Consider the following 984583-nt stretch of genomic DNA (forward strand, 5'->3'; position numbering starts at 1 on the left):
CTGCTGAAATTATCGATTATAAAAATACCTAATGAGAAATGAACAAATTTATTTGGTCGAATATGTTAGGGATTTTTTTACATTTGTATAAATATATAGATGTGGATGCGGTAAGGGTATAAGTGAAGGTTGGGGGAAGTGGGCGGTGTGTGTGGAGGGGTCTACCCCGCATTATTAAAAATTCGATCAAAACAAATTCAGTCATTTCTCATTAGGTATTTTGTTTTCGATAATTTCATGGTAATCCGTGGAAATCCTGTGTAATTGTTAGTTACCCCATGGATGATAATTAGGTTGCATGGTAGGTATGCCATCAAAATACAGAATATTACCTCAGCTTTAGTTGTATATATTTGCTAGTATCAGAAATCTATTTTTCAAACACTGACAGCTAATGACTCATTCTATTTTGGCCTTCCCTTTCCATATCCACTGTCCATTTGTGTGATGAACAGTGTTCCAGGCACTTTGAAGCATCGTGCTACACTCTAGTTTCTTCTACAATTAGTAGTAACATTGCTCAAACAGTGCATCAGTGAATCAGGGCGGTGACCAACAACACAGATTCAATACCAAACAATGTCTCTATTCAAGGCACTGGGTGTGCCATGTCTTCAAAAGGGAGGCGCATGAGAACTATAGAAGACAGTCCTGTGCTTATCGTGTGATAAGTCTATTCATGACTTTGTGTGCTGAGGAACGCTGTCATTTATTTACATGCAGAAGCAGTTTGACGTTTTAGCTAGATGAGTGTCAATTTCATAAACACCTCATCTGGAAGAACTGTGTACATTGTATTGTTTTAATCACTTTAATAAATGATGAACTTAGTTAACCAGAAATGATACCGAGTTCCCAATGTTCAGAATAAATGTGTGCGCTTTTCTAGGCACTTTTTTTGTTAGCCATGGCGTGTTTTCAAGTGAGAGGTCTATTTACCCTTTCTTAAAGTAATCGCCATAAAACGTATAATGTGTCTGTTTAGGGGTGTCTTATCCCCACTTCTGATGAGGCACAGCACCAGTGTACACCCACATCACTGAGAAAGCATTGAGACCTGTGAAACTTAAAAATAATTGAATATCTGTCTTAGCATTGCATTACCATTCACATAGTCAAGCTGGAAAGGCATTTTTTGATGTGCACCATCAGGGTATGTGTGACAAGGTACTTGCCACTGTGGGATATTTTGACCCGTTCCAATGTGCCTCACTGCATCACTCTACAAAGGGGGGAAGAAACAGCCAAAAATGGAGGCTCTGACTCCAGTGCACGCAAAAATCTGCAAAACTGCGTTTGGGTCACAACCACAAAAGGTTGCACACCCTGCCACACACCGTCAAGGGGGGGTGAAAACAGAATTCTCACTACAGGAGCATGCCAGTGGGTTTTGTTACATTCAACATGGAGCAAGGCAGCAGAACCTTGTGCTGAAAACCAAAAATGCCTTAAAATGTAGCTTTGCAACCTTCAAAGTGCTGTTTTGGCACTAGATCCATTCATTTCCAGTGAATCCTTGAGAGAAAAAGGGTTACAGATCCTCCAGTGTGGCTCAGAGGAGCCGGGCCTCATTGATTGGCAGCAGCTAAGAAATGTATCTCATGAAAAACCAGTCCAACAACATTCGTTTTCAATTCCACAGGAAAAATGCTCTAACTTTGCAACATGTAACAATTTCAGCTGTGCAGACAGAAACTTTAAACAAAGGCTGGATACATGTATCCAGACTGCAAACAAATCCCAGCACTCAAGGGAAGAACTGGTGCTGAATAAAATGTGTGTGCTGCAGAGGATTTAAAAGACTCCGTTGGATGTGCTTTTTCAGGAATGAAGTGCAAAAATGGCCTGTTTAAAAGCATGTTTTTGTTGAAAAGCCTAATTCTGTAAGAAATGCCAAAGGATTGCTAATGTCAAAATCCACATTTAAACTGTGTTTATTTTATATGTTTTAATGAAAGATGTAGGTAACTTAAATTTAAAACCCACTCCTAAGATAATTAACTAGTTAATTCTGATCTGACAGCCTCAGCCTGGGAAAGGGTGTCACCTCACTGTTTGCAGGAAAGGACTAATTGCTGGTGGAATGTTTTCACATACTCATAACAAAGAACTCATCAGACTTTTGTCTGGGCCCCAGTCAAAGACAATGGCAGGCTTGAACACTCATCCCTACAGGGGAGGGGCAGGATGTTCCATTCTCAAAGAAGAGGACCGCCACCCTGATCAAAGGAATATGACAGCTGTTGCCAGTTGAAAGAAAAGTAAAAAAAAACTTCTAAGGACTTTTGGTGGTTAAATGCCTATTTGTGATTAAGCTTTAAAGACCATTAACTTTGTCACAAGAAGGAGGATAAATCTAAAAGTTAGTAGTTGTAAATCTAATTGTACGCTCTTTCTTTGAAGACGTGATTGAACCCTGTACTGCATAAGGCACAAAAGTTATGCAAAAACATTATTCGTGCAGAGACTATTAATGCTGCAAATCTAATTTTGCAAACGCGTGTTCGAGGGGTGATGGCATGTATGTGAACCGAATTAGGAATTGTTAGGCCAAACCTTTGATTAAAATTGACAGAATTCCATAGAAAGACAACGCCAGGTCCTACCGACTTGGGAGTTAGACGTAAATGTAACCTATACAATATGTAATGTATGTGTCCGATTTTATTAGAGGGCATAAGTATATAAATGTGTATTTGTGGGAAAGTTAAAATTTAGTCCAAATAACTGTGGGAGTTTCCCAAGTAACATCATAAGATATGACAGCCTTTCTGTCTTCCAACCAGAAAAAAGCAAGTGCCTTTGACCAATCAGAGCCTTGTAGGTGTGGGTTGTAAGTCTGCCCCTGCCATAACTGAGTGATGTCACTTGGCAGGATAAATAAGGGAACCTCACAACACAAAGACACACACTGATTCCTGACTCCAACCTGATTTCTGCATAATGCTCTGTTCCTGACTTCTTCATCTTGCTACTGACTACAGATTTCTTTGCAAAACCAAGGCTTCAGCATTTGCTGAACTCTTTTCAGCTAGGTCCAAATCCTGAACCATCCCAAACTTCAGGGAAGCAATTTTGATCCAGTCTGGCTTGCTAGCATCAAGGCTTGCCTGCTGAAACTCGCCATCCACTGATCTACAGTGTCCAGCAAACAGAAGGGCCAATCCCATCCAATCCAGTCCAGTCTGAGGTACCAGAACCGCCCAGCTGATCCAATTCCGCCCCAGAATCTGACAGTTCAATCTTAAATTACAGTGGACTGTAAGTATCAATAGGAATCATAGTAACCCATCGTATATTTGCTTAGTCCTATCCAAATCTATAACCTATCCTCTCTTTAACTTAAGAACTTGTAATATTGTCACACCAGTCTTGAACATAGCATTTGAGTCCTTGTGCTAGTGATAATTTCTTTAAAATCCTTTTTGTCTTGTGAAATCCCAAACCCTTAAAATCATCCCATGGGTAATCCGACTGAGTCCTCCAAGGCGGACACGGAGGTGCTGGGGTTGGTTTCTGCGGACCACTCTGGGGCTTACTGTGTTTCAAACTGGTAACCAGCCCGAAAACCCTAGTTTAGAGCATAATTGTCATTGTAAAAACTGATTTCTGTTTTCATTTTCGCACCTTTATTTTCAAAAACACCTCTCATTCAAACGTGCATAACTTCCTCAATAGCTAGAGACTTAATTTCAACTCTGACTTAAACCTGAGACCTGTAGCTACATCCACAACCAAAAACCACATCCAGAAACAGTGTCTTTGACCCGTTTTTATGAAAAATCGCATAGTGAAAATTAGGCTGGAATTTACAATTTTGCAAAAGTTTTACACGTGTGTTTTCCCATTCAAAGTATTTCCAAACTTCCATTCTGATCCAAAGTATTTCATGTTGTTCATATTATAGTTTATGGTTGTTGGGACCTTTTTAGTGTTGTTCTCTTAGAGATTTCTGTCAATTTGACGATTTTTGCACACTTTTCATTGTTTTCTAAGCCATTTTCAAATGTCATTGTAAAAAATGTAAACTTTCCAAACGCTTTTCTCTCTTGTTTGGGGAGGGAAGATTGCATTCAAACACAATAAACTGTTCTTTATTCCAGAATACCTGCTGATTACTTACATCTGTGTAGAATTGTTCATTTGTGAATTAAGAACTTTGCCGGGGGAAATCTTAAGTGCTATCTTTTCACAAGCCAAAACTGTTTTTTTCTGTGTTTTACATTCTGTGTTGCTAAAAAGTGATTTCACTGCATTACCTATTTTCTGATTTGTATTGTCACCGCATTGGTGATTGCTGCCCCATATATATTAAAACATATGTTTGATTTGAATTTTAAATAAATAAATAATACCTCTACCAACCAGCCTGATTCCTGGTCCATTGTGACCTGGAGGTATTATGAGAAGGGGTGTGATATGAGTGGTATATCACTCAGAATATTGAACCCATAGACACAATAAATAAGTATTTCATTTGCGCACTACATACTAAGCTGAGACCAGGTTGTATTGCCTGGTTGAAATTCTTAACAGATTTGGGGGCTTGTGCCATGATTTTGGGTTCGAGTTACCACCCGTGACAGTCTAACACAGGAGCCTGCAGGGTACAGACACCTTGTTTGGCTGGCGTACTGTGCTACACTGTACAAGCACCTCTCAAAATAAATTCTCCAAAATCAGGCATGTTTGTAAAAGTAAATTCACCCTAAAATAATTCATAAAGAAATTGATAGTTCCAAAATGGCGATCCCAGTAGAAATCAATATGCCTAGGGAACACCTCATGCACAAACTGTTTGTCAGGGGTGAGTGGCCAGAACAGAATGAACAGATCTGGCTGCAGGAAATCCAAGAACAGGTCCATGGCAGGACAAGGGCCCATTACACCAAGCTTTTAGTGAACTGTACATGGCCCCAAAAGAGAAAAAGGAGCAGAGTAAAATTGCCAAAATAGTGGCCTACCTGTACCTCCACATAGGAGTAATGCAGGAAAAGCATGCAGAAAACATAGTTTTGGCAAAGAACCAAGTGGGAACACTAGAAAGAAACTGATCAGGACTCTTCAGAGCAAGGGCTACAAAAGAGCCAAGAATCCAAAACAGAGGCTAAGCAGTATCTGACGAAACTAAAAGACCTTCTAGCTCTCCTACAGAAAGAGAAGACAGAGCAAGATACCCAATTACAGACCCTGCAAGAGGAGTCTCAGGAAAGGGTTGACTCTTTACAACAGAGTCAGCAGAAGCTGACGCAACAATTAACTTTTAATAGTCTGCGCAGAACAGATGGTCATGTTACAAGACCAGATAGAAAAATTAAAAGAGGAAAACAATTAATTATTTAAGACATCCACTCTCAAGAGGAATTTGATGAGAAACACTAGAAATCTAGTGCATTTGAAAAATAAAGGGACGACCTGGCTGAACATAGGGGCACTCTATGTCTGGAGAGGGACGCCTTAGGCCAGGAAGTAAGCCAATTAAAAACCAAGCTAGAGGAAAGAAAGATGGCCCTTCAGGAGCTCAAGGAGGTAAACACAGAATATGAGAAGCTACTAGAGCACACCAGGCGGATGGGGGATGCTCTGGAAAAGAACAACCAGACCAATGCTGCTAAAACTCAGGAGGTGAGTCTCCTGCAGCAGAAGTTGGCCCAATATTTTCAGACCAGGCAGGAAGAACAGAGACACAATGAGGCTCTTTGTGAAAATAATGATAGGCTCCACCAACAGATAGCAATGCAAGAGCAAATCATTGATACCAGCAACGCCCCGATAGAAGAACAAAAGGCTCAGATCTTTGCATATCATCAGGGAATAGGGGCTGAAAGAGAGAATGTAGAGAGGGACAGAGAAACCCCTAAGCATTACATCAGGACCCCTGTACTCAGGGACTCTAACCCCTTCAATGTAATGAACTCTGCCACCTTCATGTCCACTGACTCGTATGAACCAGGGGCCATGGGGATGGTAGATTTCAACAAAATGGGTAAGATGGGACTGACAGACCAGCGCCTCCCAGAAATGGATGGACGGGCATCACAGTACAGATCCCCAAATGTTAGGGCTAACCTCTCTGATCAGGAAAACCCCTGTGAGGGGAGAGTCAGGGAATTGGATCCTCAATAATACCACCTACCAAAATATCAGTTTGTAAAATTTGGTGGGGAACGCCAGGAAATAAAGCCCACAAAGAGTATCCTAAAACCTCTTCCCAGGTAGGGCAGTGGAAGGGGGGGTACGCCGCCAATCCTGTGAGCAGGGGACAGTCAGAAGACTCTTCTGAGCACCACAGGAATAGGGAAACTAGACCCCCACATTCTGCAAGCCCTTCTCAAGCTTGCAGAATCAGGGAGGGCCTAGAGGATCAGATGGCCACCTCCAGGAGTAGTGCCTCTGAGTCAGAGGATGAGTGGACGTGGGTGCCTAAGACCAAAAAGGCCAACAATATCAAGAAGGCTATACAAAAAGATCCCCTGAAGCAGGTCAAGGCCATTAGGAGTGATATAACTCCCTATCACAAAAATGCTAAGTATTCAGTCTGGGAACATCTTGAATTATACGAACAGATGATGGATACTTTTCATCTGAAAGATAGTCAGAGTTGCATCCAATATGTAAAATGGACATTCTCCCCTGAGTACTCCAGCTTCTTTGCGGTCTGGAGGAACAGAACCACTCAAGATGGACCACCTACAGGGCAGCCATCTTAAAACACTTCTCTGTCCATAGAATTCCCCAAGAGGCCCGCAAAGCGGCCTACAATCTGCAGTGTGGGGAACATCAGGCCCCACAAGAATTTGTGCAGGGACTTAAACGTGCCTTTGCGCAGACCACCAGGAGGGTGCGCCCAGATAGTAAGGAGTTCATTAACACCTTTTCCATGCAATCACCAAATACATCATGACTCAGCTGGTGAGCGACTTTCATGAGAAAAGATCACTGGACTGGGTCATAGAACAGGCGACCCATATTTATGAGGTGCAGAAACCTGTAGATAGTAAAAACACCAGTAAAAACCCCAAACCAGCCAACAACCCTGCTGCTGCTAAGGTAGCAGAGGTGAAGGTTGCCTCCATTTTAGATCTGGAGATGGGGGGGCCTAAAAATATACTGGTACAGAATCCTTCCAGCCAAAGAATCAGAAGGCCCTCGGGCCAATCCCAAGCAGGTAGTCAGGGAGGTAATCCCACAAATGGGACCCCCAACTCCCTGGATTATATTAGCCCCCGATAGAAGGGCAACAAACCCATTCTAGGGTATGTGTGGACTCCCCCAGCCCAAGGGGGGGATCCAACCAGGTAGGTACCAAACCAGGAAATTTGCCTCCTTACTTTCCCCAGGAGGGCAGTAATCCCCCAAATGCCGGGTTGAGCTTATTTCCCCAGTACCCGCAAAACTTCAACCCACAAAACGACCCTCCTTTCTTTCCCCACTTTCCTGAGCCCAGTCAGACCAATCCGAGAGAGGGGAGCCAAGGGTGGAGGGGTAGCCAACAATATCCTAACCCAGGGTATTATGGGAGAAGGGACAGCTACCCTTCCCGTGATTCACCTAGGATGGACCAGAGACCTCCGTATCAGCCAGAGCGGATGTCCCTACTGGAGCGCAAGGTCCAGAACTTGTCCCAGGATCTGGGTCGTATGTTGAGGGCTCAGCAGAACCCTCAGATGAACATGCCCACTCAGAACTCCACAAACCAAGGGTCTGGTACTCCAGAGCAATGACGGTAAGAGAACCCCGACAACTCACCAGTTCCAAAGGAGGAGGCACAGGGAGAAGGGGGGTGTAAATCCTTAGAGGAAGCTTCCTTCCCCCCTTGTGAAAAGCCCCTGGAAACCCAGGAACCGGAAACCAACATTGCCTGCCCCCAAAAGTCTGCAACCTAAGGAGGGTAGGAGAAATAAAGGACCTAAAATAAAATGTTTTGTGGGGAAGGTCAGTGTCCTCCAATTTGAAGGAGAGAGGTCCTCAGAGGACTCTGGGAAAAAGATCTTCTCCTTCAGGGATGGGGGAACTCCTCCCAAAGAAAAGTAGGTCCCGGGAGATTCTCATAAAGACTGGGTAAATGTGGGGACTGAATTAGAATCTGCCATCCTTGAAGCCCGGAATGATAAGCCAGGAAACCACCTTGCCCAAAGATATTCTGGGGACTGCCTCCAAAAGGGGGGGAGGGGAGCAGCCCAGAATCAGAACCAAGGGAGCCCAAAACTCCCCCAATATCCAACTGCCATATTTATCTTACAGATCCCCAAGCTCCCACACAGAATCCTGCCCAAACTACCCCTGTGCCAGAGTCAAGAATCAAGAAACTAACCCACCAACTGGCCCAAAATGCCATTATCTTTGCCCCCTTGAGGAGAAGGAGGGAAGATTTTATGCCCCGGTCCAAGTACAAGCCCAATGTACATTTTTGGCACTGGTGGCCACTGGATTCCAATCCACTCTTCTGTCAAAGATAGCCTTTGATCAGCTGAATTCAGGAAGGGGGGAGAGATACCAAATCTCTCTCCCCCCTCTTCCTGGACAACTTCAGAACTTCGATGGGACAGAAATTCCTGTCGAGGGGACTGCGAATTTAGAAATTAGAATTGGGCGACACAAGGTAAAACACCCGATCATAGTTGTGACTCTGGAGGGCACACCATGTTTACTGGGGAATGACATCCTGCACAGATTGTCCCCCCTAATAGACTGTGTAAACAAGGTCCTCTGGACCCAGACTTACCGACCAATAAAATTAAAACATAGTGTCAACCATGTTAGTTTAAATGGCACATGCCACATGGTTGAACAAAAACAGGATCACATTGAGTTCCATTTTCAAAACAACAAAATCCCTGAAGTGACAGTAATTTCAGTAGGACAACAAACCGGTGATGGGAATTCCTCTCTATTTCTGAAAATCAACCTTCCTTCTAGTTTCAAGTGAAATTCCACCCTGGAAGGAAATACTCTGAAATTCTATACTAATTCACAAACAGAAAATCCCACTTCCATAGTCCACAATGATAAAAAACAGCTCAAAGCTTAGCTGACATTCAGAAAATTAGAACAGTTATACATCGCTATTCAGTTAAATGAGGGGAAGGAATCTGTTCTCGCCCGAGTGTGCGTGAACAACGGTAAGAGCTTCATCGGCGAAGCCATGTTCCGAAAACTCACAAAAGATCCAGCCATTCCCACATTTAAATTGATAGACAAATGGGAAATGGATCTGGAAACTTCCAATTCCAAACATCTCCTGCATAGCAGGTGAATGCTCAAAATTTCTATAGGCAACAAAAGCATAATACATAACGGTTGGGTTGTGCGAGATGTCCCTGCTGCATTTTATTTAGGCAGTGATATTCTCAATCGCTTTGCCATTAGTTTGGACCTGATAAACTTCAAAGCCTGGTCCCGATTAGGGGGTAATCCTATGGGCTTTGATGATTCATAAAAAGCATTTCGGGCAGCCCATTTGCTGTCGTATGCAGTTGAAGTTCACATTGGAGAGGAAGTCACCATCCCAGGACAGACACGACTAGCCCCACTTAAAGTAAAAATTAAAAGAGGACAGAAACTGCAAAATCCTGATGCATATTTTCACCTCAACGACCAACTCCAACAGCAAGGGTTGGGGTTAAACCCAACACCATTAGTCAATATAGAACACAACACCATTCCAATAGTGGTAGATAACAGCGACCTTAGGAGTATCACTCTGGGCGCAGGCACCATTATTGGAATGGCGGTTGATGACCGACACATTTCCATAGATTTAGGTAATAGACTGATAGGAACAATCCCCATTGACTGTTTTGACAGTAATAGCGACAATGACACAACACCAGACAGGATCTTCACCCGGCATGGGGGAATTTCCTGGTGTACTCTTCCTGACCTTATGGTAAGGAAGAGGTGACCTGTGACTTCAGGAGGAATGAGGTGATCTTCCAGGTCCACAAGGACTGCCTTCCCTGCCTGTAACCCTCTGTCCAGGTCAATACTTTAGCCAGGGACTTCTCCACCCAGATGGAGGAGGCCGTTGAGATAGCCAAACCAGAAGTCTTTCAAGGCTTCAGGCAAATGGTTGAAGGGGGAGTCAACATAGCTGATGCCTGTGAGAGACTGGAGCAAAAGCAAAAGTTGAAACAAGTTTTCTTCAATTTTCAGGATCTCTTTGCGGTGGACTCATATGACTGTGGTCGCACCGAAATCCATACAACAATAATTCCCACAGACCCTGGTATGATTCCAGTGTTTGTGAAGCAATATTACTTGCCTCTCGCATCCATGGAGTCCCTCACAGAAATAATTAAAAACCTTGAGTCCCGTGGGATAATTCGTCCAGTCCACAGCACCTTTAACAATCCGGTGCTGGGGATTTTAAAACCGAACGGCCAGTGGAGACTCTGTGCTGACCTAAGAGAGCTAAACAAACGGGTCCACATGTCCTGATGGCCTCTTCCCTACATTGATCAAGGGCTGGCCAAGATCCAGGGGTCAAAGGTATATACTGCCATTGACCTGACCACTGGGTACTGGACCATACCAATACAAGCTGGCCTTTACCTTTGGGGGCAGCAGTACACATGGACCCAGACTCCCTTCGGATACATCAACTCCGGTAATTCATTTAATATCCTCTTACACAAGGCCATGCCGGACTTGGGTGAAAGGGTACCCTGGCCTATGTAGATGATGATCTGATCAAAAGCTCAACTGTCGAGGAACACATAGCAGAAATCCGTTATGTTCTGACACAGGAGATCGATCCGCTTGGATGGCTCTGGTTTTGGCCAGCTGTATCAGCTAGGTCATTTCCAGTTTTGTCTGGTCCCTCTACTTTGGAATGATCCTTGATCTTTTTCCAGTAGATGGTCATCCCACTAGAGGTGACCAGATCATCAATAGTTGCCAGAGCAAAACTATCTTTCCAAAAGGCACAGTGGTGCAGGAACAGTGTCAATTTCTTGGGGCTAGCGGGTCGTACCGCTGTCCTCTAGTGGTGGAGTTGAGAGGTACAATAAAACCATTGTGAGCATATTTAAAAAGTTTGTGGCAGACTCTGGGCCAAGTTGGGATATTCGATTACCCCTTGTCCTGATGGCCATCAGATCTACCCCTTCTTCTGCAACTAAAATTTCTCCATTTCAGCTGATGACTGGACAAAGGATGGTGCTACCCCAGCATCTGCTATATAGAACCCGAGAGCAGACATTGATAAATGCCTCCACAACTCATGAGTATGTTGAGAATCTGAGAAAACACCTTCAACGTCATTTTGCGTATGCTCAGTGGAATCTACAAAGATCTGCAGACAGTATGAAGACCCAGTATGACCTTAAGACAACCAAAAAGGAATTTCAAGTAGGAGACAGGGTCTGCTTGTACAATTTCCAAAGGAACCAAGCCAAGGAGCGCACATTTTTGCCCAGCTGGCGGGGACCTTTTGAAATTATGGACAAAATCTCACCAGTCGCCTACAGAATCCACATCCTCAAGGGCGATTTTGTCTCGTGAAATCCCAAACACTTAAAATCATACCACGGGTAATCCGACTGAGTCCTCCAAGGCGGACACAGAGGTGCTGGGGTTGGTTTCCCTGGAACACTCTGGGGCTTACTGTGTTTCAAACTGGGAACCAGACTGAATACCCTAGTTTAGAGCAGAATTGTCATTATAAAAACTGATTTCTGTTTTCATTTTTGCGCCTTTATTTTCAAAAACACCTCTTATTCAAATGTGCATAACCTTTATAGCTAGAGACTTAATTTCATCTCTGACTTAAACCTATGACCTGTAGCTACATCCATAACCAGAAACCACATCCAGAAACAGTGTCTTTGACCCGCTTTTTATTAAAAATCGCATAGTGAAACGCTTTTTATTAAAAATCGCATAGTGAAAATTAGCCAGGAATTCGCAATTTTGCAAATGTTTTATACATGTGTTTTCCCATTCAAAGTATTTCCAAACTTCCATTCTGATCCAAAGTCTTTCATGTTGTTCATATTATAGCTTATGTTTGTTAGGACCTTTTTAGTGTTGCTCTCATAGAGAATACTGTTAATTAGAGGATTTTGCGCACTTTTCATGTTTTCTAAGCCATTTTCAAATGTCATTTTAAAAAGTGTAAACTTTCCAAATAATTTTCTCTCTTGTTTGGGGACGGAAGATTGCATTCAAACCCTATACGCTGTTCTTTATTCCTGAATACCTGCTGATTACTTACATCTGTGTAGAATTGTTCATTTGTGAATTAAGAACTTTGCAGGGGGAAATCTTAACTTAAGCGCCATCTTTTCACAAGCCAAAAATGTTCTTTTCTGTGTTTTACATTCTGTGTTGCTAAAAAGTGATTTCACTGCATTACCTATTTTCTGATTTGTATTTTCATCACAGGTGATTGCTGCCCCATTTATATTAAAACATATGTTTGATTTGAATTTTAAATAAATAACTAAATAATACCTTTACCAACCAGCCTGGTTCCTGTTCCTTTGTGACCTGGGGGTATTATGAGAAGGGATGTGATATGAGTGGTATATAACTCAGAAGATTGAACCTATAAACACAATAAATATGTATTTCATTTGCGCACTACATACTAGGCTGAGACCAGGGTATATTGCCTGATTGAAACCCTTAACACCACATAGTTTTTTGTCATTGGGCCTCATTATAAGCTTGCCAGTCTGGTAGCAACATTGCCCGTAAGCTGCCGGGACCGTTGTAGAGGAGGTCCCAAATAAAGCCTGCACTCCCATCGCCCATTTTGAAGTACAAATAAAATTGACATCAAAATATGTAATGTATGATGAACAAATAAATCAGCAGAGAGCCGCAGTAGAGCTCCGCCCAGTACCCATCAGAAGAGCAACACCTAGTGAAGTACCAATAAACAGACAACCATGGACAGTAAGGTATCCATTGAGAAAACCCTACCAACAAATGAGACGAAATGAAGATTGCCTAAGTACGGTCCCGGAAGAAACCAAAAAGGTCTTAATGGAAGACGAATGGTGACGTCATGAGAGCCCAGACGGGCTCACAGATAGAACAAATGACGAACCAAGAATGACACAAGAAGACGAAACGCCATGAGAAAAGAGATCGTGAGCTTAAAGCGATAGAAAGCTATCAAAATGTAAGAGAGTTAAGCTGTAAGCTAAATGACTACAGTCAATCAGTTTACGCCTGTTCATATGCTTGAAACCGCAAGAAAGGTAAGAAAACAGTATGGCTTGCTATGCTAAGTAGAAGAATAGCACGGCAAGTGCCATTGTATATAATCTACCTCAAAACGAAGCACAGTATTATAAGTGCAATTCCACTTTACGCCAAAAAGCAGAATCAACTCTGGTTACTAGAGGCCAAACAAGACAAGATTCATATTCTAGCAAAATGAGAAGAGATGGCTGAATTGAAACTCAGCAGATGAAACTCATGCCAAGAGAGCCAAGGTCATACCAATAGAGGGAATGAACAGTAGCTACATCTAAATGAAACCTAAGAACAGAATATCCTGTCTCTGAAAGGTCAAGATAAGGAAGGTAGGCAGGTGGCAAGCCGAATAAGAATTAAATGCACAGATCGAGAGAAACTAGGCAAATCCACAGTGTCTGCATCACGTGACCATCCGAGCGAGGAGAAGCACAAGTTCACACCTACGCGTGGCATCCACCCAGGAGAAGATAGCAGAACTTTCCCAAGCAGAAAATGCAGTTTTGGGGCCAACCATAGTAACATAATTGACACATGGTTGTTGAAGTGATGATTGATTGAAACCTAAATTGGAGAAACGGTAAGGGAATGGGAAAGGGTAGCTGAGGGGGCCACCCTGCACCTGGCTGACCATTCTGCGTGCTGCTAAGCAAAGTGGAAATGTATGCATGGGGTTGGTGCCAACCCAATCACAATCGACCTAATAATCTAGGGTCCCATAGTTAGTAGAACCAATGGGTCTTCTTCGTACTTTTGGTGACGTCCACAGTAGTCATTTTGAAGGAAGGGCTTAGACGCCCACCTGACAGTGTTTTACCCAATCCCTCACTCCGTTACCATATACACATATAGAACCTATATTAAAGTTACCTTTTCCTAACCAATAGAAATGCTTATTAACTTTTGAGTGTTACACGTCACTTATGATGAATTTTCTGTATAAATGATGTGTTTTTATGAAGTTCATTGGAGTTGAAGCGAGAAGCACGATCGCATCACTGCTGATATCCATAACTCCCCGTTTTTTATACTTGTCATTAAACTGACTCCCTTTGCCAAACCATTAACTTGTCCTTATTGATTGGTGTTGGAGTAATACATCTGCACCCCATCCATCTCAAGGTGCAGCTATCTCGTCCTAAAGTACTCTCGGAGCAAACCTCGTCTGGTCGAGGGTCTCCTGAGTACACTTGGTCGCAGAGGATTGTTATCTATTATTGATTTGAATAAGACCCCTATTGACCGTCGACATAAAGTAACTCTAGGTATTCGGCAATATCACAAGTCCTTTGCCATTCGGCCGAGTAGACCGTGAAGCTCCCCATGGACAATGGTAGCGCAAACAGACTGCAGTCAGGGCCTGAAGGAACCCATGTTTCCCACACATCCCTTCCCATTCCTACGGGCAGCTGAGCGGTCGAAAAGTCGAAGAAGGCGGTAACAAAGGCGGTGATCCCGAGGGTTCAGAGAAGAACCATGTGAACGGTGAGTGAAAAAGACTAATGTTCTGGCAAAAGTGCATGCTTTCCAACAAGTAACGGGAAAAGGTAATGGAGGGAGGCGGGAAAAAACTAAATAAAGTTAGAAGTAGAGAAAACTGTACATATATAAGGGGATAATGACTAGAAAATAATAAAAGTAAGCGAAAGGTTACTGGGACAGACACCCGAGAAGAGAGAGGATACAGGGGAAAACACCCGAGAAGTGAGAGGATTCACCTTATACCTACGCTTTTAATACAAGCGGCTAGAAGAAACGTGTACCCAGAGTCCACATAATGGGGAACAAATAGACTACCACAATGTTTAAAGACGTCGTGAAAGGGGTACGTTTACACTCCATAAAGGGGTAATGATTAGAGGCAGAGATATCTGTGTCCAGCTGGTGTCTGTCTAGTCTGTCAAGTGTCTCTGTTACATGTTTTTGTTGTGACGTCATATGAGAAAAAAAAGAGAAATGTTCTTAGAGAAAACAGAATTTTGTGCGATTGGATAGCTGAGGTAAAACCACATATGAATTGATGTTTTTTAATTAAATTAGAAGGTATAAAATTGTGTGAAAATTTGGATTGGAGCTTGCGGTTGTTTGGTGCTCGCTCATATTGTTAGAAGTTGTTTAAGCCACACGGAAATGTTGACAAGTGTTATATAAGAAGAAAGGGAACAGATTTAAGCATGGAAGACATGACTCGATTGGCACACTTATGCAAGTAGTTGCCAAAACACGCACCCAAGAGTGTGCAGGAAAAACATTGCAAGAAACCTCTGGGTCTGATTCAGATCTTTTCCCATGGAGGAGCAACACTTTTTCGTAAAAGCGCCATATTCTGTCAAAGTATGAATGTGGAGGCCTGGCATCAAAGCCTCGCCTTTTTCAAGTGCCTGATTTTACGGCACAACACCAACCCTAACAGCCATCATTTATGCAGGGCAGGCACTGCGAGGGGATTCTCCTGGCAAAGACATGGTTTGGGATGTAAAAAGGAAAGGAGCTCAAATGTGAGGTGTCGTTACCATCTACTTCACGCGTTTTTCTGTTATACCCAATGCATTTTACAAAGGGCAACACCGCTTTTCTGATTTACTAATGGCTCGAATCGTAAATCAGAAATCAGAAAAGGGTCGATTTTTTGGTAATCCTTTCAGTTGCACTGATGTACACGGCGCCCCCCACAGCGATAGATTTAAGCATCTTTTGCTGCTGGAAAGCCCAACAGCTCCCCTGCAATTCTTCCACTAACCTCAGAATGTTCACGACGCGGGAAGCAGAAGGGGAGAGTGCCAGCGTTCCACACTTCTTTTCAGCCGAGCTCAGAATTGAGACCTCTGTCACAGGGTGAGGGGGGGGACCAGCACCCCACGCCTGCTGTTTTTCTCCCTGATCGCCTTTTCTTCATATATAACGACATGTATTGTTGGCACCAACTTTGTTAAATAAGAAATCTGTTGCTGGTTGGTACTTGGCACTACCAAACACACTGCCTCGACAAATGCGTTTCTGTTGTTAAAAAAAGAGAAATAAAAGCCCGTCCTGCTGATTAAGACACCCTTTGCTTTGTTCTGTTTCTAACCTTGAATTCATCAGCTGTGTTATTTACCGGCCACATCAGAGGTGAAGAATTATTATAACAGATCACGTAAATGCATCGCTCATCTTCAAGGTATCAGCAAAGTCAAGCACAAGCGAAAAACATGAGTCACTTTTTTATGAACCGCTGTGACAACATGTTTTGTTTACTGGTATACTGAGCGCTAGTGGAGAAACAGCTATGTCTGTCATTGTAGATAATCGCCACCTACAGACAAATGAAGACAGCAGAACACCAGCTGTTTGCTGAGGCAAGGATTCAGATCACCAATAGAACAGATTTCAAGAATAAATACATTGAAGGAAAAACGGGCCTGACAGAGGAGAATATCCTCACAGAGTCCCGCCAAGAAATGTAGCGGTCACTGGGGTCGTTACTATGGCGTACAGCAAGGACGCCATATTCTTCTCGGAAGGGTTACATCACACAATCCCCTGCCGTGTTCCCACTTCATCAAAATGATGTGCAAATTAGAAAAGAGTCAGTGCAAAACTGAACAGCGCTTTCCTTATTTTGCACATGCCTTAGAATGGGGTCCAGAGTCTGTTTAACTCCTCCCTTATATATCTAATCCAACCAATGTGATGGCTAACATTACTCTTTAAAAGGTCCTATAAAACTCCATGAGTGAGTTCTCAAGGTCCCGATGTAGAGATCTGGAGGGGAGAATGCCGGCTTGCTACGCTGATTTTAACCCAAGCTTGGAATCGGGCCTTCTGTGGGGATTCCACCATTTTGAGCACCAAAATGAAAGTGTTTTCATGTTCATATAATCAGAGATCTAAGGGATATCTTAGTCGCAGTGAATAGCATATGTTGTAGGCAACTTCGGAACCCATATCACTCTTCTTAAAAATGCATTTCCTGCAGTTACTGCTGTAATGGGAGGGCGGGAAATCCAAGTCCTTAAGCAGACCAGGTAGGCTGGGAAATCCGGGACCCAATAAACTGAAGAGTCAAAGTACATGTCAAAGCCCTGTTTTATTTATCAGTTATATACAACAGGGACAGCATAAGTAACAATCCGCAGAGCTCTCCACTCTTTCAATGCAGGTAACAGATCATAAATGCCAACCGCGTCATCATCAGCATGGTATGTTAATGTTAATGTTAAAGGACATTTGTACCGCGCCCTATCACCACCGGAGTGGTCCCCTGGCGCTCGTATGACAAATTAAGTTACAAAAACCTATGAGAGAAGGGGATTGGTTATGGGAATATTCTACATCTACGATATATAGGAGTTCGTGTTCTCATTGGTTATGCTGCATCTAATGGCCCCACCTCGAAATTGATAATGTTGACTACATGTCATTTCATTACCTCAGGATTAGCTGGTGTGTTAATCATGAGATGTCCCGAATTGAAAATAGGGATTGGTTGGCATGGACTTCACCAACCTTGATTATTTGGTGGACCATCAACACATGAGTAACTGTACTGGTAGGGGTAGAGACATCGAGAGGCTGATTTGCCAATTCAAACTTAGCATCTCTAATTCTCTAGGCCTTGAGCCAGGGGCTCTAGCTTTCAACTTAACCTTTTCTGGTAGCGTAGTTCCGAGAACCTTTAAGGAGTTTCTGGCAAGTGCATTCTTGTATCTCTCCTTAATGAACAGACACTGTCTTCAACCCTAGGTCACGTAGGGCAACACCACATTTTGACTCATTGTGCTTGCCTTTTACTGGGATTTCCATCTATTTGGATGTGGGTGTCTTTACCTTTTGTGTTGTCTAGAGACTTGGTCGAGCTACTTTCCTCTAATATTGTTTCCTAATGAATGAGCATCTGGTCTTCGATTAGTTGTTTTTACTGAACTTAATCTAAGAGAAAGGTTTTGAACCTTGGGCATTATTTTCTGTTCTCCTCAGTGTCGGCCCAATAGTCCTCTTACTAATGTAACCATGGCATGGGTTGAGCAGCTAGCTTCTGCATTGCTCGACCCAGTGATTTTAGCTAATTCAGTCTGTTCTACTTACAGGCTCCACGTCTGCCCTAGTACCTTCCATTCACTTGACAGTAGCCTTGCCGTCCATTTTCTTTTTTCGTGGCCACTCATCCTTGTTGGCATTTTAAGCAGGCTTTTATGTGTATTTCTTGTGCGTCTTGCGTTTCACCGTAACGAGTATATATGTTTTCTAAACTATTGGGCGTAAGTATGTTCTTCATATCTAAGTGCAGTTTGACCTATTGTTTGCGTCGCTGCATGGTGGATGTATATCTGCTTTGTGTCTAATGCATCTACGTGTGTCAGCTCCAACATTGATGTCATTTGCTGTGACCAGGTTCTGTTCTTCTTGATTCTGCACATTCACCTCCTCTCCGATTACATCAGGATAAGGCCGGTATGGTTGTCTGAGCGAATACCGCTTTTTACTTCCATGATACAGCGGTGGGAAGGGGAATGGTTCCATGAATGATGCTCTCCCATCGTTCCTTTGATATGGAGGTAGGGGAGGAGGTGCTTTTGCAGAAGACATATTCATCTGTCTCTTGACACTACTAATTACTATTCATGGTTGCGGGCAATACGCACTGCACTGTTGGCATAAAAACAGCACAGGGAATGTCCATCCAGCAATAAACAAACCCCCCCCCCTAGGATTGCTCAAGGGAGCCTCAAGAACTGCCGGGGTGCAGACAGACCTCTCCTACGCACCTCTATCTGATGTAAATGATGTTGCTAATTCCCCTGCTGGGACACATTTTATGGACACTTGGAGATTACTTTGCATGTCCTTTAGGATATGAAGCTAAGAGTATGGAAGACCCTTCTCAGATAAACATGACCAAAGGAGCTCTCTGCTGACGCAACCAGAAGCGGTAAATAGACCCATAAACATAAGAAAGGTTGGAGCATTAAAGCCCCCCAGAACTGATCAGTCAACAGGCAGAGATTGGTAGCCTGCAAGGCCTTCACAAAAACCAAAGTGAAATGAAAGTATGGGAGAGTGCATCTTGGATCACTTCTAGGCATCTGCTCAGTTTTAGCATACCGACACGGTTTTGAGGCTGCCTCGAGAGCAATATGGCACAATAGCATGATGGAATGCCCCAACCGAGGTTTTAAAGATAGGAACTAGGGTGGAACATGTCCTGCTACCGGGGATGGACTGGAAACCAAAAGTGGCACTGGATCATTTTTCCAGAGACATATTCGCAGGAATGTAGCAAGTGAGGCCAACCACTGTAAGGAGGGTTTGGAACACATGGTTCCAAATGGCGCATTGTAAAGCCCCATTCTCTGTTGATAGGGATTAAAAAGTACTATAACAAAAATCTAACATATGACATCTATTTGTTAAGACTGATGACAAACAAACTGGAAGATAGATAATGCATTCTTTTCTACAAAGGGCTGTGGGGGAAGGGTAGCGAGGGATTTAATGGAGACTTATTGACTTGAAGCGAGGGTACGAGGAGCAGAAAAGCACACAGCATCAACCTTAAGTTGCTGATGTAGCTCTTTTCAAAAGCCAGAGGACATTCAAAATATCACAGGGGAGTTGGAGTCACATCCTAATTATCGCATAACAATGTGCCCAGATGATCCTTTTTAATGTGAGTGGAGATCAGATTGTAAGTGTCTGCTAGTCCTGGTCCAAACCTCAGAAATGACCTCAAAGTTTTCTCCCTTGTGTAAGTAATCAATTCACAGTCACTCACAGTTCTTGGGCGTTTAAGGGTCCCCTGCACTTAATTCTTGTCTTGCCGTCAGTAGACACTAGTTCCCTGCATCTGATCCTCCGTCCATTCCTTGTTCAATGGAGCTCATGTGTGTGAGCAAGCTAGAGCTGAACAGGGGTAGAAGCAGAGGCAGGCTAGTGTTTGTCAAACCCCAGCACTTCCGCCAAGAGGCTGGTGACCTGAGGTTGTATAGAGACTTTAGTACAGCTTTCTAACAAACTCACTGCCTCAGGATCTGAGATGTATTCCCTATAGATCTGTTCTTATCTTCCTCGACAACTGTCTGCAAAGAACCTGTTTCTCTCCTGCATCGCCTGTCCTCTCCTCTCTAACCTTAAGTCTCTCCTATTTCTCCACAATGCTTTGCTATGGGGTTGTGCCTCTATCCCTTCTAGGCTCATCCTCACCAGGCTTCAGGTTGTCTCCTCTGGATGCTCCACTTTCTTCGATATCAATCTTCCTATATATTCACATTCCACCTCCTTTACAGTCTCTTCTCAACTTGACTCCTGAATACATTCTCCAGATTTGATGTTTCTCCCAACCTCCTCCTTGTTCTCCTCTGTTTCTTCCGCTTTGGTGTTCTCTCTATCTCTCTTTCTAACAAATCTCTCATTGAACCTCCTCTTTCTTTATCTCCACCTCTCCTTTCCTCCTTCCCTTCCAACTTCCTCTGTGATGTTCCTCCCAACTTCCTGTGCACTCCCTCCAATGTTCTCTTTCTGCTTACCCTCCTCCTCTCTATGCCTGCAGCCACTTCAGCTTCTTGCTTGCCAACTCATTCTACCCACATCTATCCCATACTGCTTATTCCACTTCAAGCCCTTGACCCTCCCATGGTACTGTTTTGCGCAGGAGTAGGGACTCCTGCATGTTGTTATTGTGGATGTGATGGAATTTTAGCAACAGTTCTTGCATATTCAATTCACCTAATAGTAATGAGCCTCTTCCTTGTTGCGCAGCGACGTGGACCCAGCCGATTTCTGGCTTGGATGCAATCTTGGATCTCATCCAACACCAAGCAGACCATTCTTACACTCTATCTCTCTCTCGCTGACAGCCGCAATGTTTACTCTGCACCAAATGCTGCTGCTACTCCACCACTGTATCAGCTCCCTTAAGACTTGTAGATGTTTTCCTCAAACTAGGCTGCAACAAATAGGATCAATAATGTAAAGCAGGGGTCTGCAACCTGTGACTCATCCGCTGTTTTAACTACATCTCCAATGATTCTTCACCATTGACTAGCCTGATGGCTGTTGTAGGTCAAAAGATCTGAAGGTGTACAGATTGCAGACCACTGGGGTAAAGGAACATTAGTGCATTGGCATGTTCTAAGCTCATGAGCAACCCTTGAAGGGCCAGGGGGATTAAAGGTCTGCTGCCGGTGACAACACTCTGCCTTAGTCTCAGAGTAAGGTGGGATGGTCTGGAGGCACCCTAGTTTTCCTCCTCCGAGCGCAGCACTACACCTCTGGTGGAGGCATCCATTCCCTATGACACTGCTCTGCTATCTCTAGGCAAAGGCAGGGGTCTTTGCCAGAGAACTTAGACAAAATAAACCAGCAGTGTGCAAATAATTCAAATTGTTAATGCTAGTAAAAGTGTTGGACCATAACATCATGTTCCATGCAAGAATTGCAAGACCCATTTTGTCTGAAAGCTCTTCATAATGTAAATCATGAAATCCTGACCCATAAAACAGGACTCTGTTCATGATGGTTTAGACCACATTGGAGCCACGTGGTTTTATTTGGTGGGTGAATGAGAGCGCTGCATTGACCATAGTCCGATAAGACAGCGACTTGACTTGTGCGCTGCACGTGTCACAGTGTATATGATTATGGACTAGGGTTTGTGTACTTATTTAGCCTCTTGGCTCTTACAGGCAAGAGCTTGGTGTGGCGTTCTGCATGACTGCTTTGTTAGTCATCATCAAGGCAATTACAAGATGTTAGTTTACTTGGCAATGTATTATTTGAGTAGACATTCAGCAGGAATGTGGGTAGGTTGGGCCTTTATACTCAGGACCAATTTGTGTCCTCTTTTACAGACTCCTCCTACGTACCGTGATGTCTAGCCAGTGTGGACAGATACCTATGCAGCCATATATTGACATTCAGGTCCATGGGGGATAAAAGCACTCCAGATGCATTTGTCAGAGTAGGTGTGTTTTTGTTTATCACTTATTGTTAAATTTTTCTGTTCTTTTTTCTTAGTAGAATTTTTAGATTATGGTTAATTGTGCATTCTTATTTTGACACATAATATGCCAAGAATTCAGTCACCTCCAACCAACCTTTTTATGCCCTGACGAAGGCTGGGCCAACAACATAATTTGGGCCATTCACAGCCGAAACCTGAGTAGTTGTTTAGAAATAAGTTTGAGGATGTTCTTGAATACTACTGATGGGATAGATGTGCATTGGGTTGCATACACTTACTTACAAATCAATTCCGGCACATATAAATAAAATAGATAGGTGCCAGAGTTGACACTCAAGTGTTACTTTCTATTTCCCCCTTTTTTCATACAAATTGACAGTGTCTTGTGACAATTGTTTTGTTGGTGTGTTCACCCGAGATGGTGTGTTTGCATTGGAGTTGTGCACTTGTGGTGTGGCGTGGCGTCTTTATCACATCTATGTACTGCACATTTGAAATGTTAGTACAATTTTGTAAACTGTAGCAGAGTGCCCATGAGGAAGCCTCTGCCCCAGAGGCACACCTGTGAAATCTCCACATTTCACTGCAGACCAGTCCGGTGCGGCCAGCTGTTGGTGACCAACAACGATTTGCAAACTGTGTCGCAAACACATGCTAGAAACGGTGCTGCAGATGGAATGTCACATTCATGTAGGTCCTTAGGACAAATATCTGTGCCTGGGTTTTTATAATTGACTCTCCGTCTAAGGTCTACACTAGTTTTTTTAAATTCTAAGATGAGTTCATTCGCTCCAGCTGACCATTGGGTCTACTGAACCTTGCTCCCTCCTGTGAGTTTATCCTCTGCGGTGCCTCCATTTACATGAAGACACAAGGAATGTTTAACCCAGTCACACTGTGGGATATTTGGATGTGCCCCACTACCTGCCGCTACCAGCCTCCACATTGTAGAGTGATCCCCGCCCTGGTAGCCTGATATAAATCTTGCCATGCCTTCTGCCTTTGTGATTGTTTAGCACCATGTGGGATGTTCTTACATCATGATCTCTTCTATGTGATGTTGCACCCTGGTGCCACAATGCCAGATAATAATGTCGACAATCATTCTGATTTGGTCTGTCTACAGTGTTTCATCAAATCATGGGTTTACAAATTATATGTCAGACCGATAAGACTTCAGGCCATTTGGTCTATCCTTACCACTAGCCTGACTTGATTCATTGCTGTTTCGTATCCTTCCACAATAGAACAAAGGTCGATGAAAGTTAAGGTACGTTCAACCTCTTCTTGTAGCGCGGTCTAAATGCCTGACTGCTAATGGTTACCATCCCCAGATTCACCCGACTAATACTATTCACTGGACTATTTCAAACTTCCCGCAGGTATTTTACAGAATGAGAGCTGTAGTTTCTTTAAGTGCACTGGATTACCGCCATGTCGACTATATACTGAGTCGGAGACCGACTGGCCCAAGGAAGTAGTCAATGGAAGCACTCCTTCTTGTGCCTCCTTTTAAATTTATCTTGCCTGGGGAGTCAGGTGGCACTCTCCCATCTAATGACCATAGCCCCACTTCATATAAGTATGCAAATAAGAAGTGCCGGACCGATCTTTCCTCTCATCCCATATATCCACCAGGGTATCTCATAGGCCAGATCCACACCTTGTTCAAAGGGATCTAGATCATTCTACGATCCCATTTTGATAGTGATATCACCTCCAATAATTGTTTCCTCCTTATTTTCAATTTCCAAACATAGGCCCAGGCAACACTGGAAGACATTCAGAGATTATGTGCAGCCAGGTGGAAAAGGCAATGGGCATCATTACAAGTTTGCCGTTCTGGAAACAACGGTGCCGGTAAACCTACTGGCACCGTTGTTTCCAGACCGGCAAACTACGGGTCTGCCTGCCAGAGCCACTGTGCATGGCAAGTCTGACCCTGCCGGGCACAGTGACCACGGTAAGCAGACCGTAACAGAAGCACCCCGGTTCTACGGGAATGGGGAATTACAAATTACTGATGCCTGACTTCCCGGACCACCAGGGTTGTAATATCCCGGTGTTACTGGGAAGTCAGGCGCCAGTAATTTTTTTTTGGGTCTGGCGGCAACCAGCAGGGTTACCGCCAGACCCATATTAGGCCCATAGTTATTATTAGAAAAACATATGATGCTTTCTGGAGAGGTTGTTTTACATTAAATGAGGTCCAGGATAGCAGCCACTCTGCTGCCTTCCTTTAGCTGAACCTTGAGCACTAGAGGTTTAGCAACAGCAGTCCCCTTGGGTTAAGCAACTGGTCAGCCCAGGTCTCCTGCAACATTATAATATCTTGGGTGTTAAGGAGAGCTAGAAGGTCCTCACCGGTCATGTGGGCTGTGCAGCTGGAAATATTCCAGGAGACCATTTTTTATATTCGCCTCCAGGGAAGGGCACTCTGCCAATCGGGTGGCTGGAACAGCGGGGGAGTATACACTATGTAACCACCCGCTGCTTCCAGCCACCAAAGGCCTTTCCGATGTGGGGGTGATTGCCATAATCATATCTGCTCTCCCACTATCAGAAAGATGTTTAACAATACTTGCATCTGTCCTTTCAGTGCCAGACAAACAATTAACAATGAAGGTCTCCTCAAAGAAATGTAGTCACTCATTTTTGATTCAACATGCCTGAAATCTGATATTTGGTAGAGCTCTCAACCCTGTCCCTGCCTGATTAACATTTCTCCCCACAGTTCTCCTTGCTGGTGTCTAGAGTCAGGGTGGGATCAGAGATCTATGAGGCTCTGAAAACAACTCATGTGGGTGACAGAAATTACCAAAGGCAAGGACGCCATATCAGACGCCTCATCATGACTTGGGCGGTAACGCCGGCAGTATTACCGCTGGCGGTATTAGCCCTACCGCCGAACTCTCCGGCGCTAATAGCGCCGGATCACGAGTTCGGCGGTAATGTCAATCCGCATTCCCCATTGAGCCCATTCGGGAATGCCCCAATCCCCATTGGGCTCAATGGGGAAATTTTGCGATTTCCCGCCGGCGGTAATAGCGCAAATTTTTGGCGGATTTCCCCCCCAGCTCAGAGCTGGGGAGAAATCTGCCGAAGTCCTGCTTTGGCGGACCCTTAAATCCAGCGGTAACACCGCTACCACCGGATTTAAGGGTTACCGCCAAAGTCGTGATGAGGCCCTGAGGTCTAATAGAGCTGCACCTCAGAATCTGCTGGACCAGTCTCCGATCTCTAAAAGATAACACAATACAATCCCGTTGGTGTGACTTGCGTCGATTTCCCACCTACTCAACTCTTCCGAGTCATCAGCAGTTCATCACTGCGCCTTTTCACTGGCAATACATCATTAGTAGTCCAGTGCAAGCTGAGAGTCTAGCCGTGCTACCTTCTCAGTTAGATCAAATAGCGACTTCTCCAGAACCCGCAGCTTAATACCTGGCAGATTTACGCCAGCCGGCGGGTATGCCTCAGGTGAATGTTCCATACCCACCCTTTGATTTAACATATAGGCAGATTTATTTCATATTTTAGTGCTGGGGTACGTTTTGTGGACTTTGCATGTTTACCCCCACCCCCTCTTTTATTTTCACAGTGGGCTCTCCCATAACCAGGTGGTAAAACCATATTCATTTCGTCACCATCTATTTGATTTGAGTCAGCCAATAACATCTTGCTGTGATGTGCTAACTGCTGCACTGTTGACAGGTCACAGAGGAGTGCACACGTTCCCCAAAATATCGAGTAACCAATGATGTGCCAATGAGGTTTGGACCTCTGCAGCCCGTGATTCCAAGGCTACGGTGGCCTTTTGCAGGTAAAAGTCCAGCGTGGACGCTTGAAGTTCCAGATCTCGTCCATCGCAACCATGACGGGAAAGCTTTCGCTGGTGGTTTACACAGACCAAAATAATGAAAAAACATTGGTAGGTCGGTGGCTTTATAGTGATTGCATCGAAATGCCAAAGCATCGAATTCCTTAGCATCTAAAAAAAGCAACGAAAAAAAAGCATTGAATGCATTTTATTTCTTTTTTTTAATGGGGGGGTCCCCCCAACCCATGTTTTTTTACCCCTTAAAACCCATTATACTTAAAATAAAACCTTTACCTTTGAAAAAAATGCATTCGATGCATTTTTTCCAATGCATTTTTTTCGATGCTTTTGGCATTCTTTGTATTCAATGCAATGACTGGATACCGGTCGGTGCAAATGTGGTCTGGGCAGAAGCTTCCTCTTTGGACATGTTGGTGAAACCGTAGCCTCACTTCTGCTGACTATATGCAATAACAGTAGCCTCACGCTTGCTGACTATATGCAATAACAGTATAACAGTAGCCTCACTTCTGCTGACTATATGCAATAACAGTAGCCTCACGCTTGCTGACTATATGCAATAACAGTAGCCTCACGCTTGTTGGCTATATGCAATAACAGTAGCCTCACGCTTGTTGGCTATATGCAATAACCATAGCCTCACTTCTGCTGACTATTTGCAATAACATGGGACGTTATCTATACAACTTGATGTTATTCAACAGAAGAAAAGAAAACACCACACACGTGAAAAAACCTCAAGTCAGCTATTTAAGACAGTATGGCCTTCCTCTAATTATGTAGAGCCTTACACTAGTTCCACGGACAAGTTTCGTGAACTACAGCTCTTTTCATCGCTCACTTCTCAATAACCTCTTCCTAAAATGCTACGTTCCCGGCACTTAAAGCGTCTTTCAATACCACCAGGCACTCCCTTTCTTAAAATACCACTTGCGCTTTGCTTGCGCCAACCTTTGCTGTGAAACACTTTCCAGCCTCCATTTCTGAAAGTGATATGCCTGCTGCGCTTAAATGAAGTGTGTTGCCCTTGGCAGCTTCCAATCTTCCAACCTTCATCTTCAGGGCTCGACTGGGCACCAAAGGAGGCCGTGGAAATAATGTTCAAAGTGGCCCCATATATACACATCTTCAGCAGGCCCCACCCTTCTCCTATGAGAACATTTGGAAATAAAATAGATTAACACACAAAAGAGGCTCAGAGTGCAGAGGCCTAGCCGGAAATCTCCAGAGTTCCCTATTGGCCAGTCCACCCCCCCACGTTCATCTTCCTAAGGTGCTACTTGCCCTACAAGTAAACGCCTGTTCAAAATCCACAGAGGGAAAAATAATATTAAATAATAAACCAACCCAGAAGATGAATTCTGAACTAGGAAATATTAAGATTTACAATCCAAGGTCTAAATCAAGTCAAAAGTCAAATCCTCAATTTAAAATCTAATAAAAGTCCATTAAATGAAAACCCGGCGCAGAGCTTTACTCCAACTGTTTGCCAGTACAGTGTTAAAAAGACAAAATGATGACTGACGGACATATGTCTGTTTTTAAGCCTGCAGATTGTGGTCTGCTTCAATTGGTGTTGAGGCCCCAAGGCCTAGCGCTCACCCCACCACCTCCTCCTGATGTAGTCAGGAAAATAGGCCCAGCTGTTGCACTCCAACTCTCTGGTTTGAAAGAAAGAAAATGCAACACGTTCTGGTCCTTTAGCCAAACGGAGTGTTGGCCGGCCTCTGCAGTGTCTGAACAAATGTCAGTATTAGCCGGAGAACAGTGTCCCAAATGCTAACCTTCCAGGCGTAGATAGGGCTCCAAGGACTAGGGTGGCTCGCTCCTCGGTCACCTCTCCCACTTCATAATCAGGAGAAAACAGAGAACCCACGCTGTCCTAAACTGTTACATGGTTCAATATGACCCTGTATCAGTTCGGGAACAATATAGCACTCCTGAAGAAGGATGGGTAATTATAGCAGGGTGCAAAATGTGAGCTTCACCTCAAACTGACTGCTCACGGGACAGTCTTGAAGTTCTCCTCACAGTGCTTTGTGCTCAAACAGCTTTTAAACTGTGGGATCTCTTCATCCTGCACAACGCAGCTTTGCTAAATTTCTAAAGGTAGGGTGCAGCTACCAGCTGCCCAGAGACTGCCCTCTGTGTGCCCTGTTGTGTTGTGTGGGTGCGTCTCTTTAAGGCACACAGAGCGAGGAACATCACGGACTGATGTGGTACCAAAACCATACGCCAGGAAAAAACTAGGGGGCTCCTCTTTCTCCCACCTAGCCACAAAAACCTGGAACAACCTCCCAAAAGAAATAAGAAAGACCATCTAAAATTTAGAAAACTCTTCATCACCTCGCAAGCAAACTGAAACGACTTAAACAATCAAACAGGAAACACAACACAAAGAATAGACTGACAGAATATATGATGGCACAGACAACACCTAGGACTGACTAAGGGAAACTCTTAGAAGCTCCTAGAAGAACAAGAAAGACCATGCTAGGTGGAACAGAACGCGAGTGACAACCCCATGAAGACAGAATAATAACAAACAAGCCTAACACTACCAACAACCTTGCCAACTCAGAAAAGGTGCAGGATACGGATGTACGGACATAGGTCGCAAGTAAACCGATCCAAATGGAGAAGGTTGCAGTAATGACAAACTGGGATAAAAGGGGTGGCCAAACACAAAGATGGAAACACAAAGAGTAGCTGACCTAGCATAATGACAGAGAGATGAAACCTAATCACCGAAAGAAAGACAACCTTTGCTAAATCACGAAGGAGACAGAATAGGAGTGTGCATTTCTCCTTACAACATGGCTACTTACCATCCCCAAAAACTACTAAACACCTCACCACTCCTCACACACCTCTCACACTCTGACCAAACACAACCACACCTCTTAAAACTGCAGCATCCCGCAGGCACTTCACCACAATGGAACACCAGACACACCACACAGACCTACACACAACAGCACACGACGGACTCAGAACCGAATACCACTCCAATATGCTCGGCCAACTGTGTTAACCGAACTGAAGCTGCCAACAGTACTTCTCAGCTCCTTTGCTCTTCTCCAGACTTTGTTCTACTAACAGGCCTAACCTAACCCCCTTTGTTTCAGATCCGCCAGAGCGCCAGGGGACCACTCCGGTGGTGATAGTGCACGGTACAAATATCCTTTAACATTAACAACGTGAATAAAGAGGGCCCCGCTCAGGCACGCAGAAGCAGCACGAGGGGGTTGGAACCTGATGTACCCCTAAACTGTCTCTGTGTCCTTTGGTGAGGTCTTATCTCTGTGATATCCTCACACCTAGCATCCCGTCCAGGGGATCTGCTAGTGAGGCAGGTGAACTCATAACACTGGCAATGAGGTGTGGAAGTGCACCATTCTGCAAGGGACGCTGCTCACCTTCCTAGACCACCGTGCAGCATTAATCATCAGCCGAGAAGCCGGCTCGGCACAGGTGCATTTTCCAAGGGTGCACGGCCTGATTCTCCACTGCCGAGTGGATCCACAGATTAAAAAAATAAATATATATGAAGAGGGAAACATTTAGACTACACCCGCAGTCCGGTGTGGCTGGGCGAATGAGGAACATTCCTGACTACAATCCTGTGGCAGGTGCACCTGCTAATACTGCATTTAAGGACCTGTGAAGTGGTCTGCAGTGTTCTTCTAAGGAGTTTCTTCTGCTGCGTGCTGCTGAGACATACGTCATGGCTGATGATCCAGGTTTTCCCCAGTGGCCAGCGTTGTTACCCAAACAGAATGGATCGTTGGCACCCCTTGTGGAGTTTGACATCATGGGACCACCAGCAAGCCAAGGCCCACGATGGGCGTTGAAGGTTGAGCACCTGCAAATGTACTTTGACTCTACCAGTGAAATTAACGACAGCGCGATTAGGTCTACTTTATTGTACTCTGCAGGGCCTGCAGTGCACAAAATATTTAAGACACTGCGTTCAGTCGACAATACCTATGCGGTGGCCACCGCAGCGTTGACTGAGTACTTTAGCCCAATGGTTAATGTGGACCATGAGAGGTTTTTGCTGAGAGACACCAAGCAAAAGGAAGATGAGCGTTCGAATGCCTTCCATGCTACACTTTGACTATTGGCCTTTACGTGTGTCCTCTTCAATGAAGTAGATGAAATCCGGGTCCAGGTCATTCAATGTTGCTTCTCGGTGAAGTTAAGGAAACAGACACTGCATCAGCCCGTGATGAGCTTGACAAGAATAACTTGGGAAACGTGTGACATTAACAATACTCCGGTAAGATTCTTCCAGCAGAAGGGCACAAACAAGCAGGAGAAACCAGCTGATGAGGCAAGTACATGACAACAGTGTGGATATTCACTGCCCCATAATGGTGAGTACTCTTGCAAAGGACATGTTTGTGGAAGATGCGGTTGTGTCAGCCATTTTGCAAAGGAATGCAGGGCCCAGCTCCCGCTTTTGGTAGCCCAGAGTGAGAGCAAACAATGCCAACAGTTCCCAGAGAGATGCCAGAAGGTTACTCAAGTTGATGCGTTGTCTCCTGAGGTTGAGCCCAAAGGTGTGGATGATGAAGAAGGGGGAAGTCTTTTACATTTCAAGCTTGCTTGGTGCGGCCAGGCAACAGCAACGCCAACCGAAGTTCGTCATATGGATTCAGGACCCTCACACTCCAGTGCTGATTGATACTGAAGCATATTCATGGTGCCAAAGCACTGACAAATGTATCAGAAATGCAGAGTTTTCTGGCCATAGCCCCATGCTGTGGTAGTTTCATCAAAGGAGGATAGCTCAGTGGCAACGTGATCGCCTTAGAAGCAAGACGACATGGAGTGACACAGGTTCGATCCCCGGGTCCGCTTCTAAGCGCATTATAAATAACCTATCATTTCATATGTCAGATCATAAAGATTTTGCTAGCCTGTCGGAACCTTTGAGGACCTTGACCAAGAAAGACACTCCGTGACCATGGACACCGTTAGAAGAATTGGCATTTGAAGTGATCAAATCACCTCTCACGTCAGAGTTAGCACTAGCATTTTTTTATCCTAGTTGGAGATTAGGATTGGCTGTAGATGGAGGTCCGTTTGAGTCTGGGTACAGTCCTCCTACAAGTTGACATGAAAGAATCAGTACACTACACCCTGTGGCCTATGCCAGCAGTACGCTATCGCCCACAGAACAGAGGTATTCACAAATAGAATGCAAGACCCTGTGCTGTGGGGCTGTCGCCATTACCCTCGGTTCATTTATGGCAAGCCCATCACTGTTATTACGTACCATAAACCGTTGATTCCAAGTGTGCCAGGATCATCCCTGCGGCCACCAATGAGAATTGAGAAATGGCTATTGGAGCTACAAGACTATAATGTCACTGTGTTATATCGGCCGGAAGGAGGCAATCCGGCAGAATATTTATCAAGGCACCCGATTTCTCCTGAGAAAGAGGTTATGAGTGGCGAAATTGAAATGGAGCATTACCAGTGTTTGGTGACAGAAAGCGCACTCCCGAAATAGATCCATGTCTGAAGACGAGATTGCTTTGGCGTCAAGGGATGCGAAGTGTTTCCAGATAATTGGCTGGGCCCTTGTGAGTAGAGACTGGAAGCAAGCTCTTCACTATATGGAAAAGAGAACACAGGATGCTAGGACCACTCAGGAGAAACTCTGGCAGGTGAAGCATGAACTGACATTCACGCCAACGAGTTTGTTGTCAAGGGACTGCAGGATAATGATACCCGCCATTGTGATGGCAAGTGTTGTGGAACTTGTGCATCATATCCACCAAGGTGGTATGAAAAAAAAGGTGTGACTTTGACAGAAAGTGTGGTTCCCGATGCTGTAGGACAAAGTGGACAACTACGTAAAATACAATTTGTTGTGTCAAGCAGCTTCCCTCAAAATAGGGGCTCCGCCAAACCATCAATGCCAAGAGGGTGTTGCCCATGGGAAGTTATAAACATATATTGTAGCTCAACCAACGCTCAGACACATTTTTTGGTGGCAATTTATCAATGGTCGCGATATATGAAAGTGGAATTTGTGTACTTGACTGCGGCTGTAGATGTTATACCTACGTTGCAACCCACGTACACCCCAATGTGCTGTGTTCTGGCAATGGCCCACCAATTCAGCATTAATCTTTTGAAATGTTTCTGGTCGACTAAGGATCATCCCTAGGAAAATCACAATGATGTGGCCAAGAGCAAATCGGGATGCCGAATGCTTTATGCAAACTTTGAATGAAATGTTCAGGATAGCCCATGGTCAAGGAACCAGTCAGGCTAGAGCTATATGCCATTTTCTCTTGGAATATCGTACAACATATCCATCCACAGGAGTGGCCCCTGCAGAAGCTTTGTTTGGCAGGTGCCCATGGGGGTTCTTAACCGAGGACGAGTCTTGTGTGGATGTGCAGGTCCAGGCTGAAAGGGAAGGCAACCAGCATCGACTCGTTGATCCAGACTTGGAAATCAGTGATGCTGTGTGGGTTAGAACACCGAAATCATGTGGAAAATGGAATCTTCCCTAAGAGCCCCTCTCCTTCAGAGCAGTGAACAAGAAAGGTTCTATGCTCATGGTGTCTGATGGGTGTGACACAGTAACAAGAGATGTCGTGATTCACCTGGTCAGGAAGAGAGCGCTGAAGGTACATTGCTCGACAGTGATGATGGTTCAGACGTTGGCTGAGGTGTTCAGCAACAAGGGAATTAGTCCGAGAGTGGTGGTCCTCACTAGGAACCCTCACAGAACAGGGTGACCGGCCAGCATGGGCTTTCGTCAAGTTTGGTTTGGGAGGATAGTTTAGGGGCAACGTGCTCGCCTTGGAAGCAAGACGACACATAGCAACACAGGTTTGATCCCCGGGTCCGCGCTTCGAAACCTCTGGGTATTAAGCGCGTTATAAATAACCAATCAGATCATATCATATCAAACTGATGCGACACGTTGGTACTCTGACAGACAAATAAGATGACGGCCAGCATGTCGAGATGATTACATCATGGAGTAATGTGCTCATGTGTGACCTAGCATTTTGGCTGGCTGGGGGGGGGGCGGGGGCACATGTGAGGAACACATTGCGTTAGTTTGATACATTGTAATATGTGTTTAGCTGTTTGTGGGTTTGTGTTTGTTGGTTATGATAAAGGAGGGATGTTGTGTTGCGAGGGTGTGTCCCTTTAAGACACACGGAGCAAGGAATTGCACAGGCTGACCTGAATAAAGAGGGTCACGCTCAGGCGCACAGAAGCAGCACGAGCTGGGAACCTGAGTCACCCCTAAACTGTCTCCATCTTCTTTGTTTTGGTCTTTTCGGTGTGCCATCTGCACACCTAGCAGCCCGCCCTGGGGATTTGCTAGTGAGGCCGGTTGCCGCCTGACATGCCAAGTGCTTATGGGCACATATTTGATGCAGATTAACAGGGAGTACACAACAGACTCAGACAACAGGCACGAACACCACACACATACCAATAGCATAGAATAGGTTTGCGCATTGGGATGAAATACAATGGAGCCCGTTCGCCCTAGGTTACCACTTCCAACAGGTGGCATCTACAAAAGTTTGATTAAAGTCCAAACGCTCAGTCTAGCTTAATTATTTTCCAAGCACATAGCGCAGCACTCTACACCTTTACACCTTAACTCCCACCTGACCACTGCTTCACACCAATCTTTTAAAACGCAAGGTGGCGAACATCAATGCTGTAATGCAAGAGTGTGCTGCGAAGACGATGTAGTGCCAGTGTGCTTACACCATTGCTCCAGCACGCGTGCCTTTCGTAATAACTTGATGGAGGGAGGCAGGGTGTATAACTTAGTTGGCTGATGACACTTCAAGGTTACTGAAAAATGTAAACGTTGCTTGACAATGTTTTGCTGAACTGCTAAGTCGTCCCCAAAATCTCTTCTTGTCTTTCTCTCTGACTCCGTATGTCCCGTAACTTGAAGAATTCTCACTCCCTAGAGTGAGAATACGCATTGATATCACATGTTATTTATAAATATTCCCAGAGGTTTCTAAGCGCGGACCGGGAAACGAACCTGGGTTGTTCCGTGTCGTCTTGTTTCCGAGGCGAGCACGTTGCCGCTGAGCTATCCTCCCGAGACCTAAACTGTCCTCCGTGTAGAACCGTAGATTGTTTTGTAATGTGCACTCGTCTGAATGTAAGTTATGCTACGTTATGTTGATCTATACCGCGCACCGCTCACAACCACGGGCGGCCTCCAGGTGCTATCAGTGTTAAAAAAAATCAAACGGGAACTGTGCGACCAGGTGTTAAAGGAAGCAGTGTAATGGTGTCGTAGTGTACCAGTCAGCATGGCAATTAATGGTGTAATGCTTGATAACAAAAATCAAAGAGATTATTGCTGCGTGAATAAACTGAAGCAGGGCTGGTGCGTACTCATTTAGCCGAGCTGAGAGCAATGCGGCCGCATGACCTACCAACCACATACTTGTGACATTTTGTCTGCAGGATTTAATTGCTGCTTATCATTTGACCCAAGGCGGGGGGCGTGGGCATGTCCCCTGCCTCTTTTGGGACGGTGGCGTTCCTGACATGAAGCTGATAATTAGAGAAACTCGCACGTGCACGACAGTAAGTGGTTTCTTTAACCGGTAATGACAGATATGCCCCTTTAAAGTGTCCGCGCAATGGTTATAATTTTCCAGGACGTCTCCGCCCAACTTTGGGCGTTGTTAGAAACCATTTCTCAGTGAGAATGAAGTAAAGTATATGAGAACTCTCCCTGAGGGGATATATTAGACGACATTGTGAACGTTCACTATTAGTAGACAAAGCTGCCCTGGTTGGTGTTTCATGCACCATTGGAGAGTTCACTTCTGGTGTAGCTTGGCGTGCAGTGTCAGTTGCCAATTACCCGCCCCAGCATATGAAATAGATATATTTTTTAATATTTCAAAACTAAAAAGCAGTGTCAGATTGGTACACAAAATGGATGCCGGCTGGGGTGCTGCCAGGTCTGGAAAAGATCTGGGGTTATGCTAAATCAGAACTATCCTCACTCGGGGCTAGCTGGCCTTTTGGTTGTACTACCTGAGCTTCTATCCAGGGCTACAACCAAAAGACCCGGGGCTATAGCTCCCAGTCCCCCCCCCAACCCACTAAGCGTCCCACATAGCAACGCCTCTGGATGCCAGCAGCTATACAAGCCTGTCCCAAAATCACAAATAAGGATCTGATACTTTTCTGCAAATTGTTTGGGAGGTGTACATATGGGTGCATTTTTTGTAAAATATGTGGCAAATAGTACCTTTTAGGTCAAAAGCCTTGGTCGAAACCACCAGCTGTACAGTGGACTGCGCCACCATACAGGCCCAAGAAACAGGCACTTACTATCCCGTTCTGCCAGTTCCTTGTGGAATGCAGTATTGCCTTATAAGTCATTTTATTTTATTTATTTTTCATTTTATAGGTGCCTATACTACAAAATGGTGTTTCCGTGCCCCGCAAGGCAAGTGGGGGGGGGAGCAAGGGAGTAAATGACAGTGGCAAACACAAATAACAATCATGGTCCTACTAGGCCTTTTGTGCAAGTGCAAAGAAGGGAAGTGCAGGGATGGAAGGGGTGCTGGGTGGGGAGGCAGGGGCCAGGGTAAGGGAAGTGCTAGTGGGGGTGCAGGAGGGAAGTGCTACGGGGTGCCATGGCAGGAGGCTGCTGGCTAAGTTCTAGGGCAGAGGAGTCCCAGGGTAGGAAACAGTATTACCAGAGAACCAGCAGTTTCTTCGACTGAACCTCTATGGGATAGACCATAAGCTACCATATTCTCAGAACCAGGAATACATGTGATCATGAAATCAAATTGTTTGAAGAAGCACGACCATCCTGCTTGTCTCGCAGTGACACTCCATTTGTTGTAGGACCCAAAGGTTCTTCTGACAAAAGGACGTGCAGCCCCCTGTAACAGGTGCCTCCATTCCATGCAGGCTTGCTTCATTGCCATGTGTTCCTTCTTGATAAACGAGTAGTTTAACTCATTCTGATTGAAAGTCTTAGAGAGGTAGGAGATCAGATGTTCCTGCCCATCATACTCTTTCTTCTGTACTGCTCCCAGAACCCCGTCAGAGGAATCAGTCTCCACAATAAAGGGAAGGCTTTGACCTGGTTGCTTGAGGATGGGGGCCGAAAAAAACAGGCTCTTGAGATGACAAATGGCTATTTCTGCAGCCGGACCCCAGATGAATGGAGTATTTTTCTTAAGGAGTTCTGAAGGACTGTCATTGAGAAATCTGGCATACATCTTCGGTAGAAATTTGCCTGCCCCAAAAACGTTGAATGTCCTTTACTGAAGAAGGCGAAGGCCATTGCAGCACTGCTGAGAATTTGCCTTGGTCCATTGCTATGCCCTTATCTGACCAGATGTATCCTAAGTATGGACTGGAGATCTCCAAGAAAGAAATAGTTCTGGTTTGACCAGCAACGGGTTCCTCTTTAACCAATCTAGTACCTCTGACAAGTGCTCTTGATGGAGCTCTCTGGAGCGTGAAAAAAACAGGATGTCATCGAAGTAGACAATGACAGGTCTGAATAAAAGATCAGAAAACAGATGGCCCATGAACCGTTGAAACACTGTGGGTGCGTTGACCAGGCCAAAATGCATAACCTGATATATTCGTAATGGCTATAAGGGGTCCTGAAGGCCATCTTCCATTTGTCACCTGTGCGAATGCGCAACAGATGGTGCGCCCCTCGTAGATCTAGTTTGGAGAATATGATTGCACCATGCAGGGCTTCTAGGATGTCCCTAATGAGTGGCATAGGGTACCTGTCTCTCACAGTCACTTTATTAGGACCTCTATAGTCTATGCATGGCCAGAGTTCCTCAGAGTCCTTTTTTGGAATACAAAATAACGAAGCATCGGCTGGTGATTTGGAGGGTCGGATTAGTCTGTTCTGAATGTTTTCCTCCAAGTATTCTTTCAAGGCCTTCTTTCAGGGACCCTCAGGGAGAACATGTGACCAAAGGGCACCAGGGCATCCGGTGCCAGTTCGATGGCGCAATCCTCAGGACGGTGAGGGAGTAGCTTTTTGGGGATCTTGTCTAAAAAAATAGAAAGACACACAGGGACTGAGGTATGAGTTATGGGTCCAGAACTAAGATGTTTGCTATCCACCCCTTCGTCCGCTTGATTTTTGGTGCACACCTGTAGGGGGCTGTGTTATTTCTTAGCCCAGACCACGACCATAAAGTTACCAGCTGCTCTGGTATCTATTAAGGCTAGAGCTTCAATAGACGTTCCTGCTACCTGCAGGAGTAAATGGACGACCAATAAACGAGTATCAGGCTGAGCCAAGCTCGTGTAGGTAGAAAACAAGGGACCTTGCTGGCTTCCCCAAGCGGAGGTCTGCTCCAAGGCTGGGGTCACTAGATTACCGATCTCCTCTGTGGCACTTCCGGGCACTCTCACTGCAGATGACTTCCTGAACCCCAGTACATGCAGAGACCAAGGTCTCTCCTTAATCACCTTTCTGCTGATGACAATGGTCCCCGATCAGAGCCAATCTGCATAAGTTCCTCTTTTGAGATTTCGCTTGGAACCCAAGGGCCTAGACCCAGATGTGAGAATCCCTGGGTCTTGCTTTGTTGCTTCCTTTGCTCAGATCTTGTTTGTAGACAGTAGTCTATTTGGAGAACCATTGATATCAGTTCAGATAATGAGGATGGGCATGCTGTGCGCACTAGTTGGTCCTTCAAATCGTCCTATAAATCCCTTCTGAATATGGAAAATTGGGCCTCTTCAGGCCACCTGGCTTCCGCAGCAGTAAGTATAAAGTTGATGACATATGTTATAAGGTCGGAGGAGCCTTGACGAATTGCCAGGAGTGTTTCACAGGCCGTGTATCTCACCTCAGGCCTCTCCTAAGCCTGTTTCAGGGGCGTAACAAATGCATTGAAGTCTTGCAGGACTGGATTGGCCACAGTGACTAACGGGGTGGCCCAAGCAAGGCATTGCCCACCTTATTAGTTACCATAAAGCCCACTTGCGCCTGATCCATACCATACATGGAAGGACATAACGTAAAGTGTACACTGCAGGCGCCAATACATTCCTTGATCTTCTTTAGAGAACCATCAAACTTCCCTGAGGCAAGCCCCATAGGCGGAAGGTCAGTGGGGCGTTCCTCTCTAGCAGTTTAGTTCTTGCTCCCGATTCACGCGATGACATCCAGCAAACCTTTACTTTTGTTTTCACGTGTCATTTCATGAGTCGGGAAACCGGCAACATATTGCATACATTTTTCCCTCATTCAACCAGCCTTGTGGATCATGATGTTGGTTTCTTTAGGAGTACTCTCCCAGTAACTTGCCTTGATTAGTTACAACCTGAAGATCACATACACAGTATTGTGGCTGCAGTATTGTGGGATCTCGTTTCTCAGCGAACGGACCCTTCAAATCAGATAATAAATATATCTAAAGGGAGATAAAAGGAGGGGGGATTCTTCACGTCCTTTTCTAAAATGATTACCTTTGTTTCCCCTTCTCTACAGTTCTTCTGCATTGATGAGCTGCTCACCTACCTCCACGGCAATCGTAAGAAAATCCCTTCAGCACTCAGGCGAGGATTGCAAGGGGGATTTCGGTTGTTTCAAATCATAACCCCTTTCGGTTCCTATCTTCGGTGTACTCACTACATAGTTCCCGAAGGCCAGGGTTGTATGAATCGTGACAGAATACAAGACACTTATACCTTCCTGAACCATGGAGGCCTTGATGAGGGAATTACCTGAGTCCCTGTTTAAGTTACAAACAGAGGTAACCACCTCATGCCAGGAGAACGCTGTTCTCTTCCAAACCATCACGGTGCAATAGAATAAGGTAGACTCCATGATAAGTAAGAGTCCCCTGACCAGCAGGCCCTGGGGTATTACAACTCAAACTAGTGGCCAAACGACATCAAGGACCTCCTCCAGACCGGTGTTGAACCTGGCTACTCTTCCAGTCCCAGGAGCTGGTACAGGCCCTAAGATTCCCACGCCCCCTATGCCCAGCAAGTACAGGGGAGATCCCAAAGACTTTAAAGCCTTTTCTACGCAGTGTAAAATACACATCCTTAATCGTCTGGATTTATATGCCTCAGACCAGGTCAAAATCTCCTTCATAATGCTTCATTTGTAAAAGACTGCACTATCATGGGCGACTCCATATGTGGATACCAATGACCCTATCCTATATAGGTATGATGACTTTTGCAAGGCCTTTCCAACCATGTTTAGCAGGCAGTATGTCGCCCAATCAATCAGAAACAAATGTATAGAACTACTACAAGGAAACAAAGACTTGTTGTGGTACCTTACACAGTTCGAAATCTGGTGTCTCAAACCACCTGGCCTGAAGATGTGCAACTGACCTCCTTCCAAAGGGGACTAAGAGACGACCTCAAAGATGCCCTCAGCCAAATCGTCACGCCACCTGTCACCTTAATGGAATGCATCACCTTAATGGTAAAGTTAGACCAACGATGGCAAGACCGCAAGGGTGAATGCAGACGTTCTCAATGGAGACGGACACCACTCCCATTAGACTGTAAGGTTCCTCCTCCAGAGGAGGAGGGTGAGCCCATGCAACTCGGAAGTACCCGAGGCCCTGTCACACCGGAAGAAAGGGAAAGAAGGAGGAGAGGCAATCTATGCTTCTATTGTGGCAGCCATGACCATTCAGTAAGGACCTGCCAAAGAGACCTATTCCTAGAGTGGAAAACGGATGTGCTCGTCCATGAGAGGAGAGAAATCGACCAGCAATCAAGCGGTGTCCCCTACAATGAAAACCCCCATTGATCCACTGAATCCACCACAACATTTCATCATCCTAGTCACTCTAAAAGACACTACCAGAGATTGGGTAGATGTATGGTCCGTGGTTGATAGCGGAGCCACAGGCAACTTTATTGATGCCACTTTCACTCAAGAACTGAATATTCCCTTAGTCAAGAAAAAACAGAGTGAACCCATCATATCTGTGCATGGCTCGGATTTAACTTCTGGACCCATCACGCAACAAACCTTTCTGTTGACCATGATTTGTTCCATAGAACATCAGGAACACATCCAATTCGATGTCACAGCTGCTCTCCATTTCCAAGTGATCCTGGGAATTCCATGGCTTACTCTTAATAGCCCCCGGATCGACTGAGAGACATTGAAAATTGACATTCACAGGTTCAAGGTGTTCCCCAACCTGCTGTGTTCCCGAGCTCAATGACAGTATGCCCTCAACAACACCACCCTGTGGTACCTCCGTGCAACCCCCAGAAGTCCCTCACGGATATCATGAATATGTGGATGTTTTTGGCCCCACCGAGGCCAACAAACTACCACTACACTGACAATATGATTGCCAGATTAAGTTGGTACCTGGAGCCCAGATACCATATGGAAGGACCTACATTCTTACCGAAAAAGAGAATGTTATCTTACAACAGTACATCATGGAAAACGTTGAGAAAGGGTTCATCAGGAATTCCACTTCTCCTGCAGGGACACCCATCTTTTTTTATACCTAAAAAAGACGAGACCGATCTTAGGCCCTGCATAGACTACAGACAATTGAACAAATTCACCATATAGAACAGGTATCCTTTACCTCTCATTCAAATCCTTTTAGACCAAGCACGACACAGCACTATATAGACCAAACTGGATTTAAAGGGAGCTTTCAACCTGGTCAGGATATTGGCAGGGTACTAATGGAAACCTGTCTTCAGAACCAGATATGTACACTACGAATACCTTGTCATGCCCTTTGGGTTATGTAATGCACCTGCCGCCTTCCAACGCCTTTTGAACAACCTCTTCAGAGACATCCTCGACATCCACGTAGTCATCCATCTTGACGACATTTTGTTTTTTTCCCCTTCTAAAGAAAAACACATTACCCATGTGAGAGAAGTCCTATCAAGGATCAGGAAACATCATCTCTATGCCAAGGCGTCTAAATGTGAATTTCAGCAACAAAATGTTGCGTCCTTGGGTTATGTTTTGTCACCTGGGCGTATTGAGATGGACCCAAGGAAGATCGATGGCATCTTAGATTGGCCTGTTCCTACCTCTCTCAAGAGTCTTCAGAGGTTTCTTGGTTTTGCCCATTTCTACAGGCGGTCCACCCACATTATTCCTGGATTCTGGTACCATTGACTGCATTACTACGTAACGGAACGCTTTTGACTGGAATCAACAGACTCAAGATGCCTTTGATTGTCTAAAACTGAAATTCACCACCACCCCCGTACTGAGGATCCCCAACCCAGAACCTCTGTTTGTAGTAGAAGCTGATGCGTCTGATTATGCTGTGGGGGCGGCACTGTCCCAAGCCAACCCACATTCCAAACTTAAACACCCTCTAGCTTTCAATTCTAGGAAACTCAACAATGCAGAACAAAATTACAGCACCTTTGATAAAGAACTATTGGCAATCAAAGAAACCTTTACCAACTGGAGACACTATCTCGAGGGGGCAGTACATCCTATCCACGTCATCATAGATCATACAAATCTCGAGTTTTTAAACACAGCCCATTCCATCAACCAACGGCAGAACAGGTGGATCCATTTCTTTTCACGGTTCAACTTGAAGGTTACATATACCCCAGGTGCTCAGAACACCAAGCCAAATGCATTATCCCGACAAGATTCTGTGCACCTGGAAAAGACTGCATGGCTCCCATTCATTGCCCCATCGCAAATCCTCTCTACTCTTCAATCTACATTGGGAGAGTACGAACAACACCGTGGTCTTGCCTATAGGGCCCTTATGAAAAGATTATTCCTAGAGGAGGATCCTAAGCATCACAAGAGGCAAGGGCTTCTGTTCCACGATGAAAGACTATGGTTGTCCACAAAAACTATTCAAGCCCATTTTCTTCAATGTTGTCACGATGACCCCAGTGCAGGTAACTTCGGCATCCTAAAGACCAGAAAGAAGGTGGAGAGGTATGCTTGGTGGAAGGATTGAGCTCACGATGTTAGAGACTATATGCAAGGATGTGGTGTTTGTTATCGGTCAGAAATCGATCACCAGCAGAACACGGGTTTACTACAAGCGCTACACATACCACAGGGTCCATGGAAAGACTGTTCGATGGACTTCATCACTGATCTCTCCATGGTACAAGGACAAACCAGGATTCTGACTATTGTGGACCGATTCACTAAAATGACCTATTTCCTGCCACTGCCAAGACCACCATCGGCTTGTGCTTTGGCCCAGCTCTTTATCCAACACGTATTCCGACCACATGGCCTGCTTAACCCCATAATTACGGATAGAGGAACCCAATGTGTGTCTTGATTTTGGAGAGAAACCAGTCAGCCTTTGGGAATCGAACTACGTTTTTCTTACGCATACCACCCCCAGAGTGATGGCCAGACCTGGAACCAGGTGATAGGTCAATACTTATGCTGTTATGCCACTATGCAAATTGACAATTGGGTAGCTCTGTTACCACTAACAATGTTCGCATATAATGATTCACATCATGCCTCATTAGCTGACACTCCATTTCACCTAACGTATGGTTATCATCCATCTTCATTTTCTATGAAAGCGAAGGAGTCCACTCCAGTACACGCGCCACAAGAACACCTTCAAGCCCTGCGGCAAGGATTCCAAAAATCCTACATACAAATGAAACATGCACAAGATACAATCAAGACATGTGCTGATAAAAAGAGAAAGGAGGCACCTCCTTATAAAGAGGACGATCAAGTATGGTTAGCCACGGATAACCTTAACCTTTCCAAATGTCCACAGAAGTTCAAACCCCAGTTTGTAGGATCTTTTAAGTTCTTCAAGGTTATCAATCCTGTCGAAATGAGACTTCAACTACCTGCAAGTTATCGTATACATCCCGTGTTTCATGTCTCCTTACTCAAACCGGCTATGCATTCTCTCCGATATGGCAATCGACATCTACCTCAATCCCAGCAGTGGGTTCACAGGATGAATATGAAGTCAGGAAAATCATGGACTCTTGTACTTGGAGGAACACCATACAGTATCTGATTGATTGGGTAGGGTACGGTCCTGAGGAGAGAACATGGGTCTCGGCCAAGAATGTTTATTCACCCTGTTTGGTTAGAAGGTTTCACTTGCTCAATCCAGGCAAACCTAGGTTGAAAACATTCCCCCAGTTCCCAGTTGGAGGAGGGCCTAGGAAGGAATATACTGTAATGTTTAGGCAACCTCCCATAAGAACACGTCCTGCTGCCAGCCACCTGTTGACAGGACAGCTGTGGCAGCCCTTATGGACCGATAGATACAGGCCCTGATAGCTTCCCATACAGAGGGACACCACTTACTAATGGCGACCTAAGTATTTATGGATCGTTTAGTGCCACAACCGGAAATGAAATATTTCTTCCTACAGCATTCAGAGGAGCGGTCTTGTATTCGCGTTAGCAACAGAGGACTGTTCCTTTGTTCCAGGACCCGATCATCCTCGGAAAACGCGAGGTACTTCCAGATCACTCAGAGTTCCACCACGATTATGTAATTAGTTTAGTTCTTGCCCTCGATTCACGCACTAACATCCACCAAACTTTCACTTTTTTTTTCACGGTTCATTTCATGAGTTGGGAAACCAGCAACATTTTTCATAAATCTTTCCCGCATTCAACCGGCCTTGTGGATCATGACATTAGTTTCTTTAGGAGTGCTAGCCCAGCAACTTCCCTTGATTAGTTGCAACCTGAAGATCACTTACACAGCATTGCGGCTGCAGTACTGTTGGATCTCGTTTCTCAGCAAACTGACCCCTCAAACCAGGTAATTAATACATCTAAAGGGAAATAAAAGGACGGGGGATTCTTCACGTCCATTTCTAAAACGATTACCTTTGTTTCCCCTTCTCTCCAGTTCTTCTGCATTGATGAGCCGCTCACCTACCTCCACTGCACTCCTAAGAAAATCCCTTCAGCAATGAGGTGGGAATTGCAAGGAGGATTTTGGTTGTTTCAAATCATAACCCCTTTTCCTTCCTGGCTTCGGTGTGCTCACTATATGGTTCCTGAAGGCAAGGTTTGCATGAATCTTGACAGATCCCTTCTTCCTTGTGGATCTCCGGTCTGTGAAGAGATATGGCCGATCTCTGGAGGAAGCCACTATGCCTGCAGTGTTAGCAGCCCAGGCAATAGACTTCAGCCCAAAATGACCAAAAGAAGGGAAAAAGCCTGAACAGCTAAAAAAACCTTCTATCAGCGGCAAGTACAGGTAAGTAGAGGAAGATCTGCGGTTCGGACGGTGCAGACAGCCACACAAGAGAAATCAACAACAGCTCCAGCGCCTATGGACCACAGTGATAGGTAGAGTGGTAATGAGTACAGAAGTAACTTCCTCCATGTAACAGAGGAAAATCCTGGTATGGTAGTGTGCAATGGAAAGAGTGCAACCCCAACTGATAGCAACAAGGAGACCCAGACCTCCCACAGCGATCTGAAATGAGGGAAGCAGAAATACACTCAGCAGAGAGTGGAGAGTAGGAGGAGGGAAAGCCAAGGCGATCGGAGCAGGGGTGTTCAGGTAGCGAGGGATGGAAGGGAGAGAGAGGAAATGGGCATGAGAGGCAAACAGGAGAAATAGAACAAAGAGCACTCAACAGAGTACACACGTTTTACCCACAGAGCTAAGTAATGGGTTGCAACGCGTGGTGCGAAACGCTGAGCAGTGTAATAAAGGAAGAAGCGGTCCGCCACGTTGAAAAAGACTAGACTGCAAAAGACTCTCTGTGTAAAATGTGGAGGGAATTCAATGGCGTTGCATGCACCACCTCTTCCACAATCACCAATGGGGGGCGCACAGTGACACCAATGGGCCCCTTACATTTTGTCTTCTGTTTTATTTTTTACTCGTCCGATCTGTTTACAAGCATATGTGCCCACTCCAATCAAATGTGTGTTTGGAGGGCGTGGCCTGGTGCTCATGGCGTGAGAAGCAGGGACGCCGAGCTCCGGCTGAGTTTCCGTGACCTGATCCTGTAACGGCGCCCACAGAGCACTTTGAACTTGAAATAATTTGTAAGAACGAGGAGGCAACATTACCCGTGCTTATCGGGACAGCCCCTGGAAAAAGCGCACAAGCAGAATGGGTGAAATTCAAATCGGGACCCGACCCCCTCTCCCGCAACGCGAAACACAAGGTGGCAGCCGCCATTCATCCCAGCAACCTGTAATGCAGTGTGAGTCATCTGAGCGGGCACACCAACCCGCTGGGGGAGCGAAATAAGCAGAGAGGCGACAGGCACCCAGCACATCGCACCAAAATCCTGCCCCAACTCCAGCAAGAAGCGTGAGCCGCCGACGCGGCCCAAGCTGTATGCGGGAAGTACTCCCGGAACCAGGCGGGGGAATCTCTGGAAGGGCTGCCGGAGCACAAGGCGATCCGGGACCGCTGCAACAAGGAGAGCAGCAAGCGAAACCTGCCCGACAGAGCTCCGTGCCAGCTCGCGGAGGGGGAGCGGATCGAGTTGAGGACTCCCCCTCCCCCCGTTGTCCCCAGGACACCGCCGAAGAGCGGAGAGACCCGGCGCGAGGATCGAGGCCCTCGCAACACCCCAGAAACGACAAGGTGAGCCAGGGAGGTGGGGAGCAACCAGAGAGTTGTGGTGCCACCAAACACCAACGGTGGCCCACGCAACCCTAGGGCACTCGAGCAGACGCCCAGCGGCTCCTCAGTAGGGCTAAGCACCGGAGCGCACAGCGAGACCATCACCCGAGGTGCTCTGCATATAGAACTGGCACCACCACCCACTCTACAAAACAACACTGGAGGGCCTAGCCTAGGCACCACTGCTCTGCAAGGCACTCAACTCAACACACCCACTCTCCAAGAGCCCCCCAGACCAGGGGCATTAACAGTGATACCCACGCCACACACCTGAGAGGTGAACCACAGATCCACCCAGACATTGATGCAAGCAAAAGCCATTCACAGACACCAAGAGTGAGCCACAGATCTCACCGAGACTAAATAGCACGACAGGACCCTAAGGCACCCCACCCGGCCCACCCAAAGCAAAGTGCAATACTGCAATGTTCTCATCCAGGAATAAAGGGAAGTCTTCCACAATGGACACTTATATCACTACCAAGCCGCAACCTGTCACGCACACCTCAACCCCTGACACTGAAAACCATCAGAAAATTTAAGGGGATGGAAAAAACAAACAGGTACTAGAGGCCATAGCTGCACTAAAGTCATTTATAGATACAAAAATAGAAGAAGTAAAATCTGACATGCAATTTATGCGCCAGGACGCCAGAAACCTTGCCGAGAGAGTTACCACAGCTGAAACGGCCCTGCAAGAAACAGCTGAGGGCACCGCAGACCTAAAGGCCCGGATGGCAGAACTGGAAAAAGTGATCACGCTAGAGACCAGATCCGAAGAGGCTGAAGGGCGCGCAAGACGCAGTAACATACGAATACTCGGAGTGCCTGAAGGCACAGAGGGACCTAACCCGACATCTTACATTGAAACCCTGCTACAACAGGAAATAGGAGGGGGCCAACTAACACAGGGCTTCGCTGTGGAAAGGGCACACCGATCTCTACAAAAGAAACCATCGCCGGGCTCCTATGCATGCCCAATAATCGCAAAAATCCTAAACTTTCAGGACAGAGAAACCATACTAAAATTCTCCAGGGAAGGGGGGGGTGATAGAACGGGACAACTCCAAGATCGCCATCTACCCCGACTACACGCCCTCGGTACAAAGGGCACGGAACTCATTTGTCCCAATCAGAGCCAGGCTCAGACAACTAAATTTAAAATATATGCTGCTATATCCGTCCAGGCTGAAAGTGATCTATAAAGGCCAAGCAATATTCCTGGAAACCTTAGCCGCTGCCAACATGTGGATGGAGCACAACAATCTTACAGAAGGAGGAGAGTCACACCCACGAGAAGCCCGGAGCTGAAGCAATGAACCGACAGGAAACTGCATTCGCACACCAACTCTCAACCACAAACTCAAACAAAAACACTAAATGATAAAGACACCAAGCAACTAAATAGATACAGCGTAAAGGTTACGCAACTCGCCCGGCCTCCTCACCCGAGCACACAGCTGTTGCCAGCACGACCACGCTCGCGCTCAAACCCGAGATGGGAACAGAAGGCGCAAGGGCGCGACAGAAACGCAGTCGCTGTGCACACCAGTTACAGTTATGTTTGTTATTATGTTTGTAAAAAAACCCTCGACCAGAGCACAGTGAAAGATACAACGAAAGTGAACAGTGTTGGACACAGAACCAACCAAAGAAGAAGGTGGAATAGAAAGAAAAAACAGGAAAAGGAGAAGACAACTAATCCGACACCCCGACTGGGCCCGGGACATGAAGACCCCCAGAACCAATGAAGGCAGCACAATTTAGGGTGATGACATGGAACGTGAGAGGAATGGGAACATACCTAAGAAGGAACAGATTCCAGTCCTTCTTATGGCGGAAGAAGATCTTGATAGCACTGCTCCAAGAGAAACACCTAACGGCGGAAACAACAGCAAAACTAGCAGAATACTGGGGAGGCCAAGGCGGAGGTGCGCACTACTCTAAATACGCACATGGAGTATACACATGGGTTAACCCAGAAACACCATTCCAACTAATGGGAATGGAAACTGACAAAGAAGGCAGATAGCTGATCGATCATGTGGGGCCTAATAGAACATGTCAAAAATATACATCACTCCTATTTCCCCCACCACGGCATACCCTCGCACCTCAAACAGCTATGCTCCAAAATGACCCACCACAGAGACGAAACCTTCATATGGGCGGGGACTTCAATTGCGTCAAAAACGGAACCATCAACAGGTCCGTACCACCACAACAACTAACAAACACGGCCACCCAGGCACTGACCACCACGATAGAACACCTTGACCTAACAGATGTATGGAGGGAACTACACCCCTCCGAACAATGTTATTCTTACTACTCGGCTCCCCACGGCCTACACAATAGAATAGATTACTTATTCATTGATAGAGAACAACTAATACATGCAGAATCCGCCGATTACTTGGGCAGATCGATCTCTGACCACTCCCCTTTACTCATGCAATGGAAGATTAGGGGTCCTCGCCCCCCGATCCCGATGTGGAGAATGCCCACCGAAGCTCTTTCTGATCAAGCATTCAACGAAAACCTTGGCGAAAAACTCAAAGAATACATAAGCTTAAATAAAGGAACAGTGGTCAGGTGGAGCACAGTATGGGAACCTCTGAAAGTGGTAACACGAGGAGAAATTATAGCGGATACCGGCGGAGTCTGGAAACAACTAAGAAAAGAACTAGAGGGAATGGAAAGCGAGATAAAGCTGCTGGAAGACAATCTTACGAGCACCAATGGGAATGAGGAAAAACTCAAAGAGATTAGGAACAACTGCCGTACGGCCTGGGAGAGACTGGCCAAGTTTGATTATGCAACACGCACCGCCAGAGCACACAAAGAAGCTGACAAACCAGGTAGACTGTTGGCATGGCTGTGCAAAAAAGAGCATCCGAAACATCTACCGACCGAAATCAGGGGCAAAGATGGAACAATACACCCAACACAATCAGAGATCAACAAAGTTTTCACAGAGTTCTACTCCGAGCTATACTCCCACAACAAGGTACCAAGAGAAGATATCAGGACCACCTTGGAAGAGATAGGGCTCCCTACATTAACTGAGGAGCAGAGAGAAGCGCTAAAAGAGGAGATCACATCAGAAGACATAACTGAAGCATTCAGATCCCTTGCCACAAGCAAAACCCCCGGGAGCGACGGCCTCCCGCCAGAATTCTACAACGCCTACGAGCATATCCTAACCCCAGTATTGCATGAAGTATACCGGGAAGCGTTCGAAACAGGAACACTTGCCGGGAGTATGAGAGAAACACTTATTATCCCAATGCTCAAACCAAACAATTCTGCGAGCGCCTGCGACTCATACCGCCCCCTGGCATTGCTAAATTACAACAGCAAAATCATAACCACCATACTGGCCAAGAAACTGGCCAGGGTGGTGGGATCTCTAGTCCATCAGGACCAAAACGGATTTGTGCCAGGCAGAAACACCACAGCCAACCTGCAAAGACTCCAACATGTCATTTCACAAACAATGGGTAGCAATGATGAAATGGCTGTGCTAACCCTAGACGCCATCAAGGCATTCAATTTCATATACTGGGAATGGCTAATTGAGACCCTGAGGGGATTCGGATTCGGCAAAAGATTTGTGAGGTGGGTCAAAGTACTATACAATACCCCTATGCCCAGAGTGAAGACCGGAAAATTGATATCGAAGGCCTGGGTAATACAGAGGGGTACTAGACAAGGATGCCCGCTATCGCCAATACTGTACATACTAGGACTGGAGCCAATAGCCAAATTCTTCAGGAAGCAGCTTTTCGACGCAGGGATAAAAGTGGGAGCGGACTACAACATAATCTCACTATACGCCGATGACGTGCTATTATACCTAAGAGACCCCCACCTAAATGCGCCGACAGCGCTCAACATACTAAACAATTTTGTACGATACTCTGGGATTCAATTTAGCAAACAGAAATCCTGTGCATTCCCACTAGCAGGGCTCAGAGGAGTTAACAAAGCAGACCTGCCCGCGGTGGGAGTCAAGTGGCAGCCAGAAATGTTTCGATACCTGGGGGTCAATATCAAACACACACCGGAGCTGACGCACGAATGCAACACAGAAACAGTGATGAAAGGGCTACGCAACTCCATGAAATTCTGGTCTAAACTACCGCTATCTATGATGGCAGAGCCTCCATCACGAAGATGATAATACTACCAGATTCTTATATTATTTCATAAACGTATGCTACTATATTAAACTACCCTTCTTCAAAAAACTGGAAACCCTCCTGAAAGAATTCCTATGGAGCACGACCCGCCATAAATTACCCCTACACATACTAACACTAACGTATAAAGAAGGAGGGATACAACTACCTGATCTCCAAAAATACTATCTGACGGCCCAGCTCAGCCATGTCACGAAGTGGATCTCAGACGACTCATCAACCGAAACTTGGCTTCTGCAACACCAGATAACCCCAACGTTCCCCAAGGAAGCCTTGTGGAGCCCCTTGACAGACCCACTAAACACCCCCTTGCTAGTGAGACTCGGCAAACAAGTGTGGGGCAGGACTAGCTCGTCGCTCAAATTACAACACCCATATTCTCCAGAAACCCCTACAATGGTGGATGTATGCACACACCTCAGTGACCTAAAGGCAATGGGACACTGGGAGAAGGTAGGACTGTACACCTGGGGGGACATGTTCAGCAACGGAATCTATAGAGACTTCGAATCCCTCCAAGCACAAGAAGGACTGGCAAAGGGCCAATTCCTATGGTACCAGAAAGTCAAACAGATTGCAAAAAAGAAATGGAGTACATGGCCCGAGGAACCACCGCCGAACCCCCTACTGCAAGTACTGCACGACCTAAACGATGTCTGGAAACCCATATTCAGAATATACAATCAAATAAGGGACAGACCCAACCCCCGCAGCACATCACTGAAAGAAAGATGGGAGAAAGACCTGGGCACCATCATGACCGAAAATGAATGGGAGAGAGCGCTGATATACCCGAAAGAAGTGTCAAGGAATGCCAGATTCAGGCTCAAACAGATGAATATCCTCTACCGGACCTATATGACCCCACACAGAGTAGCCAGCTTCAACAAACAAGCCCGATCACACTGCCCCTGGTGCAGCAAGGAAGGTGCAGATATGATCCACATTTACTGGACCTGTCATAGATGGCAAGGCTTTTGGGCCAAAGTAGAGCAGACATGCGCAGAGGCTGGCATAAGAAGATTTACATGGACCCCTAGCAAATGCCTTTTAGGGACATTCCCCAGACCAAGCAAATACAAACACGCCATAAAACTAATGGACATTGCGTGCATCCTTGCGAAGAGAGCGATAGCGATGGCATGGAAATCGCCCAAAGGGCCAAGATATGAGGCCTGGATCAAAGAGATGGAAAGATGGACAGAGGCAGAAACCAGAACCTGGTGCGCAGGAGCAACCAGAACTGAAGGAGACTTGAATGACACCCTTGAATCTTGGAAAGCCCTCATAAGAGACATAAACTTATCTGCAGACCACAAACCCCCATGAGCCCATCAGCAAGGCAAAACGCAACCGCACCGTGAGCAGTGCTAGACATTCTAAGTGCCCATCCCCAAGAACTCCCAAACTATGCAACTCAACACCACCTTAGTGAGTAGCGGCAAAAGAAGAATAAGGAACCAACACCAACACAAAGCAGCTAGAGGACAGTTGCCGTTAATTGTTGTTTATTGTTTAAGTACCGTTAACCAAGAACAGTATATCGCATCACAGCTAGGTATGATTATGACACAAATGATTCTGTAAAACTGTTTAAAAACACCAATAAAATACTTTAAAAAAAGAAATCAAACGTATGTTTTAGCTATAGGCCATTGCATAGTGACAGCACTTGCTTATAGTAAGAATATCATTCAAAAAACATTCAAATGTTCCTTGGTTAAGATGCAACATTACGTTTTGCACAAATGTTCATATTATTATTACTAGCATTTTTATTATTTTACTTATCCTGTAAAAACTGTGTCCATTTTAGGTCGTAACAGTTCGCATGAAAAAGCTTTAACAGAGATTTTGGTACTTAGCTGCTAGGGCTGCTCCCCTTTACAGGTTAAGTATCCAAACCTCCACACTGCCAATGCCACTGTCACAAAGCACGTATACATAATCTTACATAGAGTACGACGTGTCCATATGTGCTCGACGCCATCTTGATTTTACCATTGTGTATATTCTTTACAAGACAGTAGACAGTATATAATAAGACATAATTATAATTGCTGGCATGGGTATGGCTAGTTTGTGTCTAGTGCCACACTGCGGAGAGAGTGGAGATGTGCAGTAGTTTGAGTTTAGGAGTATTGGTGATGGGATGAAAAGAAATAACTATGTAGGAGGCAGATCGCCTAGACAAAGGGTATTGCATCATGGCAAAAGGTACATTGCGTGTCAGCTGAGGTTACACAGGTTGCTGACAAGTCCTATATGTGCAGTGGCACAGCTAATCTATCTGCATAGCGCTCATTTAAGGAGCAACCTTGGCATGGGTGAACAGCCCACAGGAATAGATTAAGCAACACCGTGCACGTTTGAGCAGCACGCATTCCTGCTGAGTCATCACCCTGGCATATGTGTGCAGCAAATAGGCATAGGTGGTGTTGAATGTGCACTGACTCGTGTGTAGAGCATCATAATCACAGCAGGCATGCAATCAGGAGGCAATGTATCAATGACTCAATAGATCACAGAAATAATGCGGGTACATCTGAATATGTCTTTATTCAGGCGTGAACTGAACTCACGGTGGTAGCCCCGCCTTCTTACTCACGTGGGTCACAGCCCACTTATTAACTGTAATAAACTGAGGACTGTTCCTCTTGGTAAACAACAACAATAAAGGTAGGACATTACATCTCCCCCTCACTAAACACAACCATGTCAATGTTAATTGAGTTCTTCGATTCACCGGGTGGGCCTTCTGATGACCCTCTTGGAAGGGCTGCATGCTGGTGGGGACAGTCTCGAGAGTGCTCCGCCGCTGTCGCTGTCGCTGTCATCAGCGTCTCTCTCTTCTTCGCAGTATTCCGAGTCTATGTCTGAAGAATCATCCATCAGTGTCCTTGTGACGTTGGCGCTGGTGTCAGTACCTGTAAATGTCCTGACGAAAGATGAATTTCTGGTAATGGTGCCTTGGGGACTCGCTGACGTTATCATGGAGCCCTGAATGTGAGTTACGGTCATTGGATCCGGTTTGAAAGCAGGTGTGTTCTTCATGACTTGATTTTGTCTTACCAGGACTTGGTCCCCTATCTGGATTGAGCTTGGCCAGCATATGCTTTCATCCTGGCTTTGCTCTCTCGATCTTTGTTTCTGGCGTCCTCAACATGTTTGGCGTCCATCCTGGATTGTGGATAGTGTGGGAGCCTTGTTCTTATAACGCGTCCAAACATTAGCATTGATGGGCATTCACCTGTCGAGCTGTGGGGCGTGTTTCAATATTCCCGTAATAAATTGCAAATGGCTTGCATGAAAGAGCCGTTTGTGATGGAGCATATTTGCAGGGTGCGTTTGAAATTTCACATGAATCGTTCCACCATTCCATTTGCTTGTGGCCATAATGGTGTACACTTGTGGTGCTGGAAACCTAGATGTTCAGCGAACATGGCAAAGTCGTGCCCACTGAAAGGAGGCCCATTGTCCGACTTGACTCTGGAGGGGTTGCCATAGTTGGCAAATGTCTTATCTAAGGCTGGTATGACGGCCTGAGCGCTGGTTGAGTGTATCAGGTGTACCTCAGGAAACCGTGACATCTTGTCAATGATCACTAGTGCATATTTTCCATTGGCTAGAGGCCCAAAAATTTCAACAGCTACTTCGTGCCACACTTGGAGCGGCATTTCAGATGATCGGATGGGCTCTGGGAATGTGCGCGGAGCCACTGTTTGGCATGATAGGCATTTCCTCAGCAGTTGTTCCACTCGTTTATCTATGGATGGGAACCACACCTTGGTCCTTAGTTGCCGTTTGGTTGATGCAATGCCTCTGTGCCCTGCATGTGTGATGTCTAGCACTTGGTCTTGCAGTGCTGTGAGAATGACAAGTCTGTTTTCCTTCAGTAGCAGACCCTCAGGCGATGTGGACAGGGTGTCGCGGACAAGCTTGAATGTGAGAAAGTGTTGTTCCCCCTCAGCAGACATGGATGGCATTCCTCTCCACTTGCACTGCCACTGATTTGTGTGTAAGCACGTTTGTACCGCCTGAAGTAATTTGTCTTTTCTTGTCTCTTCTAGCAGTTAAGCTGTAGTTATGGATTTGGGTAGTGCGCTGCTGACCAAGTAACGTAGGTATTGGTTTGCTTTGTGTGATTGCCGCTCATCACAAGCTGGAAGTGGGTATCTCAAAAGAAAATCAGCCGGATTGTTTTCCTTGCCTGGATGGTGAATTATTTTGAATGAGTACTCTTGTAGCCTCAGACCCCATCTGGCAATTGGTGGTGGCATCTTTGCTGTTGGCTTGCCGTAAATTGTCGTAAGAGCCTGGTGGTCCGTGACTATGGTGAACGGGCACTCGTACAGAAATAAGTGGTAATGTTCACATGCCCAAACTACTGCCAGGCTTTCCTTTTCGGGTTGAGAGTAGGTGCATTCCGTGGCTGACAGACTGCGGCTTGCGTATGCCACAATTTGTTTTGGGGAGTCTGGGGATGCTCTGCACTTGGATTGCGCTAGGATCGCTCCTAATCCCACGGGGCTAGCGTCTACCATGAGTTCCGTGTCAAGGTCTGGGTCGTAGTATGCCGTGCATGAGGTGGTTGCGATCCGTTTTTAGATTTCTTGGAAGGCTTCTTCACATGCGGGTGACAATTGGAATTCCTGATGCTTCTCTGTGAGGAGTTGCAGTGGTGTGCTCATGGACGCAAAATCTTGAATATATCTTGTGCAGTAGCCCAAGGAAAGAACGTACTGCGGAGACTGACGTGGGTGTTTGCGTTTCTACCAGCGCTTGAACCTTTTCCGGATCAAGTTGCAGTCCTTCTTTCGAGAAAATTACCCGAAAAATTTGAGAGTGGATTTGCTAATCTCACATTTGTCGGGGTTGAGTGTGAGGTGGCCGTTTTCCAACGCCATGCATACTCTTCGCAGGGTATCATCGTGGCTGTCTTGTGTGGTGCCAAATATTAAGATGTCGTCGGAATAGTTTAGGCAGTTGGGGATGTGTTTTATCACCTGGTGTATTTCTTTCTGAAATATTTCTGCTGCCGAAGATACCCCGAAACTGAGCCTCTTATATCTGAATAAGCCAAGATGCGTTGAGAAGGTGGCGATGTACCTTGATGCGTGGTGTAATTCCAGCTGGTGGTATCCTTTGTACAGGTCTAATTTTGAGGACACTTTGGATCCGTGAAGTAGATGCATCATATCAGTCATTCTTGGGGCGAAGTGTCGTTCTCGTTCTGTAGCCACGTTTGGAACCCTCATATCAACGCATATGCGAATGCTATCTTTGTTATCCTTCTTGGGTACTGGTACAATGGGAGATACCCATGGAGTTGGACCCAACGCTAGTTCTATGATATCTTGCTGTAGTAGTGACTGTATTTCATCTTCCATATGTTTTTGTATGTTGAGGGGTATGCCTCGGTAATGTTGTGCCGTTGGAGGTATTTGTGGATTGATATGTAGTTTGACTTGTTTGTCCTTTAGTTTCCCTAGACCTGTGAAAAGAGCGGGGAACTTTTGCTGAATCATGTCTTTCGGGCTAGTGGTATACAGTGACATTATTTGATACGTTATTTGAATAAGTCCCATCTGAATTGCAGACTTGAAACTTAGGATGCTGCCACCGGGCACTTCCCCTTTAATGACGTAAATCCTGATCTTCTGACTCTTGTCCTTGTATTGACAATGCGCTGTAAACATACCTTGGCAGTGCAGTGGCTTATTCGAGCTGTATGGGTATATCAATGTGTCCGCTTCTTTCAATGTCTTCTTGTAGTTGAGTAGTTTCTATGTTTCGTCATTTATGACATAGACGGTTGCTCCCGTGTCAATTAGGAATTCTTTGTTCTGTCCATTTATTTGTAGCAGTAGGGTGGGGCTATATTCCACTGCTATGCTGTTTCCGATGGAATGCACGTATCCCCTTTTCCTGTCCCCGCTTGATGAGGATGAGTGTGACTCACGTTTCCTGCGCGGCGAGTCATCTAAGTATCTAATCTTTTGCCTGGAGTGATTCGTGCCTAGAGCTGGTGTGACTCGAGTAATCTCTTCTCTCTTCCCGCTTTCTCTCTTCATGCGGTTGGTCACGTGGAGCACTTTGTGACTGGTACCTGGAGGCCGTGGGTGAGTGTCTCACGCGGGATCTTGAGTTTTCCCACCTTGGGTTGCGGACTTGTCTCCATGTGTCTCTGTTGGGTTCTGTCAGTTGGAAGAAATTAATGTTTCTGCACACTGACTGAAAGTGATTCTCTCCTCCGTATTTGTCACAGTTGTGGCCAATAGCAGGGCACGGCCCTACATGTGGAAATCTGAAACCACATCTGTAGCATTTTTTTTTGATCCGCAGGAGGAGGGTCTCTGGTTGTTCTGATGGGGCATACTGATGCTGTGGAGGCTGACTATGTAATTTTGATGTTGCCTAGGGATTCCGCTGTAATGTGAGAGCAGAGTCAGCTCGTGCAAGTTGTAATATTTCCTCTAATGTCTTGCTTTTCTGAAGTAGCTTCTTCCTGAACTCGTGTGATGCACAGCCGGCTATGGTTTGAGATTTTAGTGCTTCGTCTGTTGAATATCTGTCAAAGTCACAATATTTCGCTCTTTTTCTTAGCCTCATTACAAAATTATCCATGCTTTCACCACTTTCTTGTGTAGATGTGTGGAAGATGTTTTGTTCATAGTCGACATTTCGCAGCGGTGCAAAATAAGCATTTAGTGCATCAATAATGCCTTTGAAAGTGTCTGTGTTGGATTCAGGCATTTCAAACACGATGTCACGCACAACTGGGCCCAAAGAATGTAGCAGAATACCTCTTAGTCGACACTCCTCCCTCACACCTGATGCATCTATGTAGATGTGTAGTTCCTTGAGCCATCTAGCCCACCTGGGGGCGAGGCTGCTGGTGTCAGCCATGTCGAATGGCAGCGAGGCTTGTAGTTGTAGAGACTCAGAGCCACTGTCTTCTTTGTGTGTGGCTTGGCGAGATGTGGAGCTGGAGGGAGGGCTCATGATTCCACTGTCCGGGATGTCCTCAGACATGATTGGACTCTTCCTGCTGGTAGTAGTGCTTTACAGGTTGTCTGGAGGCTTCGTAAGTATTCGCACTGCACGCTTTATTTGAGCGTGTTATATGGCTGTAGATGATGGCAGAGCTTGATAATGTCACTGTGCTTTGGCCACACGCACGCGTATGAAAAGAATGCTTCACCGCGTGTGATACGCGACGCGTGTAGCACATGTGTAGGCAGTTGAATGTTCCGAGAGGCCTGCTGCGGTCTCACGTTGAGAAAATCCTTACTTGCGGTCAGGATTGCTTCCGCGTGTGTTCTTCGTAGCTCCGGTGCTTTGATCGGGGAGTTCTATTTGCTTCTGCTGCGTCAAAGAAGCTGACTTCGTTATTGCTTAGGCGCCCACCGCTTTACGCTGACCTTGTCGCCATTGTTGAATGTGCACTGACTCGTGTGTAGAGCATCCTAATTACAGCAGGTATGCAATCAGGAGACAATGTATCAATGACTCAAATCCTGGAGATAATGCGGGTACGTCTGAATATGTCTTAATTCAGGCGCGAACTGAACTCACGGCGGTAGCCCCGCCTTCTTACTCACGTGGGTCACAGCCCACTTATTAACTGTAATAAACAGAGGACTGTTCCTCTTGGTAAACAACAACAATAAAGGTAGGACATTACAGGTGGCGCTGCAGAGGCATATTATGTGGCGCCCTGCCTATTTAGGTGGCATTTCAGGTAGCATGCAGATCGTATCGGCAGCGCGCTGGAAAGTTTAATCAGCATATGCCGGCAGCACTTTAGCAGACTCAATGGCAGCATCTGAACTGGCAAGTATACTCGTGAGCCCTCCTAGCAAAGTTTTGAAACTGCCATTCTTTGCCCAGGAAATTGAATTCTGGCACGTTTTTGGGTAGGTGCATAGTGCATCAGAAAAGCACCGTTTTTCGTGACACAAATGTTTATATGCTTTTCGTTCATTTTTTCTACCACGATTTCGCAAACATAATTTTCTTAAAACAGCCCTCATGAACGTTGCTGCGGGTGAAGAGGTGTACTCTGGGGGGCTCCTGCAGGCCTTGAGGCGCAGAAGTGGTTCATGTGCTTTTTGCTTCAGAGCTGCCACTGCAACACATCACTGCTGCCATGTGTTAGGGAAAACGTGTTTACAAAATGAAGACTTGGCCCTATCTTTGAGGAAACGGTCCTGTTGTGGTGAAAACCTCCATATTCGACCCCAAAAGAGTTAAGTGCTGTTGTCACACAGGAAATCAGCAATTGAAACGATTTTGAAGCCTTTGTGTAAATTTCTATAAATCGCTTTGCATCAAAAAATGTTAGCTGCTCGTGTGAAATCTAGCGTTTTGCAAGAAGCCTTGAATTTTCTGTCTGATTTAAATACGGCGCCACTTGTGGTCCAGCAGTCTGCAAGACTCTGCTGGCCCCCCACGACTCACGTATGCCACACGCACACGCTTTGTGGGCATTTCTAAATTGCACAGTCCTTTAGAATTCGGAGGAGTGCATTTCACAATTAACTAGGCTGGGCACAGTGCTGTTGGTCCTTTCACCTTATGACTGTTAACTGTCACCCCGTGGCCCAACAGATAAACCACATTGGAATGACTGGGCAATTCTGCACGTGCCCAGCCAATCACGCAGTCGCTTTCCACAAGAATTACACTTACAACGCACCGTCAATGGTTTTCAAACGACACAAGTATCAACATTAAAAAAAAAACACTTTACTGAAAATAAAGTAATAAAGCACACGGGAAAATGTATAATCCAAGAGAACAGCGAACAAGTATTTCACCAATATGTAAAACAGAATCTCATTCTCAAAGTGAGGAGCCTTAAACGCTTAGAGTGGGGTTCCAGGGAAAGGTTGAGGAGCCGGCTAAATACTCTCTCTCAAACACTCTGCGCCTGATTCTCAAGGTTTTGCACCAGAGGAAAGAAGAGGTACTGAGGAGCACCTAAAAGGTGCACCTTCTTCAAAGACTAATACTGGAGCACACCTGGAGAGGCTGGGAGCATCTCTGAGAGGCTCATTCGCAAACGCAGAAGGCATCTCTTGATTGGCTCCAGCTGTAGGCTATGCGCCTCACGTATACGGTAGCGGGTGCAGCTCTGGCATCCATTGCAACTCTTTGAGAATCAGGCCTATTTAGTTAGGCTCAGCACGGGTCAGTGGAGGTCAGCTATCCAGAGTAATAGATTGAAATGCAGAACACTATTTCGCCCCCAATCACACACCTTGGTCCCGATTCATGGAATGCTTTGCACGGTTCAAAGTGACTTTGCACTGCTGAAAAGTGACTTTGCACTGCCAACACAAAACCTGATTCATGGAACTGTGCAAGTGTATTTTTGCAGTGCAAAGTCAGTGCAAAGTCACTTTATACAGCAAAAAATGACTTTGCACAGTTCCATGAATCAGCGTGTGTGTTGGCAGTGCAAAGTGACTTTGCACTGTGCAAAAAATTCCATGAATCGGGCTCCTAAAGTGTGAAGTGCAGCACAATATAAAGTCCTATTACTTTGAGTATTGCCTCTTGACAAATGTTTATTATATCCAGTTACATGGATCCTAAATTGCAACACACAGCATTTAGGATATAAAATAATATCTTCTCTATGACCCTAAATCTAAATGGATAAAATACAATTCACGGAAATGTGACACGATTTCTGGTTCAGTTGATTCATTGCTGAGGGTCCGTACTTGATGTGGAGAAGTTCCGTTTGGCTCCGTAATCTCGTCTGGAGCCTTCTGTGGGCCGGGCCTGCAGCCGCGTCATTTCGTGACTTGAGCTGCCAGCGTCTCCTGTCATAGGCTCAGGCTCCACGGCGTAGGAAGCACGCCTCATGCAGGTAACAAAATGTTCAAACACTACGGGTTATATATGTAAATAAACCTCGGCCACCAATGTTTTTCTGATTTTAGAACTATACCAAGCCTTTTCAAGGATTTAATTGCCCAAACCTCCCCCTTTGAAAGGTTTGCCTACTTACTGACTGCTTTTGCAGGAGGAACTAGCTCAATTATCTTTCTCTCAAGCTGCTTCATAAAATGTAAGAAAATTAATATTGCTGCTTCGCTCGTGGATTATTAAACGGATATGCTTATGGATGACTGTCACCCTCTTGTGAACTCCAATTCTAAGTAAATAAAAATGCAAATCTCATACCCGCATTCATTTACAGTTTTATGCATTATGGCTTCCAAGAAAGGTCAGACTAAAGAAACATCCTCGCCATCACCTTCTACCTTCAAAAGGCAGAAGAGTGATTCTCCCACACCCAAAGAAGACGTTGTGGATCCCGTCATGCAAACTATTCTGTTGGAAATAAGAGCTCTGTAGCCATTCATTGAGGATGCCAATGCTGAATTGCAGCAGCTTGATAATAAATGGTCCATATTTGAATCTCGGGTGAATGAGGTGGAAAGGCGTGTTAGTGATGCTGAAGACATTACGAAAAGAGTAATTACTCTGGAAACAACTATCACATCCCTACAAAAACAGGCTGAGAATCTTGAAAACAGAAATAGGAGAAATAATATTCATATTGTCAGCCTTCCGGAAGGAATAGAAAAAGATAATCCTATTCCATTATTGTGCACCTTTTTACCTCAGATACTTGGCTTAGCAGCATCAGTTCATCTCAATATCCAAAGAGGACATCGGGTTGGTCCAGTTAATTCAGTCCGAACCCTACAGGCCTACTAAGAACTCTTATACCAGCTCTCTTGGATTACACCCGGTGTCTAGTCAAATGGTCGACAGACAAATGGTCGACAGACAAATGGTCGACACAATTTGGTCGACAGGACAAATGATCGAATTTTCTTTTTAGTTATATATATTTTTTTAGGCTTTCGTTTAGGGAAAAAAGGGGTTTTTAGCAAAAAAAGGGGGTTGATGCGACCCCCCAAAAAAAAAAAAATGTGAAAGAAAAAATAAAAAAAAATTCGACCATTTGACCTGTGGACCTTTTGGTGTTGACCATTTGTCCTGTCGACCATTTAGATTCGACCAGTTGACCTACAACCATTACACCCACATCCATCACTCTTATAATGGAGAAAGTTAAACAAATCAAGCAGCTGTCATGGGAAGGCAAGAAAATATTTATTTCACAAGATGTCTCCAATGCGACTGCAGCACGAAGAAAGGAGCTCCTCACCTTCTGACCAGCCCTTAGACAGTTAAACGCCATATACGGAATTATCCCTCCAGCTATTCTTAAAGTCACCCTTAATGGGCATACCTCTACTTTCCAGAATCCAACAGACTTGACACTATATCAAATCTCACAAAAGGGATGATATGGACACTTCAAGACCCCCTACATTAATGATTTCACAACATCTATTAGGCTAAATATTGAACTCTCTCTGATAAACTCCTGCCGGAGTGGGGATGGGCACGCCTCATTTCAACTGGCCACATCTCATATTTCTAAGATGGACTGACGTGGCTGTTTCCTGTTAGCCACTGTTTGTCCCCCCTTCCTCCTTATGTTTTGCTCCATTTACATCTGTTATGCAGGTTTCTATTTATTTATTTATTTATCCTACCGGAGGACTGCTCAACTGTTCCATCAAATGTTCCTTAGCAAGTTTCACCTTATAGGCAAGTGCCTTTTCTTTCAGATGCTCTGTGCATTTTATGCTCACCTCATCCTAACCCATGCCAGTTAACATTACCTCTTGGAAATTTAAAGGATTACATAATCCTATCAAGAGACAAAAAGTGCTTTCTCACCTTAACAGAACAAAACCATCAATCACCTGTCTACAAGAATCACATCTCTCAAATGAGGAAGCAGCTAAATTTAAATGCCATTGGGTGGGTCAGATCTTTTCCAGTGCAGCAAACATCGAACAAAATGGTGTTATTACACTTATCAATAAGGCTTTTAAATGCAAAGTTTTAGCTAAGGAATCTGACGATTTAGGTAGATGGGTACAAATCAAGATCTCAGTGGAGTATGAGGAGTATACTGTTCTGAATGTATATGGCTCTACATCTGCAGACCCTTCCTTTTGGCAGCAACTCAGAAATCATACATTTCAATGCAATCCCAATAATCTGATAGTCTGCAGAGACTGTAATCAGATTGTGGACCCTTTCCCTGATAGGAAATCCAATGTTTTCTTCAAAAACACCATCTCTCATACACAATTTACTAATTTTATATCAGAGTTAGGTCTTAGCGACACAATGGTGTATCACTCACCCTACTGATTCCGAATTTACCCTTTTCACTCCTCTTCACAACTCTTTCTCACGACTAGACTACATTTTCATTTCCAAATCTATGGTTAATCTCCTTCTTACTGCCCAAATAGAATCCATAACAATCTCAGATCACGCCCCTGTATACATTCAGCTTGCTTCCCCATATAATTCCCATAACTCTAATAGATGGAGATTGAACGCTAATCTCTTGAGCGACTAATCATTTGCACCCTTTTTCACACAGCAGCACAACAATTTTTTCTTAGAGAAAAATATCAGGACACATCCATTACTAACAATTGGGACTGCTATAAAGCTGTTCTCAGAGGCCAAATCATATCCTTTGTTGCTACTAAAATTAATAAAAAGAAAAAACTAAAACAAGAATCTGATACCATACTCAGACAGCTCAAGTCCCTTGAAACTCAATATGCACGTACTCATTCCGCTTCCATTCTCAAAGATATTCTAAAGTTAAGATTCCAATATAATAAAATTATCACGCAATACTCATGTGCCAACTTGCTGAAATATAAAGCAAAGATTTATCAATTCTCGAATAAATTTAATAAATCCCTAGCATCATATCTTAAACTCAAGGTAAGGTTGTAGTTATTAAAGACCATAGAGGGAATAGGAAATCCTCAGGCAAAGAGATCATTCAGGTTTTCTCCCAATTTTACCCCAATCTATACACCTCTGAGGCCCCATCAAATAATACTCACATTCGAGATTCTTTTCATAATATCCCCACGCTACATATCCCCAAGCGGATCTCCAATCACTTAATGCCCCAATATCCTCTTCCGCAATACACCTAGCCATTAAAAACCTTAAAAGAGACAAAGTCCCTGGCTCGGATGGTTTCTCTGTGGACTTGTTCTCCTATTTTTGTACTCTATAAGTTCCTAAACTCAATGAACTCTATACCCATTTCATTACGGAAAGCATGGCGCATGGATCTTTCCTATAGGCCGGGTTCATCATCTTCCCTAAACCCAATATAGACCCGGAACTTCCCCAAAGCTATCGTCCAATTTCCCTTATTAATACAGATTGTAAAATATTCACCAAGATCTTAGCCAATAGACTTCTCCCCTTCTTACCCAGCTTACTTAAGCATGACCAGGTGGGATATGTGAAGGGCAGGTTATCTTCTTCCAACATTAGACTGTTCCTGGATGTCCTCGATATAATATATAACTCTAAAGATCCAAACGCAGCTGTAGCTCTTGACGCAGAAAAAGCCTTTGATACAGTGGAATGGGATTATATGTTTGAAGCTCTTAAGTGTCATGGATTTGGCACCCCATTTCTCTCTATTACTTACGTCTGCTACTCCAGACCTAAGACTGAGGTCTTTGTGAATGGACAAATGTCTTCCTACTGCCCCTTAACTAGAGGGATGCGTCTGGGATGCCCCCTTTCCCCAATTCTAGAACCCTTCTTAGAAGCAATAAGACAAAATGATAATATTCTAGGAATTCAATGTGGACATATACATATCAAAACCACAGCATATGCTGATGATGTGCTCTTATTTCTAAACAAATCCAGAACAAAGTGCTCAGTTTTTACTTGCTATCATTTCAAGGTTTTCCCTAGCATCGGGCTACAAGTGAAACATTGATAAGTCTGAAGTTCTCCCCCTCAATGTATATTGAACAATACATCATACCCTTACCTTAGGTATCTAATGGTGTCTCAAAGGCTTTAAATATTTTGGTATTCATATATCGGCATCCAGGAAAAATATCTGAAAGCAAAATTCTGAGATCCTACTAGCAAGAATCAATGAACTAGTATCCTCTTCACCTATCCTGGTGGGGACGCCCGGAATCTGTTAACATGATGATTTCCCTCATTATTCTCTATCTCCTTTATATGTTACCAATCACCCTTTCCTCCTCCTTTTTAAATCCATTGATTCTTGCCTATCTAAATTCTTATGTGGAGGATAAAAAGACATAGAATATCTCTTAGTAAATTAAAATAAATCCTGCATTCATGGCGGTGTAGGTTTCCCTGATTTCAAAAAATATAACAAGGCTTTTGTTCTTAGGCAAACGCAGCTATGGTTCACCCACGAAGAACCAAGTTTTACACCGAACTGGGTACTCTTGGAAAGTACTATGGTTTCCCCCATAACCCTTGCAGATTTGTATCCCATCAAAAGTAAAAACTAATTTATTAAATTCTCCTGTATTCGTCAATTTGCACATTTTGTTAGATTATATTTGTTCCACTCTATTGCAAAACCCTCCTTTTTCAACTCTCCTTTCACTTGGCTTAATCCCTTATTTAAAATCCAAGGGAAGTCTATCTGTTAGAAACCATGACTCTCCAGAGGTTCACAATTTCACAATCAATTCTTTCTACAAGGCGTTCCAATTACTTGTAATGAATTTGCCACTGAGTTCCATATGCCTATCTCTTTTATGAAACAGTATCTGAATATTGTCTTTGCAACTGTGGAAAACAATGAGATTTTATTGTATGATTCCAATATCCCCAATGCGCAAAGACTACTACATTTGCTTAGCTCTGACTTTACTGCTTCTATGTATTTATAAAACAATAGCTCTAACATCTACTACCCTGACTGTTGATCACCTTCACAGTGACTGGCAGCAAGACTGTCTACTACCTGACAATCAACTACGCTGGTCCCCACAATGGAAATATATCTCTATAATGACCACTTCGGCCAGCTTAATCCAAGCTCTCTTCTTTTTTCACCATATAGCATTTATTACTCCCGTTTTACTTTTCAAATGTAAAATAGTGCTCAATGATAATTGTTGGAGTTGCTTACACTCGCAGGGCTCTTTCAAACACATGGTTATAGATTGTCAGCATGTCAACGTCCTTTTGGAATTCTGTATGGAACTCTATCAAATGTATTTTTAAACTTCGTCAAGATTTTTGTTTTGAATTCCTTATCTTTGGTAGTTCTTTTATACATGATACTACTAATAAGTGTACCTGTTATTTGTTTGATCTTTTTTATGATGATTGCAATCCAAACTGCAACCGCCAATTGTAAATATTTAACCGCATTCATTATAATTTATGGTCAAATTCTATTTGGATAGAAAGTTGCAACGTTTCCTCTCCAGATGTACTAAACATCAGTTGAAATGGCATTCCTTTCTATGTTTCCTAGCTAATGTGAACTCCCATTAATATTTTCTGATCATAACTATTTTATGAACGATTCTGCATCTCCCATACACCCTTTCCCCCTCCTGTACATGTCCTGTCCCTTTTGTTTGTCTTGTCTTGCATGTTTTTCTGTTTTCCCCTTTATTCGAAAGTTCCAATCGCCTTCATACATTGCTAGTTTACATATACTAACTTCATACTTACACGATGTTTGTACTGTTTATGCATTTTTCTTACACTAATTTTTTACCTTAAAACATTTGTTGTATTAATGATATGCCTTGTATATCTGGATCTTCAAATAAAACCTTTAAACAAAAAAAAAGTTTCTAAATAAGTACCAAGGACCTATTAATACACAGCATATATAATGTGAACAGTAAACAACAAAAGAGCTGAGCGGTACTCGTTGCGCCATCTTTGCATTGCACTAGATAATGCTCATATCTAGCCAGGTCACCGTGCAAAATAGTAAATAGATTAAATATACAATAGTAATAAAACATCTGGTTAAGGTGCCAGCTGCCCAGGTTTCCTTGGTGAGGCATTATCTTGCATTCTAGGCCCGATTTAAAGGGAAGGTGGGATTGCACTCTGCTCTTGGAAGGGAAGCGATTGTTTTGGAGAGATCAAAAGGGCTCCTTGACCGTTTTAACACAGATTTGACATCTGAGTTCTGGTGCGAGCTACAGGGCGAGCAGAGGATGATGGGAATTCTGTGGCCTGTGCTACCGCAGCACGTGCCTTGTCCTTCCCGATTTACATGCTGTGATTCTTACAGGAAATTGAACTCTTCAATGCCTTTGACTCCCAAAACAGATATCAAAGAAAGACTATATAACACCTGCCTGGACCAGTCTTAGTATGTGTGGGCAGAATTACTCCTCATTATTGACATGTGTGATTATGCCACTGGTTTCTGCTGGCAAATAAATATTTTAAATTTTTTAAATGTTTTTATTTACTTGATTTAATCAAATTAATGATTTTTACAAGAGGAAGAATACGTAAAATAGAAGAACTGCAACTCTTACATTTGTAAGAAAAAAAAATCGTAGCTCGCGTTCTAATGTGGAGCTGAGTCTGTGTGCTGATTTAGGGAACCAAGAATCTGTTTCAAAGTCTGTGCTGTGGCTATAGTCTAGGCAGTCCTTTCACCGCTCATTAATCTTCCCCACAAAAGCTCTTCAACTTGGATATAGGAAGCCGACAGGTGTGGCAACAGATACTTTTCCCCGATTGACTTTGTTCCCGGGCAGTTGAGTAGCAAATGCCGAATTGTTTCCACCTCCTCGTCGTTGTGGCAGAAATGGCATTTGTTTGAGTTACTTTGTCCTCTGACTGCCAAGATCTCGTGGGTTTCGATGTGGTTTAAACGGGCCCTCATGAAGAAATTCCTTACTGGTTTGCTAGGGAATTTAGCCAAGTAGTTCGGGACGGAGTTTAGTTTGCTCGGCTGTACGGGAAGGTGTCTGGTTGATTTGAACTCAGCTGCACGATCCAGAGTCTTTATCCAGTCGAGTTCTTCCATTTTTTTTTTTTTTTTTAAACTTTCTTTATTTGACTTGACAACACACCAGAGAACAAAAGGCGCCACATGGCACCAGCAATAATTCCAAAAACCAGCAACATACATAATAAGCATCACATCCTGAGTCAACTGCAGCATACAGAGGGTGGGGCAGTAGATAGGTCACTGGCAGCTGTATCAGGGGGGGACAGCATTTACGGGGACTCCTCAGGGGAGGACAAGACAGCGTTCGAAGGTGAGGCCCTGGGGGACATATAGTCTCGAAACTTCCGCCAGATGTCTCTTGGCCTTGAATGTGAGTGTTGCATTGCGTTTCAGGACTCCTCAGTATCATGAGCCCATGTAATTGACCTGAGCCACTGTGTGTAGGTAGGCGCTCTGGGGCGGAGCCAACACAACAATATGCAGCTGACTGCCAACAGCATGCAAAGACCTGCTAGTTTCTTAGAGTTGTGGGCCAGCTGAGGGAGGTCATGGAAAAGGCAGTGCAGCAGGGTGGGGGCAATAGTGTGTTCCAGTATGTCCTAGAGTGTGGAGCAGATGTCCGACCAGAATTGGGTCAAGCGGGGGCAGTACCATAACATATGGTTGTAGGAAGCTTGATCCGTGCCACAGCTGGGGCAACTGGGAGGAACGCTGCAGAACATGCGATGTAGCCTCATTGGAGTATGATGGTATCTGTGTAGCACCTTGAATTGTATTCATTTAAATTTAGTATTATAGGATACATCGTGGGTGCGGGAACACATTTGGGACCATCTCTCGTCAGTGAGCTCGACTCCGAGATCCTCCTCCCACACGTGCCTCAGCTTTGTAAAGGTGGGGGCTGCCCTATTCTGCAATAAAGAGTAAAGTCTTGACACCTTTCCCTTGAAGGAGAGGAAGGAACAGAGCTCCGCCACTATGGGCTTGTTGGGGGGGCAAGGTGGGGAAATCAGGGAATTTGGATTTGAGATTCTTCCGGAGTGAAGAGTATTGTAGCCACACTCAGCGCTGGCGTTTGAGGGATAGAGAGAGATCAGGCCACTCAATAAAGTTCCCCTGTTCCTAGGCCTCACAAAGTGTCAGGAAGCCAGCATCCGCCCAGCGAGATACCACTGATTGTGGAATATGTGGGACATCAGGGAAGAAGTTCCATAATGGCAAGTCCCCGTGGAATGGGTGAAGTGTGCCAATCACTGTCCAGAGTTTAGTCAATGCTAAGGATGTGCTAGGTACAGGGTCTGCGGAATCAGAGTCAGGGGTGTTGGTTTGAGGATCAGGGAGCCAATCACATGGTCACAGACCGTTAGTTTCTCCAGCCGAACGTGTGGTGGGGGATCAACGGTATTAAACCAATATGAGGCTACCACCCAGTATCTGGTGAAATCTGGAGCGTTGAACCCACCCAATTCCTTGGGGGCGGTCAATGTGGACAGTTTAAGGCGGACTGCCCCCGAATGCCACAGGAAGATGTTGCTTACATGGCGTAGTGTTTTAAAGAAAGCATCCCCAGGCCACACAGGCAGACTGGTGAATCGGTAAAGGAGTTGAGGCAATACCACCATTTTAAGTATTGCAATTCTGCCTGCCAGTGATATGGGGAGTTCGGACCAGCTGGAGGCCTTTGTAGCGAGGTTAGTTAGGTAAGTCTGGTAATTGTCCTCGCGTAGCTTTGCCGTGTGACGGGAGACTACCACCCCCAGGTAGGTGATGCTGGAAGGAGACCAGTTGAATCCACATAAGTCTGATGGGGGATGTGTGGAGTCCGGGGGTGGGAATAAGGCAGACTTGGAAAAGTTTATTTTTAAGCCAGATATGTCCCCAAAATGGGCCACATCCGCTAGTATAGGTGCAAGGTTGGTGTCGAGGGACCGAATGTACAGAAGGGCGTCATCTGCATAGAGGGAGACTACATCGGATTGGCCGACTCTGCGTAATCCTCTATGTGAATGTGATTGGCGAACCATGCCAGCAAAGGGTTTTTTTTTTAAAATGTATTTTATTTAATTTTTTTAACAAACAAAACAGAAAAAGAAAAACATACACAAAGCCAATGTCTCAGCACAAATAAACGTCTGTAAAACAAATCAATTCACACTACAAACCCCCAACTACCCCCCCACCCCCCTCAAACTAGACCCGGCTCGCTCGTTTCCTTATTAGGAGCATTATCAGGTTGTGCACTCATCCTCTGAGTCTTCCGATTCACTGTTGCCCAGGTAAGGGCTTGCCATAGAGGCCACCATTTGTCGCCAGGCCAGCAAGGGCCCCACTTCCTGCTCACCACCCCTAGTGACTGCTTCGAACCACGCTACGGATTCCGCCTCCGCCCATTTTAGCCAGGACATAAGCTAAGTCCTTCATCTTACTTATATGCTTTAGGTCCCTGGGCCTGGGGAACGTCCCAAGCATGCATGCCCAAGCTGATCCCACGTCCAACTCCACTCCCCCTCCAGCCAATTTCGTTTTCACCTCATCCCAGAATCTGTGCACCTCCGGACAAGCCCAAAACATATGCAGCAGCCCCGCCTCCACTTCCCTGCATCTAGGGCATGTCTGAGTAACCGACCCTCCAAACATTGCAATCTTCCGGGGAGTCAGATAAGCCCTATGCGTGACATACCGTTGGAGCTGCTGGAGTCTAGCGTTCCGGGTCACCTTTTTGTGGTACCTCTGGGCTCTCTCCCATTGCTTATCTGTCAGGGGCCCACCCACCTCTTCCTCCCAATCCTGTCTTAACTGGAGTAACTCCTTCCCAGCTCTCCCACTCAGCAGCTCGTATATCCTCGATATTTCGCGCCCGCCCTCTGAAACATCATACATAGTTTCCAGGGAAACGTCAGGGTCATCAGCTAGCACCGTCTCGGGCCTTCTCTCTTTAGACCGTTTCACAAGCCTAACGTGGGTTATATATTGGCCCCTATGCACACCTGCCTCATCTTGTAACCTCTGAAAGTCCAGTGCCTCCCCTTCCTGCCATATGTCTCCGAGGGTAGCTAGGCCCACCGGTTCCCAGTATTTGCGGACCGACTCAAATAATTGAGAGTCGCTCCTGCACAGCGCCGCCAGTGGGGCCTGCTGTGAGAACCGTTCCGGATCCCCCATCATTCTCCATGTTCTGTGCCAAACCTCCCAGCCCAGCCGCAATAACCGCCTCCAACCCGCCAATCTGTCCTTTCGCAGCCACACCACTTCCCCCAAAAAGTATGGAGCTGGGTCCATCCGCAGAAGCCTAGCTTCCGCCGAGTCTTCAGCTGACAGCCACCTGGCTACGTACAATAGTTGCCCCGCCAGATAATAAAGCTTGAAGTTTGGCAGGCCTATACCTCCCTTGTCACACGGGTTCTGGAGTTTCCACAGTGCCACCCTGTTTCTGGAGTTGCCCCACACAAAGCCCCTGCACACACTATGGAGTCTCGCGAAGAGGCTCCTGGGAACCAGAAACGGGACATTCACGAAGAAATGCAAGAGTCTGGGCAGGACCACCATCTTGAGCAAGGCCGCCCTCCCCATAATACCCTGGGGCAGTCTAGACCAAAACACCATGCTGTTCCTGACCCCCTCTATGGCCTTCTCTGTGTTATGTTTATGCTCCTCCTCCATCTTGTGATAAATATTCACACCCAGGTACCTGAACGTCTCTACTCGCCAAGGTATTGGCAAGATGGGCAGTCTCTGCAGCGGGACGTCTTTGTACCGACCCAGGGGGAACATACTAGACTTAGCAGGATTTACAGATATGCCCGAGAGGGTGGAGTAACGGTCCATCACCACCAGCACATGCTGCAAGTTCTCCTCCGGGTAGCATAGATAGAGGAGCATGTCATCCGCATACAGTGACACTAGGTGTCTCCCACTCGCCGTACTAATGCCCACCTCTCCATATTGCTGCCGCAGGCATATCGCCAGTGGTTCCAGTGCCAGTATGTATAGCATGGGTGACCAAGGGCATCCCTGCCTGGTCCCCCTGCTGAGTTGCCAGATGTCTGAGACTATGAGTCCTGTCTTGACCCTTGCCATTGGGGTGCTATACAACAACTGGACCCACCTGATGGAGCCAGGTCCCATACTGTATCCACTCAGGGTCGCTTTCAGCCAGGGCCACCGTACCGAGTCAAAGGCCTTGACCGCATCTAACGACACGATGGCCAGCTCACCCGTGTCCCCCTCAGTTTGGTCAATAATGTGGTGCAGCCTCCTATGGTTATCCGTGATATTCCTACCTGGGACATAGTCTGTCTGATCTGGATGTATCAGTTTACTGATCACCTTCTTGAGCCTATTCGCCAGCACAGCCGTAAGTATCTTGCTGTCCTGATTAAGCATGGACAAAGGTCTGTAGGACCCACACTCTACGGCCGGCTTGCCTTGTTTCAGGAGCGGGATGATCACAGCCTCACGAAGGGACAACGGGAGCTCTCCCGTCTCATAAGTCTCGTTATACATGGCGAGCAGTGGCTGGAGCAGCTCCTGCTTATAAGTCTTATAAAACTCACTAGGCAGCCCATCCGACCCGGGCGCCCTACACGTGGGCAGGTTCTGAATCACCATCTCCAGCTCTTCCGAGGTGACTGGGGAGTCTAGCTCCGCGCGTTCCAGGTCATTCAAAGTGGGTAGCTCTATGTCCTCTAATGTGTCCCAAATGTCTTGAGACACATCTTCCCCTGTGTCCTCATACAAATGTCTATGAAACTTGAGGAACTCCCCGTTCACTCCCTCCTGGGTATTGTAAATACGACCTCCCTCACCCTTAATCTCGCTGATCACTACCCGAGGGGTCTCGCTCTTATACAGCCAGGCTAGCAATCTGCCCGGTTTGTCACCCCCTGCGTGTAACCTCGCCGTGTATTTCTTGTAGTTCAGTCTACAAAGTCTATCCCAGAGTGCACCGCAGGTTGACTGCAGGTCCTTAATCCTTGCCCTGTTATCCCGGCCTGTGACCTCCTGTTTCACCAGGCTTTCTAGCTCCCTTTCCGTTTCCTGCAGCTCCCTTACAATACCGCCCTGGAGCCCCTTAGACTTGGAAATGGCTACACCCCGCACTACCACCTTAAACGCCTCCCATAGCGTTCCCACAGAGCGTACACTGCCTGTGTTTATTTCAAAGTATTCTTCGATGGCATCGCTCAAGTCCTCTCGGAACCCCTCATCCTGTAATGCCTCGGTCCTGAGTCTCCATGTCGGGATCCGTGATCGTGGGGGCTGGTGCAGCCATTCCACCACCAGAGGTGAGTGGACGGACAGTACCCTGGCCCTGTATTCCGCCCCCACTATTTCCGTCGCTATCTAAGCCGCCACAAACACATAATCCAACCTGGTGTGCAGGTCCTGTGGCGCCGCATAGTGCTAATACTGCCTATCCGTCGGATGCAGCCTTCTCCACGCATCCACAAGGCCCAGGTCTTCCAGTAATGTCCCCAGCGCTTTAGCCGCCGGCGCCATTTTCCCGGTCTTGTCTACTGACCTGTCCAGCTCGGGGTTCAGGGTACAATTAAAGTCACCTCCCCATACTACCGTACCACCAGCCAGGGGGCTAAGTTTGCCATAAAGGGACCTAAAATAGGCCGCAGTATCGTGGTTAGGGGCGTACAAATTGACAATGTGCATCTCCGTGTTCTCCAGGAGCCCCGTCACGACCACCATTCTGCCATCCGGATCTATCATTGTGCCAAGCACCTGAAACGGTACATGCGGTGCCACCCAGGTGATAACCCCTCTAGTGTACGCTGAGTACGTGGCCCCCACCACACTCCCCCTCCATTTTCGCCTGACCACCTCTAGCCTCTCTTTGGTAAAATGAGTCTCCTGCAACAGAGCTACGTCTACGCGCATCCTCTTTAGATACAGCATCACTTTGTTACGTTTCAGGTAACTATTTAGGCCCCGTACATTCCAGGTCACCATCCGGAGATTACCCGATGCCATCTGCTTGTTCTGTTCTCAGCCCACCACACCCTTCAATGCTCCCCTCAATGATTCGTTTCCCGACTCTCCCCCTACCCTCTATCAACAATTCCTCCCTTCCCAAACCCCAACTTCACACCACAGCACACACCCTCCCCCCTCCCTCCACCCTGCACTATCCCAACAAGTGACAAGCTCCATCCTGGATCTCAGGCCCGCCCGCGTCTGGTCCTGTCTCGTATCCGAAGACTAGGACCCCACGGGGTGTCACCGATCTAACGGTGACCTAACTAAGTATACAACTATTGGGGTCGAGAGGTGCCTCTCGGTAGCTCCATAACATCTGTTTTAAGAGAGAAATGCCCAGCGGATCCAGCCAGCCGGCGCAACAATTCACTCCCCACAACACTTTACATGACTAAATTCCAGCCCCAATGTCTCAGCTATGTCACCCTGGGTGCCACAGCAGTACGCTACTTATCTTCCGCCGCCTCATTCTGGGCATCCAATTCCTGGGGCCGGCCCTGCATGTCCAGCCAGGCCATCGCTTCGGCTGGTGTATCTAAGAAAAGGGTTCTGTTCCTGTAAAACAACTTCAGCTTGGATGGATAAAGCAACATGTAGTGGTGGCCTGCTTCCCTTAGCCTTCTTTTCACCGATCCAAAGAGCAGCGTGTAGTCCGGGTACGCTGTGATCCTTTCGGGCCCCCTGTCGATCGTTCCTCTTTTACGGAAAAATTCAAGAATCTTCTCCCGATCCCGGTAATTCAGAATTTTTGCGATCATCGGCCGCGGGGGGGCTCCGGGGGCCGGTCTCCTTGTCAGGGTCCTATGCGCCCGTTCCACCGCGAACCCCTGGGACAGCACCCCGCCAGTTATCTCCTGTAGCAACAAAGTCTCCACGTATTCTGTGGGGTTTGGCCCCTCCATCCCTTCTGGTAGGCCCACTATGCGGATGTTGTTGCGCCTGGCGCGTCCCTCGGCCTGCTCAGCCCTGTCCTCCAGATTGCCCACCCGTTGCACAAGGGCATGGAGCTCCTTAGCTTGCGCGGCAGATGCCTCCGTGGTCGGGGCCAACTCCTTCTCCAAGGCCCCCGTGCACTCCGCGATCGTCCACACATCCTGTCTCAGCAGGTTCACCTCCTCCTAGACCGCTCCGATCTTGACGTCCAGGCCCACCTGCAGCTCTTTCATGGCCAGGCCCAGCTTTGTTTCCCAGGCCACTTTTAAGTCGGCGATCGCCGCCAGCACCTCCTGGATCGTTCCTGGTGTGTCTGCCGCTGCCACAGGGGTCTCCTTATTCTTGCCCCCCTCCGCGCTTGAGGGCGATTTAGCATAGGCCTCCATCGTGGGTTGTTTGTTCCTGGGCCTAACAATCTTGGAAGACATCGTGCGCTAGTGTATTGGCAGAAGCCAACTGGGTGACCCCACCCACAGCCGTCCGCATATTATATCGATGTATTCCGGTGTGGCCTTCTTGCTCAATTCCCTGGCAGAATGGGCTGTGTCCTCCCACGTATCTTGCACCCACTGTGTCGCGCCACTAGTTTTTTAATAGTTCTTCCGTTGGCCGTTGGTCATATGCACTCGGAGACCGGGGCCATCCAGTCCGCAGACCAGTCCAGAAATGACAGCCTTGCAGTCCACAGCTGAGGAGTCAGCCTGATGTTATGGCTGAGGGACCGCAGTCGCCCCAACTTTAAAAATGACCTAACCCCATGTGTGTGCTGTCCGGATCCCCTTTGAAGCCTGCACACTGCCGTCGCCTCTACAATGTTTGTTATAGCATGGATATCGCACTTCCCATCTGGGGGCTGCCGCCCAGCATCAGTATCAGCTATCCGAGAAGCTGACGTGCCTCATTCCAGCACCGGATCTATTACTGTTGCTCTTGTGTCCTACGGCTCTAACGCAGTAGAGCCACCACATAAAATATGTTCCCTCGCAGAGCCCCATCCGGTGGCTTTCCCGTTTAGGCTCACTTCCAGCGCTACCATCACGCGCCCTGCATTAGCGCTCGGTCGCGGCCGCCAAGTGTGGTCCTCCGCCGCCTCTCATACGATCCCGCCAGTGAACGCAGCCTGGTTCGGGATCACACTTCCGTGGCTTCGAGGATACGAATCACAGTATCCTTTGTCATATCAGGGGCTGAGTGCCTATCTGAGTATCCTCCCCTAATAAGTCCAACGCGTGTGATCGGGTGCCGCTGCCTTCGCTCACGACTGTCCCCGCGGCTCAGGTAGGCTCCCGCTCACAAGCCGGCTCCCCGCACTGCAATGTCTTTTGCAGTTCGGGCGTTCGTGCTATTCCAGGGAGCTCGATATAATCCGCGGCCGATTCCGTTTCAGGTCCGCAGCGGCCATCTCTCCATCTCGCGGCCAACTAGGTCCTTTGTCTTGGCCCTCGGTGGCCATCTTGCATCCGCCTTCCTTCCAGCTCGCGAAACTTCATTTCGTAAGTGACTTCGTCTCGGCTCATCTCTTGGGTCCTCAAAATTCAGCGGGCACGGCCGCCCCGTTCATGAGCCTGCATGAGGAGTTTTGGCAATCGCTGGCGTCGATTAACGCTCTCTTTACCAGGATCATTGTAGGATCACGGGAGCACCGTTAGAACACGTCCTCCTACATGGCCCTCTTGGCCACGCCCCCCGCCAGCAAAGGGTTCCATGGCTATAGCGAATATGAGTGGGGAGAAGGGGCATCCCTGTCGTGTGCCTCTGGATATCTGGAAGGGAGTGGAGCACCTGTCCTCAGTACGAACTCTGGCCGATGGGGCGGTGTAAAGCAGCTTTACCCAGGTTCGGAAGTTAGGGCTGAACTTGCATTTCTCGAGAACTCGCCATAGGTATTTCCACGAGACTGAGTCAAATACCTTCTGCATATCCAGGGTGGCTGCAACCACCTGTGTGGTCGGGCTGATTCTGCTGATCACATTGAAGAGCCTTCTCAAGTTCAAGAGTGTAGACCTACCCGGGACAAATCCCGCCTGGTCGGGATGGATGATGTGGGGCATGTATGGGGCTAAGCGGTTGGCCAGCAGTTTAGCGTATATTTTAATATCGCTGTTAATCAACGAGAGTGGTCGGTATGAGCCGTACTGAGCAGGGGGCTTACCCGGTTTGAGAAGCACTGTTATCAGCGCCTCGCGAAGAGATGGGGGAAGTATACCCCTATCGCACAATTCCTCCCATAGGGCCAATAGGTGTGGAACCAGGAGGGACTTATATCATTTATAAATATCCATGGGGAGCCCATCCGAGCCAGGGGCCTTCCCTGATGCCAGCGACTCAATGGCCTCGATAATTCCTCGAAGGTGAAAGGCCTCTCCAGGAAGATGCTGGCGTCAGCGGACAGGGCTGACAGGGGAAGATTCTCTAAGTATGAATCAATTTCCGGAACCTGGGGACCATCGGCTTCAGAGTACAGGGAGGTGTAGAACAACCGAAACTGAGAATTGATATCCTGGGGGGAAGTGGCAAGCGAGCCGTAAGGCCTCATTATTGCTGGGATATTGGGAGCTCCAAATTCACGGTGGAGCAGTCTGGCTAGCATTCGACCGGGACGCTCTCCTTCCCCGTATTTCCTTACCGACTGAGGGGAGTCCAGGAATGTAACCTCTCGCTGGGCGAGGTCGCGGAACCTGTCCAGCTCTGAACCCAGTGCCGCCAGAGTGGTTGGGGAGTGGTCTTGAGCATATTGGGACTCGAGGATAGCTAGGGCCGATTCGCTAGTGGCAATGTCAGCACGGATTCCCTTCAGGATGCCGCAACCTTTGGAGATGGCGACCCCTCTCGCGTACGCTTTAAAGGATTCCCAGAGGACAGCATGCGTTGATACAGAGTTTGTGTTGATCTCAAAGAATTCCTCAATGGAGGATTCGAGTTTAGTTGCGAAGACCTGGTCGAGAAGCGAATAAGGGCTTTACCTCCACTGCCTAGTTTTGTCGGCATCCAGACCCCAGTTTAGAGAAATGAGCACCGGTGAGTGGTATGATAGCGTTCTAGGAAGGATAGCCAGGTGAGGAAGGCATCTGACCAGCGTGTCTGTTATAAGCCATCTGTCTATCCTGGAATGAGAATCGTGGACCGAGGAATAAAAGGAGAATGTGCGCAAATCAGGGTTCATTAGGCGCCATACATCTACAAGTGCCAGACGGGGAAGGTTTGTAAGGATAGTATAGGCTGCTTTGGATAGTTGGCAAGGCCTGGAGCCCGATCTATCTAGGGTAATATCCAGTATCGTATTAAAATTGCCTCCCCATAATATCGGGAGCAGGGGGTAACTTTCAAGGAGAGAGGCTAGGTGTAGGTAGAAGTCGGGATCGTCGATATTGGGGCCATATACATTAAGGATGGCTACCTCGTGGTGCTGCAGTTTTCCAATGATCAATACATATCTGCCCAGAGGGTCTATATGCGAGTGGTGACACGTGAATTTCAGGCTCTTGTGTATTAAAGTAAGAGTACCACGGCTTTGCGTAGAATAGTTGGTATAGTACCTCTGGGGCCCCCATTGCTTAGCAAACCGTTTACATTGCTCCGAGCGAGCATGGGTTTCTTGTAGGCATAGGATTTTAACCCCATGGCGTTCAGCGTGTAACTGTATCTGCTGCATCTTTCTGTGATAGCCCAACCCCCGGATGTTCCAGCTCATGAAGGTCAGGTCAGTATTAGCCATTCTCGTGAGGGTACTGATTGTATTCCTGCAAAGGGGGCACCGGCAACAAGGAGCTAGTCGATCTGGTAGCATGTGGCCCCCCATCCATGTGTTCAAGATGTACTGCTATGGCGCATGCGGCGCCTCCGGTGGCTGTCAAGACTTTTTTTAACCATAATGTCCCCTCTCCCCCCCCAACATCCCTCCCCCAATCAGAGGGACGAAACCCAAACCAAACCATGTCAACCAAAAACTTCTAGGCATCAATGCCTGGGGGTCTGTTTGCTAGCCGGGCAATGGCGCACCGGACTGGGGAGAGCGTGAGGAGATTATGCAATACGATAGTATTAACCAGAGTGTTCGAGGTAGGCACAAGGTGTAGTGGGGCCATGGCCAGAGGGGAGGAGGGCAAGTGAGGTCAGTGGAATGCAGCCATGGGCCCCTTAATGTTGTCCTCGGGTACACCGACGATGCAGAGGATATTCCGTCTAGAGCGAGATTCGAGGTTGTCATTTTTCTTCTCCACTGCCAGGACCCGACTGGAGAGAGTGGTCACCGCAGCGCGTAGGGAACCCAGGTCATCCTCAGCAGTGCCAACCCTTGTTTCGATCTCGGCAACCTGGCTGCCTTTATAGATGAAATGGTGCTGTTCATATCATCTAATTTAGTATGCAGCGTGGTGAAGCCTTCGCGCATGTACTCCAGCATTTTCTGTGAGTCATCAGGGGCCAAAGATGTCGAGACGGTAGGCGATTCCTCTGGGGGCTCAGTCGGCGGTCTGGAGGGTGTCTTGGCGAACATGTTTAGTGAGCTTTGCTTCTTTCCAGCTCCATCTCCCTTGGTCATGATGGCGAGTAGGGTATGATCCCCCAGCCCTTAGAAGGAAACAGCTGTCAGGTATATCAAGTTCCATGTTGGTGAGTGCCTGGGAGAGGTTGACAAGGGATGATGATGGGTAATTCTGGATGCAGCGCAAGGGTGATCTCTTCCGGTCAAGCGAGGTCTGCAGGGTGCCCCACGCAGCCACAGGGGGGCTTTGCTATGATGAAGCCACAGGACCGTAGCTGCACTATAATGGTGTAGTAGGATATGGCTCATAACAATAGTAGCAGGGGCAATAAGAGTCAGCCTAAAACGGCGCAGGGTATGATCCACTCAGTCACTGTGTACAGTCACAAGCGGGGTAATCCTGGTGGAAAGGGAGGGCTCCACTCTAGACAAAAGCGTGTGACTCAGTGAGATAGTGGAGTGCAACCGGCGGATTGCGGAGTTAGCCCAGCAGGACTGAACAGGCGCAATGAGGCAGTGGGATCCCATAAGATTTAGTTCTACAGATTATTGTAAGTAGTTCCATGGCCGGTGAGATCCCACAATTAAGTCCAGACCTAGCACTACACAGATGTGAGGGCGATGTGGCCAAATGTCCGTAACACAGGAGTGGAGGCGTGCAGTAGAGGTGTTTAACAGGTGCGCCTCTCAGCACAGGTTCGAAATCCCCAGCAGGGGCACGGGTGAATAGGGTGCCAGTAGGAGGAAGCAATGGTGGCGCGTGCTACAGGCACGATCGAGGCAGCGGCCCAAGGAGTCCTAGCCACCCGCCCATGCAGCCCAGATCAGGCCGAGGGACCGTAGTCACAACAGGAGAGGAGGAGGGTGGGCCGTGAAAGGCCTACGCGGCAGCCGGGGATGAGGACTAGGGACTGCAGGAGGCGGTCACACACAACCCCCCGTACCCCCTACCTTGCAGCAGGCTTGATCCAGTGTACCTGCGGAGGGGCAGCAGGGGGGAGGCAGACGATGTGCGGGTGGGTGGTCAGCCGCGGTAGGCAGGCCAGCGGCGCAGGGAATCCGGGAGCCCAAGTGTCACTGAAGCTGTCAGAGGACACAGCTGCAGCAGATGTGGCGGGACCAACAGCCCGAAGCAGCCCGCCGAGGACGGCAAGAGGAGCAAGGGGCCAACCCTGTCGGTCAGCCTGGCGAGCTCGGGGGACTTGGCGCCCCTCCCCCACAGTGACCCGCGGCGCAGCGCCCCCAGGTGGTTGGGAGAGCCGCAGCCTCCGGAGCCGATGGCGGGGAGTCTAGGCAGCAGCAGTCCCAGCAGAGAGTGGATGTACAGCTCAGCACCGAGGGCACGTTTATTCACAAACATTCACAGGGATGCGGCGGAGAGGGTCATGAAGAGGCGCCGTCAATCTCAGAAGGATTCAGTGGAGTTGAAGGCATGAACGCGAAGCTTCTTTGCTCTCCCCGTCCGGAGCACAACACCTAGGCGGCCATCTTGCTTCGGCGCAACAGCGCCCCTTTCCATTTTCTTTTTTATTCTCGTCGGGTTTTGAATTAGCTCAGCCTCAGATGAATACATTTCGTTTAGCTTTGATTTACAGGTTGTTTCCCATGTTTTCAGAATGCTGCATCGCGTACCTAGTGTTTCTTCTCTGATTATGTCTAAGGTGTTAGGATGGTTGGGGAGCAAGGTTTTCCTGTAAAGCATCATACTGTTGCATTCGATTGTCGCTTCCAACAGGAGCAGCCCTAACTCTCTTATAATTAGCAGCATAGAGGTGGATTTTGGAAGGCCCAGAACAGAACGCCAGAACTAACATTCCAGTCTGGGCCATAGCTTCACAGGTGTTTGCGGTAGAGCCTCTGCAGCATAAGTTAGAGATGGAACCACTTTTTCTCGGTAGAATCTTATTATAGGCACCAGAGAAAAACGGCCGTATTTGTTGTCCAGAGCTCGAGCTTGGGCGGCTAATTTCCTGACTTTTTCCAAAAGAGTTTGTTGCAGCGCTGCATTTGTTTTAGAGCAATCAAGTGTCACTCCCAGATATTCGAAGTGTTGGACTTTTTCAAGGGCGACCCCTTCGAGAAACCAACTCAGACCTTCTTTTGGTTGTTTAGATTTTTCCAGAACTAGAATCTTTGTTTTCGCCACATTAATTTGCAAATCATTGCCATGTATGTAGGCTGCCGGATTGTCAAGTTGGCGTTGAAGGCCAATAGGGGTGTGGTCCATCAAGATCATATCATCAGCGTACAACAGGCGCGTTGTTTTCTTTGAGCCCATAGAAGGAGGAAAGGATCGGATGGTAGAGTCCTTGAAGTCGCCCATATAAGCTATGAAGAGGGCCGGAGCTAGTGGACAGCCCTGCTTGGCCCCTCTTCCAGCCGGGATTTCCTAAATAAATATTTTGTTATTGATTTGATCATTTAGCCAGTTCTTTCTATTGATTATCGATATAATGATTTATATAGAGTGAAGCAATTTGAATCTACTGACACACGCTGACAACTACTGTTCAGACACAAACTGCACTCCAGGGTGCGTTGTGTCTGCCCACAAAGTCTGCATGCACTTTCTGCCAACTGCAGCCTTTTGCATGGTTCAACCCTTGAGCCCATCACTGCATGCTTATTTTTGAACTATAGATGGACATCTTCCTCAATGGTGGGGAGCACTTCTTTTTTTTCAAATAAGAAATACGATAGCATATCAATTATGTTCAATACATATTTTGCTTTAAAAGCAAGGGAATGTGTCTGTCTGAAGTTGATGCCAGGGCTGCCCTCAAGATGAGCTTAGTGTACGCAGTGTTTGCGTCATACTGAAGATATATCCAAAGGACGACCACTGGGCCTTTCTTGGCTAGATCTCCAAACTTTTCAAGCTCCAGTTTAAGATACGGAAGCTCTGTGGCTGACAATCAAGGGAGCGTAAATGTAATGTCATTGTAATGTAATTGGTTATTTATAGCGCGCTCTATACCCAGAGGTTTCTAAGCGCAGACCCGGGGAGCGAACCTGTGCTGCTCAGCGTAGTCTTGAGTTTAAGGTGAGCGCGTTGCCACTACCGGCAGTTTTCAAGGCATTTCACTTTAGTCTGTGTGATTATCATGGGCCAATATTACAGAAATCTTTCACTGGTGAAAGTGCAAGTTTGCACTGCATTAACACTTGGGCATAAATTGCCCTGGGCAAAAAACATATCTTTCAATGCATTTTTGCATCAGAACAATTTTGTCTTAGTGCTAATACCAATCCCTACTAGAAATGCATGGAAGGAATATGTTTTTTGCACAAAGACCATTTTTTATTAGCATAATACAGTCACAAACACATTACTTTTTATACATACAAGAATAAAAGACAAATGAAAAAATACATTTCTATTTTTTAATTTTTTATTATACTTGGTTTAACTTTGTTACCAGTTTTTACAAGTGTTGCATCGTTGATCAAAAGTTTGATGTGGCGTGCAGTAGAATTGAATTCGTCGAGTGAGTGAATGATTCTTTGCCCAAGTGGAGGCCTAACATTTGTTGTCCAGGTTCAAACTTTCCAAGAAGTTTGCTACGGCGATTACTGATTTGGCGGTTGTACCATTCATCAAAAAACTCCACCAGTAATCTTCGTTTTGCTGCCTCAATTCGTTGAATAAGTGTCCCATAAATGTTCTTCTCTCCGACCAAACCCTGGCACTGGGTGAGCAGGTGTCTTATATTTTCTGTTGTTTTATCTCTGTCACAAAACCTGCATTGATCTTAATCAAGATTCCCCTGATTTTCTGGATTTCGTTGGTTTTCAGCAAGTTTAGCCGAGCTTTTAAGAAAGTCGAACAAAGTCTCTTGTTTGGGAATTTGTAATGTAATGTATACTTCTATAGCGCCGAAAGCCTGCAGGCATCAGGGCGCTGAACACAGAAACACATAGATTGTTAATGGGACCTAACTATTTCCACTAAAAGGATCCATTATTAAGGACTAAGGCTACTTAAAAAGATGGGTTTTCAGGAGTTTTCGGAATTGAAAATGATTCTCTTGTGTTCTCAAAACTACAGGGAGGGAGTTCCACATCTGAGCTGCCTGCACTACAAAGGATCTACCCAAGGCTGATTTGAGCTTATATTTGTGTTTGACTAATACGTTTTTTCCTGCTGAGCGCAGCTGTCTCTTTGGTGTATAGAGTGCAATGCTTTTCTTCAGGTAGTTGGGAGCTTTCCCGAAGAGGCATTTGTGCACAAGGGTAAGGGATTTAAACTTGATCCTATCTTCGGCTCTGAGCCAGTGGAGCGATTTTCTCGCCGTATTAACATGGTCTCTTCTTGTCAGTTGTTTTACAATTCTTACGGCATCATTCTGAATGACTTGGCATATGTGCAGATCTTTGGCGTTTCCACCATTCAGAAGGGCATTGCCGTAATCTAATCTGGATAGCACAACAGCTCTGGCAATAGTTTCCATGTTATTATCACTTAGAAAGGGTCTGATAGCTCTCATGAGCCGCAGATAGTAGGCTGTATTCTTACGTAAGAAATTAACCTGCGATTCTGAACTGACAGAGGAGTTCATCATCAGACCCAGTGTCTTAACCTGGTTGGATACTGTTATGATGGCCTCCTTGATCTGGAATGTTTTATATTCCCCGCTTAGATTATCTAGGAGATGGCTGGATCCAAACAACATAAATTCTGTCTTAGAATCGTTGAGACACATCCAATTGGATTGCATCCATTCATCTATTTTGCTGTATATTAAGCCAATCTTGAGATATGTCATGGGTTGGTTGATCTTCCGGACGTTCAATGGTAGATTTTTAGTCAGTTTGATTTTCTCTGCCTTGTCCAGCATCTGGCACCAGTCCCATTCTTTTAGTATTTTTGCCATCTTAGTTGAGTTATAGTCCAGTTCTCTTTCAGAGATACCGATTTCTTCCAATAGGCAGATGTTGTTGGTCTTCCATTCGCGCAGCATAGCATTGGAGCCTTTGTTAATTTCCTCCTGCATAAGTTCAAATAGTGTTTGGTTTGACGATTGAAGTTTTCTGAAGAGCAGCAAACCGTTTAATTTCACCGTGCCTTTGAATGAGGTAAGGCTAAACTCCTTTCTCACTACTGAGATTTCAGTAGAGGGAGGTAGAACCAAGAGTTTCCTCCAGTAAAAGCCTTCGAGTTTGTCCTGGGATTTGAGTGGGATCATCGGCATAGATTTGGCACTGTAGGTTATTGCAGGCACAACTTTTGCTTTGTAGAAGTTTATTGAAGCTTGGAGAGAAAAGCGTCCACATTTTTTGTCCATTCTCATTGCTTGAGCCGAGAGGGTCTAGATTTTGGTAAATAGGAAGTCCTTCATTGGAAGTTCTTGTCGATGCCAATTGAAGATCACTCCTAGGTATCTGAAACTCTTTACTGTTTCCAGGGCACATCCTTCTAGGAATAGAGAGTTTGTAGATTTTCTTTTAGCTGTTTTCTCGAGGATCATCACTTTTGTTTTCATCGGTGTTGATCTCCAGATCGTTTGTTCGGAGGTATTTTTGTAGGCTGACCAGTTTACTCTGTAGGCCAACTCCTGTTTGATCTATGAGGATGATATCGTCTGAGTAGACCCGTGTGTATATTTTTTCTTTTCCGACTGATGGAGGAAAGGTGCAGATGTCTGTTTCCATTTCACTGATGTCACCGATGTAGGCATTATATAGTGCCGCTGCCAGGGGACAGCTTTGCTTTACTCCTCTGAAAGTGAGGATTTTTTCAGACAGTAGCCCGCTTCCACTCAGGCGCACCCTCATTGATGTGTCTGTATGTGATTCCCTGATCGGGTTCAGTATCATGTCAGGATAGACCTCTCCCCGGCCATAAAGGCAAGAGCGATTTTAGGCGCTCCTTCCAGGACTTTTGCTTTTAAGATACTCAGGATAAAGATGTTAGCCGCTGTGCCCATGTTTTTTGTAAAGCCTGTTTGGAAAGGGTTGTGACCCTCTGAGGTGACTACCCATGCTTTGAACTTGTCCAGGAGAAAGGACCCAAACATTTTCCCAATTGTGTCTAATAAGGCGATGGTGCGATCGTTGGTCGGATTGCCCCTGTCTCAATTTTTGTGAATGGGTACCACTTTGGCGGTTTTCCAGGACAAGGGAATTGATCGAGAGATGGCGCAGTTTTTGAAGATTTCACCAATCAAGATGGCCCAATCTTTAGTGTTTGATTTTAGATCTATATTTGAAATCCCGTCCGGGCCATGTGCTCGCAATGTTTTCAATTTGGCGATCTTGTCACATATTGCCTTGATGTTTTGTTCAACATCCCATGTTTTGAGTTTCTTCGGTGGGACGATGGACGGGACCTTTGGAAGTTCAAACATCTTCGTGAAATGCGCGATCCATCTTTTTCGGGCACGTGGTTTGATATTGGCTCTTGCGTTTCTCTTCCCTTTGTGTTGATCAGCGGCCAAAAGGCTCTCTCTTATTTCCCACTTAATGTTGATAGCATTTTTTCAGAATCTTGTTGGTATAGGTTAATTTGGTGGGATTTTAGCCAGCGTTTGTAATGATATTTTTCTTGTCTTGCTGCTTCTATGTTTAGCACTGTTGTTTTTTTTTGCTTTTCTTGTTGCCATCATCACTTCTCTTCTTTTCAGTTTTAGTAGTTGGTCATTTGCATGGCTGTGGACTGTGTGAGGTTTATTACCTGTCCTTTTCATGTACGGGAGTAACAGAGGCCAGTAATCTGGAATCAGCACACTCTGTGGTCCCTTGTCTATTAGGCTGACCTGTTGGTATAGTCTTGTAATTTCTTTTATTGCCGTTGAATTTAGCCTCAGTCTGGTTCCTCCCTTATTGACTTCTAAGTTGTAATTCATTTTTTCTTTGCTGGGTGGAGTTAGAGGTGTTTCCAAATCCTATTCTATTTGTAAAAGATTATGGTCGCTGTATTGAGTTCTCACCACTTCAAATGTCGTTATCCTTGGCAGTAGGTCCCTTGAGACAGAAACATGGTCTAAATTTGCTTTGCGATTTTCAAATTCCCAAGTTGGTGGATTGTTTTGGGCTTTTGATATTGCACTATGTAAATTGTGTAGGTCTCTAGCATCCATGCTTTGAGACCACTGTTCGCCTCTTTAATCTGAATATGTGGGAGGCTTTTGGTCTTTACAGTTGAATGTTGCGTTCAGGTCGCCGCATATGATTGTGTAGTTGAACTTGGACTCATGGGAGGCGTCATCTAGTACTTTTTCAATCTTGGTTATAAAGGCGGTGTCCGCTACTTTTTTTGGGTTCCAATAAAGGTTGAGTAGCAGATACCGTTTGTTTCTCCTTTCTTTTATTCCAAGAGAGTTTCCTCTGTGAAGGATCACAATTGCCAAAATAAAAGGCTCTTTAACCAGGATTTTTTCAGTCTCCAAGTTTCTTCCTGTTCTGACTGCGCACTGCAAACCAGCCAGTGGACGACCCATTGGTCCTTTAATTGCTGACGTAAAAGCGATCTCGCAGCTGTCAATTGCAGGTTGTTGCCACACCAAGGTCTCCTGGAGGCACAGGATGACCAACTCTCCCAAGTTTATATCCGAAGGCCTCATAAAATGTGAGAAGCTGCCAGTGTTCCATGAACCCATGATTATCTTGGCTGGTGTTGTACTGAGATGGGTCTTTATTTTGGTCCTCTGCGTTGGTTTTGGCTCTTTTTGTGGCTAGGATCTTTGCCTAAGGGCCAGTACTTTTGGTAACCACTCCCATTGCTTTAGGTCCTTTTTTACAAGGTTTTGTCTTAGTTTGCTGTCGAATTCTCTATGTCTGCTTTTGGGTCTGTTTTGATCTATAGTAATCTCCCAGTTTTTCTTCGCCCCCACAGGGACCCTCTCCTTTTCCAGGGATAGTTCTCTACTTCGTTTTTCTTCAATTTAGGACTCTTCTTTGTGCTGAGGACTGGCCTCTCACATCTGGGGGTGGGATTATGCCCCTGTATCTCTTGATCCTGTTTGGTTTTCCTTGTTCTTGTCTTTTCTCTTGAGTTAGAGCGACAGCCCCTTTGGACTGGGTTTGGTCGGTAGTCAGTACTTCTCTTTGGTTCCAAGTTCGATGATTTTCCAAATGTCTCCCTCAAACCTTGACGCTTGACACGTTTCTCTTTTCCTTTTTCGTACGTTGAGTCAGTCTGGGTGACGAGAATAGATCTACCAAGTGTTCTGTCCGAATTCTTTCTCTCCTCGCGCCCACGATGCTCCACTTCCGTTAGGTCGAGGGCTATGGCTTTTAGCTTGTATCTTGCTTCTCTTAGTGTTTTCCTAGCCAATTGTGATGTTACATGCAGATATACTTTGTCCATTGCTTTTTCATCTGCAAACTCCATTATATCGATGTTATCCGAACCTACTGATCTCAGAGAATCTATTTGATGGAAGAGTGCCAATATTGATCTTCAGTTTAGAATCTTGCCACCTTCTGGTCCCCTCACTCGTGTTAGTAGAAATGTACAAGTTTTTGTAGTTCTCTCTGTTCTCGTCAGTCAAGCTCTTTTCTCCTGCCTTTCACCATATGCCTTGACATTTTAGAGGGTTGTCTTTGGTCTTGAGATCTTCTTGTGGGGTGTAATTTCGTGTGTACTCGAGATTTCCATTTTGTGGGCCCTCTCCTCTCTCTACTAATTGAGCCCTGCTCCTTTGACAAAGGTCTCTTTTTGCCCACATGATGTCTAGATGGTCGCTCTCTGGAATGCCTCCTTACAGGTCTGTTTTTGTAATCCGTCTTTTCTTTTTGGATAGTTCGAGTTATTCCCCTTTTTTCCATTGTTTTGACCATTTTTTTCTCCAATGTGAGGAAGATTGGTGATTGTGGGTGAAGGATGATGATCTTTTTTTCAGGTTCACCTAGGGTTGGGCTAAGCAGGGTCTCTGTTGTTTTACGTTTCCCATTTCCCTTTGATGTAATGTCCAGGTCTGTGTCCACTGCCGAGTCTTGCGTTATGTTAAGTGCCATATCCATTAGTTCCGATTCCGTTAATGATTTGTCTTGCTGCGGAATCTCGCGTATAGAGGAGTCGCTTCTCAGTGTTTTTTTTTTGGGTATTCCTTTTTGACAAGTTCTATCTTCAAACACCTGTGCCATTTGTCTCGATGTGACGTCTTTCTTTCCTTTTTCCCTTTCCCCTGGTTTTTGTAAGGCCCCAAGGGAGGTTCCGTTTTGTTTCGCTTGTGGGGTGACCTCTGTCAAGTGGTCTCTTGTTATTTGTAGAAATCCTTTCGTCCCTTGGAATGTGTCGTTCGTTTTGTCTCTTATTCCTTTGGTTCGGTTCCCTTGTTGGTATGTCTCTTCTAAGGTTAGCTGATGCAATCTGGCTCTGTCTACCGAGTCCTGCTGTGGAACCTTGTTTCTTTTCATGTGTTTTCTTCCCCTGGTTGCTAGGGCCCAGATCCTTGGGTTGTGTGGCTGAATTTTGTTTTCCTAATACTGAGTGACTCGTACTTAATGTTTCGGACCGAAGATTGTTGTTTTGCACCAAGAAATGATATGTTTGTAGCTTTGCTTGTTCTGTTTGAGTTGATGACTGTTCCTGGGCAGTCTTTTGAGTGGGTCCTGTTAGGGTATTTTCTTCCACTGTAATTGGTTTATTTTGCTCTCTCAAAGTGATATAATCTTCCAAGAAGGATAGTCTGGTTTGCGCAAGGCCGCAATGTTCAGTAGGTCCTTTGATGTATTGTTTAGTGCCTCATATAATTTTGTAAAGGGGGCCAGTGCTATCGTCAGAGTTGACATTATAGAAAAGAAATAAAAAAATGTGTTGGGAGTTTGATTGTCTGCACCCCTCCCTGTTTCACTAGATCTAGTCTGTTGCCATGGTGTATATGGAGTGTGTGGTAATGTTTGTGTTTCCTATGATTCCATTCTGGCACTGTGGTTCACTTTCGGTTTTGAGGTTGGGTCAGGTTTTGGGGTTGGCCCATAGATCGGGGTTTCCAAAGGCCCCTCTATTGCTGATTCTGCCTCTGTGGCTTGTTTTCCTTTGTCTGAGTGTGGTTTAGATCGTCCACTTTTGCTAATGCCCTCAAATTGGCCTCCCCTTTGGTTGTCAAGCCGAGTGTTCCTAATGGGTCATGATATTGCCCTGTTGTTGCAGGGCCTGTGATTTGTGAAAAATGTCAGTTCTTTTCTTGTTTGGAGTGAGATAGTTGTGGAGAATTCAAGAGTTTAGAATACTCAGATGTTTTGTTTGATGGGTGTTTTCCAAAGTGCCATCTTATTTCTGTGTCGATGGTTAACTTGGGCACTTTATTTATTTATTTTAATTTATAAAGCGCCCAGCGGCCCGTAGCCATCGTGGAGCTCTTACAGCTTATTCACTTAGTACAGGTACATTACATAGCAGTTGTAGAGATTTTGGAAAACAATTATAATAATCTTTACATAGGCAGGTTAGGCATTGTAGGGACAGTTAGTTGAATAGATTCGTTTTTAGCACCTTTCTGAAGACTGTGAGAGATTTTTCATGGCATAGGTTGGGCGGGAGTGCGTTCCAAGCTTTGGGGGCTAGTACGCCAAAGCTCGTACCACCCGCTTTGGCTCTATTGAAAACTGGAACTGATAATAGCTGGGAGTATTGGTCCCGCCTTGGTCTGTGGGCTGCAGTAAGGTGTATTCTTTCAGACAGGTAGGCAGGGGCTGTCTGGGCAATGTATTTGTGAATGATCGGAAGGGCTTTAAATGTTATGCGTTCTTTGATGGGTAGCCAGTGGGCATCTTTTCTTGCCTGTGAGATGTGTTCTCTCCTAGGTATGCTGAGGGCCACTCTGAGGGCGTTGTTTTGTGCCGTTTGCAGTTTGTTCATGTTTTTGGTGGAGGTGCCTAAGAGCAGGATGTTGCAGTAGTCAAGTTTTGCGCCAATGGTGGCTCTGGCGATGTTGAGGCAGTTGGTTGGTGATAGGTGTGGTTTTACTGCGTTTATGATTTTTGTAGTGAGTGCCGCTGAGGCTGAGATGGCGCTGACTTGCCTGTCCATTGATAGGGTGGTGTCAAGGTATACCCCAAGAGTTTTCACTGCAGTGGAAGCTCTGATAACCGTATTCTCAATGTTGAAGGAATTATACTTGTCATTCAGTATTGTTAGGGACTCTTTGGGGCCTATCAATAAGATTTCGGGTTTTTCCCCGTTTATGCAGAGACCATTGGCTGCCATCCAGGCCTGGATGCGTGCATAAGTCTTTTGGATTGATTGATTGATTGTTTATTTATTTATATAGCGCCTATACACAATGTGTTTCAAAGCTCTTCAAGGAGGGAAGGAACATAGGAAAAATACAGTTACATTCAATAAAAGTCCTTGAAACAATACAGAATGTGAAAAATAACTATCGTAATAGGCCTGGCGACATTTCAGATAGTGCAAGTGCATAGAACAAGTAAGGCAAAGAGGGAGTGGAAAAGAAGGAGAACAAAACAAGCAGTAACATTACTATGCCTGACGACAATTGATGTAGTGCAAGAGGTAAACAAGAGGAGGGGTAGGAGGGAGGCACGGGGGGAATAAGAGAGGGGAGAAAGGGAATAACAAGACACGCTACTGTGCAAATTTGTCAGCGACAAATTAATAGAGCTGGTGAGGGGGGAGGAAGGAGAAGACAAGGAGGGGAGGAGGGGAGACAGACAAGCTGCTATCAAAAGTCACGGGAACAAATGATAAGAGTAAGTGCTAAGTTGTGGGGAGTAAGAGAAGAGCAAGAAAGATAGAGGGGCGAGGTGTAGGAAGGTCATGAAAGAAAGAGAGATTAGTGTAGGGGGTAAGGAGCAGAGAGGCAGTTTAGGGTGGTAAGGGGGGCACACAGACACTCACGGGGGTAAGAGGGCACACAGACACTCACGGGGGGGTAAGGGGGCACACAGACACTCACGGGGGGAAGGGGGCACAGACACTCACAGGGGGGTAAGCGGCACACAGACACTCACAGGGGGGTAAGGGGGCACACAGACACTCACGGGGGGTAAGGGGCCACACAGACACTCACGGGGGTAAGGGGGCACACAAACACTCACGGGGGGTAAGGGGGCCCACAGACACTCACGGGGGGTAAGAGGGCACACAGACACTCACAGGGGGAAGGGGGCACACAGACACTCACAGGGGGGTAAGGAGGCACACAGATCTCATGGGGGAAGGGGGCACATAAACACTCACGGGGGGGTAAGGGGGCACACAGACACTCACGGGGGGAAGGCGGCACAGACACTCACAGGGGGTAAGGGGCACACAGACAATCACAGGGGGGTAAGGGGGCACACAGACACTCATGGGGGGTAAGGGGGCACACAGACACTCATGGGGGGCGGCGATCCGGTGTACCGCGGTGGACAGCGGTAGACAGGGCCTTTGTTGTGGGCCTTAGGTGGTGTGGCCGGCTACCGCATCCCGGCTGCAAGCATTGGCTGAAGGGGCCATGGCAGCCAATGGGAGGGGGGCAGGGGCTGGACCACATCAGGACAACAAATGCATCGAGAACATGAAAACACAACGGCCATCTTAGAAGGCCACCAAGCAAGGAGGCAGCATACGGCAAGAATAGAATGTTGATGAACCCAAGTGGGTTCTACACAAAGCATGTCATGCTGGCCACGTGGGACCAAACGAAAGTCAAGCACCATCAGAAAGTGCAATTTTAAAAGCATTTTTAAAATCACTCGTCGTGATTCAAGTGAAGTCAGCAGAAGACAATCCTTACCCCCAGCAATGCGCGGTTTGGTGGGGAATCCAGTGCGTTGATGTCCGGTGCTGGGGGGCAGAGTGAAGGGGGCTCCATCAGGGTTCAGAGAGGCAGAGGGAAGAAGAAAAAGAGTGTGTTAAGGTCTTCTTCATAGTTCCCAGTAAGGGGCAGAAGAATTTGTGTGTCGTCGGCATAGTTGGTAAAGGCTATGCCGAATTCTTCTAGGTCGCTGAACAGTGGGAGGGTGAAGAGATTGTATAGAGTGGGGGAGGTACAGGATCCTGGTGGAAGGGGTGGCTGAAGCATGATCGGAGAAGACCCTCATCGCTCGGCCTTCCAGGAAGGAGGTTATCCAGGCGGTGGCTTCATGGGAGAAGTGGGCGGTGTCCTTGAGATGTTTGCACAGGATCTTATTGTCAACAAAATCAATGGCTGCAGAGAGATCCAAGAGTAAGAGGAGTGAGGATTTACCTTTGTCCATGGCTTCAAGTAATTGATTCTTGAGGTCCAAGAGGGCTGATTCTGTGCCATGGCGAGGGCGAAAACCGGATTGTCTTTTTCCTAGGATATTGTGGGTTTCTAGGTAAGACTGAATCTGTAGGTATGCAGCCTTATCCAGGATTTTCAACAGGAAGGGCACTGTAGTAATTGAACGGTAGTTGGTGGGGGAGTCTGGGTCAAGGGTGGGTTTCTTTAGTAGTGGGCGCACCCATGCTTCCTTAAGGGTGAGTGGGACGGTACTGTTGGTGAAGGAGGCATTGATAAAGGTGGTGATGAATGGGGCTAAGGCTGTGGCGCAGTCTTTGACGATGTTGGCTGGGCATGTGTCCCCTTTACATAGCAACGGTTTGATGCGCTTCAAGATTAGTAGGACTTCTGGGATGGTTACTTCCCTGAATGAAAATGGTGTGGGTTTGTTAGTGCCCTGTTGACAGTCTGTAGCTGGTGGGGTGGGGAATGGCTTATGGGTGGGTAGAGTAACTTTGGGCAGGTTGTCAGATTGCGTCCTAATTTTGTTCTGGAGTGTTTTAATTTTGTTTAGCATGGCGTGTTGGATATTGTTACACCAGGTTTAGTTTTTCTCAGTGGGTTGTACGGCGGTGAGGGGGATGGTCAGCTCGTTATAGATTGCGAATAATTCTTTAGATTGGGAATTTGATTCCTCAATTCTCGAGTTGTACGTGTCTGCTTTGGCTTTGGAGATGGCATGCTTGTAGCGTCTGGCGGCTGTGTGGTAAGAGTCACTGGTAGTGCTGGAAGGGTTATTCTGCCAGGAGGTTAGAGCTACTCTTTGGCGGTTCAGGCGTCAAGGAGTTCTTGAGTGAACCATGAGTTAGCATGGAGAGTGTGCTTGGCTTTTTTCTTTTCCAATGGAGCGATGGTGTCTAGTAGCTCTTTGAGCGTGGTGTTATAGATTTTGACCAGTTCTGTGGGATCACTGGAAGTAGGGTGGACGAGCGCAGAGTTTTCAATGAGGGGGAGGATTCTTTCTGTGGTGAGTGATTTCTTGGATCTGGCCAGTGTGGCTGGTGTGGGTGGGTTTGGCTTTACTGTTGGCTTAGATGGTATGAAGAAGTGTAATAGGTGGTGGTCTGTCCATGGGAGAGGGGTGTTGGAGCTGAGGTCGACGGCACAATTGTGGTCCGCGATCCAATCAAGTGTGCGACCTTTGGTGTGGGTCGGGTTGTTGATTAGTTGAGTGAAGCCTAGCTCTAGGAGAGCTTTAGCGAGGGCTTTGCCTTTCTTGTCTTTGGGGTCTTGGAAGCCTAAATTAAGGTCACCTGAGAGAATATCTCTTGTATTTGTTTTTAGGTTGTCTCCTATGATGTGGGTGATTTTGGGTTGGAAGTCGTCGGTTGGTCCTGGTGGACGATAATCAATGTGGAGTGTTATGGTATCATTTGGCGGGGGTGATATTTTTACTGAAAGCAGGTCAAAGTTGTCTGTCTCAGTGGTTTTTTGTTGCCTGGCGTTAATAGATTCCCTGAGGATTAGTGCTACCCCTCCACCTTTGCTGGAGGTTTTGTCTTGGCGCAAGATGAGGTATCCTGGTGGTAGGGTTTGGCAGATGGCCGGACCAGAGCCCTCGTGTACCCAGGTCTCGTTGATGGCTAGGATGTCTAGATTTAAGTCGGTAATGAGGTCGTGGATCTCTGTGGCATGTGCTGGTAGGGAACATGCTTTTGGTGTGGATTGGTTTTCTATGTTGATGGGTTACATGGTTTCTGGTATTTCTAATGTCCCTTCCCGTAGCTCTATGTCTGTTATCTCATTGTTGTTTGTTCCCGTCTTTTTTGGACGTTTATAAAAAAAGTTTTCCAGAGCCCCTTTCATAGACCCATGATTTTGTGGCATATGTTTTTTTTTTGTTCCATTTCGTGGCGCTTCGCTGGCCCACCACTGAGGTGGGGTGAGACCGACTTCTTTCCCTACATTGAGAAAAGGGTCTGTTGGAAGCCCCTCGTTTTTCAATAGCTGTGGATCTTTTGAAAGGCGTTTAAGTATTTTTTGTGCCCGCCCTCCTTTTCGGGTGTACTTCCTTGTGCCTTTTTGATGGTCTGCCATTTGTTTTGTTTTTATCAGAGAAACTTATCTCTTTCAGACCCCTATGTTTTGTGTTTTCCCGTTGGTCCGAGTCTGTGTCTGTGTTAGAATCATCTGTTTCGTATGAGATGTCCTGGGCCCATGTCTGCAAGGCTAAGACCTGAGGGGTAGCTGGAAGAGTTTTCAGGTCCGCCCTTGCTATTACTGGGTGGACCTCTATGGCAATTTATATGGGATCTCTTTTAACTGCTCCAGGACATGGTGTTTCTAGTGCCCGGGGGTTTTGCCAATAGGTCCAAAGTCCGATTGTTTTCGGTTTCTGGGGTGACCGGATGTCCCTTGTCTAGTCTTTCAGGTGGTGTCTCTTTAGTGTTGGAGTCACGCTCTAAGTTGAATACGGGCGGGATTCCTTCTCCGTTGTCATCTGCCCCCCCCCCCGACGTGCATGGGAGCTCCTCCCTCCCTCCATTCGCTGCTGCCTCGGACTCCAGCGAACGGCCATAGAAAACCTTCCCCTTCGCTGGACTCTGCAGGTCAGTGAGAACCCCGCCTCCACGGGAAGCAGGCCCCCCGTGCACCCCCTCTCACCCTGGGGGCCAGCACCACTGCCTCCTGCGCTGGACTCCCTGGCAGAGCACAGCCCGGAGAGAAAACGTCAGAGTCGACACCCTCCCTCTCCTCGAGAGGGGCCTGCCCCGGATCCACAGCACAGATAAACGTCCCGAGCCCTGCAACTCTCCCGCCCATGCTCCTCCTTGCGAGGGAACCGCTCCCGTGGGTCGCCTGCCGGGCAGACCCCCACATCCAGCGGCACAGGCGACACCATACAACCCGGCACCTCGGTAAGTGTCCTGTTTTCAGGGCTGCTTCTTTCCTCTTGGTGGGGGACATTTTGTAATGTTTTAGGCTGTTTCTCCCCAGATCCTAGTATTGTTGTTATATTCCTTATGTTGGGCTCCTGTGCTTGAGATGCACGTCTGTCTGCTCCAGTAGGTGGAGATTGGGATAGGGGATAAAATATCTCTGACGCATTCAGTGCATCTATGGGCCTCATTATGACCTAGGCGGTAAGGGGTTAACGGCACCGTAAAAGGTGTCGGCGCCGTTAAACCCTTACCGCCTAGTTACGAGGTCCCTTTGTGGGTCCCAACCTTTTACCAGCCGTTAAGGAAGGAACCCGCAAAGGGACTTTCGGGGTAATTACGGTACCGCAATTTGGGGTACCGTAATTACCGCCTTCCCTATTCCCATTGAGCTCTATGGGGGCAAAAATGGGAATGGGGAAGGGCCAATGGTGAATGGGGAATTACCACCCCGCCAACCTTGGAATGGGGCGGTAATTCCACCATTCACCATGGCGGAGTTGGTAAAATACCAGCGTCAACCATGGCGCTAGTAGCGCCATGGTTAATGCCAGGGTCGTAATGAGGCCCAATGTGTTTATCCAGAATCTTTCTGTTTTTTCAGTGTTTAGGGGACTACGGCGTTCTAAACCACTATCTTCACTGCGGGTACGCTGGCTACGGAGCCCGTGTCCCTCGTCCTCTTGGCAGTTTGTTGACATAGTGGTTAGTTTCCCCGGATGTTGGCAGCTTGCTTTTGTAAACCGCCTCAGGCAGCAGTCCCCTCAGGAGGTCGCTCCTTGGCAGAAGCTTTGATCAGTGACTTATATTTATTCCTATGTGGCTGCTTCTGTTGGCGCACCCGGATAAAGGGGTAACGGCCCGCAATCTCCGGTCGCCAAGATGTCTTGTGTTTTTGCTGTTTATAGGGTACTTGTTCTCTCAACACTTTCATTTGATGGAGTGTGTCATCAAATGGAACAAGAATCCGGCATCAAAGCAGCAAACAGCCAAACAGCAAATGCAGATAGCGCCCTTCGCTGGCGCGGGCTTAAATGCTATTTACAAAACCTTCATAGAGATTAATAGAAAACAGAAAGAAAAGGAAAGACATTAAACATTAGTCACAATGTGGGAGGAATAGAAAAACAATTATGCAGGGTACAGGGTACAAGGTACAAGGTCAAATTTCTAAATATTCCAATAAAAGCTTAATATCATACCAAAACCTTGTAACATAATGAATTAGACATTTCATTTTCTTCCATATAGTGTCGCCAAAGATAATCACTGCTGCTTAAACAAATTTCTTGCCTGCCATAGGCTCTCAAATATTTTCTGCGCATCTAGTTCAGCTCCTCACATTATGTCAAAACATATCTAATACTTTCCAAATACTGTGTATTACAAAGACAGCATTTCCTATTTACTTTACTGGTTTTAGCGCAAGCCGCAGTTATCAGCCGAGAATGAATAACATTCATCTGAATTTGCATCTAATCACGCTGGATTTTGTTATTAGGAAACTCGGCCAGATATTTAGGTGATTGGATCCATCTCTGAATATAAGGGAAATAATCCCTACAGTGATAACAGGTGTTGGGTTTTAATTTTGTGTCAGACTTTGCCCATGCGACTTTGGTTCCTGTCAGATGTGACCCTTGAGTCGCGTCTCCAGAGCAAAACAGAAGAAAACCTGCTCCGCTATTTTAAAGTTAAATGTGTGTACTCTTGAGAGATGCGCCAAAACAGATTATTTCTTTGCCCATTTATGGTTTTAATTTTGTGTTTCAGCCCTTCTCGGTTAACACGTGTTTCGGCTTCTGCGCCTTTCTCCAAACCGGGCTATATTTCTAACTTTCCGATCCAAATGCTATTGACATTATTCAAAAATGTTTATAGATACAAATGACAGAAAGTAGGGGTTGGTGGTGGGTAGGATTGGTTAGGGAAGGGAAAAAGAAAGAAAAAGAAAAAAAAGAGAAAATATATATCATAATACCATATTAATCACATAGCATGTGTTCTCGCAAACTCATTTCAATTATCAATTCTCATATTGTTAATTACTTATTCAGTTTGCAAAAGTACAATAAGAGAAACCTCTCAGTGACGGCATTCCTATATATGTGTAAAGAGCCATTGCATGGTTGGAAAGTACTTCCAATTCTCTTACCTTCCATACATTTCTGTGTCTGATTGGCTCGTTTGAGTAGACACAATGTAACCTCTGCCTTATTAAGATATCAAGATGTTTGAGCACCTATTTGCTGGCCATCATTTTTTAAACTTTTATCCAGACATTGTGCAGATACTATCAGCCACTTCCCATGATCCCAAGACGCATCTGTAGGTCCTGAAGGTTTATTGGGGAAACCTTTTTATGGAATATATGTATGCCTCTGAAACACTTGTGTACGAGCGCGATATAAATAAAATATCATATCATTTCATGCTACCAGGGAAAAGAAGTGGTTCATTTTAATATTGTGTACACATTATGGGCCCGATTCATGGAATTTCTTGCACGCTTCAAAGTGAATTTGCACTGCTGAAAAGGGACTTTGCACTGCCGACACAAACCCTGATCCATGGAACTGTGCAAAGTGTATTCTTGCAATGCAAAGTCAGTGCAAAGTCAGCACAAAGCCATTGTTGCAGTACAGAATGGCTTTGTATTGAATTTGCACGGCAAAAATACACTTTACACAGTTCCATGAGTCAGGGTTTGTGTCAGCAGTGCAAAGTCACTTTTCAGCAGTGCAAAGTCACTTTGAACCGTGCACAAAATAATCCATGACTCAGGCCCTATGTATGTTGTATTCATTTTCTACATAGGGCTGCCTGCTTTAAGCATGCTTCTGGGTGCTGTGAGGTTGGCACCGTGGAAGGAGACACAGACAACAGATACAATATGTAACACAGTGCTTTAATAACGTAAAGGTCAGGATGGTGTCAGGCCTAACTTCTCCTATGCTAAGGTGGGATTTCTCTATCTAAAGAATTTAAGGATAGTCTGTGTCAGTAAATTCAACTGAAAAGTCTGTCTGTGTCCGAACCCTATGCTTGACCTCACAACTACGACAAAACAATGTGTTGGGATGCCAACCAAAAACTACACAGTGTTCCAAAAGTAATGTTCTGAGCTTTTTCCAGCTCTGGTTTATTCTTCAGCTTCTTTTCCCCAAATGTCAACAAGTTCACCACAATGTTCAAGTCACCTTCTTTCTTTTCTCCAAATGTCAACAAGTTCACCACAATGTTCAAGTCACCTTCTTTCTTTTCTTCAAATGTCAACAAGTTCGCCACAGTGTTCAAGTCACCTTCTTTCTTTTCTCCAAATGTCAACAAGTTCGCCACAGTGTTCAAGTCACCTTCTTTCTTTTCTCCAAATGTCAACAAGTTCACCACAGTGTTCAAGTCACATTCTTTCTTTTCTCCAAATGTCAACAAGTTCACCACAATGTTCAAGTCACCTTCTTTCTTTTCTCCAAATGTCAACATGTTCACCACAATGTTCAAGTCACCTTCTTTCTTTTCTTCAAATGTCAACAAGTTCGCCACAGTGTTCAAGTCACCTTCTTTCTTTTCTCCAAATGTCAACAAGTTCGCCACAGTGTTCAAGTCACCTTCTTTCTTTTCTCCAAATGTCAACAAGTTCACCACAGTGTTCAAGTCACATTCTTTCTTTTCTCCAAATGTCAACAAGTTCACCACAATGTTCAAGTCACCTTCTTTCTTTTCTCCAAATGTCAACAAGTTCACCACAATGTTCAAGTCACCTTCTTTCTTTTCTTCAAATGTCAACAAGTTCGCCACAGTGTTCAAGTCACCTTCTTTCTTTTCTCCAAATGTCAACAAGTTCGCCACAGTGTTCAAGTCACCTTCTTTCTTTTCTCCAAATGTCAACAAGTTCACCACAGTGTTCAAGTCACATTCTTTCTTTTCTCCAAATGTCAACAAGTTCACCACAATGTTCAAGTCACCTTCTTTCTTTTCTCCAAATGTCAACAAGTTCACCACAGTGTTCAAGTCACATTCTTTCTTTTCTCCAAATGTCAACAAGTTCACCACAATGTTCAAGTCACCTTCTTTCTTTTCTCCAAATGTCAACATGTTCACCACAATGTTCAAGTCACCTTCTTTCTTTTCTCCAAATGTCAACAAGTTCACCACAATGTTCAAGTCAACTTCTTTTCTCCAAATGTCAACATGTTCACCACAATGTTCAAGTCACCTTCTTTCTTTTCTCCAATTGTCAACAAGTTCACCACAATGCTCAAGTCACCTTCTTTGTTTTCTCCAAATGTCAACATGTTCACCACAATGTTCAAGTTACCTTTTTCTTTTCTCCAAATGTCAACAAGTTCACCACAATGTTCAAGTTACCTTCTTTCTTTTCTCCAAATGTTCAAGTTACCTTCTTTTGGATTCAAAGTAATATAGTTCCACACCTTTGTAAATGTCAGAATGCCTTTCTCCACGTTCAACATAGTTCCAAGGCAGCAAATCTCAGGGTTCCCTTCCCCAAGTTTAATATCAAAAAGATGTCACAAAAAGAAGTATCTTGAAGCTGTGTTTACAATTCTTCACAGCTCAGGGTTCCCTTCCCCAAGTCTTATATGCATCAATAGTAGTTTTCCTTTTAACACCATAGTAGGTTTCCTTGTTAGCATAAAGGGGATCTCTGGTCTTGTTGCAGTTGTTAGACCACACGGTCCAGCCATTACAGGTCACGCAACCAGGAATCTTACGTTTTCTTTGAGTGATGCAATATTCAATAAACAAGTCGTTTCTTAAGTGCAACTCCAAAACAAACAGTTCTTCAGACTTGACTTTAATTCTGCAGTCAGATCCCTTCATTCGCTTTAGTTTTCCATTTCCTTTCAGTACATGATTACACATTAGCAGGTTCACTACTTGCATTCAGTTGGTTTATACAATATTAGCAGACTTGCTATTTTTATTTATTTTGGTATTCAATATTAGCAGTTTTGCTGCTTCATTCAATTCGGTATTCAATATTAGCAGTTTTGTTATTACATTTTATTCTGTTTATTCAATGTTAGTAGTTTTGTTATTTCATTCAATTCGGTATTCAATATTAGCAGTTTTTCTTAATTCAATTCGATATACAATATTAGCAGTTTTGTTATTTCATTCAGTCCGGTATTCAATATTAGCAGTTTTGCTGCTTCATTCAATTCGTATTCAATATGTCCTAAATATTGAACATTACATGTGTAACTGAATATGCCCACTTTGGTGGATTATTCATGCTGCTAAAAATTGGTCATAAGGAATTGTTTTTTATACGCAAGCCAACCTGTTACATTTTACACCCAATTTGTATCTTTATTTGCTTGCAGTTGTGTCTTAGCAACACCTATGAAGCAGATACTATACAAAATATATCTTTCTCTCTTGGAGTTTCCTGAAAAACATGAGACCCCTCAAGAGAAATGAAGCTTTAATATAGTATCTCCTGGAAGAAAGTCCCAGTATTGGGATTGATGATTCATGTCTATCACCAGAGTGCATATCGCACACGTCCGTAGTATTATCCAGGTGGAAACACTAAACGGGGGCACTTTATTATGATATTGAATGAAAGTGATGCTGTATGTCCATCACCAGAGAGCATATCACACAAATCACAAGTATTAGCAGGGTGGAACGCCTAAATGGGGGCACTTTATTATGATAATCGATGAAAGTATTGCTGTATGCCCAGAACCAGAAAGCATGTCACACAACTCACTAGTATTAGCATGGTGGAAAGGCTACACAGAGGCACTTTATCAATGGCGTTGCCTGGGGTGGAGGGGCCTAAGGGGGATATGGCCCCGGGTCTCTTGGTTGTAGCCCCAGATAAAATCTAAGGGGGTATGACCAAAAGGCCTGCTAGCCCCTGGTCCCGACAGTCCCAACATCAGTGTAGCCAGGATTTTTTCCAGACGTAGCAATACCCCTGCACTTTATTATGATATTGGATGAAAGAGATGCTGTATGCCCATCACCAGAAAGTATATCACACAAGTCACTAGTATTAGCAGGGTGGAAAGGATAAACAGATACACTTTATTATTCTGTTGGATGACCCGGGTCTATTTAGTAGTTCCTTAAATTAAATATTTATGAAATGGCTGTACCATATTTCGACCGTTGAACAATGGATATGCCTTTCAACAAACTGCGACACTTGTTATTGGCACAAGACAAGTAAAGACATTGGGCCTCATCCATGCCGGATTCCGAATGGTGAATGGCGGATTTACCGCCCCATTCCAAGGTTGGCGGGGCGGTAAATCCCCATTCACCATGGCCCCTTCCCCATTCCCATTTTTGGCCCACACGGCTCAATGGGAATGGGGAAGGCGCTAATTACGGCACCGTAAATTATGGTGCCGTTATTAGCACCAAGGTCCCTTAGCGGGTTGGACTTTAACGCCTGCAAAAAAACGGCGTTAAAGTGTGAATCGGGCGTTAAGGGTTTAACGGCGCCGCAGCCTTTTACGGCGCCGTTAAACCCTTAACGCCAGGGTTGTAATGAGGCCCATTTTGTTTTTTGATGTTATGGACCCGGCTGGGTACTTCGAAGCCCTAAGGACATCTGGACGTCCTGTCCTTAGCTGTAACTGGATGTGCCATCTCTACGGGCCATTCAGATGTACATTTCTGCCAATAAATCTCCTCATATGTTATTAAGAACTTCATGTGTACTCATTTATGTGACCTTAAAAGCATGAAAGGCTGCTTTATGCATGTGGAACATGTAACTGACTCTGTGCCAGGCCTACAGGCACTTTACACATACATGTCTGCCATCTACTAACCTTAGTGTAATATTAAACGCAATCATGGTACTCATTTTACCAATATCAGCACACATGTATGTGGCAGGGCCCAAGACCGAAAAAGTTTCAGGTATGAAGGAAATCTCACAAGTACCTGCTAATTATGCATAATGATGGCAATGCAAAGAAAATTAAAATTGCAATAGTGCACCATCTACCATGAAAGTATGAAGAGAGGTTAAGCAGTGCTAAACGAGACGACTTACATATTGAACCCTGTAACCTTTGCAATCCTCATAAGTAGTCCATCAATTCCACCTGCCCGTCTGAGGGAGGGCCAACTTGCTGAAACTCAGGCCTGGTGGCACTCTGACAAGTGATGCAGAGATGTGCTAACAGACAGTGGCAATGCTTCACATGGCCTTGGTGTCATGTGTGCATTGCATTTGCAGGCGACACACAGGATCTGCTACTCATCCCTGAAGCAGGGACTCTATACTATGTTATGTTGACTTGTACCGCACACCGCTACCCCCCAGGGGCAGTCTCCAGGCGCTCTATACGTGTGCATTGCCTTTCCAGGTGACACACAGGCTCTGCTGCTATTCATCCCTGAAGCAGGGTCTGGATGCTATGCTATGTTATGTTGATTTATACAGCACACCACTACCACGCAGGGGCAGTCTCCAGGCGCTCTATACGTGTGCATTGCCTTTCCAGGTGACACACAGCCTCTGCTGCTATTCATCCCTGAAGCAGGGTCTGGATGCTATGCTATGTTATGTTGATTTATACAGCACACCACTACCACGCAGGGGCAGTCTCCAGGCGCTCTATACGTGTGCATTGCCTTTCCAGGTGACACACAGGCTCTGCTGCTATTCATCCCTGAAGCAGGGTCTGGATGCTATGCTATGTTATGTTGATTTATACAGCACACCACTACCACGCAGGGGCAGTCTCCAGGCGCTCTATACGTGTGCAATGCCTTTCCAGGTGACACACAGGCTCTGCTGCTATTCATCCCTGAAGCAGGGTCTGGATGCTATGCTATGTTATGTTGATTTATACAGCACACCACTACCACGCAGGGGTAGTCTCCAGGCGCTCTATACGTGTGCATTGCCTTTCCAGGTGACACACAGGCTCTGCTGCTATTCATCCCTGAAGCAGGGTCTGGATGCTATCTGGATGCTATGCTATGTTATGTTGATTTATACAGCACACCACTACCACGCAGGGGCAGTCTCCAGGCGCTCTATACGTGTGCATTGCCTTTCCAGGTGACACACAGGCTCTGCTGCTATTCATCCCTGAAGCAGGGTCTGTATGCTATGCTATGTTATGTTGACTTATACCGCGCCCTGCTACCACCCATGGGCAGTGTCCAGGCGCTCTCTGTGCGTGCATATAGGGCACACAGTCTCCCTGGAGCAGGGTCTGCAGTACTTCCTTTGCTGACCTGCAATGGGGGTTTGGGAAGCAGACGGGCCTTTTCCCTCAGAGATGGCTGGGATGGTGAATACAATCCATGCAGCTTTCTTGCGTTCTGACAGAGGCATCTCTCTTTAAAGAAAGCTTTTGCAGGTGTGTAGTGACGGTTGCTGATTGTACTGACGCAGCAGGCAAAGAGACTCTGGATTCCAGGACAGAGTTCAACGTTCATGCTACTTTTTCTGACATAAACATGATTATCCCCAAAGAAAGATTAACTCGGCTTTACAACTAAACAGTCTATTATTTTGGCTTACGTTAACAGGGCTTGCCTAGCAGAGTGCCCTTGTCAGCGAAAAGGGGGGTTATTAGCTTAACTTGGTGAGAACACTCTCTAATCCCAAATGCTTGGTGGGCAGCCAATATTTTTGCTGAGCTCTATATTCCGCACCAATCAAATCAGAAATGGTAAATAATAAAATAATTGGGGAAAAGTCCTACAAGATGCTAGTAGGCTCCCATCCAAGCTGCAGGTTTAGGCAGTATCAGCCTAATTCTCAAGGCCAATGATGTTCCGGCAAAATATTTTCAATAGCAAATAAATATATAACGTGGACATGAGAAAAGTGTGAACTTTTCACCGGCCCACTCATCTCACAATAATAATTTAGGGCCAACTGTGGGAGGGCAAATTGCACGTGGTGTGCGCAGAGTTAACCCAAGGGGCACATCAGGAAAGACAAGTAAAAGGGTGGCAACTGTGATGAAGTCACATTAAGTGTCCCAGATGGGGGTGACCAGGAGACTCTGGGGCAGAGGGAAGCCACCCACTGCACAAATCCGCAGATTCTATCTCCAACCTTGTTTTTTGGCGCGGTGTCCCAGCACCTAAGGCCTCCACGAGTAATAAGTGTTGTGGACAACTTCCTCCTTTTTCATCTAATGCAAAAAAGTTCATAGTGCGCCCTGCAAGCAATTCCTGGACCACACAGCCATACTCAGGGACACAAACACATTGTTCAGTTCTCACCACGGAACAAGCGGGCAGCTCGTGAACCATGCCAAGTCTTCAGCTGACATCATGTTACCTAGGGGAACCCAGACGTGGAGCCCTTGCTCACTGTGCTCAGAGAGGCACAGCTCCACCTCACTGATGAGGCCCAACAAGGCTGAAACACGTGTATGGGGTTGCTGTTAGTACTCTTGTTCAAAGAAGGTTTGCCTGGCATTTTGGTGCTGGACTGCATTGTGGGCAGGACAAAGACCGATATGCAAATGGATAGTCGTCCTTTTTGAAGAGTACTGTGAGCTAAAAGCGATGGCTGCGGACTCTCACAGTGGGTCAAAATCACAGATCAGGTTATCATGCCATGTTCTTTCGTGAGAGGGGCGCCTGCTACCTTTTTGACATTTTTATAAGGAACTTGGGGTTGGTCACCCTAAGGTACCTGGGGGAACTCAGATGTGGACCCCTTGCTCACTGTGCTCAGAGAGGCACAGCTCCACCTCACTGATGAGGCCCAACCAGGCTGAAACACGTGTATGGGGTTGCTGTTGGTACTCTTGTTCAAAGGAGGTTTGCCTGGCATTTTGGTGCTGGACTGCCCTTGTGGGCGGGACAAAAACTGATATGCAAATGGTTATTCCTCCTTTGTGAAAAGTATAGTGAGCAAAAAGCGATGGCTGAGGACTCTGAGAGTGGTAATAAACCACTGAACAGGTTATCATGCCTTGTTCTTTCTAGAGAGGGGCTCCTGCTACCTTTTTTGTACTTCAGCTGACACCAACTCTGAGAATCATGAACCCTCATTTCATATGCAACTGAACCGAAGCTCCTCACTGTCACAAAACAGCTCTGGCGTGCACCGGGAGCTCCACCTGACTCGAACATGGCACACCAGGGTTTGAAACCACAGTGCATGCTTGGAGTGGCAATTCCTCAATTATAGAATTCATGGAGAAGAGAAACATTCAACACATAAGGGCCTTAACAAAAGAACAGAATACACATAAAGACTCCCAATTAGTCCTGGGGAGCTCAGACAATCAGAATATTGACCAGACAGTCCCTTGCATTGTTAAGCACTACAAGGAGGCAGAAGGGGATTGGTTTCGAGGGAGTTGGGAGGGCAGGTGCATGGGAAGAGAGCAACATGGAAAAAGCGAGTGAGTGAGCGAGAGAGACAGAGCGAGAGAGAGAGGAGGAAGGCTTCTGTTTCCTGGGGTTTATAACTCACAAGCCAGCAAGGACCAAGCTAAAGAGAGTTGGAGCAAAAAGCTACTTAGAGCTGCGTCCTAGTTCACTGGTGACAGTAACTTCAGTCTGACAATGACCTTGAGAAGGCAGGAGACGGGGGGCGGGGGGATTCCGGCTGGTAAAAGTCACTGTAAGACCCTTGGCTGGAGGGCAATGAAACTCCTTCTGGTCAGAGTAGCCTGTCAGGCAAGTGGAAAGGACATTCTTGTGGGCAGACGTGTCCTTCATTCCAGAGCCAAGGAAGGTTACCAGAGGTATTAGGGGCGGGCGTGGAACCAAAATGGAGAGCCAAGAAACAAAACAAAAATGCAGGTTGCTCTACCCTAGGACTCTGAACGAGCAAAGGACTGTGCTGTGAGCTAAATGGGCAAACTGTGGACATTAAGCACCACCGGTCTGGATTGAACATTAAAGATTAAGGACCCTGGATTTGGACATAGGATCTTTCTTCGAGTCAGTAATTAGGTAGCATATTGTTAAACCTTCATCCTGATGTTGCTATCCTAGGCTTTCATTTTGAGTCTAGCAGAATCCGTGTGACAACCCCATCCTGCACAGTATAAGAAACTGTAGCCACGGCATGGACAAGAAAGCTATACTAAAGGTGGGACCTGGGCCTAGGATGTCCCGACAGGAACTGAGAAGCCCGAGAACCTAAACACCTCTATGGTTACTATAGGGAGCTGGGTATAGCATTCCCTTATGTTTTGGGAAAGCTATCTGTGTAAGCATTCCCCAGCTGTTGTATAATAACGGTGTTGGCCTTTGACAATCATTTGCATCAATTATTTGATATCACGAATTCCTCGAATTATAAACAGATGCAAAGCTGTACATTTTTGTTGAACATGGTTCCAGCGTCTCTCACTACATTGAAAACATGTCATACAAGAGGATCATGCTTAATAACTGCCATGGGTTCCCCCCCCCATGTGCCAAGGCCTTTTTTGGGTGTTTTTGGTATTTCGCCATTCAATGCCTTGTAACGTTTTCTGTTTCATTAACCCCTTAAGAGCCAAGGACGCGGTAACTCGTCCTTGGCAACAGGGAGGTAATCCCAAGGACGAGATACCTCGCCCTTGGCACTTAAAGGAAGAATACTATAATAGTATGATGAGTTTCATATAGTGTTTAATGTCGGATTCCACACGCCCTTAATTGCTGCAATACTTTCTGTTCTCCCAGCCTACTTTTCTGGTACTGAATGTACCGAGCTCACTGTTACTGTATGTACAGCGTTCTTTTTTTTTATCAACTCCCTTTATTTTGGTTGTACACATGAATCCATAATACAGAAATAAACGTTTCATTGCCACAGGCAAAACATAGTTTCCGAGAAGGCTCACAACAGCTTTACTCAACGATAAGCCATACCCCACAGTCCCTCCTCCCTCCAGCGCTCCCCTTTCCCGCCTGCTCCCCAAACGAACTCATGAGCTTTGCAAAAACAGTTTCGCCTGATTAGGTTTATACGTCAGTGCCGGGAACACCAGGTCATAATCCAGGAAGGGAGCCCAAATATCCATAAATTGATGTAAGCGACCTTCCTTGGCTGTCGTGATTTTCTCACCCAGCAGAATATCCCAGACTTTGACCCACCAAAGGGGTAATGACGGGCCCTCCGGGGCTTTCCAGCATCGAGCTATAGTAATCTGAGCCGCCGGCAAGAGCTGTGAGATCAGTTTAGCACCCCTCCCAGCTTTCGGATAGATCTCTGCTACTGGTGTGCCCAAAAGCATAACCTCAGGATTCATTGGGAGTCTAGTGTGGGTAACAGCTTCTATTATTGAAACAACTTTTTTCCAAAAGGTGTTGTACATTGTTCTTAAAGGTACCAAAAAAATGTTCATTGTAGAAGAGCTTGGAAATTAAATGTAAGTGTCCACATTCAGTACTGCTAATGGTAATGCTTATTTGTAAAGCGCCTATAAACAAGGCAAGTTTTTCAAAGCACTCAAGGAGGGTAGGAACATTGGGAAAAAACAATAGTCATTCAGAGTCCTTGAAAATCTGAAACGATAACAGTCTGCACAGGCAGAGTAAATTCATATGAAAACAATTAACAGTTGAGACAACAGCAAATAGGTCTGACGACGATTCTGCACTTTTCCAAGTGCAATTACAGAGTGAAGACAGGGGGGGAACAGACAGACGATCTTCAGGCAGGTGCATTCGGATCGCACAAGTGCACAGATGGTTACAGGGGAGGCCGAGCGGTAGGGGAGGAGTCACTAATAGTCACTGGGACCCCTTCATCCTATATAGTCCATGTGGTACCTATGCTCCCAAGTTCAGATTTCTGTCAAAACTCTGAGATCAAGTGTAGTGCCCAGTGGGTAGATTTGGACGCCACACTTCAATGTACGTTTAGAAAGTTATTACTACATAAGTCAGAAAAGCCTTCATCCTGAAAGATAGTGGCCTCTGGCACTCCCATACCCAGCAAAAGCCCTGAATTCCTACACCCCTACCTTGGTTACTGCATGGCACAACCAATGCCAAGGGCCATGCTGCCTTAAATGCCGAGTTACTTCCCATGTGAGTGATGTTGCTCCCACCCCAGAGGTCGGGCATCACCTACGTCATACATCTTCTACCTTAGGTTTTAATTCCTCAAAAACCTACGACTGAAGGATTCCCTATGACCCTTAACTGATGTCGTAAGGTGTCATTTCCCAGACATGACCGGGAGTCGCAGGGACAAAGGGAAATCTTCTTTATTAGTTACAGCACCGGATAGTGAAGTCCAAAGGAGCCCATGGGACACCCACTGGCACACCTTTTCTCTCTCAGCCAGCTTCTCTCCAACTGTCCTGCATAGAACACTCAGCAGCCAGCCCTCGTGCGCATTCCACGCTCAGAACCCGCATGACATTGCCACGCATGGATACAAGACCAAGCAGGAAGGAAGCACATTGCAACACCCCTCCCAGCTTATGACAACTCATTGAAAAGAGAAACACACAAGCCAGAGGTATAGCCGCATAAACGATATTCATTCCAGGAACTTACGGAGGATAGCTCAGGGGCAAAGTGCTCGCTAAGACGACACAGAGCAACACAGGTTCGAACCCCGGGTCCACGCTTAGAAACCTCTGGGTATTGAGCGTGTTATATATAACCTATCATATCAAATCAAACTCACAAACTTCTACATGAACCAAACAGGGCTTCATATTACTTCACTTCACCGTTGACAGCTGACTTGTTTCATAGTACTGAGCGTCACAGCACCTGGAGACTATACCCTGCACACGCCCATGAAACAGACAAAAGGGTGACAACAGTCAATCAAAATAAACAGGATACCCTAACCAAGCCAACTAAACTGCACCTAAACAACCTAACACCACACCTACTGCCAGGCAGCCACCCTTCAGACAGCAAGCACCTCACATACACTGGGAGCCAAACAAAGTAATCACTGACCCAGGATCTCATACTACACATCCGCAGCGGGGCTGCCATGACATACATCAGAAGCATACAACCAGCCTCACAGATCCACTATGTGAGCACACAATGCCCTATGTGACCCAATCACCCGAGGCACTCGATCAGCTGCAAAATCTTCACAAATGGTGCCTAACAGCTCATGCAGGCAAACCCAATGGTGTCCAACACTGCACTCACACAAAACTAATGGTGGGCAACACTAAACTGACATGAGAGAGCAGCACATAATGAGTGCACATGCCCCAAGTACTAGCGACACAATAACATGGCAAGCAACAACCCCCATGACATTGATGCTCCAGCCGCCACTCCTCCGGCTCAAGGTTTTCTAGGTCACAGACCCAGGTTCACAGAGGTCAGTAACCTGGTTCCCATTACACAAAATGCTACATCACGTGCAACTCCTCCTGTTATACTGTAAATGAAATTGCATAGGCCGAACATATGAATAGTATGTTGGCCCCTAGACAGGAATACATTGTTTTCCTCTCATTGAGCCCTTGAAGCTGTGCAAGAGACGCACCTAATCCGTAGCCCAGGTGCCGGTTTGTCTTGCAAGCGATGCCGTAAAAGGCAGTTAAATGTGAATTATATGCAACTAACGGTGCTCCTTCACGGAGCATGGTTTTTTCTCTGCCTCAGAACTGTCCGACCTTTAGCACATGAGCCGCAGCGAACAGATAACGTTAGTTGGAATGTCTCCCTGCTAAGAACATAATATCCTTCCCTCCGCCAGTGCCCCGTGTTCCCCATAACAGAAAACTGTCTCTGCAGCCTCTGCTAGAAAAACTAATGTTTAGACTAAATGGAGACTTGTCATAACTGTCAATTACCAAACCCTAGCTTGTTCGTCATGTATAATGGCCGAATGATATTGTATAGGATGATGTATTATGTATATATATATGACTGCTTTTCTGCTGCTCGCTCTCTCTCATCTCACAGTGTCTGAGAACACACGTCGTGAGGCTTTGAGACCCGGTCAGCTGACTGAAATACTTTCTGAATAAACCAGACTTATTTAGAATTCGAACCTCACGACTGGCTTGTCATTTATTATATGGTTTTTGTGCCTTATTCCATATATGGTCTAACAAAGATGGTGCCCGAATAGGGACCTTCCCTGTGATGCTCCATCCCATACTTTGAAGGCAGTGATGAGTCGAGGATGAGGATGTTGGACCGGGATCAGAAGGTGTTCGGGGCGCCCCTGCAGAAGTGATTAGAGACTCCTTCACAGATCTGTACACAGCCGATCCCTGATCGGCGAGCAGCGGCCAGAGAGCATCGAGGTGAGGGTCCTGGAAGCGAGGCAAATTGTGCCAGACACGTGGTTGTGATAATTCTTGGTTGCGCCTGTATACGGGCGAATTGCGTCCTGAGAGACGAATTGATTGATCAGGTGAGTCGTGCCCCGATTCTTAAACGTCCTGATATTGGTTGAGTGTTGCACTTGCAAGTATAAACGCACAGGGTAAGAAGAGGTAAGAGTTAACCATACCTGGGAAATTGTCTTCCTGTCTAGTGAGATTTTTTCACTGTGGCAGACAATCTTTGGAAACTGGCCAGGCCATGCCACCCGAGAGGTCGCCGGAACATGATATGTACATTAAATACGGAATAGTGGCAATATTGTTTAATGCGGTTTGGCCTAGGCAGACCAGACGTGTATCAGACCTTCAGTGTCCGAATAATGGGAGCTTTGAACTAACGCAAATAGAACATTTAGAATCAGTTTTGCTATGAAAAAAGGGCAGACCTGCAGCGTTCGATGTTGTAAGGGACTGGAGGAAGGAAGCAAATCAACGCTTGAAAAGTAGAGAGAAACATGCGCGTAGACATCAATCATCCGTAGAGAAAGAGCTAGCGCATGATCAGCAGAAGCAGACAGAAGCCATTAGAAATATGGATAGGGCCTTCCAATTAGACATACAGAAATTATATCCTTCCCAAGATTTGCATACATCAGACGAACTGATAAATAAGATACTAAATGAGTGAAGAAATGATCATCCAAGTATTGACCCATTTGCTCCGCCTCCCTATGTATCTCCTCCTGTTGCTGTTCCCGGGATTCCATCTGCACCTGTAGTAGCCGTCCCATCTGCACCCATGACATCATTCCCTCCACCTCCTTTAGAGCATGAGCTGAACGCTTCAACTGGCAGCTCTGCATCAATGGGGCCTGAAAGAGGAAGTATTAGACTGACTCGTAGTACGATTAGCAAGGAACGGAAAGACGAACTGAAACGGTGGGCCGAGACGTATATTGATGATGGCGATGAGGTGGCTGTGCAAAGTTTGATATCCAATCATAGAGGCCCTGCTGAACAGCAAGTATTGCTAGAATGTATGGGAGATTATCTTGTGAAAATATGGAGTGATTTGACTAATACAGTGGTACCGCAAGAATTGTGTGATTTGATTGTCCTTTCCAATTTCCGAGATAATGCAGCAAAAATATGAGAACATGTAGGGCGAATATTTGTGTTTAAGCGAGAACTTGATCGATTGCCTAAAGAGATAATGAGTATGCGTGAACCGCATTCGTCATATGTCCAGAAACTATTTCTTCCGCCGTTGAAACCTGTTAGTGAAGAGATGCGAATTTGTACGCGAGATGTGCTTAGATGGATTAGGGATGCCACCGTTTCCCCGATAGAAGTGCATGATACGTTTAGTCAATACTCACCAGAAATGCAGAGGAAGGTGTTACAGGTCATGGTTGAGTATTTACAAGATGAATGCATGAAGAAGAAGATTTGTTGTTCTGCTGATTTGATGACGATTTATAAAAGAGCATTTTCGCCTGACACCGGAACGGCTGCTTTTTCTCTTGATTTGGCTTTGTTGCTTAATAAATGAACAGAAGTAGAATCCCTTACTTTGCAATTACCTATGAGGTAGGTACCCCCCACGTTTGTCCCAAAAGTAGAGGTTGCTGCTGATGGAGCAATTCCAGTTCGAACGATAGAAGCCCATTATATTGCACAATTTGTACATGTCCCTTTTTCTAGACAAGAAGTGAATACTATAAAGCAGACAGTCCCTGACATTAGGAAAAGTCCTGCAGGCTTCTATAAGGAAATTGAATCTGTTTTGAATTCATCTGTTTTTACACTGAGTAACTTTGATTTATGAATGATGTGTCGATGTTAGGCGATACATGGGAGAACTTGATTAGAATTGATAGTGAGAGAAAGGCTGGGGAGAGACCTCTGCAAGTTATTTTAACTTTGCCTGCCCGAATAGTAGAGAAATTGAAAACTTTAGTACCTGAGAAAAGAATAGTTTGGGATAAATTGACTGCTTGTTTACAAGGCAAATTGGAGGGAGCGACAGATTTATTTAACCGGTTTGAGGATGTATTCGCAGATTTTAGTGGTCAAGATCTAAGTACCGAACACGGGAAGAGATTATTTGTTGATAAGTTTGTGCGAGGATTGTTACCAGAAATTCAGACCTCAATAATGACATCTGAAAGTGCATGGCAAGCAAGATCACAAAGTGAAGTATTACATATGGCCCAATATAATGGCCAAACATAATGAAAACCGAGTAAGTTCAGAAAAGGATAAAGGAATAAGGAAGAAAGGAGATTTGAAAACCAGAGTGTTACCAGAGTGTTACTACAGCAGGTAGCTAAAAATACTATAGGTGATGGAAATGGACTGCCTAGAGTCCAATTTGCATTATAATCGAACATGCAAGGAGGTCCAATAGGTATAAATCAATGTTCCTATTGCAGACAAGAAGGCCATTGGCGAGCACAGTGCCCGCATTTACAGAATAGAAATGGGACTATTTCGAGAAGACTGTTTAGAGGTCGTCCAGGAATAGCCAGCCAGCACAGAAATCAGATACAGCCACAATTACAGGATAATCAAGTTAATCAGAATCAACAACAGAACGCCATGAATGGTGGAAATGTTTTTCCCTTCAATGTATATTACTCTGGAGACTTTTCATCTGATGATGTACTGTTCCCCTAGGACAGCCCGAAACAGGGTTTGGAACCAGTGCCTATTCCCGTTGACCAGAAAGGGCCCTATGTAGAAATGAAGGTTGGAAATAGGGAGCACATTTTTCTAGTGGACACAGGTGCCCAAAAATGTTCAATCGACCATCAGCGGGTTCCAAATATACCACTGTCCGGGCATAGAAATGTATCAGTAGGGTTCTCAGGTATGCCAGTAATTAGTCCAGTTTCGCAACCAGTACCAATCCCACTGGGTCCATTTACTGAATCTTGTCCATTCCTTTTAATGACACATTTTGGCAAAAATTTGTTGAGATTAAATCTATTGAAGAAATTAAATGTGGTAATTTATTGTTCTCCTGATGGAGTGTATTTGACAATTTCGCCACAACAAACTCCCGTATCGCAATTTGTATCTCTGCCATTACCGACTGAATTGAGTGTCGTGCCGACTTGTATATGGGCAGTGAACGATAATGATGTAGGATGTTTGAAAGTAGAACCAGTAAAAATTATTTTGAAGGAAGGAATTACATTACCACGTATTCCGCAATACAAAATTTCGAGTGAAGCAGAAAGAGCGTTGAAGTGAATTGTGTCAGATTTAATTACTAGAAATGTTGTTGAAGAGATTTCTGGTAGTGTTTGCCACACTCCGATTCTTCTGGTTTACAAGAAAGGTGGAAATGAAATCCCTTACCGTTTTATAATTGATTTATGTGCAGTGAACAAAGTAGTAGATCCGCAATTCCCATTAGTCCCTGATGTGAGTACGATTTTAACTATGATTCCAGGTTCTGCATCACATTTCAGCGTAATTGATTTGAAAAATGTGTTCTTTAGTATTCCCGTTCATCCAGACAGAAGATATTTGTTTGCATTTACATTAGGAGGGCGCTCATTCACATTCACACGTATTCCACAAGGCTGCACTGAGGGTCCAAGTATTTACAGTAGGACATTGAAGGAACAGCTAGATGTACTTGAATTACAAGCAGGATGTGTATTATTGCAATATATTTGAGATGACCTGCTCATAGCAGCGGATACAGAGGAAATATGCAAAGAAAATACTGTCACTTTATTGACCCATTTAGCTGCCCACGGTCACAAGGCATCATTGAAGAAATTTCAGTATTGTCGACAGGAGGTGGCCTATTTGGGTTACCTCCTATCGAAGGAGGGAAGAAGGTTGACACCAGAATGGATAGAAAGCATCTCTGATATGCCTATTCCAAACACGCAAAAGGAAGTCAGTGCTTTAATTGGCATGGCTTCATATTGTAGGCAGTGGATTGCTAATTATTCTATGATTGTGAAACCCATAGTGGCATTGACAAAGAAGGATGTTACCTTACCGTTGCCATGGAACATGGAGTGTCAAAAAGCTTTTGACCTGCTCAAAGCTGCGTTATGCTCAGCTCCAGTTTTGGGCACGCCAAATTATAAGAAGTGTTTTATGTTGTTTGTACATGAGAATGATGGATGTGCTTTGGCTGTTTTGACTCAGGAACACGGGGATAGAAATAGACCATGCGGTTATTTTTCTTCCACGTTGGATCCTGTTTGATGTGCTTTGCCACATTGCTTGCGAGCTGTTGCTACTCCTGCCGCGTCAGTAAAACAAACCGAGGGGATGGTTTTAGGTCACTCTTTAACCATGATGGTACCCCATTCAGTAGACGTTCTTCTAAAAAAAACACAGACACAACATTTCACCTCCGCATGATTAACTAGGTATGAATCACCCTATTTGCACTGCATATTCAAATTAAGAGATGTTGTGCTTTAAATCTGGCTGACTTATTGCCTCCTCCCAGTGAAAAAGGGAGGGAGAAACGAGTATCTCATGATTGCTTAATTATAAATGAGCAAGAGACAACAGGAAGAATTGATTTAACAGATACACCCTTGAAAGAGCCAGATGGGGAACTGTTTTGTGATGGGTCCTGTTTTAAATTACCAGATGGCACATCCGCTGCTGCTTATGCCATTATCACACTGAAAACCATTGTAGAGAGCAAACGAATGCCATATAATTCAGCACAAGCTACGGAAATAATAACGTTAACAAGACCATGTGAAATTTCTGAAAACCTCAGTGTGAACATCTACAGTGACAGCCAGTATGCTTTTGAGGTGGTCCACAGTTTTGGCTGATTATGGGCGGAAAGAGGCTTTCTGACGTCACATGGAACTAAGATTCAACATGGCACTTTGATAGTGAGACTGTTGTCAGCACTTACGCTTCCCAAGCGGTTAGCAATAATGAAATGCAACACACATAAAAAGATAACGTGTAACATAGGAATGGGAAACGCATTTGCAGATCGAATCGCGAAACAAACTGCCACTGATTTGCACACAAAAATGTATGTTGAGACAACAGAAAGGGTGTCCTGCATGATGGAGGATGGAATTGAGACAGTTAAAGAGGTACAAGCCACTCTGGAAGAAATAAAACAATGGTCCAAGGGTCCAGCAGAATTAGATCCCGAGGGTTGTTGGGTAAACAAAGAAAATAATCGATGGATGTTGCCGAATTCATGTGTCATGGCAATGGTCACAGTGGCCCATAGTCCAACATATATATGCGCGAAAAAGATGTCTCAGCACCTTGATTCTATATGGAAATATTAAGAAAACTGCTGAGAGATTGATTCAGAATTGCATGACTTGCTTACAGCATAACATCGGAAAAGGAACAGTGACACCAGTAGGAAGTTTTGGTCCTCCGTCTTTGCCATTTGAGGTCATCCATTTCGACTTCATAGAAATGGAAAGATGCCACAACTATAAATATGTCCTTGTAGTGGTCTGTGCATTTAGTAAATGGGTGGAGGCCTATCCCCTGAAAGATTGTACAGCTACGTCAACAGCGAAATCCATGTTAAAAGAATATTTTCCCCGGTCCGGGCTGCCCCGAGTGATATGGTCAGACAATGGCCTGCATTTTATAGCAGCTGTGATATTACAGATTTGTGCATGCCTCCGAATCGATAAACGATTCCATTCAGCCAGACACCCGATGAGTGCCGGTTTGGTAGAACACCAAAACAGTATTTTGAAAAATAAATTGGCCAAGATATGTGCCGAAAGCAATTTGAAATGGCCCGATGCATTACCGCTGGCTTTGTTGTGTTTGCCCACGTTTGGTTATGGGGGGACCAGCAAATGTCTGGAATGTGCCACGCCCGAGAAAGCTGAAGGATGTTGAATACCCATTACTCACTGACTATTGTAGACAGTTGACTCAAAACTTGCGTTTGATTCAGCAGCAGGTGCAGGAGGCCCTCCCTGTCAGATATACAGGCCTAGGACATTGTCTGCAACCTGGAGAGTGGGCCCTCGTGAAAAACTTTGACAGAAAATATTCGCTTGCACCACGCTGGAAGGGACCATACCAGGTGCTACTGGCCACGCAGACTGCAGTCCGAGTGAATGGTCGAAAGTATTGGATCCACACAACGCACATGAAAAGAATCCTGTTTCCTTTGCCACATGAGAAAGAGACCGATGATCCTGAAATACAGAGAAAACCAGCCCTGACCGATCACAAAGACATTGCCGTACCTGGAGCCTTAAGGTACGATCTGCATCCACGAAATCAGAAGTAATCTGCAGCCTTTGTTTCTAGCTCACGGACAGAACTGGAAACGGAGGCATAGGGAAAGGGAGTGTGTATGAGCTGTATCAGATGAGAGCACTGACACGTGGTTTCCCCGTGCTATCTTTGAAAGGTACCGACACTATGAAAAATTGATATTGATACTTGCTCCTGCCTTTTGTGGAGCCGTTGAGTTAAACACCAGCTTGCTGCCATCTTAAGCAGGCTGAACTTTGAACTTTGCTGAACTACACGTGTGTTGCCGTGGAGAACTTTTTCGACTAACGAAGAGAAACTTTCCTTGAAATAAATTTGATAGATCATGCCTATATTCCCACCTATATTTGCACCTGCTGCCGCCTGTGCTGATGCTGCCATTGATAGAACAATAGACATTGACATTGAGCCCGCTCCAAGAAAGACTTGGTCTGCAAAGACTAGCCTGCTCCTGATCCTTATGTTTATTTGCATTATATCTGCGTTAATTCTGATGTTTTGGTACTTAGAAACTATGCATCCCATGAAAATGATATTACCCACTGTTAATGCTCCAACTATGAATACCCCAGCTCATGTGCTTTCTTACACTCTTCCGCCACGGAACGTGAAACACAGAAAAGGGTATGATAATAATACTCTATTGTTGATTATGAATATGTCCCATGCTATCTTGAACAAATCCAATTGCTGGGTGTGCTCACATTTACCCTAGCATGGAGAAAGCGGAATGGGTTGGTACATACATCCTCTACCCCTTAGTACTGACTGTTATGCATCATTAAGAGCATTGTTTTTGGACGATGGTACGATAGTGTAACTGGAAAATTTGATGGAACAAATATAAATGAATTTGAAAGATTGGTATTAACGCCATTGGGTTGTTCCGTGTTTACAAATAGAGATAGAACAAACACTGCATCGCCTTGTCCCATTGATAGACTCTCTAGGCCTTACTGGTCCCTAATGACTTTCAAAATGTCTCCATTTGGAAACAAAGATGCCATGCCTCCCTCCTATACTATTAATCGTAGTCCACATTCTGTTCCATTTTGCTTACGGAAAAAGGGTTCCCACTCGGTGGGAACATTCACTAGATGCATGAATACTGCAATACTTGGACACGAAGAGAAACCATTATATATAGGAGGTTCTGTCTATTTTGTATGTGCAAATCAAGCTTATCCATGGTTACCTAGAAACTGGGAAGGTACCTGTTATTTAGGGATACTATTACCTGGAGTATTCCTCGCCAAAACTTCTGAAATAGCAAAAATATCCAGATATCGGCCACGACGAGATGATACTGCTGAGGAAATTTTTTGAGACATAGCAAAATCATTTATACCTTTTTGGGGACAAGCAATAAACTCATGTAATATCAGAAAACTGTCCAGGGTGATAGAAAAAATAATTAATGGAAACACTGACATACTTTACAATATGACACTGGAACAAAAAGCAATCAGGTTAGTTGCACTTCAGAATAGAATGGTTCTTGACATTATTTTGGCGGACCGTGGAGGTGAATGCAAATTAGTGGGATCAGCGTGCTGTGTATTTGTAAGTGACTCATCCCCTACAATATTTGAAGCAATTAAGAAACTACATGTCCTTAGTTCCGAAATTCATGTTCCTACAGGTGGCTGGAATCTAAATGTCAGTTCATGGTTCTGGGAACTGTTACGATCCCTGGGAAGGAAACTAATTGCAATTCTTGTTATGATATTCAGTATCCTCATGACTTGCTGTTGCTGCATACAAAGTTTGCCAGCCATTTTCTCCACAATTACAAGTGAACGTGTACAGACAATTAGTACAAAGATGATGAAGCCCACTTCCGATACGATAAATGGTGGTCTCAGACAAGAATATGAGATAAGCAAAGAGTTTATGTCAATCAATTTTTCTGATGATGATGTTGATAGCGACATGGGTAGTTTGGAAAGTGACACTTGGTCTGATGAGGGCGCAATGTTTGGATGATGATGACATTGGCTTGTGGCCAAAAGGAGGGTTTTTTATACTGTAAATGAAATCGCATAGGCTGAACTTATGTATAGTATGTTGGCCAGAAGCAAATCGCATCATGTGACAAACACTGCAAATCGTGCAATATGAATGTGGCCATTGGGAGTACATTTTGTAAATGCCGGCCATTTTTGTTTTTTTGTAACGCTTTGCAAGTATATTCTATGTTTCAGGTCCACACACGGTGCGAGGCCACAACTTGAACTCTGAAATGCTAACGTAGACAGAAATACATTGTTTTCCTCTCATTGAGGCCTTGAAGCTGTGCAAGAGCCGCGGCTAATCAGTAGCCCAGGTGCTGGTTTCTCTTGCAAGCGGCGTTGTAAAAGGCAGTTAAATGTGAATTATATGCAACTAACGGTGCTCCTTCACGCAGGATGGTATTTTCTCTGCCTCAGAACTGTCTGACCTTTAGCTCATAAGCCGCAGTGAACTGATAACATTAGTTGGAATGTCTCCCTGCTAAGAACATGATATCCTTCCCTTCGCCAGTGCCCTGTGTTCCCCATAACAGAAAACTGTCTCTGCAGCCTCTGCTAGAAATACTAATGTTTCGACTAAATGAAGACTTGTCATAACTGTCAATTACCGAACCCTAGCTTGTTCGTCATGGATAAGGGCAGGCCGAATGATATTGTGTAGGAAGATGTATTATGTATATATGTGAATGCTTTGCTGCTGCTCACTCATCTCACGGTGTCTGGGAACACACATCGTGAGGCATTGAGACCCGGTCGGCCGACTGAGATACTTTTTGAATAAACCAGACTTGTTTGGAATTCGAACCTCACGACTGGCTTGTTATTTAGTATATGGTTATTGTGCCTTATTCCATATATGGTCTAACACTCTGTCGGGGTGGTTACCCCGGGGTCGGCTGAGCTGTCCGCGGACCTCCAGGCTGGGAGGCCCCAACTCCTCCCGTGTTTCCCAAAAATGAGTATGAGACACACACAAGAAGCAAGGCGGCTCTGCTGTTTATTAAAACAACGGCAGGGATGGGTCTAGGATCGTACGCGTCCGTCCAGACTCTCAAAATTCGTGGGGCTCGCAGGCCCTTTTTGCCACAGTATGACGCGCTACTTGCGTCACCTGGGAAAATTAGCGAAAAAACCTATTGCCACTCCGGATTGGTTCCTCGAGTGGTAGGGTTAGTATAGTATACATATACACAGCAATATTAGTGGTTAAGGATGAGTCAGGTGGTATACTGGGTTGTCCCTTCTATTAGATACTTGAAAATTGTTACAAGAAGACCCCTAATGATTGGCTAATGTTAGTGGCGTCAGTGATGAGTGCCCCCATGTTCTGATTGGTCCTCCCGCGAGCCCCCTAGTCTGGGACCATCGTCGTTCCCAGCTCCCGGTGTACCTGTCACTAGCAACAATGTGTAACTATGTGTTTGTGCAGACAATGTGCGGGTTTACTCATAGGCCTGAGAGCAGGCCATTCCCATCGCTGTAGGTGTCCATCTAGTCATTTCACTGTTGCAACCTGTGTCCCAGACGTGGGATCCAGGCGACTTCTTCCTCGTGGGTCTGGCACCTTGTCAGGTCGGCTTGGTCACGTGTGGAGAGACCGTAGGTGGGGCTGAATTCTGCACATTTAAAGTTGTATTTTGCTTCTGTGTGCTTGGCTTTGCTTACAGGTGTGACCTTGGCGCCGGCTGGTAGCATACGAGTTGCAACATCGCCCCCCTGGCTGTGAGCTCTTGCTGGGCTCGTTCTGCGTGATCAGCACTTGTACTCTTGCTCATACAGTGTTCATGGCGGTTCTTGCTTGCGGCCTACTTGGTCCTGGTTCATGGGTGGGGATGTGTAATGCACGGCACCTGTGTTGCGGCTTGACATGGCTTCATAGGCAATATTACGTCTTCTTTATATTCTCATCACGATGCGAGGGGTGGGAGAAGCGTCAGCAAGCATATACGCGAGTGCTTTATGCGCCTTGCGTTTCTGTATTCTAAAAAACCTATGTGAAAAATAATAAAGATGCGCGTCAGTGGGTGTATCCGTCACCTACGTCATAGCACTGAATATATTCTACGTGTAGGTTGGTACGTGAGTGACCAGTGTGCATGGTGGCACGTGTGTTCTTGGCAGTTGGCTAGGTCGTTATGGCATCTCTAACGATGTGGGTGCTTGTTGTTAAGGTCTTAGACAAGTTCATCCATGCCGCAGGTGTCGGCTTGAATAGGACAGGCTGGTGGGCATATCCTTATGTTCTTGAACCAGGGTATTTTGTCATCTGGTAGATAAACAAATTCATCTTGTGGTGGGTGTCTGTGCCGCGATCCTCTAGGCCATGGTCGCGAGGAGATTGGGGGGAGCTTTTTCTCCCATTCTCCCATTTCAGTCCCTCCTCTGGTCGACTTGTCGACCACAAACATATCCTTCTCTTTATCTCCTCTTACTCTCCATATTTTAGTTACTCCTCCCCGGTGTCCATAGTGGTTGACATGGTCTTCAAATGACCAGTACATATAAACACAGCTCCCTCCCGGTTTGCAGTATACCCATCTTCCAATATAGCTCCTCGGGTTTCTTGGGTTCTCAAGCTTTACAGATGGTGGGTCTAAGTGATTGGTGATGATTTGTTTGCGCAGTTTCTCTCTTTCCTTTATTATCACGTCGGTGTGCTGGTCATCATCAGTTGGCATCAAGGGGTGCATGCCAACCATTTCGATCATTTCGTCTGTAGTGCGTGCCTTCCTGGCCTTCCAGAACCTTATTACAATCAATACAGCTGCAGCTAGCATTATGCATCCAACTATTACCTTCAGCCCGTCTGACAGCCATGATGGCATCCATGACCATAATAATGAAAAACAGCTATTATCCTTCTTTACTCCTTTACTTTCTTCCATCATTTTGGAGTCCATCTGGGCCAGTTGTGATACTGCTTCAGTAAGTGTACCATTATCTGCATCGTTAGCAGGAATAAATGTGCAGCATGATTGTCCTATTTTTGCACAAACTCCTCCTTCCATTGCTGTGAGAAGATCCAGTACATATCTGTTCTGCAGTGCTACCATTCTTACCGCTCGCAGCTCCTCTTTTATGGCATTGGATATGTTTACTGTTGAATTAATCGTCATCATTAGTTCCCATCGGGTGATCTGGAGCCATTTGGCGTTTACATAAGCTTGTAGTCCTGGGTGTATTATTGAGGAGAAGAACATTGCAGCCCTGCTGAATAATCTATGTTCTGGTGGAATAGAAGTGAGTGCTGTTTCCGACCTTCCCCACAGGAAGTTTCCTGTCAGGGGTTCTCCTTGTCTCTTTATCCTTGTTAGGACGTCATTGTTGTTGTTGTTCTCTCACTCCTGTGATTATACAGATCTCCTCTTCCTCTTGTTTCCTTCATCCATTTTGGGGAAATTGGCCATGTTCACATGTTTTTGGGGCACCACTAGTGATGGTACGTTGATGTGTACCATTGTGCATATACCATTCCACAACAGAGGCAAGGTGTGGTATGCCTTATCTCCGCAGGCCCAATAGTGATCCATTATTACTGCCATTCCAGCACCCCCCTCTGGTAGTTCTAACACGCTTCCACAGTTGGTGTTATATCCCACCTCCACATCTCCTCTGTGTTGGTAGCATAACTTGGGCGTGGTCAGCGGTAGTATGCTTATTGGGTCTTCATCCTTCTCCATCCATGTCAGCATGGGTACGTATTTGCCCCATGTCGTCCAACATCTGTCGTTGTGTTCCTGTATGGTGGTAATATTTTCTCTTGTTATCATGTTGCTACAGACCACTCCTTTTTCCCATTCATTGTTCATGTATACCTTCCCTGTTATTGTTATCAGTGGCCTTTCCCAACATCCTTGTATACCAGGAGCTTCAGTGGCGTACCAATCACATGGTAGGTATTGTAGTGTTATCTTCTTTGTTTCTCCCTTTTCAGGGCCACTCGTCATGTATCTGAATGCTTCAGCGTGTAAGCTGCTCTTATGGTAACTCAAATATGACTTGAGGAAATTGTTTTCGTATGGGTATGTGTCTCTTGTTTCCCACTGCATTCTCATCACCGTTCCTTGAAGTCGTCCTCTCGTTTGAAATAGTGCCAGATATACTATACATCGTGCCGTCTTTTCCTGTATTTCTGTGGCGACGAATGTCCGTGAAGCGCTCATGGCGTATGGGATCAATGAGCACACATAACAGCTATCTTCTGTTGTCTGCTTACCAATTTGGGTCATGTGCTGGTACCACATGTTGTTTGAGACGTGTGCTGAATCTGTTATGTAATTATCAATACCTTTTGTTATCAGTGTATGTGTTGCGTTTAACTCTACTTCCCTTATCCTTAGGGTTGCCAGTACCACCTGAAGTCATACCTGTTGCATCCGTGGGAGGGGGCATGTTAGTTTTTGGTGCAGCCATAATATTGATAGCATAACTTTTCTGCCATACAGAGGCAGCCAGCAGACCAGTGATGACCAATACTCCTATCATTTTTATTACAAGAGCTAGTCTCACCGGCATTTTGCTCTTACCTTGCTGCAGTCTGGCAGCGTATTCTTGCGACGTTAAAGGTGCCCGCCTGAAAATCCTCAATACGCTTGTTATTATTGTTAGTCGTTGTTATTAAGCACTGCCTATCAAGTAATCGTTCAGTGCCCAGGCGAAGAGCTGTTCCCACGCTAATCTTAGTGATCTATCTCTTAGAGCCGGTAAGTGCTTTTGAAGATGGGGAAATTATTGTTCTATGGCCAAAACAAATGCGGTGTAATATACGCGTACCCTTCTTCTTTTTAGGTACTTTGGTCTTCTTATATGATATACAAATTGGTGTGATAGGGCTTCAGGGGTGTTATCATCCATGGGCAGCATCTACTCCTGGGCAGAGCACACTGTTAGTTACTTATTTTCTAAACAATACAATTATACACGGTATCTGCATGTGCGAGAGAAAAAATAGAGAAAACATACAAGTGTTTTATATGTGTGTGCAATACCCAAGTTTGTTATACAACGTCCTTCAATCGGGGGTGACCTTAGAAGGGAGGGGTCTGGGGCTCAATTGGGCAGAAGTTTGTTTACTTTGTGATCTCGTGACCATGGGATGGGCTGTGGGCAAGCGTCCAATGTCTACGGCAGTAGTTGCTTCTGGGGAATCTGGGGGGTGATCAAGTGTAGTGACACTATTTTCATCAGCTGTGGTCGATGTCTCCTTCTCTGTAGCCGATGCTGTTGGTGCTGTTGTTCTTCCAATGGCCCTGTCGTTAACGCTAGGGCGGGTCTGGAGTTTGTAGATCTTTACGTCGTGTAGGTGATTCCAGGCACGCTTATCCTGCAATTTCACCGCTCTGGTAGCTACCTCTTCTACCAAATGAGGACCAGTAAAGCGTGGGCCGTTCCACTTTCTATTAAAGTTGCGGAGTAGCACATGGTCACCTTTAGCAATAGTGCATAGTCCTTCCTTTCCCAGTTCCTTGTTGGTGTCTTCTTGTTGTGAACTCTTTGACCCACCCTGCGTGCGATCGAGCTGTTGAGATACAAACGCTACACTAATAATCAAAGAACACACATATTGATACATTTCGTCACCAAGAACAGTTGCAGTGTTTTCATGGTCCGTGAATGCTCTTGGTGTAGGCGTTAGAGGAAGGCGCATTTGACGTCCTGTCACCACCTCGTGGGGAGTTAGGTGGTGATTAGACCCTGGCCTATTCCTTAGCTCAAATAGAGCCAGCGGAAGACAGTACCAGCTCTTCTTGGTTGTCTGCTGAATTTTTGCGATTTCTTCTTTCAATAGGCCATTCAGGCGTTCACATAAACCGTTGGCCTGCGGGTGGTATGCACATGCAAATTTATGTTTAATACCCAGCAAGGACGTGATGTGCTGAAACATTTCATTAGCAAAGTGTGGGCCGTTATCTGACCGCAGCACTTTGCACACAACCCACCTGGGGAAGACCTCTCTCACTAAAAATTTAGCTGCTCTGAACGCATCCGCGTGTGAGCAGGGTCCGGCCTCGATCCACCTGGAGGATGGACATACCACTACAATCATATACCTATGTCCTTGACATACATTGATCATATCAACGTAGTCAATATGAATGTGTAGCAAGGGTCCCTCTGACCGGGGTATAATACCTTTTATCATTTGCAGCGTGTGACCGGGCGTAAATTGTTGGCATGTGAGGCAATTCCTGATGAAATTGGTGACATGAGAATTTAACTCGGGGCAGAACCAATCTTCCCTAATTCGTGCTGCAATTATTTCCTTTCCTGTATGTGCTGGATGATGGAGCTGGGCCAGGGCGGTGTTCAACAGTGCCAATGGCATGACCACCTTTCCGGTGTTATTTTTACGCCACAGTGCGTCATTTGGGGACATCGTACATCCTCTTTTTACCCATAGTTCCTTTTCTGTCATTGGTGCGGCTGCCTGTAATTCCATTATCTGTGTTGCGGGGAGATGAGTGTACCCTTCTTTCATCATCATCTGTTTTGCCATTCCCCTCCCTCTCCCTCTCTCTGACTCTGGGGGGTTCCATATTTCACCAAAGTATGCTGCATGCTTGGCATGTGCATCTGCTGTTTCATTCCCTTTCGAGATATGGTAGTGTGTGCCGGTCTTTTAACCAAAGCTATCTCTTGGGGATCATTAATTACTTCAATTAATTCTGCTAACAAAAGAGCATGTTGCACTGGGGTGCCATCAGCTCTCCTAAACCCTCTTCTCTGCCATTTTATCAGTCCCGAGTGGACGGTTGACGTGACATATGGGCTATCAGAATATATAGTAACTCTTTTGTCAACGCTTTCCTTCAACGCCAAGATCAGTGCAACCAATTCCGCTGCTTGAGCCGAATAATGCTGTGGTAATCGCATGCATTTCACCGGGACATACATCAAATCTTCTGTCATTTTTACAACTGCTGCCCCAGTTCTCCTTATCCGATCACTTTGGTCTATTGTTGATGGCCCATCAATGTACAAAATCTCTCCACCCTTAAGTGCATCCTCTTCAACTTTTCGAGTGCATGAGTACGTTTCGATAGTCTGTGTACAATCGTGAGCATAATAACCTTCCTCAATAACTTCCGCTATAAATCTGGCTGGGTTAACTGTACTGCAGCTGGCAATTGACAATTTGGGTCTAGACAAGATGATCTCATAACCTGACGCCCTCTGTGTGGTTAGTGTGGACTTAGGCTTATTCAATATTGCAAATAGCGCATGCTCCACAAATAGTGTGGTCGGCACCCCATTGTAATCAATGATGATATCTTCACCGCAAATGCAGCTGCGGCGAGACTCTGTTCGCAAGGGAAATGTCCTAGCATGACAGGGTCCAAGTGACCGCTGTAGAACGCTATTGGCTTGTGCCCCATGCTCGTTTTCTGAGTCAATACTGCTTTCATTACTGCTGAGTCGCAATGCGAGAAGATGAAGAACTTTCGTTCATAATCTGGGTTGGCTAGTACCGGAGCTGTGGATATGGCGTGTTTCAACTCGTCAAATGCCTCCTTCATTTCCCTTGTCCATCCCAATGTTTTGTCCCCTTTGTGTGCTTCTCTCAATACCTCAAGTAGGGGTCCTATGTATGAGCTGTAGTCAAAAACCCATGCTCTACAGTAGTTATATAATCCCAGGAACTGCTGCAGTTCCCTCACCGTTTGTGGTTGTTGCGTGTTGGATATAGCTTGTGCTCTTTGTGGTGCAATCTTTCTTCCGTGCTGAGATATTAGTTGACCAATGTATAGTACCTGTTCCTGACAGTACTGTAACTTTTCTTTGTCTACCTTGTACCCCTTCTCCCCCTTTTCAGCCAACACTGTCAGCATTTTCATTGAGTCCTCCCTGCACCTTTTATCAGTTGTGCTGCAAATTATTATATCGTCAACATATTGCAGCACCGTACTTTCTAATTCAATGTTTCCCAAGTCCATCTCTATTACTCTGTTGAAAATTGAGGGTGACTCACAGTACCCTTGTGGTAACCTGGTGTGTTTCCATTTTGTGTTTCTGTATGTGAAGCTTGTCAAGTCTTGTGAATCTGGGTGCAGAGGTATTGAGAAAAAGGCATTTTTGAGGTCAATCACGGTGAACCGTGAGACTTCTGCCGGAATTTCACATAATATTGTGGCTGGGTTTGCTGCTATGGGGTATTCTGCCTCTACAATGTTATTCAAGGGTCTGAGGTCCTGGATAAAATGCCAAGACCCTCCTTTAGCTTTGCGCACTGGGTACACGGCCGTGTTACATGGTGATTCTGATAGTACCAATATGTCATTATTTATCAGGGCCGTTATGGTTTCGTATATGCCCTCATCTACCTCTTTTGATAGTGGGTATTGTTTCACTCTAGGTAGTATTGCCCCCTTTTTCAGCTTTATTCTTACTCCTCCGATACTCTTTATGCAGCCCACGTCATAGGGACTGGTGGTCCACAGTGATGCTGGAACCTTAGCCATATCTTCCTCGTAGAATGGAACTGGGGTGGATGCGGGTGCCTCGAGTGCCATTGCCATTTTCTGTGCCACTTGCTTATACGTCACTCTTAGCCATATATCTACACTCATCATAAATACCATCGCTCCTTCTTCCCTGTCTTCTGAAAAGAGCTCTTCATCGGACACCTGGGTGAGCCTGCATCCCTCAGCCAGGGCTATCACTGCCCTCCATGCTCTCCCTTCCCTGTCTTGGGCATGTACTGCGATGTAATCAGCAGTTGCTATAATACTCTCGATGCTCACCGAAATCACCTTCCCTTCTGGTTCACTGGCTGGTGTCTCAGGCCTGAACAAATATGTTGCTGGCCTCCTCCAGATCTTTCCTTCTATTCCTCGCATCCAGGCAAATGCCATGTCTGTTCCGTACTGGAACAGTTCGCCATCCACCGGCTCAGCTCGAGCTACTGTCTGGCCACAGTACGCCTGCAGTATTTGTCGTGCAGTATGCATGTTTATTCCTGGTGTGGAACAAATGATGCCATTCTCCGTGAATGAGATTGTCACATTTAACCTGCTCATTATGTCTCTCCCAAGTATGTTCACTGGCGACTCCCTTGAGTACAGGAGCGGGACAGATTTGTCATAATCTCCAATAGATAAGGAGATGTTATCAGTGGAGGGAACCAACCCCCTAGCCCCAGAAAATCCTTGGGTGTTCATGGCCTCACCTGACATTTTGAATCTATCCTCCCTTATGCAAGACCTGGTTGCCCCAGTGTCAACAAGGAATGATCATTTTTTGTCACCTATCGTTACCTCAATGCGTGGTTCCTCCGCACTATTAGGTGTTATTGACAGGATGGGACACACCAAGGACGTCTGTGGGCTGTCCTATTGTGGGTATAATGACTGACCGCTTCCTGTGTAAGGGTTGTGTACCAGGATAGTCACCCTTCCCAACTGTGTTTGTTGTAGCTGTGTATCGGTGGGGGTTAACTTATGGTCTTGTTTTTGAGTGAGCTGTTGCACTGGTTGTACTTGGTGTTGTTGTGTTATTGCCACCTGCTGCTGCGGTGGTGAGTATGTCTGCGACTGTTGTTGTGTTGCTAATTGCTGCTGTGTGCTGCTCCGTTGTAGTCCTTGTGGTTGTTAGTAACCCTGCTGCTCTCTCATAGGCCCTTGTTGTCCTTGTTCCACCCATGCTGGTGGGGAGGGCCTCATTCTACACGTACGCGACATATATCCTAACATCCCACAAACCCAACATACAGGTGGTTCCCTGGTCTGCCATGGGAAATTTCCTGCATTATCTTGGTACCCTGGTTGCCCATTTGGGTAGAAACTCCGAAATCCTCCCCCTTGCTGTTGTGCAGGTTGGCCATATCCCCTCCCCCTCATCATTCCTCCCCTTCCCTTGATGTTGTTATAATATCCATTTCCTGGTACCATATACCCTCCTCCTATGTTAGCCGTGTATGGTGGGGGTGGTGGCATCTGTTGTGTTATAAGTCGTGGTGATTGTGGTAGTGGTGCTATTTGTAGTTGTGAGGGATCCTGTGCGGCCACTACTTGCGTGGGGTTTGGTGTCACTGTTGTTGGTGTAGTTATAAGTGCTCCTTCCATGGTGTACTTAGTCAGTTTTTTCTGCACTAATTTAGCCTCTTCCGCTTTTCTATCTTCTTCTTTTTGTTTCATCTTTTCTTGCCACATCCTACAATGGTGTACTATTGTTAATTGTATTTCCGGCCAGGCCTTGGCTTCCATCCCCACTATCTTCTTCAATTGTTTTTGTACTGTCTCCGGAAGCCCTTGTATTAGTATGTGGTAAAATATTGCCGGTGTCTTGTCCCATTGCTCTCTAGTTTCCATGCGCCACTTCTCCTTGATCTCCTGGATATAATCAACAGGATCTTCGTTCTCACGCATCTTGCGTCATGTAATTGCTCCTATATCTGAGGTGTCTGGGTATTGTACCCTCAGCGCTTGCCATAATGCATGCCTGCAATTCGCAAATGGCGCCCCGTCATGTGATGTGTTCGTTATTGTAACCCCGGTGAATCCCGCCCTCTTCCAGATGTCATCTGCCGCATCCCCGAATATTGATATTAATAGGCCCTTCACGTCTCCTACTGCTAGTTTCTGTCCTGCAGTGTGCTTTTCCATCTCGTATATCCATTTTCCCGCTCCTCCACTTAGTGATGGGAGCCTGCACTTTATATTTTCCTTATCGGCATGCTTCCAAGGGACGTATTGTGGTCTACCCCCCCTCTCCAATAGCGGCATTAGATTGTGCCCCTTCTGTCCCCCCAGTTGTCACGGTGTGGAGTCCGTATACCCCTTCTCTTCTTCTGTGTCAACTAGATCATCGGTCATGTCCATATTACCGCTGCTTGTTGTAGCTTCCCCTTCATTTCTCCCCCTTCTCTTATTATTTTCTTTATTTAATGCAGGTGTGTGTGTCCGTTCTTCCTGCCTATGTCCCAGGAGATCTCTAAGCCTGCAAGCGTATGGGGTGTGTTCAGGAGCGGGTGTGGGTGGACATGTTGGGCGGAATGATACGGGTGTGACTGCACGCGTTTGCCCTCCCGCCACTTCTCGTTCTTTCTCCTCACTTCCCCCCACTTCTTCCTTCTTTCTGCATGCCCATGGTGATTCCCGGTTGATGCGTGTGATGTACAATTTGTCTAAGCTTTCCCTACCGCCTCCTCTTCCTTCTCCCCCCATTCCCTCTTCTTCTTCGCTGCAGAATTCATCCAGGAGCGACAACCCCCAATCTGTCCTTTTCCCCCTAATCGTCACTGTTTTTAAGTCTATTAAATCCGTTCCTTCCTGTTCTCCTTTACCAATTGCTCCCCTTTTCGCTGATGTCGTGGCTACTTCTGCATCCCGACGTACATATGTTCTTACCCCACTCCCCCCTTTCCTCTCTCTTCTTTCCTCTTCCCTCTTCTCCATTATTTCACCACCTATTTCCTCTCTTTTCGTTTTCAATTCCTCCATCACCTCATTACTCACCTTCTCTAATATCCTTTCTTCCTCACTCCTCCTTTCCCATCTCTCTCTCCCTTTCCAATATGCTTTCAATTACTTTATCTTCCTCGTATTTCCTGGTGCTCTCGGAGAGTATTTTCTTCTTCCATAGTTCCATTTCCTTTTCTTTCTCTTCTTCCTCTCTTTTCCTGTCACGCTGTGCTGCTCGAGATACCCTTTCTGCTATTGCCTTCATTCTCTCAGCTTCCCTCTTCCGTTCTTCAGTTCGTTCCCTCATTTTCTCTAACTCATCCTTACTTTCCTTCCTTTCCCGCCTTCTCCCTCGTTCCTCTTTCTCGAGCTGTTTGATCAGTGCATTTTGCTCATTCCTTAATTCTGCCAATCGTTCCTCCAACATCTCCTCCTCATCTCGTGACAGCTCCCCTTCTCTCGTTTTATCTTCCTCCCCTCTTATTTCAGTGCTACCCTCATCGTCCTTGTTAATTCTCCGTACTATCTCCTTTTCTTCTCCCGTTAGTGTCCCTCACAATTTTAACAGCACCTGCGCTGCTACCCACTCGTCGTGTCCTATGTTTGGGATGGGTTCTTCACTGTTCTTCCCTTCCTTTGCGTGCACCTTCGTACAAGTTGGGCCTACCGTACTTGTCACCTCCTCCCCCCCTGTGTAGCTACCTGTGGCTGTATATTGTGGTGGGCTGTACGCGGGGTTCGAATATCCCTCAGCTGCCGTTAGTTGTTGCCTTACTGCTTCTCGGAGTTCCGTCACAGGATATAACCCTCCTTCTTCCTTCTTCACTACTTTTGCTAGGGGCATGTCGTCGGTCCTTTCCTTCTTTCCTTCTATTTTATTTGCAATGCCAAGCTTTTCGTCCCCCTCTCGGTCTCTTCCCGCGCACTGTGCGCTACCAACCTCCTGTTCCCCGTTTCCCTCTTCCTCCTTAATTGTCTTCCCCTCCTTCGTTTCCTCCACAGTGAAAACCCTGGTTGGTCCTGGTCGGGACCCCTGGAACATCCTCCATAAGTTAAACACCTCCACGTGATGCGCCAACTTCTTCCCCTTGTAAGTGTTATGTATGTGTGTCAGTAGTGAGTGTTGGATGTACGGGTCAAAACTGCCGTTAGGCGGCCAAGGTGTCGTCATTTTGTTGTCTGTCCCTTGTGTCCATTCTATGCTGTATTTGATCCGTTTTTCCCTATGGGGAGATAGTGTTTTACACATATGCTGGAGTGGGGTAGTCAGGGTATTCCCCCACCCTCCCGATTCTAACCCGTATGACAAGGTTACACTGTGTATTTAGCTTCCTTCAGTATAGTTGTTGTTACCTGTCCCCGTAGTTTGGGACTTGCGAACGTCCGCTAAAAGAAAACAGCCAAATATAACAATTGCAAATATACTGTCTTTTCCTGTGTTTGTTTTTCTTCCTTAATACTGTTACAGCCCCCTGCGGGCACGGTGCACGAAGCCCCCTGCGGCTGCGTGTCCTGTGTGACGTGCTTATACAGCCATCCCACTTTTCTCCTCCCCTCCTCCTTCAACCTCACTCGGCGTGGCCGGCGTTCTCCGTGCGCGGTCACTTCCCCCTCTCCACCTGTCCCATATTTTGGGGTGGCCGGCGACCTCCATGCGCACCCCCTGCCCTCTATTCACTTCCCTACCACCCTTCAACAATGCTGTGTGGTCAAGGTATCCTATGAAAGCCCTACGGGTGACGTCACCGACCTCTTCCAACAACTACCGGTAAGATCTTTTACACTTCAAGAGAGCGCGCAATAAGTTTTAACTGTTTGTCCCCATTATCCCCACAGCTGTCCTCTTGTTACACCGCGAACAAGGTAACCAACAATACACTCGTATAATCGGACTGCGCACGCTGTGTCGCCTCGCGTGTGATACGCCCCTCACCGGGAGGGCTTAACCAGCCAATTTTCTTCCGTACTAGGCAACAATTTAGCTACCACCTACAGGAAAACGTCATCTATTTATCGAGCTTCATTGCTCGATCAATAGGGATACTCATCTACTCATTGATCGACACCCGCAAATTCGTAGGAAAGCCACACACACACACACACCCCTTTACAGGTGGCCGCGACCTAGGCCAATCAGTGTCTACGAACAACCGTACGTGGTGCTTTCTTCCTCCACCCACCCTTTTCTGTCACGTTGTAGCGGACGGCTCTCGCGCCTGTCCCGCTACCACTCACTTCACCATCAACACTAATTGATCAAATTTTCGCCGCCGCCCTTAGTAACACCTCCCGCCGCCCTTATTACAACTCCTCCCCCCTCCCTCACTTTCTCACATTGCTTGTTGGGTGTAACATACTCACCAAGTTCTCTTGATGCGGGGCCTCTCGACTGCGTGCACCCCTCCAAGCGGCTCGCCACCTCCCCTCGTCTGGACCACGTCTGGACACTCACCAACCGCGGGCGGGATACTTCTCAACCGGCTCCCGAGGGCCAATATCCGGATTGCGCTGTCCGGTCTTCTCGCAGTTACGCGATGGTCCTGTAGTCCTCAAAAAGGGGGGCAGCAGCAGAGGGGGCCGCGCCGCCGGGCCTCCTCGCAACGAGAGGCCCTGGAAAAATAAAAAATGAAAAAGTAGAACGTAAACAGATCTCAGCAGTGCCTCCAACTTGTCGTCGGGGTGGTTATCCTGGGGTCGGCTGAGCCGTCCGCGGACCTCCGGGCTGGGAGGCCCCAACTCCTCCCGTGTTTCCCAAAAATGAGTATGAGACACACACTAGAAGCAAGGCGGCTCTACTGTTTATTAAAACAACGGCAGGGATGGGTCTAGGATCGTACGCGTCCGTCCAGACTCTCAAAATTCGTGGGGCTCGCAGGCCCTTTTTGCCACAGTATGACGCGCTACTTGCGTCACCTGGGAAAGTTAGCGAAAAAACCTATTGCCACTCCGGATTGGTTCCTCGAGTGGTAGGGTTAGTATAGTATACATATACACAGCAATATTAGTGGTTAAGGATGAATCAGGTGGTATACTTGGGTTGTCCCTTCTATTAGATACTTGAAAATTGTTACACCAAGACCCCTAATGATTGGCTAATGTTAGTGGTGTCAGTGATGAGTGCCCCCATGTTCTGATTGGTCCTCCCGTGAGCCCCCCAGTCTGGGACCATCGTCGTTCCCAGCTCGCGGTGTACCTGTCACTAGCAACAATGTGTAACTATGTGTTTGTGCAGACAATGTGCGGGTTTACTCATAGGCCTGAGAGCAGGCCATTCCCATCGCTGTAGGTGTCCATCTAGTCATTTCACTGTTGCAACCTGTGTCCCAGACGTGGGATCCAGGCGACTTCTTCCTCGTGGGTCTGGCACCTTGTCAGGTCGGCTTGGTCACGTGTGGAGAGACCGTAGCTGGGGCGGAATTCTGCACATTTAAAGTTGTATTTTGCTTCTATGTGCTTGGCTTTGCTTACAGGTGTGACCTAGGCGCCGGTTGGTAGCATACGAGTTGCAACATCGCACCCCTGGCTGTGAGCTCTTGCTGGGCTCGTTCTGCGTGATCAGCACTTGTACTCTTGCTCATACAGTGTTCATGGCGGTTTTTGCTTGCGGCCTACTTGGGCCTGGTTCAGGGGTGGGGATGTGACATGGCTTCATAGGCAGTATTACGTCTTCTTTATATTCTCATCACGATGCGAGGGGTGGGAGAAGCGTCAGCAAGCGTATACGCGAGTGCTTTATGCGCCTTGCGTTTCTGCATTACTAAAAAACCTATGTGAAAAATAATAAAGATGCGCGTCAGTGGGTGTATCCGTCACCTACGTCATAGCACTGAATATATTCTTCGTGTAGGTTGGTGCGTGAGTGACCAGTGTGCATGGTGGCACGTGTGTTCTTGGCAGTTGGCTAGGTCGTTATGGCATCTCTAACGATGTGGGTGCTTGTTGTTAAGGTCTTAGTCGAGTTCATCCATGCCGCAGGTGTCGGCTTGAGTAGGACAGGCTGGTGGGCATATCCTTATGTTCTTGAACAAGGGTATTTTGTCATCTGGTAGATAGACGAATTCATCTCGTGGTGGGTGTCTGGGCCGCGATCCTCTAGGCCATGGTCACGAGGAGATTGGGGGAGCATTTTCTCCCATTCTCCCACTTCAACTCCCACCAATCAAATGGTAATAAGTAGGCAATTACTGACAAAGGTAACTATGTGGATATAAACATTAACTCACAAGGTCCATAGTCCAAGCCTAACGTTTGCTCTATAGACTGTCCCTGTGGGAGGAAAAGCAGGTCAATAAATATTCTTATGCCTGAAAACTGACAATCTCTCAGCTACTTAACGCCTTGACTGCAATTGCCTCGAACAGATCCACTACAAGCATACACCGGCACACTGTACTAATTAATATCACCGGACTGCAAACTACTGTGCCGTTCCACATTTTTGGAACCTTGCCTTCAAGAAACTGCAATCATGCCGCTTATGTCATTAAATTGCCTCTCTGAAAAAAAAAACAGAACCCATGACCGTTAAGGATGGTTCCCTCATAGAGGCACAACCCATTCCCGTTATCTTCCTGAACCAAAGGGCATTAATATGTCCCACTCCAGAGTCATAGTTCACTTTAGTGAGGACTTTCATGCACAGACATCACAACAGTCCCTTGTTTCCTGAACCCACATCCATCCCACGCACACGAGGAACCTCTGTTGTAATGAAAGGTTGGACCGATGTTGCCACTGTGGCTACACACCGCACACAAAATGGCACACAACTGACTGCTTTTAAGCAAGCCTGTAGGGTTTCTGTCTCCCTAATAGCACGTGGCGAATGGCGCTTTACTAAACTGCCTCTCCAGACACAAATGGGTGACGTGCCACGTTCCCCTTCATTACGCACAGAATGCATAAGGCGTGCAGCCCTCTGTCCGGCCTACCAGATGACATCAATATAGTAGCAGCAATAGGGAAGGCGAGTGGAGCTCCAAGAAAAATCAGCCAGTCTGATCCTGGCCCACAGCAGATGCCTGTAAAGCAAGCACTCTGAAGCCGTTCGCACAAGCAGTAGACATAATTAAAAACATTACCTCAAGGGCATTTTTCTCTCCTGGGAAGGCCCATGTTCTGTAGTACCAACCCGTATTAGGCATGACTGTAGGTCACTCAGGTAATCTAGTGGCAGCGTCAACGTGAACTGTAGTCAAGTGGTGGCAACAGAAAGAGGGCCCAGTGGGTGGGAAGGAACAATTCCACCCATGGGGTCATTGTTGCGAGGATGGGACAGGAGAACGGGATGGCGTGTGATGCCGGTCCTCACTGATTGGATGGTGGGACAATGTAGCACGTCATCCAGATGAAAAACTCCTTTCTGAGGGGAATCGGAAAGGGGAAAGACGCATTGGCGGCATGGGCAGCCGCTCCGTTGGCACAGGAGTTCGCGGCCACCATTACGGTAATGCAGGCAGCAGAGCAGAGGTGGGTGGGTGGGAGTATAGAGGTAGACGAGGCTGGGTTTGGGGAAAAACAAAAGGCAAGTGAGGGAGATGTCCCAGAAGAGCCACCTAATGTGGGGGAGAGTGTAAGAGGGAGGTCAAACAGGAGAGCTGCATCAGCAGGTGTAGCTGCAGCACTGTGGGCTTGTAGCAGGCCAAAGAGACAAAAGAAGTGTGGGGATGAGAGAAAGAAGGTGGGGCAGGAGATGGGGAAGGCGCAGGTGAGCACACACTAACATGTTCCAAGAAAGAGGTGCACTCAAAAAGGGTGGTGAGGTGAAAGAAGTTGGGGAAAAAAAGGAGTTCCATAATAAAGAAGGGAAACATGAGTAAAATAAGTAAAAGTATATTGTCACAAGTTGATGAAAGTGAGGTTGAGAACGAGGGAAATGAGAGTGTTGAGGAGAAGAGGTTTGGATTTGGAGGCCAGAGGGGAGATAATGAAGTGAAGGTAAAAGAAGGGGTACAAGGGAAGTGTGAAGGTGCACAAGAGGTAGACAAGATGGAGAAAGAAAAGAAAGGGGTGGCAAACGAGCGGGAGGTATAGCCCAGGGTGCGGACCGGCCTCAGGAGAGGAGGACAGCAGAAGGTGAAGAGGGAATGAGAGTGCAGCAGTTGCCGCCATGGACAAAATAATTGCTGAATGGCCTGGAAGAGGTTGTTGGATGAAGGGGACATGCAAGCAACTAGGCAGGTAGAAGCCAGAGAGGAGAATAAAGGTGAAAGAGAGTTTGAGAGAAAGGAGGTGTGCTACAGCTTTACAGAAATAAAGGATAAAAGGGAGCAAAGTAAAATGACTGAGGTGGAAGGAATATGGGGTCACCAAAGATACCAGAAAAAAGGATGGCGGGGACGGATGTGAACATTGGGCAAGGTCAGAAGAGGGAAGGGTTTGGTCACCAATCGAAAGAATGGAGCAACAGGTGGAAAGCAGAGAGTGGTGGGGTTAGAGAATGGAGAGGAGTGCAAAAGGACACAAGAGAGAAGCGCAACAAGCAGAGGGAGTGGCACAGAACAAAGAGATAATAGACAGATGGAAGGGCCATCTGCACACAGGCTGCAGTTTTGGGAGAATCCCAGAGCGACAGGTATGAAGAGAAGTCAAGAGAAAATAATGGGCAATAAAAGTGAAGAGAAAGAGGTGAATCACACATGGTGATGGTGTGGAAAGGGAGTGGGGGAGAGGAGTAGGGAGAAGGACAAGAGTGAACAGGAAAGACAGGAGAGGTGGTGGAGTTCGTGGGATGCTCTTTTAGAGGAAAAGCGCAAGAAAATTGGTTGTGATGCAGAGAAAAGAGAGAAGAAACAGGAGAATAATGAAAGAGGGCCTGACAGTGAAAGTCTAATAGGTAAAGAAGGGAGGTTAGTCGACAATAGAGGAAGTATAGAAAAAAGAAAGATGAAAGCAAGGATGAGCAGTGTCAAGGGGCAGCAGGCAAATGAATAGTAAGAAAGAAAGAAGTGAATGAAGCAATAAGACTCGGGAGGATACGTGCTTAGAAACCTCATATATCATAACAGAGGAGAAGGAAGGGGCAGATGCAGACAAGAAAAATTAAAAGCAAAGATTGCCCTATATGGGGGTATCATAGCCTCTTGGGTCGCAACTCACATTGGCTACAAAAGAACACATTTGGAGGGGAGACTTTGTTGAGATATTTAAGTTGTTACACAGAGAAGTAAGATGTATGGAAGGGTCAAAGGAAGAAGAATGGGAATTAGCCAGGAGACCTGGAGTACCAACGAACATTGAGAATTGGACATGTGCTTTCCCCATATGCGAGCGCATACTGTGAAAAGTTCCCTGAGCAGAGCGTGGAGCTATTAAAATACATGGATGTGGCTATGAAGGTGCAGATACATTTTGGAGTGTTTGCTTGGTTAAAATATGATTAGGAGTTCAGGTGACAGATGGCAGAAGATGAAGGTGAAGATTGGGGAAAAATTGATGCAGAGCTATTACTGCAGTGGATGGCTCCCATGAGGCCAGTGGCGGGCCCACACACAGCATACAGTTTTAGTGGCAGACAAGTTAAAGAAAGAAGTGAGTGAAGGAAGAATGGCTGGCCCATTTGAATATAGTCCATTGACAAATTTGATTGTGTAGCCTATGGGCATTGGGCCTAAAAAAGAAAAAGGTGAGTTTTGGATGATTTATCACCTGTCATGGCAAGAGGGGGAGTCTATTAATGATTACATCAACCCGTTAGACTTCACAGTGACTTATGCTAGCGTTGATGATGCAACTGCACTAATTAAGACATGTGGGGTTATGGCTCAAATGGCAAAATGTGAGGTGAAGTCAGTGTTCAGACTGTTGCCAGTACACCCCGAGGATTTTCATCTATTAGGTATTGAGTTTGAAGGTGGCATATATGTGGACAAAGCATTGCCCATGGGATGCACAGCAGTGTGTGCACTATTTGAGTGTTACAGCACTTTTATAGACTGAGTATTTACAAAACAATCTGCATCAAAGAATTTGGTGCATTACCTGGACGACTTTTTGATGGTGGGAAAGAATGCAGCGGGATGTGAACGGTTACTAAGGAATTTCAAAGATTCACAGAGGAACAGAGCTTTCCACTGGCATTAGAAAAAAACTGAAGGTCCAGCATCAGTTCTGGCGTTTCTGGGCATTGAATTGAATGCAAAAGAAGAATGGAACCTAGACTACCTTTGGAGAAGATTGGAAAATTGAGAGACAAATTGTACGAGGTGGCGTCAAAAGAAAAGTATGAGGCGAGGACAATCCAACAGTTTTTGGGACAGCTGAATTTTGCTTGCAGGGTGGTAGTGCCGGGAAGGGCATTTTGTAGGCAGATGGAGTTGGCAATTGCAGGTGCAAATAGAATGCATCATAGGATTAGGGTAACCACTCGGATGAGACAGGACGTAGAGGTGTGGAGGTGTTTTTTTTAATGGGATACAATGGAATATCTATGTGGCTAGATGACTGGATGAGATATTAGAATGTGGAGATATTTTCTGACGTGACTGGGGCAAAGGGTTTTGGAGTGTACTGGGAAGGGAAGTGGTGTGTGCCAGTATCGCCGGCAGAATGGGCAGAAGAGAAGCATAGTATTGCGTTGTTGGCGTCTTTTCCAGAGATAGTGGCTTTGGAACTGTGGGGGAGATTCTTGAAAAACAAAAAAGTAGTGTTCAAGGTGGATAATGACAGTATTGTGTCAGTGATCAATAGGCAGTCTACCAAAGGTGTGTCGACACTGAAGTTACTGCGAAGGTTGGTGCTGATGTGTTTGAAACAGAATGTAATTTTCAGGGCAATACATATTGCAGTGGTTGAGATTCCATGGGCTGGCACCAGCGGCAGACAAATGGCCGACAAAGATGCCCCCAGAACTGTGGAACTTAGAGATCAAGAAGTGATGGAAATGGTGGAAGGGTCTTTGGCTGCATGGACTAGAGCATCATACAGGCTCGCTTGGGAAGAGTTTGAGGGAAGTGGTGCTAAGGAGAGACGAGGTTTGGGACACAAGGTGGACATAGAACAGAGAGATGATGTGATGGATTTCATAATGATGCTTATTAAGAAAGGACGGTCACCAGTGACTATCGCCGCTAAATTGGCAGGCATGGCATTTTATGGGAAGGGTTTTTGGGGTTATGAACCCTCAGCAGGTGAATTGGGGAACAGGATATTAGAAGAGTGGGCCAGGAAGAGGGGAGGGCAGAAAGATTATCGCAGGCCTGTGTCGGTGGGCTTGCTCAGTGGGTTTGCTCAGGAGACTGTTGGTAGCATTAGAGGTGGTGTGTTCCTTTTTTTGGGAAGTGTATTTGTTTAAAACTATGTATGAGGGTTTGTTTTTTGGAGCATTTAGAGTGTCAGAGTTGGTGGGCGGGATAGGTTGGGAGGGCTTGAGGGTGGACGAAGTGACATGGACAGAAGAAGGAGTGCAATTATGGATAAGACAGAGCACGACAGACATGAAAAAAGGGGTGGCGGTGGAACTGGGAAGGTCTGAAAGAAGGGAAATATGCCCAGTGGGGAAGATGAAGTTATTTGGAGAAAAAAGAGCCCAGCGGAGTGGGGTGTGTTTTATTGTACATGACAATGGGGTAAAAGGAGGACAGGTGTTAGCAGTGGTGAGAAAAGGTTTAAAAAGAGTGAGGGTTGACTCAAAGGAGTTTGGTACAAACATCTTCCACAATGGAGCTGCATCAGAAGGGGTTGTTTGGACATGGGGGAAAAAGAGGTCAAATTGTTGGTGAGGTGGAAGTAGCGCAAGTTTAGATTGTATGTAAGGGATGTAAAGAATATGAAGTGGAATAGGAAGTGGAATATGGTGGATGGTGACGGTGATCCCCTTTTGCCGTGTGTCTAGTGCCAATGATGCCAAAGGAAGTGTGGATTTGTGGACACTATATTGTTAAATGTTCCGGGAAACAAGCAGAGACAAAGACTTATGGAAAACAGCTGGGAAGAGCCTACAATGAGGTGGATTTCGTATGGTCCGGGGTGGGGGGCATGAGATGGGGACAATTGATGCTGATGTTGTTTGAATTAAGGGATAGAAGACGGGTGGCAGATTTGTTGATCATTCATTTGGGGGAATATGATAATACAATGCACCAGGCTAGAAATAATAAAAATGGTGAAAAAAGAACTGGGCTATCTTCGGTAGTTAAGTATCTTTCCTACAAAAAGTCTCTTGCCCCTGAGGATCTGATGGGTTCAAAATAATAAAACAAAAAGTTCCTTACTGTATGTACGGTGGGCGATGCCTTTTCACCCTCTTCGGGCTCAGATGCCTCTCAATTAGTAGCTTCCCTCTGTCGGGTTCACTATCAGCTTTTATTCACAGGATTCCATTTAATTTGTTACATTGGTTAATGGTTTTTACAACTCGTCCCCCTCTTCTGGGCTCAAACACCTCTCGAATGTCAGCCTCCCTCTGTCGGGTTCACTATGGCTTTTATTCACAAGATTTCACCTGCTGCATTCACGAGTCATTGGGTGATGGCTTTTCACCCTTGGATCCCCCTCTTCCGGGCTCAGACCCTTCTCAAATATTATTTCAAAGATTTTGCCTGTGGTATTCACAAGTCTTAATGTCTTTTTAAACAATCCACTGTGGACATCCCTCCATCGGATTCACTCTTGTCAACACAATGTTCATTGGGGCATCATGCTTTGCTCCGTTCTGTGGGCATCCCTCCGTTAGGTTCACTCTTGCCAAACACAAAGTTCCTTCTCCTTTTCTCAATATGAGGGATTTGTCACCCTTAGTTTCCCAATGACATGCCGGTCAAATACTTTCGACTGTACAGGGCTTTTTGCTAGACCCCTGTATGAACACTTTGACCTTTTCCTTGCAGCTCTCCTACGGCCTTCTGGTATTGGTAGTTTCAACAATAGGGAAATCACCCAGAGTCTATCAAGTGGGCACCCACGTGGTGTCGGACCCCTATGCAGCTGGTTTATCCCTTAATTTGCAATTCGCAACTTTTGTTCAACACAGTTTGGTTTCTTATTGGTCTTCTCTTAGACTCACCGGCTGTGATGAAACATTTGGCTTTTCTTGTCTCTGGAGTCAAGGACAGTACTACGGTAGCAAACGTCTCTCCCTGCCCTGATAATCAGTGTAGGAGGGCCCTGTGTACCATTAACATCTGCTACAACACAAGCTGGCTATTATTCACGGTATTATGTTTCCTTTCACTGAGGCTTCGTGGGTCTGGGTCGAAAAGGGCAAGGTCGCTTCTCTCCTTGTTGCTCCTTCGGTTCTTGCCACTTTTCTCCTCCCACCTTGGGATAGCTGTCTCATTGTGTGGTTTGCCTTGCTTGTATTGTGCTCTTGTGCTCCACCTTTTATACGTGTGGGGAAGTGAAAGGGCTGTCAGATGTGTGTGGTTCTGGTCAATTGCCTGACTTTGCCTGACCCTTGTGTTGGGACTTGTCAGGTAAACGGCTCCAGTGTTAGCCGTTCTCTCTCATAGTGTAAGAAAGCGTTTATGTCGGAAAAGGGGGGGAGGGTGTAGAGTGAGTATCCTACCTCATAGGATGGGGAAGAGGTGCTATAAGAAGGGGGATACCGCATCTCACCCATCATTGTCCCACCTCCACTTCCCGACGACCCCTCATCGAGGTGATCCTCCCGCATTGGTCCACCTCCAGGAAATGGATCCAGTAGCGATGGCCGTGTGTGTCGTGCCCACCGGGATGACAGATCCCCGGGGACTAGTAATAAGTGAGACACCTTCAGGTTTTACATAGTTCCCTCTTCGACGGTGTTGTAAGGTGTCCTTTTCTAGCGATGACCCTGAGCTGCAGGTGCAAAAGGAAATCTTCTTTATTAGAGCGCAGGATAGTTTAGCCCAAAAGTACACAGGACACAAGGCTCAGGTAATGTAGGGAAGAAATCCACTAGCACACCATCTCCCTCTCTCAGCCAGTCTCTCTCCAACTGTCATACATTGAACACTCAACTGTTAGCACTCGCACCACATTGCACACTCAGAAGATTCATAAGATCACCATGCATGCATGGAAGGCAGGCAGGAGGAAATCACATTACAACAAGTGGCTACTCTAGGGTATGTTACCCATACTGCTCCTGGAAAGACCTGTCTTATACCCCCACTACTTTTCAATAACTGACCAATGAATATTTGCACAACCACACCTACACCCATCTGTCCTTCAAGGGAATGCAAAATGCTGCAGAGCCTGAGTCACATCAGATTTTTGGGGTGCTGGTTGGGGAATTGGCTTCCTTATGGGAGTCGCCCACTCTATGTTACATGCCCCCCTACATTTGAGATTGACCCGCTTATATATGCAGTCTCTGTGGTCCACATTTGTTTTAGGCAGACTCATATTAATTTTAGTTTACATTCTTAATTCAGTTTAATTGTGTGGTTAACTGTTGCGGATGCGGACCAGTTCCAATTGAACTTCGACTTTATTTTTGTACCTGAACATGATTTGTTTCCATCTGCCTGTCAACGTTTGACCTGTGCTGGACAGGAACCAGTGTTGGCACCAGGAGTTTCCCTCTACCCGTCTGTGCTAAAAGCCTGTCTATATAGAGGGGAAATAGCAATGGAGCCACAACACACCGCGTCTTACTCCAGTAGTCACTGAGAAGAAGGGCGTGCATCGCCCATTGCTCCCTGTTCTTGCACACGCACTTGTGCATTGGTGGCCCTTCATCATGATATCATATGTTATGATATGATATGGCATTTATAACACGCCTATACCCAAGTGTGTCAAGGTGCGATAATATCATAACATGCCAAAGCTCTTCTACACAATACATTCCTTTCAAGACCTGTCAAAGTTTGGTCCTGTGTACCTTATTGAAGGCAGTGCTAAGGTTGATAAATGCTTAATAATTTCTTCCTTCTTAATGTACAGAGAATTGGAAATTAGTAAATTTAGCCAACTGTGTTTTGGACAAAATGTTATTTCCAGAGACCTGTTGATCTAATTTTATCAATGTTGCTCTTCCAAAGATTTTATAATGATAGTCTGGTAGGGATGTAGGTATATAGGCTGCTGTGCGTTGCTTAGATCCTTTTTTTAAATGGCACATAAGATGGCATGCTTCCAAGACTCTGGAAAACTCCCTTTCTGTAACATGAGGTTAACGATGTTAGTGAGTACCGGGACACATACACTCTAAACTTCGAAAGAGACTTGCCGGAATTCCATCTAGTTGTCACAACTTGGGGCAGATGGCGGGTTTGGAACCGATGGAAATGTTGTCCGCCATTGAAGTTTCCATCACGTTCCTTGCAGCGTCGTGTGCAGCTCTAGAGTTCCCGTTGCTACGCGTCCGACGCCGGTTGTTTTCTTCCCCCACTTCCGGCTATCGGACGCGTTGCAATGTCCCTTGGTTTTCGGCCGCTGCTGTTGCCTGCGCTTCCTGCCCTAGCTTGTGCTCACTCCTGCCCGTCTTCCTACCCTTCCTTGTTGTTCCCTTCTCTCTCTGTTTTTTCTCCCATCCTCCTTGCTGCCCTCGCTCCCGTTTCTCCCGTTCCCTCCGTTCCTTCCGTCTTCCGTTTCATTTCTCTGGTTCCTTCTTTGTTATTCTTTCCTTCCCGTGTCTTGTCCGTTTTGCCCATTGTATCTTGTTCCCGTCTTCCTGTGTACCGACTCCTGGCCTGCCTTTGGATTTGCTCGGCCTTACCCATTGTTTTCATACCTCATCTCGTGTGTACCAGACCTCTGCCTGTCCCCGGATTGCTACTTCCTGACTCTTCTGTACTACGTTCTGTTCTTGTGCCTTGCTCTGCAGCCGTCTTCATTTTGGCGGGATATACTCACATTGGGCAGCCTTTCTACAATCTCATTGCCCTGTGTCAGTTTTTATCTACCAGACTTCTCACGTGGATACACTTCAGAGTCAACCCGAACCCAGCAATAACATTGAATTCCATTGAGACTCCATTGGCCGCCCCTATCTATATAAAAAAAAGTAGAGACCCAGACCCAAAGGAAAGAAGAAGCCGGCACTCAGGTGGAAAAGTAGAGGTGAGGAGGAGGGGGAGTTGGGAGAGATGGAGTCCTCAGTAGAAGAGGAGGATATTTCTGACCAGCTTGACACTAGTCCTGGACAGCAGTTCAATGCGTGTTTCCATAAAGCTCTATAAGGATTTTTAGGTTGATATCCACTTTCTCTATTAGGCCAAACTTTAGCATCACTTGGCTTCACGTGGGTGCATCCAAAATAATCAAATTACTTTTCTGGTATAACTTTGAAAAGTGAAGCATCCATGCTGAATCTTTCTCATTTGATTCAGGAATGTGTTGATTATGTGAATGGCCCGTGGTATAACAGTTCCCAAAAGCTTCAAGTGTTACTTTCGATGGATACGTCCACTAATTCTTCCGAAGCTTTTGCCTCCAATTCTGCCTTCCTTCTGGATATAGCATGTTTGTAGTCCGTGCAAGCATGTATCATATGCAATCTTGCAGTGGAATTTTTTTTTTTTTTAGCCAGGACAATAAAGTGCTCTTTGCTGTTTTGCAATCGTCATCAAACCAGCTTGTAACATTGTTTGTGATTTTACTAAAGCACAACTTACAAAATAGAGATGAGATCCGTTCCATTAATAGGTAGTAATTTGACAGAGCGACGCAAAAGTCTTTTTTCAGGAATAACAAACTATCAAGAAACCTGATATTCGAATTCAGAATATTTCCAAGAATAAAAAGTTTACTTCTTGGGTCCCCTCTTAACATTCTTCTAGATGAGGATTACGAAGCCTTCTTTAGCGGGATCTGTATCAGATCTTTGCTCACTCTCAGCTGCACTTTAATGCTCAGCATGATGGGAGGGTGGTCACTAATCTTGTCCTCTACTACACAATAATCTTCTATTGTGTGACAGTTCACCAAGGAAATACAAAAACAATCAATTGAAGAACATCCCTGGTTGCCTTTAAATGGCTGGGTATATTATGTGCAGAATGTCCATTAACACTATGGGGTCCACATTCCATTAGCCATGAGTAACATTTGCAACCCTGTGCAGATGATCGTTTAGCCAACATTTCCAGTGACGGAATGTTATGCACCATATCTTCATTATCATCAAAGAGAGCCAGGCTGGGACAATTTCCAATTTTTAGATTGAACCACCACAAACCCTTACACCCCGAATCAGCCATGGTTTATGCCCATCTGTATCTGTCTGAATGAGATCATACATTCTAGCTTTAAAATAAGTTAAAGTGCTTCTGCCTTAAGTCAGTTTGGGGCAATTATAGAAACTAATTAGATGAAAATGTTTTTAAGGACTGATCATTACTAAAAAGATCAGTACAAATTGCGAGCCACTATGAGCGCGCCTTATAATCATATTTAGAGAGCATTTAATAAGAGTTACTAAGCCTCCTGGGGGACTTCCGCGCTGTGGCATCAAGGCCTTAATCAGTAACGAAATGTAGCCATCCAGATGCATATCGCCCACAGCTCAAGCTTCCTCCAATTCATGTTTCTAAAATCGAGCACCACCCATCAGAGCGTCTGGAGACCATACTAATGGCAACGGTGCGTGGTACGCGACAACTTAATATAGCATAGCATAAAGCAAGTCCAAGAAGGGTACTCCTTGGGCGATGGTATATCTCTGAAGTAAGAGTGATAAATTAACCCACTGACATTGCAGTTAAATGACATGTATTTAGTCAATTTGTTAACTCAAAAATGCAAAGGATTCTGAAAAACAGCTCACTTTTATTTAGCCCACACCAAGCCGTGGTGTGTCCAATCAATCCCCTCACGATTTCCAATAAGCCCTCATTCCTTGATTACGGAATACCCCATGCATTGGCTCTGACCTGCCTCAGTTCAAATCCCTCCTTCCCCTTCTCTAGCTTCTTTTGGAATTATCAAATTTCTAGATATCCTCCTTAAAGCTGGCTCTCCAGGAACCATGCTACCAAATGCACTATTTAATATAGCCTATTTAAGCAATATAACCCGAGCAGGGGGGCATTACCGATTTCGATGCCTGAGTGAAGTGAGAGCTTTAAGGTTAGCCCCGGGGCATTACCTAACAGGTAATGCCCCCCTGCGAGGGTTATATTGCTATTAGTACCCCGGCATGTTGTACCGGGGTACTAAAAGTGTTTTTTTCTCAAGTTGAGAAACGGGTTGGGTGCTGTATTTCAACTGGAGAGAAAACGACAAAACAAGATGGCCCCCATATATTGGGCAGAAGGGAACTACATGTAGTCCCTTTTCGCTGTCCATGGTGGCCATTTCCTGGAAGAAAATGCACCAGGAACACCACGTGTTCCCGGCGCAGGCGAGGGATGGAGGAACGCAAGGTAAGTGGGGAGGGGGTGGCGGTGGGTTGGGGGATGGTAATTAGGGTGGGGGAAGGAGGAGATGGAAGTGTGGGGGTGCACTTACCTGATTTTCGGTGAGGGAGGAGGGTGGCCTCCAGTTCCGACGAGGCTCGGAGCGGGGCTTTTACCTTGTGGTAAAGCCCCTGTTCTGAGCCTCCAGATGGGCTATGAGGCTGGCTCCCCTCGCTGGGCACTTCTTTATCATTGAAAATGCTTACATTTGATCACCCTCACGCAAAATATTTGCTCTTCAACAAGTGGGCAGTCATACTGCCCTAACTTAGTACCTGCCAGCTGTAAAAGAGGAGCTTCTGGCCAGTGTTCCGATAGGAATTAATAGTGCAAGCGCGATAATGGCTTGGGAAATCTATCACCTATCTCAAGCCCAGCAAGCAAACAGCATACGCTTCGGCACCCATCTTAGAAGAGTACACCCACATGAAAAATCAATAAGGTAGTTCCAATCTGCTACTCCAAGTACCAGTAGCAGGAACCTCATCCACCTGAATCCCAACACATTGTCAAGTGGGGGCTGATGAACTGGAACATCTCTAGAACTCTGGCACCCGCAGCAGTGAAACTACTTCAAAAGGCTGCCACAACACAGCATGCATAACAAAATGCAACAATCACCCTGGATTACACCCCTGACCTCTTTTCCCTCAGCCAAACTCTTCTTGGCTGTCTCAAAGTGCGGGCTCCTTTTATGTGACAATAGCATCTAACCCGATGACCCCACAAACTCATATATTCAAGGTATGGTCCAAGATATGGAGGAGGTCACTGCTTCAATGTTCTGTTCTCATAGATCTCCACCCACCTCTTCTCTAATCACCAGCACTTATTATAGACTCAATAGTTTCTCATCAAAGAATGAGTGTCAATTCCAAACAAGGCCATAACAATGCCTGCAAATGCCACTCCAAAGGCTACAATCCCGAATAACAGCCACATAAACACCCTCCTTCCAACAAGTCCCAGCCATCCATTGATTTCTGTATTGTGTTTTATCGAACTCCCTAGCACTGCAAAGAGATTCATGACCCTTGCCCTTAACCAGATGCCCCACTTAAAAAACGGCCATGCCAAATTGGCGAAGAACACTGACCAGTGGGTTACAGATGATCTTCGGTTAGGTACATGTGGTGGAGCACTGGAAAGATGTTTTAAACATCTTATCAAACTGTGGACAGAAGGACCTGCCTCATCTACCAACTGTGGCTGTAAAATAATCCTCCTTCAGTGAAACCTCTACTTCCTGTCCTGCAATTCTGAAGCTGATATTGTCTCTAAAGCTCCTGCCCATAATGCACTGGTCCAGAGGCCCAAAAACCATCCTTCAAGCTGCCCTTACAAAAATGTCATGATCATCAAAAGATCTTCTTCTATGATATAATCGACTAAATATGGGCAGGCTCGAAATGGCCCATGGGGCAAGGGGGCAGTGGTCGGTGGGACAGACTAACATGCTAGGATGGGTACATGCGTATGCCAGTCTTTCTTCCCAAGTAGCTAATTTGATGAGTTACTGCACTGTGCAGCAGCTAGCTTTGAGCAACGATACACACCAACCATGCTTTAAAATGTGCTATTTGAGACACATTGTTCCGAAAGCCTTCCCATGGACAGTACTCAAACAGTCTGTCATGCAAAGTAACAAAGTGTCGTTTTTGACTGTGGGACACTTTATTATTGGTACCCGGGCTAATATTATGTCCCAGTACAATTGGGTTGTCACACCTACCTCATCATTTGAAATCTGAGGGGAGCACTCATGCCTCTCAAAGCATTTGGAACGCTCCTTGGTTTCTATGCTACCACCTCCTGCAAAGTGCATCATGATCCTATAATGCTGTCCAGGGCCTTGCTTAACAGTTACATTCTTTGTTGTATTATCTATACTGGCGTAACTTGTGCAGGCTACAAACTATCCAAAACATGCCCTCCGGGCTGCCCTAGGCTTATTCAAGAACAATCATGTTTCCGAAGCCAAAAAAGACACCCACTGACTTCCGATCCACGAGTATATCAAATTCAAGACCCTCTACATCGCACGCAGGTGCACCACCAACACTGCCCCTTGTTTGGCTAACCTCTCACGCTGTGTGGAAAAACACACCCACCTCGCACAGTAAGATCCACGAACTGCCACTTCCTCAGAGGGCCTAACTTCACCAGGAGGATCAAGCTGTCCTGGCGTCGTTGCTAAGCTTTAGAACAACCTCCCCAACGCCCCGAGAAAGGAACCTTTCTACTGGACCGTTAGAAAACATCTAAAAACTTGGCTCTTCGCCTAAAGCTCCCTGAGATAACACACCAAGACACTTCAATACCTGCCCCCCTCACCTTCCCCTCCACCGTACTTTTCCTGTATATACTTTCACCTAATGTAACTAGCGCCTAGATTCCTAAGGGTTCAGTGCGCTGCAACAAATGCAAAAATAAATAAACAAGTACCTTGGACTGCTTCAGAATATGGGAGTTACCGGAGGACCACTGGCAGGTCTTAGAATGACACACTTACACCCAGGAATGAATGCAATTCGTTTGCCTTTACGTCAATGTGTCACATCCTGCTCAAAGCCCCGAGTGACCCCACCTGTCTATGTTAGAATAGTTATGGTTCATGGGTCCACCTACCAATCTCAGAAAGTCTCAACCTCTCCATCATCCGCTGCTCAGACCTCCGAATATCACTCTTTTCCTAGCTCTGGTTCTCCTTACTTTCAACTATTCCAACAGCAGGTCAATGCATTTACACCTAAGACTTAAGCTAAAATAACCCAAAATTGCATAGACCTATCTCAACTTTGCATTGAACGATTAGATCACACCACATCAAACCACTGTGTTTGTTGCCAATGAAGGAACAGGTGGCATTCCAAGTCAATTGCCTATTACAGAAAGCTCTGCATGGGCAAACACCTTGCTCTCTCACCAACATGGTCAGATAGATTTGATAGCCAATGGTGTGAGAAATTACTGCTGATGAAGCGAAATTTGCGACAGTCATCTCCAAATATGCTTCACCAGTGAACACGTTTTGTCTCCTAATTTGCCAATTTTGCAGTCATTGTGTTTTCCTGCGGTTTTGCACAAAATTTCAGATCTTTGTAAATGGCCCCGTATTTTTTTTTTTAATCAGACTTTTCAACGTTCTCAGCAAAGTGCATTTAGGCCACTTCAGGCTGTACACAGTTCTCATAGGTCTCCTCGACTGGGCTTTGGTGTTCTTCTTCGTGGTGCTGAGTTGCAGAGTCACTTGTGAGTGAATGCTAGTGTTTTGAAAGTGATCCGGTCTCTTGTGTGTAGCCAGTGGGCGTTTCTTCTTGCCTCCGAGATGTGAGCTTGCCTAGGGATGTTAATGGCAGCGCGCAAGGCACTGTCCTGTATGACTTGCATTTTCTGTATGTCGCATATGAAATATGAATGCTGCATATGAAATGCAGTTTGTCATATGATGGGGAGAAAATAAGGACAGGCTTTCAGTCAAACAACTTTCCTTTCCATTCCAATCTCTACAGTATCCAACAATCCATACATGCCAACCCTCCCGATTTAGGCGGGAGACTCCCGACTTTTCGTGAAACAATATTGCTATTTTTCACGGTCTCCCACCTAAAATACTCCTAGCCCCAATGCATCTCTATGGGAAAATGTGCCACTCCCGATTTCTCTGATTAAATCTCCCTCCCAGGTGAGTCGGAATGTTGGCATGTCTGCAACAATCACAGAGGGTGATCTCCGCTGGCAAAACCCCAAACAGCCTCGGTTTGCAGCTAAACCACCCCTTATCGCAGGTGTCAGCTTCTCCACAATTATTTTCTCTTCATGAGCTGAGGGAGTGCTGGCAATGCTCGGAATGCCTCCCACTCCCCTCGGGGTCTGCGCCCAACTCTGGTTAATTAGGATTACGCCAGCCCCTGGACGCACTGGTTTTACATCATACGCTAACTCCTTCAGATTGTTTGCAGTACCACGCTTCCTCATATTGCGCAACTCCTATCTCGTACATTTCTCCACCTAAAGGGTGCACCAAATGACTATGTCCAATGACTTCATAATGAAAGCTCAAAGGACAGAAAATAAACACTTCTCTTCAGTAAAGTTCGGAGGCGTCCTCAGGGAGGTGCGCACTCTCTCGCATAAGTCCCACTTTGTAATAAAATGTACTGTCCCGTCAAGAACTGGCAGCATTCACTTCGCTCTTCTCGTGTTAATTGCAGAAAAGTATTAAAAACGTGCTGAGTTCAACCTCTTAAATCAGGCACTGAGAAATACTTCAATGATTTATGTTACGGGTGGGTCTAGTTCATTTGGTGAGAGAGCGTCATGACGAAGTCATGACGCCTCTCTAATAAAAGGGGCTCTGCTGGCACACACACGGCAGTGCAGCAGAGCCCCAGGAAGCAGCAACTTGTGTCTGTGTGATTATTGGGGGAACTGACAACCGCGTGACCGCGGCTCATCTGGCGGCCTTGCCTGGGTGCCCCCAGTGCAGGAGCCACCATTGCTGGGTTGCCCCCCCCCCCGCCTGGGAGTCCATACCCTGGTGATCTTAGTGCTGCTGGGTGGTCCCGGCCTCTAACACACTGCGAGGACGCACTGTTCCTTTGCGGTGTTGGGTGCTCCCGATATGGTCCGTGGCCCGCCCCGGAGACCGGAGGCGGGCCACCAACAATTTCCTACGTTAAAAAAATACACAGGCAGCACTGATGGAGTTAAATCGTAAACAGAAATACTATCATGCGGGTATGCGTCAGCGGCGCTCAGGCCCTACTCTGTCTACGCCTCTCGACGATGCGTATTTATTTTGTTTTTGTATAGCAATCTTTCTGCCTCTCAGTCCTTTCAGAGTGCTCCTCAGTGAGAGAAATGAAGCACAGTTTGCCGAAGTCACCAGTAAGGAAAAGGTGCGCAAAAAGCAGGAAGGCCAGATAGCGGCTGTCCTTCATGGATTCTGCTTCCGGGTGGAACATGTGCGAGTTGAGTCCTACATGAAACTTTGTAAAAGCATCTTCAAGGCACAGGCGCAGGCAAGTCAGTTCCACAGAAGCGCCTTTGGTTTTTGCTTCCTTTCTAGACAGAGTTATTGTGTATTACTGGATGGCTATCATTCGTTCGGGTGAGTCAGTGGTCGAAGTGTACGGAAAGAAGTAGTCAAACTATGTTCCCTACTGGCCTGCACCCGCTCCCCACAAGCCTTATCGACACACCCTCTCCCACACACAATACCTAATCCCCCACACTAGCGTGAGATGGGGGTTTAGATTCTATTAAATACAAGGAGGCGAATATTATGCAATAGCTTTCTTTACTCTGACATACACAGCAGCAAAGAAATAAAACATTTTTTATAAGACTTCTGAAAATTTTATGTAACACAACTTCAACAAAACACATTTATAAATGTCCCATTCCAAAATGGCGGACAGGTCATGCCCCCCTGGTAGCCAATGGCATGCAGCCCATTCCATAAATGTCCCTTTCTTCATTAACAAATTCTCTTTCTGATGCTGTCCTTTAAGATATTTTACTGCAGCAATCCTTCACACAATTCCCAGAACGAAGAATCCATGCACCAGGCGAACTTGAACCTTCTCAATAGAACCAGAGCCGATCTCCTTAAAGCAGGACCTCTCACCCGAAATCTGAAACAACCAGAACACAATTAGGGCGGATGGGTGCGATAAGGTATTCTATGGCAAGACAGGAGGCTCCTATTATGCAAGTTCAAAGCCCTTGAAGAACATTAACCGCTACGTGAGCAATGTGTTTATGATAAAACGTTTTGAAAGTTGACTCTCTTGACCAATCAGCTGCTTTAAGGCCCGAAAAGGCGGCCTTAGAGGCCATAGCACCCCTGACAGAATGGGGACCAAAAGAGGAAGTGTCAACACCCGCCTCCCGCATAACCCACTTAATCCCTCTGGCTAAAGTGGAAGGGGATACCGTATTATGGGGTTTTGTATAGGAAATCAACAGATGAGAGGTATTAGGAGGTCGCAGATTTTTAGTTTTAAACTCAGAACATTTTAAACATGCTATAACACACAATTTATTGTTTTCAGGGAAGGCAGGATAAGAAATCGAGGAAGTAATACACTTTGTTCTTCTTGAAATAAAAAAGGTAACTCCCTGCGGGGTAAACATTTTGTTATCCACATCTAAAGCTCTGATATCGGACACTCTTTTAATAGACACCAGGCACAGCAGCATTGCTAACTTGGAAAAAAGTTGTTGCAAAGACAGATCTTCGTTAGGGGGCCAGGCTCCAAAGAGATCTAATACTAAATTAACATCCCAAAGAACTGAATATTTAGGCTTTGGAGGGATTTTAATACGAATAGACTTGAGAGCTCTACGTACCAAGAAGTGTCTACCCACTGGTTCCCCTTTAAACAACAGATGACCTGCAGAGATAGCAGACCTGAAGCCATTAATGGTCCTGTAAGCGTTACCTTCCTTAAATAAACCTACTAAGAAATTAACTACTTCTACAGGAGGGGCAGAAATGGGATTGAGGTGCCTAACCACACACCAGCTAGACCAGCGGTTCCACGCTGAAGAGTATCCCACCTTGGTAGAGGGGGCCCAAGAGTCTCTGATGACTGACATAGAGTCCTGCGAAAGGCCTCGGAAGCACCAAGAAGCGCTGAAATCTTCCACGCCATAAGGGAGAGGTGCCCCTGAAGGACCAACTCTTGAGGAAAACCCCCCGGGTTCGTTAGTAACTGAGGATGACACGGAAGAAGACGGGGAATGTCTACTGAGAGCTCTAGGAGAGCCGGAAACCATATCTGGGAAGGCCAAAAGGGGGTTAGAATCACTAACATGACCTCCTGCCTGCGTACTTGTACCAATACTCTGGCTATCATTGCAAAGGGAGGGAAGGCATACAGCCTCTGACCTGACCAATCCTGAAGAAAAGCATCGGTAGCTAGAGCGCCAGGATCTGGTCTCCAACTGTAGAACCTGGGCACCTGACAGTTTAGCCTCGAGGCAAACAGATCTACTGTAAACAGACCCCAAAGGTTTTCTATCTTTGCAAAGAGGTCTCTGTGTAACATCCAGTCGCTCTTGTCTTGGAGGTGTCTGGAGTTCCAATCCACTACCTCGTTGCTGATGCCCGGAAGGTACTCTTCCCTCAACACAATATTGCGGTCCAGACAGAAATGCCAAAACTGCTTCGCCAGATCCGCTAGGACCATGGACCTGGTTCCTCCCAGACGATTGACATATCTCACTGCTGAGACATTGTCCATGCGTGGGAGCACACACCAATTCCCCTGATCTTTGAGGAAACTGCGGACTGCAAAAGAACCCGCTAACAATTCCAGGCAATTGATATGGAGTTTCCTCTCTTCCTCTGACCATTTTCCCCCCGTGGAGACCTGACCTAGCCTGGCTCCCCAACCTGCTCTGCTGGCATCGGACTCCAGAACTACATCCGGGGAGGGACCAAAAATTGCTTTCCCATTCCAGGCCTCCATGTGTTTGAGCCACCAAAGGAGTTCCAACCTGACCTCCGGGGACAACTCCACCATCTGAGAGTAAGAGAGACATCTGCGCAGATGTCGAGCCTTCAGACGCTGCAGCACCCTGTAATGAAGAGGGGCTGGGAAAATTGCTTGGATGGACGCAGACAACATCCCCACTATCCTGGCTAATAACCTGAAAGAGATTTTGTCCCTCTTGAGGATACCCCGGATCTCCTTCTTTATCTTGGACAGCCTGCTGTCTGGGAGGAGAAGGATGCAATCTTTTGAATCTATATCGAAGCCTAGAAACTGGATACATTGCGTAGGCTGCACTATGGATTTTTTGGCATTCATCACAAACCCCAGGCTCTGAAGAAGAGTTACCGAAAACTCCAGATGAGAGAGCAAAACCTGAGAGTTCTGGGCCAACAGGAGCATGTTGTCCAGATAAATAATGATCCTTATCCCTTTGGATCTGAGAAGAGCCATCACAGGCCTCATCAACTTGGTGAAGCACCATGGGGCCGAGGACAGGCCGAACGGGAGGGATGCAAATTGCCAAATCCGACCCCCCCACTGAAACTGGAGGAACTCCTGGTGTGGAGGGAACACGGGAACCACTAAATAAGCGTCCTTGAGCTCCAGCTTGACCATCTGATCCGCCGGAAGGAGGGTGTCCCTGAGAAGATGAATTCCTTCCATCTTGAAGTGGTGGTAAACCACAAAGGAATTGAGGGCTTTTAGATTTATCACTGGGCGGAACCCTTGCTCCGGTTTTGGGACTAGAAATATGGTCCTCAGAAATTGGGATGCCCTGTAAGAGGCTGGTACCACTGCTCCTTTGGAGATGAGGTCCTTGACCTCCACATTTATCAGTGACTCCTTTACTCTGTCCAGAACCAAAGGGGCGGGTATTGACAACTGGCAAGGAGGGGAATAAAACTGTATGTGATAACCTTGGACTGTCTGCAACACCCAGGGGTCCGATGTGAGGGATTTCCACTGTGGGAGAAACTTGGCCAGCCTGCTTCCTATACCTTTGGGGGAAAAAATATTTAACACTCGAGAAAATACCTGATGCTCCTCTGGACCTCCTGGTACCTCTGCCACCACGTCCTCTCCAACCCGAATTCTGTTGCGGGAAGAATTGGGTATATGCACCTTGAGCAGAGGATGAATTCTGGGTGCCTCTTGAGGCAAACTGACGGGGGCAGGAATGGCCCTGGGAAAAGCGGCCGGAAGAGCGGGCTCTACCTCGTCCGGCCCTGGGGAAAACCTTCTGGGTGAAAACATTCTTTATATTGGCCTGGGCCTTATCCAAGGCCGTAAACGTATGGACATACGCAGACAGATCTTTGAGGAAACTCTCACCAAACAAATTTCCCTGAGCGGAAGAGCCCGCTTCCCTCTCTGACATATCCGCCAGCTTGGAGTCCAGCCTCATTAGCAAAGACTTGCGCCTCTCCTTTGACATAGCCGCATTGGCATTGCCGAGCAGGCAGACAGTTCTCTGATTCCAACCCCTTAACATATTTACATCGACAGGGGAATTGGAGGCCGCCGCCTCCTCAGCCATTTCAGAAATCTGAGTCACAGGACCCACAACATCTAAGAGCTTGTCCTGACAGCTGCGCCAAGCCTTGTCCACCCCCTTCCTGGGGTATTTGCCTTTCTGAGTCAAGAACACTGCCATGGGCTGATCAATATCAAGAGTACATGCTACCTTGTCCTGCAGGACTGGCCTAGGACATTCCGATCTTAACTTGCTCCTGTCCCCTTTAGGCAGCGGGCGCCTGACCCAATACTCTAGGAACGAGGCAATCTCTGGAGAGGGTTGCCACTCTGTTGATCTGGGATGCAAAATGAGGGCCGGATCAAAAAAGGGAACTCCATTAATGTCCAATGCAGGACCTTCCTGTGTGGGAACGGGAGCAACTTTCCTCTTACGCCTCTTAGGGGGTGAATCAGAGTCCTCAGAAGAGTCCGAGGAAGAAACAGGTATAGGGGATATCTGTGCAGGAAGCTGCGCATAAGAAGGCCAAGGGGTTGAGGAAAGGGGCTGAAACTCATCCCGCTGGCGCTTTTGGGCTCTACTAGGGGAAGACTCAGGGGAAGTGACTGGGCGAGGACTGAGTTGTCCTGAAATATGCTTCACTTTTCTAGTACACTTTTTCGGGGCTTGGGGCTCTACAGAGGGGCCAGCACCTTGAGGAGGGTGAAAATCCGCTATGCAGTGAATTAGCCTGTCAAATGCTGAAGCCAGTGTATTATTAAGGCCAGACAAGGCTGAATCAATGGATGACTGGATAGCCTGCTCCACTGTAGGCTGTAGATTCGTCTGCCCCCCCCCCCATTAACTGTTTTCTTGGAAGGGCGCACCTGTGTACTGGCATCCGTTAAAGTAGGTGCAACATTATTACTTCCCATGCCAGACTTATCCATCATTGGTCACCACAGAAGCGTACAAAACTTCCAACCAAGGCAGCCAAGCAGGCTGTGTGCCAAAAGCACCCAAATTAGCCGAGCAGGCTTAAACAATTAAAGCGTACACCCCATCTGGGTGAGAAACTGGTGACAGCCGAGCAGGCTAAATACACCCGAGCAGGGTGAAAGGAGTGGGTACAGCCGGGCAGGCTGAGCACAAAAGGAGCATAAAATGAAATAAAGGGAAACAGAATAAAATGAAACTTAAACCACTCCTTTTAGGTGCAATGAAAAATAGTGGGATGCTCCTGCACCTTCACACAACCAAGGCACAAACAGGCAGACCTAGCCTGGGGGCCTCCAATGATACGCGAGCAGCGTATATAAACAAACACACGCTTCGTGTGAAAGAAATGCCAGAAACTGCAAATGCCGTGACCCGTGTCAGGAAGAAGCAACGCCTCTGTAAATAAACAGCAAGCGTCACTGGCCCTGCTGCAAGAAAGAGCGCGAATGCTCTGGAAGGCACACACACGCACCGCTGCCTGGTTCCTGGAGGCAAGCGGCGAACAAATTGCAACAAATAGAACGGCGCAAACGCCCTGTTCAAAGGAAAGGAAAAAATGAATAATTCAATTAGCAGGCGCCCTCTCCACATGGAGCGTCACAATGTAACACTCCTGACCTGAGGACAGCGCTTGAACGAACGCAATTTATAAAGAAAGAGAAATGAAATGACAATTTCTACCAATGAAACAAAACTACTCAATATGAAACGAAGTAACACCAATTAACACTCTAAAGTCTATATAATGCACAATAAGGCACGAGCTAGAGAGAGTAATTTAGCTGTGTCAGTCAGCAGCAAAGAAAGAGGATTTGTTATTGGAGAAAGGGACATTTATGGACTGGGCTGCATGCCCATTGGCTACCAGGGGGGCATGACCTGTCCGCCATTTTGGAATGGGACATTTATAAATGTGTTTTGTTGAAGTTGTGTTACAAAAAAAGTTCAGAAGCTTTATAACATTTTTTTATTTCTTTGCTGCTGTGTATGTCAGAGTAAAGAAAGCTAATGCTTAATAGGAGCCTCCTGTCTTGCCATAGAATACATTCCCTTAAACACATGTGCCTGCTCTTTAAGGGAACGTTCAGTGCAGTGCACTGAATGTGCAAGTTTCAACTTCTTCCTACACTTTTATTTGAAAACAAAACCATGAAGGAACGGTTTCATTTAAAAATAAAAGCATAGGAACAGTAAATCTTAATTTAAAAAAGTACAGGAGCACTGCTCCCGCCCACTTCGACCACTGGCGTACACTAACCGTCTGCCCACGCCAAAATTTAGACTTCACTGAAAGGGGGGCGGGGGTTTCTAGCTTCCCTGTCATGGCCTCTAAACTTTAGAATGCCCTGCCGTGCGCCCTGAGAGTGGACAAATCCTACTGGGCCTTCCGCACACGCCTGAAAACTTGGCTCTTCACGGAGTGCAGCATCTGAGCCGCTCTCACATTTTTTAAAATTTGAATGGACACAACATTGTCCATGTAACCTGAACTTGAACTGTAACAACCTGTGCGTAACCTTAACTTGAGCTGTAACAGTGCCTTGATGCCTTCGGGCTTAGTGCGCTATATAAATGAAAAAATAAATAAATACATACATATTTCTTTATTGTACTGGCATATAGTTCAGCTGGGCAACACTGACAATTGCTTTTTCAAAAGCCAAACAGCTAGTTTATTACATCACAAAAATAATATTTTCTACATTAAACTATTTTCTGACTGTATGGATAGTTTTGTGCTCCTGGCAGATCTGCTATGAAGAACATATTTTTTACACGTACCATTTATTTTATAGTTTTTAAAGTGTAGGGATGAGCGTACAGCATCCAAGCGTGGCCAAAAGATTCAGACTAAGGACACTCTATTTGCGCACTAAAACGAGAAGGTGTGCGGCAGCAGGGGTGCAAGGAGCTGGCCATATGACAGGTTTGCATATGAAAATATGGAGCAGGCAACAAATTCATCTTTAAGGTAGTTATAGAGGCTTAGGTAGGCCCATGTACAGACCACGGGTGATATTGTGTAGCGGTAGTGAAATTATAGTTATAGTAAGAAGTGATAATATGTGACAACAATGGTGCAGACACAGGGCCAGAGTGAGGGAAATACTGAAGCAGCGCCATATTGGATGTGAAGCCTAGTTTTTTGTATTCCACGTTGTAAGTGCAGCAGAGGAGTGTTTTTATTGTCTGGTTGTCTGGAGGTCTTGCCTTACAATAGTGGCTTCCCCTAGATTCTCAGTTCAGAATTTCACCCTTTTTTGAGTTTTCAGGTCAGGCAGAAGTCATCAAAAACTATTTTCTGGGAAAAAAAGATCTGGCATGCCTGAAGCAGTCACACTATGCCAGTAGAAGGTGGACCAGTTTGCATTGGTTGTTCAATGTATTACACTACAGGAAGGAGTCTGTGCAAGGAGCTGGTAAGTCGGAAGGAGGACGCCAAACCTTCTCCTCGCCAAAGACTGGTCTCCTTCTCATTCGTTCTGTGGATGAGTCTGCTCTTCAGCATTCATCCCATCCCTTCCACAAGTGTATACCATACTACCCAATAAGATTCAGGCAGCGTGGGCTTATGGATGGTGATTGGAGGGCTGTGGAGGCTACTGCTTTTTCTTTGGTTCACCTTCTTCCTCTCTCAGCCTGGTACATCATAGACCATGTAGTCTTGGAGATATGTCTTTTGAGTGAGGCAAAACAATTATGGGATAAGTAAGCATGTTTTTTAGGGTCTGTGTCGGTGGCAAGCAGATGTGGGATAATTCTGGGACTTTTGTTCAGTACTGGAAAGTCAAGGTCATTTCTCCCAAGAAGCCTCTAACAATAATCTGTTATATCTGCATGAGCAGTATATAAAAAAAGATATCACTGACAATACACTGTTCTTGTCTACTGCAAGACCTGGAACCAACATATTCTCTTTCATCACTAAAATTACCACAATGCACTGTGCTGCTTTATTGGAAGTCTCCACTTTTAAACCATCCTGAAACAGTGATGCCGGGTAGCGTGACGAGAGAAACTGCCTCCTTCTGAATGTGCTGTTCTGGTCCACATTAAGTCCTGGAACGAAAAATGCTCCCACTCCACATGCCCTTTGTGTACCGTTCCAGCAATACTCTTCCCTTGGGAATCAGCAACAGAACATTTTGCATGGAGCATTAGGGCCATTTGGAGGGGAATTGGGAGATGTTTTCAGGATACCTCAGGAAGATTTGCAGAGGCCATCAGTGGGGATTAGATGAGAGTAGTAGGAACACTGGAATGGAATATCCGAGCGAGAGTGTAGTAACAGCCAAGATCATTTTAAAGTATCTAATTAAAGAGTGAAATGTACAGGTCACATTAGATACGGATATAGATCTGGAGCAGGTAATGTTGTGGAGGGTCCTCTGTAGCTAGTTAGACGGAGTGCATTCCCAATTCAGCAAATGATTTTTGGTTATAGAGTAAAATCCATAATACATAGACACACAGTTTAGACATTAAAATATGCCATTTGTTAATATAGTGTTACATCTCAATTCAAATAAAAACCCAGATATGTTATAAAACTGGTAACATTACATCAAAATATGGTTCAATATTCAGCCCATTATAAATGTACAGGCATGCGCATGTTAGGCTGGTTTCTCTGCAGTGCTCAACTAACAACCTTATTGATCATTTTTCTTAAGCACTTTTATTATAACTGTCAGTGTATTTTCCCCAAAGGAAGCAGGAATTTTCCAAATGTATAGCAGAATGTGCAAGTCTAAGGCTGAATAAACTTCAACCAGGGAACAGATTTTGTCCTAGATAGGGATAGAAAAATCATTTAGGGCAATTTTATCGACTATAAGCCTACAGGAGCTTCAATCTTTGCCAATTATAAATTTAGTTTAGTTTATTTTGCATAAAGTGCTATACGCCCATAAGCGTCAAAGCGTTACATACAACAACAACTTACAGACAGTATGAATAAAACAAAACAGGTTATAAATTAAGAAAAAAACAAAAAAACATCAAAACAAGAATCCCTGAGTAATCGTAAATACATTGGGCAGGCCGTAAGACACAGCTCATCAACAGCAGGTACTAAATTCAGGACAACTTTGGACAAGTACCAACAGGAAAATCCATAACCAGTTTCAAATCCGAGGAAACTCTCACCAGGTCGTTGCAAATGGACAGAAAGGAAATCAAATTGCTTTTGCCACAATGAACCAAAATACAGTTCCGGTCCCTTCTGGGCAGCTGATAGAAATGTACAATTTTGAGATTCTTTTAATGACACCTTCACTCACAGTTGAAGATGAAGTTGGACGCCGTGGGATGCTCTGAGGCCAAGCCCCGTTTTTATTATTAATACTGTAGACACTGTGTTTATGCTAGAAAAATGAAAACTTACTGTAATATGCCCAGAGAGGGGGTGTACCTGCGTGCAAGATTTGGTGCAAAACCAATATTGCAAAACCTACCAAAATCGTGAATAAGTTGTCATTTCTGAACCCAAGCTCTTAGAAAGAGCAGGGTTAAACAGAAACCTGTCTTAATTAATATGTGATATGTACATGTATTCTCAACAACTTGTGTATCTGGGAAGCAGGTTTGATTATGAAAAATTGATTTTCTTGAGAAACCAAAGGGGAGTGTTCTTTCCTTCAGCCATAAAGATGATACCTGATGACTCATTCTGACTCAATACTCCCTTCTCCAGTCAGAGGACAGTAAATCCTTTAACCTATCAAATCCTTAGTGGGTTGGGCATAGAAAGCCAGCCGCCACACCCCCTTTGGAAACACATAAAAAGAACCACTGAGACCCAGATAGGGACACTCATTTTTCCACTACTCATCGATTCCTGTGCAGCACGCTGCCCGACCATATCCAGGACCAGTGCCAGAGACCGTCCGGTGGCCACAGTGCAGTACCAGGCCCATTCCAGTCCAAAACTAGGAGTGAGTATCCAGCCAAGAACTGTACAGAACCAATCTCTTAGTTAAAATAATCTTATTTAAACCATTTCAACCTGAACGGAACTGCATTTAGAATCGTGTGTCCATTCTGTGATTTCAAATCTGTAAAAGCGCCATTTGTCATTCTGAAAATCTACCTCCACAAAAACGTCTGTATCTTTTGAACCGCACGTCCTAGAAACAAAATTTCACCACATGTTAAAAATAGCTGTCTTTTGCTTTCCACTGCTGAAATTCGTTTTCAACCTGATAATCACTCATGAGTCATTGCTAGGGTTGACCTGTACCAATCTAAAGTAACTATCACCTACCCTGAATCTCCTTCAGCGAATTAAAATCATTTTCAGCATATTTTTCACTTCATTGCAATCACATTTAAAAGTATTTTGCCTGTTTAAAATCATACCGGCTTTCTCTAAGCTTGCTGGGGGAACTGGAACTGAACTGCATTTGATTGTATTCTGGAAACCCGTGTGCCCTCCTTGCCATCTCGCCATATTGCATAGGGGGGAGTGAGTAGTCACAGGGGAAAAAGTAATTATATTATCTTCTGATTGAATTCATATCAAGTTTATTTCTCTGTTGCATTCTTTCCCATCTTGCATTTCCTTGAAACCATACAAAGCATTCTCTGCTACCTTATTCTTTCTACACCAACTCCTAAGTGATTAAAGAATTGTGCTATTGTAATATTATCCATTGTTGATCACTATTATATTCCTAAGTGTGCTATCAAATATTAATGTATTCATAAAAGTGTGATATATATATTGTTTTATTCCTCCAATAAATCTTTTAATTTGCAAAACAAACTTACTTCTTGGCTCAGTGAGGTCAGGGGGATTCAAAGAGAGGGGCGTTATATAAGGGTTTATCATCCAGAATTTGACATAAAGATATATTAATTAGGGCTTCCATTAGGCATCCCAGACTAGGCACTGACTTAGTTGGATTGCTAGATTGAAGTCACTTACAGAGCGGGGGCTCGTCCGGGATGTCTAGATTAGTTCGACCACTTGTTCAATTAATACAGTGTGCTAACTGACAGGATACATAAATCCTGTTGGATCACCACGCTGTGTTACGCTCTAAAAGCACTCCTCAAAACGGAACACTCTCAGGAAACGGTCTGTTTTGCAAAATATAAAACAACAAAATTCTGTAAGTCAGGAAGGAAAGCAATTTCCAGAATGACGACACTAGTAGACATGAAGATAGCCAGAGAGCACCTCTTACATAAGCTTTTTGTGAGAGGCGAATGGACGGAGCAGGACCAGAATGTGTGGTTGCAGGCAATCACACAACAGGTCACTGCAACTGAGTTAGATATCTGGAGAGATCAGGGTCCCTTACATGTGGCCCTGAGTGAGCTATACATGGCCCCTAAGGCCAAGGATGAGCACAACAAGATTGTCAGGATAGCGGCATATTTATATTTATATATGGAAGCCATACAGGACAAATGTGCTGAAGGCCAAGATCTGTCAAGTAGGCAGCTGATGGCATTATCGAAGGCCCAATCTGACCTGGACTCTTCTGAGCAGAGGCTGCACAGGAGCCAGGAGTCAGAAAATGATAGTAGACAGTATATCATTAAAATAAAAGAGGACATGGGTATCCTGCAACAGGAAAGGGCAGACCAGGATACCAGAATTCTGGCCTTGCAGAAGGAGCATCAAGAAGGTTTGGACTCCCGACTGCAGAGCCAGAAAAAGCTGGAGCAACAGATAGATTTCAACAGGGCATGCACAAATCAGGTAGCCACCCTGCAAAGCCAATTGGATAGAGAAAAAGAGGAGAGCAATACATTGATTTTGAAAGACTTGGATACCCAGGCAGAGTTTGATGAAGAGCGCCAGAAAGCTGGTGCCCTTCAAAGGCAGAGGGACGACCTGGCGGCACAGATGCAGGCTCTTACTCAGGAAAGGGATACCTTAGGCCCGGAAGTCTGCCACTTAAAAAGGAAAATGGAAGAAAATCACCTGGCCCTCCAGGGACTGGGTGACCGTCAAAAAAAGCATCAGAAATTGTTAGAGCACACCAGGAGGGTGGAAGATGCTCTGGCAAGAAAGGAGCAGGCCAGTAGGGATGGGACTCAGGAGGTAACCCTCCTGCAGCAAAGACTGGCCCAGTACTCCAAGACTAACCAGGAAGCACAGAGAGAGAATGAGGCTCTCTGCCAGCACAATGATAGGCTCCAGCAACAGGTAGCCATGCAGGAGAGACTGATAGAGTCTAGTAAGGCCTTGATTGAGGAACTAAAAGCACAGGCTCTTGCAGGGCAATAGGGAGCAGGGGCTGATAGAGATGAGGTTCGCTGGGAAAGGGAAACACCTGAGCATAACCTCAGGAGCCCTAGTACCAGAGGCCTCCATCTCTCCCAGTCCCTGAACTCTGCCACCCCAATGTCCCCTGGTGCACATGAGCCCAGGGCCACAGGGATGGCAGATTACTATCCAGTTATGAGCATGGGACTCATGAACCAGTGCCTCCCAGGAATGGATGGGCGGGCATCCGGGTATGGGCACCCAGGTACAGTGCAATTTAATCGGGAACCCAAGAGAGTAGGCCCTCTAAGGGCATTCTGAAAACCTCTGCCCAGTTAGGTCAGTGGGGGGGGGGTTACCCATCTAATCCTGGCAGCAAGGAGGAATCTGAAGACTCCTCTGAACGTCACAGGACACAGGGGACCAGGTCCCCACATTCTGCCAGCCATTCCCAGGCTCGCAGAATCCGTAAAAACCTGGAAGATCAGACAGGCACCTCTGGGAGCAGAGCTTCTGAGTCAGAGGATGAATGGACCAGGGTTACCCGAACCAAGAAGGCCAATAAGGCAAAAAGGGCCTTGCTTAAGGACCCCTTAAAACAAATTAAGGCAATAAGGAGTGTCATCGCCCCTTATCACAAGAATGGCAAGTATTCTGTTTGGGAACACCTGGAGCTCTTTGAGCAAATGATGGAGACTTTCCATTTGAAAGACAGCAGTAGCTGCATTCAGTATGTAAAATGGACATTCTCCCCAGAATACTCCAGTTTCTTTGCGGGGCTGGAGGACCAGAATCATTCAAGATGGTCCACATATAAGGCGGCCATCTTGAAACACTTTTCTGTTCACCGAAATCCCCAAGAGGCTCGCAAGGCAGCCTACAATTTGCAATATGGGGAGGATCAGGCCACACAAGAATTTGTGCAGGAGTTGAAGCGTGCTTTTGCGCAGACTACCAAAAGGTTGCGCACGGATACCAAAGAATTTGTTAATACGTTTTTCCATGCCTTACCCAAATACATCATGACACAGCTAGTGAGAGATGATTTTCATGAGAAAAGGTCACTGGACTGGGTCATTGAACAGGCCACCTGAATCTATGAGGTGCAGAAGCCCATAGAAAATAAAAGTAATGCTCAGAAAAACCCCAAACCGACCAGCACCGCTGCTGCTGCTGCTAAGGTGGCAGAGGTAAAGGTTACCCCCATTTTGGATTTGGAGATGGGGGGCCTAAAAACTTGCCTGCACAGAATAATTCCAAGCCCAGAAGGCCCTCGGGCCAGTCACAGACAGGGAGCCAAGGAGGTAGTCCCACAAATGGGGTACCTCACTCCACTGACTATGTAAATCCCAGCTACAAGGGAAACCGATCCATCCTGGGTTATGTGTGGACTCCTCCAGCCCAAGGGAGGGATCCAGCCAAGCACCTAACCCAGGGAACTTCCCTCCTAACTTCCCCCAGGAGGGCAGAAATTCACCAAACCCTGGGCAGAACATTTTCCCCAGGTATCCACCCAATTTCCAACCCCAAAATCATCCATCCTTCTTTCCCCACTTCCCTGAGCCCAGACCACCTAATCCGGGAGAGGGGTTGGCCAAGGGTGGAGGGGTACCCAAATCTTCACAACCTGGGGTATTACCAGAGAAGGGATAGCTACCTTTCCCGGGATCAGCCCAGGGGAGAAAACAGAACCCCGTATCAGCCTGAGCGGGTTTCACAGTTAGAGCGCCAGGTCCAAAATATGGCACAGGATCTGGGTCGCATGCTGAGGGCTCAGCAGAACCCCCAGATGAGCATGCCGGTGCAGAATGCCCCAAACTCTGGACCTGGTGCTCCAGAACAATGACGGGGGCAGCACCCCAATAACCCACCGGTTCCCAGGGAGGAGGCACAAGGGGAAAGGGGGTGTAAAGCCTCGGAGGAAGCTTCCTTCCCCACTTGTGAACAGCCCCTCGAAACTCAGGAACCGGAAACAAAATCTCCTACCCCTGAAAGTCTGCCACCCAAGGAGCAGAGAAGAAGTAGGAGAAACAAAGGACCCAAACAGACCCACTTTGAGGAGGAGGTACAGATCTTCCAATTTGAGGGAGAGGGATCCTCAGAGGATCCTGGGAAAGGGATCTTCTCCGTCAGAGATGGGGGAACTCCTCCCAAAGAAAAATGGGTCCCAAGGGATTCACATACAGACTGGGTAGATGTGGGGACTGAGCTAGTGCCGCCCATCATCTCATCCCAGAACCAACAGCATCAAAATCCCCTGGTTCAAACCCATTCTGGTGACTGCCTCCAAAAAGGGGGGGGGGGGCGGCCCAGAACCGGAACCAGGGGAACCCAAAACTTCTCCCATTTCTAGTTGCCAACTTTTTCTTTCAGATTCCCAAGACTCTCCACAGAATTCTGCCCAAATCTCTTCTCTTTGCATGTCTAAAACCAAAAAATTGGGCCACCAGTTGTCCAAAAATGTGCCTTATCTGTGCCCCCTTGAGGAGAAGGAGGGAAGAAACTATGCCCCGGTACAAGTACAGGGGCAGGGTACAATTTTGGCACTGGTGGACAATGGATCCCAAGCTACCCTTCTGTCCAAAAAGGCCTTTGATGAACTGAATTCAGGGAGGGGGAGAATTACCAAATTCCTCTCACCTCTCTTCCCGGACAACTTCAGAACTTTGATGGGAAGGAAATTCCCGTCGAGGGGACTGCAGACTAGGACATTAAAATTGGGCGACACAAGGTGAAACACACGGTCATAGTAGTGACTCCAGAGGGCACCCCTTGTTTACTAGGGAATGACCTCCTGAGAAGGTTGTCACCCCTAATATATTGCGTAAACAAGGTCCTCTGGACCCAGACTAGCCGACCAATAAAATTAAAACAGAGTGTCAACCATGTTAGTTTAAACGGCACATGCCACATGGTTGAACAAAAATCTGACCAAGTAGAATTTCACTTCCAGAACACCCAAATTATAGACGTGACAGTAATAGCAGTAGGACAACAGACTGGTGATGGGGGGTTCTCTCTATTTCTGAAAATCAACCTTCCTTCCAGTTTAAGGTGGTATTCCACACTGGAAGGAAACACTCTGAAATTCTTTACCAATCCGCAATCAGACATTCCCACTCCTATAGTCCAGAGAGATGTGAAATCAGCTCAGAGCCTGGCTGATGTTCAGCAAATTGGAGAGAAGTTGTTCATCCCTGTTCAGTGAAATGATGGGAAAGACTCTGTTCTCACCCAAGTGTGTGTGAACAACTGTAAGAGCTTCATCAGCGAAGCCATGTTCTGCAAACTCCCAAAAGATCCAGCCATTCCCACATTCAAACTGATAGACAAATGGGAAATGGATCTGGAAGCACCCAATTCCAAACATCTCCTGCGAAGCAGGTGTATGCTCAAAATCTCCATTGGCAACAAGAGCATAGTCCATAATTGTTGGGTCGTGCGAGACGTCACTGCCGCCTTTTACTTAGGCGGTGACATTCTCAATCGCTTTGCCATTAGTTTGGACCTAATAAACTTCAAAGCTTGGTCCTGATTAGCAGATAATCCAATGGGCTTTGAGGACCAAGGAAAAGCATTTAGCTCAGCTCAACTGCTGCCTTATGCAGTTGAAATTCAAATTGGAGAGGAAGTCACCACCCCAGAAAGGACCCGACAATTCTCCCTGGAAGTGAAAGTTAAAAGGACAAAAATTGAAAAACCCTGATGCTTATATTCATCTAAATGCTCCTCTCCAACAGCAAGGGTTGGGGGTAAACCCAACACCATTAGTCAATATAGAACATGACACCATTCCAATAGAGGTGGATAACAGCGACTTAAAGAGTATCACTCTAGCCGCAGGCACCATTATTGGAATGGCGGTTGATGACCGACATTTTTCCATTGATTTAGGAAATTAACTGTTAGGACCAATCCCCAAGGACTGTTTTGACAGTGACAATGATGACCATACAACACCAGACAGGATCTTTAGCCGGCATGGGGGGAACTTCCTGGTGTAAACTTCCTGCCCTTATGGTAAGGAAGATGTGACTTGTGACTTCAGAGGGGATGAGGTGATTTTCCAGGTCCATGAGGGCTGCCTTTCCCACCTGAAGCCAACAGTCCAAATCAGCACTCTGACCAGAGACTTCTCCCCCCAGCTGGAGGAGGCCGCTGAGATGGCGAAACCAGAAGTCTTTCCAGACTTCAGGCAGATGGTTGAAGAGAGAGTCAACCTAGCTGATGCCTGTGTGACTCTGGAGCAGAAGCAAAAGTTGAAACAAGTTTTCTTGGATTTTCAAGATCTCTTTGCAGTGGACTCATATGACTGTGGTCGCACCGACATCCACACAACATTTCCCACTGACCCTGGCATGACTCCAGTGTTTGTGAAGCAATATTGCTTCCTCTCGCATCCATGGAGTCCCTTACTGAAATAATTAAGAACCTTGAGTCCCGGGGATAATCCGTCAAGTACACAGCACCTTCAATAATCAGGTGCTGGGAATATTGAAGCCAAACGGCCAGTGGAGACTCTGCACCGACCTTAGGGAGCTCAACAAACGGGTCCATACTTCTCGATGGCCTCTTCACTACATTGACCAAGGGCTGGCCCAGATCCAGGAATCACAGGTATTCACTGCAATAGACCTGACCAATGGATACTGGACTGTGCCTGTCAGTAGGGAGGACCAATACAAACTGGCTTTTACCTTTAGGGGCCAGCAGTACACATGAACCCGGACTCCCTTCGGATACCTCAACTCCGGCAATGAATTCAACATTTTCCTACACAAGGCCATGCCCGACCTGGGTGCGAGGGGTAACCTGGCTTAAGTAGATGATGTCCTCATCAAATGTTCATCTGTGGAGGAACACATAGCGGAGATCCGTTATGTTCTGACACAGTTGAGGGCTGCCGGAGCAAAACTTTCCTTTCAGAAGGCACAGTGGTGTAGAACCTGTGTTAATTTCTTGGGGCATGAGATTACTCCTCAGGGTCTCTGTCCCCAGGAACAGAAAGTGGAAGCACTTCAGAAACTGAAACACCCCACAACTCTGCAGGAACTAAGGAGCCTCCTTGGACTGACTAATTACAGCAGAAAGTTCATTGAGGGCTACGCAGAGATCACTAGACCCCTGATTCATCTTTTGAGAGGGGGGGTCAAGTGGGAATGGGGTCCAGAACAAGCCGAGGCAGTAAGACAACTCAAAAGAAGCCTCTCACAAGCGCCCTGCCTAGCTTACCCTGTCAGAAACAAGGAGTTTTTCTTGGAGACAGGGTTCTCTATTACATGCCTGACTGCAGTATTATATCAAAAGCATGACACGGTCAATAAAGTAATCTCATATGTGAGTAAAACTTTATCCTCTGTGGAGGAAAAATTCAACTATTGTGAGAAGGCACTCCTGGCTAAGGTGTGGGCATTGAAGAATTATCACCCGTTTATCCAGGGGGAACACATCATAGAGGAGACTCCACAACAGCCTCTGTAATATCTCCAAAGTGACAGAATCCAGGCCGGAAATGTGAGTAATTCCCAAATTACTTCCTGGATTCTGTCAATGCAAGGCTTTCCTGTGGAGGTCAGATATGGCCAAAACAAGAAGAGTCCACTCGCGCAAGGTCTGGCTGACTTGCATGATTGTGCCAGAGAAAACTGTCTCGCGGACGAAATTCTAAAAACCAAGGACAACATGGAGGCATACCTTAATTCCCCACACAAAGTCTTTGAAGAAGATAAGTGTGAGAGAATGCCCACTGTCTATGTGGATGGATGCTCTTACCATGTTGACAACAACGGGGAAAAAGAACTTGTGGCTGGCGTAGGGAATGCGTGGGTGAATGAGTCCCAGAACCCTCCGCTGGGTACAAGATTGGTCCCCGAAGTAGTCACGTAGCAGAGTTGATGGCTGTGCATCAAGCCATCCTCACTGCTGTCCAACATCAACTCCACGAACTGGTCAAAATCACAGATTCGGATTATGTACGGAACAGGTTCGTGGAGCACCTGGTTAACTGGAAAAGCAGAGTCATGCTATGTGCTAATAACAAGCCCTAGAAACATGGGAAGTTAATCCAAAATATTGATGATCTGATCACCTCGAATGGGATGACCATCTACGGGAAAAAGATCAAGGGTCATTCCAAAGTAGAGGGACCAGACAAAACTGGAAATGACTTAGCTGATCAGCTGGCCAAAACCGGGGCCATCCAAGAGGATCTAATAGAAATTGAGTCCCTGTTGAGGGAAATCCAGGTCACTGCTATCACTAGGTCCCAGACAAATGCTCACAATGATCATTCAACTGCACAATGGAGTGAGGAGACCCCAGATGCTGATTTGATTACAGCTCAGAAGGGGGATCCAATAATTGGTAAGTTTTACCAACACACTGAGGACCCTGAGAACTTTCCCCTGACGGATACCAATTACATTGGGAAAGAGGACCTCAGAGTGTTGATGAAATGTCCAAAAATGTTCCGAATCCAAGACGGTTTGTTGGTAAGGAAATCCCAAGATGGTCATAATCAGTGGGTGGTTCCTACCTCATTCCGAAGCCTGATGTTAAGTCACGGCCATGATGCGGCCACAGCTTGTCATAGGGGGTTTCAGGCAACACTTGAAATCTTAAGAGAGGTTGCATACTTGCCACACATGGGGCGGGACCTTGACCAATACTTGAAGGGGTCGCTTGTGTGTGCACAATTTCAGCCAACATCCCTCACACACCGTGCGCCTCTCCGAAAGAGGGGGATGACACTGCCATGGTCAGATTTACAAGTCGACTTTATAGGGCCCGTGATTCGCTCCTCTGGGGGGAATAAGTACATGTTGACTGTGACATGCTTATTTACTAAATAAGTGGAATGTCTCCCGGCCCCAAGCTGCAAGGCAGAAACAGCAGCTGCCCTGATGATCAACCACATCTTTTTGCGTTTTTCACTACCCCCAAAGGATTGAGTCAGACAGACGTAGCCATTTCACCAGCGAAATAATGACAAAGATGTGGGAGATACTGGGGGTTAAAAGGAAGCTACACATTGCTTACCGGCCAGCCTCTTCGGGTGCAGCAGAACGTTACAACAAAACCATTGTGAGCATCTTAAAAAAGTTTGTGGCAGATTCTGGGCCAAGTTGGGATATCCGATTACCTCTTGTCCTAATGGCCATCAGATCTACCCCTTCATCTGCAACTAAAATGTCACCATTTGAGTTGATGACTGGATGCAGGATGGTGCTTCCCCAGCATCTGTTATACAGGACCCAAGAGCAGACATTGATCAATGCCTCCACAACTCATGAGTATGTTGAGAATGTAAGGAAACACCTTCATCATGCTTTTGCCTATGCTCAGCAAAATCTAGAAAGATCAGCCGATAGCATGAAGACCCACTATGACCTGAAGACCACCAGAAAGGAATACAATGTATGAGACTGGGTTTATCTGTACAATTTCCAAAGGAACCAGGCCAAACAGCAGAAGTTTCTGCCTACCTGGAAGGGACCTTTTGAAATTGTAGACAAGATCTCACCAGTTGCCTACAAGATCTGCATCCCCAAAGGCAGTTTGGCAGAGGGGGAAGACAAGTGGGTCCATATTAATCAGCTAAAGTGTTGCCATCCCAGGCACACTATGCAGCAACTGGAGCAGTCCTCGGGAACCTCATAGGGGGCTGCTCCAGAACAATAAAAATTCCATCCCTAAAATATCCCACACATAGTCCATAAAATATTATGATAAGAATGCAAATGTCTCCTGATTTATAAAATGCATATGTTCACCCCACTACATTAATAGTGGTGGGGAAATGTCTACGAATATGTTTCTGCCGCTTTGCTTTGTCATCCTAGGAGAGATAAACCATGTAGACTGACCAAGGAGAACGACCCGGGGACCGGGACCAAAGATCCGAGGGCCATCAGGACCGGCGAGGAGAACCGATCGATCCACCCTGATGGAGTAAAAGATGCTGAACTTTGCCATCTGCGGAATCAGAAGAAGATGAGGACATCCCAGTCTTGCGACGTTCCATCAATGAAAGAACAGAATGGCCATCGCAAGGGGGGGCCTGTGGGAAGTTTCAACCCACGCATCCAAGCCCTGCAACATCACTGTGCAATACTGGCAGCGGAAACATCATAATGGCCGCCGGAAAGCATGCTGCTCGCCAGAAATCATCCCAAAATGCGCAGTAAAAATCTGAAAGATAGGTTGCCATCTTCTTTTGCCTCTGTCAGTGTTAATACAGGAGACCATTGCCAGACCCCATCCTTCGGTTGCACACAGAGCAAAATCAGTGCAAAGGAATATAGAGCTGTTCAAAATCCGTTTTATTTGATGTGAAAAATTGCTAAAATCATGGCTCACCAAAACCACTAAAAAGGTCCCACTTCCTTGTTGGGGGGTCAACATCATTCTCCCACAAGAATCTACATGAATCTGAGGTCCACAGAAGTGTATCTATATTTGAACAAAGTATATTTTGAGGATTGCTTACTGGTAAGACAGCTGTCAAAAATAGGTGCATTACCGGTGCTCGCCACTGACCGGCGCTGGTGATCTAAATTCTGACAGGAGACCTGTATTTCAGAAGTTAAACAGTAACCTGAGTTAGCTGAGACTTCAAAAGGCTTGCTGTCCCCGGGAATCCTTCACACCTGGGGACTCCACACCAGAAGGCAGGATATCACATGGTCCTGTTGATTAAGAGGGAGGAGATTTTCCCTGCAGCCTGGAGGAAGGAACAATGGGGGCTTTGGGATGAATAGAATATGCTGATTTGAGGTGCAACTGTCCACACTGCTCTAGGAAAAACAAGACATGTGACCTCTGAGTCAAGCCAAGCTTCTAGGGGCGGGGACAAACCAATGGGTGTACTGAAGTGAAGGCAAATATATGTTTTATAAGAATACTAATAACTAATTGTAACCAGCTGATAGAAATGTACAATTTTGAGATTCTTAAAATGACACCTTCGCTCACAGTTGAAGACGAAGTTGGACGCCGTGGGATGTTCTGAGGCCAAGCCCTGCATTTATTACTATTGTAGACACTGTGTTTATGCTAGAAAAATGAAAACTTACTGTAATATGCCCAGAGAGGGGGTGTACCTCCGTGCAAGATTTGGTGCAAAACCAATATTGCGAAACCTACCAAAATCGCAAATAAGTTGTCATTTCTGAACCCAATCTCTTAGAAAGAGCAGGGTTAAACAGTGACCTGTCTTAATTAATATGTGATATGTACATGTATTCTCAACAACTTGTGTATCTGGGAAGCAGGTTTGATTATGAAAAATTGATTTTCTTGAGAAACCAAAGGGGAGTGTTTTTTTCCTTCAGCCATAAAGATGATACCTGATGACTCATTCTGACTCAATACTCCCTTCTCCATTCAGAGGACAGTAAATCCTTTAACGTATCAAATCCTTAGTGGGTTGGGCATAGAAAGCCAGTCTCCACACCCCGTTTGGAAACACATAAAAAGAACCACTGAGACCCAGATAGGGACACTCATTTTTCCAATACTCATCGATTCCTGCACAGCACGCTGCCCGACCATATCCAGACAAAGACTCCAGACTCCTGACACTCCTGATTCCAGACAGACTCCAGAACCAAACTCTAGAACCTAAAATCTAGAACCTTGGAGAAAAGAGGCTTAATCCACAAGCGGAATCCTTCTCAGCAGGCCTCAGAATCCAGCAACCTAACCAAACTATTCAACAGCCTTGCCGTGCTGTTCGCTTCTGGCCCAGAACCCCGTGCCAGAACCGAGATCCAGAGAGAGCAGTGCTGTATCCAGACAGACCCAGACCATACCACTGTGCAGTGCCGATAGCAGACCCGAGGCTACGCTGTGAGCAGAACCAGTGCCAGAGACCGTCCAGTGGCGAGAGTGCAGTCCCAGGCCCATTCCAGTCCAAAACTAGGAGTGAGTATCCAGCCAAGAACTGTACAGAACCAATCTCTTAGTTAAAATAATCTTATTTAAACCATTTCAACCTGAACGGACCTGCATTTAGAATCGTGTGTCCATTCAGTGATTTCAAATCTCTAAAAGTGCCATTTGTCATTCTGAAAATCTACCTCCACAAAAATGTCCGTATCTTTTGAACCGCACGTCCTAGAAGCGAGATTTAACTGTCATTTTCCGTAATCGCGATACGCACTCGGAAAAAGTGCCGCGAATTGAAAACTAGCTCAATTTCACCACATGTTAAAAATAGCTGTCTTTTGCTTTCCACTGCTGTAATTCGTTTTCAACCTGATAATCACTCATGAGTCATTGCTAGGTTATAAAAGTATATATCACCTACCCCGAATCTCCTTCAGTGAATTAAAATCATTTTCAACATATTTTTCACTTCATTGCAATCACACTTAAAAGTATTTTGCCTGTTTAAAATCATACCGGTTTTCTCTAAGCTTGCTGGGGGGAACTGGAACTGAACTGCATTTGATTGTATTCTGGAAACCTGTGTGCCCTCTTTTCCATCTCTCCATATTGCATAGGGGGGGTGAGTAGTCACAGGGGAAAAAGTGATTATATTATCTTCTGTTTGAATTCATATCAAGTTTATTTCTCTGTTGCATTCTTTCCCATCTTGCATTTCCTTGAAACCATACAAAGCATTCTCTGCTACCTTATTCTTTCTACACCAACTACTAAGTGATTAAAGAATTGTGCTATTGTAATATTATCCATTGTTGATCACTATTATATTCCTAAGTGTGCTATCAAATATTAATTTATTCATAAAAGTGTGATATATATATTGTTTTATTCCTCCAATAAATCTTTTAATTTGCAAAACAAACTCACTTCTTGGCTCAGTGAGGTCAGGGGGATTCAAAGAGAGGGGCGTTATATAAGGGTTTATCATCCAGATTCAAAGAATTTGACATAAAGATATATTAATAAGGGCTTCCATTGGGCATCCCAGACTAGGCACTGATTTAGTTGGATTGCTGGATTGAAGTCACTTACACACCAACAAACCACGATTCACTGTCTTTCAGAGTGGCAAGTTGGAACACTCGAGGGCATTCCCATCTGAAATAATCCATCAAAAGCTTCCCACATCAATTTGATGTAATTGCTCTCCAAGAGACCTGGTATACTGAAGCTCCAATATGGGATAGCTACGATGTGACATTAATACCCGCTAGATCCGGCTTGAAAGGTCGCCCATCATCAGGTTTATTGGTGGCTATAAAGTTAAGCCAGTGCCTATCTATTGAAGCATGGGATCAGGTCGATTCATATATCCAACTGGTAAAAATTAAATGTTCACACCACACAATTTCACTTGTCAATATATATCGTAACCCTTTGGGATTGACAGACTCAGCCTTTTACACAGGATTGATAAGACTTTTGGACCTAATTGCAATTACAGCGGAGATCACTGATACTCTCATAGTTGGAGATCTAAATTTAGATTGCATAAATATAACCCTAAAGAGGAAGGCAAAGGAGGTGTCAACCTGGGTGAACCTAATGAGGAACAGACATTTTTGTATGTTGAACGGAACAGTGGAGGGAGATATTCCATCACAGCATACTTGGCACTGAGAAATCTGTAAAAGCACAATTGATTATATATATGTTGACCAAAAGCCGTTTCACAAAACTTGCGCTTTTGAAGTATTACTGCAAATACAAAGTGATCATCATTTGTTGGCCTTACACATACAATGGCCAGGGATCAAACCATTATGCACATGGATGTCCCAACAGGTATCTGTTAACACCGCTAAAACAAGATTGAAGTGGACACAAGCCAAATTGGTAGAATTTTCGAGACAAGTCAACCGGCACAGTAACTCCCCCACTCTGATTCAGTATACAGATTTTCTTGAACCATTAAAAAACACCTTTATACCTTTGCAGGGTCGCAAACATCATATTCATGCATTTGACGCAGAAATTAAACATCGAAAGGCGGCATACCACAAGGAGAGAACATTGATAATAGCTTCCAATGCTAGTAACATCTCTCAGGCCTTAATATCGGCCAAATGTAAGTACTTTAACTGGATACGAGGCCGACGGTCCTTGAGTTATCAAAAAAATAGTGAGTACATGTTGTCGGCAATAGCCACAAAAAACTCTGCAGAAATCTGGGGGCTCTTAACCCAACAAGCCGATTGGAAACAAGCTAACGTGCAGGCAAGTGCATACAGGAACAACATTGGGTAGATCACTACACAGCTTTATATGAAGATCGGGCATTCAATCCAGGTCACTATATAAATAAAACTACATTGAAATGGCTAATAGAGTGCTCTGCATTTACCATTGAAGTTATGATCAACAAATTGAGCTCGTCTAGAGCAGTGGGTCCTGATGGACTCCATAATGCCCTGTTCACAGAAGATCCTCAATATTGGGCAAAAACCCTCACAAAAATATGTAATCAAATCATGGTAAGACGTAGATTACCGGATACATGGAAAACTTCCATCATAGTTCCCAAATATAAAAAAGGGGACCAAACCATACCGAAAAATTATCACCCAATCGCGCTATTGGATGCACCTGGCAAACTATTCGCAAAATTGGTTTTGCGTGAGTTTAATGTGTGGACAAGGTCAGTTAGATTGAGAGACCCACAACAGACAGGGTTTGTAGCGGGATTAGGTACAAATGTCAATCTCCTCTCACTTAATGCTATAAAATCACATTGTCACACAATCAAACAATCACTTTTTCTTGCTTTTGTAGATTTACACGCAGAATTCGATTCAATCTCCCGTGTGCTACTCATGGCTAAATTACAGAGAGATGGTTGTCCATCTGTATTACAGGACATTATTCACGCTTTCCATTCGGACACTTCCATCCGCATCTGTCTTACCTTGGAAGGACTTCTATCGGTCCCAATTAAGACCGCACAGGGCCTTAAACAACTATGTTTATTAGCCTCAGTAATTTTCAACTACTTTATATATGATTTACAACATATCCTTTCACACATATTATCTGATTCTCCAATGTTAAACCGCAAACCCATCACAAATTTAAAATATGCAGATGACATTGTACTCATCTCCAAAACCCCCGTAGGATTGCAAAATTTGCTTGGGAAATTCCAGTCATATTTAGAGCTGAACCAGCTAATAATTAATACAAAAAAAAAACAAATAGTGAAATACTCAGCATATAAAAACAATCACGATAGATACCTGTGGTCTATCAATCAGACCCAACTTGTGACAGTTAGTGAATACACCTACCTTGGAATTATCATTGAGGGTGGGTCTAATCCAAAGAGGCAGATAGAGAGCATAGAAGAGAAACTAAAGACGGCAATATCCCAGCAAAACTATATTATTTCTCAATGGCAAGTTTACAATCAAACCTGCAATCTTGTATTGGAAGCTCAAAGGTTTTGGCGAGCAGTTGTACATTTGCCGCAATGTGTGCCGGGTTTGTGGCTATGATACGAATTGGGTATAAATTCTCTTCATGCTCTCTACCTGTGGCATCTTTGTGCACTTTTTCGGAAATGTCTCGTAGGATTTGAATGAACTAATATGCTGCATGTGATTGCGATGTATATGTTCTCCTCATGCACCAAATTTGCCATGTTGTGGATAGATAAAATCTATGCAATTCTGGCAGATGCTGATATACTGATTGACATGCTAATTAGAAATCCAGACAAGGCCAAAACATTAATCTATAGATTTGATTGGATAGCTACGAGAACACAATGTTTAAAATACCATCAACAGTGCAGATATAGGTTTTGGCTGAAACATCTTAAAATAACTGAATCTTATCTGCTAAAATCACCATCTGTGATTTAAGCCTTCTTAAGAGTTCGATTTGACTTATGGGCAACTAGGCAAGTACAAGCACAAAGGAAGCTAATACCTAATTCCTTGAGTTTCTGTAGATTTTGTGGAAATCAGAATGCAATAGAATCGATTGAACATCTTCTATGCCAGTGTCCAAAGTTAAATAATGTCAGGAAAACTCATTTTGGAAATGTTGTGTCATTGTTTGAAAAAAGTTGATCAGGATCTTCGTTGGTTGTTTCTTTTATGCTCAGGAAAAAATAGGGTACAGTGGGCGAGCATAAACATTTTGCAATCTTTGAATTTAGACAATTGCAGCACCACTGCTTAGAAAATTAAAATATGAGTGCTAATGGTAAATATAGACTGAAAGCTGTTGCTCAGTATAAAGGCGTGTCCTTTTAATCTTGTGAATATATGACTTTTTCTTTTTTTTGTTGTGTGTTGTTGTTGGTTTTCTTATAATTTGTTTGTTTATGGTCTGTTGTTGTGGTATTGTTTATGTTTTACATTATGACTTTGGAAACTGAACCATGAATATTAATTTTTTTAAAACATGTTTAAAAGAAATTGTATATGAATTAATTGTATCTTCTACATTGTCATTGTATTATATTGAAAAGCTGTTTAATTACAGCTAATACAATACAATACAATACAATAAAAAAAAATTGTCTGTGGTCCATGACATATTTCTTCAGGGACTCATCAGCAATTGGAGGCATAAAGGTTTTGCATAATTTCTGGGGAGACACTGTTTTAAAAGATCAATATTGTGCTGGGCTGATATTAAAGTGGGTTGAGAGGCCTCTCCTTTATTCCCCAAAGTTGACGAGGGAGGTTGTACTTGCTTCCCGTCCAACACAGGTAATGCAGACCCCACAGTCTTCACATTATGTGAACCCTCTCCCTGTTCCATGCCAATTATATCAGCAAACCATTAACAATCTCCAGATCTGTGTTTCTTTGGCTAGCAATATCTATCATATTTGTATTCTTTCCATCCACAGGAGAAGGATTTAGCCCCAAGGGACCAGTAAGAGTTTGCGATATCCCGTCTCTCTTATCTTTCTTATCTCCAATCAGGTCAGGCTGGCAAGCTTTACCTACCTTCCTCGGCTGAAATTGAACTGCCAGTTTGTCCATCACATTTGACCAATAGCAAAAGTCTGTTAAGTTCTTACATAGATGTATTTCTTCAATTAATCTATCCCTAATAGGCAAGCATTGTGTTAGACTACTCAAGTCGAAATGCCCAGATTGCTGAGCTTTAATCTCTGATGACTCTGACCCGGTCAAATTTGTTGTGGTAACTGGATTGTTAGGTGGTTCATTGGTGTATATCATGGATAACCCAGTCATGTCATACGCCGGAACAGAATCTTCATGAGTAATCTCCCCAGGTAGGTCAGTCTCTTATTCTATAGCAACAAAGCAGTTTCAATTTTTTGGACACCCAGCCCCAACCTTACAGGAATGTTCAGGGATCTAGGAGGTAATGCTAGAAAGGTGTTAAGTAAAGAATTTGTTTTGCATTCTAGAATATCCAGGCTCCTAATCCTGCAGAGTTTGGCGCCCTACAAGGCTGCAGAGTCAGCTTGCTCTTTATTAACCTTCATTAGCACCCTGCAGGGGGGCACCAGCCAATAAGGAAGCTGAGAATGTGGGCTGTATGGTACAAGTCTGCGCTCCGAGCGGCCTGGGTAGCCGGCACCCCCTTCGTATCCCCGCTCCCCTTCCCACTTCATCTCTTAGCACCCACTTAGATTCCTACGCGGGTGCTTAGAGTGTTTTAAAGGTAAGTTTCTTTTTTTATTTTAAATATACACCATTAGCACCTGTGTAGACAAAACAGCAATATAACCCTCAGTGGCAGGCCCACACTGTAGGGAATGGCCCGCCACCCTCGTTAAGGGACCCTCGCTGCGCTTGTGCCCTTAACTTGAGAGGCGGACCATTACCTACAGGGTGGGCCCACCGCCTCGGGGCATATTGCCTCATTATCGGGCGTATAAGCCTAATATAGACGTCCCCCTCATCAGGAAACAATGCTATGTACCACACCTCCTCTTCTTAATAAAATCAAGGCAATTCTTAAAGCTTGTGGAGTGTTTTTTTCACCCATGGCATGCCATACTTTTGTTGACATTCATTTCCAATCCTCTTTTACAGCACAAAGCCTCAAACAGGAGCACATTATTTTGTAATCCAGTTGGTATATTTCAAATCAAGGCTACATTGTTGGCAAAGAACAAGGATAGGATAGGAGCACCTTTTTCAGAATTTGCAATCTCTGTGGCCGTAACATTAATATACATGGAAAACAGAAATGGGACCAAGATTCAGCCTTGCCCTATGTTTATCTTCACAGGGTTTCCTTGTTTCACTCAAAAACTCCAAAAGAGCAACCCGTTTGGGGATTTCATGGGTGGGCAATATATTTATATGCAACTAGGGAAACCCTTCTAAACAAAATGAATTGTGTAGTGTTTTGAGATCTATCACACAAAAATGTGTTATATTTACAATTAATTTTTTTTTAATCAATATAGAAAATTATTCAGGAATTATTCCTTGTGATGAAACAACCATAAAAGATCATGTAGTGACACATAGTGATAAAGAAAATTATACCAACACCACCCATGTATATTGTGACTGTGGTAACATGACGCTTATTTAAAAACACTTAAAACACGATTCTTATGACTATTGCTTCTAAGGAATCGAGATAGCCCAACTAGTTTCAACTCATGTAAGTGAGAGCCTTCTTCGGGGGTGCATAGTACTGGAAATGAGAAACAAGAATATGTCGCTTCGCCTGTAAGTAAAGTCGACTGTTCAACAACTTCACAATGCTGTGCCCTGAAAGTAATTACATTCACAAAATTACCCCTGAAATTGATTCAAATCACTGTACAATTTCTAAAGAGTTAATTAATAACAAAGAAGTGTTACTGTTTAACTTTCATTTTTCCATAAATGGAAGGTACCCATGTCGATATCTGCAAAGGGCAGCATACAAGCCCAATAAGTGAAATCAGTTTAACTGCAATAGGAACGAATGAATTATTTGTAAAGCACCATCTACTTACTGAGACTGGGAGACACGAAATTTGCATATTTCCTTCTGTGGAATCTATTATTGACCTGGATGAATAAGTTGTTCATCAAGGTAACATATCACTAGCTCGAGGAAGGAGGAAAGGGGCAGAATGAATACCTTGTAGTTACAAAACCTATGGGAGAATTGCTAACCAATAGTGTAAATGTAGAGGATTGCATACCTAATGAAGCCATTTCGGCCCTGAAATCTTTCGATGGACAGGGTTTTTTTCCCCAGAGAAATGGTCCTCTGCCTTATAATTGACGTGGTTGAAATCGTTAAGGATTCTAATTGAGCGTAACACTCCAGCCCAGGACTCTTGCCACTGGCCTAGGTTGCAGCGCACAATTAAAACAATTTTACTTTATTTCCTTAGAATTCAAATTGAGATGGCACCCAACCCACCTCACACCCCTTTCACAATGGACCATGAACCAGGCCGGTGGGTGGTAATACAATATTTATTTATTTTAAATGTAAAAAAAACACACAAATTTAATATTGGGCAGCAATCACCAATGGGGTGATAATACAATGTAAATTGATGAAATACACTTAGTTTGACCTTCTAATATAACAAACACAAAGCACAAATGAATGAGAGCAATATTACTTTTCGGGTAGATTGCACCCTAGTTAAGATTTCCCCCTGCAATACTCCCTCAAACCCCTATTAACTGAATTTTGGGTAGGTAGCAAGGAATAGCAAGGAGCCAGGTATACTAGGCAGCAAACAGAAGTGAAATCCGACCTTCCCCCATGAAAGATTTAAAACCCGTGCAATTGCACAAAATAGCACTCGGAACGGCTAAATGTTTAATTTACATGTGCGGTTGAATGAATGAGGTAAATATGAGTTATAACAGTATCAGGGATGTAAGAACACTAGCAAACTACAAGCAATGTATTAACAATGGGCATACAATTCAGAAAATCAACTTGAAAGTGAGAAACACAGTGCAGCCAAATCACACGCGTAGAAATTGCTTTTGCTAATTTACATGGGTTTAAATGTCAAAATGATTTGAAAAACGGATTGAATAGACCAAATCGGAATGCGGTTTTTATGCTGAGTGACAGATGCACATCACAGGGATAGTATGAAAGTGAAAGAGTGACTCTAAATTAATGACAGGATGAGATTCTCAATGGGAAAGGAAATTGAGTTTTAAAAATAACAGCAGATGACAGAGAAAATCGGTTTGGAAAGGAAAGGACAAGTTTCACTTAAACTAGATTTTAGTGGCTAGAAAAGAGAAACTCCACCCGTGAATAGAAACATTATGCTACAGTTCTAACCCCTTCACGCTGTGTGCCTCTTTTAGGGAGAATTAATTTATTTAATCAAAATCGTACTAAGGACTTACACAAGGACAGAAAGGAGTGGAAGAATGTCATTAACACTTGGAAATCAATGAACAGGATACACAGAGGATTCTGAACATTTTAAGGATTTCTTCTGAGGCAGCTAGGGGATTTCTATGGGATTTGACCTAATAAAAGGTAACAGAGCAAAGGATGCAGTTTGTGGTTGTTGGGGAAGGGAAATACTCACAACAAGCACTAGAATAGGGTATTTTGGAAAGCGGACCGAGTTTTTGGACAGCGAGGCAATGGTCACTGGTCACAGCAGCGTGCTCTCCTAGAAGAACACAGCTGGGCAAAGGTCTGGTCATGGCACAGCGGCACCTCAGCTAGATAGAGCGGGTAGTAGGGCAAGCAGGTAGTACTGGATAATCCCAATGAGGATTCAGCTAACTTTCCCCTTTCTCCCTGAGTTATTGGGATTTTTAGTGGGATCAATGGTCCTGCCTGAAAAGGGTCAGCTATGCTCTGGCCTGGCAGTGGAATCTGGAATCTTGCAGGATGAATATGGAATGTCTGGATACGCAGGAACTGGAAAATTCAGAAGAGAGTGTCCTTTGTCTCTGTGAGCTTCTACATATATAAGGTGGGTGACATCACAGGATTTACTATGGGGGCAGACCTTTGGCTTGACATGCCTCTAACAAATGGATTGGTTAGGATTTACTGTTATCGCCTTCCTGTCAGCCGGTTGGACTTCAGGGACATGACATCCGTTTTATGGGGTGAGCTTACAATGCCCATGGCCCTCCCACAGTTCTTTTAGCCAAAATCAGTTATGACATAAATTGCACATTTCTTACAGTTATGGCCCTTTTGAAAATCACATAGGCAGATTCCAGATTTTATACTGAACCTGTCATTCCAATTCCCACATTTGTAAGATATTGTTTCACCGTTCTAATACTGGGCCTCATTACGAGTCCGGCGGTAACCAGGCGGTTTTAACGCCTCGGCTACTGCCGGACTCGTATTACCATTCCGCCTCTGTGACTCCTGGAAATACCAGGGCATTACGACCCTGGTGTCCCGGGAATTCCGGAGGCGGAATTTGGTAAATCCCCATTCCCATAGGACTCAATGGGAATGGGGAAGTGGAAACACCGGCACCATCTCGTGATGGTGCTGGTGTTTCCACGTCCGCCTGCATGCGGGCGGTGTTAAACATCACCTCCCGCCTGCAGGACTCGGGATCGGGCGGCCCGGAATTAACAGTAGCGGCGGGTTTACCGCCACTGTTAATTCCGGACCGCCCAACCTGTAATGAGGCCCACTGTTTTGCCATTTTTAGTGGGAACTGCTTCACCTAAAATTCTACAATTTTAGATATGTGTACCTATTATCACAAAGCATGTTTACAATAAATTTAAAAGTTGCACCATGTATACTTTTCCCATGATTTCAATTTTTCTGCCGTTTATGTCCCCCCACATGCTACGGAAAGCTACAATGGGCTCATTCCGAGTAGGAAGGTAAGGGATACCGGGCACCGGTAAGGAGACCGGTGCCGGTAATCCCTTACCACCCTACTACAACGTCCCTTAGCGGGTCCCTCCTTTAACGCCTGGTCTGACCAGGCATTATGGACGGGATCCATTAAGGGACTTCAGAGCTAATAACGGTACCACAATTTGCAGTACCGTTATTAGCGCCTTCCCCATTCCCATTGAGCCCTATTGGGGCTCAATGGGAATGGGGAATGGTTTTTTCAATGGGGACTTACCGGTCCTGCAAAGGTCGGACTACACCGGTAAGTTCCCATTGAACCATAACGGTGCCGGTACCGTTATTGGAGGCTGTCATGGCGCAAATAGCGCCATGACTATCTCCAATCTCGGAATGAGGCCCAATGTCTTGTTTTAATGCCACCAAAAGTACATTTAAACTGTTAAACCGTTGTATTACTGAGTTTTTCCAGTTGCAGAAATAAAAGTCTTAAAGTTTATTAATTCAGAACAGTCTTTTGCTCCAAATGGGCCAGCATTGTCTTCCAAATAAGGGCATACTTCCCAACCCCCAGATAAATGCCAGGCTTTAGCCAACCTGAATCCAATGTTGCTCTGGAGTTGCCTTTGAAGATCCCCAGTTTGAGTTGAGGGAAGGTGCTGCTAAAAAGTCACACCTATTTGTCCCAGAAATCCATTGTACCAGGCTGGAACACTGCCACAAAGTCTGATGAGGGTGCAAGATCCACCACCCTTGCCTATTCATATGCCCCAGGGGCTGATCCACTTGAAGAAAGGCAGAATCTGTTCACAGGAAGCAAAGTTCTTTGAAGCCAAGCCAGGAAAAAACCTGTTCTGTTGCTTCAGAACATTTATTTATTTCCTGAACCAGAAAGCAAAACTGTTGGAATTAAATATCCTACCTATGTTTTAAAACAAACGCCCCTCACCTGCCTATGCAAGGACAGGGCCTTATTTCAACAACTTACTTCAGACATTTCCTTGTTTGTAAAAAAGCACCATTGTACATGTGGTTAATTTTCCTTTGCTGTCACTCCACAGTGCGGTTTTCTCTTACATCTAGGTTCTAAACATTATTTGTAGCCCTAGTCAATTTCTCATACACAGAAATCTGTTCAAGGCAAGGGTCCCCTGAAACTGACATAAGCACAGAGAGATATGGCTTCTTGTGAAGAGTTTAACTGTGATATTGTGTTGCAAAAAGTCAAGCGTTTTTCCATACGGTTTTTGGAGTGAAGTTCTTTGTTATTTCACAGATCTTGCCTGACACAGCCTGTCATTCAGTGAGAAATGCCCCATTTTATTGGAGCACAACCTGAATATAGAGGGACCAAGTTGGGTCTCACTGGATCAGAACTGTGTACTGTTGAACAGATGAAAAAGAGCATCAGGGCACAGTCATTTTGAAAGGCAGAATATGTTCTTTCTCAGTGAAAAAGTTTTGAGCTGGCAGCATAGCAGTGCTGCCTTTGAATTCTTTTCTTTTGTGCAATTGAAGAAAATACTGGCAGCAATTCTCGGGGTGTTCTGTGTTTCATCTTGCCCCATGTGTGGCTGGTAAGACAGCGCAGCCATAGTTTTAGAGACTGCAAAGCGCAGTTTTAATGCAAGGCCTTAGTGCTCAACAGAGCCAGCGCAGCCATTCTGCTGGGGACTGCTGAGATGTGGTTTGGTGATGCAGGGGAGTTCTGCTGGGCGGATAAATGTACCCCACAAAATGCAAGTATTTATGTAAATAGAGTGTAAAATGGCACATAGGCCATCCAAACTCGTGAACGTCTAATGGTAGCCAAAATATGAATCCGGATGGGTGCCAAGCTTACCTCTCAGTGGAAGGCTAAAAGGTTCAGCCATTGTTTCACACACATTATCAAATATGACTATAACAGAGCTGTTACGATAGATACAGTGAATTACCTCAATCAAATTTTAAGGGGCACCAAGTGATTAAAGGCTCAACTAAAAATAACCACGGGGATGGCATCAAAAGCCATTTGTAAATCAATTCAAATAAAATATTACAGCTGCTTCCTCTATAGAGTAACTTTTTGGATTGAGTGACAAGGACGTAATGGGGGCCTTACCAAGGAGGCATGGGTGCCCCCCTGAACGTGGGGTGGGAGGCCTACTAGAGGGCTCCAATTCCTGCCCCAACAAACTGTGCCAGCCTGTTTATGTGCAGTACCCCTAGGTCTCACACCATTCCTCCTAAGCAAGATGCTTGCCAATCTCTTTCTAATTTGTCTATAGTCAAAGCATATGATTTGCACAATGGCAAGTAGTAGCAGACAGAGAGCACAACTCTCCACGACCATACACAGTCTGTATTATGACACCAGAGACTTGGACCCGTCTCAATGAAAATGCTGATAAAGACAAGGTATGGGAAAGACCTATTGTGAATGTTGAAGAAACCCATTGTTCGGGAGGGTTGCCAGTGATAGGGTCGAAAACAAAAGGATCGAATGCCTTTTGATCGAAAGTCAAAGGATCGAAAAAAAAGGGTGGAATTATTATTATTATTTTTTTTTTTTAATGGGGGGGTTCTGCCCCCCAGTCCCTGTTTTGTTTATTAAAATCATTTTTTTACCAACCCAAACTAAAAAAATATATATAAATAAAGAAAAATTCGACCCTTTTTTTTCGATCCTTTTGCATTCGAGCAAAAGGTCATTCGATCCTTTTTTTCGATCGTTTGACTGGACACCGTTCGGGAGAAATTATTTGCAAGCTGAGGCAACTCAGTGTCGAGGAGGGACCTATTGTGAATGCTAAGAAGCTCAAAGTCTGGGGGAGACCTCCTGTAAAAGCTGAAGAGATAGAAGGTGGTGGAGAACTATTGTGGATGCTGAAAAACCCAAGGACTAGGGGAGACCAAGTTGTAATTCTGAAGAAAGCCATGATCTGGGAAATAACTTTTGCAGGAGTTCAAGACTATTGTGAGTCCTATTTATAATGCTGTGAAATCCAAGGTCTGGGACAAATCTAGTATCAATGCTGAAGAAAACCATGTCCTGGGAGAAGCCTATTTGTAAATGTTGTTGACAACCAAGGTCGGAGAGAGTCCTGCTGTATACATGGCATGCTGTGAGGAGCACTGTACATAATGAGGAAACCAGAGACTGAGGAAGAGCCTAAAAGAAGGACTTTGATACAAGGAGCTGATGAACCTGACATCAGGGAGAGGTCTTTGGGGAGCTAGTGAATGCAGGGGATTTAGGAGATTCTGTACTTCCCATTGCATGTATTATTACCATAGCTCGAGCTACACACATCCCCGGAGTGTAACACACTACCCCTTGATCTGTGAATGATATAGTTACATTTAGTTTACTGAGCAAATCCCTACCCAACAAGTTAACAGGGGAACTCTCTGAATATAACAAGGGGCTCGTACTACCTTGCCTTCCACTTTAATATCCAGCTCCTCAGTGTATGGAAACGTGGAAATAGCTTGACAAGTCGCCTGCTGTTTTAGCTGTGGAGAACACTGGGGATTGCATCCAAGGATTCTGTAGACTTTCCTGTGCTTTCTTGATACGTGGATTGGAAGCCCACCCCCTTCCCAGGAGGACTACTTATTGAGCGACTGTGCGCTTTTCCGCAAAGACGCTTGACAAGTCGCCTGCTGTTTGGCTGTGTAGAACACTGGGGATTGCATCCAAGGATTCTATAGATTTTCCTGTGCTTGCCTGGTACGGCTTACTCATGCAACAGAGACAGCAAAATAATAGGCTGTATACTTTGTAATGGAGTCATATAGTGGCTAATCCAGCAGCGGTAGCATCATATTTTGTTATCCTTCCTTTTAAGTATGTGGATTAGAAGCCCCGCCCCCTTCCCAGGAGGACTACTGATTGAGCAATTGTGTGCTTTTGCACGCGCGCTTTTCGCAAAGTCGCTTGACAAGTCCCCTGCTGTTTGGCTGTTCGGTGGTCGGGGAAGGGGGAGTAAAGCGAATCTCTAATGTTGTGGTGTTAAGAGATCTTGCCAGTCTTGGTTATCGTAATACTCAACACAGAGCAGAGGCGCAGAAGCGCGGAAGGAAGTTTTATGAGTTGTTTGCATCTGTGGTACGTCACACGTGACACAGTTATTTTCTGCCTCCTTCGTTTCTGCACTGACGCCTCGATGCCTCTATGCTTGTACAGCGATTAGGAGTTTGTTATCATAGGTAAGTGTGTATGTTCAGCAAGTGTACCCAATACTAATTGTCTCATCCGTTCATGGTTGTTAGTATTCTTGTGTCGTGTCCGCGATACTGCTCAGGATATATGAGATGCTGTAATGAGTAGCATGGGCTGACAGTTACTCTGAGTTTGATACCGCATTGTTTGAGTATGGGAGTGTGTTCTTGCTCTGACTTCGGTCCGGTGCGCTGTGCTTAGCAGCAGTGACAAAGTCATACTAATACTAGCTGCTAATTGAAATTGCATTATGGGGTGCATGGGAATACATAAACGAGATTGCTCACAGAGCTGAAGCATGGGAGACCCACAAGATGACTTAAGCCCACATAAGGTACTACGCGGTAGACGTGTATGCCTGCCAAAGATTATCACAAACTCCAAGGTATACCTTTTAAACAACTCACTGAGTATTTTCCCAAAAAAAAGTACTCTCGAACAACCCTTTAGAAAATATGGCTGCAAGGTAATTGGTTGTCAATTTGACAAACAAACTAGGCTGTTTAAGTTCTAAATTAATAGATGATGTTATGTTTGGTGTAACAACGCTCTGGCAAAATGTGCAGAATGTGCAGAATAAGCATATAGATGTAAAGTCAAGTAAATTTAGCAGTGACACTATGAATACTGTCATTGATAGCAGTCCAGGTATGGCATTGAGTACACATCCTTCTCTAGATACGGGTAGCGCAATTGTAACAATAGATGGTGTTAACAGTGAGAAGTTATTACTTCCAGAAGAAGGAAGTAAAGAGAGTGTACAGGCTATGGTACACAATGATGTATTGAGTTTGACCCAGCCTGCTATGGGTAATCTTGACCTGTCTAGTGGTGATCTAGCTGAACCAGATATAGAATATTTAGGTAATATTATGGAATTGTTATCTACTGAGGTTTCATCTACTCCAGGATTGCTAATGAAAATGTCCCCATTAATGGGTAGGCTCTCCACATATGAAGTCCTTAATTTTTTTCCAGTATGTAAGCCCATACAAATTGATGTTTAGTGTGGCAAGGGGTCTGAGATGGTAGCCTCTGGTCCTGTGTGTAACTTTGGTAATAATGATGGAGCCGTGATAAAGGCCATCTCTGATCCTAGTGAAAGTATGAATATAAGTGTTAATGACATCAGTATGACTTCTGACAACATGTTCTATGCTTTTGAGAACCTACTCACAGAACAAATAGCTAAATGTGAGCGATTGGAACAAAAAATGGATATTAAAACTGTATTGTTACATAAGAATCTTAATCCTGCTGTTAAATTAGTCTGTAATCGTACTACGTAGTACATGAGATCTGTAGATCCAGCTATAATCGGTACAGATAGAGACACACACATAGTTCCCATGAAAGCTTGTGCAACAAATAAGTCTGACACACAGAAAGTAGAGAAACAGAGGAATTCACCTTTAGCAAAATGTAAATCTACACCTGTCAAGCAAGCATTCATTTATAGCAACAAAATTAAGCTACCTAAACATGTGCGGAATGTGACAAAGGAGGTAAATCTGCCAGTGATCATTGAAGACGCTTGTCACACAGATGTGGCCCGGTCTTCATTAGATTCCGAGTCAGATACTACTAGGCCTAATTGTTCAATTGCTGTAGACCTGGTGGTGCACCATGCCACAGCATCTCTGCCAATGGCAGATGGTGCCCAGGTGCTGTCTAACGTACCGAGTCGGAGCACTGGTCAGCTGGATGGGCTTGAGGTCCACTCTAAAACACAAAGCACTTTGGCTGATTTATGGTTCATCAATACAAATCCCACTGAAAAAATAAGTCTAGAAAACAATATTGACGTCTGTGTCAACGGCTTACAAAATGTAAGCTACAAAAGCTTTACAAATGTATCAAGTTTGCCACGAGGCCAATCAGCCACCGTTAAACAGAGCTGCTGTATTGTGCATCCTGCAGTTAATAGTGCCTCTTAGAACTATCATCTCATGAGATATAAAGATAGTCGATAAAGTGGAACTGTTTGCATAGTACATTACAAATGTTTGGTTCTTCTCTGAAACCACATTAAATTATGTCATGAAGTATGAAGTTGCTCTACTAAGATTAGGCTACTTATGCAAAGTGGTGTTGATACCGACAACGAAATTGCGTTCTTTACAGACGCACCGTACATGTCAACAGATTCCCAACACAAAGGCTATGTTAGAGGCTACTGTTGCGTCTGGGTGTGATATTATCATCTCTAGTGTACAGAGTCGTGGTGCTAAAGTTAATCCGGCGACTGGGAATGTGATTCCATTAGTAAATGAGAGTAGCGATCAGGGGGTTGATATTCAAGAGATATCCAATAATGGGTACTGGCATTGGCTCCCTTTAGCTTTCAAACCCCACCTTAGGGCTGGGCATCGATAATGCAGATTTGTTATATTCATGGAATACCAGGGGTCCTTCCCATTTATTTGATGATGAGGGATTGGTTTCTGTGTTGGATAATTTATTATTTGTGGCGCTCCAGGAAACATGGTGCTCTAACATAGCCCAATTTGATGGACACAGTACCATACAGCAAGTTGCAATAAAGGAGGGTCTAAAAGGTAGACCCAAGGGAGGGCTAATCACCTCGGTTAGAGATCCCATTGGGTGGCAACCATGCTTCGGGAGTCCACATCCAATGTATTGGCCGCCATGCTCTCTTTTCAAAAGATAGTGATATTATTGCAAATGTGTCCATTACAAAGGAAAATATGAGAGTGGTAGGAAACATCCTTCATTTGTATGGACAAAAATATCCAGTATGGATTGCTGGTGATTTTAATGCAAAACTTGATGTAGTATCATTTGATGATCAGCATTCTAATATGCATATGTCCTCGCCAGTAAACGTTTGTTGAACTAATAAACAAGGTAAACTATGGACCAAAATTCTGACATCGCATAGATTTACCAAGTTTAATGGTAGTACTGTGAGTGACTCTAAAATGGCGTTCACAACAGTTGAAGGGCGCTCAGCTTCCACTCTGGAATATGTATTTGCGAATGCCAAAGGCCTCTTATATATAGTAGACATGGGCATTGTAAACAGAGGCGAGAGTGATCACTGACCTTTATGTACTCTCTTAGCTCTGCCAAAAATGAGTAAAATCCTTCCCATCTATGATCGGAATGGTCAGTTATATATAAATGAGGGACACAATCACATTCAGTGGCACAAGAAAAATCTTGATATGGCAAATACAGTGGTAAAAATAAAATCATACCCAAGTTTATAGCGGAAGGCTTGCTTGCTAATAATATCACTGGTCATCTTATAATCCCAAGGTTTTGTGATATGGTGGCCATTATCAGCACCCATGTACAAGAGCGGTGGATTTATAAATCTAGCCTTGAAAGATTGAATATAGTTATGCACAGTAGACTTAATAAAGATAAGTCCATTAGTCATGCAAAAAAGATCTTGCGCAGTGAGATTGCGGTGGCTACTTCTTATATCCAAGTGGGGCTTGCCTATTAGCTTGCCTCAGCCAATGTAAAAACTATTAAGAATGGCTATAGACATTGGCTCCGGCAACATAAGTTTAGCCGTGAAATTAAGCAATGTCAACAAATAGCCCACCTCGCTCTTTCACGGAACTCAACTAGAATATGGGAAGTGATCGGCAATACAAAAAAAAGAGATCTCTCTATTAACTGTATCTCAGAAGAACCATGGTCTGCACATATTACATCTACCTTTATCGTAAGGAATGTGATAGTGAGGCATTTCTAATACCTATGAATAGCTGGACTTGTAAAGCAACAGTTCTGGATATTATAGATATTATCGTACATCTTAATTACTCCCGTGCTGCGGGGCCTGATGGAGTGTGTAACAACCTATTAAAACTAGCCCCAGAATTATGAGCAACAGCCCTCCATATGCTGTTTATTGAAATTGGTGTCAGAGGTATCATACCTAAGACATGGAGTGAGAGTCATATTCTCACAGTCTATAAAAAGGGAGCGTGGGATAATCCTGGTAATTTTAGAATGTTAGCCATGCGTGACGTTCCTTCAAAGATATTTGCACGAGTCCTGCTAGCCGAATTGAATGATTGGATAACTGCCAATGGGATCTTACCACCGAATCAAATTGGGTTTAGGCAGAGATCTAGCACTACGCACAGTCTTATTGTATTGACTTCTGCCATTGACTATGCATGGAAAAGGAGAGAGACGAATGTGTATTGTGCATTGATAGATTTCTCAGCCACATTCAACTCGGTCCTTAGGAATCACTTATGGCAGAAGTTAAGTACATGGAATATTCCTCTGGGTCTGTTAAGAATGCTGATGCTCATGTACACAGACACTTTTGTCCGCATTAGATTAGATGCTAAGGGGAAATTGTCGGCTGTGATACCACCAAGTTGTGGAGTTAAGCAGGGTTGCACAGTGGCAGCAACCCTGTTTAACTTATACTTGGCAGATATGCAGCAGGCTTTCTTGATTCCAGCAGCCTGCCCTGTCAAGGTGGGCACTGCACTTGTGGGGTGGTTGGCCTACGCCAATGATTTGTTACTGCTAGCCTATACCACTACTGGCTTACAGAAGATGCTGGATGCATTGGCTGCTTACTCTGTTATAAATGGGCTCACCATAAATATTGGTAAAAGCAAAGTTATGAGTTTTCCGGTCAATAAATCTAAAAAATAAATGGTATGGCAAATGAATAATGAGACTCTTAAACAGGTCAACTGCTACAAATATCTAGGTGTTATAGTGGATGATAAGTTAAAATAGGACAATCGATAAAAGAAAGATGCCTAGTTTCAGCCAATGCAATCAGTACATTTATTGGCAGGAATGTTGGCTACTCTGTTTATACGGTAATAAGGTTATACACCACAAATATTCGAGCAATGCTTCTTTATGCGATTGAAATCTGGGGACATAGATATTTAGAGTGCTTACAGAAGATTGAAGCCTTCTTAGTGTGTAAGCTTCGAATTTCTTTATTTGGAATTTGAAATGAAATTCATTGACTCCGAATATATTAGTAGAACTGTTATGTGCTACGACAATCTAATGAGATTGGATAATGCAACAATTGTACTCACATATGTGAGGGCTTTTGTCGGAACAGATGGGTACGCTGGGCAAGATTAAATTCTTGCATGATAAATGGGCTGTTGGTTTTGCTCAATCCACAGAGTGCAATGTTCATTGCCAGTTTAAGGTTTGGCTTAATAAGAGGGTGGTAATAACCAGTTATGAACGTCACATTATTGAGTTGGCCACGAAAACACACACTTGTCCTTACTGTCAATATAGGATGGCACGTGAATCCAGCCCTAAATATATTATGGCCTACCTTAGCCCCAAAACATTCACATTTGATCTTTTGATGACATTTTATAATTGTGAAGCATTGGAAATAAAGGGGGCGTGGATGGGACTGAGCAGAACTATGCAAATGTTTCATCTGTGTGGTTGTGAGGTCATCAAGTCCTTAGAACATTTGATGGTATGTTGTGACACCCTATTAGATATGCGATTGAAGTTTTAAAAATCTTATGGCAACTCGTTAAATATAAATTATCTCCCCAAATGTATGAAAGGAGATGACTGTAACCTCAACTATTTTATGGTTTTATTTTATCTACGAATTGTTGACATCCTCAACTGTTTTTAGCTTTTAGTAACCTTTATATGAGATAATGATGTGATAATATCATGTTTTAATGGTTTAAAATCTGTTGTATTGGGATGTTGTCTGTAATGTTTCTATGTTGTATATACACAGCCGATTGGCTATAAGTATATTAATAAAACTTGAAACTTGAAATAGCTCCAGAGAATCCCTGCCTGTCAAGACTTTTACCTGATAATGGAAAGTTCCCTTCCATAATGCATGATTTAGTTGCACCTGAATCTACCATGAATATAAATTGCTTGTTTCCTATTTCCGCATCCCCAAAGGGCTTCTCTTTAGGGTCTGCGGTTGTCAATAGGATTGGACACGCAAGTGCTCTCTGTGGGCTGTCTTAATCAGAATATGTATTTGTCCCGGGGAATGAAAAAGGGCCGCTCCTGCCATTGTAACTCCTTGGAACGGGCTGCCCATTCCCCCTGCCATCCTGTTAAACTGTGTTCCCTCACCCGGCTGCGGTTGTTGCCCACATTGCCCTTGCCTGTCAGCCCCATAAGGGAACTGATTTGGACCCCCTTGCCCAAATTTGCGGATGTCCCATTCCTTTAGGCCCGTGGAATCCCTGCCTAGGAGGTAATGGCCCATAATTAAATCCCATCCCAGGCCCGTTCCTGCATTCCCTTGCAAAATGCCCCCATCTCCAGCAATATCAGCACTGTGATGTTCCCAATCCTCCTCCCTGGGGCCCTATCCCCCCAAAGCCTCCTGCTATTGCTCCCGGAAATCCTCCTCTTCCCCTTGGTGCTCCTTCATACTGTCACTGTGGGTTGGGGTACTGCCCCCCCACCGCATTGTCCCTGTCCTTCTTCAGACCATAGTGCCGCAATTGTGGCATTCAGAATCTGTTGAGTATCTCCTTTCCTTTCCCCCTGAGCCAGTGCCATCACTGGTGCATTGATGACAACCTTATTTAGTTTCTTTTCACTAGTTTTGCCTCGTCCATTTGCCACTTCTGGGCAGTCTTCCTGTCCCGCTCCTTGATTATCTTACAATGTTGGACTATTATACCCACCCTTTGGCTTCAACTCCCACAATTGTGTCTAATGCTTTCTGGACCTCTTTTGGTAATCCCCTATTTACGATAAAATAGAAACATGGTACTGAGTGGTCCCGTTGCCCTCTGGTCTCAACTCTCCACATTTCATGTAGCTTACGAATAAACCTAACTTGGTCCTTATCATCACCCATTGTGCACTGCATTAAAGAATGTAAGTCAGAGGTATCTGGGTACATCTTTCATAGGGCATCCCAGACCCTTTCCCTTACTTCATTAAAAACTGCTCCATCATGTTCGTTATTTGCAAGAATTATCCCAGGGTACTCATCCCTTACCCATATGTCCCCAGCCTGGTTTCCAACTATGGCAACCAGTAAACTCTTAAGGTCTCTTAGTGCTACGGCTACCCCTGCTGTTTGTTTTTCAAATGCAGAGATCCATTTACCTGCTCCAGCTGTAATTTGGGGGCAAGCTTTAATCAAGTTATGTTTGTCCATTTGAGGCCATGGCACATACTGCGTTATCCCTACTCCTTTATGTATGAGGCATCTGCATGCATATTTTGTTTTCAACCTCTTTTTTTTAGTATTTTTCTGATCTTGTACTACCACCTGCCTCTTCATTATTTCTGCCACCTTGATCTTCCCATTCATTTTCCCTTGCTGGTTCGACTTCTTGTCCCAGGACCGTCCCCATCATCATTTTTAACACAAACATTTCTTATTGCCACAGGATTGAATCTAACCCAAAAATCTCCTGACTTCTAAACCCTTATTTTATGCACCAGTACCCTTATTTCTGGTGGTACTTCTCCAGGTTCTTGTAACCTAACCAACCTTTCCTGCAACGCTCTTAACTCATTGTTTATATCTGCTTGTGAACCCCCTGTGTACACTGATGCTACGGGCGTGTCAGCGCTTGTATTTGGGTTATATGGAGGTGGAGGTGCAAAAGCTCTTGAGCTCCCCCTCCTAGTTGATGATCCTGATATTCCTGTTGTCGACACTTTATCTACCACCGGAGGCTTATAGACTGGATTTGTATACCCTACTGCAGGTTTAGCCATTATGGGGTATATCCCCTTACAATGGATCTCTTTTTCATCTTCCTGTTCTTCCATATCCAGTGCATGCTGTTCTGCATTTTGCTTGCTTTGCAAGAATACTCTGTAGCTCATGCTTTCCTCCTATGCAAAAACACACTGCAGCTCTGCAGACTTTTACAAACCTTGAGGTCTAGCCCAAAGGAAAAACATTTTTATGTGTACAAACATTTTCCAGTCATTCTCTCCATATTCCACTCATCCTGCTTATGTTTTATCTGGGCCTTGTACTCTCGTTCACACTTTATTTTTATAATGTGTCCCATTCTGCATTTTGTCGCACAGAACATGCATTTCCGATTTTTAACCTGCATGGACCATTGATGAACAGTAGACAGCTGGTGAGTCAGTTTGTGTTGCCAGTGCTGGACATAGTGACGAACACCGCATAAGCACCTGCAGTCAATTTTTAGATCCCACAGGCTGCATTCCTTCTGGACAGGAGCTCAAATCCTCTATAACACTTAAGATGTTACAATGCCTAGGATCTGACCTTACAAATCTATCCAGCTAATAGTTAATTGTGCCTTATATTTAAACAATATCTACCTTCTTCAGTGCTTTCCTATGTCTGTGTATGTGATTATGTTTGCATGAGAGAGCCTTCCCAGTGTCCCCCCTCGCCCCTACTCCATTATAGTGCCTTAAAGAGGTCTTGCCTAACTCTAAAGTGCTTGGGAGTTAGGGAGGTCCTTGGTTCCTTTCCAACAACAACTACAGTCACGATGAGGGAAAAACACCGCCAGGAAGTCCCGGTGGTTCCCAGGATAGTTATACCCCCTATTGTTTTATGAATAATGATGATCTGGAGATTGTTCAGGACCTGTTGGTGGATCATGAGAGCGGGGAGCTCTGCGATGACTTGCTAAACTCACTGTTGACAGCAAGCCGGCTCTTACTGTCACAGCTATGGGGGATGCTGTTGGAGATTGTGTTCAAAACATTAAGGAACATGTGCCCGTAACAATTGCTAATCTGGGAAGGTCGAGCTGGAATGGCGATGAAGCGATGATGTGATCATGGTAAAACCAGCCATGCGGGATGCAGGGTCTGGCGACATTGGATATAAATCTATGGTTCCGCAGGCGGATGCGGGAATGACGCAGAGCGGATCACACCATATTGCTGCGGCAGAGAAAACGGGGGGCCAAACACCCCGGGTATCGGACAACTTGCTATCCATTACGTATGTTCGAAAGTGGCCATGTGTATTTTATAAGGCATAAGAAGTAGCCGTAGTTAAATCTATGCATATTTGTTTTGTTTAAACCCTTTAACCAATAAAGTGAATGGCAGTGAGAAGAACAAGGCTATAGCAGAAACAATCAAAATGATTGTGTTTGCTGTTCAAGCCAAATTAAAAATGTGGGGGATAATGAAAATATTTTGTGTAAAACCTATTTTTCACTAACGGAAATCGATAGCATTAAAGGTGACACGGCCACAACAGCGGTGACCTGGATCGATATTATGGCCATCGATGATATTACGGCCTTTGTTGTGAAAACATGTTTAAAACAACACTTTCACAGATGGTGCTTTGGGCACAAAATTGATGATCCTCAACAGGATGCTCACGACTGTTTGGAAAAAGCTTACACGGATAATTCGATACGTAAAATATGTCACATGCTTGTAGAAATTATACAGTTGACACAGGCGTTAACACATTTAAGGGTCGCCAAAGGGTCTGAATGATGCGTTTCTAAAACACTGTGGGTTATATAAACGGCAAATAACCCCCTTTTGAAAATGAAGACATTTAGATGGAGGTGTCCGCTGTGTGTTAGAAGCATTATCGAGAAAACCGTTTGAAAGTGGGGGGACAAAGTATATCAAAAACAGTATGGTAGAGCAATCTGCATGGAGCCTGGTAAACTGACCTATGAGGGCTGAGCCTATGTATATATTTATGCTTATTTACAGGAAATAAAAAATGAACACCTGCTGAAAAGTGAACAATTTAATGCGAAACCAGCATTTGAATGTGTACAGCGATTATCGCTGGATTTACTTAAAGTGTGTCTGGCTACTACATGTCCAAGGCTGATGTATTATCTGGAAGCACCAACAACGATATACAGAAGGAAATGTAACAATCTTTTATGCATCACAAACATATGCATCAATATCATTCACCCACTAATGTATAACTACTGGCGAAAGCATCACAAAGGAGACCAAGCAAAATTAAGATCACCGGTGGAACACACATTGCGAGTAATTTTAGCCAACCTGCAACAGAGCTTTCGATGCGTGAAAGGACAATGGCTGTTTGACAGAGAACGTTATGAATTTTTCTCCACCGTCTCTCTTTTGTGTATGTATGCCTATCGACACAGTGAAAGACAGGCTGATTATGAGGTAATTGATGATATATCGAAATTTGTATCGGAGAGGTTTGTTGTACAACATTTGATAACTCATGTTATTTGATATGCAGAAAACCACAATAAAATGGTCATTCTAAATGCGAATAAGAATCCGTTGTTTTATAAAACATGACTATGTCTTTATGTTGAATATCTACGGGGGTCATACATGCCATAAAATGGGTAGAAATATACAACGAGATAAAAGGCTTCAAGAGTTTACAACATTGGGCCTCATTATGAGTCAGCCGGTCCAGCAACAACAGTGGCGGTAAACCCGCCGCCGTTGTTTCCGGACCGGCTGATTCCGAGTTCTGCAGGCGGGTGGTGTCACTCCCGCCAGGTCTGACCTGCCATAGACGGAACCAGTTTTTTCCATTGTTCCCATCCCGATAGAGTCCAATGGGAATCCATGGAAATGGGGATTTACGGAATTCCACCTCCGGAATTACCGGGTCACCGGGGTTGTAATGCCCTGGTTATTCCGGCAAACACAGAGGCGGTAATTCTTTCCAGGTCTGGCAGCAACCTGGCTCGGTTACCGCTGGACTTGGAATGAGGCCCAATGTCTGCGAAAATAAAAAAGTCAACATTTGAAAACAACAGAATGCTATATTGTGAATAAAAACAGATCTGTTAAAAGTTGACGCATAATAAAGAGTCAGACCATTTTATGATTTGCAAAAACATTTTAAAAGATATACATAATACAGAAAGGAAAAATACAAGTGTAAACATATTTTATTTATAAAAAGGTATACGTAATACAGAAAAGAGGAATACAAGTGTGAAAACAATTTAAGACAAATAAAAATAAACATGAAGATACAGATACCAGAAATCCCAGATACTCATTTGTGATTTGTAAAATATTTTATTTATAAAAAGATGTTCTTAATATAGAAAGAAAAAAAGCAGGTGTAAAAACAATATAAGGCAAAGAAAAAATAAACATGCAGATTCAAATGCCCCAAAGCCCAGACACTCGGCTCTGAATTGAAACAGGGTCGCTGTGAAATAGCGAGGGCGTGTTAGCGGTTATTATCAAAAAATTTAATAGCCATAGGGATATTGATATTGATATTTTATTTCTATCGTGCTCATACACAAGTGTTTCCGAGCGTGACAAGGCAAGGGAAGGGGAACAGAGGAGAAACAAAAACAACGATCTTACTAGGCCCAGTGACATTGAGAACGCGCAAGTGCATGGTAGAGGGGGAGAGGGAGAAGTGCATGGAAGGGGGAACAAAAGGAGAGTGCAGAGCAAGGAGGAAAAAAAACATAAATAATAAAAAAATTAATAAATAAAAAGGCAACAAACAGAGGGAGTGCAGCCAGCAAGTGGCAGTGCTGGGCTTAAGTCAGCAGGCTGGGTAGGTTTGATAAGTGTAGGAAGAACAAAACAAAGGGGTGGGGGCTGTATGGGGACAGATACAGACCATAGTACAATGAGTGGCCCGGAGGCAGTGCGTGCAGCTGGCAAGAGGAGCAGGTACCTGGGCCCGGAGGAAAGAGGGTGGCCAGGTGCATGGTGCCGAGGGAGATGTGTCAACCCATCTGCCACCAGGGTTCTTTTATTAAACACAACACTTAATGGGACTCATTACACGGATGGCGAGAACCATGGCGCTATTAGCGCCTTGGTTTATGCCGGTAAAATACCGGCACCGCCTTGGCGGAAAGGGGAATTACCGCCCCATTCCAAGGTTGGTGGGGCGGTAATTCCCCCTTCCACCATTGCCCTTCCCCATTCCCATTTTTGCCCCATAGGGCTCTATGGGAATGGGGAAGGCACTAATTATGGTACCGCAAATTGCGGTACCGTAATTAGCTCCCTGGGTCCCTTTGCGGGTTGGTTTTTAACGCCTGCAAAAAGCAGGCGTTAAATTCCCCAACCCGCAAAGGGACCTCGTAGTAAGGTGGTAAGGATTTACCGGCACCGGTAAAATACCGGTACCGGTAAAATACCGGTACCGGTAAACCCTTACCGCCATCCATCCATGTAATGAGGCCCAATGTCTTTTGTAGAGTGATGGTGCTAATTTCCCACTGTTTTTATCACGCACTTTACCCGGATGTGTAGCCACGATAGACTGTGGGTCGATACACGCAGTGCCATGTATAAAAAACTGCACCAGATCTTTTAAACTGTCAAAATGTATTTTGGCTGTGTTGTTAACATTTAATGTTATACCTTTTACTTTCATGTTGACAGTTCCTAGAGATGTGCGATAGGTGTATGTTTTAGGCCCGCAGATATGAACTCCACAATACATTCATCAGGAGTTGGCTCAGAAGTTAGATCCCCTAGATAATTGCTGGTGGATGGGTTGACATCCCCTGGGCGGCTGACAGAAATAATGCCGTCAGTGTCATGATACAGAACACGTTCTTGTAACTGCTCCATTACAGCAAACAGTTTTAAGTGGGCATGAGTGGTTGTGAATGCTGCTATGAATATGTGGTGTTGTCTGAAGTTGTTGGATATTCTGTGGCGTAGAACCAGCACAGACAGGCAGTTTCATCATCTATGAACATGCAGCTGCTCATGTCGTAAGAATGATCAAATAGATAGTCGTGAAGCATAGATAGGCTCTGTAATGATGGCTGTATTGGACAAATTAACTCTTTGTACAAACTTACCCCACAATGAATTAAGGCATAATTTTGCTAACAACCGCCGAGCACGGATGTCCTCAATGCACTCCATAAGTAAGCGTATGCCCTGGTGTTTAAAATAATCATCGATGTAGGCCTGTTTAACAGCATCGTCCACACACTCGGCCGGACAACCAGAGTCCTCCTGTTTCTGTTGTAGGAACATGGAAACATATTCACAGAAGAGTTCGAGGGTGACTGTTTTAAAATGCCATATTTTGTGTATGCGCCTTAGGCGATATCCCTATTTCAGAGCCGCCTGTAACTCGATTGTACACCAAGTGCAGGTCAGGCATCTCTCCGCATCCGTGTGTCCGTGTGTTGCCTTTATAACATCTTTATGGTCCCTTTCTTCTCCTTTTTAGAGCAGGAAGGGGTCATGTTCTCGAACTATGCTGACGACACCCGGTGTGTTAACCAAGGAAATACACTTTTCTTCCCGCCTCCCCACGCACGACTACTACAAACATCCCCCCATCTTGCTACACCCAGTCCGGAGAGTCTGCAATACCAAGAGAGTGTCTACAAGGTGTCTGTGGGGTTATTCAACCGCCCTGAAGAAGGCAGCTTCCGCGTCCTTCCAATTTTTGATACACGATGGACGTCAAGGCCGCCGAAACGTCATTTTGCAAGCAAGGGGGACTTTGCTGAGAGAAACAATACAGATTGTAACACCTCTATGAGCGGGAGTTCCGCTCACACTACCCCCTGCGACGTTTAAGTACTAACCATATTTTTCTGTTTCTTGTCTTAAAAATATACAAAAAAACTTTTTCACTTTATCACACTATGTTTAAGGTGCACAGACTCTTTTTTTCTTTTATTTCGAAAACATTATGGTGAAATTTGTTTTACTATCATTGTTCTATGTTCATAAAAGCCTGTAAATATGTGTTTCAAATATAAGCTATTTAATCACACAAACCCCTAGTGAGTATATGGTATTTTTTCCTTCTGGACTTAACTTCTTTCTGGGCCAAATATCTCACTCATGATATATTCCATTAGTAAAAACCAGGAAGGCTCCTTGATTTTACAAATTGAGTCTAGCTTTATTCAACGACACACAATCATGATGAAGCCTTCCCAGTAGCAGTACCATTTCCTGTGTATCAGTGTATTTTGTACCCTAGTCTGCTACTCCTCACCACGGGTACACCGAACATTTTCTGGACACCCGGTGTGTTGTCACTCTTTCGGGATCTTAGTTGCTGGATGGACAGGAACTTAACAGAGTTTTTCCTCTTATTGAGAAACTGATTATTTTTAACAACCTTGCCTTGAATAAAGGGACGACTGAATTGATGATTGTGGGCAATTTAGTCTCAATAGCTAAGCTGGATCCAGCTTATAGATGTTTTAGGTTGTGGGAGAATAACATCACACCCTATCTAAAATAAAAATCCTGTGGGTGATCCTTGACCAGACTCTTTCCATGAGATCTCATGTAGCCAGCATGGTCTCCACCTCTGTTTACTATGTTAAACTGTTATCACACCTCAGACCCCTCATTACACAGGCTAACTGGAAACTATTGCTAGCGCCATAATTGGAGCAAAGATCGACTACTGCAGTAGTCTCTCGGTTGGTCTTTGTATTCAGGACGTTAACAGATTCCAGATTGTACAAAACGGAGCAGTCAGAGTTGTGGTAGGTTTGTCCCGCCACAATCATGTTTCAGAGGCCATGTTTTCAGAGGCCATGCTTTCCCTGCATTGGCTCCCTGTAGCGGCACGTGGCAAGTTCAAGTTATTGGTTATAACCTTTAAATGCAGGCTTGGTCTCATGCTTTCCTATCTGCAGATTCATATCATTGGGAAAGTCAATGGAAGGGCACTTAGGTCCTGTGGCCAGCACTACCTGTTCCTCCCTCGTAGTAGAACAAAGAAAGCTGAGAATGGAGCGTTCTCTAAAGCCGCACCCAAACTTTGCAACCAGCTACCTATAGTCTAAGAAGTGACTGCTCCCTGACGGCATTTAAGAAAGACTTAAAAACGCTGCTATTTTCTTAAATTCATGCCTCGATTTTTACAATTCCTAGCCACAGCTATGTAGGTTCCCAGTGACTCCATTATGTTTGTTTTATGTTCGGTTTGTTACCTTGTCTGCGCCCCAATGCCTCCGGGTCCAAGGCGCGCACTATAAATAACTTAAAGTAAAGTAAAGAGGGGCTGTTTTGTCTCGATACATGTGCGGCAGAGTGGAAACATTAGTTTACCGTCGCACCTATAGGGCAACATGGGTATGTAGAGACCTCTGGGTGGATAGACCTTGCTGCTGATTAGACCAACATATTGGTCTGTGTTGAAAAATTGTTACAGATGATCTCTGGGTGTCGCACCAGGTAGGGTTTGTCATTATTTGCCGATGGATACAGACTGGTAAAATCCAGGTAGCGTATCTGCTTCATCTCTGAGTCACTATGGTGTAACTGTAAAGCATTTTTATGACCCCGTATAGCGCATCTCAGGGGTTCAGGGGCTTGGCTAGATTCATTTCTTTAAGAAAACGTCACACATTGGGATTGTTTTGCACCATGGCGCACCACTCGTGTTCCCAGATGGTGACGACACCCAGACCAGCTAGAAAAGTTTGTTTCAGCAGAGAGCGTCAACAAAACTGTTCATAAGTAGTCCCTGTTAAAGTGTTGAAGCCACCAGCGGGGTAGTAGTCAGGTCAGCCATGATAAAAGCAGCTATTAAACTCATAGGCTGTTTCCACCCCTTGAATCACTGCATAACCGTCTAACCAGTATTGTCTGTAGCGATTTTCACCACCACTGGTTAGGGCATGTTGTATAGAGATGTTCTCTGTTTTTGAGGTGTACAAGAGCTACTGAATAGCCGGTGTGGAATAACGTTTTTTTCAACCGTGGTATGAATCATGGGGCAGTAGCGCAATTGTTTTAGGTTTTAGATAGAGTTCTCTGTAGATCTGCATACAACAACTAGCAAGATGATACTTAGAAAAGGGCTGATGTATGGCGCATGTATATAGGTGTTTAATGAGGCGTCATTTGAATGATGCTGTCCCTAAACAAATTACACACCTTTCTTAAAATGTTCACATCTTCTTAACAGTAGGCCCCTAACTACTGGCGGAAGTCAAACACGCCTTGTTCATTCACCTTGTACCAAGCCATAAACTGCTCTTTTTCACCGGACATGAACCCGATATTGATCCAGTGGTGTGAATGGGTCGATGTAGTCTTGGTCATTGGCTGTGTTAAAAAGATGGGGAAAGAAACTCTTTGAACTGGGAAAACTAAAAGCTTTTGGAAGCTTGCTGAGTTTCATGGGCAAAAAGTTCAAGGAGTCAATAAAGCGTATCTGTTGAGCTACCACAAAGATCAGCAGAAGCTTGGCACCCTGGGTGATAAGTTTCACTTAAATTTTTTCCTGAACCAATTGTCTCAACATAAAGTAACCATCGTAAGATTTGGAGTTATGGGCTTGAAAGGTGTAATCCTTGAATGTACTTGTTATAAAAGTGCTCACAAAGGCAGCCACACAGGTGTCCTTTGTAAACTCCCAATAGCTGTCCCCTGTTAAATGTCTGGCATAGATATAGTTTAGATGATGAGTTGTATTTTCCTGGCAGGCCTCCATGTCATATAATATGTAGCTCTCTGTTTTATTCTGAGGTCTCCCTGCCATCATTAAGCACAGGTGTTCAGCCGTATTGGCAATGGTAGCTTTGCACACGCTACAACGCAGTCCTGTACAGCTGTGACTCTCTGGAAGAAATGTTTGGCATTCTGGACAATCTACGTGCAGCTCGCACATGACAGCCTCTAATGCTGCCTTCTGAACGTGTGTGTCTAGAAAGCCCCGACACCTCGCAAACGTGTGACACTGAGGGCATTTTGTATGTTCTTCCTTATTTGTTTGGCATTCTTCTCTCAGACACAACCGACAGTGGTATTGGCAACTGTGTCTGTGTTTGTTACTGGAAATGTGGTGACAATGCTGACAGAGATATTTAGCCCCCAAAAACCATTTTAGATTCATTACACCGAAGAAATGGTTGTCGTGGTGTAAAACATAAAAAATGTTTTTGGGGTGTTTTAACCATTAGCGGAAAATACTGCCACATGCTGTTGTTGAAATAAAATAGAATATCTTGATTGGTCTATTAAAATATTCCTCAAAGAGATTCAGTTGTATAAAACCTATCGGCATGTCCGTCGGGAGTCTCAACTTTGTGTGCACTCGCAAAGCTTTTACACGTATATCAGCATCTGTTATGCTGCGTGGTTCGTTTAAATCTATAAGACTAGACGCCAGGCAGAGACTTAAGGGCCTGTGATCAGAATCTAATAACCACCAGGCTTTAGATTGTATGATGTGGCTGTGCAGAACCTGGCGCAAAGGCTTATAAGCACCAACAGAGCGTGGTCTGACAACTAGCGCCACGAGTTTCAGCGGGGCAAAGCACAAAATCTGTCTTACTCTGGAGAAGTCTCTGTAAATTCTCCAAAAACTGAAAAACGCAAAAAGTATCACAATGTGATCACCTTGTAAACAAGGTTCTCTTTAAACCCTGTGCCTCCATTCTTATTTGAACGAAATCACTGGGGCTGACAATTTCCAATATTTGATGAACTGGCGTTTCCCCCGCCTCCGTTATTAACGTTATTTCGTGTCCTAGGGATCGCAAGTTGTTCAGGTTTACGAAACGAAATTCCTCATAATACTTCATGGCCACAAATATTTTATAACTTCTTTGATAAGCCTGCACCCTTTCCAAATACACCGGTGGATCAGGTGTCTGGGGCGGCGACAGCAGCAGTGTGGTAGTTTGGTCACGCCAGGCTATAACCAATTGGGCCTTTTTCAAGATTTTAAATAGTCAAAATCTTTGCCCTCGAGATCTGGCCCATTTTAAGTTTTGGTTTCTGTTTTTAGGGCTCTGTTGTAATTTTAATCAATCTCTCAGAGAAGATGTTTGTGGGGGTTTGTTCATGAGTGTTTTTTAGTTTTTTAATAGGGGGGCACTAGTTGCTAGTCATAACTTTTGGGGTGCGCTTGACACGTTTGATATTTGTGATGTTTCAGGAGCGAGTGCTGGCAAAGACGCATATGTACTAGGTCCCACAAATGCTTGTGGAAACCAGCTAGATAGGCAGTTAGTGCATTGTGCGTAAGTCCATGGGACTTGTATAACGCTGTAGAGGGGTGCAATTTTGTAAGTGTTTCACAAGCTGCATCGCTAGACCATTCCCTGACTAATCCGGTGTGTAGAACAAGCGGGCCATCATCTGGCGTAATACTGATCTGTAGCCCGGTGGATGCTCCACACGACGGTGCCGTCAAGACCTTAGTCTCACCAGCCAGGTGTTTTACTAGCATCAAAACAGTCGCCTTTGCATTTTCAAAAGCGCTCCGAATCATAGACTGCACAACCTGCTTCTTTTTATAGTGGGGTTTTAAATGTTTGACAATGTTCAGTAATTTTTTATAATTCTTTTTAGAATGGGCTTTTTTTTTGCTTTTTTGAATAACTGCTACACACTCACACAGCGCCGGAGAAGTATTATAGGGGTTGACAAACCTTGAAAATGTCATGGTCCTACAACCATCCCCCATGCCCTGATCAACCACATCATGAGTATCTGTATTACTATCCAGAATTAGAATGGGCTCGTCGCTTGATGATTCAACAGGTGTATTGGTGTTAGTGTATGATGTTGATGAACGCGCTGTGGGAGTAGCGAGCTGTGTTTGAACACTCTACACCGGAACATTTGAAATATTAACAACATCCGCATTGTAGGCCCCTGTAACGCTCACCTGGTATCCATGGGGATGTCACTCAGCCTGTTCTGACCTCTTACGACCTTAAACCTTTTCCTGGAGGCTATTCGACTGGAGACTGGGCCTTGTTTTCTTGGATAGTGTGCTCTCCGTCCTGCTTTCAGCACAGGGGCGCATTGATTGATGCAGGCTTGTTGCTGCCTAGTTACGTCACTGGCAAGAGTCTGACAGGTAAGTATAATGAGTCTTTTGAACAGTTCTCTAACTTCGTTCCTTTCAAATGCGGTGGGTAAGCGCAGTATGCAGCGCCTCTAGATGTTTCCATGCTAACCTGGAGTGTCTTTTCCCTTTTGCAGATGGATGAGAAGCTCCGGAGACAGTGTTCCCCCAGAGCGGCGGGGATTCAGGTAAGCGTTTGAAGCTCGTACAGTATTTATGAATAAGCGAAGATTTGCAGAATGCTTACTAATGCCTTTTTTCTGTTCTTTTCCCTTTTCCTTAGGAAGCGGCCTGCCAGCATGGGAATGACACCGCCGAAGATGCCCGCAGAACAGAAGGCGCGATGAATGATGGGCAGAAGCGCCGCAAGGTAAGGCTTTTCCTAACAGTGTTCTTGTTCTTGCAGGAGCTGAGCGCAGAAGAAAGATGCAGGCCTACTGGGGACCAATCCGACCACGGTGAGTGTCACGCTGCAGGTGCAGAAAACGCAAAGCATGTTTCTCAGCCTGGGTGTGGCTTAAATAGTCTCTGGTTATCCTAGGTGTCTCTGGGCTGAACCACACCCAAAAGACTAGACCGCACATGCAGTCCTGGGAACCGAAATATGTGGGGGCATCCATCTTGTCCCCATCAATGCACTACAAGTCCAATCCCCAATGTTATCCTATGGGAGTGAGAGAGTCTGGTGCCACAAGCGCCAAGTCTGACTCCAAGTGGGTCTTTGGAAGGATGGAGAGGCCCTTGAGGGCCATGTAGGTGATCGTGGCCTGGCTCCAGCCTGACATCTTGGAGGGCTGGGGACATGAGGGGCAGGAATCATGACAGCCCCTTCACAATTGCATACACCACCCACGTGATCATCATCCAAATTATGAACATCGCCCCCATCATTATTCACACATCCCTCCTGAAGACCGAGATAAGTTCCATTTCCCACCCTGTGCACAATCCCCGCGTGAGCGTCAGCAAGAATATTAAAAACACCCATGCCCTGAACATCATCAGCGACACTACTGGAAATATTAACATTGTGCATTACCCCTCCTTGAACATCAACAGAAATACTATAAGGGCCAACACTGCATTTGCTTCCATCCCAGTAGACACAGGCATCTTGACTATCAAGGGGAGGTCTTTTAATACCCCCAATATTCTGGCTCATAGCCACGTTGGTATGTATAACTGCTTCATCAACCGTATTAACAATACCCGTATCCGCTAGAAGCTCCTCCAGAGATATAGGGTCATTAGTAAACTTTGGATTCCTCTGCATATCGAATATTTGCGCTTCCAATTCAGATATCTTGGCATCCAAAATAGTGACTGTAGCACCATCAGGCATATATGCGATATTGCTCGTACTCACCAACAGCACTATGTTTTTATGTATAAACCTTAGAACCACTATCACCTCATCGGGGAAAGCACCGAAACTGAAACCTTGTTGGGGCCTACAGCTCCATTAGATTGGGCATCTACATTTTGAACGCCGGCCATGCTGGTTGCATTATTTACCACTTTAACAAGATCTACATTCTGCAGTGCATAGTTTGATACATTTGTCTTGTCTGTGGCCATCATAATCATATTGCACGTGTCAACCCCCAGCAGTGCAGATCTGTTTAAATACCCCATCCGCTTGGCATTATTTTTCTTTAGTTGCTCTTTACCCCAGCCCCCTTTGGTTGTCTCACCCTATCCAGATCATTCTCAACATTATGCTTTGCATTTTGCAGCTTAAAACATGCATAATTTACACCATCAACCCCATGAACCCGTTTCACACTGGTACTGTCTTGTGTTTGTACACTTTTAAAGGAGGCTTGTAGCCCGAAGCCGGCGCCCAATCTGTCTGAAAATGTGTGAATGCCCATTGGCGCACTGCCACCCACCTGTTTGAATATTTAAATGGCTGGTAATATCCATCAGGGCCCTTGAGCTCCCCAGCGCTGATGGAATAACTCTATAATCAGAGTTTAGAACCAGAGCATTCCCTATTTTACTAGAGGGGCGCAGCCATGTTAAACACGAGCTTGAGCCAGTAGAACCCTTTGGGATAGCGGACGTGACTGGACCCCTGGTTGGAGAATCTTGTCTCTGTCCATTTCAAGTTCTTCATTCGTACGGTTCAGTGCTGAAAAAGCACAATAGTTATAAACAACTGTCAGGGCCTTGGAGACTTTACGCTCAAGAGCCCGAAAAGACACTCCATTGGGCGTAGCAAACACACCAGACACAGGCGGTCCCGGTGTTGAATTTTCAAAAGAGCTCTGCGATATCTGCTCTACAGACACTCCATCGGGCGTAGCAAACACGCCAGACACAAACGGCCCTGGTGTCGAATTTACAAAAGAACTCTGCAGTATCTGTCCCCAGCATGCCAAAGGGCGCAGCAAACATGTCAGACCCAGGCGGGCCTCATGTTGAATTTACTAAAGAACTCTGCAGTGCCTGCCCCCCAGAAACGCCAAAGGGCGTAGCAAACACGCCAGACCCCAGCGGGCCCAGTGTTGAATTTACAAAAGAACTCTGCAGCATTGGCCCCCCAGATCCATTGGGCTTTACAGCAGTAACAGCATTGTTGGACCCAATCAATGGGTCGTTGAAACATTCCAAATGAGTTGATCATGGCAGCAGAGACCCAGTCCCAGCGCCCTCAAAGCCCCATTAGAAACAGGTTGCATCATTCCATTCACCTCAGGACATTCAAGATTTGTTGAACCATCTGGCAAAAGCACCATACCCGCTCCATCCTGCCAACCATGATTTGCCGAATCACTCGCTCTACAATTCCCATCCAGAGATTGTGACACCTGTGCCATCCGGGTGTTGTAGGCCATTTCTATAAAAATTGCAAAAGACAGAATCAGTGTCTTATAAGATCCTGAATCTCAGTGGCTTTATAAATGTCAACCGCTTGTGTGATCTGTGAAACATTTACAAACCGGGCATTCTTTATAAAAGGCACCGTCATATTGTAAAATCATGACACACAGTTGAGAAAACAACACAATAGCGACTATGTAACCATCAAGCACATTGCAGACATTGTGGCGACTGTACCTAATGGTCCAAATGGCTGCACTGTCCCTACTGGTCCAGGTGGCTGCACTGTCCCTACTGGTCCAAATGGCTGTACTATCCCTGATGGTCAACTGTGCTCTCCAGCAAATTTGAAAGAGCACCCATGTTTAAAATAAATATTTAACACACATTTGTGTTGAACACACACACAGACACACACAAACACACACTTTGCTGGAATTGGTGTTTGTACATGTTCAAGGAAGTATGTGCTTAAAACGCCAAGCTATCTTCTGAACCATCAATGCGCCTAAGTTTATCAAAATGTTTTTTTAACTTTGGCTAATGCAAATGTTCAATACAGCCCTGCAGAAATGTGCGTCGGGATAGTTTGATCAGCGCGTGATTGACAACAACAGCCGTGAGATAGGGTTAGAGCTGAAGTGGCGAGCAGTAAATATCCAGCTGTGTGCTATTTAAGTTTGGTGAACAATGCAAACCGACCTCTTTAACACAGTCTTCTCTGTAGTTTAAACACCCCATAACAGAAATTGCTAATTCTCCCATATGGTGTGCTTTAAAATACTGTGTCGCTTAACTGAAATAGAGCACTAAACTACCATGCAGATATTTAAACATTCTCACACCGGTCGCTTAAAACAAAACATAAGGTATTTGGTTAGTGGTTGGTAATTAACAAACGTGCAATGTGTGCCATTTCACAATGCCTCGTGTAGCTAGCCCCAAGGCTTTCACACACGCACACACACACACACACACACACACACACACACAATACATCCACTGGGGGACGCTTCATAAGCAAACTTTCTCAAACTGTCCTACAACAAAAATAAAATGCATATTGCAAAAATACAGGCTGGCAGTTAATATGTAGAATAAGCATGTTTTGTATTAAAATATCTGTTCTGCACCATTTAATGAAAATACATAGTGCTATATTCTAGAACAAACTTTAAATAAACTGACTTATATATTGTCCTGCCCATAGAAAAATGCCTCTATTTTGCTTATCCTGCATATTAAATAGCTGGTAAAAACACTTGGCTTATCCTGCATATTAAATAGCTGAACTAAAAATACTTGCAGCGACACAAATGCATATCTGCGCCTTGAGCAGCTTCATAGCGCTAGAAATACTCTTCTCTAACTTTAAATTTTTTATGCTTTTAAAACATAGCCCGCCTGGTCAGAAAAACAGTTATTTAGTTACAGGCCTTTGCATAAAGACTATGCACATTTTGTTTTGAAATGTATGTTTGCCCCATTTTTAACTAGAATCAACTCACTTTTTAAAAGTAGAATGCCTCTTTCGTCATTGGACTTAAATGTCCTGGGGTCTTTAGTTCCAGCTGTGGCTTGCAATTGTCCCGAAATCCGCAGGCCCCAATGTTCTGGCAGGCTTCCAAAGCATGGGTTTTAAAGACATTCAGTTAATTCCCCCCCCTTTGAGAACAGTCCGCATCCTGCCTATGACAATATTCCACGTGCAGGCTGCTAGGCCCTTTAAAAGGCCCATTAGATAATTTACTATGAATGGCCTGAATGGCTGCCGATTAGACACACCACCGGCATGATAGCTTGCTCTTGATTACAATAGCCTCGATGGCCCTGTGACTTTATGAATGGGACCATGCAAATACAATCTAGTCACACTGGGAACATAGTGGCACGTCATTACAATAGCCTCTGGGTTTCATTGCAAGGTTGAATCATTCTGATGTGGCTTCATATAATTTGTAATAAACAGAGAAACTGAAATAGTTGACTCAGAGCTCTGGGCCTCGTGTGTGTGTCGTTATCTGTGAATTCTCTGCCCTGGTGACTTATGCAGCTTCATAAAGCCATGCTGTGGCTGTGTTGCTGGAACACTGCTTTCTGCACAACAGGGAGAATGGTAGAATCCAATATCACAGCATATTGCATGGGTTTGCCTGTGATTTTTTTTTGTAGCTCTGGAATTAGATCTTTACATTTCATTTTGTTATATATTATAAAACTATATATTCACAGTCCCTGTAACTCAGTTGTTTTTTTTTTATAAAAAAAACTTTGCACAGCTTTTGGTATAATATGTTCATAATGCTTGCATGTCAGGACATGCCTGGGCATGCCCTCTGATCTAATTTTTGATATCACATTTTTGAATTTTGATATAAAAAATGTCCTTTTGATATAAAAGAATTAAACATTTTTCTATAAAAAGTCCAATTTTTATATCACATTTTTTATTTTGATATAAAAAAAGTTTGATATAACATTTTTGTATAACATTTTTTTAAATGTAATATAAAAAATGTGATCACAAAATGTTATCAAAACAAAAAATGTGATATAAAAACATTAATTGCAATATAAAAATATTCAATATTTTAATATAATAAATGTTGATATCAAAAAAATTATGATATAAAAAATGACAGATATCTTTTTAACATCAATTTTCTATATACAAAAATGATCTTGTTGATATAAAAAAAGTTGATATCAAACACAATGATATTAAAAAATATCTGATATAATTTATAAACATTTTGATATAAAAAAAATATTGATATCAAAGTCCATATCAAAAAGAAATCAAACCCATATGAAAAGAGGGTGGGGATAAGGACAACCAGGGGGCACTCCCACCTGTCAAAAATGTTACATTGGAAAAAAGGACCCCCCCTTAACTACTCAGGGCTTTAATTGGACACTGTCCTCCTAGGATCAAGGTTCAGCAAAACAACAAAAGTCCTCCAAGAAGGGGTATTCACTAGCTCCTGTGACAGGCTCCTGTTGTTTGCATAGCAGTGACTCAGCCTCCAGCTTGCAGCAGGGGTCCACTCAGCACATTTACAGGAGAGAAAAACAATGCCTGTGCTGATTTGCATGTTTTACTGATGACTCACATTCAGTTGGAATCGCTTTGCATAGAAGTAGCTTTCAAAGTCCATTCCTTTTCATTGTCCATGCTGGCTATTTAAGTTGTAAACATGTTTTTAAATTATTATTTCTCAGAGCAGCTCTGGCTTTTCCTTAAAGTAGAGGCAAAAATATGTCTTTTTTCCTTGTCTTTGAGAATTCCCTGCTGCAGTCTCTTCAATACCGATTATTTAATTGTACACATTTGCACAGGTACAACACGAATGAACCGGAACGACTGGAGGAACCGAGGACGGCACGGTGGAAGAGTTTCAGCCCAAAAGGGCCTGTTATCATAGCAACAGAAATAGAATTGGTGATCTAACAAACCGGAAGAAATACTCTAAGCAACTGCAGAACCTCAACAACATATCAGTCTATATATGTGGTGGTGTCCGGACATTTGGTCGAAAAAAAAGGTTGACAGGACAAATGGTCGACACCATTTGGTCGAAAACCAAATGGTCGAATTTTTTTTGTTATTTATATATATCTTTTTTAGGTTTTCGTTTAGGGAAAAAAAGGGGTTTTTAGAAAAAAAAGAGGGTTGGGGGGAACCCCCACCAAAGAAAAAAGTAAAAATACCAACAAAAAAAAATTCGACCATTTGGTTTTCGACCAAATGGTGTCGACCATTTGTCCTGTCGACCTTTTTTTTCGACCAAATGTCTGGACACCACCACATATATAGACTGATATGTTTTTGAGGTTCTGCAGTTGCTTATATGGTACCTGAGACCCACTGAAGTTTTCCCTCTCGCAAAGCAAGAAAAAAGAAAAAATGAAATAATCCTATGTATATACCTGCAAGCATTTACAACAAATTTGTGTGTCATAAACATGAGATATTTGCACTAAAATATGAATCGTAATACAAAACTGACACACAATACAAAGTAAAGAATGTGCCTTGACAAAGCCCAAGAAAGGGCAAAACAGTAGCACGTGCAAAGAAATGTTGGCACAAAGGTTTTTTGTAAAAAAACAACACATTTCGCATTGGCATGAATGCTTTATATAAGAAATAACGCATCTCTCACTAAAAAAAGTCACCACTAATGTCACAAAGGAATACACTAAGTGAAATAACTTGTGTCATATTGATGAATGTGGAACAAAACGGAACAAACATTAAATGAAATAACTTGTGTTGATGATAAGAATTAAGAATATATTAAATAAAGTGTATACACTGTATGAAAAACGCTAACAAGTGTGTACCTCACAATTATTATATAATTTGGGAACCTGTGGGGCCACCTGAACTTCAAGAGCAAAGGCTCACATAGGAAAAAAAGAACATCACTGTGCACACCACCTCCCTCATGCTGATCCCACCTGCCAAGCTCTTTTGACCCTCTTACTCTTTTTCTGACTCGATACATCTTTTAGAAGATGTGGAACTAGGAGAATAATCCCAGTTTCCCCAAATCACCAAAAATGTGCCATCTTGTTCACATCATCTTAACTCTCAGTGGCTCGTTCCACTGATTTGGCAAAATTGAACTCGAAATGGATGACACTATAAACTCTGTAGCTAGCCATCTGTTCTCCTGTTTTACACAGATGCTCGCCCCTTTCCTCCCTATGTCACACTTTTTTTCCTTTCAACCCCACCCAGCATTGTCTGATTCACCCGTGACAGTGGCAAAATCATTACCTGGCAAAATTCGTTAACATAGGCCCACTATGCCAGTGACATGTGCAGTATAAAGGACTCCTAACATAAAATAAGGACTAGTAGACTCATTACGAGTTGGGTGGTAACTGTAAATCTGGCAGCATTTGCCAAATACTACCAGGTTTACCATCCGCCCAATTCAGCTTTGGGTGAAGTACCTCTAGTGCTAATCTCAGGAAATAACTCTGGTGGCATTTAAAGGCTGACCTTGATTTTATTTATTCGGTATTTATAATGCGCCTATACAACAACTGGCGTTTCAAGGCGCAACAAGACAAAAGACGGTGGGTCCGGGACAGGTATTGAAGAATAACAAAAACGGTCATACTAGGCCTTGTGTCATTCTGAACGTGCAAGTGTAGTAACAAGGAGTTCAGGGGAGTGGGGATGGGGGAGAAGTGCCGGTCAGAACAGAGTGCGCTAATGCTAAGGAGGGAAAGGAACTGCAGGTCGGAGTGGAGCGCACCAAAGTGAGGGCGGTGGGGCGGAGGAAGGGAGTGGGGTGGCCCTGGGCTAGGCGAGTGCTAAGGAGCGGCCAGGTGGACGAGAGGCTGGGGAATGCAAAGAGTGCAGGGGAATGAAGGTTAACATGCTAACGGGGCACTTTAGGTTAAGTCTGCCTATTTTTTGCTCTCTCCAAGAGGTGGAGAAAAACATTGCAAAATGCTGTAAAAATATTTTTGAAGTCTTTCAAGTATATAGAAAGGAAGCGTTAGATACAGTGGAACAACTTTTACATCAAAGCACTGGAGGGGTGTAAGAAATGGGCATCACCGATGACCCACCGCCCCCCTCATCGCCTTTCCCATATAATGCCGGAATAGAAATAGGTCAGGAATTACCCTTGTGTGGATTTAAAAAGATGAACAGTAATGGTATGAATGACTACATCACATGATCCCTTTTCTCTATTATTATGATGGTCGAAAGTGATGTGAAAAAACACATGAAAAGAGCGTTGCAAGTTTACCAATGGAGGGTGGTTAAATAGTCTGGCTATTGCAGAACTATCACCTCCACCAGGGGCAAAGTTGGAATTGGGAGGCGTTTCAGGAAGACCACGGGAGCAGGTGTGATTTTCCCCCGCAGAATTTCACACAGAAAATCCACCAAACCAACTACGTAATGAGGGCCCAAGTGTTTTATAAACATCTGAAGAAACATGTCCATTCCGTTGCCTGTTTCCTTCTAGGCGTGCTTACGCAGAGCAGGGAGTGCAATCAGACGCTGGGTTATACTGCTGCAAGTCGTAAGCTCTGAACAATGCTACTGCAGCTCATACCATAAAGCTTAACAATAATATAATAAATAGGTGTCCCTTAGCAGGGCCCCAGTCATTTTTGGGCCACACCCCTTTCATGACGCTTTTGGGACTGCCACCTTTTCCATCACACTAATGGCGGGCGAACGCGCTGACCTCCGAACGGCACATGGCGGGTGCTGCCCTTAGTGGAAGCACCCACCCAGCCTCCACAAGGGGGAATTGTACCAAGGACTAGGATATGGCCCCACCTCCACAGGTGGGGGAGGAGGGGGTGGAAGCACATCACGGCGAGGGCGACGGAGGGAGGGGAAGCAGGACCAGGAGAGGGCGGCTATATAAGGCCTCGGACCTCTCTGGGTGCCCTCTTGGTCCTGTTCCCCCTCCCAGCCTAGTGGAAATCCCACCAACCCATCCCACTGCAGATTCATGGTCATTTTATTGTCTTGAAATTAGTGTTGTTTTCTCTTCCAGCGTGCCCAGCGGATGTTACATGGTGATCCCGAGAATAAGCACGGACAGACCGCAAAGGGGATTGCGCAGAAGTATTGGCACGCAGGAGTACTAGACTCAAGGGAGGCCCTGGGAAAAGGGGGAGGATTAGTGGGCTTGGAAGTCCTTCCAACTCCAAATGCTGGGGGTGGGAGGAAGGGAAGGGCGAATTGAAACTGGGGGGCAAGTGAGAGGAAGTTGTGGGGAAACGAGAAGAAAGTGGTTACAGGAAGGTTTGGGTAGAGGAAGAATTTGGAGAATGGATAAGGAGGGGGTAAGGAATGAGTTGGGTAAGGGAAGAAGTGGGGGAAGGGGAAGTATCTGGGGGAATGTGAAGAGTGGGGGACGGAAAGACATCTGGGCGGGTAAAGGTTTCCACGTCTTGGAGGAATTAGGCAGTTGGGGTGAAAACTTGCTGGGGGGTGATGGTAAAGAATCGCGGGGATAGATAGAACTGAATATAGAAGCAAGGGGTGGCAGAAATGGAAGAAAACAAAAGGGGGCGGAAGTACTGGGAGAGGAAGATGAGACTCGGGAAGGACGGGGGCTAGACAAAGGGAAGGAGCCTGGGTGGGGTGGGAAGAAAGAAAGGATTTGGATTTAGAACGAAAGTATGAACAATGAAGAAGGGTAGAATGGGGAAGATAGAAACTAAGAATTAGAATATTAGACAGGATAAATGAATAGGAAATGGAATTGAAGAAAAGCTCATGAAAACTAAGCAAGAGAATTAGAATGTTAGAACAAGTGAATAAGAAATAGAATGGAAGAAAAGTACATGAATTGAAAATGAAATAAAGAAATAAAGAAAAAAGAAAATTTAAAAAGTAAACAAAGAAATGGCCATGGGTGCAGAGGGAATGGTTATGGAGGGACGGGCCTACCCTGCAGGGTCCTCTGGACACTGACGGAGGGGAGGAGGTGCTTAAGAAGCCACTCCCAGCGTAAAATATTCCTGAGGTGTGGTGGAGAAATGGATCACCTGTAAGATAACTCCTGGCTTGATGCAATAAAGATTGCTAGCATTTGTGACTTCCACCTTTGAAAACTGGTTCTGCCTCTTTATTTCGGGGAATCCTCAGGGGGTCTTGGCAGGAGGTGGAAGCTGAATGTGCTGAGGAACGTTACAAGCAGGGGAGGTGTAGCTGTGGGATGCCCCCGCTAATGCACTGACTCTACCATTATAAGACCTGTTTGGGAGGGTAAAAGACTAGAGGGGCCGCTTTCCCTTCCCTGCTGAGACCACTGGCGTAACGGGATGCCCCGCAAGCACATGTCCTCGGAGGGGACCCCACTTGGAGAAAAAAAATGCGAAAAAATATTTTTTCAATTTTTTTTTCTTTTATATTTCTTTTTGAATTCACTCTGCATTCATAAAGAAATAACTTCTGTAACAGAAATATTTTTTTTATGAAGGCAGAGTGTCTACAAAAAGAAATTTTCTTTTTGAAGTCAGAGGGCTCCCTCACCCCATGACATCGAAGACCCCAGGCTGGAGGCTTCCATGTCATGGGGTGGGGGAGCCCTATGACTTCAAAAAGAAATAGTTAATTTTTGAAGTCATTCTGCCTTCATAAAGAAATTATTTTCGTTATGGTTCGGTCCGTAACAGAAATAATTTCTTTATGAAGGCAGTGACTTCAAAAAGAAACAATTTATTTTTGAAGTAATATGGCTCCCCTCTACCCCATGACCTGTGTGTGTGTATTTTGAAAGGGGGTACATTTAAATGTGTAGGTGGCTGCCTGTGTGAGTGTATGGTGAAAGGGTGCACACAAATGTATGGGTGACTGGGTGTGCATGAGTGCGTGCACAGTGAAAGGGTGCATACTTAGGGCGGCTGCCTGAGTGTGCCTGCATGGTGAAAGGGTAAACATTTAAATGTATAGGTGGCTGCCTGTGTGAGTGTATGGTGAAAGGGTGCATATTTAAATGTATGGGTGGGTGCCTGGGTGTGTGTGCCTCTATGGTGAAAGGGGGCACACTTAAATGTACAAGTGGCTGCTTGGGTGTGCTTGTATGGTGAAAGGGTGCACACTACGTGTGCCTGTATGGTGAAAGAGTGCACACTTAAATGTATGGATGGCTCGGTGTGCGTGTGTGTATATGGTGAATGGTGTGGGTGCCTGTGTTCAGGGGCGCAACAAAATCTACATTTCGAGGGGGCTGATCCTTCAAATGTTGGGAGAGGCATTATCTTCACTGGCGGTGGGGGAGGGACACACTTATTTGTGTGGGGACATCTAGCTTCTTTACACATTTTAATGAGACTATTCTAGAGCAACTTCAATGTTACATGCATTTAACTCTCTCCTTTAAGTCTGAAAGCACCCACTTATGGACTGCTGTGAGAATGAGCGGTCTCCTGTTCCCTCTCTACCCTTCCAATCACTCCCCTGGCATGCAAGTACTAAACCCACATCACAATTTAAATTGCCTAAAAAATGTGGTGTTTGAATGCAAGTACTAACAGTGAAATGCTTTACGTTATTAATTGCTGGACCCTTGTTAACAGCGAAACCCAGGAGGCATTTAACATCTGTGAGCTGCTCTGTCCGGCAGCTGCTCTGAAGGTCAGCCAGGTTGAATCAACATAGCCCAAAATTTCAGGGGGCGGGGAGTATTGAAGCCCAGTTAACTCAATGGTGTTACGCCACTACTTGCTTTTAATGCTTTGATTACTTATTGGTAATCACCATTACTCCTAGCCCTATTCTTCCTCTTCCCTGTACTTGTGCATGAGGCAGTACTTGAGTATGAGGCACTCTGCCTCATACACAAGTAGTGGGATGAGGTAGAGGTGCATGGAGGAAATGCCTGACTCTGCTACCCGTAATCTTCATTGCTCATAGTCCCACTCTTCCTCGTCCCAGTACTTACCTACGAGGCAAGGAGCCTAATATGTAAGCTATGGGACAAGGAAGAGGGACGTGGAGGTAATTCTGGGCCAAGGGGTTGATTTTGGGGGTTGGGGTAGGGGGTGTGAGGGTGAGGGGATGTGTGGGGGCGGGATTGTGCAATAAATCATAATGGTTGTCTATGTGTAGGCTAAGCAGGCATGATATGTGGTATTAGTGGCTAGAGTCATTTTGGTGCAGTCAGTCTAGTCATTCCTCAGTTTAATATGACTTTTTTTTACTGCACATTTCTGATAAAGCAGTCCTGCTAAGTGTAATTACCTGGCTAGATTGGCATTTGGGTACAGTCAGTCTAGCTGTTGCTTACTGCGGCATTGTATATTTTTCTGGGCATCTGTCATAAAATGATATGATATAAGTCATTTATAACATGCCTGTAAACAAGTGTTTCGAGGCGCAACAGACAAGGGAGGAAGGACAGAAGGAGGACAAGACAAACAATCTTACTAAGCCTTGTGTCATTCAGATCGTCCAAGTGCGAGAACGCGAAATGCAAGGGGACAGGGAGGGGAAGAAGCGCAATTAAGAGGGGAGGGGAAAACAGGGCAGCAGTGCTCTGAGTAAGTGCAGCCAGGGCAGCGCGGGTCTGGGTAGTGCAAGGAGAACAAGGAACTGTAGGGTTACAGTTACAGCCCCTAAGTGCGTGCTAGCCCCGGAGGCAGTGAAAGGGTGACTGATAAAGAAAGAGCCTGGACTCAGTGAGACTCTGTGGGTAGCCAAGCAAGCAGTCGGTACAGCAGACAGGTTGGTCAGGTAGGTCAGCAGGGGAGAGAGAGAAAGAGAGAGAGAAAGCAGAGGAGAAGAGGAACGTTTTGAGCTGCTTCCGAAACTTCAGGTGGTCCACTCAAGTTTGAGAGGGCCAGGGAGGCCATTCCAGAGGGAGGCACCTACAGATGAGAGATCTACCCCCAATCTCTGCCTGGAGAAGCGTCTAACCCTTACAGAGTTGGAGGTAGCTGGGGGAAAGGCTCGAGATGGAAGGTATTTTGGAAGAAAGTGTTAGATGTAGTGTGGGGCCCGACCCCAGAAAGCCTTGTGGACAATGCAAAGAGTCTTGAACTTGATGCTTGCAGCCACCGGAAGCCAGTGGAGAGATTTCAGGGCTGGAGAGATATGATCCTTGGGCTTGAGGACAAGGATGAGTCTTGCAGTCCTTTTCTGGATTAGTTGCAGAGGACGGACAGTAGAGGAAGGCAGATTGAGAAAAAGGTTGTTGCAGTAGTCCAGCCTAGAGAGAAACAGGATTCTGGAGACAGTGAGCTTCTGGGGGAAAATGAGAAAGGGAAGAGTCCCTTTGAGGAGCCGCTGGTAGTGGGACTTCTTGTCCAAGATGTGATAAGAGAAAGAGAGAGCGGAGTTGAAGATGACACCAAGGTTGTTTGCCTTGCAGGAAGGCAAAGGAAGAGGGCCCAAGGTGGGTGGACAGAGTGAGAGAGGGAAAGCACAGGCAGGGGTCCCAGTGAGAAGGCTCTCTGTCTTACTGGCATTAAGGCAGAGATTGTTGGAGGCGCACTAATCATGAATCGCGGATAGACAGTCAGGAATGAGCGAGGGAGGAGAGGAGCCTGAAGGAAAGCTGAGTGTTATACGCATAACACTGAAAGTTAGAGGAGTAGAGGTTGAAAAACCAGGGTGATAGGATAGTGCCCTGTGGAATGCCACAGGTAGAGAGAGAGGTCGCAGAGAGAAAGGGACCTAGTTGGACCTGGGAGGGGCAGTCCAAGAGGAAGGAGGTCAGCCACTCCAGGGCCTGATCCGTGATGCCCAGGTTCTCATGTAGTCGATTAATAAGGACAGTGGTCGAAGTGAGCGGGAGCGGTCGTGAGCGGTGCTGCTCTACTTTTTTTAATTAAGTTTTACCGTTCCTATACTTTTATTTGAAAAAGAAACCGTTCTGGAATGGTTTCGTTTTAAAATAAAAGTGTAGGAGGAAGTTGAAACTTGCACTTTCAGTGCAATAGGCTGAACGTTCCCTTAAACAGCAGGTGCATGTGTTTGGGGGTTTGTATTGTGTGTGGGAGGGGGCGTGGTGATGGGGTTTGTGGGGAGTTGGTGCGGCCAGCAGGGAACATAGCTCCACTACTTCTTTTCGTACACTTCGACCACTGAATAAGGATGGCGTGGATGACTGTGTCGAAAGTAGAGGAATGATCAAGGAGGATAAGGACAGAAGGAATGCTGGAATCAGTGTTAGAGAGCAGATCTTCACGGGTGTTCAGGAGAGCCGTTCCTGTGCCTCTGCAGCTGTTAAACCAGACTGGTGGTCATGGAGACAATCAACAAATTCATTGTGGAGAGTAAGCTGGGAGACGGCCAGCTTTTCCAAGAGTTTGTCCAGGAAAGGGCTGATAGAAATTGGGTGATAGTTTGCCGGGCAGGTAGAATCGGCAGATGGATTCTTGAGGAGTGGGTGCACAAGGGAGTGCTTAAGGGGAGAGGGGAACGTTCCAGTGGCGAAAGAGTGATTACAGAAATTGGACAAGGCTGGAGCGAGGGTGTCAATATGGTCCTTGATGGTTCTGGAGGAGCACGGGAGCACCTGTTTGGACGACACTTTCATAGATCAGTCTTGTCTAGAAACCTTGTCAGGTGTTGTCAGAGAGAAAGAGGAGAAAGAAGGAGGAGAGGGTAGCGATGGCCAAATGGGGGCCGAGAGAGGAAGAGGGAGAGGAAGAGGAGATAGAGGACAGGGTGTCCTGAGTTTTAGCCAGAGCCATACAGAGGGTCTGGGAGGGAACAGGAGAGATAGAGACAGCAAAAGGATTGACCAGTTCTTTGCAGATTTTAAAGAGTTGATTGTTAGAGGCGGCAGAGAACCGGGCTTGAATGTTTGCTCTCTTCTTGATGAGTGTTATTGCTTCGACTGGCATTTTGGTGCAACCAGTCTAGGTTTATCTACATGTGGCCTGGCATTCTTTACTGTAATGTTATATTACGTGTCTACACTGGTCTACATTGTGCAGCCAGTGGGGCATGTTTTTAATGTGGCATGGCATTTTTAATAGCAACGCATTAATGTTCCTGTGCAATGTTGGTGACTTGCTTGTATTGGATTGGTGTTACCCTACAAAACAATTGCAAACACTCTTGCTTTTTTGCCAATTTATCTCAGCAAGTGTGCTGTATATTGCATCAAAACCATATTGGGCCAGCACACTACGAGTCTGCTGTGCCCGGCAGGTCTAAACCTGCCGGGCACAGCAGCCATGGTAAGCAGAGTGCCCTTAACACTTAACACACACAATCAAAAGCTACACGCGCAGCACACAAACTTCTTTACTGTAAACATGGAGAGCAGCTGCATTGGTCAGTGCTTGCTTCGTTGTGTAATCTGCCCCCTTCAGCCTTTGCATAATAGGGGAGGCATCGTTGGGAGTGACTGACACCGCAGTAGGTGTCTATGCGTAACGCTGGTAAAAACATTTCGCGGCTTCTTTTTGTAATCTTCAGCGTGATGTCGGTGGGGGCGAGTGTTGTGGGCCGGGCAGGGAAGTGGCTGATCCTGCCAGCGTCCCGTAGGCGGAACGGTGATGGCAGGCAAAGGTCAACTCTATCCACATTGTAGATGAGGTCAGTGCGATAGAAAGTGGTTCACAGCCCTGAGACTCCCCGAGGGCGGCAGTGCTGTATGTAAAGTGGAAAAAAGCTTGTCTGACGATGTGAAGGATGGCACGAGGGCGTGTCGCGGCGAGGAGTGAATGACACCCCAGGGTGAACGTACTTGTGTAACACGGTGATGCTTCCGTTGTGCTGTCAGACTGACGCCGTTTTGCCCCAAGGCTTCCTGGCTCACAGGAATGTTAGCTGCTTGCTGTTCACAGGTTAGCGGCGTGGGTGTGCGAAGTGAGGCGAGACTGGCACCTTCGCCGCTGCCTCCTGCCCGAGACACAACACTGCCCCCTGGCCCGGCCGCTGCTCCCACGCCACCATGAGAGACTATGACCAGGCGACCTCCTTCCTCGGGAAGTGGGGGCCCTTCCAGCGCACCATCTTTTTCCTGCTCAGCGCCAGCACCATCCCCAACGGCTTCAACGGCATGTCCGTCATGTTCCTGTCAGCCACGCCGGAGCACCGCTGCCTGGTGCCCGCCGATGCCAACCTGAGCGCCGCCTGGAGGAACGCCAGCCTGCCGATGGAGAAGCAGGCGGACGGGACCTGGGCAGAGAGCAGGTGCCGCCGCTACCGGCTGGCGCTGCTCAGCAACTTCTCCGCCCTCAAGCTGTCCCCGGGGGTGGACGTGGACCTGGGGAAACTGCCGCAGGAGCCCTGCCTGGACGGCTGGAGCTACGACACCGACGTCTACCACTCGACCACAGCCACTGAGGTGAGGGGGGTGCGGGTGGGAGGCGACTGCAGCCCCGCTGCGCCCAAAGTCTGTCGCAAACGGGAAGAGCACACGCACACACACACACATACCCCGCGAGAGCCAGACTAGGAATTAAAGAAATAAACACACACAACTATTCATTTGCTCCAATCCACACATCAGCATTTCACTAATGCGAGTGACGTTATACTATTAAAATGAGAAAGTGCTGTTCATAAACGCTAACCCACCCGAGTCTGTGGGAATACACGCTTATACAGCTAATGGGCAGTATCGTAGCCGGTGCCCCCTCATCGCGCCTATCCGAAGAAATGTGAAGGGCAAATGCAAGATAACTGGGCGCCAGGGATGGCGCTCTCTGGTTGGCAGCCAGACGAGGGGGGCAGCGCCGTAAACTAACGTGGCGCGACCCTGGTGTCAAGGATGCACCATTCTGAGTCTGGGTACCTTAGTTGGACAGTCCTGGATACCAGACACGGCGGGACAATCCTGGGTGATCATACGGTGGCTAAGGCCGGACAGGGCTGGTGCCAGTGTGGAGGAAGTCCTTAATGCCAGGGCTGGGCGAAAACCTCTCGCTTTAGTGGCACCATCGTCTGTGCACGTGTGGACAAGTCCTGTGCCCTAGGGTAATCCGCGGTGCTAGTGTGGCAAATGACTGCGCCCCATTGATTCATCAAACCTGTTTGTCATTTTGAGATCATCTTCCCTACTAACGCTCGCTAGTCTCGGGGTATATTGTGTGACCATCCTGCTGCCACTGTGGGGCACTTCTGCATACCAGCTTGGGACAGTCTTTGTTGCCCAGGCAGAACAGTTCACAGTTTCAGCCGGGGACACTCTGGGATCTCGGTGTGGCAACGAGGGATGATTCTGGTTGCCAATGTCAGGCAGTCCTCATTTCTGGTGTGTTGTGTAACAATCCAGCGTCCCAGTGCAGGAGAGTCCCAGGTCCCAGTGTTGCAGCAGCCGCAGCTTCCCATTGTCGATCTGGTGTGTCAATGCTGGCCAATCAATCCTTCGTGCTGATGTGGGACACACCTGGCCGCCAGTGTGGGACCATCGCAGGTGATAATGTGGGATAACCCTGGTGCCTATGTGGGATACATCTCTTTTCTAATGTATTTATTTATTTATTTATTGTTTGCTTGTTATGCGCTTATACAGGGAATACATTCTGTTTCAAAGCACCCACAGGGCAGGAGCGAGGGAACATGGGATAGCAGCAGTGCTGTAAGTGGGCCGGGACCAGCCAGGGCTGGGCCTTGGCAGTCTCTAAAAAGTGGGACTGAGCAAGGGACCTTCCAGCCCCCCCCGCATTCCCCCCGGTCCCACCACAACATTTGCTGGACACATTATACCAAGTTTGCCAGAAAGGCCAGCCAGCCACAGCTTTGCTGTGGCTGGCTGACACTTCAGTCAGTCACTGTAAATTCCTGTGGTGGCCCCTCGTGCGAAGGCTCACCAGAGGAAGTTACTGTCCCTTTGTTTCCCCAGGTCGCCGAGGCGTCTTTGACCCTCTGCGAACCTGGGGGGACTGTGCTGATTTCTGTGTTTATAAAAGATGGCTTGAAAAGTACACAATTCAAACCATCTTTTATAAAGCTTTGCAGACAGACAAAGACGCCTCCGGCTTTGTCCGTTGGCAAAGCTTTATAAAAGATGACTTCAATTGTGTACTTTTCAAGCCATTCTTTTATAAACACAGAAATGTTTAAAAAAGATGGCTTGAAGAGTACGGAAACCATAAGGTACGCACACAAATCTATACCTGTTATATATTTGTGTGCGTACCTTACTATGGTTTGTGTACTTTTCAGCCATCTTTTATAAACATAGAAATATATTACATATTTCTGTGTTTATAAAAGTTGGCTTGCATAGTACACAAACCATAGTAAGGTGCGCATACAAATATATAAATGCTTACATGCATTTATATATTTGCGTACCTTCCTATGGTTTGTGTGCTTTTTTAGGCCATGCCCACCCCACAAGCCACACCCCCAAAGAGCCCCCCCCTAATTTATTACCCCACTTAAATCCCTGGATAGCCGTACCATTAAATACAAGAAATACAGAAGGGGAAGGGACAGCCGAACCTACTATGCCTTGTGAGTATTCAGAATGCGCAAGTGCAGGAAGGAAGAGGGCACTGGGGTAGGTGCCGTGCTCTAAGGGTGAGCCGCAGATGAAGTGCAAGAAATAGTAAGTGCTATGTGGCAGGAAATTCGTTGGATGGAAAGTGCTTTTCTCCAGTGCGGAGGGTGTGCCAAGGCAAGTGCTGAGGAAGACAGATGCTGGGGAGATTGGGTGTGAAAGGTCACAGGCCCAGAGGATGCATAATGGTCCATGACACCAATCTCAGCAACTGTGGAATTAGCAGAACAAGGAGGAAGGGAAGGAGGAGGAAAAGAGGAGAGTCTATAGGAACTTCAGAAGGTCCTGCTCAAGACACAGAGCGAGGTGGAGGCTGTTCCAGAGGAGGGATCCAGCTGCGGAGTTCAAGCGGCCTCCTGCTCTCTGTTTAGCGAAACGCTTTACAGACAGAGAGTTGGTGCCAGAGGAGCATAGAGGTCTAGAAGGAGAGTATTTGGCAAGAGAGAGTTGCAGATAGTGTGGTCCCGGGCCCCAGACAACCTTGTGGATGATGCAGTGGGACAATCCTAGGTACCAAGGCAGAACACATATTTGTGCCAATGTGTGCCAATCCTGGGGACCAGTGATCCTAGGTGGGACAATTATGGGTGGCAAAATCAAGCAATTTTGCTTGTTATTGTGGGGCAAAATTGATGGGGGAACTACGGGACAACTCAGTGTGCAATACATGAGACTCCTTGGTTCAGTATGGGACACTCCGGAGTTCTAATGTGGGGCAATCTTGGGAGCAGGATGAGGCAGTTCTAGGGCAGTGCCAGTGGAAAATATTTCCTCTATTCAATGGAAGAAATTGGTATGTACCAGCCACGTCCATCCTGCGTGGTAAACCCTTCATTAGCAATCACGGGCACTCTGAGCACAGGGAGCTTTTGACTCTGAAAGGACCACTCATGTTCTTAGGGAAGCCAGGGCTGGGAGGCAACCATTTGAAAGCACTTCCTCATTCATGTTACACGCCTCTGACGATTAGAGACTTGCTTTGAGGACAATGGATGATGTTCTTGGGTATCAAGGCGTGGCGTTCTTGGGGCCGTAGAAGGTTTTTGCCGTGTGTCAGGGAGAGCCTTGGGCATCGATGGGGGAATCTTGAGGCGGTGCTTATGACATTTTTGCTACTTCCACTGGCCATGTTGTGTACCAGCAATGGACTTTCTTAACACCAGCAATGACAGTATGTTTGCCCCCTTGAGGAACGCGACCCAATTCCCTTCCGCAGGTGAATGGACTTGGCACAGTTATCCTTATTTAAGACACGCCTGGATAGTGCACTTAACAATGACACTTAACACACTTCATGTTAGGTTTCCAAATTAAGTCAACATCTTGTAAAAAAAATGTCTGGGCAATTAGGAATCTTTGCATATTAAAATACCAAACATGTAATGTGAAGCGGCCCTGTGTAGTGCACTTCTGTCGTTCTTGCAGTCTCACGGCGTATGCTCTGCAGAAAAGGGGGCTGGTGGGGTTGTAGGGTAGAGGGAGAGACATGAGGCTTGGGGGGGAACCCCAAAAAAAAAAAAAAAAAAAAATTTGACCCTTTGCTTTTCGGACCTTTTGATTCGACCCTTTGGTCCTTCGATCCTATGCATTCGAATCTTTGACCTAGAACCCTTGTAAAAAAATGTCTGGACAATTAGGAATCTTTGCATATTAAAATACCAAACATGTAATGTGAAGTCGCCCTGTGTAGTGCACTTCTGTCGTTCTTGCTGTCTCACGGTGCATGTTCTGCAGAAAAGGGGGTTGGGGGTAGTAGGGTAGAGGGAGAGGCATGAGTGAAGCCAGTAGTGTGGGGTTCTAGGTCAAAGTTTCGAATGCATAGCATCGAATGACCAAAGGGTCGAATCAAAAGGACCGAAAACCAAAGGGTCGAATTTAAATTTTTTATTTTAAAATGTTTTTTTGGGGGGGTCCCGTCCCCAAGCCCCCTTTTTTGTGGTAAAAACCACCTTTTTTTCCAAAACGGAAACCCCAAAAAAAGAATAAAAAAAAAAAAAATTCGACCCTTTTGTTTTAGGTCAAATTGAGTCGACCCTTTGGCATTCGATCCTTTTGTATTCGGTACTTTAACTGGACACCGTGGTGTGGCACAGTGGAGACCGGAAGTAACTGAGTCCTGCTTCGAGTGACTATGATTCTTCATGGATTGTGGCAGTCACACTTGGGTGTATGTTATATCTGTAGCTAAGAGGCCAAGACCTAGTGGCATCCAGCACTGGCACCCCAGGAGAGCCACTGCTCTGCTGTAAGAAGGTGGCTATGATGGGGCTGAAGATGTTGCCGTGCTGCCAGCCGGGCACTGAGACCGGCATGGCTCTGCCGTTGGGTACTTTGGTGCAAGAGGAGCTAGCAGGAGTAAGTCTCCTGTGTGTGCCTATGTGTGTTTGTGTGTGGGCATCCGTGTATGCAGTGTAAAGGTGCAATTAGATTGAAAGGCGAGTTGGTTAGCTCTGAGGGGTAGTTTAGGGGGGCCTCCATGAGGAGTCCTCTTCTTTGAGATTATGGGTATGGAAAACTGGTTGCCTTCCCATATGTCGGGGTGAAAGCTGAGGTTCGGTACCATTGTTATCCATCAGGATTGGGGGCACTGGCTATTCTAGCTTTTATTTTATAAAGATTGCAAGGTGGTGCTGATATCTCATCTCTGATGAGAAGAATTTGGAGACGTTGACCCGACTGAGTCCGATTTTGAGGATGCTCCTGATTTCAAGTTTTTGTGCAGGCGTGTTTGCACATGTCAGTTGTCCAGGTTCATGATGGCTTTATGTTGTAAGAGTCTGGAACGTCCGGATGTAGTGTGGGAATGGGAGTGTGGGCTTCCAAAGGAGATGGTTGAGGGTGATAGAGAGCAGTTCTGATGTTTGGGAAGAAAGCAGAGCGGTGTGCGCAGGGTTAATGGGAGAATACGTACTTATTCAATAAAAAAGACAGAAGAACTTACGTTTTTGTGGTCCCCATCTTTCATCAGTCTTTGGGAGTTGCGCTTCAATGCTAATTTACGAGGCAAATATTCCTGTATCTGGCCGATCCACAACTTGTGTCTGCAGGTGTTTCACTAATCCTGTCAGGCACGGACAGTGTAAGTAGGCTTACATCAACTTACCTCTATAACTTGGGAAGCATTGACTATGATTTCAAAACGTAGGGCCCGATTTACATAAAAAGCGCAAAGACCCCACAAAGTACTCTGCACGTAAAATAACTTTGCGCGCCACCGTACACGAAATTCACTTTGCGGGTTCAGCATATTTATGGATTCCAAAGCGCAAACTACCCCAATGTGCAAAGAAAACCGAGCTGCACGAGGAACATCCACAGCACTCCCCCATGCAAAGCAGATCCAGCCACATATACCAACCATTGCACAGTCCGCATCCCCGCCATCATGCACCCTATCAACACTGCAGGCGGTCCCCTCACAATCAAGGCAGCCAGCATCCCTAAATCCCTGACTGTACCTTACCTTTGCGTGTTGGGTCCTATGCAATTGGGACTTTGCGCCTTCTATCATGATCATGTGGCGGTGAGATCGCAAGCTTTGTGTGCATCTTTCACCAAAGTGACATTGCATGGTCAGATCCATGAATACACGTTTATTTGCGCAATGCTAGGTATGCAATTCTTTTGCATAGCCCATCCCTCGGCACACCAACGTAAGTCGTTGTACTTCCTTATTCTGCGTGGGGGAATGGGGAATATGCATGTTACCCCCCTATCTATTTCCTTGCGTAGGCTCGACCCACACTTTGCATGGAGTCTCTCGCAAAGCGCTCGACTGAACGCGAAAACGTGACAGGCCTGCGCAAAGTCCCTGCAAGGTCTGGGAAGAGCATACAAAGTCAGATCCATGAATCCACAAAAGTCTTTCCCTTCCACCAGACACTGAATCACAGGGGTCACATGACCAGCTTGATCTCAGGCCAGGCTCCTTCCCTGGCAGACTTATTTAAGCAATAGGCCCCAAGCAGGGGGGCATTATTACTTCAGGTAATTCCCCAGGGCCCATAGTTACAGGGCCAAGCGAAGCAAGGGCCTTACCAAAGGCCCCGGGGCATTACCTGAAGTGATAACGCCCCCTTGCTCGTGGTTTATTGCTAATAGCACCCCGGCCCGTAATACGGGGGTACTAAAATGCTTAGAACGTTTCAAAACAGAAAAAAACAGACAATAAATGGCAAAAGAATTACTGCCGGGGATGAGAAAACAAAGTCTGTTTTCCCTTTCTATGGCGGCCATTGAAAATAAGTGTCGCGCTGGGGACAGAAGTGTTCCCAGAGCATCTGCTCCTCAAAATGGACAGAAAAGAAGGTAAGTGGGGTTGGGAGGGTGGGAAGAGAATTCTGTGGAAGGGGCGATGGGGCAACAACACTTACCCCGATCCCCGGCAGGGGAAGATTGCAGCCTCCAGCCGCGTGGTGGCTCTGAGCATGGGATTACCCTGTTCTGAGCCTTCTCACTGGCTGAGTGGCTGCCACACCACCTGCGGAGGACAGAAGGGAAGGAGCGTTGTGGAGGTGAGGGATTTCCGGTCGGGCAACGCCCACACCGGAGCTAATCAAATGCGTGTTTAGAAAACACGTGACCCTGCGTCGGGTTCTAATCTGAAATAAGGAATAAGCAGCCTTTGTTAAAAGTCTGCACCATGATACAAAGTGCCTTCAACTCAATACACCTGTCAAGAGTCTGTTATTGAAGGGGCATAACCTGAAGTCACAGTGGTCATGTGACCCCTGCAATTCAAGAAGAGGGCCAATTAGTTTTGAAAGCAAGGATACTAGAAAAAAGCGTTGATTTAAAAAAGACGATTGGTTGTTGCTTACTTTTGACTCACAAAGTCATTTATTTGCAAGCTTTCGTAAAATTCAGATGCCTTCTTCCGGCAGAGATAAAATGAAGCTTTAGGAAAAAGAGGACAGTTTAAGTATTCACCTCTGGAATTTTGTGTCTGTGTTTTATGATTTGTGATTCCTTCACAGGGAGGCATGAGAAAGAAACACTGCTAGGCCTCCATAGGAAGGAACAAATGAAGGTGTGGGGCAGTGTCAGTCATGGCGGTTTCATGTGTTAATATCCCGAAAAAAATATCGTGATACAAAAATATCGCCATATTTTTGCTGCGATATTGACCCATGGACCCTGCAGGGGACACACCCGCAACACCTGCATTATTTAAAAATGTGCAGGGGGACACCCTCGCAACCCCCGCTCCCACGAAATATCCTCCCCAAAAATATCGCCTATGGCGAGACAAACGGTCCTATGTATGATGATATTTTTGGTGGGGATATTTTGCAGGGATACCGTCATGGTACAAACCTATTGAAGGCTGATGGGTTTTAGGCAGAGCCAGTTGTGTGGCCATCGCGACTGATCCTATTGAATGCCTTGCCCATTTATGTTTAAGCTAGGGATAGGAAACACTGTTGGTCACATATTGTCAGCCTCTGAAACCTTGTCCCGCTAAATGGGCTGGCAACCGGAAAGCATGTTGTGCCCTGATAGCAATTTGTCATTCGTTCTTTCTGCTGTTTTATTGAGTCCACATTCCAAATCTATGCCAGGCGTGTAAGCTTCCGTCCCCCACCTATCTTCACCCTAATGGGGTAGCAAGAAGGAAAGTTCCCCATAGGCCCCTCGGTGGCAACAAGTGGATTCTATTGGCCTCGTTAATTATCATCCAGAAGGGTTCTTCACCGCTGTAATCCTTTCACTTGGACGGACACAGTGACGGAAGCAGCTCGGCTTTCCTTTGTAAATATGTATCTCTATATGTACCCAAGAAATGTGCCCAGTTGCCTCAGGGCTAGGCGCACTATATAAATTAAATACAATACAATACAATAGATGTTGTCACCATAAAATGGCACCAAAAGCTCCTGCGCTCAAATATATCCTTGCATACGTTAACTGTCTTTTTTGTCAGCCAATGCGACCCACTTTTGAAGTTGCCTCCGTTGGCAACAGCCTGCTGCATACTTCCACTTGGCCACTTCGGACAGTTGCAGCATAATCAGCTGCCTCAGGCCCAGACATCAATGCTCTAGTGGTTAAGCGGAAATTGCGTCATCGCCCTTTCTGCTTCCGGTACTAACTGGCTTCCCACTTGAAACAAGACAAAGCATAGACAATTACATTCTTACACCTTGCCAGGAATTTTGTCGCACAGCAGGTGCTTAGTTCAAAGCAATATAATACTGGTGACCTTTACAGGCGCAAGATGTGCAGACACAGACCTGTAGACAGGGCGTGTCAGGGGGGAGACCCAACCTCATCGCCCCAGGGCCTCAGCTGCCATTCTGGCCTCAGCTGGAATCCGAGTTGCTTCTGACAGGCCAGGAGGGTGCTTAGTGACTTGTGTGTTGCACATAAAACATGCTAATGCTAATATTTATTGTAGAACTTCAAAGCTTATGCATAGAAATAAGCAACATGCCTGTGTTAAAAATGATAACATGCATTCAATATTACAAGCCAGGCTCTTCTAGTGGTATCTAATTGACGAAAGAAGTGCATCACATTAGTCAGGATCTCAAATTGTCCCATGCCATGTGTGAAATAATCAACCAGGTTTGGCTTGTAGACTCACGTGATGTAGTATCTAGGTACATGTATGTAGACATGTATTATTTAACAGGAATGCAAAATGGCATGCACTAACTTCATGGATTTACAGGACATGATTTGAAAACTGTTTTAGCATATTTGTAAAAAAATAAGTGAGTTGCCCGTTTTCTCTTACGGAACCAAGCCTTGCATTAACCCCTTTAAAAATTCAAGAACTAACTACCCTGACAAGATCTTCCTCTTTGTATACCCTTTGTTGCAGCATGTCAGGGCTCTACGTGCAGATTTGAGATTCTAGGAGCCTGTTGCCTGTGTGGGTCCGTAGTACTGAATCTTAAAACCGGCACCACCGGAGTTCAACATAAGGAAGCAGTGCCCGTCCAAAATGAACCGTAGAGTCAAACTTCTGTGAGATTCCTTTCTTAGAGATATCCCACCTCTCCTTCTTCCCCCAGCCCTTGGTCTCCAGGAGCCACACAGAAAGGGTCTGTTGTGTGGCCTGTTGCTAAAAGGCACTGCGCTATTGAGATATTTGTTGATATGTCACTCTTTTCCCTGAGTGGTAATCCCCGATCTAACATTCCCTGGTATACACTCCCACCCCACAATTTCCTGAAGAGAAACATTTTGTGTTTATAATTAAAACTCACATTTTTTACATTAATGAAAAACAAAGGTGGTTCCCTTAATGTAATATAACCTCAATACGACACATGAAAACTGATAGCTTGTTGACACAATTAGAGTTGGTCCGTCTTTCACACCTCTAAGAAACCATGCACACATGCAGTCACACAATAGAGCGATGATATTTCTGGTGCTAATTTTAATAGGAGAATATACATTTTAAGCAAAACCTCAGTCCATAATTACATCGCTGCTTAACAGTCGTTATATTCAAATTCTTCAATCAGTTAACACATCACAATAGTTTCCTTATGATCAATAACTAATTTCCCCCAACATTATTTTATCTAGTATCAAAAACAAGTTTTGGTACCAGAGAGAGGTTGAATAAGTATTGGTGCTATTATCATCTAATAGAAATAAACCCCCTATGTAAATATGGTGCTTAGAGTTACTAAATTTAGCATGCATTTGAAATGCACTTTATGATGAGTTTCAACTAATTCTGCTATTATCATCTAATAGAAAATAAACCCCCTATGTAAATATGGTGCTTAGAGTTACTAAATTTAGCATGCATTTGAAATGCACTTTATGATGAGTTTCAACTAATTCTGCAGGTTTAGATTAGTGAAGCAGTGCTATTAATTTAGAAGGCACAGAATATTGGTTCTCCCACCCAACACAGGGAAATTGTTTTATGATTTACTAAAACAGGGATGGATACTTCTCCCACTTCACTTTGCAGATAGTGTCCCTCAGTTGCGAAGTCCTTCCCATACTGTGCAATTGCAAGGGAGAGCAGAACATGTAATTTACATCTGCATAATTATCTATGGCAATGGAAGTGACACAACTGAACTCCCTTCATCTCCCAATGTCTTTTTATAAGTACCAATGGTTTCCACAGGTCAAAGGTTACAAAGAAATTCTCTGTCAGGTTATGGAACGTGGCCATTTCAATCACATCCTAAATTGGTGACTACTTAAACAAGAGTTTGGGAGCCTCTATACTGAGAAAGAACATGGGTCGAATATCCTTTTAAATGGAATATCTTCCACTCAGGAGGGTCTACAACCAGGTTTTAGCTCACTGCAACCTTCACAGAGGAGAATAACCATTTGCATATCAACCTAGTCCCACCCACAAGGGCAGACCAGCACCAAAATGCTATGCAATTCTCCTTTGAACATGAGAACCACCAGAAATTCCATACACAGGTTTCAGCCATGTTGGGCCTCCTCAGGTAGGTGAAGCTGAGTCTAGCTAAAGCAGAATGAGCAAGGGATCTATGTCTGGATTGCCCTGGGTTATGTAGGGTGAAACCCCAAGTTTGACTAACAAAACAACAGTGTGGTAGCCCCTCTAACTGAGAACAAACATGGGTCAAATACCCTGTTCTATGGAGTGGCTTCAACTCAGGAGGGTCTTCAACCATGTTTTAGCTTACTGCACCCATCAAAGATGTGAAATATATATTTCCATATGAGTGTGGTCCCCCACACAAGGCCAGTCCAGCACCGAAATACTAGGCAGTGACTACACCTGCAAAAACACTCCGGGTCAATTTGATTGGATTTAAGTTGCAAAGAACGTTGCTTTATCTGAACAGATATTCTATCGGTTTTACACTGAGCACACAGCGCTGAAAAATGCCTTTGATTTCCTATTACAAATCTCTTTTGACTTTAAATATAGTGAGAACGCAGTGTTGTATTACACTCTAAGATATCAAGATGTACTATTTGGAAAGAGTTATGCGTAGTGAAAACCACCTTTCCAGTACCCTTCCACTCCAGGGACTTAGAAGGGGAATGATTATAGGAGACTTATCTAATCACATTGGTAGAGTTTGAATGCTCCCTTTTAAATAATTTCAAGACCAAAAGCCTGCAGATACCCTCAAATGTTCCCTGGGAATTCCCAGTCATCTGGCCTATCCTGGTCCATTCTTCCCCTTTTCAGAAAAGCAGGTCGGACTCTGGTTAATCTGCTTCAGGTTTCCTCATGGACAAGGCCCTTCAAACTCCATATATATTAGCCAAGATCAGCACTCATCCATTGGGACAGACGTTATCTTCCCATGCAACCTTTGATTCCTCTTCCCTGCATGCTTCGTTTTTTAATCATGGGTCATATTCCCACACTTTGCCATTATAATATCAAACATTTTGATTGATCAAATATTTCCATTGGGTTTCTCTATAGTCAGGCTACCAGAGAATGCACTGCCAAATCTTCATAGGTAAATCATATTTTCAATACAAGTGACAAAGGTGGCTGTTGCCTACTGTCCTACTTTTGAATTCAAATATTTTTCTATTCCATATCTTCTTGTAAAAACATGGCACATTAATGAAATATGGATTTCTGTGATCCTCCAGGCCAGTTTGTATGATATTTCATGAAGTTATTAATATTCATAATTCTATTAAATTAAAACAAATGTAGACAATTCAGATTTTGACTTATTTGTTAAAGGAGAATGTCACAGCCGTAACACCCTTTCCACTTTTTTCTAGGTCACATGGTTGTGGTTTTATGGGTAAAATATTCTTTTATTGCACCAAATAATGATAAATTGAATAACACCCATATTTGAACTGTGAACCTGCTGCCTCGTGTTTAGCATAATGGGTCATGCAAGCAGCTCGTGGTAATGCCTTCAGTCAATGATTGACTTGGCCGTGATGGACTTTATCGCCTAACTTGATGTGAAGAGGTGACTCTTCTAAGTGCATTGAACCATGTTTGAAACCTGCAAGCCCATAGCATGTGACTTCAATTTATATGTTATCTTCTGAGAGGACAGTTTTTGAGATGAAACTGGAATGCAATTAAATGTATTTTTAAGGATTTTACTTAAACCAGGCCAATGTGGGTGTGGGGGCATCTAATTAACTTTGAGGTCTGATCCACATGGTCCTTTGTTCTGTTAACCTTAATGTGTTTTCTTAATAAATATATACAAATCTATCCACTTCAACTGGCCACAGCAAATCTCTTGGCACACTTAAACGTCCATCCATTTTATCATGTATATATGGCTAAAACAGAAGAAATTAACTTGTCAGAGATTGCACTGGTGAGCTAACCAGCTTTGCCAAAGCCCACATTAGAAAAACATTGATTTATTTTACATTTAAACAGTAATGTACCACCTTTATTAGCATTTCACATGCACACCTCATTATCTGATCATGACAGGCTCTTACATACATTTATAAAAATATATCCTTGAAAGAATAAATTAAGATTTCAGTTGCTGTTGGGAAACAAAATACACTGCTTACATTGAAACATTTTTGACAACTTGGGCCTTCTTTCATTTTCGGATATACAGTTATATGATTTATAGGGAATGCGGTGATTATTGATGCTTCGTCCTTTACTGATGTTTCTTGTTTGTAGATTCTTATGATATACATTGTTTCAGTGCAATATGGACAACATTATTTATGAATGTAGAGAGTTTAACTTTTGAACCGTGGCTTACTGCATTTCTTGTTGTCAATATAAAGTTGGTTAAAACCCACTCCCTGTGCCAGTTCAGATGAATATTTCTGGTGTGTGGAGAAACTCTGTGCCATTTTTTGGATGCTATCTTTCATGGGACAAATTAACCACCTTCATACCATAGTTGCAACCTTATCGTGGATGATAAAAAGTATTCATTGATTAAGTGATGCATTATTCTGGAACATCTTCACTTCAAATTGAGGCATTCTCCACGTTTCTTAGTTTTTCCCAGAGTGTTTTTTTTCCAATCCATAAAATGGATGTAGCTCTTTATGCTGTTGGATGGGCTGATAATAAATGCACCATCTATCATTGCACTTTCTGTACTCATTTGCTGAATTTCCTCTTGGTAGTCCCAAAGTCCATCCTTAGGGGGGAAAAGTTCCTCCTACAAAATCATTTAATTGACCCACAGCACCATTCTACAGCTCTTTGTAGAGCATGAAGATGCTTGGTCTAAAGCTTTCTTTAGGTCTACCAATTTTCCGCTCATCTGATAATTCACCTTCCTCCACTGAACCTGGTAGGAGAAGAAACATGTTAAATACACCATTTGCACTATCATGTCTCTGAGCTCACTGACCACATGGTTGGCTTAGTTTACACCAGCAATTTGGATAGGGCTCAGGGATGCCTAGATCTGGAAGCAAATCATTCAGAAAAATCCCATAAATCCACTGGGCCCATTGCTTTCAGCAACTAGGGCCTTGTCCTAGCAAAGTAGGTAGTGGGGGGATGCACCATCGGCAACATGGGGAGATGCCTCGAGACCACTGGTAACACAAGAAATGGAGAAAGCAATACAAGGAGGGAAGCAGACAGCATTGGCAATACAGGGAGGTGAGCAGGTACTGACAGCTGCATGGGGCAGCAATGGCCCCACGGCTGGTAACTCAAGGAGAGGAATAGACACCGGTGCTGGTAACAAAGGGATGAGTGCAGGCACCCATGTTTCTAACACAGATGTGGGGGTGGGTATCATTGCTGCTAACACATAGAGGTGAGTAGACTCTACAGGGACCACTGGTGGAGTGTTGTGCCCATCCAGACACAGCCAACACCCCCACTTTCCCTTTACTGTCCACCTTGTCTGCTCTGTAGGAATTCCTTCATTATTTCCTTCAACCCCTCCTCTGCCCTTTCTTTTTTACACTCTTTCTTTTTTACACTTCTTTTGCCTAAACCCACTTTTCCCTTTGCTTTCCTGCACCTGTCCAACAGAAACCTAGCAGACGGGCCTTGATGCACTGTCTTCCATACATTGGCTAACTAAGCCTGGTCAGTCCCCGGAACACCCCACTTTTGTCTATTCAAACTTACCTGAAGTCATGATCTGTATCCTTACCTGACTCCTCTTCTCTTACCCACAACCCCCAATACCCCCGAGCCTGACCCTTACACATCTCCCTAGTATGTGCCCACCCCGCTGTTTTGCTGGGTTCACACCCAATCCCGTATAGCTGTCTGCCTGCTGTTCCCCTCCTCAATATCTTTGACCTGCAGAGGTTGGAAGCTGCTCTTATCTCCCTTCCCTGTAACCTTCTTGCCCATGCACTTGTTGGCATCTGAAGGTGGGCACCCATACACATGTCCTCATAGAAAAGCAAAAGTAAAGATAACACACCCCATCCGGGAATGAAACCAAGAGATAAGTTGCAAGGATAACAAACTTTATATAAAATAAAGTATGCAAGCAAAGAACTCTGCTGCCCGAGAGCACTCTGCCAAAAGTTACACGGGCAGCACATTATAAGAAACAATTTCGTCATGAATGATGTCATTACATACAGTACAAAATCACAGTGCGGATTGTTGGGGCTGTATGGCACAACCTGCTCTATAGGGGAGTACAGGCTGCAATTGGCTGTTGCTTCCCAGTCGATCAGATGGCACGTGGGTCAGCTGGGCTCATCTCCGCAGTGAAGGTCAAGACAAATGTGACACATGGCTAACTATCTAAGCTAAACAACACGAACTGATAATATGTGACTAATGGTGAACATAAAAATCCTTTCATGAATGGGGCTACTTAGAGAGAATGGACTGATATATTGGCATTCCGACCTCTACATTCAGGGCTTCATTGATACCGGGGTCCCGCTCTCAGGTGTCTCCCCTTGGGGGTTTGATCTACTATTTACGTTACCTGGTGCTTCATGCTACGAACAGACATGTGTTGCTTTGGGAAGAATATACTGTTGCACAGGATTAAGTCTATGGTGGGTGTTCTGGAATGGTCAATTCAAGGGGGTCAGACATGTATCAACATGAAAGAGAGTGGAGGGTCGGGACTGGTGGGCCCTAGCCTGGCGGGGTGGGGTTTGAGAGGGCATGGGCAGTTTAGTGGAGATGGATGGGCACTTGGGGTGGGGCCTGCTTCGATCTCACGCTCTGCAGAGAGCACATGTTGTGGAAGTGATACTAAACAATTGCAACAGTAAATGGCTGGACTTCTGTGAGAACAAGGCTTGCACTGAGCTGCCAGGGGGTGGCACAGTCTTGGGCTCTCTGTGCGAGGTGCTGGGGATGAGGAGAGCTTAGTTTACAAAGGGATGATTTTTGGGCCTAATATGAAGATGGCGTCTGCTCTAATACAAAATGGTGTCTGTTGTCGGGGCACTGAGCTGCATTATTCGTATATGTCTCTATGTTCTATCCTAAGGGGATGTGCCATGGAGGTGGGTGTCTTCCCCCCTTGGCCTGCACGCCCCTATTTATTGCAGGAAAGGCTAAGGGGGTGGCATAGGACCATCTCCTTCCCAATGTTCCCCCCTTTTGCTACTCCTAAAGTAACAAATACCCTCCTCCAGTATTTCTACATTCATCAGCCCGTTTCACTGCTTCGTACCTTGCTTCGTCCCTTTTTATGGGCATCCATGCTCTACACACACTTCTTAGGGCCTCATTACACGGTAGGCGGTAACCATGGCGCTATTAGCGCCATGGTTGCCGCCGGTACCGTACCGGGTCCACCTTGGTGGATGGCGGAATTACCGCCCTACTCCAAGGTGAGCGAGGCTGGTAATTCCCCATTCACCAAGGCTCTTCCCCATTCCCATTTTGCCCCCATAGGGCATAATGGGAATGGGGAAGGAGCTAATTACGGTACCGCTAATTGCGGTACCGTAATTAGCTCCGAGGTCCCTTTGCGGGTTCGTTTTTTAACGCCTGCCTAAAGCAGGCGTTAAAGTGCCAACCCGCAAAGGGACCTCGTAGTAAGGCGGTAAGGGTTAACGGTCACCGGTAGCATTACCGATGACCGTTAACCCTTACCGCCTACCGTGTAATGAGACCCTTAGACTCTCCCCACGTCATGCATATTTATTCTTCAGGAATAAATGTCATGTAAATACATCCCCCATCCCTATCCAGTTCAACCCACACCTCCCTGTAATTCTCATGATCTTGGGGCTGTTTGATAGTGGTATGATGATCATTGTCTATCTCATCCCCAGTTTGGTATATGGCCACCATATGATATTTAGGCTCATCACTTTCACCAGTTTGTACTTGTGCTTCTCTAGTATCATGAGGCACACTGTTATTGCTTTTTCTATTACCAACAGTCACCATGATCATCGCACTACTCAGAACCGCTTTTGTGCAGGATCTGAGGATAAACTTGCACACACAGAAGGTCAGCAGGAAGAACAAAATGATGTGTATCAGCATCTTCATGATTGTACCAAGCCATGAGTGTTCCCAAATGAATGCCATACTGAACCAGTCATTTTCTTGCACTCCTCCTTCCTTTGTCCTTTTTACACCAGGTTCATGCACTGCTGCAATCACATGTGATAATGGTATCAGCTTCTGAAGAAGGTTTGAATGTGCAACATGACACTCTGATTTTCTTGCAAACACCACCTTCCATTGCAGTGAGGAGGTCTAACACATAACGTTTCTGCATCGTCATGATTCGAAGTGCTCTTAGTTCCACTTTGATGACGCTAAACCCCTCCTCGTGTCGTTTGCCAGCTGGATCAGCCCCCACCGCACGATCTGCAACCATTTGGCATTTGCTCTTGTTTGAAAGCTGGGCACAAGTGATGCGAAACATTTCTCTGCTGAATTGAAAAGTTTGTATTCATCAGGGATCTGTTCAAGGTTGTCAGAGGACTCTTGCGACAGGTAGTTAGAGGCACGCTTTCGCCGGAACAGATGATCCCATTGCTCATCTTCAGGGAATATGCGAAAGATGGGGGTTGCGCTTCTGTTGGCCGAGGTGCCCCTTGCCATCCTGGAGGCACCGCTCACCCCTTTATGTGTTGTTTAGGTATCACCAGCAGCACAGAGTGCAGTGTTGCAAGCGTACAATAGCCCCTCCATGATGGTGGGAGGTGCAAGTATGCCTGTTTGCCGCACACCCAGTAATAGTCCATTAATACAGCAGTGCCTTACCGAAGGTCAGGGATGATGAGCGTTCTGTTGCAACCTGTGTTAGAACCCATAGACACATTTTCTTCCCTATAGAAACAAAGTTTGTAATTCTCTTCTTGCTGAACCTTAATCTGTTCTTCGAGGGTTGTGACCCATGTCAGCTTGGTGATATGCTCTGTCCATATTTGTGGAGATGTCTTTTTCATCCATTCCAGTCTTTGGTCTGACAAGGCACGCATTCCCTCAGCTTTGCACATGTAGGTTGAGTCCTGCCTTTTGTTTTCCACGTAGCTTGTGTCCTCGATTGCCAGGATTGGTTCCTTGAAGCATTTTGCACCTTTCCATCCCTCCTTGCAAATCTTCTCATTGGCGGGAGCAGCTTCATTTTTACTGTGTGTGCCTGAAAGATGAAAGGAGCTCTTTATCCTACATAGTGCAAGGTGGATGGGACATTGGGCCACTACTAAGGGGGCTTCTTGCAGCACTAAAACCTTTGGTGGTCCCAGAAGCATGCAGTATTAAAGAACAAACGTAGCAACTGCAATTGGTCATTCGTTTTCCAGTTGCACTCATATCAGAATACCAATTGTTAGACTGCCCAGAATGATGAAGGTCTTCTACTTTATCTAGTCTTAAACCATGGTAGGCATCATATCTGTGTTGACGTGCCTGTCATTTCTTCCTTCTATTATACAAGAGAGATTGTTGTTTCCCTGTCAACCTTCTACACAGTCTATCAGTGGTGCATAGTCATCCTTGTATGTTTGCGGGTTGCTGACTGTACATTGGAAAAATACCAGCATCTACATTTACATTAGTATTTGTGGTCTCTTGTCGGTATACCATAGTGGGGGAGGAGGGACTTAATATCATATTGGACACTGGGGTGTGGAACAGATCATATATATCACTAAGTGTTGAGGTAGATATAATGTTAGGTTGTGAGGTAGCTTGTGAAACTGTAAACATTGTGGGGGTTGGCTGCATGACATTTAATGCAATCATTGTGCTTTATGTTCCGTTGTCCATAAATAATACAATGTCTGGGCTCACTTTGGTCACATTCTTATGCAAACCTGTTAAGTTCAAAGACATATTGCTGCCTCCCTTCCATACCACCCCCTTCTTCAATATGGGTCCCCAGATAAAAGGCACTCCCCAGTAAATCCCTAAAACAAAGATAGTTATTGTGAAGAAAATGGCAACAAAATGCATCACACTTTGATAACTGTAGGCGCGAATAGCACTTATTTTATTCCTACTGCTATCTGACTCAATATTAACGTTAAGTGACATCAACACCAACATCGTTGCACCTACAGAAAAAGGATAAAATGGGGTGGGCATTAATAAGGTTTTACACAGGACGAGGCATAGAGAAGAAAAAGGGCCAAGGGCAGTGCGAGAGAGAGAGGGGGAGAGAGAGAGAGAGAGAGATAGAGAAAGAGAAAGAGAAAGAACAAGAGATAGAGGGCACACTTCATTATGTACAAAATGACTTATATTTCGCAATTCATATTACTGTTCATATTTACATAATTTTCTGGTATTTCTTATCCCCAGTATACCTCTCAAGGTACTGCAGTGTTTGTTTCATTGCTATTCAGTGTTTCTGTTTTTCTGACGTCTGAGAGGTGGATCCAGTACCTTAATCCATTTACTTTTACAGCCAGGGGGGTACAATAGATCACCTAATAGGGTCCATGGAATCTCGGTGAGTTCCATTTTCACACCAAGCTCTGTACATGCACAAGCTCTCCAGGCATTAGTGGTTGTGCTGGGGTGTCTGATGGTGCGGTGGTTCCAAATTGTTTGGAAATGCATCTCACTGCATGTGTGAGAAGTGTTAACTATTCTTTAAATTCCTCTCCTAGTATCGTTGCCATTCTGTGTGCATCAGATACTCTTCTCATTGGTGACAATGGCGTTTGCATGCGTTGACCAGTTACTATCTCGTTGGGGGACAGGTGGTGGTCATTGCCAGACTAGGTGCAGAGCTGGAAGAGTGCCAAGGGCAGGCAATATAGCCAGTTCTTTTTTAGGGAGTGACATCGTTTTGATAACCTACTCTTAAGAAGGCCGTTGATTTTCTCTACAACTCTGATCACCTGTGAGTTGTAAATCGAGCACATTTTGTGTTTTATTCCTAGCAGTGATGTCACTTCTTTGAACAGATCGTTGACAAAGTGAGTTCCGTTGTCAGATCGTATGACATCACATATCCCCCATCGGGGGAATACATCTCTGATCAGGAACTTAGCTGAACACTTCGCTTCCAGATGGGCACAGGGCCCTGCTTCCACCCATCTTGAAAAGGGACACACCACCACAATCAAATATCTTGCCCTGTTACATCTCTCTCCCATGTCTGCATAATCAATGTGCAGCTCACGGAAGGGACCTACAGGGTGGAGCAATGTTCCCCTTAGTGTTCTGAGAGTCATCCCTAAACTAAAGACTTGGCATGTCGTGCACTCGATCACCATTTTGTTAAGGTGCTCCTGGGAGTTTGGGATAAACCAATCTTCCTGGAGATCGGCTGCTATGTGCTGTTTTGAAGTATGTGCTGGGAAGTGCAATTGTTTGAATGCCACATACAATAGTTCTACTGGCATAACAACTTTCCCTGTTGTGTCCTGTCTCCACAGTAGATCAGTGGGCGACTGTGTCCACTCTCGTTTTGCCCATAATTCTTGTTCTTCCTTGGGCTCCCTTCTGTAACTCTATGATTTATGCAATAGTGTGCAATAGTTATGGGGAGATATGCTGCTATTTTGGCTACCGTGTCTGCGGCTGCATTTCCCAGAGATATTTCGTCATCATTATGTGTATGTGCTTAGCATTTCACTATGGCTACTACAGAGGGTTCTGCAAGTGGTACAATACATTTTTTCAGTAACTCTGCATGTTGTACCACAGGCCCATCAGCTCTCCTGAATTCCCTCCTTCTCCATCTGGATAGTCCAGCATGTGGTCACGGATGCTGAATCTGAATATATTGTCACTGTATGTCCTTTTGCTGCATGGACAGCCTCAATCAATGCCACGAGCTCTGCGGCTTAGACGGAATAATGCATGGGCAATGCATGGGCAAGCTTTTCTTAACCAGCTTTTCTTAACCAGTACCTCATATTCCCCATCTTCCAGTTTCACTACTGCTGCTCCAACATGTTTTTCACCCGTTTCTTGGCAAATGGATGCTGACCCACAAAGAACACTTCCCCTTCCTCTAGTGCATTTTCCCTTGCTTTCAGAATATCATCTCCTTCTCCCTCATAGGTGGCGCAATCATGCTCTTGCATGTCTTGCACAGTGCTTGGCTCTGTGAGGAATGTGGATGGGTTTACTGATTTGCAACGTACCACATGAATATTGGGACTCGAAAGGACGATCTCATAGACTGATGCCCTTTGTGTGGTGAGGGTGGATTTTTATCTTTCAAGTATGGCGAACAGGGAGTGTTCGACATACAGGGTGACAGAGCACCCTGTGGCAATTGCTGAGCTTTTTTCAATGGCAAAGGCAGCAGCTGCGAGAGCCTGTTCGCAAGCGAAGTGACCCTGTATCACTGAATCGAGTGTACCACTCTAATATGCCAGGGGGTTGTGACCCATAGATGTTTTTTGTGTTAACACAGCGATCAGGGTCTCATTTGAGTGCGAGAACAAATAAAATTCCTGCGTTTAATCAGGTGTGGCTAGAACTGGGGCTATGCAGATCAATTCTTTTAAACTGTCGAATGCTGTTTGCATCTCTACTGTCCAAATTATATGTGCCTTGTCTTTCTGTGCTTCTTTTAGACCCTGCATGAGGGGCCTTGTGTAGGTGGCATAGTCTAGTATCCATGCTCTGCAGTAGTTGCAAATTCCAAGGAACTTCTGCATGTCCTTTACAGTGCGTGGTTTGGCTGAGGTGCGTACTGTTGCCTTCCTGTTGGGTATTATTCTTTTGCCATTTTTTAAAATCAATTAGGTAGGTACAGAACCTCAGTCAGACAGTATTGAATTTTTTTCTTGTCTACCTTATACCCTTTTTGGGTGAGTAACTGGAGAAGGGCAATAGAATCTCTTCAATACCTTTCTTCGCTTTCACTGCAGACTGGAAGGTCATCTAGGTACTGAATTATTGTGCTCGGGACTTCAATATTGCTGAGATCATTGTGCAATATCCTGTTGAATATAACAGACTTTTGCAGTACCCCTGGGGCAGTCAACGGTATTCATACCTCCTCCCACCCAGTGTAAATTCTGTGAGATACTGTGAGCTTGGATCGGGGGGCACTGAGAAGAAGGCGTTCTTTAAATGAACTGCATTGAAATGAATGGCCTGTTTTGGAATGCTACACAAAATGGACACGGGATTCGGGACTAGAGGGAATTCTTATTTGGACAATATCATTAAGTGGGCAAAGGTCTTGTATCATACGCCATGACCCCCTGTCACTTTTCTAATTGGGTACACAGCCGTATTGCATGGTGAATTTGAGGGGACAATTATTCCTTGCTGAAGGAGCGCACTCAGTGTCTCCTGAATCCCTTCTTCTGCTTCTCTGGACAGTGGGTATTGCTTGACCCTGGTTAGTATTGCTCCTGGCTTTACAGTACTTTTTTACAGGGGTCACTTCCCTCAATAGACCCCCATCATGCGGGGTTGTGGGCCACAGGTGACGGGGCACTTGTTGCATATCTGTGTCATAGAAAGAAGGTGGTGTGCTGACGACAGCCATGATGGGGCTTGGTACCTTTCTCTACCATACATCACTTCACAGGGGATATTCATTTCTAAAATAATTTCACCATCATTGTTGTCGTCGGTGAACAATTCTTCATCAGTTAGCTCATGGAATGGTATGTTTGGGTTAATGCACACCATTCGCATCCATGCATATCCATCCATATTGCCACTATTCTCTTTTCAGATAAGTCTAAAGACAATATTGTGCCAGCAAACATCTCGGTGGAAGCTATAGGGCAGAACACAAAATCAGAGGGCACTCTCCATTCTTTCCTGGTGAGCTCGGGCACTGCTCTAACCAAGACCTTAATCCCGTACATGAACATGTCGGGATTTACTGGTACTCCCCTCACCTTCAGTTCATTGGCCATGGTATGTGGCCTGGTTCGGAGTAAACAATCCCTCGGTCGGTAAATTATATGGTCATATTTAGATTGCTCAGTAAGTCTTGTCCCAGTAAATTGACAGGGGAACTTTCATAGAGTAGGGGTGCTCGCACTGTTTATCACCCTATATTGACATTTAGATCTTCTGTATAAGGAACCATGACTACAGCCTGAGAGAACCCTTGCATTTTGAGTGTTTGGCCAGATAACGGAAAATCACCTTCACATATGCATGATTTCTCCACCCCGAGGCCACCATAAAGATTAACTGTTTGTTCCCCATCTCTATCCTCACAAGTGATTCCTCTTCTGGATGCACAGTAGTTGATAGGACTGGACACATCAGTGCTCTCTGTGGGATGTCCTAGTCAGCTTGAGTGTATGTCCCCGGGCAAGAGAAGATATTTTCACTGAGCACACCCTTGGTAGGGTGCCAGTGCTCCATTCAGGATGGTGGCGAAAGGGTTGTTGTGCCGTTGGGCCATCTGGTTGGGGCGGTTCTGCTGTGATTGCATTGTATGTGGGGGATAGCGGAGTGTATTGCAAACAGGTGGTGGACGGGATTTCTGCGCATATTGCAGGGGTTGCTCATAAGCCCCTTGTGGGAGTCTGTGTGGGCTCTCCGGATGAGGGTGTCCGAACTGAGGTTCATTGTAGTAAGGCTAGTTGTATTGATAGTTCCCTCCCTGCCTGCTGTGGCATTCCTGTGAAAAGTGACCCCACCTCCTGCACGACCAGCATTACCCTGGATTCCTTCCTCTCACCCATTGTCCCCTATGCCCCTCTCCACTCTGTCCCCGAAACCCACCTCGTCTTCCAGCAGGTCTTCCTTGCCACTGGGGTCCCATGTATTGTTGCTCTCCTGCCCGTTGTCTTTCCATACTGTGGCCATCCTTGCCTGTGTAGCCACCGAGACACCCGCTTCTTCTTCCAGCTGTTCTGAGGGCTGCGCTGCTGTTACTGCTGTGACCTTCACTAGCTTTGTCTGTACTAGTTTCGCTTCTTCAGCTAATCTCCTCTGAATTGTTTCTTTTTCCCTTTCTTTGATCCTCCTACAGTGGTGCAGTGTAAGGCTCTGAATCTCAGGCCAGCCTTTGGCTTCTATCCCCACTATCTTGTTAAGGGCCTTCTGTACTTCCTTTGGGAGCCCTCGCTTAATGATGAAATAAAATAGGGATGTAGCCTGTCCCACGCGGTTCCTGTCTCCGCGCGGCACATCTCTTGGACCCGGAGAATGAACTGCGCAGCATCTTCCTCATCCCACATAGTGCACTGCATTATGGAATATAAGTCTGGTGTATGGGGGAAGGTTCTCCGCAGGACATCCCACACTTGTGCTCAGACATTATTAAATGACTCCCCATCATGAGTGTTGTTACTTATAGTCACACCTGGGAAACCTGCTTTCACCCACACCAAGTCTGCTTGATCGCCTACTGCAGACACCAAGAGGCTTATAATATCTCCTATAGCAAGGGGCACACCTGCAGTGTTCTTCTCAAAAGCATAGATCCATTTTCCCCACCCGCTGTGAGTGGGGGAGGAACTTGAGGAGGTTGTTTTTATCCATCTGTGCCCAGGATACACAGTGGGGTCGTCCTGCTCCCTTATGGATAAGGGGTGTCTGTAAATTTTGATTTCATGCCCCCTTTACCCCTGTCTCTTTCCTTTTTGCTAGAGCCATCCTTCCTGGTCTGTTTCGGAACCTCCTCTCCCATGTCTCTCCCACTCTAGGAGTGGTCCACTGCACCTGCAGTATTCCTCCCACGACACCTTCCTCCGATTCGTCGAAATCACTCTAATACTCCTCGTCTCTCACGGAGACCACAGTGTCCTATCTTAAATTAGCAGTTTCCCCTTCCTATTCTACTCGTACTGCCCGTATGGGCGCACTGTCTATCCTAAAAAGGAAGTCTCCTGATTTCCATTCATCTTCTGGTATGGGAGGGGTGCCCCTTGGAGGCTGGGGCCCTTCCCCTGGCCCTCATACTGCTTCACACACAGCTGGTAATCGAGACAATTCTGTTCAGGTTGAGGTTAATGCCACCTTAAGATTTTGGGTACTTACTCCAGTGTGGGTGAGGGTGGTGGTCGATGGGTCATAAGGTGGGTGGTGGGGTTGTGCTGGGTGTATTTGGCACACTTCCCCGGGATACATATGTTGGATTTGTATACCCATCTGCTGGCCTTGTGAGTAATGGATACATTTTCTTGGGTTCCTTCTCCTCCTTCTCCTTCTCTCCCTCGTCTCCCTTCATTACTGCTGGTGCTTCTGACCCTTTCTCCCTTTTATTCGTGGCAGGAGTTTCTTCGAACATTCTCCACAAATCTAACATCTCCCTTCTGTTTTGAAGCTGCTTCCCTTTGTACTTTGCTGTCAGATACGTGGATAGGTGCTCAAATGTTCCCTTATCAAAATACACATCCTCCGTCCAAGCATGCGACAATCCCTCCCCCTTCATTTCTGCACCCATTGACCATGATACTTCATAATTGGTTCACTATAGAGAGGGAGATGCTTTTAAATATGGGATAGTGGAGTGTCCATCCCCATGACCAAGGACATTTTGCCTTGTGTGTATGGTTCTCCCAATACTTGTAGGGCCCTTTCTTCCCCTTACCCCTTCTGCTATACATGAGCCCTTCTTTTTAGAACAATCAATAACGTTTTGTATTATCTATCCTTAACAACACAATACACTTGCACAATTACATACAAAGAAAATGGAACCGTTTAAAAACCAACAAAAACAGACCAGGAACAAAGAACAAAAAACATATCCCCCATTTCCCTTTTTTACAGCAATATTCACTTTCTCACTTATTCATCATTCACATCACGTCTGCTCCTCCTGGGCCTTCCTCCACATATATAATAACAAGTTAAAACAATAACCACTACTTATTCCAGAGCTCTTTAATTATATAGGGCTTCTACTTTTATCTCCATATTTATTATCTGCACTGGTCGGGACAGTGCATCGTGGTGCCACTTTCCACCCACTTTCGGAGCTAGGTTCCTGTATCTGCTCCTTATTTTCTCCTTATCCCTCTACTGAAAAACTAATGGTCAGAAAAAAGAAAAAAGTGCTTTACTTCAACTAATCACACAATTCATTCACATTCAACCCTTGTGTGTTCCATTCAATCACTCTGCTCTCTATTCCCCAACTCCATTATTTGCCTCTCCTTGCAATGTATATTCACGTGCCCATGTTCTTCCAAGAGCCTCCGTTTCATTGTCTATCCACAACGACTAGGCCTCTCCCTCGGGCCGCACTCGGCTGAGGAGTGTAGCAGGGTATTCGCAAAGCCAGAACCCACAAGATCCTCTTTCTTCTGTGTATGCATTTTTGGGGACTGGTCAGCCGTAGGTGGGCGCGACATGGCCAGCGAAGCCCTGGATCTTGCCGCAGGTATGGGGTACTCGAGGAAATCATGTTAAGGGGTCACCAAATGAAGGTGGGCACCCATACATGTGTCCTCATAGAAATGCAAAAGTTAAGATAACACACCCCGTCTGGGAATGAGACCAAGAGATATGTTGGGAGGATAACAAACTTTATATAAAATAAAGTATGCAAGCAAAGAACTCTGCTGCCCAGAGCGCTCTGCCAAAAGTTACACAGGCAGCACATTATAAGAAACAATTTTGTCATGAATGATGTCGTTACATAGAGTACAAAATCACAGTGCGGATTGGTGGGTCCGTATGGCACAGCCTGCTCTACAGGGGAGGCCAGGCTGCAATTGGCTGTTGCTTCCCAGTCGATCAGGTGGCATGTGGGTCAGCTGAGCTCATCTCCATGGTGAAGGTCAGGACACATGTGACACATGGCTAACTATCTAAGCTAAACAACAGGAATTGATAAATATGTGACTAATGGTGAACATCACAATCCTTGCATGAATGGGGGTACTTAGAGAGAATGCACTAATATTTTGGCATTCTGACCTCTACATTCAGGGCTTCATTGATACTGGGGTCCCGCTCCCAGGTGTCTCCCCCTGGGGGTTTGATCTACTATTTACGTTCCCTGGTGCCTCATGATATGAACAGATGTGTGTTGCTCTGGGGAGAATATATTGCTGCACAGGATTAAGTCTATGGTGGGTGTTCTGGAATGGTCAGCGCAAGGGGGTCAGACGTGGATCAACATGAAAGTGAGTGGAGTGTCAGGCCTGGTGGGACCTGGCCTGGCAGGGTGGGGGTTGAGAGGGGATAGGCAGTTTAGTGGAGATGGAATGACACTTGGGCTGGGGCCTGCTTCAATCTCACGCTCTTTAGAGAGCACATTCTGTGGAAGTGATACTAAACAATTGCAACAGTAAATGGCTGGACTTCTGTGAGAACAAGTCTCGCGCAGAGCTGGCAGAGGATGGCGAGGTCTTGGGCTCTCTGTGCGAGGTGCTGGGGATGGGGAGAGCTGAGTTTACAGAGGGATGATTTTTGGGCCTAATATGAAGATGGCTTCTGCTCTAATACAAAATGGTGTCTGTTGTCGGGGACGTGAGCTGCATTATTCGTATACGTTTCTATGTTATATCATAAGGGGACGTGCCATAGGGGTGGGTGGCTCTCCCCCCTTGACTTACACGTGCCTTATTTACTGCGGGAATGGCTAGCTGGTGGGATAGGACCATCTTCTTCCCAACATATCCCAATACTTTGTTTCCTCTTTCTATCACTGCAGAGCTCTTCTCCACTTGATGGGGTCAACTCCTTGAGTTCCCTCTGTCTTAAACTATGGTGATCCCCTTGAGGAGCCTGTCTCATCTACTCCAACTACAGTCTCCCTTTTCCTCTACCATCTCCTGTTCCTCACTAGCGTCTCTCAGTTCTGCTACTCTACTTTCCAAATGTGCAGCAGTTTCCCTAGCTTGAGGTATTTAACCAATGTTTCTGCATTATTGTTAACATGTGCTGTGATTTTTAAACAAATGTTTCTTGCAATCTTACATAACTACAATAAAATCGATCCATATAAAATGTGGGATGTATTAACCCACTCATCCAAGCCCTGCAACATCACCGTGCATTGCTGGCAGCGGAAACATCAGAATGGCCACTGGAAAGCATGCTGCTCGCTCAAAATCACCAGAAAATGCGCAGTGAAAACATGAAAAATACGCGTCCATCCACTTTTGTCTATATTAGTGAGCACAGGAGATCAATGCCTAAAACCACCATTGGGCTACCCACAAAGCAGCCTGAAACCACTTGGAAATAGCAAAAGAAACAGAGCTAGCTTCCAAAAAAATATTTTCTTGATTGTCAAAAATTGCTAAAATCATGGCTCACAAAATCACCTAAAAGATCCAACCTCTTTTTTGGGTGTTCCACATTTCTCTGCTGCAAGAATCCACATCAATACAGTGTCAGCAAGAATCATATGCTATCAAGCAAAATCCTATTTTAAAGATACTGATGAAAAGACAGCTGTCAAAAATGGGTGCAATACTGGTACTCACCACTACCAGAAGCCGGCGTTTTAAACCATTTCTTTGTAAAAGTTGAACAGGCAACCCCAAACTATGCCAAAGAAAGACTTGCTGAGGGGTGGAGACAATGTACAACTATATTCTGAAATGACTTGAAGGAAGCAATTGTTTAATGTATATATTAAAAATGTGGGTTATATTGCAAGAAGAGACAATTTGTAAAAAGTGTTCCCACACTGGGATCAAACAGATTCCACACCTTTTCCCTGGACAAAAGAAGCTTCCTTCTGTCCTTGGCCAAGAGATTGGCAGACTGGTGTGAACAGGAACTAGCCAAGGCACCCTGGCATGTTGCTCTCATTCAAGACAATGGATTATTTGGGATGAATAGAATATGCTGATTTGGGTGTGAGTGGTCAACAACTGCTCTGGGAGAGACAGGACATGTGACCTCTGAGGCAGCCAAGCTTCTGGGGGCGGAGACAAACCGTTGTGTGTATTGAATTGAAAGCAAATATATGTTTTATAAAATTGCGTATAACAAATTTTACCAAGCTGACAAAAATATGAAACTTTGGGATTCTTAAAATGACAAATTCACGCACAGTTCAAGACTAAGCTTGATGCTGTGTGATGTTCTGAGATCAAACCCCAGAATTATTAATATCACAGCTGCAGTGTTGTTGCTATGAACCTAAGAACTTACAGTAATATGCCCAGAGAGGAGCTGCATGCATGTATCAAATTTGGTGCAGAACCAATATTGGGAAACACACCAAAAGCGCAAATAAGTTGTCATTTCGGAACTAAAGCTCATAGGAACATGGGGCTTGAACAGAAACATGTCTTAATTAATCTGTAATGTGTATATGTATTATGAACAAGTTGTGCACCTTGGAAATATGTTTGTTATGAAAAATTGATTTTCTAAGTAAAAGCAAAGGGGAGTTTCTTCCCTAAAGGGTAAATGGTAGCATCATGATGACACCTCATGACACGCTGATCCTTTCTCCAGTCAAAAGACAGAGAATCCTCTAACCAATCAAATCCTTAGGGGGTTGGGCATAGAGAATCAGCCTACCCACCCCCTTTGGAAACACATAAATAGGAACTGCTGAGACCCTGATAAGACACTCATTTTTTCCACTACTCACCGATTCCTGCGAAGCACACTGCCAGACCAGATCCAGACAATATCCAGATAGAGACTCCAGATCTAGATCCAGAGACCAGAACCTAGAATCCAGACTCTAGAACCAAGTTCTAGAACCCTGAAGCAAAGGCCTAATTCACAAGCTGAATCCTTCTCAGCAGGCCTTCAGAATCTTTTGCAACCTGATTCTAACCCCTAAACTTCCATGGGGCCTAACCAAACCATTCAACAGCCAGGCCATGCTGTTTGCTTCTAGCTAAGAACCCTGTGCTAGAACCCAGATCCAGACCCAGAGAGAGCAGTGCTGTATCCAGACCCATCAGATCCAGTTCAAGAGACCCAGACTGCCGTGCAGTGCTGAACGCAGAACCCTGAGGGCCTGAGACCTGTCCGGTGGCGAGAGTGAAGCCAAGCCCCTTGACCAGATCTTTGACGAGGCCCATTCCATTCCAAAGCTAGGAGTATCTAGTCTAGAACTGTCCATAACCAATCTCTTAGTTTAAAGTAATCCTCTTCCATCCATTTCAACTTGTTCAGAACTGCATTATAGAATCTTGTGTCCATCCTGTTGATTTTGAATCTGTAAAGTGCAATCTGTCATTTGTAATCTTGACTTTATTTCTGCACAATCTACCTTCACAAAAACATCCGTAACTTTTGAACCGCACGTCCTAGAAGCGGAATTTAACTGTCATTTTAAAGCTAAGATCCTAAGATTTCCAACAAACCCAAAACGACATTCCAGTTGTTCCGTAATCGCGATTTACGCACGCAGAAAAATTGCAGCGAATTGCAATTTAGCTCCATTTCACCACTTGTAAAAATAGCTGTTTCTTGTTTGCAACTGCTGAATTTCGTTTCCAATTTGATAATCATTCATGAATCATTGCTAGTGTTGACCTGAACCAATCTAAAGTAACTATCACTCATCCTGAATCTCTTTTAGTAAATTAAAATCAATTTAGCAGATTTTCCCATCCATTGCAATCTCTTTCTAAAGCATTTTTGCCTGCTTTAAAATCATACATGTTTTCTCTAAGCTTGCTGGGGGGAACTGGAATTGAACTGCATTCTTGATTGTAATCCTGAAACCTGTGTGCCCTCATTTCCATCTCTTCATATTGCATAGGGGGGGAGTGAGTAGTCACAGGGGAAAAAGTGATCACATTATCTTTTGATTGAAATCATATCAAGTTATTTCTGTGTTGCATCCTTTCCCATCATTGCATTTCCTTGAATCATATAAGGTATTCTCTGCTACAGTATCCTTCATATTCATACTCCTACGTGATTAAAGAGATTGTCAATTTTGTAATATTCCCCTTGTTGATTACCGTCCATATTCATAAGTGTGCTATTCAAAATTATTTTATTCATAAAAGTGTGATCTATATATTGTTTAATTCTTCAAATAAATCTTTTAATTTGCAAAACAAACCTACTTCTTGGCTCAGTGAGGTCAGGGGGATTCAAAGAGAGGGGCGTTATACAAGGGTTCATCATCCAGATTTAAAGAACCTTGACATAACAATATATAAAAAAAGGGCTTCCATTGGGCATCCCATTCTAATCATTGACTTAGTTGGATTGCTGGATTGAAGTCACTTACAAAAAGAAAGCATTCAGTATTATATTTAAACAGATCCAAGACGCAAGCAAATTTCATAGCACATGGTTAATATGTTGTGTTTAAATAATTTGCAATTGGATTCCAAGATGGCGCTCGTCATGAAGGGACGTGTGTGATCGTCTCTCCGCTCCGGGCCTTCAAACGTAGCATAGTAATGATGCGGAACAGATGATCCCACGTCAAACAACACAGCAGCGGGACACTCTGAAGGGGCTGCCCCCACAGGTTCCCCCCGGAACGACTGTGTTGCATGCGCGGTGTTCCGGTGCTGGGAGGAGCTTCCCTGTGACTGACGAGCGGGGCTGTGTCTGGGCCGGGCCGGGGGAAATCTTGGCGGCGCTTGGCGGTGGAGCTGGCCTTGGTGAGCGCAGCTGGCACAACTAGTGACCGCAGTCCCAGGAACAGCCGCCGGGGAGAACAAGAGCAGTGACCCAATCGGTGGTGTACGCCGGTACTGAGGAGTGGACGGCGGGAGAGACCGGAGTGAATGCCTTGGGCCTTCCTCGGCAGCGACCGTGATCGGGGTGCTGCGGTCTTTCCAAAGTGGGGTTGACGGAGTGAAGGAGAGACCCGTGGGACGCGGCGGCCCCTCCTCGGGTGGCGAGCGGAGCCGGGCTGGTCATCAGTGAGGAGGAGCCTGCCTTTTGCCAGTGAGGAGCGGGGACCCGGAGTCCGGGCGGGAGGCTCCGAGAGGCTGGGGGCTGTGTCCCGGTCCTGGCGCATCAGTGAGCAAAGAAGAGACGGGCGGCGGTGGGTGGCCCCCCCTCCTCCCCGGGTGCAAAGGACTCATACATTGCACATTGGAGGGGGGGTCCCCCCCACCGCAGCACATACGGTGTGGGCCCAGGCACACAACAGGCAAAAATAAAAGGGGGAGAACCAGCAGAAGTCTTCTCGCAGGTCCTCTTTTGTGGGGGAGTTTGTGACCAACGAGGGCCTACAGCTGCATCCACAGAGAAATTAGGAAAGATCACAAACTCCACCATCATTTTACAAGTGCTCGTACGCTCTCCCAACGATTATAATAAGCAGGAAAATTGGGCTCTGGGAGCCAGGCCCGCACTGCTCTCACCTTGGCCCTCGCCGGAGACTGGGTCCCCCCCGCAAATGCTCCTGGGGCTCCGCAAGTAGCACTCTCTCCAGAGGGGACAGGAACGGGCCCTCCAGGACACATCATAATCCAGTAAAGTTCATAAATGTCCAAGACGCGGGCGGGGTCCTCCATGCAGCCCTCATCGCCGAAAAGCCAAGGGAAGAATTTGAAGCAGCTCTGTGTGGCGTAGCTTGAACCCACATCTAAATCGGAGGATTACCCCCCACTGGGTCTTATTTTGACCAGAGGGAGAACGGAGGACTCAACAATGAATAAAGCGGACATGCAGGCGTTTTTCAAGGATCTGCAATTGCAACTTTTAACCTGACCTGTCCAAGAGCAATTTTCACTCCTGAGGGCCGAGATGGTGCAATCCATCCAGGAAATCAGGCAGGATGTGACCAAACTGTGGGATAGGATGGATACCCTGGAAAGGAAACTCCAACAAATACACCCACAAATCAGAAGAGACACTGGACAGGATTGCCCAGACCACCATGTACCTTGAGCAGCAATGTGAAGATCTCGAAAACAGATCGTTCATCTGCTTCTCACTGGGAGTGAGGTCCTGTTTCCACCCTCCTGGCCATCTGTTGTTTCTCCTGCACATGTGGAGTTTGTGCCTGGCAGCTGACCATTCCATTAGGTAGGTGCACTTTCTGTGCATTACTGCACCTCCTGGGGAATTATTCAACCTGAAAAATCGAAATTTGAAAAAAAAGAAGAAAAAGAAAAATAGAGGAAATTTGCATAATATTGTTGGAAAGGACTGTTTTATTTGCCATTTTCATCGTGCAGCCATTTTTTGAGCTTTTTAATACCTGTAGCTGCATTTCTATTTTGAAAGCACTAGTTTTTTCCTACTATTGCTGCTTATTTGACTGTTTTTGGCCCTTCCAAGATGGCCGCCGTAGTTTTCTTTGTTGTGTAGGCAGGCTGTGCTGAATCACCTCTCCCTATGCTGCACTCCCATTGGTTGCTGAGTGTTTTCTTCCATCCAATCAGGGACCGGCAGGCTTCAACCGGCCCTCTCAGCAAAGGCCCACTTCCCTGGCCCCTGTCTGCTCCCTGTCTGCTTCTGGAACGCTAATTGGGGTCCTCCCTGCACCTTAATCACAGTGATGCTGCCCCCTCACTCCTCTAAGAAATCCGGACTGCCTTGACTTTGCCGCATCCAGAACTATGGGTTAGTTCCCTCCTTATGGACTCACTTCTACTGCCTTTGACTATCACTGTTCTTTCTGCATGTTGCTCCCATGTTGTCATCCTGCTGAGCAGTGCTTCCTAAAACCCTTTGCTAACATCCGATTCCAAGATTGAAAAAGTCAAATCTTGCTGTTTTTGCTTTGTACTAAAAAGTCAAATCTTGCTGCCCATTGCGAAATTCTCTGTATTTTGCTTGTATACTGTTTCTTCTCTGTAACTTGCCAGCCCAGTGACCTCACCACTCTCTTTTGTCTCACACCTACCTGCCTTAGCCCCCCCAGTATCTCCATCCTCTCCTTACTTCCACCCCAATGGTGCTTTCTGTTTCTCCTATCTTCTCCAACTGCTTCTCCATTGACTATCCTTCCCTTCTCACTAAGTCTGGTAGGAAGAAGTTCAAAAGGGATATCTTGGCCTCTAATCTTGGTCTTCCTATCGCCGACACCTACTCCAATGCTTCCGCCAGACAGACCCTTACCAACATCCTCTTTGTTGTTCCTTCGCCAGATCTATGGACTCCTCATATGGCCTCTGTGCTCTGCCCTATCTCCTCCACTCCCATTAATGGTGGCACTCGCTGGGAAGTTCTCATGGCTTCCTTCGACTCCTCTAAAGTCATAATTAATGTCTACCTAAATGGCACTGTCATGGTCCAAGGCCCTCAGGCCAATCTCCTCCTCTTTGATAGGCGCTTCCCTCGCCTCATCAATTTCCTTTCCTCTCCTGCTGTCCCCTCCTCTCCCCCTTGGCTACCTTGCCCTCGCTCTCCTCCTCCTCCTCTGCCCCTTCGAGGGATCTTTCTCCTCCATAGGGCGTACCTCTGATCTGTACCCCTCCCCGGAAGGTCTTTAAGGCTGGCAAACTTCTTCATATTGCCACTCTCAACTCTCGCTTCTGCTGTCAAACACTCCTGTGACATCTGCCACCTCCTTGAAGAACTAGACCTTGATGTCCTTGGTCTTACTGAGACATGGTTCACGGCCAGCTCAGTCACGAGCTTTGACACTCTCCTCCCTGATGGCTACAAGATCCTCTCAGCACCCAGATCCTCCCGGTCCGGTGGGGGGGGTAGCCCTGATCTTTCCTGAGTGGATTCCTGCCTCTATCATTCCCACTCAGACCTACTTCTCTTTCGAATGCCTTGTCTGTAGGCTTTCTCTCTGGCTTACCCATTCTCTTACTGTGGTTACCATCTACTGGCCTCCTGGTCAAATCACCTCATTTCTCTCTGAGTGGGCAGACCTCTCCTCCTCCCTCCTGGCCTCTACTACACAACTCCTCCTCCTCGGTGACCTAAATATACATTTAGACTCTCCTTTCTCCTCCTCTGTACTCTTCCGTGACCTCTGCGACTCCCTCTCCCTGTCCATCCTCCCCTCTGGCCCGACTCACTCTGCAGGGCACACACTCGATGTCTTGATCTCCTCTGACCTCCCCCTCTCCATCCCTCTGACCACTCCTCTCCTGGAGCGATCACTCCCTCCTCTCATCTCATCTCTCCCTCTCTTCCTCCCCAAGCCAAGCTTACCCCAACACTGCCACCTACCTTCTCGGACATCCGGCCCATGAAGCGTGTGTCAGTTGAGGCTTTTGCCGCCACTTTCTCTCCCCCCCCCTCCACCTTTGGCTGTCTCTCATCCTGATACAGACCTGTCTCTGCTCTACTCTTCAATTTCTGATACACTTGATGCTCTTGCCCCTATCATGAGGATCCGTTTGAAGTCCAAAGCCTCTGCCTCTGCCACCTCCTTGAAGAACTAGACCTTGATGTCCTTGGTCTTACTGAGACATGGTTCACGGCCAGCTCAGTCACGAGCTTTGACACTCTCCTCCCTGATGGCTACAAGATCCTCTCAGCACCCAGATCCTCCCGGTCCGGTGGGGGGGGGTAGCCCTGATCTTTCCTGAGTGGATTCCTGCCTCTATCATTCCCACTCAGACCTACTTCTCTTTCGAATGCCTTGTCTGTAGGCTTTCTCTCTGGCTTACCCATTCTCTTACTGTGGTTACCATCTACTGGCCTCCTGGTCAAATCACCTCATTTCTCTCTGAGTGGGCAGACCTCTCCTCCTCCCTCCTGGCCTCTACTACACAACTCCTCCTCCTCGGTGACCTAAATATACATTTAGACTCTCCTTTCTCCTCCTCTGTACTCTTCCGTGACCTCTGCGACTCCCTCTCCCTGTCCATCCTCCCCTCTGGCCCGACTCACTCTGCAGGGCACACACTCGATGTCTTGATCTCCTCTGACCTCCCCCTCTCCATCCCTCTGACCACTCCTCTCCTGGAGCGATCACTCCCTCCTCTCATCTCATCTCTCCCTCTCTTCCTCCCCAAGCCAAGCTTACCCCAACACTGCCACCTACCTTCTCGGACATCCGGCCCATGAAGCGTGTGTCAGTTGAGGCTTTTGCCGCCACTTTCTCTCCCCCCCCCTCCACCTTTGGCTGTCTCTCATCCTGATACAGACCTGTCTCTGCTCTACTCTTCAATTTCTGATACACTTGATGCTCTTGCCCCTATCATGAGGATCCGTTTGAAGTCCAAAGCCAAGTGCAATTCCTGGCATGACTCTGACCTAGCTACACTTAAACATAAGTGTAGGGCAGCTGAGAGGAAATGGAGGACTTCCTGTTCATCCTCTGACAAACTGGCCTGTCGCCTGCTACAAAGGCAATACCGACTCTCTGTCCTCACCAAGAAGAGAGTCCACATTCAAGCTCGTGTCTCTGCGGCATCTAACAACTCGGCCGAACTCTTCAAAATCTGCAAGGAGCTGGCCAACCCTGCTGCAGTCTCTACCCCTCCTGTTGCCTCCCAGGCTCTTTGCAATGCCCTTGCCTCTCACTTCATTTCAAAAACCCAGGACATCCTGTCCACCCTCTCCACCCACACTCCTCCTCTTCCCTCTCCATCTGTGCTTGCTTACCCTCCTTTAGCCACCCTCCCACCATCCTTCTCGTCCTTTCCTCTTTTCACCCCCGACGAGGTTGCTAGACAAGTCCGATCTATGAAAGCCTCTTCAAAACAGGTTCATCCCTGTTCCTCTAAAACCATCAAGGACCCCATTGACACCCTCGCTCCGGCCCTTGCTGATTTTTGCAACCACTCCTTTGCCTCTGGATCCTTCCCCTCCCCTCTGAAGCACTCCTTTGTGCATCCTCTTCTCAAGAAACCCACAGCTGATCCTTCTTGTCCAGCTAACTATCGCCCAATTTCCATTACTCCCTTTCTTGGCAAACTCCAGGAAAAGTTGGCCATCTCTCAGCATAACCTTCATTCCAATTCTGTTGGCTGTCTCCATGACCACCAGTCTGGCTTCAGAGCTGCCAGAAGCACAGAAACTGTTCATGCTGCCCTCTGCCACCTCCTCTCCCTCTCTCATCTCTGATTGTCTAACTGCCATTCAAGATTGGTGTGCCGCCAATGATCTTTGTCTGAATGCCAGCAAGACGGAGATCCTCCTTATCCACACACCTTCACCATCCTTTCCCCTCACTCTCTGGCCGGCCTCCCTTGGCCCTCCTCCTACCCCCACCTGCGAGGCTAAGAACCTCAGGGTCATCTTTGACTCCAACCTTTCCTTCTCCACCCACATCTTTGAAGTCTCTAAAAAGTCAAATTTCCGACTGCACCTCCTCAGAGGTACTCTGCCTTTCCTCTCCTTCCCCCAGAAGCTCATGGTATCTCAAGCTCTGGTTCTCTCTAGCTTGGACTATTGTAACAGCCTCTTTCTAAATCTACCTGCCTCTTCTCTCCGCCCTCTGCAACTAATCCAGAACAGGACTGCGAGACTTGTCCTTGGCCTCAAGCCCTGGGATCGTATCTCTCCAGCTCTGAAATCTCTCCACTGGCTCCCAGTGGATGCAAGGATTAAATTCAAAACTCTCTGCATTGTCCACAAGGCTTTCTGGGGCCTGGGTCCAAAATACCTTCAGCTATCCCTCCGCAAATACCTCCCCTCTCGAGCTCTTCACTCCTCTACCTCAAATTCACTCAGGGTCAGTCGTTTTTCTAAGAAACGAGCTGGGGGTAGATCTCTGTCTTCGGCTGGGGCCTCCCTCTGGAACAACCTCCCTGCCACTCTAAAACTTGAGGAGAACCATCTCCGGTTCCGGAAGCACCTCAAGACCTTCCTCTTTTCTTCCGCCTTCGCTCCCCCTCTCCCCTGCTGATCTGTTCTCTCTTAGCACCGTGCACCTGGCCACCCTCTGTCTTTTGGGCCCAGGTACCTGCTCATCCTGCCACCCTCCCGCACTGCCTCCGTGCCACCCGTTGCACTGGGGTTTGTATCTGTACCCATACAGCCCCCCCTTTTTCTTCCTGCACTTATCAGACCTACCCTGTCTGCTGCCTTAAACCTAGCACTTGCAAATTGCTGGCTGCATTACCACTGTTTGTTGCCTTTATTATTTATTTATTGTTATTTATCTGTTTCTCCTCTGCTTCGCACTTTCCACCTCTCCCCCCTTCCATGAACTTTTCCCCTCCCCCCTCTCCCATGCACTTGCGCGTTCTCAATGTCACTGGGCCTAAAAAGATCGCTGTTTTGTTCTCCCCTGTTCCCCTCCCTTGCCTTGTCGCGCTCTGAAACACTTTTGTACGAGCGCGATAGAAATAAAATGTCAATCAATCAATCAATCGAGGAGGTCCAATGTCAGAATCAAAAACCTACCCGAAACAGTAGGGGACCCTGATCTGAGAAATACTGTCACGCCGCTGTTTGCGGAGATCCTAGCTGAAGAAGGTGACCCAGTGATAGGATCGAACGCATACACAGAGTGGGTCCTTCAAGAGGGGCGGAGCCGGGCAGCAGACCTAGGGATGTTCGTGCGGCCATTGCATCCTACACCCAGAGAGAGCAGGTACTGAGAAAGGCCAGGCACACCCCCCAGATAAGAGTAAACAGCGAGAAGGTGCAATTATATCAGGACTTGGCCCAGTCCACGTTGCTCAAGAGGCGGCTGATGGGCCCGGTGGTCCGCCACTTGATCGTAGCCCAAGTCAAATACCGATGGACCTTTCCCTTCGGTCTCCTATTTACATGGGAGGGAACCCAGCACAGGATCACGACAAGTGAAGAAGAAGAACGGCTATTGGGCATATCCAGTGGGGCGGAGGGAACACGTCCAGATCCACGGGGGAGACTCTTGGGGCCGAAACAACACGAGGGATGGGAGACGATCCGCAGGAAGGGGAGTGGAAGGAAGAATAATCAAGCTCAGGGGCAAACCAAGAACTCATTAACTTCTGAATGAACTAAGTCCTGCTGCCTTAACTTCAAAGTGAGAAGAGGTTTGTGGCTGATGCGCCCGACAGAATCGTAGCAGGCCAGGAGAGGAACAAGGGACATCTTGATGGAATCGCTAGTGGGGTTTAGGACTCCCCACGATATGTTTGTGAGGGAAAGCATGAGCCGGGAGCTCGGGACACATCGTCTCAGGGCATCTAGCAACCCGGCCCTTACCTCTGGGGTTCTGTTGGGGGGGGAGGGAAAAAGAGGGGGTTTCAAAGTTGAGGGTCTCGAGGCGAATCCTGGGTAGGACACTATTTACGATGGACAAAAGAGGCGACCATAGCAAATCCAATTAATGACCCTGCAATGAACAGGACACATAAGGTACCGGTGATAGTGCTATCACAGAACGTGCGGGGTATGAATACCCCCGTGAAAAGATCTAAGCTGGACAGGCTTGGAAGCACAAGGCAAACATTTTACTCTACCAGGAAACGCATATAAAGAGCAGCGACAAATCCCACATTAAGATAAAGGGGGCGAAGCGAGTCTTTCAATCAAACGCAGATGGGAAGAGAGCTGGAGTCATGGTGGCCATAAAGGACACCTTAAAAGCCCAAATCCACGACCACAGATCTGATGGAGAGGGGAGGTATATTTTTCTGAACATCACGGTTGAGGGGAGAAGGATCACTCTGGCGTCGATCTACACCCCCAACGTAGGGCAGGAGGCATTCCTCAAGGATACGAAGGGAGTGCTTGAACAATTTGCGACAGAGGAAACCATTATGGGAGGGGACCTGAACCTGGCCTGGGATCCCTCGCTAGACAGGTCGTCCAGAGACAACGTAAGCTCGAAAGCCCCCTCGGAATCTCTAAAGAGACCATTCAACTCACTTTCCCTGACCGATGCCTGGCGAGCATGGCTTCACCCACTACTCCCATGTTCACCATTCTTGGTCGAGGATAGACTACATTTGGGTCTCTACGCCTTTGTTGGGTACAATCAGCGATGTGGAGACGGGCCCCATTGTCCTCTCCAATCATGCCCCAATAACCTTACACCTGGCACTCAATATTAGGGAACCAAGGATGTGGTCCTGGTGCTTCCCCTCGGAGCTCCTCCAGGATCCCGTGTTGGCAGAAGAAATCCAAGATAAGATAGATACGTATTTCATTGAAAATGACACGGGGGAGTTCTCTCAAGATGTGGTGTGGGATTTCTTTAAAGCTGTCTTGAGAGGCGAATTAATTGCAATGAAAGCTAAGAGAGAGAGAGACAATTGGGGCAATGGGAGAGAGATTTGGAAGCCCGACTGCTAGAAGCTCAGACGGAAGCAGTGGCGAATCCTAGTAGGGCTAAAAGGCGGGCCATGCAACATATTCAAGGACAGTTGGAGCTCCTGCATACCCGCAAGGTGGGTTATGCACTCATGAAAGCGAAGCAAAGATTCTATTTCCATGCCAACAGTGCGGGCACCCGCTTAGGGAGGTGACCAGGGAGAGATCCATCCTGGCACTGGTGGACCCCTCTGGGGCCCGGAAAACGACCAACGACGAAATGGGGGACATAATGAGATCCTACTATCAAGATCTGTACACAACCTGTGCCCCTTCCGAGGAGGATCAAGAAATATACCTTCAGGGGGTGTCCCTTCTGTGTTTGTCGGAGGAAGTAAGGGATGTATTGGGCCGAGATATATCCCTAGAGGAGGTGCTCCGAGCTATAAATCAACTCCCTAAGAACAAAGCTCCCGGCCCGGATGGGGTCACTAGCGACTTTTATAAGAAATTTCGCCATGCCCCAGCCCGAGACTCACAACCCTCTTCAACACCTTCAAAGCAAGGGGCAATATTACGGCATCTATGTATGAGGCTAGGCTGGTCCTCTTTCTGAAGCCGGGAAAGGACTCCACCCTCCCAGGCTCATACAGGCCAATAGCTCTTATTAATCTGGATGCAAAACTCTATACGAAAATTCTAGCGAACAGGCTCTCGGAACACATGACCTCCTTGATTGATGCGGACCAGTTGGGCTTTGTTCCTACAAGGCAAGCAGCGGACAATACCGGGAGAGTATGTCATATAATAGAAAAGGCAGAACGCACTGACATGGAGGCTATACTAGTCGCCTTGGACGCGGAAAAAGCGTTCGACCGGGTCGAGTGGTCGCAGCTCTTTCGGACAATGTCATATATCGGTTTTGGGGACTCCTATATGGAAATGCTGAAAGCAAATTACAGAAGCCTATCCCTGAGAGTCGCCGTTAACGGCTTCCTGTCTGAGATGGTTGCCCAGGCGAGAGGCACAAAACAGGGGTGCCCATTGTCCCCCCTCCTGTATGCTCTATTTCTAGAGCCTCTCTTAGCAAAGATTTGTCAGCAGCGCGCAATTAAGTGGGTGCAGATGGGCGGGCTGGAGCACAAAACAATGGCCTTCGCCGATGACATGTTATTGTCACTGACGGATCCAACCAGATCTCTACCCACATTGATGAGCGAACTGGTGACATTTGGAGCTATCTCAGGTCTCAAAATCAACAAAGCGAAATCTGAGATATTGATTCTCTCTGCCGACCCCAAGACCATTTCCAAACTGGCCCGTGAGCAAGGGGTTCAGACAGCAAGAGGCAAGATCACATACCTCGGAGTCCAGCTCACCCCCAAGACGAGTCAATTGTTTGCTGCAAACTACCCGGACTTACTTACCTACCTCCAAAAGTTGCTGACGAGATGGATGCCCCTGTCCACCTCGTGGTGGGGACGCATGGCTGCAGTGAAGATGATGATCCTCCCAAAAGTTCTAAACTGTTTTCAGGGTCTTCCAATCAGGATTCCCAAGTCCTTCTTTCGCGCGCTGAATAAAATGACATCTGAATACATATGGCAGTGCAGAAGACCGAGGGTGGCAATGACCACACTGACAGCATCGGTTCGAGAGGGAGGCCTGGCCTTTCCCCACTTTAAGCGATATTATGAAGCGGCAAGGTTGCGAGTTCTTAAAGAGTGGGTGGCAGATTGCCCTCAGACTAAATGGGCGATGCAGGACATAGCGGTGGCCGGGGGCCCACTCTCGAATCTCTTGTGGTCCCACAAGAAATACAGGCATGGGAACACTCGAATAAGCAAGATCCTTTGCCCCCCTCAAAGCATGGGACACAGCGGTAAGGAGAGGGAATTTGACGACACACCCCTCTCCGTACACCACTGTTTCATAATCCCGATTTCCCACCGGGAATGGACCCAAAGGCTTTTACATCGTGGAAGCAAGTGGGCTGCATTAGAATGGGGAACATGTACAAAGGTGGGAATATCAGGACGTTTGAAGAATGTACACAAGAATTGGGAGTGGCGAGAACTGAGAAATACAGCTGTGTTCAATTGTATCACTGGCTGTCTTCTACGACCAATGAAGCAGCAGCAACAAGAGACCTTACGCAATTTGAGACTTTTCTGATAACAGATCCAGGAACGCATGGGCTGATCTCCAGTCTCTACACTCACTTGAATTTGCAAGGGGGAAAAAGTAAGTTGGCTGTACATGAAGAGGTGGGAGGCGACTCTGGTGGTGGAAATCCCGCGCCCTCACTGGGAGAGAACCTGGCGCAATTTGGTCACCCTGACAAGCTCCATTCACCTAAGAGAAATGTGGCAAAAAGTACTGCTCCAATGGCACATTACCCCTAAGAGGCTAAAGGACATTTTTCCGACCACGGATGGACTCTGTTGGCGGGGTTGCCATCTAGTAGGGGACTGGAAGCACATCTGGAAAACATGCCCGAGTATCATTCCCTTCTGGAATGAGGTCAAGGCGCAAGTGGGGAAAATGGTCCAAGGGGCAGAAGGCCTAGGAGATAGCATATGGCTAGCCGGTATATGGGACCCCGCACAGAAAACGCACTCTAAGCGCCAACAGAAGGTGATAATGGTACTGGTGGTGGCGGCTTGGTTAGTTATAGCTCAAGGTTGGAAGCAGCAGATGCCACCGACCCAACTTCAATGGTTAAGAAAGGTGTGGCTCTTTATATCTACGGAGTGGGTAGCATGTAAATTGCAGGACACCACCGAGAACTTTCATACGAACTGGGCTCCAATTTTACAATATCTCCAGAGTGACTATATGCTGCCCTCATAATATTTGTATACTTAATTTGTTTTGAAGTCGTAAATTAGTGTCCTTGTCGTGAGAAAGGTTGGGAAATCAGGTTATCTCGAGACTAAGGGAAGGAGGGGGTGGGGGGAAGGTAAGAGGGGGGATGTTGGCATTAGTTGATTCTTGTTGGTATTAAAATTCAATAAAAAGATTTAATATAAAAATAATTTGCAATTATGCTAGCTGTTCACTTTGATAAAAATTGAAACCTTTACTTGTGTCCAAAATTGAATGACAGCAAAAGTCTAGGATAGTATTTACCATTCACCATTCACAGCCAGACGTATGAGGAATTAGAAGAACTTATCTGATGGATACATCTCTTAAAAGATGTCTAACTCCTACACGGTACAAGTAAAGATGCTTCAGAGTTTCACATGTCTTGTTGCCTCTACATAACCTCCAGGTCTGACATTCCTGTGATGGGCACAATCTTGGCCTAACTAATTCCAGAATTTCCAGCTGATTTAGGTGGGACAGCAAACAAATCTGCCTTTAAGTCCTATCAGGGGAACTTCTCATATACAGGTCATAAAGAAAGGGGGGACATTGAACTATTATCTTGCCAAATCCTTCGAGTCTAAATAATGTGTTATTAGAACAGCTGAATAATAAAGCTTTTAACTTGATTTCTGTCCGAATTTACTCCTTAGCGATTGACCAATCAATTCCTTTGCAGATTTTTTGAGTGAACTGTACGTTCAAGTACACTATGTTGGCTATTTCAGAATCACTGCCTGATACCTCCCATTCGCTAAACACCTCCAAAGAAGTGATTTTGTTAGAACTTTCTTTGTTGAGGTAGATCCCAAACCTTCTCAACTTTAACACGGTAGAGCGAGATACAAGGTCCAGCTCAATCGAACATACTGCATGGGAGTACTTGATGACAGTTCGAAAACTGGTATCCAAAGATTTCCTTCTAACTAGGTTAGCCAAATGTCAGAAAATCTGGTCTCTGTGCATACAAAAGGGATGGTACCACGTTTTGTTTATAGGCATTAACCATTGATCCAGGGAATAACCACCATTTCGATGATCAAGGTACCTCAGGGCTCACGTTATTAATAGGGATTTTTTGTTGATGCCTTTGATAAAGGTGGTTAGTGGAAGGCACCTGCTTTAGATTAATTCCCAGGTAGCAAAAGTTGTCAATTAGTTCCAAGGGTCTTTACCTAGTTTCCATTTGCAAGACGTTTGTTTCCTTATTTGAGAAAACCACATTATTTTACATTTATCTGTAAAGAGTGAACCCGTGTATTGTCATTTACTAGCTTCTCTGGCGGCCTATTGTACTGAGGTCCAAAAGGGTTATATCATCTGCATAAGCCACACAAGAAAATGCTAACTACCAGTTTGGAGGGAGTGTCATACTTGTTACATGTACCACTTCACCCAATGTAGAGAACACATAACAAAGGTGCAAGCAGGCAGCCCTTTTTTAATCCTAGATAGGTGCTGATGCGATTAGTGCAGGTGTCAAGAAGGAGGGACAAAAGTGCCCCAATGGGGGTATGGACTTTCCTTCCAACTGCACCGTTGGGTGTTTATAATGACAAACTACCAGTGGAATTTGATAACAAAAAAAGGTGGCTGTTTCACCACCTGATGTAAATTCCAGCTGCATAGGAGGGAAGCAGAACAAAACAGGAGTCAACACAATGTCCTGACACACCTTCCCAGTCCTGTCTCCGTACCTGGTGTTGATGGGATATGATACCTGCTAGATGTATAAAGCAGACCCAAGACCTAAAGAGGCCGAAAGAACAAGGGCAACAGCAGGCAGGGTCCAAAGCTCTAATATAGAGCAACAGGAATAACAACCCAAAGATACAATTGAAGCTAAATCCAAGGAAAGTCCAAAACAATTCAAACACCTTCAACAAAGGTAATCCATGAAATCCAAAGGAATCCTAAAAGGCAATCCACATACAGTTCCAGTGTCAGCAAAGTAAAATCTAGCAAGTCAAAAGCACCAAATCTAGAGGGATTGAAAAGGAAATCCATATAGAGATCCAGAATAAGCAAAGGAAAATCCAGCAAGTCCAAAGGGAATACACAAGCAGTCCAAGACAACAGTTCGGAAAGGAAAACAAACCAATGGATCAGAGGAAGCAGGAGCAGAAGAAGTAGAGCAGCAAGTCAGCATACAGAACAGCTGAGAAGCGTTGTCTGTGTTGCATCTACCAGGTCCCAGCTGATAACGGGCTGGTCAGGCGATGATATCACAGCTTCCAGGGATTGTGTGGACTGTACTTTCACTGATGCCACCCAGCTCCCAATTTCTATGTGAGCCGTCAGTCGCATTGTCTCCTTGCGGAATCATGCCAGAGGGCCCACACAGACCCTGACAGAAGGTTTTGTGTGCATATACCATACTTTTACAGAGATCTCAAAATAGAGTAGAATGAAAAGTTTGAGCAGGCCCTAGTTAATCCCCCAATTGGAAAGTTTCCTCTTTACAAGATGACTGTCTAAACGTGGTCAAAATCCACAGTAAAGCCAAATGGTGCCTCTATAGCCAACAAAGAAAGCAAAAGATCATTATGGGAAGTTGACATAGAACACCTGAAACACAACTCTTTCTGGGGGAAGCACAGCTATACCAAAGGAAGAAGCCCAAGACCTTAACTTCCCCCAAAGAAGCATGGAAAATATTGTACTAGACAGGGTCGGGTTGGGGCATAAGGTTTTGTCGGACACTAATAAAAAAGTGGCCCACAGTTGCAAATGGCAATGTATTTCTTTTATTACACACTGTTTGAGTAGTACTCAAGGTGGAGGTTTTTGATGAAATGTGATGTAAATTGTGCATTTTAATGAATATTTATTCAGTAACACTGATCAAAACTACTAATTGCATGGAGAAGTAACTTATTAAATTGGCCCACTTTGACCAAAAAACAGGTCCATACTAGCATTTTGCATTTTTGTTTCAGGCATTGGCATATTTCCCTATAGGCCAGTCCGAGCCTGATACTAGAACGTTCCAACAAAGCAATCATGCTGTAGTTCCATGGGTCCTTGTGTTACTCCTTAACAAACCCAAAAACGATTCTGTCCAGTTAGGGGACATGCACTAGTTCAAGGTATGTTAAGAAACAAATGATATAACAGATTCAACCAGAGGTTATAGGCCCTTTTAAAGATGACTTTACCTATACCCTCTGTGGCCTGAAATTATTTCACTCTGTTACTTTTCGAATGTTGCCACAGGAAATCGACCTGTCGAGGTCAGTAGCAAGTATTTAACAAAGTGCACCTTGTTAATGCTTTACTCTACCCAGGTAGGCAAACATTTATAGAAAACAATTGAGTAAGGTCATATGGGGAGCCTGACCAGTCGACAAATAAAATAAATTCAATCCTGAAAAACAATTCCAAAAGCAAATTAAGAATGTATGCTACTACATTTCTTATTTAATATAAAAGTAGAAAGTGTTACATATACATCTGTGGGGACATAGGATACTCAACATGAAACATAAATACAATACATGGCATGATACATCAGTAGCATGGCCCAAAAATACATTTTGGGTATAGGTTTCCAACAATTACACACCCCATGTCCCCTATTAGGGGTAAAGAATCAAAATATTGGGAATGTAATTGGGGTATATAAACAAACAAGTGTGTAGAAGCTATACAATAGTGGAGTGTTTACAACACAAGTAATCTGGGTCAACACAAAGGTGTTTCGGCCTAAAAGCTATCTTTGGGTAGCTGTAGGTTGAACGGCCTTCATCAGGACGAGAAACGTGGTGCACGCAGGAGTGTCCTATGTATATCTGTCAAAGAAATGGACAGAAAAACATAATCAGGAAAGTGTGTGGAAAGGCTCCATAAAAAAAGGGTATTTATCACTCATTACGGTTCTTACCAAAATCAAGAGTCCAGTGTCATAGCTACTAGTGGTCCTCATCTTCAGTGAGGGCAGAAAAGGGCACAGGACATCTCATATAAGTCGGGTCTGTGGATAATGACCATGTATTAAAAACACACTAGTGGCAAAAAAAATGTTGTGTAGTACCTACAGAGTTTTGTGAAAACGGGTCAATGAAGCTTACCCGTCTGTGGTAAGAGCAGTTATCAAGGACTGTCAATGTATCCAGAGAGCTCGGGCCCAGGGAGCTAGTCCCCTAATGCGTGTTGGTTCATCTGCACTGCTGTGCGGAGAAGAGACAGATATAAATCTCTTGACCATATTTGGCTAGAGAGCAGCAATATAAATGCTTAACACAGAATCAGATAATGTTTTGAGCAAAACTATGTCTGAGACATGGCAAACGGCTGAACAATGGGGTGCGAGTTGGAACACAACACAATGTGTCAAAAAATATTTCTCTGTGGCGAGTTGGAGGCAATCACTCGGCGGTGTGCCTAAAAAGTGCGAGAATAACATATACTTGTGTGATGTCACAATATATTGGCTGAGTTGCGCACAAATACCAGTGACAGCCAAAAGTGCAATGTGTAAACTATTTGCTGAGTTAGATGCAAGAAACACGGTTGTGTATCTTTCTCGCGGCTCATGTGCGTGGTGGTGCACGCATGAGAAGATCTAATTTCATAGAACAGTGCTAGCTTGAAATACAATCAAAACAAATGACCGAATGTGAACATAACTTAGGGATGCATATGAGGCAGCGCGTTGCCGTGCGGGAGCCTAGTAGAATGCGGTCCGCTTGGAAAGAAAGCGTGTCGTTGTCATGGCTATGACTAATAAAGGAGCCAGCCGCCATTTTGGTTTGTATACATGGCAGGCAGTAAAATTGAGGTTGGAAAAATGCTGTAACTCACGCATGTGAGTAGTGGGGCACCCCAAATGTTAATGGTAGCATGCCACATGACAGAATATAATTGTAGTGGCAACCCACCGTGAGCATGATAGTATAGCCGGCAGGGCGGATGCCCACAAAAAGGGGGCAAGAGTGATAAAGGAGCCCAAGAGTGGCCAAATGTATGTCCAGGAGAGACCCCCAGCAGTGTCTGGGTGTGAGGGGCTCACGTGGATACATGATGCACAGGTGTATCATGTGTGATCTCAATGACTAATGGTTTACGTTATTGACAGGTGATTTTCGTTAATGACAAATGTTAGAAGTCAGATAAACCTGTAACAAGCATGATAAAAGTTCTACAGACAGCTAAGGCGATACTCCTGGGACCTCGTAGGAGTTGTGTGTACACATGATGGTAATGTGAAAGCATTGATCAAAACAATGACATTAGAGCAACTGTACATCTTTGAGGGAAAAAAAAACAGAATACTCATATGTCTCATATTTGTGGATAGTGGTGCTTTACATTTACACTCAGTACAATTGTTGGCACAGATGCCAGTTCAGTCTATGTCGGGTAAAGCCAAAGGATAATTGAGATGTAGGGGCCCCTCTGTTGGGACAAATTAATGGTACGTTCAAAGAAGTGTCTCCCCCCATCAGCAAGGGCTAGGGGGAAGGATAAGAGAAGTGAACCCACACATCGTGGGGATGTGTTAAATCACAAAAAATGTTTCCGTTCCACGGTGATATTGAGCCCGTCAGTAACCGTGTTGAGTCTGTGCACCCACTTTTGTTCGAGTTGTGTTAACGCTTTGTTGGAATCTCCTCCTCTTCTTGTGGGGGAACGTTTTTGTAGGACAAACCATTTGAGGTCCATGTTGGTGTGGTTGGCCTGGATGTAGTGTTCGACCAGCGATTTCTCTGGCACTTTGTTTTTAATGCACGATCTGTGCTCCGAAATGTGTGTCTTAATAGCTCTCATAGTCTTGCCCACATATAGTAGGCCACAAGGGCACTCGATGATATATTTCACCTGTTTGGTATTCCACTTTGTATGGTCTTTAAGGGTCCAAGTGATGTTCTTCTTCTTAAAGACTTTTTTGGTGTCAGATTATTGACACGCTAGACATTGTCCACATCGGAAATGGTCTTGCACTGACGTAAGGTCCCATAATGTTGGCTGCTTTTTTGCTGGTTCAATAAAGGTGTGAACAAGAGATTCGTTGAGGTTAAGGTTCTTCTTGAAGGCAAAAAGCGGTGGATTATTCAACGTCCCATTGTTTTTTATGAGGTGCCAGTGTTGTTTAATAGTTTTTCTCACAAGGTTGCTCAGTGGACTGTGGGTGGTGACACATACTATTCGGTCTAAGTCTTTCTTGGTTTTCTTGGTCAGGCAAATAGTCAGATCGGTGTTGCCCGCCCGTTTCTTGGTGTGTCTTATTGCTTTCTTAGGGTATCCTCTATGTATGAGACGTTGTTGTAAGTCGGAGACATGTTTGTTGTAGGTTTCAATGTCCATGCAGTTTCTCCGTACCCGTAAAAACTGGCCATAATGTAGGTTGTGTTTGAGGCCTTCCGGGTGGTAGCTGTTGAAATGTAGAAGTGTGTTGTGGTCAGTTGGTTTTCAAAACAGCTCTGTTTTAAGAATGTTGCCAGATTTGTAAATGTGAAGGTCCAGAATATCACTGCAGTGAAAATCCCATTGCATAGTGAAACGTCTATGGGTGTTCCACTGATTAAGCCATTGCAGAAAGGCAAAAAGTTCTTGTTGGTTGCCATTCCATATCATTAGGACGTCGTCAATATAGCGTTTCCACATAATGATGTTGTTCTTATAAGGATTGAGTGGCACCGTGATGTAATCAGTTTCGTATTGTGCCATATAGAGATTTTCTATATCGGGGCCGAAAGTCGCCCCCATGCTGACCCCTTTGATTTGTTTATGTAGTTGGTCGCGAAAGATGAAAACGTTTTCGGACATAGCGAGTCTGACACATTCTAGTATGAAGCAGGTGGGGGTTGTGACAGTGCCTGTTCTTTTATCAAGGACTGTTTTCAATGCCTCTAGACCCTCGGCCTGCGGTATAGAGGTATACAAGGCCTCCACATGCATAGTGACTAGGATGAAGTCTTGTGTCATGATGTCTTCATCCAACAAGAGAATGGTGCCTGTGCTGTCTTTCAGAAATGAGGGCATCTCATTGACGAAAGGTTTTAGAAAAAAAATCTGTATATAAGGACAAAGGTTCTAGTAATGAGTCACAGGCCGATACTATTGGTCGACCGGGAGGTTTCTCAGCATTCTTATGCACCTTAGGCAGAATGTAAAAAGCTGGTGTACGTGGATGTGACTTGCTGAGGAAGAAATACTCATCCTCACAGATCCAGGAGTTGTCACGGGCATGCCGTTTCAAACTTCTGATCTCCTCTTGTAGATGTTGTGTGGGATCTCGAAGTAAAGGTAAGTACGCGTTGGCGTCACTCAAAAGGCGTAAACATTCTTCATTATAATCTTCTGTCTCCTGGATGACAATCCCCCCACCTTTGTCAGCCGGTTTGATCGTGATCGGTAGGTTGTTCTTCAAGGTAGTAAGAGCTGTCCTTTCTTCCGAACTGAGATTATCGGGATAGAAGTTCTTGTTTCTCAAACCCGTACTGATGGTCTTGGTGACAATTTTTTCAAAGGTCTCGAATGCACATGGGATGGTATGTGCTGGTGGTGTAAAGCTAGATTTAATCTTGAGGCCTGTGGTGTTCTCATCGGGTTCTTTGTTGTTCGTCGCCGGTCGCGGATGTTCAGGGAGATACATTTTGAAAAAATAGTTCAATTGGATATTTCGAAAAAAACCTTATAAGTTCTAGCTCTGTTTCAAAGGGATTGGCCTTGGCGGCTGGTACAAAAGACAGCCCTTTCTCAAGGAGATTTTAATTCTGGTTCGGTTATATGAGGTGGCATAGGTTGAAGATTGGAATCCGGCCCTCTAGCCTTGGTTGGTGTACCATTGTCTGGTACGCATCTGCGGTCCATGCAGGAAGGTTCTTCTCCTGGGGCAGCCCAGTTGTCCTCCTCTTTGAGGTCAGTATCAAGCCTGTATCAAGCCTGAAAATTCTTTAGGTGTTCCAGAAGCAGGCCCATAAATGCACTGGTTTTATAACTCTCCAAACTTTTCATGAGATTGGATTGAGCTGTAATGAGTTTGACGTAAATTCTGTATTTACTGTGGTGAACCAGACGAAAGAAGCAGATGAGTTACGGACATCTTCAAGGGTTTTAATTCAAATAAAAAAAATAAAATCATAGCTATCCCTATCGCTATGATGGAAGTTCCCTACCTTACAAAACTAAAATTAAGGGTGCACCCCAAAGTTGAAAATTCCTTGGCCCGAATCCTAAACAACTAACTAGCCCTACCAGTTTAGAAAACCAAACAAAATGGAGGCCAGGGCAAGACCTCTGCCTGGGACTTATGTTTGGCCCAACACTTGGATTCTGTCTCCAAGCAAGTTTCTAAAGTTTAACAAATTCTGTATACCGTTTCCTCAGGAAACACATTTGTAAAAGTTCAACAAAGTTCTTGCAAAGTTCCTCAAAGTTTTGGCAAAGTTCAACAATTCCTTATCATACAGTTCTCAAGCCTTCCTGTAGGTTCTGGGTGCTGACTTTTCATAGATTCTGTAGGGTTTCCTTTTTCTCAGGAAAAACAAGTTTTTTTTTTAAGCAACTACACCGTTTCCCCCTTGGTGATTGACGGTATCCTTCTCTTGCTTTTACATGTTCGAACCCTCCAGGTTCGCTCTCCTCCTAATTCTGCACGTTACATTTCAGGTTTCTTGGACTGCCCAACGTTCTCTGGCCCTCTGTCAGGCTTGCTTTAACAGTGCCTTGGTACAGCGTTTGCCTTTTCAGGTTTTCCGAGCCTCTGCAACCTTTGTGGCTTCTCCAGCCTGGACTGTCACTGTCTTTCAGTAACAATGGTTACGGCACCTTTTCCAGATTGGCATACTCTGACCATGCCGGTAGGGGCAGTAAACTACCGACAAGCTTGACCTGCCGGTAGTTCAAGCCCCTACCGGCAGATAAATCACAGAAGCACCGGCACAATTTCTAACTGCCGGTGCATTAGTGTTCTCATTCTTATGGAGTCCTATGGGACTCCACTGGAATGGGAACTTACCGTTCCGTTGCCGCCCATAATATCCTGGTATCGGGTGGCAGAAATGGTAAGCTGAGGTTGCCGGTAGGCCGCCGGTAGTACCACCGATTGCGTACTGGTAACCTTATAATGAGGGACTATACCTTTCAGAAGACTGCGTAGAAACAATAATGACAACTCTGTGAAATCCCACAGCTTGCTGTTAATGCAATAGATCTAGCCGCAAGAGTTGTGAGCAGGGTGTGTTTTGGGCAGGCAGGGGTGAGTGGGAAGGGTCATAGGTATTAGCATTTCATTGGGTGCTCAATTGGCGGGTAGAAAATCCAACCAATGCCATAGGTGGTGTCTCCCTCCTCACATCTAACTCCTACCTCTACTCTCATGCCAATATCTTTGGGTGGTTCCATGTGTTAATATCCCTGCAAAAATACTGCCATACAAGAATGGCACCGTTTTTTTTGCGGCGATATTAACCCATGGAACTTGCGGGGAACACCACTGCAATCCCCATATTTTTAAGAAGCGAGCGGGGGCCAACCCCGCAAACCCCAGCTCCCGTTTACCACATAAATTATCCCTGCCAATAATATAGCATACGGTCGTTCCCAACGACTATATATACGGCGATATTCTTGGTGGGGATAATATTACCTGATACCCTTTGGGTTTATAGTAGGTCGTAAGGCATCACCTAATAGCCATAACTAAAAGATACTTTAGCCCAGGGTATGAAACCAAGTGTGTCATCAAAAACAACAGCGGGGCCGGCATGTATACTATATGATATGATATGATATGATAGTTTATTTATATAGTGCCAATACACAATGTGTTTCAAAGCACTTCAAAGCAAGGGAGGGAACAAGGGAAAATACAATGACATTCTTACAGGCCATGAACAGTAAGGATGTGAAATTAACTATCCTACACGGCTTGACGACATTTCAGATAGTGCAAGAGCTAAGACATAGATAAGGAAGGGAGGGGAGAGTGGGAAGGAGATGGAAACAGACAGGCCTGCGACATTTCTGGTAGAGCTGGAGAAAAACAAAAGGTAAGGGAAAGGGGTGCAGAAAGGGAAGGGAGGAACAAAACAAGCGACTATCGTACTAGGCCTGACGACATTTCAGATAGCGCTGGAGGGGTGAGGAGGAGGAGGAAAAGTAAGGGGAGGGGGGAGGAGACAGACTTGGTTGCTATCATACTGGGTCCAGGGTCAATTCCGGTAGGGTAAGTGCATAGAAGAAAGTAAGAGGAGGAGAGGAGGAGATAGGAAAAGGGAGAAAGGGAGAGGAGGAGAGAACAGAGAGTAAGCAGTCAAAAAGAGTGGAGAAGCAAGAAGGGGAAACCGAATACAATAGCAGAAGTCAGTAGTAAAACATAATGTTGCAAGCCAGGATACAAGATGAAGATGGGAACAGCATTATTCAGGGCTATCATGAGTACAAGATGCAAAGGAATTCCAGCATGAGAGTTGAGAAAGGGTGACACACCGTGAATCAATGAAGTCCATAAAAATCAAATCCAGCATTAGCCACAAGATGTTGATGGTGAAACCAAAATGTGTTAGGACAGACTCCTGCAGAAGTAGGCTGGAGGTGGGGGAGTGGAAGGGGGAAGGGTAGAACAATCAAGTAAAACGGGCAACACCTGTGTGCGAGAAGGGTGGGGGTCACAAGAGAACATCACAGGGAGATCAATGGGGGTGGGGAGGGCCTGTGGGGACGGAGGGGGTAAACACATGTTGGTGCATGCTTACCTGCTGTTTGAGCAGGGTGTCGGGCCCTGGGTCCTCCCGGTCCAAACAGATCCAAACAGGAATTGCCCTTTTCTTCATCTGCCCTTAGATTCGGACACCCACGGGAGAGACACCCTTGATCTAAGAGTTAAGAGCAGGAAGGAAGAGGCTGGGCTAAGAAAGTGGGTGGTGCTTAGGCCAGGTGACCTAGATCCACTTGCACCTGCTCCTCATCTGCAAAGGAAAAGAGGCTGGAGGGCTCCTCAAGTAGGGAAAAAGAGCAGCAACCAGGAAGGCACCAGGTGGGCGGGGCTTGCTAAGTGGGGAAAAAGAGTAGCAAACTGGAAGGCGCCAGGTGGGCGGGGCTTAGGCCATGTGACCTATATCCACTTGCACCTGCTCCCCATCTGCAAAGGAAAAGAGGCTGGAGGGCTCCTCAAGTAGGGAAAAAGAGCAGCAACCAGGAAGGCACCAGGTGGGCGGGGCTTGCTAAGTGGGGGAAAAAGAGTAGCAAACTGGAAGGCGCCAGGTGGACGGGGCTTAGGCCATGTGACCTAGATCCACTTGCACCTGCTCCCCATCTGCAAAGGAAAAGAGGCTGGAGGGCTCCTTAAGTAGGGAAAAAGAGAGGAAAATAATAAGGCACCAGGTGGGTGGGGCTTGCTAAGTGTGGAAAAAGAGGGGTAAGCTGGAAGGCGCCAGGTGGGCGGGGCTTGCTAAGTGGGGAAAAAGAGGGGTAAGCTGGAAGGTGCCAGGTGGGTGGGGCTTAGGCCAGGTGACCTAGATCCACTTACACCTGCTCCACATCTGCAAAGGAAAAGAGGCTGGAGGTCTCCTTCAGTAGGGAAAAAGAGCGGCAACCAGGAAGGCACCAGGTATATGACATGTTCATGTTCAAATTAGTTTTGGAACACAGTTGCCAGATGCAGTCTCACGGTGCAGTACGGGAGGTTTGCACTGCGTCATCCATCCTTTCAATCTCTTAAGTAACAGTGAATCATACAGTGTAGCTTCAACCATTTTGAAAGTCAGAGCTTTATTACACTGTTCCCCTATGAAAGGATTATGCATTTAAAATAGCATGAAATCCATGGCCGCACAAGACCCATCTCAAGTTGCAACCATTGTTAATTGCCTTTCATATTTAAACATATTGAGAAGGATGTCCCAATCCTATTAAAACAATTCACTGAAACAATTATCTTGCCGTACATTTAAATCACTCACGTAATTATGTGTATGTTTCAGATCATGCTCTCAAAGTTCCCATGAAGAGAACTAACAAACATTAACACAGCCAACATATCTAGTTTTCTTTTATGCCAGTTGGAGCCTCATAGGGCCACCTGCAGCTATTATGTGGCCATAAACATCCTTCTAGACCCAGCTACAGCATTATATACAAGGGCAAAACCTGATATTGACCATACTTTCATGTCAGGGAAACCTCATTGATACATTTACAGTATTGCCTTAAATATCTAGGCACAACACTATATACTCCGGTACAAAGCCACATGGGCTCGTAAAGCTTAACATGTCCAGGTACTGCCATCATATGCCAAGTGCAGTCTTCCATTCACAGATACAGTCATCATGTTGGTCACCACCTTATATGCAGCGGTTAATACATCATATGCTAAGCATTAAATTATGTACCCAGATTCCCAGATGTCCTATGTCAGGTGGGGCCTCACATATACAGGTACCATGGTTGTATGGTGAGCACAAACCTATATGCCCATTTTGAACCGCCATATGCATGGGGAAGTGTCACATGCTTGAATTCACTATCTATGGCAACAGTACCCATTAATACATACTTTCTGTCACTGTATTCTGTGGCGGGTCGGAAGAAGCAATCAGACTTTTTGAGGACATTTCTAAATTACTTTTATTTAAATGATTAGAGAACGGCCTAGCTTTCCCTATTCTGAAGGGTTTCCCTATCTATCTAAATGAACTAAAGCTGCTCGTCTGTCGTCAGGCAGTCCCAAAGAAAGAAATGTACTCTGTCCAAATGTAGTTATACCCCGACCCTACCACTAAGAAACTAAACCTAAGCAACCCCAGGAGATTGGCTAGAATCTCCTAATGTACCAGTCTTTTCAAACAGCCCCTTTGTATCAATGTATTTATTCTTGTTTCTTTTTTTTTAGCAGGATCTTCAGTAATAGTCTCTTCTTATCTCTTGCATCAGCTCTTGTGATTTCTCTACATCATTCTTGGGTTTGCTGTTCTCGTTAGGGAAGTAGTTATGCCAACCTTCCTTGTGATACTTCACTTGTTGGTTGCAGGTTTTAGATCTCTAACAGTCAATAGACTGGCTCTCTCAGCTTGGCTGGGGATTCTGCCCACTATATATTTCTCCACTTTTGGAATCTCTTTGTCGCCACTTTCTGTACTTGACAAATGTGTCTGTCTTTCTTTCTTAAAATACTTTATTTCACAGTTTCTTATCTTTGCAGCTTGTTCCTCATATAGTATTTTCCCTTTATTATTAGGTTCTGGTTTAGACCCTTCATAGACTTCCCAGTCAGGGTTATTCACTTCCTCCTCCTCAGCTTTATACTGTTCCAATTACATAGATTTACATTCAGTAACTCCTTGTGAATACCGGTGATCTCCAGCCTCTCCAATTCTCCCTGTTACCTCTCTGCAGGCTGGGGAACGTTAAAGTCTCTTGCGTGTGCTTGGGTGCCCTTCTCCGGTACTGGGTTTCTCTTTCTTCTCTTCCTTGTCCCTCGTACTCAGCTGTCCCTCTGCTGTGTTTGGAACACGTGGTTGGGAAGCCTGCTTGCGGTCCCAATAACTCTCGCGTTCTTCATGCTTTTTCGGTGTCCCCATTCTCGGCTTCCCTTATGCCGTCTGTGGGCTTTACCGCTTTGAGCCTGCTCACACTTCCCGTTGCCTTCTCAGATGTTCTCGGTGTGTTTGGTTGGGTGTCCTGCCCACCACAGTAGAGACATGGTCTCGCCACAAACTGCAGCAGGACTCTGCTTTCCTGCTGTACAATGGTTCTCACATTGTCCGATACGTTGGGCCTCAAGCATCTGATTCTGGCGTTCTGCTGCTCTTGAAAGTTGCAGGCTCAGCAACTGTTCTCTGTTCCGCCTCTTTCAGGCATGTTCACGAGTGTGGGCTTTCCCGGCGTAGGATACTCTCTGCCTCTACACCTTCCTACACTCGTCCCAGTTAAGTATCATGTTCTCTTAAAGAGATATTCTAATTTTCTTCTTCATGCTAGTCAGTTCCAGCATTACCTTCACCCAAACAAGTATCTGGTACAGTAGTCTTTGTAGCAATTAGTCGGATGTATGCTACTAGGTTGTCTGGCTTGGGGAGTTCCTCACATGCACGGGAGCCCTTGTCCCTTAAGGTGGAGTCTCTCACAGAGAGGTCCCACTTGCTCTGACCTCTAGAGAAGGTCTTGCGGGCTCACCTCCCTAGCCTTAAAGGGGGGGTTCCCCCTTGGGTAGAAGGGAATGCCTTTGATTCATCACAACGTTCAGGCACAACCTCATTTGCTAGAAAGGCTCATGGCCAAAGTAAAGCCATCATAAGCCATGTAGTGGTGGGTTAAATATCTGTCCCACTACCTCATAAGCAGATGGCAGAACGGGTATGTAACCTGCCATCTGCTTCCACGGTGCAGAACCCTGGACGGCCAAGGAAGGAATCTGTCCATTTAAAAAAGCAGGGAGGCGGCAGAAATATTCCAGACAATCACAAGACCCGAATGTGGATGCCCTGCTTTTTTGATAATCAGGCGCCTAGAACTCCCCATGCATCGGATACGCTGGAATGCCCATCTTGGCTCCTACCTACCGGCAAAAAAACTGAATGAAGTCTTAGACTTTTTCTGAACAGACAGTAAAAATTCTGTACGTTTCCACTTCCACCTACCATCCTGCTCAACAGCAATGTCTGGTAGAGCCAGAATATGACATCTCCAGCCTCGTTAGCTGCACACATTCTCACATGTATATGCCGAGCTGCAGCCCCACAGGCCAATACTTTGCCGTCATTGGCCGGATGTGGACACACATGCCCAGTTGCTCCCATTACTTACCAAGAAAAAGCCATCATGTGCTCGCTGATGTTATGTTACTTGAGATCTGTTGAGCAAGCCTTTGCTATTTACACACCCTTGTGTCAGAGCACCTATATTTATCATATGCCCGTGTATATTCTCAAATGGGCACGCATAGTCCAATATGGCAGGTGCAGATCCATATGCCCAACTAGCATTGTCATATGTCCAGATGCAGCATCACATGCCCTTGTCCAGCCTAACATGACCCTTGTAGGCCTGCTAAAGCCATCATATGGCCAGATACAAGCATGGAATGGCAATCAACAGGCACACATGGCCATCTACTGGAGAGATGTAGGAGGGAAAGCCTGATATTCCCAGCAATCGTCTCACATGCTCAGTCCTACAGACAAGTGTACCAGCCACTTACACTCCCTGAACATAGACACAATACTCTCAATATAAAAAGAATTGAGCAATAACACTCCCAACAAAAAAGTCGTAGGATGCCGCCCCTGCATACTCCCAGAGATCTCCACAGATATTTTCAGAACAGTAGTACCAGCAGAGCGGTGTCACAGGGAGCAGACTTAATATCACTGCCTGGTCTGGAGAGGAACTTTAAGGCAAAAATGCACCTTTTCATTTGAATGACTTATCAGGTGCAAAGAAGTGATGGGTTACATAAAGGAGCCCGCTTTGGGGAGTCACCTGGAAAATGCTTAACTGTGGGAGGGGGTTTCTTCTTTACTCCCACACAAATTATTTGACTCCCAACTTTAAAAAACAGAGAGCAAAATGCTGCTGTTTCAAAATCTTGCCTGGCGTCCTGTATCCAACCATGGCAGCCATCACAGGCGAAGATATGCCCAGTACATGTGCACATGCTCAGAAATTCCAATGCTTTGTAGAGCAATCAAATGGCAGGTACACCCATCTTGGTTTATGTTCCACTGAATAACCCCGGGATAGTTGTATTTGGTCAAATACTATACCATGTGGCAGGTGTGGATCCCAGGTACAGTCTCACATGGCCAGGTATACCATCAGACCTGTACTGCATCTATGAAATACACTGTATGAACTGGTATTTGTCATTTTTTGAAACGCGGGTCAGTGTTCTTATCCAGGAACTCAGTATTCTCTTTTCATGGTTTAGAAGAGGTTTCCTTTGCCTCCACTGGCCCCCCACCACTCCTGATCCACCTCCTTGCAAAGTCTATAGTTTTCACAATAGTTTTCTTGTAGAGCTTTGCTGAGGGCGTTACTGGATGGACTAACAGAAGAACAGACATGCAGTCCTACGGCCTGAGCCTTAAGGTAATGACAACGGTGGTAGTTCTTATCTAAACAAATGGGTCTTTGTTTTCTTTTTGAACTCATAAGGAGTTGTTACTCTTCTCAGATCCAGTGGAATCGAATTCCAGCCCTTCGGGGCTGCTATGAAAAAAGCCCCTGTACTGTCTGAGCTGAGCTTGCTCCTGGGCAGCACAAGGGGTTTTGTGTTATTCGATCTGAGCAAATTTTGTGCCGGTTTCCAAGCTATCTTGTCCCCAAGATAAGAAGGATTAAGACTGTTTAAACATTTAAACGTGATTACCAGAAGTCTAACCTCTATTCTCGCTTCTATTGGCAACCAGTGAAGCTTTTGTCTTGCTTTAGAGATGTGGTCGAATTTTTCAAGTCCAAACACTGCTCTCACTGCACTATTTTGAATCGTTTGGAGCCTCTCACAATCACCTTTCGGGATCCCCAATAAGACTACTACAGTCAATTTTGGAACCTACTATAGCTCTTAGCACCGTCTCACAATTTTTGGTTGTGAGAAAGGGGCGAATCTGAGCTAGCAGTCTAATATAATAAGTTGCCAATGACAATAAAAAGTTGACTTGAGCTTGCGTATCTAGATTTTGGGCAAGATATATTCCCAGTGTTTTTACTTTCTTTTTAGTAGCAATTTTGCAACCTGCTATCTGGAAATGCTGGAATTCATATCCTAAATTATTGACTCTGGTATTGGTGCCCATTACCGTGAGTTCAGTGTTTTCACTATTGAGTGACAGATCATTTTCAATCATCCAATCCTCAATCATATAGTAGACCTCATTCATGGATCGGGTATCGTCTTCATGCTGACCAGATGAGGGCATTACACGCTAAACTTCTGGAACTGGCAATGGAAAGGACAAAAGCGAGCTCGGACGTCGGTCTCTCGCCTACATAACCTCGAGACTGCGGTCCATACTAACTATACTGTCAACGAGATTTACTGTGAGTGGAATTTGCTCTTGTAAAAATCTATTTTTGATTATATACAAGTAATAAAAATAAAAATAAAAATAAATTACACATTGTGGGGGTCATTACGAGGTTGGAGGTAGCCATGGCGCTATTAGTGCTATGGCTACCCCCTTACCACATACCGGCTCCAGGTTCCCTGAATGGGGAATTACCTGGCCATTCCAACCTTGGAGGACCCGGTATTTCCCCATTCAGGAAACCCATCCCCATTCCCATTCAAGCCCCCATAGGGCTCAATGGGAAGGGGAAGCATGCTAATAACGGGCCTGTTGTTAGCATGCTGGTCCTTTAGCGGCTCCCACTAAGGGCGCCTGGTAAAACCAGCCGCCCTTAGCGGGACCCGCTAAAGGACCTCGTAATGCAGCGTTAAGGCGTTAACGGCACCACCACCTTTACTGGCACCGTTAACCCCTTACCTCCAACCTCGTAATGACCCCCTGTGTGTCATCAGCATAATTCGTGAAACATATGCCTTTTTCCTCAAGCAACTGGAACAATGCGACAGTGAATATATTTTATAGGGATGGTGACAAGCATGCCGTCTGGGGTACACCCTATTGCAATTCCCTTGGGTTTGCTTCTCCCATATCACTACAAACCCTAATAGACCTATTTTCTAAAAAGGATATAACCCAGGCTACTGCAGTGACACTGACGTTTGCCGCACTCTTAAGTCTTTTAATGAGTAGAGAATGGCCAACCAGGTCAAAAGCAGCAGACATATCCAATTACAAGAGGATATCCTTTCACCTTTGTCTTTTGACTCGCATTGCAGATGAATAGTTGACCACTATTGCAGTGTTGGCTAAAGTTGGCTTTCATTAGGCCTGTGCCTTGTTAGTACTAGAGAGTCTTTGGTTAGCTTATGTCAGACCAGAATTGGGATTCCCGTTAGTTCCCAGCATTTCATGTGTTCAAGCCTCGTTACTCTAGGACATCAGGCTACCTGTCCCACCTAGCCTCAGTTCTTTTAGTCTGAGTGTTTCTCTGACTTGGCCTGCGCTTTTGTTTTTGGTGTTTCAAGTGTTGAAGCCGCCTTACTTTAGGACATCAGGCTATGTGTCCCAACATGCATGAGTTTTCTTACTCTTAGCATTTCTTGGATTTCTCCTGGACCTTTGCTTCCAGCATTTCAAAGGTTCAGTGCCTTTAGGCCATAGGACCAGTTGTCTCTTCATGCATCATCCTCTAACTCACAGCATTTTCTATTTTATGTAAGTGACATCCCTTTTCTGTACAGTACCATTGTACAGTGTCTCTGTCCCCATAGCTTCTTTTGATCTCCTTTTGGCTTGAGGTTCTGTCACACTGTTGTTCCTTTGCTTCCTCTGGGTTTCCTCATAGGTCCTTTTTGGCAGCAGCTTGAGATTTGTTCCTCGTCCATGGTCCTGCGTCATCCTCCCCTTTGGCGAACTTCGCACCCATTGCTAGCTCTTCTCAACCTTGGATAGACTTATGGTGGCAGTCTGTCCTGAAGCTTACTTTCTTAACTGGCTAGGTACCTCCGCTCTCCCTTTTGAAGGCCTTCATCAGTGGTTGTACTTCAGCCAGCGGTCTCCGTCTCGGTGTTTCAAGATGGAGTCGGCAGCGCTCAGTCTGGGTCCTCCGGCCCTGCTGCAGCACTCCATGTAAATGCACATCTTCCTCCCAGCATGCCTTTGGTTTCACCATGCAATGCTCTTCCTGTTTCTCATTCATTTTCTCTTTTTCAAACCTCTGTGACCTTGTGGCTCGAATCAAATGATTATCCACACAGACAGGAGACATCTCCTGCTGCCGCCACCACTTCCAGAAAAGGGAATTCATCACAACAAGTGATGCACACTGGGGCACCCCAAAGAACTACGAGACCTTACCAGTTGCAGATGAGCCCTTTACAATGCCAGATAACGTTGTCTTGTTCAAGGTTCAGCCATCATCGTTTGCCCAGGTACACTTTCTGATGCCCGAGTGCACTCTCGCGTGTCTAAATAGATGCCCTGATGCATCTATCTAATACCCACGCATATGGTCCCCCTACCACCACACACCTTCTCTCTCCCCTTTACCCCACCAAGCCTGAGACCTTCAGAAGGGCAAAGGCCCTCCCAGGGATAGTTCACTCTTGCTTCCTCTTCAGGACTCTGTGCCCCCGATTTCTCTCACTGAAAGATGGAAGCAGTGAAGGGGTCCGCAAACGTATGAGGTTTGGGATAAGGATGTGTCATGCCACCAACAGCAACCACTCATCCAGGAGCCTTCAGCCCCTTGCTAGGGAAGAGTCTGTGCAGATTCGGTTGCAGTGGTCTAGGGTTGGGTGGTCAGGGGTAGCGAGTGGGGGAATTAATACAATATAAAATGCACAAGAGAAAGAGACCCCCAGAAAGCTCAGAAATTTTAGCAAACGGTCAAAGTGTTTCTTTCTTGCCATGCTGGCTGTGAGAATAACATTGGGTAGTCAACACAAAATAGTTTTGCTTTTTAGTTTTGGCACAAAGGTAGTGATCACCTGACCAGGTAATGAGGTTTCATGTAAAGTGTGGAGGGAGAATTACATTGGCAGTTTATGATGTCAGTGTTCTGATTAATCATCTCTTTCTCCTCACTACTATTCTGTTAATTTCATAGAAGCACTTGTTTGGCCAGATTCTAAATATTTACAATTGTGCAACCAGCAAACAGCATTGCCACTTGCTGCTTAAATGAGCAGTGCTATCATGGCACGACCGAACCTGTGCATACATTGTTCTCAGATACACGACGCATTTGCATTAACCCTCTGATCTAGATTGCAGATGTTTACGTTGACCCGTTTTTTGAAAGCATGGGGAACCACTAGAAAAGACCAGTGTGGGAGGCGTGAGGCTCGCTGTGGGGAAGAGTGGGGCCATCGATTTAAACACCGCCTGGTTGATGAGCCTGCTGCAGAGCTCTGCGTGCAAACCCGTAGGTTTCCTGCGTGTCTCCCAGAGTGGGGCACTGATCCTTTACATTTCCCCCAAATTAGACAAGGAGCTCTCGGGTCCGCGGGTAATTATGGTTTACTTGCAAACCTTCTTCAGCTCTTCCACACTCCAGGGGTCTGCTACGCAGGATGGAGGAGTTTGGGACTGTTGTGAGGCCTTCCTTTGCACGTGGTGCACCTAAATCACACTGCTTTGGTACATCATGAACAATTATAACCAAGTCGGTATTAATGTATTTTGTGGAACCATTCTTTTAGCAATCCGAACTCTTGGGATGCTCCATGCCGCATTTTTTTGGGCAAATCCGGTGGTTTTCCAGTTGCATTATGCATAATTGCCAACATGACCCATTGCAATCTCTAGTTGCTTGTCCAGTCCTATTTATTTCTTTGCATTTCCGAATTTATTGTTCTACTTTTCCCATTATAAAATGCGGACTACAGGAATGCAAACAAAAACCAGGACTGGATAAGCACCTATTGGAATGGGTCATGTTGGCAACTATGATTATGGGGTACTTTTTGTAACTTCTTCTTTATACATTCATGACGGCACGGAGTAGAAGGCTTGCGAAACTGAAACCTACTTACTGCTCAGATATCAACTTGTGTAATGGAAAAGTACTGCAGTTGACAAATCTTGAAAATTTACAATGCACATTTACACATCAGGACATGTTAACACAAAATATTTACTCATTAAAATGTACTCTTATAGGTTTCCCCTTTCTTGTATATAATAATTTAACATTTATTTCCACACCTATACACATCATTTTTGCATACTTTTATAAACGTTTGTACGTACACTTTTTCAGTCCACAGCAAAATAAAATGTCGATATTCCTATTATTTAGGCCTCATTACATAAGCGCCAAACTCTTTTACCGTTACTGCCACTTGGCCCCTTGGACTTCCCACTGTTGGGACACACTCCCAGGTATGCTAGAGCGATGCTGGAAGTCCGCGGACTTGGGGGGCCCAACTCCCTCCCCCAGAATACACAGACGACTCGGTCAATGGAAAGTTCAAACTGCGGTTTATTACAGACAAAATCAACAGTGATCGATACAAGAATACAGGTGGATTCCAGTGCGTCTTCTGCTTCTCCTGCCTCGCAGGTCAGTTTTTATGTAAAATTGCGTCACAACTCTGTAATTCTTTGGGCCGCTCCCCAAAAACCTATCGCTGTGTGGGATTGGCCATCAGGAGTATAACAACCTACCTGGGTACCTATGTGTGTTATTCTACTGGTTCTCACATGTCAGGTGGCTGGCCTGTTCCATCCCCAATTTACTAACTAATACATTGTTGCAGAGTAATGGACTTACCATTGGTTCTTGCCCATTGCTACCCACCCGTAGGGTACTAAACTGTGATTGGCTAGAGCTGACATCCACAGGCCTGGGAACTGAAATAGTTCTCAGCTTACTGTGCACCTTTTCAAGGTGATGTGAATGATTATGTGTCTGTATTGTAACTTGTGTGCACCACCTTTGTCTATGAGACCATGTCCCGCTCGTCGCAACACCTGTTGCAGCCTGCATCTGGCTGCCTGGGATCTGCTGCCCTTTCTCACCGCCAATCACTGTCCATTGTCTGCTTCAGCTGCATCACATGTCTAGAGACCACAAAATCGAGCTCTGTAGCTCCCAATTATGAGGATTTAATACATTTCTCTGAAGCTAGTCTCTTTGTCATCTGGGGATTGGAATGTCTTCGTATCTCTCGACCTTGGCTGCGGGCTCTGTCTCATGTGTCTTGCTCCCAGTCCAGCCTGAATCGTCTCAGCTCATCTCCTGCTCAATGATTTGAGGGCTGCTGTAATGTTACTTAATCTTATAGTGCGGTTTCTACATTGTCCATTTTATACTACATTCTCTATGAGTTATATATATGTGGTTCGATCAGGTTCCATACAAACTCCTGTATATCCATGAGATTATTGGCTTTAAGCATCAGCAAGCTCGCTCAGGATTGCTTGTGCCTTATGGTTTCTGCGTTACTGCATTTGGCTAATGACAAAATAATAAATGCAATGACAGTATGTATATATATCTGTCCTCTAACTATAGACTGTACACTCATGTTCTTCAAGTATTCAAGTGTGTGTTTGTGTCACCCAGTGCGGATTGCACGTGTGCTTCATGTCTAATGCTGCTATGTCGTGGTGTCTCCAATGACGTCAGCAACATGGCTTCTCTGCGCTTAGTCCAAGCTATCCATATAGGTGTCTCTAACCATAGTATTCATCTCTTCACTCACGCATGGATAGATTTGTAATGTACTTCGTCTGTATGGCTGGCTGAGAGGGTCCCTCTCAGTGTATTTGTCGATCATTGGTAATTTGGGATTCATCTGAAATAGAATGGGTGGTTGCAGTATTTTCTGGCCTTCCGTCTCATCATGAACTTGATGGGAGGGTGGGTGGTCCCAGGATCCTGACTCCCACTTCACCACGTCACCGCTATTCTGGTGATTCGGCCGTGCGGTAAGGTGGTGGGAAAGGCATTACTGCCACTTTACTAAAATCTTTACATGCACCGCGTAAATCACAACAAGGCCCTTCATTTTTTCTTTCCATGTAAAAATACCATCAACAGTCTCTAACATGGGTACTAAATAACACTTGCCCAGTGCTTTCAGCATGATTCCTCCTTTCCGCACTCATGCCCCAGTGGCCATGGACATCTCCCTTGAACATGGAGCAGCAGCCCAAACTGTTGGATTTGCCGATGTTTACTATATTCTGCAGGTATACGTTTCTTTTCCTGCGTTTTATAGATAGTGTCTATTTTTCCAGTGAAATATACACCCCACAGTGATTTCCAACCTGTGAATTTGTCAGTTCTCGGATTTCAGTTTTTTCATGTGCACCTAATAACCAAGAACAGAATGTGGCAGAGTCATTATTTTCCACTTTTTGTGTTTCACATTTGCCCCAAATGAGAAAACCCGACCCATTCAAGTTCATGTGAGGAAGCAGGAAGTGTCCTAGAAGGGGAATACGATACCAGTTTCACCTTGAAAAGAATGGGCAGCATCCTACCCTGCCCTAGAAACCGGAAAGAGTACTTTGAAAGAAATCCTTTCAAATACAGGGAGCTTGTGCAATGAACAAAGAAAGGGGAAACTTAAACTTGATAAAATCTGCAGACATCAGTAAGGTGGCAGTCAATAAATTGGAGGTATTTAATTAAAACGAGTATGAGATCAAGGTAAAGAAAGTTGCCTCCGTACAGGCGGCAAGAGATAGCAGCATTAGCCAATAAGGAGTGAGGTTTGGCAGAGGGAAAAGGGAGGATGTGCATGAGAAACCGGAGATGATAAAGCAAGGGCCTGCTAATGGGACAAGACTAAGCTCCTCCAGCAGCGGACTAAGCTCCTCCAGCAGCGGAATAAGCATGGCTAGTTTCATAGCATATGCAACCATGCTTGATAGGGGAGAAGCCACAAGAAGATCGGTCTTGAAACACATGTCTCTTCTCTTTTCTACGTCTTAGACTGCTATCTGTGCATGTGTTGGCCCGATGAATATTGAGAACTTGTATGGAGTGATTCACAAAGAGTACCACTATCGTGCATGTTACCCCAAAATCTCTTCATGGCATTTGCCTGGAAGGATTCACAAAGGTCTCAAGTACATCTAGGTGTTACAGTACTTTTCCTCGATGTTTGTAATATCTGCGACAATACGAGATCCCTTTTCTCAGTGAGAATCCCCCAGGAAATATATTTCGTGTTCCCCACGGCTGATAAACCTATTGAGAAGCTAACGGCACCTTTCACTTGATCCCATTGAGCAAGGTTCGGCTAGGCGCATGGCGACATATGATGCTGTGCTTATGATTATGTACGCTTGTGTGGACTTTGCGGTCACGTTGTTTTTACTGTAGCTTAGGTGTTTGGGCCCTCGTCTCTGAAAAGGGATCAACCTGGTAGGTAAATACGATTAATGGCCTCTACTGTAGATTTTATGTATTTCAGTGGCCTAAGGCAGTGGGAGCCGTGTTCCTCTGATTTTTTAAATTAAGTTTTACTGTTCGTATAAAACGTTCTGGAATGGTTTCGTTTTAAAATAAAAGTGTAGGAAGGAGTTGAAAGAAGCTGAACACAGGAACAAAATAACAACCTCAACAACTGTCTCACAGACATCTACAACTGGATGACAACGAACAACCTCAAAATGAACCCATCAAAAATGGAAATAATGCTCTCACCCGCAGGACTCAATGTAGGGAAACCACAACTGGACTGGCCGGTTGGCATAGGAAGACAACCAGAAACTACCATTGTAGTAAACAACTTAGGAATACTGATGGCCAACAGACTATCACTGGAACCGCAAGTCAATGCAATCGCCAAAAAATGCTTCTTCCTCCTACGACTACTCAGAGGATTACTCAACTAGCTCTCCTTCTCCAACAGAACCCTCACATTTCTATCATTGATACTCACAAGAATTGACTACGCAAACAACCTCTACTTAGGAATGCCAGAAAGACTCACCAAGAAACTCCAAAGGGTGCAAAATACAGCAGCCAGTATCCTACTAGGACTAAGCAGAGGAGACCACATCACACCAGCACTAAAAAGCCTAGACTGGTAAAAAAAGGTGCATCAAATTCAAAGCACTCTGCATCGCCCACAAAGCCTTGCACAAACAAGGAGCGTAATTCCTCCAAGACAAGATTAGCAGGTATCACCCAGCAAGGGAACTAAGATCCAGCAATGACCTACAAGATACAAAATAAAAAGGATATTCGGCGGAAGAGCGCTCTCACTTCTAATCGCTAACACCTGGAACAACACACCCAAAATAATTAGAATCATAAAACACAATATCACCTTCAGGAAACTGCTCACAATGACAACCAGCCCAGCACAAATAATTAAAGATGCAGCTAGAGACTTAGTACCTTTTATCTCTAATCTCTTCAACGCTTCCTTCAATACGTGAATTGTCCCCAACAACCGCAAAGAATCTTGGGTGTTACCACTCCTTAAGAAACAAACACTAGATCCGGCCATCCCCACTAATTACAGACCTATTACAACGATCACATTTCACCTCAAAATCATCGACAGAGTAGCCTAGCCTCCAGATCCAAAGCTACCTTGAGGCCAATCTCCTACTAGGATCGTGCCAATCTGGCTTCAGACCACAACACAGGACTGAAACGGCCTTGATTGATCTAAAGACACAAATCAACGAGTTGAAGGACAAAGGTAAAACAGCTATGCTACTCCCACTCAACCTCTCGGCAGCTTTTGACCCGGTGGATCATGCAGTGTTATGTGAACACCTAGCGTCAGCAGCACATTTCTCGAGTGATGCCATAGTCTGGGTACAATCCTTCCTAGCTAACTGGACGATGAGAGTGTTCTCCCCTTCAGCCTCAGCAGACCCAATCAAAATCACCTGTGGTGTGCTACAAGGTTCTTGCGTCTCACCAACAATGTATAATATCTTTACCAAGCCACTCTTTGATAAACTTGACAGGCTGGGCATCACATACACTAACTATGCTGATGACACCCAGATCCTCATACCCTTATCGGGCAACTTTGTTGAAGACACAGCTCTGGTAAACAAGATAAACCTCCTCATTCAGGCATGGATGGCCTCACATGGCCTCTGCCTGAATGACAATAAAACTGAGATTCTGATTCTGGGCTCTGACCACAATCTAAAGAAACTTAGCCCCAATTACGCAGCATTTAATATCGATGACAACGATATTAAAGTAGTAACTGAGGTAAAAACTGTTGGTTTTTACCTTGACTCTACACTAACTTTAAAAACACAAGTTAGTTCCATAGCCTCATCTACAGCTTATACCTGTAGACTGATTAGGGCCTGCAGACCATTTCTATCTGAAGCCAGCTGCATCACACTTGTCAATGCATTAATAATGTCTAAATTAGACTATTGTAATGCCCTCTACGTAGGTGGCAACAGATAAATCCTAAACACAATACAAATACTACAAAATAACGCCCTGAGAGCAGCCTTGAATATACCCCACAGAGAGCACATATCCAATTTTAGAACTAGCTAAAAATTTGTGATAGGATACTCCTTAAAACGGTATCCCTCGCCTTCAAATGCCTGAACAACGCCACACCTCTCTATCTCTCTGCCAAACTGACCAGAAGAATCTCTTCTCACCAAACGAGATCATCTAACCATCTCTGCCTCGAAATTCTTAGATTTAGACTTTCCAAAGCTGGCGGAGGCAGCTTCCCTGTCAAAACAGCTCTCGCCTGGAACGCACTCCCCACTGCCCTCAAAGTGGAACAGCCATATGCCAGATTTAGACGCAATTTACTGAATTGGCTTCGTGCTAAAGACATCTAGTAATCTCCCCGCACCCAGGTCAACTAGTAAATTGCTTGCCCACTACTCCCTGGCATTCTTGACCCTAGGACACTCAGCCCAACTCCATGTGTTCTTCATTCCCTCTATTTCTGCACTCTACCAGTACCACTCCACCTGCATCATGCACACTTACTGTATGTTCTGTAATTGCCTCATGCTCCATACCTACCTGTTACATGGTAACTTGCTTGAAATACCTTTATGTGACTCCATGTATATGACACTCCTGATATCATGTGTGCACCGTACCCGTACCATTCTACCTGCAGCTTGCAATCCTACTATATGTACTGTAATTGCATTATACTCTGTATTCACCTTTTCTATGTTGTAACTAAGCTTCAAATATTCTTGTAACTACTGCACCTAGCTACCTAAGGGTTTGGCGTGCATTATCAAATAAACAAACAAACAAACAAACCTAGAAGCGACACCGGCAACAACACCACCACAAACAACTAGAAAGGAGACAAGATAGGCCAAGTGACCATAAACAAGAACCTGGCTAGATACCATCAAGTGGCACCCAAAGAGCTACCCAGAAAGAGGCCACAACAAACTGGCCGACCTTACTAACCCTTCCCTTCCTGCTCCTCCGACATAACTGACGCCTCTACATGAGATACTGGACTAGCCACACTACATTTAAAACAAATATAGAACCTTTACTACGCCCACACCTAGACTGCAACACCCTGCATAGCCCATAACGGTTAAGAATGCAACTACACGCCAGAATATCCTACTACCTTACAAATAGGCCCACCTGTCACTCTGGATCCCTTATGGACACTATTCAATCCAGTGCATGAGTCCTGTCACTAATTACCACACACCAAACAACACTCGCAGACTGGTTCCTCCTGCTTCTAAATTTATCCTCTCGCCCTTCTCCCCACTTAACACTCCCCCTCCCCGTCTCTTGCAGAGCCACGCGAGCACCTGGAGACTGCCCATGGGTGGTAGCACTGCGCAGTGCAAAGCAACATAACATTTTGTTGATTTTGTTTTGCTATCTGCAAACGTCCATGGATTGTTGGCTGACAAAACCGACCTAGATACTGGTTGATTGAAATTTGTGCTATTAGTAATATTTTATATGCAATAAGTGTATATAATGCCCCACTATTAATCACCAGGTCTGTTCTCAACCCCGGCATCCATAGAGGCAGCAGGCCGGTGGCCAACGATCCATGACATGATATGATTGGTCATTTATAAGGCACTAATTACCCAGAGATTCCTAACCGCAGACCTGGGGATCGAACCTGGGTTGCTCCGCATCGTCTTGCTTCCAAGGCGAGCACGTTGCCCCTGAGCTATCCTCCCGAGACTGGTCAGTTTCTCTTTTATCTCAGGGCTTGGTTACCCTGCGGGATGTCTTTCACGTACCCTATTCTAATACTGACTGAGGCGCCCACTCACATGCATCCCTATGGAATCCGTCTGCAGCACTCAGTACTGCATTCATGTACGGGGATGCAAAGGCAAAATGACCTTGATTAATTAGGCGCCAAGCTGATGGCTATTTTTGTATAGCAACTTTATGAGAACAGATTCATTCTGTGGGGGCAGTTAGCCCGCATGCTGCACACTAACCATGCCCATGATGCACTCTGCTAGGCCCAAGTCCAGTGTACACTGGTTGTATTGTGCTCCAGGCCAGGTGCATATTTTGAATAAAGGCATGTTGGCCTCTTTGATTGTAGAACTTCAAAATGTTGTGTATTGTACACTAACATCACTTGAATATGACCCTCGGCTGTGCAAAGTGTGGCCCCCACTTCTGTGATCAGGTATATGCTGGATTGTGGTATACTATTACTGATGGTGATGTATGTTAAGGGGCACATGGTGACAAAGTACATTATTATATCTCTTCAAAGTTCTCCACTGATATTGTATCAGTTGAAGACGCCCACCTGCCATTCTACCTGTTTAAGTCTTTTTTTTAGTTACAGTATAGTGCAGTATAGCGTACCCCATACTGAAGATATGGGTTGTCACTTTATCAGTATTGCAAAATTATCCTGCTGCTGGGGGCGTGCACCCCTTAATGTTACTTGTGCAGATTCCAATGGGAGACACGTGAGTCCTGCTGAATTTAGAATCCCCAACACCAAATCCTCCCACCAGCCAGGCTCCTTGTGATAAGCAGCTACCCACACCTGCAAACGTCACTAGACGGCCCATTTTGCAGACAGAACAATGCAGAACAGTAGCTCAGTGGTTTTTGTTTTTACATATAGTGGTTTTAGAGCTAATGAGTATTCAGCAGGGGGGTTGGCTGGCTGCACTTACTGTATCTTTCCAGGTGTAGTCATTCGGCCACTGTGAACAGCAGCTGTACATTCATTTAGCATACAACTTCCCATCTACCCTCAACATGGATGATGCTGGCTGGGGGTAATGGGAGTTGTGGGAGCGGTTTGCTCATCCTTTCGACTAAAACTGCCACCAGCCCCAGTGAGCATGATCAAATCGGAGGGACCATGTTCATGGATGTTGCCAAACCCTCTGGAGAGCTGCAGGGTCCAGGTTCTTGAACAATGTTCTTGGTGGGGAGGCAGTGTTTTGTGCCATCGCCTTATGGAGATCATTTTGTCCACAGGTTGCCTAGTGTACTGCAATGTTTAGCAGTGTTAAATCTCATGATCCATTTCAATTACCTGAAGGGAATGCTTACACAATGAGGAGAGGAAAATCCACATACACACACACACACACACACACACTCACTCTCTCTCTCTCTCTCTCTCTCTCTCTCTCTCTCTCTGTGAGAGGTGCTGCTGTGTGTGATGGAGGGCATGGTGGGGGATAAGCATGACGTCACAGCATCCTCAAGAATTAATGTATCTTGTCCTGGCAGTACTGGTTGTGATCCCCTGTGAATCTTGATATAATTGTGGTCCTCTGACTAAGATGCTGAGATGACCTGTTATCCTACCCATGAAAGCGGACTTATTTTCAACCAAGACGACGACCAACAGAGAGACCATCAAGAAGAAGGAGGGAGAGGCGGCTTGTGGAGGAAACGCATGGAGCAGTTGAGGAATCAGATTAGGATTGAAAGTGGTTCTACATTGTGAGTGTGCTTGTTTGTGTGGTGACTGGTTAGTGAAATTACAGTAAGGAGTGGTTCTGCAGTGGGTGGTATTGGGTGAAAGGAAGGTGTTTGAGTAGTTGGAGGGAGAAATAGTGGAGGTGGTAGTGGTAGAAGAAGTAGTGGAGGGAGTAGTGTGGAGGAGTGGAGTATGACTGGTGGGTAGGGAGTAGAAGTAGTGGGTAGCAACATAAAGTCCGGAAGCTAGAACTAGACTGTGTGAGACTATGAAGGGACAGGAGAGAGGTGAGAGAGGAATGGTGGGAGTAGAGGAGACAGAGTGAACCCGAGGACGGGTCCTTTAAGACACAGTAACAGTATCCGAGATGGATGGGGATGCAGATCTTACTCATACATCAATAATCAGACCGGCTCAGGAAGTTGGCAAAATCAAGGCTGTTTGAATGATAACAAGCATTCAAAACAGGGAGTACAACCAACATCAACACATGTCGCACAGCACGATCTCAATGCATTTCATAAAAAACAACATTTATATATGTCATAAGTGATGCCATACTACGTGGCAAATAAGAAAACCTACTAGGGGTTGTGGTTGGTCTACAGGGAACATCTACATACACTTTCTATGGGATACAGGGACGTGATTGGATCTATAAGATCAGGTGGACAGTTAAGCCCACACCAAGTGCAAGTCATCTTCCGTGTCAGACTAATAATACACAACTTACTATTGGCTTCTCAAAGTATAGGGCTCCTTAATACGTGGCCCTCTACAATTGGTTGGCACGTTTGTACCCTTCTGGAATATTCCACTCGCTAGCAACGCAAAAGCTGGTACCCATCGGCTGGGGGTTGGCCTGGTCATACCTCCTCACCCAATTAGCCCAACATTCATTATCACTCCTGCAATCTGCCATTAAATTAGTGTCTTTGAACTAGGCCTTGCAGAGGCTCACTGTGCCTGAGTATAAAAAGGAGTGAAGGCATGGCCTTATCTTCTGGTCTAGCTCGCCCCAAAGTCCATTTCCATCTGACCATGTGACTGGAGACCATGTTTTTGAGCTCTTTGTTGCATATAATACTATTAAATGAAGAAATATTGGCACTGTCATGGCCACTGATCAAGAGCCATTATCTTCATGCCCTGCAGGGGTCCCAATGGGCCCAGTCCTGGCGCCTTTGACGCCAAGCTAATTTAAAAGTGTGCTCTGCACACAGTGTGCCTAAGGCACGTGCATCCAGGTCGGGCATGGCCCTCCAAAGACATTGGAGGCATGTGGAGAAGTCGGAGGGAATGGTAAGGTGGGGCCACAAGGCGGGGCCTAAAGGGAGTGGCTGGGGCCAGGCTGCATAAGCCAACCCCAGTCGCGTTAGTCTGCTGGATGCAGCGTAACACTTACCGCCATCTACAGTTCCTTACCTGTTTCCAGTTCATCACATTTATCTTCAGTCTCTGGAACTCCATCCTACAACTACCGCGCGCATTTTACCTGAGACCAGCCACTCCATCGCTCGAAGCACTGCTACCCTATCCAACTCTGCAGTTACCGCACGCATCTTACCTGAGCCCAGCCACGTCATCGCTTGAAGCACCGCTACCCGATCCAACTCTGCAGTTACCGCGCACATCCTACCTGGGTCCAGCCACGCCATCGCTCAAAGCACTGCTACCCAACTCCAACTCTGCAGTTACCGCGCTCATTTTACCTGTCTCCGTTGATCCAACTCTTGCAGCTCCTTGCATCCTTACCTGTTCCGAACGCCCGACAACACAGGAGTCAAATTCTGGCTCAACATCCTCGCGGATCCTTCCATCTGGCAGCCGACAGGTGTTCGGAAGATCGCTCGCCATCAAGCACCGTCTGGTTGAACCTGCAAGGGAGACAGAAAGCATAAGGTTAGCAACTGCATAAACTTTTAAATCCTTGGCCATGCAACTCAGAAACTTGCGCTTCACCCGGAAACCCAATTTAACTACTAGTGGGATCTTCTGGATCCTCTTTGGCATCGTTTAGAACCCTGTTACATCACTGCAACTCTGCGGGCCATATTCATACCTAAGGGGAAAGAAAGGACATTACAACATTACAGACAATAATCACTGGGGAAAAATCAACACAAAGATTACAGACAATAATCATGGTTACAAAAACTTACCTCCAAGGCAGGATTGGTCGCAGCCGGTCTGGGCCACCACGCATAAGGACCAGTGACGCAACTTGGTCTGTCCACTGCACCCATGCTGAGAGAAAGCAGGACGGAGAGCTCATCATTACAAAACAACAGATGAGGTCATATGGAAAAACGCATGCTCATATCATTCTAGCACGAAGGGTCCCAGGAGGAGCGCACTTCCACCGCAGCATTCTCATTGCCTCTTACCTTCTCCCAGGGGTATAACCAGCAACTCGAGCGGTCTACACTATCGCAGTCGAGGGAAGAGCTTGAACCTGAGGAGTCCAGTCCAGGGAGGGCTCCAACCGTGCCCCAACGCCCCCCGCAGAGACCAGGTGAGCGTAACAGGCACCTCCATTAGTTTTCCATTACACCTGAAACAGGAGCCCGGCTTGGTTCTCATGTTCATGTATCTTCTCGAGTACATGGCTAGGCTCTCGGTGGCCCCATTTCTTGACACTGGGCCAAACAAGCCTTTCTCGAATCTTCCTTCGCAGTCAGCTATCCTTATTCTGCTGCCCCACACATCCAGCCCTTTCATTCACCGTCCCATATTTGCTAAAATGCATCATGGAACATCCATATTCTATACATTTCTATATATATATACATTGGCACATCACCTGCATTCTATTTGCTATGTAGCGAGCCTTATGAATACTTTGTTTACTTGCATTACTGCATCTGTACATTTGTAAAATTGTTTGCATTTTCTTCAGTGCTTCTCCTCACGTGCAATCTTCATTTCGCTTCCCAAAATGTGACTTCATTCACTACTTCGTCAACAGGTTCTATACAGTCTATATTCTTTCTTCATTGGCATCTCTTCTGGGTGCGTCACTTCTGCTTTATGTGATGTCACCAGTCCTCTGTTTCATTATCACACTTCTTCTGGAATTTTTTTCAGAAGACCGTCATTTCTCCGCCGATACATGTAGGGTGTTCTCAATGGATACCTTGTTTCAAGGACTATAAGGAATTAGGCACCATTATTGGCTTTGCGCATGTCGCAATTTTTGGTTTCGCCAACATATAGGCAGATTAGGGGCATAACTTTCGGTAGAGGCATTTGGCTCCTCCTCTACACTTCCCCCTCTAGGCGATTCATTGACCACTCTCCCATTGGTCTTCACATGCAGACATCTACGTCTGAAAAAATGCTTCTTTGGAGTCCTTATCTTTATTACTGCCTTGAGGCATCCTGCTGATTTCACAGGTTCATCAACACTCCAGGTCATTAGACTGCATTGTTCATTTGGACTGCAGTAGATCAATCTTCCCACATACTTCTTGTGGTTTCTCGGATACAGGAATTTCGTTCCCTCAGGTGCATGAATACTGGCCTTAACATAGTCTCTGATTTCTTCATCTGTCACCTCTTTGGGTCCAAACCCAGACTCGACATCAGTCATGATCTTCATTCCTGTTTTCTTCTTTGCAGTCTTCTTGCATTGTGCAATTATTATTGGCCAGTCAGATAGCACAGCGAGTAGAGCGCTCGCTTTGACATCCGTGCAGAGCCTTCCAACGCAGGTTTGAATCCTGGCAGGGCCAAACTCAGCCAGTTGATAAATGAGCACCACACACCATGGGTAATAATAAGCAGTGCTCAGATACCTGAGGGTTTGTAGTGCTATATAAATGCTAAATTATTATTATTATTATTATTATTATTATTATTATTATTATTATTATTATTATCCTGACCACACAGAATCCAAACATGATCATCACTAACAGGGCTCCAAGGAACTTGAAGATATTCGCCATCCATTGTGGAACCCATGAGAAGATTTACGCAAACCAGCTGTCATCAGCAATGTCTTCCATTTCATCTTGCATCTTGACGTGCAAGTTTGTCAACCTTGTTATGGCCTCTGTCAAGGTGCCATTCCCTTCATCATGAGAAGGTATGAATGTGCAACATGATTCTCCAATTTTGGCACAAACACCTCCATCCATAGCTGTAATCATGCCCAGGACTTAACTGTTTTGAAGAGTCATCAGTCGTATGGCTCTCAACTCTTCCTTGATAACATTGAATCCCTTTATAGTAGTGTTAATCTTCTGCACAAGCTCCCATCTGGTTATCTGTAGCCACTTGGCATTTGCCATCGTTTGGAACCCTGGCATAAAGATTGTAGCAAGCACTGCTGAAGTCTGAGCAAACAACCTGTGTTCATACGGAATAGAGGTGAAAGCTTCTATAAATTTATCTGTGAAATAGTTCTCCCTCTTTGTTTGATCGTGGAGTCCAATAGATCTCTTCTTTCTCAGGTGAGCATCTGCTTTTGGCAACTCACCAATGTTCAGATCACTCTTTAGAATTACTAAAGCAGTAACATGAGCAATCACCATAGAAGGCAGTCCTCCCCAATCTCTAGGCAGCTTCATGTAAGCTCGGGATCTGCAGGCCCAGTGTTGGTCCATTAGCACTACTGTCCCATATTTCATTACTGGTACATCGAAGATCCGCCCACACTGCTGGTTTTCTCCAACTTTTCATGTGCCATTGTTTCTAAAGCACAGTTCTGCACTAGCCAGAGGCACTATCTGCAACGGGCCTACTTTGTCTTCGATTCATGTAAGCAACTTTGCAAGCCTCGCCCGAGAGGTTTGCATCCCTTTTCCACACGATCTATAAATGGTTTGTGATGTCCAGTGATTGCCACAGCTCTGCATATGTCTATGCCTTCTTCCCAGCCATCTGGAGAAAGTACTGTTACCCAGATACATCTGGCCTCTTTCTTTGCATCTTCGTATTTCTTCATCAGTCTTTCCTTGGCAATTCAGCATTCTATTTATTTGCCATCGGATTCCTGCTCCCTTCTTGTCAGGCTGTTCGTATCTTATCACATGATCGCTGGTCTGTGCTCTTGCTCTTGTCTTTAAATCTTGAACGTAATCATCTTCTTCCGGAGCTCTCCATTCAGTTACCCATACCAAAGATGCTGTTCGACCCTGGAATTGACCCCTGGTATGGCATAGTGCAAGGTGAGTCAAGCAATGAACTGTCTTGGCATCTATTTCTATAGCTATGAATATCTTGGTCTTCCCCATAGCTCAAGGCAGGAGAGCACAAACATAGCAATCATCCTCAGAAGTTCTCTTTCCTACCTCCTTCATGTGTTGATACCACATGTTGTTCCCCAAATGTGCTGCACGGTCTAGATAATCATTTAACTCATAATCATCTTCCCTTGCACTTCTCTTGGGTCTCTTTCTTTCCAAAATAATATGTGCAAAATGCTCATGTAGTACATCAGACATCATCCTTCCTACAGGGGGAATCATAGGAACACTTGTCAGAGAAATGGGTTACAACACATGTGTCCCTGGTGCCGGAACAATCACATATGGCCTTGTCCTCCTCACAACTTCTAACTCTGCATAGGTCACTGGGGTGGGGAAAATCAAAGGGACTGTCTTCCTGGAACCAACAAGGTAAGCAGAGTGAATTAGCAGAAACAGAAAAACAATGACAGATGCTGTGTACACATAAATTATGCACCAATAAATAAAACTCCACCATTGGTGTCTTTCCACATGTCGTTGAGCATGCTCACTTTCTGGAACTGCATTGTGCTCAATAGACCACATTGTACCTGTGTACTGCTTTTAAGGAAGGAAAACCCCTTTTTAATCAGGCAGCCTCGTTAAAGGCTCAGGTAGCTGCCGAATTTGCTCAATTATCTCCATAACTTTCTGACTAATTGCAGGACGATTTATAGGGTCTTGCAGAAACACATAAGTATTAGTGTCACGCCAAACAAGATAAGGATGGACTCGAATTATATGAGTAAAAATCATACTAAGTAGCCTGTGAGTATTATCATCAGATCGGACCATGTGTCTGACCAAAGAGAAACTCAGTGAGACACGAATCATGGAAATGCTCCCTTCTCCAATCGTCAAAAATAAAATCAAGACCTGGCATTTTTCATCCCATCAGCACTTTCTAAAGTCCAATTTTAACAAATTCCTGTGGCTTGAGAGCAGTTACTTTCTCACTCCTGCTAAGATATCTATAAAGAGGGTCTGGGAAAAGCCACAGTCCAAATGCACACTTGCATTTATTTAATCAGCAGTCTTAGCGTCCTTCTTCCTCGTCATCGATCGAGTCTGGATGTGCTGAACTGCTTCTTCTTGACCTGCTTCCGAATCAGGAGGGGGTTTTCCGGTCTCACCAGCATACTGTTTCACGCCGTTCAAGCGCATCCAGGCACACCTTTCTTGAACTTTTACTGCGGAGTAATATTCTCCAAAATAAACGGTCCACTAAATCGGGGCTCATGCCACTTCCTAGTGAAGTTGCGAATTAAAACACCAATGAATATTCTGGGTACAGGTAGTTCTTTTTATCTGGTTGCTGAATGGTCTTCATCTGTGTCCTGACACCGACATCCCTTTTGCTTGAGTTGATCTGAAATGACAGAGATAATAGTGGTCATACATGTTAAATACGCACGTAGCTCATTTCCTAACAATTCTGCAGTTGTCTGGGCATCCCTTCTACTCCTCGTTGGAAGTGACAGGGGCGTTCCCATTCGCCTTCCTTTGACTAGCTCATGGGGTGTGAGGTGGTGGTCCAACCCGGGCTGATTGCTTAATGCATATAATGCAAGGAGCAGGCAGTACAACCCCCCCTTCTTCAGTGCCAATTTAAGTTTTGCGATTCTTTCTTTGAGAAGACCGTTGAGTCTTTCCCATATCCTGTTTGCTTGCTGGTGAAAGCAGAAGAAAACTTGTGTTTAATACTAAGCAATAGACTGATCTGTTCAAATACTTCCTTAATAAAATGTGGCCCATTGTCAGATCTCAGTACCTCACATACTCCCCATCTGGGAAAGACTTCTCAGACTAAAAACTTTGCAGTACAAGTGGCATCAGGGTGCGTACATAGACCAGCTTCAACCCATCTCATAAAGGGGCACACCGCCACTATCATATACCTATATTCCACTACATACTTGCAGCGTGTCAACATAGTTCATATGTAAATGTTGAAAAGGATCATTCATCGAGGAATCACTCCTCTAATTGTTTGCAATGTGTGCCCTGCAGTAAACCTTTGACATAGGATGCAATTTACTACATAAAAAGTAAAGTGTTCTAACAGGTTTGGTACAAACCAATCCTCAGCAATAGCTGTTGCGAGGCTTTCCCTAGTTACATGCATAGGGGAGTGTAGCTGTTCTAACGCTACCCTTAATAAGGCTACAGGCATCACAGTTTTACCAGTGCTGTCCTATTGCCACAATGCTTCAGAGGGGGGTAAAGGCACCCCCTCTGTGTCCATAGCTCCTTTTCTTCCTGAGGAGCACTACCTTGAACTTCCATCAATTGCGTTCTAGACAAACGATTAAATCCTTCATTAACAATCATAAATGTGACCATTGTTTCCTTTACATTAGGAGTATCTAAACTTGAAATATCACGTGAATATGCAACCCTTTGGCCTCTTCGTCTGCACTTTGTTCCGGCATGATATAAAATCAATTCTCTTAGTGTGTGCTGCGTATTTAACTATTGCGATGGCTACTGGGAGTTGTAGTGCCTTAATAAGCATGTCCAATAATGCAGTGCCGTCCACTCTGATGTAGCCCCTCCTTTTCCAACGTGCTAGCCCTGCATGTACAGTTGACGTCACATAGGCGGAGTCACCATACACAGGCACTTCCTGCCCTGCATGGTTCTTGAGCGCAACAATAAGCGCCACCAAATCTGCAGCCTGTGCCGAAAAGTGAGATAGTAGTCTTGCACTTGCTACCACTTCAGATTCTTTATTAGCTCTGTGTCTTACCACAGCTGAACCTGAATCACTTTCCCCATCAGTTTGATAACATTTTTGACAACCCGTCAATAAAGAGAACTTCCCCTCCTGCTAGAGCATTCTCCTTTACCCTTGGGATCTCGTCATACAACTCCTCGTAATTAGAGCAATCATGCACTTGCTCGTCCTCTAACACAGATTTGGCTACATACGTGGCATGGTTCACTATTTTACACCTGACTATTTTGATTGCTGGATTCGATATAACTACCTCATATGCAGAAGCCTTCTGAGATGTCAGTGTACCCTTAGGTTTATCCAAAATGGCAAACAAAGCAGGCTCAACAAATAAAGTCGTAGAATACCCCATCACGATACCTGCAGACATCTTAATAGTGAACGCGGCTGCTGCCAGTGATTGTTCGCAAGAGAATTGTCCTCTCATAACTGGATCTAGAATCCCACCATAATATGCTGGAGGTTTATACCCAAGTGTGGTCCCATGTATAAGCACTGCTGTCATAGCTGTTCCATTAGTGTGTGAAAAAAGGAGAACTCCTCAGAATAATTGGGAATTCCTAAAACTGGAGCAGTACAAATTGCTTTCTTCAACTCCTCAAACCCTTCCTCCATTTCCTCAGTCTATTCTATTTTCTCATTGTTCACTTGGGCTTTTTTTAAACCCTGCAAAAGGGGTATTGTATATGAACTATAGTCAAATACCCATGCTCTAACTTAGTTACACATTCCCAGAAATTGCTTTATTTGCTTTAGTGTGTGCTGTTTTGGCGTTTTCATAATCGCCTCAGCTCTCTCAGGTGTGACCTTCTTTCCTTCTTTCCCTCATGTGAGATGAACTGGCCTATGTACAACACCTCCTCCTGACAATATTGCAATTTCTCCTTCTCTACCTTATATCCCTTGTCTGCTAAGAAAGTCATTAGACAAATCGAGTCTTGTCTGCACTCATCTTCTGTCGTGCTACAAACTAAAATATTATCTACGTACTGCAGCACTACACTTGGCAAATCAATATTGCTTAGGTCTATCCGCAGTACCCTATTAAAGATCGATGGAGATTCACACTTGGGGCAAAACGAGTGCTTTTCAACTTAGTCTGACAAAACGTAAAAGACGTGAGGTCTTCCGAGTCCTTATGCAAAGGGATTGAGGAAAATGCATTTTTCAAGTCAATCACTGTGAAATACTGTGCCTCTGTGGGGATACTACATAGAATCATTGCAGGATTCAGAACTAAAGGAAACTCTGCCTCCACAATCTGGTTAATTGGTCTCATGTCCTGAATTAAACGCCATGACACCACTTTTGATTTTTTCACAGGGTACACAGCAGTATTACAAAGTGACTCTGACGTCACCAAGATGCCCTGTTCCATCATAGCTGATAGAGTCTTAAAAATACCCTCATCTGCCTCTCGAGACATTGGGTACTGCCTTGCTCGCTGTAACATTTCTCCTGGTTTCAGCTTAATCTTAACTTCTCCCACCCCCCTCAATAGGCCTATGTCATAAGGGAATGTAGTCCATAAAGAGGTTGGCACTTTTTCCATGTCTTCATCAAACAATGCAGGACGCTGACGCACTATCACCATTCGCTGTGGGATTTCCTTTCTCACTATTCTGGTCCAATATGTAATACTCATCTGGAATATTAATTCATCGTCTGATGGATCATCCTTAAAGATATCTTCGTCTTAGACGTCAGTCAATCTATACCCTTCCCGAATGGCAATTACCGTTCTCCATGCCCTGCCCTCATCATCAAATCCTTTGAGCATGGCCAATTCCCCTTGCATTATGGCTGCCTGCAACTGTAAGGGAAAAATCTGTCCCCCCCTCTTCGTCTACAGGTATCTGTGGCCTGAACAAAAATGAATCAGGTATCCTCATAATCTTTCCCACCAAGCCGAGTAGCCAAGTCAACAAAATGCGTACCCCAAAAAGAAAGACTTCTGGCTCTAATGGCATTCCTCGCAGGGCTATCTACCCTGTAAACGCCATGATAAATTTGCCCACATTTAAATAATGTATCCCTGTAGTGGAACAAACTATGCCTTCATCAGTAAAAGAAATCATCATGTTTTAGCTTCGTCATTAAGTCTTGGTCCAGAATATTAACTGGTGTCTGTCATGAATACAACAACGGTACAGACATATCACTCTCTCCTATGGAGACTGGCAATTCATTAGTAAAAGGAAATCTACTTGTAGCTCCAGAGAAGCCTTCCGCATTCATGGCATTTCCTGATAACTAAAATGTTCCCTCTCGTATACATGAGCGGGTTGGCCCAGTGTCTACTAAAAAAGAAAAGGATTTGCCCCCTATGGTAACATCAATCCTTGGTTCCTCTTGAGGATTCAGTGTCACTGATAGCACTGAACACATCAAGTCACCCTGTAAGATGTCCTATTGTGGGTACTTGCTTATTCCCGTGCCTGTAAATGGACTTCCTCCCATGCCAGTGACACTAGGAGCCAATAACTGTCCCGTGTTTGCACTCTGCTGTATCTGCATGGGTGCGTGCTGTGACCGCCCTTGCGGCGGATTCAATGTTGCTTGCTGTGGTTGCAAAGCCTGTTGCATTTGCAGCACTTGTGCTTGATACACTGTCTGATCTTGGGCAAACCTGTCCCTATTTTGGGGGCTAGGTGCTGGAGGATAAGCTCTCCTCCCTCTTGAGAATTGCCCATTTTGTACATACCCTTGGCTCCCACATGTTCGCGCAATGTGCCTTATCATACTGCATGTCCATCATACAGGAGGGAGTCTTCTCATTTGCCCTTCTTGCATATTTTGATTGTCATTCTGCATATTTTGAAACCGTCTTGGTTATTTTGAAAGCCACCCTGATTATTCTGGAAAATATCTCTTCATCTGAAACCTGTTTCTCTGCCTCTCGGCACAAACCCATTCTCTCCTTGATCCGAATACCGTTGATTATTCGCCTGTGACATATCCACTGCTTGCTGCGTTCCCAGCCCTTCTCTGCTTGTCAGTACCGCTCCTTCAATGGCGCACTTTGATAATTTCCTCTGGACTAACTTGGCCTCCTCAAGCTTCCTAGCATCCTCTTTCTTCTTATTTTTCTCTTGCAGCAATCGGCAATGATGCATGATAGTCAACTGTATCTCTGCCCATGGCTTTGCTTACATTCCCACTAGTTTCTTTAGCTGTCTCTGGCAATTAGAAGGAGCTGAAACGGTTGGCGGAGGAGGCCATATTTTTTTTCATTTTCTTTCATTTTTTTCTCAGGAGATCTGTTGCATGAGCAGTGCAAATCTCCCATGGAAAAATAATGAAAGCCATTTTCACCTCGGATGAGCCCCGGGGTGCGAGTGGCTTTCATGCCTGCTCAAGAGGATGGACAATCCTGAGCTGAGGCCCTTGTTTCACTCGGGCTGGTGGGCCATTACCGACCATGTCTGCTCTCCTGAGGGGCATTAAAGCCACATTCATCAATGTTCCCAATGCTTTGCACAATGGTTAGTGCCCTTTTTACACTATAATTCTTTGCCAACAATCGCTATAATAGTGCCAGTGCACCTCACAAGCTGGTCCCTGACCAAGGAAGATGTGAGACCCTCAAGTTCACAGATTTAGCAGGACCCCACAGTGCAGCCACATAACCTGTTACCGCTCACCTGCTGCCCCCACATGACTGAAAAAGTCATATTTCTTTCCCACACTACATTGGTGTTATAGTTAGAGCGCAAATGTAGTTTGAACATGTTTACACTGTTTTCATAGATACTGTGGCTCATTTTCGAGTTTCCCGTAATTACGCCGTGGGAACCCTCTACCTTTACACTTTTGTGTAAACAGGTCCCCATCTCTTTGCGTAATTTTCCTCATTTGCAAGTCTGAGTGCAAAAGGGGAGTGTAAAATGGACGGGTACGCGCATGTATGCCACTCTTTTGCACTCCGACATGCAAATGGAGTAAATGTCGCCTACCCTGCACTCATGGCAGGCGGCTTTTACAATGGATTACAATGGGATCTGCCTGCTTTTTGCTGGTGTACAAAGCAAGTGGATTCCACAGGAATCCACAGCATTTGAGCCAGCATGAAAATGCATGCTGGTGCAAATGCTGGAGTATTTGTATTTTGGAGAGGAAGGGGACGTCTGAATCGTAACTTACGTTCCACTCTTCCTCTCCGTCATACAAAATGAATGAAAATGGGGAGTAATATAAATGAAATGTGTAAAAGCCGTCTGCAGTGCTTTTATGCATTCCATTTACAGTCTCCCCCAAAGCAAAATTAGCTCTGATGTGTTTCCCCAGGGACGTCATTTAGGGGTCGCCAGGGGCCACAACTGCGACCCCTGAGGTCTCCCTTGCTATCCTTGTGGTCTCCTTTGCAACCCCTTTTTATGGAAGCTCCTACGCTGTGACCATCGCCATGTGGCTCTGTTTGTGCCATTGTTGGCTTTCTTTTCAGGCCTCTTAAAAAACTGGGTGCTCCACAAGTGTAACACTATGAGCAGTGACCCTAAATAACAAAGAATAGGAGTAACAAATAATTTGTCTTTCTGGAATTCTGTACAATAATTGCTAGACTCATTAAAGTTTTATTTCAGGCACACTCCAGGGGGGGTCACTGATTTAGTCTGTTATTAAACACCTCAAATTCACAATGCAGACAACAACTTTAAAAAGGCTTTAGAGTATAATACGCATCCATTTCGGACTATGTATTTTGCTTTTCATAAGTTGCAGTTATAGCATGATTTTTCTGCCGTTATCACTGTTACGATCATCACAAGACGTTCCATCTCGGTGTCCTCGGTCACTTGACAGAATCCTTGTGGCTAAAAGCTTGTAAAAAGTGTAGAAATGTTTGACCATAGCACATAAAGTGGCCCTTCATTTCATTGTGCTACAATTAATGCTTTGTTATAAATTGTCTCTTTCCTATCTCCATGGCATGCTTTTCAGGATGTTTGTTTACATGTATGAGGTAGTGAGTGCCCAGAGTATGGAATGCCGTGTGAGTGCACTGCTCTCCCTATTTTGTCAACCTCTGAAGCGTGAAAAGTAGATCCACGCAGCCTTGACATGTGGCCAACTTTGCACCAGACCGGCAGATGAACTGGCCTGCTGTTAAATTTCAGTTACCAGTTTAATGGTATCCACAACAGAGTGTAATTTGCTTTCTGACTTTGAGAACATTCACACATGCAATTGCTCATTTTACTATGATCGGTAAGATAGCTCAGTGGATTGAGCGCTCACTGCAGTGATGTTTGTGTGATCTGCATGTTACAGGTTCGAATCTGAGCAAGGCCAATTCAGCCGTTCATCCTTTTGTGGTAGATAAATGAATACCAACACAGGTTGGGTGCTATTGTATGTATATTTGTTCTATATAAAGCGTTGAAGCATAAGTGCAATATAATAACACATCATTATCATTTGGCCCTGTAGGTCTACTTGCATTCACAGTAATTTGGTAATATGGGCAAATACAGACTGATATTATTGATACATACGGTGATCCATTCTTGTATGAAATGTATATCACATTACAGTGATATAGTAACCATATGTTTTGTAGTGTACTTAGGAACAATGCTATATGATGCCACTTCCTGTTTTATCAAGGGGTGAAAGGTCATGTTTGATTGCTTCCCGTGATGTCACTTTGGGGTGGGGTCACATGACATCACTTCCTTTGATGTCATCAGAGGGCAAGGGTCGTGTGATGTCACTTCCGCTACCCCTGGCATTTTAATGAAATGACGTCTCTGTGTTTCCCCTTCCACACCCTCTTCTGCCAAAACTGGTAAGTTTCAAACATTGCCCTTCTCTCTATCCGTAGGGCATGTGGCAGTACAACTCGTTACCAATAAGGAGAGAACTACCCCCTCCACCATTGCCACAAAAACATGTCCATGTTTATCTTAGGCTGGCCTACCTCACGTGGGACGGGTTAAGGTGGAACTATACTAACTCTAGCCTTGAACAGGCTCGAACTGTGTTATAGTGTGTAATAGGGCAATGCCCGAACCAAAAACGCTAAATACTAGTGTGTGCCAGTTTTTTGAGTCAAAGTGGGACACTTTTTTTGGCCATGCGGTCCAGTTTGATAAATTACTTCACCATGCAGCTAGCATTTTTGAGCAGTGTTACCGAATATATATTCTCTAAATTGCGAAATTTGCATCACATTTTATCGAAAACCACCCCCTGGGGTACTACTCAAATAGTCTGTCACAAAAGGAATGAATTGCCATTTGCAGCTCTTGGCTACTTTTTCATTGGTGCCCGAGGCAATTTTATGCCTCAGTGCGATCCTGGCCATGGGGCAGGATAATACATGCTAGAAGCACAGATTCCAAAACCAGACAGCTGCAGTGTAAAAATAACAACACGTGTGCACTTATTCCATGGCCTCCTACAATGTGTGTCTAGTGTTATAAACACCATCACTCTTTCCTTACACTCTAAATTAAGGTCAGTGATTATTTACTGCAACGCAGTTCATTCAGTCACACCCTCATATCACAGGCATGCGTATTCCAGAGGTGTGGATGCCCTGGCACTACAGTGGACAGGTCACGTGATTCCTAGCTCCTTCTGAGTGGTCCCTGCTGAGGCTGGAAGACTTTGCTTGCTCCTCATTCGCTGCTGCTCAACCAAGCCCGTCTTTGCGCTTTTGTCTTCCACACCGCATCTTTGAGTGGGCAACGTTACCACTGCTATGCATGGAGCGTTATTCGTGCCAGCACAACTGTGCAGCTCACACAGTTGTCAAGGCCACTACTCTACTTGCAGAGTGAGGGTCAAGACACAATGCACACTCACCGTTCATTCCTGTCCCTCTGTTCACCACGCGGCCAGAGTGAGACCCAAAAAAGGCCCTGGAAATAATATTCGGAGTGGCCCTATATTACACATGTTGAGCAAGCCCAACCTCTTTTCCATTGAACATTTGGAAAGAAAGGCACATGATGCACAGGCCTACTGGGAAATCCCTGTAGGCGAGTCCTACCCCTGCACGCAGCCTGGGCCCATCGTGCAGCTTGCACTTGCGTTTGCATTTAATTAGGCTAATTCCTCGTTATAGGGCGCGCCTCTCTTTTCCGTGCTCACACCTCATGGCTTCAGACCTGCCACAATGGGCTTGTGGTCATTACCACAAAAGCCGGGTCTCGGTGTAGCTTGGGCTGTATGCACGATCAATTGGACTAAGCCCCCACTGTACCGCTCATGTCTAGATGTGCTCAGACATGTCTCAATAGAACAGGCTCCTTGCTGTAGCTCTCCCACCTGCTCCCCGAGGCATGCCTTCCCGCCTGTAACTTCTAGTGCTCTGCATGGGCACCTTTTTGAGGTGTGGCACATGGGTACCTTAGATAACTCGGCGTGCCCCTGTGCCCTATGCGGTTGCATGAACCCTTGGACACAATTAATTTTGGGCGGCCGAGGTTATTTTTGGAGTTCCTAAGTCTGCGTGACAAAGCAGAATTCACTGTTTTTCTGTAGGGTATTAAAGTCTGTCTCCATGCAATTCTGGCAGGCATTAAGGTGTTCTGGGGAGGGGCGCTGAACAGCACATTTCCCCCAGCATAGTGTTATAGTATTTCCCCTTCTCTCCAGTGTACCGCGGTACTTTTCCATGCCAGTGATCGACATTAAGGAGAGGTTTATTCAGCATAGCTTTCCACATCTGCCAGCAGAAGTGCTGCATTCTATCTGCCTCTTCAGATGAATGACGAGCCATTTACGATGGAACATGGCGCAATGAGGATTCCACATTCACACCCGGGGAAGGGCCATTTGCCTATTAGATACATTCTCTGCCTGCTGTTCCAGTTATTTGATATGGATAATGCAATCATCCTTTCAAATATACAAAATAGAAATACAAATACATGATAAAATATACAACAACTTAACAATTTAAAACAAATGAGTTATGATCACAGATAAATTCGATGCATATATAAATCATTACTTGAAAAGAAAAATAGACGGAAATTCATCACTAGCATAATTAAATCTTCCGTTTTGATCTAGTTTCTGTTCATAAATAACTGATGCTTGATATTTTCATTGGAGAAATCAATAATAAAAATGTGATGTAAACCAAGATATATGGAAGAGTAAATACAAAGTGTAGTGCTAGTTTGCAAACTACAGATACAGTTTATGGGGGCTCATCTTCAGAAACAAGTCTGGGGAAAATTGCATCGAGATAGTGAACTATGGCTACCCTCAATCCCAAATCGGGATTATTGGTTATATTGGACCATATATTATCCATTGACATATGATTATATCTGGTCAATTGACATTTTTTTGAAGTGGGTTATCCTTTGATTGACTAGCATTGGACAATGCAAGATACAATGTTCTAAGGTTTCTCTTTGAGTCCTAATTTGGCAAAAGCGACAATAATTCAGATCTTTTGAAATCAGGTTTCGTCTCGCTAGGATCTCAGAGGTAGGCCAAAGATTTTAACGAAACCTAAGAAATTGCCAAAAACTTGATTGTCAAAATTCTTGTATTTAAGGCATTGCCTATGATTTTCTATCTAATCGAAGAGGAAAAGTTTTTGCTTTGCTCGAACAGGGTTAGATAGAATTAAGTCCAGCAATAAGGATACATCAGAAAACGTGTCCATAACTATCTTGCACCATGCCTTGGAGAAAGTGTGGTCTTGGGCCAGAAGATGAGGGCCAGGAGACTCAACAAACCTCAGGCAGAGATGCCCAAGATAGATTTTCGAAATAGAGCACACATCTTCCATTTGATTTCAGATTGTAAAGATGGAATTTCCAATTCATATCGTAACAATGGAAGAGGCGTGCTTTTAGGCAGATATAATTATTGTTTCCAGAATCTGGCTTCCAAGATGGACCACCAGTTGGATTTTTTGGGAAGCATAGTTTCAAAGCCATAGCTTATGATTGGGATCAACTTTTGTTGATAAAATAATAAGACATGCTTTAAAGTGAATTTGCCGTATTTCTTTTGTAGAACTTTAGCTTGCGAAATTAATGAGCAAAGTTTGGACTGAATATCATCGTCCAGTGCCTGCGATGAAGATGAAGCCTGGATAATGATGCGCAAATATTTGTAGTGTTGGACTTCTGATAACATTACATTTTGTAAAGACCAACTGTACATTTTTGCTCTCATTGTTTCATGCGGTTTACATATCATGGTTTGAGTTTTTTGAGTGTTGACTATGAGGTTATTGACAGATACATAAGCATCCAAGCTATTCAGTAGATTTTGCAAGCCAGTAGGTGTCTGGGAAATAAGGATTAAATCATCCGCATAGAGAAGATGACTTATGGACTGTGAACCAAGTTCAACTGTGGCCCGCAGAATGATCCCCAAATCAAACAGAAAGAAGTTGAAAATAGAACATGCCAAAATGCAGCCTTGTTTAAGGCCTCGAGCTGTCTTGATGTAAGATGAAGGTTTCCCTGCAGAAGTGCGTCTAATTTGGATAGTAGTGTGAGTGTGTAATAACATAATTAGAGACCGAAGTGAGGAGGGACAATTGTGTTTGATTAATTTGCAATGTAGAATGGAACGGTCGATGGAATCGAAAGCAGATTTGAAATCAATGTAAGCCAAGTATATTATTTGATTCTTCGCCGCATATTTGGATTTCAAGGCATTTAAGGTCATAAGATTGGGACAAGTCCCAAGACTCGCAACAAATCCAGTCTGAAACGGGTCTCTTAGGTTATTTGTGGAGGTCCATAAATTAAAGTCTTGTACGATGATCCTAGCAAATATTTTACCTGGTGCATCCAATAAATCTATTGGTCTGTAACTGGCCGGCGAAGAGCGATCACCCTTTTTGTAAATCAGGACTATGATAGAGTGAGTCCAGGTGGAGAGCAAACACTGCGTGAGATTAATGACCGTGAAGATTTTGTGTAATATGACAACCCAGAGATCAGGATGTTTTTTAAACATTCGATTGGAAAGACCATTCGGGCCACATGCACCAGAATTACCAATTTTATGAATATAATATTTGATATCATCCATGTCAAAAGAAAGGTGAAAAGAGTTATGTGTGTGAGGAATCAAACTATAAGAGTGTTTAGGGCAGGCATAAAGATTCTGAAAGTGTTCAAGCCACTTTAGCTCAGTAACGCAATTAGTTTGGGAGATGGATTGAGGATAACGCGTGGCCCTGTTTAATAGAGCCCACAAACCTGCGGTGCTTTTAGATTGAAAAGACCGCAGCAATGCTTCACCGTCTAGCTGAAACATTTTAACTCAAATAGCCTTAAGGGAATTTATGTGTTTTGTTTTGATTGACTTCTAAATAGAGGCTCTAAGAGCCACCGTAGCGTACAGGGCTTGTCTTTTTAGCACCCGTGTATGAGCTTTCAATTTTTGAGTTTCTAAGTTGAATGCGTGGAGTCTTGGGCTGCGAGTGTACGAGACAACACTAAGTCTTGATGTTTTGGGGAATTGAAAATACTGCATTACATGAGGATAATGCATAATTTGATCCGAATGTAAATTTTCCAAGGCTCCATTCAGCTCACACAGGGTTTGAGGGGACCATCATAGGCGATTTCCTCCATTATTCAAGATTACATTTTCATGAAAAGATTTTGCAATAGTAGTGATACCAGGACCGTGACTCGTCCACTCAGCAATTAATTGATCGTGGTCACTGTTGTGATTAGCAATGATGTGAAAGTCATCCATAGTCAAGAACAATTGCGCATTTACAAAAATATAATCAATGGTGGACGAACTGGAACCTCTCTTCCATGTAGTCTTCTGAGGTGTATCTGATGGAAATGCTCCATTGAGCATCACTAGATCATGAATGATGGCAAAGGGCAGCCATTTGGTTAACTTAGGTTTAGTGACGGATTGAGGAATAAGGCAATTACAATTTAGATCACCTGCAATTGTAATATTAGAGACCGATTTGTCAAGGGCGACCAGATTGAGTGCATCTGTTAATGCCTTAAGAAATCCACCATCAGATATACCAGCCGAATTCCAATACACATTTACCAAGGCATAACCAACGTCATAGATGTGTAATTTGACCATTTGAACATAGTTGTTTGGACATCTCCATTCTTGAGCAACCATTCCAGCTCCCATCTCAATAGCTATCAGTAAGCCAGAGGTGGGTATGCCAGAACTGCCTCGCTGTGCTGGATTGAGGAATACATCATAATTGTCCCATATGGGGACTGTGGTCATCCAAGTTTCCTGAAGTATAGGTATATTCTAAGATAGAAGCAAGTTATGGTCGTTGTTAATCTAATGTGAAAATCCTCTGGTATTCTAGCTAATCAGGGAGATGGAAAGAGCATCTGTTTTGCTTACTAGCTAGTTCGATTGTATGGATGGGTGAAAATGGCAACCTGATGGCAAAAGAGTTTGAGGAGACTGATAACTCCTAGGTGCTTCACCACTATTGATTGGCAAGTTCTCTTTTTGGTTAAATGCTGCTTTGTTTAGGGTGTCAATTGCAAGTACAAAACCTAAAGTGGAAAGTTCCATTCTGGCTGTCCATATGAGATTTTGTACAACTCTGGAGTTCATCCATATTCTGATGGAGTTGGCATTTTGCTTGCTTGGAAATTCTATGAGAGTGATATCGGTTGTGCCAATATCCTCAAGAGATCAAATTTCGGAAAATATGGCCAACAGGGAACCTCTGTTCAAATTGTATTGAATGAAGGGTTTAGGTTTGCATGATAATAGTAACGAAAAATTGGCTGGGGGTTTGGAATTTGGTTTCCTGAATACAGAGTTTGACTGCACGAAAGGTTCATTGGAGGGTCTCAGTGGCGGATTGATGGTTTGAATTTTGGAGGAAATAACGTATTGGAGCAATTCCACCATTTCTGGGGTGATTTGAGCGAGTATTGCAAATGGGTCATTTGCGAGAGCCCGAGGAATATTATCTGGGAGAATTTGGGGTGCAACATTTTGTGGTCTTAAGTAGTGCGAGTCACTGGGCCTAGATTTAGGCAATTCATTGTGCCTTGTAGTTGGCACATTGAGAGAGGATACACACTTCGGATCATTGGTGCTGAGAATTTTTTGGGTAAGACGATTCATGTAAGCATCCACCGCCTTCCTGATCTCTTGTCGGTGTAAATCATCAACATTAATTGTGGAAATTGTTGCAATTTGTGAATTGGGGACCTGCACTGGAAGAATCCCAGGGCAAGGCTCTTGCTGACCTCGTGACTAGATTGTACTATGTAAGCCTCCACCAATTGATCCGGAGGTGCATATGGCGCGTGAGCATTGGGGGTGGGCAGTAGCTTATTGCTCAGTTTGGACTGCTTTAGTTGGAGATATTTCTTGGACACTGAACGGGCAGCATCAATTACTCTTGTTTTTGTCGCAGTCAAATTCTTATGAATAATTTCGATTTAGCATTATTGATTGTTTTATTGCCAGTGATGTTTTTAGGTAATTTGGGTTGGAACGAGCGGCCAGGGATCTTCTTATTTTGAGAAAAGATGGTATAAATCTCTTTATTAGTAGGGCATGTTAAAGTTGAAGTAGGACACATTTGAGTTGAAGGAGAGGTCAAACATGGGACACACTGTGACAGAGTCACCGCAGGTTTAACCATGAGAGCACCTGAAGGAGCTGTCCGATTCTTCCGACGTTTCCCGGGCAATTTATCAGGGGCCTTGTTAGGTTGAGTATGTACTGCTGGTGGACCACTGAGCTCACTCGGAGTTACACGAGAGACGATATTAAGGCCCGTGGTAGGACACACAAATTCCACCTTGTCATCTACAGGACGTATGGTTTTATCAAATAATGGTAAACCATAACTTCTATTTTCTCGGACAGTAGTTTGAGTGGCTTGGCTGACGCAAGGAGGACTGGAGCAATGGCCCCCACATATAACTTCAAGCTGGTGGGGGCAAGGATCAGATTGGGACTGGGATCATTTATGATTTGCTTGTTTACGAGCTCTGCCTACCATGTTAACATTTTTTCCAATAATGCTGTCTGCGAGCTTAATCTTGCATCTAGAGTGTCATCTAATTTGATTAAGGTAGTTAGATACAATTTTAAGGCATTAAAGGCAATTTGCGTTAACACCGAGTTTTTCTTATTTGATTAAACCTGGTTAACCGCAGAAGTGAGTGTCTGTTTATGTATATGGCACTCAGAGACTGGAGCTTGAGTATGACTGTTAACCGTGGATGCAATTGAAATGGCCTCCACACTTCTTCTTCCACACCTTCTTCACGAGGAGGTACACGATTAACTGATGTAGCACGTTCAGCCTGTAGGGCTTCAAGAGAATGAACTGTAGATTCTTTGCAGAATGTGCGAATATCCGATAAACCCGGGTTCTTGATGGATAAATTTACCCCTCTTTTGCTTCACAGGGCTTTAGGGGTGGAGGTGGCACTCAAGACGCTCCCTTTTATATTTCTTGAGGCAACCCCCCCCTAACGTCTGGTTGCAGGCCCTTGGGCATTCCAGTTTTCAACGTTGGAAACATTTCAGTATAAGAAAAGTAAACACAATTAAAAAAGTTCAAATGAGAACTAACCTAAAGACTCATCCGCCGCAAGCCGCAACGCCGCGGCGAAGCGGCAAAGCGGGACTTGTGGGGACTTGCTGGGTGGCCAGGTTAAATAGCTCTGCCTTCAATTGAAGCAACGCCTAAACAATAAAGGAAATTAAGAGGTTTAAAGAGTTCTTTTAGCACAAAGTGCTGAAGATAAGTCAATATGAGTGCTGCAAAGTTCACCTTCTGGAAGTTGATGTCCTTGGCAAAGCGAAAGTTCAATGAAAGCACCTCCAACACAGCCAAACACAGGAACTGGTTCAGAGTCTTGCAGCAAAGCGGGACTTGTGGGGACTTGCTGGGTGCACGCGCGCGGTGCGCGCGCTGGCCAGGTTAAATAGCTGCGCCTCCAAGTGAAGCAATAACCTTCTGGAAGTTGATGTCCTTGGCAAAGCGAAAGTTCAATGAAAGCGCGTCCAACACAGTCAGACACTGGAACTGGTTCAGAGTCTTGCTGTAAAGCGGGACTTGTGGGGACTTGCTGGGTGCGTGCCATTTATTTCTTTTTTATGTGGGAGGCCACAGGTAGCCACTCTCTGTGGCCTCTCCACCTCGCTCCTAACCCCCAAAACCATCGAACCCCCTTCCCTCCCACCTATTCCCATCCCAACTAACCAGCAGGATTGGAGTTTTGAGCTCTGCTCCCTGCTCGCCTTCCCATCCAGGTCGCTGTCATAGACATAGAAAAGAGACATAGGGCCTCATTACACGGATGGCGGTAAGGGTTTACCGGTACCAGTATTTTACCGGTACCAGTAAATCCTTACCGCCTTACTACGAGGTCCCTTTGCGGGTTGGGGAATTTAACGCCTGCTTTTTGCAGGCGTTTAAAACCAACCCGCAAAGGGACCAGTGGAGCTAATTACGGTACCGCAAATTGCGGTACAGTAATTACCACCTTCCCCATTCCCATAGAGCCCTATGGAGCAAAAATGGGAATGGGGAAGGGCAATGGTGGAAGGGGGAATTACCGCCCCGCCAACCTTGGAATAGGGTGGTAATTCCCCTTTCCACCAAGGCGGTGCCGGTATTTTACCGGCATGAACCATGGCGCTAATAGCGCCATGGTTCACCGCCATCCTTGTAATGAGGCCCATAGTCCCTTTAACTATGGTGGCGGCCATCTTTTCTCATATTTTTTCCCTGGAGAGATTGGCTGCGCAAGCAGTCAATCTCCCAGGCTGAAAAAAAAAGAAACTGCACCGTGGATGAACCCCGGGGTGCGAATGGCTTTCACCCCCACAGAGCCTCCTATGGCTCAGACTGGTGGCCTGTTAACTACCATGTCCGCCCCCCATCTAGGGGGTAAAAGCCACATTCCTCAGCTCATGACTAGACCACATCATATCAGTTGGTACTCCTTGAGTGCAATCATGTTTAAGTGATATCAGAACAGAAGCCAACCGGTGCAATGCAGGAGCCTCCGAGGGTAGAGATACAAAAACATATTTGCCATGATTTAGACCACTGGTCACTTGCCCATAGGTCCCTGGAATTGTTTGGGTTCCCCAACCTCCTACCCTCTGCTTAAATTATGATAACCGGTTAGTGGCATATATTTCCAACATCGAATGGTAGCAAGCGATATGCTACCTGCCCTCCTCAAAGCAGCTCGGTGGACAACATCCTGCTAGAGTGACATATGAAATTCTGACCTGCTGTATCTTCTAACATCCAAGCAATGTCTCGGCCTGCCATGAACAACAAGACTGTTCCGGACCCCTGACATTACTCTGACATTGCTCTCATTCTGAGGCTCGTACTGGGTGGTAATTGCCTGCGTCGTCGCAAGGGCCTTTAACATGTGGCACGGGCCATAACCTCTGGGTACAGCCCAAAGAAGGGGTTCAGATTACTACTAACATCCATGGGCTCCAAGGGCCGATAAAATGTAAACAATTGCAAGAAAAGTCAGACCACTGAAGAAAAATAGATGACCACCATGGACATTAAAGCATAGGCTTGAACGGCGCCTCCCTTTCATTTCCATGGTATGGGCAAGGAAGGGTCAGCGTTCAGACGGGAGACTGGACATGGACCACGTAGCCTGCTGTGATGAAGACACTTTGAGACTGCTAGGGGATGGGAATAAGGGCAGACTCTGTGCCCAAGATGTCCACCGGCTGACTCCAAAGTTAGTATATGGGGGGATCCTTCAAAGCCTCTGCACATCAATAGCCTTCTGACCTGCTCCCATCACCAAACACCCAAAGCCCCTAATATTAAGAAGCCTAGTCACTCATATACTTGTGGGATAAGAATGGTCCGCAAGCCAGGACAAGAGGCCCAGCAAAAAAGCTTACCGCGCAGGAACAGTAGAGTGTGCAGACCATGGGCCTCATTACAAGGAAGGCGGTAATGGTTAACGGCCACCGTAAATGGTAACGGTGACCGTTAACCATTACCTCCTTACTACGAGGTCCCTTAGCGGGTTGGTGCTTTAACGCCTGCTTTTTGCAGGCATTAAAAACCAACCCGCTAAGGGACCTTGGTGCTAATTACGCCACCGCAAAATTGCGGTGCCGTAATTAGCTCCTTCCCCATTGCCATTGAGCCCTATGGGGCAAAAATGGGAATGGGGAAGGGCAATGGTGGAAGGGGGAATTACCGCCCCGCCAACCTTGGAATCGGGCGGTAATTCCCCTTTCCACCAAGGCGGTGCCGGTAATTTACCGACATGGTCCAGGGTGCTAATAGCACCCTGGATTACCGCCTTCCGTGTAATGAGGCCCCATGAGTGAGATTACAAACGGTTTATAGTGAGTATTTCAATTCGCATTTTTTCGAATGCCAATATGTCGAAAAAATGCTGCCGAAAAAAAATATTTCGAATGTCTTTTTTTGTTATTTTTTTTTCGAAATGGGGGGGTTCCCCTTAAGCCCCCTTTTTTTTAAACTCTTTTCTTTTTACTTAGGAAACCCAAAAAACCATGTAAATTAATAAATAATAATTTCGAAAAAAAAAACATTCGGCAAAATGTTTTTGACATTGGTAATTCGAAAACATTTTTTCGACATAATGACCGGATACCATTGCAAACATTATAGTCAACGTACACATTCAGACACTCACCCTGCGGCAGCAGCTGATCAGGGAAACCTGGTGCTGAACGCAATGGTGTTGTGACATAGTTAGACGGCCTCCATTGCAGGGCTACTTGATTCCAAAATGACGGCCTCCCTTTTTATCAGCTTGTCTCTAGAAACAGCAGGTCCACAGCAGACAATTAATATAACTCACAACTCTTCTGCTTGCCAGGAAAGGTCGTCCCCAAGAAACCACGCCCTCAATTGCCTCAGGGTCTCAGTTGACCCCAATGAAGGCTTTAATGCTCAGGTTGATCCCTGGGAGGGAGGGCTTAGGCCAAACTGAGGGACCTTGAATTGAGGTCATCATAGAGAGAAGTGCAGAGAGAGTGAGGAAGGAGCAAGGAGTAAGGCAAGAGACAGAATGGAGATGGAGCAGGGAGTCAGCAATACCAAGGAGGAGAAAAGGTAGGGAGAGGTTGAGGATGGAGGAAGCCCCGAGGGAATCGGGTCCCATTAGGGGAGGCCACCATGCATCTCTATCATCAGGAGAAGATACTTTCCCACAGCAAAATGGGGGCTGCTCTCACAGAAACTGATTAATGTGGAAGAGTGGCGATAAGAGAGGAAGACGGCAGAGGAACCGTTGACCTTTGCAAACCACTCATGTCTGGGGGATGACACAAAGGGACTGCAGCCTCAAACTCCGTATAGGAGAGCGATGGGGACGCAATCATTTATCAACTGGACAAAGAGCTGCTAAGTGGAAGAGGGGCAACGTTTGCCACAACACACTAGCACACTACAGGTGTACTAGACCCTTGACACACAAACTGTGCGTGTCTTTGTGTGACCCACTTAGGACGATGCTGCCCTGCATATGAACAGTTGTATATTACAGAAACAGGATTTAGGACTACTTTCCCACCTAGACTCGAGCCTGAAAACTCCCCTCGCGTTTGCCCCCCAACACTGGTTTGTGTTTTCCCTGAACCACTGCACGTCGTTATTGATCCATATCCCTGTTTGATTAGAACGCCTGCCACCCACCCCCTGCCCCCTGGTTAGCTCTTAGTGGCCTTACTCCGACCTCTCTGCTTGAAACGAACACATCAGAGTTGCACGCAAACCATGTGACTTCGCCTCTTCCACCAATCCCTTGGCACGTGATACCACGTCCACGAGAAGCTGATTGACTGGTGCTAATTTCCCACGTGCTCACTAATAAATTAGTCAATTTATTTTAGCAGTTTATTTCATTGATCGGATCACATCAATCTTGTGGCCTTTGCTATCTATCTCTACTGGGAGTCAGGCTCCCAGCTGGCCATGTGCCGCCACATTGCTAAGAACACATTGGAAAAGGCTCAGCCAGGAATTCCCCTGGGCTGTGCTTCAGTCTGGCCCTCACATGGGTTTATATGAATGCTATGCAGTCACTTTACAATAGCATCTCTGCCCGAATAGTTACAACAGGAGCTAAATCGTCCAGTATTGGGAGAGAGCATTGGGAGAGAGAGAGCCAGGGCTTCCTGAAACATTCACCTTTATTTATTTTTGGTATTATATATTGAGCCCGTGCTACACCGTATGCTCTTATCTGTTAAAATTGGGCCATTTCCTGTGCTCTCCCCACCCCCAGTCTCAATCCTTCGTTCACTGTCTATGAAATTCATCATGTTATCCATGTATACAATCGCCAAATTACATATCCATTTTCATTCGGCTTACCAGAGAGTTCAGTCTTCTTTCCACTGAATGTGCAAAAAAGTTGCTTGCTATGACCTGGGATATTGATAACTATACTGGTCAGATGGTGGAGACTGCAATTTATCTGGATATTCAAATCTAACGGGGTCTGTACAAATCCAGCATTGAGCTCTTTAGTCACTCGATTGCTCCCAGCCTCAAGATGTGCACGATGTGCTGTTTCTATATTTGGACCCACCACTCTTCTCAAAATGAAACTGTTTTCTAAATTTCTATATGTCTTTCAAGGCATCCAATGAAACAGCTCCTTGAAATGAATGGAATTCTTGGCCTGATGACCCGGAACTCTGGCTGACACCATTGAAGACCCAAATGCCAGAATTGATCGCCCTCCGGCAAGTGGTCTGGCGCCGCCTGATCTGCTCTACAAAGGGGCCACAGCATTCAATTGGCTTAACAGTCTCTTCCTTCCTCCCGCCTGTTGCACAATAAAATCCCAATGAACACAGTTTATACGAGGGAAAAATCCAGATTTAATGATATAAGATACGATTTTTTTAAGGCTTTACGTTTTAAGTCTTTATATAACTATTTTCTAAACTGAAGAGATGTGCGGAAATCCTTTATGATACCATGCCATCATATCTTTCCACTAATTTGCCATAATGAGGGGTTACCTGATATTTCTTGTTTAGCCAACATTCTACACTGACATTATGGTACATTGTACATGTGTTGACAGCATTTGCATATGCGTATTAGCTCCAAGTCAAATACATTTGCATTGTATGTACACAGGTGCTCATTTCATTTGGATCCCCTCTGAGATTGCACTGTGGTATGCTCTTTTAGTCCATTCCAAGAAGAGATTATTCTTCTAAGTGCCAGGTTTTGTAAGTGTCATACATTTTTATTTGCTTCCCCTGATATCTTGGAAGATGGGCAGTTACTCATATTAACCTTCCTAGATGTGTTTACTAAAGGACAGGGAAGTACCCCTGTATGTATTATCCCTTTCTTTTTGAATTGTCTGAAACGCAAGACCAAGCCCAGTCTGGATCAAGTTTATAGAATTGTACCTGTACTTTCACTGGAATCAAATAGATCCTGTCCTTTATCGTTAATAGATCACAACATCTCTCCTTAGGTTCCTTCCGGGCAACATCAGAAGAAGTTTCCTGTTGAGTCCCTAAGTTTCTGTTTCCGCCTCTGATTTTCAACATTAACGCCGGCCCTCTTTTGAACTTTATTCAGAAATTCAACAATGCCAGTCAATCCGACCTTATTGACATGCAATGTATCATCTGATTAAAAGACTCCCTGACAGGTTAAGCTAGCTGTGTCCATTCCTGGAGGATATCCAGTCTTGGGTGAGGAAGAACTGGTTCCAGCTTTACCAGAGGAAAACTAGGATCCTCCTCCACTGCCCTCTGGCTGGGGCTAACCACTTCCCCCATTCACTTGTCTTTCTCGCTCGTGCCAACAACAGCCTTATCACAATTAACTACATGCATATCCCCAGAGTTCAGATGGAGTTAAAATGGTTTCTGAGCCTCTGGATTTTCCATATCAAGAAAATGTGTGATGTACAGATATAAATGCTTGTATATTCTTCCTCAGCTCCCCATGAAAGATCATACCGCCCTTTAGGAACCCTTATGAATTCTCATGTTTACTTGTGTAGCTCCTTTATATAGTGCTCTGCTTCTACCAAGTACCACCAAGTGCCACATGATCCAGAATACAGCTGTTAGATTGACTACTGGCATCAAGAAAATAAGACCAGGTCACTGACACCTGGGGACCTATCGACTGGCTACAGGTGAAGGACAGAACTCTCTTCAGGACACTGTGTTTAGGTGCACAAATGTCTCTGGGCCTTGCTGCACTAGATCTTAGGCCCCTGATTAACATTTAGCATCCTTTTAAAGTGCTTCAATCAGTTCACTTGGGACTCCAAGTTGATACTAAGATTCGCTGCACCATCACGGCTGGATGACATTTTTCCATCAGAGGCTATAAGCATGGAAATCTTGTTCCTGTTTCTTTAGAATTCAGTAAGGCTTCCCAACAACACCAAATGGTGATCCAGTTTGCCATGAGTGCTTAATAGATGATGCCATCTAACTATACATCCATCCATGTTTGCTCCATGTGCTAAGCAACTTACGCTCCGTTTAGAAATCTTTGAGAGACTGACTGCTATGGCTGAGTTTCCCATCTATTTTTCTCGTGCTAATTTTATTTTTGGTATTTGATTAAGCTTTGTCCATCCTTTCCTTGTTAAATTGATTTCCGTTGCAAAAATTCCTATCACTTAAAATGCGAAAGAAAGATTCCCACCCACAGATCATATTAGTCAAGTTTAAAAATAATAGTATATTGTAAAATGATTATTTTGGCACGTGGAAGGAAATATAACTTTTAAAGAGATAGAACACTTTGAACTGTCCTGATGTCTCATCTTTAAATGTTCAAGAATCGATTTGTTGTTTCCTATTTATGAGTTTTCAATGCCTTGCATTTGTCTCCATTATTTTTATTTATATCCGTGTAGCTTGACAGAGAATTAAAACAAGGTGTCCTACTTCCCAAATCAATTTCTTGACATTGGCCAGTAAACAGTACAGGTGTCTATACTTTAGTCTGCCAAGAAAATGTTTGTGTCTATTATTCATTTCCAGATTCTCAGCTAAAAACGGCATGTGGTTTGGCTATATTTCTACTACAGTTGAGAAGTCTTCAGATTAGAGGGTCTCTGACATGTCATCAAGGATTCAGCAGAGCGCATCTGGAGAGGCAATGGGGAGGAATCCGAAGACGAGGGACAGCTTTAACCTCCTCCTAATATCCCTGCATCAGGAGTATGGGAGATTTAATCAGAGTTTTTAAAGGGCTTCAGGTAGGAAATCTTGCTTATGAGCCCTTTATACTGATAAGGGTTCTCTATAGCTACCAGAAGTCCTCCATATTGGTACTTTAGGATACACCACCCATGAGCTAGTAATGGATGTGTTTCCTATCATTATGATGTTTGTTAATATATTAGATCTATCCAATCCAATGAGATTATTAAAGGTATCTGGAATGGATGATGTTCCTGGTGACTTATATGAAGCTAATTTACATTTATGTCCCTTGTATTCCTAAGGTCTAATATCATGTAGCTTCCCAAGTTCCTAGGCATTTGTCATTAATTGCACCAATCCGACTTGCTACAGGCTGATATGGCCTAGTGACATACCATTAAAGTTTCTGGGTACATTTCTATATACTAAATATTTTGATTGCGTGCTTGGAATAAGATCTTATCTGACTATCATTTAGGCTTTCACCCAAAACTGGGCACCACAGAGCCATGCCCCAAATCTATAATTGTCATGAATGGCCGGGTTTGACCTTTCTGGACTTCATGGTCCTTGATGCACCGCGGCATTAACTCTGCAACCCATCCAAAATGGCCGCCGACACAGAACTGCAGCGGTCTAGCCTTTGCGTGCACTCGCCAGCTTCCTAGAAAACCAGCATGCACCGTGGCTCTGTGCGTCTCAACTCTACCACTACGAGTTACTAGACGTGTTCGAGTTTGCTCTTTGTTTAGCGTGCATTCTACCTACCTTCACTCCTGGAACCCCCCTCCCCTTCTATTCCTTACCTTTCGTTATCTGCCTTCCTGGATTAATTGACATTGTTCCTGGATATTCGAACGCTACCGGCTTAGCAGCCGGCTTCCACGCTGGAACCCGAGGACTCGCGTTCCAGCTTATACAAGTCACGGTCGGTGAAAAAGAAAGAAGCCACATCCCGGAAGAACACCAACAAGGATAAAAAGGTGAGAAAGAAGGGAGCTTCTGACAGATTGAGACGCCCGGAACCTGATACGGAAACTGATATGGAAGCGGCAGTCCAAGATCTCATGAGACGTATGCAAGAATGAATTACCGAGGTTCAAAATCTTAAAGCCGAAAATGCAGCCTTAAAACAGCTGGTCCTATCCCGGGATTCCGCAGTCAAGGAAAGTGTTCTGCTTGGCGGAGTTGTGGATAAGTATGATGGATCTTCTAGGTCCCTACGTTCCTTCCTTGATTCATGCTTAGTGCACTTCACTTTCAAACCCTGCTATTTTTCTACACCACGAGCAAAGGTTGGATTCATGATATCCCACTTAACGCGTAATGCATTAACCTGGGCTACTCCCTTGGTTAATTCTGGAGATCAGCTTTTGGATGACTACGAAGGATTTTTGGATGCCCTAAAAGCCATGTTCGATCGACCTGAGCTCGTCTACAGCGCACAAGAAAGACTTCTTGAATTTACACAAGGGAGTCAGGACATGCTCTCTTACGTCACTCGCTTCAAGCAGCTAGCCAAAGAAGCAGATTGGTCACAAGAAGCCAGTTTCACTCTCTTCAGAAGAGGTTTAAACAATGAAGTTAAGGATGAACTAGCCAGAGTGGCTCATCCAAGAACCTCCAGGCCCTTATGGATCTTTCCTTGCAGATAGATTTCCGGATCCAGGAGAGAAAGGCTGAGAAAAGAAAGGCGAAAACCTCCCCAAAGACAGCTACTGAATACTTAACTACAAAAGAGACCGTTGCTCCACGAACCCCTGATCCGGAACCCATGCAACAAGGTGCCTTTAGGGGGCCAATTTCTCCACAAGAAAGGCTCAGCAGAATCGATACTGGTCTCTGCATGTACTGTGCCTCTGACAAACATTTGGTTAGAGAATGTCCTATAGCACCACCCCGGCGTTCGGGAAACGCCAGCTCCCGATCCTAAATGGAGCTCAGCTTCGGGAGAGAGATGCCTGCTCCGCATCCATTCCTTCCTTGAATACTCCTGGACAGAACACCTTAGTACTTCTACAAACTGTACTGACAACTACAGAGAATGAATCCTTTCCCATCCTGGCTCTCGTGGACTGCAGTGCCATGGGGATCTTAATTGATCATGAATGGGCCACCGCTCATGGGATTCCGAGAGAGCTCAAAGAAGTGATACAACCCGTGGAGGGAATCGACGGAAGACCTTTGTCTTCAGGTCCTATTACTCACCAAACAAGGGAACTACAATTGTCAATAAACAACCACCAGGAAAGAATACGGTTTGAAATCATAAAGGCGGCCCACTATCCCATGGTACTAGGCATGCCCTGGTTACAGAAGCACAACCCTTACATCAATTGGACAGCAGGTTCCTTGTTCCTTGGCTCTGAGTTTTGTATGTCACACTGTTTATGTCAGGACACATCCCAGATCCCTCTAGTAAACTCTCAGAACCATGAACCATCCTCCTTGAGCATGTCGAACATTATCCAAGTACCAGAAACTTACCAGGTATTTTCTGATGTGTTTTCAACAGACGTTGTTCAAGCTCTTCCGCCCCACAGACCTGAGTATTGTGCCATTGAAACGGACTCATCCGCTGTGATTCCATTCGGGAGAATGTTAATAGTATCCGAGCCTGAAAAGAAGGCCCTATGTGAGTACTTGGATACCAATTTAGCAAATGGAACCATCCGGACTTCAAAGTCTCTCACAGGCGCGTCCTTGTTTTTTGTTCCAAAGAAAAACATAAGGGAGTTACGACCTTGTTTGGATTACCGTGGTCTTAATCAATGACCGTTATCCATTACCACTCATTTCAGATATTCTGGAGGCCGTTCGAGGAGCTGTTATATTCACCAAACTCGACCTTAGGGGTGCTTACCATCTCATTAGAATTAAGGAGGGTGATGAATAGAAGACGGCCTTTAGAACTCCCCTCTGCCACTTCGAGTATTTGGTCATGCCCTTCGGTCTGGCCAACGCTCCTGCGGTATTCCAACGATTCATGGACAGAGTGTTCTCGGATATGTTGTTCCTTTTTGTTATTGTATACCTGGATGACATATTGATTTATTCTAAAGACCCTCAGATTCATGAAGAGCATGTTAAGGCAGTTCTACAATGATTACAAGATAACAAACTCCTGGCCAAACCTGAAAAATCTTTATTCCATACTCAAACCGTTCACTACCTGGGTTTTGTGCTCAGTCCTAAAGGAATTGGAATGGACCCTGGCAAGATAGATTCCATACTCTCCTGGCCGGCGCCTACCACTGTGAAGCAAATACAATCCTTCTTGGGACTTGCAAACTTTTACAGAAAATTAATTCCTACATTTTCTGCAATTGTACAACCCATCGTGCCTCTTTTAAAGAAGGATACACCATTTGTTTGGTCTACAGACAAGAGAAGGCCTTCCAACATCTAAAAAGAAAGTTCACTGAAGGTCCTGTCCTAGCCCAACCCGACATAGATCTAATCTTCCTGGTGGAAACCGATGCTTCTGGGGCAGTCCTAAAACAAGAATTTGAGGACAAGATGGAACATCCAATTGCCTATCTATCCCGTACTTTGACCCCAGGTGAATGTCATTACTCGGTCCTGGAGAAAGAGCTTTTGGCCATCTGACAAGCATTCACTGATTGGTGTAATTTACTCCTGTAATTTTATCCAGTGCAAGTACGAACAGATCATCGGAACTTACAAGTATTACAATCCCTGGATTGCAGAAACAGTCGTCAGGCCCGTTGGGCCTTATTTTTTGCACAGTACCAGTTTCAGATCAACCACCTTCCCGAATCAATAACATTGTTGCTGACGCCTTGTCCAGACGCCCTGACTACGAATCTGTGGAGGTCAGGACATTTCCCAAGATGTTTCCAAAAACTGTGTTTGTGGCACAAGCTAATTGCCTCCTGGAAGACATCCATGCCCATACTCCTTCCTCAGATCTCTGGAAGGAATACACCCAGAATAATCATTGGAACTTGAATACTAAGGATGGTTATCTCTTCAAGGATCAACGACTGGTCATCCCTACACAAGGACTGAGAAATAAAGTCATGAATCTCTGTCATGATACCTTTCATTCAGGACATCAAGGCATCACTACTACCCGTCAGCTCATACAGAGACAATTTTGGTGGCCAAGAATGATCACTGATATAAAGGCCTACATTCAATCCTGTGCTTTGTGCAATCAAAACAAACACGACAATAGAAAACCTGCCGGTCTTCTGCATCAACTTACATTACCAACACGTCCTTGGGAGTTCATCGCTACAGATTTTATTTTGAAATTACCACCATCCCGGGGATATACAACCATAATGGTTACAATTGACTTGTTTACCCATACAGCTCATTTCACACCACTGTTCAAATTGCTCTCTTCACTTGAACTTGCCGGGATATTTATTGAACACATTTTCAGACTTAATGGATTACCATCCAAGATCATCTCCGACAGAGGTCCCCAGTACATATCCCAGTTGTGGAAACACCTCTGTTAAGTACTAGGTATTCAGCGAGCATTGTCTTCAGGATATCATCCTCAAACCAACGGGATCACAGAAAGAACCAACCAGACTTTAGAGCAATAACTCTGCTGTTTTGCTAGCAAGGTCCAGGATGATTTGTCACTATTGATTCCGGTAGCTGAATTCGCTTACAACAATTCAGATAATTCGGCCATCAAGACAAGTCTTTTTTTCTGCAGTCAAGGATTCCATCCTTCGGTTTTAGCATCAATTTTGCCACATCCTACCCCGGTACCTGCAGTTGATTCCTGGATTGAAAAATTGGTGAACGGCCACAAGGATTCTAAAGAACACTTGGAAAAGGCCAGGATAACTGTTAAACGATATGCAGACACTAAGCGAAGACCTAGCCCTTCTTATTCAATAGGGGATGAAGTCTGGCTATCCTCCAGACTCCTTCCTCAACATCTATGGCCTAACAAACTGGCTCCCAAGTATTACGGACCCTTCACCATCAAAGAAATCATTAACCCAGTGGCATATCGACTTCAGCTTCTAGACTCCTGGAAACGAATTCATCCGGTCTTTCACACCTCCTTATTGAAGACATATGTACAGTCCAATCAGACAGTTCCTAGAACTAATCCTGTGCTCATCAACGATCAGGTCAAATTTGAGGTCTCCAGGATATGCGATTCCAGGTATAGACAAAGCCAACTACAATACATGGTGGAGTGGAAAGGCTACCCCCATAGTGAGCGTACATGGGAACCAGTTTCTAACATGAATGCTCCTCGTCTACTACAAAGGTTTCATCGAATACACCCAGGCAAACCAGGTGGGTCCGGGCTCAGGAGGAGGCATGCTGTCATGAATGGCCAGGTTCGACCTTTCTGGACTTCATGATCCTTGATGCACCGCGGCATTAACTCTGCAACCCATCCAAAATGGCCACCAACACAGAACTGCAGCGGTCTAGCCTTTGCGTGCACTCGCCAGCTTTCTAGAAAACCGGCACACCCCCGCGGCTCCGCGCGTCCCAACTCTACCCCTACGAGTTAATAGACATGTTCGATTTCGCTCTCTGTTTATCGTGCATTCTACATTCCTTCGCTCCTAGAACCCCCTCCCCGCCCCCCTTCTCTTCCTTACCTTTCGTTATCTGCCTTCCTGGATTAATTGACATTGTTCCTGGATATTCAAATGCTACCGGCTTGGCAGCCGGCTTCCACGCTGGAACCCAAGGACTCGCGTTCCAGCTTATACAAGTCACGGTCGGTGAAAAAGAAAGAAGCCACATCCCAGAGGTACGCCAACAAGGATAAAAAGGTGAGAAAGAAGTGAGCTTCTGACAATAATTACTGAAAGAGAAATACTTTATGTAGGAAAGAACCTACATTCTATGGATCGCTCTGCAGTACTTGATAAGACTAATTGTGCGTTGCTATGGAATGTTCTAATTGATTTGAGTATGGATACTGATTGATTAAGTAGTCTCTTTTGTGTGAAATGGTGAGAGAAAAGAAGAATTCGAAATCTCAATGGGAGCCTAACAAGGATGTGTCATTCTGCCACAATAGTTTAATTTATACCATAAAAAATGCAGACTCTAATTTCTTTTTTGTTACTTCTGCTGTACCTTTGTCTCAGAGCAGACTAATTGCGCACTTATCATATGCAAATGATGTAGTCTTAATTGTATACACAGTCTATGCCCTCCAACAGCTATTGTATGACCTTTTGGCCAGATGCATGTGAATATTTCTGAATCAAAAATGTTGCTGTTTCAGCATGGTCTCTTGGGCAGACAACAACTTGAAATTGTCTCCAGCTTTAGTATCTAAGGGTACATTTCTCTAATCCTAGCACATGGTGTTGGCACAATTATTAAGTTAAACTCATGCATGGGCATACTACGCTTTGCGTCTTCATTTGGTGGTGGTGGTGTTATTAAGGTATGTGAAGCAAATCAAATATGGAATTGCATGGTCCACGTCTGGAGCAGGGGCTCTAACACCAAATTGGAATGTGGATCATGTAGAAAAAACGTTCCTTAACTCACTGCTAGGAGGGAATTCAGTTGAATTGCAATGAATACCATAATTGTTAAAATTACAATCTGCCCCGGTTGTCTTGTGATCCTCAATTTGGTTTAATCCAAATGCAACATTAGATCCAACATTTCTTAACGATTTATGTGTATCGGATCGCGTGGATGCCTGTAAGCGGTTAAACTGTGTTAAATTGACTCGTCCGAAAGTGGGAGTGCCTGAGGTGTTTGCAAACTATACTTCAGTCACAGCACAATACAAACATATTTTAATGAAGGCTTATAATCAGATGATTGATTTTATTTTGTCTCTAGGCAAGCAGGTGGCACCAACTGGAAAAGCATCTCAGCCACTTAGGAATTCAAAGGCGATAGTGATCAATGTCTCTTCTGTACAACTCTCTAGCCCGGAAATATATTGCCCAATTGCACGCAGCAATTACCACTTGCACCTTATGTCGGAGGATTGACTGATGATAAAGAATAAAATGTAAATAAGATGGTATATCAATTGAAATGAATATGCACTCTATCTTTGTTTGCCCCATTGAACCCCGGAAAAAAGCACTGTATCCGTTTGCTGAAACAGAGAGATTTTAAGCATTGGCAAGTTGTATACTTTCATTTTTGATAAGCAAAATATCTTAAGACGCGTTGGACTTTAGAGGATTTTATTATTGCTGCTTTATGCATTCGCAAGAAACAGATTAAGGAAGTATGGTAATGGGGTAATCTTTAGGTAATTACAATCGTGTTAATGTTTTTAATTGCAGGGCTTATTTTGTGTACCTATGAATTTGTTTCATAGATTTTTATATAGCTCATATTTAGCTCCTTCTGATTATGTGTGCATTGTATTTTTTTTTTGTTCTTATGCAGGTTTATGAGATTGTTCCCAAAATAAGCCATTATTTATATTTAGTTATTTATTTTTCAATTTATAAAGTGCCTAAGCCTGAGAGCATCATGACGCTGTTATATATACCAGTTACACGCAGTGAGTAAGGAAAGCGGTTCATGCACTTAAGGTGGACAAGCAGCAGTGGTGGGCAAAGCACCAGGTTTTCAGGGCTCTTTGGAAGGTCCAATACGATTCCTCGGCTCTTACGGCAGATGGGAGGGAGTTCCAGTGGTTGGTGGCTACTGTTGTGAAGCTTGAGCCACCTCCTCTGGCTTGTTTGAATTTAGGTTGGACAAGACAGTGTGCATAGGCTGGTCTGGAAGGTCCGGTGCGATTGGCTTTCGAGATAATATTTATATAAAAAAATTTAATTAAAAATTAAGTTGTCCACTATATCATGCATAGTAAACTCTCTAGTTTCGTCCATAAAATACTAAGACATTACTAAGACCATACTCATGACCTGATCATCCATTGGAACTTTGTAAAGATCTTGACTGAAAAGAATATTGACCAAAAATAAAGTTGGAGCATTGTTGGCCCTATTAGCAATTTGTGACTGTTTACTATCAAATCACTGCTTGATGCCTAATAAATGAGAATGCCATACTCATACAGTTTCAATTAACTTTGTAAAACCTTGCTTCTGATTGGTGAAATAGTCGTAATCAATGGTAACTTCTCAATGTTTTTATAACTAGGTCATACCTCTGTGGTGAGAGTAGACTTCACTGCCTAGTTCCTCTTTCAATGCTTACTTGGTTGGAAGATGAGCCATTCATTTACTCAGCATGGCATTGCAGATGTCAAATCAATGGTGATGCCATGTCTAATGTCATTTTAGAAGTCATGAGCTGCAGATTGTGGTGGAGAGTTAATATTGCATAGCTAACCTTGAATGGAGAATTGTTGATGTTTTTAGGGTTTGTGACTGAACCCTAATGCAGGTTTTTCATGAGATTTGTGAGTGTTCATATTAGAGTATGTTTATGTTTCTATTTTTGCTACGACGAGGACCCTAACATCACTTAACTCTTAAGTTCGCCCTCAGAAAACATACTGTACTTCTTTCTGTCAGACTGTTAATAAGCAGGCTAGTCTGAGCACTCCTGCTGGACGGACGTGGACTCCGTTGCAAGTGGTTGCCCCCCTTCTATGATGGCATAGGCAACACAAACATTTATGAAAATGTGGTCTTGGTATACTTATAGTGGTTTCAGAGTGCTAGCATAAACACTTTCGTCATATTTGGGAACAGATTCACCACAGAATGCTGGAAGCCGGCACTGAGGGGCAACATCTTTGGTCAATTCTGTGACCAGCATGCTCTGCACACAAGTCTCCTGATTCTCTCTCTTTTTTAATAAGCTCTTTATTTGTGTTTCCCAGACAAAATGCAAAGAAAATCAACAATGAATATGAGCCTTGAAATGAGGGAGAGGAGAGAAGTGAGGGAAGAGGAGCGGGGAAATAACAAAATACCTGTGTACGATAAGAGATGCAACGGCAAGAGAATTGAATCCAAGGGCGGGCGTTGAAATGATGTGAAGGATCACATGCGAATCAGTGCAAACAGATCAGGAAGCATGGAGTGCAGCCACTCAGCAAGCGGCCCTGAGCGCGAGGGGGTCACTCATTGTAAAGAGACAGAAAGCTTCCGCAGACCTCACTTGATTCTGAATCCCTGTCTTTTAGCCTGTAGGAGAGTCATTGACTAGTGTCTAGTTCACACATGTCCACCAGCCATCTGTCCACTTGCAGGTTACCTTTGCACTTCCATGACCTCAAGAAACATCTTATCCCCAGCATTATGCCTGTCACAAGGCACTTGTGGTGTTTGGTTAAGAAGGCCATTGGAGAGAGGTCGCTCAAGACAATTGTTCAAGATATCAGTTTTATATTGGTTTCCAGAGTCATGATGATTCTTGACTTGATGTGGTTCCACACAAGAGTCAAGGCGCTGGCAAGATAGGAACAAGTGGGAGAGAGAAGCTTTGGGTGCACTGCATCTCCAGCAGTGGTCGTTCGGAAGGAGATTCGGGGCGTGCATTTTTACTGAAAACCAGTATGTCCTGTAGGGCATGTGTTGCTGGGTATGGACACGCTGCAGGTTTGGGCTCCTTTTCAAGCTCTTGGCCAGTCCTGCAGCTATTTTGTGTGCAGGATTGCTTCTGCTAGCTCCTTTTCCAAAGTGTACACTGTACAAGCAGGATCACCAGAGATCTCTGCAGCATGCAATATATGGCAGAGGAGGTGGGAGGCGTGTCCATTAGAGACCTGAGCTGGAGTTTCAGCATAGATTCAGAGTCTGAATTCAGGTTTAGGTCTTCCAGGATGGTTGCTGGGTTTTGTTAGGACTGGTTTTCCAGAAGCTTGTAGACCAAACACTTTGTGCAGATCTGTAAAGGATTTGATATTGTCCTATTTTTTGTTATCCGATGTGTAAACCACATTTTTGTCTTCAACGTCAAATGAGCTTCAGCATTTTTTTCTTCTAGCGGGTGTGTAGGACAGTGCGCCATTTTGATTTTGTTCAGCACTATGCATGTTTCCTTCAGCCTTCAAGTCCTTTGATTCTCAAATGGGACCCGAGTGTGAGAGGACCAAGCTGCGAGCACAATGGTCCCTCAGCTTGCCCCTCAGTGGATATGCAAATGTCAACACTAGAATATGGATGGACCCCTGGATTCCACTTTGGTGGATGTCACAGGCCATCAGTCCCCCCATATAGGTTCTCGGTGCACTGGAAGGTCCATCTCTGGCAATGTCTGTTTTACATCTCCAGGTGTGGAAATTTAAAACAGAAAATAGAGACAACCTTCATGTGCATGGGAATTTCTACGTTGGGCTGTGGAATGCAGCCTGGGGGAAGTATAGACTCCTCCCTACACTGTGCTTTCCCCCGCACCAAGCAGGCCGGGCACATGGGAAAATGCATCAGAGCTTTGATGAGTTGGAGCCAACACGTTTTGCCTGTGGGCTATATCTACATGCAGGAAGACATTTTTACTGGCAGTTTTGTGAATAAGGCCCCACGCAAAGTCTGTTTTTTTTTCTCCCTAATTGCGAGCAAGCTTGTCATACACAGGTGAGACACATTTTTGCACATCGAGGCCTCTATGTTCTTAGACCTCCTGCAAACTGAAAGTGAGCACTTCTTAGTGGAGAAATTGTATATTTTGAGATGCAAAACAGCACTCTGGTGCTCCAGGTGAAGCAAATGTGAGAACATGGCCCGTATCCAGAAAAGACCGTAGATGACTGGGAAGAACACCCTGCCTCACCTGTACTCCTGCGGGGTCCCCAGCAGGTATATGTCTTTAGAACGAAACCTTTTATGAAGAATGCACTTATATCAAAACTTTTATAACAAAAAATATAACACATTTATTTATTCATTTTTTTTTGGTGGGGTTCCCCCACAATCCCCCATTTCCCAACCCTAAAAAGCCACCCCATCGTTTCCCCACAAGATTTAACCCTTTACCCAACCCTTAATTGCATTCTTCATAAAGTGTTTCGTTATAAAATATTTGATATATGTTCATTCTTCGTAACATTTTCGATATTAAGACTGCCTACCGTTCCCAGCATGCTCGGCGCGTTAGCCACTTGACAAGAACCAGCAGCAGCCCTTCTGATGTATTGTGACACTGGGTATAAAGCACAATGACTCCAAAGCGTTGAGCGAGGCCAGTATTGACTCTAACTGGGAACACAAGGTCAATGGCGCGGGCTTTCAGATGGAGGCGTGTATAGCAATGTTGACAACTGTGGCCGTTACATCAGTCCTTGGGAGGCAAGGGGACCGGCGTTGAGATAAGTGCGCCGACCTTAACCATGCATATACTCGTGCCTGTGTTTATAAAAGGGCTATCGCTGTCACCATAGAGATATTATGTATGTGGGGTGAGGGGGGGGGGATCTACTGCAAGGCTGCAGTCTGGAATAGTATTATTATCTATCACTGCATTTTTTTTATTGCAAAATTGTGGTGTGGGACGGAAAGAGAACTTCTCCCTTAATTTTTGATGTTTTTCTTTTTTTTAACTGAGGACATATTGTGCTAGTTACGGTTGTTCTAGTTGGCTGTTTATGGAGCTGTTCGCAAACCCCCCAAAGACTCCATTGGCTGGCATGCGGGAGGAAGAGGGGTGGGGGAGGGCGGCTACGCTTTGCTTTTGTGAATTGGCCCCTTATTTCCCAACGCTTGGAACGAGTTGAGTATTTTATTTACACGCACAACATCCAGTTTGTTGGCAGTTGCCCGCTTGACGAGAGCGCTCGTGAGGGCTGTTTGCTATGTATCATTGAGTCCCTCCCTTGGGCTCACTAAGATCGCGAAATGGAACGGAAACACGTTTCGCTGTCCGTGTTAAGCAAGGACAAGGTGCAATAGTATTGGCAGCCAGGAAGTAAATACTGGCGTTGGGCTGCTAAGCGTCTTTGAGCACCTGACAGGGCTTTGGCCTTTAACCATGTGCAGGGCCGGCCAGTGCATACGGTTGGTGGATGGTAGGCCCGCCCATCAGGCACAGGCCGTCACTCATACTGTCATGCCGCGTACAGCACTTAGAGTGACCAGACGTCGAGGTTTTGCCGGGACTGTCCCGGTTTGGTCCCTGTTTTTGGTAGTCGGTGTGTATAGCTGGCTGGCTTTAATGCACAATCTGACACAGAAGAAACGCAGCATTTTACAACTTAAGATAGTGCTAGTGTGTGATAAATTAATTATAATGTGTGTTTATTTGAACAGTAACAGTTAAACCCCCTTTTCCTCCAACCTCTATTGAAGTGGTAGTGACAGTTGACAGCCACTTTCAAGAAGTAGTCCTACTTTTATGTCAGTTGCCCCGTCCCGTTTTTTACTTAAATCTGGTCACCCTACTATTGTGTGCTCTGCATGTCAGCATGATGACCTGGTGCCTGGAGGGGCCTGGGCCCTCATTTGGGGGCACTGTCCTAAAATGAGGCTTGCAGAGCCCCTGTTCTTGCAGGTGGACATCTGATGGAAGTGCATTAAGGGCATCCCTTTAGATGCTCCTTCCATGCATTCCTATTGGGCGTCTGGAAGGAGGGACTGGGGATGGAGGGTCTCTAAGTCAACTTCCCTCCCTTCTTCCTGCTGCTACGCGGACCCAAGATGAGGTGCAGAGCTCAGGGACTAATCTTCCAGGTAAGGTAAATTACCATATACTAAAACGGTTCTTGTGCATGCGCGTGTGTGTATGTGCGTTTGTGTGTGTGCAGAGCCGGCCTTGGGGGTGGGGCGATCCGGGCGACCGCCCAGGGCGCCATTAGCCCCCGACACGCCAGCTCGGGGGAGTCTTTCAAGGGCTCCCCCGAGCTGGCGTTGTGGGAGAAGGCGCGGCAGGTGGCCTTTTACTGTAAAATGTCCCCGCGATGGCGGGTGCATTTAAATGCGCTCATCCACCACGCGCACTTTTCATAAGAAAAGGAGCCATTAGCCCCCCCACCACGCCAGCTCGGGGGAGTCTTTCAAGAGCTCCCCCGAGCTGGCATAGTGGCAGAAGGCGTGGCAGGCGCCTCATTGCCATTGAATGAACCCACGGCGTCAGGCTCATTCAATGACAATGGGGTGCTTACGCGCCCTATTTAACCTCCTCGCCGAGGGCCCCGAGTTGCCCACCCTGGCCCCGCCCCCTGTTAACCAGGGGTGCGCGGTGAGCTAGGGGGGGCGCTATTTCACCCAGGGCGATGCTGCCCTTAGGGCCGGCCTTGTGTGTGTGTGTGTGTACGAGTGTGCAAGCATGGAATCATGAAATGTGTGTGTGCAGGGATGGGGGTGAAGTGCCTCGTGTAGATGCCAGAGGGTAAAGTGCATGCAAGGGTGGATGCAATTTTTATGGTGCCATATATATGCTTTCTTTCAGTGCAATACTGGCATTATTGTGAAAACGAAGCCCAAACCAGTGTGACCTCACAAAGGCAATCACTGGAATCACTAGGCACCTTTTACACAAGTGCGTTCCTTCAGTGCCAACTACTGGAGTTAATGGTCAAAAACCTCACAAGTTTGCTCTTACATAAATGGCATTATGTGGCACAGTCAACACAAGTGTGTTCCTACAATGGCTAAAGTGGCAATATTGGGCACATCCAAAATGTGTGTGTTCTTACAATAGCATAGCAAATATTGTTATTTATTATTATTTATTTTATATGTAGTGCGACATGGCTATGGGCTTTAGGGCACGCAATTAACAGAAAAAAGACAAACTAGGCAGGAAGGGAGAATCGGTGGGTCGGAGGGGGGATGCTGTGGAACCCAATACTCCCCACCCTGGTTTGAGGTTGAAAAGGTCGTTTTTCACAGCTCTCTTAAATTCTGTCAGGGATTGGGGGCTCTCAGCGCTGAAGGAAGCACATTCCATTCTTTAGGTGCCAGCACCTCAAAACTGCTTCCTCCAATAATGGCATAATATGATATGATAGGTTATTTATAACGCACTTAATACGCAGAGGTTTCTAAGCGGGGACAGGGATCGAACCTGTGGTGCTCCATGTCATCTTGCTTGTTTGCACTGAGCTATCCTCCTGAGGCTTCATTGGGCAAAGCCAGCACACGTGTGTTGTTAGAGTGACAATGCTGGCCCTATTGGACACAGTCATCATTAATGTGTTCTTACAGTGGCAGTAGTGGGCATAATGGCACAGCATGGCCATGTCTTTCTACAGTGCCAGTATTAGCGTTGTTGTCCATAGCCAACACAAGTGTGTACTTACAGTGGTAATACTGTCAGTGTTGGACGCAGCCACTGTGAGTGTGTTTTTAGAGTGGCATTGATGGCCTATATTTTGTATTTTGGGCACTGGCACCCTGAAAATGCACTGGAAAAGTATCCTACTATTTGGTCTCTTGGCATCTATTTTTATGAGTTACCCTACCCATTTGTGCCAAACAGGCTTTTCCCCAGGAAGACACCATCACCTTGATCTCTAATGGCAATCTCCCAAACTAATTGAATCCTCTCCAAAATATCCTATCACCTTACACTACACACACCCCTACCGCAGACCTATCAGTTACCACATCAACATTTAAAGAGCTATGACTGAGTTCTCCTCTTTAGCCCTATCTCATCCCCTTTAAATTAGTGGCTAGTGCAGGTCCAAAGCACTTTAATCTATCAGAACTTGAGCTCTGGCCTTCGTACATTTTCCCAAGTGCCTCTGCCAAACCCTTAGAAGACACTCCGGATTCAGGTACTTCCGACCTTCACCAATCAACACCAAAGGTTTTGCACCTGCCTCTCCTTATATCCCACCAACATCCTCACTCCCGCTTTTCGTGTACATTGAGGTAAACAGAGTGGCAAAATAGCACTATATAACATCACTTTACATTGCAAAACCAAATGTAAATTCTATGACAAGACTGGAGGAGAGCATTATGCTTCAACTTCATTTCTTTACTACGATTCAGCAGTTCAACAAACTCATATATAAAACTTCGAAAAGTGTTCAACAGAACTTTTCCTTTTTCAAAACTACAAAACCCAAGAGTCTCTGTAGTCCATGCCTCTCATCCAGTCACAACCCACTTCCTGTGCATGGTCTCCTCCTCTTCTTTTACTGCTCTTCAAGCAGATAAGCACCATTTCTTCCCTCTCCGTATGTCAGTTGTGGGAATTGACTGGAATTGAGTGGAAGAGTATGATGTATTAGACACTAATTATGAGCACGTAGGGCACGGTGAACGTGTGTGTGCAGAAGATTATTTTGAGGGAATTATAGCCTTAGGCACAGTATAATACGCACGCACGCATATACAGTCACCATTTTATGTTGACGACGGCAGCCCCCACCCTTGAGTAGGTGGGGCGGCTTCTTGCGAGGAACGGTGTGCGTCGCTCCAGTGCTCCAACCCCCACCCTCGGGGGGAGCGTCAGAGCGCGGCGAGCCCCGCGCTGTACAGCAGACATCGCTGATAAAGCGACGATTCTTGGAGGGGGAACATGCACTACACCGAACGCTCGCAGAGAGCGGAATAAAAAAAAAAAAGATAAGTTATCATAGCGATCGCGAGCGTGAGTCACAGCAGCAAGTACGTGAGCAGCAGGTCACAGGGGAAGCTCCATAGCTACCCCATGCTGCTAGTGAGCAGAAGACTAGCGCAAGAGAAGCGAGGACACTCGCAGTAGCCTGAAAGCAGTGATACATCCAATTGGTGCAGCCAAAAAAAAAAAAATAAGTATAATAATAAATAATCAATCACGAGGGAGCAGTGGGCGTGCTAAGACACCTGATCCATGTATTTGGGCACACAGCACAGAAGAAAGATGTCAGAGTTTGAGTGGAGCGAGGAGGAGCAGCATCAAGATCTCGCAGCCAGCTTCAAACAAGTGCTGGGAAGCTCCCTTATTGATGCAGTGGCGGAAGGGGTCAGACCCCTGCAGGAGAGACTGGAGACATTAGAAGCTATGCACTCACAGCACAGTAATAGCACCAAGGACTTGAAGCGCACGCCCACAGAACCCTTGAAAGAGGGGCATAAGGGGAGTAAAATAGCACTCAAGAGGAAAGCCTCTGACGACCCCCAGGGCTCTTTGGACGGGGCAGAAGAAAAGGCCCCAGAGGTAGCCGACGCTTTCGCGAAGCTGAAAGAGGCTTACCTCCAGCGTCAGGCGGTGCCAGACCTCTTAACCCCCTCTCCAGGGGAAGATAACACAGGAGAGGACACCGGCTCGGAAGAAGAGCAGGCAGAAGATCAGGCCTCACAGGAAGAAGAAGTCACTGAAGACGACTGGGCAAGGCCCTGTAGGGGTAAAAGAGCGCGAAAGGAGAAACACCTCCTAGAAGCTCAGGAGGATATGTTTGACACGGATAGCATCAGCACCTGGAATCCGAGGTCCACTGAGTGGCAACCATCCCCACGAGTAGCACAATATATGACAGTAAGAATGCGCAAAGCATTAGATAAGGAGGTGAGACAGCGCCTACGAGCGGAGTGCCCGTGACCAGATCTTCCGGGAAAGGTAGCAGAGACTCCCCAGCTAGATCCAAAGATGCTGACCTTCGGGTATTGAGAGGTCTTGGAGAAGCTGCCAGGAGAAGGTGTTGGACTTGGCAAGGCCTCTCACCAAGATTATGGACCTCGCAGAGAGGGTAAAAGATACCGGGGAGGAAGTAGACCCTGAAGCTCTCGCCGGCTGGGCGCAGAGAGCAGTCTGCCTCCTCGGGAATGCGAATTGTGCCATCGCTTCGGAAAGGATAAGGGGCCTACTGCTGAAAATAGACTCGAAACTCAGCGATCTAGCATCGTATGAAGCAGAAGAAGGAGCCCAGGGACTCCTCTTCGGGGAGACCTTTGGGAAGGTGATGGGCCGGTTCGTCGGAACATACACTTCATGGGAAAAGGTACAGGCATCTATCCGTAAAAAATATTCCCGAGCAGAGTTTTTGGCCGGACCGGCCGCTTCAGGGTCGCGCAGCCGGTCACAGTAAAGGAGGAAGACGACCCCAGAATCCCAGGGCACAATACTGGGAGAATAAGAGTCGACACGTTTTTCCCATCCAGAGGGAGATTCCCGAGAGGCCGCAGGTCCAGAGGAACAGGACGAGGTCAAGGATTTACACCAGGTGAGAGCAATTCAGTATCCCCCCAAAGGGGGAAGGACGCGCATGTTTTTAGAGAATTGGTGCACGCTTTCAAGCGATTCCTGGATATTGCAAACCGTCAGAGGTTTGCAGCTAGATTTCATAGAGACCCACGCCAGCGCAGAGATTAGATTTCCTAGGGTTTGTTCTAGACACCAGGAAAGCGACACTAGAGCTTCCAGCTCGGAAAATAAAGGATATCAAGAGAGAGATCAGAGCATGCTTAGAAAAGCAGCAAGTATCACTCAGAGCCTTGGCAAGAATAGTGGGGTTATTAGCTGCATCTATTCAATCCATATTCCCAGCCCCCCTGCACTACCGAGCACTACAGAGGTTGAAGATAAAGCACCTTCAACAAGGACTGAGGTATCACCAGCAGGTGCCTCTAGATCAAGAGTCCATTACGGAACTAGAGTGGTGGTTAAAGAATATGGATGCTTGGAATGTGCGAGCCATATTCGGAGACAGACTGCATCTGATAATCGAATCAGACGCTAGCCGGAGGGGCTGGGGGGGCCAGATGTGGAAGTCTACAGACTGGAGGCCAGTGGAGTGAAGAGGAGCTTTGCCTTCACATAAACTGCCTGGAGCTCCTAGCAGGGTCATTCGCGATCAAGGCATTCACAAGAGGAAGAGTGAAATAATGTGTCCTGCTGAAAATGGACAACATATCAGCAGTGCGATCCATAAACCACCTAGGTGGGACGAAGTCCAAGATGCTGGTGGAGCTAGAAAAGGACTTTTGGCACTTCTGCTTACGGTCGGAGACATCAGTGACAGCAGAGTACCTGCCAGGTACACTGAACGTAGTGGCAGATTGGAATTCTCGGTATCTGACAGACTCCAGCGACTGGAGACTGGATCCAGCAGTGTTTCAGAGGCTGAACACGAGATGGGGACCAATACACATGGACCTCTTCGCTTCCCGGCTCAATGCTCAAACGAGTCACTACTTCAGCTGGAGGCTGGACCTGGGAGCGTTAGGGACCGATGCCTTCCTGCAAGAGTGGGCAGGAGGTCCTCACTACGTGTTTCCTCCCTTCGTGATGTTGAGCAGAGTTCTAGCGAAATGTCGGAGGGAGAAGGTGGAGCTGGTCTTAGTAGTGCCTTTGTGGTAATCACAGGTGTGGTTTCCAACGCTGATGGAACTACTGATAGACATACCCAGAGTCCTCCCCGAAAGAGAGCAACTGCTCACGGACCCAGCTGGGTCGTATCATCCTTTGAGAGTGAGAGGGACACTCCCGCTAGCCGTGTGCAGGATATCAGGAGACGTTGGGCACTGGCAGGAATTTCGGCGCAGGCGGCAGAGCTCATCTCTGAATCCTGGGCTCTATCCACTAGGAGGAGCTATTATGCAGCTTGGGCAAAGTGGATAAGCTGGTGTAAGGGGAGAAGTGTTCATCCCGTTTCAGCACCTGTAGTGGAAATACTGAATTTCTTAGCGAATTTATTACAGAACGGAAGAGCTTTCCGTATGATAGGAGTTTACAGATCAGCAATTTCAGCAGGACATTTGCCAATAGAGGGCGTCCCGGCAGGAGAACATCCTGCAGTAGTGAAGCTCATCAGAGGTGCGAGATTCAGAGTTCCACCAGAGTCCAGGTATAGTACGATGTGGGATGTGTCAGCAGTATTGCGTTTGTTAGCAGATTGGCCAACAGATTCAACCTTTCCCTGAAGCAATTATAAGGTAAGCTAACAATGCTATTATGCCTAATTTCATGCAAATGAGTATCAGACATTAAAGCCCTGGAGATTAACAGACGGTCCTTCGGACCGAAGGGGTGACCTTCTCGATAGTCAGGAGAACCAAGACAGGGACTACTACGGTCCATTACCCCTATTTCCCGAGTAATACTAAATGGTGCGTTTCAAGATGCATTAAAGAGTACGAAAGTAGGACGGCGGAAAGTAGGGCAGTAAGTACCACACAGCTGCTAATAGCGCGCAGGAAGCCCTTTCACGCAGTTACTTCAGCTACCATTGCGAGATGGGTCAAACAGATTATGCAAGCGGCAGGTGTGAATGTGAGCATGTATGGAGCTCATTCAGTGAGAGGAGCAATGGCTTCGAGAGCCGTGATGGCAGGGGTACCATTAAGTGAGATCATGCTAGCAGCAGATTGGTTGAATGATCGTACGTTTAAAGAGTTTTATCTTAAACCAACAGAGAGTCTAGCAGGAACGGTGTTGGGGAAGCTTTGAACAAGCATAATGCTCGCCTCCAGTCTTGTCATAGAATGAAGATTACCCCTGCTATCTGCGCAGGGAGTATCAATTATATTAAAGACTAGGAGGCGAGCATTAAATTCCGACCTGAGTATTGTACTGTCTAAAATTGTATTGCATTATGTTAGCAAGTTCGCTACACAGGCACCACCCTAAAGTCTCCTATTGTATGTTTCATAGGGGAAGATCAGAAGAATAGCTGAAGGCAGAGTATGCAGAGTGCTTCAGGAGACCGGAGGTTCACTGGCAGTTGACTTATCCAGGTCAAGAGCCACTTTTCACCGTTAGCGAGGATCAGTTATGGAAGATGATAAACTGTCAGAGCGAGTAAAAGCAGAGGAGGAGCCCATGCACAGGAAGTGGGTTGTGACTGGATGAGAGGCATGGACTACAGAGACTCTTGGGTTTTGTAGTTTTGAAAAAGGAAAAGATCTGTTGAACACTTTTCGAAGTTTTATATATGAGTTTGTTGAACTGCTGAAGAGTAGTAAATAAATGAAGTTGAAGCATAATGCTCGCCTCCTAGTCTTTAATAGAATTAATACTCCCTGCGCAGATAGCAGGGGTAATCTTCATTGTGTGGCTTTTTATCCAATTTTGCACTACAAGTATGCTATAAATTGCACCATTTTGATCTATTATGGAGATTAAAAAATCAGAAGAGCCCCCCCAAATACTCTGTGCTGTTTGGGCCACATTGTAAGGTGCTGATGAGAACATAATTCTGCCCTTCCACAAAGACCTCTCTACAGGTATTAACTGCAGTGTTGTCACTTATTTGCTGCTGTATTTTTCGAATCAAGCGGGTCTCTTATGCAAAGTGTGAGAATTTTTGAATGATGCATTCTCTAATTATTTCCAGTACTATGTATGGAAAAGCAGAACAAATGGAAAGCATGGCGCACTGCAATATTTATAAATACCCCCACCTCCTCACACCTTGCTCCCTGCCTGCAGGGTATTCAATGCAGAAGTGAAACACATTAATAAGATGCTGAGGATGTTTCCTGCTTATTTTATTATTATTTATTTATTTTTTAAAGTTTGAAAGAGAACAGACTAGGCGCTGAAAGCCAGCGCAGCACGTCACAAAAAAAATGTTTCATCAAAATAGTCAGAATGCTAGTGTATAGTATAGCGCCCATCGCATTTCCGCTTCTCTTTGGGATGTGGAATTGAAACCGATGGATCAAGCAACAAAACAATGTGCAAAATAGAGCTGCCAGACTCATCTTGGGTGCGATAAACTGAGGTTACATCTCTCCAGCCTGGAAATCTCACCAATGATTGTGGGTTCAGCAATGGACAGCCCGAAAAATCTCTTTCACCCGGCGTAGCCGACTTATGAATTTCCCGGGGGGTGCCCGAATACAGGAAGTGACATCACTGGCAGTTATATGACCGCATTTGCATGTAGTCGCCAACTTGGCGTGGGGGGTACACACATGTAGAAGTACACCCAACCCAAAATGATTTTTTTAAATGGAGCACAGCAAGAGGGGTGCACAGATGTAAAGTACACCCAAACCAAAACAATTTTAAAAATGGAGGCAAAGCAAGAGGGGTGCACAGATGTAGAAGTACACCCAAACCAAAATGAAAACATGGAGGCACAGATGCAAAGCAAGATGGGTGCACAGATGCACCCCTCTTGCTTTGCATCTGTGCCTCCATTTTTAAAATCGTTTTGGGTGTACCTCTACATCTGTGCACCCCTCTTGCCCAGGAGGCCTCTAGACTGCATTGCTGTTGCTAACGTGGAGCATGGGGTCTGAGGCGATGGCTACTTACAGAGACAAATGTATCAAAAGCCCACTGCCTCACCATACCAAAAGGGGAACCAACCACCCAATCCTAGTTCCAGCTGCTCAAACATTTCCCCACCTGGACCTACAAAAACATGACAAACGCAGTTCCTCATGGCACAACGAAGTATGCCACCACCACACACTATGGAAGTCATGAAACCATAGACCTATTCCAAGAAGGATCAGGTCTGTAATCTCGGCTTTCACACTTAGCCCATAGTGTGTGTGATCCTGTGCACATTCTGTTTGTGTGCCTTGCTACTCTTATTGGCAAACGCAGGAGTGCCCTAAAAACGTAAGCAGGGTGCCTGCTACCTTTTTTGTATTTTTGGAAGGAATTTGGGGTTGGTCACCCTTAGTTACCTGGGGCAACCAGACGTGAACTCCCTGCTCACTGTGCTCAGAGAGGCACAGCTCCACCTCAAGGCTAAAACACGTGTTTGGGGTTGCTGTTGGCACTCTTGTTCAGAGGGGAATTGCCATAGCATTTCGGTGCTGGACTGCCCATGTTAGCGGGACAAAGACTGATATGCAAATGGATATTTCCCATCTGTGAAAGGTACAGTGAGCAAAAAGCAGATGGCTGCGAACTCTCAAAGTGGTTAAAAACCACTGAACAGGTTATCATGGCGTGTTCTTTCGAGAGAGGGGCGCCTGCTACCTTTTTTGTAAAACAAAATGGGGGTATAGATTGCTTTCTGCCCGCGTTTCAAAGCATCTGTTTCTGACTTTTTCTTTCCACTGCTTTCTGCCCTATTTCACCCACACTCGCCTGCTGAGCAGTCAATTGCTTTATGACTCTAGGAGTCTAGGGTACGATTTCCCTGTCTGAGTCGCTTACAATCTTGGGAGTGGGGGCAGGGGAAAAATCCATAACTCCCCTCCCCACTTCCTCGGTCAAAACGTCTCCCGAAGAAAATAGAATTTGTTCAAAGCACACTATCAGTGCGGCAGAGAACATCTATGCCGGAAAAGCAAACACATTGAAAGAATGCATAAGTACCATTATATGAAGGCTAGGTACATCGTCAACGGTGGTCGGGGGCTGTGGGGTGTGGTGGTCAGGAGAAGAAAAAGTAGTGAGGAATAAGGAAAAAAGCAGGCCACTGTGTAAAAAGAAAAAATAAATTGACCTGCTGCTTTCCAACGAACACGCTGCTCTCTGCTTCAGCTGGCTGGCATAGTGTCTGGTGTGACTGCTGCTCCTGCCTTAAACAGGGGCGAACCAGAAGCAAAACACAGAAACTTGTGGTGGCCCCTAAGCCCTCCCCTCTGTGGACCATACACCAATATAAGGCCTAGCGGGGAGGGCTTAATTGGAAATGTTTGCGCTTTTACCCGGGCCACGTAGAGAGAGACTCAGTATGTATGGAACCAAAAACAAAGGGCCATCCATACTGCATCTCTTCTTTCCGGCCCGGGGGGGGCTCAGCACTGACTTCATTATGCCAGCAGGTGCCCGGGCCTCGGAGCACCCACGTACTCGGTGCCCCTGCTTTCACCCACGAACTTTAATGGAAACAATATCTTAGGATATTGTTGTAGAGAGGATAAGGACAGTCCTCCTTAAACGGAGGACGGCCTTAAAGGAGGGAAAGGAAGGACTGGGCACGGGGTTTGAGGGAGGAAGAGGTGGGGCTACTAGAGGCCGGGACAGAAGCATGTTGAAGGCTAATAAAAAACGTTGCACCTTCAATTGGTACAGAGTCCTTTGTTGGGTATTCGGCCCAAGTGCCCCACACAGTGCTACTCTGGCTACACATATTCCAGGGTCCCGCTACAGGCCAAAACAACTGCTGGTGAAGGGAAACGTCTCTAATGCATGTCGAACGGAGGAACTTCATCCATGATGAGAGTCGTTGCATCTGCAGTCCGCCGCATTCAGTGACTATTGTAGAGCAGCAGGTGTCCCTGCCACATATAATGCAGTCCATCACAAGGAAGACAGAAGCAGCCTGCTGCACACACAGAAGGGCTATCCGCCCCATTGAATACTGGCAAACGGCAGTCCACCGCAACTGAGAAAGAAGGGCAATCCACCCCAAGAGGAAGGGACATCCGCCCCATTGAATATTGGCAAACGGCAGTCAGCCGCAATTGGAGAGGAAAGGAAATCCGCCCCATTGAATAGTGGAAAGCGGCAATCCGCCCCAAGAGGAAGGGACATCCGCCCCATTGAATATTGGCAAATGGCAGTCAGCCGCAATTGAAGAGGAAAGGAAATCCGCCCCATTGAATAGTGGAAAGCGGCAGTCCGCCGCATGGGGAAGGGACATCCGCCCCACTGAATATTGGCAAACGGCAGTCTGTCGCAAGTGAAGAGGAAGGGCAATCCGCCCCAGTGAACAAGGGAAAAGGCTGTCCGCCAAAATAATAGGTGCAGGGCAGTTCGCTCCCCTGAACACAGGAAGGAAGTAGCCCACAACGAAGGGGGGAAGGCCAATCCACCTGCTGCACAGCAAAAGGAGCCCAACAGATGCCAGGCAGACAAGAATGAGGAGATCAGTACTCCACCACTCCACATCGCGTACCGCTCCACTATCTACTGACCCGCCGCACCCCTTCTCCAACGCGGCTTCGTCACGCACAGACCTCAACTGATACCCATTATCACCCATGGATCGAGGCCCCACTCTGGGCCACGCGAAGACTGGGCCAACTCCCGCCATCCAAGGACAGTAGGACAGGGGCAGTACAAAAAAACTGAGGGACGGGCCACCCACCCTCCAAGGTAAGAAAGGGGGAATATCCAAAGGGCACCCAAGAAAAACTGCAGGAAGAGAGTGCAGGGTGTGTTGGAAAGGAAAGAGGGAATAGCAAAGGCAGTAAGAAGGCGTGCTCCCGCATGGAAAAAGGGGGGATAGTAAAGTGACCATGTAGGACGGAAGACACCTCCACCACCCAACAGGTGACAACATGATGGCCTGCCAGGAGAAGAATGGCACACCATACGTTGTGACTGCAGAGGAGAAAGAATGACAGGGCACAGAAAATTCCCTGAGGGGACGAAAGTCACGCAACAAACAGAGACGTTCACAGAAAGCAGACAGAAGGAGAGATATAGAGAAAATGCAAAGAGGGCACAGATGGCAAGGTGAGAGGGCAGGACAAGATAATAAAAGCAGGAGTGCTGATTGGACAAAGGACGTGGCAGACTACAAAGGCCAAAAAGAGAGCAATACAATGAAAATAGAGGATGAAGTAAGAACAGCGGAAGAAGGGCATGAAATGGGAATCACGCAAGTTGGCCAAATGGAGGAGGTAAAGACGGTCTTCACCTCCTCCATTTGGCCCACTTGCGTGATATTCAGTTGTTTTTGGTCCTCTGGACCATCTTGGTTGTGTGAAGCAACATGGGCATTATGTTGGGTAGTTTTCCTTTGCCTAGCACAAATATGAAGCATTCTCCTGATCCTTGATGATCATTTTCTTTCATTTATGTTCCCCTGATTGCTATTCCTGGTGCTAATTACTGTAAGGCCGCATTTGGCATGCCATACCGGATTTGTTTCACACAATGCTGGCCCTTAACACCCTGATCTTTATTCCTGGTGCTTATTACTGTATGTCTATGAGCCGACATTCCACTTTCACAATATCCATTCCAATGTACAATCCATTCCAATGTACAAAGCACCTTTCGTTTTTGACTCATGGTTGGGACTTTGCTGTATTCTAATTTCATAACAAAATGGGAGAGGGGCTTCAATCGGGTGTTGACAAATCCTACCCTTGGTACTTGAGTGTGGGCCAATTCATCAGATAAGGCCTTAGCCCTGGGCTATAACACACGGATCTGCCTCGTGAAATACAAACAAAAGCGTTGCTATTTTGCATTCCAAGCTGGCACCTATCAAGGGCTTTTACATATCAGATTATCAGATGCTGAATTCATAGCAGGCTTCACAAGCCCCAGGAAATCCCCCCCCCCCCCCTCTGTTTCTTTGAAGCCTTAGCTTTTATTACTGTGCTGGGGCAGACACAAGTGTGTAATGGAGAGTGAGTGCTAATGGGCAAGTCCCAGTTTACTGGGAAGGGGTCGTTAGCATTCCAAAGCCCCTCTTTCTGTGTATACTGCACAGTAAATGTCTGTACCACAGAAACCTGATTCATCTAGCTAGAGGCCTTTGAGCGAATGGCGCTATAAAATAAATATATAGATAGAAAGACAGTCTGTCATGTGTCTAATTTGTTGACCTGAAAACAGTGTGTGGTAATAATGTATGCTCACCTTAGTCACAAGATGCTTGCATGAAACAATTCTTTGATGTGAAGTCAAATAGGGCAATACACCGATGTCTGCCTGCCTTGTGTAGGTAAGACATTGGCAAGCATCAGTGTTTTGAATTGTTTTAGGGACTCCTTGATTTCGGGAATAAGAGGGGCGTAAAATGAATGTTGAAAACAAGGAAAGGCGCAGTTTAAAGAAAATGTAGACGAGCATGGGTACAACTTTAGACTGCGAGGGCCAGCACCGGGACAAAATGGCATGAAGAAAACAAAAACTGAATGCTAAGAATATGCTTTCCATGGCTGCCTATTCTTTGAATGGCTGCTTGGGAGATGGAGAACACATGCTGTTTCTTTTCAGCTGCAGATGTAATCCCATGATGTACAGCAGAAAACTGAATGTGCTATGGCAGGATGTTGCATAGTGTTTTTCAAGTAGTAAGTAGTAGGGCTTACAGGGAGCAAACGTCTCATATCAGGATGTTAGGGGCTCACTAGCTGTTAAGGTCACATCCCTTTGCATGCTGATACTTCGAGTCTCTCATTTTTAAAAGGAAAATACCACTGTATTTTCATGGCAGGAATTCAAAATAATGCAAGCTGAGGTCTAGAATTCACACACCATCACTTGCAGGCTCTGTATTGGGGAGCGATGTTAGGAGAGCAAAGCGGGCAGTGTTTTTTATTTTTTTATTTACTAGGTTTATTGCAACTTACAATTTCCTCTCCATTAGCTACGGTCCATGCAGATTATTGCTGGGTGATAAAAATATGTTACACTTTAATTTAGCAGCAAATGTACGGATGGGGGTGGCCAGAAGGCAACCTGACCATGCAAGCCACACCTAATAGCCCAAACTAAAAAAAAGGGACACTGATGTAAAATATCCACAGCTCATTGCCGAGGAATTTCCTAGCCAATTTGGTGCCCAGAGGACTGTTAGAATATTCTGCCCCTCTTCTACCACGCGTGGCGCTCCCAAAGAGCACCCCATATCTTGCAGCCCCTCCCCCATCTCAAGGAAAGAAGCTGGTTTTGGTACCTTATAATTCAAGTACTTTGCAGTAGTCACCCGACTGGCAAAGCAAATTACACTGAAGTATTATAAACCAGGATTGTTTTTGACTATTTCATCTAAATGTTCATAGGATGGATTCAGGGGTTCTCCTCGGTGCTGCAGCTGTGAAAGCATGTGCTGCTGCTGTGTAATAATTCTTTTAAATACTTTCACCTCCTCTAGTGTCCTGTAACATAGGACAACATATGTACAGAGGACATCTATTCTACTAATCACCTTAATCTTCGTTAGCAACTGGATTCAATTTAAACATTGGCCCTCATTACGACTCCGGCGTTAACCAATGGCGCTAACAGCGCCATTGGTTAATGCCGGTAACTTACCGATTCCACCAATGGTAAATGGGGAATTACCACCCCATTCCAAGGTTGGCAGGGCGGTAATTCCCCATTTACCATTGGCCCTTCCCCATTCCCATTTTTGCCCCATAGGGCTCAATGGGACTAGGGAAGGTGGTAATTACGGTACCGCAAATTGCAATTGTAAATTGTAATTACCTTGAAAGTCCCTTTGTGGGTCCCAACTTTAACGGCTGGCCAGACCAGCAGTTAAGGTCGGGAGCCGCAAAGGGACCTCGTAATCAGGCGTTAAGGGTTTAACGACGCCAACACCCTTTACGGTGCTGTTAACCCCTTAACACCAGGGTCGTAATGACCCCCATTGTATTTATAAAAACACTCATTGTACCAAGCCAAAATGTTCATCAACCTGTCCACAGCGTAATAGTACTAATACTTTGCCATACTCTCATCTTAGTACTAAATAAACATGTACAACAATTGGGAGTTTTTCCAAGGAGTAGAACGACCATTAGAGAGTCCACTGTTCACTTACAAGAGAAGTAGTAATTTTGGAGGAATGATTATGTGAATGATATAAGACTAAAACCAAGAGCAAAATGTACCATAACTGATCAGCGAAGGATGGAATCTACGAAAGGGAAAATGCCATGTGGAGAGGGTTCAATGTGTAATCCGGCTCAACGAAGCAAAGGAGTGGACATCGGTTTACCTCAACCACGGATACAAGCTCTCTTTGCCAACTGCAATATGAGTATGGCGATATATGCAACATCATGCCCAGGTGACCTAGTCTATATCGGCAAAACAGAGAGAAAAGTAAAAGTCCAGTTGATTGAATATAAAAGCTGCATTAAGAATACAATTATGACATCTGCTTTAATACAGCATTTTTAACATAAGAGCCATCAGCATGACTCCTTTAGATGCACGATTCTACAACAAGAATAAAGATCCAGAAGGATTACCAACTAAGCAAACATGTCTTACAAGAGCAGAAGAGGTCATGTCTCCCACTTCTGGCCATGTGAAAGGGCTCAGGGAAAGTGCAGAATGGCATCACATCATGTGAGCTAGATAACTAACAGCAGGGGCCCCAATATAGGTAGAGTAGATACTAACCAGTCCATGAACCAAAACCAACTACACCACTAACAATGTAGGCAAGAACTGTAACATAGAGGGGTTTAAGCAAAGGGAAACAAAATGATAGAAATAATGTATAAACATTATCAATTACAAATCCCAGAATCAAAATAAACAAGAGGTGAGTAGCTTATGTGGGAATAGTGCTACAATTTGGAAATGCAATGATGCCAATGTGTTTTGTCAAGATTCAGTGACATCTTTACGCAAGTGCAGTATAAAAGGAACACAATTGTGGTCACGTTCATTCCATACTCGCGGAACGTGTTTCAGAAAGAATCAGATATGGAATCCTCGCAAAAGGAGCTACGGTCTTATTTAAGTAAAATATTTAGCAAAAAGGAATCTCCTGCGAAATATTTTTGGTGAAATAGAATGGCAAGGAAAAAAGGAAAACATGTAAAATGTATTACACTCTGCAAAAGAAAAACATGTTTTATTTTTATTTCCCTTTTCACGCAGAGAGGAAATTCTTCAAGCAAGTGAAAGATTGGATGTAAAATAACTGGGAACACACACTTTAGTTAGTTCCCATCAGTACATATGATAATTCATCCATAAAGAACTCAGTTTTTTGGTTTTAAGAATTTGAATATCCTCTCATTCGAATCCTACGGGAAGGTTTTCGCTTTGAAAAATCATGTTTTTTGGGAGCCCAAATAATTAAAAGCCCTAATGGTAATCACAAATATATGACCAATAACGAGCATACAAGAACATAAGAAGGGCCTCACCAATACATACGTAGAAGGATAATAATTTCCCTCAAAGCATGTGATATAGGTCGGTAGAGACGAAAGCGAATATCAAAACATATTCAATAAATATGGCCACTTTCTGTTAGTGTGTGGCAGTCCGCCAGAGTTTTACCAGGGGTCTCCATATAGCCTTACAGTTAATGTTCTCTGTGATTATAAGGTACAGTCCTTCTGTTAATATGAACAATTCTTAGGAGCACAGGAACCTCAGGGGCAACATGTTCGCCTTGGAAGCAAGATCTCACAGAGCAACACAGGTTTGATCCCCGGGTCCATGCTTAGTGATCTCTGGGTAATAAGCACGTTATAAATAACCAATTTCAATTTCAAGAAGGTAGAATTAAATATTCAGTACAATGTAGCTAATAGAGGTAAACTAATGTGTTATCTAATGTAAATTTATAATATTGTTTTTTAGAAAAAGGAGGATTCTTCTGTGATAGAATTTATGTCTATGTGTGAAGATTTCTTACGAGAGGCTGTAATTGATCATGAAATTGAATATTTCAACAGGAAATTGAAAGATTGGGATAAAATTACAACATGGGTTTTAATACAAAAATAAAAATTATATAAAGAGTATAGCCAAGGCGCTTCACAAGTGATTCCTAAGTGACTGTTGGCTGTTGTGGGCTGTTGTGCTGCCGGCTCCTATGGTCTTTGGTCTTCGCTCCAGCGACTGCGACCGTGACTGTGTGACGTTCTATTGGATTTTATGAGTGACTGGCACCTCCTGCACTTCCTGCACCCGTCTACTTTCCCAGCGTGCCTACAACTACCTCGTGAACGCGCTTCAGCGCGCGCTTCACAAGTGATTCCTAAGTGACTTTTGGCTGTTGTGGGCTGTTGTGCTGCCGGCTCCTATGGTCTTTGGTCTTCGCTCCAGCGACTGCGACCGTGACCGTGTGATGTTCTATTGGATCTTATGGTATGCCCCACCTCCACCCGCCTGTGATGAACTTTTGTCAATGCTTCTAATGAACTTTTGAACTTTTTACACCGCTTACGGCTAATTAAATTGCATTTTGCTTCTAGAGTGACTGGCACCTCCTGCACTTCCTGCACCCGCCTACTTTCCCAGCGTGCCTACAACTACCTCGTGAACGCGCTTCAGCGCGCACTTCACAAGTGATTCCTAAGTGACTGTTGGCTGTTCGCTGGGCAGCGTGCAGTGTGTAGTGTTACCCCCTATCTTGTAGTAGGACCTTTTTACCCAAAATAAACAACCATAAAATTCAGACTCTTATGTATGCGGACGATTTGGTGTTAATTTCCAAAACCCCATCTGGCCTGCAAAAACTACTTGATGGTTTCAACAGCTACATAGTGGCTAACGAACTGCGGGTTAACACTGCTAAAACCCAAATTGTCATCTATAGACCACATAACACGGCTAGATCCACGTCACGCTTGTCTATTGCCCAATTAAAATTGGCTACAGTATCGAGTTATGTTTATGTGGGTATGATCTTTGATGGTAGTGCCTCAGTTGTTGCTCATTTGGATGTTATAAAGTCCAAACTTGATTCGGCCATCTCCCAGACTAAAATCATAATGCCCCGTTTTGGTGCTTTTACGATGAAACCGGCAGTACTCTATTGGAAACAAAAACCGACTCCATGTATTTTATATGGGCTTGAGTCACAATCACCCTGGCAGGCAGGAGTTTTAGATAGGTTAGAAGGGAAATTTTGGAAAACAATTCTTCAACTCCCACAATGTATCCCAATAGCTTGGGTGCGTTATGAACTAGGCCTAACTTCACTGAATGCACAATACCAGTGGAGAATTTGTGCCGTTCTTCGGCAATGTCTGTTGCCTAATCGGGAATACAACGTCTTGCAACTCCTGTCGAATTACATCTTTCACACTGCACATCATTTTGTTAAGCAGTGGTTACGTGCCATTTATTACATCTTAGTAGAAGCACATGCATCCCTTAATATGCTTTTGACAAATCCCGATAAAGTAAAACAGCTAATTTATTGTAATGATTGGATCAAGAATCGATCCAAATGTCTCCAATACAAATCTGCAACACCTGAAAAATTTAGGCATAAAAGGTTGTGATACATAGAACCATATCTTCTGAAATTCCCTTGTAAAAAAATACGATCAGGTATTCTGAGAATGCGCCTGAATTTATGGCATACTCGCAAACTACTGGCTCAATGTAAGACTGGCGAGGGGGTTGTAACTTTCTGCAGATACTGCCTAGACACTAAGGCCACAGAAACCCTGGAACACATTTTATCGCTGTGCCCAGCCTTGGTCCAGGAGCGCCTGAAATATTTTTCTAGTCATTGTAGTTACCTGGGGAACTTAGACTCAGTACAAAGGTGGTCCACTCTATTGTGCACGACAAAAGTCTCCTTACAAATTGCAATTGTAAATTTTCTCTATGCAGTGAAATTGACTTGTTGATGAATTGTGTGATTACTTATTTCCTGGCCCTTTTCATTTTTGTTTGTATTTTGTCAATTGCTAATTTGTTTGATGTTTTATATTAATTGAGTAATTCTATCCTCTTTTAAGGATTACTAAATGTGTAAAATTCATCTTATATTTATGAAAAGTGTGTTAAATTTTATCCATCATTAATTGCATATAAAGTTTTATATTGAAAAGTTGATTTATTTCAACAATATCAATTAAAAAAAATATATATAGCCAAGTCTCTATCGGCCTGTGTAATCCCTTACCCTATCTGCTCAAGTCCCCCTCAAAGAGGCTCAGTCCGGTTTTCCTAGAATTTAGAGTCAATTGTCTACTGACCTTGTAGGTTCTAGGCCTTAGGGTTGGCCTTCCACCAGAAAAAAACCATATGTAGACTGTTTAACCTTCAGGAATAGGAAACTCTTCTGCACTTGATTCTGAGCTGTACAGCTTTGAGTAATTTGTGCATTAAATTCTTTGGTAGACTTGTACACTCAACAAGTTATACTTTTAATCAGAGCGTATAGACTCAGATGAAGCTAGGGGATATGATGTCACTATCAATTGCTTTAATGCATTTTTTAAATATCGTTTTCCCACAGTTAGGTGACATACAGTCACTTGTGTGTAAACTTTTAAGTCTAGGGGAATAAAAGGTAATGATTAAGTAACATTCATAGGTCAGTCCAACCATGTCTATACGATGAAATTCTGTGTTAATTCAGTTTTTTATTTATATTTAATTATACTTTCTTGTCAGGGGCTGTTAACGTTATGTATTGTGTGGATATCTTACTTTATGTGTTTTTATCATGTTGATTGTTGAGAAATAAATGTTTATGAACGCTTTAATCTGTAATCAAACCACAATAAAAAATAAAAAAAGAATAATAATCCATCCATAGACGTGTTCTGGAGACGACTGAGACAAGATCTCTTAAGAAGCCAGTTTTATCCAAGATCACATTGCCCGCATTTCTACATGGCGATGGCCCTTGAGTAGCAAGAAAAGACTGAAACATGGCAAATCAGGTCAAGGACTGATGAATAGCAAAGGAGTCAAGATACAGGCACAGTATTAGATCTAAACCTGCAGTCTAAGAGAAGACTAGTAGTGGTGGCAGTGAAGGAATTTCGTTGATTGTTTGCTTTGTTTACCTATATATGAATTGGAGAGAGTGTCCATATATTAGTGCTACGAGGTTGTATATAGATTTATGTAAATTGTAGCTTGGTACTTGGAAGGTTGTTTTTTAAAGCACAATGTTTAAATTGAATCCTGTTGGGAACACAGTTTGAGGTTATTAGTAGACTTGTTGCCATTTCTGGACATGGTTTTATATTCTTAAGGACAATAGTGCAGGTGATCATTTGGTGTACATAGCTTAGTAGATTTTGGACAATCGACCACTCCCTTTAATTGGGTCTCTCCCAGAAGCTACACTATTTTCTCAACCCGTTCACTTTCAATTAATAGTCTAGCAAGCAGATAACCCTACCTTGGCTACTTTGGAGCCTAGGAATGGCTTTATCAATTTTCATTTTCTGAAGATCCTCTGACCTTTGGCAACAGTAATTGGAATGTTTAGCAAGCTCTTCTTGGCAATCCACAGAGTTGTAAGCAAGAATTTATTTGTACGGTGACTATGCTGCAGCACTTCAGGGGGTTCGAGAGGGGGACTGTTCATCAGCCAACTCGAAAATTATCTACAGCTGGTCAGATAGAGCAATCGCTTGCCCCTGATATCAGTCCTAGTTCCTTTCCACCAGAGCTGGAGCTCTGGTTGCATCATCCTGGGCTGCAGGAGCAGCATCCACATCACTTTCACCCTCCTGGGTGTTAAGGTAAGCTTTGGGATAATACTACCAGCACGCTTAACATTATTGGCGGATGCGCTGCAACCATGTTCTTACTTCTGCTAAATTCGTCTTTTTGCAATCACAACAACAAGAAAATTGCCAGAACCACGAAAAGTAACATTTGCGCACTTTCTCAGAATCCACTACCATTCACCATTAAGAACCATGAGGTTTGTCTCCTCTAACATGGCCGCCTTCTAAATTTAACCAGCAGCACCCTGAACCCCTGTGGCCAGACGCAACCGTATTGGCTGTTTTTGCATTCACCTGAGCCAACCATATCTCACCAGCAGGCGAGCACCGGTCCCGAGCCTGTCGGAGCCGATAGGAACGATAGAACGTATTGGACTTCTTCACCCTCCATGTCTTGCCTAAGCGTGAGTAATGTAATACGAGTGCAATAAGTACCTCTCCTCTGCCCCACTCTTTTATGACTTCTCCCATAATCCTCTAGGTCCAAGCCTATTCACATGTTCTCCCCATTAGTGTGTAAGCACTGCTGTAGTCCACTTCTGTGCTACACGCCCTACCTGCCTTTTTATGCTTGCATGCAGAACCCTTGTGCGTGCGCTGCCTCGGCAAATTTATTAATTGACTTTCTAAACCTCTATATGCTGCACCACGGTGCGCTGCCTCGGCAGCCTCATTAATGGTCTCTTTGAACGGCTGACTGATTCATTGAGCGATGCCTCGGTATCTTCACTAGTTGACCCTCGGACCTATTAATATGTTGACCCAGTGTGCGCCGCCTCGGCACCTTTCACTATTACTTTGTACTGCTTAATTATCATTCTGCACTGTTAAATACTATGACCCAGTGTGCGCCACCTCGGCACCTTCATTATTTGACTTCTTGAGCCACTAACATGATGTTCCTTGTGCGCCACCTCTGCACTTTCATCAAGTGACTTTTTGTGTTGTGCTGTATTGCCCATAGGATGATCCACTGTGTGCCACCTTGACATCATTGTTAATTTAGGCTGCACTGCCCTTGAGCCTTCTCACTGTGCGCTGTACCGTTGTAGATTTACTTTGATCGCCATACTTCACTTAGTCAATGCTCACTAGTGTTGCATTGTACCGTAGCCATATACCATTGCAATCGCGTACTTTGCTGTACTCAATTACTGTACTATTCTCTGCTCCACGCATAGCTGCATTTCTGAGACACATTGCTTATGTCAATTATACCCACCCACAGACAGCCCTCTCTAGACCACCCCATAGACCAAGCAACTATGTCATTACAAAAGATCAGCCACATACAATGTAGAAATACCAAAAAATGAAAGCACAGTCCCAAGTGTATTGTTATGCATACTTCACCTACTACTGCAGGACAAACACCAAATACAGACAAATGACAGAATCATAGTACCCGCATCCCACTAGCAATACTTGATGCCGCCACTACCGTACACAAACAGCACCAACAACCTACTATGCCCCAAAGGGGCATTCATCCAACTAGGAATAGGCCTAGCACACCTTCTGTGCCCCAGACATTACCCCATATCATGCCCCACTCCATTTCTGCCGATCACACCAGCGTTCCCATTAACTCCAACTACCACCCCTACCACCCAAACCTCAAAGCCCCCTCTAGGACCAGCCCGCCTTCACAGACTATCCTCTAAAACATACACCAACATCCCTCATAATAGACCTATACAAGGACCTTTAAGAAGATCAAGGCTATCCTCCCACACCTCTAGTAACTGCGCCCTCCCACACATACCTAATGAATTGCCTAACCTCAAAGGACCCCTCAGCTACACTATCAATGACAGCAGCCCGCTGACCCTCTCGAAAACTACAATCAGCCAGAGAAAAACACAAAGCGCACCCCGTCCCACTCACACTGCACAAATAACCAAACCTCGAAATCCTGCACCTACCTCTGAACCACTAAAAAGGGCATTAGTCAACGCTAGATCCCTAGGCGCACACACCACTGAAATACATGATCTGATACTTGAACATGAGCTAGACCTATTAGTAATAACTGAAACATGGCTACACCCAGCATCAGGACCACTACTTACCTTAGCCATACCTCCAAATTACACAATATTTAGAGCGGATCGTCAAGAGGCCACCGGAGGCGGTGTTGCCATCATCTCTAAAACCTCTCTCCAGTTCAGAGAATGTAAAACCGAATCCCTACCAGGATACGAACTACTAGCACTCGAACTAGCCATAGACCCCAAAACGACCATCACCTTCTTAGCAATATACAGAGCCCCCAGCTCTTCCAATAACCCAGAGATAGACTTGCCCTTATTCATCTCACCTCTTCTTAAACCTAACACCAAATTTATCATCCTAGGGGATATTAACCTAGGGTTCAAAGACACCTCTGACTGCAAAGCCACAGCATTTCATAATGCCTTTCTAGAAATGCATTTTAAACAAAATGTTAATGCACCAACCCACTCCAAAGGGCGAACCCTGGATTGGATTCAAACACTGAACTTAATAGTCCCCCTTGAAGAAATTATAGAATTGCCCTGGACTGATCACTTTCTGATCCGATTTAGTATCATCACCAAGAGGGACCCCTCCCCAGTGGCCATCCGTGCACCTCCAACCATGATGAGAAATACGAGGATGCTCACCACTGAAAATGTAATTCCTGTGCTCCATAAATTAATCAACAAACAACCTCCAGCAGGTCCTAACCCTGACGAAATCTCACTACACTATCACTCCTGTTTACAGGCAGCCATTGACGAAATAGCCCCCCTGAGATCTAAAAGACCCAAACAGAAACGCAGTAATTTATCGTTCAACGACAAACTCATTGAACTTAGAAAGAAAAAAAGATCATTAGAACACCTCTTCCGAAAAAACCCTACCAACAACTCCAAAAAAGAATATCAAGTAATTGCTAAACCATACAAGCAAGAAGTATACATACAAAAAGCAAATTCTCTTAATGAGCGCATCACCAATGCTACCTCCAATAGTAAAGAGCTCTTCACCGTTATCAAAGAACTGGAAACATCTGTTATCCCACCTAGTACAGCCATAATAAATAAAGCCTGGTGTACCACCATCCAAGATGCACTTGCCACCAAAATAAATACCTTACAAAATAAAATCATAACACAAAGAAAATCGTTAGGAATCACCCCAGAGACAGAATTGACCTCACCACAACACCCGTTGCAGACGACTAACCTACAGGAATTCCATTTCACCTCAGTGACTATTGACCAAGTACAAAAAACGATAGCCTCGCTTAAACCCTCTAACTGTAAAGGAGATGACTTCCCTGCCAAATTAGTTAAGGAGTGTGCCCCCACCCTAGCTCCAACCATTACAAATTTTGTTAATGCCTCTTTTGCCGCTAATTCTATTCCATCCAATATCAAAGAAGCCTGGGTCACCCCTCTCCTCAAGAAACCCTCACTAGATCCCATAATCCCCAACAACTATAGACTCATCACCACAGTACCCTTCCTTCTCAAAATTATAGACAAAATTGCTTATACCCAAGTACAATCACACCTTGAAAATAATCATATGTTAGGAGAAAGACAATCAGGCTTCCGCCCTGGACATAGCACCGAGACAGCATTGCTGGATCTAAAAAACCAGATGGACGCAGTGAGGGACTCAGGTAAATTATGCATACTGCTACCACTTGATCTCTCTGCTGCATTTGATTTAGTTGATCACAGCAAACTGTGCCTAACACTAGCTAACAACTTCAATTCTCCAAAGAAGCAACCGCTTGGATTAAATTGTTCCTATCAGACTGCACCTCTAAGGTAGCCATAGGAGACATCTCAGCTGACCCTATCCCAGTGCCGCTGGGAGTCTGAAAATTATGATTGTAGGTGCTCCAACTAAACTAGCCAAACTTCACCCTCAATACACATCCATAGTCATTGACTGCACCCACATCCCTATCTCTAGTCAAATAAAAACACTAGGCGTTTAATTGGATTCTAGTCTCACTATGAATAAACACATCAGTGCCCTATCTTCATGTACTGCATACACTGCCAAACTCATAGCACTGAGTAGACCTTTCCTCTCACAACAAAACTGCATTACTCTCGCCAAAGCCCTTATACTTACTAAGACTGATTACTGCAACACACTACTACTAGGCACCTCCAAGGAAAACCTAAATAAATTGCAACTACTGCAGAACAAAGCACTAAGAGCAGCTATAGACATAAAAAAGAATGAACACATATCTCAACACAGAAGAGAGGCACATTGGCTACCTAGCCAGGATTCTCCACAAAACCCTCACATTCTCTCACAAATGTGTCAGGTAACGCACCCAATTATCTTAACAAAAGCATCAGCTGGAAAATCAATACAAGAATACTTAGATCCAACAATAACACTCTCCTGCATATCCCAAGATTTAAGAACTCAAGAACAGGTAACTCCAGCTTCCTAATAGCAGCACCCAGAATCTGGAACTCCCTTCCTAACGACATTAGTAATGAGCCTTCCCTTATCAAATTCAAGAAACTACTCAAAACCTGAATATTTAACAAATGCTAAATTGCTACAGATACCCAGTTCCTCATCAGCCCACCAATGCCTAACTCCCAACTCTCTTGCAGTCATCCCAGTGATGGCTACACCACTTACACCCCACAAACTATCCACTGGAACTAAGATCAATACCCAAGGAATAAGCTTGCATCCTGAACTTGCACATTGTAAGTGAGTTATTTGATTGCATGCTTCTTTTGTTTATATCACCTTGACATTTTCGTCACTGTACTGTATCTGTAACTAAACTATGATCATGTACAACTACTATGCAACGTCAACCACTAAGATTGTTTACCCACTATGTCTGTATATTTACGCCGTGACATCTTAGGGTTTGGCGTATAACAAATGCAATAAATAACCAGATAAGAAGACTGAAAATCAAATAGTAAACGCAGTGAGTAAAGTGCGTGGGTGAAATTCTTCGAGAATTTGTTTAAGGCACAACCATATCAAATACCGAGGGCCGAAAATCCAGTTAAAATGCCTTGGATCGATATTTCGTCAACTGATGACATAAAGAATGTCATAATGAAACTAAAGAAATCCAGAGCATCGGGTCCAGACGGATTATCCAATATTGACTTAAAACAGAATCCGGAGATTTGGGCTGCCTTTATCAGTATCATCTTTGAACAGTGTAGACAGACAAGAACCCTCCCGGCGGCATGGGTAAGTGCGGTGGTGGTGCTGATTTTCAAACGTGGGAACCGAGAAGAACCGAGTAATTATAGACCCATTGCCCTACTCGACATAATAGGCAAAATCTTCGCAACGCTCCTTCTGACCCACTTTCGAAACTGGGCCAGATCATCACCGGCTAATGACCCCTTTCAAATGGGTTTCCTAAAGAAGGGAAGTACAACAGTCAATATCTTTATTCTCAACTTGATAAAAGCTAAGGTCAAGCAAGGGGCGCCAACTGTATACATGGCATTTGTGGATCTGTCACAGGCCTTTGACAGAGTGGATAGGCGGATCCTCTGGAACAAACTGAAAAAATGGAACTGCCCGGGGGAACTGCTAGACCCTGTGATGGCTCTATATACTAACACCAAGCTAAGAGTTTGTTTAAACAATCAAGGCCTTTTGTCACAAGAGATACCGGTGGATGAAGGAGTCAAGCAAGGCTGTCTCTGGCCCCGGCTTTGTTCATTGCTTTTTTGGGGGACCTCAAAGAGTCGGAAGAAGCAGTAAGAGCCTTTCCACCAAAGCTGGGTAAGGATAATATATCACGTTTAATGTATGCAGATGACTTAATATTACTAGACCAAACCCAAATCAGCCTAAACGCCAACTTGCCAACTTGGCGCAATACATGGATTGGAACAACCTACAAATAAATAAATCGAAAACGAAAATACTGATTTTTGGGAAACGTGCCAAGAAGATCCAGGCGGGCTTCAATTGGGCGTTGGACAAAGTAGAAATCGAAGTGGTCCAAAGTTTCAAATACTTAGGAGTCCACATCGACCACTCGATAAAGGTGGTAACAATGCAGGGGATCTTATGGGAAAAAGCAAAAAACCTTGCGGCCCAAATGAAAACCGTAGACCGAAAATATGGCAAATACTCCTTAGTCCCAACGATAGAGTTCTATAAAGGGAAGGTGGTGCCAACCTTGACCTATGGAATGGGAGCTACTCTGAGTATGCCAAAGGACATCTGGCGGAAACTAGAGAGCCATATCTGGAAAATGGTCCTTTGGACTGCCCAACGCTACCTCAATGGTACTTATCAGAAGAGACTTGGGTCTACTTTCCCGAGAAGCGACAGTGGGGTTAAACGCTATGCAACTCTGGAGGAACACCCTTATACAGGACAGCTTGCCTATCTATAAGATACTTGCTGACGAAATGACAAACCGTCACTTAGATATCTTAAATAAATGGATAGATAACCTGAGAGAAAAGCTTACTGATATTGCGTGCACTGAAGAGGATCTTAAAAACAACCCAACGAGAGTGAAATCAAAATTGGAAGCTCAGGATTGGATAGAAACTTTGAGAAAAGCCCAGATGAATAAACAGACTAAAGATCTCCCACCAAATTTCAACAAATTAAAGGAACCAATGGGATACTGTAACAGATTTCCAAATAAGCAACTCGAAAACTGTTCATGAGGGCGCGCTTCAACCTCCTTCCGACACGTGAAATCCAAGCTATCAGAAGACAAACTAATGAAAAGGCTTGTCGACTCTGCAACCAACCAGACGAGCTAGAATCGATAAAACATCTTCTGTTATTCTGTCCAGACCTAAGAAAATCAAGAGCCACATACCTGACTAGCCTGTGTACAGATCTTTCGGGAACATTAGAAGATGCAGACATAACGTGGTGGAAAAGGCTGATGTCAGGGGAGAAAACAAAATGGACTATAGCAACTGTAAAAATCTTGGAAAGTGCATTTGAATTAATTTCCTCAATAACCTCGATGATGACCAACCACGAGGTCCCCTATGTGGAGCAAGGACTTTAACTGGGAAGATTGGGCGGCCAGGGAGTAATCTGTTTCAACGGTCTGACTGTTGTATTTTTCAACTCATTGTGTGGCTCTTGGAAGATGACCAGCATCACTTTTGTAAACATTTCTAAGGCAATTACACACAAATAAATAAATTTAAAAAATGCAATAAATCAATAAAATAAATAAATAAATCTGTGTGGAGCATGCTGTGGAAGGTTCAAACCCCGCCAAGGTTAACTCAGCCTTTCATCTTTCCGAGGTCAATGAATTGAATAGCTGTGGGATAACAATCGGGGTCATTACAAGCTTGCCGGTCCAGGAACCGGTAAGCTTGCTGGTACCGTAGTTCCTGGACCGGCAAACTACGAGTTCTGCTCGTGGGTGCCAGTGCGGCTGCCAGGTCTGACCTGGTGGCTGTACTGGCACTCATGAGCAGAGCATGTCAGATGCACCGGCACCAGTGCCAGTGCAACCGGCTTCCCCATTCCCATTGAGCCCTATGAAGAATATTTTCCGGCACCCAGGAATGTTCAAATACCGGGTCTGGATAAACATTTCCCTAGGAGTTCAACAATTAGTAAGAACGTTGTATTATTTGGTGTTATAATTTGTTTAAAGAACCATGAAATGTCAAACTATTTTTGGACAGTAACACAGCAAATGACTTTCTTCTTTCAAGCACAGCCGCCAATGGCTGGCCTCTGTATTTGATCTAGAAACACCAGAAAGAGGGTAAAGAAGAGTGGCGTACCCTCGGGCGAGACATGGTATCCCCTTTCCCTGATTATGACCAATTTAAACATTCCCCAACCTTTGAGACATTTCAAGACCTCTTCCTTCATTTCCCCACATTTAACATTTGAAAGTATTGGGGCAAGGAAGAGGAGACAAAGAGTGATGAACACTACCCCCTAATTTTACCACTTAGGTACTGAGACGAGGAAGATGCCTACAAAGTATGGTGAGGGTCAGGAATTTCCTCTTAATCAGGGTCAGGCAAGTCTAATTATACATCCAAACCTGCAGCCTGTCAAGGGGTTGCAGATGTCTAAAAGGAGACCATTGAAGGGAGAAAGAGAGCAACAGGCAGGCCTTTGCAGGAGAGACCAGGGGACCCTTTCCGTGTGTAGGTAGCCATGGTGGGACCTGAAGTGTAACCAGGATGCCAGCAGATATTTCTGAGGTGTGAGAGCCGCTGTGGTGAAGTCGGAGCCGCTGAAACTGTTAGCAAACAAATGAGAGAGAGGACGCTGTCCGGGTCCACCCAGAGGCAACAAAGTTGCTGCCTCCCGTAGAAGTGAACAGTGCATGCGAGCGGGGCTTACAACGAATGAAGCTCCGTATGAAAGCTTCAAAGTGAAACGAGATACATATTACGTACAGAACTGAATGGACGTTCTCCAATAGCATTAACCTCTATGTATCGAATTGAATGGATGTGAAAACCAACGTTAACATCATATATTTTGAATAGTGGACTAAATAGAAGTTTTAAACCGCTTTACCCCACGCATACTGAACGCTGAATTGAATGAAATCTTACAACAGTGATAAATCAAGCAGGTTGAATACCGAATTGACTGAAAATACAAAAGTTAAACTCATTGATTTTTAATGAACTTTCTAAGCAAAGCCAAGAATCAATAAAGGCTAAAAGGAAAATACCCATATGAAAGCCACTTATGAGGAAAGAAATAAGTGTGAAGGAGTGCAGCCAAAGATGGGCAGGAACAAGAATCACCACCAAGTGAAATTTGTGACTAAATGCAGTGGGGCAAGGCCAAAGACTGGCAAAAGGTGTGTGGCAGAGCCAAGAGGCCAACAAGGTGAACCTAAGGGAGCGTGCCCTTTTCACACCGGGGCAAGAGCAAAGGAATGTGTGGGGATGGAGAGCCAAGGGACCCTGGTTGCTCGACCTGTGAATGGTGTAACATGTGGTTTGAGAACTGTGCTTAGACCAGTGAACCCTACATTGTGTAAAATAAAGACACTGCAACGTTTACTAAGAAGGAGCAATGCAAGGGAGCAGGTGACATAATCCAGAAGGCGGGTCAGATTGACCCAGAGTTAAGTTGAACTTGTGACTCATCCATTGGTTGCTACATTGAGGTCTTGGGGAAGGGAACACTGAGGCTTGATGAACTATAACTACCTTCTTGAGAACAGGGCCTCAAGACCCCTTTTGTTTGAACTGTGTTACCTTGTACATGGGGACGGAAGCTGAAGATAAGCTGGAAGCTGGAAGAAGCTCAGAACTTTATGCTGATCATCATTTCTTTGATTATTGACATCCCTACACAATGTTTAGTTTTAGTTGTGAAGGCAAGTATAGGTTTTGGACACAGACAGACTTTTAAGTTGAACTCTTTGACTCAGACTGCACTTAGTTGTGGTTCAGGTAGGGAAATCCCACCTTAGTATAGGGCAAGGTAGACCTTCTACCATCCTGACATTTAAGTTAATAAATATTGTTTGTTTGACCAGAAGTATGTTGTCTGTGTCTTGCTTCATGATGCCTTCACATATTAATTTCAGACCGAGTTAGTTTACAGGCGATCTGGCCATTAACAGCTATGATAATATAATTCCAAAATGAAGCTGGTTAACCACACCAAAATTGTGTCGACTGCTGCCCTGACTCTGTGCCTGTTCTGTGTTCTGCTGGGTTGCTGTCTGGTGCTGAACAAAGAGCATGCCCTGCTTATCCCAAGAGGTAGCAGGCTAGGCGGACTACTGCCCTGCGTCTGGAACCTAAGTGCAGCATTGCAGGTTGGCGCAGTGACGGTCTAGAAAGGGACTGGGATGCCAATCCAAAGTCAATTAGAGGGTCTCTCATATTTTGGGTTCTGCTGCCCTTTTATGCTCCATGACTGTGCCCGCCAAGTCCCCAGGAATCGGCAGGCTGATTAGAGCACCATCTGCTGCTGGGCCACCAAATCTCCTGCACCAGTATATCTACTTGTGTGGCCTGCTCTAGAAGCAAGCCTGTTCCTTGTACTCTACTCGGGCCCTGATGGAGACAGTCCGCATTTGTGAACCACTCAGGGTTACATGACGAAATTAGCAGGTTTGCAGCAATCCCTAACTTTGCATACTCTGCATAGAAAGCCCTGCAATCATTCCGAACCAGCTAAGGTAGTTTGCTGCAGGGCTATAATTATATTATATATGCATTCAGATTTCCTGCGACTTGCGCACAGTTGAATTTCTATGTGTGAATTACATGAGTGTGATTGATGAATGGCACTCTATTTTTGTCCTCTTTCTAGCAGATGAGCTTCGCTATATTTTTGACAGATTATTTATAACGTTTGTTTTTTTTTAAAATAAAGTATTTTATTATTTTCATAGTATTACAACAATCACAAAAATCAAAAACAAATCAACATAAGGACTATCATGGTCAGTCTCAATCAACAAAGGCAGTACACATATCAGCTGTGGTCAAGAGTCTTCCCTAGTACATATATCGGCGTGTAGTACATAATACCCATTGCACGCTCCCCAGCATGCAGGAGGGAGTCTTAGATGGCTTCTTCTTCCCACCTATCCCAAATTTTCGAGGCTTTGTTGGGACAACCCCTTGCCAAATAGATCCTATGCTCCATCATGGTGCACACGTCCATATCCAGTTTCCATTGATCCATTGTCGGGGGGTCAGGGGCTCCCCATTTCTGCGCTATATTACGCTTGATCAGCCCTGCTGCCGTGTGTAAGAGCAATCTCTCCCACTTGTTAGCTTTGATTTCATTAGGTATTCCCAGGAGTAGGGCTTTTGGGTCCAGTGGTATGGTCCGGCCCAGGACCCTGGAGAGCTCCCCACAGCATGCATTCCAAAAGGCTTGTATCCGGGGACATGCCCACAAGATGTGAAAGAAGGTTCCCTCCTCCTCCCCGCAGCGGAGACAGTTTGGGTTTGGGGCCCTTTTCCAGCCGTATAGTCGCGTCCTAGGGTAGTATACCCGGTGCAGTATCTTCAACTGCAATTTCACGAGGGTGCATGAGGACTTGTATCCAGTCCTCCGGATCTATCTCTCCCACATCCGCTTCCCATTTCGCCTTGAGCTCATTCAGTTCGGGGGTAGCAAAGGAGGATATGGCGTTATATAAGATGGAAGTGCATTTGGTGGGGATATACGCTGGTAGGATGTTACGCTCTATGGGGGTGTAGTCCGGTAGCCTTGTGTCAGCTGTTAAGTGGGTTCTTAAAGAGTGGGCTAGTTGTATGTAGTGATACCATTCCGTATTTGGGATCTGGAAGTGTGACTGTAGATCTTCAAATGAGGCCAGTTTCCCATTTGTGAGCATATCCCCCACTCGCGTGACCCCTGCTTTCATCCAGTTGGGCCATGGCTCTAGTTCACGGGACGCAGCTAGATTATTATTTTGCCAGAGAGGTTGTGCGATGGTAACTTTATTATCCCACCCAACGAACCGGTGTGCCTGTCTCCAGACCATAGTGAGGTGCGTTGTAGTTGTGGGTGGGGTTCTCGGGAGGGGTTGATAAAGGATGGCGAGCGGGTCTGCATTCTGTATAGCGGCCATCTCAGCGCGTATGTGAGGTAGGTCCCGATTCCCGTGAAGCAGATCGTTAACCACAGCCAATTGTGATGCCCAATAGTAGGTTTGGAGATGGGGGACTCCCACTCCCCCCTCCCAGATCGATCTCTGAAGGGTGGTTAACGCTATTCGTGGTTGACCTCCCCCCCATATAAGGTCCCTAAGAAGTGTCTCTGCTGGGTGAAACTCTGAGTCTAGAATTCTGTGTGGGGCATTTTGAAGGACATAGAGGTATCTGGGAAGGGTCATCATTTTAAAGAGTGCCGCTCTACCCATAAGGGTCAGGGGGAGAAGTTTCCAGTTTTGGACATCGATAATGAACCGGTCTGTGATCGGTCGGAGATTGTGTTCTACATAGCTTGTCAGGTCCCCGGATATCCAGATTCCCAGGTATCGAAAGCCTTGTCGTTCAACTCGGTACGGGCACTCCTGGGGGATGGCCTGCTCTCCACCCTTCACAGGGAAGAAAACTGATTTATCCCAATTGATTCTGAGTCCGCAAAATTTACCAAAGCGGATGAGCAGCTGTGTTACGATGGGACAGGATCGAGGCGGGTCTCCCAGGTATATAAGGAGGTCGTCTGCGTAAAGAGATGTACGGTCCTCATAGCCCTCTGGCCAACTAAACCCCGTCCAGGCTGTGTTTTGGCGAAGCCAAATAGCGAGTGGTTCGATTGCAAGGGCAAACAAAAGGGGGGAGAGCGGGCATCCTTGCCGCGTACCTCGGCCCAAGGGGAAGGATCGAGAGGACCATCCATTTACCTTTACCTCCGCTTGGATGTTAGTATAGAGTAATTGTACCCATCCTATAAAGACTTCCCCGAATCCCATACGGCGCATAATCTCCCAAAGGCTATCCCATCGAATTGAATCGAACGCTTTTTCAAAATCGATTGCCAGCAGGGCCAAAGGTCCGATTATGATCGGAGATCTCTCCATTGCCAAATGGAGACGGCGTAGATTCATCCGGGTCGATTTGTGGGGCAGAAATCCGCATTGGTCCGGGTGAATCAGGGTGGATGTAACCAGTTGTAAACGGTTCGCCAGGAGTTTTGCGAGGACCTTGGCCTCTCCATTAATCAATGATATAGGTCTGTAGGAAGCACATTTGTGTGGAGGTTTGTCAGGTTTGGGTATGACCACGATGGTCGCTTTACATAGGTCTGGTGGGAGGGTCCCTTGTTCCCGGGCGGCAAGAAACATTCTGTGCAGGGGGGCCGCCATTTTGTCTGCTCCTAGCTTTTGCCAGGTTTCAACGGGGAATCCGTTCGGGCCCGGTGTTTTCCACGACTGGAGCTGAGATAGTGCCTCTGACATCTCGGCCTCTGATACGGCGGAGTCCAGATGCTCCCTCTGCTGCACGGAGAGCGTCGGCAACGATAGCTCGGTCTGCGTAGAACATCGAGAAGGCCTCAGCAATCTCAGCGTCAGAGTGATAGCTGTCGCCCTGTGGTGTGACTATTTCCCGGACATGGCGTTGTCCTTTGTCTCTCTTCTGCAGCCAGGCGAGCATTTTGCCCGCTTTGTCCCCTAGTTCGTATATTCTCGCTTTAGCCTGCCAGTGGGCTTGCTTAGCGTCATCCATCGCTCTGTTCCGAAGACGCTCTTGGGCGCGTTGGAGGGAACGATGGGTGTCAGGCGTGGGGTCGGAAACATGTTTAGCCTCCCTGTCGCTCACTTCCTTCTCAGCCTCTAGTATCTTTTGGAGCCGGGTGTTCCTTTTATGTGTCGTCCAGGAGAGGATTTCGCCCCTAAGCACTGCTTTGTATGCCTCCCATACTATCACGGGGTTATCTACCGATCCTTCATTAATTTCGAAGTATTCGGCGGATATTTCCTTTAGGCGATCTATCAGCTCCGGGAACCCCAGGTAGTAGCTATTAAGTCTCCACGTTCTGGGGGGGAGGGCGCCCTGCATACATATTTCCATCGAAAGTGGTGAATGGTCCGAGATGCCCCGAGGGAGCAGTTCTGCGGACATTGCCCTATAGAGGTCAGTGTGCGATAGAAGAAAATAATCCAGTCTGGACATAGAACCGTGGGCAGCAGAGTGGAATGAATATTCCCTAGCATCGGGGTGTAGCTCCCTCCATACATCCCGGAACCCAAGGGCAGATGTAAAGTTGGCTAATTTGGTAGGGGTATCTGGGTTACGATTTCGGAGGTGGGAGCGGTCAGTGTTGTTATTCATGGTGTCATTGAAATCCCCCACTAGAATGTATATGTCAGGGTGATGTTTACCTATAAGGGTGGTGAGGTCATCCAGTAATTCCTGTGCCAGACCCGGTGGAGAATAGATCGAGACAATTGCCACCTTTTGACCCCAGATGGCTCCCAGGATGAACACGTATCGGCCCCTGGGATCTTGTTCTACGGTATGCTAAATAAATGGTATACGTTTGTGTATCAGAATAAGGGTGCCCCTGGAGCCCATTGTGTATCCCGCATGAAAGGCAAGGCGATAGTTAGTTCTTTGGAAGAAGGCACAGTTTACCCCAGCCAAGTGGGTTTCCGTAAGGAGGGCCACATCAGGGGAATGTCTATTTAGGAATTGCATGATAAGGCGCCGTTTAATTCCTGACCCCATCCCATTCACATTCCAAGTAAGGAGTTTCAAGGACTTAGTGTGCTGCATGAGGGATATGTGAGTTTGCGTAGAGGATATTTACTACGTATGATGGGGATATTCGGGGTATAGAGATTCATAAGAGATGGCGGTGTATCCTTCGCCTGTACTAAGGAAGCAGGGTTGCCTCGTGGAACAGTGCGAGACGCCCCTAACAGAGGACAGTGAGTAGTTCCGCCCATGAGCAAGTGGCAGTCCTGAAGTAACCAACAAACAATTTTAAAACTTTCCCAACACACCCCCACCCCATACTCCACCCCAACACGAAGTACCTGTTGCCCAAACATGCTGATCCTTCAACTTAAGGTGTCAGCTCAAAAACCAGACCCTTAGATAGGGTCGAAACCAGCAAGAAAAAGAGAGGAGGGGGTGGGGGGGAAAGAGGTCTAACCAGGGGAGAGTTCAGACATTTCCCCAGAGTTCCCACCTTGCGCCCATCGTCGACTTCTTCCATGGTGGGTAGATTGCGCGTCGGTATCTGAGGCGCGGTCGGTACACCCTTGTGTGTCCCAGCAGTGTTCTAAGGTCCTCGTAGGGGACTATAGTTAGCTCATTCCTCTTCTTGTTGTGCCGGTGGTTCCGGGATCTCCTGTCCTCCCCGTTCTGGGTGTCTCCTCGGGGAGGCCCGCCTCGGCCCGGGTCGGGGTCGTCCTCTCGGTCTCCTTGGTCTTGCTGTCCAATCTCCCTCTATGTGAGCCTCTGCCCACTTCCAGGCGTCTTGTGGGTCGGTGAAGTGGACAGTAGTGCCTTTATGATAGATCTTAAGTTGGGCCGGGAAGAGCAGGCCGTATTTCACGTTCATCTGAGCAAGTTGTTTCTTGAGTGGTTCAAAGGATTGTCGTGCCCTCTGCACTTCTCGGGTATAGTCCGGGAAGAAGGCGATTCGGGAGCCGTTATGGGTGATCGTCCCCTGCGAGTGTGACAATTGCAGAAGGGCATCCCTGTCGCGGTAGTTGAGCAAGCGAGCGATGATAGTCCGGGGCGGAGCGCCCGGGAGCGGTTTGCCCGAAGGTATTCAATGAGCCCTCTCCACCGAAAAGAATTTTGAGAAGGATTGGGGTTCGAAGATGTCCACGAGCCACTGCTGCAGGAACAATTCCGTGCATTGTCCCTCTTCCCCCTCCGGCAGGCCCAGGATGCGAACGTTGTTGCGGCGGGACCTTCCCTCTCCATCATCCACTCTCGCCTCCAAGGCTTTCAGGCGGTTTAAGGCTTGGGACAGCTGACGGTTGATCCCGCCGATGCTGTCCTCCGCTTCGGAGATGCAGTGTTCCACGACTCCTGTTCTGGAAGTCAGCTTCTGCAGATCGTGGCGTAGGAAGGAGACATCCGCCGCCATGCTGTCTATTTTGGTCTCCATGGAGGAGCGAGAGTTGGCGATGGCCGCCATTACGTCCCGTAAGGAGAGGGATTCATCTCCCATGGGGGAGTTTGGTCGTGTTGCAGGGTCCGCCGGGGCCGGGGTGGTAGCGACGGCAAACTGGTCCATGCTGCTCAGTGCACATGGTTTCTTCTGCCTGTCCTTCCCCATGTTCTCGGGAGTAGTGGGGTGTCTGCTACGACGGGGCTGGATGAACGCCGTTGGAGTGGTCGTACCCCCCCGGTATCTGGGATGGTGGCCGTGCAGCGAGTCAAGCGAGGGGGTATGAGTTCCAAAAGCCTCCTCCACCAGGGCCTGGGGTTTATGTGACGAGAGTACTTTAAGGCCCAGCGCCCTTTAGTGGGCCTCCACAATACGCATGGACCTCCGGCGCTTCTAGCTGTTCACCCAAGCGGGTGGCGGTCCCCCCTTCGCTGGTACGGTACAGTCCTCAGCGGGCAGGGCTCGGTCACTTACTTCTAACGCGGCTGCAGTCGCGGCGTGGTGTCCCAAAGCGGATATGGGTCAGGAGGCAGGAGCCGCACACCTCCGGGACCTCAGGAGGGCCGTCATTTTCCCCCGCACTTCTCTCGCGAATCGGATCCGTTCGGGCGTCTTCCGGGTGTCAGCGGGGCTCAGCCGGTGAATAATCTCAGGTTCGGCGGTGGAGGAAGCGAGGTCCCGGGCGTCCGCCTCACGTTCTGTCCCGTGCCCCGCCGTGTCAGGTCGTCTCGGGCCTCTCGATCAGGCGGAGGAAGTCCGTCCTCAGACACCGGTGGCCATCTTGGTCGCGTAGCTCTGCTGCCGGGCCTCGGCAAAATGTGGATTTATCTCCGTCGTCTGGGCAGGCAGGTGCCACCACCACCGTCAATCCGAGCCTGCAGCTTTATGGGCTCGGTCGCAGTGTTTATTTCGCACGAAATCCCCAGGAATCAGGATGAAAATGCAGGATTATTTTGGCGCTTGCGGGAGCTCACTCGGCTCACGTCCGCATCGTCCGCGCGCTGGCCACGCCCCCTATAACGTTTGTTTTTAAGTATCTTGCTTCACTTAGGAATGTATTCCACTGTACATGCTTGGTTAATAAACACACATTGTGGTACTGGACAGCATGTCCTTTCTTTGCAATACATTTGATGTCTTGGGAGAGGGTCCCAGTGAATAGACTGAGAGCAAATTTAACCATGGGCTCTCTGCTAACCTTAACCCAGGTCATGTCTTCATTTATTTGGATGCCGGCCCCAAGGACCATCATGGTTTACATTTTGATGATCTCTGAGGTACATACTCTGTCCTTTTGAGCGATAGGAAAAGTGGCAGAGATCTGCAAAACGGTAAAGCGCACCCCGTCCCAAAAGAGGAATGTGCCGCAATCTGTGGCAGATCATCTCCCACATCCACGCAGTGCTTGGTCCTCATGAAACAGGAATCTACCAGTTCAACAAGGTGCAGCATGCAGGCGTCTCGTCCACTTGCTTAGGGCAAATTCTCTGGGCACGAGTCAAAGTGTTAGCAGGGATGTAGTAGTGTCCTGTTCAGTTCATTTGTCTGAAAGCAGACTTTGGGGGATCATCCCAATGTCATAAGGATTTTCCCTGTAATTTTAACCAAGTCTGAATTCCTTCTTTTTTTTGTTTAATAATTTGTATTAAGTATTACGGTTTAAGCATACAAATGAGTTCAATAAGAGCAGTTCATCATAAGAGGAGATGTCCAATGCAATCAACCAAAAGTAACAGTGAACGACATCATGGTAAAGACTTATATTAGCATTGACAACCAGAAAACATCAAAAACATGAACAATGTATATGGTTCAGCATCAGGAAAAGAAACGATCAGCAAAGAAGTTGTGAATATGATGCAGGCATGTCTGCAATAAGTAGTAAGATATTCATACATGTCGTGATTGAAAATTTGAACTACAACAACCTGTAAGGAAATTTAAAATGGACAAACAGGGGAAGACAAAAGACAAGAGACTAACACGATACAATTTGGAAAAACGGGAAGGGTGGATGGATATGTTTAAAATTAACCCAGAACAGACTGGTGTGCAAACCACCAAATAATGCATAATTGCCGGAGATAGATTGAAATACATAAAAGATAATACTAATTCATGAGCCATGAGCAGACACGTGAAATGCCAGATAATCATTGACATAAGCCTATTTGGCATCAAATTTGAAATAGTATTAAGGGGCGCAGCTGTATATTGTTCAAGCTTTGGGACCTGATACACATTCTTCAGCCAACCTATAATAGAAAGGTTATGAAATTGTTTCCAGTTAGCAGTAATTCACTTAATAGAAATGGCAATGCATAAATCATACATTATACATGTATCATCAGACAAATGCATGCACAAAGCAATACTGCCCAATATAACATTGGCCAAAGAGAGTGTAAGGTTGACTTTAAAGATAGTTTTCAAAAAAGACCCAATGTAATGCCCGAATTTTTGATTAAATGGACAGTCGAAAAAAATATGCTTGAAGGACCCTAACTTGTTCCTACAGGACCAACAGTTTCCATCAGAACCATGGCGCCAGTTTTATATAATTTGTGTGGAGTGATAAATGCTCTATGTAGGAAGAAGAAAACATTTTGTGTAATGTTAGCGGAGGTGGATATATGTTTCACCTTAGCCCATATCAGAGACCATGGGCCTCATAACAACTCTGGCGGTCGCCGTGCCGTTAAAAACGGCACGGCTGCCGCCAGAGTTGCATTTTTTTCCAAAACCCGTGAATGGGCAAGAACCGGGTCATGCCGAGCTCGGCGGACCCGGTAATTGCCCATTTGCGAGTGCCGGAATCAAGGGCCTCCCGATCTCCATTCTGCCCCATAGGGCTAAATGGGGATGGGGACGTCAGATGCACCGGCACATTCAGAGTTGTGCCGTTACATCTGATGTGCTCTGCTCGCAGGTGCCTTTACACACTGCCAGAAAAACCTGGCGGGTGAGACGGCACCAGTTAGCAGAGATCCTAGTATGGCGGTCCGGGAACTACGGTATTGGCATGTTTACCGGTACTGTAGTTCCTGGACCGCCATGATTGTAATGAGGACCCATGTCTGGTCATCAAACACCATGTCACAGTCATCCTCTCACTGGTACTGAATAGCCCATTTTACAATGGGAATGTTATGAACAGCGAGGGTTTTATGCATAATGGCAGTTTTGACCTCGGATGGTATGATTAACATAAGTAGTCTGGCAGGATCGGCGACCAGTTAATTTTTCATGCAATTATCCATTTTGTTGAGACAAGCATTGACCACATTGTTATACAAATTGTACTCAGATAAGGGAAGAGAGAGTACCTGTTTGAGATCGGAAAAGGAATTAAAGCTAGAGTCTTGAAATATGTGATGAATAAACCTAATACCTTTATTTATCCATAGTTTCCGATATAACATTTTATGATTATGAGTGATAGATTTGTTATGCCATAAGTACCACAAGAACCTTTAGGAAGGGGCAGCAGTGGCTGGAAATAAAAAAACTCTAAGCGCATACGTGGAGGCTTTAATAGTACTTGACAATTTAGAAACAAAAGGACTAAATATATTTATACCAGATCACACAAATTAACAGGGCAGGCCAATTGTTTTTCTAGGGAAAACCAAGTAGGAAGTCCTAGCCATCAGACGAAGCAAACCATGTATGTGATTGTTTGAGTAGAAAAGCATTGTGATAGCACCTAAAGTCAGGGAAGCGGACACCCCAGCATCATATGAGGGCTTAAGCTTAGCAATTGCAATTCTTTTGTTTTTACCTTTACCCCAGCAAAAATGATTTAGGATACGATCCACTGAGGTAAAAGACGTGGCAGGAAGAGGGATCGGCAGTAGTTGCAGGTAATACAATACGATAGGGGAGAGCATCATCTTAATAGTCTCTAATTGGCCCCACTAAGATAGATACAAAGGGTTCCAAACTGAAGACAGCTCAGAAAGTCCATCAAGGGCGGCTTTCGTATAAAGTTTAATAGTGCTATTAACAGAACAGTTAAAATGTAGGCCTAAATATTTAAAAGAGTTATCACACCACTTTAATCCTAATGCATCAATATCATATTTAATGCCGAAAGAGTTACGAGGAAAAACCTCCGACTTATCCATATTAAGTTCATACCCCAATACCAAAGCGAAGCCATCTAACATGGATAATATGTTAGGTAGATGTTGCTTAGGATATTTAAGAAAAATAAGGATATCATCTGCATACTCAGCAATTTTAGTTTCATGTTCACCACACGGAATGCCCCGGATGGCAATGTCTTTTCGAAAAGAGTCTAATGGAGGTTCAAGGTACAGTATGTATAAAATAGGGGGTAGGGGGCACCCTTGCCTTGTCCCTCTTTTGAGGGAGAACAAGTCGGGGGATTGGCCATTAATAAAAATGAAGGATTTGGGATCATAATAGAGAAGTTTGACTAAGGAAACAAAACCTTCACTACATCCATGCCATTGGAAGGCCTGAAAAAGAGAATCCCAATTGAATGCCTTCTTGATTGTTCTGGATCCCAGGGACTCTCCGCTCAGTGAAGCTGGTCTTAGTCGGTCTGGAGCAGCCATTGGGAATGTGGAGTAAGTGCCTGCGGAACGGGGAGATAGGGCTTGGAGGACGTGAGTGGAATAGTGTTGGAGAATTGCCCTAAGTGAAATGATTGAGGAGGGACCCTGCCAGATGATGTCGGGTATAATTTTCCACCTTATAAAATTCAGAAAATAATGTTGCCCGTTGTACCCAGAGATAATGGGGCTCATTATGAGTCTGGCCGTTGCCAGGACGGTAAAACCGGCAGGCTGCCGCCTGACCTGTAGTGATTTACCAGTACCGGACTTTCTGGATTAACCGGGGCTTTAAAGCCATAGTGGTCCAGTAAATCTGGCAATTTTGTCAATCCCCATTCCTGTGGACAATCCACGGGAATGGGGAGGACGGAAGCACCCGGACTGTGCGCAACAGTGCTGGTGCTTCTGTGAAAGTCTGCGGGAGGGTGCCGTCCCGCCTGCAGAAATAATATATTGCTGGTCCAGAAACAACGGTGCCAGTAAGCTTACCGGCACCGTTGTTTCCAGAACGGCAAACCTGTAATGAAGCCCATTGTCATTGTCAGAGACACTGAATTAGTTAGCAGTGTTTTCGTTTTTGAATTATAATACATGCCGCCTGCGTGAGATACCATGCAACACATGGCAGAGCGGCGCAGAAACATGCCAGTCTTACTGTGCCCCTGCATAGTGTGATGGTATGAGGATTTATGGCATGCTCTGTTAGTCTTGAATTAGACTTCCCTCTTACATGTAGTAGGAGGTATTCAGGGCATCACTTGTGATGGATTTCAGCAAACAACACCATACAATTACTTTCCCCTGCATTTTTCCCTCTTTCGGTGTAATCACTGGGGGGTTAAGTAGGACCTATTCCCTGAACCTCTAACTAGAGTGACCAGATTTTCACAATAAAAAAACTGGTGCAGGCACAAACATAATAGAAGGACTGCCACGGCAGACCCTCTAGCCCCACTCCTTCCCTCCATGCACACGTAATATTTCCAGGACTGAACTGCTATCTTGCATATAAATTGTGCGGCTTTTGTTTTTAATGTAAGCATGTCATTAACAAAGGAGCATTTGTTCTGATTCAATATTACAAGCTTTCCTATATATTCAGTTGTGTCCCCAGTCTTTGGGTTACAATCAGGTTATGCATCTGGTGGGCACTCGAAAGGTTGGGGATTCAAGCTCACCCTGGGATTTCAGACAGACACAATGTAAAATGCATTAAAGATTCCGATGTTTGCTTGGTTTATCATTTTTGCCCACTATAAATATTCAATCATTTCGTGCTGGAACTGTTAATGGTCACCTTCCTTTTATCCAAAAGCTAGGACAGGTACCTTTCTTCTCCCCAAAACTGGGACTGAGTATTTTAATTAAAAACATTTGCGGCTGGAGGACAGAGGGCCTAATTCTGCGAATGTCCCGGCAAAACGGACAATTTGTTGTAACTTGAGTGTCGTGTAGATATGTGAGACCTCCGTCCCCAAGTGCCGCACAGGGAGAATGACAGAATCACTCCCTATGCAACCTTTGAGGCCACAGATGGAGGAGAATCTGGAACCGCGAAGTACTGGAAGCCCCACGGAAGCTGTGAAGGAAAACAGCGTTAAGTACCAAGCAAGCAGGGTAATGAACAGATAACCAAAAAACAGGAAGGATCTTACCAGGAATTGACAGAAGTAGGGATTCCGGGGCTCAAGTGGGCAAAAGTCCCGAATAAGAGACACTTACTGGTAGTCACACCAGACCCCACCTGGGGAAGACTTGTAGGCCGGACTGAACCAGATTGTAGGCAAGGAAGGGGGTGAGTCGTAGTTCATACAATGTTCCAGATTCTGTGAAGAGGGGTAATCCACAAGAAGTCTGTGACAACAATCCAGGGTCTAGAGCCAAGGGTAGCAGTCCAAGCTGACGGAACAAAGCGGGATCCAAAGAGAAGTCCGTGACAACGATCCGAGGTCAAGAGCCAAGTGTATCAGTCCAAGCCGGTAAAGCACAGATATAACGTAATCCACAAAGAGTTCCGAGAAGAGTTAGCCGGGTCCAAGATCAATCGTGAAACAAGGTAAGAATCGCAGGCCAGATGGGGTCTCTGAGAAAATAGCTGTGAAGCGCGGTACTGAAGCACTCCACTACTTAAGTACCGTTTGCTTCCTGATCACGTGATCGAGAGTTTGGGTCACGTGATCGCGAGTTCAGGTCACGTGATCGCAAGTTCAGGTCATGTGATCGGATAGACCCAGCAGCACGATTCAAGGAAGCGATCTTGATCTTCTGATGGCCTAATCTCCACGGCAACTGCCAATGGAGGAACGGTCGCAGTCGTGACTGTGGAGTGGTAGCATGAAGCTGCTGCTGTAGCTGTGTGCGAGTCGGGCTGGACCGCCAACGTGAGCCCCGGAAGGTAAGTGGGGTGTGTATTCGGGCTGAGGGGGACCTGGGATCACTTGTGGGTCGGACGGAGGGCATGACAGAGCCCCCCCGCAAAGGCCCACGACCACGTGGGCAGGAAGGATGCTCCTGATGGAACCGAGCAACCAACCGGGGGGCCTGGACATCCGAAGCCGAGACCCAAGACCTCTCCTCCGGACCGTAACCCAACCAGTCTACCAGGTACTGCAACTTGCCCCTAAGGAGGCGGGAACCCAGAATACCGGAAACCTCAAAGACATCAGGGGCATCCAGGGACACAGGGGCAACTGGGGAACGGAGGCGGGAGGAGGCAGGACAAGGTTTGAGGAGAGATGTGTGGAAGACAGGGTGAATCCGCCAAGAAGACGGGAGCACAAGGCGGTAGGCCACTGGACTGATGACTCGGAGAAACCACATAAGGGCCCACAAAACGAGGCAGAAGTTTTCGACAACACGCCAAACGGAGATGTCGGGTGGACAGCCAGACCCGGGAACCCACCGCATATAACGGGGCAGAACTATGTTTCGAGTCAGCGAAAGCTTTCATGGATGACTGGGCCTCCTGGAGGTGAACCACAGTCTGGGCATGGATAGAGGACATATGTCTAACACAGGCAGCTGCGGCTGGGTTGACAGAAGAAGAAGAGTCAGGAACGGGGAGAACACGGGGGTGTTGGCCATGCAAAGCGAAAAAAGGGGAATAACCGGTGGAGGAATGTACAGCATTATTGTAGGCGAATTCAGCAAAGTGAATGACCTGCAACCAGGTTGCTTGTTGTTGCAGCGTCAAACAACGCAGGTATTGTTCCATGGATTGGTTGGTTCTCTCAGTTTGACCGTCGGTCTCAGGATGGTAAGCCGAGGAAAACCGTACATCAATACCAAGCAACCTGGTCAAGGCACGCCAGAACCGGGACGTAAACTGAGACCCCCTATCAGAAATTAGCACAGAAGGCAGACCAAAGAGACAGAAGACAGATTCAAAGAACAGCTTAGCCAACATAGGGGCAGATGGAATACCCCGGCAGGGGATGAAACGGGCCATTTTGGTGAAAGTATCAACCACCACCCAGATTGTGTCGTAACCCTGGACCCTAGGTAAATCAGTTACAAAATCCATGGTCAATGTGTGCCAGGGCTTGGGTGGTATAGGTAGTGGTTGCAAGAGGCCAAGCGGGCGACCCCTGCGGTGTTTACCTTAAGCACATACTGCGCATGTGTTTACATAGCAGACAACGTCACGTTTCATGGGTGGCCACCAACACCAGCGTTTCAGTAGGTCCAGGGTACGGGCCTGGCCTGGGTGGCCGTTGAAGGGGGCGACATGAGACCATTCCAAAGCCAGATTTCTGGTTTCAGTGGTAGGTAGAACTAGACGATTCTGTACATATGGTAGCTCGTCACAGTACACTGGGTCCCATTCGGATAGCTGCTCGGGATGTTGCTGGACCCAAGTACGGATTGCGTCCAGCAATGCCAAAGGAGGTGTACAAGTGCATACAACGTTCTCATGAGACAAGAGAGTGTCGGGAAAGATAGGTAGCCAAACCCCCCCCCGGGGGAACGAGACAGCACATCGGCTTTACTGTGCGTCAGACCAGAACGGTGTTTAATTTGAAAGTCGAAGGCTGCAAAAAACAAGTGCCACCTGACCTGCCTGCTGTTCACACATTTCAGGGAGGCCAAGTCCTGTAGATTCCGGTGATCTGTAAACACAGTGATCCTGTGTTTGGCCCCCAACAGATGGTGTCGCCAAGTGCGAAAGGCATCCATCACCGCCAGAAGCTCCTTCTGAGTAATAGTATAGTGGGCTTCTGCAGAATTTAATTTGCGGGAATGGAAGGCCACAGGGTGTAGGTGTCCAGTAGCGGAGCAGACTTGTGACAAAACTGCCCCTAACTCAAAAGAGGAGGCATCCGCCTCAACAATGAAAGGTAGGTCAGGATCAGGATGCTGGAGGACAGGGGCGGTTGTGAAGGCGTTTTTTAAATCCTCAAAAGCTTGCTGATGTACCTCCAGCCATTTGAAAGGGACATGTGGACTGGTGAGGGAGGTGAGAGGTGATGCTATGGAGGAGAAGCCAGAGATAAAACGCAGGTAGAAGTTGGTGAAACCAAGAAATGACTGTAATGCCTTCAGGGTCTGCGGGGTCGGCCATTCTAGGATCGCTCGAACCTTGGAATAATTCATCGCCAAGCCACCAGGTGTGATGTTGAACCCCAGGAACTCGATATTGGTCACATGAAATTGGCATTTCTCGGGTTTCGCATAGAGCGAGTGTTTTTGTATCCGGGACAATACTTCTCGAACATGCGGCACATGTTCTTCTAGGGTATGGGAAAAGATGAGGATATCGTCAAGATATACAACCACGTATATGTCCAATATGTCACAGAACACATCATTCATGAAGTGCTGGAAGGTGGCTGGGGCGTTGCATAGTTTGAAAGGCATGACCATATACTCATAAAGGCCGTATCGTGTACAGAATGCGGTCTTCCATTCGTCCCCCTTTCGAATGCGGACAAGGTTGTAGGCACCTCTCAAATCCAACTTGGAGTAGATAGAGGCGTGGGTCAATCGGTCCAATAGCGGAGTGATAAGAGGTATTGGGTACCGATTCTTAATGGTAATGGCATTGAGATGGCGGTAGTCCACACACGGACGTAGATCGCCTTCTTTTTTAGGCACGAAAAAGATCGGGCTGGCAGCTGAAGACGTGGAAGGGCGTATGTGACCCAGGTGCAAAGACTTTTCTATGTACTTTTTGAGGGCTTGGTCTTCGGACTGTGACAGGGAATAGATACGACCCGAGGGTATGGAAGCCCCAGGAGTCAGATCAATCGGGCAATCATAGGGACGGTGTGGGGGTAGGGTTTCAGAAGAGCCTTGATCGAACACCGGAGCATAGTCCTGGTACTCCGCAGGGATGTTTGCGGTGACTGAACCCACTACATGCGGATCAGAAGGAGCACTGTTTTCTGTGATACTGAGTCGGGCAATAGCGCCCAACGCTGATGCGGGCGTGTTCTCCTCTCCATTCATGGGGAGACAAAAATTCTGGCACAGTTCGGATTCAAAATGCACGTGACCCGAACCCCAATCAATGTGCGGATTGTGATCCCGCAACCATGGCATTCCTAATATAACACCGAACTGGGGCATGGCTATCAAGTCGAAGTGTATGGTTTCATTGTGGACGGACTGGATCGTCAGTATGAGTGGTGCTGTTTGTTGTCTGATGGGTCCAGACGCGAGTTCTGTCCCATCAACTGCTTGTACTAGTTTGGGTCGATTCTTGTTTACCAAGGGCAGGTTTAAGGCTCGGGCTAAGGTAATATCAATGTAGTTCCCGGAGGCCCCTGAATCAAGAGTGATCACTACGGGATGGATGGTGCCAGGGGTGGGCTGCAAAGTGGCTTGTACTGGGATGGGTCTAATTCTGACGAACATTGGGACTGGATCCGGGGAGGAACATGAGGAGCTCGACCCTCCGCCCGTGTCTAGGGTCGAGCTGTGTGAAAAACCTGGTTCTTGGGTTTCGGTCTCCAGGGACATTCTTTCACGAAATGGCCATCCAACCCGCAGTAGAAACAGGCATTCTCTGCTCTTCTACGTTCCCTTTCCCTAGATGTGATGGTGCTCCTGATACCTCCAATCTGCATAGGCTCCCCGGTGGTGTCTGAGGTGGACGAAGAGATGGCAGGGCCTGTGGAATGGGGAAACCCAGCCTCAGCTCTCCGTTCAGAACGCCGTGCGTCTACTTGAAGGGTCAGATCCACAAGAGCTGGGAATTGGATGGGCAGGGACGGAACCACAGCTAAAGCATCCTTCATAGGATTACTTAACCCTCTGTAGAAGACCACTGCCTTCTTACTTTCTAGCCATGATGTTTCGGCCGCTAGTTGGTTAAATCGAGTGATGTAATCAATGAGGGACCCCCTACGCTGGGTAAGCTCTAGTAGTTCTAGATCATGAGACTGCGCTTTGTACCTGGTGTCAAATACTCGTGACATCTCCGATACCAGTTGGTCGAAATCATAGAGAGCGGGGTGGTCATTTTCTAATAGGGGGTTTGCCCATGCCGCAGCTGTACCCGCTAGGTGTGATAGAGTGAAGGCCGCCTTAGTGGTGGGATCAGGGAAAGCAAGAGGCCGGCATAGAAAGTGTAGTTTGCATTGGTTAAGGAAAGTCCTGAACTTTCTGGGGTCTCCATGGAACCTTTCTGGGGCTGCCAAGGGAAAAGGAGATGGCAGAACGACGGGAACGGAAGTAGAGGCAGTAGGAGCCGGGGTTGCAGGAGGAGGTGGCACAGGTACTGGAGCAGCGTCCCCAAGCTCTGGGTCTGCGGGCAAGGGATGTTGGGCACTCTACAATAAATCAAGGCGTTGAAGGATTGCTGTGTTGGCAGGGACCATGTCGGCCCGTAATACCGTGATTGCTTGGATTATAGCAGCCATGGGGTCCTCCGCGGTACCCTCCATACCTGACACGACAAGGCTTCACAGACTGTTGTAACTTGAGTGTTGTGTAGATATGTGAGACCTCTGTCCCCAAGTGCCGCACAGGGAGAATGACAGAATCACTCCCTATGCAACCTTTGAGGCCACAGGTGGAGAAGAATCCGGAACCGCGAAGTACTGGAAGCCCCACGGAAGCTGTGAAGGAAAACAGAGTTAAGTACCAAGCAAGCAGGGTAATGCACAGATAACCAAAAAACAGGAAGGATCTTACCAGGAATTGACAGAAGTAGGGATTCCGGGGCTCAAGTGGGCAAAGGTCCTGAATAGGAGACACTTACTGGTAGTCACACCAGACCCCACCTGGGGAAGACCTGTAGGCCGGACTGAACCAGATTGTAGGCAAGGAAGGTGGTGAGTCGTAGTTCATACAATGGTTCAGATTCTGTGAAGAGGGGTAATCCACAAGAAGTCCGTGACAACAATCCAGGGTCTCGAGCCCAGGGTAGCAGTCCAAGCTGACGGAACAAAGCGGGATCCAAAGAGAAGTCCGTGACAACGATCTGAGGTCAAGAGCCAAGTGTATCAGTCCAAGCCGGTAAAGCACAGATATAACGTAATCCACAAAGAGTTCCGAGAAGAGTTAGCCGGGTCCAAGATCAATCGTGAAACAAGGTAAGAATCGCAGGCCAGACGGGGTCTCCGAGAAAACAGCTGTGAAGCGCGGTACTGAAGCACTCCACTACTTAAGTACCGTTTGCTTCCTGATCACGTGATCGTGAGTTTGGGTCACGTGATCGCGAGTTCAGGTCACGTGATCGCGAGTTCAGGTCACGTGATCGGATAGACCCAGCAGCACGATGCAAGGAAGCGATCTTGATCTTCTGATGGCCTAATCTTCACGGCAACTGCCAATGGAGGAACAGTCGCAGTTGTGACTGTGGAGTGGTAGCGTGAAGCTGCTGCTGTAGCTGTGTGCGAGCCGGCCTGGACCGCCAACGTGAGCCCCGGAAGGTAAGTGGGGTGTGTATTCGGGCTGAGGGGGACCTGGGATCACTGGTGGGTCGGACGGAGGGCATGACACAATTCCCATCAACTTGAACCACAGCTGCTCTGGCACAGCAGTGAAGCAAGTGGTTCTCCTACCCTTCCGTTGCTTTGGGGGTTGCCGGGAAGGTAGTGACAGTCTTCCATTTGGTGCTTTAAAAATACCGACAGGTAGATAGATATTCTTTCATTTGTTTTTTCTTCGTTCCAAAGTGTCCTTCTGTAGGAGAGAAAGTCTTCATTTTCGGAAGGATAATAGGCACATTGGTAGGTTTGTTGCTTCCTTGTCCAACTTAGACATGTGTTGTGCCCAGCACCTTTGAATTGGGTACTTTCTGTTTTCCTCTTTATTGCTTCAAAAATATCTCTCTCACTCCCTGTTACCCTTTACACCCTCTAATGCTGAGAGTCATGTTTTCTTTTTTTTGTTTTTTTTTTTTTGTTTTATTGGTTAATCATAGGTAAACCTTTAACAAACCTCACATAACCTCAAATTAGAGTCCGAGAATCAAGAATCCAAAGTTCCTCTACTAAAGTATTATTTGAGTTCCAATCGGTTTAGTTATCCCTCCAATGGAAGCCTTTTACCGTAACAGATGCACCCAGTAGTCTTTAGGGCTCCTATCTCTCCTCCATTTCCGTTTCTTCCTGGTCCAGATTTAGGGATTCGACAAACTTTAGTGCGTCAATAGTACGACCCACCTTATCCGCTGTTAGAAGGCGTTCCCAGTATTCTTCTTCTGTTTCCATCGTGATGTTGTTTATATAGTTGCCCAAAAACGCCAATCGCTTTGGTATCAGAACCGGGCATGTTAGCATCACGTGTCGCACTGATTCAAGTTGGTCCTTCATTTTGCAGAACCTGCAGATTGCTGATGCTTTTCCAATGAGCCTTCTTCTCAGCTTAACCTCTCGGGAATGCCAGATATTTAATCTACATCGTAATAGCAGATCTCTATAATGTTTAGATGGAAATTTCTGAAGATATGGTGGGAGAATATTTAATGCTTTGGGTTCCCAGACGATGTTGTGAGCCCAGTTTCCTGCCAATTTAGTGACCTGGGTTTCCTCCCAGTCTTTTTCCCGCAGGATTCTTTTGGCCTTGTCAGGATTGCACTTTAGAATTTCCAGTGAGATACCTAGATGTTCTAAGGTATCCTCACATCTCTTCTTCCATTCTTGAAAAATTATATCTTCATTGGGCATACCAGGTCTTGCTAAAACATTAAATGGCTGTGCCGGTTTGTCCAAAATACACTTCCGAAATAATGAAAGAGATTTCCACACCGTGATTGAAACCATAGATTGAAGTCTAAGTTCCGATCTTATCAGAACTAAGGGCAGTGAATTCGGAAGATGTAAGATCCTTCGCCAAAAGTAGGCCTCGCACAGATTCCAGCTTTCCCATCCCAAAGACAAAAGTGCCTCTGCTCCATATGTTAACACTGCAACCACCTTTTGCTTATAAAATGTGATAATTGGCTGCAGCGAAAATTTTCCATATCTATAATGCAGTAGGATTCCTTGATTAGTTAGCGCTGCGAGTTTCTCTCGAATAAGGGTGTATTGTGCTTGTTCATTGCAATTTTTATTTATCCTAATACCCAGGTAGATGGAAGTATCCACTTCTTCAAGTTTCTCTTGATCCAGCATCCATATATGTCGTTTCCCTGCAGGTTTTTTTCCACGACTCGATTTCATGCACAGTATATTGATTTCTTTACATTGATTTGCATGTCATTTTCTTTCAGGTATTTGTTAAAAGCTTCAATTCTCCGTTGCAGACCAATAGGGGTCTGATCTGCAAATACCGCATCATCTGCGTATAACATCCACGGGACTTCCATACCGTTCACTTTTGGAGGGAACGCACGGATCCTTTCTTGGGATGTCTTCATATCCGCCATATAGAGAACAAATAGAAAGGGAGCCAGAGCACATCCTTGTTTGATTCCCCGAGTGGTATAGATTTTTCTAGATAGCCCTCCATTAGTAGTAATTTGGACCTGGATTGAGGTATTGGTATACAGCGCTTGGATTGCTGCCAACAGGGCGTTCGGGCATCCCCAGTTTCTCAATTTCGACCATAGTCGCTCTCTGTTGATACTGTCAAATGCCTGTTGAAGATCAATGAAAGCCAGATAAGTTGTTACATTGTCTTTCAAAGCCTTAGCTTTCAAAAGATTTAACAAGAACAGGTTTAGAGATGTCCCCACCCCGCTTATAAAGGCGGTTTGTCTTTCATCTAGGATGTTGATTCTTATGGCCCATTTTTTTAAGTTCATTAGTAGGATGGCCGCAAAGAGTTTCCCAATAGAGTCTAACAAGGCTATTGGCCTATAATTTTTGGGGTTAGATCGATCCCCCTTTTTGAAGATGGGAACTATATACGCCTCCGTCCATGTTGTTGGAATTTGCCTTTTTTTTGCTATTTTTTTGAAAAGGGCATAGATCAAATCAGTCCAGTCTCCGCAGTTCTCTTTTAGCTTTTTATTGGAAATGCCATCCGGACCAGTCGCCCTGGAACTGCTGAGCTTTTTAATAAGCATCCGTATATCTTCTTTGTCGAACTCAAAATCCCATGCTGAACTCGTATTTCTTTTTTCTGGAGGTGTACCCATGGTTTTCCCCTTAAACAATTCATTATAGTGCCGATACCAGTCCTCCTCTGAGACTTGATTTACACCAATTGCCGACTGATTTAGATCTCTATTATTAATTAAGTCCCAGGTACTTCTTGAGTTGTTGGTAGATAGTGCCGCCAGCATTTTTTCCGCGTCTCTTTGAGTTCTTAAGAAGCGAGTCGAGCGCAGCCAGTTTTTATAGGTTTGCCGGCATTTCCGCAGGAGAATCTCTTTCACCGGGGAATTTTCTTTTTTAATACGTTTAAGTTCTGCTCTATATTGCTTCCTTTTAGTGACCACAGAATCATCGTACGCATGCTTTCTTTCAATTTTATTCACTTTTGCTGGATCATACTTAACTACAAAAGCTTCCAGGAGCCATTTATATTCTACTGTCTCATCGCCTTTGTTACCCGCTTCTTTAAAGTCTTTTACCAGCTTCGGTATAACTTGATTTTTAAGTCTCAGTCGGTTTCTTCCCCAGGATACTTCTGTTTCCTTCCATTTTTCCATCGATGGTGGTAATGTAGTATTCCATGCTAGTTCAGTTCTCAAGAGGCTGTGGTCGCTATTTGCTTGTTTGATTATTGTAAATGTTTTGATCCAGGGTAGCGTGTTGTTTCCGACAAAGCAGTAATCTAAACAGGCCCCTGTTTTACCGCTATGCCATGTATTCGCACCCATTAGGTCACCTTGCGTCTGACTATTTAACATCCTCATATCACGAGTACACATTTCCTTTGTCCATAGACTTTCTTTACCTCGTAGATTTTCTATATCTCTTATTTTACCATTCTTGTCAAGGAGTTTGATATTCAGATCCCCGTTTAGTAAAATTAGCCGTTCTTTGTCTTCAATCATAGATTTATCTATTGCATTCATGATGGTTTTTAGATAATTTTTCTGGTTCGACATATTTTCACTCCAATAGGTATTGATTAGAGTCATCGTCGTCATTTTTTTTTTTTGTTGATTATTTGTCATGTTCTCAAAATTCTCCTTAGTGTCTTCTTTAAGGTTGATTGTTAATATCTGCACATAGGGATTTGGGATCACATGTTCCAAAACTTGTAGTGACGAGTCCAATTTCTTTAATACCATGAGGCCTGCATAAGGTCTACCTCTAGGGCCTTTCTTAGCCGGATTAAAGTAGACTTCATAGCCTTCACACATGGGTGCTTCACGCAGCCACGACTCCTGGATCGAAATTAGGTCGTAGGCAGCCAGGAAATCACTTTCCTTAGAGAATAAGTGTCCTCACTCTATTGCTTCTTCTTAGTGGTGCTCGTGTTCTTTGGTTCAGGCCGCTCATTCGCTTTCAGGTCTTTGTTGTTCAATGTAGAATTACCCTTCTTTGGGTTATCCGAGTTGTCCACCGTAAATATCAGATTTTTCAAATTCTCATCTGAGAACTTCATCGAGGTGGCATTTGCTTTCTGAGATTTAGTATCACTCTTTATTTCCACCTCCTTCACTTTGTCACTTAGTTTTCTGGGCCTTTTCCCCAATTCCTCCATATCTCGTCCTTTATTATTATAGTCCTTCACCATATATTTTTTATTATTACCGTCCTCCCTCTCCACTTCCCTGGGTCTCCCTTTGCCCCTTGTTGTTTCTTTTGGGTTCTTCAGTTGACTACTGCAATCTACGTCCTCCAGTCGATAGCCCTTTAGTTTAAGGCAATCTTCAGCCTTTAAGAATTTTTGTTTTACTTCCTTTGAAACGAGATGTAATATTACTTGATCCATCCTTCCTTCTTTTGGGAACTCCACAATTCTTATATCGTCAGCTGAAATCGCTCTGAGCGCTGGAGTTTGTTTGCATAGAGACATCACGTAGCATCTATTCAAGAGGACCTTCCTTGGCCCCTTCGATGTAGTTCCCAGTTTCACAAGGTGGTCTTTGGTGGAGGGTGTTTGCTTATCAGTTAATAACTTTCTACTGGTCTTACTGCCCATACGATCTTTTTCTCTACTGTGACTTCTTTGTTTTAGACTATGCTTCCTTGGTTCAAAGTGGACCGTTTTTCCCTTATGAGCCAACTCTCTCCTTTTTTCTTCTAGTGTTTTAAACCTCGAATATTCTATTTCCATGTCATAATCATTCCAAGGCGAAATCGTACTTTTTTCTGCTTCTTCCCTAGGTTTACTAGATCGATCCTTTTTCTCAGTCTGCTTGTCCTTCAAGTGGCAATTCAGCTCATCCCTATCCCAGTTGTCAATTGTTTTCCATTCTGACGGCGTGATGTTTCCCCACCCCTCTTCATCGCTGTTATTTGAGAGAAGTTCGATTAAATCACTCAATACGGCTGATTGTTCCAAGTCCTCCATTTTTTCATCTACTGATCCCACAGATGTTTTAGACGCAGTTTCCCCCTCGGCTTCTATGCAATCCAAGACACCCATCACGAGTTCTCTTCTTGGCTTCTTGGTACACTGTGGGTTTTCCCTTCTCGGTGGTGTTCTTAGATTCCTCAGGAATGCTCTTGATCCATTCACCTTTCGTTTCAGTATTTCGTTTTTGTTTTTTTCCCCTTTTCTTTAAATTTATTTGCAGGCAAGGTTTCAGGTTGGTGTTCCTTGGATTTATTACCCGTACCTGCAAAGATAGCAACGCTCAATTGCTCTTTTATGGGTGGATTGTCTTGTTTTTGGCCCTCCTTACTGCTCGGGGAGATAAGAATTACATCTCCACATCGCTGATCTGGTTCGATGGGCTTAGTGACTTTTCCTTGTTTCAATTTCATTGGCCCGTTACCTCGGTTAGGCTGTTCTACAACTTGCAGGTCCAATTTACTTTGTTTATGCTGGGATCTCATCCATTTACAGTCTTCTAATACTGCTTCCATAAGGAGTGATTTATCACTAGCGTCCCTTCTGGCCAAGTCACCCAGACGATTTTGCCAAGTCTGAGTTTGTTCTGCTTCTTTATCTACTCTTGAGTTTAAATTCTGTAGAGAGAGACCCGTTTGCCGATTTGCTTCCTTAATTTGCAGAATCGTCGTGGTTACCTCTTGGACTGAATCTTTAATGACTTCATATAGTTTCAGAAAAGGAGCCAGCGAAATATTCAATGAGGTCATCACCACTTTTTGAATATGTTCACTGTCCTTCGCTCTCTCGATTGCACAGGCCTCACTGATAAGTTGTATTATTTGATCTTTTTGAAGGAAAGTTGGCGGTGTCATTATCTCATCCATTATCGAGGTCTGTGTCATTTCCGATGCCCTATTGTGATCGTTGGCCATTGATTGTCCCTTAGGGTCTTGATGTCTCTTATCTGAAATGGATTTGGTTTTCTCGAAGTTGGTCTCTTTCAGTTGATTGATGGGTGACTGGGAGTTCAAAGTAGTCTTCACGTCATCCATCATACAGGGTCCCCCTTTGGTTTGATCCCTGTCCAGAGCGGCCATCCTCTCATTTATTAGGGAAAAGCTTCTCCTTTTTTCCCTTTCGATTTTCCCCGTCAGTATCATGATATCATGCTTGATTTTATTTGCCAGGCTTAAGTTAGTCAATTTTATAGGTGATTGCATCAAGTTTCTGCTAGTCCCTGGAGTACCTGGGGGGGTCATCCCTTCCGTTTCCATTGGACCTTGCTTATCTAGGCAATTCTGTGGAGGGTAGTTCTCATTACAAACGGGCACTTCAAATGATGACTTTTCCAAGTGCCCGTATGTACAACCCCTCTCGGTGACTTCTTTTCGTTTTGAGTCTTGGTGGGCTACCTGGTTTCCATCTTGTATTTTCTGAATACTTTTGACCTTAGTTAAGGGAGCACAGTTATCTTCTCTATAAGGTTGAAAAATGTCAAAAGTTTCTAAATTTGACCCTCTTGGGTTCAATAGTGATATTTCCCCCTCCTTGACAGTTATAGGATCGACGATGGCTTTTTCCCATTGGACCATTTCATGGTCTTCCCAGTGACCTCCAAAGTCCTCTAACACTTGAGGATCCTTGCTCATGTAATTGGGTGTTTCCCTCTCCACCTCCAGATTATTTACTGATTCTCTTGGTAATTTAGGGGAAGTACTTATACATGGCTTTTCCCCAACCTCTTGTGAGCCTTCCATACTTACCTCAAGTTCAATGCCTGTTTGATTAGATCTTTGTATCGGGTCTTCACCTAGTTCGTCCGAAGAGGGGGTCTCTTCACTAGGAGGTCCCGGTAACGTCTCTCTCACCTCTAGGTTACTTTCAGGAACCTGTCCTTCGATTATTTCTTCAAGTCCCATATTGTCTAGGTTATCCCAAGTCTCCCCTGGTCGATCTTCCAGTGGGAGATGGGGCTCAGCTGGGTTCATAGTATAATCATTAGGAGGAGTGCTCCTCTCACAATGGTGGTTTCCATCTGGCTTCCCACTAAGGTGCGAACATCCCTTTACCTGATCTAATGATCTTTTGAGTGTTGTTGGTTAAGCATGACCTCCGAATTTCTGGGTTGTTGGCTCACCAAGTGAAGGAACCGTACAGGCCATTGGTTGAGTCGGCGTATTTGGTACTAATAAGAGAGTGTCTAATTTTGATCTCATAGGGGGGCTAATACTCCCCATGTCTGTAATATCCCCCACAGAACCGCTTTTTCGCTTTTTACAGAAAGGTAAGCGAGTCTGTTTCCTCATTTGCGATTTTTGGGGATAATCATTACTCTCAGTCACCCCTGGGAGTGACGCCAGTCTTTGCCTTACCTGCAGCCTTGTTCTCAACCCCGTATCCGGCTTATTTGGAGCTGCAAGGAATGATTTCATCTCAGCAACTATTTTGAGTGGGGATCAGGTGTAGGGGTATGCGCAGTTACCACGCCACCAAACAGCCACACAACAGCCGGCGCCCTCTACTCCTATCGGGCTCAACGCCGCGAGGGTGCGCTGTCTCTGCTTTTGTGGCAGAGGATGTCACGTGAGCGGTCACATGAGCCACAAAGCTCCGCCTCCTCCAGGAAGCGAATACTTGTCTGTGGCTGCCTGTGGGTGCGCGAGTGATGGCGACTCCCAGCGCTTACTCCAGGCACAGGCACAGCGTCCTACAGCTCCCAATGGTCGGGAAATGCTCGATTGAAAGGTTCGTTTTTCCAAAATGAAAAATGCGCCGCTCGGCAGCGCTGTCTCTGCTTTTGTGGCAGAGGATGTCACGTGAGCGGTCACGTGAGCCACAAAGCTCCGCCTCCTCCAGGAAGCGAATACTTGTCTGTGGCTGCCTGTGGGTGCGCGAGTGATGGCGACTCCCAGCGCTTACTCCAGGCATAGGCACAGCGTCCTACAGCTCCCAATGGTCGGGAAATGCTCGATTGAAAGGTTCGTTTTTCCAAAATGAAAAATGCGCCGCTCGGCAGCGCTGTCTCTGCTTTTGTGGCAGAGGATGTCACGTGAGCGGTCACGTGAGCCACAAAGCTCCGCCTTCTCCAGGAAGCGAATACTTGTCTGTGGCTGCCTGTGGGTGCGCGAGTGATGGCGACTCCCAGCGCTTACTCCAGGCACAGGCACAGCGTCCTACAGCTCCCAATGGTCGGGAAATGCTCGATTGAAAGGTTCGTTTTTCCATTGTTGTTGGATGATGGAAGGCCTAGGACATAAGATGTATGTAGGCTCATACAACTGTGAGCCCCAATTTGAGAAGGATGCAGAGATGGGTTGGCCCAACTGGGATTTGAACCTGTGAACCATAGGCTACCTAGAGGTTTATCCGTTTATTTCGATGTTTTATAATGCAGTACAAGTGGCCATCATCAGCTTGAGGATGCTAATCAGTTCCTCAGATTGTGGACGTTCTGGGTCTAACCAAATGTGAAGCATGGTTCCAAATCCTGTTCTCTTCAATGGCATTCCAAGGGATTTGTGATTAATCGAGTGCAGTCATCACTGATTCCCAACATAGGATCTCCTCCTGTTCGGACAGGGGATGGCAGCTGCTACCTGATCCTGGCCCGGGAGAGAGGTTTGGGGGGTTCGGTATTATGAGGGAGGATTATATGGGAGAAGATGGCACTCAGGGAGAGGTGGTGACCCCATCCGGAGAAATGCGGTATTCTTCTCTTCATAATGAGGAAGACCCTATGATTCCTAAGGGCGTGCTGTCACCTTACAAGTCCCTCCCATTGTGGGACTCAAAGAACCCTTTTTGCAAACCACTCTGGGCAGAATAACATTCAGACGTCGTCAGGTACACATCACTCACATTAAACATCCTTTGTCTCTGATGTTTTTATCCCAAGTAAGGGTCTCAAACAAAATACCATTGCAGATTGTGCTCACTTAACATCTTCTGTCTATAATGTTTGTGATTCAAGCAAAGATCGAAGCAACTCAGCTTTAAAAGCTCTAAAATTCACGTGGACTCCAACTCCCACAAAGTCTCAAGCACTGAGACGAGGAAGAGGAGAAAAAAGTTAGTGTGGATTGAAGAAAATCCAAAATTAACCTGTTGTCAGAATGAAAAGCAGCTGGACTGGACATTTAAACCTGGGTAATACCTTTCTTTGACAGGTGGAGACGAGAGATGCATTGCCGGACGCAGAACTGGAGGCAGACGCTAGTGCATGGTAATGGACCATGCTAAGAGAGTCCGGCTCTTACAAGCAACCGCTTGTGAGCCTGACTTACCAGAGAAGCAGGAAACCGAAAGATGCACAGCAGGTGCTGTGAAAGGACCACTGTAACACCGTCAATGGCAGCAGGTCTACTGGAAATGCGGTCTCCTGGAAAAGCAGTAGTTCTGCCGGCCGGAGAATGCAAAGCCAGAAAAGGAAACGAGCCAGGGTTTGCCGAACAGGGGAAGCACCTCTGCAACAGTGTATCATGGGTCAGAGGCTCCAGCAAACACCAGTGAGTCTGCCCATAGGAGCTGGGGACCGCAGGGCATACCGACAGATATATGCACACTTAAAACCTTGTTTTGAGTACCGACCAAGTAACTTTAAAAGACAAGATTTATGTAAGTCCTCATATAAGAGAAGTCAATATGGGGGAAAGTTGTAGTAAATATTATCACCAGCAAATAAAAAGTAATGAAGAAGTTGAAAGGCAAAATATGTACAAGTCTCCATATAAGAAATGTCAATTTTGGGAAAATTGGAACAAGCATTACCACAAGCAAATAACTAAGTGAAGACATTCACAGACAGGACTTGTACACGTCTCCATATATGAGATGTCACTATGGGGAAAATTGGAACAGGTAGTATCTAAAGTCAAGGCAGTATAAACAGTGAAGAAGTACAACTGTGTTACACAGAGAGAGAACTTTTTATAAAAAAGTCCTGGTGAAAGAAGTACCTCAGGCAGTGATCCTTTGGGTGAAAGATAACTGGCACGGGAGTACACCAGGGGATCTGCAAATCCCAGAAGGGGATTCCTCTCAGGGGAGTATACCAAGTAACCATATACAAAGGAAAAGACATTGTTGAAAGATACCTGGCAGAGGTGCATACGAGGGGATCAGTATTATAAGAAGCTATTGTGGAAAAGAGACACTGTGGTCATCCTTTAAAAAGCTATTGTGGAAAAGAGACACTTTTGATATTCTTCCAAAAGACAATTTTAGCATTCTGAAAAAACGTGTTGTATGAAAGAACTCTTAAGAAAGCATTGTTTGAAAATAACCCTTTACTATTCGACCTTCAACAATCCCGGGGAAGGGAAGGGAATCACATCCTGGATTCAAGGACTGTTTGTTGAATTTTTCATATTTGATTTGTGCACACCTTTTGCTAAATCAGAATTAGAGACATCTACTTTACACCTTTAATTGTTTATTTTAGTGTGAGGGTCAGGTATGTTTTGGACACAAGGACAGTTCGCATCACTTTGACGAGACATAGACTGATCTTTAGTTTTAGCTTCCTACGAAGGGAAACTCGCTTTAGGATAGGGACAGAGAGCCCTTTATCCAACCCCTTTTATTTTAATAAATAGGGCTAATGTTCGAGACATTACAACTTTGTGTCCGCCTCTCATTTCGTTCCCCTGGCAGTTTTCTATCCTTGTCCCTGCAGCGTTTCACATTGCACCCTGATCTTTTGTATGGGGATTGTGACCTATCCCATTCAATCTAGACACACACTCTCAGGAAGGCACATAAACCCCTGAGCTATTTCACTAGGATGTAACCCAGCAGGTTACACGCAGCCCTCTGCAGCCGGATTCTTTACTCCATTATGTATACAAGCCAGTGCCCTGCAGGCGACACACATCTCTGCAGTATGCACTCAGCTCACTACACTATTTTACCACATTATTTCAGGTATTGTTTTTGCAACTTAAGATGCCTTCTGTGCTTTGCAGTGGGCTGGAACCCATGGCCAATAAGAGGAGATGGAAAGAGGTTTCATAATAGTTTTGAAATTAGTTGCCTCATTGAAGTTAATTAAAGGTATCATTTTTGCCCAACTGAACAGTACTCCTTTTACCAACTTCAGACGCATGAAAGGCTGAGTGCCTGCCAGCAGACATCAGGTCTGTGAGCTACAGTTTGCCCAGATTTCTGGAACAGGTGCATTTACCCCTTAAGGTGTCTGACCGGAAAGACATGCATTAACTTGCAGCTATAATGTGTTGGGACAAAAGTATTTTAAAACACTCCTCTCCACCCTCTCGCCCCAGAGTGGCCATCAACATCACCGTTCCATGATTGTGCACCTTCTTGAAAATAGAATCCAATGTGTGCTGATGGAATCATCCAGTTCCCTTCACTGGTGTCTTATGACATCCAGTCAATGCAGTCGGGGCAACCCAATCACACGCAGCTGAAAATGCAACAAACATCCTACTAACTGGGCAATACAATCATACACATACACAGAAAGGAACATATGGGAGGGAACTCCAAAAACAAAAACTGGTAGGACCTGAACTAAAAACATTACATTTATTGTTCAACAAAAGTTAAAAATGCAACACATATTGCCAAATATTGTCCCAAAACCCCAATATAGAGGAAATTGTTGTTGCAACAAAAGATTAAGTCTGTACTATGTGCATCAATTAGCATATGTGTGAATTATCTTAAATTTATGAGCTCACAAATTGTGTATAGATGTTTAGGGCGCCTAGAAACACTAGTGTACAGGCGCGTTATAAATGCCATATCATATCTCTCATTATTTGCCATGTTTTGACATTTTTTATTTTGTTGAATTATGATGCGAAGATGTGTTGCATTTTTTTACTTTTATTGAATAATAAATGTAATGTTTTTAGTTTAGGTCAAGTGTCTCATAGCATACCCCAGGGAGCCTTACTTCCCCACATAATGCTTATGTTTAACCTTTACATGGACCCGACGAGGGTCCTTCTCGCTAAGAAAATACATCCTCATCAATCAATACGGAGATGATGCCCACTAATATCTGAAAGTGTCACCCTCCCAAGACATCCACACTCGAAGATCCTGCCTGAACCTAATCCATCTCCTGAGTTCCATCTCCATCCAGAGCTTGATTCCAATAACACCTAGTCCATCCAACAGAACAGAGACTCTTCCCAGACACCAAGCCAACCCTGGCACAACAGCTGACTCTAGGGGGATTCTCTCCCTCCCTCCTTTTCCCATTGCACACAGCTGTTAGGCTTCCATATTGAGTCCAAGCCCTCCAAGGAACAAGGAAGTTGCCTGGCTGATCTCTGGGCTCAGAGGTTGACTTGTGTCACCGCAAAACTCAAGAGTCTCCATTGGCCTGTATCAAATAAAAATACTTTGTATCCTAAACCAAGCCTCAGAAATTAAAAAAAAAAGAAAACAGACTTACACTGCCATTGGACAAATGCACACCAGTAGAAGCTCCACCTCCCCATGTCATGTATATCAAGCCAGTAAACAAACAGAACAGCCTGGAGGCGTTCATTCTCCACATACACTCCCATATTATAGAATTCGCACTGCATCTGAGACACTCCCCACCCTCTTACCCTTCACAAGACAATTCAAAACCTAACTCTTCAAATAATTTCTTCCATCAGAAAAAGGAAATATCTCCCTATTGACCACCCCTGCCCTCTACATCTAACCCGACACTACCCCTCTCTTTCTATGCCACTGTTTAGCTGTACCTCTCTGTTGTGCACTGTAGCTTGCTGCCTGTAAACATTCTATGTATTGCATTTTGCCTGATTTGCACTGTAGTTTGTTTCTCTGTGGAGTTCTCCATGGCCCTGCACTTTATGGCGTGTGCTCTCTTAATAGCCTAATCAAAAGGCAAATGAGAGAAATTAGTAGGATCGCACTGGACCTTACAGGTGGGGATAAAGCTGCCCTGTCAGAGCTCTCAGTACTGCGATGGTGAACAGTGAGAAGTCAGGATAGAGGTGCATTGTGAGAGCTTTAACTGAAGAGCAATGTAGTAAAGGGTCACGATCAGGAGCATGTTTGGCTTACAGGATTCCCTGTGTAATTCGGGACACAAGCATACCCCTTTAGCACTTGAACGTGTAAAAATGGCATTAAGAATGTTTACTTCGAGATTGTTGAAGTATCTTGCGCATGGCAGATGTTCTATGAGCAGGGGAGTTGCTAGGCCTGGAAAAGACCCGGGGGCTAAGCTGATGTCGGAACTGTTGGGACTGGGGGCTAGCTAGCCTTTTGGCTGTAGCTCCTGAGATTCTATCCGGGGCTACAACCAAAAGATCAGGGGCTATAGCCCCCTTAGCCCCCCCCTAGCAACGCCCCTGTCTATGAGATGTCGGCTGTGCTGCACATTGTCAGTGCTGCCTTGTTCCCTGTCCCAGGAGCACCTGCTGCATGAGCACTGCCTGCTGGGCCGCAGTGCCTCCAGCGGGCGCTCAAAGATAAAGGGCCAACTCGCTGCCCGGGATGCAGTAAAGCCCTCTCATTTCCAAGCACTGTGGGCCATCATCCCTTGGAATTATAGCATAGATAGCCCACGCATGCCCCCCCCCCCATGATGATGACAATGTACTGGCGGCAACAAACCATTTTACCGTATTACCCGTCCAACTCCTCTTCCCAATTTCCCATCCACCTCTACACCATAAACCAGGCGGCGCAGCTGTGGGAGTATATAGGTGAAGGCGCAGCTTTATTTGGATCCTCGGGTTCTGTGCTGGGCCAGTGTCCTAACTTGCCCCCCATAACCCTCTGTCAGAAATAGACTGTTCCTTGCGGGGGTGGGGTGAGGGGGTCCCACATCTATTCCTACCCAACCATTCCTCTTTACACATTTACTTCACATGACACCATTTTTTTTTTATTATTTGGATTTATTTAGAATTTTAAAGGCAAGGAGAAAGGCATTACAAAGCAATGTTCAAGATCCAGCAAAGTGATTTGCAAACAATTGAAACTTTCCGCCCCAAAAACTATGTTTCAACTATTCAAATAAGTTTCTCCCTACCACCCCCACCCTTCCCGGAACACTCTCTCCTCACTCCTTCACTGATGTACTTGTTTGAAAATGACTCGATCGATGCACAATGCAATTTCTTTAGCAATCGTACTAAGATTGGGTGCCTCTGTGTGGCATCCTCAGGGCTTTGATGTAGGTCTTTTCCAACATATTAGTTCAGTATACTCTCAGCAGGGGAGTAGATGTAACTATCCGTTCCCATTCCACATTCTAGCAATTAGTCTCCGGCATGTATTTAGATACAAAGTCTTCCCAAAGTGTGTCACATTGTGCAGATTTTGCATGCAGGGTTGAGGTATTTTTTCCATAACACAAATGTTCAATGCTACATTAATCCATTCTTGGTGTACTTTCAGATTTCCACTTAATTACTAGGGTGGCACGGGCTGCTAACAAGAGGTGAGCTGCTAGACCCTTAATTCTATTTCGTTCATCATCACACCGTTCAAACCCAAAGAGGATAAGAAATGGAGTCGCAGTCCTCTGAATTCCATCGAGATCCTTGATCCACCCCAGGATAAACCCTGATCCGGGGGCAGCTCCACCACATGTGCCAGTAGTCAGAAATTCCACATTTACTCCAGCACAGCGGGCTCAGCGACTGAAATATTCTGGAGAGCCTGAGGGGGTCATACTGCCACCTGTGTAACAGTTTGATCACATGAATTTTGTATTGGCTAGTTATAGAAACCTGGGGGGCAGCCCTGCACATCCTTCCCCACATGGCCGGATCAACTACTTCACCGAGATCTTTCTCCCATCTACCCTTCAGGGACAACGTGGAGCCCATCCCAGCTTCAATCAGTTCCCTATACATGGCGTATATTAATCCTTTCATTTCTGTTCAGGAATTCAACAGTTTCTCAAAAGGGGTAAGTTCTCTACCCTTGATCTGCAAAAACTGGAAGACAGACAGGGGCCCAAACCCAGGTCCTTGCCCAATTCTGAGATTGTGATGAAGGAGCCATTCTTCCACTACAGGCCAGCTTCAAACCAGGGCTGGAATTTCGCCAAATTGGGAATGCTTTCTCTGATGCCGGGGGTCCATCGATGACTCAGGGGGGACGGACATGAAGTAATTTTACGCATGTCACTTCCCTCCATCCATATTTCCCAGATGGTCCCCAGTATCGGGTGGTCCCTCAGTATCCATAGCAATTTTTCTCTTGGTACCCATAACTTCTGTCTCAGAAGCTTTAACTTACAGGCTATCAGTCCGTGTTCCAGGAGACAAAGCTCTTCCCTTTTCCTTTTCGCCTCCAAGATCTTATCTCCTCTCCCACTCTCCTCCCTCCTAGCCGCCTCATCTAAAAGACGAATCTCATTCTTGAGTTTATTCTCAACCAGATTCCTCTCTTTTCTTACTCAAGCCCTCTCTAATCAGGATTCCGCACCAAATCGCCTTCCCCGCTTCCCAACAGTTCATTTGGAAATCTCCCCAGTGTTGTTTATCTTGAAATATTCAGTAATTTAATTTTCCATCTCTGTTTTAAAGATAAGATCTTTCCAGAGAGTTTCATTACATCGCCATCAGCCACCCTTCGTAGGTAAGTTTTCCCAGTTAATGTCGGTCGTGACCATATCATGATCTGACCAGGCGACCGGAACGATATCTGATCTTATTGCGGTGTTATATAATTCTTCCGATAAATATACATAATCGTTTCTAATGAACGTATTATGGGGGGCAGAGTAAACAAGGGTACCCTTGTTCATCAGGATGGAGCTTCCGCCATATGTTGCGTAATCTGTATATATTGAACACGTTCGCAACTTCAGTGCGGCCTCCCTTAGCTGGTTCTCTCTTGTCAGTATTACCCGATTTCCTGTCCACGATGGGATCTGCCCATAAATTAAGGTCACCTCCGAGGAGGACATGACTGGTGGCCTCTAGCATGATTTTGGGGACTGTCTTAGCCAGGAACCTAGATTGTCCTGAGTTGGGGGAGTAGCCCGTGGCAAATGTAATGTTCACTTTTCCTATAGAGCCTGCTATCAGCAAAGCACGACCCTCTACGTCTGCCCATGTCTTGGTGGTCGTGAAGCCCAGCCCTTTTCTAATAAGTATTCCCACTCCCCCTTTTCTTAGAGGCCCAGAGCGCCAAAATTCAGACCCTGTTCATACTCCTAAGAGTCTCTGTTCTTCCCCTCTGGCGTATTTCGTTTCTTTGAAGAGGAGGATATCTAGTTTCACCCTGCAGAATTCTCGGTATACTAAGGCTCTCTTGGCTGGGGAATTAAGACCTTTGACATTCAACATTCCAACCCTAAGGAGGCCTCCCATCTGTTGGTCTGTATTAACCGCCATTTGTGATCACGAGCATCAAATGATCTCTTAGTAGAGATTGGTAAACCAGTGTACTTTTAATCAACCATACATGCACCAATTTGTGTCTCGATGAGGATTGGGTCCAGACCCACCCCCTTCCCTTTCCCCCTTCCCTCGTCCCTCCACCCACCTCCATCCTCCATTCCCAGTTGATGGCGTCCGACCAAGATCAAAACGCTGATCTGGTATCGGACCACCAGTGGAGTCCGTTACCTGACGGTCCCTTCTCACAAAACATTCTCAATAACGTTTGAGCCCCCATTCCACTTCCCCTCCCCACTTCCCAGATCAAAACATAAATTCTTTGAAGAAATTTGAAAACTCATCTCTCACATAAGTTCACCCACAGTAACGCACTTATCTTTCCTCAGCAAGGAGAGTCCGAGCATACAGAGTCCTCCCCGTGTCCGGACAGGGCGGGGTCCGGATCACAAGTGACCCATCAAACAGTCCGCAGTCGCACTGCACACTTGTCATGACCCTCGCCCAAAATCCCCTCTGGCAAACCCATTGGCCAGGTGGAATCAGGACTCGGGCCTCTAGAGCCTGGCATCCTCTTCAAAAGCCCTCATGGGGCCAGTCCATAGAGGCAACATTAAAGAAAGCAGTAGAGACATTTACAAATTACGAACGGCTCAAAAGGCCTACCTTGCCGGTCGCCTCTCGGCTGGAACCACTCCGGACATTCCACTTGCGCTGAAGAACACCGCGACCTACAAGGAAGGAAAACACAGGTTAGCAAAGGCAAGACTTCGCAGCGCAGCGCATAGCACTTACTTACCGCATCATAGCGCTCTTAATGCGCCATCATTTACCAGCGGAGCTCAACCAAGCCAGTTCGCCGCGCTGAAGCTCCGCATACCTAAGGGAGAAAAAAGAGACCTTTTAAACAAAGAAAGGCATGCAGGATAGCAACAAAACTAAAGAACAGCAATAAGACCTACCTGAACAATATCAAACGGCTGTCGTCAGTGAAGTAACTGGACCACACTCGCCCATGAAAGACAACGCGCCCCTGCAAAGAAGGCAGGACGGAGAGCACACCTAATTCTACCACAAGGTGAGGAGAGGGCGCCAGAGGGACTGAAACCAAACGGGGGTGGAGGGAGGATACTTACCCCAGTCGGTCAGTCTTGAACACAGTCCCCCTGTATTTTCTGGCAGAACCTTCCCCGCAGACCACATCAGGGCAAAGCTGAGAAGCATACCAGCGAGTAACCCAGCTGGGTGGCGTCCCTGTGGAGACAAGGTGAGTGTAACAACACTCCTGGTATCTCCATCATGGGATGTTTCTACTTCACAGCAGTGCAAGCAGAGGGGAGAGTCTCATCCTTGCAGGACCCTCCACCAGGTTATATCCCCAGAAGATCAAATTCACAAGCGTCATGGGTGACCTGATGACAAGCGGTGGCAAACTTTAGGAGATCTATTCAGGCATCCAACAGATTCAATTATCTCCTTCAGGTGTAACATTGCCTCTTCTGAATTTCCTCGATCCCTTGACCCTTCTCCTCTTTGGCCCTTGAAGTTGCCATTGTCTTCCACTGCGTCCTGCTTCCTCTTGGTCTCCACTATCATCACATGTCTCCAAAGGTTCTGAGATACAGATGCGGATCTCTTTTTCGGATCCCAGCGCACTTTCTTGCTGTCATGTTCGAAAGAGAGGGAGAAAGGGTGACCCCATCTATATTGAATCCTGCGTTCCTTGAGCCATTTCGTAAGGGAACCGCAAATTCGCCACAAGGTCAGAGTCAGGGAAGATAGGTCTTGAAAGATAGTGATACGTGCTCCTCCGAGGGTAACTGATCCACTAACCTTGGCCTTTTCCATGATTCTGGCCTTATCTTGGTACGTATGGAAATGGGCAACAACCGATATCGGTCCACCTGTTGGGCGGCCGGCCCTGTGTATCCTCTCCGTTTTTGGTTCATCTATCTCCTCATTTGCGACCAATACCTTAATTATGTCATGGATCGTCTTCCTGAGGTCTCCTTCTGTTTCACCTTTCTGTTCCGTGATGCCGAAGAAGCACAAATTATTCCACCTCTTGCGATTTTCCAAATTGTCAATTTTGAGACTAAACTCTTCCTCCCTCTGCTCTATTTCAGCTATTCGAAGATCCATCTGCGTTTCAATGGTGTCTATGGAGGCTTGGTTATTCTCAACACCTTCAAGTCCCTTCTCGATCTTATCCATTCGCTGTGTGATCTTATCAATCTTTCCACCTAAATTGGCCCCCATGTTCTTTATTTCGCTCAGGAGAGCAGCAATGTCCCCTTTGGTGGCTGCTGATTTTGTCCCGGAGGCCTCCATGATCGGGGTACCAGTGCTCTCAACAACATGAGGGAATGGAGAGTAGGCAAATTTGGCTAGCTTGAATTTAGTGTCCATATACACAGAGGTGGCTCTTCCCCACCCTCTTATTTAGACTGCTCAGTGGTGAAGAGGGGGACAAGGAGGTTTCAATACAGCTTATCGGTCCAAGGAGGGCACACGCCCAGTTTCTGGGGGCCCAACACTTAAGGAGAGAGGAGGGTCCGTTCTCTCCACGTGTGGATTCCCGATGTGGACGCAGTGGGGTCTTTGATGTGGTCACAGTGTCGAAGGGTGCAAGTGCCTGCCAAGTACTAGTTTCATGCGGTGTCTGTGGAGGTCTACTCAGTCTGCCCTTGGCACGGATCACTCCGTGGCGATTCCTGTGCTGGGAGAGGGTGAGCTCTCCGGGGGTCTGATTCTCTAATTACTATTCTTTATCCGGGCTTCTGTTTGCCCATAATGGCTGGAAGGGCAGATCTTTTGTTTAGCATTTGGAAGTCCAAAAGATCTGCATCAGGTGGTTCCAGAATGGATCCTGGGGTGTATTTCACTATATGTTGTTCTTTCGTTTCACCACTCGTTTCATCCGGTTCGCTCAGTTTCTTACTGTTCGATCCCGGAATGTAAACTCTATTCAATACAGGGTAGGCAATCTCATGTTCGAGGGTCCTGCGCTTCATAGGGAGTCTTTTCGTGGGGAGCACACTTCGTTTGACTCCTCAATTGACCCAAAGCCAGGTAGCTGTTAGGACACACCCTGGTGTGGCTCCAGAGAAGGTCCAGGCTTGTTGTCTTGGGCCTCTTTCATCTGCCAAGTGTTCAGATGCCCTTCAGAATGATTCCAGAAGTAGGGAATTAATCAAATTACGTGTGATGAGTGCGGGGAGCAGCTACTGATTGATTCACCCTCTGCTGAGCCATGAGCACCTGCAGCATGTGTGATAGTCTAGTGCAGGTCTCCTAATGGTTCTGTTGGGCTCCGCTGCGGGCCACAAGTGTGTCAGGGAGCTCAACCTCTTGCTGCGGATGTTTATGGTGAGGAGTCTGCATTTACAGGATAAATCACTTCAGATCTTTTCGTTGGCTCGTGTTGCCTGTATATTTTTTCGGGCTTCAAGTGCTGGGATCACTTCATTTGCCTCTTGAATGCGTTGTGCCCAAACTCGTAACCAGCACTGTAACGTATGGAGGAAGTTGTAGTTGTGCCACAATGCGGTTTGGGTCTATTTAAAAAAATATTTTGTTTCATTAACATGAATTACATACAACTAATTACAATAAAATATACCACAAAATGTATTAACAGTCTGACAATTCCTTTCCTTATGCACTTTGGCCTGTGTACATGGGCTTTGACACTAGTTTGCAACTAAAAAGGGTGAGCCAATAAAGCCACTGGTGTAGCGGGGCCCACACACAGCCTCCCACCCCCTGGTGCAGGGGACTCCACCAGTAAATGTCCTGGGAGGGGGACCCTCGAAAAAAGAAAATAAATAAATAAAACAAACAAAAAATATAAATGTTTCTTTTTGAAGTCACTCTGCCTTCATAAAGAAATTATTTCTGTTACAGCATAACCGAAACAATGTCTTTATGAAGGCCGAGTGACTTCAAAAAGAAACTATTTCTTTATGAAGTCCGAGGTCTGGACTCACCTCCATGTCATGGGGTGGGGTGAGCCTTATAACTTAAAAAAGAAATAGTTTCTTTTTAAAGTCACTCTGCCTTCATATAGAAATGATTTCCGTTACGGTTCAGTCCTCTAATGGAAATAATTTCTTTATGAAGTCAGAGGGACTTCAAAAAGAAACCATTTATTTCTGAAGTAATAGGGCTCTCCTCGACCCCATGACATGGAGGCCTCAAGATCCTCTGCAGATGATGTGAACAAGCGTTCCTAGCTGCTGCAGGGAGCAGAAGGCCTTAGTCCCTGGACCAATGGATTAAAGGTAAGAAAATATATTTTCTTTAAATGTGTGTGCATGCATGTGAGGGTATGTTTGTGTATATATGTATATAATCTAACGTGCATGAATGAGTGCATGATGTATGGGTGGCTGCCTGGGTGTGCCTGTGAGTGTATGGTGAAAGGGTCCACACTTAAATGTATGGGTGGCTGGGTGTGCGTATGTGCCTGCATGGTGAAAGGGTGCCCAGATGTATGGGTGCCTGCCTGGGTGTGTGTGCCTGCATGGTGAAAGGGTGCACACTGAAATGTATGGGTGCCTGCCTGGGTGTGCCTGTATGGTTATAGGGACTTAAATGTATGGGGTCTGCGTGTGTGTGAATGGTGTGTGTGCTTGTGTTTAGGGGTGCACCAAAACCTACATTTCAGGGTAGGGGGCAAACCCTTCAAATGTTGGGTGAGGCGCTAGCTTCACAGGTAGTGGGCACATGTTTTTGTGTTGGGACAGTTAACTCCTTTACACGTTCTAATGAGGGTATTCTAGTGCAGCTTCAATGTTATTAGCAGTTTAAGTCTCCTGGCCCTTCTCTACCCTTCGAATCACTCCCCTGGTATGCAAGTACTAAACCCACATCACAATTTCAATCGCTTAAAAAATGCAGGTACTAACAGTGTAATGCTTTACGTTAGTAATTGACGGGCATTTGTTAACAGCGAAACCCAGGTGCTGTTTAACATCTGGTCCTGTTCTGTCCGGCACCTGCTCTGTAGGTCAACCAGGACGAGTCAACATAGCCAAAAATGTCATGGGGGGGCTGAAACCCAGTCTGCTCAATTGTGTTGCACCACTGCTCGTGTTTAATGCCTTGATTACTTATTGGTAATCTTCATTACTCCTAGTGCTATTCTTCCTTGTCCAATACACGAGTATGGAGGTAATGCCCTCATGTCCCGCTACCTCTAATTTTGGGCGTTGGGTTAGGGGGTGGGAGCTAGAGGGGATGTGTGGGGTTAGGGGCAGGGATTGTGCGATAAATCCTAATGGTCATCCATGTCCAGGCTAAGCAGGCATGATATGAGGTATTAGTGGCTAGATAGGCATTTTGATGCAGCCAGTCTAGTAATTTCTTAGTTTGGCTTGACTTTTTTTTTTATTGGGCATCTCTGATAAAGCAGTCCTCCTAAGTGTTATGACCTGAGTAGACTGGCAGTTGAGCGCTGCCAGTCTAGCCGTTATCTACTGTGGCATTGTATATTTATCTGGGCATCTGTGATAAAAATAACCACGATAAGTGCTTCAACTGGCATTTTGGTGCAACCAGTTTAGGTATGTTTAAATATGGCCTGGCATGCTTTACTGCAATATGTTATTGCATGTCTAGACTGGTCTACATTGTGTAGCCAGTTGGACATGTTCATTGTGACATGGCATTTTTGACAGCAAAGCATTACATTCATTAAAGCATTAATGCTCCTGGGCACTGTTGGTGACTTGCATGTATTGGATTTTTGGATTGTTTTTACGCTACAAAACAATTGCAAACGCTCTGGCTTTTTAGCCAATTTTTCTCAGAAAGTGTGCTGTATAATGCATTAAACCACATATTTATATATTTCTCTTAGTGCAGTGTGCGACGTACCCCTTCAGCAGCACATTTGTGCGTTTTGCACAAGCGTAGTAATCTAGGCCGGCCCAGAGTGTGGTGCGACCCATGATTTCTTTTCGAGCTGGAGGTGTGGGGGACCCCCTCAGTATAGCTCGAAGGGGGTTGGGGGGCCCAAATGTTGTGCTATGCCCCTGGATAAAGCGTCATGACCCAAGTGCTCATCAGCGGTGAGATAAAGAGTGCCACGGTCGGCAGGTTGCCAGCAGAGCGTCAGGACCCCAACGAACACATCTCTTTCTCTGTCGCTGGATCTTTGCGTCAGGCCTAGATGAGGGGAGGAGTTTCTGGGTGGCAAGGAATGGGTGGAGAATAAAAAGGGTTGTCCCATGCGCCACTAGGATGGCCAACTGTCCCGCTTTTCGTGGGATTGTCCTGCAATTAGGGACTCTGTCCCGCCGTTTGCAGAGTGGCTGTGCGGGACGCAGGTTGTCCCGACTTTCGTCAGGACAACCTGCATCCATCACAGCCACTCTGCGAATTGAAGTGGGCATTTAAACAGGACGGCGCTGACGCCGAAAAATACTATCAAAGAGTTGGCCACCCTATGTGCCACATTATGAATTTGGCTATAATTTTCTATTATTTCCGCAGAATTACAGCTGAATTCCATTACCGTTTCCTTCACTCAGTCCAATGTAATTAACTGTGGCTGGCGAGAGGTGGTAAAGGGGTGCTGCAGCCACAAAAGTGCTGCCACTTTATTACTGCACCACCGAACATTTAATGAGGCCCATGTCCTGCGTATTATTTTCCCTAATGAAAAACTCGTTGTAACTGATCTGGGATGCGGCTGCTATGTGGAGCGGAATTTGGATTGCACCCCTCCTCGCTCGTGAGGGGAGTGGCCCTCTGCCTCAGTGCTGGAGCAATGCCGAGGACGTGATGTGCTGTGCCAGGAAGGTAGGCGAGCCTGCGTGCGTGGCCTGTGTGTACATCTCCCCATTCTATTTCACAACGCTGGTTTTTGCGTTACTGCTATTTAATGGGTCGTTATTTTTTTATTTGCAGTTGTTATACCCAAAGCAAAGTCGGAGCTCAGTGATCTCTTCACGGCTGTCCTTCTGTGAGAGACTGGCACGATTAGCAATTTAAGGAGCATTGTAGAGTGTTGTTTGTTCTCCACTAAATCCTGTCCTGCCAGGCGTTGGCTTGCAGGATGCAACCGTTAGAATGGGTGTTGGTGAGTATTTGCTGACCATGAGTCTGGATTCCTGGAGGCCCGCGCGGCTTCCAACAGCAACGCATTGGCCGATGGCTTTGTTTTGTTTACTACGGTTTCTGTTTGAAACCAGGCGCCATTTTTCTCGTCTGCGACTCCTCCTTGGACTCGAATCTGCCCTTCACCTCTAAATGCCAGCGCTCTGTTGGCAGTCATCAGCAGTTGGCTGCTATTAACAGACCACCCCACCCTCCGAGGCGAGCATGTTTCTCGGAGCTGCTTTTTAAATGTTAAAGGTATTTCGTGAATCAGTAGGTTTCTTGTCTGTGCTGCGCGAACCCAGTCACTGGCACGTCTCTTGTTCTCTCTCACACACCCTGCTGTTTCTGGACCGTATTCTAGTCTAAAGTATTTGACCGAATTTCGCAGCGTCATTAGAAAGATTCCATAAAGCTATGCTAATAAAATATGTAGAATTACCAGACCAGCATAACACAAAATGTGGGGGCGCACTGTTGGGTCCGGTGCGGGCAGGGGTGGACTGGGAACCAAAAGAGGCCCTGGAAATAATGTTCAAAGTGGCCCCATATTACACATTTTCTGCAAGCCCAACCCTTTTCCTATTTGAAAATTTGGAAATAGCACAAAAAAGTGGCCCAGGGTGCCGAAGCCTACCAGGAAATCTCCAGAGTTCCCTATAGGCCAGTCCACCCCTGGGTGTGGGACCCCCTCAAAGCTCCAGGAAGAAGCACAGGCCATGCCAGATTCCCAGGCATACCACTCTAGGTGAAAGATAGCAGTAAGTGTTTTAATCAAATCTTACAATTTTGATATAGTGTAGAAAAAAAGTGGGGCAGCGCCTGTCACCTGGCACCCAAACGTACCAGCCGACACTGTGCACAGCCAGTAACGTTACTATGTGCGTGTCAGTGGTGTGGGCAGCAGTTGGTGCCAGGGCGCGTGCAGCTCCTCAGAGGGTATATAGCATTACATCAGTCAGTGTCAGTGGTGGCAGGTGAGCATTTTTTGAATGGGGCATTTACATCCCCCCACAAAGTGGAGTGAACCACCAAGAGTAGTGAGGGAGCGCTAACTAATGTAAGAGGCTAGGGAGTGGTTCTTCCCGGGAACATTTTTAAACTAATGTGTTGAAAAGGAGAATTTTACATCTCAATTTTTTAGCAAAACTGGGTAACATGCCACACAATTTACAATTCGTTCTCTGTGGTAGCACATGAAAAAATCCACTAGATGTCGTGTCACCAAAGGTACAAAGGAGAATTTTACAACATTTTAATAATTATTGTACCCACTGCATATGCTAGCATTTTCATTGTATGCTACTGTCAAGCAGCTTCGTCACCATAAATGGCAACATTGATGATGTAAATCACTGTTATGATGCGCCCAAAATGTATCCGAGTATAGTCAATGTCAATCACTGTCATAAAGCATCAGCCAATTGTCACTGCAAATCACTTTCACAACGCTGCAGCCACAATCTATGCGAGTATGCTAACTGTGAACACTTTCATGATGCTGCATTTACAATCTGTGACGGTAACAGTCATTGCCAATCACCTTCATGAAGCTGCAGCCACAATGTGTGCTTTAATGAAGTTGTGCCAACAATCGAAACAGAAAGGCCATGTAGCACTTTTGGAATACTGTACACAAACAAAATAGGCCATCACTGTCAGTAGAAATATGAGGTAGCCCTCTCTCCCCTCCAAACACATTTATGTGCCTAGGGATGGCAGCAGCGCCTTAGAGGTCTCTGAGCGGCTGCCCCCATGTAGGCAGTCTTATCACAAAACAAAATAGTTATTTATTTCAGGATAATAAACTAGCACTTTGCAACGCATATGTTACAGGCTGACTTTGCTGGTGCCCTCAGGCCGTCACGTTCCTCGGGTCTCTTGCAGTATCCAGTAGCATTCTTATCGCCACCTTGCCTTTTTTACTGAGGCTTTCACCACCTTAGCAACTTGCTGACAAAGAGCCTAATAGCTTCTGAGTAGACCATTGCTGTTTTATCAACCACTGGCTACAAATCCTGTGATAATCTGCAGCCCCCTACCTGCATTCCTTTATAAATCCATTATGATCTGTGCACCACACGGAGGCGTCCGACTGGTTTTCCCAGCTGTAGGCATGGGGGCCCACAGACATTATTTTGAAAAATGGGCCCCACAAACTCTGACACTTTTTCAGCCAGGCCTGCATGCGTACATGCAGATCTTGCGCGCGTGCATGCACACACACACACACTCTCTCTCTCTCTCTCTCTCTCTCTCTCTCTCTCTCTCTCTCACTCTCGCTCTCTCTCTCTCTCTGCAAAACAGTAAAACATGCATGTGTATGAACAACTTTGTTTTACTTACCTTTATGTTCATACATGTCCAGGCATTTGATAACCCTGAACTCTCACCATTATTGGGCAATTTGAGCTTGCTTCATTTCTGTAATGCAGCACGTCCAATATGTCATAACAACATAACAATAGGCCCAAATACACATGTAATCACACACAAGTGAAACTGTCAGGATGTCGTTTTTGTCATAGCAGGGCCCCCGTATCCCTCGCTGTGTGGGTGGCCAATGTCAGGGGGCCCCCTCAACGCAGAGACCCACACCCCACGGGCTGTGCAGGGGCCCCTGCTATGTAAGTGACCCCGGTCCTGTGCACCATTGACACTATTCCACTTAAGCGCATGGTTCTAGGTACAGTCATCACTTTGCATTGGCCCTGCAGTGCAAAGGCAGGAATCATTGGCTGGGCTATGTGAGTGACTCTCTCTCTCTCTCTCTCTCTCTCTCTCTCTCTCTCTCACTCTCGCTCTCTCTCTCTCTCTGCAAAACAGTAAAACATGCATGTGTATGAACAACTTTGTTTTACTTACCTTTATGTTCATACATGTCCAGGCATTTGATAACCCTGAACTCTCACCATTATTGGGCAATTTGAGCTTGCTTCATTTCTGTAATGCAGCACGTCCAATATGTCATAACAACATAACAATAGGCCCAAATACACATGTAATCACACACAAGTGAAACTGTCAGGATGTCGTTTTTGTCATAGCAGGGCCCCCGTATCCCTCGCTGTGTGGGTGGCCAATGTCAGGGGGCCCCCTCAACGCAGAGACCCACACCCCACGGGCTGTGCAGGGGCCCCTGCTATGTAAGTGACCCCGGTCCTGTGCACCATTGACACTATTCCACTTAAGCGCATGGTTCTAGGTACAGTCATCACTTTGCATTGGCCCTGCAGTGCAAAGGCAGGAATCATTGGCTGGGCTATGTGAGTGACTCACCCACTTGCACACCCAGAAGTTTGGAGTCATTGACTGAGATAAATGACTCACTCACTCCTTCATTCACAGAGTATGGGATCTAGTGGACCTAATTCTAGAGGCACCACCAGGGGGGTGGGGCAAGACCACCCTTATAAATACGCTGCCCCCACACCACCACCGGCCCGGCTGACGGTTATGTGTTGGTTTTGTTGCGCCACCCAAGATTTCCAGTGATCTCATCAGGCCACTCCTATGAAAAATGTCTGGGGGCACCACTGCCTAATTCACAAATCATTTGTATAACATTTTATAACTTGCATGAATAAGTCGCACCTTATTTATAAAAGGAATCAGAATGTACTTTACAAAGAGGTGCTCATTCGTATCACCCACCCGCCCACCCTCCCTCATGTGCACAATCGTGCAAGCCAGGATGAGGGAGGGGATGGCTCCAGGCAGTACTTAAATGCGCCTTCAGTATTCACAAACAGGGCCTCCAACAGCATAGAAAATGCCCGCATTTCCCAGCCACTGTCTGGAGCAGGTGCAGGGCCACGCCCAATCGCCTGCAGTGACTGAAGCTGCAGGCCAGAGGAGAATCCTGTAGGGAGCTTGGGAGTAGCAAGGGGGCCACCAGGGGAGGAAGGCAGATGGGTAGGAGGAGATTACCCTGAGAAAGAGGAAGGGAATAAAGCACCTGCTCCTTAGCTACAGAGCAGATTACATAAATGGGGGAGCTATAGAAACACAAAGAATTCAGGGGTACTCACAACCGAAGAAGTGAGAGCTGTCTCAGGCAAGTGGCTTCTCACAAGGATTGAAGGGCAGTATAACCCATTCATTGTGGCAGCTCTTCTGTAGTTACTCCCACAGTAGTAGAACTTCAAATGGGTCCAGTTCCAGGGAGGAGAGAAACTCATTTAAAACTCATTTAAAAAAATAAAATTTGCCCCAATAAAAGAGCAAGAGCTTTCAGACCGCTCTGCTATCTTTGTGCGTCTGTTTGGGGGGTTCCGTGTGAAAATGTCGTCTGACAAAAATGTCGCCAAAAAATGGCTGTGATTTGCAGGGACATTATCACATTGAACATGCGGGCGACACCCGCGCAAACCCTGCTCCCCTTGACCCCATATATATGGTCACCATATATAAAGTCCCACAGACTTTTCCCAGTGACCATATGTTTGGTGACCATATACATGGGGATAATATTAACAGATACCTATAACACACCCCACTCTCTCTCTCTCTCTCTCTCTCTCTCTACTCTGCCCTCTTCTCTGTACCACATGCCCCATCACTTTACCCAACTCCCCACTCTCTCTCTCTACTCTCTCACACTCTCTATACCACACTCTGCCTTTCTCTACCACACTCTCCATCTTTCTACCACACTCACACAAACTTCTGCAGCTCTCCTTTCACTCTAGCACAATCCCATCCTCTCTCTACCACACCCTCTTACAATACTCTACCTTCCCTCTCTACTGCACTCAACCTCACTACCACACTCCTCCCTCTATCACAGTAGACCTCTCTACCATATTCCACCCACCCTCTCTACCATGCTCCACATTCTTTCATACTCCAACCTTTTTCTACCAGACCCCCCTTTCTCTACCTTCTTACGACCCACTCTCTTCCACACTCTACTCTTTTTACTACACTCCACCTCTCTCTGTAGTACTTTCCTGCTCACTCTAACACACTTCACTCTTTCACTATTACATTCCACCCTCTCTTTCTACCACACTCAAGCCTCTCTCTACCATGCACCCTCTCTCTACTACTGAACCCTCTCTTTCTCTCCAAACCTCCCCCTCTGAGTCTACTACCTATCTGTTACTAACATCATGTCCTCTCTACCCCACTCTTCCTTTCGATCCCCTTTCGATCCAACTCTGCACCACTCTTACCTAGCACACTCTCCCTGTCTTCAACTCAATACCTCTCTGTCATGTTCCACTCTATCTGACACTCTCCATCCTCTCTCTCTCTTAGACACTCCACCCTCTCTCTCTCTCTCTACCATGCTCCACCCTTTCTATACAACACACCTCTCTCTCGACCACAATTGTCCCCTCTACCAAACTTCACCTTCTCACTGTACCACACACCACCTTCTCTACCATTATCCCCTCCCTCTATCAGCCTCCCACCTCCCTTTACCACCCTCCCTTCTCTCTCTCTACCACCCCCCTCTCTCTACCACCCGCCCCATCTACACCATATGCCCTTTCTACCACACCCCACCCACTCTCTGTCTACCACACTCTCTCTCTCATTGCACACTACCCACTCTCTCTCCACCTGCTGTCTCTACACCACACTGCTCTCTCTCTCTAAAACAATCCACCCTCTCTGTCCACCACACTCTACCCTCTCTCTATACCACACCGGCCTAAATCTCTACCTCTTCCCCTTGCTACCACACCACCCCCTCTCTCTACCATACTTTCCCTTCTTACCCCACTACTCTCCACCCTCTCTCCCTAACATACTCCACTATCTTTACCCTACTTTCCTCCCTTTACCACACAGTCCCTCTTCATATACCACACTCCCCTCTCCCTCCACCATACTCACCCTTTCCCTATACCACTAACCCTTTCTCTCTACCGCACCTCCTTTCTCTCTACCACACTCTTCGTCTGCCTCTACCTTACTCTACCTCTGTCGCACTCCCCTTTACCTGTACCACATGCTCCTCCCTCTCCCACACTATCCACCTCCTACCATGCTCCCATTATCTGTCACACTAATGTAGAAGAGAGTGAATGCATGTTCCGGAAAAGCACATTTATTGCATGCAAACGGCTTGGGGGGTGGGGGGATTAGTCAGCTTCATAAAGCTGAAAACTAACGACTCCACCCAGTGTTAAAAAAGTTACAGCTTTTATGCACAAAATCAAATAATGTACATTATTACACCTAACATTTATGTCATCCCACCATTCCCACTGGCTAAATCCTATAAAAAGAACCTAAACATCTCCTATATTCTCTAACCCCATTGGATACAGTCATGTCATCCTGAAAATATAACCTTGATCAAATCTCATCAAAGAGAGGGAGGAGTGACGATAGGGGGATTCCTTTGATTGCACAATAGCTACCTCATCACCCCAGGCAAGCTGGCATCTCAAACCTCTCCCTCAGCATTCATTTGCAACACCTCATGCGACTTCCATCTTAAATCATATGGCCTCCCTAGCACGTATCCTGCTTATATTCCTGGGAACCCAAATGGAATCATAGAACACTGGTCAAGCTCTGCCCTCGAGCATCCATTTCATTTATTTGCTGACTAAGCCCAATCCAACCCTCGCAATCCCAACCGGACTGGCTGGCCACTCAATAACAACACTTTGTGTTCCCAGGAAGTTTGTCACTCGCATCTACACATCCATCTAACTATAAAAACAAACCTAATTGCGGTTCCTTACATTCCCGCCTCCAGGAACCATTTGGCCTGCTATCAGCATCTTCCCAATGTGTTCTGCTTCCTTCCCCTTTCCTGAACTCAGTCCTCCAAACACTCGCCGAGGGAAGGAAACTCAACCCCTGCAAACTAGAAACTCTGCGCCTAAGGCCCTAACTGTATTAAGGTCATTATATTTTTCATATGTCAGGCCACCAACTCTTCTCCTGAAATGTAATTTCCACGTCTGTCCATGCTTGATGTAGCATTTCTGAGCCATAGGCCTAAACCATGATAACAATTGTCAGGTCCTATTAAGTAAATGCGAGTACTGCTACAGAAGAGTTGATATACATCACAGTAGTATTATTGTGTGAGAGTCAGGAAAGAGAGCCAAATTACTTAGAACTAGAACACTGCAGTCCTTCTGCATAAACAAAGCAGTTTGGTTCTGCCCAGGCCTTTCAGGGCCAGGTGCCAGTGTTGTAGTAAACAGAAAACAAACAGATAACGGCTCCGCAGGAAAACTACAAATCCCTGTCGAATTATAGTTTTTGTCCGCTGACACTTTTATTGGAAAAATGCCTAGTGCTGAATAACAAAAGACATCCTTGACTAATATTTACACAAGAAAGCTGCTGTCCACTGAACACATTTCATGGAACGATTCCTAGTAGCGAATGATGCTTGTGCCCTTGATATTTTTGTTTGGAATATTTTTCAGTGCTGGATGAATTTTGGTAATTGTTGGAGTGGAATAGGAAAGGCCCAAAAAAGGTATAAATAGAGAAAGCTCAGCACCTGCACAAGCTGTTTGGGGCGGCGGAGTAGGAAGACCAGAAGACAGATGGCTGGAAGCAGAGGAACAGCCGCAAGGCATTCAGATGGGAGGGGTTATCTCCCTCCTAATTCTTTTTCTGGATGCTTGAAGCCCCAAGCTGGATTCTGGCTATTTTATTATGCTTAGCAGAACTTGAATTCATTTTGAGCTGCTTGGGGAAAGATAATTTCTTCACTCCCTGGCACCTCCCAAGCCACTTCAGCTCACCCCCTAAGAGCAGACACCTTATTCTGGATTGCCCATCTGCTGGCACCAGTAAGTCTGATGGATATTTAATTATATTTGAAGCATTTTTGATGAAAAGCTCATGGTGCATTAATAGGTGGCTTTTGGTATTTTTTCCAGTTTTTCAATTCTTTCAATTTGTTCAATGTTTCAATTTTTCCCTGAACTGTGGATTTTTCCAAGCATCCAATCCTATCCAGCCCTCATCTCTCTACCCTCTACAGTTAGTGAGTATGAGGTGTTTTGTTTTCCCCTTCATTTGATATCCCATTGAAAAAGGTATTTAGATATTGATTGAAGCAAATGCTTCCGTGAGATTGCCTACCATGATTTGGCGAGGCAGGTGCTAGATTGCCAAGCATGATTTGTGAGGTTGCCTATCACAACCTTGTGAGTCAGGTAGATGGTTTCTAAGGTGACTCTGATTTCTTGGAGAAGGTTGGTCAGTCTTAGTCTTGATTTGAGGTAGAGGCAATGACAATGGTTCAGGTTTAACAGTAATTGTTTTTTGCATTTTTAAGTGTATTGTGTATACTGATGATAATAATGGCACATTTTCTTTATTGCACATTTGTCATAACTAAAATATTTATTTTTTACATGAGAGTGCATTCAAAGTCTAGAGTCAAGAACAGGACCCCGACCATTGTTGACCCTTACCAATCTGACAAGTAGCTCCTGCATCAAAGAACACTCAGGTGGCGGCTGACACCTTAAAGGTGGGGAGGAAACGAATGATCACAACCTTTCCCAAGGCTCCAGTGGAAATCACAGGAGGGCCATCAATATATATCGGCACCAGCAGAACCAATCTAATCAGAAACAAACACCCACGTACAGTACCTGGAGAGATCAGAGTCCAAACAGAGACACCACAGTCCAATCCAAATTCCGGTTTCCAGAAGCCAAATCCTTCACACAAAAGCATCTCGTAGCCGGAGCATAGTGAGGGGATAAAGAGAGCCCTCTGTCTAATTTCAGCCTGCTCAGATCCTGCGTATCAGCAATGACGTCCCACCTTTTTATCTTTCCTTTTAGTGTCTCTTCTGATACTAGTTCAGTTAAACCAAGCTGTTACATGAAAAACCCACATTTGTTCTTAAATTTGAGTAAAAAGGATTCTGCTCCTTTAACATCATACTGTACAGATGGACGTCAATGTGCGGTTTAACTGCTCTGGACATTTTGAAGAATAAGAAGAGCATCTGCTTCATCATTTGTGCCCACCAGGAGACCAGGCCCAATTCTAATTTGAATGACACTCACCGGCACTGATCGTGGTAGATGTTTTTGCTCTATAGAACTCAATCATCGGGAGTAGGGAGAATGCCCAAAACTCATGTTTGCCTTTAGTAATGATACACAAGCTCCCACCTTCCTTTCCATTTTAAGTTCTTCATTTCTTTAGGAGTCATAGTTGTATGGGTTTCTCGAAGGTATCCTGACACTAGCAAGTATATATAGTACCTGTATCAGAATAAAAAAAATGAACTGGGTATGTTTAGCAAACAACCTGCTTTCTTGAGCTAATTTCGGTACCCACAGTACATTTCTTTGTGTCTCAGATCTGGAGATGAGCTTCCAGTGATGGCTACTGGGTCGAGCTGTGGCATGTATTGCAGAGCTGATATGACCAATTCTACACCTACAAGCTCTCAAACCGAAGCGTCTTAAATTCCTCCTTGAAAACAAATGTGTGTGATATTAATTTTAAAATTATTTTTTTACTAGAATATACATATAAGATCTCCATAGCTATGTAATCATTTCCATTTGGTTCCCATAGTTTTAATTGAAAAGGAACATGAAATGATGAATTCCTTCAAATAAAATAACTAGCTACACATGTTGTAACTGCATTCCTTACGCATGTTAGTGTTGTCTGTTGTTATCTGTTGAAAGATTTTCTATTATTTTGTTGGCAGGAGTCTTTTAAGCTCTGCTGTATGAATTATGGGCAGGGTTGTGACACTTGTAGGCTGTTTGACAATAGTCAGTGAGGTTTCTAGGAATAGTTTTCTCAGACCTTCATCTGCCTTGAGGATTGGTTGTAGGTTCCTTGCAATCTTGCACTAAATACTAAGGTTAGAATTGGAGCAAAATAACAGGTCATCCTTGACCTGTTTTTTTCTTGTATCGTTGCTCTAGCATTTGTGAATGGGGTACATGTACATGTCAGTAGCAAGTCTAGTGGACAGTTCTGTGAGGTACCTAATGCTCGTCACTTTAAGGTCATTTAAAAACGTCATTTCTGCATGCAAAAATAGCTGTCAGCAAGGCAATGAGTTAATTGTAACTACTAAACTGTTCGTTATCTAAACCTTTTGCACTTTGTGGTGGCTTAAAACGGCAATTGCTGCCCACAGAAGCATTTGTCTTAAAGGTAATGGGGTGCAAACCTTAATATACCGTGTCTATAGTGTTATGTGTATATTCTGCTGCAGTGTTTGTTTTTCTTGTGTATGTCAATTTCTCAGCGTCGAATTATTCGTTCATGTACTTTTCTGTACTGTATTTATTTAATAATATATTGATATGGTTTTATATGCATTGAACCAGATGATAACAACTAAGGTTAATTGCAGCTATTGAGCAGCTCTTGGTATCATTCATTCTTAATCACTTCATTTCTAAGGAATGCAATAGCCCTAAATTACTTAACTTGTTTATTTTGTTCTTTTATGTGGAAAAAGTAAAGAAACTCAGTAATACTACTGGAATGATTGATAGGAAAGTATAATATATAGAAGTTGTAATCTTAAATCTATTTAAATGGGAGAACATGCCTGGCTATAAAACGTCACGTTTTACTTTGTTTGTAGTTATGTAGGTATACTAGTAGCTCTAGTCATCCACAGTACTCTGGTTCTAGCTGCAATATAAGAATGTCTGCCTTATGATGTTTGATGACTTATTCCCTTTACTGCATCATAGCATATCTGGTGGAAACATATTTTTGGTGTGGTCATGGTTTGCTCTTTTAGAGTTTTCAATCCTTTATGCAAACGTTATTGTCCAAAAGCAAATTTGTGTGCACGAGTTTACAGTTTTTATATATTTTATTGGGTATTTATAACACGCTTAATACCTGAGTTCAGTTTTTAAGTGCAGATCCGGGATTCGAACCTCTGTTGCTCACATAGCTCTTGCTTCGAAGAGCAGCACCTTATCTCTGTGCTATCCTCCGTTCATAACATAACATAGAGTGGTGTTTGGAGATAAATGATTAAACATGTTTGTAAATGTGTAATGTCCTGGACACTGGCAGTCATTAGAAGCTTGTTGTGACTGGGTGTACAGTATTTGCATTGCTATTGTGCAAACCGTAGTGCCAACTTTTCTCCGATTGCTGTTCCTATTTTCTCATGGTAAATTTCCAAATTAAAATATGTGGATTAATACGCATAATTGAATGAGTTGGGGGGTATGTCTTTGTGGGTTTGTGACGCCTTTCTGGGATTTCCATAGTGAAAGATACTCTATCTGTGTGAGGGATATTTGCGCAGACATTGTCTGGGGTTGTAAAGTATTTTTTGACATGGCTAGAGATTGTTTTCAATTGGAACACTGGGGCCCAATATTGCATGGCTTGCAGAGTTTGCTTATTAATCCATTCTGGAGAACGTATAACGGGGGCGCCTTCGGTACCATGTAAACAAATCCTCGAGTTTCCATTGTTTGGTGCTGGTGGTGTTTTATGTATTCACTGGTTAGGTATTCCTCTAGTTGGGTACAGTAATTGATCTATTTTTATTGTGTGCCTTGTTAGGGGCTACAGTCATCAATTAGATAGCACTTACAACAATACATGTATTCAAGGCATACCTCGCCTTGGGAGGATAGCTCAGGGGCAATGTGCTCGCCTTGGAACCAAGACGACACGAAGCAGCACAGGTTCGATCCCTGGGTCTGTACTTAGAAACCTCTGGGTATTAAGCGTGTTATAAATATCATATCATACCTTGTAGGGTAGAATGAAATGAAATAGTTAGCAAGTGTGAAAAACGTAGCCCTGCTGAGACCGGAGTTTGGGGGCACAAGGGGACTGGGCTGTAAAGGTTGGTTTAAAGAGGGATACTAGACAGGCTGAATGAGGGGATGTACTTTATGGGTTATGAAAAAGGGTCTCCCTGATTTATTTTCTGAACTGTATGAGGAGGAGAGCTCCCACCAATGTAAAATAAAGGTGGCTATTTATTATACATAGCAGAGCTCCTATTTTGTTCCGAAGTATCCAGTAACAACACAGTTATCGGGTATATAGTTGCTAGTTGGTGGCTTGGCTGAAGGAGGTAAGTCAAATATCCTGCAACTTCAGGAGACATTAATAATAATGTTTCTTGGATTAGCAGAATATCATAAGTCTTCAAAAAAAGACACAATACGAGACATACAGTTTAGCTGCCAACCCAACATAATTCCCTAATAGTATATGCAATACCTTACCAATCTTAATAAGATCAAGATCTGGTAGTACACCCTGACTAAACGAGGTATTCATCATAGATCCTGATTTTCCAGTAAAGCATGCACTTACAGTAATTGTTGTCAATTGACTTATTCTAAGGATGTCAATGTTCAGAAGTATGCACACCTTTGGATGGTTTCAGGGAACCTGGAAGAACCGAATGTGCCCATTGATTTTCATTGAGATGAGTAGTGTGATGAATCAGCAATGAATCCCCCTATAAACCTGGCCTGGGACCTTTCTTACACGCCAGGGAAGGGCAGACGCTACCAGATCCCGACCCTGGGGGTGGTGTTCTGTGAGAGGATCACATGGGGGCGGTTACAGGTCAGGAAGACTGGGAAACACTGTTGTTTAACCCTCCCTTCAATCCAACACTTATAATCGCTTATTGCCAAGTAGAAGAAATAAGAAAACCAAATTTTGCTGTTACGAAGTTCTGGGACGAGGAAAAATGCCGAAGAGCAGTGTTGCAGTGATAGCCTATTAAGCTTAATCATCCACACCAGAGGGAGGCAGATAGGTTTTGAAAGCCCCCCTCAGGTGATGGGGGTGTGGCTGGAGCGATTGCAGCTGCCTGTCCTGAAAGGGTCTTGTTTCCCCAAACTCTGAAGTGCAGAGGTTGCGCAGCGAAAGGCGTGAAGGCAGACAGCTTTTCCATAATGTGAACATAATTGCAGATATTACGCAGCAGAAGGCGTGCTGAAGTCCATGGCTGAGAAGAATTTTGCAGCCAAGTGCCCTGAAAGCAAGAGGAGCTCTGTGACTGCATGGTGGGGTCAGAGGCACCTTCAGGGAGGAAGGGTGTATGCCCAAAAGAAGCCTGAAGCAGTCCAAGTCCTGTGTGATGCGAGGGGAACAAGACAGATCCCGGTGAGTGTTACCGAGCATCCTGAGCCCTTGCACGAACAATGGCAGGCAACGGTATCCAGTAGAGTCAATCGCATATGAGCGAAAGCTGTTTGAATGCGGCCGTTGATTACTGGGAACTGTGCGAAAGTACTGGAAAAAAGGTCTGACTTTACCAAAAGTCAGAAAAATGCATATCACCAAAGGTTCGAACACCAAAAGTTCGAACCGTTGGTGGCATACATTTTAGGCAAGTAAAAAAAAAAAGACTTAGGGGGCTCCGGAGGTGTCCCCCGCAACACCCCGCTCACCATACTATACAGTATAGTGAGCGGGGGTTTGGAGGGACACCCCCACTGCACACCCGACAAAGAAAAAAATACAGGGTCTGTGGGGTGTCCCCCACAACACCCTGCTCACCATACTGTGTGGTATAGTGAGCAGCGTGTTGCAGGGGACACCCCCGCAGCACACCTGAGAAAAAAACAAAATTTTAAGAAAACGGGGGCTGCGGTGGATCCCGCAACCCCCGCTCACTATATTTTATAGTGAGCGGGGGTTGCGGGGGAAACCCCTGCAGCAGCCCGTTAAAAAAAAGAAAAAAAGAAAAGGCCCCTTCGGCGCTGATTCCCGATCAGGGATGTGAAAGGGAACTGGCACCGCAGGCACACAGCATGAAGAAAAGGTAAGTAGGGCTTGGTTATGTTAGGGGGTGTGGACGGGGGTGTTTTGAGAACTTTACAACAAAGTTAAGTGAATGAACATTATAAATTTTGAGTTAAGAGAACAAACATTGTCTAGACCAAGAGGGCACCAATATTTGTACAAGCTAAAGAGTGAATCAAACCTTTTCCAAAGTCCAAGAGTGATGCAAGCATTGTCTGATGCCAAAAGAGACTGACAACAAGGTTGATGATTAAATGACTCTGGTTGGCAACACACAAAGAGGCAAGGGCAAGGTTGGGGAAGGGAAACGTGCTGCTTGTGATTGTGCTATGAAAGTTGATAAAATCACATTGCCAAAACCAGAAGGATAAAGGTACAACTATATCCTAAAGGCATTTTGGTTGTTATTGTTGCAGACAGATAAGTGTTGCAAAAAGGCTGCCCTTCTGAAAAGGTGAATGTTCAGAAGAAGAGTACCTTGCTTACATGAAATTGTTGAGGTGCACATAGATACATCTTGTCTTCTCTCGACAATTGTTCACAGTCACTAAAATACAAACTGTTGAAGCTCTGGTAATAGGTTGTCATTGTGGATTTAAAACTTTTGAAAAACAATTGAATGTGAACACTATGAGACGTGCAAGAGGCCTCGCATGGTGAAGTCTTGCAGAGGTTCACCTGCAAAGAGAGTTGTTCAGGTGGAAGTAGAAGTGCTGTGAAGTCATCCTGAGAAAGATACAAACTGTGATTCCTAATATTCTAGATAAATACTTACTAAGTGTTAACCAGAAGCTGTGTTTTATTAACCTCACCAACAGTTGTCTATTTTGAGACCAAATAAGGAACTGTGTTTCTTCTTTGACATTTATGAATTGTGACAAAGCATCTCGGCCTGAAATAACATTGATGCTGTTTGATGAAGTGTGAAGTCATTATTCAAGGAAGAAGAAGAACATTTCTGTTGGTTGAACTTTGGTTGACTGAATTTTCTTTTGACACATTGAAGGAGCTAAGAACTGAATTGAACTTTATTGCAAACCCGAATTTCATTGTTTCTTTTCTGTTGAACATTGGAACTGAATCTGGCTTCAAACCTTGGGAGTGGGCCTCGCCCAGGTTACCAAGAGAGACTGTGAATATATTATAAATATAACTGTTGAGGCCTTTGTGAATTGCCATATATTTCTTTGTATATTGGATGTTTACGTGTGAGGTACAAGTATCCTGTGTTAGAGCCTTTTCCTTAAGTTTTGTTAGGCAGAAAATTCCTCATCAGGGTAGGGATAGTGAGGCGTTTGATGAAACTTATGATTTAATAAAATGGCATATTTTGAAAAATAATCTAACAGTTGTCTGCCTTGCATTTCTGACCCCTCACAGTGGTCTCAAAAAATGTGGTCCTTACAATGGGGTAGGCTGGGAAAAGTAAGGGGACACAAGGTGCTTAAAAGTCTGCAGTTAAATTATTTAATAGAATACCATCTTAAGTATAGATATCAATGCTTGATGCCTTAAGTAGGGAGTAGTGACAATTTCTGTCCTGTGCATGCTGAAATCAGCCATGTGAACAGCTGTTAAGCCTCCACAAAAGGTCTGCGGTGATATGGGGCACTCTGCCGGACGTTACCATCACCACATCAGTCTAGCTCCTTCCTTCAACTGTAATCCAACCCAAAATTCAAACAAAAGACATTTACAAAAAGGTAGCGTAAGCAGTAGTGTCTGTTTAAATAAAGATACGCCATTTGATAGGCAAAAGTATAATGTGGTAAGCAAGTGTTAATGGCATTTCTGTGACCCAAAACCAACCCGACATTAGTAAAGAAATTGATAACACACCCGAAATTGCTTGTGGAAAAGGAACTAAAAATTGGCATTGTTCCTGAACCTTTGCACTTGGATTTGTGGAGGGAGTACATGGAGCTGTCTCTATTGTTTCACAGCCTGTAGCATATCCCCTCCACCACTAAGCTGTGAGGAGTCAAAGCTTGCAAGGTACAATATGCATAGCTCTTCACAGAAACCGAGCTTTGGCACACAAAGTGACATGCACATTGTAATATGCTAAGCAAGTGGTAAGGTTGTTGCTGTGACTCAAACTCAACCCCAAATTCAAAGGAAAGAAATTATTAAAAAGGTGTTCCAAGCAGTATCCCACACATCAATAAAGAAGCACATTTTTTTTGTATTCTGTAGTACTTTAAAAAAAGATACTACTTTCTGTAAGGGCGTTACAATTGCTGTTGGATGTCAAGGGTCTCAGAACCTGCACCCTCAGACAAAAGGAAGGACTACCTTCAGATTTTAAGAGAGTGCACATAACCCTCTGCTACCAAGCCATGAGGCTAATTGCTGCCGTAAACGTACATAAGTGTTTACCGCATATTGCAAATGTTTTTGCACTACTGTGCTTAATAAAAGGTAAACAAAATCAAAAAAATAAAAAAAAAATTAGAAAAGACATTGGCGGAGATGAAATTCAAACCTTACTTCCGTTGCTGCTCTCTGATCCGGAGGTGAAATTCCAAGCCAATTCGCAAGCAGCACCACAACCTCGAAGACAATAGAAGTGTATATAAGCTTCAGCACAGAAGAACATGTCATCATACAACATTTGCTTGCCTTAGGTGAACCCTTGTGCATGGGCAGCGTGCTCACTGTAGTGCCACATCGTGGTAATAGTGGAGCGGCACCATTAGTTTCTCTGGAGGCCTATCAGTGATGAAAAGAAAGGAAAGGAATTAACCAATGTTCACTCGCCAACACGAAAGGACGCGCATCAGGGCACAGGAAACATTGTATTTTGGCCAATATAATATATGTTGATAACAAGTACTGTAGGTGATCTGGTCTATAATTGGCTTGATATGTTTAGAATTTGATTATTTGCTGGCATTTCGAACCTATAGCATTTATTATTTGATATCCGCTCAAAGGTCAAACGTCTGCAAGGTACTGTTTATCATCCGACCCTTGGAAGCCTCTCTTCCTAGGTATTGTATTTAGATTGTGCACCTCCCGACACCTGGCTCTGAAGAACATGGCATATGCTTTGTTGAGCACTGACGTGCTTCTCATGTGTACCAGCCTTTTCCATGAAAATGCTAATTCTGTTGAATAGATTTCAAATGATAGGGTGAAATGTTGCATTAAGCAACTATTTATTTTGCAAAAAACTGGATAAAGGTGATATAGTTTGCAATCAGTTCTGTAGGATAACTTATGAAAATAATCAAGTGGATGCCAAGCCACCAATAGTCCACAGGAGCATCTTAATGATGTGTCTTCACACAATATGAGCCAGAATTGCCACTGCAAAACTCAATGTGCCATCTCCAGGTCAACTATATGTGCCAGCATTGCAGATAAAACAGAATTCATGGTGCATTTGCCTGCAATATATATCAGCACTGGCACTCTCAAACACTTTCATGATCCCTTTGCTAATAATATAGGGCAGCACTGCTACTAAAATACAGTTCATGATGCCTCTGCCCACAATGTATGCCAGCAACACTGTATTCACGTGGTCCTGATGGCTTTGCCCACACTATCTATGTCAATATTACCACTTCAAAACACTGTCTTGCTGCTCGTGGCCAAAACCTGCCAGCATGCCAATGTAAGAATGCGTTCATACTTACTGTGCCCCAAATATGCCAGTGTTACCACTGTAAAATATGTTCATTCTGCCTGTGCCCACTATTTGCCAGCATTGCCATTTTAACACACTATGCACTTTCACTTGTCTTTTATTTAATTCTCTATTAGAAGTAATAAGACCCTTTTAATGAATCCGTCCATGTTGTGCAGTTCATAGAGGCGCTGTAGAGATTAGTGAAGGGACTGTTCCGTGTCAACTTCTTTTACCACGACTTTCTCCTTCTGAGAAGCAATTAGGAGTTTAATCTTCTCACCCTCCATTAAATCATAATTCCTTCGTAAATCTTCTGGAATGTTTTGCTTGGTCACATTGACATTGACTCTCACCCTGGCACCTGTTGAGCAGAGGCAGAAGATCGCCAGACCACATTATGCAGCCAGTGTTAAACATAAGCCAGCATTGCCCTGTAACCCAATGACTTGCAGCCACTACCCAAAATATGCCAGGGTTTCAACTGAAAAGCACATTGCAGTGCCCATGGCAGACTCCCCTCCCCCACACCAGAAACAAACAGAGGCACACAACACGCCCACAGTTAATTTTAACACATATCTTTTTTAATATTATGTTATGTTATGTTGTGTTAAAGCGTATTATAACGTACACTGTCACCACCTGCATGGTCCCTTGGCGCTCTGGCGGATCTGTAAAGTAAGAGGGTAACAGGGGTAAGTTAGTAGGACTGTGATGTGATGTTGGCAACTTCAGTTCGTACACACCGATCACTGAGCTGATCGCTGAGCGTAGTGCCTGGCCCCTCACTCCAGATGAACTTTTCCCTTCCTGTGTCTCACCTCCACACTTCCTGTAGAAGGTCATGACGAGAGCATCTAATTAAACATCCTTATAGCCTCATTGTCTATTATGCCCCCTCTACTAACTGCTGGGGTAGAGTTCCTGCAGGTATCCATCTAGGACTGCACCCAAAATGCAGGCGTGCAGGACCTCTGTCCCTGCAGGCACAAGTGATTATTCTGTTATGCACTCATGACGTGGCACGCTCTGCATGACCGAGTAAGCGGCGGTCTGTGCGTAATGGGAGACGCTTCGCCGCAGCACCCCTCATGCTCAGGCTGCCACTGATCAAGAACACAACGTTAAACAGCTGACAAAAAAGTGCTTGATAATTCAGTACCTTCCAACCGCCCCAGGCCTGCATGTGTGATCCACAGGGTTTGCTCCTTCACAGATCAGATTGCATGGGTGCCACACCCATACCGCTTTAACAATGGCCGGCTAGTTTTGAAAGGGCATTAATGTCATTTTGTGTAAGCACTTTTTCTACAATATTATAATGCCCTATTTTTCTTGTACGAAGCTGTCTATAATGAAAAGAGTAATTCCCTCCATACTGACTGTTGCACTTTAGGATTTTTGTTTGGAAAAGGCGAATAAAAAAAAGAAAAGAAAAAAAGGGACCTGCTGTTTTGAATCTGAGATCATTCGTGGTTCATGTTTGTCGCCTTTGTCTAGAATTTCGTTTTTTAAACTATGTGAAAAACATTACTCTCATTACAACAGCTGGTTACTGATGGGAACATAAATATATCACGGCTTTGTTTAGTGTCAGCTGTCATTTCTAAGCTCTTATTAATTCATGGATTTGAAGAAAATCTAGAACCTAGGCAATCTGCAAGAATGGGCGCTCATCATGGTTTGGATTGAGTTGTCCCAAGTGCTGGCCCCTCATCAGTTTGTGGGTGCGTGTGTGTGTGGTGTGACACATTGGATTCTGCCGTGCAGAAGTACAAGGATGGGTAGAGGCTAAAATGCCCACTCAGCCCACACACTCTACAGAACAAGAGCCATCACAAACACAGGTAAAACAGGCACAGTCAAGAGATATACCTCCTTCGCCTTTTGGTGCGACGTGGGCTGATGTAAGGCTATGCTCTTAAGAGGGTTGTGAATGTGATTCTGTAGTGACCTACACAGCAATCCATAAAAGCACAGAATAAAGGGAATGTCCAATCGAGGTTCTATACAAATAGATACACTTTAATAAAACACACCATCTGCAAAATGCAAGTAAATAAAAAAAGAACACACAGCACCCACCCATGAGGAAAGAACAGAGAATAAGCAAAGATAGCACAATGCAGCCCTCTGAGTAATGAATAAGGGACATAAGGCAACTCAAAACCACAATGTTCTTGTAAAAGCAGTGGTCGAAGTGTACGAAAAGAAGTAGTGGAACTATGTTCCCTACTGGCCTGCACTGCTCGCCACAAACCCTATCATCACGCCCCCTCCCACACACAATACAAACCCCCAAACACATGTGCCTGCTCTTCAAGCAAACATCCTCTGCAGTGCACTGAAAGTGCAAGTTTCAACTTCTTCCTACACTTTTATTTTAAAACGAAACCGTTCCGGAACGGTTTCTTTTTAAAATAAAAGTATAGGAACGGTAAAACGTAATTAAAAGAAGTAGAGGAGCACCGCTCCCAACCGCTCTCGCCCACTTCGACCACTGTGTAAAAGGATGCCTTTTTTGAAGGTAAGAAGGGATTTAGTGACTTAACCAGTCTCTAGGGTCCAAAACTGGACCAAGGGGGCAGTTAAGAGTCAGTAGTACCTTTTTATGGTTCTTGTTGGTTTGACAGCGTGGAATGAGCCTTCTTTTTTGACGTTTTTATTCGTTTTCCTTGTAACACAAAAACAGTTCAGTTTAAAATATATACTTGCAAAACCTATCCTTTGGCTGTCACACCCAGCCACCCCCTTTGGTATACCCAATGTCTCTCTAGGTTCCCACATCTTCATCCATCCCTTCATATTCATAACTGAAAACCAACCTTTGGAGGTATAATCCTATGGACTCATGTATTCTGCCTGGCCTGTCTCAATCCATGTCTTACCATTTACCCCATATTTTAAGAGTGTTTGGCTGTTCCAACAGTTTGAATTAGGTTCAACTGTATCGGCTGCACTGTTCCAGATGGGAATCAGGCATTGAGCCGGGGTTGCGCTGAAGTTTGCTGAGGTTCAAAGAAATGTGGATCATTAGGGCCATGAGCTTCGGTTTGTAAGTGAAGTGGCTGCTGACTGGATGTGCAGTCGAATGGCTTGTGTGTGGTATGAAGATTGAGGTTCAAAGGTTCCTCAAGGGTCGGGTCGACTGCTGATGAAGCTCTGCAGTGAAGATGCTGGCTGTTTGAAGAGGTGATTCAAAGATGGCAGGTGCAATGCGGAGCTCCAGGTTAGAGTTGGGGCAACAATGTTCTCAGCGGCGCAGTGTGACAGTGAACTGGTTCGGAGGTGCAGTCCATCGTATTGGGAGAAGCAGTCAGGTTGTTCTAGACTGGGAGTGGTGTTGAGTTGGGTTCGAACAGGGTCTCGCTGCATTTAAAAAAGGATGCTAGAGAAGGGTGAATTGCGAAGGGCCACCAGGGTCAGTTAGACAGTTCAACTGCAAAGATGGTGGAGGCTGGATACACGGTTTCACTGTATTGGTTCGGCCGAGCGCATGTGGAGCTGCGGGTCATAAGGGCAAATAAGGTCAGTTTCTTGGTCGGTTTGATGGCAATGAGCTAAAGAGTGGATTTGCAGTTTGGTTCCAGTGGCACGATGGAGGGTTTGATGATCAGGGTTCGACTCGTAATGGCAATCTACAGCAAAGCTGTTGGCAGTTAGGTGGTACAAAGGCAGCAGGTATAATGGTGAGCCGGTAGTTCAAGCCGAGGCAACAACGTGGTCGGCTAGAGTGTTGCAGTGGCAAATAGGTCCGAACATGCGGGATGGCGATAGGAGGAGGTTGAGGGCGAACATCAGCTCTGAGGTTTCAAAGGTGCTGAACAAGCTCGGATCATGGCCCAAATTGGTTTCATGGAAAAAACACAGGTTGACTGGCTGTCTCGGTCTTAGGGTTGCTGTGAGTCCCAATCCAGGGGCTCAAAGATATGTTTTGTCCCTTGTTCACATTCTTCCAAGCACTAGAGAGGCTGGTCCACAAGTGCAGGAGTCCTATAAGGTGGTGAGGTCCTGAGTACTGTTGTGGTTGGCACAGAGACATGTCCTGTCGTAGAAGCAGGTCATCTCCAATGGTCCCTGGGGATGGTTAGGATTGAACATAAGGATGTCATTGCCTTATAATGCTGCTATAACAGCTTAGCAATGCCAAGATGGCGAATGCCGGACACCGTATTTAGGAACGGAAGGAGGATGCAGGCAAGTTAAGTGTAAGTAAAGGCTCTTCATTGTGAGGTTAGCTACATTCCCACAGTAAAATTATAAACGCGTGTAGCTATAAGGGAAAACGGTCCTAAATGTGTTCAGCGATATAGGTGTTTTAAATAAGGACACACAAAGTTGTATATAGTTAGAACTACTTTGAGAGGCACTCACACATAGTATGTTCTCCATTGCATTACAGAAATGAACAGGGGTGGACTGGGCACCAAAAGAAGCCATGGAAATATCCTGACAAGCAAGGACTGTAGATTTGCTTGGTTCTGGCTCAATTTCTAAGGCTTGAATTTATTGACACACGTTCTTTAATTTCAGGCAATAGCCACATGTATTTTCTTTCCATTTCATGGCATTATTTGGGCCTATACACACTGATATTAACGCTACATATGGTCATTTATTCTTGTATAAAATGTATATCATATTACAGTGATATTGTAACCATAATGTTCTTAGTGTACAGAGGAACAATGCTATATTATGTCACTTCCTGTTTTGTCAAGAGCTGAAAGGTTGTGTGCCATCACTTCCCATGTTGTCACTTGGGACGGGGTCAAATGGCATCACTTCCTGTGATGTCATCGGAGGTCAAGGGTCGTGTTATGTCACTTTGTGTGACGTCACTTTGTGTGATGTCACTTCCACTACCCCTTGCATTTTGGTGAAATGATGTCCCTGCTCTCCCTCTCTTTGTTCTAAATGAGTTGTTTCTTCACTTTTCAGAGACGTGTGGAGGAGCTTGACTTTTAGGCCGCCATCTTGCCTGCACCCCCTGGTGGTCTCCACTCCGTTTTAATATTGCTGTTCATTACCCAAATTAACCCATATGGTATGGGATGGGCTGCACCTATTGTTTATCTGCAGATGGCTGCATGATTTATTGGAATTCCCATTCCCTACATTTCCTTCATGTGCTTTTCACCACCTGTGATGAAGTGACCCTGTGGTCATTGTCACATGGACCTGGTATCATATTCCCAAGTCCTAAAAGCACACTATAACTCTGATGGTAATATTCCCAGGCCCTGTCCCGTTTCCTAATTTTGGAAATTAAACATTCGCCAGCCTGAATTCCCCTCAGTGTCACATGGAAAACCTTTACCAGATCCAACTATGGTTGCAGGTGGATGGAGACCATGAACCCTAGTCATGAGAGACATCACAGAACAGCTTTCAAACCCAGGTTATTTGGAACTAGTTGACAAACAAATCTGTGAAAAACGACATCTCTCTAAACTCTTTTTATTCAAAAGCAAAACATAGACCATGTAAATGCAGTTATAGTGTTGGAGGCTGGAAGACGATGGGGAACACCAAAGTTCCCCATGCGAGTGCTTTTTCAATCATCAAGGAGGGTGTCAATGGACAACCCATGTCCCCCTCTCAGCTAATACCCAGGAGGGCAGAAGAGAGAACGGGCCTCACCCAAGCAGCAACGGGATCCGCAGAGAGAGCTCCCCTTCTTCCCACAGTGAGGAGGAACTCATGGTGGCAACAGTAAAGACAGACACAAGTGATCACATTTTAATGGTGTTTATTAAACTGAATATGCAGGTTGGAAAAACGCCTAATCTAAACCTAAAGCTAAAATGGGAGCAAGCTACGACCATCAAATGAAAAATAAGGCAGTCCTGGTGGCGTTTTATCAAATAAAAAGGGCCTAAATTAAAAATCCTATTGCCAGTCCTTACACTAAATACAAAAAGAACAGTGTGGGATAAGGTTCACAAGAAAGAAAGAAGTGTTCACAAATGATAAGTCAGGATGTGTAGCCGGGGTCTCCCTTCCCCAAGTTTTGAGCACGGAACAAGGTGGGACTAGCACAGCACACTCTCGAGCTTTCCCAGAACGAGACAACAGTTTCTTTCTCAGCTATCAGGACCGTCGATGGTCAAGTCTCTTTTTTCTTAAAAGTCACTTGCCTTCAAGGACCTGATGCAAACAAATAAACAAACAAAAGAAGTTCCGTTCCAAATGTACATTGGGTGATGGCGTCACCCCTGGGATCATTCTTCTGGGCGCAGACCCCTCAAACAGTTCTTATCAATATCAGGATCTTCGGAGGCTGTCTCTCCAGCTAGCGAGGATCTGATAGGTTCAAACAACAAACAAAAAGTTATTTCGAATTGCACTTGGGGTGATGATTCTTCATTCCTGGGTCCCCCTCTTCCTGGCGCAAACACCTCTCGAATATCATCCTCCCTCCCGTCGGGTTCACTGTGGCTTTTGCAAAGATAGGTTTCTCCTTGGCATTCACAAATCTTAATGTCTTTTTAAACAGTTCTCCCTGGACATCCCTCTGCCAGGATCACTTTTGTCAACACATTGTTTCTTGGGACTTTCACAATTCATTTCTCTTGCTGTGGGATTCACTTGCCTTGCATTTCTCAATAGTTTTTCGGTCAAAGACTTTTGACTTTACAGGGATTTTGCTCGACCCCTGTATGACCACTTTGACCTTTCTTCGTGGCTCTCCTACAGCCTTCTGGCATCAGTGGTCTTCCTGAAAAAGTTTATAGTTCTTTAAACTTTCCTCGATGTGCCACTTTGCGACTTTCATTCAACACAGTTTGGTTTCTTTATCGGTTCTCCCCTCGACTCACTGGCTATGATGAACCGCTTGGCTTTCCTCGTATTGGGAGTCAAGGCTGGTACCATGGTAGCGGGCGTCTCCCTCTGTCCAGTTTTTCAGCCTAGGCACGCTCCGTGCACCGATGGTTTCTGCTGCAACACACTTGGGCTATTGTTCACGGTCGAAAGGTTTCTTCTGTGGAGGTTTCACAGGCCTGGCTTGGAAAGGGCACGGTCGCTTCTCTCCTTGTCGCCCCTTCAGTTTGCGCTGTCTTTCTCCTCCTCTTGAACTGCTGTGCTGAGTTAGTTCTCTTGTCGTGCAGTGTGGCTTGCTTGTCTTGTGCTCCACCTTTTATCCCTGTGGGGAAAGGAAAGGGTCGTCAGGTGTGTGAGGTTCAGGTCAATTGCCTGACTTTGCCTGATGCTTGGGTTGCGACATGTCGGGCAAAATGCTTTTGTGTTAGTCCGTTGTCTTTTGTATCGGGAGAAAGTGTTTGTGTCGGCAAAGGGGAGAGGTAGAGTATTATGTGTGGTAGGATGGGGAAAAGGTGTTATGTGGAATTATAGCTTTTGTCCTCGGGGCGGGGGTAGGTGATTTCGGAAGGGAAAGATTGCTAGGGGTTGTGGAACAAACTAAAATGACCAGAGTTTTTATCGTGACCTGAACTGGGGAGATTGTGGGAATCGTAGTGTGATGTCAATGCGGTATACTGGGCTTTCTGGAGAGAACAATCAGAGGGACTTAAACAAAAATGACCGGGAGTATTCAGGGAGGTAACAGAAAAACAAGGATTCTGGGAGTTGTGCTTTTTGAGTGTAACGGGATGGTTGGATTTTAATAAGGTAGCTTTTTTGGTTGAAAGGGAGGTGGATGTGGAATAACCCCCAAAAAATCAGGGACTTCGCCCCTGGTAGAATACTGCATCTCACCTGGGGCACTTCCCCGAGCATAACCCACGCTCCCCCAACCAGGTGATCTTCTCTTGCTCGTCTGCTCCTAGGGTTGGGGTCTGAGATTGTTGGCCCTTCCCAGGCCACGTGAATAAGGACTTCCCGAGGTCTGCTTGGGAGAATACCCTCAGGTTGGAAGGGGCAGAGCTCATTTCACTCCAGCACCTGCAGGCATGATGGGGAAAGACACTTCTGAGGCCCCTACCCTTATTGGAACATATGAGATAAACATTTTTCAACATGCAGGTGAAGTTCTTTTGCAGTTTACCCACCCCTCCAGTGGAAAGCATAGCACACCCAGTGACCTGTTGTGTAAAAGAGACACCCAAAGTGAACTCCTGGAAAGCCTTCCAGCAGCAAAACCCTCTGCATCATCCACAAGGCCTTCTGAGGTCAGAGGCCTCAATACCCTCAACTCTCTCTTCCTAAATATCTTCCTTCTCGACCTCTTCGCTCATCCACCTCCAACTCCTTCAGGGTCAGTCGGTTCTCCAAGCAACGAGTTGGTAGTAGATCACTTTCTTCGGCCGGGGCCTCCCTCTGGAACAGCCTTCCTAGCCCCCTGAAACTTGAGGAGAACCATCTCCGGTTCCGGAACCACCTAAAAACCTTTCTCTTTGCTTCTGCTTTTTCTCCTCCTCTCCCCTGCTGATTTCCTGGCTTATACTGAAACTGGACTGGTTTACCTGGCCACCCTCTGATCGCGGGCCCAGGTCCCCCCCTCTGCCATCCGCACACCCGCACTGCCCTCCTGGATACCCCCGCACTTGTGGACTGTTCTCTGTATCCCTACAGTCCTACCACGAGCACTTGACACCTGATGCCTGAACTTACCCTTCTCCCTTGAACATGCCACCTGCTGGCCGTACTTATTTTGTTATTTATTCTATTATCCCTTGTATTGCACTGTCCCCTTACCCGTCCCCACTGCACTTTCCCCTTCCCCCTTCCCATGCACTTGCACGATCTGAATGACACTTGGCCTAGTAGGATCGTTGTCTGTCTTCCCTCTGTTCCCCCTCTCTTGCCTTGTCGTGCCTTGAGTATATACAGAAGAGGAACTCCCACACGTTCAGGAACTTAATGGAGCAGAGAACTATCTGAAAACACAAGAGTGTTCCTGAACGGACTTAGTTAAAAAAATGATTTATGAGGCTATCAGTAGTTAGGCAACTGGTAGCTTGAACAGCAGTTTATAACAGATTGTCAATAGGTATCTCACCAGTCACAGTAACCATAAGGGAATGAAATAGGTACACTAATATGAAAAAATAAACTTTCTTTCGTTTTATTGTTTATGGCAAAAGGTATGCCAATTTGATAAGTACATAATACAACAGAGAACATACATGAACAACACAATTTGTAAAAACAAAAAGCATTGATTTACCAATTACATCAATGAAAATAGGATCATGGAAATGGAATCATACAAAAATTAGCAAAAGTAGGGGTACAGCCCCACATTAGGTTATGCATATGCAAACAGCATATGTATATTGCCGAAAAAAAGATTAAATGGTGGCAAGGAAAATGGACCAAGGTAAAAAAGAAAAAACTAACCCTGGCTAGCCCTTACTTGTCTAAGGGGTAAAGTTAATCAAAATGACACAGATCATGTATCAAGCAATGAGAGCTGTGTATAGGGCCTGATTTCGGCTAAAAAAACATCGTCATAATATTGATGTCGACAGGAACACTCTTGTGTTTTCAGATTGTCGTGCCTTGAAACACCTGTGTATAGGTGTGTTATAAATGCCTCATCATATCATATCATATCATATCATATCATATCATATCATATCATATCATATCAGAGAGTGAGATAGAACAGCAGCTACTATCCACCCAGCAGAGCAATCATTCTTGACTGACATTCAAGATGGGAGCTTCCCGATTGGAAGAACTCCCAAGAACTACGTAGCATTCCAAGGACTGATCACATTGACCACATGACCCCCTCAACCCAATTATGATAACATCTTTCACCTCAAACTTTATATTGTTGGCAGCTCCTAGCATAATAGTGGGAGGGAGTCCTGGAGTTGCAGAGTGGGAGTTTGGAGGTGAAGAGGGGGCATCGTAGGAAGAGGGATCAGAAGGAGTAATAGCAGGATGAAGAAGGGGGGAGGAGGTGATGAAGAAGGAAGTAGAAAGGAGGGATATCAGAATTTTGGAGGAGGTAAAGGAGAAAAGGGTGGTGGTAATGAGGGAGAACAGTAAAGGAGCAGAGGATGGTGAAAGGTGTGGTGTGGCAAGCTGGTGTGGAAAAACAAATAAGTGGAGAGAAGAGGATGGTAAGATCAGTAAAGAGGAGGTTGGTCGAGATACTTGGAAAATTGATGTGGAAGGGTTACTGATATATCCTGCCTCCTGCAGGATCTGCCCTGGGCCAGTAATACACAAGTGGAAAGTGGAAAAAGAAACATGCTTTATTTACTTCTTAAGTTCCATAGTATAGGTAGTAGGTAGGAGAGATAGTCATAAGCCTCCACCCTGGTTCCCTGCCCAGCTCCCAGTCCCCAACCGTCCTTCTTGGAATTCCTAGGTGCCCCAACACTCTAAGCTCCACTAGCATGCCAACAAAGCCCTTGCACTCACACAGACATCACTCATAACATATAGGATAGCACACATCTCCCCCCCCTTAAACAACCACAAGAAAACGTAACACCCCTACAATCATGCTAGGACTACAAACATAAACTACTAAATCTCCTTCTACCCTGGCCTGCCACACCGGGGTCTCGGTGCCGCCACCACCAAGCACAAACCTTGCCTCAATGGACAACAAAACCAAAACTACAAACCAAAACCCTCCTAATCTAAAACACCTTCTGCCAGGCCTGATACTCCTGGCCTCAGGTCTGCCACACCTGCACACTAACCGTGCCTCCAAATGAGACAAAACACACCTTCCACAAGAGTGTAGCCCCGATATTGTAAACATACACAATGGCCTAAACATTTGTCCTAAACATGCCAACCAAAATTCCACACCCAAACATTAACCCAACAACCATGCCTCATCCCTTCTCCCCTAAAGAAAACATGAAAAAGAACAGAAAAATCTAGAAAAGTGACATACAAAACAAAGATCACAAAAATCACAACACGCAACCACAAAATAAAGAGGTGTGGCGCGAAAACATGCATAGCAAAAGGCTATGTCAAAATGTCAAAGGAACAAAACACTACCAGATGAAAAAACAGTAGTGTAGTGTAAATTCCAAAATTTGCAAAAAACCCAATTTGGACATACCGCAAGATGGAAAAATAAGTGGTGTGACCTGAAAACTCTGAAAAAAATTGTAATAATTACAACTGAACATAAGTCCAGTAACCCATGCCAGTGTATGGACGCTACCTGATCCAAATATTCACTACAACTCCACAAAATAACCACTGGCCTACCACCTGTGTACCCTCGACAACTATTCAAAACCAAAATTAACTGGCGTGCAAAAAAAAAGAAATATCATGTACGTCCTCCCAATTGAATGCACCGCCTGGCACGACACAGAAGCTTAAGTAATTGTCATGCAGTAACCTTCAAATCAGACAAAACTACAACTTTGAGAATCTCTATTCCCTTATTCATACGCACCACTACGTTGAAAAATCATCACAACCTCAAAACGGGCCCCATGCCCTAAGGCCAACATTACTGTCCAACCTCCTTAAAAAAAAACGTGGGGTTCCTCCTGAAGGTTTTATCTACACTGGTAAACACACCTGGCCAGTATGTATGAACCTAAACCCCATTGCAAGCATTCAAATTTCATTTTGCGCAATTACTCCACTTCAAAAACATACACTCCCACACAACTTCACACACGTAACTCCAAACATGCACACATCTACTACACATACACAACTACCACGCAATTGCACTCCAAATGCAGAACCTGCTGTTTCTTGTACGCACACTTGCGTCACATACTCCCACATCACACTACATTTTGCTAACATGTGTAATCCTCAATACGCTGTCCACAACATACAAACATTAAACTGAAAAAGTAAGATCTCCATTTTCTGAATTAAAATTCAGCCACCAGCCATGGTAATGATCAGTCACCATGCAGGGGCGTCCCTGAAATCACCAAAAACCTCCCGAGTGATTTCCATATTAAAAAATATAACCCATTTTCCCATTCACTTCATTGAAGAAATGTCTACAGCATTTCAAAACAAAAACATAGTGGACATCTTCCCTTCTAAAACTCCATTGACATCTCCAAACGTCATCAAAATAAACATCATGTAAGAATACATTTTTAAATTTCTTCATTTGTTAACCCCATAAAAATACATGCTCTTAGCAATTTAAATTCACGTTACCGTGCACGTTTCTTCTGTCACACGATTTTGGAACATTATCCATGCACCCATAGAACAACAAATCATGCACAGATCACAATGAACTCTTATGCTTCAAAACGTTTTGGCGAGACGTGTATAAAAAAACACATTACATTTCATAATGCCCTCTTAACTTTCAGCGTGTTAGCAAAACATTTATAAACACATTTGATTCCCATATTGCCCCAGCTTCATCTGGCTGCCGCTTCTCAGAATGTTGCAGTTACGCCTTTAATTAAAACTGTGTAATTCCGTTTACATTAAAGCCCCACAAAATAACCAGAATTCCTTAAACACTGCACTCCTTTATGTAAACGTACTCAAATCAAAGGACCTTGATTGCCCATTGCTCGCAGATCACAGAAAGGTCTTCTGCCACTCTTCTGCCACAGCAAGCAGTCACAACAACTTTCCGTTCCTAACGACCGGAACATAAATCACTTGAGAAATTCACAGTATCTCATATCTTCGTGTTCCATAAAAATAAAATCTGTTGCTGTCAACGCCGTTATCATGTTCTTTAAAACGAAATCTGTTGCCGCCTCCAAACCCAAAAGAAAATGTTATGGCCTCGGCATTCGCTGCATATAGTTCCGCCTAATTGAGGTCTGCAATTATCTTCGGACTCCCTTTAGCACGTAACGCTTCTACGCACATCCGATTGACGTGCTAGGGGCCCCTTTTCTAAACCCATCTCTCAACACGGAGAAAGACAATAATGGTGTCGGGCCTTTATGCTGCGTCCCAGCCTTTCCGTTGGCCTGAAACGCAGGGCCTATGCAGCACGGGCCCTCGCCAACGGCCCCTGCGACCCACACCATGGCCCCAAATAGTCGCAGACTGCAGGGTCCATGATCCTTCACTTCATTTTAGCGCAACAGCGCTTGAACATGACAGCTAAATTCTGGTGGCATCTTTACTTTGCCACACAACCTCCATCCAGCAAAGACTCAATTTCTTCTCTAGTCCATGGGTGGGCCTCCATGGTGATCTCCAATGTTTGTAGCTGCAACCATCTCCCTGCTTAGCTTCTATAGCTTCACACCATCTCCCTGCTTGGCTTCAGTAGCTTCACTCCATTACCAGCACACCAGGAAAAATTATTTTCTATGCTGATTTTACTTCTCTGTCACTTCGCCTTCTCTCCTACACTCAATCTACTTCGGGTTCAGATATCCTCGTCGCCAAAGTTCCCTGCCCAGCTCCCAGTCCCCAACCGTCCTTCTTGGAATTCCTAGGTGCCCCAACACTCTAAGCTCCAATAGCATTCCAACAAAGCCCTTGCACTCACACAGACATCACTCATAACATATAAGATACCACAGTTACCTTCAACCTTCTATGGAACTCACATCAATTAAGAAAATAAATAAAGTGTTCAGGAGGTGGTTGGAAGAGGTATCTGAGGAGAGACAGCACAGTGTATTAACAAGGGGGTTGGATGGATTCTTGGAGAGGAGGAATGTATTCCAGAGATGGTTGGAGGAGAAGGTACATCAGGCTCGAAGTGGACCATGGAGGTGTAAGTCCTACAGGTGCACACTAAGCCTAAAATGGGGGACTCCTGGCTAGTTGAAGGAAAAAGAGCATGGTATACCTTGGAGGAGGGGTCAGTGAAGGATGGGCCTCAAGAGAAGAGAGAAGAGGTGTAAGGCAAAGAAGAGAGAGTAGAGGAACACACACAACATAAGCCTGAGGCATGTGAGTTGCAGTGGGAGGGAAGCAAATGGGAAGTGTGAAGGTGTTAGAAAGGAAAACGAGATCAAAAGTAGAGAACTGGAGGTGCAGGAAAGGTCTTTTTAGGCATGAGACCATTACACTTGATGAGGTGGGAGGTAGGAAAGGACAGGATGCTTGGAACTATAGTGAGGACCTCAATAAAGAGAGGTGAAGAAGGCACCCCGACCTAGCCGGTACAGAAGCTCACATGGCCGAGCCTCTTGGTGGAAGGTTGGGCACCCATTTCCACATGGCTCAGTCATAACTGTCCCCCCATACACAGGCACACAAAGGGCACAAGACCAAGAGGTTGAGGTCTCCCAGCAGGTAAGAAGCAAAAGCACAATAAAGGAATCTACAGGTTCAGGAACAAAAAGGAAAGTGTGGGAACCCCTGAATAACCCCTAAAACGGCAAGAGACTGTTAACAAAGATAATCCATTAAATTGATTCGTGGATTGAGGGGTACAACCCCCAGAAATGTGTTGTTGCACCCAGACTTCTTTTTAGCCTAGATATGCTTGTTTGGGACCCAGATACTTTTTGATGCACTCAGAGCCTTTTATTATCACGCAGGGCATTTTGTTTGGAAACCAGAGACTTATTTTTTAACCCAGCAACCTTTTCTTTGGAATCCAGAGACTTTTTGATGGCAACCACACTGGCGTAACAGGGGCCCCGCTCCCACTGCGCTGTGGGGGCCCCCGCCACCACATGTCCTGGGAGGGGGCCCCCTTAGACTAAAAGTCACTCTGCCTTCATAAAGACATTATTTCTAAATAATGTCTTTATGAAGGCAGAGTGACTACAAAAATAAACTGTTTCTTTTTGAAGTCCGAGGGCTCCCTCTACCCCATGACATGGAAGCCTCTAGGCTGGAGTCCTCCATGTCATTGGGTGGGGAGCTCTAGGACTTCAAAAAGAAATAGTTTATTTTTGATGTCACTCTGACTTCATAAAGAAATTATTTCCATTATGGTTCGGTCCTTAACGGAAATCATTTCTTTATGAAGTCGGAGTGACATCAAAAAGAAACCATTTCTTTTTTAAGTAATAGGGCACTCCTCAACCCCATGATGCGTGCGTGTGTGAGTGTATTGTGAAAGGGTGCACACTTAATTGTATAGGTGGCTGCCTCTGTGAGTGTACGGTAAAAGGGTGCACATTATTTATGGGTGGCTGGGTGTGAATGTCGGATGTATGGTGAAAGGGTGCACACTTAAATGTAAAAGGGCCTATACATAAAAAAAACGATTGCCAATCCTTACCTCTAAATACAAACAATGTGCGGGAACAATGTTATGAAAAGAAAGAAGTGTTCAAAATGATATATCAGGTTGGTCAGGCCGTTGGCCCCCCTCCCTCACGTTTTCAGCATGGGACAAGGCCGTTCACTTGAGCGTAGCACCGTTTCTGGTTTTTTTAGCAGGAGGATACAGTTCCAGTTATTCACATCGGGGCCGTTGGTGCACAAGTTTCCTTGCTTTTCAAAGTCTCTTCGCTCAGAGGGCCTGATGCAGTCAACTAAACAACAAGTTCTTCTCCTTTGTTTTGTACGAGTATTCACTTTGGGTGATTCATTAGTCAATCCGGATCCCCCTCAGCCGGGCCCAGATCCCTTTTCCACAATATTCGTCACCTTAGATCCCCCTCATCAGGGCTCAGATGCCGTTGACAAAATGTTTGTAGTATTTTCTTTTCTCGGGCGACTCACGGTTCACCTCGAATGCCCCTCAGCTGGGCTCAGATCCCTTTTCTACAAATAGTCTCTGTCAGCCGGGCTTGGACCAATTTCAATTTACTTCATAGATCGAAGACTTTCAAATGTGCACAGGGTTTGGTTTGACCCACTGCAGGACCACCCCGATTTCACAATTCCTCTTGTTTTAACCTTTGTCACCTATTTGCTGGGTACCTAACAGAGACCTTTGAATGATCAACCGCGTGGTGCCGGACCACTCCATCTATGATATCATTCTTTAGTTTCAAAATTCCATCACTGATCTGTTATTCTGATTATATTTGTGACGCTCACCAAATACACTTCATGCACTGTTCTCTTCAATATTCTTCATGCAATGTTGCTTCTTGCAACATTGGTTTCCATACCAGTTTGGTATCAGTCTCTCCAACTCGCTGGCTGTGCTGACTTCACTGCTGCTGCTGTTGTTGTAGGAGCCAAGGACAGTACCATAGTGGCAATCACTTCTCCCTGCCTTGACTGCTGACGCGGGAGTGTCCTGGGTACCTCCGACACACAATGCAGGATTCTTTAGCTGTAATTCCAGTTCTTACGTTTCCGATTCTCGAAGGCTCATGAAAGATACTGGCCAAGGGCACTTCCCTCCTTGCAATCCTCTTCGGTCTTGCCGTCTTCTGCCTTGTATTAAACTGCCATCTTGGAAGTGATGCTTCCTCATGTATTTTGCCTTGTTCAGAGTGTGCTTTCGTGCTCCGCCTTTTATCTGTGTGGTGAAGTGTGATGGAAGTCAGGTGTGTGCAATGATCAGTAATTGCCTGACCCTGCCTGACCATTGTAGTTGGGACACGGCAGGTATACAGCTCGGGTGTTAGTCCGTATTCTTTCACAGTGAGCTGTCCATGGGAAAGTGTTTGTGTTGGAAAAGGGGCAGCGGGTTGAATTCCTAAGTATACTACCAGGTATGATGGGGTGAAGGTGTTACAGGGAAGGGGATACCGCATTTCGCCATACAGTGTCCCACTTCCACTCCCCAAAGACCCCTCATCCAGGTGATCCTCTCGCACTGGTCTACCCCAAGGAACTGGATCCAAAAGCAATAGCCGTGTCCTGGCCACCTGGTACTAGCGGGTGAGACACCTTCACGTTTCACACAACACTTAAATGTATAGTTGGCCTGGCTGCTTGGGTGTGTGCCGGTATGGTGAAAGTGTGTATACTTTCATGTATGGGTGGCTGGGTGTGCATGTTTGTGTATGGTGAATTGTGTGTGTGCTTGTGTTCAGGGGCGGAACAAAACCTACATTTCGAAGGGGTGCTAACCCTTCAAATGTTGGGAGAGGTGCTAACTTCACGGGTGGTGGGGGAGGGGCAAACTTATTTGTGTGGGGCACCTAACTTCTTTATGTATTCTATTGAGACTATTCTAGTGCAGCTTCAATGTTACAAGCAGTTAACTCTCTCCTTTAAGTCTGAAAGCACCCACGTATGGACTGTTGTGGGAATAAGCAGTCTCCTGTCCCGTCTCTACCCTTCCAATCACTTCCCTGGCATGCAAGTACTAAACCTACATCAAGATTTCAATTGCCTAAAGAATTATGCATTTGAATGCAGGTACTAACAGTGAAATGCTTTACGTTAGTATTTGCTGCGCCTTTGTTAACAGCGAAAACCAAGGTGCGGTTTAACATCTGTGTTCAGTTCTGTCCGGCAACATCTTTGGAGGTCAGCCAGGTCGAATCAACATAGCCCAGAATTTCAATGGGGGATAGTGGGGGAGGGCTGAAGCCATTTTAGCTCAATGGTGTTGCACCACTACTTGTGCTTAATCTCTTTGTTACTTATTGGTAATCTTCATTACTCATAGCCCTATTTTTATTCGTCCCAGTACTTGTGTATGCGGCACTTTGACTCATGCACATGTACTGGGATGAGGTAGAGGGACATGGAGGTAATACCTGACTTAGTTATCTGCAATCTTCATTACTCCTAGTCCACTCTTCATCATCCCAGTACTTACCTATGAGGCAAGGAGCCTTATACATAAGCACTGGGACAAGGAAAAGGGATTTGGAGGTAATTTTGGCCCGAGAAGCTGATTTTGGGGGTTGGGGCAGGGAGTGAGAGGGGATGCTTGTGTGGGGGGGAGTGGGTGGACTGTGCGATAAATCATAATGGTCATCCATGTCCAGGCTAAGTTTGCATGATATGTGATATTAGGTGCTAGAGAGGCATTTTGATGCAGCCAGTCTAGTCATTTCTTAGTTTGGCTTGACTTTCTTTAACTGGGCATCTCTGATAAAGCAGTCCTGCTAAATGTAATTACCTGGCTAGACTGGCATTTGGGTACTGCCAGTCTAGCTGTTTCTTACTGCAGCATTGTATATTTTTCCGGGCATCTGTAATAAAATAACCATGATAAGTGTTATTGCTTTGACTGGCATTTTGATGCAACCAGTCAAGGTATGTCTAAATGTGGCCTGGCATGCTTTACTGTAATATGTTATTATGTGTCTAGACTGGTCTACAATGTGCATCCAGTTGGACATGTTTTCATTGTGGCATGGCATTTTTAATAGCAAAGCATTATATTAATTAAAGCATTAATGTTCCTTTGTACTGTTGGTGACTTGCATGTATTGGATTTTTGGATTGGTGTTAACCTACAAAACAATTGAAAACGCTCTGGCCTTTAAGCCAATTCTTCTCAGAAAGTGTGCCATATAATTCATTAAAACACATATTTATATCTTTCACCTAGTGCAGTCTGCAGCGTACCCCTACAGCAGCACGTTTGTGCGTTTTTGAGCAAGCGTGATAATCTAGGCCGACCCGAGTGTGGCACGACCTGTGATTTGTTGCCGGGTTATTTATTTATTATTTATTCAGATTTGTATAGTGCACATCAGCTCGGGAGCATCGTGGCGCTTGTTACATTGGGAGGTGACAACTTAGTTACAAGGTGGCAGTATAAAGAGGTCACAACTTAGTTACATCGATAGCAGAAGAACAGATTAGTTACATATTTAGTTACATATTTGGCAAGAGCAGGCACATAAAGTACTCATTGAGGAACAGACAGTTGGGGGGGCCCTCAGCATGGCTCGCAAGGGGGCCCCCAAATTTTGTGTTACGCCACTGGGCAACCAAGATACTCTTTGAACCCAGGAAGAAGCCATTGTGTAAAATGTTGGAGAAACACTCTGAAGCCCTCCTACAATCCCGAATCTGAAAATAAAGTACCTGAAACAAATAAATTGTGTGAAATGTAGTGTACGTTATACTCCGTATTGGCACTCCCAGGTGGAGTTTTTTCCCCACTCTCGTCCCCAATAAAGGTCTGCTCTGTGGGGGAGAGGATGCATAATGTTATCTCTGTTTTTATGTGACTATCGAAACCCCATTTTAGGTTCTGATGTGGTAGACTTTACTGTCTCTCTGTGGCTTCCCAGCAAAGGATGTCCCTGGCAAAGTTCCCTAATGGAGCCGGACATCCCATAAAATGTCATATCACATTCGCAAGTGCCACAAAATCAGCACTCTAAAGGCATCCACCCAGAGGGGAAGAGCATATATCCACTAGGTATCCAAAGGCATCCATGTTGTATTTCCAGGGAGTTCAGGCAAATTAAAAAATATCACCCCTGGAAATGCACAAAAATAAGCCCTTCGAAATTGCCAAAAACATATCCCAATTTTTCCCTTGAAAAGGAAAAAAAAAAGCCCTTGAATCCTGGACTGGGAGTCCTCTGCAAGCTGCAATTCTGTGCCTTCTCCAAATCCATTCAAGGCTTCTTTGTGGTACATGGAATCTTGCCAGCTCTCATCAGGGCAGACTGGCCTATAGGGAACTCTGGAGATTTCCCGGTAGGCCTCTGCACTCTGGGCCTCTTTTGTGTGGTAACCTATTTCATTTCCAAATTTCCCCATAAGAAAAGGGTTGGGCTAGATGAAAATGTGCAATATGGGGCCACTTTGAACATTATTTCCAGGGCCTCTTTTGGTTCCCAGGTAATGTGGACCCATATAGAGCTTGTCCGTGATGAACGCATGAGAAAAAACTCCTTTCTGGCATTACCTGTGCGTCTGAAAAAACGTGTTTGAACAATCTACTCAATGACAATATTGTGTGGCTACCTCCCAAGATTTATTTAGAAAGAAAGCGTGCCTCCTATGCCATGGATTAATTTCTGAGATCTCAGACAAAGCTCTGCGAATCATTTGCCAAGGACACATGTCTGGGATCTCGTCCAAGGCTCGTTCAAGGCTTCCGTGTGAATCTTTCACTTATAACAAATTTGCTGGAGCCTCGCTATATCTCAACCTTGTGTGTCAATGTGTATAATCATGTACTTTGCAATGTTATATCTTTTGCAGGAAATAAAATCCGAAAATAATATTGTAGCGTAGTTGTATCATGCAAAAATGCTTGTTATATATTTTTTTTAATATGAACGTGTTGCTCATTAAATATAAAACATGGCACAAATGACTGTTTGTAATTAGTGAAATTCAGCTTATTATGAAACAGAAGATCATTGTCCTAAATGCAGAAAGGTTGCCACTTGTTAAATAGTAGTTCTCGCTTTAACCCTTTACTCTGTTTGAAGCTCTGCTCATTTGTAGCAAGCAATACATGTAACATGTTTTTGCTATTTCAACATGAGTGCACTTTGGCTTTGTTCGAGGGGTCAAGCCCAGAAAAACATGGGCTCATGACATAAGCAGTTGTTAACAATAAGGTTTAACCAAGGCATCCCATCTGGAAAGCATATGTTGTCATTTTCTCAACATACAAGAATATGGGGGTAGAACAATTAAGGCATCCACAGTAAGAACAATCCCAAGAGTACCACACCAACACAAATGGCAAAGGACCAGCTGATAAAAAAATACAAAAATACTTTATTCAATAAATATTTAAAAAAATCAAAGAATGATATTGAACCTTATAACGTACATACATAAATACACACAGAGATTCACACACTAAGTAGTGTGTGAAAAGGGGCACAGGATGAAGTGAAAACAGTCAAAATAAAGTGCAAAATGTGACTCTTGATCTTACAAAGTAAGGGCAGGTTAATTCTTTGTAAAACCTGAAAAATGTCTTTAAACACAGTCTGTAATTCAAGAACAGATCTCGTGGAGTGATTATGACTCCAGTTGGTGCTGTTCAGGTTTCACATATGCCTTGGCACGTAGCAAAGGCTGAGATTCGACATGTTTCAGTTCTTTAATGCATAAATGGTGAACATTCCTCAGGAGCTAACAAGTTAAGTCAATAATTGTGCTGAAGACCTCTAATTTGAAACCCCTAAAGTGCTCTGGAACAATGCAGCTTTTGTCTCTCAACGACCCTTGGTGTTCTTCACACTGTAGAATGCCAAAAAACAAAAATATAGCATTAGTGCAATAGGACTAGAAATGAATCTTCTCCCCTTATTCAACCAGAGGATGATCACAAATTAAGCAGACAAAGGTGTAGTTCACAATAGAAGATCACAGGACAAACCTTGAGAAAAAATCTCACAATTCATGATGATCAGTAAAAAATCACAAACATGTGTTTTAGAATTACCCATTTCTCCTTATTAGTGTACTTCCAGACCCTAACAGTTCAAATTCCCAATTAAAATCCAACTGTAAAGTCAATTACCAGGAATGAGGGACACTCACTGGATATTGTCGTTAAATATCACCAGTGCAGGGATAAACTCTATTTTCTGGAACAACCTGCACACACATGGTCTTGCTGATGATCTAAAGAAAAGTTCATAAAAAACTGTAAATAGGCTTGAATACGCCTGGGAGGAAAACCACCTCTCCCACATCACCACATAAAGAAAGTAAGCCAGACTTAGCTCACGTGTAAGTACACTGTTTGAAAAAGGTAGTAAACTGTAAGCCAAAGATGGCAATGGTGTACCACTCAGTGCAGCAATCTCTGGACACACATATGTGTGTGCCAAGAATTAAGACTGATTACTCTGAGGTGCTGCAGATTATAAAAAGGTTGCGACATGCAAAACAGGGAGAAGCTTATCCCCATAGTGAAACGGTATCAATGGAAACGATCAAGCGTGGTTGCTAAGCAACCGAAGGCACCGCATAGTGGGCAGCATAGTAGATCCACTGATGGAGAGAAAAAAATAATAATATCCCTGCATCGGTGTATATGAAAAATGTACCCAGGCACTCAGTCACATCTACTCGAGTGACTCGCCCGAGCGTCAGTACACTCATCGCTGGAATTCAGAAAATGAAGCACCTAACATTGATCTCACAGGGCCATTTTCTCACCAGAGCATTATCAATCAAACAATGTTTGTTTATTTCGGATAGAAAACATTTATCCATAAACAGCACATATAATTACATAATATAATATAGGTTAAAAAGGAAGATACAAAATACATCAGAAAACATCACAATATTTGGAATATTCATAATGAACATTTCCAGGTTAATCAATAATTATTCTAGAAATTACATCTTCAAATATTAATATATGGGATCAAAGTAGGTTAGGTATAGATAATAAACACAGTAGGCTGGGCGACATTGCATAAAGTAGGCATTTTCAAGAATAGGTTTTTATGTTCTATCCTGCATATCGGAGTAGACGGACAAAACAGGATAACACGAAGTTGGTCCACATCATGGATCAGACAGAATGGGCAATACTTCTCAGTGGGTCTAGAGTATACCCTTGCCGTGATTGCTCTCAAGTTAAGGCCATTAAAGCAAGCCCTACTTATCTAGAATTCTGCTCCTTCGCATGCAATGGACTCTGACTGGGTGTCCGGTCAATTGGTCGACAACATTTGGTCGACGGGACAACTGGTCGACACCATTTGGTCGAATGCCAAATGGTCGAATTTTTTTATTTTTATTTATATATGTGTTTTGTGGGTTTTCGTGTGGGGAAAAAAAAAAAAAAGAAAAAAAGGGAGGGGGGCCAAAAAAGGGCTAAAAAAAAAAAAACAAAAAAAATTCGACCATTTGGCATTTGACCAAATGGTGTCGACCAGTTGTCCCGTTGACCAAATGTTTTCGACCAATTGACTGGTAACCCTCTGCCTGCAGGACCGAGTCTTTAGTAATAATAATCAAACGTGGAATGAGCGTATTCTCCTCAATAGCTTCTCTGGCAGCGCCGGTGGACACCAATGTGTTCTTTCACATTGACAAGAGAGTTCAGGACCTTTGCCTTCTGGCGCATTCTGACTCTGGTGAGCACTCACTATTGTAGAGTACCCACTATGTGCTCGTTGGAATATATCACTTGGGGTCTGTGGTTGCGCTGCAGTAAAGGTGGTGTAATGCAGTCCAGCGATAGTTGTTTAATTGCGCCTCCCTGTGATCTAAGCTGTCGACCAACGGAGGAAGTGCTGTTTTCGGGTTAATGTAAGGACAATTTCTTGGAGGGTTCTTAATAATTCACATGCACTGGTGATCCATCAGGTACTTTCCAAAGGCCAAAGTCCACCTTCCTGGAGCCAATATTAAGTTATGGTGAATACGAATTATTTTGTTCCGCTTACATTTTGAGCGTGTGGCTGAAGTAGGTTTGCAGAACCCAAGTCAACCCAATTTTTATACCCTTTCTGAAAGCATACGTTGCCATTTTCTCTCCACAGCAGTATCTAGACTCAATTGTCTGTTCCTGCCGCACTTCTTCATATAGATAATCAAATAGCTTCTCTGGAACTGCAAATGGATACACCAGTTCAAGCCCTCTGTCTTCTGGCACTTCTAGACACTGGTGATTGCATAGCATTGTCCGGCGCCTGCTTTGGGCGCTCCCTCAGATCTGTGGCTCTACTGCATTGAGGGTGGCACCTTAAGACACAGTACAAGTGGCATACATCACTGCGAGATTTGGTCGGTGGATGGTTCTTTGATTGGGTTCTTCACAATTGGCCTGCTCAGGGGTCCCAGGATGCGGCCCAAGGGAGAATGCGCCCTGTGTGATTTAATCTGAGGATCATTTTTGGACAGGTTCTCTCGGTGGTTCATCTTCCCCGGTGGTCTTTCGTTCAGTTTCAGAAATCCAAGGTCCTTGACTTTGGGTGCCATCGAAGAGTTAACATTAAGTTATGTTGAGATTAACTTGCAGAATCCAAGTCCTTAAATGGTTGTTCTACAGAAAGCAGTGTTTAGCAATAATTTCCCAACATGGCAAACCATTCTAAAAACATACATGGCAATTTTCTCACCATAGCATTATCAAGAATTCTACGATTTTTCAATTGCAATGCAAGGACACGTTTTATGTGCAATTAACTCTTTCTGCAGCAATTATAAATATAGATTCTCATGTGTAGAATTAATATAGCAGTCACCTACGCTTTGTGGGCGGGGGGTATCTGTCCAGTTATGGTTCATCAGCCCCAGCCAAGACCGACCCAAGCGAAGCAATGGCCACTGCGACAGTACAGGGCCATTACCAGCCAGGTACGCACCTCCGACAAGGCGGTGACAGCTATTTGCACACCTGGGTGCCATCTGCTGTACAAATAGATTTTTACTGACTGGAGATGGGCTCCCTTCACATTGCACAATTGCACAAGCCCAATCTCCAGTTAAACAAAAAACAAGATGGCCACCGCCATACCTTTTCTATTGCTATTGTGGCAGCCCGACGGAAGGAGCAGTGGGCCCGGGAGCCCAAGGTAAGTGAGTTAGGGATATGAGTCGGGTGGTGAGAGGATTTAGAGAGGTACAATGGGGTATGATGTGGATGGGGCTTTGGGGTAGAGGGTGAGGCTGGGGTTCAGTGCGGGAGGGTTGGCAGATGGGCTGGGGTTAGAAAAAACAAGTATTGGCAAATTTCAACAGTTTTAGCTTTTGTGTAGGCATGGGAAAGCCATTTGCCAGGCACTGCCGTCATCATATTAACTGCTCATTGATGGTAGCAGCTGCAAAATGGTACAAGTAACTGCATATGTAATTGCAGTGCCTTTACTTGTACAAAACCCATAACTGTTGGCTTTGACAATTATTTATCTGACAGGACTTCAGTGAATGACATGCATCGTACTTATAAATTGAGTGGCAGAAGGCAGACCTGGATAAGACATATTTATTGCACCAGTCACATCTTTACAGCTCCAATTAAATCATTAACTTTCAAAAGACTGCTTTGAAAAAAAACCCACTGGCAGCCACTTTGAGCTCAAAGTTTAATCACAAAGCTTGATAAACCTATATCAAATAGATCCCACAAAGATATGTTTTGATGGGAGGGGCAGGAAGTGAGTGGGAATGGCCACAAGGATCAACATGTCCATGGGTAGTCAATGGGTGATGTGACGAATCTGAGGATGTCGTCCCTTCTTCCCTAGGGGGAGACCTCTTCCATGGGGACACGGCAGAACGTCCACAGTACAATATTCTCCATGGGGGTGGTGCACCGAGGGAGGATCACATAGGGAGCGAAGCCCCTATGGGGTTGGGGCAACTATTCCCAGGGAGCGCAGTATTCCCCCACTTTAATACATCCAACCCCTTCTCAAATACCAAGTCCTCCCTCCCACCCCCTATAGGCTGAGCAAATGCATTCTGTTGCAAGGTTAGTCATCTTAAAATACTTGACAATGATGAAATACAAGAGAATACTAAGTGTCTTGCATCTGCCTTGAAAACGAGTAATGTGAAGAAGAAGATAATTGAGAGTTTGAGGAACAATAAGAAGAAGCAGAGTGAGCAGTCTAGCTTTTCTCGAGATGTCATTCGCTCAAAATAATTCAGCTGGCTGATGTGGGAGCTCAAAAGGAGCATAGCTGTGACACAGTGTGAACGATCCTCCGAGTAGGAACTGCGGGACTCCTGCATCTGGTGGGCTGGAGGAAGCCAAAGGGGAATATGCCGTGAAGCGAGCAGAAGGACAACCCGAACGTGGTGCAGACTGGAAGGACCGTTCGGGTTGCTATCGTCACGCACCTCTGGGCTCCACAGGCTCTGGGCAGCCACTTGCAAAGCAGCATGCACACCCAGGTGGAGAGAGGCCCCTGCAGAACTGCTGCAGACCCTGCCATTCATCAGGAACCTGCCAGAGCCTCGAAGAACAATGGAGACGATGCTGGTGAAATGTTGGTATCTGTCGAGAGATGGTGAACTGGTGCGCAGATTTACTAGAAGCTGTTGGAGGTCTGGCGGAGCTAGAGAGTGACTAGAAATGAAGGAGACAGAGGGCTTGGGACCCTGAAGGGACATTGCGAGTCTGGGTCCCGCACCCACAAGAATCATATATTATGAAATGGTTGGTGACCCTGGGAAACCCCAAGAGAAGAGAATCATATGTTTGGCAGGATAGTGATCTGAACGAATATAAAAACTAGTCGCGAGACTGCACCCATATAAGAAACTGAGAGCAGCTATGGTAAGAGGATCAGGTGTTTTGGCAAGAGAGTGAACCAAACACCTAAAATACCACAAGAATAAGTAAAGCAGAAGAGCCATATGTTTGGCAGGAGGGTGAACCAAACATATATTATAACAAACTGCGAGTCTGGGACCCGCACCCGTGTGGAATACAAGTGCCTAAAAAACAGAGAACAAGATGGTCAGAAACACACGTGAAAGAGAGACAGTCCCCGAGAAGGCACTGGCTTGACAAGAAAGTGCACCAAGCTATATTACGAGTCTGGGACTCTCACCCCTGTGAGAGGTTGAAAAGGTCAAAGACCCTGGAGTTGAGAAACTGGAATCTTACATCCTAAAGGGCTCAAGCTCCAGATAGGAGGGAAACTGAGAAGAACTCTAAGGGAAAGGAGGTCGACTCTAGCCTGGAAATCGTACACTTTTGAACATTGTTTATTTCTACACTTTTTATTAACAGAGCTTTTATGTTGATTGGAAAACACAAAGAACACGTGTTAATTTAGGAAATGGCTATCCTTGCACAGTTATTATAGATCATTAGTGTGGTACAGAAGAATGTTTTTGGACACGACATTGACAGACTCTTTATTTTCGGACTTCCGGGAAAATTTCACTAGTATCCTTTGAGGTAGGGAACCCCCTCTTTGGTTTAGGGACAGAGAGGCAGTTTTCCAACCTTTTCTTATTTAATAAAAGTTTATATCCAGAAACATACCACCATTGTGTCCTAGCCTTACTTCTGCACCCTAACAGTGGGTAAATAACGAAACAACCTCTACACGTTTTGTATCCCTCCTCATATGTCATTTCTCTCTAGCTGTACTCTAATGCAATTGTTTTGGCAAAAGCTCCACCAAACAGCCAAAACAAAAGAATGACAGCACCCAGGGAAGTGCCTCAGGTGACTGGTCAAACGTCAGTGGTACACCGTCAGTTCTTGCCCGCTTTTCCAGCCACCTAATTGGCTTTTTCCGGTTGCAAAATTAGCTTCTTGCCAGTAGCTTCTCTGACGTTGCCGGTAGGAAACAAAAATGCCCTTTCATATTGACAAAACAGTTTCGGCATTCTGTCTTCAATGTATACTGACCCACAGCTGTTTTGAGCACTGCGTAAAAATGTCACTCACACTCATTCATTTCCGCATTATATTTTAACGTATTTTCGAACTATGCCTTTGAAGGATTACATAATCTTTCTCAGTTCAGCAATTCATTTTGTTGGGAATCTTTAACAGTTGCATTCTGCTTTTTGTGCATTTCCGGCTTATTCTCTACATCAGCGCCAGTCTGTGGACCTGCAACATGAAACATCGGCAACATATTATGCCCTGCATCCAGTGATCGAAGTGAGCGGGAACGGTCGGGAGCCGTGTTCCACTACTTTTATTTTCTTCGGTTTACCATTTCTCTACTTTTTACGACCATGTTCACCATTCTGTAGAGAGGATTTTTCCATTTGTGTCCCTGTGCAATTGCAAAGTTGTAATAGGAGCCTTAGTTACTAGTCACGTAGACTATTGCAGTGCCCCGCCACAATGCCTTGTCACATGTTGCACCATGTCTCCACTAACCCTCTCCCCTGCCCAGACAACAGTTCCACTACTTATTTCGGTACACGTCTACCACTGCCTGCCTCCTGCTCTCTGCTCACATTTGTTAACAAAATATTGACGTCTCTGCATGGCATGAAGCATTTTGCTCCAACTCCTCTTGACACTTAGAGCAGCAGAATGCACGTGCCATGGCAAATGTTGTTGCAGTGTGGTTCCAGCAAAGGCACTGCAGAACTCTTGCTTCTGCATGCCGTCCTGCGGTGATTGATCCACCACAAATCTGTGCATTCAGAGGAGCCATTTTATCTAGTTGTGGTGTGTTCCTGCGGCTCATGCCGCGGCATTGTTTACACTCATGTAAACCCATTTGATGTATAAGTAACATCTCATGGCACAGCGACAATTGAGTCCTTCTGAAAGTCTGAAACGTATGCATAAAATCGTTCTCTTTGTTTTAAGAATGTATTCCCCTGAAACCGCTTCATCAATGTGTTTAGCATATCCAGCACTTGTTATGCTGTGCGCCCCCTTTCAATGTTATGCTGAACAAGTGGTGATTCCACATCTTTCATGATTTACCACAGAATACCGCCAAATGGAAATACCATTACCGTCACTTGGTCTGGCAGAATTACCGCTGGATTACAAGGGGTGGTAGGGCGGTGTGAGTCCCCATTTATGGGGATTTCGACGGAATTACCACTGGCTGTAATTCCACTGATTGGGGCATTTTTTGGCGGTAATGTGGCAGAATTACCTCCAGCATTTTTATGGAGGTTTTTCTTCCACCTTACCTCCAGACCCATAGTTTGGTGGTGCGGTAATGCAGTGGTAATGCCATGGTAACTTCATTACCATTGTTTTTGGCAACAGCGCCAAACTCATAATGAGGCCCATAGACTTTTCAATAAGTCAGAAGTGGCTTTTGCTAAAAAACGGATATGCACTGACCAGTTCTCATTTGTTTGGATGAGTGCTTGGAATAAGAAAGCTCTTTTTTGAGTCCTAGATTTTATGATGCCCTCAAACATTGCTGATTCTTTGTAACCTCTTTTTGTGACTGTTTCCATAATTTGTTCAGAGTGTTCCTCAAATATGTGTTCACATGTTACTATTTGCTCCTGGCATAGAGCTTGCGAGTATGGTAGTGACCCCATATCGAAATATACCTTTCGGATACTGATATATTGATGACATTTGCATGATAAGTCTATAACAAGGGGGGTCCCAGATACCCAGTCCAGGCAACCCAGGGTAGCTTAAGCATACATACAAAAAATGGCCAATGACTGACGACTAGATCCTAAATAAATTTAAATATTATTAAGGTATGGAGGGGGTAGCTGATTATCACAAAATATATCTATCCTTTATTGTTCATTTATCTAAATAGGCCAGGACATGTTTGTTTGTTTGTTTGTTTATTTATTTGGTAATGCGCACAGAACCCTTAGGTAGCTGGGCGCAACAGGACAAGAAAACTTAAAGCTTAGTAACAGCAAATGCAATGGGTACAAACATATCGAGATATAAATTGCTACCACTTACAGGTTACAGTGAGGGAGTGGTGCTGTAGGTCACATATTACATAATACAGTCAAGTAGTACAGTGGGTAACAGGTACAGTGAGTGTGGTAGCATATCATGTGGCACATATCAAAGTCTACAGTGTCTTGCAAACACAATCTCCTGAAAGGCAAAGGTTTATTCAGGGGGGGCTGGCAAAAATCTCCTTCTTGACCTCCCATGCCGCAGCGCCCTGTGCTGGCCCCTGCTACCCCACTGCCCCCGGCTGCTGGTATCCCATAGAAATAATTTCCATTTCCAGCACTGCTTATCAGATATTCAAGCTCAAGTGGTTTTAATCTCCTGCATACCTCGGAGTTACATCTGAAAACGACTATCGCCAGAGCATCCATTTCTCAGTGTCATAAACTGCTCCTGTGAAATATTGTGGATTTGGTGGACAGGATCTATACTGCTCGGTGGGAACTATTTTGAGAAGCCACGGCACAGACAGCAGTGAATGGATGGAAGCCTGGAGGCACCAGAGAGGATTGTGCCCTTCCCCTCAGAAGGCATTGAGCCTATCACTATAACAGACCACCTGACTTTATTATACCCAGGAGATCCTGATGACGAAGGTGAGCTAGTCTAGGTATAATATTGTTGGTGAAAAAATGTAAAGCTTATGTTTATTACATGTCGCAATTTAGGTAAATTCCTAGAGCAGGTCCTGGCTGGTTTTCAAAGGTTTGTGTCCAGGAGATTGACTCAGATAGTATGTTGATAACCTTTGGGAGGACAGAGCAAAAAAGATTGACTATGGTTAGCCCCCATTTAAAAAGTGTTGTTGCTTCACAAATTGAGATTGTCCTTAAGAGGAAATGCACTCAGGGGCTGATTCTTAAAGAGCGTACTGACAGCCACGCTAACTCACTGTTGACGTACTCCTGCAGAGAGACTACTTGTTTCATCAAGACGTTACCAGGACTAATTATGCTTTATGCTTAACTTACTCCTGGAAAAAGAGGAGTACATCAGGAATCAGGAATCAGGAATACCGGTAACGTATCTTCTTTGTGAATTATATAGTCTCCCTCTTTAAATTATAAATCAACCAGTTAATCTTCAGTGTTTTTGTTATAGTTATAGGAAGTAATGACAGTCTATGACTTGATCAGCCATATTTTCTTTGTCTATGGTCTTAACGTGGTCTTTACTGAAAGTTGTTTTACAAAGGTAGCGGGCGCCCCTCTCTCGCAAGAACAGACATGATAACCTGTTCAGTGGTTATTAACCACTTGAGAGTTCGCAGCCACTGCTTTTATTCACTGTGCCTTTCACAGATGGGAAATATCCATTTGCATATCAGTCTTTGTCCTGCCCTGGGGCAGTCCAGCACCGAAATAAAATGGCAATTCCAATCTGAACGAGAGTACCACCAGCAACCCCATACACATGTTTCACCCTTGTTGGGGATCATCAGTGAGGTGAAGCTGATGCCTCTCTAAGCACAGTGAGAGGGAGACCACGTCTGGTTGCCCCCAGGAGACCTAGGGTTACCAATCCCAGGTTCCTTAAAAAATAGTTTTACAAAGGTAGCGGGCGCCCCTCTCTCGCAAGAACAGACATGATAACCTGTTCAGTGGTTATTAACCACTTGAGAGTTCGCAGCCACTGCTTTTACTCACTGTGCCTTTCACAGATGGGAAATATCCATTTGCATATCAGTCTTTGTCCTGCCATGGGGCAGTCCAGCACCGAAATACAATGGCAATTCCAATCTGAACGAGAGTACCACCAGCAACCCCATACACATGTTTCACCCTTGTTGGGGATCATCAGTGAGGTGAAGCTGATGCCTCTCTAAGCACAGTAAAACTATTTGTTAAGGAACCTGGGATTGGTAACCCTAGGTCTCCTGGGGGCAACCAGACGTGGTCTCCCTCTCACTGTGCTTAGAGAGGCATCAGCTTCTCCTCACTGATGATCCCCAACAAGGGTGAAACACGTGTATGGGGTTGCTGGTGGTACTCTCGTTCAGATTGGAATTGCCATTGTATTTCGGTGCTGGACTGCCCCTGGGCAGGACAAAGACTGATATGCAAATGGATATTTCCCATCTGTGAAAGGCACAGTGAGTAAAAGCAGTGGCTGCGAACTCTCAAGTGGTTAATAACCACTGAACAGGTTATCATGTCTGTTCTTGCGAGAGAGGGGCGCCCGCTACCTTTGTAAAACTATTTGTTAAGGAACCTGGGATTGGTAACCCTAGGTCTCCTGGGGGCAACCAGACGTGGTCTCCCTCTCACTGTGCTTAGAAAGGCATCAGCTTCACCTCACTGATGATCCCCAACAAGGGTGAAACACGTGTATGGGGTTGCTGGTGGTACTCTCGTTCAGATTGGAATTGCCATTGTATTTCGGTGCTGGACTGCCCCTGGGCAGGACAAAGACTGATATGCAAATGGAATTTCCCATCTGTGAAAGGCACAGTGAGTAAAAGCAGTGGCTGCGAACTCTCAAGTGGTTTATAACCACTGAACAGGTTATCATGTCTGTTCTTGCGAGAGAGGGGCGCCCGCTACCTTTGTAAAACTATTTGTTAAAGAACCTGGGATTGGTAACCCAAGGTCTCCTGGGGGCAACCAGACGTGGTCTCCCTCTCACTGTGCTTAGAGAGGCATCAGCTTCACCTCACTGATGATCCCCAACAAGGGTGAAACACGTGTATGGGGTTGCTGGTGGTACTCTCGTTCAGATTGGAATTGCCATTGTATTTCGGTGCTGGACTGCCCCTGGGCAGGACAAAGACTGATATGCAAATGGATATTTCCCATCTGTGAAAGGCACAGTGAGTAAAAGCAGTGGCTGCGAACTCTCAAGTGGTTAATAACCACTGAACAGGTTATCATGTCTGTTCTTGCGAGAGAGGGGCGCCCGCTACCTTTGTAAAACTATTTGTTAAGGAACCTGGGATTGGTAACCCTAGGTCTCCTGGGGGCAACCAGACGTGGTCTCCCTCTCACTGTGCTTAGAGAGGCATCAGCTTCACCTCACTGATGATCCCCAACAAGGGTGAAACACGTGTATGGGGTTGCTGGTGTACTCTCGTTCAGATTGGAATTGCCATTGTATTTCGGTGCTGGACTGCCCCTGGGCAGGACAAAGACTGATATGCAAATGGATATTTCCCATCTGTGAAAGGCACAGTGAGTAAAAGCAGTGGCTGCGAACTCTCAAGTGGTTAATAACCACTGAAAAGGTTATCATGTCTGTTCTTGCGAGAGAGGGGCGCCCGCTACCTTTGTAAAACTATTTGTTAAGGAACCTGGGATTGGTAACCCTAGGTCTCCTGGGGGCAACCAGACGTGGTCTCCCTCTCACTGTGCTTAGAGAGGCATCAGCTTCACCTCACTGATGATCCCCAACAAGGGTGAAACACGTGTATGGGGTTGCTGGTGGTACTCTCGTTCAGATTGGAATTGCCATTGTATTTCGGTGCTGGACTGCCCCTGGGCAGGACAAAGACTGATATGCAAATGGATATTTCCCATCTGTGAAAGGCACAGTGAGTAAAAGCAGTGGCTGCGAACTCTCAAGTGGTTAATAACCACTGAACAGGTTATCATGTCTGTTCTTGCGAGAGAGGGGCGCCCGCTACCTTTGTAAAACTATTTGTTAAGGAACCTGGGATTGGTAACCCTAGGTCTCCTGGGGGCAACCAGACGTGGTCTCCCTCTCACTGTGCTTAGAGAGGCATCAGCTTCACCTCACTGATGATCCCCAACAAGGGTGAAACACGTGTATGGGGTTGCTGGTGGTACTCTCGTTCAGATTGGAATTGCCATTGTATTTCGGTGCTGGACTGCTCCTGGGCAGGACAAAGACTGATATGCAAATGGATATTTCCCATCTGTGAAAGGCACAGTGAGTAAAAGCAGTGGCTGCGAACTCTCAAGTGGTTAATAACCACTGAACAGGTTATCATGTCTGTTCTTGCGAGAGAGGGGCGCCCGCTACCTTTGTAAAACTATTTGTTAAGGAACCTGGGATTGGTAACCCTAGGTCTCCTGGGGGCAACCAGACGTGGTCTCCCTCTCACTGTGCTTAGAGAGGCATCAGCTTCACCTCACTGATGATCCCCAACAAGGGTGAAACACGTGTATGGGGTTGCTGGTGGTACTCTCGTTCAGATTGGAATTGCCATTGTATTTCGGTGCTGGACTGCCCCTGGGCAGGACAAAGACTGATATGCAAATGGATATTTCCCATCTGTGAAAGGCACAGTGAGTAAAAGCAGTGGCTGCGAACTCTCAAGTGGTTAATAACCACTGAACAGGTTATCATGTCTGTTCTTGCGAGAGAGGGGCGCCCGCTACCTTTGTAAAACTATTTGTTAAGGAACCTGGGATTGGTAACCCTAGGTCTCCTGGGGGCAACCAGACGTGGTCTCCCTCTCACTGTGCTTAGAGAGGCATCAGCTTCACCTCACTGATGATCCCCAACAAGGGTGAAACACGTGTATGGGGTTGCTGGTGGTACTCTCGTTCAGATTGGAATTGCCATTGTATTTCGGTGCTGGACTGCCCCTGGGCAGGACAAAGACTGATATGCAAATGGATATTTCCCATCTGTGAAAGGCACAGTGAGTAAAAGCAGTGGCTGCGAACTCTCAAGTGGTTAATAACCACTGAACAGGTTATCATGTCTGTTCTTGCGAGAGAGGGGCGCCCGCTACCTTTGTAAAACTATTTGTTAAGGAACCTGGGATTGGTAACCCTAGGTCTCCTGGGGGCAACCAGACGTGGTCTCCCTCTCACTGTGCTTAGAGAGGCATCAGCTTCACCTCACTGATGATCCCCAACAAGGGTGAAACACGTGTATGGGGTTGCTGGTGGTACTCTCATTCAGATTGGAATTGCCATTGTATTTCGGTGCTGGACTGCCCCTGGGCAGGACAAAGACTGATATGCAAATGGATATTTCCCATCTGTGAAAGGCACAGTGAGTAAAAGCAGTGGCTGCGAACTCTCAAGTGGTTAATAACCACTGAACAGGTTATCATGTCTGTTCTTGCGAGAGAGGGGCGCCCGCTACCTTTGTAAAACTATTTACTGAAAGTTGGACAATTTTCTATCAATAGGTGGAAAGAATTAAAGGATTATAAAATGATAATCATGGAATTAACAATTTCTTGTTACAGTTTTGAAGTGTAGTTAAAATATGCATATATGCATTTTACGTTTAGTGGTTTTTATTGACTTAATTTCTGTATTGTTAAACAAGCAATCACTCCCATCTTAATCGGGGGCGTACATGGCCGAAGAAGGGGAGATAGCTATTTACAACCCCCAGGGTTTGCCCTGGTTGCAAATAGTGGAATTTATTCTTTCTGGAGATAGGCTGCGTGCTTATTGCGTGACTTCAATCTCCCGAGGAAAAATAAAAGATGGCCTCTGCCAGAGGAAAAGGGGTTTAGTCCTTTTTCTATTTCTTTGGCGACCACGGTTGGGAAGGGTACTGGGACCGGCGCACAGAGCTCTGGTCCAGCAGGTAAGTGGGGAGAGAGGGAGGGGGTGGGGAAGGTGTATCATTTGTTTTGGAGATGGGGTGCAGGGGGTGAGAAGGAAACAGGGAGAGGCTCCCTAACGCCTCCCCACTGGTGGCTGGAAAGAGCCAGCGGTACATATTGTATTCTCACCCGCTTTTCCAGCCATCTGATTGGCTGAGAGACTTTTCTGGGTGTGAATACTCATTTGGATGGCAAAAACATAATAACAAGAAAATCGGCTCACAGACTCTTATGCAGAATGTGTGATTTGCAGTGAAATAAACTATCTTTTGGGGATAATGCCTCCAGTAAATCTTTAATCCATCATCTAATTAGTTTTGTTAAAAAATAATCATATCATCTCCACTAAGTAATCTATGTTCTTTAAAGGGGACGAAATGCTGGATGCAGGCACTGGAACGACTGGAACGGTAAGAGAGCACTTGTCCTGTATTGCTCCAGCTCGTCGTGATTCAGTTCCACTTGAAAGCTTACAGGTCCCAGAGATATACCACCTGAAAGAACAAATGGGAAACAAGCTCTGGCTCAGAAGTCTGATCTGCAGCATTGTTGTGCATTGTTTTATTCGATGACCATTTGAGCTACAGTAGAGTTTATAACAACCAGTGTACCTGTTTGGCAAGACTAAAACAGTGTTTTCCTCTTTTAACTATTTTTATTGTCTGTTTTTAAAAATGTCCGTTTATTTTTTAGCTGTATTGATGAAAAGTGGCTGTATGATATAGTTAACCTTTGATATAAAAAATAATTGATTGAAACATTCCTTAAGTTACTTTTCTTCACGTACTGTGATTCTAAAAACAGAGCAATTAATAGATGAGGCATAGCACTACCCAAAGGCTTGGGAGATTTTGTTTTTATTGAAGATTCTAGCGCTAAAGGCTCTATACAGAGTTTGGCTATAGAGCTTGTCTTGGTCATACTAACTCTTCCCCAACCCCAACTTTCCTCAGTATCTACCCTGATGGAATATTCATCAGAAATTTGCAGCATTCTACCCATATCCCATGTTCTAAACATAGTTGAATTCAAATTGGCATTAGTTCCTTAAAAAAAAGTTTTTTAAAACTCACAAAGACATGACAGTCTGCGGCCTTTCCTCTTTTTGTCCCTTTATTGCCATCCTTCTTTCTGCCTCTTTAATTCACCTGCCCACTTTCCCCTTACCCACTAATGTCAACGTTGAGGGACACAGATTTATTTTAACCACATAAAGCGTTTTGTTAATGATGTATTTAAATATCTGTATGTAGTTCTTTATTTCCTAAACTCTAAAAAGGCCAACTGTTTACTACTGTCATCAGCCATACCCCATGTAGTGTTCCAATCTTATCCATATCCATCTTTGTGAAATATTTTGGAATTTATGTATCCTTGTTTGCTAGTATGTATCTGTAGTAAGGTGAGGAAACGTAGATAAGAGTTGTATAGTTCATTTAAAAGAATTGGAATAATAAGACCCCAATTGTCACAGTGCTGAGGCAAAGCACGAAATGACAGTCACCGCATACGTCATAGCCCCGGTGGGCGAGGTGTGACTCCAGCGGAGGTTCCATCTTGCGCCCCGAATGAGAATCTTACAATATCTTTGCGCATATATATTGTATGCTAGTATATTTCATGTGCTAGTATATATCTTGAGCCACAACCCTTCCTCTTCTCTGTTGTGCTTCATCTTTTCAATAAATACACTCTATAGAGTTTACTGAAACGTGTGTTTCTCTATTGGAATCATGATTTCCTCTTCATATCATGCGTAGCTCTTTCACAAAACATTTAGTTCTTCTGACCTTCGTTTAACCTTAAACTCTTAATTGTCTCTCTCAATTTAGGTAAAGAATGACTGAGATGTTCTCTGAAGAATGTTGTACGGTATCTCAATTAACCCTTTGATCCACCCCTTCATTATTTGTCTCCTTAATTAATTTTAATGTTTTTCTTATGTACTCATGAAATACCCCTTTCATTAATTAAGTATAGTTAAGTGTACTTAAACACATTTTGGGAGTATTTCTTTTTTTACTTCAAGCTTTTTCTGCTCAGATTTACTAAACAACTCTGTTAGCCGTTTTGTGTCACACTGTTTCAGCTTCTCCCAGTAAATAAATGAGGGTCTATGTGATCTGGTCGAATTTTGTTGGCACCCATTGGCTTGTGCTGACTCACAGGCCTGTACTTACTGTATTAAGCAGGTGGTCGCTACCCTAGCACTTACCCCCTTCCATTCTCCCTCTTTCTTTCTCTGCACTTGCACGTTCTAAATGCTCGCAAGGCCCAGTAGGACTGCATCCTTCCTGTCCATCATTTTTATTTCTACCTGCCTGTTGTTGCCATGTTCCCTCCCCCTTGCCCTGTGGGTGCTTTGAAACACAATTTATTGTTGTAGAAGCGCCTTACAAATGCACAATAAATAAATAAATAAATAACTGATTTTATCTCATTTTAATTTCTTTTTCTGACTTTCCTGCAAATATATGCTGGGGAGGCCCCTTCGCAGGCTAGCATACTTCCCCCAACATTACTTATTCACCTAAACCCACCCAAACATATATTTGCGGCAAAAATATTTTTTTTAAATCTAATGTGACCAATTCTTCTACGGCAAAACCTCCCTATCCTTGTAATCGATATTTAGTTCTTTGATAGGTAAACATTGGGTTAATAAAACAGCCACCAGGGTTGTTTAAACCTATCGTTCAGGTCTGCAGCATTCGGGAATTATATCACCGAAACTCACAATCCAGATTTTGCATGATCAACGTTAAGGGGTTGCCTGAGTTAACTCTTTTCCTTTCAGAATTTGAGAGTCCTTGACGGTCTCTTGCAAAAGCACATCAGTATTATCCCCAAGCAGCAGCTTGGTTTTTATATCTTTGCTCTCTCCTCTATTTTCGGTCTTGATTTTAAGCCAGCCTGATTAAGGAAGGTGCTTTCATGGCCCTAGTCACCGGGCCTATTGATTGAATCCTAGTTTAGGGACAGTCGCTGATGGTGAGGGATGGTCCAGGCTTTTATTTTCAAGTGTTAGGAACGCCCAGGAGTGCATTTGTATTTGTTTATTTTATTTTTTGATCTAAGGGTTAAGGAATGCTCTCTCTTGAGGTTGGGGTTTGGCCAGCCACGGATGAAACCATGATCTAATCCAACATGGGAGCCTTTATTTGATGACCAGAGAAGATGACATTTTGTGAACGTTAGAATTAAAAAGAATGAATCTTTTCTTTTGGTTTTAAATTTTTTTATTTTGCAAATTCTTCACATTTAAAATGCTTGCAGGAATCAGATGGGTAAGGAACACAAAGATGAGGGGCTTTTTAAATATTTGTGTGATACACAGGAAAGTGTGTGCCATCTTATTCACACAGGGAACCTCTTCCTTTATCAGGGATTGAGGGCTATGCACTAGTGTATATGATATATATTGAAGTAACATGCTCCTCTCGTATCAAAGCCTCAACTGGGAAATGCAAGCACATCTCTGCCAAATTCCAAAACCTTTTCAGGCTACCAATCTCAGTGCGGATACATTTTAAATCCGCCTCTATTATGTTCAGTGTTATATCCTCTGAAGCACTGTCTTGCGTAGCTGGAAAGCTAGAAGTTTCCAGCAGGATCTATCGCAATTCCAAAATCCAGAACATCAAGACTGGATAATTGCAAATGCCAGAAAGAGGCAGAGTGAGGAGACCCAGACACAGGCCTTCACCTGTTACGCATTGAGAGACGCTGTTGTTGGGATGGATGCCTGGTATACCAGAGGTCGTCTGGGGGTCCGTCCGACACCCAAGGGCCCAACACCCTTCCCCAGAATAAACTAAGGACTCAGCCAACAGCAATTTAGAACTGCTGTTTATTACCAAAAAAACCAACAGGGATCATATAAGACAATCAAGCTTATCCAGTATATCTGAACTTTATAATGTGTGCTCACCAGTTTTGTCGTGACTTTGCGTCATCACCTGGGCCCTTCCCCAAAAACGTACCGGTGCTGAGAGTGGTATTCCTTATAGAAGTACCCTATAGAGATTATTCTCCTGGTCCTTGTATGTCAGGTGGTTGGCCTGTACTATCCCAAGAAACTATTATTTTGTTGCAGAGTGGTGGGCTTACCATTGGTTCTTGCCCCTTGCCATCCATCCCTAATTTCTATGTGTTGATTGGTTAGAGCTGATCAACCCAGGTCTGGGACTCAATTCCATTCTCAGCTCACTGCGCAACTCTTCAAGGTAATCTGAAATGATTATGTCTCTATATTCTATCTGGTAGTGTACCACCTTTGCCTATGAGAGTGCGTATCCATATTGCAACATTTGTTTCACTCTGCGTCTGGTTTGCTGGAACCGGCTCTCCTTTCCCACCGTGGGTAAATGCCCATTGTCTGGCTCGGCATTTATGAGGATTTATTCAATTTTCCTGCAGCTGGTCCCTTTGTCGTCTAGAGTTTGGAATGTGACCATGTATCTCTGACCTTGGCTGTGAGCCTGCTTTGAGCTCCGTGCAGCCTGATCCTGCTCCTCTTGTTTCGTGTTCTGTGGCTTGAGGCCTCCTGTAATTGTCCTTTAGACTTATAATATGATTTCTAGATGCTCATGTTCTACTAGGTAACCTACACTTTATTCACACGTGGTCCTGAAAAGCTCCATATTTACTCCTGGAGTTCCATGGGGTTATTTTGCCATAAGCATCTGCAAGCTTGCTCTGGATCTCTTGTTGGCTTGCGTTTCTGCATTACTGCATTTGGCTAGTGAGAAAATGTATGAAGCTTTTCCAGTATGTGTATGTATCCATCCTCTAGCTATAGAACTGTGTAAGCATGATCTTTGTGTATGCGAATGTGTGTTTGTGTAAGGCGGTGCATGGCTGAAAGTGTACTTCATGAATAACGCTGCTATGTCCTGGTGTCACTAATGAAGTCGGCATTGTGGCTTCTTGTTGCTTAATCGAGACTGTCCATTAGGGTATTCCCATCCACAATCTCTGTTGTGTCCCCTGTAGCTGTAAAGATATGCACTGGATTAGGTCTGAATGGCTGACGGAGGGCGTACCTTTCTATGTATGTGTCAGCCAGTGGTGCACTTGGTGCTCATCCAAAATATGATGGGTGACTTTGAGCATTTCTGTCACCCCTGTCCTTTAATTTTCAATGGGGTGAGGAGGCACAGTGCTGGGACCCTGTCTTCACCATGTAACAACTTCTCAACGGACATCTGTTCCACTCCAAACTATTACTGATCGGAAAAGAGTGGAAAACCTTGCTGTTCAGGGAGCTCCTCTCAGAGTAGCAAGGACCCTGCTGCACCTGAACCTGTGCAGGTCTCCCAGCCATACAAGGAGGGTGTCGCAGTGTGTTGGTGCTCTTGCAAGCCCTGTATTGACCTTTGTATAACCCACCCAAGCTTCCTAGCAGGATTGGTGCTAAATACATGTTATCCACACACACACATGTGGCCAGATGACTGAGCTCAGACATATGTTCACCCACATTGCTAACCACACTGCTAAAAGTTATCATTTCTACCAATATAGTTTTTGCAAACCTGAACTAATTTTCATGCAAATTGGTAATCGGAGAACATCCTTCAGTGAGCCAGTGGTTTCCCAATGTGAGACAGTGGTTGGCCAATTTGGCTGAGTTGACTTGGTTGGGTTTCTATGTTAAGCGAATGCTGGTAACTGCTTAGGAGCCCTGTCTGGTCTCAGTTGTTCCACTCCTGCGTCTGGGGCTCCATTCATCATCTCTTGGATGGCCATTGTCTCATCTTGTACTTGTTAGAATGTGTTATCGCTAGTATCTGCCTCCGTTTCACTTCCTACACTGAAGGTCACTGGACACTGCGTGGTGTTTTGTGCCTCAAGCAGTTTATATGTGACCCGACATGTTTTCTTCATTACCTGGCCAGGATGTGTTTTAAAGCTGCTTGTCCGAAAGCAGTACAATCTCCACATGTCATGAAAATACTCAAAAAGGATTGATGTTTCCACCTCACCCTCTGACACAGAGGTTGACCCTGACACTCTCTCCTTTTGACTAGTTCTTTTTGGTAGCTCTCTTACACCTCCAGTTGATCCCCTATGCCACACTCCGCTGCCAGCTCTCTTGCAGCTCTGCACTGGCTTTCTGCTTCTTCTCGGCTCTGTTTTCACGGTCTCTTTTTTTGTTTTAAAATGTGTTCATGTACGCTCATTCCTACAGTGTGTACCTCCTCTTTTTATCATCACCCCCCTCTCTCTATTTTTTTCGTGTTCATCTTTCAACTGCTCCATGACACCCTCACACTCTAATTCTCTGCTGGCCCCCACACTTTGGAATACCCTTCAACCTTCCCCATACTCTGCTTTACCTCTTGGCACCCTCCACTCCTTGACTAAGGCTTGTTTACTTTCTTCTTCTCACTCTTAATTACTCCCATTGGGCCTGTTGTATTTGTAGCAGTTCTGTTAATTCTATGTACGGTGCTCAAATTAAATAAATAAATAAAGGGACCATCCATTTTCAAAAATGTGGTAGTTAGGAAGCGACCCTTTCACCCCTGACTCAAACACACAAACAAAGTGTTTATTTAAGGAAGGGATGCAAACGAAATGGATGCTCTGTTACATCAGATGGTTTGTATAATTTTCAGGGAGCAGCCATTATATAGTGGGTGGTACTAAACGTGAAATGGGGTTCGGGTTGGGTCGCAGGCCTGCGCTTTCAGTGCTAATACACTCTGTTGCTTTCCAAGGCTGTCGTCCTCTGTGATTATTTGTCTCATCTTCGACTCATTTTAAAACGTATTCATTTCAAGGGTTCCCTCTTATTGCTGCTTTTTGGTTTTGGGTGTGAAACCGAAGAGCTGTTTATGCTTTTGGGGGGATGGGTGGGAGGGCGCTTTAATGCATGCTGTGATATTTACTCTGGTTGTGTGGCATTTGGACTGCCCATTTATGCCACCATTCACATCTAGCTGCACATGAGCATGCTGGCAGTCCTAGCATTTCCTTTAACTGTTTTTTCAATGCCCCTGAAGACTCACGTGTCTTTTTGCAATAGTTTTTTTTTTGTCCAAAAGATGAGTTGTGGTTTTATTTGGGACTTTATTCACATTGACTATGTTTGTGTTTCCTCTGCAGTTATCAGGAGAATGGTTCTTAGTATCATTGGCACCAGGGGAGGGGCCAGCAACCAATCCGATCTCAGGCTCTGGTCGAAGGCTTGATGATCGAACAGTATGACCTTGCATTCCGAGCAAGCTGGTGGCTGAATGTGGCCTAGCACTGCTCTTTTCCCACCACCTGCTGCCCACTTCCTGACATTGCCCCCATTATTAAACAAGCATTGGCAAAACAAACAGTTTGGGCTTTTATGTAAGCATGGGGAAAGCATTTAGAACGTTGTTATATCATGACACTGTCTACACAAATAACAAAACTATTGGCTTTACCAATGCTTGGGATTAACCGGAATTCATTACATGTAACCGTGCAAGGACACACATATTGATTGTGACTCAAGTGCCTGAAGGGACACTTGGTTGAAATTTATTATTACAGTTTCAAATATGCGTTTATTTTACAAATGACAGATTAGAAATAACATAGACTTCCCCTTAAAAGCACAGCACTAGTTCAAGGAGATCCTGGGGGACGGATGTTTAAGAAGTAAAGGGGCAGGTAGTAGTTGAGAATTGTCATAGAGGCTATCAGGGTCATGTATGGTCAATGGCTGGGTAAATATCCAAGCAATACCCACAGCATGTGTGTCCCCCCTCACCTCCCATCTCTTTCCTAGCCTCACTTCCCATTCCCATATCTGCGGCTTATAGGAAGTCCTTTATCTCGCTTTGTGCTTCTTTCTAAATGTGTGACTCCAGAGCTCTCAAGAATGCGTGAGAGGTCTACCCAGTCCCTTGTTTTTTCAATTTGGATGCTTGTTTTTTTCTTTCCTGTTTTAAATTTAGAAAAACTACAAGTCCCAGAATCCCAAGCAAAACAGGGCTGGGTGGCCTTCTCACACAGGACCACTGGAAATTTGACAGCTCTGTGATTTCTGCCTCCATGCCACATCACAAGCGTCAAACATTTGAGCTCAGACTGCACTGTTATCAGTGAGCTCAAACATACTTCAAGAAAGCTTTTTGTTTTTTCCTCCAACTGCAATCAATTAATAATGTGTTAAATTGTGATTTGCCCCTAGCCTCTCCCTAGTCTATTTGTGAATAAGACATTTTGATATTTCATGGGACACAGCTTATTTAATGAAAAACAATATGATGGGCACTTAATAAATGGCTAGATTTAAAGAATACATTCAGTTGATAAATTGCAATGATGGCGTGCAATGGGCACTGCCAGTATAAAGCTACACTTGAGCATCCACAAATCAAAACATGTTCTTGAAACCATAAAACATGTCAGGATCAGCACATTTCAATATGGCAATCTTCCTTATGTCCTGTTTCCTTTTAGAGATTACACATCAGACTACTTAGCTGCCAAACTTGGCGGATTTACACTTAATGAGGACAAAGGATAAAGAACCAATGTGTAAGTAATTTTGATATCTGTATATATTAACAACTGGAAAAGGGCATACTTGGGGCAACATACTAAGTACAATATTGGTCTTGTTCCCCTTTTTTTCTTCTTTTTTTATAGTGAAAAAGCGCCTATAATTACATATCCCTCCTGATGAACCATGTGGAATTAAACATGGGGAAACACGTGTAGAGGGTGTACTATTTCTGAAAATAAAGAAATAAGAGGATGTGAGGGTATACTATTTCTGAAAATAGAGGGTGTACTATTTCTGAAAATAAAGAAATAAGAGGATGTGAGGGTATACTATTTCTGAAAATAAAGAAATAAGAGGATGTACCATTTCTACAAGCAAATTGATGTGAAAGAAAACGAATTATCATGTTCCTAACGGATGATTAATCACAAAATTAAATACCCATTAAAAATTGGATTACTTTGAAAAAGTCTCGATTTTTGAAAAACTACAATTTGGAGCGCATAGTGGAATTTGTGGAGAATGTTTGTTATGTGTTTTGGGAATGGATTAGCAGTTACTGGGCAGAAACACCCATAATGGTTAGCATGGCCATGGGCAGTCAATGGGTGGGTAAATATTCAAACACCTACAAGCTGTGTGCCCCTCATTTGCCGTCATCCTCCTAGTAATAGTTTCGGTGTACTAAAACTTTGACTAAAACTAACAGTTGTTAGTATTAGTCAAAACTAAAAATATTCAAAACTCCCTTAACCTAGCCTCCACTGCAGCTTCTTTTTCTTAATTGCCCCATGTTCTCCTGATATCTGCTTCTTTTGGGGCCTCCCTGGGATGGAAGGGGGGTTCCTCATGGAGCTTTGAGCAGCAGCTGCATGCCAGCCATCTTGTTTGTAGTTTCTGATTTTAAGGGAAAACGTGAGCCAAGGGCTACCAGCAGCCCCTATTTTCCTATGGCTTGTAGAAATCCGGATGCTACCCCAGGAGCGTAAGACCGATAAAGAACTTGGCAGTGGACCATCCTCAGTAATGGCACTCTGTTCAGGTGGGCTATTACTCTGAGCAGGTGGTCTGTTACCAACTTCTATACTTGCAACTTGATTATTCAGTTCAGCTGGGTTTAGTTTAGTTTCTTTATTTATACCACACGCCGAACCCTAAGGTAACGGGCCGCCAGAGACTTAGGGTGCTTGCAGTGCCTTGCAGTCTGTCATCATCTTCCATAATTCATGATCTTTTCTTCGGTCTCTTTGAAGGTTATTTTCTTTGTCGTCAACTTCATTTTTTTAATCGACTGTATTTGGAAGGTTCCAATACTTAACAAGTCTTGCAACGTTCGGCACACCCTCCGCCCATAATGACAAACAGAAGGCAGTCCCATCATCCTCCCCTGCTTGCAGAAGCACTTCACTTGTGTATATGGCTATACAAATAAACAATTACAATTACAATGCCCCAGGTCCTCTACAATGGCAGCAGAGATGTCAGTTCATAGAGGATCTCATGCCTCGTCCACGGCTTGGATTATTTCCTGCAGTGCATTACAGGGCCTGCGGTTAAGTTCCACAACTCATAGAAAGAGCACTTTTTGGGCGGCTTATAACTTCACTCACCCCGGACGAATCCTAACCAAGCATTGCAAAAAAAGTATATGGCCCCCTCTGAATTTTGACCAGTTTGGTGCGTTTCAGCAAGGGGGGAGGGGGCAAAGTTGTTGGGGAGGTCCCACATTGTTTTTTCATTAGGCGCAATGGAAAACATTTTTTGCTCACGTCTACAGCCCAAACCGCTGGATGGGTTTTCACACAATTAGCTGAAGGAGTGACGGCTTGGTCGTGAAAGTGTGCTTTTGTAAATTTGGGGTACATCCATCAAGTAGTTTTCTTTTTTAAACGGCCAAAAAGTAGGTAAAATAAAATTAGTGATATCTGGGTTCGGTCCTCGGACTCACTTCCGTGTTCGGTCGGCAGACTGGCCTCCAATTGGTCAAGAGGGCAACGTGAGGTCTGCATACATTGGGCGTGCCCGCTAATATGGATGATGAAACGCATGAAATGCATCTGGTTTTTGGAAACGACTGCCATGTTGGATACGCAGACATCTGCCGGTGTCCGCAGTAAAAACCTAATAAAACACTACATTGCACTTATCAAACTCATCCAACAATCTCTGGGGTGGTGGGGGGCGTTATGAGGATGGTATGGGAAATGGCAGTAAAAAAGAAGGCAAAAAACAGGTGTTTTTCATTCTCAAAGTCCGCGAACAGTCCAGATTTTCAGGAACAGTCCTCTGATATTTCGAGAACACTTCAGATGTTTGGGGACATCTAGGCCTATTTCTGCATTACTGGGTTGGTGAAAAGCAGTTTTTGGATGGCTTATAACTTTGGCGCTACTCAATGAAACTGCATGAAATGTTTGTATTTTAGTCTAGACCTGATTCTGAATTTTTTTGGAAAGTGTGGAGCTGTTTTGTCAAGAGGGAACAAAACTAGAGGGGGGGTTAGCAAAATATTGTAAAGGGTTATACACATGTTACCATTTGACGAATCTGCACAAACGTTTGCACAATGATTTGCTTGTGGTAATATGGTCATAGGGTTCTCTCTTCGCCTTCTGCAGGCTGCCATGCAAAGGGAAGAGAGGATCTGTATGGAACCCCGCCTTCTCTTTCCATGGTGGCCATTTTGGAAAAAGATTCCTTTTTTTTAGCACCCTGGGTTCCCGCTGGGTGCTAAAAGCTTTCATCACCCATTGAAGGGGCTGGAATGGGGGATAATGGTCTGGAGCCCTCGTTATCCGCCCTTGCTTCACTTGGGCCGATAACTTGGGTTGCCGGGCTGTTAACCCCCGTTCCAGTGACTGGAAGGGGGGATGAACGCAACATTATTCCCATTAGTGTTTAGTCTATGTACTTTACTGAGAAATGTAAAGTAGATGGAGTCTATAAGATTTTTTTTTTAGTTCTATTTTTTAACTGTGAAAGGTGGTTCCTAAAGGAACCTTTCTTTTGTTGTTTTTTTATGGTTTTATTTGCAGGAGAGGTTAGAACGTAAGGTGGGGAGGGAAATGAGGGAAGAGGCACCAAACACTAATATGGAGGGGCAGGTGGTCAGGGGAAGATGTTGCTCATGTGTTACTTCTAAGGTGGGGGGCAGTTTTTCTCATACTCCTTGATTACAGCTTCAAAAGCACCCTGCAGAGTGATGTGTTGCAGTATATGCAGAGGACTGTTGTCTTCGAAAGATATGGATCAACAGCCTCTTTTATTGCTTACAAGGTAACTGGCGGGATTTTGTGTCCCACAGAAGTCGGCTGTGTGGTTACAGTATTGGTTGAGGAAGATAGGTGGAGGAAGACAGCCTACTACTTGCTAAGAAAGGAACAACCTTTGTGAGAGCATTGCGTTGGTTGGATTTGGTGTGGCGGCGCATGGAGGTGGTCCTGTAGCAGTACTGTCGAGGTAGTCTGCGACTGAGTGCAACAGTGCATTTCACTTTGGCAGCTTTAGCCTTTGGTGCATTCACAACAGTGGTAAAGAACTGTCACACCCATGATTCTCTCATGGTGCTAGAGGTAGGCACTTCCTCTACCTCATCTTCTAGGTCCTCTTCATTGCCTTTAGAAGTACTGGGCTTTTTTTGTTGTGTAGATCCTCCAGCTGGTGGTGCTGGTGGCTCTTGGGGAGGAGGGATGGCAACAGCTGATGCCATTTTTAAGATAAATAGCAGTTTTTCTAGAATTCTTCCAACTATGTGCTTTGTACTAGATTGTTAATTAATAATGAGTAAGAAGAGGTGTAGGAGGTGTGCAAGGGTACATTTTGAGCTTGAAAGTTCCTATATCAGTAGAAAATGCATTTCTGAACTGTCCTCGAAGCACGGACACGATTGCGAGGTGCGGATGCGTTCGCGGACACATCATGCCGCGAGCAAGCACATGGTCACGTGTCACTGTCCGGAAGGTCCGCAATGATGTCAGACACTCGCGGACATCGACGGACGCAAAAACAATGGATAAAGTTGCAAAAATTGTACAGAAGTGTTAAAAATTATGCTACAGGTTGGGAAATGGCAGAGTTTACAACAATACATTCTTTAATAGATTAAGTAGTTCATGATAGGTCTCCCGATCATCCCTCATATCTTGTTACCAACATTATAAAGACAACCCGTTGTAGGGACTTTTCATCAAAATGTATTTCACATGTGATGTCATGAGTGTTGTCATGAATGACATTTGTGATGTCATCTTTGATGTCCTGGGTGTTACTCCTAGCAGTGCACGGTGGTAGCACGAGTTTTGGATGCTTGGCTTACCATAACTGGCACATTTCTGAGGTTTTTCGTTTTTACTTGTAACCATAATGTCCCTTTAACAAAGTTTTTTCATTGAGTTCACAATATATTTATTTTCAGTTCCTGGAGTATTTTATTTTGATAACATCCTTTTCCTAAAGCTTGTCATGTACGCACGCTGTCACTTCTGCTATTTACTCAATTGCATATTGCCTGTATGTGTACCTTTGACCTCTCAGGCGCTCTGATGATTGCGTTGTGTCGCCACTGTGGAGGCGGTGTCTCGTTCCAAACAGGTCTTAACAGCAGGAGCCCAGCTGGTCTTATTCTCACTTTCAAGACTCATTGCTCTGCGTTCTTTTGTAGATCTGCTTTTTCGGGGGGGGAGGGGAGGGGTTATAATCAGTGCTTTATGTGGGCCGGGGCCTGCCAGGGGCGGGTCCCGGCAGTCTCCAAAAAGTGAGACTGAGCGGGGGCCCTGCCGCATTCCCACCGGTCCCACAAAGCCACGGGGGGTTATCCCGCCACGGACACAGCCGTGAATGGAGATAAGCCCGCCAGCCACCACCATGATTGAGTCAGGCAACAGCTGTGACTGAAAGAAGTGCCAGCCAGTCATAGCGTCGCGCAAACTGTTTGAACAATGCTGTGGCTGGCTGACACTTCTGCCAGTCACAGCTGCCTGCAGCAGAAAGTGCACAACTTTTGAAAACTGTAACTTCCTCTGGTGACCCCTCGCAAGGGTCACCAGAGGAAGTTACAGACAGTCCCAGGCCAGCCCTGATAAAAGGGTGCACGGCGTGCATCATTTTTAAATTGCTTACCTTAGTTCCGCACCAGACCCCAAGCCCCTGTTGCGACCGACAACCGCCATCTGACAAGATTGCACCCGACGAAACGGAGAAGCGACAAATCCACGTTAAATGACTGCTGCCAATGGCTTTGCTGTTGCTTGTTTTACTTTCAACTAGTCGAGGCAAACTTCTCACTTCAGCGTGTCCACCTCGACCAGCTGAAACTGCAACAGACACATCTGTTTTTCTCGCTTTCTTTATTTCTTTCATCTTTGTTCCCTTTACTTTCTGCTCTGTTCTCTCGCTTCTTTATTTCTTTCATCTTTTTTCCCCATTTGCAAAACTTGCTTTCATGCATGTGGCTGTATGCCAAGCTAATGCAAACTCTTCATTTGCCTAACTCACAAGAGGGGCCCAAATGTGTGTATGTATGGTGCCTTTATTCGGAAGCCTTTGTGCCCGCCGCCCTTATAGCACAGTACCCTGTGGCTGTTTCATCTGCTTGCATTTGTCTCACATTTTAACGTGCAGTTTCGCAACTCGGTGCACAATCTGGTCATTTTTATCACTAATATTCCCAAAACGTTGTTCGTTTTGTGTTTGTGAATCGGCGTGCACCTAAAATAAAGCATGAAATGGAAGCCATTTCACGCTTTATTTTAAGGGCAGTGTCGCCTCACTACTTGCCATATATGCTCCCCAAAGTACTTTTTTCGGCAGTTTTTTTAATGAAAAGTCAAGCACTGCAATAAGGAAATGCATGCCACTTAATTCTTTATGGACAAGCATATTTTCTATTCACAGTCGGTAATGACACCACCAGCTGTTTTCTCTGAGGCATGGTTTCTGACCTTTTAGGATGTTGGGAAAAACGAGGTCTACGAGTACCTTGAGCCCCTCAAAGATAATTTTTATTCTTATCCTAACGAAATAAATGTGTTTTTATCAAGCTCTCCGTTCTCAGCTCACTGCGCAACTCTTCAAGGTAATGTGAAATGATTATGTGTCTATATTGTATCTGGTAGTGCACCACCTTTGCCTATGAGAGTGTGTATCCACATTGAAACATTTGTTTCACTCTGCGTCTGGTTTGCTGGAACCGGCTCTCCTTTCCCACCGTGGGTGAATGCTCATTGTCTGGCTCGGCATTTATGAGGATTTATTCAATTTTCCTGCAGCTGGTCCCTTTGTCGTCTAGAGTTTGGAATGTGACCATGTATCTCTGACCTTGGCTGTGAGCCTGCTTTGAGCTCTGTGCAGCCTGATCCTGCTCCTCTTGTCTCGTGTTCTGTGGCTTGAGGCCTCCTGTAATTGTCCTTTAGACATATAATATGATTTCCAGATGCTCATGTTCTACTAGGTAACCTACACTTTATTCACACGTGGTCCTGAAAGGCTCCATATGTACTCCTGGAGTTCGATGGGGTTATTTTGCCATAAGCATCTGCAAGCTTGCTCTGGATCTCTTGTTGGCTTGCGTTTCTGCATTAGTGCATTTGGCTAGTGAGAAAATGTATAAAGCTTTTATAGTATGTGTATGTATCCATCCTCTAGCTATAGAACTGTGTAAGCATGATCTTTGTGTATGCGAATGTGTGTTTGTGTAAGGCGGTGCATGGCTGAAAGTGTACTTCATGAATAACGCTGCTATGTCCTGGTGTCACTAATGAAGTCGGCATTGTGGCTTCTTGTTGCTTAATCGAGACTGTCCATTAGGGTATTCCCATCCACAATCTCTGTTGTGTCCCCTGTAGCTGTAAAGATATGCAATGGATTAGGTCTGAATAGCTGACTGAGGGCGTACCTTTCTATGTATATGTCAGACAGTGGTGCACTTGTTGCTCATCCAAAATATGATGGGTGACTTTGAGCATTTCTGTCACCCCTGTCCTTTCATTTTCAATGGGGTGAGGAGGCACAGTGCTGGGACCCTGTCTTCACCATGTAACAACTTCTCAACGGACATCTGTTCCACTCCAAACTATTACTGATCGGAAAAGAGTGGAAAACCTTTCTGTTCAGGGAGCTCCTCTCAGAGTAGCAAGGACCCTGCTGCACCTGAACCTGTGCAGGTCTCCCAGCCATACGAGGAGGGTGCCGCAGTGGGTTGGTGCTCTTGCAAGCCCCGTATTGACCTTTGTATAAGCCACCCAAGCTTCCTAGCAGGGTTGGCGCTAAATACATGTTATCCACACACACACATGGCCAGATGACTGAACTCAGACATATGTTCACCCACGTTGCTAACCACACTGCTAAAAGTTACCATTTCTACCAATATAGTTTTTGCAAACCTGAACTAATTTTCATGCGAATTGGTAATCGGAGAACATCCTTCAGTGAGCCAGTGGTATCCCAATGTGAGACAGTGGTTGGCCAGTTTATATGTGACCCGACATGTTTTCTTCATTACCTGGCCAGTATGTGTTTTAAAGCTGCTTGTCCGAAGGCAGTACCATCTCCACATGTCATGAAAATACTCAAAAAGGATTGATGTTTCCACCTCACCCTCTGACACAGAGGTTGACCCTGACACTCTCTACTTTTGACTAGTTATTTTTGCTAGCTCTCTCACACCTCCAGTTGATCCCCTGTGCCACACCCCACTGCCAGCTCTCTTGCAGCTCTGCACTGGCTTTCTGCTTCTTCTCGGCTCTGTTTTCACGGTCTCTTTTTTGTTTTAAAATGTGTTCATGGTACGCTCATTCATACAGTGTGTACCTCCTCTTTTTATCATCACCCCCCTCTCTCTATTTTTCTCGTGTTCATCTTTCAACTGCTCCATGACACCCTCACACTCTAATTCTCTGCTGGCCCCCACGCTTTGCCTCTTGGCACCCTCCACTCCTTGACTAAGGCTTGTTTACTTACTTCTCTTAATTACTGACTCCCATTGGGCCTGCTGTATTTGTAGCAGTTCTGTTAATTCTATGTACGGTGCTTAAATTAAATAAATAAATAAAGGGACCATCCATTTTAAAAAATGTGGTAGTTAGGAAGCGACCCTCTCACCCCTGATTCAAACACACAAACAAAGTGTTTATTTAAGGAAGGGATGCAAACGAAATGGATGCTCTGTTACATCAGATGGTTTGTATCATTTTCAGGGAGCAGCCATTATATAGCGGGTGGTACTAAACGTGAAATGGGGTTCGGGTTGGGTCGCAGGCCTGCGCTTTCAGTGCTAATACACTCTGTTGCTTTCCAAGGCTGTCGTCCTCTGTGATTATTTGTCTCACCTTCGACTCATTTTAAAACGTATTCATTTCAAGGGTTCCCTCTTATTGCTGCTTTTTGGTTTTGGGTGTGAAACCGAAGAGCTGTTTATGCTTTTGGGGGGATGGGTGGGAGGGCGGTTTAATGCATGCTGTGATATTTACTCTGGTTGTGTGGCATTTGGACTGCCCATTTATGCCACCATTCTCATCTAGCGGCACATGAATATGCTGGCAGTCCTAGCATTTCCTTTAACTGTTTTTTTCAATGCCCCTGAAGACTCACGTGTCTTTTTGCAATAGTTTTTTTCTCTCCAAAAGATGAGTTGGTTTTATTTGGGACTTTATTCACATTGACTATGTGTGTGTTTCCTCTGCAGATATCAGGAGAATGGTTCTTAGTATCATTGGCACCAGGGGAGGGGCCAGCAACCAATCCGATCTCAGGCTGTGGTCGAAGGCTTGATGATCGAACAGTATGACCTTGCATTCCGAGCAAGCTGGTGGCTGAATGTGGCCTAGCACTGCTCTTTTCCCACCACCTGCTGCCCACTTCCTGACATTGCCCCCATTATTAAACAAGCATTGGCAAAACAAACAGTTTGGGCTTTTATGTAAGCATGGGGAAAGCATTTAGAAAGTTGTTATATCATGACACTGTCTATACAAATAACAAAACTATTCGCTTCACCAATGCTTGGGATTAACCGGAATTCATTACATGGAACCGTGCAAGGACACATATATTGATTGTGACTCAAGTGCCTGAAGGGACACTTGGACACTTGGTTGAAATATTATTATTATAGTTTCAAATATGCGTTTATTTTACAAATGACAGATTAGAAATAACATAGACTTCCCCAAAAAAGCACAGCACTAGTTCAAGGAGATCCTGGGGGACGGATGTTTAAGAAGTGAAGGGGCAGGTAGTAGTTGAGAATTGTCATAGAGGCTATCAGGGTCATGGATGGTCAATGGCTGGGTAAATATCCAAGCAATACCCGCAGCATGTGTGTCCCCCCTCACCTCCCATCTCTTTCGTAGCCTCACTTCCCATTCCCATATCTGCGGCTTATAGGAAGTCCTTTATCTCGCTTTGTGCTTCTTTCTAAATGTGTGACTCCAGAGCTCTCAAGAATGCGTGAGAGGTCTACCCAGTCCTTTGTTTTTTTCAATTTGGATGCTTGTTTTTTCTTTCCTGTTTTAAATTTAGAAAAACTACGAGTCCCAGAATCCCAAGCAAAACAGGGCTGGGTGGCCTTCTCACACAGGACCCCTGGACATTTGACAGCTCTGTGATTTCTGCCTCCATGCCACATCACAAGCGTCAGACATTTGAGCTCAGACTGCACTGTTATCAGTGAGCTCAAACATACTTCAAGAAAGCTTTTTGTTTTTTCCTCCAACTGCAATCAATTATTAATGTGTTAAATTGTGATTTGCCCCTAGCCTCTCTCTAGTCTATTTGTGAATAAGACATTTTGATATTTCATGGGACACAGCTTATTTAATGAAAAACAATATGATGGGCACTTAATAAATGGTTAGATTTAAAGAATACATTCAGTTGATAAAATGCAATGATGGCGTGCAATGGGCACTGCCAGTATAAAGCTACACATGAGCATCCACAAATCAAAACATGTTCTTGAAACCATAAAACATGTCAGGATCAGCACATTTTAATATGGCAATCTTCCTTATGTAATAGTGAAATTAAATCACATGACTTTACAGCCATCATACTGGCCCATGTCAGAGTGAGCACAGTGAGAAAATCAGATAAAACTGTGGGCTTTTCAATGCTTGATTTTAACATGACTTCACTGCAGGCAAAGTTTGATTTTACTGCTTGATAAAGATAACTCAAAGAGATCCCAGGAGGAGTGTTTTGGGAATGGATTGGCATTTACTGGGCAGAAACACCCAATGATTAGCATGGCCATGGGCAGTCAATGGGTGGGTAAATATTCAAACACCTACAAGCTGTGTGCCCCTCATTTGCCGTCACCCTCCTAGTAGTAGTTTCGGTGTACGGGTGGTTTTGACTAAAACTAACAGTTGTTAGTATTAGTCAAAACTAAAAATATGCAAAACTCCCTTAACCTAACCTCCACTGCAGCTTCTTTTTCTTACTTGCCCCATATTCTCTTGATATCTGCTTCTTTTGGGGCCTCCCTGGGATGGAAGAGGGGTTCCTCATGGAGCTTTGACCAGCAGCTGCATGCCAGCCATCTTGTTTGTAGTTTCTGATTTTAAGGGAAAACGTGAGCCAAGGGCTACCAGCAGCCCATATTTTCCTATGGCTTCTAGAAATCCGGATGCTACCCCAGGAGCTTAAGACCGATAAAGAACTTGGCAGTGGACCATCCTCGGCAATGGCACTCTGTTCAGGTGGGCTATTACTCTGAGCAGGTGGTCTGTTACCAACTTCTATACTTGCAACTTGATTATTCAGTTCAGCTGGGTTTAGTTTAATTTCTTTATTTATACCACACGCCGAACCCTAAGGTAACGGGCCGCCAGAGACTTAGGGTGCTTGCAGTGCCTTGCTGTCTGTCATCATCTTCCATAATTCATGATCTTTTTCGGTCTCTTTGAAGGTTGTTTTCTTTGTCGTCAACTTCTTTTTTTAATCGACTGTATTTGGAAGGTTCCAAAACTTAACAAGTCTTGCAACGTTCGGCACACCCTCCGCCCATAATGACAAACAGAATGCAGTCCCATCATCCTCACCTGCTTGCAGAAGCACTTCACTTGTGTATATGGCTATACAAATAAACAATTACAATTACAGTGCCCCAGGTCCTTTACAATGGCAGCAGAGATGTCAGTACATAGAGGATCTCATGCCTCGTTCACGGCTTGGATTATTTCCTGCAGTGCATTACAGGGCCTGCGGTTAAGTTGCACAACTCATAGGAAGAGCACTTTTTAGGCGGCTTATAACTTCACTCACCCCGGACGAATCCTAACCAAACATTGCAAAAAAAGTATATGGCCCCCTCTGAATTTTGACCAGTTTGGTGTGTTTCAGCCAGGGGGGGGGGCAAAGTTGTTGGGGGGGTCCCACATTGTTTTTTCATTAGGCGCAATGGAAAACATTTTTTGCTTACGTCTACAGCCCAAAACCGCTGGATGGGTTTTCACACAATTAGCTGAAGGAGTGACGGCTTGGTCGTGAAAGTGTGCTTTTGTAAATTTGGTGTACATCCCTCAAGTAGTTTTCTTTTTTAAACGGCCAAAAAGTAGTTAAAATAAAATTAGTGATATCTGGGTTCGGTCCGCGGACTCACTTCCGTGTTCGGTCGGCAGACTGGCCTCCAATTGGTCAAGAGGGAAACGTGAGGTCTGCATACATTGGGCGTTCCTGCTAATATGGATGATGAAACGCATGAAATGCATCTGATTTTTGGAAACGCCTGCCATGTTGGATACGCAGACATCTGCCGGTGTCCGCAGTAAAAACCTAATAAAACACTACATTGCACTTGTCAAACTCATCCAACAATCTCTGGGGCGGTGGGGGGGTTATGAGGATGGTATGGGAAATGGCAGTAAAAAAGAAGCCAAAAAACAGGTGTTTTTCATTCTCAAAGTCCGCGAACAGTCCAGATTTTCGGGAACAGTCCTCTGATATTCGCGAACACTTCAGATGTTTGGGGACATCTAGGCCTATTTCTGCACTACTGGGTTAGTGAAAAGCAGTTTTTGTATGGCTTATAACTTTGGCGCCACTCAATGAAACTGCATGAAATGTTTGTATTTTAGTCTAGACCTGATTCTGAATTTATTTGGAAAGTGTGGAGCTGTTTTGTCAAGAGGGAACAAAACTAGAGCGGGGGTTACCAAAATATTGTAAAGGGTTATACATGTGTTACCATTTGACGAATCTGCACTAAGGTTTGCACAATGATTTGCTTGTGGTAATATGGTCATAGGGTTCTCTCTTCGCCTTCTGCAGGCTGCCATGCAAAGGGAAGAGTGGATCTGTATGGAACCCCGCCTTCTCTTTCCATGGTGGCCATTTTGGAAAAGGATTCCTTTTTTTTAGCACCCTGGGTTCCCGCTGGGTTCTAAAAGCTTTCATCACCCATTGCAGGGGCTGGAATGGGGGATAATGGTCTGGAGCCCTCGTTATCCGCCCTTGCTTCACTTGGACCGATAACTTGGGTTGCCGGGCTGTTACCCCCCGTTCCAGTGACTGGAACGGGGGATGAACGCAACATTATTCCCATTAGTATTTAGTCTATGTACTTTACTGAGAAATGTAAAGTAGATTGAGTCTATAAGATTTTTTTTTAGTTCTATTTTTTAACTGTGAAAGGTGGTTCCTAAAGGAACCTTTCTTTTTTTGTTTTTTTATGGTTTTATTTGCAGGAGAGGTTAGAACGTAAGGTGGGGAGGGAAATGAGGGAAGAGGCACCAAACACTAATATGGAGGGGCAGGTGGTCAGGGGAAGATGTTGCTCATGTGTTACTTCTAAGGTGGGGGGCAGTTTTTCTCATACTCCTTGATTACAGCTTCAAAAGCACCCTGCAGAGTGATGTGTTGCAGTATATGCAGAGGACTGTTGTCTTCGAAAGATATGGATCAACAGCCTCTTTTATTGCTTACAAGGTAACTGGCAGGATTTTGTGTCCCACAGAAGTCGGGTGTGTGGTTACAGTATTGGTTGAGGAAGATAGGTGGAGGAAGACAGCCTACTACTTGCTAAGAAAGAAACAACCTTTGTGAGAGCATTGCGTTGGTTGGATTTGGTGTGGCGGCGCATGGAGGTGGTCCTGTAGGAGTACTGTCGAGGTAGTCTGCGACTGAGTGCAACAGTGCATTTCACTTTGGCAGCTTTAGCCTTTGGTGCATTCACAACAGTGGTAAAGAACTGTCACACCCATGATTCTCTCTTGGTGCTAGAGGTAGGCACTTCCTCTACCTCATCTTCTAGGTCCTCTTCATTGCCTTTAGAAATACTTGGCTTTTTCTGTTGTGTAGATCCTCCAGCTGGTGGTGCTGGTGGCTCTTGGGGAGGAGGGATGGCAACAGCTGATGCCATTTTTAAGATAAATAGCAGTTTTTATAAAATTCTTCCAACTATGTGCTTCGTACTAGATTGTTAATTAATAATGAGTAAGAAGAGGTGTAGAAGGTGTGCAAGGGTACATTTTGAGCTTGAAAGTTCCTATATCAGTAGAAAATGCAGTTCTGAACTGTCCTCGAAGCACGGACACCATTGCGAGGTGCGGATGCGTTCGCGGACACATCATGCCGCGAGCGAGCACATGGTCACGTGTCACTGTCTGGAAGGTCCGCAATGATGTCAGACACTCACGGACGTCGACTGACGCAAAAACAATGGAAAAAGTTGCAAAAATTGTACAGAAGTGTTAAAAATTATGCTACAGGTTGGGAAATGGCAGAGTTTACAACAATACATTCTTTAATAGATTAAGTAGTTCATGATAGGTCTCCCGATCATCCCTCATATCTTGTTACCAACATTATAAAGACAACCCGTTGTAGGGACTTTTCATCAAAATGTATTTCACATGTGATGTCATGAGTGTTGTCATGAATGACATTTGTGATGTTATCTTTGATGTCCTGGGTGTTACTCCTAGCAGTGCACGGTGGTAGCACGAGTTTTGGTTGCTTGGTTTACCATAACTGGCACATTTCTGAGGTTTTTCGTTTTTACTTGTAACCATAATGTCCCTTTAAGAAAGTTTTTTCATTGAGTTCTCAATATATTTATTTTCAGTTCCTGGAGTCTTTTATTTTGATAACATCCTTTTCCTAAAGCTTGCCATGTACGCACGCTGTCACTTCCTCTATTTACTCAATTGCGTATTGCCTGTCTGTGTACCTTTGACCTCTCTGGCGCTCTGATGATTGCGTTGTGTCGCCACTGTGGAGGCGGTGTCTAGTTCCAAACAGGTTTTACCAGCAGGAGCCCAGTTGGTCTTATTCTCACTTTCAAGACTCATTGCTCTGCGTTCTTTTGTAGATCTGCTTTTTCGGGGGGAGAGGGGAGGGGTTATAATCAGTGCTTTATGTGGGCTGGGGCCTGCCAGGGGCGGGTCCCGGCAGTCTCCAAAAAGTGAGACTGAGCAGGGGCCCTGCCGCATTCCCACCGGTCCCACAAAGCCACTGGGGGTTATCCCGCCACGGACACAGCCGTGATGGGAGATAAGCCCGCCAGACGCCACCATGATTGAGTCAGGCAACAGCTGTGACTGAAAGAAGTGCCAGCCAGTCATAGCATCGCGCAAACTGTTTGAACAATGCTGTGGCTGGCTGACACTTCTGCCAGTCACAGCCGCCTGCAGCAGAAAGTGCACAACTTTTGAAAACTGTAACTTCCTCTGGTGACCCCTCGCAAGGGTCACCAGAGGAAGTTACAGACAGTCCCAGGCCAGCCCTGATAAAAGGGTGCACGGCGTGCATCATTTTTAAATTGCTTACCTTAGTTCCACACCAGACTCCAAGCCCCTGTTGCGACCGACGACTGCCATCTGACAAGATTGCACCCGACGAAACGGAGAAGCGACAAATCCACGTTAAATGACTGCTGCCAATGGCTTTGCTGTTGCTTGTTTTACTTTCAACTAGTCGAGGCAAACTTCTCACTTCAGTATGTCCGCCTCGACCAGATGAAACTGCAACAGACACATCTGTTTTTCTCGCTTTCTTTATTTATTTCATCTTTGTTTCCTTTACTTTCTGCTCTGTTCTCTCGCTTTTTTATTTCTTTCATCTTTTTTCCTCATTTGCAAAACTTGCTTTCATGCATGTGGCAGTATGCCAAGCTAATGCAAACTCTTCGTTTGCCTAACTCACAAGAGGTGCCCAAATGTGTGTATGTATGGTGCCTTTATTCGGAAGCCTTTGTGCCCGCCGCCCTTATAGCACAGTACCCTGTGGCTGTTTCATCTGCTTGCATTTGTCTCACATTTTAAAGTGCAGTTTCACAACTCGGTGCACAATCTGGTCATTTTTATCACTAATATTCCCAAAACGTTGTTCGTTTTGTGTTTGTGAATCGGGGTGCACCTAAAATAAAGCATGAAATGGAAGCCATTTCACGCTTTATTTTAAGGGCACCGTCGCCTCACTACTTGCCATATATGCTCCCCAAAGTACTTTTTTCGGCAGTTTTTTTAATGAAAAGTCAAACACTGCAATAAAGAAATGCATGCCACTTATTTTTTTATGGACAAGCATATTTACTATTCACAGTCGGTAATGGCACCACCAGCTGTTTTCTCTGAGGCATGGTTTCTGACCTGTTAGGATGTTGGGAAAAACGAGGTCTACGAGTACCTTGAGCCCCTCAAAGATCATTTTTATTCTTATCCTAAAGAAATAAATGTGTTTTTATCAAACTCTCTCAATTGTATGAAAAAGGTACTCGGCCCACCGCGCTACCTCTAACAAATCCATCGATTCTCTCTGAGAACACTTCTCTGTCATGCACCGTTTTCATGCCCTTGGGTGCTAAGCTCCTAGGAGGATTTTCCGCTCTGCGGTTCTTGGTGGTAATGTTCTCTAGTGCCGAAGCTCATTAGTGAGTTTCGCCCTTAACGCAGCCACCATCTGTGACTCACTGTAGGCAATTCACCCATATAATCATTCAAAGCTTTTTTATCGAGCTCTCTCAAACGCATGCAGCAGGTATTATAACAAGCCAATCGATTGTCTCAGAGAACGCGTTGATTTGTTGTACATTAAGGCATGTAGCAAGCAGTCTGTGTTACTATATGTACTTAGTAATGTAGGCCAGACCCTTTTTACATGTTCCTTTTTAGGCCACGCCCATCAATTCTTAAGCCATGCCCGTCATGCAAGCCACACCCCCAAATGAGCCCCCCATCAATTTCTTACCCCACTTAAAGCACTGGTTTTAATCTAGGCGTCCTAGACTGCCTTTACTACTTTGAGTCTCTGTCAATTAAACAAGAGATACGATGTGCAAGTGCAGGTAGAGAGGTAGCATAAATAGACATTTCTGCATGCGCTTTGCCGACATATATATCGGTAATCCTAAGGGACCAGCTACAAATGTGCCGCTCAATTCAGGAGAGTGAGATGTTGCCTCTAATTGGATGGGACCACGGTTAAAAAGTCACTAGGCCGAGTTGACTCAGACAAGGACTCCTGTGCTCTGCGATGAAGAGTTTTAGGTTTTTCTTTGACTCTATTCTCAGAGTAGGTGAATTTGTAGTTCTTTCTCTTGACTTCTTTAGAGAGGAACAATCTGTGACCTGATTGGCGGTTTTTTGTTTCCTCGCTCCTGTATGCCAGGGGACAGAGTAATAGCCTACCGGTTTCAGTGGTGAATCGTTAGTGTCCCACTTTCATCATGGCTGTTTTTTGACTAGCACTCACTAGTGTGCTGTCTATCAGTTTTTCTACAGTATCCTTAGACTGTTAACAGGAAGCCCCATCTGGACAATGAGAGGGGAGTGGGACAGGGGATTGGTGGGAAGAGACAGAGTGGTATCTATGTTAGAAATGATATTATATCAACTCCATGGAATGCCACTGGTGCTCTACTATCATCATAATCTTACCGCTGTAGATGGATTTCCCCATGCAGTGCTCTTATTCCTAAGGAAGACTCAACATTCTTTTCCTGGTCCCTGTTAAGCATAACACTTATAAAGAAAAGCTGCATTCCATAGAAACGGAATAAAATTGGTCTAATTTTCACTTGGAACGCAACTAGCACTTGGCAACAAACCCCCCCCCCCCAAAAAGCCAAATGATTTGGTGCATAGAAAGTAATTACTAAGTAAAATCATCTGAATCACAGTGTGTTACCACCTCCTTTGGTTCCATACGTGGATACTTGCCTCTAATTGGATACCAAACGATCTTGTTTGGAGAAGGTTTATAAATGGAGCAAGTGGAATGGGACAGACCGAGCCACACGTGTACCTGCCCACTACCCTATGCCAGGCCCAGCTTTACTTGTACCTTCATGGATTAGTCTCAAGATTCGCAACCCAAATCCTACATGGAAACCAAAGCGAGTGAGCAGACACGATGAAAAGATCCAGCAGAGAAATCAGGTGTGGTATATTAGGACATTTTACCTGAATTTCAGTCTAGACCGATGTGTAGTGGTGAAGTGCTTAGAGAAGGCAATGTATCCAAGAATTCCAGGATTGGCTTATGTAAATCCTGGGAGCAAAGGATTTTGGCAATGCCTGATATTTTGCACCTACTTTCCAGAGCTCTTCGGACTTCCCTGATCTTATTGATATTAACAATATAATGAAAAAAGAATCATATATTAATTATATAGCAATGCATCAAAAAATACAAAAAACACACAGTGCAGAAAACACGCATTACATATTAATACCATTTTTCACACCAACAGTATGGGCGCTTTCCTTCAAAAAATAGGTTGTGGCCACTAGTTCCACCTACCACTAAAGATTCTATTTGTTACATAACACTCAAGTCTGAATGACAAATGTCAAAAAATACAATTGATTCCACACACCACTATAGGCCCTGTTTGTCTCGACATTAACCTGGTCTCATGCGATATATTAGCAACTTTTTAATGGTATTGTTAATATTAATTACATCAAATTTTTATAGTAATATGCAGAGAGATTGATGGCCTGATCTCTAAATGTTTCACCGCTGGCGGTGGAGGGGGCGCGGGGGGGGGTTTCCTCTTGTCCTTGGGGTTTGATAATGGCTGACCATTTCCTTTTATTACCAGACGGTGCGTTTTCCAGGAAGCCCTTGTTCGCCTTTTGAAAGCAAGCAATTTAATGCATCTTTAATGAGGGTTTCATCTAAAAAATGTAATTATTACGCAGATACGCAATGAACAACAACGGTGCTCATTGACATGTTTGAATTGGACCAGCAAATGATGTTCTCTTGTACCTGTTGATTTAGTAGGCTTGCGTAGCTGGCTTCTCAGGGATTTACACAGTAGATAGTGTGCCGCTTAGAATGGACAGAAGCAGATGGAAAAGAGCGCTTGTTTGCAACAACACTGCTTTCTCGCATACTAGCCTACGACTTTCATTTAACAAAGCGATAACATATTGATAGTAAGAGGCATCTGTATTCCCAGGCCCGGCCTTGGCGGCAGCAGCGCCCTGGGCTAATTGGCACCCCCCTGCTGCCCTTGGTCAACAGGGGGAGGGGCGAAGAGGCGGGGGGGGGGCAGGAGCCCTACATTTCTTTTCTACCTCCCTGCTCCGGCGTCTTTCAGGGCGTCAATCACTGGAATAGGACGCTCATGCATATGCATGAGCGTCCTATTCCAATGAAAACCGCACCGCTCTCTCGTCGGAGCGCTGAGGTCATCCGTGGGCGCATTTAATAACAAACGGGCGCCTGCTGCCCCTTCTCCCACTACGCCAGCTCGGGGGAGTCCTTGAAAGACTCCCCCGAGCTGGCGTGGCGTGCCATGGGGCTAATGGCGCACAGGGGGGCATGGTGCCCCGGGCGGTCGCCCGGCCCGCCCTGCCCTAAGGCCGGCCCTGTGTACTCCCAACATTTTGTGATACATTTCCATTAAAGGATTGTGCGTTTTAAAATGGACGCTTGTTTTCTGGCCTCTATGACTCTGGTGGGATGTAAGCTTTCCCAAGGAGGGTGGATGCCTGGGTACCAGGCTCTGCATGCTCCACTTCAGCTGGGGGGATGATCAGGGCTGCTAAGAGGTGAGCTTGCAAATCTTTTGTCCACATTGCTGTCGTTCACAAGCACTTTGGTGTACATCGTCGTTTGATTGTGATTTACAGGGAGTCCCATTGTAACTACTGTAATTGCAAATCGTTGTTACCTTGGCCTTTGGCCACTTCTTGGCTCATACATCGCTTTACTTTTCTGGTAACCATGTATTACTAACAGTACCTGCGGCATAACAAAGCACAGGCCTGGTGGCAGAAGTCCCACATTGGAAACCCTCAAATATTAATTGATTTGTGGCAGCACTACTCATAGATGCCAAATGAGTCTGCCCCAACAATACATCATTAGTAAATGCTTGTGGCAGACGTATTGCTGTCCAGTGGCCACATGTCACACGTAATACCGTATGCCATTCCCGGATTCTTACTCGACAGCAGTTGCATTCTCTGAGTTTCCCTCTTCCTACTAGGAGTATGAGCCTACAAGTGCCAACCTGTAAAGTGCCGTTGACAAGCATTGAAGGTGTCAAACATGGCACAGTGCCACTTGGCTGCTATGAAGATAACACAAAATTGAAGACGGCAACTTAAAATGATTTTCACAGCTTTGTGAAGTTTCTGTTGGCCATAGGGGAAGAGACAAAGCCCAACAGACAGAGTACCACCCATCCCATAAGATGGCAAAGAGAACAACATACTGTGTCAAAAATGAACAGTAAATCAACCGAAATATAACAAGTTAGAGACCGGAAATCATCAATCAATAAGGAGGTGTTACGGATGTACTTGCCATGAGGTGTGAACGCATATATTGTTCTAGTGCGCAACTCTGAAACACAATCTACTTGTAAGTGCTCTTACGTTTATACGGGTTATAGATAGTGTGACTTGCCTACTGTTATGGGGCTCGGCGAGACCACTCGAGCCAGCCCCATCGGTGCTGGAGGGGAAGCCCCTCTGTCGGTTGCCGGGATCACCCGTTCCCATCATGGTGCAGGGCGGACCCTGATGGGCCCGTGCGGACACAGGCCTGAGGTGTGTTGCTCCCATGGATGCATGGAGCATCCGGTTGTTATAACGGCCTGTGCAGATCCGGGCCACCATGGTGGCATGAGGGTCCCATGGCAACAAGGCCTGCAGGGCCGTGATCACACGGTGCAGGCCTGCAGACACAGAATGAGAGACGGACGCAGTAAATCCATTCTTGGAGTCTGCATCTGTTCTAAAGCACATGCGTGCAGGGGGCTCCTTTTATTAACCTCCAGTCATGACACTGTCATGACACATCTTAAAGGAGCCAGAGGCCACACATACGTACCCACAATTGGCAAGTAGTCAACCAAAGGAGTGGCCCATGGACGTCATTTAGGGGTCGCCAGAGGTCGCAGGTGCGACCCCCTGAGGTCTCCCTTGCTACCCCTAAAACAAGAAGAAAACATAATATTTTTTTTTATTATTTTTCAGATTGAGGCTCATGGGCTGTGGTCTTGGTTTCTGGAGTGGCTGGTTTTCTGGTAGCTATAGCCGGTAAAATAGCTCAGTGGGTTGAGCGCTAGGTGCTGCAATGTGTGTGTGATCTGCAGGTTGCAGGTTAAACTCCCAGCAAGATGAACTCAGCCTTTCATCCTGCTGACGTTGGTAAATGAGTACCAACACAGGTTGGGTGATAATGTATGTATATTTGTTCTATATGAAGCGCTTAAGCGTAAGTGCTCTATAATAACACATCATTATCGTCTGGCCTTGGACGTCTGCTTGCATTCACAGTGATTTGCTAATATAGGCCTATACGCACTGATATTAGCGATCCATATGGTGATCCATTCTTGTGTGAAAATGTATTGCTCTCCTCCAAAAGTGCACGGAACAACCATAAATCATCAATGCAATTATAGAGCAAATACTTTGAACGTAGACAGACACAATAACTCACAGCCACGCACACTTAGAAGATAATCAGCTCTTATACGGCTATTTATTCAAATCTTAGAAGTACATAGAAATAACTCACAAAAATAATGTGGACATAGATCACAGAAGAAGTAAAGAATTCAAAAGGAAATACATCACCGTGAGCGTAACAGGATTCCTCATCTCGTCCAGAAGCGGCTGGAAGACCCCGGGAACAGCCAGGCCGAGAGCACCACAGCTCACAGGAGGGCCAGATGTAAGCATCCTTCTCTCTGGCTGAAGTCTCACCTGACCACCTCCGGGCTTCCGCATATATACACACTCCACAAAGGGGAGTCAATTCTCGAACCTTCTGGAAATTGCACTTGCGCAGTTGAGGAACAGCCGTCGGTTGCCAGCTGGGTCAATCGAGAGCTCCCCCCAAGAAGCAAAGGGCCGCCCTTCTCTAAAAACATGCTCCAAGGAGAACAGTAGCAAACCATAACAAAGTTAGCTTTCCCTGCAGAAATGTCCTTGACCGCATACCAGGTTTGGAAAGCATGTTTTTCTCGACACCGTGAATCTAACACTCAGCAAAATGTGTGCAGCTTTTCACTGCGGCATGAAGTAAATATCCATCATGGCTCCGAGCGCTCCCAGAATGCATTGCTCACCAGCGCCATTTTAGATCAAGCATAACAGAAATGTATATCACTTTACAGTGATATTGTAACCATATTATTCGTAGTGTACTTAGAAACAATGCTATGTGATGCCACTTCTTGTTTTGTCGAGGGGTCAGGGGTTGTTTTCCATTGCTTCCTGTGATGTCACTTCGGGGTGGAGTCAAATGACATCACTTCCTGTGATGTCATCGGAGGTCAAGGGTCGTGTGATGTCACTTCCGCTGCCCCTGGCATTTTGGTGAAATGACGTCCCTGCCCTACGGAACACGGTGCCCAAAGCAGTGATTCAGCAACAACCGTGAAGGGGTTTGTGACAGTGCCCACAATTGACCATCCGATTTGTGCACGCTTTTCTTTTTTAAACGTCACCCGTATAGGGACTCCAACCTAAGTGCTGTCGATATGAAGCCAGTGCAACTTCCTACTGAGCTATCTCACAAGTGCCAATGGTTACACTGCAGGCTCCTGGCGCTAGAAACGTGCTGTACGGCCGAAGGCTCCCCTATAGAATAAATGCAATTTAACCACCTTTCAATTGCAAGGTAATATGCGAAACGGAGACTCCAGAAATAACTGTCCACTATCTGTAAAGTTAGTAAACATTCCTCAGCTGACGTTTTTCACTTCCTCCCTTCTAAACAATCCACTATTACAACGTGAGCCACTAACAAACGTCATGCTTTCCAGCATTACTACCAAACATGTGCCCTGAATAGTACCAAATATTGCCACGTATGAATATCCTAATGTACCAAGCAAATTTTTTGGCATGCCAGTTGGGATACTATCAACCAAGCGCTTACATACACTCAGCCTTCAAACATAAAGAAGCCACCTGATAAAAACCCGGACCCGCATTCCTGCTACAGTTACTAGGTGGGTTCTGTCCTTATCTGGTGAAAAAACGACTACCCTTCTGAAAGCGAACACCCCGCGCCCCTACGGGCCATATAGCCAAATGTCCCTGTGGCTCAAATATTGTCAGAAGTTATGAATCCTTGCTTGTCAAACGAACAAACTGGCACCCAAAGCGTAAGCGGGAATGCCGCAAAACCATGTTGCCACATATTTAAATATACCAGCCGCCCGGCGCCAAGGCAATCTTGGAGAGTGCAGATGGGCAACATACGTACAGACCGGCCACGCTCACGCCCCTCAGAGTTTATCCCGGACACTCTGAGCTTTTACACTCTTCTCCGGGTCTCCGGGGAAGAACGTGGAATCTCCGGGTTTCGCGCAATCCAAGGAAATCCACACATGCCTCGATGTAATTGACTACAAACACACCGTCCGTGGTCAATCACATCAAGATGTCGGCGAAAACTAAGGATCTGCGACAGATCTGAAGGCCGGAGCCGAGTTAGCAGCATCTCCTGCACTGATGTGAAGAAAAAGTCACACCTGCGCAAAGACTGCATTTTTCTTTTTTATGCCTGTTCGCCTGTCTCTCGATCGTTTTTTTTTAAATTATTTTTTTTAAAGTGGTCGCGTCAGGTGGACAGAGTCTTGGGGAAGAGGGTGGGGCATCGGTGACGTCATTCCCTCGGTTTTGCTTTTGAGAATGTAGTCAGGTATGCACCCTTGCCGCCCGGCTACAAAGGCAATCCTAGTGAATGCACATGAAGGGAGCAGCGGATAACCCACTTTCCTTCTTTGAAAACCCAACCACCTGCAAAAGTACCGGGCCCAACATGGTGCCCCATTCCTGTATCTCGCCTTAACATCCTCGTTGCACTCGGCGGCCCCTCCAACGGAAAAAGAGGTTCCTGCAGAGGCGGGGCCACCTAGTCCTCTTCCGACTGCGGACCCCCACTCCACTTTTCCGGGCCTTTCTTCTTTTCGCGGGCTTCCGCCCTTTGTTTTGCTTAGCCTCCTAGTCCGCGGCACAGGTTAAGCTTGCGACTGCTCCAGGTGCTCCGCCCAGGGGCGTTGCTAGGGGGGGGGCTAAGAGGGCTATAGCCCCTGATCTTTTGTTTGTAGCCCCGGATAGAATCTCAGGAGCTACAGCCAAAAGACTAGCTAGCCACCAGACCCAACAGCTCTAACATCAGCGTAGCCCCGTGTCTTTTCCAAAGCTAGCAACTCCCCTGGCTCCGCCTACCACGTCATCACCGCCGTTAAGCATGCCACTGGAGAGAGAATCCCATTTACTGGAACTAGGAAAGTAATGTGTACACCCCCAGCTATTGAGCATTCCTGCCATGCACTTAAACAAGTAAGCAACGCAGATAAGACTTGCCCTCCTTCCTACATTTGAATGTCCTGAAGACCCTATACTTCTAACAATATTTATCCAAACACATATCTCTTCACTCCACCCTACTTCTCCATCCTCAGAGCTCCACCTACCTACTATGGCTACCTCTGTTACCCTTGCACGCTTCCTGCAACCGCCTGTGCGCATCCCCTATGCAAAGTGCTCCATTGCTTACCAGCAAGCCATACCGCCATACATTGTCTCCCTGGCAACTGATGCTAGCTATCATGGTAGCATTGCATGCAACCCACTGCTAACACAGTGCGTCAGAAGCACTGACCAAAGGCTGGTAGCAGATGAGGGACTCATCTATTTTGACTGACGGAGCAAAAGCATTGGACCAAGCACATCACACTAGACATTGTTGTAGAGTTTCACTGCACCCTCACCTGCATTAAAGACGACATCAAGTGCCTCCTGTTCTTAGAGAACGGAGTCAGTGGATAAAGACCGTCACCTACCTTCACCACTAAAGAAGGAGTGGAGGTCCAAGGAGCCCTACTTCAACCACCAACCCCCCTCCCCTTTGCCTCATGCCAAATAAGTCGTGTTCTTCCAGTGCCCACAGATCCCCATTTGCGGGATGATATATCACCAAGCCTGCTTTAAAGGCAGGTGTGTCCAAGTGGAGGAATGAAAGTCCCACACTAGAGCTGGCTTTCAGCCTCCCAACAGTTGATATCCGGCCTGGTAGATCTGGGATTATTTTACTCATTGAGCTCGACAGGGGTCCATTTCCTGATGTGAAACCCCAAGGACCTAGCTTCAGTATGTGTGGTTATGCCTACACCACATTCCTCCAAGTCCACCCCCAGAACCCCTCAACACCCATTTTCTAAATGTAACCCTTGTCCAGTGCTGAAATCTATAATGTATTTCAGCACTGGACAGCTCCCTCTAACTTGTGATGTTTATTGTTTATTGGGGGGAATCCCCCCAAAACCCTTCCAACCCCGGGTACCCCCAAACCCCTTCCAACCACCAGGGTGCCCTCCAAATCACCCTCAACCCCCATTTAACCCTTTCCTCAACCGATTGAATTTCCAACTGAAACATCCATACATCTATTTTAAAGGTATGTTTGAGTTGGAAATCCATCGAAATTCATTCAATGAATATGCTTTTTGATGGAAAAGCATTTCAATGAATGCATTTCGATGGATAATGATTTGATGGAAATTGTTTTCGATGGAAAGACTGTATACCAGGTGAAATTGTCTCCCCTTCTAAAATCCATAGAGCACGCACTAAAGCTGTGAATAACTATTATAGAAGTATGTGAATAACATGGACATAACGAGATCTTGTTCTGGCACATATACATGGGAGTTCCAGAGCCAGAATGAGCCATGACCAGTTCCGGTCACCTGATTGTACTGCCTCTAAACTGCACTGCGTCCACATTCCTGGCCCCTGCCCGTTGGAAAAGCTCTGAAAGTTTGAATGTTGTAAACACCACTGATCCGGAGGCTGGCAGAATGTTTAAATGGCTTCAACCCTGTGATTGGGTATGGGGATGCCAAGCGTAACCCTTAATCCCATACATATGGAGGGTTTGCTCCAGTTATTGTCATGTCAGTAAGTGGAGGAGGACCAGAAGACCAGGTGCAAAATCCTATTGGAAAAATATGCAAAGGCCTTCCATGACCCAGTACTTTTATCAATCTGATTTCTTATACTCCAGAGTGAGACTAGGACTTTGAGGTCTGCCTGGTTGAATTTGCCAATGGTGTTCTCTCCTTTTCTCTAGAACACTACCAATGAAGTGATTGTATTTCAGACAAGCCAGCAACTGAGCTGAAAGACCCAGTGACCTGTGGCAGCAAGCCAATATCAGGGCCGAACTGGCACGGACACCAAGACACAGTCCTCACCTTGCCTGCACTGAAAGCCAATTTTATGAACCAGTCCCCCTCTCAATGCTGCCCTCGCCCCACTAGGCGGTCCACGTACCTGCCATTCAACCCTGGGAGCCATTGTACTTCTTATGGCACTAATGTCCCAGAAGCCTGTGTCCTTTTTCCAACCAGATGTTCTCTAATGCTCCTCTGCTCCCATGAACCTCACTACAGGGGCACCTCTGGCCATCCTGGCGGGCTACTTCAGTCGACTCCAAATCAGCAGAACACAAAGGAATCTGCCCACGATACAAGTCTGATGTCATCGTAGCAGGCAGAGCTGAAAAAGTGCTACTGTCACAGTCGCTAACCCTCAAGAATCAAAATTCGGTCATATACAGGACAACGACAGGCGAAATATCCTGACAGTATGGTGATACCTCCACTGTTTGCTCCTTTTGGCCTCAAATGGTCTTGCACCCCCAGGGTTCTAACGTGTATCCACAGTTCTTCGTGGGTGTTAAGAATAGGATCACGAGGGACATACCCTTTCAGAGCCATACATTAGTTCAAAAGCACAACAGTATACCCTGCCATGGGCTGACATGTTTAAGGGGTTCAGCACCAGGTCCATTTCAACACCATCCAACAAGGCTTCTTCAACCAAGGAGTCCAGGTTCGCTCACCAACGCAGCCAAGCATAGAACTGTCAAGGGACTTGGGGACTAAACCTGCAGCTGGATCTGTCACCCCTTAGGACTAGTGATTTGGGGATTCAGTGAAGGGGCGCTGATCTCAGCCACCAATGGGAGTGCCCAGTGTGAGTTTGGGCACGTGGGCAAAGGGTACTCCTGGACCGTGCTGGCAAACATTCTTCTCAGATGTACTGGGGCCTTGAAAGGGTCCATGGAAGGGAAGTCATCCCTGTGAAGTGTTGGTGCTAACTCTTGCTCCTGTTGCTGCAGCCTACAGAACTTGCCTCCACACGAACATCTGGCGGAGGGAGTCTGAAAGAAGTCCCACATCCTCGGATCAGCAGCTGCTCCCAATTACTAGCCTTGACAATTTAGATTGACAATTTACATTGGGTTCCGCAAAATGCACAGAGCGCAATAATGAGAGAGCAGCGTGGCATAGGAAGGTGAGCCCGCTGCCTCTCCTTGCTCTACTAGCGGAGCAGCAGTTCGCTCTTCTGTCAGCAAACACACCCTGTGTGTGGGGGGGGGCTTCATGTCGGTGTTGCAGACCTTTTCGGGGTGATAAAGGTGTGTGGTAAGTGATAATGTGCTGTGTATGTTGTGTACTTTTGTTTGTACCTATGCGTGCATGCAAGTGGTGTTGTATGTGTGCGCATTTGGGTATGTGTCCGCATGTAAAGGTATGAATGCTTGTTTATAGGTATGTGTGCATGCATGCTTGCTGTATGAATGCGTGGATGAATGAGACAGTGAATGTTGTGTGTGTGAATGATTGAATGCCTGGGTGAAGGAGTGTGTATATGTTTTGTGACTGTATGAATGCCCGGGTGAAGGAGTGAGCATATGTTGTGTGAATGTATGAATGCCTGGGTGAAGGAGTGAGTATATGTTGTGTGAATGTATGAATGCCTGGGTGAAGGAGTGAGTATATGTTGTGTGCATGAGAGTAGCTGTTGTGTGAAAGTGAATTTCCGGGCGAATGTGAGAGTAGTTGTTGCGTGAATGTATGAATGTGCGGGTGAATGTGAGTGTATATGTTGTATGAATGGGCGGGTGAATGGGAGAGTGTATGTTGTGTGAATGCATGAATGCCTTGGTGAATGAGAGAGTGCATGTTATGTGAATGAGAGTGTGTGTGTGCCTGGCCTCTATAGAGTGTATTGGGGAGCAGGCCTCTTATTGGGGGGTGAGGGAGTTTGCTACTGGTGGCATTGGCAATTATACTCGACATCACAGTCAAAGGGTGCAACAAATATGAATGCTATGACATAGCCAGACTGGCATATTTGGGTGTAGTCTAGCTATACTTTCTTATGGTGGCATGTTTTTTTTTTAATTGTGCCTCAAGGCTACCACAAATATGAGGAGTGCTACTAGTGGCTTGACTAGCTTTCATTGGTGCATGCAGTTTGGATATACTTTCTTACTGTAAGATAGCATTTTCATTGGCAAAAGTCAACAGGTGTAACACGAGTAAGTTCTGATATTGTAATAATGGAATCTATTGGTGCAGTCTGCATCGATATGTATGGGCACAGCCAGCATTAAAAAGTTGTTTATACTTGCATACATTGTAAAGGCATCATGAAAATGTTTTGCAAAAAGCTCCTGTGCTTTGTTGGTGACTTTCATGGTTTTGTTTTTTTATGTGCTCCATACAAAACTGATTGGGCTTCATTATGACCCTGGCGGTATGGAGTGAACGGCACCGTAAAAGGTGCCGGCGCCGTTCACTCTGTACCACCGCATTACGAGGTCCCCTCGCGAGACCCAGGAAGCAACGCCTGGGAAAACCAGGCGTGCTTACCGGGTCCCGGGAGGGGAAGGCGGAGCAAACAACGGGCCATCTCGTAATGGCCCGTTGTTTGCTCCCTCTCCCATTCCCATTCAGCCCTATGGGGGCTGAAATGGGAATGGGGAAGGACGGTGTCCGGGTCCTTGGAGGGAGAAATTACCGGGCCTTCCGAACTCGGAATGGCCCGGTAAATCCTCATTCTGAGGACCCGGATGCGATTTCGGCGGCAGCCATGCCGCCAATAGCGGCATGGTTACCACCGAATTCGTAATGAGGGCCATTGTGAGCTTATTGTCTTTTTTTACCAATTTTCACAATAATTGTGCTAGAAAATGTACCCTTTTAACCCATTATTTTTAAAGTGTGGGTTCAGTCTCCCGCGTTATGATCAGTCGCTCCTACATATTGAAGGCAAACAGTGATGCCCCTAAAAATTAAAAAATTCACCTGCTGCCACTGATGATATTACCGCCTCTCCAGTTCCTTTGACTAACCTCAGTTTCTCTCAGTCCCCTCATCTCCTCCCTGGAATTTTAAAACATACCTTTTTTTGTCTTCTTCCCCAATCCTTTTCCTCTGTCACTCTTTGTTCACTGCACAGCAATAAGGACGCTCATTTTCCAGCATGACCATCATAAAGCATTTCTTTATTGTTTATTAGTACCCGGCCGGGGGGAGGGGGGGGGTGTAACAGCCTCCCAACCAATGAGGAGGCTCGGAACAGGGGCATTACCAGATGGTAATCCCGTGGCCCTGAACCTCCTCAGGGCTAGAGGCCACCATCTTCTCACGCCAGGGAACAAGGTAGGTGGTCCCCTCCACGACCCCCCATTCACAGATTTGCCTTCCCTCCCCCACCCACTTAGCTTCTTTTTGGATCCTTTTTGGGAGCAGATGCGCTGGGAACACTTCTGTCCACACTGTGTCCGCTCCCGACTGCATCATGCTGCCATGGAAAGGAAGAACTAACTACGTGTAGTCCGTTTCTTCTTTCCAGGGCGTGCATTTTGTAGTTTACTTTTTAAACTATTTTCAAAGGCTGCCATGGAAAGACAGACTTTGTTTCCCCTTCCTTGGTGGCCATTTTCTTTCTTTTTTCAGTTGCTTAACGCCAGAGCAATAAGCCCCTCGAAGGCGGGGCATTTACGGTAATGGCCCCCCCTGCATAGGGCTTATTGCTTAATTCTATACTTTCAACAGTAATATTCAGTCATTGGAATGTGTGAGAAATCTGAGGGTATCCTCACATCTACTCCCCATGGATCCTCTTTTCAGGTGGCCAGGGAAAGGCCATCATTTTTGCATCCTGACCCTGGGGTTGGAGATGAGAGGGAGGGTCACCTGGGTGGAGGATCCTTACGGATTTGGGAGAGGATATCCACAGGCGAAACATGGTATCCAGCCTTTTCTTGTGAGAAAAGGCTATTGTAAACCATCTCCGCTCATTTGTCCAGATTCAGACCATTGTAGTACTGGGATGAGGAAGAGGCAACTAAGAGTAGAGAATTCTAACAGGTAATTTCACCACTCTGATACTAAGTCGAGGAAGAGGCCTGAGGACTGCTGTAAGGGCCAGGCATCTCCCAATAACTATGGTCAGGCAAGTGAAACTTAGTGTTCACATCTGCAACCTATTAAATAGTTGCAGGTGTATAAAAAGAGTGAGAAGCAGCAGAAAGGAGAGCCAGTTGGGCTGCAGAGCACGGCCATCCGAGGTCGAGCAGGAAGATTATGGGTCTGTGAAAAGGACACGGCAGCAGAGAAGCCAGAGACGCAGAGGCAATTGCGGGCCACAAGAGGGTCTGGTGTTGTGTGAAGCCCATTGCTTTGTGTTCCCCGCTGGGAGTGGGGCACACAGAGATGCCGCCCACCGTTGCAGGAAGAACTGATGGGGGTGGGTGCTGCAGAAGAACAAGTTAGGACATACATTTAGCCCCATGAAGTGGCTATGGAAGATTCTGATTATTAGAGATACTGAGAACCAGAGGTCTGGGCACATGGAGCATGCAAAGGTGGTGTCATAGGTAGGGCATGAAGCGGTTGGGGGGGATGCAGGGTATCCAAAAAGAAAGATTGCAGCCGAACTGAGGGACCAACTTCCACCAGGGTTATTGCAAGGCGGCAACTAGCTATACAGTTTCCAGAAGGGCCCCCAAATAGCATTAAATGTGGCAATGCTCCCCTGTGCCTGTGTTCTTCTAAAGTCGAGCGAGTAAGAAGATCAGTGACCCAGTCCTCGGTGCTCAAGCTTAGCCTTGACTTCCGATTTGGTATCATCATCGGCTTTGCCATCATTGCACTCCTGAAGATCCAGACTTTCATCGGTTGGGGCAGATTCCGCAGGGGTTTTGCCATCTCAAAGTACAATGAAAGATGTATGGTTCATTGGCATGTTAATCTCCAGGACAAGGTTGATTCTTGTTATGACATTCCCCCTTACGTTTTGGGGCAAAACCAATTCAGATGGCTGATTTTTCCTCTGACGTTGTTGCTCTTCCATCAATCTTCATTGGGGTTTAAATTCCTGCTGCACCTCTGGACAGGCGACCAGTACACCCAGTTCAACAATTGGATTGGCCACCCCTGGTGCTCCAGTCAAGCAAGGTGAGATGGATATTGCTACAGCACAGCTTCCATGCCTCCCCCTACAGACAATTTCCAGTTCATGGGTCCTTGTTTGATTCAGGTCTCGAGCCCAGGTACACAGGCTCCAAAACTTGTGTACTTTTTCGAAGCTTGGTTGGAGCATTCCCTCGTCCAGCTAATGCAATGCAAGCTTCCTGATGGGGAAGTGGGAATGAGTCCTCTATCAGGGACCTTTCAAAAGCTCCTCGTGGCAATACCAGAGAAGAGGCAGTCTGTTAGGCTGCACTCAAGGCAAAGGAGTTTGTAGAGCGTCCACTTCTCACCATACAGCACATCATCAATGTAACAGACTACAGCAATTCAAACTGGCCCTGAAAATCTACTTCCTGTTGATCCTAACTGATGGGTTGTACCACAGTGAGGCTTCCTGGTAGATGTAGAGGTGGGCATACAAAATCTTCAGCAGTGAGACCCAACTGTCTCTCACAAATTCTGGCACTGGGTTTTTTTCTTCCATGAGCCTTGTGGTCTTAGATACCTAAAGTAAATCTCCAAACAGTCCTAGTAGGCTGTCTCTCCTAAATGCCTACTTACATTTGGGGTCCCTGCCCGAGAAACTCAAATCCTACTTTATAGCTCTGCTAAAGAATACGCGTCTTGACCCAGCCAAACCTCAACATCCACAGGCCAATCAATGATCACCAGTTTCTTCTAATCCAAACGTAAGAGGGCAGTATACATGGAGTCACTGGAGTTCAGAGAATGCACCAGAGGAAGTCCAGACAGGATTTTGCCAACTCCGTGGTGCTGTATCAGAACTCTCGGATTCTCGGGATGAACCGAACAACTACTCAGACATTGAAGGAGCAGCACCACTACACTGCTGTCGAAACAGAAAGCCAAACAACTCTAGCTATTCCATGAGCATGGATGGGGGTTCAAGTTCAAGTAGGATCTCCTCTTTCTTCCCTTGTTTATTTATTTTATTCATTAGTAGTTTTGCAGAGCGCCGCACATCCCCGTAAGTTCACTGGAGGTTGTAGTGTGATATAGAGGATCCGACAGAATGCAGGGATGGCTCCCTATCATGTATTCTCCATCACTCTGCTGTGTGAGACAGAGTCTAGTCAAAGGCCATGGTTGAATAGCTCAATTTTGTAGAGCTTTCTGAGGTGCATCAGGTTGCGTTCAGCTCTTAGGTTGGGAATTAGGGCGTGCCACAGTTTGGGTTCTTGCGCCGCCAGAGAGTGGCCTCCCTGTTTAAGTGACTTTAATAAAAGCTAGTTGATAATGTGATAATGGGCCTCATTACGAGTTTGGAGGTAGCAATGCCGTTTTTAGCAGCATGGCTACCCCCAAACTCGGGTCCGGGACCTGCAAAAGAGGACTTACTGCGCCATTCCACCTTGGAGGGTCCGGTAATTCCCTTTCGTGGGACCCGGACCCGGTACGTCCCCATTCCCATTTGAGCCCAATAGGGCTCAATGGGAATGGGGAGCATGCTAACAACGGGCCCGTTAATGACGGGCCCGTTGTTAGCATCCTGGACTGCTAGTGGGTCCCGCTCTGCACGTCTGGTCTGGCCAGGCGTCCAGAGCGAGACCCGCTGCAGGACTCGTAATGTGGCGGCCCGGAATGTACGGTGCCGGTCCCTTACTGGCACCGTTCATTCCGTGGCCCCCACATTCGTAATGAGGCCCAATGTGTTGAGAAGAGGTTTCTGACTGGTGTGTAGTGGCTAGCCACTTTCTGAGAATAACCCATTCCTTTTCTCCAGTAAGCCTTGTGCATGGTGCATAGTGCCCTGAATATAATCCTTGAGTCCACTGGGAGCCAGCAGAGTACTTTCAGGGTAGGTTGTACGTAGTCTCATTTCCTGACGTTAAGCAACAATTTGTGAACTGGCTTTTGTCACTTTGGGGCATGGTTCTGATTTTATTTGCGATCCTCCAAATAGGCTGCCAATAGTCTATTTGTTCAATGACTAGGGTTCTCGCCAAAGGCATTGCTAGGGGGGGCTATAGTCCCTGGTCTTTTGGTTGTAGCCCCGGATAGAATCTCAGGAGCAACAGCCAAAAGGCTAGCTAGCCCCCAGTCCCAACAGTTCCGACATTAGCATAGCCCCAGGTCTTTTCCAGACCTAGCAACACCCCTGGTTCTCGCCCTTTCCATGTCACATTCCGTTTGTATAAACTGACGGATTATTCTGAGGGAATACGCAAAGATTGAGAATACCACTGCTAACGATGGCACCAGCCCCCGATAAACTAAATCCAAAAAGAAGACAATTGTCGAAGTGTATGAAACGAAGTAGTGGAACTATGTTCCCTGGTGGCCTGCCACAGCTCACCCCAAACCCTATCGCCACGCCTCTCCCACGCACAATACAAACCCCCAAATAAATGCGCCTGCTGTTTAAGGGAACGTTCAGGGCAGTGCACTGAAGTGCAAGTTTCAACTTCTTCCTACACTTTTATTTTAAAACGAAACCATTCTGGAACATTTTCTTTTTCAAATAAAAGTATAGGAACAGTAAAGAACTGGTTGGTTTGAGATGTCTCCCCACGCCCCCTTTTTTTCTTTTTTTTTTTCTTCTTCTTTACTTCCCTCTTTTTGTAAGATATGTTCATTACATCGTACATGCTTTGTTGGGGAGAGTTTTATTCATTCATGTTGTTTTATACTTTGTTGGGTTTCTGGTATATCTGTCTAAGTTATTGCTTTCTAGTTGTTCTTGTTTATTGTATATTTTTGAATAAATTGGTTAAGAAAAAAAAGTATAGGAACAGTCAAATTTAATTAAAAACAATAGAGGAGCACCGCTCCCAACTGCTCCCGCCCACTTCGACTGTGGAAAGCAGATGAATGCTTTGATACTTCGGTCAGCAGAACTGTGGTGCAGGTTGCCATCCTGTTACCTACACCTGGCAAACAGGCATTCCAGAAGAGTAAAGCCCATTCATCAGGCACATTCACACATGTTACACAGCTGAGCACCCTTGAACATGTTGGTACACAGGGGGTCAAAAGGGGAGCAGGGTGGACCTTTAAGGTGGGAGTTAGGAGTACCGACAGTGAGCTTGGGATAAGTGTGTGGCAGTGCTGCCTGGAGAACAGAGATGGGAAAAGACAAAGACGCAGGAGGAGTGCGAGAAGGAAAAAACATTGGTGGAGGAAAGAGAGAAGATAGTGGAGTGAGAGTCCAGAGTGTAACCGAGTGAACGGAATGCAGAGGTCAAGGAGGGAGAGAAAGGAGAGTGAAAGAGGGATAATGAAGACCAGACGGAAGAGAGAGAAAGAGCAATAAAGAGATAGAATAGAAAATATATGACTTTGAGTGAGGAACGATGACTGTGAAAGGAGGATGGGAGGAAGAACATAGACATGAAAGGTGGATGGGGGAACTATCTACAAGGTGTTAGAGAAAGTGATTTCACTATAAAGCCAGAGAGCAGGCCAAGAGTCAAGGGGCCTCATTAGGACCCTGGCGGTAGCCGTGCCCTTATTAAGGGCACGGCTGCTGCCGGTAATGAATTTTGACCGGGTCCATGGAATGGGCAATTACTGGGTCATGCCGACCTTGGTAGACCCAGTAATTGCCCATTCCATGGAACCGGTCAAAATTAATCCCCATTCCCATTGAATCCCCATTCCCAACGGGCCCGTTGTTAGCATGCTTGTCCCCTCGCGGGACTCTCAAAGGACGTCTGGTAAAACCAGACGTCCATAGCGGGTCCCTCTGGGGGACCTCGTAATAGGGCGGTACAGGGTTAACGGCACCGGCGCCGTTAACCCCTTACCGCCCTCCTCGTAATGAGGCCCATGGTGTTGTAGAAAGTAATGTTGTGATGGAGGAGTGAAGTAGGAGATGAACAAGGCAGCCAAGACAGCCTAAAAAAGGTTGAAATCCAGGCTACAGTATTTGTTATTGAGTCGGACATCTGACCCCCGTGCATATGATCTAGGTCACCAAGAGTGGTGGTGCAAAGTATATTGGAAAGCATATTGGAGGTCCACAAGAACCATCAAGACATCTTGTCACATGCAATGAAAGGCAATAAAGAAGTGGAGGGCACTCAAACCCCCAGAGACTGTAAGTTACTGTTTTGCCACCAAGAGGTAGGTGTTCTTTAGGGAGAGAGAGGTGAGGACATAGGTCTATGGTCCTAAGGAAACTCGACCAAAGACTTGACTTGTGTTTCCTTCCATAATCTCTTCCTGTGACCTCAGTTATATCTCAACTCTTATTTTCGTTTTATTCTAAAAGGTTACATTGGCTATGGGTTGTCTGATGATCACTCAACCATGGCACCACTCAGTTCTTTAGTTTGATCAGCAACGTAGAATGGCCTTTCAGGAGGGTGTGGCTTGGTGCTGAGGCTGATGGCCGCTGGAACTTACACTTCCTCTACGCGATATTACTTCACATATGCCTGCGGCGTCCCATTATCTTTATACAAAATGTTATTCATACTGTGTGGCTGCACTTTTCCTTGGGTGTCAAGTGATACCACTTTTTACGATATTGCCAGCCTATACGCTCGCATAAGAGCTCCCGAGCTCCGCTGTGGCGGCCGTCTACGCGGAGAGCCGACACAGCTGGGGAGAGACTCGGTAAGCCTCGTTGGGAAACGCCGGGAGCCCACAGAGTTAGCCCTCCCCTCCCTGCCATCTACTGGTCAGAAAAAAATATGCTGAAAATTAAGAGGAAAGGAAAGTTTATCACTGCCTGCAACAACTGCTTTATGTTGCAGTGAGAATGTGTTTATTAATCCTTATCTCATCGCTTGGTTGTGGCTGCTCGTCATTTCCCCAGCTTGGTACAGCTGTAAACTTGACTGGAATATCACTTTCACAATCACTCATAATATCCTATATTTTCTGGGATTTCACAACAGTCAGTTCTGGTATATATCATGGCATCAGGAAAAGGCGGACAGAGGCTAGCACAGGCTAACAAAAACTCAGAGTCAGCCTCATACCCAGCCACACTGAAAAGCCCAAGAGTGACTCCCATCCTCCATCTAGTTAGCCTGACCACAGCATGGAACTAGTATTACAGGAGATAAGGGGGGTCATTCCGAGTTGGGCGGTAAGTATAGGGGAACAGCGGCATGGCGTTAAGAGCGTTTCCGTGCTGGCACTAGACCGTAAAAATCGGCCTATTCTGACTTCGCGAGCACGCGCTTACCGCCATGCCGGTAATGAACATTAGCGCCATGCCGCAAAAGTGCCCCCAAAGCCCTTACCGCCAACAAATGCACCGTACATAACACTACCGCCATGGAGTAATCAGCAGTGACCGTAAATAGCGGTCCCTGCTATTTACAGCCACCGGTAAAGAACGCAACCGGAAAAAACGTCACCGCACAGGAACGGAAAGGAGCACGGCGGCCATCTTTAAAATCACAATCCATTGCCATCCTCTCCAAACAGGACCCAGAGGCATATACCGAAGCGAGAAATTGGCATTCGAGACCAGCATCATGTCTAAAGCACTAAAAAAGGGGGCCGCACGCTTAAGAAAGGAGCGCTTTACCCAGGATGAGCTCCAGATACTGGTGGACACCCTGCACAAACATGCACACACTGTATTCAGCAGTGATATGCGTAGGCCCACCGTCGTCAGGATGAAAGAGATCTGGGCCTTTGTAGCACAGAGGGTGAGCGCCGTAGGAAAAACCCCCCGCACCACCAAGGATTGCCGGAAACGGTGGGATGACCTCCGTCTCCGGGTGCGGGCCATCCTCTCGGCAAACCGAAGTCAGGCCCTGGAGACAGGAGGAGGGCCAGGTTCCCCCATCAAAATGATGCCGTGGGAGGAAACTTGCGCGACCATGATGGGCACAGATGCCATAGAAGGGGTTGGCGAAATGGAGTGCGGTGCAGCGTCATCCGCTGATGGAGGTGAGTGTCATGATTCAAGACAGAACATGCATTCCTAATGTAAGTCACTGCCAAGGGCTGGGCAAGGTGTCATGTCATGGTTGGGCAAACCCCCCCACCCCCAATGAAATCATGCCGTAACAAGTGGGATCCAGTCTGATGTCAGGTGCAAGGCTGTAACCCATATGGCCCATACCACACAAAGAGGCCGAATCTGTGAGGCACATGGGGCAGTAATTGTAAACACTGTGAATGTGAGTCATCACAGTACGCCGCCAACATGAGTGACCCAGACATCTGCATGCATTTAGCATCCAAGCCCAGATCACTGTCCCACTCACCACCCAAATGTCCACAAAACGCTCCAATCCCATTGTGATACCATAGGCATGTACAAATGCTGACACCCAAATCAATGCTCATGCCGTCTCTCTCTTCCCCCCCCACAGGCAGCGGGCATGACAGCGAGGGCCAGGTAAGCACCCGGGCCAGTACCTCCAGGGGCAGAGGCAGGGGCCAACGTATACCTGCAAGCAGGAGAAAACCACAAGCAACACCACCTGCTCCTGCAACCCCCATGGAGGGTGCACAACCCCCACCTGCACCCCTACCCATGCCTGCAGTGCCGCTGGACACGTGCCCCACGCTGCACTCAGAGGAGTCCAGTGTGGCTGGGGAGCATGAAGCCATGTGCCTCCTCGATGTTCCAGACAGCCCACCATCAATTCCCGGAGCCAACGCGGAGGATACCAATGACATTGCCCATACCCCTGACATACCATCATACAGCCAGGTGGCACACAGCGACTCCGGGGAGAGTGACACCCCAGGGCTCACAGGGCAAGGATTACAACCTGCCTGTCCTGAATCCACTTCCCCTGCAGACACTCCGGAAAGGCATGCAGGCCCAATACCAAGCCTGCCAAGCACATTGGCCACATCGGCCACGGATGTATTGCCCTCCCAGCACCTCACAGGCCTCATTGAGGAGTTCATCAGGGACAATCGTGATTCTAGGTTGGAGTGGCACAATGGCCTTCATGCTCTGGGCGAGGTGATCACGGCGAACACAAACCGGCTCTGCGAGGTGCTGGGCCGGATCGCAGATGCCCTGGAGGCAGCACACCCCACACCACAGCCCGAGCGGGTGGACCCACCCTCCCAAAGCTCATCCACGCAGACCAGCCCGGTCCGACGCTCACTGCGTACATTGTGCCGCCATGACATGGATCCCCCTGGCTCAGGAAGTGCACGTTGACCATGCTGGCACACACATGTTGCCTATGTTGTACCAATGGGACTATTGTGGGGTTGTTATGGGGGGAGATGGAGGGGGGTGAGGGTGTGTGTGGGAGTTGGGGGGGAGGGGGAGGGGGATGAGGGTGTGTGTGGGAGTTGGGGGGGAGGGGGGTGAGGGTGTGTGTGGGCGTTGGGGGAAGTGGGAGTGGAGTGAAGGTGGAGGTTTTCTTGTACACATTTAAACATTATTACTCAATACACTGGTTGATCATCCCTAAGAAACAGAGTGGACACTGATCATTGTGCATGTTTCCTTTAATGTCTCACAGTGCATGGTGTACATGTATCCCCACACCGAGTGCCCAATGTCCTGTCATCCTCACACCCTCAGCTGACTTGTGAGTTAGAAATATTGTCCGATCAATGATTGCCGCACGGAACGTCCCTCCTGCGCATCGGCACCGTGATGCTGTCCTGCCATTCCTTCCTCCTCCCCTCATCATCATCTGGTGGTAGCAGTTCCACGTCAGGGGCAGTGGCATGTTCCGACGGATGCACATGTTGTGCAGCATTACACATGCCATGGTGATCTTGGACACCTTCTCGTGGCTGTAGATGAGTGCCCCACCCGACCGGCTGATGCAACGAAATCGTGCCTTCAACAGGCCGAAGGTCTGCTCTATCATCACCCGTGTGGGATCTATTGTAGTCCTCCTCGTGCCTGTTCTGTGGGTTGCGGACCGGGGTCATGAGCCACGGCTTCAAAGGGTAGCCAGCATCACCTGCATGAGAGTGGAATGAAGGTAAGTGTTTGTACATTCATGGTGCAGAACTGTACTAGTATTACATGGCAGCAGGTGATTACTGGCCATGCACACATGTCCCAGGATACAGTCACCCCATTACTGGCCCGGGTATGTGTCCTGTGCAATGGAATGATGGAGGGGGTAGCTTCTTCCTGATGGGTCATGGTGTGCACTCACGTCTTGTTGCATGTGCGTCGTATATGCATGCAGCAGTGTTGGACTGCATTCATTGATCTCATGCGCGAGATTTGGTGACAGGGGGGTGTTGGCTGTAGTTGGTAGCATACTCGTCATTCTGCACTGATCCCTACCATGGTGACTTGCAGCAATCCTATGGGGGTGCAGGACCAGTGACACGCTGTGGGATCCCTGTTAGACTCACTTCTATGCCCTCCCAGGGATGACTGTCCTGTGTGTTGTGATGCAGGAGTCAGCGACATGGTGCTATTGCACTGCATGGTGCAGGATGCCCTTACGGTGTGTAAGGGCCGCCGATGAGTGGTGCATGTGTTGTGGTATTTGGCCAGGTTTCCTGTTAGTCATGTAGTGTTAGGTGTCGCATCGGATTCAGCACTGTGTGGTTAGGTGGTCATGTGCCGTGTCACTTGTCTTAGGGCACAGTGTTCTGTGAGGTGCACATCGTGCACTGGTGTGAACATTCCCACACAGGTGGAGTATGCATCTCACCCCCCCTTTCCCACACAAGTAGAGTATGCAGACAACATACTCACAGCCCCAATGCACTGCCATGGCCAATTCAGGTTACTCACCAAGTAGCCGTCACGTCGTCCAGCATGTCGCTCCATGTAGCGTGGTAGTGTTGAGTTCCGCAGGACCAAGGATTCATGAGTTGATCCGGGGTATCGGGCATTGCAATGTGTGATGGCTTTACTGGCATTACACACCATCTGGACGTTGATGGAGTGATATTGCTTGCGGTTGCGATATGGCACCTCCGTGGCATGCAGGACCACCAATTCAATGTGGGTGCAGTCGAGGGCACCTATGCAATTTGGCATGCCTGCCAGTGCACGGAAGGCAACTTTGGTATCATATATCTCCTGGGGAGTCCGTGGTAGGGATATGTAGTCCCTTGTGTGGTTGAGGAGGGCATCCAGCACTTGGTTGAGTATCCGGGAAAATATGGGCTGTGAAATTCCATGCATGTGCCCCACTGTATGCTGGTAGGTGCCTGTGGCAAGCAAGTGGAGCACAGACACTACCTTCATTAGAGGGGGGATGGCAGTGCAGATTTCTATGCGGCTCACTATGTCATCATGTATCAGGTCCACTATGGTGGTAATGGTGTCCCGGTCAAGCCGGTACAGGGTGTGGATCTGCTCTGGTGTGAGGTTGAAGGGGGTGGCTCTGATGCGGGGATTGGGGGCTGCCGGCGTGGTAATGGTGGCTGCACCGGTAGGGCATGCTGGGCCTGTCTCACCCTCCTTCTCCTCCTGTGTATCCTCTGTGGTGGGGGCTGTGGTTGTTGTTGTTGCTGTTGTTGTAGTTGCTGCCTTGCAAGCAGGGCCTCCAGCTCCAGGAATGCTGGTGTGTGGGTGTGCTCCTTTTGTGCTGTGACAGACTCCATTGCCTCCAACTGTGCTGATTGAGTGCACCTGTGCCCCTTTGAAACACTGCTCATGGTTCTTAACACCTTCTCGGCGATGCCGGTATTTATTCCATGGTGGTAAGGTACTTTGCGGCCTTGTGGAGGCCGTTTTTTCCATGTCCGCTTTACTTTGGATCAGCTCCGGTTTACGCAATGGCGCTATTTTCGGTATAGAGTGTCGGGCGCGCGCCACTAAACTGCTATTTACGGCCTCGTAATTTATGGCGCCGTAAATAACGGTCTGGTGGGTCAGAATGGGCCGTAAAGGGAAACGATGCCGGCAATCCTTTACCAGCATCGTTTTTCCTTTACCGCCCAACTCGGAATGACCCCCAAGGTCTTTAAAGCCTTTCATTGAGACTACCAATCTAAAATTTCAACAACTCACCGACAGATGGGGCGCATTTGAAAATAGAATGGAGTATGTGGAAAAAAGAGTGAGCGCCATGGAAGATCTCTCTCCTAGAGTACTGTCTCTCGAAAGCAATGTTAAAGAGCTCCAGAAGAACAATAAAGAACTTGAAAATTGAGGAAGAAGGAATAATCTCTGTATCTCAGGTCTGCCTGAAGGATGTGAAGGAAAGACGCCATCTTGTCCCTGCAGAAAATGTTTTCGGCTCTTCTCCATATTCCACCGGACATTGTCCTCAATATCCAAAGAGCGCACAGAATTGGGCCCCTAACATCTGCTCATTCACATCATCCCAAGACACATGCTCTTATTTTCTTATTATTGGAATAAATGCAGCTGCAGTTCATAATCTCCAAAGCAAAAGAACAAAACACTCTCACCTGGCAAGGCAACAAGATATACATCTCGCAGAACGTTCCTCGAAAAACTGCACAGCGGCGGAAAGAGTTCCTCTCTTATTGTCCTGCCCTTAAGCAACTCAACATTAGATATGGTCTTTTTCATCCCTGTTCCTTCAGAATCACACATAATGGAAGAACCTCTGTCTTCGACGACCCTGTGGATCTCAAATCCTTTATAATATCTCTCAAATCTGACAGCATGAATACCTCTTCAACGCTTGTGCCTTCTACCTCCGGCACCTGATTCTCCATTCAGGCTATCTTACCTCACTATCGTATTGTTCCCGTTTTGCGCCGCGGGCATTGACTCCATATTAGGTTATTACTGACATAGTTTGCGGGTGTGGTTGTGACGGTTTGGGTGTCCTTCATCCTGTAGGACTCATTAAGAAGTCTGGCCAGGTGTCACCTAGCTCTGTTTATTTTTCTGTATTAACCTGACACTTATCTCATCATCTATTTGTTGGTACTTCTCACTCTTTCCATCTCTCTCCACATCTCCTATTCTATTGCAATGTTATATAAATATCAGGTTTGTTTGTCTCCCCTTCTCCCTTATGTATCCTCCTCATGTGTCAAGCTGATTCTTAATTGGCACTCTATACATGCCATGACATTAATATGCATATTTTTCCTTTATCACTTTATGATGGGTATCTCTTCTTTTCAATTGTTATATCCTGCTCTGTCACCTGCATCCAGGAAACCCACTTGTCCATGAATGAATCAATGAAACTGAAATCCTTCTGGGTTCAAGATGTAAATGCCAGCCCTGCTCCAGCAAAGAAAAATGATGTTGCAATACTCATTAATAAGAACCTTCCATACAAGATTGTGAATCAAAATACTGCTAGTGATGGTAGGTGGGTGTGGGTCAAGTTCCAGATTGGGGCTAATGTCATATCTATTATGAATATATATGGTCCCACTCCACCGGACCACAGTTTTGGGACTCTGTGAAACAAATCATCTTACAATCAGATCACACTAAGTTAGTAGTATGTGGTAACTTTAATAATGTTCTTGAACCTTTCATGGACCTGAGACCCAGACGTATCTTCCGAGGCTCCAAATAACGTGACTCATTTATTTGCTGTATCTCCGAGACTAGTTTGGTAGACAGTTGGAGACTTTCAACCCCTCAGACTTTGATTTCACATTTCATTCACTACCCCATTACTCTTTCTCACGGCTAGACTATATTTTTGTTACAAATTCACTGCCACACACAGTTGTTGACTCTCGCACTGCCAACATTATCATCTCGGATCATGCACCTGTTATAACCACCTTTGATTTTCTTAATATCCACAAACACTCCAGCAGATGGCACTTTAATAACATACTGTTACAGGATGAGCAATTCATTGAGTCATTTACCAGTTTTTTTCTGCAGCAGTTCTCTCTTCACAATAAAGATGATGACACAGTTAACAACTGGGATACATTCAAAGCAGCATTGAAAGCACATTTCATTCAGTACATTAGTGGAAAGAAGGAAGAACATAAAAAGGAATTAGAGTAATTATTTCTTGAACTCTCTAAAGCTGAGAAAATATACTACCAATCCCCCTCTCAGTCAAAACATTGTTATCTTTTATCAGTATGTATGCAAATCAATAAAAAACTTACAGAACAAGCATCTAATACCATCTTAAAATTCAAATCCAAGATATATCAGACGTCTAATAAAGCAGGGAAAGCTCTTGCTTCCTATTTCAAATCACGCAAAGAGAAAGCCTTCATATTGCATATTAAAAATAACACTGGCACTAACGTTACTAATTCCGATGAGATTCTAGCCCTTTTTTCTAACCTCCACTCCCCAGACACTACTATCACCCCGGACAACCTGCACTCTTTCTTTCAAAACATTAAGAGAGACTCATATCCCCCAGTAGATCTTAGTAGCCTAGAATGCCGACTCTCCACCCATGACATTATTCGGGCAATCAAAGACCTCATGACAGGTAAGACACCTGTCCAGATGGCATATCCCCTTGAGTTCTGTCACTGTATTTCCAACATTTTATCCCCCAAACTCAAATCACTCTTCACCTACTTCGCTAACAAGAACTCTTCCTCTTGGTCATTTACATAAGCCACTTTAATTCTCTTTCCTAAAGCGCTAAAAGACTCTGACCTCCCTAAAAACTACAGGCCCATTTCCCTAATAAACCTTGAATGCAAGATATTTGCAAGAATACTTGCTAATAGAATTGAATATTTCCTCTGCAAATTAATCAAACAGGTCAGGTTGGCTATGTAAAAGGGAGAAACATCTCTTAAAACGCAAGACTCCTACTTGATGCCATCCATCTCATCGTGAAATATAAAGCAGACAAACAAGGTTATGCCACCATTGTGCTTAACGATGAAAAAGCTTTTGATCAGGTTAGCTGGGAATTCTTGTTTCAATCTTTACGATGGCATGGTTGTGGGGTGGGTTTTATCTCACTGGTCAAACTTCTATATTCCAATACCAAATCCTCTATTTTTATTAATGGTAATCATCTTCCTACCTCCCCCTCAGAAGAGGCACAATACATTGCTTCCCATTATCACCCGTGTTATATGTTTTATCTCTCAAACCCTTATGACAATGTATTAGAAGTGATACTCAGATTCCGGGTGTAACTTCTGGTAAACAAGAATTAAAAATGGCGGCATATGCTGATGATATTCTAATCCTTTAAAAAAAAATCTAAAGTTCATATTCCATGTTTACCATCAGTTTTAAATGATTTCTCTTTAGCTTCTGGATATAAATTAAATACAGGCCTATCAGAGATCTTATCTCTTAACTCATTCTGCCTCAAGCATGAAATTGATATATTCGACTTCAAGTGGTGTGACAATTCACTCTAACATCTTGGTCTTCTCTACACCTCTTCCACCACAAACACTATAAAACTAAACTCTTCACCTCTCCTCCATAGACTCAAAGAACTCACCTCTCTTTGGTCTCCCTTGTATCTTTCCTGGTGGGGGCGTCTTGAAACTATGAAGATGATGCTTTCCCCCATTATTCTCTATTACCTACAAATGCTTCCATTTCCACTCCCTATATTTTTCTTTTCTTCTATCAACTCTATCCTACTCAACTTTTTATGGGGTATTGGTAAAAATAAGAGAATCACTGTTAGCAAACTCAAAGCCTCCTTCGAGAATGGTGGAGTCAGGTTTCCAGATTTTAAACGTTACCATAACACATTCCTCGTTAAAAAATCACGCATCTGGCTATCTCTTCTGAAACCAATGACCTCCCTTCCTGGTTCGTTCTTGAAAGTGTATTAACTGCCCCTATCAAAACCCAAGATTTGGTCTATGTGTTCGGATCTTTCTCTTCTAAGCTTACCAACCCGATCAAAGCTGCTGTTTCTGCCCTCCGGACTTTTCTCTTCCAATCTACTTGCTCGTTGACTCTTAAGTTATTGCCATCTTTATGGAACAACAAACATATTACATTTAATGGCAAGTCATTTTACAGGAGGTCCTGGATCAGTACGGGTGATTAGATGCATTCATCACATTTATCACACTACAGGCTGGAAATCCTTTCAAGATCTCAAAAGAAAATACTTCTTAGCCTCATCAGACTTTAGTTCTTACAACAAATTAGTCAATACTTGCCTTAATAGCTTTGATAATTTCACTCAAAATTAGCTTATTCCCAACTCCACAAGAATCCTGTTCATGACCTATACTCCCAATGTCGTAGCGGCCAAATTTTATAAAATATTAGGTGCCAAAGATTCTTCTGCTGATAGATGGACTATCCAAATTCAATGGGAAGCAAATTGTGGGGATCACTCTGGAAAAGGGACAAAACTATCTTTACTGCGGCCAACATATTGCAACATCTATTTTCCTTTCTCCACAAGGCCTTTATAACCCCAATGCGCCTTTTGAAAACTAAATTTGGCACAGATGGACGCTGTTGGACTTGTGGTGATATATGTGGATCCTATAATCATATGTTCGTTCAATGCCCCTTTGTTCATTCATTCTGGCGTGATGTGTGGTCTCTGCTGAACATCATTTTCAAAGTCAATCTCCCCCTAACATTCACAAACATACTCCTTGGCAGTATATCCCTTGTAAGGGAAGATACACATTGCTCCTACGGTCTATATGACTTATTTATTGCAATTGCCATTAAACTCATCACAGCCAATTGGAAAGATTGCAAAAACCTGTCAGTCAAAGGTTGGTGGAACAATGTATGTCTCATTCACAGATTGGAACACTGCATGTCAATATGTCTTAATGTAAGACTCAAACATGATGTTAAATGGTCTTTTTCTTACTGAATATCTCTCCTTTCACAACATGTCAACTCATGGTTCATGAATTTCCAATGTTTTAATGCTTTTAGAAAAAAGTAATAATCACATGTTTACTCCTATTATACATACCCAATTTTTAATATTGTAAATGCTCCCCCTTCCCTCTCTCCTTCTGTACTCTGTTTGTCTTTTTATGTCTACCCCCAGTTAGTTCAACCATAACCACCATAGGCTGATTAGATCATCAAACTCGTTAACCATTATACCCTTACTACATTGTTATAAAACTCCCATTGTTGTGCTGTACCATCTATTTATCAACATTATGCATTTTTCCAAGTTTTTGAGTTCATGAAAAATTACTCATACACTGATCTAATCAATTGTCTTACTGTAATCACTATCAAATGCGTAATAAATAATGATTAAACAAAAGAAAAGAATGGCATTTCATTGTGTGTGCTGCAGAGTGGTCGAGGTCAACTTCTGGTCTGCATTCAGGGGTATGAGCGGCTCCTCTCAAATATTGGCAAGAATGGTCTTGATTCCTCTGTCTGGTATGAAGCCAGATTGTCAGTCTTCAAGGATTTTGTGTTGTTCTATGTACTCTTAAAGTTGTCTGGTAATCACTTTCTCCAAGAATTTGCTGAACATAGGACAGGTTAGGTACCAGTCGTTATTTCTCAGGATTCTGAGGATCTGCCTCGAATTCCTCAGAATTAGAGTGACAATGACATGGCTCCTGATATTCGGAATAATCACTTTAGGAGCAACTCATTCAACAGTTATTTTTTAACATCTTGAGCTACTAAGTGGAGGAATTGGTTCATCTGGACTGCTGGACAGGGATCCTTTGGCCAAGATGACGCTTAAGTTTAATGAGCCAGTCAGAGACTCTACTTCACCACTAGACGTTTGAGTTCAAGTGCCCTCTCTTCCTTCTTTTGCCTACACACGCCAACCTGACCCATTTGGAGTGCCCTATAGTTCAGCCCTCACTCTTCTTTTCAACCTTGGCATTATCTCTCTGCACTACTTGGTTCAATCCTTTGGAACTGCATGCTACAGCTATGTGAATAACACACACAGTATCCCCAAACATGCCCCGCTCTCTGGATTCCTACTCTAGAAATCTTGGCAAACACATAAGTGAAGTTAACAGATAGATGAAACACAACTACCTGACACTTAACTACAAGGAAGAAAGAGAATGTGATCAATGCGGTGCAGGGCTGCAAGTGTGCTTCATGACTAACGCTGCTATGTCATGGTGTCACTAATGACGTCAGCATCGTGGCTTTTTGGTGCTTAATCGAGGCTGTCCATTACGGTATTTTCATCCATAATCTCTGTTAAATCCCCAGTTCCTGAAAGGATATGTATTGGTTTAGGTCTGAATGACTGACTGAGGGGGTACCTTTCTGTGTACGTGTCAGCCAGTGGTGCACTTGGGGCTTGTCCGAAAAAGGATTAGTAGCTTTCAGCGTTTCTGGCCCGTCGGCCTGTCATGTTCGAAGAGGGGCATTCCTGGGACCCTTTCTTCAGAGTAGTACCCAAGGGGGAGGTTTTCGATAAATGCGATACAAATTGTGTATTTTAAAGAATATGTATTCAGTAACGCTGGTCAAAACTACTAGCTGCATACATATTGAAGTGTTCCTTGCACCTTACGTTGAGGATTCCACCCCCCCCCCGCCCCCCGGATTCATGTGACTGGATTGCAGCATGCCATTTCCATCCGGCACCCAACAACTTTTGTATACATTATCACACAATATATGCAGCACCACAGATTCCTTCTCTTGCCTTCTCTCAACACCCTACATATTACACGTAAGACACATTACAATCAAGCACCCATCTATTTGCAAACCTAAACTCTAACCAACAGCCTCTGGATAAGCTAACAGTGATACTAGACAACAACAATGACAGATATATGCTATAAAATTGCCTAATAAATGTAACATTAATAATTTGAGATTTGTACCTATTCAAATTTTAGGCAGGCCTCATCTTTCTAAAATAGCCTTCTGTAGAGGTCAGAAAAGGCTACTAAAGAGCTGTGTCTGGAAATGTGACCGCCTTTTTAATGTTGGCAGCCCTCACCATTCTGAATGCAACATCCCGGGACTACAGCACAGGGCTATCTGTGTCCCACTGTGGTGTCTCTGCTGAACCTGCAACATGTCACACTCAGTGTAGCTGATTGCATGGGCGGATCGCAACACTTCAGCACAACTATAAACCACTTCTACTGCACTGCGCCTTTGCCTTTTCAGATTTCCTAATTAGACAACAAGTGAAGCTGCTCCATTTGGACTGGTGGGCCTAAAAATCAGTCAATATTGATTAATATGTCATATAGATATATATGCTTACATGCATTTATATATCTGTTTGCATACCTTACTACAGATTGTGTGCTTTTTTAGGCCACACCCATCCCACAAGCCATGCCCCCAAATGAGCACCCCCCCTCGATTTCTTACCCCACTTATAGCCCTGCATACACATGTAGGCGCAGTGAGAGCATTTGCAGTGATGGGAAACAGCCTGTCCTTGAAAATGCGACTGTCCAATGTGGAACTCTGTTGCCGGCAGGGGCGTCAAACTCAATTGAGCGGGGCCGGTTTGTGGATTTGTAAAGCAGTTACTGCAGTGAAGTGAGCCAGTTTGTAACCACTCAAGGAAGGTCCCTCCTGCGATTCCTTTAAATGAGTCAAAATAGTGTCATCCAGCGTTCCCATTTCAAGAGAAATTGTACACAAAGCGATTAGATTTAAATCCAATTCAATAGGGGAGCTCGTGACACATTGCAATACTCCAGAGACTGGCTACCAACACTACACACCGACATCCACCTGGAACCAAAACCCTATCACAGAAGAAAACTCGGAGGATCCTCTTTCTCTCACCAGGCACTGAAAACCTGGAATGACCTACCTAAGAATATACGGAACACAACAAACCACCTAGCATTCAGGAAACTCCTCAAATCATGGCTCTTCACAGCGTAACCACAACAGCGACGCACTAGAATGCCCACTCATTAAAACAACAACGAAAATAACACCAACCTTGGCCACTCTCAAATGGACAAACACTGAACCCAAAGAACCGACCCCAGGACAGACCATAAGATATCATGGGAAATAGCCACAAAAGGAGGCCTCCAGAGACTGATCACATACTCAGACCCAGGCGAAAGCCCTAAATGACTCACCCACTCCCTCCGGACGTACCATATCCAAACCGGCAGGCGCATTTAGATAGAAAGTTTGAGAGGAGTCTGCCACACCAGCCCAGCACCCAAGGAGGAGAATAGCCACCCAACCCACATTAATCAATCCATTGGCATTAGAACACCTACAGAGCTGGCTAGAATAGAACGGCGTGGAGCAATCATAACACTTACAAAGTGCGTTAGAACAGCACAGGGAGCGCCCCACACAAACCAAAACCCTGCCAGGTGTAGCCCATTTGCCCACCCGGATGAAATTGGGAGGATTGGCGAGTGCCGCACTCGGACAGATTTCTGAACCTCTGTTAACCTTCATACAACCGACTAACAAAAAACTCAGCATTTCTGCAGACTTATCTCACTCAAAATCTCACACAACCATCTCTTGCACAACAACCCGCACGCACTTCACAACACCGCAACAACACATAAGCAACACCAACAGCACACGAGGACTGACATCGATCCATTACTCGCACCGAAGCTCAGCACCCGGTGTATACCGAGTTGAAGCTGCCAACAGAACACCACTCCTCTCACTATCCTACTCCCACTTCACCTACTAACCCATCCCACCGTCTCATTTGCAGATCCGCCAGAGCGCCCGGGGACCAACTCCGTTGGTGATGGTGCGCGGTACAAATACCTTTAACATTTAACATTTACACAGAAGCATGTCCCTGCTGCAAATCATGGGTGAACCCATCGGGGAAATTGTGTACCCCCATCGAAATAACAGAGGCCTGGTAGACCCGTCTATGTGTATGCTATATGATCACTGAAGCAGGGCCTGATATAGTCGCCCCTACCACACTGGGGTAAACGGCAGTAGACATGAAAATACTAAATGGTTTGGAATCGCTCTAGCTCAAACTGCAGCTTTCCTTTCACACTTTGAGTTTCTCCATGCACTATACCCTTTCCAATCACTTTTCTGAAGTAAGGCTGTAAATGGAAATTTCCCCATCAACACTTTATTCTACGCACGAATGAGCCTGAGCCAGTAGTAAAGTGCCAGGCTATTATGCAAGTCTATGCAAAAAAGGACGAGCATACTCGTCCTTGGCACTTAAGGGGTTAATAATCATTGTAGATTCCTCTTTGTTGGATATATTAAACAAACCTTAGGTGTGGCATCCTTAAAATGACCGAGTACAGAAAAGTGTGATCGTTTATGGGACGTGTCACCAAGCTCTGAATAATTGCCTTCTCTCTTAGTAAATTGTGCCAAACTCTCACCGGCTAGCTGCAGAAACAGATACTATTTGGCTTTTGCTTAAAAGAAAGTATCTGTTGACGTCAAGGCGACTGCTGATTCCTATGCACCTCTTTGGTTGGTTCCAGTGTCGCTGGTCACTTCCTTCTTCACCCTGCTTTATTAGCCCATCCTTTTAGATTGATTTGCTTTGAGTCCAGTGGTGCTCCCAGTCAGTCTGCAGAGAATGGGCTTCTGGGGAGAGCGTCATTCTCTCCATCTGTGGAAACTGAAGCCAGTGCAGCACAGGGGCCTTGCCCTTGCTCTCCCCTGTGAGACCACACTGCTCAGCAAGGTGAACTGTCCACCTAGAGGGATGCAGAATGGGCTTTAAGGGGCCTATTGAAGCCCACTGGCCTTTTATTTCAAATGCCTAGGTTTAAGAGATGGAACTGTACAAATAAAATAGAAACTCTCATGCAAAGCATGAGCTTTCCCGTTTTACGCGGGATAATGCGGCCGAAAGCCTGATAAGCCCCCTGCCAGTATTGCACATTCCCAGGCTGCTGGCCTGTGAAAATGGCGGCCAGACCCATGTAAATGAGCACAGTGGCCAGGTGCAATTGTAAGTGCATTCCTTGATAAACCAAAGATGCAATTGCAACTGTGTCAGTGCCACCACCAATGCAACTTCTTTCTGTGTTCTACAGTGTGATAAACAATCAACATAACACACGAGACAGAAATATAGCTCAACAAGTAAACACAAATGTTTGGGTTAAGAGGAAGCCTATGCGCCCTGGGGTTTGACTAATAACTCGGGCTTACTCCTCATGCCCAAGGCAAAACTGACACAGCTGAAAAACGGATGCTTTCATTTCTCATCACCGCGCCTATGGAACATTCTCCCACCTAACCTCAGACTGTTTTCTAGCCTGTCAAGTTTGAAAAGAAACATAAAAACATTTCTCTTTGAATAAAGACTCATTCCCTGCTCTCTTGCCACTCTGGCTTGCCTGCATTTCTTTTATTCCGTTTCGCATGTCCAGTCTCAGTGCTTTTATGCCACCAGGCTTTTGTTCCAGCACTATAGAAATATATTAAACTAATTAATTCAATAAATAGGGGAGCTGTACAAAAAGTACCAGGTTAGATGCCTCAAGGCTCTCCCCAGGATTCCCTGTTTATGGGATGGTTTTCCTAAGGAATAAAAACTAGTACTAAGCAGTCAAGATATACAGATATACAACTAACAGAAACATATGTAAAAAAGCAACCAATTGCATGAAACTGTTTTGTAAATCAGGCTTTCCATACTAACAGTACATTGTAGATTGTTAGGGAGAATTCTCAAGAATGGCTAATTTCCTTAACTACTGAGTCCCTCAGCAGCTTTGCTGGATTTCTAGGATTTATTTTTTATTTCTTTCACCTGATAAGAGTGTGAGACTTTTTTCCAACTCTTACATGTGTTTTGCTGTGTGTGTTTAACATTTCTGTGTTCATAGACTGTGGAGCTTCACCTACTCCGTAGGCATCATCTTTTTACTGTCTGTTACACAGCACCTTTAGTGCAGTGAGACAAGGTTGTCTTTTTCAGACTTCCCATATTCTGGGACTGACTACTGTCTCTCAGAACATGTAAAGTTGCCATTGACTTTATTAGTCTTTTTAAATTCACCGACCCAGTACAACCTATCTTACATAGAGTACTGGAAAGGGTTAATAGTTATCCCTTTTTGTCTGTCTCTCATGGAACATTATTTTGTTCCCCTTTCTTTAAGATTCGGCTGGTGGCAGTGGTATCTACCATATTTTTCCTACCACGGTCTATGAAAATAGCCTTGGTACTGTTTTAGGCTAAGTTAGTAGTCTCAAACTTTAATCCGCTGGGCCACATTTACTTTTATTTGGTTCTGGCGGGGTTTATTCGCCATTTCTTTTTGTAAAGGTCTTTCTCGTGTTTTACTCTGCGCGCCAAACCACGTTTGGTTCCTTTGTTCGCCGTCCTTTGGCAGGCTTCTGCACAGAAGCCCTCCTTAGGTGCCTGAATGTCCGAGGGGGACAGGATGTGAGGGAGGGGTTTGAGACTCCCTGCACAGGGTCTCCTTGGAGACCCATGTCGCACTCTGTATGATTGTCTGTGGTGACTGTCCCCCCAGGACAGCCACCCTGCTGTGTGATTGACAGCCAGGCTGTGTGAATGGGGGAAAACTGCATAAAAAGCAGGTCTCGAGGACTAGGAAGGCAGAGTCGCCACTGGATTGAGAGAACCAAAGAGAAGCTGAAAGAAGAGGACCACTACCACGACTGCACCTCCCGGTGAAGCCCTGGTGCAGGCCCGAATTTCCAAACTTCGACGACAGAGAAGATCTGCAAGGAATCTTCTTCCCTTGAGCTGCTGGGACCAAACATTTCACCAAACACCAAGCAAGGCCTCCCTCCTCTGGTCGAATTTGCTGTGCATCACTGCAGTGAACCGGATAGCCAGGAGGCTCGGACCCTGTTTGTGTTTTAAGGAGCGCACCTTTTATTAGTTGCTTTGCTCTGCTGCTGGTTTCTTCCCTGGGCAGTGCAGGACCCTTCAGTCTTCCTACTTCATGTCAGTCCGAAAGTCGCTTCAGGAACCGCAAGCCTGCAGGACCTGCCAGGAACTTCTGCCTCACCTACAGCCTTCTTCTTAATTTAAGGTACTGTTCTAACCCGGTTGTTCGTTCCGTCCGACCGTGGTGAAAGTGTTTCAAATCTTTCGCCAATCCGAGGGCTTGTCCTTCTCTAACCTTGTCTTTCCCTCCCTTTTAAATAGCTGAAGTGCCATTTTGCTCACACTTCATTTTGAGCTTAACTTGTCCAGACTTCATGGGCTGTTGTGTAGTATATTAAGAGTGTGATTTTTCTGCTGCTTTACTTAGTGAACTGTTTTACAACTGATATGTAAATAAATGTATATTCTTTTACTCAGAAACCTTGAGTCAGCGTTTGTTTGAATCATAGTAATTTTTTGTCCTTTGTGTAACTATTGATACTGCTCACTTTACTCTTGAGATAAGTCTGGCTGCTCAGGCATCGCTACCACTTTACTGTGTAGTACAGGCTTGTACCAAAGGTGAATTTGTACTGTCACTTGTAGTTACCATCCCATGAATATACACCATTCTGGCTCAACAAAGGGCTCTCGGGCAGGGGTGTTGCTAGGTCTGGAAAAGATCCAGTGCTACACTAATTTCGGGACTCGAGCTAGCTAGCCTTTTGTTTGTAGCCTCTGAACTTCTATCTGGGGTTACAATCAAAAGATCTGGGGCTATAGCAACCTCACCGCTCCTCATAGCAATGCTTCAGCTCCCTGGAATATTTTCTGATTCGGCACTGGAGATCTCGGAATCATCCCTTGGACGCATATGGGTAATTTTATTCTGCTGGTACGACTATCTCCCCCTCTAATTAGCTGCAAGACAATTACGCCCTGCACAGGTGTGCATTCTAGAGTGCCTTCCAATCCGTAGCTTTTTTTGTTCACTGTGACGTTATTGATGCAGGATCCCAGGTTTTGCCTCTGCTCTTTATTTGTAAGGACTATATTAGGGCAAGGAAGCATCTCAGCTGCCCCAAGCCATTTCTTAGAGAAGTGAGCAGAGCTCAGGCACCAGCGCTTGAGTAGTGGACTATGGACTTTCTGGGAGATGATATCACAGAAAGTTCCCTGCTAGCCTTCTGGCAGCCTTCAAATCAATCGTATGCATGAAATCACAAGTTCCTCAATGCAAGATGAGTTTTAGACTGAACCATACCAAAAGCAATTGCTAGTCTGATTCAGTTGTAGCAAGTGCTTTTTGTGCAGAAGTTGGAGCGGATTTTCTTTATATTTTGGCATCTTGCCCACTTGTAAAACCTTGTTGGATGATGCTACCTGCAAAAATGTTAGTCATTATAAGATTGCTAATGGAATTCATAAGCTCTAACATATTTTCTATATCAAGATGTAATCGTGGGTCAATGTCTCATAACAAGAAGTGGAAGCCAAGGGTGCCCTCCTCCCCTTCACCCATGCTACTCAATGTCTGGTTGAAATAAATGAGAGTCATGTATTTGATTGGGAGATTTCTGCTGGTAGGAGGAATTATGATTTCTAAAAGGGTGTTTAGGAACCTCATACATTCTATCTGATTAAACCTATTAAATCCATGTTGTCTGGGACAACAATCCTCCTCATCATCCCTACCTTCAATTCTACAAGAATAGGGGGATCCTCCTTCTCCATCCAAGCTCCCACAATCTGGAACACAATTCCCCTCAGCATCCACCACTTAGAGGACCACCTTGCCTTCAGGAAGGCCCTCAAGATCTTGTCCTCACCCCTGGCTCCCCGCATGCTGACATACCCATTCCGCACATTGGGTTATTTAACCCCCTGTCAGCTAGGCCCAGGCAGCAATTAACCCCTCAAAGAATGTACTGAGTGATGAACAGAATAAAGTCCAACAGACCACAGGACAGAATTTGCGCCACATCTACAAAACCAATTAACCAGACTGGACACATGGGTACGTATCGCACTCTATGTCGATGCAAGAAAGCTGCAGCCATGGCGTCCCACCCGCACGCATCAGCTATCATACACTATTTGAAGACACATCGCACAACACCTGTGAAATTAGAATGCAGCTATGACTCAAGACAAACATTCTGTCTAGCTGGACACATAATCAGTCTCCTGCACATGTGTCGCTAGCAGGGACTTGGCCACCCGGACCTACCTTCGCATTGGCTAAAATGCTCACACGCATTCTTAACTCCTCTGACGTCTCGGGAGGATAGCTCAGGGGCAACGTGCTCGCCTTGGAAACAAGACGACACGGAGCACCACAGGTTCGATCCCCGGGCACCACAGGTTCGATCCCCGGGTCCACGCTTAGAAACCTCTGGGTATTAAGCATGTTATAAATAACCTATCACATCATGACATCTCAAATCTCCCATACCTTGGATTTCATCCCCGGAGGGTGTTCACCTACAGCGCTTTGAGGACATTCCAATGGGAAAAGGCGCTATATAAATGAAAAATTACATCACATTACATCTTCTCAAATTGTCATGCTGATATTGTGTTCAATAGGATGTATTTATTGTGACAACCTCTGATCTGGAATTGATTTACTTTGCATTGGTTCTTGTTTTGCGTTTGAGCTACACCAGGGAGGCGATGATTGACAATAACTGTCAGTTACACATGTCATTTTCCCCTGATGGATATCTTTTGATACACATGCTGCCAATTCGACTGCTGTTGGTATCCTTTCCCTAAACATTTTATGCCACTTACCGTTCAGGCATACATTTATTGTGCAGATAATAGTAGTGAAATGTATCCAGAATTGTTTTGCAATACCCAGAAAATGTGTGTTCACTGACATTTCAATTGCACTTTTGTAGATTTGCTGGTAATGGTGCATATGTAATTTTTGCATCTTTGTGTAATTTACTCAAGAACGTATTGAAACATATTCCAATTCTACACACAACCTGTTTTATAAATCACATCGATCTTGCTATGTAAATCATTTGTAAATGATGCATGTGTAAACTTTGAATTTTTCAAGGCATAGGCCACACTTACACCTTGGCGAGGATTTGTAAATTGGTGAACTAACCTCTCCTAGAAAAACATAACGTGTTCTGATTTAAATATGGTATGTGTGAAACAATGAACCCTGGGGAAAAAAAACGGATGTAGCACAAACATGCAATGGTGATCCTCATACATAGACCGGCTTTTATGCCATCCAGAACCCTCCTTCCATTGTGCATGAGCGCACAATCTGTCAAGTGTGGTGGTTTGCTCTCTTGCATTGGGCTTGGCTTGAATTTCTTATTGGGTGGTTCCATTTACAATAGTGTGAGGCTCAGGTATTGTTGGACATTTTCACAATTAAGGACACAGCAAGCACACTGACAAGACCACTGGGCCAGAAATACTACTGTGTGCTTTCATGACTTATTGGCCCGTGCCTAGAATGAAAGTGTGCTCCTCTGGCACTAGCTAGAGACATTTCCCCCAAAACATAGAGGCATTGATGGGGACCTCATGACTCCTTTGACCCAAACTGCCGTCTCAGGCACATTTACTCAAACGACCTGCAAGATAGGGACATCACCTGATTTCTTATTCTTGCAATATCATTATAAGTGGATAATGAAAAACATACAAGAGGTGTAAAATAAATAAAATAAATCCAAAATGAGTAAATCGGGCAATCGTCAGAGTTTTCATTAAGGCGATGAACTGTAGTCCTGGAAACCCCTAAAGGGTGCCTCTTCTATAATTGGCTATGGCACAGAATGCGGTCTCATCAGGTCCTTGCAGATTCTCGTGGGAGGGAGTGGTGCCCCAAAGCATCCGTATCCCCGCTGCCACATTGGGGCAGGCACAAGAGTCTCAACTGGTACCATAGGAGGTGCCGTCGTAACTAATGGCAACACAAGGGTGATCTCGCTTTATCAGTTAGAGACAACTGGTCTCTGTTTTAGTTCACTTCACGGCAGTTTTTCATAGACACGTTGAGTATTATTCCAGAAATGACAGCCTTTCTAAAGCTTGAATATTTCTCCTTGGCGTTGGGCCTTAAACGAATGAGAGCGTTTCTTTCTTACAAAATGAGTTCTTCTCGAACTTTCTAAACTCATGGTGATCATTCTGTATGCCGAAAGGACGTTCTGATACATGAAGAAAGCCACTCTAATGAAAAACGAGGTTTCGGAACAACAATGGTTCCAGATGAGGGCTCATTATGACAATAAACCTGTGCATTCTCTTTGTTTACTTCCGCAGTGGAACTTGGTTTGTGACGAAGACTGGAAGGGACCGTTAACTACGTCGTTATTTTTTGCTGGCGTTCTTGCGGGATCTTTTATTTCTGGACAACTGTCGGACAGGTAAAGGGTATGCAGCGTGCACCGTATGAGTCGAAATAAGAACAGTATATGTAGAACATACCTGCTCTGGAGGCATTGAACACATATTGAATGAATGCTGTGTTTTGTGCATTTGGGGAGCACTCAAACCACATGGACAGGCGAAGCGCCTTGAATTTTGAAAATTCGGAGGTAGTGCACTGAATAGTCGGGTTTTGGGGTGGTGCTTGAAAACTAGGTATGTGAGGTTCTGTGGCTTTGAAGAGGAAGATCGCTCACATTTCAAGGTTAAAGTCATGAGGAAACCGGCTACAACCATTGTGCTGGTAACAAAATGTGATGGGCTCAGGAATTCTGAAAGTTAGAGGTCCTTTTTTTGGTTAAGTTCGCTGGATATCTGTCTAGTAGAGAGTATTTTAAAGAGGGCTTAAAAGGGAGATCGCATATTTGTGTTAAGTAGTAAGTAATGTGGGGGTGCTCCTTGTGGATCTCCCACTTCTTTTGCCAAGCAGTATTGGACTTTTGTATGTGGCCCTCCAGGTCCATTCGCAGGCCCACAAAGAGGGCATTGCATCATTATAGCCCTGTTGTCTGCCCTACTCTCTTCAAGTTGTGTCCATATAGGAATGGCAGAGTGCAGCCCCTTGTATGATATGATATGATATGGCATTTATAACGTGCCTATAAACAAGAGTTTCAAGGCGCGACGAGGCAAGGGGGGAGAGGAACAAGGGAGGACAGACAACGGTCCTACTAGGCCAGGTGTCATTCAGATCGCGCAAGTGCATGGGAAGGGGGGAAAAAGGAAAAGTGCGCGGGGGGAAGGGAGACGGGAAAGTGCAGTACATGGGAAAGTGGAATAAATAAGATCAAAAAAAGACAAATAAAACAGCCAGTTAGTGGCAAGTGCAGGGAAGTGCAGACATAAGTGCTGGTAGAGGGACTGAGGGGATACAGAAAAACGGTCCCCAAGTGCACGGGTTGCCAGGGAGGCAGTGCAGGTGGGCAATTGACGGGGCCTGGGCCAGAGATCAGAAAAGGGTGGCCAGGTAACCAGTGCAATTTCAGCCAGGAATTCAGCAAGGGAGGGGAGGAGAGAAAGCAGAAGCAAAGAGGAAGGTTTTGAGGTGTTTCCGGAACCGGAGATGGTCCTCCTCGAGCGTATTGCCATTTTCTTTTCCTACTTTCCGGTAGGATGTGAAACAGCTTGTCCTGCTGTTGGACATCTTCATGACTATGATGAAGGTTTCTGTGACCTAGGCGGAGGCTTAAATGTTTACAGGCACCAGAACGCACAGACAAGCTCCGTCATATTAGTGCAGTCGGTAGTTTGGTAAATTGCAGATTGGATTATTTCAAAGATGTATATCCTCCCCCTGGTCTCCATTCACCTCGTTCCACTTGTTCCACCACTACACACCATCTTTGCGCTCTACTATCTCAGACCAGACGGATACTAATCGGGGCTCTCTCTTGCACCCGTCTCCTGGCTTCCCCAATGGCCAGCCTGTTCCCTCACATCACTTCCTCCCTGGATGATGCTGGCGCACTTTGACCTTGTCTCAATCTAGACCAGCTGTCCCGTCATTCCTCTTTTTCCCCTGCTGACTCTTTCTCAAGTAGCACCTCGGGGCTCAAGGACCCGATGTGCCAGTCCTGGGGGTACCAAGCACTATATACCTCTGTGGCTGAGCAACAGGTTTATCGAATAGGATGAGAACAATGGTGGCTAAAACAACACTCAACAACGGTGAACATAACATATAATTAATACACACTCAGTTTGTAGGTTCTCGCTAATTTTCACTCATAATTAGGTAACCAGAAAAAGTAGAAAGTGCAGGCCACTCCTTAATTCAGATAAATGCACCATAGCACCTTGGAGCGTGTCTCATGCGCAGTATGGAATTACCATAGTAAATGACCACGGACCCAAATAACCAGACAGACTCAAAGAATATGGAAAAGTACTACTTTATTGTCAGCTCAAATGAAGTAGGGAAATCCCGTGCCCATACAAAATTGCCGCTCACTCACTCTCGGCTACCTTTCTCTTACACAAAGACCTTATACTTCAATGTACGTCAGCTATGATGTCATTCTACGTGGCAAACAGTAAACCCTATCGAGGGGAGGGATTGGTTAGGGGAACATATATACCTATAGTATGTATAAGTGTTAATAACATCATTGGCTGCCTCTTATCTGGTAGGCATGCCTCGAAATACGTATAATACTGATTATAAGAATAATAACAGCGGATTGGCTTCTGCAACATTGTATAGTATGTCACTACATAGCCACTCATGATTGGTTGGCATACTCTCCCAACCTTGGACATTTAGCTCACTAGCAGCACATGAACAGAACAAAACCTAGGTGAAGACAACAACCTCAGACCACTGCCCACGTTTGCCAATTAGCCTACCATCTGTCATCAGTCAGACCATGAGCCAAGGCTTCTCCTTTGTAGTTGACATTGCTGGCCTTTTTTCATCCCTGGGATTTTTAAGGGAGTCAGGGTACACCACTATCTTCATCTGAGGCTTAATGAATAGATCTTGTTTTTGAGTCCTGCATCACTTGTCAGTAGACCACGAATTTGTCCATTTCCACCTGTCATTTACAGCTATTTGATTTAATTATGCTGGGTGCTATGGGTGCTATTACTCCTCTTGGCCTCTGGAGAATTGGTTGCTCCGTATTACTTGTGCTTTCTGCACTCTTGATTGCCCAATACTTGCCACTTGCAGATCTTTTCGCTTCTGCTTAATCCAGTGGTCTTCAAACTTTTTTGGCCTAGGCCCCCCCTGAGCAAAGTTTGGGCAGGACGGGCCCCCCCAAAAATGTCAAATGGACAGTATGTACAAATCGCTATGAAATATTGTGCGCTGTCACTGCACCCTACTCCCAGTAATAGTCGCTGGGCTCCCTCATCCCACTCCTACCAAGTCCCTGGGCTCCTCCCACCCTGCTACCATCACTATCCCAGTGCTCCTGTCCATCCTGCTCCCACCACAGTCCATGAGCTCCCCCCACCCACATTCCCAACACAGTTCGAGGGCCAGTGGGATCTGTTTTTTTTTTAAGTGGATGTTTTAAGTGGAGGGGAATAAATATTTCCCATACAAATGCCATAGCGACCGAGCGCAGCGAGGGAGTCCGAACCAATCAAGGGAGATTCGGGGGGTTACCCCCTGTGAATTGTTTTTTAAATAATGGGTTAAAATGTAGTATTTTAGAGCATAGTTTAAAAGAAATGGGTAAAAAGCCAAACGGTTTGCAATTGGCGCTGGAGGGCTAAGGGGGAAAGCATGGTATTTTTGACTGGACATCTATGATAGATATCCAGTAAAATAAATACCATCCCTGTCCCCTGGGCTCCACAGCGCCTCAGAAGGAGAGCTGATTTTGGCAGGTGGGTAGGTGGATTGTGCAACAAAGTTTTTTTAAAATGCCTTTGTTGTACAACCCTCCTTCCCCACTCTACCCCCAAATCCTCAAAATCAGCTCTTCGGACCAAAACAAACACACACAGTTTAGCCAGCCAAGGAGCACTCCCTCAGCTGGAAAAAGCAGCTGAGGGAGTGCTCACTGTTTCACTGGGCTGGCTCCTCAGATCCTCCATAATGGGTGAGGGGGCAACTGGGTGGATACCCCCTCGGCCATTATGGATGAACTGCTAGGCTCAGACTGGCCTATAGGGCAATAGGAAAATGCCTGTACTAAAAATGCAAAATGCTAGTGTAGGCCGATCAAAATGGCCCTCTTCTTTGGACAATGTGGGCCAGTTTGATGAGTTACTTCACTATGCAGCTAGTAGTTTTGACCATTGTTGCTGAATAAATATTCTTTAAATATCACAATTTGCTTACATTTTGACAAAAAACACCCCCTTGGGTATTATTCAAATGGTCTGTGACTAAAGGAATGAATATTAATTTGCAACTGTGGGCCACTTTTTCATTGGTGTCTGAGTCAGTTGTATGGTCCAGTCTGACCATGTGAGCTGCTCCTGGCCATTTCCTCCAACCTAAAAAAGAAAATGTTTTTTTTTTACATTTCATGCTGCTGGGCTCTCGTGCCCCCCCTGGAATGCGGCTGCGCCCCCCTGAGGGGGCGCGCCCCACAGTTTGAAGACCTCTGGCTTAATCTAAGAGAAATGTGCCCTTCGTTCATAGCTTATCCTGGTTAACTCCCTTTGTACTTTCCAATGATATCTTGCTTTGGCATCCATCTTGGTAAAACAGATATTCTTTGTTTTTAGCATGAAGCTGTTTTCTGCAGCGTTTCTGATCTGCGGCCCTGGTTTGTCTCTGATTTAGTTTGACATGATCGAACGTCCATCTTTTCACCATGGTCGCTTTCCTCATGTTATGGTTTCTACTGCAGCAAGCTTCTATGTACCTCATCTACCTTGCATTTCTGCCTATATACATTTGTTGAGCTTCATCTCTTTCATCTTCTTGGCATAGATGATTTCTTTATCTTTTTATACTTGATTACTTTGTAACTTAGATTACACCTTCATTCTTTAGGTATTCATATATTGATTCTATGCGTCATCGTGTCTTCCCTTTATGACGTAACTTTACTCTCATCTGTTCCCACTTACAGCTCTTCTATGTCTAATGGTGTATGCCAACATCCTTACACCACTTCAGTGCGAGGGTACATTCGATACAGTTGTCTGAGTGCATAACGCCTCACATATCTTTGGTGTGGTATTGGGACGATACCTGGTGCCATGCACAGAGTCTTCCTGCTTTGCTTCCAGTATGACGGAGGTGAGGGGAGGGCACTAGAGATGATATCGTCTGCTTCTCTACATTCCCCCTCTAGTGGAGTCCTCAAACACCTTCTCAATCTTCTTAAGATTCTCTTCACACTGAGGCTTCTTTGGGATCCATATCTTCATCACCCCTCTTTGGTGACCTGCATTCTTTATTTGTTCATCCACACTCCAAATCACATAGCAGCACTCCCCAGATGGTGGACAAAATACCCAACGTCCTATATATTTCCTGTGATCCTTGTGGTAATAGAACTTTGTTCCTGCGGGTGACAGGGGACTTCCTTTTATATTCTCACAGGTGCTACTCTCGTTTTTCACGTGTTTACCAGTTTCAGCATTTAAATCGATCATTATCTTCATCCCAATAGCTTTCTTTGCTGTCTTTTGACATAGTCCAATGATGATTCTCACAATGCAGAATCCCAGCATCACCAACACTACTATTGCTCCAAGTAGTTTGAAAGCATTCACCTTCCAGGTCAGAATCCATGAAAACAGGGATGAGAACCAGTCATCTCCTTAAGTCTCGTCTACTTCTTCTTCCATTTTCATCTGTAAATTTGACAACAATATTATTGCCTCTGTCAGGGTTCAATTTTCTCCATCATGGGCCGGCGTGTAAGTACAGCAAGAAGGCCCGATCTTGCCGCAAACACCACCTTCCATTGCTGTAATCCAGTACAAGACGTACCTGTTCAATCAAATGGCACTCAATTCTTCTTGAATCGCGTTGAATCCTTTTATAGTTGTGTTGATTGTCTGTAACAGTTCCCATCTAGTGATTTGTAACCTCTAGGCATTCACTGCAGTCTGGAGTCCTGGCATAAATATAGATGGAAGTATAATTGCCGTCTTGCCAAATAGATTATGCTCATCCTAAATAATGTTATAAGCTTTTATTGATTTTGCTTAAAATAGTTCTCTCTTCAGCCGGAGTAGGTTGAGTGACCTCTTCTTTCTCTGGTGTGCATCAATTTTCAGAAAGCTTTCAATCTGAAGATCACTTGGGGCAATTACTAATTTAGGAATATGTATGATCAGTATTGAGCATATTCCTCCGCAATTCTCAAGCAGCTGCATGTAAGCTTTAGATGCATAGGCCTAATAGTGGTCCACGGCAGTTCCTCCATTCATTCTTGGGACATCAATTATCTGGCTACATTCCTTATTTCTTCCAATTTTAATCAGTCCTCTATTCAGAAACATATTGTGGCATTCTTCATTGGTAATATGGATACAGGCCCTGCTTCATCCTTGACCCATGGTAGTAGCTTAGAATACTTAGCCCATGACTTTAGGCATATGTCATTTATTATTTGCACTATGCTTACTGGTTCCTTCTTCTATAAGTGTGCGGGCCAAGATAACATTCCTTCTTCCCATCCTGTACTGGTTGCAACTCGTCCATATATCAATAGCTGAGGTCTCTCTCAGCATCCTGGTACTCCTGTTTTTTCCTGTATGTCTGAACATCCCAGCGGCTTCATTTCAACAACCTTTACTCATTCTCCAGTCAGGGATGAAAATATAAGCATCTGGCTTGTCCAGCCTATCTCTTTTTCCATCTTTTGTGTTTTCACATAAGCATCTTCATATAGAAATTATTTTCTTGATCGCCTTCACAGGGATGCCCATCTTCTTTCGAATTGTCCTCTGGTTGTGCACGCTGCGAGATGGCTGAGACACTTCACATCATGTAAAGGTATTTCTCTTGCAATAAATGTTCTTGCTGTGCTCATGGCATAAGGGATGAGAGAACACACATAGCAGCTTTCCTCTGATGTCCTCCTCCCCACCTCCTTTATCTGTTGATACCACATATTATTCTTTAAATGGGCAGAATTATCAAGATATGAGTTTATATCCTCATTTTCTGCAGCATTTCTCTTTGCTCGAACAATTTGTTCAGAAACATTAGGGAAAACATTGTCTGTTCCTTTACTAGGGATAACCATAGAAGCATCATCACTTAATATTTCATCTGTATTATTAAGAAACAACTGTCGAAAAGCCGTAATAATGAGGAAGAAAAGATAAATCAGTTACAAAATGACAATATAAGCATCAATCCAAATTAACTTATAGGTCTTCTCACTGGCATGCTACCTCTTATACTATGAAACATTATCATTCTCTTTTTCTTTCAATGTGTGTTTAGATCACTTTTTATCGAGTTCTTCTCTTTTTCCAACAAATATTGCAGGATAATTGCAATGGTAACTCTAAGAATGATAGGGCCATTTTTAGGATTCCCCAAAAATGTAACCGCGTCCACATCTTGTCTTACTAAAGCTGGGTAAGTCTGGAGAATATATGTGAAAAGAGCATGCAAAAATGTACGTATTGTTACAGTCATAGGCAACATGAAGTGATATATGTATATACGTTGTTGCTTTGTTTCTGGCACATTGTTCCTTTTTCCTAACTAAAATTGTTATGTAATTGCTGCAATGTTCACTTCCCTTCAAATTTGGGAATAGCTCCAAAGTTCAGAAATGTTCTTTATTCTGATAAATCTTTGGTTTTGCCCTTGGTAGCTGATCTTGTTGGCATCCGTTTAACTTCTTCTCTTGCTTCACTGTCATTGGTTGCTGGAGGGGTAGGGGTCTCTCCTTTGTAGAGTTTCACGCCATTTAGATGAAGCCAGGCTCTTCTCTTTTTCAATTTGACAGCTGCGGGTGTAACCTCCTCTACTAGATACAGTCCTTCAAAGTGGGGCTTATTCCAAGTGCGCACAAAATCTTGTGCTAGCACCTGATCCACTGGATACAAAATAGGCTTTTTTATCACTTTTCTGGGATCACTGGTTAGGCTTTCTTCCTCAATCTTCTTCGACCCTTCCCTCCGCTGCTTGACCTGTTGAGAAATAAAAGAAGCACTAGCGGTTATTTGTCAAATAATCATGCATCTCATCACCTAAAGCCTTTGCTGCACTGTGGGCATCAGTTTCTATTCTTGTGGGAGGAGCAAGGGGTACCTATGCGGTGTGCATTCACCAATTCATAGCAGACAATGCAGCCACCCCTTCTTCAGAGTCATCTTCAATGTTTCTATACTTTCCTTGAGAAGTCTGTTTCATTTTGCACAGATACCATTGGACTGTGGGTGATAAGCACAGGAAAACGTTTGTTTTGTGCCTAATAGAAGCACTATCTGTTCGAATAACTCATTTACAGAATGCCGGCCATTGTCGGACTGCAGGACTTCACACACGCCCCATCTAGGGAACACTTCACGCACAAGGAACTTGCTAGCGCATGTAGCATCGGGATGTGTGCATAGGCCTGCCATGATCCATCTGGAAAAGGGACAAACTACCACTAACATGTACTTGTATCCGTTGCATACTTGCAACATATCCACATAATCTATATGTAGATGCTGAAAAGGACCATTGGGCCGTGGGGTTGCTCCTCTTACTGTCCTTAAAGTATGTCCTGCTGTGAATTTATGGCATGCAATGCAGTTCACAATAAACTGAGCCACATGTTCTAATACATTTGGTGAAAACCAGTCTTCTGCGATTTTTGCAGCAAGACTCTCTCTTGTTGTCTGTGCGGGGTAGTGAAGCTGCTCCAACGCCACCTTCAATAATGCTACAGGCATAACTGGCTTTCCAGTGCTATCCTGTCTCCATAAAGCCACAGTCGGGGATAAAGAACACCCCTGTCTCTTCCATAGGTTCTGCTCTTCCTGTGGGCTTCAACCTTGCAATTCAATACATTTTACAATGGATAACATATTAAACTCTTCCGTCATTACCATGCACCGTCCTGACAATTGTTTAACACTGTCAATATAGAAATATTTGGGAAATATGCTGCACCTTTGGCTTCTACGTCTGTGACGAGAAATCAAATCTGCCCTTTTAGTAAGGGCTTTTAGTATCTCATGTCTGCGATAGCCATTGGAACCTGCAATACTTTAATAAGCTTGTTGCATGGGTGAGCTCTCTCCACGGAGGAAACCCCTCCTTTTCCAACATGACAATTCTGCATGTACGGTTGATGTCACATAGGCGGAGTCAGAGTACACTGTCACTTCCTCATCCTCATATCTCTGGAGTGCAGCGATAAGCGTCACAAATTCTGCAGTTTGTGCTGAACAATGCAAAGGCAGTCTCGCACTTGTCACTACCTCAAATTCACCATTCTTTTTTAGCTTCTCCTTGCCGCCCGCGACATAGTGAAGATGCCGTGATGTATGAAATTGCCAATACTATCAGATGTATGGAATCAACGGCACTCAACTGCATTAAGCCAGGAGACGAGACAGCATATGACATATGCGGGTGGACAAACCACTTGAATTGAATAACTAAAGACCAATATTGATTTGAAGGAACTTAACCAAATATGAAGTCCATAGGCTGGTCAAGGACTGGCTGAAGAATATCCAATACAGACAAGTTAGTCTAGCCTATTAAGAAGCATTTAACGGTATTGAACAACAGGGATTGTAAGAGTGAACACATTATTTTGTGAACCTAACATTACGTAAAAGAGAGATTCAGTCGATATACGACATTGAGCTGAAGACAACTATTTGTGCCCTCGACAATAAAAGTTAGACCAGAAAGATTTGGCCAAGCTTAGAAGTGGAGTGAGGATTCATCCATCACGTCTGTGCCTGCCCCATAAATGATATATGAAGGTGGTTTGGCTCACCCTACTGTGTGAAACAGGACCTATTGAGTTTCCTGTTTTTGTCCCGATGAAGGTTGCATGATCGAATGGACACGATTTATGAAGTCCAATATTGACAACCGAAACACGTGTCGACCAAAAATATGTGGGAATATTTACAGACAGATTGAGTCACCTTAGAACGGGCATAGGGAACCAAATACTGTTGAAATTTAGAATTGTAGAGAGTGACCTAGTTTAGATGTTCATTTGTGTGTGTATTGAAGAAAGTGTGTGGAGACGGAATGAGAGTGAATGAATGGTGGGGAAAGATATGTGAGCCAAAAATGATGCATTAATTTTGTGTGGTAAATGATTTATTTAACTTGTTTTGTTTTGAAATATTGAATATTTATATATAATAAAATGAAAATTGATTTAAAAAAATATTTATTGATATATGAGAAACGATAAATAAGTGTGACATGTCATCCTCCATCCATTGGTCCATATTGTTCTTATATGTGATTTTTTAGCTCCACTACTGCCGTCCCAGTATGCCTTTTCCCAGGTGTTTGATACACTTTTCAAGAACCATCAATAAAGAGAACTTCCCCCCTTCCAAGGGCATTTTCTCTAATATGCGGAATATAATGGTAGAACTCAGTATAAGTGGTGCAGTCATGTACATAATCCTCTTTCCCTATTAATTCTGCTTGAAATATCCCTGGATTCACTGTTCTACATCTAACAATTTTGATAGCTGGATTTGAAATAATCCCCTCATATCCTGATGTTCTTTGTGTAGTCAATGTACTTCTGGGCTTCTCTCAAATAGCAAATGTGGCGTGCTCGACAAATAACGTTATTGAGAATCCCATTGTACTACTTGCAGCCTTTTCATTCGCAAATGCGGCAGCAGCTGAAGCTTGTTCGCAAGGATAATGTCCTTTCATTACTGGGACCAAAATCCCACTGTAGTGCTTTTGTGCCCACGTCCTATAGCCGTTTTCTGTGTAAGAACTGCTGTCATTACCTCTCCATTTGAGTGCGAAAAAAATGAAATTTGTTAATGTAATCTAGAATTCCTAACACAGGGGCTGTGCAAATTGATCTTTTTAATCCTTCAAATCACTCTGCCATTTCCTCTGTCCATGTTATTTTATTCTTGCCCATCTGTGCTTCCTTGAGTCCTTTTAAAAGTGGTTGAATGTATGTGCTGTTATCAAAAACCCTAGCCCTACAGTAATTACATACAATAATGACCTCGGTCTAAGAATTGTTGCATCTAGCTTACTGTCTCTGGTCCAGGAGTGTTTTCTCCAATTCTTGACAGATCAGCTGTCTTACGTACAGGACCTCTTCCTGACAATATTGTAGCTTTTATTTGTCTACCTTGTAACCTTTCTCTGCTAGTATTGTCATGAGTCAAACTGAGTCTTCTCTGCATCTTTCATCTGTCTTGCTGCACAATAATAGATCATCTACGCACTGAATTATTGCACTCACAAGCTGTACATTACCCAGATCTATCTGAAGAACCCAATTAAAGATTGAGGGGGCACACAGTACCCCTGAGGCAAAACGGTATGTTTTAGGTGCCTATTTGTATACAAAATGAGGTCAAATCCTGTGAGTCCTCATGAAGGGAAATTGAGAAGAATGCATTTTTTAAATCTATGACTGTAAAATATTTAGCTGTAGCTGGAATATTACATACTATTGTAGCTGTATTCGGAACTAGAGGAATCTCTGCTTCGACAATATTATTGAGAGAGCAGAGATCCTGAATAAATCTCCATAAGCCCCCTTTCGATATCTTCATGGGGTACACAGCCATGTTGCACAGGGAATCTGATGGCACCAATATTTCTTGCTGCATTAAAGCAGACATGGTTTAATATATGCCCCCATCTGCTTCTCTGGACATGGGGTACTGCTTCGCTCGTGGCATGATAGCTCCAGACTTGAGCTTGATTTTAACTGCTCCTACTCTTTTTAATAGACCTACATCATAAGGACTACTTGTCCACAAGATGCTTGGCACCTTCTCGAAATCTGACGGTTTCTTTCTCACTAATACCCTTCCATGTGGTATATCTCTGTTCTCTATGTTAATCTAGTAGGTAAGACTTATACTAATTCATCGTCTGAGTAGTCATCTCAAAACAACTCCTCGTCTGTCAAATCTGTCAGTCTGTATCCTTCGGCAAGGGCTATCAGTGCTTTTCATCCTCTTCCCTTATTATCTGTTCCATGGACAACCACCCTTCCTTCTCTGACTGCTGCTGCTTCTATCTCTATGGGAATCCATCAGGTATTCTCAATATTTTTAATGCTAATCTGGGAAGCCATGTTAACAAAACAGTCACTCAATACAAGAATACCTCTGGGTCTAAAGGAACCCCTTGTAATACCTTCTGGCCTGCAAATGCAAATATTATCTCTCTTACATTCAGAAGGAGTGGAGCACACAATCCCTTTGGCCATAAAAGATATTGTCGTGTTTAATTTTGTCATCACATCACGTCGTAATATGTTAATTGGTGTCTGTCGAGAAAACAATAGTGGCATAGACACATCATGTTCTTCTATGGAAATTGATAATTGGTCAGTAAAAGGAACTAAACTTGTCACCTCAGAGAATCCCTGAGCATTCATGGCAATGCCATACATTGGGTATATTCCCCCTCAAACACAGGAACCAGTCGCTCCAGTGTCTACAAGAAATTAAAATGTGTTGCCTCCTAGCCTTACCCTGACCCTTGGTTTATCTTGGAGGTCTGGTGCCACTGATAGTACTGAACACATCAGGTCGCTCTATGGGCTGTCCTTTTGTGGATATAAATTCATCCCAGTACCTGTGAAAGGATGTCTTCCTACAATGGTCACACTCCCTATCCTAAACGTGGATTTTTGTGGTGGCCCTACATTCATGTTCCATTGTGGTGCTGCTGCTTGCTGTGTCGGTACTTGATGTGCTTGTATAGGCGCTTGCTGTAGATACCCTTGTGCCATCTGCACTTGTGCTGGGCTTTGCTGTGCCTGAGGTATTTGCGGTGCAAGTCACTGACTCTGTGTGTGATCTTGGTCATAATACTCCTGTGATTCTGTATTATACTGTGGAGGATAGCCCATCGCCCCTCTTGGAGCCTGCCAGTTCTGCTGCATGCCCCCTCTACTACTGCATGTTTGGGCCATGTGCCCCATTCTCCCACAATTCCAACATTGCTGCGGTTGTTCTTCATTAAAGCCTCCTCCTCCTCGGGGGTTCTGAAATACCCCCATCCTCCTCTAGGTGCATTCCCTCTGCCACGTGGCCAAAAATGGTATCCATCTTGATCTTCAGAATACCCTACATTGCTTGACTGCACTGGCTGTACTCCTTGTGTTACCATACCTTCACCACTTGTCAATACCACTGCTTCTATAGCAAACTTCGCCAATTCTCTCTGAACTAACTTCACTTCCTCTTGCTTTCTGCCCTCAGTTTTTTTCTTGTTCTTCTCTTGCAACAATTGATAATGATATACAATAGTCAACTGTATTTCTGGCCAAGGCTTCGCTTCCATTCCTACCTGTTTCTTCATCTGCCTTTGCACTGGCTCGGGCAGTCCCTGACACTAAATGTGGTAAAATAATGCCACTGTTTTATCCCATCGTTCTCTCATCTCGAGCCTCCAACGCTCTTGAATCTCTTGAATAAAGGCAACAGGGTCTTCATCCTCCCCCATTTTCCTTGTCATAATCGTACCCATGTCTGAAATGTTGGGGTACTGTACTCTAAGTGCTCTCCATACATCAGCATTGCAATTATTTCATGGTGCTCCGTCATGTGTCTTGTTCTGTGCTGTTACACTCGCATACCCTGCTTGTCTCCAAATGTCCTCAGCTCTCTCTCCTAGTATAGCTGTTAGCAGACCCTTTACGTCACCCACTGCTAACGTCATTCCTGCTGTCATCCTTTCTAACTCATGAATCCATTTTCCAGCACCTGCAGTCAAACTAGGCAATTTACATTTCAGATTATCTTTATCCGTCTGTGGCCATGGTATATATTGCATTTGTCCTCCCTTTTCTCTAATAATGAGAATTGCATATACTCTTGCCCATAATTGTACCCACCTACACTTCTCATTTTCCAGGTGGGACTAGTTTCACCTGTTTACCTTCGTCCTGGCGGCGACCTTAATCTGCTCATATATGGCGTGGATATATCCCCTGCACTGCGCGATCATGCTGGTGGCTGTTCAGAATATGTTATTGGTTCCAGTGTTTTCTCTTTAGGGTCTTCTAATTCTGACAATTTTACCCCTTTTTCTATAATTGAATCTATTGAAAATGACATGCACCGTCTCTCTCTACCTTCTCGTGTTGCTCCCTTTCTTCATCTGAAATCATTGTACCCCAGCTTGTATGGCTATCATCCCTGTCCTCGTCATTAAGATCTAACTCACTTACGCACAGTGCTCTACGTTCATCTGCCATTATATCACACAATCTCCTTCCTATTCCTTCTGATAAAGATCCCTCATTGTTCCCTTTAGTTTTGTAGCCGTCCTTGTTCCTCATTTGCCTATATAGATCCCCAATCCTTTTCCCTATGCCTTCTACCTCTGGCTCGATAGCCCATATCTGTATTCTACTGGGCTGGTGTGCTCCTCTCTCTTTTTCCCATCATTCTCATGCTTCATCTGGCACTATACATCTGTTAATGAGATAATCTATTTCATCATCTTTTTGTTCGCTACTCCTTCTTATTTCTTCTTCCCTTTATTCTCTCTTTCTCTTTCTTTTGTTCTGCATACCTTCTTCATTCTTCCCTTTGTTTCCTCCCTTTCTCCTTCTGCTCTTTGTGTGCTCTTTCCTGTAGGTTTTCTTTCTCTTCTTGTTCTTCTCTTTCTTCCCTCTCTCTAATGTCATTGATACCTTTTCCATCTAACTTGAGTAATATCGGTCCTCCCATCCATTTGCTTTGCATTACAATCACTTCCTTGGCTCTGTCCTTCTCTATTTGTCTCTTGACTTCCTCCTCTATTTCTATCTGTCTACTTCTTCGTTCATCACGCTCTTTATATTCATAGCGTGTCAATATATTTTTTCGTTCCTTAATCTGACTTTCTTCCATGCTGTGTTCACTATTATAAACTGGAGGTGCATATGTTGGATTAACATACCCCACTGCTGCCTTTAATTCCTTTAAAGGTTAAGTTCCCTGTTTATCTTCTGTTGTACTTTCATTTTTGGGAGTAGTAAGAGGAGCTGAGGGCGTTACATCCTCCTCTTTATGCTGATTGAGCATCGGCTCCTTCTCAGTCGGATCTTCTTTCTCGCTCTGATACATTTTCCACAATTCTAGAATAGCTAATCTTTTTTCTAGCTTCTTCCCCGTATATCTAGTATACAAATGCGTTGTCATATGTCGCAATACTGTTTTTGACAACAAACCTACTTGAGGTCACGGCATGAGTGTTTTATTAATCGTGCCCTTCACCCATTCCGCGTGATACTGCCTTATTTTAGGTGTGTATCCTGGTAATGTCCTGCATAGATGTAAAAGACGAGTTCCGCCCATGATGACAAGTCGATTTTGACTGCCAATACTTACCGGGTTCTTAAATCACCTACAATACAAAAATAATTTTGGGCAAGCACTATCGATCGCCGCCCTTTACCAATGAAGATCAATATTTTAACCAATTTTTAAAGTCTCTATGATATTGTTTCTCTTTATTTCTTTGTTTACAGTTCTATCGACTTTTTCTGACCTGTTCTATTACTGCCAACGCAAGAACCTTTATTTAACTACTACTTTTTCCTCAGCTTTTATCCTTCTCTGATTGACGTCAACCGCTTGATTTTAAGGCATGATATTCAACTGATTGTATTACCATTGTTCTATATTTCTTAATTTATGCACAATAAAAGTTTTATACTGATGTATTTATAGCCCCAAATAAATATTGTTTGGTCCCTTAGAACCTGAAATCGAGGCATCTATCTCTTTACACACAATATATATACACTTTATACTATAGCTCCTCCCCTTTATTTGCCACCATCAATGCTCTACGTACGTCCATGGTTCAGCTCGAGGCCCTTGGCATTGACTCTCCCCCAATCAACCAGTTCTCCTTCAGTCCGTGGGGCACCTGCATGGAACAGACAGGTATTTCTTCAAAGGGGCACCCGTCAACCACTTCTTTCCACACCTGTGTATTGCACACCGCTCTCCACAGGAAGTTCCACGATCTTATGGCTAATGGCGAAAGTCATCGATCGTCTGAGAGTCTAGATCTGGGCCTAGGTAGCTGGATCTTGAAACATCCTCACTGCTACCAAAATAGGCAGTAACACCTTGGAGCCTGTCTCATGCGCAGAATGGAATTACCATAGTAAATGACCTCGGACCCAAATAACTGGATAGACTAAAAGAATATGGTACAACTTTATTGCCCACTCAAATAAAGTAGGGAAATCTGGTTACCATATAAAGTGCAGCTCACTCACTCTTGGTTAATTATCTCTTGCACAAAGAAGTTTTACTTCGATGTACGTCAGTCAGCTATGATGTCATCCTGGGTGGCAAACAGTAAAACCTATCAAGGGGCGGGATTGGTTAGGCGCAGTGGTCTTCAAACTCTTTTGGCCTGGGCCCCCCCTGAGCAATGTTTGGGCAAGCCAGGCCCCCCCCAAAAATGTCAAATGGAGAGTATATACAAATCGCTATGAAATATTGCGCACTGTTACTGCACCCTATTCCCAGTAATAGTCCCTGGGCTCCCCCAAATGCTCCCATCACGGTCGCTGGGCTCCCTCATCCCACTCCTAGCAAGTCCCTGGGCTCTTCCCACCCTGCTACCATCACTATCCCAGTGCTCCCGTCCATCCTGCTCCCACCACAGTCCATGAGCTCCCCCCCACCCACATTCCCAACACAGTCCGAGGGCCAGTGGGATCTGGTTTTTTTTTAAGTGGAGGTTTTAAGTGGAGGGGCATAAATATTTCCCATACAAATGCCATAGCGACCGAGCGCAGCGAGGGAGTCCGAACCAATCAAGGGAGGCTCGGGGGGTTAGCCCCCGTGAATTTTTTTTAAATAATGGGTTAAAATGTAGCATTTTAGAGCATAGTTTAAAAGAAATGGGTAAAAAGCCAAACGGTTTGCAATTGGCGCTGGGGGGGCAAGGGGGAAAGCATGGTATTTTTGACTCGACATCTATGATAGATATCCAGTAAAATAAATACCATCCCTGTCCCCTGGGCTCCACAGCGCCTCAGAAGGAGAGCTGATTTTGGCAGGTGGGTAGGGGGATTGTGCAACAAAGGCATTTTTAAAATGCCTTTGTTGTACAACCCTCCTTCCCCACTCTACCCCTAATCCCCAAAATCAGCTCTTCGGACCAAACCAAACACACATAGTTTAGCCAGCCCAGGAGCACTCCCTCAGCAGGAAAAAGCAGCTGAGGGGGTGCTCAGTGTTTCACTGGGCTGGCTCCTCAGATCCTCCATAATGGGTGAGGGGGCCACTGGGTGGATACCCCCTCGGCCATTATGGATGAACTGCTAGGCTCAGACTGGCCTTTAGGGCAATAGGAAAATGCCTGTACTAAAAATGCAAAATGCGAGTGTAGGCCAATCAAAATGGCCCACTTTTTTGGCCAATGTGGGCCGGTTTGATGAGTTACTTCACTATGCAGCTAGTAGTTTTGACCATTGTTGCTGAATAAATATTCTTTAAATATCACAATTTGCTTACATTTTGACACAAAACACCCCCTTGGGTACTATTCAAATGGTCTGTAACTAAAGGAATGAATATCAATTTGCAACTGCGGGCCACTTTTTCATTGGTGTCTGAGTCAGTTGTATGGTTCAGTCCGACCATGTGAGCCGCCCCTGGCCATTTCCTCCAACCTAAAAAAAATGATTATTATTATTATTTTTTTTTTACATTTCATGCTGCTGGGCTCTCGCGCCCCCCCTTGGATGCGGCTGCGCCCCCCTGGGGGGGCGCGCCCAACAGTTTGAAGACCTCTGGTTAGGGGAACATATATACCTATAGTATGTATATGTGTTAATTTATATATTTATTGACATACTCATAGCCGAATGGCTTTGTAGATACAACATAAGACAAGTTACAGTTAAACATAGTTACATACAACAATGGTCATATGATAACAATTTATCATATAACAAATTAAAAAAAAATATTTTTTTTTAAACTGCTGATGTACATAATAATAAAACAACATGACATTGGTATCTAATTCCTCACCATCACGGAACTTAACTGATTATAATCTTATACAAGATATCAGAGGCATACAATATACTAAAATATTAAAACTCAGGAGGATAATAATTTAAGAATATCAGCGCATTTCCAGTAAAATATGACCATGTAATAAATCATATTATGATCACAACCATCTAAAAACAATGACCATAGAGAAGAGAGATCAGCACAGTTGAAGCCACTATTATAAGATTTAAGATAACTGAACCGTAAACGTTGCAGGCTCTCACAAACAATCAGAAGATGTTCAATGGTTTCAATATCTTGGGTGACACATAAGCAACAATATCATAGATCTCGTTCTATATCAAGGCGAGCACCTTTGGTGATCAATGCTTCACTTATGTTGAACTTGAGTAACAAGTACTGTCTGGCTACAGAGCTATTAGGTTAGGCTACAATGTAAGAAGGTTTAATCAGGTCCTTCGAAATATGTTCACAGAATGAAGCACTATTACGTTTGGTATACAAGATAATTAAGTTTTGTTCCTTACTAATCGTGCTCAGTCTAGATTTCAAACAAGACTTAACCACATACACTTCTCCCTCTGGGGAACAATTAATACACCCAACATGCCACTTTGTATAGAGTGATAGCAATGGGCCTAACGTCCCCAGTGATTTACAATTATCAATCTCAAGGAATGCACATAAAAAGCTCACCATCATTGTTCCCTTATGCAAACTTCAGAGATGTTCATAGAACATTACGGTTTTCACAATAAGGTTGTACATAATACCATTAAGTTCAAGTTCTAAATACAGGTATTCAATGGACAATGCTTCTGGCATGCAGAGCAGACTACGCAATATAGAACTTTCAAAGCGTTATATTTTTAAATATATTTTTTTGATTTAATTGCATTACAATTTTTACAAAAAAAAGGAAGGTGAAGCATCCCAAGACATCAGTTATTCCTCATGATGAAAGAAGTCCTGATCGTGCAGTATGTCCGTGCTCTTCCGTGCTCTTTCAGGGAACTTCTAAGTGTCAATAACATCATTGGCTGCCTCTTATCTGTTATGCACGCCTCGAAATACGTTTAATAATGATTCTAAAAATAATAACAGTGGATTGGCTTCTGCAACATTGTATAGTATGTTGCTACATAGCCACTCATGATTGGTTGGCATACTCTCCCAACCTTGGACATTCGGCTCTCTAGCAGCACACCAACCCAGGTGCAGAGAATAACGTCAGACCACTGCCCACTTTGGTTAATTAGCCTACCATTTCTCATCAGTCAGACTGTGAGCCAAGGGTTGTCCTTTGTAGTTGTCCTTGCTCACTGTTTTATTTTCTGGGATTTGTAAGGGGGTCAGGGTACACCACTATCTTTGTCTGAGGCTTAATGAACAGACCTTGTTTTTGAGTGCTGCATCACCTGTCAGTAGACCACAAATTATTCCATTTCGACCTATTATTTACTGCTATTTGATTTCATTATGCTGCGTGCTATTACTCCTCTTGGCCTCTGGAGACTTGGTTACTCCGTTTTACTTGTGCTTTCTGCACTCTTTAATGTTGAATACTTGGCACTTGCAGATGTTTTCGCTTCTGCTGAATCTAAGAGAAATGCGCCCTTCATTCAAAGCTTATCCTGGTTAACTCCCTTTGTACTTTCCAATGATTTATTGCTGTGTCATCCTAAGACTTGGTAAAACAGATATTCTTTGATTCTTGCATGAAGCTGTTTTCTGCAGCGTTTCTGATCTGCGGCCCTTGTTTGTTTCGAAGGTAGTTTTGACACGATCCAACGTCCATCTTTTCATCATGGCCGCTTTCCTCATGTTATAATTTATACTGCATCAAGCTTCCATGTAACTCATCTACCTTGCGATTCTGCATATATACCTTTGTTGAGCTTCATCTCACTCGTCCTCTTGGCATAGATGATTGCTTCATCTCTTTATACTTGATTACTTTGTTGCTTAGATTACACCTTCCTTCTTTAAGTATTCTTATATCGTTTCTGTGCGTCATCATGTCTTCCTTTTATGAGGTCACTTTACTCTCATCTGTTCGCACTCACAGCTCTTCTATGTCTAATGACTCAGGAGAGACAACTGCTCCCCCACCTCGGATACTAGGGGAAGAGTTGTGTTACTCTATGAAAGTTAAGAATCTAGGGTTCCTCTGGCAAGAAACTCTTGGTGAGGAAGCTCAAGTGGGAGCGAAAGTGAAGACAGTTTACCATTCATTACGGGTATCAAGAAATGTGTTTCCATACATCCCCAAGGCAGACCGGGCAATAGTGGTGGGGGCTATGACAAACTCACACTTTGACTATTGTAATAGTCTCCTGGCAGGGTTGCCAGGCAACCAGATTAGCCAACTGCAGAGAGCCCAGAACGCAGCAGTTAGGCTAACTGGACACCTAGGCAAACGGAACCATGTATCTGATTTACACAGGTCCCTACATTGGTTGAAGGTTGAGGACCACATTAAAGGTGGCATGCCTGATGTTCAGGTGCATTAATGGTCTATCACCGGGATACCCGCAGCCAAAGTGAGTACTTACCACCCAACCAGACATTTACGATCTGAAGATACATTTCTCATGTGTATGCCTCGTACAAAAAAGGTATACAAGGGAGATCGGAGATTTGCGGTGTTTGGTACCAGCTACCCTGGGATATTCAAGCCTGTCCATCTATGGCTCTCTTCAGGGAAAGATTAAAAACCTTCCTATTTAAATAAAATTGCTATATCATGTACACACTACTTAATGTCTGGTATATAGTTAACATCTGTGCCTGAATGCAGTTCATTCTGTTTGGTGCGCGTAAGAAATGTCAAATCAAATCAAATCAAATCAAATCATTAATGATATATGCTGACATCCTTCCACCACTTCAGTGGGAGGGTACATTTGATACGGTTGTCTGAGTGCATAACATCCCTCATATCTTCGGTGTGCTATTGGAACAATACCTGGTGCCATGCACATTCTTCCTGCTTTGCTTCCAGTATGGTGGAGGTGAGGGGGCAGGCACTTGAGATGACATCATCTACTCCTCTACATAATGACATATCACAAATCCATAATTACAAAACCAATAGAGAGAGTGGCCCTCATTACAACACTGGCGGTAACCCATGGCGCTATTAGCACCATGGTTGCTGCCGGTGTCGTAACGAGTCTGCCAATGTTCAATGGGGAATTACCACCCCATTCCAAGGTTGGTGGGGCGGTAATTCCCCATTGAACATTGGCCCTTCCCTATTCCCATTTTTGCCCCATAGGGCTCAATGGGACTGGGGAAGGTGGTAATTACGGTACCGCAAATTGCGGTACTGTAATTACCTCGAAGGTCCCTTTGCAGGTCCCTACTTTAACGGCTGGTCCAGGTCGGGTCCCGCAAAGGGACCTCGTAATTAGGCGCTAAGGGGTTAACGGCGCCGCAGCCTTTTACGGCGCTGTTAACCCCTTAGCGCTAGGGTCGTAATGACCCCCAGTGTGTGTGTGTGTGTATATATATATATATATATATATATATATATATATATATATACATATATATATACGTATATATATACATATATATATATATATATATATATATATATATATATATATATATATATATATATATATCAGTATAATAAAAATAATAAAAGGCCAGATGTATGTATGCCCCTGTATGTTTGTCCGATTTAGTAGCTTTGCCTGCTGTTACTATATATATTCACTGCAAAATCTTAAGTAAGTTTATCGGAGCAAAACCCTTCAAATTCAGCGGGCTTGGGAAGTGGTGACCATCTTAACTCTGCATCTTCCGGTGCAAAGCCCATGAGCACATACATGATATCACAGAAGAGATTCACAATGACATACAAAATGACATCATTCGGGACATCACTTCCCACAACAGCTGAATTCCAAGGGATTTGTTGAGATAAATCAGCTCACTTTAACTGTCTCTTAACAAAAGTTTTGTTTCAGTGAATTTCAAGGGTTTTGTTATGCTATATTTTCTTTGGGGCCTCCCCTAGCCATGGCCTTTGGCTAAAGCCATATATATGTATATATATATATTCACTAAAAAAAAACTTTGTTAAGGGGACGTTATGGTTAAGTTGCGCTACTAAAAACCTGTGAAATTCACTAAAAAAACTTTACAAACGTGACATTACGGTTCAAAGTAAAACCGAAAACCCCTGAAATTCGCCACTTATGGTAGGCTAAGCAACTATACCTGCCCGCACCTCTGTGCACTGCTAACACTAACACCCAGGACATGAAAGATGGCAACACAAATGTCATTGATGACATCACTGATGATATCACATGTGTAGCCCCTTTGTTTTTGTTCACTGCCATTACACAGCCACAGTAGTGGCTGTGTAGTTATTACACAGCCACTGTAGTGGCTGCGTAGTTATATATATATATATATATATATATATATATATATATATATATATAAATTCAGTAAAAAAAACGTTATTAAAGGGACGTTATGGTTCAAAGTAAAACCGCAAAACCCTTGACATTTGCTAGTTATGGTAAGCTAAGCAACCATAACGCGCGCCACTTACGCGCATTGCTAAGACTAACACCCAGGACATCAAAGAAGACATCACAAATGTCATTGATGACATCACTGATCACATCACATGTGCATGTACTTTTCATGAAAAGTCTGCACAAGGGAGTCTTATTATAATGTTGATAGAAAAACTGTCAAGGGTGATTGGAATAGATGACATGAGCTATGTGGTGCTTTAAGCAATGCATTGACATAAATAGCATTCTATTATGAAGTTCTTTACAGTGTAATAATGTACTCATGTATAGACATAAACATTGTGTGCAGCATACATGATGGAGGTGCAATATCCATGATCTTCCCATGTTAAATAGTGAAATGATAAATGCTTTCTTATTAGAGTTTTGTGTACTGTGCAATATGTTATAAGTAGGTAATGAAACCCACTTCCTATATAATTTCAATATTACACGCAAAACACAAAGACATAACAACAAATACAAATATGAGTATATACAGTGAAAGTGAAGTACGCAAAAAAGCAGCAGTACAACCAGAAATTGTTCATAACCTACCGGATTATTTTTATGCACAGAAATGATTGTTCTGCTTCAAACCTACTACTTCCCTATGAATAACTATCACATGATGTGACTGCACCCTAAAGAGAGTAATGCAAATACAAATATGAGCATATCCACAGAAAGTACACAATAGATCAAGTTCCCAGATGTGGGAACTCCCATCCTCTGCACTCTATGGGTGGCTCTGTGAGGAGTCCTTATATGTTTGATTAATTGTTAGGTAATGATTAAATAAATAAATAAATTTGCACAATAATGTAGGTAATTTGCTTAGTGACATATATCAATACATATATCAATACATATATCAATACACATTGGCACAGTTAAGTATTTTTAGAAAAAATCCATTGATTGGCCTTTGGCCATGCACCCCTGCATGGGAAAAAAAGACGTTTTGGGACCTCACGTTTGGTGAGGTTTGGGCCAGGAGGGACAAAGTTGTAGAGGGGTTCCCAAAATGTCTTTTTTTCCCATAGACTGAATGGGGAAAAAACTTTGCGCGCGTCTACAGCCCAAACCGCTGGACGGATTTTCACCAAATTTGCGGCAGGAGCAGCGGCTTGGTCCGGAAAGCGTGCTTTCGTACATTTGGTGAAAATCCGTCCAGTAGTTTTTAAAAAAATGACCAAAAAGTAGGTCACAAAAAATTAGTGATATCTATGTCCGCTCCGTGGACACACTTCCCTGTTCACTCTGCGGACAGGACACCGAATAGCTAATCGGCTCGCGTCATGGCCGCGGAAATGCGACGTGTTCGCTGATTGGATGGTGAAGAGCGTGAAGTGCATTAGATTGTTTCGATGCGCCCGCCATCTTGGATCCGCCGACAGCGCAGCGGCGAACAGAGGCGAAATGCAGTTTTGGGGAGCATTTTGGTGTGCAGGAGTGCTTGGGGAGGTTTGGGGAGTAAGAGATGGGTCAAATATATATTTGTTTAGGTGGCAGGTGCCCCTGATGTATTCGCCATGGCCGCGCTGTCCGGGGTGTCCGTAATTAGTCAAAATGAGGGGTGTCCTAAGGACAATATTCCCGTCCGTGCTATTCGCAGGCAAATTGAAACTGTTCTAAGGGCACGCGCGGTGTCCGCGGACATAAAAAATGCCCGTATGGCACAGTTAAAATGTTTGATTCTATGGGTGTGATATGCTGCGGTGGTTGTGGCCAGGGCCTAGAGTCTTGGGTGCATGGCAGAGGGCCATGCACCCAAGACCGAAGTTATATGCACCGAAGTTATAAGCCACCACGGGTGGCTTATAACTTTGCTCTCCCTGGATGAATCCTCACCAAACTTTGCAAAAAGTGTGATATGGGTGGGCCCATATAGACAGTTAAAATGTTTGATTCTATGGGTGTGATCTATGGGTGTGATATGCTGCGGTGGTTGTGGCCAGGGCCTAGGCCGAAGTTATAAGCACCGAAGTTATAAGCTATCACGGGTGTGATATGCTGCGGTGGTTGTGGCCCGGGCCTAGAGTCTGGGGTGCATGGCTGAAAGCCATGCACCCAAGACCGAAGTTATATGCACTGAAGTTATAATCCACCATGGGTGGCTTATAACCTCGCTCTCCCTGGATGAATTCTCACCAAACATTGCAAAAAGTGTGATATGGGTGGGCCCATATTGACAGTTAAAATGTTTGATTCTATGGGTGTGATCTATGGGTGTAGGCCATGCACCCAAGACTCTAGGCCCTGACCACAACCACTGCAGCATTTCACACCCATAGATAACACCCATAGAATCGAATATCTATCAAATATTTGCAAATCTACAGTTTGTGTACTGTTTGATTGTATAGTTTGTATGTGACGTTTTGGCTACGTCATGTCATTAAGATTGTAGAGTTTGGTAACAAGCACTGCAGTATAACATATCCATGGAAGTAAACATTTTGTATTGTGGTGTATGGTTGGATGTTTGCTTCAATGGTTCTGTTATGCAGCAGTATTTATGCATTCTATTAGAATATACTTACTGTTTGATTTTTTGCGATTGGATATATTTTTTTCATGAGTTGGGTAACTGGAGCACATATTCTTTTTCAATTTTTGTGATAAAAGAAAAGATCATATTAGTGTAGGTCTTTTATAAAGACTTATTACCTTGCAAAATAGACATTTTAGCTTTTTTTTTACCCTCATATTTAGTAGTTTACAAAGCAGTGTACTGTGCATTTTTTAAATCATTTGGTCTGTGGGAAAGAAAATCCAGGTTGGATTAAAAAAAACCTTTTTTGTTATGCTACAATCTATGTGTTTGTTTGTTTTCTGTGTTCCCTTGTTGTTTCTGGCTAATGTTCTATCTGTTGGCTTGTTGCAGATTTTTGGAGCAGTTAGATACCTGTTGGCGTATTCTAACTGTTTATTTCTTGTTATAATTTAGTGGTATTCATTTATCTGTTTGGTTGTTGCAAAATCTTGGGGCAGTTAGATACCTGTTGACATATTCTAACTGTTTATAGTTTTTAATTGAAATTTTGTTAATGTTTAGGTACAGATTAGTTATTAAATTTTGGTTTTAAGAAGATTAAGTAAGCTTTTGTAAGATTTGCTGGTAATTTCTGCTTTAGAGTAATGGTACTATCATTACATTCGAACCATCCACATTTCTTTTTTATATATGCAGTGTAGTGATCTGCATTGGTTGTGGCTCCTGCGTGGTAGATTATACCTATTGTTGTGAAGGTTTTCTTACCAAGTGATACTTGACCATGTGTGAATCCAGTCAGCTTGCAGTTGTTTTTGGTACCATTTGCATTGTAACATAGAAGCATTAGTATTACGTATTTACTATGTGTTTGTATTAGTAAGGTGGAGCGATTATTTGAATTGCAGGTAGTACATAATCTACCATGGTTTGCATTTTGTGCAAGTTGCTGAAATGGAACAGATTCACAATTAGGTATGGATACATACACAAAGCGCTCATTAGGGATTTGTTCCTGTGCCACATTGTTGCAGAGAGTGCATGTATGTTTCCACATGTATGAAATCTGGAAGATTTCATTTATAGGTATGTTTTTGTTTTCCAGTACTTGTAGTAAGTACATTAGAAATTCTTGTGGATCTTCTTGTGAGTTTATAGTGAATTTCACCATTCAAGCACAGTAGTCCAATTCTTGTCTTATTCCATGAACACTATATGTGTTGTCAGGATGGTTTGTTGCGTTTCTATGACGGACTAACATTTGCAAACACAATTGGTCTGTACTGTGTAACTAAATGTTTTCAACAATTGGTGGCAATTGAAATAGAATATTCATTGCTACATTTGCGTAGCAATTTACACCAGTTATATTTGAAAATTTGAATGGACCAGATAGTTCTGTGGCCAAGTCATTTTTTCGGAGTGTGTGTTGCTTCTTTGAAGAAGTACCTGAGTTACTTTGAGTAATAGGTTCTTCTTTGGTTGTGGTAATTGATGAAGTATTAGCTTCTTTTATTCTCTTTGGAGGATTTGCTGTGAGATCCTGTTGCATTTCTGTTTGAATTAGTTTTCTTTTACAATGTTTTCCTTTTTGTGGAACAGGATATGTTTTTAGATGGGGTGTATAATGAATGTAGTCTATTGTATTCTAAAATGCAAGGAATATCAGTGTTTACTTTACTTGCATCAAAGTTGATTAGAAATAGACCATCAAGTGTACATAAGCGTGATAGGGTTACGTAGCTCATGCCTTCTTTAAAGACTGTGTTCCCAATATCTATCAATGCTTTGTCTAGGGTAAGACCTTGTGATTTGTGAATGGTGACTGCGTATGCTAGAGTTAGAGAACATTTCTCTCTGCGTACATACATGTCTTTGAAGAGAAGGAATCGAGCTGTTGAGCGCCCTATCCTTTTTTCTTCTGAAAGTTTGTCAAAGAGAATATTGACAAACTGAATGTTGTTGTCATGTGGGTATGTTTGAAAGCCAACAACTGTACCCAGTGCTCCATTAACTAGTCCTTGCTCCACGTCAAGGTTACGTTTAGGCATTACTGTAAAGTTTAATGATCATTTTAATATTTTCTCCAAACCAGCTGTGTTGGAGATAGAATTTTCTAAGGTATTTAGTCTTGTTGTGGCTTGTTGACACATGGGTAGTGTTATACCATGTACGTCCAGTTTGTCTGTGGAGCAAATTTCAATTATTGGTTGCATTTCTTTTTTCAACAATGTTTCATTGAATTTGGAACAGCTTGCAAGAGTTGGCATTAAGGACATACAATTGACATTTTTGTGTGCTAATTGTTCCATGACATCAGTAGCACATGAGTTATGGCCATAAAGTGCATGGATGTGCTGGGTTTTTAATATTGTTTGTGCTACTTGAGATAGTCCACCAACTCTAATACTTTTTAAACTGTTGGCGTAAGTGAGGTCTGCAGATTGGCGCATGTTTTCTGTTAATTCTCTGTATTGGAAATGTTGCCAAAGGTTGACATTTCCTATGCTGCCAACAGTTTTATGGCAGAGTTTGTGTCCTAAGGTTTTAAAAATAGGTTCACCTTTCACTGGTGTCAATTGAAGAAGATCTCCGAAAACAATAATGTGTTTTCCTCCAAAGAGCTCTTCGTAGTTTGTTTTAAGTACTTCTTGCAAACTGAGGTGAATCAAAGCCAACATTAGGTTGGAGATCATGCTCACTTCATCTATTAGTATCATTTTCATTTGTTTTAACACTCTGCGTAGTTCCATTGCAGCTTCTGTAGAAAGATTGTAATATTCTAATTTGTTTTGGTGTTCTACTGGAAGGAGTAGTAATCGGTGTAAAGTGACACCACCTATGTTGTAGGCAGCTAAACCTGTGGGGGCAGTTACAACAGCTGACAGTTTGTTGTTTGTCAATTGTTGAAGGAACTTGCTGATGATTTTAATTAAGAATGTTTTGCCTGAACCAGCTTCACCACTGACGTATAGTAGTATAGATTTGTAATTTTGGCAGGTACATTCTTTATTTTCATGTTGTACACAAAGTGCAATTTCTTTTGTTACTTCTTGAAAAATGGCACGCTGCTCTTTGTTTAGTTTTGATTGTAGTACAGTTAAGTCTTCTTTATCTTCTTCATAGTGACACATGGTGTTCTCTACTTCTGTCATAGCTATTTCTGCCTCATTTGCTATTAGTGGCTGTCCCAGTGGTGCTTGGCTTCCTGTTACAGAAGGTTGACTACTGTCGGGAGTGTTTTTATCTAGTTGGGCCTGGAGTTCTTCTTCGTGTTGCTGTTCATTGTGCAAAGTTATATAGCAGGTATTAGAAATGTGTGGTGTAGATACTCTCAGTAAAAACATTAACAGGGACCAAGGATGGTTAAAAAGACAATATCAAATTTTAATAATAAACAATTCATTCAGATTAAAACCTCAATTACATAAATAGGTTAGTAATAAAGCATTGTCATATCCCATGTGCAAAGGCAAAAAATAGGGAATACATAACAGGCTCAGTGGCCAGTTGGAAAGATGTTGTAACAATCATACGACCACTCGGGGGTACTTTTCAAAGTAACAGGGTACCCCATCCAGGTATGGATAAATGTGTCATCAATTATACTCTCTGTCTAGGGTTCAGAGGTATGTCTCGACATGTTTCTGTTCCTAAAGAGCAAAGTGTGGAACATTCATCAGGAGGAAGTACATAACAGTATCGCCTATTTAACAATTGGGATCGAGAGCCAAAATGCCACTACAGTATCATAGCACCTGCAAGAGAATAAGAACAACAATCATCAAAAATTCACTATTAAATAGTTGTATATTTTGGAAAGTTCAGTGTATGAACTGGGCAACTATTAAGGGGACATAATTACCTTATAGTGTGCCTGTGGGGGCTCTCTACTAACATTAGTAGGTATAGGGTAGTCCGAGTCTCAACCCTAAAACAACAACAAAGGGATAATAGCCGGTAAAATAAGCTATAACCAAGCCTAGTAGTACTCAAAAACAAACAACAGCAGCCAGAATGGCGAAGGACACTAAGTATCCAGATGAGTGTAACAGCGTGAATTGGGAAAACTTCCCTGGTAGATAACCCCCATGCCAGCAGTGGGTGCCATTAACACCCTGTAAAAGGGACATAAACCCGTGATGGAAGACGGTGTAGGAGTCCAGGTAGTGACCAAAAAATCATGCGAAGCAATTTAGAAAGAATGTATATCACAAGTTACCGCACTGAGTTTGGCTCAACAGTATGTGGCTCTCCATGACCCGTTTACCTACTAAAGATGTTGCGTAGTCTTCGCATCTCCATATAGCTTATCGCACGTCTCTATTGCATTTTATTTTATCTACAGTGCGGAGAGTAAAGAATCGCCCCCGACGACACTAGGTTGGTCGTCTTAAGGTATGATCCCTCGTTACATTCTTGTATCTATGACTACAAGGGCACCCTGTTTATCACCGCTATCACGGTACTCTATGCTAGTCTGTTTCGATTCTTTTCCAGGGTCACTTTGACTCATAAACCCCAGTCTCATGGGTGTTTTCCCTATTCATTATCACATAGTGATATACATTCTTTCTAAATTGCTTCGCATGATTTTTTGGTCACTACCTGGACTCCTACACCGTCTTCCATCACGGGTTTATGTCCCTTTTACAGGGTGTTAATGGCACCCACTGCTGGCATGGGGGTTATCTACCAGGGAATTTTTCCCAATTCACGCTGTTACACTCATCTGGATACTTAGTGTCCTTCGCCATTCTGGCTGCTGTTGTTTGTTTTTGAGTACTACTAGGCTTGGTTATAGCTTATTTTACCGGCTATTATCCCTTTGTTGTTGTTTTAGGGTTGAGACTCGGACTACCCTATACCTACTAATGTTAGTAGAGAGCCCCCACAGGCACACTATAAGGTAATTATGTCCCCTTAATAGTTGCCCAGTTCATACACTGAACTTTCCAAAATATACAACTATTTAATAGTGAATTTTTGATGATTGTTGTTCTTATTCTCTTGCAGGTGCTATGATACTGTAGTGGCATTTTGGCTCTCGATCCCAATTGTTAAATAGGCAATACTGTTATGTACTTCCTCCTGATGAATGTTCCACACTTTGCTCTTTAGGAACAGAAACATGTCGAGACATACCTCTGAACCCTAGACAGAGAGTATAATTGATGACACATTTATCCATACCTGGATGGGGTACCCTGTTACTTTGAAAAGTACCCCCGAGTGGTCGTATGATTGTTACAACATCTTTCCAACTGGCCACTGAGCCTGTTATGTATTCCCTATTTTTTGCCTTTGCACATGGGATATGACAATGCTTTATTACTAACCTATTTATGTAATTGAGGTTTTAATCTGAATGAATTGTTTATTATTAAAATTTGATATTGTCTTTTTAACCATCCTTGGTCCCTGTTAATGTTTTTACTGAGAGTATCTACACCACACATTTCTAATACCTGCTATATAACTTTGTCTCCTGATACCTTGATCATTATCCTCCCGGACATAGACAGAGTATACACTGCTAAATTTTTTTATGAGTACAGTGGTATACCGGGCTTCCTTTCCTTGTAAGTAGCTGTTCATTGTGCAACATTGTTTTGTACTGTGTAAAGTTTACATCAGTGATCGTGCTTTCATTTGCTTTGAAAGCGTCTTCATAGGAGTCATAGTTTTCTAGTATCTCTTCTTCTTTTCTCCATGGTTTAAAAAGTTGTAGCATGGACATGTAATATAGTTCTTTATGTTGAGGAGTTTTTAATGACAATTTGATATGATTAATTAAGCTTCGTTTGGTAAGTTTCACTAAGCTGCCTTCACTATCTGTCACTCTATATCTACCTTTTTTTTCATCAGCTTTTATATTATTTTTGTATGTGAAGTTTTGGGCTATGTGGTATAGACACATGGGGCCTCATTACACGGAAGGCGGTAATGGTTAACGGCCACCGTTAATGGTAACGGTGACCGTTAACCATTACCGCCTTACTACGAGGTCCCTTAGCGGGTTGGTGCTTTAACGCCTGCTTTTTGCAGGCGTTAAAAACCAACCCGCTAAGGGACCTTGGTGCTAATTACGGCACCACAAAATTGCGGTGCCGTAATTAGCTCCTTCCTCATTCCCATTATGCCCTATGGGGCAAAAATGGGAATGGGGAAGGGCAATGGTGGAAGGGGGAATTACCGCCCCGCCACCCTTGGAATAGGGCGGTAATTCCCCTTTCCACCAAGGTGGTGCCGGTAATTTACCGGAATGGTCCAGGGTGCTAATAGCACCCTGGATTACCGCCTTACGTGTAATGAGGCCCATGGTTTCCAAAGTGGTACTCTTGTTTGGGTAGTATGTGTCTAGTAAATTGTTTTTCAAAATGTCTTGGCTGTTGGGATCAATTTTTTCTATTGTTTCTATGTCGTCGTATGATTTGAGAACTCTTTTTCTAGATTTAGCAGGACCAAGACTTAGCCATACTATATTTTCAGATTTCCCATACAAAGCAGTACCGGTTAAACGATTTGCAGCTTCATAGGAGCCACATGCTCTATGAGAGAGCATTTTTATGCCTAAACTGTACAATTTCTGAGATAGTGTTTTGTCCGATGATAGGTCATTCCAGAGGTCTTGAAGCTCTCTTTTTTCTGCTTTTGTTAAGTAGGCTGTAACATATCGTGCAACTGCAGTGGAATTGTCTGCAATGTACTGCACATCTATGTTTGCATCCATAAGAGGGCAATGATTGCATTGTAATCATTGATATATTTTGCTTCTTCTCTTCTTTTTAGGTAATATGTGTTCTTAGGTGATTTACCTTTAACACTATTTCTAACTGAAGACATGAAGTTGTTCACTTCACCTGTTTCTGTAACTGGTCTAGGGAAACCAAAGCGGCATTTGGTGTAGTATTTCCCTTTGTTTTTGTATTTGCGATGACAATATTTGTCACATTTGTGTCTTTGAAATTGTACAATTTGTGCATGAAGATCACTATATTTGTTGCTTCCAATGGAATTTCACAAGTGACATATTTTTAGATAAACTGTAAAACAGTGGCATCACTGTCTTGACCAAATTTAGGAGCATCTTTGATCCATAAAAGCATGTGGATATGTGGTGCTCCTCTGGCTTGGTATTCTTTTCTCCAAAAGAAGTGTTGCACTTCTCCGAGGGGAGGAACAGTTTTATTACAAATAAAGTGTAGCATAGCAATGAAACGATGATGCAAATATCTTGAAACATTAACAGGATCTAGAGAGCAAAGTTCTCCAGTTGTTAGTATATCTATGTTTGTTTTGTTTTTGTTTGATATGTGTCAATCATGTAAATCTTCCCATGCATATTCTGCACAACTTAATGTAACAAACCAAGTGAGTGGGCCAAGGTTTCTTATCATACAACCTATATCTCTGTGACGTCCGAAACAGTACTCTTTCATACCACGCATGTTTGCTAACAGATTTGTAATGCTTGATTGTAAAACCTCATCTTTTTCTTGCACTTTTTGTATTAATTGCATAGCTGACATATTTTGAAAGTGGGTTCCTGATTTCAATGTGTGTGCAACTCCGTAACATTGAGTTGCTAGTTCACTTTCAAAGAGTAGGTGGAATATGTATTCCACATTTTGTCTAAATCTGGGATCTTCAGAATACATTCGTAACGAGCGGTATTCTGATGTTGTTATCTGAGTGGGTCTATCATCGTACTTTCCTCCTTTGCCAGTAGGAAAGAGTAGACGAAAAGCATGTGCTTCTATACTTTATTCCCATATGCTGATTGGTGATCCTTTGGTTTGTCGCATTTGGTACGTTTCTAGTGCATCATCTATGGTGTCATTAGAGTGTAATGGATGAATTGTATAATGGTCTAAAATATTGGATACTGTAGCAGGATCTAGAAGTTCAAATTGACCAGTTTCTGGTGACTCTTGAATTATTTCAGTGGTTTTCTTCAATATTTATTTCTTTGTAGTATTCATTATTGTCTTTTAGATATTGCAAGGCTTGTGTAACTTTATGTAAGTCTGCGAGTTGTTGCCAATTTATTTTGTCTTTTGTAGGTACACCATTTACTAAGACAATTAAAGATTGCTCTATTAGACGTTGCACTCCCAGAGTGTGCACATTTTCTTTCAGATCTAATGGTAAATAAACTACTTTGCCACAAATGCCTTTCACCAATTCAGAGGGAGGTAATTTTGCTGTTTTTTGTTGAAGGCGTATTATTGCTTGACATGGGTGCACTGTTTGAATTGTGATGCTCTCATATAAATTGAGTTGTTGCAGGGGTTTTGGTAGTGGGAATAATTCCAAGTTATTTGTGATAGCACGTGAAGGAGTTTGGTTGTTGTCAAGATTTGTAGTGCAGTAACTGCAAAGTGATAAGGGGCCCGTTATTTCGTATTTGTTTTCTGCTATAAGGTAGAGAGCTAATTCAAACCATTTGGAATCTTCATTGTCCTCTATTTTGTATGTTACATCCATAGTTTTTGTGTTACTTTTATAAAAATGTCTGCGGCAACACACACACACGGTTTGGTACTTCAGCGGATGTACTTTTAAATTTTAGTATTTCTTTTTTGTATGTGTGTAGTAGAAGGTTGCCATGTGTAGAATTGTTGCTAGTCTGTTGTAAAGCTATTGCATTTTGTAAGTGGCTTTCACTTCAAAATATTTTTTCTGGATATGGTCGATTTCTTCGAGTAGGTCTTTGGCTGTACCATGTAGAAGATTGTTATTTAAATTGGCTAGTGCTAAAGCAGGACTTTTAGCATAATACAGTTTAAAGACTAGATTTCTTACAGTTGAATGATGTGTTGATATCATTTTGATATGATCGAAGGTGCTTTTGCAAATAGGTCCTGAAATGCAGGCTAATGAATGTCCTTGTAGGCCTGAGTATTTGCGCACTGGACAGGTATCCATATTTTGCAGCAGTTTGATTTTGATTTTGTCTTTGCCTTTGACATACTGATTTAGGAACTGGCGTAAAGATTTGAAAGATTTTTTGGGAATGTTACACATTGACGTGCACGGCCATTTGTATACTGGACGTTCTGGTTCAGTCGAATGGAGAGGTAATTCTGAGTTTTCTGGGGATATTTTTGTAAGCAGTATTTCTTGTTTCATTATGGTATTATTATGTTTTTCATAACCTTGTCCACTGGTATGTATGGCAATTGTGTTTGTTTGGTTTTGTTTGTATGCTTCTTCATTAAAATATGGTTCTGTGCTCGTGGTGTGACTCCATTCACCTCCACAGATATTTAAGAAGTTCTTTTTGTTGACATTCCGTTTATTGAGAAGTCATTTTTGTAATTTAGTAGTTAGTTTTGTTAGTGCTTTCATTCTGTTTAACACTAAAATGAATAACTTTCCTTTGAGAAGGATTGCACTGTCTATCAAAGCTTTTAAGATTAATTTTCTACGGTAGGTATTAAGGGTTGTGCATGATTTGTCTCCTGTTTTTATAAGATTCTGAAGGACTCTGTGGCAGAACATTTTTGCTAAAATACTTTTTTTGGTATGGTTACTTGCTAGTATATCAAGATTTATAGGAGCAGTTTTAGCAGTAGTGGTAGCTGAATTTTTGTTAATCATTTTCTGTTTCGTTTTACATTTTGATAGAGGAGGCAAAGTTTCTGTACTGGAAGCTTGTTTTGTTTCGCTAAATGACTGTATTAGCTGTTTTGTTTGAACTTTTTGTACAAACTCTGGAAGGGATGGATGCTTATTTTGGACACTTTTATTTTAATTTGCTCTATTTCTGTGTTGCTTTCTACGGACTTGCTTTTTGGTAGGCATTCTTTGGGGTCTGTTGAAGAAAAAAACAAGGTATGGGTTGGGCCGTTCTGCAATGTATGTGTGCTGTGTCCATGCATGTCTGCGTATGATGGGAAAGATGTATGTTGTGGTGTGTGATTGTGCATTGGGCAGCTACAATTAGTTGGGAAGGCTATTCTTCTGTTTGTATGTTACTATACTGCGGTTCAGATGAGAGTAGAAAGTGAGCTTGTGGTGAGGAGAAGCATTAATAGTAAACCTAATGGTATAAAATTAAAACTGCTCTTTGTTTCGTAATACTAACATTTAGGGGTTGAGTTATGTTATTTGTGTTCCAAAAAAAACGGGTATTTGTGGGCCATTCTGCCTGCTAATCCTTGTTTAATAAATGGGGATTTGTGGGCAGAATGGTTCAAAAATCTCAGTTTTTTTGGTGCGCAAATTACATGAATGAACCACAAAGTGTGTTTGAGGAACAGTAAGGGCCTCATTACACGGACGGCGGTAAGGGTTAACAGTCACCGTTAATGGTACCGGTGACCGTTAACCCTTACCGCCTTACTACGAGGTCCCTTTGCGGGTTGGAGACTTTAACGCCTGCTTTTTGCAGGCGTTAAAAACCAACCAGCAAAGGGACCAGGGTGCTAATTACGGTACCGCAATTTGCGGCACCGTAATTAGCGCCTTCCCCATTCCCATAGAGCCCTATGGGGCAAAAATGGGAATGGGGAAGGGCAATGGGGGAAAGGGGAATTACCGCCCCGCCAACCTTGGAATAGGGCGGTGATTCCCCTTTCCACCAAGGCGGTGCCAGTATTTTACCGGCATGGACCAAGGTACTAATAGCACCTTGGTCCTCCGCCTACCGTGTAATGAGGCCCTAAGAATATTAAAGTAGTATTGTACTTACTCTTTTTTTGTGGAATGAGCAGGTTTCTTCGGATATGTTGTTTGTAGTTCAGATGCTGCTGATTTTCAGGAGAGTGGTCTTCACTGCAATTGTAAAAGAAAGAAGTTAATAATTTTGTCTGTTTATAGCACTGATGTTAATTTAGACGTTGATTTTTATGTTTTTGTAGTTGTATTCTTGTTTGATATCTGAATATAGTGTATGCATGCATTTCATTTGACTATGTGCAGCCTTTATATTTTATTTACAATATGTTAGTTCAACATGCTTTGCAAATGAGTAGAATTTTAAGTGTATGAAATCCACTTGGTTTTTTAAAGCTGTGTTGTAGATAGCAGACAGGTTTGGAAGTGACAGTTGATTATAGTAGATGGGAAAAATGTCAATAAGTTCATTTTATAGGCAGACATGTCAACATTCGGGAGCCCCTGAGAGGGAGATTTCACCACAGCAATCGGGAACATTTATTTTTCCCATAGGATTGCATTGGGATTAGCATTAATTTAGGCGGGAGACAGTAAAAACTAGTGTGATTTTTCAATGAAAAATCGGGAGTCTCCCGCCTAAATCGGGAGGGTTGGCATATATGTATAGGTTATGCAGGATTAGTGGCATTACTCGGTTTATATGCATTCATAAGATTTGTACATGTACTGTGAATACAATATTCATACCTGTAGTTTGTATTCATGCATGTGGATATGCATGCAGCTGTAAGTAGAAATCTTGTAGACTTGTAGAGTAGTTTTTGTAGTAGGTGCTTTCCAATGATATGAGACTTGTACTCAGAGTGATCAACAGTACATTTGAAGTGCGGAACTCTGATGATGGAGTTAGATGTATAGGTCTTGGATGTGATTGGTGGATGGTTGTGTGACTGCTTAGCTGTATCCAATGAGGGAATGGCACCGAGAGTGATGTGGAAAGGGTAGAAGGGCTGGCTAAAACTTACACGCGTCACGGACACCGCGGCTGTCCGCGGATAGGGCGTGCACATCTGGGGTTTTCCAGCAAATCCAGCATGGAAAGGGGACTGTAGGGATCAGCCAATCAGATGTTGAGGTTGTGGATTTGTGTTGAAAGAGACTGTGTGCAGTGAAGATGGCAGAGGTGGAGAAAGTCAGGGTGCTGGTGCTCGGATATATGTTTGTGCATACTTTACAGCAGTTACCTTGAAAGCAGGCATGTGGCAAACAATTTCGATGTTAAAGGAGTGGAAGGAGGTGGTGTGGAGCGCTGTGCCTGATTGCAATGTACAGCGAATTGTGCAAGTTTGTGAAGATATGGGCAGGATGAACAGTCCCCATCTGGTAGTTTTGCACTATGGTGCTTTCAATTTGGGCTACGTTAGTGCCCCTACTTTGTTGGCAGATTTGGAACAGTTGGTTCAAGCAGGAATGAACATCCTTCCAAATGCCAAAGTATTTTTTTCTGGATTACTACCTAGGGCAATATGGGACAATAGTTCTGTTTTTTGTCCTCAGCAAAACATTGGTAGGTGTGCAATCAACCGAGGCATGTGTGCTTTCATGATTAGAGCTGGTATGTTTTTCTGTAATAATGAGAATATTGATTCCAGTTATGCTGTTTATTTTAAAGAAGATGGCATTTCCTAATCTTTTTTGGGAAATGCCATGCTGTTTTGGAATGTAAGGGTTGCTTTGGAGAAGGTTATGTGAAGATTTTAGTAGTAAAGTAAAAAAGAAAAACCCCCCAAAAAAATACAAAATAACAGGTGTCTGTCAAGCATCTGCAAAAAACCCCAAAAGAAACGGCTCTTTTCAGAGCCAACCTTAAAGGAGAAATGGAGGACACTATTTAAATTTACCGTCACCACGCTCAGATTTTCGATATGTCCGTGGGATGGCGGTAGTCCGCGGACAGCGTGTATTACGTACAGGGATTCTGGGGTGGAGAGGCATGCAAATGAGAAGGAGCGCAGCTAGGGATTGGTCAGTAAAGTTTACTGGGTGCGTTGTGTAAGGAGAGATTTTGTCAGAACGTCTTTTTCCTGAGAGAAGAACAGATAGCTATGGCTGTGTGTTTCCGAAAACAGATTATCTGGATTTTGGAAGACTCATGGATACATTGGTTGGAGGTGCATGCAGAACCATGTGGAGTAGCTGCAGATCTTGGATTCCCTCATGTGGACGTGCACTGGCATGGAGTGCGTGGAATGAAGTGGCTGGACTTGGTACCTCTCTGTGCTACTTTAGAGACAGAGCATCATCCAGACATAATTATAATTCATTGTGGAGGGAACAGTTTAGGACATGTGGCTGGAATTTCTTTGCAATTTGCAATGAAAGAAGGACTTGGGAAGGTCATGGACATGTTTCCAAATACACAAGTAATTTTTTCTCGTATTACGCAAAGGCAAATGTGGCTGCGTTCTTCTTCATTTGGTCCACAAATGGAGAAAGCAAGGCACAATGTCAATAAGGCTGTTTGTGCCTTTCTAAGAGATGTTGGCATGTCCTCTTTTCACAATGAAAATATTATGTTTCGTAGCACATACATTTTTCGCAGAGATGGAGTCCATCTTACTTATGCTGGAAATCAGATTTTTCTGAGAAATGTACAAGGTGCATTGCAACTTTTTTTGGAATTACAGTCATCTATTTTGCAGTCGATGTTGACGATTTCAAGTTTTTCAAACACACAAAAACACTACCAAAAGGTTCTTTTCAGAGCCACCACTTCCTCCCAGAGAAAAGTGCATTGGTTTTGCTAGGGCAGCACCCTAAAACTTTATGTCCTAGGAGTGTCCACGGACTTCCAAAAAAAAATGCCCAGGGCCCTGCACTGTTTATTTGCCACTTCTATTTTGAAACTGTGAAAGGCGGCTCTGAAAAGAGCCTTTTTTTGGGGGGGATCTTTGTTCTTTTATATTTTTTTGGATTTTTTACACACAACACACTAGGAGAGGAGGGGAAAGGAGGGTAAGGCAGGGACATCAACCACGGGGATAAGATAGGGCAGGTGGAGAGAGGAAGATGTAGGGTGGGCCTTACTTAGGTAGGTAGCAGGTCTTCTGGTGCTCTGTGACCGTAGTCTCGAAAGCACTTTGAAGATTCTCCCCCCTGCATAGTACTGCGTCGCAGTACATACACAATATTGTGACCCTCGAAAGATAAGGGTCAACAGCATCGTGAATGGCCTGTGAGGCAGCTGGAGGGATGCGCTCTCCCACAGGAGTGTCTCTTGTGGTGAACGGAGCAGAAACGGAGGATGTGGTAGAGGAACTCAACCTACTACGTTGATCACAAGGTACATCCTTGTGAATGGCCCCACTGTGGAACAACGTTAGGTGTCGCTTCATGGATGTCGCACCGAAGCTGTACGAACCACGTCTCCCACGACTCAGCACCATTTTGCACTGTTTGCAGGTGATCTTGTTCGCACATGCTTTTGGTACGTTACCATGAATATTAAACAACCGCCACACCCAAGACTCCCGGCGAGTGCTGGTAGTAGGGAGTTCCTCCACCTCATCCTCTTCATCCTCTTCATCCTCGTTCTCTACATCCTCACGCCTGTTCCCCTCTGCAGGCCCTTGGGGAGGTGGTGGTGGTGGAGGGATTGGGGGTAGTGCTGAGGCAGATGTAGCAACAGCAGCCATGGATGCCATCAGGGTTGATGAGATAATCTCAGCAAGAGCAGCAAAGGCAGCAAAAGTCAATCTGCAATAGCCAGAAGCACAATTAAGATCAGCTCTGGGGTGTGGCCTTTTATACGGGTGGAGGGGTGCACCTCGCGAACACATCGAACACCCAAAAAAGGTTCAAAAAGATCCAAAACGTATGTGGAAAGCCAGGGTTATTGTCTGGGACATGTGTAATGGTGAATTTCTACTGTAAAATAATTTGGATTGTCTAAAAAGTTATTTCAAAATGTTGGGGAACCGGGTCCGCAAATCAGGACACACGCTCAGCGTGGGTGCGGTCACATGATGATGTCGGGAACATCATGCATCGGAACGGTCATGCGCATGCGTGGGGGTGTTCTACGGACAGTGTTCTGGTCCTCAAACAAATTAAAAGTGCGACACAAGTGAGACGGACAGTTACGGACAGGCGCGATGTTCGCAGGATTTATGGGTGTGGTGTGCATGTGCGTAGATGTTCTGCAGACTGCACGGACAGGTATAGTGTCGTTAGGACACCTCCATTTTGTTCACTTACGGACATCCCGGACACCGGGTGTGTTCTAAGAACAGTTCTTTCTTGGTTGCGAACGATACGGACAGGTATAGTGTCCTTAGGACACCTCCATTTTGTTCACTTACGGACAACCCGGACACCGTTCTAAGAACAGTTCCTTCTTGGTTGCGAATGATACGGACAGGTATAGTGTCCTTAGGACACCTCCATTTTGTTCACTTACGGACATCCCGGACACCGGGTGTTTTCTAAGAACAGTTCCTTCTTGGTTTGCGAACGATACGGACAGGTATAGTGTCCTTAGGACACCCCCATTTTGTTCATTTACAGACACCCCGAACACCGGGTGTGTTTTAAGAACAGTTCCATCTTGGTTGCGAAGGGTACGGACAGGTATAGTGTCCTTAGGACACCTCCATTTTGTTCACTTACGGACAACCCGGACACCGTTCTAAGAACAGTTCCTTCTTGGTTGCGAATGATACGGACAGGTATAGTGTCCTTAGGACACCTCCATTTTGTTCACTTACGGACATCCCGGACACCGGGTGTTTTCTAAGAACAGTTCCTTCTTGGTTTGCGAACGATACGGACAGGTATAGTGTCCTTAGGACACCCCCATTTTGTTCATTTACAGACACCCCGAACACCGGGTGTGTTTTAAGAACAGTTCCATCTTGGTTGCGAAGGGTACGGACAGGTATAGTGTCCTTAGGACACCTCCATTTTGTTAATTATGGACATTCCGGACAGGCGCGCTGTCCGCAGACACTTTAACTTCTTTTTAAAAAAATAAGACACAAAGGATTTCATTAAAAGACACATAATATTTTTTTTTATTATATACAGATACACAATTTATGAAAGAGAGGGGGAAGCAGAAACTGATACAAAACCAGGGGAATTAGGGGTTTGGAGAGGATGGATGAGAGGGGATGAAGGGATAGAAGTCTTAATAAAACATTTTTCTTGGTGTTGAGGGTTTGGGGATAGTTGACTGGGACATGGAGAGGGGGAACAGGTACATGTGGGGCAATGGTATTTATGTTTTTTCTTTTATGTGGTCCTCCACAAACTGTTTCAAAACATTGAAATTTTCCTTGAGCATGTCTATTTTTTGTTCCATGCGCTGGAGAGTCTTTTCCAATGTGTCTTTTGGTGTATTATTTTCAATGTTTGTATGGTTTGTTAAAAATATATATATATATGTTAAGTACACATAAAGTAATGATTATTAATTTGCTTATATAGAGAAATGTCTACCATTAGTGTCACTGTTTTAAGACATTTCCTCACGTGGAACATTTTCCTCAAGCCATTCCAACGTACCGGACATTTCTGTGTAAAAAACCAAAATATATTAATTTTAGTGTACATAATACAAAAAGTTTAGAAATATATAAGAAAAATGAAGTTTACTTACTAGTTTGTGGTAAGTTGTGTTCTTACTGTTCTGTAGGTCTATTGGTGCTCCTAGCTGTGCAGTTTCTGTGAGGTAATTATGTTGCAGGCATATCTTTTTTGTTTTGGTATATTCCATTTTACTACATATGGGGCCTCATTACGACCCAGGCGCTGATGGGTTAACGGCGCCGTAAAAGGCTGCAGCGCTGTTAACTTATTAGCGCCTAATTACGAGGTCCCTTGTGTGTAGACCAGCCGTTAAAGTAGGGACCCGCAAAAGTAGGGTTGCTTAGCTTACCATAACTAGTGAATTTCTGGGGGTTTTCAGTTTTACTTAGAACCATAACGTCCCTTTAACAAAGTTTTTTTACTGAATTTCATAGGTTTTTAGTAGCACAACTTAACCATAACGTCTCTTTAATAAAGTTTTTTTACTGAATATATATATATATATATATTTCACAGCCACGCTAGATTCGCAGACTTTTTTTGGGGTCCGCGGACAGCGCGGTGAAAACATTTTTTAAAAAGCAGCATTTCACTTGTCAAACTCAACAAAAAATCTCTGGGGATATGGGGGAGGGATGAGTATTGGATTGGATATGGCCATAATTAGCCAAAAAATGGGTTGTTTGACCCCCCCCCCGAAAGTCAGCGAACACACCAGATGTCCTGGGGCAGTGCTGTGGTGTTCGCGGACACTTTTAGTTTTTGGATGGCTTATAACTTTTGCGCCATCCAATGAAACTGCATGTAATTTTGCAGTTTTATTCTAGAACTAATCCTGAATGGTTTCGCAGAGTTTTGTGGGATTCTGTCTAGAGGGGGCAAAATTAGAGGGGGGGTCCCAAAATATTGTAAAGGCATATAAATGTTGTGTCATTTGACGAATCTGCACAACATTTGGCAAAAAGATTTTGGATCTGGATATAAATGGTTTTCTAAAGTTTGGTGGGATTTTCTCAAGAGGGGCAAAATTAGAGGGGGGGGCTTAACATTTTTAGATGGCTTATAACTTTGTTGCTATTTGACGAATGTGGACAAAAGTTTTGAGAAATATTATAGACCCAACCTTCAAGGTTTGTGTAAAGACTGAATGGATTTTGTCAACTGGGGCCTACGTTATATGACTATTGTTTGTACATACATTTTGACACTTTTAAAAAAATAAAACATGGGCGGATTTCGAGCAAACTCGTGAGGGGCATTGGCAAGGATATTAAAGCATGGTTTGCAAATGTGCCTGTGTTGTATTTTTTTACAAGTGTAATAATGTAGGTACACAAAATAGTCATATACCTTTGGTGACTGAGGTATAACCTGTGGCCGTGGGCAGTAGCCAGATTGTCTGGGTCATAGCATAAGGTCATGACGCGGTCAATCTGGCTACTGGCCAGGACCGCTATGGACGAAAAATGGTGTTAAAGTGGCTATGTCTACCTGGGACCGGCTATGTGGTAAAGTTATTCAAAGGTAGGTGTTAGGCAGAAACCTGTGCAGTTCCCTTAGGGACCACTGCAAAAAGTTTAAGACTAGAGTGTTGGCAGTAAACCCATTGGTAGCAGTCTGTACCACCCAGATTTACCTGGTAGCTGTGGCTGAGCAGTCAGACCTCTCTCAAGAAGAGTTAGACAGTATATAGAGTATACACATTAGGTACAAAAGCACAGTAGCACACACAAACACTGACCAGAGCTTTGGTATAAAAGTATATAATTATTTATTTAAAAACACACTTGTAAAATATACACTGGCACTAATATGTCAAGCAAGTTCAAAACACAGTCACTAGAAATATATACACCTCCTTGATTAATTATTCGACAAGTCTTAGGAAAAGAACACCACTTATTATCAAACAGGGAGGGAAAAGGCAGAATTAGGAAAGCACACAATACCAACACTTTTAAAGAACCACAGCAAGTCAAGAAAGGCAGGCTCTACTGTAGAGCAAAAAGTTCATAGGCCAGGCCCACTCTTGGAGAGAGCAAGGCGGAATGTGCCCAAGATCACACAGTTGAAGTACACTTTAAAAGTCTTTGCAGATAGTTCAAAAAGGAGTTAGATCAGTTCAGAAAAGTTAGTTAACAGGTCCGAGGTCACCCAAGGATAGAGAGTCAAGGATTTACGGGACACCTTGGACAGTCTGTTGCAAGGGAGACCAGGCAGGACACAGTACCTGAAATGGTGAGAAAGCTCCAGTGGGGGCAGTTGTTCCTGACAGTGGGTGCAAGTCGGTGCTTCGTCCAGGGGAAGAGAAGATCTCGATGTTGAGGAAAGCTGGAGGTCGTTGCACTGCCAGGGAAGAAACCAGCTGCGGCGTTTCCCGATTAAAAGGTACGATCCTTTTATTCGCGGTAGTGGTGAAGCGTGGCTATCCGGCCGCCGGGGTGCTTGGCACGGGCCGTTCGACCACGAGACGATCCAGGAGGCGAAAAAGAGCCTACTGGTTAACCCCACCAGCACAAAGGAAGAAGACTCTCCGGGATGAAGATCTTCTCTGTCGTTGGGAAGTGGTGAGATGGTTCAGCAGGGCTCCACTGGTGGTGTCGTCGTTGCAGGTCGGCCCAGCTTCTCCCTCTTAGGATTCTTTAGGTCCTGTGGCGACTTCTGAAGTTCCAGTCCCCAAAGCCCTGCTTTTATGCAGAAAACCCCCATTCACCAGTCCTAGCTGTCAATCAAACATGCTAAGTGGTGAGCCGGGCGGCTCACCACTGGGCCAATCACACAAGAGTGCGACTTGAGTTGCCAAGGCAACTCAGTCCAGGGTGCCTATTCCCCCCTCCCACACATCCTGTAGACCCAGACAGAGTGGCACCACTTTTGGAGGCTTCTGTGCAGAAGCCCGCCAAAAGTGGAACAAAGGGCTCGACTTGGGTTGGAGTTACAGAGGCAAACACAAATGCCATTTTAAAACCGAGTCCTGGCAAAAAGACCCAACCGGGGAATAAATATTAAAGAAATAACCCGGCGGTATCTTTAACATTGCACCAAAAAAAGTGGTGCGTTTAAAATGAATGGGCAAATCCCATAGTAAATATGCTTAAGGAATATTTTGCGTGGTAACCACTGCCACCAGCCAGAAACTCGACAAGGGGGGACTGCACAGTGCCCCCTTGAAAACAGACCCAGGGGTAATCTAATTAACCCCTTCCATTACTTCCACAATATGATGGTTTGTACTGGTTCTGTTCACAAATTTGGACTAATAAAGCCAATGGTGACTTTACATGCCCTGCGAGAGAGTAGTCAGTCCCAGGGTATGGAGTCTATGTTTGGGGGTCACTATGACACCCCTGTGTTACTGCACTGAGGGTGCTGTTTAACACACATACCAAAAACACATGAAGCCCTATGGAGTAAAAGACCCCATAGCCCATAAAACACATTGCAAAGTCAAAGGACATTCTCAAATCATGCCCAAGAGTGGGAGAAAAAGAGTCTCACTCTTAGCAGGAGAAATAAATAAACCCCAAAAATCCAGCAAAGCTGCTGTGGGACTCACCAGGTTTGGGAAATTAGCCTTAACAGAGAATTCTCCCTAACAGTAGGATAGGTTTGAAAGGGAAAAAAAGTGCTTGTGGTAATATGTTCATAGGGTTTTGCAGGCTGCCACGGCAAGGGAAGAGGGGGTGTGTATGGAGCCCCGCCTTCTCTTTCCATGTTGGCTGCCTTGTAAAAGGATTTTCCTTCCTACAGCGGGACGCCGCAGGTGTCCCGCTGTAGGAAGAATAATCCTTCCTTCCTTACAGCAGGACGCCACAGGCGTCCCGCTATAGGAAGAAAAATCTATGTTTTAGCACCCTGGGTTCCTGCTTTGGGAACCAGGGGTGCTAATGGCCTTTATCCCCCATTTCAGGGGCTGCAATGGACGATAATGGTCCATAGCCCTCCTTATTTATTTATTTATTTATTTATAACGCACCAATGCCCAGAGACATCAGGCTCTGTGGTTACAGTATTTTTTGAGGAAGATGAGGTGGAGGAAGACAGCTTACTACTTGCTGAGAAAGGAACAACCTTTCTGAGAGCATTGCGGTCATTGGATTCGGTGTGGCGGCGCATGGAGGTGGTCCCGTAGGAGTACTGTCCAGGTAGTCTGCGACTGAGAGCATTCAGTGCATTTCACTTTGGTAGCATTAGTTTTTGGTACACTCCCAAAAGTAGCAAAGAACTGGCACACCCATGATTCGATCTTGGTGCTAGAAGTAGGCACTTCCTCTACCTCATCTTCTTGGTCCTGTCGGGGTGATTTCCCAGGGGCCGGCAGAGCCATCTGCGGACCTCTGTGGCTGGGGAGGCCCCAACTCCTCCCTCGTCCTAAAGGAGTATGAGACACACACAAGAGCAAGGTAGTAACTGCTGTTTACTATAGTAACGGCATGGATATTCTCAGCCTGTATGCATCCGGAGAGACTCTCAGCATTAGTGGGGCTCGCAGGCCCTTTTTACCATAGTATGACGCGCTACTTGCGTCACCTGGGAAAATTGTCACAAAACCTAACGCCACTTTGGGTTGGCTCCCCGAGTGGTAGGCTCAGTATAGTTACTTATAGCAGAAAGGGTTATTGGATAAGGACAGGTCAGGTGGTACACTTGGGTACTTGGGTTGTCCCTAACAGTTGCTACACTGAAATTGTTACAAGGGGACACTTGGTGATTGGCTAACTAAAATGGCGTCAGTGATGAGCCCCTCGTATTCTGATTGGTTCCCTCACGAGCCCCCAAGCCTGGGACCATCGCCGTTCCCAGCTCGCGATGTACCTGGTGCTGGCAACAATGTGCAACTATGTGTTAGTGGTGGACAATGGACAGGTCTGGCTAGTGGCTGATGTGCATGTCTTTCCCATCACTGTAGGTCTCCAACTTGTCACTTCGTTGTTGCAGACTGTGTCCCAGACGTGGGACTCCGGCAACTTTCTGTCTCGTAAGCTTGGCATCTTGTCAGTTCGGCTTGGTCACATGTGGAGAGACCGTGGCTGGAGCAGAATTATGAGCATTTGATTTGTATTTCGGCTCTGAAGAGCGCTTGGCGGTGGCAGATGTAACCTTGGCGCTGAGAGCGTGGCATGTGGGTTGCAACATCGCGGCCTCGGCTGTGGGCTCTCGTTGGGGCTTGTTCTGCGTGGTCAGTGCTTTGCTTTTTCGTTCTGGGAGGAGTTTCGTCTGAGAGGCTCCTGCCTGGGGACTCTTGCATTATGGCCTACTTTGGGCCTAGCTTCTGGGTGGCGGTATACAATCCATAATATGGGGTCGTGAGGGGCGACAGAGTGTCACAAGCATCAGTAAATACATAGGGTGGCATCTTCATAGGGATAGGTAGTGAGAAAGCATCTGCAAGCATGTATACACAAGCTCTTTAGGCGTCTTAAGTTTCTGCGGTGCTGTAGGAGGCCTATGTGAAAAATAACAACGATGCGTGTCTGTGGGTGTGTCAGTCCGCTGCATCATATTACTGAGTATGTTCTTCGTGTGGGTTGGTGTGTGAGTGACCAGTGTGCATGGTGGCACATGTGTTCTTGTCTATTGCCTATGTCATCATGGCATCTCTAACGATGATGGTGTTTGTGGTTGTTGTCTAATCGAGTTGGTCCATGAGGCTGATGTCGGCTTGACCAGGACATGGTAGGGGGCAGGCTCCCCGGGTGTGTGGGCCATGGACACAGGGGACCTTGGCATCTGGTGAGGAGGTGAATTGGTCAAACTCCTCTCGCGGGGGGTGCTTGAGTCTTGATGTCCTGGGCCATGGTCTGGATGAGACTGGGGGAGGGTATTCCCATTTTCCCACTTCAGTCCCCCCTCTGGTCGACTTGTCGACCACAAAATTATCCGCTCTCTTGTCTCCTCGCACTTTCCATACTTTCGTTATTCCCGCCAGGTGTCCATACTGGTTCACGTGTTCTTCAAATGACCAGTACATGTATACGCACCCACCGCCAGGCTTGCAATAAACCCACTTTCCAATGTAACTCTTCGGGTTCCTTGGGTTTTCTACCTTCACTGATGGTGGATATAAGTCTGCTTCCATTATCTGCTGGCGTAACCTTTCTTGTTCCTTTATGATGATGTCTGTGTGTTTTTTGTCTTCAGCTGGCATCAGGGCGTGCATGCCGATCATTTCTATCATTTCATCAGTAGTACGTGCTGTCCTTGCTTTCCACAATCTCATTCCCAACAGGGCACCATTCCCAATATTATGCATCCAGATATGATTTTAAGACCATCTGACAGCCATGATGGCATCCATGACCATAAGTAGGAAAACCAGCTACCATCTCTCTTCACTCCTTTTGCTTCCTCTTCCATCTTGGCGTTCATCTTGGCAAGTTGTGATACCGCCTCAGAAAGCGTGCCATTGTCTGCGTCGTGGGCAGGAATGAATGTGCAACACTAGCTCCCAATTTTTGCACAAACTCCTCCTTCCATTGCTGTTAGGAGATCCAACACATATCTGTTCTGGAGTGCCACCATTCGTACTGCCCTCAGTTCTGCTTTAATCGCGTTGAATCCATTGACAGTGGAGTTAATTGTCATCATTAGTTCCCATCTGGTGATCTGGAGCCACTTTGCATTTGCGTATGCCTGCATCCCTGGATGTATTATGGAGGAGAAAAACATTGCCGCTCTGCTGAACAGTCTGTGTTCTGGTGGGATGTCACTAAGAGCTGTTTCTGATCTTCCCCACAGGTAGTTACGTGTCAGTGGTTCTCCTTGTTGTTTTACTCTTGACAATATCGCCGTTCCATTCTTTTCTCTTTCACCTCCAATCCTTACTGATCTTTTCTTCCTTCTGTTCCCTTCGTCCATCTTAGGGAAGTTCCCCAGGTTGACATGTTTCTGCGGTACTACCAGGAACGGTACGTTGATGTGTACCATAGTGCATATTCCATTCCAAGATGGCGGCAAGCTGTGGTATGCCCTTGCTCTGCAGGCCCAATAGTGGTCCATAAGAACTGCTGTACCAGCACCCCCCTGAGCAATCGTTATTGTTCTTTTGCAGTTGCTGTTCCTTTCAACACCGACATTCCCATCGTGCTGATAACATAATGTAGGTGCTATTAGTGGAAGTATGGTTATAGGTTCCTCGTCCTTTTCTAGCCAGGTTACTAGAGTTGCGCTCCTTGTCCATCCATTGTAACATTTATTGTTTTCTTCATTTACTGTTACCACTGTTGCCTTTGACAATGTCACAATATTGCTTCCTACAACCCCGTCCGCCCATCCTTCTTTTGTGTATAATTTTCCATATATTAGTATCAGTGGTCTTTCCCAGCACCCTGGTAACCCAGCACCTTCTCTTGCTCGCCACTCGCATGGGAGGTAGTCCAATGTTACCTCCTTTGTGTGTCCTTTGTCTGGTCCATCTGTTACATATTTGAGCCCTTGTGTATGCTGCCAGTAGTTGTCGTACATGAGTAGTGTTTTGATGAAGTTGTTTTCATAGGGGTATGTATCCCTTGATTTCCATCTCAGCGTTGCTAGTTTCCCCTGAAATTGCCCTCTCGTTTGGAACAAGGCCAGGTATAGCAGGCACTCCACTGATGTTGCAGGTACCTCAGTCGCCACAAATGTTCTGGATGCGCTCATGGCGTATGGGATCAATGAGCACACATAGCAGTTGTCCTTAGTTGTCCCCTTACCAATTTTGGACATGTGCTGGTACTACATGTTATTTGAGCCGTGTGCGGATTCTGTAAGGTATGTGTCTACCCCGTGGTTATCAATAGAGGTACTACGCTTAACCCTCTTCCCGTTTTCTCTTGGGTTACTTGTACCACCTGACACTGTACCTGTTGCAGCCGTGGAGGGGGGTTGTTTAGTAGGAGGTGCAACCATGACATAGGAAGCATAGTGTGCCTGCCAGACAGTGGCAGCAAGTAAACCAGTGATAAAAAGTAGGCCTATTGTCTTTATTACAATTGCTAATATCACTGGCATGGTTCTTCTTACCTGTGCTGCGGTCCTGCAGCTTTTACCTTTACTTTTGGTGATATAGATGCCCGCCTGAAAATTTCTAAAAATAATCCTTAATTTGTTAGTTTCTTTATTCAAGCTCTCCTTATCATATAGTCGTTCAGTGCCCAGGCGAAAAGCTGTTCCCACGCTTTCCTCACCGTCCTATCCCTTAGGACTGGTAAGTGTTCGTGGATAGGTGGGAATGATTGTTCTATGATCAAAAGAAAGGTGTTATAATACACATGTATTCTTCTTTTCTTTAAGTGTTTTGGTCTTTTTATAACATAAACAAATTGATGTGACAATGCTTCTGGGATGTTGTCATCCACGGGCAGCATTTACCTCTGGGCAATGGCGTATGCGTTAGTACCTTTATTCAACTCCTTCTATATAAAACAGTACTGTGCGGTACCTGCCTGTGCGGGACAAAAAGAGAAGAGAGCATGCATGTGTCTACACAGTGTGGTGTAAAATTGCAGATCTTTTGACAATGTTCTTTATTTAGATAGTGGCTGGGGCGGGGCTTGTTGGGGCAGTGTTTGTTTTACTCTGGGATCTCGTGACCATGGGGTGGGCTATGGGCGATTGTTCACTTGTGTCCTTAGGGGGGTTTAGGATTTGGGTTGTGTTGCTGTTGCTGCTGCGTTGGCCCTGTCATCGACGCAAGGGCGGGTTTGATCTTTGTAGGGCTTGATGTCATGCAGGTGGGTCCAGACATGTTTACCTCGGAGCTTCATAGCTCTAGGAGCTGTTTTCTCCCCCACCTGGTGGGGCCCAGTAAACCGGGGGATGTTCCACCAGCGGTTGAAGTTTCGCAGGAGGACGTGGTCCCCCTCTTTTACTGTCCACTGTGTTGCTTGTTCCTGTTCTTCCTTTGTTTCTCCTTCTTGGTGGGTGTTCTTCAACCCGCCCTGCGTCCGTTCGATCTGTTGAGATATAAAGGCAACACTAGTAACCAAGGAAGAGACGTATTTGTACATTTCTTCACCAAAGATATTCTGCGATGTATGACAATCTGTTATAGCTCTTGATGTTGGTGTGAGTGGAAGGTGCATTTGGCGACCGGTCACCACTTCGTGGGGTGTGAGGTGGTGGTCCGACCCTGGCCTGTTTCTTAACTCGAATAGGGCTAAGGGGAGGCAGTAGAGCCAACCTTTCTTGGTTGTTTGCTGAATTTTTGCTATCTCTTCTTTTAGGAGGCCGTTGAGGCGTTCACAGATGCCATTTGCCTGTGGGTGGTACGCGCATGCAAACTTGTGCTTTATACCAAGGAGGGCAGTGATGTGTTGGAACATTTAATTGGCAAAGTGTGGGCTGTTATCAGACCGCAGCACTTCGCATACCCCCCAAATCGGGAACACCTCCCTTACCAGGAACTTCGCTGCTCTGAATGCGTCTGCATGGGAGTATGGACTGGCCTCGACCCACCTTGAAAATGGGCATACTACCACAATCATGTATCTGTATCCTTGACATACGTTGATCATGTCAACGTAGTCAATATGTAGGTGCAGGAAGGGTCCTTCTGGCTGGGGTATAGTACCTTTCATCACTTGCAGCGTGTGACCGGCCGTGAATTGTTGACAATTGAGGCAATTGCTAATGAAGTTTGCAACGTATGAATTTAGCTCAGGACAGAACCACGCCTCTTTTATTCATGCTGCAATCACCTCTTTTCCTGTGTGTGTGGGATGATGTAGTTGGGCCAAGGCTGTTTTCAATAGAGCCAGGGGCATCACTATTTTGCCTGTATTGTTCTGTCGCCATAAAGCATCTGTGGGGGACATTGTGCATCCTCTTTTGACCCATAGCTCCTTCTCTGCCATAGGTGCTGCTGCCTGTAATTCCATTATTTGATTTTCAGGGATGTGTGTGTACCCATCCTTCATCAACATCTGTCTTGCCCCTGCCATCCCCTTATCTTTTTCTTTTTCTGGGGGGGTCCAGATCTCGCCAAAATACGCAGCATGTTTAACATGTGCGTCTGCTGTTTCGTTACCTTTGGAAATGGGGTCTTCCCCGTTTGTATGGGCCTGACACTTCACCAAGGCTATTTCTTTGGGGTCTTCAATTACTTCAATTACTTCAGTGAGTAGTAGAGCATGTTGCACTGGTGTGCCGTCTGCTCTTCTGAACCCTCTTCGCTGCCACTTAATTAATCCAGAGTGTACTGTTGATGTGACGTATGCGCTGTCAGAATATATGGTTACTCTTTTGTCATTGCTTTCCTTCAGTGCTAAAATTAGGGCCACTAATTCTGCTGCTTGGGCTGAGTAGTGTTGTGGTAACTGGACGCATTTTACTGGGACATAGGTCCAATCCTCTATCAGTCTCACCACTGCTGCTCCTGTTCTGCGTACCCCATCACTCTGGTCAATTGTTGAGGACCCATCAATGTACATTATCTCCCCCCCTCTAGGGCGTTTTCCTCAACTTTTCTCGTGCTGGAGTAAATTGTGTGCAGTCATGAGCGTAGTTGCCATCTTCTACTACCTCTGCTATAAACCTCGCTGGGTTCACGTTGCTGCACCTCACAATTTTTAACTCTGGTATGGACAAGATTATTTCGTACCCTTATGCCCTTTGGGTGGTCAAGGTTGATTTTGGTTTGTTCAGGATTGCAAAAAGGGCATGTTCCACATACAGTGTGGTTGGGCAGCCCATTGTTATTGAGGATGATTTTTCTACCGCAAAAGCTGCGGCGGCCGGACTCTGTTCGCACGGGAAGTGACCTAACATTACAGGGTCCAGGTGTCCACCTTAGAATGCTACTGGTTTGTGTCCCATGCTAGTTTTTTGTGTCAGTACTGCTCTCATTACTGCTGAGATACAATGTGAAAAGATGAAAAATTGTTCCTCATAATTTGGGGTGGCCAGTACTGGTGTTGTGGATATGGCATGTTTTAGTTCCTGAAATGCCTCTGTCATTTCCCTGGTCCATCCCAACTTCTTTTCCCCCCTTTGCGCTTCTCTGAGGGCCTCAAGCAGTGGTTCTAAGTATGAGCTGTAGTCAAAAACCCATGCCCTGCAGTATTTGCATAGGCCCAAAAACTGCTGCAGTTCTCTCACTGACTGTGGCTGTGGTGTGTTTGTTATGGCCTGTGCCCTTTGTGGTGCAATGTTGCTTCCATGTTGTGAAATGAGCTGGCCTATGTAGAGCACTTGTTCTTGGCAGTACTGCAACTTCTCCTTGTCTACCTTGTACCCTTTTTCTGCTAACACCGTGAGCATTTTGACAAAGTCTTTCCTGCATTTCTCTTCTGTGGTGCTGCAGATGATGATGTCATCTACATATTGCAGCACTGTGCTTTCAATGTCAATGTTACCCAAATCCATTTGTATAACCCTGTTAAAGATGGATGGTGACTCGCAGTACCCTTGGGGCAGCCTTGTGTGTTTCCATTTTGTGTTGCGGTATGTGAAACTTGTCAAATCTTGTGAGTCAGGGTGCAGAGGTATTCAGAAAAATGCGTTTTTGAGGTCAATCACAGTAAATCGTGATGCCTCCGCTGGTATTCCACATAGTATAGTGGCTGGGTTAGCCGCTATAGGGTATTCGGCTTCTACAATGTGGTTGAGGGGTCTTAAATCCTGGATGAAACACCAAGACCCTCCCTTAGCCTTGCGCACCGGGAACACAGCAGTGTTGCATGGAGACTCTGATGGTACTAGTATAACTCTGTTTATTAGTGCTGTTATTGTTTCATATATCCCCTCATCTGCCTCTTTTGATAGTGGGTATTGCTTTACTCTTGGCAGCATTGCTCCTTTTTTCAATTTTATTTTCACCCCTCCAATGCTTTTGATGCAGCCCACGTCATATGGACTGGTGGTCCATAGAGATGCTGGTACTGCTGCCAGATCCTCCTCGTAAAATGGCACAGCCATAGTGGCAGGTGCCTCTAGCGCCAGTGCCATCTTTTGTGCTACTTCTTTGTATGTCACTGTCATCCAGATGTGAACGCTCTTCTCAAACACCACCTCCCCCTCACCATTATCATCCGTTAAGAGCTCCTCATCGGATACCTGGGTTAGTCCGCACCCCTCTGCTAGTGCTATTACTGCTCTCCATGCTCTCTCTTCCCTGTCCTGGGCATGTACTGCAATGTAGTCTGGTGTTGCTACAATGCTCTCAATGCTCACTGATATCGTTGCCCCTTCGTTCTCACTGGCTGGTGTTTCGGGTATAAAAAGGTAAGCTGCTGGTCTCCTCCAAATTTTTCCTTCAATTCCTGGTACCCATGCTATTGCCATGTCTGTCCCATATTGGAAGATGTCTCCATCTACTGGTGCTGCCCTGGCCACTGTTTTGCCGCAATAGGCCTGCAGTAATTGTCGTGCTGTGAGCATGATAATGCCTGGTGTGGAGCATATTATTCCCTTTTCAGTAAAGGAGATGGTCATATTCAATCTGCTCATGATGTCTCTACCTAGTATGTTTACTGGTGATTGCTTTGAGTACAGCAGTGGGAGAGACATATTGTGATCTCCTACAGATAAGGAGATGTTATCAGTGAAGGGAACCAACCCTCGAGCCCCAGAGAATCCTTGAGTGTTCATAGCTTCGCCTGACAATTTAAACTTTCTCTCCCTTATGCATGACCTAGTGGCCCCTGTGTCAACTAGGAAGGACATTCTTTTGTCACCTATCGCCACCTGTATGCGTGGTTCCTACGCAGGGTTAGGTGTTACTGATAGGATGGGACACATCAAAGACATCTGTGGGCTGTCCTATTGTGGGTATAGTGACTGTCCATTCCCCGTGTAAGGGTTGTGACTCAATAGTGTCACCTTCCCCAGCTGCGTCTGTGTTACAGGTGTGTCAGTCGATGTTATTGCATTGTCCTGTATTTGTGTGAGCTGCTGTACTGTTTGGACCTGTTGTTGTTGTTTTGCAATTGTCTGCTGCTGTGGTTGCGTGTATGTTTGTATGTGTAGTTGTGGTTGCTGTTGTGTTTGCAGTGCCTGTTGCTGTGGTTGTTGTGGCATTTGTGGTTGTTGTGTGTACGCTTGTAATTGTAGCAGGGGCTGTGGCATTGGTGCTTGTTGTAGTGCTAGTGGTTGCTGTGTCTCTTGCTGTTGTTGGTAAACTTGTTGTTCCCCCATAGGCCCTTGCTGTCCTTGCTCTCCCCAAGCTGCCTGTGCTGGTCTCATTCTGCATGTGCGTGACATGTGTCCCACCATCCCACATATCCAGCATGTCGGTGGTTCTTGTGTTCGCCATGGAAATCCCCCCATGTTGTCTTGGTACCCCTGCTGTCCTTGTTGATTGTAACCCGGAACCCTCCCCCTTGTTGTTGTGTGGGTGGGCCATAGCCCCTCCCTCTCATTTGGCCACCCCTCCCTCTGTAGTTATTTGAGTACCCATTTCCCATATGAATATAACCCCCTCCCGCGTGCGCTGTTTATGGTGGGGGTGGAGGCATCTGTTGTGTCATTATCTGTGCTTGCTGCAATAGTACTACCTGTTGTTGTGTTGTGTCTTGCGTCACTGTGGCCTGCTGTTCTGACTTGACTGTCGTGTAGACCGATGAGACCTCCGTCCCCAAGTGACGCACAGGGGAACGAAATAGAAACCCTCTGTGCGACCCTTGAGGCCACAGGTGAGAGATGTCTTCCCAGATCCACGGAGCCTCTGGAACACCGATGCTGCTGTCAAGAAGGAAGGAGGTTAAGCACCAGGCAATCACAATACAGGCAGGTAAACGAAAGAATCTAAAGTGTCTTACCTATCTGGTGTAAGGGAGACCCAGGTAACCTAGTAGGGAGGTTCGAGGCTCATTAGATGCGGCGGTCCCTGGAATAGTAGAACCGCAGTTTAGCGTGGATGAAGGGTAGCCACCTGTGGGAGTCAGGGCTTGACTTGAATCCCCAGTAGGGAAAAGGCGTAGAAGATCAGCAAGGTACCAAGGGATGATCCAAAGACAAGTCGAGGTGCAGTCCAAATATCCGGCAACAGGTAAACAGTTCCAAGCAAAAGTACCAAGGGGTGTCCAAGGGAGTCCGAGATAGAGTTCCGTGATTAAGGTAACAAGGAGCAAGATGTAACGCCAAACAGTGTCCGAAGCCAGCTGAGAAGCAATGAGCGTTCTGTCTCTCAGACCTTTATACTGATCGCCCCTGGGTCACGTGACTTCTCTGGATCATGTGACGTCCACCAAGATCACATGGGGAACGCCATAGCGTATCACGTGACCGGCGTGGAGACGTAGGGCCGCCCTTTCTGCTATACGTTCTCCAAGGCAGTTGCCAATGCAGAAAGGGTTGCAATCGAGCCCGTACAACGGTACGGAGTTTTCGGTTCTGTGGCTTCACCGAATCACTTGAGCCTCGAAGCTTGGGAGGAGATGTTGGGGGAATGTGAGCAGTGTTCTGATGTGTCGTGGCCTGGTGTGCAGAGGATCGCCTAACATAGCCCCCCCCCCAACGGCCCACGACCCCGTGGGCAGGACGGATGATCCCTATGGAAGCGGGCTACCAACCGCGGGGCGTTCACATCAGATGCAGAAACCCACGAACGCTCCTCCGGGCCGTAACCCGTCCAATCCACCAGATACTGGAGCCTACCCCTAAACCACCTAGAACCCAAAATGGCCGATACCTCAAAAACATCAGGAGAGGTCAAGGACACCGGCGCAACAGGGGTACGAAGACGGACTGAGTCAGGACAGGGTTTGAGGAGGGAGACATGAAACACAGGATGGATACGCCAAGAGCTGGGGAGTACTAGACGGAAAGCCACCGGATTAACAACCTGTGAGATCACATACGGCCCGACAAAGCGAGGCAGCAATTTCCGGCAACCCACTAGGCGAAGATGTCGGGAAGATAACCAGATCCTAGAACCCACCCCCAGAGGGGGAGCAGCACGACGTTTGCCATCCACACGGGCCTTCATAGAGGCCTTAGCTTCAGTGAGATGAACCACTGTACTCGCATGAATAGCAGAAAGATCCCTAAGACATGTCGTGGCCGCAGGATTCGAAGAACCAGAGGCATCAGGGACCGGCAAAACCTTGGGATGTTGACCATAGAGGGCGTAAAAAGGAGAATAACCAGTAGCTGAATGAGCCGCATTGTTATACGCAAACTCCGCAAGCCGCAAAACGGCCAACCAAGAGGACTGGTGTTGCAATATGAGGCAACGAAGGTACTGTTCCATCGATTGATTCGTCCTTTCGGTCTGACCATCGGTCTCCGGATGATAGGCCGAAGAATACCTCGTATCAATGCCCAATAGTTTCGTCAAGGATCTCCAAAACCGAGAGGTGAACTGTGACCCTCGATCGGAAACAATGACCGAAGGGAGGCCGAATAGCATAAACACATGTTCAAAAAACAAGTCCGCCAAGACAGGGGCCGAAGGGACACCTTTGCAAGGGACAAAACGGGCCATTTTTGTGAACGTGTCCACCACTACCCAGATGGTATCGAAGCCTTTCGACTTGGGGAGATCGGTAACGAAATCCATCGTCAATGTATGCCAGGGCCTGGGAGGTACCGGAAGCGGAAGCAACAACCCAATCGGTCGACCCCTCTGATGTTTAGCCTGAGCACATACCGCACAAGACCTGACGTAACACTCCACATCGCGCCTCATAGAAGGCCACCAACACCAACGCTTAAGAAGGTCTAAAGTGCGCTCTTGTCCGGGATGGGCATTAAAGGGGGCGTCATGAGACCACTCAAGGGCAAGATTACGTGTATCAGGTGTAGGAAGGAACAGGCGTTCATGTACGAATGGTAAACCATCAGAATATACCGGATCCCAATCTCGTAACTGGTCAGAATGATCGCTAGTCCAGGATCGAACCGAGTCTATCAGTGACAATGAGGGAGTACAGAGACAAACCACATGACTCTTTTCGAGAACAGTGTCGGGAAAAATAGGCAATTGGACCCCCCCCGGGGAACGTGACAAGGCATCCGCCTTCCCATGCGCCGTTCCAGGACGGTGCATAATACGGAAGTCGAAGGAGGAAAAGAAAAGATGCCATCGGACCTGTCTGCTATTAATGCATTTCAGGGAGGCCAAATCCTGCAGGTTCCGATGATCGGAGTATACTGTGACAGGATACTTAGCCCCCAGAAGATGATGACGCCAAACACGGAACGCGTCCATGACCGCCAAGAGTTCTTTTTCCGTAACGGTATAATGAGACTCAGTACTGGAAAACTTACGGGAGTGGAATGCCACTGGATGTAATTTGCCGGTATTAGGACACGTTTGTGACAGCACCGCCCCGAGGGCAAAGGAAGAGGCATCAGCCTCGACTATGAACGGAAGATCCGGATTGGGATGTTGGAGTACCGGTGCGGTAGTAAAGGCGGTTTTCAGAGTCTCAAAAGCCTCCTGCTGTTCTCTCTGCCACTGATATGGTACCCGAGGACTAGTCAGGGCCGTGAGTGGGGCTACAATCGTGGAAAAGGAAGAGATGAAACGCCTATAGAAGTTGGCGAATCCTAAAAAGGCCTGCAAGGACTTGAGTGTTTGAGGTACAGGCCAATCTAAGACTGCTTTGACCTTAGACTCATTCATGGATACCGCCCCAGGGGTGATGTGGAAACCCAAAAACTCAACAGAGGTTTTATGGAACTGACATTTCTCAGGTTTGGCAAATAAGGAATGTTTGTTTAAACGGGTTAATACTTCTCGGACGTGTTTTACATGATCATCCAGGTCACGAGAGAAGATCAGGATGTCGTCCAGATATACAACCATGTACACATCCAGAATATCCCTGAAAATGTCATTCATGAATCGTTGGAACGTGGCCGGGGCGTTACATAAGCCAAAGGGCATGACAAGATATTCGTACAATCCGTAACGTGTACAGAAAGCAGTTTTCCACTCGTCTCCCTCGCGAACGCGTACCAAATTGTATGCGCCGCGTAGATCAAGTTTGGTAAAAACGGTAGCATGTGTTAAATGATCTAAGAGTGGAGTGATTAACGGGATGGGATATCTATCCTTCTTGGTGATCGCGTTAAGACGCCGATAATCCACACAAGGACGTAAATCCCCCTCCTTCTTAGGTACAAAGAAGATAGGACTTGCTGCTGGAGAAGTGGAGGGGCGGATGTGTCCTAAACGCAGGGCATTCTGTACATATTCTTTTAACACCAGTTCCTCCGAAGGAGACAGAGAGTAGATCCTGCCCGAAGGAACGGTGGAATCAGGAAGCAATTCGATTGGGCAGTCATAAGGTCTATGTGGAGGAAGTACCTCAGACGAGCCTCGATCGAATACTGATTCGAAAGCCAGATATTCTGGCGGGATCCCAGACACCAACCCCCCAACAGTATGGGACTGTATGACTTCTGGATCGTCAACCGTCAGTGCGAGTTGTGCTAGGGCTCCCAAGACCCGAGAGGGTGTGTCAGGGGCTTGATGGATCGGGAGACAATAATTCTGACAAATATCGGACTCAAAGAGTACAGTGCCTGCTTGCCAATTGATCAATGGATTATGTTCACGTAACCAGGGTATCCCTAGTATGATACCGAATTGAGGTGCGGTGATCAAATCAAAACTCAAGGTTTCTGTGTGTATGTCCTGTATGTTCAACAAGAGGGGTGCGGTTTGATGTCTAACAGGACCAGAAATCAATGCGGAGCCGTCTACGGCTTGGACAGGTTCCGGTCGTGTTTTTACCACTAAAGGCAGATTGAGGGAATGGGCCAAAACAATATCTATGTAATTACCAGTGGCACCAGAATCAATAATGATATTGACTGCATGCAGAAGGCCAGTAGAGGGACATAGAGTAGCCTTTACGGAGATAGGTTGAACACGAGCAAAGGTAAGAGGGGTTCCCGGAGAAGATGATGGGACACTCGACCTGGTCTCCGGTCCTAAGGTCGAGCCATCCGAAAAACCTGACTCTTCTTGGGACGTCGAGGACACTCTTTCACGAAATGTCCAGTGGTGCCACAGTAAAAGCACGCATTATCAACCCTTCTTCGTTCCCTCTCAGATGTAGTAATAGGACTGCGTACCCCTCCCACTTGCATAGGTTCTTCAGTAACGGAAACGTGAGTATTAACAAGAGGAGGAGAGGAGGAGGCCCCCGATTCAGCTCTACGCTCCGCTCGGCGTGCATCTACCTGCAGGACGAGATCAACCAATTCCTGGTACTGAGTAGGCATAGAAGGGATTACTGCTAAAGCGTCTTTCATGGTGTTACTCAACCCCCTGTAAAAGACCACCGCCCGCTTATTTTCTGGCCATGATGTTTCCGCAACTAGCTGATTAAACTTGGTGATGTAATCTATCAGCGTTCTTTTGCCCTGAGTCAATTCCAACAACTCCAAATCCCTAGACTGTGCCTTGTGCCGAGTATCGAATACTCGGGACATTTCTAGGACCAATAAATCAAAGTCATAAAGAACCGGGCTATTGTTTTCTAACAGGGGATTAGCCCAAGCGGCAGCTGTTCCAGCTAAATGGGAAAGGGCGAAGGCGGCCTTAGCAGTGGACGTGGGAAAAGCCAAAGGCCTGCATAAGAAATGTAACTTGCACTGGTTAACAAAGGTTCTGAATGTCTTGGGATCACCCTGGTAACGTTCGGGAGCAGCCAGGGGGGAAGGAGTTGGGAGGACTATTGGAGTCGGTACTGGCGGTGTAGGGGAGGAGCTGCCCTCTCCAAACTCCGGGTCTGCAGGAAGGGGATGCTGAACGCTCTGTATGGTATCCAACCTTTGGTGGATCACTGTGTTCGCGGCGGCCATATCTGCCCTTAGTATTGTAATTGCCTGAACTAAAGCAGTTATGGGTTCGTCCGTGGATCCCTGCATCGTCTAACACGACTATGTGGCTTCTCAGTCTGTTCTGACTTGAGTGTCGTGTAGACCGATGAGACCTCCGTCCCCAAGTGACGCACAGGGGAACGAAATAGAAACCCTCTGTGCGACCCTTGAGGCCACAGGTGAGAGATGTCTTCCCAGATCCACGGAGCCTCTGGAACACCGATGCTGCTGTCAAGAAGGAAGGAGGTTAAGCACCAGGCAATCACAATACAGGCAGGTAAACGAAAGAATCTAAAGTGTCTTACCTATCTGGTGTAAGGGAGACCCAGGTAACCTAGTAGGGAGGTTCGAGGCTCATTAGATGCGGCGGTCCCTGGAATAGTAGAACCGCAGTTTAGCGTGGATGAAGGGTAGCCACCTGTGGGAGTCAGGGCTTGACTTGAATCCCCAGTAGGGAAAAGGCGTAGAAGATCAGCAAGGTACCAAGGGATGATCCAAAGACAAGTCGAGGTGCAGTCCAAATATCCGGCAACAGGTAAACAGTTCCAAGCAAAAGTACCAAGGGGTGTCCAAGGGAGTCCGAGATAGAGTTCCGTGATTAAGGTAACAAGGAGCAAGATGTAACGCCAAACAGTGTCCGAAGCCAGCTGAGAAGCAATGAGCGTTCTGTCTCTCAGACCTTTATACTGATCGCCCCTGGGTCACTTGACTTCTCTGGATCATGTGACGTCCACCAAGATCACATGGGGAACGCCATAGCGTATCACGTGACCGGCGTGGAGACGTAGGGCCGCCCTTTCTGCTATACGTTCTCCAAGGCAGTTGCCAATGCAGAAAGGGTTGCAATCGAGCCCGTACAACGGTACGGAGTTTTCGGTTCTGTGGCTTCACCGAATCACTTGAGCCTCGAAGCTTGGGAGGAGATGTTGGGGGAATGTGAGCAGTGTTCTGATGTGTCGTGGCCTGGTGTGCAGAGGATCGCCTAACACCTGCGTGGGTGCGGGTGCTGTTATCAGTGCTCCTTCCATGGCATATTTAGATAATTTCTTTTGGACCAATTTTGCTTCCTCTATCTTTCTATCTTCCTCTTTTTGTTTCATCTTTTCCTGCCACATCCTGCAGTGGTGCACTATTGTCTGTTCTATTTCTGGCCATGCTTTTGCTTCCATCCCCACTAATTTCTTCAACTGCCTTTGTACTTGCTCTGGGAGCCCTTGTATTAGTATGTGGTAAAAAATTGCTAGTGTTTTGTCCCACGGTTCCTGCGTTTCCAAGCGCCACTTCTCCTGAATCTCCTGGATGGAATCAACAGGATCTTCATTCTCACGCATCTTGCGTGAGGTTTTGGCTCCTATGTCTGATGTGTCTGGGTATTGGACCCTCAATGCCTGCCAGAGCGCATGTCTGCAGTTGGTAAATGGTGCTCCATCATGTGATGTGTCGCTTATTGTTAACCCTGGGAATCTCGCCCTCTTCCAAATGTCATCAGCGGCATCCCCCAGTATGGAAATTAGAAGCCCCTTCACGTCTCCCACCGCTAATTTTTGCCCCGCAGTTTGTTTTTCCATCTCATATATCCACTTCCCAGCTCCTCCACTTAGAGATGGAAGTCTGCATTTTATATTTTCCTTGTCGGCATGCTTCCAGGGGACATATTGTGGTCTAGCTCCTCCCCTCTCTAGTAGTGACATTAGGTGTATTCCCTCACCGCTCCCAGTGTCTGCCTGTGTGGGGTTATGTTAGTATATTCATCATCTTCCTCCATATTTGGTAACTCTTCAATGCTATCAATGTTACAGTAGTTTATTCTATCACCTCCTACGTTCTTCCTTCCCCTCCTGTTACCCTCTTGCCCCATCATGGGTGTGTTTGCTCGCTCTTCCTGCCTGCGTCCTGGGAGGTCCCTAAGTCTGCTGACATGGAGTGTGTACAGGTGTTGGTGTTAGTGGACGTGGTGTTTTCCTATTCGCTTCTCTTATTTTTGTTTCTCCTGTATTTGGTTCTCCCCGTGTCTCGCATGCCCATGGTGACTCGCAGTTAGTGCGGTTTATGTGTAATTTATCTAAACTCTCCCTATTTCCATCTCTTCCACTGTCACACAAATCTTCCTCTTCCTCGCTGCAAAATCCATCAGGAAATGTCAATCCCCACTCTGTGCGTTTTCCCCCCACTGTCACTGTCCTTAAATCTATTAAGTCCACGTCTGTGTACTCACCTCCTTTAACCGCTGCCCCCTGTGTTGATGTTGTTGCCACCTCCTTGTCCTGGTGTGTATACTTTTTTGCTCCATGTTCCACTCTCCTGTCTCCTCTTTCTTCGTTCTTCTTTTTCACTACCTCGCCAACTATTTTCGCTCGTTCCCTGTTGAGTTCTTCCAATACTTCTGCGCTCACCTTTGCTAATATCCTTTCCTCTTCTTCTTTTCTCCCCCATATTCCCCTTTCCCTCTTTAGTATGCTTTCTATAACCTTCCCTTCTTCATACTTCCGGGCGCTTTCTGATATAATCTTCTTTTTCCACAGTCCCATTTCCCTATCATTTTCTTCCCTCTCCTCCTCCTTCGTTCTCATCTCCCTGTGCTCTGCGCGTGCTACTCTTTCTATTATTGCCCTAATGCTTCTTCCTCCTTCCTTTCTTCTGTCTGTTCCTTCATTCTCGCCTTCTCTTCCTTATATGCTTTCTTTTCCTCCTGTCTTTCCCGCGTTTCCTGCTCGAACTGTCTAATCAGTGTGCTTCGTACGTCCCTCAATTCTGCCAACCTTTCCTCCAGCATCTCTTCCTCTTCTTGTGAAAGTCCCCCTTCTCTCCCTTTACTTACCTCATGCCCTGCTTGTGTGTGATCCATCTCTTCCTTGCTTACCTTCCTCACTGCGTCCTCCTCTTCCCCTGTTAGTGTCCCCGGAGCTTCAGAAGTACCTGCGCTGCTATCCATTCATCTGGCCCTATGTTTGCGAAACTTCCCAGGGCTCTCCTTTCACCCCCCGTTCCTGCCCGCGTTGTGGTTGAATCTACTGTGCCCGTCGCCCCCATCCCCGTTTGAGAACTATCTGTTGGTGCGTATGGTGGAGGGCTGAATGCAGGGTTTGAGTACCCCTCAGCAGCCGTTAGTTGCTGACTATTCGGCTTCTCTTAGTTCTGTTATTGGATACAACCCCCCTTCCTCCTTCTTCACTACCTTAGCCATTGGCATGTCCTCTGCCCCTTCTTTTTTAACCTTTGCCTCTGCTTCCGCAAATGATCCTTCTGCCTCCTCCTCACTTTCTTCAGTGCTGGGTGGGTTTTTGTTCGCCGTACCCCCACCCCCTCCTTTCACCTTCTCCTCTTTTACCTCCTTCTCTTCCCTTGTCCCCTTCTCCTCCTTTACCCCCTGTACCGCGAACATTCCCGGGGCTCCTGGTGTACCTCCCTGGAACATCTTCCAGAGATCAAAAACCTCTAAATGGTTTGCTAACTTTTTCCCTTTGTATGTGTTATGTAGATATGTCAGCAAGTGGTGTTGGGTAAACGTGTCGAAGCTGCCGTTGGGCAGCCACGGTAACCTTATTTTGTTGTCTGTTCCTTGTGTCCATTCAATACTGTATTTTATAATTTTCTCTTTGTGCGGTGACAGTGTCGTGCATATGTGCTGGAATGTTGTAGTTAAAGCGGTTGCTCTGAACCCCAACCCTGCTCCTGCCCCCGACCCATAGTACGTGGCCATGTTACAATTAACTACAACTTTTCTCAACGTCAACCTTTTACCTGGCCCCGTAAACTTGGGACTTTCGACTGTCCGCTGAAAGGAAAAGCAATTTTAATTTTACAATACTTTGCTTTTGCTGTTCTGTCTTCCCGATGTTACAACTATGGCCGCCTTCGGCCGTGGTGCACAAAGCCCCCTGCGGCTATGTGCCCTGTGCGGCGTGCCTTTGGGCTGCCTCACCTTCCTGTGCCGCCTGTACTTGGCACACCTTCAACTTAGTTCCTCCTCCTCCCCGTCCCCACTGTCTGCTCATCCCCCTCCCTCTTCTGGTGCAACCCCCTTGTCGAGCGCGGCCGGCGTTCTCCGTGTGCAGCCACCTCTCCCCCTTTGCCCCTCCCCGATAGAGCGCGGCCGGCGTTCTCCGTGCGCGGCCCCTCTCTCCCTTCTCCCCTACCCTTTTGTACCTCCTGCCCTCGACCACCCCTGGATGAACACGAGATTGTCATTGAGTCCTATACAAGCCCTCTGGGTGACGTCACCAACTTCTACAAGATATTACAAGTACGTACAATTTCACAACCAATGAACGTGCGCTATCTTTGACACTTTTATTCCCCGTTAACCCCACAGCTGTCTTCCCACTACGTCTGGAGTGGAGTATGCAACAATCAATTACTTATTACAATTGGACTGCGCACGCTGCATCGCCTCGCGTGTGATACGCCCCCTCCCTAGGAGAGCTTAACCAGCCAACTATCTTCCGCACTCGAGAAACAATCTCGCTACCTCCTGCGGGAAAACATCATCTACCGAACGAGCTCCAACACTCAATTAGTAGGTATCCTCATCTAATCATTGATCTAAAACGTCAATTCATAGGAAAGCCACACCTCCCTTACACAGGTGTCCGTGATCTAGACCAATCAGCGTGATCTGCCAGTCATACGTGGGTGCTTGAGCCCCACCCAACTTGCTCTGTGACGCTGCAGGGGACGGCCTTCATGCCTGTCCTGCTGCACCTCACACACCTATCGCTGCTTATTAGTCAAAATCCTTTTAACACCCTGTGACAACCACCCGCCGCCCCTTTTACAATTCCTCCCCCCTCCCGCACAACATTACATTGCTGGTTGGGTGTGTCATACTCACATCAAGTCCTCGTGAGCCGGGGCTGCTCGACTGCGGGCGCCCCTCCAAAGCGGCTCGCCACCTCCCCTCGTCTGGACCACGTCTGGACACTCGCGGCCGGGATACTTCTCAAGTCGGCTCCCGATGGCCAATGTCCAGATTGCGCTGTCCGGTCTTCTCGCAGTTCCGCGATGGTCCTGTAGTCCTCAAAAGGGGGCAACGGCAGAGGGGGCCGCGCTGGCGGGTTGGTTCATTGCAAGAGGCCTTGTGGTTGTGCCGTTAGGTTAGGTAGACCTCAAACAGATCTCAGCAGTGCCTCCAACTTGTCGGGGTGATTTCCCGGGGGCCGGCAGAGCCGTCCGCGGACCTCCGGGGCTGGGGAGGCCCAACTCCTCCCGCGTCCCAAAAGGAGTATGAGACACACACAAGAGCAAGGTAGTAACTGCTGTTTATTATAGTAATGGCAGGGATATTCTCAGCCCGTATGCATCCGGAGAGACTCTCAGCATTTGTGGGGCTCGCAGGCCCTTTTTACCGTAGTATGACGCGCTACTTGCATCACCTGGGAAAATTGTCACAAAACCTAACGCCACTTCGGGTTGGCTCCCCGAGTGGTAGGGTCAGTATAGTTACTTATAGTAGAAAGGGTTATTGGATAAGGACAGGTCAGGTGGTACACTTGGGTTGTCCCTAACAGTTGCTACACCGAAATTGAGGGGACACTTGGTGATTGGCTAACTAAAATGGCATCAGTGATGAGCCCCTCGTATTCTGATTGGTTCCCTCGCGAGCCCCCAAGCCTGGGACCATCGCCGTTCCCAGCTCGCGATGTACCTGTTGCTGGCAACAATGTGTAACTATGTGTTAATGGTGGACAATGGACAGGTCTGGCTAGTCGCTGATGTGCATGTCTTTCCCATCGCTGTAGGTGTCCAACTTGTCGCTTCGTTGTTGCAGACTGTGTCCAAAACGTGGGACTCCGGCAACTTTCTGTCTCGTAAGCTTGGCATCTTGTCAGTTCGGCTTGGTCACGTGTGGAGAGACCGTGGCTGGAGCAGAATTATGAGCATTTGATTTGTATTTCGGCTCTGAGGAGCGCTTGACAGTGGCAGGTGTAATCTTGGTAGTGGGAGCGCGGCATGTGGGTTGCAACATCGGGGCATTGGCTGTGGGCTCTCGTTGGGGCTCGTTCTGCATGGTCAGCGCTTTGCTTTTTCGTTCTGGGAGGATTTTCGTCTGAGAGGCTCCTGCCTGGGGACTCTTGCATTGCGGCCTACTTTGGGCCTAGCTTCTGGGTGGCGGTACACAATCCATAATATGGGGTCATGAGGGGCGACAGAGTGTCACAAGCATCAGTAAATAAATAGGATGGTGTCTTCATAGGGATAGGTAGCGAGAAAGCATCTGCAAGCATGTATACACGAGCTCTTCAGGCGTCTTGCATTTCTGCGGTGCTGTAGGAGGCCTATGTGAAAAATCACAACGATTTGTGTCTGTGGGTGTGTCAGTCCGCTGCGTCATAGCACTGAGTATGTTCTTCGTGTGGGTTGGTGTGTGAGTGACCAGTGTACATGGGGGCACATGTGTTCTTGTCTGTTGGCTATGTCGTCATGGCATCTCTAACGATGATGGTGTTTGTGGTTGTTGTCTAATCGAGTTGGTCCATGAGGCTGACGTCGGCTTGACCAGGACGTGGTAGGGGGCAGGCTCCCCGGGTTTGTGGGCCATGGACACAGGGGACCTGGGCATCTCGTGAGGAGGTGAATTGGTCGAACTCCTCTCTCGGGGGGTGCTTGGGTCTTGATGTCCTGAGCCATGGTCTGGATGAGACTGGGGCTTTTTTTGTTGTGAAGGTCCTCCAGCTGGTGGTGGCTCTTGGGGAGGAGGGATGGCAATAATTGATGCCATTTTGAAGATAAATAGCAGTAGTATTGAAAGGTGTAGGAGGTGTGCAAGGGAAATTTTGAAGTTGAAAGTTCCTAGATCAGTAGAAAATGCAGTCCCGAACTGTCCGCGAAGGATGGATCTTATCGTGAAGTGTGGGCGGGTTCTTGGACACATCATCAAGCCGCGCACCAGCGTATGGACATGTGGCACTGTCCGGAAGGTCCACAATGAAGTCAGATGTTCGTATACGTTTACGGATGTAAAACTAGTTGAAATAGTTGCAAAAAGTGTATAAAAGTGTTAAAAATGATTCTAGAAGGTGGGAAATGGCAGAGTTTTAAGGTGACACTTTGTAAATTGGACACAAATATTGTTATATTTGGTAAGTATGATATTAGTTATAAGTTGTAGGAAAACAGCATGCACTGGTAAAAACCCATGAAATTCACTGAAAAAAAATGTTGTTAAAGGGACATTATGGTTAAGTTGGACTAATAAAAACCTGTGAAATTCAATGAAAAAACTTTGTTAAAGGGACTTATGGTTAAGTTGCACTAATAAAAACCTATGCAATTCAATGAAAAAACTTTGTTAAGGGGACGTTATGGTTAAGTTGCACTAATAAAAACCTATGAAATTCACTGAAAAAACCTTGTTAAAGGGACGTTATGGTTAAGTTGGACTAATAAAAACCTATGAAATTCAATAAAAAACTTTGTTAAAGGGACATTATGGTTAAGTTGCACTAATAAAAACCTATGAAATTCAGTAAAAAACGTTGTTAAAAGGACGTTAAAACCCCGAAATTCGCCAGTTATGGTAAGCTAAGCAACCATAACTCACGCCACCACCGTGCACTGCTAAGACTAGCACCCAGGACATCAAAGATGAGCATAATATGCTTGATACCTATTCATCTTTAGTAATACATAGAAGCTAGTAACCTTGGGATGCAGAGGCATTTCTGCATATATTGACATATACTAAAAAAGTGCTTTGTACATAGGTCTTTGAGTAAAGTCTCTATGTCTCTCTGTACAGAGTGTAATACCAAATTCTCCTGCTGCTTACCCCAAATATACTTTACATCGTACCTCATATAAAGTGCTTAGTGCTTTAACTGCTTTAACTGATGTTCAGACTTTTTGCTTTTTCAAATAAACTACTATATCACATAATAAGGCTATAAAATTGCTTGATGTATCCGACAGGTCTACTCTCTCCATCTAATATTTCGTGGTGTGAAATGCATAGCACCCCTAATGTTTTTCTTATATAATACTCAATGGGCCTCATTACAAGTTTGCCGGTCCGGTAGTAACGGTGCCGGTAAGCTACTGGCACCGTTGCTACTGGACCAGCATCTACGAGTTCTGTGGGCGGGTGCCCTCCCGCCCGCTAGGTCTGACCTGGCGGGCGGAACGGCACCCGCCCACAGACACAGACGGTAGCACCGGCACCATTGTGAATGGTGCCGGTGCTACCGTGTTCCCTATTCCCATTTGAGCCCTATATGGTTCAAATGGGAATGGGGAGCATTTTCTTTCCGGCTGGCTCGAATTGGCAAATACTGGGTCCAGCAAGGCCGTAATGACCCGGTAATTGTCCAGTCGCGGGTGCCGAAAAAATGTGCACGTTTGGCAGCAGCCTGCCGGTTTTACCGGCAAGGCTACAGCCAAACTTGTAATGAGGCCTAATGCCTTAAAATGTGTATAAAATGGCAGAGTATGAACTATGTGATAGTTTTTATTTGCAATTGCCCTACTAGTTGGGTGTTAGGATTAGATTAGCATATTTAACAGTCCTATCTACAGTTGCGCATGGAGTGTGTGTCTATTCATGTTTTTTTCAAGTGGACAAAGCTTTGAGTGTAAATATAATAACCTCATAATAAGAAACATAATAAATTAGATAAGTAAGCATGCTCAATACCCAATATCATGAAATCTTTTCGCATCTATCTTGAAATCGCAAAACATATTTAGCTGTCAATTCCTGTCAAATAGTATGCCTTTGCTACATTCTTGTGTCAACATTTTGTTGGATTAATCTACACCAGGTAGCTATGGGAAATTCTCAGTGTAGATGATGTGCTATATTACTTACAGATACAAGTAAAAGATACCTATGACTGTCATCCGCAATCGCCACCGCGGTTGGCGGCTCCTTCCACGTTGGGGACTGCGAACCGGCAGATAGGGATTGCAGTCCCTTCTTTGTTTCTGGTATAGGCCCATTGGCCGGGCGCAGGGCTGCCGGGAGTTAAATTCTCCTTCCTCCCGGCAGTCGCTGCGTTTCAACCTCGCTGGTTCTCGCTCCAGCTCCCCTGGTTCCTTCGCTCTGTTTTTGGCTCCTGTTATTCACTGCCCGCTTCAGCTCTGCTGCAGATCTTGGTGCCGGCTGGTTTTTTCGCTCTCCTAGCGAATCGCTTTACCTACCTTTCTTCTGTTTCTCTGCCTTCTCCTCTGGCAGTGGTTCTTCCCTCTTCCTTTTTCTCTAGCCGATCCTTCGGTGATCCCGGTGTTCTCCCTTGCCCCTCTCGGTTGCTGCTTCGGCGGCGGGTCCTGTTTTTCTCCTTTACCGCTACCCTCTTCGTTAGCGGTCCTCCAGTTTTTCCCTTTTCTCTTCTTCTTTTTCTCTGGGCCGTTTCTCGGGGCCTGGCGGTTCGGCAGCCCCACTTCCTCCTCTGCTGCCGGTTCCCTACCTCGTAGGGATTCCTCTACTCGACTGCAGTCATCTCCTCAGTTACCGGAGTGTGTTCCTCGTCATCCTTCTGGCGGATTTCGGCACTTCTTCATACCGGCAAGTTCTGCCTTGGACATTCGCCTGCCTACGATCTCCCGGCTAAGGGTTTTTTCCCCCGTGTGGATTTTCCCTTATTTTCCGGCCTGTTCCCGGAAGAGGAGTCCCGGGACGGCTGTCCAGCCAGCTGTCACTATGGCTTCACTCCGAGACAGGCAAGTGCTACCAAAAAAGGGAAGAGACTACCTAAGTCGGCGGAATCTACTAGATACAGACAACTCAGGAAGTTCAGGTTAGGAGAGTGTGGAGGGACGGGAGGACAAGTGGGTTCAGAAGCATAAACAGTCACAATGACCCACTATATATCTCTGACCCAACGTGGATAGGAGATGTTTTTCTCTTATTCATACTCCTAAAAAAGTATATAGTTCTTCGTCCACATTGTGACCCATCGGGTTCTTAGTTTCAAAGTCAATAATGGATCTAGTTTCCTGTTGTCTGAATAACTTTTCTCTATCACCACCCCTTGGTCCTGCTACAATTCTATTTTGTCCAAAAAAAGAAAAGTCACCCAGTTTTCATGACTTTTCCCAAAAGTGTTTGGCCATGGGGTACGTGACATCTTTGTTCTTAATTGCCCACACATGCTGTAAAATCTGTACTTTCAGTTTGCATTTTGTACTCCCAATGTACCATTTGTTACAACATAGCCTGATTTCTATGGTGGTTTTCAAAATGGGGTGTTGGTATGTAGTACAGTCATGTGCAAATTTGGAAATCTTACATTTGGTGCAATTATGAAATCCCATAGTTGTTTTATCCAACCATGTGTTTTTCACATTCAGAGTTTCATTTGCCATAAAGCTACTAACCAGGCAATCTTTTTACATTTACGAAAACTGATGTTAGGACGTGTGCCCAATGTTAGGTTTAAACCAGCATCCACCATCAGTACCTTCCAATGTCTCTTTAGAATGTTTCTCACTATCACAGCTGATGCTCCGTAAGTTAATACAAGACGAGTCACATCCTTCTCCTTTTTACTACCTCCTGTATTTGTCTTCTCTATCAGGAGCGCTGACCTATTGAACATACGCGCTTTAATGTATGCTCGGTCAATAATCCTTTTAGGATAAGCCTGTTGTTGAAAACCCCATGCTGTGATCTGGCTTTCTTTATCGTATGTTTCTATACTGGAGCAATTTCTCAGTAATCGGATAAATTCCCCATACGGGATGTTCCAAATCAGATTCTTTGAATGTGCGCTTTTTGCATGCAAGGGGTTATTGGCTCCTGTAGGTTTCTGAAATAGTTTGCTTTTTAGTTGTTCATCTTCTGCGAAAGCTGTGACATCAAGAAAGATAACTTTCTTCAGGCTGTGTGTCTCTGTGAATTTAAAACTATAGTTATTTAGATGTATGACAAAGTCTATCCATTCTTCCTGACTTCCCCTCCATATTACAAAGAGGTTGTCAATGTAACGAGACCACAATACAATCTTGCTTGTGTCACTTCATTTTCTTCTTTCCATTCTTCAAACTTTTCCCAGTATCCCATCATGAGATTTGAATAAGTGGGCGAACGTAGTGCCCATGGCAGTGCCTTGTTTCTGTCTATAATACTCTTTATTAAATAGGAATACGTTATTCGTAAGGCATAGTTTGATCATTGCCAGGATCATTTCAATATGTCTGAAGTAGTTGAGAGATCTAGTATTGAGATATTTACAAGCCTTTATGCCACAATCATGCTGTATGGACGTGCATAAAGATGCTACATCCATAGTGGCCAAAACATATTCAGATTGCATGGCAATTCATTTTTTCCCCTCCCCTTTTGTCATTCTTTGTGGTGATTCCTGCTGCCTGTCTCTGTCCCCCCTACTATTTTCATTTGTTCATCCCCCCTGTTCTACCTCTTTGCCCCCTCCTTTGCTCCCTTACCCCTTAGCACTTATGTTTTTCAGAATATGGCATTTTCTGTCCTATTTTGAAAGCCACATGTTCTGTCTTCCTCTCTCCCCTTGTTCCTTCTCTCTATCCCCCCCAGCACTATCTGAATCGTTGGCAGACCTAGCAAAATAGTTTCTTCATTCTGTTCTCCTCCTTCTCCCCCTTTCCAATTCCTCCTCCCCTCCCTTCCTCCTCCTGTTAGTCTTCCGGCACTACCTCAATTGCCGTTCTGGCATGGTAATGTAGCCGCTTGTCTGTCTCACTCTCCTGCCCACCCCTCCTCCCAGTCACTGTTTATTTTGCTCATACTCTTCGGTTATGTCCGCCAGACCGATCTGTTGCAGCTTGTTTGTTCTCCCCTCCCTTAACGTTTCCCCTCTAACTGCCTCCTCCAGCACTATCTGAATTGTCATCAGACATAGTAAAATTGTCGCTCATTTTGTTCCTCTCCTTCTCTTTCTTTCCAATCCCCCCGCTGCACCCTCCTCCTGTTTTACTTTCCAGCACTACCTCAATTGCTGTCAGGCATAGTAATGTAGCCACTTGTCTGCTTCACTCTCCCTCCCTCCCCATCCCTCTAGCATTTGCACTATCTGAAATGTCGTTTTTCCCATGTTCCCGCCCCTCTTTGAAGTGCTTTGAAACACATTGGGCCTCATTACGACCCTTGTTAAGGGCACGGCTGCCGCCGGCAATGATTTTTTACCGGGTCCAAGAAAAGGGCAATAACCGGTAAAAATCAATCCCCATTCCCATTGAGCCCCATAGGGCTCAATGGGAATGGGGAGGATGCTACCAACGGGCCCGTTAATGACGGGCCCGTTGTTAGCATCCTGGCCTGCTAGCGGGTCCCGCTTTGACATCTGGTCAGACCAGACGTGAAAAGCAGGACCCGCTAGCAGGCCTCGTAATAGGGCATCCCGTAATGAACGGTGCCGGTCCCGTACCGGAACTGTTCATTACGGGAGCGCCAGGGTCGTAATGAGGCCCATTGTGTATAGGCACTATACAAATAAACAATCAATCAATCTATTTTCAATAAGAAATCCTTTGTATCTCTAAGATAGGAGGGTAAGGACGACACAAATGGAAACAATGTCTCATCGATATACTTAGACATATTTTCAAGCAGTGATCCTACTAGAGTGACACCTGGGGGTTTATTGCTAATTATATGCAATTTAGGCAGGAAATACACCATAGGAATAGTTGAGTGATGTTTATATCGAAATTTCAAATCTTATTCTTCCAACATTCCTTTCTTTTCCCATCTAGTAAGAATTCTTGAACCATTATCTGCAATTCCTTCATGGGGTTATTGTTAATTTCTCATAACAAGTCCTACCATGTAATTGTCTGCAGGCCTCCCAAATGTAGTTATCCCTATTCATTAACACAATGTTTCGTCCCTTGTCTGAGGGTTTGAGTATACATTGCAACAGTTGGCTTAATTCCTTGAGGGCATTTTTATGTTTGTTGGACAAATTAGATGTGGGGTTCTTGTCTGCTTTCTCCTGATCGTTTTTAGATCTTCAATGACAAGGCTTTGGAAGGCTTCAATAGGGTTCCCAGACAGCATCGTAGGATTACATTTCGATTTGGATTTCAGTTTACTTCTTTTATACCATTCGGTATTTAAACCCATTTCACCCAAGTTGACCTCTATGTTCTCTGATGTTGCACCACCACCTTCTTGCAGATGTATAAGGGTAGAAAGTGTATTTAGCTCTTCTATGGTTGCATCAGTTTTACCATCTTGTGCTGACTTGGGAGGTCCTTTATGGGTATTGATTGCAAAGAACTTTGTTAATCATATTTTTCGAACGTACTGATCAAAATCTATATGTTTCTGTACGTAATCAAAACTTGCTGCTGGACAGAAACATAGTCCTAGGCTGAGGAGCTGTTGTTGATCGTCCGTTAATATGTGATTAGATAAATTAATCACTGTCATCTTAGCGCTTTCTCGTAATGCATTCTTATTCATTTTCCAGAGCCAGCAACCTCCCTGAGGTATTTTTGGTTGGACTTCCTGCCCCTCTGCCCCCTCCTCATTTCTTTCTGCCTCATCGTCCTTGTCCACGTGTATAGTTTCCCCCTCTTGTTTGTTTGCACATTCTTCTGTTTTGGCATAGTAGACGCATCTCCTCTAAAAAATGTAGTCGAACAGTTTGCTCAACACTCTCACTGCCTGTTATCTCTGACTCTGAAATGGAAGGTTCTTCACTGAGAGCACTCTCATTATTTGTAGAAATTGTAGGTTGTCCTGTTTTTGTTTGTGCTCTCAGATGATCAAACCGCCTGGCGAAAGTATATGCTTATCCATTTTCGTAGTGTTACTCACCGGACGGGAGTAGACAAGACAGGAGGCCTGATCAGCGGGACTATGGTGTTGATTGAAGAGCTCGGGTTGGAGCCTCCACCCGAGCCTCCTCTCTATGAGGGAAATTACCTTTTTGATGATATGACCCACTGCTGTAAGGTGTATCAGACAGAGGGACCAATCACCCAAAAGAGCGGGGAGAGAACACACGCCACGGACCCAGCTGCAAGAAACAACACACGGTTAATCACTTGAAGCAACTACAACTACCACTAAGTGACAATAAGAAAGAATAGTACCTGAACAACCCAGTCCCCTGATTCAAACGACAATGTACTGGTATCCCCTGGAATTGAAGAAGAGAAATTAGAACCTATCCTGACTAGTAGTGTAAGTAATAAGGAGGAAAACACTGAGAGTCTTACCCTTAGGAAGTCAGAGTTAGCTTGTACTCCAGGATTCGGACACAACGACAGTGCAAAATAATAAACGGGAATGTTAGTCAGGTAGCTAGTCCCAGGCAGCACGAGGGTCGCACTAGATCCGGGTAGGTGCACAACTGCAAAGCGTCCTTATGTGCACTTGTAGGGCGGTGGCACATAGAGTCCATAAACAGCAAAGAGTCCTTGCACAGTGTAGCCAGAGAAATGGAAAATCAAACACACAAGAAGAGGGGTAAAGACAGGAGTCGGGCGCGCTGGGAAAGCACGCAAAAGTGCTTAGAACACGATGAAAGCGCCAAGGCAGTCTGTTAAGCAGAAATTCAAGTAGGTACACGGGCGAGCAGGTAAACAGTAGAATCAGAAGGCAGGCAGTCCTTTAAGTAAATAATCAAGTCGGCACACGGATTAACTGATTGGAGGAAAGGGAACAGAATTCCGTTCAGCAGGTTGGAATCTGTTAAAAAGGAGCTTGAGAGAGAAGGCGATGAAGACGGAACTCGCAAACACCAGCTGTAACATTCAAACAGAAGCAGCGTCCTCCGAGCTGCAGCAGCTTAAATCAATGAGGAGGCGGAGCCAAGTGACGAGGCTCACGTAATGCTATGAACTACGAATTCCCTCAGGCTTCATGGGAACCGTAGTCTGAAGCCGTCTGGATGGTGCGGTAGTAGCCAGACTCCATGGCATTCTCCACTTTGTCAAGAACGGCGCTGCAGAATGCTGAATACCACGGCGAAGCGCAATAGTTCTGCCAGATGTCATTTTCAACTGTCTGCCCTGAGGTAAGTATGGAGCACAGGGTCGCTGTGTGGAAAGGCATCGCGGTGTGACACGTAGTCTTCCTTATCTCTCAGAAATTTGCGCTGTTTTCTTTGCTTTATATCTTCTTCGAAGGTCCTTAGACTGGTCTCTGCTGCTTTTCAATTTTTGGCTTTCTTCACTCAACTTCAATTTTTCCAGTTTTTCTTCATTTTCCATTTTTTTGTTAATATCTTTCTTCTGTTACTTCCAGCGAATTTAATAAGTATTTTTAGAAGATTATTTGAGCAATGGTTCGTAGCTGTTCGCCATTCTTCCAACATTTCTGTGTCTTGCTCTTTGAAAGAATGTATTGTGAGAATCCGCGAACCTCTGAGAATCCTTTTTACATCGATATCATTTTGCAGGGAATGTTCCTCCCACCACTTACAAGCTTCTTTTTTCTGTAGCTTTTTAAACTCACTCAGCAGTGTAATTTCATTATTTTCAGTTGTAGATGCAGCGTTAGATTTCTTTATACTTGAATTGTTCTTCAAAGTTTCATTAAATAGGGTGTTAGCTTGCTCTTTCCTTGCTGACTCCCTACTCACTTGGGAGCTCATTCTTAATAGAATGTTTAGTAATTTGATGTCTCTGGTGTGAGGCAGAATATTATATATATATGAAACAACAATATGAAATATAATTCTTGAATATCAGTGATTACTCAATTTCTAAATAGTCTTAGAAATTACCCAAAGTTTGCTTTTATTATAAATTGGAACCATAAAATGACTTCTGCGTCACAACCATACCCTATATACCCTTAGGACTGAGACTGACATGTTCATCAATTCCTTAAAATGAGAACCAGTAAAATGATATACAATGAAAGATGCTCCCTGCGGTTTTCATACTTTAAAAACCTAGAATTACAAAATGAATGCTAAATGTTAATTCTCATTTTAATATCATATTTTCTTCTAGTACCATGTTCACTACAGAAAAGAGGCATGCAACAAGGAGCGCATGGGCATTAGCACGTAATTGGTCATAGTAATTCATTTTGGTTAGTTTCTGTGGAGTAAAATAACATTGATTCAGAATAAAATAGTAGATTTTTCGTTTTGGCAAACGGGTGTTGCTTTAGCGACACATCTATGAGTTAAAAGTAATCATATGGAATAACCTACAACCTGGTGGCACCACATCTCAATTGAGGGTGTATTCAGTGTTTTGTCTGTGCTTAAGTCGGTTCTCTTCATCAGCTCACTTTACATTGATATGCTGGTTGGCCATGGACTGATTTTTTTTGTAAAGTGTGGCAACATGCTCTGTCGGGGGAGCTTCTTTATGATATGTAGTTAAGATTAAAATGTTATGCTGGTTATAGGAGTTATGACAAATCCTTTGGTGTCATCCCTTCTCCCTGATGGGCAGTCCCTTTCCTTGAGGCCAGGGAGGTCAGGCTGCTACCCTATAGTCCCCCTGGGGGTGGTACTCAACAGGAGGATCTCATGGGGAGGGATTCCCCCTCTGCAATAAAGGGAGGACATCATGGGCAGATGCAATATTTCCACAATTCACCCACCTCTTTCACACCTGCTCCCTTACTTACCTCTACTTCTACCAACTTCCCTATGTACTAATGCCAGACCAATAGTACCTGTAGTACTGGGACAAGGAGGAGTAGGGTTGAGCCACTGAAAGGTCATCTCAACATACTGGGACGAGGAAGAGGCTTGGAGCCCTAAAGAGCCCACAAGACAACCTTAATGAACAGTCTATTTCTTCTATGAGAAGGGACTCAAAAATTGAAGAGGGACTAACCATGTTGTCAGCCCCTCACCGGAGGCACCATGAGCGAAGTTCAAATACTGCAGACGGTGATGCTGTGAAGGAAGCTACTGACCAGGATGTAGATGGTGCTAGGCCGACGTCTCTGCCTGCTCTGCAGAGGAGTGACAGACTGAGGTGAGCAGGAGAAGGAAGTCTGGGCGTGGAAGAATGCTGCATGCCGCAGAGGATCCAAAATCTGCAGCCCGTCTGCAGAGAAGTACATCAGATCCACTGGACTCCGCACAAGAACAGAAGGAAGCAGAGAAAAGCCGTCGGGAGTCTCAGAGGTGCCTGAGACCGACACCAAGTGCCAAAAGCCTGACAAAAAGGTAAGGGGGATGCCTGGGTCTGTGAAGGGGTCTGGGACCCATGTGAAAGAAACCAAGCTGAAGGGGTGGAGGACCCAAATGAGAGTGAGCACATTTATTTATTTTATTTATTTTTTAAATGTGTATAGCGCACAAGCAGCCCTTGGGCATCGTGGCGCTGTTACTTGAGGGGAGATTAGTTACAGGAGGATCCATGAGGATTATACAATTCAAGGTTTGGCATTTATACAGTTATACAAATTTTCAATATACATAGTGGTTTACATATAAGTCAGTCGACAAGCAGTGAGGAGTGTAGAGGTGGCTTAGGCGAAGAGCACGGTTTTCAGCACCTTTCAGAATGCCATATGTGATTCCTCGGCACGTAATGGATGAGTTAGGGCATTCAATTGTAAGGAAGCATAGCAATGGGAAGCTGGTGCCACCTGCTCTAACTCATCTATGGGGTTGGGGAACCAACACACGAGAAACCCTAATTACGGGGCCTGAGACCCAAGCAAGATAAACCATATTGACAAGGTCTGGGGGCCCAAATAAGAGAAATCAAGTCAAAGGGGTCTGCGAGCCAAGGGAGTGCCTGGCAGGGTCGGTACATCAGGTCTGCCCACCAAGCCAAAAGAGAGGCTCGGATAAAGAGAAAAACAGAACAAGTTGAAAGGGTCTTGAAGCCAGGGCAGTGCCTGGCAAGGAAGTATTCCAGGTCTTCCAAACTGAGCCAATGGAGAGGCCCAACAAAAGCCTGAGAAATGCCAGAGGGAGGGAGACATTCTCCCTACTATGTTGAACTGTCAAGAGAAGCCTGAACAAGGCCAGGGGAAGGGCGACATTACCCCTTTTTATATCGAACTGTGCCTGTTCAGAAGAAGGGCATCATTCTTTTGGACCAAGAGGACAGTAACCCACTTTAGTTTGTTTTCAAGTGTAAGGGATAGAAGTAGACATGTGACACTGGACGGTAGGCGCTTTATTTTTGGACATTTTCCTTAATGTTTAGTTTAGTCAGGGAAACCGCTCTTAGAGTTAGGGAAATATATGGTTTACTGTACATTTCTTTAAGAATAAATGTCTTTGCCCAAAACCATGCCACCTGTGTGTCAGTCTCCTCCTTCCATTCCCTTACAGAGTGCTGTAATCAAGGGAATTAAATCATGTGCATGACTGGCCTTTATTTACTGTTTTTATTTACTAATTATCCACTATTTGGCAAACATGGCTTTTGTTTCAGTATATTATAATGTTTTACGGTAGCTATAGAAACCTGTTCATTGTGTCAGAGACAAACACAAGAGTACAGTGATGCTATTACAGAACTGACAATGCTATATATATGGAACATTGTAAGGTTTGTTGTGAAGAATAGACACGTGTTTATTGTGTGAGGGACAGACACAATGGAATGTTGACACTATAAAATCATTTACATTGTTTTAAATAAGGTATTATGTTGGCAATGGGTGATATAATCATGTTGCCATTTAGATCAAGAGCCTGTTAGGCAGAATGACAGCAGCCTTTCCATAAACTAAACATGCATTAAAGTTCCCTAAAGCATAGTATGTGTTTCCAACAGAGTAAATATCTAGTCAAAGGGAGAAGGATGCGATAAATAGGAAATGTAGATTCATGAAAATTAACAATATCTGTTAACCATTTGATCAGTGATGTTTTGAAAAAAAAGAGCATCCCTTATGAAACCAGTCAGTCAGAACGGGAACATAATTTTTAATTTCCATCAAAGTACATACTTTTTTTGTATAACAGTCATGTACTATGATGTGTAAATCAGAGAATGATCCTTAAATTAAAGGGGAAAAGCGGGTTGCACCTGTACAGATGTACTTGCAGTCCTGACCTCGCCCCGGATTCAATGGTCACTAAAAAAACACATACGAGATCAGGAATACGTTGGTATCCACAGAGTAAAAAATCTAGAGGAAATGAATAGTGTAATACTCCAATGTACTGCAGAAGCAGTTTGAGACTAAAGAAAAACAAATGTATAATTTAAGAAAATTAGCAAATTTTAATCAATCAATATTTTGAAAAACAATCAGTGGCTATCACAATACACCCACAGTTCAATATACATAATCACAAAGACAATATAAACCCAACAATAGCTTGTACATCAAGAATGAACGACAATTGTAAAGTGTAGCAGTGACTCCTGTCTAGCAAAAATGTAGACTAACTAATGAGGTAGAGATGGTCTGTAACCAAATTTAAAATCACATGGAGATAATGCTTAGTTGTAATGTCCAAACGTTTACATATAGGCTATTGTCGTGTAACAATGGCTAGTGCTCGTGCCATTGTGGCACAATGGCTGATGCATAAACCTTTGGACATTACAAATGAGAATGAGCTCCATGTGATTTGAAATATATGTTTTTTCAAATCATAGAATGAACATATGTATTCCTTATTACAAACATTAAGATATGGTGGAAATGCAAGGGAAGTTTAAAACAAAAAATAATATTAGAAAAACATCTAGCATTATAATTGCTCAGAGTTCTTTTAAACTCTCACAAAATCTGTAGCATTGTTATAAAATATTGTGCATGGTTAAATTTATGTAATCCAGCATAGATGTGAACTATTAACACTTTTGGTTAAAGTGGGAGATGTTTACAGAATAAATACATCCCCTTTTAGCCTTGAATTTCTATAGCACTTGCAGAATAGTAAATATGTAATTGCTTAGAAAAGCAATTGATATACCTTATCATGTCGGTACTTGAGCATACCATGCTTGCCACAAGGTGCAGAGGCATAACCAGGATTGTTTAACAAGTGGGACCTGAAGCGAATGTAGGTGGTCCCCCTGGCCGAATATGCAGGTGCGACCGAGCGTAGTGACGGAGCCTGAACCAACGAAGCCTTAAGAACCCTATATTTTTAATGACCTAGCTGCCTTTCTTTGCTACACTCTTCACCTCTTGATGAAATCTGCTCCCAGGTGTAGTGAATTTTGCCCAGTCCTTGCACAGTACAATTTGATCCAATCAAAGGAGAGTTCAGGTGGGTTCTCCCACCGGGAACACATTTTAAATAATGGGTTAAAATGTTGCATTTTACAGCACACCTCGGTTTTGTCTGTTAAGGCATAAAAAGTGCCATTAGATGCCAAGTCACCAAATATGCACGGAAGCATTTTGTGACACATGTTCATGATGTCTTTGCCCACTGTATTACAGTATTTTGTCAGTGAAACAAAACATTTTCATGCTGATTGTGCCCATACATGTCAATCCTCGTTGCACAGACATATTCCACTGTTCACACATAGGAACATACTCATGATTCCCTTGCCGTAATGCCAATAAGAATACTAAGAGAAAACATGCCCATTCTGGCTCTGCCAGTATATGTCAGCATCCCAATGTAAGAACATACTTCTGCTAGCTTTCAACTTAATGCCAGTAAAAATGCTGCAGTAAGAAAATATGTCCTTGTCTATACAAATGCCCCCACCATATACAAATATTTGCCCTTAATGCCAGGTAAAAATGCAAGACCACTCACAGGTTTCCTTTTCCCTCAATGCCAGAAATAAATGCCATTTCACAGTATGAAGACATATATCTGTGCTGGCTTCATAAATGCCCTCCTCTCCCCCATGTCAGAACATTGGCTTTGCCCTTAATGCAAGTGAAAATGCCATGCCACAGTATGAAAATATCCAGGCTGCCTGCTGCACTGGAGTACCATTCCCCTACTCCAACCCCTCTTCCACGTAAAAAACCCATCAAGTTGCCTTTGCTTTGCCCAATAATGCTAGAAAACATACCATGCCACTGTAAGAAAACATCCATGCCCCAATGCCCTCGGTCCCATCATGGCAAATGCATGCATTAATTCCCATGCAACCACCAGTCACACACCCATACAGCTCCTCTCAGTTATGAGCATGAAGAGCATTCACACTGCCTTCTCATTCACACGCGCACTCATACACACTTTCACCCTGCATTCATTCATATGCATACATGGACAATATCCTCACATAAATGCATACACACATACAAAAATATTTTTCTTTTCCTTAGCTGTTTCACTCCAGACTCAATGCTCAACCACCCCTCAGCTGCTTGCCAGGCTTCCAGCTCGCATGATCCACACAAACAGGAAGCAGGAAGAGCTTAATTGGTTTGGCTACGTATAGGTTCCATAGGGGTTAAACATTTAATTGTGAAACAAACTTCTGACGGCTCCACCTGGAACCACCCCTATATGAATAAGGTGAACAATACATAATTTCTACGACACGTGGTTGGCTGGCATACTACTTGATGGGGGGGCTGACACTTGGGCTTTTGATAGGTTGGCTCCTTGCTAACCAACCTTGGACACATGACAGGTCATCAAGATATGAGCCAGAAAGGGAGTGGGGGGTGAAAAGCCCAAGGACTGTCCTTTATTCAATTAAAAGTTACTATCCCTCACTCCCAGGCCATGAGACCAGGCAATTCACTTTACTTTACTTTAATATATTAATAATGCACACCATTGACCCTGAGGCTTAAGAGCACACACAAAACGGGAAAACAAAGACAAGACCGCAATCTCTTTGTTCTTGGCCTTGTGTAGCAGCTTGCATCTATGTGTGTTTCTAGGGAGTACTGCAGGTGTCCTATTTCTGTTGGCTTCTAATGAATAGTCTGTGTTCCCCAGTTCTGGATCACATGCTTGGAGACTGTGTATGAAACTGAATGGCCTTCTATTAATTGGGACTTTAGCTAATACTAAAATGTGTGTCGTGTTTTTATTTTGCCATCAGGAACACTCTTGAGTTAGTCTTCTTGGACTCCTTTGGCTTACTGTGTTATTGCATCTGGATAACAAAGACTGGTTGTATTCTTATAAAGCATTAATTAATCTGGAAGTATCCTGCTTGCGTCTTGGGAACTGCTATTTTATTTTATTGTACATTTGTAAGGCGCTTATACATCAAGTAAATTGTGTTTCAAAGCGCCCACAGGGCAACAGGGAGGGGACATGGGAATAAAGAATAAATACAACAATATAAGATAGAGGTGGATCTACTAGGCCTTATGAGCATTCAGAACGTGCAAGTGCAGGTAGAGAGAAGGGATGAGGGGAGTGAGTGCTAGGTGAAACAAAAAGGAAGTGCTCGGGAGTGAGCAGCTATAAGTGCCTAGATGGAGTTGTCAGTCGCCAATAAATAGGTAAGTGCCGGCCTGCGGGCTCGTGCCATTGTTCCGCTGTTGCAATCCTCACTTATTTCCATTTAACCTTGACACTAATTGTTAGCTTTTAACCTTGGCACTAATTGTTAGCTTTTAACCTTGGCACTAATTGTTAGCTTTTAACCTTGGCACTAATTGTTAGCTAAAACCTGAGCTCTGCACGGATCTGTACTTCTGTGGATTCAGCACTTTGAGTTTTCCTCAGGACGTGAGGCCTTTGATCATTCAAAATCATGCTGTGGCTTCCATTTTTCAGAAAAGTTGGCTGCTCAGTTACATTCTTGTTTCTATGTTAGTGAGCTATATTTGCGTGTCGTTCATGTTGCATTCACCATAGACATCTTTCATGTTAGTATTCTTCATGTCTGTGGATGGTATATTATTATGATTCATGTATAAATGCATATTTTACCTAGTGTAGATGTTCTTCATGTGGAGTCATGTTTGCTTCATGTCTAATGCATGTGCTTGTCACTGTTGCATCGTTAGCTTGAATGTGTTTGCCGTCTTCAGCTTAAGTTGCCTCCACGTCCTGCTGTACCTGCCTGGGATATGGGTGGTACGCTTGTCTCAGTGAGTAGCGTTTCCCACCTGTGCTGTATTGGGTCGGGGGAGGGGAAGAAGCTATGGATGACGTTTTCATCTGCCTCCCAGCTCTGTTACTACGGACTGTAGACTTTTGCTCAAGTAGTTTCCTTCTCTATGCTCTTGTATCTGAGTGAGGATTATGTCGCCTGCTAGAATCCATTGGGCCTCATTACGAGTCCAGCAGTAGCCGTGCCGGTAAAACCGGCGGGCTGCCGCCGGACCCGTAGGGATTTACTGGCTCTAGACTTGCCGGAATTACCGGGGCCTTACAGCCCGGTGAGCCGGTAAATCCGGAGCTGGCATTCTGTAAATCTCCATTGCCGACAGGACTCCACGTGAATGGGGAAGTGGGAACTCCGGCACCATGTTGTAATGGTGCCAGTGTTTCCGCGTCCGTCTGTGGCCGTGTGGCATTACGCCCGCCAGGTCAGACCTGGCGGGTGTACCACCACACGGCCACAGAACTTGTAGTTAGCCGGTCTGGAAAACAGTGCTGGTACGGTTTTACCGGCACCATTATATCCGGACCGGCTAACTTGTAATGAGGGCCATTGTGTCCCTAAACAAGTGTACTCTGTTTTCTTTGTAGGATAGTCATAATCAGGCCCATCTTTCCATGATTCTCTCACTAGTAAAATATTGAGAAATTACTTTGTACAAGTGATAATGTAGGGAGCCCAGTAATCTTGTAATTGCCATTGGCTTCCCCAATGAGTAGTGACCCTGGGATGGAACCTGCAGACTTTCCTTTGCTACTGTATCCCGAGAAACCACCACCTGTAGGTTTTTAGAATTTCTTTTGGCCTATCGAAAACTAGGTCTATGAGTCCAGGAGATAAAGCCACTGCAGAGGCCGTCTCCCACAATTCTGCAGTTTAGAATAATAATACTCTGAAAAAACCTGCCAACCAAAAAAATAGATTTCTTACCACTTTCATGCACAAGCCTCAGGCATGCAGTCTTTTTAGCATTGGAATTGGCATTGCTCTTCCATAGTTGTTAGTTAGTTAAGTCCTATGGCTCTGCTCCTAAACCCACCGAATAGTGATCTGAATGGATGTTTACAATGTGCAACACATGAAAATATTATCTAAGCAAACTCAATAGATGTATTTCTCATGCATATTTTTTATGCGTATCTGGAAACCTGACTGAACCTTCTCTCCGTTCTAAAGTTACCACTTCCTCTCTGCCAACAATCTAATGTACTGTCATATCCCACTATTGTCATTGTAAGTACCCGGAAACAGTATTACCCGGCTTACCTCTGTCTACTCTGTACAGTGTTTCTGGTCGAAACGCTACATTGGCCAACAAAAACAAACACTTGCAAATAGAATGTAATCAATTGTAGATCAACACACCCAGCCCATATAAAGTCATGCATAAATGAACTTCGCCTTTTCGCATATGGACTAAGCCTGCAATGTTTTTTTAGCAGATGAGAGGCAAGTTATCAGAAGATTTTCCCAGGTTCTGAATCAGGAATCAGGTTTTTTGCCTGTCAGTAGTCAAGATATACTGCCTCATCACGAGCTTGGCAGTAAGCCTTAAATGCAGCGGTAAAGCTATTACTGCCGCATTTAAGGGTCCGCCAAATGACAGGTTTGGCAGGATTTACCTCCAGCTCAGAGCTGGGGGTAAATGCGTTACGAATTTACCGATTTTCGGTGCTATAACTGTGTGCTAATACCGTCCAAGGTAGTAGTGCTGAAAATTTCCCATTGGGCCCAATGGGGAATGGGGAATTACCATTCCGCCAACCCCGTGATTAGGTGCTAATAGCGCTGGGGGGTTTGGCAGTAACGCTAATAGCCCCAGCGGTATGACGGCGGTATTACCGCTGGGATACCGCCCAACTCGTGATGAGGCCCTATGTGTACGGCTGCTTCAGGTTTACATGTACCTCAAATTTTCATGGTGCGCCTATTTTTGATCTTGGTATTGACACTTTCACATGCCATTTTCCAAGCTGTGGACTAATTGACATTTTGTGGTGTTTTTCCACTTTTGATTATCGGTTTCTAAATCATCAATCAGCCCCACACCTCTGGTACACCAGAAGGGATCCGAACAGATTGGAAACACAAGCAGATTACAAACCTTGTCTAATTTTAATAACATAGATGGAACGGCAGGCTTATCTCCAAAAGGTTGTGGATCATTGCTTAGTTGCAACATAGCGATATTACCCAATGATAAAAGGGACTGTCCAGTCAAGGTTGCATACAAATATCTACTTTATTATTATCACTACAGACAGTTCTAGCACACCACAAAATATAACCCGCCCTGTAAAGGAATGCGGACGACAGACAGTTTCAAAGAAGGAAATGGGATGCACTCTGGATACTGACAGGAGGGTAGTTGGTATAGTAAATAATTGGAATAGTTCAAGGATACTTGGTTTCAACACAAAGGGAGCAATGGGTCATGCAATGTCACTATGGGCCTTCAGAGAAAGACCAGGGGGACAGAACCACAATGTACTATGTGCTGTAGGAGATTTTGGTGCTCAAAAGGGTTGAGTCCTTTTTCAGGGTGCTTTGCAGCTTCTGCAACAGAGTTCAAGATGGAAGACAGCTGCGGGTATCAGGCGGCACTCAGTTCGGTGAGCAAAGCTGGATGGATGGCTGCAGGCTGGCCAACATGGCGGCTCAGGGTCAGGAATCGCTGTCTCAGTGCTGCTCAGCGGTTCTGAAGCAATGGTCGAGGCGTCTCAGACGGCTTTAGCGGGTGCGGTGTAACAACAGTCAACTGTGCAGTCAGTTGCAGCTCTAGGGGGGTGACTGGCTCAAAAATGTCAGTTAAGGTGGACGTCGGTCGATGATTGTCGCTGCACTCTTCCTAGCTTCTTCACTGGGCTTGTGTCGTCTTTTAAGGCGGACGCCCCAAAGCGGACGAGTGTGTTGCAGGCAGCTGCCTTATCCTTGGTTTGGTTCAGAGACTCTTTGGGTACCAGTTCAGGAGCTTCTGGAGGGTAATCTGGATTCGGTATCTCCCTCTGTTCTCCAGGAGATGTTTAGGGGGGTTCTTGCTTCCCTCCTGGAGGTTCTGGCCTTACTTCACTGGCAGAAGATGCAAGGGAGACTGTACCTTCAGCCAGGGTCCAATGATCAGTTCTTCCTTCTGCTTCTAGTGAAGCCTTCAGATGATCTGCCAAAAGAAGGGCTTGCCCTCTTTTAAAGCCATATGGAACACAGGGATTGGTTTAGGCTAAGCCTACCTTAATGAACCAATCCTGGGTCCCCACCAACAAACTCCTGTATGCGTGAGGTCATAACCAGAGTGCTTTGCAACAGAAAGGACAAAGGGGTGAAAACATGCAATACCTGGTCCCACCCATTTTCCTGTCTGTTGTGGATCAAAAGTCCCTCTGGTTAACAGAGCTCTCTGTGGTTCCTGATGAAAGCGGCAAGTCTCCCTTGAAGCTGTGGCGAGACCAGACTTTCTGGTGCCGTCAATCCACATACTCGTACATTCTGAAAGGGGTCCCCCTGCAGGGATGACTACTGTAAACACGCAGTCCCAGATACGACATTTCACTGTCAATCAATACTGAAGGTGGGAGCTGGCATCAGGTTGACACAGTGCATATGAAAGTGTGTTGGGGTTTCCTGTCTCCTTTGTTAGCTCTGCAGCTAGGCCCCATGGAGGCCTGTTTCAATTTAACTCTGATTAGTATGCAAATGCTGCACCAGCTACAGGGCTCAACAAAAAGACATAACGGATCTATGGAGCCTGTATTAGTTAATTAGGCTTGCCTTGGCAGGGGGGAGGTTTGGCCCTCCCCCTTCTGAGATGACATGGTGTACTCCTGGCTGTCATATCCAAACTAAATATGATAGGGACGCCTGCGCCTGTAGGTTGTGGCCACCCAGAGTACACAGGTCTATGTGTATGTCATGAGGTGAGCATAGGAAAATGTGTGCAGGTTGTCCCCACACATTTTCCAGAGGTTGATCTACTATCATTCAATTTCATTTAAAAAATGTAAAAAAAAACAGGCGAGAGCACACCCACCTTGTGGATGGTCGAATTCCTCACAGGTGCCGTTGTCCTAATGACGTTTTTGGAAGATGCGCATTAGAGTATCTGAACAGCCACTGCTTGGCTAAAGCATGACACATGGGACAAGGATTAGCAAAGCTGATCTTCTGAAATATCATTATCACCCAAACGCAATAATGACATAATTGCATTTTTGCATCATGACTAGGACATCCTTAGAGTGCATTACGCATCTAAGTCTGACATCGTTTGAGGGTGTTCTGGTGACGCAGCAAGATGTCCCTGTACTGACTGGATTATCCATTGTCATATTTTTGTCAGTATCTACATACTCATGTTTACTTGTAAACTTGTTTTTAAGCTTGTTATTTATTTGTAAGTGCGATGAAGCTACTATGATGGGGCCTACCTAGACTACATACTTAACTAAGGCTGCCTACAGTTCTATTTTTATAAAAGACATTCACAATTTTCTGGAAAACTATTTTATTCTCTCTATGCCCATGCAGCACAATATCTGAGCAATTCAAGATATATCAAAATGATTAATTAGCACAAAAGTAAATGAATGCTTGGATTTTAATTGCCACCAGTCCCATTAACATTTTTCTTTTTTATGTTTGTACCAAAGGTTTGGCCGTAAACCGGTACTCTTCGCGACCATGGCTGTACAGACGGGCTTCAGCTTCATCCAAGTCTTCTCTAATAGCTGGGAGATGTTCACGGTGCTCTTCCTCATAGTGGGGATGGGACAAATCTCAAACTATGTGGCTGCATTCATAATAGGTACAGTATTTGTTTTTTGCCCGTACATCGCTTTTAGGTTGTGGATGATAAGCGAGCTGTGTTTTTTAAAAATGTGATCAGTAGCACAAATATAGTAACACCCACCAATAACACATATTAAATACAATTTTAAGAATCTGCAAAGTTGGGTTAATTTTCTGATCGATCAATCATGTAACAAATAATGGTTGAAGTAAGCATTGGCACACCGGCTTGTGGTTGTAATGGTTGGTCATGGGTTGAGTTCTTGAATGAAATCGCTGGTTTTACTGAATTATTCACTATATGATGTACTGAAAGATGCCTCTTGTGTCGCTCTCAGACTGGGCAAACCATTTCTAAAATTGGGTGAAGTTGGGTGGGACACATGAGATGTTGGTTTTTGTAGCACCTCTGTAAAGTAAATGCATGAAGTATTGGTTTGTTTTTCTTTTTTAAACTTTGTATTTATTAAACTTATTGCATGAGGAACAGTTACAATAATAAGCAGGTTGTCCATAGCATTTTGGTCCCATAACCTCCCTTCCCCCTCCCCGACCATCTCCCTTGCAAACCAACTCACACAACACTTGGTTACAACATATGCTTCTTCAAGTTTACAATTGTTACAACATTAAAGCAGGAATTCAGGGCACCGTAATTGTGCAGTCATTTATGCTCTCTAAGCTCCCCTTGCGTTCTTAAGGGGAGACTCCCCCCACAAGACCCTGGGTCTGTGCTGAGTATTCTCAACCTGACTGGCTAATCGACCCTTGTGGATGGTTATGATGACACTTTATGGACCGCTATTACCCCAATGCAGTATGAGCATTCTCCACTCTGTGTGAAATGATTCAATCTTAACGTTTACCACTGCAGTGAGTTTTTCAAAAAACAAATATGTCCCAGAGTTTGAGGGACCAGTCTGCTTTAGAGGGGATGGCTGAGCTCTTCCACTTTTGTGCTATTGCTCCCCTGGCCGCTCTAAGCATTGCCTCACATATTCGTGGAAGCCTGCTTTCGTCTCTGGACCTCTCCAGTACCCCCAGTAGCATTTGCAGTAGGTCAAGGGTGAAGGCTATGCCCGCCAACTCTTTCATCCAACTAACTCGTTCAAAGGCTGTTTATATAATGTGCTGGCAACTAGCCCCCCAGAAAATGTCCAAACTGTTTGCCTGGGTCTCCCCCCTCTGCCCCAGAGAATGTGGGAGTGGGGCACATCATATCACATGTTTGTTTTTCAGCCTCATCCCTCTTAGTGTTTCCTGGGCTGTCCCTTGAGTGTGTGCCGGCCGTAGTGGCATGACATTAGACTTTGTGTTATTAATGTTTAGGCCTGAGAATTCCCCAAAGGTGTTAATTTTGTCTATTAGGTTGGGGAGGGATTGATGCACATCCGATAGGTAGCATAGAATATTGTCCGCAAACAGCGACAGTTTAAACTCAGCTACGCTGCACCCTATCCCGCTGATGTCTGGGTTGTTCCTAATCCCTATCGCCAGGGGTTCCATGGAGAGAGCATATAAGAGTGAGGAGAGAGCACAGCCATGTCCAGTTCCCCTGGTTAAGAGAAGGGGTTGTGATATTGTGCCATTAACTAGAACCCTTGGCGTCGGGTCTGCGTATAGGGCAGTGATCCATTTACGGTAGTTGGGGCCCAATCCCATTTTCTCAAGGACCATCCACATATACCCCCACTCCACCCTGTCGAAAGCTTTTTCAGAGTCAATAGAGACCAGGGGCCTCATTACGACGCAGGCGGAGGACCATGGTGCTATTAGCACCATGGTCCATGCCGGTAACTTACTGGGCCTCATTACGACCCAGGCGGTAACTTACCGCCTGGGTCGTACCCTTACCACCATGGTGTAAACTGCGTTTACACCATGGTGGATGGCGGATTTACCGCCCCATTCCAAGGTGAGTGGGGCGGTAAATCCCCATTTCCCATTTTACCCTTCTCCATTCCCATTTTTGCCCCATAGGGCATAATGGGAGTGGGGAAGGCACTAATTACGCCACCGTAAATTACGGTGGCGTAATTAGCACCATGGTCCCTTAGCGCCATGGATTTTAACGCCTGCAAAAAACATGCGTTGATATCACCATGGCGCTAACGGACCTTGTAATCAGGCCCACTGACTCCGCCATGGAGAAAGGGGGAATTACCACCCCATTACAACAAGGTTGGCGGGGCGGTAATTCCCCCTTCCTCCATGGCCCTTCCCCATTCCCATTTTTGCACTATATGGCATAATGGGAATGGGGAACATGGTAATTACGGTACTGCAAATTGCGGTACCGTAATTAGCACCAAGGTCCCTTTGCGGGTCCATTCCTTAATGGCTAGTAAAACCAGCCGTTAAGGTGGGTATCCGCAAAGGGACCTCGTAATCAGGCGCTAAGGGATTACCGGTACAGGTACCCTTACCGGTACCGGTAATCCCTTGGTGCCAGGGTGGTAATGAGGCCCCAGGAAGCCATCCAGATTCTGCTCTTGAGCCAGGTGCATTAAATCAATTATTTTAAGGGTATTCTCTGCGCCCTACCGTCCCATAATAAAGCCGACTTGGTCTCCATGGAATAAAAAGGGCATGAGCGATTCCAGTGCAACACTTAACGTTTTTTGCAAAAATGTCTGCATCTGCATTTAACAAGGAGATAGTCCTATATGGTTGGCAGCGTGTTTGGACCCTACCCTCTTTGGAGAAAACCACTATCAGGACCCTTAATAGTGAGTCTCGGAGGACACCTGATCCCAGTACCTGGTTAAACAGTCTAGCCAGGAAGGATGCTAGAGCGGAGCGGAATGTCTTGAAGAAACGGGCCGAGAAGCCATCCTTCCCTGGAGATGTCCCAGATTTCATCTTCCCATGGACGAGCTAAGTTCTTTGGCTGTGAATGGGGCCGCTAGTGTGTCTGCCTGTTCTGGGGGATGCCTGGTATCGGGAGAGCTTTGAGGAGTTTGTCTATCCGAGCTCCGTCCCCAATGAATTCAGTCGAATAGAGGCCCTTGTAGTATTTACGGAACTCCTGTGCTATTTGTTGGTCTTTTTGTACCCTTTTTGAGTCTGTTTGGAGGATGGACCCTATTCTCTTTGTGTTTCTCTGAGCCCGCAGTTTCGAGGCTAGTATTTTGTCCACACAGTCTCCCTTTTCCATACATTTGTGCTTGAGAAACGCTAGTTTTCTCTCTGTCTGATACAGGAGGAGATCCTTCAAACGTGTATTTTTTTACTTTTGCCAAGTTATCTGGGGATATTTGCGATTTTAGCATGCCCTTAGGTTTTAGTGCCTCTGTCTTGCTTCTCTGGTCCCTCTCTTCATTCTGTGGGCCTCATTATGACCTCGGCGGCAGCCATGCCGCTATCAGCGGCATGGCTGCCGCCGAAATCGCGTCCGGGTTCCCAGAATGAGGAATTACCGGGCCATTCCGAGTTCGGAGGGCCTGGTAATTCCTCCTTCTAGGAACCCGGACCTTCCCCATTCCCATTTCAGCCCCCATAGGGCTGAATGGGATTGGGCGAGCGAGCAAACAATGGGCCGATTACAAGCGGCCCGTTGATTGCTCCCTCCTCCCCGCACGGGACCCGGTCTGCACGTCTGGTGAAACCAGACGTGCAGACCGGGTCCCGCGAGGGGACCTCGTAATCAGGCGGGACAGGGTTGACGGCACCGGCACCTTTACCGGCGCCGTTAACCCTGTCCCGCCTGGGTTATAATGAGGCCCTGTATCTCCCTTTTCTTTGTTGCTCCCAGTCAGATTATTCCCCTCGTATCGTGGCCGTAAATGCCTCCCAGACTGTCGTCAGCCTCACCTCCACATTGATGTTAATCTGGAATAATTCCTTTATCGATTTTAACAAACCCTGGGCTACCTCTCTATCTTTCAACAGCAGGTCATTGCAATCCATCTCCCCTTGCTCTGCTCGGGACTCTACTCTCTGAGTTTTACACTAACCAAATTGTGGTCTGACCAGGGGACCGGCTCTATGGTTGATGTCGACACTTTGTGTAACAGGACAGAGTCTAAGAGGACATAATCTATCCTAGAGTAGGTATTGTGAATCTTTGGGTGAAAAGTGTAAGATGGGACAGCTTCCCCTTCCGGGGTCATGTTATCCACCACCCCCAGTTCGTTATTTATTTGGGCAAAGTGTCGGACCATCTTCCGCTGTGTGTAATATCCCCTTGATGGGGTTTCCCCCTTCCTATCTGCTTCTGGGTCCAGGACCATGTTTAAGCCCCCCCCCCCAATAAGTAAGTGCCCTTCTACAAAGGTTTGGATTTTCCCTTTCACTTTTTCCCAGTAATGGTCTTGGCCTTCATTTGGGCTATAGGTTGAAATTAGGGAAACCTTTTGGTGTTTTATCAGCCCCTAGACGAATATATAGCATCCTTCTGGGTCTCTAAGGTTGGAGAGTTCTGTGAAACCCAGTTTGTTCGCAATTACCATCAACGCCCCTCTCTTTTTGGATTCACACAAGGCATGATACATGTTTTCAATGGCCCTTGCTTTCATGGCTGATTCCTCCCCCCTCTTCCAATGGGTCTCTTGTAAGAAAATAACATCCAGCTTCAAACAGTTAAATTTGCAAATCGCTAGGAGTCATTTCCCCTATGGTTGTGAACTGTAAAAAGAAGCCTGAGAAGGCCAGGGCAAGGGAGCCATTCCCCACCGGCTGTTGTAAATTGTGATGAGAAGTCTGAGACAGGCCAGGGAAAGGGAGTCATTAACCCTGGTGCTGTGAACGGTGAAAGTAAAAGCTAAGAGAGTCTGAGAACAGAGCCGGGGAAGGCCAGGGGAAGGGAGTCATTCCCCTGGCTTTGTGAAAAGTGAAGCCAACTAAAGAGAGAGGCCAGGGGAAGGGAGTCATTCCCCTGGCTGTATGGGGAGGAAAAACACTAAGATTCAGACACCTGGAGAAGGGAGTCATTCTCTGGGAAATTGAGTTTACAAGATACCTGGAGAAGGGAGGCATTTTCCAGCCCCCCTCAGACCTCCCAATAGTTAAACGTAGCTATGGGCAACAATAAGGAATGTTGAGGTTGGAGCTGGAACTTTACCCTTTTGAGTTGAAATGAGAACGTTGCTGCTTGTTTGACATTTCAACCTGGAACTGGAAAAATGATTGATACCTGGGGAAGGACGTCATTACCTCAGGCAAAGGTCCATCTACAATTGGAACTGTGATCCTTTGTCCAGAAGAAGGGAGTCATTCTTCTGGACCAAGAAGTTCCACTACCTCTTTAGTTACAAGTCTAAGCGACAGAAGCAGGGTTTTTGACACAGGATGGTGGTCTCTTGATTTCCATTTACATCCTGACTGAATCCCTTATCATTTTAGTAGAGGTAGGGAAACCTCTCTTAGAGTTAGGGAGAGGTAGGTATTTTCTCATACAATAAAGGCTTATGGCAACAACCATGCCACTTGTGTGTTAGTCTACTTCTTCGGTTCGGCACCCTTACTATATATATATATATATATATATATATATATATATATATTTATATATATATATATATATATATATATATATATATATTAAATGAAAACAACTTTAGTTAATCAACAGGTTAGGTAAAAAACATGTTGCAACAAAACCCAGGAAATTCAGCTAAAGCCAGCTTAACTTCGCACCCCTTGCTGTGCAGCCTATGACCACAATGATGACATCAAAGGGGACTTCACTGAAGTCCTAAATGAATTAATCTAGCTTGACCATATCCCATTCATCCACAGATCTGGTCATGGGACTGTCCATCTGTAACCTTCCCTGCGGTTTCAGTGGATACACTCCACTAGTAGAAGTATCAAACTGATACTCTGTACACTCAGCACCCCTGTAAGAAGGCACCCAGACATGTCTGAGACAGGAGGAAGGCTCCCACCTTGTGGGCTGGTATGCAACAGGTAGGGTAAAGAAATATGCGCATGTAAACTATGAGTCCATAATATGAGTGTATATATGTGTACGGCACAATAATAATTATGGGTTACATTTACAAATTCACTACATTTGGAAATTAATTGCAACGACATGCTCACATTTGATAGAAAGATATTTGAGTGTACATTGTAGTTACAGATGCTTTGCATGTACACATCAATTGGCTTTCCTAGATTATATTTGCTTTGAAGTCCATGTAGCTTGCTGATTTATATGTATGAAAGATATAGATTTTTTGCACCATGACATTGCCCAAGATGAGAGAAAGAAATTATGCAGGAGCCATATTTGCATAGGGTGATTTACAAGGAAGTGGGGAGGGTATGACCGAGGTGGGGGACATACCGGGAAGGGAGTGAGAAGATGCATAAGGGAATGTCTTTTGCAGTTTTCAAGGGCTTCATCATAGAGAAATACTCAGCACTGGGCCTGATCTTTCCTAGGAATGCCAATTGGTACCAGTAGGGTAGGATACGTGTGGGTTAATGGAGAAGAGCTAGCCACTGGCTAGGAGGATGTGAAGCTGCCATTAATAGAGGTATCTAGCAGTGGTCCTGCACCAGATCCAGGTAATTTACTGGCTCGGAAATGGTGCCTGCAATTAAATGTGTGTCTTGAATTGCTCAGCACTCTGATCATGAGGCTTGAACCGGGCCCAGATACCTTGTGACTGCCGTAACGTGCAAACCCACAGTGGCGGGAAGAAGGGCAAGGGGGGGGTGGAGTTTCCTGGCTGTGTCTGCTGGGGGCCAGGTGGCAGGGGAGGACTGAGTTGGGGTGGCATGCAGAACTTTAGATTATAGAATATTTCGAATCTCCTCTATTCCATATCAGTCTGTATGATGTTAATGTTAAAGGTATTGTACCGCGCACCATCACCACCCAGAAGTGGTCCTCAGGCGTATCAACTATTCTGTGTAGCGTTGCACAGTTCATAATGTGTGAACAAATTACGGTCCAAATTTATAAGATCATTATATATTTTTTTAGCATTACAAACTCGCCAAAGAATATCTGGTGTGTTAATAATTGAATGAGCAATTGATATATTAGTGAAGTTATGAAGAATGAATGAATTTCTAAATATAGACTCATCTTACGTCTCCAACGTGTACTAATTTTGTCTAAAAATGTCACCAATTTTGGATAGTGTGGGGGCAGATTCTCAAAATGAAGCACATATCAGGGAGATGGGCAATTGCACATAAATGCACTCAGGGAGAGGGGCAATTGCACAAAAATGTACTTGTGCGATTATGTGCCCAACACCACAGGAAATACAACACAAACAAACCAACCCCATTGCATGCATTAGTGTCATGGATCACCCCCACGACTAAAGTATAACAAGCTCCCAACACCTATGTGTGGTGTTGGAAGTGCATTTCACAGTGATGGGCCCTGTTAAAGCCAGTTATTGTGAAATGTAAACAACCAAAAGCATTTCTATCCATGTTTGTGTGATAGAAATACAAGTGTAACAGCAGTGGTTCAAACAATAAAACACTCCTAGAGACTTTTCACATCAGTACATAAGGAAGTGCTTGACACTCCCTTTTGAGACACATTGCTGATCCATACACACTCCCACTTTGATCATTCTAGCATTACCCCTGCCCCCGCTCCTATCATAAATCTTTACTGTGACGTTTTAGCCATGGATTGCGCTCTGCCCTTGCTGTCACGAGTTGAAGGACGGTACATGTCTAGCACTCTGAGTGTACTTACAAGCTGCAACCTCCATCCTCGTGACTAATCCCAGACAGGGCTCTGGGGGGACACAGAAATCTTACACACAGGAAGAGAAAGGATCGGTGGCCCAATAGAGCAGTCATAGGAGTGGCAGAGGGGTGGCCAAAAAGAGCTGTTTCCATAAGTGGGGAGAGGAATGATTGGTAACCTTAAAGACTAGTACTGCAGCATGTGGAGGGCAGGGCACTGCTCCACACGAGGAGAATAAAGCAAATGTCGTCTATTGGCATTTAACTTGTAGAATTATCTTCTCTACTTTCAAAATGCCATATGCCAATTTGGACCCAGTTCCGATTAACTGAAATTGGCAGCAGGGTGCAGGCAGAAACTATTTTGTCCGGGCATGTCCGTGTGTAACATCAATGGATCAGTGGATGCTCTTGAGTTGGTTGAAATAAATGAGTGTTACAGACAGGACTACAGAATGACTGGAGGGACGGTATACAGACTATGTTACTAATCCGCACATCCATCTATCCATGTATCCCCCCACCAACATTATTGCATCTACCCATGATTCCATACATACAGCCTCAAATTCATACATTCACACAAATGCACCCATCCATACATGTATTTATTCATCTATACAGCCACCCACCCAATAACATGTACTAATGCATTCATCCATCCAGTTCACAAACTCAATCATACAAGTTGTGAGGTTGTTTCTGTTGGGCTAAGATGCACTTAACTTAGTGGTGAGTGCCTGGTTGTTTTAATGCAGGTCATTTCAAAGGCCAGTAGTCTGAAGTATGATTTATGTGTTTTTATTTGTTTTAAACCAAATCGGGTTGCCGTTCTAATTACAGCCATTACATTTTCTCGCATCAAATTCAAGTTTATAAAATTCCAGTTTGTAATTGTACCTTATCCTTATTAGGTTTTGAGTGAAAACGCTACACATTAATTGATGGATTCATTTGTTACAGGGTCTCCGGGGGCACTGGAGCAGCAGATCTGTTTAGTTGGCAAATGAAGGAAGAAGGGGATGGAGGTCCGGTGGGGCTTACGGGGAGGAGGGGCAAGTGGCATTTCAAATACGAGGTGGCAGGTTTGTCCAAAGGTATTTTTCTCTGGAAATTGGAAGGTTTCGGGATCATGCCCATGAAGCTGAGGGGAACCAATAATAAAAAGAGCTCACTAGACACAATCATTGCAGCATGGTTCTAAGTTGCCTTAAGGGCTGGTGAACACAAAATGGTGGCAGTAAATACTTGCCTCGATTTCCTGGGCCACATGGGAGTTGTAGTTTTCGCTACATGCAACCATTTTCTCCTACTGCCTTAGAATCTGACAGTAAGAGCCCAATGGTTAGCCCTGGTGGAGTCCCTTCACCAAGAGAAATTACCACCACCACATGTGGGGACCACTGGGAAAATACCCTTATAGAGCATCTTGACATGTTTCACTGCATGCATGCAATAATACTCGTTGTCTGAACAACACCTGAACAGAGGAGAGATACTAAGCAAAATGCCTTTGTTTCACTCAAGCATCAGCTCCCAGCCGCACGCACACCGCCCCATAACTTAGTCACCAGCAACAAGGATTTGTGAGGCCCATTGTTGCACCAACCCTTAGGGAGTAAGACACATTGGGCCTCATTATAAGCTTGCCGGTACCGTTGTATCCGGACCGACAGACTACAGGTCTGACCTGGCGGAATGAAAGCCACTCGTGAGCACAGAAAGCCTATTGTTGAACAGGAAAACATATTATACCCTCACGATCGTGTATATTTATATTGGCCTAGGCCAAGTCGCTCTGCGAGGAAATCCGCGTTGCAAGGTCCTGACCTTAGATCTGTGTAAGCCGCCATTTTAGGTTCATCCGCCATTTTAGATTCTCTCTCTAAAGTCACCATGTGTTCTAAGATGGTGGACAGTGTCGTTTTGAATGTAACATGGCCGTCTTGACCTCTGTGTACAAGCTAATGTCTAAACTGCCTGCAGGCCAAATGTTAGGGTCATGTACTGAACCTTGATGCGGCTATCAGACCGGGATCGGACGGTGACAAAAGGGGCCCCTTTCTGAATGAGAAGTGACACCTCAGCAGCTCTGCACGGCCCGATCCCTGGACAGTGAGCACGCAGTCCGAGTCGGCATCTTGACGAGGGTCCACATATCGAAGCGGCCAGATTTGCCGAAATCACCAAGCACAAGGTAAAATTAATTCGAAAAACTTTGAAATCCGATCGGACCTCCTTAGGCTTGATCAGGTGAGTCGTGACCCAATTCTTAAGTATCCTGATAATTTGTTTTTGAGCATTGCACTCGCAAGTACAATTATTGACCAGGTAACACCAGTATTCTGACATGCCTGGAAAATTGTCTGCCTGCTTTAGGGAATTATTCCGCAGTGACAGACAATCTTTGGAATTTAGCCGTCCGGCGCCACAGGAGGGGTCGCCGGCTTGTACTATGTACTGTAAGCAGGGCATTGGTAGTATAGTGTTTAATGATATTTGGCACAGACAAACTAGACATGCTTCCCAACTTCAGTGGCCAATCAATGGTAGTTTTGAAATTCCTCGTATTGAATACTTAGAATCTATATTATTAAACAAAAAGGCTAGACCTGCAGCATTCAACGTATTACAGAATTGGAAGAAAGAAGTGTTACAGCAGCTTAAGAGTAGAGAAAAGCATGCGCGTCGTCGTAAGACGAACACCGAAAAAGCATTGTTGTATGACCAAGATAAACAGTCTGAGTCGGCTAGGAATATGGATAGGGCTTTCTCACTTGATATCCAGAAAATCTATCCTTCTAAAGACTTTCATGTTGCCGATGAACTTATCGATAAATTGTTAAATGAACGAAGGCCTGGTGCCACTGCACCACCTCCGTATGTTCCTCTTCCTGCTGCTTTGCCTCTTCCTGCTGTTATTCCTCCTCCTGCTACTATCGTTCCTCCTGTCATTCCTCTTCCTCCAGTCGTTGGTCCTCCTTTTGTTGCTGCTCCTCCGCCTGCTCCTCCACCTGCTCCTCCCCTCTTTCCTGTTGTACCAGTGATAACCTATATATATAGAGAGAGACAAAGCTAGAGTGTAGATGCTGGGGGTGCAGAGAACAATTTATCACATAGGGGACCAGTCACAATTAAAATATAATTTTAATGGTGAGTCAAAGAAGTTAAAACAACCAATTAAATGAAGTGGTCCATAGTACAAAACATACAATATTCAAAACATCAAAGCAAAAACTAAAACAGGAATTACGTAACAGACTAGTTCGGCTAGTTATAAAACCAAAGTGTTGAGAGAGCACAAGTGGGTACCTATTAAACAGATTATATAGTACCCTACTTTCGTAAGCATCAATGTGTCGTAAGTTTAAATCTCTGGTTACAGTACAGAGAGGTATCTCGACATGTTTCTGTTCCTAAAACAAGTGTGGAACATTCATCAGGAGGAAATTATTAACGTAACCCAGTTACAGTTGACATATAGCACATAACAGTGAGCACTCCCTAGCACCTGCGGGAATAAAACAGAAAAAACAAATAGTTAGCTCTTGAGTAGCAAGATACTATGAAAGGTTCATAAAGTATGAACGTAGCGTACATCCGGGGGAAACAAATACCTCAAATGACGCCTGTGGGTGCTCGCTACTTGGAATAGTAGGAGGCGGAAGACCCTGTGGTCAATCCTGCAAGAGATAAAAAATTACCTTATAAGCATAATAAGTTGCTTACAGGAAAACAAAAATTGTGTTACACACACAACCGAATGGGAGACCAAATTGCAGAAGTCAAGTAATGAGTAGTGAGTAGTGGATGTCACCAGGATACTTCAGAGGTACGAAGGTTAGCGGAGGTGAATCTCCGAACAGAAAAAGGGGGTTGGATCGTTTCATCATAGGTAAGGTAATGTAGGATAGAAAAACGCTATGCTAGAAGTGTAAATAAATAAAGGCTCCACAATGTTACAACTACTATGGGGGCCATGCATCGCTCCGAAAGGTAGAGAGTAAGGTGAAAGACAGTAATGTCCCGAACCCGAAGATGACACCCACGGATGTGTTACTATGGGGTATAGAAAAAACCCATACTTGTATACCTTGGGAAAACTCGTAAACGCTACAGTTCAGCGGGAATCCTTCGATCGACCCTAAAAGAGAAAGGACACATCCCAGCGGACCTAGGGTAAATATACGCTCGTTGCCCATCTCTTACAAACTTATTCACGAGTGCTTAGGGAATAAGCACAAAAAGTTCAAAAATTCAAATCGCTTACCCTCCACCTAATCACCGCCAGAGGATAAGTGCTCTGTACTCAGAGGGAATGACTCCCCGAATGGCTCAGGAGGCTAGTCACCAAAGCTAGCAGGTAGTCATAGTTACCTGATAGTCCTACCTCTATGTTTATTGAAAAAGCCCAGAGCCTGGAAAAACAAAGATCACGGTGGCGGCCATCTTAAGAAGAAAAGTATGTGCCTACAAGTCAGTGGACCTTGCGTAAACGGAGGTGGGGAGAGAGTAGCAGAAGATCAACACGGGAGTGTGCACGACCTATATAGGTTAGGGAGGCAAATGTACAAACATCACTGTGATTGAACAAGAAAAGAGCATAAAAGGTGCTAAATATTCTGCCAATCAATCGATTCATTGAGACCAATCACATCACTGTGCAGCATATATATCATTTTTTGCTCCATCTTCAGCAGTTTCTTTTCTCGTGCTGAAAAATTAGTTCCTTTGAGGGCTATTAGAACCAGTGATAACACCTCAGTTGAAAATGCCTACTCTCTCTCTTCCAAGTGGTCCTGCACCGCTTGTAGTAGATCAGGGAGCGGGATCAAGGGTTGTCACTCGCAATACTGTACCTCCAGAGAAGAAACGTGAGTTGATTGCATGGGCTAAGCATTGTATGGAGAGGGATTATCAAGCTAATGTTTTTGCCACACTTTCTAATATGGACAATTTTCCTGCGAAAAATGTTTTTATTGAGGGATTAGGGATCCATTTGTGTGTAATGTGGGACAGATTAAACAATACAGATCTCCCACAAGGGTTGAGGGATTTGAACACCTTAGCGTTCTCTAGAGACGCTGTGGAGAAGGTACAAGAGCATGTTGAGAGGGTATTTGAGTATAGAAAGGAGTTGGAAAGGTTACAGAATGAGGATGAAGATGGAGATAGTATGTATGTGCAGAAACGGTTCCTTCCTTATCGCAAATTGATACCTGAGGAAATGCGAATTTGCATGAAGGACGCAATTAGATGGATCTCAGACTCATCGATAACTCCAGTCGAAGTATACGACACGTTTAGTCAGTATACGCCAGAAATGCAGAGGAAAGACATACAGGTAATGGTAGAATACCTACAGGATGAGTGTGTAAAAAGAAAGATTAGTTGTCCCGCAGAGTTATTAAGTATTTATAAGAGGGATTTTTCGTTTGACACTTCTCCAGCTGCTTTAGCGCTCGATTTAGCTCTGTTGCTAAGTAAGCGTTCGGAGTTGCCTACTTCTCAGTTGCCTATGAGAGAGGTTCCTCTGACATTTGTCCCAAAAGTCGAGATTCCCGCTGATGCTGCAGCAGGTACACCTGCTCGAGATATTCCTGCACATTATGTGTCGCAGTTTGTTCACATCCCGTTCTCGAGACAGGAAGTGAACACCATTAAACAATCTATTCCCGATATTAGGAAGAATCCAACAGGGTTCTACAAAGAGATAGAGTCTGTCTTGCAATCATCAGTATTTACCTTAAGCGATATTGATTTGTTGTTTCCCGTACTCCTGCCTATTGATTTGTGGAAACAGGTTAGGACTATAGATGATGTACCAGGGTTAGGAGATACATGGGCTAACATAATTAGACTCGATGGGGAAAGGCCAGCTGGCGAAAGACCGCCTCAGGTGATACTAACTTTACCTGACAGAATAGCTGCGAAATTGAAAACTATAATTCCTGAGATGAGAATTATTTGGGACAAGCTTAGCGCCTGTTTCCAAGGGAAGTCTGAGGGTGCTACCGAGTTCTTTAATCGGTTCGAACAGGTATTCTTGGATTTCAGTGGGCAAGATTTAGGCACAGAGTCTGGGAAAAGATTATTTGTAGACAAATTTGTGCGTGGATTACTGCCTGACATCCAGTCTCAAATGGTGTCTTCTGAGAGCGCTTGGCAAGCGAAGTCTCAATCAGAAGTACTGCACATGGCTCAGTACTATGAGAATCGTGTCAATAATGAAAAAGAAAGAGTTGAAAAGGGAAAAGACAATTTGAAGACAAAAGTATTATTACAGCAAATCGTTAGAGGCCCTGGAGGGGGTAATTCACAAACTAGAGGTCAGTATGTTCCACAAGGAAATGTGCCCTTGGGTCCTGTAAATATTAACCAGTGTGCCTATTGTAGACAAGAGGATCATTGGCGTGCACAATGCACGATCCTCAGACATAGGTCCAATAACACATTTGGGAATATGGATAGACGACCCAGAGGTCGCCTGAGTGTAGGGGGCCCTAGTAGAGGTCAGTTTTCACAAGATTCACAGCAACCTTTTTCACAGGATAATCAGGCACCAAGTGTGGATACTAGAAGCATATTTGACCATCCTTCTGCTCCTTACCTCTCTGAAGAAATTCCTTTTGACGATATTCTGTTTTGTTAGGATTGCCCGAAGCAGGGTTTGGAACCTATGCCTATTCCCGTTAATCAGAAAGGTCCCTACGTTGAAATGTTAGTGGGAAATAGGAAACATCTATTCTTGATAGATACAGGGGCACAAAAGTGTTCCATTGATAATTCTCGGGTTCCAAACATTCCACTGTCAGGGCAAACCAATGTTTCTGTAGGGTTTTCTGGTACACCAGTTGTCTGTCCAGTTTCTTCGATGGTACCTATTTCTTTGGGTCCGTTTATGGACCATTGTCCATTCCTTTCGACTTCCAATTGTGGAGATAATTTGCTGGGGTTGAATCTGTTGAAGGAGTTACATGTGGTAATTCATTGATCCTCTGATGTAGTGCGTTTGACGATTTTACCACAGCAACTTTCTGTCGCTCAATTCTTGACTAGACCTTTGCTGCTGGAATTTAGTGATGTTCCGGAGTGTTTATGGGCAGTAGACAACAATGATGTCGGTGTTTTGCAAATTGAGCCTGTTAGAATTGTCTTGAAACATGGAGTGAAGTTGCCACGTATTCCACAGAATAGGATTTCAGTTGATGGTGAGCAAGCTTTGAAATGCATCGTCTCCGATTTTCTACATCGAGGGGTGATTGAGGAAATTGCAGGTAGTTTGTGCAATAGTCCGATTTTGGCCGTGTACAAAAAAGGTGATAATGCAATTCCTTTTCGTTTCATAATTGATTTACGTGCCATCAATAAGATCGTCGCTCCACAATTTCCAATTGTGCCTGATGTGACGACAATATTGACTATGATTCCGGCTTCAGCTACTCACTTTAGTGTTGTAGATCTAAAGAATGCTTTCGTTAGTATTCCTATACACAAGGACAGTAGATACCTGTTCGCTTTCACCTTAGGGGGACGCTCCTTCACATTTACCTGTGCACCACAGGGTTACACGGAAAGTTCTAGCATCTACAGTAGGGCTCTGAAAGAACAACTCGATACCCTTGAGTTGCCCTCTTCTTGTACACTGCTTCAATATGTTGATGACTTGCTTTTAGCTGCTGAGAGCGCTTGTAAGGAGGGCACTGTGTTGTTACTTATTCACCTGACTAAACATGGACATAAAGCTTCTCGCTTAAGAAATTTCAATATTGTTGCCAGGAGATCGCCTATTTAGGCTATCTCCTGTCAAAGGAGGGAAGAAGATTGACGCCTGAACGGATAAAACTAATTTATAGCATATCTGTCCCAAATACACAGAAAGAAGTTAGCGACTTGATAGGAATGGCTTCTTACTGTAGGCAGTGGATCCCCAACTTCTCGTTAATGATTAAGCCGATGTTGGCTCTGACGAAGAAGGGCATTTCTTTGCCATTGCCGTGGAACATGGAGCACCAGTGTGCATTTGATTTGCTCAAGACTGCATTGTGCTCGGCACCGGTTTTGGGCACACCAAATTATGAAAAGGCCTTTGTGTTGTTTGTGCATGAATGTGATGGATGTGTTAACGCAGGAACATGGAGGGAAGAATCGGCCATGCGGTTACTTTTCTTCCGCCCTTGCTCCTGTAGCATGCGCTCTGCCAAGATGTTTGCGAGCTGTCGCTGCTGCTGCTGCTGCGTCTGTAAAACAGAGTGAGGGAATGGTCCTAGGCCATGCTTTAACCCTGATAGTACCTCACTCTGTAGATGTTCTATTGAACAGAACTCAAACGCAACACCTCACTTCCGCACGGTTCACAAGATATGAATTGATCTTGTTTGCACCACACATCCAAATTAAGAGGTGTTGTGTTCTTAATCCGGCTGAACTCTTACCTTTCCAGCAAGGTACTGCTTGCAGTGATGAAGAGTCACATGATTGTCTTTACACTACCGAACAAGAGACAAAGGGTAGAATTGATCTAAAAGATACTCCTTTGAATAATCCACAAGGGGAGCTGTTTTGCGATGGCTCCTGCTTCAAACTTCCGGATGGTACATCCACAGCTGCTAATGTAATCACTACATTGAGCACGGTCGTGGAAACCAAGAGAATCACACATAACTCCGCGCAGGCCGCAGAGATTATAGCATTGACCCGGGCTTGCAAACTTTCCAAAGGGCTTACCGTGAATACACTGACAGTCAGTATGCCTTTGGGGTGGTTCACAACTTTGGGAAACTTTGGTTAAAAAGAGGGTTCTTAACTTCACATGGTACAAAGATCCAGCATGGCTCCCTGATAGTACGGCTACTCTCAGCGCTTGCACTCCCTATTCAGTTAGCTGTTGTAAAATGCGCAGCGCATCAAAAGATTGTAGATCATACAGGGAAAGGGAATGTTTTTGCTGACCAGATAGCTAAACTGATCTCTCTTCAGACATGTATACTTCAAGGGAAGCCACAAATGCCTGTACTATGCATGAGGGTATCGATTCCGTGAGGGATAGCCAAGCCAATGCCACATTAGAAGAGTCTCACAAATGGGCTGAGGACTTGGGGAAACTTGACAATGATGGGTGTTGGGTTGACAGAGTTGAAGGGAAATGGCTACTTCCTGATGCATACATTATGATGATGGTTGTTATGGCTCATGGTCCCACACATATATGTGCTTGCAAGATTACAAAAATGTTGGAAAATGTATGGGTGAACGACAAAATCTCTAAGGTAGCTGAACGTTTTGTCCAAAACTTCATGATCTGTTTACAGCATAATGTGGGAAAGGGAACGCCAACTCCTAGGGGAAGTTTTGGTCCACCTTCTGTCCCCTTCGAGGTTATACACTTTGATTTTATTGAAATGGAACGATGTAATAACTTGAAGTACGTGTTAGTTGTCATTTGTGCTTTTAGCAAATGAGTTGAGGCTTTTCCTGTTAAAGACGCTACAGCCATGACTACTGCAAAGACTATGTTAAAAGAATATTTCCCAAGGTTCGGGCTACCAAGAGTCATATGGTCGGACAATGATCCTCACATGCCAGAAAACAACTGAATTCGTCTTACTCCTCATTCAACATCAAAAATACTCTAATTCCAATACAAGCCTCATTGGGAGTTGAGGCCCACACAGCTTATTTAAAAAGAAACTGCCAGTACCACCAAAAACTCCTGAAAAAAATCAGACCCCTGCTTGACCAAAGGAATAGCACCACAATAGCCAGAGCTACAATACTGTCAAGAATCGATTATGGCAACTCATTGCTCCTTGGGGCTAACAGTAAATGCCTGAAGCAATGTCAGGTTATTCAAAATAATGCTGTCAGGACAATCACAGGTAGGTCAAGAAGGGAACACATCACAGGCGATAGGAAAGATCTACACTGGCTGGCCATGGAAGAAAGAATCATTTTCAAGTCCCTTACCATGGTGCATCGCTCCCTATATGGCAAAGCCCCAATATACTTAAAGAAACAGTTTAAGTGGCACATACCAACTAGATGCCAAAGATCATCAAACAAAGGCCTTCTACAAACCATCTCAATAATAAAGGTAAATGGCCTTGGCAAAGCTTTCCCGACCAGAAGCATCAAAAAATGGAATGAACTACCTCTGTCCCTGAAACTTGACACGAACTACACCCAATTCAGGAAGAATCTTAAAACATTGTTATTCAAATCAATATCCAATTTAAGCCAACCCTCCCAATCCGTGAAATGCCCCATATAAGTTTCCATACTCTGTCCTGTTACTCTGCATCTTGTCCTGTCTTTTTGTTAAGCGCTCCGATGCATTTAGCGCTATATAAATAAATAAATAAAATCCACATTTTATCGCTGCTGTAATTCTGCAGCTATGTGCAGGATTACAGATCGATAAATGGTTCCATTCGGCCAGACACGCTCAGAGTGCCGGACTAGTAGAAAGACACAACGGCATCATCAAAAATAAGCTTGCTAAGACGTGTGCCGGCACCAAACAAAAACGGCCGGATGGCTTACCGATTGTGTTGTTATCTATGCGTACAACCCCTCAAAGTAAGACTGGGCTCTCTCCCTTTGAGGTGTTTATGGGGAGGCCTGCTAATATCTGGAATCTTCCGAAAAGTCGTTCTCTGCGGAATGTAGAAAATGTACTTCTTTCAGATTACTGTAGCCAGTTGACTAAAAACTTGTATTTGATTTATCACCAGGTGCAAGAGGCTTTACCTGTACGATACGAGGGCCCCGGTCACAGCATACGACCTGGGGAGTGGGTCCTCGTAAAGTCCTTCGAGCGATCTTCTTGTCTTGCACCTCGGTGGCGGGGCCCCTTCCAAGTCCTGCTGGTCACGCAGACGGCGGTGCGGGTGGCTGGCCTGAAAAATTGGATCCATGCAACGCACACCAAGAAGATTCCACACCCAGTGCCATACGATACAGAAGAAACAGAACCCCTCATCAGTACTGCAACCAATGATCCTGAAGCAGTAAATAGCATCGAGAGTGCGTCAGAGACTCTCCCTGAGCCCGTGGGGCGTGGGGAAACAGCCATTTTGCCTCCTCACTCACCAACAGTTTTGTTTCCAGAAGCTGTTGTTCCGGATCTTGCATCCTCTCTTGTTCTTGATATGTCGTTTCCAACGGGAAGTGACGACAAGTTGTTCTCAGATCACTCAGTACCAGGAAGCATGAGGTACGATCTGCGACCTAGGAAATAGACCTACTGCACGGTTCAGCTGTGCAATCCAGGAAAATCTGCAAGGGCTTGCCTTTTTGGCCCGACCTATTGTCTATACAGGGATTCTGTTGGCTAGGGTTTGTGGAAGGACTAAGAAGACGCTTGGCCTGGAGGTCGTCAGCTGAAAACATTGGCGTGTTCGTTTGAAGATTACAATGCCTGCCACCGCTACCGCTCGTACAGGACTGATTAGTGAACGTGTGACCAGCTGCGAAAAAGGACAGTCTGTAACATGGGCCCCCGAAAACGTACTGTTGTTTTTTGATAATGTTAATTGGTTTTATAATTGTCATTGTTTTAGGCTTCTGGTATCTAGAAGAAGTACATCCGTTCGAGAATTTGTTACCGACTGAAAATGTGCCTACTGTTTCTACTCCTTTCGTGCATCTGTACACTCTATCTCCTAGGGATTCTCAGCATAGACAGAGATATCACACCAACACGCTATTACTCATCATGAATGCTGCACATGCCATCTTTAATAGGTCCAACTGCTGGGTTTGCTTGCATTTACCGCAACATGGGGATAAGGGGTTAGGTTGGTATATTCATCCTTTACCTTTGACAACTGCATGGTATGCTTCTCTTAGAGCACTATTCTTTGGTCACTGGAATGACAGCATCTCAGGGAACTTTGATGGAACTAATTTGAATCAGTTTGAAAAACGTGTTCTGACTCCCTTGGGATGTTCGCTTTTTGCAAATAGGCGTAAGCTCAATGTTGCTTCTGTTAGGCCTTCTGATAGACTGTCTCGTCCTTTCCGATCTTTGATTTCCTTTAAAATGGCTCCTATAGGCAATAAGGATGCCACGCCTCCTTCTTACACTGTTAACCATAGCCCGATTCAGTTTTTTTCTGCATACAGAGGAATGGTACTCAGTCAATGGGTGATTTGAAAGGTTGCGCCAACGTTGCGAATTTGACTGGGGAAGACAGACCTTTGTATGTTGGCGAACCTGTCTACTTTGTTTGCGGTAATGTAGCATTTCCATGGTTACCCAGGGATTAGCAGGGAACTTGTTATTTAGGGATCCTGTTACCCGGGGTATTCATAGCCAGTACTGTAGAGCTTTCAAAGGCTCGTCCACGGCGGGACGAGAATGGTGACACTCCAGCACAAGTTCTGAGAGACGTAGCAAAATCATTTGTGCCTTTTTGGGGACAAATAATGAACTCAGAAGATATCAGGAGACTAGCGAGAGTACTGGAGTTCACCATCAACCGGACCACTGACATACTCTATAATATGACTCTAGAACAGAAAGCAATAAGGTTAGTAGCACTTCAGAACCTGGCTGAACGGGAAGGGGTATGTAAATTAGTGGGGTCCGCTTGCTGCGTTTTCATGCCGGATTCCTCCCCAACTAACTTCAAGGCAATACAGAATCTGCATGTCCTAAATTCAGAAGTGCATGTTCCCGAGGGAAACTGGGATCTTAGCGCTTGGTTCTGGGACTTCTTGCGATCTTGGGGTTGGAAGGTACTTTCGGTCTTGCTGATCATTTTGGGAATTCTGTTGTTCCTTTGTTGCTGTATACAGTGTCTTCCTGGTATATGTTCGATGCTAGGGGGATGTTGCGCACAGGCGATGGGAACCTTAGGACGCAAGGTGTACGCCCCAGACAAAAACTCCAATGAATATGTTCTGAAAGAAATTCTGGTGACCGATCTAATGGCGATTGATATCTCCGATGGTTATTCAGGGTGTGAGGACATTGAGACGTGGAATTGTTCGTAAAGTGATTAGAAGTAGTTTAGCGCTTGGCATAGGCCAAAAAGAGGGTTTGTCGAACGGGAAAACATATTATACCCTCATGATCGTGTGTATTTATATTGGCCTAGGCCAAGTCGCTCTACGATGAAATCCGCGTTGCAAGGTCCTGACCTTAGATCTGTGTAAGACGCCATTTTAGGTTCATCCGCCATTTTAGATTCTCTCTCTAAAGTCACCCTGTGTTTTAAGATGGTGGACAGTGTCATTTTGAATGTAACATGGCCGTCTTCACCTCGGTATACAAGTTAATGTCTAAACTGCCTGCAGGCCAAATGTTAGGGTCATGTACTGAAACCTTGTCTTTCTTTGACCTGTGTATAAAGGATTACCTGTACCAACGAGATTAATCCATGAACATATATTGTATACAATACTGTTTGAGCATCTTATGTGAACACTTGTTTTACTATATTGTACAAAGTTATGTGCAGAGGCTCAACGCGAAATCCGAAGACACACTGTTGCTTTTGTAACTTGTTTGCGAATATGTTAAGGATAATCCCTAAATGTATAGCTGCATCAATTAGGGAACGAACTCGGCACAAACCCTAGATCCTAGATTCATTAACCTGCAAGTGGGTTGGACATCATGTTTTGGAGTGTATAAAAGGTGTGACTATTCTGATGTACAGCCCCACTCACTTCCCACACCGAACGGGCTGGTATTCGCTGTGGTGAATTGAGGGCCTGATAGCTATCCGATACTCTGTTTCTTTGAAAACTGTTCAGTTACTTTGAATAAAGATCTGTGTATCTTTATAACCTGCGTTTGGTGTATTTCCTTTTGAAGGTACTCAGCCTCGATATCTTCTTTTGCTTTCACACTGTGGCACTGGCACGGTAATGAACCGTGCGAGTGCTAAAGGCATCCCAGTCCCATTGAGCCCTGGGGATCTACTGGTACAGGCACCCGCGAAAGGGCAATTACTGGGTCCAGTGGGGCCGGAAAACTCTGGTTATTGCCCATTCGCGGGTGCCAGACTTTTTCGGGAGTTTGGCAGCAGCCCGCCGGTTTTACTGGCAAAGCTACCACCAAACTCCTAATGATCCATCTAGAAAGCACAACTACAGAATAGCACTGTGACTGTTAGCCTGTGCCCTCTAGGATGGCACTGTGATTATTATTTGTACCTCTAAGATAGTACTGCGATTATTTGCTTCTGCCGTCTAGGATAGGACTCTGATTTTTAGCCTGCGCTGTCTAGGATACTACCGTGATTACTGACTTGTTCCTTAGGATAATACTGTGATTGTTAGACTTGCCTACCCCTAGGGATTACCACACACTGATTCACATCTAGAAAGCACCACTACAGAATAGCACTGTTATTGTTAGCTTGTGCCCTCTAGGGTACTACTGCGATTATTAACTTGCGCCTCCTAGGATAGTACTGTGATTATTAGCCTGTGCTCTCTAGTCTAGGACTGTGATTATCAGCTTCGGCCCTCTAGGACAGTACTCCGATTATTAGCTTCAGACCTCTAAAATAGTACTGTGATTATTATCTTACACCTCCTAGGATAGTACTGTGATTATTGCCTTGTTCCTTAGGATAATAGGATAATATTGTGATTGTTAGACCTGCCTACCCTTAGAGATTAGCACACATTGACCTGATTCACATCTAGAAAGCACCACTACAGAATAGAACTGTGATTATTAGCTTGCACCTTCTAGGACAATACTGTGACTATTGGCTTGCACCTTCTAAGACAATACAGTGATTATTAGCAGGTGCCCTCTAGGAAAGTACTGTAATTATTGCCTTGCTCCTTGGGATAACACTGCGATTATCAGACCGTGTTCTACCCGTAGAGATTAGCACTCATTGACCTGATTCACATCTAGAAAACATCACTATGGAATAGCACTGTGATTATTAGCTTGGGCCAACTGGGATAGTACAGTGATTATTAGCTTGCGCCCCCTAGGATAGTACTGGGATTATCGCCTTGTTCCACTGGATAATACTGGGATTTTTAGACTGAGCACTACCCTTAAAGATTAGCACACATTGGGCCTCCCTTACCCCCCTACTACAAGGTCCCTTAGCGGGTCCCTCCAGTAACGCCTGGTCTGACCAGGCGTTATGGACAGGACCCGTTAAGGGACCAGGAGCAAATAACAGACTTGACATATGCGAGTCTGTTATTTGCGCCCTCCCCATTCCCATTGAGCCCTATGGGGGCTCAGTGTGAATGGGGAATGGCATTTTCAATGGGGACTTACCGGTCCCGCAAAGGTCGGACTACACCGGTAAGTCCCCATTGAACTGGACCGGTGCCGGACTCGTTATTAGTGGCAGTCATGGCGCAAATAGCACTATGACTACCACCAATCTCGGAATGAGGCCCATTGACCTAATTCACAACCAGAAAGCACCATTATAAATTAGTACTGTGATTATTACCTTGTGCCCTCTAGGATAGCACTGTGATTATACGTTTTCCCCCTCTAGGATAATACTGTAGTTATTAGTTGTACCCTGCTTCACACCACAGAGATTTGTTTACTGTGGTAAATATCTTCCAGGGAGACCCACTTCGGGACAGCCACTAGAATACCCTGTGATATAACCCTAGTAGACCTCCCAAACGGACAACCTAACCCGAGACAGAGACTGAATTACCCCAGCAATATCACCTGACTAGACCATTCCAACAAACAGAGCCCAAGCTTGTACCTGACAATCCCACACCCCCAGTCCAACACCACAAGATAGTCGGACCAAAAAAAGACAAACTCTACAACAACATACCGAAGAAAAAACCAACAATAAAAACTCAAGCTCAAAATGCCGGGCAAACGAACTGGACCAAAGGAAAGACAAAGAGCAGAAAGAAATAACCCAACTGAAAAACACTGAAGACTCACAACTGCAGAACACACTGCCACAGAGAGGAACAACAAAAGAACCAATGCCGAGAGAAGAGAAAAATATCTCTACCTAACTCCGTAACTCGCAAATAGCCACTCACCAGAACAAGCCAACTCAACGTACAAATTAAGAACGACCAACAAACAAACACAACCATGCAGAAGAAGAACAGACAAAGCTAGAAATAACAATGCCCTAACCCCTTACATCACCAAACCAAGAGGACTTTCTGCTCGACAGCCACAAAAGTTAGAAGAGGAGCCTGATGAAAACAAGAACACACAACTGAACCTAGAAGAGCTTTTCGATGATACAGAAACAACTGTACCAACACCTCAACTACAGACCGACCGGGAAGGAAACCGGAACAACAGTCAGAAGACAATGCCAACAATGAAGCACACACCAAACTACACCTTTAAAATTCACTGAAACCTAATAAACGCACAATCCATGTCAAAACTATCAAAAGAGATCTTTGACCTTCTCTGTGACAGTGGATTTGACATCCTATTCATCACAGAAACATGGCTGGAAGACAACTACAAAATCACACTACAAGGCTTCCACCCCACCAACTTCAAATGCCTTCAAGCAAACGGGAAACATTTAAAAAGGAGGCCTTGCAATAGCATTCAAAGAACACCTGAAAGTAAAAATAGATGAACCTCTTAGCATCATCAACTGTGAAACCATGGTTATACACCTATCAGAGAATCCAAAAACAAACATGACATTCATATTGGTTTACAGACCACTGACATACGATGCAACTTTCATTGACAACTTCATAGAAGCCATCACCAACATAGCCATCGAGCACGAACATCTAATAATCTTGAGGGACTTCAACATTTGGTTCGAAGAAAAACACACCAACTCTCAAAACTCACTAATTGGGCAGCTAACAACCATGAAATTACAACAGTTAGTCAAAGGGGCAACACACTCAGCAGGACACACCCTTGATGCAATCTTCACCAAGAAAAAACATATGACCACGGAACCACAGATACAAATACTTTGGAGCGACCATCTTATCATCCCATTCGTTATCACACTACCAACTCTAGTCAGCATCCAGCCCCTCAAACTCACAGCCACCACAAAAAGAACCTGGAAAACCGTCAAAGGAAGCAACCTAATAGAACAACTGGAGATGACCAAACCTTCAGCAGCAGCCTGGAGAAGGCAGATCTAGATGGGAAAGTGGAACTACTCCACAAATGAATTGCTGATACAACCGAAAATATCGCCCCGGAAAAACCATTTACCCCCTCAAGAAAAAGAGCAATGGCAAAATGGTTCACCCCAATGATAAGCATCATGAAAAAGAACAACAAGAAAGTTGAATTGGAATGGAGGAAAGAATATCACCAAGATAAGAAACCCCAGTTCCAGAAACAAATCCGATCATATAATAAGGAAATTCAAAAGGCAAAGAGAAGGCAGTATGATGACAGAATGACCAATGCCACCAACACAAAAAAAGAAATGTTCAACATCATGAAAGAAATGAGAAACCCACCTGGCTGCGACAACACTCCAACCCCCTCAGAGAAACTATGCAACAACTTGGAAGACCATTTCAAGAACAAAATCAACAACACCCGACAAATTATACAGAACAGACCAACCAACCCTAACACTCAACTAACCGAACATGACGAGGTGCCACGGCACAAACTCCAAAACTTCCCTCTGAAATATCAGCAAAGGCATTTGTCAAGCTGGTAAAACACAGCAAGAAAGTGGGATCACCCATGGATCCCTTCCCCCCTGACATCTACAAATCAATCCTCGTACAAGGAACGCCATCAGAATACTACAGAAACCTCTTAAATCTGTCACTTACAACAGGAAATGTACCACAATCCTTCAAATCAGCATATATTAAGCTGCTTTTAAAAAACACAAGTGGCGATGTGGAAGACCTCCCCAACTACAGACCGATTTCAAACATTCCCTACCCGGAAAAACTCCTAGAAACATAGTTATACAAATTAACCCAAGAACATGTACAAAAACACCACTTGCTAGATCAAGCACCAGTTGGCTTCAGACCCGCAAGAGGAACCGAATCGGCACTACTATCCATCTGGGACAACCTAAAAACAAATTCAGACTTGAACACAACCTCATCTCTGATTCTGCTCGACCTCTCCGCAGCCTTCGACACAGTAAGCCATGACACCCTAACGAAAAGATTCGAAGATATATGTAGAACAGACATGGCACTACTTTGGATTAAATCATTCCTAGCAGACAGAACAGAAACTGTATGGATAAAACCCTTCAAATCTACTCCACGAGTCAATGACTGTGGAGTACCACAAGGCTCCTCACTATCACCACTATACTTCAACATCTACCAGACTCCAGTAATCAGGATCTTCAAAAAATACAAAATTACATGCTGCAACAATGCAGACGACACTCAAATCATCTACAAAATCGAAGATACTGAAGCCGATCATTCAACCCTTTTAGAATGTCTAAAAGAAGTCTTTGACAGGATGAACGCCAACTACTTGAAAATCAACCCAGGAAAGACAGAAATCATGATTATATCCAAAACCCAAGAGAACAACACCTACATTCCCTGGCCGACAGAAATGGGAACCACACCCACACCATCTAAGGTAGTAAAAAATCTGGGAGTCCTAATGGACAACACCCTAACCTTAGAACCACAAGTAAACGCAATAATCAAGAAATGCTTCTTCCTCCTTCACACATCAAGAAGAAACCTACCTTTCCTCTCCTTCACCCACACAACACTGACAATCATCGCCCTCATCATGTCAAGAATCGACTACGCAAACAGCCTCTACTTCAGCATGCCAGAATACCTCCTGAAGAATCTACAACATATCCAAAATGCAGCAGCCAGACTCCTCAAGCTATCCAGAAGAGACCACATCACTCCAGCACAAAAAAATACTACACTGGCTTCCAATAAAACATTGTATCACGTTCAAAACAATGTGCATAACACACAGGGCAGTCAGCGGACAGGGAGCTGAATTCCCAAAAAAGAAAGTAACGATCTACAAACCAACGAGACTCCTCAGATCGAGCAATGGAATCCGCTTGGAACCAAAACCATACATCAAGAAAAAACTAGGGGGCTCATCTTTCTCCAAAAAAGCCAAAAAAAACATGGAACAACATCCCAAAAGAAATAAGAAACACCAAAGACCATATAAAATTTTGAAAACTTCCACAAACCTGGCTCTTCAACACCTCAGAACCAAACTGAAACTAAACAACCAAACAGGAAACACAAGGAACAGATTGACAGAATATTTGATGGCACATACAACACCCAGAAGAGACTAAGGGAAACTCCTACAACAAGAGAGATGACGCTGGGTGGAATAGAATTCAAGTGACAACCCCATGAAGCCAGAATTGACATACATGCCCAATTCTACCCAACAACCTTAAGCACTACATGAACATTAGCAAGAAGCATGCTAAAATAGAATTTGAATGTTAGCAATTACCACATTTATATAGAATCATGAACATCAGCCTGCGCCAGACCCAGACAGAATTGTGAATGATAGCAAGAACCACATTTAGTTAGGATTGTGAACATTAGCCTGTGTCGCATTTAAATAGGATTGTAAGGTTGGCAAGAACCACACTTGTATAAAATCCTGAATGTTAACAAGTGCGCAGTCAGATATAATTGTGAACATTAGCCTGCGTCATATTTAGAAAGGATCATGCTTGTCGGTCGGTACCACATCCAGATAGAATAGCGAATATTAGCCATTGCCACATCTAGACTGCATTGGGAATATTGACAATGCCACATTTAGATAGAATTTCGAAAGCTAGCTTGATCCGCATCTGGACAGGTATGAAGGTAGGTCAGTGCCATATCTGGATATGATAATGAATATTGGCATGCATCATATATAGACAGGATTGTGAATATTATCCAGTGCCGGTTATAGATAGAAACACAAAGATATTCCTGAAAATGGAAATTCAGCTCTTATCACCTCGACATAGCAAGGCCAATAACCAACCCACAATAACCAACCCACTAACAAGCTCACCCCTTTGCATAAACCAAACACAACCACAACCTAAAGCACAACAACCGCACAAACTTCACTACAACGCAACAACAAAACAAACCACACATAGCTCTGCACAACAACACACGATGGCTACCGACCGGTAAAGCACCCCCAAGCTCAGCGAATGGTGTTAACCGAACTGAGGCTGCCAACAGCACATCACTGCTCTCTTGCACTTATCCTGCTCATTCCCACTAACATCATCCCCACCCACTTTTCCTTTTCAGATCCACCAGAGCGCCAGGGTACCACTCCGGTGGTGATAGTGCGTGGTACAAATATCCTTTAACATTAACATTAACCTTGGGCAGTGTCCAGCTTCAACTAAGACACTGTCCCCATGTTTGGGATATGGGTGGCTGAGAAAGACCATGCAGCACATTGATGACGGTCTAGTTGTCAGCCAAATTGTGGAGTGGTCACTTCCAGCGGCGGTATAGCCACAATCATCCGCACTGTTCTGACGAGAGAATCGTCGTTTACATGTGGAAAAATGCACTGAGGGTTTTGTTCTGTGTGTCTCTACACTTCCGCCAACCTAATAATGAAGATGTTAAAGTCATAAAAAATGTCTTTTATTAAGTATTTGACATTTCATGTTTCAGGATTGTATATTTGCGCTTTTTGCTCTGGTTTTAGCACAAGCACGCATTGGCAATATATCTCTAATAGCTAGACTTACTGAATCTTCTTTTGTAAGCCTTCAGTTTTACCGTGATTGTTATTCTGCTGTTGTCAGGCGCCTCTTGAACAATGCGTATTTGATAGTAATTGAGCAATATCGAATATTGCCTGCAAAGGAATGACGGCGCAGCGTCTCTGGCAGCAGATTCCAATGAGAACAATTCATACTTGGTTACTCGAAGCCTCGCAGCTATAAAAAAATAAATAAAGCCAAATAAACCGTGCCAGCTTCCCACGCACAAGTCAGCTAGGATACCATTGGAACAATTTTAACATGTAACATCAGTGAGTAATAGAGGGCCAAAGAGGGACGCTTAATGACCATGGTAATACTTACCAGACTAAAGTAGTCCTCTTTCACAGTACTGTTCCCAGGCATGGATTCTATTACAGCCAATCAGATACATGTATTGCTTGGCATGGCATAACAGCATCAATTTAAATCACAAATCCCCTACTGAAATCACAACAGAATTAAACAAATGAAACAAAGATTTAATTAATAATGTGTATATTTATTTTATTTCCGATGTGCCCGCAAACAAGTCATAATAGAGCACCAGGGACCATTACGAGTGGGGATTGGGGGTCAGGGTAGGAGAGGGAGAATCAGGCGGTGTAGTTTTGGCATTTCACCAGAAGTGCAGGGCGGTGCAAGGATTTTTGCCATCCTAGGCAAACTGCCCGATTTTGCGACCCCCACTCCGGTCCTAACCGTTCTCAACCAGCTTGCACCACACCTCTGTACTACATAATGAAAAAATAGCAAACATAGAATAACAATGTGTCCGGCCACTATCCCCAGGGGTAGCACTGACTGATTTATGTGTTGATATACTGCCCCCATGTTGTCAGTCGGCAGCTTTGTAAAACAGCAATATAGTTCTTTCTCTATTTTCACTCTGCAAGGCTTAAAATGTGCGTTTTTCAGTGCTTGCATTACAAGCTGCGTTTCCTAGAGCCCTTCCAGTGATAACTTCCCACGGGATACACACAAGTGTTATAATTGCCTTCTAAGGCTGGTTCCCCCACATCTGGAGCTGACAACGGAAAAATCAGCCCAAGATGGAGGAGGTAGCAGGGTAACCCCTGCGGGGTCATGTCACCAGGACCTGAGACCCTCCCCTTGGGGTCAAAAGGCGAGGGGCGGAACAGCGCCAAAGGCCTAACGGCACAAAAGCCCGCGAAGGGCTGAACAAAGGAAAAGGGGCGGGGCCACCAGGATATAAGCAGGCGGGACCGGGGTGCCAGGCATCTCGCTCCTGCACTGGGACCCGGTCGCCGCCTCGCAAGTGAAAGGAATTTCGTTGTGCTGATCAGGAGAGATCGGGTTGTGGACGCCGGAGGAACGCCCAGCAGACTGAGGGAAGCACAGCTGACTGGGGCTGTAGAGTCGATGTGGGAGGAGAACGCGAAGGACCGGCAGCAGGATCGCCCAGCGGGTCAGTGAAGACCGGGTCGTGGACGCCGGAGGACCGCCCAGCAGACGGAGGAAAGCCCAGCTGATCAGGGCCGTGGAGGTGCTGCAGGAGGAGGCCGCGAAGGACCAGCGGCAGGATCGCCCAGACGGAGGAGAGCCCAGCTGATCCGGCGGGAGGAAAGCGCGCACAGCGTCGAGGTGGGGCTGGAACCCGGGACCTGGAGCGGAGCGGCGCAGGCAGACCAGAAACGAGCAGGAAAGGAGCCCGCTCGGTTCAGCGAACGGCCGGGGGGCAGAACAGTTGAGCAGCTCCAGCGCCAAGGAAGGGCATGGGCCCAAGGGGCAAGAAGGCGCGGCAAGAACATCCAGGGCAGCAACCCGGCTGCAAGGCCTCAGGCGGATCCGAGCGAGCTCAAAACCTCGGCAACCCTCCCCCCATACGGACAGAAGCGGCTCGAACGAGGGGCCTGGCCAGACACTGCGGAGGCACAGCAGCTCACAGGCGCCCCCCCCACAGGAACACGCGGCAAGCCGCGAAGCAACATCCGCAGGGGAGGAACGCTCTTACCAGGGGAAAGGTGCAGGAGAGGAGGCACCAGAACAGCGGGGGGGCAAAGGAAGCACGGGCAACAGCAACAGGCTGCCCGGGGGGGTCAGGAAGCAGGTGGCTTGCAGAGTGAGTGGTCAGAAGGCAATGGATCTGGCGGCATTTATGGAGATGGCCAGGGTGGCAGCGGCAACCCATGGCCTGGACTGGATGACAAGGATGGTGGCCCAACCTAGCCAGGAAGGGCCCAGCTAGAGGGTGGAGAGCGCCCCTCTGATGTTTCAGGACAGCAGCAGTGAGGCCACGGTGGTCGAGGCAGAGATTCACAGCGTGGAGGAGGAGGAAGAAGAGGAGATCCAAGTGAGCAAAAGGAAAAGGACAATGACGGCCAAGGCTAAGGCAATCAAGGAACAGGCCAGCAGCACCAAGAGACCGCGGCAAAAGGGGAGGGCGCAGGAGGATGTGGCCTTAACGGCTCCTACACCTGCTGAGGCTCCAGGGAACCGAGTGAGCCCACCCAGCACTCCTGCGACCAGAACGGTGGAGGTCGCTGATGGAGGAACCACATCCCTGGAGGTGGTAAAAGGTATGGTGATTGAATGCATGCAGGCCTGGGGGAAGAATGGGCAAATGCCAAATGTTGTTGCCAATACTAGTATGTTGGAGGGAATGGTGTCTCAGGGGGTTATAGCTACGCAACCGGGGGCACCACAGGGGCTAGGGGGGCCATGGTGCGGAGATAGGAGTCAGGGCTGGTCACAGTCAGGGGGACTAAGTCAGCTGCCACAGAGGAGTGGGATCCCGCCCGGGGGTTTCTTAGCTGTCGGTCTGCCTAGTGTGGGCCCACCTATGGGGGGCGGTCAACTGGCACAGATGGCGGGGCTTCCTTGGGGACAGGAATGGGCAGGCCAAGGGCACCAATGAACGTGGAGATGGCCCAGCAGTTTGCTACAGGGGTACCAACAGCGGCACAGGTGACTCAGAAGGGAGGGGGGTCGGGGCCAGGGGCGGTCTTGCCGGGTGGGCAGAGCGCAGCCCAGCCACCGGCGGTGGGCCCGAGCAGCGGGGAATCAGGGGGAGGGTGGGGCCAGGCAACCCAGTATGGGAGACCAATGCCGGGGTTCGCACCGATATGGGCTACGGTAAATTCCTTGGTGTGGCACATTCCGTGGGGGGTCAAGGAGAGGTTGTGGAGGAAGGAATTTATTGACATCTTTGACTTATTATGGATTGTACCCATGGGGGGAGGGATGAAGGAGTTGTCTGAGAAAGAGAAGGAGAAGAGGGACAGAGAGTGCACCAAGGTGGAGCGCTCCATTAACAACTGGCTAAAAGCTTATAGGATGTATATGTCAGTCATGTTGGAGAGGTACCCGCAGGATGCACTGGCAATGATAGCGTACGAGCAATATGTGCATGATTTGTACCAGAAATATGGCGGCGAGGGATGGCTGGATTATGACCAGGGCTTTAGATTAAAGATGCAAATATGGCCAGCAATGTCATGGGACGAAATGGATGTCGGAGGGTATATGGAAAAAGTGGTCCCCTGCAGGGAACCCCAGGACAAGCCCCATGGGGAGAGGTCCCGGGGGGGGAGAGGCAGGGGCAGGTTCTCGCAACAGGGGAGAGGGTCCTTTCGCGGGCCCTCCTCCTGGGTGTACAGGGCAGCAGCCCACCAGGGGGAGCAAGAAATCTGCTGGAGGTTTGCAGAGGGGTACTGCTCATACGGGAAGGCATGCAGATACAAACACCAGAAGGGTGGTGGCGCGGGCCCCCGCCAAGCCACTGCAGGAGGGGCTAAGCCCAGGGAAAGTGGTAAACCAAAAGAGAAAACAAATGGTGATTGATGCGCCGACAAAACAAGGCAATGTTAAGGAAGTGGTGAATGACAAATGTATGATTAAAGGGACGCTGCCCACACCAGTTAGCCTTCTTGCCATGACTCCCTTTCTAAATATATATCACAACAAGGCCGACGCAAAGTTGTTATGGCAAGGGTTCAGGTGGGGCTTTCTGATCCCGGGGACAGGTGCCCAAGGGGGGAGGGAGGCAGCCAATTTACGGTCTGCACTCGAGAAACCCAAGGTGGTGGAAAGGAAGGTCAACAAAGAAGTAGGGCTGGGGAGAGTGGCCGGCCAATTTACGGGGCCTCCCATGAGCAATCTGGTGGTTTCTCCACTGGGTCTGGTGCCAAAAAAGGAAGAGGGCCAATTCCGCGTGATACACCACCTGTCCTTCCACGTGGGTCAGTCGGTGAATGATGGGATCCCGGAGGATCAGTGCAGGGTGCATTACGCCTCCCTAGAGGATGCAATACAAATGGTGAAAGCAGCAGGGGAAAGGGCATTGTTGGGAAAGGCAGACATAGAATCGACCTTCCGATTACTACCAATCCACAAGGATAGTTTCCACTTGCTGGGTTTTAAGGTGGGGGACAAGTACTACTACGACAGATGCCTACCCATTGGTTGCGCTATTTCCTGTTCATACTTTGAGGCATTCAGCTCCTTTCTGGAGTTTACAGTTCAACTAAGGAAAAAGGGAGGGGGAATATTGCACTACTTAGATGATTTTCTCTTCATTGGGAGAGAAGGGACGGAGGAGTGCGGGGCCCTGATGGAGGTATTCCAAAAACGAATGGAGCAGCTAGGGGTCTCCCTAGCACCAGGGAAGACCATGGGTCCAGCGACAACATTGACATTTTTGGGGATTGAGATTGATTCAGTTAAGGGGGAATGTAGGCTCCCGCAGGACAAGGTACAAAAATTGAGGGGCCTTATTCAGGAGCTGTTGGAGAGAAACAAAGCGACTTTACGGGAGTTGCAGTCACTGGCAGGGAACCTTAATTTCACAGGCAGAGTGATACCGGCTGGTAGGGCATTTGCCAGGAGTGTGGGACTAAAAACTGTGGGCTTACAACACACCTCACAGCACGTCTGATTGGGTTCAGAGGTAAAGGAGGATCTCCGGATGTGGGATAGCTTCTTGACAGACTCTAACGGGGTGGCGATCTGGAGGGCTGACTGGGCAAGCAGCCAGAAGCTCAAACTGTTTACAGATTCATCTGGGTCCCTGGATTTTGGGGCGATCCTAGGGGACAGTTGGTGCGGCATGGCATGGCCAATGGAATGGCATGAGAAAGGGGTCACTAAAGACATTACGCTGCTGGAGCTTTTCCCCATAGTGGTTGCATTTAAGTTGTGGGGGGGGCAGCTGCGGAATTCAAGGGTCGCTCTATGGTCAGATAATTTGGCGGTGGTACAGATTATTAACACAGGGTCATCCAGCAATCTGAGGGTGTTGAGGCTCCTCAGGGAACTCACCAGAAGTCTGTTAATGCTGAACATCGAGGTTAGGGCACGGCACATTCCAGGGGTGAAAAACACGGCCGCTGATTCTCTGTCTCGTTTACAGTGGGACCGGTTCCGAGACAGCTGCCCCGAAGCAAGGGAGGAGATGACCCCATTCGAGGAACAGTGGTGGGGGATGATTGGGGCGATCTGACCTCGCTGGTAGAGACTGCCCTGGCTCCAAGTACAGCCAAAAGGTACAGGGCTTGTTGGGATTGTTCATGCAGTTCCAGGAGGAGGTGCTGGCAGGTGGCCGGGGGGAGAACCCGGCGAGGGCATTCATAGGCTGGTGCTGGAAGACAGGGAAGACCCGGGCGTGGGTGGGCTACCACTTGGCGGCCATAGCACATTATGCGAAAGTAAAAGGGGAGAAGGACCCCACTAAGGAACACTATGTCATGCTATCCATGAGAGGCTGGGCTAGACAAACCATAGCAAAGCCAGACGAGAGGCAGGCAATCAATATTGGGAAATTGCACGGGTTGATTAAATGTCTAGGTGCAGTGTGTAGTAAGGAGGCAGAGAGATTGCTCTTCACAGCCGCCTTCACAGTGGCGTTTTTTGGGGCTCTCAGGATCAGTGAATTGGTGCCGGAGAACAAGGCCGGCAAAGGGAATGGGTTCTTGCGCGTCAGGGACGTCCAAGTGGGAAGCGCTCAAGTCGTCATTTATGTAAGGAGATCAAAAACGGATCAAAAAGGAAAAGGGGCGGCGTTGACCTTACAGGCAATTCAGTCAAGCAGGGTTTGCCCGGTGGCGGCGGCGGCAAAATTTATGCAGCAGCGGCGGCCATCAGGGGCAGAGGCGCCGTGGCTCATGCACGGGGATGGGTCCGCACTAAGCCGCTTTCAGTTCAGGAAAGTGATGGCGCTAGGTTTGGATAACATGGGGCTGGCAGGGGGCCGCTTTGGGATGCATTCATTTCGGATAGGGGCCGCCACCTCCGCGGCAGTCGGGGGGTTAGGGGCGGAGGACATCAAGAAGCTGGGGTGATGGTCTTCAGGATGTTATAAACGTTATGTCAGACCAGAAAAAATGTAAAGATAACCATGGCGTTCCCTCCATTTCATTTCCCAGCGGTGCGCCAAAGGAAACTATGCACAGTGTGGGTAGTGGGGCACTCATTCATCTCAAGGGCAAAGGCGAGCTGGACTCAACAGCAAGAGGTCTTGACGGCTGGAGAGTTCAGGATCGAGTGGCATGGGGTGCCAGGGATGAAATGGGCGCAGCTGAAGGGGCAATTGCAAAAGCTGCTGAGTAGGCGGCGGAAGCTGGATGTGTTGGTGATACATTTAGGAGGAAATTACCTGACCAGCCTGGGGAGGGAGGTCTTGCTGAGAGACATTACAAACTCACTGCAGGAGATATCGGCACAAGTGGGGGAAACAGAGATCATCTGGTCTGAGGTGATTCCCCGGGCACAATGGAGAGGGGCAGAGAGCCATTCAGCAGTAGAGAAATCAAGGAGGAAGCTGAACGGGGCCGTTGCCAAGTTCTGCAGGGGCAGAGGTTTCCATCAGATCAGACATGGCCTGATTGACAGGAAGACACCCAAGTACTTCTTGGCGGATGGGGTGCACCTGTCCAAAAAAGGAATGGAGCTCTTTTTCTGGAACATTTGTACCAAATTGCGGGAGTTGTGAGAAGAATTGTGGAAAGGAGGAGCCACGGTGGGCGGGAACCCACCAGTTGGCGTGGCGGTGTTTGGGCAACCAAGCACAAATGATAGACTCCGGACGAGCCAGAAGGAAACGGAATGGGTCTTCGCTCTTCCGGACCAGCGCCTCTTGGGGGCCTAAACGGCGGGGGCGTCTGGTAGGGACAAATAAGGCTCAGCTTCCCCCAAAACAAACAGCGCTCTCCCCACCCACGGACACCTGCACGGGCACGATAGGAACAGGTACAATGGGTCGGGGGAGTTGGGGGCCTACTTTACCAAGTATAGGGGGAAGCAAAGGAAATCCGGCAAGCAAGCGCCACACGTACAGAATGAAGTTCACAAATGTGTACAAATAATTCTGTTGTCATGGAAATAAAACTGCGGCCAAGTTTGCCATTTGAAATTCTGTCTCATGCCAATTTTTGGGGACAAGGAGTAATGCATTGGGGTGCATGCGCAAAGAATAATTGGCAGTAAAGGCAAATGGACGGCTGCAGGGGTTAGGGAGCTGACGACGGAAAAATCAGCCCAAGATGGAGGAGGCAGCAGGGTAACCCCTGTGGGGTCATGCCACCAGGACCTGGGACCCTCCCGTTGGGGTCAAAAGGCGAGGGGCGAAACGGCGCCAAAAGGCCTAATGGCACAAAAGCCCGCGAATGGCTGAACAAAGGAAAAGAGGCGGGGCCACGAGGGTATAAGCAGGCGGGACCGGGGTGCCAGGCATCTCGCTCCTGCACTGGGACCCGGTCGCCGCCTCGCAAGTGGAAAGAATTTCGTTTACCACCCACCCACCTACGAAATACAAGCAAGGAGCAGGAGACCGGGGCGTTGCTGTCGCAGAACGCCCAGGCCAAGATATGACAAGTTGGCGGTGTTTGGGCAACCAAGCACAAATGATAGACTCCGGACGAGCCAGAAGGAAACAGAATGGGTCTTCGCTCTTACGGACCAGTGCCTCTTGGGGGCCTAAACGCAGGGGGCGTCTGGTAGGGACAAAAAAGGCTCAGCTTCCCCCAAAACAAACGGCGCTCTCCCCACCCACGGACACCTGCACGGGCAGGATAGGAACAGGTACGATGGGCCTACTATACCAAGTATAGGGGGAAGCAAAGGAAATCCGACAAGCAAGCGCCACACGTACAGAATGAAGTTCACAAATGTGTACAAATAATTCTGTTGTCATGGAAATAAAACTGCGGCCAAGTTTGCCATTTGAAATTCTGTGTCATGCCAATTTTTGGGGACAAGGAGTAATGCATTGGGGTGCATGCGCAAAGAATAATTATCAGTGAAGGCAAACGGACGGCTGCAGGGGTTAAGCCATTTGCTGACAAAGAAGGGTTTATTGCTCTTCAGTGGGTGCTTAGCGTTTAAGCTCCATGCTGGGGTGTGATCTCGTTATTATCTGTGGCTATTAACCATATCTTTGCCGCCATTACAATGTATGCAGCCCAGGGGGTGCCTCACACTGTTTCCACGCTAAGCAGGGGCCCCTAACTATCATGTTGAAATGGTCCCCTAGACATCTTCAACCGGGCCCAGCATGGACAATCCTGTCCTCCCGGACGCACGGCTCAAGGGGATGGATTTCACGCGCAATGGTGTTCATACTTGCGTGCAGCGGAGACAAGACGGGCATGTCTTTGATGTGGTCCCTGGGCCGAAGAAGCACCTGGGAATAAGGGTCTGCTTCGTCCAGCGCATTTGGCGTCCCTTTACTGTACCCATGACTTTAACTTCAAAGCACTGCACTGGGGAGCTCCGATGCATCACTGCCAAGTGCTTGCTCGCTCATAGACTGAGCAGGTTGTGGGAGCAGTGTAGGTGTTTTTGGCCAGTGTGAACATGACCCCCAACCTGTACCTTGTGGGGGGGGGAGAGAAAATGATATTGAACTGAAACTGGTTATATGGAATTTAGCGGTCTGGATTGTGCTCAGTGGGTTAATGCATGTGCTGCAGCAATAGAGGTCTCCGGTTTCAAACCAGGCCGACCCCAGCCTTTCAACCTTTTGAGATTAATAAACAGAACATGTACACGTGTATGTGTAATAGAGGCATGTGTTTGATGCAGAAACTTCAGAAGAGCACACTTCCAGCAAAGACTGAAAGCCTTTAGTTCCATGCACTGTGTCTGGTATCTAAATCGGAGGGCAGCCACTGCACCCCGCCAACAGGAGATGCTTCAGCTTGCAGTGTGTCTGCTCAGAGAAGGGCTTTACTGGATATTAAATACCTGCTTGCTATGCCAACCCTGGCAACCGAATCAGTACAAAATGTGGCAAAACTGCTGCGCAAAACTAAAGAGGAAAGCGGCCTGGGAAGGAGAGGTGTATCTACTCATGACACAACTACCAGCTAGACTCGGAGTGAAAATGTCTCAATTTATTGAAACCCAGGTTGTCCGATTCACATTGTTGTTGTCCATAGCAGCCCAGCCAGGCCAGACCAGCCCTGTCCCCAAAGCAGACAAAGTTAAGTACAAAATAAGTGTGCTTATGTGTGCACTGCAAAATGCTACTGCTTATTTACTGCGAAAACAAAAGCATGCCAACATGCATCCATAAGTTGTGATCCTGTGTGTGCCTCACCTCACTTTGACTTCAAACTGTAATAAACCCCTACAATGTTCCTTTCTTGAGGTGTCACCGGCCCACTACCACATTCCAGCCAGTCCCTTGGGAGAACTCTGCTACCACACGCCCAAGGGGGGGTGAAACTAAAGTGCAATCTGGAAGTAGCAGCAGAGGGTGGGATGGGATGGGCTTTGCAGGCCGGTGGGAGCGTACTACGTAGATAAGAAGATAGGGAGGTATAAGGAAGAGATGTGAGTCCTCTCACCTTGAAACTGCAGGAACTTGTGAGCTCTCACTGGTGAAAGTGTAATCTGGAAGGAGCAGAGGGTGGGATGGGCCTCACTAGATCGGTGCGAGCGTAGATAAGATAGGAGAGATTCACGTGCGCCTTCTCACCTTGATAAATGCAAACTGCAGGAACTTGTGAGCTCTCACTGGTGAAAGTGCAATCTGGAAGGAGCAGAGGGTGGGATGGGCCTCACTAGATCGGTGCGAGCGTAGATAAGATAGGAGAGATTCACGTGCGCCTTCTCACCTTGATAAATGCAAACTGCAGGAACTTGTGAGCTCTCACTGGTGAAAGTGCAATCTGGAAAGAACAGAGGGTGGGATGGGCCTCACTAGATCGGTGCGAGCGTAGATAAGATAGGAGAGATTCACGTGCGCCTTCTCACCTTGATAAATGCAAACTGCAGGAACTTGTGAGCTCTCTCTGGTGAAAGTGCAATCTGGAAGGAGCAGAGGGTGGGATGGGCCTCACTAGATCGGTGCGAGCGTAGATAAGATAGGAGAGATTCATGTGCGCCTTCTCACCTTGATAAATGCAAACTGCAGGAACTTGTGAGCTCTCACTGGTGAAAGTGCAATCTGGAAGGAACAGAGGGTGGGATGGGCCTCACTAGATCGGTGCGAGCGTAGATAAGATAGGAGAGATTCACGTGCGCCTTCTCACCTTGATAAATGCAAACTGCAGGAACTTGTGAGCTCTCTCTGGTGAAAGTGCAATCTGGAAGGAGCAGAGGGTGGGATGGGCCTCACTAGATCGGTGCGAGCGTAGATAAGATAGGAGAGATTCACGTGCGCCTTCTCACCTTGATAAATGCAAACTGCAGGAACTTGTGAGCTCTCTCTGGTGAAAGTGCAATCTGGAAGGAGCAGAGGGTGGGATGGGCCTCACTAGATCGGTGAAAGCGTAGATAAGATAGGAGAGATTCACATGCGCCTTCTCACCTTGATAAATGCAAACTTCAGGAACTTGTGAGCTCTCACTGGTGAAAGTGCAATCTGGAAGGAGCAGAGGGTGGGATGGGCCTCACTAGATCGGTACGAGCGTAGATAAGATAAGAGAGATTCACGTGCGCCTTCTCACCTTGATAAATGCAAACTGCAGGAACTTGTGAGCTCTCACTGGTGAAAGTGCAATCTGGAAGGAGCAGAGGGTGGGATGGGCCTCACTAGATCGGTGCGAGCGTAGATAAGATAGGAGAGATTCACGTGCACCTTCTCACCTTGATAAATGCAAACTGCAGGAACTTGTGAGCTCTCACTGGTGAAAGTGCAATCTGGAAGGAGCAGAGGGTGGGATGGGCCTCACTAGATCGGTGCGAGCGTAGATAAGATAGGAGAGATTCACGTGCGCCTTCTCACCTTGATAAATGCAAACTGCAGGAACTTGTGAGCTCTCTCTGGTGAAAGTGCAATCTGGAAGGAGCAGAGGGTGGGATGGGCCTCACTAGATCGGTGCGAGCATAGATAAGATAGGAGAGATTCACGTGCGCCTTCTCACCTTGATAAATGCAAAGTGCAGGAACTTGTGAGCTCTCACTGGTGAAAGTGCAATCTGGAAGGAGCAGAGGGTGGGATGGGCCTCACTAGATCGGTGCGAGCGTAGATAAGATAGGAGAGATTCACGTGCGCCTTCTCACCTTGATAAATGCAAACTGCAGGAACTTGTGAGCTCTCACTGGTGAAAGTGCAATCTGGAGGGAGCATAGGGTGGGATGGGCCTCACTAGATCGGTGCGAGCGTAGATAAGATAGGAGAGATTCACGTGCGCCTTCTCACCTTGATAAATGCAAACTGCCGGAACTTGTGAGCTCTCACTGGTGAAAGTGCAATCTGGAAGGAGCAGAGGGTGGGATGGGCCTCACTAGATCGGTGCGAGCGTAGATAAGATAGGAGAGATTCACGTGCGCCTTCTCACCTTGATAAATGCAAACTGCAGGAACTTGTGAGCTCTCTCTGGTGAAAGTGCAATCTGGAAGGAGCAGAGGGTGGGATGGGCCTCACTAGATCGGTGAAAGCGTAGATAAGATAGGAGAGATTCACGTGCGCCTTCTCACCTTGATAAATGCAAACTTCAGGAACTTGTGAGCTCTCACTGGTGAAAGTGCAATCTGGAAGGAGCAGAGGGTGGGATGGGCCTCACTAGATCGGTACGAGCGTAGATAAGATAAGAGAGATTCACGTGCGCCTTCTCACCTTGATAAATGCAAACTGCAGGAACTTGTGAGCTCTCACTGGTGAAAGTGCAATCTGGAAGGAGCAGAGGGTGGGATGGGCCTCACTAGATCGGTGCGAGCGTAGATAAGATAGGAGAGATTCACGTGCACCTTCTCACCTTGATAAATGCAAACTGCAGGAACTTGTGAGCTCTCACTGGTGAAAGTGCAATCTGGAAGGAGCAGAGGGTGGGATGGGCCTCACTAGATCGGTGCGAGCGTAGATAAGATAGGAGAGATTCACGTGCGCCTTCTCACCTTGATAAATGCAAACTGCAGGAACTTGTGAGCTCTCTCTGGTGAAAGTGCAATCTGGAAGGAGCAGAGGGTGGGATGGGCCTCACTAGATCGGTGCGAGCGTAGATAAGATAGGAGAGATTCACGTGCGCCTTCTCACCTTGATAAATGCAAAGTGCAGGAACTTGTGAGCTCTCACTGGTGAAAGTGCAATCTGGAAGGAGCAGAGGGTGGGATGGGCCTCACTAGATCGGTGCGAGCGTAGATAAGATAGGAGAGATTCACGTGCGCCTTCTCACCTTGATAAATGCAAACTGCAGGAACTTGTGAGCTCTCACTGGTGAAAGTGCAATCTGGAGGGAGCATAGGGTGGGATGGGCCTCACTAGATCGGTGCGAGCGTAGATAAGATAGGAGAGATTCACGTGCGCCTTCTCACCTTGATAAATGCAAACTGCAGGAACTTGTGAGCTCTCACTGGTGAAAGTGCAATCTGGAAGGAGCAGAGGGTGGGATGGGCCTCACTAGATCTGTGCGAGCGTAGATAAGATAGGAGAGATTCACGTGCGCCTTCTCACCTTGATAAATGCAAACTGCAGGAACTTGTGAGCTCTCACTGGTGAAAGTGCAATCTGGAAGGAGCAGAGAGTGGGATGGGCCTCACTAGATCTGTGCGAGCATAGATAAGATAGGAGAGATTCACGTGCGCCTGGAGGAACCTGTAGGGCTCTCTCCCTCCAGGAGGAACTTGTCTCGTGCTGCTGCTCGTCCAATGTCTGGCGGCGGCTGGGCTGAGAGTGGTGAGACTACCTGAAGATAGGCAACCCCTGCATTGCAGTGTTTCAGGCACTGCACCCTCTGCAGAAGGTCCCCGAACACTTGAGTTGCGCAGCAGGCAGCTCGAGGTCAGGGAGACGAAACTGGCAAATCGGTCAACGGCCTCTGGCTACTGGGGCCTGTGGGCTCAATCTCCTGGAGTTTCCTGGGTGGCCCCGTGCTCTCAGTGTCAGCCTCTCAGCGGCCTCACGGGACACCGTGACCAGAAATAATGCCCTCTGGCTGAGGGGCCTGCAGCCGGGACGTGCTGCAGTTGAGGTTGCAGAAGGCCTCGCTACGCTACCAGTTCAGCCGCAGCCATTGATGATAGTATGAGGGCTGAGGTACACAATGAGCCCCAGAGTCACGAAGGGTAGAGATGGCCTGCGGGCTGCTCACTCAGCTCATACTGCGCAGGTGCGAGTGCGACTAGAGTGAGGTGAGCGCTCAGCACGCCAGGCCCATGCCCAGTCATGACCTGTCCCTGACCCAACCAACATCGGGGCCTGCCTTCAGGTCCGGCATTGTGGTGCAGGCAGGCTGACACAGTCAGGTGCAGCCTCAGATGCTGACGAGAGAGAATACATTCATATCTGTACTTTGGAGTTTAAGCTTTAAGCAGCATGTGCCAAAACTCAAATTGCCGCCCTAAGATTTGCGCATTATATACAAGTGCCTAACCTTGCGTAGTGATAGCACTGGCCCTGCAGAAGTGACGTCAGGGAGTGGACCCCTGAGTGCAGGCGAGGATTGGCAACTTTTGGGGAGGAGGGGACAAGTATAATTTACTGGCCCTGTGTGCAGAGGCCCAACCCGCCATTCACAATGTATAAAGCGATTCGCTCAAGATTGCACACACGTTTGCTCATAAGGGGAAGCTGGGATTCTCATCCCTGGACAGCAGGTCCCACATTTTACACATTCGTGCGTGTGTGCATGTGTTTTCATGTTTCATTCTATATGACTGCAATTATGTGTTATTTCTGTGTAACGTATGTGTGCAAGGGTGTATCTTTGTGATCATCGAGCGGTGCACATATTGTTTGTGTGTGTGTGTATGTATGTGGCTTTTGTTGCTCACCTAAGAGTATTCTGGAAAAGGTAATGAAAAACTGTAAGACTTACTTTGTAATCTACTGATAACGAAGGCCTGAATGTTACATCTTTCTTTGTACGTCTCTTAAGTGTGCTAGAAATTCAGCATTACATGCAATCAACCAACAATGAATATAGTCACCATACAGTGGCGCCCGGGTGTGCTAGAAATTCAGCATTACATGCAATCAAACAACAACGAATATAGCCACCATACAGTGGCGCCCGGGTGTGCTAGAAATTCAGCATTACAGGCAATCAACCAACAATGAATATAGCCACCATACAGTGGCGCCCGGGTGTGCTAGAAATTCAGCATTACAGGCAATCAACCAACAATGAATATAGCCACCATACAGTGGCGCCCGGGTGTGCTAGAAATTCAGCATTACAGGCAATCAACCAACAACGAATATAGCCACCATACACTGGCGCCCGGGTGTGCTAGAAATTCTGCATTACAGGCAATCAACCAACAACGAATATAGCCACCATACACTGGCGCCCGGGTGTGCTAGAAATTCAGCATTACAGGCAATCAGCCAACAACGAATATAGCCACCATACAGTGGCGCCCGGGTGTGCTAGAAATTCAGCATTACATGTAATCAAACAACAACGAATATAGCCACCATAAAGTGGCGCCCGGGTGTGCTAGAAATTCAGCATTACAGGCAATCAAACAACAATGAATATAGCCACCATACAGTGGCGCCCGGGTGTGCTAGAAATTCAGCATTACAGGCAATCAACCAACAACGAATATAGCCACCATACACTGGCGCCCGGGTGTGCTAGAAATTCTGAATTACAGGCAATCAACCAACAATGAATATAGCCACCATACAGTGGCGCCCGGGTGTGCTCGAAATTCAGCATTACAGGCAATCAACCAACAATGAATATAGCCACCATACAGTGGCGCCCGGGTGTGCTCGAAATTCAGCATTACAGGCAATCAACCAACAATGAATATAGCCACCATACAGTGGCGCCCGGGTGTGCTAGAAATTCAGCATTACAGGCAATCAACCAACAATGAATATAGCCACCATAAAGTGGCGCCCGGGTGTGCTAGAAATTCAGCATTACAGGCAATCAAACAACAATGAATATAGCCACCATACAGTGGCGCCCGGGTGTGCTCGAAATTCAGCATTACAGGCAATCAACCAACAATGAATATAGCCACCATACAGTGGCGCCCGGGTGTGCTCGAAATTCAGCATTACAGGCAATCAACCAACAATGAATATAGCCACCATACAGTGGCACCCGGGTGTGCTAGAAATTCAGCATTACAGGCAATCAACCAACAATGAATATAGCCACCATACAGTGGCACCCGGGTGTGCTAGAAATTCAGCATTGCATGCAATCAAACAACAATGAATATAGCCACCATACAGTGGCACCCGGGTGTGCTAGAAATTCAGCATTCCAGGCAATCAACCAACAATGAATATAGCCACCATACAGTGGCACCCGGGTGTGCTAGAAATTCAGCATTCCAGGCAATCAACCAACAATGAATATAGCCTCCATACAGTGGCACCCGGGTGTGCTAGAAATTCAGCATTACAGGCAATCAACCAACAATGAATATAGCCACCATACAGTGGCACCCGGGTGTGCTAGAAATTCTGAATTACAGGCAACGTAACCAACCAAACAGGCGTACAGTAACATCCAGGTGTGCCATTGGTGTTGCTACTAAACCGTTTTCACAATGAACTTGCGAGTGATGAGGAAATTCAGCAGAACACTGATCATGCCCTCTTGCTAAGTGAAAGCAAGTACACACTCTACCAAGAGAAATACACTCCCAAAGCAACAGGAAGACATGATAAGCTGCCAAGGGTTGCAATAGTGTATTCGTCACAGTGGTGTCAACATGGCCATCCAGGATCACACATTCTGACCATTGATATCCTGGCTGCCTGCCTGGGGTACGAATGTGCGCCTGCTGCCTGGGCTCTTCTCTCTCACGACCACCAACACCCACATGTGGGGGTCACTGGGGCACATTTCCGACATTGCTGAAATCATAACAAAGTCCGCCTTGCCCCCTTCCAAGCCTGCTCCTGTATAGATATCCTGTATAGATATGTTCAATATTTATCTTGCGTATGTAAGCGGCCTGACTCACTTGCTAACATCTGGCCCTCTTACCTCATACCTCTCAGCTGTCCGGTTTGAGGGAAGGTGTGTAGTTTCTCCTAAATTGTTCTGTGACCTTGTTTGTTTGCGTCCACTAGTAGAGTGTACATGTTATCAATGAATTGCAGGACGCTGAGCATCTGTTTATGTTCCGCTTGGTTTTCTTACGTCTGCTCACATCTGGCTTTCTTGGCAGCACACCTCTTGGCCTTTTGACTATCTTACACCTATGAGTCTTTTGTGGTCACTCCTGCATTGGCCCTATGTGTAACCTTCACTTGGCACAGATCTTTGCATTCTCATTGCACTCTGCTCATATGGCCTGGATCTGCAAATGCTCCAAGGCCTCTTTAGCCTACACACTTCCGCTGCCTGGGCCTGTGTTTCCCGCTATGGTTTCAGCCTATTCTATAGTCCCTCATGTCCATTTCATTCTGAACAGGCTTCCCTAATTACTATTATTTGCCCTTCTGTGTTTGCATATCTAAACCGGTAATGGGACAAGGCTACCCCCAAATGCCACCATGGAAAGCCTACTGTAGCATCCTACGTAAACACTGCCCCTGATGTTAAGTTGACTGGCATTCTGATTTTACTCCCTTGGGCCTTGTTCCTGGCAGGTCTGTATGCCTTCCACTCTAAAGACGCGACTGAAATAAATGATGGCACTAGATTAGATATTCAGGTGAGTTCCAACTCTAGCACTAAGATGGTCAATAACCTCTATAAAAATGGTTCAAATTATGGCTCCCATTCAAGGGCAGGGCAGCCGTTTGAACTTGCTCGACTTTGACTGCATCTTTCATGTCCTCATCCACCTGTACACCTCAATCTCTTCTGGATGGTTTACGCCGGTTGTGACTACCACTTGACCTGTGCAATCTACCATCCATCAGCTGCACCTGGTGGCTGGGCCTCATGACCCCCTCGACCCTGGCCCATTGCTACCTGATGCAATGCGTCTACCCTTTTCTTGTCCACCATATAGGAACGTCATCACTGGGGCTGCCATCAAGCATGCATTTCACATGCAGACATGTTTTCCAGCATCTACACAGCATTTGTTGACTCCTTGCTTTCTAATGGCTTCAAGATGATTGTAAACCATAGACCTAACCGGTCTGGTGGAGTCTTTGCCATTATTTACTCTGTTCCCATCACTATCACTATTTATTTATTTATTTATTTATTTATTTATTTATTTATGTATTCGCTTGTTAGGCGCTTATACAGGAAGTAAGTACTGTTTCAAAGCGTCTACAGGGCAACAGGGAAGGTACAAGGAATGAGAAACAATTAAAATACATTAAACAAATATTAAATACAGTGGGGAGGGAGGACAAACCTACTATGCCTTTTAAGTGTTCAGAACGTGCAAGCGCCGAAGGGAGAGGGAATCGGATAGATGCTGGGTGCTCATGGGTGAGCAACAGGTGAAGTGCAATGTAAGGTAAGTGCGAGCCTCCAAGGGTGGAGGGAGCTGAGGCAAGTGCTGAGGATAAACAGAAGCTGGGGCAATTCAACGTAGGAGGTCAGGGCCCTGAGGATGCATAAGGGCACTGAACACCAAACACACAACTGTTACATTAACAGGGGAGAGAGGGAGGGAAGGAGGAGGTAAAGAGGAAGGTCTTGAGGATCTTCCGGAATTTAGGAAAGTCCTGCTCAAGATGAAGAGGGAGGCTGTTCCAAAGATGGGAGCTAGCTGAGGAAACAATCAACCTCCTACCCTCTGTTTAGCAAATCACTTTACACACAAGGAGTTGGTGCCAGAGGAGCGCAGAGGTCTAGAGGGGGAATATTTAGTAAGAGAGAGTTGCAGGTAGATGATACAGAGGGAGTTGTGGATGATACAGAGGGTTCTTAGTGATGATACTTTTGTTGCTACACTGAACTCTTCTTTCTTTTGAGAGTCTAGACTGTAAAGGTTTACTGGACGCCAACACCGACCTTACCATCATCACAATCTTAAAAGTTGCTAGGAGACACTGCTTCTCTTTTTTCTAAGGATCGGCTTGATTGGGCAAGCCACCACTTTCTCCAACTAAATCCTCATTCTGGGAAAATTTAATATCCGGCTGGACACCTTACTGAAAAAACTCCAGTGATACACTTTCCCTCAAAGTCAGCCCACACCTCGCCCACTATGTGTGAGGGTGGGCATACTCCTAATGCACTCCTTTCCACTCCTTTACCCTCAGCTGTTGCGCAAAAATGTCTCCACCCTAGACTTACCCCCATGGACAGACCACTCTCTCGTCAACTTCAAATTGGGAAAATCCACAAGGGCATAGCCTGCTGCTTCTCCTGCACAGGTGGGGGACCTTTCTGTTTGGCCAATGAAAAGGATGTCCACCTCTGCCTTTGCTTCTACCTTCGATTCTCGTACCTTGGTCCACGACCCTCTGGCATCGGTCCCAGGAATCCTGCTTGCCAGCCTTCACAATGTCATTTCCAGCTCTCAGGATCCTGTTGCCCTAAGTGTTAGTAGTAAGGAAAATATTCTCCTCTGAAATGTAATGTCTGGTTCAACTCTGACCTGGCCAGCATGGCGAGAAGAAATAGAGTACTTCAATGGTGCTGGTGCAAATCTAAGTCCAGAGATGTTAAGCTGGCTTGCTTATGCCACATGAAAGGCAACTATACCACCATCAAACACAAGAAAAAGTTCTTCCCGCAGAGACGCATTGACCTGGCTACCGATAAATCTGTGGAAGTGTTCAGGATCAGCAGGGAAATGAGTGCTCCTGGTGTATGTTCTGCCTTGATAATGTCTTTCCCATCCTTGCCGATGGCCTGGCCTCCTTCACTGGAAAGCTTAATATCATCCTGATGACTGTTGCTGCCCAAGTCGAAGATATTACCCCCACCCCTCAGTCAAATTCCACTTGGACTACTTCTTCCTTCTGCTCCTACAAATTAGTCTCTCAAATTGGTATTAATTAAAGCAGTTAAAAATAGGAAGGCCTAAGCAGAAAATATTTTCCCTTGAAAGGCTAGAACAATTAATGATAATATTGTCAGCTGCTTGTATGTGTTTTAGGTGATGTCTATGGTCCTATCGGCAGCCTGCTTCTGGGCCCATCGTAGGACTGTGGGCCTCATTACGAGTTGGGCGCAAAGGGATACCGGGCACCGGTAAGGACACTGGTGCCGGTAATCCCTTTGCGCCCTATTCCGAGTTCCCTTAGCGGGTCCCTTCCTTAACGCCTGGTTTTGCCAGGCGTTAAGGACGGGACCCATTAAGGGACTTTAGAGCTAATAACGGTACCGCAATTTGCAGTACCGTTATTAGCACCTTCCCCCTTCCCATTGAGCCCTATGGGGGCTCAACTGGGAATGGGGAATGGCTTTTTCAATGGGGACTTACCGGTCCCGCAAAGGTTGGAATAGACCAGTAAGTCCCCATTGAACGAGGGCGGACTCGGTACCGGTATTGGAGGTAGTCATGGCGCTAATAGCGCCATGATTACCTCCATACTCGGAATGAGGCCCTATGTCTAGATTACTGTGGAAAGGAAGGAGCACTGCACTCCAGAATGTATTACTGGGCATCAGTATTGCAGCATATGGTGGATTGGTTCACTCCACCGCATGTAGACCAATTTACGGACTGAATCACAGCTGTGTCTGCTCCTCTAAAGGTGATAGAATTGCTTGGGGTCGGGAGAGGGAGCTTGGGCAGCTTCTATGACCAATTAGCATCATCATTGCAACGTGGTACAAGTCCACCAAGGCTCTGGGACAAAAACCTCCCCTTTATGTCTGAAATTCCACTGACTTGTAGAAGATTGAGTCATGTACCTGGGAAGTAGCAGGGATAATGCAATTGGGTGGTTGGTGCAAGGGGGCCTAATTGGGGATATCGACAAGGAGGACAAGGCAATCACCTTAGAAGAATTTAGAGCAACTCACCTGACTGTTCGGTTTAAGTTTTTGGAATTAGCGACTCTAATGGCTGGGGGTGAGAGTGGCATGGGGAGGCTTTCCAGACAGACCACCCACTCACAGGGTGAGTGGAACGTTGGTGTGGTTGGCTGAGGGTGGAAGGAATGTGTTTGAATTATATGTAGTGGATAGGGCTGAACTGGATACCCAGGCAGTGCGTTTGAGGGTTAAATGGGAAGGGGATGTAGGGGAGCAACCCTTGGATGGTGAATGGGGTAGGGTTCTTATGCATGTGAAACACATGTCTAGGAATGCATGCTTTCAATAGATACAGTAAAAGATTGTAAGGCAGGCTTATGTCACACGGTAAGGGTGGCCAAAATGGCCCATGGTGTGGAACTTTCCTGTTGGCGATCTAATGGGGAGATAGGGAAATTTCTGCACACCTGTTGGGAATGTGAACGGTTCAGATGGTTTTGTGAAGTGGTTTGTCAGGAGTTGTCTGACTTGGTTGATGTTCGTTTCAACTCACGGTGAAACACTATACATTGGGCTGGTTCCCTCTTGGAAGGGAAGGAGAGGCAGGTCTATTTCTAGCGTGATTGCATTGGGGCTGTTATTGGTTAAATAGGTGATCGCCGTGTCCTGGAAGGCGAAGATAGTGCCCTGTTTGGGGGATTGGCGGAGGGAAATGTGCAAGTGAGTGTGGGCTGAGATGAATGTTGCCTCACTGATGGGTACATCAGGGGACAGGGTGGCACGTTATACGGTGCAGCATGAGGTTTGAGACAAGCTTGAAGCACAGTTGGAACTACTCCTGACCTACTACCATTACAACTTTTAAAAGCAAGGTTCTTTCTGGACGATCTCTCAAATCCTGACCTTCCCTGAAAACAATGTCCTGCTGGACAACAACCAACCTGCAAGAGGAACTGAGTAGGGACTCATCTTCCTGAGAGATTAACTCCTTCTGTTGTAATGACCTCTAATACGTGTTGTTTGAAGAAAAATAATACACTCTGGTTATTGAAAAAAACTCTTGGCTTGATGCAACAATTCCTTATTGTGTAGTGCAGATGAAAAGTGCATGAATATTTGACAAATGTCATCTAGCTGTTTGACCTAGACTAAGGGAGTGCAGCCCTCACTGCCGGCTTTTTAGCCTTGGGCTTGTTGCTGCTTTCATTGTAAGTGCCCAATGCATAGGCACTTTGTGAGAGGGTGTGCACCCCAGATTGAATGAACAGTTAACATCTAAGGTTGACAGAACAATTAACAACACACTGAACTTTAGCTGGTCCCACTCAGGCAGGTTTGTAGGTCTTCGAGCAAGCCACTGTGGGAGCCAGGTGCAACTGGATTGTCCTCACTACTTACTTTGCATGCTACTAGGTAGAGCTGGCAGTGTGCATTACAGGTTCTGCCCTTGCCCTATTGCCAGAGGAATTGCTTAGGGCCAAACATGATTCCCAGATTGGTTGAGGCATTTACATTTGTGGTAGAGTTTCACATTATTTCAGGTCTAATAGGAACTACAATTTCTGATTTTGTCCGAGTCACACACTGATTGGTGTCAATCATCAAGTCCTAAATGTTTTTTTTTAATGTTCTTGACATACTTCAGCTGTCATTAGTTAGAATAGAATTAGGTGTAGGTTTTTTTAATTCTATTGAGAGGGAATTATGAACTCATCACAAGAACTATCTCCTTACTGTAAAATGAAAACAGCACAATATTATTCGGGGCAGAGAAAGCGAGCTGTGTGATATAAAGTAGACCGGAAAGTTTCATATACAAACTTATTTATGCTTAGAGTTTTTCTTATTTGTATTGCTGTTTTTGCTTATCCTATTTAAGTAATATTAAATGGTTGCCATTTATTGATCCAAGTTTGCACAGCATTATTGGGTAGGTCCATATTAACTACTTTTTGTCACTGTCACCCGTAGGTTTTAAAAGGTGCTTACTCAAGTAAGCCTCCCGCTGTTGGGATGCTCATCTATCCTTATGAGAATGTCAGCAGGTGCCATAAGGGCCACCCATTTGAAAAGAATAATCATAAAATAGAGAAGATACCTTCTAAATGGCATTTTAAATCAGAATTAATGTGTTATTTCATTTTTTTTCGGCAAACACTACCTTCCGTTGCTGTGAGGAGGTCCAAACCTGACGGTTTTGCATGCTCATGAACAGCAGGGCTCTGAGATCCACCTTGATGACGTTGAACCCTTCTTCAGTGTCGTTTGCTAACTGGATAATTTCCCACCTCACAATTTGTAACCACTTGGCGTTTGCTCGTGCCTGTATGCTTGGTGTGAGTGATGCAAAAAATGTCTCTGCAGCATTGAACAGCTTGAACTGGTCAGGTATTTTTGCCAAGAGTTCGGAAGAGTCTTTAGAGCGGTAATTTGATGCCCTTCTTTTAAGTGACACTCTGTCTTGCAGCTTATTCTCTGACAGCACATCATATGTGGGGGGTTCTTCAGTTGTTGACTTGGGTGCTGGAGGCATTCTGGTGGGCACCCTATCCCTCTGGACATAACTCTCTGGAATCACCATTAGGGCCGAATGTAGCGTGGCCAGGGCACAAGTACCTCTCCATGACGGTGGGAGGTGCAAGTACGCCTGTTTGCTGCATACCCAGTAATTGTCCATTAAAGCAGCTGTTCCTTTCTTCATGTCGGGGAGAATAAGTGTTTTGTTGCAATGTTTGTTTGTTCCTATGGGCACCTTCTTTCTCCGTGGAAGTAAAGTTCATATTGCACTTCACGTTGGATCTTGATTGGCTTTTCCAGGGCTGTTACCCATGTCAGTTTGGCAATGTGCTGAGACCAGACCTGAGTGCATTTTTCTTGACCCATTGGAATTTTTCTTCTGACCGTCCTTGTGGTGCTTCTGCCTTGTACATCACTGTGTCCTCTTGCCATTTGTTTTCCACAATGGTTCTTTTACACACAGTACTCCTTGAGGCTTGCTGTGGCAGGTTATCTCATTCTGGATCCGTTGTAATGCTATTGTGTGTGCCTGGAAGGTACTTTGAATTCTACAAAGTGCAACATGAATGAGACACTGGGCATCTGCTATTGGAGTTTCCTGGGGTATTAGAACCTTAGATGTTCCTGATGCGTGAGGTATCAGGGAACACACATGGCAACTCTCATTAGTTGCTTGTGGTGCTCATGTCAGAGTACCACTTGTTAGACTGATCTGGGTGACAGGGGTCTTCCACTGCATCCAACCCCAGGCCATGGTATGCATCATACCTTTTCTGTTCCGCCCCGCTTTTCCTTCTATTATTCCCCCGTAGACCATTATGTAGCTTCATAATTCTTTGATAACGAATAGGAAAAATGTCTAAATTCATCTTCTCATTTTTAATATGATTATGTTGCCAATACTGTGTGGTAGGATGGGGGTTTGGGTGGCTGTTTGGGACCTAAAGTGCATGTTTGAGGTAGGTTCAAAGGTCGTTTGTCGGTGAGCCTATGACATCATTAATACATCAGAACTTAAATTGTCTTCCTCATAAGCATTAAGTACATTTTCATCATTATTCATCATTGAGTATTCAACCTGTGGGGCTTTCATTGTGTGATTTGTGTGCAGAGAGGTAAGGTTCATTGAGACATTGTGGGCTCATATCAATTTCAACCCATCCCATATCAAGTGGGTTCCCTCCTGTACCAGTTTTGTCCCATCCCCCCTTCTTTTATACCCTGTAAAATAAAAGATATAGATCAGTAAAGTCCTAAACACAATAATATAGTTGAAAAAACAATGGCCGTTAAATAGAGGCCACATTCATATGAATACTCTCTAGTAGCACTAACATTTCCCCTACTGCTAACTATATTTGTAGCACTGTCATTGAGGGCCCTCGTTTCTGCCATGTCTGTACCTACAGAGTGAAATGCAATGGTTTAAGTGCACTTTCAGTTATGCAAAACAATTTTTATTTCATAATGAGATAGACAGAGAGAGAGAGAGAGAGAGAGGGAGGGACAGAGAGAGAGAGAGAGAGAGAGAGAGAGAGAGAGATAGAGAGAGAGACAGAGAGAGAGAGAGAGAGAGAGAGAGAGAGAGAGAGATGTATATACAAATAATCATCATTCACCTTTATCTATTCATTGATCATGTAGTTGTACTTATATTTACATTTTTACATATTGCTGATTGTTATAATCTGCTTGTAACAGTGCAGGTATGTCATGATTGCACAGTAAGGAATGCTGCTGTGAGCCAGCGTGGAATGTTGTGTGAGCAGCAGCATGTTGGGTCATGAATCCAGCCCCCGGATTCCAGCATTGTCATTTGAGCCTGGGTGATGGGACCCGGTGGTCCACTTAGTTAACACTGATATTTTAAAATATTTTGTTTCTACTCAGTGAGTCCCCTTAGGGTATAGACACTTCTTGTTCATTTCGCTGCTCCCTTTCTGGTAGTACGCTGCCAGAGGCTTTTCTTACATCTGAGAGGTGTATCCAATATTTCAGGCCCTTAACCTTCACTGCAGAGGGGGTGCAATATATCACCTAGTAAGGGCCGTGAAATCTTGGAGAATTCTATCTCCTCACAAAGCCTCAAACATATACCAATTCTCCGGGCATTAACTGTGTCATGGGCCTGCCTGATGCTGCAGTGTTTGCTGGTTTCTCTTTCTCTTGTGAAGGGCGAGCCACCTGCTTAGCTATACTCCTTACTGCCTGTGTAAGATGTGCCAAATACTATTTGAATTCCTTCCCTAAAATACTGGCAGTCCTATGAGCATCTGATGCTCATCTCATGGGGGAAAATGGCATGTGCATACGTCTTCCTGTTACTATTTCATGTGGGGACAAGTGGTGGTCTTTGCTTGGTTGTGTTCGCAATTGAAACAACCCTAAGAGCAGGCAATATACCGAATTCTTTTTGAGGGTGTGGCATAACTTTGACAGTCTGCTTATAAAGAGGCCATTGATTTTCTCGACCTTTTTGTTCGCTTGCAGGTGGTAAATGGAACATGGTTTGTGTTTAATTCCTAACAGGGATGTTACTTCTTTGAAGAGGTCATTAACAAAGTGCGTTCCGTTGTCAGAGCGTATAAAATCACAAATGCCTCAACGTGGGACCACTTCCCTGACCAAAAACTTTGCCGCGCACTTCGCATCTGGGTGTGCACTGGGTCCTGCTTCCACCCAGCATGAAAAGAGGCAGACCACCACTATTAAGTACCTTGCTCCATTGTACCTTTCTCCCATGTCTGCATAATCGATGTGCAGTTCAAGGAAAGGTCCGATGGGGTGGGCAGTGTTCCTCGCAGGGTCCTGAGGTCATTCCAGAGTTGTACGTTTGACATGTTACCGATTCAGTCATCATTTTAGCTAGGTATTCCTGCATGTTTGTGACAAACCAGACTTCCTGGATCTCCGGTTTGTGACAAAACAGACTTCCTGGATGTCCGCAGCTACGCATTTTTTTTGTGTATTGGATAATGTAGTTGTTGGAATGCAAGCTGTAGTAACTCCACAGGTATTACTACCTTTCCTGTATTTTCTTGACGCCAAAGGAGATCAGTGGTTGACTGTGTGCACACCCTCTTTGACCACATCTCTTGTTCTTCTAGTGGGGCTCTCTATTGTAAGTCAGTTATTTGTGTGATGGGCAGTGAGATATATCCAACTTCTTTTTCCTCCTGTGCATTACTCTTCAATACATGTTTTGTTGCTTGAGGCTTTTGGAAATATGCTGCCTGTTTTGCAGCGGCATCTACTGCCACGTTTCCTAAGGAGATTACGTCACTGTTATTTGTATGGGCTTGGCATTTTACCAAAGCCACAATTGATGGTTCTGCTAGTGCTTCTATTAGCTAATGAGCTGATAGAAGCACTGAATGCAAAAGTTATGCATGTTGTACTGGGGACCCTTCTGCTCTTCTGAAACCTCTCCTTCTCCACCTAGACAATCCAGCATGTACCGTTGTGGTTACGTATGCTGAATCTGAATAAATTGTTACTGCACATCCCTTTGCTACGTGCAACGCTTCAGTTAGTGCTGCTAGCTCTGTAGCTTGTGCTGAGTAATGCATTGGTAGACGTTTTTGTACAATGATCTCATATTCACCTTCTTCCAGTCTTACTACCTCTGCACCCACATGCTTTTCACCTCTTTCTGGACAAATAGATGATAGCCCGTCCACAACATACAACTCACCTTTTTCTAGGGTGTTCTCGTTTGCTTTGGGAATATTGTCACCCTCCCCTTCGTATGTGGCACAATCGTGATTTTGCATGTCTTCTACCATGCATGGGTCTGTGATAAATGTGGCTGGATTTACTGTTTTGCAGCGCACTATGTGAATGTTTGGGCTGGAAAGTATTATTTCATAAGTTGTCACTCTTTGTGTCGTAAGTGTAGATTTAGATCGTTCTAGAATTGCAAACAAGGAATGTTCAACAAACAGTGTTACTGTGCATTCCCTCACTATGGTGGTGCTCTTTTCAATCGCAAAGGCGGCAGCTGTGAGAGCTTGTTCACACACAAAGTGCCCTTGCATCACGGAATCTAGGATGCCACTGTAGTAGGCCAATGGCTTATGCCCTAAGGATGTCTTCTGTATTAGGACAGCTGTCATAAATATTCCATTGCAGTGTGAAAACAGGTAGAATTCCTGCACATAGTCTGGAGCCGCTAGAACGGGGGCTGTGCAAATAAGGTCCTTTAGTGTTGTGAAGGCAGTGTTCATCTCTCGTGTCCATGTGATGGCTGTGCTTTCCTTTGTGCCTCCTTTAGTGCTTATAGTAGGGGCCTCGTGAATGCTGCATAGTGAAGTATCCATGCTCAGCAATAATTACATATGCCAAGAATTTTCTGCATGTCTTTCACTGTGTGGGGTCTAATTGTCACATACTGCTGTTGCCCTATCTGGGATTATTCTTTTGCGATCTTTGCATATCAGCTGTCCCAGACACAGTACTTCTGCTAAGCAGTACTGCAACTTCCCTCTGTCTACCTTATATCCTTTGTCTGCTGGCAAGTTCAGCAATGTTATAGAATCTACTCTCTACTGTTCCTCACTTTCACTGCAGACCAAGAGATCGTCTACATATTGGAGTTCTGTGCTCTTAAAATCAATGCTGCCAAGATCTTCATGCAATATTCTGTTAAAAATACTCAGGCTTTCGCAGTATCGCTGTGGTAACCTGCAATGCTTGCATATGTTCCCTCCCAGGGTAAATGCTGTCAGGTGTTGTGAGCTGGGATCAAGTGGTACCGAGAAAGAAGCATTTTTCAAGTCTACCACTGTGAAGCAGTTTTCTGAATTTGGAATGCAACACAAAATGGATGTGAGGTTCGGGACAAGGGGAAACTCCTTCTGTATGATATCATTAAGTGGGCGTAAATCCTGTATCATCCTCAAAGCCACTCTGCTTTCTTAATCAGATTAATCACAGTATTGCAAGGGGAATTTGATGGCACAATGATACCTTGCTTTAGTATTGCATGTATGGTTTCTTTTATTCCCTCCTCTGCTTCCCTTGACAGTGGATATTATTTTATTCGGGGCAGCACCGCAACAGGCTTGAGTTTAATCTTAACTGGGGTAACCTCTTGTAAGAGCCCTACATCATGGGGGTTGGTGGTACATACTTTTGTGGGCACCTGTTGCATGCCCTCATCAAAATATTATGGTGGTGCACTGACAATGGCCATGAGGGGGTTTGTCACTCCTCTGTTTTGGACCATTATGTCACAGGGTATGCATATTTCCATTGTTATCTCCCCAACATTGTCATTGTCATTGTCATTGTCAGAGAATAGCTCCTCGTCGGTCAGATCGTGCAGTGCTATGTCTGAGTGGCTAATACTGTTCACCACTCGCATCCGTGTGTGTACAGACCTATTGCCACAATACTTTTAGTTGATACTTGTACTCCCTGCAGGTCTAAGGAGAGGATGGTACCTGGTAATATTTCAGGGGCAGCGATGGGATGGAAAACAAAGTCAGAAGGTACTCTCACTCTGTTTGTGTCATTTCAGGCACCACTCTTGCCAGGACCTGTATCCCATACACAAACATGTCTGCATTGGTGGGCACCCCTCGGATGGCTATTTCATTTGCTATTGTGTTGATCAATAGCCTTGCCCAGGGGGACATATCCCTGGTGTTGAACAAACTATACCCCTTTCAGTGAAGGAAATAGTCATATTTAGCTTGCTAAGGAGGTCCCGCCCCAGCAAGTTTATCAGCGAGTCTTTGTGATACAATAGGGGTGCCTGCACTGTTTTCCCCCTACTGTTATATCCAAATCTTTAGTGTATGGAACCGTGACCACAGCCCCAGAAAATCCCTGCATTTCCAAATGTAATCCTGACAGCGGAAACCTGCCTTCCGTTAGGCATGATTTTTCCGCTCCTCAGTCCACCATGAAGATGAACTGTCTGTCTCCTATCTCCACCCCCACCAGTGGTTCCTCATCTGGATGTAGGATAGTTGATAGGACTGAACACGCAAGTGCTCTCTGTGGGCTGTCCTAAAATGGGTGGGTGTTCATTCCCGGAAAAGAGAAGATGTTTTCCCCAACCATGGCTGTTCCCTGAAACGGTGCTGGTGCGCCATTGTTGATGGTGGCAAAAAGGATTACCATGCATTTTCCCCTGTTGGTTTTGACATGTTAGTCGTTGTTGTGTCCCCTGTGATGGTGCTCTGTGCTCTGGTGTGAAGCAAGCATCAACCTGTTCCCCTTGTCTGTATCCTCCCACAGGTAACTGCCTTGGTGAGGATGGCCATACTGTTACTCATTATTAAATCCTTGTGTATTCTGATGGTATGCCATGGGATAGGTGCGACATTCCCTCGCAAAATGGCCCCACCTACCACATGACCAACATGCTCCTTGCCCCCCTGCTCTGGTCCCTTGTCCTCCGTAGCCCCCTCTCTGTCCCCTGTACCCACCTCTTCCTCTCCCAGGTCTTCCTTGCCACTGGGCCCCTCCATATTGCTCCTCTCTAGCCCATTGTTCTTGCCCGTTTGCTGCCCAGGTGGCTGCCATCCTAGCCTGTAGTGCTATTGGACCCTCCTTCTCATCTCCCTATCATTACATGGGTAGGGCAGCTGTTACTGCAGCGACCTTCACCAACTTTATTTGCACAAATTTTGCTTTGTCTGCCAATCTTTTCTGGGCAATTTCTTTCTTCCTTTCTTTGATCCTCCTACAGTGGTGTACTATGATGCTTTGTATTTCTGGTCAACCTTTGGCATCTATCCCAGCAATTTTATCTAGGGCCTTCTGCACCTCCTTCGGGGGACCTCTTTTGATAATGAAGTAAAATAGGGAGGTTGACTGGTCCCAGGCAGTGCCCGTCTCTGGCCTCCACATATCCTGCACCTGAAGAATGAACTGTGCAGCATCTTCATCGTCCCCCATTGTGCATTGCATCACTGAGTGCAAATCAGGGGTGTCAGGGAAAGTTCTCTGCAGCACATCCCACACCTGTGCTCTCATGTTATTGAATGATGCCCCATCGTGCCGGTCACAGTCTATTGTTACTCCCGGGAAGCCCACCTTTACCCATACTCTGTCTGCTTGATCACCCACTGCAGATACTAATAAGCTATTGACATCCCCTATAGCTAGAGGGACCCCTGTAGTGTTTTTCTCAAAGGCATATATCCATTTCCCTGCCCCCCCTCGAGAGTGGGGGCAGTGACTTCAACCAATTTGTTTTGTCTATCAGTGCACAAGGCTCATAGTGAGGCCTTCCCGCTCCCTTGTGGATGAAGGGCATCTGTAAATTTGTCCTTCCCCTGCCTTTTCTCACCTGTGTTCCTTTCTTCTTTGCCAATGCCATTCTCCCTATCCTGTTCCTGAGCCTTCCTTGCTAACCTGCTTCTTCCCCTCCTACCTGAGGTGTCAGGTACTGTACTTCGAGGTCCCCTCCTGTCGCTCCTTCATCGTACTCATCAATATCGGTCCAACATTCTTCTTCCCTGTCAGATGTCAAACTACCTTGTCCCACACTTACCTACTCACCTTGCTGCCCTACTTGCACTATCTTAACCGAGGTACTATAAATGTGGAAAAGGAAGTCCCTGGACTCCCACTCAACCTCTGCTATAACGGAAGGGTTTTTCGATGGTGGCGGTGTCTGCCCTCCCCCTGGCATCGATAGTGTGTTGCTGCACAGGGCCGTTAGTCGAGACAATTTTGCTTGGGTATTAATGATATGATCTTCTATATTTCGGATGATGCGTCCTATATGAGCTGGGGGCATGCTTGTTAGGCCATATGGGCTTTTAGGGTCATACGAGGGAGGGGGCGCTACTTCCGGTGTAGTTGGTGCACTTGGTCGGGGTAAATACAGCAGGTCACAATATCCTTCAGCAGGCTTTGTCAGCAATGGGTACAATTTTTTAGGCTACTCTCCTTCCTTCTTTTCTCCCCCTTCCTCCTCCTAGGTGGTGGCCACTACAGGCTTTAACTCCCTTTCTTTATTTTTCGCAGTTGGTGCTTCTTCAAACATCCTCCAGAGATCCAAAATGTCCCTTCTGTTTTGGAGCTGCTTTTTATATTTGGCCATTAAGTATGTCGCCACAAGATCCAACACTGTTTTATGGAAAGGCCCTCTTTCTGGCCATATTTGAGATGTACCTTCCCCCTTAATCTCTATTAGCCATTGCCCATGGTACTTCTTTCTCACTATACAAGGGGAGGTGCTGGCAGATGTGCAGCAGTGGTGTATCTGCTCCCATACTTCCTTCCCACTGTCTGGGTGCGTGCGTGTGTGTGTGCATGTGTGGGCGTTAGTTACCACTGTCAATGCTTCAATGACTTTATATCTCTAGCATAAAAACCTTACAAATTGCATTTCAAAACATTTTGAACACCTTATTTCGCTTTTGAACATTCATAGGAATAACAGAAAACATAAAAACATGCACCACTTAACGCTTTACCTTGACAGACTGACGCACGTTTACTGACAAAAAAAAATACAAAACATGTATTTATGATAACCCTTTATTTTCTCGACCCTTTACTCAAAGAAAAAAGCTAAATTTTCCCCACCATTCACACCTCACATTCACTCCACCCTGGCCCCACCTGGGCCGACCTCTAAAAAAGTGTTTATCAATATCAAAAGAAAGAATCGCTACTATTTTCTGAGTCTATTCCTTATACAAGACTCCTACTTATTCCCTTTTCCACACTTGTAATCCTGCACTGGTCAAGATCGTATTATGCGGCGCCGCCTTCCACCCCCTTTCGGAGCTAGGGTCCCGTATCTCCTCTTATTTCCTCACTTTATATATTAAAAAAGACATAATGACCATATGGAGAAGGAAAAAAACACCTTAATCAGCAATCACTCAATCCAATTCGCACCCAACCTATTTCCCCACTGTTTTAATCTGATCCATCTCCCATTAATTTTCCCTCCTTTAATTTTTCTTGCAATCAATACTCAAGTGTCCGTGGTGGTACAAGAGCCTGCGTTTCATTTGCTATCTATCCACAATCGGGGTGCCTCCCCCCAACCAAGCAGTCGCCCGCTCCGGCGAGCAGTTGGGTATTTGAAAGTCGGGACCCGCAGAACCTGCTCTGGAGTGTACACGTTTTAAATACCGGTCGGCCGTAGGTGGCAGTGTTCTTGATGGGGATGCCCCAGATCTCGCCGCGGATTACGGTGGTCTTCTTGGGCAAATCACGTCTAAGGGGTCACCAAGCGAAGGTGGTCATTCCCCAAAACACAGATCCCAAACTCAGAATAAATGAACACACCTCAGTAGGGAATGAGACTAGGAGAAAGATTGCAAGTTGAACAAAGTTTAAATCAGGTAAATAATGCGCGCAGAGGACTCTGCTGCTCTGAGAGCGCTCTGCCAAATGCCAAATGATACATGTACAGTAAGTTATATGCAAAAAAAACATCATAGCATACAGTGAAAAATAGCTGCGTTCATTGGTGGGCCCCTATGGCCCAGTATGTAGCAATATGCCAGACTCTAATTGGTTGATGTAGCTTGGGCGGTCTGTGGGCACGTGGGTCTGCTGCACTCATCTCTGCGGGTGAAGGTCAGGCTGGGTCCACAAGATGCAATTGTTCTAATTAATCTAAAGTACACAATAATCATTGGCATGCTAAGAGTAAATGCAAGACATATAACTTATAACTTAAATTGTGGGCAAACATATAAACATTCTTAACCCAGACCTTGGTGAGGGCAGGGGTGCGGTGGTCCTTTTTCCCAGGTGCATTATCTAAGGGTTTCGACCTCATGGTTCAAACAAATGGATTGATAGGTGTTAGTCCATGGAGAATATATGATCACATAGGATTAAGTATATTGGGGGCAATCTAGGGTGGCCCGTGGGGCGGGGTCCCACCAACTGCTACATGAAAAGAGAATAGAGGGGAAAAAGGTTGTGCAGGCAATAATTCCTAAAGGTGGGGGTTGAAGGAGTGGAGACGTATGAGTACAAAAGTCAAGATTTGCCCCGGTCACATGCAGGGCAATGAGCTCAGAGGAAGAGAAAGAATACTGTTTCTGTTTGCAACAATTCGCGCCTGGGCTTCTGTGAGAAAGGCCTGGCGTGGCACAGACAGGGGATGAGGTGGTGGGAGTGTCAGGGCTGGCTGTGCGCTGCGCTGTATGAGGGGAGAGGAGGCTTCTTAGAGATCACTGTGCGGCCTAGTAAAAAGATGGAGTCTGTGGTGGCACAAAATAGAGTCTGAGTGTATCATCCAATGGCTTCCTTCCACTGTCATCAGAGGAAAGACAAGGGGGACGTCTCCCTGCGATGGGATTCGCAATAGACTTCTTTCATGCGGAATGTACAGGGGGGCAAAAAGACCCTTCCTCCCTTACAGTATGTTATCAGCTGTAGTGCATATTGCTTTCGCATTGTGCACAGGCGGATCCTGTACTTTGCCCCACAATCCACTCCAGGTCAGGACATTGTCTTACAGGGTTTCTTTCGGACATGCCACGGTCGTTGCCCGTAGGGGTTCAGCATTCACTCCGTCCCATAATTACCCCCAAAGGATTCAGAAATGATCTATGAGTGGTTTGAGCTACCTCCCAACCCCTTCATGAAATGCACAAGTTGCTTTCAAATAATCTCCAGAAAAGTTCCAATCCACCCCTGTTTCACCCTTGGGAACCCAGTGGAGCACCATCACAATATGTACCCACATTGTGTGCAGTAAAGAGAAAAAAGGGTTGCATATATCACTAGGAGTGGTCCCAGACACTTTGCATACTTGCATTATGCACTAATCCGTACCTCTGTCCGATTCCCACTCTTCCCATTTCATACACACACTCTCCCAGTCACGTTGTGACAGAACACTAACTGCTTCTTAGCATACCCAGGTTTTGCTCCAAACATGACCCATCCACAACAGCAGCACACTCTGAAACTGTTACATACCATAGCGGGTACCCAACAGGAGGCAGTGATCACCCCTAAAGCCATCACTCATGGATGTCAACCCAGAAATCAGACTAAGAAGAGCCCTCTACAGCAGAAGATGGTGACCACTCCAGACATTATCCAATTCCCAGCTCACACATTGCTGCACATATGATGATTATTTGCCTAATGCATGCAATGTCAGCACTAAAGAACCTCAACATAAGTTCCAATATGGACAAGGCCATGATGGATTACAAGATTGGCTACCAGTCCATACATGTTAGAAGAATTATATTTCGGAACTGACCCTACAAAACCTGGTAGTGGAGGGGCATGGATCTACCCCAAGGACACTCAATCCAATTTAGCTATCAGCGGAATGTATCACTGATTCAAACACCTGTCTGTTAAATGCCAACACTGAAGTGACAGCTGTTGTAGTGCATTAACGGTCGGTTCACAATGCTAGTTCCCTAGCAGATTGGTTAGACCTAATGCCATCTTTAGTGAAAATACCAGATAGAGGGTGTCATTAGGAGTTTGCTGGTATCCCGCCGGCGATTCTGGTGGGATACCAGCAAAAAGTATTACCATTCCAGCCAGCTGCTATCCGGAATGTCTGGGATATTATAGGTAACAGGAATACCGGTAATTCCCCATTCCATGCAGTTGCATAGGACTCCATGGGGGGAGTTTCTGGCATTACTGGCACCCGTAATAACAGCAGTTTTTTTGCCAGTCGGGCCTGATATACCTAAAGCTATTGGCTGGAGGTAAATCAGGGAACCCTGGCCGACATACTTGTAGTTATGCGGTGCGGGAAAAGTGGCAGTCACGGAATTACCACCACTTTTTTCCCACATTGTAATTTGGCAGTGATGGAAGAGTGGTGATCATGTCATTGACGCCACCTTTTTCCTGCACAGCCAAACTTACAATGAGGCCCAATGTCGTTGCCATAGGTTATTTAAATGTGTTTGTCGATGATCTCCCCCAACGAACAGGCATCCAATTTGATGGACTTTATGTCTGGAATGGGCTTCTTGCAACCTTCTCAAGACCCAACTCACAGATTAGACAACACACTTGTCGTCGTCTACTCCCTTAACTCTTTAATTGCTGAACCTGCTGGGGTCCTAGACATCTGCGTCCCAAAAATCTGATTTGACTGCGGTCCCTAGGACTCAGGGGCACACAGATATTCCTTCCCAATGTATATGTGGAAAGGGCGAAAATGGGGTGTTTCATGTAAGGGTTGTAAAGGGTTAACATAGACATTACTGGCAAACAACTGGCTGAACTAAACTGAAAAGGTAAAAAGAAACTGTAACGACTACAAAAGAGTTCTCCACTGCAGGACTGTAAAAGGCAAGTTGAAGCCACAAGAGGGGCAATCAGTGAGGTATTTACAAAAATAGGAGTGTTTCCCCCTGAGATCGACGAGGCCCCAAACAAATCCTCACAAGCCTTCCAAATTTGCATGGAGCACAGGACCTGACATTCTTCAAAATCAAATGCAGTCACACCGCACAAATAACCAACCTCACCCAAATTCAAAGACAAAGCCCAATTCAGCTACGTTTTGTGATTTCACCCCATTTAACACAGAAGCGCTCTACAAAGTGGCACAAAAGATCAAATCCGACATGGCCCTGGAGCCCCAATAGTTTACTAACCTCCTTCAAAGACATGATCCCAATTCTTGCACCACGCCTTCCAATCTCTGCAATACCTTGTAACTATCATCCATTTATTTTAAAAAAAGCTAATTCTGACATCTCAGACATATCCTATTATTCACCTAGAGACCAATATCTAATCTGCCATTTAAATCCAAGCAATTCAAATGATAGCTGTCAAAGAAATCCAGGATCACAGTAAAACCAAAAGCGTTCTTCAGGGCAGGCAGCCTGGCTTTAGGCCATTCAAAAGGCCAGAATCAATGCTGCTTCATATGGGGAAAGAAACCTGGGATTCCATGGAAGCCGGGCAGTCTCATTCTCTTTGACCTATGAGCAGCTTTCAACACTGTAGACCATTTTGCTTTACTATCTACTCTCCGCCAGCATATGAGCATCTGTTTTTGATAGATAGCTTTCTTCTAGAATCACTGATCTGACCAGGTAGGGGCTGGCAAATTCTACTCTTCTCCACTGAATCATCCCAGTGGGGTGCCCTAGAGTTCCTCGCTATTTTTTTGGCTGTGATATTTCCTGAAACCCCTGATATTACGGATCAAGTATTTCAACTTTTAATTCCACCTCCTTGCTGGTGATCCACGATTGATGATTTATGGAAACACCAAACTGACAGATATCACAAACGATTGAATGATAGAAAGCAGGCTCTGCACATTGGCTGAAAGGATAGAGGTTTCTTATATTGTGCGTCATGCCGGCTCCAGCCTCTCAGGGCAGTACTGTGACTGGGTACTGAACCCATGCTGCTCACTGTAGTCTTTCTTACAAGACCAGAGCATTGCCCTTGAGCTATCATTCGCCCTTTACTGCCCTTCAACTGGCCCGCTTCTCTGGGGAACACCTTCCTCTCTCAAGCAAGATGTAATCCTTGGTAGAGTCCTGTATAGTTACTGAACAGTCATCCCACAAATGCGGGAACTGATAAGTAAATACCACCTATAACTACTAATCCTGAGGGAGATATTCCCTTCCCTAAATCTCTGCCAAAAGAAGAAACATTGCAAGTGCTTGAATCTTATCAAAACTCAACTATTGAAGCAACGCTCATGAGCCCCCACCCAACGCCCCCTCCCAAGAAAGACATCTGGATACTGCAACAAGTTCAAAATAGAGCAGCCCACTTAGGGTCTGATTACATGTTTAACGGTAGTGGTAAAACGTGCACTATTTCTGAATACCATGCTCTATCACTCTGTCGAAGTACACGTTTCAGTACCAAAACTCCTTACAACCACTTTCTTTTGTGTGGCGGAAATTTCGTCCACAAAAAACCAGGCTGTTTTTAGCGCGTTGCAGTTTTGCAACTCTGGAATTTGTGTTGCGGTAAGAATGGTGGTAATCATGTTACTGCCACTTTTTGGCTGCACAGCTAAACTCCACATGAGGCCAGTATTCATTTCTATATGCATTCTGTGTCGGGGAAAATGTATCTGCTTTGGGATTCAGCAAAGCAGCTTAAATGACTCTGCTGTTAAAATAAGTCTCCCTTTCCATCGGTTTTGAAAGTAGGCAGCAGTATCAGCCCTTCTTATCCCGACCGGCAAGTTCATGACCCTAGGTCGCGATAGTGAGACCCATCTAACTTGCACTACATGGGGGTCCCAACCATGCTTCCTGTTCTTTCCCGGCCCTCTTCTCTCCCACAGCCCTGCTCAGCTTTACCCACCAGCCCCTTGTTTGGGAACATTTGGCAGCTAACCTTCATGCATTCTTTGCTTGCCTGCTCGCCATTCTCCTCACTCTTCCTGCCCACTCACCCCTTCCATGCCCAGAGCTCTGAAGTGGCATTGTATGCAAATAGCACAATATAAAACCTTAAATACATTTCTCCAGAGAATGTTTTCCTATAGTCCCTCCAATTCGATCATGAAGCACATGTGCATGAGTGCGATACAAATAAAATATTAATATATCATTCGGGCTCCTAGAAGCCTCAACCACCAGTTCTGTCTTTCCATTACTTCTATGGCAGAAGCAGGCCTCAGTAAGGCAGGTGGAGAGAGAGCAGAGGCCTGCGGCCTGTCAATGGCACTGCAGGCTCAGCGTGACTTGCCAGTCACGAACTGCCACTCTCACTAATGCTGGAACAGTCCAGAAGAATTCAGGAGGGAGATGTGGGGAAAGGAGCAAAGAGGAGAAGAATCAAAGAACTGAAGAAGGAAACCAGCACAAAGTTAGGAGGGGGTGACGATGGGAACTGGAGCTCGTGACATGCGCAACAGTACGTGCAGATGAGGGCATTAGGTTAAGCTATCAATAGACTGATATGATGAGATTTTAAATGGGCTGATGTGACAAACATCATCATTTCAATAATTGGTTCTTATTCGCAAATGTGTATGCAACCATTAACTGATATAAACCGGTACATTCAACTCAATGAAAAGCACCTCGATCCCTAATTCTGTAGGTGTGGCTCTTTTCTTCTCTGGGTTGTAGATCAGATTACGTGCTGATTGGTCATTTACCGTTGTCGCAGATTGCACGGAAATCACTCTGAGTCTAAGAAACAGTTCAAGAGTTTTTCTTTTTTTCTTTGTGGGGACCTAGGGCCATCCTTTTTTCTTTTGTCTTATTTTGACCCTCGTTCCTAACCCAGGTGTCCGTAACTCCTGGTTAAAGCTGCCGATTGTTGACCATTATTGTCTAATCACTGCCTGATGCAAGGGTGGATCCCTAAGTGCCGGCTATCTAAACTTCCTCACGGTCTTCTTAACTGTCCCTACTTTATCAAAGGGTTAATGGTCTAGTGGAGAATTGGGTTAGTGTCTTATTACTCGGTTGTATTCTGCTGGTTCACTCATGCCCACAATCACCTCTTCGCTCTCACTTCACCCGCCACCATACACCCCCCACCAATCTTCTGTAGCTTTGATGTTTCACGCCTTCTAGTTCTCACCTCCACCCTTTCATGTTACTTTTCCTCGCACTCCACTTTACTACTCGTCCCCGAGACTTCTCCCCCTCGCCACACTCCTTCTGCTCACCTTTCCCCCAATGTCCTCCTGTGCCTACTACTCTGCTCCTGCAACCACTACTCTCCTCCTTAAACTACTACTCGCCTCCTCCCATTACTACTCTCCTCTTCTCCCTGCTACTCTCCTCTTCCCACGTCTACACCCCTCCTTCCACGACTACTCTCCTCCCATGACTACTCTCCTCTCACAAACTACTCAAAATGTCCTGCATCGTGCTCCAGGCTCTGTTGCCAGTAAGCTTGGGGAATGTGGGATCCTCTCCCCTTTTTGCACCTGATGGATTAGTTGGGATGTAACTGCTTGCGCAAACTCTCCGGTGGATCTCTGTGCTGTGTCTGTGCACAGCAGTAGTTTGTCTCTTTCTCGTCTGCCGGTGTGCTGCGGCGGCTGGATATCTGCTAGGTTGTGGCATTTTGTTGCAGTTTTTCTTTGGCAGTCTGCAGCTTAGTCTCTGTTGGTGGGATTTTGCATTAGGGTGGTGGTTTCTGCAAGTAAAGAACACTGGCCAGTATCCGAACCATAAGGAAAGGCTTGTGATAAGGGTCAGCAAACAAGTATGCTGGAACAAGGGGGGGGGAGCAGGGATTGGGGCCCTCTCAACAGGTCTCCACCAAAGGGAAAAAAATAGTTCTGGACTTCTCCCTATGCCTCCCGCTACTTGTGGAGAGGCGCTTTAACCCCTTCCTAATAAGGTCAGGAACTACTTGACCTTGTCACAACTTCGAATGATGCATCAGGATTTCACAGACCCTATTTTTCTTTCTAACCCCATGATGGCACCTAACTAAACAAAATCGCAAAAAAGCTGGTTTTTAAAACTTTACAAGCTGAACGGTTCATATTGTTGTCCCGCTACAAAAGGTATTAACAGCCTGCACAACAAGCCACATGCCGATGTCAACCAATGAGTACAAGCAAATTACTTTATCACATAGCCTCCTCTGAGGTGTGTCTATGTTTGGCAAGTAGTACAACCTACAGTAGAGTTAACAGAGATGTCGAGTTGGCCTTTATTGTTCTGGAAATAATCAACCAGTCTTAGTTTTTCAGCTAGCTTCATATTGTATTCTGGTACATGTGGTTGTACATGCATTTATAATGTGAACAGAAATGCAAAATGAAATACGCTAGAAATGCCAGGTCTTGCAGAACACGAGTGCTTTCTTTCAACATATTTGTCTGAAGTCTGAGGAAGGAGGACGCTTTGGGGTATGTAACTTTTGTAAGTCACAAAATATGTAATTGCAAGATTTCCTACAGTCCCCTACCAGCACGTGACACCTGATGTTTGCACTTACCCTTGCACTTGCCGCCACCTGGCCGCACATTTTACTTAATGCTTTATTCTATTTTTTACTGTCGATCCCATGTACTGCCCCAACCCCCTTTTCCCTGCATGTTTCCCCTGCCCCTGCACTTGCGCAATCTCAATGTCACCTGTCCTAGTAAGATTGTTGTCTGTCTTCCCTCTGTCCCACTTCCCTTGCCTCGTAGCGCCTTGAAATACTTGTGTATAGGCGCGTTATAAATGCCCTATCATAGCCTATCATTTGCACGACCATTGTTTTTCCCCATCGGCCCATTATTGACTCTTAGATCGTCTCGGTCAGCTGTCGATCAGCTGTAACCATGAATTCTTTGACTCCCTCATCCCTAATAAGACGTTGCATGATTTTGTATTATTTGCACATTTTACACACAGGTTCAGGGCGGCATCTCCTGCGCTAAATAGACCAATCCTAAGTATAACATTTTAAAAGTAACTTAAGTCAAGGGAGCAAAAGTCTAAAATAAGTCGTCACCTTCCCGGACTACTTCAAAACAAATCTATCCTATTAGACCCATCGCACCTACATAGACATATTTCACTTATTGTATAGCACTCCTCACAAATACAGAGAAACTGTTGGGATTAGTTCATCACATCTAATCTGTAATTGCAAAGGTTCCAGGAAAGACTTGATTTTGTATTATATTAGATATGAGTATGTACATATAGTATTTTATGGATATCATATAGTTTTAGTGGTCCATGATGAGACTCATATATAATATGATATGATAGTCTATTAATATAGCGCCTATGCACAATGTGTTTCAAAGCTCTTCAAGGCAAGGGAGGGAACAAGGGAAAATACAATGACATTCTTACAGGCCATGAACAGTAAGGATGTGAAATTAACTATCATACTCGGCCTGACGACATTTCAGATAGTGCAAGAGCTAAGACATAGATAAGAGTGGGAAGGAAATGGAAACAGACAGGCGACTACCATACTAGGCCTGACAACATTTCTGATAGAGCCGCAGAAAAACAAAAGGTGGGGAAGAGGGGTAGAAAGGGAGGGGATGAACAAAACAAGCGACTATGGTGCTAGGCCTGACGACATTTCAGATAGTGCTGGAGGGGGAGGGAGGGAAAAAAACAAGTAAATGGAGTGGGGAGGAGATACGAGATAAAGTGCCCTGGAAGGTATCCCGGAATACCTTGACCCAATAGAGAGCGATGCCAAAGCCCAAATTCCTTTATATGATCACAGAACTCTGAAGTGACTTGCAATATCCCTTCTGCGTATTGCAGGGGATATTTTATTCTATATAATTCAGGTCCATGCAGTGTCATTCCCTTAAATACGTGTCGTCTTTCTAAACGTAATGTAAGAGATCTTCCATTTGCTGATAATTTTAATCCATGTAGAATCTCTTTGCATTAAATAAGCTCCCATGTGTTGCAGAAATCTTTTTCTTAAAATGCATCTAAAACATTTTTCGTTTTGTGCTTTAAAATAAATAACATGCAGATTCTTGATCTCGTATGTTAAACTCCACACACAAAATGAGCATACTATCATGACCAGTTCCTTGTCAAATAATTTCTGTAAAGTGTTACAGAAGGCCATTTTAAAAGAAAGACATTTGAAAAGCTTGTCATGGTTTTAATTAAGTGCTGCAGTGACATGTGGTGTTGTGTTCTGTCCTGGCCCTTGCAGCAGGCATTGTGACGTCGCATCTGAAGCGTAATAACTTATTACAGAGCAGTAGGCATGTCATTGCCTTATTACTGGTCAGTAGTGATGTCCCAACTAACCTCTAATAAGAATATTATTTACATGCTTTCATACGTGTATTGCAGGCCCCCATCTATCATAAGAGCTATGACCGTGCATTTATTTTAAGAAGGCATGTGTAGTCATTTTATTATGGTAAACTCTTCCAGCGTACCACAGCATGTACAATACGCAGCCGGGAACATTCTAGATTGTGGGCGGGTTGGAATGCAGCATCGCGGTTCCAGTGTCGGCAGTTGGTCGAGCTGGCAGTTGGTGGAGCACAGTCCTTCCGATGTGGGCGTTATGGGAACAGACTTACAGTTAAGCCTCGTGATGTTATGTCCGTGAATCTTTGCATACACCCTTCTTAACAACCACGCCGGCACATTGCTTCTCCAGCACTGATTAAACGCGAATTCGTTAACACACAAAGTAAAACATTCCATCGAGCTACATTTCGTTTGCATCCTGATTGAGACGAGGTGCTACCAGCAGTATTTTTTTAACGACTTGTGAATATGATTACTTGATAATGTTACAGAAATGTACTGTTTGTAAGACTGAGCTAGAGGTTTCGAAACGTCCTGCCACGTTTTCTAAGAATAAAATGTGGCTGATGAAACGCAGGTTTGTATTTTCTTATTGTCCGAGCCTGCTAATGACCCAGGACGTTGAGTGAAAGCAAAGGGGGGCTTGGCCAATGTCCGCATTTACTTATTATTTTCATGAGGACAATTAGGCTCGGAATGGCCTATAGGGCGATAGGCCTATGGCCGAACCAAAAACACAAAATGCTGGCGTGGGCCAGTTTTTTGGACAATGTGGGACAGTTTGATGAGTTACTTCGCTATGCGACTAGAAATTTTGACCAGTGTTGCTGCATACATATTCTTTAAAATGCTAAATTTGCAACACATTTGATCAAAAAACTCCCCCTTCGGTACCATTCAAACAGTGACACAAAAGGAATAAATAGCCATTTGCAACTGTGGGACGCTTTCTCATTGGTGACCGAGACAATTTTATGGCCCAGTCCGAACCTGAGGACAACAGTACTTTGGCGGTAGGCCAAGATGTACGCTGCTGTTAACCCTTGTGTTGGATTTAATCACATTAGATTAGTTTGAGAGAAACCAGAAATTTGGTTAAGTGGAGGGAGATTGCACGAAAAGATCAACCTGCCTTTTCTGCTTTCCTGAGTGTCCGGGTCATCTTGTTCTGTCCCGGAGCAATCACGGGTGAAACAAGGCGTCCTTGCCAGACAGTCACAAGTGGCATAGGAGTCGCTGGGAGGTCCAGATACAGAGAGTAGAGCTGTGGGAGCGCCATACCGAGGCTGTGGGAAAGTGCTGAGTCATCCCGAGGGAACTGGCTAATGACAGGTACACGGTGGATCCTGGGCTGTAGGTGGCTAAGAGGAGCCAAGAAAATGAACTTTGGGACTGAGACTTACCGGAAGAAAGATTTGATGTCCAAGTCTGAAACCGAAAAGGGGCACACCTCTGATCCAAACAGACCACCAGTCAAGAAAATGGTACGCGTGCCTGGGAAAATGAGTTCCGTAAAGAATCAGAGCATCAGCGTTACCACACACATGGAGAGGATAGGCATCCAGTGAGGCAGATCTGCAAGAGAGCTTCTTTTCCTTTCCAGATAGAAGTGGCCGCACGTTCTCATGTCTCACATGGTTCACAGTCTTGTCCTTTACAGCTGTTTAGCTTTCATTGATTTGCAGAGGTCTGCAAAATGGGAAGGCCGTTCAATAACAGATGGTGGGAAACAGTCCTGGTAAACTGGTAATCAAGTCTCGCTTAACACTATTCCTGAGGCCTCTTTCGGATCTAAAGATTGAAGAAGTTCCAATCCACTGGGGAAAAGACTGAGCCTCTCTGCTTTGCTCTCAATATTTTCAGAATTTCAGGGTTTGGTTAGAGCAGCAGTCTGCAACATTTGACTCCAGATGTTTTGGTATACCACTCTGTCAGCCCTACACAGCCTAATCAAAGATGGAGGATCATGGGACTTGTAGCCCAGAAGACCGGGAGTGCCTTGGGTTGCAGACCCCAGTGTTAAAGTATAATTAAGCTATTAACGCTGATGTGGGTGGACATTACCGGTTAGGTAATGGCCCGGGGCTTGAGTTACACATTAACTGACTGGTAATACCTGCCCATGGGGGGGCCGTGGCTATTAGCACAATGGCATGCTTTTCAGGTGCTAATTTAGCAATAAGCCCAGAGCTGGGGCCTGGGGGGCGCCCCAGGGCCCCTAGTTACAGGCCAAACTGAATCGAGGGTCTTATCACAGGCCCCGGGGCTTCCTAAAGCGGTATTGCCCCCCCAGCGAGAGGCTTAATGCTATTAGCATCCCGGCATGTTGTACCCAGATACTAATAGTTTGTAAGTTGCGTTTTGCAACTTAAAAATAAAAGATGGCTGCCATGGATTGGGGAGAAGGGATTACATATACCAGAAGGTAAGTGGTGCTTTGTTGTGTAGAAAAGGAGGGTGTGGCAGGGAAGGGGACATGGGGGCGCAGGGGAGCAGAGAAGCCACTACCTGTAGAACCCGTCGAGGGAAGATGGTGGCCTCCTGCTCTAAAGAGCCTTGAATGATCAGGGGCTGTCCCGTGTAGTTAAGCCCCGGCTCCAAGCCTCCTCGTTGGCTGGGAAGCCATCACACCCCCCACCCACCACCGGGGTACTAATAACTTGTATTTTTAAGTTGAGAAGTGGGAGTGTTTGACGTTTGTCAACTTAAAGAAATGACAAAACATAATGTCACCAATGGACGTAGGGATAAGGGAACTACATATAGTTCCTTCCGTTCCATGGTGGCCATTTCAGCAGAGGTGAAGGGGTAGGACAGCAGGAGCTCCTGAGGCCAGGGCTGCAGGTAAGTGGGGCTCGGGTCGGAATGGTGCGTGGAGTGGATTGGGGAGGTAAAACTGGTCAGGGGAAAGGAAACATGGGGCGAGCAAGGGCTTACCCCTGAGGAGGTAAGAACCCCCCACCCCCTTTCTCAGGAGAATCAGAATGCAGACAAGAGGTAAAGCCTGCCTTCCGAGCTTCCCGATTGGCTGGGAGGCCCTATGACTCCCCCTTCTAGTTTCCAATTTAAAGTAATTTATAACAAATGATTCCAAATATTCCCCTGCAGATGTACTGGCGCACTAACAGTAGTAAGAGAAGCAGAAGAGATTGTTACCCCCTCTCAGCTCTGCTGCTAACAGCAAACAAGCACTTCATGTAGCTTTTATAAAGCATAAAACACAAGCTAGGTAGCCCTTTGAGACATTAATAGAAACAGTTAATATTACTTAATATTACACAGTTGAAGCTGATTCCTTGACCCGCAATGCTATATTGCTTCGGATTGTAATTTGTGGTCTAGTGTATACATATTTTTGCACCTCAGTTCCGGGCACCCATTGGTTGCCTCCTTCATTCTTTCGTCCCTATATTATTGCAATTCCTTGCTTTTAGCTGAACCTGCCTCTTTGATCCAGCGGCTGCAGATGCTACAAAATCTGGCTGCCAGAGTTGCACCTAGGCACTCGCATATTTCTCCAGTTCTTCAGAGCATTCATTGGCTCGCTGTGGCTAAACGTATTCAGTGTAAGGCCCGCTGCCTGGTTCACAGTGTCTTCGATGGCCTTCGGGCTAAGTTTTGCCCAAATGTGCCTGCCAGGACGTTTCGTTCTGGCAATGCGTGTTTGGTTCTGGTTCCTCGTTTTGAGTCTGCTCACATTGGTGGGCGATCTTTCTCCATTGCCGGAGCCAAATTGTGGAGCTCCCTTCCTGCAGCTCTTAGAGCTCCAAAGAATCATTAAGCCTTTAGGTGTCTTCTTAAAACTCGCCTGTTTTAGACTCTGTGGTGCTTTTTGACTGGAGTTAGTGCCAAGGTGCCCTCAGGTGTTCTCGCGCTTTACAAGTAAATGTAACATAGCATACATAGATCTCTACAATAAGAACATTATCCCACTAAGGTATCTAATAACATTTGACTATGTGACCTAAAGGATTAGGTTCACTGTTCCATGGGTCATCCTTGCACAATACCTTTTCATGCTCTGTTACCCCCCTCCCCTTTATTGTTCGGGAGGGGTCTCTTATCATCCCCCCATTTAGTTGCGCAGAAACACCCCAGAGAATCCTGTAACTGTGCCTTTCTTTAAATCTCGATTCAAAATCCTTTAGCGCAGAAACATTTATGTGGTAAAGTAACCCGCTACCGACCTACAAGCTACACAAATCTCCACAGTAGGCAAATCCACCCAGTGAGCATCTTCCCTACAATACACCTCTTTGCTCAGGGGATTACATAATGATCTCAGCAGCAGGGCAATTAGTCCACAGACTTAAGTTACTGGGTTCAGACCTATGACCTGCAGACTAGGCAGGTATCCTGTAGCAGTTGCATTGAACGTCTGAGCTATCTTTCTAGCAAAATTCCCAGAAATGGTCAGAGATAGACTAGCTAATTAGACAATTGGGATATTTTAGGATATGCCTGGCCCTTGGAAAGATGAGTGAGGCTTAGGAGGTAGGAGGCGTCAGCCATGTTAGGTGTGCCTGAGAAAGTAATTTTCCCGGGGCTGGGAGGATAGCTCAGGGGCAACGCATTTGTCTTGGAAGAAAGACAATGCATAGCAACACAGGTTCAAATCCCATTCTTGTGCTTAGAAACTGGTCTCTGGCATTAAGCGCGTTATAAAAGAACAATTATAATTTGTAATGTTATGACCGATAACAAATCGGTAGGTACTGACACATTCCCAACATTTAACATACACTGCACGTAATAGTGATACTGACACATGGTACAAAGAAGAGTTTCTGATAACTAATTCATCTATGCCGAGAGATTAGTATGGAAAAGGAAATTCATACAGGTTTTTACACCAACACAGTGAGTGCTCGTTCTTGAAGACTGGTGCTGTGCAGTTTAAAAGTCGACACAATGGTGTTTTGGCCTAGAGCCTATTCTATTGGCTACAAGTTAGTAGCCCTTCATCAGGACGGGGAATTATGTCTGCTCTCAGGTTGGCTGTCCGTGCCTTAGTGCTTGACTGACATGTGACTAAATCTGGCCAAAGCCTCTGAGCTGTATGAACACACTCACTTGTTGGGAAGTCTGTAAATCAGTCAGTCGACATCCCCTGATCTCTCCCCTTCCTACAGCAGGCTGTGGCATGAGACAAAATGTGTGGCCCCCCTGAAAGCCGTGCTGAGGGTCCCGCCTCACCACATTGCGAGCCATGCTGAGGGTCCCCCTCTCCCAGCTTGGCAACATAGCAGGACCGGGAAGGCCGGGACCAACACGCATGCCAATGGTCATGATGATCATGCTGCTGCAGGGGCACACCGTGCACTGCACTAGGTGAAAGAAGGAAGTATGTGTTTTAATGAAACCTTAAATCTTTCAATTAGAATAGTAACAGGGTGGCTGTGCCTGACACCTGAGGCCTGACACCCAAATGTACCAGCCAACTCTGTGCATGGCCAGTGATATTATACACAGTTATTATACTGATGCCAGTATATGCCAGTATCCCCATGCATGAACATTCTCTTGTTGGTTTTTGCCTTAATGCCAGTAAATCTCTCCTGCCACAAGAAGAACATGTGTTTTTGCTGCTGTACAAATGCTTGCCCAATCCCTGCACCACCATGTAAGAATACTCACGTTGACTTTGGCCTCAATGCCAGTAAAACATGCAATGCTATGAAAAAAGAACCATTTCCTTGTTTGACGGGACGTATACCCCCACCCAACATGTAAGAGCACTCATCATGCCGAATTTGCCTTTAACACAGGTAAAAAATTCAATGAAACCATAAGAAAACATTTACTTGCTGCCTACATAAGTGCCTGCACCCTCCCCATGTAAGAGCACACATCATACTTGCCTTGCCACTTATGTAACGAATACCATATGTAAGGAAGGCATGATATCAAATAGTGAAGACAGACACAAGTGATCACAGTTCAAGAAAGTTTATTGAACTTCAATGGGTTGGTTGAATTCCTAGATAATCCTAAATCTAAGGATGGAAGCAAGCTACGACCATAAAACAGTCCTAGTGGAGTCTCTGTCAAAATAAAAGGGCCAATGCTAATAAACCCAATGCCAATCCTTACTTCTAAAAACAAAACGTGTGTGACAATAATGTAGACCAAAGAAAAGTGCTGAAGAAATGATATGTCAGGATAGTTGAGCAGTTGGCTTACATTCCCCACATTTTCAGCATGGGACAAGGCACCACGTTTGGGCTTCACACGCACTCTGGCTTTTTGGCCACGAGGAAACAGTTCAAAGCATAGATATCAGCTCCTTCTGCCAAAGTATCTCTTCCAATGACAGTCTCTTATTGCAGAGGGTCTGACGTAGCAAACAAACACCAAAGTTCCTTTCTTATCAGGATTTTCACTTTCACAGGTCCGCAATTGGTCTCACTCTTTCAGACTCGGACGGCAGATCCCCCTCATTCAGGGTCAGATCCCTTTAGCACAATGTTCACGATTAGTCCCCCTTGTTCAGGCATGGACCACAGATCCCCTCATTAGGGCTCAGGCCCCTTTGTTTCTAAAATCAAAGACTTTCGATTGTGCAATGGGTTTTGCTTAAACCATCGCAGGACCATTTCGATTCACACCACTTCTTATTATTTAACTTTTACTTTTGTTTCTGCCACTTCTTGGCTGCATTTGTTACGTAGACCTTTGATTGAGCACACTGGTGGTGCCGGACAACTCTGTCATGAATATTGTATCTTCTTTGCTACAGTTCAAACATCCATCAGCCGTTAGGCTGTCCTTGTGTCTTTCACATCACACGCGTTCAGTAATCTTTATCCTTGCTCTTTGTATGCAATGTGGCCACTTGCAATATTGCCTTCAACACAGACCGGACTTGCATCAGTTTCCCCAACTCATCGGCTGTGTTGATATTTCTTTGATCTTGGAGTCAAGGACGGTACAACTGCGGCTGCTGCTTCTCTCCTATTCGATCAGCCGTGCAGGAAGGCCCTGGGTATCTCCGACACACAATACAGAATTCTTCTGTTTGGTTTCTTGAGCTTATGCTCTGAAATCTGAAGGTGTCTAGAAAGTAATGGCTTTCTGCCTGAAAGGTCAAGGGTATCTCCCTCTGTGTGCACCCTTCATAGTTTGCCATCTTTCGTCCCTCGTTTGGCTGCCGTCTCAAAACTGTTGTTCCTTTGTGAGTGTGCACTTGTGCTCCACCTTTTATCCACTTGGGGAAGTTTAATAGAAGTCAGGTGTGAACTATTATCATTAACTGCCTGACCTTGCCTGACCATGGTAGTGGGACATATCAGGTACACGGCTCGGGTGTGAGTCTGTTTTCACCCAGAGCGGGCTGTCTGTGTAAAAGTGTTAGTGTAGGAAAAGTGGGGAGGGTAGAGTTTCCATATATCCTACTGGGAAGGATGGGGTAAAGGTGATGCAGGGAAGTGAGGGATACTGTGTCTCGCCATCTGCTGTCCCATTCCTACTCCCCAAAGACCCCCCACCCAGGTGATCCTCCCGCACTGGTCTGCCCCCAGGAACTGGATCCAAAAGTGATGGCCGTGTCCTGGCCACCTGGATGACAGATCCCTGAGGACTAGTGGGTGAGACACCTTGTGGTTTCTCACACATACCAAAGAAAGAAGATGTCCAGTCTGACTGCTGTATTTTGCTATAAACGCCCACCCCAAAAGTTACTCCACGTAATAAAATTCATCAAGCTGGTTTTGCTCAAAAATACCAGTAAAACATGAAAGAAAGCGTCCCTGCTCCAATGCCCCCTGCATGGACCCCAACCTTGCAGGCACACATGCATACCCATTCACCCAGCAGCCATTCACCCATTGGTGGCTGGTGAATTTTTTAATTAGAGGAGTTTAAACATTTCATGCAAATATGCCAGAGAGCGTGCAAGCATAGCTAGGGAGCCTGAACCAACCAAAGGTGGCACAGGAGTGTGAGGAGTTAGGGTGACCCCCACCCCTATTCTCCTGAACCACCCTTCCCGAGAAATATTTTTGAATAATGGTTTAAAATGGTGCAATAAACAGCACACTTTCTGTGAAAAAAAGACAGTTTACAATTCATTTTGTAGGGTTATTCTTGAAACAATCCAATAGATGCAAGTCACCAACAGCGCACAAGAGCATTTCTGAATGCATTTTTCATGATGCCTTTGTCTACAATATATGCCAGTATAAAAACACTTTCACGCTGCCTGTGCCCATACAGGTCCATGATCGCTGCACCTATGTATGCCAGTATTCCCATTTAAGAACATAATTATGTTGCTTTGTGCATAATGCCAAAAATGATAGTATAGGAGAATGTGTCCAGGTTGGCTTTGCCAATGTATGGCAGCACTCTGACATAAGGACACACTGGTGTTGGCATTGCCATTTAAAAAGCGATGCCACAATAAGAAAACATGTCCAAACTGGTTGCATCAAAATGCCAGTTTAGCCAAATAAAAACACCTACCATGCTTTCTTTATCATAGATGCCCAGTATAAAATGTCATATCACCATTAGAAAGGGCTGCACTGGCTTCCTCAAAATGCCAGTTTAGCCAAGTAATAGCAGATATCATGCCTGCTTTATCATGGATGCCCATTGAAATTGTGTTTATGTGAACCCATCTGGCCCCCTACATGTCTCGTCATCCTTCCACTCCCTCCTGTTACACTCAAAATCAGCTTCTCAGCCCAGCATTAAAGACAAGCACACACACATTCACATGCCATTCACTCACTCATGTACACCCATACACCATAAACTCACACAGACACACACCTAGCCAACCATACATCATACACTTGCTCATTCATGCATCACATAATATACATATGCCCCCCACATGTCCCCTCTCCCTCTCACCCCAACCCCCAAAATCAGTTTCCGATCCAGCATTAAAGACTAGCACACACATTCACACACCATTCACGTGTTCATTTACACGTGTACCCATTCATCATACACTCACACATACACACACCCAGCCACCCATAGATGATACACTCACTCATTCACACACATTACATAATGTACATATGCATGCACTCACACGCATTTACAAACAAATAACATGTTCTTTTCTTTTTAGGGGAATCCGTCACTCTGAGGGATTTCTCTGCAGGTAGATGACAGGCCTCTGGATCAGTATTCCATGCATCAGGAACGTAGTTCCTATCATGCACAGAGCAGAGGGGATGGATACCTCCATCCAAGTCCTGGGGAACGCCCCCTCGGACTTCAAAAATAAATAATTTTTGGGCTTTGTAGTTTCCATTTAAAGTCCAAGCCCCCCATCCCCAAGGACATGGAGTAGTGTGGGCCAGGTTGTGGGAGGCCCCCAGCACCCCAACGACCACAGCCCTAGGCTTTATCTATGCTAGTCAGTCATCATCAACACTCCACCCTGCAACAGCAGAAGATTCCTCTCCCTTTCCCCATCTCTCTCTTTTTCTTTTTTCTCTCTCTTTCATTCTCTCTTTCTCCCTTCTCTTTCTTCTCGCTCTTTCTCTCTCTCTTTCCTGTCACAACCTATTACACCAACAGAGAAGCACTATTTATGTCCCTTACTTATAGAGACCTCACACCTATAACTGGGCATTAATTTCCCCATGTTATTTGGGCTTTCTACTCCCACCATATTTGGGCTCTCTATTTCCCACCTTATTTGGGCTCTCTTTTCCCCACCTTATTTGGGCTCTCTATTGTCCACCTTATTTGGGCTCTCCAATCCCCACCATATTTGGGCTCCCTATTCCTCGCCCTATTTGGGCTGTCTATTCCCCACTTTATTTGGGCTCTCCAATCCCCATTTTATGTGGGCTCTGCAATCCACACCTTATTGGGGCTCTCCATTCCCCACCTTTTTTGGGATCTCTATTCCCCACCCTATTTGGGCACTTCATTCCTCACCTTATTTGGGCTTTCTATTCCCACCTTATTTGGGCTTTCTATTCCCCACCTTATTTGGGCTCTCTATTCCCCACCTTATTTGGGCTCTCTATTGCCCACCTTATTTGGGCTCTCTATTCCCCACCTTATTTGGGCTCTCTTTTTCCCACCTTCTTTGGGCTCTCTATTGTCCACCTTATTTGGGCTCTCCAATCCCCACCATATTTGGGCTCCCTATTCCTCGCCCTATTTGGGCTGTCTATTCCCCACTTTATTTGGGCTCTCCAATCCCCATTTTATGTGGGCTCTGCAATCAATCCACACCTTATTGGGGCTCTCCATTCCCCACCTTATTTGAGCTCTCTTATCCCTACCTTATTTGTGCTCTCCTATACCACCATAGTTGGGCTTCCTATTCCTCACCTTATTTGGGCTGTCTGTTCCCCACCTTATTTGGCCTCTTCAATCCCCCCCCTTATGTGGGCTCTCTAATCCCCTCCTTATTTGGGCTCCTTATTCCTAACCCTATTTGGGCTCTCTGTTCCCTACCTTATTTGGGCTCACTAATCCCCAAGTTATTTGGGCACTTTATTGTCTACCTTATTTGGGCTCTCTATTCCCATATTTTATTTTTTTATTTGTGTTTGGTTATACAAAACCTTTACAAACAGTTATTACATTTCCATCTAGCTATTCAAATATTAACATATAAAAAGAATAACAGCATTCTGATATTGCCTTTTTAAAAGAAACAGTTGATTGTAAAATTTGTAAAAGCAAAATTAAAGTAAGTCATTATACTTTTTTACATTCGTAATTTAACATCTGAAGGAGAGAGAAACACAAAAAAAGGAGAAAGAGGATGAAAAAAATAAACAGAGCAAAAAAGAGTACACATGTAAGAGAATGAAAAAACAGAAACAAGATCAATCAATAAGAAAGATTGCCTCCATCGCAGTGTTCTGTAAATAATAGCAGCTTATAAAATCACTTCTTTCCAGAATCTGGACTACTGCTATAGTTAATGCAGTATCATAGCCCGAGATCATTCTGTTCCAAAACATCTCTGAAATTATGCTCTTTTTTTCTCTCCACAAATCTCTTGAGTAGAGTCAATCTCCATTTCCATGTCCCCTCATATTCCATCAAGAGGTGTTTTAAACTCTGTCTGGGCTAGCACAACCATTACATAGTTTAGTTGCAACTCCCCGCTGCTCCCTTTTGGCAAGTACTTCCCCAGTGTGAACAAGATTGAGACGTATTCTCAGAAAGTTCTTTCTTATTTTCCTGTCTGTGAATTTCACCAGATATTTTGGTAGATTCACCAGTACTCTTACGTCCCGTCCCCTTTCCTCCATACTGTATGGGCGTCCCTTCCAAGGGACGGGAGACTGAACCTTTTTCACCAGAAAAACCTTCTTCCCCTTTAAAATTAGAGGCGCGCGGGGCGCGGCCCAGGGAGTACGCACTGTCATGACTCTGCCCTCTGGCACCACACCCCAGTCCCCTTTTCCGCGTCAACGGGAACAGGCCAAATTCACCAGCGCTCCTGGGTTTGGCTTTGGCCATGAAATCCCAGGCGCAGATACTTCTTCTCTTTGTCTTTTTTGTCTTTTCTATCATTCAGGTACTCGGTCCTCAGCCGTCACTCTCCTCCCCGATGCATGTCGACTTCTACAGGGTTCAGCAGGTGTCCATCCTACAACAGGCTCTTTCCAAATTCAGACCCCCATCCCCTCTGCCTATGTTGCTTTGGCCCAGACCACGGTTAGCAATCATATTCGGCGTGTGACTCTCTGTCCTGGAAGGTGATGAAGAGCAGACTAGCCAGGTGGAGGGAGCTCTTCCAGAGGTCGTCTCCAGAAGATCTCAAAAACTTTGTGAACCATCGGACCAGGCCCAAAGTAGGGCCGATATTTTCCAGCGCACCCCGCAAGGAAGACTCCTTCTCAGGGACTTCCCCACGCGGGAGGGACCGGCCAGGTCCTTCTACCGGCATGTGAACCGAGGCTACTACAGCTACCAGCCTTCGGGTCGAGGGGTCCTCGGATCCTCCCGGACGCAGTGTCGAGGGACCAGAGGGCTCTTGTACCAGGGCTACACCCGAGGGGCTACGCATTTTTACCGGTACAATGGCCGAGTGGCTACGCCCTAACACCGGCAATATATCCGGGGGCCACGCCCTAATACCAACAATACGTCCAAGGGGGCGCCTAAATGCAGCTCTACCGACCCCCGGGTCAAGGGTGCCACACCTACCGGGTCGAGACCCGAGGAGCAGGGTAGGCCTTGTGATCCACACGCAAGAGTCTTGGACGAGGCCGGGCCCAGCGGGCTGGGCAACACATCGCAGGCATGTGGCAGGCAGCTCGACAAAATGCCCGCCGCGCCAGAAAGGGGCACCCGTCCGACGCCATTCCACAAATTCGGCGAAGAACGAGTGGCAAGGTGGGACTGGTGTTAGCCAGGTACGTGGCCTACGGTCTACAACCTCATTTGCGCAGGGCAACTTTCCCGTGTGTCCATATGGACAGGGTATGCAGTGGCTTCAGCAGACCCCTGCTGCCCCGTCGGTACCCCCTGCCACTTCCTGGGCCAGTGAGGACGTGCTCTTTGAGAAGTTCCTCGGGCTCATGAGGTCTCCTCAGATGGGGGTTATCATCAAAGACGCAGTCAGGGAAGTCCTCCCCGCCATGCTAACGGCACCACAGATGCCTCCATAGGGCCCCCAGGCCCCAGTGCAGCCACCTCCTCCAGCTCCACAGCCAACTCTGCAACCTCCGCCGCCTCTTCAGCCTCTGGCTGCGGTCCCTGTACCCCAGGCTCCGGCGTCATCTACCCCTCCTCCACCACAAGAGCCTTCAGATCTGCAGGATACAGAGAAGGAGGAGGATGCGGACACGCCATCCTCAGCCAGGGCCTTCCATGAATGTCTTGCTGGCCTGGCGGAGTACCTGGGCCTCCCCAACCAGAGGTGGAACAGCCGGCAGAGGGGGTTCTGGCTGAAGTCCTCACATGACGCCCTCTGCCAACACGGGGATTCCAACGCAAACCGATGTAGTCTGCCTGGCCAAGAAGGGTTGGCTCAAGTCCCACTCAGTCCAGCCGCTCAACCCTGGATGCCAAGTACAGGCAGATGGAGGGGGATACACTCTTGCTCTCGACCCATCCTCAGCCACACTCCTCGGTGATCGCTGCAGCATCACTTTACTCCAAGCCTCAGTCGTCCTCAGCCTCCTCCTCTGTGGCACTGCTAGGCAAGGAGGAGAAGATCTTGGAGGCATATGACAAGAAGATCTACTCCAACGCCTCCTTGTACCTGCGTCAGGCCAACACAGATGCCATGCTGGCTGCCGCCAACCAACGGTTATGGCGAGAAATTGCAGACTTCCTCCCGGAACTCCCCACCCAATGCCAATCACGCTTTAAGGCGGGGCTATCGAAGCGAACCTCGTGGCGCATGACCTTATGGAATCCACAGTGGCACATATCGATACCTCAGGCCATGCCATCTGCATTGCCACGGACATGAGGAGAACAGCCTGGCTCCGGGCAGCAAAATTCATCCCGGATGTCCAGGAGCGTATTCTAGATCTGCCGTTCGAGGGGGGGACCTCATCCACTCCTGTACGGACAAAGAGCTACACAAAAAGAAGAACAGCTCACAAACTGCAAAGTCTTTATCCATTCTTACAAAGACCACGCCCAAATCATACACCCAATCTCAGCAGCGCTCAGAGAAGGGTCGTACATATGGAGGGTTCTGCGGCTTCCAGGAATGCAGATCCAAGCAGCCGGACCACTCACTGTCTCAGAACCGGTGCAAACAACAAAAAGGTGGGGGGGTGCTTTTTCCAGTGCCCCTCCTCAGGCTCAGCCTACGAGGGAAAGAAGGCATGGCACTCCCCTTCTGGTCCACGTGTCTCTGGTGGGGGTCGGCAGAATTTCGTGGAGGCCTGGATCCTCTCTGTAGTATCGGGGTACCGCCTTCCTATCCCAGCCTCTCCAGCCTCTCCTCCCTCCTCCCCTCCACTCCCACAGGTTGGGACAGCAACTTTTGGCGGAGATCCACTCGCTCCAAGAGAGCCAGGCAGTGGAGGAAGTTCCAGCCTCCCAGCGAGGCTTTGGCTTCTACTCCAGGATTTTTGCTATTCAGAAAAAGAACCAGGCGGGCCTGAGAGTTGTGCTGGTCCTTTCAACCCGCAACCTCTCCTTACCCCTGCAAAAATTCAAGATGGTTACGCCAGCTTTTATAGCAGAGACATTGGACAAGGGAGACTGGATGTGCTCCCTGGACCTGAAGGACAGGTACCCTGACGTCCCGATTTGGCAGCCCCATCGTTCTTTCCTATGATTCAGGATCATGGGCTACCATTTCCAATACAAAGTCCTCCCGTTTGGCCTCAACTCGGCCCCAGGGTCTTTACCAGACTCAGGAACGCTGTGGCAGCCCTCCTCAGAGCGCAGGGCCTCCACGTTTACCCATACCTCGACAACTGGCTCATAAGGGCTACATCTCCGGAAGCTGTTCACAACTCTTCCCATGCCCCTATGAACACACTGCACGACCTGGGCTTCTCGCTCAACCTCAGGAAGTCACAGCTGCTCCCTACGCAGACTCTGACATTCCTGGGACTTATTTGGGACATGTGCTCAGAGAGGGTTTTCCTGTCGGAAGACAAGATCTTAGCCTTCAAGAGGGCCACCGCCCACTTCCTCAGCAGAGAGGTGACCTCGGCATGGTGGTACCAACATCTCCTGGGTCTACTAGCGGCGGTTCTGTTAGCTGTGCCACACACAAGACTGAGGATGAGAAGGATTCTGCTGCACTTCACGGCTTCATGGAGTCAGGAGCGGGGCTCGTAATCCGAGACGATCAGCGTTCCTCCATCTCTCCACCTGGACCTAACTTGGTGGCCCATGGACTGCAACCTATGAATGGGCAAGCCCTTACGGCCGCCCTCTCCGCAGGCCACCATCACTACAGACTCCTCGCTCGAGGGCTGTGGAGCCACCCTGGCCGATCTCTCGGTCCACGGAAGCTGGACTCGCCAGGAGCAGGAATACCACATCTATTGGTTGGAGCTGAACGCCATCTGGCTAGAGCTCAGAGCATTCCTACCACTTCTGAAGGGCAAGGTTGTCCTCTTCAGACAGACAACTCGACCAGCATGTACTACATCAACAAACAGGGAGGCACCACATTCCCTCCTCTGTGCAAACTGGGGATCAGCATGTAGGAATGGGCCCTGGAAAACAAAATGCTCCTCTCAGCAGTCCACCTCCCGGTGGAATCCAACCTGGAGGTGGACAGGCTCAGCAGGCTGGGAGTGGACAATTACGAGTGGCAGCTAAACAACCTCGTTATTCAGGAGATCTTCAATAAGTGGGGTCATCCCCAAGTGGATCTCTTTGCAATCTGGCAAAACAAGAAGTGCCTGGCAGAGTCAGGGCCCCGACTCTCTGGGCGACGCATTTCACCTCCAATGGACCGGCATGAAGGCCTACGCCTTTCCGCCGATTCCCCTGATTCACAGGGTAATTTGTAAGATCAAGGAGTCGCACCGACTCCTCATCATTCTCATTGCTCCATGGTGGCTGCCCAGACCATGGCTTTTGGAGCTCCTCAGCTTCCCGGAGGTGCCCCCGATACACCTCCTGACGGGCCCAGCACATCTTCTGGCATAACAGGGAGGCAGGATCATCCACCACGCACCAGGGATACTAGCCCTCACAGTGTGGTACCTGAGCAGGTAACGCTTCGGCACCTTGGCCTCTCACAGGCCAATCTGGAGATCATACAAGGCACCAGGAGCAAAGCCACCAGAGCCCAGTACAAGAGCAAATGGACCAGGTTCTACCACTGGGCAGACTCCAAGGGAATTGACCCGTTGGCCTGCAATTTGGACGACATGCTCTCCTTTTCGGCGCATCTCACTCATTCAGACGTACAGGTCGACACCTGACGTACATACCTTGCAGCCATTGGGGCTTACAGGAACCCGGAGGAAGGCATTTTTTCCTCCTCCAACCATATCTTCAAGAAACATCTGACCAGTCTTGCTAGGCTCTACCCACCCGTCAAGAGACCGCACTCCGTGTGGGACCTTAATATAGTCTTGGGCGTCCTTGTGCACAAACCATTCGAGCCATTGACATCCGTGGACATTAGGCTGGTCACCATCAAGATGGCCTTACTAATTGGTCTTACCTCGGCTCGCAGAGTCAGCGAGATTCAGGCGCTGGTCGCCTCTGACCCATATACCACCTTTCCCAAGGACAAGGTAGTCACGCGGACGCAACCAGCATTTCTGCCCAAGGTTCCATCTGCATTCCACTTGAAAGAAGAAATAGTCCTCCCTACGTTCTTTCCTGATCCCAAGGACGAAGCACAGAGAGTCCTGCACTGCCTGGATGTCAGGCGTGTGCTAAAATTCTACTTGGACAGCACCAAGGACTTCCACAAGTCGGACGCCCTGTTTGTCACTTTCGGCGGCTCGAGGCCAGGCTATCAGGCCTCTAAAGCTTCCATATCCCGCTGGATGGTCTCTGCCATCAAAGAAGCATATGAGGGCCTGCACAAGCCGCTCCCGGCCAACATGCGTGCCCACACAGTCAGGGCCAAGGCAACAGCCATCGCATTCCAGCGCCATGTCCCTTGGCAAGTCATAAGCAGGGCGGCCACTTTGGTCTCTCCCTCAGCTTTCTGCAAGCATTACTGTTTGGATACCAGCTCTAGATCTAATGCGGCTTTCGGACAGATGGTTCTCAGGGACCTATTTGCTTAAGGAGGGTCTCCTCTCCACCCTGGGGCTACAATCAGTTGTAATCGCCCATACAGTATGGAGGAAAGGGGACGCAACATAAGAGTAATAATAAGTTACTCGCCATAGTGACTAACATACTCTTAGTCCATAGTCCCCTTTCCTCCAGACGTCCCACCAACCTCCCCCCTAATAATACTGGTGTCATTAGGCAATGTTAAATCTATTGTCGACGCGTCAATGGGGACTGAGGTGTGGCGCCGGAGGGCGGAGTCAGGGCAGCGCATGCTCCTTGAGCCGCGCCCCTCTAAATTAAAAGGAGAAGAAGGTTTTTCTGGTGAAAAAGGTTCTGTCTCCCGTCCCTTGGAAGGGACACCCATACATTATGGAGGAAAGGAGACTATGGACTAAGAGTACGTTAGTCACTACGATGAGTAACTTATAATTTTTTTATCAACCGCCAGAAAGCTATTCATGAGGGTCACCAAGTGCATGCTCTCTATTGTGACTATCCAGTCCCTTGTTTCAAAAGCTTTTTTCGCTTTCAATGGGTTGAGGACTAACACTTCAACAGTAGTATCAGCTTTTTCGAGAATCCCCCTTCCCTTTTGTTCTAGATGTAACAATATCTTTGATTAACTATTTTCCAAATGAAACTTGATGTCCTCATATAGCGTTTCTTTCTCAGCTGTAGTAATAAGTCTATAGAGGGAACGAAATCTCCATGCTACTAAAGATACTAATGATTTCAAGCCCCGATCGGACCTAAGACTGGACACTGGGAGGCTCATGGGGAGACCAAGTACTCTTTTCCAAACAGAGCCCTCCAGTTTTTGCCAGGTGATGTCCCACAGTTGGGGATTTGCCTCTAAGCCATATAAGACTAATGGTACAATTTTCGCTATGTAGAACTTTAAGGGTAGAAAATGTTCAATATTTAAAAAGAATATTTTTCATCTGCGGGACCAAATTGTCTTTTTTAGACTGCACGTCATGTTCCACCTTAAGTTTTGATGGGCAAGCATAGATTGTATACCCTAAATATACCACTTCCTTGACTCTCAGGATTGTTTGGTCATCCAGAACCCACTGAGTGTACTTAACTTGTTTCCAGGCGTGTCTGAATTCTAGCACCTTATATTTCTTAGGGTTTATCATAAGGCCATTCTTTTTAGCATAATCACTTAATGTATTCAAAAGTCGCTGTAATCCCACAGCTGTGTCATCTACCAACACTATGTCGTCGGCATTCCCACCATATTTGGGCACTTCATTGTGCACCTTATTTGGGCTCTCTATTGCCCACCTTATTTGGGCTTGCCAATCCACACCTTATTTGGGCACTTAATTGCCCACCTTATTTGGGCTCTCCAATCACCACCTTATTTGAGCTCTCTATTCTCACCTTATTTGGGCACTTCATTGTGCACCTTATTTGGGCTCTATATTCCCACCTTATTTAAGCTTCTATATTCCCACCTTACTTGGGCTCTCTATTGCCCACCTTATTTGGGCTCTCTATTGCCCTCCTTATTTGGGCTCTTTAATCCCCACTTTATTTGGGCTCGCTATTCTCTACCTTATTTGCGCTCCCTATTCCCCAGCTTGTTTGGGCTCTCTGTGGAAGTGCACCAGGCACGCATCGTGGGAGTGCACCGGAGAGGGCTGTTTAGCTATGACTGGGCTGTGATCTCCTGTCTTCTACTAGTGTGTTTTTCCGCTTATTCTATGGCATCTGGACAGCGTGGAGTAACATCTTCATTCACGTTGGACTCTGCAGTGTGCATTAAGTACCACCCACTCTACCCAGCTTCCCCATAAAATCAGGAGCGTGCGCGCATCCAGTGCGCACTTCGTGGGAGTGCACCGGAAAGTGCTGTTTAGCTGTGACTGGGCTCTGATATCCTGTGTTCTACTGGTGTGTTTTTCCGCTTCTTCTACAACATCTGGACAGCGTGTAGCAACATCTTCATTCACGTTAGACTCTGCAGTGATAGGCTATGCCTTGGACACATTTGATTGTTACTTATTGTGCTCACATTTATCCAACAATGCGTTAAGCCATGCCCAATCTACCCCGCTTCGCCATAAAATCAGGAGCACGCACACATCACGGGAGTGCACCGGCGAGTGCTGTTTAGTTGTTCAGTGGAGCAGTGAAGCACTGAGCAGCCTGCTCTGCTCAAATACTGAAAGACCCTGTATGGCCTTATATACGTTGACCACTAACATGCCAGATACTGCCTTGAGCGTTTTTGGTTCGATTAAAGACAGGCTAAATGGTGATTTAAAACATTCACAAATGGCTTTTAAGAAATTGAGGAAACTGAAATTACAGCGTGCAAAATCATTATCTGGTGATATTAGAAAGTTCTATCAGGCAGGGAAAGGCCGCATTCCAACAATCATCCCTCAGGTGGTTGCGCCTAGCTTGCCTCCTCCATTGCGGCTAACCACATCTCTAAATGAGCCAGTATCTGATTCTCAGCTACTTGCTTATTCAACACAAATAAATGAGGGCCCTCTATTGAGCCCAAAGGTACTAATGTGCAAGATGCTGTGAAAATGTCATCTCCTTAGCGCTGTGAGGCCCAAATCCATTTAAGTGACAATTCCAACATTCCGGCTCTATGCTCCCAAACCTGAAAGAATATAATACAAGAGTCTAATAATGTTGAACATTTGCAACCTTATCAAACGAGCTGTACAAACTAAGAGGAGAGAATGTAGTTTAGGGGCTATCAACTAGACCGTCTTGTCAATCTCCAAACATCATTTGTGTATCACAAATTCAGGATTTGCCATCAAATTTGCCGATTTTATATACAGAGTCAGCAAACTCTTCTTTTATCTCCTCGACCTCATCAGCCATGTCATATGTTAAACCTACTCCGAGAACCTCATTTGAGATGATCCACCCTCCTAACTATTTGTACGAAATGACCTTATAGGGCATTAATTCTGGCATCTTTAGCTTTACGAAAATATTTGAGTCCCTTGAAGAAAGAACAAATCAAAATGCTATGCTTCTGAATATTCTATCTGCAAAAGTTGATTGGCTGGCCTTTCAAACAACATGTTATGATAAACAGAACCTAAAGCCCTCTAATCTTATATATAGCCCTATTTCATGTGTACCAAGAAGTGGGGGATCAAAATCTCTCGTGCCTATCGGGGTAGCTTCCTAGACATGTGAGATAATAGAAGATGAGGCTCAGTGCAATATAGGTATACCCCAAAATATTTCCTCGCAAACTGATGCATGTGAGATCATAGAAATTCTAGTGGAAAAAGAAACAAAGTGGGAGGGTAGGGCTCAAAAAGCTACGTATAAACATGAGCCTTAAACAAATAAAAAAAACAAGAACCAGCCCTCTTTAACTCTAATAAATAATAGCAAATCAGAAAAATGTATTGGGACACTGACCACAACTCCAGTTCATACGGTAGCGCTAGTTAAACCACCCAATGATTGTCTGACTCCAAAGACTGTGAACATCGAACAGTTGACTTTAGAAACATAAATCAAAAATTCTTGTGTAAAACCAAGCTCCCCAATAAATCTGGATGAGGACGAGCATGCAGATCTGTTGAATTTGTCCACATATTCAGTAACATATCTTCTTCAATTAAAGATAATATCCAAGTCTTTGCATTACCCTCATGGCATACCTAAAAATAGCAATGAGGAAAAAAACTAAAATGCATGGGAATTAGAAGATGCTTTTCCTCATTTTAGGACACACCCGCCCACTCAAGCCACAATGGCTGATCATAGACACCAAAACAAAGCTAATCCACAGCTTCTTGATTGACGGACTTGGAAGAGATATGCTTCCCCTGGTTCAAGAAACCACTCAGACAGAGCCACCATTTCTGAAGTACAAGTGAGCGATTAATATATTAAAACTATTAGGTGGGCCCCGAGAAATAATGACACGTTAATGTTAAAAATGATCAACAGACAAAATGAGTTCCTTTTCCAAATCGGACAACATTATTGAAGGCTTTCAAGACGGTACCAAACCTTAAACGCATACAATTACAAGACATCAAGTATATACGATTTACTAATACATCTAAGATGGACACAGCGGAGCTGACTATTTCCTCACAGATTGTCAAAGAGCTATTATGAAATACAAGAGAAAAATTCCAGCATCAGGGTTTTGAATTATATGTAGAAACACCTATATATTTAGTGAATGGGCACCAGAAGTCACATCGCAATCAGGACATAGCTGAATTACACCCTGAAAGATATAAAAGTTCATATAATACGAAGCAGCGATCAAACTGCTCATTTGGGCTCTCTGTTCCTCACCTATTTTGGCTCTCCAATCCCTACTTTATGTGGGCTCCTAATCCCCACCTTATTTGGGCTTTACAATCCCCACCTTGTTCGGGCTCGCTATTCTCTACCTTATCTGGGCTCTCCAATCCCCACCTTATGTGGGCTCTCCAAATCCCTCCCTCCTTATGTGACCTCCCTAATCCCCACTTTATTTGGGCTCTCTAATCCCGACTTTATGTGGGCTCCCTAATCCCCACCTTATTTGGGCGCTTGAATCCCCACGTTATGTGGGCTCCTTAATCCCCACTTTATTTGGGCTCTCTAATCCCCACTTTATGTGGGTTTGCTAATCCCCACCTCATTTGGGCTCTCTAATCCCCACGTTATGTGGGCTCCCTAATCCCCACTTTATTTGGGCTCTCCAATCCCCACCTTGTGTGGGCTCTCCAATTCCCACCTCGTGTGGGCTCTCCAATCCCCACTTTATTTGGGCTCTTTAGTCCCCACGTTATGTTGGCTCCCTAATCACCACTTTATTTGGGCTCTCTAGTCCCCACGTTATGTTGGCTCCCTAATCACCACTTTATTTGGGCTCTCTAATCCCCACGTTATGTGGGCTCCCAAATCCCCACCTTATTTGGGCTCTCTAATTCCCACGTTATGTGGGCTCCCAAATCCCCACCTTATTTGGGCTCTTTAATTCCCACATTATGTGGGCTCCTTAATCCCCACTTTATTTGAGCTCTCTAATCCCCACGTTATATGGACTCCCTAATCCCCACCTTGTATGGGCTCTCCAATCCCCACCTCGTGTGGGCTCTCCAATCCCCACCTTATGTGAGCTCCCTAATCCCCACCTTATTTGGGCTCTCTAATCCCCAGGTTATTTGGGCTCTCTACTCCCCACTTTATGTGGGCTCCCAAATCCCCACCTTATTTGGGCTCTCTAATCCCGACATTATGTGGGCTCCCTAATCCCCACTTTTTGTGCTCTCTAATCCCCACGTTATGTGGACACCCTAATCCACACCTTGTGTGGGCTCTCCAATCCCCACCTCGTGTGGGCTCTCCAATCCCCACCTTATGTGAGCTCCCTAATACCCACTTTATTTGGGCTCTCTAATCCCCACGTTATTTGGGCTCTCTAATCCCCACTTTATTTGAGCTCTCTAATCCCCACGTTATGTGGGCTCCCTAATCCCCATCTTGTGTGGGCTCTCAAATCCCCACTTTTTGTGAGCTCCCTAATCCCCGCTTTATTTGGGCTCTTTAATCCCCACGTTATTTGGGCTCTCTAATCACCACTTTATTTGGGCTCTCTAATCCCGACGTTATTTGGGCTCTCTAATCACCACTTTATTTGAGCTCTCTAATACCTACATTGTTCGGGCTCGCTATTCTCCACTTTATGTGGACTCTCCAATCCCCACCTCGTGTGGGCTCTCCAATCCCCACCTTATGTGAGCTCCCTAATCTCCACCTTATTTGGGCTCTCTAATCCCCACTTCAGTTGGGCTCTCTAATCCCCACTTTATTTGGGCTCTCTAATCCCCACTTTATTTGGGCTCTCTAATCCCCAATGGGCTCTCTAATCCCCACTTTATTTGGGCTCTCTAATCCCCCCTTATTTGGGCTCTCTCATTCCCACGTTGTTCGGGCTCGCTAATCTCCACTTTATGTGGGCTCTCCAATCCCCACCTTGTATGGGCTCTCCAATCCTCACTTTATTTGGGCTCTCTAATCCCAAAATTATTTGGGCTCTCTAATCCCCAAATTATATGTGCTCTCTAATCCAAACCTTATTTGGGCTCTCTAATCCCCACTTTAGTTGGGCTCTCTAATCCTGACATTATTTGGGCTCTCTAATCCCCAAGTTATTTGGGCTCTCTAATCCACACCTTATTTTGGCTCTCTAATCCCCACTTTAGTTGGACAACCTAATCCCCACGTTATTTGGGCTCTATAACACCCACGTTGTTCAGGCTCGCTATTCTCCACCTTATGTGGGCTCTCCAATCCCCACCTTGTGTGAGCTCTCCGATACCCACTTTATGTGAGCTCCCTAATCCCCACTTTATTTGGGCTCTTTAATCCCCATGTTATTTGGGCTCTCTAATGCCCACTTTATTTGGGCTCTCTAATCCCCACGTTATTTGGGCTCTCTAATCACAACTTTATTTGGGCTCTCTAATCCCCACATTGTTCAGGCTCGCTATTCTCCACCTTATGTGGGCTCTCCAATCCCCACCTCGTGTGAGCTCTCCAATACCCACCTTATGTGAGCTCCCTAATCCCCACTTTATTTGGTCTCTCATCCCCCTTTATTTGGGCTCTCTCATTCCCACGTTGTTTGGGCTCGCTATTCTCCACTTTATGTGGGCTCTCCAATCCCCACCTCGTATGGGCTCTCCAATCCTCACTTTATTTGGGCTCTCTAATCCCCAAATTATATGGGCTCTCTAATCCACACCTTATTTGGGCTCTCTAATCCCCACTTTAGTTGGGCTCTCTAATCCCCATATTATTTGGGCTCTCTAATCCCCACTTTATTTGGGCTCTCTAATCCCCACGTTATTTGGGCTCTCTAATCACCACTTTATTTGGGCTCTCTAATCCCCACATTGTTCGGGCTCGCTATTCTCCACTTTATGTGGGCTCTCCAATCCCCAGCTCGTGTGGGCTCTCCAATCCCCACGTTATGTGGGCTCCTTAATCCCAGGTTTATTTGGGCTCTCTAATCCCCACTTTATGTGTGCTCGCTAATCCCCACCTCCTGTGGGCTCTCGAATCCCCACTTTATGTGGGCTCCCTAATCCCCACTTTATTTGGGCTCTCCAATCCCCAACTTGTGTGGGCTCTCCAATTCCCACCTCATGTGGGCTCTCCAATCCCGACTTTATGTGAGCTCCCTAATCCCCACTTTATTTGGGCTCTCTAGTCCCCACGTTATGTTGGCTCTCTAATCACCACTTTATTTGGACTCTCTAATCCCCACGTTATGTGGGCTCCCAAATCCCCACCTTATTTGGGCTCTCAAATTCCCACCTCGTGTGGGCTCTCCAATCCCCACTTTATGTGAGCTCCCTAATCCCCACCTTATTTGGGCTATCTAATCCCCACGTTATGTGGGCTCCCTAATCCCCACTTTATTAGGGCTCTCTAATCCCCACGTTATGTGCGCTCCCAAATCCCCACCTTATTTGGGCTCTCTAATCCCCACATTATGTGGGCTCCCCAATCCCCACTTTATTTGGGCTCTCGAATCCCCACGTTATTTGGGCTCTCTAATCCCCACTTTATTTGGGCTCTCTAATCCCCACGTTATGTGGGCTCCCTAATCCCCACCTTATTTGGGCTCTCTAATCCCCACTTTGTGTGGGCTCTCAAATCCCCACTTTTTGTGAGCTCCCTAATCCCCACGTTATTCGGGCTCTATAACCCCCACGTTGTTCAGGCTCCCTAATCCCCATTTTATTTGGGCTCTTCAATCCCCACGTTATTTGGGCTCTCTAATCCCCACTTTATTTGGGCTCTCTAATCCCCACGTTATTTGGGCTCTCTAATCACCACTTTATTTGGGCTCTCTAATCCCCACATTGTTCGGGCTCGCTATTCTCCACTTTATGTGGACTCTCCAATCCCCACCTCGTGTGGGCTCTCCAATCCCCACTTTATGTGAGCTCCCTAATCTCCACCTTATTTGGGCTCTCTAATCCCCACTTTAGTTGGGCTCTCTAATCCCCACTTTATTTGGGCTCTATAATCCCCAATGGGCTCTCTAATCCCCACTTTATTTGGGCTCTCTAATCCCCCCTTATTTGGGCTCTCTCATTCCCACGTTGTTCGGGCTCGCTATTCTCTACTTTATGTGGGCTCTACAATCCCCACCTCGTATGGGGTCTCCAATCCTGACTTTATTTGGGCTCTCTAATCCCCAAATTATTTGGGCTCTCTAATCCCAAAATTATATGGGCTCTCTAATCCACACCTTATTTGGGCTCTCTAATCCCCACTTTAGTTGGGCTCTCTAATCCCGACATTATTTGGGCTCTCTAATCCCCACGTTAATTGGGCTCTCGAATCCCCAAGTTATTTGGGCTCTCTAATCCCCAAATTATTTGGGCTCTCTAATCCACACCTTATTTTGGCTCTCTAATCCCCACTTTAGTTGTGCACCCTAATCCCCATGTTATTTGGGCTCTATAACACCCACGTTGTTCAGGCTCGCTATTCTCCACCTTATGTGGGCTCTACAATCCCCACCTCGTGAGAGCTCTCCAATACCCACTTTATGTGAGCTCCCTAATCCCCACTTTATGTGGGCTCTTTAATCCCCATGTTATTTGGGCTCTCTAATCCCCACTTTATTTGGGCTCTCTAATCCCCACGTTATTTGGGCTCTCTAATCACCACTTTATTTGGGCTCTCTAATCCCCACATTGTTCAGGCTCGCTATTCTCCACCTTATGTGGGCTCTCCAATCCCCACCTCGTGTGAGCTCTCCAATACCGACCTTATGTGAGCTCCCTAATACCCACTTTATTTGGGCTCTCTAATCCCCCTTTATTTGGGCTCTCTAATCCCCACATTTTTGGGCTCGCTATTCTCCACTTTATGTGGGCTCTCCAATCCCCACCTCGTATGGGCACTCCAATCCTCACTTTATTTGGGCTCTCTAATACCCAAGTTATTTGGACTCTCTAATCCCCAAATTATATGGGCTCTCTAATCCACACCTTATTTGGGCTCTCTAATCCCCACTTTAGTTGGGCTCTCTAATCCCCACGTTATTTGGGCTCTCTAATCCCCACTTTATTTGGGCTCTCTAATCACCACTTTATTTGGGCTCTCTAATCCCCACATTGTTCGGGCTCGCTATTCTCCACTTTATGTGGGCTCTCCAATCCCCACCTCGTGTGAGCTCTCCAATCCCCACGTTATGTGGGCTCCTTAATCCCCGCTTTATTTGGGCTCTCTAATCCCCACCTTATGTGGGCTCGCTAATCCCCACCTCCTTTGGGCTCTCTAATCCCCACGTTATGTGGGCTATCTAATCCCCACTTTAGTTGGGCTCTCCAATCCCCAACTTGTGTGGGCTCTCCAATTCCGACCTCATGTGGGCTCTCCAATCCCGACTTTATGTGAGCTCCCTAATCCCCACTTTATTTGGGCTCTCTAGTCCCCACGTTATGTTGGCTCTCTAATCACCACTTTATTTGGGCTCTCTAATCCCCACGTTATGTGGGCTCCCAAATCCCCACCTTATTTGGGCTCTCAAATTCCCACGTTATGTGGGCTCCCAAATCCCCACCTTATTTGGGCTCTTTAATTCCCATATTATGTGGGCTCCCTAATCCCCACTTTATTTGAGCTCTCTAATCCCCACGTTATGTGGACTCCCTAATTCCCACCTTGTGTGGGCTCTCCAATCCCCACCTCGTGTGGGCTCTCCAATCCCCACTTTATGTGAGCTCCCTAATCCCCACCTTATTTGGGCTCTCTAATACCCAGGTTATTTGGGCTCGCTATTCTCCACTTTATGTGGGCTCTCCAATCCCCACCTCGTGTGGGCTCTCCAATCCCCACCTTATGTGAGCTCCCTAATCCCCACTTAATTTGGGCTCTCTAATCCCCACGTTATGTGGGCTCCCAAATCCCTACCTTATTTGGGCTCTCAAATTCCCAAGTTATTTGGGCTCTCTAATCCCCACTTTATTTGGGCTCTCTAATCCCCACGTTATGTGGGCTCCCTAATACCCACTTTATTTGGGCTCTCTAATCCCCATGTTATTTGGGCTCTCTAATCCCCACTTTATTTGGGCTCTCCAATCCCCACCTTATGTGAGCTCCCTAATCTCCACCTTATTTGGGTTCTCTAATCCCCACCTTAGTTGGGCACTCTAATCCCCACTTTATTTGGGCTCTCTAAACCCCACTTCATTTGGGCTCTCTAATCCCCAATGGGCTCTCTAATCCCCACTTTTTTTGGGCTCTCTAATCCCCCCTTATTTGGGCTCTCTCATTCCCACGTTGTTCGGGCTCGCTATTCTCCACGTTATGTGGGCTCTCCAATCCCCACCTCGTATGGGCTCTCCAATCCTCACTTTATTTGGGCTCTTTAATCCCCATATTATTTGGGCTCTCTAATCCCCAAATTATATGGGCTCTCTAATCCACACCTTATTTGGGCTCTCTAATCCCCACTTTAGTTGGGCTCTCTAATCCCGACAATATTTGGGCTCTCTAATCCCCAAGTTATTTGGGCTCTCTAATCCCCAAGTTATTTGGGCTCTATAATCCACACCTTATTTTGGCTCTCTAATCCCCACTTTAATTGGGCTCCCTAATCCCCACGTTATTTGGGCTCTATAACACCCACGTTGTTCAGGCTCGCTATTGTCCACCTTATGTGGGCTCTCCAATCCCCACCTCGTGTGAGCTCTCCAATACCCACTTTATGTGAGCTCCCTAATCCCCACTTTAGTTGGGCTCTCTAATCCCCACTTTAGTTGGGCTCTCTAATCCCGACATTATTTGGGCTCTCTAATCCCCAAGTTATTTGGGCTCTCTAATCCCCAAGTTATTTGGGCTCTATAATCCACACCTTATTTTGGCTCTCTAATCCCCACTTTAATTGGGCTCCCTAATCCCCACGTTATTTGGGCTCTATAACACCCACGTTGTTCAGGCTCGCTATTCTCCACCTTATGTGGGCTCTCCAATCCCCACCTCGTGTGAGCTCTCCAATACCCACTTTATGTGAGCTCCCTAATCCCCACTTGATTTGGGCTCTTTAATCTCCACGTTATTTGGGCTCTCTAATCCCCACTTTATTTGGGCTCTCTAATCCCTACGTTGTTCGGGCTCGCTATTCTCCACTTTATGTGGGCTCTCCAATCCCCACCTCGAATGGGCTCTCCAATCCTCACTTTATTTGGGCTCTCTAATCCCCAAGTTATTTGGGCTGTCTAATCCCCAAATTATATGGGCTCTCTAATCCACACCTTATTTGGGCTCTCTAATCCCCACTTTAGTTGGGCTCTCTAATCCCCACGTTATTTGGGCTCTCTAATCCCCACTTTATTTGGGCTCTCTAATCCCCACGTTATTTGGGCTCTCTAATCACCACTTTATTTGGGCTCTCTAATCCCCACATTGTTCAGGCTCGCTATTCTCCACTTTATGTGGGCTCTCCAATCCCCACCTTGTGTGGGCTCTCCAATCCCCACCTTATGTGAGCTCCCAAATCTCCACTTTATTTGGGCTCTCTAATCCCCACTTTAGTTGGGCTCTCTAATCCCCACTTTGTTTGGGCTCTCTAATCCCCACTTTATTTGGGCTCTCTAATCCCCAATGGGCTCTCTAATCCCCACTTTACTTGGGCTCTCTAATCCCCCCTCATTTGGGCTCTCTCATTCCCACGTTGTTCGGGCTCGCTATTCTCCACTTTATGTGGGCTCTCCAATCCCCACCTCGTATGGGCTCTCCAATCCTCACTTTATTTGGGCTCTCTAATCCCCAAGTTATTTGGGCTCTCTAATCGCCAAGTTATATGGGCTCTCTAATCCACACTTTATTTGGGCTCTCTAATCCACACTTTCGTTGGGCTCTCTAATCCCGACATTATTTGGGCTCTCTAATCCCCACGTTATTTGGGCTCTCTAATCCCCAAGTTATTTGGGCTCTCTAATCCCCAAGTTATTTGGGCTCTCTAATCTACACCTTATTTGGGCTCTCTAATCCCCACTTTAGTTAGGCTCTCTAATCCCTACGTTATTTGGGCTCTATAACACCCACGTTGTTTAGGCTCGCTATTCTCCACCTTGTGTGGGCTCTCCAATCCCCACCTTGTGTGAGCTCTCCAATACCCACCTTATGTAAACTCCCTAATCCCCACTTTATTTGGGCTCTTTAATCCCCACGTTATTTGGGCTCTCTAATCCCCACTTTATTTGGGCTCTCTGATCCCCACATTGTTCAGGCTCGGTATTCTCCACCTTATGTGGGCTCTGCAATCCCCACCTCGTGTGAGCTCTCCAATACCCACCTTATGTGAGCTCCCTAATCCCCACCTTATTTGGGCTCTCTAATCCCCAGGTTATTTGGGCTCTCTACTCCCCACTTTATGTGGGCTCCCAAATCCCCACCTTATTTGGGCTCTCTAATCCCGACATTATGTGGGCTCCCTAATCCCCACTTTTTGTGCTCTCTAATCCCCACGTTATGTGGACACCCTAATCCACACCTTGTGTGGGCTCTCCAATCCCCACCTCGTGTGGGCTCTCCAATCCCCACCTTATGGGAGCTCCCTAATCCCCACTTTATTTGGGCTCTCTAATCCCCACGTTATTTGGGCTCTCTAATCCCCACTTTATTTGGGCTCTCTAATCCCCACATTATTTGGGCTCTCTAATCCCCACTTTATTTGGGCTCTCTAATCCCCACGTTATGTGGGCTCCCTAATCCCCATCTTGTGTGGGCTCTCAAATCCCCACTTTTTGTGAGCTCCCTAATCCCCACTTTATTTGGGCTCTTTAATCCCCACGTTATTTGGGCTCTCTAATCCCCACTTTATTTGGGCTCTCTAATCCCCACGTTATTTGGGCTCTCTAATCACCACTTTATTTGAGCTCTCTAATACCTACATTGTTCGGGCTCGCTATTCTCCACTTTATGTGGACTCTCCAATCCCCACCTCGTGTGGGCTCTCCAATCCCCACCTTATGTGAGCTCCCTAATCTCCACCTTATTTGGGCTCTCAAATCCCCACTTTAGTTGGGCTCTCTAATCCCCACTTTATTTGGGCTCTCTAATCCCCACTTTATTTGGGCTCTCTAATCCCCAATGGGCTCTCTAATCCCCACTTTATTTGGGCTCTCTAATCCCCCCTTATTTGGGCTCTCTCATTCCCACGTTGTTCGGGCTCGCTAATCTCCACTTTATGTGGGCTCTCCAATCCCCACCTCGTATGGGCTCTCCAATCCTCACTTTATTTGGGCTCTCTAATCCCCAAATTATTTGGGCTCTCTAATCCCCAAATTATATGGGCTCTCTAATCCACACCTTATTTGGGCTCTCTAATCCCCACTTTAGTTGGGCTCTCTAATCCTGACATTATTTGGGCTCTCTAATCCCCAAGTTATTTGGGCTCTCTAATCCACACCTTATTTTGGCTCTCTAATCCCCACTTTAGGTGGACAACCTAATCCCCACGTTATTTGGGCTCTATAACACCCACGTTGTTCAGGCTCGCTATTCTCCACCTTATGTGGGCTCTCCAATCCCCACCTTGTGTGAGCTCTCCGATACCCACTTTATGTGAGCTCCCTAATCCCTACTTTATTTGGGCTCTTTAATCCCCATGTTATTTGGGCTCTCTAATGCCCACTTTATTTGGGCTCTCTAATCCCCACATTATTTGGGCTCTCTAATCACCACTTTATTTGGGCTCTCTAATCCCCACATTGTTCAGGCTCGCTATTCTCCACCTTATGTAGGCTTTCCAATCCCCACCTCGTGTGAGCTCTCCAATACCCACCTTATGTGAGCTCCCTAATCCCCACTTTATTTGGTCTCTCATCCCCCTTTATTTGGGCTCTCTCATTCCCACGTTGTTTGGGCTCGCTATTCTCCACTTTATGTGGGCTCTCCAATCCCCACCTCGTATGGGCTCTCCAATCCTCACTTTATTTGGGCTCTCTAATCCCCAAATTATATGGGCTCTCTAATCCACACTTTATTTGGGCTATCTAATCCCCAAATTATATGGGCTCTCTAATCCACACTTTATTTGGGCTATCTAATCCCCACTTTAGTTGGGCTCTCTAATCCCCACGTTATTTGGGCTCTCTAATCACCACTTTATTTGGGCTCTCTAATCCCCACATTGTTCGGGCTCGCTATTCTCCACTTTGTGTGGGCTCTCCAATCCCCAGCTCGTGTGGGCTCTCCAATCCCCACGTTATGTGGGCTCCTTAATCCCATCTTTATTTGGGCTCTCTAATCCCCACTTTATGTGTGCTCGCTAATCCCCACCTCCTTTGGGCTCTCTAATCCCCACTTTATGTGGGCTCCCTAATCCCCACTTTATTTGGGCTCTCCAATCCCCAACTTGTGTGGGCTCTCCAATTCCCACCTCATGTGGGCTCTCCAATCCCGACTTTATGTGAGCTCCCTAATCCCCACTTTATTTGGGCTCTCTAGTCCCCACGTTATGTTGGCTCTCTAATCACCACTTTATTTGGGCTCTCTAATCCCCACGTTATGTGGGCTCCCAAATCCCCACCTTATTTGGGCTCTCAAATTCCCACGTTATGTGGGCTTCCTAATCCCCACTTTATTTGAGCTCTCTAATCCCCACGTTATGTGGACTCCCTAATCCCCACCTTGTGTGGGCTCTCCAATCCCCACCTCGTGTGGGCTCTCCAATCCCCACTTTATGTGAGCTCCCTAATCCCCACCTTATTTGGGCTCTCTAATCCCCACGTTATGTGGGCTCCCTAATCCCCACTTTATTAGGGCTCTCTAATACCCAATTTATGTGCGCTCCCAAATCCCCACCTTATTTGGGCTCTCTAATCCCCACATTATGTGGGCTCCCTAATCCCCACTTTATTTGGGCTCTCGAATCCCCACGTTATTTGGGCTCTCTAATCCCCACTTTATTTGGGCTCTCTAATCCCCACGTTATGTGGGCTCCCTAATCCCCACCTTATTTGGGCTCTCTAATCCCCACTTTGTGTGGGCTCTCAAATCCCCACTTTTTGTGAGCTCCCTAATCCCCACATTATTTGGGCTCTATAACCCCCACGTTGTTCAGACTCCCTAATCCCCACTTTATTTGGGCTCTTTAATCCCCACGTTATTTGGGCTCTCTAATCCCCACTTTATTTGGGCTCTCTAATCCCCACGTTATTTGGGCTCTCTAATCACCACTTTATTTGGGCTCTCTAATCCCCACATTGTTCGGGCTCGCTATTCTCCACTTTATGTGGACTCTCCAATCCCCACCTCGTGTGGGCTCTCCAATCCCCACTTTATGTGAGCTCCCTAATCTCCACCTTATTTGGGCTCTCTAATCCCCACTTTAGTTGGGCTCTCTAATCCCCACTTTATTTGGGCTCTCTAATCCCCAATGGGCTCTCTAATCCCCACTTTATTTGGGCTCTCTAATCCCCCCTTTTTTGGGCTCTCTCATTCCCACGTTGTTCGGGCTCGCTATTCTCTACTTTATGTGGGCTCTCCAATCCCCACCTCGTATGGGGTCTCCAATCCTGACTTTATTTGGGCTCTCTAATCCCCAAATTATTTGGGCTCTCTAATCCCCAAATTATATGGGCTCTCTAATCCACACCTTATTTGGGCTCTCTAATCCCCACTTTAGTTGGGCTCTCTAATCCCGACATTATTTGGGCTCTCTAATCCCCACGTTATTTGGGCTCTCTAATCCCCAAGTTATTTGGACTCTCTAATCCCCAAATTATTTGGGCTCTCTAATCCACACCTTATTTTGGCTCTCTAATCCCCACTTTAGTTGTGCACCCTAATCCCCACGTTATTTGGGCTCTATTACACCCACGTTGTTCAGGCTCGCTATTCTCCACCTTATGTGGGCTCTACAATCCCCACCTCGTGAGAGCTCTCCAATACCCACTTTATGTGAGCTCCCTAATCCCCACTTTATTTGGGCTCTTTAATCCCCATGTTATTTGGGCTATCTAATCCCCACTTTATTTGGGCTCTCTAATCCCCACGTTATTTGGGCTCTCTAATCACCACTTTATTTGGGCTCTCTAATCCCCACATTGTTCAGGCTCGCTATTCTTCACCTTATGTGGGCTCTCCAATCCCCACCTCGTGTGAGCTCTCCAATACCGACCTTATGTGAGCTCCCTAATACCCACTTTATTTGGGCTCTCTAATCCCCCTTTATTTGGGCTCTCTAATCCCCACATTTTTGGGCTCGCTATTCTCCACTTTATGTGGGCTCTCCAATCCCCACCTCGTATGGGCACTCCAATCCTCACTTTATTTGGGCTCTCTAATACCCAAGTTATTTGGACTCTCTAATCCCCAAATTATATGGGCTCTCTAATCCACACCTTATTTGGGCTCTCTAATCCCCACTTTAGTTGGGCTCTCTAATCCCCACGTTAATTCGGCTCTCTAATCCCCACTTTATTTGGGCTCTCTAATCCCCACGTTATTTGGGCTCTCTAATCACCACTTTATTTGGGCTCTCTAATCCCCACATTGTTCGGGCTCGCTATTCTCCACTTTATGTGGGCTCTCCAATCCCCACCTCGTGTGGGCTCTCCAATCCCCACGTTATGTGGGCTCCTTAATCCCCGCTTTATTTGGACTCTCTAATCCCCACCTTATGTGGGCTCGCTAATCCCCACCTCCTTTGGGCTCTCTAATCCCCACGTTATGTGGGCTTTCTAATCCCCACTTTAGTTGGGCTCTCCAATCCCCAACTTGTGTGGGCTCTCCAATTCCCACCTCATGTGGGCTCTCCAATCCCGACTTTATGTGAGCTCCCTAATCCCCACTTTATTTGGGCTCTCTAGTCCCCACGTTATGTTGGCTCTCTAATCACCACTTTATTTGGGCTCTCTAATCCCCACGTTATGTGGGCTCCCAAATCCCTACCTTATTTGGGCTCTCAAATTCCCACGTTATGTGGGCTCCCAAATCCCCACCTTATTTGGGCTCTTTAATTCCCACCTCGTGTGGGCTCTCCAATCCCCACTTTATGTGAGCTCCCTAATCCCCACCTTATTTGGGCTCTCTAATACCCAGGTTATTTGGGCTCGCTATTCTCCACTTTATGTGGGCTCTCCAATCCCCACCTCGTGTGGGCTCTCCAATCCCCACTTTATGTGAGCTCCCTAATCCCCACCTTATTTGGGCTCTCTAATACCCAGGTTATTTGGGCTCGCTATTCTCCACTTTATGTGGGCTCTCCAATCCCCACCTCGTGTGGGCTCTCCAATCCCCACCTTATGTGAGCTCCCTAATCCCCACTTTATTTGGGCTCTCTAATCCCCACGTTATGTGGGCTCCCAAATCCCCACCTTATTTGGGCTCTCAAATTCCCACGTTATTTGGGCTCTCTAATCCCCACTTTATTTGGGCTCTCTAATCCCCACGTTATGTGGGCTCCCTAATACCCACTTTATTTGGGCTCTCTAATCCCCATGTTATTTGGGCTCTCTAATCCCACTTTATTTGGGCTCTCCAATCCCCACCTTATGTGAGCTCCCTAATCTACACCTTATTTGGGCTCTCTAATCCCCACCTTAGTTGGGCTCTCTAATCCCCACTTTATTTGGGCTCTCTAATCCCCACTTCATTTGGGCTCTCTAATCCCCCCTTATTTGGGCTCTCTCATTCCCACGTTGTTCGGGCTCGCTATTCTCCACGTTATGTGGGCTCTCCAATCCCCACCTCGTATGGGCTCTCAAATTCCCACGTTATTTGGGCTCTCTAATCCCCACTTTATTTGGGCTCTCTAATCCCCACGTTATGTGGGCTCCCTAATACCCACTTTATTTGGGCTCTCTAATCCTCACTTTATTTGGGCTCTTTAATCCCCAAATTATTTGGGCTCTATAATCCCCAAATTATATGGGCTCTCTAATCCACACCTTATTTGGGCTCTCTAATCCCCACTTTAGTTGGGCTCTCTAATCCCGACATTATTTGGGCTCTCTAATCCCCAAGTTATTTGGGCTCTATAATCCACACCTTATTTTGGCTCTCTAATCCCCACTTTAATTGGGCTCCCTAATCCCCACTTTATTTGGGCTCTATAACACCCACGTTGTTCAGGCTCGCTATTCTCCACCTTATGTGGGCTCTCCAATCCCCACCTCGTGTGAGTTCTCCAATACCCACTTTATGTGAGCTCCCTAATCCCCACTTGATTTGGGCTCTTTAATCTCCACGTTATTTGGGCTCTCTAATCCCCACTTTATTTGGGCTCTCTAATCCCTACGTTGTTCGGGCTCGCTATTCTCCACTTTATGTGGGCTCTCCAATCCCCACCTCGTATGGGCTCTCCAATCCTCACTTTATTTGGGCTCTCTAATCCCCAAGTTATTTGGGCTCTCTAATCCCCAAGTTATATGGGCTCTCTAATCCACACCTTATTTGGGCTCTCTAATCCACACCTTATTTGGGCTCTCTAATCCCCACTTTAGTTGGGCTCTCTAATCCCCACGTTATTTGGGCTCTCTAATCCCCACTTTATTTGGGCTCTCTAATCACCACTTTATTTGGGCTCTCTAATCCCCACATTGTTCAGGCTCGCTATTCTCCACTTTATGTGGGCTCTCCAATCCCCACCTTGTGTGGGCTCTCCAATCCCCACCTTATGTGAGCTCCCTAATCTCCACTTTATTTGGGCTCTCTAATCCCCACTTTAGTTGGGCTCTCTAATCCCCACTTTATTTGGGCTCTCTAATCCCCACTTTATTTGGGCTCTCTAATCCCCAATGGGCTCTCTAATCCCCACTTTACTTGGGCTCTCTAATCCCCCCTCATTTGGGCTCTCTCATTCCCACGTTGTTCGGGCTCGCTATTCTCCACTTTATGTGGGCTCTCCAATCCCCACCTCGTATGGGCTCTCCAATCCTCACTTTATATGGGCTCTCTAATCCCCAAGTTATTTGGGCTCTCTAATCGCCAAGTTATTTGGGCTCTCTAATCCACACTTTCGTTGGGCTCTCTAATCCCGACATTATTTGGGCTCTCTAATCCCCACGTTATTTGGGCTCTCTAATCCCCAAGTTATTTGGGCTCTCTAATCCCCAAGTTATTTGGGCTCTCTAATCTACACCTTATTTGGGCTCTCTAATCCCCACTTTAGTTAGGCTCTCTAATCCCTACGTTATTTGGGCTCTATAACACCCACGTTGTTTAGGCTCGCTATTCTCCACCTTATGTGGGCTCTCCAATCCCCACCTCGTGTGAGCTCTCCAATACCCACCTTATGTAAACTCCCTAATCCCCATTTATTTGGGCTCTTTAATCCCCACGTTATTTGGGCTCTATAATCCCCACTTTATTTGGGCTCTCTAATCCCCACGTTATTTGGGCTCTCTAATCACCACTTTATTTGGGCTCTCTGATCCCCACATTGTTCAGGCTCGGTATTCTCCACCTTATGTGGGCTCTGCAATCCCCACCTCGTGTGAGCTCTCCAATACCCACCTTATGTGAGCTCCCTAATCCCCACTTTATTTGGGCTCTCTAATCCCCCCTTATTTGGGCTCTTTCATTCCCACATTGTTCGGGCTCATTATTCTCCACCTTATGTGGGCTCTCCAATCCCCACCTCGTGTGAGCTCTCCAATACCCACCTTATGTGAGCTCCCTAATCCCCACTTTATTTGGGCTCTTTAATCCCCACGTTATTTGGGCTCTCTAATCCCCACTTTATTTGGGCTCTCTAATCCCCACATTATTTGGGCTCTCTAATCCCCACTTTAGTTGGGCTCTCTAATCCCCACTTTATTTGGGCTCTCTAATGCCCACATTATTTGGGCTCTCTAATCCCCACTTTAGTTGGGCTCTCTAATCCTGACATTATTTGGGCTCTTTAATCCCCAAGTTATTTGGGCTCTCTAATCCCCAAGTTATTTGGGCTCTCTAATACACACCTTATTTGGGCTCTCTAATCCCCACTTTAGTTGGGCTCCCTAATGCCCACGTTATTTGGGCTCTATAACACCCACGTTGTTCAGGCTCGCTATTCTCCACCTTATGTGGGCTCTCCAATCCCCACCTCGTGTGAGCTCCCCAATACCCACTTTATGTGAGCTCCCTAAACCCCACTTTATTTGGGCTCCCTAATCCCCACGTTATTTGGGCTCTATAACACCCACGTTGTTCAGGCTCGCTATTCTCCACTTTATGTTGGCTCTCCAATCCCCACCTCGTGTGAGCTCTCCAATACCCACTTTATGTGAGCTCCCTAATCCCCACCTTATATGGGCTCTTTATTCCCCACGTTATTTGGGCTCTCTAATCCCAACTTTATTTGGGCTCTCTAATCCCCACTTTATGTGAGCTCCCTAATCTCCACTTTATTTGGGCTCTCTAATCCCCACTTTAGTTGGGCTCTCTAATCCCCACTTTATTTGGGCTCTCTAATCCCCACTTTATTTTGGCTCTCTAATCCCCAATGGGCTCTCTAATCCCCACTTTATTTGGGCTCTCTAATCCCCCCTTATTTGGGCTCTCTAATTCCCACATTGTTCGGGCTCGCTATTCTCCACTTTATGTGGGCTCTCCAATCCCCACCTCGTGTAGGCTCTCCAATCCTCACTTTATTGGGGCTCTCTAATCCCCAAGTTATTTGGGCTCTCTAATCACCAAGTTATTTGGGCTCTCTAATCCACACCTTATTTGGGCTCTCTAATCCCCACTTTAGTCAGGCTCTCTAATCCCGACATTATTTGGGCTCTCTAATCCCCACGTTATTTGGGCTCTCTAATCCCCATATTATTTGGGCTCTCTAATCCCCAAGTTATTTGGGCTCTCTAATCCTCAAGTTATTTGGGCTCTCAAATCCACACCTTATTTGAGCTCTCTTATCCCCACTTTAGTTGGGCTCTCTAATCCCCACGTTATTTGGACTCTCTAATCACCACTTTTTTTGGGTTCTCTAATCCCCACATTGTTCGGGATCGCTATTCTCCACTTTATGTGGGCTCTCCAATCCCCACCTCTTGTGGGCTCTCCAATCCCCACCTTATTTGAGCTCCCTAATCTCCACTTTATTTGGGCTCTCTAATCCCCCCTTATTTGGGCTCTCTAATTCCCACGTTGTTCGGGCTCGCTATTCTCCACTTTATGTGGGCTCTCCAATCCCCACCTCGTGTGGGCTCTCCAATCCTCACTTTATTTGGGCTCTCTAATCCCCAAGTTATTTGGGCTCTCTAATCCCCAAGTTATTTGGGCTCTCTAATCCACAGTTTATTTGGGCTCTGTAATCCCCACTTTAGTTGGGTTCTCTAATCCCGACGTTATTTGGGCTCCCTAATCCCCACATTATTTTGGCTCTCTAATCCCCACGTTATTTCGGCTCTCTAATCCCCACTTTATGTGGGCTCTCCAAATCCTCACTTTATTTTGTCGCTCTAATATCCCCCCTTATTTGCGCTCTCTAATCCCCACGTTGTTTGGGTTTGCTATTCTCCACTTTATGTGGGCTCTCCAATCCCCACCTCGTGTGGACTCTCCAATCCTCACCTTATTTGGGCTCTCTAATCCACACCTTATTTGGGCTCTCTAATCCCCACTTTAGTTGGGCTCTCTAATCCTGACATTATTTGGGCTCTCTAATCCCCACGTAATTTAGGCTCTCTAATCCCCATGTTATTTGTGCTCTCTAATCCCCAAGTTATTTGGGCTCTCTAATCCCCAAGTTATTTGGGCTCTCAAATCCACACCTTATTTGGGCTCTCTTATCCCCACTTTAGTTGGGCTCTCTAATCCCCACGTTACTTGGACTCTCTAATCACCACTTTATTTGGGCTCTCTAATCCCACATTGTTCGGGATCGCTATTCTCCACTTTATGTGGGCTCTCCAATCCCCACCTCGTGTGGGCTCTCCAATCCCCACTTTATGTGAGCTCCCTAATCTCCACTTTATTTGAGCTCTCTAATCCCCCTTATGTGGGCTCTCTAATTCCCACGTTGTTTGGGCTCGCTATTCTCCACTTTATGTGGGCTCTCCAATCCCCACCTCGTGTGGGCTCTCCAATCCTCACTTTATTTGGGCTCTCTAATCCCCGAGTTATTTGGGCTCTCTAATCCCCGAGTTATTTGGGCTCTCTAATCCACAGTTTATTTGGGCTCTCTAATTCCCACTTTATTTGGGCTCTCTAATCCCCACTTTAGTTGGGCTCTCTAATCCCCAAGTTATTTGGGCTCTCTAATCCCCGAGTTATTTGGGCTCTCCAATCCTCACTTTATTTGGGCTCTCTAATCCCCACTTTAGTTGGGCTCTCTAATCCCGACGTTATTTGGGCTCCCTAATCCCCACGTTATTTTGGCTCTTTTATCCCCACGTTATTTGGGCTCTCTAATCCCCACTGTATTTGGTCTCTCTAATCCCCACCTTATTTGGGCCCTCTAATACCCCCCTTATTTGTGCTCTCTAATGCCTACATTGTTTGGGCTTGCTATTCTTCACTTTATGTGGGCTCTCCAATCCCCACCTCGTGTGGACTCTCCAATCCCCACCTTGTGTGGACTCTCAAATCCTCACTTTATTTGGGCTCTCTAATCCACACCATATTTCAGATCTCTAATCCCCAAGTTATTTGGGCTCTCTAATCCACAGTTTATTTGGGCTCTCTAATCCCCACTTTAGTTGGGCTCTCTAATCCCAACGTTATTTGGGCTCTCTAATCCCCACGTTATTTGGGCTCTCTAATGCCCACTTTATGTGGGCTCTCTAATCCCCACTTTATTTGGGCTCTCTAATACCCCCCCCTTATTTGCGCTCTCTAATCCCCACGTTGTTTGGGCTTGCTATTCTCCACTTTATGTGGGCTCTCCAATCCCCACCTCGTGTGGACTCTCCAATCCTCACCTTATTTGGGCTCTCTAATCCACACCATATTTCGGCTCTCTAATCCCCACTTTAGTTGGATCCCTCTAATCCCCACTTTATTTGAGCTCTCTAATCCCGAAGTTATTTGGGCTCTCTAATCCCCATGTTATTTGGGCTCTCTAATCCCCACTTTATTTGGGTTTTCTAATCCCCCCATTATTTGGGTTCTCTAATCCCCGCATTATTTGGGTTCTCTAATCCCTACTTTAGTTGGACTCTCTAATCCCCACTTTATTTGGGCTCTCTAATCCCCACGTTATTTGGGCTCTCTAATCCCCACTTTATTTAGGCTCTCTAATTCCAACGTTATTTGGGCTCTCTAATCCCCATTTTATTTGGACTCTCTAATCCCCACGTTAGTTAGGCTCTCTAATCCCCACTTTATTTGGGCTCTCTAATCCCCACCTTATTTGGGCCCTCTAATACCCCCCTTATTTGTGCTCTCTAATCCCTACATTGTTTGGGCTTGCTATTCTTCACTTTATGTGGGCTCTCCAATCCCCACCTCGTGTGGACTCTCCAATCCCCACCTTGTGTGGACTCTCAAATCCTCACTTTATTTGGGCTCTCTAATCCACACCATATTTGGGCTCTCTAATCCCCACTTTAGTTGGGCTCTCTAAACCCCACTTTATTTGAGCTCTCTAATCCCCACGTTATTTGGGCTCCCTAATCCCCACTTTATTTGGGCTCTCTAATCCCCACGTTATTTGGGCTGTCTAATCCCCACTTTATTTGGGCTTTCTAATCCCCCCATTATTTGGGTTCTCTAATCCCCACATTATTTGAGCTCTCTAATCCCCACTTTTGTTGGGCTCTCTAATCCCCACTTTATTTCGGCTCTCTAATCCTCTTTTTATTTGGGCTCCCTAATCCCCACGTTGTTCGGGCTCGCTATGCTCCACTTTATTTGGGCTCTTTAATCCCCACATTATTTGGGATCTCTAATCCCCACGTTATTTGGGCTCTCCAATCCCCACTTTATGTGAGCTCCCTAATCCCCACTTTATTTGGGCTCTCTAATCCCTATCATGCACTTCAGGAGTGTTTGCAGTCCTGTAGTATTTGCAGAGACTGCAAGTCATGGAAGTGCAGAGAGTGTCCGGGAGCGCTGTAATGCTGTTGGGGCCTCAACGCTGCACTTATGGGGTCCCCTAGCCAAACCTCTATAAAAACTGAAGCCCTCCATTCCCCGCCAGTGACCCTGCTTTGCCAGCGTGATAGATCACTCTTACCTGGAAAAATTTCTAGGGAATTTGTACTTGTTTTTCTTTTTTTATTTGAACGGCAGGCTGCCATCTCCCAGGGCAACCGAATTGTCTATTTCCTGACCCGTAAAATGATGAGACGGGTATAGATCACAACCGCATATGTCCCATTGCCTCCAATCAAATAAAAAAAACAGTTGTTTTTAAATGTGGGTACAGGCAATATTTTTGTTGCATTGTGTTGCTTCATTTTCTCCTCTTCTCGCCGCTTTAATTTCTCGTGGAGAAACTTTATTAAGGCTTGCGATTTTATCATGAACAAATGCCCAGGAAGCAAGTTTATCTGTTCAAAAAAGTATCAACGAAACCTCAAAAAGGGAACAGGATATAATAAAACACCTCGATATATGCACATCACACGATCCCGTGGTAACTGTTGTCAATAGAAACGGTTTTACTCAAATCAACGAACATAAAATGTTTTCTTTTTAAAATGGGCGTGTTTTTGTGCAATCCGGCCTATGCTGCTATAAATGCCTGCCTTGCACAGCTTGGTCCAGGGGCACCCCCTGCCCCGCATCCCTAGAGCCTGAGCCACCCACATCCATGCCCTCACATCACAAGTTCACAATGCGCCTTCTCCCCAGCAGTGCTCCTGATCTTCCAGGGGGGTGTTGGCATGGGCGTGGGACATGGGGGGCACAGGGGGACAAATCCCCCCCACAATTTTAAGTGGGAGGGATGTAATGTCATTTATCCCTCGCAGAATATGTTTGGTGTGCATTGAAGTGATATGTTTTTGAATTGGGGGGAGGGGCTGCTTACTATGTAAGCTGCTCTCTCCCCCCGGCCCCCAAAGCATGGGGGCAATACTCTGGGGACAGATGGGTGATCATCTGCCCCCAGTGAAGGGGGGCAAACAAAAAAAAAATATTTTATTTTTTAGAAACGTAGTTTTGGGTTGGGTGGGTGCAGGTCGGACCCCTAGCCACCAGGGATTTTTGCAAGGGGGTGGCCCTCTCCCCCCACCCTAAATGGATGGGGGGCACCGTATGTAGCCCTCCCTGGGGGCAGATTTCTACCCGTAGTAAGGGGTACATGAGATGCCCTGCATCAATTTTGTATGGGGGAGAGGCCACTGCAAATATTGGCAGAGCCACCCCTCGCAAGCCTGGGGCAGTACGTTTTGACCCCCTCTGGGGGCAGATGGTCACACACATGTGCCATCTGCCCCTAGGAAAGGGCAAAACAAAAATATATATATATTATAACTTGTTTTGGGTGGGGGGTATGGGGGTCCACTAGACCACCATGATTTTAGTGTTTGAAAGGAGTGGTGGCCCTCTCCCCCCACCCTAAGTGGATGGGGGCATCTTATGTAGCCTTCCCTGGGGGCAGATTTCTGCCCCTTGGAAGGGGTATATGAGATGCCCCCATCCATTTGGGGTCGGGGGAGGGCACTGCAAATATTGGCAGAGCCATCCCCCAAGCCTGGGGCAGTACGTTTTGCCCCCCCCCCTTTGGGGGTAGATAGCCACACACATGTGCCCATCTGCCCCTAGGAAAGGGGCAAAAGAAAAATAAAACAAATTATAACTTGTTTTGGGTGGGTGTGGGGGGCCATTGAACCACCATGGATGTTTTTAGTGGAAAGGGGGGTGGCCCTCCCCCCCGCCCCAAATAGATGGGGGGCATCTCATGTAGCCCTCCCTGGGGGCAGATTGCTAGCACAATCTTCCCCTAGGAAAGAGGCAAAACAAAAACAAAAATAAAACAAATTATAACTTGTTCTGGGTGGGTGTCGGGGTCACTAAACCACCATGGATGTTTTTAGTGGAAAGGGGGGGTGCCCATGGGTGTCTTCTTTTCAGAAATGCATGGGGTTCTCTGTTTTCCTTGGTGGCTTCGACACCCTAGGACAAAATCTGTAGGTTGTCCACATGAGCAAAATCTGCTTTGCCGAAAGGCTTGGGGTTATCAGTGGGTTAGCCTTTTCCCTTTGCGCCAAGGTAGGTGCATCCACACATCTGTTGTGTTTCCGAAACACGCTACCAACACCACATGTCCTACCTTCCCACGTTCCCACAGGTGTCCCGATGTAAACGTTACCTCACATGTGTGGGTGCACCTACCTAGGCGCAAAGGGAAAAGGCTAAACCACTGGTAACCCCCAAAGGGTTTGGGGAGACAACCTACAGATTTGGGCCTACGGTGTCGAAGCTACGAAGGAAAACAGGATACCGCATGCATTTCCGAAAAGAAGTCACCCGTGGCAATCCACAGAGGTCTGACTTGATTGAATCACCCCAGAATGTATTACCTACAATCCTAGACAAAGTGAAAATTGTGTTTTTTCCACTAAATTTCAGTCTTTGTCAGGGATTCTGGGTCGTAAATTATGGGGTGATTGGCGCAAGTCAGACTTCTTCTTTTTGGAAATGCATGGGGTTCCTTGTTTTCCTTCATGGCTTAGACACCCTAGGCCCAAATCTGTAGGTTGTCCACATGAGCAAAATTCCTGAAAATCTGCTGTGCGAAAAAAGACTTGGGGTTACCAGTGTTTTAGGCTTTTCCCTTTGCACCCAGGTAGGTACACCCACACATGTGAGGTACCGTTTTAATCGGGAAACCTGTGGGAACGCGGGAAGGTAGGCCATGTGTTGTTGGCTGCGTGTTTCGGTGGGTGACCAGAGTGAAATGTGCGGAAATTGTGGGTTTTTTTCTGTCATTTTCCCGATTTCCCCCCAAACTATGGAATCTTTCCCTGCATATTTGTTGCCTGACCTGTGCAAATCATCCCTTCTTAAACTTGGAATATTGTCTACTTTTCAGAAATGTATGCCTTTCTGGCTTCCCATTTAGCTTCCCTACTCTTTTCTTCCATTCCGTCCATGCATGTACTATTGGACAAAAAAACGCCAAAATCGCATACCTCTCACAAAACGGCTTATTAGCATATCAAAATATGTTATTTTGGTTTCCACTCAATCTGTTCTTGAAAGCCTGGAAAATGGCTAATCCAGCATTGCAAACTATTTGTTCTTAGTTTGTACAAGGAAAACACCACAGGCTTCTTGGAACAACATTTTATTGGCATTTTCTGAAAAAACCCAAATGTTCTCTTTTTTGGTTATTTTCCCATACAGCAAACTAGGATTCCTGGGTGGCGTTACGACCTCCTACATGTGGGAAAAAAGGGGCCAATTTAGCCGAGATATCTCATGTAACAAAGAAGTTACAAGGGAGTGAATGGCGACAAACCAAAATCACCAAAAAAGGCCTTGGCACTGGGGGGGGGGGACCCATGGCAGTTAAGGGGTTAAGACAGTAAAGCCCCAGAGGAGATATCATTTGTAAGGTAGCTCAGTTAGTTAATTCTCCAAATGGGATAATAGGCAGAGTGAATGCATTCAGCTTCCGATGCAACACAGCATTTTCCAGGTCAATTGGTTCAGAAAATGTGGTGGAAAACACTATTACTGTCGCTTTGTCTAAATGGCCAGATTTTCGTGCATTTTCTGGGTGGAGTTCGGGAGTCGAGTGGACACACCAGGACCCCCTGTATTTCCAGCTCCACCAGACAAATGCAGACTTACTGCCAGCATGGATTCTCATGCTGGAAATAAGGAAAGGGATTCCTATGGGATCTGCTTGGAAACGAAACCTGGTAAAAGCGGGAGGAGTCCAGAGGAAGCCATTGTCAATTCCGACAGCAATCGCTAATTGTGCGAGGTATTTACACTCTTCCAAAGTGGAAAAGCAATGTGATTTCACCTGACTTTTACACTGAAATCTTCCATTTTTTGGCGGAAAAGTAAAAACGTGCGCCAATGGAAGTGGTCTACTCTATGCAGTTTACTTTGCGCCATGATGCTTGGGGGTTTTGCGTGATGCTACACATGTAATAAATAAATAAATACATTTAACATGACCCCAGATAAATGCCAATTTGTGATCAGAATGAGTGAGCATGGCATGTCGCTGGTAAGAGGGTGTCATGTGCTTCTTGAGTGTGTTGGCAAATGCCCTTAATTGCCATTTCGCGTTAAGCAGGTGCTGAAACCCATCAGTGTGGATTGCGCAATAATAAGTCGACATAGGTATTTCAAATGGCCAATTTCACTCTTTGTGTGACTTTGTCAAAGTGGGAGAATGTTGCCCAGCATGTGCCACTTTCTCTGTGAAGTGAATTGTGCCCACCCCGAGGAAGAATATGAAAAACCCACAAGGGCACTGTGCCCTGCTCTTTCTGTGTGTGTCTTCCCCACAGGGCGACAGATGTCGACTCAGACATGGGAAAGTCTCAGGTGGCAAGCCTGTACCCTAGTTGATGTGGCAAAGGATTCCAGACTTCTGAGGCTGATAACATTAGTAGCATTGAGTTACATGCCACCTGACAGGTATGTGTGATAAAGTTGCAAAGCAGAGCTGTTAGTGGGCTAAAGCAGGAGGCAATGTCTGCCCACCCTCAAAGGGTACGTACAACCAAAAGTAATAGGCCCCTCCCCCCATCATGGCTGTAGGGACCAGGCTCCAAAACAGGGCAAGAAACCCCTCCAATCATCCATGCCCACGAGTAGGGTAGCCCTTGTGCTCCAGGAACCCTGATGAACAACCTCTGTGCTTTCCAGGTGATACTAACATTATTTAAAGCCAGAATTCTAAAAGGTAATTGCTTAGTTGCAGCTGGAAATTAGCTCCTGGCGTGATCAAAATGTCTTAACCAAGTGTGACATCATCCCCTTCCTTTATAAGCAATATGTGTGCTCTCGCGTTTCTTCATCCACTGAATTACTGTTAGAAACAAAGACAAGAGTTGTGTCTCTTGTGTAGGCATTAGGAAGGCAGTTGCCAGCCTCTGGCATAATATGCCCATGTTCTTCCAATATTGGCTAGCTGTTCCCCTCTTATGGCCAGGTAGAACCATCATGGCAGTGACTGGCAAATGCCTTTCCCATGCAGACAGAAAATCGGATATAAGAGGCCAATTCAATACACGGAACAAATAGAAGTTAAGACAGACTGCAGCTGCCTTTGCTGTTTTAGGGAGAATATGTTGAGTGTTCAAGCAAGGAAGTATGTATTAAGCAAGCAAGCAGCGAGTCAAGGGAGAGGCAAAGAAAGACCAGAGGGGCTCTTTGAATAATGTAACAGGGCAGAGGACCCATGTTCTGCCGTCCTAGTAACATATGAGAGAATCAAATAGATCAGGCTTTGCAGCAAATGTTAAATCAGAAAGGAACAGAGTCGATCTCTGCATTCAGAAAAACAAAGGCAAAGAAAGGCTAGGCTCTGAAGCCAGCATGAGATGGAATAAGAGGGACCATACTTATCGTGAGAGGCTGGCTCGGCCCTCGCAGGGGTGCTAGAGGGACAGCCCACATAGCGGGCTGCCCTTCTGGACACCCCCCTGGGTCCACATACACCCCACCTACTAGGCATCCCCCGGGTACGACACATGCGGCCGCGGACCTGGGCAGTGCTTATAAGGGGGTGGGTTTATGATCGCTCATTCTCCTTGTTTGCTGAACACCCCCCTAGGACAGTCAAACCAGCAACATCACAGACCTGGTCCCTCTATTCCCATAACAGGGCTTACTCAGAGGTACACATAAGATTTCTTCTTTCTTTGAAACACCCATCTTATCATTCCAAGAGCCCCACACAAAAAAAGTAGCAACTTGCAGTTGGTAGAAAAGGCTTCAACTCCTTTATTTGGCAGGAGTCCACTTACAGGTGATCAGCTTCTTGATGAGCTGGCGTCCTAGCTGTGGCCCACTGGAAGTCATTGTTATTTCCTCTCTCTTACCATGAGCACATAGTCAGAAGAAAAATCCAGAAATGCAGCATACAAAGACATGTTCTTTGCTGCTGCATCCTTTAATGTTCTTCTATTTTCTTTTCTTCTTTTCTCTTGTTTCATACAGTGATATTTGTAATTTAATACGTACTGCTATTTTAATTCTAATTTTGTGAAAAGTCGAGTTCTTTGACTAAAACACAATAAATAAATAAATAAATAAATAAAGCAAAGTCCCCAAGATGTCCCATGTCCCCCCCCCCCAGATTTTATGTGTCTCCTACGCCCCTGGGTGTTGGCCTCCCTCATCCTCACCCTTCAACTCATATTATCAGGGACTGGAATCATCCACCCTCCAACCCATGGCCCACCCTGTGCGCAAAGTGCATTATCACCCATGTAACACACCCTGCATAACTAATTACATTCATGTGCAAATGTGACTAAGCTGATTCCTTGTAACAGCGCCACAATGCCTCTAGGCTGTTTTGCGCGTTTTATAAAAGCAAACAAATAAAATTAAAATAAAGTGGATTCCTCGCATTGGTCCTAGTTTTGCCTTTGAACAGAGAGGATCTTCCATTGCTCAGACGTAAAATAAAAGTATATATACTAAAAATAAATAATACGGGTGCAAGAAATGAGCAGTGACCCCAGGCAGAGGGCGACTCACCCCACGACCTTTCCTGGCAGATACTTCTTGCAGATGGGGTATCAAGTAGGACCTCTCTGACCACTAGCAGCAAGGCACACACGGCCACACCCACTAGCCAGGCCCTCAATCTGCCAGCCTACATTAGCACGAAAAACATACATGGAGCTGCAAAACTCAACAGAAATAATTGTATGGGGTTCCTTCCTTTCACGTGACCCACTCAGTTGTGCTTATTTTATCAATCGGGGAAAAATGAAAGACTTGGTTGTCCACGCTGGAAACAAAACCTGTGACACACCGATTTAGAAAGCAATCTCCAAACCTATGGGCTATGTTTCCTTATCTAAATAGCAATCACTAAACCCATTGGCTATCTTTCGTTACTTAGAAAGCCATCTCCAAACCTTTCTGCTATCTTTCCTTATTTAGAAAGCAATCTCCAAACCTATTGGCTATCTTTCCTTATCTAAATAGCAATCACTAAACCCATTGGCTATCTTTCGTTACTTAAAAAGCCATCTCCAAACCTTTCTGCTATATTTCCTTATTTAAAAAGCAATCTCCAATCCCATTGGCTATCTTTGCTATCTTCTCTTGCCTGAACCAACAGCCTGGTTCCTGGGCCTTGAACAGTGTAAGCATCCTGACTCCTTTATGCAAAATTTGGAAAGTATAGAGTTGATGAGACATTTTTATTTCAATGTATCTATTATTCTTTTAAAATTTATTCAATTTGAATATATTGGATATCGTAGTACCTTGTATAGAAAAGTAAACGGCAAAATGCCTCTGTTGAAATGTTTTCAATATCTTGCAATTACTTAAGTACCTGAGCTTTTGATCTCAATAACTGGCAATAGTCAGAATGCCTTGGCATATCATGGCATTGCATAGCAAACAAGGGGAGCTCCTGGGAATTTGATTGCAAAAAGAGACAATGGCGTTGGTATCTAGGTGCAGCCTGGCATCAATTTGAAGAAAATAGGAATACCATGGGAATATGATGAAAATATCTGTCAATGCTGTAAGGATCCTAGCATATCATAACATTACCCAGCAAATAATGAGAGTACCTGTGCATATGTTGGTAGCACATGGTAATTGTGTCGGTAGGAAGGCTTTTGATGGGAAAACAAAGGAAGTGCATAGGTCCACGGATTTTAATATCAATACCTATAAATAGTGCGAGCTTGTAGCAATTTGTTTCCATCTTCCTCCCCTCCCCTCACGGATTGTGTGTTTGACCGGTGCTGGGTCAACATTCCGTTCTCTCATTGCATTCTGGTAGGCAAACTCCATTCTGGGATTCCCCAATTGTACTCCATGATCTTGGCTCATTCGGTATGAACCATGCGCCACAGGCTGGACACGCATTCTCAGCTGTTCTATCGGGCATTTAAAACCATACAATGGGCCTTGGGCTGGGCGACATGATCAGAGGAATCGAAGCAAGGCTCTGCTGGAGGCTGGACTGCAAATCACTATGGGTGGATTTAATCTCAGATGGCCATCCTAGTAAATAGGTAGAGTACCTCTTTACTGATGGCATGTTTTATGAAAATCTTGATTTAAAGGCAGATCTGGCATATACTGTGAGAACTAGGCTCATGATGCAATACCTGCCAATGGTGTATGTGTGCCTCTGCTTATCAAAACAACTGTACGATAATACAGTTCGTAGCATAGTAGTACCTGGCCATGTGATGGCAATCATTGGTATGTGATACCAATACTTATCTGTTGTGAGTACCCATGCATATCATGGAAGAACATGGGACACTATTCAAGCAAGTATCAAGACATACATTAGTAGCATTCCTTGGCTTGCATTTGCCAGATATAGTCTGAACAACATTGATTTAGAAGAAGTCTGGTACATAGAAGAGGGTTCTTACCATCCTGCTGGGAACATGAAGGACCAGTCTCGGAATGCTTGCAGATGTAATGTAGGATATGGTTGCATAGAGCATGGCCAATTTACACAACTTTGAATGTAAAGTTTAGTGACAGCCTTGAATGGTACCCAATCGAGAGTGATTAAATGTAGGTCAATGCATTTGTATCACCGCTTTAAATTGGCCTACTGACTGATTGGCAGAGTGTTGGAGAAATGGAACAAGAACGACCAAGACACTTCCTTTTATTATGCAGTCGGTAGTCATGATGGATGACACTGTGGTTGGTCTCACTCCACAGGTGCAGGGGGTTTGTGTCAGTGCAGGGGGCTTTACACTACTGAGGAGTACAAGGGACTGGGCCACTTTCTTTGTGACATATACATTTATTTCAAGAGCTTGGTAGCAGAGAGCAAAGATGCTGCTGTACTGTCTTCCACATGCTCTCCTGATGTCTAAGTGTTATGTCTTTGGCCACTTGCCATCATCTAAACACATAGGCTGCAGGAGGGATGATGAAGGCAGTGCTTAATTTGTGTGGGGGGTATTGATTGTCGGGGCTGAGCCCTGGCACTTATTTCTCAGCCGCAGCACTTATTTGTAAGCCAAGCTTGATTATGTTGTGGTGTTTTGGCAACTTTATTATTTTAACTGTCAGTCAGTCATAGTACCATAATCAACAACAGTATTCACTGGCCAGGGTCTCTGCATCCTGTGCCCGCACATTGTTATTTACAACCCTGATGACCCAAGTTGGCAGAGCAGGAATATTTATCCATTTACATGAAAAACAATGAGATGCAAGGTGACAATCCTGGGCACATGCACACAGTGCTCCACTCAATCTGCATAATATTGCTGCAAATTCTCTACTGTAATAACCAACAGGGTTGTTTGACAACTTAGGATAGTCACCAGACAACAACCCCAACACAGGGGCAATATTAGTGAAAGGGCCCATATCGAAGATGAGAGTCAGTCATGAGTGCCAACCTAAGCAAGACAATCGTGCTGCAGTGTTTGAAAGGCAACTCATCAGTTCATCAATCATTTTCCCTACATTCGTCCAACAATCTGCCATAGGAAGTAAGCATTTTTGTTCTTTTTTCCTGTGGTTTGATGGTTAACATGCTCCACTTGACACCGATAGGATTAGAGCAAAATGTTAACGATGATGTGTTTTAAAGAAACAAGCATTTATTTTATTTCAAGGCACAACTAATATGTTATATTGACTTCACCTTCAATTACCCAGTGGGAGTTGAAGTTTTCACCCCAAATGTGTTGACACTGAATGGAGCATCCCGGTGACACTGTATGGAGCAATAGTGGGTGGTGTCAATAGTAGACGGGGAGCTACCCCTCCCCTATGCAAGAAAATATTTGGGCCCTGCCACTTTTGTTCTTACAAATTAAGCACTTATTAAAGGGATGGTTTTTAAAATGTATGGATCAATCTTTGGGGGTTTTGATTGAACAACTTATTTTTGGTTGTAACCATGTAAGTGCATTTCATATGATCTGTTAATCTTTCACGTTTTATTTTTGTTCTAATGCAGAATAAAAAGAATGAGTGATAGTGACTACTGGACAGCATAGAAAACATTGACTTTACCTTAACCATTGGCTTTGTCAATGCTTGTTGGTGTCATCACAGATTATTCATGGACTACACAGGCAGCCCACAACATTATTTTATGCCAGGCTCTAGGGTAAGGTTTGATTACTGTCTTCGAACATGGCTCTTTAGGTAGCTTTTGCTCAGCTGTTATTGCAGTAAAGCAGCGTGGATCAAGTTCCAGGCAGAGTTGTGTTTTAAACAGTGTGTACCCTTTTAAAGCAAGTATACTCAATGGCTTTTTTTGGTGAGATCTTCACTTCTGTATACTGGGTGGCAGTGTTTGAATGTCTCTGAGCAGAAGGGCTAGAGTCAACTGTGAGATCACTACCGGCCTTAAGCCTCTCTGATTGTGGGATACATTGGTGTTAAGGTTGTAAAAAAAGAGCATTGTCTCTTCACGAGATGGGCCTGATAGTAGCATTGCAATCCATTGTGGCACAACTGACAAAGATTCTCCCCTACTGAGTGGATCTTGGAATGACGGGGTCCCAATGTCAGGATCAGGACCAATGAAGCTGATCCTGGGACCAAAGGATTACAATGATGCAGAGAGTAGCATCCCAATCATCAGGTCTTCTCAGTTGGGATCTCACACCAGCCGACACATGTTCCACCTGGTCCCTTGTCATTAATGGTCCCTGGGTTGTTTATGTCCAGAGCTGTTAAACACCTTACTCTGACAGGGTTAGAAACAATTGCAATCCTGTTCTGCCTGTCCCTGTAGTTTTGGTGTTAAGACCAACAGAGGCAAAGCTCCACTGATGGTGGCTACTGGCAAAGTACAAGCAGGCCCCTAAGGTGAGAAACGGGTGAGGAGACTCTACACAGAAGTGTGGGTACCACTGGAAACTGACATTAGTTAAGCAAGATTGAGTAGCCAAAACGTTGCAGGACTGTGGCTCTGCCAACTGTGAATCTTTTCTGTTTGCATGTGTTCTCTCTGCCATGGGATCACTTTGTGAAGTAAGACCTTGAAGAGATAGAGGGTAGCCCAGTCAAGGCTTCATAATGACTGGTCCGGCTAAAACACAAGAAGTGAGCACCGGCCGCAGCCTCACTCGACAATGTGAAATGTTGATTCCACAAGTTAATGAGGAAATATGCCCTGAGGTGGAGAGCCGATCCTGTACGGAACGGCCCGCTGCCCAAGTTCAGGGCCGAGCGCCACAAGGGTCCTTTAACAAGGGTGGCAGTGCTGTTACCAAAGGATGGAATACCACCATTAGTACCCATGTAGTTCCCTACACAGGTGCCATTGTACACAGCAGATGCAAGTCGATGTTACACATCAGTTCCCAAGCCTAACAGATCTCCACATCTGACACGTTTGCCGACAAACAGTCCTAGATCCCTGATTGCAAGATGCCACCCTGAGCATTCACAACAGGGCTCAAACCAGCAAATGATATTTTTATTGTACGTTTCTGTGCATATTGCTGCACTGTTTATGATCCAAATTCAGCTTTCATCTCTGATTCTAGCATTGAGGCTCAGTTCTTTACTGGAACTTTGCAAAGAGCTGAACCATGGACTACCAATCATTCTGCATACATGAGGTACCAAAAACATGCCTGCATAGCAGTGCTATTGGATTCACCATCATTCCATTCTCAGCATCAGGAACATCTGACCTGACTCAGCTAATGGGCTCTTGCTCACCTAACAATCTGAAAAACAACTTAGTCCAACATTGTAGTTTGTCATATTAAGAGAATGTACACCTGTTACCACATGCAATACTTGATATGGACATGTTCAATCCCAGCTGATATGTGATGTGCCTTTGGCATTAGATATATCTCGGTGAGCCAGCTCCAACACATCGGTTCCTTTTTTTCCCCTATCATAGGTATGCCAAAAAGTAAACTATCTGCACATTAACACTCTCTTCATAGTATGGCACTAGACTCAACCCACACTGCCCATGCATGCATTTTAGCCATATCCAACCTGTTTACTCCTCCCCAGGGAAGGAACTACACTCCATGTTAAAGATGTGCTACCCAGCGCATAGTGGCATGCCTCTCCACCGATGCTCTATTTTATTTTAATGTAAACTGTTATGGTCAATGCTCTAAAATGGCCCATAATTAAACACACAGTTTGATTGGAATATACAATAGGGTTTTTACACAGATTGAAGAGTTGTACAAAACAAAGAAAATCCCATTGGGCTCTTAGTGCATGGTGAAATGCTGTGCTGTGGTTATGCTTGCATGTGATTCATAAATGAAGCATTGCTGGTCTAGGGGATTGAACACTCAACTTGGAAAGAGAAGGTGCCATGAAAGCTAGGTTTAAACCTCATTGCCATTTTGTTCTGCTTACATATAACAAACATACAGAAAGATAGGGCAAACTCTAAAAAGGATTTGCATAATAGATCTGTATAGCAAGTGCGTATGCCATTAACACTTCAAGGGAAAGAACTCTCAGTGATGTTAGGGTTTCCACTGCTTCTTCCTGAAATGTAAAGAGAACCTCATAGCTGGCAACATGCAGAGAAAACCTGTACAGAACCTGTCTAAGTGCCATTGATGGCTCGCCTCTAAGCTAGGCAGTGCCTTTGATGTGTGGGGGGAGAGAAGGTGACATCAAGGTGAGCACAACCTTTAATGATGCTGCTGTTCAAAACTTCACACCGGATGGAAAGCAACTACCCCCATGCTAACATATATTGTGCATAATGTGCGCATGACGAAAATAATAATGGTATCAATAGAAGCAAAAAGTATTGGTGGGGCTGATGTTTGACCAGTGGAAAGACGACACACTGTACTGCACGGTCTCATGTGCACAAAAAGAAAAAGACAGCTGGATGTCTGTGGAGTCGAACGGGTTACAGTTATGAATCGTGTCTTTCAGTTGTCTTTATCAGTCACCTATAGTACCAGGCCCACTCAGAGTAAGTGTTGCTTGGAGGGACACAATTGAGGATGTGTATGAGTTTAGACTAATGATGACCTTCAATAGCCTCAAAGAGGAACCTTAGCTTATCAAAGCCCTGACAGAATCTGTGCACCAGATTAGAAGTATCTACTATATGGTAACTGTTTATACTCTGAAAAAGTCAATTTACTGAATAGTGCTTTGCTGTAATGGAGTCGTTCCTTTATGTGATATCGAATTACTAAAATAAGGACTTGCTTCTTTTGTGGCCTCTTTGCAAATTGCAGATTTACATCTTCTGATGGGTAATTCCTGTCTATTTGTGAGGCACCCTCTTTTTACTGCTGTGGTGAACCCTGTGCTGAATGAAACTTCTGAATATCTGCGATTAGAGAGCCTCACGACCATGCCCCCTCAATCCTATGGCTTTTTAAAGGACATTTGAAGGACAATTGTCTTGCTTTGTATATTGTGGGCCTGATTCATGGAACGTTTTCTTATGGGATTGCGCCATTATAAAACACTTCCATGAATCAGGCCCTGTATCTCTGCGTCAGCCTTCTGTACTCTCCAAATGTCGGGTAATGTACCATGAAGAACATGACCAGACTAAAGATGGTAAAGCTTGTTGATGCTGGGTATACCATTAAATACATTCAGAAATTCCCCTTTACGTTCAGAATTGCACTCACATGACATACTATCTTTTATGATATGAAGGAAACACACCCACAGAAGAGGATAATTAAGCATCAAGACAAGTGAATTCTGCAGGACAGTCTTTGGGGGACAACTGTATATGTGAAATCAAGTGTTGTGCGTGATTCTGAACGCAAACATTGCCTTTGCTTCGCTGAACTTTTAGACCCCTGAGCTCATTGACTCACTTCTTCAAAAAATAACGATTAAAGGACTGTGTTACAGATGAAATTCCTGCTTTCCTCCATTCACAAGTTTAAAGTCACAAATCAAGCAATATACCGTCTACAGCAAGCTCTAGGCTGGAAATGATGCAATGTGACAGAAGTCAGACTTACGCGTGGTTTGACACACAAAGAATGAGGCTGTACAGCACTAGAAAATGTAAAATTATCTTTCCCAGTAGGGAAAGATATACATGTACTGCCTGAAAGGTCATTTTATGAATTCCAGGAAGAGATTTCTTGATTTGCTCATCCAAAGTATGGACATTCAATCATAAAAGTTTGATAAGACGCTCTGTCGCTCAAAGGTCAACGAATCTACAACCATTAACCTGTAAAGAAGAGCCTGGCTACCTCTTTTGGAGAAATTTGAAATAACTTAGGTGCTGATGAAGGCTTTTTTTAATCGTAACACGCCAAAATGTCATTACACGTTGAGAATTAATTAGCGTTGATTGACCCCCTTAAACAATTGGACAATTACTGAATTTGAGAGCAACATTTTAAGATATTGCTATTTTTTATGTGGGATCACACACTGAAAATCTGTGTAGCAACCTGATGACAGTTCAAATGACTTTTTCAAAGGGCAAAACCTGCCTGAGGGTCTATGGCACTGGTCCCTATGAGAAGCAAAGCTCAAACAAATAAGACTTCAGTTTCCTGCCAGCATCAGCCCAAGTACTGTCACATCTGAAGTTCCAGCTATTGCGCAGTGTTTCTTCTTCGGTTGAGCGCACCAGGGGTGCTGGTCGGAGAGCTAAGGCTCAGAATCACTACAATCATCACATGACTGACTACACTCATCTATTCTCTTTGCTGAGTGCAATGCGAGTGGAGTGCAAACAGTGCAGATAAAACATATTGTACAATATGGCCTTAAAAATGCCTACTCTAGTTGATTTAGCCAGGTCTGGGGTGGCGTACAAGATGCCCTGGAATATCACCTTTATCTTTACTCACATCAGAAGGGAGCACTGCATGCAGAACAAACACAAGCATAATATAGTTGGTAGCCTTCAAAGCAGGGTACACCTCTTTAAAGCTCCTGGAGGCAGCACTGCAATGCACATACAGATGTCAATAGTCAACAAACAGACAATACTTCTCTGAACACTGGTTATAATCTGGTGAAGTCTTTCTCACTGCTTTTATCCACTCTCAGGAGAATGCAACCTTGCATGCAGGCAACACACTAGAGGGCTGCAAATGCCGTGCCATAATTGCATACATGCCAACCCTCCCGATTTAGGCGAGAGAGTCCCGATTTTCCAGTGAAAATTATTGTTATTTGTCACGGTCTCCCGCTTACAATAACCTTAGCCCCAATACATTCCTATGGGAAAATGCATGTCTCCCGATTTCCTTGGGGAAATCTCCCTCCAAGGTGCGTCGCAATGTTGGCATGTATGTAATTGGCATGTTTCAAAGGAGGGTTCATGCCTGTAATGCTTCTGTATGGCAGCACGTCCTTGCACACACAGGAGTCATTCTTCAACAGAATCAACTCTACTTCTCTGAGCACGGATTACAGTCAAGGGTAGTCTTGTGTACCGCTTTTATCTGGCGATTCCACTTGTGGAGGCAGGCTGCAACATTCCTTGCAGACCACACCCTAAAGGCTTGGTGGATAGAGGGGAAAAAGCCCAGGAAGCATTGTCCCACTACCCCCCCACCTCATATGCCAAGCCGCAAATGAGGCTGTAAACAAGTCTATGAAGGCTAACACGTTGATGCCTGCCGGGATGCCTGTCTCTGGTCATTTATTTATTTATTGCATTTATTGACAGCGGCCAAACCTGCAAGTAACAAGGCACTGGTACAAGTTAATAGAACGAAAGATACAGTACCGAAAAAATAGTTATACACGAGACAGTAATATTCCCCAAGGGAACTACTGGCAGAAACCCACGGGTAGAGTGGTATTTACAGGGGAGATTCCATTGGCTTATATATGAATATTCAGTGTTTACCAAGTTATATTTGAGGTAACAGCTGGCTTTGAAACGTTATCCTTTTTCATAACCGTAATCTTGCAAAGGAGGCTATATACCTTTAATTTAGCCCCCCAACTTGCTTTGAATGCGGTGCACCCTTTCCGGCGCTGCAGAATGCATTTCTCGGCTAACAGCGCGGTGCAAAACACCAAAACAAATAAGTGTCTATTCGCAAAGACGAAGTGTAAATAACAGCTGTTTGACACGTGGTTTGGCATTCGCGTTCCGTGCGTCCTCATCACGTGACGTGCACAGGGCATGTAATTCACAGTATTTTTTTTATTTTTTATAAATCAACCAGTAGGAAGGCTTCTCTTTAGTCAGGGTCCTTGAGTAAGGGGATGGAAGATTCTGCTAACTCACTGCAGATTGCTGGACTCCATTGCAGGAAACACGGATTGCATTTCCAAATTTCAACGAACCTTTCATGAATTGTTTTTTTGTTTTTTTTATATTGTAAGACAAAAGTGTTTAATTGCCCCTTTTTTAAACTTCTTTTTATTGCAAAATTTGGCATATATAACATCATATAACAATACAGACCATTACATATGAACCATCATTCTGAAAATCAGTATTGACTATTAAGTCTGAAACGGTTTTGATGGGAGCAGGAGGCCTGGTTAGCATAACTGGTGCGTGAGGCAACATCTGACTTTCCTGGAGTGGAAACATAATAATGTTTGTATGTCATTTGTGGGAAAGGAAACTCAGCAGGTTGGGTGACTGTTGTTGAGATCTGTAGGTTTGATATCCCATGTAAATTCTTTAAAAGTTGGTGAGTTTGACGTAAATAGCTTAAAATGAAAGGTCAGAGCGGGAAGTTTGGTGACTGCTGCTGAGATCCACGTGTCTTTTGAAAACCAAAGTTAAAGGTTTGCTAGAGATGAAAGACCATTTTGCTTGTATGCCTTTTATATGTACTACACTGTTGCTACTGCACTGAGGTTGACCAGTATCGCGGGATGCTAGGTAATGTTGAATTCTTTTAAAGTGGAGGGAATGATATACCTTACTAATAAAGTTGCCACCTGTTCGGGTTTCATCCGTACTGACCATTCTGTTGGACTATAAGCCCAGCTTTTATCTGCCTCCTGGGACAGTTTCAAGACTCAGGGTCCGATTCTCAACTGGTAAGTACCGAAAGGGTTATTAAAAGCGTTAACAACCTTTTCAGTACTTAAGACCTATTCTGAAGGTGGTGCATTCTTCCGAAGTCGGTAGGAATGCTCCACTTTCGGAATACATGTGGCGGTTGCTAGGATGGGTTGGAAACCAACCTAGCAACCGCCACATTCGTTACCTGCCTCTTTAGACTGGTATTCTTGTGGAACTCCCCCAGTTTAGTATGTGTGCTAAAGTGGCGCACATTTACGGTACTATTTTGGTGCCGTTATTCTGGAAGAGTGCCACAAGAAGCCTTGTTGCAGTGCAGGTAAGCAGCTTCAACGTGCAGTATACAACGTTGAAGCTCTTACTTTGGTGTATATGAAAGCGTTTATATACACCACACGGGTGTATATGGACGCTTTCATATACAAAGTAAGCAGCTTCAACGTTGTATCCTGCAACCTTGAAACTCCTTACTTTGGTGTATATGAAAGTGGTCATATACACCCGTGTTCTCTGCAGCAGTTTTGTAAAATAACAAATATGTCGTTATTTTACAGAAATGTTGCCAAGATTTCAGGATTGCACCCGTTAAGCCAAAAACAGACGCAATGCTGAAGGTGCACTGTCGGGCACTACGAGGACGCCCAGGCTCACTTGAGAATAGTGGTGGAGCCGGGGCATCTTGATTTGGTGCCGTGAATTGTGCGGTTTAGCACGTTCACTGCGCCAAGGTAAGAATTGGGCCCTCAGAAGGCAGGGGCACTGAGAACGCAGGAGCAAACTCTGGGGTTTTAAGGCGTGTGTCAGACAGCCGAATAAGCTCTCTGCAGTGTTCTCTACAGATCTGTTTCCGATAAGGGCTGCCCAGTAGACAGCAATTCATGAAAACTGGACCAGTTGTGCAAGTACAGTGACCCTTTCATGTGCAAAATACAAACTCTGCTTGCAAAGTGCTACTGATAGGGCTGTTCACTGTAATGCATTTTAAAGCACATTCCAGGCAACATGTCTCCGGGCTATTTGATTTATTTGTGAAAGAATAGGCCAATTGTATATTTCTAAAAATGCATAAGCATGCTTGCCTGCTTGCTTGAAACCGCAAAAAAAAAGTTTTTTTTAAACTGCACATTTTCTATGCACTTTTTTAAAAGCTATATGCTGGATGCCTGTTTTCAAAAATAAAATAAGCAAGCAACGTTTAATAATAAAAGAACCAACCCTCAGCAGAGTTCAGACACCTCCTTGTCTCAGCGCCACTTATTAATAGGGCCGCCAGGCATGCCTCCTTTTTTGCATTCTGCCATTTAACGCTCTGCAGTGATAAATGGGAAGCAAAACTACGAATACCAGAATGCACAGAAACATCCAGCACAGGATGCAACACTCACACTTGACCGACATGGCGAAAGGGAATACACATCTCTGCTTCACAACCACCATGTAATGTAAGGAGGCAGGCTGGAAGAGAAGGTAACTAGTGGTCAATGCTTGCTTTTCAGCCGTCAGTAATCTGTATATGATTTGCGGTACGCGCATTTGGGAAAAACAAAACTCTATTGGGGATAAGCTAAACTACAAGTCCCAGAATGCCACCCACTGCTGGGTGAACAGCCTGGGCTAGTTGGGATGTGTCAGACATGTTATGGGACTACTTCTCAATACTTAATGCATTGTTTCCTTGTAGTCCTCCCTCAAACTAACCAGGTTTTAGTGAGATTTACACCGTTCTTGGACTCCAGGCCCACATCAAACTTCAAGCTTGCTACTTGTAGATATGTATTTGCATTGGGAAAAGTGAACTTCAATATTGTCTAAGGGAACACGTTATCTATAATATTGCTGTAGGGTATGCCGAACAAGTATAACAGCTAAGATAAAATGGGGTGATTTAATGATAGGCCAGCTTCTGAGAACGGCTAGGAGGGACAGGGAAAAGTCAGTCGCAAATCAGTGTGCCCGGCTCAACCTCTAATCTCATCTCTTCAAAATGAATGCGGTTCTGGTGGAAACTATCATTTGGCAAGATTTGATGCCTGGTTCATCCCTCTAAAAGGTTGGTAGGCTTTGGAAAGAGTTGGCTTAATCTTGTGGGCCTAAATTAGCTTTCAAACATGTTTTGCTCCTATAACATTAAATGGGTTGCGGAATCTTGGTAATATTTCTTAAAAATTTGAACATTCCATTCTGTTATTGGCAGTGCTCCAGATAAGATTTTGAAGTGGGAGTATTTTACTCCCTATTTTTTAAATCCGGAGTAAAAGGATTTTTTGGACAGTAAAAATCTAAGTCCAATTCCCAATGGGAGCATTTTATAAGCAAAAACGTAAATGTTTTTGTAAGAATAATTCCTTTGCACAAGCAGTTATCCCTGCGCATTTCAAGATACCTGCACACTTCTTACAATTAGGCAGTAATAATAGTCGTTTCTTCCTGTGGTACTACATGCACTACTGATGCATACATTTCCATGGAGCAGTGTTTTTGAAAGCATGGGCACAAGGTCCTACATGTCTCTTATTTTTTGTTGGGAGTATTTTTAATCCCTGTTTTTATTTTTTGGGAGTATTTGCCTATTTTTAGGGAGTAAAAGTGGCCGATACACCCCTTATCTGTAGGGTTGCTTATTGGTGTTCACCTTAAGAAATGGGTGAACAATTCCTCTCACCTTGTCTCACAATGTATTTATGTTGGAATATTTGCTTGATGGGTTAACGAGCCCGCTTGGTATCCGGTGATTATACTCAATATAAAATAGAGAATGAAATTTGAACAAATAAAAAATAGTGAAAAATACTGAGTTTCTGTTTAAACAATGTATGTGGTGGTGTGGTAAGGGGTTAAATCTGGTGGGGAGGGGTTTGGGGAGAGGTTTTAAACAGGGAAAACAAGGGGTTGGGGGGACCACCCCAAAAGATAAACCAAAATTTGATATTTGTTTTCGTTATTTATGATTGGTTAAAATTACATTCTATAACTTTTCGTTTGTTAAAATCACAGTAATCCGCCCGCTGCAGTGATTGTGTGAAATCTGCGGCTAGATGTCTGTGGCAGGTTCTTAACCCTCTTTTCAAACTAATAACATGTTTTTAGAAATTAAATAATCGGTGTCATCCATTGTTCTGACTAGATGGTCAAGTGTGTTGATGACCATCTTGATAACATCTGAACATCTTGATACAGACCTGCCTAATCTCCAGGATTATCCCAGAGACTCTGGTGTTTTCAATACTTTCTATGGGGAGATAGGCAGACCTTTGTATTTCTTGTTTGTACAGCCGTCTCAGTGGGGGAAAAGTTATAAAGCTTGGATCCCCAACCGGGAATCGAACCTATGCAATGCACAGTGTCATCAGCTCAGTGAGATGAATGTTCCTATATCGCAAGTACAATATGAAGTCAAGTCCCTAAGTGGTGGACAGGTCTCAAAATCTTTTAACTAAAGTGTGTGATCCTTGGCAACCAAGTTTATCATTCTGTTCCTTATCTGTGGCACATCTAATGTGAACCACAAAAGCCCTGTTTTTGCATCAAATAGATTGAACATATATTTTATATTTGCCCAGATGAAATTACTTAAAAGTAATGATTATAAATTACAATTGTTACTTTTGTACTGATAGTTAAACATGTTAGCATTAGTGTGTGTTTGTGTGTATGCTATTATATTCCCCTTTTGTTACCCTGAGATATGGCAATAGCAAACTTTTTAATACCCAAGAGCAGTGTTAAGAGTGTGCTGCAAATAGCAGAGAAGTTTTGATTTCAACTGTAGGCAGGCCTGGATTGACATCATTGGACCAATTTTTGTCAGAGCAATGGAAAGCTGAGCTGGTTCTAAGTAAAAAATGTATCATATATAATCTTATGAAATGCAATTTCAGTATTAAAGGATTATTTTTTTATTTATTGGTACAGATTGCGTTAAAAAAGCGAGTATAGGTCAGTCAAAAACATGACTGCTAGTATGATTTCTCTGTCTCCTTGTTATTGCAATAAAGTTTTTGAATCTAGGAAAAGGATTTGTCGAGGGGTGGGGCTTTTAAAATGTGGACGTGGCTTCAAGTCTGGATTTTGCTTTAAACAAAATGTGGCCAACCTACTTACTTATGACATGGTGACCCTGACTGACGCTGGGTCACGTTTCTTAAAAGGCTATAGTTACGGAATGGAAGAGAGCACATTATTCGAGTCTGAACAAGACTGAACAAAGAGCATTCAATGACCCGCCAAAATACTTGATACAATTCCCTAGTAATCAAGTTCGAAACACCTACCTGAAATTTCGAGTGAACTGCCTCCTCACACAGAAATAGTTGAAAATATGTGACTGCAACACACCTGACTTCTCATGCAGATTATGTAATAAAAAGGGACCAAATTGAAACCCTGAAACATGTATCCTTGAGCTGCAATGGCCTAACAGACAAAAGGCCTAACTATCTTTGAAGGATCTTAAGGCCAAAATTGTCATATTAGCTAGAAGATTGGTGGTGAACTATCTGTGTAGGCGAAGATTTTGGACTGATATGTGCAGTAGTAAGTTTCATGAAGGAGATTTTCCTCTGGAATAAAAAAAAAGAACGGGGAGAGTAAATGAAGCAAACAGGCAAATTAATACACTATCCCCCGAGCGGGAAAGTAGAATTTGCCTGGAACAACATTGCAAAACTAGAGATGGCAATGGAAATGTTGTATTTCTTTTTTGTTTGCTGTCTTTCCCTATCCTCTTTTGATTTGACCCTTGGACTGCTCTCTTTTCTCCTAGTGGCTCTACTTTATCCTTTATCCTTTTAATCTTCTTTAAATGGTTAATGGAAATATGTTTGATGAAGGAGGAAGTGTGAACAGATAAAGGTTTTTGTACAAAGTACTTATCTTAAAAAAAAATATTAGGGTATTCCTTTTGTTTACTTATTAATTTGACAATCGTAGGAGGAGGAAAACAGCATAATAAGCTAAAAGTGTTGTGTGCTCTTCTCGTTTTTGAACAGGATCGGAAATCCTTGGCAAGTCTGAAAGAGTGATCTATTCCACGTTAGGAGTGTGCGTGTGTTTCGCCATTGGCTACATGGTGCTGCCGCTCTTTGCTTACTTCATCCGGGATTGGCGGATGCTGCTCCTGGCGCTCTCGGTGCCCGGCCTGTTCTGCATTCCGCTCTGGTGGTGAGTTGATGAAACTACTGCTCAAACGCTACTGTGAACAGGGGGACATTTGCTTCAACCTTACGGCAATGCTCCTGCTAGCTAATGATACCGTTTCTTATCCGGGCATACTGTTCATACCGTTGAAAGAGAGTGACTTGTATCATCATGGGCATTTTAATTGAAAGGCTCATTACATGCAGGGGCCAAGGCGTAGGGCAAAAGTCAAGAGTAAAACCAGGACAAATTGCCTTTACTCAGTTTTTACTCTACACTGTCTGCCACTTAGCGGTGTTTACTAATGGATGTCTATGGAATCTGCTTGCTCATAAGCAGATGCGAATCTGAGGTGGATTCCACAGAAATCCATTTGTTTTACATCCACATGAACATCTCATGCATGCATAACTTTGTTGTGCTCCTCCAAGATAGACGAGGAAAGCAAAGACATGCAACCTCCACTCTGTTCCCATCCTACGCCTTGGAAGGGCACGAAAATGAGCTACGGTGCAAAATGAAAGTGTAAAAACATTATGCTTTCGTTATGTACCCTGCTCATCGCAAAATGGCCCCCTTTGTGTGCGATAAGGCTTGCATTTCGAGATCCATCTTCACATTTTGTTTATATGAACCAATCATTCCAATACTTGAACAAAAAGTAGGATTTGTGGCTTTCTACTTGTCTCTGTTTTACATGCGATCATGTTGTATTTATGCTTTTCCATTGAATGTTGGTTTTTATCCATGCAACTATCAGCCAGTTTCCTCTCTCCCAGCACGCGTTAATAAATGGTTCAGTGGGTGGAAAAGCCACACACTGCACGTGCATTCGTCAGGCCGGAGACTTAAATCAAGACGTGGGCCTCATTACGAGTTTGGAGGTAGCCATGCCATTTTTAGTGGCATGGCTACCCCCAAACTCGAGTCCGGGTCCCGCAAAAGGGGACTTACCGGGCCATTCCAACCTTGGAGGGCCCAGTAGTTCCCTTTCACGGGACCCGGACCCGGTACGTCCCCATTCCCATTGAGCCCCTACAGGGCTCAATGGGAATGGGGAGGATGCTAACAACGGGCCCGTTGTTAGCATCCTGTACTGCTAGCGGGTCCCGCTCTGCACGTCTGGTCTGGCCAGGTGTACAGAGAGGGACCCGCTGCAGAACTCGTAATGTGGCGGCCCGGTATGAACGGTGCCGGTCCCTTACCGGCACCGTTCATACCGTGGCCGCCACGGTCGTAATGAGGCCAATTGTAGCTTATTCATTCATCGTTTTGAGATTGATTAATCGAAAGATCAATAGCACCGATTATTGAAGTTCCGAGAGCACGGCCAATGTTATAATTACCACTATCCAATGTCATCATTCTGTTCTTCAATCACAACTCGCTGTCATTCTGGACACCAACCACGAGATACTGTCACTCCACTCTTACCTCTATCCACTGCCATTCCTCACTCTCACCAACATCCACTGTCATTCAGCCACCATCCACTGTCATGATGAACTCCATCCACCTTCCACTGTCATTCTGCCACCATCCACTGTCAGCTACACTCCAACCATCACTTGTTGTCATTCCCCAATCTGATCAACATCCTCTGTCATACTGCCACCATCCACTGCCATTCCTCACTCTGACCAACATCCATTAATTCTGCCACCATCGACTGCCATGCTACACTCCAACCACCATCCGCTGTCATTCCCAACTCTGACCAACATCCACTGTCATTCCGCCACCATCCACTGTCATGCTGTGCTCCAGCCACCATCCACTGTCATTCTGCCACCATTCACTGGCAAGCTATACTCCAACCACCACCCGATGTCATCCCCCACTCTTACCAACATCCACTGTCATTCTGCCACCATTCAGTGCCATGCTACACTCCAACCACCACCCGCTGTCATTCCCAACTCTTACCAACATCCACTGGCATTCTGCCACCATCCACTCCCATGCTACACTCCAACCATCACCCGCTGTCATTCCCCACTCTGACCAACATCCACTGTCATTCTGCCACCATCCACTACCATGCTACACTCCAACCACCATCCACTGTCATTCCCAACTCTGACCAACATCCACTGCCTTTCCGCCACCATCCACTGCCAAGCTACACTTCAACCAACACCCGCTGTCATTCCCAACTCTGACCAACATCCACTGCCATTCTGCAACACCTACTGCCATGCTACACTTCAACAACCACCCACTGTCATTCCCATCTCTGATGAACATACAATATAATGGTATAATGGAAATGGTGAAATTATTTGAAATGTGCAAGCCTGTAATTTATTGCAATTGATCTGGTTTGCTTGCAGGCAAGCTCCCAGTCCTCATTAGCCTACCTTCCCAAATTATTTGCACTTTATCCGGCAAGTTGTTTCTCTGAGCCGCGACCATTTTATACAGTGTACTGATCATATGGGAATTCCCTGGGGGTACAGTACTGTACGGTGCAATGGGGGGGATCAGAGGCTCGGTGGAAGTATCAATGCATTAACCTCCCCTCCTGATCTCAATTTTTCCAAGGAAAACAAAGTGCCTCCTTCATGGAAACCCTGTAACTTGGTAATGCCTATCTTTCAAAGTTATGCAGAATTGTTTATCAAAACTAATTTCTACTCCCAGGATAGCCTGCAATGTAAATTGAGGAGATTAAAGCCTTGCCTCGCCTCGGAATTGTGCTGCCTCGGGCCACGTGCTCCTAGTTCTATGGACCATTTGTATATCCTTCGTATGGCATATGCTTCCCCCTTTAGAATGGATGATAGAGCCGCTGGGTGCGCTGCTGCTATCGCATCCGCTACACAAGGGTATGCATGCATATCTGTGAACCACCAAGTTGCATAGTGTGCCTGAGCTATAAGATAGTAAAGTTGTAGATCCGGGACAGCCAGGCCCCAGGGACGTTATTTCACCAAAATGCTAGAGGTAGTGGAAGTGACATCACGCTGCCTTTTAACACCATGATGACATCACAGGAAGTGGTGGCACACGACCTTTCACCACTTAACATCACAGGAAGTGGCATCATCTGCTTTCATACACAACTCGAATGACACTTTGCAGAACACTTCTGCCATAAAACAGCTACTTTTCATGAAAAAATTTGAATTGCAGCCACAGACATAATGACCATCCTCTCGCATACCCCCTCTAGACTTCCTCTCTAGACTACCTCTCTCCACCCACATGCCATCTAGACATGGATGGCTAGCAGGGACTTGGCCACCCCTTCATATCCTCATATTGGCTACAATGCACACATGCATATTAGCACCTCCTCGAATTTCCCATACCTTAGACTTCGGTCCCCTCAGGGGGTATTCAAACTACAGCACATTCTGACCATCACCAATGGGGAAAGATGCTATACAATTGACACATTACTTTACATTACATAGCATCATCCTTCAGTACATTACGAAAAATATGGTTAAAATATCACTGTAATGTGACATACATTTCATACAATTTTCCAAAAAAAGGTATCAGTCGCCCCTCTCCAGAAAGAACATGGCATGATAACCTGTTCTGTGTTTTTTTTCTCACTTTGAGAGTCCGCAGCCATCGCTTTTTGCTCACTGTACCTTTCACAGATGGCAAATATCGATTTGCATATCAGTCTTTGTCCCGCCCACATGGGCAGTCCAGCACCAAAATGCTATGGCAATTCCCTTCTGAACAAGAGTACCAACAGCAACCCCATATACGTGTTTCAGCCTTATTGGGCCTCATCAGTGAGGAGGAGCTGTGCCTCTCTGAGCACAGTGAGCAGGGGGTGCATGTCTGGGTTCCCCATGGTAACTCAGGGTGACCAACCCAAGTTCCTTGCAAACATTTTTCAAAAATGTTAGCAGGCGCCCCTCTCCAGAAAGAACATGGCATGATAACCTGTTCTGTGTTTTTTTTTCCCACTTTGAGAGTCCGTAGCCATGCCTTTTTGCTCACTGTACCTTTCACAGATGGAAAATAACCATTTGCATATCAGTCTTTGTCCCACCCACATGGGCAGTCCAGCACCAAAATGCTATGGCAATTCCCTTCTGAACAAGAGCACCAACAGCAACCCCATACACATGTTTCAGCCTTGTTGGGCCTCATCAGTGAGCTGGAGCTGTTCCTCTCTGAGCACAGTGAGCAGGTGGTCCACATCTGGGTTCACCCAGGTAACTCAGGGTGACCAACCCCAAGTTCCTTGCAAACATTTTTCAAATATTGTTGTACATTTTGTAAGGAACTTGGGGTTGGTCACCCTAAAATACCTGGGGGAACCCAGATGTGGATGCCTGCTTACTGTGCTCAGAGTGGCAAAGCTCCACTTCACTGATGTGGCCCAACAAGGCTGAAACACGTGTATGGGGTTGCTGTTGGTACTCTTGTTCAAAGGAGGTTTGCCTGGCATTTCGGTGCTGCACTGCCCTTGTGGGCGGGACAAAGACTGATATGCAAATGGATATTCCTCCTTTGTGAAAAGTGCAGTGAGCAAAAAGCAATGTCTGCAGACTCTCACAGTGGGTAAAAACCACAGAACAGGTTATCATGCCATGTTCTTTCGAGAGAGGGGCATCTGCTACCTTTTTTACATTTCATACAAGAATGGATCATCATATGTACCATTATTATCAGTGTGTCGAGGCCCATGTTACCATGGGAAGTGTATTAACCCAAATCCCCTCTTTATGTGGTTTCTCCCTGCTATTTCTACGTGACTAGAAAGTTAAATCTCATTCTGCGGGGACATGGACAGATAGGCGGGTATAGGTATAGGGGAAAGCCAGTATAGGAGGGGAGAGGGAGAATATTTCACCACACAACATGTGTTCTTATGGTTGCTGACATACACAATCTTGAATGAGTTTGGAATTTACGTTCATCATTTTTTCTGATTCGACAAGTTACCTTCAGGGTTACCTCTCAGAATGATGTGTTGTGCTGTGATGTACTTTCTGTGGTTGTTTCATGGACCTCCTTTTTGTTGCAAAAAACAGCCAAAAGTCTTCGATATTCATCTTCTTCAGAACCTACAGCTAAGTTTAACATTGGTTGGATTAGTGTCTTGACAAATACTGATACCTGAGAGGCAGTACTGCACCGCAACCCAACATCACATTTCTTCCTGTCTTTTTATCACAGATTATTGTTACTATTAAGGGATTAGGAATGGGCAATGGTGGAAGTGGAGTAAGGGAACTCTGGCTGCATCCAAAACTGAGGCAGTCAGATGGCCAGACAGATGGGGACAGCGGGGGGGGGGGGAGGGTGTTTTGGGAGACGAGGGATTTTAATCCACTCTGCAAATGTGACCACATACCTTGCATGCTTTACTCAGTACAAATAGTTTGGATGTCAAGGCCTACAGTAATCATGTCCTATAGAGTTTATTTATTAAAAACACAAATTGTATAATAAAGCTACATGACAACATGTAAATCCTTATAGCAACATGTTGTTAAGCCAAAAGAATATCATTGCCAACCTGAAAAAGCTACATATCCCCACTGTACTTTCAGCCATAAAGAAAGTTGTGTAATGATCTCAGGAAGACATGGAGATTCTTTGTCACAAACCTCAAGCTCGTTGTTATACATGATGTTGAAAACATGTGATTACTGACATAAAGCAACTTTATTTTTTTCATGTGAAGCTCCACATCATGGATATAAGCAAATCTTAAATGGGTGTTTTGTGGTGCTCACTTTATCACGATTTTTCAAGATAACTGGTGCTTTGTGAGCTCTTTTCCCCGGAACGTGGGGCACCACAACAGGTCCCCCCTACACCAATGGGAGTCCTGGAAGGGAGGTCCTTTCTCCAGTAGCTTTCAGGATGGGTGGTTAGTAATATTGTTCATCCAGCCCAACTCAGCATGTAGGATTTATTCAGGATGTAGAAGTCGGGCTCAGGAGCTGTTCACTCAGCCAGCCATTTTCTTTGCTACTCAGTAGTGCCGCCGACGACACATACATTTCTAATAAGTGAGGAAATACCTCCTTTGCTATCTCTTTATACAATTCTGATGTTAAATTGTCCATATTGGGTGACTTAAAGTCTGCTATTGACTTAGTCACCTGCTTGATCCCAACAGTTGTAATCAGATGAGTTAGTAATGAATCTTGCTCTTCATTGAGCCATCCCACTGCTATTTGGTCAAGGAAATTGGTTATTGCTGCCATCGACTTATCTAGCTTAGAGGAATGTAGAGTTCTATAACATGGCTTGAATACTCCATTAATCCCTACAGCATGCTTTTTTAAAGTACCATTCTGGTCCTCCACGATTGTTAGACCAGTATGGCCCCTTTCTTTGCAGAGTGACCAATCGAGAGTACACCTTGGCCATTCACTCACTGTATTGTCTCGTCTGTTTGAAACTCTCAATTAATTTCAGCTACATGTCGGCTATCTCTCCAAAACTGTTTGTTGCCTCCCTTAGTTTATCCAGCATGCACGAGGATTTGCTTAGAGCATATCCATGCTCCAGTGCCATCATTTCTGCCTTGATGCGTGAGAGGAATTGATGTAAAGATGTTATAATACCATTTACCTTAGATCTATGCAGTCCATGAAATATATACTTTAAATATTTCCCACAGTATATCATTTTCCATAACCAAGCCCATATTCATGTTAAAGGATTGCTTGTGCAATCTAGGTTCAGAAAAAAGGGTCATTGATTGAGCCTTTTTGAAGTGCCAGGGATTATATTTTGAACCGGGTGAATCAAGGGTTATTGGCAAAAATACCACAGAATAGTCTAACAAATTTCTAGGATTACGTAAGGATGTTCTGTGATGTCATAATGTAGGCAATCCCGAGAGTGATGACGGGACCAGAGAATGATGTGGGCATTTTCTACCCACTGGGTGTAACTGTTACCAAGTGTCATATAATATGGCTTTCACACACTGGCAGGGGGACGGACATATTATTGCACATCTGAAATTGTAAAGAGCAACAAATGTAGGTGGCTACCCCCCTGGCGTTAGTCACATATGAGAAACCATAAGTGGAGTAATTTTGCTGAAAATTTGGGAGGGCACTTGACATCTAAAGGAAAGGGACCCTGCCAAATAAGGGGGACAAAATGGTATGTCACGAAAGTTGGGGGGGACAAACACCCTTGTCACCACCCTAAAATTACACCCATGGAAACCATAGAGGTATAACCCACCTCAGGGCAGGAGGCAAGTGCGCATCAGACGCATTGTGTGCCTCTTGTTACATGAATATAATTACAAGGTCGTACTTACCATATAGGATACTCTGCCATTACTTTTCAGGGTTCTGCATGGCTCTAATGTTTGGAATAGGCCAAAATGACTGAACCCAAATTACCAATCCCACCAAAAGACCTAAAACACATACCACTAATAGTTCAAACTACCAAAAGTTACAGTATAGTGAGCAGGGGTTGCTGGGGACACCCCTGCAGCTCACCCGACCAAAAAAATAAATTGTTTGTACTATTCTGAGATTAGCATAGGCAGGGGCAAATTTCGCGCCCATTGCTGTGCCTTGTTTTTTTCTGTATATTATATTTGTTTGTTGAAGAGAAAAACATTGTTCTTGAGAGTGAAATCCAACATCTCACAAATCATTTCATTTTGGTGATAATAAGATATTGATCTTGTTTGTAAAAAGGATCAGACTGTTTCTATGCCGTTGTTATGGATGATGCTTGTGTACAAAGCTGTTACGTCAAATGTCAAATGTTACTAACCTAAAACCAGACTCCCAGTTGATGAATGTGAGTTGTTGTATAACGTCTTTTGTATCTTTGATGAAGGAAGACAAATTTTGAACCAACGGTTGTAGATGAGTTTCTATGTAGGCTCTGTTAGGGGCCCTATGCTGTTGATTATTGGTCTGCTGCTAGGTAATCTGTCATATTTTTTATGAATTTTCGGTAGAAAGTAAATGCTTCCAATGATAGGGTATTGGATATTCAAAAATTCTGATTCTTCGTCAGTTAGAAGGCCTTCATTGTTCCAATTTTTTGTTTTGACAGCCCATGTTTCAGATAGTTTGGGAATCGGATTTGCCGTTAATTTTTCATACCAATTCTCATCCTTGAGATGTATCTCTGCCATTCTGATGTAATCTTCAGTGTTAAGGAGGACTATTTTCCCTTTGACTGTTAGATTCTGATCATTTTTCAATTCTTGTATGGCTTTTCTCTCTAACGGCCATGTTAAAGTCAGTAAGTGCCCCGATGAACATCAGAAAACGAAGAACACTGACTGAAAGCATAGAAACTTGCACAGAATACTTAAGGTAAGAAAGGGAATAGTTTCTAACAGCACGCTCTTGCTGTCACAGAATTCATATTACTGGGTTTTAGATGAGCTCGCAAACCTTCAAACAATATTCTGTTTTCTCTTTAGATCATTGCGCGCAACCGCACAATGAAAAACAAAACACAAGCAACGCTGACCGCAAACTCGCACTTTTTTGAAAGAAATGAAGGGGCATTATTAAAACTTCTACCCATTGACTTATTCAAAACTTTCTAAGGTGAGAATGACATAATGCACTTTTACTACCTAAATATCCCGTTCTATTTTTGTAAAGCAACTGCAAGTATTAGAGCGCACTTTGAAAACAGTGCGCATTCACGAAAAAAATGAAATGTGTGAAATCAAACTAACTGCCTTGTTCTCGCTGTACAAACAATAGCCACTATTCAGAAAGCAAATTATTAATGTCTTCACTAGAACTTTTGTACAAACATATTATGCAATTTCTAATATTCTATTTTGGTTAACTTTTCAACAGAGAATTGTTCAATGTATGAAAATAATACATTGGATTGAAATCTAAGTGTGCACAATGAAATGAAAGTAAAGTGTTCACACCCTCCTGAAGAACCAATGCACTTGGGGAAACACGTGTCGAGGGAATGTCTAATTTTGTGGACTAATAGGAGAGACATTATCTAAACTTTTGAACTAAGAGGAGAAAATTAATTTTGGAATTAATTAAATTGTTTCTTTGACAATCACATTGAGTTTCAAGCATTTTATTAACCATTGTTGTGAGAACACATTCAAAGGTGCGCAGGATTCAGTGACTAGAATCTTTTGTGTATTTCCATTTCCTGAAACACTCTGCAATCTGAGTGCTCTAGTTCTTTGCAGCACCCAACCTATCCCTAACAAGAAAATTGACATTTCTATCTATCCAGCTTGCCATTAGTTGTCTTCAAGGCTGCAAAGGTTTTTCATTATACAGTATAGTGAGCAGGGGTTGTGGGGGATACCCCTGCAGCTGACCAGACTAAAATAAAAATGAAATAAATAAAAGGAGCCTGCGGCGACGGTTTCTGATCACCAAAGTGAAAGGGAACCAGCGCAGCAGGGATACAGCGCGTCGGAATGAAAGGTAAGTAGGGGTTGGGGGTGTGTTGGGTGTGTGTTGAGGTTGGGGGTGTGGGTGGGGGTGTGTGCTTGTATGGATTTGGGGTTGTTTAACAATGGATGTCAGCATGTGAAATGTACGAACATTGTTGTATTGCGTACATTTCCCATGCAGTCATTTCTGTTGCGACCGTTTCGGTCACGGTAAAACAACCCCAATTGTAATATTCCATGTGAGGACATTCAACCTAGTTAATGCCATATATGCTGCCAATTTGCGCTTCCATGGGAATGATATATACGGAGCCAAAATGTGTATATATGATCGCAAAGACAGGTCATCGTTTCTCCCATATAGACTGTAGTGCTATTTACACAGTTTAGTGCAACAAATAACAACTAACATTCAATACATTAACCCATGTCTATATGGATGAAACTATAACCTGTCAATGCGATTATATTGCACCCCTGCCACAAATCCCAAACTGGCTGGCAATTGCCAAATGTTAACTTCCTTTATCCCCAATATCAAGTTTGTGATACATGCTTGGGGGAGTTCCGAGCACCCAGCAGCCAACTCAGTAGCCTGTCGCAACCTCCATGAACTATAAATCTATAATCACTTGATGTTAATGCATTTATCTTGAGTACAAAACTCAATAAGTGAGGCATCAGCCAAAATTAATACCCAGAGAGGTGGCAGTGGCTGGCTCTGGGTCCCAGGTGCAATCAGCTGAACATTCCAGTGATGTTCTCCTCCTAGCACGCTTTCATGCCTTAGCAATCTTCAGTGAAGCTGATTGGATTCAGGTGTGCTGGGTTGAATCACTCTGGCAAGTACCAGGATGTTGCAGCAGAGAATTCTGGTATCTGTATCTGTTGTTTAGAGCCAGCCAGGAACCAACTCTCCCCCATTTTTCAACGTTAGCCCTCAATGGGGAGGGAAGGAGGGTGGTTACCACTAGTGTGGCACTCCAAAGTCAGCCATTGTAGCCTGGGTGAAGCCCCTCAGGAGCCCCAGTTTCCAGTTATATGTGCAAACAAAAGAGGGGTGGCAGGGGCGCAACTCTTGGTCCCAGCTGCAATCAGCTCAACAGTCCAGAGATGTTCTCCTCCTAACTACCAGGATGTTGCAGTAGGGAATTCTGGTATCTGTAGTACTCTGGAGTGCCACACTGTTGGTAACTCCCTCTCCCCCCACTGAGGACAAATACTAAATAATGGGGGAGTGTTGGAACCCGGCTCACTCTGAACTACTGCAACCAGAACTCCTTGCTGCAACATCCTGGTATTTACCAGTAGGATTCAACATTGCACACCTGAATCAGATCAGCCTCCTTGAACTTTGCTGAGGCATGAAAGCATGCGCTAGGAGGAGAACCTCACTGGACTGTGAGCAGATTGCAGCTGGGACCCAGAGTTGCGCCCCTGCCACCCCTTGTTTTATATATATATATATATATATATATATATATATATATATATATATATATATATATAGTGGCCGTGTAGTTATGGTTAAGTTGCTGTTTCCATAGGAAGAGCACTTTTTGGGCGGCTTATAACTCCGCTCCCCCTGGACGAATCCTCACCAAACTTTGCAAAAAAAGTATATGGGCCACTCTGATTTTTTTTGTTGCAAAGTTTGGTGATGTCTGGTCAAGGGGGGGAAAAGTTATAGGGGGGTCCCAAAACGTCATTTTTTTCCCATAGACTGAATGGGAGAACAACTTTGCGCACGCCTACAGGCCAAACGGCTGGACGGATTTTCACAAAATTTTCGGCAGGGGCATGGGCTTGGTCCCGAAAGGGTGCTTTTGTAAATTTGGTGATAATCCGTCCAGTAGTTTCCTTTAAAACGACCAAAAAGTATGTCTCAAAAAATTAGTGATATCTATGTCCGCTCCACGGTCACACTTCCCTGTTCGCTCCGCGGACAAGAAATCGATTGGCTAATCCGTAGCGTCATGTCTGCGGACATGTCTCGGGAGGATAGCTCAGGGGCAACGTGCTCGCCTTGGAAGCAAGACGTCACGGAGCACCACAGGTTCGATCCCCGGGTCCGCGCTTAGAAACCTCTGGGTATTAAGCGCGTTATAAAGAACCAATCATGTCATGTGTCATGTCATGTGACGCTTTAACTGATTGGTTGTGGAACAGCGTGAAGTGCGTCAGATTCTTTTGCTGTGCACGCCATCTTTTGTTCGTGTTTTGGTTGTACGCGGACATTGCCGGTAATACATATAAAACAAGACACCATTGCAATTGTTACACTTATGAAATACTGTTTCAGAAGGTGAGTGTTAATGAGGCTGGGATGGGATGTGGGAGCAGAAAGGCTAAAAGTGGTGTTTTATTGTCACCAAACTCATACGGTAAACTGAAAGTTGATGCTCAATATATGGCGAACAATTACTGCATCTGTGTTACAATGTATGTAGAAGAATATTGCAGTCAGACTGGCGTCCTAGAGTTTGCAATCTGAGCCAGCCACCTGCACTGTTTGTTGGAAACAGCGGTTCTGCAAGTGTATGGGAGTAGCGGTTCTCATGAATGGATTCTCATATGTTGTTGTAAAGTTTGGTGATGTTTAGTCCAGGGCGGAAAAGTTATAGGCGGGGTCCCAAAAGGTTTTTTTTCCCATAGACTGAATAGGGGAAAAACTTTGCGCACGCCTACAGGCCAAACTGCTGGACGGATTTTCACCAGATTTACGGCAGGGGCATGGGCTTGGTCCCGAAAGGTTGCTTTTGTAAATTTGGTGACAATCCGTCCAGTAGTTTCCTTTAAAACGACCAAAAAGTATGTCTCAAAAAATTAATGATATCTATGTCCGTTCCACGGTCACACTTCCCTGTTCGCTCCGCGGACAAGAAATCGATTGGCTAATCCGTAGCATCATGTCTGCGGACATGTGACGCTTTCACTGATTGGTTGTGGAACAGCGTGAAGTGCGTCAGATTATTTTGCTGCGCACGCCATCTTTTGTTTGTGTTTTGGTTGTAGACGGACAGCGCCGGTAATACATATAAAACAAGACACCATTGCAATTGTTACACTTATGAAAAACTGTTTCGGAAGATGAGCATTAATGAGGCTGGGTAGGGATGTGGGAGCAGAAAGGCTAAAAGTGGTGTTTTATTGTCACCAAAGTCATACGGTAAACTGAAAGTTGATGCTCAATATATGGCGAACAATTACTGCATCTGTGCTACAATGTATGTAGAATAATATTGCAGTCAGACTGGCGTCCTAGAGTTTTCAATCTGAGCGAGCCACCTGCACTGTTTGTTGGAAACAGCGGTTCTGCAAGTGTATGGGAGTAGCGGTTCTCATGAATGGATTCTCATATGTTGTTGCAAAGTGAGAATGTATTTGCATTCTGAGTGAAGGTCACTTGGTTTACTTTTATGGTTGCGAGCTCAGTAGGCCCACGCATCCATCTAAAACCATAAGGGGCAATTGTTTTTTGACCTTGAGCGAAAGGGAAACTTAAGCAACAATGCAGGGTGTTAAAGTTTCCAAAAAATACCATTTGATAAGGTTATGTTTCAAAAACGTTTGTAAAGCACATGAAATATCAGTTCACGCAGATTCTTTGCTGCAAACACATTGCTGTCTGACTTTATAGAAAACCAATGGAGGCGGTAAATATCATGTAAGTTTAATTTTGACGACTCTACACCGGACCGAGTTTAAATTTGTTATTACCAGAACAATAATTTTGACAATATAACTGACGAAGAGTTGCGGACTCTCCGCCTTTGCAGGCTATGATTAGGCTTACCCTTGTTCAACGCTAATATTTCTTCTTTAAAATGTCACATTTGACCCCATCACTTTGTGTGTCAGTTTGCACGTTCTTTTGGTCTTTTTTGAAATCACGAGATGTAATTTGTTGTTACTTGACCATTATTTTTGGCTTTCTAACTGAAGGACCATCTTTGTGTGTAGATGTAATTTTTTTTAACTTATGAAGAGTGCAGATTCTCGGCGTTTGTAGCCTGTCACTAGATTTACCCATGTTCTGCCTAGAGTTACCCTTGTTCAACGCTAATTTTTCTTATTTAAAATGTCATGTTTTACTCCATCGCTTTGTGTATCACTTTGCACGTTCTTTTGGTCTTTTTTGAAATCACGAGATGTAATTTTTTGTTACTTGACCATTCATTTTGGCTTTGTAACTAAAGGACCATCTTTGTGTGTAGTTGTCATTTTTTTGTAATTTATGGAGAGTGCAGATTCTCGACGTTTGTAGCTTGTCAATAGATTTACCCATGTTCAACGCTAATATTTCCTTAAAATGTAATGTATGACCACTTCGATTTGTGTATTAGTTTCCACGTTCTTTTTGTCTTTTTTGACATTGCTTGCTGAAGGCTGGGTATTGATACGTACTTTCTCTTACGTTTTCCGACCAGCTACATCCTGCCTCACTGTGCGTGCCATGGATTCCAGATGCCAAGTGATGGCTTCTTTGGCCGTCAGATGCAACTGATCGAGACCGGCTGCCTGTCCGTCACAATTTTGTGGGATAAATGCGCCGCCCCCTTTGTCCGTACGCTGAAGTGGCCATTAGGAGTAACATAACCTCTTTTATGTTGTTGTTGGCCGAAGGTCATGGCGACGTCTTGGAAATCACTGTGCGAACAAAGCGGTTGCTTTATCGAAAATGCATACTTTGTGCATACGAAAAGAACAACGTGCGGCTCACCATTAACATTTTCGATGACGCACATAGAAACAATGTTACACTTTCATTGAAAATGGGAATAGTCCGATCATCTCGAACAGTTTCTTGTGAAATAAAACTACTTTACAAATTCTAAAATGTAAATGATTTCTTTTAAAAAACAATGTATTATTTCAAAATAAAACGTGCTACGTTGTATGTCGCTGTATGTTCATTTTCAGGTTCTGCATCACGGCACATATTTTTACTTTTTGTAGGCTGCCATGGAAAGCAAAGAGGAGACATGTATGGAACAACCGCCTTCCCTTTCTATGGTGGCCATCTTGGAAAAGGATTTTGTTTTGTAATCCCGACCGCCGCAGGGGGCTGGATTATAACGACAAATCCTATTTTTTAGTACCACACGTTAATGCTTTGTAAATCTAGATTGTTAATTGCAAAACTTATTACGTGTATGTCCTTTACTGCGAAATATAAAGTAGATGGAGTGTATGCGATTTGTTTTTTTTAAATATGTTTACACTGTGAAAGGTGGTTCTTAAAGGAACATTTACTTTGTTTATGGATGGCGTTTTTTTTTGTTGGTAGGACAGCTAAAAAGGAAATTTGCGAACGGAAATGAGGAAAGAGGCCCCAAACAGTAATATGGGGGGTAGGTGTACGGCAGAAAATATTGTGCGTTTGTTATCTGTAAGGTAGGGGCAGCGTTTCTCATGCTCCTTCATTACAGCAGTGCTGCTGTTTCTTGGGGAGGAGGAATGGCCTTAGCTGATGTCGTTTTCAGATAACTAGAACTTTTGCTAAAAGTATGTAATGTGCAATACATTGCTAATGGCTGACTACCAATACGTGTTGGAGCTGTGCAAGGGAAATGTTGAAGGTCGCCGTTCCTACATCAATATGAAATGTATTTCCACACTGTCCACTAGGCATACATCTTATTGTTAAGTGTGTATGGATTGTGGGACACGTCACAGTGCTGTACGCCAGCATATGGTCATGTGGCATTCTGCCCAAGGTTTGTAATTAAGTCAGAAGTTACTTTACATTCTGGTTACGTGCCACTACTAAAAACCGATGCCCTTTAGCAAAATAACGTTCTTAAAGGGACGGTATAGATAAGTTGCCCTACTAAAAACCTGTCAAATTCACTAAAAAAAAACTTTTTGTTAAAGGGACGTTATGGTTAAGTTGCACTAATAAAACCCTATGCAATTCAGTAAAAAAACGTTGTTAAAAGGACGTAATGCTTACAAGTAAAATCTAAAAACCCCTGAAATTCGCCAGTTATGGTAAACTAAGCAACCATAACTTGTGCCACCACTGTGCCCTGCTAAGACTAACACCCAGGGCATCAATGATGACATCACAAATATCATGGATGACATCACTGATGACATCACATGTGCATTTACTTTTCATACAAGGGGTTCTGAATGTAATGTTGGCAAAAAAGTATCAGGGATTGTCGGGAGATGTGTAATAAACTACATTCTTCTTCACGCAATGTAGTGTCCTAAAGAACATTCCATTGCAGTGTTCTTTCTACTACAGGAACCTACTCATACAGAAATTTAGGTATTGGTTGCAGCATACACCACAGAGGTGCTATAGTTGTAATTTTCCAAAATTATATCATAAAACGGTGAATGCTTCTGTATTAGACTTTTCCGTACTTTGAAACATGTCATAAGGAGCTAATAATTCATGACTTACTACATATTTGTAGTAATACACGCAAAACATAAATAGACTACAATGCATACAAATATGGGGGTTATATATAGAGAGTAAAGTAAGCAAACAAGAGGCAGTATCATTAGCTGCTGTGTATAATCTACATAAGTGTATGCATGCACAAAAACGATTGCTGTGTTTCAGGCCTGCTTCTTCCCCTATATATGTACATCATAAGAGGCGATTAAATTCTAAGGAAAGTAGTGTAAGAACATGTCAGAATAGCAATATCTATAAATGTAATACCTTTTGAAACTTAAGTTTCTGACTGTCAGTAAATAAACCCACTCGGCCTACATATGGCAGCGAACAAAAAGAAGGGGCTAGACACGTGATGTCATCAGTGATGTCATCAATGATATTTGTGATGTCATCATTGATGTCCTGGGTGTTAGTCTTAGCAGGGCACAGTGGTTACTTGTAAGCATAACGTCCTTTTAACAACGTTTTTTAACTCAAGTCGCACTCTTGTGTGATTGGCCCAAGTGGTGAGCCGGCCGGCTCACCACTTAGCATGTTTGATTGACAGCTAGGCTGAGTGAATGGGGGTATGCTGCATAAAAGCAGGGCTTTGGGGACTGGAACTTCAGAAGTCACCACAGGACCTGAGAATCCGACGAGGGAGAAGCTGAGCCAACCTACCACAATGACACCACCGGTGGAGCCCTGCGGAACCGACTCACCACTTCCCGACGACAGAGAAGATCTCCCAGCTGGAGAGGCTTCTTCCCCTGACTGGTGGGCACAACCAGTTTACCTTCTTTCTTCGCACCCCAGACTGGTTTATGTTCGAACTGCCCGTGCCAAGCACCCCGGCAGCCGGATAGCTACTTACCACTGAACCGCAAATCAACGAACCGCTCCTTGTACCTGAGAAACTCCACGGCTGGTTTCTTCTCTGGCAGTGCAACGGACTCCTGTCTTCCTCCCCGACGAGATCCTCTCTTCCCCCGGATGAAGCACCGACTTGCATCCGCTGCCAGGAACAACTGCCCCCGCTGGAGTGTTCTCACCACTTTAAGGTACCATGTCCACCAGGCCTCCCTTTCTAAAGATTGCTACAAGGTAATAATAACCCCTTAACCTTCTGGACTGGGCTGGCCGCCTTGACCCTCTAACTGGTCCCTCTCTTTGATCCAACTCCTTTTTGAACCGTTACAAGACTTTTGTGCACTGCAACCGTGTGACCTTGAACACATTTCGTTTGGATCCTCTTAAGCGGATCCGGCCTACTGACTCTGAATTCCTAGTGTTACTTTGCCTTCCTCCCTTGTTGTGTTCGTGAAAAAGTGTTGGGATCTGTTTCAATGTATTCTTTGTTTTTCTCTCCCTTTTAAAACTAATTATTAGAGTGCCATCTCGTTAAGCGCTCACCGCTGTCTGAAAATAAGTGGGGCTTTACTTAAGACTTGTCTAATATTCTTTTAAGGGAGTGTATATCTTTTAGTGACCGTGTTTTTGAATTGCTTACTATTAGTGCCTGTGTGTTTTTCTAGATGTGGTTTTAAATATAGAATTATATCTCTTTTACACCAAGCCCTGGTCAGTGTTTACTTGTTCTATTGTGTTCTCTTGACCTATTGTGAATACTCTGTATACTGTCTAACTCTTCTTGAGGGAAGTCTGACTGCTCAGCCACAGCTACCAAGTGAATCTGTGTGGTACAGACTGCTACCAAGTGGGTTTACTGCCAAACACCTGTAGTCCTAAATCTTTTGCAGTGGTCCCAGAGGGAACTGCACAGGTTTCTGCCTAACATCACACAACTCACAAGGAAAACAAGACTACCATAACACAAGACGGGTCGGGAATGAGCAAGGGGTAAGAAATGAGGATTAGCCATCATATCTGTGTCTAAACCATACATATACCAAAATAAATATTAGTGGTACTAAGCATATAAATTGTTGAAACAGTCTCCCCTTCCCCCTGTCTGGCTCCCGGTTGCTGCATGGATTAAATTCAAATCCCTCTGCATCATCCACAAGGCGGTCTGGGCCCGGGGACCACACTATCTTCAACTTTACCTCACTAAATACTCTCCTTCTAGACCACTTTGCTCCTCTGGCACCAACTCTTTGTCTGTAAAGCATTTTGCTAAACAGATGGCAGGGTGTCGCTCACTTTCCTCTTTGGGCTCCCTCCTTTGGAACAGTCTCCCCCTGCGCCTTGAGCAGTATCTTGTCAAATTCCAGAAACTCCTTAAGACTTTCCACTTTTCCTCCTCCTTCCCCTCATCTCTCCTCTGCTAATCACACAGTTGCTAATCCCACAGTTGCTGAATCGATGTCCTTGGCTCTTATGCATCCTCGGGGCCTTGACCTCCCACACCAATTTTTCCCAGTACCTGTCTATCCACAGCACTTACATCTGGGCATCCTCCGCTTTGGAGGCTCGCACTTACACCTTCCGTGGCCCAGGCCGTGTAGCACTCAACATTCCTAGCACTTCATCTATGGCACACCCACACGCTCGGACTCCCCAGCACTTACCACCTATTCCCTCTTCCTTTCTGCACTAGCATGTTCTGAATACTCACATGGCATAGTAGTTTTGTCCCTCTCCCTCTTCCGCATCTGCTCTTAAATATTGTGTTGTAATGTGTTTCCCACCCTCGCTCTGTCCCTGCCCTGTGGGAGCTTTGAAACAGTGTTTTCTTATTGTATAAGCGCATAACAAGCAAACAATAAATAAATAAATAAATAAAAGTGCCCCAAATCAATTGATAGACTTCAAGCAAATCCTTTTTAACATATGATACTCTTTCCATAGCAGACAACATTAACATACTTTGGAGCTATCGTCAAGTTGGGGCTTCCTGCTAGATTTCCATTTCCTAAGAATCTGTTTCTTAGCCGTTGTTAAAGCTTTATATGTCCAGTTTTGGATTCCAGCCGACAATTTTAAATGATTTGCAATTAAACACAAAACACAGAATAGTGGAGTATGTGGTAAGACTGACTGAGTCACTAACTCCACCCGATGGAGGACTTCCTCCCCAAACTGACAAATTGTTCCACAACACCACAGCATACGTGTATTGGAGACAATTTCCTTCCTGCAGGAACAACAAACATGAAATTGTAAAGGTTTACATACTTTCACCCTCCACAGTGACCGGTATTGCACGAAAACATTATAAATAGAAAACCGAATGGTTTAAATGATCGGATTTCGGCTGTACCAAAATTATGTACAGACGAAAAAATGTTGAATATTTAAACCATTCAGTTTTCATTATAGTGGACAAGGTAAGCAGGGGTTCTTGGGGGTGTCCCCCGCACACTTGTTCGCTATAATCTAATCGGGGGTGGTGGGGGCGTCCCCTGCATCCAAAACAAAGTTTTGGAAAATAAGAAAAAAAAGAAAAGGACCCTGCAGTACCGGTTCCCATCCACTGAATTGAAGGGAACTGGCACTACAGGGAACGGGCACCACACAGAGAAGTGTGCCGCCAAAAGGTAAGTAAGGGGGTCAAAGGAGCGGGGTACTCAGAAGCAAAATAACTGCATGATAATCTATAAATATAATTGACTGTGCATGGCTTCAATTATTTTGTAATGCGCCCTTTTACAATACGCTCTTCTTGTCTATGAGATTTTCGTTTACAAGCTTCAAACGTACATCCACAGTGACCAGCACAGACAGTGGGCCTCATTACGACCCAGGTGCTAATGGGTTAACGGCGCCGTAAAAGGCTGCGGCGCCGTTAACCTATTAGCGCCTAATTACGAGGTCCCTTTCCTGGTTTTACCAGCCGTTAAAGTAGGGACCCGCAAAGGGACCTTGGTGCTAAGTACGGTGCCGCAAATTGCGGCACCGTACTTAGCGCCTTCCCCATTCCCATTGAGCCCTATGGGGCAAAAATGGGAATGGGGAAGGGCCATGGCGGCATGGGGAATTACTGCCCCGCCAACCTTGGAATGGGGTGGTAATTCCCCATTCCGCCATGGCGGACACCGGCATGGACCATGGTGCTAACAGCACCATGGTCCTCCGCCTGGGTCGTAATGAGGCCCAGTGGAGTGTTTTCTGCTACGTATAGTGCAAGTCACGATCCAGCTTGAAATCATTCCATACATCTGCATGTTGTCGACCAATCTGAATTAGATATCGCCATTCTCATCTCAGATTCCCAAGATATTGGTTCCTGTCCTTCCAGTGACAACTTGGAGACTGCAGAGAGAAGCTTGTAACCTACAGATGCAGGGAAAGGACAGTTCCTTGCCATAGTATATAAGCCAGGAGGGTCATGAATCTTGGCATTAAGTGGAGAGAGGATGGATTCTAAAACTCCCCGTAGTACAGCGAACTTGGACCTTTCAATATTACACAATTTGTAATTAAATTTCAAGAAGCCAAAGCCTACTAACATACTTTCTTCAAGAACATGTTTCACTTTCCAAATACCTACACGTTGCCCGGAGTGCCACTGCAACAAATTATTGCCAAAATGTAATGGCCGGGTTCTTCCAAATAAATGACTCGAAGGATGGCAAGTGTTTTGACTCAGAGATACGGTTTGCATGTTTCATCCTGATACAACATGTCGTACTACAGGGGAAGTTTTATCCAATGGGAGCTGACAATTCATTGTAAGGAGGCAGTCCAGCAGTATAGGAGATACAGATACCTTTTCTATACACACCCACATAGGGGCAGTCACCAGAATATCATTGATCCAGTGATGTAGGCTTGTCAAAGAAAAGGCAGTATGGTATTTTCTTTGATCCGAAAAGCCAAACACAGCGTTGTCTACTGAGCGTAAAAGAATGGAAAGCATTACTCGCCCAGTATGTTGCACCTGTGAAACATTTAGGTTGTAACTTCCATGCATAGTTAGTGCCTTTAAAGGCTAACATAGGCAGATAGGTTCAATCTACATGGTTGTCTACGGATGTGGAAGGTGAAATCCCAGTACTCCTTGGTCCATTTTTCCATTGTTGTGTCAGATTTATGATGGGCTAAGAAAGAGTTACTGAAACCACTTATGAATGCAGATGGGATAAAGCTTTTTTAGGGTAGCCCAGTCTGGGGGGAAAAAGTCTTTCTGCATAGCTGTAGTTTTGCAGACACCACATATATGTGTAAGACATGGCAAATTAGGAGATGAATCGTGCAACTTCCCTAGGTGGTTATTTTCCCCCTTGCATAATAGGGCGGGAGAGGGAATCTGCAGACTGCAAGGCATCTCCCGCGAGTGCATGTTTTATAGGTGGTTAATCCTGTTTGCTGATAATAATAGTACTGGAGGTGAGGTTTGGTCAACCACGGCAAGCTGTGGCTCTCTGTGTTCTATGCACACTATGGGCCTCATTACGACCCAGGCGGTAAGGGGTTTACGGCAGCGTAAACAGCGCCGACCCTTACCGCCTGATTCCGAGGTCCCTTAGCGCCATGGAGGATTTAACACCTGCTTTTAGCAGGTGTTAAAATCCATGGCGCTAAGGGACCTTGTTGTTAATTACGCCACCGTAATTTACGGTGGCGTAATTAACGCCTTCCCCACTCCCATTATGCCCTATGGGGCAAAAATGGGAATGGGGAAGGGTAAATGGGGATTGGGGACTTACCGCCCCGCCAACCTCGGAATGGGGCGGTAAGTCCGCCAACCACCATGGCGTAAACGTAGTTTACGCCATGGTGGTAAAGGTACGACCCAGGCGGTAACTTACCGCCTGGGTCGTAATGAGGCCCTATGTCTGCACAAAGGATAACCTCCTATTGGAACCATCACAAGAGCCACAGCATCAAAAAAGATCTCAATGAGAGCACTGAAACAGTGATGAGCGCACATCGAGGAGCTAGTCCTGATACCAAGAAAACAGAGATGAGGGGGAACAATATTTCACAACCTGTATAACAAAGGAAGGGAAAACAGCATCAGTGTGGGCAAGTAGCAATACTGTCAAACCAAGAGAATTACACAGGGTAGTGGCACAGGCACAGCCGCATGCAGAGACAAAGGATGGAGATCTGACATTATGAAGAATTGCCATGTGCCAAGTGTGTATGGGCCCTGGCTTTTTTTGAATTTTTATTAATAACTAGCAGAAGTACCAGTTCTCCGAACGGGTTCTGTAGACAGACATGATAAACAATGATCCTGTAGGTCACTGTTCCGATTCACTCACCACTTGATGTGCTTTGCACCCTGAAGTGAACTGCACTAAGAATGGGCGCATGTAGCAGGCTGATATACCCCCCGGGCAGACGTTATGGGCAGATGAGAGTTGGTGTCTGCTGCATACTGGGACTTTCTGTGCTCTCTACCCACCTGTCCCCCCACCCTAGTGTGTTGCAGTTTGTTGCGGTACATTGCAGTGCAACTATCTTAGAAACCGTGCACCCTAGGGCCTGGTCCTCTAGTTTTGTTCCTCGTGTCGAGAACGGTCCTTCTACGACCACATTGATGTTTTGCCGGTTTTCAGGCATCCGTCTCATGTGTGAGGGTGCTGAAATGAGGAGAAAGGTGTGGGGTGTCCACATGTCATGTAGCTAGCAATGTCCGGAGATTTCTAACAGGTAGCTATGGAAAATCTGGTGCTGTTTGGTGAAACTCTGTGGAATTGTATGTGGAACAATGCTTTGCCAAGCCACAAACCCACAAACAAATTTTGACTTCAGCTGAAATCCAGGGAACAGGGTGGGGTGTCCAAATGTCATGTAGCCTATAATGTCCCGAAGGTCCTCACAGGCAACTATGCAAAATGTGGTGCCGATTGGTGGTGAAACTGTGTGGAGTTGTATAAGGAACAACGCTTTCCCACAAATCCTGCAACAAACAAACCCATTTTGACTTTTTCATATATGGATAAAAAGATGTGGGCAATTCTATGTCAGGAATAGTGGCCTGCTAACCAGACCCACTTTCAGCAAACTCCATGCCAAAAGCGTAGTCTACACCTGTGCCCTGCATCATCAGTATCTTGATCTACACCTCCTGCACTCTAATGGTAAACAGTGCAGGTTCAGAGGTCACAGATGCCTCTTGGCATCTTCAGTGACAATCAGGTCACTCCAGCACAGGGTCAGCATTTGATATGTGCACCTCTGTTCCCAAACTACATAGTTATAAGAAATCTCCATCCTTAGCCAGCTGAATTGCATAACCCAAACGAAGGACCTGAGCCACACTGTTAAAATTTTTAAACAAAAGCCATACCTGGTTTTGGGTATGGTGGCTGGTATTTTCTATAATTATTCAAGCCACATCATACATGTGTTAACACTGTGAGCCGGGCCAGCCATGTGCAGGCTGTGTGTATTCCCCACAGATTGGTTGTCTTGGCTGCATCCAGCAGGAGTAGAGCCAGTGAGCATGGCCCTCTTTTGATCTTTTGCGAGGTTCACTAACACATCTCTGCAGCAAGGTAGCCCTCCTGTAGGAGCTGTTTTGGGTAACAAGAATGGAGGGGCATACCCCACAAAAAAGGGCTAGCCTCACACAGAGTGTTGTATACTAAAGCGCCTTTAATTCTATAGACCTGGGAAGGGTTCAGAGTTAGAGTAGCCAAAGGGAGCTCTGCACAAGTGAGGAAGGGTTCCACTACCTTGTTTCTTTCCATACATCTCTTTCCTTCCTGTCTCCTCCACTTCTGTTAACATAACACATTTTGGGTAGGATGCATGCAGGTAAAGCCCACTTGTGACAAGAATAGGGATAGGACCCCTTAAAGCAGGCTTGCTTTTGTCCAATCACCGGTGGACGTTTGCCTATAGTAGAGGGGTCTCCCACTCCTTCTCTGGTGCATGTATGGTCCATCCAGGACTTAAGCACTAGTTCATTTGAACCTCTTTTTAGAGATTTGATATTTCCAAAGCCCTCAGCCACTGAGTTGGAGTTTCCCTAGGGAGAGGCAAGCTCTGCTCCCTAGCCACTCCCAGATGCCCATTGGGGGTGATTCTTGCTGAGGACCAGGACCTGCCATTCTACACCAAACCTCCCGAGGTTGGGAGAGCAGAACTTGAAAGGACTCACCCTGTCCCAGGCCCTCGGCAGTGGATGTCGCAGCATCTAGAGGGCAAGATCAGCCAGGATCCGTGTTCCAGCATCCGGTTGAATTGCATTTAGAACTGTGTTCACTGGACTTGAACCAGAGGGACCTGCTGGTGCTGCTTTTGGCACTTCATCAAACCTTTGCACAACCGTTAATTTGCATCAACCAAACCCGGCTTGCCACTGCATTGTGCCAAGCGGTGCACGTCACCTGTTCAGCTCAGACAACCTGCTTGCTACTGCAGACAAACTTGAACTGCTGTCTGTTTGAGCCCTGCCACAGATCACCAAGTTCACAGCATTGAACCGACAGGCCCGACTCGTACCGCTGGACCATTATGTCCCTCACCAACTTAAACCAGTGGTTGCCAACTGTTAAGATGGATTTCTAAAGTCTGACCTGGTGTGCGAGGATCAGAAGGCCAGCCTAGTTTCTTGGAACAGGGTAACCTTCTGGACAAGCCAGACCAATCAAAATAGCTATGGCGGCGGTTAAGACTCGGTCTCAGGAGGGGTGAGGGTGACTGAAAGACCTCAATGACCACACAGAGCAAAGGACACTTACAAATCACTCCCAGTCAGGTGTAGATATTTTAAAAATACAAATACATTTATTTCAAGGCCTTTGAGTTTCAACACACATATCAAATCACAGTAATTCTTTTAGACAAACACAATCCCATCTAAATACATATATACGAGACCAATGGTCTAAAGGGTTAATGCACGAAATGGGTCCACATCCTAAAAGGGGGAGGAAACAGGCAGTGTAAATAGTGTTTAGTCCCTTCTGCATCCAACACACTCCTAAGAGGCAATCCAATCCCTAAGAAGAGTGGAGCTTATTGCTCAAATGTACTTGCACTGCTGGCACACGCGGTAGTTCAAATGGGCAAAAGGGGGTCTATTCAAGGGTCTGTAGCAGCTCAGGAAGGTGGGTGAGGCGATGAAGAATAGGTTCCCACTATTCGAGGAGGGCCTCCACTTGAGAGCAGAATCGATTCCAAGAGTTGGGAATATCAGTGGAAAGGAGAGGGACCCTCAGGGGTCACTTGTGCGTAAAAAAAGGATGGATGCCCTAGGCGCCACCGGATACGGTTGCGATTACTCACTGAGCCCGGCGCACTCCGAACCAAACTTTGGCAGTCGAGTACACTTCGGGTGCAGGTTACAGGTTCAAATGCGGCAATCTCGCGGCTCTGCGGCTTTCAGCGACGAAGTTACAGCATTGATTCCCCTATGGGACAATGGCGATTTCTCCGCTCCTGGTGGATGGATCAAGCCAGTTCCGATGCAGCAGGCTTCAGGGCACAGAGGACCACAGCTGCAATGAACTTGCAAAGTTCATCACCACGGCTGGGTGACACGGCGACCGCGTAAACTCCGGTTCGGGCACACTCACTTTATTCCAGACCTAGGAAATTCAGTGTGAGAGTGCTGGGATCACAGAGCTTGCGATGTGCCAAGTTTCAAGGGCCTCCTCAAAACGGCGGCGGTATCAGAGCCCAATGAAGGGATCAACAAGATGGCCAGAGGACTGGACAAAGACCCTCGTGGTGTGGCCATTTTGGAGCAAGGCCACCTAACCGTGCCAAACGTGGTAATCGGGGTTTACCTGGCAAGAAAGGGTTAACAATATGTGAAATGATAAGCTGCCACCAGCCCTGTCCAAGGCACATCTGCACTTCTCCTTAAAAATCCTTTGAGAGTATCTAGGGCCTTTGGAAATGACTGGACCCAAGTGTACTGTACTGCAGAAAAGTTGCAACATCAGAAAAGGACTAAGGCAAACAAAGTCTCACAGAACTGACTGTTTTTAAGGACATGTCAGTTTCCCCATAATAAGGGAGCGAAAAAGCCCAGGGGAGTGCAGCAGAAGGCTGTGCTCCTCTGGTAAAGTCAGACTATGGAGTTCGGACATCAGCAAAACAGTTGGGGGTACACAACTGGAGGGAAAATTACACATTACTGGGAATCTTTCCTAGCGCTCGCCCCTCCCAGACCAAGGACAGGGGGAATTAATCCACCCCTGGATGAGTCTCATGTTCAGGTCGCTTAAACATTCTGGACAACCCATCGGCATTGCTATGTTGGACACCTGGCCTATGCTCAATGGTGAAGTCAAAGCCTTGCAGACTTATGGACCACCCGAGCAACTTTGGATTCTCTCCCTTCATGTTCATTAGCCACTTTAAGGGCTTATTGTCAGTTTTCACAGTGAAGTGGGTCCCATAGAGGTAGGGCCCCAGCTTCCTTAGGGCCCACACAACAGAGAAACATTCTTTCTCTTCTGTGGACCATCTGAGCTCTCTGTCCTTAAACTGGCGACTAATGAAGCCAATAGGGTGTTCCTTACCCTTCTCATCTACTTGTGATAGTACAGCTCCTATCCCAGTGTCAGAGGCATCTGTCTGCACAATGAAAGGCATTTGTTAATCAGGGGCCCTGAGATCAGGGGCCTGGCACAAGGAGTCTTTTAAGCCATTGAAGGACTTCCCACACTCTTCAGACCAAGTTACCTTCTTGGGTGTTTTTCTGAGTTGTGAGAGAAGTCAGCGAGGCATCTATGGTGCCATAGTCTGCCATGAAATTCCTGTAGTACCCAGTGAGTCCTAAAAAGGCTCTCATTTGGGTCTGAGTAGTGGGGGTAGGCCAGACCTGCACTGCTTGTACTTTACTGGGTAGAGGCTTTATCCTCCCTCCACCTGCTTCATGTCCAAGGAAGACCACTGATCCTTGTCCAATCTGGCACTTACTGGCTTTTATGGTGAAGTGGGCCTTCTCAAGAGCCTGCAGCACAATCTTGAGGTGCTTCACATGATCCTCCCAAGTGGCACTAAAAACTGCTATAATATCCGAATATGCTAGACAGAATTCATCCAACCCATTAAGGACATGATTCACAAGCCTCTGGAAAGTGGCAGGGGCATTCCTCAACCCACAAGGCATTACCCTGAACTGGTAAAGGCCCTCTTGTGTTGAGAAAGCTGACTTCTCCTTGGCATTTCTGCAAGAGCTATTTTCCAATAGCCTGCAGTGAGGTCAAATGTGCTGAGGTATTTGGAGGCACCCAAAGTATCCAGCAGCTCATCTGTTCTAGGCAAGGGGTGTGCATCTGTATTGGTGACAGCATTCAGAGCCCTGTAATCCACACAGAACCTCAGTTCAGATGTGCCTGCCTTTGGAACCAAAACCACAGGGCTGGACCAAGTACTACTAGAGGGTTCAATCACCCCAAGAGCCAACATTCTGTTGCCCTCGGTCTTAAAGTAAGACCTAATTTTGTCTGACATCCTCTATCCCCTACTTTTGGTAGGTACACTGTCTCCTCTGTCAATGTCATATTTGCACCAAGGTGTCAAACCAGGGAACTGTGAGAACAAAGGGAAAAGTGCCTCAGCAAACATTGCACCTCTGCTTGTTGATCAGTTGTCAGGTGAGGGGCCACTTGGACACCCTCAATGGAGCTGTCACAAGGACTGCCCTGGAACAGGTTAGGGAGAGGTTCTGACTCCTCCTCCTCAACATCTGAAGCTAGCAACAGTGCAGCGATTTCAATTCTTGGGATGAAAGCCTTCAGCCTATTTACATGGAACCCTTTTGGAGCCTGACCAGCACTTCCGAGGTCCACTAAATAGTTGACCTCACCCAGTGACTCCACCACTGTGTAAGGGCCTGACCATTTGTCCTGTAAAGCTCCAGGCTTTATAGGATTCATGATCAGGACTTGCTGACCAGGTGTGAAATTGATGAGGAAAGTCTTCTGGTCATGCCAATGTTTCACCAGTGCTTATCCTGCCTTCAGTTTCCCACTAGCCAGACCCATCAGGAGTACCATCCTTTTTCTGAGCCCTAGCACATAGTCTACTACGTTGGTAGTAATGGGGGGCGTGGGCATCTCCCATCCCTCCTTGACTATGGCTAAGGGTCCCCTCACAGGGTGACCAAACAGAAGTTCAAAGGGGCTGAAGCCAACACCCTCCTGTGGTAACTCTCTATAGGCAAAGGGCCTCATTACGAATCAGGCGTTAAGGGGTTAACGGCGCCGTAAACGGCGCCGACCCTTAACGCCTGATTCCGAGGTCCCTTTGCGCCATGGTGAGTTTAACGCCTGCTTTTTGCAGGCGTTAAAATCCATGGCGCTAAGGGACCATGGTGCTAATTATGCCACCGTAATTTACGGTGGCGTAATTAGCGCCTTCCCCACTCCCATTATGCCCTATGGGGCAAAAATGGGAATGGGGAAGGGTAAAATGGGAAATGGAGATTTACCGCCCCACTCACCTTGGAATGGGGCGGTAAAACCGCCATCCACCATGGTGTAAACATAGTTTACTAGTAAACTATGTTTACACCATGGTTGTAAGGGTACGACCCAGGCAGTAACTTACCGCCTGGGTCGTAATGAGGCCCAAACAGTAAGAATGGTAACAGAAGATCACATTTTCTTCTTTGGGGTTCTTCCAGAGCCCCAATCATGTGTTCTAAGGTTCTGTTAAACCTTTCAACTAGACCATTGGTTTGTGGGTGATATACGGATGAAAACCTAAAGGTGACACCACATTCCTTCCACATGGCCTGTATATACTTGAACATAAAGTTGCTGCCCCTATCAGACACAACTTCTTTAGGGAAGACAACCCTAGTAAATATGTCAAGTAAAGGTTTTGCAACTGACTTGGCAGTCACAGTCTTCAATGGGATGGCCATAGTTGCATGGTCGACCAGCACCAGGATAAACCTATTGCCTGAGGATGTCTGGGGGTCAAGGGGACCAACAATGGCGATCCCTACCATCTCAAATGGTACCCCACAACTGGGAGTGGTACCAGTGGAGTTTGGATTGTTGTTTCACTCTTACCAGATAACTGGCAGTTGGCACAACTCCTGCAGTGACATTCTACTTGCACCCACATTTTGGGCCAGTAGAAATGCATGGACAACCTTGATACCAAGGTGACCAGCAAGGGGCACTTCATGCGCCAGCTGCAGGAAGAAGGGTCTTACAGCAAAGGGGACCAACAACCTTCTATGGTCTCCTTCTGTAGACTCTGCAGGCTCACTGTAGAGGAGCCCGCTTTCCCAATAAATCCTATGTTTCCAGAAGTCTCACCCTCCAGCTGGGGGCAGGCCTGTCTCCTTAGGCCTTCCAGAGATGGGCACTCACATTTGTCCTTACTGAATTTATCCCTGTCAGGACCACCTCTTACTAACAAGTCTTTTAGTCGGGATGGTCTTTTGGATCAAATACTTCAGGTAACAAATCTACCTCATCACGTCCAGGTGTTTGACCAACTACCTCCACCTCAGTGGTAGGTGAGTTAGGGGGAATGTTCTCGCCTTCTCGCTTTGGCCGTTTTTTTGACCCCTGTATTCCCCTGAATTGCGCCTCTTATCCGCCATTACCCCCTTTAATATCAACTGCTGCAATGTTACAGATAAAGGGGTATGGACCATGCCTCAGTGATCTCAAGCCACTGCTCGCACTCACGCATCCTCTCTTCACTAGCTGCGTACCTGGCCCATGGGGACAGCAGAGGAATGAAAAAGGTTCACAGGGGAGGGCGCATACCACATAAAACTATCCATGGATAGCTTTGAGCAAGGGTGTCCACCACCTCAGGGTTTTAATTGGCATAAACAACTGGAGCTTTGCTCTCTTTGTCTTTTAGATGCCAGTGGCATCCCCTGAGTGGAATATGCCCCCGTCGTTGGCAACCCGTCCTATAAATCTATATATCGTCCACATACAAACCACCTAGATTTTAGTCAGATTTTAAAAGATGCAAAGAACTCAACAAGGAACGAGCTGCCGTCGAATGCCATCACCCTTTCACAAAGGAGAAACAACAAAGAGGCATACACCTGTGAACTAGAGACCTGCGAGCAGAAGGCAAGAACAGGTGTCAAAGTAGCAAACAAATCAAGCAAGCAACATAACGCACAAAGCCCTAAGGGAAACTTGAATCTCCTTCCCGCCAACTGTGCAACCGCCAATAGGTTTGAACAGTCATTACCCCAAGAAATGGTTCTTCCGCACGCCTTCACAAAACTCCCCATCAATAAGCAAAGACTCAGCACCCGACCTCTAGGAGTCTGCCCACAAGACAAGATCCCCATTTTTCACCCAATATAGCAAGTTACTACGCAATTGTTGCTCTCTGACAGGCACGGATCCACGAAATGCTGAGCTATGTATTTTGATTATAATTTTATAATTGGTTATTTATAATGCGCTTAATGCGCAGTTGTTTGTAAGCGCGGACCCGGGGAGCCACTGAGCTATCCTCCCTTATGACAACATGGCTAGCAGGACAACTCACAGGCAGCATGCAAACCCCGAACACAACATCTGCATGATACACACATGCCGGCCCTTCAACCTAGAACCTTGAAACTGGTCAACTAGGTTCACCGTTGCACCCAGCACCCAAACTACCACTGGTTGCCTGTTGCACAGTCATGCATACATGCTTCTTGACACATGCCTCTGGTGAGTAAGCAAGACACAGCATACAGGAAACACACAGAAATACCCTTGCGGTAACACCTTTGTGTGTGTTCTTATTACTCGAATCCACGATTTACTGGCAACGCAATGGACTGTTTTACCGGAGTGACTCCGAAATACGCGTGACTCATACTGGGCACCTATACTCGCACAGCTCTCCCCCCCTCTGCAGCTCAATTCACATAGCGCATAGAAACACGCAGCTATTCACGGCACTATACTCCCCATACATCCCACTATGACACATACCCCATTCATAATGCAACGCGTGGCCATTCCGAAATATCACAGCCTATTTGCACAATAAAATACCCACACAACATATCACGCCACATGCGGTGATTAAACACATGATAAAATGGCATGTCAAAACAGTGAATGCCACTGTATGTAGTAGCCTCACAACACTGCAAAGACAAATGCACAACATACGCAGCCCATACACATTACATATGACTCCTCGCTCTGATTAATGAGTGATAACAGACATGAGCAACCCTCTAGCATTCACCCCCAAAATTAGAACCCAATACTTATTAAACCAATTATGTGAAACACTTCCCTGGGACACTTCCTCATACTGAAACAAAATGCAGCGTGATAATTACCCTCAGTTACGGCAACAAGCTGTTAGCATAAAGTCCTCTGAAAATGTTGCAACGCTAATGGCCTCTCCTGCCTGCCTATTGGCCATCATGGAAACAGTCACTCTCTACAACGCATTGTAAAAGTATTTCTGGAATCGGTTTATCAGCATAGCCATGAACCATGGAATGAACTTCCTGCAGTTCCCTAATCTCGCATTGAAGCTACCATGAAGGTCAAAACGTTGCCCGAAATGTTGAGTTTGCTCCCAGGAACAGTTGCCTGGGAAACCGGACGTTTTATACATTTGCATCTTGCAACCCGCTGGCAACCCTTCCACTGTCTGCCAAGCAACCATCTTAAAAATGACCCCCAAGTGCTTTCATGCCACCATGTGCCACAATTACTGTTCTCAGCACTGGAAATGAAAGCAATGCTCACTGGGACCCCACCTTTGGAATGCGAGGGGGGGGGTTATGGTGGGCATGGGTGGGGAGGACGTAAATATGGGGTTGCAGGCAAGTGATATTCTTGTAAAAAGTGTCAAACAGCAATGCAGCTAAAACCACTCATTTTTATAGAGAAGACTTGAAATGCGCACTAACGATAAAATAAACCAACCTGACAATGTATACGTTGTTATAGCAACATGTTGAGCAAAAAGAATATGATGGCACCTTTATTTCCTCATCTTGAATGGAACCCTACAATTACCATTATGAAAAGTAATCAAGTAAAGACATTTCTGGGGAAAAAAACAGAGTGAAATAAAATGCACAATACAATCAGATTCATTTAAAGATTGTTCCACCCAACATGCAACTTCACGCACCTGTCCTATTTCTAATAAGCAACTATTTGCACATCTTAAGGGAGAATAGCCACTCCCAAGAATCCACTCTATGTCATGCAGCCACCTAATATAAAAAATAAAGAGTGAAAAGTACTGTCACTGTCAAATGCAGCATACATGGTGGGGTCTTTTTGAACGTGTCTCTGTGGGATAGTACTCATTATAAGCATAGCAATGTCTTGAAGCATGACTCTGCATGGCTCAAGAGGATGGATTGTTTTCTTCTCTTGGGCTCTATCTCTTACTGATGCAGAGCCGATTTGCTAAAGCCATGGATGTGTGCTTTCCCTATCACGTCCTCATCACACTGTGATCGATTTAAAGCGGATCAGTTTCAGATGAATGGGCGCCGTCCATGTTTTATCAAGCAACACATTTACTTCCTGTCATCATGGGCCTCATTGCAAATATTAGCTGTATCCTGGCGGTAAATCCACCAGCATACCGTCAAAATGGAATACTGTTACCGGCACTCAGTCCAGCGGTATAACTGCCAGATTCCGAGTGGCGGCAATGGTTGTAAATCCCCATTCCCCTGCGTCCCATTGGATTCCATGGGGGGATTTGCCAGTATTACCGATGCTGGTAATACTGGCAATTTCGGTAGGGTGTCTGGCTTGCCTCCAGCACTTAGCTGGAGATAACTCAGGTGCCCCACTGGCAGACTGGTAGTTGCCGGTGTACGTTATTAGGAGAATGTTATTACCGCATCAGCCAGCTTATAATGAGCCCCACAGTTTTCCTTTTAATATATATCTAGACTTCCTGCTGTGAAGCTCATGTGTCATGGATGGGGAGACCCAATCTGATATTTATTTCAGCCTACACGTTTTAGATTTCACGTTAAGGCTTCTCAAACACGCCTTGGTCTCCTGGCTTTGCAGCAGATTTCGGAGTCAAAGGCCCTCATTACAACTCAGGCGGTAAGGGGTTTACGGCGCCGTAAACGGCGCCGACCCTTACCGCCTGAGTACGAGGTCCCTTAGCGCCATGGCGGATTTAACACCTGCTTTTAGCAGGTGTTAAAATCCATGGCGCTAAGGGACCATGGAGTTAATTACGCCACCGTAATTTACGGTGGCGTAATTAACGCCTTCCCCACTCCCATTATGCCCTATGGGGCAAAAATGGGAATGGGGAAGGGTAAATGGGGATTGGGGACTTACCGCCCCGCCAAGGTCGGAATGGGGCGGTAAGTCCGCCAACCACCATGGCGTAAACGTAGTTTACGCCATGGTGGTAAAGTCACGGCCCAGGCGGTAACTTACCGCCTGGGTCGTAATGAGGCCCAAAGGGTTGCAGCGGTCGCCGAGAGAGCGGGCGCGCTGACATGGGTGGGTTCATAGTCAGGCGGCCATCTCCTCTTTCCCCGAGGCTCTGGGAATGAGCGGGACTTCTTTCTCTGTTCTGATGAGCTCTGCCACAGCTAGGCTAGATGACAATAAATGTGTAACTCTGCGTTTCTCTGTTCCTCCATCCATCAGGGATCGCCAGAGTGCAGCTCACATCACCCATTAGCAGGGGTGGAATGGGAACCAAAAGAGGCCCAGGAAATAATTTTCAAAGTGGCCCCATATTACACATTTTCAGTAAGTCCCACCCTTTTCCTATGGGAAAATGTGAAAGTTACCACCAAAAAGAGGCTCAGGGTGCAGAGGCCTACCGGGAAATCTCCAGAGTTTGTTATAGGCCAGTCCAGCCCTGCCCATTAGGTTCTGGATTAAAAGTCATACACAGAAAATGTAATTTAGCAGGTTGTTTTGTGCTTGTATAATGCTGTCGTTTACTCAGGGCATAAGTACTCCTAATTTCAGTGAATGGGTCAAGCAGGCAAAAAGAAACATCGGGCTCCAGCATCAACAGCCCAGCTCCAGGGCCGGTGAGATCACTAGGCAAGGTTATGCGCTTGCCTATATGTGTAAATGTTAGAGCGGCAAAATGCTGCTTTAACACCTCCACACTAATTGCATAATAACTGCATTGCCTGTGATAGCACCGGCCCTGACTGTCTGAAGGCTGAGGCTGGTGGCAACAGCAGACCAGGCGGCACCGCCACGCTGCAAAGGTTGGGGTCGGTCAGGGTCACGAGTGGCATGGGCGTGGCAGCGCTGGCACGGTCCAACACCTGCGCGCTTCGCACTCCACGTGGCAGGCCATGAAAGAAGCACCATACGTGCCCTCTTGAGTCTAAACCGATCACTGTGATGGTCATGGTGTGAGTCTATCAGGGAATGCTGCAGTGCACTGTGCAGCCTGGCTGAGACCCCTGCCCTGAGCCTGTTAACTTGAATTAGTCCACCGTCCGGACCGTCCATCAGACGTGGTGGCCTGCGCACCCTAGCTGGAGGCCGGCAGCAACCTTTTGCTGTGCTGTGCCCCAGGTCAGTGAGTACCTGTCACGTAGGCCACCCATCCTCTATGCGGCGGCTCCTGCTGTGCTGTGAGAGCAGCCCTCGGGCTGGGCCCTGCCTGTACTGGAGCCTGTGCGGAGAACAGTCCGATGTCACGCAGGCGACTACTCCACAATAAATGTATACTGCCTTGCCTTGATAGGATCGACCCTGCTTCCTTCCCACACTCCCTCCTCCTCTTCAAATCCCCCTAGCAGGAACTGGTACCTGCGTTAGCATGTGTGCTCTGCTGTACTGTGTGCAAAACTAGGAGACTAACACTGCAGATTGCATACTCGTGTGTACCCTGTGTCTCCTTCACACTCCACTACATGAAAGTCAGTACGTCCCCTGCAAACACCTTTAAACCATAGTTCGGGTTGCATGGCCATTTGTACCCTTAATCTAAATGCACTGACTATAATGTTGGAAAATAGCACTGAGTGTAGGCAGAGGTGTGGGCGTGCAATATATTATGCATTAACTTAGCTCACTTTGTTAACACGCCTGCTGTAGACGCCCCGACTGTGTACAGTGCAAACCCTTCTGGTCAATGGCACTAATGCAAGCAGGATCGACTCCACCTTTCAACCTTCCAAGGTCAATCAATAACATGGCTGCCATTTCTTTCCTTGGGGCAACATTTGTTCTTGACAGAGCCAGGACCTCGAATAATGTAGCTAGTCCCCCACGCTACCCATTTGGGGATTCGGAATATAGCTTTTCAATGCATCCAGGGGAGCTGGAGGTAATAAATTCACGGAATGCCCCACGTGGAATAAATACGGGATGTTTACTGAGACCCTGAAATGCAGGCAATCCCAGTGTCCCTGCAGGTCGCAGAGTCTTCCTGATTCTCGACATGGTTTTAGTGATTACATCAAATGCGAGGAACATGGGCGGGCCAAGTTGCCCCATCCGCCTTCGTGGGACACTTGTGCTCATTTCAGCTTGCAGTCCATTGACTACCTAAGGCCATGCTAATCCCTATGGCCAGCAATTCCCACCCACTTCCTGCCCAAAAGGCATCCACTCCTGTGTTGTTTTAGAGCTCGCTTTACTGAAGCCAATAGCCCCATATCGCCCAAGGTAATCTCAGAGTCAGCCCTCAGCCCCATCAGTCAGGATGCACCAACGGCAAAACATGTTTTGAGTAAATGCAGTTCATTACTGCTCGGTCACAACTTTGCTCAAGTAGGTCACTTTGAAATACAATTGTTGCTTAAAAAAGAAAAAGGGGAGTTGCGGACTGTGAGGAGTGCCAGCTCATCACACTTCCTCTAGTACTGGAGTGCAAGGTAACCTATTTAAGGGAACATCAGGACACTAATTTATTTATTTTTACTTATTGTATTGTTCATTTATACAGCGCTTATACACAGGGGAGTGCTTCAAAGCGCTTCAAGGTGGGAAGGGAACAAGGAAATACAATAATCACTCTTAGGCCTTGAAGTTTCTGAGTGATTGACAGAAAAACTGCATACTCGGCCTGACAGCATTTCACCTGGTGCAAGTGCATGAAATATTACAGGAAGGTATGCAGTGATTATCATGAATACCAAAATAACTAATACCATTATAACAAACATAAAATAACGAATACCAAAATACTGAATTCAGAAAAAAACAAAAAAGGGGGTTTGGAGGGGGAATAGTGGTTTTGGGGGTGGCAAAAAATATATTAAGAACAAAAAAATGGGGGCTGGGGGTTTTGGGGCAGAACCCCCCCACCCCCAAAAGCAACAATAAAAAATGTGTTATTTGGAAATTCGTTATTATGGTATTAGTTGTTTTGGATTTGTTATAATTACATGTAACCAACAGGACAGACAAACAAACTAGTCCTGGTACATTTAGGTCATGCTTGAGTCCAGTCCAGCACGGCCCTGGGTTAAGTGCAGAGAGGATGCCCAACTCATGGAGTGTGATCTGAAAATGCAGTAATGCTGAACATAATGCAGTGGCCCGGAGGCAAGTGCAAAAGACTTGCGGGGGAGCCTGGGCCCTGTGGGCTCTGGAGGTGAACCAGGCAACCAGTCAGCAAAACTGAACAGAGTTAGGGAGCAGAAGGAGGGTGGAGAGAAAAAGAACAGAGGTTAGAGGACAGAGAGTAGAGGTAGGAAGATTGAGAAAGAGACTGTTGCAATAGAGTCTAGAGAGAACCAGGGCTTGCGAGGTGGTGAGTCTCTGGGGGAAAGTGAGAAAAGGCAAAATACCCCTGAGGAGGTGCGGTTGGAAGTGGGACTTTTTGGAGATGTCTGAGATGTGAGAGGAGAACGAGAGATGACCTCTAGATTTTTTGCCTCATTGGTAGGTGAGGGCGCAGGGACTAGGGAGGTCGGACAGTGTCAGAGTGGGAAAGCGGGAGCAGGGGTCCCAATGATTACAATCTCTGTCTTACTGGTATTCAGGCAAAAGATCGTTAGCAGTAAACCAAGACTGACCTGTAGATAGGCACGGCAAAAATAGACTTTGCACGTTCCATGAATCAGGGTTTGTGTCGGTAGGGCAAAGTCACTTTTTAGCAGTGCAAATTCACTTTGAACGGGGCAAATATTCCATGAATCTGGCCCAAAGTCTGCAACTCATGTGCTGCAGTGTGCCCCCTTAGCTTTTTCTGTAGTTAGTTTCTGTTTTTATTGGAGCAAGCAATCCCTCACTTTCAATAAGGAAGCCGAATGTTGGTCCGAATGTTGCATTTGACAGATCAATATTCGTGGAGCCGCCTGCTCAAGGCCACCCACTGCAAGGTCGCTCTCACTCTTTACCCTTGCCTCCCGTTTGGGGGATCCCCCTTCAGTTTATGCCCTGTGGTCCCCACCCTCTGCTCGGCTGGCTGCATCTCTAGGCCTTCTCGCCTGCTGGGACTTCCGCCCATCGTAGAGAAGCGTGATGCTGTGTTGGTCTCCGCACGACATTCTTTCGAGGGCTGCGCGTCTCTTTGGGGGTCTACGGACCATAATCGTAGGCCGTGCCTTCCCCATCACGCTCTTTTTACTCTGTGAGTGCGATGGATCAAATCTGCCAAAAAGGGACAAGAATGAGTAGTATGTTTGTCTGTGAGGATGTGATCCCAGTAGATGAGACTGCGGGGTCCAGCCAATCAAATATCACAATTTCATTCCTTGGTTTGTCTTTAACCAGAGCATGCCTGGGAATATGAACCTGACACATGTTCCTGATAAAGGATTCTGAAGAGTTTTTGCCTCAACTCCCCAGTCGTGGATGAAAGGACCCTAATATCTCCCCAGTAATGATGGTCTAGAGTCTTGACTTCTGGTTCACTAATATTTAGAAGGCAGACCGGTAAGTTGAGAAAGAATTTGCACATGTATCAGGAGCTACTCCTTACTGCTTCTCAGAGGACATGCTCCACCGTGCACTCTTGGTGGGGCTCGAACCCGCACCAGGGAACTTTAATAAGGAATTGCTTGTCTAGAGTCATCAATTCCCACCTGGACCACTGGCCTGAGTAGACGCTGCTGGAAAGCTTTGGAAGTGTTCCTTTTAGTTCTGCAGCTTCCAGAACCACCTCAAGGATATCGTTTCTAGTCCATGGCATCAATCTTTTAGAGTGTTGAAAGTGCACACTCCAGTTCCGTGTTTTGCAGTGGTTCAGCACATTGCTTCTTGTTGGGGGTTTCAGCTACTGGCTGGATGTATCCAGCATCTTAATGTCAGGAAGGTATCCCAGAGTTTCAGTAGCTCAGTAAAGCACATCTTGGACTAGTTCGTTTGGACCAGATTCTCCAAAATGAGCGCTAATGAAAGGAGTGCAGGGAATGCGCTCATTTTATTTGTACCGACTGCTGAAATACTCAGGTCACCGTATTCTCAAATGTGACCTGCACATTTCAGGAGAGGCTGGGCAGTGGTGCAAATATGTATTGTCCAGCCCCCTTGCATTCATTCTGACACTAATGCATGACAGGCTCCCAGAAACCACATAGTTGTTGGGAGCGCATTTCACAGAGAGGGGTTGTTAAATGGGCTGTCTCGGTGAAATGCGTGAGTGGTAAAAAAAAAGCATTTGCATCCCTGTATGCAGGCTCGGACTGGCGTACAGGCCAATAGGTCCCTCGTCGAACCAAAAATGCAAAATGCTGGTGTGGGCCAGTTTTTTGGGTCAAAGTGGGCCACTTTTTTGGACAATGTGGGTCAGTTGGATGAGTTATTCACTATGCGGCTAATAGTTTTCATCAGTGTTGCTGAATGAATATTCTTTAAAATGCACAAAATGCACAATTTGTACAATTCAAAAAACTCCCCCTTGGGTCCTACTCAAAGAGTGTTGCAAAAGGAATGACTAGCCATTTGCAACTGTGGGCCACTTTTCTATTGGTGCCGAGACAGTTGTATGGATTAGTCTGAGCCTTGCTGTTTCGGGGATGGAAATGCAAGTGTGACGGCTGCAACACTTAAGAAAAAAATCGTGCCAGGGTCAGAAATGACCCTTGGCGTGATTCCCGCCTCTACCTGCACCTGTTCCCAACAGGCGTAGGGGGATGACCCTCATTTCTGCGCATTTAAAAGCACATCCCATTTCTGAAATCGGGAGGGGTGCGTTTTTAAAAGCGCAGAAGCGCCGTGTTATTTAGGTAAATGTGCAGTGGTGGGGGCGGGATAGGGGTATCTGAATGAGCAGCTCTAAGATGCATGTGCTCATATGCCCTTTGTGCAGTGGGCGGCTCCTTTTGTGGCGCAACTAAGGAGTTGCGCTAGCGCATCTTCTCACTTACGCAATTCCAAGTTTGAGAATCTGGCTCTTTGTGCCTCAGCGTGTGGTATGATTGTGCCAGAGAGGCTGAACATGCAGATGCTGGTGTGTGGTCTTCCAGTAGCCCAGCACGCTGGGCACGGTGCATCTTTGGAGATGTGGTTTGCAGGTGCAAGGTATCCCGCGTGCCCTCACGGAGAAGGTGGGCAGCGCATATTACTAAACATCCCACAATGCACTAGCCTCATTGGTAAACCCGGTGAAATGCCATCGAGGGAATCAGGTGTGCTGCCCTGCCAGCCCAGCCCAGACTCTGAGCCTCCCACCCCTGTCTCCTCGGGGTCCAGGACTTTGGCTCAGCATGGGTGTGCTGCCCTGCCAGCCCAGCCCAGACTCTGAGCCTCCCACCCCTGTCTCCTCGGGGTCCAGGACTTTGGCTCATCATTTCAGTATTTCCAAGGCCATTTCATTGGTCGCGCCAGTTTTTCACAGCACAAAGGAGATGCAACAGCTGGTGCGGCAAGGTTAAAAAAAAAAAACAACCTTCCAGTGGTATAGTTGAATAACCAGATGGTCAAGGGGTGGGGGGATAGCTCAGGGGCAACACTTTTGTCTTAGAAGCAAATCAGTGCAAAACAACAGAGGTTCGAATTCCGGTCCCGCCCATAGAAAGTGGTCCCCAGTTTTAAGCATAAAAGATTGGATGATGTCATTTAACAATAATGGTGAATGAACGGCCCTCTTGCAAGTATGGTATAGCATGCAGGCTTGCTCTTAGTCCGAAAACACAATTGTGCACAGGCACCCACAAGTATACTGGCACATTAAACTGTCTTCTTCAAAAAACCTATTAACCTGATTGGAATTTTTTGTTCACACAGTTTTTACAATCACGGCTGTCAATAAAAAGTGTGTCAGCGTTATTAATATAACATAATCCAAAGGTACATATTGAATTAGGAAAAATGTATGGCGGAAGCACCCCTCTCTGCATTCTGCCTTCCAACAGTGAGGTTGACTACACAAAGACCTTAACTAACTGAGCTATCTGGCTGATTATCTGACCAATTCCTTTGTTTTTGGTAAACAGATGTACACGTGTGGCTTTGATTTTTTTCAACCCCAGTGTTGTAAGTACATTGTGTTTTCTGTGTGTCTGGGTGTGTGTGTGTGGATGTGACACTGTGTTATTCTATGTGTGTGTGTGTGTGTTTGTGTGTGCGTGTTTGCTCATGTATGTAATATCCCATATGGTTTTTAGAGTGTTTGCCTGATATTCAGCCACATGCAAAGTTAAGTCATTGTGAGGCATTTAAACTCATCAGATATTTTTTCTATAACAAGAAGATTATGTTTAATATAATTCTCTTTGTGTTGAGAACTGCTTGCTCTAAAGGCAGAGTCTGCACTGCATACTCTGCCTTTACCCTTCACACAAACCGTACGCAGGGGTTGAACGCGCTCACGAGAGCCTAACTCGCAGAGTTATCTGTCCAGATATCTGACGAATACATTCTTTACATTTATTGGTGTAGAAGGTGTTGGTGTGGTTATGGAGCCCAAGGTGTTTGAATGCAATCGTGATGTTCTCTGTATGTAGCAGGAGCTGGAAGCAGCTCCTGGTGTCAGGGTTTTCATCTGACCAGGAGTTAGCTATTCAAGTCCATCCTCATGAATTGAACACCTGAAAGTTGGCAGAACGTTATTCCCCAAAACTGTGGTTTGCATGTAAAAAGGCACGTTCCTTCAGCCCCTCTTTCTACTGCTGTGTTTCTATGTCTTGTACACTTGGGGCCCATTCATGAAAAAGTGCCCATTAATCCTGAAAACGCTGTGCGCAGAGAACGACACTGCGCAACCCTGCATGCAGAAGCTTTCCCGCGCGCTCCGCGTATTCATGGAATTGTTTGCTCTAAGTAACCACATACGCAAGTCGTGGTCAGAACGCCCCCTCGTAAAGTGAAAACAGCCAGGTACAGCTTCCTTTCCGTGCTCCTCGGGCACGAAAACATGCACCCTGAAAACAGTGTGTAGGGTCCCCCACAAGCATGCCTGCATCTCGGGGACCCTGCACGGGGTTCCCCGCAACTGTTACCGGCACTCCAACAACATAAGTACGATTTATTGCAGATCTGGTAAAACTCTGTAAATGTGCGTGCAAGCTCCCATAAACTGTTCCTGCACCCCACTACACGTGCACCCTAAGTTAGATCGGAAACCCGGCTGCATGCACGCACCCCAAATCCAACATGCAATCCCACCTCTGTGCAGTGATTCTTATACGCAAGTGCCCCTAAGCCTGCCTTCAGGTGGTGGATAGTGTGAGGGCTTTGCGTGGCCATTTCCCTTCCAAGAGGGTCCATGAATATGTGCCTTTTTGCGCAATTGTGTGTGTGCGATGGACCGCCTGCGGCCCTTCCCTTGTAACGCCCACATTTTCTGCATGTTCTTTCCCTATTTTCTGTGTTCCGCCCCTTCCCAGCCCTATGCGCAAGCAACGCCGTGCTCTACGTGGTGTCTCGTGCAAGGCACTCGGCTACTCGCAGGGGCGTGCCAGGCCACTGAGAAATCCACGCAAATCCCAGGAAAATCCTGCTAATTCGATTCCATGAATCGATAAACAGGATTTTGAATGCAGTTAGGCGCACAAGTTCCCTATTTCCTGCACAATAATTCCATCAATCAGGCCCTTGGTGTCTGTGTCTCTTGAATCCTCTGTCTCTTGCATGTTGCTTCACATGTATTCACTTTTTGCGTTCTCTTTAATATTGATTTTCCTCTTGTTTCTTTTACAGTCATTTTGCCCCAGTTCTTCCGTCTTGTTTCTACCTCTCATTTAGTCATTATGTTTGCTGCTGCTTCAGAACACTGCCACTACATCTGTTTCTAGATTATTCTCTCTTCCTGCCACATCATTATTTTCTCTGCTGCCACATACTTTTCTGTGTCGCGTCCTTGCTTCCGCTCTTTCTCTCTGCTGCTCTGCAAAATGAGGTGGTAACAAGTAGTATGTAACAAATCTAACTTCCAAATGAGAAACATCTATACCATTGCGTCCAGCATATATGACCACTCATCCTTTACATGTCTTCGGGAGGTTTACTCTTGTGCCTTTTGTGCAAATTCCTCGACACATAGTTAATGTCAGGTATATTTGTATGGCGCTAGTTGGCTTGGGGAGCCAAATGTAGCTCCTGTAGCTGGAGGTGTCAAGCTAACCAGGTACTTCTAGGCTAGAAGTGGCAGCTAAATAGCTGACAGCTCTCAGCAATCTCGAACACTGTACGGCCACTTCACATCTCCGAGTAGCAAGGAGGGACTATTTTCAAAGGAATGAAGGTGAAACAGGCACAGCCCAAAAGGTACACATCCTACTCTATGTGTATCTGCGCATGCTGAGGGTAAGCTAAATCTTTAGGAGGGGTGTGAGCCGATGATGGTAGCAACCCAAACAGCCTAAGGACAAAGGTTCCAAAATAAAAGAATGCCCAACCCAGGTTTTATAAAAACATAGGCCCTCATTCCGAGGTTGGTGGTAGTCATGGCGCTATTTGGCCATGACTGTCACCTATAATGGTACCGTGTCCGGTTTGGGGCAATGGGGACTTACCGGTCTAGTCAACCTTGGCGGGACCGGTAAATCCCCATTCACCAAACCATTCCCCATTCCCGTTGAGGGAGGGCGCAAATAGCGGGCCAGTGTATGACAGGCCCGTTATTTGCGCCCAGGTCCCTTAACGGGTCCCGTCCTTAACACCTGGTCAGACCAGGCGTTAATAAAGGGACCCGCTAAGGGACCTCGTAGTAGGGCGGTAGTAGGCTGGGTATTTCTTAGTGCCCTACTCGGAATGAGGGCCATAATAGACTATTAATCAAACAATAAAATGCACCCCGCTAACTAAAAACCAAGCAAAACCACATGAGTGTAGAGAAAAGACAGGAAATGCAGACTGTTGTAGAATGGCTCTCTGGGTAGATGAACCAGGGTGTCCATGCACTTCATTGGCAGAATATCAATAGTCAAGAGTGCTTTTGAAGAAACAATCAGGATGTGTTGTTTATATAGCACTTTTGCCAGAACCTCTGTACAGAAAACATATTTACATACAATTATCACCCAACCGGAGTTGGTACTCATTTGCAGCAACCTGCAGATGACTCTCACATCGCAACAGTGGGCGCTCACCCGCTAAGCTATCTTACCGGCTGAAGCAGAGAAAGGGGTCTTAAAAGTTCCTATGGTCCCAAAAGTGGGACAGCTGGACTAGGCCTCTTCACAGCACCTTATTCTTGACTTTGGGGGCTCAATGGCATAGATCCTGGCTTCTGGAATCTTCCTGGGGTGTTGATTTGGTGTTGGGCTAGTAATTAGCAGACCTCCTTCCAGAAACATAATTGCACGTGCAATCTAAATCGAAAAAGCTAGGGCTTTTCCACCCTCACAGATGGCAATCCATCACAGTAATGTTTGCAAAGGTTTTGGTGAGTGATGTTCCATTAAGCCTGGAACAGCAAAGAGTTTTGTATAAAGTTTACAGTAAGTTCAAGGATCTCTGGAGATAACAGAGTGTTTGCTTGAGAGCAGGGTTAATAAAGAATATTCAAAACTCTAGTGTATATCTGCTTGATGGATCTGAGATGTGCTCCATCAACCCCTTGAAGCATTTTGGCTTTCATTGCCCATGAGTATGTTTATTTCTCACGCTAAACAAACTCCAGAATAGTCATTGGGCCTGGCGTAGAGATCAGGGGCAACACGTTTGTCTTGGAAGCAGGACAACGCAGAGTAGCGCAGGTTTGAATCCCGGCCTCATGAGTAGATGCTGGTCTCCGGTATTAATAGTGTTATAAAAGATGATTTATTTATTTAATTAATTCTAGGACTTCTAAAATATTACACAAGAGCAGCCAAGTCAGGAATCGACTGTGTCAATGGAGATGGAAACAGCGTAGAGCAGGCAAGATGGGCCAGATGTCCGTCTTCCCAAATGACGGCGTGAGCCCGGCATTCCTTTCAGTGAAGTGTTTGAAAGAAAGGAGCAGGGCTTTGGCTCAGCCTCAGTGGTGATCAGGCGTTTAAGCCTTCCGCCGTGAGTCAGGATGTCATGACGAACCTGGGCATGTTGAAACCGTGCACAGGAGAACAGAGGAGAAAAGACCTTCAACTTACTACCCTAAGCTCCAAGTGGCCATTACCCACAAGGTTCTACAGAGAAGAAAGCTGGGTAGAAAAGGGGCTACTGTTACATGAAATGAGGGTGGGCTTTGACTGTGGATCCTCTGTGAGCAAAGCCCTGGACCAGGCAGCCTAGATGTTCGCGAGGCATGCTCGGAAGTGTATGGGAATGGCTACAGTGGTGTGGGGGATTGGATTCCTCTTGGGTCGGGGGGCTGGCTCTTATGGTAGCTGATCTGCACGCTCCGGCCTTGTCTGCCCTTCTCGTTCTGGGCTGCAGTTCCCTTGTCCTGCTAATAGAGGGCAGCAGTGTAATCTTAGTTCCAGCCAGGCGGAGGGGGGGAGCGGGATGCAGTCTGCTTGCCAGCTTACATTTGCAGGTCTTCTTGGTGCGCCATGGCTCTTTGTATGAACTGAGTGCTGATCATGTGCATTATGTATTTGGGTGTTTTGTGGAGTGCTACCTGTCGCCTCAAAGTATTTTTCCGTCTTCCACGGAGCAACATGACATTCATGGGAGAGAAGAAGTGAAAAAAACCTGGAATAATATAAAAGCACTTAAGACAACTAAACCAGCTAGCAAAACTAAAAAGCAGCATCATGACCCAAATAACAAAATGAAGGAGGGGAAGTCAATAAATAAATAAATAAATAAATCATAAAAAAAAGCAAAACTCCCATAAAACCAAACATTTCTATTTGGGTGCAAGCTCACAATTGGGAAGGGAGAATTACAAAAGGAAAAACCCAAGTCTGGAGCAGGGTTAGGGATAGAGGTAGTGATATAGCAACTGAGAATCCAAACAGGGAGGGGGTTTGGGTGGTCATTTGGGGAAACACCCACATAAAAGCAAAAATAAGGTGCACATCAAAAGCACAATTTCAAGTTAATATTTCTGGCTGGGTACATTTGGGAAGAAAACACATATATCCCAATTGAACCAACAATGCACAGCATGTTCCAGAAGGTGGCATGAGATAACGCAGGTAAACAAAGCAAACCTAGAAAACCTATGTAATTTCTAAAGCAGGGTAGAACATATCAAAGATAGCGTAATGTACCAAAGCACAGCCAAAAACATGTCATAGTGTAGCATAACAGACAAGTGATATTGTAACACAGCCTAACAGCACTGCTAAGGTACCATGACTCAAATATGATATTAGAGTGGGCGCTACACGCATACACAGATAAATGGTGCCAAGATGAGCGCCAGGTAGGCAGCACACTGCCACTGCTTCAATTTCTATGCATCTTTCCAAGCAACAACTGTCACTTTTAGACTCATTCCCCCTCCTGCTTCTTTGAACTCGATTTTCTTTTTCTTGGGAAAGGGGCTGTGCATATTTGCGCCAAGCGAATCTCCCGAGAATAAGAAAAAAAAAGATGGCTGCTGCCTTCTTTTCATTCATATGGGACCGGCCGCGAGTGCAAAAACCAAGGAGGGTCCTGGGAGTCTCTCTGCCAGACATTAGTCCAGGTTGTGAGAGCCTTACCCAGAGTCTTTAGCTCACTATCTTTCACAGAGGAGAAATATCCAAAACATATCAGTCTTTTTTCTGCCCTGGGGCAGTCCAGCACCGAAATGCTAGGCAATTCTCCTCTGAACAAGAGTACCAACAGCAACCCCATACACGTGTTTCGGTCTGATTGGACCTCATCAGTAGTGTGGAGCTGTGCCTCTGCAAGAATAGTGAGCAAGGGGTCCACATCTGGATTCCCCTAGTAACTTAGGGTGAGACCCAAAATTACTTAAATATGCAAAAAACAAGGGGGGTCCTGGGAGTCCCTCTGCCAGACATTAGTCCTGGTTGCGAGAGCCTTACCCAGAGTCTTTAGCTCACTATCTTTCACAGAGGAGAAATATCCCAAACATATAAGAGTGTAAAGAGCGCCGGAACGGAGCACGATGATCTGGTCCTTCAGGTAAGTGGAGAGGGAAGGAGGGACGGAAGGTAGGAGGTGGTGGGAAAAGAGTATGTTTTTTTTGGGGGCCACAACAGGGAGAAGCAATAAGAGAACGAGCAGAAACATATGCAATAGCTGGTGAGTGTTCTTTCATAGTGCAATATTTCCCAAAGTCGCCTGGTCTGACACGTGCAAAATTGGTTGAAACTAATAATATAGAGATTTGTAAAACACGACGTGATGTTCGTTTTCAAGTGCTATAGTTGACTGAACAAATAGGCAGCACAATTTCGCTCTTTAGTGAACTTTGGGGTCCATCTCAAAGTTGAGGGCTAGTTCAGATCAAGGATCACTCAAATCGGGAAACCTGGCCTTTAGATGTCTGTGATAATATCATGCGTCTGTGTAACCTTAATAGGCATTCCCTGGAACGCTAAACACCTCCCCACCCCAACCCGAGTTCTTCAGTCGTTCCCTCTCCTTTCCAGTAACATTGGTTTATCACACACATTATGCCTTAATTCCTGTTCATACTTTCAGAGGTTTTCCCTGAGAGCCATTTATTTCACACACAGGACTTGTTTCATTTGATTTATTACAGACTTTATAATTTCGAGTGCTATCTCGGGGACGCCCTCTCCCCTAACACACTGCCTCTCATCCACCTCCCAATAATTTGAGTCGATTAAATAGCGCTTTCCTTTTCCCTCACTCCCTTCAGTGCTCAGTGTATGTGGGTGATTGCTGGGGTTGAATCCTGGGACTTATTTCTGAGCGCTGACACTTATTGTATAATGTATGTAAATATGTACAATGTAAAGCGCTTTGGATAAGTTATTGTGTAATAGCAAGCTATTGTTGTCACAGGCTCACTGCAGTTATGATGTGAAGTTCTGCCACTATTTTCACACAAAAAGCAGCAAAAACGTGAGCCACGCCAGCTGTCCTGTGCTACTTATCCAGTTTCATGGAGTCGGAAGGTAGCAGTGATGGGCGCTCATACTGGTCATTCTGGCACACTGCTGTAGTCAGCCTACATAGCATTGGCTCTGCTATGCTACTGTAATAACTTGCATGACTACCGCAGCAGGGTGGGTGGCTTGCACATATGGGGCAGACAGTCATGGTACTATGTGCGGCCTGCTATGTCAGACGGCCGGCAGGCGCGTCTATTTTTTCCAGTGTCAGTATTACCCAAACTTTTCTGTAACTCTACAGGCGGGGACACACATCAGGCACACGCAAGACCTTGTGAAACGGGGCCAAGGGTGTGCAACCTTTGGTTCTCCAGATGTTTTGGACTACATCTCCCAGGGTTCCTCACCATTGATTATTCTGGCTAGGGAATTTTAGTCTAAAATATCTGAAGAGCCACATTGTGAGGACCCCTTAATTGGGCATTGCCCCTTTGCCTTCTGGTGTGCAGCTGCATGGGCTGCACATAACACACAAGGCTGCCAACTCACACCGGCGCATGACTGTGATCAGTGCCACATAGCTGCCAGCACCATTACGCACAGAGAGGACAACTAGACAGTCACCAGCCAACAGCACCACCAGAGGGTCAAGGCCACCACCAAAAGGAGGGCCTGTGCTGGGTGCCGCTATACAGAAGATCTTGCTGAGGTGTTTGACAAGCAAGTTCATCCGTTCAGTAATAGTTTTGTCTGCATTTGCAAATCATTGTACTCAGGGGCGCGAGTACGCGGGTGCTCCGGGGCCCGCGCACCCCTACGAGAAAGACTATTTTTGTTTAAGTCCCCATACTTGTAATGGGATTTTTTATTTAGCCGTCGACCTTCCTCGCCCCCCCCCCCCCGAAAACCAAAAGTCTACACCTATGAAAAAGAAAGCATGTTTACCCTATTTTCTGTGGAGAGTCGGTCAAAGTGTTCCAATACCACATGTACATTCAGAGGAAACTGACACCAGGGTGATGTGTTTAGAAAACAGTTAAACATTTGCGGACTCATGTCATGACACAGCTGATATATTGGGTTATGTTATTTTTACTTCAATGTGTAATTTGCGCATCTTCAAAGGGTAATGCATGCATCACCCGCAATGGGCCTGCGGGGGTTGCATGCCACTCGGGGGGAGGAGCAGATGGGTGAGGCGGCAGTGAGTGGCGAGCTGCAGCGCTGCATGACGTGGCATAGGCATGCTAGAGCATGTTTGGACCCTAGAGCTTGTATGGCACTTGTCCTGCCCTTACCAAACTTTGAAAGCGATGAGTCTCCCACCCTAATTAGATTACTAGGACATTTTCCTTTCCCTCTCATGGCCTTCAAGATTGTGACGCTATGCGCTAACGGAAGGGAACACTGAGTTACATCAGAGCTGGTTTAAACCTTGCTTGTCGTTCCACCTTCTTTTTCCAGTTCTTTCACCCACCTCAGGCTCACCGTCTGTTCACACATCTTCTGTGTCCTCCCCTCTCCCACCTTCATTTCCAACCTCTGCCATACATCCCTGCACCACCTCAGCAGGCCTTCCAATCGACACCCCGATTCATTCTTTAGGTCTTTAGGGCGCATGAAGGCACCTGGTCCCATAGACAGGAGCACCCTGGGTTGAAGGTAACGGCTAGACATGCTGGAACTCTCCTACATCTCTCTCAGTAGAGGAACCCATACACCCCCATCAGGTAGATCACCGGTTCGGCCTCACCTGGAACTGTTGATGCTTTGCGGGTGCTCGGTTTGAGCCCGGCAGTGCTGATGCCGGATTGAATGATGTGTTGTTCCCTTTTTACTCGTCTTCTGCTTCCAGAGGCAAATCATGGCTTTATTTTACACAGTTAGGTGACAGAACCGAGAGGTTTTCTGAATCCCAACCTCCCTTCCGGGGCCTTGCCCGCAACTTCGCTCACTTCACGACCCTTTCTTCTCTTGCTCAGTAACCTCGGCTCCTTTCCAGCCATGGCTTGCTCAACCCTAACAGCCAGGGCTGTTGCAAGGTCTGGAAAAGTTCTGGGGCTACGCTGATGTTGGGACTCGGGGCTAGTTAGCCTTTTGGTTGCAGCCTGTGAGCTTCTATCCAGGGCTAAAACTAAAGGATCTGGGTCTATAGCCCCTAAACCCCCCTAGTGACGCTTCTGCTAGTAACAGCCATCTTCTACTCCTCTAGTCTGCAGGCTGATCCGCTGAGATCTAATAAGCAGTAATGCATTTGGAGCAACCCTCTAATAATTTCCTCCAATTCCTGACCAATCAAAGACCCCGCAAGCTGTGACTGAGATCAGCCTCGGAACCAATGACCTCCAGTGCCTCTCTAGTTTGCTCCAGATGCCGAGGTACTTCCTAAGATGCTGCATCGGCCCATCATACCCTTCTCGCCAGACACGGGTTCCTCTGCCCACGTAATGCTGCAGTGATCCTCTAGGCATCTTGGTCCACCGGATTTCCCACTAGCTCCGCCCCCACACACATACCAGGCTGCGTTAACATCCTTGTTTAATTTCCTTTTAGCCAGCCTTTCCCTTGAAAACGTCTCTGTTCCACCTGATCCAAAATGTCTTATATGCGGTATACAGTATTTATATCAAATCCTTTATATTGAAAGACTATATATCGAATATTTTATAATGAAAACCTTTATGATATGATATGATTGGTTATTTATAATGCACTTAATACCCAAAGGTTTCTAAGCGTGGACCCGGGGATCAAACCTGTGTTGCTATGTGTCGTCTTGTTTCCAAGGCGAGCACGTTGCCCCTGTGCTATCCTCCCGAGAGTGAAGGCATTTAGGGTGGGCTAAAGGGTTAAATATTTTTGGAAACGGTTGGGGTGGGTTTTTAGGGGTGGGAAACAGGAGTTTGTGGGGGGACCCCCACCCACAAAAATGCATTCATAATTTATTTTATGTTTTTATTGTTAAGTGTATATTGTTTATTACAAACTTTTCACTATTTTCAGTATTTTAAAAGAACAATAGAGCAAAGCACAATTTTCAAAAGCGAGAAAAGAGACAGTTGACATCTTGTCCTAAGATGTGAGCAAACCAAATACTTGAGAACAACATAACTAGTATTTAGGCAAAAAAGGAAAAAAGATAAAATAGATTTCTTTTTTGCCAAATAAGATTAATTGAATTACATTAAAATCCACTCAATGTGAGTTGTCAAGAGGGCATTGATGGAACCAATTTCCGTCCATCCTTAGAAGACCATTCCTGTCTCTTGGTTTGCCTTCTTTTCTGCAGCTTTTCATCTTTTATTCCTTCTCTTCAAGTAATTTGAATGTTTGCTCTAAAAAAGTTTGTTGTTACCTAGTTTATTTTTCGATTTCTGCATTCGTATATTAAATTCCACAATTTGTTCACATCAAGTCCACATAAATCTGCAATATTGCCATGCAAATAGGTGTTTCTTAGTTCCCTCAACTCTGGGCAGAATATTATTAAGTGTCTTAATGTTTCGTGCTTCAATTTGCACAGTCTGCATTTTGTGCATATCGGTTCCTTTCCGTTTCTTGCTGTAGTAGTTTTATTGTGCAGTACATTCAATCTGAAACATAGAAGCAAATCTCTCTGTTTGTGATGGGGAACCTTTCTTAGGTATTCAGGAGTTACAGTCATTAGACCACAATTTGTTTCTGACAGAGTATGTGTTCTCGAATTTGATCTTAGTGTTTCAGTTTTTTGCCAATCATCGGCCCGGATCGTTCTTTTGACCAATTTTGGATCTTCAATTAAAGTGTTTAGGGCTATTCCTAGTTTGCAAAGGGTCAGATCGCAATCCTTGATCCAATCCCTACAACCCTCTCTGTGTGTCCAGAAATACTTGCTCCAAGCACTTCAAATTGTGGTGGTACATTGCTAAGCATGGTCTTCCTGTATAACATTAACCTGTTATATATTATGTGGGCATACAAAGTGGTTAGACCTAATTTGTGATGGATTACAGCCATTGGGGTTACTTTCGGTAATGGCAAGATGTTTTTTCCATAAGAGCCCCTCCAGGGCATTCCAGAAATAATCTGTAATACCCAAACAGGTTTCTCCACCAAATATTAATGATGGTGTCACTTTTTGTCTATAAAATATGATTATTGGTTGGAGCGAAAATTTGCCGCATCTTTTATTGATAATTTTCCCTTCAGTAGTTAGACATTTTGCTTTAGTTTTCAGCAGCATCTTCTTCCATGGCTCTTAACTCTTTACTGAGCACAATTGGACGCCTAGATACTTTATTTCACTGCTTAGTTCTATTTGTTTGCCATTTAATTTCCATTTTTCTCTTTTGTTTCCTTTCCATCTTCTATCACCAAATAACATGATTTCTGATTTTGCTGCGTTTATTTCCAGGTTTTTATCAGCTATGTATTTCTCTAATAGATTTAAGGATCTTTGCAGACCTATCTTAGTCTGATCTAAGATGATTAGATCATCCACGTACAAAAGTCTTCCTACTGATAATCCATTTATTTTTGGCGGGAAAGATAAATTGTTATCTGGTATTTGTTGTAGATCTTCTATGTAGAAGCAAAAGAGAGTGGCTGCCAAAGGTCATCCTTGTTTCAGACCCGTTCTTGTTTCAATGTTTTTGGACAAGTTTCCACAGTGGTCTAATTGAATTCTTATTGAAGTATTAGAATATAGGTCTTTTATGGCTTTTAAAAGGTCTTTTGGACATCCCTTCGTTTCTAGCTTTCTCCACAACTGGTTTCGATTTATGCTATCGAAAGCCTGTCGAAGGTCAATACTGGCTAAATACAGTTTTTGTTTGTTGTTGAAAGCTCTTCTTTTCAACAGGGCTAGTAGCAGGAGATTCAGACTGCAACCCACCTGTTCAAGAAAACCAGATTGTCGTTTATCGTATGTTTCAGACTCTTTAATCCATTTTTTTAATCGGATCAAAATTAAGGTGGCAAAGATCTTTCCTACACAGTCCAAAAGAGCAATTGGGCGATAATTTGCCAGCTCCATGCAATTCCCTTTTTTAAAAATAGGGAGAATAATCGCAGATTTCCACGACTCTGGAATTTTTCCTGTTTAAAGAATCCTTGTAAATAGGATCTCACAGTACGCTGACCATTTTTCTGGGTCCGCTTTAAGCACTGCATTTGATAGGCCATTGGGGTGCGGAGCCCTTGAGGTACTAGCCCTGTTAATCAAGATCTTAATGTCTTCTCTGTCAAACTCGATGTTCCACGGTTCACCAACCTTCCCATGGTATTCACACGAGTTAATGATGTTTTCTAAGTTGTTAAAGAGTTTTTCGAAATGACTTGTTCAAATATTTTCTGGAATCGGGTTTATTAAGCATGAGTCCTTTACATTTTGCTTCTCATCCAGTAATTCCCATAAGTTTCTACTATTGTTGTTATTTAGGGCTTTACACATGTGTTCTGCATCACGTTGGATGAGAATTTCTTTGTGTGATTTTTGCCAGTTTTTGTATTGTTGGTTTCTCTTCCGTATAAGTTCTTTTTTTTATGTTGTTGCAACGTTTTTATCAACTTTAAATCCTTTCTCAGTTGTTTCTTTTGTTTCATTACTTCTATGTCATAAATGTGAATTGGCTTAAATTGGGGTTTCATTGATTTTGTAGTTGTTTCCTTGAAACTCTGTAAGGTTTAGGTTATATTCTACTGAATTTACTTCTTTAATTTGCCACTGTTTCAAGTTTTTTATTATAGTTGACAATTTTGTCCAGGTTCAAGTTCAATCTTTGTATCCCACAACTGCTTTTCACTTTATTTCCTCTTGCTACTATGGCAACAATAGGATTATGATCACTGTGCGCAGTCGGTACTGCAGTAAAACTTGCGATTCTTTGAAGCAAATTTTCAGATACAAACATATAATCTAACATTTGCCTTATTTTACCATTTGTCCAAGTCGTGACTGGCGGTATGTCACCTTTCATGTTGCCATTAAGTCTGTGAATTGCCCTGGCTTCCATTTCCTCCATCCAATTTTTGCCACAGATGCATTTTTTTCCTTTATGGCTTGTTTTCTCCTTTAAATTAGTCAACTCCTCTTGGAAGCAATTTGCATGGAGGTCTCCGCAAATGATTATGTATATGTTTCTATATTTCTGTTTTATTAGGTCCAACCAATCTGTAATTTGATCCAGAAAATATTCCCCTTCCTTATTCAGTGGGTTCCAGTAGACATTTAGGACTAGTAATGTCTCTCGTGACTTTTCAGTACCATGGTCTATTTGTAAGACAGTTGACTGTATATAAGGATTTATGTTTAGAAATTCAACTACGGATAGACATGTCCCATTTCTGATCATTGTCAGCAATCCAGCTGACGGTCTTCCGCTCTCTCGGCTTTTTGCAGGATTAAATAGTACAGTATAACCATCGACTAAAGGAGGAACCTTTAACCAGGACTCTTGGATGCATAAGATTTCTAAGTCACTTATGGGCTGTTTAATTTCAGTAAAAATATGTCTGTGGCCCCTGGTGTTCCAGCTGCCTATCCTCCACACTTCTTCATGCTCGGTCTGCTTCTGCTACTTTTCTGGGTTTTTTACAAGGGAGCTGGCCACGCAAATCCAATATTTGGGGTCATCCAAAGATCCTGGTTTTGGAACAGGTTGGTGATCCATAGAGGGTGTGCTTTTGATGGTTATTTTAATTTTGTTTAAATGGTCTTTTTCGTTGCACATATTTTGAAGATTGGGACTCTCTATATCTGTCAGATATCCTTAAGCACGGCTCCTTGTTGACCCGTTGTGAAGAAAATATTTCTTCCTATCAATGTGTCTCTCAGGGGTACAAAAGGACAGACTGAGAGACTAATTGATCGGAAGATGATGATGTAGAGTCGTTGGTATCGGGAGAGTTGTGCGGACCTCAGGCTTCACGACAGAAGAGACATCCAGTAACCTTCCAACAACTGCAGAAGACGATAACTGATTAACAACCACATATACCCTCTCTCTGATAAGGACAAATATTGCTAAACCCCAACAGGTAATTTACCTTCCAACAACTTGCATGAGACAGGCTTGACCCAGAAGCATTTCACATAAGACATCCTCTAGACTGTTGGATTCTGGAGACCATAAGAAAGAAAATATGCAATCAGTACCAGATAGCGAGAAACAGAGAATGGTAAGGAAGGTAAGGTATCTTACCCTGGTTCTCTAGAGGTTGTCGTTTCCGATGTATCCCCTTCCAGTCTTCCCGTTGCATACGTGTGAAGTTAATCCTCCGCTGGTCCAGACGGCACGAAGGTTTAGAGGCAGTCTTTAATCCATCACCCAGCCTATTCCCGCCGGCACGAGGACGCCTATGGGGTGCTCAGGAAGTCTCTAGTCCAGCACCAAGCCTATTCCCGCCGGCACGAGGACGCCTATGAGGCCTAAGACTACCCAGGAAGGGAGGACAGGAAAGCAGAGGAAGGGGAAAGGGAGGAACAATAGGGAAAAAAGGCAGGAGGTCTCCCAACCTCCCAGGTCCAAACTCTACTTAATCAAAATCACTAGGCAAGAATATCCAAGAACAATCCGAGGTCAATAATCCGAGACAAATAAGGGCAATCCGAGAGCGTATCCAAAAGACGTAATCCAAGGTCAAAAACAAACAGCAAAATTCAAGCAAGAGAAAAGCCACTGCCAAGAAACGATCAGAAGCAGCGAGTAACTGGCGCCGGATAGTTAAGTACCCAAACTACCGGCAACAAGACGATCACATGACCCAGTGCGTGCGCTATCAGGTGGAAGACTACGCACCCACTGACGTAACCTCCAAGGCATCTTCCACGCAAAGCGTCGGAACCGCAGTTTCCGACGAACACGACTGCACCGAGCCACACGTGGAGAACCCGACTCCGCCCCCTGTCCGTCATTCGATCGTAAAAGACGCTTCTGTCTACGGGGGGACAGAGTAACTGGGGGGGTACCACGAGACCTGAAGCGTTTTCTGACAATATCCCACATTGGTATAGAATTAATGTCAGATGTTTCATTTTTATTGGAGGTTTTAGTGGTTAGTACCTTTTCTTCTTGTCAGTTGTTTATTATAGTTCTTTTAGTCTCATGTCTCCCATTAGAGTCTTGGAGGACTTCATCTTGATTTGTACTTCGATTTGCATTGGCTCTTCCATCTCACCAGGAATTTGATCTGCACCTGCAATTTCTTGTCTCCTATTTGGATCATAGGATTCTTCATCTGACGCAGGCCTACCAATTAAGAAGCCGAGCAAACTAAAGTTCTCGGCTGCATCAAGCATTATAGAATCAAGAACCACACAGTTAACTACTATTTCAGCCATATCATCTCTTACTTCATTTGGGAAACTTACAGTTTGAATTTCCTCTGATCGGACAGTTTTTAATTGCGTTATGTACTGTAAGATTTTCATTATGGCAGATCTATTCAAAATAAGGTGTTAGTTACAAAATATTCGATGTATGTTCTTTCAAAATAAACGTTTTCAGTATAATGCAGACTTCCAAAGGATGCACTGCGTCTGGGCCTGCTCAGAATGCTAAAGTTAGTTTGCAATCTCCTTAGAAGAATACTATTAAGAGTCTGGCTCAAAGGTTAACCCCTTTGTCTGTGTGTCAGACCTTTAAGTATCTCTCCTCTCACCAGAGCCTCTTCTTTTTCTATCTCACAGCAAATGTGCTAATGGTCCTCACCCTGCTCGCTCCTTGGTTCGGCAGCAGGGCCCTGTCCATCTTCTATGCACCCCAACATGGTTGTTATCCTTATCCTTTCCCTTACAATAGACCATGACAAATGTGCCCAAAATACATGACAGTTTTAAATTTCCGCTTATTGAGATGCTTCTCCATTGCTTCTATTCACTTGGATTAACTATGGTTTTATCAATTGCACTCTCATCTTGTCTTTGAGCCTGTGCTGCCCCCTAGTGACATTGGGCTGCATTACTTTCATTCTTTAATAGGGTTCAAGTCACCTGTCGGCACATTCAACTATCTCATGTATTGCTTGCATGTTCTGACACACAGGTGTACTGTTATTACACATTGACACCCTCGTTCCGGCCCTTGCTGATTTTTGCAACCACTCCTTTGCCTTGGGATCCTTCCCCTCCCCTCTAAAGCACTCCTTTGTGCATCCTCTTCTCAAGAAACCCACAGCTGATCCTTCTTGTCCAGCTAACTATCGCCCAATTTCCATTACTCCCTTTCTTGGCAAACTCCTGGAAAAGTTGGCCATCTCTCAGCTTAACCTTCATTCTAATTCTGTTGGCTGTCTCCATGACCATGGAGCTGCCAGAAGCATGGAAACTGCTCTCCTGAACATCCGTGAAGATCTGCTCTCCAACCTTGACTCTAACATTCCCTCTCTCCTCATCCTCCTCGATCTCTCTTCTGCCTTTGACACGGTCAACCATACCATCCTGCTCAACCGTCTCTGTTAAAACCTGGGTATCACTGATCAGTCTCTGGCCTGGCTGACCTCTTTCCTCTCAGATCGACCTTCCCAGGTCCAACTTGGGTCCTTCCTTTCATCTATCTTCCTCTCTACCTGTGGTGTTCCCCAGGGGTCTAACCTCTCGCCCTGGCTTTTCAACCAATACCTGGCAACTCTCGCCTACTGCATTGCCACTTTCTGCTCAAATTTCCAGTGCTACGCTGATGACACTCAACTCATTTTCAGGCTGCCCTCTGCCACCTCCTCTCCCTCTCTCATCTCTGATTGCCTAACTGCCATTCAAGATTGGTGTGCCGCCAATGATCTTTGTCTGAATGCCAGCAAGACGGAGATCCTCCTCATCGGCACACCTTCACCATCATTTTCCCCTCACTCTCTGGCCAGCCTCCCTTGGCCCTCCTCCTACCCCCACCTGCGAGGCTAAGAACCTCGGGGTCATCTTTGACTCCACCCTTTCCTTCTCCGCCCACATTTCTGAGGTCTCTAAAAAGTCAAATTTCCGACTGCACCTCCTCCGAGTTACTCTGCCTTTCCTCTCCTTCCCCCAGAAGCTCCTGGTGTCCAGTCAAAGGGTCGGATTCATTGTTTCGAACTGCAATAGTTTCGAATCAAAAAGACTGAAATAAAAAATGTGAATGTCTTTTTTAAAATTGATTTTTTTTTGCCTTAGTATAGGAAAAAATACTAGTTATTCCCCAAAAAACATGGGTTTTCATCAGGGCCCTCCAAACCCCCACCCCCCCAAAAAAAACCTGCATTCGAATATTTTTTTCCGATCCTTTTGATTCTAAACTATTGCATTTGATCCTTTTGTATTCAAACCTTTCACTATAAACCATCCCAAGCTCTGGTTCTCTCTAGCTTGGACTTTTGTAACAGCCTCTTTCTAAATCTACCTGCCTCTACTCTCCGCCCTCTGCAACCAATCCAGAACAGGACTGCAAGACTTGTCCTTGGCCTCAAGCCCTGGGATCATATCTCTCCAGCTCTGAAATCTCTCCATTGGCTCCCAGTGGACGCAATGATTAATTTCAAAACCCTCTGCATTGTCCACAAGGCTTTCTGGGGCCTGGGTCCAAAATACCTTCAGCTATCCCTCTGCAAATACCTCCCCTTTCAAGCACTTCGCTCCTCTTCCTCCAACTCCCTCAGGGTCAGTCGTGTTTCAAAGAAACAAGCTGGGGGTAGATCTCTGTCTTCGGCTGGGGCCTCCCTCTGTAACAGCCTCCCTGCCACTCTAAAACTTGAGGAGAACCATCTCCGGTTCCGGAAGCACCTCAAAACCTTCCTCTTTTCTTCTGCCTTTGCTCCCCTTCTCCCCTGCTGATCTGTTCTCTCTTGGAACCGTGCACCTGGCTACCCTCTGTCCTCTGGGCCCAGGTACCTGCTCACCCTGCCACCCTCGTGCACTGCCTCCGGGACACCCCTTGCACTGGGGGTCTGTATCTGTACCCATACAGCGCCCACCCCTTTTTCTTCATGCACTTATCAGACCTTCCCTGTCTGCTGCCTTAAACCTAGCACTTGCACATTTCTGGCTAGACTACCACTGTTTGTTGCCTTTATTTTTATTTATTGTTATTTATCTGTTTCTCCTCTGCTTCGCACTTTCCACTTCTCCCCCCTTCCATGCACTTTTCCCCTCCCCCTCTCCCATGCGCTTGCGCGTTCTCAATGTCACTGGGCCTAGTAAGATCCCTGTTTTGTTCGCCCCTGTTCCCCTCCCTTGCCTTGTCGCGCTCTGAAACACTTGTGTACGAGCGCGATAGAAAAAAAATATCAATATCAATTTCAATGAGCGTTGGCAGGAAAGTGATGGGAGACTGTGCCAGAGACAGTGGCTGGAAGAAGTGGTAGTCATTAACAGAACTGTCCCCGCCATTATCCCACCTGCAGCCCCCTGTACAGAATCAGTGTGAGCTTTACACCTCTAGGCTCAGCCAAAAAAGGCAGAAGAGGAATTCATGTTCCTCGACCCTGAGGAGGTAGCCGCTGGCCACCCCTGTATGCCCCACTCAACAGGGGCATATTGGCATTGGAGGCCAGGATGCTGCCTGGCATGATCTTTAATATTAAATGAGAAGAGTCACGATGAAGTGGCATGGGTATCATTTTAGGGGGCGGACAGGGCTGTTTGTCCCCCCCAACTTTTATGGCACACCATTTTGTCCCCATTAATTTGGCTGACATGACATCTGAAGAAAAGGTGCCCACCTATTCTTCAGATGTCATGCCCCTCCCACGCCCACCCCCACAGCATTTTCAGCAAATTTACTCCACTGGGAAGTGGGGCAGTTGAACAGATGAGCGGTGGGTATCTTTGGGTGTAGCACAGTTGTGTTTTGCACCTCAAGGAGTGTCTGTCCTGGGAGTCAGCCTCCTTCAAATTATGCACAAATAAAATACGGTCATACCACAGGATAGCGTTGCACTGGATATACACTGCGATACATAGGTGCTGCTTGCATTCCTCTTTAAGCACCAATCAAAAAGATTAAAAATGTTCAAGTCGGGGCATTGGCATGGCGCCGAAAGGGATGACAGACTGATCCTGCATTCCCGCTGTGAATGGCAATCCATACATTATAAATGCATGTTCTTCTTCTGTAACTTGTTCCTAGAACGGAACGTACGCTGACCTTGTGGAGGTTTTTGGTGGCACTCAGAGAGCTGTATTTGCCTCTCCTCCACTTCGTTCTGGGGCTGGCTGGTGGGCCTCTGAGCAGCGGTGTCCCGTGACCTGCGGGACCCAAGTTCCTGTCAGCTGTGTCGGCAGAGAAGCGATGTGTGCGTCAGATGATGCGGGTTTGGCTTGCAAAAAGAGATTAAGTAAGACACTTTTCATTTGAATACTGGGACTTTAACAAGTCACCTTACTTTTACTATTTACAATTTTAGTTTCACCACAGAATATTCTTAAATGCAGGCATCCGTGCCCTCTCTGTGATTAGCTTAAGATGTGTTGGTTATCCATGAAGCGTCTGTGAATAAACATTTCTTACCAAGTCGGAATTTATTACATTTTTCAAATTATGGTAGAGGATATATAATGGCCTTGTTCTGAAGCGATTTTGGACTGCTCTCCACAGGCTTTATGGCATGTTCTACCATACTGGATGAGTGATAATAGAATGTAAGTTCTATCTCACATGACAGCATTCCCCAAATATTTTACTGCCATTATATATGCCCTTGGAAACTACAAGGTCATGGTACTTTATATTTGAAGTACATGACTATTTTGTAGGTATGTATGGTCTTCACAACCTCATCGCTGTGCGGATAAGTTGCCAGCGAACAATTATGGAAGGAGTGATGTAGTGTGCTAAAAGTATTTCGACATCTATCCAAAGATAAAGTGCTGGTTCTGGTCACAAGTTAGCTTACACATCATATGTGTGTGACATGCTATATCTGCCTTGAAGAAGCACAGTGGTACCTGCGCACTGTTATGATATGATATTTTATTTATATCGCGCTCATACACAAGTGTTTCAGAGCGCAAAACTCTCTCAACATTTCTTTGTCACCAGTTCTTGGACATGAAAACAAAAGTATGGTGACTTCAAATAAGGGTCACGCCAAAGAGGCTTCTCCTGCAACATCTAACCCACTTAAAAGGCAAAAGAGTGAGTCACAAATGCCAAAAGAAGATAAGATGGATCCGGCCATGCACACCATAATAATGGAAATTAGGACTCTGAAGCCCTTTATGGAAGCCACTAATGCCAAGCTGCAACAATTGGATGACAAATGGTCTGTGTTTTAATCTATAATTACTGATGACTAATAGCGAGTTAGTGATGCAGTGGACTTTACCACCAGGGTGCTGATCTTAGAAACCACAGTTAAAGCTCTGCAGAAACAATCTGAAAACTTAGAAAACAGAAATAGAAGGAAACATGTACATATATTAGGTCTTCCAGAAAGAGTTAAGAAAGACAACCCCATTCTTTTTCTTAACTACTGAGGATAATTACTGGCCACATGTTTGGGGAAAAATCTCTTTCACCACCGCATCTGCACGGCTGTGAGCTTACAGCCCTTTTGGCAAACACGCATGCAATGGATGGGATGCAGAATAACTCAGACACCAAATAATCGAACCAACACAGGAAGATGGCAGAGTTATCTGTATTAATATCAATTGTCTAAAACAGGGAGTTACAATGGACATCAACGGACGTTCGCTCGAGCTCTCATACATTTCATTAAAAATCTCAATTATATAGAAAAAATGTGTCATACGTGATGTCATACTACGTGGCAAATACGAGAAACCTACGAGGGATTGTGATACACTCAAGGGGAACATCTAGGTATACTTTCTATAAGGGGCTGGGTTGTAATTGGGTCTCTACTGTCAGGTGGACATCTTGTGCCTACCTCTAGTGCAAGTCATATTCAACTTTATTAAGTACACAGTATATCACTGGCTCTCAAACTATAAGGCCCTTTGTTATATAGCCTTCTATAATTGGTTGGCACGCTCGTGTCATGTCTGGAACATTTGGTTCACTTTAGCAGCACGTAAGCTCGTACCCATGTGCCAGGAGGTGGACTCGACTTTACCTCCCCACCCAATTAGACCAACGTCTCTCATCACCCATGCCTTCTGCCATGAAGATTGTCTTTGAGCTTGGCCTTGAAGTGTATCCTTGTCTCTGGGAATATAAGGGAGTGCAAGCATGCACTATCGTCGTCCTAGAACTCCTCGCCCAACTCTAATTCCATCCTTGGTTCGTGTGACAAGAGACCACGATTTGGACCATTCTGCTGCATTTAATTGTCTTAAATGAATACAAATTGACACTCATGGTGTTCTTTCTTTGCACCTTAAAAAGGAATGATTCAGCTTTGCACATTTGTCGCCTTCAAGAATAGATAACCAGTCTTGCCTGCTTCAAACTTGACACTAGGCCAAACAGCTATGCCATTCATTTTCACAATCTCAGCTATTTCTTACTCCGACACATCTCTCGGCCTTCCTTCTCCATGGGTCTGAGCTTACTAAAATGAAGACACTGATGTCCAGCTTCTATATAATGGCAGCTCCTCCTGCAGTCTATTTACTCATATAGCCAGCTTCTATGATAACTTAGTCTACTTGCGTTGCTGCATCTGTACAGCTGGTATTTTCGGCAGTACTCTTCACACGTGCACTCTTGTCTTTGCATATGACAGTTTACTCGATTCTTTATTTCGTCATCAGTTTCTATGAGGGTAATGCATCTTCTTCAGCCTGTCTTCGTGGTGCACCACGCTCGCTTCTTGTGATGTCACCAGCTCTTTTCTTGTTTTTTTTCATATTCCTCCAGGGATTTCCTCCATAACATGTAATCTCTTTGGTAATACATTTGATAGGGCTTTCTCAGTGGGTACCTTCTTTCGAATATTCTCTGGGGTATGGTCACAACAGCTCATGTCAAGCATTACACAATCTCAGGCCTCTGACATACATGTGGTAGGGGGGTGGAACTTCCTGCAGAGGCTTTCAGCTGCTTCTCTACAGCTGACTCAAACATTGTACTTCTTTCACCTGTGAGAAAACAGAAGGTGTCTCACCCGCTAGTCACGGTGGATCTCTCCCTCAGGTGGCCAGGGCACAGTCATCGCTTTGGATCCAGACCGTGGGAGTGAACCAGTGCGGGAGGGTCACCTGGGTGATGGGTCTTCAGGGAGTGGGACACCAGATGACGAGACACAGTATCCCTCTCTTCCCTGTAACAAATTTACCCCATCCTACCAGGTAGGATATATGGAAAATCAACCCCACACCCCCTTTTCCAGCACAAACACTTTTACATGGACAGCCTGCTCTGGGAGAAAACAGACTCACACCCGAACCATGTACCTGACAAGTTCCACTACTATGGTTAGGCATGGTCAGGCAATTACTGACAATCACTCACACCTGACTTCCATTAAACTTCCGCACACAGATAAAAGGTGGAGCATGAGAGCACACTCTGAGTGAGGCAACGCACACAAAGGTACAGCATTTTCGAGTCGGCAGCTGCACGATGTGAGAACGACGGCAAACCAAGAACGGTTCGTAAGAAGTGAATCACCCTTGGACTTTTTGGCAAGACGCTGTTACTTTCAAGAAACCCTGGGGGCAGAAAGCGTAAGGCCAGGAAACCTGACTGAAGAATCTTGCATTGTGTGTCGAAGATACCGGGGGCCCTCCCACGTAACTGACCAAGGCTGGGAGGAGCAGCAGCCGCCATGGTATCGTCCTTGGCTCCAAAAACAAAGAAGCGATAGAGAGATCAACACAGCCGGTGAGTTGGGGAGGCCGATGCAAGGCGGTCTGTGTTGAAGTCAAGGTTGCAAGTGGCAACATTGTATAATGAGCACTCGAACCAACATTGTTAAACGCGTATGATGAAAGATGCAAGTGAAGCTAAACTGCTTATGAATGTTTGAACTTGAGAGAGAAATATACAATATCATTGACAGAGTGGTACAGCACCATTAATGTGCTCAATTGAAGGTCTCTGTAAGGATTCCCGCCAAGAGAAATGAAAGTAGAAGATAGATGTGAAATACAATTGTGTGAAGTAAATGGAAGTGGTCCTGTGACGGTTTAAGCAAAACCCATTGCACTTTTGAAAGTCTTCAATTCTTATATCAAGAGTGTAGGATCCAAGCCTGAACGAGGGAGATCTATGGTCTGAGCCCGAATGCGTTAGACCAGTTGCGAACTTGTGAATGTGAAAACTCTGAGAAAGGAAAGGAACTTTGTGTTTTGTTTGTTACATCAGGCCCTCTGCAATAAGAGACTGTCATTGGGAGAAAGACTTTGGCAGAAGGCCCCTATGTCTATGTTCTGGACTGTTACCTCGTGGCCAAGAAGCCAGAGTGTGGGCAAAGTTTGCATGTGCCGCCTTGCCCCATGCTGAAAACGTGGGGAAGGGAAACCATCTGCTCAACCGCCCTGACATATTATTTCATGAATACTTTTCTTTTGCATACACCAGTGTCGCACACCCTTTTGTATTTAGAAGTAAGGATTGGCAAAAGGTTTATTAGTATAGGCCCTTTTAGTTTGACAGACTCCTCTAGGACTGCATTATTATTATTTGATGGTTTTAGCTTTCTCCCATCCGTAGATTTAGGTCTAGATAGGCGTTCAACCAACCCAACCCATTTGAAGTTCAATGAACACTGTGATCACTTGTGTCTGTCTCCACTGTTTGATACAATGATTTCCTTACACACCACAGAGTTGTTGTCACTCCCACCAAGCTATTTAAATACAAGATTGCTCAAAATGACAAATGTTGGAGTTGTACTGACGTTGAATGTTCATTCTAGCATATTTTCATGGAATATAAGTTCATTGCAAGGTTTTGGGAACTTTTCTGGGACACTACGAAACACATTTTTAATATGCAAGATGATTTTAACTTCAAGTTTCTCCTTTGTGGTAGTGCACTCTTGCAACACTTACTTGAGACCAATGCTCGTCATTGGTTTGACCTTTTTATTTTGGTTGCTATCTAAACTATTACTTAAGAATCTAGATTATATTAACCATCAAATCAGGTGGAATTCCATATGCAACACTCACAGATTAGAAAGATGCATTGCCTCATTCCCATGCCTACTGCGCGAACATTAATAGAAGTGGAAAGTTTTTATTGACTACCTTGCTAGTGTTGTGCCTTCTCTCTAAATATTAATGTTGCTATATTAGATTATCCCATCCCCCCTCCCTCCACCCATGCGTTTTTGTCCTGTTCATTTTTATGTTTTACCCCCTACTTTAAACATTTGCTATATTTATTAGTGCATACTGGTAAGCCTGGGTTCTATCTGTAATTTATTTTAATATTTGGTTGTTTTTGCTTATGCATTATTGTTACCCTTTATTAATGTCACTAAGCTTGATTAAATTCCTTTAAACAATAAAATGAAAATGCTCAATCCACACAACCTCGTGAGTTCGGTTGCTATTGCTGTTGGAGGCAGCTAACGCCCTCTCTAATCTGAGCTACAAGGGAAATGTTTTAAATAAATATAATCATATCCCTCGGCGGTCTTGCAGTCGAGTGGCACAATCGTCAGTGCAGTAACTAGTTGAAGTAAATCGTTACATATGCCAAATGCGCAACAGGGTTAAGCAGTGCCTCAGCAGTGGCCATTCCACCACACGTGACGTGCCTTTCCTCTCCTCGCAGGTTCATTCCCGAGTCCCCCCAGTGGCTTCTCTCGCAGGGCAGGGTCCAGGAAGCCGAACTCATCATACGAAAAGCTGCTAAAATGAATGGCGTCACGGCCCCAGCCATCATTTTTGACATCTCTGAGGTAACGTTTGACTCGTTTTCAACCCTTCACAAACCTGGCCATGATTTGTCAACACATTGATGGAGTGCCTAATTTCGACAACAGTTGGTATCATTTTGATTGCGATGTGCATTTAATGGTCTTGCAGTGTGTGGAGAAAAAAAAAAGTTCGAGTTGGTCTTCTGCCAAAACATAGAACATGGCAGTATTCACTAGGTGGGTTTTAGTCATGTTGAGAGGTTTTAAAGTCTCAAGTAACAGTAATGTTCTCCCATGTACATTGTCGGATTGAATTTGGCTCTGCCAGACAGTCACGTGGCCCTTCAAAATGCTGATTTTACTTATAGCACTCTCTCACTAATCAAACCCACTGTCCGCCCCCTACATGCCAGCAGACCGAGTGTTATATTTCGTAGGTTAACCACTCCATAGTAACTATTCCTCTGGTCCTCATGTCCTGATAGGCATGTGTTTGGGTTGGATGTAGGGCACCAGGATGCACCACGCTTCGACGTGATTTAGTAATTATCGTTACAGTAATCGGAAGCTACTGCGATCTGATTTGGCAGTAGGTGCGTCATGAAACTCAGCTTTGCATGTGGGCTTATGTTCCATGAGAGACAACACCATTGAAGTGAGTATTACAGCTACAGAGTGGCAATGCAGCGCTTTGTGGGTGATCCGTGCTTAGTTTTAAGATTGCTGTCCGCTGCAGGTAAGCCATAGCACTGTGGGCATGTGCGGGTAAGCCATAACACTGTGGGCATGTGCCCGGCTGTGTGTGTGGGCAGAGGCATAATATTCAGCATGGCTGCCGTTATCAAGCCTCATTGTCCTCTGGACTCAGACTTCACCCATCTCTCTAATCCTGTGGGCACAGGGCATCCTCTGAGACAAGGGCAGATGCATTTCAGGGTTGCTTTTGAGGTTGATGTGCAAGTTGCTTACAACCAACATGCTAAGCATGGACGTAGCTTGACTTCCACAAACATAAAATGACTTCCATATGTTTAGGCCTGGAACTTGTTGGCTTGGACTACCAGAAATGTAACTGTAACAATGACTATTGTGTTGTGATGTGCTGTTAATCCTTTGTCATGAACAGAGGTTTTTTCCACACTCAACATACATGGAGAGTTTCTTCTACTGTGCCCTCATATTAATGTCCCAGCATCAGAAAGGGACAGAGGAGAATATACCAATGACAACTGTGACTATTGCTTGTGGCCGCAATGATCACTCTGCAAATTTGTCAATGACAAATCGGACCAGTAGTGTCTGGAGACACAGATTGCCTCCCTACACGAATGTGTCTTGCACATTTTAGCCCCATGCCTTCAGGTGTAGACCCACCTTCTGATGCAATACCAGCCCCATGCCTTCAGGTGTAGACCCACCTTATGATGCAATACCAGCACCCATGCCTTTAGGTGTAGACCCACCTTCTGATGCAATACCAGCCCCCATGCCTTCAGGTGTAGACCCACCTTCTGATGCAATACCAGCCCCCATGCGTTCAGGTGTAGAGCCACCTTCTGATGCAATACCAGCCCCCATGCCTTCAGGTGTAGACCCACCTTCTGATGCAATACCAGCACCCATGCCTTCAGGTGTAGACCCACCTTCTAATGCAATACCAGCCCCCATGCCTTCAGGTGTAGACCCACCTTCTGATGCAATACCAGCACCCATGCCTTCAGGTGTAGACCCACCTTCTGATGCAATACCAGCCCCCATGCCTTCAGGTGTAGACCCACCTTCTGATGCAATACCAGCCCCCTTGCCTTCAGGTGTAGACCCACCTTCTGATGCAATACCAGCCCCCATGCCTTCAGGTGTAGACCCACCTTCTGATGCAATACCAGCCCCCATGCCTTCAGGTGTAGACCCACCTTCTGATGCAATACCAGCCCCCTTGCCTTCAGGTGTAGACCCACCTTCTGATGCAATACCAGCCCCCATTCCTTCAGGTGTATACCCACCTTCTGATGCAACACCAGCCCCATGCCTTCAGGTGTAGACCCACCTTCTGATGCAATACCAGCACCGGATCACAATTGCACCTTCACCTACTCCTTCAAAACCACTTGGTTTTACATCTTCATAACATTTTGATATCAGCATAAAACCAATGGACTCACGGGGCGCCTACCTGCTTTTCACATCAGCAAAAAGCAGGTGAGTTCTAAAGAAATACACTTTAAACACTGCCTGACATGCGTACATGGAGTGCAACGTTTACTCGTTTTGAAATGAAGAGTGCAACAGGGAGGTGTAAGGCACTTCTGCTACCATTTTGCACCTCCCATTTGCACTCTTCAGTGCACATGAAATAAATTGCCTGCAGGGGCCCGTTTAGTGGTCCCCTCCCAGCAAATGCCATCTTTTTGTAAAATGAGGTCTTTTGAGTATTATTTTGTGGGACTCGTAATGGCTCCCTGAATCTCCAAAAGGATTCCTTTACCTGCCAATCCGTCTCAACTGTTAAAGCATTATTATAGAAAATAACTCCTTTTTAGATGCCGTTTTATCCTGGTTGAGAGTAAAATCTTTCATTTTGCAACATTCTTGAAGTCAGTATTTCTTTTTTTTTGTTTACATCTTACCTCCGTGTGACAAAGGCCACTTTATTTTTGCAACTGTTACATAATTCATTGGTCTGTACCAGGTTAGCAATGAAGGTTTTTGTGGGTGACCAAAAAGCTCAGTTGTCTGTTGCATGTTTTAAGATCAGAGCTGCGGGGGCGGTGTGGATCCTTCGAAAAAGTCACTTTTTCAATATGCAAGGTAAATACAGCAAAGGATAATGGGCAACATAAAGTGAACTGAGAAAGGTCTACCTGAAAGGGTGAGAGAGGCACTCTTCACATAAATATACTTCCTTTTAAATTGCACATCTTGCTTTTTATTGTGATAAAAAGGATGCCTGTTTAAAGTGCAAGGTGTGAAGAAATGCATGCGTGGTCAAGAACATGTTAATAGTGGTAAAGTGAATTTCGGATTGCAACCATTTCTAGTGCCTGATTATATACTTCAAACCCACAACTGGAATTCACACACTTCTTTATTGCCTCATTAGTAGCTAAGAGCTTGCAGAAAAATGTGCAGGAAAGTCACACCTACACAAGTGTGGAAAAGGCATGGCCAAGAACTTACGACTACACCCATGTGTGATGTCCTGGGCCCGAAGTACCAAGCACAGAGAATATAAAGTGGACTTGAGTAGCATAGAAAACTGTATATAATTTCAGGGACTATATTTGCATGTTTTTCATTTTAACCAAAATGATGTGACATGTAGTGTAAAATTGAAGTCTCATTCAAAGTTCCATTTTGTTGTGCCATTCATGTATTTCATTTGCCTGGACATATTGAAATTAATATGCCTGGACATTTTGTTGACTATACTGGTTAACATGACTATGCTGTTGACTATGCTGGTTAACGTGTCATTGTTCGAAAATTCCTTCCCAAAGACCAGACCTGTTCAGAAATGTAGTCACAAGATATGATGTGACCTAGCAGTTCAGCTGGACGGCCCCTTTTGGGTTTGGACCAAGCCTGATTTGCATATGGTCTTTACCCTTTCTGTAATGGCTTGGCAGGCGAAGAACAGCGGCCTGGATTGTTGCCCACAGTGATACAAAGGGTTAAGATTAATTCTAAACCTTCCAGCCATCACCTCTTTTGTTTTGCTTTAGCCCCCCCCCAAGTGGGACAGGAATGCTCAGACATGAGTCCTGTGCCTGCTGGTACTTGAGACCCAAGCTACTCCTCACTTATGATATCAAATGAAGCCGAAGCATGTCTGGGGATGCTTGTGACCTTGTGCCGAAGGGATGTGACCTAGCAGTCCTGGTTGGACTGACTCTCTTGGGGTGGGGGCAAAGCCTGATTTACATTTGACCTTTCCCTTTCTGTAATTATAGGTATGATATGATAGGTTATTTATAACGCGCTTAATACCCAGAGGTTTCTAAGCACGGACCCAGGGATCGAACATGTGGTGCTGTGTGTCGTCTTGCTTCCAAGGCAAGCACGTTGCCCCTGGGATATCCTCCCAATCACTCTGCAATGGCTTGGCAGGCAAACGATGGTCTGTAGGGTTGCGCTTAGTGATATCAGAGTTTAAAATTCATTCTAAACATTCCAGCCATCACCTCTTTTGTTTTGCTATATATTGAGAATATGAAAGAGCAGATGGCAGGAGATCTATCAGCAGGACCGTCTATAGGATGAAGCCAACATTTCTTCACTTCCAAATAAGATAGAAAAGTACATGTTACATTTAAAAACCTGAAACTTTAGTTATTTAAAATATCATAACCCCGGGATGTGAGTTTGGATTAACACAAACCAAATTGCATTTTGTAGCTTGAAATTATATCTATGAAACCCCATAAATATTTTCATAGGGTGTCATGAAAAGATTAGGAGATAATTAGGAAAAACACTTAACTCCTATAGTCTGGGAAATCGTTCATGCATGTCATTGTGTGCACTGATCTACGGAATCGCATAATAATAATTGTATTAATCTCACACATTCACATCCATATTTACGTCCTTTTTCATTAGGAGTTACTTTACCCCTGCTTCCTGTGCCTTGCGACTTGTAGAAATCACACCTCTGTCAAAAGATCTGGAAGGAGTTAAACATGATATAATACGCATCCTCATAGAAGCTAGAATATTATAGAATATGGGGAGATGAACATTGAAGATTTGGGATGCAACTGGGTGGAGGAAGGAGAATTTAGATAACTTGGAAGATTGTGTTCCAGCCAGTCTGAGGAAAGGAGCTTTCCAGTCAGCCAGCTATAAAGAACCCCGCTGAGGCAATAACTCCAGAATGAGGGTCCAAGCTGTGTCTTCAAAACAAGAAATGCTGTATTTAAAATGAAAGTATTGAAACTCCAATATAACTCCAAAACGTCCCTATAGACTGTCCAAGGTTAAAACCTGGGGAACAGAAGGAGGTAGCCAGGGGGAATATAATGTGACACAGGTGCAGTCTTAAATATGGTACACTGTTTCTCCTATTTACATTGAGCACATAGTGAGGTATTATTTTTCTAAGATCCCATGCATTTTATACTGAGAACCGCGATTTGAAACTGAGCGCGTTTTGATGTAACTTAAAGGCAGACGGTGTATGTAAACTTAAGCACCATTGAATAGAATCCTTGGCGCCTGCCGACAAAGTTACCAATGGTCATAGTTTGTTCAAGACACACTATCACCAAATGTGATGTCATGCAAACATTTGCATGCCAGGGTGAGTCCAGTTATAATTGATATGTTTATGAAAAACTGAAATGAACACATAGAATTCATTTTATTCATAGAATATCATGCTAAGTGCTTTTACTGGGGAAGATTTGATCTACAACCCAAACTTGTTGAGCTTAAGGGAAATTCAATAGGAATAGTGTGAAAGTAGTGCACGCACACACACGTGTATTTAAAGCTTCATAGAGAGATGTATTTTAAGCAACACAAACACACACATAAATCATTAAAAATCATCTACACATGTTTTCCTGAAGCTGCACATACATATTCTGTGAAGACTGCACACATGTGTGTACAGAGCAGAGCTGTACAAGTCAGATTGATATGACCATTGTCTACATTTAAATGACCTGCACACAGCCAATAAATTCATAACCACACATTTATACAGGGCAACCAAATAGAACGGATGTATGTTTTGTTTTTAAATATTGTTTGTTCAAGTAACTTTTCTCCGATGCCGTACTTCTCTTGATACTGGAGAAAACCAATTGTTCCTATAATGTTGAATTAGTCTCGTTGAAAAATACATAATGATACTCTGGCTGAAAAACTGCCATGTTATCAGTGATATACATTGTGTTGATTAGATAGAAGCAATTGGAATATTTAGAATGCCCAGTATCCTTTAGAATGTATATATATTTATATGAAGTTGCTTTAAATGCTTGCATGAGAACCAGTAGCGAGCTTCTTACAGGCTGTTAGTTTGATTGACCAATTGCATTGGAGGATGTAACATTGTGGTGATTTCCATGGCATAAAGGTAATGAGCACCTTGATTAAAATGTGATCCTGTTGTTTTGAACACATTTTGTATTTTTCAGAAAAACGTTTTCTATTTACTGCCTGGAATTGTGGGTTGGGACTATATCGGGGGCACAGTATTGCTCATGTTACCCTAGCTGAATCTGTAAATTAATACTTAAAAAGAATTTGACAGATATTTGTTACTCTTGCTAGGTTTCACGTAAGAGCAGTTAATATGAGGTTTTGCTCTTACTTTAGAATTGCCAGGTTTCAGGTTTGGTATCAGGCATCCAGAATGACAACCAGGGGTGTAATTTAATAAATGTGCCAGCATAGATGCAGAATGGAGGGAGCTCTTAGTGTGTACTGCATCTACGCCTGTACTCTGCTTTTCCCTTTTTATTGGTAATGCAGCAGTGCCAGTACAGAGCACAGGGCAAGCGCCCCATGGCACGTAAGCATAGCGTACTGATGCAAAGGGGCTCTGTGGACACATGACATATAGGTTTCCCCAGTGCTTAATTTGTAAAAAAATAAGTGCCAGAGCCCAAATAATCTTGGCCCCCTAATGCCGGCCCCGTAGCTGGCGGGCGCCGCCTGCATTGCGGGCGGCCCGTCCAATTCAGTGCCAGGCCTACATTGGCCCACCACCAGCCCATCACACTGCTGCTGCTGTTTCCTAATGCTATGGGATATGCAAGAAAAGTGGGTTGGGTTTGGTTAGTGGGATAGAGGGAAAATGCAGGATAGCTTGGCTGTTGTGTTAGTGCATGCAGATTATTAGTAGTACCGGGACTCTGTGTGCAGGCATCTTTCTAGGTGAATTGTGTCAGAAAGTCTTGTTGAGATATCTGTACCCAGAAGGGGGATTCTCAGTTGCACTGTGTGGGGACCCTAGTTGATGTGCATAGTGTATGGTGCAAAGTGGGAGTTGGATCATTTTAGAAAGGGAGCAGACAGTTGAGACGCCCAGCATGCACTCTACGTATCGCGACAATCAACAGCCTTCACTTGTCAATAAGTACGTCAACCGGACCTCTTGAGAGCCACATCAACAATATCTCCCCAGACGTAAACTCCATGAATAACACAGCCTTTGAGCAGGCGCCAGAGGACAGATGCAGATGCCACATTGTGATCCCACAGAGGTGGACATCTGCGTGAGCATATAGAGTAGCACGATCCCTCGCAGCCACCCTGGACTGAGTGCGGGGGGGAAAGCATTGATTAAAACAAATCAAAAGTGTTTCGTTTTGTGGCAGGGAATGGAGCGGTTTCACTACATTCTTGGGTTAACCAAACAGCATCTGGGGAGCGGGAGCTGGCCTGTGGAGCTGGTTGCGGATCCTGATTATCAGCGTGGCACACATTGTGACTGTGGGATTACACATAGTTCCTAAGGAAACCATATTAGAATTATACTGAATTATACTGATCTAAGAAACCTGTAATCCTACAACGAAAGGAGTTTTAAAAAAAGTTGTGATGTGTGAGGAGCAATCATTTTTTCCCACCAATAATTATTCCTATTCCTTATTATATATTGCATGATCAGACAAATGCTTCACGGATGCACAAGCACAACAGCACCAATTGATCATCCTATAGGCTGGTTTTCCACTGCCCTTTTCCACTGAAAACCTTAGGCTACACCCCATCAATGAACATTTCTGGTTTACATATTTAGGTGGGAAAGGGCCCCCGTGCAGCTGGGCTTGGCATCACCTACGTTATTACAGATGCCCGAGAGATTATATTTTGCAGCTCAGCAAGTGCATGCGGATGTGGTGCTCTTTTATAGCCACATATTCCTGTCACTACATCCAGAGTCTCTGGCTGCTCTGAGTCATTCCTCCCAGCCACTGGGGCTGGCACACTGCTGATGACTGTCCTATTGTCCTGGGAGGGAACAATGGCCCCTTTGCACATCAGAACGCAGATTGTGAAATCTGTAAGCCTCAGTGAGTTTAGGGGCAGAATTTGTCTTCAAAGCCAGTCCTCCCTCTCTACTCTGCAGATCAGCAGGTTTGAGGGTGAGAGGGTGGCTGGTTGAGTGCTGTGCATCCCATTTCTCAGAATATTGCTTTGGAAACTCTCCCTTAATAACCCAGGGATGGTGAAAAGAAGGCCTGAATAGCTATGGATAGGCGGGTGTGTGCGTCTAGCAGCAGAGAGGAGCAGGCGGAGCTGAGGTAAGCGAACAAGAAATATGCAACGACCACTGCACGACCTCTTTAGTGCATGGGTGAACGGCACGCACTCTGCACCGACAGACTCGCTCCAGCTCCCGGAGCCTCCACTAGCCCGGGGTCAGCTCCCGCCGCAGGGCTCCTGAACTGACCTCAGTGCATTCCTCTCCAATAATCACCGAGCCCTGCCTGCGCAGCCCGGACGGATATATAAAGCAAGGAACATGTTTTTTTTTTAGGATTATACTTCGTCGCAATGTTTCAGGAAATGCAAAATCAGAGCCAGGAAAAATAGTACAATATCAAAGCAGCAGCAAGCTCGTTAAGTTTGCATTCGACTAAGTAGTTGTGTTTTCACATCAAGACCTGTTCTCCATCTTGCAATAATTTGCATGCGGTGCGCTTCGTATGTGGCTGAATTCAATTGTGAACACTATTTTGCCGTTCTGAAGTGCTTTGCAGAGGAGTTGCAGCATGAAAGAGTTCATGTGCAACCCTCTGATGTTTTAGAAACACATTTTAGAAATGTACACCATCCTTTACAAAATAGGCTGACTCTTGTAAGCTGCTGCTCAGTCTGCTTGTGCATGCAGAGGAAACACTTACACTTCTTTACAAAATAGCTTACACTTGCACGAGTGTTAGAGTCAATACGTTTGGCTTGTGAATTGTGTTTTTTGCCAGATTCTTCACTAAAGAGTTGGGGGTTGCGCGACTTTGCAGGAGCTGGATCTTGAACCTAGGGTTGTTTACGTACCAGTTGTGCGTTTTTGCCAAGCTTTTAACTAAACCTTACACGATGTGTGCATTGGGCCCCCTGGCAGTGTGTTTGCAATCCTTGCAAAATTTCACGGAAAAGAAGTGTGCTGCTTAGCAAAGCAGCAGCCGTTCACAACATGGAGCAATTATATCGATGTTAACTTTCATGCAAAGGGCAGTGAGCTTTATTTTGTATCACTTTACTGTGGTGCCTTACTTTGCATGATCTAGCGATTACATTTGTCTTTCTATTAAAAGCATGGAAGCGTATGCTGTGTGCTCGATTCTATATGTTAGCCATTGCCTCTATGTCTATATTTCCATGCAAATAGCACCTTACAAAGCACTTTACCACGTTTGTCTATTTCAGTTTGCTTATTATATTTGGTGCTTTGACAAGCACTGAACGCGCAGCTTGCGTTTGAATCCATATGTAAAATGGCAATTTTCTGTGCATGCAAAGGAGATCCCCACGTGTATCTTTTAAAGATGGCAATACATGCGTGTGCGATTTTGTCCTAACTATTCTGCAGAACATAGGTTATGTTCTGCAGAATAGTCCCAGATCCGTAGCATGCTGGTGGCTTTTCGGAACTGGCTCTATGCCTGTTTCAGCATGCAGCATGATTGTGCTGTTTTGGCACATCGAGGCTGCTTCCTGCTAGACTTGGCCGGAATCGGTGTGGACAGACAGCAAGTCACACAGGGACCACGCCGATGCCCGGACCCCTGAAACAGCAGCACTTGACTTCAGTTCACCTTTGCACATCATCACAGTTATGGACTCACTTACCTCCTGCCTTGGAGTCAGCTGGTGGGTACTGACTCTCCTGTCGGGCCTCAGGGGTGGCACAACAACCAGGCACACAAATGAAAAATAAGTACGGCCCCGGCTGAGGTACTTAAGCAACTAGGCCACACCACACGTGCTGGGCTGGCTTAGGCAGGCAGGCTCTCTCACAACACAAATGACTCAGTATCTTGTGAGGTGAAGATGGCGCTGTGCTGCCTATGTCCACGACAACACCCACGTGTCCCACTCCCACATTTCACTGGCTCAGAAGAACAGCCAATGAAAACTCTACATTCTGTGTTACTATACAGAATGCTAGTTTTCATTGGCTGTTTGTTTTTTCATTGCTATTGCTGTTGTAATCCCATGCCCAGTCAGCCATGGCCTGCAACCTGCAACTGAAGCAGAGTGCGATAAAGATCACAAATCACAATGATTTATGATCGAAGTGTGGAACTCAAACAAAACAATTACACGTGCGCCAGCCGCCCACTGCATCAATCAGTTCTGGTGCCCAAAATATAGTGCCGGTGTTGGCCACCGGCAAACACCGGCACAAATTAAGCACTGGGTTTCCCCCCTCTATCACTGTCCATGCAATCTTGTAGTGGAGCTGAGTGGCTGATATAGGGTCTGTTTAGTTATTTTTCGTTACAAGTTCTGACAGCAGAAAATAAAACCCTTTTTCAAACCTTTTTCAATTAGTGTTTTTTTCCCCTTTTCATTAAATGTTAATTTGCTTTTTAATTTGTGGATTTAATTATGTATTCTTAGAGCAGGGTGGGCATTGTTTTGTAGCGATTGTCCCGATAACATTATTGTATGGCTGACACTTTCTAACGACCATTGTGGTAGGTGAAGAGAACATAGAGGCTTGATAAATTAACAGGAGGCCATTTTAATGTATTTCTATGAGGTGTTTGACCCTGTCACTTCAGGAGAGGTGATTGAAGACAGTTTCTTTGCCAGTGTGTGGCTGAATATTTCAGAGGCAATGGGGCATCTTCGTCAGAATGGTGGTAACGATGACTGGCATGTGTGTAACAGAGACCTGAATCTCAAATTTCACAAGTTCAAGTACTATGCTGCTCTTGTGGATGTTCTGGTTAGCTAGGTAAACCATCACAGAAAGTCCCCATTTCTGGAAACCATAGGGCTCATAGGGGATTTTTTTTAACAGATTTACCAGGAGCAGTTATACCGTGCCATAAAACCAATTAATTTTGGTGGTAAGATGGAAGGTGTACCTCCGGATTTTTGTCAGAGGTACATCTCCCACCTTACCACCACAGCACATAGTACGATGGTGTGGTAATGCAGTGGTAATGGAATTATGGTCACATTTGGCCACACTGCCGTACTTGTAAAGATGCTCACTGCGTGGGTCCACTACACACAGGATTGCACTGCAAGGCAGAAATAAAATCTGTGAATAAATGTTATGATATTTATTTGTGATATTTTATTTGTATCGCGCTCATACACACGTGTTTCAGAGCGCAACGAGGCAAGGGAGGGGAACAAGGGAGGACAAAACAACGATTTTACTAGGCCCTGTGACATGCAGGGGAGAAGGAAGGGGGAAAGTGCAAGGGAGAGGGGAGAGGTGGAAAGTGCTCAGCAAGGCATAAAATTAACAACTGGTAGTGCAGGCAGCAGGGTGGCAAGTCTGAGGTTTAAAGCGCAGACAAGGGGTGTCTGATAAGTGCAGGTAAGGGGACTGTAGGGTTACAGATACAGACCCAAGTGCAAGGGTTGCCAGAGACAGTACGGGTGTGTGGCTGGGGGGACAGGGACCTAGCCCCGAATTCAGAGGGTAGCCAAGTATACAGAGCCAAAGCAGACAGATCAGCAAGGGAGAGGAAGAGGGAAGGCAGAAGCAAAGAGGAAGGTCTTGAGGTACTTCCAGAACCGGAGATGGTTCTCCTCAAGTTTCAGAGTGGCAGGGAGGCTGTTCCAGAGGGAGGCCCCAGCCGAGAAAAGAGATCTACCCCCAACACGTTGCTTGGAGAATCAACTGACCCTGAGGGAGATGGAGGTGGAGGAGCGAAGAGCTCGAGTGGAAAGGTATTTACGTAGGGAGAGTTGAAGGTATTTTGGACCCAGGCCCCAGAAAGCTGTGTGAACAATGCAGAGGGTCTTGAATTTAACCCTTGCAGCTACTGGGAGCTTGAGGCCAAGGCAAATCTTGCAGTCCTGTTCTGGATGAGTTGCAGAGGACAGAGAGTAGAAGCAGGTAGATTTAGAAAGAGGCTGTTGCAGTTGTCTAGCCTAGAGAGAACCAGAGCTCTAGAGACAGTAAGCTTCTGGGGGAAGGAGAGGAAAGGAAGAATACCTCTGAAGAGGTGTAATTGATAGTTTGACTTCTTAGAGACTTCAGAGATGTGAGGAGAAAAGGAGAGTGTGGAGTCGAAAATTATCCTGAAGTTCTTAGCCTCACAGGTGGGAGCAATAAGAGGGCCAAGGGAGGCCAGCCAGAGAGTGACAGGAAAGGAGGGAGCAGGTGTGCCGATGAGGAGAATCGCCATCTGACTGGCAGTAAGGCAGAGATCATTGGCGGCACACCATTCCTGGGTGGCAGACAGATAGTCAGAGATGAGGGAGGGAGAAGAGGTGGCGGAGGGAAGCCTGAAAACAAGCTGAGTGTCATCCGCATAACACTTAAAGTTGGAGCAGAGAGCGGCAATGCAGTGGGCAAGGGGTGCCAGGTATTGGTTGAACATCGAGGGAGAGAGGTTTGATCCCTGGGAACACCACAAGTAGAGAGTGAGATGGAGGAAATTAAGGACCCAAGTTGTACCTGGGAGGGTCAATCATAGAGGAAAGAGATCAGCCAGGCCAGGGCCTGATCAGTGATACGCAGTTTTTCACAGAGACGGTTGAGCAGGATGGCATGGTTAACTGTGTCAAAGTCAGAAGAGAGATCGAGAAGAATGAGGACAGAAGGGATGTTAGAGTCAAGGTTGGAGCAGGTCTTCACTGATGTTCAGGAGAGCAGTTTCCGTGCTTCTGGCAGAGTCTGTGTGAAGATTAAGCTGGGAGATGGCCAGCTTTTCCAAGAGTTTGCCAAGGAAAGGAGTGATAGAATTTGGGTGATAGTTAGCCGGGCAAGAGAGGTCGGCTGTGGGTTTTTTGAGAAGAGGGTGCACAAGAGAGTGCTTCAGAGGGTATGGGAAGACTGCAGAGGTGAAAGGAATGGTGACAGAAGTAGGCCAGAATCAGAGCAAGGGTATCAATGTGGTCCTTGATGGTTTTGGACGAACAGGGAAGAACCTGTTTTGACAAGACTTTCATAGATCGACTTGTCTGGAAATCTCATCAGGGAAGAAGGGAGGAAAAGATGAGAAGGGGGGAGGAGAGGCAGCTGCAGGGGGGCCAGAGGAATCAAAGAGAGAAGGGGGTGAGGAGAGGATGAGAGGGTGGACAGGATATCCTGTTTCTTTTAGATGAAATGAGAGGCAAGGGCCGTGCAAAGGGCCTGGGAGGCAACAGGAGAGTTAGAGACTGCAGCAGGGTTGGCCAGCTCCTTGCAGATTTTAAAGAGTTCGGCCAAGTTGTTAGATGCCACAGAGACGCGGGCTTGGATATGGGCTCTCATTTTAGTGTGGACAAGGTGCCAGTATTGCCTTTGGAACAGGCGGCAGGCCAGTTTGTCGGAGGATGCACAAGAAGCCCGCCATTTCCTCTCAGCCAACCTACACTTGCATTTAAGGATGACTAGGTCAGAGTCGTACCAAGAGTTGCACTTGGCTTTGGGCTTCAAGCGGATCCTCATGACAGGGGCAAGAACATCAAGAGTATCAGAGATGGAGGAGTAGAGCGTGGAAGGGGCTGTTTCAGGGTGTGTCAGCCCGATGTAGAGGAGGGGGAGAGAAAGTGGTTGCGAAAGCCTCAACTGACACGCTTCATGGGTTGGATGACCGAGAAGGTAGGTGGAAGTATTGGAATAGGCTTGGCTTGAGGGGTAGCGAGGGAGAGATAGAAGGAAAGGAGAGAGTGATCACTCCAGGAGAGAGGATTGATTAGAGGGGTAGAGAGGCGGAGGTCTGAGGAGATCAGAGCATCCAGAGTGTGTCCTGCAGAATGAGTCAGGCCAAAGAGGAGAAAAGAAAGAGAGAGAGAAAGAGTTGCACAGGTCGCGAAAGAGTCTGGATGAAGGACAGGAATCATCCATATGTATGTTGAAGTCTCCTAGAAGGAGGAGTTGAGTTGTCGAGGCCAGGAGGGAAGAGGAGAGGTCTGCCCACTCAGAGAGGCAGGATGAGATCTGACCAGGTGGCCGAAAGATAGTAGTCACGGTAAGAGAGTGGCCAGGAGAGAGAGAGAGCATACAGACAAGGCATTCAAAAGAGGAGTAACAGGAATAACAGAGGCAGGAATCCACTCCAAGAAGATCAAGGCTACACTCCCTCCGGAACGGTTGGATCTGGGTGCAGAGAGGATCTTGTAGCCATCAGGGAGAAGAGTGTCAAAGCTTATGACAGAACTGGCCGTGAACCATGTCTCTGTGAGAACGAGGACATTGAGGTCAAGTTCTTCCAGGAGGCGGCAGATGTCAGAAGAGTGTTTGACAGCTGAGCAAGAATTACGAGAGGCAATATGGAGAAGGTTGCCAACCTTGAAAGAATTCCTTGGAGGGTTACAAATCAGAGGTATGCCTTGCAGAGGTGTAGAAGGATCCAGAGGGGGGGCAGAAGTGAAAGGAGGAGAGGGCAAGGTTGCCAAGGAGGAGGCAGAGGGGGGAGGCAAGGAGGGAGAAGAAGGGAGAGAAAGTTTCAGTCGTTTTGCTGTGAATTTATTTAAGGTTAGGGTTGGGACATTGTAGCAGTACCACAAACTCAAAATCTGCCAATTCAAGGACACGCAGTGGCAATATTGTACATATCAATTTCAAACGCACAGAGCGATTTAAGCACATTTTAGTGTTAGTTTGTGCCAGCCACTTGATGGTGATAGAGGAGGGATTTTTAATGGCCTCGGCACATTTTTTATCATTGCTCGTTACAATTTTAACTTCCTTATTCTTTTTGATGAAAGATTCTTCGTATTTCTTTATAGCGCTTGCTAATTCAGCACCATCATGTTCAACTTCACTGCTGGTTATGTCTACTACTTCTTGACTACTGGTGTTCGGCAGAGCTCGCTGTGATATGGCATTTTTCCCCTAATAAGTCAGCTAGTAAGTACACTAGCTTCAGATTTAATTTTCCGCTTTTTTTTATTTGCCCTCCTTTTGGCTCTTTTGAGTCTTCCCGCTGATTGCGCACTTTCGGAGAGATCCTCCGATCGGTCCTCTTGATTGATTAACAGTTGTGTGGCCTGATGATCTTGTCTTCTCATATGCCTTTTCTGTTTCCTAGTTAAATGTATTGATGAAGAATCAAAGGTACGTTCGCCTTCATTAGTAATATCTGTCCTATTCTCAGTCATCTCAACCCTGTGTTCTTCATTTGCAGCAACCTCTGTGTTTGCATTTGTTTGAGCTTCTGCTATTAGTGTGTCTGCAAGTCTTCGTCTTCTGCATGCTGTGGCTGTTTATTTGGGGCTATGTGAATTATTTCCTCAAAAATCTTTCACACAATTTTAGTACAATCTTTATTGTGAACTGCATTGATGTCAACATGGCTTGCGGTTCAATTCGAAAGGCACTACCAGCAACAGAATCATTTAATGTGGTGATCTCTGTTGTTTCTATGCAGACGTTTGGTGACGCAGACAGCTTTTGGGAGTTTATTTGCATACCTCCCTGAAGCTCCCCCTCAGCTACCGGCATTCTTCATCTTATTTCTGTGGGTACAGCCACCATGTTCTTTATGCTCACATTTCCCATCATTTTTTGGAGGGTGTAAAACAATTATAGTAGTGAATCATTGTCATTTGCTCCAAGGGTCACATACGTTAGTGCAGTGATGTTATTTGCCTCATGGCCAATGCTCTCCAATCCTCACGTCTCAATAACAATGGCTGTTTCCCTCCCCTTAGCCATCGTATCGAGAGGATAGAAGGCTGTGATTTTCGTATTGCCTCTCTTTTTATCAAACCGTTTATTTTTTACTTGGCCACTGGTACTTTGTCTATGAATGTATTGGGAGGATAGCTCAGGGGCAAGATGCTTGCCTTGGAAGCAAGATGACATGTAGCAACACAGGTTCGATCCCCGGGTGGTCTGCGCTTAGAAACCTCTGGATATTTTGCGCGTAATGAATAACCAATTATAATTACAATTATCATTATAATATCTTCTGTCATCTCACTTGCAATCATTTTGTTTATGACTCCAGTTAGGAGTCATTAACTACATGTTAATGTTTGCTATATGGGGCCTTGTAACGCAGATTATTATTGTTAGACCTCTGTCTAACTCTGCCTGGCATCGTATTAAGTGATTAGTTGGTGTCTTCTTACACTGAACTGAGTTTTTATAGAGCAAGAGTTGGTTTAAAAGAAACACCAACAAAAAAATAAGCTGAGATTTTTCAAAAAATGTCAAAGTTTATCTGTGATGGGTGTATTTACAGTTTTAATGGTCAATTTTATCACAAAAGAAAATCTCTGCCAAATGGTTCAGACCCCACCTCAGAGCCCTGAAGAAACAAATACGAAACTGAAACAAGCATGGAGGAAAGACTACAACCTACAGGCCAAAATTGCATACCGGAAAAATATACAGCTCTATAAAGCTGAAATCCTGAAAGTGAAAAAACAACACTATGGTGAACATATTTTGAAACCAACCCAGCATCCAGAAAACGATTCTCATCATCAATGAGATAAGAAACCCAACAACCTGCATTAACATGCCCGCCCCCTCACAGAAACGATGTGATGACCTTGCAAACCAATTAAAAATAAAAAAAAGTCCTAAACATCCAACAAGTCATCAACACTACGTCCCAGGACACAAGCAACAACGTTTCCAATGACCCAACTTGAGAAGCAATCACAAGAACAAACTACTTCACACCAATCTTGACAGAAGTCTTCACTAAACTAGTGAAGGAAAGCAACAAAGCTGAATCACGAGTGGATCCTTGCCCACCAGATATCTTCAAGCACATTCTAAGCAAAGAGACAGCTGCAGAATATTTCCGTAACCTCATGAGTCACTCACAGCCAACAGAAACAGTACTGAGTGGGTCTAATGTGGCACACATTAGACCACTTCACAAAGACCCCCTGGAAACACAGACAGCACCACCACCTATGGGCCTATTTCAAACATCCCTTAATCAGCTAAACTCCTGGAGGCCTTTGAATAGGGGCAAATCCGGGCACATGTATAAACCAGCCATCGCCTGGACCTGGCACAGATCGGCTTCAAACTTATGAGAGTAATGGAATTGGCATTATTCTCCATCTGGGATGGCTTAAAAATGGTGTCCGGTGATATGGGCGCAGGAAAAAATCCAGTGGCCGAAAAGACTGTTTTTTGTGTACAATTCTTTACGCAATTATATGTGGGGGTTGGGTAAGGGTAATCATTTAAATCAAGGGGGGTGTTGCAGAGGTTCCGGGGGGTCTCCACCAGCAAATAATTGCCAAAGTGCAAACAAAGAAATGGTGTTTCCGCCCACAGGATTTTTCACGCAAGCATTTCACACAGAACCCTAAAAATTTACTTGGATTGCAACATCAATTAAGCACTAGTACTACTAGACTTTTCAGCTGCCTTTGACACAGTCAACTGTTAGATTGGATTTCAAAACTCTGGCCTGGTGAAGAGATGTTTAGGAGGCCAACCTAGTTATAGTGAACAGGGTAACTCTGAGAGCTTGGTGAAACCAATCCAGGTAGCATGGAGAGTGGTCAAAGCTGAGTCTCAGGAGGGGCGAGTGTGGTAAGTGGTCCAAAATGAGTCCACACAATGAGCAATAAAGGATTACACTTAGATAGGTATGTATAAATATACTATTTATTACTGCCCAAAAATACACACTATGAAAAATGACTAATAAAAGGTAGTAATATCACACAATAAAAAATAATAAAATACATATATTTATAGTCACAATTTGTCAGTGCCAAAAAACCAATTCAACACCCCCATGCCTGAAAGGGGAAAGTAAGTAATTACATATAACACCTGTAGTCCACAGGATTAACAATCCTAATTTATGAAATGGGAAGAAATTAGGAGGAGTTGTTGTAAATAGCGTCACAAGAATGCTGCGTACTTGTTCGTCCGGTTGGGTTCCTTGGTGATGAGGCCAGGCTGTCAGATGATCCGAGGGGACGTGAATGATGGTGCGGGGAACCAGCCCAACACCAGCCCGAATGGAACCGGATTGGAGGTGAACCGGCTCCCAACGCCACGGGTTGGCTCACCCCTGATTTGCGTGGTGTCAGGACAGTGCAAGCACTGGCAGGGGGAGCCTCTGAGTAGAGGGTTCAAGGTCCACAGGAGGCAGTGTGATCTCGGCGGAAGCTGATGAAGATCAGGAGACCAGAAGCTGAACAGTACCTCCAGGAGCGAAGACTAGGCAGCAAGAGGAGCAGGCCGGACAACGAGAGGAGCACGGGAACCAGAAGGAGCAGTGGGAACTCAGAGCCGGATGGAATCAGGGAGGACTGAGCCGGACAGGCTGGAAAGGAGCACAAGGACCAGAACCAAGGTAGGCCAGCGGGAACTCAGAATCAGGGAGGAAGCAGGAGGAAGGGAGCGAGGCAGAACAGGTAGGAGAGCAGGGTGCCCCAGGCAGAACAAGGGCAGGTGAAGGAAACAGGATAACGGGAAGGCAACACAAGGCAGCGAAGACACGATCCGAACAAACCGTGTTGAGACGCGGTTTGAAAAAGGATCAGGGCTCCTTAAATAGGCCCACCAGCACCTGGGAGGCTTGCAACACAAGCCGTGCTGTCTCCCAGGCATTGAATACCCCACAACGAGGCTTGAGCCGCATATCTCCCTGAATCGAGCATCCTGCGCACCGCGCATGCGCGGAGAGCAGAGAGCGGACGCCCGCGCAAGCGCAAAGCAGTGCGCACAGGAGACCCGGAAGCGCCCGAGACCCAGGACAACCCCGGACCCCGAAGCCGAAAGCGGGGATACAATCTCCAAGACGGGGAGCGCCGTAGCGGGTAAGGAGACCCCTGGACAGGCGGCGTGACAGGAGTATCCTGTGGATGTGAAGAAGGTTTCTCAGCATTTGGAGGGCTTTCAGCAAACAAGTATTTCCAAAGCCAACCATTGTAAACTATTCAAAAGTTTCCAAACTTTTAAAGCGGTGGAGATAGGGTTTCAGGTAAGGACCACTGTAACGTACCCCCATTACTCTGAATTTTCTCCAGACTTGGCCAGTAGTTAAGGGTCACCTGAGGTACTTTTTCCCACCATTGGTTCGGGTCGAAGAAGTCCAGGCACTGCAGCTGCAAGGAGAGTTCCGGTTGGGTCCAGGAGCTGTGTTCAACCTCTTCTTGTGTAACAATGCAACAGGCATCAATGCAGGACTCTTCAGGACAGTGAACCATATGTGGGTAAGCCGGTTTCAGTGACAGATCACCAATGTGCAGCGCCAGCACGGGACACATATGTTGTGGTCCATGTTGGTCCTCTATCTTGGACCTCGTCGGTGCTAGGATGCCAACATTTCACAGGATGGACTCCTGCACAACAAGCTGTCGACCCTTTGAGTTCTGAGGCAAATTTGACAGGCACCAACAAGAAGTTGATGATTGTTCCCACTACTGCTACGGGTCAAAGCACTGATGAAGATCTTCTAGGATCATTAGCCAGACAGGGCTCCACCAGGACTGCAGCAAAAGTTGGTTGCCAGTCCTTCTCAGGTTCGATCCACGTGTCTTTAGAAGACTTCATGGCTATGCAGGATACTTGACTCCTCACAAGATCTCTGGAGAATGGTTGCAGAACTCCTCTTCTCATGGAAAACTCAGGTGAGCACAGTAACAGCCCAACCAATGCAGATTTGATCCTCAAACACAGCTCAGCAGTGGTTCAATCAGGGCCACAGTTGGCAAACCTCATGCATACATTTCATACATAAAGAAATCAGTTTGTGTATTGGGACCAGCCAGTCCTAGCCCACTTCCTGGCTTCTAAACACTCATGGCATGAACTAGACCGCAAAAAGCAAGGCTTTCCCGGGCAAATGCATAACCATAAAAGGATTTTCCTGACCTAAGAAGGTAGGAAGAAGGCAAAAGATAAAAAATTGCCAAAAACAGGTGAAAAACACTTTGGTACATCCATGTTAGGACACTAGCCACAGTTAGTAGCCAAACGTGGTAAACACAGTAAAGCTAAAATAAAATACAGTAAAAATAATGAAAAGGTAACAGTTGCCACCAGCTTGTCTTAAGGCACATATAAATGTAACCAAAAATCCCATTGAGTGTAGTCTAGGATCATACAAAATAAACCCTATTGCACTGCATTGGAAGATGCCTTGTGCAATGTTAAAAAGCTACCCAAACAGATAACAAAACAAAAGACTATGGGAAACATAGTTTCCCAGTACTGAACGTCTGAAGGACTAGTCAGTTTCCCCATGACATATGGGAAAGGCCAGTGGAGTGAAGCTTAAGGCTTGACTTCAATCTAAAAAGACAGGATGAAGTGAGAAGAAAAGCAAATGGTTTGGGGGTCCATAAAATATGGAGGAAAAGTTGCACCAAGAGAAAACTCTCCTAACATCAACCACACAACCCTCATCAAAAGAATCCAAGAAATTGGGGTAAGCAACTCTGCACTTGTATGGACAAAAACTTTCCTGATAGAAAGAACGGAAATCACTTGGTTACCTCCCTACAGATCAGCAGCTTCCACACTCACCTGTGGAGTTTCACAAGGCTCATGCCTCTCGCAACTAATCTGAACATTTACATGATCCCACTCTGCAAAAGACATGGGGACTCATTACAATCTTGGCGGTAGCTGTGCCTGTTTTACAGGCCCGGCTACTGCCAAACTCGCTACCAGCACTGCCACCCGCGAATGGGCAATTACCGGCCCATTATGAGTTGAATGGGCTGTTAATTTCCCATTCGTGGGTGGCAGTATTGCCGGGCTCCCCATTCTGCCTCATAGGACAGAATGGGAGTGGGGAGCATGGATGCACCGGCACCGTTCATAACAGTGCTAGTGTAATTACGAGTTATGCTCGCTGGGACCGCACAGCCCGCCAGGTCAGACCTGGAGGGCTGTCAGGCACCCGCGAGCAGAACTCGTAATTCAGCGGTACGGTATGAACGGTGCCGGTGCCTTACCGGCACCATTCACACGTACCCACCAACATTATAATGAGGCCCATGGACTCATTTGCTACACCTATGCAGATGACACAAAAATCCTCAACAAAATCAACAGCAGCTGAGTGATAGGCCAACTACCTCACACAAATAAACAGATGGATGAGCAGCTAAACCCTCTACTCAACCTTGACAAAGCAGAAACTACAATCACGCCCAACAACCCCTGCACTTAACAACAAATAGCCTGGCCTACCAAAATGTGAAATAGACCATAATCTACTAGTTCTAATAGTTAAAAGTCTTAGAATATTAATGGACAACGACCGAACACTACAACCACAAGTCAATGCAGAGAAGAAATGCTACTTCCATCTACGCACAATCAAACAGATACTACCCTTTCTCCCCTTCCCATATAGAATACCTGAAAACTTGCCATCATCTCCCTCATCATGTCAAGAAAATCTCACGCCAACAGCATCTACTTGGAATACCGGACTACCTTTCCAAAAAACTGCAACGGATCCCGAACGCAGCAGCAAGACTTCTCCTCAGACTCACTAAGACCAGCACCAAGGTCCCTACACAGGCTACCGGTCAATACAAGAATTTACTTCAAAACACTCTGCATAGCCCACAGAACAATCCCTGGCCAAGGAGCAGAATACCTGCAAAAACAAATCTCCACCTATAGAATGAAGTGAACCCTGAGATCCAGCAGTGACATATCTGTTGAACCCACACAAAATTTAAATATGAAATATGGTGGATCAACCTTCTCATACATGTCCACAAAACTCTGGAACAGGCTCCCAAAAGAAATACAACAGAAGAACATCCGACCTTCAGTAAATCACATTTGTCATGTCATCTTTGATATCCTGGGTATTAGTTTTAGCAGTGCACGGTGGTGGCGTGAGTTATGGTTGCTTAGCTGACATAAAAGAAAGGGGCTAAAGAAGTGATGGCGTCAGTGATGGCATCAATGACATGAGGGGTGGCATCTGTTATGGTCGGGGTGGTAGTGGTAGCAGTGGAGAGTGCTGATGGGAAAAATGGGTGATTAGCCTACCATAACTCCCGAATTTCAGGGGTTTTTAGATTTTACCTCTAATCATAACAGCCTTTTTACAAACTTTTTGTACAGAATGGCATAGGTTTTTAATAGGGCAACTTAACCATAACGTCCCTTTAACACAGTTTTTTGATTATTTGCATACGTTGGCAGTACTGTAAGTGAATCATATCATAAGTTGATCAAAGTTTGTATTGAGTATTTGGAAGGATTCCAATATTAACACATAAACATAATGTAAAGCAACATTTCACTGCAGTGCCCTTCTTTCTACAAATTGCACAGTAGCATATGCTGTAGCACAGTATGGCCACATGGTACAAAACTCATACACACTTCACAATAGTATGGGTGAGTTGTTGATAGTTTGAAAGAACATTGTATATTGTTGTACAAACTTGTAACTGAAACAATTCCCGTTCACAACTCAACAGGGCAAGTTTGAACCACAATAGAAGCAAGAGTGCATACCCAGGTCTTTGAAGCAGTAAACCCCATTGCACCCTAAAAAAAATGGGGGCTGAATGCCATTATCAATACAGAGTTTACGGCACTAACCCATTGCACCAAAAGAATGGATTTTTTATCTGGAACCGGAACACCTCTGACGTTCCCAATTGAAGGTACGCATGCATATGAAACGTTGTGCTCACACTTGGAGTTTGTACTAATCACCATATGCGTTAAATGAATGTACTTTTTGCTAAAAGAAGAGGCCTTCTCTTTTATACGGCGGCGTGTAAGACCTGCTGACCCGGCAAGAACTTGTTTTTAACAGAAGAATTGTGTTTGGTCACTGTATGTCGAAGCATGCTGAGCCTGCTAAAACAGAATACGGGTGGGGGGAAGGAATGAGTAAGCATGGCCTCGAGCACAGAGATACGGGCACAAAGGGGCACAAAAGAATGTGAAGACTGGGATAACAGGAAACCACGATAGACCACGATAACAAATGTGCAATGGTTGTTCGTCAAACTCCAACTGGATACTTCAGATAAACTCCAACTGGAGATCCGCCCTGGGGTGGACGTGTGCTATGTGCAAGGCAATGTAAACAGAAAAGTATAAAAGAGCACGATGTGTAGAGGAAGGCGCGGCACTTCGACGACTTGCTTTGCGAGACGTTTGAACTTGCGGCCCATTCGCGAATGCTTGTCCATTATCAAAGTAATGTTTACTTGGCTCTTTTCTGTCTGAGTTATTGCAGGGTCCCTCATTGTACTGGTTATGGTGACGGCGAGAAATCGCACCCACAATTTTGGTGTTAGAAGTGGGATGCGAAGGAGCGACAGTCCGTCACTGGGTGAAGTACGCCGCGGCGGAACCGGAGAAGGAATTGATCACGGGGCCCCAACAACTGAATCCGCACCTTTGATTGCAACCAACGCGTCATCCTTGTTTTTCCGGCTCCGTCGGCGGTGGAACAGCAGGCTGTCGCCCTTCGGGTCCGGAACACTCTGGCGGGACCCTTAAGGTAAGTGGTATGGATGGATGCATGATGGAATAAGGAAATAACGATTTAGGGTTTATGAAGAGGACGGTGGTATGTCCGTCTATGTAATAATAATGATGAAACGGTGATGTATTGATATTGGTATGGCGATATATGTCAGGAGGATGTACTGTTAATGTTAGCCTATTAATGCACATTTGGGAAAGGTGAGTGTTTTTAGGCAATTGCGGTATACCAACAAAATGGGTCAAGCGGCTTCCAGCAAGAGTGGTATAGGCGAGAGACACTATGCCCCTCTTGAAGGAACCCCTGCATTTGATATGTGGATTAAACATTGATTGAATTCAACATTGTTCTTAAGGGAGTGGTCTGAATATACAAAAGATTCGATTGAGCATAAATGGCCAGACACCGGGTCCTTTGATGTGGACCGCATATCCAAAGTAGAAATAGAATTAGTAAAAAGACGGGTCAGACCCGCACAGTTTGAGGCTATACGACTATGGAGGGTAGAAGCAATGCGCAGGCGCAATGCTCAGAACAAACAAAAGGAAAAGGGGCAGAAGAGAACAGTAAATCAAAAATTACGTGACCTAGAGATAAAAGAGAAGGATGAGAAACTAGACCAGTTGGATAGACATATGATGATTAAGAATAGCGGGGGTATGTATCCTGCCTTGCCGGCGCCTCGGTATGAAGATGTGATAGGACTAGAAGCAGAACAAACAACGACTGAATTGTTATTTCCAGGGGCTACGGCTCCTCCGAGAGAAGGTGAGGGTGAGAGGGCGGAATTCCCAATGAAGTATGGAGACCCAGATAGGTTGATAGACCATAGGAGAACGACTACTGTAGAAAAGGATAGAGATGGAGACTTGCAAATCCTTATGACCGGGCTGTATGGCACACCCCTCAATGACAGCCTACGGGACCAATTGGGGCGTTTGACACCTTTGGAATTTAGGACAGTGGCCACTAAACTATATACCTTTCATGAGGGTAACTGTAAATTGAGAGGACAGAGTACTGCGGATCTGCCCTCAGCATATCAGGACGCTGTCGCGTTACTACCAGTGACTGCGTCCAGTGTTCAGTTATGGGTATGTATGTCCGACATAATAGCGGAAGTCATAAGGGGCGGTGTTGAATGCGAGAAGGAAAAGAGGGCATGGGAAAGAGAGGTGAGGGAAAGAGAGGCTAAACTCAAAGATGCAGACCAGGCGGGCCAAAACATAGCTAATCGTATGATAGCATCCATACACTCGCAGTCCATGTCCACCCTGGTGAGTCTGATGGAGGGCCTTGGCTGGCCTATACAAGTAAACGTAATTAAATATCTTCTTATTAGGGTGGATGATATAGAAGAGGAAAAGGAGCCTAGATATGTGTCCCAGTGGAATAGGATTAAGACGGAATTGGATAAGAAACTGCTACCTAATATAAGAGTGGATGATTCTGGGGCGGAAGAATGGAGAATGGCTAAGGTGGAGAAACTGTTAAAAGATTATAAAAAAATAAAAGAGAAAAACCTTAGTCACCAGTCCTCTGCTTCATCACCAGTGCAGGCCCTTGTAAGTGAACAAACAAACACGGAAAAGTTACTATCAATGCCAATGAGAGAGTGTCAACCCACCATAGATGCAGTTACTGGTAACATGATGCGCACCTATGTGTATGTCCCCTTATCTCGAATAGAATTGATGCATATCACCAAGTCCATCCCCGACCCCCGTATAGACCCGGCAGGATTCTACAAAGAAGTAGGAAAGCTATTCAGACCCGGGTTATTTACTGTAGAGGATGTAGATAACATATTGTTAGCTATTGTCCCAGAGGAAATATGGACCCCCTTTCGTGCCAAAGACAATGATACAATAAAATGGAAAGATGTAATGGAGGCGAGTAAAAATAGGAAACTGCATGAGGAATATTCCGAATCCTCTAAGGGGGCATGGCATGGCAGTCCTGAGGGCTCTAGAAAAGGTATTACCCCCATTTGATGTGAATGTGGAGAAACTGTCTGCTGTGATACAGGGCGCAAGTGAGGAAGTAGCACAGTACTTCCTGCGTTACGAAGCAGCATTTAAAGCACACAGTGGGCTAAAGATAGGGTCTGAGACGGGCCAACGGTACTTTGCCACAAACTTTATAGAAGGGCTCCACGGGCCAATCCAGGAGAACATTAGGAAGGCAGAAAGTACGTGGATGACTAGAAACCCCCGGGATCTCCTCGAAATGGCCAGGTATTATGAAAGAGGGGAAAGAGTAAAGGGACAACAAAAGGCACGACAAGAGAAGGATCTAAAAACCAAAGTGTTGATGCAACAGTTGCATCAAGGGCCCCAAGGTAGGTATAACTACAATAATAACGGCCCGTCACAGGGCTATAGTAGCAACATGATAGGGGGCCAAGGGACAGGTAGAGGTACAGTGCAAGGAGGTGCGCTATATGGGAGGAGGGATGGGCTACCCCAAGATGTATGTGCCTTCTGCAAGAGACCCGGACACTGGAAATCCCAGTGTCCCCAGAGTGGTGGGAGAGGAAGGGACGTACGGCCCCCTTCACAGACAACATTTGCCCCAGGAAATAGGACTGTTGGGTACGGCAACCAAGACAATAGAATGTTTAAACCCCCTCAACCCAATGCCTTTGACGGACAAGCAAGAGGGGATGTTCCCTGGCCGGCCCCGCCTCCCCCCAATCTACTGTATCAGCCACGACAAACAACACAAGTACAAGGTGTATGCCAGGGCGAAGGATGTGGTGAAGGCGTATACTATAATGACGACTTCCAGGATAACACAAGTGATAAGTCCTGAGGAGGCCGAAATGAGACAGCGGGAGTGGTACAAGTACCTATAGATCAGAGGGGGCCTTATGCCTCCATTAGGATCGGCCCCCACCGAAACTTGAGATGTCTGGTAGACACGGGAGCTGGAAACAGTTCCGTGAATATCAGAGCCGTCCCCGCTGTCCCATTATCGGATAAAAGCAAGGTATCAGTTGGATTTGGGGGAAATCCAATAAAGACTCCTGTAAGTGAAATAGTAGAAGCGGAACTTCATGGGGTAAAATGGGAGAATGGGTGGCTATTGACCAATCACTGCCGAGAAAACTTGTTAGGTATTGATGCATTAAAGACACTAGGGGCCACAATATATTGCTCCCCTCAGGGGGTGAGAATGACTATAAGCAAACCTATGGGTATGATAGGAGTAATGCAAACCCTGCCCCCGGAACTCCAAGACATCCCGAATGAACTATGGGCCACTCATGGGAATGATGTAGGGGTGTTGGATATTTCCCCAGTAGTAATCAAACTAAAGCCCAGTGCCAGGTTGCCCAGGATAAAACAATATCGCATATCACACGAGGGAGAGCAGGCACTATATCAAATAGTACAGGATATGATACGGTTAGGGGTGGTAGAGCCAACAAATAATAGCCCTTGTAACTCTCCGATCCTTCCAGTACACAAGAAAGGTGATGAAGCCGTACCCTATCGTTTCATTATTGATTTGAGGGAGATAAACAAAATAGTAGAACCCAGATATCCAGTTGTCCCTAATATTGCAAGTGTACTCACTTTAATTCCCAAAACAGCGAAATGGTTTACGGTAATTGATTTGAAAAATGCCTTCTTCAGCATTCCTATTGCCGAAGAAAGCAGGTACCTGTTTAGTTTCACTCTTCGAGATAGACAGTACCAATTTACTAGAGCCCCGCAGGGATATACAGAAAGTCCCGCCATATTCAGCCAAGCACTAAAAACACAGATGGATAACCTAGCCCTACCCGCTAACACTGCTCTAATACAATATGTTGATGATTTGCTATTATGTGCAGCCACCGAAGAGGAATGCCATCATGTGACCAGATTGGTGCTAATGCACTTAGCAGAGAATAAGCACAAGGTAGCCCTAGCCAAAATGCAGTATGTAAAACAAAAGGTCCATTATTTAGGCTTTGAGTTGTCCGAAGAGGGGCGAACTCTGTCTACTGATCGCATTGCTTTGATACAGTCCATAAAAGGCCCCGACACGGCAAAAGGTCTCCGAAGGATAATTGGTGTTTTATCCTATTGTAGGCACTGGATTCCTGAATTCTCTGTATTGATCCAGTCCATGCTAAAAGCCTTAAAAGAAGTACAAGAAAACGGACCATTAGAATGGACACCTGAGATGGAAAAAGCCCTGACAGCTATGAAAGATGTTCTATGCCACGCACCGGCCTTAGGCACACCTGATTATACCAAGAGATTTTGCCTTTTCGTTGATGAACAGGAAGGTTGCGCTGTGTCAGTCTTAACGCAGGAACAAGGGGGTAAACAGAGACCATGTGCATATTTCTCCAGTGCTCTGGACTCAGTAGCTCGAGGCCTACCCCCATGCATGAGAGCAGTGGCCGCAGCAGCGGCAGCCCTAAAACAAAGTGCAGGTATCATCCTAGGGAGCAAAGTGACAGTAAAAGTCCCACATGCGGTGGACGTTCTCCTGAATAGAGTGCATACACAGCATTTGACCACAGCTAGACTCACACAGTATGAGATGATTCTGTTTGCCAGTAATGTAAAAATCGAACGATGTAACACTTTGAATCCAGCGACACTGCTTCCTTTGCCCGTCTCACCTAATGACATTAGGCATGATTGTGTGATCCAAATGGAAGAACACACTAAGGGTAGAGCAGACCTGCAAGACACCCCGCTGGTTGATAATGAGGGTATATTATTCTTTGATGGTTCCTGTTTCAAACTGCCAAATGGGGAGACAACAGCAGGGTATGCTGTAACCACAGGGGAGCGGTTGATTGAGAGTGGGAAAGTGTGTGAAAAATCGGCCCAGGCAGCAGAATTGATTGCGCTAACGAGAGCATTAGTGTTAAGCAGCGGTATGAAAGTGACAATTTATACTGATTCAGCCTACGCTCATGGGGTGGTTTCCAGTTTTGGTAAACTCTGGGAAGAGCGTGGGTTTTTAACCTCCCAAGGTGATACTATTAAACATGCCCAATTGATTGCTGAATTATTACAAGCCCTTACATTGCCCAAGATGGTGGCCATAGTGAAATGCCCAGCGCATAAAAGGACTCTAGATTATGTCACGCAAGGAAACTCCTTAGCCGACCAGATGGCTAAACTAGCTGCCACAAGGGATACACGGTGGGAGGCCCGACAACTCATAGTGGGCACATACCAATACGAATACTTGGGTACTACCTGATGCATACTTACCTGTGATAGTGAGTGTGGCTCATGGTCCAACTCACGTTAACGCAAGGACTATGGAAGAAGTTTTGAGTGCTGTGTGGTACAACAAAAGATTGGGAATGTATTGTCGTCAATGGGCAAAACAATGTGAAATATGTGTTCTATACAATGTGGGGAAAGGTGTACCAGCCCGGCGGGCCACAGTAAGTTACCCACCTGCCCTTTTGAGGTGGTGTATATGGACTTTATACAGCTGGAGCCTGTAAATAAACATTCCTACTGTTTGGTGATGAGATGTGGGTTCTCAGGATGGGTGGAAGCATATTCCCTGCGGGACAATAGTGCCACCTCCACAGCACAATGCATATTGAAACACTGGGTGCCCTTGTATACGGTCCCCAGATATCTATGGTCTGACAATGGGACTCATTTTACTGGTGAAGTAGTACGCAAAGTTTGCAAGGCCCTTGGTATTGATCAACGCTTCCATGCAGTTTTTCATCCTCAATCAGCTGGGATTATAGAGGGCACAAATAAGGTACTGAAGAACAAACTGGCAAAGGCTTGTGCTGAAACGGGACTGAAATGGCCGGATGCATTGGCTATTGCATTATTGAGTATGCGTACTATGCCTAAGCGTACACATGGTTTATCTCCTTTCGAAATTGTTATTGGGCGTCCACCAAGTATTGGGACCCCCATATCACCTAAGAGATTGTCTGAGCAAGCATGGCCTGCATTACAACAGTACTGTATTGGGTTAACTAATAGACTGATTTCTATTAATGCACAGGTGAACGCAGTAGCTCCATCTCCTCTGATAGGAGAAGGTCACGACGTGCAGCCCGGTGACTGGGTTGTTATAAAAGCCTTCGATCGCACCAGCGGACTGCAACCCAGATGGAAGGGCCCGTTTCAAGTGCTCCTTGCGACACAAACTGCGGTAAAAGTTGATGGCAAACCGCACTGGTACCACGTGAATCACGTCAAGAAGACGCTTCCACTACTGATTCCTCCAGAAGAGGGAACCAACCAACCCCAGGTTGCAACAGTACTGCCAGACGCCATTAGTAGGTGTGCCCATCATCTCCGATCCCGTGACGTGTATGTGCCAAGCAACGTGTAAGGACACTGTTTTGAACTTTGATCATTAGGGAGATGAACATTTGGACTCTCTTGTTGGTTTTAGCAGGATTGTGCCTTACTGAAGACAACGGGCTTGTAGCCTGAAGGGCCTCCGGCGTTCCCCTCATGGGACAGGCACTACGAGGCGTGGGACAGATCGGATGAAGGTTTTCAGTGAGACCTACCACTATTAGAGTAATAAGGACACTGGTGCTTTAAATAGGGAATACAGCTATATCGCTAGGTTGCATCTGATACGCATACGTACCTCTAATTGAGCCACATACTGAATTATGTCTGCACCCGTATATGCTGGTTTAATCCCTGAGCAGATAAATGTATGCTCCCCAAACACAGAAGGCAAGAGAAAAACACCACTTTGCACCACAAGGAACAAAATCTTATTTTTTTGTATGCTCGATAGTAGTATTAATAGCGTTCGCCATATTATTCTGGTATTTGGAACATCCATCTAGATATGAATTAAAGAACTTGTTACCCGTGTCAAACGGAACAGGGAGAATAGATCGGGTCAAGAGCAGGAATCGAGATGCCTATGACCAACACGACCCGGAAGACTATGCTAAAAATGAATACGTGAAGATAATAAACACAACATATCGGGTAGTGAATAAAACTGATTGCTGGATCTGCACCCACATGCCCCGACATAACAGTGAAGGCATCACAGTGTACGCGTCGCCAGTTACTGAGGATGCCGGGTGTACATTAATTTACATGAGAATAGTGTCAGCACAGCAATACATGATACCGAATACCGCTTGTTATGTTAGAGGAGAGAACAAAACCCTTTTAATGGAAAAGATACGCTATAAAATCAAAACTGAGGGAATCGGGCTTGCACCTGCTATGGTACAGATAGTAAGAGAACCTCCTCCCCCTATCACCATCACACAAGAGTTTAGGCCAAAGAATATATGTTTTAAGAGAAGCGCAAGAGGTAATCAAAGAATGATCTCGGGGTGCAGTCAAATGGTGAATCTAAATAACTACACGAAGGGATTGTTACAGATAGAAGGACATGCCTACGTCTGTAACAAGAGGGCTTATTTGTGGTTAGCCAAAGATTTTGTTGGGGTATGTTACATAGCCAGAATAATGCCGGCTGTGATGGTATATGCCCCGTCTACTCTGCATAAAGAAATACACAGCAGAAATAAACGAGCAGTAAACCCAAAAATTCCTACGTATCAACCTACAGGATGGGAAACGTTTATAGATCTGATGGGGGCCCTGGTTCCTCCAGCGTGCACCTTTATGAACAGTCAAGAAATCCAAAAGCTAAGCAGGGCCCTTGAGTTCGTAATCGAAGAATCCGCAGACCTAATGGAAAACATCACTTATGAAATGAAAGCAATTCGGCTAGTGGCTCTCCAGAATAGGTATGTCTTAGACATACTCACTGCAGAAAGGGGCGGGGTCTGTTTCATGGTGGGGTCCCAATGTTGTGTTTACATACCAGAAGAAAGTACAGGAATCTTAGATGGAATAAACAAACTACATAAAATAGCGGATAGTATCCACCAGGAGGAAGGGTCAGGAGATAGCTGGTGGATGAAGCTCCTAAAAGAAATCGGGTGGCAGCTCCTTACGCCCATACTGGTTCTAGCGGCAATAGTTGTAGGAATTTGTCTCTGCATCCAATGCTTCCTGGTATGTGTGTCGTGCTGTGTTTCCATGTGCTCTTCCAGCATAACGCGCCTAAATCCAATGGATAAAAGCCATGTACAACAGGAATTTTTTGACATGGGAGGCCTGGAGAAGATTATGGTACATACATTATGTAATGATGTTGCTTTCCTGCCATCTGCTTATGCTAGGACTGCTTAGATTGATGCTCAAGTGTGAGCAAAGGGTGGATTGAAGGTACGCATGCATATGTAACGTTGTGCTCACACTTGGAGTTTGTACTAATCACCATATGCGTTAAATGAATGTACTTTTTGCTAAAAGAAGAGGCCTTCTCTTTTATACGGCGGCGTGTAAGACCTGCTGACCCGGCAAGAACTTGTTTTTAACAGAAGAATTGTGTTTGGTCACTGTATGTCGAAGCATGCTGAGCCTGCTAAAACTATCTGCAGAATACGGGTGGGGGGAAGGAATGAGTAAGCATGGCCTCGAGCACAGAGATACGGGCACAAAGGGGCACGAAAGAATGTGAAGACCGGGATAACAGGAAACCACGATAGACCACGATAACAAATGTGCAATGGTTGTTCGTCAAACTCCAACTGGATACTTCAGATAAACTCCAACTGGAGATCCGCCCTGGGGTGGACGTGTGCTATGTGCAAGGCAATATAAACAGAAAAGTATAAAAGAGCACGATGTGTAGAGGAAGGCGCGGCACTTCGACGACTTGCTTTGCGAGACGTTTGAACTTGCGGCCCATTCGCGAATGCTTGTGCATTAATAAAGTAATGTTTACTTGGCTCTTTTCTGTCTGAGTTATTGCAGGGTCCCTCATTGTACTGGTTATGGTGATGGCGAGAAATCGCACCCACACAATTGACTAAAGGAAAGCCTTTTCCAAGATGGCCATCGTTAAAAGGGAAGGCGGCCCTTGCATAGAAAGTCTTTTGCCGCTTTCCATTACAGCTGCCAAAAGTAAAAAAGTAAAACGTGTGACTGTACTGGGCGAAGCAGATTTGTATTCGTTCTAAAATGTGTGGTTATCAGCAACACCTTTAACAAAAAGCCAGTGCCGGGTGCACATGGCGACTACAATGCTATGTTTTCTCCCAACCAGTAAATGGCAGTATGTATCTCCCCGACATTGTGGCCATCAAGCATACCTACAGCGTACCCTTCAGAGACGAAAGGCGTACCGTTGATTTCTTATGTACATGACGACACTTGTGAAGTATGTGAAGTATGAAAACACTACCACATGTAAAACACAAAGGTGTTTGTTCGTGCGCATTGACCTTTCGGTAAATGTGTGGAAAGTACAGGGAATATGTTTGGCAAAAATGTGCGTACAGAAGGCAAATAAGTTTGCACCACAATAGAAGGACGAGTGCATACCAAGGTCTTGGGCGCTGAATTCCATTAGCTATACAGATTTTACGCCACTAACCCATTGCACCAAAAGAAAGGATTTTTTATCTTCAACTGGAACGCCTCCGGCGTTCCCGTTTGAAGACAACAAATCCTTTTGTAAGATGGCCACCAAGGAAAGGGAAGGCGGCCGTTGCATAGAAAGTCTTTTTCCGCTTTCCATTACAGCTGCCAGAAAGTAAAAAAGTAAAACGTGTAATCGTAGTGGGCGAAGAAGATTTGTAATAGTTTTTAAATGTGTGGTTATCAGCAACACCTTTAACAGAAAGCCAGTGCCTGGTGCACATGGCGACTGCAATGTAATGTTTTGTCCCAACCAGTAAATGGCAGTATGCACCTCCCCGACAATGTGGTCAGTAAGCATACCTACAGCGTACCCTTCAGAGACGAAAGGCGTACCGTTGTTGTGTATGTACATGACGATACTTGTGAAGCGTGAAAACACTACCACATGTAAAACACAAAGGTGTTTGTTCATGCGCAATGACCTTTCCATAAATGTGTGGAACATACAGGGAATATGTTTGGCAAAAACGTGCGTACAGAAGGCAAAGAATTACTGTTCTAATGTGTGGACAAAATCACAACAAACCCTGTGAAGCGAAGTGTACTAATGGTAGAAATATTGTAAGCAACACCATTACCACTGACCTGTGCACACATTTTTGTGTAAGTGTCACAAGGTGAGATGGATGAAGAAAGGTGTACTGAGAAGGTATAAGGAAGCATTGCTTTTGAAGCGTTTTTGTACAGCAAACACTTTCACTGCACCTGATCTCATTTTTCCACTTATAGAAAGATACCAAATCTGACAACATAGCGTCTTCATGCAGAACTGATCTCGGTAATTGGGTCATCTGGGTTTCATAAAGTACCCTAACGGCACGAAAGCATAATAGATGGCCCTGAGCCTAACGTTGCCAAAGCATGTGGTGTCCAATAGCGCTCTGGATAATGTACCTTGGCAGCGTAAAGAAATTATTCCATAAAGGCTTACATAGCGTGATACGCCACCTATGAAAGAACATACTACAACCCGCAACGTAGCATGGCAGATTATGAAGGGGAACATGAAATGGTTAAAAAATACACTAACATGTGAGCAGTAGTAGGGGACTTTTATTTCACAATGCACAGTGTTAAATCATCACGCTGTTCTCAGTTGCAAAGAATTTGGAAATTTGTGTCTCTGCTGCACAATTGAAATGTTAGTTTTGACGGTCACGTAGATGTTTTCCCACACAGTCACCATGCGTTGGTGCCACAGTGTTTAACACATACACAGTATACAGTGGCGACACAGTAGTCGGTTTCCTCTCGCATTCATTGTGAAGACGGCGTCAATTGCTGTGATGTAGTCCATCAGAAAGTAAAGTATGTTACTTATAATGTTACTGGCAATGGTGACGTTGTTGTTTAACCACACTGAAATTATGCGTTGTTGACACAGAATGCGTATTCCTGTCACAGTGATTTACAAGGCAACGTGAATGGCTGCGACCTATGACACCAGAAAGGATGGTATGTTGCTTCTTACTGCTACAACCGCGTACATACATAGAGGTCCTATGCGGGCATCCCATTCAATGATGACGCACATACAACCAGTGACGAAAAGCTGCACTTGACGATTAAAGAAACCGTCAGTTGGACACTGAAGTCCATGACATTCGCAGTATGGAAGGAAGTAGCTGAGGATAAAATGACAAAAAAAAGGCATGAATACAAAGCCTTTGCGGAAATGTAAAGGGTAACACATTACATTTCTATAAACAATTATTTTTATATGGGGAAATGCATTGACTCCTTAGAAAAGGCGACAATGAACAATCTGTATAGTACTTAAAAAAATATGATTGTCACATAAATGTCGTAGGTAATAGTGGAAATTGTAGTGACATTGTACAGACGGTGCTAATGTGCGATATGAATTTTGAACGACACACAAACTTCCAAAAGGGCGGTAATGTGCAATATGTAATTTCAACGGCACACAAACTTTCAAAATCATTACTAGTAATAAATATATATTTTTTTCAGACCAAGTAAATAATGGCACGTTGTTGTACAGGCCTCTAAAATAAGCTTACATGATAAGCACCGGCTCCATTTCGACCTCCGCAGTCGCACAGTAGTTCTTTGCTAGAAGACTTCCACGGGAACTGATATTTCATGTGCCTCACAAACCTTTTTGAAGCATAAGTTATCAAAGGGAATGTTTCACAAACTGTGACTCCCTACATTCTTTCTGTCTCTGGTTCCTGTACATCAAGGTCGAAAAACAATTGACCCTTATGAGGTTTGGTGCGTGCATGACCATACTGAGCGCCTACTGAAAAATTGAAATGAGCTGAACTGACCTTCACTCCGAACGCAAATAAATTCTCTTTTTGCTACTACATATCAGCAGTCACTCATGAGAACCGTTACTCCGGACCACGTGCAGACGCGCTCTGTTTACGAAACCGTGCAGGTGGCTGCCTCACATTCCAAAATATAGGACGCCAGTCTAACGGCAGTAATGTTGGTGTTGGCTTCTTACAAAGACGCAGTAAAGACTTGTAGTACATTGTCTACCAAGTTGCAGTGCATGGTACGATAGTGGTAACAAGAACAAAGTACTGTTTCACTTTCTACTGCCACTTATAAGTAATGCTTACCTTTCGACACAAGGTTCCATAAGGGTTTGCTTGCAGTGATTTCGGTGTACAACTCAAAAACTAAGTGACCATGGCGGCCGTATCAAAAGAATGCTACGCACTTGACGCTGCTGCAGACCCAATCGGTGAAAGCGCAACTTCTTGACGTACAGCATGCCATGGATTAGCCAATAGAAATATTCTCCACTGAGCGAACAGGGCAGTGGGACCGCGGAGCGGACATAGATATCACTAATTCTTAGAGAGCTATTTTTTGATAATTTTAAAGGAAACTACAAAAAGATTTCGCACAAAATATACAAAAGCATGCTTTGGGGAATAAGCCCCTGCCACATAAATTGATGACAATCCGTCCAGTGGTTTGGCCTGTAGCCGTGCGCAACGTTTTTGCCCCATTCAGTCTATGGGAAAAAAAAGACGTTTTGGGACCCCCCTATAACTTTGGCCCCCCTTGACGAATCCTTACCAAACTTTGGAACAAAATTCAGAGTGGCCCATACACTGCTTTTTGCTTTGGTAAGGATTCGTCCAGGGGGTGCCGAGTTATAAGCCGCCCAAAAAGTGCTCTTCCTATGAAAACAGCAACTTAACCGTAACTACATGCCCATTACCGTAGCCATGTAATGAATGAAAGAAAATGTAATACTGCTAACCACTCAGTCTAAAGCAAATAATCTACACAACATCGTCATAAGTGAAGAGGGGGGCCTAAACGTGGCCCTCGTTGCATCCATCCCACTCTCAGTTCTGCAACAGAGAAATGAGAGATGTACATCGCTTATGGGCCCTTCCTCCCGATCATCGATGTATCCCAAATGCGAGAAGTGCTACTCACTCAGACAACCATTCAAACCATACCTGGATGAAAGTATTGAAGAGATCCCCTAATATTGAGGTACCTTTAGGTGGATATCAACTTGCGGGCCCCCGCGACCGGATTTACATGTGAATGTTCCTATTGGAACTTAGTGTCGAATTGGTGTGGGAATCTACGGAGACATTGAGTTCCTCCACTCCGTTGAAAAAACTTGGATGATGCTGAGTTTCCCACACACCTTTTACTGCGCCACAGTGGGTTGATTGGCACTGTGATTTCATTATGTTTCCATCAGTAAAAACGTGCTTATCCGTAATAGTGGTTTAACATAAAGTTCTTGATTTTGCAATATTCTTCTAAACAAAACAAAAAGGCCCTATGTGATAACACGTGTTTCGACACCACTGTGTCTTTTTCAAATCAGGGCAAGTCTATGCATTGATTAAACAAAATGTGAATAGGTTAATATGTCATAAAAATACACATACAATCGGTGTACATATTAGAGAAAAAGAAAAGAAAAGAGGAAAAGACGAAAAACATCCCAAAAAACCATTATTCATGACCAAATATAGTGTAGAAGTGTATAAAAGTCACTCACCCAGTACAGACGCAATGGGCCTCATTACAACTCAGGCGTTAAGGGTTAACGCCGTCGTTAACCCTTAACGCCTGATTCCGATTTTAACGGCTGCTTGTAGCAGCCGTTTAAATCCATGGCGCTAAACCGCCTTGGTGCTAATTACGCCTCCGTAATTAGCGCCTTCCCCACTCCCATTATGCCCTATGTGGCAAAAATGGGGAAGGGTAAAATGGGAAATGGGGATTTACCGCCCCACTCACCTTGGAATGGGGCGGTAAATTTGCCATCCACCATGGTGTAAACGTAGTTTACACCATGGTGGTAAAGTTGGCATACTTACCGCCTGGGTCGTAATGACCCCCAATGTTAACCATCAGTAAACATCAGAAACACGGTAAGAGGATAGTTTCTTTCTGGCAAGCTACCAACATGTATTTAGGGGATCACAAACTAGTCCAAATAAATCACTGCTAATTAAACTTTAAAACATGATGCTTTGACCCAGTTTATGCCAACCTACACCTGTAGCTTACTTATACAGTAACCAGACTATGGCCAATAAAAGCACAATAATATTGTGGACATGGAAACTGTTATCAATGGAAGAGGTTTTTCATACTGTATAACTACACTTATTTCTCACCCCACACCCCTTTTTTCTCTCTCGCTCACTTGTTCTTTATGTACAATCCCTCCTGAACCTCCCGGACTCTCCCCTCCTAAATCTCTGTGTAAAACATGCTTTTGCACTAGGCCATGTATGACTTTTATACAGTTATACACTATATTATGAATAATGTTTTTTGGGAAGTTTTTCGTCTAATATGTACACCGATTGTATGTGTATTTTTATGACAAATTAACCTATCCACATCAATGCATAGACTTGCCCTGATTTGAAAAAGACACTGTGGTGTCGAAACACGTGTTATCACATAGGGCCTATTTGCTTTGAAGAATATTGCAAAATCAAGAACTTCATGTTAAACCACTATTACGGATAAGCATGTTTTTATCAATGGAAACATAATCAAATCACAGTGCCAATAAACCCACTGTGGCGCAGTAAAAGGTGTGTAAGAAACTCGGCATCATCCATATCGAAGAGATACAGTTTTCATCAATAGAAGAAGTTGACTGACTACAACCTCGGGGAACACTGGTGATGTCATTACTGACATCATGACATAGATGCGTTAGACGAGAAGCACACAGGCATCCATGCACGAAGTTACGCAGACATTTTGCTTCATTGCTGATAGACACAAAGGATATGCTTATGACTCACATAGTTAGAGGACTGACACACATAAATCTTTTGCTACGCTGATACTGCAAGATGCATGAAAATACATATGAACTGCTTGCTGGCATTTAACACAGCTAACAGGGATGGCCATGTGAGTAAAGATGGAAGCCATAGGTACATTGGAGTGAATAGGTGAAACTTCAAGCACTCGAAAAACAGAGAAAAGCTGACAGGCTGATCCAGCTGAAGTGTGCAGAACAAGCTTCCAGCGCGGCTACCGTGCACAGCCAGCCAAGGACACTGAGAGAAGGAATGTTTACAGTTAGCAGGAAAGATAGGGCACATGCAGGGAACAGAAGCCGAAAATCCTTACTATTACAGACAAGAGAAATCCATTTCTTGGTCACTACACACGTGATCCACACTTGCACGACAGGGCCTATACATTTGAGTCAGATAGAGATGACTGTTGCCATCGGACTGAAGACAGGGGAATACACAAGTAATGCAGTTTCAAAGCCAAATGTTCAGTCTCAAGGCCTAGGAGATTGGAGAAGGACACTTAGTAGGAACATGCAGCACCTTTGGGGTCGTTCCCACTACCTTGATAGTTGCACTTGGCCTGGTAACTGTCCAAAGCTCCAAGGCTCAGAAGACCCTTCCTGTTCAATCCCTGGCCACCTTCCAAGCTAAGCTACACTTTGTTGCAGCGGCCAAACACCTTCCAATAACCTGTAACTTTTTATTTGATACTTTTAGAGGTGGTCTCAGGAGGAGCCCCTAGATATGGTTTACCCAAATGAGTGCACTAATCCCCTATGGATTAGATATGTAGTTCACCTCACTGACCAATCCCTTCCCAGTTAGGTTTTTTGGGATGTGACTTCATTTTTGTGACGTCACAGGTTAACAAAACAAGACGAAATACTCCTGATGAACGAGAGCATGTGGCAAATGTTAAGTTGTCCATGTGTGCAATCCCAGTCATTTGAATTTGTAATAAAGACAGTTAACCTTTGTCCTATGGCTGGGTCTTCCGTTCTTGGTGCAGGGGATTTCCAGGGCCCATTTCTAATTGCATGTAGACGGGGAGGCTGATAATGGTCCCTTGGCCACTTTTACATAAGGATCTCCCTTTTCCTGCCATTAACCCTGCTAAAGTTCTCCATCCTCTTACAAACACACCACGCAATTACCAAATAAAACACCCACACTCGAACATCGCAACACCAACTCCAAAATCATACAGAAAAATGCATTCCTCCTCCAAGAGCTCACTCAATCACAACAACCTCAAATCCATCCCACTCAAAACAACCTACACATGCTTGCACACAACAGAACGACCGCCAACCCATACCCCCTAGACGCAAACCCAACACAAAGTGACCAGTTTTTCCAAACTGAAACTACCAAGATAACAGCAAAAGCACTACTGCACTCGCCCTATCCTCCCTCTAACAAGACCTCCCCTCCCCTCTTTAATTTCCGATCCACCAGAGATCCAAGAGATCTTGAAAATGGCAGCAGTATGCGATATAAATAACATTCATAACACATGTCTATGCCACGTGATAGAAGGATGTTGCATTTAAATGTTAGGTAGGACTAATAATCTGCAAGCATGCTCATTTGTTGCCTAAAATGTTAATAAAGCATCAGACGGAAAGAACATGCTCATTGTGCCTACTTTGTTAATGGGTGGAGAGAACCTGGTCTGCAGAGGTGCCACATCCCTTTGGGGCCCTTGCATTTCTTATTGATAAATAGAAGTCCCATATGTTTAGGTATCTTGCCTTCCGGTGACTGCCTTCCGGTGACAGGCTTCAATGTGTCCGAGGTCCAGCACACTGGGGAATTTATCCTGTGACCACTGGGCAGCCTCGAACCAACAGAAGGGAGGAACGATTTTCTTTTCTAGTCTAACAGAAGTTTCTTAGCGTGTCTTTTTTGTCTCTGCTGTCGTGTGACACACGTCATATCTTTGACTCCATCTGCACATTAACCTATGTATCGTTATACACTAATTAGATTCTTGCATAGTGCTCATGTCGGATGCCTTCAACCTCTCAGCACTGTAATAACTGCTTTCATTGTTATCCAATTTAAGGGTACTTCATGTATCATGCTTGGAAGTATGAAAGGCTGAGTCAGCCCTGCCAGGAATCCAACCTGTGACTGTGACAAATGTACAGGATCATGCTTTACAAAGCTCATTGGTGGGGCGGGAGCATAACCGACCACATATCCAATCAGAGAAGCTAGGTACGGGCATTATGGTTCTGAATCTTAGGCCAGGTGTTATGACGTGGGTAAGGGCAACAACTAGCCTTACTGGGACCTCTCTAAGATCCATAATGCTATTAGCCCATGACCTTTGAGTGCTACCACCCCTTCTGTCCTCCTGTCCTTTCCTCCACCAGCTGAGGACCTATATTTACCAGCATTTATGGACTTCCGTCCAAGGAATCTGATTGGCTGCCACAAGGAACGCAATTACCTATTTTTGAAAGCTTAAACCTTATTGTGGCAAGAACAATGCCAGGCACACCCTACGCCTGAGAGCACGTGCCACCTATCAGCTTGATTGATTTCATGCAAGGCAGAGACAAATGACTGGGGCACAGTGCAGCTCAGGTGCTTTCCTATTCTTTCTAGAGGATTTCCTGGTGCCTTCTCCCTGGAATGAATAGTCTCTGTAAACTATAGTACAACTGTAAATCCATGTCTATATAACCTAGATATGACAACTAATGATTTGATGCAAATTCCAAATGCAGTAGATAGTCTAAAAACGAAATCGAGGAACTTGGATGTCATGAACAATATTGATTATGTAGCGAATGAGAAATTGTATTCGATATGTAGTATTCAAAGCGTTCACAGAAATGCTCCATGTTTTTATCTCACTAAATTATGTTCACTACAGATACAGAGATGTATTATATATCTACGTTAAAATATTCTGCTGAATCTCGAACATACGGGTCGCTGGACTGATATGCCGCGACAAAAGCGAACCTGACAATTATGTAACTCTCTTATTGAGACGGCACATCACCATCTCACTCAATGTTCTAAATTAACATTTCTCTAGGTGAAATGTTATAGGTTTTTGACTACTAGTGTGGATTTTATTAGTTCTGACCAGTTTTGGAGTTCGATATATGGTGCACAATCAATTGTGATCTCTGCGGCTGCATACTATGCATGGAAAGTGGTTCTTATATTGAGAATTCTATTAGCAGCTCCGATTAGGTGATTAAGGTTAACGTGTATGCTTTTACATTGCTCTTTTTAAACTATATCAATTACATGCATATTTTATTAACGTTTACGAGATTAATCTGCTACGTATTTGTATTGTATTATTAAATGGGTATTTTATATGTATGTTATCTTTGCCTTGCTTATCGTGGATGTTATTTTCATGTGCCTAAGATTTGTTATTTGTAACCATAAGCAAAATAAAAAATTCAATTAAAATTTTAAAAAACAATAGTCTCTTCTCTCGGAGGACTCCGGCTACACAAAGCTTTTTTCAATGCACAAGAGCAGCTGCTGTGTTTCCATGGTTGGATTAGTTCAGTGGTGTAGGATAATCAAATTCCCTCCACTGATTTCTGTTCAATGAGGGTGGAGTTACGAAAGCAAATCCTAACATTTTGCATAAAGATAATTAGATATGTGGCGTGTTCCATGTCATGTTTAATATGATATGATGTGATATGATAGTTTATTTATATAGCGCCTATACACAATGTGTTTCAAAGCGCTTCAAGGCAAGGGATAGAGCAAGGGAAAATACAATTACATTCTTACGGGCCATGAACAGTAAGGATGTGAATTTAACTATCGTACTTGGCCTGACGACATTTCTGTTAGAGTCGGAAAAAAACATAAGGTGAGGGAGAGGGGTGCAGAAAATGAGCAGAGGAACAAAACAAGCGACTATCGTACTAGGCCTGATGACATTTCAGATAGTGCTGGAGGAGGGAGGGGAACAAGTAAAGGGCCGGGTGAGGAGACAGATGCGGTTGCTATCATACTAGTCCCAGGGACAATTCAGATAGAGTAAGTGCATAGAAGAAAATAAGGGGAGGAGGGGAAGAGATAGGTAAAGGGATAAAGGGAGAGGAGGGAGAACAGAGAGTAAGCAGTCAAAAAGAGTGGAGAAGCAAGAGGGGTGAGTGAATACAATTGCAGAAGTCAGCAGTAACACATAATGTTGCAAGCCAGGATACAAGATGAAGATGGGAACAGCATGATTCAGGGCCACCATGAGTACAAGATGCAATGGAAGTCCAGCATGAGAGTTGAGAAAGGGTGACGCACCGTGAATCAATGAAGTCCATAATGGTCAAATCCAGCATTGGCCACAAAACGGTGATGGTGAAACCAGAATGTATCAGGACAGACTCCTGCAGAAATAGGCCGGAGGAGGGGGGAGGGGGGAGCAGGGTAGAAGAATCAAGCAAAACAGGCAAGACCTGTGTGCGAGAAGGATGGTTTCAAGGAACATCAAAGGGGCGCCAGAGGGAATGGGGATGGCCTGTGGGGACATAGGGAGTAAACACATCTTTGTGCATGCTTACCTGCTCTCTGAGCAGGGGGTCAGGCCCTGGGTCCTCCTGGTCCAAACAGGAATTGACCTTTTCTTCATCTGCCCTTCGCTTCAGATGCCCGGGCGAGAGTCACCCTTGATCTAAGAGTCAAGAGCAGAAAGGAAGAAGCAGGGCTAAGAAGGTGGATGGTGCTTAGGCCAGATGACCTAGATCCACTTGCACCTGCTCCCCATCAACAAAGGAAAAGAGGTTGGAGGGCTCCTTAAGTAAGGAAAAGAGCAGCAACCTAGAGGGTGCCAGGTGGGCTGGGCTTAGGCCAGGTGACCCCAGATCCACTTGCACCCCATCTGCAAAGGAAAAAAGGCTGGACGGCACCTTAAGTAGGGAAAAGAGCGGCAACCAGGAAGGCACCAGGTGAGCGGGGCTTGCTAAGTGGGGAAAAGAGCAGCAACCTGGAAGGCATCAGGTGGGCGGGACTTAGGCCAGGTGCTCTAGATCCACTTGCACATGCTCCCCATCTGCAAAGGAAAAGAGGCTGGAGGGCTACATAAGTTGGGAAAAGAGCAGCAACCAGAAAGGCACCAGGTGGGCGGAGCTTGCTAAGTGGGGAAAAGAGTAGCAACCTGGAAGGCACCAGGTGGGGTGGCCTTAGGCCAGGTGACCTAGATCCACTTGCACCTGCTCCCCATATGCAAAGGAAAAAAGACTGGAGGGCTCCTTAATTAGGGAAAAGAGCGGCAACCAGGAAGGCACCATGAGTGCGGGGCTTGCTAAGTGGGGAAAAGAGCGGCAACCTGGAAGGCACCAGGTAGGCGGGGCTTAGGCCAGGTGACCTAGATCCACTTGTAACTGCTCCCCATCTGCAAAGGAAAAGATGCTGGAGGGCTCCTTAAGTAGGGAAAAGAGCGGCAACCAGGAAGGCACCTGGCGGGCGGGGCTTGCTAAGTGGGGAAAAGAGCGGCAACCTGGAAGGTACTAGGTGAGCGGGGCTTAGGCCAGGTGACCTAGATCCACTTGCACCTACTCCCCATCTGCAAAGGAAAAGAGGCTGGACGGCTCCTTAAGTAGGGAAAAGAGCAGCACCAGGAAGGCACAGGTGGGCGGGGCTTGCTAAGTGGGGAAAAGAGCGGCAACCTGGAAGGCGTCAGGTGGACGAGGCTCATTATTTTCCCCATTCGCTCATTCATTCGCTCATTCATTCATGTATTCATGACTATTCAGCGTGAGAAAATGTCTTGTCGAAAACCTCAACCTGCTCAGTTCGGAAGAAGAGAGAGGCGCTTCTAATAGCACAATGCATGCTTAGGGTAAATAGAGTTGGAAAGACTTTTGGATTTTGAAAAGTTACTGCCCTTCCATGAAAAGAACCTGCATCTCTCTAATATTTGATGTCGGTCCATTATTTCGACAGATGGAAGACTTGAAATCCAGGCAGCAAAAAAAGCACACCGTTTTGGACCTGATGAAGACCACCAACGTTCGCACCATCACAGTGATGACAGCATTTCTCTGGTGAGTAGCCGCGCGGCCCATGCGCAGCCATTCGTTGGCCAATATTGGGAGGAAGAATTTCTCAGCTGGGGGCAGCTGTATTTTATTGTCGAGATGTTGTAATGCGCGGTTTCACCCTCAGCTGCAACAGGTCTGCAGTTAACTATCACTCCTGGCTAAGAAGACTATGATTCTATATGTGTTTATGCATTATCTTTGATACATCTCTGAACACGGCAAGCACCGATTTAGAGCAGTGCTGTACACATTGTTGACATACGCAACAGTCAGCAAAAATGAACTTATAACTAAGCTTGTATGGCCTCTGAGACAGAGCTAAGCATGTATTGTTGGGGGTGCAGGGCCCCTCAATGTCTAGCCACAACGTAGGTGTTTTACGTGCAGGACTGGTTTCATGTATGAAGGCATGTGTCAGGGTGAGGTTAGGGGTTGCCCAAGAAGACATGTTTATACAGTAGGAGCAGAGAGCTGTATTTTTATAGCATGGCTACGCTTCCTTGTCAAAGCAAAGCAGATAAAAAAAAGTAACAATTTATGGGGGTTCCACACCAGGGATTTAATTGCATAACCATCATAGAAACCCCACCAGTAATCATGTTGCCGTGGCACAGTCAGAATTTCCATTCGAGCCTCCCGCTGTGCACGTACCGTGCACTGTGCATGTGAGTCGACTGTTGCTTACATCAGTAAGGAAGCGCTTTTATCAAGTGGAATGTGCAAGAGGTGAAAGCTGGAACCAACACTGTTGCCCTAAGGAGGAGTGCACAGGCCACGCTGCTGGGCGTAGCAGCCGGCTCAGAGGGACCGCCTTCCTGACGAGTTGGCGGGAATGTGTTGCCTCCATCTTGCACATCTGGGCAGGGTTGGTAACTAAGCGCCTCTCTGGAAAATATGTTCACGCCAAATTGCACTAAGGGTAGGAAGTGGGCTCCTCCATCTCAAAGTGGCATTAAAAGAGCTCTCCACCAAAGAAAACCTTAGTGTAAATATAGTCATAAAGTGGATTTTAAAACCCAGCATTCCAAATATGTTGGCAAACAAGCCATAGAAATGAAAGTCAATTGGAACATGGGACTAAGCATTCTAAAACTCCAGGCTTTAAGTCAGTAGCAAAGACCTTTGTGCCTGCAAGTGTTTGCAGACTATTGGATGCACAGGAGGCAAATAGTTGTGCTCAATCGAAGCATTAACCATTGAAAGTCATATTTCAGTCGAACTAACAGAAGGAAGAAGTATTATGGATGGTGTGTAATGGCCATCGCTTTTCTTTTGTCTCTTGATAGCCCAACAAAAATGTATGGCCCTCATGAGGAGTGAGCCGGTCCAGAAAAAACTGCCAGTAACAATGGTTACCGGCACCTTTTCCGGACGGGCTCACCCTGTGCCTGCTGCTAGGGGCTTTGAACTGGCCGGCCTGACATGCTGGTAGTTCACGCCCAGGGGTGTTGCTAGATCTGGAAAAGATCTGGGGCTACACTCATTTTGGGACTGTCGGGACTGGGGGCTAGCTATCCTTTTTGGTTGTAACCCCTGAGCTTCCATCTGGGGCTACAACCAGAAGACCCGGGGCTATAGCCCACCAAAGGCCCCCCCTCTTGCAGCGCCAATCACGCCCCTACTGGCAGATACATCACTGAAGCACCGTTAACAACGGTGCCGGTGCATCAGTGTTCCCATTCCCGTGGAGCCCAATGGAACTCCACTGGAATGGGAACTTACCGTAATATTATTAATGGATATCAGGCAGGGGGAAACGGTAAATCGAGGGTGCCAATAGGCCGCAGCGGCCCACTAGCAACCTCATAATGAGGGACATTATGTGCCAGAAAATACATAGCACCTGAATCAATGTAAATTTATGTCTGGATGGGGATCACATGTCCAGGGGGCTGCTATTATGATTCTGAATGAGCTAACCAGCCACTGGAACTGCTCACATAGACAGGATTTGTGCTCAGTATGCCAGCCTGCCGCAAGTGATTGCTCGTGTGTAAATAGCAGAGGGCTGCTCATTGTGGCAAGAGGCTGCTTAAGGGGGCAGAGCTGGTTTGAGGTTACTTATTACACTTGGGTTCCTGATTTTATCGGAGGAGAATTTAGAAAGTAGAGTTACCCATCAAGTACTGCTATCAAGTGACCACATCGCCTCCCAGCATGTAAAGCACCACAGAGATTCTAGTAAGCACACATGTTTCATGTATGTAAAGCATTAGATCTATCACATTTACCTCTGTGGTCCAAGCATTTAAAGCAGCATAACCATGACCACTATTGCATATCGCACCCAGCCAGCAAAGCACTGTAGCCATTCACCAGCCACAATTTCTCACCCCACCAAGTAAGCAACATAGCCATGACCGCTACAGAATCTGCCACATATAGCACTAAATCAATTTATCATCCACAAATGCTCGCCCCACATTTGGACCGTAGACATATCATTAACCACAATTTCTCCCAGGGTGTAATACACCACAGCCATCATAGTGACCATTATTTCTCCCAGCATTTAAAGCACTGTAGCTACCTCATCACCATTCTAAACCAGGCCCGTAAAGCACCATAGCAATCCTGCTACCCACTATTGCTCCTATCATTCCATGCACTGGAGAAATCTCACCATCCACAATTCCCTGAATTTCCATAGCCATTCCAGAAACCACAATTGTTCCAAAGCATAAAACAACAAAGCCAAACCCAGTGACCACAACTAGTCCTAGCAGTTTTCAAGTAGCAGTTCCATGCCAGTGAATCTGCTGTCTGTGTTTAAAGCGCCAGACCGATTTCCACAGTCCTCATTTACCTCTAACTTCCAAAGGTGTAACAATGCTGGAGCATTTCCAAAGTATGTGGCACATGGACCTTTCTTGGGCAAAAGACCACCTTTGGCATATTATGGTTGGACTTGATACTGACATTGAAGGACTATTGCTGGAAGTGCCATAGCAAGAACTGAATGTGCTCGGAGTATTCCAATTATAAAAGCATAAGCTCGAAAGCCTTGCATAGTCAACATCAACACAGATCATATGGACATATGGAAGACCATCAGTCATGCTGGGATTGAACAGTGAATAGCTTGTTTTGCAAGTAAACATAAAACAAATTGAATATTCATACAATATTTGAAGTTTTAGTTATTATCATCAGCATTTGGTTATACATTTTGTGGAATTTCTTGCAGAGATAGCAATTTATATCAAGAAAGGTTTCAGGTCCTGTGGAAAGAAGGGGTGTGTACTGCTGTGAAAGTAAAACTATAGCAAAACATAAAGAGGAGAGGCGAGGAATTGTCATTCCTGGCATGGTAAGCGGCACCTCCCTCCACAACATATGCTGCAGGACACGCATCCCACAAATATACTTAACAAGTACAGCATGGGCAGCAGTCGATGGGTCCCTCCATGGGTTGGCTGGGATGGCACCAGTATCATTTAAACCTTATCCCTTCTCCTCCATCTCAATCATGTGGTTCCCTTTTGGATCCTATCTTCTCATCCTGCCTCCCCTACTACCATCACTGCTTATCCTCTTTCTCCTCTCTCTCTGTCCCGTACCCTCCCTTCATACTATGTCTCCCACTGCCCCTATGCAGTTTCTATCACCATGTATTTCGTTAATTCAATTCCCCCTCTTTTCTTACGTCTGTCCACTCTTTCCTTCCCTCCATCTCCTCCTTTTCCTTTCTTCCCCCGATGATGCTGAAACCGTCCTTCATGCTTCCATTCTCTCTACTCTTCTCCCCATCTTGCAAGCTCCCTCAGCCCTGGCTTACACCCGCTCCCATGGCACTCCATTGCAATCTTCACAAAGATGAACAACGATTGAAATCACAATCTCTTTCTGATTGGACTGCGTCATTGCCCAGACCATTCTTTCTTATCTCTGCTTTTCTCTTAAGAATTAACTTCTAAAGTCGCTTCCCTTCACTCCTGTTTCCGATCTAATAACTCTCCTATGTCTACTCCCTTCTTCCCCGGATACTCACTCTCATCTTTCTCTCCACTTTCCAGCCTTGATACCACTTCCCTCTCCTTACTCATCCAACTGCCTCTCCCTTGGATCCACTTCCTTCCTCCCTAATCCCTTGACCTTACCCTTAAATCATTCCTTACCTTACCGGTCTCATCAATACCTCGCTCTGCAATTACTGTTTTCCCTCCTCCTGTAAACATGCCAGAATTTTACCTATCCTGAACAAACATCCCTTGACCCGTCTCTCCTTTCAAACTTTCACCCTATTTCTCTTCAACCATTTCTATCTAAGCTTCTCAAGCACAGTGTAGTTCGAGGTCTCATTTTATATTAATTTCTTTTTTTTTAATGGTTTATTAAAACCTTTAAAAAAGTTAAGCATTGCATTTCAAACACACACCAACATTTTAAAGGTTTATACAGGAAAGAAAAGAAGAAAGAGAAAAAACCTAGAAAAAACCTAGAACAATCATAAATAAAAAAGGCAATTTCATGACATCCTGAACTTATAAGCCATCCAAATTTATCTTTTGTGTCTAATAGTTAATTAGTCAGTATTTTTGAGCTTTAAAAAAGTACAGAACAATTTCAAAATAATTTCATAACATCAGATGCTTACATTTTCAAATTAATGTTATGTATCTTAAAATTAATTAATCAATTACTTTTATGAACCGTAGGAAATGCTTTGTCGCTGAGGTTAAAAATGTATGGGACCCAATGAAAAACCTTGCCCAGCCATTCTGTTTCCACAAAAGTACCACTATGAACATATTTTCAAAAGTGGGTAATTCTAGAGCCCACAGTGACAGGACATTCTTAAAGTAAACTTTTAGATTTTCGAATTAATCGGTGGTACAGAGGCGGCGACAGCAAGGCGATGAGTGCATCGTTTTATCTCTAATGTGGAATATTTTGTTTGTTAACAATACACTAAAATGAAATCTCATGAATTGATATCTCCCATTAGCTTCTGGGAACTTAATGATATATGGTGGTAACTTGCCTCCCTTCATATGTTCTGATGTCATATCTGGATATTACTTATATCTCACAATGTCATTGTTCGTAGATATCCAGTCGGTTTACCAGGGCCAGTTTTTAACGATTTCATGCTACTGTCCATACACTCATTGGTCCATCCTCCCTTAGTGTCGCCACTGCACAAACAAAATTAATCTTTCAAATCCTTATACAAAGAGTTGTTGGGGGAAATTGAATGTTCTATGCATAATTAATAAATTCCATTGGAGTCTTGCTTTTAATGAAAGTAGGCCCAATTTGTAACGAATCACCACTACAGACACATGCGAGAGAAGATTCAAAACGGTTCTCCAAATGTTGGCTTCTATCAGTCTTAGGTTGTTGTAATCAAAGATCAGATCAGTTTCTATACCATATATCATTTCTGGTACTACCATACAATTGTAATATTTAACAATCGGTAATGTAGAGAGTGTGCCGTATTTATAATACAGTTTTAATTCGTTTTGGGGATTAACTGTTCAGCATTTGATTATAATACATCCATCTGTGCAATTATATTTTTATTATTAAATAATGGGATACCCAAATATATAAATTGAGACACTTCTTCCAATGGAGCAGCCCCCAAATCCTACTTAAAGCCACATTTCCTGGTGGGCTATAGCAAATCTCGGAAGTTTAGTCCTTGCTTCGTCAATAGTCAAGTAATTGTTTTTTGCATTTGCGGCCAGAGCAAATAAAAGTGTGTGTAGTCCAATTGGTGAATTATCTAATACAACTAAGTCATCCGCATATGACAACCACATCAGACGCAAGTCACCAAGTCTCGGGGAGGCTGTTCCAAGGCTTTGCCTATATCTGAGATGTGTATATCAAATAGGCTGTGGGGTCAACACACACCTCTGCCTAAGCCCACGGTGAGTTGGAATCCTGTCAGTAGTGTCATTATCAGTGTCTAACTGTAATGTGTGTATCTGTATGTATGTGGATTAAAATACTTAACAAACCACCCGGCAGGGCCCAATCTGAGAGTTTCTGCTAGAGAGTGGTCTGATTTGCTGTGTCGAACGTGGACATAAACCCAGGAAGCCCGTGCTAAGAGGTAAGTTGTCTGATTTAATAGTCTGCGACTTCAGTAAACTGATTATTAGTCCATTAAGGGGAGTGCTCATTTTCTGGTGAAAACCTGTCTGGTATTTATTCAGGCATCCAGCCTTTTCTGCCCATGATTCTACTTCTTTTAATAGTATAACAGCAAAATTCTTACTCTCTTGGCCTATAATTACACGGATTTGAGCGATCTCTACATTAAAAAATAAGACCTACAGTGGAGTCCTTCCAAGAATCAGGTGTCACCATTGAAGTAATAATATCAGTAAAGAGTATACAAAATATCATTGACTATAAGACTAGAGCATCTTTCATGACCACATTTGCCAGACCGTTTGTCCTAACGCTCTGGAGTGTAGAGATCAAATCTAGAATGCCCTCGGCCTCTATTTGGAGAGCCCATTTACTCTCTGTAATGGATGTAGAGTCCCTTTCATCAGGGCTTCCTTAGCATAAACGTTTGAAAAATGGGAAATCCAGACTACACTTGAAATAGGGCAAATTTGAGATGAGGATTGGGGATGTTCCTGTTTGTTAATAATTGACCAGAACGAGAAGTCTAGTTTAGCAGCTAGAGTACCTAGCATGACCTCTCTGGAGCAAAGCAGGTCAGCGGTGTAGTGACCAATTTTTATATTTTTTTAAAAAAGTGTTATGTTCTTTTTTTTAACAGCTGTCTAGGTCCTCTATTTCTGTGCCGATAATCTTATTCTGCGGACCTCCCTTTTCTTCGTATGGGTCTCCTCAACCATTTGTATGGCAGTGTCTAACCTTGACCCCCGCCTCTGTTTTTTGAGAGCCTTACTTGGTGATCTAGGAGAAATACATAAAAAATGGGTGACATTTGGGATTGTAAATACAATTTGTTCTCTGACAACCCATTTCTTAAAATAGTATTATATTGTGAAATGTTTTGTGGGCGCCAGGAGACTCGAGTGCCTGCTCTGTTTACTACCCAGTCTCTGGGACCCATATTTGAGTTTTGAAGATTACCATGACTCAATTCTGCAATTAGCAGATTGCAGTGCCTTATATATATTTTCTGTACATAAAACCACACACACCTATAAAACAACATCACTCACAAACAGATAGTCAATACAGGACTCAGATGTCCCACTGTGCCATGTTTTAGCCCCATCCAAGCCGCCCTCGATGTTGCGATGGACCATATGAAGAAGGTGATTCTTCATAAAATCGAATCATCCTAGATTCGCCACCAATCAAAATACATCCACACAGAGTACCGGAGTACCATTCATCCATGATGCTAGTCAAGTTACTTTGAAATGCCTGAATCGTATGTTTTATCCGGTTACTGTATATGTTTACAATTTAAAGAGCAAGTGAAAGAACATTAGTTTTGTAAGACACACTCAAGGGAAAATTGCCTTCAAAGCTAGAAACAATTTTTTGTACCGAAGAACCGTATAAACTTTTAAGAGCGATTATTAGGCACCCAGAAGGTCTTCCCAAGGAGCCATGAGTAGCAGGTTATAAAACTGTTTTAAAGCCATCAAAATATACCGGATTCTGCAGCCATACTTCTTGTAAAAGGATTATTGATGACTCACTCAATTTAGAACATACTACATTATTCGTTTTTTGGGGGTTTTTGTTGGTTTTTTTGTTGTTAAAAGCTGCCTGTCACCACGAGTGTTCCACAAAACAATTGTTGTACAGGGAAGCCGGCCAAAGACCCCACTTGGGGCATTTATCAGAAGATTCTGGTGGCCCCAGGTCCCTGGCAAGCAAAGACCAGTCCTCTCTTTTTAATAGGGGTTGATTATTATCATCAATAAAAGTTAATCTGCGCCCCTCACCACCATCCTAGTGGCATGTGATTTTTAAGCCCCTATCCGACCACGGAACTACCATTTCCCTTGTTTAAAAGCACATTTAGAGTCTTCCAGGGCCTTGCAACTGTGACATCGTACCTCATAGAATGAAAGAACTCAACTTCAGTCAAGATCATGTCCCCTCTAATACGAGACAGAATATCTCGGGATACGATGTCCAGGCGGTCCTGGTTCACAAAGTCTACAAGTTTAAATGTCGTTTGACATCACCAGCCTCAACCTAGGAATTGCATGAAAGAGCACTAGGACATTAGCACGATTAAGAGGGGTCTGCTTTTGTCAAGAAGAATAAATACTTGCATAATTTTCGAGCGACCCTGATCTTCAGCGTGCTTAATGTTGTCTGAATTGTCTGATGTTAAAACTGCGGCTGTCCTGGCTTGCACCAGAGTATCCATGCTGCAGATAGTAGATTTCAAAGCATAGGCTGAATAATGGCCCCTGTTGGAGTTAATAGGAGGCACAGAGAAAATTTTGAACAACACTGTCTGGGGTTTTGGATAACAATCTAGGGCCATATCCAGAGCTGTGCCCATCTTTACTTGGGAGCCAGTTTGGGTGGCCACTGTTTGGCAAGATCTTGAAGTCTCTACAGGGCACACATATTCTACATTGGAGGTAGCGTTGTGTACAACCTCAGGCTCAGCTAAGTGATGAACTCCAGAGGGTTTCTCAGAGGTCTTACCTCAGAGGTTTCGATTGTATCAAGGGCTTTTTCTTAGGTTTCCCTTTCATTCAATGTGCTTTGTTAGGCCCCGCCGGAATATTCTTGATGATTGCCTGTTTAAATTGGTGGAATTTGGGGGGCATGGCCTGGCTGGAGGCTGATGGTGGCTTATCCCTCTGAGATCCTCTGAGATCCACAGACCAAGATTAATACGCCAAAGATGTCTCAGCTTGACGTGCAGCTACAACAATAAAATTAACAGATTCAAGGACTGGGACCCTTCAGGAGTCCGGGATATGCTTTTTAGGATCCTGCAAACTCATAGTCGGTGATAAATCGACCCAGACAACGAGCCGGCCCGCTGCCAACAACAAAGAGGCAATATGGCTGCTGGGCCATCAGAAACAGAGCCTCGTTTACAGAAACATTGAACTTCCCGCCATGTGAAAAGAGTGTATAGGCACTAGATAAAGCTAACCGCCCCCCCGTTGCGGTGTCTGAAGAGTGGCAACGTGGATAGGGTGCCCACAACTTCAGCGACACTGAAGCAGGGATTGTGGTGTGGAGAGTTCTCTACACCTTCCCCTAACCCGACAGCAGCATTTGGTTGAGGGACAGCAGCGACTCGGATGCCACAGAGCGATTCCGAACAGAAGGGATGGGCTCGGTGGGAGACATCAGCGAAACCGCCTCCCTGCAGGAAGCAGTAAAGGAGATGTGATGACCGGTCCACAGTGAATTATTCAGTCTCGGAACCAGAAGCACCTATCAGGGTAAGGTGTAATCAATCCTGCTCGTGAGGTGAAACCACAACATTTCTCGTACTGTACAGTGCAGATCATATCATCAGCACCACAAATCTTAACAGCCCTGAACTGGCATGTGGAATGGCTGACGGCTCCTATACACAAACGTAAACTCCATCAGACAGGTTGTCCAGGCAGTCTAAGGAGTAGATAGCCGTTCGGGCGAAGACTCAGGCATACAGCCTTTATGCTACACCATTCTATCAGATGAGAACTTCCCATAGCAACAGCTATTATCATACACGACCCAGAAACAGGAATAGGCAGATTGAAAAGGCTATCTTTTTAGAAGACTCCCCTCTGGTCCCCCAGAGGGGATTGGACTTTGATATTGAACACAGCGCCAAGCACTTCCTTTCTTTGAACTGTGGACTGAGTGGGATCAGATATATTCAAAATGAAGTCTGGGAAAGTTAGAGAGAAGGGGAAGACCTCAATTAAGGAGATGCTGCAGCAAGCAAAAACTCCTCCCAATGGCCTCCTCAGTCCAGAACCGGCCCTTGCCCCAGATTTGGACAGACAACGAGCCAAGAAAAGCGATATAACTTGGCTACTTCAATCAATCCAAGGTATGGCCTCCACTCTGCAAGAATTGAAAGGCTTGTATCAGTAACTAGCGCAGAGTGCCCAGCAAACTGAGTCCAGATTAGGGGATCTGCAGTCGGCCTTCTGCGACCAGACCTGGAAGCTCACAGAGTCTCTGTAGATGATAAGCAGGAGGAGTTCAAAAACCGTTCAAGACGGAATAATGTCCGCATTAGAGGCATCCCCACAGAGGTCAAACACCTAGACCTAGACCTAAATGTTTTTGGAGATATTAAGTGAAATGGAAGTGAATCTCACGCTGGATCGGATGCACAGATTATTCTAACTGCCAACAATGTCAGAACCTTCTTCCAGACATGCTAACAAGGCCCTATCTCTTTAAGATTAAGGAACACATTTTTCAAAAGGCCAGAATCCAGAAATCAATTCAATTCAGAGGTGGCACCCTGCAACTGTTTCAGGACCTGCCCCAGGGGACTAGTTAGAAACCTAGGGCGATGCGTCCGCTCACTTTATGGCTCACAAACAAAAAGATCCAATATCGATGGGGATGTCCGTTCCGTTCCACATTCTGTTTCAAATGGACGAACACCAACATCAATATACTTCTCTTTGAGCGGCAGTTGAGAGCATGAAGATTCCTGCCGAAGAAATGCAGATTCCTAGTGATGGAGGAACTTGGGCTCACCCGGAAGGTGGGACCACGTCGCGCTCAAGGAAGAATTGACAAAAAGATCATAGATTCCCCTCCATGGACAGAAGAGAGATTATTAGAGATACAGATGACGAGACCTGAAGGTCCTCCCGATAACCAGGAAGATGGGATACTGCAACCAAGGAACCGAGTCCAGAGATTTTTTTTGCCTGTTTTTATGCACTGCAACTGGCACTGCACATACTCTTACTGACACACCTTGTGTAATAGAAGTTGATTTTATGGGCATTGGGAGCACGTTCCCTCCCCCTGTTCAGGTACTATTAACCTGTGATTCACCCCAAGGAGGGGCGTTCCCTAACTTTTTTGTTTTGTTTCTTCTGTTAGTTTTTTTTATGTCATTTATATTTTGGTTGTTGCATGAGTGGCTGAATTGTGGAACCTGATGGGTAATGCAAAGGTTGTCCTCATACACTACTACTGAGTTGGAGAAACGTATGTTTATTGATAGTCCCACTGGCTGTTGGGGTCAAATAGACTAGACAAGGACCCAATAATGTCAGGTATGAAGATTGTATCTATGAATGCTCAAGGGCTTAACGCCCCAAGAAAGAGGAAGAGTGTGTTGTCCACACTGGTTTAACTGAAGGCCGATATTTTGTTATTGCAAGAGACTCACTTATTGAGAAAGGACTGGCCAAGGTTGAGATCCAAATGGTTCCCACACCAATTCTTTCCTCGGCCCATCAGAAAGGGCAGAGGTAGCAATCCTAATGTCTAGCTCCATATGCGTTGAAAAGATGAATATCCTACAAGATCCACAGGGCCGCTATGTGGGGGTGCATTTGAGGACAGGAGGTAGAGACCTGACCCTGGCCTCGATTTATGGTCCAAATCAGCAACATGATTGCTTCTACACTCTTTTGTTCCCCCAAATAGCACAGTTTCAGAGAGGGGATATGGTGGTTGGAGGGGACTTCAATGGCATCCTGGATTCAGCAGTCGATAGATCGGGTCTAGCATCAGGGTCATATGATACAAAAGTGATCCCACTCAAGCAAGCTATGAATGATTTACAACTACTAGACGTATGGCGCTGTCTACACCCACTCTCCCGAGATTACACACATTTTTCACATGTACATCAGAGTTATTCTAGAATAGATTACCTGTTGGTTTCCGAGTGTCTGCTTCAGCTGGAAAGCTCAGCCAGCATAGAACTAGCACTGGTCTCAAATCGTGCCCCGATTACTCTACAATTGGATTTTCTTGCTTCAGATGTTAGGAAAACAACCATATGGAAACTAAATGACTCATTGTTAATAGACGCAGTGTTTTGTGTTGCCATCTCCAAAAGGATCACACACTATTTTCAGGATAACTTGAACGGTGCTGTGCCCATAGCGACTGTATGGGATTCTCTTAAACCTACACTACGGGGGACACTATTAGTTTAGCCTCCGTGCATAAACGTACATTGATGGCCCAAAGGCAGCAATCTGAAAGGAAGGTACAGGAATGGGAAACTAAATATAAAGTTGAGTGTACTCGAAGGGTGTACAAACAACTACAGGTAAAAGCTCTATGGGTGGCTGACATCTCCTACAAGATGCTTAAAATGAAACACTTTTACTTTAACACATCTGACAAGGCCTCACGCATCCTGGCATATAAACTTAAAGCTCAGGAGAACAGAAATACAATTAAGGGATTAAGAGATGAAACGGTCAAATTATCTGTAGAGGAACCCAAGAAATTGCGTATTATATCACAATATTACAAAATACTGTTAACCGCTGAAACAGTAGACAATGCTGCTCAAGAGAATTTTTTCAGGGATACCCGCCTCCCAAAGATTGCAGAGGTTGAGATGAAAGGGCTAGAGGATCCCATTACAACTGAAGAAATTACCCAGGCAATTTGCAGTCTCCCTACTAATAAAGCTCCAGGACCCGATGGCTTTACTGCTCTCTTCTATAAAAAGTTTGTCAATATACTTGCACCCCAATTAGCACTACTTTTCAACTCCTTTGTGGATACAGGCACCATCACCTCCACTAGGGGAGAATCGGTTTGAATGTCAGTTTGGTAAACTGGACAAAGACCCTAAACAATGCTCCTCTTATCAACCAATTGCAGTCCTTAACTATGATGCACGCATTTACGCCAAGATCTTAGCCACCCGGCTGTCTTCTGAGCTCCCGGTTGTGGTTGGAGCACATCAGACAGGGTTTGTCCCGGGTCGGCATACGTATTATAATATCCGAAGAACAATAGATGTAACAGCTTTAGCCAGACTGTGTGAGAAAGTGATGGCTGTCTTATCGATCGATGCAGAGAGCGCGTTTGATCCGGTGGATTGGAGTTACCTGTCCAAGGTGCTAATAGGGTTTGGTTTAGGTCCCAATTTTCTTGTGAGTGTGCTAGCAAATTTTATACTTTCATATACCCGAATTAAATTAAACGGCATATCATCTGACCCAATAAAGCTGGGAAGAGGCATGCGGCAGGAATGCCTGTTATCCCTCCTCCTATTCGCCTTATCTGTGGAACCTCTCGTGAGGGTGGTTCACTCCACAGAGAGTATACAAGGGCTGGAGGTGGCTGGGTATCAACACAAGATTGCTTCATATGCAGACAACCTGTTTTTCTATATGGTGGACACAGAAGAAACACTTCCCAATATAGTTTCCTTATTGCCGTAATTCCAAGAGGAAAAATATGATAATATACAACAATTAAAGGGTAGCTTTGATTTTGCAAGGGCAACAAACTACTTGAAGTATCTGGGACTCTTCTTGACTGCCCGATATGACCAATTGTATGCTGCTAATATTCTGACACTCTTAACATCTGTCACGCTCACCTCAAAACTCCGCAGGAGCGATGGATTCCTTCGACCTCTGCTCTGCTCTTCCCTTGCCTGAGTCCTACTTTATCTCCCTCTCCTGGGGTTCTTCCTGTAAGGTAAGGTAAAGGACTGGTTGAGAATGGTGCCAGACCCTGGTTAAAACCCCCCTTCCAACTCCCGAAGTCTAAGCACTGTTTTAGGGGCTCACCTCTTAGTTTGGTAAGGTGTGCTCTCCGTCCTGGCTCTGCAAGGGCGCTATGGTGCGGGGCCAAATGGCTGTTGTGCAGTAGTGATGCTGTTCTCACTAGTCGTGATTATGCTGCGGGAAAGAAGACGACGCCGCCTCCTTAGCTTGAAAAGTTCAGGCGATCCCCAAAAATGTCCAAGGGCAGTTACTTCACTGGACCCTTAAGCAGTGGATCTGAAAGTTCAAATGTTCAAGTGTCCTTCGTTACCCAGTTACTTCACTAGGCGCTGGTAAGAGAAAGAGTGTTGTCTTTTTGGAGTTTGAACCCCGAAATGTCTTTAATGTCTAATCTCTCTTTCCCTTGTTTTTTCTTCTAGCTGGTTTGTCAAGAAAATACCTCTTCGGAGAGGAGTCCAACGAGCAGAGGGTGACCTGCAGGCCCGCGAGATGAAGATGAAGCTGAAGAGACGATCGAACTGCCGAAAAACAGGTGAGTTGAAAAAACGAAGTTCGCTAATGCTTTCTGTGTTCTTTTTTGCAGATGATGCGGAGCTCGTATAAGCGAGGATGCTGTCCTCCCGGCAATCAGATCTACAGAAAACCGTGGGAGAAGCTCCGGAGACTGGAACCAGGTAAGCGCGTGGTCTCTGCTACAGAAATCACACGAAGCAAGTCTTGTTCTTTGGGGGTGGCTTTTATAGAGGGCCTCGCCCAAAGATTAGAGTGCTGCATAAATTCCGGATTGGCACAAAAGGAATCCATGTTAATGGAACAGGAAGTTTCATGTTATCCTATGGGTGTAGGAGGTTCCTATGGGAAACATGGATATTAACCCTGACCTAGCCCTCGATGCTCTTACCCACAATGTCCCTGACCGATTTCTCTTCCAGTTATCATGAACTGGGTATGAAATCGACTCGATAGTACCACCTAACCCAGTGCCCATGACAACATCGGCCTAACAGGACCTGGCAAAATGTGGGAGGATGGACATTTCTTGGTTAGGCAGAATGACAGCAGTCAAAATGACGCAGTTGCTGAGGCGATTACAGATTTTCCAAGCAATGCCCATCTGGATCCCCAGAGTTGTTCATGAGGATCTCCAGTTGCAGATATTTAACTTTAATTGGAGACATAGGCTCCTATGAGTGGCTAGGAAAACGCTGATGGCAGCAAAAGAGAGGGGAGGGCTAGCAGTCCCGGATGTATAATGTTACCAGTATGCAGCACAAATCGTCACCAGTACTAGAAAGCCAAGCAGCACAACATAACACTAAGCACTGGACATCAATATAACAATCTGCTTTAGGTGTCCCTTTGCACGAATGGTGTTGGCGTTCCCCGAGAACTAGGAAATACCATGGGAATGGACTCCCAACCACTAAGTCAAGATTCGGGTATTGGGATAAGGCAGCACACAGATACGCAACAGCCACATTCCCATCCCCCCCTTACTGGAATTTGGAATAATTGGGAATTCCTCCCTGGACAAGACACTACACTCGATGGATAAAGGGGGTCTGTCTAGGACGTGCCAAGTATTTCATAATGAGCAACCCCAATCATTTGAGCAATGCAAACAGGTCTTTTTAGTATTAGACGCTGATAGATACAGTATATACAACTCTGTCATTGGCTCGCTAACGCAAAGCTGGCGGCTTAAGTTAAATGGGACACTACCCAGTTTGAGGACCTATTTATTGCGGAGCCCCCGAAAGGCCTGGTATCATCCATTTATAAAATTCTTAATTCTAAAATGTACAACTCACCCCACACATATAGGGTCAAATGTGAGGAGGATATCGGCAGACCCATAGACGAGCTGGCCTGGTATAATATATGGACCAGGACAGGAGGACACTCTAAACCAGTTAACCTCAAAGAGAATGGCATCAAGCTGTTACTACGATGGTATTTGACCACATAACGCTTAAATAAAATGAACCCCCCATATCCCACCACGTGTTGGAGAAGCTCAGATGCCACATGCACCTTTTTCCACTTGTGGTGGACATGCCCAGTCACACAGGTGTTTTGGAAGGAAGTGCTAGTTCAAATTAAAATAATTACCGGATTAGATTTGGTAGCAGGCCACCTGGTGATACTATTAGGCAATTAAGATCCACAGGACCATTACAAGTTGGAAGAAGAGGAGTCTAAACGAATAACCCATTTTCTAGTTTCAGCGAATATGGTCATAGCAAAGAATTGGACGTCCTCACTCTCTCCGGATATTAAAGAATGGTAGTCCAGGATCTGGTATGTAGCGGAAATGCACAAAATAGATGCGATGATTAGGGGCGGAATCAGCGCAATATCTCCAAGAATGTGCCCCGTTTATTACATATGTGAGCCAGCATGATGGCTCCGGGATATATCACAAGCCCCATGAGATGACTTCCCTTTCACTGTTGAAATAGTTAATTATTTGTTTCATGCCTTACAACCCACCATACTTTGACACCCATATGTGCTCTTAATGTTTATGTTGTCTTTTTGTTATGATGATTGCTGATGTTAAGCTGGCACTATTTGATTTTAGCAATGGACAGCCGAGATTTGCCTACATTACAAACATTTATTGGAGTGATGATATTACACCTATGAATGGCACATGTATTGTTATTACAATGTTGCTCTGCTTGATACCTCAATAAAAATGTCAATGTGCAAAAAGAAATTGGTGGGTGTAATGTTCCTTGATTTTCTCTTAGGCATGGCTTTCTGTTTACTACAACGGGATCCAGAATCCAATATTATAGCTACGGGCTCGCCGTGATCAAAGTTGGTTCCCCTTCCACTTCCATAAGGAGCACCGGGCTCAGAATTAACCATGTCACATTACCATCACCCTCAATTGGCTGAGATGTTGAAGGCACTTCTGGCAAATCTAAGATGTTATCTTTGGCCAGGCCCAAATCATTGTTGTGCAAAATCTGTGGTAGATGATTTGCACAATTCCAATCCAAGCTGGCTAAAATGGTTTGCAAATGGTCTGTATGTGTCTTTTCCTCTGCCCGGATGTTATCATACAAGTTCAAAATAGAAGAAGGTACCATATTGAGGCAGGGCCTAAATTGCTGGTACTGTCTGGAGTGATTCCAGGATGACCTGGCACTGGAGCTGGGACTGAGAATGAGGAGCATAAAAAAGACAAGGAAGGAGACCCAAATATATTGGAAGAGGCCTCAAGCAACTTGCCAGTCCCAGGGGTGGTGTCGGGATTCTGAGACTCCAAGGCCACAGGTATCACAGGATCAGCGAGACTTGTGCTCAGAGAAACAGTAGGCTCTATAGTTTCTTTGAATAATGATTCTAAGACGCATGGATCAAGTGAATTGGTCTCCTTGGTGTGATTGAGGGATAAGTCACCAGGTTGGCCCCTAGGCAAATCCATAGTCAAATTAGATGTGTTATGGACTTCCTTAATTTCAAGGCCGTTTTAACAGAGTCACTCTGCCTGAGTTTGCCAATAAACGATTGTTAAGAAGGGACCACCAAGGCATTTTGCATGGTTGAACTTGGAGGGTCAGGACATTTATTATCCTGATTTCGACTTCTCAGGTCGTACATATTCATCCTGCAGTGAGTTATAGTAGAGCTACAGAGCATGGGACTGGAGCGGAGTTTCAAATGAGCAGGCATGCACTATCAAAAGCTTACCGGACTCAACGCTCACCATCTCTGAGCTGGCCTTCCGTAGTGATTAGCAGGATGGGGACCCCCATCGCTCCTCTCCACCTAGGCCCCAACAACTTGTCAGTTTGTCATGGATGTGCTGGGGATTGTAACTCAACTTCCCACCTGCGTCGAGGTATCCAGATGTCTCGCAAAGAACAGCAGGGAACAGCCAGCACCCTCAGTCAGCGCAAGCTTATGCGCAAAGAAATCCTTCTCAAATGCTCTGTTCAGATACTCAGTCGCTATCTCACATAATGATGATAGGCACCTGCGGACTACAGACCTGTATCTTAATCACAATTCCCCCCCGCTTCAGTCTGACTTGTGTCCTTCCATTCCCCCAAGACTGCCCTTCTTTGTGTGCTTAATGCTCTTCTCTTTGCTCATCACTCCAAGCTATCTTCTGTTTTTATTCTCCCTGACCTTTCAGCTGCTTTCTACACTGTGGACCACTGTGACCTGCTACCCTCTCCCACCTTGCTTGGCTTCTCTGGTTCTGATCTTAAATGGTTTCATTCTTACCTTTCTATTCGCTCGTATTCAGTCACTTTGTCAGGCAACACTACTTCTTCCTGTACACTTCCTGATGGTCTTCCTCAAGGCTATGTATTTGGCCCTTTACTTTTCGCTCTCTATACCATCCATCTCTCTGCTCTTATAATTTCCTCTTGCAATACATCCTATCACTTCTATGCAGATGACACGGAAATCTTTTTTCTCTTTCTTTTCATTTATTGAGTTGCTTCATTCTGTATTACCCAATTTGATCTAATATTATCGATCGAATGGTACATTTGACTGAATTCGGCCAGTACCATTCGATCGATTTGATATGATTAAGTTGGGTAAAAAATACTAAACATGGGGAGCAGGGGTTGCGGGGGTGTCCCCCGCGTCCTTAAGATTGGAGGTGGAGGACAAAAGAAAACAAAAAATAAAAGGGGACTGTGGCATTGGATCCGACTCATGTGTTAGAGGCACGGAGAAAAGGTACGTGGGGGGATGTATTGGGATGGGGCGAAATAGATTTGGTGAGTTTGGCTGCAGTAAAATTGGATTTGCAGCAAAATTGACTACAGTCAATTGCGCCATAGAAAATTCTGCCACGTTCAAACAACCCAGATGTCTTCATTCTACTATCTTGAATTGTCTTTTTTCCATACAGCTCTGGTTGTCTTCTCACTTTCTCCACCTCAACCTCTCAAAATCCAAGCTTCTCTTTTCCTGCCACCATGCTTCCACCCCCTATCCCTCCTACTTCCCTCTCCTTTCCCTCTTCCTCCCTTCCCTTTGCTACCTCTGCTCGCAAACTAGGCGTTACTTTTGATCCATCTCTTTCCTTCTCCCTTCATATTTATTTATTTGCATTTTTAAAGCGCACTGTAGCCCTCAGGCATTGAGGCGCTATGAGAATGCTTAAGGAGGCTTGATTCAGGGTTAGAAGAATGCAGCCCCAGCCTCTGCTACTTGAAAACATAAATTAGTTACAGTTAACAAAGGACCTTTTCATGACAGTTAGGCAAGGAAGCAGTACATTGTCAGAATCATGTTACAGTATGCATAGCAAAGGTTGTTTAGACAAATAGTTTAGTTTTGATGGCCTTCCTGAAGGTTGTATGGGAGTCAATCCCCCTGATGGAGGGGGGAAGGGAGTTCCACAGCGTGGCTGCCATGTTGGGGAAGCTTGTACCGCCTGCTTTCACTCTGCGGGTGGAAGGCGCAAGGATTCTGTTGGTATAGGCCGCACTGGTGGGCCTAGTAGGAGTGTGCAAGTTGATTCTTTGCGCTAGGTAGGGTGGAGCACGACCGTGCAGGCACTTGTGCTCCAGGGCGAGTGTTTTGAAAGTAATTCTCTCCTTGACGGGGAGCCAGGGGACCTTCCTCCTGGCCTCAGAGACGTATTCACGTCTTGAGATGCCGGTTGCGGCCCTGAGGGCATTATTCTGAGCTAGTTGTAGTTTGGCCAAGTTTTTTTGGGAGGTGCCTACCAAAAGGGCATTGCAGTAGTCCAACCTCGACCCAATTATTGCCCTAGCTATGGTGAGGCAGATTGGTTGGGACAGGTAAGGTCTAGCTGCATTGAGGAGTTTAGAGTGGTACGCTGCAGAGGATGCAATTGCGTTGACCTGTCTGTTCATGGATAGGTCAGGTTCAATGTAGGCGCCCAGTGTCTTGATGACTTTGGAGACAGTGATAGGGATGTTATCAACTGTGAACGATTGGTATTGTTCATCTAGTTTCCTCAAGGTGGAGGACACTGCCACTCCCTGTTATTTCTTTTTGTTCAACATCCACCACGCTCGTCCCTATCTATCCTTCCATGCCACTAAGCTTTTTATAACATCTGTCATTTCTCATATGGATTATTGCTAAGCTCTTCTCCTTGGAAGTCCTGCTTCCCATCTTGCTACCGTACTTTCTGTCTATAACTCATATGTTTGTCTTCTATTCTCTTTCTCTCAGTTCCTCCATTACAACCTCTCTGCTATCTGTATCTGTTGTTCCCTTCGAGGCTTGCATCCTCCTGAACTTGATAACCCAGCACTTTAGGATGAGTAGCAGTACCCTAGAGATGGATGGGGATGCAGATGTTATTCATACTTCAATAATTGAAATGACTCAGGTAGTTTGGCCAAAGGATAACTGTTTTAATATCAATTGTCTAAAACAGGGTGTACAACAGACATCAACGAACTCGCTCAATTCTCTTACTCAATGCATCTTATAAAGAACAGAGGTTTTATACTCAAAATCCGTCATCAGTGACGTTGACCTGCGTCACTACCAATGTCATCCTACGTGGCAAACTACAAAAACCTGTGAGTATGGCTGATAGGCTCTCAGTGAATCATCTAAGTATACATTCATAAATTAGTATGGGACAATGAGTGAATGTAATTGGCTACTTAACATCAGGTGGGGCAACTAAGCACTTCGCTAAAAATGACCACTATGAACGTCACTAAATGTATGACGTCCCATTGGCTACACAAACTATAGGACCCTTAATTACGCGGTCCTCTACAATTGGTTGGCTTCTAACCTCTGTCAGTACTTTTCCATCTACGTCTAGCAGCATGCAGGCTGGTTGTCCAGGTGCTGGTGAGCTCGTCTTAACCATAGCTTCCCACCAATTAGCATACTTATCCATCATTACCTCAGTGGTCTACTGACAATTAGGCTTTGAAGCTCGGCCTTGAGAGTGTTTCTTAGCTCTGAGAATTTTAGGGAGTGAAGGCACGTTTTGCCCTCATACGTAGGTGTGACCATCTCATTCGTCCAACTTCATCCTTCCACGTGACTGGAGACCATGAAATCGAGCCTTTCGTGCATTTACAATATTATTTTCTAATAGACCTCTGACATCTTTGTTGTTTTGTTCATGCCTTCTGAACGGGAGCTCTGTTCTTTCACACGATTTGTATTCATTGTCAGTTCGCTCCAGTTTGATAAGACCTTGGCTTCTTTGGCTCATCCAACTTTGCTTTCTGATATTAATTTTGTAATTCAAGCTGCTTTTTTAACTGCGACACACTAGAAATGAGGCCTTCTTGCTAAAGTCCAGCACTGCTATAATGCGTAGTGGAAACATCCATTCTTCACTTATCCATATGCATATATATATATTGGCGCTTGCCGCAATCTATTCACTATAAAGCTAGCCTCAAGATTGCTTTGTCTGCTTGCGTTTCTTTGCATCTGTACACGTGTAATGGTTTCATTAGTTCTGTGGCATACGTTTCTTCACCTTGATCCCAAGATGTCACTTATCCTCGATACTTTCTCAATGCTTTATATTTTTCTTATAACTCTGATTGTTTGGGATTCAACAATAAAACATCATAAACATAGGCATTCATCATGAAAATTATGGCAGTATTGGCAATGGCAGGTAGCAAAGTCATAAGTGTACCTTGGGTACACCCGACAGTCAGAAAACGGGTGGCAGTTCTGGCTATGTAATATATCCCTGGATGAGGAGGGGGGAGAAGGGGATGGAGGGGAGGTGAGGGGAAGGGGGGAGGGGAAGGGGTTATCTCTCAGTACACATCTAGCCATTTCCCCCATATCTTTTCACATTTTCGGGGGCAGCTCCTCGCATTGTAGATGCAGCGTTCCGTAGATGCGCACCTACTTAGTTCATTGATCCAGCGGTTCAAGCATATTGAGTCTGCTGAGCCCCAAGTTGCAGTGATCAGCTATTTCCCTGCTCCCAATGCCATCGGTAGGAACGACTTTTCATGTTTAGTGAGGTCAACCTCCCCCCAGATTCCCAAGAGTGTCATTTTGGGGTCTTTCGGAATTGGTGCTCCCAGTATGTTGGAAACGGTATTGATGCATTCATCCCAGAAGGTTTGTAGTACCTTGCAGTCCCAAAGCATGTGAAAAAAGGTACTCGTCTCCCGTTTGCATTGGAGACATGTCTCATCTCCGGTCCCTCCCCATCTGGCGAGGGCTGTGCGAGGGTAGTAGGAGCGGTGAAGTAGTCTGAGTTGTATCAGTCTAACTTTGGCTTCGATACCTATCTCTCGGGGGAACATCAATGAGTCTACCCAGTCTTCCGGTTCCAGGTCGCCCAAATCCCTTTCCCATCTCTCTTTCAGTTTAGTGAGCTCTTTAGTTCCGAAAGAGTTAAGGGCTTGGTAGAGCATGGAGGTGGCTTTCAAGGAAATACGTTGCGGAAGAGTGTTGGTCTCTAGGGGGGAGCAGGGAGGTATGGTGGATATGTCTGGGAACTGGGTGTGTATGGTGTGAGCCAGCTGTGCATGTCGGAACTGGTCCATCAGTGTCAGACCAAATTTGTCATGAAGAGTATCGAACTCCAGTATGCATCCCTCTTGGATCACGTGTGCCAATGTGGTTATCCCTCACTTTTCCCAGTTCTCGAAACAGCCCATTCTATGTATTTTTGGGAGGTGTGTGTTGTACCATATGGGCTGGGCTAGTGTTGGTTTTGCTCCCCAGCCAATATGTTTATGCGCTTCCCTCCAGGCATGGCGGATATGGAGTGACATTCTTGGTATTTTCGAGGTTCGATTGATGGTGGCGTATAGGGCCTGTAGTGGTGGTATGGGGTGCATAGCCTCGGTTTCAATGCGGATATGTGGTAATGTGGCTTTGGCATGTAGCCATTCATTTACCACCCCTGTCTGTGTTGCTAGATAGTACCTGCGCATACATGGTAGTCCAATGCCTCCCTACCATGCAGAGCGTTGGAGTGTAGTAAGAGCGATTCTGTGTTGTTTCCCTCCCCAAAGCAGTGTGCGTAGGTTCCTGTCTATGCATGCAAAGGTTTCGTGGGGGATGGGGAGTGGAGCCTTTTGTAGAACATATAGGAGTCTTGGGAGTGTCATCATTTTAAACAGAGCTGCCCTGCTCATTAATGATAGGGGGAGCAATTGCCAGTGGGAGACATCCTTACTAAATCTGTCTAGTACAGGTTGTAAGTTAAGCTGGAGGTATCTGTCTAGGGTCGGGCCAATGCGTATGCCTAGTTATGTGAATTCTCGAATGCAGACGTGGTAAGGACAAGTCTCGGGGATCGCGGCGTCGCCTCCCTGGATCTGGAAGTAGATTATTTTTTGCTTTTTACCTTCAGACAAGCAACGTTTTGGTATTCCTCTAGGGTGTGGGACACAATCAGGCATGAGGTGAGAGGATTGCTAAGGTATATGAGGTTCTTCTACGTGTAGCGAGAGCCGATCTCCTCCCCCCCTGGCCAGGTGAATCCGGACCAGTTTTTATCCGATCGGAGTTTAATTGCTAGTGGCTCAATAGCTAGCAAGAATAGGAGGGGACAGAAGGGGCAGCCCTGTCTGGTCCCGTGGCCCAGTGGAAACAGTCTAGAAGTCTTGCCATTTACCCTTACAGTTGCCTCTAGGGATGCGTACAGAAGTCTAACCCAGGAGATGAAGTCTTGCCCAAAATTCATCCAGGCCATGATTTCATAGCTCTCAACCATTTGCGTTGCAAAGGCGGGTGAAAATACCCGATTTCGTTTTTGGCGGGTGAGAGGACATTGGAGTGAATGGACGTGGAGGAGGCTTGGCGGGTGACTCAGCTCTTTACAAGGCGGGTGACACCCACCAAAAGCGTGTGACTTGAGAGCTATGTGATTTCCCACAGGGCCTCCCACCTGACTGAGTCAAATGCTTTCTCGAAATCGACCGCCAGGAGGGCCAGTGGACACAGTATCTCCGGGGCCCTGTCAAGGGCAAGTTGGACTCTACGTACGTTCATGCGGGTGGACTTGTTGGGCATGAACCCGCATTGATCTGGGTGGACGAGGGACTCGATCACCTTGAGCAGTCTATTAGCCAGTACCTTGGCAAGGACTTTGGCCTCTCCATTGATCAGCGAGATGGGGCGGTAGGAGGTACATTCTTCTGGAGGCTTCCGGCTTTAGGTTTGACCACTATGCACGCTCTTCTGAGGTCCAGGGGAGTGCGCCTTGTTCTTTACTTCGGAGAAACATGCGGTGCATGTGTCCAGTTAGTGTGGTGCCGAGGTATTTCCAGGTCTCCACTGGGAAACCATTCGGGCCCGGGGTCTTTCTGGCTTGAAGCTGTGCAAGCGCCTCTTGCACTTCATTTTCAGTAATATCAGCTCTAAGAGGTCTGCTTGTTGTGTTGAGAGTCTCGGGACCTTGATCCGGTCGAGAAATTTAGAAGGATCGGGTGTGGGGTTCCTTATATGTGGGGCGTAGAGTTTTTCGTAAAAGATGGCGAATGTCTCTGCTATGTCGGAGTCTGCATTTAGTAGTTCCCCCTCAGGTGTTCGGATAGTCCGCACGTAGCCTTTTGTTTGTTCGCGTCTCTCCAGCCAGGTTAGGGTTTTATTTGCCTTGTCCCCTTTCTCGTAGATTTGGCTTCGAACTAGTCGATGAGCTGTCTGTGTATTATCCAGGGCTATGTTGCTAAGGGCTTCTTGAGTCGTTATCAGGGCCTCCTTTCTGATTTGGGTTCCTTGCACGAGGAATTGTTCCTCACATTCAGACACTCGCTTTTCGGCGTCCACGATATTTTGGGTGTGTCGTTTGCAGTGGGCTGACACCACAGAGATGGCTTCTCCACAGAGGACTGTATTATATGCCTCCCATATCGAGACTGGGCATTCCACTGAGCCTTTGTTTATTTCAAAGTATTCCGTGGTCTTTTTCTCTAGTTCTTCTTTAATTTCGGGAAGCCTCAGGTGATAAGTGTTCAGGCGTCAGGTCGTGTCTGGGCGGTGGCGAGCATTTTTCATGGTTATAAGGAGCGGGGAGTGGTCCGAGATGTCTCTTGCCAGAAACTCAGCGGATACTAGCCTGTGGGACATTTTGCGGGGATGAAGGTATAGTCAATTCTCGAGAATGTTTTGTGTGCACTGAAGTAGAACGAGAATCAGGCATCATTGTCATGTAGTGATCGCCAGGTGTCAGACATTCCCAGTGTCTCGGCAAAAGTGTACAGAGCAGTCCGGGCATGTCGGGGTCCGGCTCTTCTGTGAGATCTACCAGCAGTGACTTCCATCACTTTGTTGAAGTCCCCCCCCAAGGGCCCTGTTAGGGAGAATTCACATTTATGGCTAATTTCCCTCACCTAGTGAGTCCCCCAGCAGCTTTGCTGGACTTCTGGAGTTTCTTTTTTTCCACCTGGTAAGAGTGAGAGCTTTTCCCCCACTCTTACCTGTGTTTTGCTATGTGTTTCCATCTGTTTTTCTGATTGTGGACTCTGAAGTACACAACTTCAGTAGCCCCCTTCTTTGTGTGTGTGTCACACAGCACCTTCAGTGCCGTGGCACAGGGTTGTCTTTGAGACTTCCCTCGACTCCATTTCTGAGGCAACTACTGTCCCCCAGAAAAGGTTAAAGTTACCATTAACTTTACTTAGTCAATCTACCACAGATCCAGTACACCCCATCTTCCATGGAGCACTGGAAAGGGTTAACTTGTATCCCTTTTTTATCTGTACCTCCTAAAGCATTGTTTTGCTCTTTGGCTGGTGGCAGTGGTATCTACCCTAACTTTTCTACCGCGATTATATTAGATAAACGTGGTACTGTTCTTGGCTATTATATTAGCCTCGAACATAAACCCGCTTGACCAAATCGTCTTTCTTTTGGCTCCGGTTGGGTTTATTCGCCATTTCTTTTTGTTAAAGTCCTTCTTGTGTTTTACTTTGCGCAGCAAACTAGGTTCGCCTTCTTTGTTCACTGTCTTTTGGTGGACTTCTGCCCAGAAGCCCTCCTCAAGGCGCCTGGGTGTCTAGGTGGGCTGAATGTGATGGAGGGGTTAGTCACCCCCTGCACAGGGTATCCTAGGAAACCCAAGTTGCACTTTGTCATGATTGGCCAGGGTAGTTGTCCTGGCTGGACAACCCCCCTGGTGGGTGATTGACAGCCAGGCTGTGTGAATGGGGTTTTTTCGCATAAAAGGCAGGTCTCTAGGGCTAGAAGTCAGAGAGTCACCACTGGAACTACAAGGAACCGAAGAGAAGCAGAGAGAACGACGGCTGCTGCAACTACCCCGTCCCGGTGAAGCCCTGCTGCAGTCCTGAGCCATCTGCCCTTCAACGACTCAGAGAAGATCTAGTCCGGAGTCTTCTTCCCTTGAGCTTGGTGGCGATAACAAGCTCATCTTCTACAGCCAGAGGATCCTCTTCCGTGGTCGAAATCGCTGCACACTGCTGTAGTGGTCCGGATAGCCACCTGAAGAGCCTCTCCTATTTTTAAGGAGCGCACCTTTTATTCCGTATCGCTGCTGCCGGCCTCATCCCTGTGTGGTGCAGACCCCCTTCAGACGTTCTCCTTCTCGACGAAGCTCCATGAATCGTGGGTCTGTGGGAAACCAACAGGAACAACTGCCAGGGCACCAGCTGCACCATTGGAACAAGGTACTGTGTTCTGTTGAGGAAACTGGGTGAATCCCTTTTTCTTCATTTCCAAGGCTTGACCTTGTCTTCCCTCCTTCTTATAACTTTTGCTTCCGAACATTGACAATATCCAAGTACTTTTGGCTCTGTTGAATCGTGAACTGTTAGACCATGTGATCTTCGGCAACTGGCCCCGGTGTCTTCTACCCTGGCTCCGGCCCTTTGACTTTGAACTCCTGTCTCTGAGCGTTTCTTGATTCTGCCTGCCTAACCAAAATATTGCCTGTGATTTTTGCCTCCAACTCCCTCTGGGTATCTCAGGTGCTAAGTGTGTTTTTGCCCCGGTAGCATTTCATGTCACGGATACGCGTTTGTTTAGTAGACCGAACTGTCAACAAGTGATCGCATTCGTATTTGCGGTAACGTGTTTTTGTGCCTAATACCGGTTCATTACAACACAGGGTACTTACCTTGAGACTTACTGTACAAAGTGAATTGGTTAGTTGTAGTGTATTTAACGTGTGGTTTTTATTGAAGTTTAGTAGAAGTGTTGTGTTTATAACGTATGGTTTAAGAATAAATGTACTTATATTTTTCTACCTGAAACCTTGAGTCAGTGTTTGCTTGAGTCACAGTAATTGTGGTCCCTGTGTGTAATCTCTGCTACTGCTCATATACTCTTAAGATAAGCCAGGCTGCTCTTCCACTGCTACCACTATGACATAGTAGTACAGGCTTGTACCAAAGGTAAAACTTGTATCACTACCTGTAGTCTTAATTGTGTGTAGTGGTCCCTAAGGGCGCTGCACGGGATTCTGCCTAACAGGCCCACAGGTCTGCCTCTTCCTCTAACAGTACGTTCTGTAGTTCGCCAAGAAGTTCCTTCGTGAGTTTGGGGGGAGCGTAGGCTGCGATAAGGCCCCATTGTTCTCCCCAGATGTCGGCGAGTAGCAATACAAATCGGCCACGGGGGTCGAACCGCACTTTCCTGACCTGTAGGGGTACCCGTTTGTGGATGAGTATCATCGTGCCCCTGGCACCTTTTGTGAACCCCGTTTGGTATGTATGCGGGTAATTGGACCTTCTGAAGAAGCCGTTGCCGGTTCTGATCAAGTGGGTTTCTGTGAGGGGGGCTATATCTGGTGAGTATCGATTGAGGTATTGGAGCACCAGTCTACATTTCACGCAGGAGCCGAGGCCGTTGACATTCCAGGTCAATAGGGACAGTTTATCGGTGTTTGTCCTGGATGCGTGGGTCTCATTTTGAGGCATCTAAGAGGATCCCTTGTCTTGGTAGCCTCTTGGTCCGTGTGTTCTGATTTCTCGATCTTTGTTTGGTGTCTCCCATACCTGGGTCCATCACTGTCAGTGGGTGTGCAGTATAAGCCTGGAGTAGCCGGGTGTATCTCTTGCTAGGGGATGTCTGAAGGCTGCCCTGTAACTGTGTGACTTGAAAGTGGGTATTGTGGGTGGCGCGGACCCAGCGAGTGGAATGCTTGTATTTCCAGCGTCGGAAGGGATGGATGTCTTGCCATCTCGTTCTGTGGTTTTGGTTGCCAACACCCATAGAACTCCCCCACCCTGTACTTTCCCCCTCTCAATGCTTTATAGAATATCTTCACTCGCTTATATCTCTGCATCCTCTATGTACGTCAATGCGACTCGGTATGACATCACCATTCGTCTTTGCCGTTTATCTGCTCTGCTTCTTCAGGGATCTCATTCAAACGACCATCATAATTCCTTGCATGCAGGTATGGTTTCCCCAATGGGAATCTTGCCTCTAGGATTCTCTTAGGTATTGGTATTCTCAAAGATACTGCGCGGTTTTCATACTCTGGCCTTTGTCAATTCAACTGTTCCGTGTATGTCACATACTCTGGTTTCCAACATATAGGTAATAAGGGCGGAACAGTTCAGGTGGGCATACTTAGCTCCTCCTCTACACTCTTTCACTTTCTTTCTGTTGTTTTCAAATTCATCCATTATTTCGCTCGCCTCTAGCTTTCCTCCTTAATATCCCTGTCCCCTACGCTCTTTGTGCTCCCAACAACAGTTTTTCCTCTCAGTCCCTTAACCTCCCTGTGCTTCCTACCATTTCCACTCCTTCACGCTTCGTGCCCTCACACACTAGAACTCTCTTCCTTTCTCTATTTGCTCATCTTCTTACCTAAACATTTCCAATCCAGCCTTAAAAAGTGCCTTCTTTCATCCCTCCAATAACAGATATCTGTATGACCTTATCTTTCCTTTCTGTGTGAATTTGTTGTTTTCACTGCCTCAGTTATTATTGCATCATTTCACTTATCTGTTCATTGTTTTGGCCAAATCGCTTCATACATTTAAATAGATATAGATACAAATACCAGCAGCCCTGGCAGTATGAGACTGAGTATCGTTCTGAAATTCGTAAAATCCACACACAGCCCTGATGACACCTCTGTGCTCCTCAGCACTGACACAAAAATGATGACTTTACTCCCGTTGCTAAAACCAGAAGGTGTGTCACCTGCTAGTCCCAGGGGATCTCCCTCTCAGGTGGCCTGGGCATGGCCATCGCCTTTGTATCCAGACACTGGGGGTGGACCAGTGCGGGAGGATCAGCTGGGTGAGGGGTCTTCGAGGAGTGGACGTGAGATGCCGTATTCCTCCCTTTCCCATACACATGATCCCTCCTATTTGATAGGATTTCCAATGTTCCAACCACCCCACATTTTCCACACAAACACTGTGCCAAGGAAGAAGGCAACTGAGAGTAAAAATGCTAACTCTTACACATTGTATTGGACGTGTCCCGCTAATTGGGTCAGGCACTTGACTCTAAGTGCATACATTTGATACCAGTTAGCTCTCCTCACACAGATAAAAGGGAGAACATCGAGACACACTCTGAGCAAGGTGGAACACGAGTACCAGCAGAACTTCCATGGCAAAGGCGAACCTACTGGAACAGACCAATGGACCGAGGGACAAGAGCCACGGGTGTAGAAACCCAGGAGTTCCCTGCAAGAGGTTGTTGCCTCAAAAAGGAAGCAAGAGATAAGTGGAGAAGGCCGAGTCCCAAACAAGAAGGCTTCATTGTGTTTCAATGATGCTAGTGAACCTGCCGAGTGAACAGCAGAGATGGGGAGCCGAGGCCCAGCCTGTGGTACTAGCCTTGACTCCTAAACTGGAAGACAGTAAAGACAAGAGAGAAATGCACACAGCCGGTGAGTTGGCAAGCGACGTGAGGGACCGATGTGTGCAAAAGAAAGATTGAAGTGGCAACATTGTATCACACAATTAAAGGCTGCATGCGTGTGGAAGAAATGTGAAGAAAGGCAGACTTGCAAATGAACCTTGAAGTAAAGATAGCTGTAAAGTCAGCAGTACTGAGTAACAGAGTGGTCTGGCGAAAGGAAGTAGCCCACTCGAAAGTCTCAGTGAAAGGTGAAAGGTTTATAGTGATAAAGTGAATGAACTGTAAAAACGAAGTGATTGAAATTGACCCAGAGAAAACCGTGGAGGTTGAACTCTGATACGTAATACAGAGAACTGCCCAGACCAGAAAGCACCGGGCCAAATAACAAAGGAGTGTGAGTTGGAAGCTGAAAAGTCAAAGTGGTCCTGCGGGGGTCTGCAGAACAAAAACCACCCACATTCGAAAGTCTTCAAAATCAGGAAACGGTCCGAGCCTGACAGAGGGATACCGAAGGTTTAAAAAGTTAGGGGAAGGGAACCCCTAAAGGAGATGAATTAAGCTTGGGGAAGGGAACACCTGCAAGTGTTTTTCTTTTGAACTGTTTGTTTTGAAAGGTCTGAGCCCGATTGAGGGAGACCAATGTGAAATGATGCTTTAAAAGGTCTGAGCCTGACAGAGGGGGGCCGACGTGAACTTTTTGCTGTGTTTTGGAAAATTGGAAAGCAAGACTTTAATGTGGTAGGCCAGGCGGGCCTCGATCCACGGTTTGAACTGCTTTTGTGTTAAGAGCCTGAGCCCGAGTGTGTCACCTTGCCTACAGGGACTTCCTTACTCCGTGCTATCCAGCATGGGAGGAGAGCTGACCCAGCCACATTTATTTGTTATATTTGATTACTGACTTTTCTTTGCATACATATTCTCCTTTTCACACTTTTGTACAAAATATAGGGCATATAATATACTGTGGATGGATTCCCTCTTTTTTGTTACCGGGGGACTGTCTCTTGAGGGGGCAAAATGACAACAAGGAAAGAGGAGCCCAGGCTACCCCGCCCTTACACACATAGGTAGGTAAAGACAACTGTGGCCAAGAACTGAAGGACATTACTCAACAGTGAGGGTGGACTGACCGTGTTAAAAACAATTTATTCAAAAATCAGATGCATCATTGCAATATCAAAGAACTAGAAAAACTGTGGTACACAAAAATTGCCATAGCAAATGGTAGGATTAAGATCCTAATATAATAACAAATAGGGCGTAATACATATTCTTGTGTGATGTTAGTAACAGTGTGAATAACAATTCACTGTCATTTTTCAACACATTAGGGGAGTAATTCATGGAATAAATGTGTGCCGGAATGGGTGGCGCAATGGGGGAAAAGCTATCGCACGCGTGCGAATCGCACGCGTGCGATTTATGGAAGGCCCTGCGCATGTTTTTCCCGGGATGTGTGTCAAATCTGCGCTAACGTTACACGTCACTGCGACTTTCCACACGTGTGCACGACAGGAACGGGGAAAGCAAACAACAACTTCTCGTGCACACACCTATAAAGGGGGCGCAACATGGGGAATGGGGAATGGGGAACAACGTGTGAAAATGTAGGCGTAACGTGGGAAACACACGCAACGCCCACACGCAAGTGAACAACACGTATTCATGGAATCAAATAGGGAAAACCCGCGCAAGTCAAAACACACACACATGCACAAATACGTCCGCCACACGAAAGCAGGCGGAGGCACCCCCGCGCAGCATAAAAATGCACGCAAACAACAAACAAGCATATACAGCTACCATTCCTCACAGCAGTGATCATGGGACACCGCAGGAGGAGGAGAATAGCCAGGCCCCGCATTTTTTTGACCAGGACAAGCCTTTTTGGGGTGCCAGGTAACTAGGCCTATGGCAGGTATAGGTATCCTCCTCATATCATCCTAGACCTGGTCACTGAGTAGGAGGATGAACTCACATCACCCACCTTGTGCTCCCAAGCATTGAGCCCCTTGTAGAAGGTGCTCACTGTACTGCATAACTAGGCCACTGGGACATTTCAGCAGACAACTGCCATAGTGGAGGACGTCTCACAGCCAAGCAGTCACGTTGCCTACACCACATGTTGGCAATCATCACTCGCGCCCCTCAGTCCGCAGGCACATATACAGGCCCAGAATACCCGTTGAAAGGCAGGCCGTGGTCTTGGACTTTTACAGGGTAGCACACATCCCCAAAGTGCTTGGTTCCATAGATTGCACCCATGTGGCCCTAAGTCCACCTAGGGCCATTTAAAACATCCACCACAACCGCAAGCACAGGCATTCCATGAACTTGCAGGTTGTATGCGATGGCAAAGGAATCATCATGTCTATCTATGCAAACTATCCAGGGTCCACCCATGACAGTTTCATATACAGAATGTCTGCCCTGATCCGGGCCCTGGAAGCTGGGAAGCTTGGCGACACATGGCTCATAGGTTAGTACAAATGCCTGTGCAAATGCATGCATTTCACACAGAGACAGATACACAAACCCAACTAATGACAACCATCATCACCTCCCCAGGGGACAGTACCTACCCTCTGAGCCCCCACATGATGATGCCAGTATGGAACCCCACCACACCACCCCAGGTAAGATACAAAGCAGCCCATATTACAACCAGGGCTATAGTGGAGCGCACATTCGGAGTGCTCAAGTCATGCTTACGCTTCCTTGACCGCTCTGGCGGCCAGCTACTATATGCACCGCCAGTAGTGTGTAGGATCATTGTGGCAGCAAGTGCCCTGCACAACGGCGCAACACAGCGGGTGTACCGGTGGGAATGGTGGTGCCCCCACATTCCCAACCACATGCCCAGGTGCTGCTCATGGGAGGGGAAAGGGTACGTGGCGAGGCAGCCCGGATCCAGCTTGTGGCCACATTTTTCACCTAAACCCCCCCCCCCCGTGGAGTGCACACAGGCCTGGCACATACCAGGTGACAATCAATGATGACAAAGAGACAGTCAACTGTCACAACCTTACCACCCTGAGAATGTTTTCACAGAAGTGCTACATTGTGTGCATCCCTAGCTACTTAAGCATAACCAATCTGGTGTGACCAAAAGGAACACATGCAAGGTGCATATCCCACCACCCCCCTGCAAAACAGGCCATGTAAATCACTGGTATGTCACCCAAACCCTCTCAACACCCATGACCCCTGTCCTCCATGCCATGCCATGGCATGCAACAGCTGAACAGCCAACCAAATGCACAATACATGACACTATCGTCATTCAGTGCAACGTGACAAATGTAAACAGGCATGAGACATTCACACCTGACATGGAACCTGATGAACTCACTTGGCAAAAATCTCCCACACATACAAAGGGGGCCATTATGAGTATGGCGGTACGCCATAGACAGTGCTGGGACGTCACTGACGCCGTCCATACCGTACCGCCATATCACGAGTAACCCTGGCAGGTGCCGGGCTGTGTAGTGGTCGCCACAGCTGCACCTGCATCTAGCATTACCGGTGGGCACGTGTCAGCACATGTTACTGTCGGGTCGCAAGGGTGTCAGGGTCGGATGCAACAGCAGCATCACCTGGAGCGGCAGGGGGTGGTGGCATGGCTGCACCAACACGTGGCTGGACATACTGCCCCTGTGGTGCACCCCTGCCTCTTCCCGCTCTATGGCCACCCTGGACTCCACGTACTCCCTGGTCACCCCAGCCACATGCCTGACCACTCCCAACACTGGCAGGACACCCACATGAGCCCTCCTTAACCTTTGGTGGCCTCACAACTATGACACGGATGTACTAATGCCAATGGGAGCTGCACTGAACAGTTGTCCTGGTCAATAGGGGTGAAGGGTGCAGGGTATGTGATGGTAGACGCACCCCTGTGCTCTTGCAAGGCTGCTTGTGGACCCTGGGGATAAATGACGTTCACGCAACACTCAGTCAACCCAAAAATACAGGAAAAACATACGCAAACCCTATAGCCCATGTATGTGTAAAAAAACCTCACGCAGTATGCTGTGGCACCCAGGAACACAATAGAGCATACGCGATTAACACGCCGGCTACTATGACCTCATTAAATGGGGTACGTGACAAACAGGGGCACCCGTAGTGGGAACAATAGCGTACGCGACTCACCGTCTGCGTGGAAAAGAAATACGCGTAGGTACTGTAACCGCTGTGAAGTAATCGCTTGTGAACCCCAAAGTAGGAAAAACACACGCGTCGCTCTCCACTGAAAGCACGTACAGCGTGCTGCAGACCCACGCGGACCAATTCCACGTGCAGAAGGAAACGCCTGCACGCATTAGGTCACTTACGCGCTTACGTGCTAAGGTCCTTTCCTCAAATTACATGCTGACGTGCTGTTTTTTCACGTGCCAATTCACTGTGTATCAAGCTGGCCACGGGACAACACACGGAAGACCACGCTCCTGCCCAGAAGACCATTTACCTGCCTAGAAGGCCATTTACCTGCCCCCCAGAGCCCGGGGAGCCTCCTACAAGCCATCCGCTGCTGCCTGCCTGCCGGCCTGCCTGCTGCCAACAGTGCTTTGCCATTTGGTGCCTGCACATCAGCCATCTGCAGGGGTCCAGTTGCTGTGACCACCCCTGCTGGAAGAGAAGACTCCCGACTGGTATTCCATCGCTCCACAGCCCGTCCCAGGACACAGTTGCCCACCCACACCTGCCTCGGGGGTTGCCATGTCTGAAGCAACACCATCCGGCACCAGTGGCAACCCTCCAGCAGAGAGGCAGAGGGCTGCCAGCTTCACTGCCAATGAAGTTGGCATCCTGGTGGTGCAAGTCCTGGGGCATTATGATGCCCTCTTCTCACCATCGTGCTCTGACAAGGAAGGACGGAGGAGGATCTGGATGGACATAGTGGGTACAATCAATGCGGAGGGGGTGGCACCCCACGACATCAAACACATCCAGAAGCGCTGGGAGGATTACAAGTCCAGGACCCTCAAGAAGGCCCGGTGCCTCTCAGACGCAGCGGATGCAGTGGGGCGCCAGGGCCAGCTTACCACCCAGCAGATGAGGGTCCTGGAGTGCATTCGCCCAGTGCTTCACCACCAGATCCTCAGGATGCAGGCTCGTCTGGAGTCGAGCGGTAAGTGCCCATGCATTCCCATGTAAAACAGTGCATGTTGCAGTGTGGTGGTAGTTAGCTACTTGGCTGTATGTGTGACATGGGTCATGTATGGATGTTTGTGTGCAGGGACATGATGGTGCTGCATGTGAGTCCAGTCAGGCGTGAACCACATGGATGGTGTATGTGTTACAATGCATCATGCTGACAGCATGCAGAATGTACACATGTATGCATGCCTGTGTCTGTACTTGGACATGTTTGGGGTGTGAGAGATGGGTGCTGCTGTCATGGACATGCATGGTGTACATGTCCGTGTGTCTGAGTAGTGTGTGAGTGACTGGTAAACGCCATGGATGCATGACACATGTCCGTGACAATGTGTTCATTCACTGATATATCCTAGGCATCCTTGTATCCACTGTGTCTGGGGGTATACAGGGCCAGATGCATGACCCTCCGGTGATGTGTGTGCATGTGATCAGCATGTCCCATGATGCATGTGAGTTTCAACCCACCATTGGATGTTTCTACGGTGCCTTGGACATGGATGCAAATGTTTGTTGCATGTGCCATGCCTGTTTGTGCATTTGTGTTGCCTGCACTGACCCATGTGTTGTGGAATGACATGATGGAAGTGACGTTTGACAGTGCCACTCATGTGCTATTGCTTTGTGTCTAGGGGACTATTGTACAGTACCCTGATGCTTGTGTTCAATGTCTCCCTTTACACAGTGGCGAGTGAAGAAGAGGGCGAAGACGGCGCTGTGGAGGAAAGCGGCAGTGATGCTTCCACCGGCGTCGACGAAAGGCCCAGTCACCCTCCCAGGAAATTCCATCATCCCGGAGCGAGGGGTCTGGTGCCGCATCCGCCACTATTGCTGCAGCGGAAGGGGCGGGAGACGCCCCTACAGGGCAGAAAATGGTGCAGAGCCTTCCAGGTTGGTGGTGTGTACGGAGGGGGCCACATCCAAGCTGCACATGGGGCCTGGTGGGGGTGGTACCACTGGTGCAAGTGGTGCAGTCCAGGGGCAGGAGGCAGCACAGGTCACCATGGAGGGGCCTGTGCATGTCACTGTCCCTGACGCTGTGACTGCATCACCATGCACCAGCAGGGATGCCCAGTCCCAAGCCCGTCCGCAGGTAGGGGGGAGGTCCACGTCATCTGGCACTCCTCTACCTGCGTACGTGGGGACCCGTGACAGGATCGAGTCCGTCCTCATTGGTGTCGCGTTGCGCACACATGTAATTCGTGATGACGTGAGTACTTCCTAGGGGGACCACGCACGTCATCACGAAGAGACATGTGCCAACTTGACCCAGTTGAGAGGGCTCGTGGTTGGGGGTTTCCTCCATGTATCGTTCTGTCTTGCGGCCCTCTCCTCCTCAGTGCACACTATACGCCAGTCATTCTCCGTGCCGTCTTCCGGCCCAGATGCCACCAGGGCCCCCTGTGGACCTGCCCCAACCAATGCAGCCAGGCTGGTGGAGATCCCATCCCTGCCACAGTCGGAAGTCGGAGCTCCAGCACAGGTGGTCACCCCAGCAACTGGACCCCTGGCAACGGAAAATGTGCAGGCACATTCAAGCAGGGCACCTGCACGACAGCCCCGGGTGTTGCCATCCACCCGGAGGCAGTCGTGGTGGTGGCGGCAGGCAGCAGAAAGGCGGCGGCGGCAGACTCGGCGTAGGAGGCATGTGACCGCGGGCCATCAACATCATCGGGGCAGGCATCGGCCGGCGGGCAGGAGGACCCAGGATTGGGAGAGTCTTCTGTGTGGCAGCGGTTGGGCCAGCAAATAGGTGCAGAGCGGCGGCGGGCGGAGAGGGCACGGCTCACAATGGTCAGGGCGGAGAACTCCATGCACAGGGCATTGAGGCGGGCTGAGTGCCTCAAGGCAACTCGCAGTGAGTTGGAGGAGGCCATGGCTACATCCCTACGAGATCTCAAGGCCAGGGAAGAGGCCCGCCTCCAGAACATCCACGTGGAGTTCGATGATGCCCTGGCCCAGAACATCAAAAATTGAGCCATTGGACTAGCCCGCCGCCTTTGTATATATTTATTTAGGCTTAGGTTTCATTTGCTTTATATTTTTATTTGGAGTTCACAGACTTTGCTCCACTTTTTGTATATAGTTGTATATAGTTGTATTTTAGATAGGATTTTCGGTAGGTTTCATTTTGTTTTGGGATCATGGACCCTTCTGACTTTCAGTGTAAATAGTACCAGACTTGTACATACTTTTGTAATTACATCATCCCATGGAGCAATGGTTTTTTGTGCTTTTGTTTTTTATTTATTTTATATGTACTTTGGAGATGGACCACTTTTCAGTTTTCATGTCGTGGATTTTTGTTTTCATTGGATTTTACTTTATTTTTGGTATTGCATTCATTATTTCTTCATTTGCATGTGTGATTTTCATTATGTCATTTTTCATGTTTTTTAATACATTTCATATATCTTCATTATTGGTGTTGTGCACTCTCATTGGTTTTGTGCATGTCTCTATGAGCATTGGCTCAGTCATGTGTTGCCACTGTGTGGCTCTGTTGGACATTTATTCATGGCCCTGCTGGTTGTTTTCAGACTCTCATGGCATGAGTAATTTGGGAGTGGGTGCAGTGGATGGTTGCGTGCTTGTACTGGGGTGCGGGGGGGATTTGGGTTGGCATTAGGGCCATGGGTCTGTTTTGTTATGATGTGGTATTTGGTGGCCCATGTGTCGGGGCCTGCTGGCAGGTGCCTGCCAATGGGGGGTGGGTGGGGGGGACATGAGTCGGGGCCTGCTGGCAGGTGCCCGTCAATGGGCGGTGGGTGGGGGGGCATGAGTCGGGCCTGCTGGTAGGTGCCTGTCAATGGGGGGTGGGTGGGGGGGACATGAGTCGGGGCCTGCTGGCAGGTGCCCGTCAATGGGTTCATGAGTCGGGGCCTGCTGGCAGGTGCCCGTCAATGGGGGGTGAATGGGGGGGCATGAGTCGGGGCCTGCTGGCAGGTGCCCACCAATGGGGCATGGGTGGGGGGGCATGAGTCAGGGCCAGCTGGCAGGTGCCTGTCAATGGGGGTTGGGTGGGGGGTACATGAGTCGGGGCCTGCTGGCAGGTGCCCGTCAATGGGGGGTTGGTGGGGGCGCATGAGTCAGGGCTTGCTGGCAGATGCCTGTCAATGGGGGGTGGGTGGGGGTCCATGAGTCGGGGCCTGCTGGCAGGTGCCTGTCAATGGAGGGTGGGTGGGGGGAACATGAGTCAGGGCTCCCAAGTGCATGGTGCCTTGTGGCCTGCCTGCAGGGCATGGTCAGAGTGGATGGGCTGCCTGCAGGGCATGGTCACAGTGGATGGGCTGCCTGTGGGCATGGGGAGGGTGGATGGGCTGCCTGCGGGGCATGGTCAGAGTGGATGGTCTGCCTGCGGGGCATGGGCAGGGTGGTTGGCTGCCTGTGGGGCATGGGGAGGGGTGTAGGGTGGACCCCTGTAGCGTGGTCTGGCTGCAGGGGGTGCATGTGGCTTCTCACCACACTGCTCCGTGAATCCATGGGAACGGGAGTGACAATTACATGCGATTGGGCTGGCACGAGTGGGGTACATGTATCCCAGGGGTGTGCGTGGAGTATTACACGCGATATAGATGGCGCGAGTGGGGTACGCGTATTCCAGGGGTGGGTGTGGAGTTTTACACGCAATTTCACTGGCGCGAGCGGGGTAAACGTATTCCTGGGGTGCGTGTGGAGTTTTACATGTGATTTCGCTGGCGCAAACGGGGTACGCATATTCCGGGGGTGCGCGTGGAGTTTTACACACGATTTTGCTGGTGCGAGTGGGGTACGCGTATTCCGGATGTGCGCATGGAGTTTTAGACACGATTTTGCTGGCACGAGTGGGGTACGTGTTTTCCGCGGGTGCGCCGGAAGTTTTACATGCGATTTTGCTGGCGCAAGCGGGGGTCATGTATTCCAGGGGTGCACGTGAAGTTTTACACGCGATTTAGCTGGCGCGAGGGGGCTACATGTATTCCAGGGGTGCACGTGGAATTTTACATACGATTTGACTGGCGTGAGCGGGGTACGCGTATTCCGGGGGTGCACATGGAGTTTTACTCGTGATTTCGCTGGTGTGAGCAGGGTACGCATATTCCAAGGGGTGCGCGTGGAGTTTTACACGCGATTTAGCTGGTGCGAGGGTGGTACGCGTATTCTAGGGGTGCGTGTGGAGTTTTACATTCGATTTAGCTGGCACGAGGGGGGTACGAATATTCCAGGGGTGCGCATGGAGTTTTACACGCGATTTCAATGGTGCGAGTGGGTTACACATATTCCGCATTTATTTAGCGCATTTTCATGGTTGGGGGGCTGTATGCTGGTCCACTGTCCTTTGCGCCATGTAGGGGATTTGTGCGATGTTTTTGGCGCACAGGGTGGGGTTGGGGGTGTAACTGGCGCTGCTGCAGGGTCGCTGCCCCACTCTGCGCCACAGCTGGTTATAGATGTAACTATCCATGAATATGCTGTGCGTGAAAATGGGTTTTGGCGCACGCAGCTAGCACATGCTGGCGCACGCTTCCGCTCTGTGCTGCCTGCGTGTGCTTCTTCTGCGCTAAATTCTATGAATTACCCCCTAAGTGTTTCTGGCTAAGCAGGGGGAAGAGGGTATTGCATCAGTTCATTTGGTAGTATAGCCCACCAAGCCGTCATCAGGATTAACTGGGGGTCATTATGACCCTGGTGGTAGCCGTGCTGGCAAAAACGGCACGGCTGCCGCCAGAGTAATTTTTCTTCCGGCACCCGGTAATGGGGAATTACCGGGGCATTACAGCCCAGGCGGACCCGGTAATTCCCCATTGCCTTGTGCAGGTAAAAATGACTCCCCATTCCCATTTGTCCCATCTAACTCAATGGGAATGGGAAGGAAGAATGCACCGGCACCATTCATCAATGGTGCCGGTTCATCCGTCAAGGCCTGCGAGTGGGTGCCTTTCAGGAAGGGCACCCGCTCGCAGACTCGTAGCTTGCCAGTCCGCTAACAACGGTGCTAGCAGCTTACCAGCACCGTTGTTACTGGACTGGCAAACTTGTAATGAGGCCCATTGACTCAAAGCAATGTATTGGAATATATGGTTTGCCCGTTGTGGAGATCATCTCCGGGCAAATGCCACAATCAAACATGAATAATAATAATAATAATAATAATAATAATAATAATAATAATAATAATAATAATAATAATAATAATAATGTAGATATTTAAAAACCGACCACAGATAGGTCACTCATACATTGACCTCATATATTGAAGCTGTCCACCCACCTGTCATCTATTCTGTGTGAGTTGGATTACTCATTGATCAACACGTAGGGGAACCTCAGTGTGCTGTATGGATAATTGCTAGAAAATATAAAATGGGGACAAAAATATGTCCTTATTTTAGCATTCCCATCTATTGTTTTTTGACTCAATCTGTATGCCATACTAGCTTGTTTATAGTTACCTTTTAAATGAGGAATCTCTTTTTAAGTGTTCATTTTTCAATGGGTAGAGTGTTCTTTTTAGACCAGAAAGGAACTGGGGCAAATAACAAACGAGTGTGAGTTGGAAGCTGAAAAGTCAAAGTGGTCCTGCGGAGGTCGGAAGAATAAAAGCCATGCACATTCGAAAGTCTTCAAAATCAGGAAACGGTCCGAGCCTGACAGAGGGAGACCCAAGGTGTAAAAAGTTAGGGGAAGGGAACACCTGAAGGAGATAAATTAAGATTAAGAATTAAGCTGAAATAAGAATAATGCTAAGAAATACATTCCTGATCGATTGGGCCACTAACATTTCTGACCAAACTACCCCTTTAATAGTGCATCAATTGAAAAAGAAACAGCAGCAAAACTGGCATGCATAGGGATTACAGAAAGTAATCCCAATGATAAAGATCAGATGCCAAAAAAGTGGATTGTTTTTCTTTCAGCTGTCACATTTCCATTCTGCCTTCACTTGGAGCAATGGTTGGAAATGTTCTTAGTGGCCGAAGGACACCTGTGCAGCAGTCTCTGTGGAACAAAACACTTTAGTGAAATCAATGGGGGAATGTAAATGCGCGAGCACAATCACAATTCTCCCCATTAATCATCACAAAAAGGCTGAAACATGTTTGGGGATGCTTGTGGTCTTGTGCAGAAGGGATGTGACCTAGCAGTTCAGGGTGGCCTGCCCCTTTTGGGGTGGGACCCGGCCTGATTTGCATATGGTCTTTCCCATTTTGTAATGGCTTGACAGGCGAAGAACGATGGTCTGGGGGGTTGCCCAGAGCAATGCCAGCGGATAAGATTAATTATAAACCTTCTAGCCATCACCTCTATTGTTTTGCTTTGTCCCCCCCAGTGGGACGGGTATGCTGAGATATGGGTCCCAAGCCTGCTGTGCCTAGAGACCAAAGCTACTCCTCACCGATGAGCCCAAAACATGTCTGGGGATGTTTGTGGTCTCATGCAGAAGGGTTGTGACCTAGCAGTTCCGGCTGGCCTGCCCCTTTTGTCGTGCAAAAGAACCTGATTTGTATATGGTCTTTCCCATTTTGTAATGGCTTGGCAGGCGACGAATGATGGTCTGGTGGGTTGCCCAGAGCAATGGCAGAGGTTAAGATTAATTCTAAACCTTCCAGCCATTACCTCCTTTGTTTTGCCCCATTAATCATTAGCCAGGTAAGGTTTGATCAAGGCGTGTGTAGACCTGTGCAGCAGTCCTGCTCACACCGCTGCCATGCTAAGTCCAGAAGATATTGTAGTGCTTGGTCGTTGGCCTGCAGGGATCACTTTTGTATTCAGCAAGCAAATCTGCAGATCCAACCCCAGTGCAAGGATGCACCAGAGGGGATTTCATGCTGCCTCAGCAGGAGCCAGGGTCGTTGCTAGGGAGGGGAGGGGCTAAGGGGGCTATAGCCCCTGATCTTTTGGTTGTAACCCCGGATAGAATCTCAGGAGCTACAGCCAACAGACTAGCTAGCCCCCAGTCCCAACAGTTCCAACATCAGCTTAGCACTGGGTCTTTTCCAGACCTAGCAACTCCCCTGGCAGGAGCCATGGTTAATGCAGAAACTGTCCCCATTAGTGGGCTGTACCTCGATACCAGAGTCACTACCATTTGAGCCACTGTGTTTGGTAGTCTTTGAAATATTTGTTAGAAATCTTCAATATTGGTTCAGTTAGGGTGGGGGAGAGACAAATTGAGTGTCAACGTCTCTCTTTCTCTCTCTCCCACTCTCTCCCCTCTCTTCCTCTCTCTCTTTCTCTATTCCTCTCTGTCTCGTAGACAGACACAGCATGCGCAAAGTCAGCCATTGTATTAGATGACTTTGACAAGTCAAGGTTTTCAGCCAGTATTTCTAAAGAGCATTTCTTTTATATAGAAGATTTTTAAAGTACTCCCTCCATCATCTAGCATTTGTTTCCCAATTATAAGACTCACATTTGGGTAAGGCCCAACTATATTTCACCTTTGGATATAAAATCCTTACAAAATATAATACAGGTATCTGTATTGGTCCAGACAAGTTTTCTTGTAGCTGTTTTATATTCATTTAAACTTTTGTTGAGAATTGAAATCCGTAATGTTTGTCATGAAAGCAGAAAGAAGGCTAAGATTAACAGTTTAGCAAGAATGTTCCTTCCATCCTTTTCTTAATCTGTGCCCGGAGCAGAAATGTGTCTTAATCATAGTATTAAGGGCCATGGCAATGGGTACCGGACACACGTGATTTGGCATAGAGCTATTACATACCACAAGGTAAGTGGCCCCCCTTTGTCAGATATCTAGAAAGGTTTTTGAAGATTTATTCATTTTTTCAACCGTATTCAACCATATTCACTTTCAGGATTTGAATGCGGACAGGATCCTGTGGTGCAAGGAATGCAATAGTCTTGTTTTTGTACAACATTTCATGCAGGGTTTCTCCTGCTTTGCAGCACGGCAACCACGGGGGCTATTATTACCCAAGTCACAGGGTGGTACCCCATTTATCAACCTTGATGGGGTGATGGGTAGAGGTTCCAGACTGGGATTTGAACTTGTAACTACAGGTTGCACCCAGATACTAGAGGCTGTTCTATATATATATATTCACATAAAAATTCGGAACGAATTTATCAATCTAATTAAATAAAAGAATCTCTAATGGTATCGGTTTCTTTAACTAATTATTTTGATGGAAACAACTCCTGTAAATTTCGGCACAAATTCTGTGAAATTAATTTGTGTGCCTGTGGTGTTTGTTCATATTAAATGTTTTTAATTATGTTTGCCTAATATGTAAAAACGTAGATCCTGTTTAAGTTGTACCCTTGCTGCCGGAGGAATTAGGTCCTGAAACCTATCAGGAACAAATATTCTGTTAGCATTGGTTCAAGTGAGCGGGAGTGGAGTTGCACCTCTTTTATGTTTACTGGTAACAGTTCCACTACTTTGTGCAACTATTTTCACCCTTTCAGAACTGTTCTTTGTGAAGTTAAAGCACGTCTCCACCCGATAGCAGTTACAGTTAAACTGAAGTCTGTTTCAACTCAATTGGCTGTTAAACAGCATGGCTGCAACCCTTCAAAACATGAGTTGCACGTTGCTCCCCTCGCGGGGATACACTTTTACCACTGGACGTTAGGCTAAGAAAGGTATCATTGCTGCAATGTATTGCTTAAAGAACAACAACTTGCTCTAAAGTGCCCACACATCTAAAAGGCAGGTTTCTGCTAGCAGATGGACAGCATCACAATGGCCTTCATCACTGACATAGCTACTCATGGCTGCGATTGCATCAGGGCGAATGAAGACCAGTGATTTCACACAAAGGAAATCCGAGCTGTGAAGAATAAGGCGATCCTTACACAGAGCAAAGCATTTCTCAGAAGCCTTGTGTTGTGGGTGATTTTGTCATGTGAGGCCAGTGCGTGCGGTCCACCTGTTTTGCCTCTCTTCATGCGTGCATGATACATATGCATGTGCTTTGTAAAGCATTTGTTTTTATAAAACACATAGCGATGGTTATTCGTACTGTTCTGTAACAAAAGTATGTTCACAAATCCATCCACTTCACGGATCTGTGTGTTACACGAATATCCCAGGGGTGGAGCCTGGAGGGTGGTGCATCCTGTGAACCATCCAAGGTTGACAAAATCCCATAGTAGCGAACAATACTGGCCATTAAAGCACAACGGCTGCTTTAGTTCATAGGGGCGTCCCTTCCCCTCATGCTTTCTTTGTTTCGGTCTAAATGGCGCCACAAGTTCAATTTTAGGAAGTGCAAGTCTTCAAAACTGTGTGCTGTTCAGGCAAGAGTGTTTGGCGCTGAATCTATGTTTTTGAAAAAACGTGCCCGTTGTGTCTTCCAGGCTGATCATATCCATTGGTTACTTCGGGGTCTCGCTCAGCACCCCCAACTTGCATGGAGATCCCTATTTAAACTGTTTCCTAATGGCGGCCATCGAAGTCCCGGCATATGTCGCGGCGTGGTTGCTGCTGCGCAAACTTCCCAGGCGGTACTGCTTGTGCAGCACTTTACTCCTAGGAGGCGTCCTCCTGCTTCTTATCCAGCTGGTACCCCCAGGTAAGTCAGGAAAACCTACAATCTTCCCACACATCTGATCCACTTCATGCAGAGGAACAATAGCAAAATTGTTCACGTGACTTTATTGGGAAACTGACGCTCAAAGAAGTCAAATTAGGTCAGACCTGTTCACATGGGTGGTGAAATGCAGTTCCATAATCACGATTTGGAAAATATTTAAAAAAAAAAACAAATCAATTAGGGGTTTTTCAACATAGGTATTGTGGAGAGAATGCAAATGCAGGCTTCTGGATAATTGAATGGAACTACAGGAAGTTGGGGAATATTCCTTTGAGTTTATGCATTTGGCATTTCTCATGACCTGTCCAAAATGGTGTCCAAGTACTGTTTGGCCAATTCCAAAATGGGAAAAGGCTGTTTTGTCTCTACTGCAATGCTGAGGCAAAACAAAGAATTCTTAGGCCAATGGGAAAATGTTCACTCCGTTTTGGAAGCAAAGGGGCAGAATCGCAAAGAGGCTGATGGATTTCCTTCTAGAGAGAGAATGTTGGATTCCCCTCTCTCTTCCCATCTCTCCACTATTCAGGCATAGTTTTGCTTGTGACCCCACAGGTTGCATCTTAGCAGGATCAGGTGTTCACTATCAACTCGCATCCTCCAGGGATCAAGACTTAACTTCGACTCAGTTCTCTCTTCTGCCTCTTTAGAATCCCTGCCCAGTGCCCACCTCTACCCTCACACGCCCTTACCCTGAGCCATGGACCTCCCCGGAACCTCACTGATTGAAGCCCAGAATGTAACTCCACCAATGACTCTCCTTGTGCGACTTTTTCTAGCACTGTACTGTTTTCACCATTTTTACTTTCCTTTAATCTATTAGGACTTCTACCACCTTTGCTTTTTTTATTTTCTCTGCAATTTTATTTTTGCACTTATTAATGCTCAATTTTCCTTCCCTGGTCCATGTTTGTTGCCCTTTCTTTATCCACCTTTTCTCTGTTATTTCTCCCTTTATCCCCTTCCTTCAACCTTCTGAATTGTCTCCCTTTTTTGAATGATTTTACTTCCTCCCATGTTCTGTCCCTTTTGCTTTCCTCATTTCACTATTTTCTTCTCTGCTCCCTTTCTATCTGCTTTTCATCTAGCCCCTCAACCCCTTCCTAAACAGTGCTTCCCTTTTGCGGAGAAACAGGGCGTGAACATTTGGAGCCACTCTAAGGCCATTTTAATGTCACCAGAGGTTTGTAATAACTTATTACAACTTGCCAGTCAAGTCTTTTTCTTACAGGCAAAATATGTCAGTACTCTCTTGTAAAATAAAATAAAACGAAATCATTTACCCTTGTATTAGTGTTTCAAATATTAGAAAGAGAATACCATTAAAAAATCATTTGATTATGTTTGTACTTGTATTATAATTATAAAACTACTAATATAATTTGTTACTCCTATTCTTACTATCACTATTATTACATCATTGTTAGTGTTATTATTACTATTATTTTATTATTATTATAATTACTGAATAGAAATTAAGCTTATCAAAATGTGAAAATGCCTTTCTGATGTTCTCCTTTTTTCAGAGCTTAGCATCCTTTCCATTGCAATGACAATGGTTGGGAAGTTTGGCATCACTGCAGCGTTCTCCATGGTCTATGTGTACACGGCTGAGCTCTACCCAACTGTCGTGAGGAACATGGGTGTCGGCGTTGGATCCATGTCGTCTCGAGTGGGAAGCGTCATATCGCCATACTTCGTCTATCTTGGTGAGATATGGAATTGCCTCTTTCCTTTACACTGAACGCTAAAAAGGAACCATTGTGAATAGAAATGTTTAACAACACGAGCAGAAACTTGACACAAACTCTAATGAGAATCAAATCTGACGCTCATCGCTCTGTATATCATTCTTCTTAGAGGGCAATATTAGTTAGGAAAACAGGAATGAGCTGGGGGAAAGCAGTCCTTTGGATGCATACCTGGTTCTTGGGGTATTTCTAGTACAAGGGGGGGGCAGGAAGGGTGCCTATAGCAGACTAGCATCTGATGATTTTACAAGCAATATATGTGTTCTTATTGACAAGGAAGGAGCGTCAACAAGCCACCTCACATGAGACGGCTGCATGATTCATAGCAGACCAGCAAGGTCTCAATATCTCTTCAATAGCTTCTTGGTTGCTTATAGACACAATCTCGACAATTCTAATCCCCACGGCTGCCACCAAGCCACCATCTGCTCTTAATTGTTGCATCTCCAGGTTCCTCTAGTCCAAGATCCCAATGACATCTTGAGTTCTGCCTTCACAATCTCTGAGACCAAAATGCTTTACATATGCACTGGCAGCCAAGAAACATCTCACTTATGCACAAGAAAGACTTTGGTGAGACGGCTGTTCTATGGAAGACTGTGCTCAATACAGGCAAGATCTCTTCCTTTATATACAACAAATTAGGCATGCCGAGACAAATCACTGCTTATTCTGTGTTGATCTTTCCAGCAATTAGTAAACGGAAACCATGTTCAATTTGAAGTTCTCTGATCTTTTGCTCTTGCATTGTCCAATGCCTACTAATTTCAATTACAACTCTGGGAATGCTTTTTTAGTTTTGGCTATTAGGTGGTACCTAACCACACCTACAAGCCACACATTTGCATTGGAGTACAGCGCGAGCGAGATGAGATGTGAGGAGGCACACCCAGCTGGTGAGTGTTGTTCAGTTGTTTGCCCACCCATTAACTGCCCAAAGCCATGATCATCCAAAAGGACATTCCCACCCACTAGCTGCCTCTCCCTGCCCAAAACACCTCCGTCTGAGATACCTTTGAGCTTGTTCGATCAAGCATTAAAAAATAAAATGTGTCCTGTGTGTTGTTTCTAAGCAGTCTTCTGAGAGTTAATGGCTTAATTTCAGGTGTAAATGGTGCAATAAAAATGTCTAAGCATGCCTTCGACCGTGTGATTTACAACTGTTCCTTGTAGAGAGGTCCTGTCAAAAATAAGGCATTTGCCAGGCACTGCTATTATATATCCCGTTAGCACCCAGGGTGGGGGTGCAGCCAATCAGGTACTCTTGACCGCATGCTGAAACCTGTAATCTCAGCCCACGTTCCACTGATCCTGTAGGCTACCTCCTCCACCGTGGGCTGCCATCTACCCTCCTGCCCTTCTGCATCTTTTTTCTTAAATATCCCAACCCCTCTCCCCATCCCCACTTACCTGACTGCAGCGGCTTCCTTTTTCCGGCACCATGGTAATAGAAGAGGGGCTCCGTATGGAGCCACGCCTTCTATAACCATGGTGGCCATTTTGGATCAGTATTGTCATTCATTGAATGGGACGTGGGCGGCCACCCATTCAATGAGTGAAAATGCTTTTCTTTTAGCACCCTGAGCTACTGCTTTGGTAACCCGTGGTGCTAATGGCCTAAATACCCGATCCAGCCCGCCGGATCAGATTTTATCAGCCCAGGGACCCTCTTTAAAGGCCCTCGCTCCGCTGGGACCTTTAACTTGGCCCCCACCGGATCGCGTGTTAACACCAAACTAATAGCACCATTTTCCAGCAGTTGCCATCTTAGGGCCAGGTAGTGCCATGAAGTTATGTCTGCCAAACACTGATTCTATGCCATGTGTCACACTGTTTCAGAGCAATTTTGAAAGCTTATTTATTGAGTTCTGCCTTTCCATTGATCACTGTACCTCAACTTCTCCTGTAGATGCCTGTCCCATCAGTGTTGTGAATGAAGTCCCCAGCGCAATATGCCTTTTTCTCAAGCTTTTTTGCTGTTCCTTCTTTATCTATCCTGATCTCTCTGCATTCTTTCCATCCAAAAATGCTTGAGGCATTTAGAGGAACTAAGAAGTATGGCAATCCTTTATGAGCTGGTTTCCATCTAGATAGGGCCCAGAATAATTTTAGGAGACAGCTGTTGATCTCAGACAGATGTTGATGTCTATGGTGCCATGGCCCTGTCATGTTTGATCTGTTGGACACTTTTGACAATGTCGACCATCGTGTCTTAATAGACTTTCTGCTTCTGGCATGTGTAATATGTTATGTTATGTTAAAGGTTTTTGTACCGCGTGGTTCTGACTTGTTTTTCTTCTTTGCTGTCTTACATGGCACAAACAGTTTTTCTATCTATGTTTTAATTCCGCCTTGAGGCACCTTGAGGAGTCCTATCGCTCTCGCGTTCTTTCTTAGTCTTTATGTTTGTCTTTTATTGCAGCTGATTGAATTTTTGGAATTCGCTTTCTACGCATACGCTGATGACACTCGGCTCCTTGTCCACTTGGATCAAGGGCTGGGTGAAACACCTTCTCACGCCAATTGTATCCGATTGCTTTTTCAGATTGAATTAACCTGATGCAAAACGAAGTTATGATTGTGGGAGGTGATATCCCAGCCCTCCCATTGTTTCCTCAGTAAAGAACGGGGGAGTTGGCAGGCGGAAGTATCCCTCATCCCCCATACAATACTGGACGCCCATTTTTCCTTTTCTATCTGTGAATTCTCAGACCAATACCCTTGTTGACCCTCATACCTTTGGAGCTCTGCTTTTATGGATTTCATAAGGTTTTCCCTGAATTACGGGAATTCCCACGATCTTGACCTCTGGCATCCAAGAGATTCTGCTAATTTTGAATGATTAGTAATTCTGCGTATAGTTCTGACATTACCCCACTTCTGATCCCTTTACATATGCTGCCTGTTAAGCAAAATGTTCATTTCAATGTTTTCTGCCCCCCCCATAGTTGACTGTATTGCTTAGTGCTAAGAAACCTATTTTGTTGCTCTGTACGTATTCTAGACCTAGACATACACTTCAGGAAATGCTTGCCTCTATTCACCCATAAGTTATACCCCCAACGTTCATCCTCCACAGCTCATCATAGACCTTGTGGCTAACCCACTTTTCTGATTCACATTCACCATAAATGCTTTACTCTCCTAGGGTAGGTTTCTCTAATCCCTTCAATCTGGCCAAATCTGACTTCTTCTGAAACAGACCAACCAGGATAGTTCAGATCTCAACATCTTTCAACCTATTGTCACCGTACCATTGCTGTGAAAGATCTTAAAAGTGACTGTGGACTCTGAACTTAAACATCATCTATCTAAAAATATATCCCACTTTGGTTGTGGACGATGACCTGAGTACACCCTGCTGGGGGTACCAGTCTCCTTTTACTATTGATTCTCCTACCTGGATTTGAGGCACTTAACCCAGGGATTCTGCATTTAATAATCAAATGCCGCAATTGTGGTGAAGGCCTCATGCTGCACTGGATACGCTGTTTCATGACTGGTCGGTTCCAGTTTGGGAAGATCGAGTTGTCCCTTTTTTCCTTCAGCATTCCTTCCTCTCACCCACACTTTTCAGCATGTATGTGGAGCCACTGGGATATCTTCTTGTGGGTCACAGTGTATCTGCCCACTAATAAGCTGACAATACCCAGGATATTGACCACAGCGGTCAACAGAAATCCCTACAGCTTGACCAACCACCGACCACATCTACACTTAATACACATTTAACCTATCCGCATAAAACTTTCTCCTTCTCCCCACTCACTACTCTCGAAGTAGAAAACATCATAAACAATTTAAAACCTTCCAATTGCCAAGGTGACCCCTGCCCAGCACCTATTATCAAGGAAGCATCTCATGAGCTAGCCCCGTTCATAACAGCATTCATAAATGCTTCTTTCAAGATGGGTATTGTCCCCGACAACCTAAATGATGCATGGGTTATCCCACTCCTCAAAAAACCCTCCCTTGACCCTAATATCCCAACTAACTTCAGACCTATCACTGCAGTCCCATTCCTGCTCAAGATCCTGGACCGCGCAGCCTACCTGCAGATTCAGGATTACCTTGAACTAAACAATCTCCTGGGCTTAAGACAATCAGGGTTCCACCCTAAACATGGCACGGAGTCAGCTCTGATCGACTTGAAAATTCAGATGGAGTCACTGAAGGACAATGGGAAGCTAGCTCTTCTCCTTCTCCTCGATCTCTCCGCGGCTTTTGATCTGGACAACCACCAAATAATCTGCAAGCATCTCAAATCCGCAGCCCACTTCTCCGACTCTGCCAATGCCTGGATCCACTCATTCCTGAGCAATAGATCCATGAGGGTCTTCTCACCGCTGGCATCAGCGGATCCTCCCCTATTCACTGTGGCATTCCCCAAGGCTCGTGTGTATCCGCTACGTTGTATAACGTATTCACCAAGCCCCTCTTCGATGTGCTTGACTATCTGGGTGTCTCCTACACTAACTACGCGGACGACACCCAGATACTCATCCCTATCACAGGAGACTACACAGCTGACACCAAAGCCCTTAGCGATGTTTACTCGGTCATCCAGGCCTGGATGGCACAGCACGAACTTTGCCTTAACGATGATAAGACTGAGCTCTTACTTTTAGGGTCAAATCATCGGCTCAACAAACTAGACCAAACCTACAAGTCCTTCATTATTGACGGCAATGACATTAAAGTCTCCAAAGATACTAAAACGCTAGGGGTCTATCTTGAATCCTCGCTTTCTCTGAACAGACAAATAAATGCAGTTAGGTCAGCTTCGGCCTATACCTGCAAACTTATCGCTGCCTGTAGACCCTTCCTAAATTCCACTAACTGTATCACACTCGCCAGAACTCTTGTTATGGCCAAAATTGATTACTGTAGTACTCTCTACCTAGGGACCAGTCAGTCTAACCTTAATAAATTGCAAACTGTACAAAATAATGCCTTAAGGGCAGCCTTAAATATCCCGAGACGCTCTCATATCTCCTCCGTCAGATCGGACTTACGCTGGCACCCGGTAAGACAGAGAATTGCCCTGAAAACCCTAGTTTTGACTCACAAATGTCTGAGCAACAACGCCCCACCTTACCTGTCCGCTCGCTTCTCACGACACACCTCCACTCGACCTACCAGAGCAGTCCAAACTCACAGCCTCATCATGCCTAGATGCAAACTCCAAAAAGCTGGTGGGGTGAGCTTCCCCGTCCTGGCCTCCAAACTCTGGAACACCTTGCCCACACCTATCAGAATTGAACCATCATTCCACTCCTTCAAGAACAATGCTAAAACATGGCTGCTCTCCCAAGACTCATGAGACCTTGACACAGTCCAGACTCCATGTGGGGTACAGGACTGAATATACATTTTCTCTCTGCTCTGTCCCTGTATTATACGCTGTTAATGGTACCCTTCGGGACATGTATATAAGCTGTATATTTTTGTAACTCACTGTAACTACTACTTTTTGTAACATGTTTAAGAGTATGTACATGTATATATGCTGTATATTTTTGTAACTTCTGTAACTACTGCTTTTTGTAACATGTTTAAGAGTATGCGCCCGGTTGCCCGTGGGACTGTTTTTTTGCGCTTTATAAATAAAATAAAATAAAATCAAAGCCGACATCTCCCATTTAGAACTCCTTCGTCATGTAAAATCCTTCCTTCCGCCTCACGTAACGTCATGCAGTCCATTGCTTTGTGCTCTATTGACAGTGGCAAGGCCCTCCTCCTGGTCTTTCCTCAAACTTCTCTTTGTTCCTCTCTCAGCCTGCAAGCTGCTGGTTTGTTGTTCTGTGGTGATGGCAGCGTGTGATGCACTAAGTTAAGAGGTGTTTTTGCTAAAGTAGGTTGTAGCGAGTGTATCGGCCTTCCTAACTTGAATTAAGGATGGAGGGTGAGCGCCTCGCAGCCTTCGATCCCGAGATGCTCCTGAGGAGGAAGGGCTGGGGCAGGGACGCAGGGAAACATTTACCAGCAACTCTTACTGCTCCACTGGGCAACTTTCCATGTTTCACTCTCCAGTTTCAGAAAAGGGGAAACCATGTGTAAATCAGTCTCACGCAAAGAGTTGAAAACACACCCCTTTGGCACACAAGAGAACACACATAAAGAAGGACAGGCATACAGACTAAATCAGGAAGACATCAATGTCTGCATACCGAAAAGGACTGCCATTAAAAAACACACTTATGAAAAAATTAAGCCTCTGACTGGAGAATGGCAGAAAGTTTACTAAAAGGATATACTTCTGGGGAAGAATGAGATCAAAAACAGTGTCTGCGTTGCAGGTCATATTATTAAAAATGGCAGATACAATTAGGACAGACATGATCAATCTCTTGATTCCAATAGGACCACGCTTTCCCTCAGTCAGGCCACAGCAAAGCAACTGTTTTAGCGTAAAATAAACATGAACTACTGTGACAAGTGAAATAACCAAATATATAGTTGTGTCCCACAGCTATACAGATCTGGGACACAGCTATTGTCGCTGACGACGGAAAACCAAAAAATAAATGGAGGAGGCAGCATTTTAACCGCTGCAGGGTCATGGCCCCTGCAACTTGTTACCTCCCCCGGAGAAAGGGGAGGGCAGGGGACGGAACGGCGCCAAGGCGCCAAAACAACCCAAAAGCCTGCAAAGGGCTGAACAAAGGAAGTGGGCGGGGCGAGCCGCCTTATAAGCAGCAAGGGTCCGACTGCAGAACATCTCGCTCTGGCAGTGGGACCCTGCTGACTCGCCGTGAAGAAGGATTTTGTTTCGTTTGTGGAGGATTTCGGTTGTTGTCACGGATACTTCGGCTGGCGGGACGAAGTACTGTCCGGGAGTACTTCCCATCCAGCGTGAAGCGTCTCGAGCGGCGACAAGCAAGGAAGGACAGGAACGGCGACTCGGAGCGTCCCAGCTGACGGAGGAGAAAGAAGCCGGAAGAAGGAAGGGGCCAGAGGCGGAGACCAGGAAGCCGCCGAAAGGTGAACCGGCGGGCGCAGGAGCAGCAGGTACGCCGGTAGCTGCGGTCCAGCGCAGAGGAACAGGACCAGCGCCTGCGAAAGCGGAGGGGAGCAGGCAGACGCTGACACCTGCGCACTTGGGTGAGCCGCGGCCCCGCTGAGGGACACAGACATTGATAAAGGGCGACATCGGGCGGACTTACCTTATTCCCTGAAGCCCGGATACGCGGTCGGGGACGTACACCCGCCAGAGGCAACTGCCAGTCCAAGCGGGCAGCGGCGTGCGGGCTGTTTCTGTCCCCGGCGACGCCTGCGCACGCATCCGACACCGCGGCACGGCGAAGGGCAAGGACGGCCTGGCGAGCGACGGCGGGCAGGTGCCGGCGTTGCATCGTGGGGAGGCTACGGCCTGCCTAAAGCGTGGGCGGCCAGGGCAAGCGGACGCACAAGGTCGCGGCAGGCAACGCTGCAGAGACCAGAGGGGGCAGGAACGCTCGCGCTGAGCCCCACACCACCTAGGACACCCAAGCACGCAGGAAGGGACGGAGGCAGGCAAACTGCCAACAAGGAGGGCAAGAAGTTTAGAAGGAGGCACAAAAGCCTGCAGGGAGACAGGAGAAACGGGGAACAGCAACAAGCTTCCTAAAGGAGGAAAGGAAGAGGACAGTTGGCCCGGCAGTACCCACAAAAGCAATGGATCTGGCAGCCTTTCTAGAGATGGCCAGGGTGGCAGCAGCTACCCATGGGCCAGATTGGATGACAACAATGGTGGCCCAACCAGGCCAGGAAAGGAGAGGACACAGCCAGATGGTAGAAGGCTCACCACTTTTGTTTCAGGATAGCACCAGTGAACCAACGGTGGTGGAAGTAGAAATCCACGGCATAGAAGAGGACGAGGAGGTGCAACCGACAAAAAGAAAGAGGACATTGACGGCGAAGGCCAAAGCGAACCAGGAGTGGGCCGACGGCACCAAGAGGCCTCGACAGAAGGGGAGGGCGCAGGGGGATGAGGCCTTAACGGCTCCCACACCTGCTGAGGCTCCAGGGAACTGTGTGAGCCCACCCAGCACTCCTGCGACCAGAGCGGTGGATGTAGCTGGGGAAGGAACCACATCCCTGGAGATGATGAAAGGTATGGTGATGGAATGCATGCAAGCATGGGGGAAAAATGGGCAAATGCCAAATGTAATTTCTAATACCAGTAGGATGGAGGGGTTGGTGAATACGATGGGAGCGCCAACTCAGCACTGGGCAGCCCAGGGAAGTGGGGGGCCTTGGGGCGGAAATGGGAGTCAGGTATGGTCTCAAGTAGGGGGAATAAGTCAGTTGCCACAGAGGGGCGGGATCCCACCGGGGGGATTTCAATCAGTCGGTCTGCCTTGCGTGGGTCCACCTGGGGGGGGCAGTCATCAGCCCCAGATGGCGGCCGCAGCAGGGGCGCCAGGGGGACAGGAATGGTGGAGTCAAGGGCCGGGGGCACCTAGCATCATGGGGCTGGCTCAACCACCGGTAACAGTGGTCCCACCAAGTGCGCAAGCGGGACAAAATGGATGGGGGATGGGGCCAGGGGTGGTCTTGTCAGTGGTCCAGAGCGCAGCACAGCCTCCAACAGCAGGCCCGACCAGGGGGGACCAGGGGGAGTCTGGGGCCAGGCAACCCAGTATGGAAGACCAATGCCAGGGTTTGCGCCAATGCGGGCAACAGTGAATTCATTGGTGTGGCATGTTCCATGGGCAGTCAAGGAGAGGTTGTGGACGAAGGAATTTATTGACATCTTCGACTTGTTAGGTATTGTGCCCATGGGGGGAGGACTGAAAGAGCTGTCCGAGAAGGAGAAGGAAAAGAGAGACAGGGAGAGCACCAAGGTGGAACACTCCATTAACAATTGGCTCAAGGCATATAGGATGTATATGTCAGTGATGTTGGAAAGATAACCACAAGATGCGCTAGCAATGATAGCTTATGAGCAGTATGTGCATGACTTGTATCAGAAATATGGGGGCGAGGGATGGCTGGAGTATGACTGAGGTTTCAGGCTAAAGATGCAAATATGGCCAGCAATGTCATGGGACGAATTGGATGTCGGGGGATACATTGACAAAGTGGTACCATCCAGGGAGCCAGAGGACAAGCCACAACGGGAGAGGTCCCGGGCGGGGAGGGGCAGAGGGGGGTACACGCAGTGGGGGAGGGGATCCTTTCGCGGGCCCTCCTCCTGGGTGTATCGGGCAGCAACCCACCAGGGGGAGCAAGAGAACTGCTGGAGATTTGCAGAAGGGTACTGTTTATATGGGAAAACATGCAGGTACAAGCACCAAAGGGAAGGCAGTACCGGTCCCCGCAGAGCCACCCCAGGTGAGGCAAAACACAAGGACAGTAGCAAACCTAAAGAGAAACCAAGTGGTGATTAATGTACCTGCAAAGTAATGCAATGTAGGGGAAACTGTAAATAACGAAATTGTGATTAAAGGGAATTTACCCACGCCAGTTAACCTCCTTGCCATGACTCCTTTTCTGAATATATATCACAATAAGGTGGAGGCAAGGGTTTAGGTGGGGTTTCCAGATCCCGGGGGCAGGTAGCCAGGGGGGGAATGAGGCGGCCAACCTACGGTCGGCATTGGAGAAACCAGAGGTGGTAGAGAAGAAGGTGGAAAAGGAAGTGAAGCTAGGAAGAGTGGCAGGCCCATTTCCTGCTCCACCCATGGAAAACCTGGTGGTATCCCCACTAGGGCTGGTACCAAAAAAGGAAGAGGGTCAGTTCCGCCTGATCCACCACCTGTCCTTCCCCGAGGGTCAGTCTGTGAATGACGGCATACCTGAAGAATTGTGCAGGGTACAGTATGCCTCCCTGGAGGATGCAGTGCAAATGGTGAAAACTGCAGGGGAGGGGGCGCTGTTGGGAAAAGCGGACATAGAGTCTGCGTTTCGATTGCTACCAATCCACAAAGACAGTTACCATTTGCTAGGTTTCAAGGTGGGCAGCGACTACTTTTACGACAGGTGCCTGCCTATGGGTTGCGCTATCTCATGCGCTTATTTTGAGGCGTTCAGCTCCTTCCTGGAATTTACGGTAAGGGAAAAAGCGAAGGAGGGGGGAATTTTGCATTACCTGGATGATTTCCTCTTCATTGGGAGAAAGGGGACAGGGGAATGCAGGGCCCTGATGGAGGAATTTCAAGGGACGATGAGGCAGTTGGGGGTTCCTTTGGCGCCAGGGAAAACCATGGGGCCAGCCACTACGTTGACATTTCTAGGGATTGAGATTGATTCAGTAAAGGGCGAGTGCAGGCTCCCGCAGGACAAGGTACAGAAACTACAGGTCATGATGATACGTGGCCTATTGGGGAAAAACAAGGCGACCCTCCGGGAGTTGCAGTCATTGGCAGGAAACCTCAATTTTGCAGGCAGAATAATACCATTGGGCAGGGCGTTTGCCAGAAGTGTGGAACTGAAGACGGTAGGTTTGCAACACGCTTCGCAGCACGTCCGGTTGGGAACGGAGGTAAAAGAGGATCTCAGGATGTGGGACACCTTCCTCACGGAATTCAATTGGGTGGCAATCTGGAGGGCAGAGTGGGCGAGCAGTCAGAGGCTGAAACTGTTCACCGATTCCTCCGGGTCCCTGGGTTTCGGGGCAATCCTGGGGACAAGTGGTGTGGCAAGGCATGGCCACTGGAATGGCACAGGAAGGGTGTCACTAAGGACATTACATTGTTGGAACTATTTCCCATAGTAGTGGCATTCAAATTGTGGGGTGAGCATCTAGAGAACAAAAAGGTTGCCTTATGGTCGGATAATTTGGCAGTGGTACAGATTATTAACACAGGGTCCTCTAGCAATCTGAGGGTGCTAAGGCTACGCAGGGAACTCACCAGAAGTCTGTTAAATTTGAACATTGAAGTCAAGGCACGGCACATTCCCGGTGTGAAAAATACGGCCGCTGATTCTCTGTCTCGTTTACAGTGGGACAGGTTCCGGGAAAGCTTCCCCGAAGCAAGGAAGGAAATGGCCCCATTCAAGGATCAGTGGTGGGGGATGATTGGGGTGATCTGAGCCCCTTGGTAGAGACAGCGCTGGCACCAGGTACAGCTAAGAGGTACAGGGCATGTTGGGTCCGTTTTATGCAATTCCAAGAAGAAGTGCTGCCAGGCAATCAGGGTGAGAACCCGGTACGGGCCTTTGTAGGCTGGTGCTGGAAGACAGGGAAGACCAGGGCATGGGTAGCATATCACTTGGCAGCCATAGCACATTATGCCAAACTGAAAGGGGCGAGGGACCCCACGAAGGAACACTACATCACGATGGCCATGAGAGGCTGGGCGAAGCAAACAGTAACGAAACCAGACGAAAGGCGGCCAATTGATATCTTAAAATTACATGGGTTAATCAAGTGCCTGGGTGCAGTATGTAATGGCGAGACGGAGCGGGTACTGTTCACGGCAGCCTTCACGGTGGCATTCTTTGGGGCTCTCAGGGTCAGCGAGCTGGTGCCGGAGAATAAGGACGGCAAGGGGAGCGGGTTTTTTGTGCTTAAGGGACGTTCAGGTAAACAGCACCATATATGTAAGAAGGTCAAAAACAGATCAGAAGGGTAGGGGTGGGCGCTAACACTGCAGGCCATCCAAACAAGCAGAGTATGCCCAGTAGAGGCAGCGGCCAACTTCCTCCAGCAGCGGCTGCCATCAGAGGCAGAGGCTCCGTGGCTCTTACACAGTGACGGGTCCTCAAGCCGCTTCCAGTTTAAAAAAGTGATGGCTAAGGGACTGGCTAAGATGGGTTTGACGGAGGGCCGGTTTGGGACCCACTCATTTTGAATAGGGGCCGCCACCTTGGCAGCAGTTGGGGGTTTGGGGGCGAAAGACATCAAAAGATTGGGGAGATGGTCTTCAGGATGCTACAAACGGTATATCAGGCCGGAAAAAATGTGAACTAACAATGCCATTCCCTCCACTTGTCATTCCCAGCAGTGCAAGGATGGAGGAAGCGCACCGTGTGGGTAGTGGGGCACTCGTTCATCTCAAGGGCAAAGGCGAGCTGGACTCAGCAGCAGGAGGAGCTGACAGCCGGCGAGTTCAGGATTGAGTGGCACGGGGTGCCAGAGATGAAGTGGGCTCAGCTGAAGGGGCAGTTGCGGAAATTGCTGAATAGGCGGCAGAAGGCGGAGGTGTTGGTAATACACTTGGGAGGGAACGACCTGACCAGCCCGGGGAGGGGAGTTTTGTTGACGGACATTACAAGCTCATTGCAGGAGATCTCAGCACAGTTGGGCGAAACTGAGATCATATGGTCGGAAGTGATTCCCAGGGCGCAATGGAGGGGGGCCGAGAACCATTCGGCAGTTGAGAAATCAAGGAGGAAGCTGAATGGGGCCATTGCAAAGTTCTGCAGGGGCAGAGGTTTCCATCAAATCAGACATGGCATGATCAACGAAAGGTCACCCGAGTACTTTCTAAAAGATGGGGTACACCTGTCCACAAAAGCGATGGAGCTCTTCTTCTGGAAAATTTGTACAAAATTGCTCGAGTTGTGAGGGGGTGACAGGAGGAAGGGGAGCCACAGTGGGCAGGAACTCACTTAGTGGCATGGCGGTGTTTGGGCACCCAAGCACAAAGGATAGACTCTGGATGAGCCAGAAGGAAACCGGAATGGGTCTTCGCTCTTCCGGACCAGCGCCTCTTGGGGGCCTAAACGGCGGGGGCGTCTGGTGGTAACGAATAAGGCTCAGCTTCCCCCAAAAAATGGCGCTCTCCCCACCCACGACACCTGCACGGGCAGGATAGGCTTAGGTACAGAGGGTCGGGGGAGTTGGGGGCCTACTATACAAAAGTATAGGGGGAAGCAAAGGAAATTCGTCAAGGAGCAAGCGCCACACATGCAGACGGAAGTTCACAAAATGTGTACAATAATTCTGTTGTGATGGAAATAAAACTGTTGCCAAGTTTGCCATATGAAATACTGTGTCACGCCAATTAATTGGGGGAAGTAAGAAAGCGCAGCTGGGGGCATGCGCAAAGGAATAATTGGCAAGAAAGGCTAAATGGACAAATGCAGTGGTTATGTCGCTGACGACGAAAAACCAAAAAATAAATGGAGGAGGCAGCATTTTAACCGCTGCAGGGTCATGGCCCCTGCAACTTGTTACCCTCCACCGGAGAAAGGGGAGGGCAGGGGGCGGAACGGGGCCAAGGCGCCAAAACAACCCAAAAGCCCGCGAAAGGCTGAACAAAGGAAGTGGGCGGGGCGAGCCGCCTTATAAGCAGCAAGGGTCTGACTGCAGAACATCTCGCTCTGGCAGTGGGACCCTGCTGACTCGCCGTGAAGAAGGATTTCGTTTTCCATCCACCCACCCATGAAAGGGCAGGGAAGGAGGGTGATACCAGGACGTCGCTGTCGCAGGACGGTCAGGATGATGTACGGTGTTATTGGCGGTGTTTGGGCAACCAAGCACAAAGGATAGACTCCGGATGAGCCAGAAGGAAACCGGAAAGGGTCTTCGCTCTTCCGGACCAGCGCCTCTTGGGGGCCTAAACGGCGGGGGCGTCTGGTGGTAACGAATAAGGCTCAGCTTCCCCCAAAAAACGGCGCTCTCCCCACCCACGACACCTGCACGGGCAGGATAGGCTCAGGTACAAAGGGTCGGGGGAGTTGGGGGCCTACTATACAAAAGTATAGGGGGAAGCAAGGGAAATCCGGCAAGGAGCAAGCGCCACACTTGCAGACGGAAGTTCACAGAATGTGTACAATAATTCTGTTGTGATGGAAATAAAACTGCGGCCAAGTTTGCCATATGAAATACTGTGTCATGCCAATTAATTGGGGGAAGTAAGAAAGCGCAGCTCGGGGCATGCGCAAAGGAATAATTGGCAACAAAGGCTAAATGGACAAATGCAGTGGTTAATATATATTCAGGAACATACTCCTTTACCAAAGGTCCGAAGTTCCCTAGAAAGAATCTTGTGTACAAAAGAAGAAATAGCGTGGCTGTACTGTTTTAAAACATTTGCTCGTTGGCAGATTCAATGTCTGGTATATCAGTGAGAATCAAGAATGTGCGTTTAAATGTCGGCAGAGAGTGAGATTCAGCAAACCCGCCTCTTATGCACGCTCCAAGCGGGCTGTGAAAGAGGGGTTGTGTTCTTAGAGACATCTTTGAAATCCTAGCCAAAAGCATTTACGGTCTGTAGATCGCAGGTACAGAAGACCACAAACTAAGCCCGAAGCCGAGCCCTACCCCATGCCATACACAAGTGTATGCAGGGGGGCTGACCACTCCAATGGCAGAGCGGCCCGGAAGTCGCCTTACCACTCCAACGGCAGAGCGGTCTGGAAGACGCCTGACCACTCCAACGGGCCCGGAAGACACGTGGCACGGAGAGAAGGTGTTTGTGTTTCAGTGTTTATGTTTATGTGTGTGTGTCTGTGTGCGTGTGTATGTGTTCTTAAGTGTGTATATGTGCATGTGTATTTGTATGTATGTATGTATGTAGTGGTGTGATGGGTGGTATGCGAAAGAGAGGATGGGGGCTTAACCTTAGGAAATGGCAATTCTCCCATACATACATTCTGCCTTTTTGGTGTGCAGCCTTAAACGAGCGGACTGTGTACATAGATCCGATAAAAGGTGTATTCCTCAGAAGGAGTGCTTGTTACATTGTGCCACAGGAGAATGAAAGGCCAACATAGCAGTCCTGCATACCGATGCAGCAAATAATCAGTGCTGCAGTGGTGCTGCTCCGGTTCCTCCAAGCTGCACAATGGGACATTATGTCCGAGCTGCTTAATGCGCCATAGTCTACCAGTGGTTCTACCTAAATATATCAAGGTTGCTCAGTCGTGTGCCAGTAGTGCTACTCAAATATACAAAGAAAGTGCACCAGTGGTACTGCACAAATATATGACTGCTCAGGTAGTATGTGTTCTGCTGCTCAGGTTCCAAGGTTCTGTTCAAGTGCTAGATTAGTTTCAGTCATGTTGTAGGGTTTCAACTGGTGTATAGTGCTATTCAGTGACAAGGAAGCGGTTTTGCAAGTGTGGTGAGGGTGCTGCTCAGTGGCCAAGGATGTTTTATAGTACTGGGGTGCAGCTCAGTGCATTAAAGAAGCTGCTTATTTTCAAGATCCCTGCTCAGTTTCAAGGGTGTGTCAAAGAAGGACAGACTCTGGTCTTCCGTTTTATGTTTATCATTTATTAAAAGAAAAGTGAAAACTCCTGAGTTTCCCTAATCTATGGGGTTTCCCTACCAAACAAAAACGAATTGGGGTGCTTGTCAGTGAGTCCAAAAGGAAGATCTGTCCACTGTCCAAACTAATCTAACCTGACCCTACCACTACAAGACAACTAACGCAGAGGAGACTGACTCCCTTTTCCTGTGGGCTGGTTTCTCAGAAAGTTCACTTTAGCAAACTATTTGTAGTTAGCTATTTGTAACTGCTTTTACCAAGTCGTATAATTCAGATATTGGGCTCTTCTGGTTTTCCCTCTCCCTTTGATTCTGTCCTCTTGTGATGTTATTTGTTTTTATTTCCCTTTTTCCTTGGGACACTTCTGTTCTTCCCTTTTTAGTCAAACATGAGACGTTCTCTTTACTCAATGTCCAATTCTTTTCTTGACTTGGACAAATAGGACTGTTCAAATTATAATTCTCACTCTTCTTATATACGCCCAACACTTTGGCCCTCATTACGACCCTGGCGGAATCCGAAAAACGATGGCGGAAATGCAATACCGCCATCGAATACCGCTCGGTGCGACTATGACCCGTCACCGCAAAGTACGAAGCCATTAGCGACACCGTAGTGAACGCCAACGCTAACTGCACCAAGTACGCGCGCGCGCGCCACGCCAAACCGTAAATACCACCATGGCGCAAGGGTACGCGAATTCCGACCCTAGCGGACATGTACCTAACGCCATCAAGCATGGCGGAAAGCACCAATCCGCCATGGTGAGAAGTACGGCATCGCGAATCAACCGTAAACGGCCCCACTGAGTGCCTGTACACCGCTCCCTGCCCACAAAGTACAACTCCCCGTAGGTGCAATGAAGTCACAATGCAACCAGTGAAATGTACAAGTCACCCATGCATGCCAACGAACAAAAGAAACACAAGAGGGGCCAATGGGAGCTGCAGGGCACAGATGGCACGAATACAGAAGCCATTCCAATGGACATGACCACAGTCCCCCCCCCCCGAAACGCACGCAAACACAGGCACCTGTGACCAGCAATATTCCGAAAATCACAACATGCCACCAGTCCACCTGGCTGACCGGCATCTGTTACACAAAACCCATTCCCCCGCCCCTGAGCATGACAACATGCAAACAGTCACATTGGCAGCCCCCATCCCTGACCTCACTGGGCTCCGTAGGCAAACGCGCCCAGCACAGTACCACGCGACTAAACTCCGAAGCTGGAACCCAATGCAGATCTCCTCACAATACATCGCTCCCCAAATAGGAATATGCCACATCACTCGCAAAGAAGAACGCTACACGGCCCATATCAGAATAGAAATTTAATGCACAACTAAATCACCAAGCCCATACAGCCATTAGTCCATGAACTCCAAAACACATATCACCATTGTGGGCTGCATCCGCAAGGAATGACCAGCTACTACTTGTGTGACGCCCTGTTCCATTGGGGAGGCACTAGTCCAGCTGAAAGGCCGAAATGTTGCTCCGAGCCACTAGTACTGCGTAAGGGCATGTGGCCCATTGGCGATCGTCCCATAAGATCGTAATGCTGCTCCACTGATTAACACGAAGCAGCAGGTGTCGGGAGTAAACGCCATCTGCAGGAGTGGCATACAGATGGCAGTGGCAAAAGGGGAGGAGATACCTGTCAACCAAAAGAAAAGAAAAAGAACAGAATGGCCATCAGAACTACATTCGAACAACTCACTTCAATGATCACACTAAATCCACAGTCATATGCATGCTAGCCCACTCCAAAGGATCATCACCACCCCGAAACCACTTGCGACTCATAACTATCTATATCGAGGTGTAAACACCATCACAAACGAGTGTACCTGTGCATGCGTCTGTCAGAACAGATTCCATCAGATGGGAATGTTAACGTGCATGGACACAAGTGTCTGAAGGCGCGTCGAGACAGGGAGGGCTCAACAAGGCCAGATAGACGATGGTCCCACTATGGCAGCCCTGCATCACATAGCGCAGGGGAGGCGGATAGATTCCAAGAAGCCCTGTACATGGCAAACCCTGTATCAAATCACCTGCCCATGCATCCATTCATCATTCCCTCATCCTGTTATAAAAACGCCTGAATATTTACTCACAAAACATTCGAACTTTCCATTGAGTCTGTGCGTTATGCAGCCTGCAAAATCCACAGTGCCCCAGCCCGTAATTCCAGTGTTGTGAAGTTACATGTATTTGGGAACGTCCGGCCTCATCGCCCACGTCACTATTGCGCATCCAAAACTATTCATATCAATCATTGCTTCCTCGCCATGGCCCCTGTCTCAAGGACATCGAACAAAAGAACGTTATATTTGCAGTCAGACCTGTGGGCATCTCCCCAGCGCTAGCTGAAAACCGAAAGCGCCGGCCTTCAAATTCCTCATTTGCAACATCACGTCGAAGAGGCATCTGTGGCCGTTTGAAATCACTAATTAATCCATCGAGTGCGGCTGTGTGTGAAAATGGCAACTGCCTTCACCCACGAATGGGACGCCCCGCCCGTCGTTGCAACTCGGTACAGTGATGCATGAGGGCCCACCGTTACTCGAGTACTACGTCCCACTGACCCATCACAAGTCTGTTCGCGACTGCAAAGATTGTATGTGAAACAATGGGACCATAGCCGAATGTACATATCAACAAATGTTACACGGCCATCGGGTACAAATACATGAATGCAAGAGCAAGATGCCATGCGTCACATTGCAGCGTTGTGTGCGGGACGTGCTCGGCCAAAGGGGAGAGCAGCTTGCACAGGTGGAATGAATCACCACAGGTGGAGGCCATACAGCCTGAAAACACATAAATTGCACACCCAGTCTCCTCCCACAACCACACCCACTCCGAAATGCTACCGGCAGGACTCGCGATGTTGGCCCTGGGGGACCTGATAGCACTGCAAGTGCTCCAACTCCAAGAAGAAGACGAACACCAACTACAACCGGCCGCACGGAGGAGACGCAGGAGGAGGAGGAGGGCAAGGCAGGGCCAGCAAGGGCCGCCAGCACAGCCACTACCACCACGCAGGCAGCCCGCAATCCCACGCCTCCGAGCACATCCGTTCAACCTCACTGATGAGCAGATCCACACCCTCTACCGTTTGGACCGGGACACCATAGCCGCCATCGTGGACATGACACAGGCTGACCTTGTCAGCATGATAGATAGCCCAACCGCCATCCCACCCCTACTGAAGGTGGTGTCTGTACTACACTTCCTGGCCACAGGCACCTACCAGCACACAGTCGGACAGTTGCATGGCATTTCACAGCCACTGTACTCACGGACACTATTGCAAGTGCTCGATGCCCTCCTGCAGCACGCAGACGACTACATCTCTCTACCACGCTCGGAGCAGGAAATTACCAACACAAAAGTGGGATTCCATGCACTTGCCGGCATACCGGGTTGCATTGGTGCCATCGACTGCACCCATGTGGAATTGGTCGTTCCACATGCCATGGAGGCCCAGTACCGCAACCGAAAACAATTTCATTCCCTGAATGTACAAATGGTGTGTGACTCCAACAGGATCATTACACATTGTTGTGCCAGATTCCCTGGATCAACCCATGATTCTATGGTCTTGAGGAACTCTACTATACCACGCTACATGGAGCGACACGCAGGGAACAGATCCTGGCTACTCGGTGAGTCTCATTTCATGCATGATGATGTGGGGTATGTGATGCGGCAATGAACTGCCAGGAGGGGGGGTGGGAGGGTGCGTACGTAGCAATGGCATTCCACATCATACGTTTCTCGTCCACATACAGGTGATGCTGGGTATCCACTGAAGAGATGGCTCCTCACACCAGTCCGGAACCCACGGGACCAGCATGAGGAGGACTACAACCATGCCCACTCACGTACCCGTGTAGTCATTGAACAGGCATTCGGCCTACTGAAGACTCGTTTCCGCTGCCTCAGCAGGTCTGGCGGGGCACTCCTGTACCGCCATGAGAAGGTTGCAAAGATGGTCATGGCATGTGTCATGCTCCACAACATGTGCGTACGTAGAAATGTGCCCATGCCCCCTGACGCTGAACTGCAAGCACCTGATGATGGTCATGATGAGGGTGGCGATGTGGCAGCACCTCAAGGAGTCTGCGAGGCACCGGAGGGCCGTGACATTCGTCAGCATCTCATTGATGCATGCTTCTAGCACTCACGCCTGGTGGCTGATACATGGACACGGGACTCGTGGCACTGTGTGTGTCTGGTACATGCACAATATGGACTGTACGCCTATGATGGCCTAGTACACAAAGATCATTGTCCACACATCTCATTGGTTGATCGTGCACTGTTTATGGCATATGTGATATCATGTAGAACACCCTATCGACCCGCCACCCAAGTGAGCCCAACACACCCCCTCCACCCTCCTACCTCCCCCCCGAACACCAGTGTCCAAAGAAGCTCATTGTCAGTGGGCTGTCGCTATTGCAAGCCCCCTCTGCGGGTATCAGGGGCACCCCTGCCTGTGGAGCGCAGGTTCCTCCCAGATCTACGTTGGGGGCTGCCCTGGACGGAACTTGCAACGGATGACGTCTCTGCCTGCTCACGTCCATGCATGTCCCTAAGGGTTTGTGAGAGCTCAGTGAGCACACGGCGCACTGCGGCAAGTTCGGCACATACGTCTTTGGACGTCGCATGCAGTTCCCCCCTCAGGCTCTCGGTGCTTCTCTCCATTTGGACTCTCAGGCTCTCGGTGCTACTCTCCATTTGGACTCTCAGGCTCTCGGTGCTACTCTCCATTTGGACTCTCAGGCTCTCGGTGCTACTCTCCATTTGTGCCCTGAGTGTCTCAGTTGATGTTTCTATGTCTGCCTTAGTGCCCCCACATTCATCGGCATGGTCCTTGAGGAGCGTGGCCAGTTGCTGCTGTTGCACGATTAACTGGTCGAGGGACTGTTGCCTCTGCTGGGCCATGGCCATTTGCGGGGGTGTCACAGAGGGGCTGTTGACCTCATGTTGCCTTGCCACAGGGCTTGGGGGGGATGGCCAGTCGTCGTCTTGTGGGTGCCCCTGCGTGGTATCCTCATGTTGTACGGGATGGGACAGACAGGGGGAATGGGACAGGTCATGGATGGATCTGACTTCGACATCCCCGTCTTCTGTGTCGGAGCATGCTGCCATCAATGGGGTGTCACCTATGGTGCTGCTGCCACCAGAGGCAGTGCCTTCTGTGGCATCCGTTGGGGGGACCTGTGGTGGTGGTGTTGTGGGCATGCTGGCTGCTGGGGTGCCTGTTGATGTTCCCCCCTCTGTGCTGCCACCTGATTTGTGCTGCTGCCGTGTCTTGATGCGTGCAGCTGAGGTGGAGGGTCTTTGGCCGTTGGTCTTGGCCCTCTTTGCAGGTGTGCTGGTAGGGGTGTCCTGATGCTCGTTGTTTGGATCGGAGCCTGTGGTGGAGTAAAGGAGGGCGAGGGTTATTAATGGGTCTGTGGGTATTGGAATGGCATTGTATCACATGCATTGGGGTGGTACATGAGGGTGATTTGGGTCGGTGCCTTGGAGGTGCTTTTATTTGTGTGTGGGGTGAGGGTGCAGTTGTTTGGCAGCCTGCAGTTAGGGTGTGCCTGCTGGACGTGTAGTGGGTGTTTTAGGGGTTTTTAATTATTTATGTATTTATTGTGGTTTTAAGGTGCACTATCAGGGCGATGTGTGTGGACGTTCTCCTGGACATGTGTTTCTGTTGCACTATGTGGACACATGGTACTTCACATGATTGGACATTGTGGATTTAGCATTGTTTCATCTGGGCCACCTACCTGATTCTTCTGATGTCTGCACTCCTTTCTCCATCCCTCCGACTCCCTCTATGCTCTCCATTCCGATGGTGGAGGCACAGATTTCTTCCCAGGGGGTCAACTTGATGGGTGATTCAGGACCTCCCCCGGTGGCTGTGGCAATGTTGGGGTTGGCAGAGAGTATGCTGCGGACGCGTATCCGCAGGTCGTCCCACCGCTTTCTGCATTGCTGTGGGTTGCGGGGTGCGGTCCCCACCGCGCTTACCCGCTGTGCCACCAGAGCCCATATGGCCTTCTTGTTGGCAAGTGCCGTCCTGGTCATTTGCGTGGAGAAGACGGCGGCGGCATTCTCCTGGAGGGTCTCTGTTAGCACGGTGAGTTCCTCACGGGAGAAGTGGACCTGCCGCTTGCGGTCGCACGCTTTCTTCGCTACTTTTCCCAATTTTCTTGGTTTCGCTAGGGTGGATGACGGGTTGGGGTGTGTCTCAGGGTAGTGATTTTAGTGGTTGTGTGGTTTTAGTGGTTTTATGGGTGCACGGCGGGATGTTTCCCGTTCCGGGCCCATGTTTTAACTTCCGTTTCCGTATATTTCCGGTCACCGTACTTTCCGGTAGGCGCACTCTGCGGTGCCCGCTGTGATGGGTGGCGGTATTGCACCTAGGGCGCCGTACGTCGGCGGTGTGGGCCGTTTTGGGGTCATTTCCGCCATCGCGGACTTTGCACTTCTGCCATGCCGTGGTGCTCGTGCCCGATGGGTCGGAATGGGCCGCAATTTGCTCCTTCGTGCAATGGCGGAAACGCTATTTACGCTGTGGCGGTCCGGTCGGTTGATTTCCGCAAGGGTCGTAATGAGGGCCTTAGTCTTTACTGGGATGAGTATGAGTGTTCCAGTAATAATTCTCAGTCTTCTGCAGCATTTGGTCCTTACTGGGACGAGCACAAATGTTCCATTCCTTATTTTTGGTCCTCCACCCGAGTCTCCCACTCTCCTTTGTCTTAGGGATCGCATGTCTCAGGGCCTGCAGCCTGAACAGTGATCTCTTCAGTGATTGTCAGGTGGGTTTCTCGGCTCTTCACTTCTTCGTTCGACACTCTCCATGGTACCTTCAGGTAGGTGATCTTGGCGTCGTTTAGGGACTTCCAAGTCCACCGAGTTGTGGTCATACCACCACTTCTTACGCAATCACTCCTTGGACACTTTACCAGTCCTTCGGCTTCTCTTGCTTCAGGTTTGCTGGAGTTCAACACGTTAGATTTTGCATGCCAGCTTCCCCCCAACATCGGAAGCTGTGCGTCCCCATTTCCTTTAGCTTCGCTCTCACAGCTGATTTGGAACTCCTGGGCCTCTCTGACTCCTAGGCCGCCTTCTCTCTGATTTATGACGCTGCCGTGGGACTTGCCGGCGCAGCAGCAAAGTCCTTCTTCTTTTTTCTACTTGTACTCTCTACTGCTCCAGTGGTTTTCATTGTCTAAGTATCAAATAAGGATTTATTTTCAGGTTTCCTCAAACGATCTATGTGACAATAACAAATAACAGCTTGTTCTTCATATTTTCTTGGAGCAGGTTTCATTAGCGATCGGCTATTAGTGGGTTGGTTAGGGAGTTCCTAGTCAGAATGGGAGTCCTTGTCCCCAAGGTGAGAGTCTCTCGCAGTGAGGTCCCACTTGCCTCTATCCCTAGGAAGGGTATGACATAGCAGGCTCAACTCCCGAGCCTCACAGGGAAAGGCTCCCATTTTCAGACGTGACTGAATCCTGCAATTCGTCACAGGTGCTGACCAACACCATGTGAGCTGCTCCGGGACAAAGCAATTTTACTCAGATCCAGCAGGGTCCTGCTATTTGACATTCTTCTGAGTTAGAGAAGTGTTTCTGCTTGGTGCCACTTCTCATTGCCAGATGTGGTGTTCAGTTTCAGGGGTATTTATCAGAGTTGGGGTGATGCTCAGTGCCAGTCTTCTGCATACTGTTAGGAATGCTGCTGAATAGCTGCTTCTCAGTGCCAGGCTATTCTAAAGTGCAAAACGCCTTCCCAATGCCAAGGCCTGGAGGTGTATTCAGTGCCTTAGTACCAATGCTTGGATCATGTGCCCACTCCAACGCCTTGAGTGCATATGTTAGCTGCTATGAATATGACAGGTCTGTTGCTATTCAGTTCTATAGGCACCGCTGTTCTCTATTTTTTTTATTCATAGTGTTTCTCAGTGCCAGGGGTAGTGCCCAGTATCAGGTCTAATATGCAATGCTTTGAATACTGTGCACATGCCAGGAGTGCTGCTACGGGGCGGTGCTGCTCACTATCAGGACTCAGCATTGTGCACAATGCCAGGATGCTTTTCACTGCCGCTAAGGGTTGCCCAGTGCCAAGCCATAGGTTCCTGATCAGTGGCAGGTACCAGCAGTGAGGAGCCACTGTCCTACTGTGAGGGAGCAGCCTATAACACACTACACAGACTATGACCGATCCCATAAGGAGGGATGAGGCTAAGTGTTGTAGGACATAGTGCAGGTGGGCTATGTATTAGCCTTTGCCTACACTCCACACGTCATTTATGCTGCTATAGGCGGGCCAGAAGCTGAAACCCCAAGCTGGGGCATCAAATGCTGGACCTCCTCCAGCAGTCCTCAACATGCGCTGTGTTTTGGGTTGGAGTTCTGGGGTCAGTGGATTCCAGAATGGGCTAGTGTTCTAGAAGGGTCGTTGGAGAGGGGCATGTGGAGGACGATATTTTTCTGGTGTGGAAAGCCGCCTGCAGCTGCTCAATAAAGTTGAGAATGAAGATGAGGACATTTTCAAAGGGTTTAGTCATCAAACACTCCCGCTCTGCTCTATATCATCCCTTGGTCAATGGACTGGTGGAAAGGGCAAACGGGTGTGTTAAAGGTTTTGTGCAACTAGCTCTGAGGACTAAGGTGCCCTGGAAGGAGGTAGTCAAGCATAGTGTCCTGGCGTATTGTACCACTCCTCATAATATTCTGGGCGTTTCACTATTTGTGTTTCTCAAGGGAAGAGAAGTGGGTACGATCTTATGCCACAGTTGGTTAGGTATGGCGAAGACAGTGCCATTGGATTGAAATAAAATCATGGGGGCTAGTGTGGACAACCAGAGGGATTACAAACAATGGTTCCGTAGCGAACATAGAGGTAAGGTCCAGGACTGGTAGTTGGGCATTTGGGTGCTGATCCGCAATCTCATGTTAAACGTTAGGTGTCAGTGTGAGAAGTGTCTGGGTCCCAAGCGGATCAGTGCAGTAAGCGCATGGGTGATAATTGTTGAAGTGGGTGAGGTGTGGTGAGTTGGTCACTAAGTCAAATTCTTCACTTCAGAGTTGAGGCAAGGTCCATGGTAGGGTGACCAGGCATCCTGGTTTTTGCCGGGACGGTCCCGGAATTCGGCCCTCTGTCCTCCCGTCCTGAAAGTTTTTTTAATTTAAAAATCCTGTCCCGGCTTTGGGCAAAGGGGGTGACAACAATTATGATTGTTTCACAACACTTTCAGAATGTTGAAGTTGGAGGATTGACACGAACCCCCAACCTTTTCAGGTACGAGCCACAAAACTTGCTAACTGTGCCACAGAGACTTGCCTGGAAATGATTGTACAGCAAGCCATGTCATATCAATGAGAGCAAAAACTTGTTTTTAATGCACATGCCAAGATTCACAGACAAAACTGCACAATTTAGATCATATATAATTTATAGAAAGGAGAAGTGCCAGAAATAGTGGTGGGTGGTGGTTGTGGCAGCATGTTGGGAGAGGGACGGTAATGGGTGGGCTGCGATGGGGTAGTCCTTCTTTTATGTTGTTGGAAGTGAACGCAACTCACAGTTGTGAAGGGTTTATTGGATGTGTCTTCAGAGGTAATTTAAAGAGCTTAGCCACACGCGCATTTCCAGAAGCTATTGAAAAAAAATTCTAAAAATGTTTTTAGCAAATAAAAGAATCAGAGTGACGCATCTGCCACCATGAGGATGTTTTGGGAATTACCCAAACTGCAATTTGTGACACGAAAATCACTCCCCTCAATTACACACCAGAAATAATATTCTCGGTGCATTAATTACTGGAAAATGTTGTTTTCGGAGGTACATTTTCAATATACACCTCTTTATTTTTCATTAACCATTATTATTATTTTTTTACTTTTTTAAATGAACCCTTACACCATAAAACAATAAAAAAATCATCAAAGTTTCAATCAAAATTTAAACAGCAAGATTGTAACAAGTAGTTATGAAATATATGCATTGCTAAAATCAAAGATATCCGATTCCCTTCCAACATATGAACCCAAAGACTTTCTGACTCCAACGACCCTCCATGAAAGACAACACACTTTAACTGTGTCCTGACCTTATGCAGTCTAGGACATTCAATAACAATATGTCTCAATGTGTTGATAGAATTGTCATTGTGGCAATGGCGGCAAGTACGCAAAACCCTATGTAATCCCTGGCGGGCACCCCTAACCTTCTGGGTTAGCGACTAGTTGAATCAAAGTAATAAAAACATTCTGGCACATTGTTTATCTGGAAACTTACCTACATGGGGTCGGGTACGACCAAACTTAGGGAACACTGAGATACATTGAGGTAATGATTGTTTCCCTTAGAGGAAACATGATTACAGCACTAATCCCATGTAATCACCTTTTTGCTTTACTACCGTGTTGCATCTGCTCCAGATGGCATAACATGTCTAAGCACATATGTCACAGGCATGCTTCACAATGGATTTTCAAACTGAGAAGCATGCCAGTGTCTTCAGACCCAGAAGCCACTCTCAAAACCTTGTAGATAGTATTTTGGGGAGAAAGTCTTATTTCATCGTCCAACATAATTATTTTACGCATGACTAAAGAAAATAATTAGGTAAGACAACATGTCAAATGCAATAACTTGCACCAAATATGACCGTTTAATTTGTCCATCCTTGCCTCAGACAAGGTAGAATTGATCTTTGATCCATGTAATATTGTTAAACAACCTAATTAAAGACAACATGGAATACCCACCACAGGTATTATTAGGTTTCTTTATTTTAGCTATCAGTGGCAATATTCAAGGAGCAATGATTTCTTACACTTTATGTTCCAGCAGCGTGCTAGTAATTACACACCCCAAGTATCTGATTTCCAATGTTACAGGAAGAGATATATTGTTAAGATTCCAAAATATATCTTATCTTCCGCTTACATGCTCAATAGAAACTCAAGATTGAAGATGTAGCAGATTTTGCCTTCAGATGGTTATCTCTAGAATATCGCCACATGGCGTCCAGACTACGCTGACAAACTATAGCAGTTTGCCCAAAAATTACTATGGCATCTGCGTAAAGTATACAATTGATCTTAACAATTCCAAGTATAGGCAGATAGTTATTATTTGACTTATGTCTGTATTATGTCTGAAATATATAGATTGAATAAACCTGGGGCTAGAAGGCACCACTGTTTCAATCCACTCCTAAGATATATGGTTCCGGAGTTATGGCCTTGGTTAGATAACCCAACTTTACCACTTTATCTGTATGCAAAACAACCAACATATGTAATTTAATTCATCTTGTAGAGCCCACCACACATCCAAATTTGACCACAGGTAATTTCTCGCCACCGTATCGAAGGCACCCAAAAACTCTACATATAGCACATGAATTGGAGCACTGAACCCACCCAATGCTTGATACTTCAGAGAACTCAAAATAAGTCCACAGAGCAGGGTGCCAACCCCCTTTCTGAACCTCCAGTGATTGATGGATATTATTTTATGATCTTCAATCCATCCTGTCAGCTTCTTCAACAGTAAAGGGGCACAAATCTTTCCTGTACGATAGGGCATCAATTACTAGGTTGTGAACGGAAACCTTTTTTAAATATAAGCAACAAAAGGGAAGGCGTCCATGTGGAGGGAAGTGAGCCATCCTTAATGATGGATCCGTATAGAACATATAAAATATCAGCCCAGACAGACAGATTGTTTTTAATGATGATTTGGCTCATCCAGATGAGATAGGGCCCACCAGGCACTTTAGATTGCATGCAACCTCAGTTATGTCATATCTCTGAAAATGAGCCTGCCAAGTTCTTATGTTTGTAATCTTATGTTTGTAATCTTTATCTTAGACCGTTGACCTCTGAACTTGTGTAAAATGGATTGTCCACCTATTTTTTTGGAATGTAAGTGGGCAGAATGTGTCCTTGTAGATTATCCTCCTCCTTCAAAAGATCCCAAAACCTCTGAGTGTCATTTCTATAAGACCAAGCATTTGATACTATTTACGACTGGTTATCCTATTTTGATAGGCTTTTAGCCAAATTGTGTACCATCACATTTTGTTTTACCTGTTGCCCACTGTTAACAAACCTTGAATTGATAAACCAGCATTTTACACATGTGAGAAACCTAAAGGTGTCTCCCTGACTAGTCCCCAGGGATCTGTCATCCAGGTGGCCAGGACACAGCCATCACTATTGGATCCAGTTCCTGGGGATGGACCAGTGCGGGAGGATCACCTGCATGAGGAGTCCTCAGGGAATGGAAATGGGACACCGACGGGTAAAATGCGGTACCCCCTTCCCTATAACACATTTTCCCCATCCTTTCCTGTAGGATATTCAGACGTTCTACCCCCCCTTTTTTCAACACAAACACTTTCTTACACTGTGACAGACAACGGACTAACACCCTTGTTCCAACACAAGGGTCAGGCAGAGTCAGGCAATTGACAAAAACTATGCACACCTGACTACCCTTTCCCTTCACCTTCCCCACAGGGATAAAAAGCAGAGCACAAAAGCACACTGCGAGCAATGCAAACCGTACGAGGAAGCAGCTATTTCAGACCAACAATTCAAACGGAGGGGAAAGGCAGAAAGACCAGGAGGGATGACGAGGAAGAAATGGTCCTCGCCCTTTTCACTTCAGACCTGTGAGGCTTCAGAAAGGGAAATCATAAGACCAGGAAGTCCAGCTGGCGTGTGGTGTGACAGGTGTCAACGGCACACAGGGCCCTCCCGCGCTGATAGTAAAAGCTGCGAGAAGCGCTTGCTGCTGTGGTGCCATCCTTGACTCCTGAGACAAGAAGCGTCAAAAGTTCAGCACAGTCGGTGAGTCGCAGAAGACTGATAGTAAACCGCACTGTGCTGGGCCTAAGGTTGCAGGCGGCAACATTGTTGAACAAAGAAATTGTGTAATTGAACTTTAAAGGAACCTTAGTGTAAGGTTCAGAAGCAGAGTGGTCAGGCATCGCAGAGGCACTCATTCAAAGGACTTTGACTGAAGCCTTTTTGGGGTTGTGTTGTTTTGTTGGAACTACGAAGACCAAGAGGCCTTAGTAGAGGCTAGTGTAAAGTGTCAAAGTGGTCCGACAAGGGTCGAGCAAAACCACTCGTACACTCAAAAGTCTTTGGCACATGAGAGAAAACTGATTGAACTGTGAAACTGGCAAATGTGAACCCGACAGAGGGATGCCTACAAATCAGGGTAAGCAGGGACACACCCAAGAACCAGATATTAATAGAACTGTGTGAAGCCTGGCTGGGTCCTTTAAGGGAAGCCTGGCTGGGGGCTTTAAGGGAAGCATGACTGGGGGCTGAGGCCCGAGCTTAAATAAAGAGAAGAACCTAAGAGATTTTGTGAACTTTGGCAAATGTGAACCCGACGGAGTGATGCCTGCAAATTAAGGGTAAATAGTAATATACCCATGAACATTGTGATGACGTGTGAACCCAGCTGAGGGATGTCCACAGTGGATAGTTGGTGAAAAGGACATTGAGACTGTTAATTGATATGTTTTTGAGTGAAAGGCCGTAGTGAACCCGATTGAGGGAGTCTGACGTTGCAAGAAGGATGAGAGTCCGGATGCGGTGGATCCAAGGGGGGGGAGGAGCAGTCGCCCAAGGTGAAAAGATTGCCAAAGGAACTTTTGGTTGTTCATTGTTTAGGTACAGCCAGTCTTCTAAGGCAAGAGAGACTTTTGCAGGAAAAGAGACTTGGCCCCGGGAGGTCCCAGCATCGTTGAAAGGAACTGTAAACTCGTGCTGGCGAGGTCCAGGAGTGTGCTGTGCTCAAAGGTCCTGCATTGTCCCGTGCTAAAAACGTGGGGAAAGGAGACCCAACCATACCATCCTGACTTATCATTTGGTGAACTCTTCTTTGTTTTCTTGAGAACATTATCCCACACTATTTTTATAACTTTGTTGTAAGGACTGGCAATAGGTTTTTTAGTATAGGCCCTTTTTATCTGAACAGATACCACTAGGACGTCTTTGTTATTATTTGATGGTCGTAGCTTGCTCCCATCTTAGATATAGGTTTAGATCAGGGGGTTTTCTCACCCATTATACAGGTTAATAAACACCCTTGAACTCTGATCACTTGTGTCAGTCTTTACTGTTGCAACCATGAGTTTCTTGCACACCCCAAAGTTTCTACACAGTACTTATTTCCTTTCTTGAATTATCAGGTCAAAAAAGTCCTTATTGTATCCCTGATTTAAGGGGGCAAGAGCGGTACTAGAGGAAGTAAAGTTGAAAGTTCAAGTTCTTGTTGTTTCTGAAAAAACATTTAGGGGCTAACCATGTGTCTGACCAGGCCGTAGGAATCCATTTCTGCCATTGGGACTCCAACTATGACAACATTGACCGAAATATTCTGATCAGACCAATACCGCCTTTTCCTGCCATAGGTCAATTGCAGGTCAACTTTTCCTTCTGGTGCAAATCTGCCAGATAGATTCATGGTAAATTGCAATACTAAAAATGTGTGATCACTGGCAGGTTTGACTCTAATGATTTATTGCCACATAGAATTAACTCTATCCACTGAAACAAATACATAGTCCGGTGTTGGACAATGGACCCTTTATAAGCCCCCACAGACACCTCCTTATCAATGATATTCTTTATTACGCTGTGCTGGTGGGGCCGCTTTGATCTTAAAAGCTCCAACGTGCCATGTGTGGAGGTGCAAGCATCACTCACCAATCTATGTTCCTCCTTTGTATTCTCATCTCTCGTGGCCAACGGAAATGGGAACCGCACCATCACCATCTAAGGTAGTAAAAAATCTGGGAGTCCTGATGGACAACACCCTAACCTTAGAACCACAAATAAATGCAACAGTCAATAAATGCTTTTTCCTCCTACACACAGCAAAAAGAATCCTACCTTTCCTCTTCTTCACACACAAAACACTCACAATCGCTGCCCTCGTCATGTCAAGAATCGACTATGCAAACAGCCTCTACCTCAGAATACCAGAATACCTTCTGAAGAAACTACAACAGATCCAAAATGCAGCAGCCAGACTACTCCTCAAACTATCCAGAAGAGACCACATCTCTCCTGGCTCCCACTAAAACATTGCATCACCTTCAAAACAATGTGCATAACGCACAGGGCAATCAGTGGACAAGGAACAGAATTCCTACAAAAGAATAACAATCTACAAGCCAACGAGACTCCTCAGGTCAAGCAACGAAATCCGCCTGCAACTAAAACCATACCTTAAGAAAAAATTTGGAGGCACCACCTTCTACCACTTAGCCGCAAAAACCTGGAACAACATCTCAAAAGAACTAAGAAACACTGAAAATCACCAAAAATTCAGGAAATTACTAAAAACCTGGCTCTTCAACACCACAGACCCAAACAGAAAACCGAAACAACAGAAAGGAAAAGAATGACTAAACCTAAGAGGACACTGACAACACCCAGAACCAACTAATGAACTCCATCCACAACTAGACAGGTAATGCCAAGTCAAATAAAACACAAGCGACACCCATTAAAACAGAATCAACAACCCCAGCCAATTCCAGCCAACATCCTCACTCGCCCCATAATTGCTACAAGGTATCACACTTTTATCAAGTTTTCTACATGTTAGCAATCACTGCACTCAAACTGAGTTGTGGACTTTAGCAGGCACACTGGCCATATCAGTGGAAAAGGAAGGCAGGTAAGGGTATGAAGGAAGTTGATGGAAGTGGAGACCAGACGTGAAAGGGACTGTGAATACCGGACAAGCCCAGATCAGGACAGAGGGGCAGAAATGCCCCCACACCGCTTCTGGAGAGATTACCCAAGCCTAGCACCTCAGTTCGAGACAGAAATGCCAACTAACTAATCCACTAACAATTTCCCCCTTTGCATACACCTCTCAAACTCCAAACCAAACACAACCACAAACCTACAGCACAACAAACCGCACAAACTTCACTACATTGCAACAAGAAAACAAAAAACGCACATAGACTCACACAACAGTATACGACAACTACGAGCCGCAAACACCCCAGGCCCAGCCAACGGACCCACTGGGCAGACGCTGCCAACAGCACATCACTGCTCTCTTGCACTTTTCCTGCTTCCTCCCACTAACTCTCCCCCCCTTTCACCTTTTCAGAGCTGCCAGGGCGCGAGGGGACCCTCCGGTAGTGATAGTGCGCGGTACAAATGTCTTTTAACATTAACATTAACATTAACATGACATCAATAGTGCAGACTTAAAATTGGAAATGGGAGCTTCGCAGAATGACAGCAATGGGTTAGGAGGTCTCACTGGGTTGGGGGTAAATATATTCCTCGTGTCTCTCACTAATCAAACTCTTTTCAAACTCTTTTTGAACTCTCTTTGCGAGCTGTGCTTTCCCCATTGTGCCTTCCCTGTGTTTTTTGCATCCTTTCCCAGGAAATTCAATGACATTTCATGCATATTCCTCAAGCTTTCACTTTTGCATAAGTTCAATTTTCCTTATCCTAACAATAAAAAGATTATTAAAACTCATTCAATATTATTATTGAGGGTCCTGCAATGGAGGGAAGTCCCCCAAATGGCTGTGTGCAGTTTTTTCTTTTTTTAAAACCTTTGTTGCAGTTGTGTTACGCACTGTATTTTGCATGTGGGTTCTCTCCAAGGCAACCAGAGGATTTTTTTTTTTAGCTCACCGAATTTTACACAAATGACCACCTATGAATATGTGTTGGTCACTGGTGGGCAAGTTCATCCAGGACTATTTCAAAGATAGGAATGTGATAAGCATTAACCAAAACAAAGTATCGAAAAAGCAACCCGGCGATGCTTTGTAAAGCAAAGTAGTGGCAGGTCTGTAAACAAGAACGAAAGGCGTTATAGTTATCGTCCAAAATTAGATTCGGGAATGGATAAGACATACTGATGGACTCATATATGGATGCTGTAAAAGTAATCTTCTAGATTTCTCAAAGGTCACGGAGAGGATAGCTCAGGGGCAACATGCTCGTCTTGGAAGCTAGACGACACTTGCGAACACAAGTTCAAACCCCATGTCCGTTGTTAGAAACCTGGGGTATATAAATAACCCATTAAACACAGAGGAGCTAAAACTGATCTGCCAATCTAAAAATCATCATTGAATGAACAGATCCTGGGAGGGCACTTCAGAAGCGCTCATGGCCATACACTGAAATCCATGACGTGACACCAAAAGCTTCCAAACCCCCAAGCTCATCTTGACAGTCTCGCTTTGCGTGTCTCATCTCCCTTTATTTTGCTAAACTGCTGCTGTACATTCTTTCCTCCAAATCCTCCTACTTCATTTTGGCAGGGTTTATAAATACTCAGTGTCAATTTTTACATTGCCAGACCCAAACCCCAGCACTGGTCCTTCACAGGGAAAGCCACAGGATATATGGTGGGGTTACCTCTCCTGCCCCAAATTCCGTTCGAGGCCTGGCAAGCCAGCAGAGCTCCCTTTGATAACATCCTCATCTCATCTATTAAGCTCTATACCTCTGCAGATAAAGCCAGCTATTCAAATGCAGCTTTGGCGTGTCCTTTTCCAGTGTTCCCTAAGGTCTCTTTTGTGTAATTCTCATCACTTGGCTTTTTTGTTTGTTTACATTTAATTTTTTTGTTTCTGCCCTTTTACAGTTTTTATCGCTGTGATACCTCAGTTTAGTTTTTAATCCTGATGTGCTTGTTTTCTTCAACTCTGATCTTGAAATGACTTTGTCCGAAGTATGTTCCATAATACTGATATGTGTATATTTCCTAGTGAGCACCAATGTCGTTGCAGTGCCTGAAAATACGAATTCTTTCAACTATGACTACTAAATATGATCATTAAATATTCCTTGACGTCCTTAATTTGCACTGCTTATTATAAATACAAAGACGATAAGTGTATCAAAAGAGTTTGCTGTGCAAAATTATGTTACATTTATAAAATCCTGTCCATGTTTTGGAATATGCATTTTATACAAAAAAGTCACCCGCTTTCGAAAGTCTGATGCATTAGTGTAGCACACGAATGGTGTCAACAGAGTCCTGCTTGTGTGCTCTGAAATTTATTTTGTGGATTGATGTGACTGATATTTGATAGGCACTTACAATTCATGTGTTGTGTTTTTGTGTTATATCCACTGTAGGTGCGTATCATAAATTACTGCCTTACATCATGATGGGGAGCCTGACCGTGACGATAGGGCTGCTTACCCTGATTCTTCCAGAAAGCTTTGGAAAGCCTCTTCCTGAGACCATCGATCAAGTACAGATGGTTCGAATGTATGTGGATTACCTTGATGTTTCCTCAACATACTCTTGATTCTTTTAAACCGTGCCTCTAGTCATCTCACATTTCCATGTCATTCCATAGTCTGTAATTGTTTGCTAAAAAAGGATCCATTGAGTTCACTGTACATAATTGTCAGACTATGTGTGATTTCTAATTCGGAGTACAGAAGAAAGCAATACAAACAATTCAACCTAAAGTTTGGTCTAATATTGGTCTAAAAAAGTGTGTTCAAGAAGACACATTGAGTAGAAAACAAGTAGTGGACGCAGAAGCTATCCACAATTCACGGTTGTAGTGTATCTCCTGCCAACTACCCCACCTCACTCATGGCTTTCCAAAGCCGACAAAAGAAACAAAATATCTTTGGGTCAACGGGTGATGGGGAGGGAACAATCATCCACCAAGGTGGCTGCATTTCTACGGGTTCCATGATTTGGAATGTGTTATGTGCTGCCCAGTCCTGTACCAAACACTGAGGCCAGGCATTGGAATAGCAAACCACAATGGGGAAATGTGGTGGCACAAGAAAAAGCACAAATCAGGGGGAACCATGCACAGAAAGTCTGAGCTAATTGCTAATACTGTGGCGCCGCCATCCTCCACGTGTGAGGAGGCGAAGTGTAGAGTTTATCTGGGGCTCTGTCAGTAGGCCATTGATCATGTTGATCATTGAGACACTGGGCCTCATTAGGACCCTGGCGGTAAGGGGTTTGCGCCAGCGTTAGCTGCGCCGACCCCTTACCGCCAACTACGAGTTTCCAGAGCGCCATGGACACTTTTCCGCCCGCTTTTTGCGGGCGGAAAAATCCATGGCGCTCTGGGACCTTGGTGTTAATTACGCCACCGTATTTTACGGTGGCGTAATTAACTCCTTCCCCACTCCCATTGAGCCCTATGGGGCCGAAATGGGAATGGGGAAGGGTAAATGGGACAATGGGGACTTACCGCCCCGCCGACCTCGGAATGGGGCGGTAAGTCCGCCATCCGCCATGGCGTAAAGGGACTTTGCGCCATGGCCGGAAAGTCCGTGGATGGCGGTAAAAATCCGCCAGGGTCCTAATGAGGGCCACTGTTGCGAGCAAGGATAGCGCTGCATGCATCACTTCACTTTCAGAGGAAGTACGCCATGCCTGGGAGGGAATAGTGGTGTTGAAATTCAGCAGAGAAGAAAATATTAGAAAGCGGTGCATGACTAGCAGTCCACATGGAAGAGAATGTCTGTTTGTGGGTATCATCTTCATTTTGTTTGAGGCCTCCGCGTAAACATCAGGATTGTGTGTAGAGAAAAAGTGGCAGCCATCTTGGCATCAAGCAGCAAATGTGCTTGCTGATTAGCACCAATTTAGCACACTAACCTTGCTTTCAATCTCTCTCCCAGAGAAAGGATTGTTGATCTCTGAAATGATGGACATGTTTCACAAGTTAAATGACAGTCACCCAGATAGAAGGTAAAGACAACTGCGTGAATTGGATTGACCAATAGCAGTAGATGATAGAAGCAAACCTATGAATGTTGACAAAAATATAAGTGCCATCATCAGATAGAATAGGACCGTATCCACCACAACAGAACATAACTCTCAGAAAGTGCCACAAGATGAAACTAAATCCGAGTCCTGGGCCTTCCAGAAGGAGTGAAAAGTATCAGTATCCATTGAAAATTGGATCATGGAAACCCTGGAGTTCGACAGGGAAGCAATCCCTATATGTGTAGAGAAATGTCATGAAATTAGAGCCAACAGAGCGATGGCAGAGCTGTGGCAGAGCGATGGCAGAGCGGTGGGGTGTACCAGGTCCTACAATGATCTTCCACATGATGGATCAAAGGGATGATAGTTGATCTCGAAATCTGACCAACACAAAGGAGACATCTGATATGAAGGTAAAAAAAAGCACTGTGCTTCCCCCAGTGCTTCACCAGAGACAATAACAAAGAGACTGGGCACCAATATGCTAGAACAGAGGTTTCCGGCCAGTGGGTGAGGGGCAGAACTTCTCTAACCAGTGCAGCTAAGAGTTATACTGAAATAAAAGGACTATATCTTCTGTGGCCCCATGAGGGCAGAGGAGTTATGACAGCTTGTGGATGAGAAAGGCCACAGGAAGTCACGGGAAAGTGATGAGGGTTGAGCGTGTATGGGATAGATTCACTTCACAATGATAGATATGTGTCGGTTTCAAGTTTTACATGTTTACATGCATCCTGCTATGTGCTGATTGGGATTTTCTTCCACCATCCAAGAGTAAATGCGGATGATATGTTAAATGTCCACCTTTGAAAGAACAGCAGGTGTAACATATCGGTAGAAGTTCTCGATCTTCTCTCCGATTCTTTAATAATGAAGACTATCAGAGAGACTCATGTGGACAATCCCATGTTTGAAGCAGAGTAAGTTACTCAACTGTGTTCTGAGAACTCAACTGTGTGTGTTCTCAATGGTGGGATGAATTCTCTACTGTGTTTGACTGTTATTTTGTTAACCTAAAATAATAAAAATAAAATCATAAAAATAAAATACATTCATGCGTGGCATGCCAACCATGAGGCAGTAGGGTCCTCCCATTATGGAATCCCAACAGTTTCAAGCTTGCGAACCTGGTATGCTCCATGCATATGCCTTTCCCCAGGTGCCATCGTCTCCATAAACCAAATCGGCATTACACAGTTAACAGAGGTTGGACAAAAAGGTTACCAATAGCTGCTTTTTGCTGGTCTAAATATGGGAGCTTTTGGTAGGGGCCCCACAAGTCTGGGAGAGATCTGCAACATTTGGCTGGGGCTCCAAAGGACCCAACTTAACCAAAGGAGTTTTGGGCACTGGTTCATCCTCCCCTTGAATGAAAACCTAACATTGCTCCCTCAATCGCCAATCAACATTTCTGTGGGGTCTGCGGTCGACTAGGAAAATGCATGGACTCATTGGAGAAGGGAGAGCTCAGTCTAAATTCACTCCACACAGGAAATTCTTCTGTGTGTGTTAGCATTCTGTCACCTCTCCCACCTCCTCCATGGATTATTGTCTACTCAACAAAAGTAGTAAACCCTGCTCCTACTGTTACCATTCTCTCAAATTGGTTCTCCCTGGACAACAAAAAATAAGATAGCTAAACGTGTTTAACAACATTCACCATTGCTCTCTTGGCATCTCCTCTTCTGATCAAATGTACTGTGCCAGGACTATAGACAGCATAAAGATCTTGTCTGACCACATATGTCATGAACCCGAAGAATTCTTGAATCTCGTGAGGATAGCTCAGGCGCAACGTGCTCGGCTTGGAAGCAAGACGACACATCGCAACACAGGTTCGATCCCCGGGTCCGCGGTTAGAAACCTCTCGGTATTAAGCAAATTATGTATAACCTATCATATCAATCACTCTGTACTCACACTTTGTATTGAAAATACAGTAACCATCAATGCCCTGCCTCCCTGAGAGCTCATCAAACATTGAATGTATTTATTAATTTGTTATCTACTTTTTTCATAAAGTAAATAGATCACTGTGAAACAGACTTCAATTTGACTCATTTGAATCTGAAACATTAAGTGCATTATTAAGGTATTGAGTAGGTTACCCAATTATATACATAGGCAAGGTAATTAACTATCTGTTAATCACATTGTTTTATTTATAAAGTTATTATAGTTTTCCAAGACATCCAAAATATTGATGAGTGGTAAAAGACTATGCATAACTTGAAGGCAGCGGTTCTGCTGATAAACGAAGAGTAGGACTTAAAATGGCGGGAAACCACAATGAAAAAAGATAGAAATTGCACAAGGATCCTTACTTTATAATTGCTATTAAGTTCTCCCTGTGCCTAGTCAATCATCAGCACTGCGCAGGCTTATTGTTCATGTTTGTGATCATGTGTGAGGACTAGCAGCACTGGGGGAGAATGAGAAGCCAGGATAGACACTTTGCGACGACATCTGCCTGAGTGACAGACGAAGAGAATGTGTGCACATGCTGACTGGAAGAATGGGTGAGATGATGCCTGTGACTGAGACATACCACATTCCAGGAGGCAAACAATACCCGACGAAGGTCACAGAGCCTGTAACTGGCAGGGGGGAGGGGCGTTAGTCAAAATACATGCAAAATGCGCAGTAAGAAATGCCTGGTATGGGGAAGAGGAATGCCACTGAACTTCCAGTCCCTGCCAAGAAATTGACCGAGGGGAGACAGCCACAAAGAGTCCTATTATGGTGAGAAGCATAAAAGGTGAGTGAGAGGTGTAGAGTCCAATGCAGATGAACAGATGACCAATCACATCTGGAGAGCATACCATGACCTAATGGAAGGGCCCATTAGCCACACATTGGTAAATCAACCTACAGTGAGCGAAAACTCAGAAATTGGCATATAAAAATAGGAAAGTCAATTTGAGTCAAGTCACATATTCCACAACGCCACCTAGTAGCCATTGCTGGCAGTTCACCTCCAGTTCTGAGCCACAACAGTAAGGCATTGTGGGTATGCACATTTGCTCGAACGCAAACCCTTTACTCCAGGAAATTGTCTTTGTCTAAGAGGGCAGTGCTACTTTATACATAGCTTAATCAACCCAAGACAGACATTTGCAACATGGCCAAATGCTCCAACCACAAAGCTGCCAGGACTATACTGCACTGATGATCCCTAATAAGGGTGAAAGCAGGCATGTAATTGTCCTGGCAGCTTTCCAAATGCCTGTTTTGGGTCCCGAGTTTCCCACTGCACTGCATTTCAAGGGTTTTGTTGCACGTTATGTTTAGTCACCTTAACTGCACTTCAACTGCACTTTAAAGATTTTTCCTTGAATATATATATATCACACGTGAACAAGTGCTGAGTGGAGCGCGAAACCCGTCGTGTGCAGTGAGATTTGCCCTAGGGCGTCCTGCCTCTGTTGTCTTTGTTGCTGCTCAACCATTTGACAGCTATTTTTTCATAATAAAGCTCATAATTTATTACGATGTGAGTCAGAGTTTTTTTCTTTACACTTTGACTCAACACAGTGGAGATTGCTTCTCGCCTGGAGTGCGGTTTAGATTCCTTCTTTTTTCATGTATATATATATATATATATATATATATATATATATATATTTATTACAGGGCCTGCATTAGCAGCCCTGTAGTTATGGTTAAATTGCTCAACCCATAAGAAGAGCACTTTTTGGCCGGCTTATAACTTTGGCCCCCCTGGACGAATCCTCACGAAACTATGCAAAGAAAGTATGTGGCCCCATCAGATTGATCTTGCAAAGTTTGTGAGGTTTCGTCAAGGGGGGGGCAAAGTTGTAGGGGGGGGTCCCAAAATGTGTGGTCTTTCACATAGATGCAATGGAAAAATATTTTTATTTACGCCTACGCCCCAAACTGCTGAATGGATTTTCAACAAATTTGCGGCAGGAGCAGAGTCTTTGGCCCAAAAGCGTGCTTTTGTAAATTTGTTGTAAATCTGTCCAGTCCTTCTTTTTTTTAAATGACCAAAAAGGTCAAAAGAAATTAGTGATATCTAGGTTCGGTTCACGGACTTACTTCCCTGTTCGGTCCGCCTACAGGCCTCTGATTGGCCCAGTGGTCGTCGTGAGGTCTGCAGACATCAGACGCGCCCACTGATTGGTTAATAAAAAACATGAGGCACGTTAGATTTTTGGAAACGCACGCCATGTTGGATTTGCAGACATTCGTCAGTGTCCGCGAACATCGCGCTAAAAGCATATCGGAAAACACAACATTGCACTTGTCAAACTTATCATACAATCTTTGGGGAGGTGAAGTGTGATGAGGATGGGATGGGATATGGCCTTAAAAAGCCCAAAAACTGGCGTTTTTCTTCTCCGATGTCCGAACAGTCCGGGCATTCCCGTAATGTCCATGAACATCTTAGTTGTTCAGGGGCATCTATGCTTATTTGTGCATTACAGGGTTGGTGAAGAGCAGTTTTTGGATGGCTTATAACTTTGGCGCCACTCAATAAAAGTGCATGAAATTTCGGAATTTCATTGTAGACCTGATTCGGAATGGTTTTGGAAAGTGTGGTGCTGTTTTGTCAACTGGGAACAAAATTAGAGGGGGGGTTGGAAAAGACTGAAGGGGGTATCTGTATTCCTGCCCTCTATATGGCAGAGCAGAAGCACAGAGCACCACAGCCAAGATTCTCTATAGGTTAGCGAAGGACGGGCAATCAAGCCTTAAGCTCTCAGGAGGTGATGCAGGCTTGTTCTTAAGTAAAGTGTAGTCCCCAAGCCCCACAAAGGAATATCCACACACTAAGTTATGTGATAACACAGTTCTTTATATAAATAAGGTTCAGATTATATATATATATATATATATATATACACAATCAATTACACACTTTGTGCTATGGCAATATTAATATGATAAATATGTACAATATCTATGTGGTACCACAGTTAACTCTTGACTCCTATAAAATGCACCAACTACTGATAGTTCCAATGGCATACAAGTCAAATAGCAATGTGAATCAACATCAGACATAGGATGGAAGACAAGTTAGGTTAAACAATGGCAGAATAGTTTGCCACACTACCATGAAACAGTTCTGTGTGAGGATCCCCCCACCTGGGCAACATGTAAATAAAGGTTATCAACAAGCCCAGTCCATATATGTTTAAAATAGTCATGTTTCCTGTCAATATATTCTGCTACCCCAATGTACCTGAGTTTAGCAGAGTTTCTTCGATGGTTCGTCGACGGATCCCTTGTGGGAAAATTCTCTTTAAAGCAGGAGCCACAGGGCGTTGAGATATCTTGAAGAAAATGTGAACACTCTCGTTGGGACAGCTGCTTTAACCTTTGCGGTGCTCATCGATGATTGGTCGTGGATGTCCTGTTAGGAGGAGGCGTGCAGTGCACCTCGATGATGAGAGTTTGTTGCTGCAAAGATGACTTAATGAAGAACTTAGGCCCATCAGCAGGCGTCGGGTGTTGGCATTGGTGTCGACAACCAAGACTCGACCACGGCTGGCTTTTGGATCTTTGCCAGCGTCTTTGTGGACTTGGGGTGGAAGGAAACGCACCAGCGGATTCTCCTCGGTTTGACTTTCTCCGACGGGACAATGCGGTCGGCGGTGATGGCAAAGGAGTCCTTTGTTTTAAAGTATCTTAGGCAAAGGTGGAGCGTTGCGGCTCTGGTTGTCGGCAGCACGGCGTCAAGCTGTCCCCCCTTCTGGGCCACACAACTCAACGGGCTTCCAGCAGTTATGGCGGTCCTCCGAACCCTGGTTGACGACAATGGACTTCGTTGTCTGGGTGCTTCACTTTCAGTTTCCTCGGCAGTGCCCCTCTCAGTCGACAGTCTTTCGGGACTGGCTTCCATGGTGCCTCGGTGAAGGTCAGCTTTCTGCACAATGCTCCGTTGTAGCTCGGGGAGATGTCTCGTAGCCAGGTCAGACTTAACAGCTTTCAGATTGGGTCAAAGGAAAATAGCAGCAATTCTTCTCCTTCCAGCTGGGCTTCAGGGATAAGCAGCTTCAAGTTTTGACTTCAGCTTCTGAACAATTCTGGTAAGTGAGAGGTCCCCAGATATACTGTTCTGTCTCTCATTCACACTGCTGAGCCAGGCTCAGACAGCCAATCATTCAGAAGAGCATTCAAGAAGGTAGGCAGCCAATCAGGCTCACAGTGCATTCAGACAATTCTCTTCCATCCAGACACTCACAACAAGGAATGTGGATTGGGGCAAGCACCCAGCCTTTCAGCACACCAAACTGCATACATACCAGTTGCAGGCAGGGCTGTCTCATTAATTGTGTCACACACCAGAAACCAGAAACCCATAACATGAAATGTATATTGGTCACACACTCCATTCACCAAGGTCCCACCCTAAGGGTGTATCCACAACATACAGTCACTGGCAAGGCTCCAGCCAGTCTGGCCTGGGCTTCCCCACAATACCATAAATGGTTCTTCCACTCAACAGCCATTCAGGGAAAGGGACAGAGTCAGGGCTTCCCAGGACTTTGGGAAAACAAGGTAACAGGTTATAGAAACCAAGAATCCACAGGGGCCATCTTGTCTCCTATCAGGAATCCACTGATTCCTATGGCAGGGCCTGGGTATCACAAAATGTAGGCTACTCAGAGCACCTGTCAAATTCAGCATGGAGCTGCCTCCAGCCCATAACCTGCTCTGTGGGCCACACATAGGTGCCCAAAAACATACACTAGGGTGTCTTGATATTGGGCAAATCTTCCTCGGGACCAGCCCTTGGGAGCAAAAATTACCCAATTCAGCCCAAAATACAGGTTCTATTGTGCCGAGCAGTGAACTCATGCTAGTGACAAATGACACCTTCAATAAGTTTTAGTATTTTATTCTAAACAGTGAATTTCAGCAACATCTTGGGATTCAAGTTAGAGAAGATTACAAAGCACAAAACTTAGAGAAATGCAAAATATAGAGAAACATAGAACTTAGAAAAACATAGAGAAACACAGTCTTACGCCCCTTCAATCAGCACTGGGAGACCCTGGCCCTCATAAGCTAGCTGTAACAAGCCCCGCTCAGAGGACAGCGCTGTAGGGTGCCGACAGAGCCACAAATTCCAGACACTTGATCTTGCTCGAACCAAGTCCACAGATCGATCTCCCACCTGAGTCATGTGGGCATGCATTTTTATAATCTCGTGCTGTCAGTCCATGACGCACAGTTCCAGAACTTTCCCTGTGCAAAATATAGGCTTGCTCATGGAAAAACCCAACTCTGTGAATTTCCACTGTGCTCCTTTTCTGTGCCCCTCCCTGCTTGGAGCCCATCTGCGCGAAAGCTCAGGAATGTCTTATCAGTGCCTTCTCAGAGAAAGAGGATTTGTTTACGAAGCCATGCAGGGCTACCGTTAGAAAGGCAGAATATTCTAAGAGAAGCCGAGATGAATTAACCCCATGTGAGCAAGCTCTAAAAGGCATGCACTCATAGCTTAGTGTTCATAGCGCTTAAGACTGGCTATCTAAGCGCTATATAGGTGCCATAATGTTCCAAACACTCCAATAATGTCTATTAGCTACAGAGCTGGGGCCTTCGCCCTGCCTGTTTATTTACAATGCATAATGTGACCTACCACCCCTACTAGGCCTGCATATTCCTTGTAGCTCACTACTGCATAATGGAAGTGCTACAACAGACTACTGTCAGCATTTTTGGCACATACTTTGAATAAACTATTGGCTTTCAGCGGCTAATGCTGTCATCTAAAGCCCTGATTGGCAAATTTGCAATTTTGTGTATCACTACATAGGGGTACAGGGTTGTACCCCCACCCATGGGTGAAATAAGGATTTCCCAAGGGTCTGTTTACCACAACCAGAAAAAGGAAGACCTGCACCACCAGGAGTCCCACGTGGACTTCTGTGCAGAAAACAACACAGAACACACACGATAAAAGGAGTACAGGACAAGGACATGGAGGCCCTATCCCTCCAATGCATTTCCAGCATCACAGGGGTCCCAAAATATTGTAAAGGCTTATAAATGTGGTGCCATTTGACGAATCGGCACAAAAGTTTGCACAAAGATTTTAGATCTAGATATGAATGTTCTTGCAAAGTATGGTGGGATTTTGTCAAGAGGGGACTAAATTAGAAGGGGGTCTCAACATTTTTAGATGGTTTATAACTTTGTTGCCGTTTGACGAATGTGGACAAAAGTGTCATAATGTAGGTACAAAAAAGGTTGGGAAGTGGCCAGATTGTCCGGATCATGGCATAAGGTCATGACCTGGACAATCTGCCTACTGGCCATGACCATGAGGGACGACAAATGGGAATACAGTGGCCAGGTCCACCAGGGACTGGCTAAGTGGTAATGTTTTTCGAAATTGGGATAGGTTGGAAAGGGGAAATAAAGTGTGCTTGTGGTAATATGGTCATAGGGTTCTCTCTTTGCCTTCTGCAGGCCGCCATGGAAGGGGAAGAGGGGATCTGTATGGAGCCCCATCTTCCCTTTCCATGGGGCCATTTTGGAAAAGGATTTTCCTTCCTACAGCGAGAGGCCACAAGTGTCCCGGTGTAGGAAGAAAAAATCCTTTTTTTAGCACCCCGCGTTACCGCTTTGGCAAACCAGGGTGCTAATGCCCTTCATCCCCAGTTGCAGGGGCTAAAATGGGGGATAACAGTCGGGAGCTTAGATGAGCTTTAGATGAGTACATTCTTTAATAGTTTAAGCAGTTCATGATAGGCCTCCTGATCACCCCTGACATCTTGCTACCAACATAATAAACACAGCCCCTTGCAGGGACTTTTAATCAAAATTAATTTCATCAGTGATGTTACCAATGACATTTGTGATGTCAATGTCGATGCCCTGGGTGTTAGTCTTAGCAGTGCACAGTGGTCGAGCAAGTTATGGTTGCTTAGCTTACAATAACTGGTGAATTTCTGAGGTTTTTCCATTTTACTTGTAACCATAATGTCACTTTAACAAGGTTTTTTCATTGAATTTCATAGGTTTTAATGATTGTAACTTAACCATAACGTCCATTTAACAAGGTTTTTTCAGTAAATATGTATATGTATATATATTAGAGGGCAGTGGTCACCGCCCTATAGTTAAGGTGAGTCGGACTCCCATAGGAACCCCTCAAAATTCTATCGTTAATTTTTGATTTGAGTAACAGATTTGACAGAAATTTCAAAAGTGATTAAGGATTCGTGGGCCCCCCAAACTGCAAAGTTCCATAAAGATTTGTTAAAAAAAAGTAATTAACAAGACAAAAACATTTTTTTCTCCAAAAGTGCGGCTTACTTCACTTTTATTTTCCCATAGACAAACAAGGTACATTTTTGCCAAATCACACAGCCCAAACCGCTGGACGGATTTGGAACTGGTCCAAAAAAACATGGGCACTAAGCGTTGACAAGTGATCCATGCATGGTTTGGGTTATTCCGTGAAGTAGGTTTTTAAATATTTGATGGAGAAGGGGGTCCCCCCTTCTCAAAAATAGATAGCTGTATCTAGAAGATTTACCCAAAACTGGGTGTTTTTAGAAATGAAACAGCCACCATCTTGTTTTTCTCTCAATGCAAGAGATAACCGCAGCTATAGCCGAGGATATGGGAAAATGAAACGCAGGAAAAAAGCCATTTGCAGGTCAAAAAACATGCCCATGTCATCAGGCTAGAGGTTGCAGGCGGGGGATGGCTAGAGGGCACCATGTGAAATTTGGGAATGGAGGGAGTCTAGGGACTGAGTTTACAACACAAAGCTTTCTGTAGCCTCGAATAGCCAACATCTGAAAGCAAACTGTGTCACAGAAACCGTGTGTGTTATGGGGGGAAAGGGTAGAGGGCAGGGGAGGTGAGAAGGCCATCTGGGCAGTGGGGGAGCTGGCATAGATGAGGTGAGCTCTTGGTGAGAGCCTTGGGTGGCAGGAAAGCTTTTTTTTTCTGCCTGTTTTTCCGATATTCGCGGCTATAAAGGACCACTGACCACAGGTAAGAGTAGTCCGGTGCCCACGGTTACAGTTTAAAAAAGAAAAGATATTTTGACAGCTATTACTGCATTGGGGTGGAATGGCCAGTGACGCATTTGCAATATAGGTCTCCCATCCCTGCTGTGACTAGGACAGACCCTGCTCAGCTTCAAAGGGAGGAAGGGGCCAGCCTCCTCAGGTCATGTTGCCTGATAAATGAGCCAAAGTTACAAGACCATTTAGAGAAATGGGCTGGCCCTTTCCTTGCTTTGAAGCTAAGAACGGTCAGTCCGGCTTTGAAGCTAAACAGGGTCGGTCCCGGTTACTGCATGGCCGACCGAATAGGCATCCAAATTATAATTTTTTATTAAATCGTGCTACTGTCAGTCCTTGAAGGTTTTGCACGAAGAGACAATTTTTTGCCTTTTGCAGAATTGCATTCTGGTATTTGTAGTCTGCCAGTCAATAATAACAAAATAGATTTTTTTACAGCAACAGTGGGTTTCCCATCCCTGCAGTACCTGTGACAAACCCTGCTTAGCTTCAAAGCGAGGAAGGGGTCAGCCCCCCAAAGCATGTTGCCTAATAAATTACCCATCTTAGAAGACCACTTAGAGAAACATGGCCTAAGGGGGTTGGATCCTTCCTCACTTTGAAACTAAGCATTGTTGGTCCCAGTTTCTGCATGGATGGGAGACAGTCCACATTTGTGAATGCTGTGTGTTTTCTTCGTTTTAAATATCTCATAACACACGGCAACCACATTGTTTTATTTTAAACTGTGCTACTGTCAGTCTTGAATGTTTTGCACTGAGGGACAATTTATTTGCATTTTGCTGAATTGCATTCTGGTATTTGTAGTCTGCCAGTCAAGAGGGGGTGGGGGAGTAATGGCACACTTCTACACTTTTTGCCTAACATAGTTCTATAAGGATTTATATATCTGAATGACACTATGGTATGTGTACTTTTCAAGTTAGCTTTATAAAGCAAAGTATCGTTGAAAGCCAGACATGGGGGTGAGGAGGGGAAATGATGAGAGGGCAAGTCATGAGTATTTGTCCACGATGTCAAAAGAGAGTTTGCAATCCTGGACACTGGTGCAGTTATTCTCCCCTGACTGTGACTGCTTTTCATGCCACCAGTAATAGACACATGTGGGTGAAGAGCGTAACCTTTTTTTCAGAGGGCGGACGCAACACATGAGGTTTTTTGAGATTGGCAAGTTTGCTCAAGTATTTGACTTCCAGCAAATTTTACTCATGGTGTCATGTTTCCAGTGCAGACGCTTACCCACGAGACCACAAGAACTTGTTTCAGATTGGGATTTTGTTTACCAGGGAATATTTCACAGCAGATTACTGGGTTTAAAAGGTGAGCACCTTTTATACTTTGCCAGCATATTTATTGGAACATTTCCTCTCTCAGGTTATTTTTTTGGTGTTCATTACTTTCTTCAAAAGTCCAATGCTATTTTGTCTTGGACACTTTCTTCTAAGGGGAAGGTCAAATGAACTACATTTGTATATGTCACTTGAAGATATATGTTCACTTACTGTGCGTATATTTATGGGTGGCAGCTTTTGATGTGCAGAAAGTACCTGGGCATATGTTATTCTTGCAGCTGGTCATTTTTTTCCTGTTTCTGTGCTGCTTAAATGTGGTTAGTTGGGGTCTTGCGATTTATCACAACAGTCACCAAGAAACCAGCCATAAAACCAAGGGGCTTGGACCACGCTGCTTAACCAAAATGTGTGGTCCATACCAAATAATTGTATCTCACTGCGCAATGCCTAAAAACAGTGTGGGTTCTCAAAGCCTGCAATCTTTTATACATAACAATACACTATCAAAACAGGTCAAAAAGTGCTAGCATTATTGCCCACTTCTAAAAATAAACTTATATCTAAGTGGCATGGACCGTATGAGGTTCTGGAACAAATGGGTCTGTGTAATTATAAAAACTCACAACCGGACCGTCGTCTGAAAATCCAAGTCTACCATGTTATTCTGTTAAAGGAATGGAGAGAAAATTTTTCAGAGTCCCATACCTTCGTTTTATCATGTCTGTTACCAGAAGATACGAATAATAATGCCTTGATCTCCGCTGATCTTAGTAATTACCAAAAGTAAGACCTGTATGACATTATAAAACAGTTTAATGGCGTGTTTAGAGAAGAGCCCGTAAGAATGAAGGATTTTTATCATCCCATCCGCTCTCCCGAAGGCAAAGTGGTACATTTAAAACCTTACTGATTACCTGAGTCCCGAAAAGATACCATCATCCAGGAAGTTAAGAAAATGCTAGAGGCTAACATCATCAACCCTTCGAATAGTCCCTGGTACTCCCTTATCATGTTGGTGGCAAAACCTGATGGAAGTTGGAGGTTCTATATAGACTTTAGTAGGGTGAATACCATCTCAACCTTTGATGCTTACCCAATGCCACATATTGACGATCTTATTGATCGGCTGGGTAATGCTGTCTACCTTTCAACAATAGATCTCACGAAAGGGTATTGGCAGGTGCCGTTATATGGACTAGCCAAAGAGAAAACTGCCGTTACTACTGCCATGGGACTGTTTCAGTTCAAGATTCTGCCATTGGGTCTACATGGGATTCTTGCAACATTCCAGAGGTTGATGGATAAAATCTTGCAGAGCCTATATAGACAACATTGTGATGCATAGAAAAACATGGGAAAATCATTTCTACCACCTTTACACAGTCATGAGAGTGTTAAGAAAAGCTGGGCTGACCGCTAACCCGAAAAATGTACACTAGCCCAATCTGTGGTTACCTATTTAGGTTTTTTGTGGTTAATGGTACTGCCCAACCACAGTAGGAGAAAGTTAGAGCTGTTCTCGATACTCCCACACCAAAAGCTAAGAAAGGTCTCGGGGCCTTTTTGGGGCTAATCGGTTACTACCGCCGATTCATTCCAAACATCTCCAGTCAAACCTCTAGATTAACTGACGAATTGAAAAACACTGAGCCCCAAAAGATCAGGTGGGATGAGAAGGACGAGATCTGTTACACAACCTTAAAACAAACCCTGTGCCAGAGCCCCAGTTTGAAAGTAGAGTGAATTTGGGTTGAAGAACGGGTATCACTTGGGCGCTGGTTCATTGAAGTAATGACTGTATGATTGTATATAGATATTACAAAGAATTGGAGCAGTCTTGTCACTTTATATTTGTTGGTGATTTATTAGTAAACTAAGCCAACATGTGTTTCTACCCAACATGGGTCTTTTTCAAGGCATGTGTGGTGGTCACACAGCATATATTATGTATGATGAGCTCTGTCAATAGACTCTTGTATAAACTTGTGGGCCAGTGGGTTTGTCGCCCCAGCTCTGATTGGTGAGGATCTTCTTCAGTCTTAGGTACTCGAATATGGAGATCTTATGCCCCTCGAGCACTTCTGCTACCGCACCATAATCCAAGAATACCTCCTCCCTAAACAACTGACCCACCCTTTCAAGACCCCTGTTGGACCATGCCTGGCGTTACAGAATCCCTTGCTCCCTGAACCGATAACCGGGCCCCACACCGGGGTCATCGGTGTGGGCCAGGAGGTTAAGCTCTTAGTGCTTCTCCCTTCCCTCCACAGAGCCCATAGTATCCCCAGACACGGGTGATTCTTCAACCTATTCAGTATTTCCCTGAACGGCGCCCAGAGTAAATCCCTCACTTTAGCCGGGTGGGTGTCCATATCTTCTAAGTCGGTCCAATATGACCCCGGGTAGCCCTCGTATGTTCCAGGATCACTTGTAGTTGGCCCGCTTTATAGTAGAGGGCAAAGTATGGGAGGCCAGAGCCCCCTTCTTCCCTTGGGGGGGTGACGGTGGATCTTTTAATCCTCACGGTCTTATTTTGCCAAACAAACCTCTGCACACTACGGTGAAGGTCGCTAAAGTAAGCTTCCAGGATTTCGTGGATGGGGCAGTTAATAGATATAGGAGCCGCAGAAGTATATTCATTTTTATCGCTATCATTCGCCAATACCATGAGAGTATTTGTGTGCCCCAATGGTTTAGGTTAGTTTTAATGGCCACCAGGAGAGGGTCATAGTTGACCGCAGAGAGCGTTGCTAGATTTCTAGGTATCTGGACCCCCAGGTATGAAATCCCAGATTGCTCAACTCTTACTCCCAACATGCAGTTCCTTTTATAGTTCCATGTAATAATGTCCCCACAAAAATGTCTCCTGACAAAAAAGTCATCGTTTTTTGCACAGAAATTATTACATTGAACATACAGGGACATTCCTGCAACCCGTCCCCATAGATAATGTCACCATACATAATGTTGCCAATGGGTTTTCCCATTGACATTATGTATGGGGACATTATTACCTGATACCCCTTTTATCGAGTCACTGGTCTGTGGCCCGGATCGGCATTATTACTGATTTCAATGTGTTGATTTGCAGGCCCCAGAAGGCCCCAAATGTATCAATGAGAGTGGACAGCGTCGGGAGCAGAGGGAGCGTCCACCAAATAACCCAGTATGTCACCGGCAAATAAGGAAAGTTTGAACTCAACTTCTCCTCTTTGAATTCCCTGTATTCCCAGATGTTTTCTTATGGCTATCAACAGGGGCTCCATTGTGAGTGCATGCAGTATGGGGGACAGCGGACACCTCTGTCTCGTGCCTCTAGTCAGCTGGAAGGGGGCCGACAATTCCCCATTGACCTGGACCCGTGTGCGCGGCACCTTATACAGTGCTCCCACCGATTTCCGGATATTCTCCCCTATTCCCATCTTCTCCAGGAGGATAGCCATATATCTCCACTCCACCCTGTCAAAAGCCTTCTCTGAGTCTAATGAGAGAAGACATGCAGCAAGGACGACCTCCTGAGTGTAGTGCATTACATTCAGTGTCTTCCTAATGTTGTCTAAGCCCTTACGCCCTCTGATGAAGCCGACCTAGTCCCTCAAGTCTCTTTCCCAGCACCTTTGCCACATTATTTACATCTGTATTGAGTAGGGAGATAGGCCGGTAGGATCCGAATTATGTCTGCTCCTTACCCTCTTTCGGGAGCAACACTATAATGGCCCCCATCATTGACTCGGGCAATGTCCCCCCTCCAGAACTGTGTTGAAGACTCTCGACAGGAACAGGGCCGGCATAGCTTGAAGAATTTGACCGAGAATCCTCCCTCGCCCGGTGCCGTTTCCCCCCTCATTGATTTGATTGGCTGGATGTCATGATGCCTACCTCCAAGGAGCCAGGTCCGACCCAGCAACCCCAGAGGCAGGCATCATTTCCCCCAGGGAAGTGCCAGCGGGCCCAAGCTGGGGCCCTTTGGACACAGTCCTGGCGCCTTAGGCGCCAGGCTCATGTTGGACCCCTGTCCTGGCGCCTTAGGCGCCAGGCTCATAAAGCTAGACATGTGTTCAAGTGTTTTAATGTGCACTTACCTGATGCAGACCATGCTGCTACATCCAGGCCCTCTTGAGGCCTGAATGGAACTACTTTACCTGTGGGACTACTTTCCCTGGGTGTGGTCGGGGAAGGATACATACCTGATCGGTGGAAGGATACATACCTGGAACTTCTTCCAAAGCTATTTAAACCACATCCGATCAGCAACTCACGCTTCGCGTTGTTCTGCTCCTCGCAGCTGGACGCTCACCGTGTCAGCTCCTGCTTCTGGACTTCAGCCACGCCTGTCAGCATCCTGGGTCACCTGCTAAGAGAGAATTGGAGAGAAAGAAGACCTTACCTGCTAAAGCAGCATCACAGAGACATCACACCGACAATCCTGAAAGGGAAGACATCATTTTAAAAGCATTTCGCTTCGATCGCTGCAGCGCTGCATTTCACTCACCTTTCCTGGGCACCTCCATCTTCAGGAAAAGCTCAGTTTCCTTCTAAGACTTACCTTTTGGGTAATTCCCATTTCATTTCGGGTCCTGCCGCTTCCTGGCATTCCGGACTCCGGCCCCTATGGGGAAAAAAGACAAAGACATTGAATGAGCGAATGCAAAGACATTACCCGAACGCTCGTCCAGAACTTACCTGTCATTTACTGGAACTGCACGTTTCACTTCGGGTCGGCGCCATATCTCCCGCATTCCGAACCCCGGCCCCTAAGGGGAAAAAGACATAAGCGTTGGCGCTTGCTGCAATAAGACAATGAACATTATTATTAAGCTTGAACTTTTGAACTTGCTACAGAACTCATACAGCGCCTTACCTGAATAGTCAAGCTTATTTGAACTCCCATCAAAACTCAATCCAGTGAAGTAACTGGGTTTCAACGCGCCCCTGCATCAGAAGCAGGATGGAGAGCTCATCCTTCCTGACCCTAAGGTGAGACTTCACGGGGAATCGAGGAAGGGTATCGTGGAGGGTTGGAAGGGAGTGGGAGGCTTGAGCATTATTCCGTCAGTAGGTAATACTCCCTTTTCACGCACGGGGGAATATTCCTGCGAGCCAGTGAGTCCATCTTCAGAGTCCTGCGCTTCACCATTGAAGAAGCATCAGCACTCGAAGCCAGACCTGCGCCTCCGTGGGAATCAGGTGAGCGTGACAGAACGCGAAGCCTACCCACAATTTCCCACCCGGGCGCTATGGAGAGTTCCGAGACAGATCAGCTGGCCCAGCTTTAGGTGAATTATGGGCAGAAGTGCACTCAGCCCGCCAGGAGACTAACGCTCTCAAAAGAGAACTGATCCTATCCAAGGAAAGAACAGATGACCTGGCCAAAAGGTTATTGCAGGCCCAGGCAGGGCCTTCTCCTTTACCTAATTCCGGAGGTACTTCCACATCAATGGGTTTGAATAACCCGGTACAAATCAATCTACCTGAACACATGCCTTTGGCCCCGCCAGAACGTTTTGCGGGGGATCCCAAGAAATATGCCGTCTTTATGAACCAATGTCGTTTACACTTTCTATGCAGACCCGGGGCCTTCCCTAACAATCAGACCAAGGTAGCCTTTATACTATCTTACCTCAGTGGCAGTGCTGCCGATTGGTCTATTCCATTGGTAAATCAGGATGATCCCATTCTCCAGAATTTTCAGGGTTTCCAGGCCAGCATGGAAAGATTGTTTGCTCGACACTCTCAAGGACAGGCCCTTGATAACGAACTGCTATCCTTACGACAAGGTAATCAGGATCTCCTGTCCTACGTTGCCACCTTTAATAGACTGGTTGTGGAAACTGGATGGCCAGAAAACAAAAGGATCACATTGTTTCATCGAGGCCTGCGCGGTGAGCTTAAGGATGTTCTAGGTCAAATAGTAGATCCACCCCAGGTCTGCGCAGACTACATAGACTTGGTGGTTCAACTTGATCACAGACTTCAAAACAGAAAAGCAGATCGGTTCAAGTACGAAACCCGAGTGCCGATCAAAACCCACGCTAACTCCAAGAGTACCGACGTATCTGAACCTATGCAAATCGGCGGTGTTAAAGGACCATTAACGCAGAAAGAACGAGAGAGAAGGCGGCAAAAGCAACTTTGCCTGTATTGCGGGACTTCCGGTCACTTTCTTCAAAATTGTCCAGTTAAACCAGCTAAGAAGGTGGTTGGAGCCACTGATAACGATTTTTTGACACCTGATTCGGGAAATGACCTAGCCCGACAAGCGTAGGGGTCCGCTTGCCGAGCTTGAAAACAAACTCTTTCACCTCGCATTTTGTCATGCCAATGGGGCTCGTGGACCCAAAACAGCCTCAGCTGTTGCATGCTATAAAAGCATACATCGACAGTGGAGCTATTGGAAATTACATAGACCGTGAATTGGCTTCCAGGATTAAGCTCCCTCTCCGCCCGAAAGTAACCCAAGATGTCATTTCTACAGTAGATGGAACCGAAATAGCCTCAGGGCCTGTAACGCATTCCACTGTTGAAATGGCACTGGTGGGTCAGGATGCACATCGGGAAGCAATCGTGTTTGATGTGATCAAGGCCCCACAATTTCAAGTAATTCTTGGAATTCCTTGGTTAGAAACACATAATCCCAGAATTGACTGGCGAGCAAAGAAGATAAGTTTTCCTGATTGTGAACCAACTTGTTACCCAAGAAATCCAGTTATGGGTCTAGCCTCAGCAACTTCCACCACTGCACAGCTACCGTCAGAATACCAAGAATTCCAAGACGTTTTTCAGAAGGAACAGGCTAACACGTTACCTCCCCATCGGTCTTATGATTGCCAAATCGATCTGGTACCCAATGCTCAACTACCTTGTAGTAGGATTTATGCTCTTACGGAACCTGAGAACCTACATTTGCGTCAGTATTTAGATCAGTACCTAGCCAATGGTTTTATTCGCCCGTCCAAGTCTCCTGTCTCCTCAGCTCTGTTCTTCGTGCCGAAAAAAGAGGGCGACCTTAGAACATGTATAGACTATCGCGCCCTAAATCAAATAACGATTAAGAATCGTTACCCTCTGCCCCTGATCCCTGAGCTTATCGACCAGGTGAAAGACGCTTGTGTGTACACCAAGTTAGATCTCTGAGGAGCTTAACACCTGGTGCGTATAAAAGAAGGCGACGAATGGAAGACTGCATTCCGCACCAAATTTGGGCTCTTCGAATATCAGGTGATGCCCTTCGGTTTGTGCAATGCACCTGCCGCCTTTCAGTACTTTATGAATGATGTTCTTCGGGAACTTATCGACGTCTGTGTCATTGTTTATATTGACGACATCCTGGTGTACTCTTCTTCAGAATCCGATTACAGAAAACATGTTAGGGCAGTTCTTGAGAAATTGCGCCAGCACAGACTATTTGCAAAGCTCGAAAAATGCGTTTTTCATACCACAGAAGTGGAGTTTCTCGGATTCATCCTGACACCTCAAGGAGTCCGAATGGACTCTCGAAAGGTGGAAGCCATCCTCAAATGGCCATCTCCTAGCTCGGTGAAGGGAGTTCAGAGCATGCTCGGCTTCGCCAATTTCTATCGAAGATTCATCCCGGAATTTTCCCGAACAGTCCAACCCATCACAGCTCTCTTAAAGAAAAACAAACGCTTTGAATGGACTCTTGAGGCCGAACAAGCCTTTCAGGACCTGAAAACCAAATTCACCTCTGCACCTACATTGAAGCACCCGCACCCAGATATCCCTTACATTGTGGAAACCGACGCATCCAGTTCGGCCATGGGAGCTGTCCTGTCGCAAAGAGACCCAGAAACTAACCAACTACACCCTGTGGCCTTTTGGTCCAGGAAATTTTCTCCTCCTGCAATCAACTACACAATTACCGACAAAGAGTTACTGGCTATTAAATCTGCTTTCAAGGCTTGGCGTCACTACCTTCTCGGGGCAAGACACACCATCACCGTAATTACGGACCACAGAAATTTACAGTATTTAAAGACTGCCAAAGCTCAATCTTCACGACAACTCCGATGGGCTCTATTCTTTGCGGAATTTGATTTTGTAATTACCTATCGCCCTGGCTGCAAGAATGGTAAAGCGGACGCCTTATCCTGGATTGGCATGGAAGAACCCAATTCGAGTTTAGAACCTGTGCCAATCATACCTGAACAAAGAATCTTAGGCCTAACTTCATTGCAAACTATTGAGGATATCCAAACGCAAGTAAAACAACTTCTAGACTCTTAAGACTTACTGGAATGGAGTCAAAAGGGTCCTCATTACACCGTTAAGGATGACTTACCCTACTTCCAGGAGCGGTTGTTTCTGCCTAGTAAAGAATTGCAAGAACTTGTTATTGCCCATCATCATGAATCATTAATGGAAGGACACCCTGGTATCGCTTAAACGGAGGAAAAAATCAAACGCCACTTCTGGTGGCCTTTTTGGAGAAAAGACATAAAGTCTTTTCTATTGTCTTGCGGAATTTGCGCCCAAAACAAGGGTCAAAAGAAAAGGCCAGCCGGCCTACTTCAACCCTTGGACATTCCACCGGCACCATGGCACACCATGTCAATGGACTTTATAACTGACCTGCCTCCTTGTGCTGGTCACAACACTATCCTTGTAATTGTGGATCTATTCTCCAAAATGGCCCACTTTATCCCTTTAAAAGGTTTGCCTTCAGCTTCCACCTTGGCCAAGGAATTCCTGGAGAATATAGTTCGCATACATGGTTTCCCTTCCATATTAGTCTCGGATCGTGGAAGTCAATTTATCTCCCATTTTTGGAAGAAGTGTTGCCAACTAGCACAAATAGATGTGCTGCTATCCACCAGCCACCACCCCCAGACCGACGGACAAACCGAGAGAACCAATCAGACTCTCGAGCAATATCTTCGGTGCATGTTACACCAATCCGAGTTAAATTGGAAAGACATCCTTTGGATCGCAGAATATGCATACAACAATTCAGTGCATTCTGGAACCGAACAAACTCCTTTTTATACTTTGTATGGTCACCATCCTCGGACCGCTGATCTAGATCCACCTCTGACCCTGGAAATGCCCGCAGTAAATCATCTGCATTCCACAATAACCCGAGCCTTCAAAGAAGCTGCAATTCATTTACAGCAAGCCAAGAAAAAGTATAAAGAAAACGCTGATTTGCACCGAAGTAAAACTCCTCCTTACCAAGTAGGAGATCAGGTATGGCTAGCAACGAAACATTTACCCCTCAAGGGCCCGCGAACCTTCAATCCCAGATTCATAGGGCCTTATCCCATCAAGGCTATAATCAATCCCGTGGCCTTTAAACTGGATTTACCGTCTAACATGCGTATTCATCCAGTTTTTCATGCATCACTTTTGAAGCCAGTACAACCAGGGACCCGACTGTCCAAGCCTCCAGACCCAGTTCAAATTGAAGGGGAATTAGAATTCGAAGTTAAAGACATTTTAGACTCCAAGGTGTTAAAGTCCAAACTCTTCTATCTTGTTGACTGGAAGGGATATGGACCTCAGGAGAGATCGTGGGAGCCTAGTAACCATGTTCACGCACCTCGATTAATACAAAGGTTCCACCGGAGATTTCCGAACAAGCCAAAACCCCCAGAGGGAACAACCTTGGGAGGGGCCTTGAGGGGGGTACTGTCATGATGCCTACCTCCAAGGAGCCAGGTCCGACCCAGCAACCCCAGAGGCAGGCATCATTTCCCCCAGGGAAATGCCAGCGGGCCCAAGCTGGGGCCCTTTGGACACAGTCCTGGCGCCTTAGGCGCCAGGCTCATGTTGGACCCCTGTCCTGGCGCCTTAGGCGCCAGGCTCATAAAGCTAGACATGTGTTCAAGTGTTTTAATGTGCACTTGCCTGATGCAGACCATGGGGCTACATCCAGGCCCTCTTGAGGCCTGAATGGAAGTACTTTACCTGTGAGACTACTTTCCCTGGGTGTGGTGGGGGAAGGATACATACCTGATCGGTGGAAGGATACATACCTTGAACTTCTTCCAAAGCTATTTAAACCACATCCGATCAGCAACTCACGCTTCGCGTTGTTCTGCTCCTCGCAGCTGGACGCTCACCGTGTCAGCTCCTGCTTCTGGACTTCAGCCACGCCTGTCAGCATCCTGGGTCACCTGCTAAGAGAAAATTGGAGAGAAAGAAGACCTTACCTGCTAAAGCAGCATCACGGAGACATCACACCGACAATCCTGAAAGGGAAGACATCATTTTAAAAGCATTTCGCTTCGATCGCTGCAGCGCTGTATTTCACTCACCTTTCCTGGGCACCTCCATCTTCAGCAGCGATCATCCAGATCCGCAGCCACTTCCCAGAGCCTAGAGAGAAAAAGACAAGAACACAAGGTGAGAGAAGGAAGGGAATAGGAAAAGCTCAGTTTCCTTCTAAGACTTACCTGTCGGGTAATTCCCATTTCATTTCGGGTCCTGCCGCTTCCTGGCATTCCGGACCCCGGCCCCTATCGGGAAAAAGACAAAGACATTGAATGAGCGAATGCAAAGACATTACCCGAATGCTCATTCAGAACTTACCTGTCATTTACTGGAACTGCACGTTTCACTTCGGGTCGGCGCCATATTTCCCGCATTCCGAACCCCGGCCCCTAAGGGGAAAAAGACATAAGCGTTGGCGCTTGCTGCAATAAGACAATGAACATTATTATTAAGCTTGAACTTTTCAACTTGCTACAGAACTCTTACAGCGCCTTACCTGAATAGTCAAGCTTATTTGAACTCCCATCAAAACTCAATCCAGTGAAGTAACTGGGTTTCAACGCGCCCCTGCATCAGAAGCAGGATGGAGAGCTCATCCTTCCTGACCCTAAGGTGAGACTTCACGGGGAATCGAGGAAGGGTATCGTGGAGGGTTGGAAGGGAGTGGGAGGCTTGAGCATTATTCCGTCAGTAGGTAATACTCCCTTTTCACGCACAGGGGAATATTCCTGCGAGCCAGTGAGTCCATCTTCAGAGTCCTGCGCTTCACCATTGAAGAAGCATCAGCACTCGAAGCCAGACCTGCGCCTCCGTGGGAATCAGGTGAGCGTGACACTGGATGACCTCTTCCTCTGATATTGGAGTGTCTAAGTCAAGAGTGATTTCCCTGGGTATGCCTTGAATGGGTAGTTGTGCAAGGAACTCTACTATGTGCGATTCATTGCTGTCAAATTTTGACTTGTATAATAGTTTGTGGTATTGTCTGAAAGCGGCCCCTATACTAGTGGTGTCGTAGTCCGGGGTCCCCCCGTCGGTTCTCACGGCCCTAACCATCGTACTTTTCTGCGATTCCCTCAGTTTTCATACCTAGATTTTGTCTGCCTTGTCGCCTTTATCGTAATATTTTTGTTTGAGAAAGAGCAATGTCTTCTCAGTTTTGTTCAGCAGAGGCTCTTTAACTGTGCTTTATGGGCCTCCGGTAATCTCATCTGGTCCAGGGAGATGGAGCCACCCTGGACCCGTCCCTGTTGGAGTTCTGCAATTTTCCCCCTAAGGAGATCTTCCTGTCTCTGCCCATCCCTTTTTTTTGAGGATCCTTTCTGAATTAAAACCCACGGATGGTGGCCTTGAACGCGTCCCATAGGGTGTGTGGGCCCACCTCCCCGTTATCGTTGAGCTTGAAATATTCATAATATCTGCAAGCAATGTGTGGGCAGTTTCCTTATCTTTTAGGAGGGAGTCATTACACTTCCACCTCCCTGGTCGTTGGCGCCCCAGGTGTCCCCCACCACTATGCTCAGTAAGTCTTGGTCTGACCAGGGTACTGTGTCTACCTAGGAGTCCTCAACGTGACAAACAAGGATCTATCTACCAGGATATGGTCAGTCCTTCAGAAGGATTCATGAGCTCGTGAATAGAATGTGAAGGAGGGATCTCCTGCTGTTGGGGGGGTCAGAGAGTCTACCAATCCAAATCCCCATTCACTTTATGGAAGTTCCGAGAAGTGGCCTCGGCTAGCTGGGATGGTCAGTGAATAAGTCTTTTCATATTGAAACAGCCATATATTAAGAGCAAAGATGTGCCCACTCACCAATTTACAACATGGTCTCTGTAAGCCCATTCGCGTCCTGTCTCTAGCACAGTCTAGTACCATGTTAGCAGGGTCTAGTACCATGTTAAAGTGGTTCTATGTTCTTAGAACATCAGGCTTTTATTTGGTGAGTTTTTTTACAAAAATGGTCAGCCGGACAAAACTCATCGCATTTTATTTTTATATTTGGGAGGATCCACCCAACCCCTTCCCTATTTTGTAGTCCCTATACCCCACAGCCCCACTAGTATTTAGTATTTAGTATTTCTTTATTTATAGTGTGCACCTAACCCGAGGGTAGCAGGGCGCAAAGGCATCAAGAGGTTTGCAAAGCTTGTTATATACAGAGGATGAAGTCCAGCTGAGGTTACATTGCTGGATCATCAAAAACACAGACTTAGGTGAGGTATGAATTTACAAGAAGATAAGTATGCAAGATAAGGTTATAGCCAGAGTTGTAATTACAAAGGTCAATTGACCACCTGGGTGATCAGATTTACAGCCATAGTAGTGTAGCACATCGGGCATTATATATCATGTTCCTTGAGCCACTGAATGGTCTTGGATCTGAATTGGCAATAAGGGAGGTCTTCCCTACATGGAGGTGGTAGGGAATTCCAAAATTGCACTGCTTTAACTGGAAAGCTGTTCCCTCCAGCCATAGTGCGTTTAAATCTAGGCACAAGAAGGAGATTGGAGTTAACCATTCTGGTTGGTCTGGAGAGAGGTGGTTTAGTGAATTTAGCTATAAGGTATTGAGGGGCATCTTGGTGTAGGCATTTGTGGGTCAAAGAGACAGATTTGAGGAAGATTTTGTCTTTGATGGATAGCCAGTTGACAGATCTTCTAGTCTCTGAGATATGGGCTTTTTTAGGGATGCTAAGGGCCGCTCTTAGTGCGTTATTCTGTAAGATTTGAATTGTGTTCGTGAGGTATTTGTTGCAGCCTACATATAACGCATTGCAATAGTCCAGTTTGGACAGGATAAGAGCCCTGGCTAGGGTGATGCAGTTCGACGGTCAGAGGAATGGTTTGGCTGCTCTGATAAGTTTGCAGGTGTAGGATGTGGCTGAAGCCATAGCGTTAACTTGTTTTTTGAAGGTGAGAGTGGAATCCAGGTAGAAGTCAAGGGTTTTGACCTCCTTGGCTACAGAGATATTGTTATTATTGATTACAAAAGAGGAGTAGATTGGGTCTAGTTTGGTGAAATTTTTGGAGGATCCTAGAATAATGAGTTTTGTTTTGTCATCATTCAGGCATAGACCATGTAGGGCCATCCATGCCTGGATGATGAGGTAAATTTTGTTAACGAAGGCCAAATCCTTGTCATAATCGCCCGTCAGCGGGATGAGGATCTGGGTATCATTGGCGTAGTTAGTGTAGGTGATACCCAGACCGTCTAGATCATCAAAAAGGGGCTTTGTGGAGATGTTGTATAAGGTCGGGGAGACGCACGATCCCTAGGGCACGCCACAGGTAATAGGCAAAGGGTCGGCTGCTGCCAGAGTGGAAAAGACTCTCATCGTGCGGTTATTAAGGAAGGATTGGATCCAACCGGTTGCCTCTTGAGAGAAGTGGGCTGCTTTTTGAAGGTGGTTACATAGGATCTCGTGGTCGACCAGGTCAAAGGCAGCTGAGAGGTCAAGGAGTAGTAGTAGTGCAGTCTTACCCTTGTCTCTCAGCTCATCCATCTGTGCCTTGAGATCTATGAGTGCGGTTTCAGTACTGTGTTGAGGCCTGAAACCCGATTGACGGACTCCAAGGAGGTGGAAGTGTTGAAGGTAATGTTGGATTTGTTGGTAAGCTATTTTGTCGAGGATTTTAAATAGGAATGGTACTGTAGTGATGGGGCGATAGTTTGTAGGGGTGGCAGGGTCTAAGTTAGGTTTTTTGGGAAGGGGGAGGACCCAGGATTGTTTCAGGTTGTTAAGTACGGTGCCTGAGGTGAATGACGCATTTATTAGTTTGGTAATAAACGGTGCGAGATCACGAGCAGCATCCTTTATCAATTGTGCAGGGCATAGGTCACCTTGGCAGTTCGAGGGCTTGAGGGTGAGGATGACATTTTCAACCTCTTTAGAAGTTACTTTGTGGAAATTGAAATGGGGATTAGGCGCAGGAGTGTGCGACCCAGTGGGGTGTGTCATTTTAGGGATTAGGCTACTGGGCTTGGTGGACGCGAGAAGGGAATCTTTTTTAATACTAATCTTAGTCTTGAGGGAGGTGATTTTGTTGGCTAAGGCTTTTTGTATACCCGTGCACCAATTCTTGTCCTTGAGGTTCAAGTCAGGTACTTGGGTGGGTGATTCTACCTCTTTTAGTATTGTAAAGAGCTCCCTAGTGTTAGATTTAGCTTGTGAAATTTGAGTGCTGTAGGACATTTGTTTGGCCAAGATGATTTATTTTTTGTATTGAGAGGCTAGTATACTCAAATTTTTCTTGTTGTTCTCTGAAGGATGTGATCTCCAGAATTTTTCACAGCGTCGTTTTTCCTGTCTAAGGGCTTTGAGGCAAGGGGAGAACCAGGTGTTAATGTGTTTTCGGGGTTTGCTCTTTCTCAACTTCAGGGGGGCTATGTCATCAAGAGAAGAGAGCATGACTTTATTGTATAAGTCTACCATCATGAAGGGATCAGTGCGATCTGGGATGGCATTCAGAGTTGGTAAGATCAGTGGGAGCAGGTTTTCAGGGGTGATGTTCTTTTTGTTTCTAGTCTGGACAGCTGGGGCTATGCTATCTGATTGCACTGATGTCGCCTCTAGGGTGAACGAGATCAAGTAGTGGTCAGTCCAGAGCTGCAGTAGTATAGCTGAGACTAGGACTGGGCAGTTATGCACAGCTAACCAGTCCAGAGTTTTGCCTTTAGTATGGGTAGATTCTGAGATCTTCTGGGTGAATCCTAATTCCTCTAAGGTATTATTAATAGTTGCGGCCACTAGCCCTTATATGCCCTTACCCACCCACCCCTTATATTTTTCAATGAGTTTTTCGGCCAAATCGCATTGGCAAAAAATGCACAGAAAAAACCTTGGTGATGTAATAACATTTTACCATTAAAGTCCCCCCCCTACAATAAGGGGGCCTTCTGTAAAAAGTTGCAGCTTGTCTCTAACTCTTTCCCAAATGGTTATTTGGCCTTCGTTCGGGCAATAGATCTCTCCCAGTGTCAATGGGCTCCCTTTAATGTCTCCTTTAACAAGTAGGTAGCAACCTTCTGGAACCCTATGTGTCGCTTTTGCCTCGAACCCCAGGCTGCTTGCCATGACAATGGATAGTCCTCTCTTTTTGGATGTAAACTAGGCTCAGTGTACATCTCATATTCTCCCCTCGGGTGCTGCTTCCTTCCCCCTTACCCAGTGTGTTTCCTGGAGAAAGAGCAGGTCAAGCTTGGCTCAGTAGAATTCTCGGGCCAGGAGCGATCTCTTCGTCGGAGAGTTGACTACTCTAGCGTTTAGAGAGCCCACCACCAGAGCTGACAGTGTGTTAGCCATTAGGATTTGGGAAACCCAATCATTTTGTGTGTCCGTTATGCGTTCCATCCTCGACCCTTGGTTTAGTCACTACTGCTTGCAGGCTAAAATATGTGTTTTGCCAACAACATAGAACCACCAGAACTATAAACCCCAACTCCCCTCATCCCCTTAACTGAACCCTACCTTCCTTTTCCTGGGACCCTCCTCCCCTTCCCCCAACCCCCATGACCTAGTAACGCCTGAACCCACCCCCCTCATCCCCTCCCACAACCTCCTTCCCCAACTCCCCTTTTGTATTACCCCAACCCACCTCCCCCGGCGTCCAGTCAGGTCTATCACTCATTTCTGGGACCTGACTGAACCACCATGGCACCCGGTCACCCCAGACCAATTCTTGAAGATGCTCTTTTCAATGAGTGCCCCCTCCCACCGATCTCCTTAGAAAGACCTCAACTTCTCCACCCCCCTCATCCAGATCCTTACCCCACATAGTAGGATGGTCCTTCCCCCTGTCCACACCCCAACTCTATGGGTCTCCCCAGGACACTGTATAGGGATGTAGTATTCCCCACCTCTGTCCTTTCCATGGTTCTCCATGGGGTTTGCCACCACTAATCTAGTCATGAATACAATTGTTTCCTGTGTCTGAGTCAATTGCCCCTGCGTGGCATTGGGGTGTTCAATTTCTTAAATTTCCTCGAGCCGTGGACCGTTTCCTGTGCCTCGAAGATCCTCTCATAGCTCCCCCTTCGGCAGGCCTCCGCGGAGGGTTGTCTCTGGTAATTCGGTCTTTCCATATGTTCACGGATCGCTCCCTTGATATCTTCTTCGGAGATCAGCTTGGATTGCTGGCCCCCGTATTCGAAGGTCAATGAGAACAGGTAGCCCCACTGGTATCGTATCCCCTTTTCTCTCAACAATAGTGTCAGCGGGGCAAACATCCGCCTTCTGGCCAGGGAAAATTAGGAGACATCTTCAAAGATTGAGATTGTTGCATTGTTATATGTGATGGTGGGGGACTTCCTGGCTTCCTCTAAGATCTTTCTTTGGGTTTGTTGTGTGGACAAGGTCCGGGGTTCAGGCACCTGTTGCTTTTCTGTCCTTTGGCACTGGAGCGCTTCCCTCTGCAGCCAGTTTGAGGTCTCTCTCCTTCTCCTCGTTGAGGGCTCCTGTCCCCTCTCCCACCCATAGAGGATCTATGCTTGGTGATTTTGTGGATGAATCCGGGCCCCGAACAGGCTCTGTTGCTGCTGCTCACTCGGGTTAGAGGGCTAGACTGCAGCCCTGTAGATTCTCCATGGGCTTCTTCACTGCGCCCCTCTTTGCTGGTGTGTTTGCCCTGTATCCACTGTGGGGGTCCAAGCGTTTCCCTCTGCCTGGCTCAGGATAAGGGAAGGTCAGGTTTCCCCAGCGCAGCACTCCGGTTCTGTCTGCTGTGCCCCTCATGGGCCGACCTCCTGGGGTTTCTTGGAGATGAGCTGTCGGGCCTCAGGCTGGGGGGTTGTCTTGGGGCTTGTGTGTACCCCGGGGCCAGGGCCGCAGCTCCCAAATGGGCCCCGACTAGGGGGAGGGCCAGGGGTGACCACTCACTGCCTTTATCGGTCTCTGCATTGTTGCACCGTTTCTTCCCGCGACTGAGGGACGGCTATGGAGGGCTATTGTCTCCGTATCAGGGGACGTCTGCAGTATCTTCCGTTTTCCCTGGGGCTTCGGCTTCAAACTTCACCCGTTTGTGCTGAGTTTGTTGAGGCACTGGGTGGGGTCCTCTGGTCGTCGATGTGGGGGCTTATGGGAGGAGCTAAGAACCCTTTTCATCCCGACGGTGACGGAGCAGCACAGAGAAGTCAGCACATCTCTGTGCCCCATGGTGGCTGATCCTAAAAGGTCTTTATTAACTCAACTGTCAAGATGCTGTAAGGCCTAACATGCCCTATACTAAGGTGGGATTTCCCTACCTGAATAAACTAAGGATAGTCTGAGTTAGTAAATTCAACTTAAAAGTATGTCTGTCTCCAAAACCTATAATAGCCCTCACAACTGAAGCTAAACAATGTGTAGGGATGTCAGCAAAGAAACAGTATTCAAACTAAAGTTCTGAGCTTTTTCCAGCTCCAGGCTCCCTTCCCCAAGTTCTAGACAGTTCCAGCAAACGGGCCTCGTGGTTCCTTTCCCCAAGTTCAACAAAGAGGGCTGGACTTGTCGTCCCACCAAAAAGTAAAATCAAGTAGATATTCAGAATTATCAAACAAATATCAAAATAATCACCATTACCAGTGATACATACATTTATTTTTTCATACATAGTAATTGTAAAAAGGCTACAAATCGCATTTGTTTTCACTATCGGGTATGTCAAGAAGCCCAGGGCAATCCTAAAATAAAAAAACAAATCAAACACGTTCAGTTATTGCAGTGATCAGACCCAGCCTCGACTGTTGTGTATATATTTACAATGTTGCTTAGTGTCAAGCAGATCGATGACTGATGTCACAATTGAGCATACAACAACAAAGTAAGACATAGTATAATGAGGGACAAAATACAGTTAATAAATCAAAATGGAGTACACAGGCTTTTAGTTTTCATCAGGAGAACGGGCTTATGTGTGGTGCTCCTGTCTATGAGTGGGGACTTCTGAAAGTCAAAAGATCTCCCCAGAGTGACTGATTTGAATCTATAAGATAGATTTGTTTGTCCCCCGCCCCTCTGACCCTAATACTGTGCAGGGGACGCCACCACCCATCGGCTCCTCACCACCATCCACAACTCCCTTCTGTCATGCGGGGGACACACCTACAAACCCTGATCTCGCACTAGGTCCTGCTCCTTCCCCAACCCACCAGATTTGTCCCACTCTTCCCTGTCCCCATGCCCTCCCGCATAAGAAACCATACCTTCCTCCACACCATCCCTTTCCTTACCTCCCTGCTCCAGCTTCTTTTCTGGCTCTCCCCCAGACATGCAGGAAAAGTGATTGCAGCATTTCCCGGCAGGCACAGTGCGATCAAAGTGCCTTGTTGGGGGAAAAGTGGGCCTCTCCTTTATTTGATGTCCAAAGCTGGTATCTATAAATGAAGAGATACTTGTCATCTTATTTCCTAACTGTACTTCGAATCCTGGCTCTGTCATTAAAACGTGAATCTGAATATAAATCCATTCCTATATAGCACTTATGTAGAATTCCTCCCACTTCCAAGCACTGTATTAACAGATGCTTTTATCACCCTATTTAACGGTACTCCATGTTTTCATTTTCGGGTGGGTGGAGGGCTGATTTGGCCTTGCCACGGGATTCTCACTTGTGAAGGGGAGCTCGGGAGGGATGGAAGAGGGCGAGCAGACGGGAAGTGACGGGGAGAGGGAGGAAAGATGGCGGGCAGGTGTGACTATCATGCAACTTGCTCCGAACCTGGACTTAGATTGTGAGCTTCCACCCGGGGTTGGAGAAATCTGCTAGGCCACTGTACCCACCCAGGGTGCCAATAGGTAATTAAATATATACTTTGAAAGCCTTGGTACAGTACTTTTCCGATGGGCTTTTTGTAAATGCATATATGGGATTTAAATTGCCATGTCTTAAAGTAAGTGTGAGAATTTATTCCGTGAATTTATTCAGTGAAATCATCCTTTTTAATGCATTTGTGTGTTGTAGAAATGTGTATACTATTTTTCTGAATCTGAAATGTTTTCAGTATTACCAGGAAACCGTTTTAATATGCTTCATAATTGAACTGTTGTTTCTTTTCAGATTCAGGTGCAGGAAGCATTCATTCAGCAAAGAGAATGAGAAGGCCAATGGAATCATCAAGGCCACGCCCCTTTGACGAAGTATTTCTCTACAGTGCCTGGGCACACACTGAAAGTACGAACACTATGCTCAATTGTGGTAGTACCACAGCATACAATGCAAGTGTCAGCAACGTCTTCCAGTTGCTGCGGTTGTGACATTACGGCTATTTCTTTAAAGCAAGGTTCTCTTGCTCTTAATTCCAGTTTAATTTCCATATGACTGCCATCTGAATTGTATGACATACCTCAACCCCACAATCTTCCAATAAGTGCACAGTGGGATGTCGACATTTGTGATTCGTATAGAACACATTTCAATTGGTTTTGTTGTCCTCCCTCTGTTTCATTTCCTTGGCTTGTCGCACCCTGCAACACTTGTGTATAGGCGCATTATATCATATCAAAGGTTTAAAACTGATGTCCAATCACCACGTCTATCAATCTACATGAATGTTTGTAGACTATGGGCCTCATTATAAGGCTGGTGCTCCTGTAATGAAGGGGGCCAGAACGGGACCGCCCCATTTCATTACAAGAGCGCCGATTACGAGCTTCCCATCGCAGGACCCGGATCGCATGCCTTGTGAAACCAGTCATGCTTTCCGGGTCCCGCGAGGGGAAGGGGGAGGCAATAATGGGCCAGATGTAATCTGCCCGTTATTACCTCCCTCCCCATTCCCATCGAACCCTATGGGGGCTCCAATGGGAATGGGGATGGGTTCTTGCAAGGAGGAATTACCGGGTCCTCCTATGTCGGAGTAACCCGGTAAGTCCCCATTGCAGGAACCCGGTAATGGAGCCCGGAACGGAGGCATTCTCGTAATGAGGCCCTATGTGGCGAATGAATGATTTGCTTATCACTAGCGTATGGAAGGATTTTGTGAACGACCGTCAAGACATTCCGAAGATCTACGGATTATCCTTGCACTTCCAGATAAATCTATGCAATAAACCGCTGCGTTTTGTGTCGACCATACACACTATTCCGCTGAGAAAGATCACAGATGTAGCCCCTGCTGGCAAACTGGAATGTGCTTTCAACTCTTGCTGTCCTGGGTTTGTTTGGCTGAAACATGAAGATCTGTGTCTGAAGGTGAGGGCTCCACAAAGACTATTTCAACAAGCTCATGAGAGCTGATCCTGTGCATCATCTCAGCCGCTTTGAAAGTTGAAGACACATCGTCAGTCAGGGAAGAGTCATTTCGTCTGGACTTCGACCATAGCTGGTCTCTTGTTTGAATTCGGATCGCAAGCTGGAATGATGACTCTGTTATAAGTGATACGAGAATTACCTGGGAAGACATTTTTTCCTGAAAGTTCTCCTCATCTCTTGAGATAGTAAAGAGGTGCTGATTTTGTTTGTTGCTTATGAATTCCATTTTTGATCCAACCTTCAGATACAGGTGAAATGTTTTAATGTGGAACTACCCTACATATGACTTTGGCCTGTTTCCAGTCAGGTAGGACAATGCTGGTGCTACTTAGGCCTCATTTAGAGGTTGTCAGTAGGTGAAGAAAAATGTGGGAATGGATTAAGTACAAGTTAAACCATTTTTTATTTCAATGAAGATATCATGTAATGCCGCATAATTGACGATAACTCAGCAACCATAATTTCATCAGCATTCCGCCAACCTCTAATTCACCTCCATTGTGCTTGGCGTGCTTTGTCTACTGTGGTTACAACGTGACATGTTTACATGTCGAAAGTTTCTTCAAGTCACTTTGATCGAGTCGACTAAATATGTGGATGGATAGGTAGGGATAGGAGGGGACGGATGGGGTGAACTGTAAAAATAAAAAAGTGGTCGATAATGTCATGATCAAAGTGACTCGACCAAGCTTGCCACTTTCAGAAATGACACTGTGTAACCATGTGGAACCAGCGTGCTTATCCTAGATTTTGAGCTTGCTCTCAACCATTGAGTAAAATTACATTCATAAATATTTAAAAAATGCTAACAAAACTGCTGCTTCCTAACAATGTTATTGAGAATGTTCAGGTTGATGGGCGACATGTAATGTCTTAAGTTCTAAATCACAAACGTTCATAGAACTTCATTGTAAGGCATTTAATTTCATTTTTTAAAATTGATGTTGAAATAAAAAATGCACACCGGGGTACGTGAAATACAAGGACTCAAGTTTATTCTCAATCTTCCTCTTAGACAGACGTTTTTCTCAAGCACTTACATGGCATAGTCTTCTTCCTACAGAGCATCCAAGCCATGTTGGCCATGAACCTCAAAACACTAAAAGGAAACACATTTTACTGATGGTCATGGAAACATATGAACACAGTGAAAGACTGCTAACACAGAGGGTCTGATTCAGAGCCTGTGCTAAGCACATCGTGGACAGCCAACATTCTCCCATCCAGTTTCCAACACCATCATTCTGAGATGGGTGCTAAAATCTGTCTTTGTGGAGGATACGTTCTGCAGTGGCTTAGCGAGCATTCCTCAAAAGACTGCCACTTTTTTTTCTAATTCAAAGAAAGTTTTCTTAAACTTTCGCTGAACTAGAAAAGTGGTGCTGCGGTCTGAGAAAAGCTATGTACATAATGGAGAACGTGTGCTGTGGAGTTTCATGGCGCCTCCCAGCGTACCGTTAATGTACGCCTCTTTTGGCTGCTGCAAGAAGGGTGTTCTGGCCTCTGAATACAGTCCTTGCCCGCCCCTTGTGTGTGAGGTAGTTGGCAAGGCTGTTGCCATGCCGTAAATCATGACGTTGCAGGAGTGGCAGGCTACGTTTATTGCCACCACTCCCATAATACATCAAAATGCATGTCTTGATGAAAAGTGTCCCACGGCTCTGTTCCATTATTACACGCAGCTTTGAATCAGGCCTCAAGTCGTTTCAATTTCCCCCCAAAAAATCCTGTGTTTTTACTTTCAAATTCCGCCCCTGATACTTAAGAGAGCTGACAATTGTGCTTTTCAGTCGTCCCCACTACCTCTGCATATCAGAGATTTCTAGCTTAGAAAACTGTCCCTTAATATGATGACCCTTTAGAATCGTGAAAAACAAGTGGTTTTGGTGTGAGGGCAGTACTGCTGGGCCACATTAAATGGCCGTCAGGACTGTTTGCGAGTCCATCCGTCACGTCTAGGGATGAAGAAAAATACAAATGCTGGTATTTTTTGGAGACCCAGAATGAGTAACTTCCTTGGAGACTGCCTTTTAACTGCTCTGAGAAATACGAATGTTTTGCAACCTGCCTGTCCCTCTGAGCGAAAAACCAAGTTCCAGCAACAGCGAAAAGAATGAGAACAAAGCACACACCCAACACTATTGGCTGGCCAAGTGTCAGTTTCACTTGTTTTTATATTTATTGTTGACATTGTATCAACAAAATGAAATCATGAAAAGCCCTCAATGTTCTTTGCGGTCTGGAAAATTCCATATTCTTAGTGAATATTGAATGAGTATCTCTCAATACACAGGCATAGATAACAATATAAAAAAGAGTTTGGCTGAAACGGTACAGCTACAAGGAATTGCAGTGTATTTTATATTGTATTGGAGGTTACTATGTGTTTCACCCAGGAACAAAGAGAGGCAGCAGTTGCCGATGCATTTCTCAAACAGGTGCTATAATTTGTGGATAATAATGGGTTGATGGTGGGGAATACCCGGGAACCAAAACCAAGGACAAGACGTCATAAATAATAGACCGAAGTCCCAGGGGTCGAACTGTACACTGGGTGGTGTTCACAGTCGAGTTAGGGTGAGCTAGTGCTGTGCGAGGAAGTGGCGAGGGAGGGGATACATCATGATGGAGTTTGTAGATTTTTAGTACAGATTTAACGATTCAATAGTAGTGGAGTTTTTCACATAAAGGGGTACAGAGTTTCAGTGGTGATGGGTAAGGAGGGAGAAGGAGTGAAAACGATAGGGTGTACCGGGTGGTCAGGGTAGAGAGGGATGAGGTAGTATATTAGGGTGGAGTTTGCAAAGAGGCGAGTTAAATAATGTACGTTTGCTGGGGGTGCAAGGTAGTGCATAGATTCGAAGACAAGCAGGAGGAACTAAGGCCAGTGTTTCATGGAAAGCCAAAGAGCATGAAGGTGTTATATGGAGGTGAGGGAATTGGGGGTGGGGGGTTGTAAACGGTATGGGTGCCAAAACTAAGTAATTTTTCCAGTTGACAGAAGGAGTAGAAGTGGGTGCCAAGAAGAACGCTGCTATGGTAGTTACCACAACTGAATACGAGATTCGCTATGAGGTTTTTACAGACTTGATAGTGAGCAGAAGCCACGTTTTGTATATGTTCTTTTCTTTATATTTGTTTCGCTGATTAGCTGATTTGCAGCTTCTAACAAATAGTAAAACTGAAGAAAAAGAGAGAAACAGTGATCAAGTTACAGCAGAAATAAAAACAAATATAGATTTTGATAATATTAATTTTAGATAAAAACAATTCATTATCATATTTTTTTAATTATTGTTTCCTTATATAAGTAGGGCAACCAGGCTAACCCAAATCAATGGCTTGGAAAGAGCCAACCACTGCTATTAAGTCAGAGGATACTCGGCCCCCTAAAACATCTATTCCAGACGGCCTCTTCATCCACAATAACGCCCCTGTAGAAGTATCTCCTAAAGTACTTGAGACAAACAGGATGCAGAGAGAGGCATTCCATCATTAAATGTGTTAGGGTTTCAACCTTTTTTTTTTTTTTTTTTTTTTTCTCCCCTCGCAGGATTCTCAAACTTAGGTGGCCCGGTACCTAATACGCATTACTGTTTTTGCTCTGATTTGTGGTATACTAGGGTGTTTTTTCTCCCCTCGCAGGATTCTCAAACTTAGGTGGCCCGGTACCTAATACGCATTACTGTTTTTGCTCTGATTTGTGGTATACTAGGGTGCTTTTTCTCCCCTCGCAGGATTCTCAATCTTAGGTGGCCCGGTACCTAATACGCATTACTGTTTTTGCTCTGATTTGTGGTATACTAGGGTGCTTTTTCTCCCCTCGCAGGATTCTCAATCTTAGGTGGCCCGGTACCTAATACGCATTACTGTTTTTGCTCTGATTTGTGGTATACTAGGGTGCTTTTTCTCCCCTCGCAGGATTCTCAATCTTAGGTGGCCCGGTACCTAATACGCATTACTGTTTTGCTTGCTCTAATTGTGGTAACTTGTGCTTGCCGCTCACTTCCTGTCTGCGTGCTCTCGTTTCGTCTGTCTACCCCCCCCTCCCTCCCTCCTACTCCATGATGCTCTCCGTCTCGCCTATCTTCTCTAACTGCTTCTCCATTGACTATCCTGCTCTCCTCACTAAATCTGGTAGGAAAAAGTTTAAAAAGGACATCCTGGTCTCCAACCCAGGCCTCCCTATCGCTGACACCTACACTAATGCCTGCTCTAAGGAAACTCTCACTGACATCCTCTTTTTCGTGCCTTCGCCTGACCTATGGACCCTTCATATGGTCTCTGTGCTCTCTCCTTTCTCCTCCTGTCCCATTAATGGTGGCACCCGTTGGGATGTCCTCTTGGCCCCCTTCCGCTCCTCCAAGGCCATCCTTAATGTCTACGCTAATGGGACCGTCTTGGGCCCAACCTTCACCTCTTCGATAGACGCTTCCCACACCTCATCAACTTCCTCTCCTCTCCTGCTGTCCCCCCTCCTCTATCCTTGGCTACCTTGCCTCTACCCTCCCTCCCTGCCCCCTCTCGTGCTCCTTCTTCACCTCCTTCTTCAATACCTCCACAGGGCGTACCTCTGATCTGTACCCCTCCCCGGAAGTTCTTCAAGGATGGCAGCCTTCTCCACATTGCCACACTAAACACTCGCTCTGCCATCAAGCACTCCTCCAATATCTGTCACCTTCTTGAGGAACTGGACCTCGACGTCCTTTGTCTCACTGAGACATGGTTCACAGCCAGCTCTGCCACCAGCTTTGACACACTCCTACCTGATGGTTACAAGATCCTCTCCGTGCCCAGGCCCAACCGTGCAGGGGGTGGTGTTGCCCTTATCTTCCCTGAGTGGATTCCTGCCACTGTCACTCCTACGCAGACCTACTCCTCTTTTGAATGCCTTGTCTGCCGACTCTCTCTCTCTCCTAGCCATTCCCTTACCGTGGCTACTATCTATCGGCCACCTGGTCAAATTTCCTCCTTCCTCTCTGAGTGGGCAGACCTCTCCTCCGCACTCCTGTCCTCAACCACTCAACTCCTCTTTCTTGGCGACTTTAACATCCACCTTAATGCCTCCAGTCCCCCCACTGGTCTCTTTCGTGACCTCTGCGACTCTCTCTCACTCTCTATTCTCCCATCTGGGCCTACTCACTCTGCTGGGCACACTCTTGATGATCTGATCTCTTCTGACCTTCCCCTCTCCGTCCCTCTCTCCACTCCTCTCTCCTGGAGTGATCACTTTCTCCTATCCTCCCACCTCACCCTGCCTACCCCACAGGCAAAGCCACCCTCTTCACTGCCACCCACCTTCTCGGTCATCCGACCCATGAAGCGTGTGTCAGTTGAGGCTTTTGCTGCTACCTTCTCGCCCCCCTGCCCCTTCGGCTGACTCCCACCCTGACACAGCCCTCTCCATGCTCCACTCTGCTATATCTGTTACTCTTGATATCCTTGCCCCCGTCATGAGAATCCGCCTGAAGCCCAAAGCCAAATGTAACTCCTGGTATGACTTGGATCTCGCCACCCTAAAACGCAAGTGCAGGGTTGCAGAGAGGAAATGGCGTGCTTCATGACAAACTGGCCTGCCGCCTGCTCCAAAGGCAGTACCGGCTCTCCGTTCTCACCAAGAAGAGAGCCCTTATCCAAGCCCGCATCTCTGCGGCATCAAACAACTCCGCCGAACTCTTTAAAATCTGCAAGGAGCTGGCCAACCCTGTTGCAGTCTCTACCTCTCCTGTCCCCTCCCAGGCCCTCTGCACTGCACTGGCCTCTCACTTCATCTCTAAAACTCAGGACATCCTGTGCTCGCTCTCCTCCTTTCACCTCCCTCCCTCCCTACCCGACCCTTCCTCTGGCCCTTCTGCGGTCACCCCTCCTCCCTCCTTCTCTGCCTTTCCACCTTTCTCTGCTGACGAGGTTTCCAGACAAGTCCGATCTATGAAAGTCTCGTCTAAACAGGTTCACCCCTGTTCCTCCAAAACTATCAAGGACCACATCGACTCCCTGGCTCCTGCCCTGGCTGACTTTTGCAACCACTCCTTCGCCTCTGGAGTCTTCCCTTCCCCCCTCAAGCACTCCCTTGTGCACCCTCTTCTCAAGAAACCCTCTTCCGACCCCTCCTGCCCGGCTAACTATCGCCCTATCTCCATCACTCCCTTCCTGGGCAAGCTCCTGGAGAAACTGGCCATCTCCCAGCTTAACCTCCATGCTGAATCTGTTGGTAGTCTTCATGACCATCAATCTGGCTTCAGAGCTGCCAGAAGCACAGAAACTGCTCTCCTGAACATCCGTGAAGACCTGCTCTTGAACCTCGATTCCAACACTCCGTGTGCTCTCATTCTGCTCGATCTCTCCTCTGCCTTTGACACTGTCAACCATGCCATCCTGCTCAACCGTCTCCGGGAAAACCTGGGTATCACTGGTCAGGCTCTGGCGTGGTTGACCTCTTTCCTTTCAAATCGACCCTCCCAGGTCCAACTGGGGCCCTTCCTCTCCGACATCTTTTTCTCCACCTGTGGTGTCCCCCAGGGATCTAATCTCTCTCCCTGGCTGTTCAACCAGTATCTGGCACTCCTTGCCCACCGCATCGCCGCTCTCTGCCCTAATTTCCAGTGCTATGCGGACGATACCCAACTCATCTTCAGGCTACCCTCAGCCTCCCCCTCTCCTTCCCTCATCTCTGACTGTCTGTCTGCTATCCAAGAATGGTGTGCCGCAAATGACCTCTGCCTTAATGCCAGTAAGACTGAGATCCTACTCATCGGTACTCCCACTCCCTCCTTCCCTGTAGCTCTCTGGCCTGCCTCCCGTGGCCCCCTCCCTGCTCCTACCTGCAAGGCAAAAAACCTTGGGGTCATCTTCGACTCCACACTCTCCTTCTCTCCTCATATTTCTGACGTCGCCAAGAGGTCACACTACCAGCTGCACCTCCTCAGAGGTATTCTTCCCTTCCTCTCCTTCCCCCAGAAGCTCACTGTCTCCCGAGCCCTGGTTCTCTCAAAGCTGGACTACTGTAACAGCCTCTATCTTAATCTGCCTGCCTCCACTCTCCGCCCTCTGCAACTCATCCAGAACAGAACTGCGAGACTTGTCCTTGGCCTCAAGCCCAGGGACCGTATCTCTCCAGGACTGAAATCTCTACACTGGCTCCCAGTGGCTGCGAGGATAAAGTTCAAAACCCTCTGCATTGTCCACAAGGCCTTCTGGGGCCTGGGTCCTAAATACCTTCAACTCTCTCTTCCCAAATATCTTCCTTCCCGAGCCCTTCGCTCATCCGCCTCCAATTCCCTCAGGGTTAGCCGCTTCTCGAAGCAACGAGCTGGGGGTAGATCTCTCTCCGCGGCAGGGGCCTCCCTCTGGAACAGCCTTCCTGCCTCCCTGAAACTTGAGGAGAACCATCTCCGGTTCCGGAAGCACCTCAAAACCTTCCTCTTTGCTTCTGCTTTCTCTCTCCCTCTCCCTTGCTGAACAGCTAATTTAATTCCTCACTGAAACTGCACTGATCCTGCAACTGGACCAATCTAAACGGCCTCGGCCCTGGGCCCTGCCACTCTCCACTTGCACTGATGCCCTGGAACCCCTTTGCACTGCGGGACTGTCTCTGTATCCCTACAGCCCCCCCCCCCTCCCCCAGCACTTGTTCTGCACTTACCTCACACTTGCCACCAGCTGGCCCTATTTATTTATTTATTACGTTACGCCACTTACCTTGTACTGCACTTCCCCCCCTCCCCTTCCCCTTGCACTTTTCCCCCTCCCCCACCCCTGCACTTGCGCGATCTGAATGACACCTGGCCTAGTAAGATCGTTGTCTGTCTCCCCTTGTCCCCCCCTCCCTGCCTCGTTGCGCCTTGAAACACATGTGTATAGGCGCGTTACAAATACCATATCATATCATATCATATCACTAAAACCTACATTTTGAGTGACCAGAGTTAATCATTTTATATCTCAACAGAATCTCCTTAGTGAACAAAATATTCCACGGAAATCTGCAACATTCATTCTTTGCACTGATACATGGATAAAAAGGTTGCCACCACTCCCTGCTTCGTTCAGTACTCCAACAAGCCAAAGATGGATATGTAGCGTCGAACTCGACCCAGAGTCTCAGACAGTGTTTAGTGTGCTGGGGTCTATTTTTTAACTCATCTTGTGAGGAGCCAATCTTGGATAGAAACTCATTGCACTCTTTGTGAAACAGGAAGGGGCCTATATTCAAGGATTGAAATAAAGCAGCTTGAACGTCTCCATAGAGTGTAGAGTCATCTGCAGACAGGATCTTATTATACAGATTAAGAAAACCCCATATTCCCCTTGATTTAAGTGATTGAATTCCCATATCGTATCTCAATACCATCCCTAGGAGCAAGTTGGGAGATTGTAACACGTTTGTCCATAGAAGAGCCTCAAGTTTGGGAAGGAGGTTCAACACAGAACTATCCTGTATTTCAATACCATTGAGTAATTTAGAAACCAAGTTTTCCTGATAAAATTTAAGAGACGGGAGTATGGAAAACATTCTGTTGTTCCCATAGATTTCTTTCAGCTGAGAGCCAAGACCCAAAGTTTTGTTTACTAGCCTCTCTATTAATAGTCGCTTTGTGGGTTTGGACTCAAAGCGAAACCCCAAATACACAAGAGACTCCACCACTTGTTTGACCTTCCACCCACCAATGTCGAGCAGCTTGCTTTTTTCTCTTCGAGAATGTCATGACCTTAGTCTTGGAGGATTCGCGGGAATAGATCAAACTAGAGGTAGTCATCCGCGTAAGAAACACATGTCAGGTGCTGATTATTAAAAATAGGGGAAGCAAATGCAGACTTCTCAAGGCTTTGCCCTATGTCAGACATGTATAAATTAAATAAACACGGTGCTAACATGCAACCCTGTCTGGCCCCCATTAAGATGTTAATGGGTATGGATGTTTCACCCCTCTTGTTTAAACTAACCCTCATTTTGGAGTGTTCATGAAGGACAATTGTTAGTCCAAGAAGACCAATGGGTATGTTCCAGCTTGCCAACTGCTTCAATAAGAGGGCCCTGTTAACAGTATCAAAAGCCGAACTAAGATCAAAATTAACGACATATGATGCGTGTACCGCCCCATTCCTAGGAAGTCTTTAAAAGTATTTACCTTCCCTCTGCTCTGGTTCAGATGATTTACCTCCCATTCTCCAACTTGAGGTGGCTCAACCGAAAGTACCATGAGCTCGCCCTGGGGGATTGGGACAGGTTGTCTGACTGTGTGTCAAGACATTCTGTAAATAAGTGCGACCCCTTCTAATTTCATCTTTTGAAAAATCAAATCCTAAATTATGAATTGAATCAAGTTCGGTTTATACAAAATCACACACAACTTTTGAGGCAAATGTTAAGGCAACTACATCAGTTCTTCCTCTAAGGGGAAATTCGATCCGGTCTATGTCTCTGGATGATATTGCCTTTAAACTGGAGACTTGAGAGAGCAGCCTCAAAATCCTGCTACGATTCAGAACGAACAGTCTCATTTTACATATGTTAATTAGGCTGATCCTGGCCAGCGTTTGGGTTGAATTAATAAAGTTGTTAAGGTTAAGACTGCTATCGAAGAGGACCCCAGGGTATTGTACCTTGGGATATGGTGAGAGTAGGTCAGGTGGAAAGGAGGTGGGTAAGAGAGGAAGGGGGCACTCTAGGCAGGAAGTAATATTGCCTCAGTATTGGCCGATCTTTGCATTGGACTGCAGAGTGCCATCCAGTACGGGATTTCTGAGAGACGAACAGGGATATGAGCAGATAAGTTCAGGGGCAAAAGTAGGAAAGGAGAAGAAGATTTGCCTGTCGTACACAAAGAGGTATAAGGAAAAAACAAAGTTGAAGATTAACTGACCAATGGAGGAAGTATGGAGGGTGAATAGTGAGTGGCCAAGGACATTTCCAAGGCGGACACCAATAGGGAGGCTATATCATAGTGCACAAGATGGAGAAGGATGGTAGAGATAGCCCAGGCAAGTGCAGTGTACTGGATTCCAAGTTAGCAATGGTCAGAAGAAGAGATGAGCGAACCACCATATAAAAAGTGGCCAAGAGCTCGATAAGTATAAGAATAGATGAGAGTTTACAGTGGTAAGCCGAAGTGAGAAAGTTGGAAAAGTACCCAATGGCTGAGTATGTAGAATTATGATTATGGAATTCAGAGGGGAGAAGGTCACTGGGGTTATTAAGATGAGATTCCATGTGATTTAATCGAGGAGATTTGGTCAAATCCAAATCCTTTGAACTTTCTTTTTGTTTTAAGACATTTGGCCGCAAATATATGTGGGGGAATCGCCCCAACCCTCCCCAGGCCCTGTTGCCTCCCCCAACTTAATTATTACCCTTACCCTCCCCTACACCCACACACAAATATTTGCAGCCAAATTCGATGGATTTGGCTGTTGGATTAGTGAGGAAGGAGACACACAGTTGAAAGGATAAGGATTGGCAGGACAGTTGTTACATTTACGTAGACCGCAAAGATCACCAGAGATAAATTGATGGGAGAGGAGAGTTAGGAGCAGATGAGAGGTGTGCTGCCCATAACAGTCTAAGGGGCAAATGGTTCAGATGGCCACACTTGGAACAGGAGGGGCTGGCTGCTGATAGGATTATTGTTAACTCAAAGGGAGAAGTTGGGAGAAATGAGTGTAGAGATAAGCTTTTGGAGCTAGCATGGGTGGATTTAAAGTAAGGAAGAGATAGGAGGGTGGGGAGAGTTTCTAATGTTTTGAATGTTAGGTCAAAAGCAATTGGGCAGAGTTGTTGGCAGAAAGGAAGAGGCAATTGCATTCCGGGGGGGAGGACCCAGCAAGGCTTCTAGTGTGGAGGAGAATGTATGAGGGTGTGAGCCAGGAGTAGTAATCACATTGATAAAGACAAGTTACTAGGCACTGTCAAAAGCCTTAGTGAATGAGAGAAGGGCATTCATATAGGTGAGGAGAGGAATGCAATACGGCTCTTGTGCCACCGACAAAGGAGGCGGTTCTGTGATTTAAGGTCGAAGGCATCCGGTAGAAGGTGTAAAGGTTTAAGAGCAGAAGTGGTGCTGAATGGGCGAGTAGAGATCAAAGCTATTCTTTGGAGATGGCAGTGATGGAAGAGGTAAAGAGTGGGGGAGCAGCAGCACTGAAATGACACAGAGAGTGGTCAGAAAGGGATGGCGTGATTGAGAGGATGCAAGAAGGAAGTGAAGAGAAGAGGAAGGAAAGTTCTAGTGTGTTTCTTTGGGAGTGTGTGGGTAACTTGGGAAGAGAGGTGAGAATTATTGAAGCCACCCATAAGTCACAATAGTGCTTAAGGAATGGAGTCAAGGAAAAGGCCCAAATCAGAGAAGGTATTGCGAGGGACGGGCAGATTGTGAGGGGGCTTGCAGGAAGGAGTTGTGTGGCTGTGAACTCAAAGGAGAGTGGTATAAAGTCATAGGGTAGAGGGGGCCGAGGGCTGAGCCTTGCCAATCATCAGACCAACCGACCACCTCTTTAAGAGGCCCTGGTGGACGAAAACGAAGATGAGACAGTATTGACAGGCACCATCTGACTAAAAATGCAGAAGAAACAGCTTGTGAATGGAGTGACTCACATTAGAGTCTGGACCTGGGGATACAAGGGCAGGGGCCGAAGGACCTGCCAGACCCTAACAGGAAGACACAGACCATTCCCTTGTTAATGCAGTCCTTAGTAATGACACCCGGCGATAGGACAAGTGGATAGATGGCCAAATACCTTGTCACATGTTGCAAAGTGGCCAATCAAGACCTCGGCCTGACCTCGGCCTGACTTGCTAATGGTTATTTACCAGGCTAAGGTCAGGGGTGACAACATGGGGTCAGGTCTGATGAAGAAACCTATCAATGGCCAGTAGATACCACCTGGTTTTTCCTTCCTGCTCCAGGGGGTATGCTGAATGAAGCCAATGCCTTCTGGACTGCTGAAGAGTGGCCATTGCTGAATATAGGACCATGTGGAGAATGCTATTATTTCCTGTGGTCATGTGCTGGAAAGGAGCCAACCACGGCAACTGCATGACCCGCTAATGAATGCGTACTGGGCCACGGTCAGGCAGAAACTGAGAAAGGACCAGGATTGATGTCACATCCATCTGATGGGAGATGGATGCCCCCATGAGCTTCCTTCCTGCTCCATGGTGGAAACACTGCATGCGGCCTGTGCCCTCTGGGCTGTTGAAGAGGACCCTATCCTGCAGATGTACCTCAGGGAAAAAGCTGTTTCACTTCCCTGCTGTCACATGGTGCAAGGTAGCCCATCAATGCACATGCCTGATTCACTATGCTCGTAGGCCCAAGTTAAGTGGGAAACGAGATGGGGGAACGATTGTCAAAAAAGCCCACCAATATTTTCATCAAACACCATGAAATGTAGAGGTGTGTATTTTGGGGCCCCACGTCAGTGATTTAATTTTCCAATGAAGCTTCAACCTGGGCCTGGGTTGATGAGCACCTGTCTGTCTTTCACTTTGTAGGGCTTTATGTTGAGAAATGGACGTTTGCCAAGGTTCCATTTGATTCACAGCTGAACCTTGCTTTTAACTTCCTATACAATCAATAAGCATTTTTGACTTAACTAAAGGCCTCAGAATTTGTGGCATGACAAATGTTCAAAAGATTTTGACGTTTGAACTGGGCAACTATGCACTATGCTCTTAACCCCCACCAAAATTCTCCTAGGAATGATCAGGCTCTAAATATTATCAGCAATGGGGATTTAGATTACTGTTACGTCCTTTCACTCCATACCCGAAGTATGCGGCGGCCTAATTGGCTACAACATTGGTTGTGTGCCAGAACAAGCTGGGGTGTGGGTTTGGGTTTGTGAGTGTGCGCGCACGCGCGCCCACACTGTAGTGAAGATTAGATGACGTACTAAACCTTTGTGTGCAATTAGGATATCTGTATATGTGATCTAAAAAAGGGCCCTTCATTAGCTATATGTCATATACATATGTCCCATTTGGAACAGGGACAGTAAGTAATGTGTCCTCCCCGTGTCCCAGGGACACCGGGGCAGAACTGTGTTTGTACTGTCAGTCTGGGCCCCTTGAGAGCGGGTACACTCACAAACGTAATCAAGGAAAGAATGACATTCCAGACACAAATGTTAACCTTGTTCAAGAAATGTAAGAATAGCCTGTGCTTTTGAGCATGGTGAATGATGTTCTTCCGTTTTGTACCACAAAGGGGAAGGGTACCCATGGTTCTACTCTTTCCCCTGCCCTTTGGCCCTTTAGTTACAAGGTCTCGGCACCAGATTCTAGTGGTGCTCAGAATTTGCAAATGGATGATTTGCAACCACGCGCTTCATTAGCATGGTAAGAAAGTGAGGCGTTTTATTAAAGGTACTGGCTCTGTCTAATGACTCATGTCATAAAATTCCACCAGACATCATCAAACAAAGGAACATATCAACATCCTTCAGAGGCTGTCAAAGAGAAATGTAGTTGATTCTTTTTGCTAGATATCGCCTTAGAACAGCACGAAAAATCATACAACTTTAAATGGTAACCTCTTTAAAAATAATTACATTTTTAAACATTGTTTCTTCATAGAGAAAGCAACACCGAGTACAAAACAATCTCATCTGATACATTATTTGAACATTCTACAGGATTAATTTAAAAAAGATCACTCATCCATATACACATTTTCTTCCACAAAAGAATAATCCATTAACCCCAATTAAAAAATAAGGCCCCTACCAGTAATTGTCGTTCCGCCATCCCCCAACCAAACCATTAGACGTCATCACCATCACGCAGATGTACTCCCAGATCGCACCCAGCAGTGTCCTCCACCTCCTCCGCGAATCACAAAACATTGTCGAACAAACCCTAGATTGGGGTGGACGCCTGTTCCTTAAAGCACCCCTCTCTCCCATTCACCATTTAGACGGTGAATTCCTCCAACCAGGAGGTAGCAGGTTTTCCGTCATGTCACCATTTGCAATGTCCTCTTTCCATCCCCAGATGACATCCACATAAGGGTATCATCCAAGGGTGCGGTGAAGAAGGACAGGGATACCGCGGCCGATATTCGCAGCCACAACATCTCACTCAAGAGCCTACTTCTCAATTCCCTTGCGCTGCCTTTTTAAGCCATAGTTTCATGAAAGTATTTGATACTTTGTGTTCATCCTAGAACAGATTTCTATGAATTGCCTTAAACTGCCCATATCCTGTTTATTTCCTTTATGGGAAACTGCATTTTATATTTCTTTTCTAATTGAAATGAAAAGCAAATCCTTTGCTGACGAAACTTTCCAATATGATTAGGTAATGGCAATTTGCCAGCAATATTTATGAATGCACATTCAATCGGAAATTAATTTTACCATGAAATAAACCATTTTAATAACAGAAGGACTAAAGCTTGGGCTTTGTGCATTACCAGGAATGGTCTGATTTTCTGTTTGGAGAAAGGTATTCAGGGGATTTTGACTATAAGTTAACGTGAACGAAAGTGAATTTAATAGGTTGAGAATGATGTATTTTTGTAGAATCATAAATGATATGTTTACTGCTGTGAAATATTAGAAGATACAATTTTAAAGAATAAAAATAACTTTTTTACTCTAACAATAATAATGTTTTGGTTTGTAAGGACTCAACAAAACTCTTGTTTTGATCAAAGTACTTTTAAAAGTATTGTGTCTCCTTCACTTCTTAAGGATGGATATATAATTCTCATCACTACAACAAATAAAAAGAAATTGACACCTGAGAAATGCATGTATTGTTTCAGTCCTCTTTGGTGGTATTTTAGCCCTAGACAGTTTAGTGAAGAAGGATGTCCTTGCCTACCAGAGGTACTTGTCTTCCGCTGAAGCTCTAATTTATTTTTGTCAGGGTAGTTGCACAGTAAGCATCTATAGGCTCTGGGGTTTTCTTCAACTAAATGGGGTGCTCTTGAAGAGGGAGACCCAAGTGTGGCCCTCGTGACCCCCACCCAACTCCCAGTCTGAAGACAAAGAAACGAGAGCTGCACATCACTCACCCTTCCTCGCCATCATTGATGTATCGCAGATATGAGAAACGCTGTTCATTCAGACAGCCATTTAGACCATACACGACTGACAATGTGAGGAAATTCAGTTGTCATCGATCGAACAAGTTGACAGATAACCTCGAACAAGTTGATGACGTCACCACTGATATCATGACATAGATGCGTTAGACATGAAGCATATAGGCATCCGAAAGTTTATTTCAGATGGACACAAAGCAAATGCTGTTGTCTCAGATAGTTATAGGACTGATCCACACACAAGTATAACTTTTGCTAAGTGGAAACAGAAAGACGCCTAAGACTACATATACCTCACTTGTTCATGCTCAATTGCCACTAACAAGGACGGCCAAAAGAACAAAGATGGAAGCCATAGGTGCATTGAAGTGAATGGGGAAAGCAAGACGCTCTCCAGAATATGGGGAAAGGCTGCCAGTCTGATCCAGTTGATGCACACAGACAAAGCTTCCAGCGCAGACACAGTGCACAGTCTCACCAAGGACGAGTAGAGATGGAAAGTTTACATTGAGTCAAGGCGATGAGGCACCTGCAGGAGCTACAGCCTAAAATCCTCATAATTCGAAGCAGAAGAATTCCATTTCGTGGTCCCTACACATGTGACCTGAAAGCACAGGACAAAGCCTATTCATTGGAAGCAGATGGGGAAAGCTGTTCCTATCGAACTAAGGGTGGAAAAATACAACTATTATACAGGTTCACAACTGAATGTTCTGTCTGAGGGCTTAGGCAATCAGCGATGGTAACATGTTATGCACACATAGCACCTTCAGGATCATTCCCAACCTTGTAGAGTTTCATTTGGCCTGGTAGCTGTTCAAGGTCCCAACGGTGGGAAGACCTGTTCTGCCAAATCCCTAACTACCTTTCACGTTAAGCACACTATACTGCACGGGCCAATTAGTTTTATGCTAACCTGTAACTTTATATTTTTCACACTTAGAGGTGGTCCTAGGAGGAGCCACCCGATATGGCGACCCATTGACCAGACTAATCCCTATAGATTGCAAATATAGTTCTCCTTGATTAACCAATCCCCTTCCTGTTAGGTTTTTGGGCTGTAACTTGTGCTGTGATGTCACTAGTAGTTAAAACCGAGTGACACGCATTTGGAGGATGAGAGCTCTTAGAGACTTTATGCTGTTCAAGCTGCCATCCCTGTCAATTATTCTTCAAAGACTCAGTTCTTAACTGGCTCTCCTCTTACTTCTCCAACCGCTCATTTGCCGTCTCTTGGGGCGATCAAACCTCCTCTGACCCTTCTTATTCTCTCTCTATACTTCACTTCTCGCTCCTCTCATCAAATCTTTTGGAATTTCTCACCATTTTTATGCCGATGACACTCAACTGTTCCTCTCCTTCTCTTCCTTCACCCCTGACTTTTATCTTAAACTCTCTTCCTGTCTCACTGCCATTAAAAACTGGATGTCATCGCATTTTCTCTCTCTCAATATGGACAGAAATTAAGTCCTTTTCTTCCCTTCCAACACACTTCCCCCTCGATCCTCCCTCCTTCCATTCATTTCCCCCCAGCTGATCTTCCAATTTCCACTCATGCTCGGAATCTAGGAATCTACTTTGACTCTTCCCTTTCCTTCACTTACCACATTTCTCTTACTACTCGCTCTTGTCGCTATCACCTCTTTAATATCCGTAAAGTTCATTCCTCTCCAACTTTCCATGCTACCAAACTCTTAATCTCTTCCCTCATCTTTTCTCGCCTCTTCTACTGTTCTCTCTTTTTCGGTTTCCCCATTTCCCATCTCGCCCCCCTTAAATCCCTTTACAACTCTGCTGCCCGTACCCTCTGTCTTCTCTCTCCCTATGATTCCATCTCCAATTCACTTGCCAACCTAGGCTGGCTTCCCTTCCACTCCCAACTTAAATTCCACTTCCTCTGTCTCGTTTTTAAATCTCTTCATGACCTTGCCCCTCCTTACCTCCCCTCTCTTCTCTCTTTCTATACCCCCTCTCGCTCCCTACGCTCTGCTGATCTCTTTTTACTCTCTGTTCCCTCACCTCCTGTGCCTCTTCTCGTTTCCACTCCTTCCAGCTCCTTGCCCCCTTACATTGGAACTCGCTCCCTTTCTCTATCCGCTCCATCTCCACCTATTCCTCCTTCCGTTCCTCCTTAAAATCATTCCTTCTTCACCTCCCTCCCTGACTTCTCTCCCCTTCCTCCTCTTCTTTTTCTTCCCCATTCCATCTTCCTCTTCCGTTATCTCTCCCTGTCTCCCCTGTGATCTCCACCCTCCCTTCTACTCCCTTTTCCCTTTCCCTTTCCTTCTTCCCATACCTCTCCTCTTCTCTTCCTTTCCAAATGCAAATTGTTCCACATGCTGTTTTTCTGGTTTGAATCATGTATATTGTATTACTTCTATGTTCCATGTTTGACGTTTTCTGGTTGTTATGCTGTTAAACGCTTTGGAGTAAAGCGCTATATAAACAATAAAATACAAATACGAATTTGATTGATAATAAAGACAATAAACTTTGCCCTATGGTTGGGTCTTCCGTTCTTGCGGCGGGGGATTTGTTGAGTCCCAGGTACCATCTTGCTGGTAATTGGGGTAATTTCTAAGAGTGCCCCAGATGCTCCTTTACACTCTTCTTTCGGGATTGTGTGGGCCTCATTACACGGTAGGCGGTAAGGGTTAACGGTCACCGGTAATGGTACTGGTGACCGTTAACCCTTACCGCCTTACTACGAGGTGCCTTAGCGGGTTGGTACTTTAACGCCTGCTTTTAGCAGGCGTTAAAAGCCAACCCGCTAAGGGTCCTTGGTGCTAATTACGGCCCCGCAAATTTGCGGTACCGTAATTAGCACCTTCCCCATTCCCATTATGCCCTATGGGGCAAAAATGGGAATGGGGAAGGGCAATGGTGGAAGGGGGAATTACCACCCCGCCAACCTTGGAATAGGGCGATAATTCCCCTTTCCACCAAGGCGGTGCCGGTATTTTACCGGCATGGACCAAGGTGCTAATAGCACCTTGGTCCACCGCCTACTGTGTAATGAGGCCCTATACATGCATTGTCAGGAATTGGTTACTCCCTCTATCAAGCAGTGTCAGGATTGGTTTCTCTCTCTATCAAGCAGTGTGATAATTGGTTACTCTCTCTATCAAGCAGTGTTAGGATTGGTTACTCTCTCTATGCAAGCAGTGTGAGAATTGGTTACTCTCTATCAAGCAGTGTCAGGATTGGTTTCTCTCTCTATCAAGCAGTGTGAGAATTGGTTACTCTCTCTATCAAGCAGTGTTAGGATTGGTTACTCTCTCTATGCAAGCAGTGTGAGGATTGGTTACTCTCTCTATCAAGCAGTGTCAGGATTGGTTATTTGTAAGTGCAACAGTACTCGCCTATGGGCCGCCCTCTGGAGCTCTGGTTGAAACACAGCCTTCTGGATATGGCGATCGACCCTATCTGGCCTTCCCACAATTAATCCATTTCCCAAATCCCTTTTCAGCGGGACTCTTGCGCAACAGGAATTTCAACTTAATGTCTTTGATTACCCTGCACCCTTGTTCCAGCCTCAATGGAACGTTTGTAGCAATGGGGAAGAGTGAGCCGTGGTGTTACTATTTCGTTCTCTATTCTTTCCAAAGACAGAGTTGATAACACACCCCAGGGCTCCGCCCCATTGACGGCTGCAGCAATTGCTTGACAACCATACATTTCTAGCATAACTGCAATACCACAACCCCCAAAACCTGTGGAGGTGTGATTTATTGTTGCCCCTTGTCGCTGGTCAGCAAGAGTGCTATTTTAAATTTGGGAATGCCAACTACCAAGTAATCAAAGATATCAACTTCTCAATGTTTTCATTGTTCAAAACTATTAGCAATGCCTGCCTTTTCCTGACAGTACAGGCCATGCATGTTATCTTCTTATTCTTATTCTGTATGCCCTTCTAAACTCACTTAGCTCTCAATACATCAAGCTGCTTCTGGGGGCACAAGAAGTAAC

At 45.4% G+C, this 984583-nt stretch overlaps 1 protein-coding gene across 1 annotated transcript; it reads left to right on the forward strand.

The window, feature by feature from the left end:
* The first annotated feature begins 221129 nt into the window (after positions 1-221129).
* LOC138581303 (solute carrier family 22 member 4-like) lies at positions 221130-966550 on the forward strand. Its single transcript, XM_069652517.1, has 10 exons — positions 221130-221917; positions 524069-524172; positions 611359-611513; positions 743951-744122; positions 808601-808727; positions 852930-853030; positions 896860-897074; positions 898619-898801; positions 932190-932325; positions 964374-966550. The coding sequence occupies exons 1-10, from the start codon at positions 221522-221524 to the stop codon at positions 964447-964449; spliced, it is 1665 nt and encodes a 554-aa protein (XP_069508618.1). The 5' UTR covers positions 221130-221521; the 3' UTR covers positions 964450-966550.
* Positions 966551-984583: the final 18033 nt, after the last annotated feature.

The sequence above is a fragment of the Ambystoma mexicanum genome, chromosome 3p, assembly GCF_040938575.1.
Source record: "Ambystoma mexicanum isolate Mex_15411 chromosome 3p, UKY_AmexF1_1, whole genome shotgun sequence".
Taxonomy (NCBI): domain Eukaryota; kingdom Metazoa; phylum Chordata; class Amphibia; order Caudata; family Ambystomatidae; genus Ambystoma; species Ambystoma mexicanum.

Excerpts from the sequence above, each read along its gene's own strand:
- LOC138581303 (XM_069652517.1), top strand. The coding sequence starts at position 221,522 with ATGAGAGACTATGACCAGGCGACCTCCTTCCTCGGGAAGTGGGGGCCC. Across the intron at positions 221,918-524,068 it reads ACTCGACCACAGCCACTGAG|TGGAACTTGGTTTGTGACGA; the intron begins GTGAGGGGGGTG and ends TTACTTCCGCAG. Across the intron at positions 808,728-852,929 it reads TCATTTTTGACATCTCTGAG|ATGGAAGACTTGAAATCCAG; the intron begins GTAACGTTTGAC and ends TTATTTCGACAG.